The following is a 1073592-nucleotide window of genomic DNA, read 5'->3' as shown; positions in this document are numbered from 1 at the left end:
TAACAAATAATGCTTTTATATTTTGTAACTTTTAAAATTTGAAAAAACACTTTTTAAAAGCTGTAAATAGTTTTAAAACTCAAAACTAATCCTTTAAATTATTTTTAAAAATATTTTTGGAATCTATTTTTTAATATTTTAGATAATATAAAAAATAATTAATTATCTGATTTACAAGTAGTCAAATTGAAATTCATTTTTAATATTTTAAATTAATTTAATAACTATTTTGGTTATGATTGATAAATTCTGAAGATTTCTGATTATTATAATTATCAAAAAAATCTGATAAATTATTATTGAAAAAGTAAATTAATTTGTTACACAAACTACAATATCAAATAATATATCTTACTTTTATTTAAATGAGACTTGGAATTGAAATTTATTACTCTAAAAAAAGAGATACTTACTACTATTTTAAGCATAAAAATTATAGCATAAATATTTATTTGATAATAATTAAAAGATCATTTTAATCAGATAATTTTTAAAATAAATATCAACTTTCATCTTTTACTTTGTAAATTTATTGAGTAAAAAAGCCACAAATATTTAAAGTATCTTGAATTCAAGCTTTTATAATTTTTTTTGCTCTAAATATTTATTCACCTTTAATTAAAAAAGCAGGAATTGTAATTAGAAAATTATACTAAAAACTTTTTTTTGAAAATAGCTCTTTATGATTAGTTTATATTATTTTTTTATAGCAATAGAAGAAAAAGACAATTTCATCACACAAATGATTTCAAATAATTTTATTAACATATTTTTAGAGATTTTTGAATAGTAATCTACAATAAAGCAGTTTATTGATTACTTATTTAACTAAGATAATTTAAAATATTTTCAGTAGAATGTTAACTTGATGAATTATAGTTGCCCTAGGCTAGTTTCATCATAATCAAAATAGATATTAGAAGATAAATACTACCAGGTGTAACAACCATAAAACTTTAATAATAATGATGAGCAGCATAAAAGCCTAAAAATATTCCAAAATTAAAATGTTATCAAAAATATTTTAAAGAGTTTTTAAAAATATTTTTATGAATAAAATGATGCTGCTATTAAAAAAAAGTATCAATCTATCTATATATAATTAATGCATTCAATTTAAATTCTTACTCTGAAATTAAAAAATATTTTTCAAGAAAATTTAATTAGAAAACAACAAGAATTTTTTATTGGTGTTTTATTTATTTCAACTACTTAAACAAAATTATCCAATTATAGTTGTTGAAATTAATATTTAAGAGCTTGTTATAATAATTTTATTAGCCCTAACTTCTACTTAGGATGGGATTATTGATTCAAGACTTAAATGATTATTAGCTAGAATATAAATTGTTGTGTTAGAATAGTATCTAGTAGTAGTCTAGTAGAAATCAATAGAGACTTAAGTAATAGAGGCAGAAGAGCCTTCAGTATAAAGCATTATAAAACCAAGTTAATCGAATAAGCCAGTGTTTGGTTAAGCGAGATAGTATGTATTATTTAAATCTAATTATACTATTAAATCCTCTGTTATTAAATAGGTTTAACATTTTCCTCTGATTGAAAAATATAATTAATATTTTATACTTTTTTTTCATATTCTTTTATTATATAACAAATCATCCAAGTAAATATTTCTAATTAGTAATTATTCTAAGTGTTTATAAACTAAATATACCAAAATTTGTTAACCATTCTTATAATCAATTTTGATTAATCAGATATCAAAGAGTGTAAATTAATAAAATTTTATAAAAGTTTAAATTTTGTTGCAGCTGATTATTTTTTAATAGCATCAAATTATGCTTATTTGATGATAATAATTAGCTTCTTTTACAAATACTCTCTCATTCAATTTTCAATTATTAACTTGAAATTAGATCATTTATTCAAATACATAACTTAAATATTGCTCAAATAATGGCTTTAGATATAAAATACTTTTTAATTTGATATATATGATTCTAAAATAAATAGTTAATAGTTTATTTTTAATGATATATTTTTCTTTCCTGTATTTAATTTATTGTTTATTGAATTAAATCTTCATAATAAAATTTGCTAAGTAAAATAAATTTTATATTTAAACAAAGATAGCATGTAAAAATATATCAAAATTAATACAATAATTAGTAAATTTTAAAATATAAATAATAGTTAAAATACAATACAATACAACAAAATTTAAAAGATTACTTTTGTAAACTAATATTAAGAATAAATTAAAAAAATGTTTATTATTGTAAAAAAACTTATTAAAAATATTATTTTTAAATCATATTTTGTTGTAATTCACATTTAATTTTATATAATTTTGAATAGAAATTAATATTATTTCTAATATATAATAATTGATAGATATCTTCGTAATATGAATGATGTGTTATCTCAATCACTGGCTAAAATTTTTAAAATTCTTGCTATTAATAAAAATATATTTTTTGCCTTTTTTGAGTTGCTTCATAAAATAAAGAAAATTGATAAAGCATAATTTGTTAAGCTTTAAAAAAAATAAACTAAAGAATAATTAAACTTGCTAAAAATATTATACTCAAAAAAAGTATATGAATTTTCAACAAAATAACAGTGCTCTAAATAGCGTAATAAACATATTTCTTGATGTGGTAGCTTAATAAAATGAATTAAATACTGAATCTGCGACAAATTATGAATGCGATAACTGTTTTTAAAAGGAGTTAATTTTGAAAAATCAGCAGGATCCAAGCTTTGAACAATTGCAAATCTATTAAGAATCTACTAAATAATCTGAAGATTATGACTATTTTGGAGAAAGGATTGATCCTAAATCCAAATAAAATCAATAATAAAATATAATAAAAAACATTTTAAAGAGCTTCCTTAGCTATTTAGCCAAATTATAAGACTCAAACACTAAATAAAAATATTAGTAAATATATTTTAAACAAAGCAATAAGTCTTTTTCTGAAATAAAAAAAGCAGTGTCAAAGAAAGTTAATGTTAAAACAAATAGATGGAATTTTTAGCTGTAAAGTCTTCTTTAAAGTTAAAGTTTAAGGCTTATATTTTATGATTATCTACTAAATTATTCCTAATAATGGCTTTAAAAATCTAAAGTGTTTAATTTAGAAGAACATCAGAGGCTAATTAATGTTCTTTTAAATTGCATTGAAAATAATTAACAATTAGACATAAAAATATATAAGAAAAAGAAATGACAAATCTAAACCTTGCATGAATGAATATAACTTGTTAATTATTAATAATTACAATCAAAACAATATAAATATATAAAGCATCTTTAAGTGTTATTTATATGAGTTCGCTCTAATTATATACTTTTGTATTTTCTTATTACTTTTAATAAATCTAAATAAAACTTTTTCTGAATACATTAGCGATTTAAAAACGTTTATGATTATATTCAAATATATTAGTTTTTACTTTATATAAATCAAGATTCTGTTGGTTGTATTAATAATCTTTATTAATTAAATTGAATCTTTTAAAAAATATATTCCTTGCTTGCTTAACTTGTTAACCAAGATACATTTTGACTATTTAATATAATTCATAGAATTTTAAATCATAAAGATTTATTTTATTGAATATAGTTTTTGTGTTTATAAAAATACTTTAACCAATTTTTTTCTTTATAGCTTATTTAATTATTGAAACAAAATCAAATCCTTTTACTTGAAGAATATTTTCTTAAAAATATCATTCAAATTTATTTAAATAATTACACTGTAAAATAATATCAATCAAAAGTTATCTAGCCTGATAATTGAGTCAGCTTTTTTAAATATAATATGTTTTTATTCTATTGACATATGCAGTAAATTAACTGTTTACCTTAAATAATTTACATTTGATTCAAGCATACAAGAAAAGGTAAATTTAAATAAATATTAAATACAAATAATTGATCGTTTGTTTCCCCACACTTATTACACTTTTCTAAGTTTTTTTAAAATTTAAAAGAAATGGTTCTATTTATTATTTATTGATGACAATTTTCAACTAGAAAATAAAGTACATATAATTAAATTTAACACCACCATTTTAATATTTTAGCTTATAAAAATTTTGCTCGTTTTTTATTCTTATTAATTCTATTACAAATAATATTTAGCAATTTAAAATTCTAATGAAAATCTTTTAAAAATTTGATCATTATTTATTTCAGAAATTTTGATGAAAAATTAGGCTGAAGAACCACAAAAATATCTCTTTGTGTATTTTTCAAATAAGTGCTATGGTAGAGCTTATTTACCAGAAGATGAATTACTATTTTTTTACTTAAAATTTACTCAAATAGTTTCTAAAAATGTCAAATAAAAAAGACTTAGTAAATATTATCAACTGTATTCAAATGATTTCTGTTGATTGGATTTTTCAATCAAAGCAAATGACTAGTGAATTTTTAAAATCAAGAAAAAAGAATGCTTCTTCTAAAAATTTTTGATAAAGATAAATTGTGAACATTATTTGAGAGGTAATATATTAAATGTAATTCATCCTTTAAAATCAAGTTGTAAAATAAGAGAGAAAAATTAATTACTTCCTTTCTTGAAAACACATAATAATAAATTTAAATAATATTTGTAATAAAAGAGTCAATAAAAACACTTAGTTATTTGTAAATATGGTGGTTAAATATAAATTATGTTACTTTTAAATTTTAAATCTATCACATTTTTCTAAGTATATACTATTCTAACGATGATAATATTTGTTTCTGTTTACATATTTATGTATTTGCCATCCAAAAAAATTGTTTAGGTAGGATTATTATTTATGTTAAAGCGAGATATTATACATAATTAAAAATAATAACTATGCGTTGTAATAATTAATAGTTATTATTTTTTAAAAATATAATGAGACTAAAGAGAGTATTGTATAGTCATTTTATTTAGTTTCTAAACACTTGTAAGGTAAATATACCAAAATTTGATTAACCACTCTAATAATCAATTATCACTCATATAATATCAAAGAGTGTAAATAAATTAATAAATTACAAAGTATTAAAAAATTTTAATTTTATTGCAGCTAATTAATTTTTCATACATATCAAATTATCTTTATTTCATATTTTAGAAGAAAATAATTAACTTAACCATAAGAATTAATTTAATTATATTTTGCGTAATCTAAAACAAAAAAATAATAAACATTTAAAGTGGCTATTTGCTTTACAAATATCTTCAAAACAATTTTTTATTTATTTATTTATTTAATTAGTTATCATTAACGAAGTATAATTGTTTAGTTTAAATTCTTGATCAATTGTAGTTATTGGTATATTTTTAACAATTAGATGCTTTTAATATATACTTTATTTAGTTTCTAAACACTTGTAAGGTAAATATACCAAAATTTGATTAACCACTCTAATAATCAATTATCACTCCTATGATATCAAAAAGTGTAAATAAATTAATAAATTACAAAAGTATTAAAAAGTTTTAATTTTATTGCAGCTGGTTAATTTTTCATACATTTGAAATTATCTTTAAGGCATCTTCAAAACAATTTTTTATTTATTTATTTAATTAGTTATCATTAACGAAGTATAATTGTCTAATTTTAATATAATTATGAGTATTTTCAAAAGCAAATTATAATGTAGTCTTTAAGTTGAATTTTAAATTTTAGATAAATTTTTTAATTTTTCTTAAATTAAAAATAATTTTATCTAAATTCAGTAAAAAATTTTTAGTTTAAATTTTTGATCAATTGTAGTTATTGGTATATTTTTAACAATTAGATGATTTTGATATATACTTTTTATCCATAGTTAATGCTTTTATATTAAAAACTCAATATTGAAATATATTTTTTTATATTTTAAATAATATAAAAAATAATTTTCTGATTTACAATTAGTGTTCTTGAAATTTCTATTTGATATTTTTAATTTTTTTTTTGTTATGAGGCTTGATCTATTCTGAAGCTTTCTAATTATTATTATCAAAAAATCTGATAAATTATTATTGGAAATGAAAATTTATTAGTTTACGCGAACTTTAAAAAACTAATAATAAATACTATTAAATTGAAAGAATATAAAATAAAATTATTGAATGTGAATCAATTATTAAATTATCCTTTATATTTTTTACATTCTTATCAATACTCAAACACAAATATCAACCAAAGATTTTTTTATTTTTTTACTTTGATTCAAGCAATTAATATAATGTAAAAATATAAAGATTGAATTCCATATCCTAGTATTTAAATAAAATTAACTTGAGATAAAAAAGTTAATTATTAATACACAAATGTTTAAATAAGTCTTAATAAAAAATTTAAATTTAAAGTTGATAAAACAAAAAATCCTTGTTTTTCTTTTATTTTATTAGTAATTAAATAAAATTTTCTCTAATATAAAAGAAGCTTTTTCACTATTTGTTTGTTGATTTATAAATATCAAATTAGAATTAATTATAAATATTTATTATCTCAAATTCAAAAAGCATTTATAGAAATAAAAAAAACCATGAGAAAATTTTGATTTAATTATATAATTAAAGAAATCATGAATGAATTAAATTTAAATTTAAGAAAGATCTTTAGTTTAATAATCATCAAACAGCTAATCAATACAACAATAAATAATATTGAAAAATAACTACTTAAATTAGATTAAATAAAAATTCATTCAATAAAAAAAAGTAAATATTTTATTTATTATTAGAGATAATATTAAAAGTAAATAAATAAAGATTATTCAGAAAAATCATAAAATACTAAAAATGTTTAATGATCTCTATTATTTGATTTAGCTAATACACATTTATGATAAAAAGTTATTTTTAATAAAGTTAAATTTTAAATTTTGATTCTTAATCTCCTGTTGATTAATTATGTAAATAGTTAATTATTTCAATTAAAAAGGTGATTGTAATTGTAAATAATTAATCATTAAACATCCTTTTAAATCTAATTAATTGTTTATATTTTTTGTGAAACCAAGCAAATATAAATTTTTGATGAAATTTAATTGATTATACAAATCTAAATTAATAATCTTGGTGAGGAAAAAAGTAAATTAACTTTAAAAATTCTTTTGATTTTGGAATTTCATTATATTAAAAAATTGTAAAAATAATCATAACAACAATCTAATAAAAGCTAATTTCATTTGTATAACTAAATTCCCCACGATCCTTCTATATTAAAATTTTAGCTTGTAATACGAAAGCAGATTTACATGGTGTTAAATAAAATAATAAGGAAAATTAAATAAACTCTTCAAATTTTAGTGAAAGAAATATTTTATAATTTGGATTGAAATAAATACAATTAGTTATTCTTTTTAATTTCTTATGAAAAGATGATTAAAAAGAATTAGAATATTTTCATAGTTTTTATCTTCAAATTTGATCAATTATTCAAATTTATTCTTTAAATATATTCAAAGAAAAGTATTGGACAAAAAAATATTCTTAAATAAATAGTAAATAATTTATTTTAAATGTTATATTTGTCTTTCCTTAATTTGATTTATCACTTATTAAATTAAATATACACTTGAGAATTTGCAGAGATTGATTATTGTTTTTTTAAAATAATATAGCATGTATAAGTCCATTAGCATTTATAATTACTAGTAAATTCTCAAATAGAAATTATAGCTAATATAAAATACAATCCAACAAAATTTAAATGATTGCTTATTTTAACTAATATTAATAATATATTATACTGTAAACACTAGTTAATTAAGGCCATACCCCTCCTCCTAATTCTTTGCTCAGTTTTTTAGTCTTTTCAAAAGTTTTAAAATTATTAATTAATAGAGGTCTTTACCAATGAGAGGTTACAGTATAAATTAAAAAATGTTTTTTATCACTATAAATTAGCTTGTTAAAAATATTATTGAAAATCACATTGTGTGGTAAGACATATTCAATACTATAAAATTTTGAATAGAAATTTATTGTATTTCTAATAAATAATAATTGTTAGATATTATCATAATATATCTTCGGGAATGATGTGCTATCACAATCACTAATCAATCACTGGCTTTAATTTTAGCAATTCTTGTTTCCAATAAATAAATAAACATATATAATATATATTTTGCTTTTTTGAGTTGCTTCATAAAAAAAGAAAATTGATTGAGAGAGCATAATTTTTTATGCTTTAAAAAAAATCTTGGTTTGTAAAAAGTAAGAAATAATTAATATAATTAAAAATATAAAACTTAAAAAAAAGTATATGAATTCTTTACAAAGTAATAACGCTCTAGGTAGCGTAATAAACATATTTCTTGATGTAGTTGCTTAATAAATTCCATAAAACAAATTAAATACTTTATCTGTGTTGAACTATGAATGCGATAGCTGTTTTTTAAAGGAGCTAAATTTTAAAAAATAGGAGGATTCTAGCTTTGAATCATAGCAATGCTATAATGAACCTACTAAATAATTAGATGATTATGACTATTTTGAAGAAAGGATTGATTCTAAATTGAAATAAAATCAATAATAAAATATAATAAAAAATATTTTAAAGAGCTTCCTTAGCTATTTAGTAAATTTATCAGACTCAAACAAGAAATAAAAATATTAATAAATGTACTTCAAAAAAAACAATAAGCCTTTTTCTGAAATTAAAAAAGCAGTGTCTAAGAAAGTGAATGTCAAAACAAATAGATGGAATTTTTAGCTTAGAAGTCTTCTACAAAGTTAGAGTTTAAAGCTTATATTTTATGATTATCTATTTAACAACTCCTAATAATGGCTTTCAAAATCTAAAGTGTCTAATTTAGATGAACATCAGAGGCTAATTGATGTTCTTTTAAATTGCATAGAAAATAACTAACCATTAGACATAAAAATATATAAGAAAAAGAAATGATATTTCAAAACCATGTATGCATGAATACAATTTGCAAATAATTAATATTTACAATTAAATCAATATATAATTATCCTTTAAGTGTTATTTATATTTTATTTATACGATTGTATTAACTCTTATTATTGTTAACAAAAAAATATACTTAATCTAAATAAAACATTTCCTGAAAACACTAGCAATTTAAATAAAAAGATTGTTTTTTGCGTTTATTATTGTTTTTAAGCATATAAGTTTTTAGCTATAAATAAATCAAAATTTTGTTGGTTGTATTTATAATCATTGATTGATTTCTATTAATTGAATTGAATCTTTTAAAAAATAAATTCCTCCCTTCCTTAACTCCCAAACTAAAATATGTTTTGGCAATATCATTTATTAAATCATTGATTTTTATTAATTAAATTGAATCTTTAAAAAATAAAATCCTTCCTTCCTTAACTCCCAAATTAAAATATGTTTTGGAAATATGATATATTAAAATAATTGATTTCTATATATTAATTAAATTGAACCTTTTAAAAAATAAATTCCTTCATTCCTTAACTCCCAAATTAAAATATGTTTTGGCAATATTATATATTATAATGATTGATTTCTATTAATTAATTTGAGTCTTTTACAAATAAATTCCTTCCTTAACTCCCTAATTAAAATATATTTTGGCAATTATATATAAATCATATTATTTTAATTTATTGAATATAGTTTGTGGGTTCTTATAAATACTTTAACCTATATTTCTAGTTTATTTTAATTCAAGAAATAAAATACAATCCTTTTACTTTAGAAATATATTCTTAAAAATTCATTATTAATTATTTAAATAATTACACTATAGCATAAATGAATCAAAAGTTATCTAGCCAGGATTATTGAGTCAGCTTTTTTAAATATAAATTCTTTTTATTCCATTGAAGTATATACTAAATTAACTGTTTACCTTAAACAATTTACATTTTTTTCTAGCCTAAAAAGAAAATTAATTTTTACAATTTATTCTGTAAATTTAAATTAACATTAAATAGATGTACTTGATCATTTTCCCCACAAATTATTACACTTTTCTGAATTTTTTTAAAAATTGAATAGAAATGGTTCAATCTATAATTGATAATAATTTATTTTCAATGATACGCTAGAAAATAAAGTAAATAAATTTAAATATCTTTACAGGAAAATGTTAATATTTTATTTTATTTTTTTAAATTTGCTCATTTTTATTCTAATAATAGGTTCAATTAAAAATAAAATTTTTAAATTTACATGAAAGTCTTTTAAAAATTAGGTCACTATTTCTCTCAAAAATTGTGATAAAAACATAGACTATTGAAACATAAAATTATATCTTTATGAATATTATCAAATAAATACTTGGAAAGAGTTTATTTCAAGAAGATAAATAGCTATTTTATTACTTAAAATTTGCTGAAATAGTTTCTAAAAATGTAAAATGAAAAAGATTTAGTAAAATTAATATTAGCTATTTTTAAATAATTTCATTGATTCAATTTTTCAATCAAACCAAATGAATTTTTAAAATCAACAAAAAATAATGCATCCTATAAAAATTTTTAACAAGAATAAATTGTGGAAATTATTAGGTGATAAACGTAATTCAACCTTTAAAATCAAGTTGTAAAAAAAGAGAGAAAAACACATACTTATCAATTTAAATAATATTTGTAATTAAAGAGTCTAAAATAAACAGCTAAGTTTTTTATGAATGTGGTGGTTAAATATAGATTTTGTTAATTTTTCAATCTTAAATTAAAAAGAAAGAAACATCGACTGATTTATATTACCAATATTTCACATTTTTCTTATTATTTTCTTTTATAATTATATTGATCATTCACGTTTCTGTTTTTGTTATCTAAAAAAATTGTTTAAAAAAATATATTTTTCATGTTAAACTGAAATTTAATACATGATAAAAAGTAATAAAAATGGATTAGAATAATTAATAGTCATTATTCTTTAAATTGATAAAGAAACTAAAGAGGATATTATATAATCATTTTATAAAGTTTCTAAACGCTTTTAAGCTAGATATACCAAAATTTGATTAACCACTTAATAATGAATTATCACTCTCCTAATATCAAAGAGTGTAAGTTAAGAAATTAGAAAATAATAAATAATTTAAATTTTATTTCAGCTGATTATTTTTCATACACATTTAATTGTGTTTATTTCATATTTGAGATGAAAGTTATTAACTTAATTTATAAAAATTAAATTACTTTTTGCATAATCTAAAATAGTTTATAAGTTGAATTTTAAATTCTTCATAAATTTTTTTTTTCCTCTCATTTTTTTGAAAAATATTAAAAATAATTTTATCTAAATTCAGTAAAAACTATCTATTTAAAATACTTGACAATATGATGTAGAGTAATTAGCATATTTTTTTAGATGCTTTTAATAATTATTTTTTATATCTTTTAAAACTTGCAATAACATTTTCTAAAATTAATATTAGTTTTAATACTCGATGGAAATAAATTAAATTATTTTCAAACCTAATATTGAAAATGATTATCAGGTTTACAAGTAATATGATTGAAATTTATATGTAATATTTTAAATTAATTTAATAACTATTTTTTTCTATTTTTTGTTATGAGCCTTTATAAATTCTGAAGCTTTCTGATTATTATAATTATCAAAAAAATCTGATAAATTATTATTGAAGAAGTAAATTAATATTTTTTTACATAAACTATAATAGCAAACAATATATCTTACTCTCATTTAAAAGAGAGTTTTAATTGAAATTTATTACTGTAAAAAGAGATGTTTACTCTAATTTTATGCACTCAAAAATAATAGTATAAATTTTTATTTCATAATAATTAAAATATCATTTTAATAAGGTAATTTTTCAAACAAATATCCACTTTCACCATTTACATTATAAATTTAATGAGTAAAAAAGCCACAAATTTTTAAAATACCTTGAATTCAAGCTTTATTAATATTCTTTTTTGCTCTAACTCAAATATTTTTAATTAAAAAAGCAGGAATTATAATTAAAAAAAACATCATGCAAAAAACTTTTTTTAGAAATATTTAAATGATTAGTTTGTATTATTTTTTTGTAGTAAAAGAAAAAAAAGTCAATTTCATCACTTAAATTATTTCAAATAATTTCATTAACATATTTTTAGATTTATTGAATTATAGTCAACAAAAAAACAGAAATTACTTCATTAATCGTTTAATCAAGATAATTAAAACTATGCATATTCTCTATTAGAGTACTAGCTTGATGAGCATATTTGATCTAGGCTACTTTCATGATAATCAAAATGGAAATTAGAAGATATATACTACCAGATGTAACATTTAAAAGACTTTAATAATGATGAGTAACATAAAAACATAAAAATATTCCAAAGATAAAATGTTATAAAAATTATTTTAAAGAGTTTATAAAATATTTAAATGAGTGATACTATTATTAAATAAATAAAAGTATCAATTAATCTATGTATAATGTATTAAATTTATTTTTTTACTCTGAAATTAAAACATATTTATCAAGAAAAGTTAATTAGATAACTACAAAAGAATTTTAAGCTAAAGTTGTAGAAACAATAATTTTTAATCTGTATTTTATTGCTAGTTTAAAGGTTTTTAATTTAATGGATCACCGAAATCTTATAGATGATCTTACAAAATAAATTGAAAAAGAGAAGCCCTTAAAAATAAAAGTGTATAAAAAAAAACAAATGAACATAAATAATTAATTTAAATTTAGTTTTATTTTTCATCAAAATATTAAAATATCCCATCCATCCTTCCATCTATCTATATCTTTTAGTTAGCTTCTATAATTATAAAGTAAAATATAAAATTCTAAATGAATTATTACTTCTATATTTATATTATTTAAATTAATCAACAAAAAAGTAGTTAGTACTAAAAAAATATACTTTTTTTCTAATTAATTTTTAAAATAATTTTATTAAAGAATTTTAGTATGATCAAAAATCAGAGGAGGAATCTCAAGTAGTGATAATTATGAAGCAAAATTAAATATTTTGAAAGTAGATTTATACTTATATTTTTTACATTCCATCTAAATACTTAAACTCATATAGCAAGCAAATATTTTTAATTTTATTAATTTTGACAAAAGCAACTAGAAAAATATAAAATATAATGAAAGAATGCAATGCTCAAAAACAAATATAATTAATTAAATATAGATTAAAAAAACAAACGAAATATTTATAAATGTATTATTATATTAAGTCTTAAAAAATATCTAAATTTTAAGCTGAATGAATATATAAAATCTCTCATTAAAATACTTACAATTATTGCTTATGTTTTTTTTTAGTTATAATCAAGTTTTTTCTATCATATAAATATTTACTATTTTGTTATCTTATTAATAAATATATGAAATTCAATTAATAATAAATATTTATAATATGAAATTGAATTTATTATTTGTATTAATTAGCTAAAAATGCAATTTATCTTTTGAGAAAAATGGAAGAATTTTAAGAGAAAGTATTCATTTTAATAAAATACTTAATGATAAACATAATTGAATTTAAATAAATAAATATTATTTATTATTTAAAAATATTTAGTATAATAGCCATCAAACAGTTAATAAATTTAGATAATAAAAAAATCAAATTGAATAAAATATTATTTAAATTAGATTGAATGGAAGATATTCAGTTTTCCTTTTGTTTAATAAAAGCAAAGTAAAAAATTATTTATTATCAGAGGTAACTATAATTCTTAGAAAAAAATAATTTTTTACCAAATTTCTGAACATAATTTAGAGATAACCTTAACTAAAAAAAACCTTAATCTGTTAATACATATAGAATATTTATTTTACTTATTTTCTTTTTTTGATTAAATAACTTTTTATTATGAGTACAATATTCCCTCTAATCTTGGTAGAAGAAAATTTTAGAATTTTGTACTGAAATGGAGGGTATAATAATTGTTTTCATTTTTGAAATCTTAAATTAAATTTCACATTAACTTAGAGGGTTACTAGTATTATTCTTAAGATTAAAACAACCCTATTAAACGAGTTTATGATAAGAATTTAAAATATTAAAATAAAATAATAAACTTGGTTAAAAACAATTTCTTACTATTATATTCTTTTAATCTTAGGATTATTTTAGTTGAAATATATTCTAATTGAAATTTTACATGAATAAATAGTGATATTAATTCATATTTATTAAAATCATTTTTAAGATTTTGCTTTTAAGAAAATTTTAAATATTTTTTTCAATAAACATGATTTTACTTTGATTCATATTTCAAAAATGTACTTAAAATATTAATATTGTTTTGAATAGATCAATTTAAAAAAATTTAGAAATACAAATAAAATAATTTATAAAATAATAAATTCATTAATATTTAATGAATGAATAAATAAATTAAAGTTAAACATTCATATCGAATGTTATAGGATTTATTTAATAGAAATACTATTTAAACTAAACATTTAATAATTAGTATATTTTAATACTTAATAATCTAATTATTATATATTTTTATTTATAATTTAAAATCTAAATTCATTGAATAAAATTATGTTTTCAAAATAAAAAAAATAGCTATATTAATATTATTTTTGTTGCACTTTTATGAAATAATTAATGAAAAAAATAGAAAACAAGCTATCACTTTAATTTCATATATAATTTTTTATTGATATTTATATATTTCAACTATTTTAATAGAAATATCCTATAATAGTAGTTGAATTTAATTATTATAAGCCTGTTAGAATAATTTTATTAGCACTCACTCCTACTTAGCTAGCGACTGTTGATTCAAGACTTACATAATTATTAGCTAGATTCTAAATTGTTGTGTTAGAATAATATCTGGTAGTAGTCTAGTAGAAATCAATAGAGACTGAAGAAATAGAGGCTGAAGAGTCTTCAGTATAAAGCATTATAGAACCAAGTTAATCGAATAAGCCAGTGTTTGGTTAAGAGGGATAGTATGTGTTATTTAAACCTAATTGTATACTATTAAATCCTCTGTTAATATTATAGGTATAATATTTTCCTATTTGCAAGGCACCATATTTGGGTAAAGGGTCAGGAGTGTACAAAAACGTTTAGCCAACAGTCTAAGACATAGTACCTAATTCTAAACCACCATCTATATCTGTTTCAGCTGGTTTATAAATTATGTAATTAGAGTTTTTTTCAGGTTAAGTAGTCCATCTCCAGTTGAATCCAACCCAGAAGACCTCCCAAGCACAAGGAGCACTTCCCTATCTTGCTTAAGCAGGAGTAGAAGCAGTGATATTTAATTTAAAGTATCTGGCCCATATATTAGTACTCTCTACCAAAGTGGAATAGGTGTCATAGTCTTCTCCACAGCTACAGCACTAAGAGACGTGTTATCCAACCCATGACATCTTTTGACCTATTTATATTAAATTTATGACATTCTGCTTTTAATCCATAATAACTAAAAAATAATTATGTTACCATTTGCACTGGTAGCATATTAAAACTGATTTCCACCCCATACTAATTACCAATTTTTAGAATTGAGGGGAATGTTAATAGGAGCTGTTAAACATATGTTTAGCAAAGCTAATATGGAAATGATTTTTACTTTGATTATCATACGTTTTAGATTGTTCAATATTCTTTTAATCTTTTAATTGCGATTATTAATTTATTTGAATCTTTTTAGGTGATTTTATTTTTCAAAAATTTCTCAATACACTCTAATCAGATTTTCCTAAAACTAAATCTAAGAATTAATGGTTATAAAATTTATGTTAGATTTATTTCATACATTTTGGTGTGGTATGAATTTCATTATAATTGCAAAGTGATAAATGATTTTTCACTATTTTTTTGATCTTAATAGATATTTTCAGTCATTATGTAGATGACTCTTTTGTTTAGCTATTGTAGCATCAATTACATCTTAAATTTTTATCAAAAAAATTTTTAATTTATTCATAAAAACTTTACATAGAAAAGAACTTCTTCAAATAAAAGCTTAACAATTTAAGCATATATAATTATCGAAGTTTTATATGTTTTTATTCAATTTCTCATTAAGATTATAATCGAAATAACCCATTTTTTTTTTAATATATACCACAATTTTTTTCTTTCTTATGAAAAAAATTTTGTTTTTGAATCCAAAAATCTTAATTTTAAAATAATTGTATTTCCTTTTTGAAACCTTAAATTACATTTCACCTTAATTTAGAGGGATACTGGTATTATTTTTAAGATTGACACAACCTTAAAACTTATTTAAGATAAAAATTCTAAATTTCAAAATAAAATAGATTAATAAACTTAGTTAAAAACCTAATCTTATTTTAAAGTAGAATTATTTTAGTTTAAATAATTTCTTACAAAATTTATGCATCAATAAATTATAGTGGTATTAATTTATTTTTATGATTTTGCTTTTAAGAAAATTGATTTATTCAATAAATTTGTGGTTTACTTTCACATATTTGGCTTATCTTTCAACAATATAAATAATCATATTAATTTTTTTTAGAATAGATCAATTTAAACAAATTCAGAAATGGGAATAAAATAATCTATAAAAGAATAAATAATACAGTAATGTTTAATGAATAAATTAAATTTAAAAACTAATATTGGCTATTATATGGTTTTTTTTAATAAAAATACTATTTAAACTAAACATTTAATGATAAGTATATTAAAATACTTAATAATCTAATTATTTATTAATAATTTAAAATATAAAATCGTTAAATAAAATTATTTTTTCAAAAATAAACAAAATAGCTATAAAAATATTATTTATTTTTGTTGTACTCATATGAAATAATTAATGGAAAGAAAGAAGAAAAAAACAAGCTATCACTTTAATTTAATATATATTTTTTATTGGTATTTAATATATTTCAACTATTTTAATAGAAATATCCTATAATAGTAGTTGAATTTAATTATTATAAGCCTGTTAGAATAATTTTATTAGCACTCACTCCTACTTAGCTAGCGACTGTTGATTCAAGACTTACATAATTATTAGCTAGATTCTAAATTGTTGTGTTAGAATAATATCTGGTAGTAGTCTAGTAGAAATCAATAGAGACTGAAGAAATAGAGGCTGAAGAGTCTTCAGTATAAAGCATTATAGAACCAAGCTAATCAAATAAGCCAGTGTTTGGTTAAGCGGGATAGTATGTGTTATTTAAACCTAATTGTATACTATTAAATCCTCTGTTAATATTATAGGTATAATATTTTCCTATTTGCAAGGCACCATATTGAGGTAAAGTACCAGGAGTGTACAAAAACGTTTAGCCAACAGTCTAAGACATAGTACCTAATTCTAAACCACCATTTATACCTGTTTCAGCTGGTTTATAAATTACGTAATTAGAGTTTTTTTCAGGTTAAGTAGTCCATCTCCAGTTGAATCCAACCCAGAAGACCTCCCAAGCACAAGGAGCACTTCCCTATCTTGCTTAAGCAGGAGTAGAAGCAGTGATATTTAATTTAAAGTATCTGGCCCATATATTAGTACTCTCTACCAAAGTGGAATAGGTATCATAGTTTACTCCGCAGCTGCAGCACTAAGAGACTTGTTATCCAACCCATGACATCTTTTGACCTATTTATATGAAATATTTTTTACATTATGCTTTGTAATCTATAACCACTAAAATATAAAAACTAATATTGTGTTACCATTTGCAATGGTGGCATATTAAAACTGATTTCCACCCCATACTAATTACCAATTATTAGAATTGAGGGGAATGTTAATAGGAGCTGTCAAGCATATGTTTAGCAAAGCTAATATCAAAATGATTTTTCCTTTTATTATCATACTTTTTAGGTTATTCTGTATTATTATTCTTTAATACTGTAATTATTAATTTATTTGAATCTTTTTAAGCGATTTTATTTTTCAAAAGATTAATTGTTCAAAACACACTAATCATTTTTTGTTAAAATTAAATATAAGAACTTATGGTTATAAAATTTATGTTAGATTTCCTTAACAAATTTTGTAAATTTTGATGTGGTATAAATTTCATTACAATTGCAAAGTGGTATAAGATTTTTCACTATTTATTTGATCTTGATAGGTATTTTCAGCCATTAAATGAATTACTCTTCTGTTTTGCTATTGTAACATAAATTACACAATTAAATTTTAATTTATAAAAACTTTTCATAGAAAGAACTTCATCAAATAAGAGCTTAACCATCTATGCTTAAATAAATGCCAAGTTACTTTAATATATATATTGTAATATATACTTTAATTTTTAATTGTTGATTTAGATTATATCTGAAATTAATAATTTTTATTGTAAATTTATATATGTCTGATGAAATTCAAACTTTAGATTTAGTTATTAGGGATAAAGGTATATATTAATTTATTAAATTTTATTTGAAATTAAAAAGTTTGTTTATATTTAAAATAATTTTTATAAAAAATACTAAAAATAAAAAAGTTTAAAATAAAAATAATTTTCATTTTAAAACAGTTAATTCATTAAAAAAATAAAATTTAATTTTTGATATTATGTTCTATTTTAAAATTTATTATTTTAAAAAATTATGCATAAAGTTTAAGTATTTTTAGATATTTATATAAAAAACATGCTTTTTAAAAGCTATTTTTTTCAGTTTTATATGAGAATGCTAGAAAGTTTTGTAATGATATGTAGTTAATTAGTTGTTAAATTTGTTACAAAATATTTTTGTTAATATGCAATATTCTCGAAAAGTCTGATCAAAGATATCTAATCGTATAAATATTAATCAAAAAAATATTCACTTAATTAATTAAGATATAAAAGATTAGCATAGGTAGGTAAATATTAAAATGGAACTATTTAGAAAAAGTATTGTATAGCTTACAAGAAGACTCTCTTATCAAAAACAATCTCCTTAAAACTTATTTAGATAACAAAGTAGTAGTTATTAACTGTGTTTCAAAGCGGCAAAGTTGTTTAGTGTTAAAAATGATAAAGAATAAATTAAATTAGATCAAGAAATCAATACTTTATTGAATCAAACTGAGCTCTATATTTAAAATCAAGAAACAAGGCAAATAAATGAATTAATAAGAAAGAATGAATACTCAAAAGCAATTAGCAGATGCAGAGAAGTTCTACAATAAAACACTGTTCCTGATGAGAGTAGAGTAAGATATTTATTAGCTTATAGTTTAAAGAAAGAAGGATTACTACTTGATTCAATTAAGGAGTTTTAAAATTTGATTAAGCATTTAGAAAATGCTATCAATTTAGACAAATAAAATGAAAATGTATCATTTTTAATTGAAGCATCATGCTATGAATTAGCTTAGCTTTATTTATAGATCAAAGATATGATTTAATATTTAAACTATTCAGAAAAATCAATTTAATACAACGCTTTATTAGTAAATTAAGACTTAATTGACCATTATATAGCTGAAAATTAAATTGATAGGGGTATTGCTTTTTTAAAACAACAACACGAAAGAGTACCTCAAAACGATGCTATCTTATATTCATTAGGTGTTTTGTAGGAATGTAAAGGATAATTGGAAGAAGCTGTCTAGTTCTACTAAAAAGCTATTGATGTTTCACAGGATCAAAATCACCCTTAAGCTAATTTAAATTTAGGGATGATCTTAAAAAGAAAAGGAGACTATGAAACAAGTACTTGCTATTTATTGAGATCTGTCTAATCAGATCCTTAAAATTATAAAGCTAGATTTAATCTTGGTCAAAATTTAAGATTTTTAGGTGAAGGTATGCTTGGAGTTGAAAATCTTGAAGCTTGTTTATAACAATAGCCTGAAAATCCTCTTCCTTACTATGACTTAGCTCTCTGCTACGAGCAAATAGGAAATATGGAAAAGTGCATAGAATATTTAAAAAGAAATATCGAAGCTAAAGAAGTTGATATTGAAAGTTTCTTGAGATTAGCAAATATTTTTGCAGTTAATAAAGACACTCAAAAGGCTTTGGAGTATATTTAATAAGGAATTAATTCTGATGACTTTTTTAGAGAAAATATTGATTGTATTAATCTCCTTTAATGCCTTTAAGAAAAATTAAATGCCGAAAAAGTATCTGAAAATGGTGAAATCTTTTGTTAAAATACTATTCCATTTTCATAAAAGTTGGCTGAGAACTTGTATAAATAGATGGAATAATAATTTATGAACTAAAAATTGAATTTAGACAAATAGAAGTGCATAATGTTTAATTTCTTCACTCAACTCTTTTTATTGACCAATTAAATTGATTTAGCTATTTAATCAGAATAAAAATTGGTTGAGTTTTACTCAGATTCATTGCAGCATAGAGTAAATTTGGCATCTCTTTATCGTAACCAGAAGTAGTTAGATAAAGCTATTTATTAATATTAAGAATTGATCAAGCTATAACCTGAAGAAGCTAACTATCATTACTTTTGTGGATAGATTTAGCTCTAGTCAGGCAAAGTCAAAGACGCAATCATTTCTTATAACAAGGCTATTCAACTCAGTGGGGAAAACGATTACTGTCTTTTTGAACTTTATAATTGCTATAAGCTTAATAACTAAGAAAAGGAAGCTCAATAGTGCAAAAGCACTTTGTTGTAGTACTTCCCTGACTTTTTCAGTGAAGAATAACAACACATTTAATTTATCGAATCTTTATATAAAATAAACTAAAAGAATTGAAAGTGAAATGCGTATTTAATATTTAAAGTTGCTGTTTATATTTTATAAATTTGTTAATTTGATTAAAACCACAAATTAAATCTATTGAATCATATTAAAAATATTATTGTGTTTATTAAAAAAAAAAATCAAACTTTAATTAATTTTAATTAGTATTTTTTATTTCTTGCTTTATGAGAAAATTATTAATTTGAAGTTAATTTGCAATAATAATAATAATAACTTTATAGAAAAAGCTCTAACTTATGCAATCCGCGAATATTAGTAATAGTATAGCAGAGATTAATAAAATCTCATAATCCAATTATCTACAAAAGGAATCAACTCCGCAAGGCTTGATGCAGTCACCTCTTTTAGGGAGCAATAAGAAAAGATATTATGAATATCAAAATGAATATAAAAGCGATTTCAAGCCTAGCTAAGTTTAACATATAGTTTTGATTGCCAAAAAAATAGAGAAACAATCTAGAGAAAGCAAAGGAAGCCCAGTGCGTTTGCTGGGAGATAATAATTATAGAATACAAACAGCACAATATGGCAACAAGTACACAAGAAATTATAATTAGCAGTTCACTTCTAATCTAATAAAAGGATAGACATTCTATGATACAGGTTATTATTCTAATTAAACTAAATAAGATTTAGGAGCTAACAACAATACTCCTTCTTCAATTTTTAGCTATTCAGGTTTCTAGCAATAATAATTCGAATCATAGTATCAGTCAGCAAATAACATGGGCAGAACTTTATCTAGTGTAAAAAACTATCCGCTAACAGGTTTTCAAACAAATAAGCCAGACATTTTTAGCTAAATCCAAAACTTTTAATAAAATTAACCTAGCAAAAATGCTACATAAAATTAAAATACTTCTCCTAAATAGAAAAGTATTTAAAATGAAAAGTCGTAAGAGAATAATCAACTATTAAAAATACATTATTCTAGCACAAATTAGACTCATAAATCCCCTCTTCAAGGTAGATAGTTTTTTGTTAGTGAATTGAATAGATAAGTATCTGATTAAAATAACAATTTTACATCTGCTTACAGCTAGTAAGCATTTACTTATTAGTAAGGAGGAGGAAGAAGTAGCTCTTCATAAGTATAGCAGAGTTCAAACTATATGCAAAATATATAGTTTTCACCTAATTAATAAAATTTCTAGTAAATTGCTCAGAATAAAGAAGAATCCTATTACAAGTATATTGTTAACTATGGGAATAATTGCCTTATTGTTAAAAGAGTCATGGAAACAAGAGAGAACTGGAGAGCAATTGAAACTCACAATACAGCCTATAACTTTAGGTGGTGTCCTATTAGTTAAGCAGTAAAATTTGATAGAATTGGAATAGGGATGAAATAGCTAGTTAATCATTTAGAGTTTCACAAAGAATTAACATGCAAATACACTCTGATAAAAAACTTAAAGCCTTATTGTGAACAAAATAAGATAAATATGTTCACTTTAACACCTTTAACATTTTTGATTGACTTAGATGATGAAAATTGTGATTCTTCTCTGAAAAGATTTGCAAAGTTTTTTTATAAGCACATGCCGAAGAACAGCTCAGTTCTCAAAAAACCAGAAAATCCTAAAAAGGCTGTAAATGAATTTGTTAAACGCTTAAAACCTCTTATGCAATATCCGATGCAGGATAAAAAAGAAAAACCGAATCCCTTTTCAAAGCCTAAGATGCATGAATCTTTTGCAAATGGAGAAAACTACTTCTGGTTTTTAAAACCAACTGGCACAAATCGAGGAAGAGGAATTTACATATTCAATTAAATAGAATAATTAGAAAAATACATATAAGAGTACTACGTAGGGATGGAAGAGAAACCTTTAACAAAAAAAAAAGAAATAGTACCTAATAAGCAGGAGTAAGAATAATTATAATAATAATAATAATAATAATAGCTCCAACAACAAATCATAGAAGCTTAAAATTGTTAGCAGAAAAAAGAAAACTCTTAAGAAAAAGAATCTAATTAGATTTAAGATTAAGATTAACTTGACTTCAAAAGTAAATTTTAGTTCTAACAAAAAGTGATTCAGTAGCTCTAAAACCACTAGTAATAATTGCAAGTAAATTTGTTTTTTATGGCAAATAATACATTTTTAAATTAAAAATTAATTAATAGATTACGTCTGTTTCTCCAAACTTAAGGTCAAATGAAAACTATTCTCCAGAAAAAAATTAGTAAGACTAAAATGCAGATTAATCTAAGAAGAGAAAAAATACATAAAGTAGTGCAAATAAAGATCCTGTGAGTATCATCAAGTGCCATCAATTTGTAGTATAAAAGTATGTGGAACGTCCAATGTTAATAAACAATAGAAAATTTGATATCCGTGCTTGGGTCCTAGTAACACATACTATGGATGTATATTTTTTTAAAGAAAGCGTAATAAGAACTTCTGGTTAAAAGTTTAACTTAGACAACAATCAAATTAATAATCATTTCATTCATCTCACAAATAATGCTGTTTAGAGATATGCTGACAATTATGGAGAATTTGAGAATGGAAATTAAATGAGTCTGGCTAATTTCTTTAAATACTGCTAAGCTCATCACCCAAATGAGTGTGATACAAGCAAAATGCATTAAGATATGAAAAACATTGTCTACCACACTATGAATTGTGTTAAACGTAAAATTAATCCTGAAGACAGAAAATACACTTTTGAAATTTATGGCTATGATTTTTTAGTAGATGATAAATTTAATATTTGGCTTTTAGAAATTAATACAAATCCATGTTTAGATGAATCTTCACCTCACCTACAGCAGGCTTTACCTCGTATGCTTGACGATGCGTTTAAATTAACCCTGGATATAATATTTCCAAAAACAAAAATTCTTTAAAAGTAGTAGCCTTAAATAAACAAATCACCTTCTCAAATAGTAAGCCCTGCAAAAGCAATGATGAAAGCTAAGAGCCCTAAAACATTACAAAATATAACAAATAGTATAAGAACTGAATAAAATGAAACAAAATTAGTTTTATAAGAAGAATAAGTAATTGTAGAAAATGAGTAACTACCATAAAGTCTCAATATGATAGATGGAAAATCTATCGTCTTTGAGAATAAAAATGAAAATAGCGATTCAGCATCTCCCAAATGCAGTAGTACAACTCAGTAAGATAGTTAAATATCTAACTCTTAGCCAGGACATCCAAACAATAGCAACTATATATACGTTTCAAGCACAGTAAAATAATCACTTCCTCAAAGACTTACTAAAAAAGAAACAAATTGGCCAGTAGACGGTTTTCCAGATGAAGAAAACATGTGGGAATTTTTGTTAAATATTTATTGCCCTAAACCAAAATCAAATCATTCATAAAAAAAATCAACTTTTTGAAAATTCAATAAAGAGAGTAAATATATTCAAATCAATAAATAAGTATCCATAAAAAAATTAACAATACTTAATATATTAAAATTCTAATTTTTTTTACTAAATATAAGAGTCTTTAATTGGTTGTAATAAAAAAAATAAACTTTAGAAAACTTAATTTAATTAAAAGTAAGTTTTAGTAAGTAAGTAATTATATGTTTATAAAAACTAGCAATTCTTACTTTATTTATATTCCATTTATATTCTACTCATAAATATAAGAGTCTTTAGTTATAATCAATCTATCATATTTAATTTAGAAAACTTGATTAAATTAAAAAAAATATATTGATCTAAATAATTGTTTTTTGTTAATAAAAAGGTAGAAATATAAACTTTATTTGTATTTTATTTTTATTCTTTACATAAATATTAAAACCTTTATAAAGAAATAAATATGTTAGCTTAAATAAGTTTAAAAATATATTTTAGTAAGTAAGTAACTATCTGCTTTTAAAAAACTAGCAATACATGAATGCATACATACATACTTTATTTGTATTGTTATGTATTTCTATTATTTTCTTAAATAATAAATATTAAATTTAATGAAAATAAAATATCGGCTGTCTAAAACATTATAAAATTACAGTAATTACTTTAACATAATGTGTTTTTAAATTTAAGATAGTGTTCTATTTTAAGAAGGAAGTTTTTTTTATGTATGAAATTTTAGGCTGAATACTTTAATTAGGTACTCACAATAATTTTTTTCATATTAGAGTGCTCAAATAACTTTAAAAATGTCTCTTAAATTAGAAAAAAATCTAGAAATTATTTTATAAAAAGTTGATAAAAAAATCATTTAATTAATTTTTTTAATTATTATAAAAAATTCATTATATTAAATTATATAAATAGATTCTATTATATTTTTTAGTTTATTTTTTGTTTTTCATTCAAATTTAGGATTTTTTAGTAAAGTATTCTGTGGGTAACTTTTCTTGAATCCACTGCTTTATATATTTTTCTTCTTGTATTCTGGCTTAGATCACACTTTCTACATCTCCATTTTAAGGTAAGCGAAGATCACTACAATGAGCAGCTGCGTACATATTGATAATAGGCTTTGTTTTTATAAATTTTTATTAATTAAATAGTTTGGTAATTAAGCATAATAAATTAATTTACTAAATCGTCGCTAATATACTTTGTTGGGGATCCACTTTACCAAGGGTCAAGTAAACCGTTTGAGAAAATAATTCTAGTGAATTACTTCATTTCTTCATCGTTTTTACCACCATAAAAATTTAAGACATAGTCATAATTAGGAGTTAATCCAAAAGTTTCTTAACAATATTGCTAATATGAATCTTTATCCCCTGTTTAATAAAAGAAAATTAAATTATTGATTTTTGCTTAAAAGTAAATTACATGGTTAATCGTAAAACATATCTGTAACACCATTAGGGTGAATAGGCTAAACAATATCTGCACATGTAAGAATCTCATATGCACTTGTATTAATTTCTCCAGTAGAACCTGTGTTAAAATTAGTACATTCTTTTTATTCTTCAAAATCATAATAAACATCAACAGACTTTTTTACAGCCTAGAAGAGTTAACTAATAGTTGACTTATCATTAATAGCTTCAAACGGAGTACAAGAATAATTTGCAGGCCAAGCAGGCATCTTTGAAACAAAATGGCCTTCTTGTGGATAATTAAACATACTCATATAACTATATGCTTAATCTATGTAAGACCTTAGAACATCTAAATTGTCTTAATCTGTAATAGGTTTACAAGTTTTCATCCCTTCATTTATTTCATTTAAAATTTTTTTATTTTATATTTTAAATAAGAAAGATGGAACAGGAGAATTTATCAAGTCAGTTAAAATGTTCATAGCTCTGTGAATTTATGTATTACAACCATTTTATTCGTAGGTGTCAGTAACAATCTTATAGAAAAGAGTCTCATCTATACCCTCTCTATTTTCATACAAGAAGATAGGAGCTGAGCTGGCTAAGCTTACATCAATGATTTCTGGGAATTTCATTCTAATCCAGGCTGAAAGCATACCACCATAAGATGCTTTGTAATTGATAAAAATATTTGATAAGGCTTTTAAAAATAAAATTTTATTAATTTCATTTACCTCCAAAAGCAACAACTGGGCACTCATCATCTCCACAACCTAAACTTTTCTTAAACCAAACTAAAAATTTAGCATAATCATTTATTGCTTAAAAACTAGTTAGGTATTTATTATTTCCTTTCTTAAAAGATTCTTTTTCTGTTCCGAAGGGCTGAGACTCGCCAAAATATCTGTGTTCCATAAAAACAACTAAAGCATTGAGTTCTTAAGCAAGCGTAGTGTGCATAAAGCCTGCACCACCGAAAGAAAAATCTACAGGAGCTTCATTACCGCAGTAAAATAATATAGGACCTTTATCATATCTGTAATAATCATCTTTAATAAGATATTTTTGCTTGAAAGTTTTGTCTCCTGTTTCAAAGCCGATGTGATCAACCAGTTAATCAAAGTATTTTGTTTAGTACTGTTGAGAACAAGCTAAACCAAATATTAAAATTAAGACAATTAAATTTTTCATTTTAATTTCCAAATAAACTTTAATTTATAATAAATAATAATAAAAGTTTTTAGAAAATTTAAACAATTTATAAGGAAAATCCATTTATCAAAAAATAAGGATTCATTTACTATTTAATTCTTTTATATTATAAATTAAATTTATTCATTTCTAAAAAATCAATCTTTATAATAAGAGTACGAGTAATCTATTAATTGTCTTATTAATAAACAGTTTGTATCCTAAATAAGTAAACTCTTAAATAAAAAAACTTTTAGTGAGAAAAATGAGACTTTTAAAACTTTAACATAATAATAAATAACAAGGACAAAATAATTGTCAAATGTGAAATGTTTACTTAGATTTAAAATTTAAAATTTATCATATATTTTAATGTAGAAGTAATAAATTAGAAAATTAAGATAATTGTTTATTTGATATTCAATTTTAAATTCAAGAGATTAACATTTGTATTAAATATAATCAAACCTAAAAAATTTTGTTTTAACTTGTAATATAAAATGAAAGCAACAAATAAGTTAATATAACTAATAAGTAAAATGAGAATAATATTAAAAATGACTTTGAAACTAATTTAATATTTGCAAAAAATGAGTATACAATAGAATTAATAATTTTAAATTGCTTTAATATATTTTTATTTATTTTTCAGATATGAAATATTTATAATTTCAAATAAAAGAATTGATTTGTATAAGAATTTCCATAAGCATTTATATATTCAGATTATTAGTAAACTGATAAATTGTTCTAATACTGGCTTTTCTTATTAGCTTAAAATATGATCAAGTATTTAACTAAGTATAAATATTTAATAAATAAAATTTTTAATTTTAAAAATTATCTTTTAATAATTGAATAATCAAATGTTTTCTTTTAATATATATAATCGTAAAATGCAAATAAATTGTTTATTGTTTTCTTTTTTAAGAATAATTTTTAATAAATATTAAAATTTAAAAGTTAAAATTTATTTATTATTTTTTATTATTCTATTTAGAATAAAGCTATTTTTAAAAGCTTAAAAATATACTCTATTATAAACTTTTATATTCTATTGAAATAATAAAAAATTTGATTAAATGCTTTACAATATTACTAACAAAATAATTTTGAAATAATAATTGAGTGATTAACCTATCTTAAGGTGTTAGGAAAATAAAAGTTTTATAATTTCTTCATAAATAAAAAGAGAAAAAAATCTGAATTAATTACAGTACGGATAAAATGTTTTGGATAAAAAATAAAAAATTATATTAAATTAATAAAATATGATTATTAATTGTTATCATTTTTATTGCTAAAATATTATATATCTCTGTGCAAAATAATAAATTTTCATTGCAAAATAAACGAATGAATGAGTGAATAAATAAATATATTGAATTTATATTTTGTTATTTTTTTATTAAAAAAGTAACTCTTAATTATTTATTGGTTTAAAAAGAATTTATTAAAATGAATGAAAACCTGAGAGAGTAGAATAATCATAGTTAATAAAATATTTAGGAATAAAATGACTTGAGAAACTCAAAGAATAGCACTAAGAACTTAGATGCTAATGTTTAGTCTTCAAAAAGTTAAATAAAGGATCAAGATCCTACAAGAAAGGCATCAATTGAAGATTATTCTTAGGACATACAAATATCATAAATAATAACTAATAAAAATATTATAAATAAGCAAATTGATTAGATAAAAAATGATATGGGTATTGGAAGAAAGTTGTCTGCATTAAGTGAGGAGGGTTCTATGCAAGGTACTCCTTAGTCAAGGAATAAGAAAAAGCAGAGAGATTAGGAATTCGATTTAAAATTTAAAAGATTAGGGTTTGGATCTATTGAATACAAAGAATAAGATTTGCAAAAGTCAGTCAAATAGAAATAAAATGTTGACGGATATGTCATTGATTTACAGGATCACTTAGATAATTCAATGATGGATATGAGAGGCTTTCTTGATCGGCGCTATTATCTTTTGGTTAATTACTTATAAAAAGTCCGCGAAAAGTTATAAGTTTATTTTGAAGAGTTGAAAAATATGGAAGGTAAAATCAACAGAGACCAGCAAGTATAAGTTATGATGTAACAACTAGAAAATTATTAAACGTTTTCAGAGAATTTAAAGCGTGATATAGAAATTATGAAAGTGAATATCAAGAAAGAAGAGGAATAAGCTTTAGGTTTATATTAAATATACAAATATCGTAAAGATTAATTATCATCAAAAAACAGAGAAAACTTAAATTATTCTAAATAGATTATTGAGCTATAAAATATGTTAGAGGACTATTAAAAGCAAAGAGATATGGCATTAAAAACCCAGCCATTTAAAATAAACATCCTAAATGATTTTCAAAATAACACCCATCTAGATAATACTCATTTGGATATAACTTAAAAATTTAATGCCAGTGCTAGCTAACCTAGCTTAAATGAATCAATTTAAAGTATACCAAATAAGAATAATTAAAACACATACTTAAATATTCCAACTAATAATTAATCTCAAGCTAAAGCATAAACATCAAGAATTTCTCCTAATGTTCAAAGTAAAAGAAACTCTAGCTCTACTCAAAAGTATGCTATTTAGAATGATCCTCTAGCTAAAATAGAAGCTTATTGTGGAACATTAAAAATGGTTAAAAGAAATCACTCAATCAGTATGAAAACTTTGTAAAATTCATAACTGAATAACATATAAAATTTAAGTTAAATTTCTCATTAGTAAGTTTAAGAAAACTATAATGACTCTTCGATAATAAGCAAAAAATTGCAAAATAACAATAACTCTAAAAGCTATATAACACTCAATCCAAATGCATCTAAGAGAATACTTTCTCAATCAATACAATTACAACAAGGGTATAAATTATTTTTTTAATCTAATTTAGTTATTTATTTTTTAATTTTCTAGATAATAGAAGAATAATAACTACTCTTTTCTTAACCCTCAAGACTTTTAGAATACAGAAATTGCTGAACTTTAACAAATTAATAAGTAAATAGAAAAATACAGAGTTAAAAATTTGAACATTAAAAATAAACTAATTTAAAACTGCAATAATTTCTTTGAGTTATATTCCTTATTTGAAGATTGCCTTGATTTGGAAAGAAAAAACTTGGAGAAATCACAAAGAAAAGTGTTGAAAGATTAAGGGTTGTAAGGATCTCTGCTATTTGAAATGTAGAAAGCAGAATTGTTTTTAACAGAATTAGATCTTAAATAAAAAATACAAAAAATAAAATTTAAGCCTAAACTATAAGATAGAGAGATGAGATATGTGGTTCACGACACCTTGAAGTCTATGCTAGATAATAAGCTCCAAAAGTATAAAAAAGAATACTAAAAAGAAGACTTTTAACTAGACTGGTATTCGTTTAAAGATACTACTCCTGTTTAAGTTATAGGTTTAATGTCTTTAAAGCCACAAGTTTTCGAAGAATCTAAATCTGAATTTGAAAAGAAAGCACGTTTAATTAAGGATAAAATTTAAAAAAATAAAATACTATCAAGTATCCTAGATAATAAAAGCTCATAAACTTTTATTTGATTTCGATTAAAACATTATTTAAATAATACTCACATAATTAAATAATTGGTACTTAATAATTATTTAGTTTTACATTTCAGAAATTATCATAAATAAATAAACAAACAAACAAAATATTTTTCACCAAAATAAAATTTACTTGATAAATAATTAATTTTTTTTTGAAAGAAATAATAAATTAAACTTTGAATTAGTTAGATTTTTTAAATCAAATTACTGATATAATTTTTAGAAAAAAAAGAAGAGAAAATAAATTGTAAGCATACATACAAATATTTTAAATTATATTTAAATAATTTTATTTGGTTTAGAAAATTTATATTCTTCAATGAAACGTGAAACAAACAAGGACTCATACCATTTGAATGTTTTAGATTGAAATATATTAAATAATATTCTAGTAGAAATTTAAAATTTATTATGATTAAAAATGACTGACTCTATAATTTATCTCACATTTTAAATAAAAATTGTATTTTTCATTTATTGTTTGTGGAAATAATAAAGAAAAATAAATTGACCTTATTTTATGTGAATCAGGGTTATTTTGGTGGTCATTTAAAGAATTAATTAATATTAAAATAATATAAATCTTGAATAAAAAGAAAGAAATCAACAAAATTACAAAGAAAAATAGTAACAAGTTAGTTCATCTCAAACGCATAATATCTTTAAATAAATACTTTCATAGGTATTTTTTAATTTTATACATATCATACGATATCTTAAATATTTATATTTAAATATACATAAGATTCTGATGAAATAATTAAAAAGAGGAATAATAATAGTTGCTATTTTATAAGTTATTTTTGCTTAACAAACAATACAGAGTTCTAAATTATATTCATGCATTTAAAATATAAAAACTCCTTGTTCAGGAACAGATACTGTCTGCTAAGTTGATTATGGAACTTTCGGCTAATGCTATGTGGCTTGTGCTTCTTCAACAACATCACTACCATCTTATGAGGAATGCATATAAACTTGTATTAAATAATGTCCGAATCCATTAGTACAGTCTTTTGGAAGTTCAATTTTAAATTGCTATTCAACTAACTATTCAGCTATAACTTAAGGGTCGATCTTAATATTTATTTTATTAATTTTGGTATTTTGAAAAATGTTTGAAGTTTATTTTTTGTTTTTTATGGATTGCTCTAAATAATTTTAAAATAGGTTTTTAAAAAAATTATTCAGAAGATAAAATAAAATATTTATTTATCAAAGCATTTCATGAAAATGAATGCTAGAATGTTTATGAAATTAATAAATTATATTAGTAATCATTTCAAATGAGATTTTTCTAAAAAATATTTTAATGTTAAGTTAAAAGATTATTTCAAAGTAAAGTAGAAGTAAAAAGAATTGAATATTTATTGAAAAGTGAAGAATAAATCAATCAATTTTTTATTCACTTGAAAAAATAATATTTTAAAGAATTATCAATTATCTATCTATTTTTGAGGGATTTAATTTTAATACCTCTACAAAACTTACTATAAAATGTATTTATTTAAAACGAATATTTATTTCAAATGGTATAAAAGAGAGAAAAATAAAAAGAGATACATCGAATGAAAAGCAGGTTAGTTAGTAGTCCTATTTATTAAAATATACCTCATATTATAAATTAGCATCTTCCATGACCTGGAAATTATTGTGTCAAGTATGAATTAGTTTAACCTAAAGCTCCTAAGTTAAGATGAATATTATTATAAATTAATTTTACATTATATTTTTAATTTTTGATATTAAATATTTAATTTTTTATTTTGATTTCTATTTTATGAAATGGAGGCAAATAATAAATATCTAAAATATTCAATACAGCTTAAAAATAAAAATATTTCCTAAAAACTAAAGTTTTAGTTAAAATAATTATTTTCCTTTGAAGTTATTAGAAAAAAAACACTTTCTCATTAATAAAAATTAAAAAAAATTAGATTTTTTCTAAGTAATAAATAATTTTTTGCTAAAAGTAAAATAATTTAAATTTTTATAGATTTTTTATAAAAAACTCCATACAAATATTAAAATAATTTAACATAAAATAGCTTAATGTTAACTTTTATCTTATAATAATATAGTTTAACTAGAAAATATATTACATTTTACCCACAACTTAAATTGTAAGTCAATATTTTTTTATCATCTAAAAGATAATCTTTTTTACACACTTTTGTATGTTTCAAATAAATTATTCTGTTAGTTAGTTTAATTTATAAAATCAAATAAAAAGGAAAAAAAATTTTTAAAATGAAAAACTCCACCTCAAAAATATGGAAAAATGTAAAAATAAATTTAAATTTTAGTTAATTTAGGATTAAATTAATTTTAAATCTATGAAATAAGTATACTTAGTTACTCATCTAACTTTAAATTCATATGAAAGAAATGTTATATAAAGTCATAATTTAAATTTTATTTCATATAAATACTTCATAAATAGCCAATCGTCAACAAATTATGACAAAAAATGATGTTTACTGTCTTGTTTAGGTTGAAAAAAAATAATTATGTTGTTTTTACTTCAATTATATTAGCTTAATTTGAATATACTAAGGAGATTTTCATATTTAATATTAGCTCTAACAATATTTAAATTATAAAATAGATAACTACAAGGATATTATTTCTTTGTGATCTATAACTATCAAAGTAAAACCTATTGAATGCAAAATAAAAAATCATCTTGAATTATATTTGGAGTTTTATAAAATTATTCTATTTTTAATTTATCTTATTTATTATAATACAATTCTGCAAAAATAAAATATGTAAATCAAAATCAAACAAATTATACCAACTACCTTCAAAAAATCTGCAAATCTATTTTAGTTTTATTGAAGCACAATTAATTTAATTTCTCAAAATAATATGAATTTTTAATTTTACAAATGAAATATGCTCTATAATTGTATTAAATAATAAATGCTTGCTTGTTTGTTTGATTATTAATAGTAAATTGGTTTGAGGAGCATTAATAATAAATAATATTAAAAAATAAATTAAAACTAATTAATAAGGATAAAAACTGACAGTCATTATGAAAAATATTAGCTTCGTTTTCATAATTATTTTTATTTTAAGCACTGTCTATGCTGAGGACAAAACTAAATAACCTTGTGATACAGAACTGCAATAATTGTATTGCCCATCAAATTAAAAATAAACTGATTCTTATTACAGTGAATGCTAGGCATTAAAATTATGTATAAATCAGGCTGCCTCAGATACTTCTGCAGATTTCTAAACCTAACTTTAAAATAAATGTAATCCAAAAACATAAAATAGATAATTTATTTTATACTACAATTAGTATTTAAGTTGTACATGGACTAACTCATCAAATATATTAATATCATCAGCAATTTTATTAATATTATCTATCATATTTTGAGAATTATAATTTTGATATTTGTATTCTACTTCGTTTATGTTTGCATAATGTTTAGATTTAAAATATTATCATGTTAGTTAGTTTCTTGGTTTTTTTAAAACTTTTTTAGCTTATTTATTTTATCATTTATTAAGTTAATTTATTCTACTAATAAAATCTTTAAAAAGAAATGGTTTTAAAATTTATTTAAATTTTATTTGGTAAAAAAAGCAAGACTAAAAGCAAATGAATGTTCAAATTATTTAAATTATTTGTATTTTATTTATAAAATATTTAACAAAATTTACAAAAATGTGCAAAGTATATTATCAGAATGTTTAATAAATCATATTTATTTCATTTTTATAAAACATAATATCTATTTCTAAAATTTAAAATAATTCCACTTTGTATTATTTGAACCCTCACATTAGCTTAAATTTATTTCTTTGCTTATTATAGTAAATGGAATATATTATTTTTGTTTAATTCTACCTTTATTAAAAATGTAATTTATGTAAAAGTTAATTCCTCATTTTATTAATTCGGTCCTACCTATCTTTATCATTCTTTTTATAATTAAAATTTAGTATAAGATAACCTATAAAATTTTATTTAAATTTATTATTTTTTTACTAATAAAATAATTGTTTCTATAGTATAATTATTTTTTCTTACATAACATATTTTTATGAATAAAGAGCTGGAAAAATAAAGAAAACTATCTTGCAACAACAGATACCCCCTGACATCCATTCCATCGAACACTTTTAATTCCTAAAGTTCTAAGTCCTGGAAAAGATTAGATGATAAAATAAATTAAAAAAAAAATGAAATACTTTTTTCATTTATTTAAAGAAATAAGTAATTCATTCATTTTGGTTATGGTTAAGACAAAGTACAAAATAATTAAATCAATTAAATAAAGATACAATAAATTAAATTATTGTCTATCCTGATTAACAAAGGATTTTGAAAAATATTTTTTTCTCTTTTTATAATAAAGTAACACTATAGTAGGATTTTATTGATAATAAAAGGGACAACTATTATTAATAAGAATCTATTTTTTACAAATACAATCCATTTATCCTATATTTATTATGATAAATTAATTATTTTTATTTTAGTTACCATAAAATTTATTTTATATTGATTAGATTATAAGCAGTGTTAGAATTATGCTCTGTTGTAGAGCTATTTATATATTTGGTAAAATTAATTTTTTTATTAACATTTAAATATGATAATTACATTTAATATGTAAAAAATTAACAATCAATTTATTTTTTATTTTAAAACTAATTTAAAATTAGATTAATTCTAAATTGTATGTATGACTTTGAGAAATTATAATTTTATTCTTTCAACAAGTAGATTTGATAAATTTAATAGCTCTTTATTTAGTAATTTTATACCATAAAATGAATGATTCTTTGCTTCATATGATACATTTCAAAGCTTTTGAATATTATCAGAAGTAAAAGAATACTATAATCAATACTAAATAAAGACTTTTAAATTTTAATATCTGTAAGCTAAATAAATATATAGCTTTTTTCCATCTTAAATTCTTTTTCTATATTTATTGGTATTGGAAGATCATAAAAACAAGACATTATTTACTTACTTTGACTAGCAACTTGTAAATATTGAAGAATCAAATATATAAAAGTACCTCTATATTTAAGAATATTGAATATTAATTTCAAATAAATGCTATTTTTAACATTGTGTATTATAAAAATATTGCGTATGAAGTGACATAAAATTAATATTGATTATTGATTTAATTTAATCTAAAATTGATGCAATTAATATTGCAAATTAATTTGAGTGGGAATAAGTTGAGCTAAAAGAAAATATAGTCGAAAAGTTATTATAAATAGGTAACGTAATTATAAAATTATAATTTTATTATTTATTATAATAGTTGTTCTTGTTCTGATAAGATCAACTCTATAAATTAGCTTTTTATGTATTTAAAAGCAATTATATACATAATTAAACAAATTTTTTTAAATAATTTTCCAACATGTTTAAGAATATTTATGTGAATACAGCTCTAAGACGGATTTTCATATACTTAAAAACTAATTTAGCCTATCTCTAATATTTATTTAATCTAATTAATTTTACATAGTTGTCAGATTCACTAAAAATTTTACCACAAAATTTTGATAAGATTTGGAGTGATGTCTTAGTCGCAAATTAAAACAAAAAGACAGATAGCTATATTAATAATATAAATCTCTTTATATGTTTTAGCTTACTAAACTTTGTTGGAAATATATATCACAAATAAACAAAGGTAAATTATATGTAACATATATAATTATGTAAATATTTACATATTTTTCCACATCAAAATCAATAAAAAATATGTTTCTTGATTATCACGCAAAGCTTAAATTAAATCTATAAATCCATTTGTCGTTTATTTGTTTTAATTGATTTTATTTCATCAAGAAGCCATTTTTTGAAAATTAAAAAAAAAATGGTTTCAAAGATTTGATTTAAAAAATTATAATAAAGTATGAAAGCAATTATTTATTTGATCAGCTTTTACTATGAAACTAACCATTAATTTTTAGAAGAAACATATGGAAAGTCTTTCGTAAATGAAGATTTTGATTTGCAGAAAAATTAATATTAAATATTCAACTTTTGTTATAAAATTGTATGATTTTTAATAACTTTTCTCAAAAAAGTAATACGTAAGGAGTGACATGCGATTAATACTTAATTTTTTGTTTTGTTGTGTCTTAATTTGGAGTAATACATCACTAAGCACTTTTTATGAAATTATCTAGTTAAGAAGTTAATAATAATCCATTCATTCACCATAAAAAAGAATTACAAAATTATAAATTTTGTAATCTCTGGTTTAAATATTTGTAAAAGTAGTCTATAGAGATTAATTAATTAATTAATTATTAAAAAAAGCAATTCAATAAATTTACAATATTTAGTCAAAAATGAAGATCGCTGCCTTACTTTTCATCTCTTTTGTAGCTTTAGCTTCTGCAGATACTACTACTACAGTTGATACTACTGGATTAAACACTGCTTTGATGGGTTGTGTTCAAAATTTAACACTTCCTTATTCAGCTATTGATGCTGCTGGTGCATAACTTTACTAAGATTTTATGACTAATTTCTAAGCCTGCTAAGCTATGGACTGGAATACCTAATACACCTGTATTAAAACTGCAATAACTTAAATTCCTCTTAGTAAATATGCCACTCCCGCTAATACTAGTAATCCCCAAAATACAGCTAATCTTGCTACATATGGTACTTCAATTCTTAGTTGCATGTAAAACAATATCACCGCTTCCTCAGTTAATATTGTTTTTTCATTGTTGTTTTTGGCTATTTTCGCTTTAGCTTTCTGAAAAACCTTAAAATAAAAAATATTTTTACATTATAATGTATTTATTTGTTTTAATATATACTTATATACTCTTCTAAGGCAATTTTACTTTTAACAAAGCTCTTCTAAATAACTTTTATATCCATTTTAATTTGTTATAAATATGTGTAAAACTTATCAAAATACAGATTTTCTTTTAGTCTTTCCAATTTATCAATCTATCATTAAAATAAAAAAGAAGTATGAGAAGTTATCTGTTCGTATAGATAAAAATTCTACTTTTTAAAGATTAAATTGAAACAAAATAGAATACTAACTAACTCATTTAATTTAAAAAACTTATTTCTACTTTAAATATATTATTTTTTTATCTTAAATTTTGATATATGGCAAATAAATTTTAGGAATGAAAATTAGATATGAATTTGTTAGTATTTCTAAATGATAAAGCTAACCACAAAATTAAGATTGCGAATTATTTGGTTGTTTGCATCACTTTTATTTTAATTAAATTAATTGAAAAATATATGTCTTTCTATGCTCAATTTTTAATATTAATTAAAATTGTAAGCTAAAAATTTTGTAAATAAATATAAAATAAAAGTACTATTTTAAATAAAATATAAACCCCCAAAGAGAATCAATTGATATTTCAAGCAATTATACGTCATAATAAAAAATAAATAAATATAAGCAAATAAAAATGATAAATATTTAATCTTAGTAATTAATAATATATTTCTTCACTTTGATTTTCCATTCATATATAAATAAATTTATTATTATATCAATTTATTTTTAATTGCAAAATATCTAAATTTTTCAAAATCAAAAAAATTGTTTTACAAAATATTAACAAATATGAATATATCTTATTACATTTAATATATTCGTATTTTTAGATATTTTAAATATTGATATACTTCATCTGTATATTTTGATTAAGTTAATATTTAGTTAATTGCAAAGTCTGCAAAGTCATCAATAGATATTTATTTTATTATTTTGCTTTGAATTATTTCTACTAATATTGAAAATCAAACAACAAAAAAGTTTTTTTTATTTTAAACATTTAGAGATTATTACAAAATATTTACTTTTAAATAAAAAAAATTTATTTAAATGAAAGATATACCATAAATCCTCATTAATTCTCACAAACCTCCCCCCCAAACTCCAAGAGTACTATATGGTGATCAGTGATATTTAATTTATTTATAAATATTTAGAAAATATGGTGAAAATTTATGAGGATTTACGGTAAATGATTTAATTAAAATATATTAAAATTATTTTTAATTGCGTGCAGTTTATTCTAAAATAATATAATTTATACATAAAGTAAAGGTTATATATATAAAAAAGCTCTTATTCTCCAACTAAAATTACAAAAATTAATTTATTATTGAAAATTAATTAAAATTATAAGCCAATATGTTAAATAAATAATTCATCATTTGATTTACTATTTTGTTTATACATGGATTATGATGATTCTTCGTTTCTTTGTTAAAAAATATATTAATTATTCATCCGCTTTTAAAAGAAATTTTCAAAGACCATTATTTATATTATTTTTTACTTTAGTCATATTATATTTTTTAAATTAAAAAGATACAGTAATTAAAACATGTAGAAAAAAAAAAATTAAAGAAATTAAAATCAGTTTCAATCAAATTTTAGCTATTTTAGTTATTTAATTTGTTAGAATCTGAATAAAGTTAAGAAAATGTAAAAGTAATTTCTTAATATTTAGAAAAATACTTAAAGGAGTGTTTGATTTTAGAAATTTAACAATAAAATATAATATAATTTATTATCCTTACACCTTTTACTGTTTCGAAAGAAAGTATAAATATTTATTTAAATTATCCTTTAGCAATTTAAAAAAATTAGGTAAATAAAGACTTCTCTACATAAGTGTAATCATATAATATAAGCAATCTTTTTATTCTAAGATTTACGATTAGAATTCTAATATTTTAAATCATTAAAATTTTATTCTAATTTTTAAATATTGTAATAAATAAAGTGGTGCTATTATAGAAGTACGATCATATTGTTTTGTATGAAAGTTTATTACTAAAGTAATTTAAGCAATCTATAGATACAGTAATTTTTTATTTATTTAATTGATCTATCATCAAAAAGTATAAATCATACATTCATATATAATAATAAATTGTTTGCATAAATTAGTTCAATTTTGTATATTTGTTTTTTAAAATAGTGTACTATTTTGCATCAACATTAAAGCTCTCAAACAAAATCTTAAAGGGGTGCTAATAGCGAACATTTATGAATTAAAAGATTGAAATATAGCTAGCAAAAGGCAAGTCTATAGAGTTTAAAATAGATGATGCAGGCAATATTACAATTCTCTTTTTAAACTAAAAAACTTCAACAAAATCAGAAATTAATTTCACAAAAAAACATCATATAGCGAAGATTTTTAGATCAGGACAATTCAGTAAAAGCTTATTGAAAAAATATTTATTTGAAAATTACTATGCGTTTAGAATATAGCAGTTTCAATAAAATATTTTTCTCAGAGGAGGTGGTAGCGGAAATACAAAAATTAATACATAAAAGATCAATGAAAAGCTATAAACTCTTTCTAAAAATGAATTAGATTATGTAGAATAAAATGAAAACGATAACTTAATTGCTGACTATTAAGAGGTCTTATAGTTTTAGTAAATGGAGTTGCAGCAAGGGACATAGCAGCTTTAAGCAGAGATATATAGAATGAAGTAGCTTAAAAAAGAGTAGAAGTAAGGAGAGTTAATACAATAGGAATAAAAAGTTAAAAAATTGCAGCAAAGCAATGTCAGAAAGTATCAGTTAAAAATTGAAAAGATATTATTTTGTGACATCTACATCAAGTTGTTGACTGGAGATCGCTTAAATTTTGTTGGAAACAAGCTCTATTTTATAGATTTGTTTGAGAAGTACCTCGATTGTCTTCTAAGACTTTCCGATTATGAAATTTACTCAAATAAAAAAGATATCAATAAGTAGATAGAAAAACTGAGAAAATTTGAAAGAATTTGTCTTGATCTTTCAGCAAAATACCCAGTTTAAGATATCTTATTCTACATTTCTCTCATGATAAAGATTTAGGAGGTGAATTTGGAAATATATTATGAGAAATACGATGGTTTGACTGAAGCAATAACCTTAACTTCGAACCTTTTAAAGCTAGGATACTACGGATTTAAAATAAATATAGCTGATGCTGCTTTAGAGTTAGTGAATATTATCAACTTTGTCTATAAAAAGATGGATGCTTTCTCTTCTCAAGGGATATTTAATGCTCTACTCTACATAGAAATATTTAAAATTTAAAACTTCACTAAAACAAAGAATACTCAAGAGTGTGAGAACATTTATGGGTAACACTTATCAAAATGTTTTGGACAGTGCTATGAAGGTTTTGATTCCCACGAGATCTTATTCTACATTTCACTGATAGTTAACTAAGAATGGAATTTAAAATATATCAAAGATCACAATGAAATGTCTTTGATGTATGTTTTAAATAAGATAGATTACCTCTTAACACTCAATTTCTTATAAAACCACCAAAAATTTTTTTTGGTTTAGTTTTAGTAAAACTGTCAAAACGAATAATTCAATTTGTCGAATAAATTAGTAATAAAATTTATTGAGTACATTTGTGATTTGTTTGATACGGAATTCAATGAAATTAAAATGTTTATTATTGACAGCGAAGTCTACAAGCTTAGAATAGTTTACATAATAACAAGTATTATGGTAAAGTTCTTCAAGATATTTTCAGCTAAGAAGATAGATGACATGATGGAGATAGTTTACTTAGAAGATTATTCAAATATCCTTCTCCAGAATCTCTGGTAGCATATTTGTTATATCTTTATCACGACAAGAAGATTAGAGTTGCAGACCATATTTGAGTTTGCAGGTAATAATTTTTGCTGTTTTATGTCTGACTACTTGGAAAAGTAGAAAAACATTGAAAAACTTTAATAGAAATTCAATGTTTCTTTTATGGAATTCGAATAAAAATGTGTGGAAAAGTTAATTAATTTGTGGGATAAGTTTGTTTCAGAGAGAAAGGTCGAAGGATTAGAGCTCAAAGATGACCTTTTGCATGATGTCTAGGATATGTACATCAATCAGAGATTTAAATATTTAAAGGGTAATAACATATTTTCAAAGGAGTAAGGAGATGAGGAGTAATTAGAAATTTCGACACCTGGTAATGAGACGAAGATAACAACTGTGGACAAGATCAAAAATTTCTTTAAAACAAATAAAATATAAGATTAACAAAACACAACAACAATCAAATTGATTAGAGATAATTTTTTAAAACAATCTGATTGTGTTGTTTTGGTAATTCTTGCAGAAGGTGGTAGCGGAAAATCGATGCTGCTAAAAAAAATACAAATAGATTTAACTCATGATTCATCTCAACTTTATTTCCCTATTTTCATAAAATGCAATCAATTAAATTAAAAATATCCAACAATAGAGGCAGTTCTTTCTTCAGATGAGTATTCTATCAGTAATTTTGACATAATTGCTATAAAAAAATCTTCCAAAAGGCAGAAAGTTATTCTCTTAGACGGCTATGATGAGTACACTGGAGACAACTTCAATATCTACAAGGATTTGAATTTAAGTGAATGGAACAACACAAAAGTTATTCTAACTTCAAGGAAAGAAAAGTTAGATGAGCATAGCATAGTTTAATTTGTTCAAGTCAAAGAAAAAAATAATAACCCTGAAGCTTCTTTTTGTATATTAGATTTATTGCCTTTTAATGACGATGACATTCAAATATATTGCTAAAACTACATTGAAAAATACAGATAATCACTTATGCCCACTCCTGATAAAGACACTACAAAGCATTTTTTCAATAAAACGAAAAAGTCTTAAAAAGATTAAGTTAAAGAGTAAGGCACTAAAGAGTTAGAGGATCATCTTGCTAATGTCTAAGAAGCACTTTTCAATATATTAGATTAAGGAAACATCTATAACATAGTGAAACTACCAATAAATCTCTACCTACTTACAAGGATTATACATGAAATCGATTAAGATTAAATTAATCAAATAAAGTATTTTGATTAAGTTTCTCTATATTAGCTATTTTTTAAGTAGTACTTTAAGAGAGAGGCCTAAAATATGGTTGAAATATTGATGAACACAAACACTTATCAGAAAACTGAACTTATTTCTATATAAAATCTTATTTTGGAATAATATTTCGATTACTTCTAAAGTGTAGCGATGAAAATGTTCTTGTAAAAAGGCCAAGTTACTTAATTTTTAGTTGTTAATTAGAAAGACATACCTGTTATAATTTCTGAAGACCTTAAAAATAGTTTGAAAGAAGAAGAAGATCAATAAATATTAATCAAAAGAATACAAAATTATATAAATAATTAGATAATTAACATTCTGATTAATCAAAGTAGCAGAATCGGCTCATCTAACTCTTAGAAATATGTTAATTAACAGCTTGAGTTTAAACATAAGTCAATTTATGAATATTTTGTAGCTAGAGCGATGATTAATGATTTCATTAATTATGAAAAAAAAGGAATTAGATTAAGCTCTTTAAGCGAAGAAGATCTATAACAGTTTAATATCAATCAAAGACTTATCATGATTAATATTTAGAATTAATCTGAGCCCGAAATATTAATCAAACTAAGTCATATTTTAAACTCAATCATATCAGAAAATATTAACAAATACACATACAAACACCAGCGCCAAGCAATTGTATTCTATTTAGAATATATTTTTATGACTAGGTTTTACTCAAGCTTGAATATTGGTTCTTCTAATTTGCTTTCTGCTTTATTTTAAAATAATTTTGCTTTCGACAATTTAGATTTATCTGATTGTAAATTTCCTTATGCTTATTTATTTTAATCTAACAAAAGCACAATTAATTTTAGTAATTGCCACTTAAAATATGCCTTGATAATTGACAGCTTAATAGACACTAAAAATGCAAAGATAAGAAAAACTATCGGTAGTATTGTTGATTCACAGTACTACAAATTCAATCATATGGAAGTTGATGACTTTGAATTCTCTATTGATTGTAGCTATTTTGCATTTTATAATTAATAACAATTGCAAATATGGAAATATACAAAAAAATTCAGTCTAATTTAGTCATTTGAGGGTAATTATTACTAAAAAAAAGAAAAATATAAAATATAATCAGGGTTCACTCAGTGTAACAAGTATTACATTACAAAAAAAGGTGATATTTGGAGCATTAAAGAAAAAAAATTTATACTTTTGAATGCATAAGACGATGATTACAGCACTTAAGACATGTAAAAGAAAAGCAATTAAAATAAGATTTATATAGACAACATAAGTATTTTAAGTTTTGGAAATCCTTATTTGCTGACAATCAATTCAAAAGGATATAAAATTAATATTTGGGATATCAGGCAAAAATTCTAAATCTATAAAGTTTAGGAATGGCCTCAGTAGTTTGAATCTGCAGTTTTTAGCTCTCAGTGTAACTTTGTTGCAATTACATAAAAAGATAATAGCACTTACCTACTTGATGGACAAAATTTCATTCAAATAAAAGAATTCTTGCGCTCTAAGTTTGTTTAGTTTAGTTTTGATGAGAAATACTTTATACTCTACTAAAAGAATTATAAAAATGATGAGAGATATCTTTCACTCTTTGATATTAAATGTAATTTGATCAAAAGATTTGTAATAACATATTTATTTAGATGGTATCCAAAGTTCAGCTACGATAGTAAATTTTTGCAATTAAAAATATTTAATAGATGGGGATAAAAGCACTAAGACATTTTCCTTGATATTCATAATGATTTTAAATGCGTAGGATCATATGATTATATCAAATCAATAGAATTCTTCAAAGATAACAAAATAATAATTAAAAAAGGTGATTTATTTATTGTTGATAATTTAAAAAGCAACATCCCACTCTTAGTACAGAACAAAGCTTCTAATATTCTCAAAGCAATATTTAGTAATTAGTTAAAGTATTTCGTCACTCTTTCAAATAATAACTATTAAATTTATGAAATTACCTATGGATTTAAATACATCAAAGAGGTTGAAGTAAGAGAATAAATTTTAGAACAAGCTCTTTTTAGTTAGGACGATAAGTACTTTGCTACTTCACTACAAACTAAAGAGTAAACAAATATCTGTAAAGTGTGGGATGTTGGAAAATATTTCTAATGCAAGGCCACAATTCCTTGTAATCAAATTATAGACATAAAATTTAATAGCAACTTATAATAACTAATCATATGTGAACAGGCAGCAATTAATATTTATTCTATTCGCTCAAACTTTAAATTATATTATGCTATTGATTTGAATGCTTTGCAAATGGATATATGTCTCAAAAATAACTATTTAGTCACCCTGCATGAGTAAGAAATAAAGTGTTGGGATTTAAATGACAGATTTAAAAATGTTATCAAAAAGTAAATTTCAGCAAAAACCCGCTGCTTTAAAATTAGTCAGGACTTTAAATACTTATTCACAGTGGAATAGGAAAGCTTTCTTAGCTAAGATAAATACAAAATCAACGTTTTTGACTTTTCAAATAACTTGTCAATGGTTGAGTCTATTTAGGAGAATTCGATGTTCTTGTTTACATTTGATGTTCGTTTAAATAGATTAATGTATGAAAAAGATTATTATATGTGTGTTTGGGAAATGATAGATAATAAACTACAACATATAATCACTTATCCAGATTCAAATTACAGTAATTTAAATAACAAAGATTTAGAAGATGGACTAACAATTGTATAATAATATTATTATAGCTAAGACACCAAATATTTATGTGAAGTCAATATTAACAAAATCAAAATTCTAAATTTTAATTTGGACTTCCACATCACTAACTTACCAATAATAGCAGATCGCCTTACTTCTTTAGCATTTAGCAAAGACTGCAAATATTTGATAACTTGCACTTCAGAATATAAATATTCTATTTGGAATTTATAAAAGAATTTTAAGCTATTGATTGAAATAAAGTTAGATTCTAGAGAGACAGAAGTGCAATTTTCTCAGAATAATAGATACATTGCCCTTTATGGGAAATAAAAATGCATAATTTTAGATTTAAATAATAATTTTGAAAAAATAAAAGAAATTTAATTTGATGGTGATAGTATAATCACTGCCTTATTTAGTCATTAAGACCACTACTTAATTACAGGTACTTAAAATGGGCAGCTAAACATTTTTGATATAACTAAAGATTTCGAGTCTATTTATCAGCAGTAGTTTTATAAATAAGTGAAATCAATAGCTGTATAAAGCCAAAATAATTTATTTGCAGTAGCTACATCTAGTGGGCTTGTAGGTGTTTATTCTTTCGAAACAAAATTCTTAATGAGAGTGCTTATCTCAGAAGATAATTTAGGTTAAATAGCCATAAGTCCAAATGGATAGTATCTGATAGCAGTTTGTGCTAAAAGTATATATTTATGGGATCTATTTTAAAACTATGATAAGATTGAATTAGAATTTTAATTTAAATCAAAAATTGCTACTTTCACTGACAAATACTTAATCTTGGTAGATGCAGATAAAGGTCTAGTAATTTTAGATCCATATCAAAATTTTAAATAAGTATCAGAGTGCAAAGTGCATGAAAAAGAAATAACCTGTATGGACATAACTAAAGACTACAAATTTCTAGCATTAGGATTCAAAGCAAGCATGTGCAAAGTATGGGATTTTTAAAAATATATAGAAAGAGATAATATTTTATATTAGATCTGATATAGTAATAAAACTAATCAAAAATAAATGTAATAAATAAATAAAAAAATAATTATTTTCCTAATATACTAATAGTATTCAAAAAATTATATAAAATTAATTAAGGTAATTAACAAGCAATAAAAATATATTCAAAAAAAAAAATTACTATCCTAATTCACTCATTTTTTTTTCAAAGTAAATTAAATATAAAATTTAAGCAAAAAATTTTGTTAAGAGAGTAGTCATAGCAACCATTTATTTTCTTACAATTTTTAAAAAATCTAAAATTTACTATAATTTAATTTCCACTTAACCACTTTTTGTGCAAACAAACAATTTTACTACTTAAAATATTAGATAAAATCAATAGCCACAATAATTAAAATTAATTTATTTTTTTATTTTGGCTTATAAAAAAACTGAATTTTAAAAGTTTTAAATTTCAATAAAAATTTATAATCTTAGTTTTTTTGTTGCTTTATTAAACAATTTAACTATATTAGATAAAATCAATAACTACATAATAATGAAGTATAATTTTTTTTTTTTTTTTGGTTTATTATAAAACTGAATTTTAAAAGTTTTATATTTCAATAAAAATAAATAATTTAGGTTTTTTTGTTGCTTTATTAAGCAATTTTTCTACTCATAATATTAGATAAAATCAATAACCACAATAATGAAATATATTTATTTTTTTATTTTGGCTTATTATAAAACTTAATTTTAAAAGCTTAAAATTTCAATAAAAATAAAAAATCTATGTTTTTTTGTTGCTTTATTAAACAATTTTATGCTTTTAGATAAAATGTATAACTACATGATAATGAAATATAATTTATTTATTTTTTTTGGCTTATTATAAAACTGAATTTTAAAAGTTTAAAATTTTAATAATTTAATAAAAATAAATAATCTAGGTTTTTTTGTTTCTTTTTTGATAAAAAGTAAATTAATTTTTTTTGAGAAAATTTTGACTAATTTGAAATTGGATTCTGTAAATAATTATATTAAAAAGATTTAATTAGGTGATAAAATGAAATATTTAAGATACTCAACAAGGTGATATAAATAATAGAGATTTACATTGTTTAGTTTAATTATTTAACAATTTTATATAATGAATAAAAATGAAATTAATTTGTATGATTAGAGCAATTTTGTTGAGACTATCTTAAAATAAAGCAGGGTAAATTATTTTAAGGCTTTTATAAAATTATTTATTATTAAATGCTTTTCCTTTTATCAGTTTATTGCTAAAATGTGCTAGAGTTGAGTTACTTTTATTCTTTTATAGCTAAGAATAATCTTTTTATTTATAATTATTACTAAAATATTTTAAAATATAAATTCAGGTTTTTCACAAATCGTCGACATCGATAGTTTTTTCTTCTCCGCTGTTAGTTTTTAGTTTCTTTCTCTTTTTAAGAGCTAACACATTAAAGTTTTGATGGTTAGTATAGATTTTAGCAACTGTATTGCCCAATGCATCTGTGAATTTATTTTTATCCTAATTTGATTTAAAAAAAGTAATTTATTTATTTATTTGTTTAAGTTATTAAAAAATATATACTTGTTTCTTCTTGACTACTTTAGGTTGTTTGCAGGCAACTTTCATAGTTTCATCAGAAGCCCATTATTCTCTTCTAACTGTAAGGTCAGCAGAGGGCCCTATTTCAGTTAATTATATTGCAGATGCATTACTATTTGATTATAAATCTTCCTTATTAACTTCACTTTTATTGATATTTATAGCATAAGTTCTCATCAAAATATTTTTTTCATTAGCAGTAAAAACTATTGTATATCTCATACCAGTCATAATATCTATTTCAGCTACGTTGATGTTTTCGACAAAGAAATCTAAAAAATAAATTAAAAAATATTAATATTTTCATTTTGAAATTTTTTTGCTCCAAGTTCAATCTTTAAAAAATAATTCTTTTTTTTTATAAATTTTATGTATTCATTTTGCTTAATTACCATTTAAAAGGTTCTTAATTTTCATAAAGGTAGGTTCAGAATCGAAGAGAGGACCTTAGAAAACTAAAACAGGACGAGCTTAAGAAGGAATATCGATAATACTTGTGAAGCTAGATTGAGATTTCATGTTGCTGACTCCAAATTCTACCATATCAAGAAGATGTCCATCAAATAATCTACCAAGAATGAGATTATCAGGTCTCTTTTTATTGTGGGAGCTTGATTTAGTATAAAAAAATTGTAATCATTGCTTGCTAAAATGTAATAAAATAATAAATACCCAAAAACGAAGAGACTGCAATCTTGCTTGCTGCAATAATTTTCAATAGGTTAAACATTTTCAAAAGGTAAAACATCATGTCTATTAGAAAAATTGACAGAATTGATTTTTTTCAAAGTGTACTATTTTAATTTAAAAAAGAAAGTTCATATTTGCTATTCCAAGATCATAAATTTATTTTTTTAGTAGCAGAAGTTAATATTCAAAAAGAAAGCAATCAAAATATTTAATTAATTAATTACAATGTCCTTCATTATCTTTGAAACATCTTCTGAAGTTTTTTTTCCTTTAATGAAAATTGTCTTTTTGCTGCCTTCTTCGAGTTGAGGCTCTCTCTTCTTTAAGAGTCTACGACCTCTAGCAGTTTTAGGAGTACGAATTTCCTTATCAATTTTGGCTAAATTCTATTCTTTATCAACAATTTCCATTTTTATTTAGTAACTATTAATATCAAATTATATATATGTATTGCTTGTTTCTTTAATTTAGTTTTTTTATAAAATAAGCTTAATATATTTTATCAATCAGATAGATTCAATAGATCTATATCTTATTACTTCACTATTTTTATTAATTATATTCACTCCTCTTTGATTTGGTTTTTATTTTTTTGATATTTATTAAATTTGACCAGTCTCTCTCTATTAATCTTCCATTTGATAATTGCCCATCTTTTTGCTACTACTACTTAATAAAAGTAGGACAATCCTTCTTTTACCTAATTTTCAGTCTTTTTATTTTTCTGTTAAAAATCCTACTTTCTACTTATTAATAAATTCAAAATATATCTATATAATTATCTTGCAAAACAAACTAACCAAAACAATTTTTAAAAATAATTTACTTTCATTTTTTTAAAAAAATTAATTTATTTTCATTTAAAAAAATGTTTTTATTACAAAATAAGACATTTCTTTTAAATAAATTAAATCTTTAAACTCTATTAACATATTTTTTTTTAAAAAAAACAAAAATCATTCTTTTAAAAATATTTACTAAAATTAGAATTAAAAATATTTTTAAAATTTTTAAATTAATTAAAACCTTTAAGTAAATATTGAAATTAAATTAATTTAATATTGAATGACAATTAAAAATATTTTCAATGTTTTTTTGTATAAACCTAACCATTTAAGAAAAAACCAACTAACAACAAATAAAAATAAAGAGTAAATTATAATTGTATACAATATATTTAATAATTGACAATTAAAAATATTTTCAATGATTCTTTGAAGAACCTAACCATTGAAAAAACCTACTAAAAACAAATACAAATAAAGAGTAAATTATAATTGAATACAATCTATTTAATAATTTTAAAAATTATGAATCTATTTTTACTAGGGTTTTATAAAATTAATATAAAGTAAATACATCAATAATTAAAAGATGGATGAATAGATTGATATTAAACATTTTATTTACATTTATGCTATTATAAATAATTTAATTTTTATGATTTATTAAATCTTTAGTTATGATTAGAATTTCTTTCAGTGTTTTTGATTTTTGATTTCTTTTTGATCTCTTGAAATATTTAAAGCTTTTTTGAAAAATTCATAGCAGAAGAAGTAAATTGAGTTAGAAGGTAAATTCATAATTAGAGAAGGTTTAACGCCCTTATATAAACTTAATATACCTTCTTTTTAATACAATTTGTAGACTACATCTCTTACATTTTTATATTTAGGAGACTTTAAGTGTCCATCACTAGTATGAATATATTGATTCTACTATATTCTAGTTCTCAGGGTTTACAACGGATATGTAGCTAAAATAGCACATAATTTACTGAAAAATCCCGCGAAAGCGGGTCGAATATTATATGTGTCGTCTTAGGCAATAGGTCTATTAGTTATAATATAATTTATAAGACAAATTAAATTAATAATTAGAAAATTAATATCGTTTTTCAATTTTAAAAACTCTTATCTCCCTTTCTTTATTTTTTACGTTTTAAGAAAATAAATGCAATTAATGTATAAAATTTTACCGAGTGATTTGCATAACCTTCTCAAATACTGACATTTAAATTGTGCCATGGAAACACAAAGGAAGTGAAACACTTAAACCTCTCCAGAAACCTAGAATACCGTGTTCATTGTAAATTGATAATATAGCGCTGTTAAGATTCTAATACCCCTATTAATTATAAAAATTTATTCAATTAAATATTTGATGTAAAAATAAATAACTAGAAATATTCTGGAAAATCCACAAATTTTCGTAGTTTATTGTTAGTATTTATTAGAAAAAAAATAGATAGTATAGAACAAAAGTATATTCTTTCCAGAGACAAATAGATAAATATTTTGTGCTAAAAAATAAGGAATAAATTATTAAAATTTTGGCATAAATTTAGACAACTAAAAAACTCAGCTTATTAAATTTTTACCATGCAATACTATTTATTTTCAGTAGTATGAAATCCTTCAAAATTATTAAATAGATTTAAAGTCTTATTAAGATTAAAACTCCGAAAATTAATATCAAACAAATCATTTATTTTGCATGTGTGTGTAAGTAAGTAAGTGATAAAATTTATAATATCACTAAATAAAATAAATTTTATTTACAGATATATTTTATTTGGTGTTCAAAAGCATTCTTGTTTTCAATATCCACATAGGAGTTGTGATAAATGTTGCAATAACTCCACTCTGTGTAGAAGCCACAAAGATTTGAAATTCTTTGCTTTGATGCTATAAAATCTTCTCATAGAAATCTCTGCTCTTTTCATATCTTTTGAATAAAATATGCATTTAAAACATGACCTAGAATTATTAAGGAAGTATTTTTACAATGTGAAAAAGAGAACTCTTGAAACAGACTGAGCAAATAAAGTCCATCCAAATCCTTTATATAATCCTCTTACACCTTCTTGACTGTATATAGTCTAAAAGGCATTTCTTATATTTTTGTACTAAGGAACTATATTATTTCCACCTTTCATTCCATCATGGCCTATTTTTTATTTTTAAAAACAAATTAATTTGTTTCTCTAATTTTATTTTAATTAATATGATGATTCATAATTAATTCTATTTTAAAATGAGCTTAGTTCTATTGTTATTCTTTTTTTAATGGTATTCTTATAAAGCTAAAAATAATGAATTACTCTAAAATCTTGTCTTAATTAAGTCAAATGGGTGCAAAATCTAAACGCAAAAGGTAGAGCAAAATGCTGCAAAAGAATACTTAAAGCTTTCAATTTAGCTTTTGGGTTTTTACTAATTTTTGACTGTTGCTTACATATTATAGTTTATGCCAACTTGTTTGTGATTTACTTCTTTATTATATGAACTTAATTTACTTGAATATTTTTTTATGATTTAATTAATATATAAATATATGATAGAGAGAGTATTCTTAATCTTTCTCCTTTGTTAATAGAAATTTTTATTTGTTATATGTTGATATTTGTTTGTAATTTTGTGAATATATTACATTATTTTTGTTTAACTCACAGATTTTGCTCGAACTTTAATATTTTTAGTTAAAATTACTACCTTATAGTCTAAAATGCTGTCATATTTTCAGATAATTAGTCAGCTAGTACGCAATTTTTCTCCATCTCCTTTTTCTAAATTTTTTTCTGTCCATTAGTCTTTTAGAACCTTAACTAGTATAAGATCAGTTTTAATCCTAAAACAATAAAATTTACAATTGGAACTATTTAGAAAAAATCTATGGGCTTTTAAATAATAAAAATTTGCCTCACTTGTAATTATTCTTTGTAAACTAGACTGTAAAATTAGGTAAATAAGCTAAATCAAATCAAAAATTTAATTTCCTTGTAAATTTATCTTTTACTCAGCTTTAGTTATCCAATACTGTTCTAATTAGATTTACAATAATATTAATTAAATTTAAATATTTTATTTTCGAATGTATTTATTTAAAAAAAAATAATTAATTTTTTTCATTCTTCAATTAACCAAATAAATAAATAAATAATTTACAATTTTTTCATTTTTTATTATTTTTTTCTAAACAAAAAATTTATTAAAAACTTGGTTATTCATTTATTTACATTTCATTCAATTTTATTTATCTATAATTTATTAAAAGAAAGAAGCAATTTCAAATAAAAATGTAAAATTATTTTTTGGTTTTAAGTGATCAAAAAACAAAGTGTTATTTGGCTTTAAAGAAGCTATTCAGAATAATAGAGTATGCAAATATTTAGGTTTATTTAAGAATTTACCATCTTCTTTTAATAAAAATAATTTAAAAATATATTTAACAAAAATTAGGCAAGAGAAAATATTTTTTAGGCAATTTTAAAATTTTAAATTAATTATTATGTATAAATTAATCAATGAGTTATATTCACATACCAAATTTAAGAAAATATATAAAAAAAAAGACATAACATAGAATTAAATAAAATGGATATAAATAAAAAATGTAATTTGTTTTAATTATTTTTTTTCACATTTATGTTAAAATAAATAAAAAATATTTTAAAAAAGATTCTTTTAATATAAAAATTTTGGAGCTTTTTCCAAACTTAAAATGTATTATAGAAAAAAATTAAAATAATCTTGAGAAAAATATAAATAAATAAATCAATCAATCAAAGTATTAAGTATTTATTAATTTTTTTTTACAATTATCTAAAGAAAATATGAAACTTACTTTTAACATTTAATAATATCATTTATGTATCTATCTCAATATTCTGCTCATAAATATTTACTTAATATTGAAAGTTATATATAAAAGCAAGCACATTAAAGTTTTATTTTTATTATCCCTTAAAAAATTAATTGAGTTTTGTAGAATTGAGAATTCTAAAATCAGAAAGTTTTAAATAAGAAACGATAGTTAAGAGCTATTTATTTATGTTTTTATTATTATTTTAATTGGAATAACAATGATATAATATATATTTTAAATCTTTTAATTAATTAATGATATTAATAAAATTAATTTTATTATCTTATTTCATAAACTTACTAATTCAATGCCTTCATCAAATTTCTATATTATGTAATTGATATCTTAAATTCTTTATAGCTTAATTAAAATTTTGATAATCTTGAGATTGACATACTTGTTCTTATATTTTTGCCTATTTTAATTACAATTTTATTATTGAGTAAATAAATATATATTTCTAATTTTAAGAATTACTCTTTTAGTTAATGTTTGTATTGGAATTTGGTCTATATTCTTGTTTACATTTTTATTTTCTACATGGCAAAAAGGGTTTTCCTTTTAAGCTTCAAGCTCTTCCTTTGCACGACGAGCTAATATTTACCTTTTTAAAAATTTATCTACTCCCTTTAATCCTATACCATTCTGATTTGGGTATATAGACATATTTACTAAATGTGATTGCTTGCTATTTTTCTTGATTAAAATAATATTATTTTTATTAAAAAATTAATGAATTTAATTTTTTTTACAATTTAGGGCTAGAAAGTGCACTCTTCCAAATCTTTATCCTTATCAGCTTCTTTTATGGAGTCTATTTTTAACTTCTTTTATTCATTCCACAGATTAGTCCTTTCAAATATATTCAATGAAGATTATGTTTATGCACTGTAGATAGATTTTTTAGTGAAAGATTAAGGTCTAAAAGTGCATTGAGATTAATTTTCTTTAAGGATGTCGCTGTCTCTCTTTTTTTACATTAGCTCTTATCTTTTTTTCTCACCCAATTCATATAACTTTTAACACCTTTCATTTTATATTTATTGCTTAGATTATTGTTGACTGCTACCTAATTTTATATATGAACTGCTTCTCTCTGCTTGATTTTTTAGAAAATCAGGTAATTGTGATATAGAAGGACTTTTGCTTCTAGTTTGTTTATTGTAATTGTAGTTTTCTTGATTTTAATATGGCTGGAGAGGTGATTTTTTTATATTTTCATTCTTTTTTACAACAAATAAATCAAAGTTATTATGTCTAAATTAATCAGTTGACTCAAATCCATGATCTGATTCTTCATTATTATAGTTATCTAAAGCATAGGTCTATTTGAAAGACCCTACTTAGTTGAATTAATTGCTATTTTGCTACTCATATTAATTATCATAATAATTATTAGTTTCCATTTAATTATATTCTATGTCCTCCTCCTCTCCTTCTTAATCTATTTATGGATAAATTATCATAATAAATTTTTATGAATAAAAATAAACTCTTTTACTTGAATTAAATCTGTTTGAAAATGACATTTTGCTCATTAAAAGTATCGCCTTGTTTTATATTTTTAGTTTAGAAACTTAAGAAAAAATTATTTTCTTTATTTGTTTTTAAAAGCAATAAATAAGCTTTATAGAAATTGGTGTGTGTGTGTATATTTGCTTGTAAATATTAGTTAAATTTAAGAAAAAAATTTTTATTAGTTTTTAATAAAGATAATTGCACTTAACTTGTATGGACTATTAGCTTATTTATCAGAAAATATTAACAAATATCTAAGGGATATATTAAAGAATAAACACTCTTTATATTTTATAGTTAGAGTCGTTTATAACGAATTCTTAAAATTAAAAATAAATTTTATATGACACAAATATTATTCACATATTTATTTATTAGTAAGTAAGTACTTTATTTCATCAAATAATTTCTCATAATTATACATTCATAAAGTATTGCCTACTAATTTAATTAAATAGGATTTGCCTGCAATCATAAACTTAATAGATTATGAAATTATCAAAAAATAAAATATGAATTTAAAAAACATAAGCCTGCTTTATTTATACATAAAAATAAATGAAATATTTTATTTCTTAAAATTTGAAATAATAATTGTTTTATGATCAATAAAATTCCTTTTTTTATTACCAAATCAATGAATTTAAAAACATAAATATGATTACTGCTCATATAGAATTTTATGATAAATTTGTCTAAGCAGTATTTAAAATATATTTTTATGATAAACATTTTAAAATTAGTATTTAGAAAATAAAATTTCTATTAATTACTTATCTCAATTTATTTTTATTATGTAAAAAATAAATTATACTTATATCATTATATTATTTCATAATTAAGTAATAAGATTAAAATTAGTTTAGTTTACTGTAAATCCTAATTAATTAATGTACTAAAAAATAATATTTTTTTGATAAAGTAATTTTTTAAAAATTTTAAACAAAAATAAAATTATTTTTTGGTAATTCTTTTACCCCCTTAAATGAGTAATTTGGTTAATATTAAACAAATCTAATAAAAATAAACCTAAAATTATTTTTAAAATATTATTAAAGAAATTTTTTGATTCTTTCTTTCAATTTAACTTGAAAAATGAAAATTCAAAATAAATTAATAAATAAACTATCTTATAAATATAAATATAACATCACTCATTCATTCATTATCATGTAAATTAAAAAATTGTTCATAAAATATTCTTTTTATATTAATAAACAACTGATTTTTCAAGATCTCTTTTTGCCACAACTACTACAATATTTGAAGCTGTAAAAAAGTTAACTTCCACACTAAGTGCAAAAACAACTAATTTACTAATTTTAGAACACCGAAAGAGACTATTATTCTTAAATGGTAGTTGACTTATTCTTTCCTTTTTACTCATAGTTTGTTTTGAAAATGTCTCCATAAGAAGAGTTTTATTTGATCAAAGTTTACAACTAGCTTGATGAAGATCTAGTTGTTAATTTTTTATTTAGTTAGTTAGCTAAATAACATTTTTTTAAAAAATTAGTATTAAAGTTTACTTTTTTAAAGGACGGGCTGGTTTATTTAAGATAGTTTTACAAATTGGTATGTGACGTGGAGCTGCATTTTTTGAAAATATTCTTTCACAATGAGGGCAAGTAACTTGTGAATAGTTTTTACTTCTATTTATTACGTTCTCATAATTAAAACCTCCCTAATTTTCTCTTATTTCTTTTTAAGTAATTTATTTAATTTATAAGGAAATAAAAAGTATATTTATTTTACCTTAGAGTTAATTAAGTTTGTTAGAAATTCTTTTGTCTTAAATAAATGGAAGCTGAGTAGCAGAGGATGATTGGTTTAATACCTTAATTTGAGAGTCTGCTTATTCTAAGTGATCACAGCCAAATAAAGAAGCGTCATACAATTAATTTTAAACTGATTTATTTCTGTGGAGTTCTATATTTCCTACCTTATTCAATGTCTTTAAACTTTAATTTTAAACATTATTTTTTTCCAAATCAAAATAGTGTGAATCCCTAATAGATGAATTAAAAAAGGAAAGTTTTCTGTCAATGTGTTTGAACTTTTTTTTTGTAGCAATTGAAGTATTTTTTGAGCTCTTTTCAAGCAAATTTTTGCTTAAAGTTTGAGGATTTATTTAAAATATTTCAATTTCTTTAATTTGTGTAATAGATTTATCAAACGAGTCATTAATTTAAAAAAGTTTTTCTTTCAAATTAACTCTTTCACTATTTTCATAAGATGATATATTTTTGATTTCTTCTTCTTTTTCAGTTAGCTCTTTTCTAATTTTGAGCTTATTTGAGCTTCTTTCATTTTACATTTTACCTTCATTCTCTTTTTCTTACTATTTTTTAGGTGGTTTTGGGCGATTAAAGATATTCTTGCAATTAGGTATATGCTATTCAGCTACTTCTATATTTAATTATATAATCTTTAATTTATTATTATAATTTAGATATTAATTATTACATGGTTTGAATTTCCTCAAACAATATTGGCACTAAACATACTATTAATATATGAAATCTGAAGACTAAAAATTTATACAACAAAAAAATTAAATAAATTTATTTATTGATTAATCTTTTATTTAAGTAATTAAATTACATTCATTTAAGCAGGCTTGATACTTAATAGTAAGCTCTAATGCTCAATTTTCCACTTCGGAATTGTAGTTAAGTTTGTAGATACTTATTCATCTGGTTGCACAAATTTCAAATCATTCTAGTTATTAACGGATTTCTATTAATACAAAATTTTGTTAGAATTATTTATTGCATATAAACGAACGAATAATTGAAAATTGTATAAATTGTTTAGTTGTTTAAATAGTATAATAGTTTTATTCACCAAATTTCTTGTATAATTATTTGAATTTTTACAATAATATTTATTCTTATATTACATATCTACTTAAAAGTTCACAAAAAATAATTTTATAAATTATAGATTTAATTACTTCAACACTTCCAGCAGTTGTAGGTGTTGCACTTAGTCTAGAACTTAAAACTTCTCTATAACCTAATTTCTTTTTTTTACCTTACTTTTTAGATTTGAAAATTAAATTTTAGCAGTGACATTTAAAATGTTAAAAAGTGCATCAACAAAAATTTAACTACTTGATGGCACTTATGTCCACTTAAATCGAAATAATAAATATTTTTTATGTTATTTGCTTGCATAAAATAAATCAAATGTTATATATTAAAAGTTACTTTTGAACCTAAGCCACTTTATTCATTAGAGTTGGATAGAATATTATTTATTTTCAACATATTTAGAGGCTTTAATGGATTCTATGGTTTGCAAGATTTTTAATGAAGATTAAGGCGACCCTAGAAGAATTAGCGGTTACAATTATTACAAGTTTCATAAGTTTAGAAATTTTAGTTAGTCTCTAACAGGACCTTAGAAGGAAATGCTGAGTTTTATTAACTAGATGGTTACTAATTTGTGTTTTATGCAAGTTAAAGTTAATCATCAATCATACTATTATGTTATTATGCAAAAGTGAAAACACTGTTATTCAACTCCGCGTCTGCCTTCTCTTGATCATCTAGTAAGGAGTCTAACATAAAAATAAAATATGATTAGTAAGAACTCAGCTTAAAGAAAAAATGATTTGTTTTTAAGCAACTTGTTGTTGGTTATAAAAATAGCTTTTATTAAGCTTAGAAAAAGCAAGTAGGATTAATTATTAAGTCTTCTCTTGATAAAACACAAATGCAAAAAAAAAAAAACAAAACAACTCTAGCAACAATAAAATAAGAAAATTATTTGTATATAAAAATTTTATTTTAAAAATACCAAAATTTAAATCTAGTCTCTCTTTTTATTCAAGCTATTGAAAATCAGAGACAAAATTCAACTATCCTTCTCCATTCATTTACTTTTTAGTTGATATTTAATACAACTTTCTCAAATTTGGTTTAGCTTAATTCAATTTTTTTTGAGTAATTAGTAAATAAAAAGTAATTTATTTATTATTTCATCATAATTTGTTAACAAATAATAGATAAATAAATAAATAAATTAAAAAATAAATAAAAATCTTGTTTGCTAGTTTCCCCATTAAAAAATAACTCTTTGTTCTTTAATAAATCTGTAAACGCCAACATAATCAACAATTAAAACAATTAAGTTGCTATATTTTTAAAAACTACAATTTATTGATTGAGTGGAATTAAATATATAATTCTTTTATTTTCTGATTTACTTGTTAGCTAAACGTTAATACATAAAATGCAGTTTGGACTAACATAAATCAGACTTATATTTATAAAAGCAAATAAAAAGTATAACATTTTCAAATAAATAAATAATCATCAAACGCAATCTCATTTAAATAATAAAAAATTAAATTAAAATAATGATAAAATTTATTATATTAGCTCAATATAAAATTATTTGGCCATAATAAGTATTAAATAATTGTAAAATAAAATCTTTAAATAATTCAAGTGTTTATTTATTTGATTTAAAGTAGTTAAGTAACTTAGTCCTTCACCTCTAATTTTTAACAACATCAAAGTGCAATTCAAAATTATTTTAATAAAAATTACTTAAAATAATTAAAAAATATATTTGGATTTTTTTGGTATTAAAACTGGATCTTTTGAAATATCTTGAATCTTATTTAAGAAATAAAGTAAAAACGCTTGAGTTTATTTATTTGTCAATATTTGAAGGATAATGATAAAATTTGAATAATTAATATTGAATTGATTATTTTTTGAAATCTTAAATAAATTAAATTAATTCATAAAATTGTATTAAAAAATTAATTATTTAGAATTAATTCTTAGAAATTGATCTTTCATTTATTAGCTTTTTTATTATCTACTTTAAAACATCCTGATCAATTATTATTTTATCATATTCAAATTTTGTATTAAACTCAGGAAATTTAAATAAGTCATTCAATATTCCTTATCTTCCCTGTAATAAACATTTTTATGATTATAAAATATATTTGTAAAAAATAACTTTTTAATTTTTTTATGAACTATTTTTTATTTTCTTAATAATTTATTTATTATATAAATCTAAAATAATTTTATTTTTTAAAATTGGATTAATTTATTGATTAAATTTCTTAAAAATAAAATAAAATTTTTATTGATATGTACATAAAATTTTTACTCTTTAAATCTCTAAAAACAATAATATTCTAATTTGATTATTTGATTGAAATAGAATTTCTTGATTATTTGTAAAAAGTAAATTCATTAATTGTCTTATTGCTATATTTATAATGTATCAACGAATCTTAATGTTTTTTTGTTGCTGTTACTATGATTTTAACTAAACTAGGTTTACATATAAGAATCTTACTATTCTTTATTTACTATTTAAGAATTTTGATTTATATTTTGGTTAATATTTTCTTATTTTTGAATATCTTATTGCTAAGACTTAGAGTGGTTGTTATTATTTATGTTATTCTAATTGTAAAAAGGAACAATCTCATCCAGCACAGCTAATTTAGCTTTTATAGATTTAATATATATTTCTGATATAAAAACTCTATCTATTTCTTCATTAGAAGAAACCTTTAATAGTTTTTGTTATTTATTAGCAATTTGTTCCATTTTTTTAGTTTCGACTTTGACATCTTCTACTCTTTCATGAACACTCTTGCTTTTATTATTTAATTTTTAAGTTAAGTTCTAATCATGTAATTAAATTAAGTCTTAGTATATTTCTGAGGTACTTTTAGAATCATTCGTTTTTTCGCTTCTATTTTTAGAATAATTTCTGTGATTGTTAAAACTTTGGTTGCTACTTATAACACTATTTAGTCTTTCTTTAGCAGAATATATTTTTTTAGGATGATTTTTTTATTTTAGATCTGGATAGAATTCTCGACTAAAATTTTTTGAAACATTTGGAAAGTTTTAAACGGAGTATTAATTTAAGAAGTTATTTTTCTCAAATTAGCTTTCATTTTTTTAATCTTGCTTCATAAAATTAATATTTTTATTTTATTTATTTTAGTTTAAATTTTCATTTTTTTCCTTCCCCATATCATGAGAAATCAATAGTTAATCTGCAGTGTACTACCTTTAAATTAATTTATTTCCTCTGAACCTGTTACTAAGATGGTAAAGATTATGCTAAGAACTAGAGATTTTATTGAGTACTTAATTTTCCGTGTATTTCTAATTTTAATGTTCTTAATTAAATTCGATAGTATTTATGCTATTTTCATTAAAGCTGTTGACGCTTTATTGATGCTTATTTATGTATGAATGATTTTAGTATTTTTTATTTTTCTATTATGATTTATTTATTTTTTCATCTTTAATCTCTATTAAATTGCCTTCTGCTTCCATTTAGTGAGGGCTATTTCGTTGATAATATTTACTTTAACTTAAAAAATGGTCATCAATTGTATCGTTATCCATATTCTCATTTTAACTATCATTATTTTAATTTTATTTAATTTAGTTTTTATTTTAGCTATTATCTTCCCTAATTTATTAGCCAAATTTATGTCTTCTTTCTTCTCTTAACCTTCTCATAATTTATTTTTCTTATTCTTTTTTGTATGATTCATTCTTTTCTTACTCACAAATCTCCCAAAGTTTTGATTAATATTTAGGTTTTTCATAATGCCAGTCTAATTATTAACTTTTTTCTTTTATAATAAAAATGTTAATTATAATTTATTTTTAATTTTTTTATTCTATGATTAAAAAACATATTGACTTTAAATAACCAATTCAATAATTTAATAAAAACAAAGATATTAAATTAGAATTATTTATTTAATCTGTAAATCATATTAATTATTAAATAAATAAAATAAAAACTTTTAATTAATTAATTAATTATTTAATAGGTCGACAATAAATTTTTAATTAATAAATAAATAGATACTTTGTTGAGAATTTTATCTCTCATTTAATTGCTGACTCAATTCTTTTTGATGCTTAATTATGTCCTCTATCTTATAGTTTTACTTTTTGGCTTTTTATGCTTCCAGAATCTTCTTTCTTTCTTCGATTTCTTACTGTTAGTTTTGCTAAAATTTTTCTTGTAATTCTTTATATAACGGTTTCTATCTATGCTCGAATATTGGAGATTTTTCTCTGCTTGATGATTTGTTTGCTTCCAAACTTTCTCTATATTACTTACTCTTTTTCATTCTTTCTTAAATAATAATTGCTCTTTACTAGATTGCTTATTCTTTTTTTTTATTTTGCTCTTCAAGTTCCTCAATTTCCTGCTTTTTTAGATGTTCTTGCTATTCTAAGAATTATTTTTCTCTTTTCATTTAAAGCTATTTTCTTTCCTTTATTTTCTATATTATAAACTTTTTATGGCTCTCATCATCGTAGTAGCTCTTTGTAAATATCTATTTTTTTCCTGAATTTGATCTTTAATTATTTCTATTATTATAGTCTATACTTCTTTTTTAATTTTAGAGATCTTATTCTTCACCAATTTTTTTTCTCTCTATTATTTAGCCAGACAATCTACTACTTTATTTTCTAATGACAAATTAATTTTTTGAGTGCTTTTAATCATAAAAAAAGAATGAACATTTCTTAAACAAATATATTTTATTGATTGTTTTATAAATTTATAAAAAAATAAATTATAAATGATGTAATTCATTTACCTAAGACATATCTTCTGGACTATTACTTTGATAATAATTTCCATCCATCTTTTATTAAAAATACAATTATTTAACTATTTATATAAATAAATAAATATATATCAACCCTAAAGTGCTGATGATTAATTTTTTTGGAAGAGGTCTTATTTTCTTCCTAATTAGGAGATGATTAGTTGATTTCTGCAGCACTTAAACTTTAATTTTATCTTATTGCATTTATCTATTTGGTTACTTTTTCTTTTTATGAATACTTTTATTACAACTTGCATTTATTCTAGTCAGTTTTGACAGGTGTTAAGAACCTTGAACTGCACTATTTAATTTATTCAGTGTCATTATTCCTAAAATTATTTTCTTACATAGGAGTTAATATGTATTGGTTACTATTCTGATTGCTGATGACATCAAATTCATTTTATGTTTTAGATTAATTTGAATTACTTTTTTAATCATTTATAATAGGTGAAATTAATCTTTTTTCTTTAAAATCCTAATTATCTAGGCTTTATACTCCAATATACTATTCATATTATTTGATTTCGATTTAAGGATGATTTTTAGGCATATTAAAATCAAAAGATTTATTTTTATCTTAATTAATGTTATTATCATGATTATTCAATTAAATTTCTTAAATATACCTATTAGATTCATTTTTCTTTTGATAACTTAAAGGACTTGTTAAGATGATCTTTTATAAGCCATCACTCTATTGATTTTACTTTGTAAATTCATTCTAGCTATCCAAAAGACTTTTACTCTAAATATCTCCTGCTTATTCAATTTAATATTAATTCTAGCTTTTCTGACTGCTTAAATTAGTTGACTAGTTTGTATTTTAGTTTGTAGATTATATTACATTAGCTCTCAGTTATAGTGAATTGATATCTAATTAAGCATTTTTTAATGGATTATCATCAGTAGGAAATTACTTTTTTTATTCAACACTAGTTTCTAGGATTTATTAAGAATCATTATCCTACTATTTGTCTACAGCACCATGCTACTTTTTAGCTCTTTCTTATATTACTTTCAGTGAGTCTTCTAAAATAGACTTAGGTTTATTTTCTTGCTATAACATTAATATTTAAAAATGCATGATGTTAACAATAAAATAATTTTTATAAAAATACTTTCTACAAAGGCGATTAACTCATTCTTAATAAAGACTATGAAAGAATGCTAAATAATTACTCAATAGTAAAATATAATGTAGCTTTTGCTGCTTTTAGTAATGAAAAGTAAAAACCTAAAGAGTAATAAAGAATAATATTAATATTAAAAAATATATAATATTTGAGATATAATTAATATTGATTCTGGAAGTTAAGAATACTTAGCTTTTGTCATATAATTAATTAATAATTACCACTAAATATTAAAAAATTATTATTTTCTCTAAATAATTATTCAATAGAAATAACTATAATAACCATTCATACTTAACTTAATATTTATTTTCAACTGTGTTTAGTCAAAAAAAAGTCTAAAATTATAAAAGAAATCAAATATTCTAAAAATTCAGGCAAAAAAGTATAAACATAATCCTAAATTACACTAAACCTACCTTCTGTTACAATTTTTCTAAAGATATTAGCAAATAAAAAATATTTTCAATCAATTTTTTAAGTTTCCTCTTTATTAAAGCTGTAAGTAAATAAAAACAAATTAAAACCTTTAATTTTTTAAAAAAATTCTAATTTAAATAATCCTAAATCAAATAAATTTTTTTTCATTTAATAAAAAAGAAATTATTTAATCAATTAAACATTTTTTTTTTAGATTTAACAAATAAAATAATAAGGAAATGTATTAATTAATTAACAAAACAAACATTTTATAAAATAATACAATTAAATGAGTATTTATATAAAATTTATTTAAGTATGATAAAATAAAACAAAAACCACATTCTTACATTTTTATGAAATAAATAAATTTGAAAAATAATTGTAAATATTATTTTTTTTCAAATTATACATATATCTACTGAATGTATAAGCTACGAATTAAAAAACTATTAATATATTTAAATAAAACTTTAAAAATAATAAGTTAGAATAATAAAAAAAGGATATAATATTTATGTAGCAAATATAATTTAAATAAGTATTATAAATTTATTTAATCATTTTACATCTTTTAATTTTTTTATTGGTTTAATTTATAAAATAAATAGAGATAACTATAATAAATTAATTAATTGCCAATGATACATAAAAAATAAATCCATATTCTTACATTTTTATGAAATAAATAAGTTTTGAATAATAATTTTAAATTAATTTTATTCATTTTTAAATTATTTGATTGTAATTATATATGCTGATTGTATTAGCTACTAATTAAAAAATGATTACTTTATTTAAATATAACTTTAAAAATAATAAATTACATAAAAAAGCACATAATATTTATGTAGCAAATATAATTAAAATATATATTTATTTATCATTTTTACAGCTTTTTAAATTAGTAATTAGTTTCATTTTTATAACAAATAGAGATAACCATAATAATGAAATAAAAGTATCAAGTCTATGAATAAATAGAAACAATAATACTATTTAAATATGAGCTATATGAATAGTAAGAATAATTATCTATAATAAATTAGAAGATAGATAAAAAGGCAGATAAATATTGATTACATTATTCATAAAATAAATAGAGTTTTAATAAATATTTTAAATATTTAATCTATTTTCAGCTTTTTTGATTTTATATATTTACTGTAGCAGCTTAGTTAGAGTTTGTAGAGGAATTAGATGATGAAGATGACCCTGAAGATGAAGAGTTTTGGTTGTTGGATTATTTTAAAAATTTTTCAGTCACATATAATAAATCTAAAGGATGTAGTAAATCGCATTTTAAATTAAATTTTTAGAAATAATGTACATTATTCATAATGTAAGCGGCTATTTCCACTAAATTTTTAAGAGTTTCTTCACTTACTTTATTAATATCAAATTAATCTATATCCTATTTATTTTTAAATATTAGTTTAAAAGGATGGATCGATGGATGGAAAATATTATTAATAAATTCTAAATTACATTTATCTATTTCAGCATTTTTTAGTATTTTTCAAATTGTTCTTTCTAAAATTTGGCATCTGTGAACAGTTCATCAGATTTTATATCTAAAAGAAGAGATTTTACTCTTTTTGCAATCAAACAGTTGTCAGAAGGTTGCAAATGAATAAAATCATCATAGCTCTTAAAAATTTTCTAGAATGAATACTTTTCTATGTTTTTTTCTATTTCGTAAGGATCGTTATTGCTACTGCTATTTTGATTAGGAGAGGTAAAAGATGAAGAAAACTTGCTACCATTGTCTGTGGATTGATTTTATGTTAGTGCAGATTGCTCATTTTTTTATTTATTTTCAAAATATTTACATAAGCTAACTTTTTAAACAATATTTTCCTCTTCTTCTAAGAATTCTAACTACTTTTCCACATCACTTTTATCTATATGTCCAGGAAGTAGTAGGTCTTAATCAAGTAGTGCTTCATCTATCAGTTATGGATTAATAGAAACATGACTGCCTAATTCTCTGGCTTACTTCATCATATCTGGTTTTAGCATATCAATAGCCACTAAATTATTTTCTTTCATTAATTTTTCTAGTAAAGTAAACTAATCATTTCTAAATTCATCGTATGATTTCTCATCCAGCTTGAATTCTTTAGATAAAATAGGCGAATCTTCTTCTAATTTATTTCTGATAATATATTCCTTTTTACCTTTCTCTAATAGCTAATCGTAACTTACAAAACCTAATTGTTCAAAATAAATATTTTAAAATCATTATAGTAAATAAAAATGTCTTTTTCAAATAAACTTTTAAATAAATTCTTTCATTAATTTATTTTTAATAAAATATATAAATTATGTCTAGAATAAGTTAAAAAGTAGTAGTTATGTTTAAATGAAGCAAGCTTGTTGATTTTTAACTTTTCTTGTAAATTTGGCGCTAAAAATCGCATTATTTATCTCCATCAATTAAAATATAGACATAAGATATTTTTATTTATTTGTTTGACTTTAGAAGCATAAAGATGAATGCTCAAAGAAAATAATTACCTCTAATTTTGCTGTTTATCAATCTTTAAATAGTCGTTTCCTTTATATCTTTAATCTCATATGCCTCATTTCTTTTAAGCTATTCCTCCCATTTTAAATATTCTTCATGGGAGCAATTTGAATTTCTCAATTAAGTCCATGTTTTTTTGAAAACACTTTATTTATCTGCTAATTTCTTACTTCCTGCTGAAAGGATGGTTTTAATCATGGTCAATAAGTATTAGTCTTTTGATGTTTGCAGCAATATATCTTAAAAGCACTATTTATTAATTTTTATAATGATGTTTCCAAGATTTAAAACTTTTAAACAATTTGTTAAAAATCTCATTTAAACAATAATATAATTAGCTTTTCATTAATATCATGAAACAAACCAACCAGTTTAATTAAGACTTGCTAAATGAAATATTTACTTTATTTATATTTAGAGGTGCAACGGGAATAATAATAACATTAGATTGCTTGATTTCTTCGTTTTTAGTTTATACTTGTTGTACAGGTTTCTGCTCTACTTCAATTTTCTTCTTTTTTATGGGAATAAAATCATCATCAGAATCTGTTGAATAAAGAGGCTTATATTTCCCTGCATTTTATTTTTTATAATCGATTTTAGCTGCCTACTGCTAATTCTGAGATGATTATGATTGCAACTAAGGAACCTAACTATTTATCGAATTTAAAGATTAAGATTGCTAATTAAGTAGCTGCGAGGATGTTTAGCGGGGAGGTTATGTAGTTGATGTTGAGCTACTACTAATCAATCGTGAAATTCCTAATTATTGTTTATCTTTCTCATTTGACTCTTCCAAATCTTTCTATGGCAATAATAAATTTAATTCTTATACGTGGTAATTAGAGATCAGTTCCAAAGAAAAGTTATAAAGCAGAAGATAAAATAAAAAATAACTTTATAAATTAAGCAAGAAGAAGACTTCTTTTATATTAAAAATGCTTGCTTATCTCTCTTGAATACTAATCTCTCTGCCTTAAAAATTTTAATAATAAACTTACTAGTTTTCTCAGTCTTTGAAGATTGCTATGCTTGTTGCTAAGTAGATTTTGTTCTTGCTTTTACTTTTTTTTCTGTCGGATTCATACTCTAATTAATTTAATTTGTATTAATTTAAAGTAATTAATTATAAAATCTCTCAACCTATCTGTAAAAATAATAATCATTTATTATTAATTAATTAATGAATATCCCTTATTCTGAAATTATAATTTATCTAACAAATCCTCCTTATAACAAAAAAAAATTTAAATATTTTGATTACTTTCAATTAATTTTTAAATAAATTAATTTTCTTTAATTTAAATTATTTTACTAAAAAAATACTAAAACAAATAAATAAATTAAAGAATCTATTTAAAAATTTAAATGAAATTACTCACTTTTCACAAATTGATAAATAAAAATTGCATTTTTTATAAAAAAATTATTTAATATATTGCTGCAAAGATAAATGAAGTATTTAGCATCAAAGGTCAATTTATATATTTTTTAATAGCTTTATTGATTAGTCTATTGCTAGTTGCGATATTTGGGGTATAGTAAAAAATAAATATTATGAAATTTGTTTCAAATTTTAAGATTTCAGTTTATTAACAAGTAAATATTGAAATTTTTAAATTGTATTCTTTATTTATTTTTTTTTGATGATTAAAAATATATTTAAAAATATGTTTAATATAAATTTTGATTCAATTAAGTTTAGAAAAAAATAATTATTTTTTATTATTTTTAGAGAGAGATAGTTAAAATGTTCAATCAATAATAAATATGTAGTGTTTTTATGAATTGAAAATTTTAGTTCTTGCTTAATTTTTTGGTGAAAATGGAAAATTATAAAATTTAAATTAACTTAAAGATTTAATAAGACAAATCAAAATGATTTTCTAAGATAGAAAGCAACACTTATAAGTAATTTACTTTAAATTATAATTTAATATCAATTATATTATTTATTTATTGTTGCTAATTTAATTCACTAGGAACAGCTTTAATCATTTTTTTTGAACTTATTAATGATTTTTTTAACATGAACTGCTGGACAGAGCATTTTTCCTGTTTGTTTCTTTTTATAATTTTTATAATAATAAATTAAATTAACATTTTAGTTAACTAAATAATTGTATTAATTACTAATATTTTCCCTGTTTTATCTTTGAGCTCAGATTTAACTTCAATCCATTCCACTGTTTATTATGCAAGCAATTAAAAAATTGAAGCTTATGATTTTATAAATATTTATATTTTATACATTAAGCTTTGACATATTCTTCAGTATTTTTCTAAGGATTAGAAAATAGCAGCTTTGGTATTACTTTGAGCTTGCTGTTACTTTACTTTTCTTCATAGTCCTATTTGTTCAAAAATTTGACTAATTTATAGGTTGACTTATTAATAGCAAGAATACCTCTCTTAAGCAGTCATAAATTTCTTTTTTGAGTTCAAGAACGAGTTTAGTATCAGAATCGAGAGTTCCATTTTTCATTTAATTGTATAAAAAGAAATTATTTAAAGATTATTGCTTATTTATTTCTTGCATATTTTCAACTTCTTTTAAAAATTAAGGAGGAACACTCATATGGAAAACATGATCTTCACCTTAGTTTTAGCACTCCGATTTGCCTTGATAAAAAAAACGATTAAATCAAAATTTTTTTTATAAAAAATTTTATTTGAAAAAAAATAATACTAAAAATAACTTTTGATATTATTCAATTAATTTTAGCAAACAAACACATTACTTTTGGAAAGTTCTGGTTTTTTTCCATTTAATAATTTGAAAAAAGGTGATAGACGACTCGTAGTACCCTTTAATTACTAGATATAATTTTTTTTAATTTCAAGAATGAATTTTATATATTATTTGTTTACCATTTAATCAGTAGATAGAGGAAAAGGAAACCCGTTAATGCCTTAGCTTCTATTTGATTATTTATTTTTTTACTCATTCTAAGTTAGTTATACAATTTTTTTTTGATAAGTAATAAATAATGATTAAAAATATGTTATACTAATTTGTTATTAGCAGATTTAAGCTGGTATTTTAGAAGTCGAATTTCCAATTTGGGAATGTTCTCTGCAAGTTTTGATAAATATTTGTTAACCTATTCATTCATACATAAAAATAGAATTAAATTTTTGAATTTTATTTGCATTAAAGTAATTTATTTTAAATTACATAAATGTATAATAAATAACATAAAATTTGTTACGCGCATCAAGATTAAAATATCTTTTTCTTCAAGAAATCCACAAATATGTATTAAAATTTCATTATTTGTAAACACTTTCTCTGAAGTTTTAGGATAGAGAATAATATTTTAATGATTAAAGCGGTAAGGATTGATAATAGACTGTATATTGAATTGTTGATATAAGCTAATGTCCATTTGTTTATTAAAAGCTTTGTAATTTTTTCAATATATTATTATTAGCTATTTATATCTCTCCAATCTTTTAAAGCACGTTCAGTTTTAATTTAAGAATTATACCAAGTTTATTTGATATTTCTATCAGAAAAGGCTTTTTAAATATTTGTATTATTATCTCTTCTCAAAAAAATCATTGGCTCTACTCACATTATTTTAAGCAATTAAAAACACAAATTCGTTATCTAAGTAAATTTTTTAATCAAAAAGAAAGATAATTTGTTGTTGAATAATGTTAAAATTAAAATCACTCATTTTCATTTCAACTTTATTTATCTATTAAAAATAAACAACAAATATTCATAAACATATTTTAATAAGCATTCTTTAAAATTTCACCTTTCTTTTGATTTTTTATATATTAGATGCTATTTTTCTAGCATGTTAAGACTAAGTCTTTTAAAGTAAAGATAATATTCATTCTTTTAATATTTACGTAAATACTTTTGTAAATTTTATACTGAATAACAGTTAAATAAATATAAGAGTTAAATAATTAAAATGTAAAAAGATTATTTGCAATTGGTCAATATAAATTATGTAGTATTTATAACATTATTTTTATCAGATTTATTCAAAAAATTTATAGTTTTGTATTATTGTTGCTGATAGTTTCCTATTTGAAAGAGTGTGATTTTTATAATTTGTTTTGGTGTTTTGTTTGTTTTATGTTATTTATTAGTTTAATTAAGGAGAATAATAAACCAAAATGAATGAGAAATAAATGAAGGGAAAGTAATAAAAACTGAAAAGATGTAAGTAAACACAGATAAGGTATATGTGATATAGAAATACTTATAAATACAACTTAAAAGTAAATGAAGTATTTATATAATAAACATACTCACAATATAATGAGATTAATTAAATGTGTATTTAAAATAAAGCAGTTAGTGTGTTTGTTTGATTGATTGATTGATTTTTTGATGTGTTCAAATAACACAGCAATAATTTAAGAAAAACTGAGGCAAGAGATTTTTAAATATTTCAACTTTTTCAGAAAGTTAAGGTACCTTGTTCCTTTTCTCTCTTGAATTGTTCGAAGTAACCATAAACAATATTAACAGCTAATAAGATACCAGTACCTTTATTTAAATAAATAAATAATTAATTAAATTATTTTTTATTGATGTTCAAAAATACAAAAATTCTTTAAAATTTTTAAATAAAAATCAATGAAAATTTTAGTTCGATTTTAATAGTTAGTTGTAAGATGGGCGTATAATTCGCAATCTCATATAGAGAAAAGAATAAAAAACCATCTGAGATGCTTTATCCACTGGCTTTGATCAAAATTATTTGATAAGAAAATTTTGTAGTTGAGAGCCTAATGGATATATATAATCTTTAAGATTAGCCAGAATGGTAAAAGAAAATTTAAAATGATATATTTATTGATTGATTGAGTAAATAATTACCAGAACCGATGACACCAATGAAATCAGCGACAACAGAGAGGGCACCAATGCACAAACCACCGAAAGTGGCAGCAATAGGAATATATCTCTTTAAGTGGCTCTTAAGACCAGAGTCTCTAGATCCAACAAGACCCATACCTTGTTCCTTAAGTTGCTTAGCAACATCCTTGACTGAAGAACCAGAAACTTGGATCCAAGTCTTAGAGAAAAGAGCGCAAGTGGTGAGGATGAATACAACGTAGAGGATGGTGTGGAGGGGATCAGAAATAACTTCAATCATACCGTGGGGAGGAGATAAGTAGTAGACAAGACCACCAACAGGGACCATGTGAGAACCACCAGCTTCAGGAATACTCCATTTACCCAAAAGACCAACGATGAAGTTACCGTTGAAGTTTCTGTAAAGAATTTGAGAGAAGAAGTAAAGGTTAGAAATAAGGGCACTTTGGAGGATGATGGGCATGTTAGAGGTGTAGAAAAGCTTGATGGGATAAGATTAGATGGCACCTCTGACTCTGTCGTTCTTGAGGGCGATATCAACCTTGAAACCTTGGAAGTAGACGACAACAATAAAAATAAGAGCAGTTGAAATCAAACTAGCCAAGTTGGGGAGGTGAGATCTGTAGAAAGCGTTTTGTAAAGCAACAAACTTGTTGTCAATGGCAAACAAGCTGTGGAAAAGATTCAAGATAGCACCTTCGTATTATTCCTTTTCGAAACCAGGGATAGGGTAGGTGATGGGGGAGAAAGATTTCCAGATGATGGTTTCGCAAATGTTAATAGCGATGAAGACGGAGATGGCAGAGTTACCCAAACCGTGACCCTTGGAGAGTAAGTCATCTAAAAGGATAACGATAATACCAGCGAAAGTTAATTGGAGGACAATTAATAAAGCGTTACCGTAACCAACCTTTTCAATGTCACCGTACATACCAGACCAGACGTAAGCGACAGCTTCAAAGAAGGCGATAATTAAACCCAAAACTAATTTTTTTAAAATGAAAGATAAATAAATAAATAAAAATGAATGTGTGTTTTTAATTAATTTTATTGAAATTTTTGAATGATTGTTTATTGATTAAAATTCAATGAATGAATCATTTAATTAATGAACTATCTATGTTGGTAGATAGAAGTAATGATTGACACATTATTATTCAAAAAATGTTTGCGAATTATCAAAAAGTTGTTATTTATATTTTGTTGATCAAAAAGGATTATTGAGTGTGCGAGAATTAGAATTATTAGATATAATTGTGCTATTGTTCAAAAAAGTATCTTTCAATTAATTGATGGACCTTAATTAAAAACTCTCTTTAAAATTTAATATTAAGTGGTTTATTAATTTATTTATCTAGTTATTTATTCTTTATTGAAATTTTGGTGCGCGTGTCTTATCAAATAAGATACTTAATTATATCTTCTTTTTCATCAAGTAAACTATCTTAACAATTTTTAATTGTTGTCTCTTTCTCTCTCTTTGTCTCCTCAATTAATACACTGTCTCTTGCTTTCATCAAAAACAATTTTTTGTATTTATCCTAAATATTTTTGATGGCTGAAAGCTTATTCTTTTTCTTATCTGTCAAATACGCTTTCTGCTTGCTATGCTAATGCTAAAAATTATAAAATCTTGTATGTAATTCTTTAAATGTTTTCCTAAATCGCTGTTTGTTTGAAAAGTTTGTTTATTATTTTCTAGGATACTTGCTACAAAAAAAATCAAAATAAATTGTTTGTCTGTGTAGTGGATTTAAAGCATGTTTAATATTAACAAACTGAGATACTATAGGGAGAGAGTAGACATTTAAATTATATACTTGATTGAATGTTAAGTAGTGTAGTTAGGTAGATAGTAAGTAAGTATTTCTGGATAGATAGGCTCATTAATAAGAAATAAAATATATTAAATTATTTAAATTTATTACGCTTTTGGGAACCTTCGTAAAGGGATCTTTGGACGGGATCGTTTTGATCGATGTTAAGGATTTGAGCACCAACAAGTAATTACATAACCATACCAGCAGTAACTGTGGGAGAAATACCCAATTCCATGATGGTACCTCTGTTAGAAGCCAAGATAACTCTCAACCAGTAGAAAGGATCAGCACCAGCATTGCTGACAACACCAAACAAGGGGATTTGACTGGCAACTAAATAGATCAAAATGACAATAGCAGTCCACATAGCTCTACTTCTGAAGGGGAGGATCTAATGTTATTTATAAATAAGAATTAGTATATATATATTTTTTGTTTTGTTTTGTAATCTCGTTATTCTATTATGCTTTCTTCATATGCTGTAAGAGTTTGCAAATAATAGAATGTAGAGCTTTGATTAATCTTCTCTCATCTCTAATTTCCTATAAGATAAACCTAGCAATGACCTGCTTTTCTTTATGCTCTTCATGACAGAAAAAATTGCATCTCGATCAAAAGGAATTTAACTTTTTAAGATCTTGATCGTTTTCATGCATGAAAAGGATGTAAAATGCAAAAATGTTGTTTTTGTGTGAAGGTGAGGGGATATGAAAATAGGCAGGCATTTATAGGAGAGATGAGGAAGCATGCTTTTTAAAAGGAACTTGTGCATACCTTCTTGATAGGCTTTTCGACTTCAGGAATAAGATTGATAGCAGGAGCTAAAATTTCAAGAATTCTACTCATATTTTGTTTAATTGTTTTTCTTTTTTTTATGTATTGTAATATTTTTATTTTTTTCTTTATATTTATTAAAAAAGATTTGCTATTGTTTTAAAATATGCGCTCAAAACAATGTACTCGCAAAATGAATGCACGTTAACTTAAAAGAAAACACACGTGTTATGGGAGTGATTTTAATTGATTAGTCTAAATAAATGAAAAATGCATACGAATTCTTAATTACATATTCATTTTGAATGAAAAAAATAATGAGTTAATAATTAGATCAATTCATTCATTCTTTCATTCAAAAACAAATACTTCGTTTTTGTTAAAATTCATTCATTCATTTTTATTAAGATATTTCTAATTATTTTAACACCCACATCATCAAATTTCAAACACTGAACTCACTCTCCCACATCGATTAATTTTTTTATATAAACTATTAATTAGCTAATTCCCATAATTCTTTTAGTATCTTTCATAAAATATTAATTGCAATTCTTCATCCACGAATTATCAGTGATCAATCTAGGAGTATTAACTCAAAAAATCCAATCAAAAAAATATTTTGTTTTAATTCCATATAAAAATATTACTCGTAGCCACTATGTTCCATCTTCATTTTAGCAATTTTATTTTCTAAAAATGGTAAGAATTATTAATAAATGTATAGATATTTCAAAAATAAAGTAGTCATTAGGTTTTGTCTCAATCTAACAAGGTGAAAGCCTGATATAGCCCTTAAAAAACATTTTCTATCAAAGAGAAATTAATTAATACATTATTATAGAGTTTTAAGATATATAGTTACTAATATGTTGCAAAAATAAAATTTTACTTGCTAGGTATAATTATGATAATGTGTTTATTTTGAGAATTGTAAAGAAACAAGTACAAAAAAAGAGCTTCATACCATTTCAATATTTTTATTAAATTTTATTGTCGCAAGAAGTCATCAAAAACACGTTTTTCAATTGATCATTTTTATTTTTTAACATTTAGTTATTGAATAAAGTGTAATAGAAAAAGGCAACAATAATAAAGTATTAATATTCTGAATTAAAAATAAGTATTGTATATTATAGGTAATCAGTAACAAAAATTAAATAGGTTTTGCCATTTATTTGGAACAGTGTTTGTTTATTTTAAAAACTAGTAAGTAAATAATTAAGGATAAAATAGGAGTTAAGAATATTTCTCATAAAAAATCATCAAGCAAGAAGATAGAATTATTTTAAAATTCTAGTAAAATATTTTTCAAGAAGTAATAAGAAATACTTTCTATTTTTTTGGAAAATACATACTGAAGTTGAATACTTGCTCATTATTTCAATTAATAAATCATAGTGAATATTATTTAAATTAAGTTATGAACAATTCTATAAATAGACTCTTTAACTTCTACAACAATATCCCTTTTTATAATTAATATAAATGATTTTATTAATAATTATTTTTTAGACTTTAAAAATAGTAAACAATCTTAAAATAAAATAAAATCCAAACATTTAAACTTACCCATTAAAATAGTTCATAAGATATTTCAGTTAACATAAAGATACTTTTATTTCTATTTTTAAAATATTCATAACAATAATTCTTTTAATTAAAAATTAAATATTTATTTTAAAAATGATTTAAAATAAAAAAAATTTTGAAAAATTTATTTCAATTATTTAAATAATGTTTATGTTTTTATTTGGTTTATTTTGTTACATTTAAAATATTTAGCTTTACTTTAGCATCAAAAAATTTAAATAGAGGATTTATTAACAAATTAATAATTTGAAGAGCTTAATAACTAAATAGAATATAGTCTATTTAAATATCAATTTAACCAATAATATGAAATAGATTTTTATAAAATTGAAAATTCAACGAACTTAAAAAATTAATTTAAAATAAAAATGTAAAGTTAAAAGTTTAGTTTTATTTAATTAATAAATCAAATATTTAGACCAAATCACATAAAACAAAGTAAAAAAATTCTTAAAAATTAGACGAAATTTGAATGAAAATTTATTTTCCTATTTAGTCTCAATTATTATTTGAGAAATTACATTAAATTTAAATGAATGTAAACTTATTTGGTAAAATATTTAATTAGTTAAAATCTAAAGTAAGAAAATTTGAAACAAAAATATTTAAAGTTAATTTAAAACACTTAGTGACGAAAATATCATATTATGAATAATAATTTAATTATTTTTAATCTCTTTTATTTATTTACAAAAGTAGTTTTAAATTTATGATATCAAATAAACTAAATTTATATAAAAAATTTGAATGAAAATGAATATTTTGATTTAGAAATTTAGTGATAATAATAGCAAGTAATAAAATTTAATATAAATATAAGCCAGTGAGACAGATAGATAGATAGACAGACAGATAAACATATAAGTATCGTTTATTTAAAAATATAAAAAGACTCTCACAACTGTTTCATGTATTTCTAACTAATACTTTTTGCTCATTTAGTTGATTGATTGATTGTTGTTTGAAATAATACTTGAGATAAAATTGTTTATTTTGATTATTTTACTGTATTACATTAAAATCATAAGTATAATATTTTATTTATTTATTTAATTCTTTTTATTCATTATTTTTGGTATTTAATTTATATATTATATTATTATTTAAAATTCCCTTTTAGTTTCAGTAGATGATAGAAGGATAGATGGATGGATGGATAATGCTTGGCTTTATTATTAGGAAGATTTTTTCATTAAACTCTATTTATTTTAGTTGATTTCTTTTCAGCCATTTTTATTTACCTATCTAAATTTGGCTGGCAAGGCATAGTCTTAGTATTTGAGTGAATAATTCATTTTTTTTATTATAATTCCTTAAAAGTATTATTTTTTATATCAGCAGATAACTCTCTCTCAGTTTTTATTTGGTGAGCCACCTCTGTTGAAGAAATTATATCCGTAGTTATTCTATAAATTTTAAGGTATGACTTTAGGAGAAATATTTCTGTTTACATTTTAACTTGAATTCATTCCCATTTGCATATTATTATTTCCACTGTTTACCATTCCTGTAGGGATATCATTTTAAAAGCGAGGAGATACATTTGGATTTACTCTGAAGGAAGTTTGATTAGTAGAACCAGAACCATTCATATTATTAGAAGCATAGTTAGAGGTTTATAGTTTTTAAATTTATGAAGAAGTAAGCTATTGTTATATCTGTTATTATTGCAAATAGTTTTGCTACTACAACTATAAATTTGATGCATTCATGTATTACTATTGCTAAAAGCTGTTTATATTATTAGAGTTTGCAATATTATTATTCTGCTGCATCATTTTAGTCATTTGTTACTGTTACAGCTATTATTGTGAATTACTTGCATATTGTTAAGCGTTATTTGCGTTGTTGACTTTGTATAAGAAGTGTCCAGGGTTATTTAATCCAGAGCCACTAATATTATTTTAAGACCCTTAAGTGCTTCCTTGAGTTAATAGTTAGGAATTAGGTAATTAAGAGGCTTTCATGATAGCTCCATTTGGGCCGTTTTAGCTTGAGTTATTGCTATTGCTATTATTATAGAGCTCAGGTTGCTATAATTATGACTATTACAACTTATTTACTCCTAGCTGTCCATTATTATTTGGATGCTATTAATTTATTTATTGCTAGAGCTAAAGAGTTCTAGGACTAATTTATTAAGCATTAATGTTATTTGCAGGGATTTTTTGAGGGATTTGTGGAAGTTATCCTTAGTTTAGTTTTATTTAATTTTAATTTATAGATTGAATATTCCCATTGTTAGGAGGATATCCATTCTCTTAAGATGGAGGAGGTCTGATTGCTTTCTAAGAGCCGCTTTAAGAAGTTTAATTTTATACTAAATATCCTTATTAGCCTTGTAATTATTGCTAGGCTTACTGGTTAGGATTTGTTGGATTGACATTTTTTTATGCTAAAGAGTTTGTTCCTATTTTTAATGCAGCCCCTTAATATTATTTTAATTGATTAATTTAGGTTTTATCATCAAATTCATGAGCATCTCCAACATTTGATTCAGAAGGCTTGTTTACATGATTAGGACTCTTCTAAGACTAATAAAATTTCAATTAATATTTAATTTATATTAAAAACATTTTACTCTTTATGTCTATTGCTAGAGAGGGACATTTGATTATGCATTTTACTAAACCTATTACTGTTGGCCTTATCCGCCTTGTTGCTATTATTGCATGTTTTAAACAAAAATCTGATCAAATTCTGTCAAATATTTCTTGATTGGAGACCTTTCACTTTCCATGTTCTTTTTAAAAGTATAACCTATAAATGGGAAGTTTTATTGTCTATTTTTGCTTTTTCTATTATTTTCATGGCTTATCCAAGGTTCTTCTTCTTCGAACTTATCAAAATTTGAGACATCTATCTCATCTTTCACCTTTGTTTTATTAGGTTAGATTTAATAAGTTAACAAAAGTTAATAATATTTTTTTTTATGAATTAATTAATTACTTCTGGAACGTAAGGAGGAGTTTTTTCTCTTAATCTCTTCCAATCTACTCCTTAGAAAAATGGATGAGCTTTGATCTCATGAACACCGTTAACACCTAATCTGTTAATAGGATCATTTATTAATCTACGAATAAGATCTTCAGCATCTTTAGAAAGCTCAGCTTCTCTAGGGATGTTAAATGTATTGCGCCAATTAATAATTTTTTAGCAAGTAGTTGATGGCTCTTCAGAGAAGAAAGGAGGATATCCAACAAGCATTTCAAAAAGAATAACTCCTAAACTCCACCAATCAACAATTTCAGTATATCCTTACTACCCAAATACTTCTGGAGCAATATAATCAGGAGTACCTACTGTGGAATAAGCAAGCTAATTTTATTTTTAAAAATTAAAAAATTGTATTATCATTTATTTGAGTATTTCTTACATGTCTGTTTCTCTTGTAAACTTCTGGTCTCTTGGTCAAAAGAGCAGTAGGATTCTTAGAAAAATCTATTTTTTCTTCTTCTTTACCAAGTAATAATTTTGGTTTTATTTCCTAATGTAAAGAAATAAATTAATACTTGTCTAAAGATATGAATCAAAATAGAAAATTATGTTTGTATTCTTTAAAACACAAAATATTATCAAAAATAATCAAATTATTTCTATTTTATTTATTAGAAGCTATTTAAAAATAAATTTCTTATTTTCTAGTTTAAATTAATCTGAAAAGATAACATAAATTCATACAGCATGCTTGCAAAGACCAAAATCAGACAATTTAATATGGCCATCTCTTCCTAGTAGAATATTATCTGGCTTAAGATCTCTGTGAATATAATTCATTTTATGGACAGAATCAATAGCCATAACTAATTCACTAGCATAGAATTTAGATTCTTCCTCTGAAAGAATATCCTTTTTCATCAAAACGGTCATCAAATCTATTTAATGAATTAATTATTTAATATTTTATTCAGTAAATTAGAAATTATTATTAAAAAATTATGCTATTGTTTTATTTTTATGCTTTTCGTAACTCTCATTAAATACATAAAATGGGTTTGTTGGTTGATATTTTTTAAAAGTGATAAGAAAGAGTAGAAAATCAATCAGCTAATGAATGAAAAATTAATTTATTTATATGAATTAGAAAAGCAAAATGTATGATTATTCAATCTAACTATTCATCTATTCAAATTCACTTAATTCAAATTATCTTTTTTATTTTGTTTGAATAGCGATGTTAATTCCTCAGTTTCGATTGAAACTTTATAATACTCTGCTTGTTTGTTTCTTTGTTTTTTTGTTTGTTTTTCCTTTTTATTTCCATAATTTGTTTATTTATTTACCTCCTCCTTATAGATATTCCATAACAAGATAAAGATGTTTAGAGTCTTGGAATGAGCAATATAATTCAACAATCCAGGGATTATCGACAGTAGCTAGTACATCTCTTTCGGCACGGACATGGTTGATTTAGTTTTTTTATAACATTTCTTGCTTTTTCATTTTCTTTACTGCAACTATTCTACCATTTTATTTCTTTTCACGACAAACACGTACTTCACCAAATGCACCTCTACCTATGATAGAGAGAGGATCATAATCTGCAGGGCTTAATTTTTGACGTCTATGTTTATTTTAAAATTAAATATAATATTTACATATTTATTCACTCATTATTGATGGTTATGCTATATTAAATATGATTGGTCAGTAACATTAAAAAATAATGCAGGCTTCTTGTTTATTTAATTTGTATTTTAGAAATTCTATGAACATTTTTACTTGCATTTTTTAATAACACTCATCAAGGTTTAGCTTTCATGTTATACCTTGATGTTTGTTTTATTTATTTTTCTACCTAAGACTACTTGCAATATTTTTTCTAAAAAGTAAATATGCTTGCATGTTTAAACAAGAATAGGGATGGGAATTACCAAAGAAGACTGCATAATTTTGCACTAAAAAGTTCAATGATGAATTTGATTGAAAATTTAATCATTTACTTTTTACGACTGAATTCAAACTCTTATCTCATAACATCTTGCTCTATGATTTTCTTATCAACTGAATCCATATTGAGACAAGCCATCTTCTTTTATAAGAGTTCCCAATTCTCTCTAAATTCTCTATCGCTTTAAAGAGCCTTTGCATATTTTCCTATTTATTATAGAAACAGATAGTTAATTATTCGAATCAGTTCATCTTGCTATTAATTGTTCAATTTTGGAAGCAGCAAATTATTGTTTTGAATTTCATTTTTTTAAAAAGGATCTTTTGAGAAATTAGCTGACTTAAAGTTAAAGTTTTCCTTGTCTTAGCAAAGAATACAAAGCTATATTTTGATTTACTAAGTGCTTCAAAATAAAAATGTGCACAAAAACCAAATAAATACTTTCTATGTAGGACTTTGCTGCTTCGACTCTATCCTTTGTGGCTGCTGAAATCTAAAATTCCTTCTTTTTTCCGTTGGCTGCCTATGCTTAATTCATCGCATCTTAATCCTTCGGATTAAAATTTTGGTCTTAATTGTTATTTTTAGGATTATCCATCGTTTCCTATTTATTATTTTTTGTGTTTCTTTTTTTAATTTTCTTTTCACAAAAGATTATTGTTTATTAATTTATTTATTTTAAGTTTTTAATTTATTTTGCTTTGTCATCCATAAAAAACTTAAAAAAACAAAAAAAAACAAAGATAACTAAGTAAAACAAACAACCAAAAAGGCTTATATTTATTTTGAAAAAAATGAAATGTTAAGTCTTATTTCATTAATTTAAAAAACAAAAATAATTAATTATACTAAATGGCAAAAGAGAGAAGCCAAAGTAAGTTTAATACATCATAAATTTATGTGTATAACATTATAAAATAACATTTACTTTATATTTAACACATAATTTAGCTCAGTCAACAGGATTAAAAATAATATTCTTAATTTTAATTTTTCTTTTCAACAACAACAAGGATTGAAATAAAAATTTCTTTTTTAAATTGATTTAGTGAAAATTATTTTTCTTAAATATTTTTTTAATTTCATTAAAAATACAATTTTCCTTTTGTTGAATTTAATAGGAAAAATATTTATCCTATTTGTAGTGTATGATTACTCCGAATAGTAAGCTTTTTTTGATGAATCCATATAAAAAACCTAAATTTCTCAAAAATGTTTTAAAGACAAATTGGTTTAACTTTAACTACTTTAAAATAAAAAAAAACTAATTCAATCTTGCAAATATATTTTTGTGATAAAAAATATAGCTTTTCAATATGAGAAATCAATGAATATATTTATATATTTTTAGAAGATCTGAAAAAATTAATTTTATCATATCTATTATGATTTATTTTTAACTATTATAAAATTAAATGATTATAGTTAATATTTTTGATAAAAGTTATAAATATAAAATTAATAACTAATTTGTTAAACTTTAGTAAATGCTAGTTACAGATTGCAACATATTTATATTATTTTAAACAAAAAACTGTAAAATAAAAATATATAATTAATAAACAATATTATTTTTTAATATTAATTTTTATTTGATAAAAATAATATCAAATTAAATTAAATAACTTATTAAAGAAGAAGTGTAACATGACACTTTAAAATTTTATTTGCTAACTAAGGTAAGAATTTAATTTACTTATATTTATTGAATACTTCCCAGAATTAATTAAATATTTATAATATGATAATTTATTTCTCAAATTTCATTCTACATTATTTGGAGTTTATCTTAAAACCAATTAATAAATATGTAATTTGTAGATCTACTTATACTTCAACTTGAAATAAATATTAAAAGCTTAGTGGTGTGCTATTAAAATACAAACTAAATTGTTAATTTAATTAATTAATTCATAAAAGATCAAAAAATATTTTTAATAATTAATAATTAAAATGAATGGATGATGATTTTTTAAGTTGAATATTTATTAGAAATATTATTTAGCTTTTATAGTAAAGGTAGAGGATTGATTATTCTTTTATAGGAGTAATGAATTATTAATAAAATGTGTCATAGATTTCGTAATATCCATATGATTAAATTGTATTACTCCTAACTAGTATGGTGATGATATTGAAAAAGAAGAAGTAATTTGAAATAAAAAATAATAAATTTATGATTAAATGGCTTATTTGAATTAATAATTTCTTACTCTTAATTATATTAAATAGTTCTAATTAGTGTCAATTAGTTTATCTATTTTTCGTATCTTAATTATAGTCAATTTTTGCATATGTTGATAAGACAACTAAGCATTGGATTTCTTTCATTAGATAGGGATTATAGCTAAAATTTAATAAAAAAGAAGCAATTATTAGATTGATTGTTCATTAAAACACAATTTTTCAAACAAAATTAAAAGGCAAAGAATTTCTATTGATTAAAGAAAGTAATTGCTTTTTTTAAATAGACAATCTTAAATACTCATACTTAAGAAGAAACATTAGAATATTTTATAAATTTAGAATTAAACATATCAATAATACATAGGGACATACATTAATAACAGCAAATTCTTAATATTTAGAGACATTTGTATTTAGTATAAAAAGATGGAATAGTCGTTGCTTAATAAATAAGAAAAGTAGTAGTCTTAACCAAGAAAAAAAAAATAAGTATTTTGCTGTTGTTTTGGCGGAGGAGACGATGTAGAAACTGATGAAGAATAACATCATCAAGAAAAGTAGTAGTCTTAACCAAGAAAAAAAAAATAAGTATTTTGCTGTTGTTTTGGCGGAGGAGACGATGTAGAAACTGATGAAGAATAACATCATCAAGAAAAGTAGTAGTCTTAACCAAGAAAAAAAAAATAAGTATTTTGCTGTTGTTTTGGCGGAGGAGACGATGTAGAAACTGATGAAGAATAACATCATCATTAAGGTTAATAAGAACCTAATTATTTTTAGCAAAATAGTTAGGATGTAAATAATACAACAACAATTCCTTGTATGAGTAATATTTCATAGCCAAATAGCGAAATCTATACAAGTTAAGGTTACGCTTAATAAAGTAAAGCTAAAAACTCTCCACAAAAAGAAAGAAAGAGAGATATGCAATCTTCTTCTCATAACAGCCGCGTGATAAAAGAGTAAGGGGAAGAAAATAATAGCAGCAGTTCAAGTAATTCCACAAATAATTAATAATAAAATTACCAAAAGTCTTAAAATTAGAACATAAATGAGTATAATACCCCTAATCCATAGTAAAATGCTATGAGTAAAAATACGTTAAAAATATAATCTCATAAAAAATCCACAGAGTAATCATATACAAATGAGCATGATACTTATTTGAATTTCGATTAGAGCAGCCAAGCATTAAATGCAGATTTAAACCATTCTTTGTAAAGCAAAAATAATCTCAAAAACTCAGTTAAGAAAGCTAAGTACAATATAAAAGCGTTTTTGTAATAATACAAGCAGCAATAAACTGATCTTTTCCATCTGTATTGTAAAAAGAAAGAAAGCTATTTATTAGTCAAAACCTTGGAAAAGAATTTCTAGAGTAACTCATTCTTGAATTCTCAGGTAAATCAAAACCCCAGCAAGCAAAGTATCTGCTAAAAAGGAGTAGTTTCTACTGATCCAAATAGTTACTTTTACAACAGAAATTTCAAAAGTGATTTTGACAGCTAATTTAATGCAATTCCTGAGCCGATTTGCTAATATCTTTCATCTAGATTAAAAAATCAAATTGTTGTAGACGCCTTTTGTGGAGTAGGTTACAATACAGTCTAAGTAAGCTTTTATATTGACTTTTCAAAATTAATTTTATTATCTTATATAAGCTAGAAAGAAAAAAAAATTATTTTATGAGAAGATTAATATTTATTATTGGCTTATTTATTTTTTTATTTATTTGCAGCATTACAAAAAAATTGGAATAAAATTATAATTTTATAAAAAAAGTTTGCTAAAGAAGCTAGCTAAGTGATTGCTATTGATTGCAATTAGGTTAAAGTAAGCCATGCTAAATACAATATTGAATCATTCAAATAACAGCATAAAGTTGAAGTAATTTAATCTGATTTCCTTCAAATGAAAAAGTTGAAAGCGGATACAGTAGTTCTTCATCCTGACTACAAAAAATTTGATAACTCAATTTCTTCTTCCTAAGGTATTGATAATTCAATTAACCTACTTACAGAAGTATAGCCAAATCTCGTAGAAGCTCTTAAACTCTCATTTAAAATTTCAGACAGTGTTGTAATCATACTTTAAAAAAGTTGTGATATCCAACAGCTCCCTCAAGTATTAGAGCAAGCTAATTAGTAAAACAATTTATTCGCTTTGTAAAAAATATTTAGTTTTAAAATTTATTTAAAGTCCATATAAAAAATTCGCTGTTGAAATCGAACTAATGCATATTGACAGAAAATTCAACCTTGCTCTCGTTTTTCTTGGAGATATTGCCCAAGTAAATTTTAAAAATTAAGAATTTTATTAATTCAATTTATTTTTTTTATCTTGAATTAAAAAAATATTTATTTTTCTTAAAAATTTTAAATAATCCTGAAAAGTTATTAATAAATTTTAATGAAAACTTTAGGTAAGCAAGGAAGAAGTTGTAGAGTATTATACAAAATTATTATACGAAAGTTCAGATGTTTAAAATTAAATATTCATGAACAAGATCAAGAGTATTCTAGTGCATATAATGCATACAAGTAAAATCAAAGGAGTTTCTTAGTTAATCGAAAATTGTGAAAAATCTGTAGCCTCTCAGCAAAACAGAAAAACTTTATTCCAAGAGTTTTATGATTGCTTAAGTGAAAAAAAAGGAAGGATCAGAAGCAGTGGTAATTTACAGTTCGAAGCTGATAGTATAGTAACTACTGATAAATCACTAAAGCAACTTATAAGAGATATTGACGATATATTATCCGCTAATTAAAAAAGTAACTTTAAATCTTAAAGTCCTTCTAGTAATGAAGACTTAGGAAGTTACAATTACAAGTTTGATTTTGAAGGAAGTAATAAGTTTAATGGAAAGCCTAAAAAAAAGGCTTAATTTAACTAAAGTATGCAAGAAACAGCCCATGATAATTCTAGTAGCTAATCTCTTATTAAAAGTGCACTTACCAAGAAATAAGTAAAGGGGTTAAATAAGAACACTGTCCAACAATTGAAAAAAAGTGAGCAAAATAATAGTATAATGAGTAAAGGATTTAAAAATAGTGATTTAAGTAATAATAATTAAAATGCAGGAAACAATTAAAATAATTAAAGTGAAGATAATCTTAGCGAAAATCATAACGAATATGAATACCATACTAGTCAATATAATGATGAAGACTATGGAGACAGCATTCCTAAAATTATTTATTCTTGCTCCTACGAAACAAACTAATTAATTGATTCAGAGGGTAGTGAAAATAACAGTTTGCGTCCTCAATTCAGTAATGGAATCTACTTCAACTAATCTACTGATGTTTACGATGAATAGGAATTCAGAGCAAGCATAATGAATTTAAAAGGCGGTAGCAACTACTATGATCGCCCATTAGTAAAACACACTAACTCGGCTGGTGGAATATTAGGCTTTACAAGAGAGTAGTTCCTTAATGCAAGCATTTAAACTAATGGATCAGGAAAAGGTCAAACGATTTTAATAGGAACAAAAAGCCAAAAAAATAATGAAAGCAAAAATAATTTATCAGGATATGATGATAACATGAGTAACAATAGATCTGCATCAAAATTAAATTAATATTATTAGCAAGATTTTTAAGAAGACTGTGCTGAGTTTGACTGGTAATAAGAAGAAGGTACAGAAAATAGCTTTTAACAATAACCTAAATAGACATAGACAAAAATAAAAAATAATATCAATACTTTTTAGAATAACCCTGACCTAGATGAGTCATATAAGAATACCAAAATATAAACTGTCCCAAATAGTTTATCTTGATTGTAGCAAAATTAATTTCTAAGTCTTATAAAACTAACTATTTGAATTTAAAAAACATGAAATAATTTATATTATTATTAATGAGAAATAATTACTTAAAAGCAAATAAATATTTGGAAAATAAACTGTTTAAGTTTATTTATTAAGGGATAAGCTTAAAAGTTATTCCTTTTTTTAAATCATATTTGAAATTAATTATGCTCTATAATAAAAATGATAATAACTATATTTCTTAAGGAGTTTATTGTAAAACTACAAATTAAATAAATACAAAATAACTTATAACAAATTGTAGCAAGATTAAAAAAAGAATATTTATAATTCAAAATTATATAAAATAATAAATAAATAAATAAATTAATTAATTATTTTCTAACTATTTCATACAAATATTTGTACGCTATTTAATTATCAATTTTATAAAATTTACTTTTATTTATTTATTTATTCATTCATATATTATTTTTTTTATATAAATTTTCCTTTCATTATTTTTACATAATAATGACTTCAATCAATAAGAAGAGTATTATTAGAGATTAATTTATGCTTAAATTTGGAGAAATTCTTTTTCCTTTAAATTTATAACAATAAATGCCTTAAACATTTATCAATATATATGCGCCTAAAAATAAAACCTAATATTGTGTTATGTTGATTAAAATTATTTCAAAATTTTTGAAATAATCTAATTAATGAATGATAAGCTAAAGTATTTCTAATTATTTCATAAAAGATCATAAAGTTTGGATGCTAGCTAACGAAAAATTTCATAAACTAATTTTCTAATTATTTTCCTTGATGATATTTCACTAATATTTTTAACAAATGATGATTATTTAAATCTCTCTAATAGTAATATTATTTATTACCAAATATATATTTTAGTTTACTTTGATAATTTATGTGAATTTCTTTTTTTTGAAATTTGCAATAGATTTCAATTAATATTTGCTTCATAAAATTTATAATTATTTTAAATTATTTTTTTATTTATTTATCTCTTTTAATTTACTTTATAGATTTTGATAAAAAAAATTTATCTAAAAACAAATTAAATTTGTAATTTGCAAGCTTTGCCTATTTTCTTTTTTTTAATTTGTAATAATTAATATTAAATTATATCTATCTAATTTATAATTAATCCATTTAGATTTTGTAAGCTAATGAATAATCCTTTTTATTATTTTATCACTCTTTAATTCTTTATTTTTTTATTTTGTTTTAAATTTTTATAAATTATTGTGGTAATAACTGGTAGGTGCACTAACTAACTGCCTGTTGCGCTACCTAGTTACCTAGTGCAATAATTGTTATTGTTTGATTGTAAGAAATACTATGAAAAAAATATACTGCCTGCGTTTTAAAATAATTTCAAAATTTTTATTAGTTTTTAATTTGGAAGACGTAATTTCAAGGCTTCGTTCAGTAAATATAAAAATAAGAATTTATTTTGACTATCCATAAATTTTAAATCTAAGGTAAACTTAAAGCTTTTAAAAGAAGCAAAAAATGCCAAACAAACTACTTTGATAATAAATTTTGGATAATAATTCGTTATAATATAAACACGACTAATTTAATTAAACAGAATATAAATAAAATAAATAAAAATCTTAATTATAAATTAATTTGTTACAAATCAAGCCACTGCTGATTTTGCTTATCCATAAGTAGTTTCTGATTAGCTTTGTGCTATTTTAGACATTTATCCTTCGACTTCTTAGAAGTCCATGTCTTATCCATGATATTCTTTTTTAAGTTCTTCTACTTCTCTATTTAATATACGCAACTAAGTATTTGCCTTTTTGGTAAGTTCTACATATAATTGCTTGTTTTCGTGGCTTAATTTGTCTTCTTTTATAAAGCTTTGAATATTAACTATAGATTACATAACTGTTGCTAATTAATTTGGAAGCCATGTAATGATGGGAGTGCCGCCAGTAGCGCGAGGATGCTTGGAGTGCTTTAATATATAATTCTTTGTGAATCTCCAATGTCTTTCTCTGAATTCAGATACTTGATCAAGAAGGGCCTAGTAGAGAACAGTGGAGTTAGAATCCAAGGTGGCAAACGCATGGACACCAATCGATTTAGCTTTTTCCTCAACATAGCTCAAATAGGCATTGTGATTTACTGGGCGATAGGTACGAAAATCCCTTAACATATCAGTGAAACTGTTATCAGGTAGATTATTAGTAAGCTCTAAGAGATTATCGATAGTAGGGATTATAGAATCATTAGCAGCACTTACTCCACGATAAAATGTTGGTTCTTTGGAAACACCTTCGTAAACAACACCTTTAGGGAACATTGGTTAGCTCTTTATGCCCATCATATAGGAACGGAAATTATTAAATGCTTTTGGTGAAGAGTATTCCCACATAGTGTCCATCTTAACATTGATAATTTTGGTGGTTTCCAACATCTTTTTAAGGCAAATATCAAATTCTTCTCTGTCTTTTTTTTCAACTGAGTCAAGAATATCTTAAACATTTGATACAAGTTCGCCAGAATGTTAGACCATAGCAATATGAACAGCAGCAAACCCAGTTTCGTGCTATGAACCTTCTAAATGGCGAATAAGTCTGATATTTTAAGGATCTAAGTTACTTGTAGGATCAATCTTCTCCCAGTTAAAAGTGGCATAACAAGAGTATTCCATGAAAGGCTTTGCATCAAGCTATTTAGCTAAACTAACAAGGGGGACAGAGATATTTGCTGGGAGTCTACTACGACCAAGGCCATAGTCTTTGGATTTAGTTGCAAGATAGTGAAGATGACAAGGCTCAAGGAGATATTAACTGGTCAAAAAAGTATAATCACGATAAAGAGCAAATAAAAGAGCTGAGTCCTTAATGTTGGAAACATCAAGGAGAGGTAGATTTTCTCTCACATATTCTCCAAAGCTACCAGTAGCTAACAAGCCTGGAGTACCATCACGTTTGTAATAGGGAGCTTCGTCAAGAATTTGGTCTATAATTTTGAAGGGTTCAGGGAGGCGTGCCAGAGGAGTACCCCAAGGAAGGAAACCATTTTTGCGACCAACAGTGAATTGAGGAACAGTGTTATCAGTTGGAATATCATTAAGGATTTTGAAAGTTGAAGAATTCATCCTTGAGATGCAGTGAAGCATTTTAGATGAATTTGTATATCTAGAAAGGAACATATCTTTTTAAATTTTTGATTTTTATTTTCTATTAAAAAAAATACTTTGTACAATTGTTTCTGTTTTAAAAATAGAGGAGGGGTGTTTTTTCAATTAATTTTTTAAAAAATAAATAAGTAACGCAAGTATTAGGAAATTTATAAAAAATTATACAATTTTTAACCATTTAAAATACCCTCCTTATAATAATATAAAGAGAGTATAAGTTTTATTGTGTAAAAATTGAAAAATAAAAACACCTAATTTTGTATTTAATATCTTATTGTCAGTAAATAAAAAATAAAAATTTCAAATTTGCATAAATTGTATTTGATATAAAAAAAATTACCATTATAAAGTTGAAGGTACTATAAATATCAATCAGTCAGTGATTTGTGGAATCTATTATATTAATTGCTTAACTTTCTAAAAGTGGTAATTTAATTGAATAACATAAATTTTATTTCTAGGCGTTGGTATCAGAAAATTAAATTCTTTTATTATTTTTTTTAATTGAGATATCTAGTTATGTTTACCAACATACTTTGCTTTTAAATAAAATTTTTCTTAGCTTAGTTTTTCTTTATATTCCTATTATTTTAGTTAGCTTGATAAATTGTATTTAATGGTGCAGTATTATTGAATTTAACGCTGATAATTCTTTAGTATATAGATATACCTTATTTATATTTGGTTGAGCAAACTAAAGTGAAATATGAAAAATCTATATTAATAAATTTATTTGTAAAATAATAAATTTAGAGGCTTTTTCTTCCATTTTATATTCATCTATCACTATACTTTAATCTATTACAATCAATATACATTTTTACAAAAATTAAATAATTATAAATAAAATTAATTCAATTTTTTATTTTTAGTTGGTGAAATTTGACTGATAAGTAGAGTATCATGGATATTTTACTAAAAAGTTCTAAAAAATAAAATTTATTTGCCTCTGTAACTTTTTTTTTAATTGAAGAGACTTGAATTTATTTTCCAAAATTTCCCCTTAACAACTACGAATATCTAATTTTACTTTCTAATCAAACAAAAAATAACAAAATTATGAAATAAATTGAAGAAAAAACAAACATAAAATCAGCAATTTTCCTAAAAAAATTGAAAAGAAATTTCAGAATTAATTTTCAACTTGAATTTTTTTTACTTAAAGTAATTAAGTTTTTCCTCAAATAAGACATTGCTAACTCCGTCCATACAAAAAGAAAGTAAGTCACCCACTTTTATTTTTTCATGATTTTTTTGGTAAGTACCAGTTACCCATAAAATATCATTTAACAAAAAGCTCAACATGATGTAATCTAAGATATTTTAAGACTCTTATTAAAATAAAATGATATTTTATTGTATTTAAAAAAAAAATATTTAATAATTTATTTATTTTCTAAAAAAATATTTTCCTAATTTTATTTTTTTCGTTAGTTTAAATAAAATAGAAAAAATTATATGCTAAAATAAAATTAAATCAATCATTCTATACTTCACATTTATATTGAATATTTTTCGAAAAAAGAGGTTGTGGAGACGCAAATGCTTAAATTTAATTTATCGTTTTGAACAAAAATCTATTGGTTATTGCACACTATAAATGAAAGAAAAAAATTTTTTTTCTTACAAATCTATATCGAAAAAAAGAAATATCTTTATAAAGATTCAAAAAATTTAATTATTTATAATTAATGTATCATTTAGCATAGATAATTTACTAACATCATTCACTCAACTCTATAAATAATAATTTATTTAAAATTGTTCATAGATAAAGGAATAAGAAATGAATCTATAAAATTTCAATATTTTAGTCATATTTTTTTTTATAAATTAAGTTAATGTGCTCAAACTAAAATGAAGTGAGTATTTACAAATTTAGAATCTACATAAGCTAATAATGAGCAAATTCTAAATTAACGTCTCAGCTTATTAATAAAAAAAACTTTTACTAAGGATAATATTTTGGACAAAGAGAGATTTTGAAAAAGCTTATTTTTTCTATTTCTTTTTCAAAATATTAATAAAATTAAGAAATGAAAAATTTAAATTAATGATAACTATTAATATAAGAATTTTATAATCCTTTAGATTAATTGGAGTTTAAATAAATGATGATTTATAACATCGCAATATATAATTCAAAGTAGTACTCAGTATGTATTCAATTTTCCTTTTAATCTTATTAATTCATGGAAGTTGCTATATTGTAAATGTAAATACTAATAAAAATAAAGGTGTCAAAAATTTAAATGAGAGGTAAGAGAATTTAAAAAGTGGTGTCAGTTTCAGTTGATAGAAAGTAGGTATTTAAATCAATAAATATATATATATAATATTGATGCTTAAATAGATATTTTTGACCAAAATCTGTATGCTAATGAACTCTTTAATTAATTTTCTTTCTATTTTAACTGGTTAATTTTTTTTCAACTCTAAAGAATATAATTTAAAAAGATATTAATTTTACAATTTGAAGGCAAAAGTGAATTTTGTTTTTTTGAATTAACGTTAAATATCATAAATATATTTCTATAACCTTTAGCTTGATAATACGCGTGAATTTTTTTTTTTTACATTGTAATAACTAATAATATTTAAATTCATTTAAAAGCTTTAATTATTCCTTGGAGGATCATCAAAAAAAATTGTGTACTACTAACAAACAATTAATTGAGTTTTTTAATTTGTTAACTTTGTAACTCACGATTAATTTATATTATTTCTACTATAAAAAATATTATATTAAAATATTACTCAGCAATTTAATAGCTTTGATAAATTTTCTATTATTTAATTTACAACTAATATTAAATAATCATATTAATAATTATAGTCATTAAGATATTATTACAATCAGATTATTGATATGTATTTCTTTTTTGTTTTAAGTTGTAATTAATCATAATAATATATAAATTCATTTATAAACTTTTATTATTCATTAGAGGATCATAAAAAATTTGTGTGCTAACGAATTTTATTAATTTAATAATTTTGTAATTTTATTGATTAATTTACGTTATTTACTAAACAAATATATAGCTTTGGTGAATTTTCTATTTTTTTAATATTAAATAATCATATTAATAATTATATTCATTAGCATACTATTACAACCTGATAATTGAGGTGTATTTCCTTTTTTAAATTTTAATTAATCATAAATACATATAAATTAAAAAATTTTAAATACTCATTAAAGAAAAAATTATAAAAAATTTGTATTATTATAACTTCTTTAATTTATTAACTTTACAGTTAGATTATTTCATTTACCTTATTTCTACTATAAAGAATATTATTTAAAAATATTAACTCAACAATTAATTGGATAGTTTATTGAATTTTCTTTTTTAAATTAATAATTAATTTTAAATTTTATAATAATTCTTTTATTTAACTTATAAAAATCATATTAAATTTTTCCATAAATCAACTACTTTTTTTTAAATATTTAATTAATTCATAAATTCATTCTTTCATTTTAATTTTTAAAAATGATATTCTGATTTTAATAATATAATAATTTCTAATACAGGTTGTAAAATCTTGTGAATTTTCTTTTTTTAAATTAATAATAAATTTTAAGTCTTTTTAGAATAATTTTTATTTATTTAACCTTTTTAAAAAAATATTATCAAATTTTTCCAGGAATCAACTATTTTTTTTTAAATATTTAATTAATTAATTCATTCTTTCATTTAAATTTTTAAAAATGATTTTCTGGTTTTTAAAAATATATTAATTTTCTAATAAAGATTGTAAAATCTATAATTTTCTTTTTTTAAATTAATAATTAATTTTAAATAATTTTAGTATAATTTTATTTATTTAACCTATAAAAATCATATTAAATTTTTCCAGGAATCAACTATTTTTTTTAAAAATATTTAATTAATTAACTCATAAACTCATATTAATTTTAAAAAAAATATTCTGATTTTTAAAAATATAATTATTTTATAATACAGATTCTAAAATCTTTTTAATTTTATTTTTTAGGAAATGGAACCAAAAACTTAACCTTCTCTCTTTATGGAAATCAATTTTTTTTTGTTGAAATTATTGAATTTTTATGTAATTAAAAAAAATTGTTTAAAGAAAACAAAAAAATCAAATGGCAAATCTTTTGAATGTAAATTTTACTTAATTAATAATTAATTGATTGATTAAAAGCTGACTTTAGAATTTTAATAATACTAAATACTAATAAAATATACAAAATTTAATAAATATAGATGATATTGATAATCAAGCTACTGCTGGTTTTGCTTATCCAAAAGTAGCTGCTGATTAGGTTTCTACTTTTTTAGGTTTGTATCCTTCGACTTCTTAGAAGTCAATGTCTTATCCAGGATAATCCTTTTTAAGTTCTTCTACTTCTCTCCTTAAGATACGTAATTAAGTATCTGCTTTTTTGGTAAGTTCTACATATAATTGCTTATTTTCGTGGCTTAATTCGTCTTCTTTTATGAAATTTTAGATATTAACTATGGCTTGCATAACTGTTGCTAATTAGTTTGGTAGCCAGGTAATGATGGGAGAGCCACCAGTGGCACGAGGGTGTTTGGAGTACTTTAATATATAATTCTTTGTGAATCTCCAATGTCTTTCTCTGAATTCAGATACTTAATCAAGAAGTGCCTAGTAAAGAACAGTAGAGTTAGAATCCTAGGTGGCGAATGCACGGACACCAATTGATTTGGCTTTTTCTTCAACATAGCTCAAATAAGCATTGTGATTTACTGGACGGTATGTACGGAAATCCTTTAAGATAGCAGTGAAGGGATTATCAGGCATAGTATCAGTAAGTTCTAGGAGGTTATCAATAGTAGGAACTATAGAATCATTTGCACCACTTTCTCCACGATAAAAGGTTGGTTCTTCAGAAACACCTTCATAGACAACACCATTAGGGAACATAGGTTAACTTTTTGTGCCCATGATGTAGGTACGGAAGTTATTATAAGCTTTTGGTGAAGAATACTCCCACATAGTATCCATCTTAACATTAATAATTTTGGTGGTTGTCAACATCTTCTTAAGACAGATGTCAAATTCTTCTCTGTCTCTCTTTTCAACAGCGTCAAGAACGTCTTAAACATTTGATACAAGTTCGCCAGAGTGTTGGACCATGGCAATGTGTACTGCAACAAACCCAGTTTCGTGCTATGAACCTTCTAAATGACGAACAAGTTTGATATTTTGAGCATCGCAGTTACCTGTAGGATCAATCTTCTACCAGTTATAAGTAGCATAACAAGTGTATTCCATGAAGGGCTTGGCTCCAAGTTATTTAGCTAAACTAACAAGGGGAATAGCAATATTTGCTGGAAGTCTACTACGACCAAGTCCATAGTCTTTGGATTTAGTAGCGATATAATGAAGATGGCAAGGTTCAAGGATATATTAACTAGTCAAGAAAGTGTAGTCACGATAAAGAGCAAATAAAAGAGCTGAATCCTTAATGTTAGAAACATCGAGGAGAGGAAGCTTTTCTCTGACGTACTCTCCAAAGCTACCAGTAGCTAATTTACCTGGAGTTCCGTCACGTTTGTAGTAGGGAGCTTCGTCAAGGATTTCATCTATGATTTAGAATGGTTCAGGAAGACGAGCTAAAGGAGCACCCCAAGGAAGGAAACCATTTTTGCGACCAACAGTAAATTAAGGAACAGTATTATCTTTGGGAATGTCATTAAGAATTTTGAAAGTTGAGGAGTTCATTCTTGAGATGCAGTGAAGCATTTTAGATGAATTAGTAAATCTTGATAGGAACATAGTTGCTTTGACTTTTTTTAATTACTTTTGCTGTTAAAAAAAAATATATTTTAATAACTTAATAGGTACTAGTTTTTAAAATATTCGTTCAAATGATGTAATTTTTACCTATTTTAATGTGACTTTTTTTCTTAAAATTTGATTTTATGAATTGTTTTTTGATTAATTTGATTGATCTTTTTTTTTTTTGGTAAATATTACTTTTTTAAAGTAATCAGAAAATAATTCTTTGCTTTATTTCAATAAATTTCATATAATATATGATGATAAATTTTTATATTCTATCAGAATTCCTCATAAATTGGTTTGTGTTTTCATTGATTTCAGAATTAAACAGACCAACTATAAAATCAAAACTCTTTTCAATCTCTAGGTTTCACCGAATATTTATTTATTAATTTTTTACTTCTTATTTTTATTTCTATAATAAATCACTTATTATAACTCCTTTAATTCTATGTTACAAAATTCATGAAAAGTATAATTGCATTACGTTTCTATTCTAATAATTTATTTTATGCATAATACATCTTTATGTTTGAGTATATTGTTAATTCTTTTAAAATTCATCTTGTTATCAATCCAATTTTTTTCTTAAGGTTATAAAAAGAGAATCTAAATAGAATTGTTTGTTATCATATATATCTTTTTCATTTATTTTTTTTGATGCCAAAAACAAAAACGAAACTATAATTGCTTTTAAATAATATTCATATCAGCAACAAATCAAAAGTTTCCTTTTTCCTTTAAAAAAAGATGCATACTGTAAGCGAGTAATAAAAATTTTATATTCAAATTCGTGTAGATCTTTTTTTTTATAAACTATTTCCTCATTAATATTTACAAAAAATTCTATTTAGAAATAAAAAAAAAGATTATTACGTCAGCTTTACCTTCTTAGAAACAATTTCAAAATTTTAAGTATATAATCTATTTTAGATTTAATTGTTGTCATCAATTTTTATTATAAAGCAAAGCTGACGTGATTTAGATTTAATATTAATTATGACTAACTCTCTTAAATTCCATACATCATTTGTTTGGGGTAAAAAAATTTAATTTTTCTTTTTTCCTTTTAAACATTTAAAATAAATCTAATCATAATTTTGTAAGTATTTTTTTAGGAATGTAAGATGAAAAACATAAACATTAAATAAAACATTTTTATGATTTTTCCAGCAATTAAAAGACTTTTTAAATTCACCTAAAATGTATTTGTTAATTAAAAGATTTTACTACTTAAACTGAGTTAATTATAAGAATATAATCTTTAATTTATTGAATACATTACCTAAATAGCTTAATTTTTTAAAAGCTTTCTCAATTTACTGTCGTAACTTAAACTTCTTTTAAGGCTTTTATATTTTAAAAACTTAATTTGTTGATTTTTTGATTGCAGAAGTATATTACTCTTTACCAATCATTAAGATTTGCTTCTTTTACAGGCTTCTAAGCACTATTTTTTTTTTAAATTTACTATTACTTTACTTTGTAAATGAGTTAAAATTTTGTTAAGCTGTTAGGTTTGTGCTGATTCATCCTTAAATTATTGAAGACCTTACTAAAATTTGATCGAACAAACTATAAGCTGAACAAAAATTAGTTTTAAAAATTCTTTATTAAAAAATTTATTGAAAATAAAAGAAAATCCAGTGCTTATTCTTTCATTTTTAATCATCTATCTTTATATTTTAATCTATTGTAAATTATAATTTTTACAAAAATTAAAAAATATAAATAGATTTTTTCAATTTATTGTATTTAAATGATGGAATCTCCTTGATAATGTCATGAATATTACAAGAAAAATTCATATAAATAAAATTGATTTGCCTCTGTAACTTGTCTCCTCAATTATTAAATTTGCTTGAATGTGCTTAAAATTTATAATTTCAAAATAATTCCCCTTAGTTCTTACTATTATATTTTCAATCAAAACATATATTGATGAAGAGGAAAAATAAATTGCACATTATCAAATAAATTTAAATAAGCAAAATTTACAAATATATTAAAAAAAATTAAAAGAAAATTTAAAAATAAATAAGCAAATAGATTTATTTAATAATAAATTTTTGCCTCATCTCATTATAATAATTTAATTAACATAAAATAGTAAATATTTTTTTTGTTTTCAACCTTTTTAAGTTCAAATGACCAAAAGAAAAAGAAAAGATTCGAAATACTCTATTTTCTAAATTTGCGGATAATAATTAATTAAAAATGATTTAAGAATTGGTAAAATTTACATCATATTTTGCTTTCTAATGAGTTCGAATTATCAATAATACTTACAAATTCTTAAATTAAAAGATGTGGGAAAAATAGTGTAATTTATATTTTCTAATTAAGGTGCTTTCAACTCTAATGTTAATTATTCCTCAAATGTAATTTACATAATCTTTTAAAATCAAATAAAAATAGCAATCAAAAACTATTTCCCCATATTCAAATTTTAATAGAAAAAGAATAAAAAAATCTATATCCAATTACACCTTTTAACAAAAGATTCATGTAACATTCAGTTATCACCAATCAAATCTATTTGATATTTAAAAAAATTTTATTTGCTAAATTTGGTATATAAATTACACTTACTTGCTTAATATCTTTTAATATTTGTATTGCTAATTAAGTATCATACCATAAAACCTCAATATATTTAAATGATTCTCTAATTTATATATAACAAAATAAATGCTCCTCTAAGATATTTTAAAACTAAAAATTTAAAAATGAAATTTGTAATTTATTTTAATATTAAATAGGGTAATTTGATTTATTGATTGATTGAATTATCAATTAGAAACTCAAAATTTTTAATTGTTCTTTCCTAAAAATCACTACTTGTATTTATTCAAAAAATTCTTGTATAATACATGAATGTTTAAGTAATTTAATTTGTTTGTGGTGATAAATTAAAAATACAATAAAAAGATATTTATTTTTGAAACCTCACAAATAAGTGGTGATAAAAATAAAATGACTTTAACATGATATTTTTATAGCAAAAATGAGAAACTGATTTATTTTTTATTAAATGAAGTTTCTTCTTAAAATTATTTTAATTTGCATTTTAAATTTATTTTAGAATATCTGAATAAAATAAAAAGTGTTTGCAAGAAGAATTTGTTACAAAATCTTTTATTAAAAGAAGAAAAATAAAAAACAATTTTTCAACTACCTAAATAAATAAATGAGTATCTTTCTTAAAATCAATTAATAAAATTAAATTTTTTCTATTTGATATAATTTCACATTTACTTAGATTATTTGTATCTTTATCAAGAAATATTTATATTTAAATATCATTTTTACAATTAGCCTTTATTATAATAGAATTTAATAATATTAATGTAATATCAGTAAGATTAAAAGATGTTTAGGTACCTCTATTATACAAAATATTTTATAAACGAAGAGGTATATTAATTGCTTCATATATTCAGTAATTCCATAAAAGAATTATTTTGCCTGAAAATATAAATAGTATGTATTTATATTTAATTCACACATTCTACTTAATCTCGTTAATATAAAAAGATAATTTTAAGAGAATTTTGAATCAGCAGTGTACTTTATGATTTTAATTTTATAATGTTAACATAAGCAAACTAAAATAGTAAATATTTTTTTATTAAATAAAATAAAATATTAGTAAAATATTTTAATTACTATCAAATAATAGTAAGATGTGAATTCTATTTTTAAAAATTATGAATTAAAATATTATCTTTTATAAAAATATATAAAAAACATTTTCTTCAATTTATATTTGAAGAGTGCTTTATATTAAAAGTATATTGTATTCAATCAGGAAATATAATCTATAATACAAAATCAAATAGTTGTAATTTATAAAATATTTTGTTAATTTTGAGGGCTTACATGAAATCCGAATATTTTCTCAAAATTGAGAGTACACACAGTAATTATATATAAATACATATATTAATCCTTATAAAAGTGATATTAGTTAAATAATTGATATTTCAAATCAGTGTGAGAAAGTAAATTTTTATTTTTAATATTTAATTTTATTCATCTATTTATTATTGATTAATTGAATGAATAGCTTTTTGTGGTATTTTTATTAATTAAAGTTATGAAAATTAAAGTATTATTTGTTTGTCAAATATTTTATAATAAATTTCTCCTCATCAAAAAAAACTTGTGAAATTGGGAAGATCTTTTTTTTAATTCAATGCTCTTTATTTTGATTTACTTCTTCTTCGTCATTAATTGAATTTACATTTTATTTTTATTTAATTTAAGCTCTTAACTCATCTATTTTTCTTACTATATTCATAGGGCTAACCCATGTATCCATAAGAATCTATTAATATGATAAAAATTAATATTTAGAGTATTCTAAAATGTCAGAAAAACTTAATTACCTCTTCAGCTGTTGCTCTTTCATGATAATTAACGTTTAAAATTTTCTTTAAAATTTATCTTGCACCTACACTTACATGTGGTGGTAAATCATAATTACCGTTTCTAATCTTAAAATATAATGTCTTATCATCAGCTGCTTTAAAAGGAAAAGTACCAACAAGCATTACATACAACAATATACCGCACGCCCAAATATCTACTGGAGGACCATAATACTCCTTTTTACTAACTATTTCTGGTGCCATATAGCCTTTATTATTTATAATTTAAATTTTAATAAGTTATTAAGGTTTTATAAAATAAAATTATGAAACATAGTTTTATGCTTTGAAAAAATAAATTAATTTTACTTGGAGTACCACAGAATATGTTTAGTTTTTTATCTGGAGGTATCATTATTGAAAATCCAAAATCTATAATTTTTATATTTTTAGTATCATCCATTAATAAATTTTCAAGCTTCATGTCTCTATGAATTATATTGTTTGTATGGAGATAACTAACTCCTTTTATTATTTACTTAAAAATTCTTTTAGCTTCCTCTTCAGGTAACTTTCTTCCCTCAAAGCTCTTCAAATAGGTATAAAGAGAATCTTTACCAACATATTCCATCACAACACATATCTTTATATTAATTTTAATAGTTATTTAGTTATTAAATTTTAAAGTAATACATTTAAATTAAAAATAATTATTAAATGTAATCTAGATTAATTTTAAAAAAGATCCTTCTAAAGCAATAAATTATGAATAAACACTTTAATTACATTTTTGCTATTTTCAAATGTTTTTTGCATTCCAATGCAATGTGGGTGAGAAATTTTTTTAAGGATAGAGATTTCTCTTTGAACATTTTTCTTTTTTTGAGGGTCAAATAGCTTAAATTTCTCATAGAATTTAATAGCAACTTATTCATTTGTTGCCAAGTCTGTTGCAAGTCTTACTGTTGCATATGATCCTTTTCCTAATATATGATAATGTTCATTAGTAATTTAAATAAGACATCTAACTATAAAATACCTATTAAAGGACCTAATTTGTAGTTATCAAGTTCATTTTTACTTTTTGTAGATTAATTATTAGCTGTTACATCTTACAAACTGAAATTTTGAGTATCACTAAAATCCCTCTTTTCAGAAAGCTCTGGCTTTGTAGATTTTGCAGCAGTCTTTTATTAGATAAATACTTTTTACCATTAAGTTTAAAAATATTTTAAATAACTATAATAAGCTATTTTCAAAAAATATAGCTTTTTAGTTATATTTTACTATTCTAATTTTTTTATTTATTTTATCAATAAATTTAATGTAAAGTTTCTTTATTAAATTTCCTTTCTACATAATATAAATAAAATATTTTTTAAAGTCTATAGAAAGGTTTATATAGCTATTTTTATTATAAATTTTAACATTGTTTACAGAGAAACCAAAGTAATTATTTTATTTTTTTAAATAAAAAATATTTTATGATGAATAAAAATTAATTTTTTACTGTTGAAAACGGTACATTTTAATTAGATTCTTCGATTGTATTTATTCTTTTGCTGTTTGATAGAGGTGTTTCTTTTATCATTTTTGTTGTTTCTAATTTTCTGATTCTTAAATTGTTTTGGCCTGAACCAGAAAATTTTTTCGCTTCTTGCTGCTTTTTATTTTAGATTAGCTTTTCTTCATATTTAATGGCTTCTTGGATAACTTGAGGAGATATTTGTGCTTTTTTATCAAGCTTTTGTTTAATTGTGAATAATGAATTTATTTTTAAATAGTTTAAATCAACTTAATGGAAAATATTATTTAAAAAATGTTTAAATACAAGTTGTTGGATTTTACGTTGTTTATTCCAAGGCGAGCAGGTTTTTTCTTATTATAATAGTTGGCATTGAAATTCACAATTAAATGATCTTAATCTTGTAGATTTTCATCAATGTTATAAAGCCTATTGTAGGCTTCTATTTTTTCTTCATTTATTTTCTTTTCAGCTGAAGCTGTTATAGGTCTTGCTTTATAAGGGCTACTAGAAAGTTTCTTATTTTATTGCGTCTTGACCTGGCTTTTTTTCAGTTGTTATAAATTTTATTCTAGCATTCTAATATTTTCATCCAACTTTTAAATTTAGTTAGAAGAATAACCAAGTTTTCTTTATCCATAAGATGAGTTATTGTTTCTATTGAGAGAGTAAGCTCCACCTTTCACCTACTATGCAAAAGATGTGTATGATTTTTGAGCCTTTGAGCTCTTATCGTTTGTTCTTGTTAGTAATGATTCGTTTTCAAAATCTTGCTCTTGCTTTAAAAATGTCGCACTACTCTAGTTTCCTCTTTTCAAAAGAGAAACATCATCATTAGCTAAACTTATACTATCTCTATTTTTTTCTTGTTGGCAACTCTATACTACATATCCTTAAGAGATATTTAATTGTGAGTATAAATTATCATCTTATTTTTCTGAAAAGTTTGGGTTAGACGATTAAATATTTAGCTTTTCGCTTTGAGTGAGTAATCGACCATTGTAAGATGATCTTAATTTCTACTATTGTTCTATTAAAACATCTTAACCATACTTTCTCTCTTTTGGACGCTTCAGAATTTCAGGTAATCCAGTCTACTTCGCACCTTAACAGTATATAAACAAGATAATATTACTTAAAAAATATTAGTAAACTTTTGCTTGAAGAAAGTCAGTATCAATGAAATTACTCATTTGTGTTTAATAAATTTTTTTAAACAATATTTATTTGTATATTATTTAAAGTAAATTAAACGCAACCATGATAAAATATGCAACATGATATATAAATTCTTCAATTTTTTACTCTAATCAGACTCCCTCCTATCTGTATTTAAGCTATCTATGGATTTCTGTACTACATATTCCTTTTATTTTTCAGAACTGCTCATACCTTATTTGTATTTTTCTGATTATATTTGTTAACTACTTTGCTTATCCTATTATTGAAAAACAATTTAATTTTCAACGTATTTATATTTTATTTGGATGCAGAATAATATGATTATTAGCCAATTGTTTGCAAGATAAAGACTTGCCAGATAAATGTTAATGGATCCTTGCTAAGTTTTATATAAATCAATAGAAATCTATTACTTCGATATGATTTACAGCTGACCTATCTATAGATTTTAAATAACTTCCTACACTTAATTAAATTAATTAACAATAATATCAGAAATTTATAATTTTAAAAGAATTCAATTAAGTTTAACAATAATTAATTATTTTTTTTACAAACAAGTTAAAAAAATTACATTGATTGCTTATTGTCAACTATTATGCATGTTTTTATAAAATATCCAATCATCAATCATATACAGAGTGTTTACCATACAATTTATTAATAAATCAATTTATCTATCAATTTATCTTTATATCTACAAATAAGTTAACTATTTTGTTTAATTAATGCAATTTTTTTTAAATATAAATTTACTAAATTTTACATATTAATTTGCTATTTTTAATATTTTAATTTACAATTAAGCAATTCATTATTTTTTACAAAGAATACAATAGTGTTTAAATATATATATTGTTAATTAATTATTTTATTATGCAGAAAATAGCAATAGGTAGTTTTTTATATGATGAAGTAGTTTTAATTAGTTATTAATATTTAATGAGAATTATATAAAATAAATTAATATATCATATTACAAATTAATCAAAAAATGTTAATTTAATTAAAATTAGTTATTTAAGTAAGATTTCTCTTTTAGAATCATTGACCATTTGTTTTTAATGTTGGAGTTTGTGTATTATCAGTATGATAATTATTTTGTTTATTTTAAGAATTAGGTGTAGTCGGATCAGCATCTAGGATTTTTATTTGAGGTATTTAGAGTTGATTTTACTCTTTCTTTTCTATTTATTGCACTTAAGTATTTTAATGGTTTTATTGTTATTTTGTATTTCCATTAATTATATCAAAATCTCTTGTTTTAGATGACTCGGGCTAGATTTTTCTTTTTGCTCCAACAAATTCTATGCTTATCGGAGATTACTTTATTGGTTTGTGAAGTTCATTTGTAGATTAATTTTTATTGCTGTAAAAGCTATTATTTTTACTGTCTAAATTAGTATGAGATCCTTTTGATGATAGATCAGCTTTAATATTTACAATACTTGCTTTTGAGGGAGTCAAAGCACCATTATGAGATGCCCTTACTAACTTCATACAAGGCATGAGTCCTATAGCTGGAGAGTGAGAAGATTTTTTATCTCTATCTCTAGGAGTGCTCTGTTTTGGTGTAAATCCTACATGCTTCTATTTATTATTTGTGGTAGAGTTAGAGGAAAGTTAGTCATCATCAAAAACAAAGGACCTGTTTGAAGATTTATTTCTTGTTGAAGCTGCTAATTTATCATTTTTAATGTTTTTTTATTACTTTTTTAAAGTCTAATTTTATTTATTAGATTGCTAAGTAACTTCTTAAGAGTCACTATCCATTTCTATTTCAGGCACAGAAGAAGATATTTGATACATGTTTTAGCTTTTAAGAGGGCTTATTGCACTCCTTGGACTGATTACATGATTAATGGATTTATTTTATAATCTTTAAACACTTAACATATTTTCAGTTTATTTATTTTAATTTGTATGAGACACTTATCTAACTTTATTTTGTTAGTTTTATGATTACTCCTAATTTATCTAATTATAAGGAGAAGTGCTTCTGCTTTTATTCCTTGATTAACTTAAATTTTCATGATTAGTGTTGCTTTTTTATTATAAATTCTAATATGATTTTTAATTTATACTAACATGAGAATTCTAGCTTTAAATGCTATTTTGTTTTGAAATTAAAATATTTTAGCTATATTCTGAATCATCGTACTAGTAATTCTATTTATTAGGATTCTAATATCCTCTCTCATCTTAAAATTATGTTTATTTATTAATGATTTATTATTTTTACTATTATTTAGATTTATCATATTTCTGTTGAGTTCTATTATTGCTATTAGATCTCAAATTATTTTAATTTTAAATTTCTTCAAACTATTCGTTTTCATCTTAGATGCTATTTTCATTCCAGTCATTTTCATTGTTAAGTTTTCTCATGTAATGCTGTTATATCTTAATTCCTTCCTCCTGCAATTATTTCTTTGAGCTACTATTCGCATTATTAAAATATGGGCTTGACACTTTATTATATTTATATTAATTAAAAATTAAACTATCAAATTAATTTATTTTTTAATTAAATTAAATGCTTTTAAAATAAAAATGTTTTTAAATTATAAAATGATAAATAAACATTTTTTTAATTAAGAATATCTATTTAATTTTAGGTTTAATAAATTATTATTTATGAAATGAGATCTTTATCAATATTAGTTTTAAAAATTATATTTTTTAGTTTTATTTAAGATTAAATAAACTAAAATTATGAAGAATAAAATGTTTACCAAATTTCTAAATATCATTCTAGCTTTGATAGATATGCTTATTTTAGATTATGGTAGGAGAGGGATGGTTAAAAGATTCAAATTGTTATCTGTATGTATCACTTCCACTGTTTTAACCTGTAACAGATTAGGAATTCATATTATGATTTGATGTCTTTCTGTTGATGTTTGATAGATTTAAATCGTATACATGGTTTCCATTATTATTTATGTTAGCTTTTTATCTAAGCTACTGATTTTAGCCATGCATTTAGTAATAAATATTAGAGTTTTGTTAATTATTTATGCTATTTAATCCATGGTCAAGAGGGGAATAGTCTCTTTAAGAGGTGGTTGAAGCTGGAAAGTGCTAGTTTCCTTATTTTACAGATACAAAGCTATGTGAAGTTAATGGTGAATGCTATCCATTACTGTGTTAGCTGTATATTCTATCTGTCATATAAGGTCCTATGTATCCATTTTAAGGGCTTTAAAAGTTTCTAAATGTTTTTAAATATAAAATATAAAGAATATATTTGAAATAAGAATTAAAAAAATATTAAAAAAAAGCTTTACTAATTAATAAAAGGCTGTGATTATGGATCTAAATTTTTTAGATGCAGATGAGGAGGAATATTGAATCTACTTTAAGATAGTATTGGATTTCTTTACTAAACATTTGATTAGGTAGTAAATGTTGAAGTATTAGTCAATTGATTCATAGGAGAATAAGAAGATGGGCTATGAGTAGGAGGAGAGGAGGTTTTTTTGTTAAAACTTATGATTGTTAGTACATCCAAAAAGACCTTAAGGACTCCTAGGAAGGCATTAGTAAACTTCTTTTCCACAAGCATTCTCCTAAATTGCTCAGTAGATCCAATGGTATTCATAAATAGATCTCTTAGTTTCCTATTCAAATTGACTTCTTTTATTAGCAAAGACCCAAGTTTTAGAATTTCGTCTTCAGTTTTTTATTTTCTATGTTTTGATTTGCTTTTTTCTCTTTTAGAAGCAGATATATTCTTTGATCTATCTTATAAAATATCTTCTCTTTTTGAGTTATATTCTTTTGTCACTTTCACTTTGTTATTATTTTTCCTTAAATATTTACCATATTCTTAGTCACTATCAAAAGAGGAAGAGCTACTTTAACTTCTGCTACTTCCACTATAATTACTGCTATTGCTGCTGCTAGTTATACTTGAATTACTGCTGCTATGATTTCTCTTTTTTTTATGACTGCTATTTTTTTTATGACGATGATGATTCTTACTCTTTTACTTATTTTTCGTTTGAGTTTTCCTATATTTGTCTAAATTTTCCATTTATATAGATTCCTTTGGAGTATGGTCAAATTCTGACTTTGTAATTTAACTTCTACTAGAATCAATCCTAAATTAGCTTGAGTTTTGAGTATTTAGCTTTTTTAAGTCTAATTTTAGCTGTTTTTAGAAATAAAAATATTATTTTAATTTAATTTTGTAGAATAAAATAAATAATTTGAAAAGTAATCAAAACAAGTCTTTCTATCTTTATCTAAGTATCTTTTAATTGATAAACTCTTTTTGGTTAATATAATTATTAACAAACTATATTTTACTCACTTATTTTTTAGTAAAAGGAATTTTTTATGAATTTTATCAGTAAATTTTTAATTTTTTTTGAAACGAAAACGAATGAAAAAATAAATATCTGAATTTACCTATGAATTGCTTAAACTTTCAATTTAATTGCTAATTGTATTTAATTTTTCATATAGATGAGTTGTTTAGCCCTTCCCACCTCCATTCTAAACCTATTGATTGAAGTTCCTAATTTTTTTTTTCTATTCTTCGTTTTCAGTAGTTAAAAACTTTATTTTTTCTTGCATTTGTGAAAGCAGGTTTTCTTATTCTATATTCTTGATTTAATTTAGATGCATGTCATTTTATAACTTAGAGGAATAGTTCTAACCAGATTAATAATTTTACTAGTATGGATATTTGTTATCTACAGAATTATTTCCATACTGTGATACATCTACACTTCCATTTTAAGAAGTAGATTGAAGTGAAGATATAACATAATAATTATTTTATTCTTCTTTATTGCCTTGATTCATTTAATTTCCTATGATATAATTATTTAAGGGATTATTCATTTTATTGTTGCTATAATTGATTTCGTGCTGAAACGTATCATTAACTGCATTAGATATAACGTGGCGATCATTTCTAATATCTAAAGGATTATCATTTTCTATGCCCAAAAACTAATTCTGATTATTTGTCAGTTGTGCACTCCTAAAATTTTACTAATTCTAATTATAACTTCTACCATTGTTGCTATGATTATTTAAAATACTACTTTCCTTTAATTACTATTACTAAGAGCTAATAATATTTCCTCCACTAAAATTCTACTGATTATACGGAATTTATTTTGCTTTCTACTAAACATATTATGTTATCTCTGAAGGAGTGCTTTCTAATTACTAATTTAATTGCTATTCATTAATTATAATATTCCTCAGATATGGACTTAATGCATTGTTACTAACTATTTAAGAATTTCTCTAAGTTATGCATTTTGGAGTTCTTTAATCCTTTTAATAAATTAGTAAAATTTTTTGAGAATAATATCTATCACATTATTGATTAGCTAAATAGAAGTTAATATCTACAAATTCATTGTGAAAATTTTACTATTTATGGAGATTCCATTAAGCTTTCATATTGCGAATGGTGATTCTATGGTGTCTTTGCTTAGCTTGGATGGTTGCTATCATAATAATTGTGCTATAATCTTTACTACATGTTTAAAAGCAGGTAGTATATTTATTTATTGAAAGCTTTTTACTTATAAAATTTAATAAGATAGATAAATAATAAATATTTTTGTTTAAAACAAAAATCAATTGTACAAAATCAATATTAATATTGTTTATTTATTATTCACTGATCATATCAAATTTAGATTTAAATATTGAACAAAGTTAAATTTCAAAATATTTCTGATAATTTTCTGCTTAAACACACACAAAAAGGAACAAAAAGAAAGTACTAAAAATTATTTTTTAGTGCAAATAAATGTTTATTTAAATGATTAATTTAGGTCTAATAAATTATAAATACAAACAATAAACCAAATTATTTCTCAAAAAAATTTCTTTTATTTATAATTTGAATTTTATATATAATGTGTGAATTACTTTTTATTCAGATAGCATTAATTTTTGTAATTACATAATATTAAAGATAAAATAATAGATTATATTTGTCATTAAGTATAATTTAAGCACAATAAGTTGGTATTAAAGCTTATTTTAAATAATATATTTATTTATTTACTCAGCCCATTTAAATATTGATTCTTATTAAATTATTATAGATAAAGGAAGTTTCATGGATGGTTTTGTAGTGCATAAAATTAATGAAGTTTTTAAGTAAAATGTTTTAAATGAATAAATTGAAGTTTTAGTACAGGTAAGACAAACTGAATATAAATTTAGAAATAAATTAGATTTGTTTGCATTTAGCTGATTAATTAGCTAAAATGCCTAATTAAATTATTTGGATTTAATTATTTATTTATTATATATACAATTTTAAAATATAATTTAGGAGATAAGTAAAAACATAAAAGAAAGAAGATATATAATTAGATGTAGAACCCACATTAAAAATTCCACGGAAAAATGCAAAAGCCCAAATTAACTGAGCTAGAAAAATTTATAGAGAGTAATCAAGACCTTATTAGCGAAGCTGCTCATAAAGTTACTTCAAAAATTTAAGATGAAACATAAAAATGTGCTAATATTCATAAAGAAAACGAATTTGTGAATTGCATGAAAAATGTTGACTAAAAAGTAGGAGGCTTTTAAAATAAGTTCAAATTTAGAATAGCTTATTGGTAGTTATAAACATAATAATGCTTTTAGGAAAACCCTAAAGACCTTGATACTTGCAAAAAATAAGGTAGAGCTAATATCCGCTAATATTTGGATTCTTTTGTAAAATAATTATGATAGAAAGACTTAATATTAAATTAGTTTTTAATGACATTTGTCTGTAAAATTAACAAGATATTTGTTAGCATCTAGTACATATTATAAATTTTATCAATCAATTTCATAGATAACTCAATCATATAATGTTCCATTTTCATTATTTTCAAATCTAAATGTATTACTTCCTTTAAAATTTATATCTTATTTAGTATAAATCCAAACAAAATATTTTGTAAACAGTCTTTTAATATAAAATTTATTCATTTTATTAAATAAATAAATAAATTCAAGAGAATGTTTACTAAATCTTTTCGGAAAAAAGCTATTCAAAAAAGAAACTGGATAATTCTAATAATTCTGGAATTATCTTATTGTTCAATATTTTTTAACTAAATTATTTTGATTTTGTTTATAAAAATAGTGTGTAAGCAATATATATATTTGAAAAATTAATTCATTTTTTAAATAAAACAATTTATTAAAAATATTAAACTAAAAAAATTTCTTTGTGTTTGTAATTATTTGATTTTCTTGCTGATTAAATAATAATATATATTTATTTAATAGTATGTTTAAAAAGATGTTTTTTTTACAAATTATTTATCAAAATACAAGTAACTAACTACTCATCATAAATATTTTTTTAAGCCAAGTTAACAAAAAAATAAAAATGTAAATTATTGATTTCAATTTTCTAAAATATAAAATGTATTATTGTAAAAATGAAAGAATTTAAGTTTAAAATTTTTTGTAAATATTATTTAAATTATTTATTATAAATTTTCATATGTTGTTAATTAGAGATTTTTATTCTTTTGAATAGGCTATGAAATCATAAAATAAGCCTTAATTCACATTATAAATTTTATAAAAGTATCAACATTTACAGTTTTAAGGTATATTTTAATCTCTTGTTAATTGCAGATTAAATTTATTTATTTTTATTACTAAAAAATACAAAATTTGATATACACACATACAAAAAGTATATCTAATATTATAAATAAAATATCATAATAATTTATCATTTTTGTTAATAATTAGTCTAGTTTTGTTATGTAAATCCATACTACATCTGATTTTAATTTTATTATAAGTAATAGTTCAATTAAGGGTTGTAGACGTTGTTTTATTAGTTTTGATGTTATTATTGATTCATATGATTATTTTAAAAAACTTGGTTTTATTAATATTGTTAGAGGCTATTTCTATTATAATGTAATAAATTAGAAGCATAGGGTTAATTAGGCTTATCAGACTCAAGTGTAAGAAGGTTGGGAGTTTAGCTATAAAAATCTGTATTTTCTTGTGAGACTTATTTACTTCCAAAGTTGAATTATTGTCCATAACTTGCAGCAGAAACATCTTATAACAACTTTATTTCTCTTAGTTCATCTTATAGATTTGGGTTTGGGGGAGTATCAAAAAAGTTATCATCAAGCAAATCAACATGATTGTTTTTTTTCATATGTGCAAATTGGCTTTATTAATTATTAGTTTAACGAGTTTGTTCTGGTTAATTACTTTAATTAAAATTGTTGAAATCAAAATTCCAAACAGTGCCAGAATCATTGTAATTATTACTCAAAACAGTAGTGTTTTAATTATTTTTATTTTAATAAGATGTTGTTTTGCTAGTGTAAACTGTGCCTTGATGCACCTTATCACCTTGTATTTTATTATTGTTATTGATATTGTTGTTGTTATTGCTATTGAAAGTGCAAGCTGTAGTTTATGTAGTGAAATTTATTAAATCATTATTTTGGTGCTTTTTTATGTATTAAATATTTGCTAGCTCCTATTCACTAAAATTATAATTGTTGTTGTTATTGTTGTTGTTGTTGTTGCTAATTTTGTTATTGTTTTCATTTTTTGAAAGTATTGAATTGAGATCTAAATCACTTTCACTTTAAGGTTTGTTTGTGTTTCTTAATGCTTCAACATCTTTGTTTGTTTCCAGTTGTAGACTTAATATCTCTGCTATTATTTACTCTCTTATATCTTTGTTTATTTATTTAACTTGGAACTAAAGCACTGCACATACAGGTTTGTGATCTGAATTATCTATATTGCAGCTCTCATAAAGAAGAAACTAGTTTTCTATATTGATATTATCGTTTTCAATATCCCAAATAAATATTCTATCACAGTAAGATGGAACTCTCTGCTTCTTTGATGTATCATAAATATTAGTTCCAGAATCAAATTTATATGTGGGAAGGAAATGAATACGTTTTTCATAAAGGAATTTGAAAACGGCTGCTTTATCTAAGCTATTTTATCCATCACCAGCACTGAAAGTGTTACTTTTTGGGATTCCTTATTGCTGCATTTCTATCGATCCTTGCCCCTATTATTACCCTGATCCAGATAAACTCGAAACAGAAATGGGTCTGCCTTACAACTTTCTGAGACTATAAATTTAATCATAATTCAAAAGCTATTCATCTATCAAGCTTTGAGCCTCTTTTAGTTTAAAATCCTTTCTAAAATCTAGAACTTTGTTAATTACAGAAATACAATCTGCATATTTTTTATCTATTCTGAAATTTAAATCACCCATTAAAATTAATTTGTCTGACTTTGTAATAGGTTCCTATTTAATTTAAAATATTTTCTTAGCTAAATATTGTTTTTTCATTTCAAATTAGATATAATTTAATATTATTTTATTTATTTATTTATACCTTTTTGTAGGTAGCCATTCCTTCTTATTAAAACGAATATTAAATGCATTGTTAGAGAGAACTAATTCTATCGCTGACTTTAGACTAACCAGCAGGTAAGTGACAGTTTAAAACTGCTATAGAAGTATCATCCACATTGAATCTTATTGCTACTCCACCTTTGTTTCCTAACTGTCCAACAAAACCACATTTCACGCTATCAAATTAAATATTTGTAATTCTGCCATTCATTTCACTTTTTGCAAAAATATAAGTCTAAATTCCGACTAAATTCGCTGCAGTGACTAGAAAGTAACCTTTGCCTAAGTTATTTAATATAATTTATTCCCAATAATTCTGAGAATTATGCTTTTAGTGAGTGCTCATCATTAGATTTTAAGGCTTTAATTCTACTAATTCTTAAAATGCTATAATTACAATATCTTATTTCTAATTATGGAGAAAAATGGGGTTTAATTGATGAGTAGTCTTTTCTGGAAGATAAGCATTTAGATTCCAAGTGCAAGCAAATATTGTTATGTTGCTCTTTGTTATAAATTCTTCCTCCCTTTACTTTAATTCCTTTTGCATTTCTTCTTAAAATCCTAAATTTTCCTATGTCTCATAGTGCTCCCCTGTAAGTAAAAAGCATAAAATTAAAATTATATATTTAAAAAGTTAAATCTTATAAAATTAATTACCTAGTATGATACAGTAGCATTACTATTTAACTGCATCAGTTAGGTTTCCTTTAAAGAATCTCTTAGCAGATGAGAATTTTCCTTTCAAAAAACCTAAAACTCCTTATTTACCGGTTTTAGCAACATTAGAAGTAGTTGCATTAGTATCAGCATAGTGCATGCTAATATTATCTCCATTTTCTCCCCAACACTATTAAAAGTCTTTCTAAAATTTGTCTTATTCAGTTGAGCTATTAAATTTTAAATTTAATTGCTAAAAAATAATCTAAGTTAATGCAATAAAAGCAATTCTAAGTTAAAAGAAATTAGTCCTGTCTAAGCAATCTAAGCAATTAGTTCTAACAACACCCTTTTATTTTTTCATGACATCACCTTTAGTATTTCTAATAAAAAACCCATATCTTTATAAATTACTTAAAGTATTAATCTTAATGAATTAATCTATATTATCAAATTTTTCGTTTTTGACCTCATGATGAAAATCAAACTCTTGATATTCAATAGTATCCCTCCTATTAGGAGCTTCACAAATTTACTCTACGAATTCCCTAGTTAATTTCTATAATAATTAAAATTAACTTAATTAAAAAAATACATTAAAATATAAATGAAGTAATATTCTAAATGATAAATTATTCCATTAAGCAAAATATGTTTAAATAAAAAAATAGAATAGTTCAATCATGTGAAAAGTATTTGATTTTAATCATTAAATTTGCTATGAATTTTTCTATTTTAATCTATTTAATATAATTGAAAATTTACATCTAAATTATAGTTTATAGATTATTATTTTCTACCTTATCATATATTTGCTTAACTTAATTAATTTGATTTTTTATAGACTTGCTTTTATATTTTACATATGACTTAAAAAAAATGATGCGTTTTTGGTATTAGACTTAAAATATACCTAAAAAGGGCTTTTATATTTTGGCTTATTTGAATTGTAAGTTAAGCAAAAGTATTTATTAAAATTAATTTTTACGGATTCGTTAGTGCTAGAAGCTTACATTAAATTGACACAAGTAGCCTCACTGTACTATTTATTTATATAATCTAAGTGAAGTTTACAGGCCTAATTGCTTAGTTATTTTGAAAAATCTATCTTGACTTTTGCAGATAATCCTTTCTATGACCAAAAGGAAGGCACACTTCCTCTTATTTACACGTGTGAAACTATACATTCAGCCTATGGTAACATGAGTATTTATTCTGATTCTACAAAATTAGCTACATTTCCATCTGAATCTATTCCTCTATGAGAATATCTTGTGCCTCCTCTTTTCATACTACGTCTTGAAATCAAGGTGTAATAAGCTAAATTTGGCAAATATGAAACTATATTATATACATGACCTTAAATCAACTATGCCTGCCAATCTAAACTAACTTTTTGCTAGATTAAGGGTTTCATAAGATTATAATTCCACATAAAATCATAATCGACTAAGTGAAAAAGCTAATTTTATAGAGACTATGAGGTAATTTATTAGCTTGATTATGGCTTTTACTAATTTTAAAGCTCGGATATTTTCTACTAAGAAAGTGTTAATGGATATTTGTAGGAAAAATAATAACCTCCGCTTGATAAAATCTTTTCTATTTTTTCAAGAAAGCTTTGTACTTCTTTTGATGATTTAGATTGCTCTGGGTTTTCATTAATTTCTTTAAATTCTACAGACACAATCTCAAAAATTTTATCCTTTCCATCCAAAACGAAAAGCACATTCACTTCCTTAACTAGAACTAAAAAATTTACACCTAACACATTAATTATTCCAAGAAAACCGCTATACTCTTCTGGAGTGCCTTTTAAATTCTCATATCCTTCCTTAATTTTTCCACTTGCCTTAAATATGTAGAGGTTAGAATTAATGTTTGTAACAGATCTGTCAGCTTCTAAGCTATAAATTTCATAAAAATCATAAAGCTTTATTAACTTAGTATTTAGCTGAGGCTAGAATTTTTTATCATTTGTTGATTAAAATTGCATACTTTGAATACTATTAACTATTTGTTTTGCGAAATTCTTCATTTATAAAAAGTAATTAATTAATCTATCTTGTATTGATGAATTATTTGTTATTAAGTTAACTCTTTCAGTATATTTTTAATTCAAAATCAATAGAGCTATTCTCTAATTCTTAAAATATTTTATTTCAAGACTACTATTTAGGTTTGCTTTTGCTTGCTTGCTTGTTCTTTATACAATGTTTAAACCTTATTTATATGATTTTATTTATTCTATAAAGAAAGTATATTGATTGAAAAAAGTATTAAATTTTTATTTGCAAAAAGAAATTAATTAATTAGTTTGTAATACATATATAGATTTATATATGGTAAATAAATTATTTATTCTGGTCATTCTTGTTAAAAAGTTATGGGAAGAAAAGAACTTTAAATCATTAGTGTTTTGATGTAACATCAAATTGCTTGCTTAACAGTAAAAGAATTTTACATATGCAGTAAAATACTTCTTTTTTTAATATTTAACTTTTTAATTTCGAAACATCAATTTATTCCATTTCTTATGATACCTGCATAAATAGAGCAATATAGAGATTATGAAAATGAGAATCATTCACAATTTTTGATTTAATTTATCAGTATTCTATAAAAAATTTTTCACTAATTAATTGCACCAGTATAAATTTAACAAAATTCAATATTTTATCATCACATTTTATTCATTTTTAATAAAATTAAAATTACATATATTATTAAAATATATACCCATTAGCTCAAAATTTCAATTATTTAATTTTATAAAAATCTATATGCTTGTATTACTAAGATTTTTTGCTTAAATTTATACAACTTTTATTAATCAAAACAATTAATTTTAGTTCTTAATAAGCTGAATATATATGCAATATCTTGTTAAATAATTTAAATTTTCTGATAATTTAATATAAATAAATAATGATAATTTACTCATAATACTATATATAAACATCAGTATCCTTTGATTAAAAAATTAATTATTTAAAAAGAATTTCTTTCAATTCTTTTATTTTAATATTAATTGTTAGATTTCTTTGTTTATGATTTCTTTATTTTTCCAATACTGTAAAAAAATTAAAGTATTAAGAAAAAGAAAACTTAAATAATTCAATTCTAACACTTAAAAATTGAATTCTAAAGTTAATCATCAATTTATTTGTATCTTGAAAAAGTAAAAGTAAAATAAACAAGTTATTCTCAAAAGGAGAAAAAAAATAAAGTTGAATTTAATTTTTTTAACTTTATAAAATAATTTTAAATACTTTTTGTTGATTTAATGAAAAATTTGCAAAAAAAATAAATTAAATTTAAATAAAAAAGAGTTTATATAATAATATTTAATACAAGAAATTATTTCTATAAATCTGTTTTTTTTGTAAATATAATCAATCTTTTTAAGATTAAATCTATTTCATTATTAATATATAATTTAATAATTGCCATTTTTATATAAATTTTGATCCCAAAAATAATAAATAATAAAACTTTATGCTTATTTATAATTAAAATTAAACATTTTAGGAATTATTTTTCAATTGTTAACAATTAAGTTATTTATTTTAAATGAAATATTAGCAGTTTTTAAAGTCAAACAGATAAAATAAATATAAAATCTATATATGATTGATTATAGGCTTTCACCACATTAAAACCCTGATTATTTATAATTAAAAAAAAAAACATTTTAGGAATAGTTTTTAAATTTTTAACAATTAAGTTATTTATTTATTTATTTATTTATTTATTTTAAATGAAAAATTAGCAGTTTTTAAAGTCAAACACATAAAATAATTATAAAATATATATATAATTATTTGCTTTTGCCAGATTAAAACTTTGATTATTTATAATTTAGTTATGAAAATTGTAAGATTAGTTATTCATTTTTAAAAAATTAGAAATTTATTTTTTTAATGAATAATTTACTTATTTTAATGTTAAATTCATAAAATTGTTATTATTATGGCATTTTAAGCTTCAGATACTAACCTATTAAAAACTGATATTTCTATTGTATTTTGATTAGTTTATTTAAAAAAATAAATAATATAAAAACTAGTTCATTGAGGGATATTTTATTAAATGTATTAAGAATGAGTTGTTAAAACAATGAGATTATAGTTAATAAATACATCAAATTATTTAAAAGAATTGCACTTTTGAAGGATAATAATATTAATAATTGAATACTTCTACTTCAGTTGAATAATTTAAATCGAATTTTAGAAATTAATAATTTATCAACATAAAATTTGATAAATAATTAAATTTGAAAGGATGAATACTGACTTTACCTTGCCGACTGAGTACTAATAGCTCACGACTGAGGGACCTTTTATATCTTAAAAGAAAGATTTAAACGAAGTGAATTTTTCAAATGCGAAATAAAATTCACCTTCTAATGATATTAGTCACTTATTTAATTCTTCAGGATTTGATTAAAATCATTTAATCAGAAATTGTATATCAGAAAATAAAATTTTAGATGAATTAGATAAGGCTGATTCAGCTAATATTTAAAAGTAGAATGATTAATAAGAGATTTAAATGAATCTTGAGCATGATTATTTAAATAGGAGTGATATTTTTACTTAAAAAAATAATTAAATGAATGAAGAGATATTATAAATAAGGATAGATCATTCAGAAGATGTATTTGAGTATTTCGAGAAAGAGCCTTCTTATTAAGCGATTGAAATAATTGACTATGAAAGATTTCTTAGCTTAGTTGAGTTTGCCCAAATCGATTTAAAACTTAGAAAGCTATCTAAAAAGTTTAAAGCTTTGAGGATAACAAATGTAGACTTAACAACTCACCATTTAAAAATACTATAGTATGGTATACTTTAAAATAGAAGAGACCTAGAGATTTAGTTGAATAATAATAATATAGATGATTAGTCTTTTTTTTAGTTTCTATTGGAATCAAGATGCTTTAAACTGATATAATTTATAAACAATATAGGTAATTATTTTATTTTTATCATTTTCAAGTATTAAAAATTTCAAATTTGGTAATTTAACTGCAAAGTAAATAATAAATACTATCTATTATCATACCCTATAATTTCATTTCATGTATTTGAATATTTTTTTCAAAAAGCAGATATTATATAGGAAAAAAATTTTAGGTTTTGAAAAATCAATTTTAAAATATATTATAAGAAATTTAAATATTACAATAGATGAATTAATTTAAATTGTTTTAAATAAAATTTATTTATCTGAGTAATAAAAATGTTGTTACATTGTCAAATAAAAAAGGAATTTATTTTTAAATTTACTTAAAGACTTTTTATTTAAATAAAGGGATTCTAAAGTTTATTGATTATATTTATGAAAAATACTCTGGTAAAACTATAAAAAGAAGAAATATGCTCAGATTAACTGAATACAATATTGTGTTAGAAAAGAGCGATAATGATCTAATAATTACTTTGCACACAGGTTCAAATCAATTTAGATATCTTAAAGATTGGTCTGATTAGTATAAGAAATATTAGGTTGTCAATTACGATATAAAGTAATGTTCTAAAGAAGTAGTTAAAAAAATTCTACATTGTGAATTCACTAATAATCATTTACCAGTTATACTTTCCCTAAGTTTAAAAGTGGAGTCATGGAATGTAGAATAAATTAGTGATATACTTTAAAAATTAAATACAGTAAATACACTAGACTTGGGTGGATCAATCGATTTAGCAGAATACGATGTAGCAAAGATATTTTTCCATGAAAAATAGTTCAAAATAAAAGATTTGATAATTAGAGATATTCCTTTTAAAAATCCAGCTTTTAAATTATTTGTTTAACATTTCCTTTATAGTGATTTTACTATTACAAAGTCAATTGACATCAGTAATTGCGAAATCAATGATGATAAAGTTTTTTTGTTATGCGAAAACCTTAGAGTAAGGAAAGAAAGGATACCTCTTTAACAGATTTATTTACAAAAGAATCCTTATATTGGTACAGAGGGATGGAGAAGACTATTTTCTATGATGATTTTCGGAAGATGCACTGCAATTACAGATCTAGATTTGAGAGGATGTCTTATAACTAAGAGTCATTTGTAAGATGGAATTATAGCTGGATATAAATCTTCTTAAAGGATTTCTAAAAAATTTTGTATCCGTATGCCTTTAAGAACTCTTTTCGTTTCTAGTTCTGAGATGACTCCAGAATGTTGGAAGATATTTACTAAAGAATTTTTATTCCATCCCAAGATAAATCTTGAAAATTATAATTTTTTTTTTACTGGCTACTTTATGAGCAATAAAATTCTTACAAACAAGTGCATGAACGATAACATTATAGAAATCAGACATAATGAGAGCAAGGATACACACACTCTTCAATCTTCTCTTAAGCAGTCTTAAAAAGCTTACTAAGATAATGAATTGACTGCATACTCTAAAACCTAATTAAATTAAAGTGGACATTCGACTCCAAAATCTTTGAAAGTTTATAATTTGAATTAATTGCATTTGGAAATTAAAAAAAATGAATAAATATGCAAAAGTTATGAAGATTAAATCTTTAATTATCCAAAATCTTCAATCAGCAAAGATTAAAATTCATATAAAATAAACAAAAATACTCATGATGACAAATAGATCATATATTAAGTTAATGATCAAACATTCAATAATAAGAGTTAATTTGATGATATAACTGAAGAATCAGAAATCAATTTAAATAATAGTCATTTAAATTTAAAATAAGATAATAGTCAAAATCAGTAATAAACAAAGAGCCATTTTTAACTTAATTAGATTCATCCGAATTCAAGAACATAATCTCAAACATCGCTTAATTAAACAAAATCTATATTTTCCAAAGAAACCACTTAAAAATTATAAATTCATAAAATTAACTAATAAGATGATTAAAATGCTTTAAATATCTTAAATTAAAGTAACATAGATAATAGTTTTACTTCAATACCATTCTAATAAGACTAATTACACCTCTAGGTTTGTTAAAAAAACTATTTTTGTAAGTCTTAGAAATCAAAAAGTTTAAACGAACTGCATAGTCCATAATAATAGGATTAGCCATCAAAAGAAAAATAGTAAATTAATGAAGAAAATAAGATTGAATAAAACGAGAGTGGGATTTATTTGAATTAGTAAAATAAATTGAAGCATATAGAAAATTTTGATAATAATAGTAATTATAGTAATCATAATAATCATCATAATGAGAAGTTCAAAAATTAGCTTCATTCTTAAAAAATTGATAATTATATAAAAGAAAAGAGCAGAGATTCAGATAAACATAACGAAAAAGAAAATGATTCTTAGAAAACAAAATCAAAGTCAAATAAAGAATAAACTCTTAATTTAATTTACAACTCTGATTTGGATAATTTGAAAATAGAATAAATACCTGGAGTGGGTTCAACGTTTTCTCAATCTGTATAAATTTCTTACTTAGAATTGCTGCAAGTAAAGTAATAACAGCACACTTAAAATTTTTAGTCTTCACAAACTTAACCTTTAAATATGAAGAATGAAAGCAGTTAGTAAAAGCATTTATAAAATAATGGAAAACTTGTAAGGCTGCATTCTTACTCACATTAAAAAAAAAACATTCTTGATAAGAATAATTTTTCTTAGCAGGGAAAAAACAAAAAAATATTTAGATCAATTTCTTTTAACAGTCAGAATCATGCTTAGATTCGATTTGATGAATATTATAAATAAAATATACTTAACAAATAAGTTCAAGATAAAAATAATTCAAATGTTGTGCCTTATTATAAAAAGAGCAGTTTCGGACATAAACACGTGAAAAGTGCATAAGAAATAGTAGAAAATATTAACTAAGTAGTGTCATAAAATACTTTTACAGATATAATGTAAAATATAGAGGAGCATAATAACTCTAAAACTTCATATAATGATATTTTAAATGGTAAAAATGAGAAAACAAATACTCCAAAAGTATTTTAGGATGATAACAGTTAATCGTTTTAATTATAAGCAAAAAATTCTTAAAGTGATTAAGAATAAATATTAAAAAACTCTGTTTCTGATAATGAAAATTCTAAAAACAGTAAAAACGTTTCTTAATCTTTTTTGGATACCAACAATCTCTAAAAAAGTTTAAAAGAATAGCAATAAATTTATAACGGACTTTTATCTCCTCCTAAGTAGCTATCAAATAGCAAATTGTAAGATCCTTCCTTAAATATACCAATGTAATTTATTAAAACAGAAACATTTGATGCTAAGAATTAAGCTAAAACATAAAATACGAATGACTCACCTAATAAACAAAAGAAGTTTATACAGAGATAAAGTGCTAACATAATGGATAATTCAGTTAATTTAAATAAAAGAAAAGCAAGTAATCTCTAATAAAGTTATCAAACAGATCAAGAAAGAGCAGAAAGTGAAAAATTAAATTTTAAATAAATGAAAGTTGTAGACAAGTATAGAAAAAATAATATTTTCTACAAAAAATTCAGAGCTAAGAACGAAGCAGGTGTCATAAATAAGTAGGAAATTTTAGGATCTGTAGAAAATGCCATTTATAACTTATTAGAATGTTATACTTTATAAAAAAAACCTCATCTTAAATAAATTATACTGCATACAACAGACCAATTTCCTTATCTCTCAACTCATATATAACAGCAAAATACTACAGAGTTTTAAGGTAAAAAATTAACATATTTTCAATTTTACTAATTAAAAAATTTTAATTTAATTGAAAAATACTCTTCTTATAGTTGTTCTATTTTTACAAAAAATAAAAAAAAGCAACTTAAAGAAATTTTTGAGTTTATTAAATACTATTTTTAACATAAAATAATTAAAGATATAATTTTTAATAGGAAATTTTCTTTGATTCAGTTAAATTTTTTGAGCAAATTAAAATTTTTCTAGTTTTTTACTTTTTTTAAATTTATTGAGATGGTTCTTACTTACATAAAATATTTTTAATTTTTGGTAATAAAATTTAATAAATAACTTTTAAATTTGTTTGTTTTTTATTTTAAAAAATAACTATTTAACTGGAAAAAGATCAAGAAAAAAAATGTTTTAAAATATTAAAGTTCACTTATTTATTATTTAATTTTGATTTTTAATATGAAAGATATTGAATGTTTTTTTTATTTTGATTGTAAACATTAAAAGATTAAATACTTTTTTTTAGAAGTATAAAAAAACTTAGAACTGTTTTTAATATTTAGAATTTAAATAATGAGAACTTGCTAATTAAAATATATATTCACACAAATTTATTTTGATATTAATTTTAATAGGAAATATTTCACCTGCTGGTTGGAGTAGACTTTTCTTTTTAATGTAAAAATGTTAAATATTTGTTGTGCCTTTATCAAATAACAATCCATAATTACCTATTACTCCTTTATTTAATGAAAAATACGAATATATGCACCCTATTCCTGAAGAAATAATAAAAGAATCATCGACTACTGAGCTTTATCAAAATTTAATATTTTTTTATATAAATGCTGATAGACTATACCATAAAATATATAAAGGTAAGTTAACTCCAATATAATGGCTATATTTTAATCCAAATTCTAAAATAAAAATCATTAAATCTAATTGCTATTCTACTTTCATTAATCTTGAAAGAAATATTAAGTTGGATAAAAAAGAAAATAATTACACATTTAAAACTGAAATCATTGACTTTAATTGGGAAGGTAGTTAGTTATTCATAAAATCTATTAATTCATACATTTTTTATCTTAAATTTATAAATCATTTAGGTGAAGAAAAGGGATGGAAAATATTTGCTCTTAATGTGATGCTTTGCAAGCGATTTTAGCTAAAGTAGCTCTATTTGAAAAATGTGAACATAGATAAAATTATATAGGTATTAGAAGAATACAAATTAAAATACAATAAAACTGAAATTCCTTCTTAATTATGGAATCTCAGTATTTTGTGCTTTAGCTTCAGTTCTTGCACTTCTTCTTAATAACTTGCTAAATTTTTATTTTACTTTTTCAATTCAGATTAATTGAAAGTTATTTATAATGGTGTAAAACTTTTTAAGACATTTTTTTCAATAAAAAAAATATTATTATAAAAATATTAATTAGAAAGAAGACTCATTTTATATATTTGGCCAAGATTATTAACATGAACTACTGACATTTAACACTTCAGATATAAGTTCAAGGATGATTGACGATCCGTATTGCTTAAATAGACACATAAAATATCCCTATAGCTTGTAAGCTCCTTATATCTCTTAATTTTATGTCAATAAAAAAGGTTATTTTTCTCCTCATTTTTTTACAGGATCTATTTGTGTTTAATTAATTACAAAGTTTTAGTGCAACAAAATCATTCAAGCTTTTGATCGTCAAATTTCTGTTTACCTATCAAACATGAATAAAAAAATTTAAAATTATTTACAATCTCGTTCTCCAAGTATACCTGCTGTTAAACTAAAGCAGTTCATTTGTGAGTCAAACGAACAAAAATATAGAACTTAATACTCTAAATTAATAGAGCCTTGCTTGATTCTGCATCAAAGTAGAGAAGATTTTACTGATTAAATTGTTTAATTTAACTGTTCGCTCTTTGAAGGTGGCTCATTAATAATAGAACCTTAAAAGCTCAAAAGAATAGTAACTGCAGTAAACTTAATAAACTTGTATCAATTCTATTTTATAAATCAATAAAATCTCTAGCAAAAGCAAGATCAACAAAATGACTTTAGAACATACTCTATTCAAAAAAAAGTAAGATTTTTTCAAAGAATAATAAATTTATTTTATTTGTTTAACGATTTGTGATCAAACTTGTATAAAAAGAATATAATTTAAGTCAGTCATAATTTACTTTCTTTAAATTTAATTTGCTTATTTTGCTTAAAAGTATGATATCTTTAGAATGATAAAACTAAGATAATTTAAAGTTACATTTCAACACTGAATATTTATTTTCTTTTTTATGTTAATCATTCAAAATACTTTTTGATTAATTGAAAAATAAATTTATTAAAATGTAAAAAAAATTAGATAAATTAAGAAATTCATATATATTTATCTCTTGAAGATAAGCTAAGGATGTATGGCGAAATTAGTAGCCTAAAGAATTCCTCAGAGTAAATTAAATTATATGCAAATTACATATAATACCTGCAGCATAAGTAGTATCTGGAAAAAATGAATCAGATAGGAATGAATCCAACATATCACCACCCATATAATTATTATAACTGCTTATATGTTAATAATAAATCTGTTGTTTTGATGTTTGAGACAACGTGTAGCAATTCATGTGGATAAAGATGTGGGAAGACAGCTGATATTATCTACTATTACAAAGAAACTTATGCTGAATCTTAAAAAATTCCTGACTATCTGACATACATTAAACTCAACAAAAAAGTATCTCCTTACTTTTTTTCAACTTTTTTATTTAACAAGATTGTTGATTTATACTCTGAAGAACATATATTGAGTTTGCTATTCTGTACTGTTTACACTGAAGATTACAATTATCGTTTTTTTGATTATGTCAAACTTTTACATGTTTACTTCTTAATAATCTTCTAATTTTTAGTATGTATACTAGTGATTTCTTTTTCTTAAGATATGCACAAATATGAATATCTTGATTCTTCTTTTGCATACTTACCTTTGTGCTTAAGTGTATTGCTATTTCTTTGGCAGTTTTAAAAGGTAGTAATTCTTATTTCTAAATCAAAATAAGTTTTTGCAATTTAAAGCATAATTTCTAGAAAGAGAACTTTTGAAAAAAAATAAACAATCAGAAATAGATAACAAGTTAGATAACTCAAAAATAAAAACACGATTGAAGATTAAAAATGCTAAAGTTAAAAAAATTTAGAAGAAATAGACTGCTCTCCTTAATCTCATTGGCTTTTATACAAAACTCCGCTAGATGTTTATAAATCAAACAAACTGATTATATTCTTTGCTTCATTTAAGTCATTTGTAGCAAATATTGCCTTTTATTCCTAGATTTTCTTCTTTAGTGACTGCGTAAATATTTTTTTCATTTATCATAAATGAATTTTGTAATTTATTTTACTGATCAAAATTATTTAATATATATATAGAGATATTATACACTCATAGCTACTATTTTAACTTATTTCTTTTGCTTCTTGATTGTAAAAATCAAAACTAGATGTAAAATATATAGAGATAATATTTGGATAAAAGCTATTATAATGAATATTGCTCAATTAGACATTTTAGATTTCATGGCATCTTAAATTTCCTATAGCTATGTATTTTCTATGCCTAAAATAAAAGTATTATTTGGTAAATAAGCAGGTAAAGTAATATCAGGATCTCTTATAATATAATTGATTAGACTACTCTTTAGAGATGTCCCAATATTTATCATTTGGTATTTATATGAAAAAAATGGCAATTTACGTGACAGCTTATTAAATATTCTTTTTTTGTTTAATTTTAGCGTTTAATTTGTATACTTCTTTTTTCTCAAAGCTCAAAAAATAAGTAAACATTTCATTTATTTCTTAAATAAAGTAAATCTTTAATATTTATAAAAAATTAGATACTGAAAAAGCCTAAGAAATAGTAACAAACAGCATGATTCAATTAAAAAAAGAGAAAACTAAATTCATATCAGAGTATGATAAATAAATTTAGACATTTTTAAACATGTTTAGATGAATTAAATAGATCAAGCAAGCACTATCTTAAAAAATTTTTAATTAATAAATAGAAAATAAATAATCAAAATAATAATAAAAACCCAAAAATAAATTATAATTTATATAAAACTATTTGATCATAAAAAATATAATAAATATATAAAAAATATTTAGTTATTAATTAATTATTTAAATAAATTTATAATTTAGATAACAAACATTGCTTATTTATCTTTATTAAAATTTGTTTCCTTTATAAATTTATAAAATTTTTTGATGAATATTTTTTATATTTAGTTATTTATTTTATTATTTACTATTAATGTTATTAAGTAAATAATAAATAATCTAATAAAAATCAAATAAACTGACTGACTCCCATTTTGAATTTTTAGAAAAAATTCAATTAAATTAAATTATATATTTTATTTATGTAATGCCACAAGAAATAAACCAATTTAAAATTTCTACTATGACATCAACATATAATTATTAATTTTATTAATCGTTTTTTTAAACAAATAAAAGTAATTTCAATAAAATATTTAAAGATATTTTTATTGTAGTAAGAAAAGTTATTATCATTCAAATCAAAAATAAGCTAAAATAAGAGAGATATCTACTGTTATATGTAAATATGATTATTGATTGATTTTTTATCGTTGAATGTTTTCTTTAAACAAATTTTAAATAAATGGATTCAGGTTATTTTGAATTTTTGACAGGTTGTAGTAAAAGCAATATTTACGAATTTAAAAATTATATAACAAGACATAAAAACTCTATTCTCTTTTATAGATCCTTTTGTTTTTATTTGGGAATATATTTTCAAAATATAGAGGAATATATATAGTTTTGGGAATTAACAACAATAAATTATTAGTACAAAAAATAAAATAATTTTTTCCAAATCATAAACATAAATAATACATATTTAATTATTCATATTACTATCATTATTACTGTTGTTTTTATTATTATTCTTGAAGATATTACTAATTTTCATGGTTTTATTATACCTTTTTTTCTACTTGACGGAAATTTAAATTGATACGACTGTCTTAAAGATAATTGATTGCATGTCTATAATTATTTTCAAAGAATTTCAAATCTTTATTCTTATTAATTTCTTCATTATCATAAAGGTGAGGATAAAGTTCTCTTACATATTTTTCAAATTCTTCTTTCGGGAATGATCCAGGGAAAATTCTAGGAACTCCGTGGTAACAGTTTCTAGAATAACCACTCATTATCATTAAATCACCTGCATCTAAACGAAGGGGTAAAGGTGTAAAATCTTTAGTTCTATCACCCATTAAGAATATGCAAGAACAGCCAAAAGTAAAACTGAATATAGGAGATTTCTAATCCTTTTCACCATCATCTAAATGTCCACTCATATAATTCTTTTTATCATAGTAATTAACTATCACTGCTTCTGGTTCATAATCATAAACATCAGTAATTTCATCTGAGACAACATTTTTAGCAAATTCGGCTAGTTCATTAATAATATCGGGCATAGGTGTGGTGAAAGAAGGGTAAAGACGATTATCCCAGTCATATTAAGCTCCAACATTTGACCATCTAATTTTCTTATTGAAGTGGAATTTCTTATAATCATTAGTCAAAAATTTATCAAGACTGTATTCTTTTGAAGTTTTGCTTTTAGTACTGTACATGCTGTCAGTCTTGGAAGTATCTAAATCCTCTTTTTTTGATTCTTCTTACTCTATTTTTGCTTCTTCTGTTTTTTCTGGCTCCATCCCTTCGTCTTCTTTTTTGCCTTCCTTTGTTTTTGATGGGTCATAAGTTTGTTTCCAATCTGGATTATCTTCGTAAATGAATAAATTAGTTCTATATGGTCTTTTTACATAAGTATTCATGCATTAAATTACTACTTCTAACTATTTTTATATTGACAAAGCATTCTTAATTACATAGACTCCGCTAGGAAAACCTAATTTATATGCCCTAAATCCCTTCATTTCTATTTAAGTGATATTATGTTTGGCTAAATCAACTTTTGGATCATTGAAATCTATAACACCTGAAAAATCAGTTTTTACTCCTTAATAAAAACGATATTTCTTCTCTAAAAGTTTAAAATTGTTCATTTTATCCATCTGAACATTGTCAGGGAGATAAATTGATTTGTCTTCCATTTAGATTAATTATTTAAGTTTATTATTTTGATTTATTGCTAGCTAATTTATATTGAAGAACCTAAAACTCTTCTTTTGTGTGTGTTAAATTTATATATCTTATAATTAATTATTTATAAAAAATTAAATTGATCTGATCGAACGCCAATATTTTATATTATTATTGATGGATAATTTTGAAAATTAATTATACATATAAATCCATCTAAATAATTTAAATTTACTTTACTTGACTAAATTATCAATTTACTTTTATCTTGAATTTAATCTTTTTATAAATTTATTTCAAAAATATTTTACAAAGTCTACTGACAAAGTTATCAAAAAAAATTTTAAATAAAAAGATAATAAAAACTTTCTAACATTTTTCTGAGCAACTACCCATAAACTCTAGCAAAAAGCCTATATGTATTCTGTTTAAATCTAATTATAAATATAATAATTCTTATAATTTCATCAATACAAAAAAGCCTCTATTTAGCTCTTTAATACTAGCCACTTTTAACAATTATTTTTATAATATTTTAAAATACTGTAAAAATAAAAAACAAAATAAGCTAATTTGATAGATATAAATACCATATTTAATGATACATTTTTCAATCAATTTTCAAAGTTAAACTTTAAACTCCTTTTTTTTTTTAAATTTAAGATTAAAAATGTTTTTAACCGAAACTTAAAAAAATTTTAAATTAAAAAAAGATAATCAATTATTTTGAACTCAAAAATCAATATAAATTTTTTGATTGATTTATTAAATAATTTATATTATAATTACTTTTTTATGTATTTAAAAATAATAAAGTAAACAAATTAAACTAAACACATAATTCATTTTATAATTTTTATATTAAAAATAATTTTTTAAATATTCTTTCTTTTTTTTGTTGTTGTTGTAATATTTGTTTATTTTTGTTCATTATTCATTAATAATTAAGTTAATTTGTTAATATTTCAAAAAATTAGATTTATTTATCAATATTTGATATTTTTAATTAGAACTTAATTCATATTTTGCGAATGGAAATAGAATAAATATCAAATACTGATTCTGTCATTGTATTTTCATTAGAATTCAATGATGATAAGATAGAATTACTCCCAACTGCTAGATTGATTATAAATATTTTTGAAGAGAAGATAGAAAAGATAAAAGACGGTAAAACTCATCAATCATATGAAAAGCTTTTAAACATGATATTAAAAATGCCATTTAGAAAACAGCTTAAAATATCTTAACTCTAACAATCAAAGGCCTATAAATTCAATTTTATACTAGAAAACGGTTAAGATTTAATTTAAAAAAATATATATGCGTATACAAAGGCAAGCGAAAATCCTTTATTAGATTTAGATGAATAATTTTAGGATTTTGCTTACAATACAAAAAAAACTGGTAAAGCTAAAGGTTTGTGTGAAAGTGAGGATATTTTGTACAAAGCTGCTCTTGCTAATGATGTCAATAAATAGATATTTAAAAACGAAAAAGAATTATTGAAAAAAGTTATGGATGCTAGAAAATCATCCAACACATAATAATATATTAATGAGTCATATAAATTTGCAAAACCAAACTCTAATAAAATAGAGAGGTTGAAAAGAACTTTAATGGTTGCATAGGGAATAGAGTTATATGAAAATATTTATGGATACAGAGAAGGAAATGATCAAAGGAATGGTTTTTAATTTGGATAAAATGACTGGTTTATGGGACCTTTTTACAGTTATGACCATAACTCACACTCATTAAAACAAAAACAGATTTAAAAGCTCACTTAAGAGTTTGAATAATAAGAATCTTAAAAAAATCTTAGTTCTAAGAATAGCTTTTAACAAAGACCAAACAGCTAATATTAAAGATCTAATCCTCCTCAAAAAGAAATTTAAACTGTTGCAAGTAAAAGTAAAATGAAGCTTTGAAAATATTCTTAACTATGTTAATGAAAAAAATACTAAGTGTAACTAAACAAAGTTTTACAAATACAAAACCAAAAAAAAATATGATATTTCAAATAATCATTTTATTTTAATAAACACAATAAAAATTCAAGAATTTATAAATCAACAAAAAATTAAATTAATTATTTCTTTTAAATTAATATTAATGCTTTTTTTGTAATTACTCATTTGTTAATATTATGATACTAATAATAATAATAATAATAATATAATAAATCCATTTGTTAATATATATTAATTGATTGAGTAAAACACAATTTCCTTAAATTTTATAACTAATAAGGCTGAATTTAGTTATCATTTAAAGATTTTAAATTAAAATTTATAAAAAATTTATTCAAAAATTTGATAAATTATTTTATTTTATCATATAGGGTAGAGTGGTTTTTATGATCAAATAATTTAAAATATAAAGAAAAAATAAAAATTTAAAAGCAAAAACAACAAAAAATTAAATAAAGTATTTGTTTAAAAGCAATAATAATTATATTTGATTACGATTTATTTATAAGTATATAAGTATTTTGGTAATTAAAGATATTGAGACAAAACGTTTATAATAAATGAAATATTTACTTTTTAAATAAAGTTTCTTTTTTATTTTTCAGATTGATAGTTTTTTAAATTATTTATTTTTCATTATAAAGTACCTCTTTTAGCATGTAAAGTTAGAGATGCTATGATAACAAAACCAACGAAAAATCCAAATACTATTAATGCACAGTTCCATTTACCAATAGTATAGTCATTTATGGCTATCATATCTACAGGACTATCTAAATTTTCAAATTCGTTTGTTACAAGTGCTTCCAAACCATATTTAAATGGTGAAAGAAATTCAATCCAACCAATCCAAGCTGCAAAATCTTTTCTGTTTTTAAAGAAACCACTAAATAAAACAAAAGGAAGCATGAACAATGGTTAAACTGCAGTAATCGTACGTATGCTATTAAAAGCACTACCAGAAATAAGACCAAGAGAAGCACCACAGTAACCCATCAATATGCATATAAGCACAAAGAAGAAGAAGTGATCAGCTGAAGAATCGTTTAGACCAACCATAAAATACATTATTGAAGAATATATAATTGGGAAGATAAAGAGAAGCAGCCATTCAAAACACAATTTACCAATTAAATAACTAAAAGTAGAGTAATATTTTGTATTTTCTTCTCTTAAGAATACAGGTTTTTCTAAAGGGAAATTAAGGACTACACCCATTTGAGAAGCCATAAAGTTAGCCATACAAGCAGTGAATAAAACACCTTTACGATTATATGCTTCTTATACGCTACTGTTTTTATGTAAGGTTGGCTAATCTAAATAAACTAAACCTATAAATAGAGACATAAATATTGTTTAAACCAAACGAGAACGAACCATAAGGGGGTTTCTTCTCAACTGCTTTAAGTTACGCGAAGCTACCTTTTTAATTTAATACCAAAAGGAGGTTTAAAGTGATGAATATTCTATTTGATCGGTTCTCACTGTTTAGAGTGAAGCTAGAGTTTTATATGCTAACACATTTTTATAATTTTCGATAAGATTGGGATGCAATTTTTCATTTCTTTCTCCTGCGGTCATGTAAGACATAAAGAAATCAGGAGGACATTAGTGAACAGGGCAAACTAATCCCAAAGAACTAAAATAACTAATAGCCTCTGAGACAGGCCCTTGATATACGTAATTACCCTATATTAAAAGAAAGACTTGATCGAAGAGATTCCATATATCAGTATTAGGCTAATGGATACTCATAATAACTGTTTTGTTGTGTTATTTAGCAAAATCTTTCAAAATGCTGCACACAATATAGGCGGTAAATGAATCCAAACCACTGGTAGGCTCATCTAAGAAAAGGACTGAAGGATTAGTGATAAGCTCTTAACCAATATTAACTCTTTTCCTCTCTCCTCCCGAAATACCTCTCACAAAGTGTCCGCCAATTTGTGTATTCTAATTTAAATTAAATAAAGCTTTAATTTATTGATAATAAGTTTTTTTTATTATTCTGGTGGTTGTAATTCATAGATTTTATTTTATATAATGGAAAAATGCTTCTAATAGTTAAAATTTTATTGAATAAGAAAATAAATATAAATATATCAATTTTATAATTATCAGTTAATAAAAATTGATTAGATTTTGATTTCTTTATTTAATTATTCATTTTTTACTATACAATAATTAATTTGTAGATCATATCTAATTTAAATGGGTAGATTTTTTACCTAACACTTTTCAAGCTTGAGTTAATGGATCATCTCTTTGACTCTATGATTTTTTGAATGTTAATCGCCTTCTAATTTAAGGTCAGCAGCAAAATGAAGGCATTCTTTTACTGTTAAAGTTTCGAACAGAATATCATTTTGCATAACATAACCACTAAATTAGGCAAACTACTGATTACTAAATGTTTATCCATTTGCCATAACATCTCCAGATAGTTCTACCTACTTATTGGCTTTGATTTTTCTAGACAAAACATTTAACAATGATGTCTTACCACCTCCACTAGGTCCTAAGATAGCTGTCACTGTACCGCTTTTGCACACACCTGAAAGATTATTCAAAATCTTTCTTTTACCACTTTTTGTATTTATGCTATAGTTAATGTTGCTAAAAGATATATCGACACCATGCTTATTATGAAGATTATCTAAAAATTTATCTACAACTTGAATTTGCTACTCGTTTTCAGTTGTGAGTGCAACTCCATTAAATGCAGTAGACATTTGTAGTGATTTTTAAGAATGAAATATTTCTTTGTCAATATTTTAATTTGTTATTAATTAATTATTAAGCTTTAAAAATTGTCTTTCATCTTTTAAATAATTTTTTTTAATTAAGGTTACAATATAAAAATCAAATTTTGATGATGAAATTTTTCACTTTATTCTATCAGATAGAACTTAAGGATTAATTATTATTTCATTGCTGATTTATCACCAAAATTTTTTATTTAGATTGTTTGTAATAAAATATTAATTCAGGGAGAAAAAAGAGTGAAAATTTGTAATTAATTTTTGTAAAATATTGCATTTATTTTATATTACCAAAAAACATGAAAATGCCCTTTTTGTATCAAGCAAATTACACATTAAATGTGTAATTATTTGATGAAAGTAAAAATTAAATATATTTTTTGCTTACAAAATTAATAACCAACTGATAGATTTTGATATTTATTTGTTCTGAACAACTTACTTCTTTAAATATTATTATTAAATTATTTAGCTAGCTTACAAACTTAATAACCATTTAATAAATTTTGATAAATAATTAAAATGTTAATAATTGTTTAATTCACCCACTAATTACTGCTTTAAAAAATTTGAGGTTTTAAAATATTAACTTTGATACCAAAAAGTTCTTTATTATTTTCTATATTTTAATACATATTTGCATATTTTAAGCAATATTATGCCCATCAAAGTATGCTTTTCAATTAAAAATTAATGAAAGTAAAATTTTCTATTTTAAATTCTAAAAATTTTATATTAAATTAAATTTATTAGATAAACAGTTTAAAAATTTAGATATATTCATTGCACATACAAAGAATGGTTCCATTAAAAAAAATGCTATTTAATTTTGCTAACTGCTTTACAAATTTAAGTTTTATTTTTTACAAAAATATAATGAGACGAGCTACACTTAATGAAACGTAAAAATACCATTTTTTACTTATTAATTACAAATTTAAACATAGAAAATCTACATTTGTTATTTGATTTTCTAATAGTTTTATATATTCAAAAAATAGCCAGAAATCTTCAATATATTAAAGAATTTTTTAATTATTTCTAAGAAAAAATTTTGAAAAACTGAGTAATTAAGAGATATGCTTAAGTAAAATCTATTCAAATACGATATATTCAATTAATATAGATAATTTATTAATTCATTTGATAGAAACTTAATACTGAAAAAGTAAGTTCTTTAAATATTGCAAATCACTTAAATAAATCATAATAAAATTTTAAAAATATTTTATATTTGACAAAAAAATTAAAACTTATCTTTAAATTTATTTTAAAGCAAATTAATCATTAATAAATAAAAATTAAGGTTAAAAAAATTAAGTTATTTGTTAATGACTATTAATTTTAATGGTTGTTTTTATAATATTAAAAAATTTTATTATTATTATTAATTATTCTATTTTAAAACATTTATTTTTAGAAAAATTTAAAAGTAATATCATTAATAATTTTATTTAACATGATTCCTTAATTAGATTTTAAATATAAAATAGAATATCAAAATAAATTAAATAATATTAAATTAATATTTATTTTTCTAATAAAATGCTTTTAGATAGAATTAAAAACTATTATTGAGTAATTTCTTTTTTTAAATTATGACTCTATCCTTATTTACTCATACTACTCTATTTTTAACAAGAAACTCCAAAAAAGAGATTTGGAATTACTATGATAAGCTATTGCAGAGTTTAGAATTAGAAAAATTTAGAAATTATTATATGATATACAAATATTAGTAAAAATTCAAACTTAAAATAATATTGAGAGTGTGAAAGTAATTCATAAAAAATATAACAATTTGAAAATATTAATTCAGGTATTTCGATATGCTTAAATTGAAAAATTTTTATTCGTTAAAGACTACCAAAATTGATTGACCCATGATAAAACTAGGGTTGGATTAGATAAATTACTTTGTATAATAGGAAAATAAAAACATTTTATAAAATTAATAAAAATATATCACTAGCTAAATATTCTTATTTTTCAGTTTAAAAATTAGTTACAGTTGAAAATAAACATGTAAAAAATAATATTTTTGCAAATTTACTATTATTTTGTTTTTAAATTATTAATCATTCATTATATCGAACCTCTCTTGACGTAAAGCATTAAAATAGATAAAGACTAAAATATTCCGTATAAGATGATCATTAACCAAAAACATTTTCCTATTCCCATGCTATAATCCTAAGAAACTATGGGATTATAAGGATTATTAAAATCTCTATATTCATTTGTAATAACAGCTTCTATTGCATAAGATATTGGTGAGATATATTGAATCCAACCTATCCAAGAAGCTAAATCTGCTCTCCTCTTGAAAAATCCACAGAATAGAATGAGAGGAAGTATAAAAGCAGGAGTGACAGAGGAGGATGTTCTTAGATCACTGAACATTATGCCAATAGTGAAACCTATTGCTGATCCAGTGACAGTCATAATCATAAGAACGGCAATATAAATAAAATATTGATAAGCATGATCATGAGTGTAGCCTACCATAAAATAGATAATTGTTCCATAAATAATTGGATAAAAAATCTTAAGTAGAATATCAGTTGCTATCTTGCCAATAGCATATGAAATTGGAGTGTAATATTTTGAGTTTTCTTCTCTCATGTAAACTCCTCTTTCAGAAGGGAAAGAAATAAGAATTTACATGCATCCTGACTAAAACATTGTCATTATATCTAAAAATAAGATACCATTACGATTATTGACATCTCTTAAAGAAGTTTCACTACTCAGCTCGTCTAAATCTAAAAATACCAAACCAAATAGTACAGCCATAAATATCATTTAAATAACTTCACTTTTTAAAATGAGGGGATCTCTTCTTATTTTTGTTAAATTTCTGATCGCTATGTGTTTAACTTATTCCCAAAAAGGAGCTTAGTAAAAGTCATATTAATTCACAGTTTATTGATTAATTTTTTCTAAATCACTGCAGGATTTCTGCATTTCAGGCTCAATTTGGGTGTCGTACAATGCGAATAAGCTAGGTACAACATGAGGATTTTTTTCTATGTTTGTGGCTGATATTTAAGACATATAGAAATCAGCTTTACACATATTTTTAGGGCAAAAAAGACCTTTTTAATCGAAAAAATTATTTATACTGTTAGCCTTCCCTTGATACACAAATCTTCCTTGTGACATAAAAATCACATTATCAAACAAATCCCAAATATCTTTGTTTGGTGAATGAATGCTCATTATAACATTTTTATTTTATTGTTGAGCATAGTCTTTCAGCAGCCTAATTACAAGGTAAGAAGTAAATGAGTCTAATCCGCTGGTGGGCTCATCAAGGAAAAGAACTTGAGGATCACTTATCAACTCGCAAGCAATATTAACTCTCTTTCTTTCACCTCCAGAAATTCCTTTTACACTTACACCTCCAATTAAAGTATTCTAATTTTATTAATTATTTTATTATATTTTTGAAAATTTTAAATAAAAATTAATTTACCTAACATCTTTCAAGTTTCAATATTTTTATTATCTCGTTAACTCTTTATTTCTTTTTTTCTGCTGTTCCATTTACTTTTAAATCTGCTGCGAACTAGATAGCCTCTCTAACAGTGAAAAAATCTAATAAGATATCATTTTGCATAACATATCCACTAAATTTAGTGAAATCTTAATTTGAGAAAGTTTAGCCATTAGCCATGATTTATCCAGTTAATTAGACATTTTATCCATTTACAATCTTACCAGAGAGTATATTTAACAAAGATGTCTTTCCACCTCCACTTGGACCAAGAATTGCAGTAATTTCACCACTTTTCATAACTCCTGTAAGGTTATTGAGAATATTTTTAGATTTTCCTTTTTATATGACACTATATGATATATCTTTGAATGACATATCAATACTACTACTTTTTTGTTTATTTTCCAAACAAAGCGATTCAGATGGAGAAATTTGGTTGTTTTCAACTTTAGCCATTTTTATTCAATAAGTTTATTAATAAATTGATTTATTTATTTAATTAGATTTTATTTTATTTATTTATTTATTATGAAAAATTAACATTAAATTTTACCATTTTTATAATAAAGCTATTAATCAGAATACATAATCTATTATTTAATAGTTAAATGTTTTATTACATAAAATATGGCATTAGATCCATTTTATAAAAGTAGAAAAATTAAATGTTTATCTTTTTCATCTTTATTTATGAAATATTTACTGACTTAAATATGTTAAATTTAAATGTTGTGAATTTTCATGAAGAATTAATCAAGATATACTAATTAATTTTAATTATCAAAATTCATCATCCTTTATTATACAAAAAAAATTGTGTTTACATGCAGTGAAGATAAATCATCAAATTAAAGCCTAATAGAATATAATTCATTTTGTCTATTTTATCATTTCTTCCTTCTATTTTGTTTTCTTAAAGAAAGGAAGGAAAATAAGAATTTGCTTAAAATTCGCTTTAGTAATTAATATAAGCAAAGTTGATCATTATGTTTTGTAAAATATTTATTTTTCTAAAAAACGATGAAATTTTAAAATGAAGATTGCTAACTTCCATTCATTTATTAGTAATTCAAATAAATGCCAAAAAAAAAAATTTTTTTCTTGAACTAAAATTAAAGAGAAAATTTCTAGAATTTAATTAAAATTAATGAATTTAGATGTAAATTGGTGTAAAATTAATATGTAATTGAAACGATTCTAATTAACTAAACAATAAATTACTTATTCCCTAAAGTTACAAAAATTTGCAATATAATTGTTGTATAAAAAATGTTTTCATTTAATCTACATTATTAAATTAATTATGAAATCGAAAAAAGTTAACAAATAATTATTCTACTTCTCTACTTATACTAAATAAATAAATAACATCTCTTTTAATACTAAATAAAATCTCTTGATTATATAATGATTATAAATTAATTGATAATTCTAAAAAACTTTATACATATATATGATACAAATTGCTTGAACCTTTTAAATATTTTTAAATCATATCTACTTCCAGAATTAATGGAGATATTTTTATTAATAATAAAACTTTTTGTGAAAATTCTAAAAGTAAAACCATTAAGAAATCTGTATAAAAAGTAAAATAATAAAATTTTTTATTTATTTAATTATAATTAATAGAATTTACTATGTTATGTAAAATAATTTTTTTAAATACAAATATATAAACTAAATCATTAAATTGAACCTCTTTTAACATAAAGCATTATAACAGATAATGATTAAAATATGGCATATAGGATAAACATTATCCATATGCAATTTCCAAGCCCTATTTCGTAATCTAAAGTAATTATAGGATTTAAGGTACTGTTAAAATCTCTGTATTCGTTTCTGATGATAGCTTCTAGTGCATAAGACAAAGGCGAAATATATTAAATCCATCCTATCCAAGTAGCTAAGTCTGCTCTTCTTTTGAAAAAGCCACAAAATAAAACTATAGGCAAAAGAAATGCAGGTGTGATAGAAGTAGATGTCCTTATATCACTGAATGCTATACCAATAGTGAAACCTATAGCTGCTCCAGTAATAGTCATAAGCATTAGCACTGAAATATAAATAAAATACTAATAAGCATAGTCATGAGTGTAGCCTACCATAAAATAAACTATAGTTCCATAAATTATAGGATAAAAAATCTTCAGTAAAATATTTGTAGATATCTTACCTATTGCATATGCAATAGGTGTGTAATACTTTGAATTTTCTTCTCTCATATAAACACCTCTTTCAGAAGGGAAAGAAATAACGATTTGCATACAACCTGACATAAACATTGACATTATATCTAAGAATAAAATACCATTGCGGTTGTTGATTTCTCTTAAAGTTGTTTCATTTCCCAATTCATTTAAATTTAAAAATATCAAACCAAAAAGCAAAGCATTAAATACTGTTTAGATTAGCTCACTCTTTAGGATTAGAGGATCTCTTCTTATTTTTATTAAATTCCTGATTGCTACGTGTTTAACTTATTATAAAAATGGAGCTTAATAAAAGTCATATTAATTAACTGTGTATTTATTAGCAATTTCTATTTTGCTTACAGACTCCTACATTTCGCATTCTATTTAATTGTCATATTAGCTAAATAGCCCAGGTAAAATATGAGGATTTTTTTCAGCATTTGTTGCTGATATTTAAGACATGTAATAGTCAGGTTTACACATATTTTTAGGGCAAAAAAAACCTTATTAATCGAAAAAATGGTTTATATTCTTAGCCTTTCCTTGATATACAAATCTTCCTTGTGACATAAAGATAGCATTATCAAACAAATCCCAAATATCTTTATTTGGAGAATGGATACTCATAATTACGTTTTTATTCTATTATTGAGCATAGTCTTTCAGCAACTTGATTACAAGAAAAGAAGTGAATGAGTCTAATCCGCTTGTGGGTTCATCAAGAAATAGAACTTGAGGATCACTAATCAATTCGCAAGCTATGTTAACTCTTTTTCTTTCACCACCTGAAATTCCTTTGACGTGTTCACCTCCAATTAAAGTATTCTAATTTTTTTAAATTTGATAAAGTTTAAATAAATTTTAAAATCATAGATTAAATGTTAATAAATTTTAACAAACACAATTTTTTTTTTATTTTATTGAAATATTTTAATAAAAATTTACCTAACATCTTTCAAGTTTCAATATTTTTATTATTTCGTTAACTCTTTATTTCTTTTTTTCTGCTGTTCCATTTACTTTTAAATCTGCTGCAAATTGGATAGCCTCTCTTACAGTGAAAAAGTCTAACAAGATATCATTTTGCATGACATATCCACTAAATTTAGTAAAATCTTAATTTGAGAAGGTTTAACCATTAGCCATGATTTATCCAGTTAAGGAGATATTTTTTCCATTTACTATCTTACCAGAGAGTATATTTAATAAAGATGTCTTTCCACCTCCACTTGGACCAAGAATTGCAGTAATTTCTCCACTTTTCATCACTCCAGTAAGGTTTTTAAGAATGTTTTTATGTACTCCTTATTTTTATATAACGCTATAGGATACATTTTTGAAAGATATATCAATACTATGACTCTTTTTTTCAGCTTATAAGGAATTGCTTGGAGATACTTTTTAAGATTATTTTAAATGCATTTTTATAATATATTTTTAAGTTAATGATTTATTTATTTTATTTTGAGTTAATTTTATTATTAAAAATTGGCATTAAGATCTACCTTTTTTAAACGATTATTGGAATTAATAGTCTATTATTTATTTTAAAGTCAATTAATCACATAAATTGATCAAATAAAGTTATGATAGATAAATAAAAATTACTGGTTCGGATTTTTTAATTTTTAAGGTCACTTGAATTTTCATGTGAAATTATCAAAATTTATCATCTCTTATTCCAAAAAAAATAAATTATTCACACCCAATTGAATTAAAAAGCAAAATAATTTGTAATCAAATTAATTTTTTGTTTAATTCTTCCTCACTCCTTAATAATAACTTTGCAGAAAAACAAAATTTATCATAAACTAAAATAAATAAACAAATGGTTGTTAGTCTTTCATTTGAGAATTTTAATATTTATTTTAACTAAAAAAATGAAATACTTTATGAAAATATATAATTAAATTTACTTATCCATTAATTTATGGTTTAATTAATTTAAATTAGATTTAAAAATTTCTTTAATCACACAAACTACCATGCTTAATTTTACAATAAGAAAAATTTATTATCTTTTACTTTACAAAAAATTTGTTTACTCAAATTTTGAAATAAAAATCAAAACCAATACACAGTTAAGCGTAATTGATTTTATCTATTTTATTTCTTATGAAACAAATATATAAAATAATTAATTAAGAGTTACTTCTAAAATAGCGTTTAAACATATTTTTAAAATAGATAACTAAAAAATAGAGAGAAATGCATTTTACTGAACTTGTATTGAATAAAATATTTTATTTGATAGCTAAAAAATACTTTCAAATATTTTATATTGTCTAAATTTCAAATTGAATTTATTTGTTCACAAAATTATTTGTAGCTTTTCTTGTTGTTAATTAATTGTTATTTTAAGATAGACAAAATAAAAAATATTGATTTTATGCATACATAAAAATATTGATTTTATTAAATTTGTTAGTTCTTACTTAAAATTTATTAAAAAAAGTAGTAAGCTCTAATAAAATATATTAAAGTAGTTTTTCTTTTATTAATATTCACTCTCTTTCTGAATAATTTTTTCTTGAAATTATATGTTGAATATTATTAAAATAGGCATAAATTACTAAGAAACTACATACAGTATATTTATATTTAATCTTAAAAATGATCTTTTTCTGTTCTTTAATTAAAATATTTTATTTTCATAAAAATTAAATTTAAATAGAACACCAATCAAGATTTATTTTACAATATCTAAGTAAAAAAATAAACATTTTTCTTATTCATATTTGAATACTTTTTTATATTTTTTATTAAAATTCAAAAATTTAAATTTATTAAAACGCCATAACTTATTGTACATGCCTAAGCTGAGGAGCAGAAGACACCATTTGCTTTTCCAATTTTTTTAAAAAATATCCAAAAATGGTAAAATTATTTCAGCACTAGTTAGATAGGTATTACGTAAAAATTATAAAATTAGTTGTCAAATAATTTGTTTTTGATTAAAAATCATCCAAAAATTATGTGTCTTTTGAGGAGATATTATTGTATAATTGCTGGGTGTACTTTCTAAATTTTGTATTTATTGTTTAGCCTAGGTAACTAATTGTATTGTAGAATATAAACCATGAATTGATTAAAAAGTTGTTGAATAACCTGTTAAGGATTTTAAATAAATAAGAAGTAACACTTCCCTTAATATTTTTGAGATTTTATATTCCTCTATAGGTTATATATAATTCTTTTTATTTTATTAATATTATCTCAGAACCAAATTATGTTAAGCAGTCTGTCATAGATTTTGTTACTTTAAAAATAAGTAGATAATTTAATTTATTTTCTATTTTCATAATATGGAATGCTATTTAACTTTGTAAATAACTCTTTGATTTAGTGTTAACTAATTTTATCTTTTTGAATGAGTATTTTAAATTTATTTATGCTTTAAACCTTGATTTATTTATTTTACACTATATTGTAAATTAATTATTTTTAGCTTTAGTTTTTATTCTTAAATTCCCTAGTCCCTCGTTTCAGATGATTAAAATAGAAAAAAATTTTGAGCTGGGCGGGGTTGATTTTAATTTTAGAGGAAATACATTATATTATAATATATTCAAGATAATATAATACTTACTAAAAATTTTTAATTTACCATATGCTGCAATTTATGATAACAAATTAATCACTGGCCCAGACTAAACCTCATCCCCAACTTCTTCTCTTTATTTCTTCACTGAGTAAATAAATAAATAAATTCTTTACATTTATTGATTATTAAATTTTGTATGTTAGCAAATAAAAAAATATCCTAATTTGTCATAGTTTATAAGTTTCTAAAAAAAATATCTTAATTATTAATAATATAAAAATTTATAATGTATTTAATAAAAAATTATTAAATTAGGTAAAAATGCACTTATTTGGTGCACGCAATCTATATACTTAAATAACATATGCTTGAAAAAAATATTAATTGGATTTGAGGATAGTTAGGTGATATTGTAAATATTCCTCTCATCACAAGAATAAAATACAAAATTCTAATAGATAAAAATTATTTTATTAAAATTCAATTGCTGCAATTACTAGAATTTTTTTAAAATTTGAAAACCCATCTCTAATTCCAACTATACTTTTAACAGTAAGTATGAAATAGAAATGCTAAGATTATTTATGAAAATTACATTGATTTTTTTGTGATATTTCTTCCTTCCTAAAAGCAAATTTATAAATTAATATTTGTTAATATTGTAATTTTTTTTTTCTTATTATAAAAAATCAAAATTAATTTGAAATAAAAGCAAATTTGTTTTTTAAAATACTAAAATTAATTATATTTATTTCCATAAATTTTAATCATTATTTAAAAAAAAAAAATAAATGATATATTCAACAAAAAATTTCAAGAATTTAGGAGAAGTAATTATTTATTTTTTAATGGATATCTTTCAATTTATTTTAATTAATAAAAAAAGTTTATTAGCTCTTCGCTTTAATCTCATTAGATTCTCCATATTGCTTTGAGGTATATTTAATTTTCAAGTTGTATACAATATTTTTTTTCTAATTGAAATTCTCATCAGTCAATCAATATTTATTATTATATTTCTACAAATATTTTATTTATTATTAATTTAATTTCATATTTTCAATTTCGAAATATTCTGATTTTGATTATTGATTTTATGATTTTATATTTATTTTAATTTTTTCATTCTAATTAATTACTTATATAAAAAGTTCCAATTAAATTGGTGATGAAGGTACATCAAACTTAGGTTCTGCTTTAGCAAAGTGTATTAATCTCTCAAATTTGACACTATAACTAAGGTGAAAATAGTTTATTTATTTGGATTGGTATTTAATATAAAAATAAAATTAAAATAATAAAATTCTTTTAGTTTATTAATTAACTTTTTATTTGATTTATTTTTCTTTTTCTTATTCTGCTAGTGTTTTTTTCTTTTTCTTTGTTTGTTAATTTAACAAATTTTTTCATTTTTAAATTTTACTTTTTATTATTAATTAAATCATTTCTTTATATTTCATATTTTTTCTTTTAACTAATTAATTATTTTTTTCTTATATTTAAAAAGTTCAAATTTAATTGGCGACGAAGGTGGATCAGACTTAGGTTCTGGCTTAGGAAAATGCAGTAATCTCTCAAATTTGACACTTATACTTAGGTATAAACAGTTTCTATCATTACATTTTTTGATTTTAACTAACGAATTAATTACACTTTTTTTCTTTAATATTTAATAAGCTGCAATAAAATTGGTCATGAAGGTACATCAGGCTTAGTTTCTGCTTTATCAAAATGCACTAATCTCTCAAATTTGACACTTGATCTAAGGTAAAAATAGTTTATTTGTTTTGAATTGAGATATTTTTAAAATAAAAATTAATTTGAATTGATACCACTATTTTAATTTATTAATAGCTTTTTATTTGATTTAATATTATTTTTTTTTCTTCAGCTTTTTTTTCTTTATTTGTTTGTTAATTTAACTAAATTTTTTTTAGTCAACTTTTGCTTTTATTATTGATTTATTTATTTTATTTCATATTATTACTTCATTTTTTCCTTATAACTAACTAATTAATTTAATGCCTAAATATTTAAAAAGTTCAAATTAAATTAGTGATGAATGTGCATCAAGTTTAGGCTCTGCTTTATCTAAGTGCACTAATATCTCAAACTTAATACTTGGTCTTTTGTAAAAACAGCTTATTTATTTGTTTTTGATGACATGATACTTTTAATATAAAAATTAATTTAAAACAATATAACACTTTTAGTATATTTATTTGACTTTTTCTTTTTTATTCTGCTTGTTTTTTTTTTTTTAGTCAACTTAACTCATTTTTTAATTTAAAAAATTTTTTTTTAATAAAAAATAGATTTATTTCTTACTATTTCATATTTTTTCTTCAAATTTTCCTATTAACAAATGAATTATATTTTTTCTTCAATATTTTAAAAGTAAAAATTAAATAGGTGACAAGGGTGCATTAGACTTATTTTCTGCTTTAGAAAATTTAACTTATCTCACAAGTTTGGCACTTAATCTTAGGTAAAAGCAGTTTATTTGTTTTAGATTGTGATATTCTTAAATAAAAAATTGAATTTAAAGTAATATTATTAACTCTTTTAGTTTAGTTATTAGCTTTTTATTGATTTATTTAAATTTTTCTTTTTTATTCTCCTCGGGTTTAGTTTTTCTTTCTTTGATAATTTACCTCATTTTTTCATTTTTAAGTTTGCTGTTATTATCAATTAATTAATTTCTAATTATTCCATCTTTTTTCATTATTTTTTTCTAACTAATAAAATATATTATTTTTTCAATATTTATAAAGTTCCAATTAAATTGGTGATCAAGGTACATCAGGCTTAGGTTTTAATCTAATAAAATGCACTGACCTCTCAAACTTGACACTTATTCTTAGGTAAAATCAGTCAGTATATTTACTTTAGATTGTTATATTTCTTAATAAAAAAATGAATTTAAAACAATATTATTTTTCTTTTTCATTTTTTTTTTTTACAGGATTTCTTTCTTTCTTTGTTAATTTAACTCATTTATTTATTTTTTATTTTTGCTAATTTTCATCAATTAATTCATTTCTTATTGTTTCATATTTTTTTTTCTAACTAACTGATTATTTTTTTTTCTTCAATATTAAAAAAAGTTACAATAAAATTTGCCATGAAGGTGCTTTAGGTTTAGGTTCTGCTTTAGCAAAGTGTAGTAATCTCTCAAATTTGACACTTTATCTTAGGTAATAACAGTTTATTTGTTTTTGATTGTAAAATATATATTAAAATTAATATAAAACAATATTATGTTTTTTATTTATTAGCTTTTTAATAAATTTTTATTATTATTCTACTTAAGTTTTTTTTTTACTTTGCTAATCTACCTCATTTTTTTATTTTTAACTTTTAGTTTTATTATTAAGTAACTAAATAACTTCATATTATTTCATATTTTTCCTTCTAACTAACTAGTTAGTTAATAATATTTTTATCTTAAATATTTAAAAAGTAACAATAAAATTGGTGAATTAGGTGCTTCAGGCATATGCTCTGCTTTAGCAAAAAGCAATAATCTCTCAAATTTGGTACTTGATTTAAGGTAAAAACAGTTTATTTGTTTTTGATTGTGATATTTTTAAATATAAAAGTGAATTTAAAACAATTTAATGTAATTTTATTAGTTTTTTTATCAATAATTAATCTTTTTATTTTTTATTCTGCTTGTGCTTTTTCTCTTTCTTTGATAATTTAATTCATTTTTTCATTTTCAGCTTTTTTAATTATCATCAATTAATTAATTTCTTATTATTTCTTCATTTTTTCCTTATAAATAATTATTTAATATATTATTATCTTCAATATTTAAATAGTTACAATAAAATTTACCATGAAGCTGCTTCAGGTTTAGGTTCTGCTTTAGCAAAGTGTAGTAATCTCTCAAATTTGACACTTTATCTTGGGTAAAAATAGTTTATTTGTTTTTGACTGTAATATTTTTAATATAAAAATTAATTAAAAAAATACATATATATGCTTTATATTTAATTTATTTATTTATTCTGCTTACGTTTTAAATTTTTCTTTGTTAATTTAACTTATTTTTTTATTATTATCAATTAATTAATTTCTTTTTATTTCTTCATTTTTTACTTTTAACTAATTAATTATATTTTTTTCTTCAACACTTAAAAAGTTCCAATTAAATTGATGATGAATGTGCTTCAGGCTTAGGTTCTGCTTTAGCAAATTACACTTAACTCTCAAATTTGATACTTGATCTTAAGTAAAAACAATTTATTTGTTTAGAAAAATGATATTTTGAATATAAAAAATAAGTTTAAAGCAATACGAATTTTTTAATTTATTAAAAATCTCTTTCTTTTTACTTGATTAATTTCTTTTCTTTTTTAATTTAACTCATTTATTTTTAATTTTCAAATTTTACTTTAATAAAAATAAATTTATTCAATATTTTTATTTCATTTTTTTCTAAGAACTAACTAATTAATTATAATTTTTTTTTTCAATTTAATAAGTTACAATTAAATTGGTGATGAGGGTGTTTCAGGCTTAAGTTCTGCTTTAGAAAAGTGTACTAATCTCTAAAACTTAATACTTTATTTTAGGTAAAACAGTTTATTTGTTTTAAATTGTGATATTTCTTAATTTAAAAATAAATTTAAAACAAATTAATTTTTTAATTTATTTATTTGCTTGTAATTTGATTTATTTTTTATTTTCCTTTTTATTCTCCTTAAATTTTTCTTTCTATTAATTTAACTTATTTTTTCTCTTTTCAAATTTAATTATTAATCAATTTTTATTCCATATTTTTTTTTTTTTCCATTTAAAGAACAAATTAATTATATTTTTTTCTTGAATTTTTAAAAGCTCCAATCGAATTGGCAATGAAGGTGTATAAGGTTTAAGTTCTGCTTTAGCAAAGTGTACAAATCTCTCAAATTTGTCTCTTTATCTTTGGTAAAAACAGTTTATTGGATATTTATTTTTAAATAAAAATTAATTTAAAACAAAATAAATAATTCTTTTAACTTATTTATAAGATATTTATTTAAATTATTTTTTATTTCCTTTTTTATTCTATTTATATTTTTTTTTATACTTTATTAATTTAACTCGCTTTTTACTTTTTGATTTTTAACTTTTTCTTTTATCATCAATTAATTCATTTCTTATATCTAATTAATTAAAGATATTTTTAATTCAATATTTAAAAAGCTCCAATTAAATTTGTGATGAAGGCTCAACAGGTTTAGGTTTTGATTTAATAAAATGCAGTAATCTCTCAAATTTGACTCTTTCTCTTCAGTAAAAATAATTTATTTTAGATTGTGATATTTTTTAATATAAATATAAATTTAAAACAAAATAACTTTTTTATTTTTTTATTCATTATTTGTTTGATTTATTTTTCTTTTTTTTATAATTTTTATCTTTTTTTACATACATTCTTTGTTAATTTAACTTATTTTTTTATTTTCAGCTTAGAACTAATAAATTATATATATTTTTTTTAATATTTATAAAGATCCAATTAAATTGGTGATGAGGGTTCATCAGGCTTAGGTTCTGCTTTAGCAAAGTGCACTAATCTCTTATAATTGACACTTATTCTTAGGTAATAACGGTTTAGTTGTTTGAATTGTGATATTTTTTAATATAAAAATGAATTAAAAAAAATAACTCTTTTAATTTATTTACTCACTATTTATTAGATTTATTTTTTTTTATTGTGATTGAGTTTTTTATTCCTTTCTTTTATTATTAAATAATTCATTTCTTATTATTATTATATATTTTACTTTTAACTAATTAATTATATTTATTTTCTTCAATATCTAAAAAGTTATAATTAAATTGGTGATAAAGGTTCATCAGGATTAGTTTTTTCTTTAGCAAATTGCACTAAACTCTCAAATTTGACACTTAATCTTATGTAAAAACAGTTTATTTGTTTTGGATTGTGATATTCTTTAATTATGAGCTGTTTATTTTTGTTTGTTCTATTTATATTTTGCTTTCTCATTATTATTTTAAATGATTTTTAACTTTTGGTTTTATTATAAATTAATTAATTTCTTATTATTTAATTTTTTTTCTTCATTTTTTCCTTTTAACTAACTAATTAATTATATTTTTTTATTCAATATTTAAAAAGGTATAATTAAATTGGTGAGGAAGGTGCATTAGGTTTAAGTTCTGCTTTAGTAAAGTGCTCTAATCTCTCTTATTTAATGGTTGATCTTAGGTAAAAGCAGTTTATTTATTTTGGATTGCGATATTTTAATATAAAAATAAATTTAAAATAATATAATTCTTTAATTTATTTTCTATTTGATTTATTTTTCTTTTTCTAAATAATTTTAAAAGTGAAAATAGAATCAATCAATCGTAAGAGTCCAAAGTAGTAAGCTATTGTCTTAAATTAAAAAGATTAGTCATTGCTCATATATATTTCTATTGACAATGAAAAAGTGTTGAAAAAAGGATGAAAAAATATAAAAATATTTGAATAAATTAATATAATATGTTTTATTTATGATGTATGACTGTAGTTAATATAGCCTGTTACTTAATAAAATTCCTTGCCCATAAAACAAATTTTTGTCAATCCTATTATTCAACATCTTAGTATCATTAATAATACCTTTAAATCCTTTAAATTAAGAGAATAAATAATTTCAAAAAAAGAGTTGTTAATATGTAGTATCAGATCATATGAAATAAAATAATTTAAAAATAATTAGAAAATTATTTCTAAATTTATGTAAATCTCCTTATTTTAAGATAATTTATGAAAATCTTTTAGGAAGTGAATAGTATTCATTAATAAAATTATTATTAAGCATAATTAAATAGATCCTCTAAGCTCTCAATATTACTTTTTTATTGAAAAACAAATTATTTTAAAACAAATAAAATGTTTTTAATTAAATTAATGTCTGCCTATCCCTTTTGGAGAGAGGAACATGTATTAAATTTAATTCTAAAGTATATAAACTGTTTACATGGAAGTACTATATTTAAAATTAACAATATTAAATATGATTTATAAATTTATTTGTAAAAGTAAATCTATTTTTGATGCTAGCAATTATTCTTTAAATTTAGATATATGCAAATGTTATTTATAGGAAGGAGTTAATTAATATTTTTTTTATTAATATTGTTTATATTTTAAAAAAAATAAAATTATATTTAACCTTAAAACTAATTGGCTGTATTAATATATTATTTATTTTCTTAATTTTCTACCTGATTGCATTATTTTTTTAGAAGATATTAATCTTGAAAAGAAAACTATTATGACCAAAATTGAAAGAATTTCATATTATTGCAAGTGATAACTGCACAAATTACATTTTTAATTACCAATTGTAGTTTAAATATTAAATTAATTACTGCTTAAATTTAGTATATATATAACTTATTTAAATATAATATAAATTAATAAGTGTTTTATTAATGAAAATAATTATTTTCTTTATAAATTTTAGCTTATTTGGATATAAATTATTTAAATATAAAATAAATATTTTTGTTATATTTTTCACTATATTACACCTCTCTTTAAATAAAGCATTAGTATGGATATAAGTTAGAAGATTAAAGACATAAAAGCTAATATCAAAAAACATGTATCCATTCCTAGTGTATATTAAAAGGTCTAGATTGGATTATATGGGCTTTCTAAGAATTTATATTCATTTCTTATCAGACATTCAAATGCATAAGAAAATGGAGATATGTACTAAATCCATCCAATCCAGCTTGCATAATCAGTTCTTTGCTTAAACATACCACAAAACAAAATGAGAGGGAGAACAAAAGCTGGGGTAATAGCTGTGGAAGTTCTGACATCTTAAAACATAACTCCAATCGTTAAACCTACACCGCTTCCACAAAATGAGAGTAATACCAAAGTAGCTACATAAATCCAAAATTAAGATTCTTCTTAAGTAGAATAACCTACCATGTAATATATAATAGAACTATATAATAAAGGTAAAAGTAAATTCATCAAAAACTCTGTTATAAACTTCCCTAAAAAATAGGATATAGGAGTATACATTTTACAGTTTTCTTCTTTTAAAAATACTAGCCTCTCAGAAGGGAATGATATGATTATACCCATCATTGCATTCATGAAGTTATTCATCATATCCATAAACATTATACCATTCCTATCATTTATTCTTCTTATAGAGAGATCACTGCTTATTTTAGGTTAATTTAAATATATAAGCCCAAAAATAAGACTCATGGCTATTGTCTATAAAATACGACTTTTTATTAGCAGTGGATCCCTAAAAATTTTAATCAAATTCCTAGAAGCAATTTATTTAGTTTAGAAAAATAAACTATTTTTAACTTTTTACACATGCATTTCTCTAAAAACCTAAGTTTAATTTATTTATGATAAAACTTCATTTTATATTTTTTAATCATAAGAGTTAAATAAAGTTTTTATCGCAGTAACTTTATTTTCATCTTAAGGAGAATATTCATCACCATTTTAGGAGATAAGCGACAAATAGTAATCAGGTTAGCACATATGAATTGGGCAAAAATAACCTAAGCTTTCAAAATAGCCTTACATTTTGCTTTTTCTACCTTAATAAACAAACCTTCCTTAAGCCATTAAAATAATTTAATCAAATAAATCCCATAAATCTTAGTTTGGGGAATGAATGCTCATGATAACATTCATCGATTTAAGCTAAGCATAATCTTTTAGTAGTTTCAATACAATGTATGCTGTATAAGAATCCAAACCACTTGTTGGTTCATCCAAAAACAGAACTTAAGGATCATTAATAATCTCACATGCAATGTTCACTCTTTTCCTTTCTCCTCCAGATACACCTTTCACTATTTCATTGCCTATCAAAGTATTCTTTATATAAAAAATATTTTAATTATTATCTAGATATAAAATTGTTAAGTTTGATTTTTAAAAGACAAGTCATGTTCATATTTTATTTTTTGCAAAGAAACTAACTAAACTTCTACTTAATGAAATATAATTTGAGATTCTTTTTATATTAACAATTAGAAATAAGAAATTAATTACTTAGCAATTTTAAAGCTTAAGGGCAGAAATGACTTCCTATACTTTTAAATCTTTCTCTAAAAGAGTTCCATTCATTTTAAGATTAGCAGCAAATTGTATAGCTTCTTTAACTGTTAGGAAACCTAGCAGGATATCATTTTACATTACGTAAGAGCTAAAAGAATTAAAGTCTTAATTATCATATGAGAATCCATTAGCTCTAATATCTCCTTGAATTGAACATCTTCCTGCTTATGTTTTGATCTTTGCTGCTAAAATATTCAACAAAGATGTTTTCCCTCCACCACTAGGCCCTAAAATTGCAGTAATTTCCCCAGATTTCATTAAACCTGAAACATTATTAAGTATTAATTTATTTTGCTGCTCTTTCTTGTTGATAAGCAAGTTATAATTTAAATTCTTAAATGTGATATCAACATTGTGAATATCGATTTCTGTCATTTTAGAAGATTTTTCTTTTTAAAGCAAAGGTTGTTTAGTTTTTTAGCTCATTTAATTATAAAATATTAGAAATTTTCAACAAATATATAAAGATTTTTATCAGAAATGATTATAGCTTATATTATTAAAATTTTGATAATTACTCTTGTTGATTATAAGGTTCTGATATTTTTATTTGCAATTAATTATTATTTTTTTTTTTATTCATTTATTATACAATTCAAATAATATCTTGTTATTTACATTAAAAAAATTTATGGATGAAACAAGCCAATATTAAACAATATCTTCGTTACATTCTGATTATTTCTTTTTAAAAGCTTATACTTTGTTTGAATTTTCTTACACCACTTCAAAATAAGAATTTTTTTGTGTCAAATAAAGTGGTGTTTCATTAAAAATTATCTTACAATAGCTTCAAATAAATTTCTTTTTAGCAAAAATAAAGAAAAAAATCTATTTTATATAAAGCAAAATATAATTTTAAAAAATATTTTAAGAGTGATTCAAGATTGTGGAAAAATCCTATTAAAAAAGTTTCATTTATTTTATCAAAAATAAATTTATAATATCAAAGATAAAATTAAATTTAATACTTTGATTTGATAGTTTTTATGAATAAATGAAGTTGAGTTAACATAATAATTTTAGATTCAAAATAGTTTTTTGCAAATTACTTTATATTTTAGTTAAGAATTTTTTGTGACCAATAATACATCTATTAAAATTTATAATTTGCAAGCATGAATTCAGTTATTAATAATATGCGTTGTGAAGAAGAAAAATTAAAACTGTAATTGAAAAAGAATAAAAACTTAAAAAGCAAAAATTGAAAGTGATTTTTCTGCTTTCAATTTAGTTAAAATAAATATTTAATTTAAGTTCATTAATATAAGCGAATTTTTTAAATCAGGATTTATGTGAATTAGATGACATTCACAATTTTTACAGGCAACAGCTTGAAACTAACTTAGAATTAAATTCAAAGAAGTTCAAAATTAATAGCTTAAGATACATACATAATACTTAGGTCATCCAATATATTTTGTCATATTTTTATAATATTTGTTTACTAAGAGAGAATTATTAAATATGTCTCTACCATAGTGTATACTCTTAAGCATTAAATAAAAATAGTATACTTAATTTAGGTAGGCTATATCTTTAATTTGATAAAATTATATAAATATTAAAAGTATTGATTGGAAGAATTATTGAAGCAATAAGATATATCAACTATAAAAATATAATAGATAGACTACTATCTTACTTAAAATATAGGCAACAAAAAATTTAGTCTCCAAAATTATCAAAATGATAATATATTTTATAATTAGAATATGAATTATTTATATTTATACTACTAAGCAGTAAATCAACTCAGTAAATGTAATTTTGATTCATTTATCAAATTCTAAAACGAACCATTTTTAAAAGTACTTTAGGTCTGCACAAGTAAATAACTTAATCATCATCAAATCTTTATTTTAATAGAGATGTGATTAATAATTAATTAACATTTAATAAATATCTAAGAAAATAATTTGATAATAAAAAATATAAAAAAGTAGGAATTGAAAAGATATTTTTAGTTGAATTTCAATATTATTTATAAATACTAAAATATTGTAGTTTATTTTTGATACCAAACAATTTTTTCATTTAAATTATTCTAATTTCTCTTTGTTTAAGAAACTAAATGCTTAAGTGAAATATAATTGATTTATATTATTTTTAATGTAAACAGGTAAATTAGTGTATTCTACTTTAAGATTAATTATTTTAATTGAAGTAAAATAGTAAAGAAATAAAATGAATATAATAGTAATTGATTTCTGATATAAAAATAATAATAATTGTTTACAATATTTTTTTAATAAATATTTCTTAGTGTTTTTAATTAAAGTTATATTTGAAGTAATTTGACTATCAAGATTGAAATATTATTTTTATTAAGTAGTCACTACAATTTTTTACAGTGTCTCCTTAAGCATAGAAAAGCAACTAAGGCAAAAGCAAAGTAAAGTACAACAAGCATTAATATGCTGTTCCACTTCCCAAAGTCTAGATAATATAATTAGATAGGATTGTATTTGAAAGTAGTGTTTTAGAATTCATTCTCTGCCAAGGCATTAAAGGCGTAAAATGATGGATTAATATACTCAACCCATCCGATCCACTCTGGATATGTACTTCTATTTTTGAAGACTCCTCCAAATAGAAAAAGAGGAAGAACAAAAGTTGAAGCAAAAGGTACTGAAACGCTTGATTATTTGAAGATAGAACCTGCAAGTAGTCCAGTCACATTACCAACATTTGTAGTTAAAATAAATGTGAAAATAAAAAAGAAGAATTATTCAGCCGTTTTAGCAAATCCTATCATCCAATATACAATACAAGACATTAAAATGGCAAAAAGGCTACAAGAAAATAGCTCAGGAATGAGTTTTGAAACAAAGTAAGGAAACAAAGAGTACATTTTTGAGGAATATTCTTTTAAAAATACTTCTCTTTCAGTGGTAAATGATAAAACTTAGGGATTCATGCTTTAGTAAAAGATACCAAGAGCCAATAAATATAAGCATTTAGCTATTTAAAGAGAATCTTGCATACTGTCATCATCTCTTTGTAACTACCAATAAATTGCTCCAGTTATAAGTCCATTTATAAGGACTTGAACTAATCTAGTTTTAACCATCAATCTATGTCTTTTTATATTCAAGACTTATCTCTTCAGCAAAGTCCACATTTCTAAAACAAAAGATAATTTAATCATTTACTATGGCAAACTCTAACTTTGGTTCTCTAAATTTTAGTTTTCTTATTGAATTTCTAGCAGTATTTATGGTTATAAGAGAGTTTGATAATTTTATTAAAGGCCTTGAAGAATTTTAGGGTCTTAACAACTCATCAATTACATAAAATAATCAGCAGGATTACTATTCAAAGGGCATTAGTATCCAATATTTTTAAAATAGTCTACAGTTTTAAATTGAGGACCTTAATAGATGAGCTTACCTTCAGCTAACAAAAGAACTCTATCAAATAATTGCCAAATATCAGTGGAAGGCTGATGAATAGTGAATATTATAATTCTGTTTTAAGACATTGCCAACTATTTAAGAGTCCATATAATTTAATAAGCAGTGAATGAGTCTAATCCACTTGTTGGCTCATCTAAAAATAGAACTTGTGGTTCTGCAATAAGTTCAATTGCAATTGAACATCGCTTTTTTTCACCACCTAATTAATAAAAGATAAAATTTATTTAGTAAAAATAAAGAAAAAAGTATATTTACCTGATATTCCTTTTGATTATTAATCCCCAATCAAAGTATTTTAACAATGTTCAAGCTTAAGTTGCTTTAGAATATTTAAAACTCTCAGATTTTTTTCAGATTTAGAGTGAGACAGACGAATATCTGCAGCAAAAGTAATGTATTCTTTAACAGTTAAATTTGATAACAAAAGATCTTATTACATTACATACCCAGCAAATTTACTGAATTCATCAGCACCATAATCTTAATTGTTTATTTTTTAGTTTCCTGTCAATCTAACCTTGCTATCACAATTTCTTATAGAAAATATAATTAAATAAAGTTACTCAAAATTAATTTTAATTTTTACTAAATTCTCCCAGCTAAAATGTTCAAAAGTGAAGTCTTTCCTGCACCAGAGGATCCTAAAATAGAATTCAAGCCTGGTTTAAAGCAACCTGTTAAGGATTGAAGAATGCAGCGAGATTTTACCTCTTTACTTTTTGAGCATAGATTATTTTAATGAATAATCTCGTATGAAATATTTTGGAAGGAAATAAAATCTGATTTTTGTTTTTGCTAAATCATATTTCAACTTTTTTTTAGTTAATTTCAAATATTTTACAAAGTTTTATAGAATATGCATAATATACTTTTTTTCTTAGCAAATTAATAAATTAATGCATTAAAAATAGAAATTAAAATACTTTTATCTAAAAAATAAATTTTTTAACCAATTGAGCTATCTACTTCAATATTGTTTTAATTAATATATCAAATTTAAAGCTCAATTTTAATCTCGAAATTTAAAATGGTTAAAGTATTTTATTCATTTACATATAATTTTTATATTTATTATTTCTTATTGTAATTATTTATTGTAAGATTTTTAACATATTTTGTTTTTCCTATTAAATATTCTAATAAAACAAATATTGGAGCTTAATTTTATTAACGAAATTATTAAAATTGAAAAAATTAAATATATTTATCTAATCAAAAAAAAAAAATTCATAATCCATATGGTAATTTAATAATCTTACTTTGATATTCTAATTTAAAAGACTGTAATTTGTAAACCAAAAATTTCCAAATCTCCGAATCAAAGATGGAAAATATAAATTATTTATTTTCAGCAAAGTATTATTTTAAATAATTAATTCTGCTTTAAATCTATATGTGCATTTTTAATTTTAAAAACAAGTATGATAAAAAGACTTTTAATCTTTATTAGCAATAGACAAAAAAATATATTTTGTAAAAAATTTTTAAAAGCTCAACTTAAAAGAAAAATAGCTTAACATTCCTATATAAAAGCATGGAGTTAAAGATAAGACAGCAAAGCATTTATTGAGTTTGCTTCCTAAGCTTAGCTTCAGAACAAGAAAAATGTGAGTAGGTTTATATTTTTTGCTTTTTGAGAATAATTTTGAATTGTGATTAATACTTACAAAAATAATCTTTTAATTTTAGATGAAAATGAATATGGATTTTTATTATTAATTAGTGTTGAAAATTTGATAATAACCATAAAAAATAAAAATAAACTTATTAATTAATTAATATTCTATTTAAAAAATAAAGAAATTTTGTGAAAAATTTTAAAAACTGTCAAACATATCAAAATAAAATAATTAAAAATTTAATTCGAATTTTCTCAAAAATAAATAAAACAATTTTGGACAAATTTCTATTTTAATTAATTGAAAATAGAAAAAAGATTTGAAAACTATTTTAAAGAAATATAAAATATAGTAAATTACCAAATTTATTTTTAATGTGATCTAATAATATGAAAAGATAATGAATGTAATTAGCTTTTACTTATAACATTATTTATTTACAAATGAGATAAATAGATTTTATCTTATTATAATAAGAATTTGCATTTTTATTAACTTAATTAACAATAATCAAATCGTTATAATTAATATTAAAAGACTTATCAAAAGTTATAAAGAAAATTATATTAAATATGAGCTAGTTGAAGAAATTATATTTATATTTTTGCTTCCACATGAGCCTCCTATTACCCACTAGCAATTCGATTAGTTATTATTACAGTCTTATTAAGTCTTACCTGTGCATGTGATGGTATTTACACAAGTTCCTGCAGCTGTTTGTTGCCAATAGCAAATACCTTGTTGAGTCAAGCAGCCAGCTCTATCATTGGAAGCGCAATTATAATTTCTATCAGAGCAAACTTAACCATTTAATACACACATACTATTTTAGTTACATTAAGTTGGATTTAAAACTGAGCATCCTAAATTTTATATCTAAATGCAACTACCCTTTGCGTTATTTAAAGTACATACTCCAGTGCATTAAGATTAAGTCAGCAAAGAGCATTATAGATTCAAATTTTAACATGAACTTTAAGAGCTATTTAAATTCCATTAACAGTCTGCTTTATTGAGGCAAGTTTATTAAGTTGTCGCAGCTGAGCAGGATTATTAACCTGATGAGAGGTTACAAACCAAACCTAAAAATAGCAAAAATATCTTCAAACTAATTTAATTTTTCATTTTTAATCAACCTTTTTTTACACTTTACTTTTTGAAGATGCCTTTCTTTATTAATGAATAAGGTAATTATTTCTAAAAAATAATCAATCTTTTCTACTTAATAAAAACAAAAGCAAAAGTATAATCATATGGTTATTAAATAAAAAAGAGTAAAATTCAATAGCTATTTTTGTTTTTATAAGTAAAATCAATAGCTAGCTATCTTTGTTTTTAAAAAGTAAAATCAATCTTCCATTTTAAAGATACTGAATCGAAATATATTTTGTTATGTATTTAAGTTTTTAAATGAATTCAGTAATAATAAAAATCATACAATTTTTACATTATATATATTAATTTTTATTTCTATTATTTTTATTAAGTATTTGATTTAATACTTAAATATAACTAATATAAAATATCTAAAAAATAAATATATTTTATCAAAACTAATAAATATTTTTTGGTTGAATTTTTTAATTTCATTTTTAAACGCTCTTATTTCTTTTAATAAAATATTCTAATGCTAAAAAAAAAACAAAGGTTTCATTATAAAAATAACATATGAATATTGCTAATATTTATATACCAAATTATGAAGTATTTTTATGTAAAATGAATGATAAATTTTATCATCATTAATTTGATAATCAAAAGTTTTATTCATTATAAACATAAATCTAGCTAAATTTTAAAATTTTTATATGATCCATAAAATAAGAAATCATTTTTTATGTTTTAGTTAATTTTAAAAATTTACGATGTAATTATTTTATTTCACATTTGATAAAAATTTTTATTTCTAAATATGATTTTGAAAATTTTTAAATTACAACTGATAAAAAAATTCTGCTTTAAAAATATTTTTATAAACTTATCATTTACTAAATTTCTGATAATTAACTGAGGATATTTAAATATATTATGAATATTAAAGTTTAATTAATTTATATAAGATATGAATGAATTTTTAAAATATCACATTTAAAATGTAAAAATTAATTATTGTTTGAATACATCTAACATACATTAATTAAATAGGTAAGTCTAACTTTTTCATTTTTCACTTATGATTTCATTATAATTTTTTTACACTCATTTTTAATGTAAAGTAAGCTATTATTTAGAATCCTACTCCTAAACAAAATAGATATAAAACACTGTTCCATTTTCCAAGAGTAAAATTAAGTTACTCTGAGACATCAATAGTAAAAGGACTTCCTTCATAGTTGTTGTGTACTAGAGCTTCAAAAGAATATCTATAACTGGTTAAGTATTAAAACCAGGAATTCCATTCAGGGAAATCAGAAATATTTTTGAATAGACCACCAAACAGGTAAAAAGGAAGAACTACCAAAGGAGCAACAGTAATAGCTGTCTAAGCATTGCTAAAAAGTGCACCAATAAACATTCCTTACGCATTACCTGCAAAGCTTTATAGAAAACTGACAAGCTAATAAAAGCAAAATTTTCCAAAGTTAGGATTGAGGCCAATCATAAAATAGCTAATACTTCCCAAAATCAAAGGAGCTAAAAAAACCATAATAATTTCTACAATTAATTTTGATAAGAAATAGGGTAATACGTGATACAACTTTTGGTTTTACTCTTTTAAAAATATATTTCTCTCAAGAGGAATACAAAGTACAATGGGAAGAAGAGAATTCATGTGGCTATTTTAAATTAAAAAGAACATTGCTCCATTTAAATCATTAACAAGACGTTAGTCATCTCTATGGTCGTAAGAGCTGGGTAGAGGCAGATATATTATTCCTATGAATATTCCAATTAAAGCAGATTAGATTAATCTTGCTTAAAATAGCATGGGGTTTCTGCTTAAATTTTTATATTGACGCTCAATAAGAATACCCAACTATTTGAAAAAAGAAGCTTTTTAATTATCGAGTAAGCTTAATTACTATTTTTGTATTTGAATTTAATCTTAGATTATTGGTGCTAGATTTTATTAATACGTTTCAAAATATAAGGAATAATTATCCCTATTTTTTTATGACTCGGCATGCACGATGCTCATTAAATAATCAGCGGGATTACTTTAGAAAGGACATTAAAAGCCAATTTATGCAAAGTATTCAATTACTTTGCTGCAAGGTCCTTAATATATAAATTAGCCCTCCACTAATAATAACAAATTATCGAATTTCATGAAAATTTCTGAAGAAGGTTAATGGATAGTGCAAATAATATTTTTATTTTACTCTCTAGCATATTTTTGTAAGACATCTATCACATTATAAGCTGTAAAAGAATCTAAGCCGCTTGTTGGTTCATCTAAGAAAATGACATCAGGATTACTGACTAATTCGATTGCTATTGAAGTTCTTTTTTTCTCTCCTTTAGTAATACCTTTTATCATCAATCCTCCTATCAATGAATTTTAGCACTTTTCTAAACGCATCATTTTTAAAATTTAATCTACTAAATTCTTTTTTTCTTCTTAGCTGCCTCTTGTTTTAAGGTCTGCAGAGAATTAAATAATTTCTCTGACAGTCATTGCTTCCATTAAGCAGTCTTCCTACGTTACATAAGCTGCGAAATTAGAAAAATCATTAGAATTGTATTCTTTTCCATTAGCTCTTATTTCTCCTTTTATCGAAACCTTTGAAGTGTTTTCTGCACGGCAACACAGCAAATTCAGAAGAGTTGTTTTTCCAGCACCTGAACTCCCCATAATTACATTTATTTAACCTTTCTTACTAATACCAGATACTCCTCTAAGTACCTATCTTTTAGTGTTCTTAAGGTTCACTTCATAAGTAACATTATTCCAAACTATATCAACACCTTGGTTGGCACTTTTCTCAATTTAATTATTCTTAGTTGAGTTATTTATATTGATGTTTTATTTTACTGACATTTTTATAGAATTTTTCTTCTTTTATAGTTAAAGTGTTTTTAAATATCTTGTTATTTATCGATTTAGTAAATTTTATAAGTTTAAGTCAAGGTAGATAGTATTTATAGGAAGCGCTTGAATGATATTAATTTATCAGATTGTAATGAATAATAAAAACTAAAGATTAATTAAATAAAGAATTTATCAGAATTATTACTTATTACACACTATTAAAATTTAGTCATGTTAATTTTCTAAATTAAATTAAAATTAAAATAAATACTAATTAAATATAAGTAACAAAGCATTTTTATTAAATCTTTACAAATAGATTTATTTTATTTTGAAAATAGTAATTAATTAAAGTATTGAAGACTTTTCATATATTCTAGCAATTGAATAAAAGCAATTTAGCATTTTTATTGAAAATTTACAAATAGACTTATTATATTTTGTAAAAAATTACTTGTTAAAAGTGTTGAAGACTTTTCACATTCTTTAGAATCTTAAAAGAAAAATTTAATATGATAGCCACTATTATTATAAAACTCTAAATACAAAGAAATAGAAATTACCTTTATGTCTTCTATTCTAAATAACTTTGATGTCTCTCCTATTCTTAATAAAATATATTTACAAGTAAATAATAAGCACTCTCAATATAAAAAATTAATTTTTTTTATAATAAATAAAGATGTTTTTATTAGGCATGCTTTTTTTACTTTGAAATATGAAAAATTAATTCAATGAAAGGGCTTTAAAATAATCTTTTATAAAATATATTATTTGCCATATTTTTTCTCCACGATTGATTATTCATTTTATACACTGTATTCCTTTACTTTAAAAAAAAAATTGTTTCTCCTTATATTTAATTGATTTGAAACAAAAAAATGAAATTTTGAAGTTTTTTAGATTTTTTGAGCAAAGTATGATATGATTTTACACTTATGTAATATATATTTATAGAAATTTAGTAAGTAAAATAGAAAATAAAATTATTTAAGTTAAATTTTAAGAAGTTAGTATAATTTTATTTATTTATTTATATTTAGTATTTTTTATATCTTTCATTGCATGCGCTACTTTTTGAATTTAAGTAAGAGAAGAGCTAACATTTAGAAGACAATGAACAAGACAAATAAAAGTAAGGCGCATTTCCATTTACCAAAATTTAAACCAAGTTAAGCAACAGGATCTATTTGGAAAGGACTATCTTCATAGTTATTACGAGCATAAGCTTCAAAAACGTATCTGTAATTTGAAGTCCATTAAATCCATCTATTCCAAGCAGGCATATCATCTGAATTTTTGTAAAAACCACCAAAGAGCATGAATGGCATAATCATTATTGAAGTAAGTGTAATTGCAGTGTTTGCGTCTTTGAAAATGGAACCACACAACATGCCGTGAGCATTACCAACAAAGCTTTGTAATATACTGATAAAAATAAAAAAGCAGAAATTTCCAAAACCTGCATTCAATCCAATCATGTAATAGCATATACTACCGTATATTATAGGTAATAATATAATCATTATACTCTCAACTATCAACTTAGAAAAGAAATAAGCTGATACTGCATATAATTTAGCATTTTCTTCTTTCGTAAAAACAGGTCTTTCACTTGGGATAGTAAGAACTATAGGCAATAATGTGTTCATGTGCATAACCATACCTAAGAAGAAAAGTGCACCATTATAATCATTAACAGCACGTTAATCGTTTGCATGAGTAGCTGGATCAGGGAGTTGAGAATAAACTAAACCCGTGAATAAGCCAAGAATAATTGCTTATACAATTCTAGAACGAGCTAAAATAGGATTTCTTCTCATGTTTAAAAAAGAACGGATAGTTAAAAGTCTTAATTGTTAAAGGTAAGGAGATTGTCCTGATTTATGAACAATTAAATCTTTGCTATGCTATTAAATTTCTTATTCAATCAAAGGATTTAAGTCTTTGTCAAAATGCTCAAAATAGGTTTAGTAATTATTTCTATTTTCTTGAGATTCTGCGTGCATAATGCTCATAAAATAATCAGCTGGATTACTTAACTAAGGACATTAAAATCCAAATGAAGCAAAATGTTGGATTACTTTACTTCTTGGCCCTTGATAGATAAATTTACCATCAACCAAAAGAATTAAGCGATCGAATTTCATAAAAATTTCTGATGAAGGTTGATGGATGGTGCAAATAATTGTTTTGTTTTATTCTCTAGCATACTGTTATAAAACATCGACAACATTATAAGCAGTAAAAGAATCTAAACCACTTGTAGGTTCATCCAAAAATATCACATCGGGATCACTGACTAATTCAAAAGCAATAGATGTACGCTTTTTTTCACCTTTTGTGATACCTTTGAAAGTGATACCTCCAATCAAAGAGTTTTAACATTTTTCTAAGCGCATAATTTTAAGTACTTCATTTACTTTTTCATCCTTTTATTATTAATTTCCTGTCATTTTAAGATTTGCAGCGAATTGAAGGGCTTCTCTAACTGTCATAGTTTCCATGATGAGATCTTCTTGCATAACATAAGCAGCAAAGTTAGAAAAAGATCTAGCATCGAAAGATTGTCCATTTGCTGTAATTTCTCCAGATAATTTAACTTCATCTGAGTTATCAGCTCTGCAACAGAGAATATTGAGCAAAGTAGTTTTACCTGCACCAGAGCTTCCCATAATAGCAGTCATTTCACCAGATTTACAAATGCCAGATAAACCTTTTAAAATTTCACGATGATACTTTTTAGTGTGGGCAGTGTACTTGACATCTCTCCAAATAATATCGACTCCGCTTTTTGTTGAAGGATTGTAAGGGATAACTTTATTGATATCTTTTTAAACGCTGGAATTGCTCATTTTAGTAGAATGAAAAAATTTTTTTAATATATTTTTTATTGTTAAATTAATTTATAAAAAAATTCTTACAAAATATTTCTGAGTATTTAAAAGATTGCAATAGATCTACTATGTATAATAAATAGATAGCAAACAAATTAATATGAAGTTTCCTAACATTTGAATGAATATGCAAGCTTAACTAATCAATAAATTAAAAAATTACAAAACTAAATTACTTAAATTTAAAAAATTTAACTGGCTTGATTTGCTTTACAATTGAAAAGATAATCAAATTACAATCTTTAATTTATATTTTAAAATAGAAAACTTAATGAATAAAAATAGTTCATTCAAACTCTAATCAATTTTTTTAAATAAAATTAAAGTCTAAGTAAGCAAACATAATAATAAATTTTAATCTCAAAATTTAACAGAATGTATTTTATATAAAATCGTCATTGAATTCTGTGTCAAATCATTTTGTAAATAAGCATTATTTTTAAAAATGGAAGTGTATTTAACCTATTAACAATTAATGATTCTCACTAATAAAAATAAATAATGATCTTGAATAATTTTTTACACTCTAACAAAAATTTAATAGTAAAATACGAGGTCGCTATTACCAGCTATTCCTAAATTTAATTAACATTTAATATTAATAGGAAAATTCTGATTCTAGCATTAGCACTAAATGTTTAATCAAATCAATCAAAAAAATCTGGAAAATCAAATAATATTTTTTATTTAATCACAATTAAAGATGTTAATTATTTTATTTTAGTATTAAAATTTAAATAACTTAAATACGTTGGTATTTTAATTTGTGAAATATTCTATTTATAAGTTTATTATGATTTTACTTGGTTAATTTATCAAAAAAATAAAAATAATATGAAAATTCAGGCGTTCTTTGGAAAAATTAAAAAAAATTAATTTGAAGTAATAATCTTAAGTAACTTTATTTGTATTTAACTTTTTCTTAAAAATATTAATTTTTTTGATACTATTTTGATTGGTGATAGTTTTAATCAAACATATCAAAATTTAATCAGTGTTAACATTCATCAACTAACAAGTAAACCTCATATTTAAAGTAAAAATATCTTTTAAAGTTAGTTCTTAAATATCTAATGCTAATTCTAAAGCCTTTAATTTTATTATTTTTTGTAATATCTTGCTTAGAATAATTTTATTGACCAAATAGAGTGAAGTAATTTTTAAAGAAACATGTTTATTTGTAAATAAAAAATCTATAAAAATTTTATTGAAATTTTAAACCAGTGTAATCAGTTATGATTAACATTTCTTTTAATGGAATAAAAAAAACGTTATAGATTCATATTATTTTAAGATAAATTTTTAAAATACTTAAATTTGTACAAGAATTTTATTTGTTTTTCTTCTTAAAATGCAAATACCTTATTTAAAATACTTAAATTTTTAATAAGCTTTATATAAAATAAAAGATAAAATTTATATGAATTCAATAAAATTGCATTTATTTTTTATCTAGTCTTTTTGAACTATTAAAATACGTCAGACATAAAAATGAATCATCAGTATTAATAATTACATCTCGCTCTTACAAAAATTTAATTACTGCTCAAATAAAAAAGCAATTAAAAACATAACATCATTGACGACGAATGATTTTCCATACTATCAAAAATGAAAATATCTTTTAAAAAGCATAAAAAAACAAAAAAAATTTTAATTCAGAAAGCAATATGAGCAAAAATATTAAATAAATCTCAGATAATAAAAGTATTAATTTTTATTTAATAAAATATTCTAATTTATTTAGTATTTTGTAATTATTTATATGAAAAGATGGAAATCAAATCATCAAATAAAATTACACTTTCAATCACATTTAAAACTAATATAAAACTATAATTAAATATATAATGAAAATAAATTTTTTTACCATATAAAATTAAAAAAATTAATGTTTTGTTAAAAATCATCAAATAAAATTTTTTATATTAAAAATATTTTTAAATTCAAAGGCTCAAATTTCATTTTACAGACTGTAACTTAAATAAAATATATATTACTGTATTTATATATTATTAAGAAATAAATAAAAACTTAATTCTAACTGTGTTTTATGTTTGCATAGCTTTATGTTGTGTGTTTTAACAATATAATAATAATTATTATAATATATATTATTAAGATAACTTTTTTGGTATAAATAAATGAAATAATTAATTTTTGATAGTGCGAGCGAGATTTAAGAATTTTTTAAAAACTCTAATAAAAATCAAAATGATATTTTAAATTAAATCAACAATATTACTTACTTTTATCTGATTCGAAATCTATCTAAAGTATTTAATTATTAAAGGAATTATTTTTTTAAACAGTTTTTATTATTTAAAATAGTATTTAATTCATAACTACATATTTTTATAGAAGTAAACAAAACAATTTATTATTATTTTATTGAATAATCAATATTTATGTTTATTTTTCATTATAAACGTTATTTTTTAAACTTAAGTAGGAGAAGTGATAATATTGAAAATACCACAAACAAAACCACAAGCATTATTACAGAAGTCCATTTACCTAGATCTAAATTAGTTTAGCCAATTACATCAATAGTAAATGGAGAACCTGCGTAATTACTGCGGACTGTAGCTTCAAAAGCATATCTATAGCAAGAAATCCATTGAATCCATGCGTTCCAATCAGGCATATCAGCAACATTTTTGTAGAAACCACCAAATAGCATGAAAGGAAGAATCATCATAGGTGTTACATTTACAGCTGTTTAAGCATCTTTAAATAATGAACCGAAAAACATTCCTTAAGATTGACCTACAAAACTACTAAATATACCAACAAGCAAAAAAAAGCAGAAGCATCCAAAATTAGCATTTAGTCCAATCATATAATAACTTATTGCAATAAATATTATAGGACAAATTAAAGATAAAGCACTTTCTACTATCAATTTAGCTAAAAAGTAAGCTTCTACTGAATATAGTTTAGAATTTTCCTCCTTTAAGAATACTGCTTTCTCCATAGGTAAAGAAAGAACTATAGAAAATAGGGTATTCATATGGGCATTTTGTATTAAGAAAAAGATTGCACCGTTGTAGTCCATTACTGCACGTTAATCATCTTTGTGAGTTTCAGGATCTGGAAGATTAAGATAAACTAAACCTGTAAAGATACCTAGGATTAATGATTAAATTAATCTTGCACGAAGTTCCATAGGACTTCTTTTTACGTTATTAAAATTACGATTTATCAAAATTTTTAGCTCGCTTAGGAAGGGAGCTTATGAAGATTTATGAGTAATAACTCTTGTTTCGTGTTGTTCTATTTCTTAATCAATTGATGGCTTCAAATCTAAATCGAAATGCTCATAGTAAGTTTTAAAGTTTTAACGATTTTTTTCTGATTCTGCATGCATTATACTCATGAAATAATCAGCAGGATTGCTTAAATGAGGACACTAGAATCCAAAAGATGAAAAATGTTTAATTACTTAACTTCTAGGACCTTGATAAATAAATTTACCGTCAACCAAAAGGATCAGACGATCAAATTTCATAAAAATTTCAGAAGAAGGCTAATGGATAGTGCAAATGATTGTTTTATTTTACTCCCTAGCATATTGTTATAAAACATCAACAACGTTATATGCAGTGAAAGAATCTAAACCACTAGTAGGTTCATCTAAAAATATTACATCAGGATCGCTCACTAATTCAAAAGCAATTGAAGTACGTTTCTTTTCACCCTTTGTTACACCTTTAATTTTTTAGCCACCAATTAATGTATGCTAGCATTTTTCTAAGCGCATGATTTTAAGTACTTCTTTAACTTTAGCTTACTTTTCTTCTTCGGAACCTTTCATTTTTAAATGAGCTGCAAATTAAAGAGCTTCTAAAACAGTCATTGTTTCCATAATTAAATCTTCTTACATAACATAAGCAGCGAAATTAGAGAATGAACGAGCATTAAAAGGTTGTCCATTAGCAGTAATTTCTCCAGTGAGCTTAACTTCATTTGTATTTTCAGCTCTGCAACATAATATATTTAATAATGTAGTTTTACCTGCTCCCGAACTGCCCATAATTGCAGTCATTTCACCTTACTTACAAATACCTGATAATCCTTTGAGAATTTCACGATGATACTTTTTAGTATGAGCTGTGTATGTAACATTTTTCCATGTAATATCAACACCTCTTTTTTCTGTTTCTTTTTTAAAGCTAAGTTAATTATTAGATTATGAAGCAGATTAAACTTTATCACTCATTATTTCTTATATTTTATGATAGATTTATCTATTATAAGTATTCTATAATATGAAAGATGAGAAATATGTTTTTTAGATATAAAAATTTTTATTTGTTTTTAAATAACTATATTTTTTGAAGGACCTTTTCTCTGAGCTTTTATCATTTTTATGAAGTTGACTTTTTGAATGAAAAACCGAATAATCTTTGCTTATATCGTATTGATAAATTCTAACAAAATTATTTATACTTTCAGATTTTACCAAATTAAAAATTTTTACATTTAATTATTACTAAATCTTCAATGCAAATTTGAGAAAAAAATGAAAAGTTGGGTAAATTCATTCAGTGTGAAATTAAACAAAAAGCCAATAATTTGATTTATTATATTATCAAATTTTATTTTTTTTCTTCAAATGTTCTATTTAATGATAACAATTTAATTTATATATATACCATAGAAATAGAACAAATTGACTATGTAATTTCTTATTTTATTAATGATAGGCAAATTAAATTATTATTTTTATTTTAAAGTTTGTAATTATAAAATATATTCTATTTTAAAAAATAGTGATATAATGAACTATGTATGGAATAAATTAATAGAGCATTCATTTTAAATTTTATTTATTAAGATTTAAAGAGCTAAAAATCAACAAAGAAGCAAATCTAATACTGGTTTTCTTGATCTTTAAATGTGAAAATTAAATTCAAATATATTTGATTTTATAGTAGGTTTATAAAACTAGACATGATAATAAATGTTATTATCCTTTATAGCAGGAAAAATGTTTAGATTTTGTTAAAATGAATGAAACTATTGAATCTAATTCATTTTGAAAAGGTTATTTTAATTAAATAATTAAAATTACATTAATTTTAAGTAACCATTCAAAATAATGTTGTAATTCGCAGCTAGTAAAAAGAAAATTTATTAATTTTGATTCGTATTTTTACAATAAATAAATTAAGAAATACATTTTTTTTATTAAAATTAAATAAATAAAGAAGCTAAATAAATTCGCGAATAAATATAATAATTTATAAAATAAAATAGAATAATTAATATCTATTTTAAATTTCACTTATACAAAATGTTTAGACTGAAAATATTATTGAAATGAGAAACTATCAACATGAAAACATTTGGCTTATATTTTACCAACAAAAATAATATTGACCATAAATTCTTTGAACATAATCCTTAAAATGTAAAATTATTAATTTATTTCTGTTGATTTTTGGCCATTTTTTTTCAAAAAAACTTTGGGGGGTGAGTGGCCTTAATTAATGAGGAATTACAGTATATAGAAAATATTTTAATATTAATCAATTGAGCTTATATTATTTTTTGTTTAAGAATATTGCATACATACTATACGAACAAAAATGATAAAAAATACAATTTATTCTTAATTAATTATATAAGTATCATCTATCACATTTCTAAATGTAATATTAATTTTGAATGTGTCTATTTTATTTTAATTTAATATGAAAATTAAGATCTTTGAAATTATAAATTAGCTTCAAGTGCATAAAAATTTAAAGGCTGTATTAAATTTTACTTATTTATTTTTAATGTTTAATATAGCATTTAATATGATTTTAAATATTTGATTAAGTTATCAAATAAAATTTTTTATTTATATTTTTACTTTAACTGAAACTAATTTAAAAGACAATATTTTATTTTTAATTTGTTTAAAAAAGCAAAGATAATTTATAATAATTATAAATAAAATATAAAAATATTTTCAAAATATTCATTTAAATATATTTAATAAGTTTATAAGAATGGATCTATATTTAAGTGGTTATATTCAATTTATGCTCAAATAAGTGTAAAAAATAGTTTGAATTAATTAAATGCATGAATCTATGCTATGCGACATCTTACAGCATTCACATCAGATCTGAAGATAATTTAGGTACAATAAAAATATTATTTTTTTTATTTAACATGATTTTATTTGATTTGAAATTTCTTTTAATTTAGTATTGGCTAATAATCTTTAAAACAAAAAAATTAAATGAAAAAACAATTATCAATAAAGCTTTTTGTTTATTATCTTTTTTTGCAAATCAAAAATCATAAAAGTTATCAAATTTTCAGCTATAAATATGGATAAAACTTTGCAGAAACTTAATATTAAATTATTAACTAAATTAGGAGTAATTTTCATTTTCTAAAATTTTAAAATTCAGTTCTCTTAACAAATTAGTTACTTAATAGCTGATTCTTATAAAATCAAAATACAAAGATCAATTTATATTAATATTTGATAAAAATAGTTTTAGAATTTTTATATTAATTTAATTTCAAGGGTATAAAACAATTAACTCATTAATTATTTATGAATGTAAAAGTATCAGTCTTATTTAATTGCAGTTAATTTTATCCAAAAATTGCTTTTAGATAAAGCTTTTAACATGAATTTATTTTTTATTTAAAAAATTTTTTTGATAATTATTAAAATTAAATTATTGAGAAATTAGGATAATTTGTTAGTTTTATCAAATAAATTTAGAAACTGAAATTGATTTTATAGTTTTAATAATAAAATTTGGTTAAGTTAAATACATTTATATAAAATAAATAAAATTAAGCTCTTTTTAGTATTTTTAATTGATTAAAATTAAATTGATATTAATTTATTATAGGTTTTTGTATAGGATTGTTTTAAATAATTAAAGATATTTTAAATTTATTTTTCATTCATTATAAACTCTACTTTTTGAATTTAATAAGAAGGAGAGCGCAGATTTGTAAGATAATAAAAATTCCAAAAAGTATGTAAATGCAGTTCCATTTACCAACATCAAGTCCGAGTTATTCAACAGGATTGATTTTAAAAGCACTTCCTTCAAAATTGTTACGAGCATAGGCCTCAAAAGTATATCTGTAATTAGATAGCCATGTAATCCATCTATTCCAGGCAGGCATATCATTTTAGTTTTTAAAGAAACCACCAAAAAGCATAAATGGCATGATCATCAATGGGGTTATATCTATAGCGGTCATTGGATCTCTAAATAAGGAGCCGCAGAACATACCATGAGCATTTCCTACAAAACTTTGGAGTATACTAGCTAATACGAAAAAGCAGAAATTATCAAATCCCTTAGTTAAGTCAGTCATATAATAGCAGATGCTTGTAAAAATAATAGGCAATAAGATAACCATTGAGCTTTCTACAATAAGTTTAGAGAAGAAATAAGGCGAAACGGCATATAATTTTGAGTTTTCTTCTTTTAAAAAGACAGGTCTTTCATTTGGGATAGTTAATACAATAGGAAGTGTAGAGTTCATATGCATAACCATACACAAGAAGAAAAGCAAACCGCAAAAATCATTAACGGCACGTTAATCGGTTGCATGAGTTGCAGGGTCAGGTAATGTTGAATATACAATACCAGTGAATAGTCCTAGTACGATTGATTGAATTATTCTAGAACGTAAGAGTAAGGGATTTCTGTGTTAATTTAAGAATGAACGGGTAGTTAGAATTTTAAGTTGTGAAAAATAAGGAGCTTGAGCAGATTTATTAACAATTAAATCTGTTCTATGCTATTCAATTTCTTAATTAATGAGAGGCATCAATTCATTATCAAAATGCTCATAGTAAGTTTTATAGTTATTTTTATTTTTTTATGATTCACCATGCATGATGCTCATGAAATAATCAGCTGGATTACTAAGTTAAGGACATTGAAAACCAAAAGAGGCAAAGTATTGAATTACTCTTTCTTTAGGTCCTTAATAAATAAATTTACCCTCAACTAATAGAATTAAACGGTCGAATTTCATGAAAATTTCTGAAGAAGGTTGATGGATAGTACAAATAATTGTTTTATTTTTCAGCTTTGCGTAGTGCTATAAAACATCGACAACATTATAGGCTGTTAAAGAGTCGAGACCACTTGTAGGTTCATCAAGAAATATTACATCAGGATCACTAACCAATTCAAAAGCTATTGATGTACGCTTTTTTTCTCCCTTAGTGATACCCTTCAAAGTAGCTCCTCCTATAAAAGAATTTTAGCATTTTTCAAGACGCATGGTCTTAATTACTTCATTAACTCTCTCATCTTTTTATTATTGTGCCATTTTCAGTTTTAAGTTTGCAGCAAATTGAAGAGCTTCTCTTACGGTCATTGTTTCCATTATAAGATCTTCTTGCATAACATAGGCAGCAAAATTAGAGAATGTCATGGCATCAAAAGGTTATCCGTTAGCTTCAATTTAACCAGATAACTGAACTTCTTTAGTATTTGTAGCTCTGCAGCACAAAATATTAAGTAAAGTAGTCTTACCAGCACCAGAACTTCCCATAATTGCAGTCATTTCTCCTGCTTTACAAATACCTGACAAGTCCTTTAAAATTTCTCTGTGATACTTTTTAGTATGAGCAGTGTAGTTAACGTTCCTCCAAACAATATCAACACCTTTAGTATTAGGATTTCTCTAGCTAACTTGATTCTCAAAAGCAGTTTATGTGTTAGGCATTTCTATACCTGTTTCATGATTATTAGGAACACCAATAAATATTTCATGGTTATCTGGAATTTCAATTGCAACATCTTGGTTGCTTGGAATTTCAATTACAATTTCTTAGTTTTGTTTATTCATTTTTTTGAATGCTATCTTGAAGATTTGCTATTCAGAAATGATTTATTTATTTATATTTTTGGTTTTTAGTAGATATTAAATTTTTTAATTGATTTTATTATTTGATGAGACGAAAAGCATTTAAAATAAAATTTCAAATAGGAGTTCATTCATGCTATGATTAAATCTGGTGAAAGCTTTCTAGTTTTAGCATAATTTGAGTTACTTTAATTTGAATAATAATATTACTTAAATATTTACAATGCAGTAATATTAATTTTAATTACAATTAAAATCAACTTTCAATTACAACTTTTAAAACTTAGCCTAGAAAAAAATTAATAGCCAATTAATTTTAATTAGTTTCATCTGGAAGGTAATATTTAGAGTAAATGAATCAGATAATGTATTTCTAACTCCAATTTGATAAGTAGTTACTATTTAGAGACTATCTTATGCAATTACTTTATAAAAGGTTGAAATAGATATCAAATTTATAGTATACTAAATATAATAAATATTTTATTTTTTAATTTTACACTTTTATTTCCATTCAACAAACCATTTTTAGTTAGTTTGAGTGTAAAAAAAAAATTTATATTAATAAAATACTAGCTATCTTAGCAAAAATAAATAATTATCTATTTTAAACATTTATATTTGTTTATTGTAAATTTTTCACTGTATTTAAAATATGACTTAAAGAGTTTTTCTTTTTAAGTTTAGAAAAATGAAGAAACTGACAAATTTTATTCGAAAAATCAGCTTTAAGGCTTGAAATTGTACATAAAAGTTAGCTATGAAATAAAAAAATCTTCTACTATAAAATTAAAATGGAAAAAGCTATTCTTAGTATTAAAATGTTAAATTTTATATTGCTTGTAACTTTTCACAATTGAAGTCAGTAATTGATTTTATTAAATTCCTCAGAATTTAAGATAAAAGTATATATTCGCTTTACTTTAATTTATTTTTCTATCAGTTTTCTATTAATTATTTAATTTCAAGTAACTAGCAAAAGTAAATTTTGATAGGAATAATTAATTTCATAACAAACATTAAAAGCCTATTTGATTTTCTTAATTAGAACTAAAACATAATAAACCCTTTTATTAGAAAGCAAAATTTTAGTTTTGATGAATTTATTTGTCTATATCTCATTTTATACACGTCCAATGCGTATCACGCCATTTTAACTTTAGTTATATATATTTCTCATCGATAATATTCTAAATCACTCTTAAAATAAGTCCAAGTGTTTCCTTAATTTTATATAATATTCTAATTTAAGCTAAATTAGATATGTTAAGATTTATATTTTATAAATAAACTCTAATATATATTTTTTCATTCATATTTATTACCAAACAAAGAAATCAAAATGAACTATCAAAAATTTTTTATAAATTTATTCTTTTTTAAAACAAAAAAAGTTTTGTAATAAAAATTTTGCTAATATTTTTAAACAAGCAAATAAATACATTTAGTGATACACATTTTTAAGAAAATTATAAAATTAATTTTTATTCAATATGGAAATGATTATATAGCAAGTCTTATAATGAAAATAGTAGAACTCAAAGAATGTGTTTTGATTTTATAATATTAACAAATTAATTATCATTTAAATTTAATTTTAATTTTTAAATATTTTAAAAGTTATAATTAGATAGATATTTTATAAGTTTGTTAAGGTTGTTTTAGGTAATGTTTGTAACGTAGAGATAGTCTACAATAGCTTGTCCTCAAGAAGAAGGAAATATGAAGATCATTATTAATTTGACCCCTTTAGATGAAGTAGATCATGGTTTGTTTTTATATAATGACTTCATAAAAATTCCCACAAGAACTGAATACAATTTGAATTCTTAAGATTTAGCTGTTTAGCATTTGGTTTCCAATTAAGTTAGAAATATTTTAAGAAACCAAGCAAGGTTAAAATATTAACAAATAAAATAATATAGTAGAATGTAGCTTTTGAATTTTAGTAATTAGCTAAAAATTAATATAAAATTTAGATAAAATAAACTTAATTATTCTAAAAAGCAGATTTAACATAATAAGAATTGAATAATATTAAGGCAAACAAATATATTTAATATACTAGTGAAAGGCAGTAATAAATTACAAAAAATATTGGTTTATTGTATAATTGATTGATTAATAGTTAGTTATTTTATTTATTATTTTTTTTATAATTATTTTAGCTTTTATTTGTTATTTTTTCATTACATACTTTGTTTTTTGAATTTAAGAAGTAATAGAGCAAGTGTTTAAAATCCTATAAATAAGCAGAATAAGATTAATACACAATTCCATTTTCCTACATTTAAGCCAAGTTGTTCAACTGGGTCAATTGTAAATGGACTACCTTCATAATTATTACGAGCATAAGCTTCAAATGTATATCTGTAATTGGAAAGCCATTAAATCCATCTGTTCCAAGCTGGCATATCATCTGCATTTTTATAAAAACCACCAAATAACATAAATGGCATAATCATCATAGGAGTTATATTTATTGCTGTATTTGCATCTCTGAAGAGAGAACCACAAAACATGCCTTAAGCATTACCAACAAAGCTTTATATGATACTTACTAGAATAAAGAAACAAAAATGATCAAAACCCTTATTTAAGCCAATCATGTAGTAGCAAATACTGCCAAATATTAGTGGTAATAATACAACCATAATACTTTCAACTATTAATTTAGAAAAGAAATAAGCAGAAACTGCATACATTTTGGCGTTTTCTTCTTTTAAAAAGACAGGTCTTTCACTTGGAATTGTTAAAACGACAGGTAACATTGAGTTCATGTGCATAACCATGGCTAAGAAGAAAAGTGCACCATTGTAGTCATTAACTGCACGCTAATCGTCTGCGTGAGTTTCTGGGTCAGGAAGACTTGAGTAAACTATACCAGTGAATAGACCTAATACAATAGCCTAAATAAATCTGGAACGAGAAAGAAGAGGATTTCTCTTCAAATTTAAGAATGAACGTACAGTTAAATGTTTAAGCTATGAAAAATATTAAGCTTATGCTGATTTATGGACTATTAAATCTGTGTTGTGTAATTTTATCTCTTCATCAATCAATGGATATAAATCTTAATCAAAGTGTTCAAAATAAGTTTTATAGTTATCTCTGTTTTCTTGAGATTCTGCATGCATTATACTCATGAAATAATCTGCTGGGTTACTTAATTGAGGGCATTAAAAGCCAAAAGAGCCAAAATGCTGTATTACCTTGCTTCTAGGGCCTTGGTAAATGAATTTACCATCAACCAAAAGAATCAAACGATCGAATTTCATAAATATTTCAGATGAAGGCTAATGGATAGTGCAGATGATAGTTTTATTTTATTATTTTGCATATTATTCTAAAACATCAACAACATTGTATGCAGTGAAAGAATCCAAACCACTAGTAGGTTCATCTAAGAAGATAACATCAGGATCACTCACCAACTCGAAAGCGATTGAAGTACGCTTCTTTTCACCCTTAGTAATACCTTTAACTGTTAAACCACCAATTAATGAGTTTTAACACTTTTCTAAACGCATAATTTTAAGAACTTCATTTACTTTGGCATCTTTTTCTTATTAATTTCCAGTCATTTTAAGATCTGCTGCAAATTAAAGAGCTTCTCTTACTGTCATAGTTTCCATTATAAGATCTTCTTGCATTACATAAGCTGCAAAATTAGAAAAGGATCTTGCATCAAAAGGCTAACCATTAGCTGTTATATCTCCAGAAAGCTTAACTTCATTTGTATTTCCAGCTCTACAGCAAAGAATATTTAATAAAGTTGTCTTACCAGCACCAGAGCTACCCATAATAGCAGTCATTTCTCCTGCTTTACAAATACCTGATAAACCTTTTAAAATTTCACGATGATATTATTTAGTGTGAGCTGTGTATTTCACATTTCTCCATGTAATATCAACTCCTTTATTTTTTGTTTAATGATCAATAGCAACTTAACTTTGAGGATGACTCATTTCGTATTTTATAATTTAAAACAGCTATTTTAAATAATTTATTTATATTTTTTTTAGTTAAAATTAAATATGTAAATTTTCCTTTGATAACATATTTAATAAACTTTTTTACAAATTTTTATATAATCAATCTGTATATCATATGATAAAATCTAATTAAAATGACTCTTTTTTTTTTTTAATTTCAGAATTTATCAAATTTTTAATTTTTACAACTTTAAATTACAAAAAAATTGAAAAATTTCAAAATTATTTACTTTTTTAAATGAGCAACTGTCTTTATATTTATTTTAACCAGTGCTTATTTAAAAATTAAAATTTAGAAATTTACTTAGAATTTACTTAAAAAATAATTTTTTAATAAAAGAAAATATTTATAATTAATCAATACAAGATTTATAAAATATTACAATTAATTTAAACAACACAAATTAATTATTTTTTTTAATTTCATTAAACAAATTCAATAAAAACATTTTATTTGATGTATTTTTAATAAAACTTGTTTTTTTACTTTATTTTAGATTAGATTTTTAACATAGTAAATAAATAAAAATTATGCTGCCTTTTCTTTCTAAAAATGTTAAACTTCATCAAAATTGAGCAGAAATTAATCTAATTACTTGGATTAGTTACGAAAAATATGAGTCCAAATTCAATTCCTTAACCATTCAAACACAATTTAATTAACATTAATTTAAATGAACTTTTTTTGATTATTCTTAATTAAAAATTAAGTTTAAGATTTTTTTTTTACTTTAATTTCTAGAAAGAATTCTTAATTTTCTTTTATATTTTATCATAGAATTTCTTATTATAAATAGTTATTTTTACAATAAAATATTTAAAATGAGCGATTAAATTTCAGATAAAAATCATCATATTTATAAATTTAATATAATTTTATTAAATTTTTAACTCTAACTTTTCTTGATCATTCAAAAAGTAAATTTTAAATACAAAATAAAATGTATGCAATTTAATTTCTACGAAATAAATTTAATACGGATTAATTTTGGAATATTTTTAGAACATTAAAAGAAATTTTATTCTGTATTATTAAGCTTTTTAATATATTCAGACTTTCAATTTTTAAGGAATAAATGAAATTAAAATTGAAATTCATTTAATTATAAAAATTAGACTAATATCAATTTATTCAAAAAAATTCAAATGAAATTTCCATATAAGTTGAAGGTTTCCCCTGTTTTATCGCAAATGAAAATAATTGCTGCTTTATTTAATTTATAAATTTGTTTTTCTTAAATTTAATTCCATTATTGCTGCTTTTAAAATAGAAAGGTAAAAAATAAACCAGTATGTATGTATGAATGAATTATTTAATACTGTATGAAATTCAAAGCAAATTAATATTGATTTGATAATAGATGAATAGTTAATGTCTATTTTTTAATTAAATAGAATAATCAACTAGTGATAATGAATTTTAGTAAGCTTTAATTTTAACCTATTATTTAGTAAATTTTATAAAAGTTATAAAATCAAAATCAATACAAAAAGTATAAAAATTCATTAATTTTTAGCTAAATTGTTTTATAATATGCGTTTAAATTTAAATTTTATTTCTCTTCATTATAAGCGCTATCTTTTAAACTTTAGTAGTAACAGTGTTAATCCTGAAAATCCCAAAAATAAGACTACAAGCATTAGCATGCACAACCACTTCCCTAAATTAAAATTTGTTTACCCTACAACATCTATGTTGAAAGGAGAGTCAACATAATTACTGCGTACTGATGCTTCAAATGCATATCTGTAGCAAGAAAGCCATTAAATCCATGCATTCCAATCTGGCATATCATTCACATTTTTATAGAATCCACCAAATAACATAAATGGAAATACCATCATAGGAGTAACACTAGTAGCTGTATGAGCATCTTTGAACAAGGAACCAAAGAACATACCCTATGATTACCCAATAAAGCTACATAAAATATTGACTAGAATGAAAAAACAGAAACGTCCAAAATTGGCATTTAATCCTACCATATAGTAACTTATGACTATATAAATTATTGGGCATATTAAAGATAAAACGCTTTCAACAAGAGTTTTTGCAATAAAATATGCAGTCACAGAATATAATTTTGCATTTTCTTCCTTCAAAAAAACTGCTTTTTCCATGGGAAAGGTAAGAACTATAGGGAAAAGGGTACTCATATTAGAATTTACGATTAAAAAAAATATTGCCCCGTTGTAGTCGTTAACTGCACGTTAGTCATCTCTATTAGAGTAAGGGTCAGGGAGATTTAGATATACCAGCCCAATAAAAACTCCTAAAATTATAGCTTGAATTATTTTAGCACGAAGTTCCAAAGGACTTCTTTTCATATTCTTTATGTTTCTTCCAATTAGAATTTAAAGTTAGCTTAAAAATTTAGCTTGTGATTCTTTATGAGTAATTTTTTCAGTACCACGAAGACCTATTTCTTACTCTATAATAGGTTTTAAATTCATATCGAATTGCTCAAAATAAGTTTTGTAATTGTTTCTGTTTTCTTCTGACTCAGCATGCATTATGCTCATGAAATAATCAGCAGGGTTACTTAAATTTGGACATTGGAACCCAAATGATCCAAAATGTTTAATTACTTTGTCTCTAGGTCCCTGGTAAATGAACTTACCATCTACCAAAAGTATCAAACGATCGAATTTTATAAAAATTTCAGAAGAAGGCTAATGAATTGTACAGATAATTGTTTTGTTTTCCTCTCTTGCATACTGTTGCAAAACATCTACAACATTGTAAGCTGTGAAAGAATCTAAACCACTAGTTGGCTCATCTAAGAAGATGACATCTGGATCACTAACTAACTCAAAAGCTATAGAAGTACGCTTCTTTTCACCTTTAGTTATCCCCTTTATATTTGCGCCACCAATTAATGTATGTTAGCATTTTTCTAAACGCATTATTTTAAGAACTTCTTTAACTTTTGCTTACTTTACTTACTCTGAGCATGACATTTTTAAGTGAGCTGCAAAAAGAAGAGCCTCTAAAACTGTCATTGTTTCCATTATGAGATCTTCTTGCATTACATAAGCAGCGAAATTGGAGAATGAGCGAGCATCAAAAGGTTGCCCATTTGCAGTAATTTGTCCAGTTAATTTAACTTCGTCTGTATTTTCAGCTCTGCAACATAAAATGTTAAGTAATGTGGTTTTACCTGCTCCTGAACTACCCATAATAGCAGTCATTTCTCCTTATTTGCAAATACCAGACAGTCCCTTTAGAATCTCACGATGATATTTTTTTGTATGAGCAGTGTATGTGACATTTTACCAAGTAATATCAACACCTTTTTTAATTTTCTTTTCTTCAAGAGTGAATAAATTATCTGTTTAAGGGAGTGTTAGAACGTTATTAGTCATAAGTCTGTAATGATTTTCTAGTTAAATACACTTTTAGTGAAAATAGTAATAGTTTGTATTTATTGTTTTAAAATAAATATTATTTGTTTAAAGGGTAAAATGAAATGCCATTTAATTAAAATAGCTGATTTTGGCACTCTATACATTATTGAATAATCATTTTTTATATCATATAATTAAAACTGATAAAAAGTAGCTGTTTTAATAGAATTTATCAAAATTTAAATTCATCAAATATTTAATTACAAAATATAGATAATAAAAATTATGCTGGAAAAAATTAAATCAAGGTGAAATTTCGTTGGAAGTAAATGTATTAAAAAAGTTAAATTCTTTACTTATTTAATTAGATTTTAGAAAATTTTATTTCTTAAATTATTCATTTATTACATTTATTTGCTTTACAATTTATCCAAAAAATAAAAAATCAATTCAAATAATAATTTTTTGCTTTTCAAAAAGAGTAATTTGTTTTATTCAATTTATTTTTACATTAAATTTTTTAAATTAAAATTTATTTAAAATTTCAATCAACAAATAAAATAATGTAGAAATAAAATGAATTATTAAAAAGTTTTGATTAATGAATATTTTCTTTGTTTGTAAGTGAGCATTTTAGCTAAAATTAGTGAAAAATTTAGATTTATTAAATAATTAATTATTTATTTCTTAGTTAATTTATATTGAAATAATGAAATTTAATTCAAAGCCTGATTTTAATTTATATTTACTTAATATCATCAGAAATAGTTAATATATTGAAAATAACCAAATGATTGATTATCTAATTACTTTTTCAAGTAAGTACCTTAATTAACAATTAAATCTATAAAATATTTATTTTCAATAAGATATTGTATTCTTCTCATATGTATTTGAAAGGTTTTATTGTTTCTAAAGTTTTATTTCTGATTTATTAAAAATTAAAAAAAATATTTTTTGGCAAAATTTTATTGTTTGTATTCAATAATTTCAACCTATTTATTTATTTTTGGATTTTTTATGAAAATAAATGTGTCTGTCTAGTTAATTAAAAATTAAAGATGAATAAAAAAATGTAAATATGATATTTTATTTAGACAAGTAATGATTAGAAATATTAAAGTATTTTCTTAAATTTGGCATTAAATATAATTTTGAATAATCTTTTGCTATATCATACGGTGAATTCTAATCATAAATGGTTATTATTAGAAATTATTAATTGAAAATTTAATCATAAATAGTAAATAGAATTATTTACTGAAGACTCATAGAAATATCTAAAAATAATTATTTTCTCAAATTATATGCATATTTATTTACATTACTCATATCACTAAGCAATAAAATCATTTCAATAAGACATATAGAATTTGTTAAGGGTAATACTTAAAATGTAATTATAGATTTAAATATTTTCTAGAATAATAATAATTTTTATTTTAAGTAAATGAGATAAAATCTATTTTAATAATAACAAAATAATTTATCTGAAATACAAAACTTTTTATTGTAGGTCTGACAACAATCTAAAATAAGATAAATTAATTTATAATCATAGTCGTGAATTTTATTTTATATTACTTGTTTTTATCAGAAATTAATAAGATAATTAACAAAATATAAAAATTTAATTAAATCTAAAGATTACATTTCTCTGAATTAAATTAACTAAACATATCTTATTTTCAAATATAATTCTTAAAAATAATTTAAATTAATCAAAAAATATTTTTTTAAAAATATAAAACTCTGACTGATACTTTCATATGATAATCTTTTTTAACTAAATTGATTAATTTTCGTTAATAATAATGAAAAATGTTGGTAATAAAGTTTGGGAAAAAGTGCTTCAAAATTACAATCTGTGATTTAATAAATGAGAGAGTCTATAGGGATATTAAATAATAGATAAGTAATGCTATTATCTTATTCTAATAATAAAAAAGAATTTATAATAAAATTTATTAGAACAATATTTATTTGATTGTAGATCAAAGATGCATTAATTTGTAAGAAAAATAATGAAAATAAAGATAACACTCTTGAATTTTTTACAAAAAAAGAAAGCTGAATACCATATCCCCTCAATAAGATTCACTTTCTGACTTATAAGGTAAGCCAATATTATATTTTTTCATTTTTTTTTTGCAACCTCAAATTAAGCAAAAGCTATTTTGATTCATATAAAAATTAAGAGGTTAAAAATATTTAATATTTATTTTTATTATCATTAGATTATAATTTCATCAAATTCATATTATTTTAGTTATTCATTTAGAATGATAAAAAATTGTTAACTTTTTCAAATCACCAAATTTTTAATTAATTTTCAAATATTTCAATTTTAAAATTTTGCATCACTTAAATTGATAAAAGATAATAAATAGAAAAAATAATTGACAGCGTTTTAAATTCAAAATAACTAATTTATAAAATTTTGATTAAAATTTGGATAAAAAAAATAATTTATTGATAAATAAATATAAATTTTATTTTTTATTGATCAAGTTAAAATAAATCAAATAATTTCAATGCTTCATCTTTAATAAGATATATTTAAAAAACTCCAAAACATTAGTATTTTATCAAAAATTACTCCTTGAATTGAGAGTTTATAGCAATAATACTTTTTTAAACTTTTAAAATTTAATTACTGCAAGTTCTCAATTGCTTGCTCATCAGATTGTATTACAAATATGATTTCTGAATTTCTGAAAGCTTCTAATATTTTTTGTGGATAGCAAATTATAAGGTAAAATTCATTATATTATATTATTTAATCATGTATCAATGGATATGTAAAATATATCGAATAAATAATTTAAATTATTTTCTTTTATAACAAATAAAAAATAAACTCAACCAATAAAATCTAAAATAACTAAAGATGGAAAAATTATTTTGATTTTATTTGATAGATTAGCTTATCAGTAAAAACAAACTAAAAAGAAATACATATTTAATAAATACTAAAAATATCAAAATAAACATAGTAAATTAAAATTTTTATTTATACTTGTAGAATGTAAAAATAATTTAGAGTGAGCTTGAACCTTTATAATTATTAGTTTAAAAATTATAAAGTAATAGATAGTTGTATATACTTTTAATATATAGTAAAATATTTTCACTATTGCTAATATTATTTGATTCATATTAAATCTGATTCATTATAAACGTTATTTTTTGAATTTTAATAACAAGTAAGTTAATATTAAGTATGCTAAAAATAAAATCAAGAGTAATAGCATGCACATCCATTTTCCTAAATTTAAGTTCGTTTAACCTACAACATCAATTGTGAATGGTGTACCAACATAATTGCTACGTACTGATGCTTCGAAAGCATATCTGTAGGGAGATAACCATTGTATCCAAGCATTCCAATCAGGCATGTCATCTACATTTTTATAGAAACCTCCAAACAGCATAAATGGCAGAACCATCATAGGAGTAACACCAATTGCAGTATGGGCATCTTTAAATAAGGAACCAAAAAACATCCCTTAAGATTATCCTACAAAGCTACTTAGAATATTAACCAAAATGAAGAAGCAAAAGCGTCCAAAGTTTGCGTTTAACCCTATCATGTAGTAACTAATAGCGATAAATATTACTGGGCAAATAAAAGATAAAATACTTTCTACAATAGATTTTGCCAAAAGATAAGCCCCTATAGAATATAACTTTGCATTTTCCTCTTTCAAGAACACAGCTTTTTCAAGAGGGAAAGAAAGAACGATTGGGAATAAAGTGTTCATGTTTGTGTTAATTATCAAAAAAAATATGGCACCATTGTAATCCATAACAGCACGTTAATCATCTACATGATTAGCAGGATCAGGGAGATTAAGATATACTATTCCTACAAAAATACCTAAAATCAATGATTGCATTATCTTTGCCTTGAGTTCCATAGGATTTCTTTTCATATTTTTTAAATTACGATCAATGAGGATTTTAAGTTCAGTCATAAAAGGAGCTTATGATGATTTATGAGCAATAATTTCAGTACCATGCTAAGCGATTTCTTAGTCTATTTATGGTCTTAAATCTGTATCAAAATGTTCAAAATAAGTTTTATAATTATTTCTGTTTTCTTCTGATTCAGCATGCATAATACTCATGAAGTAATCAGCTGGGTTACTCAATTGTGGACATTGGAATCCAAATGATCCAAAGTGTTTAATAACTTTACTTCTAGGTCCTTAGTAAATGAATTTACCATCAACCAATAGTATCAAACGGTCAAATTTTTAAAAAATTTCAGAAGAAGGTTGATGAATTGTACAAATAATAGTTTTGTTTTACTCTTTAGCATATTATTGCAAAACATCCACGACATTATAAGCAGTGAAAGAATCTAGACCACTAGTTGGTTCATCTAGGAAGATAACATCTGGATCACTAACCAACTCAAAAGCTATTGAAGTACGTTTCTTTTCACCTTTAGTCACACCTTTTATTTTTTAACCACCAATTAATGTATGCTAGCATTTTTCTAAGCGCATGATTTTGAGTACTTCTTTTACTTTAGCTTACTTTTCTTCATTACTACCTTTCATTTTTAAATTTGCAGCAAACTAAAGTGCTTCTAAAACAGTCATTGTTTCCATAATTAAATCTTCTTGCATTACATAGGCAGCGAAATTAGAGAATGAGCGAGCATCAAATGATTGTCCATTTGCAGTAATTTCTCCTGACAATTTAACTTCATTTGTATTCTCAGCTCTGCAACATAAGATATTAAGCAAAGTAGTTTTTCCTGCTCCTGAACTGCCCATAATCGCAGTCATTTCCCCTTACTTACAAATACCTGACAACCCTTTGAGAATCTCACGATGATACTTTTTAGTATGAGCTGTGTATGTGACATTTTTCCAAGTAATGTCGACACCTCTTTTAATTTTCTTTTCTTCAAGAGTGACTTAATTATCTGTTTATGGAAGGCTGACAGTATTATTAGTCATAAATGTAAAGTATTTTGAAGCTAATTTTGTAGAATGAGTAAATTTATTTTGATTGTTTTAAGTAAAAATTTTGAATATCTTATTTTATTTTAAAGTTAATATTACTTAAAAAATGCTTAGAATAAAAAACTATTTAATTAGATCACTTGATTTTGGCACTTCATGTGATTTTGAATAATCATTTTTTATAGGATATGATTAAATCTAATAAAAATTAATTTTTTTTCAGATTTAATCAAAATTTAAATTGAAAAAATAATTAATTACTTAAAGTCAAATAGATTGCTCATTTAATAAATAAAATCTAATTAATGGGATTGTGAATAATGAAATAAAAATGTAATTTTACATAAATTATTACAAGAAAATTAAGTAAATTTCTGAAATATTAAAGGAAATATTTACTAAATTAAATGTAATATTTTTAAAATAGTAAATAAGAGATTGAGGATTGCATAAAATAATTATTTAACAACCAAAAAAATTCATTTATTTTCTTTAATTTATCAAGAAATTAAAAAATAGAATAATTCTGGAAAAAATAAATTAATAAATAGGAAAAAGTGAAATTTAATAACTGATGAATTACAATGTTAAATCTGTAATAAATAAAGAAATTTCAAGAATCTATATTAAAAATTTCTTTTGAATCTAAAATAAATTAAGAAATGTCTCTTTCTTTTACTACTTGATGAGTTAAAAAAAATTTAAAGATATATTTTCTGCCTGAAATTATTATTAATTCAACACCTAATTTACTAAATTCACTCTAGGAATCATAACTTTTATCATTTGTTTCTATAAAATAATCTTCGATATCCACGATTTCTACTATAAATCTACAATTTTTTTCAATCTTTATTCAAATATCACTGCAATTATAAATAAAAAAAATAAACATGCTTGTACTTCACTAAATTTTTGATATCAATTAGGGAATCATAAATGGTTTATAATAATAAAATAATAAAAAACTTTGAAGATCTAATATATATCTGGAGTATGTATATGCCAAGCTTTCGAAGGTTTAAAATAATTAATTATCGTAAAAAAAATTGATATTGAGTTAAAATGGTAATTAAATAAAAAACATAGTTATAAATATATTGTTAATATTTTTAAGATAAAAAAAATGGTAAAAATATCTTGGATTTCATATAAATCTTAAATCTGGTTAATTAGATAAAATATAACATTTTTTCAAATCTAAAAATTAGCTTTTGCATCAAATTATTCATTTTTGTTGTAGTTTAGTAGTTTTTATTATTCTTATTTTTTTTTTATTTTAAATTTGTTAATTCAATTAATAATAAAATAAATTCCTTCATTTTTAATATTTAAGGTTTAATCATTTTAAAAATTTATCACTTAATTTTGTTTTAAAATAAAAATAATGCTTATTTATTATATATATGTGTTTTAAAAATGAATGTTATCTTATTTAAATGTATGAAAGTCTGATATTCTGCCTCCATATTCATATTAATTTATCAACATATATTCAAATAAGTATTTAATCATTAAAGTACAATTTTTTATAGTAAAATATGATAAAGCAGTTTATGTTTTTAAAAATAATTTTGATTATGCTTTATACTAAATTAATTAATTGATTAAAACTTCTAAAAATGTTACCAGTAACATATTTCTGTAAACTTTTTTTTTTCAAATTTTAAATATGGAATTATAAATAATAAAGATTTTAATATCTATTTAATTTCTTTTTTCTTTGTAAAAATAAAAAAAATAATAATTTTATTCATGCTAATTTACTTTAAAACTACTTAGAAGGTGATTAAATGAAAGTAAAAACGTTTACTCTGCTGAAATAAATACTATAAATTTGATAGCCTCTTTATTTTACCACAAACTCAATACACTATTAATAAATATAGATTTTATTTATTAAAAAATTTATTTGTTTTCTTTGAACATTTAATAAATGCCCCCAAAACCTGCAACAAACACTAATAAACCTACTGCATCTTCTACTGCAGTAAAGCCAACTGGATCAACAGCTCAAAAAACAGCTGTTACAACTTAGGCAGTATAAAAGCCATCGTAGACAGTTACAAGTACTGCAAATAAAGCAGTTTCTTCTGTTAGCAATAAACCAGCAATAAATTAGGCTAGCAAACCTTCTCAGCAAGCAGTCTAAAAACCTACTGTTGCATCAAATACAACTAAGCCAGTTGTAAGTAATTCAGGAGTTAAAACTAATTCTACTTTAGCAAAAGCTCCATTAAATACAGTAACAAAACCAGGTTTAGCTAATAACAAAGGAGCACCCTAATCATAAAATCAAAAAGTAGATCCAGCTGCTGCAAAAAAAAAAGAAGAAGAAGAAAAGAAGTTATAGGAAGAAAAGCTTAAAGAATAGTAAAAAGCAGAAGAAGAGGCAAAAATAAAAAAAGAAGAAGAGGAAAGAAAGCAAAAAGAAGAAGAAGAAAAGAGGATTGAGGAAGAAAAGAAAAAGAAAGAAGAAGAAGAGAAGAAAAAAAAAGAAGAGGAAGAAAGAGCTGCATTAGAGCTAGCTGAAAAACAATATAAAGAGGCTAAGTTAGCAGAGGAAAAGAGAATAAAAGAAGAATAGGAAAAGTTGAAGAATGGAAAGATAAATGTTAAAACAAATACAGGCGGCTTAACTTCAACTGTACCTTTTACAATAAAAGATGGGTGTGTATCTTATGACTTAGTAGATGATGAATTAGCTCTATCATTTGCTTATGAAAAAGGCTACTAATTCTTTTTAACAGTAGAGAAAGATGGAAAACCTGATGAATCTGTCTCATTTTTTAGTTAAGGATCAGGAAAAAATAAAACATTTAACAATTTACAAGCAGGAACAACTTACTGGTGTGTTGTTTTGAAAAATGATGCAGCTGAAAGTAAAAGAAAGGCCTACAAAGTAGATGAAAGCTCTTTTGGAGGATCTAAAAGCAATGAAAAAAGAGGTGAGGGTTGTAGTTGTTTATATGGAAATCCTTGTGTGGATTAATATGTTTGTCTAGACTGGAATAACAGATTCACAATAGCAAAATAAAATTTAGGAAAAAAGTGATTTTTTAAAATCAAGAAATTCATTTTAATAAAAAAGAAAGGAACTTATAAGTAAATAATAAAAACTAATTATTATACATTAAAATATATATTTTACTTTATATTTTATAGCTTTGTAGAGATGTAAATAAATAAATGATTAACAATTTATTATGATTTATTAAATTAAAATTATTTTTCAGCAATTATCTTATTAAAATAAATAAATTTATTATGTCTTTTTTTATTTTCAAAAATATATTATTTATTAATTTCATTTAAAAAATAAATTTTTTTTTAATGATAATTTTGATGTTTTGATACTTTTCTTTAGTGATTCAAACATTACTTTTCAAATTTAATAATACAAATAAACCTTAATTAAGAGTTATAAATAATATATTCACTTTTTTTAGTTAAATTATTTTATTATCTTTACATTCGTTATGATTATTGTTCAAACAAAATTATAGATATCATAGAACAATATGACTACGTTTGTGTTATAATACTTATGAAAGATTACCAATTTTTCTAAATCGATTATTTAACATTTATTTTAAGTAACTATATTCTAATAAAAAAAGAATTTTTGCAAATATGAAAATCAGTAAAAAAAATGGTAAAAAAATAAATATTTTTTACCCACTAAAAAAAATTTTAGCTGATAACTTAGCCTATAAGCAAATAATTCTCATAACCTCTAACAAAAACCGCATTTTAATGAAAAAAATAAAATAAATAGGTTTTTAGAAACTGTTAATAATTATTAAATCCATTTAATGTAGAAAAAGTATATAATATATATTTATATAATATATTAGTTAGGTTTACATTTTATTAGAATTATGATAAAAACTTTCATTATAAACGTTATTTTTTTGTATTTAGTAGTATGAGTGTAATCAATGAAAAAGCTAAGAATAAAATTACTAACAATAAAACACTCATCCATTTACCTAGATCTAAATTAGTTTATCCTATTACATCAATTGTAAAAGGACTGTCTGTGTAATTATTACGAACTAAGGCTTCGAAAGCATATCTATAATTAGAAAGCCATTAAATCCATGCATTCCAATCTGGCATATCAGTAACATTTTTATAAAAACCAGAAAATAAGAAAAATGGAAGAATCATCATAGGAGTTATATTGATTGCTGTTTATGGATCTTTAAAGAGTGAACCGCAAAAGAGTCCTTAGGATAGACCGATGAAGCCGTTAATTATACAAACAAGTACGAAAAAGCAGAAACGACCAAAATTTGCATTTAAACCAATCATATAATAGCTTATTGCAACAAAAATAGTAGGACATACTAAGGCAACCATACTTTCAATTGCCATTTTAGCTAAAAAATATGCAGTTGCTGAATATAATTTGGCATTTTCTTCTTTAAGATAAACTCCTTTTTCTAAAGGAAGAGAAAGGACAATAGGAAAAAGAGTATTCATATGAGTGGTTTAAATTAAAAAGAATATAGCACCATTATAATCATTAACTACACGCTAGTCATCTCTATGAGATTCAGGATCTGGAAGATTAAGGTAAATTAATCCTGTAAATAGACCTAGGATAATTGCTTGTATAATTTTAGCTCTAAATTCCATAGGATTTCTTTATACATTTTTAAAATTACGCTTAATAAGAATGCTTACTTGAGTAAAAAATGAAGCTTGTGCAGATTTGTGAAGAATTAACTCAGTTCCATGTTAATCAATTTCTTTAGAAATTTCATCACTCAGTTTCTTTTCAAAATTTTCAAAGTAGACTTTATAATTATTTCTGTTTTCTTCTGATTCAGCATGCATAATACTCATAAAATAATCAGCTGGATTGCTTAGATGAGGACATTAAAAACCAAAAGATCCAAAATAATCTATAACTTTATCTCTAGGTCCCTGATAAATAAATTTACCATCTACTAAAAGTATCAAACGATCAAACTTCATGAAAATTTCAGAGGAAGGTTGATGGATTGTGCAAATTATTGTTTTGTTTTATTCCCTAGCATATTGTTACAAAACATCCACAACGTTATATGCAGTGAAAGAATCTAGACCACTAGTAGGCTCATCTAAAAAGATGACATCTGGGTCACTCACTAACTCGAAAGCAATTGATGTGCGCTTTTTCTCTCCCTTTGTGATACCTTTTACAGCATAACCACCTATAAGACTGTTTTGACATTTTTCCAAGCGCATAATTTTTAATACTTCTTGAACTTTAGCCTATTTTTATTACTCAGTACCTGTCATTTTTAAGTTAGCAGCGAATTGAAGAGCTTCTAATACTGTCATTGTTTCTAGAATTAGATCCTCTTACATAACATATGCAGCAAAATTAGAAAAAGAGCGAGCATCAAAGGTCTTTCCATTGGCAGTGATATCTCCTAAAAGTTTAACTTCATTTGTATTTTCAGCTCTGCAACATAAAATGTTAAGTAAGGTAGTTTTACCAGCTCCTGAACTACCCATAATAGCAGTCATTTCTCCTGCCTTGCAAATTCCTGACAATCCTTTGAGAATTTCACGATGATATTTTTTTGTATGAGCTGTATATTTGACATTTCTCCATGTAATATCAACACCCTTTTTAGCTTATTCTTAGTAAATCATTAATTGTTTTTTTCAAGTTTTTGTTCTGATTTATCAATCTAATTATTAAAATTTAAGTAGGAATAATTTTTTATGAGATCTTAATCAATAAGATTTAAAGAAAGGTTGTATTTTTAGAAGATTAGTAATCAAACGAAATTTAATTATTTTTGTTAATTATTAATTAATATAAATTTGGTTTTTCCTATCTTTAAGATTTGAATAGCTGCATAAGATATATTTATAAATTTTTCTTATAAATTATAATTGAGAATTAAAAATTGCATGAGAATTTATGTAAACATCAAATTATTAAATTTTATTTTGTTATTATGATTAAAGTAATCAGTTGCTATAAAATTTATCAAATCTGATTAATTTTGAAGTTTTACGAATTATCTAAGTAAAAGTAAATCTTCCTTTTTTCTAAATCAATAAAATGCAATCTAAAATCAATTAATTACTATTCCAGAAATACCGAATAAAAGCAACTTTATGAGCTTTAAAAGTTTTGTCATTCATAATTTTTGAATAGTTAAAAAATTTTTAGTTCGAGAGTTTCTAGAATTTTTCCACTAAATCTATTTTTATGATTTCTTTGAAAATCAATTAATTATTTATAAACTTACTTGCAGATTTGAGAGTAATTTAATTTCTGGAACAATTCATATGTCATATCTTAATTTATTATTAATCTAATCACAATTTAACATTACTTTTTTTTCTAATATTAAAATAGTTAATATTATTTATAATTATAAAATAAAATAATAATATTTTATAAAATTATTTTGATATTAAAAAGCTTAGAATTAAGTAAATCAAATTTCATTTTTAATAAAGATTAAATTTTGATTAAAAAAACTGAGTAATAAATCCTTCAAAAACAAATTTTAATTAAATAAAAAAAAAATTGCAAATAATTTAAAAGAGTAACTAAAATTTCGAGAAAGTTTAATACTGCAATATTATTAATTAATAATTATTTTTCTGGAATATTTCTTATTTTATAATTTTTAATACTATTTATCTAGCATTCATATAGAGCATTTTAATTTTTTTAACAACAGTACAAAAATAAGTAAAATAATTATTTTAACTTGGATTTAAAGTAAATTAAAATTGCTTTAAATTTAGCCTACTACCTTGGGCGCTCTTGAATAAGGATTATAGTAAAAATAATAGTTTTAAAATTTTTGATCCAAATTAAGGGTCTCAAGTAGACTTTAAAGATGGGGGGATGCACTTAATTAATGAGGATTTAGAGTATATTAACAAGATTTATATTTTATCAAAATTATTATATAAAATTTCACTATAATCTTTATTTTTTTGTATTTAGTACTATGAGTGTAAATGTTGAAAAAGCTAAGAATAAAATTACTAACATTAAAACACTCATCCATTTTCCTAGATCTAAATTAGTTTATCCTATTACATCAATAGTAAAAGGACTGTCTGTGTAATTATTACGAATTAAGGCTTCGAAAGCATATCTATAATTAGAAAGCCATTAAAACCAAGCATTCCAATCTGGCATATCAGCAACATTTCTATAAAAACCAGAAAATAAAAAAAATGGAAGAATCATCATAGGAGTTATACTCATTGCTGTTGATGGATCATTAAAGAAAGAACCGCAAAAGAGTCCTTATGATAGACCGATGAAACTATTAATTATACTAACTAATACGAAAAAGCAGAAGCGACCAAAATTTTCATTTAAACCAATCATATAATAGCTTATTGAAATAAAAACTATAGGCTATACTAAGGCAACAATGCTTTCAATTGCCATTTTAGCTAAAAAATATGCATTTGCTGAATATAATTTGGCATTTTTTTCTTTCAAATAGACTCCTTTCTCTAAAGGAATAGAAACGATCATTTGAAAAAGAGTACTCTAATGAGTGTTTTAAATTAAAAAGAATATAGCACCATTATAATCATTAACAACACGCTAGTCATCTCTATGTGATTCAGGATCTGGAAGATTAAGGTAAATTAATCCTGTAAATAGACCTAGAATAATTGATTGTATAATTTTAGCTCTAAATTCCATTGGATTTCTTTATACATTTTTAAAATTACGCTTTATTAAAATGCTAACTTGAGTTAGAAATGAAGCTTGTGCTGATTTTTGAAGAATTAACTTAGTTCCGTGTTAATCAATTTCTTTAGAAATATCATCACTCAATTTCTTTTCAAAATTTTCAAAGTAAACTTTATAACTTTTTCTATTTTTTTCTGACTCAGCATGCATAATACTTATAAAATAATCAGCTGGATTGCTTAGATGGGGACATTAAAAACCAAAAGATCCAAAGTAGTCTATAACTTTATCTCTAGGCCCTTGATAAATAAATTAACCATCTACTAAAAGTATCAAGCGATCAAACTTTATAAAAATTTCAGAGGAAGGTTGATGGATAGTGCAAATAATTGTTTTGTTTTATTCCCTAGCATATTGTTACAAAACATCCACAACGTTATATGCAGTGAAAGAATCTAGACCACTAGTAGGCTCATCTAAGAAGATGACATCTGGGTCACTCACTAGCTCGAAAGCAATTGATGTGCGCTTTTTCTCTCCTTTGGTGATACCTTTTATGGTATTACCACCTATAAGACTATTTTGACATTTTTCTAAGCGCATAATTTTTAATACTTCTTGGACTTTAGCCTGCTTTTATTGCTCAGTCCCTGTCATTTTTAAGTTAGCAGCAAAATGAAGAGCTTCTAATACTGTCATTGTTTCTAGAATTAGATCTTCTTACATAACATATGCAGCAAAATTAGAAAAAGAGCGAGCATCGTATGACTTTCCATTGGCAGTGATATCTCCTAAAAGTTTAACTTCGTTTGTATTTTCAGCTCTGCAGCATAAAATGTTTAGCAAGGTAGTTTTACCAGCTCCTGAACTACCCATAATAGCAGTCATTTCTCCAGCCTTGCAAATTCCTGACAATCCTTTGAGAATTTCACGATGAGAATTTTTTGTATGAGCTGTATATTTGACATTTCTCCATGTAATATCAATACCCTTTTTAGCTTATTCTTAATTAATCATTAATTATTTATTTATTTTATCTAAATTTTGTTAAAACTACTAGTTAGTAAATTTATTTAATATTTGATTACTATTAATTTATTTCTTCTCAACTTTACTATTTGAATAGATAGATGTATAAGATTTGTTAATTAATTTTCTTATGAAATATTATAAAAATTTCAAAATAGCATATTAATTTATGTAAACATTAAACTATTAAATTTAATTTAATTTTTGCATCATTATTATTTGAATAGGTATGTGTATAAGATTTGTTAATTAATTTATTTTTCTATTGAAATATAACCAAAAATTCAAAATAGCATATTAATTTATGTAAACATTAAACTATTAAATTTATTTTTTTATTACTTGTTAAGTAATAATTTGCTTTAAATCTGATAATTTCTGAACTTTTAAGAATTGTTTTAAATTAAAGCATATCTTCTTTTTATCTAAATCAATGCACTACACTATAATAAAAGTAAATATTACTCTGTAAGCGCATGATAAAAATAGTTTTTTGATAATTAAAATAGTTAGTATCCATAATTTTTTGTATTATTTACACAATTTTAATTTGAGAGTTACTATAATTTATGTATATTATTTATTTTATTTAGGCTTTCTTTGAAAATTTATTAATTTTATTTATACATACATAATTTCTGTAAAACTTTTTTTTCTTTATCAATTCATATTCTTGTCTTAATTTATTATAAATATAATCACATTTTAATATTTAAAACTTACTTTTGTTTTATCATAAAATATTTTAAATTATTTAAAAAAATTAGAATTACTTAATTTATATTTATAAAAGAACCAATATATGTGGAAAAGAAATAAATTACATTTTTAATGAAGATGAAATATTACAAAAATTTTATTGAAAAAATTATTTAGAAAAAATATAATTTTTATTGACTTCAAAAGAACATTTATTAATCTTTAAATCATAAATATATTTGATTATAAACATTATGTAAATATGTCTTTTATAATGTATCATTATCAAAATTAATTATAAGTTTTATAAAAATATACTCATACAAATTGAAATGATATTAGTTATAAATTAATAGGATAATTAATTTGCTAATCCATAATTTTAAATATTAAATTTTTAAAAAGGGTTTTATTTTATCTAAATTTACAAATATTTATTCGATTGCACCATTTTTTATTTATTTTAGCTTTATCTAATTTGAATTTATATTTTAAATTTTAGTCATTCATAGCTCAAAAAATATTTTTTTTATTCTGTCTTTTTAAACTTAATATATTTTTCTGCTATTTCTAAAGTGTTTTATTTAGATAATGGCAAAATTAAATTTTTATCCACAACCATTCAAAATAATTTATAATTTTTTGTATAATTTATCCATAAAAAAAGTTAAATATCTCAAAATATACACTTAAATTTTAAAAAACAGAATTAAGACATTAACAATTAAAATAATTTATAATAATTCTCAATAAAATAATATTTTTTCTATCAAACTTAATTAATAAAAAATAAATTTGATTATATTTTAATTAATTTCAAAGTAAGATAAGAATTGAAGAATAGACAAAAATCTTTTACTTCAAGTACTAAAATTATCTAGCAACTGCAGATAATAATTATTAAAATTTCTGTAATCTTTTAATGAATTGATATTTGAATTACAATAAAAGCATCAGTTTACAATTTACTAAAAGCAAAAATAAATCAATTAATACGTATGAAATGAAAACACTTTTTTTATCAAATCTTTTGCTTTAATTTAATAATCATTTTTAAAAATAAATAAACAAATCATACTGAACTAGATTCAAATCTTTTTAAAACTACCTAATTTTGTATATTTTTTTAAAATAATCTTTATATGTAACTGGAGATTTTTGAATTTATTTTACAAAATTTAAATTTTGTCCAATTTATGTAGAAAAATACACAATAAATCCTTGAAGATAGACATATAATTCAATTGGCTAATCTGCTTAATGTATTATCTATAATTAATAAATTATTTAAACTAATCAAAAATCAGAACACATCTTAGAAAAAAAAGTATTTAATACTTTTCTATAAACTTATTAGTACTTTTGTATTGAGCTCTTTATTTTCCATTTAAAATAAAAAATAATCGCATGAAAAATCAAAATTTTACAGTTGGAATACCGATTGATAATGGTTTGAATGAAGAACCCCATCTTATCAGTTATGAGAATTATTCACAGTAAATTATATAACCACTTTATGAAGTTGAATAAAAATCCATTGTTGAAAAGAATCTAAATCCAAATAATTGTAGCAATTAGCTCTAGAACCCTGAATAGCTGTATTGTACAATTTCTTTAAGATCAAATTAAAACAAATAAAATATTTTGTTTGATTGTTTGCAGCTTATTTATTCAGAATTGAATTTAGATATTTAAAATCTGAATTTGATTAAAAAATTAGACTTGCTTTCAGCTATAAAAATGGACAATTTAGTAATCTAGCCCATCATTAATAACAATTAACACATTTCAAGCAATCAAATCAGAAATGGAAAATTCTCATATTGCTGTAAAAATTTGTAGCAAACAATTAGCTCATACTTCCATTATCTGTTATTTTTACTTTTTTATACATCTATAACTTTAGTAATTGGGTATTCAATTTATTTTAGCAAAGGCTATGGCTCAAACTTAAATATTCTTTACGTTGCTCATGTCCATTTATTTTTGTTTTAAATCTTGTTTTTAGCAATAAGTTTATCCTACTCTATGCCTAAAATGATAACATTAAATTACTTATTTGCTATAGTTAATCTAATACTTACTTGTTTTGTGATAATTGTTACTTGCTATATAGACTTGAGTAATGGAAATTTTGATTTCATAGTTCGCATAATAGTCTAAGTTTCTTCTTTAGCAGTCATTTTTATTTCCTTTGCTTTATACAACCCTATTATAATAGCTTCAAGGAGATTCTTCGTACTTGTAAAGTAATTAGAATTGACTTAGTTTTTAGATGGGTATTATATCTGAATATAAATTATAAAATTGTTAATTATTTTTCAAAACTAAATTCAGTTTGGTTTAATAAAAAATGTATATCCTATATTTGTTTTCGTTATGGTCCTATTTTTTAAACAGTAATTTTCTTTTTTAATTTTTTTAAATAGTTTGAATCTAATTTTATTAAAATATGTAATTACTCCAAAACCTTAATGAATGTAGCTTGGGACATTTAAATTTCTTAAAATTAAGTATGGTATTTTTGATCAAGGTTTTGAGCAATAATTTTCTCAATAATAATTTTGATAATCTACAATAAATCCATTAGTTTTAATAAATAATAATAGATAGTTCATTTTTATATATTCTAATTTTTAAAATATTCAGTTTTCCTATAAAATATAAAACAATAAATTTTTTATGAAGTTAACCTTTTTATTGCAACAAAGATTTAAAAAGCTAAAGTTTTAATTTATTTTTAGCAAAAGAAAAGTATAAAATATTTATATTCAGAATACTTTTTTGTGTAAACTATTTCAATTTTGTAAAATGAATTTAGAAAATATTATTATTGCATACCCTTTTCTATATAACTAAAAACATATTGATATATTTATTACTTCTGTTAGGTAAAATAGAAATTAAAATAGTAAGCCGTACTACTTACTAAATTTGAGTTTTTAGAAAATTAGTTAGTTGTAAGGATCAGAATTAATTTACAAGTGTAAATAGAATTTATAAGAATAAATTTTTAATAATTTTAGAAAGCAAGCAAATATTAATCTGATAAAAAGACTAATCTGATCTAATATCGGTGAAAAATTTTCTAAAACAAAAACTTGTTCGTTTCAATTAATTGGATTTAAAAAACTAAAAAGAAAAATTTGATTTATAGATATTAAAAGTAGTCAAGAGAGTAAAATGTAAAATAAAGTATATGTAAATATATATTTTTAAATATATAAATAATAGTAAAATTATTATTTCTTGTTTATTTATTCTTTGCTTTTATACTTTTTATTAATGAATTGAGTTTAATTTGTCATTTTTATCAATTTTTTGTTCATGATTTTTATTTTTTTTTCAGTAGTTACAGCTTTTCTTCTTTTAAGATGCAATTTTTTTTAATGTTATTTATTTTTCAGTTTTATAATGAATGAGTTGATTTTAATAAGAATTTGCTTTATTCCACACCTAAAATCATCAAAATGTGAATTATAACACATCACATAAAGCTTATCTTATTATTTGGAACAATAAATAGTTTTTTCTTACTTGTGTTATTATATTTACACTGATTTCTGTAAAGGAAATAGGAAGTATACACTTATAGTAAATTTATTAAAGTGAAGAATTATTATTATCATTTTATTAAGGTTGAGTTTAAGTGATTGAAAATTCTAATCATTAAAAGGGTTTTTTTGCCATTCTATAAATGGTAAGGTCAATCCTAGTAAAAGGAAAAGTATTTAATGTTGCGATTATTGGTAGCAAATAAAAATAATTAGTTAATTAGTTAGTTAGTTAGTTTATTTAGCTTTTAATATATTGAATTACTAATTTTTAATTCTTTAGATTGCAGTTTTTATATTGTTCTATTAATAATTCTTATCTGAGTATGTTTTGTGTCTATTCGAATTTTTATGATTGCTACTAACTTATTTTATTGTATTTATTGTAAGTAAAATATTCTAACTCTTTATTATTTTTGATAGGACTTTATTACATAAAATATTTGGATCGGATTTTAGGAGTTTCTAAATAGAAAATAATTTAGGAATGAATAGTAGAAATAAGAGTCAATTAGGTTAAAAGGTTCATTAGAGAGTAGTATAAAAGGTTTTTAAATTTTTTATGAAGTAGTAATTAATTCATCAGTCAATCAGTCAAGTGATGGAATTTAAATTTATTTATTTATATATTCGTTTAAGCTTTTCACTCATATGATAATCAAAGAAAGCTCTGCAAATTTTCTATTTTCTCTGATATAAGTATTATTATTTTGCTATATTTGAGATAAATTTACTAAAAAGGAATTAAGTAAGTTAATTATAGTATTGTAAATGTAAATATCTATTGAAAGGTTATTAATTATTATGGCAGCTGAACTACTGATTGACTATTAATACGATATTTAATTATTTATTTTGTGTTTTTAAAGTTGAGAAATTAATTAAGTTTTGCATAAAGGTTGTTAGTTAGTTAAAGAATTTATTGATTTTTTTATATCAGACAAACTTGGGTAGGGCTGATTGATCATTAACTTTTGCAATGTCTTATTCATGATTTTAAATAATAGTATATTTTTTTTTTGTAGAATTTCTAAAATTGGGGGTAAGAAAATGGTTATTAATGGATTGTGTTAGCTTACAAGAGCAATAAACTACTAAGAAATTTCTTTTTTTAGCAAAAAGCTGTCTGCTCATATGTTTTCTGAGAAAGAAATGGTGGGAGCATTAACATTTTTTTTGGCACGACGCTCGAGTAATAAAGACCCTTAAGTAAGACCTTTGCTTTTTTTATTCTCTGCTATCTTTTCACTAATTTTTTTCTTTTTGACATGAAAATATTAGTGAATCAAATCAAGAGGATCAGCCATCTAAATATTGTGTTCCTCTAACCAATTGTTAATTTCTATCTCTTCTTGGCACATATGAGATGTCTACATTTCGGTTGTATGCTCATACACTGTCAATTCTAGTTTGAGATTAAACAAATAAATTAAAAATAAGTAAAAATTAATATTTTTCTGGTTTAAATGCCATTGTTATTAGAATGATAATAATAATTGAGAAAAGCACTATGTCAAATACTAGATTGATGATATAAAATTTAAAATTAATAAATTTTACCTGGCGCTTCACATATCTATCTTTCTTTATTAACCACTTTTTTCGGTAATGACATTTAGAAATTTAAGATGAAGAGAGCTTAATTTTAGTTTGAATATCGCTTTTTTTAAACAGAGCAAAATAAGTGGTTGGTTGAGCTTGTTTCCTCTTCTACTTTTTTATTTCCTTTTAATACTATACAATCCTTTACTTATCTTCTCTTATTTCTTCCTAAATTGTGTGTGTTTCTTTATATTTTCCTTTTTCTTATTTCTAATTACTTTTTTTTACTTTTTTATATATTTTTTGATATATATCTTCCTAGATATTACATAATTTTACTAAAAAAAGGAGCAAGTGCTTCTTCATGAGACATATGCAAATTGCTTGCAAAATAAATAAAAATTAAATAAATATTCCTTATAGCTAAAGCGAATCACAAAAAATATTTCAAATTGACTAAATAAATTGATCAATCAATCAATCAATAAAGAAATTCAAAAATTAAAAGAAATAAATGATAAATAATTACATTTAAATTAATCAAAAATCAATCAATATTTCTAATAGAATTTAAAAAGAATTTAATAAACTTTAGTTTTAGAATAATATGTATGTTATCTATTTTAAAATAAACCTATTTTTATCTCTTAAGGCGAATATTTTTGCTAGTTACAATGTTGTTTTTTAAAATGAGTTTCGTTCGTTCTTATGGAATAAAAAATCAAAAAAAAAAATAGCTTTTTGAAAATTATGATTTATAATCTTCCTAAATCTTTTTTGGTTATTTTATCATCAATGTAATTCAATTTATTTATTTAATTATTAATTAATTTATATATTTTTTCCAGAAAGTTTATAATAAACTCTCATTTCTTGATAATATCTTTATTATCCTTTTTTTTATGATAATTAATTTTATTTTCCTTATTTTATAGTAAATCTGTTAAAGGTATTTCAAAGTGGAAAATACTAATTATCAAATGAAATACTTATTTAATTGTGTTTCTTTTGTTAGTTATTTTTAAGATTTGGCTTAACATAAACTCTTTTATTACATTATCAAAATTAAATCAATTAAGGCAGAGAAGATATTCAAATAAATTTATTCTTTTATACCTTAAATCTTTATTTTTTCGAATTAAAGCATAAATTAATTTTAAAGATGCAAATCCTTTGATTTTCTGCAAAATTAGTAAAAGATAATTCTATAAATAGGTTAGGAAGTTATAAAGGTCAATAAAATTCAATTAGATTTTTTTAATATTTGAGTATTTATCTAAAAATTGCTTGTTTTTAAGATAAAATATCTTTTTTATCATAATCTCTATGAAAGAAATCTTAATTATCTTCCAAAAATTAAGAAAAAAACCTAATTTTTTCAAATTAATTTTAGATTTTTATGTTTGCCTAAGATTTAATTTTGATAAAAAAGAAGCTAACAACTTAAATGAAAAAAATTTATTTTTGTAAAAGGTTAACATGTTTTAAATGAGTTTTTATATGTAAAAAGTTAAATTTTTAAATTAAAAAATAAATGCAAATAAAAATAATGTTTTCAAAAATAATTTGAAAGAAACTATTCAATTTATAAATTAAATTTTTTTGTATCATTTTTTAATAAGAGGTATTTATTTACAAAATACAAATATTTATTTAAAACATTATTGTTATCATTTTTAGCTAAACCTTCTTTTATATTTAAAATATATTTATTATAATTTTTTTTAAAAAACTCATTAATTTTATTTAATTTATTTGGAGTTTGATCTTTAGTCTTTTTTTAATTTTTATTTGCATTCTTAATCTAAAAGAATGAGTTATTTATTTTTTTTTTCATTTATTGTTTAATTTTTGTGCAAGCATAATCTATCAGTCTTTTTTTAATGACTAGTTATTTATTTTTTCAATTCAGAAAATTAAAAGATTTAAATAGAGAAATAATATAATTCATTTATTTTTCAATTAAAAGTCTTGGCGTTATTGCTTGTATTAGATATGTCTTTTATTTTTGATTATTTTAGTTGTTTTAAAAATATTTGTCTGTAAGTTTCTTCTATTTTTCTTTGGTCTTCCTTGGATCTGCAAGTTAAACCTTATTTTTGTATTATTTTAGGAGGGGTTTTTTATCTATTTATATTTTCTTTTTATTTAATATTGCCTAGACTTTAGTTTAGTTAAGCAGGATGTGGTTGTTACACAGACTATTTATTCAATTTATTATTTTCAAATTAGCTATTACTTACTTTTTTTGAATTATTATGGCAATTAATAGTCTGATTGGTTGAAATATTTTAAAAAACTGCTCCTACCCCTTATAAATTTTATTATGATTATATGTATTTATTTTCTTTATGTTTTAAACTAATATTCAATAACGAGTTATTTGCCTGATTATAAATCTAAGATTTAGTAGGTGGTGAAATTCCTTCCCTTTAAGGTGATGAACTCTAAGAAAAATAAATAAATAAATAAATAACTCACTTTTGTATAAATAAAATTAAATTATTCTTACTCTTGTCTTTTGAACTCTTCCTAGTGAGCCTTCTTTAAAAGAGGTTTGTTTAGCACTGCAACTGGCATTAGGACTGTAGTGTGAGTACCTTGAATAGAGAGAATCGGTATCCTTTTTTATGATCATCATTTCATTTGCCTCTATATATTTGTATTTTATTTTTTAGTAAATAAAGTTACTCTACACTCTAATAAAATTTTGTCAAAATAAAAAATTTGATTTGCGAATATTTGCCACAATTTTATATTTAATGATTTATTTATTTGATTTTATTATTAATTGCTTTATTGTTTGTATGTTTAGTTGTTTATTTAAGTTTGGGAAGATGTTAATTAGTTAGTCTATTATGATAAATTTACCTTTCAAAATTTTCTAAAGTATATTGTGAATTTCAGAGTCTTTGTTTTCTTGAAGATTGATAATCACTTCTCTAATAAATAAATGATAAAATTTATATTTAATTTGATAATATCCTGATGAACAAACCATCAATATATAGATATCCATCCATCTGTTTCATCAAATTATTTAAAAAAATATTTACCTGAGTATCTAATTTATATTTGAGAACTGATTTTGCATGTTTGAAATTTACTCATTAAGAATTGAGTTTTTCTTAATTAACTAATTACATTTTTCATCCATCTTTTCATACTTTTCATTTGCAACAAGTATTAAGTATTTTAAATGCTACCTCTCTTTTTCAATTTTCTCTATTTATCCTACAAGCTTCTATTCTTTGCACATGAATTCTCTGTTTGACTCTAGTAATTCATTCTTATATAAAAAATTAATGTATTAAAATATGTTATGTATTTAAAGATAGATGTATGTTTGTACATGGTCTTCAGAGAGAAGTTGATAATTCTAAATTAATTATTTTATTTCTTCTTTTGTTGCTTACAAAGCTTGCATGATCATTTCGTTACTTTTATTTAAATTTTCATTTTTCTTTTCAAGCACATTAGTTTTCTCAACTTCAAGTTATATGTGGGAATGATAAGCTTACTAATTTATAAAAAGTGATTACAGTCTTTTAACAATTAATTTTTTAACAAACTGTAAATTAAACTTTATATCAAAAAATTCTATTAAATACCTGCACAGACTTTAGCTTCTGTTAAATTAGCTGATACATATCCACACTCAATTAACCTTTTAAATCTGATAAGCATAATTAAAAAGCTTCTTATAAATAGACTAAGCTTTCGTTAGCCTCAGCTTTTTTACAGTATTCCAAATTTATGCTTGTATTACAGGAGTCTACGCTTACTGCGCTTTTTAACCTTTCTTACAAATCATTTGGACTATTTCTTTAAATTTAAGAATTATTTTGAATTTGGTTAATCTGTAACTAAAGATTATCAGATTATCTAATTAGCTCTTCAGCTACTCCATTAAAATTTTTAACATCAAAACTAAAGTTTTTATTTTTTTCTTTGATATTATTGCAGATTTGTTGGCTCTGCTTTGACATGTTATTTTAAGATTCTTTCAATTGTTGAGAAGGATGATCATTTTTTTACAAGTTGTTTTAAAATTATGAATTATTTTAATCAAAAAAAGAGCATTGCTGCTTGCTGTTTAATTAATTTTTTTGAAGTTCTCGACTATCTTGAGTGTTCTAACTGTTTAAAATTTGATCTTCGATAATACTTTTCTATTCTAAAACGTCATCCTCAATAACTTCTTTGTTATTATCTCCAAGCATTTAGCTACTTTCTTAAGATTGAGAAGAGTTGGACTGTATTAAAGGAGAAGATTTTTCACTTTCACTAAATATTATTGAAAGATTATTAAAATTAGCTGAGTTGAATGATTTTTTAGCCTTTCTTAATGAATAAAGTTGCTGTTGTATTTAGTTAGATGTATCAGATTCGTAATCGCTATTTCCAGTCGGGCTTTATTGATCCTCGCAATAATTTTATACATAAATATATTATTGTTTTGAAGTTTAATCACCATGAATTATATTGCTAGCTTCGTCAATTTATTTCTTATTTTAAAAAATTTAATTCTAATCATAAGAATCACTCATTTATAGCTTAGATCTTATTAATAAGTCCTATTAGTAATCTTAAGTATTATTGTATTTATCTTCTTTGTTTTACTTTTTTTATTCGTTTGTTGTATTTACAAAAAATTCTGACATTTCTTTGTGGCCATCAAGATATTCTCCCAACTTTTAATTGTATTCTTCCTTCAACTTTTAATCTAAAGTTTTATTCATTTTTTTTTAGAAGAAGTTTTATTCTTGTTCCTATGTTTTTTTTGGAGATTGATTCTATTATTATTCTTAATGAATCTATTCATCTAGTGATTATTATTTTTACAAAATGAGTTATTAGTGCTTAGGACTAGCCAATATCTCATTGTTATAGCTTTACAACAAACCTAAAAATTAGTTTACTTCAGACCTTAGAATACTCAAGCTTTCTAATCCAATTTTATTTTTAAATTCTTCCTCTTAAACATTATTTTCTAGCTGCTTTATAATAAATAAATAAATAAATTAAATATATATAAAAATATTTTCATAGATATTTTTTATCGTTAATTTCTTTAATTGAGGCAAAAAGAAATTTGATTTTCAAATCAAAAATATTGCCAAAAGTCAAATATCAAATTTAAAGGAAGTAACTCAAAATATTTAATTATTATTACTATGATATTTCTTAAATTAATATTTACTTTAATGCTTTAATTGCTTGAACCTTTAGAATGATCTACAGAGCTAAGCTAGTTTGAGCTAAATGAGTTTATTGAGTCATTTGGATTGGTATATTTACTACTCTACACTACCTTGTTTTGTATAGCTTAGTTTGATATATTATTTTCTTAACTTTAATTATTTGTATATACAGAATTTGCATATTAAAAGACTGTCCCTACATTATTGTTGGTTAAAAGAGTAGTCTAGTTCAACTGTTACTGATTTCTAGTGTTAGAAGCTTAAGGAGATGCTTCTTTCTCTTGACAAATATATTCAGACATAATTTACCTTCCAAATTACTAGTCATTATTCCCTTTTGAAGGCGATCTTTACTTTTGCTCATTATTTCTACCAATCTTAGGACTTTCTTAAATATCATCAAAATCATTGCTATAAGTTTGTCTGATAAATTAATTTTAAGGCTTCTTTTAAACTGTAGCTGCACTTTCCTCATAATCATCCTTTTTTGATAATATCTAACCTATTATATTAAATTAACTCTCATTTCACTTAAAGTAAATTTTGATAAAATACTTACTTGTTGTACACTTAATATTTATTTCTTCATCTAAAAAGATGTAATTATTCTTAAAAAGTGTTGCTATATCTTTGAATTAATTTTTTCCATCAATTTAACTTGGATTTGGAGCAGGTGGTGCAATATTACTACTTTTTTTAAGAATAGAAGAATCACCAAGCTCAACTAACTCAAGTTCATCACCTTCTACTAACATCTAGCTAACAGCATTTTTTAGCTGAAGATCATTTGTTTACTTATTTTATTATTAATTCTACTTTTTTTAATATTTATTGTCCACATGAATATCATCAGCCCCATATTCCTTTGTAAAAAAGCTATTGTTTTTGAATGTTAGCTGTTCTTGATATGGATTAAGCTGTTAGTGATTAGTTTATGCCCTATTCATTCTTTCTGTTGAACTCTCGCAACTATTTTAAGATTATCTTGGAGATGATGATGAAGATAATACTTTATCTTGCAACAACTACTACTACATTATTTTATTATAATTTTTGCCTTAATTCTAACTAAATCAGTCTTTGCAGGTTTTATTTATATTCAAGTTTTACTATTTGTATTTATGATCGTTTGTGAATTTGCTCTTTTAATTAAAGTTAATACTATAGTTTTCTATATCTTGTTTAGATAATAAACAAACAACAATATTCTTAATTGCTAGCTATACATTTATTTATTTTCCTTTTTATTGTATTCATTTTTCTTAATTTTTAGCAAGCATTATAAACACATACTTATCATATTAATAAAGAAATTCATTATACTGAATTTGATTTTAACATAAACAAAATTTATCCGTTGATACTTAAAAAATCATTCGACAAAAATATTAAACAGAAAAATAATGAAAATTTTAATTTATTTTTGAATATCTATATTATATCTATATATTTTTAGATAAATTATTTTATTTTTTACATTTTAAATAAAGCTTGCTGAATTTAATTCCTCTCTCTTTTTAATTTCTTCTAGTATTTTTTTATTATTAAATTTTTGAGATTCAATATTCCAAACTATTTATACAAATATTTAAAGAACTATATGAGTAGTAAATTAAACATATCTTTTTAATTTTAGTTGAAAAATAATTTGTCTTTTTATCAAATAATAACTTTAATGAATCAGCTTTAGCTTTTTTGTTACTATCTTTTAGCAAGCAACTTTATTGATAAATATTTTTTTATGAATGAATGTTAATTAAATAGAATATTCGGTTTAAAATATATTAATTATAATTAAATAATGTTGAAACTCATTTATTTTTATTTTATAATTAATTTTAAAATTTAGAACAAAAAACAAGGGTAGTATTTTACATACTTATTAATACTAAAATATTTAATATTTCTATATCTGCTTAATTATTTTATGTTTGTCTGAATAGATTTATTTATTTACCCTAGCTAAATACTAAAATAAATACTATTTGAATATTAAAAATTAATTTTAACTGTTTTTAAATGAATATTGTGATTTATCTTATATTTATTTTTCATTTTTATGCTTTATAAAAATATTTTATAGTGTTATAACTATCTAAATGAATATTTAGTGATCTAATAGATATTTCTGATTTATTAAAATATTAAGTATTAATCTAATAATAGGCTAAGCTAAATTTTTTAACTTTGTAAATACAACAAGGATATATATTTGCTTAAATTTAATAAATAATTGATGTAAACTTTTTAAAATCATCCAAATAACACCTCTCCTACTAAGCATATAATATTGCATGGAATCAAGAAATCTATTTTATTAAAATATTTGCTTAATTATAAAATTTATATTGATGTTATAACTTACAAACTCCTATGTTTCTTGCTGCATAGAAAAGTATAATTAATTATTATTTTACAGATTACACTCCGCCATCAAATCTAGGTTAAGAGTTATCGATTTTATCCCAACCAACTATATTTATAATATTTTTATTAAGGTTATTTGCTAAATGAAATATTTGTTATTTATGCCAAGCCATATCTTAACAAATTTTAAAAATAATTGCACTTGCTATCATTTTTAAAAATTATAATTCACTAAAAATACAAAATAGAAATCTGCAATCAATTCAAATTATAATTATTACTTTTTCTTAAAAAACGCTTTTCATCCAAAATTGCAAAAGCATTCATAATTAAAACTATGAATTCGAATATTGAACCTAAAGTAAATGCCATTTATTTATTTATTTAATTTAAAAAATATTTATTTTGGTCCTTTATTTTATCTGCAGCTATACTATTAGTATGATCTATTTTTATTAATATAAATATCAATTCAAAAAATATCAATGAACAAAAATTTATTAATCAATCTAAATTATTATTAATTAAATACGTGCTAATCAAATAAACAAATTAAAATTTATTATTTTTGTCTAATATTTATTTATTTATTCATTTTTCAACAACAAAGTTTAATTTAAATTATACTTTTAATTGTAAATTTAAGATAAGATAAATTTAATTAAAAATTGAAATACTTTATAAAGCATCCTTTTACTTTAAATTTTACTATTTTATAGAGAAATAATTTTTATGGATTATAAAATAAATTATTAATTAATTTATCTTTTCATAATATAAAATTTCCATTTGTAAACTCTTAAAGTTATCAAAAATTAATATTATTTATAATGATACTTTTTTAATGTATAATTTTTTTAATTGGATTTAATTAATTATAATTAATTATCTTATTTAGTAAAATTTTTATTGAAAAATATTTTAAATTTTTTAAAAAAGTTTGTTTGAGGCTGAAAACTTTATTTTTTAAATTAGAATAAGCTTGAATGAATTTATTCAATAACTAAATCTAATAATTTAGTGGTTTGATTGGTTTAGTAAGTATATAGCTATTAATTTTTTTACAAGCTGGCTTGAGGTGATTAAGCAATCAGTATTAATTTTTATGTCAGCAACAACACAATAGATAATTATCAACTCAATAATTAAAAAATTTTAGTTTTATTATTGTGAATTCTCTTTATTATTCAATTTAAAACAGTTAAAAGTATTGATTTTTATATTAAAGAACTAATAGAATTTATTATAAATACAAATATTTAGTTTAAATATAACCAGATAAATTATTTTTAACAAAAAAAATATTGTAAGATATATTTATGCTTTTTCTAATGATTATTTGGTACAAAATTATTCCTTGATTATGTCAATTTGTTAAATGAATTTTTATATGGTAATTAAATGCATGAAATTTTAATATTATAATTCCTTCATGTTAGTTAGTCCCCATAAAAATTTGTAGGGTTTAGTTTACTGATTGAAATAAAAAAAGACCTACTTGAATTTTTTATTGGAGAAATGTGATAAAACGATAAAATTAAACGAAAATTTAGAGGTTGTTAAAAAGAAAGACTTTTTTAAATAGGCTTTAAAATGGATTTGAAAAGAATTAAAAATCCTTAAAAATATTAAAAAATTGCATGTAAAAATAGTATCTACCTAATTATAAAATATTTAAAAGTGTTATTTGATCATACTTTTTTAAGTTATCATTTATGTATTTAATTAGAAATTTCCATATTCAAGTAAATTTTTTCTTACAGATTATTCACTTATTAATAAGAGTTAATTTGACTAAATGATGTATGACTTGCTGCTGCTATTAATTAATTAATAATATAATTTATTTTTAATTTCAAAGTATTTTGATAATGTATTTTGAGTTGATATCCTTTTAAAAATTGTTTATCTGTAATTGTTTATTTTAGCTCCTCAAATTGGCATTAAATAAAAAAAATCAGGTTTTTTAGATAATTAAGTGAGTGCTGTTATATTAATTAAGATATATATGTATATCTGCTGTTCAACTTTATAAATGTAAGGCAGGCTTCTCTTGATCATAAAAAATTTTTGTTTCAATGTGAAATGAAATGAAGTTAAGTTAATGAATGAATGAATTATTATAATTTTTAAATTTTTAAGAGGAAGAAAGATCTTGAAAAATTTAGGATAATAAGCTTATTTTTTATTAACTAACTAAAAAAAAAAGAAAATAATAAAAGCGAATTAAATAAGTGGTAACTATTAATTTATCATAAATTAATCAGTAAATTTAGCTGATCCACAAATAATTTAAAAAAAATAAAACAACGCAATCATAAAATTATATTTTTTCTAGTTAGTTTTAGTTTTATTGGCCTGATTTTCTAAAAAAAATTTAATATCTATTACTTTTTTAGGTACTTTACTCAATTTTTAATGTAATACAAAAACCTTTGCTTGCTATTAATCTTTTTTTTTTTCCACTAAATGAAGCAACTTTTTCTGTAAAGAGAAGATTTAAAAAATCACAGAACAGAGACAATTTAACTTATTAAAAAAATACTTCAATGATTTAAGTGGATATTTATTAACTACAAAAACTGTATTTTGTTTTTTTGATATTTAAATTTCTGTCTTTAAAATCCCAACTTTATTTTAAAGTTTTAATTATTTTTATAGTATTTCAAGTCATGGGTAAATCAAAATAAAGGAAGTAAGTAAGTAAAACTGATTATATAAATTAAATTAAAGAGAAAAAACATGTAAATATGATTTATTTTTATTCCAGTAAACAATTAAGCGTGACAGTTATCACTTAGCCATCTAAAAATTATAAAAAAAATTCTAGCATTCCCATGCTTATTATGCTTATTGGAGACTGAATAGTCCAGTTGAAATTAATTGCAATTTGATTTGATAGTTCTCAAATAATTAACACGAAGAATTTATTGAAAGCTTTTTATGAATGATCTCACTTATAATTGAAAGCTAGCAAGTATACTTGCAAATAAATTAGGTAAAATCCATTCAGTATTTATTTGTTTATAACTTTTCGATAAAATTTTTGTTTTTAAATTTTATTATTCCTTTCTGTTGAATTAAAATCAAATACATTTAAGAATTTTACATTTTTTTTATTGCATTTGCTTTCATAAATCATTTTATCAACATGCTATAAATTCAGATATAAAAATTTGATTGCAAATAATTTAATCTAAGAGTAAAAAATTCCTAAATTAACTTAAATAATATAAAATTAACAAAAGCTAATTTTTTTTATAGCCAATTAAAAAATTTAATCTTTCGTTCAAATTATGCGTCTATTTATCTAAAAAACTGTAACAATAGATCATATGAAGGAAATCTGATATATTTCTAATTAACAATAAATGAAGCAATGAAGTTGATAATTTTTTTTTCTTCTCAAGGTATAGTATAGTTATGCTTAGTTAGTGTCTTTTTAAATTAATCTATATTTTAAGTCAAATTAATGCTAAGGTTAGATCCATCGAAGTAATTTATTGAATATCTGGTATAGAATATTTTGAGGTAAAAGGTGTTTACAAGGAGATCACTGTAATTTAAACAAAATTTAACTTAAATTAATTTTAGTAAAGTAGATAGATTACTATTATGTAAGTTATTTTACTTTATTAATTTTTATAGTTAATTAACACTTACTGTTTTGAAAAGGATTCAAATTAATATAACTTATAAATCAATTAAAAGTTATTTAATACAGAAATACACAAATAAATAAATAATAAGGCCTCGTTAAGTTAGATTATTCAAGTGGGTGACATTTTATAATTACTAAAAAAAAAAAATTAATGTGGGACTTTTTATTTTCATGTGAATATTCACTTTTTAAAAATTTATATGGAGAAAAAGGCAAAGTTTTTAATCAAATTTATCATCAAATTCAAATTTTTAGGTTCTAACTAAGGAAATAACTAACTATTCTATTTTCTTTCGAATAAATTAGTTTGGTCATAAAACTAAAATAATTTAAGTGAAGATTCTACTTCTAATTCCCTCACAGGAAGTTTCATGAATTATTGCATCATTTTTGTTTTAGAAAAGCAATAAAAATACAAATAAAAAATACTGATGTAATAAATCATAGTTTTTTAAGTATAATATTTTTTAAGGAAAATAATGTTAATTAATAGTAAAAAAGTTTGGTCGGTCTAAGATAGACAGACAGACACAAAAACTCTTAATATGAGTTAATACAAATAAAAATCAGATTTTTAGAAATATTTGTAATTTATTATATTCTTAAACAAGGTAATTCAATAAACGTTTGTTTTCTTACTAGATGTTATTTTGAATTTTTTTTATTTGATGATGTATTATGAATTTAAATTTGGAAGTTAAAGTCGGTCGGATGGTATAAAATACACAAAAAAATATATTATCAGTTTTCTATATATGATTAGGAAAAATAAGTAAAGTTGGTTTTATCTTAATTTTATAGCATGAAAGCATTATTTGTTAAATTAGGGAGCAATAAATTTTAACTTTTTTTAAGGTAAATTGATAATTAGAGTGAATATTTTAGAGTAATAAACAAATAAGTAAATAAAGATTTGAGTGATATATAATAAATGAAGAATAAGAAGAATTAAGATTAATATAATTTTAATTTAAAGAGGAGAAATTATTATGAAAATTGTTTGTTTTTATGAATGAGTGACTGAGTGAGTGAATTAAGGATCAAAGGGACTAGGATCTTTGAGACAATTGAAAGAGTTATGAAATAATTAAGTTAAAGAGGTGAGGATAATATAATATTGATTGATTTTTAATTTGTTAAATATTTTAAGATTAAAGAGAATTTTATTAAATTTATTAATGATTGATTGATTTATGATTTGATCGAATGACAGATACTTACTTATGCTCGCTTCTTTAGATCATTTAATTGTTTTTTAAATTAATATCTTGTTTTTACAAAAGTTATTTCTGGCTGATTTTATTACATTTACTTACTACTCGAATGATAAATCATTTTTAATTTATTATTAGAACGATGTATTAAATTTTTTTCAGTAGATAGATTGATATTTAGAAGCAATTATTCATTTGTTTACTTTTTTCCTTTATTTCTATAACGATCTAGGCAGGTACAAAATTTAAATGTTAATTTTCAGGAGTTAGTTCATTAGAGTTTTTTTGTTAGATTTTATATTCTTAATTTATTTAAACTCAAGAATTTAATTAATGTGCTGAGAAATAAAGAGAGTCAGAGAGAAGCAATTGTAAGGATCAAATTTAAGTTAATTTATGAAATAAAGAAATTTCTTGATAACTTATTTATCAACGAGAGGATATTTATTATTTGTTTTTTTAAATTTTAAGTTATTAACCGAAAATAGTTGGGAAAATTAAATTATTAATATCTTTGTTTTGATGTATATGGTATGCATGTATTTATTTATTTATATGTGTATTTGTTTTTGTTTGGTCTATTTATTAGTTTATAGACTAGATGTATTCAAAATTATTTACATTTTAATTAAAATTTTCAAAGCATTGATAAGTTGCGCAACTTTCTTCTTTAGATAAGTGTAGAATTACTGAAGGGGCTACTGATACTCACTTTAGAAGAGTTACTCATTTTAGTTGAGTTAGGCTCAACTTGTTAGACACCTTATTCGTCTAACCATTGATTTATTTTGTTTTCAAGTTATAAAAAATAGTCGTCTAATTCTTCATCCATGAGGAAATTAGTGCGAGTGAAAGCTGTCAAGAGACGAAGCTTTTTATTTGATTTAACAGCTGTCATGCAAGTGCTGCTACTCATCATCATATCTTAGGAAACATGAGAAGCTGTACTTGTGCTCATAAGCATAGAGTTGTTAGAATTAACCATTAAATTATCCATTTCATTGATGTTTCTCATCTTCAAATCACAGACAGAATCTTCTTCTTCCATGCAAGAAGTAGCTGAATAAACACTATGAGAGGGATTATATTCCTGCTCCTCTATGCAAGGGATTAAATCAGTAGATTCTTCAATGAAATCGTAAGCGTTATCGAAATTAATATTTAAGTCGCTTAAGGAATGTTAATTTTTGAGTTAGTTTAATAAAGCCATCTTAATTTTGTTTGAACCTGAAATACATGTTGAAGTAGATGAAAGAGAAAGTGAAGACAAAGAACAGATATTGCTCTTCTTTTTTTGAATTTTATTGAATCTACGGGCAGTTTATAGAGGTCTGCTATCAATAGTAGGGGAATCAATTATCATTTCAGACATTTTAGACAGTACTTATGTGTGTTATTGCTTAAGTTTGTATTAAGTCACAAAGGATCGAAGTTGATAGTTTTGATGATATTTTTGTTAATTTTTTTTTTTTTCGTTTATTGATTTAAGCAACAAACAAACAGTTTTAGTTAGGTATTTACGATATGTTATTTTGTAAATTAGAAATTTACTTCTTTTTTTTATTAGGAAAAGTGGGATGAGTTGAATTAATTTAATTATTTTTTTATTATATATTTTTTTATTGTTTGATTTAGGGGTTTTGATGAATCAAGATCTTTTTGGGTTAAGTGAAAGCAGTATCAGTAAAGTTGAGATAGAAAGAAAAAAGTATAAAGGCAAAAAGAAAGAAATTCACTAACCAAATAACAAATCCTTTACATTAAAATTAATTAAATCTTTGGTTTTATCTAACTAATTTTGCATTACATTTGTATAAATGATCTTTATCTTGCGCATTCAAGAATTGATAAGAAGTGATGCCAACCATCCTGAAAAAAGTCTATATTTAGGAATTTTGATTACAATTATTACTTAAAGAATTTAACGCTCATTTAAATAGTTCTAAGTGCATTTTGTTTTATGTTGTGCTAATGCAAATTGAATAAATGGCATTGTTAATATTATCATTAAAAATTAATAAAAATATAAATATATTTATATATATTACACAATGAACAAGATTAAATTAAAGGGTAGGAAGAAAAAATTTAATTACAGAAAAATTTCAACCTACCCTGTTTTTAATATTTGAACTATTAATTAAATTAATTACAATCAATTATTAACGCTGTTTTTTCTGAAAATAAAAAATCATAATTTTCTCTCTATTAGTTATCTCAAATCCAAGAAACACTTTTAATTAAAGTTTTTTTTCTTTTTGATTCTTTAATTAATTCGATGATTCATTCATTTTAGGTTTCTCTCTCACATTTTTATCACCACAAAATCATTTAGAAAAAAATACATTAACCTAATCACTTAATTATATTATACATACATACATAATAAAAAATAAGACGGAGAAGTTTTGAGAACTTTATTTACCTAAATATTCTTATTTTTTTATGTAAAAAGGAATATCCTAAATATTTTACCAGTTTATTTAAATTCTTCTACTCACCTTCAAAATAAAAGAATATAAATAAAAAGCAGATTCTCCATATTTCATATTTAAAAATTTATTATCATCAACAGTGATGAAAGGAGCAAAAATCAGTTTGCTGAGTAGTAGCATAGTAAATTATGCGTTATACATGTTATATTTAATTTTTTGATGTTTTTTTAAGAAAAGGATTTTTATTTATGAGGTGATCGATCACTTTTCACTAATTTAAAAAATTCACTAATAATTTAGCATCATAATGTTAAGATTTTTATTAAGTTAGCAAAATCTTCATGAAATAATCTAAGGATATTAATAAATTTTCGTTCTATTATGTAAAATAGCTATTTTAATGATCATAGATTCCATTTAAAATGCATATTTTTCAAAATAAAGGTCAATTTTCCAAAATAACTAACATAAAATGCTTTGAAAAATGTATTTATTTATTTATTAATTTATTTACTTACTTGTTTCAATTATAAAAAATCACTTAACTTTTAGTAGAAAAACATTTATTTATTATTAAATTATCTCTAAATATTCATTATTATTTAATAAATAATTTTTTCTATATCATTCAAAGTGTTTATCGTTATCTTTATAGAATGCTAAAACTCACACGTAAATATTATCATATAAAGCAAATTTAATGTTTAGCTTTTTATTTCTGTTAATATCTTAGTTTGAGGAAAAGTATTAGTCAATTAACTTTATTTAATTTATGTTGTGTAAACTATAAATATATGAACATATTAAGGATAATAAATTGTGGAATCATGATTTGTAGATATAGACATTAAGTACAATTACACAATGTAAGTATTTGATAGAGGATTATTTACAACAGAATATAAAGAGTTACACTGATTTTTATTTGTTATTATTATTGTTTATTTACCTTGAAAAAATTAACAAAAAACCAAAAGAAAAATTCCCTTTTGATTCTTTTCTTTCATTTCAAAAAGAGATTCGTGTCATCTTAAATTGAGTCTAAGCCAGTTCAAATCCAATCAATTGTTTAAATTACATTGTAATATTTTTGAATTGAGTCATTCAATCAGAAAGGTAGAATAATTATCTGCAGTCTCTTGTAGAATCATTTATTTTTGATTTTTTATATAAATAATTAATTTAAATCATTATAAATACTCTATGCAAATAATAATGCAAATAATGTAACTCCTTCTTAAAAATATTCAAAAAGCTTAAAATAAGATAAGCCCTTTAGGCCAAGAATCAGCTTTATTCTATTTAGACAAATAATTATCATTAGGTGATTTTACTCTAAAAATCATGCAGTATAATTTGATTTAAAAAATAATTGTGTTCGCTTACTTGGTGAAATTAAGGAGCTTAAATATAACATAAATACTTTCCAAAATTAAATCATCAACTGCTTACAAGTATTTACCTAGAAATTTTTGAGAAAACGAGAATAAATTTATAAACTAGTGTAATGTGATTTTTTTATCCTGATTTCAATAATATTTCTGCAAATTATAAAGTGAAAAAGGTGAAGCAAAATCTGCGTGAATTACTCTTTGAAAATATCAAAATAAGATATCTGAAATAACAAAAATAGCTAACCCCTTTGTTTGGTATTGTTGAATTATAAATCAATTCTATTTCAAACGAGATATTAAATATCTTCCTTCTTAAAAAGAAGGTAGACTTTTTAAATCAAAGCATTTGCAATAATGAAGGAAATATTTTCATTATATAATATTTCAAAAGCGTTTTATTTTTGCAAAATATTAATTTTTTGGATACAACATATAAATGAACTATTCTATTATAGTTGATTATAAAAAAAAAATTGATTTTGCTTATTTAAGCTATTGAAATTCTTGCAATTAATCAATCATCCTTAAACATAAATTATAAAAATAACGCAATTTCATAAAAAGTCACACTTACAAAAATAAAAAGATAATATAATAATCACACTAAAATAAAGTTATAACAAAGTATAAATAATCTAAATTCAAAAGGCTAAAAAGTATTTGTTATCATTTATTTAGAATCTTTTGGAGTTTTTTGCTTTTTGTGATAAATAAAGAAAAAAATTTTTCTAAAAAGTGCTAAAAGCCATTTTATTTTAAGCAAGTAGCATAGCATGAAGACTCTAACCAAAATGTCTTAAAATAGATCTATTCTTTCAGCTGTAAAAATGATCAAATTAAAAATTATTTTGAAATCAATTAAAAAAATTGATTGATAAAAGTATCTTATTGTAATAAAAAATTATCTTCATTCATAGACGTTGCTTGAATCGAACGAAAATAACAAAACTTAAATAATAAAGATCTTATCTTAATTTTTTAATAATTGATCAGATATTAAAAATAAATACCCTCTTTTTAAGAATGCAAACAAATAAAATACAAAAATACAAATTCCCGCTTATAAATCAAAACATACCCAGCTGCATTTTATTTACTGATTTATAGCATGATATTTAGATTTTCAAAACAATAAATATTACTCCAAATTTAAAAAATATCCAATTCGTTTGTAAGGTATTAAATTGATTATTGCTTTTCTTTTATTTTTATTTATAAAAAAATTTAGAATTTTGTTTCTAGCTTCTTAATTTTGAACACTTGCTTGAAGTAAAGCTGTAATAAATATCTTTGTACTTTTTTCCAAATCAAAATTAATTATTTATCCTTAGATTTGGTTTTTCTTAATCTATCAAAGAATAAACGAAATAATGATTCAATATAAGCAATGTGCAAGCATTTTATTGTATAAAGCAAATGTTTCCTATTTATAAAAAATTTACAATTTTATCCTAAAAATCTGTTATTAAATATATTCTTCTTTATCTCTGTTAATGCATCTTTAAAATGAAAAAGTTTTTTGAGTCGAGGAAACAAAATACTTAAGTTACAGATAAGAAAGTAAATGTTACATTTAATAGCAGATTTAGAGAAGGACTTATTCATATAATTAATATGAAAATAAATTATAAATATAAATTTTTATTTATCTATTCACTGGGTTTATAGAAGCTTATTTTTTGTAGAACAATAAATTTATAATATTGCTAATAGAAATAATAGCAAAGACTATTCTAAATAAACTATGCAATTAAACATTGTTTCAAATTAATCTAAATTTTATATAGAGTAATATATTTAATCTTGCTTGCTTAATTTCATCTATATTTTTAGCATCATATTTGGTAAGAATGGTATTAATTTCAAAATAAAGTAATTAATAGTATTTTTATATTTCGCCTAAATATTTTGAGTTTTATTTGATTTGGTTGGAGTTAGGATTAAGTGTAAAATGGAAGGAAGGAACATAGCTAATTTTAATTTAAATTTGTAGCAGCAATTCGTTTTACAATTGAATAAGTTTGTTGATTATAAGACCTTAAGGATCAAACTCTTAAAGGATATTGCTCAAATATTAGAGGTGTTAAAGTTATGTCTGCAAAAATCAATCTATAATTTTAATATAAAATAAAGCACCAAATATTCAATTCCAATGTTACTTATTTTGAAAAGATATAAAATAGAAATTTCCTTGCTTGAGATAAGTAAAATGTATGATAATTAGAATCTCGAATCGATCTCTAAAGCTGAATTAAATAAATTAAATAATGAAATTTAATGGGAAAGAAAGTCAGTTTATCAATAAAAATTATAGGTAGAATTATTTTTGCAAAATAAATTGCTTGAAATAGATTAATACATTTATTTCTTTAAATACTTCTATTTGTTTATTTCCATTCATTGTTAATTTGTTTCTTTATCAAGCAAACTCAAACGAATTCCTTCTAAATTGATTACTCAGTAATAAAAGTGAATTGATTAAAAAATTGCTATCTTTTTCATCATGTAACAATTATGATGTCTTTCTTCTTTTTAATTAATCTCACGAACAATACATAATTTACATGCATTCATATTAAATTAACTTCCACTCATCTCAATCATAAAATAGACTCTAACACAAATAGTTACAATGATTCTTTTCAATACTGATTTCTCTATTAATCTTCTTTATTTGTTAGGTGTTTTAGAAAATTCAAAATTTTTAAATTTTATATTATCCTCACTGTAACAAGTATTTTTTTTCAATTTAGACTCTAAATTATGGTATTACTTTTATATTTGATAAATTTTTGGATACTTAAAAATGATTATTTTGCTTCATTTTATGAATTTATTTATAATTGAATTAGCTATTCTTTGAAAAAAAATTGGATAGGTTCTATACTATCCTACCTACATCAGTTTATATTTAAGTAAGATTCTTCAAGCTTTTTCGGATGTAATATAACAAAATACAATTTAAAATATAAAGATTGATTAACAATTTCAATGTTGTAACCTAATAAATTCAAAAATTAATCCTTCTTAAATAATAGGGGATAAATAGACTAAAAAATAAAAATATAATTTTTTGATAGGAAATAGACAATATTTCTAATTAAAAAAAAATACAATAATAATGTGATAAAATAAAGTGTACTTTAAACTATTAAGCTGCGCTTAGTTGTAACGACTTTTGTTTAAATTGCCAATAAATGAAAAACTGATTAATCAAATTATTTTATCTTGTTTTTTTACTAAAAATTTACAAAAAGATGATAAGAAATCATATAATTTGTAGAACTGTAAATTAAATATTTTTCCTTACTTATTTTCAAATTTTTAGTGTTAATTTAATTACATCAGTTTAATAAATAAATAGACAAGCATAACAAATAATTTCAATATTTATAATGTAAAAAATTTAGCTTATGATTTTATCACTTCTATCATAGCAAATTAAATAACATAAACAAAAAAAAAACAAAGAAAGAAAGAAATAAAAAAACTAACTAATATATTCAGCTATTTCAAATAATTTTTCAAAGGTTATTTTCTATACAATGTGTAATCTTAAATTTTCTATTCTAATAATTTCCTTCAAAGTGTTTTAATTGAAAATAAAAAATTTAGGAAAATACTTCCATCACATTGTGATTATTTAAATTATTCACTTTATCGTTGGCATTAATTTAACTAAATTTTATCTCTTTAAATAGAATTAGCTTACTTTAAAAAATAATTTCTTTACTTAACATAGCTACTAATCGAAAAATATATCCTTTACTAGCTACAAGTTTTAGTAATATACATTTATTTATTTTTATTTATTTATTTTAGATCCGAAATAAATAGTTCATCAAATCTTAACTTAAAATATATTTTGTGATATAGTTTTATTGTTTGGTATTTCAAAATTATCATTATTTTAAATTACTAAATAGAACCAAAGCATAGTAAAGCTATTGCCAGTCAGTCAGTCAATCTAACTTTGTTATTTATTTTTAGAAACAAGTAAAAGAATTCTATTTAGGCGTTTAATTTTGCACTCATTCTCTCTATTAAAACCGATACTTTAATTAGAAAAAAATCACAGAAAAATTTAGTTTACATTTTCGAAAACAAATTCATATTTTTTGTAATTTATTACATTCAACCTTTTAAGCTAATTTTTGTATATTTTCTATCTCTATTTATAGATTAAATAAGTTCTAGCTAAAATTTCAAACCATTTAGCATTTTTTTATTATTTCAGATTTGAAATATTTAAATATTTCCAATCTTCTTAGGATGGTAATTACTGAGCAAATCAAATATCATTATCACTGATAGAAACATATTTTTAATTTCTGTTTTTTAAATAAGTTCACAGCTTAGACTCTTAGTATAAATGCAATATAACTAACTATACATTCAAGCATTTAATCATAGAAATTAAAATTAAAAAATCTGAAGTTCTCACCTAATCAAATTATAATTTCATAATATTTGAATTTGAAGAGTTTTAATTTGCTTCATGAAATCAATAAAAACAAAAATTGAATCTCATGATTTGGTCTGTCTACAAGAAACATATTATTAATTTCTGTTTTTTAAATAAGTTTAAATTAGTGATAAAACTATATATATATTCAAGCATTTAACCTTAGAAATCCAAATTAAAAAATCTTATGCTCTCACCTAAACAAAAAATAATTTCTTAATATTTGAATTTCAAGAATTTTAACTTGTTTTAAGAAGTCAATAAAAACAATTAACGATATTCTTTTTGATATTTATCTAAAAAGTTTATTTTTTTATATTGTATTTTTTCAAATAAAAGCAGGTATAAATAAATATTCATACTCGGTATTAATTTTATAAAAAAAATATAATTTCAATAAAATAAATTTTAATTTGATTGCTGCATTTTAAAATAAAGCTTTTAAATAATTTATTAATAACTTCTTTTTGCTATTTTTAGGAATTAACTTTTTTAAAAATACTCATAAATATAAAGAGTGTACACGCTTTATATGTCTTTCAAGATAATTTAACATACGAATATGAAAAATAAAAAATAAAAATATATATATAATTAAATTAGGGGTAGGCTGGTTGGTAGGCTGGTTCTATTAATTTTTATTTACAAAAAAGCTACATCATCCAAATACCTACTCATTACTTAAAAACATTAAGAGACTTTGGGGTAAAATCAATATTAAAATTAGTTGCTACTCCAGCTTTTGAACTAATATTAGTCGACTAAATAGTATTCGAAGCAAATCCAGATTCATTTATTACTGAAATTTTTTTCTAGTGATTTCCCACAGATTAAAAAAGCTATTCTTTCTGTGTTAAACGATTTTTTTCTGCTTTATTGTTTGCACCTTAGTAATAGTATTATTAAGCCAATTTATTTGCCGGTGAGTTTTACAGAGGACTGACATTAATCGAAGAAGTATTTCTTATATTAGAAACTAAAGACTGAGAGTTGCTTCTTTGGCTAATATCATCTTACTTACGTTTATTGTAGGCGGCAGTATGATCTTATAGCACATCAGATTACTATAACATAGATTAGCTATTTGATCCTTACTAGAATTAATTTTGCTACTCTCCACCTACGCTCCAAGTTACAGTTCTGTTTGGTAATATTTCTTTCTTCATTTGAGATTGCTACTCTTCATTATTAAAATTTCTCAAAATCAATCTTCGGCTTTTTGGTTTTTAATCCTAAATTCCCTGACTTAAAGGTGATATTTTGCTACTTTATTTTTCAAGACCATATCTTTTATTTTGGTTTAACTAATTTGAAGAACTTGCTGCCTGGACAGAAGATTGTGGAGGCTGCTATTTGTAGTGAAGATTATTAGAAGTGGCTATTGTTGTTGAAGGAGTTGTTGTGAATTTATTTAACAAATGATTGGTACTATTTGAATACTTTAATTTGCTTGCACTTAAATTCATAAGAGATAGATTGCTAGAATGCTTTTTTAAGCCAAAAATGGAATTATGTAATCCGGATGTGTTGTTTTTGAATTAATTTGTTTAGCTAAATGGATTAATAACATTGAAATTTGTTTTCTTTTCTCTCTCTCTGCTTCTCGTACTGCTGCTCTATGTCTATCTAAAGTGAACTTGTGTTTAATTTTGCCTTTAGTTCTTTAGCCTGTGCAGTACTGCTTACGAAGATATCTTTTCCCTAAAATTTTTTTGGTAAATATCTTATTTTTCTTTCATCAGCCTTATAACATCCATGTCAATCAGCTGATCTTTTTCTTAGTGATTATCTTCAGTGCTTTAATTTATATTACCATAATCTTATGAATTATATTTAGAGTCCTTTGGTTAACTTACATACTAGTTAAGCATGCTGATGTTATCAATATATCTGTAATAGCCGTCTTCATAGTTAGGTTTATAGATGTCAAATACGGCGTTTTACAAATCATCTTTCACCTTTTATTCTTTCCTTAAATTTATGAAAGTATTTTCTTATTTTGAGTAGAAATACTTTTATTAATTGAACTGACCTTCTAAACCAGCTTAATTCTCTGCACGAACTAAGTGCAAATTTTATTTCATTTATTCTTGTCTCTTCTTTTTTTAATTAGCATAGCTTCGATCAAATTTACCTTGAGGCCCATTTGGCATATCTTCTCCTTCTCCTTTCTCAAATTCTTCTAGTAGATTAGTAGCACACTCTAAATTCTTTAGCTAGTGAGCATATGAAATGTTAGTATTATTGTTTTGGCTTTGTCCATTTGAATAAAATTTTTGTTTTTATTAAGAAGTAGTAGCAGCTTTCTAAGTCTAATTATTGAACATGCCAACAAAAAATGGATTTTTCATAGGGCTGTTATCTTCATTTTGTTCATCATCATTAACTTTAATAATTTGCACTTATTATAGGTCTTCTTCGTTTTCGTAATTATTAAAAACATTCAGCTTTTCTATTAAAATATTTTTATCCTCCTCACTTAGCATTCTCTTTTTCATAATCGCTTCTGCAGCGTCATAGTAGCGGATATTATTCATAACAAAATATTATCTATTTTCTAGTTCGCTCTTCATTCCTTTTACAATCTTTTTTACCATATCTATCAGCTATTCTCCTTATTCATTACTAAAGTTATATTTTTGATTGACTTATTTTACATAATTCTTCATACGATGTATCATTTCCTTATACTCCTTCCTCATTTTTACCTCCTATTCATCAAAATTTTCTTCGAGTTTATTATTCTTTTTATTACATAGATTTATTTTTTTAAATTTGTAAAAATATTACAAAATTTTTAAAGCTAAAACTTTAAACAAAATATTTAAAATAAAAAAAAATTTTATTTTTAAAAGTATCAGCTTTTATTTATTCATTCATTCATTCTGTTTATTTTAATTCGCTAATTAAAATATTTTAATTAAAAAATATGTATTTAGTTTATTAGAATATATTTGTTTTTCTGAATACTTTATGACAATTTTCTAAAATTGATTTTCTGTAATAGCAAACTTTTATAAGCGTTTTTCTTATCTTAAGATTATCATTTCAAAATGTAAATTGAAAAAAAAATATTTTTCTCTTTTTTATAAGTATAAGCTTGATTTGAGTTAACTTTAGTATATTTCCAAGTATTTTACTGAAGAAATTATGTGGTATTAAATTTTAAAATAGTGAAATTAGATTACCATTTAATAATCTAAATATGTTTCTGAGTATCTGGATGGGAAACAGGACCCAAAGAAGTAGTCTTATTATCCATATAACCAGCCTTCTGAAACCATGTATGTTGGTACTTGCTATACTTAAAGAGTCCTGTAATTTCTAGGCCCATCTATTATTTTTGTGGTATCAACTCTACAATTATTTTTTGCTGCAAATAGAATCGCTTCTTTCCTAGGACATCCATTCCCTCTTAATTGCAAATAAGCTACTGCATCTTTAAAATCTCTAGTATGAATGTAATCTTTATTAAATCGTACACATAATTTTCTAACAGGATCATCATCCTTTGCACTAACTCTTGTCAAATCGTCTTTCTTAGACATTTTCTACTCAAATTAATCTCTTTTTTTTAATATAATTACAAATAACTTTATAAAAAGTTTTGAGCTACCCTATTTGAATTAACTTGCTCAATATATGCTATAAATATCCTATTTTTTTTTAGCTTGAATAAATATGAGTAACTATAAATAACTCCTTAATAACTATTTAAATATAACTTATTTTAGATTTATGTATTTTATTTTGTTATTTTCTTTTTACACTTTTGCCTACTTAAAAAATCAATTAAAATTTGCATAATAAATTGAGAAAATCAAACCATCAATCTAAAAATGTACTAATATGTTATTTTAGATGACTGAATAAATAAAAAATATAAGTCTTATTTAAAGTCATGAAAAATTTTTGCTTGTTGGATTAAAAAAATTAGTTAAATTAAAAGAAATAAACCCTAATCAAAAATATAATTTAGCATTACAATAATATTTGATAAGAATATACATACTTATTATTTATGGACTAAAATGATAATTTAAAATTATAAATAATAATTATTCAATTATAAGCCATTAAGTATTAACTAACTCAATTAGCAAGGAAAAATTTCAATATATTTAATACTTTTTCTAAATTAAAAAAAGATTATTTTAATTATAAGTCCCTTATACAAGGAATAACTTTCACTAAAATTTATTTCCAAGAAAAATATCTGCATTATGATGTTTCTAAAATTAATGTGTAAATAAAGTATTTATCATATTTTGTAAAATATTTGAGTTGCTTCTTTAAGCATTTTGATTTAACCTTTTAATCATCAAATAATCTAAGTGGTAATATCTAAATAATAGTTTATTTGTGGTTTAATTTTTAATATTTTGAAATGTAGCTATTCAAAAAATTTCATTAAAATTCATTATTAAATTTGGTAAACACTTAAAAATCTAAATATTCTTAGAATAAAATCAATAAATAGATAGATTACTAATAATGTTTAAATTATTATTTAATTTTAAAAATACTGAAGTAAAAATTTTAAAAAAGTAATTCTAGTTTGTTTAAAGATGATTTTTTAGCATATTTTGAAAATAGCTATTAAAAAAATTTCATTAAAATTCTTTATTAAATTTGGTAAACACTTAAAAATCTAAATATTCTTTGAATAACATCAATAAATAGATAGATTACTAATAATGTTTAAATTATTATTTAATTTTAAAAATACTGAAGTAAAAATTTTAAAAAAGTAATTCTAGTTTGTTTAAAGATGATTTTTTAGCTAACGTATTTAAACTAGTCAAATTAGTTTTAAAATATTCAATTGAAGTATAAATAAATCTTATTACAATTTTATTTACATTTTCCTTGAAATATATTGAACCGAATACAGCTAAAAATAGTAAAATTTTATTAATAAAAAATATTTTAAAAAAAATACTTTAATTTTAGTTTTGTCCTTATTATGATTATTAAAAATATAATTTCAATTTATTTATTTTTTTTGTTAATAATGATTTTTATTTTAATAAATAAGACAAATTAGACTTATTATTATAATTCTATTCGATAATATATATTTCTGGTTTATATAGGATTGTATCTGTGTGTATCTTTAAATATTAAGAGATTAAACAATTGAAACTAGTTATATTTATTCATTAAAGATTTTTAAATTATAAACACTTTTTGAAATTTACATAAACAAAAAGATAGTTAAGAATGCATGAATTTGAGTTGTAAAATTAATTGATGAACTCATTAATAAATAAATAAAGAAATATTTGATATTGAAAATTTGATTAAGAAAAATATTAGTATCATTAAATAAAATATAGTTTAAGCTTTTAAGAGAAATAAAGGCATCAATAATATAATTAACAGTAAGGATTTAATCGTAAAAGCTTTATGAGTGGACTTGATATGAGTTAATTGAAGCTGATACTTTAGCATATAGAATAGCAAGATGCTAATGGAAAGACCATCAAATATTCAGCAACAAAAGAGTTTAAAAAGCTAATATCATAAAATAATTAGTATATTACAATTTAAATTTAATTACACAATATCAAAAGGCTGCTAAAAACTATTCATTCTTATGCTAAAATCTTCTTTTATAATTAAAATTTAGGCAGATCAATACTCAGATGATTAGCATTTGCTACGAGATAATAGCTAACTCAAAAGAGAGATTGCATTCAAGATTATACTCTTTGAAAGTAAATAAATTTTACAATATGATTAAGAATAATAAAAAATAAGTTTTTCATTGAAAAGTTGCTCTTCGATTTTCTATTCTAAACTGAAAAGACTAAGTGGCTTTTAAGCATTTAATAATTTTAATTTTATTACTTAGTTTGTGACGTCTTGCTTATTAGAAGGAAATATTGTTTTTATAGAAACTTTTTAAGAACACGAATTAATGGATTACTTTGCAGAAGTAGCTTAAGAAAGTACATTTGGATTTGATAGCAATACATTTGGTACAATGTTCTTAAATAATAACAATCCTAGTAAATTTTATTATAGATCTTTATATATAAATTTTGGACATTTCAAATATAAGTTTTAGGGAAAGATAATAGATTATTTTAGATAGATACTAGTTGTATTAATTAGTTAGTACGCTTTTATATTATTTACTAATACAAGCGTTTAGTCCAGTTAAAATATTGAAAGAGCAATAATTTTTTTATTTGTTTAGTTAGTCTCTTACAGATACTTTTTTAATCTAAAAAATTTTTAAATTAGGAATTTATCAATAATTAGATTATTTCATTTGATTTGTTCAAAATAATTTAAAATATTTGTGTATGTATTTATTGATGATATTTTATTATTAAAAGCTCAAGTTGAATAGTAGAATAGCTAAAATTTTGTCAGGATGCTGCTAGAGTGCTGTGTAATTCTATCATAAGTATATCCTGTTAGATAAAATAAATAAAGATCAGTGTCTAAATTTAGGTAGTTAATTGAAACACTTAAGCAGGGAGAATGCTTTATTCCTACAGATAAAAAAATCTAAACTTAAGATATCACAGTCATTTAAAATGCTTTAATTGACTAGAATTATGTTGGCTCCTCTCAAAACGGATTAAGCCAAGAAGAATATTATTAAAACATAAATACAATGAATTAGACATCTACAACTTAGTAAGGATTAAAAGGAAGTAAGGCACAGATAAATTAGAGTTAGACAAATAAAGGTAGCACTCCTTAACCATCTTTAACTGAATCTATGGCTACAAAGATAAAAGGATTAAATGCAAATGATTATAATTAACTATACAAAGATAATTTAAAGCTGCTGGAATAAATTAGATAATCTTGCATTCAGCATCTAGATTACGATTAGCAAATAGACTAATTCTTAAAAAAGCTTACAGATGTTAAAAAGGTGTTCGATAATTGTAATATAAGGGATGATGAAATTGAAAACAAAGCAGCTATGATATCAATAGTTGATTAAGAAGTTATAGACTGTTTGTAGTAGTATAAAAAGACAAATAATGCAGATAATTTAGTCAATTATTTTTTGGTTTAGTATGAATAAACTTATACAGGATTTTTGGGAGAGGCTCTTCCCAGTTAGTAAGCACCTTCAACTGGATAGATTAAGGGTTAATCTTAGAAATAAATAGATGAACAAAAGATTAGAGAGTAATAATTGGAAAAATAGAGATTAGAGTAGGAATAGAGAGAACTAGAAGAATTGTAAAATGAAAGACATTAGCAAATGCTAGAAATGAAAGAAAAAGAAAGATAAAGATTAGAAGAAGAAGAGGCAAAATGGAAATAGCAAAAGCTTTTGTAGGAACAGTAAGAATAAGAAAAATAATAATAATAGTTGAAGAAATAAAAAGAATAGGAATAATTGCAGAAATAGTTAGAGTATGAAAAGCAGTAGCAATTGCTCAAATAATAACATGAGGAAGAAACACAAAGATAAATAGAAAAACAAAAAGAGTTAGAAAGATAAAAGGAGCTTGAAAGACAAAAAGAATAAGAAAGAAAGCAACAACAAATGCTCATGAAGCAGAAGGAAGAAGAACTTGAAAGATAGAGATAGCTTTAAAATTAACAAGAAAAAGAAAAATAAATGAAGTAGTAGTAACAGTAGTAAAGCAGTATGATTAGAAATCCATAGTAATAAAGCCAAATAAAAAGCAGCTATATGAATAATGAGAATGTTAATGATGACGAAGAGGACGATGGAATATACAGAGGTGTGCCTAATTAAGGACAGAGTAATCCTGGATTTAAAAATACTAACGATTATAATATTTATCAAAATCGTCACAATAAAATGCCTTCTGTAATAGAGGAAGAAGTGGAAGATATTGAAAAAAGCAATAAAAATTCATCATGGATTAAGTAAGATGCAAATCAAAATGTACCCAGCAAAAAATACCATAGTTAGTTGAATTCAAGTGGACTTAAGAGTTCATTTGAGATGAGAAATAGTAAATTCTAAGCAGCCCTAAATTAAATGGCTGATTAAGAACGTAGCAAGTTAAGAGAGAGTCGTTTATCTGTAAGATCAAATTATGATTTAGAAAAATCTAGTTCAATGTCACGTTTTGATCCAAACAAAAGTAAACCCATTATCTCAAAAGGAGTTTCTCGCGATGAAGTAAGATTCCTTCTTTATTTTTTCTAATATTATATGAATCATATTCAATAAAAATTTAGAATTTAAATACAATTTATCATTTGTTAAAATAAATATTAATAAGTGCTTCGATTATTTAAAAAATTATTCAATCAAAATAAAAATAATTTTTGTCAAACTTATTTTTTGATAGTTTTGTTTGTTGAAAATTAAGTCAAAAATTTATTAGATTTCGAAAACAAAAATTATAATATTTATATGAATTCATATTTTTCATAGAGGGTATATTAACCAGAGCACACCTAATTTTATTTTTCTCCAAATCATAGAGTAATATTAAATTGATATAATTTAATTTAATAAAGCACAAGGCAGCTATTAATAAAGAGAAAGAAGAGAAAACAAAGCTTGAAAAAGTCATATTTGGCAAAGAAGCAGAAATAAATAGCCAAAAAGATGCAATGAAGATAATGACAAAAGAAATGATAGAGTTAAAGACAGTAAATGATCATTTAGAAAAAGATATTTTAAAGTATTAGCAGAAAATTTAGCTTTATGAGTCAGGAAATGTAAGAGAAGGAGATAAGTATTTAGAGAAAATAAATATATTAGAAAATGAAATAAATAGTTTGAAGTCAGATTTAAGTTTATCAAATGATAAATATAGAATATTACATGAATAGAAATAGGAATTAGAGGGTTAAATTGCTGAACTTTAAAACGAATTAAAAGAAATAAAATAAAAAAATTCTTAACTTGAAAGAGAATTAGACTCAGAAAAGATGAAACAATCAAAATTAGAAGAACGTGTTACAGATAGGCTTTCTAAGACATAAAGTTAATTGGAAAAGGAGATATCTTTTATTACAGTAGAAAAGACTCAATTAGAAGGTAAAATGAGAAAATTGAATGATGATCACTTAAAACTAACACAGTAATATTCCAATCTCTCTGAAGAGCATCAGCATGTTAAGAACGACTTTGCTAACTATAGAGTAAAGCATTTTTATAATTTTTTTAAATCCAGCTAAATTTATTGTTATTATTTTTAAAGTAGTAAACTGATCTTATTTAATCAGGAATCGAAAAGCAAAATAGCAAAAGCTCAAAATAACTAGAAGAGCAAGAAGCAGTTATTAAAGATTTGAGAAAATAAACTCAGAAATTAAGTGATGAAAATAAAAAATTGTTTGATTAAAATAAGTTATTGTAGTAAGAAATGGATATAAAAGAGCAATAAATTGATACTCTTAATGATAAAATATTGAGTTTAGAAAATGATAAATTAAATACTCAAGAAATGAAATCTGAAATTAAAACAACAAACGATAATCATAAATATATTGAAATGAGAACTAAATGGTAAGATGAAAAAAATCTCCACCTAGAAAATTTAAATAAATTTAAAAAAGATATTAAATAAATATAAGATATAAACGATTAACTCTAGGCTTAACTCATAGAAGCATAGAGATAAGTAAACGAACTGTAGAATCAATTGGTTTAGCAAAAAAACAGCCACAGTGAAGAAATGGCGAAGTTATTATCTGAAAAATAATAATAGTCAACTCATAATTAGGTGGATTAAAATGAATAAGAAGAAATTATTAATTAAATGTAAAGAGAATTGCTTTAAAAAAATAAGTTGATTGAAGAGTTATAATTTGATAGTGAGAAATAAATTAGAGAAGAAAAAGCAAAAGTGGCAGCCATCACTGTTAAAGTTTAGTAACTAGAATAAGCTAATTAAGAAATAATAGTTCCTGATAATAAACAAAGTGAGTTCGAAATTTCTAAATTAAAACTCTAAGTAGATTAGCATTAAGAGGATTTAAAAAAGCAAATAAAGCTCAATTAAGAATAAAATGAATTGCTTTTTAATATCCACAAAGAGCTTTCCTAAGAAGTAAGATAATATTTAAAAGAGAATAGACATTCAATTTTTAATAAATTAATTAGAAAAAGAATTTAGATGAATTTAGGGAGAAGAATAACATCTTAAATGATTAAATTATTCAAGCAACCATTTAAATAACTAAATAAGAAAATGAATAACAAAGTTTAAATAAATAAATTCATTAGCTTCAGGAGCAAAAGAATAATTTAACACAATAAATCTAAGATTTATAAGATAATCTTGAGCAAGCAAAACAGCCAGATAAATAACTATTAGATTAGGTAAATTTTTCATAAAATATTTGAGTTACTTTGTAGATTTTATTTATTTTCAATAGATAATTTTTAACCAAAGTCTCATCTAATTTTATTTATTTCTAAAATTCAATATTTTTTAACAATAATATTGATTAAGATATTTGTTCAAAAGTTTACAAAAATTTGTTAAAATAAAGATAAAATTTTTTAAAAATAATTTGATAATAATGAAAATAATTAAAAAGATTGAATATTCTTTTTTCATTTGAGATAAAAAGAATAGCAAAAATTTATTGATTCTCTCAAACAATTGAATAATTTAATAAAATAGTTTTAGAAATAATCAAAATTATTAAAATTAATTTAAATTCTTTTTAATCAATTTCATGAAAAATTTTAGTGATTAGGATTTGAAATTAATTTGAATTTATTTATTTGATGGTATATTGTTTTACGATTTAAAATTTAGATTGAAGAGCTTCAGTAAATAAACACTCAATTACATGCAAGGATAGATTAATTAATGCTCGAAGCAAGTAAGATGTAATAGTACTAAGATTAGCAAATGCCTTTAGAAGAACAATAAGTAGTTGGTGGATAACAAATGACAAAGAGTATTTTAAATTTTATCAATATTAATTTTTAATGTTTGTTCCAATTTATTAGCTCAACCTAAAAAGTTTAATGCTTAAAAACCACAAGAAATAATTATTGAAAAAGATGTAGATAATATGGCTACAAATAGTATGTTATCCGATGCAAGACGTATAAGTAATTAGTTTAATTAGCTTTACAATTTACAATATTCTTAAATTTTTTAAATTTTTACTTAAAGATGATTGCTTAGATGATCAAAATGGAAAGGAAAATAGATAGCTAAGTGCCTTCAAATATGACAGTGAGCAAAGATAAAATATACATCAATAGTAAAATTAAGTTAAACTTTCAGAAATGGGAAAAAGAGGATAGCAATACATATCTCCATAATCAAGAGATGCTAAAAACAGGCCTTTTTCATATGATAAATTCAATAGTTATAATAACAATCAAGGAACTATTTAGAATAAAGTATCCCCAAGATACTTCGAAGCTTAGGACAGTAAATAATTAGTTCATTAATTATCTTTTGCATATTTATACAAAATATTTATAAGAGTTAATTAAATATTTATTAATATAGATTTTGAAACCATACCTGTAAACTTTGCATAAGATATGAGACAAATAGATCCTGAAAGTGCTGCATTGATATTCCCTTTCTAAAACCCTATTCAGTATTATGAAAATAAAGCTCCTAAGATTATAAAAGGAAAACTTGTTAGAAATGATTACAATCTGTTTAGCTACTTACCTAACAATCATCAAGTTATGTACAGATTCAAAAGAGGTTGCTTGAAGGAGAATTTCCCTTTATTTTAAAATGAAGAAATTCAAATTGGACTTATAAGTAGACTAATGGTAAATGATAGAGCTGATATCTTAGAAATAATTTTATACTTCACCAATAGAACAGAAGATGTTATTGCTGATTTATAAGTTTACTATAACCCAGGAAAGAGTATTTATTTTCAACTCCAAGTATATTCTAAGTTAATTAACTTTATTTTATAAATAAAAGCAAATACACTTGAATTAGAGCCTTAAGAGCTTGATACTGAAATCTTGCCAGGAGTTTAAAAATCTCAAAGACTGCTTATTGGAATCAATGAAATTCCTTTTGAAATTATATAATTAGATTTTTCCTATAGGTAAAGCTAAATAATTAATTGCTTTGCCGTTTTAAAAACTTGATTTGTCTTTAAAATCAACATGGCATTTCTAGTTTTTTTATTTCATTTTTATAATTTATTTAATTCCCTTTTAAAATTTATTTAATTTCCTCAATAATTTTATAATTTCAAAAAAACTATTTTTTACTTTGTAAAGTTAGTTAATTTAATTACATAACAAATAAATATACTTAAATAAAAATATTTTGATAAGCTGAAAAATATTTGTTTTATTTTTTATATTATTGATTAATTTTAATAATCGAATATTAATAGATTCAAACATTAGAATAGAAGATATACATTAGCAATACCAAATAGTATAAATAAGTTCTTTGAACCAAAAGTTATTGATATTTCTACTTTCAAGTATTTATGGGGAAATTCAAAAGATTAAATGTATAGGTCAGAGGAGATTTATTTAGAAGAAAAAGTTGCAAAGAGCTCATATGATTTCTTAAATTACTTTAAGAATTTTATGGAAATCAACGAAGCAAAGTAATAAGATTACCTACTAGGACTTAATGAAACAAAGGTAGGAGGTTGTTTCTCATTAAGAGCATCAAATACCCGTTTTTTGATGAAAGTTTCTATTGGTCCAAATGGCTAAGCAATCTTTTAAGTTAGTCTTATAGATTAACCTGTTGATGAATTGCAAAACTGTGTTTTGGAGTATATAATACAAACTTTTTCTCTAATTTTCCGCAGCGATTAATGATGTGAATATATATATGATGATATTTATTTTTAATTATTTTATAAATAGTGTTTTATATTAATATAGATGACTTATTATTTTTATAGATTTAAAATATTTATATTTATCTTTTTTCATGTAATATTTTCCTTTTATTTTAACAAATATTTATATATATATTTTACTAGTCTACAACCAATACTATAAAAACATTTCTAATTTATCTTGAAAAACTACTAAAAATATTCAATTCCAAATAATTTTAATTAGTTTTTAGATCTTTAAATAATCAAATATTTAATTTTTTGTTTACTCTACTTTTTATAGATCTACAAAAGATGAAATAAATTTATTTAAAATAAATATTTATCTTGAAAATATTAAATATATTTTATTTACTCTATAAATTGCCATTCTAAAAATACTAAACAACGTAAAAATATATATAAATCTGAAAGCAAATGTCCTAAATTGTAAATATTCTATCTATTTTTTTAATTAAATATTTAAGAGTAATTTTTTTAGCATAACTTTCTATTTTCCTTTAAAATTATTCCTAAATTTAATAAATGTTTATTTATTTATTTATATCTTTATTTTAAATTTGAATTTTCTACACTTGAATGAATTAGGAATATGATTTTTATTAAACGAATAAGATGGAGAGAAAGAGTTTTCAATTGATTTATATCACAATAAAAAATTAGACAAAAATAAAATGACAGAAAAAATATTTAGAAAATTCTTTGTTAACAAATGAAATGAAACAATAGTGCTAATTAATTTTAAATTAGATCTAGTAGAAGAAAGATAAAACTAATGAAATGCTTTTAATAAAAAATTTAGTCAGTTCTCTTTTTAAAATTATGAAAAAGTATTAAACATACTTTAATTCATCATATTATTAGAATATTTAACTTTCTATTGTTAATTAAGGTGGTTTTTGATAATACCTAATTAATCAAATTTACCTAATAATCTATATGATTTCACTAAATTAATATTTAATATCTTATTTGATGCTGTTAATTATATTTTTTCTATCTCTTAATCTTTTTTTTTGCATATTTAATTAATTAGTCTAAGAAACTAAAAAAATTTATTTAATCAGAAACTTAAATTTTTGATGATTGGTTTAATTTAAGAATGAAAAATATCTTTATTGATATAAACAATGCACATATTAAATTACTATCTATTTCTTATTTGTTTGATATGAATTAAATAAAAAATATTGCATATTATTAATGCAAATTATATTTAAATAGTATAGTATTAGAAAAGCCATCAATAATTCATACTACTATGTACATTTAGCTTTAAAATTTATAAAGCTATTATAAGATTATTAAACATAAATAATATTTAAAGTTAAATTAAGCAACTACTCCATATTTTGCTATAGAAGAGCAAGGAATTTCAATTCCTTTACAATTATTTTTGAACTTATTATTAAAACTAAATAATTTTCCCTTTAATGAGTTCAAAATATGTGTGTGATTGAATTTTATCACTTTAAAATTAAATTTAAAAACACATGTCTTAGAATCCTGAAAAATAAATTATAGAATGTAATCCAAATCCAAAATTAAACTTTTATTTATCTTTAATTATGCAATAAAAGATTTGTGAGTATTATTTTCACTATTAAATTAATTTAGTGTTAAATTTATAGTTAAGCTGAAATTTATTTGTTTGTTTGTTTGTTTGTTTGTCTATTTTGAAATATATAAAATTGTATAATTTAAGAAAATGCATAGAGGGAATCAATAAATAAATGCTGTTTAAACATATTTTTATTTTGAAAAATATTATTTTAATATTTTTGCATTTTAGAATTAATCATTTTATTTACAACAACTGAAGAATTTAAATATTTCCAAGAAGCATTTGAGTTAAATTGATTTAGTTAGAAACTGGAATTTTAACTCTGATTAAAAAATATTTAACCATTTATTTTTTTAATGCAAATGCTCATAGTAATTTTTTTCTAATTACTGATATTTCTGATTAAATCTCTAAAGAGTTATTAAATATAATTGTTAAGATGTAATTCGTATCTTTACTTATACTTTTTTTTGATATACACCACTACTTAAATTATGGATAATACAATCAATCTAGTTTGATAATTAATATCTTAAATAATTAAAACCATCAGAAATTTTTTCAAAAAAAAAGCTTTTTATAATATAAAAATAAAGTAAAAGATAAACAATATATAAAATGAGCTCAACAGGTTTACATCAAATCACAGAAGAAGTTCACCACACAACTCATAAATCAGGTAACTATGTTAAAGGAAACAGAAAGTACTTAGATTAGCGTTTAAAAAGAGAAGAAATCCTTAAATTACCTTCCTAACCAGCAATCTCTCCCTCTTTCCCTTTCGGGCCTTATCGCTTTATTGACAGGGAGTATCTTATTATTTCTTACGAAACAGATATAGAAGTTCTTCGTAAGGTAGTTCCTTATCCTCTAGTTCCTCAAAGCAATGTCGTCCTCTATGAGTGGATTAACATGCCTGACTCAAGCGGCTTTGGTTCATATTCTGAAACTGGAACAGTCATTCCTTGTTTGCTAAATGGAGAACCTGTTAATTTCACTCTGCAAATGTACTTGAATAATGAAGCACCTATTGCCTCAGGTAGAGAAATTTGGGGCTTTCCTAAAAAGTATGCCAAACCTTCTATGGGAATTAATAAAGATACCTTAGTAGGAAGATTAAATTACAGCGGAGAATAGATAGCATTTGGCACTATGACTTATAAATACAAAAAAATTCCTGAAGCAGAAGCTTTAAAATCACTTACTAAATTGCAGTGCGTTTTGAAGTATATTCCAGATGTCGACTGGAGCCCTAAGATAGCATAACTTATTGGTTTTAACCTCTGTGATATTTAATTGAAAGAAGCATGGGAAGGACCAGCTAAGCTAGAATTGATTCCTCATGTTAATGCTCCCACTACTCTCCTCCCTGTCCTCAAAGTATTGGGTGGTAAACATATTAAAGCAGATATAACTCTACCTTTTGGTAAAGTTTTGCATGACTACGTTGAAAGCGTTGGTGGATAAGAAAATGCAAAGGAAATAGCGAAGGGTCATAGAGGAGAATAAGGACAACTTGATTTTAGTATTCAAGAAGATGTTTTAAGGGCTGCTTCTATGCCTCTTATAGCTCCCTCTTTCTCTAAAGGTCCACTCATTATGGATGACAGAGAGTATCTAATCTTTTAATATGAATCAACTCCTGAAGCAATAGCAAGAGCTCTACCTGAACCCCTCATTCCTTACGATCATAATTACGTGTATTTATATTTTATCAATGCAAGTGGAAGCGGATTAGGTGAATTCCATAAATTAGATATGTATGTTCCTTGCTATTTAGGAAACGAATTAGTAATGTTTGGAGTTTAAAGTTATCTTAACTCAAGTGCTTCAAGAACTGCAGGAAGAGAAGTATTCGGCTAACCCTAAAAATTTGGTGATGCTGAAATAACTGTCTGCAGAGATACATTGAAGGCAACTTTAAAGTACAGTGATGAAACTATAGCTTTTGCTACTATGTCATATAAATTCAATAAATTAGATCCTCATAAAGCAAGAGAAATGCTTGAAATCCCAATGGTCAATCTTAAATTTATTCCAAGTGCAGTTGAAGGAAAAGTTGATATTGCATAATTGACAAAAATGGAATATTCAGATATCCACGTTACTGCCTCTTACCATAGTCCTTGTCAAGTAAGCTTAGTCCACCATGTTAATGCTCCTCTCAAAGACTTACCTGTTGTTAAAACCCTTGATGGATATCATATCAAAGCTGATACTATCATCAAAAAAGCTACAGTTGCTTATGACTATCTATTAGATAAATCTTTTATATAATGATTAAATTTCTATGGTTTTTATTTATTATTTTATATTTATTCAAACTGTTTTCTCATTAAATTTGCTTAAAATACATACATTTATATATAGAATAATATTAATCATTCAAATAAAACCTTACCAAGTGTAATAAATTACTTTCATAAAATAAAAATATTTAAAAATTAATTAACATTATGATAATTATATCAATTAATTTTAAGTTATATATATGATGAAAAAAAATAATTTTAATAAATTATAAAAATTTATTTTTACTTTTTAAAATTAAAACTTTTTGCATAAAATGAATGAATGAATTTATTTTTTAATTTTAACTTTTCTTTTTTTTCAAAAAAAAATTCTTAAAATCAATAACTAAATTAAGCTTATTTATTTTATTTTAAAAAAATTATTATCTAACTTTAACTTTTACTTCTTATTTTATTTAAAAAAAAAACCTTTTCACATAAATAAAATTATTATCTAACTTTAACTTTTGCTTTTTATCAAAAAAAAATATAACTCTTAATGATCAATAATTAAATGAGTTTATTTATTTAATTTAATTAAAAATTTTAATATCATAAATACAAAAATTATTATTTTAATTTAGTTTATCAAAAAATTAAAATATTATAAATATTTAATTAGGAATGAGCTTTTAGAGCATAGCTATTAATTATTTCATTTTTTCTAAATCAAGCTTTGTAAATTCAAATTCCATATTTATTTATTTTTATGACTTTTTTAAATTAAAAACAGTAGAATAAATTAAAAGTTTAGTTTTGTGATTAAATTAAAATTGTATCTGTAAATATATGTATGTATATAAATTTTGTAGATAATAAAAAATATAAAAACATTACTGTAGCTACTTTACAAGGAAAATTTAACTTTTTAATATAAATATGCTTTAATTTAATAGTAAAATAAATTTTAAATTTATTAATTTGTTTACACATTCATTCATTTATTTGTTTACACATTCATTCATTTATTTGTTTAAAGAATATTTTATAGATATTTATCATTTACTTAACTGTTAGATTTACGTTTGCGGGGACTTTGTTTGTTTTCGTATGATTAGCTTGTGGATAGCCTATTTTATGATATTTATTATAAAGGTTATTGCTATAACTGTTGTTTTAAAGCTTCAATCTCTTTTTCTTTATTCCTTAAGTCTTTTGATAAGATTATCAAGAGATTTTATAAGTCTTTTATGCTATTTTAATTATTTACATTACTCTATTATAAAATACTTTATTAATTTGGGTTATTTTCTTTACTTCCACTAAGATTTTGAGAGCTTATACTTGAGCTTATGTTAATTTATTTCCTTAGTTTATTAATTTCTTCATCTTTATAATTTAAATATTGAATTGCTTCTTTTTCAAACTTTTCCTTGTCCTATTTAAACTAGCTCTGTAAATTATTTATTTGCTGTTAGTTTGATAGCTTTACTTCTTCCATTTGCTTTTTATGATTTTATTCTAGCTAATTAACTGCTTTTTAGAAGTGTAATTCTTTTTAAGAAAGAGTTACATCTGCTTCCTTTTTTACTGCCTAATATTTTAATTCCAATTCTTTATATTACAGCTAAAGCTCTTTTAATTACTACTCCCTTTCAGTAATTTATTTTGTGATTTACTCAGCACTTTCGTACTTTTTCATTTGAGCTTAAAATAATTTATTTGATTTGGCTAATGTGTTCGCTTCTTGCTTTAATTTTTCATTTTCCACTGTAAGATCCTCTATTTCTTGTATATACCCTTGAACTCTTTCTTTTTCAGAATTTTAAATTTCTTCAATCTTTTCTTCCAATCTGAGAATTTCTTTTTCTTTTCTCTCAATAACCTATGATAACCTTGTTATCTCTCTTTACATTTTTTTTTACTTGCCTTCTGATAGCTCCTTATTATTCATTTTTTCTTAAATATCCTCCTCTAGCTTAAGATTTTCTTACTTTAAATTGCTTTGGCATGTTCTTAAATTTTTTAATTGCTTGTTTTTATCTTTTATTTCGTTTTCATATTCAATACACTTGTCTTCAAGCATCTTAATTTCTTTTACCAAAGTCTCAACATTTTACTATAACAATTTTATTAATTAAAGCAAATATAAATAAAATAAATTACTTTGATTTAAGCCTCATTAATGTTTTCACCTTTTTTCTCATTAACAATTTTCTATGATATTTATTAAAGCTCCTCAAAATCTTATTAAAGCCTATCAAATTTACATTCTAATTCCTATAGTTTATCCTTTTCTTCATTATAGAGAGCTTAAAAATCTTGCTAGTCTTACTACAATATATTCTTTATCTTTTTATTTTTTTATTATTCCTATAGTAGCCTTTCACTTTCATCTAATTTCATTTACTTCACTTCATACGCCATACTTTGTAATTCTATTTTATACTTATTAATCAATCTTCCTTATGTATCACTAATCAAACTTATTTATTTATAAATATCTTCAAACATTTCTTCATATGAATCTATTTAATTATGGTGTTCAGTTTCAAATCCTTCTTGCTGCTCCAAAATTGTTTAGAGAGAAGATTAGCTTTCATCATTTAGATCAGCGATTTCATTGTATAACTCATTTTATTCAATAGTTAATGCATTTAATTTATCTGATATGATTTTTAAGCCAGCATCTAGAAATCTTCTCCTATCATTCCATTGTTTTTTGTAATACATCTTTTCTAAAACATTCTAGACAAGGAGTATTTAAAGTCGGTTTATTTTTTCCTCATAAATTTATTGCATCTCAAAATACTTATCACAAAAATGTAATTTTTTTTTGCTATATTTCTTGTATGATTTATACAAAACAAAAGCAAATTAATATCAGTTAACAGTTAATATTTATTTTGAATTTAATAATTTGACTTATATCAAAGCATAAAATTAAACAATCCCCTATTAATCTTTTTAATAATAATCAAAGAGATTTCTTTGGTAAATATTATGCCTAATATTGCAACTATGAATTAATTTCTTTATATATTTATATATTCGTTAAACACAAAAATGTAAATTTATAATTGAAAAAAGAATGGTTAATTTTACATTTTTTATTTATTAAGTTTATTCAATAAAAAAAAACAATATTATCTAATTATTATACAGTGAAATTCAATCTCCGAACTTATTTTAGACAATTTATATAACAATAATATTAAAAACTTAATACATTTATTATAAATCAGTTTAGGTGTAGAATTTAAGATTTTTGGATGAAGTAAAGAAGATTATAGTTTTACTTACATTAAATAATATGCAATTTATTTATTTATATTTATATATATTTTTTAAGTATAATAGTAATGTAAATGTAGTATTTGTTTGTTTGTTTATTTTTAAATGAAGTATGAGTGTTTTGTATATCTTATTTTTATTTCTAGTAGCATTAGTATGAACAAAAACAATACAGTCACAGTAATCAAGCAAAATTTCAATTCATAGATAGCAAAATAGCAACTAAGACTGTATTTTAGTTAATTTGTTATGACAAGAATATAATCAATTGTTATATTATTTTTAAGAGCAGATTTAGTAACCAATTATTCTGGGCTTTAAATCAAAGACGTGGAACAACTTATTGCTATTAAATTCTGTTGTTATCAAGAAATTATTAGTCATCCTGAAAATTAAAGTAGTTTTCATTGAATTCTCCTGAATAGTACTCGCTAGCTATAGAAATATCATTTTTGTGATTTGATTCAACTTCTTAATATGAGCTGCTTATGCTAATTATATTTATTATATAGTTAGAATAAATATTTACTCATAGAACAAAAATATAAGAAAAAACAAATTATTATTAAGTAGAATTAATTTAATAATATCTTACAAAGAAGGTTTTCTGGAAAATATTGCAATGGAAGAATGAGTTGAGTCAAACTTTACTTCTGATTCATTTTATTCATCATAAAAGCTCAATGCAGAGTCTATTTCAGATTATAATTTTAACTGATGCTGTTATTATTTTGTAAAAAATTTTAAGTCAAATAGGTTCTAGTTAATTATTTATTTGTTTATATAATTAAAAATAAATAAATAGTAAATTTTTACGAAGAAATTCTAACTCTTGAGAGGATGGAAATCATTATCTTCGCAAACTAATTAGTTATTTGAGGGTAAGTTAATTAGAATTTTAATAGTATAAGAATTACATAATACTTGTAGGCCTTAGCATGTTTAGTTTAACAATTCTTAAAGTGTATCTGTAAAATTAACAAGCCTCTATTTATTTATATAATTATAATTTTGAGAGTTAATGATTTTTTTATATGTATTTAAAGTCAAATATAAGTCATAAAAATTAAAAACAAAATGCTGATCTATTGATAAAGTGATTTATTTATTTAGCATAAATCAGTAACTCAGTATATTTATTTTTAAAAGTCTAGATTTATATTTAAATGTTTTCTTTCTAAAGCCTTTATCACATTTTTGATAAGAAATAGCTCTAGCAAATTTAAAAATTTAAAGTAAAGTCTTAGAAATAATCAATATTTTTTTTCTTTGACTCTTAATATTATATTAAAAGTATATATGTTACTAATTACCTAGTTTAAATATTTTTTGGTCATTTCTTCATTTAGCTTGAAGATTTTTATCTCTTTTATAGGCTCTATTTTTGTTTATAAAAAGATAAATAAATAAATCCAACTCCAAATATTTTATAATTATGTATTTAGCTTTTATTTCGTTATTTTTTCAAAGTAGTTTGTTTACCTAAGTTAATATCAAACAATTCAAGATGAGCTGTTTATGATGGAATTTATGCAAAACAAAGAGTCTTTTTTGCGTTCACACTAAGATTATTTGGAATTAATGGCTAAAACTTTGGCTTTGGAAAATATTTTCCTATGAACTTTCTAGTCCAGCGAGCTATAAATTGCATTATTGTAATTTGGAGAGTAAATAAAAACTATGTATGAATGCTATTTCAAAAATGAAATTCTTCTCTTTTAGTAAATATTCGAGAATCTGATTTCTATTAAATAAATAGATTCTTTTGTTTTCTTTTATATTGTTTTAATAATTTGTATTTAACAATGATTTTTGTATTAAAATTAATTAATTAATTAATCGATTGATTTCAATTTGTTTACCTGTTTATTAATGTTTAATTGCTTAATTTTTTCTTTTCTTTATTTGTTTATTTATTCGCTATCCTATCCTATCCTATTCTCTCCGTACTCTATCTGTATTTAAGCTCATTTGCTTACTTAATTTTCTTTCTTTAACCAAATTATCTTTCTTTCTCAAGCAAATCTGATTGATCAGCTATATCTCTTTATTTAAATTCCCTTATTATTTTATTGTGCATTTTTTTATTGATTGATTATACATGTGAATAAAGTTAATTTTAGGTAAATTAGCTATATAAATAACATGAAAAAAGATAAAGTATTGCTTATATAAGCATTTAAGGTTATTAATATTAAAAGAATTGCAAAGCATCATCTTATTCCTAGCCATTTAAAATAAATATATTTTTGATTGAAGACTAACTTGATTGTCAATCATTTAAGTAATTAAACAGATGAATTAATTAATTTATAACACGCAGATTAATATAAATTACGTCTTTTTAAATATCCATCATGATTATTTTATTACTCTATAGCTCACATCTCCCATCAGAATTTAATGCTTGTTTATTATATTACTTTAGAAGTGATTTTAATGAAGAAAAGAATACAACAAAGCTCTTTAACCATATTGCCAATATAAGTCAATTAATTCCTTGTGATTTCTAATTTGAGTGTCTGAATTGCATCTAGAAAAACTTAAAAATTTGTTTACGCTATTTATTACACCATTCTTATTAATTTAAATTAATTTAATTACGTATTTCAACAATAACTATCTCTAATTATTCTTATTTTAAATTTGTTAAGCAAAATTAAATGTTTTTGGTTACTCTATCAGTATGTTCGATTAGAAGATATAAATTTCTTTTAATTACTGCTCTATTTTTTATTTTCTTTTGTTTCTATTGTTTCTTTAAAATATTTTCACTCAAATACAATTTTAAGTCTCATTTGTTATTTATTTTGATTTATATCGTTTATATATTTTTTTATAGTAAGTAGCATCTTAATAAACACGTTATCAAAATTCAAAAATATAGTGTTTGCTATATAAATTTAGATATTTTTGATTGATTAAAAGTTAAATTCTCATTTAAAAGCAAAAATAATAGTAGGAATATTTAGTTTTCTCTTGAATACATAAACAAAATATAATTTAAAGCATAAACATAAAATGGATATGATTGAATAAATTCTAAGCAATGAATCTTTCATTTCATTTGTTAGCAAACTTATTGATGATGTAAAATTTATATTAATAATCAATTAAGTCTTATCATAGAATAGTATTAGCATGAAGCTCCTACAAAAGACATAATCTTATCTTAAATTGATAAAAAAAGTAATTAAAAACTATGATAATTTATATAAAATAGAGAATAGAGGCGAAGAATTGCAAAAATTTTATAGTTAGTAATAAAAATAGTTTCATAGTACCTGAAAACGATGTAGTTTTTTTATCATTTTGATTCATTGATTTATTTACAATTTTATGCGTTTTTAAATATGCTTTTACAAAAAGATAGAAAGTAGTCCAATGAATGAAAATCTTTCAACTCAAGTTGATGAAAGGATATCTAAAATATAGAAAATGGAAAAATTTAAGCAAAAGTCTAAAAGTTAGTCACAAGGAAATGAAATTAAGAGTTATATGCAACCCTCTAACAAAAATGAAAACAAATAGCTCAATGAAGATGAAGGATAAAGTTAGTATGAAAACAGAATATTATAGAATATTTGTAAAAATAAATATTTTTAAGAGCTAAATATAGAAAAATATCAAAATTTTATGACACAATAAAGCAATTATTCATAAAATAACAAATTTATTGATTAGCTAGAGTTTAGCACAAATATAGATTAGAACTGCAAGGAAATCAGTTAGAGCTTTTAGAATAATTTTGATGTAATTGATAATTAAAGAGACCAAGCCAATCCTCATGAAACTTTGTAAACTGTATAAAATTAGGATTTTGAAAATAAATGTAGTGAACTTCCATTCAATTTCGATTAATAAAAAGTGGCTAAACACAACAACAGAACACTTTCCGAACCTTAATTATAGCTTAGAAAGTAAAAAATAATAAGCTAAATTAGTGATGTTCTAATTGGAATTTCATAGACAAAGCTTGAAGATAGCTTTTGTGCAGCAATAAATGAAATCTAAGGCCATATTAATTCTATATAAAAGAGAATTTCTATTTTAGAAATTACTTTTGTGAATGCCAGTTATAAGTAATTTATTAAAGAAATAAAGTTTCGTAATTTATTTACTTACCTTCTTACTTAGGGACTAAGTAAATGAATAAAACAAAGTGCTCATAGATAATTCGTCTGTAAATTTTGAAGAGAGCTCTAAATAATATGTAAATAAATAATAAAGATTATTCATTTTAAAAAATTAATTATTTTAACTCATTAAAATCAATAAATTATATATTTTTTTTTACGAATTATTTTTATAAAAATATTTTTATTTTAATATTATAAAATTAAATTTAGTAAAAATGTGAGCATGATAACTTTTTAAGTGAAAAAACATCATAAATTTTTTTGTAGCTAAATGAAATAAAAGAGAGTATGGAAGGTAAATAAATAAATAAATAAATTACTAATATGCTAAAATTTAAAATTTTTTGTATTTAAATCAGAAAAAATAATAAATGTGTGGAAAACTGTTGGTTTTATTAATTTAAAAATAGAAGATCTTGAGGTAAACCTTCATGACTTAGAAGATATTGTTAAGCCTAAAAATTAAAAATAAGGATTATTTAGTAGAAAATTATTTGGCTTTTGAGATTATTAATAAAATGACATAAAAAATGTAAATAAAATTTGAATAAGAAAATCTAAATTTTTAGATAATTATTCTTATTACTACAATTTTGTTTTAAAATTATTATAAAACTAATTTGAACTAAATAACATGTAATATTTTAGAGATATTCTTAATAAAGATTATTAATCAAGTCTTAAAAATTAAAATAATGAAATAGAAATCTAAAGCACAAATTAATAAAAAAGATATTTTGTTTGATTGAAAATGGCCATTTGTGAAATTAAAATAACAATAAAATAGCTTAAATATTTATAATACCTTATTTTTTGTGCTGAATATATAAAATAATAAATAATTTTTATAAAATATATATGACTATTAATTTTTAATTTTAGATAAAAGTTATTACAATAATAAATTGGATAACATTTAAAATACTTAGAATTAGAGTTTTTGATATAATTCATAAATACTTATTAAATATATTGAAAGGAATCTAATTAATAAAAAATATTAAATATTAAATTCATTTTTAGCTGTAATTAGTTCAAACACATTTTAGATAAAGCATTCCATGTTTAATAAATTAAAGCATTCTCAATTGAAATTAAGCAAATTACATTTTATTAAACTTTAAGTAAATTTTACTTGAAAAACACTCTCATACAAAGTTTTATATTTTTGAGATTTTTGATACACTTTTTTATTGAATTAAAGAAAATCACTTATTTAAAGAATAGAATAATAAAATTTACATACATTTTTACTGATTATGATGGATAGGTTTTTTATATGGTACTGGATTGTTAATTGATTAAAACTTAAAATTTTAGTATTATTTTAGTAGGTTTAAACGATATTAATTATTAAAAGTTAAAGTAGAAGTAAAATAATAAAATATTAAAAGCAATAAGTATTAGTTAAATTAAAAATATCATTTTTATCAGAAAATATTTTATAAGATGGCTGAATAACCTCCTTTAGATTAGTTAGACCTATAGTTAGCTGATTAAACAGAAGAAGATAATATAGATTTCGCTTAAATGAGAAAAAAAGACAATGCAAATTATAGAAATCTCTGCAGAGGCTATTCTAAAATGATAGATCCGCCTAATCTAGAGAAGGTAGCTTAAATGATTACAATAATCAATAAAAATAATTTTAGTTTATTAAAAATTCACATAAGCCAATAAGTTTTTAAAAGAATTAATAAATATTTGCAATTTATCTTAGATAATCACCATTTATTAAGAGCAAAATAAATAATGTATTTTTTTTAATTAATAGCTAGCTTTTTTTATAATAAAAAAACATGGAGATAGATATGAAGAAGAGGTCAGTATCCTACATAAATGGACTCAACGGTTTAAATTTTTTTAAGAACTGAATGCCAAGCAGAGTAATATAGATATGCGAATCCACGAAAAATGTTGCACAAAAATTAAGTACGAAAAGATTAACAAGGGTTAATAAGTATTTATGGCAGGTATAATATTAAAATAGATTAAATATATTAAAATTAATTTATTTCTAAAATTCAAGGTGATATTCCTGAAAAATTCTATATCATTCTTAGTGGATCAGTTAATGTTTTACTTTAAAAGTCCTAAGAAGTTTTACAAAGTGAGATCCAAAAATCATAAGAACAATTCAAAAAAAGTACCTAAAAAGAATAATCAAATAGCATTCAGGCAAGAGTTTCAAGACTTTTAAAAAAAAGGCAGGTCATAAAAAAAATCTAAGATAAGTAATAGCTCGAAATAGAAAGAAAGTTAAACGTAATATTACTTAAATTTTATAATTAAATTCTAACTTTTTTGTGAAAATCATAAAAAGCCTTAACCAAGTATCATGGATAATGAAAATTAATAAAATTCAGCTGATGATAGTACACCTTGTAAGTCAAACTAAAGTTAAATTTAAGAAATAAAAGATGGTAAATAATTTTAAATTAATAAGAAAAATAATTCTATTCAAACTATCATGAAATTATTTTCAAAATAATTTAAATTAGTGGGCTAAAATAAATTAGAAATTTTATTTATCGTTTTATAATAATTTAAAATTACTAACCTAATTTTAGAATTATTTTTATTGAAAATCTTTTCCAAAATTAGCTGATAAAAAGTTTTACTTTAAATGAGATGTTTCTAAAAAAAAACTTATTCAGATTATTAAATGCGACAATTGATTGATTTTTCTTTTTGTGTTTTTATTTTTGACAGGTGTATTTGATAGCGTGATCAGAATACTGAAAACCTTCTAATTATCAATTAAAGAATACTCTCATTTTGAAATTTTAAGATTTTAGAAATAGAAAATTAGGCAAAGAATTTATTCTTCTATTAATTTTTCAATTTTGGAAAAAATCTATCATCGATATTAAAAATCTACAAAAACATACATACATATTAATTTTAATAGAAATCTTTATGATTAAATTTGTAGATTAATGAAATTTATATTGATATTTTAAAGAAGCATCCTAAGAATGTATATTTAATATGACAAAAAATATATTTTTATATCAAGATTATAAATTTATCAACTATTAAATATTTCTCAAAATAAAATCAGAAATTGCATAAATAAAATAAAATTTGTTAAATTGATTTACAGAATAATTAAATTGAATAATGCATAAATACAAATTCATTTAATTTTATTATTAAATCTCATTATTTAACTTTTATTCTTAAATAAAATTTTTATTTAGAAAGTAGAAAGACCAAAAATTATTTTAAAATTAATGATTCACAAATGACAGAAACTCTTCCTGAAAAATTAAGCCCACTAAAAAAGCATAATCCAATTAGAATGTCTCATCTCTATTAGGAATCAATAATTTAAGGTTAGCCAGGAAATTTACTGATAGAATTACTTGCCAAAAATAGTTGTGATTCAAGTCCTTCTTCAAATTTGAGAATATAAAATAAATCTCCTATTTCTAAAAATTAAGATTTTAGCTAAAGTACAATAAAAGAAATCAGCAAAATATAACTAAACAGTATTAAAAATTCAGTTTTAAATAGATCTAACTCTAAACAATTAGATTTTTCAGAAAATGTAAGATAAGCTGGCTACTTAGATTAGTAAATCTAATCATCATTCAAAAATGATGAGACTTAAATTTCACTTGAAGCTGAAAATATAGATGAAGTTTAAGACTTAGAATTAGAGGAAAAGGATCTTGATAATGATCCAATATTCAAAGGATTGGGATAAATAAAGCTTTCAGATTTAGCAGAACCTTCCAAGTAATAAAATAAAATATTATTTTCCTTATATTTACTGGATTTTATAAACAGATTTATTTAGGATGGAGTACTAACTCATAACTATTTAGTGACTCTATAAACAGGCTAGATGTTTGGTGAATTAGGTCTGCTCATGAAAAAACCAAGAGCAGCAACTATAATTGCTAAGGAAGATACAGAATTTGCTGTTTTAGATGCTGAGGACTATATTCAAATATTAAAAGCAGGAGAAATGAAAAAATTTAATAGAAGAATAAATTTCTTCTCTTCCAGCTTACTTCAAAATTGTGGAAGAGAGGTTGTCCTTAAATTTTCTTATAATTTTGAAAAATTAAAATTCGAAAAGGGGTAGAGTATTTACACGCAGCAGGAATCACCAAAATTTGTATACCTAATAAAGAAGGGAACAATCTAAGTAATAAATTTCTTTAAGCTTGTTTATGAAAAAATAAACCTTTTTAAAGATATCTAAAAAAGTAGAAATAAACGAAGACATTGAAGATGTTTTTGATTACGGCTACAAGAACCCACAATAAGAATTAAGAAAAGAAATCAAACATCTAAAATAGAAAAAACTATACATTGATATTATAATCAATGAATATACTACAGGTTAATCATTCGGAGAAATGGAAGTTATGTTTGGATGTCCAAGAAATACGTCTGCTATTTGTACTTCACTTTCAGCCACAGTCTACGCTCTCAGTATTAAGGTAAACTTAAAACTATAAAATTCACAAATATAGATAGATAGATCTTAATCAAAATTTTTCGATTAAAAAAATATTAGAATTTTTTAGTGTTATTACATGAAAATAAGTTTTTGGTAAAGGATTTCTAAAAGGAAATCAGTATGAAAGAAGAATATTAAAAAAATAAAATTAAACTTTATTTAGACTCAATCAAACAATAAAACGAAACTAGCAAGCAGCTTATTAAAGAAAGGGAAAAAATTGTTATTAAAAATAGAAAATTTAATAAATTTAAACAAAATCCCACTTTATTTGATACAGTTTTTAAGCCATCCTTTATAGATTAAATACAAATCGATAATGCAGCATAGAAAAGAGAAAACTCTTAAGAATAAAATAATAATAACTAGTTAGAATTTCATTAACGAAACTCTCTTTCTCCAAAATAGAACCCTAATAATTATTACTCTCCTTCAGTAATTGAACAACATTGCTATAAAAATGAAAAAGGTAACAAATAGATAGATGTATCTGATGAACTATTTGAAAATTCTGCCTTTTCTTAATTTTTATAAGAGCTCATTAAAATTAAAAAGTAAAAACTTTAAGAATTTAAGTAAAATAAAAGCAAAGAAGAAGAAGATAATGTAGAAAATGCTGAAATATTTACAACCATGCTTTATGTAGAATAAATTAAAAAATAAATGCAAAACATTACTCATAGTGCTAATTAAATTAAACCTGGAAATGTTAAACTCAAAAAAGTAAAATTAAAATTTAATATAAAAATCCAATTTAATTCATTATTTGAATTAATAAAATTTTTCTTCAATTTAATTTTATAATTTAGCATTTGAATATAATTTAATACAAAAAATAATTCTCTCTGAGGAGAATTTATTGATTTTAATTTTTTTAATTAATACAAATCCTTAGTTTTTTCCTCAAAAATATAAATAATTACCTAAATATCTAAAAAAATAAATTTTTAAATTAATTTCTAAAAAACTTTTTAAAACTTAAATTAAAAAAATTTTTTACATTAATTAATTTTAATATGTATGATAAAAAAATTATCTAATTAAAAATCAATCAACCAATAAAAGAGTTTTAAATATGATAAGACAATAAATATTTATCATTGTATTTATTTTTATGAAAATTTAATAAACACAAAATAATTAAAGTAATAAAATAAATAATGTAAAAAACTCTTAAAGAGGATTTTTGATTTTAGTGTTCGCAAAAACTCTTATAAATTGCTAAGATAATAAAACTGAATTTTTAATAATGAAAAATATTTGATAGAATTAGAAAAAATTATTTTTTCTAATAAATTGTTGATAAAAAATAATTAATTGTAATTAATTTATAATAAAAATAAAAGATATAACATTAAGAAGGAATTGATTTAAAAGATACTTTGAATTTAGAGATGCTTATCATGAGTGATTAAAAATTAAAATAAGTTGTTTACTCCCCTATAAACTCATCAAGAAGCATCTAAAAAGACCTATAGAAAGATATTATAAACTAGACAGACGATTTTGTTGATGAAATACTTTCATAAAATTCATACTATATTAATTAAGACTATATTTAGAATAATTCAGCCTATCAAAACAGTGATGGTTTTACAAAGTAAGTCTAAAGCTCAAGAGATTAAAAATGTCTAATTGATAACCTGAATAGTACAGTCGGATAAAAGTCTTTGTAACCTTCACCAAATAACAAAAGCTAAAACTTAGATTGGCAAAAATTTATTGAAAAATATAAATAGAAATTAAAAAATGTAACATCAATTGATAAAAAACCTGTGTAGCTTAAAAAAGTATACTCGCATGCAGCAAGCAAAAAATTCTTTTAAGAAACTTTGTTATAAAAGAAACAATAGCAGAATGAAAGAAACTATTATTTAAAAGATTTGTAGAATTCTTTTGAAAATAGCTTTTTCACAGATAATGAAAAAAATCTTACTTCTTCTAAGATTTCCAGAGATTCCTACTTTTTTTCTACTTTAAACACTAAAGAAAATAAATAATTTTAAAGAAAGGATAACCCAGGTGCAGGTATAAATCTTGAAAACAGTATGCTTTGTTCCATAGAATACGGGAACATAACAGATTAAGCTACTCCTGTAAACAAAAATGACAGTTTAGAAGTTTAGAACTTGAAATAAAGCTATTTTGTAGAAAAGAATGAGTAGCAACAGTAATAATCTAATTAGACACCTAAAAAATTACCAAAGATAGAAAACATGTCATCTTAAAAGCTATCAAGCACTGATCTAGATTAGAATGTAATGTCTTAGAACTATAATAAAATAGTAACTGATTTTAATGACCAGACTTCACCAAAACAAAATTTAATTGAGACGGTAGGCAAATCACCTAAAGCTTTCAATAATAATTTCATATTGAAAAATACTTTAAAAAGAAATAGCATTGAAAATGATTTCCTAAAATCAAAGGTTAAAACTGTGAAGTAAAATATTTAAGAAAACAAATAAATTTAAGAATATTATGTAAATTCATAATACTAAAAATAAGATAATAACAATGAGTATATTTAAATGAATAAATTCAACAAATAAACAATTTTTTCTTAACTTACTGCTTTAAAAGCACAAAGAAAAATTCCTGGTAATTCCTACATATCTTAGATAGATTTGAGCTGCTAATTTTTGAATAATGAAGAAAGTAAGCCAATAATTGCTAATGCATCTGAAGATTCATAAAAATTTGCCAAACCTATCAACACATTTTAGATTTTAAAGATACTTACTAAAGGTTAAAGTAATTCATATAGATCACCTATCTTAAATATTGAAGATGATAATTCGAAATCTAAGCTTAAATATAATATGTCTTTCTAAGGAAACCTCTAAAAATCTAGAAACAATTCTTAAAGAAACTTAATTGAAAACAAAAACAAATCTTTAGATAAAAAGAATATAAATATGTCTGTAATAAATTAAAATATTCTAAACTTTCAAAATAACATGAGCAAATTGAATAAAGAAGAAATTAATTAGGATTCCAGTTTATTTGCAAGTATAAACCAGCCATCCGAATAAAGCAATAGTGACAAAATAATATTAAAGGAAATGAAAAAATCTTTAAGTTTTACATCTAAGCATAATTTATTTAGATCAAAACCATCTAAGTTATACTTGATAGATAGATATTCTCGAGATGCTAGGCATGAAACAGCCCAAAGTTATCATAAACCCTTAAACAGTCTAATAGAATTTCAAATTAAAAAATTAAAACTGTAAAATCAAAGTTCAAAAACTTAAGAGAGTCAACCACTTTGATAGGTATAATAATTTATTTAATAAATAACAAAGTTAATTAAAAAAACAAGTTAATTTTCTATATTTTATGTTGTATAATAATTTAAATGAATTTTATTTTTGTCTCAAAAAAATTAATAAATCTAAGCAACAAAATTCAATTAAAAAATTACTTCTCATTTACTTAAAGCTGATAAATAAGTAAATAAATAAACAGATATTTTGCTTCACTGACTTTATTTCAAAATTATTTTTCTAAAAATATAAATATTCTTTGATCCAAAAAAGATTAATAATAGTGATAATTTTCTTTTTTCCTATATATTATTTGAAATATCCAAGAATAATTTTTCCATTTTAAATAAACTTTTTATTTTAATTTTTTTTTTTTTAGTTTATTAATTTCCAAGATTTTCTCTTTGTTTTTAAATTATTTATCACAGAATAAAATAATATATTTTAAAATCATTAAATTCACTTTTTGTTCTTTTTTTGAACTCAAACTTAAGCTTCATAATTTTTTTGTATTCGTAAGGCCATCTTAATATTTGATGTTGATAATTAAAGGCAACTTTTAACTAATAATTTTAATTCAAATAAAAGAATTTATCAAGTAACTTAAGAAAATAAATTTTAAAAGTTTATTTATTTTTAAAATGTAAATTAATAAGATACAGTAAAACATTTGTTTGTGATTGCTTAAATAATATGACCACTCCCTTTTTATTTTGTTGGTAGATTTTTAAAAAAGAAATAAAAAAGAAACTTCACAATTTTAGCATCTTTGTATCTTGCCTACAAATTTTGATCTATACTGTGGTATAGCATTTGCTGTATTATGAATATAAATATCATAATCTAATACTCTACTATTTAAATTAATTAACAGTAAAAATTATTTTAAAGGAGTAATTTAAGATATTCAAAAACAAGTCTAAGATCAACCAAAATATAAAATATTAAAACAAATAATTTTATATTTTGTAATTCTAATAAATTAAAATTCAGGTAAATTATTTCATGAATTTGCGTAAATTTAAAATTTTTGAATTATATTTTACACTGAAGTATAAAAAAATAAACTTTACTTTTATAAAATTCATTTGCAATTTTTTCATTTTCTTGGTAAATATATGAGATAAAGTTTATTTAAAATAATACTAATATTATAATCTATTAATAATAGTATCTAATAACTTAAAATATTTGTATGATAATATATGAATTTTAAAGTAAATACAATCCTCAATAATACAAGTTTGGGTTTTTATTTATGTTACTGACAGCTTTCTGTATTTTAGGTAATTTACTAAATAATTGAATGAATCGTTGTTAATCACTTAATTTACATATTTTAAATTTTATTAATACAAAAAAAAAACAATAATCAAAGTAAAGTTAATGATTAAAGTCATGTTTGAAAATATTTAAAATTTATTGTTTAAATTTTATAAACTTTTAAGGAATTTATTAACATAGAAACCAGCTTTTTGAAATTGTTTTAATTTACAACTTTTAAATTTTATTTATAAAAGAATTAATGTTTATCTTTTAAATTTGTTTCATATATTAAAAAATACCATTTGTGGTGAAATTTATTAAATTGATTATTTATTAATATATTTATTTTTTATAACCAAGATTGATGGAAAGCAGAAACAGAGCGAGCGGGAAAAATTCTAATAATCTAATTACATAAAAATAAATACAAAGTAATGAAAATAGAAATTATTATTTTTTTGTAAATTTCAAAATAAATAAATAAGATAATTTAAAAGTTTTGTAATATGATTAGCAAATATAAGTATGTGAGTGTAAGCCAAATAATTAATCGTCTTAATAAATAGTGTTTGTTCTCAGCACAAATTAATTAGAAAGTGATTTATGTTATGCAAATATTCAATCATTTTAAAAATTTAATTGTAGCAATCTTCTTAAGAGATGATTTCTCTTTGATAATTTTTTGAACTACTTTTAGTCGAAATCGAAAAAGACTGCTTAAAAACTATAATTCTTTCCAATAAATATTTTGAACTTTTAAGGAGATTTTGAAACTTCACAGAGTCAGGAATGTATAAAGAAAAAATATCTCTCAAACGTGGTAAAAATTAATCAACTTAAGCCCAGTCAAATTAAAGAAGAGATTGCAAGATTTTTAATCCTAATTAAATAAAAATACACTATTCATAGAATATGACAGGCTGCGAATTTAGATTATAGACAGTTTCGTTGCTTAGAGTTATAGTAACATCATTTGTTTACGTGATAAAATTATTCTAGCTTGGGACCTAGAAAGAGTGAGTTACACTACCTATTTTGTAAACACCTGGGGATAAATTATTTGTTGGGTTTAAGACAACTGATAGAAGACTTATTTTTTCTTCATTAGATGTAAAGTATTTTTACTAGATTTTGTAAGACTGTTTTTAGCCTGAATTATTATTTAATATCCATTTAGAGCAATGGGAAATTTATTTTATAATATTATGGCTATCCTCGAATTAAAGCTCGATTTTATAGTTTTTTAAATAACTTTTTGTGTGTAAAATTAATATCTAATCTAATGAGTAGAGAAATAGCTATTTTTAAACGTCTTTAGCATAAAAATAATAACCAAGTGAGGAAGAAGTCAACTTTTAAAGTAATTAAAAGCTATTTTTTCTGAGAGAGATGGCATGTAATTTAAAATTGTAATTAGAATTCTGATTAGTTTTCAATTAATTTAATTTCTATTTATTATATTATTTTTATTTCGATGCGCTAATCATTGAGCTTACAAAGACCACAGAATTATTAAATTTTTAATCCATGCAATTTTTTACAACTAAGTTGTAGACTTGCTCAAGTTTCTATTCTGGATTATCTTCTACTTATTCTTTCTTATCAGCGGATTATAACCATTGTTTAAATTAATCATTTGTTAGTACATTTTGGTTAAAGATTTAATAAAAACAATCTTCATTCTATAAATTAGCAAATGGTTAGAACTAAATAAGTGGCATAAAATCATTTTGATTATCTTTGCATTATGGAGTAAATATTGAAAAGATGTCTTATACGTCCATCTCATTTGTTAGAAACATTCTTTTTGCGTTGTAACTCAACAAAAAGCACTTAAATTACTCTAAGTAGTAATATTGAAAAAAGAGAGGATCATCAACAATAAAAATAAAATGAATTGGGTCTCTTTTGTACATTTGAAGAAATTAAAGGTCCTAAGCTTGAGAAATGACAGCCATCATAGTTTCTATTTCACAAGATTCCCTTTGATATTAATCCTGTAAGAATTAGTTCTACCCAAGTAGCAAGTCTGAAAAGATTTATGTCTAAAAATTAGTTGACATATTTAATTTATTTTTTAGTATTTTTTATTACTCAAAATTATTTATCTAATATTTATTTATGTTTTTAGTAATGATTAATTTTTAGGATAACTTGCTCTAAGCTCTGATATTCACACATTTTACATTCTCCAAAAAAAAAAACACAATCATAATTAGCAAATAATTCTTATATATATAAATAACCAAGAAAGTATTTTATATCATTTATTTCGTATGAATTTTACTAATCCTGTTATTAAAAATATCTCCATTGTTCATATTTAAAAAAAATAAAATTAGATTTGATCTTATTAAAATAATTAAAATTCTAAAAATGGTAATAACAAAATATATATTACTTACTTATGATCGCTTGCTTTAAACTCTATTGTACATAGAAACTCAATTTTTTTAAATTTCAAAATAAATGATTAAATCTGTAATAGATTGCATTTTTCTTAAACATAATTGACTTTAAATTTTTAGAACTATAATTAGCAGCAAAAACATTAAGTCTACAATTCTTGTTAATAACATGTATTAATTTTATTAGATAAATTTTAAAAATTAATATTACCTTAAATTTTTTATTTTTTATTCAAAATGTACAAAGTTTTTTTTCTATTTAAAAATTGTTCTTGAGTATTGCGTGTTTAAAAATTTAAAAAAATTTTTAAACAAATTAATTAATGTTAAAAATAGTAAATATTACTGATTAATAATTTTGTCATAAAAACTTTACTAAAAGCCTTTTTTTATTTTTTTGATCTTTTAGTTGAGAATAAACGTTTATGAATAAATTTAAAAATAAAAGTAACTAGATAAATATTTAGATTTTTATAGAAATTTTTAACTATTTACAAAACTAATAATTAAATATTAAAAATAGAAAGCAAGCATTACTGATTAATAATTTTGTATTAAAAACTTTATTTATAACCTTTTTTAATTTTTTTGATCATTTAGTTGAGAATAAATGCTTGTGAGTTAATATAAAAATAAAAATAACTAGATAAATATTTAGATTTTTATAGAAATTTTTAACTATTTACAAAACCAACAATTAAACCTGTAATAGATTGCATTTTTCTTAAACAAAATTGACTTAAAATTTTTAGAACTATTATAAGCAACAAAAACATTAAATCAATAATTTTTGTTATTACTATGAATTAATTTTATTAGGAAAATCTTATAAATTAATATTACCTCAAAATTTTTTATTTTTTATTCAAAATGAAAAGAATTTTCAATTAAAAAATTGTTTTTGATTATTGAGTGTTTAAAAATTATAAAAAATTATTAAAATAAAGTGATCAATTATTTGTAAAAAATAGTAAGCATTAATGATTAATAATTTAGTTTTAAAAACTTTATTTATAACTTTCTTTTCTTTTTTTGATGATTTAGTTGAGAATAGATTTTTGTGAATTAATTTAATTAAAGTAACAATATAAATTTATATTAAGATTTATATACAAATTTTTAACTATTTATTAATTTTATATATTAGTAAATTTTTAATTTTTAAAAATTATTTATTCACTAAAATTTAAAATGGCAGAATTCATTTTTTTATTGATGAAAGCTACATTGATTTTAGTTGAGTAAATTAATTTTAAATTTAAAATTTATATATTAGCGCACTACTTATGATCAATCTCAGTTTACATTTCCCTTTAAAGTTTATTAAGTTAACATATTGGTTAATTCGTTATTGAAGAACAATTCTTATTTCTAAAGAACTTGATCAATTTTCTCAGATATTTTTTAAGATTTTTATGAATTGTATTTGTAGTAAAAGACAATTTCTTAGGTAAGGAGTTTCAACTATCTTTGATAGATTGTATTATTGTTTATATCTTTATGACTTAAACATTATAGAATAAAATCTATTATTTCTACATTTCTTTTAAATTCTTCGATCTTCAAATTATTTTGATAGCTAACAATTTGAGTTTTTAACTATTCCAGTTTAAATTTAGCGTTTTCACTATTTCCTGTGAATGCTTTTTAAATTGAATTTTCTAAAATATTGCTGAAAATTCTATTAGTGATTTCTTTCAAAACATCTATTTCATACTCGTGTTTCTTACTGACCTCGATAGAAACAGGAGTTTAAACACTCATGTAATTTTATTTATCATCTTTTTTACTGAATGATATTTTGATTGTACCAAGTATTAATTTCTCGATTGAGGTTAAGTCTATCATCTCTTTTTATTTAGGTTCTTCTTAAGATAAGGTAATTGAGCGGCTTGAAGAACTATTAAAGCTACTTAAGGTGTCAGATGAAGATGAAGAAGAACTAAAATTTTAATAATTTTATTATTCACTTTTATTTACTTTTATACTAAAAAATATTTTGTTTTCACTATTACTTTGAATGTGTTAAAAGTTAGCTTTATAGGAATTTTGTTTAGCTATTTATATAAAATTAGAAGGTAAATCTACAATTTCAGTATTTATAATTTAGTTAACTGAATCTCTTTAATTAGAATCTATTTAAATCTCTACATTTTCAAACAAAATATCACCTTATAAATTCTTGCATTCCTTTAGATAATCATATATACTCTCATTTTCTTTTATGTAGTAATATTATCCTCCAGTGAGCTAAGCTATACTAGAAAGGAGGTTTCCATCATGTTCAATACCAAATCCAAAGCAGTTAATTGAGTAATTCAAAGTTTCATTCTTTATGCATTCTCTTATTCTTTAGAGTGCATAGTTCTAATGTATATTATCCTCGCCATCAGAAAGAAGTACAAAGCAATAAGTTCTATCCACTATTTAATTTGAAGAATTTTTATTTTAATGTTTTTTTGACATGTTAAGCAATTCTAATTCATCAACATTAATGTTTCTGGATACTCTTGTTAAACTCGAATTTATTGATTATTGTAAAGATTTTTTAGTTGTTTTCTCGAATTCTTATTTTATAGTATTTTAATGAATTTATTCTTATTTTATGGTATTTATTGCTGTTTATATTACAGATACAATATCAGTTTTACCTTTACATACTATATTCTATATTATCTCAAAAGTTTCTTATTTATTTATCGAATTGCTATCAGTAAAAGGAATAGCAACTCCATTTGAGCCTCCGAAAGGAATTAAGCAAAATCTGTCATAAGGAGTTAAATTTTATATGAGTTCTATTACAGATTTTTTAGCATTCTATATTTTTTAGTTTACTTGCATAGACTCGCTTCTGTCTAAAAGTATCAAGTAAGAAATACCTTTATTTGAAGCTTCACTCTAGATTTTGCTTTATACAGAAGCTAATTTAGATTACCCTCTGATAGAGATCATCATATTTACTAAATATTCATTTTCTATATTTCTAGGTATGTACTTTTTCTTAGATTTTATGCTAACGTCTAATCCCATAGATTTGCATTCTTCCAAAGTTACATTTTTATAGTTTCTGAAAACTTTGCAACAGGTTTCTTATTATTCAGCAGACATTCTATTTATTAATTTTATATTTAATTAATCTTTTTATAATAATAAAAAGAATCTGATTGAATATAAAAAGAAAAAAATAAAAGTGTTTTATAATACAATAATTAAAACTCTAAACCTAATTAATTACCTGAGATAAGAAAACTCAAAATTACTTTCGTATCAATTTAATAATCAATTTTAAAACACTTTTATTTTTAATACTTTATTTATTTTCAAATAATTATTTAAGTTTTATTATTATATATTTCCATTTTTAGTTTGTTTTTATATTTTTTAAATAATAACATAATCAAATTCTATTAAACATACATAAAGGACTCTAAATATTATTAATTCTTTGATAAAAAATTCTAAATTTACTAATTTTAAGATTGAATATTTTGGATAAAAGAAATACAAATTTATTAATTTAATTAGCTATTAATTACTATCTTTATTGAGATTAAACACTTTTATCAAAAATATTTTTATTTTCTTTTATACTAGGTACTCTATTTTAATTAAATTAAAAAACTTTTAAAAGAAATAATACAAATAATACATATTTTTTTATCCACATACTCATTTGTCTATTTAAATTAGTGTTTTGAAGAATATAGATTTATTATTTTTTTTCAAATTTTAAGAAAAAAAAAAATCCGAACTCCCGGGTTCGAACCGGGGACCACCGGATGACTACAAACTTTACAGTCCGATGCTCTTCCAACTGAGCTAAGTTCGGTTCGTTGACTTGTTAAAAGTTATAATCTTCATTTATTAAATTAATTTTTAAAAAATAATGAGTTGGATAATATTTTAAAAGGCCATTTGAAATACATCATTTTTTAAGATTTCTAACTAAAAAATAATTCAAAAATATGAAATATAGCTAATATGATTAAGCTATATGGGATATCCTCTTCTATTTTATCTCGTAAAAGCAGTTTAAAACTCAATTTTTATGTTGGCTGTAGTAATATAGGGCTAATGGAGATGGGAATCTTAGATGATCGATGAAGCGTTGGTGATGGAATTGGTATGATTTGGAAGTTCTGATGAGAAGCTTTATGATATTAGAGATAATTTTATAATTTTTTTACTGTATTAGAGTTCCTATACCATTACACAATCAAATATATATAAATTCTAATTTTTTTTGACTTAGGCATAACTATTTTAAAGATCATTTAACAAACAAGAGCAATAAAATATGTAAAAGTATTTATTTTTTTATACCTTTTTGTATATAAAATTTATTTTAATATATTATTATATTTATGAAAACGAAAGGGTATTTTATATTTGATATTAACTCAATATAGATATGTATCAACAGAAAATGAAAATAAAAAGAAATTTTGAAACACAAAAAAATAAATAAATAAAATAAAGGAATTCGATAAATAGAAAGTATAAAAAAAACACTTTTAATTTGAGAGGAATAAAAGAATAAAACAATAAATTATACCACATAAACACAGAAAGTATAAAATTAACTATATTAAATTATATAGAACATTTAAATACCATAAAAATATTTACTTGATTATGTATGATTGATGTATAAATAAATTAATTATGAAGTAAAAATGTGGTAATTATTATTTTATTTTTAATTAAACATTTATGATAAAAGATAATTTTATTAAAACAAACACCAGAGTTTCATATACAAAAAAATGAACTATTTATTTGCTTTTATTTACTTCATCTTTATTTTTTTCAAAGAATTAGTTTCAAGCTTTTAATGACTAAATAAACAAACCTATTTTTGATTTATAAATATATGAAAATCACTACAATTATTCCTTTATTTTTAAGTAAATTTTTATTGGTTAGAGTTAATTTTATAAAACAAATAAAGCTTCATTAACAAAAGAATCAACCTTTTTCTTTTCTTTTTCTTCACATTCATTTTTTTCTATAAATTTGTTAATTATTTAAAGCACTTATTTACTGTATAAATGAACAAAGCTTTATTTTACATCTAATTGATTTATTTTTTCAAGGCATATTGATAACATTTCAATTACTTCTTCTTTATTTTCTTTGAACTTTTCAATATAGCTTTATAAGAAAGGGATTACATATTTTTCTTTTAAAAATGCAATTTAACACTTAGTATTTAGTTAATTTTAATCATTCGATAGTTCTTAAGTTTATTGAACTAAATCAATAGTTATAGCTCTTTCATAAAAGTATTTTTAATTGTTATATGTAAATGAGGATCTGTTAAATCCTATGGTTTCCTATATACTCTCCTTTGAAAGAGATCCTTTAAATTAAATTCTTAACTTAAAAAGATGATTTAGCTCTTAAAATTTGTAAAGGAAAGGATAGCTAAATTTATAGGTATATTCATTTAAATTAATCCAATTTTTTGGAAATTCAACAACCGAATAGTCAATTAAGTTGGAATCACTTTTAAATGTCAGTGTTGTCTCTATGTCTGTCATGAAAATACTTTAAACAGATAATATTGTGTCTTTAAATTTTTCAATAAAATCTTTATTGTCACAGAATTAGTAGATAGATTAAGGCATTATTTCACACATTTGTTATAGCAAAAAATTATCTTATTGTCCTATAGTCATGCAATTGAGTATAACCTTTCTATTATTTTCAGAAATTTAATCGCTCTTTCCAAGTTATTCTTTTATAATTTTTTTTAGTTCTTACTTAGATTACTTAGAATAGTCAAAATTATCTGGAGATATAAAAGTTAAAGATAAAATTGCATCATCCCTCTAAAATTATTGAGTTTTTAAAATAATATTTTTAATCTAACTAATAACATTTTAAGGATGCTTGAAGCTGGTAAATTCAATATCTTGCTAAAGCTATATATTTTTAATTTAATCCACAGGTTATTGTTGAAAGCAGTCTTGTATTTCTTAATCACTTGAAGTAAGAGAGAGGATTGCTAGTCTATTCTAAGAGTCAGTAAAATAGTTTTATACCAATAGTTTAACACATTCCACTAAATTAATTTATTGTGATAGTTAAGTGTCAAAAAAGTAAGGGTTCAGCACAATTACCTAGTCTAATTTTTATTTATTTAACTATTCTTTTTGCTAAGAAAAATTAGTTAAACAAAAGTAAGTATTAAACACATCTCCTTGCAAATGTTCATAATTTTTTTAGAAAGTCTGCTAAACAGCATAAACCAAGATGTCTTTTTAATTATCTTTCAAATAATCGATCATTTATTTTTTCTTTCTTATTTAATTGTTTTGATTTAATTATTTATTATAATTTCCTAGCATTACAGCTTTGTTTTTAATAAAAATATAAAACAATTTTATTTATCTGATTTTAAGAACAAAAATTCTTTTAAAACAGTTGTTGCTATTACATCAAAACAATTCAATTTTATATAATAAAACTGTTTACATAAAATTTATAACAATCAATTTTAATTTCATACAACATATTGAATTAAAAAATAAGCATATGGATAAACATAAACTACCAAAAATAAAATAATTTAAAAAGATATTTTTATTATGATTAAAATTTTAGAATTTTTGTAATAATTTGAAATACTTATTTAGAATATTTAGTCTTTAAAAATTCTAAATATAAATTTTATTAAGTTGTTCAATCAGTTCGCTTCGTTGAACTTTTATCCTTATAAGTTGAAATGCTTACAGTTTAACTAATTATGTAATCCTTTCTATGATTTTGCCATTCATCTTTGTTTCTGGATGATTCAAATTTATTCATCTAACTAATACTCTGCTTTACTTATTATGATAGTTCTTTATATAATGGGAATTAATCAAGAGGATTTTAATCAAGTAATTTTTATAGTTTCTTTAGCTCAAATAATGAATCATCTGTTAAGCCTTCTTCTAGTAATTATTAAGATTTTTTAATTCCATTCAAGAATTGTATCCTTTATTTTTAGATAGCGCAAATATCATTTTCAACATATTTTGTATTTAAGTCTGTAGTGAATTCAATGTTTAATGGGATAGAAAATTTGAAATGATTATTTAAATAACTAAATCTGATAATTATTGATCCAAAATTTAATTATTAATTATTACTATCTGAGGTTTCTTCTATTTTATTTTCTATTATGCTCAATTCTTTTTCAATATTTTGAGATTAATCAATTTTATTTTCTGATTTGTCCAAAATTTTATTATCGGGGTCTTATCTGTTTTATATTAGGGTTAAATCTTTTAGAATTTAATCATTTTCTAAGTTAATTTATTCTTGTTTGGTATTATTTGAATGTTATTTTTCACCATAATTCTTTATTTTTGTCTATTCCTAAACTGAAGATTCAAAAGATAAAGAAGAAAAGTCAGTCAGCAGTTCAGATAGAGAGATCTAGCTTTCGCCAGACTAAGATACTTTTTAATCATTTTAAATACTATCAAAATTAATTGTATCGTCTTTGGTTTACTTTTTTTCTATGAGGAGCATTTATTCAAATTAATTTAGCTTTTCAATGTTTATCTTTTGACTTTAACTTGTAATGGAAGTTTTATTATTAGAGATTAAAGTTATGTCTAACAAAGTATTATCCTAATTATAAACTTTCGATGTATCATTTATGGCACTTAAAGAGATATCTTCTTATTAACTTTTATTGTTTTTTGAATTCCTTAACTTATACTTATACTTTAGACTCAATAATATATTTTTTTCATCTCCTTATCTTAAATTTTTAAAATATATTCTATTTAATTTTGCATCTGAGACATTTTGGTCAGGCTGTATTTATAATAAAAATTTATATTGATTTTTGCAATCATCATAAATTGTTTATGTATTTTGCATTATTTAAATATCGACATTTTCAACTAATGTTTCTTATTGATTCTTGATGTAATCTTAAAAAACAGAGAAAACACTTTCTTCAGGTTTTATGTAGTAAAATTTTCCACCTGTATAACTAGTAATTGCGCCTAACAAAAGAGGATCATGATCTATTCCAAATCCTAAGCAATTTATGGAGTAATCCATATCCTTATTTTTAAAGTTTTCTCTAAATTTGAAAATGGCCTTCTCTTTCATATTGTCTTAACCATCAGTCAAAAGAAAAGCAGAGTATCGGACTATTCTTTTTTTTGTTTGTTCCTCCTTTTAGTTTTCCAATTACTAGTCTTGCTTAATTATATTGTGGGCAACCTCAAGAGCTTGAATTATATTTGTATCTCCAGTTGAAATAATGTTATTAATTTACCCCTTGATACTTTCAAGGTTTTCATGAGTAACTTAAGTAAAATTAAAGATGAGTTTTTGACTGGAACCAAAAGATATCAGAGCAAACTATGAGTTAGTATTTGCTTTCTCTATTAAATTACAAAGATATTATTTTACATTTTACAATTTATTTTCGGACATCATAGATTAGCTTCTATCAATTAAAATGCAATACTTGTTTAGGATTTGAATGTTTTCTTATTGATTAAGCGTCATATTTTGAGAAACATTTTCTAGCAACTTGCTAAATTCCAACTAAATAACAGCATTAGTTTTCCTTTCCACTTTATTACCTTACAAGTGATATTTTGGATATTATGTGAGAAATTTAGAGTTTATTTATAAATTATCCATAATCTTCATTTTTTATGAATACGGAATATCAGTAGCCTCTATAAGCTTGTAGTTGGTTTCTTTATTTTCACTTAAGAAAGACATTTTTAGGTATTTTATTTAGCTTTTATTTTCAATTTTTGTTTTTTCTTTTTAATAAATAATTATAATAAAATAGTAAAAAAAAAAAAAGATTATTTAAACGATGTTCTTTTAAACAAAGCGAAATATTTGTTATATTATAAAGTTTAAAAGCTAAAAAATAAAAGAGGATTTTATTTTAAAAGAACTATTATATACTTTTTAAAGCAAATAGTCCTGAATAGAATATAAAATAAATAGAAATAAAATAGTTTTTTAAATATATTTTTTTTAATTCTTTTATTTATGTAAAATGTACGTTGATATATTTCTATTTTTTTGAGTAGAACTAAAATAGCTACTTTTTCCAATTTAATTTTTTCTTAATTAAGTGGCAGTGGCTATTTTATATTAAATTAATTATTCCTAAAAGTCTTTTTAAAACTATTATTTTATACTGAAAAAAGAAAAGTATTTTTTTTACTTGAAGTTATTTATTTATTTATTTACCAAAATTAATACCTGTTATACAATTTGTATAAAATACAGATAAAATAAAAATTTATTTATTTATTTATTTTGTTATTATTTTTAGTTTATCACTAAAATCTAACAGATTTTTTTTATTTGTTTTATTATTTGTTTGGTTAGTTTTATTATTAAGGCTTTTCTTAGTTTTGCTTTTACTTTTGCTATTAGAATTTTTATTGTTATTATTATTGTTGTTAACCTTTTACCATAGCAGCCTTTTATTGCTTTTTTAGTTGTTTCTTTTTCTTTTTCTCAATTTTCTTTGCAATCTTTGAAGAATCAATAACATAGGTTTTGGCTTCATCTTCCTTTTCAATTGTAACTTTGATCTTCTTTTAGTTTTTCTTCTTCTTTTCTTATTATTTTTATTTCAAAAGCTTTTCTTCTTCAATTTTTTTAAGTTTTTCTTTCTCTTCATCATCACCTTAATCCTTCTAAGGTTTGTCCTTGGCAGCATCCATATAAACTGTCAAAGATGTTAATCTATTAAGAGTGTTAACTTTATAAATAGGTTTTATATCATTGAGTACTTAACTTTCTTATATTTCAAAAACATCACTGAAAATAATCAAGCAATCGAACATATGTATTTCACCATTAGTACTAATTGAAATAATGATATCAATATCGTCTATTCTTTAAACACACAACTTCTTAACTCTTTAGTCATGAGCCTTAAAAGAGATAGATTACTTAGTTTCAATGTCATAAATATATATGTATCCATTATTATCTATTAAAAAAGAATTTTATTTATTTCCATCCAAAAAAAAAATAGCAATATTATTTACCTCCTGTTATTACTAAAACTTCATTATACACACAGAAATCATTCAAAGTAACCTACTTATCCTATTGTAATTCACATATTTCTTGATTAGACTCTTAATCAATAATATGAATACTAAAATCAGACATTAAGACAATATTCTTTTGAGTAAGTTCTATCTTATATGCGTCTATTATATTATAATAATGATGTAAATAACTCAATCAATCAATCAAGTGTAATATTAAAATTTTCTTTTAAAAATAAATTGTAAATAAAAGTGTTTTTTTTTACAAGCTAAAATTAACTCGTTTTTTAATTATTCTATTTACAACAAAATTTAGTTAGTATCTTCTTATTTGTATAGACTAAATATTTTATTATTTGATAGAAGTATCTTATGAATTTTTTCTATTCTGTGAGTAGAATCAATAAAAATTGTGGCTGTTTTTAACTTCAAATGTTTGGCCTACAATCAAGCCAGGTATAATTTAAATTATTTCAAATAATTTCAATTATCTTAACAAATAAAAATATTTGAAATTATATAAAATGTTTATCATTAATTATCAGTAGTTTTCAATTTTATTTTATCTTATCTATTTTTGCATTAAAATAAGTTTATATATTGCTTGGTATTGTATTGTATTCTATTATTTTATATTTTAAATTTACTATTCTATTGTGTTAATTAAATAAATCCTTTTATAGTTTTTTAATCACTAATTAAAAAAAAATATTTTTTTTTCAAAGCTCATATTTATTTTCCTACTATTTGATATCTTTCTCACTTTTAATTACTAAATTTTGTTACTTTTAGCTAAATTTAAAATATATTTGTTTTGTGATTAAGCAAACACTTGATATCCATCCATACTTAATAATAGATCATTTTAAAAATTAGATAAATTTAAATTTAAATTATTACTGTATTTAAGATTAATTGAGAATACTTTCTTTGCATTTATGAGATTCCAAATTATAAGTCGTTTATCTTTGCCAATAGAAGCCATAATCTTACCAGAGGTGTGAATGGCAATATCATGAACAGCAGATTTATGCTCTTTCAACTTATGAAGTAAACCAAATTCTTTCATTTTCCATGCCATGATTAAACCATCTTCTGCACAACTGAAAGCAATTGATTAATGACTCTTTATGCTTGTAATTGTACCAAGATGGGCTTCTAAGGTTCCACACTCTCTTTATCTTTTAAGATCATAAACTCTAACATATTCATCGAAACCACCTACAACTAAATACTTTCCACAAACATCCATACACTTCAAAGAGTTCTATAATTTGATAAAAACAAAATAAGAATTATTTGATTAAAATTTGATCTTTTTATACTGTTGATGGCTTAAATGCGTATTTCAATTCTAACTTGCTCAGATCACCAACCATACCTAAAATAGCTCCTTCGTATGTTCCTACAAATACTGTAAACTTTTATTTGGTGCTAATGTCTTCAATGTTTTCAACAATATCTTATTGAAGTTCATTCTGATTAACTTATTCTTTAACTTAATTGCTCATTTAACTTTATGTTTTAATTCGACTTGTTATAGTAGAAATAAATAAATAAATATTTATTTGTTGGTATTTTGATATTTTTATATTTGATAGTAAATTAAAAGAATATTAATTATTTATTATTTTTAGTTTAAAATATTAACAAATTAATTTTGATTTATCTCTTTTGCTTAACCTTCTAATTAAAAGTCACTTAAAGCATATTCTTCTATATTAAAATCTATGCTATTTCTTCTAATTTCTACTTAATATTTGATTGAAAAACATTATATCTATTAGCACATTAATTTCATAAATGTAATAAATTTAGTTTTAAAATTATTTTTTGCCTAAAATATTGAATTTAAATGTAGAATAAAGTTTTTTACAATTCTTTAAATTGAAATTTACAAATAAAATTGTTAAATTTTTTATAAAACATAATAAAAATGCAAATAAATTTCATTTGGTAAATTAAAATTGTAAAACAGATATTTTGAAATAAAAATAATGGCTTTTCATCTGATAAGTTTTGAGAAACACAATAACAAAGATCAACATTAAAAAATTAATTTTTTGTTAGTAAAATTTTCATAAATAAGAAGAATTATTAATATTTTAATTTATTTATATAATTTAAATAATTTATTTTGGTGTAATTAATCATTTTTATTTTTAATATTTTATCAGTTCGTTCAATCAATATCTAAGTTATCAACAACGAGAGGATTGCCTTTCATAAAACCATCAAAATCTATTATTTTTAAGTTATTTAATGAAGCAAAGTTCTTCATGTTAGAAACATTTATATAATCGTTAACATTGCTTGATGAAGCAATTTAGTTTGTAGCATTTTCTAAGGAGAGTGCCTTATTACGAATACTCTTGTAATCGCATTCAACGAGCAACTTTTCCAGTATCATAGTATGATATTATTTAGTAGACTCATTTTTGGCTATTTTATCTTATTTTTTAGTTCCTTTTTCTGTATTTATAAGAGAAAGAGATATATCACTTTCAAAACTTAAATGTAGCTAGACATATATGCGAGCTAACTCTTTAGGTTCTATTCTTTTTTTAACTATATGTTTAGCAGGTATTTATTACTATATGAAATCATCAAAAATGACATAAGCGGAAGAGCCATCGTTCTTACGACGATTCTACTCAACTCCAACACCAAAAATGTTTTATACTTTAAACAAATCTACATTTATTTCTTTGGTGCGAATATTATCAAATTAAATTTTTATTTTTTCCTGTTACATAGCCTACAACCTCTTTGAAAGCTAACGTAAAAATTTTCTTTCAACAAATTCACCTAGCTATTCATAATCGAATTCTTCAATGCAGTGTAAAAATTATTTTAAAATACTAATTGCTGTTTTTTCGTTAATTATTTTGGTTATTTCAATAGCACTTTTAAGATTAGATTCTTTTTATTATTAATTTATGCCTTAGAAATCCCAAGGAAATTCGAGATTTTCAAAATCAAGGTATTTATCTTTATCTGTAACTAAAATTTTCAGTTAAGACTCATTAAAAATGGTTCCTTCACTATTAACTTCTTTAGTTTAATCTTTTTATTACTCTTTTAAAGGTATCTATGTTTAATTTTTATTGTTTTTAGCTTATAATTATTAAAGTGCAATATTTTCTTGCTTCATTTTGATGGTTAGTTCATCAAATGGAATGTTATTTATATTATTTTTATTCTTTTCTACAATGGCTTTTTATACTTTCTGGAACTCTTCCTTTTTCTTTTTCAGAAGTTGATCTTCTAGTGTCTCTACATGCCTATTTAGCTTAACAATTTTTTCCTTCTTTTTACTTGCGAAAAAGTACAAATTATTATTTTTAAAAAAACTCTAAGCATAAGAAAAGTTTTAAATTCCCTTTTAAAAGCTAATAATATTCTTAAACATTGGCTAATCTGTTTTCTCTACTCTTCTAAAATGAAATCTAAAGTACTTTAAAACCTTTTATTTTAAGTTATTTTATTTAGTCTTACTATGAAAATTGAGATTTAGTTTCAGTGACTAAAATAGTAAATTAATTAATTTTTGATTGAAGTAGATCTCTTTTAAGAATGCTCAATCATCAAATTTAATTTTCTAGAAAATAATTTAAATTTAACACAATTTGATTAGTTTCTACTTTTAGTAAGTTTATATATTTGATAAAAAATAAATGCAATATCTATCAAAATTGCTCCTAATTTCATTAGTTCATTCATTCATTTTGCAAATATTATTAACAAACAAAAAAAATATATATCTATTCTTTTTTAATTTTATAGTCAAATCTTAGCTTTTACTTTTCTATTGATGAATTCACTTTCAATGCTCAATAAATTATTCAATTATAAAACATAATAATCACGCATTATATTAAAATCCCTTTCAAAAATCTAAAATTTGCTCACTGATAACACTGATTAGTTTTTTACCTGATTAAATTTTATAAATATTTCATATAAAAATCATAGGATTGTTAATTAGATATATTATAATATCACCACTCCTCATAATAATATTTTTTTCCAGCATTTTATCTAGTTTTGTTTATTTTTTAAATGGTTTTTTAAATAAAGAAGGTGACTTTTAGATCAATATTCTTTCTGATAATTTGAAAAAATGAAATATGTTTTGTCAATTTATTGTAAAATAGAGAACAAAAAAAATAATTTAAAACCTAATTATAATTTATTTTTATAGAATATATTTAATTTGATCTTTATAATCTAGAAAAAAGTCAAGAAAATATTTTATAACTGTGTAAATAACTCCGCTAGCTAGAATTTTTAAAAGATATGCTTGCTTATAAATATTTGATTTAAAAAAAGTATTATTTACCATACAACCATCCAAAAGATATTTAAATAATAGGAATTTGAGTAAGAAATCGCATTCATTTACAAAAAATTTCTTTTATTTGATACAAACAAAGAATTGAATTGATTTATTTACATCAATTAATGATTTAAATCAGAAAGTTAATTGAAAAAGATATCTTAAATTTTATCAGACAGACAAGAGTATTGAAATTAATTTGATCAAAATTTGCAAAATTTATTTGTTAGACTCTTTTATTTTACTTATAATCTAATATAATTAATTCACAACATTCTTATATAATTTGATTGATTCATTTATTTATTTTTTTTTTATGTATTTATACGTTTTGTGTAAATTAGATTATTATTTAAATTTTTTATAATTTTGTTATAATACAATAAATAACTTTTAGCTTATTTCTATAATCTACTCTTATCCTATCTAAAATATTGAATTAGCATAGATGGGTTATGCTTTACAGATAGCTATAATAGTTGTACCAAATAGGAAATGAATGATTATCTTTCTTATAATTTTAAATATATTTATTTATTTGAATTGGAAAGATAGTATATGTACTCTTGACTATTACTAAGACTTTTATTTGATTGCTAATATTTGAAACAAAAATTATTTTTGAGTATATTTGAGTTAAATTTAGTAAAAATATATATTAGTAATATAAAATTAAATAGAGATTGACTGCTTCTTCTTTTAATAAATTGATCACTTTGATCAATCACATATCTTTATGAGTGAGTCAAATTCGATTTCACTTTTTACTTGTATTCAAAGTTAGTCAAGTGTAAAAAGTAGCTGTAGAATAATTATTTAAATTATAATCATTCTTCAAGAGTACCAGATTATTATTTGGAAAGTATTTTTTTGAGGGAGAATTATAAAATATTGAGGAGAGAAAGATATTTAGTAAAAGATATGTTTACAAATGAATAAAGATTTGCTTGCTTTGGAAATAGATATTACAATATAAATAAATTAGTTTTAGACTTTATAGAGAATATCTTTCAAAATACATTAATAAAGAGATATTATTCAATTGTGAATATTATTTATCTATTTTTTAGTTTATATCTTCTTGCAATGAAAAAAGTTAAGGAGGCTAAATTATATTACAAAATTCTTTTTAATTCTGATTTTTAAAATGAAAATAAAATTTAAGCTAGATTTTGTAAACATTTCTTACAAAATTCATGTTTGTATTGAGAAAAGTCAGTTGTTATATATTTCTTTCTTAATTGCCTCTTCGGCTAATTACAAAGAATCTACTAATTTATGATATTTTACATAAGTTTTACTAAGTACCGTTTGCTTTTTGATGTATATACTTGTAAAAGCAAGTTTTATTGTATTTAGTATCTGTGATTGCAATTTCAAAATGAAATTTAAATCGATTTAGCCCTGATTTTAATTTTAAAGCAATTGCGATTTCGGCTTTCTTTACAGAAGATGAGTGGTTGAAATTAAAAGGTGGAGTCAAAATGCGAAAAATGAGAAAGTAATACAAAATTAATTTTTTGTTGATTTATTTTACTCAGTAAGTTAGTAGTATTAAACTAGCCACAAATTCAAAGTGATGTCATGAGTATAAAATTGTATACAATTTTAAAAAATAGTAATAAAATACTTAAATTCTTGGTCATTTATAGATCGACTTTAAGAGAGAATGTGTAAGCTTCTTAAAAATTGGCACTGCCAACTATACTATTTAAAAATATTCTTCTTTTTTAGGCAAGTCGATTTTTTAAATTTTCATATTTATTTTAAAGGTGGCTTACAAAATCAAAAACAACTTTCAAACAATATAATAAAATCACGAAATACACGCACTATTGACTAATATATTATTATAATCATTATTTCTATCACTTTTCTTATTAGTATTATGATAGATTATTCCTCTAGTTGTTTGACTCTGGGTAAAATACAGTATTTTCTTAATTTACTTAGACCTGTTTTTATTTTTCAATTCAATAATAAAGCTGTTTTCTAAGCTTTTCTTTAATTTATTTTAGAGATAATAAAGGTTCATTTTACACTTAATTTTTTATTTTCTCTTTAAAACTGCCAAAAGCAGGTGTCAAGAACAATCAATTCTTCATTAATCATCCTTTTTTAATGTAAAATAAATCTAATTAGTACATTTTATATACATTTTTAAATATATAATGAATGAATAAATTAGCTAATTAACTAGCAGCTGTTTGTTGCAATCAATAATTAAAAAGTTTTTATGAAGGTTTTGTAAATATTAAATAAATGGGATAGATACTTGATAAATAGTTATGAAGAACAGTTTAATATAAGATAGTATACAATAGAATTAGAGTATAAATTTTTGTAAATAATTAGGAAGTTATTGGTTGTTTTTATTATTGTTATTATTGTAAATGATAATAAAGTAATGAGGTGGTAATTAATTGAATTATAAAGAAATAAATTCATCTATTCATTTATAGTCTGATTGTAATTTTTTCATCTTTTCAATGACTATAAAACAAAGAGAGCTCTACTATTTTGTTCGTCTATTCCTAAATAGTTGTTTAGAATTCAGACAGTTATTCTTATTTATGTATGTATGTGTGTGCTTTGTTCATCTATGAGGATTTGATATTGGAAGGAAATAAAGTGGTTTGTGATACAATTAATGTTATTAGTTTTATTATTATTGATTTGAAGTAATATTTTGATAAAATGTTAGAAATTTAGATTTAAAGATTGATTTTTTAGAAGATATAGAGAGAATCAGAGTGATAGAGTGAGTAATAAATGATTGGTTTTTTAAGTCTTTATGGATAAACAAGCATTTGAAAACTAAGCTTGTTATTTATACATATATTTTAAAAGCTTTTTGATGACGCCACTTAGTATCTTTTGTAATTTTCTACTTTTTAAAAACATCAGAAAAAAAGAAATCAAAAGCAATCTTATTAATCTTAAGCAGTCAATTGCCTAGAAGCTTTAAATAGAAATATTTTTTACGAACAGAGTACCATAAAAAGGCTTTTTCAAAAAGACAAGTTGTATTATATCTTTTATATTCAAAGCATTTTAGTAAAAGAAATTTTTATTTAAATATTTTTGAATTCAATCATTTAGATATTCTTTTGAGCAAATTATTCTATTTTATCAAGACTAGATTTTTGGATTTGATTCTTTTGTTTTTCTTTTATTTGATAACTTTATTTATTTTACATTAGCAATTAACTTAACTAGATCCAAATAGTATTTATAAGACAAAATTTTATCAGAAAGAATGAAGATAATTAAAAAATACACTTCTTAGTACTTAAATTTCTAGTGATACAAAAATTGTACATATAATTTTCTAGTCTAAGGTCTTGTTAGGACAATTTTTACTGCTTCTGAGTGAGTTCTTAAAGATTCCTAATTTAATTTGATCTTATGAATAAAAACAGAAGATGCTCTGAAATTCTTTTCATTTCTAAGAAATCAGAATTAAGCGTGTTTCATTCATTATTTTTAATTAATTTGATCAAATTTCGATTAGAAGTTTGGAAAAATTACTACACTATGTTTCCATGGTTAATTGATTGAATGATTCATTCACTTTATTATCCAATAAAGCAATAATAATCATTTCTAAAATTTTTAAAAATATTATAAAAAGTATTAATTAATTTTGTAAGTGCGTGAGTTAGTATTTATTTAGCTTATCAAAAAAGCTGCCATAGATCATTTAACGTCGATTTCTTTCACTTTTTCTTTCTATGAGACTGGGTTTGGAAATAGAGGATGGAAAAAGAATTTAAATATCATTCTAATTTATTGGTTTATTGTGATTGTTTTTTATTATAAAGAAAGATGATTATTTGATTGATTGGTCATCTTCTGATTAGTTATTTGAAATGGTGGTTTTTGTTCATAGATGATTTTGGCTCACTTTTTAGTGATGAATAAGGTTTTTTATAACAAGCAGCTTAAGTTACATTTTCATCTTAATTGAGACAACTCTTTATTGGGTAATAGAGCAGAGCTAATCAGTTAGTTTGTTTAGCAATAATTTTATTCTAATTTTAAAACTAGAATATATTTTTTTGTATATAATTTTGATTATTATAAATAAATTCATTGAATTTTGAGACTTTAGTATTCTCTAATAGATAAGTGGGTGGGTGGTTCGTTCATAGCTTCATTAAATAGAATGTCAATAAGCATATTAAAACAAACAAAAATTCTTCAACAGCAGAGGAAAGAGAAGAAGGATTTCTTTTTATTTTTCTTCATTAAAGCTATTTCTTCTTTATTTTATTTAGAGACGCGTTGATTTTTTTATTAAGTGAAGATATCAACATCATCTTCTTCATCTTTTGAGTAAAAAGCGCGACTAGAGTAGTTGGAAGAAATACCATTTTTGAAATTTTTATTGTCACTACATGTAGTTGAGTTATTGTAATCCTTATCAAATGAACTCAATTAGGTTTTCTTTGCTTACACTTTGCCATCTTATTAGATTTTAGGGATCTTCATGCCAATTTTTGAAGTTAAGTTGTTATTATCAGAGCTAAGAGAACCATATGAATTAGAATCAGCTGCACTTGTAGGAGAGTTAGTAGCTTCAGTACAGTGTTTTGTGTCTTTGCTGCAAATTGTGGAAGAGCTGGTGATTCTGATGCACTCAGATTCTTTGATAGGACATAGCACAAGATTGTCATAACATTCTACTGACTTCATCAAATTATTTTAATCGATAGCTATTATTATTAAGAAGATGTATTTTAATAAGTATAATTGATTTTAAGTAAAACCATCTTTTTTTGTGTGAGTGTTTTAATTTTAAATTATTGTTTGTTTTCATTAGGGAAATAAAGGGGTAAGCAAGCAATCAAGCAATTCAAATCAATAAATTAACAAAAAGGATTTAATAAAATATTTGAAATATTTAAAATTTGATTTTCTTATTGATATTCTTTCAATTTATCTATTTTCCTGATGAATGATTTGATTGCGTAACTTTCCCTTAAGATATTCTAAGAGATTTTGAAAATAAAAAAGCAATCTGATAAGTTTATTTTGGTTTAATATTCGATTTCTACTGATTGAAATTGTGCGAGCTGCTTGAATTTAGTTAGTTAGCAGTTTATTTCTTTTGTTCATTCTTTCGTTCAGTACTTGGTGAATAAAAAGTGATGGTTGGGGAAAGGAAACCAAGTTGAAAAAGAAAGTACGAATTATACATAATTCTACCGATGAAATAAAGAAATTTAAATAATTTAAAGTAGCAAGAGAACAAAAAAGACAAAAAAATTATAATAATAATAATTCTTTTGGGATTTGTTTGCTTCAAGTGGGAGAAGTTATGCAATAGAAAAAATATTAAATAACAAAGGTATTTTTATCAAATTTTAAATATTTAAATAATCATTCTGGTAAATCATTTAAATGAACTGATTGATTAATTAACTGTTGGCAAGATAGACGACGCTAAAAATGGTAGTTAAATCACTTAAATTAAAATTAAATAATATTTTAAGCTTTTAAAATAAATTGAAATTTTTAATTGCCGAAAAAAATGAATTAATAGAAAAGATATTTAGTTAGTTAGTTAGTTAGGTAGGTAGTCGTTTGTTAGTTTTTTGGGTTGGGTGCAAATAAATACTATTATTTTTAACAAGTATTTGATTTACACTTGATTTGATATCACATCAAAATTTTTGCGAATAGCTGAGATTAATGATGCTACTTAGAAATTCAAAAATTAATTATGTTTTTATCTGTGCTTGTCTGTCTGTATTAATTTTTGAGATGTTAAAAGTTAGCAGCACTCTCCTTTATCAGTATGTATGTATTTTAAATATAATAAAATTGTTCATATCAAACACTCAGATAATTAATTAAAAAAAAATTTTCAAGTTATTTAATTAACAAAATAGATAGAGCTTGGGGGAAAAATAAATGCTTTTCTAATTGAACTCGAACAATTACTTTTTTTTGATAATAAAATATCTAAAAATTAATTAAATAATTAAGAATTTATATGAGTGCTTTTATGTATGCGATTTATTTATTTATTTCTTTCGTAAATCAATCATTTAATTAATCACTTTTGATTATTTCTTTGTTTAATTTTCATCGGTTGAGAAGGTTTAATTGATAACCAAAAATTTTATATGTATTTTGTTTAGATATCCTTAATTTTTTATATGTCCATTCATTCATTCTTTAATTGCTTGTTAATTTCGCAATGACCTCACACAAAATTTTTTTGAAGAGATGATTTATCAGCGTAAAAAAAAAAAAAGGGGCAAATAGATACCTGGAATATAATCTTTAGGGAAGCCTGTTTTTTTGGCAATGCGCATTTACCAGAGATGAGAATCTTCGATGATCGAAAATGGTGCATTATTTTTATTGAGGAGTGTTTCAAATGCTGCGAAAATTTGATACATTGCTTCATTTATGGTAATCTGAAGTGGCAGTTTTATACTGACTTAGTGAAAGCTCTTTTGTGTTTGATTGTGTGTGAAGAGCAAAAAGATATTGTATATCTTGTTAGAGTAGAATTTTGCACTTTTCTAATAATATTAAAAGGAGGAGGGATTAGAAAGATTACAATAAGCATTTTAGAAGATGGACAAGGAGGGGAGAGTGAGCGTGGGGTGATTGAAGAACATCATGATGGTTCGTCATATCAAGCAAGTCAGCCTTTGGATTCCAGAGAGTGACTTTTTTGAGCGCAAAAAAAATTATCAATCCACTCATTATCTCCGAACCAAATGAATAAGATGATTTTGGTAAAGAAAGATATAAAAAACAAAGAAATTAAAGGGAACTTACTAGAGCTGAAATGTGCTTTTTAGGAACGAGATTAACACTTTCAAAGCTTATTTCATCTTAGAAACCTTTTGGATAAAGAAAAGTTGTTAAACACGAATAATCAAAGAAATGCGCAGAGTATTTATTTATTCATTAATAAAAAAATTACCTTCTTTATCCCATGAGTAGTTTGATATATTTTCGAGGGGTAATGAATCCATTAGAGTAGATTGGTTTGGTTAATTTTTTTTAGTGTTTTGAAAGTATTGAAAATATATTAATTATAGTTTGATTTTGATTTTGATTATTTAATAACACAATCAATATTGATCTTAAGGATAACTTAAATTTTCTCACCCCATGAGATAGAAGATCAATTCCTACTGCCTCATTATATGTAATCTTGCTTGATTATTTTTTTCTTTATAAAATATCAATCGGCTCTCATATTCTTTGAAAATTCAATTAAATCGTAAATTTTCATTCATCTTAGCATCTATTTCTAATAGTTTTTTACTTAATCATTTTATTTTTATTACTTTTATGATTACCACCTTAAAATATATTTTACTGGCATACCCGCTTGTCGTCCTACTTATTTATCTTGATTTCAAAAGAACCCTTCTCAATAAATAAATATAATCAAGTGTAGAGTTTATTTAGTAAGAGTACAAATAATCTTCATTCTAAGTCTCCCCATCAATAAGAATTTATTCATTTTTTGCTTCCAAAACAAAGCTATAGAACATATATAATAAATACTATTATTTTTATTCGCTTATGTGGCCTGTGGGAGTCAAGTAACAAATAACACATTATCTAATGTGAGAAACTGATTCTCCTATTTATTCTTTGTTATAATTCTTTCAATATATAAACTTAATCTATTAAATAGAATCTTTCTATTTCAAAGTAAATTTATTCTCTACCTCTAAATACTGTAAATATCTCTGTTATTTACTCAATAGACTTGTAAGAATAAGATAGATAATTTGTTCAACACCATTCAGTGCTTTATTCTAATTTATTCTTTAAAAGCATTTAATGTGTTTTGGTTGAGAATTAAAAATAAATTTCATTTAAAACTGGCAACCCAATTCAACCTATCCTATATCTATCTAGAATAAGCTTTTTTTTACATTAGACTGATGAATTCTTTCCATCGATTTTAAAATGAGAAGTGGGTTATATCATAAAATTATAATGATCTTTATACAGCAATATTCGTTTACTGTGATAAACTTCTTTGCATTTTTTTAGTAAAAGTTTTATATGCATTACTGTGAGTATTAGTTTAGGGCTTCCCTAATAAAATATAAAACATAAACAAAATGATAAATTTATTTGAAGTATGTTAAAAGTTTATTTGGAAATGCTTTAAAGAAAGATTAATTTATTTATTTTTATGCATAAAAAAATATTATGCAAGACCAAATTTAATAGAAAAAATACAAACGTGAATTAAAGCAATATTTCTAGTCCTGATAATTGAGTTACACAAAAATTTTTATGTTTATAACTTTTCAAATCAAATTGAGAATTTCCCACTCAAATATTTATCTAAATGTCGATAAGTTACATCTTATTTCTAGTCTTTCATCCAATAATACTAATTGATTTATTTTTAAATGGTCCTACCTACCTACCAATCGCATTATTATTTTTATTAAAATAAAACAAAAAAATAGGGGTTGATTTTACTAATTAATTATGAAATTGTTTCTAAAAAAATAATCACCGAATTTCTTTCACCCAATATATCAGTATTGCATTTTACAAACCCAGCTTTCCTTTATTGTTAATTTATCCAACCTACCAACGTTGATTTCTTTTACTATTTTTTTTATCAGAAAAAGATAATTTTATTTATATGTAAGCGAAGCTCATCAGGATGCTTGTATGAACAATCAATCAATCAATTAAACAAATAAATTTATTTATTTTTTATGGTCTGTCAAAAATTTTTTTTTACAGAAATTTAATATTTTCGAATTACTAAAAGGATCATTTAAATCAAGATATTAGAAATACAAATCAATTATTTTAAGCCATTTTATTTTCTATTTCTACCTAAACTAAAATAATAATTTTTTATTAAAAATAGCTTAAATTTAGCTGAGATGAATTAAAGAATTTCTCGATAAATTAGATTCTTGGAGATTAACATTACTTGCTTGCTTTTCTACCAAAATTAAATTTTTAATTGGCCTGTGAAACAAACACATTAATTGTTTCCTAATAAATCTTCAATCAATAAAATTTAAATAAATTTGCAATTAAAGTTAGAAATCCTCACAAAAATTCATAAATATTAACATGTTAAGCACTATTTATTAAAAAACAATTAATATTACAAATACTCTCAATAAATTTTATTTTACCCCCAAAAATATGCGATCAATCAACCAATCTTTTGATGATCTTTAATCCGATTTATCAAATAAATACCATTCTAAATTAAAATGTCTAAATATTCTTTAATTAATCAAAAACAAACAAGTTAATGTTAATAAATAAAATTTAACATATTTAAGCATTTCAATATTACTTTTATCAAGTATAACTTATCATTTACCTAAATTATTACTTCCTAAAATCTAGCCTATTTGAAATTTAATATGATAGAATATAAGGTTAATGAGGAAGTAAGAGAAATGTATATTCACAAATTGAAAGAAAAAAAATTTAATCCGTAAGATGTCTTTATCTATATTTACTCCTAAAATATGCAAAAGCAGGTAAATGTATTTTAAAATAGTTAATTTATGCAATATAAATTATGTAATGTAAGATAAAGCCAAAGCAATTTAATAGAAAAAAACAAGCATTTAAGTAGAAAAATTGATTGATGGATCTATACTAAATCCCTATGCATTAAATTTTGATTTGAAAATTATGATAACAATTTTTGTAAGATGGGGATTTGAATTTTATTTATTATTCACATTCTAATAAATATATAAAAAAATTAATTTTCAAAAACATGTACTTTGCTTATTAATTGTCAATCAATCAGTCAGACTGTAATATTTAATATTTATTTTCTAAGGTTTTTTTACAAATAAGCAAAGTAAATCTTAAATATATTTCTAAAAATAAATTTAATTAATTAATTAATTCAGCTTTACTTAATATCAAATATTTTATCAATGAATTAATTTTCGTAATACTTTAATCAGCCATTCGATTTTATAATGCATGAATTCATTCTAAAACCAGTAACTCTTCCTAGCGCTTGATCGCTGTACCAGTATTGATTGAAATTGGCCTCGAAAGAAATTGATCTGACTATTTTATACCTAAATATACAATATTATACTTGTATCACTTAAATTTAAGCTAGTAAAACTTATGCATTTATTTTTTTTTATTTTATATTAGGAGTAGTCAGTCCTCTTTCACTTATTAGTTAGTATATCTTTTGAAAGAGAAATACCTCAAATTAATTATGATTATTTATTGCATTTGTAAAAAAATTAAGATTGAGTAGAAATATAATGAAACATTCCTGTTACTATTAACAGATTACCTTGTTAATTATACTAAAAGAACCTTTTTTTATTTAAAATATATAATAAAGTAATTACTAATTTAAATAAATTGCTACAGTAAAAATTATAATTATAATCAGCCAATTATATATTTATTTGGTTATTAAGTAATATTATAACTAACTACGCTTATAAAAAAATTCGATACTTGCAAAAAAAAATTAATTATTGACTTTCATATATTAACTATAAATAATTTCATTACTGCAAAAGTAATTTATTTTTTGTAAATAAACAAATTTTTAAAACTATTTTTGTAGCATTAAAATTTCTTCTACTTAATCTTCTTTTCTTTTATAAAAGCTCATTTAATACTATTTTTATTACTCTAATAAATATACTCAAAAGAGATTATTATTAAATATAACTATTGCCTTTTACTAAAAACTATTTGTAAATAAAAAACTCTATTCATATATAATATATTTAACTTAAAATGTGTTAATGAAGGTATTTAAAATTACATCTAAATTATATGCGTTTACTTAATTATTCTCTATAATGAGTTTTATTTCAATATAAAAGAAGTGTAAAAACATTTTTAATAAAATGGATAATCAAAAATAAAAGCAATTCAGGCTATAAAAATGAATAAATACTTTTTTTAGAAATTGATATTTTAAGAAAACAAAATATTTTTAAGTAAATGGATAAGAAAATATGAGGTAATATTTGCTTCGTTAAAAAATGTTCTAAAAAACTATTTAATGGATTAAATATTCTCATAATTTGCTTAGTAATTTTTAATTGTTTATCTTTTTTTTGATTTTAACAGATAAAATTTTCTCCAATGTAATACTAATTTGGGAAGTTATATTCCATTGTGGTACACTCACTTCAAGTTCTTTTATTTTTTGAGATAAATTAGATTGCTTCTCTATTAGCATTCCACTAAATTTCAATTCATAAATAACCTAATAAATGAAACAATTTTTAAAAAAGATAAAGTACCTTAAAATTATGAACAACTTAGCATAAAGAAAAATAAGCTTTAAAATACTAGATATTATTTATTTCAAAATGTAAAAAACAAACAAACAAACAAACTAGATCTATGTTATTTACTATTTAAAATTATAAATTTATGAAAAATACTAGAAGAATAATACTAATTAATTAATTGCTAATGATTTTTATTCTTCTTAATAAATATTATATCTTAAAGTGTTCTAATCAAATTAGAACCTAATTCGCGTGAAACGTAATATTTATTCAAAATTTGCAAATACTTTGATAATTTATTTAAATGACATGCCCAACTTAATTTTTAATTTACTGCTTAACAGACTAATGCTGTTTAAAGAAATATATATACTTCGTAATATACCCACATTTTATCAAATTTTAATAGATTTCCTTTTATACATTTATCAGTTCTATAAAACTAACTGATGCCTATTTTTAGTTGTGTTATACCAATTATAACTTACTTTTTAAAAATAAACATCCATTTTATATTATTTAGCAATAACATATACTACATTTAAAAAATATTCTCACCATTTAATATTTATTTCCTAAATGTATATTTAGATATTTTAAAAATAAATTAATAAAGATAAAAAGAAATAAAATTTAAATAAAATAAAAGGTTTTATGATATATTTGATAAAGTTATTATTTTACTTTAGTTATTATTTTTGATAATTCATACATACACAAAATAACCAAAATTTAAATAAATTCTTCTCAATTTGATCAATGATATTGATAAATATGACTAAACCTATAGAAGATAAGTTATTTCCTGAACACACATAAATTATGTACTTTTTGTTTTAACCATAAATATTTAAGTTTAATTTACTAGTAATGTCAATAAATTCAATATAAATAACTTTTAATTAAATTAGAATCGTTTTGGAGCTTAGGTAATCTGTTGAACTTTTTTTTACTAGCTTTATTTGAAAATATGCTGTATTCCATATTGTTTGAATTAGGAAATAAACTTCTATTTATGTTGTACTGTCCTACTCCTGGATTGCTATTTGATTTAAATAAATCTCCTTTTTTTTGTTAACTTTGTGTGCCACCTACTTAGGATTTATTAATATTAATTTTATATTTTAGGGGTCCTGGAGATCTCTCGTCTGGGAGCTTTACGTTATAGACATCTAAAAATTCATATCTTCTGTTACCTTTAGCGAACTAGATTGGTTACTTCTTTACTACTTACAAAAGATTAGAGTAATAAGCAGGTGATGGTGTATTTAGCTTTTTGAGATTTCCTAAAGAGATATTTTCTATCTCTATATTTTTGGATAATTAGCTTCCGAAATTGGGAGATTACGCCAAAAGAATTTTTTTCTGCTAGAGCAATCTTTCTTTGTAATTTATTTAGGGAGTAGATTTGGATTAGCTCAGGTTGCTTTAATTTTTATTATTTTCTTCAGAGTCTTCTGTGAAATTATTCTATTTGTATAGCTTTTTCATTTGACTCAAAGTGATATTATAACTACCAACTCCTGGTACTCCATTTCCAACTCCTGGTCTTTGAGAATCTCCAATTATTGTTACATTTTTAGGTTTAAAAGGCAGAATTCTATATTGAGAGGGAGAAGGGTTTCTAAAATAAAAGAAATTGGTAAACAAAATAAATTTTAAGAAAACAATAAAATCTATGAGAAATAAATTTAATTAATAATTGACACACATAGTATTTATTTATTTTATTGATTTAGATTCGAAAATTTTAAAAATCAATCTCAGAATTTATTGGGAACTAATTTTGTAGTAAAGTGTCAGAAAATAGGAGTCGGTTCTAAAATAAAAGATATTTAGACTTAATCCAAAACAAACAAACAAAAAAATTAATTGTTTGTTTAATTTTATTTTCAATTAAAGTTAATCTTAGTAGCACTTTGTATTTTTTAATTTAGTACTATGAACTAGTTAGCTTTTTTTGTTTGTTTGTATTCTTAGTTATACATAAACTTTTCTCTTATTCAGTTCTAGAATACTGATTTAAATTAATATATTAATCATACTTGAAAGACATATTCATCATAAATTTGTCATTAGAAGTCTACATAAAAGATTTTATTTTTAACCTATAAATTTTCAGAGATTAAATAATAAATTTGTATTACTGTAATCAATTTTTTTTAATTTGGATATTTTCTTGTAACTAAAAACTTTTACGAATAGTTTGCCAGCTCTTTATTTATTTTAATTTTGTAAAAATGTAAAATGAGAATATCTTTGTAGAATTGTAAATATGATTGATCGCTCAATCAAATTATGTATTTGTTTACTATTTCTTACATAAATTTATGTAAGTAAGCAAGAATGATTTTGGTATTTTAAAAGAGCTAGCTTTTAATTATATCAAACAATTATTTGAACTGTAACCTTTTTAATTTTACTAATTTTATATGAAGATATTTTGATCGTAGTTCGTATCTTTTTAAATTTATTTATGCATTTAGTTTTGGATTTGAGTGTAAAACATAAAATAAAGTCTAGATTAAAATTTAATTAGATTATGATTAATTTATGATAAAAGAAATTAACCAAAATCATCATTCAAATATTATTATTAAAAAGAAACATTACTCAAAATATTCCTTAAAATATCAATTTATTTTTTTGTTAAAATTTATTTATTGTTATAAAAAGATATTTTTGTTATTTCTCTGTTAGCTTTAAAAAAATATTCTCAAATAATTTACTGATTTTTATGTGTTATCTCCTTTTTTTATTTCCCAAATGAATATGAGCTGTTTGTTGAAAACTTATAATTGCTTAAGCCTTTCTACACATAATAGCCAGGTCCCGGAGTGGTATCTTCTACAGAGTCAAACCTTATGAATCTCCTTTAGGTTGGTAATGTTGAGTTAGAAGCATTTTATGGTGTTTAAGAGAAAAAATTGTTCTGGATACTGTACTAGCAAGGGCCTGGGGATTCTGAAATTATACAGTCAAAAGTTTTTCTTTTTCTATTTTTTCAGCATAAATTAAACAAATTGTAATCATTTTAATATGAATAAAATTATTAAAGAGTCATTATAACATGAATAAAATTATTAAAACATCATTTTATTTTGAGAAAGATGTTTATTTTATAATTGTTTTTAAAAATCAAAAAAATGCTGCTGCTGTTCTAAATAATTTTATTTTTAAAAATGAAGATTTTTTTAATTTACTCCTTTGGAAATGTAAAGGAATCCTAGAATTTATTTGTTTGAATATTGTATGAGCCTACTGGAGGATATTATTATTTTTTACCATCAATCAGATCTAACTTTCTTTTTGAGTATTTGTCGAATTTAACTCCTTTCAATCTATATGAAAAACTTAGGTTTAAGCTCTCACTTGCATTTTTTGTTTTATCTAAAGAATTACTACCTTTTTCAATAGAATTTTATGTAGAGTTAAAAAATGTGTCATTCATTTAAGAAAAGTAGTAATATCCAGGACCAAGGTTATTTGATTTACTGCTGTTTTAAAAAAGGGACCTATTGCTTCTATTAGATTCACATACTGTACTTTTATTGCAATTTTATGGTTCCTTTTTTGTCGAAAGGAATGCTTATAAAGGATTGTAGCTACCTGGTCCAGGAGTTTGCATTTGTTAAGATTTAAACCTCTCTGACAATTTAAATTTTGTTTTGGACGAGCTTTTACTTTGAGCCTCAAAACCTTTAAGAATTTCATATTAGCTTTTTATTTAATTATAAATTTATTATTTAATAGACAGAATATTGACAATAAATGAACAAATAGCATTCATTTCGGAAAGCATAGACATTCTTATTTTAGATGGTATTGACTATCATCAATTATTGACTAATTTAAAATGTAATAACTTACCCGACTCCAGGGTTAAAAGTAATTGCGCTATCTATACAAGAAACCCCTTTTGTTCCTCTCATACCAAATGAAAACCCATCTTAGTGTTTGCGCTTGTTATCAGACATGTTTTAATTCATTTCTACTTACTATTTAAACTATATTTTACTATATTTTTGAGAGATAAGTATATTTTTGTTAAAGGTAAATAAGCACAATAAATAAGCTTTGAAATAGATAATAAATAAATTATACAATAACTTAATCTACTTTTAAAAAATAAATATTAGAGGACATTCAAATAAAATTTATAGTTTAAAAGTAAGTAACACTCTTTATTTTATTTAAAGGAAGTCTTCAACTTAAAACATATAATAAAATCAGTTAAACCTAATATTTTAAAAATCGTTTTTTACGTTTATTTTTCATTTAAATAAGAAGTTTTAATTATTACTTATTTAAGTGTTTTTCATTCATTTTTTTAATCTAAATTTATCTAATATTATAAAAAAATATTTTGTTTTTAAAATAAATTAGTTTTTAATTTTTAACAATTTATTTAGTTTATTTAATTAAATAAAATATTTTTTTTTATAATTTCTATTTTTTTAAAATAAATAATTTTATTTTTGAGCAAACAGCTTTAATGTTTTACAAAATTTCATATTTGAATCATTTAAAAAAAAATAATTTTACTCTATTAAAATATCAAATAAAATATTTTGATAAGAACTAAATAGAAATCATTTGTTTTATTTGAATCAGTTTGATCACTATTAATTTAAATTTTTTCAATCTTTTAGTATAAATAACTAAATTCATTTGATGTTGAGCTATTTAACTAAAAAATAAATATTTTATTTTTAAAGCGAATCACTAAAAAGTATAAAAAACTTTATTTATTAACTTAAAAAAATTATTTTTGAAATTATTTCTGTTATTTAAAATAAATAACTAAATTTTGAATATATAAAGAAAAGTGTTTGTGAGTGAGCATAGTGTGATCTTGTGATATCTTGATATTTTTAATATTTTTTTAAATTATTTAATACAGAAGCTAAAATTTTACTATCAATTATTGGATGATATCTACAAAATATATTAATTTTTAGTTTATAATAAATATCATATAGAAGATTAAGAATTTGAAGAAACTAAAAACCTATAATCTTAAAACTAAATATGGTATAGTCAAATGCATTTTAAATTTTGGATTATTGCTATTAAAAAAATATCATAATTGTAAACAAAATATGATATTTTGTTTATCAAAAAAAAAATTAAGTTAAGCTTTTATGTCTAAAGATATTTTTTTGTTATTAAACTTTATATTTTTTTAATGCAATGATCCAAAATTTAAAATGCATTTGACAATAAAATTTAAAAAAAATGATTTAAAATAGAACATAATAGTTATAAGAAAAAATAAAAATTATTGAAAATATAAAATCATTAGAAAAATTAAAATATAAAAACATAAAAAAAAAATAGTTAAATAATCAACTGGATTAATTGAATTATATTAAAAGAATACAGTTTAAATCTATTTATTAACTTACTAAAATATGATATTTATAAATATAAAAATATTAATAAATCTATCTTTATTTATATTTACAAAATATTAATATTTATTTGTCTTTTTTCCACAACTTTTTTTTTATATCATTTTAGTATTTTTATGACCACTAATCTTTTTAATTTAAGACACTTAATTTTGAATTATTATCTCAAATTAAAATCTTTGCTTTAATATAAATTAGTATAAATTACTAAAAAAATATAAATACAATAAAATTTTTTAATGAAATATAATGATTTAAATCTTTTTATAAAAATTAAAAAGAAAAATTAACGAAATAAAAAGTTAATAAATAAATTAAAAGAGATAGTGATATTATTTTCATTTCATTTTTATATTCAAAAATATCATAATCCTAAAAAAATAAACTGTTTTTACGAAAGAGTCATACTTGAGAGATTAGTGCACTTTCTTAAATCAGAACCAAAGCTTGATACACTTTAAGTCACCAATTTTATTGAAACTTTTTAAATATGAAGAAAAAATAAATAGCGAATTAGTTAGTTAGAAGGAAAAAATGAAGAAAAAATATAAAATAATAAGAAATGAATTAATAAAAGCTATAGCTGAAAATAAAAAATGAGTAAAATTAACAAAAGAGCAAATAAAAAAATTTTAAAAATTTTAGCAGTATAAAAAAAATAAATCAAATTAAAAAGCTAATTAATGAGCTAAAAGAGTTAATTATATTTTTTTCAATTCATTTTTATATTCAAAAATATCACAATCCTAAACAAATAAACTGTTTTTACCTCAGATCAAGTTTCAAATTTGAGAGATTAGTGCACTAACCTAAACCAGAACATAAGTATGATACACATTAGTCTCTAATACCACAGTTACTTTTTTAATATTGAAGAAAAAATAAATAGTGAATTAGTTAGTTAGAAGGAAAAAATGAAGAAAAAATATGAAATTTAAGAAATTAATTAATAAAATCAATATTTAAAAATTAAAAAATGAGTAAAATTAATTAATAAAAGAACAAAGAAAGAAATGAAAAAAAAATTGGCAGAATAAAAAATAAATAAATTAAATGAGTTTTTTTGTTTTCGATTCATTTTTATATTCAAAAATATCACAATCCTAAATAAATAAACTATTTTTACGAAAGTTGAAGTGTCAAACTTGAGACATTAGTACACTTTTCTAAATTAGAACCTAAGCTTGATGCACCTGAGTCACCAATTTTATTATCACTTATTAAATATTGAAGAAAAAATATTAAATAATAATAAATTAATTAATAATAAAAGCAATAGTTGAAAATAAAAAAATGAGTTAAATTAATAAAAGAACAAAGAAAGAAATAAAAAAAATATTGCTGAATAAAAAATAAAAAGATAAAAAATAAATTAATTAAAAGAGTTAGTTTTTTTGTTTTCGATTCACTTTTATATTCAAAAATATCACAATCCTAAACAAATAAACTATTTTTACGAAAGTCGAAGTGCCAAATTTTAGAGATTAGTGCACTTTTCTAATCCAGAACTTAAATCTGATGCACCTTAGTGATCAATTTTATTTCACCTTTTTAAATATTGAAGAAAAAATATAACGCTAATTAGTTAGTTAGAAGGAAAAAGTGAAGAAATAATAAGAAATTAATTAATAAAAGTAATAGCTGAAAATAAAAAACTGAGTTAAATTAACAAAAAAACAAATAAAGAAAAAAAAAAATGTTAGCAGTATAAATAATATAAAGAAAAATATCAAATAAAAATCTAATAAATAAATAAATTAAAAAAATTAAAAAAATTTTTTTTCAATTCATTTTTAAATTATAATTTCAATTTAATTTGACAAATAATATATATTGTAAATAAAATGAAAATTAAATATAATAAAAGATTAATAATAATAAAATAAATAAATCAAATATTTATTTTTTACAGATTAATATGGAGTTCTAAAAACTATTAAAGTGAAGAGCTTAAAAACTTATTTTATTAATAAAAATAAATTTAAATTATATTAATAAAAAAATAAATATTTACTTCTTTTTTATTATTTTTCAAAAAATATTGAATTGCAATTTATGGAAATTTAATTAATTATAAGCATATTAATAAATTAATTTAATTTTATATCAAATCAATTTGGATACAAATAACCAATAAATTATAATAATTATCAAATATAAATTTATAAATTTTTTTTTTAGGAAGCAATATCTCAAAAATTAAAGTTTAGTTTTGTTTAATTAGTAAATCCTATAAAAAACTTATAGTTATAAAATACAAGAATCAAAGAAAGGTAGTCATATGTTTTTTAAATTTTATTAATTAAAGTACTTAAATTTTGATAAAATAATTTTAATAAAAGATTTTTCTATTTTAGTCATGTAAATAAGGTGAATATTAATAAACATTAAAATATATTGAATAAATATTTAAGATATTTAAGGTATTATAATATTTTTAATAATTCTAATTATTCTCAAATCCAATTAGGTTTTTTTGCAAGAACATGTTATTTAGGTTTATGTATATATAGGCTGCTTGCACAAAATTTATTCCGATTTAAATATGTTTTAAAAAATGTGGTTTCATTTATAATTTTCTTTTTATATTTTTGAGCATATAATTATTTTAATACTTTTTGAAATCTATTTTTAGATTTTTTTTTTTTTTGAAAACTTTTAAATTTGTTAGAAATAATTTTAAACAAAAAAATAGTTATAATAAATGTTTGATTATTAGAAAGTGGAAATAAATTGCTACTTACTTTTGAATATTATAGAAGCGATGTTTGTCTGCTAGCCTGGCTTATTAATGATATTGAGAGATAATGGTAAAATCAAATTTAAAAATTAAATTATAACAAGGGAATAATCAATCTAAATTAAAAGATTAGATGTTTAAGAAAGCTTGAAAGTAATAAAATTATTAACTAACTTAAAAAGACTGAACGAAAGTTGTCACCAAATTTCAATTCAAAAAATATTTGGTAAATAATAAACAATAATAAGATACAGAAAATCAAAATACTTAATTATAACTCTTCCTTATTTTTAATAGTGGAATAATACTAACAAACAAATAAAATAAACTTAAGTGAGAACATTTTGACAAATAAATTATTTTATTAGCAGATAAAACTTATTAATTTACGTATTACAATTAAATTAGATATATTTACTAAATTTAGTCTTTATTGATCTGATATCTACCATAAAATCAAGATTATTTGTTGTTTTTATTAATTCATAATTTGATGAACGATAGGAGTCAAAGTGAAAAATAGACATAAGCGGAGGTTTCATTAAATAAACGTATTAATTTAATGAATCAAAAAGAAAATTTTGATTAAGCTAGCTAAGATTTTGGATTCCAAAAGTAATTTAAAGAAATTTATAGTGAGGAGATGAAAGAAGAAGGATAATATTTGAATTAAATACAATAGGAATTAGATTAATATAATGAGGAATTAGAAAGTACAAAGTCTTTTGAAATTCAAAAAGATGATATCAATGAATACTTAGATTATTAGTCTTAAAAAACAGCAGATATTTAGCGCATTAGAAGCGAAATCCAAAACCTTGAAAAAGAAAAAAATTATTTTTTATCTCTTGACAAACAGCCTAGTTTGTAAAGGCACAGTTTCCCTTTATATAGCGACTCAAATAGAAATCCTTTTAAAAATATCAATATAGTAGAAAATCATTAGAATGTTAATGTAAAAAGTGCATCAAATCAAATTTTATTATAAAATATTCAAAAAGAAAATATTTTAAATAAAGAATAATTTAATAGTAACATAGAAAACAAGCAAACTAGTTAAAGAAATAATAACAGCAACAACTATGAAAGCAAAGAAGTTTAATAGTAACAAGTTAAAAGCAATTTTGAAGGATTAAGTCTATAAAGAGGAGATTATTCTTCAAGAAACGAAGATAATCACTTAAGTTAATTATAAAATTAAGCGATAAACACTTAATAAAAGGCTCAATAATAACAGTATTAAATATAATAGTAGTAAATCACATAGTAAATGCAATAGAGTTAAAAATTGCAATAAGCTGATTAATAAGACATTTAGTAGAGGCTAGAAAGCAATAGAGCTTTGTAAGATGATAAAATTAAGTAGCTTGAAAAGATGATATAAGTTTAAAATCAGTTCATGCTTGGAATTCAGAATTAACAAGAAATATATTATGCTCGCCTTTATTCTGATATCAAAAAGCAATATGAAAATTTAGAAATTTAATCATAAAAAGAAAAAAAGGAAATGGAAGAAACTATTTCGTAGCTTAGAAAGCAACTTAAATCTAGCTAAGAAGAGAATCAGAAAAAGTAAAAATCCTTGATGAAAATTTTAAATTATTACAATACATTAAAAATAGATTACGAGAAGTTAGTTTCTAAATGGCAACATTAATAGTCCATTTTAATAAACACTTCTTCTTCTCAAAATCAATAACAATTATCTTCAATCTTTGCCTATCCCTACTCTTAAGGCGATATGGAAATATCAGAATATGGTGTTAGCTAAGCTAATTTAAATAATTTAAATATTAATTGTTCAATCACTTCTGAAAAAGTGTATTTAAGGTAATCTAAAGACTGCTAATAGCTAGAGAAATAAGCTTATTCAAATTAAATAAGTTCAAACAAAGAATTACAACTTACTCAAAATTCTTAAAGAGAAAATAACTTATCAAACGCTTATAGCAATCCAATTGAGTAAGAGGATGATCTAAAATAGAGCATAGATTCAGACGGAGTCAGTATTGTTAAAGGAAACCGTAGCAATAAGAGCTTAAATGCTAATTTTCCTTCAGGTAAACAAAAAAATCCATCAAATGGAAATAGCAACTTTGTGCAAGCAGTGAGCCAATTCAAAGAAGATTAGAATGTGAGAGATTCATATTAATAGAGATAATCCTTCATTAAAAGTAGCATCTCAGCAGGTAACACTTCAACAAGCAAAGGCACAAAGTTTCTATAAATGTATTAATAATAAGAATAATTTCAAGCTAAAGACTATGAATAGTTAGAAGAAGACATAAATTTATTTTGTGATGATGATGATATTGTTGTAAGATAGAGTTTAGAAAACAACACAAAATTATTTGATAATTTCTTCTCTCCCAGAGGAAACAAGACAGCTTAAACAGCTAAGTACACAATTACAGGATCAACTTCAACTAGCTCTTAGGATAAAATATTCAAAACTGATGAAAAAATTTTAGAAAAATAGTATTGGAGTTCTGACTTTAGAGAAAATGCTGAAACATAGCCTTTTTCATTATCAAAATTGTCATAAATTTAATCCTAAAATAACTTGAATTAAGGAAAAAAAGGAGTGGATGGAGGTAGTAATATTAGTACCAAGCACAAGTCTTCTTAATCAACTTAGTAATAGTATCAATATAATAACAGCTAGTTTGAAAACTAACCAACTTCATTGTCATCTTAAAACTCTTTAGGTGGCATTGTAAAAAATTAAGACAAAAGAAAGAGTATTTCTCCTAGCAGATAATAAGCTTCAACAAGAAGACTGACACAAGAAAACAAATAAGAAGACAGTTATTAAAAAAACTAACAAATAGAGGCATAAGACGAAAACTCTTCTTCCAGATATGAAATCTCTTAGAACGCACAGCAAAGCTAGCTATTCAAAAAAGCTTTGCAAATAAGCAATAAACCTTAGAACACATTATTCCTTTCGCACAATGACAATTAAGACTTAGAAATTACTAATTTTTCTAAAAATCAATAGAATCAATATCATCACCAAATACAAACAACTATATGCTCATCTTTAGAAGGTTTACCTAAGAATTCTCAACTAACTCCTCAATCTAACACTTAATTAATAGGTGGCAGTATTAAAATTCAAGATAGCTTTAACAAGTTGCTGAGTAAAAGCTATAGCAAAATTCCATAAAGCAATTTTGGAAACGGAGAAGTAAATTAAAGTAATAATAATATTAATTAAGAAAACAGTAGAAAAAATAATAATAATATTGATTCAAGTTCTTCATCAAATTCATCACAAGTTTAATAAACTTAACCTTCAACAAATAATTAAAAATCATAAAAACTTAGTAGCTAAAAATTAACAATTTCAACTTCAAACATCTAACCTAATGCAAGCAAAATTTCAAATAATTTTTCATAGGTTGAATTTAATCCAAGCCCTAAGCTGATCCAAAAAAAAAAACACTTCCCAAGCTAGATTAATTAATCAAATTCAACTTTAAATTAAAATTCATATGTTGTCACAAGTAGTAATGGAGGAGGAATTTTGGGAACCTCAAACTCTTGTGAAGCTAATATAGTAAACAACTTCATGAAAAAAGAAAAGATGGTAACAGAACCAAGTGAATCAACAGAAAAATCAATAGCCAAACAACTTTCTTAAAGACAAAATAGCTCAGGTTAATCTTAAAATAAAAACAGCTACACCAATAACTCAAGTGATTTCTCTCACAACTACAATTTAACAGATAGAAATACTCAATAAAATAAAAATACATCAGGCTCTAGTATGCAAAATTACAATTAAAATGCATACAACAATTTTTAAAAGCAAAGCTCAAATCCTAAACTAGTATAGCAATCATAAATAAATTCAGTTCAAAAGAAATAAGAAAATTAAAATTCAGGAATTACTTAAAATGGAATGAATCCTAGTATTTCTAAACAATAGCATGGAAATTCATACTAATTTAGTTAGTCTAAAATTCATAATATGTAAAATGCTATGTCTTCAATTTCTTAATACCAAATAAAGACTACTTTTGAAAATAACTATTTAAGTCCAACAAACAATAACTCTATCAAATCTAAAAATCTTATTACATAATCTTAATAATAAACTTTAAATGTCTCAAGCTAATTTGATTCTAACAATAATACAATTAATAACAGTAATGCAAATTTTCAAGCTAACTAATTTTAACAATACGGTTAATTAAATAGTCTAAATAAAAAACTTTTAAACGACAAAGTTAACAAACTAATCCAAGGTAAAAAGCAAACACAACTAAACAATTACAATTCAGCAGCAACAACTACAGTATCTATGAATAATTCTGAAAACGTTAATTTAATCAACACAAGTCTTTCGACTTCAAATCATGTAGGAATGATTCTAAGTCCCTCTTCAAGAAAGTAGTTAAACAATCAAAATAATTTATAAGCAAATATATAAAATTCTGCTAATTTGCAAAAAGAGTATGGCTACACATCGAAGTAGCGCTTTCATACCTTAGAATGCTGAACCTTGACAATAATTTTGAATTTATATAAATAATTTTTCCGTGTATTTATAAAACCTAAACCAATTAAAAATAAACTGATATTTAATGTAAAATAAAAGCTAAGATTAATAATGATAAAAAAATCAGATTAAAAATTATATAAAAAGTTAGATTTAACATAATATTAAAAAATTAGAATAAATTTTAAATAAAATGTTGATACTTATTATTTAAACTGTATTTTATTCTTTTGTGTTTTTTATTTTTCAAAATAGAAATGAAATTTCATATTAAAAAATTCCAATTTTTAATTTAATTAAGAAAAAATACAAACGTAGAAATAAATCATTTATTTTTTTTACATTTTAAAATAAATAAAAAAACAACTGAATAAATAAATAATTGATTTTTGATGGATGGATGGATGGATGGATATATTTTGAAATAAAAAATGATTGATTGGTAAATTAGGGAAATAAATAAATAAAATATGGATTAGATTGCTAATTAAAATATTAGCTACATAATTTTTATTAAAAATATTAAACAATATAAAAAATAAATTCATTAAATATTAATAATTTGAATAAATTTGAATAAATTATGAATAAATTTGAATATATTTGAGGAATACATATTAATTATTCTTAAATACTCATTACAATTTTAAATACTATTTATTATTTGCTGAACGTATGCATGTATACTTGCTTATTTACTTACTTACTAAGTTACTTTCTTATTTACTTGCTACTACAAACTAACTTATACAGATTCTAATTTATTAATTAATTAATTAGTTTATTTTAAATAAATAAGTTAATTGTATTAGCCAAAAAAAAGGAGACTTACTTTCTAAATTATGAGGATTGGTTTTTCATACTTTATTTCAGAATTTGTTAAGTATTTCTTAAAGTTGAGGAATAATTTCTTCGGTTGAAGTTATTTAAAGTTCTAGCAAGTTAAATATAATAGAGAAAATCATTTTTAAGGTGGGAGTAGGACTTTCTTGAGAAGTTCTCTTTATAAATTATCTGTGATTTTTAAGAAAATAATTTTCAGCAGATATTGATTGCCCTGTAAATATTTCATATAAAATAAGACCTAGCGCTTATAAATCAGCTAGTTGATTAAGAAATATATTCTAGTTTTATGTGAATGCTTATTTAAATTGTGCATCAGGCGTAAAGTTTTATACATTCTAATTTTAATTATTGACTCCGAAATTTGGATGTTGATTTTTATAACTCTCAATACTTGTTTAAATAATTTAATCTGTTGTTTTTAAAAACTAGTTTTTAAGTTTATTTTTAAGAATGATAAGTGAATTTTAGTAGTTATTCTCAAATTAGTAATAGTAACTTGCATTCTTTTTTGGGTCAATTCCCATATCGCTTAGATATACATTATAAGTCATATCAAGCATTATGTTATTAGGTTTTAAATTGCAGTGTGCTCCTCTTTTTTCTCTTTAATTGTGTAATTCGTGTAAGCATTTAACTATTTTCATAGAAATATCAATTTATTGATAAACCGAAAATAAAAAACCTTCTTCTATTAAGTATTTTAAGCAAAATTCTTTTCTATCCATTAAAATACCGAACTCTTTTTTATAATTCTATTGGGATTAATCAATATCTTGGGTCTGTTAAGGAGAATTTATTTATATAATCTTATGGTATTTAATACAACTGTTACTTGAAAACATTTTATTTTTTTAAGCTATCTCAATTACATATTCTAGTACTTATTCTTAGAATTTCTTTAAATAATAAGGATGATTTTAGAATTCAACTGAGTTTATTTTACTTTTATGAGGAATTAGTTATGAAGATTCAACCTATGTCAAAGCTATTTCATCTTATTATAACTAGGCTGGAGGATTACTGTTGTTACCATTACTGCTATTAATCTAATTTGAATTTATCTATAAAAAGAGTACAGCTGCTTTATAAATTTACATTTCTATATCTTGTTAAAAGGAATTATTTGCATTTTTATTATGATGATTATGGTTGTGATGGTAATTTTGGCTGTTAAACTAATTTTAGTGATTTTAATTATTACCATTATGCTAATTTATTTAATCGTTATTACTAGGTTCATTGATTTAAATTAAATCATTTCCATTTAAGCTGTATTTTCTACTTTCATAATGATCTAAGTGCTCACTATCAGACTCACTATGATGCCTATTATTGTGATTTTAGTTGCTGAAGTTGGTTGCACAAGCTTTTGCAAACATCATTTCAGTCCTATCGACAGTTTCTGCAAATAATTTATGAATATTTTTTATTCCTATGAGGAAGTATTAATTATATATGGTCCCATCATTTTCTATAACCACTAACTAATCTTCCTTAAATTTTTCTATATATTTTTTTAAATTGAATATAATATTTCTTTTTCGAGTACTCATTTAAGAAATCTAGGGCTTGGATTGGTAATTATCAATTAGAATAGTTGTGTCATTTAATAATTATCTAAGTGTGTGTACTTAAAAATACTCTCTCTCTTCTGGCTCCATTTCACTAAATAAATAATTTACAAATTCCTTTGGCTTATTTTATAATATATGATCTAAATATGACCCACATTTTAATTTTATCTTATCAATTAACTTTATTTACTCATTCGACAATGTTTCTTTTAAAATTTTTAACTGCAAAAATCCTACTTCTATTTATGAAGTAAAGCTGCTATTATTATTAATATAGTGATTTTAATTAGTTTCTTCTGCTTAAAAATGTTGGCTAATTAGTTATATGTTAAAATTTTTTTCATCATCCTATTTTTTAATTTTCTCGCTTTCCTCTAAAATCTGAAGTATCTCAGGAAAATAGTTAAGCCATTGCTCTATTTCTAAAACCACAATTTCATAAATAGTAGACTCTTTTATTTTATACTATAATTCTTTCTTATATTCTTCCTTTGCTAATCTAATATTTATTTTAAAAATTATTATAACACTATATTATTTTTTATATTTAAATAAACAATAATTTTTTTTTTCTAAATATTTTTTAACATTTTCATTTAGATGACTAGGATAATGAAAGGATTAATGATGTTAAATGATTCAATAATTATCAAAAATTAATGGAGCTAAATTTGTTTATATAAATTCTTTTAAAATTCTTTCATTATGATAAAATAAAATAATTAATTCATTCCATCTTTGAATAATAAATGTTAAACTAGCAATAATATTATTTTAACACTATTATTAAAGGTGATTTATGAATATTATCAATAATTATGGCTTACTGCTATCAATCAACATACTTTTTTAGTTTATGACTCTTATTTTATATTATGTTATATTTTGTTCTTATTGCTATTTCTTACTTACTTACTAACAAAGAAAGAAAGATATTTGCTTCAAAATTATTTTTCAAAAAACTGACTAATAATATTATAGCTAAACAATCAAATGGATATAAAATAAAATGAATTAATGAATGACATAATGACTTATTTAAACAACCAAAAAATACTTTTTTCTGAATATACTCAACAAAAAGATTGAAAATTTTAGATTGTAGTTTTTATTTTACTAACTAGCTTATCCTTAAATTATTTTAAAGAAAATTAAATTATTTTATTTACTCTTCATTTTCCTATTAGTCTATCTTCTTTACTTACTGAAATCCTATGGTATCTAATGGCTAAACTACATTATCTTTTTCCTGCTTTAATGCCTGAGTCCCTATTGATACTTTATATTATTAAATAAAATTTCAATTTAAAATCCAATTTGCTTGTTTGAGATATGTATAAAATTCGTCTATCAATTTTCTAATGACCTAACTATCTACGCTTTTATGCATAAAATATTTTTTTGTGCTTTGCTTGATTAATTGGTGCCCCACTACGCAAAGTAGAAATTTTAAAAATGCAATCACAAAATAACAAATTTAAAAATGGGAGAGAATTATTTTATAATTAAAACGGATTTATTTACTGTCATCAACATCATCCCATGTAGATGCTAGCTTTAAAGATGAAGTGATTTTCTTTTTCTTTTTTATTTTTCTTAATGGCTCTAGCATTGCCTCGATCCTTTCCTTTATTTCTTTAAATCTATGCTTTGTACACATCAAGAGTGCAAAATTCTTTTTTTCTGCTTATATTTCTTCATACATCTAGCGAGGCTCTTTGTAGCCTTTTTTCTCTAAAAACTCGCATGCTGCTAAGAATTTATCAAAAGATATTACATTTATAAATGCTCTCTCTTAACGGAGAAGTGACTGCAAGTCTGAGTCTATAAATTTTTTATAATCTTCTTTAGAAATGCTATCTGTCAAAATACCTATCGAAGTTTATTCTTTCCAGTGCTCTAATTTATTACTAGCTCTTTGCAATGAATCTTTATCAGTGGCTCTTAAAATCAAGCCATTTTGATCAAAGTCAAAGTAGACCTGATTATTCATCTCTTCTACAAGCTTATTTAAAGCTTTTACCACAAATAAGCATGCTGCACGAACTGCTGAAAGGTCTGAGTACTGCTTTTTCTGTGGATATTTTTTATCAATATTTTCTGTAATCATACAGTAGTTATTTGTATTTTAAACACCTTAAAGATGATTTTAATAATCTTATATTTGCCTGTCCTAATCTTTTTATATTACTTTCTATTTGAAAATCCTATTTTTTCTTAGTTTACTATACTATTCTCCTCTAAGAGATTGATAATTCTACCTTAGTCCTTTTTTTCAGTATCTATATTGCTTTTGTTTGATGATTTTTCTGATATTATATAATTTTATGGATATTTTGTTATTTTTGTATCAAATGAAATCTCCACTATACAGCTCCTGTCAATTCTTTAAGCTCTTTTATTTACTCTATGCTTTTCTTATTACTGACTATGTCCAATTTATCGTGCAAATCCTCTATAACTTCTTAAATAAGTAACCACTTACTAATTAACTATTTATTATACTGTAATTTAGTTGAATGCTATTCTCTTTGATTATTTGCTTGCAAGCTAAACAAATATTGATTTAATTAATTAATTAATTAAAAATTTCTTTGAAAGTTTGTGCTTAAAAATTCAATAATTCTCTTGAAGGTAATTAATAAATGAACTATTTATTATCAATAGACTAATTAATGTTCCTTTTAGATTTTCTTTTTCTTATTTATTTATGTGTTTTTTACTATTTAAACTAAAACACTTTATTATAATTTTAAATAATAAATTGAGTTGATTTTCCATAAATCTTTACTAAAAAATATTAAAAACATATCTGTCTGATTAACAAAATTGAAATATTTTCAAAATTAATTATTAACACTAAATAACTACTTTGAACAAGTTTTTATTATTTCAAATAGTTATATGCCTTATCTATCTTAAATAAAAACTTCAATAAAATTTAATTTACTGAATAGTTAGAAATTTCAATTTAAAACTAAAATATAACAATAAAGTTCTTTATTTTAAATAAAAATATCATTCAAAAAATCTCTTTAAAGAAATTAAATAAATTTATGTTATAAAATTTCACTTTCAAACATTAGATAGATAATTTAATATTTAAAATTCTTTTAAAAGTATTTTTTTATTAAAAATACACAATAAGATGCATTCAGTTTTATTTTTAGTTTTACATCAAGGTAAGATAATTAAAACTTTTTAATAATATTTACATGTCATATTATATTTTTAGAAATTTTATGGTATTTTTATATGAAATTCTCATTTATTTTATTGAAAAATGTTTAAAACAGTCTTTTAAAAGATAGAAATTTACTAAGTTTATTTATTAACAATAATTAAAAATGATAATTTTAATAAAAATTGCAATCCTAAATTATTCTTTGGTTCTAAATATTTAGCTAAACAATAAAACAAATTTTATTTAAAATGAGATTGAAACTTTTAGCAGTTAATTTCTTTTTCTTTTTAAAAAATTTCAAACTTATTTTAAAATTAATTCAATTCCTTCCTCATTTCAATTATGTTTAAAAGAATTAAAATTTAAACTAAAATTATATTAAAATATTTTTAAAAATCATAATGTTATTTAGATTAGGATAACTCAACTTACAACAAATTATTTTAATGAAGATTTTTTAATATATTATTTAAAATACAGTTTTTTCTAAAAGATTTATGTCAGACATTTTGGTTTTAATCAAATATTTGCATCATAAATGACTTCATAGGATTAATATTTGATATAATATTTCTGATTTTTGTAAAAATTAAAAAATTTGATAAAGTTGTATTAAAAAAAATTCTAAAAATGTATCAAAATATTGAAGTAAAAAAGATTGAAAATAATAAAATTGTTGTGATCAATATTAACAGACCTTAAAAAAGAAATTGTGTTAATTCTGAAACAGCTTAAGAATTATTGAAGGCCTTTTAAGATTTTGATAACGATCCTTAAGCACTTATAGCAATTTTTGCTTCAAAAGATGGTATATTTTGTGCTGGATTTGATTTGATGGAAGCATCTTAAATTATGCACCCCAGCAAAATATAGGAAATGTTTCCTTTGCATTTTTAGAGCAAAGCTCCTATGGGAATATCAAGATATCTTACAAAAAAACCTGTTATTGGTTCAATTGAAGGGTTTGCAGTTGCAGGAGGACTTGAATTAAGTTTATGGTGTGACATGGTAGTTTCCAATAGGTAATGCGTTTTTGGAGTATTCTGTAGGAGATTTGGAGTGCCATTAATAGATGGAGGCACTGTTAGACTATAAAGAGTAAATTTATTAGCTATTATAAAAGCTAATCTTATTTTTTATAGGTTATTGGTTTTAATAGAGCCAAGGATATGGTCCTAACAGGGAGGGAAGTTAAAGGGTAAGAAGCATATGAATGGGGTCTAGTAAATAGGCTTTGTAGCGATAATGAAAGTGTATTAGAGAAGTCAATAGAGCTCTGTAAAGAAATAATAAGAAACCCTTAATATTGCATGCAACTTGATAGATAAAGTCTTTATGAAAATACCTTTATTAATTTCGATTAACAAATCCAAACAGAATTTCATAGAGGTTCTTTAGCCATCTTAAAGGGTGAAACTTCTTAAGGAGCTTCTAACTTTGTAAATAACAAAGCAGGGAGAGGTGGTAAACCACTTCCAAAATTATGAAGAAAATATTAATTCAATAAAAATAATTTTTATTGAAGCAATCATAATAAATCAATCAATAATGATAAATGAAGTTATTTTAGATAAAATAATTAGCTTGTCCAATTTCTTTACAAACATTTTGATTTTAAATATAAATCTTATAAAATTTTTTATAATGTTGAAGAAAGTATTTTTAAATAATTTAATTTAGTTTTAATGAAATATTTTAAATATATTTTTTATTAAATTAAAATGAAGAACAAATTAATTAATTTAGTTTTAAAGGTTTGTAATAAATTTTTTAAATAAAAAAAAGGAAGAATTAATTTGAAAGAAAGAAAGAAAGTAAAATAAAATAATTGTAACTATTTAGGAAGCAGAATACTTTTTGTTATTTTCTGCTTTTTTAATGTTTTTTTAAATTATTACTTGTAGCAAACGAATGCAACAAAGAAACAAAACAAATATTTTTATTTTAATCATTATAAGAGAAGGAATGAGCAAATTAAATAAATAGCAAACCTATTTTGTATGCATGGATAAGAAAATTTTTATTTTGGTAAAAGAATTCTTTAAATTTTGGAATTTTAAAAGCATAGTTAATGGAATTGCTAGAATTATTAAATGATCATTTTCCTTACTCATGAGTAAGTATATAATTATTTTTTAGATACTAATTTTTATTTTAAGCTATGGATTAATATTTTATCCAATAAGCAAGAATATTTTTTAAAAATCAATATGTTTTTTGATTTTTTTTATGAATGTTTATGGATGGATGATGGATTAGTATAATTAGATGAATGAATTTATATAAATGTATTCAATATTTCAAATCACTTTTCTTTTTAGTTATTGAGTGATTTTTGTATATCTAACAACTCACTGAGAATTTCTTCGCAAGAAGGGCGCTACTGAGGTTCTTTAGAAAGGCATTTTTGGATTATGTTCTTCATTCCTACAAAGTTCTTTGAAAAGTGTTCATACTACAACTTTTTTATTTTTTTCTTATTGTCAATTTTCAGAGATGCTCCTTGAAGGATCTCATAAAGCAAAAGGCCTAAACTCCATATATCAGAATAAGTAGATGGTTTATTTAATTTTTGGTCACTTTTGAATAATTCAGGAGCACAGTAAAAGTTTTAGTTGACACCATTTTAATTAGTTGTATTGTTAACACTGCTAAAACTGTTGTTCATGCTACTAATTAGATTACTTGATGAGCTTTGAGGTAATCCCATCATTTTTTCATTAATATTCTGAGAGATATTTTAGATTGGGAATGTTAAAGATGTTGAAGAGGATTAGCTTTATTTAAAATTTTAAACGTTAGGACAACCGATAGGGTCTAAGTTAACATCAGACAAATAAAGAGAGAGATTTTCGTCAAACAACACATTTGTTGGTTTGAGATTACCATGGAATAACTTGAATTCATCTATGCTCTTTGAATGTAGATTGAAGAGAGCATTTACTAACTAAATGCAAACTTCAACTTGTTAACTTTCATTTTTAAAAACTTTGTCGTCAAGTGCATTCTTTAAGTTCATGTACATCAACTCTGATAATACATAGAGTTCTTTTTCCTTTTGATCTGAGCCTTTTGCTACTACAGATATAGCATATGTTTGAGTAAATTATGGGTTGTCAGCTACAGCCTATTCATGGTAGTTGGCAATAATTTTATTTAATTTTTTATCATTCAATTTAAGATACTGCTTTAAGCAATAAGTCTGATATTTGTATTCTGATATGAAGGCTGTTTCAGCGTCATTCAAAGAAGATACCTTTCTGACATCCTTTATGTCGAATTATCTATACTAGTAGTATGGCTTTGTCTAATCTACTATCTGCTTAGATAACTGTAACTTAACAATCTGGCAAAATATTGATTCTATTTTGCAGCTAATTTCTTTAATAATATCTTCGTTGGTTTACTTTGACTGATGCTGAGCGAAAGGAGTTAAAAACAAAATGCATCCTTTTTGTTTGTCTTTTGGATTGATTTATTTAAATTATTCGGTACACATCTTTATTATGGGTTTTACTTTAAATTTCTTAAAATACTCCTTGAACTACTCAAATGTAATAAGCTCTAAAATTTTTCCAGGCATAATTAAGCTTTTACTTTTGCTCTTAATTTTATTATGAATTTTTTTAGCTTCATCTTGCTCCTCTTCTTAGCTTGATTACTTAGATAAATTTTATACAGTATCGCTACCTTCCGAAGAATGAGGCATTTCAAATTTATTTTTTAATTCTATAAATCTTTCATTTTATTTAAGTTAATCTATTTGATTTGTTGCTATCCTTTATAAATTTTCGTATGATAAGCAGCATGCTTGCTTTAATAAATCTTGATCTATCCCTTCTACGGCAATGATCTTTTTATTCTCTTCAAAAACTTTAAATTTTATTTCTTTTTCTGGTTTTATTCTTCCAGAAATGAAAAGCCACAAATATACTAAAGGATCAAGCAAAATAATTTAGTTTCCTTTGCTAATTATTTCCTATATTTCTTGCATCTTAGCTATACTTCCATCAAAATCATTACAACTATTTGAATCTATAATTTACTATTTTGAGCTTTTGTTCATATTTTTATAAAATTTCATAGATTAATTTGCATCTAAGTGAGGCGAATTTTTAGAAACCAATATTACTATTTAATTTGTATTAGGAGAGGAAGATTACTATTATTATAATTATGGTTATTAAGGAGATTAGGTTGCTGGGGAAGAGGAAGATGAAGACGATGAAGATGAAGAGGAGCAGGCCGTGCTCTCACTATTAACTTTTTCGTACTAATTAATCTAATTTTAAATTTTAATTTCATCTTCTTCCTACAATATTTTGTTCTATTACTAAAAAAGATTATAAAAATTTTAAGTCTTCTCCTAAGGATTCATCAATTAGTACTTTTGTAAGTCTTGCTCCTCTTCAGGATACATATATTCCTTGATTGAATAATTAGAATCTTCAGATTCAACTGAGATGTGTGAATCATTCTAAGCTGAATTAGAAAGTGAAGGAGTCCTTGAAGAAACTCCTGATGAGTTTGATGAGATATTTTTTTTATGGTGATTTCCCCTGCTTTTCTAATAAACTTTATGAAAAATTTCATTCTAAAAATGGTACTCAACTTGATTTTCTTCTGCATTTGTATCTAATACATCAGTTGAATCATTTATTTTATTAAATTCATTCTAATCGTCATAGTTATTTTCATAATATTCATCCTAATCATCATAATCATAATAATTTTACTATTACTTCTTTACATTTCCATCTAATTCATGGTGACTTCCTGTTGTTGTAGTGTCAGTGCCTGTCTTGCTATAACTTTGCAGATCTCTTTTTATGAAATATGATTTTTAATTATTATAATTATGTTAATGATTGAGAGACTGCGACTAAACAGGATATCCTCGATTATTTCTTTCATTATTTTAATACATATTTCTAAATCTTTAATTATTTTTATTGTTCTATCTATTGCAGCTATTACTGCGTTCTTCATCTGATGTATAAATATCGTTATTTATTGAATCATTACTATCAAATTTATTTTTGTTATTATTCATTTTATAATTATTATTTTAACACAAGTCTGTTTGTGATTTGTTACTTTTTTCTTTTTTTACATACTCTACCTTAGTATATTAATCCTATTGGTTTTATTAGCTATTAAAATTAATCTTATTGATTTTTTATTACTTATTATCTTATTGCCTAGAATTAATCTATTATTACTAATGCGCATTCATATTCTTATTCTAATTCAACAGAGCACCTAATATTTAAAATAATATTATTACTATTTGATAAACAAACAAGAGGAAAGTGTTCAATTGTAGTCTATTTTGTAAATGAAATAAATGCATTTTGCTTTTGTTCTCAATAAATAATTTGTTTGATTTGATTTGCCAAAAAAATAAAAATCTCGATAAATTAAAAAAATATAAATTTTTTCTTTAAAATTAAATTATTAATCAGAGGCAAAAATTAGTAATAATAAGGTAAAAATTGACTAATGAATAAAAAACACAGCTAAATTCATCTTAATTTATTTAATCTATTTGAAAATACTGTTCTATCTATAGATAATTTTAAATCAAATACAAATGTTTTGCCAAATTTTAATCATTCAATTTGATAGCCAGACTATTTTTGATATTTCTACTAACTTTTTAATTTATTTATTTGCTGAAAAACTTTAAGAGTAAAGAATTAATGAATGAATGCATGAATTTAACAGCTAAGACATTTCCTAAAATTTAAGATAATTCATTTTGCAAATATAAAATGATTTGGAAAGAGCTAATGATTTTAAACAGTATTTTATGATTGGAATGTATTGATTTATTTAATTTAAGTTATATTTTAGATTTATTGAGAATGAAATTAATTATATTATATTAGATTAGATTACTTGTGAATCTAAATTAAGAATGTTAAAACTAAGAAAAGAGAGTTTATTTTATTTAATTTCTCTCTGTTTAATAACTAACATTTATTTATATATTTAATTACCTTTACTGCCAGCTAAATATGTATTATCGCTTTTTGACTTTTATATTGCACTGCTTTAGGCATTGCTTGCTATACTATTAAATCCGCATTATAAAATCTTTTATTAAATTTATGACTAATTAAAAGAATCTTTGTTTGACCCATAGTTTATCGCTTACTGAGAATTGCCCCCTAGACTTTAAGTAGATAAATGGCTTGATGATGAAAATTAATTTTATGTCATTGCTGCAGATTAAGAATGGCTTCTCCCCTTGAAAAGCTTGAGCAAATCTGCCTTTACACTTGTAAATTATTATTCATTACAAAGTAAAAATGAAAATTTTGGATGAGATTTCATATATTTTTCATATAACTTCATCGGTTCTTCATACCCAAAATTTTTTAATTATTATGCAATACTTTTGAATGCCTCATATGTGATTAACTACATGAAGCATTTACTATACTTATTAGAATTTTTAATATCTCTTTAGATAACTTATTTATATTCTTCTTCGTCTACATTATATGTCAATATCTCTATCTAATTTACTTTACTCAATTGCATGAACTACTTTTAGGCGATATTAAGCGAATTCCTATCTAAAGCTTTTAACAAAACTCCCTCAGAATCGAACTAAAAGAAGACTTTATTTTAAAATTAATGTTCCACTTTAGAAAAAGTCTTTGCATATCGCAGACATGTTGCTCTAAGAGGATCTAAATTTAATCGATTTTATAGATGATATTCAAATTTATTACTCATTACTTGCAAAAAATTTAGTTTTTCAGATTGAGTTCAATACTAAATTTATGTCGCTTTTTTAGATTGTAAATTTCACAAGTAAGCTTCTTTCTAAATTTACACTGCTTTAAATTTAAGTAATATCAAGAAGAAATAATATTTTTAAAAGAAAGATTCAATGTTGAATTATCTTTTTTACTTCACTTCTTGATTTGTCTTTGAATTTTAATTTTAAAAAAAACTATTTTTCTTATATTCTTGCTAGACTATATAAGCTTTTATTCCTTTATTAATACGATCTTAACAAGTCTACTTTTAATAAGCAAATAATAACTTTAATGACTTCTATGTTTTTCTCTTTGTATAACTTCTGCCTTATTATTATCAAATGAGTCGCTGCTGCTATTCCTCTTGCTCTATCAATTAAACTTTTATGCACCGATCTCTCTAAAGCTTCAAAAAATAACACAATATTCAATCAATATCTTTGCTGCCTTAGCACGGAAGATTTGCTTTTTCTTATTCTTTTATGATTATTTGCTGACTGATAAAGTGTTTCTTTTTTATTTTTTTGCTTTGTTTTTGACTACTTTTTTCAATAAATCAAAATTGTAGTTTTCTTTTCTGTTTAAATAAATGAATCATGCTCATACTCAAATTCAGTCAAAAAACCAATTCCTTTATTCATTTATTTACATTAGCAAAAAAATTCAATAAAATTACATAAGAAAAAAATCAATTCAAAAAACTTCATTCCATTTAATTAATATTCAAAAGGTATTCTATGCATTCTTTATAAATAGATAGGCATAGGTATCTTTCTAAATATATTCCAATATTCCCCTTTGAATCATAGATAATCATCATCATTCAACATATTTAAAATACTTAATTCCATTAGATATCTTCTTACAAAATTAATACGCAATTTAATTCAGCTAATTGAATTATATATCTATTTGAAAAAATGCTCTTTACTTAAATTAATTTACAAGCAATATCACTTGTTCACTCTCTCTCTCACTCATCAAAAATCTATATTGTTAAAATAGAAAATTTTAATTCTTGAACAGTTTAAATTTATTAAATATTATTATAATTAAGATTTGAAATTTAATTTTAATTTAAAAATACCTTTAAGAAGAATTATAAATATTAACAAATAAAAAAAAGCTAAATGCCTTTCTAAAATTTAGTGGTATGTCATCACTATTTTTTAGTAATGTCTTTATTTTTTAATATTGTTTTTCTTTTAGATGAAAATATTTATTATAGATTCTGATAAATAATTTAATTAATTTTAAATCAATTAAAAAATAGAATTTTTTATTACTTTTTTGAAATTTAAAGTATTTAAAATTTTTAATTCAACATAACTTCAATTAACAAATACAATATATATATAATTAAAATATATTTTATTAGTAAATACGAAATAATATTGCTTTTTTTTTAATAAAAATAAAATAGAGATATATAAATGATAGTAAGAATTGTAGATTATAATAATAAATAGAATTTATTTAAGAATATCTATTTATTTTTAAAATTACTATTTTAATTAAATATGAATTGATTAAATTTTTGTTATTCTATTTTGGATCTTCTTTAAAAATAAAATAAAATAAATGGTGAAAATAAAATTTAAGGATAATAAATTAATAGAATTTGTTTAGCAATGAAAATTTCTAATTGGCCATAAAATTACAAGCTAAAAGTTATTATGTAAGTATAATGAAAAATGTTAACGTTACCAGACAATATATAACATTTTAAAAAGAAATTAAGATTAAGAATAATTTAACAAATAAGTGAAATCAGCTCTTGCTGACAAAATTTAACAACAAATAAATTAAACGTTTAGAAAGTAAAGAGTAAAAAGACCTTAAAAAAAGCAAACGAAATAGCTTTTAACTTTAAGTTTATAGCCAATCGAAAAGGATTATTCAAAAGTAACAAGGTTCATAGAAGGTATAGCATTTATAAATGAATCTAACTCCTTAGCCAAGGAAAAGTAAATGGTATGAAAGGGCAAGGCCTTCAACAGTCTTTGGAAATTAATCAGTAAATTTTTTCATAGTAATTTAGCAAAAGCATTAAAAAGCATGATATTTAATAACTTATTAGGTAAGCCCAATAAGGACAAGTAAAGAAAATAATCATATTTATGAAAGCAATTCACACCTTATATAGAATTCAAATGCAAGCGAAATATTGTCAAGTAGCATACACAGTGTTTAGAATTTCAATTAAGACTTCATTATTCCTTAATCTATCAATTTAAGCTAGATTAATTAGATATCTAATAATAACAGCTAGAATAATTCTATGCTGCAATCGTAAAGCATCCTTTTTAAATCATAAAATCTGCAAAGCCAACTGGATAAATCTCGATTATAAAAAACTCCAGATTAATTAAAGACAGCCAAAAGAGGGCTAAGAAGTATATCTGATATTGATGATAAGCAATCCACAAAAAAAAAGCCAATTAGTATTTCTTAAATACGTAGAAATCGCTTACTTGATTTAGTTGTTACTAAAAACTATGAATTAGTTAGAATGGCTACTTTGAAGCAAGCATTTAGATAGATTAAAAAAAATTATAACAAATATCAGATCTATACTATAGCTTTCAACAAATTGCATAGAGTAATTAGAATACATCCATTCGAAATGATGTCTTTCGCCCTCAAGAAAATATAGTTTTACGAACCAGATACTCATTAAACCTTGCTGAAGTATTCAAAAAAGAAACCTATTAGTGAAAAAATATAAATAACTGTTACTTAGTATGATGAAGAAAAGGGAAGACTTGCAAATCGCTGCAATGAAGACCTTCAACAATACTTAAATTTATATGAAACACCTTAGCAAAAAATACCAAGCAAATAGTTTATCAAAGCCTTTGGATGCATGAAAATAGCTAGCATATAATAATTAATAGAAGATAAATAATTTAAATAAAAGGCCATATTTTTTATTAAGCTGGCATCGTAGTATTCTTCTTGTACAAGAATACCTCTAATAGAATAAAATGGATATTCAGCTAGAAAAACTCAATCTAAATCTCCAATAACTACCTCAAGGGCTGTAGAAAAAACAAACACTTAGATTAATAGCAGTAATAATTTAATTCCTAGCATAGTTAATCAGTAAAAGTGGAGACCTTCAACATAAGTTTTAGCTCGTATTAATAAAAGCTTGTTAGGTTCTAGCATTTTATTAGATAAAAAAGGATCAATATTTATAGATCCGTTGAAAAAGTAAAAAGAGTAGAATAATATTCAAATATCCGAACAATCATCTTAATCTGAATAAAATGATCAATCATCAACTCCACTAAGTAGCATGTCAAGTACTAGATTTGTTTTACAGTCCAATTAAGACAGTCAACAAGATTCTTATTAAAATTCAGAAAATAAAAAATTGAAATTTTAGCTCAAAAAAGCTTCACCTTAACAGATTTTATAAGAAACATTTAGGAAAAGCAGCAACAGAAATGATAAATAGTTCTCTAGAATACTAAGTGAATTTTATTACAAAAAGATGAGTTAATATTTTATAGCAATCAAAAATTACTAAAGAGTATGTACCTCACCAATAAAATCAAGCTATGTTCCTTCAAATAAATTTACAACAAACAATTCTAATTTAAGTCCAAATTCTAAATTATTAGAAAGAAGTTTTGAATAAAGGAAAAGTTTTCAATTCAACAGTCCCTCTTTTAAAAATTGTAATAGCAGTTATAACAATAGTCATTAAAATAATTTAGATACTGCAAATTTCCATAGAATTAGTCTAAATCCTGTTTAATTTTTGAGATAAGCAGAAGAAGCTGGCATCAGATAAACTGTTAGCTATCTAGAAAATAATAATACTAGAAACTAACTTTTTGAGTCTATAGACTTAAATAAGTAATTTAGCTAAAATACTGTAGTATGGAGACCATTTTAGCAAGTAATTTAAAATAAAAATTTAAGGATAATAATTTTATTATTTTTTTTATAATGAAAAGGAATAGGATAGCATTGTAGAGCAGTAATTGGTGTCAGTTTAGTCTCCAATAACAAATAATTTAAACCAAATGAGGAACTAATTCTTTTAGGTTTAAAAAGTTGAAGAGCAGGAAGAGTCTCATAAAGTCAAGTAAATTGAATAAAAAAAGGATAAAAAGCCTTTAATATACGAAGAAAAGAACTAAATAAGAAACGAAGTTTAAGAAGAGCTGAGAAATAGGAGAATATCAAAAGGAATGGATAGACTAATAGAAACTTTACTTAAAAAGAAGGAAATGAAAATGATTAAATATATTGACATCTATGTTAAATACGAGTTAGTCTGCTACATGGCAAGCCGTGTAGTAAATTCTGTTAGAATTCGTAATCTAGTTGGAGCATTCATGAAAATCAGTAGCTATGGAAATAGCAAATTTAATAAAAAGGAAAAGATTGACAGAATGTTTTACCATCTTGATTGCTAGTTGCATCAGAAAAAGAGGTCGGCATTCTTTTAAATTTAGAGAGCAGCTATAGATAATAAAGCACTTTAGACTTAAGTCAGATCTTTGTTAATTTTCATATAGAATAAAGAATATTAGAACAAAAAAACTGCCTTCAATAACTTAAGGTCTCTTTACACAGTTTCAAGAAATTTTGTGAAGGGTAAATTTAGCTAATATCACTTTTTAGCTATGAAGTTATAAGATGTATTTAGGAAAATTGCTGAGAGAAAGAAGAGGGAGTGTTTAAATTCTCTCTACAAACTAAATATGTAATTAGAAAATTGTAACAACAAAAAGAATTTTCTTTTAAAAAAAGTATTTTGCAATTTGATTAAAACTAGAATTTAACAAGCATTTTCCTAAATTCAAATATCATCTAAGCAGATTTATTTGGCTAATGCTAGGAAGAGGGCTGCTATTTTAACTATCAACTCATTGCTGAGAAATAAATAAAAGCACTACTTAAAGAGTGCTTTTTTATCTTTAAATTAAGAATAATAAATTTAAAAAAACAAAGAAATAATTAAGAAATTGAGTGAAAGTGGTGCTAAAAAGTATGAATAATCAAAATCACTTAATAACAAGGCAATAGCTTACCGTATTTAAGGGGTTTTGTAAAAGTTATTTTAGAACCGTAAGTAAGATGCATTCAGAAAGTTATTCTAAATTAAATAAAAGAGAAACGATTTGTAATAGAAAAGACTTGGAAAATTGAGTGAAATATTTGTTAAAATATTTAATAACCGCCAATAAAAACTTTAAAGTGATGCATTTAATTAGATCAAATGGGCTTGTAAAAACACTTTTGTTAAAAGGCGTTTAGCAGCTTCTTTATTCAGTAACTTTTTCCAAAAGAAATTAAAGGAAAATGTAAATTTTGCTATAACCTACTTAAAAAGCAATAGGCTAGTTGATGCTTACTAGAGCAAGCAAAGAAAAATTTAGTCAAAAAGTTTCTACTTAATGCTTAGTGTTAAGCTTAAAGCAGTCTTTGATAATCGTAAAAAATAAAATATTAGCTATGGATTTACTTATATTAAAAATGAAATAAAAAAATAAAAATTAATTCAGAATATGTCAGAATTAATAAATAAAATAATTTTAAGAGATGGTGTTGAAATTTTAAAATAAAATGATAAAAAAATACAAACAATATAAAAAGCTGTTAAAAATATGTAAAAAATGAAAGATTTTACAGAAAAGGAGAATTTTAATTTCTTTTGGAATAAACTTCTTAGAATAAAATAGATTGATAAATAAAATGCTAATAAGATGCTTGTAATTTTCATGGTATTGTAAAATATCTTCAATAAATAAAAAAGAAATGCTCTTTTTTCAATTTAGAAGCAAAGCAAGAATGCAGAAATAAGATAAAAAGCCTCTCGTAAATTAGGATTTAAATTATTTATGCTTGAAAGAAGGTTACTAGTTGATTCATTTATTAAAATAAAGCAATACAGTGAAGCTAAAACTAAAACGATTAGGAGATTAGTCTCCATTTTAAGGGTTCCTTATTATAATTTAATTAAGTAGTCTTTTGAAACAATTCGTGACTACGATTTAGATACTTATCAAGATATCAAATAATCAAATCAGTTTGTGGCATAACAAATACAAACCTTCATAGAGTAAGATAACAGATACGTATCTCCTTTGAGCAAGAGAGAGATAATGCAACAGTAGAATGAATTAAATTAAGTAGACCCAACTCTTTAATAAGCCAATAGATCTTCATTTAGCTAAATTTAAAACTACTAATAATAAGGAATGCAGTAAATCATACCTTCTCCTTCCACCGATCGTACGATAAAGCTTAATACTTCTACTCCTTTTAGATTGAGTACAATAAAAATCCAGCAACCTATTTTGATTTCTTAGGAAGAAATGGCTTAAAGACTAAGATAGAGGTATTCATATTTAGCAAATATATTAAATCGTAAGTCTAAACTAGGCTTAAAAAGATTAATTTAAAATGCTTTCGAATAAATTAACTTGGTCAGCTAGCAACGTAGCTCTCTTATGTAAATTGTTTCTAATATTTCCATCAGATAGTAATAGGAATATTTAAGCTATGCATTCAATCAAATGAAAGAATTGAGCTCTTAGAAGAGAAAAGCTTAATAATTTGTATCAAAATTAGCTAAAATATTGAAAAATGGAATACTACTTCCAAATTATCTCCATTTTATCAACATTTTGAAAGAAAATTAAATGAGCAAAATATATGTTGAGACATATCAAAATTTAGAAATCAGCTAAGCAAAAAAAAGAGCAATTTAAGCTTCTTAAAAGCAAGGAGAAATTTAGGTAATGAACGAAGTTTTACAATCTATGAATGATCTTAACAACAAATAAAAGTAATTATATACTCGTGTAGTTTATTTAGTTGAAAATGCTGCTCTCGAAGCTAAAAAGTAAGCCTTTAAATAGCTGAAATTAATTAATTATTCAACTAAGCTAGATAAATTTGCAAGTGTATTAAACAAATTCTAACAATAGAATCAAATATATAATTTATCTTGTGCTCTTAACTAAATAAGATAAGTGGGAAATATTTACTATAAATCGAAGGCTTTAACTATATTCTGTCTAAAACTGTAACTGATTTCTTCTAAAAAAATCCTGTAACAGAAATATGAAGGTCTTTTCTCTATTTCTGAATACAGCGCAAGCGTTTTGGAAAAAAGAAATTACAAAGAAATTAAAAGGAATGCTTTAGGAAAGATTCTAACTAAGCAAAGACAAAAACATCTTTTCTAATCATTCTTGTAAACATTTTTAATTATTTTTTTATTTAAATTAATCTTTTTTTATTCTTAAAAAAGTTTATGGAGAAAAATGACTAAGGAGTATAATATGAAGAAATCTCTTGAGTAAGAATCAGTAAATAATGATCTTTATTTTGAAGTTATGTCATTTTTAAACCAAAGAAAGAGCTTTGAAATTGCTATTGACAGTGAACTCAAAAAAATTTAAAACACAGCGTAATTTATTTCAACATTAATACAAATTTTAAAAAATTTTATTTCATTTTTAAATAGATTTAAAATGCCATTGCTTGAGAGTGATAAGAAAAACACTTTTAAAGGTTTGTCAAGTTCCAAGAAAGAAACAAATTTAGTAAATTCAAACTTTAAGTTAAACTCAGCCTATAAAGAAAATGATAGAAGCAGATCCATTAAAACTTAAAGCTCAAGTTTAAATGTTACTTCATTTTACCCTGAAAGCAGTGGGTAAAATTAGAACGAAAAAAAATATGATAGTGGAGATTATATTATGGATAGTTATCATATTTAATTATAAAGTTAAAAAAAGCAACTATACAATCAATTTATCAATCCTTCTAAAGTTTTCAGCCCTTAAGAAAACGAAATTGATAATAATAATAATTATTTAAATAACAATTTGTAATTTATTCCTTCCGGAATTCCTATAATTGAAGAAGACGATGATCATTAAACTAATCAACTAACTAATTAAAATGCAAACAATTTAAAAAGTTTTGATGAACAGCATATTGATAAAATAAATGCTGAAAAGGTGAATGATTTTTCATTTACTGAGCAAGAGCATTGTAAATATTGAATATAGTAAGAAAATTTTTAGAAGTAATAAATAAATAAATATTTTATATAAAAATTATTAATAAAAATGTAAAATAATTAAAAATGTAAATTTAAAAATAAATAATCTTTTATATTCATATATAGTATGGTTAAATACATAATATATATTAAATTGTATATTCTTTTTATTTTAAAAGTAATTTTGTTTATTTTAGTTTTTATAAAATTATTTGAAAAAAAAATATTTAATTTTTAAAAACCTTATAAACTATATAATTTAATATAATATTTACTATTTAAAGAAATAAAATAAATAATATCATTCACTTTTAACTTAATTTAATTTTTAAAAAATTTACAATATAATTTTCAAAATTGAAAGAGTTTTTATTGATTAAATCATCAACTAATTGGTTATCTCCTTTTGTTGGTATTTATTTAAATTAAAAAGAAACATTTTAACAACTTTCCAATGTATGTATATTTTCATATAATTGCTTTAAGGATAATACATCTTCATCATTTTTATTTGATTAGAATAAATCTTTGTTTAAAAAGTGCTTCCAAAATATATTCATAATTCTTAAATGAGGAATTATTGCTACATCTGCATATGTAGGAATGCTTCCTCCTTCATAAAAACAGTTTTATTTTAATTTTATTTTTTATGTGATTCCAGAATTCTATGAAAAGAATTTCATATTTTCAAATGTTTCTTATTATAGCTTATTTAATAAGTCTTATTTATTTTCTTAATATGCAGCTAGTGCAGGATGATATTTTGAAAATATGTTATTATCAAAGTACTAAACCCATATTCTTTGGAGACCTTTAGCATAGTTATCTTAAGGAAACAAACCTTTATATTCATCCTCTATGTACTATAAGAGCACTTAGCTGTCATATAAATTTTTGTTATTAATCGTAGTTAATGAAGGAACTCTACCTTAAGGATTAATTTATAGATAAGAATTATTTTTATTTTTTCCAGTAAGAATGTCAATTTCTTGATATTTATAGTCAATTTTAAGCATTTCTAAAGCAAATCTTACTTTGTTTGTATAAGGGCATACTATGCAACCATATAAAATAGGTTTTTTCATTCTTTTCTTAGTATATTATCCAAAAAATATAGAAAATGTGTATTTTGATTAATTTAATTTTTAGTTTAATTAAAAGAAAGATATAATATTATCTTTTTAATGAGTAATATTTATCTTAAAAAAATTAAACTGGATATTCAAATAAATAAATCCATAGAATATGTTCAATATTATTAAAATTATATATTACTATTCTTTATTTCCTAAATAACTAAATTGCTAAATAGAATTTATTTTTGAAGATAAGTTTTAATATGATGACTCATAAACATTTATTATTTTAAAAATAAAAAAGTCATTTATCAATAAATTCGCATAAAAATTTATTAATTAATGCATTAAAAATATAATAAGAGTAGATAATACTTAAATAAGTTTTTAAATAAAACCTAATTTGTAACAACGTAAAGATATTTATGATTACTCTAAATTTCCTATTTAAATTATGAACTACATAATTAAAATATATAATACAAAAAAAAACTAAAACTTATCTTTAATGTCAAATATTTGAGCTTTAGAAATTAATTTATTGTTTTATTAGTTCCAAATTTATATTCCATGCTATTATTTTTAAATTACTTTAATTATATAAAATTAAGTTTTGATTTATTTCTAAATAAACATATTAACTAAAAAACATTTAATTTATTTTTGTTGTAAAAATTTATAATAGAACTTTTAGAATATTAAATAAGAAGAGTTTATGTTTTGTAATTGGATTTCTAAAAATTAGATAAATGTAAACTTAAAATAAATTTTTAATTTATCATTTCGATCTTCTAACTAACCTTTAAATTGATTCACTATATTATTCTTATATTCACTTTAAAAAATGTTTTTTAATTTAATCTTATTTAATCTTTTGATTTCTTAAAATATTAATTCTGATAAATTATTACAAAATATATAAACGAAATTAATTAAATAATAACAAAAAATTTCATACAAATGTCTAGCTTAATAAAATAAAATAGACGAACTTAAAAACAATTAATAAAAATAGATAAGATATATCTCTCGACAATACAATTACAGAATTTAATTTTAAAAATGATAATTTAAATCCTGAAATTTAAGCATGGTTAATTTAATAATTATCAAGTAGTTTATCTGATACATCTTTTAAGTAGCTAAAATTTAGCTAATTCTTTACCATACAATATGTAATTATTTATTAGATAAATATCTTACCAGAATAATTGCTTTAATTATTGTTAGGTTACATATTTTATATTGTTAAAGTGATATTCATTTCAGGAAATAAATTAAAATGAGATAGCTGGGTATCACATTATTTTTAATTAAATGATAAATGAAATTCTAGCATTCAAAAAATTTTGATTAAATAGAATCAGTTGTGAAAATTTAATAATAAGTGCATCTGTAATGAATTTAAAAAATTAGCCAATTCACTTATGTAGATTATGTTTATATAAATTGATAGAAATATATAAAATATTATTTTAAAGCTCAATATCTTGTTTATTTTATTTATAATAAAATACCATTAATATATTAAAATATTTATCTTTTCTACAAAAGTTTGGAAATTAATATAAATTGAAGAAATTAGGCAGCTTCTCATTTTTTTAATAAATAAATTATTTCTTAATAGTTAAATTCTAATTTATTATTTTTATGAATATTTTTAAAAATTATTTATAATATGAAATAGTTTTGAGAAAAAATCTAAGATTTCTTTTTTAAACACTTTCAGAATATTTCAATTTTTTTTGTATTTTTTAAGAAATAGGCAATTTATTATTAATTTCTTATTAAAGAAATAATAATCAAAAAAGAATATATCAGAAAAATTTTGGCTTATATTTTTAATCAAAAATAATTATGAATTACATCTTTTAAAGCGAGCTATACTTAAATTGTTATCAAATCATCAGAATTTAGAAATAGTCAAATTTAATAGAAATTTGAAAGAAATTAAAAAACTAAGTAATTTATGCATGTTTTACAATTAATTTAAAAATGAATCCCTTTCTTTAAATATAATCAATTTCAAATTAAGTAAATTGTAAGATTTAAAAAAGTTCTCATCAAATTAAAATATAAAACAATTAATTTAAAATGTAATTATACTCAGAAAAAACTAACTCTATTGATATAACATTTAAAGATGTTTCTATCACAATTCAAACCAAAACTGGAGAAAAATAATTACTCAAGAATGTCTCAGGTATCTGCAAGCACTCAGAAATTACAGCTATATTAGGTAATTTGTTTTAAGTATTACCACTTAAATAATTGTAACATATAAACATCTAGGTTCATCTGGCGCTGGTAAAACCACTTTGTTAAATACTATTTGTGGCAGAATATAGAATAATAAGACTACTTAAGTTAGCGGAACTATTTAGGCTAATTCTAATGATGTCACTTTTGAAAATTTCTCAGAATTTGGTTCTTATGTAATGCAAGATGATGTGTTACTAGAGACTATGACTGTTAGAGAATGTCTTTAATTTGCAGCCAACTTAAAGGTCTAAGGAGGTTAATAAGAAAAAGATAAAGTTGTAGATGAAACTTTGAAAAATTTAAAATTAATGAGATGCTAAAATACATTTATTGGAGGATAATTTGTTAAAGGTATTTTATTACAACCAAATTTTTTGAAGTAGATTAAATATTTTAAAAAATAAAATAGGTATTTCAGGAGGAGAAAGAAAACGCACATCGATTGGATTTGAACTTGTTACAAACCCTTCAGTGCTTATTTTAGATGAACCAACTTCTGGGTTAGACAGGTTAAAAATAAATTATTTTTTATATTTTAAATTAATTAAAAATTTATTTTAAAAAATAGCTTTACAGCTTATCTATTAATCACTGAGCTCAAAAGATATGCTTAATAAAAAGGGAAGACAGTAATATTTACTATTCACAGTCCTTCATCTGATATATGGTCTATGTTTGACAGAATTATGCTTCTTGTTGATGGTAGATTTATATACTAAGGAGGAAGTAACGATCAAATTATCAAACATTTTAGTAAGATAGGCTTTGAATGCCCAAAACTTTAAAATCCGGCAGGTATTATTTTATAAAAATTAAAAACTTTATTTCTAAATTAAATATTTATTGAAATTAATTAGATTACTTTATGAGCATTATGCATTCTAAATGATTCAAACACTAAAAAGTATTCAATATACTTTGAAGGGTACACTTCTTAAATGAAGCAGATAGTTGAGTCAGAAATTGAATAAAAACTAGATTCATAAATTATTGTGAATAAATATTCAACATCTTAATTATATCAAATTTCTCAGATAGCTAAAAGAGCTTTTTATACAGTTAAAAGGAATCCAATTCTATTCAGAGTTCGTATTTTTTAAGCAGTAGCAATGGGATTAATTATAGGTTTAATTTATCTCTAGATGGAAGGTAATATATTTTTTAACAATTTATGTTTAGAATCATCAATTAATTTTTTAAAAATAAGATGGATCAAATAATCCCACAAGCATTAGAGATATGAATGATAGAAATGGACTTTTATTTTTTGTTTGCATTAATTAATTGATGATGTCTCTTAACCCATGTCTTGTATCTTTCCCATCTATGAGAGGAGTATTTTTGAGAGAAGATAATTCTAAACTTTACACAGTTTTTGCTTATTACTTTGGGAGATTGATTGTTGAAATAATCCCTTCTATTATAGCCCCTATAGTATATGGCATAATATGTAATAATTAATTATATTTTAATATTATTTTTATTTATATCTTTTATAACTCAAAAAGAATTTTACATGATTGGACTTAACGATCACACATCAGCAAATGTTATTTTCTATTTATTCAGCTTAGTACTTAACAGTTTACTGGGATTAGGTATGGGTTATATTGGAGGTGCTATATTTTCTCAAAGCAAAACTGCGATTATTATGGGACCATTAATTTTCCTTCCTAATGCACTTTTCGGAGGATACTTCAAGAACAGGTAATAATTTCAACTAATAAATATTTTTAATAAACTTATTGAAAAATAATATAGAAAAGACTTTGCAGATTGGATTTCGTGGATTGAATACCTCTTTCCTATTAAATATAGCTTCAACGCTATTGCTGCAAATGAATATGAATATACTAAATTTACTCCAAATCCAACTACATTACTTGATATGCAATTTTCTAAATGGGAATGTACTTACATATAATTAGGATTTTTGGGAGGATACTTATTAATCAGTTATATCTGCTTAGCGCTTAATAAAAAGAGATTATAGTGACTAAATATTTAATACAAGAAAAATATATTCATAAATTAAAAAAATATTTTAAATTATACTACTTTATATAACAATATAAATAAATTACTTTGTAATACATACATAAATTATATATTTATTTGTTACTTTTTCAAATTATCTTATAAATTAATACTGTATTTCCTAAAATTTACTTTGGTTCTACAATTTAAAATAATTTTATTATTTCAAGAATTAAATACCAACTTTCAATAAATTTGGAATATACTGCGATTGCACTGATATACTCTATCATAATACATATAGCTAATTTTAATAAAATTATAAAATAAATTAGCAGAAATAGAAATAAAAACAAAATTTTAGTATTTATAATCAAGGCCATGTTAAAAATAATTGATTTAATATTATCCTATCTATTAATAAATAAATATTTAATTTATATTTCATAAATACTATTTTATCAATCAATAATAATTATTAAAAAAAAGGTAATTCAAATAATAAAAGAAGATGATAAACAAGATAGTGAAGATCATGGACCTTCTTAAAATAAAATAAATGAATCAATTAAATATATTATATAAAACTAGATACATGTTTTGTTTTAATGCTTTTATTTCTCTGTAAAGTACATATTTACAATAAATTTTTAAGAATTTAAGATATAAGTTTTAATCGAATTTTCAAAAAAAAATTGTTATTTTTTATCATCATTATTGATATGTTGCTGATTAAAAGCCTTTAAATTTATTCAAATGAATTAGATTCTTATAAATTAAATAGAGCAAAGAACTGAATGAATATTTTAAAGTTATATTTCAAAAATAAATTTTTGGTAAAATTATTTATTTATCAGCCAACTTTTTAGCTTGTAATAAAAATCATTTAGATTTATTTTCAAAATAGAAAAATTAAAAACTGCTAATCAGTTAGAAAGTTTTTGGATATTAAAGATTGATTTTTTTCTTTTAGAAATAAGAAAAATAGAAAAAAAGAAGAAATTTAAATGTAATTAAAATTAATTAAATTTTGTTAATTCAAAAAGATTTTATCAGCAGTTAAAAAAATTTTGCATTTAGTTAAAGAAATTTAAAAATAATAAAATTTTAAAAAATCAAAAAATAGTTAAAACGAATTCTGAAGAATATATTAATAATAATCAAAACCGACTTGATTTTACATTCTAAAATCTTAAGTACTCTATAAAAACCAGGGAAGGAACAAAAGTGATAATTAGGGGTATTGATGGCATCTTTCCAAACTCATAAGTTACAGCAATTATAGGTATAATTAGATTATTCTTTTCTTGTGTTTATTAATTAAAATTTGCTTAAATAGGCTCTTCAGGAGCTGAAAAGACAACTCTTTTAAACATTATTACTAAAAGGATAACTAAATTAAGTAGTAATGAACTAGAGGGTTAAGTTTTGTAAATGGATAACCTCACACAATTGAGTCTTTCTTTCACTTCATTTGCTAACTATATTATTAAAGATAATTTTAAATTAATTTAAAATTTAAATAAAATAATATACGCTTAAAAATAAAATACAGAGAAATAGCTACAGTATAAATAAATATTAAAATTTTTAAAAGATAATTAAATTTAAAATCAAAATTTTATAAATAATATGATTATTAAATCAAAACATATGAAATTTATGTTAGATTATGTGATTTTTAATCTGATAAAGATTGTAATATTAATTTTTAATTTATAAAGCCTAAAAACAATATAATTTAATATAGTAAATACTATTTAAAGAAAAAAAATTAATTTTCACTTTTACTTAATTTAATTTTTAAGAAATTTACAATACAATCTTCAAAATTAAAGGAGTTTTATTGATTAAATCATCAACTAATTGATTATCTCCTTTTACTGATATTTTTAAGTTAACTGCTAGTGCAGGATGATATTTAGAAAATATGTTATTATCAAAGTATTAAGCCTATTTTATTTGGAGACCTTTAGTATAATTATCTTAAGGAAACAAACCCTTATATTTAAAAAAGGTATTATGATTAAATAGTTTTTAGTTTAATTAAAAGAAAGGTGTAATATTATCTTTTTAACTAATAGTATTTATCTTTAAAATTAAACTGGATATTTAAATAAATAAATCCTTAGAATATGTTATATTATTAAAATTTATTTTTACTACTTTTATTTTGTAGAATAATTTATTTTTTTGAGAAAAGTTTTAATAAGCCTTAATATTTATTGCTTTAAAAATAAAAAAGTGGTTAATCAATAAATTCACATTAAAACCTATTAATTAATTAATTCATTAAAAATATAACAAGAGTAGATAATACGTTAATAAGTTTTTAAATCAAATCTACTTTATAATAATGTTAAAGACATTTATATTTACACTAAATAATTTACTTAAATTACAAGCTACATAATTATGATATATAATACAAAAAACAAAAACTAAAATATGTTTTAAAATTAAATAAATACAAGCTTAAAAACTTGAAAAATTCAAACTCATTTATTTATTAAGTAAGAAATATCAGGTTTCAAGGTAATGAGGAAATAAGGTGATATATTTTTTGAATAAGATAATTTTAAAAATCTTTTTTTTAAATTGTAAACATTATGAATGAAATATTTTTAATTTCTAACTATAAAGTAATATTTAAATTTATCATTTCGATGTTCTAACTAACCTTTAGAATGATTAGCTTTTTTATTTTAATATTCACTTTAAAAAATGGTTTTTAATTTAATCATATTTATTTTTTCTTTAGATTTTCTTAAAATATAAATAATTCTGATAAATTATTAAAAAATATATAAACGAAATCAATTTAATAATAAAACAAAAAATTCATGCGAATGCCTAGCTTAACAAAATAAAATAGACGAATTCATAAATAATTAATTTTAAGCTAAAAACTAAATTTTCTTTCTTTTTAATTAAAATAGATAAGATAATATTTTTCAATCATACATTACAGAATTTAATGTAAAAAAAGATAATTTAAATCCTGAAATTTAAAAATGATTAAAGTAACAATTATTAAATAATTTACATGATACATCTTATAAATGGCTAAAATTTAGTTTATTTTCTATCATCTAATATAAAATCAATTATCAGACAACAAGCAATTACCTTACTAAAAGCAATTGCTTCAAATATTGTTAGGTTACATATTTTATATTGTTAAATTGATATTCATTTCAGGAAATAAATTAAAATGAAATAGCTGGGTATCAAATTATTTTTAATTAAATGAAAAATTTAATTGTAAGATTTAAAAAAATTTTGATAATAAAGTCAACTGGGTAAATTAAATAATAAGTGCCTCTGTAATTAATGTTAAAAAATTAGGCAAATCATATATGTAGATTAAGTTTCTATAAATTGATAGAAATAAATTAAACATTATTTTTAAAGCTCAATATCTTGTTTATTTTTAAATATTTTTAATAAATATACAATTTATATGTCAAATTTTTATCTTCTCTTTAAAAATTTGGATAGTTTTTTACATTGAAGAAACTATTGCCAACTTCTCATGTATTTAATAAATAATTTATTTCTTAATAGTTAAATTCTAATTCATTATTTTTATGAATATTTTTTTAATTATTTATGATATGAAAAAGTTTTGAGAAAAAATTTATGATTTCTTTTTTCAGAACACTTCCAGAAAAATTCAATTTGATCTTACACTTTTTAATAAATAATCCATTTTTTATTAATTTCTTATTAAATAAAAATTTCCAGAATAAATCGCTTTATAACCAAAAAGAAAATATCAGATTAATTAGAGCTTATATATTTAATCAAAAAGTATTATGATATACATCTTTTAAATTGAGTTATACTAAAATTGTTAGCAAATCATCAGAATTTAGAAATAGTCAAATTAAAAAGAAATTTGGAAGAAATAATTTACTACAAAAGTAATTTATGCATGTTTTATAATTAATTTAAAAATGAAATGCTTTCTTGAAATATAATGAATATCAAATTAACTAAATTCAAAGATTAAAAAAAAGTTCTAATCAAATTAAAATATAAAAAAATTATTTTAAAATGTAATTATACTCAGAAAAAACTAACTCTATTGATATAACATTTAAAAATGTTTCTATCACAGTTCAAACAAAAACTGGATAAAAATAATTACTCAAAAATGTCTCAGGTATCTGCAAACACTCAGAAGTTACAGCTATATTAGGTAAATTTCTTTTAAGTATTATCACTTAAATAATTGTAATATATCAAAATTTAGGTTCATCTGGTGCTGGTAAAACCACATTGTTAAATACTATTTGTGGCAGAATATAGAATAATAAGACTACTTAAGTTAGCGGAACTATTCAAGCCAATTCAAAAGATGTCACTTTTGAAAATTTCTCAGAATTTGGCTCTTACGTAATGTAAGATGATGTATTATTAGAAACTATGACTGTTAGAGAATGTCTTTAATTTGCTGCTAATTTAAAGGTCTAAGGAGGTTAGTAAGAAAAAGATAAAGTTGTAAATGAAACTTTGAAAAATTTAAAATTAGAAAGATGCTAAAATACATTAATCGGAGGATAATTTGTAAAAGGTATTTTATTAAAAACAAAATTTTTTTGAAGTAGATTAAATTTTTTTTAAAATAAAAAGGTATTTCTGGAGGAGAAAGAAAGCGTGCATCGATTGGATTTGAACTTGTTACAAACCCTTCAGTGCTTATTTTAGATGAACCAACTTCTGGGTTAGACAGGTTAAAAATAAATTGTTTTTTCTAATTTAAATTAATTAAAAAATTTATTTTAAAAAATAGTTTTACAGCTTATCTGTTAATCACTGAGCTCAAAAGATATGCTAAAGAAAAGGGGAAAACAATAGTATTTACTATTCACAGCCCTTCATCTGATATATGGTCTATGTTTGACAGAATTTTGCTTCTTGTTGATGGTAGATTTATATACTAAGGAGGAAGTAACGATCAAATTATCAAACATTTTAGTAAGATAGGCTTTGAATGCCCAAAACTTTAAAATCCAGCAGGTATTATTTTATAAAAATTTCATTTCTAAATTAAATTTTTTATTGAAATTAATTAGATTACTTTATGAGCATTATGCATTCTAACGACTCAAACACTAAAAATTATCCAATTTACTTTGAAGGATACGATTCTTAAATGAAGCAGATAGTTGAGTCAGAAATGGAATAAAAAAAAGATTCATAGATTCTTGTGAATAAATATTCAACATCTTAATTATATCAAATTACTCAGATAGCTAAAAGAGCTTTTAATACAATTAAAAGGAATCCCATTCTTTTCAAAGCTCGTATCTTTTAAGCAGTAGTTATGGGATTAATTATAGGTCTAATTTATCTCTAGATGGAAGGTAATATATTTTCTTACAATTTATATTTATAATCTTAAATTAATTTTCTAATTTTTAGATGGATCAAACAATCCCACTAGCATTAGAGATATGAATGATAGAAATGGACTTTTATTTTTTGTTTGCATTAATTAATTGATGATGTCTCTTAACCCATGTCTTGTATCTTTCCCATCTATGAGAGGAGTATTTTTGAGAGAAGATAATTCTAAACTTTACACTGTTTTTGCTTATTTCTTTGGAAGATTGGTTGTTGAAATAATTCCTTCTATTATAGCCCCTATAGTATATGGCATAATTTGTAATAATTCATTATACTTTAATATAATTTTTATTTATATCTTTTATAAATCAAAAAGAATTTTATATGATTGGACTTAACGATCATACAGCAGGAAATGTCATTTTCTATTTATTCAGTTTAGTACTTAACAGCTTACTTGGATTAGGTATGGGTTATATTGGAGGTGCTATATTTTCTCATAGTAAAACAGCAATTGTTATGGGTCCATTAATTTTCCTTCCTAATGCACTTTTCGGAGGATTCTTCAAGAACAGGTAATAATTTCATCTAATAAAATAATTTTTATTAATTTATTGCAATAATTAATATAGAAAAGACTTTGCAGATTGGATTTCGTGGATTGAATATATCTTCCCTATTAAATATAGTTTCAATGCTATCGCTGCCAATGAATATGAATATACTAAATTTACTCCAAATCCAACTACATTACTTGATATGCAATTTTCCAAATGGGAATGTGTATATATATAATTAGGATTTTTGGTAGGATACTTATTAATCAGTTATATCTGCTTAGTGCTTAATAAAAAGAGATTATAGTGAATAAACATTTAATACAAGAAAAATATATTCAAATATCAAAAAATATTTTAAATTATTACTTTATATAATAATATAATTAAATTACTTTGTAATACATATATAAATTATATATATATTTCTCACTTTTTCAAATTATCTTCTTAATAATACTGCAATTCCTAAAATTTATATTTTTTCTACAATTATTTTGTATATTTAACTTTTATATATAAATAAAAAAATCTTATTTTTATAAATAGAAAACTTACTTAATTATCTGAAATCTTCAAGTACATACTACTAATATATAGTTTTCAATAATTTACGGTATTTTTAATCTAATTGATATAAAAATTATTATTTTTTCATATAATTATCTATATTTGTTGGTTTAAGCTTGTTCATTAAAAGCCATTAAATTTATTCAAGTAAATTAGATTTTTAATAATTAAATAGAACAAAAACTTGGATGAATGCTTTGAAGTTATATTTCTATAGGTTATTTTTCGCAACAAAAATAATTTATTTATTTATTAGATAACTTTTTAGCTTGAAACAAAAATCCATATAAATTTTTAAATTTATTTTCAAAATAGAAAATTTAAAAACTGTGATCCTGAAAAACTTTTTGATAAATAATGATTGTTTTTTCTTTTAGAAATAAGAAAAATAGAAAAAAAGAAGAAATTTAAATGTAATTAAGATTAATTACTTTTTCAAATTTTGTAAATTCAAAAGATTTCATCAGGAGTTAATAAAATTTTACAATTAGTTAAAGAAATTAAAAAAAAATAAAATTTTAAATACATCCAAAAATAGTTGAGAGTTTTTAAATAAATGAAATTAAAAATAAATTTAAAATGAATAAAACTCACTCTGAAGAATATATTAATAATAATCAAAACCAGCTTGATTTTACATTCTAAAATCTTAAGTATTCTATAAAAACCAGGGAAGGAACAAAAGAGATTATTAAGGGTATTGATGGCATCTTTCCAAACTCATAAGTTACAGCTATTTTAGGTATAATTAGATCATTCTTTTATTGTGTTTATTAATTAAAATTCTTAAATAGGTTCTTCAGGAGCTGGTAAGACAACTCTTTTAAACATTATAACTAAGAGGATAACTAAATTAAGTAGTAATGAGCTAGAGGGTTAAGTATTGGTAAATGGATAACCTTACACAAGTGAATCCTTCTCTTCATTTGCTAACTATGTTATGCAAGATGATATACTAACTGAAACCATGACTGTAAGAGAATGTATTACTTTTGCTGCAAATATGAAAGTTAGAGGGGGTTAAAAGAAAAGAAATGATTTAGTGAATGACATGATTAAATAATTAAAACTAGAAAAATGCTAAAACACTTAGATAGGTGGATAGTTTGTTAAGGGTATTTCAGGCGGAGAAAGAAAAAGGACATCTATAGGTTTCGAGCTTGTCTGTGATCCATAATCCATATTTTTAGATGAACCAACTTCAGGTTTAGATAGGTAATTTATTTCAGTTAAAAATAATTTTTTAAAATAAAATAATTTAATTTATAAAATCAGTTTCAATGCATACATTTTGATAGACATGTTAAGAAAATTTGCTCATGAAAAAAAGAGAACAGTTGTCTTTACTATACATTAGCCGTCTTCTGAAATATGGAATATGTTTGACAGAATTATGCTATTGGTTAATGGGAAATTTATTTATTAAGGGTCTGGTGGAAACTAAATTTAGAAATATTTCTCAGGATAAGGTTTTGAGTGCCCAATTTTTTCAAATCCAGCTGGTAATTAATTTTTTTTTAATTAGTGATAATTTTTAATAACATTTAATAACAGACTATTATATGTCACTAATGAGTCAAGATAAACAGATAAATGTCATAAACACTCCATTATATTTCAAGAACTATGATGAAATAATTAAAGACAGTGTTCAATATCAAATTAACTTTTCAAATAAATAAGAAATTATCCCAAATTAAAAATTTATACCTATCTATATGTAGTTTTATTACATAGTTGTGAGAACTATTCAAATATAAATAAGAAGTCCTATCCTTTTTAAGGCTAAATTAGGATAAGTTACAATCTTGGCTGTTTTTCTAGGATTGATTTACTATTAATTACCAAGTAATTTATTTATTTAACCTTTTTATAAAATTACTGAGTTTTTGTTTAACAAATAAGATGGTGAGAATGACCCTTACAATATAGTAGATGCAAGGAATAAAAATGGATTTTTATTCTTTCTTGCCACAGGAGCATTTATGGAATCTATGAATGCAGCTACTTTATCTTTTCCTACAGAAAGATAGGTTTTTTTAAGAGAAGAAAATTCAAAATTATATAAAATATTCCCTTACTTTTTTGGTAAGCTTTTGGTTGATCTTGTATCAGATTTTATAATACCAATTATATTCTGCTGTATAGGTAAATCTCATTAATTAACTAACTATAATAAATTAAAACTATTTAAAATAATTAGTTTATTGGATGGTTGGCTTGAGGAACAATCTTGAAGCTTTCTTATTCTTCAACTTAATTATGATAATATTATAATTTACTGGCATTGCTGCTGGATATTTTGAAGGTTGTTTATTTAAAGATCCAAATTTAGCATATGGTGTAGCTTAATTGATAACTTTACCATTGTTCCCTTTCTCAGGATTTTATAAGAATAGGTAAATGATTTTTTAAACTAAAGTACCTTTATAATTTTATTAATTTAATTAATTAGTGGAGATTTGGCAAGCTGGATTTCATGGGTATAGTATATTTCCCCTTTTAATTACGCATATCAAGCATTTGTTAGAAATGAATATGAGCAAACTTATTTTATACCTAATCCTATTGAAGCAGAAAATATTTAATTTACAAAATGGGAAGCAGTTGGTTATTTATGCCTAATGTTTTTGGGTTATCTTATTCTAGCTTTTTTCTTTTTAAAAAGGTCATTAAAGACACTGCAATGAAAAAGGATTAATATTACTACAAGTGTATAAAAATAAATAAAATTAACGAATGTAAATAAGTGTAATTATTTTATGTTTATATCTTCAACTCATTGATTAATATTACTACCATTCTAAAAATTAAATATTCAAATTATTTTATCATTTTAAAGTTAAAAATTTTAGTTTATTTCTATTAAAATTAGTTAAAGAGAGAAATTTTTCTTTGAAAAAAGCTATGCTTTTTAAAAAACCAACCACTTAAAAAAAATAATTTTTAACCTTTTTTTTTTACTAAATTCCTCACCATCTCTCGTTCGTTCGTTCACGTGAAATTAGGGATGAGGGAATGAGGTTTTACGGTAATAATATTATAAATATTTTTATGCGATAAAATAATTATTATAACATAAAGGCATTTAGTTTTTTATTACTTTAATTTAATATTAGTTAATTTATATAATTTATCTTAATAACATATTGAAAAATATTTAGAAAAATGAGTTAAATTTCAATTAAATAAATATAGTAACGTAAAAATGTAGTATATTAATATTTAGCAATTTATTGAAATAAAGGATAAATTTAAAAATTATTAGATAATATTTCTCAACTAAGAAAATATAAGATTCAATCTAAAAGCCAAATATAATATTTCAATTTAAATATAATTTATTTAATAATTAGTTTTTATTTCACTAAAAAGATCTGATAAATAGATTAAATTTAGTTAATTCGCTGTTTTTTAATATAGAATTATCTATCAAATAGCTAAAAAATATCTTAATACTTCAATTATTGTGAGCTTACATATTATTTCTTGAAAAAAATTAAAATAGAAACGTTTGATAAGAAATTTTTTTAATCAAATGAAAAATTTAATTGTAACTTTAAAAAATTCTGATCAAAAAGTTATTTACAAATAATTAAATAATAATTATCTATGTAATAGAAGGTAAATATTAATACATATAGATATAATTTTTTTAAACTGAAAGAATTATAGAAAACATTATTTCTTTTATCAAAAATTTTGCTTTTTTATAAAGTTATCAATATTTTAAAATTAAAATATTTTATCTTATAAACAAAAATTTGAAATTTCTTTAAATTTTATGTAAGCTGGTATATATTTAAAAAATGGTTAATTTCTTATTCATTCATTATTTTTATGCTTATTTTAATTAGGTAATTATACTTTGTAATAGAAAGAAAAATTGAATTGTAACTTTAAAAATTCTGATCAAAAAGTAATTTAATGAATAAATAGATAATATGTGTATCTGCTATTTGCTATTGAGTGAAAATATCCAGTTAAATATAGATTTTATTTTTATAAGCTTATAGAATTATATAATAAATTATTTATTTTATTCAAAATATTGTTTTTTTCATAAATATTTATTATCAATATCAAACTTTTGTATTAAATATTTTATCATTTCTTTAATAATTTGGAAATTATAAACATTTTATGTAATTTCCTATGTATTTTATTGAGCATTTAGTTTTTCAATAAATTAAATACTTATTCATTCATTAAAATAATGCTTTTAAAAAAATAATTTTGTTTTGGGATATATTTGAATCTAAGATTTTGTTTTCCAGAAAATTTCTAAAAAAATAAAATTTGATCTCACACTTTTTATTAAAAAAAACTAATTATTATCAAGAATTAATTAATTACTATCACTTTACACATGTTTTAAAATCAATTTAAAAATGAAATCCTATGATGAAATATAATTAATTAATTTGAAATAAATAAATAATAAGATTTTAAAAAAGTTCTAATCAAATTAAAATATAAAATAATTATTATAAAATGTAATTATACTCTGAAAAAGCTAACTCTATTGATATCACTTTTAAAAATATTTCTGTAACTGTTCAAACAAAAACAGGGTAAAAATCATTACTCAAGAATGTCTCAGGTATCTGCAAACACTCAGAAATTACAGCTATATTAGGTAAATTTGCTTTTTCAGTATTTTCACTTTAATAATTGTAACAAATTAAAATTAAAATTTAGGTTCATCTGGTGCTGGTAAAACCACATTGTTAAATACTATTTGTGGCAGAATATAGAATAATAAAACAACTTAGGTCAGGGGAACTGTTTAAGCTAATTCAAATGAAATCACTTTTGAAAATTTCTCAGAATTTGGCTCTTACGTAATGTAAGATGATGTGTTATTAGAGACTATGACTGTTAGAGAATGTCTCTAATTTGCTGCCAATTTAAAGGTGTAAGGTGATTAATAATAAAAAGATATTGTTGTAGATGAAATATTGAAAAATTTAAAATTAGAAAGATGCTAAAATACATTAATCGGAGGATAATTTGTAAAAGGTATTTTATTACTATTAAATTTTTTGGGATAATTTAAATATTTTTTTTAAATACAAAAGGTATTTCTGGAGGAGAAAGAAAGCGAGCATCAATTGGATTCGAACTCGTTGCAAATCCTTCTGTACTTATTTTAGATGAACCTACTTCTGGATTAGACAGGTTAATTAAATTAATTTAGTTTATTTAATTTTAAATTAATTAAAAATTAATTTTTAAAATAGTTTTACAGCTTATCTACTAATTACTGAGCTCAAAAGATATGCTTAATAAAAGGGCAAGACAGTAATCTTTACTATTCACTGTCCTTCATCTGATATTTGGTCTATGTTTGACAGAATTTTGCTTCTTGCTGATGGTAGATTTATATACTAAGGAGGAAGTAACTATCAAATAATCAAACATTTTATTAATATAGGCTTTGAATGATTAAAATTTTAAAATCCAGCCGGTATTATTTTATTTATTTATTTAAAGTGTTATTTAGATTGAATTAATTATCTTTCCACTTAATTTTTATCAAAATTGAAAATTTTATTTAAATTAATTAGATTATTTTATGAGCATAGCGCATTCTAAAGATTCAAACACTTAAAATTATCCAATATACTTTGAAGGTTACGATTCTTAAATAAAGGATATAGTTGAGTCAGAAATTGAATAAAAATAAAATTCGTAGATTCTTGTGAATAAATATTCAACATCTTAATTATATCAAATTTCACAAATAGCTAAAAGAGCTTTTAATGCAGTTAAAAGGAATCCCATTCTTTTCAAAGCTCGTATTTTCTAAGCAATAATTATGGGATTAATTTTAGGTCTAACTTATCTCTAAATGGAAGGTAAAATATTTATTTTATGATAATTTAAATTTAAACTTATCAATTAATTTCTAAATATTAGATGGATCAAATAATCCCACTAGCATTAGAGATATGAATGATAGAAATGGACTCTTATTTTTTATTTGCATCAATCAATTGATGACATCTCTTAACCCGTGTCTTTTATCTTTCCCAACATTTAGAAATGTGTTTTTGAGAGAATAGAATTCTAAATTTTACACTATTTTTGCTTATTTCTTTGGAAGATTAGTTGTTGAAATAATTCCATGTATTGTTGTCCCTATAATATAAGGCATAATTTGTAATAATTACTTTTTAATAAAATTTTTTTTAATATCTTTTTAAATTCGAAAAGAGTTTTACATGATTGGACTAAACGATCACACAGCAGGAAATGTCGTTTTCTATTTATTCAACTTAGTACTTAACAGTTTAATAGGATTAGGTATGGGTTACATTGGAGGTTCTATATTTTCTCAAAGCAAGACTGCAATTATTATGAGTCCTTTTATTTTTCTTCCTAATGCCCTTTTTGGAGGTTACTTCAAGAACAGGTAATAATTAATTTCATCTAATAAAATATTTTTTAATTAACTTACTGCAAAAATAATTATAGAAAAGACTTTGCAGATTGGATTTCTTGGATTGAATATGTCTTCCCTATTAAATATAGCTTCAATGCTATCGCTGCTAATGAACATGAATATAGTAAGTTTACTCCAAATCCAACTACACTACTTAATTTAGAGTTTTCTAAATGGGAATGCGTCTATATATAATTAGGATTTATAGCAGGATACTTATTAATTAGTTATATCTGCTTAGCTCTTAATAAAAAGAGATTATAGTGATTAAATATATAATATAAAAATTATTATATTTAAAAAAATAATATAAGTATTAGCTAAAAAAGTAATGTAGTTAAATTTTTCTGTATACATACATAAACTATATATTTGTTACTTTTACAATTGATTTCATAAATTAATACTTTATTTCATAAAATCCACTTTAATCTTTGAATCTAGTTTTTAAAAATAATAAGTGATGAATTAAGTAATTTACTTTACAATAAGCAAATCGAAATTTAAAGAATAGAAATAGAACTATGAGGGTACTCTTCCTAACTATTTCATACTCTCAGCCAACCTTTCTGCCACTATATGGGGAATTTTAACATTAATTGCGAATGTATAAAAAAATTTAATTTAGGTGAGTTAGAGTTTGATAGATAATTTCTAGAAAATAAATTTTATTCTATAGAAAGATAATAGTAAATATAATAATGATACTGAAATTTTAATTACATAAAAATTGATTAGAAATTATTAGACAAAAATTAAAAAAGTAACAATTTATCAATAAGTAGAGTGAAGTAATTTATTTAGCTAGAGTTTATAAACAGAAATTAACAAAATTATATTCATTATTCTAAATTAAAATTATTTACTTTGACAGAACTTCTATAGAAAAAGTAAAATTCGCTTTTTAAAAATGTATTCATTCATCTATCTTTTAAAATAAAATTTAATTCATACAATTCAAGTCAATAAATATTTTAAAAAATGTTAGACTAAAACCAAAATATATAATTGATAGATATTACATTTTAGAACCTAACTGTTAATGTTTAAACAAAAAATGGTTAAAAACAATTGCTAAAAAATATATCTGGTATTTGCAAGAATTCTGAAATAACTGCAATTTTAGGTAAAACCTTTATAAAATTTTAAATATATTTAGCAATATTATTTAACTAAAGGTTCTTCTGGAGCAGGTAAAACTACTCTATTAAATGCACTATGTAAAAGAATACAAAATACATAAACAACTTAAGTATCAGGCAGTATATAAGCTAATTAAGAGCATATCACTTTTGAGGCTTTTTCCAACTATGGCTCTTACATAATGCAAGATGATATTCTACTCGAAACTATGACTGTTAAAGAGTGTTTAAATTTTGCTGCAAATTTAAAATTATAAGGAAGCCAATAAGAAAAGAGTTAAATTGTATAAGAAACTTTAAAATATTTAAAGCTAGAGAGGTGTTAAAATACTTTAATTGGTGGATAATTTGTTAAAGGTAAATATTTATTTTCAAACGGTTTGATTTTTAATTTAGTAATTATTCTATTCAAAAGGTATTTCTGGAGGTGAAAGGAAGAGAACTTCTATCGGTTTTGAACTAGTCACTAATCCTACAGTCCTTATATTAGATGAACCTACTTCTGGCTTAGATAGGTAATTAAATTTGTAATAAACAGCAATAAAATATTTTATTTAATTAGTTTTACTGCTTACTTGTTAATTTCACTACTGAAAAGATATGCTTAAAATAAAAGGAAAACCGTCATATTTACTATCCATACTCCTTCTTCAGATATATGGTCAATATTTGACAGAATAATGCTTCTTGTAGATGGAAGATTTATCTATCAAGGAGCAAGCAATGAAAAAATTATTAGTCATTTCAATAGTTTTGGTTTTGTTTGCCCAAAGCTTTAGAATCCAGCAGGTTAAAACAAATTAATTAATTCATTTTAAGTGCTTTTAAATCATATTGGTTTTAATAATTATTTTTTAAAAATTAAAAAAGATTATTTTTTGAGTATTATGAATGCTTCTGAAAATAATTTAAAGAACTTTCCAAAATACTTTGAAGGCTATGAAAAATTAAACGATATTGTTTAAAATGAAATAGAATAAAAATAGATTTAAATGATACTTTCAAGCAAATATTAAACTCCAATATATTATTAAATCATTCAAATAGCCAAAAGATCTTGGAAAAATGTAAAAAGGAATCCAATTTTATTTAAAATTCGTATCATCTAGGCAATATTTATGGCTATTTTTTTAGGTTTAGTTTATGTTAAGATAGAAGGTAAATAAATGATAAAGATGTTATCTATTAATTTTTAAACTTTTATTATATATATTAGATGGGAGCAATTAACCTTCAAGTATAAGAGATATGAATAATAGAAGTGGTCTTCTTTATTTTACTTGTGTAAATTAGTTAATGATGGCACTAAATCCATGCCTCCTAACCTTCCCTTCTATGAGCACCATATTTTTAAGAGAATAAAATTCTAAACTCTACTCAGTGTTATCTTATTTTATTGGAAGATTGCTAATAGAAATTATTCCATAAATTATTGCACCAATAATTTTTGGAATTATATGTAAAAATTAAATTTTTTAAATTTAGTTAAAATTCATTTAAAATAAAAATAAAAAGAATTTTATATGATTGGTTTGAACGATCACACATCAGAAAACGTAATTTTCTACTTATTTAGCTTGGTTTTATGTAGCTTGCTAGGATTTGGACTAGGATAAATAGGTGGTACCTTATTTAATTAAAGCAAAACTGCTATTGCTATTAATCCTCTAATTTTATACCCTAATATGCTTTTTGGAGGTTTCCTCAAATATTCGTATTTTTTTTTACTAATTCATTTATTCGAAGAAAAAATAGAATTTTAACACTAATTTAATTTATATTCAAAAATCTATACTTTATACTAATTTTATTAATTTTTATTGATATATAGAAATGATTTATCTCCATGGATATCGTGGATTTCATACTTATTTCCTACAAAATACACTTTTAACGCTATGGCTATGAATGAATATGAATTCACTTACTTTACTCCAAATCCAACTTAGTTTCTCGGTCTCGAATTTACTAAATGGTAATCAGTATATATATTGTTAGGTTTATTCATTGGATACCTAATCATAAGCTATATATTTTTAGCTATTAAAAAGTAAAGATTACAATGAAATTATTCAAAATACAAAAAAAATGTTATTAAAATTGTTTATTTGTTTTTTATATTAAGTATTACCATTCTTGCTATAATAATATTTAAATTGAATGAAATTTATTCTATAATTAAATAAAGCTTTTTAAAATTGTTTAAATGAAAATTAATGTTGTTAAAGTAATTAATAAATATTAAAGAATATCATATAATTAAAATAAAATATTTTTTAAAATATTGCTTTCTATGTTTTAAAAAAATAAAAATAAATGATATAAAAGAAATTTTATTACCTAACTAGCTAATCAATTAATCAATCAATTCTTTTTAAAAATATTTTAAATTAAATTTTTTATATCAATTAAGTTTATTTTATATGAAGGTTTAAATATTATTTATTGATATTATCATTATTTAAATAATAAATTAAGTTTTTTTCTTAGAAAAATTCTAGAATAAGTAAAGAATTTAATAAAATTGATGCAATATTTATAAAATTTATTAGTGTATCAAATTTTTATTAAATCAATCAAATTTTTGTAAGATTTAATTAGATTTTTTAAAATTACATAAAGGTGATAAAGTTATATGTATCTATATTTGAAATAGAATTAATCTAGAAATATTACAGATAGGTATAAATACCTTATTTTTAGGTGTGAAAATTTTATAAAAATTATTTAAAAAATTATAAACATATTTTAATATCTTTAAAAACTATTTCACGAAATGGAGATAAATAAAAATCTTATAGACTTAACTTTCTAAAATGTCACAGTAACTATTAAAACAAAGCAAGGAAAAAAAATAATTGCTTTCAGATGTTTCAGGTATTTGTAAGTCTTCATAAATCACTGCTATTTTAGGTAAATATTTTTAATTTATTATCTTTTCAAAGGTTCTACTGGAGCTGGAAAAACTACGCTGCTAAATGTGTTAACAGATAGGATAGAAAACTCTAAGGCAATTTCTGTTAGTGGGAAAATATAAGCTAATACACTGAAATTACATACAGAAAATTTTCAGATTTTGGTACTTATGTTATGTAAGACGATATTCTTTTAGAGACTTACTGTAAAAGAATGCTTATAATTTGCAGCTAATCTAAAGACATCAGGCGATTAACTTGAAAAAGACAGAGTAGTATAAGAAACCATAAAGATTTTAAAATTAGAAAGATGTTAAAATACATTAATAGGAGGTTAATTTGTTAAAAAAGGTAAAAATCTTTTATTGGAATATTGAAAAAATAATTCTTTCTCTTAATTTTGTTTTAGATTTATATAAAAATTTATTTTTTATGATTTCTCTTTAAAAATTAATGATATTATAATTTATAGGAATTTCTGGAGGAGAAAGGAAAAGGACATCTATTGGTTTTGAACTTGTGACAAATCCTTCTGTAATAATTTTGGATGAGCCAACATCAGGGTTAGATAGGTAAAATTATTTATTTTTAAAGTGAATTTTAATTTTATTGTTTATATTCTAAAGCTTCACAGCATATATTTATTGATAGCTGAACTAAAAAGATATACCATCAATAGACAAAAGACTATTGTATTTACTATTCACAGCCCTTCTTCAGATATATGGTAGATGTTTGATAGAATAATGCTTCTTGTAGAAGGATAATTCATTTATTAAGGAAAAAGTAATGAGGCCATTTTAAATTACTTCTCAAACTAAGGATTTAATTGTTCGAGAATGTAAAATCCAGCTGGTAATAAAAAATTTTATAAAAATTTAAATTAAAATAATTTTTTTATTTTTTCTAAAACATTTAATTATTTTTAAATTATGAATTAAGAATTTAATTTTTAAAAAAATCAGATTATTTCATGAGTTTTATGCATCTAAATTAAAAAAATGCTTAGAATTATCCTATTTATTTCTAAAAATATGAGTCTTTGTTAAAACCGCTAGTTGAAAAAGAAATAGAGCAGAGAGAAAAATCTGAAATTTTAGCTTGTAAGTTTTAAACTCCATTTCTATACTAACTTTAACAACTAGCTAAAAGATCATTAAAGAATGTTAAAAGAAATCCTATACTTTTTAGAGCTCGTATAATCCCTATTATCATGGGATTAATTGTAGGATTAATATATTTCTAATCAGAAGGTTGAAGTTTAATTTTTAAGTTTTAACATTTTAAACAGTTTATTTATTTATTCATCAATAGATGGAAGTAATCATCCGACCAGCATCAGACACATGAATGATAGGAACGGTCTTCTCTTTTTTGTTTGTATAAATTAATTAATGATGTCGCTTAAGCCTTGCTCAGTTTCTTTTCCTTCTATGAGGAAGGTATTCTTAAGAGAAGATAGTTCTAATCTTTATTCACCTTATGCATACTTTTTTGGAAGACTAGCTATAGAGATAATACCTTAAATAATTTCACCGATTTTATATGGACTAATTTGTAATTATAAACACATTTTTTCAAATAATAAAAAGCTATAATTTTATCTAAATAGAATTTTTTATGGTTGGATTGAATGATCGCACAGTAGGAAATGTATTTTTTTACTTTTTTTGCTTGATTTTAAATAGTCTACTTGGTCTTAGTCTTGGTTATATAGGTGGTTCTATCTTTTCTGATGTAAAAACAGCTGTTTTTATGAGCCCATTAATATTTGTTCCTAATGCTTTGTTTGGAGGATTTTTCAAAAATAGGTAGTTAATAAATAAATAAATAAATATTTTAAATTTAACTAAATTCATTTTATTTTATTAGAAAAAATTTAGCAAGCTGGATTTCTTGGATAGAATATTTATTTCCTATAAAGTATAGTTTTAATGCTATAGCCGCTAACGAGTATGAAAACACTCATTTTATTCCAAGCCCTACAGAATTATTGAATCTAGAATTCTCAAAATGGGAATGTGTTTATATTTTACTGGGATTTATAATAGGCCTTTTAATAATTAGTTGCTTTTGCCTAGTTAGTAATAGAAAGAGATTATAGTGATAATTTAATAAATATATTATTTAGAATTAAAGATATTAATTGAATTTGTTAGCAAATATATTTTTATAAATGTTGTTAAAAATATATTTTTATATTAAGTTAATTTTTTAAATTTAGAATAATTGTTACAAAATTAAAAAAAAAAATTATTTTACTAAAGAGCTTTTTACAAATTTACAATCTCAAAGCAATTTAGTTAACTCCTGTCTTTTCTAATAAAGAAAAAAAGCTTGAAAAAGCAAATAATCATAATTATAATTTTCTGTTTAAGTCTGATATTAGGGAATAAAAGCATGATGCTTTAAAGTTATGACGAAATTTATTGCTTTGAGAAACAGAAGAAGAAAATTTTATAAAAAAAAAGATTAAATTTTTTCAATATTTTTTTTACAAATTTTCTATTTCTTTCTCAGATAAGCATAAAAAATCTTATATTTATAATTATATATTATCAAATTTAAGATTAATATAAGCACAAATAGCTTTTTTACATTTTTGCAAAATCAAGATGAAAATAAATAGCCTATATAGAAAGCCTGTAAATTATTAAACATTTATTAGTGAAATAAAATACTTAGAAGGTAAAAATTAACTTAATGAAATTTTGATATCATATTCAAAACCTGTTTGTATCTTAATGCTTTAAAAGTTAAATTTAAAATATGCCTAAAGACTAATAGAAAAATTGAAAACCAATTTCAATTTAGTTAATTGATTTTACATTATTACATAAATTAAGAAATTTTTTCTTTCTTCTTTCTAAATAGTTAAAAATTAAATATTAAAAATTTATCAAAGAATTAATCAGTATAATGTATTTATTTTAATTTACAAAAATATATTTTTAATGCTTTAAATCTTTTTTAGTTAGAATAAAGTTTAGTTATTATAAATAATTATAAGTAAATTACTTCACTACTCAATTAAAAATGAATAAAACTCATTCAGAAGAATATAATAATAACTCTAATTTATTAGATTTTACTTTTAAAAACATCAAGTATTCGATTTAAACATCCATAGGAACTTAAGAAATTATCAAAGGTATAGATGGTATATTCCCTAACTCATAAGTTACTGCAATATTAGGTATCATCATATATTTTTTGCTATTTGCTTGATTTTAAATTATTTTTAACAGGTTCTTCTGGCACAGGCAAGGCTACACTTTTAAATATTATTTCTAAAAGGATAGCTAATTCAAAAAAATCACAATTATAAGGAGAAGTCTTTATGAATGGAAAACCTTACACCTCAGAGACATTCTAGACCTTTGCTAATTATGTTTTGTAAGATGATTTGCTTACAGAGACTATGACAGTAAGGGAATGTCTTTAATTTGCAGCAAACTTGAAGAATAAAGGAGCAAAAACTAATAAAAATGAAATAGTTAATGATGTAATAACTCAATTAAAGCTTGAGAAATGCTAGAACACTCAAATTGGAGGTTAACACGTAGAAGGTATTTCTAGAGGGGAAAGAAAAAGAACATCAATTGGATTAGAATTAATTTGTGATCCTTAATCTTTATTTCTAGAAGAGCCAACATCTGGTTTAGATAGGTAATAAATACTAAAAAATATTGTAAAAAATTGTACTAATTCAAAAAATTATTTTAATCTAATTAGTTTTACTGCTTATATCTTAATGGATATATTAAAGAATTTTGCTCACCAAAAGAATAGAACAGTTGTCCTTACTATTCATCAGCCCTCAGCAGATATATGGAATACGCTAGATAGGATAATATTGATGGTTGATGGTAAGTTTATATACTAAGGTGAAGGTGGAAACTCTATTTAAAATTATTTCTCAAAGTAAGGTTTTAAATGTCCTCTTTTAAGTAATCCTGCAGGTAATTAATTAAAAATATTTAAAAATGACAATTTAATATTTTTTATAAATATTTTTGCTATGATTTAGATTATTACATGTCCATTATGAATCAAGAAAAGAATATTAATAAGATAAATTGTCCAATTTATTATAAAAATTATGACAAACTAATAAAAGATAATATTTTAAGTGAAATCAAATTTTCAAGTTAAGTAGAGTTTAATCTTTCTACATCCTTAGTCCCAACTTACATGCAATTCTACTATATAGTCAAGAGAACTATTCTAATCTAAACAAGAAGTCCAATCTTATTTAAAGCAAAATTAGCTTAAGTAATCAGCTTGGCTATTTTTTTAGGAATAATTTATTATCAATTGCCAAGTAATTTTTAATTTATTGTCAAATAAATAAATATTTTATTTTTTTATTTAGATGGTTAAAATGATCCATATAATGTTGTGGATGTCAGAAACAAAAATGGATTTTTACTTTACCTTTCTACTAGTGCTTTTCTAGAATCTATGAATTCAGGTTGTATATCTATACCTATCGAGAGATAAGTTTTTTTAAGAGAAGAAAACTCAAATCTGTATAAAATATTTCCTTATTACTTTGCTAAGTTGTTTGTTGATCTGATAGCAGATTTTATTATACCAATTATTTTCAGTGTCATAGGTAAAATTATTTATAAATTATTGCTCTAAAATCATATTAATTTTTAGCCTATTGGATGATTGGATTGAGAAATGATATCAGTGCATTTTTATTTTTCACATTGGTTATGATAGTTTTACAATTTACAGGAACCGCAGCCGGATATTTTGAGGGATGTCTATTTGAAGATCCTAATTTAGCATTTAGTGCTGCTTAATTGATTACTATGCCTTTCTTCCCTTTTTCTGGTTATTATAAAAATAAGTAAAATATTGTTATTACATTTTAATTTTAATAAAACTCAATTAAATTTAATTAAAGTGGGGATTTAGCAAGTTGGATTTCTTGGATTCAGTACCTATCTCTTTTTAATTATGCATATTAAGCATTTATTAGAAATGAATACGAAGAAACTTATTTTATACCTAATCCTATTCAATCTGAAAATATTGAATTTACAAAGTGGGAAGCTGTTGGGTATTTGGCGCTTATGTTTTTAGGATATCTAATCCTTGGGTTCTACTTTTTGTATAGATCTAAGAAACATTTATAATGAACTTAAATCTAATGAATACTCAATATATATAAATTTATTAATTTTTAAATTATTTGAATGTATATTTATTATATATTTCGACTTACCTTTTCATATTAACAACTCAAAAATTAAATATTCTTTTTATCACAGCTAGAAATTTATTTTTTCCAGTTTATTATATTTTGCAAAATCATTTTTAATAAAATAATATTTAAATTTCAAACAGAAATATACTTACTTTCTAAAGAATTTTCTTTTGTAAAATAAATAAATTGGTTTTGATTTATAGATTTAATTTTCACTTTTACTCTTTCTATAATTTTATTTTTTATTTTTTTGTTATATTTAATAAGTATTTACTTCAAATAAGATTGAAAATAGTTTATTATTTAGATTTAAATTTATTCAATAAAAGTTAAATTTTTAAATTTATTTAAATTATTATAAACTTCATACAAAATACATAAATATATATTAAATACTATTATATAAATTTATTTAATATTATTTTAATTTTTATTAGAGAGATAAATAGTTATAGGTGTAACCTCTCACTATTTATCTCTCTATTACAAAAAAAAAATCTGCAATTAGCAATAAATGGTAATCAGTATATATATTGTTATGTTTATTAATTGGATACCTAATCATAAGCTATATATTTTTAGCTATTAAAAAGTAAAGATTACAATGAAATAATTAAATACAAAAAAAATGTTATTAAAATTGTTTATTTGTTTTTTATATTAAGTATTTACCATTCTTGCTAGAATAAAATTTATTCTATTATTAAATAAAACTTTTCAAAATTGTTTAAATGAAAGTTAATGTTGCTAAAGTAATTTATAAATATTAAAGATGATCATATAATTAAAATAAAATATTTTTTTAAATATTGATTTCTATGTTTTAAAAAAAATAAAAATAAATGATTTAAAAGAAATTTTATTAACTAACTAGCTAAACAATTAATCAATAAATTCATTTTAAAAATATTTTAAGTTAACTTTTTAAAATCAATAGATTAAATTTTATAATAAGGTTTTAATATTATTTGTTAATATCGTCATTATATAAATGATTAATTAAATTTTTTTCTTAGAAAAATTCTAGAAAAAATAAAGAATTTAATAAAATTGAAATAATACTTTTTAAATTTATTGCTATATCAAATTTTATTAAATCAATCAAGTTTTTGTAAGATTTAATTAGATTTTTTAAAATTACATTAAGGTGATAAAGTTATATGAATCTATCTTTATTTTATTGTAATAAATTTTATATTATTTTTTCTTATTTTAAATAGAATTTATCTAGAAATATTGCAGATAGGTATAAATACCTTATTTTTTCGGAGTGAAAATTGTATAAAAATTATTTAAAAAATTATAAACATATTTTAATATCTTTAAAAACTATTTCACTAAATGGAGATAAATAAAAATCCTATAGACTTAACTTTCTAAAATGTCACAGTAACTGTTAAAACAAAGCAAGGAAAAAAATAATTGCTTTCAGATGTTTCAGGTATTTGTAAGTCTTCATAAATCACTGCTATTTTAGGTAAATATTTTTACAAATATGACTATTTTTAATTTTATTATCTTTTCAAAGGTTCTTCTGGAGCTGGAAAAACTACACTGCTAAATGTGTTAACAGATAGGATAGAAAACTCTAAGGCAATTTCTGTTCGTGGGAAAATATAAGCTAACTAAACTGAAATTACATACAGAAAATTTTCAGATTTTGGTACTTATGTTATGTAAGACGATATTCTTTTAGAGACTATGACTGTAAAAGAATGCTTATAATTTGCAGCTAATCTTAAGACACCAGGCAATTAACTTGAAAAAGACAAAGTAGTATAAGAAACCATAAAGATTTTAAAATTAGAAAGATGTTAAAATACATTAATAGGAGGTTAATTTGTTAAAAAAGGTAAAAATCTTTTATTGGAATATTCAAAAATAATTCTTTAACTTAATTTTGTTTTAGATTTATATAAAAATTTATTTTTTATGATTTCTCTTTAAAAATTAATGATATTATAATTTATAGGAATTTCTGGAGGAGAAAGGAAAAGGACATCTATTGGTTTTGAGCTTGTGACAAATCCTTCTGTAATAATTTTGGATGAGCCAACATCAGGGTTAGATAGGTAAAATTATTTATTTTTAAAGTGAATTTTAATTTTATTGCTTATATTCTAAAGCTTCACAGCATATTTGTTGATAGCTGAACTAAAAAGATATGCCATTAATAGACAAAAGACTATTGTATTTACTATTCACAGCCCTTCTTCAGATATATGGTAGATGTTTGATAGAATAATGCTTCTTGTAGAAGGATAATTCATTTACTAAGGAAAAAGTAATGAGGCCATTTTAAATTACTTCTCAAACTAAGGATTTAATTGTCCGAGAATGTAAAATCCAGCTGGTAATAAAAAATTTAATTATTTTTAAATTATTTATTAAGAATTTAATTATTTAATTTGAAAAATTATTTTTTTAATAAAAAATCAGATTATTTCATGAGTCTTATGCATCTAAATTAAAAAAATGCTTAGAATTATCCTATTTATTTCTAAAAATATGGTTCTTTGTTAAAACTGCAAGTTGAAAAAGAAATAGAGCAAAGAGAAAAATCTGAAATTTTAGCTTATAAGTTTTAAACTCCATTTCTATACTAACTTTAGCAAATAGCTAAAAGATCATTAAAGAATGTTAAAAGAAATCCTATACTTTTTAGAGCTCGTATAATCCAGGCTATTATTATGGGATTAATTGTAGGATTAATATATTTCTAATCAGAAGGTTGAAGTTAAATTTTTAAATTTTAACATTTTAAACAGTTTATTTATTTATTCATCAATAGATGGAAGTAATCATCCGACCAGCATCAGACACATGAATGATAGGAACGGTCTTCTCTTTTTTGTTTGTATAAATTAATTAATGATGTCGCTTAAGCCTTGCTCAGTTTCTTTTCCTTCTATGAGGAAGGTATTCTTAAGAGAAGATAGTTCTAATCTTTATTCACCTTATGCATACTTTTTTGGAAGACTAGCTATAGAGATAATACCTTAAATAATTTCACCGATTTTATATGGACTAATTTGTAATTATAAACACATTTTTTCAAATAATAAAAAGCTATAATTTTATCTAAATAGAATTTTTTATGGTTGGATTGAATGATCGCACAGTAGGAAATGTATTTTTTTACTTTTTTTGCTTGATTTTAAACAGTCTACTTGGTCTTAGTCTTGGCTATATAGGTGGTTCTATCTTTTCTGATGTAAAAACAGCTGTTTTTATGAGCCCATTAATATTTGTTCCTAATGCTTTGTTTGGAGGATTTTTCAAAAATAGGTAGTTAATAAATAAATAAATAAATATTTTAAATTTAACTAAATTCATTTTATTTTATTAGAAAAAATTTAGCAAGCTGGATTTCTTGGATAGAATATTTATTTCCTATAAAGTATAGTTTTAATGCTATAGCCGCTAACGAGTATGAAAACACTCATTTTATTCCAAGCCCTACCGAATTATTGAATCTAGAATTCTCAAAATGGGAATGTGTTTATATTTTACTGGGATTTATAATAGGCCTTTTAATAATTAGTTGCTTTTGCCTAGTTTGTAATAGAAAGAGATTATAGTGATTATAGAATTAATATATTATTTAGAATTAAAAATATTAATTGAATTAATTTGCAAATATATTTTGATAAATGTTTGTTAAAAATAAATATTTATATTTAACTTTTTAAAATGAGAATAAATTATACAAAATTAAAAAAATAATTATTTTACAAAGAATTTTTACAAATTTACAACCCCTAAGCAATTTTGTTAACTCCTGTCTTTTTTATAAAGAAAAAAGGTTTGAAATAGAAAAATAATCATAATTATAAATTTTCTGTTTAAATCCGATATTAGGGAATAAAAGCTTGATGTTTTAAAGTAATGACTAAATTAATTGCTTTGAGAAAAGATAAGAAGAAAATTTTATTAAAAAAATTGACCAAATTTTTTCAATATTTTTAAACGAATTTTCTATTTGTTTTTATGATAAACATAAAAAACCATATTTTTATTAATAATATATTATCAAATTTAAGATTTATAGAAGCAAAAATAACTTTTTTATATTTTTGTAAAATCAAAAAGAAAATAACATATTTATAAAATCTGTTAGTTATTAAACATTCATAAGTGAAATAAAATACTTATAAGATAAAAATTATTTTAATGAATATATTCAAAACTTGTTTGTATCTTGAAGCTTTAATCAATTAAAGTTAAATTTAAAATTTGTCAAAAGACTAATAGAAAAATAGAAAACAGACTTCAATTTAGTTATTTGATTTTAAAATTCTTACATAAATTAAGAAATTTATTTCTTTCTTCTTTCTAAATAATTAAAGGTTAAACACTAAAAATTTATCAATACAAGAATTAATCAGTTTAATCTGTCTTTTTTAATTTATAAAAAGATATTTTTACTGCTTTAAATCTTGTTTAGTTAGAATAAAGTTTAGTTATTATTAATAATTAGAAATAAAATACTTTACTACTCAATTAAAAATGAATAAAACTCACTCAGAAGAATATATCAATAACTCTAATTTATTAGATTTTACTTTCAAAAACCTCAAATATTCGATTTAAACAAGCAAAGGAACTTAAGAAATTATCAAAGGTGTAGATGGTATATTCCCTAACTCATAAGTCACTGCTATATTAGGTATCATTATTTATTTTTGTTAGCTTGATTTTAAATTATTTTTAACAGGCTCATCTGGCGCAGGCAAGACTACACTTTTAAATATTCTTTCTAAAAGGATAGCTAATTCAAAAAAATCACAATTAGAAGGAGAAGTTTTAGTGAATGGAAAGCCTTACACAGCAGATACATTCTCAACATTTGCTAATTATGTTATGTAAGATGATTTGCTTACAGAGACCATGACCGTAAGGGAATGTCTTTAGTTCGCAGTAAACTTGAAGAATAAAGGAGCAAAAACTAATAAAAATGAAATAGTTAATGATGTAATAACATAATTAAAGCTTGAGAAATGCTAGAATACTCAAATTGGGGGTTAATTTGTAAAAGGTATTTCTGGAGGGGAAAGAAAAAGAACATCAATAGGATTTGAATTAATTTGTGATCCTTAATCTTTATTTCTAGATGAGCCAACATCTGGTTTAGATAGGTAATAAATACTAAAAAACATTGTAAAAAATTGTATTAATTGAAAAAATTATTTTAATCTAATTAGTTTTACTGCATATATCTTAATGGATAGATTAAGGAATTTTGCTCACAAAAAGAATAGAACAGTTGTCCTTACTATTCATCAACCCTCAGCAGATATATGGAGTATGCTAGATAGGATAATATTGATGGTTGATGGTAAGTTTATATACTAAGGTGAAGGTGGTAACTCTATTTAAAATTATTTCTCAAAGTAAGGTTTTAAATGTCCTGTTTTAACTAATCCTGCAGGTAATTAATTAATTAATTAAAAATATTTAAAAGTGACATTTAATATTTTCTATTAATATTTTTGTTATAATTTAGATTATTACATGTCGATTATGGATCAAGAAAAGAAAATCAATTAGATAAATTGCCCAATTTATTATAAAAATTATGACAAACTAATAAAAGAGAATGTTTTAAGTGAAATCAAATTTTCCAGTTAAGTAGAATTTAATCCTTCTACATCCTAAGTCCCTACTTACATGCAATTCTACTATATAGTCAAGAGAACTATTTTAATCTAAACAAGAAGTCCAATCTTATTTAAAGCAAAATTAGGTTAAGTAATCAGCTTAGCAATTTTTTTAGGATTAATTTATTATCAATTACCAAGTAATTTTTTATATATTGTAAAATAAATAAATAAATGTTTTATTTTTCTTATTTAGATGGTTAAGATGATCCATATAATGTTGTAGATGTCAGAAACAAAAATGGATTTTTATTTTTCCTTTCTACTGGTGCTTTTCTAGAATCTATGAATGCAGCTTGTTTGTCTATACCTATCGAGAGATAAGTTTTTTTAAGAGAAGAAAATTCAAAACTTTACAAAATATTCCCTTATTACTTTGCTAAATTGTTTGTTGACCTAATAGCAGATTTTATTATACCAATTATATTCTGTGCCATAGGTAAAATTATTTATAAATTATTGCTCTAAAATCATATTTATTTTTAGCATATTGGATGATTGGATTGAGAAATGATATCAGTGCATTTTTATTTTTCGTATTGGTTATGATAGTTTTACAATTTACAGGAATCGCAGCTGGATATTTTGAGGGATGTTTATTCAAAGATCCTAATTTAGCGTTTGGTGTTGCTTAATTGATTGCTATGCCTTTCTTTCCTTTTTCTGGTTATTATAAAAATAGGTAAAATATTATTTATAAATTTTATTTTTAATAAAAACTAAATTAAAATTTAATTAAAGTGGGGATTTAGCAAGTTGGATTTCTTGGGTTTAGTACCTATCTCCTTTTAATTACGCATATCAAGCTTTTGTAAGAAATGAATATGAAGAAACATATTTTATACCTAATCCAATTCAATCTGAAAATATTGAATTTACAAAGTGGGAAGCTGTCGGGTATTTGGCACTAATGTTCTTAGGATATTTAATCCTTGGCTTCTACTTTTTGTATAGATCTAAAAAGAATTTATAATGAACTTATTAAATCTAATTAATACTAAATAAATATAAATCAATTGATTAATATTTTAAGCTATTTGAATGTATATTTATAATATATTTCGACTTATCTTTCATATTAATAACTCAAATATTAAATATTCTTTTTATCTTAACTAGAAGTTTATTTTTACCTATTTATTATATTTTTCAAAGTCATTATTGATAAAATAATATTTAAAATTCAAACAGAAATATATTTTCTAAATGAATTTTCTTTTGTAAAATAAATAAATTGGTTTTGATTTATAGAATTTAATTTTCACTTTTTCTCTTTCTATAATCATATATTTTTATTTTTTTGTTATATTTAATAAGCATTTACTTCTAATCATATTGTAAATAGTTTATTATTTAGATTTAATATTATTTAATAAAATTAATTAAAAAAAATTTTAAGAATATTTAAAAAAAAAAATTTTGGGAGTGGATGGTCTTAATTAAGAGAGGATTTAGGGTATATCTAAAAAATAAAATATTAATTTTTATGATATTTTATGATTAATAAAAAATGAATTAAGTAATCAATTATATTTATTATTTTTTTCAACTTTATGTAAATTGCAATAAATTCTAATTAATATATAAAGAAATAAATGGTTTAATAGATTTAATTGGTTTTTACTAATTATTCAAAATTAATTGAATATTCTATATCCACTAATTTAATTCAACTTAGACAAAAAATATCTTGAAAATATGGTTAGTAGCTCAACTAATTTTATTCTTAAATGGGCTATTAAAAAATTCCTACTACTTTTTATCTTCATTATTTAAAAAACAATTAAAATAAATGATCTTGTTATATAATGTTTTTTATTGAGTAAGCATAGTTTTTAATATTTGAAAAGAATAAACCAATAGTATTTGGAATTAAAATTTGGATCGAGTAACAATAGAAATTTTAATAATAGAGTTTTTAAAATCTTACAATTAAATATATAATACTTAATCTTTAAAAATATTAAGTACCTAAAATAAACTTTTTCTTACTATCTTTAAATAATTAAAATCCAACAATTTATAAATAGATTTTTATATTAGATAAATATAGTTTATATTATTAAATCTGTTTTTATTTAAATTTACAAATATCTCATTTAATCAAAATATTATTTTTTAGAATAACACTCACATCTTAAGTTCTCTTTAAGAGTAACTTGCTTGTTTTAAAAATAATATCTATTTAGAAATTTCCAATATTACAAAGAAAAAAAAAAGAAAAAAAGAAATTATAATTTTAAAAACTGAGAAATTAATTAATTACTTTTATAATTAAAATAAGAAAAAGTACGCAATAATTAATTTCTTACACTGGATTTAAAAATTAAATATAACAAATTTTAAATGAATGTAAGTAAATATAATTTTCATAAAAATAAATACTAATATCATAATAAAATATTTGAGATCAAATTATCTTCAAGCAAGCATCACATTTTTCTGATTTTTATTTTTAATTTTCTATTTGTTAAAATTATTAGTCTAAAGTAATTAATATCTTAATTTATCAGAAATGATTAAGGAAATACAATTATTCAGAGGAGGATTACTAAAATTTAAAGTCAATCAATTATCTAACTATCTATCTAAATAAAGAAATCTAAGGATTTTGGTTTAATTAACCACAAAATAATAAATTTCTTTTTGTTTACAAATCTTAATTAATATTCAATCAGATAGAATATTAATTAACCAATCTAATATATTTTTAATATAAGAATTTATTAGATGTTAATTAAATTTGCATGATGCTTCAAAAATTTTAGAATCAAGTTCATCATTTAAAAATAGATTCTTTACTTGAATTGATTTATATAAAATTTAATTAACTAAAATAAATCAATATGAACAAGATAATTTCTTAACAAAGTATAAATAGCTCAAGCTTGCTTGATTTTACTTTTTCAAACTTAAAATATTCTGTAAAATCTAGCAAAGGAGTTAAAGAAATCATAAAAGGAGTAGATGGTATTTGCCCAAACTCTTAAGTTACTGCAATATTAGGTACTATCATATTTAGCTTAATTCAGATTTATAAATTTCTTCTAATATACTTATAGGATCTTCAGGAGCAGGAAAAACAAGCTTATTAAATATTCTTACTAAAAGAATATAAAATTCTGGGAAATAAATGTTAGAAGGGAGAGTCTAAGTTAATGGAAAAGAGTATACAGCAGATTAATTTTCTAATTTCGCAAACTATGTTATGTAAAATGATATTTTAATGGAAACTATGACTGTAAGAGAATGTCTTGAGTTTGCTGCTTGCTTAAAGGTGAAAGGAACCCAGTAAAAAAGAGATGATGTAGTAAATGAAGTAATAAAGCTTTTAATGCTTGAAAAATGCTAAAATACTTTGATTGGTGGCCATTTTGTTAAAGGAATTTCAGGAGGAGAGAGGAAGAGAACATCAATAGGATATGAATTAGTTTGCGATCCTCATGCAATATTCCTTGATGAGCCAACATCAGGACTTGATAGGTAAATGAATTATATCATAGTTCATCAATATAATAATCATTTTAATTAATATAAAAAGTTTTACTGCTTACATAGTTATAAATAGACTTAGAAAATTTGCTCATGAAAAAAATAGAACAGTTGTCCTAACTATTCATTAGCCTTCCTCTGATATTTGGTAGATGCTTGATAGAATTATGCTGATGGTAAATGGTCGATTCATTTACCAAGGTCCTGGCAACACTGAAATATCTAATTACTTTAATAATTTAGGATTTGTATGTCCAAATCTTTGTAATCCTGCTGGTAATTATATTATATTATTCTTTTAATAACTTTTCTTAGTAATTTAATTTAATAATATAAAGATTATTACATGTCTATCATGCATCAAGAAAACGAATAAAATATTAGAAATGCACCTATCTATTTTTAAAGCTATGATTCTATGATTTTGAAGAAAGTTGAATATGAAATAGAAAATTCTAACAAACATTAAGTATAACTTAATGTATCTTATACTTCAATATTTTTGCAGTTCTACTATATTGTGAAGAGAACTGTCTAAATTCAACTAAGAAGTCCTATTCTATTTAAAGCAAAGTTGGGTTAAGTGCTCAGTTTAAGTGTTTTTTTGGGTCTTATTTATCTATAATTGCCAGGTAAAAATATTTTTTTCAATTTTAGTTTATTAATTTATTTCCAATCAATCTAATAGATGGTAAGAATGATCCTCATAATATAAATGATGTTAGAAATAAAAATGGGTTTTTATTCTTTTTGGCTTCAGGCGCTTTTATGGAAGCGATGAATCCTTGCGCTTTAACTATCCCACTTGAAAGATAAGTATTTTTGAGAGAAGAAAATTCTAAGCTGTATAAAATAATTCCATACTTTTTTGGGAAGTTATTTGTTGACCTTGTTTCTGATTTCATTATTCCTATTATCTTCTCTTCAATAGGTATTTTTAAAATATTTAATTCAATATTAATTAATTCATACAAAATTAATAGTTTACTGGATGGTTGGGTTGAGAGAAAGTTTCGAAGCATTTTTATTCTTTACTTTGGTTTTAATTATGCTACAGTTTAATGGAATTGCTGCTGGATATTTTGAAGGTTGTCTCTTCAAAGACCCAGATACAGCCTTTGCTGTTGCCTAATTAGTCACAGTTCCTTTTTTGCCTTTCTCTGGATATTACAAAAATAGGTATATTTATTTTAATATTTTAGAATCATTAAGCTTTTTTTTTGCAATATTTGTTTATTAATATTTCTTATTTATTTAATCTTTATTAACTTTTTAATATTGAAAAAATTAAATAGCTCTGATTTAGCTTCATGGATTTCTTGGTTTTAATATCTTTCCCCATATACATATGCCTATCAAGCGTTTGTCAGAAACGAATATGAAGAAACCTACTTTATACCTAATCCTATAGACTCAGAAAATATAGAATTCCATAAATGGGAAGCAGTTGGATACTTAGCCCTTATGTTTTTAGGATTTATTACATTAGCTTTGTTCTTTTTATACAGATCAAAAAAAACTTTATAATGAATAATTTATTAAATTTATAAAATTCTAATTTACTAATTAATATACCTTTTAAACTTGTAAATACACTCAACCAATTTATATAGTAAGTTTTCTTTAAGTTGTCTATAATCTAAAATAACTGAATTGATAAATTCTTTCTTGCATTTATAATATAAATAATTAATAAAGTTTTTTGCTAACATACTTTTATATATATTCTATATGTGCTCTTAATTAAATTTTTTAAACTATAAATAGAAGTTTTTAATGAAAAAATAAATGGCTTATTTATTATGGGTATAGTTATATGGTATTATCTTCGTTTTAATTGATTATTATTTTCATAATTGTTTCATTGAAACGTTCAAAATTCTTTATTATTTTTTATCATCTGAAACTAATATAATAATTAATTAGGATTTATGAATTAGAAATTTTCATTCTGATTGTTATTAACTAATAGAGTGAAATACTTTTAAAATTAGAAATAGTAATATCTTAGTAATAATAATTTAGCTATTTGTATTATAAATATGAAAGATTATTTAAAAACTTTGTAGATAGTTGCATACAAAATACAAAAAACAAATAGTTGTCTATTTTAATTAACATCAATTAATTACATAATCTATAACCTATAAAAGCACTATTAGAATCTGATCATGATGTAAAAATGAGTAAAGACCTCTATTTTTATAAATTTATTTAAATAAAAATAAAAAATAATAAAATATTTTAAATATTTTATTGAGATGTTTTTTTAGTTCTTTCTAATTATTTTTATTATTTTCTTGAAAATTTAATTTTTAAAATATTTCATTGAATTTTATATAAAGAGTAAAAGAATTATCTAGAAATAATAGCTTGTAATAAATTAATAAAATTAATAACTTTTCATTTGATTAATTTATAATTATGTTTTTCAGTTGTCTATATTAATTTACATTCAATATAACCCTGTGAACAGCTAATAAAAGCTGATGATAAATTAAAGAGAATCTAACAATTCCAATCATCTATTTACATATTTAAAATTTTCAAATGTCAAAATCACTCATAAAATGTTTTAGCAAAGGAAATTAATTGATTTATTTTGATAAACTTGAATATTTTAAACTATATTTTAATATTTTTATTTTAATTAGCCTTCCATATTTTAGATAGATAATTTAAGAAAATTCTTTTTTTAAATTGTCTAAAAAGAAAAATTGTTTGTCTAATTTAATTCAAATTTTGTCATAAAATTTGCAATGTTATTTAATTTTAAACCATTAATTTATTTAATCAGACTAATATTGATTACAAAAGATGTAAACATTTATGATATTTTACTTATATAAAAGCTGAATTAAATTATAATAAATTATAATATGAATACAATTAAATTAATAAAATTAAAACTATATAAAATGTCAAATCTTAAATAAGTAAAAAACATCGATTTAGAAAACTAAATTAACCCATAAACAATAGATATTTCCTTTAAGAATTTGTAATACTATGCTAATACCAAAACTGGTAAAAAATGTATTCTTAATGGAGTTGATGGTGTCTTTAAAAGTGGATAAATAAGTGCTATTTTAGGTAAATTAAAATATTTATTTTATGAATTTATTTAAATTTTTAATATATAAAAGGTCCATCAGGTTCTGGAAAAACTTCTTTGCTAAATTTATTATGTCACAGAATAAAAAAGACTAATAAAGTTGATTTTTCTGGAGAAATTTGCGCTAATAATATCTCATATAATTCTAAATAATTCTCAAATTTTGCTTCTTACGTTATGTAAGATGACATATTAATGGAAACAATGACTGTTAAAGAGTGCTTTTAGTTCGCAGCTAAACTTAAAACTGCTGGAACTTAAGAATAAAAGGAAGCTTTGGTTCATGAAACCATAAGAAGCTTAAAGCTTGAGAAATGTCAAGATAATTTTATTGGTGGTCTTTTTGTTAAAGGTAATATCTAAATTAATTCAGTATATATATATCTTACCCCTCATATCTAAAATTAATAGGTATATCTGGAGGAGAAAGAAAAAGAACTTCTATAGGTTTTGAACTTATCAGTAATCCTGCTTGTATCTTCTTGGATGAACCAACTTCTGGTTTAGATAGCTTTACTGCTTACAGTTTAATACATTTGCTTAAGCAATTTGCCTAAAATAAAAATAAAACTGTTATTTTCACTATTCACTAGCCTTCCTTTGATATTTGGAATTTGTTTGACCATGTTATATTAATGCAATAAGGGTCATTCATATACTAAGGCCCTGGAAATAATAAAATTATAGAATACTTCTCTAGTTTAGGATATAAGTGCCCTATAAAATCTAACCCTGCAGGTAATTAAAATTAATTAACTCTTTATTCAAAAAAATATTTTTTATCTTATTCTCTAATTTTATTTATTATTTTTATTAAAATAGATTATTTGATGAAAATTATGAGCTAAACAATCGACAACAAAATTGATAACAGTTAGTTTTACCTTGAAAACTACAATAACAAGCTTAAACCAATAATTAGTGAGATGATTCAAAATTCTAATCATGGTATTTAAATACCTGATAGTCATTATCAGACAACCTTTTGGTTTTAAACAAAAGAAATAGCAAAAAGATAACTAAAAATATTTAAAAGAAACCCGCTTGTTTTCAAGGCAAGATTCTTTTAAAGTATCTTTATAGGTCTACTATTTGGTGCAATTTACTGGTAAATACCAGGGCCATACGATAACCCAACACAAAGAGACATCAATGATAGAAATGGCTTATTATTCTTCTGGACTACTGCTATGTTTATGATGAATTTAAAGCCCTCTATATTAACATTTCCAGCTTAAAGGGCTGTGTTTTTGAGAGAAGAAAACTCTAAATTCTATACAGTTGGCCCCTATTTTTTAGCAAAGACTTTAGTTGATATCATTCCAGCCATTATTTTCCCAATTATTTGCTCTTTGGTTATATATTGGATGGCTAATTTAAATCATTAAGATGCAGGAACTGTCTTCTTCTTCTTACTTACTTGCTGTGTTTAAGCCTTAACTGGATTAGCTTTAGGATTTTTTGGTGGTAGTGCTTTTAGTAACCCAAAAACTGCTTCAGCATTAACACCTCTGCTAATGATGCCTTTAAGTTTATTCTCAGGTTTCTATAAAAATTCATCTGACTTTGCTGCTTGGATAGGATGGATTTAATACTTGTCACCTTTTAAATATTGTTTTAGTGCTTTAGCTTAAAATGAATATTCATATGATGGAATTGAGTATCCATTCAATCCTATAAAATAACTTTCATTTAATTTAAGTAAATGGGAGTCTATAATAGTTTTGGCTAGTCTCTTCGTTTTATTCATAACTCTTGCTTTTATTTTGCTATCTACTCTTAAAAAAAGGTTACAATGAATCATTTGACAGCAATAAAACTAAAAAAATTAGCTGTTAATTATAAACTTTAAAATACTATCAAAAAATTAATTTGAATAAAAAAACTAAATTAAAATTATATTGTAAATTTTATACACTATTTATGTAAGCAATCTATAATTAATCTTTAAAAAGTTGAATTTTTTATTTATTTTCATTTATTATTTTTAAATTCCATAAATAGCAGATTTTATTTGTTCAATAATAAATATTTTAAGACGGTTTAAAAGGTATTTGTGTAAGTAAGAAAAAAAGTTAATTATGAATTCAAAAATTATTTTGTATTTTTTAGCTAAAAAATTAATATTTTTTTCTACATAATATTAGAAATATTTTTAAAAATATTTTGTTTTTCAATTATAAATTTTAATATTTTAATAAATTCTTTTTATTTGATTATTGGAGTAATTGATAATCCTCAATGTATGTATTTTATAAAATGAAAATTAAGATTATTTTAAAATAAAATTATACTGTGTAAATTAGAAAAATAGAAACATTACTTTATTATTTTTATTATTGAATTTCAATTAATTAATTTAAAATTAAATAAATAGAGTTTTCTGGAATAACTTTATAATAAAATAAAAGCATAGTGTGGTAAAATATAAATAATAAACTTATTTAGTATTTTATATAAAGCTAAAAAATAAATTATTTAGTATTTATATATTAAGATAAAAAAATTTGCTAACTTTTCTTATGAATCGTAAAAAATTATTTAGCTAATTTTTACTTAATAAATTTAAATTATATTTACTCATAAAAAATGTAAATGCACAATTTAACATGGTTTAAATCACGATTATTTATTTTATTACAATTAACTTTTTTTCCAAAGAAAATTAATTATTACTTTTTTTGTTAAATAGAAAGTTAAATTTGAATAACAAAAAAGAAAAATAGATGATTATTATGAGTTTTCTGATAACATATTACGAATTACTCTAAAACCTAAATAAATTATGGGTAAATAAATGCTTTCATTTAAAAAAATAAAAATTTTTTATTAAATTATTAATTAATCTCTGAAATTTATCAGAATTTAACAATATAATACAAGCTCAAACAAATTATTTACACACAATTCAAATGTAAAATGCAGAAAACCTTGAAAATATTTTAAAATTTCTTAAAAAAAATTTGATAAAATTAAAAAGAATTGGGTTTACTACTAGAATACATATATTTTAATGAATTAATTAGCATTTTAAAGGGATTTCTAATAATATATGGAAATCAATAAAAAGAGGTTCAAATAAAAAAATTGAGTAAATAATGTGATTCTGAAACTTCGTGAAATTTTTTTCTTCTTCTCATTTTAGATTAAGGAAAAAAAATGTTAAATTCAATTAAATTTCATCAGAAATTACATGATCATTCAAAAATTTTACAATGTTAGAATGAATTTCAATTCTATTAATTCTATTCTGTTCTTTTCAAAAGGAGAACTCAATTAAATACATATAATATAATTTGATTAAAAAAAAATAAATACTTACAAAGCTAAAAAATTGAAATGGCTGATTACGATAAAATTTAATACACTCAAACTACTGCTAAACAAAATTCTATTGATATTGTCTTCAAAAATATAGAATATTCAGTAAGAGAGAAGAAAGGGTAAAAATAAATCTTAAAAGGATTGAGTGGAATATGCAAAAGTGGATAAATAACTGCAATATTAGGTAAATTTATAAGAAATTTATATCAAATATTGATATAATTTAATTTTTAAATATTAGGTTCATCTGGAGCAGGTAAAACTTCATTACTAAATATTTTGTGCTAGAGAGTTAGAGCAAATTAAAATGTTTCTTTAAACGGTGAGATTCTAGCTAACAATAAACCTTACTCATCTGAAGAGTTCACTCAGTTTGCTTCATATGTTATGTAAGATGATATATTATTGGAGACTATGACCGTTAAGGAGTGCATGTAGTTTGCTGCAAACTTAAAAATAAAAAAGTCTAATATAGAAAAATCTTAAAAAGTAGAAGAAGTCTTAAAAAGTCTCAAATTAGAAAGATGTTAAAACACACTAATAGGAGGGCATTTTGTCAAAGGTAATTAGAAAATTTATTTATAAATTAATAAAACAAATTTTATAATAAAAGCAATTTATTTTAGTTATTATTTATTTAAATTGATGATAAATTTGTCTAAAAATTAAAATAGGTATTTCTGGAGGAGAAAAAAAGAGAACATCAATTGGATATGAGCTAATCAGCGATCCTTCTTGTATTTTCTTAGATGAACCTACTTCTGGTTTAGATAGCTTTACCGCTTATAGCATTATAGATTTGATGAGAAGATATGCTCAAAATAAAAACAAAACTGTAATTTTCACTATTCATCAACCTTCTTCAGATATTTGGAATATGTTTGATAGAATTATGCTCATGGTAGAGGGAAGATTTATTTATTAAGGCCCAGGTGGCAGTGATATAATAAATCACTTTGAAAGTATTGGATTTAAATGTCCTTAGTTTTCTAATCCAGCAGGTATTTATTTTTTAATTTTTTGATTTTAAATCTTAAAAATAAAAATGATTTTTTTTTTTAATAATGAAAAATAAAATATTAATTTTCATTTAAAATATTTTATGTAATTAATTTTAAAATATAAAAATATTTTATGGTTTTAAGTTTTTAAATTAATTTGAATAAATTATTAGTCTTTTATGTAAAATTATTATTTTAAAATAAAAAAGATTATTTGATGTCGATTATGCATTAAGAAAGTGAAACAAATAGATAAAACAATTAAGTTTATTTTTAAGGATACGATAATCAGCTAAAGGCAGGAGTTTAATGTGAAATAGATCAGTCCTATTCAGGAGAAATCCCATATAAACAAGTACACACAAGTGCATTTTATCAAATTGGATAAATTGCTCTTAGATAAATCAGAATATTGAAAAGAAGTCCAATTCTATTTAAGGCTCGTTTCATTCAAAGTATTATTCTTGCTGTGTTTTTGGGAATAATCTATTGGTAAATACCTGGTCCTCATGATAATCCTACCTAGAGAGATGTAAATGATAAAAATGGTATTTTGTTCTTTTGGGTAGTTTCAATGTTTATGATGAGTCTTAAGCCTTGCATCTTAGTTTTTCCAGCTGAAAGAGCAGTATTTTTGAGAGAAGAAAATGCTAAATTATATTCAGTCACTCCCTACTTCTTTGGTAAATTCATTGTAGATATGTTCCCCTCTGCTATCTTCCCTTTTATTTCTTGTTTAATTATTTATTGGATGGTTGGATTAAATGATGATAATGCTGGAAAAGTATTTTTCTTTATATTGATTTCATGTTTCTCTGGCTTAACTGGTCTCTCAATAGGCTATCTTGGAGGATCTGCTTTTAGCAGTGCCTAAACTGCTACAGCTATTACTCCTTTACTTTTAATGCCTTTTATGCTATTTGGTGGTTACTATAAAAATGCCTCTGATTACGCATCTTGGATTAGCTGGTTCTAATACATATGTCCTTTTAAATATTAGTTCATGGCTTTAGTTGATAATGAATATACTTATTCAGATGGAGGATACCCTTAAGATCCTATAAAATAGCTAGATCTTGATTTAAATAGATGGGAGTCTTTTGGATGTATAGTAGGCTTATTTGTATTCTATACTGCTTTTGCCTATATTTTTCTTTCAACCCTTAAAAAGAGAGTTTAATGAAATTAATATAATATTAAAAAAATATAATAGATATTTTCCATAATTAATTAATCAATAAAATATAACAAAAACTCGTAATCTTCGATAAACTTTATATTTACACTACTCCTTTTAAAATTTGAAATAATTTTTTTTATTATTCTAGCTCAAACAATTAACTGTAATTATTTTTTTTAGTAAATGCCAGAAAGAAAATAAATTATTACAAAATTTCTGAGATTAATTTAGAAATAATTTTAGCTGAAAATAAAAAAACAAAACTTAGAAAGTTATTTTTAAATATGATATTAGTATTTTTTTTAATTATAAATATTGTAATAATCCAATTTTGAGATCAAAAAATATATAATTCACATTTTTATTTTCATAACTCTTAAATTTATACTTAACAAATGTTATATACAATCAAAATCTATATATGTTTATGAGAAATTACGATAAATATATTTTTATAAAAAATCATTTTTAATAATATATGACTTTAGATTAAGAAGTCAAATTATATGAATTATGCACATTTACTCTTGAAAATTTAATAAAATAATGTATGTTATTGCAAAGTATTAAATAAGATATGATAAAAGGCTTTAGTACTATTAAATATATGTAGAATGAAAAATACTATTTTTTTACTGGTTAAATTCTTAATCATAGATAAGAGTTATAAAAAGTAATAATTTAAATAAAAAAATAAATAGTAATATTTTACTTTTTGTAAATTTCAATTATTTTAGATATATTTATTAAATAATAGTTTTTAGTTTACAAATTTGGAATCTCTTTTTTATTTAATTTATTACATTCAATTCATTTATCAAAAAAAATTAAAAGACTAAGTAGAAATAATGGTTAGAAATTTTAAAGCTTTAATAATCTTATCAGTTAAGATAAATTTACTCTTAAATTTTAGATTAGTAAATTCTTAATAGTGTAAAGAGAATTAGTATTATGATATCTCCTAAAATGAATGTAATATGTGCTCTGATATGTGTGGTAAGTGTTTTGGTAGTTCGCCTAGAGAATGCACTTAATGCCCTTAAGATTAAATTTATTTTACTGAAGCATTTACTTGCTAGAAAGATGATATCTAGTCAGAGGTGAGAATAAATAATATAAGTTTAGCATGTAATGTAATTCACTGTTAAAAATGCTATGATTTAGATATTTGTTTGTAATGCGATGAAGGGTACTTCTTAAATGAAAAAGGGAAAGTAATCATAGAAAACATAGGTTTCATAATTTAATTTGAATTTTATTTATCAAAATTAAGTGTGGAAGTCAATGTTTAGGGGATTTGGTAGAAACGCTAGAGGGTTGTGAATTTTCATGCTAGACTACTCAAGATTTTGAAGACATTAATACTGGAACTTGTGAATTTATATAAAATTGCCCTTCATTTTACTAAATATCAGAGTAATGTCTACAGAGTGTAATTCTTTACACTCTAGTTATTAGCAGTAATTTAAATAACACATTTTTCAATGAAAAATTAATTCTTACCATTTAAAAAAAGGTCACTTATTTGTTTTTGATAGTTAAGGACAAATACTAATTTATTATCTCCCTGATATAATTTTTTATACTTAAATTTCTTTAGACATTTAAAGTGAAGTAATTTATTACTTTTTTATTAGAAATTGTATGTTTAAATTCCTTTAAAGGTTTTAGCATATTATGAAGTCTTTGAAGATAATATTATTGTTATAATCACAGCTTAGACAGTTTACTATTTAGATTTGGTGAATTATGACATCCAGTTTTTTTAAGCTCTTCCATCACCAATTGTAAATCAAGATTTTCAACTGGTAGGAAGTGATTACATTGTTTGGAGAACTCCTATAAATGGGAATTTTAAATTATATTCTACACAATTAGTCTAATTCGACTCTATTGAACTTAGTATTTTATTTATTTGAATATATTTTATTTTAAAAATAATTAATCAAATAAAAGAGGAAGTAGATTAGGTTTTTACAGTATGGAGCGAATATTTTTAAGGTTTTTTTGATTTTCAAAATAATTCTACCTTAGTTTTTATTAAAGTTGATGAATTTGGTTTTCTACAAGTATACAATTCAACTTACGATAGCATCTCAAATGATTTAATTTATTAAGTTTTCTCAATCTAAAATTATTTGATAATAGTTTTTTAGTCATGCAATATATGTATTAACAAATTCAGCTACGATTAAATGACATAGGCTGCTAACTTAAAATAACTTAATTGTTTTGTTTCTGATATAATTTGCAATAATATTTCAAAACTTTACAACCAAAATTGGGTAAATTAGAAAACTATTATACAAATATGATTAACTTCTAAAAATAATTTTTTTAAAAATTATATAAATTAAAACAGGTTTATACATAGTTAAATTAATCAAATTATAACTCATACTAGTTTTATACAATCCAGAATTCTAATTTAACTAGTATCTTTACTGTTGAGGCTAACTACTTCTTAGAATGTTTCTAATACAAAAATTATTTGTTGTTTGTAAAAGATAATTCTATATATGTTTATGACCTATTAAGAGAAGTAAAAGATATTTTAATATCCGTAATTTAGACTAAGTATCTACCGACTTTTGGTTTAGTTTTTTATGGCTTATACTCAGACTTCTCTAATTCTTTTGATTATATAATTTATTAATCAAATTCAATGATTATATACGTGAATCAAAACTAAATATATCATTATAAATGCTTTTAACCTATTTAATAGATATAATGGGGCAATAATTTACAATAATTGTTAGGTATTGATGATAAAGCTATTTGTAAATATTCATTCCTCTCAGGATCCTTGATTTAATCTACTAGAAGTAGAAACTTTGGAAATATGAATTGCTTAGGTATTTTACAAATATTTGACTCTGATACTAATATCTTTATAAATTCTATAGATTTATCAATAAATGGATTAATAATTAAATAAGTGTATAATGCTTAATTTAAAAAGATAAAAGAAATATATTCAATTTTGATCACAAACTAAAATATTCTTTTTATAGTATTTGATGATACTGACTATTTCATTAAATAGTAACTACAAGTAAGCTCCTCAGTAGATTATGCTAATTTATCACATAACTTGATTGAAGCCTTAGATACTTATATTATTTTTATTAATTATAATGACTTATCATTTTGCCTTTACTCAATTCTTTTAACAAGTAATATTTATATCAAATAAAACTTCTAAAAAATATTTTTTCACTCACTAATTAATTAGCTTAAAAGAAAGTTAATAATAAATGCTAGCAAGGTACCATTTTCTTCTTATAGGATGTATATGAATAAGAACAATTCATAATAGTATCTGATCCTTTCTTAAAGATTTTTATTTACGATTTTAATTTAAATAATGTAAATTTATTTTTTATAATTATTATTTTCTTTATTACATTTTTTTAAAAATAATATGAATTAATATTATTTTAAATAAAAAAAGATTGCTACATTTAATAGTGATTATTAATAAAATGTAATATATTATTACATTAGTTCTAATAATAAATCAATTAAAATAATTGAACCAAATTGCTACAGTGAATATAGAATATAAAATCAAAAAATCATCAACTAAATTAATTTCCCTACTAATACGACGACAGCTTTCTCATATTATAATTCTGTATTTTTAATTATTTAAGTTTAAAATTAGCTTTAATTATATAATACAGATTTAGCCAGGCTTATTAATGTAATAAAAATGTATTAAAACAAATATTATATTTAATAATTTTTTTAAAGACAATAGATTTAAAAAATGGTTAAGATTTAACCTCATAAACATTTATAAATGAGAGTATAGCTCTTCTAATTTTCAATAGTAAAAAAATAATGGTGATTGATTGTAATAGTTTAAAAATTACTAATAGAGCTTTCAATTAGAAAATAGCACAGGTCAAAAACATTTTTGACTCCTATCTAGCAATAAGTTTTTTTGAGAAAGGCTTTGCTTTGTATGATTTTTCTTAAAATATAATTTTATTTTAGAATTAGATATTTAGTTAAGTAATTATTTTATTTTTAATTTTAAATATATTAAATATCTACAAAATGAAATAATATAGTATATTTCTGATTTTGGTGTTGAAGCATTCATAAGTGGTAATGTATTTTAAGATTAAAGGAATCTTATATTTTATGGAAGATCTGGTTAGCTTAGATAATTTACTAATCCTGCCAAATTTCTAGTTCAATCTTACCCTATATAGCTTGATGCTGATTTGGACAATAGCATATTTTCTTATTTTTATATAATTGAATTAAATATTTTAATAGCTTAAATTAATTTTAATTTAATCATAATCGACTTAGATTAAAATTTAATTTTATCTAATACTTAGCTGTATGACTTGCATAGCTAACTAAATTAAGCTATCTATGTTCAAAAAGCTGATAAGATTATCCTTTAAAATATTTATTCCATGTATATTGTTGATTCATTGAATAATTATAAAGTAATAAATACATCTCTTTGAAATATTTATTTATTTTATTCCTTTAAAAAAAGATAAATAGCTCAATTTCCAATAAGATAATAGTATCAAATCTTTATATAATTAAAAACTGGGTAGCTTTCTTAGAGTAATTAAAGGATGATACCTATAAGATTTAACTTTGCCTTTATGACGTTTAAGTAAATTACTTAATAAATAATACAATTTTTAAAATAATTTTAAAGTATAAATTAGTTATATGGTGTATAGAGTATTAATCAAATACAAAATATACAGTTGATTAAATTTTAATATAAAGTTAAGAAATAATAATAATAAAATATCAATTGTATATTTAAATTGTTAGCATAAATTCTAAGTCTATAATTTTTGAGCAATAATATGACTTTGCTATATCTCAGATATAATGTAATGATTTTTTAAATACCTGCGTTTACAATGATGACAAATAAATTGTTTACATCCTTAACTACTCTGACTAATAGAAAATAGTTGTATCTAATTTCTTATTATTTTAAATTGCATAGACAAATTTAAACAAAGTAAGTAATTTAAAATATAAAATAGTAATGAATATTCAATACAAATTAAATATGAAAATAGATTTGTTTTGACACAGTAAAAAAATATATTTATTTGGGTGGAAATCTTAATTTTATTGCAAGAGTAAAAATAGTTGGAAATGAATATAATTTTATTTTAGTAAAAGATTAAATTGCATTTGAAATGCTACTTAATGATTTGAATTAAAAAATAATTTATTTTAACTCTTTGCAATAATTATGTGTATATGATTTAGATGATTCATCAAAAACTTTAATCAGGGTAATATTTTTTATTTTTATTTTTATAAAAGCTTAAAAAAATATATTTTAATGAATAAGATGTTTATTTAAATTTATTATAATAAATTTAAAACCATACAATACTTAAAAATTATATTTTTAAAATAATTGTAGATTGATGTTTTTGAATCTCGAGAAATATAATTTAAATAGCTAATCCTTTATAAAGAGAAATAGATTTTATTTATTTTGGTATAACAAATTATTCATGTGGTATCAATAGGGTCTTAACCTGATGTGAAATTTAGGTTTCCTATAAAAAGTTAGTTCATATCATGGGAAATTGACAAAATTAGATAAATTTTAATAGTTGTAGAAGATGATACACTAGAAATTTTTAACATATAAGATATGTCTTTGTAGAGAGAGACTTCAGCTCTTCCAGATGCAATTAAAAATTATGGTTTTAATTAAAATAACTATAATATTCTACTAGATATTTAACAAAAAGTTTTATTCCTATACGATCAAAGTGATATTAAAGTAAAGAAAACTATAGAATTTTCATATTTATTTAACACTGAAAATTAATATTTATCAAATGCTATTTTTGCTGGTGTTTAATACTAAAGTGATGACTAAAGTTTATAATTTTATATGCTAATGAGTAGTCTCATTATTTAGGTTAGTTATACAAATTCTACATTATAGTTCTAAAAAGTGTATCAATAATATTCTTTTTATTCTGAAAAAGTTGTATACAGCTTGACAAGTAGTAGAGTAATTTTTTTTGATTTTAAATAATACGCCATATTTATGTTAGACACTCAAAAAAACCAACTTACTAAATTAATTTAAATAGACTAAAATAATTTTGTTAGATTTCTATAAGTGAATGAGTATTATACTTAAGTGTATTTTGCTGATATTAATAACTAAATTAGAATGTGGGATGTTACTCAACAAAAAGAAATTCCCTATAAATATAGAATAGACTGCTTAATAAATACAACAGACTATTCTAAATCAATATTTTTACAATAAGAATTAACTTAATATACTTAATTTATTATTAACTATCAGTTTCCTGACTAATTAATGATTTGGACTTGGGCTTAATAAAATACAACAATAAGCTGGCTATCTATAATAAGGATCAATGATACCAGTTCATCAGAATCTGTTCATATGGTATTTTAGAATAAGATAATCGAAAATTTGTATTGGTAAAGCTATGGGAACTTCTCAAACTATACATATGTTCTTTTTAAGAATGATTATAATATAGGAGTATTTGATTTATCTTAAGGATAATTATTTGAAAAATTAACTGAATAGGTTTAAATAGCGACTTTAATAAAACCATGTTTATGCAATTCTTAGATAGTATTCACAACATACTATATAGTTGTTTGGTGTAGTGTGAATATTAACTTTTATCTAAGGTAGAATCACTAGTATATCAGTTCGTATTCTTTTTTTATGGAATCTATGAGAATTAAATCAATTATTGATCAACTAGATCATTATTTTTTTATTACTTTAAATGGAGAAATTTAGCTCATAAATATAGATTACATGAATTAATTATAATAAGTTAGATTGCTTTGGTAACTTAACACTGACTATCATGATATAGTTTAGTTAGCTTTAGTTGGCATATATTAGACCTTGGAAATTTAAATTATATTGATGAAGTATGGTTAAGTTTAATAATTAGAGTTTTATATTAGCATTAATTATAATTATGTATAAAAACAAGTTGATTCCTATAATGGATTTTGCTCTTATTTATTCACCAAAGAAAGTGATTTCTTTTCAAATTTATAATAGTAGTATATGATGGAAATTGGAGCATAGATTTATATATAAAAAATATAAAGCCTTCTAATTACATATGATAGTGATTCTTTTTTGCACATTCCATTTGTTTCAGATAAAATTAGAACATAAGACTTCTAAACTAGAATAACTAAAAGATATAATAATAATAGTAAAGATATTGTTTTAACAATACCATTAACCTAATTAAATTTAAATTTTACATCTATTTTAGAGATAAAAGATGTTACAATTTCCATGGTATTTATTAGACATTACTAATTTTAACTTTCATCTTTCTTATTAACATTACTTAAGAAAGTAAATTTTTAAAATATAAAATTAGAGAAATATGATATTATTAATACATCTTTTAATATTTCGAATATCTAATCTTTTTCTTTACAATATTTTGAAATTTCAAGCATTTAAAATATAGCTTCTCCAAATGGTTTATTAATATTAGATAACATTTAAAATGTTTATATTGATACCTTAATCATTAGCAATATCTCTATGCTCTCCTTAACACCTATTATAAAGTTTAATCAGTGTTCATACATTTAAATTACAAATCTAATAATCAATCAAACTATTATTTCCTAAGAGGACTAAGATTATAAAAATATTTTATACAATCAACCAGATGGAGAAATTTATTAAGATAGTTTGTTATTTTAGCGAAATAACATATCTAATATTCAGCCAAATTCAACGAATAATCATCTATTTTCCTTTTATAACTGCTATATTGTAAACATATCAAGTGTAAATGTAGTTTAAAATATTTGGAAAAATGGAACTAATCTTTTCAACTTTTAATCAATTGATTTAATTATTTTGAATAACGTTAATATTACAAACAATATTTTTAATAATTATTTTCCAAATTTTGAAACAGCAGAGGAGTAGATTTTTATTCCTTAAACATTCAATGATAGCACTGACGTTGATGAAAAACAGAAGTAATTGTAATTGAATGATATGTATACTAAAGATTAATATAAAAATATAGATTTATCTCTTGAATACTTAAAAGGATTTATAAGTATTTCACTAACTAATTAAGCATTGATTAATAATTTAACAATTAGTTAAAATTCTTTAAAAACTAATGAGTTTTCTTTTATTCAAATAACCTAATGTGATTTTACTACTATTAATTAACTAGAAGTTATAAATGTCTAACAGATAACAACATTTTCTGCAATACTATTAAAAATATAAGGAATAAGACATTTCCAATTAGACACTTTTGATTTCTAAAATAATTAAAATTTAAAAGTAGCCCATTTACAATAAATAAATATTAATAATGCTTAATCTGCAATTAATCTTTTTGTTTAATTATAAAATATTCATTTATCAAACTCAAATTGTAACTAAAGTTTCTTGTAAATGATACTTTTCAATATTGAAATCACTTAAGGATCATTTACGAACCTGGAAAATACATAAACATAATAAGATATCAACAAACTTTATTCAGAAGCTGACACAATATTATACTAAAGAGTACCCACAGGAGTAATTAGTATTTTTAATTTTAATAATGCTGTGATAGATAATTTGGTTTTTATGTCTTGCAAGGCATATTTTAGTCCTACTTTATATTTTAATTAAGGATAGTATTTAAGTATATCTAATTCAAAATTTATAGCAAATCAGTCTTACGAAAGAGCTGGAGCTTTAATCATAAATAATCTCTTATCTTCTGATATTTTAGACTCAGAATTTATTTCTAATATTAGCCAAACTAGTTATGGAGGTGCTATGATTATATATAAATCTACAATTAATTAAATTGCAAATTGTACTTTTTAGAAAAATAAAGCTCTTTCTGATTCAGGAGGCGCAATCATAATCATTAGCAGTGAAGTTAAAGTACTTAAAGATAATTAGTTTTTTTAAAACTAAGCAGCAATTGGAGGAGCTATTAGACTAATTCAGTGTCTTCCATATTTTATAAATAAAAAAAGAGACTATAGTATATTAAATACCTTTACTGATAATATTGCTACTCTTTATGGAAAGGATTTAAGTTATAATCCTCAAGGATTAGCTATTATAGATCCTAAAAATCCAAATAATTTAATTTATCATAACTATACTCTTTACAGCTAATAGAGCGGATCTTTAATAAATCCAACTTTAAAAGTAGTCATAATTGATGAAGATCGTCAACCAATAAAATTTCCTGGCTATTTTAACCAAAAAGCCAATAGTACTACTGCTTAAAAATAAGTAATAGAAGATATAAATGTATTAAATTAATATTCTCTCTATTAACTTAGTATTATGTCAAATAATAATACAGCTTTATAACTTGATGGAACAAAAATATCAAATTTTGATTATGAAGAGAATGCATATATTTTCGATATTATTGCAATAGCTAAACCTTTAACCTAAAGTTAATTAACAATATAAACAACTATCCCATTTGATGTAATTGATTTCAATGTTAAAAAGATTTTATAAAAAACTTTATCTTTAACAATAACTGTTGATTTTAGAAGTTGTATTAGAGGAGAAATACCAACAATTCAAAATTAATAGTTTATAACTTGTGATAAATGTCCTAGCGGTAATTTACAATATTTAAATAAAATATATATAATTATTTGATAAAAAAAATATTTTTTAGGTAAATATAGTATTGAAGAGATTATATATAGCACAACAGGCTAAAGTGAATAATAATTTTCATAATATTCTTGTAAGATTTGTCCACAATAAGCCAAGTTTTGTGAAGGAGATATAATATAACTAAAGAATGGATATTGGAGATGGGGAAATTATACGGATAATATTTACTATTGCTCAAAATATCCATAAAATTGTGTACCAGAAGATCCTCATAATAAATTCGGTTGTTAAAAAGGAACAATAGGCGTTTAGTGTAGTGAGTGCGACTTAAGAGGAGTGATTTGGGGGGAAAAGTATGGTAGATTAAATACAGACGAGTGCTAAGATTGTAAATTGGCTAGCAGTTGGTCTAATATATTAATCTTAATTGTTGAAATATTTATTATACTACTTTATCAGGCTTACTAAATAAACAAGTAAAGAATATTCGCCCTAAAGTAATGTGCCTATAAATGCCTAAGGATAACCTACTTTTTGATTATGGGAAAAAGTGAGCTTATTGATTAAGGATCAATCTATTTGAAAATGTATGTGAACTATGCTTAAATCATGGTAGTGTTTAGAAGTTTTTAATTTAATATTTTACCTAATTTTTTATTCTCCATTTTTTCTATATTCGGAGGAGATTAGTTTTCATTATCTTTCTTGAACACTGATTGTTTCATTTCATCTTTAATATTAAGCTTACCTGTTTATATGAATAAATTTATATATACTTTGACATATCCTTTGATTTTTTTTGTAGCAAATGCAATTCTCAGAATACTTTTCAAAACTCCATAAGGTTTGATTATTAGTCTAAAATCTCCAAATTATCTTACAACTATCAAGTATAGACCATCAGTGTTAGAAAAATAAAAATAAAAGTAGATTTTATATAAAATGAAATAATTTGTAGTGAATAATCTAGCTGATTTAAAATCTAACTTTATATTTTTATATTTTTTTTATGCTCCAACTGTAATAAAAACCATATTATCATATATGATATGCCAGAATGTAGATGATAAATTTGTGCTAATAGGTGATTAATCATAATTCTGTAATATAAATAGTCAATAATTTTACTTAGTAACTTATATTGTACCAGTATTTATAGTTTGGATATTTTTGATACCTGCAGGACTTTTGCTCATTTTATTCTTAAATAGAAATTTTTTAAGTTGGATGTATATGAAGAGAGCATACGGATATATTTATCAAGAATATAGGCCTTCTATATATTATTGGGAATTTATTAAAATATATCTTAAAATATTAATTATTAGTTCTTAAATAGTTTTAAATAAAGATATTCGACTCTAGTAAATGTATATTCTCTCATCACTATTTCTTTATTTGCTTGTCACAAAAAAAGTTAAGCCTTATTCTTCCACTGACATGAACTAGTGTGATTAGAACTTAACTATAGTTCTAATTTTTAATATTTTAATATTTTGTGTATCAGAATAGATAAACAGCCAAATATTAATAAAATATATTATTCAGACCTTGCTTTTTATAGTTAATATAAGTATAATTATCTTCATAGCAAAACATATATTTCTTAAAAAATTCCCTTATAGTTATTTTAAAATGAATATTTTTTAAAAAATAATATTTAAACTTTGTAGCAGATTTCCTAAACTTTATCGTTACATAGTATTTTAACCATAAGACCCTTATAGAGTATTTAGGAATTGGAAAAAGCTTAGATAACTTCTTTTACAGTTTTATAATCTGAAAAAATAAAAAAATTTTTTGAATGAATAAATGTACAAGCTTTATAAGACTTAGGTCAATATCAGTTCACATAATTCATTAGAAATAACTCCTTATATAAAATAATCTTAACCAAAATAATTAAAACAAAATATTTAAATTAAACCTATGAACTCAACATTCTCAATAAATAAATATAATTAATAACAATTTATGAGAAATTGCAATTCAAAAAAAGCCTCTATTAAACTAATGGAAGATTCGATTGAAAGATTTGATATTTAATCATACTAGGAACCAAGTAGCGTAAACCAGAAAATATTTTCTTCATAAACTCTAACATAAGTCAAGCTATAGTCAATAAGTTCATAAATTTAAAATAACAACTCTGATTTGATTTTTTTCAAGCTAAAAACAAATAAAGAATATAAAGCTTAAAAAGAAAGAAGGAAATCACTTTTTTAAAATTAAAATTGATTTTGATCTAAAAATAGCCTTCTCGTTTTTAATAATCCATTTATGTTGTTTTAAAAATTTATTTTTTAAAAAGGATTAAATTAAAAATCTTATTTCTATTATTTTTGAAATTTCTAATAAATAATTCAATTTGATTTGAAGAAGAATTTTCATTAAAAAAAAAAAGTACTCTTAAAAGTAAAAATAGCTTCTGAAAAAAGATAAAAAAAATATATTAGAATTAAGCTTTCTGTGTATTTAAGAAGTATCAAAAGTTTATATATTTAACTTCATAAATTAGAAAATATATTATTGTTTACTAATTTTTAAAATAAAGACACATTTTATATCAATTGATTTAGCAATACAATCATAAAATTTAATTATAAGTTTAATAAAATACAGTAAATAATTATTTTTATTGCTCTTAGCTTAATTCAATTTTAAAGTAGTAATTTTCTTAATTAAATTAAATTTTTATTTATATTATATAATTTTATCATATAACTTTGAAGAAATAATTTACTTAATCAATAAAAGAAAACAAAATAGTAATATTTTTTTTTAATTTAAAATAACTCCTCATCTTAAAATAAATAATGAAATAATAAAAAAAAATATTTTTTTTCCTCTAATTTTCTTATTTTCTCTTTTTCTTTCTTTTACTAACTTATGAATTTTAAAAAATAAAATTTTTTAAAAGAAATAAAAAAACATTTTTAAATATTTTTAGCAACTTTTAATATTATGATTTTTAGTTTTAAATAATATATATTTTCAAGTAAAATTTATTTATTTATCTATTGAGAAAATTAAATAAAAATAAAGTAGTATTATTAAAAAATAAATTTTATTTATATAAAATAATTAAGTAAAATACATAGGCATCAATAATCAATAATTACCTTTTAAATCTTAATAAAGTATAATTAAAGTAAACATCAATTATTTTGATTATTTTTTTACTTTACTTTTTAATCTTAGTAAAAAATATCTAAAAAAACTAAATGCTAGCTATTTTATGCATATTTGCAATATATTTTCTAACAAAAAATTATGCAAATGGTCAGCAGAATTGCTAAAATAATTAATATTTTGATTTGAATTCACAGTCTTGCTAGTAATGTGACTCAAGTTGTTTTGAGTGCTATGGACCTACTAATTAAGATTGCTATTAATGTAAGGAAAATTAATATTATAACATTCACAATAAAAGTTGTAGTGATACATGTGATTACGCAGTGTAAGATAATGGTAATGGAGCTAAAATATGTTTTTAATGTTCTAAATCTTACTGTAAGAAATGTAGGGATATATGGAGCTGCGATGAATGCATAGAAGGGTTTAGTTTTAACAATTCTGGCGAAGTAAGTTTGCATAAAGATATTTAACATATTATGTAATTGATTTTTAAATAAAAAGTGTGTAAATACTTGCAGTTATGGATATTATTTTGATGACGGTAAATGTAATAGTAGTTGCTCATCTACAGTTTTTAAAAATTTTTAATAGAATACTTGCTAGCTAAAGTCATATTGCCCTAGTTACGATAGTCTAACTGATTTTTGCTCCAGTAAAAAAATCTAGTTTGCACTTCTAGTAGGTATTAATTAAACTGAATTTTTTTTTTGCTTTCAAAATAATAACAATCTTTTGATTTTAACTAAGAATAAAATTAACAAATATATTCCTTTTATGAAGACGGGTATATTGCAATTTACGAATTCCCTTCATTGCTGTTTAAATTTGAAGCTTAGATATAAGTTAATTCCAAAGTAATTCTATTTTAAATATTTTAGTATTTTTAGCTAAAAAATTTATTTAGGTTATCAAATGGTTTATCTTGGATAAATAAAAATTTGTAATTGGTTGTCTCACTTCTTCTTAAATTATATTCTATGCACTTGAAAACTTAGAAATTATCCTCAATTAGGTTTTAGAAAAGAATTAAGGAGTTAAAGTATAGAATATTTGGTAAAATCTTTATTTATACCAAATAATAAGAGATGGTTATATATAGATATATGATTTTGTTAGTAAAAAAATGACAATCTAGTCTTTGAGTATTTTATTGTTATTTTTTAATTATTTATGATAAAATTTTTATTTAGATTAGTAATACACATAAATAATTGATATGTGGCACTGCAAATATCCAGGGATATTTGTTTTATTGAATCAAAACTTACTATTATTTGTTAAGGTCGATTAAATTATTTAAGTTTCCTCAAATTAAAGCTTTACATTCAACAGCATTTAATTAACAGAGAACCTGCTTGTTGCTACTGATTAATAAGGAGTGGTTGTTATCTACTAATTGATTTTTGAATTAGATGAAGATAATATTATTTCTGGAATTTCTATAAACCTTTTACAAAACATAACTACTGATCTCTAGAAGTATAATAGATATGTTTCCATACAAATTTCAGATTGGGTAATTTTTTATAAAAAATTAATTTGTTGACTTAGTAAATTTATTTATACAACAGATTTATGTTAGAGATCAAAATAATCTTTATTTTTTTTTACTTGATTAATCAGGTTAAATTATATCAAGTTTTTAAATTGTATGTTATGACCTAAAAATAATTTATAATAGATATTTAATGGTAATAACAGACTTAAGAAAACTTGAAATATATGACATGAAATAAAACTATTATTAGATAATAATTAGCTAATAATTAGTAGATTATGATGAAATTAATGTGCAGAATATCTTAGTTGGTCCATTTTAATAGGATTCTGGTTAATTTTAATTCATTTTAATACCTTATCAACAATTTAAAATATCTGTTATTACTCCAAATAAAAACAGATTTTTCTAATAGTGCATTCTCAAGTTAAAACAAAAAAATTTTACTTAAGAAGATATTTAATAAATTGATTCTTAATTTCAATTACAAAAAAATGAAGAGTTAAGTTTAAATAAAGGAAATCAATTTATATAGAATGCTTTTATTTACAATTAAGACAGGAGTTTACTTACATAGTTTTGCTAACAAGGCTATTTCATAGTTTTTGAATTAGAGACTAACTACTTTTTAAATAGCATTTCGCTTTAATATAAACCATAAAATGTGAAATAATTCAAACATACTCTATTTGATTAAATCGGAGATATCTTTATTGTTCTTGTTGATTCAAAATCTATTTAACTTATTGCTATTGACTCTTAAACACTCTTACCCAAAAAAGAACAGTAAATAGCTAGTATTTAGGATAGTGATTTAATTGAAATATGCTTCGATACCATGGAATTAAGAATATTAATATTTTAAAGGTCTTTTTCTGCTATTCGCCTATAAAGCTATGTAATAAATGCAAATGGTATATTTTAAGTATAAATTATTAGATATTAATAATTCTTTTATTAGAAACAGATCAAATATAAATTTATTCAGAAACAGATTTGAATTAGCTAACTTAACAATACGATTACCTTAAAGTTTATATGAGTTCAGAAATTATATTTTTAAGATAGCAATAGAATTTAATACTTAAAACCTATTAATTATAATAAGTAAAATTTTTAAGAAAAAAGATAAATTTTTATAATTATAATAAATATAGGTTTGCAGCTATATTCACACTTCTAATGTTCCATACAGCAATAATTATTTCTTTAAAAATCAAAATAGTAAGATTATTTTTTTTGAAGATAGCTATTTGTATGAATTGAACACAGAAAACTGTGAAGCATAACTTAAAATTTAAACTTAATTCCTTATAAAGTAAATAAGTGCTGATATATTTCCTACCTGTATATTTGTATTGGGATAAAAAGAAGCTATAATATATGATATTGGTAAATATTAGAAGCTTTACGTAATTAAATTTTTAAATTTCAAATAGATGTTTGATAAAAATCAATAATTAATCATTTTAAATAACCAATATTTCCATTTATTTTTATTACTTGATATATTTTTATAAAAATAGAATATAAGTAAATAAAGGACATTAAATTTATCTAATTTTAGTTGGATAAACGGACGTATTTTAGGATATATTGAAGATTATATTAATATTAAAGTGTTTGATTGTCAAAACTTTAGTTAAAGCGAAATAACTGTTTCAAAAACTGTTTTAGACTTTTTTTTAGTTAATTAAGAACAAGCACTTTTGATATATGAAAATTAGGGAATCGATTTATTTTCTCTTTAAACATCAACATTAATAATTAATTGGGATATAATAACAAATGTAAAAAATTTATTTGATTCACTTAAATTTTAAATATTATTTAAGATGTTAGAAAACTATACCTCTGAAGAAATAGTCAGCTCTTTCTCTTAGCCTTCTTAGAGATATTTTGCATTTTAGAACTATTTAGGAGAAATTTCTTTTCTATTCAATCCAAACAGTAGCATTTAAATTTCATAAGCATACCCAGGAACATACGAACTGGATTACTATGTTTCAAATACTACTTTAATCTAATACATTAATGAACTAAATATATTTGTATATGTTAACTAAAATAAATTAGTAGTCATTGAGAATAAAAGTTCATAAATTCTTTAGCAAATAAATATTAGAAATTATGGTGAATTAAGTGAGATGTAAAAAATATTTTATAACAAAGAATGCAAAAAGATAATTGTAGCTGTATATGGATAAATTCTCATACTTGACCAAATTAATTAATACAAAGTTTTTATATTTATTCAATAAATATATTTTTTTTAAATAAAACATTTATAATATAGATTATTAAATAGCTGCTATATTCAAATAAATATGACATAAGATCTGATGGAGATTTCTAGAATGTTTTGATTTATGAAGATTTGAAATCATTAATATGTCTTTTTGATATAAAGGTAAACATTTTTTAGATATTTGTAATAATCAAATAAATATTATTTATTAGACACTTACAAATAAATGGTGTATTAAACCTACTTAATCTTATGATGCATTAAATAGTAAAGTTAATTTGCTTCTCATAATGAAGACCTTCAATAGCGTTATTAATATTTATTATAACTAAATTGATGTATATAGTATCTAATATTAAGGTAAAGTCTTATTTAAGAAAACATATGATTCAATTTTTGAGAGCATAAAGTGCTTTGAAAAAACTCTAACTTGTGTAATTCTAGATACTAATAGCTAGTTGATATTTATTAGGTATATTAATATAAATGATATAGAATTAACTAAAATTAAAAATACTTACATTAAGAAACAACTAGATGTATATTAATTAATTATTTAATCAATTTTTAATATGTATTAATTTTAATAAATAATTAGGCTGTTTTTGATGAAATACATGGATGTATTCATATTCCAGCTTTGAATTCTAATATGTTGTTTGTGTATTGCATATAATATGGGTAGTTTTAACTCAAAAGATAGTTTAAGCTAAAATAGACATTAATCAAAATGATTGATATTGATGATAAATAAGAAACTTTAATTTATGTTGATGATCAATACAACATATAAGGATTTAAAATGATAAAATACTCTTCAAGTGCAACGATATTAAAAGTATATCTTAATTTAATTCATTTTATTTGTTTTAGTTTATTTAATTAAATTAGACGATAGACTATACTATTTCTCTTTCGGTAAATGCAAATGATCAATATCCAAACTATATATTTATATTTGATAAAAAAAGAAGCATTTTAATTATTGGTTTGTCAAAATAAATATTTATAGTTGACACACTACGTAGTAAAAAGATATACACAATAGTCTTGCAAAATAGAATAACTAAAATTAAATATGAAAGAAGTACAAATTTGATTAAATGCTTTGAAGAATACTTTTATGAACAGATAAATTTAGATTTAGTATATCAATAAAATATAATACTTCCTTTTCCTGACTATGTTAAAAGCTATTCTTTATTGCTTGGATTCATATACTTTTAAATGGATATTCAGTAAAATTTATTGATAGCTTATGATGAAAGATAACTTCCTATTAGCAAGTCAATTATTGATTTTACTAAAATTTCAAACTATCCTTTCCTCCAAAACGTTGATTTTTCTCTAATAAATTCTTAATCAGATATTATTGATTTTTTATTAATTATGAATAACCTGATAGCAAGAGTTTAATATGATAAAAACATCTCATAAATATAGTTAGTTAATTTTTATAAAGATCCTGATAACGATCTATTTTAATCGGAATGGGTAATTAAAAATGATAAAAATCCAAAGTAATTAATTATATTTTGCCATAATAACTTCAAAATTAAGATTTTTGATGCTGATTAAAACACTTCTCGAGCTTTGTTAACAGCTAATAATTTTTTAATATAATTCTACTTATCATATCCTTCTCAGTCATATTTAATTGCTGTAGATAAAAATAACAAATGCATCATAGCTGACATCTCATAGTCAAAATATATTATATTTGAATTATAATAGCTAAGTGAAATTAATACACTTAGTAAAATCACTTAATATATTAATATTTAAGATGCTGAAATACTGGAAAAAAATAATAAAATAATTATCTAATGTTAAAATTATTTTTTTTTGCTAAGTATGGACCATATTTTTGATATTGATAGTTCTAAATTTTTTACATAATAAATCCAAAAGTTTCAAACTAATGATGATATTGAGGAGTTGTTCATAGATATTAAATAAAATTTAATATTGATATCAACAACTAATGATGTTATCATTTAATAATATTCAATTGATAGTAATTAAATGATTTATTCAAATTTGCATAAACCTTCTTATGGGAAAGCTAATGTATTAGACTGTTTTAATTATTTACTTATATATTCATATAGCTCAATTAATGTTTACCAAAAATTTTATAACTAAACGTATTTAAAAATTGTATCTAACTATAATGAATTTTTAAGAGACTCAACAATCAAGGATATAACTTTGATTCAATAGGACTATTTATATCAAGATAATTTTTTCATAATAACTTTAACAAATTCTATCAAAATACTTTCTCTAGATCCTAAGAATATAATAGCTCCCTTGATTACTGTACAGACATTATTGGTAAAAAATTTTGAAGTAACATCGATGGAAACATTTAATTTAGCTGATATATAATATTTCTATCTTGATATGATTAGGTATGGAGAGAGAATTTCTATTAATAACAGCTTTGATTTTTTTAGCTTAAGATCTATGATATAGCAAATTTCCGATGATGAATAAACTTGTGTTTTTGAGTTTAAGGAATCTTTAGAAATGTCTGATTCAGCGTATTGGAATAATTAAATTGAAAAAATTTATAAATAATCTTAAATAAGTGTAGAAGATCTAGTTATTAGAGTTAATCCTAATACTTTTCTTAATATTCCTGAGCTAGATACAAAATATATCAGTCCTAGTGGAATTTATGTTTCATTTACTTAAGGTACCAAATTTAAAGATAATGATCGTGTTTTCCTTTCTTAAGATATTGATTTTGGGCCAATATCTATATTTTAAATATATAATTTGAATGTTTCGTTTAGTGGAAATGGAAAATTAATATTGGATGGATTAAAAAGCAAATACTTGAAAACAGCCTTCTTAGAAAAAATAACTATTAGTGGCTAAGATGAATTAATTGATAATTCTTTTATCTTTGCTAATTTGAATTTTGTTTCAATTAAAGATTTAGTAATTAAAGATATTAAATTGATAAATAATTAAATGCAAGTTCCTATATTTTTATTTCAAAATATCAGTAAAGTTATTTTATCTAATATCACAGTAAGCAATATTTCATCAATAGATTATTCAACACTATTTAGCTTTCAAAACTCAACTGAAATAAAGATAATCAATTTTACTATGAACAATTGTTTTCTTTCTACACCTTTCAATGAATTATTCGAAGTATTAAATAACTAATCATAAAGCTAAAATGATTATTACTTTATAAGAAATTCTCAAAACTTAACTTCCTTAACACCAGATATCCCAGTTTACAAATTTATTTCTTTTTTCTCAATAAATTAGGATTTAATATTTAATCATGATTAATTCAATGTTATTGATTATTCGATTCAAAATAAAACATCTACTCCTCCCTAAAGAAAGATTTCTTAGCCAACAGTTTACCATCTCTAGATTGTGGATGAAGGAATAGCTAGTTATATATTTTCGTTTTATAATTCATAAACAATCACAATATAAAATATTAATATATAATAAAATAATTTTTTTAATATTGCAAGGATTTTATTAGTTTAAAACTGTTAAAATTTTTAAATTAGCTCAATTTAACTAAACTAAGCTGAATTTTATACTAGATTAGATGAATAACTAAGAAGAGAACCGTTTGATGATAATAATGTGTTCGAATAATTTACAAATCTAAGCTCCTTTGATGAAAGTGAAAATGTATATGAAGAATATTCTAGTGACAACTTTGAGTTATATAATTTACAACCTTTCATAGCTCGTTCATTAATTTGTTTCCATAAAATTAATAATATACTCATAGAAGACTTTTAAATATAGAATATGCAAATACAACAAAATTTTTTGATTTTTGTAAGTGTGCTTTAAACTAAGTAAGTTTTATTTAATAACACAAACTTCAATCAGATTTTCTAAGCTGAATAGAGATTAGCAGTTATAATAAAGGCTCAAAATATTGAAAATTTATGGATATTTGATTCATTATTTTAAAACAACAATAACATTATATTTCTAGATTCACAAGAGTTAAGAGTTAGTCGAACTATATCACTTTAAAATAATGTCGTAAACATAGATAAAATCAAATTAAAAAGTAGTTTTAACTAAAAATCTTACATAATTGTTCATTCTTTTATTATAAAAATAACCAATTCCATTTTTTATAATCTTATTAATTAATAAAATGGAAACCAATACATTGATTACTCATAAAATATATTATTTAATGATTTTGCAGCTCTTCCAGTAGGAATTATAAATGTGTTTAATTTTAATAATTTTTTTGGAGATAGTTTAACCTTTTTTTAGTGCAAATCAAGGAGTATTGCTGGTATTTGTCTTTAAAATGGAATACTTTCTATTATTTAAAATAGTAAATTTGAGGGTAATACTGCTACACATAATGCAGGAGGAGTATTATTTTATCAGGTTCAACTAATTTAAATTATAAATAGTGTTTTTCTTTCAAACAAATCCTTATAAGGATCTGGTGGAGCAATATACATTACTCAGTCAGTAATAGATGTTATTATTAATTGTGAGTTCACTAACAATAACGCAGCTGCCGAATCTGGTGGGGCTATTTTTATTTCACAATCTAATTTAATAAAAAGCATTAGAAATAATAATTTTACTAAAAATAAAGCTGCAGTTGGCGCATCTATAAGAATAGTAGATTAATATGATACTTTTAAAATTCCTTTAATGATTTAACAAAATAAATTTTTAAATAATACTTCTACTTTATACGGTTCTACTGTTACTTCTTTTCCATAAAAGATGGTATTCGTGGATAAAAATTTAAAAATAATATAAATACCTACAATATAGCACACTAGTGGATATAATCTCAAATAACCTATTTAAATAGCTTTGTTAGATGAAGCTGGTTAAATTGTAAAAAACCCATCTAATGTGAACGTGACTCAAAATAATTTTGCTTTCAGTGATTATATTTATCAAGAATTTAAAAGCTATTAATTATTCTTTAATATGTAAAAGAATAAAAACAAAGTAAAGATAGTTGGAAAAAGCACTTACAATTTTGAAATAGAAAAACCAATTTTTTTACTAAATATAACTTTAATTGGAGTAATTTAGAATGAGGAAATTTTAAGTATAGAGACATTAAATTTATATCCTTATGTGATGTAAAACAACTCACAGGTACCCTACAGTCCTTTATAAGTTTCTATAAAAATAAATTTTACAATCTGTTAGAGAGGAGAAGTTCCTATTTATCAAGAAGAATAAAACTTAACTCTGTGTAGTCCATGCCCAAGTGGTAATAATTTATTAGTTTTAATAAGAAAATTAATTTCATTTTAAATATATTCATATTTACTGCTAATATAAATTAATTTAAACAACATTACTTAATTTTTTATACTTTTTTAAATTTAAAAATAAAAATGTTAAAAAATTAATATAATTTTTCTAAATATAATTTAAATAATTTATCATATATAGGTAAATATAGCTTGGAAAATATAACTATTAAAGATATTTAAAAGAAAAAAAATTTTACTTGTAAGCTATGCCCAGAGTCTGCAGAGTTTTGTGAAAGAGATGTTATTAAATTAAAAAATGAGTATTGGAAAAATATAGGCTCAGATTAAATTTTTTATTGTAATTATAATTCAAAGAATTGTTAAGCATAGCTCTACTCAGATCCTGAAAAAATATGTGCAGAAGGTTATATCGGTGTTTTTTGTAAAGAATGTGATTATAAAGGGTCTGTTTGGGGATAAAAGTTTGGTAGATTTAACACATCTAATTGCAGAAGTTGTAGAGATTCATTTAATTCTTTTAATATAGTTATTTTGGTAATCTTAATTATAATATTGATTATCTACATATTATATTAGCTTTCTTTACAGAGAAAATATGCTAAAAAAAGTTGTATCGCATATTACTTAAGAAAAGCAAAAATTATTCCTATGGGTATAAGCGAATTTACAAATCTAAATGCAGTTTATACTAAACTGCTTATTAACCATTTACAGATTTTAGCTCTCTTCAGCTAATTGAATATTCCCATTCCAAGATTCTTTTCATAGTCAGCTGAGTTATTTGGTGGTGATCCCAACAGCATAGTATCAGCTAATATTGATTGTCTGTCTTCTGATTTTACAAACCTTCCTACTTATGTTAATATAAGCCTTCTTTCGATATTAAACCCTTTTATTCTCTTTGCTTTAATAACTTTAATTAGAACTATTTATATTCTCCTAAGATATACTAAGGGATTGATTTTTTATTTTATAAAGGAAAATGAGGAAATTAACATGATTTCTTAGAATATTAAACCTAAATCAAAAATCTAAAAAATGGTTAGAGCTTTCAAAATAAAAATGGTTACATGTCTTATTTTCCTATACTTTTTTTTTGCTCCTTCTATATTAAATAGAATCCTTTCTTATATGGCATGTGCCCAAATTGATGAGATTTAATATATAGTTGGAATGAGCAATTTAACTTGTTTTAATAGCGAACACAAGCTCTATCTGTTCACTTTTCTTTTTCCAGTTTGCTTACTATGGGCTTTATTTATACCAATTTACTTTTTCTTTAAACTAAAATCAAATAGAGAGTATTTAGATTAAATAAGAATGAAATTTCAATTTGGTTTTATATACCAAGAATATAAAAGAAGTTGTTATTATTGGGAATTTGTTAAAATCTTTTTAAAATTCACTATTATTTCCACCTTAATGATTTTCTATGAATAATAAACAATAAAAATTATTCTAGTTGCAACTCTTGTTTTAGCCTACAATTAACTCATCTATATCATCTAACCATTTGTTTCTAAAGTATTAAATCAAGCTGAAAAATACTCAACTATAACACTTATATTTACTGGTTTCCTTATCCTTCCTATTAATGACTATACTAACACTGAAGATTTTTATATTTTAATTATCAGCTTTTTTATATTAATTAGCAATTTAAGTTTCTTGCTATTTATGCTCAAACTAATCTTCCTTTAACCACTCCCTTATTCTTATAGCAAGATGAATTACTTCTAAAAATTCATCTATAAACTTAAATTTTACTTTCCTAATCTTTTTTCTTCTGTTAAATTCAAGCCTTCTGACCCATATAGAGTGTTTAGAAACTGGAAAAAATTAAAGATGTGCATATATAAATTTGTTAACTTTAAAGATCAAAAGAAACTTAAGGATAGCCACATCATTGAAGCAGCAACTTAAAATAATATTAAATCTCTAGCAAATATAGAACATAGCTAATCTACATCCAAAGATTATGACAAAAAAGAAATCTGCAATACAGTTTAAATCTTTAGCTGTAATTTAATTTATTTTACTTATTAATTTACTTCATATCATTTTTTTCAGTTAAAAATTTAGAAAGTCCAACACTATTAAGTAAATAGCAAACAAAATCTAAACTAGTCAATTAAAATTATTAGTCTAATATTATCACAAATACATCAAGCAGAAGTAAAAGATCAGATATATTTACTAATTCTAATTAAATTATTAAATTATCATAAAATTCAAAAACATCAGTTTAGTCTAAAGGAAGTAATGATACTAATTAACTAAATATCAATTCCACTTAAAAATAATCTCCTCGTAAAACTGGAATATTAATTAACAAAGCAAACCAAAATTAATTAATTAATCTTAAATAGGCAAGAAAAATTAGCTTTCCTACTAATCTTGTAATAGACCAAATTATTCCACAACACAAATTATCTTCCTTCTCTAAAATAAAAGAAGATAAATAAGAAAATAAATTAATAGAGTTAGAATAAACAAACGAAATATAAAATTGAATTTAACTCTTTCAATTTTTTTATGTTTAGTTATTATGAAGAAACACTTAATTTTTCATAATTTTTTTTTTTCTTATTGTTAACCATATTTCCTTTTTTTTTTGAATAAATAATGATGATTTAAATTTAATTTTTTGCAATTCCATTTATCTTTAAATATAATATTGAATTTACTTGAAAATATAAAAATCTCACAATTTTTTAAAAATCAAAAAATAAAAAATTATAATTAATAAAAAATTATTTTGAAAATTTTTAAGTAGAGTTATTTTTAGTTTTGAATATTGCTGATTTCTTATACCTAAACATGTTAATTTTTATTAATATTATAGATAAAAAATGTTTATAAGGCATCAATATATATTTATTGTTTTTTTAAATAAGAATTTATCAAATCTTTTTAAAATCAGATGAGTATTTAATGTTTTTATAATAAAAAATTTTTTTTTCATTTAAATTTATAAAATTAATTTATATAAAATGTTTATTTTTCATTTATATGAACAGAAAAACTTTCTAAATTTTTTGTAATGCTATAAATCCTTGTGAATAGCAAATTTTTGATAATAAATAGCATAAATAATTTAGCATTAAAACTAATAAAAATGGAATATAAGATTCATAGCTTATAATTAATTTGCTTTTAGAGGTTTTGAATTATATAATTTATCTTTATTATTATAAATGTTTTAATATTTGTTAATGAATAATTTAATTCTTATTCACAGCTTTTTTAAGATTACTTTTAATATCTTCAAAATAATATAACAAGTCCTTTTGCAAAGTAAATTTCTAACTAATTCTGATCGCAAAGATAATGAAATCATCAATCAATATAAACAATATATTTTGAAGAGTTTTTTATCTTAAAAAATGTTTTAAATAGTAATTAGAAATTTTAGATGATTGTAAGAAATTATAAAATATATTTATTTACTTTAATATTTAAAAATTTTTAGAAAAAAACCTTTTATTTTTATATTGAATTTCATTTTAAATCTAAAATAAGTAATAGATTGACAATTATAAAATTAAAATTTTTCTTTCATATTTTTCTTTTAATTAATTATAATTTCTGCTTTTAATTAGATTTTATCAGTATATTGCAATAATTTACAAGACATTACACAATAAAAAAATAAAATCAATTTATGAGCAGAAGTATTTAGCGTATTATAGAATAAAATAGCTGATCTGAATCCTAAAATTATGTACGTTTTAACTAATGGTATGAAATATTTTATTTAATCATAAGAGCCTATTTATTTTACTTTTTATTTTTAAAGATAGATAACATAATTTTTCATCTATTCTAGGGGAGGAATATAGTAATGTAAATTAAAGTCTCTTGTTTAAAAAGTGTGTATATTTTATTTATATGAATTATAAAAAATTAAATTTATAAAATTTTAATATAAAATACCAAAAAAGATGTCCTAAATCAATAAAAAATTAAGTCCTATCATAGCTCCTCAAAATTAGCTACCTATTGCTACCAAAGTTAATATCACTTTCAAAGATATTAAATACACAGTAAAAACATCAAAAGGTCCTAAATAGCTCCTTAAAGGAGTCTCGGGAATATGCAAGAGTGGAAAAATAAATGCAATATTAGGTAATTAGATAATAATAAATGAAAAAATATTTTAAATTATTAATTAAACTATTAGGTTCTTCTGGAGCTGGAAAAACCACTTTGCTAAATGTCTTATGCTAAAGAGCAGTTAATGCTAAAAATCAAACACTTGAAGGAGAAATATTGGCTAACTCTTAGCCCTATGATAGTGATAAATTTTCTACATTCGCAGCATATGTAATGTAAGATGATATACTCCTCGAAACCATGACAGTAAAAGAGTGCTTTCAATTTGCAGCTAATCTAAAGACAAAAGGTACTGCTGAAGAGAAAAACTAAAAAGTTGATGAAATGATTAGGGAGTTGAGACTGGAAAAATGTCAAAATACGTTTATTGGAGGTTTGTTTGTGAAAGGTATTTCCGGAGGAGAAAAAAAAAGAACTTCTATAGGTTATGAATTGATAAGCAATCCCTCATGTATCTTCTTAGATGAGCCCACTTCAGGATTAGACAGTTTTACTGCTTACAGCATAATTCATTTACTTTCTAATTATGCTCATAACAATGATAAAACTGTAACATTCACTATTCATTAACCCTCTACTGATATTTGGAATTTGTTTGACCATATAATACTCATGGTAGATGGATAATTTATTTATTAAGGTGATGGAAAATAAAATATTATAAACCATTTCTCCAGTATTGGTTTTAGTTGCCCTATTAAATCCAACCCTTCAGGTATATAATTTATTGTAAGCTGTTTAATTAATTGAAAATTAAATTAATTTTTTATTAAAAAGATTATTTGATGTCAATAATGCATGGTGGAAGTGAAGTTAATGTTAAAAACTATGAAAAGTATTTCTAAGGCTATAAGAATAAATTAGAGCAGTAAGCAATAAAAGAAATAAAAAATACTTCTGTTGAAATTCTACCACATAATAGTGTCTAAAATAGTATTCTTTATTAGATAAAGGTGTTAGCGGAAAGATAATTTAAGATTATAAAAAGAAATCCCATTCTATCGAGAGCAAGATTGGCATAAGCTATAATTACTGCTTTGTTTATTGGATTAGTTTTTTTAAGAATGCCAGGTCCTAACGATAATCTATCTCAAAGAGATGTTTAAGATAGAAATGGTGTTTTGTTTTTATGCATAATTTTAAGTTTTATGCTGTAGCTTAATCCAAGTATATTGACATTTCCTTCTTAAAGAAATGTATTTTTAAGAGAAGAAAATTAAAAGCTTTATACAGTTTTTACTTATTTTTTGGGTAGAATTATCGTAGATATCATTCCTGCAATAATATTTCCAATAATAAGTTCTTTGATTTTATATTGGATGGTTGGCTTCAATGACGAAGAAGCTCTCAGAGTATTGACATTTATTTTTGTAATGGTACTTATGAGTTTAGCAGGTCTTGCATTTGGTTATCTTGGTGGCTCAGCATTTAGTGATGCTAAAGTAGCAACTTCTTTAGCTCCTCTTGTTTTAATGCCTTTTATGCTATTTGCAGGATTATATAAAAATGCTTCAGATTATGCCTCATGGATAGGTTGGATTTAATATATTTCTCCTATAAAATATGGATTTATAGCAGTTGTTAGGAATGAGTATAATTATGAAGGCTAAGGCTACATTTAAGATCCAGTTAAACAGTTAAATTTTACCATGTCAACATAAGACGCTATCTATTGCTTAGTTGGAATAGTAGTTGTAGCTCTCATATTGTCTTTCATATTTTTATTAATTCTTAAAAAAAGGCTTTAATGAAGGTTAATACTGTCTGTATTCGTTTCTTTATAAAACATTAGCCAAAATATTTACCATATTTATACTTTTTCACTTTCACAAAAAATAATCAATAGTAAAAAATGATTACTATTATTAAAAAATCATGTTTTTGCTTTACAAATAAATCATATTCTCATTAACCTAAAAAAAATTCTGCCTTATGAATAATAAAAATATTAAATATTATATATTAATTATAAATATTTCTTGTTTACACTTTATAAATTTTTTTCTAATATTAATTTACTAAGTATGATTTTAACTAAATATAAATTTCCATCTAATTATTTCCTTCAAATGTTTTAAACAAATTAAATAAAATCTGACTAAATATTTTTTGAATGAAATAATTTTTATGGAATTTTAATTTATTTTTAGATTTTTGGTAATTTTTTTTTTTGATGAATTAATTATATTTTTTGAATGTCAATTTTTATCTTAAATTTCATAAAATATATTTTATTTAATTTAAAGTTTTACTAATTATGTAAATTATATTTTTTAAAATTTAATAATTTCTTTCAATTTTATTTTCAAAATAAGGAAAATAAATTGATATTAACTCAAAAAATTTAATATGAATGCAAAAAAAATGAAGAAATTTTAAAGGGAGAGATACCTGTAAAAGAGAAGTAGTTACTTTTTTTTTGGGTTTTTTTATTTAGTTTATATTGATCGAATTATTTATACCATAGAAGATTGTAAGGAGTTGGAAAAGCGTCTCTTTTGAAAATATTAGTCATACAATCTTAACATTGATATTTATGTATACCCTCTTGACAATACAAAGAGTTAAGTTGCTAATTTTTAATTACTTGAATATTAATAAATTCAATTAAAATGTGAATCATATTTAAAAATAATAATTATTGAGAAATTTTAAAAGACTTTTGTAATTAATTTAGATTTATTTTATTAGATATAATAATTGTAAATAAACATAATATTTATGAAAATAGAAGAATATTAATAAACAAACATTAGTTGCTTTTTAAATTTTGAAGTAGTAACAAATAATAAATTTCTGTAATTAAGTAGAAAATTTAACATATTTTATTTATTACATATAAATAAATAAGCAGTATTAATTTATTTCATTTTGTATTTCATTGTAATAAATACTTATATATTAGTTTTATCAAATTAAAACAACTGATTTAATGTTAGTAAGCTCAAAATAATTTTTACATAACGAGAATTAAAAAATGTTGCTCTTCAAATGAATCTGATATGTGAAATAAATATATCCCTATTGTTTTGGTATTTATTTTATAGAATGTAATTTGATCCTATACTTAAAGATTATTTGAAATAATTAAAAATTTAATTATAACTCAGAATTTATTGGGTATTTATAAAAACTAAAAGTTATTCTTACATCTTTACTTTATAAAAAATTTAAAGTAATGATAATAAAAAGTAAAAATATAAATTAAATTGGTCAGCTCTTCGCAAAATTGATGAATCTATAAAAATTAAAAATGTTTTATTATACAATTTTTATAAAACTTCTGTAGTGTATTTTAAAATTAGAATTCAAAGTACTTTCTTTATCCTTAATTTGAATATTGAAATAGAAGAAAAATTCAAGCATTACTTAATTTACTGAATTGATAGTAAATTTGAACAAAATATTTAATCCCTATATTTACAATAATAAGAGTGGTAATGTAAATACTTTCAAATAAATTTATGAATCTTTAGTAAAATAAATTTTAATTGTGCTTTATTTCATATTAATTTAAAATATTATTTAAGTATTTTATAAAATATCTAGTTAAGCAGACTGAATTATATACCTTTTCTCATAGCTCTCTTAAATAAATACTAATCTAAATAATATCAAAGTTATTATTTTTCAGTCTATTAAATTTTGAAAATCACTCATTCTTTTGTGAAAGTAGTAAATTAATATAAATATGAAAATAATATTCAGAATTTATTGGTGTGGTATAAATGATAAACAAAAAAATTACTCTAAGAGGTTCATAAAATGCTCAATAATTATATAAAAATGAGCTGATTTTGTTTATTATTTTATTTTTTGATATAAAAAAATATTAAAGTTGAAAATTGTAAAATATTTTATTATAAAAAACTAAAAAAATATTAGTTGAAATTGTAAGACCTGATAAATAACTTTACTAAGTATTAATTTTTAATTAGAAAAGAAAAAAGGAAACTAATAAAGAGTCCAAGCAGTTTAAAAGTATTTAAGACTTTTTAAACAAATAAAACATTTTCTTACATAAAATTATTTGTATATTGTTCTTTATTTACATATTTAAATTAAAAGCAGTAATTTTAAAATTATTTATGAAATATTTTAATAGCAAATACTAATAGTTATTTTTTTATAAATTAAAGTACATTATACTATTTATAATGGATAAAAAAAGACAACTTAGGAATGAATACATGGGCAATACAAGCTAAAATTTCTATTATATTGTTAAATTCAAAAAATATTTTTACATGCATTTATTACTCCATAAATTATATTTTCATAATAAAAATATGTTTATTTATTTTAGTTTTCAGAATTTATTGATTTGATACACTCTATCAAAAAGGTTTACAAAATATCTAACTATTTAGTTGCTAAGAACTTACATTTTTTTGATTTTAAGTTATAATTTTTTTAAGCTATTTACTGGTACAGAATTTAAAATATTTTAACAATCTGTAGTTATCAATTACTACATTCTACTTTGCGTAGGTAATAATTCATAATTGACTCCAGTTTATTATAAACTTTAACTTTATTATATTTTAAAGTTGTAGTATCAATGAAGAGCATTAATCTATGATTAAAAACATATTAATTTAATAAAATTCCCTTTAATTCTAATCAGAGCCCTTTAAATAGTGCATATTTTTTTGTAAAATGAAAAATAATTAAAATAATAAATATAAAATTCATATAAAAAATAAAATACTAAATAGTACTAATCTTAAAAAACACAATCAGATGATCTAAACTAAGAATATTGACATAATCTAAGAAAATCGTCATGTTGATATTACTTTTAAAAATATCACTTACACAGTAACACTTAAAGATGGATCTAAAAAAGATCTACTTAGAGGAGTCAGTGGTATTTGCAAAAGTGGAGAGGTTACAGCTATTTTAGGTAATTGTATCAATTGTTTAAATTTATATATTGAATTAAACTTATTAATATAGGATCTTCTGGTGCAGGAAAAACAACCCTTTTAAATGTTCTTAGTTAGAGAATATCTAACACAAGGAAAAATCATCTTAGTGGTGAGATTCATGCTAATAACAATCAATATGATGCAGATTAATTCAGTCAATTTGCCTCTTATGTTATGTAAGACGATGTCTTACTTGAAACAATGACAGTAAAGGAATGCTTGACATTTGCTGCTAACTTAAGGACTAGTGGAACTCCTTTGCAAAAAGAAGAGAAAGTATTAGAAATAATCAGAAGTCTTCATCTAGAAAAATGTTAAAATACATTTGTTGGAGGATAGTTTATTAAAGGTAAATCTAATTGGAAATTAGCAAAATATTTTAAGAGTTTTAATTTAAGGTATTTCTGGTGGTGAAAGAAAAAGGACTTCTATTGGTTATGAATTGATTAGTGATCCATCATGCATATTTTTGGATGAACCTACTTCGGGATTAGATAGTTTTACTGCATATAGGATTATCCATCTCTTATCAGATTTCTCACACAATAAAAAGAAAACAGTAGTTTTTACCATTCACTCACCTTCTTCTGATATTTGGAATTTGTTTGATAACATCATGTTATTGGTAGAAGGAAGATTTATTTACTAAGGAAAGGGAAAGCAAAATATTTTGCAATACTTCTCATCCATCGGATTTAATTGCCCTAAATACTCCAACCCAGCAGGTTTTTTTCTTTAAAGTAAGAAATAAATTTAATAAAATTTAATAATAAAATAGATTATATGATGCAAATAATGCATTCCAGTAAGTAAGAGAATGTTTAAAACTATCCTTTATATTTTGAAGGTTACGATAAGAAATTATAGCCTATTGTTAACTACAGAATTTCTGAAACAAATTAAGGTTTATTACCTCTAAAATCTGCAAAAACATCATTTTTTTACTAAGTAATGCTCATTGCTAAAAGGTAAATAAAAATTATCTAAAGGATCCGTATTCTATCCAAAGCGAGAATGGCTTAAAGTATTATACTTGGAGTCTTCTTAGGATTAGTTTTTTTGAGAATACCAGGTCCAACTGATAATCCAACAATTAGAGATGTTAATGATAAGAATGGAATTTTACTTTTTTTCTCAGTTGCTATTTATATGATGTAGTTACAATTTTGTATACTAACCTTCCCTATCTAGAGAGCAGTATTTTTGCGAGAAGAAAATGCTAAATTTTATACAGCAGGACCATACTTTGTTGGCTAATTTATTGTTGATATGATTCCTGCAATAGTTTTCCCAACAATTACTTCTCTAGTCTCTTATTGGATGATTGGATTGAATGATGATAATGCTGGAAAGGTTTTCTTTTTTATTTTTATAGCTATATTGACTAGTATATCAGGTTAAGCATATGGGTATTTAGCTGGTACTGCATTCAGTGATGTAAATGTAGCTGTTTCTTTAGCTCCAGTTTTGATTAAACCATTTATACTTTTTGCTGGGTTACTTAAGAACACAGGTGATTATGCAAGTTGGATTTCATGGTTCTAATATCTATCCCCTTTCAAGTATAGTTTTACTGCACTTTGCCTAAATGAATATAATTATGATGGTCCAGGCTACCCTTAAGATCCAGTTCATTAATTAGATTTTAATATGTCTAAATGGCAAGCAGTTGGAGGTTTAATCGGCTGCTTTTCAATTTGTACTTTTGTCTCTTTTCTATTTTTACTAATAATGAAAAAAAGAGTACAATGAATTCTATTAATTAAATTTACGCAAGAAGGTATGTTATTTGTTACATATTGATCAAGTAATTATCTATTCTAAGTATTATTTCTACTTCAAATAGCAAAATTTTTGTAATTAAATAATCAGTAATTTTATTCAAACTAAGCTAAAAAATAGTTTTCAAAAATTAATCATTTATTTTATTCTAAATGTAAAAATATTTTTATCCAAATTAAAAAAATTATTTTTTTATTTATTTTGAAAAATTTATAATCTCATAATTGACTTTTGTAAACTGAAGAAGCAAAATAAATTTATATATTTATTTTTTATATTAATCAGAGATTACTGACTCATTTTTATCAAAATAATAACATAATTATATCAAAAAATGTAAATTGCTTGATTAAAAAATAAATTTTTATAGGAAATTAAAAAAATATAAAACATTTCTAAATAAATTCAATGAAGGATGAAGGAGTATTTGTCCTATATTTAATATAATGATGATGAATATCTATATATATTCCTTCATTCTATTTTATAAATTAATTAGAAATGAATAAGTGGAAATTTAAGACTTCTCAGAAAATAAGTGGAATAAATTATTGATTTTTAAGCCAGAATTTATCAGCATTATACAGATTGTAAAATGATGATTTACATAAGTAATTAAATAATTAACAAATAAAATTGTTTTAATAAAAAAAAATTTTTGATAAAATCATTTATAAATACCAGTTTATTCAAGGTTATCATAATAATTTTATTGAAAAGCTTTATTTAAGCACTTTTTGAAAATTTAGCAAAGTAATTTACAAAACTTAAAAAAATAAAAATTTTTTTTATTTGGTCATGATTAAAGTTTAATTACAAAATTCAATAGAAATCTATTTTTATTAAATCAACTTTGCTTTGAAGAAAATAGGTTTAACTTGTATTTAAAAAATACATTATGCAGACATTGTTTAATATAAAAAATTTAAAATTATTAAAATTATTAATTTCTAAAAGATAAAATTAAATCTAAACTACAATAAAATGAAATAAATATAAAGTATTGATATTGTTAAAAACTACCATGTTGATATAACTTTTAAAGACCTCACTTATACTGTAGTGTCCAAAAAAGGAGAATAAAAATAATTATTAAAAGGTGTCAGTGGAATTTGTAAAAGCGGAGAAGTCGCTGCTATTTTAGGTAATATATTTTTTATACATTCTCAGTTTTATAATTTTATTATGTAATTTGAAAAGGGTCTTCTGGCGCAGGAAAAACTACTTTGTTGAATGTGCTAAGCTAAAGAGTTAGTAACACAAAAACTTCATAAATAACAGGTGAAATTAAAGCTAACAATCATGATTATGATTCAGATAAGTTTAGTTAGTTTGCTTCTTATGTTATGTAAGATGATATTTTACTAGAAACTATGACAGTCAAAGAATGCATCACTTTTGCTGCAAATCTTAGAATAGGAGGAACCCCAGAATAAAAAGAATTAAAAGTTAATGAAGTTATCAAGAATCTAAATTTAGAGAGATGCTAAAACACTATGATTGGAGGACAGTTTGTTAAAGGTTAGCTTTTCAATTTTTTAATATTTTTTTTTTTAATTTTTAAATTTTTAATGAAACAGGTATTTCTGGAGGAGAAAAGAAAAGAACTTCTATTGGGTATGAATTAATCAGTGATCCAGCTTGTATATTTTTAGATGAGCCCACTTCTGGATTAGATAGCTTCACTGCTTATAGAATCATACATCTTCTTAAATAATATGCTTAAAATAAAAATAAAACTGTAGTATTTACTATTCACTCTCCTTCTTCAGATATTTGGAGTATGTTTGATAATATTATGCTTTTGGTAGATGGAAGGTTTATTTATTAAGGCAAAGGAAATCTTGATATTATTTAGCATTTTTCTTCAATAGGATTCAATTGCCCAAAATTCTCTAATCCTGCAGGTATTGATAATTATTTTATAAATTTTAAATTAAGGATTTTATTTTTAAAAAATAGACTATTTTATTTCAATCATGCACTCTAGCAGATAATAAAACGTTGAAAACTATCAAGTGTATTTTGAAGGATACAATTAAAAGTTAAAACCAATTATTTATGAAAGAATAGACAATGCAAATTAAGGCTTATTACCATTAAAACAAACCAAAACCTCATTTTTTTATTAAGCTTTTTTGATAGCACAAAGATAAGCAAAGATTATAGCTAGAATCAGAATATTATCAAAAGCTCGTGTTATATAAAGTATTGTCCTAGGCCTATTCTTAGGCGCTGTATTTTGGCAAATTCCAGGACCTACTGAAAACCCTACCATTAGAGATATAAATGATAAAAATGGTATTCTACTCTTCTTCTCAATTACAATTTACATGATGCAATTATAATTTTGCATTTTGACATTCCCAATTTAGAGACCTGTATTTTTAAGAGAAGAAAATGCCAAATTGTATACTACTGCTCCTTATTTTATTGGTTAGTATTTAGTTGATATGGTTCCTGCAATCATCTTTCCTATAATTACTTCTCTAGTAGCATATTGGATGATTGGTTTGAACGACGATAATGCTGGTAAAGTGTTTTTCTTTATTTTAGTAGCAATATTGGCTAGTTTATCTGGATAGGCTTTTGGATATTTAACTGGTTCATTAATTAATAATCCAAATGTAGCTGTTTCATTGGCTCCAGTTTTAATAAAGCCTTTTATGCTATTTGCTGGACTGGTTAAAAATGGAAGTGATTATGCTAGTTGGATATCTTGGTTTTAATATCTCTCCCCTTTCAAATATAGTTTTGCAGCATTATGTTTAAATGAATATGATTATGATGGCCCATCTTATCCCTAAGACCCTATCCATTAACTAAATTTTGATATGTCAAAATGGTAATCAGTAGGAGGATTGATAGGCTGCTTTTCAATTTGCACCTTTGTTTCATTTTTATTCCTTCTACTTTAGAAAAAAAAATTGTAATGAAACAAAAATAAATAAACAAGCAAAATAACCAAATAACTATTATAAAAATTATTTTTATTATTAAATCAAATATTATTTTTACCAATTTATTAAATTATAAGTTTCATAATTTTAAAGTAAATAAAATTTTAAATTAGTTAAAACTAAATTTAAAAATCTAAGTTAACCAATTTATAAATGTTGAGATTTAACTTATGGCAAATAAAAATTTTCATAAATTATTTTTTCTTAAGGAATCAAATGATATTTTAAGTTAAATTAAAAAAAAGTTTGAAATAAAAGCAATAATAGCAAATTATATGGGTGAATTATGATCAAAATTTATTATTATTTTTGCAAGTGTACATTAGTGAGTGTTGTGGAGTTAATAATTTTTTTAGAAAAAGTAAAAAATGTATTCAACAAAAAAAGGAAATTTTTTAATTATAATTTTTAACATCAATCTTCAAAAAATAGAAATAAAATATTTAAATAATATAGCCGTTCCTTTGTTTGAATATCCATTTGCTGATTGGATATTTTTTCTAATCAGTGTGGAAATTGTAAATAATATTTTGTTTTTTTAATCTGAATTTATTAGAGAGATGTACCTCTGCTATAAAATTAAGCAGAAGCCTTTTTTAATTGTTTATAAATCTATTATAAATATATTTTTGATATTTCATTAATAATATCATAAAAAATATATCTTAAATATATATTTTCTTTTATTTTTTCTTATTAGTTCTAATTAAATATTTTCTTTAATTTTAATATTTTATTAAAATAGTTTCAATTTATTTTAATTTTAATTTTTTTGAATGTACGTACTTCTTTAAAAATTTTTTTTGAAAAAGAAATTTGAAAAATAAAATAATTTTTTTGTAACAAACTATAAATTTTTTTTTCCCCTATTACTATTATTAAGGACCATATCAAAAACCTTAGAAAATAGGAGACAAAGATAATTTTTAATTTATAAGATGTGAGATATCATATTTAAAATATGAGGTTTTCTGTTTTTTTCCTTTTTTATGAATTCAGCTGGTATTTTCGTATTTATCTTGAAATTTATAATAATACTAGGGCCTTTTTCTTACTTTAAAAAATTTTTAATCTTAAGCAAAGAAAAAAGTTAGCTTCCTCTTTTGAGTATTGATTTAATTAGAATTAAAATGATTTGGAAGATTAAGAAAACTGACTTCAAGAAGGATTTATTAAAATATAAGTTCAAGTATTAGAAGATATTATTTTAAAAATTTGGAATCTCCTCAAAGAATCTTAGATTTTATGAGTTTTTAATACAGTAGCGAAATAATATATGGAAATAATTTAGATAAAATAAAGCGAGTATATCTTTTAAATGTATTAATATGTAATGTTTTAGTTGTGTTATTAGTTAGTAATTTTTTAATATTTCACATTTATTTACTCAAAAATTAAATGCATTATAATATATAATGGGCTTATTTTGTTCTATTTTAATAGCTCTACCCTAATATAATATTAAATATTTAAGATACATATAGGAAGGCTATTTTTACATTTTTTACATCTAACAGTGCTAACCTTGAATATGTTTATCAATCTATTATTTTTTTAATGTTTTAAATACAAATAATTTATTTTATTTTATTAATCCTTTATAAATCAATCAAAATGTAATAGTTTGTTTTTATTGTTTGAAAGTATGAAGAATTATGAAATTAATAGTAAATAGATCAAATATAAAGTCATACATTTTTTATACAGAAATACATTAAGATTTTATAATTTCATATATTTTTAATTGAGTATTTTGTAATATTGAATTGAATGCTTGTTTTTTATCTAGTATAGTAGAGACAGAATAAATATTTTATGTGCAACAGTCTTTTTTTTAGTGCGAAGTTCATATAAAAGTAATATTTTTTGCAACATTTAAAGAAAACATCTTATTTTCTTTTATTTTTAAAATATTATTAAAGTGTCTGAAAAATATAATCATAATTAATAAGTTAATCAAACTAGAAAATAATCAGAATTTTTAAAAAATGTATCAAGCAATTAAATATTAATGAACGAGTTGTAATTTTTTTCTTCTATATGAAAAAAAGTGTAATTCATTTATGATTTAATTTAAATTAATATCTAAATAAATTAATTATTAATCTGAATTTATTATTAATTATTAGAAATTGTGTAATTAAGTAAATAGAAGAAAAAAAGAAAAAAAAAGAAAGATTTTAATAACTAAAAATTTATTTATAGACATTCATTTCTAATTATTTTTTTAACTTTTGTTGACACAGACCAGATTTTATAAATACTCTACAGCTCTAAAAATGTATACTTACTCATGCTTAGAAAGTCTTAGTTTGTTCCATAACTTTCCAGGTTTTTTTATTTTAAATACTTTAAGGGTTTAAAATGGCTTTGTTTAACGTTTAAAAAGCAGTTATTTTAGATTTTGCTTGATTTAAGTAATCACTTCTTTTACATTTAAGAATCAGTTTATAATTTAGTTGACTTTTTTATTTAATTACTTTAATTATCTCTTGGATTTTAGAGGAAGAATTTGTTGTTAATAGAAATAATTGTTTGTATTTATAAATACAATAAAAGACAATTTAATAATTAATAATTTTCAATTAAATCATAAATCCAATTAAAAAATTAGTTAATACTAATTAAAAAGTCATAAAAAAGTTCTTTAAAAAAATGTAAATGAAAGTTGACGTTGAAGAACGAACCTATACATAGAGTCCAATGACTTAAGCCAAAAGCTCTGTGGATATTGTCTTTCAAGACATAAAGTACACTATAAAAACAAAGTAAGGAAATAAAGAGCTTTTGAAAGGTGTCTCAGGTATTTGCAAAAGTGGTTAAGTTACTGCTATCTTAGGTATTCATTTTTCTTTTATATGGGCATTTATTTATTTGTTTTAATGTAAAATTTAGGATCTTCTGGCGCAGGAAAGACCACCTTGTTAAATATATTATCGAAAAGAATATCATCAAACAAAAACTCAATTTTAGAGGGATAGGTCTTGGCCAATCATAATCCCTATAACTTAAATGAATTCGCTTAGTTTGCCACTTATGTTATGTAAGATGATATATTATTAGAAAGTATGACTGTAAAAGAATGCTTTGAATTTGCAGTTAATCTTAAAAGTAAGGGTACTCAAGTAGAAAAGGAAGTAAAAGTAGCTCAAATGTTGAAAAAACTTAGACTTGAAAGATGCTAAAACACTTTCGTAGGAGGATTATTCATCAAAGGTAGACATTTTTAATCAACATAGACCATTTAAATAAATATATTTTGTTATCAAAAGGTATTTCTGGTGGTGAAAGAAAAAGAACTTCTATCGGCTATGAGCTGATAAGTAATCCTTCTTGTATATTTTTAGATGAGCCAACATCTGGTTTAGATAGCTTTACAGCTTATAGTATCATAAACTTGCTTAAGGCTTACGCAGTAGAGAATAATAATACAGTTGTATTTACCATTCATCAACCCTCTGGCGATATTTGGAATATGTTTGATAATGTTATGATGCTTGTTAATGGTAAATTTATCTATCAAGGATAAGGTGGTATGAATGTAGTAAAACATTTTTCAAGTTTTGGCTTTACTTGTCCTATTCACTCTAATCCAGCAGGTAACTAATTAATTTTATATATCAATCAATTAAATATACATGGTTATTTATTTTTAATACTATTTAATAACCAAAATTTAGCTTTAATTATCTGAAATCCTAACCTATTTAAATTATCTTTCAAGCTAAATATTGATATTAACAAACAACAATTTAATTTAAATAATTTAACTCAAATTATGTTTTTAATATAAAAGATTACTTAATGTCAATTATGCATGGAGAAAGTGAGGTTAACATTAACAATTATCCTAAATATTTTGAACAATATGATCTTCAATTACGATAAATAGTCTCTTCTGAAATCAATCATTCTTAAAAAGGAGATTTTCCTCATAGAATAATACACACTTCTTTGATTTATCAGATTTCATAAATAGCTCTGAGATAGCTCAGAATTCTAAAAAGAAATCCTATTCTCTTGAGAGCTCGTCTCGGTCAAAGTGTAATTATAGCTTTGTTCATAGGTCTTATTTATTTAGATATCCCTAAACCTACTGAGCACTACACAATAAGAGACATAACTGATAAAAATGGTGTTCTTTTCTTCTTTACTATTTCTATGTTTATGATGACACTCAATCCATGCATGCTTACTTTTCCATCTTAAAAGTAGGTTTTCTTAAGAGAAGAGAATTCTAAACTTTATTCTGTGTTTCCTTATTTCATCGGTAGATTAATAGTTGATTTGATTCCAACTGTTATCTTCCCATTTATAAGCTCATGTATAGCTTATTGGATGATTGGATTAAATAATGACAATGCTGGAAAATTCTTCTTCTTTGCATTTACTGTAATTATTTAAAGTCTTTGTGGGTTAGGAATAGGATATTTAGGTGGTTCTGCTTTTAGTGATGCTAAGTTAGCTATAGCTGTAACACCATTAATGATTATGCCTTTTATGTTATTCGCAGGTTTTTATAAGAATGCCAAAGATTATGCAAGCTGGATTGGTTGGATATAATATCTTTCTCCCTTTAAATATGCATTTAATGCACTTGCTCATAATGAGTATACATACGATGGTCCAACTTACAACCCTGATCCTATAGCATTGTTAGATTTAGATTTGAGTAAATGGGAAGCTATCGCCTGTCTAGCAGGAATATTTGGAATAGCAATTATATTTTCTTTCATGTTCTTATCTTTAGTAAAGAAAAAAGTATAATGATTAGTAATAAATTTTGTTTATACTGTATTAAAATATCATACATATCGTTTTTAAAATCTAAAAATTTCAAATTTATTTAACTAACTAACTTACTTACATTTTAACAGCTTTTATTTTTTTATAAAATAATTCCTTTTATAAAAATGAATTAATCTTCTTCTATTTTTCTTTAGAAAATTAGTCTGAAATTAAATGAATAACCTCTCTTATTTTCCTTTACTATTTTGAAATTTCCTTTTAAAATAAGTAAATTTCCCACTAAATTAATTAAAAAATATTTATAAAAAGGAAAAACCTAGAATCCATCATACACTAACTAATACGCACTTCTTTTAATATAATTATCAATATTAAAGTGGTCTTTTTTTATTTGAATTATTTTTTTCTTGTTTTTAAAAAGGAAAATAAGCTTTTTTTGCGCTTTCTTACTTCCATAAAATAGAAAGAAATATAAAATTAGATCATTAAGAGTCAAACAAAAATTTCTTAAAAAACATCTTCAAGTCAAAATAAAATTAAATAAAACAATAAAAAATAAAATAAATAAAATTCATTAAAATTTTAATAGGCTTTTTTATTTAATAATATATTTTTTTGTATTTAGATACTAACAGCTTTTGGATTCATGCACTTTTTCAAATTTATTTAAAATAATACAATAGACAATCCGTCACAAACTATTTCATTTTTAATTTGCGTTATAATTCAAAATTTAATAAAAAGAAAAATAGAAACTTGTTAGAAGAATTAAAGAATAAATAAAAAATGAATGAAAATAAGTAATTGATGTTGTTTTTTTCATTAAAATACTGTTTATTTCTGAATTTTTGTCAGAAATTAACAATACACTACAAAATTTTAGTGATTGTTTTACATCAAGCAAAACTTGTTTTGTAAAAAACCTATATAAAATGATTTCATAAATTGAATTTTTTTTGACATAACTAGAGTAAAATAAATTTACTATCGGAATAGGTATTTTTTTTTTAATTTTAATAGAATTATTTTATTTATTAAAAATCAGCTAAACTAATTATAGCCTTCTTCATATAGTCTATTTATCATAATTGCGTAATTATGATTGATTTGAAAGTTGAACTTTCGAGAAGAAAGCTTTTTATTTAATTAATCAAATTTTAACAGATTTTACAAAAAAATAAGATGAAATTTACTAACCTTATATGGAACGCAGTTTTTATGATTTTATTTAAATTGATTATCAATACAAAACTATAATTATTTTTCTTAAAATAAAAATAAAAAATTAAACTTAGTATAAAAACATACAATTTAAAAAATATAAAATAAATGTCTGATACAGGAAGCAATACTGGAAAAGTAACTCCATATAGAATGGATAAAACTCCTTCTGTTGATATTATATTCAAAGATATTAGATACTCAGTATCAACTAAATAGGGACCTAAAGAAATATTAAAAGGTGTTGAAGGAGTCTGCAAAAGTGGATAACTTAATGCTATTTTAGGTAATTAAATAAAATTTTGTTTTAACATGCTAAACAATTTTCAATTTGCTTATAAATAAATAGGTTCTTCAGGAGCTGGTAAAACAACTTTATTAAATATACTATGCTAGAGAATTCAAAGTACTAAAAAATCTTAATTAAGTGGAGAAGTACTTGCAAATAAAACTCCTTTCAACGCATAATAATTCAATAAATTTGCAACATACGTTATGCAAGATGATATTTTGCTTGAGACTATGACAGTTAAAGAATGCTTTTAATTTGCTGCAAATTTAAAAACTAATGGAACTGCCAAAGAAAAGAATGATAGAGTTTAAGAAATGGTTAAGTAATTAAAATTAGAAAGATGCTAAAACACATTTGTTGGTGGCTTATTTGTTAAAGGTAAATTTATTTAAAATTTCACTATTAACTTTATTAAAAATAATACCATCAAATTTTAAATAAGAAATTTACATTTAGTTCAATCAAAATTTATCTCTAACAAGACAAAATAAATTAAGTCTTCAATTTAACAAATTAGGTATTTCAGGAGGTGAAAGAAAAAGAACTTCTATTGGATATGAATTGATAAGTGATCCTGCTGCTATATTTTTGGATGAACCCACTTCCGGTTTAGATAGTTTCACCGCTTATAGCATCATTGAATTGCTAAGAAGATATGCTCACAATAAAAATAAAACAGTGACATTTACTATTCACTAACCTTCTTCTGATATATGGGATTTATTCGACCGCGTAATGCTTATGGTTGAAGGAAGATTTATTTATTAAGGTCCTGGAGGAATCAATGTTGTAAATCATTTTTCTAGCATTGGTTTCTAATGTCCATAATACTCTAATCCTGCAGGTAAAAAAATTTATTTATTTTGACATAAAATTGAATTAATAAGCATACAGCTCTTCAATCAATTGAATTATTTAAAATTTTCTTATCTAATTTTAATTCCATAAAAAAAGATTACTTTATGTCAATCATGCATGCAGAAAGCGATGCTAACGTAAAAAGCTATCCCATTTACTTCTAAGGGTATGATACCAAACTCAAATCTATTGTATCTAGTGATATCTAAAATGCACATGATGGAGAACTACCTAATAAATAAGTTTAAACTAGTATGCTTTATCAAACTGGCTAAATTGCAATGAGATAGGTCAGAATTTTATAAAGAAACCCTTTGATTTTTAAAGCTCGTCTTATCTAAAGTATCATCATTTCTCTCTTCATAGGAGCCATTTATTGGTAAATTCCAGGTCCGAACGATAACCCTTCTCAAAGAAATGTAAATGATAAAAATGGATTCTTATTCTTCTGGTGTATTGGTATGTTTATGATGACACTTAATCCTTGCATTTTAACATTCCCATCTGAAAGAGCTGTATTTTTAAGAGAAGAGAACGCATAGCTGTATACTGTTAGTCCATACTTTTTTGGCAAGTTTATTGTAGATGCATTCCCTGCAGCTATTTTCCCTTTAATTTCTTGTTTAATAGTTTATTGGATGGTTGGCCTAAATGATGAAAATGCTGGAAAAGTATTTTTCTTTATTCTAGTTTGTGCTATTTTAGGTTTAACAGGGTTAGGTCTTGGATATTTAGGAGGTTCAGCTTTCAGTGATGCATAAATGGCTATTGCTGTTACTCCTATGTTGTTGATGCCTTTCATGTTATTTGCAGGTTTTTATAAAAATGCTTCTGATTACGCAGCTTGGATTGGATGGATTTAATATATTTCACCATTTAAATATGCATTTTAGGCTGTCACCATAAATGAATACTCATATGATGGTCCTGGATACCCATAGGACCCAATAAAATAATTAAATTTTGACCAAGGTATGTGGTCTTCACTTGGATCCTTAGCTGGTTTATTCGCAGGTTTCACAATAATTTCCTTTATTTTCCTTGCTACTCTTAAAAAGAGAGTTTAATGAAATAAAATAAGTTATAATATATATAATATTACTACCATTAAATGTATTTTAAATTATACTATTTTTGTCTAAATATTAAGTATTTATTATAAAAATTATATTACTTTTAATAATAATTCTAAAATAAATGATTATCAAATTAAATTTATTGCATCCAATACATTTTTATAGAATTAGAAATCTATTGTATTGTAATCATCAATTAATTTAAATAAAAGTTAATCACATTTCAAAACTTAAGATAATATTGAATAATAAAAGTTTAAAGACATTATTGAGATTGTTTTTAATTTACCTAAATAATATTTTTTTAATGATACTTTTCAAAAGATAATCATTTCTTGAGATCCTTCGTTATTATTTTTATTTAAGCCTATCAAAAATAAAAATCCCACTTTTTAATGTTGGCTAAAAAATAAAATTAAAAAATTAAGTTTTTACAATTATTTTCTGTATTTCTTAAATAATTTAAAGCTAAAACCTAGCAAATTTTTTTAAAATTAAATATTTGTTAATAATAAAACTTGTAAACTGGTTGCAAAAAAAAAAAAACACAACAATTAGCAATAAAAATAAATAATTTACTATTATTTTTACAAAGCATTAAATTTAATTTATATTTAATAATTAAAATAAGTTTTAGAATTTTATAAGAAGTTTTTTTTTACTTGACATTGATGATGATATATGTAACTATATCGTATCTTCTTTATTATGATAATTTTCAAATCTCAAGCAAGTTTTTTTGATAAATATTTAAATCATATGTAATAATCTATTTATTTATATTGTTATTATTTTTAATAATATTTAAATGTATTCAAATCGTAATAATGTTAATTTTCATTTTTTTGTTAATATATAAAATATTTGTATTTATAACATTTTAATGATATTAAAAATATTTAAGTTCTTATTTGTATAATCTTACATTTTAACATATAGCAAATAAATGAATAAGATTAAATTACTTTTATCTAATATGTATTTAATAAACTATAAAATGATAAATAAATTATTGCTCTTGAAAAAGGAAAAAATAAAGAAAGAAAAGCAAATTTTCTGGAATTATTCAAATATCAAAATTTATCAGCACATAAAAAGCCATATATTTTAGAGTAACTTATTTTTATTAATATTTATATAAATTAGTTAAAAATCATATAAATTATTGAGAAATCGAACCAAAATTAATCAGAATTTACTTTTTTCTATTTCATAAATTACAAAAATAACAAAAACTCATTTCTTAATAAGACAAATCAAAAAAACAATATTTTTATAAATCAATATTATACAAAAATTAAGAATTAAATAAAATACTAAAATGTCTGATTAAGGTAGTCCTAATTCTATTAAAATTTCCCCTAAATAAACAGGAGAATGTGAAAAGATTGATATTGTTTTTAAGGATATTGATTATACTGTAATAAAGAAAAAAAACTAATAACATATTCTCAGAGGAGTTTCTGGTATATGCAAGAATAGCCAAGTGAATGCTATTCTAGGTAAATTAAATTAATAAAATTTATTACAATGAGAGAGTTTATTTTATTTTATTAAAAGGTTCTTCAGGAGCTGGTAAGACAACCTTGCTTAATATTCTCTGTTAAAGAGTTTAAAATTCATCGACTCAAGTTTTAAAAGGCGATATTCTTGCAAACAATATTGCATACAGTGCAGACTAATTTACTTAATTTGCTTCGTATGTTATGCAAGATGATATTTTACTTGAAGCATTAACAGTTAAAGAATGCTTTTAATTCGCAGCAAACCTCAAGACTACAGGTACTGCAGAATAAAAAAGCAAAAAAGTAGAAGAAATAACTAAAATGTTGAAACTAGAAAAATGCCAAAACACTTTTATTGGTGGTAACTTTGTTAAAGGTAAAATAATTTAAATAAAACAAAATCTTCATTACATTTTCCAATTTTAACAACCTTTTAATTACATCTTAACAAATATAAAAGGTATTTCAGGGGGTGAAAAGAAGCGTACATCAATTGGATATGAACTTATTAGTAATCCTTAGTGTATATTTCTGGATGAGCCCACATCTGGTTTAGATAGTTTTACTGCTTACTGTATAATTGACCTTTTGAGGAGATATGCTCATAATTAAAATAAAACAGTTGTGTTCACCATTCACTAACCCTCTTCAGATATTTGGAATATGCTTGACCATGTAATGCTTATGGTAGAAGGATAATTTATCTATTAAGGTCCTGGTGGAATGAATGTAGTAAATTATTTTTCTAGCATCGGATTCAAATGTCCTATTCATTCTAACCCTGCAGGTAAATAAAAAATAATTTTCTCACATTGTTAATTGTTATTTGAAAGGAATTTATCAATTTCATAAATTTTTTTTGCTTGAAGTTTTTAGAAAATTTATTTGAAAACATTTTTTTAATAGAAATGATTTTAATTTAATTAATTTTCTATTTATTTATTTTTAATTCAATTCAAAAGACTATTTAATGTCGATCATGAGCAATGGAAATGAGATAAATTAAAAGAATTATTCGCTCTATTATTAAGAGTACTCTAACAACTTAAAACCGGTAATCATGAGGGAAATATAACAATCATAATAAGGAAACCTTCCTGCAAAATAACTAGGAACTAGTTATTTTTACTAAATTGCATAAATTACACTAAGGTAGACTAAAATACTTAAAAGAAATCCTATTCTTTTTATAGCTCGTCTTATACAAAGCATTTTAATATCACTTTTAATGGGTGCAATCTATTGGTAAATTCCTGGGCCTTTAGATAATCCAACACAGCGAAATATTAATGATAAAAATGGTTTCATGTTTTTCTGGGTCTATGGTAATTTCATGATGGCTTTATTACCATGTGTTCTAACTTTTCCTCAAGAAAAGTAAACTTATTTAAGAGAAGAGAATTCCAAGCTTTATTCAGTAGGACCTTACTTCATAGGAAAATATATAGTAGACATATTACCTTCAGCTTTTTTCCCTGCCTTGTCAAGTATAATTGTTTATTGGATGATTGGATTAAATACTGACAATCCTGGTAAAGTATTGTTTTTAATATTTGTTTGTGCAATTTAAGGTATAACTGGTTTAGGCTTGGGTTACTTATGTGGATGCATCTTTTAAAATGCATAAGTTTCTATTGCAGTTACTCCAATGCTTTTAATTCCATTCATGCTCTTTGGTGGTTACTATAAAAATCAAGGTGATTATGCTTCTTGGATTGGTTGGATTTAATACTTATCTCCTTTTAAGTACTCTTTTAGTGCAGTAGCCTAAAATGAATATTCTTATGAAGGTTAAGGGTATCCTTAAAACCCAATACATCAATTGAACTTTGATTTAAGCATGTGGGAGTCTGTTGGATGTCTAATTGTATTATCTTTTGCCTATACGATAGTAGCATTTGTGTTGCTATCTTTACTTAAATAAAAGGTTTAATGATAACATTATATTTGGTATAAAATCAATTTAAAATGAAAGAAATTATATTTAAAATTTGTTAAATTTTATAATATGTATGTATGTACTTAATATTTTAATATAGACACATTTGAAATAATCTTTTTTTTTTTTTTAAATTATATTTAAAAAAAATTATTTTAAAATGATTTATATTTTAAATTCATAAAAAAACTAATCTTAAATATTAATTTTTGTTGATTAATCAATCAATATTAACAAACTTTCAATTTCAAAAAGTCTTTAGTTATAAAAATTTTAATATATTTTTTAAGAAAAAAATATTTTTAGGTGTTTAAAATAAGATGTTGAATTAGGTTTGTAAACTTGGAAAGATCTCAGATTTTTCTTTCAAAATTAAACATTTTTTAGGATCATTATTAAGAAAATTAGCTCAAAAATTAATAAATTAACTTTTATTATTTATAAATAATAGCAATTTTTTTAGTAAATTCACTATGAGCTAAGTTGTATAAGGGTGTTTAATACAAAAATTTGTTATATTTTGGAGAATAATAAGTTTGATTGCCCATAGTCAAGTTTTTTAAAAACGTAAAAATTACTATTTTTTTGATGTTGAATAAAAAAAATTTAATAAATAATGAAAATAATTTTAAATTTTGATTTAGGAATAAAACATATGTTAATAATTTTTTATATATAAGTAAAAAATTCCGATACATGTAAAATTAATAAATATTAATAAATAAATTATATTATAATAATAACAAGATTGATCACTCACTCTTCTCCAGCAAGAATGCTTTTAATTGCTTTCTATTAGGCTAAATCTTCTTGCTAGACTTCATTGTAAAGTTTTTCTAAATTGTCAATAATTATTTTGTGGTTTGGAGCTAAACCTTCTGCTTACTTCAAGAAGTACTCTGCTATTTCATATTCTTTTGAATTTTTCTTCAATTTATTTTCTTGAAGGGAAACAGTTTTGATAAACACAGCTATATTATTAAGAGCTTCAATATAGTCAGGCTTGACTTAAATGGCTTTTTGATAATTAACTAAGCACTTAGCTCTTAGTTTACTGACTTCTGCTTGGCTGTGAGTGGATTTAAGCTGGTCTTCAATTGCTATTGCAAGACTATAATATGCATAGTAATTATTTCTATCTAATATAATTGCTTTTTCATAATGTTGTATTGATTCTGATAATGGTTTATTTAAAGTTTAAACTTCATATTAAATTAAACCTATTTAATATGCAGCAAGAGAAAATGCAGGGTTGAATTGTAAAGCTTTATTGAAGTTATCAAGAGCGTTTTACCAATTAGGTTCAGATTTAATCATTTCCATCAAGCCTTTTACGTAATAAATGTAGGCATGCTTAGGGCTTATTTTTTCAGCATATGCTAAGTTTTTAATGATTTCATCTTAATGCATTTCAAAACCTGCATCTTTTTAAAGTTGAGCTTATGACAGATTAACTAATGCACATATATCTTTAGGATTAATTTCAAGGGCCTTTTTGAATAAAGCTTCAGGTTCAGTTTCTCTTTCTTGTTCGCTTCCTCTTAATTATGGATTTTCTACATACAAAAAACCTAAATTATTATATATTTAGCTGTCATTAGGATTTATTTTTAAAAGCTTTTCATATTATTGCTTAGCCTCAGCGAATTTCTTCTAGTCTTTATAGGCAACAGCTATATTAAAAAGAGAAGATTCTGCTCTTGAATTTTTCTCAACAGCCTTTTAATAGTATTTAACAGCTTCTTCGTTATTTTAATATATTTTTTAATTCATATAACCTAGATTGTGATATGCAAGAGAAGATGATGGATCTTTTTCAACGGCTATTTTAAAGGATTTTTCTGCTTCTTCAATCATTAAAGCTTTTTCATAGAGACAACCTTGGATATTATAGTAGTCAGAGTTGTTTGGTTCTAATTAGATAGCTTTGTTAATATGGTCGATACCTTTCTTTATGTTATCCTTGTCATATTAGAATATGCAAGAAGCTAACTTAGCATGGTCTTGAGCATTAGAGGGGTTGGCAGCAACTTATTATTCCAATTTCTAAATATCTTACCTATCATTTGATGTCTTTATTTGCTTACCTTTAATGTAATCAGGAAGATGGCGAGGTTAAATTGCATTTAAGTGATATTTAAGAGCCAAATAATCCATTCTACTTGAAATTTTGTGCATGAGACGCTCTTGTTCATCTATCTCTAAAATCTCAGATAATAATTCATTACAGTCCTCATTAAGCTTGCTAGATCCAGGGAATTAGTTTTTCAATTTAGAATCAGAAGGGTTGTAAGAGGACTTAACTTAGCTTTTGTTAGAAAAACTAGCTTAAAGAGCAGCTATAGCTTAAAATAGAGCTTCTTTTTAGAGTTTTGCTTTTGTCTACTCATCATCGCCAACAAATAATTTGTTATTTTCAGGAGCAGAGAATTGGTTAAACTACTTTTAGTCCATATCAGAAAGCTAAGCCAAGGAAGCACCCATAATCCAAATATCAGTTGGAGCATTTGTGTATAAGTTAGATGGGTTATTTTTGAGAATGTGCTAAATTTAGGGTGATTAAAGCTGAATATCTTTCTCCAATTTTGTTTTTGTGAGATTTTTAATTTATTAATTGTTATCCGCTAAATTGATATCACGGAAATCGCAATATTTGAATGTTTTGCCATCACTTGATACTAAAATTTTATCTGGATTAAGAGTACGATTGACCAATTTCTGATTATGTAAGTGCTACATTCCCCAAATTAAATCTTATGCAACAAGAAGGAATGAACGAGGGTTGAGCTTACCACGGTTTTGATTGATGAATTCTTAAAGAGTGCTATTAACACTATCTTCTTGTTCAACAAACAAGATTAAATCATTGCTTTTATTTTTAAGATTTGTGTTTTCAATAGATTTTCCATTTTCTATGAAGTGACTCTTGTACTTTAAGACTCTCTTTCCATATCCTTTAGTGTCCTTAACAGCAGAATCGTGAGCTCTTTAAATAACCTCAAGCTCTTTTTATAAGATTCTTTTTTACTCTTCTTCATTTCCGTTTGTAGGTAACAACTATTCATCATGGAAGAGTATCTTCATACAAACAACTCGCCCTTCTTTAGACTCAGCATTGATAACAACTCCAAAACTGATAACTGTAGTAATTTAGAGAATTTTGTATCCTTTAGAATCGAGTATGAGCATTGCTCTAAACACATTATATTTTTCTTTTTCATTAAGTTTGTGAGCTCCTGGAATTTGATCTACATCGCTTAAAGTATAGGTATCCTTAGGTATAGGTGGAGCGGCTTTTACAGCAACAGGCTCTTCTCTGCGCTTTTCTTAAACAATTTTAATTTCTTCTTGTTCTTCTATTACAATTACTTCTTCTTTTTTTGATTCGACAGGTTATTTTGGTGCCTACCTAACTTCTTCTTAAACTTCATATCTTTAAGGCTATTTCTACTCGACTGGAGGATCAACTTGCTTACGCTAAATTGGCTTTTTTCCACAACAACAACCCATATCTTTTATAAATAAATTTGTGTCTTTTTCGTCTGTCTTAAAATAAGTTTTCTTGTATATCTTCTAAAGAAAGATTTGTAATTTTTATAATCTCCTACTTTTTAAAAGTTATTGCAAAAATTTAATAATATATATCTTAACAAAAAATAAGTTTTTATTGAATTATAATTCTTTTGTAGATTTATAAAGTGTACATGAAATTATTATAAAAGGCATAATCACAAACAATTAAGCAAGCAAAAACAAATAAACTAATTAAAAAATAAATAATTGCTGAATCTATTTTTCAAGGAAATTAATTTTGAAATAATAAAGATAAAATTTTGAAAAGTTATCTATATTTATTATTTGTAGTATTTTTATATTCGAGTTAGATATATGTTCAGCTACAATTATTATTTTGCTTAGATACTGAGCTTTCATGCTCTGCAGAAAATAAAATTATGTAAATATAAAACTTTAGCAACCTTACAAGATGCTTAATTCTATATTGAGAGCTCTAAAATAATTTTAACACACCTTGAGCAGAAAAAATAGTTCAATAGTTTTTCAATCAATTAAAAACCAATATAAACTACTGAATAAAATCTTTATTGATGAAAAAATTTATAAAATTACTGGTCCATCAAATTTCAATAAAAAATTCTTCATTTAACTAATTAAATAAGAAATGTATGAATTAAATTATAATTTTGAGCTCATTATTTCATTCAGTAAAGTAAATAAATAAATAAAAGTATCAAAAATAAAGTAAAAATGAGTTATGAATTTGCAAATTAATTTCTGTGTTATTTATATTACTAAAAATTTATATAAAATAAATTTGTATTATATATTACTAAAATACTTGCTTTTTTTACAAATAAATAATTTCTATCCACAAATTAAATTTCGATTTCAGGAGGAAGATAATTATTGATTGTAAAAATAACTAGCTGATCACATACTGAAATAATATAATATAAAATTATGTAAAATTAAAGTAATTTTATAATTCAAAAAAAATGAATAAAATAATAAAATATATTTATTCTTTTTAATTTAAAAAAATTAAATTAAATAAAATGAATTTTAATAAAATAAATTAAAATTAAATTAATTAAAAAATATAATTTTAATTGATATTGTTAAATAATAAATAAAATTTTACAAAAAATATTTTAATTTCATGTAAATATTTAATATGAATTAATATTTATTTTAATATTAAATTATTTGAAGAAGATTCCTACTTAAATTAAAAAGTTTTGGTGCATCAAATGTTATTGTAAAGTTAATAGAAAATTAAAAAATCATTTCTATTAATAATATAAAGCTTAAAAATAAAGAATATTTTTAAGAAGGTTTAATATGAATAGTATTTGATTAAATAATTTGGTTTTTTTTATTGATATTATTATTGTTATGGTAGTAGTAGTATTTGAAATAATCAAATAAATAAATTATAATCACTAATTAATTTTTAGATTTTTAAGTAGAGAAATTAGGTGGTTAAAATAACAAGATACGCTCCTATTTAATTTTTAGACTACTTTGAATATAAAGCAAGCAGTTCATAAAAGCGATTACTAGAAATTTATTATTATTATATATAGTAATAATAGATATAATAGTGAGAAAATCATTTTAGATAGTAGCAGAAGTGTAAGGCTTGTTTTTTAAACTCAATTAGAACAATGAAGACTTCTAAAAAGGGTATGAAAGTTACGTACTTTCAGAATAATTTTAGTAAGTATTAGTTAAGACCATATAGTCTAAGATTTAGAAACTCAGAATTAGAAAAATAATATTAGGAAGATAGATTAATAGATGGCAAGGCAATAAATTTCTTAGCAGTTGTTATAATTATTATTACAAGTATAGCAGGGTGCATTTAGGTTGGATATGAGTAAAAAATAACTAGTCTTGTTGTTTTAGCTTTCAATGCTATTCTTCATTGCTTTGCATTATTTTAAATTAAGCAAAACCTCAAATATCTCAAGAATTTTTTATTTTTACTCAACTTATACAGCACAGTTTGCTATTCCATATTCCTAAGTTCAATAGTTAAAAAGCTGACTATAGGATAGCTTATATTTATTGAAGATATATATGTTTATTCTCTACTCTTATTTATGAGAACCAATACCTTCATATGGGACTTAATGTTTATTTTGTCAAGCAGAATCATTATACTAGTATTTTCAATAGTTTCAATAGATAATAGTCAATAGTAATGGTAGGAAGTTACTATTGCAGTCATTCTATGTATATTATCAGGTAAATTTAAGTTTAAAGTTTTATTTTTTCTTTTTGAAATTTATTTCTTAGTTTAAAAGATAAAATCATTAGTTAGGCTTATAAATTTTAGAAAATTTACTGTTAAAACTAGCAAATATTTAAGAAAAATCATTAAATAAAGGGAAAACTTTCTTATAACATAGATAAACCCAAAATTATAAATATCTAAAATAATTCTTTATTCGAATGCAATCATGTTATGAGTAATATTAATTTTTAACTTTTTATCTTGACCGCATAGTTTTAAAGACTGAAAAAAAGATCTTTTATATGAAGATTCATAACATAATTTAGCTTACTATTTTATAATTTGGCTTTGTAATAATTAAAAATGTATTGTAAGACAAGACATATTACTTAAAAAATCAAAAAAATAGATTGTAAATTTTGTAATAAAAAAAGTAATAATTCATTAATATCTAAATAGAATAATATAATCGAAGAAAAATAATTAATTAGACAGACTATTTATGAAAAGTATTTAATTAGTAATAAAAAGTGGTTGTGGTGATTTTAATCAATTTAATTAATTTTGGTTACTAGAAAATTCAAAGATAACTAATATTTTATTTTGACTTGAGCTCATCTTTACTATCTTAAAAGATATTTTTTTATTTTACAGGTGTCTTATCGATATTCAACTTGTTTAAGAATGAAAAACTTAGGAGAGAAACTTTTTTGAATTTAAAGTAGAAGGATTAATGGAATGTTATCGTTGACGAAGTTCTACCAATTAACATTATTATTTCTAAATATAATTCCATAACAGGCGAAATTAGTTTAAATGCTTCTAATTAAGAAGCCTAGTAGAATTTCAAGATTTAAAATGATGAGTCGTTTAATCAATTCATGTAAAAAATAAGGTTGGATATCCCAAACTCCAAAAAAACTCTCAGAGATTTTATATTAGAAAAACATCATGCAATAGCTAAAGAAATTAAAGTAAGATAAGACATGAATATTAAACCATTAATTTAATAAACTAAGAAAATAAATAACAATAATAATTTTAATAACGACTTAAAATCTTTGCAAGAGCACGAAAGTCCTTTTGATGATTTAGACTCTAATTCTCCTTCAAAGGTTGATAAAAATCCCTCTATTAAAAAAATGGTAACATCAAGAAGTATCGTGAAGAAGAGACCCTCTGTAAAATATGATTAAGGATAAAAGTATATATTTTCTTTTGTTATCATTTGTTTAGTTTTATTTATTTTATAAAAATTATTTAGATTTGTTGAAATACTTAAAGGATATTACTGCGAAGATTGGGAAAATAAACCCTTCACAAAATGTTAATATAAAATATAAGTTTTTCAATTTTCAGTAAATGAACCACTTTTGCTCATAAATGTTGAGAACAACCAAGAATAAGAAGTTATCAAGATGCTTAAAGTTACAAGAAAGTAATATCGTGAACTCTTTAAAGATACTTTGTACTTTTTTTAGGATAGAATAGTCAGACTTTCTACTGAGATAGGACAAGTAGCTATCCCTTTAAGTTAAAGCAACTTATATTATGACCTAAAATATTCCTTGATGAGTATATTTACAGGAATCCATAATATCCTTGATTTTGTTTTTGAAAAAGGCATTTCTAGTAAAGAAAAAGAGCAAGTTAAAGAAAATAATACCAATAAAAAAGAGCTAAATTCAGGCAAACCTAAAAAAAAAGATTCATTTTATCAGCAGTTGTCTCCTTAAAATAGTATTGAAAACGAACTCCAAATCATTGAGAATGGATAATATAGTTTTCATGGGAATCCAAGCAGTAGCTAAACAAACAATAACTAACCAAACAGTAACTTAAATAATAAAAATAATAGCAATCCTAAAATGGGTGTTGGTCAAAATACGCCACAAAATCTATTAAATAACTCCACAATGGGTAATACGAAAATTAGAAACTTTTCCTTAAGAAAATTGCTTAATGAAGTGAGCGATGTTATGTTTGAGAAATGTAAACAGAAAAAAGTGATGTTTTTTTTCTCAGATTTGCTTGGGGAAGATTATTAAATGATTCAAGATTAGCGTAGAATTAAGCAAGTCTTATTTAACTACCTTCAAAATGCTCTCGATTGTGTTTAGAAGGGATATATTTCTTTAACTGTAAAGCCTTACATGAACTTAGGTTTCAAGACATTCAGATTCGAAATTATGGATAGTGGGCCTGGAGTAAATGATAATATAATTGCTGACGAATAATATAACAATAATAATAATTTGAATAATTCAAGTCATAATGGTCACATCTAAGTTGTTTCTCTTAGGAAAAAGTCTTAAAACCATTAAAAATAGTTAAGAAAACTTAGCAGCTTTTCTAATTATTTTTAAAATATAACAACAGCCAACCCTTAAAGCAAGTAAAAAGGCTTAGGTATAGGAATGAAGGTTAACTAAAAAATTATAGCTAAATTAGGTCCATATTTTCCTAAAATTTATAGTGAGCAAGAGACGGGAACAAGAATAATTTATGAAATGTATACAGATATTTTGGCAATTCGTAATTTAAAATAAAGATTTCGTGCATCCATTCATAGAGATTTTAGAGAGGAAGATGTACCAGAAGAAGAAGAATTTATAGGTTTATCGTGCTATAAATATACAAGAAATGAAATTTATCACTTCTCTAAAAATTCTAAAAGCTCAAATTTGTTATTATCTCCTGATAGTGCTTTGTATTTGCAAAACTTAAACGAAAAGCAGTAAAATATGATAAACTAGAATCAAGGAAGTAACTAGCAAAACCAGATTTACCTAAATAGTAACTCAAATAATATACCTAGTGCTATTTAAAGTATGATCAACTTGAACACTCCAATAATAATACCATCTAATTTTAGTACAATACCAAATGATAATTTCAATTAATCAATGCCAATAAGAACACCGAGCAGTCTGATTCAAGTTGAGCCAAATTAATCTAGACATCGTCCAGAAAGTCTTGAAAATGCACTAAGCATGAAAGTTACTCGTAGCAACTAAATTGCAATTTCAAACACCCAAATGAATAACAGTTTTACTCTGGAAAGTTTTAGAAGCAGAGATCGTAGTCGATAAGACAGTTTCTTTGTTGATATGAATAACAGAAAAAGATTACTAAACTAGAATAACTAACTTTAGCTAAATCTTAATGGAAGTGATGACGGAAATAACGTTTTCTAAAATCCAGCATTATACAACGGTAGCTTAACCAATCCTAATAATCATAATTATAACCCAAATATATTCCATCCTTACAAAAAATATTCATTGCACGATCTATCGAATTACTCTTGAGAATAAAACTAATGTAATAAAGTCAATCTTTTAAACATTCAGATAAAATAAAAAAATGTAAATCATAAAATAAAAAAATCCTTAAATATAAATAATAATTAAATTAATCAAATTATACTAATTACTATAAAATATATTTAAAAAATAATAACTTCTTTCGATTATTTAATTACTAATCATTAAATTGGTTAGTTATTATTTATTAATTTTGAATTAAATCTTAAATAATTGCTTTATATGTTTAAAATATTTTATTATCATTCATAAAACTATTAAAAAAATATTTATTTTATTAAATTTTTTTTGTAATTTTATCTTTCTAATTAACTTCCATAAAAAGTAAATTAAAAAATATTATAAAAATCTAAAAATAAAAATTAAAAAATAAAAAAAATAAATAATTTTTTCAAAATTTTTATGAAAAATACTTAAAAGTAATATTTTGTTTACATTTTTTAATTTAATTTAATAAAGTTTTCATTTCTTATAAAATTAATAAGACCAAAAGTTTCAAATTTAAAATTTAACTTTCTATTTTATTGTTCGAAATTAGGTAAAATTAGAGAGTTTTTTGCATATTAAATATATTCGAAATTTATTAATAAAAATGTATCTGCTTTTGTATCGAAATTCAATATATTTTTATGATTTTTCAAATAATAAATAACAAGATTAACATTTGTATTTTTCAATTAAAAGTATTGATTGAGCTTATAAAATCAAGTTTTCTATTTATTTTTTGTATTTAGCTGAAATATCAAGATTTTTTTACTAAACTGTAACAACTTAATCAAATTAAGTTTGTAATTATTTATTGTATTTTTACTAAAATTGAATATTTAAAGATAAATGAAATTTAGAGTAATAACAAGATAAATAAAAGTTTAGTTAGTCATATAAAGTAATATAATATACAAATGTTATAATTTATTATATAGATTTTAACAAGCGTATTAAGTAGTAAGAGTAATTAAATATAAATAGTATTAATTATTTGTTAAAATTAAAGACCATAATTATTAATCCATCATTCGAAAGCAATTATCTTTATTTAATAATCAAAAGATATTAAATTAAATTATGTTTTTTTGCCTGAATTTTTTTTATATATTTAAATTATTATTGATTTATATGCTTATTCATGGTCATCCTTGAATGATTCCTGTTTTTTCTATTAAATTTAAATATTAATCAATGTCATGCAAATGACTATCTCTTTAAGAGTAATCCCATGGCATGATATCTTATTCTTTTTTGCTTTAAAGCATTTTAGAATATATTTGATTGTATTTATTTGCTTCCACTGGTTTGTAACATGGTTAGATAAGAGGAGTAAGTAGTTTAGTATTTTAATCTTTTTTAGAATTGTGGTTATTATTTACAAAAGATTTATTTTTATTAGGACTAGATGCATTTTTTTGAGGACTAATTGAATTAATTTTTATTGGGGACTCTGCTTTATATATACTTTGATTTCCTCTTACACTTTTTAGAGGAGAATCTTTTTACTTTTTCTAATTAAAGCGAGTATAGAATGTATTTATTTTATTCTACTTCTCTATAAAGCTCTACAGAAAATCTTCTGAGAACTGCTACACGGGCTCAAGCTCTAAAGAATTAACAGATGATAAGACACTTACTTTTTTTTAGTTTGAATCTAATTTCAAGTGATTTTATATCTAATTAAGTTAGTCATGATGATTAAGGTTCTAATGTAAAATATCTTAATTGAAAATTTATCTATTATCAAAATAATTGACAGATCTATTTAATTATTATTATTATTATTAATGATGATAGAAGGTATCTTAGATATATTTTTAGTTTTACTTCTGCAACAGGTTGATCTCTTAAATTTTTCTTGCATTTTCCTATTTTATTAAATGTAAATTTTAAAATGGTTCTATGAAAAATTTAAAATTATCAATAAATCAATTATAATCAATCATTTTAACAGAAAAAAGAGAGGAATAAATGATTAAAAAGAGAAAAATCAATTTTAACAAATAAATGAATAAATACCTTTGATTTATTTCTTCTTACTGAGCTTAACCTTCCATAAAATTTAATTGAATTAAACATTCCCTTATTTATTTGAATTTGCTTAGGCTTCAAAGTTACATTTAACAAATCTTAAACTATATCCTAGTCTGAAGAATCTTAATTGTTGAATTAATTATCTGAAATATCTTAGGTATCTTTTGGAAGTTAAATAGGGCTTTGATTTGCCATTTGAATCTACTTTCTTGTACAAGATTTCTGCTTCTAAGGACTTTCATGAGCAAAAATATTGTGGTCTTATTTAGATTTGGGATTTGTAGAGATTGATCTAATTTCAGATTTTTTGCAATTTTAGGATAACTTCTTTAGTAAATCAAAATAATTAATTTTATCTGAAAATATATGAGTGGGGAAATTCCTAGGATGTGGTGCTATTTCTTTACCACAATTTTTAATTACTTCTGGTAAAGAGGGCTTATCATCTTATTTTTGCACTGATGTAGGCTCTATGCTATCTAACAAGTTAAAAACTTTATGATTGCTCTACTACTAGATTAATTCTTTGCTGTATTCTTCTTCTTTAGAATTTCTCTTAGAAGGGCCTTCAGTTTTACATTTAATCTTTAATGGTATCAATTTATTTAATTGAATTTTATTTAAATTTTCATTTTAAATGCACTCTGTTTAACTAATTTATTCATTTATATCAGAAACAAGTCTTTTTTTCCAGTCAAATTTATTATTCAAGGATTTTCTTTTGGTATCAGAAGATGAATTACCTTACTATTACTACTCACCTGTTTCTTAGAACTTACTTTTTTGAACGTTTTTGTAATTATTTTACAAAAGGTACTATAAATCTTATCCATTTATTTGATTAGATGCAATTACATTTCCATTTTTAAGGCCAGAATTCTCTATTAAATGATTAATTGTTTTCTTGTCCTCTTATAAAATCCATTAAATATCTTATTTTTTAATGTCTATTTTTTATTGAATTTAGTTATCTTAATGCCTTTTAGATATTCTTCTATTTTTAATCTAATACATAAACTCTGGATGTTGGTTGTTGCTGATATAGTTAACGTTTTAATTGCTTGATAAATTTCCAGCATCATTAAATTAAAATTGAGAATTTTATTAACAATCCTCATATTATTTTGTACTTCTCAGTAAATTTGGTGTATAACATCTTCTATATGAAAGTTATTCAACAGATTTTGTGTTTTCTACCTACTTTTAAATCTCAATATTTTAAAACATGCTCTTCTCAGTTAAGTTCTATTGTTCCTCCGATGCAAAGAAGCTTAAATTACTAGTATTATTTGCTTGTAGCGCATGCTTTTATTGTAATTTTCTATCATCAGAAAGATGTTTATTTTGATTATTATCTAAGATGATATACGATTTGCTTTCAATAGTTGATTAAGAAGGTTAATAAGTAGATGAAGAATTTTAATTTCTACTAAAAGGTGAGCTGGATAGTCTTTATTCAACCAAGTTATGAGTCTCATCTTTCAAGCGGAGATTTTTTTGTAACTTGGCATTTTCAAAAGGATTACCACGCACAAAGTTATGAGAAATCATTATCTTGATTGATTGATTATTAAGTTTTTATTTTGTGTTATTAATTATAAATATTTTGGAAAAAATAAATCGAGATTTCTGATTTGGGAGTGAAGCGAGTTACAGATTAATTTTTTTGACAGAGAAATGTATTTAATATCCTTACTTTGTTAAATTCAATGTGATTATTTTTAAAAAAAACTTAATTAAAAGTTTTAAATTTGTATTATTGATCATGCTTTTATTTATTAAGTTTCTATCACTCAATTTTATGGCATATTGTCTTGTATTACTATTATTTTATGATTGTAAGATTGTTCTAATTAATTTTTTTAACATAATTATTACATATATTATAGCGCAACAAACTATCTCTGTTTTATTTTCACTATAATTTTGGGATCTTACATTAATATTGTGTGGTAATCATTAATTAATTGAGTTAAAATATTACTTACTATCTTTAATTTTAGCAAAAATCCCAAATAGCTGAAAAAAATAAGAAGTATAATTATATATTTTATTTAGCTCAGCGCATTCTGCTTTTATTTTTTAAGATTGAGTGAACAACATATTTTAGTGGTAATTCATCATAACTAAAATATATAAAAAATTTTACAGTACTTTTAAATTTCATTTGTCATCATCGAATTTAATGTATTTTGAAAAAATTAAAAGTCTATATATAATTGCTATACCAAATATAATTTTAATCAAAGAAGATTAAATAGAAAAAGAAAGAATAAATAAATAATTATTAGTAAATTAATTTATTTTTCCTAAATACTTATTTTCATGCTAAATTATATCTAATCTTAAAAATTAATTTATACTTTAAAAAAATTAATCATAAATTTAGCACTTAAATTTAAGAAATTCATAATCACACAAATTTCAAATTAATTATTTAGTTTCACTTATAAAAAATTAATAAATTAAAACTTTATTGATTATCCAGCTTAACTAGTAAAAATTTGTAAACCAAAACCCGCTTATTCTAATTTTTTTCTTAACTAATTTAATTATTTAGCTTACTTTGATAAATTATACTTATTCTAAATACTAAGATAGATACATAATTATGAAAGAATCATAACGAAATATTTTTATAAATATAATTTAATTATTTTTTTAAGTTTATTTCTTTTGGCTTGCAACTTCAAATAATCAATCATATTTTTGCTAATAAATAAATAATGAATCATTTAAGAAAGAAGATTAAATATATTTAATTATGAAACTAATGCAAAAGTACACAGTAAAAGAGGAATGGTAGAAATAATTCTAGAGAGTTTCAGGAAAGGCAAATAGTATAAAGCAAAAAATAATTAATTTATTAGTTTTTATTTGGATAAAAGTTTAATAATAGAAATGTCTTTCTTTATTTGCAATTGAATAAAAAAAATCAATACCATGATTAATCATATTGCTAATTGCAGTATTAATTTTTAATTTTTTATGAAATATTTAGGACATCTAAAATCTTATTAGAAGCAAAATTTATTGATAATTTAGAGTAATTTATTAGAAAAAACAGTATATAAAATATAATTAAATATTTTAAGTATAATTGAGATATTAAATATATTTTTTTGAGAAAATTCAATCTTTTATTGAGTCATTAAAATTGATTGAGAAGAAGTTACTTCTTAATTTTTAATTTGGTGATGAGTTCTAATCTTTACTACTATCTTTACTTAGCTCTTTATTGATCTCAAAATTTGATGTAGTGAAGCTTTCATAGTTTTTAGTAAATATATTTTACTAAAATTAGCTTGAAATTCTTGGATCAATCAATTATAATAATTTTCTATTTATTGGTAGATCTGATAGTTTGTTTTAATTTGTTATTCTATGATAAGCTTCTTCAGCGTCTTTAGCCTTTTAAGCGACATTTCTTTTATCTTCGTAAAGTATACCTGTATTTGAAATAGCAAAGCTTTAATGTTCTGTTATTCCAGTCATTGTATCTCTATCAAACTACTCTTCATGAATGATTGGTTTAGGTATAAATTCAAACAACTTAATTTAATCTCTATCTAGAAGTAATCTTTTAAGTTTCTCTAATTCAAGCAATTTAGTAATAATAGTGTTAATATCTAGATGATAATCGAGCTTTTGCATCCCATAACTGATCATTTGTGATTTTGCTCTCCTTTTACAAAAGTAGCTCATAAAAATATCTGTAAAACGTACTCTAAATTAATTGTATGTAGTATTGAAGAAGGAAGATATAATTTTTTGATTTATATAATCGCTCGACTTAAATAAAGTTTTTCTTTTAGAAAGAATATTTTTTTTAAAATCATTTATATTGATAATAGTAACTTTTTTTTAAGAGTTTCTTTTTTTTAATGTTGATTATTAAAAGCTCACTTAATCTATAGAGGGGATTTTAAGTTTTAAATGTTGTGCTTAAGTGCTAACATCTTCTTACATATTATTAGCATAGTGGTTCACAGTACTACCCGAGCAATGTTATGAAAATGTGTTTGCCTATTTTATGGAATTACCTTGAGAATCATTAAAAGTATTTTTTCTCGATATCTTAAAATCAATGCTGCTTGCATGTGGAGTATTTGCTAATATTTTTTGTGTTGGCGTGGGTTATTCAATTAATTATTAATTATTGAAAAGACCATTTATCTCTAGTTACTCTTTATTCTAAAAGGAAAAAATAGAATTTAAGAGTTTTTATCTGAATAACATATTAGAAAATGGGTAACATAAAAGGATACCAATTGAGTAAAGAAAGTTAAATAACCCACCTAATTTAGAAAAATGAGTTATCAATCTTGTGTAACTTCTAGAGTATAAAGATTCTTTATTTTTTTCTAGTGTTATATCAATTTAAAAGATATTTTCTGTATTGGAATTATAATTGTTATTATTTTAAATATAGTGTTATATTTAATAATTATCTTAGCTGTAGATAAGTTATTCCTCCATCATTTAATTAGGGATAAATATCCCATTATCAGTTTGTATAAGGGTTTTCCTAAATTATATATTAATGTCTTTTTAAGCTTAACTGGAAGTTTTATAAGCTAAATATTATGGATTTGGTTTAAAAGCTGATTTACTGTTATTTAAATCTAAATAGTAGTTCATAAAGTAAATTAATAAACGTCCTCCATTTAGTTATTTATTTATTTCTTCTATTTCTTAGCAATTTTAAGAAGTAGAACTATCACAAATTTTAACTTTAAATGTTAGCCACTTAAATATATTTGCTCCTTGTTAGCCTTCTAATTAAATTTACTCATTTAAAGGTAAACAAAACAACTTTTGCATTCCCTACAAACCAATATAGCTAGTCATATTGTAATGCTAAAAGTGTAAATTTGTACACTAAACTAAATCAATTTAATTGCTTTATTTCACATCTTCATAATAGCTTGTTGTGCTGTTTAATATTTACTATTAAGTATTATATTCAGCTGAAATTTAAAATAAGCCTTCATCAAAGATAAACTCATTTTAATTATTTTATATTCCTAAAGCTAAAACAAAATTCTAAGGGTCAATGACGTATGAGCCTGGTGCTTAAACTATATTTTCCTAAAAAGAGATATCGTACTAAAATAAAAAGGATAAATCTGAAAATAGTTGAAAAAATATTGCAATAAGTATTGAAAGTGTAGCTGCAAAGCCCATAAATGACTAGTGTTTCTCTTTGCCTTCTAACTTAACTGAAATAGGGATACCAAAAATGTCATAATCTTCTAATGATAAAAAGCATTTATAAATACTTTTATAAAATCTAGTAGCCATTTTTTCTTCTTTATTTTTGTTTAGTATTAGTTTATTAACACTTTATGTAATTTATTTGATCTGTTTTTTAACAAAAGTTATACTGTAAAAAAATTTTGATCAATAACGTAGATTTTACACTAAATTTTGTTTAGCATTTATCTAAAGACATTTAATTAACATATGAAATATATAAATAGTAAACATATTATAAATAAATTAAATCTTCCTTATTATATATTTTATAAGATTTATAATGCCTTCAGTTAAAAAAATTGATTTATACTTCTTGATTAAAACCTCTTCAAATTTATTATAATAATTATTACCTGAAAAAATTCTTTTATATAAAATGAATACTTATTTATTGCACAAGTAATATCTGCATTTTTAGTAATATTTTAATTTTAAATTTATCAATTTTATATTTTCTTCATATTATAAAAATTTGCAAAATGTTTTGTCTTTTTCTTTATAAAAACCTCATCATAATTATTATGATAAATTACTTTAAAATAATATTGTATTAAAATACCAATACTTATTTACTTATTTATTTATTTATTTATTATTTTATTTATTTATTGAATAAATGGGTACTCTCTGTATTTAATTGAACTTTTAATTCTTATTTAATATATATTATATATATTGCTATTTTTAATAATTAGTTATTTTTTAAAATATTTCATAGTGAAAAAAATATTTAAAAAATTTTGAATTATTTTAAATTATTTACATTTAAATGATTAATAATTCAAACATAATATGTGTTTTGCTTTTTGTTAAATTAAGGCTCTTTAATTTATGAGTTTATGCTCCATATTTAAATATTTTCCAAAATATCATGAATAAGTAGAAACTTTAATAATAGATACATCATTTTTTAAATATTTATTACAATTATTTAAACATCAAATAATTAATTTTATTTTTCATTATTTATAAATTTATTTTTAAAAGTGTATAAATAAATATTAATAAATAGAACAAAGTTCAATATGTGAAAAGGATTGGACAAGAATAGAAAATTTTTATATAGAAAAGACAATTTTTATATTTAAATTTTTATTATATTATTATATATAGTAGTAATTATAGTATTAATATTTCAATAATTTACAATTTAAATATATGCTAATTTTTTATTGATTGTTTGTTAGTTAGTTAGTTAATTTGATTGTTTATTAATAAAAAATTAAAAATTGTGAATGTTTATCAATAATGCAAATCCCAAAAATTTAACTTTAAATTCATATTTGTGTGTTTGTAAGAAATCAAGTTTGGTTTAATATATTTCTCATAGGCATTAAGTATGAGAATAGCTCTTTTGTTTTCTATTGTTTTCTTTTGCAGTTTATAGCACAGGCAGTCTTTAGAATGTCTTTGGTTATTATTGTTGTTAGCATTTTATTAAAAATTTCTATTTTAATGTTAAAAATAAATGATTATTTTACTGCTTAATTTAATATAATACTTACCTATGAGATATAATTGCTGACTGAAGTAAATTAAATCCATAGCAAATTTCTATTAGTTTTTTAAAGCTTGTTAATTCTATAGGATTAGACCTATTTAAAATATAAAATAAAACACTTTAATGATGAATAAATGTGAATATTAAGTGATTCGTTACATTAAATTAACGTTTAAACTTGTTAAGAATTCAAACTTTTATAAAGAGGCTGCTAAGCATAATACTGAATAATCAGATAAGTCATTTGATCTTAGATCGATGAATAAATTTTCTAATTAAAGACTATTTTTAGTCATTTAATGTATGAGATGAACTGGAATGTTTTAAAACTATTAATTACTAGAAGTAAAAATAAAAACAATTGTTTGTTTGTTTTGAAAAAAATCCCCCCACTTTTTTGATATCTCGAAAGAATCAAAAAGAAAAATAAATTATAATTGAAAGAAATTGTAAATTACACAAATGAAAACTCGAATGTCTACAGATTATGTAGCTAGAATTATCTAAGAGTGCGTAGCTTCTCTAAATGGATAAATCGATTGTACCTAGTTTAAAGTAGAATAATTTTTAAAAATTCAATTAAGATTTGATATTTAAATACCCTAGATTTAAGGAAAGCACTTTCAATTAGGATAGGTATTGAATTGATTAAATTATTTAGAAAGCTCCTTCATCAGTAATATCGTTCTATCTATTTTTTAATTAACAATTGTTTTTTATCAAAATTAATTAAAGGTAGCAATTACTCTACGTTTACTAGAAGACTTTCTAAATTCTCCTATTTTTACAATATTTATGATATCCTGTGAGCTGATTTCTTTGTTAATTCGTTCTATCTAAACATTTTTTATTAAAATTGTTAAAAACTAGACCTGCATTTGCTTAAAGAAATTTCAAGTCAATAAATTTATAAGAATAAATACCTCAAATTAAGATTCAAGTTAACTAGCAAAGGAAGACTAGCTATGTTTAGCAGTATTTGCTTTAATCCTTTGTCTCCAATTAAATTATTTCTTTAAATAAATAGATAAATATAAATTATTTTATTATTTATGCATTATTAATTTCTAAAAGAGAAAAAAAAATTTTTTTAACTATTCATTAATAAGCTTTTTATAAATTTTCTTTTATCATTTTAAATATTGATCAGATTTTTAGAATTTTTTGATGCGTATTAACAAAAGTTTTAAAAATTTAAAAAGTGAAGTAGTTAATGTGTTTGTTTTTCAATGTATTTAATATGAATAAATTTAATATTACTCTAAGTCTAGATGTATGTTTTAGAGACATTTTTTGCTCAAGAAAATACTGGCTATGCTCTCTCCTGATAAGCTAGTTAATTAGTTATACCTAATTTACATTAAGATAACAATTTAAATACTTATTTGATACCTTTCACTCATTTTTAAAACTAATAGGGTAACATCTTAATTACTCCTTAACTTAGTTGCAAAAATTCAATTTAAATAAGCTTAATTTTATTTACTTGAGATCCAAAGAAATTGATTAAAGATTATAGATGTCCTAGCAGAAATTAGCTATGTCTTTTGCTAACTCCTTCTTTATTATGCAATACCTTTTTGATAAAATTTTGCACCATTAGTCCTTGTACTTAACATATTTATTAAGATTAAATAAAGTTAATTGAAATTTGGTTGAGGAATAACTCATTTAGACCTTTTAGGTAACTTGTTTATTTTAAAAGATTAATTGTTAGACTATGCTAAAATTACCTGGAATCTATAATAAGGTGTTCTACTTGAGCAGTTAGTCTCTTTTCATATCTGAAGAAAAGGTGTTCTAATAATTCAGAAGAGTATTTAAATCCTGACTCTGGAAATGTTTGCTTAAAGGGCCAGTACAACAATTAAATAAAATTGATATTGACACTAAATTTGTTCAACTACAGAGAATCATTTAAATCGTATAGAAAGCTAAGTAGAGTATCAAGTTTTTTATCCATTTCTATTTCAAATAAGTAGGAATTGATTTTATATATTTGATTATTTGCTATTTGGCTTAACTAGGCGTTGAAAGTGACTATGATTTTTAATTAATTAAAGGGAAGTTTTGAAATTAATTAGTTGATTAATTGAATTGTTTAATAATAAATTATAATAAAATAAATGAATAACAATTTTGCATAAGTAGTTTATCAGTATTTTAATTCTACTGTAATGTATGTCATTCTTCAGTATTACATAAAACGTGATTACGCATAATTTAATTAATTAATTACGTAATCAATATTATTGTTATATATTTTATGCTTAATTTAATTGAAATGACCTTATATCTGAGATGATTTTTATTTAAATTCAAAACTTATTTCATATTTATTTTCATAAATTAACTTATTTTCAAAAATAGATATTTATTTTTTAAAGTTGGATATATAATTTACTATTTTTATTTAATTAAATTTACAAATAATAAATTATTCTATTTTTATATATTGCAAAAAAAGGTTAGTTAGAGAACATAAATAAGAGAATAAGATTTTTAAATATTAACAAAAGCATTAGTTCAATGATAACTCATTTTACTTAACATTTTAAATCGTTTGTTTAAAAGTTAAAGAAATAATCATCAAAATGTGATAACAATATTTAAAAGTTTCTATTCTAACAATAAAATCTACTATTACCATTTCTCAAAAATTTTAATTAACATAAAAAATAGATAGAAGTTACAATCATTTTATTTGCAAATAAAACTTCTTTTTGTACCTTTTTAGCTTATTATATTTAATACATTCAAAATTTAGTTAATTAGTTATAAGAGCACCTGCTTTTTATTAGCAGATTATCTTTAAAAAGTATTCATAAAAAATATAAAGCTTAATAGCGTTTGCGCCTCTATAACTTATAACTTGACTAAATTTAAATCAGACAGTGGTCACTTTGGATAATTTTTACTATTTATGTAAAACAAAATATATTTTTAAATAAGAAATTTAATAAATTAAAAAGAATTTGAATAAAATTTCTTTTTGATAATCTATAAATTCTATTTAGGCATTTATTTTAAAATAAAAATTAGATGAAGATCATTAATATAATTTAAACTATTTTAATTTATCTTTTTTGCTAAAATAATATTAAAAGTAACATAAAATAAATTTACAGTTAATATTTTAGAATGAAAGATGTAGATTAGATTTTATTTATGAATCAAAAAGAATTGAAGCAAGATTTATTTATGATATTTCTAATCAAATTTAAATTAAGTATTTTTTGAATAGGAATAAAATTGGGAGAGATTATATTTTAAACTTTTATCATGATTTTTTAGTTAAAACAATTAGAATTTAAAGTAAAAAAATTTTTTTTATTTGATTTGATGAAGATTTTTACGATTATTTACAATTAATTTTAACAAAATTATTTTAATATTTCTAAGTAAAACTAAATTACACTAAGATATTTTCAAATAAGAATTAAAGGAAGATCATTTTATATTTAATATAAAAATATTGATTGGTTAATAAATATAAATAAAAAGGAAAGCAGCTACTTATATTTTTTTAGTTAATATATTATATAAAGTAGATAGGATAGGGTAGGATTATAAATAAATTATTTTAAAGATTTTATTTTTATTATTTAATATATTTTGTTTTGAGTAAATTATTAATTATTTTTGAAAGTTTTTCAAATATATGAAAGAGTATAAATTTCAACTTCTAATGCATCAAAAGAACAAGCATTAAAATCTTCTGGATCTGCTTCGTTTAAAGGCAGAGAGTTGTATGTTTCACTTGAAAATGTTTTTCCTTTTAAATCTGTATTTAAATATATTGCTGGGCTATCACTGCCAATTTAAAAATATGAATGATCAACAAATAGATGGTTGTTATTTAGTCCTGAGCTGTAATATGGTTTAGGATTAGGTTCAACCTAAAATACAAAACTTTCATTAGATCCATAATACAATTTTTCTTCTTTGATATTGAGCATTTTATCGCAATAAGCTCCAAATATCTAGCATTTTAAAATTATTTTTATAATTATTAAATTAAAAATGAATTACGTTATTTGCAGTTTTTATAATAAGAAGCATTGTTAAATTTTTAAATTCTTTTGCCTTTAAGTACATTTATAGTAAAGAATATCCATCTATTTAAGTTGAGTATATTTATGTTGGATTTAAAAGCTTTAGATGATTTGGAAGCCATTTCCAAATTAATTCAAACTTTTATTTAATTAAATTGTAAATTAATTTAGATCAAAAAATTATAAAAAACGCATAAAAGTGATTATTACATGATTATATTGTAAGATATATGAATGCTCTCTTACTTTAGGTCTGTAATATATTTAAGATTTTATTTATAGATTTTATTTTTACGAAGGTCTAAGCTTTACTACTGCTGTTTTTTTTAGCTTATTTTTAAATCCTACCTTTTTATTATTGTAAATAAGTAATTTAAATTTTAAAAATTAAATAAATAAATATTTAAATTTTTAAAATAAATAATTTATTAATTACTTTGAAAAATTCTCTTAGTTTTGTAGTGCTTGTGATTAAATTTGTAGGCGTTGAAGCTAAAGTTTAATTGAGTTACTCTATTGTTTAGCATTACAATAGTGATTTCTTGCAAAATAATAAATTTATTTATTATATATTATTTTATGCTAATTTAATTTTACATAATGAGTTTCTAATAATGAAAATCCAACATTATGTAATACTCTTAAGCCATCCTTAATAAATGATAACATAATTTAAAAATGAGCCTATATTTTATTTAAAATTTATTCAAAGTGTTTGATAAAATAATAAAATTTACTATTAGAGGTATTGCAGGATAGAAACCCTTAAATATTAAATTGCTAAATACTTTTGATAAACTTGTGCCTAATACCTAACTAAAATGATCACTTATTTATTTCATTCTACTACAAGCTGTAATAACTCTAGTTTGAAAGAGTGCGCAAAAACTGTATTTTAATAATAATTAATTCAACTAATTTAATATTAATTTAAATAATAATTTTTATATCATTTTTTTAGTTTGTTTTTTAAAAGCTGCTTTTTATTTAAAAGTTTGTTTCTTAATTTCAAAATTATTTTGGTTTTAATTTTGCTTAAATTCATTTTATTTTTAAAATTTATCTTAAAATTTTTTTAGAAACTAAATTTTAAGAATTCATTTTAAAAATATTTAAACTGAAAACCTTATCTTTTATCATAATTTCTAATTTGATTGTGTTAAGTTTATTTTGAATTAAATTTAATGTAAATATTTTTACTTTTCAAATGAGGAATAATCTAGAGTGAAGTGAAATTTTAGCTTTTTAGCTATATCATCTTTTATGTAATCAGATTCTAATATTGATTATGAATCTTCTAGCATAGCTTATATCATAAAGTAGACTTCTGATTCAGAAAAATTGCATAATAAGAATTGGATAACATATTTTAATAAAGGATTGAATTTTATTAAATGATTGTTTTCTTTAATTGACCATAAAATTCTTTTTAATGATAGTATTCCTTAATCATTTAGATACACTATACTCATATTTTCTTCTAGCTTAGAATATTGATCTTCGTTAGAGAATAAGGGAGTTATCATAATTTGATTGGGATCAGTATTTTCAAAGATTACATCCTTAATTATATTGTATTTAAATTCTAAGTTCTCCCAATTAAAATCATAAACTTTTTTTAAAATATCTTTGTATGAGCGAAGTGGAGTAGATCTTTTTTTTAATAAAAATTATAAAGCTATTTATCAGTTTATTATATAGAAATTTTTAAGCTATTCATAGAGTCTTTATCTCCTTTTTTCTATAAATAACAAATTAATATTTGAATTACATTCTTAATTCATATTTGAATTCTTTAAAGAAAGGATGTTCTCTGATTATGCTTGATTAAAGTTTCTTCAATATTTTTTTATTTGTGGCTTGTTAATATTAATTTTAGCTTTTCGTGTTGAATTACGCCATTTTACTATTCAGCTTTTTATAAGCAGCCTATTTTTATTTAAATTTATGTTAATATAAAGCCTTTTGTATTTTTGAGGTGAAGTAGGAGGTAACATTGAAATAAAATGATTTAACTAAAATCTTACTAAATGCCTGCTAATATATCTTCCCAGTTATTCCCTAACGCATCTTTCGTTGAATAAAATTGGTTCTTTCATAGAAAAAAAATCAAAATCTTCTGAAACATCACTTAATTCTGTAAAGCTTGCCACTAATTAAGTATTGATATTGTCATTTAATGATGTCTTTGATATAATTTAAATAGGATTAAATAATGTGAGCAAATATTGAAATTTTCTAAAATTGGTAAATAAAAAGATTTTACTAATGAATATTTTCTTTTTTTCGATTTGTCATTTGGCAATTCTTATTCACTTTTAAAGCATATTGTTCCCATTCAGCATATATTTGCTTTGATAGTGCTACAAAAATTTTTAGTCTATTAAGCTAGATATCCAAAAGACTCTTCGATTTGACTTAGGTAGATAAAGAATATTTTATATAAAAGGGTATATATATCTAAATGCCACTAAACTACTAAGAATAATCTAAATAAGATAAATCAATTGAGCCTTGAATTTTACCTTAATACTTTTATCTGTTTTTAATAGGCTTTTATTAGTTTTGTTAAAGTATTTTGGTTAACTATTGATAAATAATTAGCAAGTATTTGTTTTGATATAAATATTATAATTATTCTGAAAGTTTCTATGAGTGAAATTGGATATTAACTATGCTAATTGTTAACTTACTTAGGGATAATTGAAGCAAAGTTAAGGAAGATTGATATTATATAAATTTTTGGATAATTTTTACGAATTAATTAATCTGTCTAAAGAAATTATATACATATAATTAATCTGAATTAATAAAAGAAATTATTTGTTGGTAAATATTAAGTATTCTCCTTGAATGATAGAATTATAAATAATATGTTGAACATAAAAAATAGATTGAGATTACAAATAAATATACATTTTATTATTTTAGAGTATGATAATTTATATTATCTTATATACTATTATAATTAAAATCATTATTCCTTTTTTAGTTTTCTTTCTTCTTCTCTTTCAGCCTCCTCTAGCTCTTTTTTTCTCTTATTTATGATAGCTTTTGAATACGACCCTGTTAGCATTTTTACAACCTCAGGCGATCTCATCAAGTCAATCAGCTCCCAATAAAGTAGATTTTCCCTATTATTAAAAATAAAATTTTCAATTTATAGAAATTAGAAATAAAATTTGTGGTTATCATTGAAATTAAAATGAAGAATGAATGAGATAGTTTCTAATTCCTATTTGTATTCAAAAATTCATATGATTTCTTTAAAAAATTAAATAAGATGTAAATTAGATTATTAAATACTTAATCAAATCTCTTTCTGTTCTAGAGTATGCTATAGCATCACAGATTTTAATTAATTTATCTGAGTGCGGCTGATCTGTGAACATCAACAGTTGGATATCTCCACTAAATACAGACTTTATTAATTTACCAATCACGAGAATAACAGAAGTATAGATAGTTATAATTGATAAACCTTGCAAAACCGATGAGTATTTATCGCATAAAACATAAAATATTAATCCATTTTATCCATTCTAATCGAGACTCAACACCCAGTATCTAATATTTTCATCATATGTTTAGTCTGGATTCAACTTACACTTTAAATTTAAGTAAGCACTTTTAAAGTAAGCTATTTATTAAGAGGGAGAAAGATTTGAAAAAGTTCTTGCTTCAAACGAATCCCCATTTGTATCTAGCCTAAGTAGCTATTTATAAATTTTTAAATAAAAAATCAACTTAATATTTTAAAAGAAATAAGTTGCTTTACTGAAATGTAAAAATTAGGTAATTCCATGGCTTGAGAATTACAGTCGTCCATTACAACTAGGAGTTGAGCTACTTATTCCTAAGTCAGTGAAGTCGATTTATCATATATGTTTTAAGTATTGATTGGATATAAGAAAGTATTATCCTAAGAAGATAAACTAGTAACCTTTTTATACAAAGAGGAAATTATAATAAATGTGAGAAGTTTGGAGGAAAAATAAAAAATGAGCAATTAAATGTAAAAGAAAATGATAATATTTCATGAAGCAATTTACATTTCTTTGTATATTATATCTAACTGAAAACTGAATTTAAATATTAGTTCTGCCTTATATTTGATTCTCTAGTGTTTATTATATTTCAGTAATAGAAGGTACTGATAACTACCAATTTACATCACTAGAACTATACAAACTAAATTACTGTTAAAATTTTATAGAAATTTAATAAAATTTAATTATTTTCCAAAATTTTACTTAGAATTGACTAGGTGACGCTTATGAAATAGCTGTTATATTTTAATAAATATCCATATTCGTACTACTACTTGCAACGCTTTTCAAATTTCCAATATTCCCATTTTAATAGAATTAGTAATAATTTCCTGATTAGCCATTAATCTGCAAACCCATCTCAAAGCTCGCGTTTGTAATGTTATTCAATTAGGTTGAAGGATTCAAACTAGAAAATAAAATCATTGGTCCAAATAAGAGCAATAGGATAGCAAGAAGGAAAACCCAACCCATAAAGAATTTCATAATCCAATTTTAAGGCATCCCAACAGGTTTCTTCTTATTGTCGTTTGCATCAACCTTAGCACAAAAAAGATAAAAGTGGATATCTTCAATCTTAAACCATTAGAACAAATCTAGTGTTGTTGCTGTGAATGTCCAATCCATAACTACTTTGAGTTCTTAAATGAAAGGAATAGCTCTAAAAGATTTTGCACATATTCCTGTCAATATATTCTAATATTTTAAATAAATTAGTAAACTCGTTAGAGCATTTAGCATAATAATAATTAATTTACTATGCTAAAAATAAATAATGTAGCTAAAGCTGTATGTAAATAACAAATTAACTAAAATCTTTTCAAATAAATGTAAAATAGTAGTAAATAAATCATACCTTTTTAGTCAAAATTGTATTCCTGATCTTAAATTAGTTGTATCCGATTTTAATCTAAAAGCATGACAAGACTAAATATATTCCAAAGAAGAAATAAAGTCCTCCTAAATATCCATTAGTTTGATAGTGTGTCCAATCAATTGAACCAGACTTTACAATATATTGAATTAAATTAAAAATTTATATTGAATAAAAATATACTATTGTCTTGAAAAATGGCTAAGGTATGAAGAAGAATATGAAATAAGTAAACAGGACCACTATCATAAAGAGCTAGATGTATTTCATTAAAATTTAAGAAAATTTGAACTATTTGCCCTTTTCTTTTTTCTTATCTTCTTCGGACTAGTCTTAATTGCCTTTTTAACCTTTTTTTAGATCTTATAATTATTTCTAATCTCTTATATTGCTACTTTAAAGATCTTTTTAGAACTATTCTTCTTCTTTTTTGAGTCTTTCTAATTCAGTTATTTCTTTTTGAAGTGCCTTTAGATTTTTTAAGTTCTTGCTATATGCAAGACCTTGACTCCTTGCTTTTACTATTAATTTGATTCTTTCTACCTCCTTGTCTTTGACTTCTTCAGAAGTGTAAAGAGTGATATACCTATTCAATTTAAAATTAAATATTTTTTGTCAAAAAAATTAATTTATATTTAATAATATAAACTTACCTTTCCCAAACCATGAATACAATTTAGATAATCATAAAGATAACCATTGAACCTGAAAACTAGTTGTACTTAAGAGAACTTGACAAATCTTATTGACCATTTTGCATTTCGTTGTAGAATAAGAAAATATAAATAAGAAGAATAACTTATATTAGTGCTATAGAAGGATACAAATCAACTCCAGATTTTTTAGTGTACTTAGAAAATAATCTGAAGAAAAAGTTAGTTTTAACTTCAGGGTCTATTAAATCAGGCTTTTCACTAATTTCCTCTTCTAATTGTTTGTAAAATCCTTCTTAAGTAAATTCTGATTCAATACTATTAATACTAAAATCTGATTCGCTTGTATTACTTTAATCCGTCCTAATCATAGATTCTTTTATATAATCCTTTTATTACGGAGTTTCTTTACTTTACTATGACTTAATGTTTTCTTCTTATATTTTTTTTAGATCTTCTTACTCAATCAATCTACTTTCATCCTTCTCTCCTTACTCAAAATTATCAACCCTTAATAAATATAAAAATAATTTAATTATTTTTAAATAATATCTAAAAATAATCATCATCAATTAGTCAGTTTATTTTATTATAAATTTAATTAAAAAAATAAAATAAATATTTTAATTAGTTACTAAACTTATAATAAAGATTCTGGTAAAGATTTCTATAGGAGTACAAAATTAGAGCTTTTTCTGCTTTCTGCCTCAGCATCCTGTAGGTCAGTGTCATACTCTAAATTGCTATCTTCCTCATTAATTTCAAAAAAATCATCATTTAAATCTTTACGCTAGATCTTAGGTTAAATTTCAGTTTTAATAAATTTATTAACTTTCAGTCTAACGTAGCTCATATGAGTATTTTCTTCTTAATTAATCATTTTTTTATCTAAGCCCATTCTTCTGATTAAATTTAGCTGGATGTATATTAAGAAGTAAAGAAATCCTTCAAAGAAAAGTGAATCGTTGCTATCGAAGAATACTGTTATATTATAGTCTGATGGAGAACTTTAATCGCTTTATTAAATGAGTCCAGAAAGACTGTTCACAAATTTAAAGATTATCAATATAGATATATAAAAGAAGGATATCTCCCAAATAAGCATTTCTCCAATTTTTTCCTCCACCATAAAGTAAAGAAAAACAAACAAAGGGAAAAACATGCTTGTAAGGCCATTATTTTTGAAATAGTAAAAAATGAAGAAAATGTAACATATGTAGCTCCATCCAGATATCAGAATTTACCCTAAATATTTAAGGATACAAGTAATGTAGGTATCTCTGCCTTTATTTTTTTCTTTAAACCATCTTTCTCTAAATAAATAAATAAATGAATGAAGTTATTTAAATAAAATTAAATCAAAGAATTTACTCATCCAAATTAAAAAATTTGAATCTTTAATTTGAATCAAACAGCAAAACTCTATCATAGTTAGAGTAGATTTCAGATTCTTTTCTGAACAGCTCTATCTCATTAGGTTTCATCGAATTATTTCGCTTTAAGAATTAGAAATCACTTAGAATATCTGGATTAGCTGATGCAGCCCTTTGAAGGTTTCTTTTGAGCTTATCAGGATTAAATTCATCTATGCTTTGAGTTCTAATTTTAAGGAAAATATTGGCATAGAGATTATCAAGGAAATCTAAAATAGCTTAAATTGCAACCAGATCTCCAGTCAAATACTCTATTAAATTAATTTTAATGCATTCAAGCAAGTAAGGATTATTCTTAATAACAAAATCTAACATTCCAAGCTCATCTTAAAAAATAAATTCATTTCTCATCCCTTTAAAGAGAGTGGCAAATTTTCTTAAATATCTTTTGAATTATGGAATAGATTTTTTTTCTTTTTCTCTTTCCAACTCTTCTGGTGTAAAAAATGTATCTAAATTTGATTGGCTTTCTTCTTTTTTCTTTGCAGCTTCAATTTATTTGGCTTTAACAACTTATTCATTTAGATTTAAAGAGCTTGTTGATCTCTTTTCGTCAGGTTCATACATAGTAGAGTTGATTTTCCCATTTGGCTTATTTGATTTCATATCAATAGTAGCATGCCAATTATCAAGTTGATTTTAAACTTCCTAGACATTTCTAATCAATTCTTTATTCTGTTATAAAAATTTTAAAAGTTCAAAAATAGAAATTTATTAAAAAAATCTAAATAAAATTTGTTTACCTCTTAAAGTCTCTTTTCTATTTTCTTAAGCTTTTCGTTATTAAATTAATAAGCTATGCACTTACGTCTTAGCCTTTGTTTAACTTAATTAGTTAGCTAGTAAGTTTTTAGGAATTCTTTGAAGTCTTTCGATAGCATAATGTCAAACACAAGCTAAATAAAGAATAAGATAAACACTTTTTCAGAAATATGGAAGGATATAACTTCTTGCTTAAGGAGCTATCTAAAATAACTCAAGTTAGTATCATCTGTATTTATAAAATTATCAATTTAAGGTACTTTTAACACAGTATACACTACTAATAAAAGGAACACAAAGATTCTTAGTATTTTGAAAAATAGAAGAATTGAAGGTATTTTTTCTGACATTATATCTTTGTTAGATTTGAACTCATAATAAAAGAAATAAGACAAGCAAACAGTAGTTATCAACAAATTGAAAATTTCGTAGCTGAAGCAAGATAATATAATACAAATTATTATTACAATCAAATGAAAATTGATAAGCAGTCCTAAATTTTAAAAAATAATAATTAAAAAATTTTTTAATTATAAAAATGAATATAACCTTCGTAAACTGTAGTGATAAAAGAAATGTAAGATGATTTCCATGCTCTAAAATTAATCCATACTTTTTAAGATATGAGAGAAGAAAGAGATCTTCTATCTCTTATCCTTTGCATGATAAATTTGCATATGAAAACGAAGTACATAAAATAGATCTCTATCAAGAATATGATTAATGCATTTAAGAGTAGTGCTACGTTATCTGAGTTATCAAAAGCAAGATAAGATTAAATTTATGTATCAGATAAAATATTATCAATCACAGACATATTTTTTAAATTCCAAAGATAGGAAGGAATTGGAATAAGAGATGTCTTTAGATTTATGTTTAAAAGTAAAAATATGTATTGCAGCAATAAGACAAAAATTGTCCATCTATTAAGTGCTCTAATCTTTAATATTTTATTTAAATGAAATAATTACTTTATTCAATCATAACAAAACAAATTAAAAGTTTAGAAAAATAAAAAAACAATTAAATTACAGTTGAAGATTTTGGAGTTCTGACCCAAAAGTAAGCAGCAAGAATAAGATAAATCCAGCTAAATGCATTTTACTTCGAGTTAGAGTCAAACAAAAGAATTAAAACATAAATTCTTTGGATGATAAAAAGAGTTGAGTAAAATATTCTCATTTCAATGAAGTTTTTCTTAGATTTAAAATAATAAGCTATATTGATATATTCTGCATATTCTATTATTGTTTCTTCCTGTTTTTATAATTTAATAAGTTTTTAAAAATAATTTTTTTTCTTTATTTAAAATGGAGGTTCAATTTTTTAAAAAATTAACTAATTCATGCAATTAAATTTCTTTTCATAAATTAAATTAAATAAAAAACTAAACTTTATTGAATTATAATTAAAAATTAAAAAGTCATTTTTAAATTCAATTTACTGAAAAAGATTTATTGTTGATGCTGTAAGTTTCTTTAAAAGGATCTTTCTATTCTTTATTTTGTTAAGTGATAGCATATTTAAATAAATTTTCAGACTCAGCTCCTTGAGTGTAAAAGTGTATTTTATTTATTTCAGCCATTCTTTCTTTAAATTCGCTTTCATTCAAATCAATTTCAAAATCTTATGCAAATATTTCTAAGCTCCTATAAACAATTCAAAGAATATTAGATTTTAAATAAATATAAATCAATTAATTAATTACATTCTAGCAACTTTATTACTTCTTACCAACTTTTTATCTATAAAATTTGCCTATTCTTCTTCGATTTCTTCTGAAATCTCTTCAAGCTCTTTCTTGTTACCCAAATATTATGAAACAACTTTCTTCAAACTGATATCATCTAGTTAAATTTATTAAATATTTAGCTTATGATAGATAAAAATATAAGAGTTACCTTTACTTGAAGGAGTGTATTCTGACTAATCTTTTACCTCTTCCTATTCCTGCTAATTATCTGCATTTTACTCTAAAAGTTTATCAGTTTCAACCTATACTGCATTTTATTAATTATCTTAGTCATTTGTTTCTCTTTAAATTTCATTTTCCTTTTCAAAAATTATGGACTGTAGGTAGCGTAAACATTTAAGATCAAGCACATTTAACCAGAAAAGAAGTACATAAAAATAAATATTTCTCCAAGTATTTTCTATATCATCAATCACTGTAATTTAAGTTCCAAAAATAAACATACCCCATTGGATCCAATAGCATATTTATGTACCAACGTTTGTTAAAGCAAAGGAAGTTAGAAGGAATTAAGAGAAATAGGTTATCATTAAAAATATCATGCTTCCATAAAATGAATAATTCCAAACTTTTTCTTTCTCTCTAATTTTTATTTCTAAGCTAATTAAACTGATACGATTTATCTTTTTGACAAATTCTTCATCAAGCTGGTCTTCTTCGCTTTATTTTTAGGTAAAACTTCTATTTTATTTTTAAATATATTCATTGCTTTCTTTCAAATCTTCTTTTTATTACTGAATTGGTGTTCCTTCTGCTTATTATTTGTCATTTAAAATGTTATCTGGAGCTTTGTTAATCCTCAAGTATTTTTCTTAAAACAAAAGCATCTTTTCAGATATTATCTCAAAAAATCTATTGGCTTCAATGTAATTCAAAATGTGAGAATGAGTTTTAAAGTAAAAGAATAAATATATTGCTAAAAAGTAGAGCATGCTAAGAGAAATCTTGAAGTATATGCAAAAGATGATAACCAAAAAGCACAAAACATCTGTAAATAGCAATGAAATCCATTTAGCTGGTATTGTCATCCACTTACTATTTTTTATTTTAATTCATTTTTAAATAAATTATTTTAAAAATTTATAAAACAAAAAATAAATTAATTTTATTCATTAAATTTAATAAAACAACCATTAATTGTAAATTTTTTAATTTGTGTCAATGTTAAAATTTTACTATTTTAAAAGAATATCAACTTGAACATAGTCTTAGTACATTTTAAGTGTTTCAAGAGCTTTTTGCTTTTCTATTCTACTCTCGATTATTTCTCCATCATCAAACATTGAACTTGCAATTGAAATATCACTGTTTTTTCTACTGCTGGCAGCTCCTCCATATGATGAAACGCTATTTTCTCTGATTCTATCTTAGGCACCTTAATTTGCTATTCTTTTTCGTTCTAATTCTCTACTAAATTTGTATCCTTCTGAAATTAACCTATAATGTATTATGTTGAGTGATTATGTACTTTCCAATTTAAATTAAATAATTACCTAAAATAATCAAGACAAAGTACTGCAAAAAATATATTAATTATTCCAGGTAAAAATTTCATTCTAAGGTTATCATCAGGATTGTCTGAGTAAAAACCATAAACACTTCTATTACGTTAAAATGTTTTAAACCAGCTATTGTTTTCATTAATTATTTCATCACTGACAAACTAGACAGAAGTTAATTAGAGGAAATATCTGGTAAATGAGACAATGATGAGATTCTTTAAATAATTATATTATCAAATATTAAGTGAATTATTTTTATATAAATAAAATCTTACCAAAGTGAAGAAATACCATGTTCTTTAGAAAACAACATAGTTTAGCTTTTTGTTAGCATTTTTCTTAACAAAATAGATGACTAGCAATAAAATGTAAACAAGTAGATAAGTGTTTATAAAAGAAAAATCAACAAGAATTAAAACTCCAGATATTACGATGAAAGACACCCAGATTAAAATAGAGTAAAAAACTATATAAAATCTATATATTTTTATTTTAAAAATATTGTCAAAACCGCTTAAAAATTTTTGTTTTTAAATAAAGAAAATAAATTTACGATGAAACGTATGAGATGAAATTAGGGAAAACCTTTTTAATTAAGGCCTTTTTAGCAAAAATTTCTGTAATTTTATGTGAGTATTTCATATAAATCTTTGATTTGTAAGAGTCATACTATAAGATAATGAAATAGAATAAAATCCAAACTATAGATTCATCTGCAGGGTCTTAGTGTGATAAACCAAGATGAATGGGGAAATTATATGGCTGGCTTATTCCGATGAAATTGAAGAGACTATAGCAAAAACTGTCTTCAGCAAATTAATCCTAGAATATCAAGAAATAGATATATCTCGCTATCAAATATATTTCTACATATATTACCATTAGAATCCAGTAGCGTCTTCCAAAAGTAACTTATTTAAATTTTTTGGATCTTGGAATAACAGTTTAACTTCCTCGACCAGCTTTTGTTAAATTAAAATCAGAAGCATCAACATTATCTGATTTAAGTTTATTTGTTCTATCTGAATCTAGTATGTTGAAAGGATTTTATAAGGTTTCAGCTTAATTGACATTTTGAGGAGTTACATCAAAAGTTCTTATTCCTCTGGGAGTTGGCATTACTTATTCACCACTTTGAGACCTTCTATCGGAAGTACCTTTTTTAGAATCGCTCTTCTTTTATCTAGGGATTTGAATGGTAGTATTCATATTTGAAAAGAATATTAAAAATAATCCAACCAAAATCACATGAGCTAAATTAATAGCCTAAAAGCTAATCCAGTATATCATAAATAAGGCAAGTAAATAAGAATACTTCAAAATAAATGCTTATAATATAACAAAATAGCTTATTTCTTTATTTTTTTGCTTTTTCTTTTTAATTTAAGACTTAGTACGTTTTATGTATTTAGTGCCAAATTTAACTCCTGTTTTTTTCTTTTCTTTTTCTTTCTTTTTTTGCTTGAAAGACTACAAAGCCTATTAGCAATAGAAGAAGTATAAGAACAAACCTGAATTCAATATAATAACTTCAAGCCATGGAGTGTAACAAGTTTAAAATCCTAATTATGAATTAGCCCAAGATGGAATAAATGGATTGTTAGATATATTAGAGAAAACTGTGAAGACATAGATAAGAACTAATGATGGAATAGCAAAAACAAAGCTAGTAACTATAGTAAATCTATGATTTATGGTAAAGCCAGTAAGGAGGACCCAAGTCATCAGCCCGAGAGAGTAATAAGTGAAATATCTTTAAACCAAAAATATACAAACAATTTAAAGTATTCTCAACATAAATGTATCACTTTTAAAATTACGTTTGAATTTCAATAGTTTTAGCATGATTTTATTTCCTAAAGTTTTCATTTTCTTAACTGCTTTTTCGGTTTTTGAAGAATTCTCCTTTAAAAAAAATTAATTTTAATATTTATATTTTATTTTTTATTTTACCTCTTTTAACTAAGAATCTTTTTGATGCTGTTCAATTGTAGGCTCTTATTGAATATTTTATTCTTGCTGCAACAGTTATTATTCAAGTTAATTTTCTGGTTATACTTGAATTTCCTATCCATCAAAAGCAACCTATTATTATTGACTATTAGAGAAATTTTTAATCCTAAAATTTAATTTATTTTATTTATTTATTTAGTTATATATATGATTTAAAAAAAAAAAAACTTATTTTACGGTTATAAGCTGATTCCTCTCTCTTATCTAATTTAGATAGATTCAACTCTTTTGCTTTAATTCCTAATATCTTATTATTATTACAGTTGTTATGCTGTATCATCTTCTTCATCACTGCTGCTATCGCTATCACTACTACTTGATTGAGCAGGATCTACATCATTTGATTTTAGCTAGTTGCTATTGACTTCGTTGTCTGATGAGAGTATAACGATTTCATTGCTTGAAGAATGCTCATATGATAACTCAGGGAGATTACCACCATACTTTTTCTAGTATTCTTCACTAATTTCCCTAACTTTTAATACTAGCCTTTCAAATTTAATCAAGTTGGCACAAAGCACAGTAATAATCAAAAGACACCACATGGAAATAAAGTAGAGAGGTGTATACTATTTTATAAAATTATAATTAATTTTAGTTTGCTATTTCACTTTTTTTTAGAATTAGGAGTAAGCTCTAATAAAAGAATATTAATTTATAAAATTGATTTCAAATGTAAATCAGCAAATAAATATAAACCAATTTACTGTAAGCTCATCCTTAAAATCGGAAATGTAATTTAAACCAAAGAGTTCAAATGACCATTCTTGACCTTAGATGCTATCTCTAAAGGATTTAGTGCTGCAAAGAAACTATAACATTAATACGCCTAAGCATATTAACTTTATTAAGTGCTTTATATACTCATCTAAAAAATTCTTAATTTTCGATGAGAAAAAGAGTGAAGATAAGCTCAAGAAAAATATGAAATAGAAGATATATGCTTGTAAAGTGACATTAAAAGATTGCACAGCTACTAAGCAAGTCCATACAAGAGTCTTACAGAAGTTAATTAAATTGTTTCTCTTTTTGTGAAGTTTAATATCTTAGAATTTTAAAGATTTTCTAGGAACACGAAAAATAAAAACAATTATGCAATTAATTAAGACTAACGAAGTAGGTAAAAACATTTTGAGAATGTTACTCCAGTTTTAGCCTCCTTTATCTACTATATAAATTTCTAAATCATACATTATATTATAAGAAGCTTTAAAAGGCATTTCATTATGCACATTGTAATATGTTATCATAAATAACTTGAAAATTAAAACAGAAGCTGTAGCGAATGTTCCAATTATCCAAAGATAGATTCTAAAATCCAATAGCTACACTTTTTCTTCATTCAATAAGGATATTTCGTTATCATTTTTATTATCAGTTTATGGCATTTGTGGACTAACATAAAAACTTTCAAGAGTAAAAATAATCAATAGTCCAGCGAAAAGAATGTAAAAAGCTGTGAAATATGACTTTAAGAAAATGGCATACAATCCAAACATGCAAAGCGGAATTAAGAAGCAAATAATTCCACGTAAAATAGACTACTTTAGCTCCTTTCTTTTTTATAATTGCTCTTCAGTAAGGAAGCTTTAATTTTATTGGTTTTCACCATCAATTATCTGATTCCTATTACTCTACTATCTAGCATAAGTACCTATCCTGCGACTCTACCTAATAATATTTTCCTAATTCAAATTTCCTTGATCATCTTCTCTCTGTTACTGATTGTTTCGATTATTGTTAGAATAATCGGGAATTATCATTTTATTTGTTAAATTTTAGCTTGCCTATCTTTACTTAAGTCTATATTAGTAATTGATTTAATGATAATTTTTAAAGATATATTGATATTTTTTTCTTTACTTTTTAATATATAAGATCAGCTTAATAAACAAATCATCAAAAACATATAAAAATTGTACATCGGGTTAATTAATATTGCTGATTTTAAACACTATAAAAGCTGAGCAAATGTTTGATTAAAGATAGTATTCAAAATCATAAATTATCTCTTTTCAACAAAGATAAATTTAAGGATTAAAATATTTAATCTAGCTTATCTTGAATTTTTTGAAAATAAAAATATATTCAAGAGTAAAAATCATATCTCAAATATAATTTTTACAATTAGCATTTTTAACCTGAAATAAACCAAAAAGTGGGTATTTTAAGATTTAATATAATTAATTATCTTTCAGTTAAATTTGAGTTAAAACCAAAATAAAAGTATATTTGTTTGTTTACCTTAATAAATTATTTTACATTTTAAAAGATACAAAATTAATTTTAAAAATCTTAGTGCTTTATTTTTAAATTTGTATTTATGAAAATAAATTTTATGAGAAACAAAATAAACTTCTCAGAAAACTAGAAAAATAAAAGAATTATTATTTTCTAATTTATCAAAAATCAATTTTATTTTTCTCAACTATTTCCTAATTTATTAAAAATGCTTTTCCTCTCATTTGCAAATAAATTTTAGATTAAGCTAATCTTACTTAAAATATTAAGCTTAAAATAAATAAATAAATAAATCCTAATCCAATTCTTTAAAAGTTTTGTAATAATTATTTCTACTAATTTAGAAATAAAATATCAAGCTAAAATACAAAATTTATACTTAACATATTTTATTGAAAATAAATCCAAATGCTTTTGTTATTTAATTTGTATGATTTCAAAAAATCCAAAATAAAAAAAAAAATTAACACAAGTATTGAGAGAAAATATTATATATTAATTAATTTATTTATCTTGCTTTAATTGAGTTTTTCGAAAGTAAAAATAGCTAAAAAAATAACACCAAAATAAATTCATAAGAAAAATATTTTTTGAGCTGGATTTAATAAAAAGGGTTTAAAGTGGCCAAACATTTTTGATATTTTAAAAATTGATAATAAAGTTTGAGCAAATTTAATGTTTATTTTTATGAAAAATATATTTACAAAAAGTAGTTTTACATTTAATAATTATATTCTTTTATATTAATTTTCAATTAATATTCCATGGTTTTAGTAAATCGATTTCTTCTTCATTAAGTTATTTTGACTATTTAAATAACTCACTAAATTTGGCATCTTCATTTTCATTATATTAATATCTTAAATCTTATGACTAATTCTTTTTTCTTAGTATCCTATTTTAGGGGATATTATCTAGTTTTTAACCTTTCTAATTGTTGAATTAGACAGGTATTGAATTCTTATTATTTAAATCTTACTCATACTTTTATTTGTAGTAATTTGAAAGTTCATTAAAGTTAGCTTGCTAGCTTTCTTAAGTTATTTACTTTATGCCTGCTTCCTCCTAGTTAATGTTATCATCTTCTTTAATTACCTCTTTCTATTTTATTTCGTTTAATTTTTGCTTTTGAAGCTATTGGCAGGAATATTGGTTAGTAAAACTACATACTAAAACTCTCTTAGGTGACACATCCTATTATAATTAATGCTAAAATTACTCGTTTTATTTATTAGATATAAATTTTTCAGATTAGGATTAATTTAATTTTGAAATAAGTCCTTTACTAAAATTATTAAATATTTAATTATTAGCTTCATTATTAATATTAGGTTGTGGTTAGTTTAATAATGAGTTTAGTTTCGGTAAACATTTGAAGTTATTCATTAAGAACTCATGCTATTTTTAACCCATAAATTTATTTTAATAAAATAAATATGATTTTAAACTCTTTTAAAAATTGAAATTTTATGAGGTTTACAAGCTCCTTTAAGAATTAGAAATATTGAATGGATTAAATTAGAATACTTCATGATTTTATTTATTTAAGCTGGGTGATAAAGGTACTGAAGTATTTTCCTTACAATTAACTTTATTTTAATTATATTTATTATCAATTTGCTTAATAAATTGATGAGAGGAATTCTGAAAATTTGTTATATTTTATATAAGATTATTTCCTTTTTTTAAAAAAGAGGCATTTCTTGTCATAACTTTTGGTATAAACAGAGTTTCCTGTTATTGAGCCTATGGTGGTGGTTAGATTATTCCTTTATTTAAGTTACTTAATAATAAATGGTTAGTTTCTGCTGTATTGATATAATTTTATAGATATTCTTAAGCCTAATTTTGACTTTAATTTGCTTTCAAGGCATTATTGCTACTGTTAACCATTTAAACACTAATGTTTCTCTTTTTACTAAATTTATTATTGTTCAGGTTTTGAGATCTATTATTTTTGGCTTATGTATCAGCATTAGATTAAGAAGAGGAAAGTAAAATTTGTTCAACATTTCTTAGAGTAGAGTTAGAAGAAATTTAATTAAATTAGTTTTTTTATAACGATGGATTTCTGACTAAACTTTTCTCTTACAAGAATTTTTGTTTAATCAATTAGAATGGAGTTCCATTTATTTGTTAACTTTGTAAGATCTTTACATTCTGGTTTTAAGTTGAATGTTTTTACTGCTCAGTACATTTAAGTGCTAAATTAATAATTTCAGGTTTTTATAACTCATTTTCTATTTCGCTTAGTATATTATTTTTATCGTTTTGGATAGAGTCTTCTTTTGATGAGTCAATTGGAGATATACTCTTCTCAGCATACTGCTATTTAAATACTTAGTTGATATGATTATTAGTATTATTTTTTTAGTACTTCTCTATTTTATTTATAAATTTTGAGAGGCTGTTATCAACAGTCACTGCTTAATACTTTTAGCTATTTGATTTATTATCTTAAATATTGACTATTTGCTTTGTAGTATCACATAATTATTTGAAACTTTATTAGTTTTATTGTTATTCTTCTTAATTAATAGATTTATTTTTTAAATTCTACTTAATACGCCACTTCTTCATATTTTTTATGAGAGCGGGTTGCTTTTTGGCTTTAAATCCCTTAGTGTTTATTATTTATTCTTCTGTTCTTTATGGATTTTTGCCTAAATCAAATTACAAATGGTTATATATACATTTATTTTCTTACTGAATCTCTTAAGTGGTATTCTATTTTTAATTTTCTTAGCTTTCAAAACAATCAACACATTCAGCTGATTCTCCATCATTTTATTAAGAATCTTAATTCAAATCTTGAATTTATTTTCCTTAACTATATCTAATATTAGTTAATATGTTGCATTTTCCAGCTTGATTTTGTTCCCTTTCATTTATTTTTTTATCTTTTAGAATATTTTAATCTTTTATGCATTAAATAATATTTTAAAAATCACTGCATTCGCTGTTTCCTTGGATACAATAATTCTCATTATGCGCCTTAGGTGTATATGTAAATTTTAAAGAATTTTCTCTTTGTGGTAATTTTTTATTTGATTGGTCAGCCATTAATTTATTAGCTTTATCAATTTATGGCTTCTAAAATTTAATTTTTTGATAATATAAAGTCTTTCACGTTTAAATAAATAATACTTCTTCTTAATATTGCAATGATAATTATTAAATTGTAGAAGGTAAATAATATTAATATAAATAAATATACTTATTTAAATTCAATAAATTAAAAGTTATAATTCACATTACTTCTACTTAATTTTCATAGTAATTAGAATTATTTTCTTATTAATTTAAAACAATAAATGATATTTTAACCTATAAAATTACAAAATTTTAAAATAATTTCAATTATTTAAATTTTTTTTTTAATAATATTTAAAAATCAAGTTAAACAAAATTTTAAACAATAATGATAACTTAATATTTTGTATTTGAATTAATTGTCCAATAATAGATGGATTATAGAACTAATTAAAAATTAATAATTGCTTATTTATTTTCTAAATATTGGATTAGATAATTAAAAAGAATAAGACATTAATTTTTTACATAAAATTTTCAATTTATTAAATTTTGTTAATAAAAATTATTAAATTATTGAATAATTATTTTGAAATAATGAATTGGGATGTTTGTTGAGTGTTCTAAGTTGTATAGCTCCTTAGTTTTTACTTAGTGATAATTTTGCCATACATTTATAACTTAGAAAAAGAGAGATAAAGTCTATTGTCCTTTAAAATATTTGAAAATTTGTTCTAAGATTTATTTGAAATGACCTTTTTAATATGAAAATATTAAAATCACAAGAGCCGAATTAATGCAACAAAGATTTTCTTAATTTAGATTGTCTTCATTTACGCTCTTTATCAATTCTACTAAAGTACGGAAGTTGTTGCTTTCGCATAAAATCCTAAATAGGTTTTCATTTTTATTCATTTGAATGATCCCTTTTTTGAAAATGCTTATCTTCTAGAATTCTGCATATTCATACGTTAGGTAAAGATTTCTCAAAAAAACATTTGTGTCTACAATATTTGAGAACATTTTTTATTCTATTTTAGTTATCCAGCCTTCCTGATTCAAGATAAGATTTAAATAAATCACATTTAAGTGATTGAATTTCACTAATTCTCCAAGAACATCCAAAGTTATTTGAATATTATTTGTTGTCGATAGTTAGTTTAAAATATACTACCTGATCAAAGTATACAAAAGACTTGTCTCAAATACAAAGACTTAATGATACCAATTTGATCCTTTTAGGAAAATTTCAAGGCAGCTTCCTAACCAGAATCTCAACTAACAATTTTAATTTACAGATTTGAAAGACTCGATAATTTTATGCATCAACCCTTTGTCTTCAATGTAAGAAAGCCTATCTTTTCTGCATTAGACAATTGTCTTCTCTGAAATCTAGCTAGGGTATTAAAGATCCTAAATTTTCTTTTTCATTTCTTCAGATTTTATTTGTTGAAGGTAGTCTTCATTTTCTAAGATATCTTTACCATTTGTTTCCAAGAAAAGATTGCGATACTTCAGGATACCATCTACCTCTTAGCTTTTATTTTTATTTTCCTGACCATTGATAGCTGATTGAGAATTATGATGAAGGTGAAGTAATAGAGGAATCTCTACATTTTACAAATAAAAGTGCTCTGTTGTAGAAATAAATTTACTAATTATGTTTGTGTTATCTTCATCTCTTTAAATAAATTGAATAATTATCCTTAATAGCTAAATACGAGCAGTGAAACATACATCTTCTGTATCCTCATCGTCTTCACATACGATCTGATCCAAGTTGAACTCTTGATGGAAAAAAATGTCATAAAACGGAGTTAGTATTTTTTCAATAAAATCCAACTCGTTAAGCTATTATTAAACTATAATTTTTTTACTGCCAGAAAGCAGATTTTATAAAATAAAAAGCAACTCCATCAAAGAAGAATTCTGTAAACAATATTGTATGATTGATTTCTTATTCAATAACACGTTTGATTGTTATTAACACTTTCTATTTAGTTTTTCTACTAATTTGCTAATACATATCCCACTTTATTCCAGATATTTAGATTTATTGAGCATCTAAACTGTTCTATGCAACTAAATTTCTGATTCACATTACATGAGACACTAAAGTACTTTAATCATACTCTCAGCTATCTCAAATACTTTACTTAAAAATATAGGTTATTTTACAAGTAAAGAATGATTCATCAGAAGGTAGTTATTAGTGTAATTCATACCACCACCTTTACTAATATTTTTATAACTTTGTTTATCATTAACTTCAAGAACAAGTAGAGCCAAAACTCTTAAAAACAAGCTCATTTCTTTTAGTTAAATCTTCTCAATAAATAAGTTAATGTTCTTCAAAATACTGGCATTGAATGCAAATCTTTTAGAAACAAGACATGACTCGATAACAATCACACTGTTTTTAAATATCTTTTTTTCTATTTTGCCTTTCCATCCATTCCATAACTAAATAATTTTATTAAAATAAATTATTTAATCTCTCAAAATCTTAAAAGTAAAACATAAAAAAAAGCTATTTAAAAATTAAAATGAATCCTTCTTTAAATTCAATCTTTAAAATAATTAAAATTTTATATAATTTTTAGTCTCAATTTTATTAAGTTCATCAACTTAAAAATTTTAATTTTAAATAAAAAAATAAGACTTATGTTTGAAAATTTTTTTATCAATCAATATTAGTTCAATTATTTACTATTTATTGTGTCATTATTGATTTTAAGGATATAATTAATGATGTAATATTTCAATAAATAAATATCTAATAAATTGTTACAATTGATTTAATTGGATTATATCAATTTCTTTTCTGGAAAGCTTTCAACTTTAAAATCAAAATATTGAAATTAACTTGATGATAAAATATCATTTAAAACATATTTTAATTTGCTTTTTTTTATTTTATCATTTGTTAATATTTTTTATTACATTTAATAACATTTTTGTAATAAATTTGTAATTTGAATGAGTCAATCAATATTCTTGTTTGAAGGGAAAGTAATTGTGAAAAGTAATTAAAATCTATAAATAGCTTTCTCTTCTTGTGTTAATCAAATTAATTGTGGATTTATATTAAAAAAATATCTAAAATTTTTTTATCAATAAATAGTAAAATTAAAGCTGATTTGTGGTACATGATAAATTCTAAAAATATTTACCAAATGTATTAATTTTCTTATCAAAACCGATTAAATAAAAATGTGGTTGAAATTGTTTTTAAAAGGTCTTTCTTGAATTAATTATTTCCTCAAATACTTAAATAAAGTTTGATAAATTATTTTGAACTAATGAAAAAGTTTTAATTTAAAATTAATTTTTCTTGCTTAAAATGAATGAAATTGTTTTATAAAATATTATAAATTAATTTACTAGCATAATTAGAAGCAGATTATCTATGAATTCTTCTTGTTAGTTCATGCTTAGAGAAATAATTTAATTATTTTTGATTATTATTTTTATAGCCTTTAAAACTTGATAAGTAAGTAATCCTGTGGCACATAAGGGTTAGAAAAATTAAGATTGTATAGATTTCTCTTCCAAAGATTGTTATTAATTTTAATTAGTAGAAACATCCAAATAATTTTGTTCTTTATTATTATTTTGTATTTTTTCCATTAAAACTTAAGTCAATGTTTTGCATTTGTATGTCTATTTTTTTTAAAAAAGTTATTAAATAGATTTTATTCATGTCTTAAATAATATGAATTAATAATAATAAATTAATTCAATCTATATCAAACAATTGAAGACGAGCAATCAATTAAATTTTAATTGTTCATGTTAACATTAATTTAAAATATTAAACTCAAATTAAATATTCATTTTTTAATTTAAAATTATTTATTATTATTTTAAATTGATTTTTAAAAATATTTTTAAATAAAATAATATAAGATTTTTGTTTAATTGTTCAAGTAAAAAAAGTGTTAGAATTAATTATTTAAATTAATAAAGTTCTACTATTGAGGTTAAGAGGTTCAGCGTATGAGTTAATTCAAAGTGTATTTCGGCATTTATTATTTTATTTGATAAGTGATAATTTATATCTCTATTGTTTTTTCTCTGTTTGTTAAATTGCTTAATATTCTTTTTCATCTCATTAATTTACTCGCTCATTTCTAAGCAATTAGATTCTTGCAATTAAATTTATTGCCACTCTTAAATCCTTTCATAGGATGTATTCAGCAATTTGTAGAACTCTTTTATGTAATGTACTGTTTCACTCTCTAATCTTTTTGTCATTAATTTTTACTGCTACTCATAGTCTTTAGCCATCATGGCTTCCCTCTTTGTAAGCTTACTTTTAAACAACATTTTTTTTGGCAGGCTCTTTGATAAATAATGTATTAAGCAAAACGCAAATGTTTTTTTGTTTTGAATTCAAATTTTAAGAAATTGTGCTTTTTTTATTCCTCAATTCTTGAATATTGGTTTATTCTTGTTTTAAAATGTTTTTTAACTTTGGATTTAGTTTCTGAATAAACAAAATGTTTATTTGAGTCTTGCCAATTAGAAATTTAGATTTTGTATTGATTGATTTATAGATTAACTTTTTTATTTTGATTTTTATTAGTTTTTTTTATATTTTCTTTATTATGGCAATATGTAATCAATAATGGATTTATAGCTTTTAATCTAAACCTTTTGATGAGCTTTATAAGACAAGATACTTCCTATTAACTGAATTAATTTGTAAAAATAAGTTAATATATTTTTTTGAATTCTTAATTCTTTTAGGTGATATTTCATTGGATTTTTAATTAAAAACCAAATATCGTCATTAATTTTTTTTTTAAGATTAATATGTATATCTCTAGTAATTTTTAAATTTTTATTACGATATTAGAAATTCATAACACTTTTGTATGAGCCAATATCATTTCTAAATTCTATTATGATGCAATAATTAATTTTACCAGATAAATTTTTTACGTGATTATTGTAAAATAACTGATACAAAATTGTATAATATCTAATTTAATTTATTATGTCTCTATTTTCTTGACATTTTACTAAATTTAGAGAGAGTCTCTTTATCAAGTTTTACTTAAAATAAAAATTAAGAAAAGTATTCCAAGATCAAATAATACTTTAATTAATTTAATAAACTAGAGTCAAAATTAACTTAAAATTTAGGTAATTGATTAGGAATGTTAAGCAAACTTAAGCTTTCCTATTATTTTCAATAATTAGATATCTATTTTTTGGAAAAAAATTAGTTAAAGTAAAATTTTAAATAAATATTTTATTTTATAAATAATTAATTCAATTTTCAATAAAAATTAGTTTTAATTTTTTAAAGCTTAAATTTTCATTTAATTATTGCTGTGTAACAAACAAATCATATAAAATATTTAATAAGTAAAAACATTATTTATTCTTCAAAATTTAAAAAACAAGTTCTTTATAAATTATCTATTATAGTTGCAAAATCTATTAGTGATGAAAAATAATATACTCATCTAATACATTACTAATACAAAAATCTGTGTAAATTTTCTGTATATAATATTTAAATCATTCAAAAAAGTTTAATTCAACAAATTTTATAATTTTTTATATTACCAAAATATCAAAAATTGTTTTTAGTTATATAATTAGTTGTTGATGTCAGCATTCAATTACGTAATTATAACGATTATAATAATTAAATAAATTGTATCTTTATGAATAATATCCTAATTTTAGAAATATTTGCTTGACAAAATATATATTATTCATCAATAATTCTTTTATAAGTAAAAACAAATACTTTCTACACTCATTTACTAAAATAAGAGTAAATTAGGATCTTCATTTATTTTATAGTCTTTTATAAGTAAAAACAAATACTTTCTACACTCATTTACTAAAATAAGAGTAAATTAGGATCTTCATTTATTTTATAGTAACTTAGAACTGCTATTTCAAATAATATTTCTCTTTTTTTTGAAGCTTGAAAATTTTAAAGAAATAAAATATTACTAAAAAAAAATTTATCAGTTAAAATAACAATTATTTGCTATTTAACTTTGTTTTTTTTCTTATTTTAATATTAAATTTATTAATTTAAATTATAAAAATCTTCAAATGAAATAATTAATTTTATTTTGAATGGAGTTTATTTTTTTTTAGACTAAATTTTTAGTGTTAAAAAAAAAATATTATTTTTGAGCTAGCTAAAATATTCTTCAGTAACAATTTCTATTAAAAATCAATTTTAATTTGATTAATAATAAAGATCTATTCATTATTTATTTCTTTGACAATAAATTTTAATTTAAGATAATAAAAATCCTTTCATGCTAATTTGTTTCAAATTAGCATTTTAAACAATTAAATAAAAATTTTAAAATGAATTTTTATCTAATAAAAAATGAATGAATGAATGAGCAAGCAATTTGATTTTTTTATTTTATAAACATTTTTACATAAAGAATTTTCTTAGGTTTTAAACAATCAATTGTGTAGAAATACTTTCTTTAATAATTTTAATTAATTGTTTGATTTATAATTTACATAGTAATTTCGTTTCTGATTATAATTAATCAGATCTGTTAACATTTATTTGTCTAAAAGGTATTTATCTTATCAAATTATTAATTCATATATTTTATTATTATTATATTTTGTAAACAATAAGAAAAACAACATATAAATATGATAAATTTATAGGCAGGATAGGCTTTTATAGATCCATTTACAGGCGAAGAAGCATTTGCAGTAGAACCTATTACTAATTGTCCACACGCTCTAAAGCTAGATTTGAAAAAAACAGAAGAGACTATTTATCAGAAAAGATAATAGTTATTTTGGAGTTAATGTAGCAATTGTGAAAATGTTGGTGAAAATTGGTTTTGCTTAATTTGTAATAACGTCTATTGCAGTAGGTATGTTAAAGGTCATATGGCTATGCATAATTAATAGAATTAAGATCATTAAGTTGCTGTTAGTTTTTCTGATTTAAGCTTTTGGTGTTACGAATGTGATTCTTATATAACAAATTAAGACCTTTCCAAGTTGAGAAAATTATTTTAAAAGGCTAAATTTAATGAAGTAAGTAAATTAAATGTTTTATTATTAAAATTAATTTTAGCTGTTTATTACATTAAATATTTTATTTACATTATTAAGTATTCATTTTTTAAATAACAATTTCTATAAAATCATATGTTTTTAAACATGAACATCAAAATTAAATCAAAAATAGGGAGATTTTTCTTAAAAGCAGAATTTAGTATCATAAAGTGATAAGAATCATGAAGAAATTAGTTAAAAAGCCATCAACGGTAATGGATTTTTTGTAGCAGGAGATATTAAAGAATAAAAGGTTTATTAAGTACTAATTTTAAGTTAGTTTTAGAAAGATATAATTGTGTAAAAAGGAGTGTTAAAGGGATATTAAATTTAAAATAGTAAAAGTAATTATGCTTAACAAATTATAAAAAATGAAAGTGAAGAAGTTTTGGGATCTGTTATAAGATTTGGAAAAAATTTGGAGCAAGTAACCAGAGAAAAGATAGCCTATTTAATGAATGAAATAGAAGGATTTCCCATTCACACTTCAATTAAATTTGAAAAAGTAATTTCTGGAGAAGAATAATTAGAGTTAGCTATTTATTGCTTAGATGATTGATTGATTGATTGTTTGATTTAGTTATTTATTTATTATTAAAATGTTTTAAATATTTTAATAATATTTCTAATTAATAATTTGTAATATGAAGTTTATATTATAGTTGTTATAAACTTATTAAATAATGTTCTTAATTTACTAACTTACTAAAATTCATTTTCAAAATAATCACTGTTTAGTTTTGGCAATTTATTAAGAGATTTTTAATTAATTAAATATTTTAATTAAGAAACAGGTTTAAAGAAAAGTAGTGGGTGATTTATAAATGGCATTTTCTTTAAATTAATATACTCATTTTATTTATTTATTTTATTTTTATTAAAAATATTTATTTTAATTATTAAACGCTTAATTAAAGTATGCAAATATTATATAATATCTTAGATTTTAAACGATTATAATCAACTGAAAAGAAAGAAAGAATAATTTAATCACTCCAAATAATTTTTCAAAGTAATGCAATATAAAATAATTAAAAGTGTTTTAATTAAATTTAATGAAAATAAAAGATATTTGAAATATAATTATTATTAAAATAAAATGAATGATGAAACAAACTTTAAATTCTAATGTAAATGTTGGCTGTTAAAATTTGAAAAAAATTTTAAGTCTAATACTTATTTTGTGTGGTACACACAAAATTTATCAGAAACTCTAAACCAATATCTAATATAATCCTGATAATTTTAAATAAGATTTTTTTTCTTCATTCGAAATATAACACAAAATTGATTGATATTATTAATAATCTTAATATTAGCTATTAGTATCGATATTGAGAATCTTAAGATAAAAATATATTTATTTTATTTAAAACTTAACAAAATTAATAAATACCTTAATAGCCTCCATCGAAATCAACATTTTTAGAATTAAATATATTTATATTTAAAATGGTTCACAGGTTTTTTATTGAGTTTTCTCTTTAAGATCTTAAAAAATTATTAGGAATTGATGAGGATTAAAATATCGCAAATGAAGAAAAATTTAGCTAAAATTATAATATAAGGACTTTAGAATATATGCCAATAGTTTTAAAAGATGATAGTAATTCTAACAGATTAAAAATTGAGGTAATTATTTTATCTTAATGATTTGGAGTTAAATAATGAAGAGTTATTCTAAGTTATATTGTTAAATAAATAAATAAAAGGTTTAGTAGTTTAGTTTAAAAAATGAAAAGCACAATAACTTACTTTTGAATAGTAGAATAGAAGATGTAGAAATGAAATTTAAATAAGTTGTAGCAAATAAACTAAATAGATGTGTTTTAGCTGTAGATGGTTATTATGAGTGGACTGAAGATAAAAAGAAAATATATGCAATCAAGCCAAAATAAGTTAATTAAAGAATGTTTTTAGGTGCTCTTAAAATGAATGAAGAAGGAAATTTTGTTGTTTTCACTTAAGAAGGAAAGTGTGAAATAGGCAAAATACATGCTAGAATGCCACTTTTTATTAAACAAGATGACATTTAAACATATTTGTCAGATGACAATTTCTCTGAAATGAAATAAAAGATTTCTTAATACAATGAAGAGTTTATAAAGAGTGAATTGGAAATCTTTAGAGTTGGAGAAAATGTCAATGATTAAAAAGACAGATCAAAAAATTGTCTTTTTAAATTTGAAGAATTTTAAAAGAAATAGGATTCGAAAGGAATCAAAAGGTTTTTTTCTGTGATCCCTAAAAAAGATACTACAAAAGAATAAAAGTAAGATAAAAATGATGATAACAATAATCTTTAACAATAAGATTAACTAAAAGAATCCACTTAGAAAAAAATTAAAAAAAATTGATTTTAATAAAATTTTACAAAATAAATTGGTTTGGATATTTGTTTTCATTCAAACAAGTGAGGTTTTAAATCAATACATTATTCTTTCTTTTAAAAAATAATAATGTTTTTAAATCTTATCGAAAGTATAAAATTTTATTTAAATAATATGGAACTTATGGATTGATTGATATTATTTCCTATATTAAAAAACTTAGTTAGTTTATAATTTATTTACCTATTAATTATGTCCACTAAAATTAAACAAAAAAAAAGTAAAATAAAAAAACAGTGTTTATTTTAAAATTATAGGAAAACTAAGAGAGTGTTAATTTTTAAATGTAATATGAATTATTTCTATTTTTATTAAACATTTTGATTTTGATGGTGCCACTTTAGAAAGTTTTTAATGTATATATTATGATGTATCCCTTAGATAAATTTAGTTATTTGAATATTTAGTTAATGTTGTATGACTAAATTAGATACATTTAATCTTATTTAGAATATAACTATTTAAGCTATAAATGAAATAAAATAAACATATATCTTTTATAAGATATTTACATTATATAAAATGAATATCATAAAAATTAAAAATTAATTTTAAATTTAGTTATTTAACAATTTAGTTATTGTATGATTTAATTAGATACATTTACTCTTATTTAGAATATAACTACTTAAACTATAAATGAAATAAAATAAACATTTATTTATAAAAAGGTATTTACATAATATAAAATGTACATCATAAAAATTAAAAATTAATTTATTTATTTAATTACAATTTTTATTCATTCATTATTGAAAAAGTTGCTTAAGATTATTTATTAATTTAATTTCTTTGTTTGCATAAGATTGAATTAGGTTGTATTCTTAACCATCGTTCATCAAATTTTAATGTATAATTTTGTCAACAAGAATATTTACACATAAATTGTCTATAATTCCTGCCATCTCATTTTCAGAAAGATCTTTCATAGCTGCTTTTTTTATTTTATTGTCTGAAGATTGATACTGTTAATTACTGCTACCACTTTAGCTTTAGCCTATAAAAGGGTCTGTAAATATAGAAGTAAATCCTTAATTTTGAGTTTTATAAGTACTATTATAATTCATATTTCTTTAGCCATCTCTATAAGAATTTTATCCATAATTTTCTCTGTTATCATTTTAGTATCTCCCTTGATAATTACTGTTATAGGGTCTATATTATCCTTGATTTTCTCTGTTTTAGGATTAGAATTATTAGTCTTAATTTTATTACCTGAATTAGCTTTGATAATTGTTATTATAAGGTCTATATTGACCACTTTGATTGTCTCTGTTTTAGGGTTAGGATTATTGACCTTAGGTGTCTTAATTTTATTGTCTGGCTTAATTTGAAAAATCTTTGTTATAAGGCCTAAATTATCCTTCATTATCTCTTTTTTAGGACTAGAATTATTAGTCTTAATTCTAATACCTTGCTTAATTGAATTAATTGTTGTTATAAGGCTTATATTGACCTTGATTATCTCTGTTTTAGGGCTATGATTATTATCCATTACTATCTTAATTCTATTATCTTGGTTAATTTTAGTAATCTTTATTATAAGGCCTGGATTGACCTGAATTGTCTCTGTTATAAGGCTAAGAATACCTACCTGAGGTATCTTGATTCTAATTCCTCGTTTAATTTTAAAAATCTTTGTTAAAAGGTCTAAATTACTAATTGCTTTGAAAAGGGCGATTAGGTTATTCATTATTCCTTTAGAACCTATTATTATTGTTATCAAATGCTTTCCCATCGCTACTTTAAGATCTTTTATCTTGTTGATATTTAAATCCATCTTTTTGCCTATCATTGCTGGGAAATGGTTTTTGAAAACTGTTATTTCTACTATTATTAAATCTATCTCCCATACTCCAATTTATTAATTTACTAGTTTATTTTTACAAAATTCTAAATGAAAAAAATAAATATTTTTTAACTATATTTAATAAAAAGAAAGAATCATCAAAATGTAGAAATCAATTTAAAGATAGACACAGATATTTATTTATAAGCAAATAAGCAAACTTTAATAAAATAATTTTGTTTCATTTAGTATCCTTAAATATTTTTAGAATGAAAAATTAAATTAAATAAAATTAACAAAATTCTAAATGAAAAAATAAATATTTTTGAATTATATTTTATAAAAAGAACCATCTAAATGTAGAAATCAATTTTAAGATAGACTCAGATATTTATAAACAAACAAACTTAAATAAAATAATTTTGTTTCTTCTAGCTTTTTTAAATATATTTAGAATGAAAAACTTAATTATAAATTATTATTTAGTAATAGTTATATTTTAACTCATAAAGTTAATAACCAGATCAAATATATAAAATCAATCATTTATTTAAATGCCAAGTAATCTATTTATTATTTGTAAATATTTAGAGAGTAATAAACACAATCAACACTTGTACAATATAAATAATACGTTATTTAGTTTATAAATTTAAATTTATCTATCATAATAAATACTATTGACTTATTTTGTGATATATAAATAGTATTAATTTATGTTTGATAATTAGTTAAAAATAAACAGACGTTGAAAGAAAAACAAACAATATCTTAAAATTTAAAAGTTTTTCATATATAATTAGGATTTAATTTAAGATTTGTGATTTAGCGAGGTAGAACAAAGAAAGTATTAATTGATATTTATTTATAATAAAATTGCCTTTACTTATTTAAAATCTAAACATTTAATTTTCAGAAGTTTTAATCAAATTTTAGACAAAAAATTATTTGAAAATTGTGGAGTATTTTTTTATCAATTAGATTAATAATATTTAAAAATTTATATATAACTCAAAAAAAATTAATTAAATAAGAAAAAAAAAAATTAAATCTTATATTTGAAGGTGATTTATGAGTTATAATAACTACGATAGGGTACCAGCAAATCCAAAAAGATAATAGGACATCACAGAGGAAGATGATAAGTTTAATAGAAATATATAAAGAGAAACACCTTGTAAAGAGTCAGAAGATGAGAAATACATTATTCTTGAAAGTCAAATCGCTGGTGATAGTGCTTAGAAAACTTATAAATGCTAGATGAATGAAAATAATGAAAGAATAGGATTTGTTAAAGTTTATAATAAAAATAAATTAGAGTTGTACTCAAATGGAAAATTAGTAATTTAGCGTGCACGCCATTCAATAGACATATTATAGAATTTTAGTAGACAGTCAGCGAATTGGATTCCTCAGTTGTTAAATCACTAAGAAGACGATGATAATATTGAAATCATAACAGAGTATGTTTAGGATAATATTAATGAAATGATAGAGCAAAAGTAAATCTACTCAGAAAATGATGCAATATATTTGATGAAATGCATTTTAATGAGTTTAAATGAAATGCATAATATAAAAAATGTTTTCAATGCTGAAGAATGCTATTTAAATATTGCTATTCATCCTAAGTTCTTGCTTTTTAAACAGTAAAATGGATTGCTCAGTGATGCTAAAAAAGATATTATCCTTTTTTCAAATGCTGGAGATCTATTTTAAGAAGAAGATTTAAAGAAAAAGAATACTAAAGAGATAGAATAACTTATAAAGATAAATGAATATATTGCTCCTGAAACTCTTAAGCACAAGAAGATAACTCAGCAATCTAATTTATGGAGTGTTGGATGTATATTTTATGAAATGCTTTTTAACGAAAAGTTCATGGAAATAAATGCAGAAAAAGCTAGTACAAAAGAAGGGTTGAGTGAATATTACTAATAAGTTAAATACTCTAGTGAGACATTAAGATCAACACTTATTTGTAAAAGTACAACTATTTCAAATTTTAGTATTACTTGTCTTCTAGGATTATTGGCCTTCCACGAAAAAGACCGCTACAACTGGGAGTAAGTCAAAAAGAATATATTTTCTTTAGATTTAACAAAATCAATAGACGAATATGATACAAAGGGCACCAATCATTCTTATGTGTCAAATAATAATACTTGGGCAAATCGCAAATTAGCTAATGAAAATTATTAAAAAAGATAGGCATTTAACACTAGTAATGTTTATATGAGCTTTACTGATAATTCAGTTATTTTAGATTAACATTACGAATAAATGAGTAATTCAATATACTAAAAAAGCTAAAACAAATCTTAATTGAAACAAAGTGCTATCAGCAACACCAACTCTTAATTTAATGCAAGCTAGAATATAAGGACAATTAAAAATGAAGAAGATTTTTTAAAGTAGTCTTTTATGAATGGTGTCATGAAAAAATCACTGATCAAAGCGAATCCCAGAAATGAAAATTCGTATATTGAGTATATGAAAAAGGATTAAAAGGATGAAACAGTCAAATCTTAAATAAATGATAATCAAGTGTTAAATATCATATCCTCATTTTCTCACAATGGAGTCTAGGCTAATTGTAATAACTTAGCTTAATTTAGTTAACTCAATCACAATAATTCTTTTACTGAAGATGTCTTTTATGAAGATGATGAAAACCTAAATGTAGCTGCAGACAAATCTATTACTAAATCTGTGATTAAATAAAGCAACTTTTTGGGCAAATCTGATTTAAATAAGAGTAATTTAAGTTATACAAATAGCAATAAAACAATTAGCTACAATTTTAGTTGTAATACAAATAACTAATAGATTAGCAAAGATGGTAACAGTAAAGTTAATAAAAATAACGAATCTTTACTTCAAAAAAGTAGTGCAAGCAATAAAAGTGGTATATATAAATATTAACTTTAGATGCCAAAATACAGCGAATTGTAATAAGAAGAAGTCTAAAAAAATAAAACATAAGATCAACAAGTGAACAAATCCTAACACTTAGAAAATAATAGCAATATCTCTGATAATAAATCTTTATTTAAGCATATTGAATAGCACAAGTTAAATTAGTAAAAAAAATTTTGTCCACTTTTAGACTAGTACGATTCCTCTCATAAGAGTGATTCGAATGCAGTTGAAAGCTCGGGAGATTTTACTGGTTTTGACTTTTTAGATAAATTAATGGCATAACGTGATGCCTTCAATCCTGACATCGATTTAAATTCTAATCGCTCTGATGTATCTTCTAATCCAAGCAATTTAAAATAAATTCCTTTAGCAAACCCAAGAAATGAAGTAAAAAATGCAAACGATTTAAACAGTAATATAGAAACATAAAAAATATAATAAAATAATTAACAAGCACTTTCAATACATGATCTCTCCCATTCTCCTTATAATAAAAATACTGTAAAAATGAGCCAAAATAATCTTCATAAGAGTGGTAGTCTTGATATCTCTTCAAAAACTCTTTAAATGAAAAATCCTAATGGTACAAAAAGTAAAGTAGTTTCAGAGTCTAAGAATGATTAATCGATTTGTAAGAGCGAAAATAACAAAAATCCTCAAATAGTTTACTCTGTAGTGCCTACACCATCTTAATCCTAAATAAATATACAGATCACTGCAGCTGGCACTAATAAGCAATTTTTATCAGTTTAGAATGAGGAGTAGTAATAATTTAAAAATGCATCTGCAAACAAACAACGTGAAGAAGGAGGAGGTATGTAGGAAGTGTATAGTAGATTTATTAATGCTAGCGATTTAAAAATTAAACTATAGCATATGCAACAAAATAATTGTGATGAAAACGGATAATTTTTATTTGATCAAGAACCAATAGAAGGATTTGACGATAGTCAATCAGAAAACGGACTCAAAACTCCTTAATAGAAAGAAAAAATTTTTGATGAATTAGTTAGTTAAGATGAAATAGCTTGCTCTTATATGCTTAATACAAAAATGAGAAATCGCATGGGATTAAATTTAAGTCATCTCTAAAGAGCTTTCTCAGATTAACCTTAATATCAAGCATATGGAGAGGCTTACCAAGAAATATCAGGCAATCAATCATTTACTTCTGCAGTTGGATATGAAAAATCCGTTTACTATGATCAGAAAAACCAAATGCTTGTTTAAAAAGAGAGAAAGAGTTCGCTTGTGCGCTCTTAAACAGTAAGCGTAGCAAATCCCCCTATTCAACTACTGAAAGATACTATCCTCAAAGATTAATATAAACCATTTAACTAAAATGAGGAACTCTTTGTGTTCTCCTCCTTCCTTGATCCTTTTGAATTCAAAATATAAAGCTATTTTTAAATAGTTTTATAAAAAACAGAAGAAATATTCAAACATTTTAACAACGAAGAATGCTTAAACTGCGTCCTTGTAGTTCTTAGCTTATTCAGAGTTCGTTTGTACAACCTTATCTTTAGGTAGTTAACTGAATAAGCAAAAAAGAACTGTGATGATTCAAATAAATAATAAACAGATTAAAAAAGCTAAGATTACTTTTAGTTAACCTAATCAATAAAATAAGAAATGAAGGAAAAAATAACTTCAGACAAAAATATTAAAAAGCTGGACCAATTAATTATGCAATTTTTGAAAAGAAGCACCTTAGAGAAGGGAAGAGATTTAATAGAACCTCATATCTATGGAATTTATAGAAAACACTTATTTGCATTCTATAATTTTTTAAATAAAAAGATTTATGATAGCTAATCTGAAGCTAAAAAAGAATTGAAGCTTCCTTACGATAAATTAATCCAAATGAGTAGATTAGGGTATCACATTCTTATTCTTTCTCATTATCAAAAGGTGTTTAAATTGTACTTTAAAGAGTTATTTACATAACAAGAAAATAGTTCAATAAGTAATCTCTACTAATTCATAGAAGAAAAAATTGCATACATGGATTTATTTTAACTTCAAAAGGAAAAAAACAACATAAAAAGCTTTTTAAACATCAAACAACATAATTAAATCTCATAAGCCTTACCTCAATCTTCTTCTCCATTAAATAAGCATAAAACATGTAGGCCACCTGCACAACCAATTAACAAAAATAAGATGGAATAAGTAAACAAACAATCTATTCTCATTTGAAAATAATAAATAAATTAAATATTCTTTAACAATTTATTTTAATCCTAACTAACTTTTGGACTACTTATTATTATATCAAACTTTATAATATATAAAAATAAATAAAAAAATAAATATATTTGTTTAATGTAAATAAAATATCTTAAAAATATATTCAAATTCATTCAAATTTTCAGTTTTAACTAAGTAAAAATTTAATCCATTTTTAATAAATTTAGTTAAATTTAATTCAAAAGCAATTTATATTTATTATTTAATTTTTTTCATATCAGCAATAATTTAAATTTAAAATAATCATTATAAAATATGCTTTTAAACATATAATTATTTCTTGAATTTCTTTTTTTATTTAATTTATATTCTAAAAATGGGTATATTTTTTAATGATAATAAGACTTACGTCCTATAAAATTTTGAGTGCTGAACAATATGTTCAAGATTGCTTTTAGTAAAACTGTACTTATTAACGCAAACAGTACTAAGACTATACTTTTATTTTAAAAAATATTTATTAAGTCTGATCAATTTAATTTTTTTAGCTTGTTAACTATAACAATTCTTAACTTAAGAGTTGAAAAAAACGAGGAATTAAGTAGAGACTTTAATTAAGTTTAATTTGGTAGGAATTTTAAATTTCTTTAACTAATAGTTTATTAAAAAAATTATGATATTGCATAATTTAATTCTAATTAAACCACTATCCACAACCTCAATACAAACAAAAACTTAACTGGTTTACCATTAAGTTGGGGCTGTTATAATTTTAATATTTTATCTTTTATAATTTCATTTTTAATTATTAAATAAATTAAATTATGTTTTAGATAAAATTTAGGATAAAAATTTTATTTTTACATACCTAAAAGTAAATTTTCACTAATTTTTAAGAAAATTATCATGAGTTGAGTAAAGCAAAATGATTTATCCTTTGAAAAATAAGGGTTAAATTTGTATAAATGTGCTCATAGAACCTGTATTTGTTAAATAAAACTTAAATTCACACAAGCCATTCAAATTAATAGAACTAAATGGCTTAATAAATAATAAAATTAGTTAAATCTTTCAAATTTTGATTAAAAAGGGAAAAATTAAAATAAAATTTTTAATACAAAGAGAGATTAAATGCATTGAAACAGATAATTTAATATAAATTATTATACAGAAATAAGAAATGTGAAATAAATATTATTTATTAATATCTAATTAATTTTATTCAAAATGTTAGTTAAATTTAATATTAGAAGTTTTTTTTGAGATAAAAGTTAACTTTTTTTTAAAGAATTTTTATTAATTTTATAATTTATTTATTTAGTTATTAAGTTAGTGAGTGATATTTATACTTTTTTGAGTTTAGCATGCAATTTTTTTTCAAATTAGCATATAAATAGATAGATAGATATTTTTGTTTAAATTTAATTAATTTTTGTAATGATTGGTCTCACATATTGATGACTTATAGTTGCTAATTAAATGATAGTTAAGACATTGTGTTCTGAAAAATAAATTGTTATGGATATTGCTAAATTTAATTCTAAAAATAGTATGAAGTCAAAATAGATTTTAGTTGATCAACTTGAATAGGTTTCTCTAAAATATCTATAAAACCTGCAATAATACACTATTACTTTTTTTCTTCATCTGCTTCACCTGTACAAGCAACTACTTTAGGCATTTAAAGTCTTACTTATGTGTGGTATTTTTATATCTCTATAAGAGTCTCAAAGCCATCTTTAGAAGGGAACATGTTTAGATCTAATAAAATGAGCTAGTAAGAAGGGCAACACTAGTTCTATTAATGCTTTTGTACTATATGTTTTAAACAAGAGTCACAGCTAGTTGCTTTATCACATTGCTATTTAGTAATTGAATGTATTAGCTGTGATAGAGAATTACATTAAAATGTTTCATCATCAACGATTAGTATATTCGAGCAATTGCATTTTTTCTTGTATTTATTCTTTAGATCAAAATTAGCTGGGATGTTTAACAATCCATCTTATTGTAAAGATGAAGAAGGTTGCGAATTATGCTATAGGGATTAAAATCCAAATCTTAACGATTGTACGCTGTTCATCGGTAGACTTGCTGTTCCTTGTTAATTATTATCTTCGAAATTAAAGTAAGAAGAAGCTACTTATTATAGTTACATATTTTATATATTTTATTGCTATTATTACGATTAACTAAGAGATTGAGGCTTATTTGGATCTCTAGATAAGCTATTTTATATGAAGCTGTAATTGTTGTTATTAAAGTTTACATTATTGTTGAGCGAATTATTTTATCCTGACATTTCTGCATTTTTAACGTAGTCTGATCCTACAGCTGAAGATGAGAGAAATCTTACTTGCATATTCATTTATTATTGAATATTTGGTTTTTCATTTTATTCACCTCTATTCTTTTTGAATTTTGGAGATATGTATTGGATATTAATATCAATGTCTTCTTCATCAATAGGTACAGAAGCAGAGTTTTTTCTCGAAGAGGGAGATGAAGAGGAGTTCGAAGATGGTGAGGAAGAGGACTAGTTATTAAAGTTTCTCTTATTACTATTTAAGTTATCTTATTCTTACAGGTAGAATTCTTAATCCAACACAGCATCACTGCTTCCTCCTTTGGTATATGGAAATAGTGAGTTAATGACTTATGTATCTGTTTTCATGATTTATCTATTTGTTGGACTCATTTGAGATTGAATAGGAATAGAATTGGTGTTAGTATGGACAAAGCTTATATTATTTAGCTTAGTCTACTAAGATCCATTTAATTTTGCAGTTCTTGTCAGTAAAATATTTTAGTCAGAAGGAACTATACTAGATTAATTATTCAAAATAGTGTTATTATTGTTGTTATTATTTTGTGTTGAAAAATCTAAAATATGAAAAAAGAACTCAGAGCCCTTCGATTTGCCAGATATTATTTCCAACCCTGCTGGCATATGCTTTGGAGCTAAACTCTTTGCTAAAATATTGCTTATCACCAATCCTAGTCCCACACCTTTTGGGTTTAGTATATCAGTCTGTGTAGTTTCAATTTTTGAAAACTCACTAAATAATTTTTTCTTTTAATCATCAGTAATTCCAATCCCTGTATCTCTAACACTGAATCTATAAATCTTGTTTTCTATCATGTTAACCTCGATTCTAATACTACCTTCATCAGTGAATTTAACTGCATTACCTTTTTTGTATGAAATGAAAAAAAAATTTATAAAATAAATTTTGAAAAATATTTTTTTTTCTATAAAAATTTCTATTAAATAACCAAAAAAATTTATTTTTGCTTTGCATAATTTGATTGGGTAAAATTTAAGATGATTAAATAAAATCTGTGCTTTTATTTTTTATTTTTACTTATTAGATTTATTAAGATTTATTTGATTCTTAGCTGATCTGATGAAATATCACTTGTTATTAAAGGATCTATGTAGGATTCCAAATTAATGTCTTGTGATTTCTATTTTACTATAACTCTCATTGTCTTTTTAACATCTTCAATAAGATTTTCAATTTTAAATGGTCTTATATTGAGACGATACTTACCTGCTTTCATTTATGCCATATCTAAGAGATCTTAAATTAAAACATTAAGCATTTGAGCACTCGAAAGCGCTGGATCAATAAATTAGTCATACAGTTCTTTAGTAAGAGACTCTATTGAGCTATGCAAGTAATTCATAATGCTTGAAAGTGGGGATCTAATTTCATGCACAACATAATTCAACATTTTTGATCTGTTTTCGTTCATTTCTTTGAGAACTTTAATTGAATTAAAATGAGAAACATCCTTTACAACTAAAACCAAGCACTTCTATTTATTTACATAACAAGGAATGAAGGTGATTTCTATTATTTTTTTATCATCATTTTTATTTTAATTTTATGTCTAAATCTGCTACATTTATTATTAGATAAATTAAACAGTGGATTATTATTAGAAGGGATTTAAAGCAGATAGATTCGAAAAACGAGAAGTTTTCCTATTTTTAAGCCCATCTATAAAGGCGCTGTTTTAATGCTAAAATGGATTCAAACTGCTTATTTGGTTATATGAAACGCTAGAGTGGTAATAGTTTGGCTGTTAATTCATATTTTATATTGGTGTATTCATATTTTATGGATTATTTGTTGTAGCTTAAGTTTCATAATGATTTTATTTATTTTGATTCAAATTTTTACAGTCTAGTTTACACAACATTTTTATGTGATGACCTAGCATTTCATAATTACTCTCATTTGTATAATCATGCATATCCTCTTCTATCTTTTCAAGTTAGTCCTTTACTGTAAATTCTTTAGCAACTGAATATATAATTTTTTAAAATGGCTGATTAGAATTTTATTTTGAGTTATGTGAGTGGGTTTGTGTGTGATGATATGTTTGTTGCTATTATAGTTAAGGTGAAGCTGTAGCTGTCATTCCAGATCCTGGTATTTCTTTTCTTTTAAGCTTAAAATCGTCTTCATCTCTTTCTATTTAATAATCATTTTAATAGTTTGATTAGTAGATCTATTAAAACTGCTGTTACAATTGTTATCTATCAAACATATTATTGCTTCCTATGTATTCTTGGTTCAAGCTTTCATCGATTTATAGTCCAGAGTCAGGCTGCTTTTATGCTTGATTTGTTTTATTGTTCAACTTCACTGTATTTTTTTAAGGAACTTCTACATCTCTGATTCCCATATTATTTTATAGAGTGCTGCCATTTAAAGGTCCATCTAATTAAAGTTGGAAGCCATTTATATTGCTTGAAAAAATTCCACTATTTACTTTTATTTTGGTTTACTATTACACAGGAGAATTCTCTACCTCGGCACTGCTATTCAGCTCATCTTCATCTTTCTTATATTAAAATCTTGTTGTTTTTCTTGACATGAGTGTATTAGTTTTGTGATAAGATGATGTAGAATGTCTCCTCTTAATTTAAGATAGAACATCATCATTCAAATTATTAGAATTTGTTATTTAATTTTGATAAGTGTAGTTTGAGTGTATATTTATTGATTTTTAAGACTTTTGAGTTGGCACTTTTTAATTGTTAGAAGTTGTTTACTCCTCATATGTTCTATTTTTTGACGCTGTGAATAAGCTATTATCATACATGTATGAATTAATGTTCATAAAACTCGAGTTAAAGTGATTTATTTCAGGGTTGTTTGAGTTCTATCCAACTCCGTCATCATTCAAATTCTAACTTTTAGGCCCCTCTGTGGAGTGATTTAAAGGCTAAAGAGATGCGTTTTTAAGAGAAAAGAGTATTTCTACACATTCTTTATCATTATGGCAATTTAGCAATCTCTTTAAAGTGTAATTGATATTAATATCACCATTTTCGAAGTTAAACAAAATGATGCCTTCCGAGAGTATCTAAAAGAACATCCCATAAAACTCCTTTAAATATCCACTCCCTCCATTATTATAGTTAAACATAGATTCTGTATCTTCTGATTCTATCTGCTTGGGTTAAAATTAATCTTGTAAATTTCGTTTGCTTGATTGAGCATTATTTTAGTTTTAACGTTCACCAATCAGGCCCTGACTTGCATAATTAAAATTTTTTTGTTCTTAATTGTTAACATTGTTCATTAAGTACGGATTATTATTTAGCTCGTTTAGCTGATGATATAGCAACCTGCTTGAAGAGTTTTGTAAATTTTTTGTTGAAAATTAATTTTTTAAATCTTCTTAGAGAATTCCAACATTATTTTTTGGAGAGAGTATACTTTATGAGTCTATTTCCTTCAATGACTACTAATTTTTCGATTTTAATTATATGGATTGGTTTGGATATATGATATTTCTTTTCCCATTTTAACTATTTATGTCATCTTAATCTAACTTTATTCTACTGTTTAAGTTTTAGCCTAGGTTAGAAAGTAGCTTTTTTGAAGGTATTTTCTTATTAAATTATTTAAACTTCTCACTAAATTTTAAACCTTTAATTTCACTCAGATTAAGCAGTGGTTTTTTCCCTATATTTTTATGAGATTTAGGTAGAGATTAACCACTGTAAATTGTATGAGTAACGGCACTAGGGATTTGTCCAGCACTGCTGACGAAAACCTATTTACTTTTAGATTAGTCTATACTGATTGTTCCATCATTTTTCAATCCTGGTGAAGTTGTTCTGTATCTCATAAATGCATTTTTATTCTTACAATTTTTATCATATATGGAAGAAAAACTATTTGACTGATCGCCTCTGTTAATAGCTACATGAGAATATTAGTGTGTGTTATCAAGAACTTCTACTTCTTTATCGAAGACCTTTTTGTTTGGTTTAGTCTTGCTTACCATATTTTCTAAACTGCTCTTCTTTTTAATTTATTTATTTTGATTTTATAAAGTTTAATTACTCTCTCTCTTATCTGCTTTTTATGAAAAATTCTTGCTTAACTGCATTAAAAAGGGATTTTTAGATGTTCTTTTAGAATTGATTCTCTCATTGTTATCATTGTTATCATCAATATTGCTTTTCCCAACATTAGAATTCTATTCAAAATGATCAATTCTCTTTTTGGAAGATGGGTTCCTTTGCTTATCATAGCTTAATATTTTGCTTGATCTATGGGCATTATATGTATTATTATCTTCTTCTTTACTATTAAATTTGTGCTAATTATGCTTCAAGCAGTACATTCCTTGCATTCTTATTGAGCAGTCATCATTACACTATAGATTAATATTACCATAATATTTAAAAGAAATATTAAAAGAAACAAAAGTCTCTATAATAGTCAATATTAATGACACTTAAACGTATACACTCCACGATCTAAATTGCATATTTAAAATACTTCCTAATAAGATGATAATAAACTATAAGATTCTTTCGTTCCTTAAGTTATATTAAAGCGTTAGAATATTCTTCACAAATAAAATAGTACAGCTCAACAGCAAAATCTTATCATCGCCATAATAAATTATTACAAACTGTAAAGAGTTTTCTATGATATTGTAAATGATCTTTTAGTGATATCTATTTAAAAATTGTATGATGCTCTATTTTACTTAGCACTGTTAAATGATTAAATTAAACAAATTAAATGCTCCATCAATAAGAAACAATAAGCACAGCACTGAGAATCCTTGTATATTGTCTGATTTAATGCAAGTCCCTGGAAATTAAGAACTATTTATTTTTTATTACCCAATAGAAGAAACGCAATTTTATGAATACTGATCAGAGTTTTTTTAAGAATTGGAATCATTATTGACAACTTCCTGTTTAGAATTATCTTGTATCATATTAAAGACTGAGCGGGCATAAAAATACTACATTATATTAACAACTATTAGCAATAAATATACAAAGCTAAGCCGCTTAGACTGCTTTTTGCAAAATTTGGAAACCTTTTCTAAACATTATGAAAGGCTACTTTTCAGATTGCTCTTTTATTTCATTTTGTTAATTGCCCTACCTACCTACCTTCCTTCCTTCCTTCTTCGAATTTACGCTAACTATCTAAGTTTGATATAATTTATAGCTTTTGTGAAACTTTAAGCTTGCCAAGTCTTATTTTGATACTTGAAGTATTTATAAATCTTCTATATTTAGCTTGGCTTGCTTGCTTGCTTTATTTATTTATTTATTTGTGTGTATGTAATTATATATTAATATGTGTATTAAAAAACTTTGTTTATTTAATCTTGGACTATCTATTATAAATTATTTAGCTTGATTATACTCTGAATTTCCAAAATCAATTAATTAATATTAACTATCATTCATTCATTCATTCAATAAGACTACTTGGTAAATATACATATATATAATCTCATTTATTTATTTAATTAATTAGTTTATTAATTAAGTATCTACACGCATTTATCTTCAATATACATGTATATATCTCATTAATTATTTATTTAATCCTTTTAAATTAAAATTAATAAATACATTTCATTCAAAATCATAATTAATCAATATTAGAAGTAAATAGAAAAACAACTCATACAAAATTTTTAAATCAAAGTCATGATTTATTAATTAACAATTAACTATCTAACAAATAAATATATATATAAAAAAAACAAACAAAAAAACATATTTTGTTCATAAAATTGATTATAGTAATATTTAATTTAATGTAATAGCGAATAGTAAATACATGTATGAAGATCTTTTATAATTCTTTCTAATCTAAAACAAAAAATTTACTTAACGATGAATATTAAAATAGGAAAGTAATCTAAAGCTTATAAGCCAACAGCCAATGTTTTTAACAATTAATTTACTCATAATCTATTACTTTCTTTTTCATTTTTTGATTCTAAGAAAGTTTATTTAAATAATTGCTAATTATCCTTTTTATAATTTATGTTTAATTTTTAGGCTTTTAAATTTTAAAAGTAGATAGATAGATACAGGAAATCTTCTAAATTGTTTTAAAAATGTATTTAAATATAATTAAAGATTAATTTTTTTTTGCGAAAAAAAAAGGTGAATGATTTTTAATATAGAGATAGTTTTAAACCCAATTAATTTTATTATTGTAATTATAAAAATATTTATATTTTATATGTATAAAAGTATTCAAATTATTTTGTCAATATTTATTTTTTTTTATGAATCTCACTAATAAAATTTTATGTGGTTTTTGTTAAGCTATTTTTTTTTATTAAAAATACAAAAATTTGATTACAAATAATTGTTTGATAAATATATTTGATTTTTAAATATTCATTTTTTCTATAAATTTCATAACGCATATGTAATTTTAGCTGCAACATTAATAACTCTAATGTTACTTAATTTTGTATTTTATGAGAGCAATTGATATTTTTTTGCTTATAAAAATAAGAATACAAATTACTCTTAAAATTCAATTTAAACAAAATCAATAGATTAATTAATATTTAATATTATATCTAATGTTGATTTTTTAGACTTTTTAAACATATGATAATCTTAAAAGACTAAATTATTTATATATATTCATAATTTCATAAATCAAAGCTTTAAAAAAAGTATATAAAAATATTTACATTATTTTACTAAAACTTAAAATTAGTTTCTTATACTAAACAAATTTTATAAAATAACAAAGAGTAATGAATTACAAAAATTAAAAAGAGCTCAATTACTTAAATTTTTGCATTGTTTATTTATTGATAGTTTAAAAATAAAAGTTAAATGTGAATAAAAAATAATTTAAAATATACAGATTTTACTTAAATAGATAAATTATAAATAAAATATAAACTATTTACTTCTAAATATAATTAATACCATATTTGAACATTTGTTTTCAAATAATTTAATTATATTTTTTAATATATAATTAAAGTAACATATACAAATTAAAAAATTTATTATTAAAATAAATATTTTTCAATTTCATAGAAATATTTAGAGGTCGAAATCCAAAGTTTTAGATACTTTTTAATAAATTTCCATTCATTTTGATGGTATTGATACTTTTGATTCCCATCTCTAGAATTATTTATGGCTTATAAAATTATTTATTTTAAGTAAAAGTAACACAATTTATCGAATTAGCTTAATTCATCAATAGAAAAAAATCAAAAATGGTTTTTTACTATTTATTTCAAAAATTAAATTATACTTCCTATTCTATGATCAAATTTTTTATTTTAAAAGGAATTTATTTAAATAAAACCAATTCTAGTTTTAAGTAAATTAATTTAAATTATCAATAAATCAATAAACAAAAATATTTTAAAGGTATTATTCATTTGTAATAATCAAAGGTTATTAAATTGGAGGAAAAAAAATAGTTTTATTTTTTTTATCTTAAAAATAAATTTTTGTGTTTGGACAATTAATTAATTAATTGCTCATTTGTTATTATTTAATCGAAGCTATGTAAAATGGATGGCAGCAAATATTTCTTTTATGTATATTTATTTTCATTATTTTTCAAATATTTGAGTTTTGATTGCACAATCCTAAATAATTGCTATTTTTTAGTTACTAATAGATGCTATTTTTAAGTCATTATAATTTGGAATAGATTTTAAAGAGAAAAGAGCTTATTATTTTATGTATTTGATGTCATGTTAAAAACAAAGTAAAATTGATAATAATTAATAAAATACCATTCATAAATAAATATAAGTTGCTTAAAAGTAAATTAAAGAGAGAGAGAGTAAGTATTTTTTATTTCAAGAAGAAAAAAAATTATAATTTGCAAAAAACAATCAATAAATATAATTCTTCAATTAAAATACTATAAATAATAAATATATTAATAAATTAGTTGGTTGGTTGATTGATTGATTGATTTATTTATATATTGGTTGAATGGATCAATAATTTTAAACAAAAGGTAATAGCTTAAAGATAAGCACTCTTTTCACCAAAATAAATTAGCATAGATTGAAAGGTTTATAGGATAATAACTTAGATATTCATAAGATGAATCAAAAAATAGATCGTTAAACTATCATTAGTTAGTAGCTAAACAAAACTGACCTTTTAAAGTTTAAATTAGAATCTTTTTCTGAAGATAAGATTAACTCTTCATTTGGCATATTAAAATAAATAAAAAACATTAACACTCAGGGTAGGTATCAATAAAATAAATAAGATAGCCAAAATAATATCTAATAAGAGGTAGATTAGCATAACAGCTTGAAAGCTAAGTAAGATAGCACCAAAAAACTTACTCTTTATGAACATTAAAAAATCGCAATAGGGCCAAAATAATAAAGCATACAAAATGATAAGTAAGAAAACTATGGAAACAGCAAATTCATTATTAAGCAAGAGAGCCAAAAAAAATTTAAGACTTAATAAGATTTACTATAAAAAAATGAAAATGTTTAAGGGGATTAATTGGTTTATAGTATCGATAGAGGATTCAGTTTGAAGGCATTCAAAAATAAATTTGAATTTTAAAAGAATAGAAAACCTCAAAATTAGAATGATCGAGGGTTATCTCTTTAAAATGAAAGGCCATAACTTAATAAAATATTGCAAGTAAAAATCTCTTAATCTCCTAGTGGCTAGTAAAATATAGAAAATCAATTTAAAAGTGTAGAATAAACAAAATTAGCTATTACTTAACCTAAATAATGTGCAAACAATAATAATATATTTAATAAACCCTAATCATTGCTAAGTACAATTTATTTTAACTAGAATCCTTACTAGCTTAACCATAAATCTTCTTTTCTTGATAGTAGCAAAGTAAGTACCAAAAACTCCACTTAGGTTCAAATAAATGTTAATGGTAATGATAAATAGATGTTGAATCAAAGAATATCAAGGAAAAATCTTACTGATTATCATAATCAAAATTATCGAGATTTAAGCTAATAATAAGAAAATTTAAGCCTTTACTTACTATATAGAGAGTAATAGGAAGAGTAAGATAAAAAATTAAGAGAATTAAGCAACTAAAAGTCCTTTAGAAACTCTTAAGTTGTATTAAATAAATATTCAAATAAAGATTTACAAGACGAGGAGTAAGAAATTTTAGAAAGCAACATTAGCAAAAGGCTTCACCAAGCAAGTCAAAGTTAGAAAATAAAAAATTAAATCGTAATCTATGAGCATGATAAGCCTATTTTCAAAAAGAAAAATTTATTAAATAACACTCTTTGTAATTCAAATACTGAAGAAGATTAGAATGGTTTAAGCTATTGTGACTTTCAAATTTAAAACAGTAGAAATAAATCAGTAGACTAACTAAAAAATCAAAGAAGTAGATCGCTCTAAACAATTAAGATCAATAAAAATAATAAAAGTATTTAGATTGGCGAGGAATAATTTTTATAGGATGACTTTGAAGATATAAAATAATAGGAAAAGTAGTCTTCTCTCTAAAGAATAAATAAATCAATTGACGAGAATGATGACGATGATGAAGAAGAAGAAATTTTGTATCCATCTTCATAAGCTAAAATTTAGCAAAAAAAAACAACTCAAAATGCAACCATGCAGACAACATTTACTGAGCAAATACCTGAAATAGTTGCAAGAGAGTTAGATTAAATTAATAAAAATAATTAAATCCAAAATACACAAAATGTTAATAATAACATTATACCAATAAGAAAAAAAGAGAGACTTATATCTTATCTTTCAGTAAATCATAAAAATTTCTTGTCTAGCACTTCATACTACATATAAAAGTATGAATATGATTAAAATAATAATTAGAAATTTATCAGAAACTTAAAGAATAGCAAAAGCCAAAAATAGTATGATGAACAGGATAAAAATTATAAATTAAAAAATTATTCCAGTACTAAATGTCTTACACAGGACTACAGAGAAGTTAATAATTGTGAATAGGATTTTATTTAGGGATAAGAATTAATTTAAATGCCTATTACACTTCATACTTCTAAAGAAGAGTTTCTAAGTTAGCTGAATAAGAAAATTCAAAAAGTTCAGTTTTATCTTAACATGATTGAGAAAAGAAAAATCTAAGATTTTAACAATCTTTAACAAAAATAAGCTGTGGGGGATTTTTAAAACTCTACAGATGAGCAGACTTAAACAATTTAGCCATAAAATTATTAAATTGGTAAGAGATTAGTGTTTTAAATAGAGAGCGAAGATGTACTTAAAAAAATTAAAGAGAGTAACAATCCACAGTTATATGAACTACTTAAATCTTATCAAGTAAATGGCTGTCTCTTTCCTATATATAACAACAGAGAACTCGAACAAATTTCACTATGCCCCCTTGCTGACTAGGTACAATCTTAAAAAACTTTCAATAAATTTAATAATAGTAAAATAAAAATAATCTGTAATATAATATTGAAAAAACAAAGAAATAAAACTTCTCATCATTATGACATCAACAATATTCTTCAATAATCTAGTAATGCATATAAATCTTAACTTCTTTCTTAATCTCTTTTAAATAAATGAAACTAGCTCAAAAATCTTAAAAATAAATGTAACTTAAATTAAATATAAACAAACTATTTTATATAATAATAAAAATTTATTTTTACACTTAAATTATAAATTTATTTTTAATTCAACTTCTATTTTGAAGTTTCTCAGCAAAGCTAAATTTTAGAAAAATTATTTATTTTACATTTGTAGTTTTTCAAATTTATTTTATTCATTTTAAGCTCTATATTTATAAAGAAAACGTTTATATTTATTTTTAATATTTATTTTAAAATTTTATTGATTTAGTTTATGCTGTTAAGTACAAATATTCATTTTTAACTATTTATTTTCAATATTGACAAGATAAATATATTTTTTTTACAATATTAAACTTTTTTATTAATTTTATGATGAATTAATAAATATATTTTTTAAACTATTTATATTTGATTTTAAAGCTAATAATGCTTGTTTGGCTTTAGAATTTAAAAAAATTATTTTTTTTTACATAAAAGTTAATTATTTTGCTTATTTTTTAATAATGAATTTACTACAAAATAAAAGACAAATTAAGGAAAAGTTTAAATTTCTTAGAGCTTATCTCACTTCTTTTTTGGGATTAAAATTATGTTAAAATTACTTCTAATGTCTATCTTACTTATTCTTAATTTAAAAAAAATAAATTATTTCTTTCACAATAATATTATTGCTTTATTTTTTTAATTAATAATAAATTTTTAATTAAAAGTTTTATTTAAACTGCTTTAGAGAAAAATCAAATTTTAATTTCATAAAACAAAAAAAATAAACATTTAACTTAATATGAAATGTTTTTATGGTTAATATCAAAATTTGATGATTTATAATTCATTGAAGTCGAATTTAGCATTTTTAATTTTAAATAATAAAATCAAATTTTAAAAGATAACATCGCTTTTTCGAATATTTAAAACTTATCTGTGAAATGCTCCTTAAGGTTAATTTATCAATACTTACAAAATTTTAAGATAAGATTACTAATATAAAATAATATTCAAATTAAGATTTTTTGTTAGATTATTTAAACTACTTTAGAGAAAAATTAAATTTTAATTTCATAAAACAAAATAATAAACTACTTTTAACTTATTTTGAAATAAATTTTATGGTTAATATCAAATTTTGATGATTTATAACTCAATGCAGTAGAATTTAAGATTTATTTTTAATTTTATACAAACAAATCAAATTTTAAGTGATAACATCGCTTTATGCTTTTTTGATTATATTTTCAAACTTTTCTGCAAAATGCTCCTTTGGGTTAATTTATCAATGCTTACAAAATTTTAAGATAAGATTACTAATATAAAATAATATAAAGATTAAGAAAAATTGTTAGATTTATCTTGAGTTAATCATCTCTTATTATTTGGTGTTAAAATTTTGCTAATATTATTTAGATGTTCTAGCTTATTTACTCTTAGCTTTTAAAGGAAAAACTTTTCTAATTTTTTCTTTCTATCTTAAAATTATTTAAATCCTAAACAAACTTGAGAAGCGTTATTATGGGGAAAGTATTTAGTAAATTCTTTAAGATCATCAAAGTCATAATTGAAGAGCTCATTTACTTAATTATTTATTTCATAATTAACATCCAAAGTAGTTTATTGTAAAATGTTAAGATTCTAAGCATTATACATTGAAGATTTCTAAAGGATTTGTGGTAGTTCCATACTCATATTGTTGTAATTCATCTTCATGTGAACTTTGTTACTTTCTTATTAAGGTTCATTTTCTTGATTTTAAGTATTAATGTGCTGATGAACAGTTTTTTCTTTATTATGTTCCTTCTAAACTAGCTTTTATACTAAACCTTATAGATACTACAATTATTTCTCATACACTCTCAATATTGAATCTTTTTTATTTTAGTTATTTTCTATTAATTGCTTCGAAAATTTTACTCCATCTGTATTTTATTTCTTTATTATTAAAAAAATTAATTAACTTTTAAACTCACTCCTAAACAAAGAGAAAAAAATTATATTACAGATAATGAATGTGACCTAAAAATTTTAGGATTGTAAGTAATTGGCAGAGAAGAAGGACTATCATTATGGAATGCAAAATCTTTTATCAAAAAATCTGGCTCCTCTATCTATAATTGCAAGTTACTCTCTATTTTCGAAAACTTCTTTTTTAGGTTAGTTGATTTCCTTTAAAAATCCGTCATTCTTTTGCTACTTTGTCTTGATATGTTTGGGCTTTCTATATAACCTTTGGATTCTTTCCGAGAATTTTATCTAGAGAAACTAGGCTAAACCTTTTTAATTAATTAATTAATTAAATTAATTGATTTAATAATATAAATTTAATAAATTTACTATTGTCTTTGAACTTATTTTCACTTTGCTCAATCTTTAAAATGTACCATTAGACTAATTAGATTCTTAATTATTTTTTTAAAAAACTGAATTTCGAAGAATTGATGTGGTTGCTGTGTTATTACGTATACTTTGTTTATTTTCTATATTTTTTTAAATAGATTCATCATTAATTTCAGTTATTTTTTATTCTTATTTTGTATCATTTGTTTCTGTTTCTTCTTGATTTTACTAGTCAAATTTATTTTAAAATGCATCTTCTTACAACATCATTGCACTAGATTTGATTAATCCAGTAGATATTTTCTTTTCACTACCGAGCTGAGAGAGGGATTATATAGATGGTTTTGATTTTCTCTTTGCTGAATCTTAAGAATCTGAAGAAATTGATTCAAATGAATTTACTTTTTTTGTTGAGGTTTTTCTTATATTTTTTAATTTTTCTTCAATTGAATCTTCTGAATCACTTTAATCTTCATTTTCTTCTGCTATTTACTCAGAAATAGCTTCAATCGAATCATTTTCAGATTCCGAGCTACTTAAACTGTCTTCACTTTAACTGGCAGAAAAATCGCTAACATCATCATAATTATCAAACAAAATCATTTCATCACTTTTAAATTTTATCTAATTTATAAAAAAATATATTAAAATCTAAATAATTTATATTAAATTAAACTTTACGTATGGGTACATTTTAGAGAATCTTTTATCGCTTAGCTCTGCTGTTATGACAAAATCTTAATTTAGCTACTAATTATCTGCTTTATTTAATTTTTTTATTTCATTAACAGTGTCTAATCTATATTACTGAGCTTACTAAGACACTTCCTACTTTAAAGAAAGAGTTTTATATTTGTGCTGCTTTCTTAATCTCTTCATTCTTTTTTAATTTACAGAGAAATTATGACGCAATAAAAGCAGCTCCTTATTTCTTATTAAATGAATTTATGGGCATCCACTTAAAGTATGTCCAAAATGTTTGCATCCAAAGCACTTTTCTCCAAGCGAATTTCTGTATAGTAAAAACTAGTCTCTTAATTTACAAAATTACTCATAATCTTCAGGATCTTCCTTAAGCACTTCAATTAAATCTTATCTTGTTATAATAAATACATGACTTATATTTGTAGATCTACAGCTAAATTCTCTTGGAATTCCAGAAAAAAACCCCTTGTATCCAAAAAACTTTTTATCCTAATTTTTAAATGAATAGAATTTAAAAAAATAAAATTATATAAAATGAATACAGTAGAAAACTGAACAGTTTTATATTCTGATTATTTGCTTCCTCCTTTATTATAGTAATAAAATTCACATTCTCCTTTCATCAGATAGTAAAGCCTATAATCTTATTCTTCCTATTCAAAAATGATCTCTCCAGGCCCATAGAGTTTTTCTTAAATTCTCAAAGACAACTTTTATATGCTCTCCTTACTAAAATTGAGTGAGAATGATTTATCTTGCATTAATATCTTGCCATAGTATTCATTATATATTTAGCTTTTTAGATTTTTAGATATTTAGTTAATAACAGCAAAGCCTTTATCAGGTGAATCATTTTCTAGGTCATGAATGTACTCTATATACTTCAAAACTCTTAGCTGCAATTCTTTTCCTATTGATCTGTTACTCATGAAATTGATGGCGTTATATCTCATAATACTTTTTAATTCAAAATATTGATAGTGATAAAATTAAATTGATAAATAAAGATGAATTACAATTGTTTCTGGTATTTATTAAAGTAATCTTAAAATACATTACCAACTGTATTTACTGTATATGAAAAACACATAGAAGCTACTATACTATACACGATTACTACTGATCTTTCAGGGGTATTTTATGGAGTGATATCGCCAAATCCAATAGTAGCAGTAGTAATGAAGGAAAAATAAAGCGAATAATTGTACCTAATTTACCAAGCAGTATTTTCCAATTAGTAATAATTTAACCAGGATATTTCGTATTTATCGTTTATTTAAGATAATCCAACATAATGGAATATACATGCAAAATAATGAACAATCATTACAATAAAGCAAAAAAGTCCTGATAAAACCCACAGCTGATGATATTTTTCAGCTAAATAATAATGGTTATTTAAATCATCCATATATTTTAAGACATGTTTTATCCTAATAATCATCAACAGGAAAAAGAAGTGTTAAGCTGAACCTAATATCACTCCTATCAAGGTGATTACATCATAGATTAATTCATTTTATATGTATCTAATTTGTTATTAAGTTGTATAATTGTTTCATTATAATTTAAGAAATTTAAAATTATTTTTAATTTTATTAACAAATTTTTCTAATTTAAAATTTAATAATGGTAAAAATAACATTTTCTAAGCATAAAAGAAAATAAAAATTGAAATTTAGGTTTACTTTTTTGCAATTAGAGTTGGGTTGGATATAATTTCTCCTTTTTCAGAGAGAGATGTTTTAAATTTGATGGCAACTTCTACTGAATAGGAAATACCAGTTAGGAAAAAAAATGCATAAGAAAAGTGAGAAACTTCTAAATCAAATCCTAACATCAAAGGAAGATAAACAAGATTTATCATAGTTATTAGAACAAGGTAAATTTTAAAAATTATGATAGGAAATGATCCTGGGTGAATGGAAAATTTGATTATTTTCTAATATATTTTGCTTTTTTCAGTAATTGTCTTTTAAGAAATCAATTTCCCATCAGAAAGATCACCTACCAAGCCTCTTTCGTATAAAGAAAGAGAACTGAATCTCTACTTTATTAAATTTTTTAATTTATGTTTTGCTTTTAGGAGTATACATAACTTATTCACTATATCCCATGTTTTTTATTCGTTTTATTTTTGATCTAGTTAAGTGCAACTAATCATAGATTCAGATCTTTATGCTTTAAAACCAAGCTTCCAGCTTTTCGATTGAAATCTTTCTAGTATTTGCATTTAAACTTGCTTCTCTTTGGATTCTTTTTTTATTTATTCTACTTTTAAAGAATCCTCTAGAGGATTTTCATTGTTAAATTGCGATCTTACTAAACCAAACTCGCTTTTTCTTGGAAAGAATTTCTTTGATTTGGTTTAACTTAAATTAACTGACTAAGCATTTGTTAGTTTTCTAGAGAAATTACTCTTATTATTATTTGAATTTTGCTCCTTTTCTTACTTCGAAACTGGATTGCTTTGGGTAATTTTCTCTTCTTGGCTTTCAGATTTTTTAGAATCGATTGAAACCTAATTTTTAGGTATCATTTTATCAAGTGATAGCCTTAAATTCTGTAACATCTGCTTTCTTGTTGGAGTTTCATTCTAGTTTTCTTCTTTGGTATATAATAAATCTTCCGACTCTTTTGTTTCTTTGTATCCTGTTTAAATGAAATGTTCTTAGTTGTTAAGAGTGCCTAATTGATTATAATCATCTTCAATTGTTTTATCATTAAAATACTGTACCTCTTAAGAAATACACATTTACTATGAATCTTAAATCTAATTTCCATTTTTATTATTAGTAGGAATAACAATCAAGTCTTACTTTTTTTAATTATTCTCATTAAAATGGTCACTCTCTATTGATTTTTTTTGACGATTTAGGACTATTATGATAGATTAACATATGTAAGTTGAATTTGATTAAATAATTACCATTTTATGTATTTTTTTTTATACTCAATGGCTGTGACTTTTATGAAAATAAATCTTCATCGCTTTTAAAAATCTTATGACAACAAGTTATATTTTAAAATATGGACAATAACTAACTTACATTTGATGTTGGTGAAAGAAGTTAAACATGACCATTGAAGCTGTGCTATTCTTCATTATAAATATCTTAAATTTATTCTAATTAGTTATGTTTCGCTATGTTTTTTTTATATTTATATTATATTTCTTATCTTTTATAATCATTATTGCTTTCTAGCTGGCCAGGTTAAAACATAAAGTTATCGTTTTGAACTCCACGGGCCGCTTATTATAAAAATACAGAGTCTTCTTTATAGTCAATTTTGCTAGATTAAAATAACTCCGCTTACTATTTTATTTAGGAATCTTAGTTCTCTTTCTAATAAACTGATTATTCGTTTTTTTACATATCTTACAATCTATCTTTAAATAATTGCATTCAATAAAAAATTACAAGTTAAACTTAGATCATTCAATACACTTGAATAAGCATTAAATTACTTCTAAACTAAAAATATTTAATCAACTTAATAATTATAAATGAATGAATGAACACATAATATTATTTAGATAATTTACTATTATCTCTATTAAAATATTTAATAAACAACTAATGCTGTTTGAAGCTATTAATAGTTAAAAAAATTAGATAATATTTATATTTATAAGCGTTTCGATTTTTAATATAATTAATTTTATGTATAGCATAATATTTATAAAATTGAGATATATTTATTCATACAAAAATGTTTATATTTATCAATTTATTTTTGGTAAAAGCCTTCATTAAATTTTTAGATATACCATATACCCTCATTAATTATTATTGTTATTTGTGGAATTTTATTTTTTTAAGTAGAAAATAGAGAGAAGTAAAGTTTATTTAGAGCTTGATATTAACAAATATTAATCTGAAGTTTTATATTATTTATAAGGAGATTATTTTTAACTAAAATTGTTCTATCTTAAATATATTCATTAAGTTTATATTAAAGAGATATTACTTACAACAGTTTTATTATAAGTATTTGTAAATCACAAAAAAATTAGGTTTATAGTTATTTGAAATGACCTTTATTTATGTAAGGAAAGAAAGAAACATATCTTTCTCTAGAAATAAAATAATGATCAATTAAATTTATATTTAAGAAAATAAAAATTTAAAAAATAAAGTTAAATTTTTTTCTTAGTTGATTATAAACTTAATAGCAATTTTCTAATATTTGGTGAAATAAAATGTAAAAAAATTATTTATTTTTAAAAAATAAAATCACATAAATTTTTATTTAATTATATGAGTTTAATTTTTTGCAGTTTTATTCAATTCTCATTTAATTTATTCTTAAGAAAATTAGTTTTTTTATTTTTCACCAATAAAGAGTGTAACCCACTTATACTTTTGAATTTTAATTTTTAAAGGATTTCTTCAGAGTGGTTTTAAATATACCTCTTAAGCAAATTTTTTTAAATTAAATTCTATTTAAATCTGAAACAAACTACTGATATGTTATTATGAGGGAAATATCTTGAAAATTCTTTTATAGAATCAAAATCATGAATTCCAAATTCTTATTCATTATTATTTGCTCCCACTTATTAATGCAAAATCTATTTAAACACTTATTAGTTGGAGGAGTTTTATATGTCTTTATGAATATCATTTAACATATCTTTGTTATCATTTTAATACTTTTCTATTTCTGAAGTTTTTTTTGCCTTTTATTATGTTTATTTTAATTCATTATTATAAACTTTGTTTTTTTCACTAGCTACAGAAATAACTTCCTCTTGTTTTTCTTTATTACTTTAATTAGGAATTTAATTCAATTAATCTATGCTCTTATTCAATTTTTTTGTTTATTTTTTTTATAATTTAACATATTATTTTTACTCTAAATCAAGCCAACTATTTAAATTAATTGCTTAACTTTTTTATTATTTTAATATTACAGGAGATTTTTATTATAATTTCTAATTTGATTTAATATTTTCTATTTCTAAAAGTTATGGTTTAGGATTTTAATCTATCATTTTAAGTGAGTTGTTGCTATGAATTGATTAAAATGAAAATTTAGAACAAGAATTTGAAATTGGTGAAAGATAAGACTTTGAAAAATTCTCAAATTACTATTAATTCTTATTTTATTTTGTTAGTTTATTTTTTTTTCTTTCTAGCAAATTATTTTTTTTACTTTGTAATTATTAATTGCTTTATGAAGTATTTTTCTAATTATCTTAATATTTTTTAGTATCTTAATATGCTATATTTGTGTTGATGGAAATATCTTCAGAAACATCTGATAGGAATTAGCTGCTACATTCTTCATTAATTTCATCACATTCAAGAAGAATAAGTTCTTTGTCTCTGAATTAAATCTATAATAATATATTTTTTAATTAAGAATAATTTATATAAATAAAATATAAAGAATGTGTTACGGAAGGATATTTATTTTTATATGTTGTTCCAGTTGACAAATCTTAAATAATTATTTATTCAATAATTTAATCTGAAATATACCGTTTTCTTAGTTTCATTATAGTTTTTAGTCTTATTTTTATTCCTTAAAAGACTGTCAATTATAAATTTAAGAAAGTTTAATACTTTTATTTCTTTCTTTCAAAGCTCGCTCTACATTAATTTTATGAATAATTACTCTTTTATATTAAAAGCTCTTTATTTCTCACTAAATGAGTTTTATGGCAACATGATAATGAGTGTCCATATTTCTTGCATGTAAAGCATTACTCACCCAAAGAATTCGTATAAAGAAGATACTAATCCCTAATCTTGCAAAATTATTCCTTTATAAATATAATTAAATTAAAATATAAATATTTTCTGTTTCAATAAAAATTTACATAATCTTAAGGATCTTCTTTTAATACACTAATTAAATCATCTCTTGAGCAATAAAAAACATGTGTAACATTAACAGACCTACATGTCATTTCTCTAGGTATTCCAGAAATAAATCCCTTGTATCCAAAAAACATACTTTTCTAAAAAAAAAATTTCATCAATAAAAAAACATCGTAATATTAAATTTGTAAATAAAACATGAGTAAATCAATAAATGAATGAATAAAAAATGAATATTTACATCAGTTTTTGTAACTGAAATATAATCAGACTGTTTATTTCCACATTTGTTATGAATATAGTATTCAATTTCACCTTTTATCAAGTAAAAAATTTTGTAATCTTATTCTTTTTATTCAAAAATAATTTCTCCAGGTCCATATATTTTTTCTTTCATCTTCAGAGATAATTTTTCAAGAGTTTAGCTGCTATAATTCAAACTAAAATGTTTATTTTATTTGAGGATTTTACCATAGAAATCTTTAAATAGTAGAGATTGCAAGTCTTTCGATATTTAATTAATAACAACTAGCCCTCTATCTGGAGAAATCTACTTCATATCATTAATATAGTCGATATATTTCAAAACTCTCAGCTACAAGTGCTTATGAATATGCCTTTCTCTCATGTAAATTATAGCATCGAATCTCATTTCCCTGTTCAAAAATAATTATTTATTTAACAAAAAGAAAAAAAAGTTATATACTTTTTTGCTTGAAGATTTTGAAATTATTATTAGAAAATAGTTCCTATAGTGTTTATTGAGTAAGAAAAAAACCCAGTTGAGATTAAGCTAATAATAATAACAACATTTCTTTCAATTACATTTTTTGGAGTAATATCTCCATATCCAATAGTAATGCAGGTAATAAATGAAAAGTAAACAGAATAATTGTATCTTAAATTCCAAGGAGAATCCTGCAATTACAGCCCTTATATCCATGTCACCACATTAGGATCATCATTTTGTATCATAGCTGCATAATGAAATATGCAAGCAAAATAATGCCCCATAATAGTAATAAATCCAAACAGCTTAATAAGTACCCAAGCAGTGTGGAATCTTTCATACAAAAAGAAATGATTATCTATATCCCACAAATATTGTGTTAAATTTTTGACTTTTACAAATGTAAGGATTATCACATATTTATACTAAAATCCTATTAGCAAAGATAAGCATGCCAACAAATCTAGTAAAAACTAATCTCTCATGTATCTTGTTTTATTAAAAGTATTTTAAATTTGTTTTATAAAAATAAAATTGTATTGATCTAACAATAAAATATTTTTATTAGTTTATAAATGCATTTAAGTTGATAATAATAAATTAATTATATTTATTTATTTACTTTTTTCTTATTTGGGAAGGATCTGTAACAAGCTCTCCCATTTCATAATAAGCTATTTTGAAACCTAAAATAATTTCAAGTATGCAAAATAGTACGCTCAAACTTGTGATCAAAGTTATCTGAAGTTACACATCTAAGTCAAACCCAAATACTATTGGAAAATAAATCAAATTGAACAATATTAAGACAGAAATTAATATCTTGGAGCCAATTACAAAATTAGAACCAGGATCTAAAATAAATGAATTTATTTAGTTTAAAAAATTATCTTTTTATTTGGTCTCATTCTAATTAAAAATATCAGAACGATCACCTATTAAGTAATGCTATTGTGGTGTAACACATTCTATCTTTTAAGTTATCATTGAAAGGAGCTTCTATTTTACTTTTAAAATTATATTTAAGTGACTTATCATTCTCCAATTTTGGTAAACTTAAACTTTTTTTTCTTCTTCATTATTTTATTCATTTATAGGCTACACTTAAGGATACTTTTTAATTGTTTATCCTGATTATTTAATAATTCTATCTCTAAAATAATTTATTTTTTTTGAATCTAAAATATTCCTATCAGATAATAGAGAATTTGGAGATTATTCATTATTTTTATTTTACAAAGAATTCTTATTTTCATTATTATTTTTTAAATTCTATTTGAGTTGCTGAATCCTTTGAATTTCAACTGTATGATGTTTATTTTGCTTGTTTTATCTTAAGTTTGCATTTCTCATTTTTGAATAATCTTCATAAGTTTTGAATTCATCACTAAAACCTATTTTTTTTAATGTTAATTTATCAGAAACTTAATCCACTTAGCCAGAATACATGCTCATAGGAGTGTTTGTAACACTTTCATATTTTTCACTATTATTTTATAGATTCAATTATTATTGCACTGAACTTTATTAATCATTTTTCTGTTTTTATTCTATTTAGTTGATCTAATAACTTTAGTGCTCAGTTAAAAATGATTACTCAGAATCTTTAACATTATCTTCATCTCTTAATACACGTCTTAAGTGTTTTATCTTCAAGCTAAATTTAGGTGAGTTTTTTCTATTAAAAGCTATTACAAATATTTTAATTTTGATTTTTTTAAATAATAAATATGAGTCAAAAGTAATTAATTATTTTATTTTGATAGATCATAAATACCTTGTTCAATGTTCTTGTAAGCAGAATTTGACAAACTATTCAAGCCAATCTGTTTTAATAACAATTTAATAATTAAATAATAATTAAAGAAGCTAATTTACAAGAAGCTATTGCGATTTCTATGAGATTCTATTTGGAGTCTGTTAAGAACTCACATTATCATATTCAGTGAGTTAAGTATTTTAAAAATTCTACTAATTGTCATTCTACTAGCTTTTATTATAAAATAAAACAAAATGACTTACATTCAAATTAAGCGATATTAAAAATACCTTTAAAAAATTTCACCACAACATTCATTTTAATTTTATTGCTTATTAATTTAATCCATTCTTATAATTAACAGAAGCCCTAGTAGAATTATTTGTCAATATTATTATTATTTATTTATTTATTTATTTATCAGTTTGCTTAGTTATTTATTTATTTATTAATTATAATATATATTAAATTATTATTTTTTGAAGAAAAAAATTTTTTTAATCAAATAACCCAAATAAATTAAAATTAATAATTGCTTTTGTAAAAATTACTCTAAAATTTATACATAATAAACCTAAGTGAGATAAACTGCTATACTAAAATTTATTAAATAATGTATTAACCTATTTTATTTAAATGAGTCTTCAAATTTAATCATTATTTTTATCATTTCAATAAAAATGTTATTTTTAATTTTTATGTTCTAACTGATAAAAAAAGTGACTGAAATCAGTTTATTTAATTTACAAAGAAAAATTAAACTCTAATTATAAAACTTTAACATACAAATTATATTTATGCTACAGCAAAAATAAATATTTGTTATTAATTTATTTATTTACTAATTCGTCAATCAATATTTATTTATATTAATTGATTAATTCATATGCAATTTTATTTATTTTAATTCAATTTTAAATGAAGATTTTATAGAATTTTAAGATGAGGTATACGATCAACTCTTTGATCTAAAGAAATGATATTTCTGAGCCATCTAAGATTCTATGTTGATGTTATAAATGATTGATTGATATGAAGTGAAAACATTCGAGTTTTAATTTAGGATTAATTAAGTTACAAATATAAAATGAATTTAATTTGAATTAATAATATTTAGACAAGTATATAATTAGAAAAGAAACATAAAGTTTAAAAATCAATATGAATCTTTTTTGAATTTACTAAAGTTTTATCTTTATGAGGCAATTGGTTGATTAACATTTATTTGTTTTATGTTTTTCCTTTAACTTTATTATAATTTTTTCATAATTCGTTTGTAATTTAAACAGACTGCTGTGTGATTATTTTGAGGGAAATAATATGTGAATTCTTTAAGAAAATCGAAATCATAATAAAAAAGTTCCTAATTATTTTCTACTTCTTCGTCTTGTAAGAAATTTTTGAATATATCCTACTTGTTTGCTTTTAACAAAAACTCATTCAAATCTAATACTGCCATTCTTTTTTATGGATAACTCAGAGAACTTTCTTATTTTTCTGTTTTATTAATTGAGTGCTATCTTGGTGGAGGTGGTGGAAGCTAATTTTGAAAATCATTGGCTAGATTATTTGTGCTGTTAACTTAGATTTTGTTGCTGCTTTTTTGTTAATTTTAGAAGTAATTTAAAAACTAACCTAACCTGTTTATTTATCCTTAGTAGAAATTAATTATATTTTCATTTGTTTCATATTTATTTGAGTTATTCATTTGCTTTTTAAAAATAAAATTAGTTAAATCTTAAATTAAAATAATAAATTTTACCTTTGAATTATATTGTTCATATTGTGGATATTAAGCACTCTTTTTATTAGCTAGAATTGATACATTTTTATCTTCATACGTATTGGTCATTGTTAACTCTTAAGCAACATTAGCAAATCTCTATGCTGTACTTGATAAATATTTATTTTCATCAGTTTAGCTTGGAGCTATATCAAATTTTTCTCTTAATTTCTATATATATTTGTTAGCTTTTTAAAAATTGTTGATACTCTTTCTATTTAGTTATATTTTAGATTAGCTATTCATTTTTGTTGGTTTATCTTAATCTTGGTTTTGACTATTGCTTTTTATTAATATTGATTTTTTATTGGCATTTTTATTCCATTAAATACTTTTTGCTTTGCTTTCGTTTGCATATCTGTTCAACATTTCTTAACTACCAAGTGATGGTGACCCAATTAACTATTTAGTTATTTCATATTCACGATCTTAAGGGTTATTACTCTGAGGAGTATTCAGTAGAATCTTATTTTTAACACCTGAGTCATAGATGTTAGTATTTTTCGAATATTCATTACCAATCAAATTTTATGCAATTTATTCAGATTAATTATTTTCAGTAATTTAATAATTAGAAGAGTCTTTCAAGAGACCTTAGTTGCTATTTTATTTTTCTAAAGTAAATTCTATTTTCTAAACCTTATTAGTTTATTCTTAAAACTCGTCTTTGTTTTCATTATCATCATATTAAATATCTTCTAGATTTTACTCCTAATTCAATTTAAATGATTTAGCAAAGCTTCTTTTATTTTCTGATTTTTAAATATTATTTAGAGTTTGATCTCGCTAAGTACTATCTAAATCATATAGACCTGAGCTAGATTATTCTGATAATGACTCATCTTCAGATATTTGTGATAAGTTACTATCTGAATCACTGGTGCTGTATTCAAATGGTTCATCCATTTTACCTAAAAGAATCTCATTACAATTTTCAGTAAGTTTAATCTTTTATCATTTAAATTAAAATTTTTAGTTTTATTTTTTTTTATAATTTAAAATTTAGTTTACGCTAGGATATTTTAAACAGAATCTTTTGTGATTAGATTGTTCTTAAATGATGATTTTATCTATAACCTCTTCTGATAGATGCTACCTTTGAAGTTGCATTACATTTTTTAACTTGCATTTAATAGCTTCGAAAGAAGTTATTGACATGTTTAGGAATGTCGCATATTTTTTATTACTCCTTTAAACAAATTGTCTAACTTAGTTTGCTGAGTAGTTTTTCTTTAAAATGAGAAGCTCTTTATTTTTAACATACCTTATTTTATAACAGTCCGAAATAGTATGCCCATACTCGTTGCAAGAAAAACATTTCTCTCCTAAACTTGAATATTGCAATAAATATTCATCTCTGAGCTTACAAAATTTTTCCTTTTTGTAATAAAAAATTAAGTAAAAAAATTCCATTTTTATTAATTTACATATTCAAGTGGATTTTCCTTTAAAATTGACACTAAATCTTCACGAGTGCAGTAGAAAACTTAAGTTATATTGATAGACCTACAAGTCATTTCACGAGGAATTCCAGAAATAAAGCCCTTATAACCAAAAAACTAATTTTACTTTAAAATTAAATATTAATTTTATTTTTGTTAATTTGGCCAAACACAAAAACTTAAACTTTTATTTCTAAAAAATAAATAATTTATAATTTTAAAAATAGATTTTTCCAAAAAAATTCATTTTTTGAATTATTTAAATTAGAACAATTTATTAGGGAAATTGTTAACTATTTCATTATTTATTATAGATAATTTTTTTTTTTAAATTAAAGCAAGCAATGAATAAATATTTTTATTAAATCAAAAAAATTTTTTTAAAAATAAAAATATATTCTATTTAATCTAAATAAATGAACCAAATTTTTTTGTAAATCTAAAATATAAATATTACTTGCGTTTAGAATATTGATAGGTATTCAGATTACTTATTACCTCTATTAGGATAATAATATTCTATTTCTCCTTTCATTAAAAAGAAAATTCTTGTATCTTGTTCTCCTTGATCAAAAATGATTTCTCCAGGTCCGTAGATCCTCTCTTTCATTTTTAAAGAAAGCTTGTCTATTGTTTCTTTACTATAATTTAATGAGAAATGCTTATCTTGTATGATAATTTTCCCATAATAATCTTAAAAAAGTTAGGCTTTTAAATGCCCAGATATTTAATTTATGGCAAAGAGTCCTTTATCAGGCGACTGAGCTTCCATTTGGTAAATATACTCAATATACTTCAAAACTCTTAATTGCAGATTCTTATGAATATTCCTTTCTCTCATGTAATTGATTGCATCATACCTCATCTCTCTATTACCAAAAAGTTAAATTAAAGAGAGTTTATTTAATCAACAAATTATGATTTTACTTTGATTTCTTAGATTTATTGAGAAAATCTTAAAAAACAGTAGCCATTGTATTTACTGAATATGAAAAACAACCAGTCGATATCAAACTAATTAATATTACAATATTTCTTTCGTTAGTATTTTTTGGGGTTATATCTCCGTAGCCAATAGTGATGCATGTTATAAATGAAAAGTATATTGAATAATTGTATCTCAATGACCAAGGTTATCCTATTAAGTTAAATTCTCTAGTCCAGGTGGTAACATCTGGGTATTTATGTTCCTAAACCATACCAGTATAATGAAATATACAAGCAAAGTAGTGACAAAGTATCGCAATAAACCCAAATAGTTTGATTAATATCCACAAAGCATTATATCTCTCAGCCAAGTAGTAATGATTATCAATATCCCATAGATAAGAAAGAATATTCCTAATTTTAACTAAAATAAAAAGGAGAGCAGGTTTTTTATCATAACCGATAACCAGAGCTATAATAGTGATCAAATCAGTAATGAACTTATTATTAAGATATCTAATTTATTTTAAAATAATTATCTATAAATAAACATTTTACAAAATTTTAGAATTAAATTTTTTGATAATGTTTTATTATTTATTTTTTGTGTAATAAAAAATATGTTTTACTTAGAATAAATCTAATTCCTATCAGTAACAAGCTCTCCTAAGTGATAGTATTAAATTCTAAAGCTAGCATATATCTCAAAAAGAAAGATAATAATAGTGCATGAGTGGATAGCAATAAAAGCAGTGCCTAAATCAAGATCAAATCCAAAAATTAAAGGTAAATAAATTACATTAAAGAGTGTGTATAATGTAATGAAAATTTTATAATAAATGATCAGTAATGACTCTGGGTTGTAAGTTTCTAAGAAAATTTTATAGTATAAGCTTTTAATATTTTCTTTTTTTTCTTCCATCTTCAAAATAGGTGCATCTGTGCAATCTCCTATCATACGATGATGAAAATCTTTTATATTTTATAGTCTTTGCTATATAATTTTGTTGAGTTTTTGCTTAAACCTCATCATAATGCTTAACTTCTTTACCATATTCCAGTTCTAATTTGCTTTCTGTGTAACTAACTTATTGTTAGTATTATCTCCTTCATTTATAATTACCGTTCCTTATAAAGTTTTTCTATTTTACACAAATAATTTTTTGTTAATTTCCTATTGGCTATCTTCCTAATTACTCGGAGTCGCATTTTTAAATAAGGCCAAACTATCTCTTTTATTTTAATTGATTTCTTTGTTTTACCTGTTCTTTAAATTTTAAATGTAACGAAGTTTATCTTAGAAAACAGATTGGTTTTAGAATCTTGAATTTTTCATTGAATCAGTCTTTTTATTATTTAATTCCTAAATATTTTTTTACTGTTCAGAATCTATTTTTAAATCTTTGTCTAAAGTTTCTTAAAGAGGTATTCTTATATTAATCGATTATGCATTTCTAATTATATTATCCTGGTTGTTTTAACCATTAGAATATTATTCAATTTGTTCACTCGCTTACTACTCCTTCATATTTTATAATTCATAGTAGTCCTAATTTAAGAAAGAACCAGATTTTTTTGTCTCATACTGTTAAGGCTTTGTATTTTATTAATCTGATTTAACTTTAGAGCTATCTTCTTGAATTTAACGATTAGATTTATCATTTTCTATTTATTTATTATTAATTTTGAATTGAATGTCTAAAATATTAATACTTACATATTTGACCATATAATATGTCAAAAACATCATTATCTTCTTCATTATCCTCAACATTATCTTCAACTTTGTTATTGTTATTCTATGTTCATAATTTTTAGAGGTAAAATATGAAAATATGAGATTGAATTTCGTACACCATTTTTAGGATAATGCATCAGTGCGTGCTATGATACCTCTGTGTCAATTATCACTTCTTATGTTTTTATAGCGTTTTCATAATCAGACTGCGTTGTCATATTCTACTTTCTACATTATTTAACGTTTGATATTTATTACTATGCAATTTCCAGGTTAAAAATTTACAATAACAAATTTGTATCAGTAATTTTTCTATCAGAGTCTTCAGTTCTGAGCTCTCTATTCAATCCCGCTAATGGCTCAAATTGTTGACTTTTAGAATACCTATTTTTTGTCTTTTATACCTTTTGGCTACTCATTTATTTTTATTGATCAAATGATAAATTAATTATCCAACAATTGGTTATAGATGAATAATTTTTGAAATTAATTATAAGAAAAGGTTAAAAAAAAAGAACTTAATTAATACTTTCAATACTAAAATAAACATATGAACAATATTTTAATTAAAATAATCAAGAGATTGAGATAAATCTTACACATCTATATTAATTTAATTAATTTCTGTTGTTTTCATCTGTGAAAATTTGAAAATTTTTGCTATAATTAATAATAAAATAGATTAATTTAAAAAAACTTACTAATCTATTTTATATTTTTTATTACTTAAACCTCTTAAAAAAATAAATTTGCATTCTAAAAATAAAAACTATCTAAAGACAATAATTACTTTTCTCAAAATTATAGATTTTTTATTTATTTAGAAAGGATAATTTCTCTTTTTACTCTGTTATCAGCTATTTTTATTTCTTTTTGATTATTGATAAAAACAATTAAACCACTTAACTTTTAGTAATTCAGGTGAAAAATTAATTTTCCTATAAAATTAAAAGAATTTCACACTGTAAACATCAATTGACTAATTTTATTAAATTGTAATTTATTTTTTATTGATAATTCCATCAAATTTTTATAATTAAAGATTTGATAAATAATATACTGATTTTTAGCTTTATAGACTTATCTTAATTAATTTCTATCTGATGTAATTTATAAAAGCAACAGAACAAACAAACAAGATTGAAGTAGATAACAAAAACAAATTTTTAATGGATGAAGAAAAAAAAATATATATTTATATTATTTTTAGTATTCGATTAAAATGTTTACATAATATATGAAATTCTAAAACAAAAAATAAAATTTGAAAAAAATAAATTTGTAAAATATAATCAACAAAAATTAATACTCAAGCAGTTGTGCTTAAATTATTGTATGGGCTTTATTAAACCATTTCATATTTATTTTCATGCTTTTAACTTTTAGACTTTTTATCAGTTAATAGAGATTTGTAAGTCAAAATAAAATAAATCATAACTATAGCATGGGAAGCAAATGAAGCTAATAACTCATCACAAAATACAGAGTGAGTCTAAAAATGTAAATTAAAATAAAATTTCTAAGCAATAAAGAGGAAGCTTGTAAAGAAGAAGACTATTTAGATCATTACAGCTATTGAGAAATATCCAAAAACTTAAACATATTTGTGGCTTTCGTGCTTATAGTTTCCGCTATTGTTTATTTTTGTTAGATAGCTAGATAGAGTATCTATTGGGGTTTTTTCTTTGTTAAGAAGGAGCTGTACATTTAATAAATATATTCCAAATAGTGTAAAGTAAATATTTTTGAAAATATTAAATGAGTCTTAGGTAGAATCTTTCATTATACCAGAGCTAAATGCATAAATTGTATTTAAGAATACCAAATAAATTTATACAGAAAATCTGCTTAGCATTTATTAAAGGCCAAATATGACTATGCTTATTATACTAGTAATAAGATAGTCTACTAGACCTAAATATTCTGTTTTCTCAGATGAATTAAAAATAGCTACGTAAAATTATACGAGAGCGAGTTGTTAATTTATTAAAATAAATAAATTGGTCTAGTTATTCTTTTGCTTAATTAAATAGCAAATTATCAGATTAGTGAAACCTACTCCAAAGAAAAATACTCTTTTATATGTAGGATCAAATAAAAAGAATTTGGTGTCTTAAATAAGTATTGCGACTATTGATAATACATTAATCCAAACCAATAAATTAGCATATTTCTTTGTTGAATATTGAACTTTAGCAAAGGCATTAGCTATACAGATAATAGTGCAAAAAATAATAGGGTAAGCAATTTCAGAAAAAGGTATTATAGGAAGAGATGATTAAAATACATATCTGTTAACAAATAAAAATTTTATCAAGGCAATCACTAGACCTGCAACTATTGGCATCCAAAGAGATTTAACACTAGGCTTATTGAAAAATCGATAAATAAAATACAAGAAAAGCTCAGCACTTATGATAATAATACATGTAGCTTAATTAGAAGTATAATTTTGTCTCACAAGTAAATAATTCCAGCTATTGTGAAAGTATAAAAAATTTTATCCCATAATAGTTACATTCAGAAAAATATCAATCGTAGATGAAGAGGAAGATTCAGTTTTTTATTCAGCTACTAACCCCTGACTTTCTAAGTCGACCGATTTTTCTTTTTTGGTTACTGCTGTTTATGAGTCATAGTCCTCACTACTCCTATCTGTGACTTCACTTTGTTGACTGTTTACCTACATTCTGCTTTAATTTAAATTATTTGAGTCTTCTTTTCTTGAACTAACAATTAAGCAAATAGTAAATAGGATGCTTACAAACAATATGAAGTAGCCAATATAAATCCAAGTCATGCTATATGGAATGAGATTTGAATAAATATGTTCTTTTAACTCCTCTTAAATAGTTACTACATTTCTTATTAATTAGATAATTTTTTCTTTATCGAAGCTGGTTTTTGGTAGAGTTAGCTCAATATCTTGTGCTTTTTATGCAAAATATCTCATTTTCAGAGGTTCAAATATACTATATTTTTTCTATAAGGTAGTAATAAATTACAATTGTTATCTAAAAGTAGTGTAAGAATCCCTTAAAACTCTCTTTAAATAATTTGTCTCGCTTAGCTATGAAGGGTACAAATCTAAAAGCGGTCTTCCACTGCTAGAGTAAGGAATTGGAAGACCCATTAAATTTGCAAGCGTACAAGCAATCTGACTTTCATGAACTGTAGGTTCTTTTTTATTTACATTTAAATAAATCTATTGTAGTATTTCTTATTAATCAATAAATCCTCTCTTGGTATATGAAAAAAAGAAAGGAGAGCATGGTTTATCTGAAAAGCAAGTATTGACGTTCTCATTTACACCACCAAAATTGTTCGAAGCCCTATCACTGATAGCTATAAATAATGTGTCATCACTAATGCTATTAATTATTTGTTCCATCTGCTCCTCTATTCTCTAAATTTTTTGAAAGTCAGAGCTACTTTTCTGATCTCCTGCTATGTCTGTAACCTAAACACTGTCATGAACTTATTTAATTAAGAAAATATGAATGATTTAATTTTTTTATTTACTACTTTGCTATGCTGAATTTTTTAGTTTTTTTTAAATTTGAAAGAAAATGAAATAATTTAATTGTGTTTTAACATAAAATTTATTTAAATTCAAAAATTCTTGTGCTTATTCATAAAAATAGATAGCATAAAAGTAGAATTAAAGTATGAATTACTAAAAAGGAAATCAAAAGTGCCTTCCTTAATTATCTCTTAAATTTTTAAATAGTCGAGCAAATTTTAATCAGTTTCTTCTTCAGCTTATTTTTCTTCTTGATGGAGATTATTATTTTCTTTTAGGAGATTAGGAAAAGAACTATACCAAATATTGTTCAAAAAGCCTATTGTAGTAAAGGAGTTTTGACTCAATTAGTAAAAGATACTATCTTCTTATTGTTTGAATGAATTTGAGCTCTATATCCCTACCTCAAATTAGGCTGTGTTTGTTCCAACCATGTAAGTAGCAATTTTAGCTAATGCTGATTAAGGAGAATTAATTTCAACCTTGCGAAATATTGCTTTTTTTGGATCATTTTTTACTAATTTGTCAAACAGGGTCCACTAGTAATTGTATTATACATTGTTAGTGTGGGCAAACATCTAAGCTTTGGGATGATTACTAAGCCACTCATAAGAGTAATTCTCTAGTAGGAAAAAGACAACTTTTTTATAAAGATTACTATTCCATTATTTCTACTCACTATAATCGTTATCGTATTTTATAAATGGGTTTGATGTCTAACTCTAATGTATGTTTATATATAAATAAAATTAGAAGTCTTAACTATTAGATCATTATTAATAATGAAAATAATTAAATAGAATATCAGCTTAGAAATTTGCCTATATTTTTTATTTGAATCCAGCTTTAAACTAAAAAATAATCTATTGATTTAATTTAAGATCATCATTACCTTTTCTGCTACATGATATGTAAATTTCAGCATGCCATACCTGACAAGAAAGAGACCAAGCAAAAATATAATGAGAGAAATCGATAGACACACTTTAACACTGGTTTGGCTCATATCAAGAATATTTCCCTCAAATTATTACACTAAAAATAACTTGTTTACTTTTTAAAGAGATTAGTTTATATAAAGGAGTTAAAGAATAATAAAGAATATTTATTTTTGTTTAATAACTACTAATTATTCGCACTGAATTTATCTTTTATTTAATAGTATTATTGTATCCAAAAGCGTCAATTAATATTATTTGTTTCTTATAATACTTCAAAAACATTTATTTTTGTGCACCAATTAAACTAATAGCAATGAAAATCAAATCACCTATTATTTTATTTAAATTACATCATTATTTTCTGCTTTTAGTAAACAAAAATTTCTGAATATACCTGCTAACTTACTTGTACATCCTTTCACTTTTTTTAAGTAAACAATCATCAAGAAAAGTGCAGATATATAACATTTAAATTTAATAAAAGTAACCAAATAATTTAAAGAGGAATCTTCTAAACCTAAAAGTGAAATTAGCATTTTATTTGAATTAGAAACAATAACAAATCCTACACTCTTTGAATTTAAATGATATTTTTTATATTCAAATGATTCTGCTTTTTATAAAAGCTATTAAAAATTTTAATTTAATATAATTTAGTTATCATTTTTAATTTAATTTAATTTTTTTTGTTAAATTTTAAGTTTAATTATTGACAAAATTTATGGCAATTAGATTATGAATTTTATTTTAATTTAGGAATAATTTTTCATTTATAAACTAATTAATTTTTATTTTTTTTTCGGCAATAATTCGATTTTAAATTTTAAAAATACCTAATAATTAAATAAAATTAATTTTTTAAAAAATATTTTTTATTATAATAAATTCTAAAAAATTTATTCTAATGATTCTGCTTTTTATAAAAGCAATTAAAAATTTTATTTTAATTTTGTTATTATTTTTAATTTATTTTTTTTGTTAAATTTTAAGTTTAATTGTTGACAAAATTTATAACAATAAGGTTAAGATTTTAATTTTAATTTAGGAATAATTTTTCATTATTAAACTTATTAATTTAACTTAATAACTGATCATTTTTTTAGACAATAATTAGATTTAAATATTTAAAAATACCTTCTTATTAAAAAATAAGGTCAAAAAATAATTTTTTAATTTAAGATTAATTTAAAATAAAAAAGAAAAAAAATTATTTTAATTTTAATTTAAACTAAAAATATAATGGCAGTACCAAGATTTTATATAAATAAAAATCTACACAATAATTAAAGTAGCAATGAAATATTATAATATGACGGTTATTAAATTTAACAAAATGTCAAAGTATATTTAATAAGAAAGAATAAAATCCATTTTTTATCTTAAAAATCCATATTAAAAATATTAGCTTTTGTAAAATAAAATAATTAAAATAAAATATAATTTCAATAAACTCAAAATAAAGTTGAATTGTTATTTAGCTGTTTCTTTTCAGATGCCATAATTATGTCGAATCCTTTTCTTGTAGCAGAATTATCAGCTAGCTCTTCTGTTTCATAAATTTCTGATTTAGAAGCATTGTCGAAATCATCAATTTCTTTGGTACGAGTGTATAAAAGAATCATTATTATACTCGAAACTAAAGTAGCACATGTATAGAGAGCTTATTTCTAAAAGTAATTTATGTAGCTATTGTTATATTCAGCTTTTAAATAGTCCTATAAGAAATTTACAGAAATAGAATCAAATGTTTGAGCATTTTGTAAAATAATAAAGAACATTATATGGAGTAATGCAATTATGCCAAACAAATTATATTTGAAAAGCTGAGCAATCAGTACTGCTTGATTAGACTTTACATCAGATGAAAACATCTTACTCAAAGTCAAATCATTAAAGTTCTTTTTGTGCATTTATTGTGCCTTACTCCAAAAAATGACATTAGATACTCCAAATAATGATAGTCCCACTATTAAGAAGTTACTTAAAGTGAACCCTGTATACTCAGATTCTCCTATTTTGATATTCATAAGAAGTTCATAATTTAATAAGTTCATTATGATGAAAAATGCTGGTAGGTAGAGTATTTTTAAATAGGCTGCAAAGCAGAACAGTAAGCAATAAAGTGCAATGTGACTTGAGTAAACAAAGAAGAAATTACTGCATTATTCAGAAGTAACTATAAAATTTATAAAAGGACTAAATGAAAGCATGAAGATAGCAATTTTTTCTTCGAAGTTAGTTTCAGCTCTGTTTAAATAAAGTAGAACTATCCCATTAAAGGCATTTACATATTAGAAAATAATAAAAGATGCTTCAAAAAAGTATCTTAAGAAAGGTAAGAGGAAAATAATAGTGCAATAGTAGAGATAGAAAAGACTTTCTCCCATAGTAGAGTAGAGTTCGTAGAGGAACCTCACAATAATAAGCAGTAATATAGCCAACTATTCCTTATCATCTGCTAAAGTTGCATTAAGGAAGACATTTCTTTGCAAGTATGCTTCTCCTATAAATAAATTATAGCATACAACAGCTAACAAAATTTTTTGATATTATTATTAAATAAATAAGGTTGTGCTATTTAGAAGAGCAATTATTCCCATAAAGAGCAAGATGCTGTAGAAAGTTTATTCTTATAACTCAAATTGCTATGTTCTTATTATCTATTAAGTACTCTCTGGGTAAACTAAAGAAAATTCAGGAATCAAAAGTCTACTAAATAAAAATTTAAAAGCTTCATAATAAATTGGGAGTTCCAACATGAGATTTATTAATCTTTTACTATAAATACTGTCTTAAACCTTCATATTTACCATTAAAATAGCTAAACAGATAAATATGCTGAAGAAAATCAATTAAGCGCCAGCAATAGTTAAGTTTAAATTAAATTAACTATACTCCTTTATTTTCAATTCGATTTCAGTTTGCATTGTTTATATTTATTTCAGGTCTTCTATTGAGGCATTTGCACGAACCTTATTTACATCGCTATCTGAGTAATTTTCATATATTTTTTTCATCTTTCCTAATATCCTGCTAAGTACTTCTTAATCCTCTGAAGTAGACGAGCTTGAAGTATTTAAATTTGTTAATTTGTTTAAAAATTTATGTTACTGCACTAAATTATTAAAACTGTCCTAAATTCTATAAAGGAGATCCGTCTAAGCATTCATGTATTATTGTTTGATATCAAAAAGACCAACATTTCTTGCAATTAAGCCTTATTTTATCTTCCAATTCATAGCATATGATAAACTTCCATAAAATTAATCAATTATTATCTATTCGTCGCTATTTTAATCTGTCAATGAGAATCCATTCCTGTTATAGGCAAATATTTTAGCTTATTCATGACACTAATTCCAACCTATTGCTAAGAATAAAACGTTTTTCGGGTTTTTGCTAATTTGATTAACTACAGTGATTAAGTTAGTTCTTTTTTACCCTAAAATGTCATTTATTTGATCTTCTTTTTTTTCATCTATCAATAAGTTCTCAGTTGATTTGCTAACTAAATTAATTTTTAAAAATATAGTCAAATATAACAAACTTAATAGATATTTTGGTAATATGAGAATTAATCTAAGGTATATTTGCTATACACCAAGACTCAACTATTAAAATCTATTTGAGGAAAATGTTAAGCAAAGTAGATTATAAAATTAATAATATTTGAAATTATATAAAAAATTTTTGTAAAATCAATAAAAATATTACATATTAAAACGTCATATTCATTTTTCTCTAAGTATTAATTTAAATTGTATTAAATACTTGTTTCATCCTAAACCTAGAAATTTTTATTTTATATCAAGTCAGATTTGTTATTACTGGTATCATTGCTAGATATGAACTCTGTTAATAATTTCTAATATTTCTTATTCAAAAATGCAAATGTTTTAACATTTTTCATTTGCTAAATGTCTTTGATTAAATTTCGAAATTTAATTTATGAGAATTGAGTAAAATTGAGAAGCTAATTCAGTTGTTTGACATCCATTCCTGTAAAAAGTGAAACAACACTCCTCTTAAAATTTAGAGTATGATCGCTATATACTCCTACTTCGAAACTTTGATCAGGGTATGCTTTCACTAAATCTTCTGTAGGGTTAAAATGTATTGTGTTATTTGTAACATTAAGCTATTCGTACTCGCTTTTTGGACAGTCATTAATAGTGAAATTGGAAACTTTAGTAGTGCCTTAAAACTTTTCATAATCATATAAATATAATACTAATTTATCATATTTATATAATCTCTGTTAGTTTTCATCTAATAAATTAAGAGAAAGTGAATCAACGCTGTCAGTCATGTCAGTTAAATCCTACATATTTTAAATAAATTGATTAATTAGATCGATGACATTTATTTTTGAATTATAATCAAATTTATTAAAAGTATGTATGAACTTAATAATTAATTACTAAATATGCTAACTTTGAACCAAAGACAAACAACCCTACACCTACAAATAAGCATAATGTGTAAGAACCTATCAAAATAGCATTTTTCCATGAAACCATTTTTGTATGCTTTCCACTTTATTTATATAGCTTATAATTATTTTAATTGATTTCAATTTTCTTAATTAATTTAATTTTTAAAACCTAAAATATATTTGAATATTTTTCAGATGCTCAAATCCTCATTTAGTAAATAACTAATTTTTATTTAAAATTTCCGCGATATTTGAATTTTAATAATAGCACCATATTCATTTGAAAGGATGGATTAGGCTGTTTTGTAAATTAATTTCACTAATTAATAAGCACTTAGAATGTAAAAATACATTTAATAAATAATATTAATTTTAATTGAAAATAATTTTTTTTAAAAATATCTATTTTTAAGAGGGAATGTAAATAATATTATTTTGTTAATTAAATCAATAAATGTTTTTAACCATAAATAAAGAATTTGTAGCTGAAAAATTATTATATTTTAACCCTGTTAAAAATTTAAAGATTTTACATATTATTCAAGTTTTTTATGATTTGTTTTGTAAACATTTATTTAATTTTTTTTACATTTATTTGGTTTTATCTCTTTTTTTGAGATTAGATAGTTATAATACATAAATAAATAACTAACTAACTAACTAAAAATAGATTATAAAAAAATTTGAAATAATTTATATTAATTATTCTTATATTATTTATAGTAATATAGAAGAGTTATTACGCTTTTAAAAATCTAACAAATTTTATTTGTAATGTGAATATGGGTGAGATTAAAACGATAATAATGATTCAATAATATATATAAAGGAGTATAAAAAGGCCCTTATTACATTAGCTAAATATCTTATATTTTTGTTAAAAAGCACCTTATAGTTACTATCTTTGAGCAAAGTTCATTAGTAGGTATATATGATATTATATTTATTTTAAATATGCTCTGGCATTAAATTATTATTTGCTGCAAATATTTTTCTTTTTTTTATAATAAAAGATTTAAAAATTAATCAGAAATAAATAAGTGTTAGATTTTGTAATAAATATCAATAAATCAATAAAAATATTGAGCTTGTTTTTTAAGTGATTCTTCTACATAAATTAATAATACTTTTAAATGCAATCTAGGCAACAAATAACCAAAAATTATGAATTTATAATTTGTTTTTAAAAGCACTTATTTTTAAGCAATAAGTATATTTAATATTTTTATCTAAGATTAAAAATAAAATAGACATATAAATTAATAATTCTGTAGAAAACCAAGTGTATTAATAAAATTAGATTAATAGATTCTTTAAATCTGATCAATTGGCTCTTTTTAAAATTATATAATTCTAAAGTGATTTAGAAATTTTAAAAATTTTAAATGCCAAAATCACATTTTATAACAAATATAAGATTTGTAATTTAATCTAAAATTGTTAAAATTGTAGAATATAGTAAGCTATATTTAGCTTGTTATAAATTAATGGGTAAAGATAGATCAAAATATTTCCTTATTATTATGATATTCATTATTAAATAAATAATTTTAAATAACCCAGAATGTGCTTATAATTTGATTTAGATAGAGGGGTAATCACCGAATTATTCATAATTTAATTAATTCTTATAGATTATATTCATAATTTGTTTATTTACTATATTTTTATGTAATTATTTATAATTTTTTCAAAACTACTTCAATATAATGTTAAATTTTTCTACTTTTTTAATAAAAGACTATATTCATTTAAATTAATTCATATAAATTGGATCAAAAAAACGAAAGCTTTTTTAAAAAAATGCTTAAAAATACTTTGCTTATTTCGAATAGAGCCTATTAAATTCTCATAGAGATCTAAATCAAATTTTATTGATAATCACTAACTTGTTTACAATATTGCTGCAAAGAAGAGTGAATTTTATAAAATCTATAAAAAAGTTATAAATAATATGGAAAACACATGAATTATTTCTTGAATTGAATGATAATTGAGAGTGTAAATCTAAATTTAATTAGGAATGGCAAATATCAGAATTTTGATAAAAAAAAGGGCGCTTTGACAATTAAGTTTCTCAAACTCTTTTTGGTCAAATAATATTGGTATCATAATTTTAAAGGTAAAAATCAATATGCAAGGCTATTTTATGCAATTAGAGTTCTTTAATCTGAAAGACTTATTTTAAAAATCAATAAGATTTGATCACACAGATCAACTGAATATTGTGGGACCTCAAAAGTAAACTATGCATTTTGATAAAATATTTTAATTTAAACAGATTTTATGATTGAATTTTATTTTTAATGAGTTTCAGGTTTCTTACTTGAATTGTTAGAAAGCATAATATATTGTAGTGACTGGTGTAAAATTTTTTCATGGTGACTCAACTTTTTTTGCAAGGGGATATATATTAAAATTAACAGATTGCAAAATAACTGTATCTAATTGAGTACAAATAGAGCCAAAATTGAAGGGCTTACTAAAAATAACTATTTTGAATCAAAAACTAATCATACATTACAAGGTATAACCTATATTTATTAGAAATGTGTAAAGTGCTTTCTGTAAATGTGAGTACTTCATTTCAAGAGTAGAAATTTAAAACTAAAATAAATCTTAGATAAAAACACAGACATTTACACATCATTAAGTGCATATTAAGATTTTATTTAAATATCCATTCTCATATTTAAAGCTATTTGTTTATAAAAGAGGCAGAAAAAAATACCATAGCTTTTATCAGCAATATCGGCTTTAAAAATTTCAACCAAAATGGTTTTCTAATTTAGCAAAAAAATAGGGGAATTAAAAATAAAAAAAGCCTCAGAACACCGAATTATAGCAGCTATGTGGGTATTTAGTGTAAAACAGATCGCTTCTGACATAAATCGGATGAAAAATTGTATCATTCTTATAAATTCCAAAATCTGAAATGACACAGATAAAGAAAATTGGCAGAAAAAGGAAAAATTAATAGCTTATATTGATGATTTTAGATCTTCTTGTAAATATAAAAAGAGCTTCACAAAAATGGAATAGGCATTAACATCTATTTGCCATTTATCAAAAGTTAGATTTATATAGGTAAATTAACAAAATGGGATACAATAATTCTAAAATAGTTTGAGAAAAATCAGGAGAGTATTCAGAATAAAGTAGTTAAAGTTATAATAGTTAATTTAAAGAAATGAATAGAAATAGTAAAAGGAAGATATTAAGATATAATAAAGTTAAAAAGAAGAAAATGAAGATCATACATACATACATATATATATTATGCAACAAAAAAAGAAATAAAGGAAGGGGTAGAGTATTAATTAATAAACTAAATCATTTGCATACACGAAATTAATAATTAAAATTAAATGAATTCTGTAAAAGGAATTTGGGGAAAGGGAAAATAGAAGAAAAAAAAAATTTTTATCAAGTTCATATAAAAGTGCTTTGATGATTAAATTTATAATTAATAATTTATCAATACTTTTTAAATATAATCCTAAATAAAAAAAAACACAGTTTCTAATAAACATTTCTTTAAGAAAATAATACCACATACAAACATACATACATAAATAAATACATTAAAAAATAATTAATAAATTAACACAAAAGCAAAAATTAACATTTCATACAATTAATCAAATCAAATCAAATTAAAACTATACTCACAATTACCGCATTGAAATTTCTCAATTAATTTCATCTTTGAAAACAATACAAAAATACGCTGCAAATAAAACAATTTACTGCGCTAATACTCAGAAATTGAAAAAAAACTGGAAAATCTCGCTTAATAATAAAGAAACTTGAATTTCTGAATAATTATCATCATATTATCTGATTCAAAACTATAGTATCTTAACTTTTTAGCTATCGCATAATTTAATCTATTTAGTATCATCAATCACATCATTCATTCATTCATCCAATCAATCAATCATGACTTCTCTTGTTGAAGAACTTCCTCAATTAAATTAATTGAGTAATAATCATTCAAGCACCAGTATTGGTAGCAATTCTAACATCTCTATAAATGCGCCCCAAACCTTACCTTTCTAAAAAAAAGAATAATGGAATAAACTATATAAAGAACATTTATCTGCTATTGCATAAAAAACCTACACAAACATAGAAGATTTTTTTGACTCCTTTGATAAATTCTTACAAGTTTTAAAAATAAAACAAAATCTTTAAGTCTTGAGAGTCTTTTATGAATAATTAGATGAAGCAGATCAAAAATATTTCATAGAAGAATTTTTACCTTCTCTTGCTATACGTGCACTTGAATTGGAAACACTATTCTTAAATTCTCCTGTCAAAATTCTCAAACAATATGACTCCACTCCTTCCATATTTACTAAGCGCTAAATAAGTTCTGTTTTGGCCAACATGTTCTTTGGTACTATTGATTATTCCAAATACCGTACTCTCATTTAATGGTATGATGGACCCTATAGAATCGAAACAAAGATTGAAAAAATCAAATGCTTGTATAATTATTTCAAGAGAATCCTCTCTGCATCTGAAGAACACTTAAATCTCTTCATTATTATTCAACGTTTGTAATACGTTAATTAAAATAATTATAAAGTCCCACCTACTCTTAATTCAAACATAAAAATCTTCACTGATAAGCGCATCGAAGATTTCTTATAATCTTAACACATTCACATTGACTTTGCAAACTAATGCATAGGAGGTGGTGTTTTAGATACTGGTCGTGTTCAAGAAGAAATAATGTTTGTAACAAATCCAGAACTACTTATCTGCTGTCAAATTTGTGAATGCATCGAAGATAAGGAAGGAATACTTATAACTGGTGCTGAACGCTACTCCTCCTACACAGGATATTCTTAGACTTTTGCATTTGAAGGTAACTTTAAAAAACAATTTATTTATTCAAAGCTTAAAAGAATAAAATCCTTTCTTTCTATCTTGATTAAATTTAAAATTAAAAAAACAAAATTTAATTTTAGAAAAAATGTATCCATTATTAGATATTTTAATTTCCTAAAAACTGATTAATTACTTACAAAACAAAAATTTAGAACATTAGAAGATGATAAAAGTAGTTTTTTTACTTTTCCAAAACAAAAAAAACAAAAGGAATTAAAACCAAAAATTTTGATATTTTTGTTATTAGAATAAAATATCTTTTGAAAAATCTTTTTTTGATTGTTAGATTAATGAATGAATTTTACAAGGGAAATAAATGAAATCTTAATTACTTTTTAGCGTCATAAAAACAACAAAAAATAATATATATACAAATAAAAATAAAATTCTGATTACATTAATTTCCATTTAAATTTTTTAAAAAATCACTCCAATAAATTTACAGAAATATTAAAATTAATTTTATAAAATATAGACAATTTTATTGATCCCCGAGGAGTTGATACTTAAAGAAATTGCAAACAAACTGCAGTTATTGCTATTGATGCCCTATTCTTCCATGAACATATCCTCGCTTTGTAATATTAACCTAAAATGATTTTCCGCGAGCTCATTAAAGCCCTTACTGGTTTTTAAATTACTGATTATACTCCTAAAGGTCATTAAATCGTTACTGGTAACTGGGGTTGTGGCTCCTTCCATGGAGATGTTTAATTGAAATTTATCATCCAATGGATAGCCTGCTCCATGCAAGAAAGAGACATGATTTACTGTACTTTTGGTAATGAGCATCTTGCTGATATATAAAAGATAGTTACCATATTGAAGGGATAAAGTACTGAAAAAGTAATTAAAGCTATTAAGAACTATAAAGAAAGTTCTGAAAAATTCACTGTCTTCTAATATATCTAAAAGTTTTTCAGCAACTCACATTGATTGATTTTTTCTCTATTCTTAATCTATTAACTTTCTTCAATTACAATTATATTTATATAGAATGCACTAATTAAAAGAAATCAAATAAATAACAAAAGATTGAATATAACTAACAAATTCTAATAATTTTCTTTTCATCTATCTAATAACCATTCTTGTTTTTATCTAAAATCTCTATCTATATATCATTTCTATTTACTTTATTATAAAAAAACTTAAACTTCTCTAAATAAATCTTAATATTCTCAAATAATAACAACTAGCTGGGATGGCATATTGTTTTCGTAGCTATCTAATTTAAAAGTCTCTCCTTTTCTTAGAACTACTATGAGCATTCCCCATTCATACTAAGCACCTTATTAATCCTTTATTCAATAATTAAGTATTTAAGCTGTTCTGATATTCTTTTGTTGTAGTAAAAAAAAAACTTTCTGGAAACTATTTAAAAAGTAAAAAAATAAGTAATCTTGTGATCAATAAAGATTTTTTTTAAAATTAATGAAAGTTGGTAATATATCCTGATGTGATTAAATAAAAATATTGACTTTAATCAAAATAATTACTTAAATTAAATACAACAAAAGCTTTAAATAAATAAATAATTGTGTGACTAAAAGCAAGAAGCTGGTTATATTTATCTGCTCTAGCTAGAAAATTGTTAAATAAGCAAGTTATCTTTATAATTTTAAAAAATAAACAACATGTTTTTGTGATAATTATTTAGAAAATACAATCAGAAATTAATTAAAATCTAAATTTAGCTCTATTTCAATATATTAACAAGATGGATTATTTATGTTTATATATTATATATTTAATGTCATATAGTATTTATAATAAATGAATTATAAACAGATTTTTATTTTATCTTCCTACATATAATACAACTTAGTATTTATTTTACAACTTAAAAGATATCTGTTTGTAAATAATATAACAATTACAGCTTTCAAATTACAAATATTACTAAAATTTGATTCAAGTATTTGTCCATATCGCTTCAAAAATACATCATTTCTACCAGAAATTCAAATCTAAATATTTAATTTTTTGTGTCAAGATGATTTTCTGAAATAATTTTGATCTAGATTTTTAAAAATTGTGAATTAATGCTTATTTTTTGTTGCATTAAAACTAATTTAAATATCTAAATTAATTAGATAAAATTCAAATTTCCTTTTTAATGTTTCAAACTTTTTTAATGTGTTATAATTACATTTTTACTAAACAGATTTAATAGTGACTAACTATTACATAAACACATGTAATCATCCTTATTAAACTAATAATTTACAAAATATTTAAATAAGCTGTAAATTAAATTCATTAAGCTACTTTTAATTTATTCATTAATAATAATTAAACAAATGTAAATTAATTTATAAATTCTTGATAAATAAGTAATAATGAATAAATATTTCAATGCAATGAGTTTATTTCTAATTTTACTTTTTGTAAATTTGCTCAATATTTTTCAAGATATTTAAAATATTTTAGTTATCATCCTAATATAAAAAATAATTTTATATTTTTAAAATAGATATTAATTTTTAAATTTAAAACAAAATATAAATAGATTTATCTATTGAAGTTAAAATAATTGATTAATAGTATTTAAATAGTTTAAATTACATTTAAATATAGAAAATTCAAAAGAAAAAATAGATAATACTTTTAATTTAGAATTTTCAAGAATAACTTTCAGTTTATTATTAATAATTAAATGAAAATGTTATCTTATCAAACTTTAATAATAAAATAGAAATATTTTAAAGCTTTATTAAACTATTTAAATTAAAAATTTATTTTTTTAAAACAGTTATTCAACTTTTTAATTTTTAAATTTTACAAGTTTATAAGAGGACTTTATTAAAAAAGCTTGAATTTTTGCATAAATTTTTGGGTTAAAGGTAATCATTTTGCATTAAAAAATATATATTGCTAATCTAACTTCAAATTGCTTAGCTGCTTTCATGTTAGTATAAGCACAAAAAAATACATGAAAATTCAGAAAAATTTTGTTAATATTCTACTGAGTTCTTGTTCCCATTATCCTTTATATCCAGTTTAAATATATTTTTTGATGATCAATAACTGTGATAATTGCTTATTAAACATATTATTTTGCGCTTAATCTGATTAGTTTATAATTATCAGATTTGAATAATATTGTAGTTATTTATAAATTTTGAATTTATGTTTACTTCTATTAATCAGACAGTCACTCATTGATTGTATGTACCCCTTTTAAATTAAAAAAGTGCGAAAATATAATTATTATAAATAGACATATTTACAAAGGGAAAAGCATTCATTCATACTTACATACTTTTTAAAATAGGGTTGACTTTAAAAAGGAAAGGTTTTTTTAAAAAGGTATTTTTTTATTTTATAGTTCCACGTTGATTGTAGTTTTACTTTTAGATGGAAGAGGATGTGTCTTTCACAAGCTTTCACACAACCAGTTTAGAAGAAAGCGATGATTATGATGAAGAAGAGCAAGACCTATAGTAGCATTTAGTTAGATTAAAAAATGGGACATTAGATTAATAGATAGAATCTATGAAATATTTAAGATCATAGATTAAAAAGATTTCACCTATGAAAGTGTTCAGATTGTTTCATTTTAAATATTTAGATATTTTAAATGAGATCATAAAAACGCCATTAAATAAGCTAGGAAAGGAAGCAATTTACAATCTATGTGGAATTTTAAAATTGGAAAGAAAACACTATCAATATCAATAAAAAAACTTAATCATAGATAAAATTATTTCTTTAAATTTATGCGATAGGTTGGCTACTATTATGGGGGATGAGATGTAAAATGATAAATTTGGAAAATTGGTAAATAAATTACTATGGATTAACATTGAGATAGTAAATTATTCTTAGTAAAATAATAAAAAAAACAAGTAAAGAGTTTCTCGTCCAAACGAATAGTCGTCTTAAAACAATAATAATCAGAATCAAAATCAAATAAATTAGTAATCAAATTAATAAATTTAGAACGAAGATGCTAACTGATATAAATAACTCTTCCTCATTTCAAGTTTTGTTGTTGTTGATTATTATTATCGATTTGATTTGAGTTTAAACAGAGAAAGAATTTATTAATTCAATCTCTATATAAAATTTTGCTGTTACTGATCAATTACTTCAAGCTTTAAATATATATAATTATATATAAATAAATAAATACTTTCTGTTAACTCTTTATGCTGATAATGTATACAATATAATAATATACATCTTAAAAAATATGCTAAATTTATTTTTTAATAACTTTTTCCATTAATAATTATTTCTTTTAAACTTATATTTCTTTTAATATATTTATGTAATTGCTTTTTGAAAAGTATTAACATTTCATTTGTCACAAACATGTAAAATTAAAGTTATTAATTAGTTCAAATAAGTAAAATAATTAAACTGTTTTTATAAAGTAAAGTTTTATTTATTAAAAATAATTAGTTTCTTTTCTACCAAATACAATTAAAAGCTATAATATAAATCTTTCAAAATATTTTTACTCAGATTGACATCAATATTTTAATGTTTAAATTCATTATATTTTTCATAAGTAATTAATTTATAAAATCATTGATTTTTTAAAACAATTGTTTAAATTAACTCTTTACCTGAATTTGGTTCTTAATATAAATATCTTTTTTTAATAATAAAACTTGCTTTTAATGTCCTAATGCAAAATAATTAAATATAATAATACTAAATAAAATATAATATTTTAGATAAGATCTTTTTAATTATACTTAGAAGCGCAAATATAGCTTATTGTAACAGAATGAATTACTTAGATTATTTTTTTTTCTGTTAAATATTATTTTAGCTTCAACTTTATAAATTCATACACTCACATATAATAAGTATATACTTAGTAATTTACCTAATAATACATATTTAAAATTTTTAATAATCTATTAATACTTGAAAAAAATAGCTATTAATAATAAGCTAAAATAAATAATAGATCATATTTTTCACATAAAAATATATATATATATTTATAAATTAAAGACAAATTATTTAGAAAAGTTAATATACCTTAATTCCACATTAATTAAGACCACCCACTCCACTCCAAAGTTTTTTGAAAGAAATTTTGAAAAATTTTCTAAAGTGACCTTAATAAAAGGTTACCTTTATTTATGAGGAATTATATATGGCATAATAAAATATGTAATTTTAATTTTTTAGAATTTTTGAAAATTATAATAAAAACTACTGGCTCTTTTAATATAAGTAAATTTATAATTTTCGTTATCTATCTTATTTATTTGCAAATATTCTAAATTATCTAATAATTTTCCATTTATTTTCTTTACTTAATTTTTAATTTAAATATTTTAAATTTAAGCTTTTTACTAAATTAAAACTAATTTATTTTATTAATAATTAATTTCATTAAAGTAAGTAAAAATCACTTATTATTATTTATCTTTCATTATTTATTGCTCAAAAAATTATAAGCTTGCATAATTTAAAAAATATTTAAATTTATATGTTAAATTTTAATTTTAACTTTTAATGAGCGAGCTTCCTAATGATTGTTAAAAACCCTAATTGTATTTTTGATTAAAAAATAACTATTAAGGAATTTAGTTGAATTATTATGAATTAATTCTACTTTATTATATTATATTTGACATCATTAACCTTTGCATAATTAAACAAAATTAATTAAAACTAAATTTAAAGTAAATGTAAATTTAATTCAGATTTATTGTAATGTTTAAGAATTTACTTTTTCAAAATTCAAATTATAAATTTTTATTAAGCAATTTTCAAGTAAATATTTTTAAATGCCAATTTTAGGGATGTAGATATTTAAAAAATGAGAAATTTTGCATAATTTTACAGAAAATTGTGGAGTAATGCGCCTTCAACAAAGATAAAACAGTAAAAAGTGATGCCATTTAAATATTAATGATTGAAAAATAGCTTAAGGATTATTCGGTAAAGTTTCTAGAAAATTGCTGAAATGAAACAAAAAATATAAAGTGTAAAAAGTCTGAAAGTACAAATTATAAGGTTGTGTGAATTCTGGTAATTGCAGTGCAAATTGGGTAAAAAAGAAAAACTAAGGAAAATAAAAAGAAAAGAAGAACTCGTAAGACGGTAATGATGAGAATAATTGAATAAGAAAATTAAGAGAAAGTAAAAGGCATCAAAAATAGAAATAGTTAAGTGAATGATTAAAAAATTAAATTGCATTAGCTTAAAGCTCTAGATATATATTACTATCTTGCAAACTATAAGTAATCGTTTCTAAATACTCTTTGTTAATAATTATTAACAAAAAATTAAATACAAATAATGCTTGCTTATTTTTGAGAATAACTAAACAAACAAAAATCAAAAAGTAATCAGACCAACTACTACTAACATTACTACTACCATTTCTATTTTATTTAATAACTACGCAGATATGGAAGAAGAAATCACTTAATCTTAAAATCAAATTCGTACACCAGCATATGTTCCAACATAAACTATGCTTGGTTTAATCAAATCAAACTCTAGAAATTATGATAATAATTCAATCAATTGTACATCACAAAACACTAACACTAACACTAACACTATGCACTAAAATTTATTTTAGTTGGAGAACAGAAAATTTAACGAAGATCTCCAATCATTCTAATAAAATAAACGTATTACATTTAGTTCAAATAGCGCTTCTTCAGGTTTCAATTAACAAACTGATATCTCCGAATAATTTATAAATCCAAGTACTTTTTAAAATTAGTTCTTACAATCTCCTTGTAATTGCTAAATCCAAAAATAATAATAATAATAATAAATTGAGTTTTCATACATGAATTAAAGAGAACCTTAAGAAGAAATGGAAAGGGAAACGAATAACTATCTTTCAAACTCTTGTTAAAATGCTCTATAAGTATATAATAATTAATTATAATTCGTATAAGGATCAATGCAGATTTAGCAAGGACAAGCAATATTATCTTAGAATAAAAATGAATCTAATTGCTTTTTATAAAGAAATAACTAGCAAATGAATGAAGAATCGATCAGTGCTTAACAGCCTTACATAACTAAATAAAAAAAATAAATCCAACCATGCTGTATCAATTCAAATAACAATAATTGTAAATACACACAATTTTTACTTTCTAATGATCATTAAGCCAAACTTGAGGCTCTTAAATATTTTGAAACAAGCCTGAGAGACTGTAGTACTACTGACTTACTTCGTTTATTCAATCATAAATTTATAGATATCCTTGTAGAAAACTGCAATAACTACTAGAAAGATTAAAAATTGGCTTCCATGTCCATGAAAATTATCTTTATGATATGCTTAAATAAATGTTAATAGCTAACATGTAATAACAAAAATATATTTTATGACAAACTGCTTTCTCTAGAATTTCTTCAATTTATAAATAAATTTAAGCAAGAAAAGTTGATTAATAGGTAAAGCTGCTTAAATTTCTAGCTTGACGAAGTTGTAATAAAGTTAAAAAAATACTCATTTGAGTTATAAGCTAACACCTGCTAATAAAACAAACAATCAGGATGCCAAATAAAGTCTAAAGCTTGCTTCTTGTCTTCTCTGTTTAAATGAACAAAATAAAAATAAAAAACATTTTCCTTTCTCATTTCTTCTTTTTCTTAGATGTGAAAATATTTGAAACATCTTAATTTTTATGATAAACTCAATCTCACAAAATAAAAACAAAAAATAATCTATTAAAAAATGTAAAAATATTCTAGATAAATTCTATCTTATTTAATAAATTTATATTTAAAACATGCACCTAAATTATTAAAACAAAGATTCTATTTAACTTAACTATTTAAAATAAAAAATCATAGCCATTACTTCTAGTATTTTAATATAATACCTACTTTTATACGTACATTCTATATGTGTATGTATACCTAAAAATAATATCTAAATAAGTTTAAAAAAACAAAATTTTCTTTAGCTTTTCTCTATTTGTTCTTATTTCCTTTTAAAAAATATTCTAGAATTTTACTCAAATATAAAAAAACATTAAATTTACATTAACAAAAACCTTACTTAATCAATAATAATTTAAAAAATATTATTATTACAAAAATATTTAATTTGGATTTTCTTATTATTATTTGTGATTAATTTTTGATGATAAAAAAAGATTTTACTAGTAAAGCCATTCCAACCAAATTTCAAAAACAAAGCAAGTATAGAATATTTTATTAATATTTGAGTAACAAGCAATTAATTTTATTTATAAATAAATAAATATTTTATTAAATTATTATAAAATTAATTATTTTTAAAAAATCTTAATTTTAAAATATTCATTTCTTTTATTGACATTTTTTATTTAAATAGAAGAATATTTATTTTTCAGTAAACTAAAAAAAATTAGAAGTATTTCAATTATTTTATGCCAACAATATTTTTTTAATTTAATAAATTTGAAAATTAAAATAAAACATTCTAAGACAATAAAAGCTAATAAATAAATAAATAGATAGATAGATAGATAGATAGATAGATAGATATATAGATAAATAAATAGATCGATAATCAATCAGTAGTTCGTTTTAAATAATTTCAAATAATTTCTTAGAAATATAAAAGAAAGGAGTACAAACAAACAAAAAGAAAGAAAGAAAATGGTTTAATTCATATATTTGCTTACAATTATAGTTAGCTTAACCCTAGCGTAAAATACAAACACGAATCCATTTATTTACGTTACTCCAGCTAGTAGTACACCTGCAAATTATACAAGTAGCTAAGATTTAGATTTAATTAATTATGATTCAGCAAATTGCGTTTGCGATATAACATATCTAAGAGATTATGATTGTTCTTGCGATACAGACACCTAAACTAATTAACAAAACTATTTTACAACTAAAAGAAAGACAACTATGGAACAAAGTTATATGCTTATCAACTATCCTCTTTGTGATACCTTGCGTAATGACATTAATGAATTAATTCCAAGTTATATTAATAATATAGCTTGTTTAGCTAGATAAAACAAAGCATACAGCGGTATGTTTTACAATTCTTAAGAAACTTCCACCACTTCCTCAACAAGTTCCACCAGTACCTAAGTAGATTATGATTTATTATCAATGACCTAAATAGATGCTAGTAAACCAACTCAATTTTTAAATTATAATATAAATGATTTCCTATTATTTTATGAAAACTATAACTATGCTTAATTGAGTTCTAATCCTAACAGATTATCATCAGCCCAATTACTTTATGCTCCCGATTTCTTTGGTTTTTGTAGACTGCTTCCAGTTCTTAAACGTGATATAATAAATTATAGCACTTTATGCTAAGGTTAAGTAGTAAATAGAAACTAAATAGAACTTATTAGTGATGAAAATGGAAATGAATCAGTTAAACAAGTAAGTAATGTAGCAGGCAACTCCAATAATTTTATTATATATATCAAACCAAATAATACTTAAAGTACTGTAACTGCCAAAGACCAAGGTTACTCTTATGGAAACTATTTAAATGTAGATTAACGTTCAATTTAGTATCAATAAAAAATAAAATTTGGTGGAATCTTTTATTTATCATCAGCCAATTTATATGTGTATAGCCTAAAATAAGTTTCTGGTTAAGATGCAATAAGTTGCACTGGAATATAACAAGGTGATACTACTTAATAGTACATAATATATTTCACTGATATTGGAACTAAAGACAACACATCTTTTTAAATTATATATTGCTAAGCTTCTCCAGTAATTACCTAAAGTAAAGTTAGTGGCAAAACTCTTGTTTCATTTTAATATCTAAGTTCTTCAGATATCATTTAAGAGCAATCCTATACAGATAGATTGAGCAAATATGTCTATAGATTATTCTATCCTTTGTACTCATTTCTTTCTGCATCAAAGTTAGTTTTCACACTTTCTACTCTACTTGGGTTACTTTCAATTTTATTTTTTTGAATTTGTATTTAAAATATAAATTTTGAAAATATAAATAATAGATTTTAAAATTAATTAATTAATTAAAATATCATTATTGCTTTATGTTCACATTATGATAGTAATTTATTTTAGTAAATACTTTAGATATGCTTATTAAGTTAGTTACAACATAATAAATATAAATCAATTATTTTATTATTTCATTATTTAAATTGCTTCTTTTAAAATAATAAATAAATAAAAAAATCAATTTTTATATGTTTTTGATTGATGAAGATTAAAAATTTATTTTAAAAAATTATTTTTAATTTTATTTTTAGCAAATAAAAATAACCAAATTATCATTTATTTAAGCCATTTCTTATTAATCAATGATTAACTTAATAATATTTAATTTAATTAACTAAATTTATTTTTATTTTTAAGTAAAATTTTAAGTATTTTATATAAATAAACGTGATATTTTTAGTAAATTTAATTAGTTCATATTTTTTTTAAGTCATGATTATTAGCGTGTGAGATTATTTTGCTAGGTTGAGTAAGCGCCAAAATTGAGTCTTAGTCAATTTCAGTTAGCCTATTGCTATAATGAGCTATGCTTATTGAAGGCGCTTTTATAGAATTGACTGATTAGAAAGTGGAGGGATAATCTATTTAAAAATATTTCTTAATAGATAATTAAAAATAATAAAGATAGTTAGTTACCTGCTTTTCCTATTCTTTAAATTAAATTATTTATTATCAAATTTGTTAAGTGGTTTTCTATTAATTTTGATATTTCTCTTTCATCTGATGAATAATCTCTTTTTTATAAATGCATTCTAACATCTATTTACTCCTATTAGCTTTTTATGTCAAGACAAGAGCATTAAATCTTTGCTATTGAATCATAAATTTCATATTATTCTAAATTTAATCCAATATTTTGTAAAATTTTATTTAACTCATAAACCCGATTACTTTCTTCAAAGAAATTTTAAACCTAATTTAGATGAAAAAGAGATCAAAATAAAATGATTTGAAATTAAATATATAATTTTACATTTTTAAGAGATGACCATGTCATACATAATTTTTAAAAAAGAAGACTTACAACAATAGAAGTAGCCTCTATTATAGACAATGAACATTTTTAAAGTTATTAAGAAACTTCAATTCCGATTTTAATAAGTTATTTTTTATTTCTCTGCTTTTCATTTAGTGACTCATATATATTATTAATTTATGATTAATCAAAAAAGATTAATTCTTTATATTTTTTTTAAATTCTTTCACTGCAGATATCTGAAATATCATAAAATAAACTACTGAACTCTTTTATGTTTAAATCACTCATCTATATAGAAGAATCTTATTAGTCTAACTTAAACCTATTAAGTAAATAACCATGCAAAAGCATAAGGAATTACTGTTAGTCTTTTTACATATCTCCACAAAATTTCATTTCAGATTTACTTAATAACAAAGGTAAACTTACTCTCCATTACCAATCATAGTCATCTGAATCTTCGAAAATCTTCTTTATAATTGTAATTAGCAAATTAAGTTGTATGTTGCTTTGTTTTTGTCTATAAATAACAATAAAATAAAATTTACTAAAAGGTATTATTATTGCTTGTAATATTACATTTTATTTTTTGAGGATTCTTCTTGCAAAATTTTATAAATTTTAATATAAGCATTTTAATATGTGGAGGAGTGTTGTCTTATGGACTGATTGAAGGAATAGTTTTATTCAATTAATAACAATTCTTAAATAAGATTATCATTATCGTCATGTTAGATATTGAAGATTCTATAAAAAATTTAGTGTAGACAGCTTACTTAACAATTACTTTTCTAAAATTGAATAAGTTTTTTCATAGATTCAAATGAATCACATCCCTTTTCTTGTTTGAAATATTTCTATTTTTTTAAAATGTTATTCAATAAATTTTTATTTTATTGATTACAATCAAATAAATTTCTATTAGACCAAAAAATATTGATTTTAAAAAAAATAAAATTTTTAGTTAAATTTACAAGTAAAGAATCAGCGAACTTAAATGAAGTATCTTCATCATTTAGATGAGTTTCAATAAAAGTAGATATCATGAAATCAATTTCCCTTTAAGTAAAGAATTTTTCTTATTTTAAGATTTAATTGTTATATTGATTTAGCTAGCTCCAAAATTTTATTTCAAAAGGCAAATACCAAAATTAATCCTAATCTGAAACGACAGAATTGAAATGATAAAATTATTGATTTAAATTTGGTAAGCAGCCAGTAAAATAGTTTTATTCTAAAGTTTTTTTCTCATCAACAATGGTAGTATTATTTATAGAATCAAAATATGACATATTCTAATAATTTGATTTTGTGTTATTTAAGTTGCTTTGCATTTCGATCTCTCTTTAGAGATTATCTATTTGAAGTCTAAGTTTCATATTTTCTTTGCTTAAATCTCTATTTTGCTTTTGAATTTCTTTATTTTCTTTTTTTTATTTTTCCAAAGTACTGTTAAATGCTTGCTCGAGCTAAACCTTCTACTTCTGATAAATTAAAAATTTTTTTTATATTATCAAATTATTTATTTTAAATTTTATTTACTTTATAAAGCTCATTTTCAATTTTTAATTATTCTAACTTTTCTAATAAATCCATTTACTTTCTATTATCTTGAGCCTTTCTATTTTATTGAAAATTTGCATTACAAAAAAATTTGATCAAAAAAGCAAATTTAAATCAAATAAAACTGCATAAAAAGCAATTTACTTCATTATGATAGCTTGTTCAGTATTTTCATCCAATTTAGATAGCTAGTTTTAATTTAAAATTTTCATTTATACTTTATTTTAAAAATCACAAATGTCCAACACAGAAGCATTATAAAAGGGAAATAGCTACCCCAAACCATTTTATGACATAGTCTAAATGCATCTTTTTATTTTTTAATAAGATTAGCTAAGTTACATTTGACAGACTGGCCCTTTACTAAATGATGATGTTAGAGAAGTAAAAACTTCATTTAACACATCTTTTATGTGTTCATTTATTTTTTATGATTTCTGAGAGTAATTTTCAAACATACTTAACAATAAAATTACATTATCATAAAATTTCTTTTAGCAATCATCTTCATATATAATTAAGCTCTTAGATCTTGCTTACATATATTCGTTAATTTCTTTAGTTACTGCTTAGAAGTTAACTGAAGTTAAAGGTAAATTATGATTATTGTTATTACTATTGTTATTTCCATTACACTACTTTTCAAATTAGTTTTATAGATCTACTTGTTTTTAATCATGTCCTTTTTTATATAGAGAATTCACATGATTTGACTCATCTTGAATAGATTTTATTTATTTGCTATATTTCCTCAGTATAGATTTGCTTAAAGAAGTATTATTATTATTTCCATTGCTGCTACTATGAGCTTAAGATGACGATGAAGGTAAATTTAATGAAGTTCTTGCTGAATTTAAAGGTTAATTAGTACTTTTAGTATCTGCTGCAATCATAGAATTTTCAAAGGTACTAAGACGGTGGCTATCTATTTAAACAAAAAAATTACATTAGATATCTGTATAAATAAATAATTTGCTTTTTATTTAAAATAAATTTAAAAATTGTGATATTTTATTTACTTTAAGCCATATTTTCTTTATTTGAAGAAGAGTTATTTGGATTTTAATTGTTTGGAATATTTGATGAGCACCTACTTCTTTTACTCATAAATGCATGGCACATGCTAGGCGTATGTGAAATATTAGAAGGTAAAGGTATTTATTTTAATTGTATTTGAGATGATGATCTTTGAGACCTAGATGAAGGCAATTAGTTCGAAGCCCTAAGCAGAGAAGATCTTCTAATCTCTAATATATTAGCTTAATTTTTTTAAGGTTTATTAACTATGTTTTCAAGTTGGTTGATGAGTTTTAGAGTACCATTAAATCCCTTACCTGTCGAATGATCTCTCTTTTTTTAATCAATTAAAACATGTAGTTTGCATATAATATTTTTCATAATAAAACTGAATCTAAATGACAATCAATACTTACTTATATTTTATTTAAATTTAAGGAAAGGCGTACATCTTTAACAATACAATTACTAGGATGTACAATTTCTCCTATTTCTAATGGACTTAAAATGTGTTTTTAATTTTCCATTTAATATTTAGCCGTTTAAATTAAATAATTTATTTGTATTTGATTATCTGAGTGTTAACTCTTTTGTATCGTTAGTATTCAATAAATAAATAAGTAAATAAATTAATAATCTTTTCAAATTTTGAATTCTATAAAATAACATTAACTATTTGAGTATATCTGTTTACCAATATTTATTTTTTAAAACATAATAAATATACTTTAATAATTAATTACTTAAATTTTCTATTATAAAAATAATTTTAATTTATTTTTTGTAAACATCTGAGTTTCTCCATATATTTATAAATTTCTTTATTTTGTAATTTTACTTATTGATACATTACTTATTTTTTATAGTTATTTATTTGCCAATAAAAATTATGTTGTTAGCACTTAGATGTTAAAATATAAATATAACATTAGTTTATAACAAAATTATTTTCAAGATAAAGAGACAAGCTAAATTTTATTGCTAAAAAAATTTTATTTTTTACCCTAATGTAATTAAAAAAATTCTAGATTTATATTTAACTATTTAAAAAATTTTTTAGAGGGGATATTTAAAATAAACAGATTGTAATTAATGAGAGAAGAACAAAAATTAAATTAATTAATTGTATTTTTATAAATTGAATGAAGACATGTTTCGTTTGTAAAATATTTATTTTAATAATTGGATAACTTTTCAGATAAACACTAAATTAAAATAAAGATAAAGAAATTTTGTTTTTTAGCAAATTATTATTGAAAAAAAACATATTGAAAAGAGTTTAATAGTTTTATAATTGTTAAAAACTAAGTAAAGGTGACTGCTATAACTAGTGCTCACTTATTCATTAAAAAATATTATTTCATTTAAAAAATCACATTTTTTCATTCAAGAGATATTATTTATTGATTTATTTATTTATTTGTTCACTATTCGTTTGCTTTGTAAAATTTAGGTAATTTGATAATTGTTTTTAATTCATTAAGATGAAATGAAGAAATTAAAACTATTACTATTTCCTTACAAGGGAATTTCAAATACTTAATGGCATGGATTCCTTAAAATAGGAACAATAGGGATATTACTAGGCTAAGTATTTTGTTGATATTTTTAAGTTTGCAAATGGTTTTACTAATTTATTTATTAAGTCTCTAAATATTATTAAATTGGCTAGTAGCTGTTTTCGTTTTGTAAATTGTGAGCATGAGAACCAAATAAATTAGAACCTAAGTTAGGATTCAATTATTATTATGATAATGGGGAGTTACTATTAAATGAATTATGCTTTTTTATTTATGAAACTACATTAGTGGTATCACTTAAGGGTAGAAATGGTGATGATTAAATATGTGCTAAAGTATTTTAGACATTAGATTATGTGCTGTTTTCTAATGAAAATTAATGGTATATATTAATTTATCTATTTATTTATTCATCTGTGTTATTTATGTTAGGTTAGTAAATTAGATCAGCGTTTTAGCTTTACACTTATTCAGTTTCAATATGAATTTTATCAAACTAGTTAGTCAAATCACTTAATTATCTTGTAGGTGAAAAGGCTTCATTTCGATATTTTCTACTCTATTTTGCAAAATTTGTTTAAATTCTTCTATTTTTCTTTCTTGCACTCTACTGGTCCTTAATTGAAGCACTTTTTATTTATTAATTATCTAATGAATCATCTTCGTATTCTTCTTCTTATGTTGTTGATTCTTCATCTTCATAAATTAGATTTGCTCCTGCACTTGAACTGTCATTTTCATACATATCTTTGTGAATACACTGCTTGTTTTCTCTTTTTCCTTTTTTAATCTACTCTTAATCTGTATTAGAAATGCGCAAATTTCTATTAAACTCTTATTCTAGAAGTTCCAACTCATAAGAAATCAAATCATCCTCCTTGTTACAGCCTTTCTTGAGTGAACTTTTACCTCCCTTATTATAGTCTTTATGTTGAAGGGAGTTTCCACTGTTACCAGCATCAGATTAGTTAGAAATTATACTTAAGTCTTCTTTATTCTTATTGTTATTATCTTTTGTCAAGTAGCGATCATCCTTCAATTACCAAATAGGTGTCTCAGGATATATTTTATACCATAAATCAACAATATTGAAAATATTTTTTTGCTTTTCGAGAGAAAACTAGTAAACCAGAAGCATTAGGGCTAACAATTTCATTTTAATTGAATTCCTCCAGTTTTTAGAGTGACGCAAATAGGAAAATTCTTATCCACTAGAATTAGTGTTATTAATTATCAAGACTAGGCTTTTCAAATATTCTTAAACAAGATTCTCTTGCTCAATAGCACTAATCAACTAATTTAGATGCTGACGACAGTTCATTAATGATTTTTTTGGCATTTTTTTCTTCAGCTCTTTGATTTTGTTAGAATCATATTTTTAAGAAAGCACTTTGTATATATATTAATCTATAAATACTGGTATAGAATCTTTCAATTCCTTTAAAATTGTCCAAACAGGTTTTTCATTTTTGTTGATTTCGTAGATCAGACTTAAAAAATCTTCTTTTAAATCGTGAACTTCATGTTGCACTTAAGCTATTAAATGTGGAGGAAATCTTGCTAAGATGGATGACATAGTTTTTAAATACTATTTATTATTTAAAGTGTTTTTTGTTTGTCTTTAATCCCTATTCTTCTTTCTGCTAATTATCAAATGTTTGATATATGTATTTAATCGTTTTGTTTTTATTATATTCTTATATATATTTTAGACAAAAAAAAAATAAAGACTAAGCAAGCATCTAAAAAACCCAATAAATTTTTCACCTTTCTTTTTATTTAATTATTCATGTAATAGAAAACCATTTATTTTGTTAATCTATTTAATCGATTGTTCATCAAATTGCTGACTGATCCTCCTTCCTATATCAACTTCTATCTTATAATAATTACCTCTTTTCGCTCCTAAAAAAAAATTTTTATAATTTTGTGATTTTAAAGGAATTATGTTCATTCATTTTTACATATAAGATTTAATCTTAAAATTTAGTTAGCCAATTATTAATTTATTCGTTAGAATTCATTTTTGTTTTACTTGAATTAATCTAAGCTTTTAATATCTATTTTACATAGGTTAATTACTCTTTAATTCAAAATTTTTTTATGAAGTATGAGTAGTTTTTATAAGTTGTATTAAATTATTTATTTATTAATTCTATTTTATTTTTTTATAAATTTTTATGGAGTTTTTGATAATTTAAGAAAAACATATATTAATATGCAATTAAATTTCTAAGATTAAAATTTATGAAAAAATTTGTTAAGTATTTTAATAATAAAATTTTATCAAATAATCCTTTTGAATAATAAAATGAAAATTAATTTTAAATGCTATTTTTTCTTTTAACTCTTAAAAAAATTTCTTAGATTAAAATAGAGATCTTGCTCAAACAAATATATAAATATTTCATGCGAATGGTCATAATAATTTATTAAGCGAATGTAATTTACTTTTATTTAGGGATTTATCAAAAATATTTGCTTTAGATATATCTATCTTTCCAGTAATTAATTAATTTATATTTTATTTGATAAAAAAAAATTTTTTTAATTGTTAATTTATATTAACTCTTTATTCTACAATTTTACAGAAGCAATTCTCTCTTAAAGAGATATATCTTTTTTTAAATAATTATATCTTAATAGAAATAATTTAGTGTTATTTAAGAAAGCAAACATCATAATTAGTAAAATTTAGTTTTTAAAAGAAATATCTCAATATATTCTAAGAAAATAAAAAATAAATATCTTTTGTAAATAAGTTTTATAATTTATTGTATTTAAAAATAAAAAATTATTTTATTTTAATTTAATTTAGGAAATAAATATATCTTTGTACATGTACTAACTACTCTGGGTATCGTAGCAATTGATTTATAGTTATATATTGTATTTTCTGAGTATTTAATATCCAACTTTATCAAGGTCTTTTATTGTTTGTTTCCTTTTTTTCTTATCAAGTCTCAAAATATCAAACAAATTTGAAATAAATAAAAATGAGGTAATATATTAAATCTTTCAATAATCTATAAGATAGGTGTATACGGATGCTTAATTGCATAATTACAAACTGAGTAATCTACTTTTTATATATTTAAAATCTGTTTATTAAAAAAGGATAAAAATAACTTTTAATTATTGTAAAATTTTATCAATTTTTAAGGGATATTTAAAAATTGAAATAAATTTTTTTGGCAATAAAACTTTAAAAAGTGTAACTATATAATTTTTATTTTAAAACTATTTTCTTATTCCTTGCTCCAAATAGATAGATAGATAGATAGATAGATAGATAGATAGGTATATAAATTGTGATCAAGGTTAAATATCAATTTTTATTTTTTCTGATCTAATAAATATCTGCAAAAAAGATTTAAATTATGATTTAACGTTTCTATTTAATTTAACTCAATATTAGATGATTAAAATCTCTTTTTTAAATTTCAAGAATTAATCAATTATTTGGTTGTTAGAATTTATGTAGATAAATATAGTTAATATCCACTTTTCAAATAAAACTATAGATAATATTAATTTAAAAAATAAACATAAATACCTGAATTTCATTTTCATACTTTTCTAATTCACCAAATTGATTAAAATTTGTATTTTTTAGCTAAATGAAATAACTTAAAATTAATACTTACAAAACAAAAAAAAAGAATTATTCAAGCATAAACAAAAAGAATTTTATTTTTATATAAGAAATGAGAATATATTGTTATAATTTTGGTTCAATAGGTTAAATAAATTATCAAGTTAAATATTAAGTGCTTAATAAAATAGAATTTTTTATTTTTAGTTAGAATATAGCATCACTAAGACCTATTATTTATTATAAAATTATATTAATATTTAAATATGGAAATATTTTTGACTTTATAACCTATCAAAAAATTATGAGCTTTTTTTCTTTATAAAAACAAATTTAATTTATCTTTTTTGAAAAAACTAAAAACAAAGCAAAATCAACAAACAAAACCAAGTCAGATATATTTATTTTGACAAAGTATCATTAGAAAAATTAAGTTTAAATGCTTAAATATTAATAAAATAATGCTCAATAATATTAAATTATATTAATTTTAATTCATAATATGAAATAAAAATAGAAAATATATATTTTGAAATTCTCAAATTTAAAATTGTTATTTTCAAACTTAAATTGAATCTATACTTATAAAAATTGTTTAAAATCTTTTTTAAAATTATTTTTAGGTAAAATCACATTAATTTATTGATTATGGAATCTTTCTTTTTTTATTCTATATAATTAATTTATTATATTTTATTTAAAAAACAGACTTTTTAAATATTCTAATAAATTCTTCTTGATATATAGGAAAAGAGCTTGAACTATTGGAGTAATTACTTTTTATTAATTATTTAACTGAAATAGGGACTTAAGATTTTTAAGTAATTGATTGATATTTTCCATTTGATGTTGAATAACGTTAATATTTTAAGAAGAAAACAAAAATTAAAAATTAAAGATAATCTTTTTAAAAGTATCTAGTTTTTATCATATATTTGTATTTTTTAAAATAAATAAAAAAGTGATCTCTAATTTCTATTTCTATTTTATGGGATTTTTTCAATAAAATGTAGATTGAAAATAGAATTTTCTGTTATGTTAATCATTTTTTTTATTTTACTTTATTGATATTAAAAAAGGATGATTTTAATTTTATTGATCATCGAAAATAGAGTTTCATTTTTGTAAAAATTAAATTAGATTTAAAAGAAATCTTCAATTTAGATTTAGGCTCTTAAGAAAATTCGTTTGATTTTTTCTTTTTGTTTTAATTGTAATTTTATGTAAACCAAATTTATCAAATAATAATACAAGTAAGATTTTTAGATGAAAGTATTATTAATAAATAGATGAGTAGTTTTAAAGTTTTGCTTCTTAAATTATGTAAATTATTACTTTTCTAATAATCAAATTAAATAAAATAATTAAGTTTTTGTTAATATATTTTTATAATAAATCAACATGCTTAAGTAGAGTTTGTGTTTTTATTTATAACAAAAGGCTCAAAAGTTAAGGCTATTAATTAAAATAACATTAAATTATTTAATTAATTAATGTATAGCACATGTCTTGAAGGAATTTCAGGATATTTCAAATATAAAAAGTAAATTAAAATCATATGTAAAAAACTATCAGTAAACAGATATTAGTTAATGTAACGATTCTATTGAAACATTTATGGTTAAAATTTGAAATTATTTTTTTACAAAAATAGAAAATAAGTTATTTAATAGCACAAAAGACTTAAATAACTTCAATAGCTATTTATAAAGCTATAATTTATTTAAATTGCTATTTTATTTTTTAAATAATTTTTTGAAGGAGATATTATTTTTAATCATTCATTTATTAGATTTATCGACTTAGAGTTCTATTTTTTTCCTCGTGAAACTAAATTAATAATGAAAAATAAAACAAACATTCCAATTACTTTTTTTTTACTAATTTAGAAAATTATTGTATTATCTTTTTATTTTTTTAACCAACCATTTGTTTTTTACTTTTTGACATTTTGGATTTGCCAAATTTAAATCCAGCCTTTAAAAAACTCTTTCGGAAAACAGTTTTTTTATTAGTTCAGAGAGAAAAATATGCATACATTTTCATTTTTTTACTGGTTGATAAAAAAAGATTTTGGACATCTTCTCGAAAATAATTAAACTTTTTACATTTTTTCAATCAGATTATGAAACAAAATAATACAAAATAAAGGCTGACTTCAACCCTTATTTAGTAAGCTCGCTAATCAGTTAATTTTATATGACTTTACTACTAATTATCCTGATTTCAAAAGTAAATAAGTATCTTTGATTAATATTTTTATTTAACAAATATCATACATTCTAATGTTGTTTTTGATTTGGGGAAACCATCCAATCTTAAAAATACCTTTTCTATTAATTATTAATTTTATGAGTTTTTCTTTTTAAAGATTAAATCATAGATATATCTGAGTCATTTTGAAAAAGAAAAAAATAATAATTAAAATACAAACTAAAAAATATAAAAAGAATATCTAAATGAACTAAGGACTTTAAACTGTAAAAAATACTCACCCTCAAGTCTATGACTAACTCTCATAACTAATGGCTTCAATGATCAAATTGACTATTGACTACGAGTAGAAACCCCTGAATAACATAAACAAATAATTTTAAGACTGTATCATGAACTACTTTTTTGAAGATTTCATTGGTGACTTGATAAAAAATAGATTTGAAAACCTCACCAAAAACCAAATAAAAAATAACTTTATGAGGACTATCTCTGATGAAATGAGTATGAAAAATACAAATTAAAAGGCTCCCTTTAAAAATAGTAGCTCTTTAAAAACCTTCTCAGAAAAGAAATACATGCTCTTACCTCAAAAATATATTGAAGAAATTATCAACTAAAAGAAAGAATCTGAATATATTTAATTACTTTGTTAGTACATCTTAGAAGATATACGCTTTTCTGAAGGAGAATTAAGATGGAGATCTCAGATTCGCAAAAAAGTATTCTCTGCTTTGTTATTGGTACATTTCTACAATGGCTATCCTATCTAATCTATCTTTGAGATGTGGGATAACACGTTTCCAACTTAGAGCATCAAAAATAAAAAGAAAGAATCTAAAAAATATCAAAAAAAAAGAATAGCTCATTCCCCAAAAATAGTAATTGAAGAAAAATTAAAAAACTAAGTCTCTAAAAATACTTCTGCTTAATACGAATCTGGAAAAAGAAAGTGCTCATCTATTTAGATAATTGAACCTCCAATTTCAAAAAAATCATAAATAGATCATTACTTTTCAAATTTTCCCTGCTAGCTTTAATAGAATTCTTCATAAATCTTACTGGGTTCCAACACATTAACTCCCTTACATCAGTTACCTTCATTTTAATAGTAATCTGTTTCTAATGAGCTTGAAACTGAGTAAAGCGAAGACTCCAGTGTAAAATTTCAGAGTTAAGACTAGTCAAACACTTTCTATGAAGAGAGTGTTTATAGCTGCAATCAACTAGGTTAATAAAATAACCTTTGTTATGATACAGCTAAATTTGAGAATCACTTATTTAATCAAGCCAATCATATATTTGATTTTCAAAATTAATAACAAGAATCATTAATTGAAAAATGCCAAAATTTTCTCTTCTATTCTAACTATGACTATGAGAATTAAGCCTATCAAGATGCTATGCCTAACTATGAAAACGGGTACTATCCATCTTATGTTGAAAGTAGCTTAAATTCATATCAAGGCGAATTTAAAAACTTTGACTTAAACATGCAATACTTTTCTTGATAAAAGAAAAAATCTCTGGTATTTAGATTGAGTCTTTGCTGTTTATGAATTCGTTTTATACTGCTCATCTAATCTTACCGGCTTTCTTTTACCTGATTAAAAATATTACAACGCTAAGCTAAATATTAAATAACTTATTGTTTAAATTGGTAACCGAGCTACAATTAATTAGATAAAAGGCCACCAAAAGTTTTTGATTTCCTTAATTAAAAATATCTTTCTTTCTTTGCCTTTTATCATATGCAAGAGCGAATCCACTCTCATAAACAATAACCAAAAATAATCAAGTAAAGAAAGAACAAATCACTTTCACAAAACCCTTCATTCAAACCAAAACTTCAACTTTCATTCATCCAACTTCAACCTTTCATTCATTCACCAAACTTCAACCTTTCATTCATTCATCCAACTTCAACCTTCAAACCAACTTCACTTCAACCTTTCATAACAACCAACAACTTTAATCTTTTATATAAAAAAAATTCAAATATGTATTTCACCTTCATCTATACTTTCTATTCGTTTGTAAAACAAATTTCATTTAAAAAAAAAAACCCAAAAAAAAAAAGCATTTGTCTTTCTCTAAATTACTCAAATATAAGTTTTCCAAAAACAAAAAAAATAGTTTGTTTAGACATCAGCATATTTAATTAATAAAATAAGAAATTAAGTACAAATAAATATTTTGAAAATCCTTACATATTAATAATGATCATATTTTAAATTTTATAAATCAATTCTGAGCAATATTTGAACAAAAACACTTAATTTTTACAAAATTCTAATTTCTTAAAATTTAAAATAAATTAAGTCATTAAAATTTTATCAAAAATACATATTATTTTTTTAATTTTAGATATAAAATTACAAATAAATTTTATATAGTTTTTCATTTTGATTTTGAATTAAATCAAAAAATGTAGAAACCCATCTTTTCTAAAGACTATTGATTACAATGTTAATCTTCATAAATTATTAAAATATATTTTTATAATATAAATTTGTATTTATAGTAAATATACAATTTACATAAAAAAAGTAAATTCATATTTTTTTTTGGATAAAATGTTATAATATCAGGATAAATAATTTTTAGTTATAATTATAATTGATTTATAAATTCAAAATTTTCAGATATTTGACTCCTATAAGAGATTTCACTCACTCGATTTAAATGCGTAAGCAGATAACTTCTTAACCTATAAGAATAAAATATTTTAATATAAAATATATAATTTTTATTATTATTACATGTTAGGGATTATTAGTATATATGAAGAAGACTTCCTGTTTTCCAAATAAAGAACTTCTAATAACTTATTTAAATTCTCCCTTTTCGTTAAGGCGTAAAGTACCAAATGCATCTGAAAGGCTGACAGAATTTTTACTATCAAGATGAACAATGCAGTAAATTCCATCATTATTAATTTCAAAGTATTTTTACTTTTTAGAAAAAAAATTAATGAATTAATTTAAATTAAGACTAAATTAATTAATGCATTTTTAATTATTTAATTGTAAATATAAATTTTATTACTATGTGCTAAGCTTCAAATTTAGGTGTAAAGTGGCTTGATATATATTAAATATCTGTCCATTCAAATTATCTCATAACTAAGAAGTGAATTATTTTGAATTTGAGGTCTGATTACAGTTTTCTAAATACTTCATATAATTAGATCTATTAATCAATTCTAATGACCATTACTAACTGATTGTCATACATTTTGTCGACATCTTATTGCTCTTAGTTGTTTTCGTGAGCCATTGAAAGAATCTATTGAGACATAAATTAAAGCTCTTTAAATTCTCTTTGTTAGCATTTGTAATTCAAACTACAATACATACCCTTATCGAGCATATATTCAGTGGAACTCTCTACATTAATAGTCTCCTTCTTAAAAACTGAGTATTTTTCAGCTAATTCGAATAATATTTTTTTGCTATTTTTTAAGAATTTATATAAAGTTAGTTTCTTCCTTTTACAATATAACTTAAATATTTTTAAAAAATGAATTTATTTACCCATTGAAAATACCATTTTCTTTAGAAAGAACTAAGAAGTACATGCTTTCTCCTTGTAATCTAGTCATTAAGTTATCAAGAGAAGCTTTTATTTTTTACAGCTTAGTTCCTTAATCGTGCATTTAAGATTCATAGCCTGAAAATGCTTAAAGTAAGTTTTCTTATATAACTTCAGAAAACTCCCTTGAGCATCTGTGTTTGAAAAAGCTTTTGATTTTGAATTAATTATTTTCAATTATCTTTACTAATCCTACGAGAAGTAAAGTTTTAACAACATCTTCACTTAAAATAATTAAAGTTTCTATTTCACCTGTATATCCACTAGAAGGAAGATCAAAAATAAAACTACCTTTGAAGCTCCAATCATCAAAGGCTCCTATACCAAGAAGTTTTGTAAAATTAGAAACCTTTATTTAGTTAATATGATGTCAATTTAAATATTTTGTATTTTTTATTTTACCTGTTAAGCAGATGAATCAAGGAAAAAGAGGGTTAAAAATTCTGTTGGAAGTGGTTTAGCTTAAGTGTGAGGAGTTTATTTAGCTCCATGAGTTACTACAGTAGATTCATTGATTGTTTTGTTTGAGTGAACAAATGGAACTTCTGTAAATAACTTGTCTAAATGTTTAGATTATCTATCTCCTTAGTACCTAAACACGGCTAAATAAAAGTCTTAAGACAAAATTTCTTCGCCTAAGCGACTACAGAATGTACTGAATTCTGGCTTTTTCTTAGTAATGCTATTAATTTAGATATTATTTTATATAAGTTAGTGCAATATAGATTTTAGATCAACGTGTTCAGTTTCTTCTTCAATAGAAGTATTTAGTTTCTGCTAAATTTAGGATTTAAAAATTTTTGATACTGAAAGTAGTTCTAATCCATAAGAGGACATAATCTTAAGATCATTTCCAAGTGGCACTGCCTGTGAGGCTGTTAAGCCTTCCTTTTCTTCATAGTCATTTAGGAAGGGCCAGAGAGCTATAAAAAGAGGGAATCTTTCAGATGGAGTAAAGTTAGACTTAATATGACGATTAAAGAATATATCCTTCAACAAGGTTAGTGATAAATCGTCTTTAGTATAATAGAATATTTCTCTTTTTGAAGGATGTAAGAAAGGATTATAATCAATAATTTTATTTAATAATGTATTTCTAAGAGATGAAATATTTGCTCCTTAAATATGAAGAACTAGATTAATTCTTTCGTAGTCATTTTCACCTGAATTCAATTCTTAGAGGTTTTCATTCTCAATAAAAGCAGAAAAATCTTCATCTTTTTTTAATATGGCAGAAAGATTTGAACTATCAATAACACGGATATTAAGTAATTCAAATCCTCTTGCCTAGATTTTACGAATTACTTCACAAAATTGCTGAGGTAAAAATTTTGAACTGAGCAAACATATATGTTCTCTGATTGGTTAGCTATTAAGCAAAAATACTGGGTTAAAGGGTTTAGGTTTTGTTAAGTAAAGTTATTTTTTATTTGTAAGTCCTTCAATTACTTGAATATCTTAAACTGTTTAAATCTTTTCCAATCTACCACAAAAGAAATAGCTAATTAAACGTCTGCTTAATGCTTTATTGTAAGGAATAATAATTGAATCATCTCTTCCTGTGCTGAATAGAGCATTTAAGCTATTTGGCTCTACTCTCTTAGCCAATTAGGCATCTTCAGATCCAACCATTTTTTTTAATTCTAAAATTTTCGAAAAATTAAAATAAATAAATTTGAATTTATGTTTTATATTAAAAGTAATTTTTATAAGAAATGATCAATATTTTTAATTATTTACTTGAGTGAAGATCGAATCCAGCAACAGAAATAACTACGATTGGTTAATTTGTGTTGGTATTAAAATTAATATTTTCAACATAGCTCTTGAATTCTTACACTGTTTTTTAATCGAAAAAGAATGACTTCATACCTAAAATTTATATTCCCTTTTCTTATAATTTGTTTAGAGTGTAGTGGATTACATCAGTCATTTATTGCTTTTATCTTTAAGAAATTTCAGTGTGCGAGGGAACTAAATTACTTAAGGATTCACTCAAATTAGAATATTATTCAGTTGTTACGTCCTATTGCATTAAATCAGAAGCATTTGAAAAATCAACTCCTCTATTTTATTATTGTCTTAAAGCAGAAGGATTTTGAATTTCAGAATAATTTCTAATTATGATGACAGACGTTTCCCATTTATTACCATGAGAGTGACTTATTATAGAAGGAGAATTAGATGGGGAAGTAGGTAATAATTATTTCTTTTTATTTTAGTGGATAGCTAATTAGTTTGTTTGATGATAAGAGGTTTTTGTAGGACAAATAGAATGGAAAGTATTAGATTCATTAAACAATTTCTTAGCAATCTCCATATTTTTATAGTAAGCAGTCTTAAAATCGCTTAATTTCATGTCTCTATTAATGACTTTTTCACCATATTTTCTGATTGCTTGATCAAGGCATCCATCACTTAGGAACTCTGTCAAAGCAAGATCTAATTGCTTAGAAAGTGTATCTTAACCTCTACCAATATAGGTATCAAAGAAAAGATAAATAGATTTTTAAAGTTTATCATCGTTTATTAATTTATCGAACTTAATTGCATCGTTTAAGTAATTACTCAAATACTATTCGTCTTATTCATCATTTATTTCACTTGTATGGCTGCCTATGTAGAAGCTGACTAGACAAAATGGGAATCCTTTAGAGCTTAATCTTTAGCATGGTATTTCATCTAAAGGGTTTTCACTTACTATTTCCCCCAATTCCTTTTCACTAGGAGGTTATCTAAAGAAACTATTTCTCAAGAAGAAGCCTATATTTTATATGGTAAATTATTAATTAAGCTATAAACTAATGAAAGAAATATTTACTTAAGAACTAAAATACAAATTCTTGGCATTTATCTAGATAAGGGAAGATCAAAATCTAATATCTCGATGTTATTCCATCTCTTGAAATATCGTATTTTTTCAAGTCAGCTATCTTAGTAGTTATTTTAGAGGGCAAAGAGGATATTTGTGATAAATAACTAACCTAATCATCAAAGAAGCACTTGAATGGGTCATTTGAGCTTTAATAAAAATATTGTTAAACATTTCTTTTCAATTAAAAAATCATTTTATTTACGGGAAATTTTTTATTTTTTATTCAAAGAAGTGAATTTTTTCTTTGATTAAATTTTCCTTTTACTCCTTTTCTTCCTACTCTGTTTGAATCCTTTATTTTTCTTCAAATTCCTTTTCTATTTCCTCCCTGCGTTTCTGTTGTGCTTCACTATTTATTTATTAATTAAAATTATTTCAAAAAAAATGATTCTTATAAATGAATTAATTAATACATGTATTCTTTCCATTTTTCTTAGTTAACCTTTTCTAAATTTAAGGGTTCTCTTAATTTGATTTTAGTTTCAATATCTAGCTTCTTGAGGTGATATTCTTCTTATATTTATCTAATTCTTTCTTAGTCGGCCTTTCTTCTTTACTCTTCTTCGAATTATTCCTTAATCATTCTTTGCATTTTTTCCTCCTCTAATTATCTTTTAAAAGCCATACCAGCACTAAATTCTAAATCCCTCCAGTTCTAACTTCCTTCCTAATTGGATTCGTCGTTTTCCCCTGCTTCATTTTCAGATTTCTTTTTCAACTTTTCTAAAAATTATTACTTTTGCTTTATTTATTTCTCTTATTTTGCCAGTAACTCGTCTGTATCTTCTGAAATTTACTTTTATTCTGAAAACTCTGAAAACTAAACTTTCTTCTTATTAAGCATATTCGCTTTTCTTTCTTCCTTTTTCTTTGTGATAAATAAATCTATTTCAGCATCAGATTTTAATCCGATTCTTTAGGCTTATAAGTATAGCTCATCATCTAACTCTTCTTCATCATTCCCAACTTCATCTTCACTTCCCGAATCCTCTTCTTCAGCCTAATAAAGTATATTTACAATTCATTAAATAAAACAATTTCAAACTAAATTAATTTACAAATTGTGAGAAAATTCCTTTTTTAGTTGGAACTTTTTTACTTTAATCATTTTTCTTTTCAAGAATAATTTCTTCTTCTTCTTCTACTGCCTTATTTGGTTGCTAAGTTTAATTTTTTACATTTTTGGATTTATTGTCACCTATGATTTCGTTAAGTTCTTTAATATCTTTTTTGATTTAATTTTCATGGAACTAAACAAGCTAATCTCCTTGTTCTTTTTATTTTAGTTATTCCAAACCTTGTTTGATTATTTCTTATCTGATTTAATCTTCATTATCAACTTTTTGCTGATTCTTTTCTTTTTACTCTTTTAGCTTTTTATCTTCTGTTTAAGCCTCTTCGAAATAGTTGTTGACCTTAACTTTAGAGCGCATTTTTTCTAAGGAGTTGAGAGCTTCATCAATACTTTTTAAACCCCTTTCAGCTAAGTACAAATCTACATTAATTTTCTTTTTCTCTTCCTCTTATTCTTGCTGTTTCTTCTTTTCTTCTTCTGTTAACTCCATCTATTTCTTCAACTCTTCTTAGTCTCTTTCCTATTCTTCCTTTGTCTCTTACTAATCTTGCATAATTTACTAATTAACTTAGACTTCTTTCTCTTAATCTTTCTTTTTCAATTCCTCCTCTTCTTCATCAGGTCTTGCAAACATACTTACATAGTTGTCCATCTTAATACCCATTTCTGGTTCAGGTGGGACTAATCCAGCACCTTTGATCTAAACTTTTTATGACATAATTCTTTATGCCTACTCTCTAGTAAGTTCTTCTCTTTCTACAATAAAATTAAAATTAGTAGGCTCAGTAAACTTAGCTCTAAATCTATTTTTTTACAAATGTTTGTTAATCAATTTCATAAAAATTTGCATATAATTAAATCCCTCTTAAAATTATAAAATAAAATCTCACATTAGAGGCTTAGTGAACATGTCTTCGTCTTATTCTCCTGCTAATTTTTCAAGGCTCTTAAAAAACTCTTCTTGCTACTTTTTAAAAACCCTTTCTCTTTCTGTCTTATCCTTTATACCCATAACGCTATCCTTCAAAACATTGAAAGCTAAAAATTAAAAAAAAAATTGCATTAAATCTCTACTATTAAACTAAATGTATATAAAGGCTAATGAAAAAGCTTGACATATTGTATTATTTATTTACTTGTAGGTTGAATTTTTTCTCCTTTATCATTTAGGTAAAATGCTTAAAGCTTTTCTTCATCTGATATTTTTAAAAAGTCTTTGTTTTGTCTTGCTTTAGGTAATTTTTCAACCAATTCTTAAACTTTAAGTGCATTATTTGGATCCTCCATTTTCATAACGCTCTTGGATACTCTATCAAGACGGTCTTTATCTTTATCTTCATAACGCCTCAAATGCAATTATTTCCATCTCTATCTGCATGTATCGAAATTAACCTTCTGTTGCTATTTATCGCCTATAACACCTGCTAGTCTTTGGGCTATTTTATCAAAATCAAACTGATACTCTACAACCAAATGCTCCAATTAGCGGTCTATGTAATCATCCCATATACTCTGCTATGTTGAAGAATTTTATTAAGCTTAAGCATTGTATATGCTGCTATTATTTTCCTTTTCTATATCCTATAAATACGACTAAAACATTTTAGCTATTGAATGTATCGTATTGTTAAAAAATATGTGAATTTAATTATATGAATTTGATTATTTTTAAATATTTATAATTATTGATTTACGTATAACTTTATTTTTAAAACTTCGATAAGTTTTTTCTATGACTAATATCTTCTGAGATTAGGTTAGTAATGGATATCTTCAAATCCAAACATATATATTTAAAAATTAAAAAAATATATAATTTTTTAAGTTGCTGAATATTTTAAATGTTGAATTTGCGCTTCTTTTTTATATTCAATAATTAATTAATAAATAATTATTTTTTATTTTTAAAAAAATGATTTTCAAAAAAAATAATTTCTAAGTTCAAAGACTATAATTAAAATTTTTAAAACAACCTATCTCAGTGTTAACTGTTAATAACCCTAAAAATGTAAAACTGATAAATTGTTTATTTCACTTTACTTAAAAATAAATAATTTTTATTAATAATTAATTCTAATAAGTTTTAAAAACATTCTATTTTTCAAAAATAAATAAAATAATATTTTAATTTTTATTAAATAAATAACAAGAAAATATATTTTAATCTTGAAAAAGATTTAATTTTTCTATTTTTGATACAAAATTTATCAATTTAGTCTATTGCATTTTGATAAATAATTAAATAGAATAAAAAGTGTAAAAAATGTTTCCATCAATTCACTCTAATGCTTATTAGCAACCTCAGTATGATTAATAACAATAACCGTATTAGTAGGATTAAAATTTTAACTAGTTTACTATGATTCCAAACTAGTTTAATTCATATTATTAACAACCTTTTGAAGCTCCTATAAATAAATATACAAATGATTTAGAATCCTACTACTAAAATAATAGAGATAAAGTTTTTGCTAAATTTAATTAGAGATATACTAACCCAAATCCACCATTAGGTGGAGCATCCAAAATGAGTTTACCACAAATTCCTCAGATCAGGCTACCAGCTATAGATTGGTAAAATTTCTATCAAGATGCCTAATAATCCCTTTAAAACTAAAATAAATTTATAAATAATATGGATACAAAAATTTTAATTCTAGACAATCTAATACATTAAAGTGATGATTGGGTTGTATAAAAGTATTATGAAAACAAATAAAGGTTTGAAAAAGTTAAAATGTAGGAAAGAAATTTTAAACTCAAAAAGGCACTAACTGACTATAGAAAATTTGCAAAAAAATATTATGGAGCATTTAAAAATCCTCCTAAATATTATCAAGAAGATTATTGATCATAATAATTGAAAGTCTATAATGATAGAATTTATAAATTAGCTGTACTTTTTGTTTAAAGAACATTTTAAATATAAAACTATAAAAAAACACCCTCATATATATCAATCAATTAGAAAACTTAATCAATATTAAATAATATCACTTAATTAGTATTTAAATAATCTTAAAATGTAAATTTGTATTAATTCTAATGAATAATAAAATAAAAATTCAGAATTTATCGTTGAATACTTATTGAAAACCCCTTATCATATATAAATAAAATGAAATGATAAATTATCTATTTCATAATATTATTTTGAATGTATATATAATAATATCAGTAATTATTTTATGTAACTATATTCTTATTTACAAATAGAACGATTAAATATCATTTAAATTTATATTTATTTTTTAACTACTTAGACTTTTACAGAAAAAAATAAAAGTTATGACTGCTATTTAATACTTTAGATATCAAATAATTTTATCGTTTTTACTTCTTCAAAGTATTTCTTCAAATCTTCTGCCAATAATATCAAGCATTTGAATTTTTACTGGAAGCAAGTTTTGTAATAAAATATTAGCTTCAAAATCTATAAGGATAGACCTAGACTCTTTTTCCATAAGTAAGTAACTTACCCACAGACCTATTTTCATAAAATAATAAAATAAAATAAATTATATTATAAATTAATTATTTACTATTTGGTCTCTATGGCGAAGGTTCTGCAATTAACTTAAAGAGAGTTTTGATAATTTGCTTAATTTCTGACATAAATTTACCTGCTTTTAAGAATCTGTTTTTAATTTATTTTTTGTATTCTGAAGCATTTTCTTTTAGTTGTTCAAAGTTAGTTGCTACTCCATGTTCTTTGAAATTTTAATTGAATGCTTAGCATTTTTCTTAGCTGAACAAATTCTTTTACACACAAAGATTAACAAACTTATTTAGAGATAGAGCCTTTTCTCCATTACTTGGATTTATATTGTCCGCTTCATCAAAGAAAATTTCTTCAACTTTATTAATATCATAAATATCTTTTTCAATGAACCTGAAAATTAAGTCAAATTCATAGAGTTCAATTTAATCATTTGCATCGAGCTTTTTTTAAATTATAAAAAATTAATGAATAAATAATACCAATAAAAATCAATTTATTACATCAGTAGCATAGAATATATCCTCTATATGTTTCTTGTATTTTTCTTTTCTTTCTGAATAATAAAATAGACATTTCTTTATCAACAATTCAAGTTCAATACCTTTTTCTACAAAATAATTACAAAGAATATTGGTTAAAATAAAAAAATAATTTGTTAATTACAAAGTGAGGTCATCTTTATATCTGTAATAAGCTTGTTGAATCCTTCTTTTTCTATTTTAACATAAACAGTTTTATTAAATAATAAGAAAAAATAAATTATGTTTACCTAACTTATCTTAAAAGTAAATATTAATAAAATCAATAGCTTTTTCAGTTACTATTTAGCCATGCTCGCTATTTAAATTTAAAATATTATGGTTTATGTTTTGGAAGTACTTTAAGCCCAACAAGAAATAGTAGTAATCTGTTTCATCGTATTTATGATTAAGACCAAGGAAAGTTGCTACCATTTCCATTTTAATATTTTTATCTTTATAAGCATAAACGCTCTTCATAATCTATTAGAAAATAAATTAATAAATCTTCAAATATACTTTGTTGATAAGATAAACTAAAATAAATAATTAAATTTTATACTCTAGCTAGCTTATCTTCTGCAACTCTTTTTAGGCCATGCTTTTGTATCAAAATATCATAGCAGGAAACATGTAAGGGTATTCTAAATGCTTATTCATTTTTGAGAATTTCTTAATATACTACAGTAAAGAATTTTTAGATGGAAGCTAGAGGAACAACAGCACTTTTAATAGAATTTCTCTTTTTAAGAATATTTTCTAGAATATTAGTTGCTTAATTAGTATTTTGAGAGTAAATTCTTTTTGTCTATTTTGCTATTATAAAAATAAAAATTACACTTATTTAATTTTCATTTATTATTTATTATGTATTACTTTGTGAAGCTAATTTTTTAGATTCTATGATAGAACCTTTATTTTTCTTTCCTCTGCTAAATTACATATCTGTTTCCCTTCTACCTCCTAATTTTATAAGCAACTTATTTAATTCTTCTCTAGACTTAGGCTCACCATTTTCCTAATCAATTAATTGATTAATTTAATTATTTACTGTAATTTATTTAAAATAAAATGAATTACTTCTAAAACTTCTTTGCTTAAATATTAGGATAAAATCCTTTACAGACCTTATTATTCAGGTAATTATAGATTTTTTAATTCCTGCTACTATTCTAAAATTAAAGATCCAATAAACTAAGAATCAGTCATATTTTTTTATTCATTTAATTCTTCTGTTGATAAGATATTTTCTTCTTAGTCCTAATTAACATGATGTTAGTCTAATACTTCCAACTTATCTTAATCTTATATTTGAGTAGGTTTTTTCAACAACTAACCAATAACAGCAGTAACCATTTATTTTTATTTAATATTTTTTAAAAGCTTTTATTCCATTTATTCAGTTGTGCTTTCTAAGGTCTGAATCTATTCTTCTTACTTTAATATAAAAAAAAAGTTGTTAATCAAAAATGTTTGTTTACTCATTTGATCAAATGAAATTTAAGTAAAATAAAATCCAAATGAAACATTTTTCAAATAAATAGGAAAGAAAAACTTTCCCAAATTTCTCTTTCAATCCAAAAAATTTTAAGTCTTACCGATTTAATTTTTTCAATATATGTTAAGGCTCTCTTCTTCCATCTTCTCTTTTTGTCTTAATAATTTTGTTCAACTTCTTTTAATTAAATACCAAGATCGAGAGTTTATTATTATAATTCAGTGTTTTTAGAGGCAAGCTGTCCATTAACATAAGCTAATTTTTCATAAGTAACAACTTGTAACTTGCAATGATCTAACGCATTTAAAATAGTTTCTTTTTAACTAAGATCTAATGCACTCTGTTTAACTATTTGATAAGAATTTGTATATATTTTGGTTAGTTCAGGAGAAGAATCAGCAAAAATGCTATTCTATGAGAGCTCTTTAATCAAAAAATTAATGTGTTCATTTTCTGAAATTTTAATTTCATCAGTCTGCACTCCTGTTTCAACGATGTCAAATAGTTCTAATTCTGGTATCTTTAAATCTGCCAATTTTTTTTCTTCCTCCATAAAAAATTCTAATTCATTCTGTCTGCTTTCTTTCTCCTCGTTTTTTCCAAATATGTCAGAATCATCACTCATTGCATCTTTTTCTTAAGCTGAGTATTTAAAAGAATTTAAGTAGTCTTTCTTTTTTTTCTCATCATCTTCATCTTCTACCATATTCCTCTTATCTAAAAAAAAATTTATTTCAGTTATTAAATTTATCAAATAAATATGATATTTACTAAAATTAATTAAATGGGAAACAACAGATACTTTGCTCTTCTTTTCAACGACTTTCAGATTAGTAACTGAGCTCTTTTTTGATAGTGCATTCTCAAAATTTATTTATTAAATGCTTTTTATTCCTTCTAAGTCTTAGTTTTATTATTAAAATTACTCTTCTCCTACAGTATTCGATAAGCTAACTTGATTTGAATTTTTTGATTAATTATGATTGCTGTGATGATAATTTTGGTGATTATCGTCATGCACTTTATTATCTCCTTGTAATAACTTTAGCTTTAAATTTTCACTTAAAGCAGCCTCGAGCTCAAATCTTAATTCTTCTTCCATTTACTGAGCTTTTTTTATTTCTATTTCATACATTTTAACTTTTTTTCTAAAGTAGTGAATCGCATCTGTTAACTGTTCTGACTATTTTGCTTATTAAGTAAAATAATTTATATTTTAGAAGAAATTTAACATTTTTGTTTGTTACACTGATCTTTGACTTCTTTCTTTTTTTTTTCTAGCTCAGTTTCGATTAATTTAATTGTTTGATCATACATTTTATGAATTCTAGTAACTTCATCTAGATATTCTTTTTCTTCACCTATTTTTGAGTTCTAAGTTTGGTCAATACCTCTCTATAGGATATCAAGATAAGAATCCCATACCTTTTAAAGGAGTCTACCTCTATCTTTGCACTGAATTGTGATTTATCTAATCAATTCTTTCATGCAAGCAACGTAAATAATTTAAATTTAGTCAAATACTTCTTTAATATTCATGTACTCATTTAGCTGTACTTTATCAATCATTTCAGTTAACCAGTTTTCTAATTCTACAACCTGTAGATTTTTAAATTAAATTCATAAATTTATATTAAAATTAAATATTTGATATATTAAACTAATCATTTTAAGATATATAATTAGTTAGTTAGTTAGTTACTTCGCTTCTATTAGTTGGCTTTGTTAGAAGAATGTCTTTATTAGATCTAAATTTTTACCCTCCAGAGACTGAAAATCCGCTTTATATTATTGAATTATTTTAACTCTAGGATTATTACTATTAATTAATATTGTTTTAATCAGCCGACATTCTTTTCTACAGAATTTATTTAGAATCTAAATTATTGACTGAAAAAGGTAATTGATTTTGAGTAAGATTTTGCATTGAAGTCTTATTTGAATCCATAATTTTAGCACCAGTATGGCTTAAAATATTGCTAATATTATGACTTTTAATATTTTACTAACTTACTGATTTTCTTTGCTCTTCCATAAGAATTTTATTTTAAATAGAAATCAAATCAGTATCAAATTTTTCTTTATTATGAGAGTGCTCATACACTATGTAAAATAAAAAATTATTAAAATAAATTTATGATAAAATCAATGAAATTTGTTGGATTTTTTAATTGAATAACTTGAATTCTTTAAAGTAGCTTTAAAAAACATATTTTCTATTTTTAAATTCTAATAGTAATTTAATCAATCATTAACCCATTAAATACAAATTATGATTACTTTGAATATAAACATTTCCTTTCTTTTGTTCTTAACTTGACTAATATTTTTTAAAATTATAATCATTTAATATGTATTTAAAAAGCATTTGTATTCAAATTTACATGAAAGAGAACAGCAGGATTTTTAAGGATGTAAGTATTTGTTGCAGTTTGTGGATCTATGTGGCCAGAGTACCTATAATCTTTTTGATCTTTGAAGTAAGAGATATCATGATTAGATTTTATACTTTTAAGCTGTAATTTTTTTTATTGTGACAATAATTATTAAGCGTTTTGAGCTTTCTACCTAAGCTATTCATCAGCAAGCCTATTTTCTCCTTGAGAATACAAACCACTTATTGGCTCTAGCCTAGTAGAAGAAACCTTCACACTCTTAAAAGCATTCAGAGTAACCTGTTATGAATTGTCTTTTATAGGATTAGTTAAAATATCTTCGAATATATTTTTAGGTATAAATGAAGTTGATAAATCATTGTTTGATGTCATTTAAGCATAAGCTTGTTAATTCTAAGCATTTGAAGGTTAAATAATTGATATTTCATGTCTCTTTGTAGGTGATAAGTTTCCTTAAGAATTATATCTAAACTATAATTTTTTTCCAGTATTATTTGTATCATTTTACATACTCAACGTTGGTTGTTGATTTTCAGATATTGCAGGGTTACTTCTTCCGCTATAAATTATTTATTAGCTATTTTATTTTTGCTACTAATCTCCTTCATTCAAAAACTTACTGTCAAATATCTATTTATATTTTTCCATATTTCTTTATATTATTTCTTTCTATTATTAAGCTGTTTCATATTTTATCTTATGTTTTCCTTATTATTAAGAGTCTTAATTGCTTTTTGAATGATTAACTTGCTAGTCTTTTGGCTTTCCAAGTCTATCCTTACTCATCTTATTAGTATTGCTACCAACAACTTCCTCAGTATTGCTCTGATCAACAATACTTTTTTTCATATTCACTAAGTTATTAAGTAATCTTTAAATTGTTTTTTTAGATAAATAGATAGATAAATTGTGTTAATTAGTTAATTGCAATTACTACTGTTAGCAAAATAAGATATGTTTAATTAATTCTAAGTTTTAAATTCAATCAAAAATCACATTCTTTTAAATTACACAATTTATAATCAATTAAAAGCGATTGATTGCCTCAATTGATTATAAAGTTATGCATTCATTATTTTAATAAATTTCAAGATTAAAATGAAAGAATAAAAATAATTAAATATTATAAATCATTCTATTAATTAAAGAATAGTGAGGATATCATTTTATTTTAAAATAAAATAGTTTTATCAAAATTTAAAAATAATTAAATTTTAGGAATAGAACCAATAAACTAAAATTTATAAATCAAATATCTAATAGAATTCAAGTTATTTAATTAATTTAAAACAAAAATAAAAGGATTTTTTTTAAACTATTGATTTATGTTAAAAGAAGTATGTAAAATTTTTATAATAATTTAAATTGATAGCTTGTTGAAGCTTAATAATAGTTTTATTCTTATACAACTTAGATAAATAAATTAACCTCTACTTCATTTAATAGTTAAGAAGAAAATTATTCTCTAAATTCTTAGTAGCTTTCTTATAAAGATATCAAGATTAAAATGAATGAATCAAATCAATTAAATATTAAAAATTATTTTTTAATTAAAACAATAATCAAGATATCAATTTATTTCTGAATAGAAAATAAAATGAAGTAGTTTTATCAAAATTAGTTAAACAAAAATAATTAAATTTAAACAATAAAACTTAAAAACTAAAATGTAAATAAAAAATATCAAATAGAATTCAATTTATTTGTTACAAATAAAACAAAAATAATAAATGTATTTTATTTAAAATTGTATTTACTAGTTTCTTTAAATGATTCTCTTTATTTTTATTTTATGAATTATTGGATTTCTATCTATTTTTAGTTAAAAACTAATTAATTTTATTTTATCTTCTTAGCAATTTATTTTATTTATTTTTTCATCTTTTTTTAATAGCTATTTTTTTAATTTTATTTCACATAAAAACTGTTTTTCCTAATCTATATAAAACAAAATTAAAATCAAGATTTAATTAATTTATTTTTTTATAAAAGTACAAAATATTTTTAAAAATATTTAATTGATAGCTATTTGAAGCTAAAAATTTTTTTGTTTTGAAATAACTTAGTTAAATAAATTTACTCTTTTAAATTTATAGATTAAGAAACTTGTAAATTTGAAAATAAACAAAAATTATGTTTTTGAAAAATAAAATATAAATTGTATTTAACAGATAATATAATTAAAAAAATTTGATTATTAGAGTTAAGATTTATATTAGATATCAGGTTTTTTATTCAATTAGATTTTATATTTTATTGATTCAATAAAATATTTAAGAATTTAACACTTATTCACTTATTTCAATTTATTTTATGAAGAGATCCTCTTTTTTTGAAATTCATTTATTGGTAACTTATATTTTATTGTTTATTTTCTTTTGGGTTTATTTATTTGTTTTTTTATACAAAATTTGAAGAATTGCTATTCTGCTTGCTTAACACTTAAGAGCTTCCATATTAAGACTTTGAAAATATTGATAGCTTATCTTTTGAGCTTGGGTTTTCATATCTTGCTATTGGACTTTTACTTTTATTTGAAAAATTAGAGTCATTACTTATTGTTAGCTGCTATTAGTCAAGATGAGAATTTGAAGAAAATTTAGAAGGACTGTGACTGTCATTCGAATACTTTTAACTAAGCAGATTAGGCTTAAATGTACATCCATCTAGCTCCTTTTTACTTTTTTATTCTTTCTTTTGGTTTAATTTTTTTTCTCTACTTTGCAGCCATTTCATATTTCTTGAAGAGATATCATCCACTACATTTTAGGTGGCAGATAAAAAACTTATTTTTTTTTCTTCCTCTTCTAAATTTTTTAGTAATTGCTCTTGAAGTTAAAATTATAGCAGCTAGAGTTTCTCACTTTTTAAGCTTGCTTCTCTTATTAATTTATACTAAGGAGATTGAATTTCTAAAATATCGTATTTTTAATTTTCAATATCAAATACTTCATTATCAAAGACTTGATTGCTTATCAAATCTTATTAATTACAAATTTTAAGAAATTGTTTGTTCTATTAACTTAAGGCTTCTTTAGGTTTTGATATTTTTTATTGCTGATTGCATGCTTCCTCTGTAGTTGGATATTTTATTTCTTAATTAATCTATTAAGCATTCTGTTGATTGCCCTCTAATATTTTATTTATCTACTTCTATAAGTTAGCATGTAATCTATTACTCGTATGAGGTTTTTAGTTTTATTGGTTTTATGGTGAATCTGATCTTTGCTGGATATAAAGAGGAATTGTTGCTTAAAATTAATCGTTACTACAAATATTGATTGATCTACTTGCATTTATTTGGCTTAAATCATATGGTTCTTCTTATTAAAGAGCTTAAATATCTTTTTATGACGATCTCTCAAATTACCAATTAATATTTTTATTGATAAAATCTTCTGGCTCATCAAATTCTTTTGTTTTTAACTCGTTATTATTAAAAGCGTTTTTTGTTTAAGTTGAATTAGTTTGTTAAATCATTTATTTAATATAACTATGAGAAGCAGAACATTACATAACATTATCTAATTACCCATCAGCTGCACCTTTCCAATTAAAATTATTCTCATTTTCTTACCACTTTGGGCTGCTTTGCACATTTTCAATATTCAAGTTAGTGAAAGATATTTTGGGGTCATTAACAAATAGAGATGTATGTTGATTGTTGTTTAAGTTGTTTAGATTAGAAATGCTCTAATTTATTTCAATTTAATTTGTATCGTGATTTAAATTATATTCTGCGTATCTATTGTTATCATTTTATGAAGGGCAGCCATAAATAGTATACGAACTATAGTTATTTTATATTGGCTAAATGTTTTTATTACTTTAAATAAATTAGCTAGTATTGAATTAGTTAGGTTAAGCTTGTTGCAGATTGGCAGAAATGTTTCCCTTGCTTTCAACTTGTGAATTCCATTAGTTTTCACTTACAATATAATTAAATTAAGATAAATTTTTATTTTCCTCTTCTTGTGCTGTAAGGTTAGATACTGTCATACAAGTTCTAAGTTCATTAATCTTTAAGTTCATATCATGTTGGTTAATTGGAAATACTTATTCTCTGTAATTCAAAGATGGATTTTAGAAAGTGCTATTTGTAGTAGTAGACTATTGCAACTTGCTATTACTATTTATATTTTCATTTTCTTAAATATCTCTATTTGATGATTATTTAGTGTCTTCAATAGTGATGGATTTTTACTTAGAAAAAGATGGAGAATTTTTATTATTGTTATTGCTATATATATTAGGGTAATTTTCATAATCATTTGTATTGGTAGTATTATTAACTTATATTTTTTGTCTATTAGAATTATTATGAATAGTATTACTGCTATTATTATTTGAAATATTATTACTGGTGTAGTTAATAAATTTACTGGAATTATTATTAATGAGTTTACTGCTATTTGATCTGCTGTAAGTAATATTGTCATTTTTTTAATTTTCTTACTATTTTACATTCAGTTTTCTCGTATTCAACTAGTCTTTTTTCTATTGAGAGCATTTTTTTAGAAAATCCTCTCTTGCCTGCATAAGCTAGATAGTTGATTTTTATTTTTTTTGATCTTAATATGAAGGTGATTGAGATTTTTATTTTTATATTTATTGCTTTTTATCATTCGTTTATAATTATTTCTCAGTTTACTTGCCTTGATCCTTAATTTTCTACATTAGAATATTAGGAAGACAAGGTTTATATTGCTGAGTTTCATTTAAATCAACCTAATTTTTAGCCTTCTTCACCAGATCAGAATATATCACTTTTTGCTTTTAGTTTTACATTTAATTTTTTGTGGTTTTTTCAGGGACTAGCTTATTTTTAATGTTACTTTTTGTTGGATTGCTATTGAAGGATTTAGCTGATTATGAATTTTTTAGATTTTTTACAGTTTAAGACATCTAATCTTCTTCAGTTAATTAAAATCGGATTTGTTTTTTATTTTCATCCATATCTTTAGGAGTATTGTAATTATTTTGACTTGCATCGCATGCCTCAATATTGCTTATATCATTTAAATTTTCATCTAAAATATTTAAGTTGATTTACAAGTCTTTCTATAGCGCTTTGATTTTTGTTATTTGTTTTTTATCTTTAGCTTCAATTTTATGCTTAAGCAGCTTTTTGTATTGCTCTAATATATTTTATTTCATTTCTAATTCTTTTTGCTCACATTCTATTTCTACCATTTTAACATAAATTTCAGATATTTCTTCAGAGTTCTACTTTTTTTATGGAGAAGTTGATCTTGTTTATTATTCAGTCTTACTACGAGAATGCGAGGATCTTTCCTTTTAAACAGATAAAATGCTGTTACTTCTTTTTTACATTGGAATTGCAAAATAGTTGTCATTTTATTTTTCTGATTATTTAAATTTACTAATATCTCCTAAATAACAGTTTAAATGCTATTGAAGCTATTTTATATGAAGGAACGAATCATTTGAATTTTTACTATTCACGTCATTAATCTACTTAGGAGATTTAGAATTTTCCAATTATACTCTTTACTATTTTTGATTCTAAAATTAATTACAGTTTCTAGGGGGAGAATTAAATGTTTAAATATATTGTTTGTTGATATTTTATGTATAATTTTCTTTAAAAACTTGCTGCTTATAATCTAAATCTTCTTTCCCAATTTTAGAATTTTAGCTATTTTACTTTTTCAGTTGATTTTATTAAGTGGGTTTAATATTACTATCATATTTCAAAGGACTCTACCGAGATAACCTATTTTATGATTTTAATTATGAATATTATGCAAAAATATATTATTGATTTATTTACCTATGAAAAACATTCTTTTAATCAGCATATTGAAGTTACTTAAATATTTTATTTTAGTTGAGGTTTTAATGCTATTCGTATTTGGATTCTTAATTTATTTTAGTGTTTTTAGCTTCATTCACATAATTTTAATATTATTTGGTATGATGTTTTAGGTTAGGGTTAGAAGTATTTAATTGGTTATTACTATGATTGTTGCTTTTTGAGTTTGCATAGCCTCTTTTAGAATCAATAGTCTTTTATGAATTTTATTTATTGCTATTCAAACTCCCTGAGCTTCTATTACTCTTTTTTTAAAAAAATGGATAAATTATTATAAAATTGTAAATATGTGTTTGTTGAATTTATTGATGCTACTTGGATTTATATTAAATTTAAAGTATCACATTTTTAATATATTTTTTACCATAAAGATATTCACTGAAATTAAACAAAAAAAATTCAATAAATAGCTATAATAGCTACTATTCATTCAAATCCTTCTTTTGCTTTATGTTAATTTAAACAAGTAGAAGAATTCATTGAAAATAAAATTATATAAAAAGCAATTTCTACCTTTTCATAAAATGATCTGAATGAGCTGTCAACATGCTTAGGACTAGCTTTATATTTATTTAAAATTGAGTCTAGTTCTTTAGCATTTGAAGATATCTTATTTGATTGGATTCTTTCATCTGTGTGCTTTTTTTGATAAAGTAATTTTTGAATAAATATATTGTGTAATTATTAAACTCAATATAGTAATTTGAATGAATTTCGCTATAAAAATCAAAATAAAAACACTCACCTTAACAAAAATGACTTTATTCTGATTTTTGTCAAACGATTTGTTCAAAGCTATATGGAATAATTGACAAAGTAAATATTTTTAAGACATTTTGATATTGTTGTTATAAAAATATATTTTACTTTGATCTTCGTGAATGTAGCTCTAATCATAAAATCTATTATTGAACTCTTCTCTTGAAGCCACTTCCTTCATTTTAATTAGAAGGTAAATAATTTTAAAAGATAAAAAAAACATTTTAATTAATTTACCATAATTAATTTTTTGTCTTTATAAAGAAATTTTAAACTTTGAAGTTTCTTCTAATTATTCAATACCTCTACCTACTTCTTGTTCTTCTATTTGTTATTTATTATTACCTTTGTTATTTGATTTCAGTTTTTATTATTAATTACATAATCTCTTTTCAAACTGAACAGAATTTATATTTTTATGAACTGACCACTTTTTAGTTAATTAATTAAGCAAAACTAAATAAATTATAAGAAAACTTAATATTATCGATGCTTGCTTATTAAATTTAACAAATTTTTGTAATACTCAATTAAAATTTATGATTGATATTCATTCTGGATAATAAGATTTTAAGATCTTAAAGTAAAAACTAATTTTTAAAAATACATTAAATTTTACCTCAAAAAAGCTCTTGAAAATAATCAAAGCAGATTGATAGATATATTGAATGATTGATTGATAGATAGATAGAAAGATTTATTATAATTTGCATTTAATTTTCTTTATTTTTTTTTAAATGGAAATTGATATTATAAAAAATATTGCTGTTAAGATAAAAACTTTTTACAAATACTAAAACATTCTCTGTAAATATTACTTACTTAAACTTTACTTAAAAGCAAATATTTATAAAATAAAATAAATATTAAAGCAAATCAGATTTAAGTACTTCATTATTTCCTTATTAAAATTTAAAACAAATAATTTTTAACTATTACGTAGGACTATTCTTCCAGTATTTTATTAATTTATTGTGATTGGAGCTATAATCTTCAGTAAATTTTTATTATAAAAATCCAAAAAAGCATTTTTAACTTTTTAAAATCTAGTCTTTAACAAAAAATATTGTTTAAAGGGTTTTATTTTCTTGTTAAATATGATTTTTACACTATTTTATAAAAATAAGCAAATAATAGAATCGTATTAAGAGAAAATATTAAAATTTTTAAGTATATAATAATGCTTTAAAATGCTCTTAACATTCAAAAATAAAAAGATTTTATTTCATTTAAAAAAATTTTTTCTCAAAATATTAATTTTGATATTTAAATAATAAAAATTGTAAGAATAATTTTAATATATTCCTATTTATTATTTTTATTTCAAATAATAACAAATCTAAATAATGTCTTAAAATCAATTATTTTTATTATTTAATATTTTATGTATTTTTCTAAAATTTTAAAACTAAATATTTATTTATATCAAAAATAACCTTTATTAAAAAAAATGTTTATTGAAAATTTTATCAGCTTTTATAATAAAAATTATAGACCTACTTAATTGGCAATAATAGATACCTCACAATTTAAATAAGAAAAACTAATTTGTTTAAAATAAAATCTTTCAATGTCTTTCACAAATAAATTTGACATTATATTTAACTCGTTTAATTTAATTTTATAAAATTCTGTTAAAATTTTTAGAATATTCTACATATTTTCTTTTTTAATCTAGAATTTATGCTTATTGATGTTTATTATTTTTTTTTATCTTAATTTTAATATGTTTCATCTTTATAAGTGAAATTAAAGTTAATAATAAAGTAAAGAAAAAACTAAATATAATAGATAAATATATAAAAATATAGCATTGTTAAAAAAATCTAATAAATTTGTATGTTATTAGCTGAGCTTAACATTAAATATTTTATGTTTTATATTTTTAGTGTTATAATACAAATTATTTTCTTTTATTACAATGAATTAATCTAATTTTATGGATTAATAAAATTTAATAAAATAAAAATTCTTTTTTGATGTAGAAGAGAAATTTAGGTTTTACGAAATTCGATAACACTAAAATAATTAATTAATAAGGAAATAGTCAGCTACCATCAATAATTTTTTTAACAAATTTTTCTGTTGGAAGAATAAATTAATTAATAAGAAATAGTGCTTTAATATAGTATTAATTAGTTTTTGATATTTCTAATCATTTTAACTAGCAATAAAGATTCAATATCTTAATAAAATTATTAAAAAATTAAATTTTAACAAAAAAGTCGATTAATTTTTTAGTTTTAAAAGTAGATTTATTAAACAGATCAAAAATAGCACAAGCATTCAAAAATTTATACAAGATTTATTAACCTTAGTTAGAGTTAGCAAAAGAGATGTTGAATTGCCAATTATCAAAAATAAAAAACTTAAAAGAACTGAAGTGTTTGATTCCTGGACATTATTAGCAAGTAAAGAACATAGTCTGTCTTGACAAAGATTGTGAAAATAAAGGATTAATTTGCATTTATTGTTTGTAGAATTTGCACTGTAATCATAAGTTTATGGGGATAGAATAGTACATCAATGAAATCATGAAATTCCGTCAATAAGAATATCAATATTCCCACCATATAGAATGTTTGAGAAAATAGTTAAATAAAAGGTATTAATCTCTCTAGCTCAAGATAACAGATTTAGCTTCCAATTTAGAAATTTTAACTCATTAAATAAAACAAAAATATGAAAAAGACTTAGATAACATTTATAATATGAGTGAAATTCTTAGGCAATAGCAAGAAGATTTTATTACTATGCAAGATAATGAAGATGCTCTCTCTTGTGAAACTCTTACAAAATTTATTGATATATCCTTTAAGTTTATAAATTATACATACGATGATAATGAACTAATTAAAATTAACAACTATTAAAAAGGATTAAGCGAATTAGATATATATGAAAATAGGTTGGACTCAATTGAATAAACTATTTCTGAAAGCTTAAAGGAAGTTTAAATGCATTAAAGTTATTTGTTATAAGAAGATTTAAAAAAAATAGAGAATTTAGATATCTCTCCTTCTACCTACCATAAGAAAATACAATAAGCTCATATACATATCATATCAAGCATGGTGCTCATAAATCATAATTATTTATATACAGCTTCGCATGATGGATATATAAAAATGTGGAACACTTAAAATTTATCATGTATGAAAGTGCTTAAGTCTTCTTATTCTAAAATATGGTTAGCTTTAGTATATTTATAAGGTTTAAATTGCCTTCTTGGGCTAACTAACGATAATACTTTGAATTTGATAAATCCAAGTAAATTTTAATTATTTTAATAGCAAAATTTTTATATGAAGCTATTCGAAAATAATAAAAATTTTAATATAAAAATAGCAACTCTGAAAGTAACAAAAAGAATTTAGATACCTTCTTCATATTCTAGTTGTCCTCTTATAGTTTAGGTACCAGGCTGCAACAATTAAGTTGCTGTAGCATCAGGAAGCAAAGTATTTATTATAGATTTAATTACTTCATCAGTAGTTCATGCAACAGATACAAATGGATATTATGTTTATTCTTTTGATATTTGGACGTAAAAATTTATTTGATGTAAATGTTAATAAAAAGTTAATTTAATTTTTGATAATAGAGATGGTAATTACAAATATATTATTTATGGAGATAAAGCTGGAAAACTATACTCAAATGAAATAAAAACTAAGACAGAAATGCCTCCAATAGATAAAGCCCATGAAGAAAAAGTTGTTGATGTAAAAGTCCTAAAAGATTCAAATTATGTTATAACAGCATCAACAGGTAAAAAAAATATTAAAATTTATCAGTTTTTAAAGCAAACAATAAATAAATTATTTAACAATTTAAAAGATAAAAGAATCAAAGTTTGGAAGATGCCAGTTATGTAGTATGTTGGCACTTGGGAAGTGAAAGGTTTTGTGGATGCAATAGTTTCAATATAAAATATGCTAGTAGTAAAATAAAGAGATGTTGATAAATTATTTTTAATTTATAAAGACTAAAAGGGTTCATGTAAACTTAGACCTTTTGTAAGTATAAATACAGATACTGTAGGAGTTTTTTAAATAAATGAATTAAATAGATCTGTAGTTAGCTCTATATTTGTTAATGGTTTAGAGAATTTGCCTTACAGCGATATAGTCATTGATTTCTATTGAAAAAAATAATAAAATTAAAAAAATCAATTAAAATTTCAATAATAAAGTCTAGATTCTTTAAATGATCGATCAACTTCTTTAAAAAAATTAATGCGATTGCTTGAGAATTTACAATAAGCTTTTAATTTATTTAAATTGTATTTTGAATTTCAAAAATAGCTTTTTGAAAGTAGAATGTCGAGATTATTAATACTTTTATAATATTATTCTCATATTTGCGATAATTTGAGCAAAATATTTGTTTATATTTAATATTTCATAGTTTCCTTTATATTCTAAAGTTGTTTTTCAATCAGATAAATAGCTTGTTAGGGTTTAAATTATTTCAAATAAAACTTAACAGCTATTTTTAAAAATTTATTTTTAAGTATTTTAAAGATTAAAAAATTATTAAAAATATGTCAAACCAATTTTTAAGTAAATTGTTGGGCATTTCTTATAGAAACTTATTTTACCATAAACTTAAAATAGAAATGAAAGATTTAAGAAATAGAAGTAATTCCTTTATAAGATTAGGCATTTAAAATGTGGTGAATATCAATAGTATTTAAGAATTATAAACGATATAAATAAGTATTTATCATGAATTTAATAATATTTCAGAAAAATTGATTATAAATATATATGTATTTGTACTCATAATTATCATTAAATACTTCGTATTTGGTTGGATTTTTATTTATTTTTTTTAAAGCCCTTTTTACTTTTTGTATTGTATTGCCACCAATCAAGTATATCAAAATTAAGACAAATAAAAGAATCAAATTTCTAATTTGATTATAAATAAAAGATAACAAAACATTAATTATAAATGAAGTAGCAGTTAATAGAATTAGAAGATTAGAAGTAATCTAGTTTATATGTAAAAAAATAAAAACAAGATAATGTAGTAATAGATATAGAAAAATTGTAAAAAAAGCAAAAACAAATTGAATTTTCATTAGATAGTTCTAAAAATGGCTTGAACCAACTAGACTCTGATAATTAACAGAATACTATGCTATAAACACAAAAAAATATTGATTCGAAAAAAAAAATGTCCTCAAATAGCAATGACAGCTAAATTAATTAGCCTGGAAAAAAAAGCTGGGATAGGCTTAAACTGAAAATAGTTTGCATTATTCTTTTCTTTCTTCTTTCTGGTATTGTTTTCACAGGTGTTATGAATTATTTTTTAGCTATTTTACTTTCTGATCACATAAGCGAAACAACTACAGAAGAAATTGGTAAGGTGCAGATTGATTTTACTAGAGCTATGGGCTTACATTATGGTAATGCATATATTAATCTCATATAATAAGAAACTGATAAAAGTCAAAAAGTATATAAGCAGCTTTTAAGTATTTTTAACTAAAAAAATACGAACCCAAATGCAGACTTTACAAAGATTGCTGTCCATCTAGCATTATTTAATCCTTCAGCAATGAAAGATCCATAGTCAAACGTATATAGTAGCCTATTAAAATACGATTTAGGATAGATAATATGGATTTATCCCTATTAACCTACTTTAACCACAATCTTGCCAGGGTTTGACTCTTATATTTATTAAATTACATTGGGACTGTTTGGTATGTTAAGAGCTGTAAAAACTGATGTTGACTTATATAATATTAACATAGTTCTTTTTGAGGGTCCAAACTAATTATTATTTTCATTTCCTGCATAAGCTGATAATCCAAGTTCACCATTAACACAAAATGCGCTTCTAGCTAATGGCGCTACTAAATAAATCTATTAATTGAATTAATCTAGATTTTTTTTTACTTATCAGGTATAAACATTTTTGACCAAAGAAGTTATTATCGTAACTGACTGTATTGCTCTGATATGTGGAGAACTTTAAATTAACTATCAAGAATATTGTATTACTAATCCTAGTGATCCTAGATGCTCTCAATATAATCCTAGTGATTTTTGTGGTTCAGTGTGTACTAATTACATAAAGTTTACATTAAGTTTCTTACAATCACTTTAAGGAAAAGGAATAGATCATGTATATGTCACATAAGTTAGCTAAATAAATACTCCTACAGAGCTTTACAAACCTTTAGTGTATTTGGATTTTTAAACTATGTCAGTGAAATAAAATTTTTGGAAAACAGAATTTAATGTTCCTTGGTATGACTAATCTGCAGATGCATAAAATTTCTATAATCAATTCAATAAGTTTTACTCAGATTATACCAACGACTATTTAGCTACAAGCAGTTACTAGAATGGGAATGACTAATATTAAATATCTATTTTTTCAATTAAACAAAAATTAAATTCAGCTATTTCAACAAATCAAGGTAAATAAATATTTTTTTTTATGAAAATAAATTGTTAAAAAATATTTTATTCTATTGCAAAGTTAAATTTCAAAAATATTCATCAAATTTTAAGGATTCCTTAAAGATTTTTAGAAAAATAAAAGGAAAAATAGAATTAAATTGTTTAAATTTAATTAAAAAAGTTTTAAAAATAGTTTTATTCATTTTTTATTATTTTAAAACACTTGTTTAATTAATTAAAGAAGTAAAAAAATTTATTAGATTTGATTAATATTAATTATTTTATTTTTAATTTTAGGGAATATAGCATTTACTGCAATAACTAAAATTCCTCAAAGCTCTTCAATATTTTAATCTACTATTACAGACATTAAATAAAGCATGTCTTAGTTGCTTATTATTGGAATAGTTGTGTTAATAATTCTCTGTGTTTTTATAATTTATTACATATATCAATACTCTGATCACGTTACTTAGCCTATTAATTTGTTGAAAGATAAAGTAAAGGAAATAGCTAATCGCTCGTTGTATGTGAACGTCCGAAACGATACTGATAGTAAATTGAAATTTTATTAAATTCTTTTTTGAATCTTAATGTTTAAAACAAACAGAGCACTGGTAAGAAATAGATTAACTATACAAGAACTTTGATTTTTTAAATTAAATAATTGTATATGGCGATGATAAATACTATGATGGACTTACTGCGGAAACTCTAATTAAATATTCAAATGCTTTCCTTATGTTTGAGAAGCTAGATAATAGAAAAGGTATGGGTATAGTACTTAATAATATGGGTAATATCAATATGAAACTAGGTAGAATAGAAGAAGCTATCAGCTCTTACAAGCAAGCATTTTAATTAGCAGAGAGAGATCTTATGGAATTATTATTAGTAGAGAATATATTTTCATTCTACAAGGTTAGACCCTTCAATGGTTATGAATCTCTAAAACCATACGACTATACTTATAACTACCATTTTTATAATTAATTTAAGAGTCGTAAGGAAAGCAAGGATCCTATTCTTGTTTGCACTGCGAATAAACACTTATATGAACAAGTTATTGCAAATAGATCTTATTAGCTGGCTAGTGCATATTTGCAAGGGTACTACATCAGCACAAACTAATAAACTAAACAAGAGTATCTTAGCAACTGCATAGATTAGTAAATTTTCCTAAATTTTACTTCGTTATATTAATTTTATTTAAAATAAATAGTTTGAGACTAACCGAGAGACTTGATGGCAAAGATAAAAGTCGTTATATATTTAATATTCTGAAAATCGTTCAAGCGCATATTGAGAAAGCTATTTATTACCTTTAGCAAAATGACAAAAACAATTAATTTATTATGCTTAAGGAAGCATTTAAGAAGCTATACCTTGCTGAAAATAGTCTTACGAATTATAGATAAAAGTATGAATTGTTTAATGAAAATTTCAAGAATGATATTCCACCAGAAATTGTTGAGTAACACTTAAAGCTGCAATCTGGGCTATTCTTCAAATAAATATTCTACTATAAAAAATCCCTTGAATCTTTTAATGAATGCCTGAGAATTGGAAGAACCTATGATCCAGCTGTAAGAGAATAGTGTCTAAAAAATATCAAAGAGATACTAGAATAAGAAAATTTAATAGATTAGGCTCCTGGATTGTTAAAACTAATTAAAAATAATTTTGAAAAAAAGTGGAAAGATATTGTAATTATCGCAGATTTTTCTTATAGTATGAGACACAAAGTAATAGGTAGTGAAGAAAACGAATTGGATGCTGATGACACTGATGAAGATGAAAGTGGCAAAACAGAAAATAAGGAAAAAATTGGATCAAATAAAAATTAGCGTTAAGCTAGGTCTTAAAAATATATTGCTGTCAAGAAATTTTTACAAATTTTTGATAACTATGTGTAAAACGATGATAGAGTAGCATTTATTAAGTTTAATGAAAATGTGGATGTGATATTTGAGTTAAATGAAAAAGAAAATAACACTATTTTCTTAAGAAATTCAATTAAAAGCTTTTTAAAAATTTGTCCAGAAGGAGAGTCTGCAGTAAGATAAGCTATTTACACAGCAATAAAACTGTTCTAAAAAGCTGTACCTAAGGACCACTCAAAATGGATTGTTATATTCACGGATGGTGGTGATAGCTGTTCTAAAATTTCAGAACCAGAATTAATGTAAATGCTGAGTTAATCTGATGTGAATATAATGATAATTGGTTGTGGTTTAGACAAATATGCGACCAAGATTTTCAGATAATATTGTGAAAAAACAAAGAACGGAATATTCATAAAAACTAATAACAAAAAAGAAGAAATTGATATTGCATTTTAAGCTATTACAAATAAAATTTATGGTAACTCTGATCTTAATTATAATGTAGAAGCTTTTAATGCACAGTCTTGAGATAAAAAGTGAGTTAATTGACTAAAATTAGAAGTATGTATTAAACCTTTTGTACAATATTATATATTTAATAAATTTTAAAAACTATTATAAAATAAAGTTTATATGTAAATTTACTGAATAATAATTATTTAGAGTTAGCAATTATTTTACAACTTTCATATTAAGAAATCTTAATAAAAAAATTATTAAACTTATTTATGTGATCTTAAAGTCTTAATTTTTCCAAAATAAATAAATTTTTTGAATTATTTATTTTTTTATTAAAATTCTAAATTAATTAGTTATTAAATTATAAATTAATAAAAAATATTTTTATAAGAATTATTGAAATTAAAATTAAAAATAATAAGAGAATTTAAAATTAACATTTAATTAAAATTTCAAAAGATTTTTAGTATAAATCAAATTATAAAGTTAAATTGAATATTTTCTAAGCTTTCTATAAATAGTAGAGAACTAAGTTGATATAAAATTTTGCCTTGGATTATTTTGTGGATATTTCAAAAATTGTTGGATAAATCAGCTAGCTAATCATGATGGATTGGAATTTTTTTAATTTTAAATTAAAAATTAAACTTTCAATTTTGAATGATATTCTAATTTAAAGCTTTTATTTATAAAAATAAATCAGAGATAATTTTTTGATAATTGATATTTTAAAACAGTAAGTAATACATAAAATAGTTGTATAGAAGGATTATAATTTATAAATGTATAGTTAGTTAATTGGAATTTTTTAAACATAATATTAGTTTTAATTAATTAATTTTTTTTTAATATAATCTCATTCTTTTAGCTTTCTTCATATTTACAGTCAATAAATATCACTTTGTTTCTTTAGAGTTTTCTTAAGAATTATTTTAATTTTCCTTTTCTTCCATTTTTTTCTTGCAAATATTAGCTATTTATTAGTCCATAAACTAAAAAATATTATTAAATTGATAACATTATTAGAACTAATTAATATTTTAAATTTACATCAAAAGCTGAGTTTACACTTTCAGATTTTGATAGCTAGTAGCTGTTTGATGGTATTTGTGAAAGCTACTCTAAACTTTTTTAGCTTTATAAATTACTATTAAGCCTTTTGAGTTAATTGAACTTAGCTTTAATTATTTTTCTTGCCTTTTTTTATCCCGTCTCATCATAGTATTTAAGTGTTTCATCAATGAGTTTTTTATTTTTCTTACACTCCCTATTATATTTTTACTTAATTATTCTTTGTTTTTTTAAGGATGACTTCTTAAAAATAATTAATTACTCTAACTTATTTCATAGTCTTAGTTTTCATATAATCACTTATCAATTAAAAATTTAAACCATAAGTCTTCAAGCCCTATTAATTATTTCTTATTCAATATTTAATTTTCATATAATAGTAATTACTTTATAAAACTTTTTAAGTTCGTCTTATTTCCACTATTTGCTATTAAGCTTTGATTTTTTAGGCGAATCCTAATCTTCTGACAGCTTTATTGTTTAATTTTTATTTTCTTTATGCTTTTTCTTTTTTTTCTAAATTTAAATAACAATTTTGAACAAAATATTTATCTGATAAGAATTATGTATTACCAATATATCATTAACAGTTCCTCTTAAAGTATTTTCTTCGTTTTGGATAGGCTCTTCTTTATTATTTAAAATCTGTCTAATTATAAATAGTTGAATTTTTTGATATCTTCTACTTTAAAAATATACTATGAAAGATCCCCATTGATAGCAAGTAAATTATCTTAATTATTTAATTAATCTACACCTAATTCTTTGAGCTTGTCAAAAAATCCCTTTTGCCATTCATCTTATATTTTTAAAATATTTTGCTTATCACTATTTTCCTACATTTCCAAATATCTATCTATCTATGTATGTATTTATTATTAAGAATATTGCAGATTAAAATTATGTATTATCAAAAATTAATGACCTCAAAAATAATAAATTAAATTTTTAATAATATTTACAAAATTTATCAAACAAAAAAACAAACAATATGCCTATCATAATTTTTTTTTTATGTTATCAGACATATAAAGCATTTATTATTAAATTCTAAATATAACTAAAATTATATTTTTTCGAAATTTCTTTTTGTTAAAATTTTTATTAATAGCTCATTAAAACATTTTAAATATTAGATTTACTTAATAACAAATTTTATCTTGATAGCAATTAAATGTGCAAATGTGCCAATAATGTGATAGCTTATGCAAAACTATGGATTATTAAATATATTGATTTTGTAAATTGATCACTTGCAAAACTAAAATAGCTTAAAGAATAATTAAAATAAAAATATTTAAATAAGCAAGTTTATTTTTATATAATTTAAAGAATTAATTAAATTAATTAATTTAATTGTGTATTTTGTTTAAACTGTTTTATAAAAATAAGAAAAAATAATTATTATGATAAATTTTATTAAAAATTGAATTTTTATGATTAATTTGTTATGCAATTAAAAATTAAAAACTAAATATTTTGAAAAAAGTTTTATTATTTATTTAAATAGCTTGATAAATAAATAAATAATTAAACAAGTGAGAAGGAGTTAATTTTAATTGATAGATTAAAAAAAATAATTTTAATAAATAAAATAATAGAATTTCATCTAAATGCTTAAAAAATCATTTAATTAATATTAATTAAATTTAGAATTAAAATTTTTGAAGTATAGATAGATCGTTTAGAGCATTGTTAAACAGCTAAAATAATTTAAAATGCATATAAATAATGAATACAAGTTTATTTAATATAAATAAAGATAGTAAATAATTGAGATTGAAGAAGATATTAAGAAAACGAAGATGAAAAAAACAAAATATTATCTGATCTTAAGATATTATGCATACATTCTTAACAAATAGTATGCAAAAAAATAATGAAAAAATGTAATAAATGAACTGAGATATGTATGTAAATATGTATTTATATTTTGAAAAGATATCCGAAATTTAAAAATAAAAGAATCAATCAAATAAAATAAGAAGAAAAGAAGGTATCTATCTGCCCTTGTTTTTAAATTGATAAATAAAACAAACTATTCTTATTGGAATGTGAAATAAAACAAACACATGATTGATTATATTAATAACATACATGCAAATCTCTTAATTAATTATTAAAAAATATCAAAAAATTAATAGTCAAAGCAATCACACCAATAAATAAATAAGTAGGTGAAGAAAGCAATCAAGCAAACATACATACATATAAAGAACTCAGTTAAGTAGATTCAAAAAAAAGTCAAGTAAGACTAATTCAAGAAATAAAAATTATTCTTAAGATAATCTACACTAAATTCAATAAATAAAAATATAGATTACCATATTTATTACATAAAAACAGCAAATATTTAGCAAGAAAAGAAAATATTCATTACTCAAAATCATTAATTAATTAATTATTTATTTATTTATAGATATTTTTAAGAAAGAAATGTTCAAAACAGTCCAATCAGATATTTAAATGCTCCCCGATCCTTTTGATTACAAGCATGCAGAATCAACAGGAACTTCTATTATGGCTTTAGTTTATGATGGTGGTGTTTTAGTCGGCGCTGACTCACGTACCACTTCAGGATCTTACATTGCCGATAGAGCTTAAGATAAAGTTGATTATTTACATGAACGTATTTACTGTTTAAGAAGTGGTAGCGCAGCTGATACCCAAACTCTTTGCTCATATGTTCGTTATTATTTAGATGTTCACTCAATGGAATTGCAAAGAAGACCCACTGTTAAGACTGCTGCCAAGCTCTTCTCAAACTTGATTTATTAATATTAAGATAATTTAAGTGCTGCAGTTATAGTTGCTGGTATTGATGATAATGAAGGTCCTTCTATCTATGCTTGTTAACCCAGTGGCAGTTGCATTAAGTAATAAGTAGCTATCGGTGGTAGTGGTAGTGGTTTTATTTTCAGTTATGTTGATGCTAACTTTAGACCAAATATGGATCTTGAATCAGCTAAAAAACTTGTAAAAACTGCCCTTGCTCATGCTATGAGTAGAGATGGTTCTTCAGGTGGTATTATTAGACTTGTAAATATCACTAAGGATAATGTTACTCGTGAATTCTTTGATCACAAGGATCTTCCTTACCACTTCACTAACATACATTGAGAATTAAAATTACTATGATTTACGAAGCTTATTGCATATCTTATATCGTTTTTCTATTTTTGTTTATACTTTAGTGAATACTTTAAAAATAGGTTCTTATGAAATAAAATTAATAATAGATAATTAAATAAATAAATAAAAATTAGTTATTAGAATTCTTGAAGAAGATTTAAATTTATTTTAAAACTTAGAATAAAATATTAAATAATAAACATTTAAGCAATCATAATTTTTTGAAGGGTTTATTTCGTAAAGGATTAATCAAATAAAATATCATAGAGTATAAGATTATAAGTTAATTTAACAAAACGATTTATTTGAGATAAATAAAATTTTGATTTAATTAAATCAACAAACACATTTTATTAAAAAATAAATATTTGAAAATATTTTAATTTAAAAAACAATTAAAAACCATTAATTAATTTTTGTTGTTATTATTGAATAATTTTTTTAAGATTCTTTTAATTTTTTAATTAATAAATTTTATAGGCTTATTTAAAAAGTATTTTCATGATGTTGAAGAAAGTTAAATTTAAAACATGATTTTTTAAGTTTAGCAAATTCATAAAATTTTAAATAAAACAATTAAATAAAAATTAAATTTTAAATAAATATTTGATTAGATTTATTTGATACAATTCAATTAAATTTTATGATAAGAAATATCAACTATAAATTAATTAGGTTTTCTTCTTATTAGCTTTGCTCTTAAACATAATTATTAACAAAAACTCACACAATATGTAAAATTTTTTGAAAACTAATTTTTTTTAAATGTGATTTTGTAATTAATAAAATGTCTTCTTATTTTTGATTTTTTACAAATTAATTAATTTGCTTTTTTTGATAAAGAATTTTTAATTTTATGAAAAATTAAAAAAAAAAACTAAGAAAGTGATTTTATTACAAGAATCTATTCAATTTTCTTCTTTTATCAATAATTAATTTATATTTATTATATGTTATGAAAGGTATATTTATGGTTATAAGATATGCTAACTATTTGATATCATTTTAGTTAGTCATTCTTAATTATTATGAAAATAAAACAAAGTTAAAAATAAAAATTGGCATTATAAATAATTATATGTATTTTTTCAAGGAATTTTATATAAAAGCGATTTTGTCATTAATAAATTGTGTTTTTAAAAAATTGATATTCTTTATAAACTAATTAATAATTTTTTTTTGATAAAGAGTTTTTAATTTCATGAAAAAATTGAAAAAATATGAAAGTCAAAAAATTACAATACTCTAAAAATTTATTTACTTCTTTGCTCAATAGTTTATTTATACATACTGCTATTAAAGTTATATTTATTAAAAAAAAAAATTATTTGAAATTTAATTCAGTCATTATTAGTTTTTATGCTTATAAAAAAGTAAATTGAAACCATTAATAATTTATAAGATTCCTAGTTTTTTTGTAAAAATAAATAATGATTATTGATATTAGGAATTAAATGCATTTATCTATTTTATCAAGAGATGGGATAAGAGAAACACTTTTATTATCCTCTTAAAATTAATCAGAGCTATTTTAGCGCTTAGTTTATCTAAGATTATATCAATATGCTAGTTAGAATTTATCAAAAATTAATTAGATTTTATACAATCTCATTAGTTATTTAATTAGAAATGAAAAGATATTAGATTTTTTGTATATTAAATAGGTAGGTAAGTAGATATCTGATTGATATTAAAAAAAATTAAAATAATCAAAAATTACATTCAACCAATAACAGAAAAAATGCCACCTAAAAAAAATTAAAATAAGAGAAGCGGTAAAGATCGTTCTTTATCTCCTTAAACTGCTTCCGATGCAAAATAAGACCCTGTGAAAAAAGTTAAAGATGAAGTTTAAGATTTATAAGCTCCAGTTATTGTTAAAAGTAATCGTTATTAAAATTGATGTAGGAATTAGCAAAACATATTTTATTTTTTTAGGTAAATGTCCTGTTGACATGTAAGTTCCGGGTGCATCATCATACTAAGTATTGTAAATTGGTGACACTGTTTACAGTTTTACACTAAATTAAACTAACTGTGGGGCTAATAATAACAAATTTTATCTTGGATAGATACTCTATAATCCTACTGATTGTAAATTATTAAATAAATGTATGATTTATAGCTAAAAATATTTAAAGAAAAATTTAGGACATTCTATAAATGGGGTAGAGTAGGAACTCCTGGCTAAAACTCTAATATACCATAAAATTCTTTAGAAAAGGCTATTTAAGATTATTAAAAGAAGAAAAATGATAAAATAAAAGGTGGATATACTGAAATCTTTATAAAATATGGTGATGATGATAAAAATGATGAAGAAGAAGAATAAAAGCAACAATAGAGTAAATATTTATAACTTTTTGTGATTGTTTTTGACACACAACAAATACAAGCTATTAACATTTAGCATTAATTCCATCTTACTAATTCATTATTTACTTACTTATTTCTTTACTAAATAGAACTTGAGGATAAGGAAAGAAAATAAAGTAAACTCTCTGAGGCTGTTTAAATTATGATCAATGAAATTTTTGATTCTAAAATGATTTAAAATAGTATTAAAGATATTGGTTTTGATTAAAAAAAGATGCCTTTAGGTAAATTAGCAGAGTAAACAATAAAATAAGCCTATCTTGTTTTGAACGAAGTATAAAAAGCTTAAAGATATTACTTTTTCATTTATTTTTTCATTTAAAAAGCTTATGGAAGCCATCAAAAATAATGAAACTAGTTAGTTTGAAAGACTTTCGAGCTCATTCTACTCATATATTCCTCATGATTTTGGCTTTTAAAAAATGAGCCATTTTATTTTAAGATCTGAGGAATAAGTTAAGTAGAAGTTGGAAATGCTTTAGAACTTAGAAGATCTTAAAATTGCTACTAACTTGTTAAAACTTACAGATACTGAGGAAGCTATTATAGATGAAAATTATAAAAAACTAAAGTCTAATATTGAAGTTGTTAAAGATGTAAACTTAATTAAATAAACTTTATGTATCATTTTAATTTTTTGATTTAATTAGCAAGATACTAGAAACATGATAATCAATTATATTAATGAGGGTTCAACTTATCGCTAACCTTAAGTGTTAGAAATATACGAAGTAAATAGAGAAGGAGAAGATGAAAGATATACAAAAGATATAGGAAACGATACACTTCTTTGGCATGGGTCTAGAATTTCTAACTTTGTCGGTATTCTTTCTTAGGGACTTCGTATAGCACCTCCAGAAGCTCCAGTTTCAGGTAAGAATAAGTTTATTTTAAAATTATATTTATATTGATAAATAAACAAATAAAAGGATATAACTATGGTAAGGGTATTTATTTAGCAGATATGTTTGATAAATCAAGATCATATTGCTAAGGAAACAGTCAAGGTGTAAATTACATTATGCTTATTTAGGCTGCTTTAGGTAACCCGAACAGAATAGAAAGAACAGATTACAATGCTAGTAATTTACCTTAAGGAACTAATTCCTGTTGGGGCTGGGGAACATTTGGTCCTGAATAATTTATCACTCATAACGGTGTTAAAGTCCCTCATGGAAAGCCCGTTACGACCTAATCTAAGGTAAAATTAATTATAAATATCTTAAAACCTTTTAAAATGTTTATTTTTTAAAAAAAACCAAGAATTATATGACTCACAATGAATTTATTATTTATAAAGTAGAATAAGCTAAAATTAAATATTTAATTAGATTTAAATGATAAATAACTTAATAAATTTATTATAACTTGCAATAAATCTAAATATTTTGTAGATATTTTATTTTTTTATACTTTGTATTACATTTATTTTTAATATAATTAAAAATATTTTGACAAATATAAAAAACTTTTTTAATTTTGGAATTAATTAATTAATTAATTGTGCTTTTTAATTTTTTTTAATCTTTAATAAAGAAATTAAAATAAATTTTGAAAAAAATCATATTAGATATTTTTTTTGCAATTTATTTATTTATTAGAAATAAAAATCTTAGAAATTAATTATTTTTACATAATATTAATTTATATTTTTTATTAATTTATTTATATTTAATAGATATTTAAAGACATTTATAATAAAAATTAATATAGAAAACTAATAATTAGCTAATTAATTAGACATTTATATTAATCTAAATTTTAATATTTTGCTTTTAATCTTTATATTTAAATAAATATAATTTAGGTAAGTGATGAATGACAGACATAATATTACTATTTTACATAAAAATTTTAGAATGTCTTGGAATATTTTGAATACTCTTTCATTTTTATTTTGAATAGTATATAATCTGAGAAGACTTTATAAAAATTTATTTACTAACTATTAATTTTAGTATTATTTTATACTTAAAATTTTTACATTTAATATTTAATTACAAAAGAAAATTATTCTTTAATTTTATTCAATGTAAATATTTTTATCATTTTTATTGGTTTTGAAGTTTGTTGGCTTATATGAATAAATAGCCTTGAGAGAATGATTTTTGTATTTATTTTTAATTTATGAAAAACTAATTTACAAAATGAAAATAATTAACTCATTATTAAGCAATTCTTTTATTTGAAAAGATGCTCATACAATTATTTTTTTAATAAAAGGAATTTGTAACAGTTTTGATTTCAATTAAAGTAAATATTAATAAATATCTATCAGAATGGATGAATTTTATTATAATACACATAACCAAATGATGAATTTCAATTTAATAGTATTTTTGAGAATGTATTAAAAAATAATTGAGTTAATTCTATTAAAATATGCAGTTGATAACTTCAGAAAATACTCTCTTAATATAATTTTGTTCTAAATTAAAATTTTATTAATAAACACGATGAAATATTTGTTTATTTATATTATTTAAATTTAATTGCAATTTATTTGAAAAAAATATACTCTAAAAAGCATTGATTTTATGGTTAGTATTTTGTGCAAAAGTTATTACATGTATATAAGAAAGGTATATTTTAATTAAAGTAGTAAAATTTTTTAATTTATTAATTTGTTTTGTTTTGGAAATTTATCAATCGCTCATAACTTTTTATTTTATTATAATAGGAAATATAAATAAATTAATTATAATTTATTCAATTATTCCATTTTTGGTAAACAAATATTCTCTGACATTAAGTAAAGTCTTTCAACTTTTTTTCAAAGATCCATATCAACTTGAGTACAAGAGGTGGATTAATTTTATTTATTCATGAATCTGAAGTATACTGAGTATGGACCCTATTTTTAAAATTAAAATATTGTTTTATGTTTTTCTTAATTAAAAGTATTAATTACGCCTGGAGCTATACCGGGAACTTAAAAGGCATACTTAAAAATAAACATATCACCAGGATCATATGTGCCAGTGCATGGAAGATTATTGTTAAAGACTTGAACGTTATTCAGCTTAACAATAACATTTACGGTAGAGTATTCTTCGTGCTACATCATTGATCCACTCTGTTAGTTAAAAATTTTTTTAAGATAACGACTTATGGTAAACAAGTAAATAAATTATGCATAATTTAAAATATTTACAATAACAGCATCATTAGGAGGAGCACCACGTTCTGGTTAACCTGCAAATACGACTGATGTTACTTGTAAAGGATCGAACTCAGAACCACAGTTTGAAAAAGGCCAAGGAATTCCACCAAGTTTAATTTTTTATCCATTTTCATCTAAAGGTATAGAAGGAGCCTGATTGTGTGTGAATACATAATAGGTTCCCAAAGTAAGAACTGCTACAGTGAAGAGTAGAGTAGCTAAAATATATTGTTTGGCCATTATAAATTTATGAGAAAAGCCCAAAGTTTTAGTTTGAAATTTGCTTTTTTTCTTGGACTACTTATAGATAAACAAGATATTTTTAAAAAATTTTTATAAGCAAATTAAAAGAAAGAGTACTTATTTATATGTATGTGATGAGGTCGATTAAGATTCTAAAAGAAAGAAGAATAGAACATATCAAGTTGATAATACTAATAATGTGAAAAATTGATCCGACTTTAATTAGATAGCAATTATACTTAAGTACTCAGAATAAAAAAGGGATTTACATTGAATTCTTTGATAAATAAATAATCTTTATTAATTAAAAGTATAAATTGATCAGAAAATTATTACCTTTTTCAGATTTACATTTTAATCAAATTTTTGATTACTTTCAGATTTGTGGACTTTCTTTTATTGATTGGCTGATATTCTACATTAAATATATAGTATCTGATTCTATCAGTATTCCTTTATTCAAGTAACTGATATACTAAAATATAAACAACTCTAAATAATTGTATAAAAATTAAATTATATCTGGAATTCTTGCTAGCTTTTTTCAGTTTTACTTTTTATTTACCATTTCAAGATGATGAAAAAATAGGATTTGATGATGTTATTTATTTTGATTTTTGCAGCAAATTGAAAGCGCTGCTCTCATCTTTCTTTATTACTTAATTTATATTTCTCAAATTAATTTATATTCACTAATAAATCAGTAATCAAGCAAGTTTCTAACTTTAATTACTGCATCTCAATTGATTAAAAGTGAATATTATAGATGATTTTATATTACAATACTAACTACTCACATATAAATAAATAGATAGAAATATCAACCAACAAATCAATATATTACTTGATAGTTCAAATACATTTCTCTTTTAATATATCTTCAGCATAACAGCCATTCCTAATTTATTAAAAATTTGAAAAAAACTTGTCTTTATCTTTTTTCTCAAAATACTTTATTTATTTTTCTAGGAATTTGATACTATTATTTTAATAGTGTAAGTGAAAATAATAATTGTAATTTAATAAATTGTTCAATATTACAATTCATTCTTTGTAGAAACAAGTAAAATTGGTTAAAGACTATTATTACATATTTCAATCAGATAATTAATTAATGTTTATTTAGCTTAAAATGACTTAATCTTTTATTAAATTAATTATGATACATTTATTTATCTTAAAAAAGTTGTTTAGGTTTTTCACTAAATTGCAAATTTATTATAAAAAAATAAATTTAAGCATTGAAATCTAAATTCTAATAATCAGTAATCTAATTTTATAATTAACATTCTTGATATTTATTTTAGTTTGACTTTGTATTTAGGTGTTTAACCCTATAATAAATGCTTCCTTTTTGTTATTTTTTTTATTAGCCAAATAAAGATTAATAAAAATTTAAAAATAACAATATGTTAAAAATAAGTTTATTATTATTAATACTGCAATTAAGAAGTAGTAGCATAAAAAGCTCTTAATACCTGCAAATATTATTTAAATATTTAAAAATAAAACTAGTAGAATAATTATTTATTATTATTGATTGAATAATTTCAAATTTATTATTAATATTTTGAGTTAATTAAATTTATTGTTTTCAAAGAAGATTTCTCGAATTCAATGCATTTTATCAATCTTATTTTAAGAATAATATTTATTTTCAAAAAAATTATAATTCATATACTTACTATATATATATTAAGTTTTGAAAATTTTAAATTAACACAAATTGTTCTTTGTTCTCCTAAATTATTTTATTCCAAAAATGATGGATAACTATCTATTAGGCTACTATAACTAAATTTTTGAGTCAAAAAATACTAAATAAGATACTAAAAGCTACTCATACAAACTATTTATGTAATATGAATTTAAAAAAGTGACTTTCATGTTTTTATTATTATTTTATATGAATTTTTATAGAAAGATATTTATTTATTGATTCATTCACGCAAGCAAGCTAGCATGTTTAAAAATTAAGAAATTTAGATAGAATTAATAAATCAAAAATTATATAAGACATACACTTATTACTTCTAGTTATTATTATTTTCTGAAGCAATATTTGCATTAATAATTAAATTATCACACTCTCAATTTTCTTTTCAAAATAATATTTTGTTTTTATTTGATTATTTTTTAGCAGACATTTTTATAGAATTTAAAATAAGTAAAACAAGAAATGGCTTTTAATACTTTTCAAATAAAACCAATAAGATGTTAAAAACAATTTTTAATCTTATTTTTTTCTGAAATCCAAATGGAAAAATAGTAAATTAAAATTTTGTTTATAATGCAAAAGATTTTGTTCTAATTGCATAAATATGGAACTAAACATGTATTTATTATGAAAAATAATTCGAAGAAAAATATTTTTTAAGAGTCAGCGAAAACTCAACAAAGGTTTTAATCATGAATTTAAATAATGTGTTTCAGAAACACGGGAAATTTGTCATCCTAAACTTAAAAGATATTTTCTTCGAATTTTATAGCTTCATTCTTCAAATTATTTTATGAATGAAGTAATATATTTGTTTGCTGCCAAGCTAGTAATATCTATAAAGAGATAAACTAGATTGGAGTATACACAAATAGTAGTTAGTAGGTAGGCTAGCTGAAGACTCACCTTTCCTACTGATTTTAACATGAATATATTTTTTTTATAGGATTTTTTTGTATAATAAATGATTTCAGAAATGTGTATTAATCACGTTTTCATAAACACGGACACAAATGCTCATCAACGATCATTTATTTTAATTATTCTTTTTTTTTTATTGTATTTTTCCTATTCAAGAGAAGAGTTAGACTTCTCCTTTAATGTGTATATGCTTTTGAAGGAAGAAAAGCTTAAAATCAAGCTGAAATCTACTCAGAGGTGAGTAGACAGATCACTTTTTAATTTTAATTTTTCTTCCTTAAAAAAAATATTAATTGTTTTTATTATTTATTATTTTTTACAACATTTTGAGCAAATTTAAAGCTAATAATAATGATAATTTGTCTCTGATAAAAGTAATCAATCGAAGCAAATTTCTTATACAATATATTTTGAAATTTTTTAATTAGAAAATAAATTTATTTGCAAAAAAATAAAATATATTTCATTCACCCAAGCAATCAATTTGATCTGAATATATTTTTAAGTAGAATTAAGTTGATTTTTTTTGTAAATTAATATCAAATTATTAAATTTAGAGCTAAATTATATTTGGCTACTTACTGGTAATTATATTTTTATCTTTTTCAAAAATTTAAATACTTTTCAAATTTTAAATTTAGATAAATTATTTAACTTTAACCATTTCAAATTGGGATTTATTTTCATAACACTGAAATGTTTTGCTTGATGTGCTTTATTTACTTTTATGCTGATCAATTATATATAAATCTAATTTTTATTTATCATTATACTTAAAAATATATCTATATATTTTACTAGTATTTTTAAATTCAATTAAAATTAGGGATAAAAAAGTCTAAAATATACAAATTACTTGTTAAAATTAGTTCGTTTTTAATAAATGTATCCAATTGGAATTTAATTTTGCTTTCATATAATTCTAAACTTCCTTAGTATAATTCAGTTTGCATTTTTATCTATAAAATCAAATATAAAAGATTTAAGTTTTTATTTTTTAAGTGTTTAAAACACTTAAATTGTATTTTTAAAAATAAAATATTAATAAAAGTTTTAAAATAAATTTTATTAAAAGTATTAATCGTTTAATCAAGTAGGAAATTAATACAACTTCTTTCAGTTTTTATGAAATCATATAAAAATAGATTAATGTTTAAATCTATAAATTAAATTCTGTTTGGATAATTAATTACTTTTTTCGACTTTCTTAATTTTTATTTTAAATTTAATTTAAATGCTTTTTATTTAGTTTTGGATTATATTGATGCAATTGATTTATTTCTTAGTAGAAAATCTTTTAATTTTATAAATAATAACTAGTTTCTTTAAATTATTTTCTATGATTAACAAATATAAATTGTTTTTAAATAATAACTTCTATTTTAAAATTCAATCTAGTACAAAAAAAAATGAAATATTAATAATTATTTGCTTTTATCATTTAATTCCTCTTAAAAATTTAAAAACTAAAATCAATGCCAAATAATATATTAAATTAATTATGCCATGCTATTTTAGTGTTTTTTTAACAATATAATAATAACTAATTAAACAAACTGATTTAAAAATAATGTAGGATTTATATATTCTTCTTTTTGATTGTAATTTTCTATTTATAAAATACTTAATTCAAAAAAATTCAATAATTAACTGATATAACTTACTTAAAAATCATTAAACGTATGTATAAAGCAAAAACAGATTAAAAAATATCTCAACTTCCTTAAAAAAAACAATAATCCATTTTGAAATTTAAAAGATGAGAATTAAAAGATTATTTTTGAATATGATTTTATTTTTTTTCTGTGTTTAAGTTTATATTTAAAAGTTGAAGGTGATTTTGTAGATTTATTCATATATGTGAAAAGAAATAATTTCTGCAAATAGAAGAAATTGATTTATATAGTCAAAAAAAGATGCTAGAGCTAGAAAGTGATAGGAAGTGTTTAAAAAAGATCATGGTGAATCAGCAATTAAGAATTCTGATGATATTTTTAATCAATTAGTATGAGTTTATGCTTATAAAATAACTAAAAATAGGTAAAAACCTAAAAATAAATCTGTATGAAAATGTTTGAGTAAAAATACGAATGAGTAAGAAAGTTTTTTGGAATTTGAATGTGCCATAGTGAATTTAGGGCTTTAAATAAGATAATTAAAAAAGATTTGGCTGATTGATAGTCAGGAAAAGAGAAAAATTCTTATAATTATGCAATTGCTTTGTTTAGTGAAAGCGATACGGTAAAGTCCCCCCTTTTTTTTTGATGCCTTTATTTGTAAAATTAATGAAGAAATAATAACGAATCATTATATTATTAAATATAATGATATGATGATGCAGTTTTAGCGAAAAGTTAAGCTTGGCTGCTCTAATTACTTTATTATTTAAATCGAATGCATGAAAAGTTATAATCATAATAATTGCTTGTGATGCTGAGTTGATTGATTGATTGTCTGCCTACATTGCATTCAAATATATTAAATCATTAATATCAATCATTCCTTAATTGAATGAACTACCATTAAATTATCTTAAGGTTTTTAAAAAAAGATCGAATGGATTTAAAAATAACATATATATATAGCATGTACAATTTTGTAATAACTTTTTAGTTTACAAATAGAATTTTTGTATTTTAATTTATATTTAAGTTGTATGGAAATTTATAAATAGTATATTTGACTATTGTTAAAATCGTATATTAAGTAATAATAGAAGATAGGAATTCAAAAATACTTAAAGATTAATCAACATAAGTGTAAATATAATTACGTATCATAAACATTATTCGTTTATAATTTGATTGCCTTGGACACAATTTAGGTAAAATAATGTTTAATTCTCTTTGAAATTTATGTTTATCAAAGGAGTTATAGGTTTTAAAGTTGTACTTTTTTCATTGATTGTTTGTTAATGTATTCCTTATTAGGCTATGCATTTATTTTTGAATATTTAGATATAATTAGAAGCCTGTTAGCTAGTGGAAGTGAGTGCAATTAATAAATTTGCTTTGTTTTTTTATTTTAGCGTATTGATATTAAAATTCAAATATAACCTGAAAATATAAATAAAGGAAGACTAATACCAAAATAAAAGAAGAAGCAGAAAATATTTATTGATTTTTATTTTTACTCCTAACAGTGAGTGCATGTAGGGAATATAATCTTTGTTTAGTTAATATTTCTGCAAGATAAGTTTATTACCTTGATAAGTACATTAATGATATAAAATTCTTTAGTTGAGTAATACTCAACATTAGTTCTCATTCATTATGTTTTATTTAGTTATTTTTTTGAAATTAAAAATTTTTTATCAGTTTTGTTTGTTTGCTTGATATTGGAGTCAATCAATAACTCCCTAAAAGCTAGCACTGCATCTAATTACTTTTTTAGTATCATTAAGCTTATAAAATATTTATTTACTTCTAAGGGTATTTTCAACTCATACAAATTAATTAAAATGCGAAGAGTGAGAGTATAAAATATGAATATATGTATTTTAGTCTTGCTTTTGGAATAGAATAAGCTGCTGCATAATACTTTTTGATAAAAAACTATTAGTCTACTCCAATTTTATTCTTAAAAAATATTAGCACTCAGAGTATTTGAAAATGCAAGTGTTCTGATAAAATTTAAAAGATCATTTAAATTATTTTTTATTGTTTTTTGTGTTTTCAAGTAACGCAGAAATGAAAAATTTTGAAAACATATCTCAAAGGAATATTCTGCCAGTTTAGTTCTAAAGAGATATAGCACGAACTCTAATAGTAACAGGCCGAATTTTTATAATGAAAAATGAAGAAGCAAAATAAAGAGTAATTTTTTATTTTTCTTGATAATAAGTTTGAGTAAATGGAGGTGATAGAAATTCAAAAGAATATCAACCAATTAAACTAGATTTTCATTCAGAGAGATGAGCGCGATTTTATCAAAAGATGCTCCAAGTAAATTTCTTATTTGGCTCTTCACTTCCTTTTTTAGGCTTAAATTCAGAAAGAAAGAGATAATTACCTTCAGAAGAGATTTTTAATTACACTTTTCTCTCCCCACCTTCCCTCAAATAATTGGATAACTCGCTTTGAATAGATAGAATTTAAGAAGTTAAATACTCTCATTTCTCTAAAAATATATCTTGAGCTATTTTATTTTGATTTCAATTTTTCTTTGGTAATTCTAACTTTTTTCTCCCCAAACTAAATAAATAAATAGATGAAGTAACAAAGAAGTTTGCTAACTAGTTAATTAATAAAAAATTAATTAAATATTGAGTTTTAATTTGATTTTGTTTTGTTTTAGTTTAATGTTTTTTTTCTTCTCTTAATCAAACATATTTCGTGTCTATATCTTGGTGCATACAAATTAAATAAATACCGTTGTGATTTGATGATTTTAAGGATGAAAATGCAAAAGAGCGATCTATAATAATAATTTAATTTTGAAAAAAAAAACAAAAACAAATTAAGAAAAGTAAAATTAAAAAAGGGAAAAAAGTAATAATTCAGTATCCCCACCCGTATTACAATAATTAAGTTATCGTTCGTTATAGCAAATATCTTGCGAATAAAAAGTAATTCTTTAGAATTCTTCTAAATCACACATATTTAAGAATATATCTATTGTCTTTATCTTATTTGCATTATATCATTATTGATACTCTTTGATTGTTAATTAGTTAGTTAGTTATTGAGTCTTTAATTGATAGTTATTAAATTCAAAAAGTAAATAAATTAATTAATAAGTGGTAATATTTGAAACTTTGAATCGCATTACAAGATAAAAAAAATAACCACTTTCTTGCGTTTCTGTTTGAAGTTCAATATAATAATTAAAATCAAACAAACAATTACTAAGCTAATCTTTTGAAAAAAATAAATTAGTGAAGGAAACAATTTTTAATTAGTTCTTATTCCTATTTCTTTTGCATAATATATTTTTGGGAAGGAAAAAACAAAATATAAACATTTTTATACAAAAAAAAAAAATTAAAAAAGTAAATCATCAGTTCATTCTTTTGAAAGATTATTGTTCATTTTGAAAGAAGAAAAGCAGTTAAAAGATTGAATAAATATTATTTCTATCTTCATTTATACTTTTTTATCTCATTAATTAATTTCCAACCCTTACAAAATTATTTCTTCATTGTGAAATATTTTAGTTAGTTAAATCGCCTTCAACTAATTTTACTTGCCTCAACAACAAAAAAACAAGTCTCTCTATCCAGTCTGTCGTTGATAATTAAAAAATAGAAAAACATTGTCATTTTAAAAAAAATTAATCACAGCTCGTTCTATTTGAAAAAACTTACTACCTTCTGAGCAAAACAGTTTCGTGAAAAATTAAAAAAATCTTTTAAAAAAAAAACAACCATTTCTGTAATATTAATCATCAGTTAATAAATAAATAAATTATCTCTTCACTCAATCTCAAATTATATCAAAAAAAGTATTCAAACAAACTTTCTCGTTAATATATTTAATTTCATTAATCGAATCGTCAAATAATATTGTGAATCAATCAATCAATCATGTCTGGTGCAACTTTAATTAATCCTAATTAGGAAAGAAATTATTTTTTGAATAAACCCATGTCTAACGTGAATTAGTCTTAAGGATCTTCATCACTTAACTTCTTGATTAACTCGTAATCTGAGTCAGCAGCAGTACCTCATGCTGCTAGTAACGCTTCTAGGAGAGAATACTTCCATAAAAATAATAATCACAGTGGCTTATAATAAAATAAAAATACTAGCTTCTATAACGATAGAGATTAAAAGTTCTATTCTAATAATAATTAACAGTAAAACTAGTAATAATTTAACTCTAACTCATAAAGATCTTACAACACATAAAGGGAAACAAGAAAGCAATCTCCTTATTGCAGAGAAAGATCAAGTGTTGATGAATAACATGAAGCTCCCAACAAAACTAAAATGATCTAAAAACAATATAAAACTTTAAAACTGAGTAAAAAATTTGACTTGCTAGACAATGTAAAAAGACAATAAATGCTTAGACTCAATGTTAATTGCTTCCAAAATAAATTCAGTAAAGTCAACAACAACATTATTCCTACTCTTCCTAAATTCCTCATGTAAAAATAACAACCATAAAATCTGAACTCAAAGAATATTATGTGAAGATGTGAAGCTTTTTCAATAGTTAATCTGTTATCTAAATAAATTAAAATCCGCTTAAACAAATATAAATTAGATAAATTCTTATTTAAAAATGAATAAACAAAAAATGTTATTTTAATCTCATAAATTACTTTTCAAGGTACTTTAAAAATAAATAGAGGTATTATAAACAAACACAATAGTTCACTCACTCACTGTACTTACTAAATGTTAAACAGTAAATAAATCAACAAACACTTAAACACATACTTATATAAAACAAACAAAAAAACCAAACTTATATAAATAAAACAAACATTCAAACTTTAAAAAAACAAAAAATTATCTTCCAATAGTTTTAATCTTCTCTACCTTTTTTATATTCAAAATTTTAGAAAGAAGATTATAATTGATAAATACATACCTCTTTTTATTACATTTCAATCTTAAATTCGCTCTCTTTCTATTCCTATGTGTATATATTTACAAAATCTTTATATAATTAATCTCTTTAAATCCATGTATAATTTAAAATGTATAAAATTTCTGTTTTAATTGCTTATATCCTCTACTTTTTTGTAAAAAATTTAGTTCTTACTTTAATTTAAAAATTAGCTTCAATCTTTATTGTGATTTAAAATAGCTAAAGAAAGATAGATCAATAAATACTATTTAAATATATTTGATATATTTAGTTAAGTGTCTTTATTTTATTTATATTTATATAAAATGATCTAAAATTCACTCTCAGATTATTCAAGATTTAAATCTAATAACTTTTGCTATTTCATTAATCAAAAACACTTGATTAAGTAGAAACAATCAATAAAAAACTCACACATCTTTAAGAATACTTTAAGGATAGTTATTTTTTTATTCTAAAATTTAGAATTATTTTATTTAGATTGAGTGAATTTCTTTTAATTTTAATGTTTTTTTAATAATTTATTCTTAATATTTTTTATTTATTAAAATTTTATATTAATTATGGTTTTATCCAAAAAAACAAAGAGATAAATCAAGATAAATTAGTACTCTTATCTTTAAAATAATTTATGAGTATTTTTGTTATTAGTGTTTTCATCAATTAGAACTAATAAAATAATAGACTTAATAAACTTAGTTCATAATTTAAAACATTTTATAAGAATAATTACATAAATTGTTACTCTCATATTTTAATTTCTTTTTATTTTATTTGTTTAAGTATTAAAAATTTTCATACAAACTTATAAAAAAATTTTATAAAATTAAAAAATTTAGTTAGTTCTTTATAAATTATTTAGCTGATATTTTAATTATACATACAAGTATTCTGAATTTTTTTAAATTTTCAAGTATTTACACTTTAAAATCAACAAACCAAAGATCTATAAGAAATTTTACTAAAGAAAAGGTTCTTAAATTTGTGAAAAGAATTTATTTTTAAATTTGATTGCATTTTAAAATGAATAAAAAAAATTTGTCAAATTTTATCAAAATAGAAAAGAAAACTCAAATTCATGTAAAAAAAAATATTGTCTATTTTAAAACTTTTGAAGATACAAACTTTAAAAATAATTTTATCAAATTAAAACACTTAATAAAATATCAAGCTGATATCTTAATTATAATATGTATTCAGAATTTATCAAAATTTTAAAGTGTCTCGCTTTAAAAATAGCAACTAAAAATTTATAAAAAATTCAAAGAATTTTGATTTCAATAAAGAAAAAGAGCATAAATTTTTTCAAACTCTCTCAATTTTAATTAAAAAATAAAAGACTTTTATTTTAAAATTTGATGATATGTAGAAACATATTTGTCATATTTTATAAAAAAAGAGAAGAAAACTAATTAATATTTGAAGTAAAAAATATATTGTGAATTTTAAAACTTTTTAATAAACAAGTTTCTAAAATAATTTTATAAAATTATTATACCAAATTAGTACTTAATAAATTGTCATGTTGATATCTCATTAACAGCAAATATTCTCTAAATCTTCAAATGTCTATACTTTAAAATTAGCAAGCAAGCCAAAGATCCATAATGTATTGTACTGATTTAGTTTTCACTAATAAAAAAAATTACTTAAATTTTTGTTTTCTATCAAATTTGATTAAAAAATACACTTTTATTTTAAAATTTGATGATATTTTTATATAAAAAAAATTTGTCATATTTTATCAAAATAAGTCATCTATTTAAATTATTTTTCAATTAAAACCCTTAATAAAATATCAAGATATCTCAATAAAAAGAAAGTATTCTGAATTTCTCAAAATATTAAAGTGTCTCACTTTAAAATAGCAAACTAAAGATCTATAAGAAATTTGACTAATTTTTATTTCATTTAAGAAAGAGTGCTTAAATTTATTAACTCTATCAATTTTAATTAAAAAATAAAAGACTTCTATTTTAAAATTTGATGATATGTAGAAACATATTTGTCATATTTTATCAAAAAATAGAAAAAAACTAATATTTTAAGTAAAAAATATATTGTCAATTTTATTAAATTAATATACCGAATTAGTACTTAATAAATTATCAAACTGATATCTCATTAACAGCAAATACTCTCAAAATCTTCAAATGTCTACACTTTAAAATTAGCAAGCTAAAGATCCATATGATATTGTACTAATTTTGTTTTCACTAATTAAAAAAAATACTTAAATTTTTAATTCATTCAGTTTTGATTAAAAAATAAAACACTTTTATTTTAAAATTTATTGATATATTAAAATAAAAAAAATTTGTCATATATTAACAAAAATGACTCATATTTAGGTAATAAAAATATAATGATTATTTTAAAGCTATACAATTATCTATTTAAATTAAAACTCAATTAATATCAATCTTTTTATAATAAAAATAATTTGTATAAATTTCATAAAATAAAAACTATCAAATAATAAAAATAATGAGTGATTTTATTTAGATTATTGCTATAATTGCAGGAATTTATTTAGCTGCAAAAGCTGTTTTTTTCTTAGCTGGGTTTAAATCAACTGGAATCGCTCGAGGAAGCTATGGTGCTACTATGATGTCAAGAGCAGCAGTAGCAAGTGGGGGTGCTGTTTCTTCTGGATCAATAGTTGCCATTTCATAGAGATTTGGAACAGGCTTTAGATTATCAGAATTTGCTACTTTTTTTGCAGTAGTAGCATTAGGCTATATTGCAGTGAAACTATATTTTTGACGATAAAATAAATAAATGAAACAATTAAAAAAATTCATATATCGATTAATTAATATTATACTTTTATGCTACTATATAAAAACTAATATTATTAATCTAATTATTTTATTTTTTGATATTATATTATTTATTCAATTTACTCAATAAAAAATTCAAAATTTTATGTTTGATGGATGAAATATATTTATAAAAGTTATAAATACAAACACTAATTAAAAATATATATATTTTTTGTTTAAATTTTGGAATATTTTGTTATTAGTGATTAAAAATATTTGGTAATTAATTAATATTAAAATAGGGAAAGAAGGCTTTAATTAGGATTTTGAGCTATTAAATTTATTTAAGTTTGATTGAAATTGTTAAATAAAATTAAAATTTATTTTAATGCATTAAAACAGAAAAATATTTTTCTCAAAAAAAATAAATATGAATAAGTTTAGTAATTAATAAATCATTAAAAGTTAAAGAATTTTTAGGGAACGATGGTATTAATTAGATATGAATAAATAATAATTTAATTACATTTTTAAGAAACTTTCTCTTTCTTTTTCTTGTGAATTAAAATTTAAAGTATTCTGCTTAAAATTGTAAGAAAATATTGTAATAATCTTTAAAGATTATTCACTTCTAAAACAAGATAATATAAATATAAGTAATACTAGATGTTAAATTTCCATTTTACATTATAATTTAATATTGATTTATTTAAATTGCTTAAAGAAATAGCAAGCTTAATAAATCAAATTAACTTTAAATTAATAAAAAAAAGTTATTTATAAGTAAAATATCCTAATTTAAAATGAAGAGAAAAGTAAGCATGCTTGAAATCCTTCAATGCCTTTTGCAAGTTGGATTGATTTATATGCAATTCTTATGTGATTCAAAGAAGAATTGCTCATCTGAATAAAAAAAATCTCAAGCATATTTGATTTTATTTATACTTTTGGTAACAATAGTAAAAACAAAAATAGAAGGAAATAGATGGATGTTTATAATATGGCTTCCCTCCTTTATTTTAAGCATTTTTCACAAAATATTCCATACATACACTTAAGTTGAGGTTGTTTACATTTCAGCTTTGCTATCTACACTTTATATTCTTTTGATGATTTGCTTTCCTATCTATGAAATACCATAAGTAATCGATTAGACTGAGTAATCTGAAAAATACCCTAAATACAATGTATCTTGTGCAAGCTTTCCAATTGACTAGCAAAAATCTTCCATGATTACAGCATATTATCCTACTAGTCCTGAAAAAAGTAATTCAGAAAGTTCTGAGGGAGATCTATGTATGCTTGAGTCAGATTTTTGGGACTATCATTATTCTTCTATTTTTAAGCAATATAAAGTACCAGGATTTATATTAGATATTGCCCTTTCTGGCTTAAAAAAATATAAAGTCAAAGTAGAAGCTAATCTTCCAGTTATTTAAAAAACTAATTTAAAGCCAATTATTTTTTCACATGGATTTATGGGATCTCGAACTATGTATTCTATTATTATGAAATAACTAGCTTCTTTAGGGTAAATATTTTATTTATTTATTTATTCTATTATTAAATACAGAATTTAAGTTTAATAAATCTTTATTGTTTGAACAATTATTTAAGGTATGTGGTTTTCTGTGTAGAACATTATGATGTGATTAAAGAAAAGGAAGTTGAAAAAATAAAAGATAAAGTTCTGAGGAAAAATCTATTTAAAGAAGTAAAAGAGCAAGAACTAGAAGCAAGAGCATCAAAAATTAAAAGCATGATAGATCTTATTTAAGATGAAAAAGAATTAAACAGGTTATTTAAATAGAATTTAAGTTTAGATAAAAATAACATAACTTTAATGGGGCATTCGTATGGAGGAGCCACAGTATAATGCTCCGCTTTTAAATATACAGAGCATGTAAAAGCTTTAGTCTGTTTAGATCCTTGGCTTTTCCCCATGAAAGACTCCTATTTAGAATAAAAACTTAATATACCAGTATTATATATAAATTCAGAATCATTTAAGTAAATCATCAATAAATAAAATTAATTTAAATTATTTTTTAAATATTGCTTTTAATTAATTAAACAGTAAGACTATGCTTTGGGCTGAGATAGATTAAAGAAATTAGAAAATATTTTAAAATTGTCAATAAAAAGAAAAAAGCTTGATCTGTTATGTTAAAGATATGGATCATATTCAATAAGGTGATATAGGTTTAGCTATTCCATATGAAGCAAAGATAGTTAATTTAATTAGATATCCACTTAGGACATTAGAATTCAATTTGTACAATGCAAAATTAATAGAACTATTTTTAAATAATATAGCTTTTTCAAATCAAAAGCCAGAAGCAGACCATTTAGCTAATATAACTAAAAACATATTTAATCCTCTAAAAAGAGATTCGTTTTAATTTTTCAGATAAGAATTTCAATAAAACTTTGATTCTAACAGATAAATGTATACTTTAGAATTTAAAGGAAAATCTATATTTTAATGAAAAACATTATGTATTAAATGTTTTTTCAACTCTAAAACATTTAAATTTAATTATTAAAGAAGTAATTTATTTTGTATTTATCTAAAAAATTGTCAGGTTATAAAATACTAGGTCTTTAACAAAGTAAAATTGCATGGCATTTTAATTCATTTTAATAATCTCATTAACTTTGAAAAATATTAATTGATTTACATTTTAAATAATTTTTTGTTAAATTTACTTTAATTTAAATAAGTTTAAATGAAAATACAAACAGAAGATTTTAAAATGTTTTAATAAAAATTTAAATAAATAATACAAGATAAATAAACATAAAATAAAACAAATAATTTTTGATTGAATTGAGATTAAGGGTTAAGTAAATAAAGAATAAATTCATTATAAATATGTAGAATTGTATTTAAATAAGTAAATTGATTAATAGCTAAGTGTAGGAGTTTCGATGAGATTTGAGTCCTCTTTAAACTCTAAAAAATCTTAAATTAATTCCTCTGAAATTGTATGAGTATTTTTACTTGCTTATTGTATAAAATATTTGGCAATATAAAATGAAAAAAATATTGATTCTTTCTTATGACTGATATAATTTGGCTTCCATTCAAAGGCTGCTTTTTCTGGGTGAAAAACATCAGCAAATATTGGATAATTAATGTGGTGTATTGAGGAAATAAATTGTACATCCTAATAATTAGACGACTAACTTGATATCTAAAACTGAGAATTTAATAAGCGATTCTATTAAAAGAACTAAGGTTCTAAATAGAGAGAATGATAAAATAACAATTGATTTTCTTTTTATAATCTATCAATAATTTATTTTTTCATTGATGAGAATGGCTAAATAAGTGGGTCTGTAAATTATATTTTCTCTCTCTCTGCTTTGTGGTGCTTATAAGTGAGTACATCGCAAATGTTTGTATCATTTGTGCTCATAGAACAAACAATTTAAGAAAATCCATTACAAATTCCATACACAGGAAAAGTGTTCCCATTTTCATTGATTTCTATGGCCTTTTTTAAAAGATATTTTACTTTTCTGCCATATTCAGACATCATTTTTGTTGTTTCATTTCTAACTAGCTAAGATCCTCCAGTCAAGATAAGTCCATTTATATTTTGCATAAAATAATCTAATCTGCTTTCGCTTGCTTTGTAAGGTATCCTCAAGACATGAGCTCCTGTATATTCTATAAACTTAACATATGAAGAGGGAATCATTGTATCTCTCTTATCAATAGTACTGCTTTTTAGAAACCTCGTGACAGGGCTATCAAGGATTCCTATCACAGGGTAGCCATCTTTCTCTGATAAATTGAATTAATTCAATTCATAGTTTTCAAATGTATTTTTTTTGAAAGCACAAGCTTTAAGCAAACAAAATGAAAAAAAGATATAAAAAGATAAAACTTTGTTCATTTTTTATCAAAAATATTAATATGACAAAGGATATATTAAATAAAATTTTAAAAAAATCAAAAATATGATATTTTAAAATAAGAAATGAATTTTATATGTTAAAATTTAAATAAAGTAATTTAACCCTTGTGATATCTATTAAAACTCAGTATTTTTCTAATTTAAATTTAGCTTAATTTTTAGAGAGATAAACTAACTGAAAATAATATTTTTGTTAAATTTCTATATTTTTGAAATAGCCAAATAATTTTTAACTGTTTTTAAAGATTTCCAGAAAAGTACTGGTAGAAATAGATGAATAAAAACCCTTTAATTTGATTAAAAGTATAGATAATATATTACCTTCTTCAGTGTTTTTGTATATAAATATAAAATTAGTAAAATCAAGAAAGAATAATATTAAAATTAAATCTAATATTTAGATTCTTCTATTTATTAAAAATTTATAAGATAAACATCTAAGCAAATAAGCAAACAAACTCATAGATAAATATAAAAAAAGTAAATCTAGAATGATGTCATCAGACCCTACCACTTAGTTAAAAAACTAAGCATATTTAAAGTTCGTTAACGAAGCCTCCATAGAAAAAAAAAAGATTAAAATTCGCTCCTTTTATTTATTCCATAAGTGTCAATATTTATGTCTTAAAGACTTGAATAATAAAGAATCTGAAACTTGCATGCAAAACTGTTAATTTGGTAATTTACCTTCAATTTTTGAACTAAAATTTAATCACACATCTTAAATTTCATAGCAATTTAATCTTAAAAGAGAGATAATTAATTTTATTAAATAATTTTATTCAAATAATATAGAGTTAGATAAGTTTCATGAATTCAGAAAATCCAAAAGACCTGAAAGCAAGATTTTCTATGCTCTTCCTTAAGATTTAAAATAGATTGAAGAAATGAACTTATCCCAAGATGAATATATGTTAAGGTAAAATCAATTCGGTTTATAGTCTACTGTTTAATTTGATTTTTTATCTGCCTAAGAGATTATGAATTTATTTGATTCACTCCATCAAAATATTATTAATTAGAAATTTATAGAATTTGCTACAAGAATATATCTAAAAATAATAAAAAAGAAAGCAATAATTTTTTATTTTAATCTTTAAATTACTTTTATCTTGAAATAAAATTCAATAATAAATTAATTAATAAATTCATTTTTTTTATTTTAAAAAGTAAAAAGAAAATTGCAGATTACAGAAAGAAGACATAAATTTATGTTGAAAATATGAAATTGTATCTTGATGATTGGGAGAAGCTCTACAAAAAATGAAATAAATAAATAAATTTTGAATTATTTATCAATTGATATTAATTTAAAAAACCAAATAATTTTTTAAAGACTCTAAAATTGTATATATATATTCAATTAATTAATTGATCTATCTTAGTAAAGCTTTATTTTATAATATTTCCTTATGAGATTTAAAATCTGTTTCTTAATTAACATTTATTTCCCTTTTTTAGAAATTTTTAATATTAAGAACAAGTTTCCCAAATATTTTTATTAAATTTTGAAGTAGAAATAAAAAATTTAGATATTTTATAATTATAAAAATTCTCAAAATTAATTGATAAAAGAATTATTTTTTGCTATTGGCTTAATAAAGATTAGTAGATGCTGATCTGATAGGTATTTAGCTAATTTTAATATGAATGTATGCTTTTAAAATAATTAAAAAACTCTTTTGCAATTTACTTAGTAATTTAGATAGATCAAATGATTAAAAATCTACATAATTAGCTTTTTATCAGATAAAAAAGAAAGAAATTTATGGAATAAGTCAAATTATTATAAAAAACCTAAATTAAAAAATACAAAAAAAAATAATAAATACATATTTAAAAGGAATTTCCAAAATGAAAATACAACACTTTTTATTATCAATAATTCTGATAAGCACTCTTTCTTCCATTACCGTGAAGGCAGATATAGGACTTTTTGATAGTGCAAGCAAAATATTTGTTGATAAAATTAAAGATTTATTTGAAAAATACATGTCTAGTGTAGATGAAAATGGAGTTAATTAAATGCAATTAAAGTTCATTTAGCAATTCTTAAAAAGTATAGCTTTAGGGGAAATAAGGCTTTATGATTGGGCATTACATCAAAAAGATTAAGTTAAAATAAAGGAAATGAAAGCTGAAGTAGATGGATTTATAGAGGCTATTTTCTAAGGCAAATACTCTACTCTCAGTTAACTTATCTAAGAAATCAGAAAAGAGAATCCATCAGAACTTAAAGGGCGCTTTTCTGAGGACACCTTTATGAAAGATATCTAAGATCAAGAAAACTAATAAATTCTTGTTAATGCCATAGTCAATAAGCTTTTTGAGTAATATGGAACAAAAGAAGCTCTCGTTTAATCTTTTAAAGATCTTGATTCTCTCAAGAAATTTTTAATAAAGTACAAAAATGTTAATGAAAGTGACATCGATCTTGCTATGAATTATTTAAAGGATGTTAAAAAAATCTAAAAAAGTTTAGAATTAGTTCTTTAAAAATTAACTGATGAATAAATGAGAAATAAGCTTGTAAACATCTTTATGAAGATGGCAAAATCTCAAGCTTCTGGATAAGGTAAAAATAATATAATTAAATTAAATAAATTAGTATGTAGATTAATTTTTAAAATATAAATAGATATATTAGAAATATTCTATACAGATAGCTAGTTAAGTGAACTCTTAATTGATACTGACTGGGAAACTCTTATCAAGCTTAAGGATTAAATTTATGCTTATGGAGGAAAAGCTTACTAAGAATATTAAAAGAAAAGAGATCAAGAAGAAAAAAGCAGATAGGAAAATAAACAAAATTAAGACTAAGATGAAGATGATGAAGAAGAAGAGGGAGAAGGAAGTTTGCAGAATGATAAATCTTCAGATTCATCAATGTCACTAGGAAAAATAATACTAATAATAGCAAGCATAGCCTTTGTAATTAGTTTGGTATTTGTTGGAATGAGAAAGTATAGATAAGCTAAGGCAGGAGATTCCGGATTTCATGATGAAAGATATTATGTGAACTCAAATCTTTGATCATTAAATCTTTTATAAAGAAATTCATTAATTTTTAGATGAAATTTATTAAATTTTTTTGTTACTGTAAAAAATTACTTTGTATATTCATTCTCTATTCTATTTCGTCAAAAGAGGATACTTTTAAATGGAAAGAATGTAATCTGATTCATTCACTTTAATATTGCTTCTATAAACTTTCCATAAAAAAATATATTGAAGTATTGTTTATATTTTTACTCTTTAACGCAAAAATTTCAAAATTTGAATGTTATCAAAGCAGATTTAATTATCCTAATTTAAATTTTAATTATTATAAACGGCATTTTTAAATTATTAAAAAATCAATTAATGATTAATTATTTAATAACTAACTGTGTTTACTTATATTTCTATCAATTAAATAGTTTTACTGTCTAGTTATTTCATATTTAAATATTTTAAGTTAGTTGGTCAATTTCTTATTAAAAACATGGTCCTATATGCTATTTTATTTAATTGTATTTGGTAAATCACTTTACTCAAAAATGATTGAGCAAGTGAGTTAATCTTCGACTGATAACAAAAAGGTAAGTTATTACTTAGGTCATTAAATAGATTTCAATTAATTTGCTTTTAAACAAGATGCCAGAAAACTATTACGTAAGATAAAAGTTAGAAAGTAATTAATCATAATAAATATATATTCAATAAAAAAAAAATAAATTAATCTGATTAAAAAAAGAGTAGATAAACTAACTAACTAATTAAAATTATGAAGCAACAAAAGCTGGTTTTAGCTTTTTTCATTTTAGCAACCTGCTTCTCAGTGATGAAAGCATAAAATGGAGATGAATAAGACATTTTTCTATAATTGATCAAAACTTAGATTAAAAGTGTTATTGAAAGTCCTGATTTCTAATATAATTTCATTTAAGGATTCACAAAATAGTTTATTTTTGGATAAATTAAACTATATGATTTAGCAGTAAATCACTCAAAATAAATAGGTTCAGATCAGGCAAAAAAAATCAAAGAGGAGATAGATGGGTTAGTTGGTATTCTTTTCCAAGGTCGCTTTTCTACTTTACAAGATTTAGTTGAAGACATCAAGAAAAATGATCCTACTTCTCTCAATAATATTTTTTCCAAAACAACATTTAACGAAGACCTTAAGCATTTCAATTACTAAGACTAATTGGCATAAGCAATCGCAAATAAGCTTATTGATAAAAATCAAAGCCCAAAGGAGAAGCTTACTTAATCTATTAAAAATCTTGACTTGATTAAGAAATTCTTAATCTAGTATAGAGGAGTTAAAGAAGAAGATGCTGAAAAAGCTTTTTCATATATCAAGGATTCTAATAAGCTTAAAAAAACTATGCTATTTGCATCCGAAAAGCTTTCTGATCCTAAAATTGCAGGATCATTAATGAAGCTTGCACTTAAGTTTAATGATGCTTAAAGAAATGGAAATGGTAAATAAAAATTAAATTTTTTAATTAATTAAAAACTCTTTAAAATTGATATATATTTTGTATAATAAATTAAATTTATAATATAGCAACTGATATCATCTCTTTGATTTAAGATGATAAAGCTTTATTAAGTCTTTTAGCTGATTAAGATTGGGGAGATCTCCTCAAGCTTAAAGATGAATTAACAAAGATTGGAGGAAAGGCTTATGAAGATTATTTAAAGAATGGAGGCGGATCTAGAGATAGAGATAATGATGACAACGATGATGATGATGAAGAAGAAGAAGATTTAGAAGGAGGTAAAAAAAAGCACTCATCAATGGGATTCGGAAAAATCTTTTTAATAATTCTTGGTGTTGTTTCAGTCATAGCTATTGCTTTTCTCATTTACAGAAAATATAATTAGAGTAAATATAACGACGGCTCTTACACAGAAAACAAGTAGCTCTACAGACCTACCGTTTGAATATGCAAAATATTTGTAAAAGATAACATATAAAATAAAAATTAATTTATTTTTCTATTTTATGACTGTTTCTCTACGTTTTTGAAAATATTATCTACTCTTTTTACTTACAGTATTGAATACCTATATTATTGACTTTAAATTAAATTTTAAATATATTCACAATAATTTAAATTTGTTGTAAATTATTTTTGTTATGAAATGTTTTTTTTTTGTTTTTTTAAATTAAAAATATTTATTTTTTCTCATTATATTTTATAAAATTATTCTTTTCATATATTTCTTAAATAATTTAATTCAATTTTTAATTAATTAATTAATAAATATTTTAAATAATATTTTTTGAAATAACTATTTTTACATCAATAAATATCAAATTTATTAAATTTTATTAAAAAATTAATTAAAAATGTTTTAATTATTAGTTTAGCTTTATAAATAATCAAATAATTTATGAATTTCATTTGTTTTATAAAATTAATTGCCAGTTTTTGTTAAATGCATGCATAGTATTTTTTAAAATTTATAAATCTAGTAAGGCCACATTATATATAAATTTTGAATGTGTATTTCTAAAAACTTTAAAAATGACTTTTTGATTGAATAACTTTTTTAAAAAAATAATTAAACTAAGAAAGTATCTATCTATCTATCTATCAATTTATCTAATTTAACTCAAATATTATAAATCAATTTGTAGAATGTATGTTCATTTATTTTCTATTTAAATTTAATATTTCAGTAGATATCCCTAAAAACCACAAAGATATAATAAATAGGGAAACACATAGTAGAAATTCCTATAATTAAGTTGCAGACCAAAAGAGAAAAGAGCAGGCAAAGTGAGATAAAACTCAATTAAAATATTTTTTATACAAGCATCAAGAGTAGAATAGTTAGGAGCACATTAATCCATAAAAACATTTAGATTTAATGTAAAATAGTGTCAATAGCAATCACTCTTAAAATGGTAGCAATTTGATGCATGAAATAGCTTTCAGCGATTAATTAATTAAATTCACTGTAACTGATAATGCATCAGCTCCATTAGTCAATTCTGTCTCTTCTATTGATAATTCAAATCACAGTGCTAATCCTGTGATAGAACTGCCTAATGAGTAAATAATATTATTCTGATTGGATTTTATTTATTCAAAATTATAACGATAACTTAAACAGGGTTGGAAAATTTAAAAAAGAAAATGAAAATTTTAATTTATAAATTTTTAAATTTAGAAGCAATATAAAATTTTAAATATGTAGGTAAATGAAGGTTGAAAAATCATAAAATCTGTTAATAAACATGCAGTTTGAGCTATCTGAACCATACTTAATTACAGTAAATCCTTTATTATTTTGTAAATGAATACTAGGATAGATAATATATACCTCTAGATGATAACATTAATAAATATTTAAAAGTGCTAAATCTAGTTTTATAAAAATTAGAACATTCACCTTGTTTCTACTTATATGGAGTTTTCCAAGGCTAATTTTGAGTTTTATCAAGCAAAGCAGAATTAGTTTTCGCATCAAAGAATAAATGGCATTGAAAAAAATGCTTAAAACCACTAATTTATAAACATGATTAAGCTTGAGCCAAGTCAATGCGGATTTTTAGAAAAATTAGGATTAGTTTCTGAGGAGTAATCTCAAAATAAAGAGTAAAAGCTTTATTCTTGATAATTTATTATTATAATAAGCATTTTGGAGAATACCATTAACATTATTTGTATTCATTTAGGTATTAGCTTAAAGTTTTAGGGATTGCATAAGCACTTAAGTTATAATTTTAAATTACAAGTCATACAGTTATGGATGTATTAGTTAAATTTTAAAATGACCATTAAAACTATTCGGATTCAGTATTTGATAATATAAAATAATTTTTGGGAAGTAAAATAAATATAAATTAAAATGACAACAAAATAATTAAATACTAATTTTTAATTTATAGGTGATTAAGATGATTTAACACACAATAAGTTATTAGATATTGATGATGTAAGAAAATAAAATATCATTTTTTTAATTAGAATTCGTTTTATTAATAAGATTTCTTTTGATATTTTTTTATTCATTAAAAATTATTACAAATGGTAATAGCAATATTCTTTTTGAATTATCAACTAGGCTTTAAGTCTTTTTAAAGTTTGCTTTGAAAGTATATAGATTTTTGGTTATAAATTAAGTTGTAGTCCTCCTGCTTCTCATGTATGATTGATTATTTAAAGTAGTTCACCATAACATTTTTAATAATTTTTCATTTCAATAGGGAGTCGGTTTGTTAAATTTGTCGAATATATTTTACAAACATAATAGAATAGAAGAAGCTATTGAAACAGAAATCTTGTCAGGATTATCGTTTATGAGTTCAAGAAAATTTGTTCAATCATCAGAAATCTTTATGAAAGCTGCTAAATATTTTAGAAATAAATATTTAAAAAGTATATCTAAAGATATGAATTAAGTGCTTCTGAGTAAATTAATTATCTAATTTCATTTTAATAATTGCTTATTTAATAATATAAGAGAAGAGTAAATAGAATAACAATTTAATTGAATCAATTCAAAACAGTTAAGTAGGAAAGCTATAGTTAGAAAAAAGCGGAGATTTAATGAATTATATTCTTCAAAGAAATAGTTTAAAATAACATTTTCAGCTCTTTCAAAGTGCCCAATCTATATAACCCTCTCATTAAATTAGAACATCCTACTCTGTTTAAGGAAATAATTACTTTGTTTAAGAAAATTAGTTAAAGCAAAATCTCTTAGATAACGCTAGTTTTAATTCATTAATTTAGCAAACTTCCAATAAGAATTTGATAAAATCAGCTAAAATGGAATTGCTTGCAGCTGATTGTATTGTTTAGCCCTGCATGCTAAATTTAAAAGTAGCTGCTTATTCTAGAGCTATTGACTCTTTTACTAATATGAATGACGACTTATAAGTCAATATAAATAATAATTTTGATCCTTACTCTGCATTATTAAAATTGAGTCCTCATTTAACAAAATTGTGTTTAAAATGTTTAACTGATAAATAAGAAAATATTCAAATAGCTGCAATAAAAACTCTTGAATTTATGGTAGAGCAGTTAGGCTGTACTTTAGGAAACCAGCTGCCTTGTATTTTAATATCAGTGTTTATGAATTACCCTATATTAAAAGAAGAAGAATAAACAATATTAAAATAATATGACATTTCTGATAGTGAAGATAATGAAGAATAATGGGCTTTAAGTTAAAATTCATCAAGAAGTGGCTTAAAAACTGACAAAGATGATTCTGATAAGAAAAGAAATTCGAGCAACATAGAAAATATTGAAAATGAAGAAGATTTAGAAAAAGAAATATTTCATGATGAAAATGCAGATAGAGTATTGAAAAATGAAGATACTACCAAAAAAGCTAGCAAAAGTGAAAATGAAGCAAAAAAAATAATCATTGTAGAAGAAGAGAGGTTTGAAGAGTTAGATTTCGAAAAAGAAAAATAAGTAAATCAATTAATCAATCAATCATTGTTATTAAAAAGTTTAAATAAATTATAAAAACTATAGCCAACTAAGAAAACTTAAAAAGAAACAGAGATAGATAAAAAATTTACCAAGAAAGGCTCAAATTCATTACAAACTCTAGCTCAAATAAGAAAAAAGATGGAAAAAAGGTAAAAAGGAAACTTTGTTTCTAAGGGTAGCTTTTAGCATATTGTAGATAGCTACCATCATTTTTTGGAGACTTTTATAAATGTGTTAGCTTCAGCAAGTTCTTAAATTCTCAGAATTATATTTTAGGAGATAATTAGTGTATATATTCTTTTAAGAGAGCTTTCTCCTGATCTTCGTATATATGTATTTAGAATAGCTGAAAAAATTCTAGCCATATGTTAAGGTGATGTTTAGGTACTTATAATTAATTTATTATTTAAATATTTTAGTTTATAGTTTAATATTTTTAATAAAAATTAAGTTGATTTCTTAATGAAATATTTAATAAGTGGCTATATAGTAAAAGTGTTATTTACTAAGAATAATGTTATATAAATTCACTTTTAAGCAGCTTATTGAAATCAATTCCAAAAATAATAAACTATTTATTTATTTACTTAAAAATAAAATTCAAGAAATATATTTTCAGTCAGTTTATTGAAATAAATTCATTCATTCATTCACACACTATAATAAATGTGAATATCAAAAAAAATTTAAATTCAATTGCTGAATAATATATTTGATTTATCCATTTAATAAATAATTAACAAAATCGTGTTATTTAAACTAAGTTGCATAAATAAATTAATATTTCCCAAATTCATATTTAATTATAGACTTTTTATTAATAAAATTTAAAGATTGATATGAGCTTTTTTCATTACATGCTTTATGCTATTGATGGATCTGGATATGAAAGTTTTTACACTGAAGCACAGATAACAAATATATAATATTATGCTTTAAAACTTTGGGAAACGATTAAATTAAAATTGGTTTACAATATGAACATTTCTTAGTTAAATGGAGTCATAAATTGGATTTCAGAAATGCTATTAGCTCTGCTAGAAGCAGAATAAGAAGGGGAGAAAAAAGATCTTTAAAATATTTTGAACAAAGTGTATCAGCTACTTGATTTAATTACAATCATTACTATTAGATATCATACTAATAGAAAGAATTTAAGCCCAACTACTTTTATAAAAAGCGATTCTTACTACTCTAAGTAAGAAGAGCTAAATTTAGAAAAGTAAATTAATGATGAGACTGATTCTGTTCTTGCTAACTTAGTTGATAATGGAGAAGATGAAAACTAAACAAATCAATCAAATGAAAATAAGAAAACAGAAAAAGTCAGTCAATTGGATGTAGAAGAAGAAACAAATATAATTCTTAAGTATTTTAAAAAAATAAAGCTAAATAATGATAATTAAAATAAAACTGATCAAAAGCTTATTCTCATTAATTAAAAGGCTCAAATATGTGTTGATAACTTAATTAAACCACTTATTTTGTGGGTTGAAAACTCTTTACAATATTAAAGTTAAATTGATATATTTAAGAATATCTGGTTAGTGATGGTTGAAATAATGCCTGAAGAAAGTAGTATAAACCTTTTTGATGTAGCCTATCCACTTTTAGAAAGGGTTGCAGAACATATCTAAATGTCATCTCCTCCACATCTTATGCTTGAATTCATTAAAATTATTATTTCTTCACTTCCTAAGCTTAAACTTAATGCTTAAAATGAAAATGTTTACTTTCTCCAATAATTTTTTATAATATTTTGTGACTGCATTCCTCACAGCGTGAATGATGAACCATTTTAAATTTTTGATATTTTACTTTATATAATACAACTCCACTTAAATCCTGAGATTGTCAAAGTAAACATTTATTCTCAAATTAAATATAAATTCTTATTTTTAAATTTAGAAATGCATAGATACTTTGGTTGATAAGTTCACGATGAGAGGAAAAGCATAAAAGAGGTCTTAAGAGTTTTTTTTAAGGGTTTTAGCGAGTAAAAAGAATGTAAATTCTTTTAAATATTTTATTGATGAATGTCTAGTGAGCAATTAAGAGCCTCAGTTTGTCAACCAAAACAAAAAGACAAAGCAGGTTAAAATGGCTTATAAAGATTAAGATTTGAAATAGTTTAACAACAAATACGAAATATTTCAAGAAAAAATTAACTTACTGCAAGAAGGCTTAATTTATCTAAAATATTATCATTTTGAAAATCTAAAATTACTTTTTGAAGAAAACATATTAAGCTAAGCGATAATTAGTAAAAAATTAATTGTTTTAAAATTTAATTGATTCAAATAATTTTCTTTTAATCATAGAAATTATAAATAGTGGCAACTCAAAAGTGCGAATAAAAGCTACAAATATTGCAAAAATATTTCTAGAATAGTATTTAAAAGGATTTTCTTCATAGATAGCAAAGAAAAATAAATAAGAATAAGGTAAATCAAAATTAATAAGAAAAAATTTATAGTAATTATTTTTTTAATACTTAAGGTAAAAAGAACAAGTTAGATACTTCAAAAAAGGGTGGCACTTTGAATACTTAAGAGAAAGAAATAGAAGATCCTGATTTTTATCAAAATATATTTAAAACAGACATCGCTGAGACAAAATACATTGATCAAATTCAAGTTTTAATGATTAAGTTTTAGCTGCAAATTACTAAGGTGACTTTTTGCTAAGAAAATAGAGATAATAAATTGTTGTTTAATTCTTTAATTATCCTAGATTTATTATTTCAAACTATTTTTAGTGGACCATCTGTATAAAATGAAATAGAAAAATATATAAAAGAAAAATAACCAGAGATATCAAATACATTTGTTGTTGAATCGAATTCTGATAAAAATTAAGCTAATGAAAATAACTTGACTTCAGCTGAATCTTAAAATTTTTAACTTGTGCCCGACTCCAATGATTTAGATCTTAATAACTTATTGATTTAACCTAATACTCTATTTATTAGAACTTCCAGTGAATTTTAGGAGTTGAGGTTAAATGAAATCATCGACTTGGTTCCTTTAGTCTCAAATCTTCTTCACTCACCTTGGAGCAATATAAGAAGTTTAACTTACGGGCTACTCTGCTATTGGGTGAAACCAAATATTGTAAATATTTAATTAATTTTCTGCTTTAAGTTTGAAATAAAATATTAATTTAATTTTTTTTAGGGAAATTATAAAACTGCACAGTAAAAATAATTTATGAATCTAATTTTAGATATCATAGAAAGCTTACTAATAAATTAAGAAAGTGAATGTAGAACAGGTGGCTTAAATATTGTAGGTTCTTTATGTGGCCTTGGATATAATTTTGATGCTTACACTGATAAAATGAAAGATATTTTAGGACTATTTCGTCAATGTGAGAATATTATACCTGCTAAAATATGGAAAGCAATTTATAAAATTTAATTTGATTGGGATTCTACAAACTAAGCAGCAGCTCTTGCTTTGATTTAACTTTGTGCTCCGAAGAAAAAAATTAAAAAATTTTATTTGCAAATGAATAAAACATCTTCGATAGTTCTTAATTTAGATCAAAAAAATAATAGCAATAGTAGATTGAGTGTTTTTTCTTAGTTGAACCAAGGAAAAGATGACTCTTTTATCAAATTTTCTAACATATTTAGTAAATAAAATGAAAAAAAGAATATAAAGAGGGCATAGTCAGTTTAAGTTTCATCTCTTTAGAAACAATCAAACGAAAAGGGGTAAGATAATTAAGAAAATAAATAAATATCTGAATTGGTGATTAGTAGAAATAATGATAATTTATTAGTATCCAATTAAGATGAGGTGATTCAGAAATATTAAGAAGAAAATGCTAAAATGGGTTCACAGAATGAGTATAAGAATTCAGTTAAAAGCGCTAACATAATAAATAATAATTCTAATCAAGACGAAGAAGAATCATAAAAAGTATTTAGTGATGATGAAATTGAAGGAATCTTTTGGGTTGAACAATTAAACTCAAAAGATATTAGAGACTACATTTCGATGTTTAGAAATGAATATAAAGTAAATTTTTATCATTTAATTTAAATGTATTTACATAATCATATCATTTAATAAAAAGCCTCCTTCAACATTATGGATAGAAAGAGTAAATTATAATAATGAAGAGGATTCTGGTTAATTATTTTAAGACTAGCAGGAAGCAATATAATTATCTGAAGAAACTGATATCTTAACTGTCTAGCAAAGAAGTAATGCTTAGTAGAAATAATAGGCTTAGCAAATCAATTTTAGGTAATAGAATAACTAAAACCACTAGCTTGGATAGTATATAGATTAGGAAGTTCAATTTTAATAGACTAATGGAATCAAAGTATTTAATGAATAGAATGAATAAGATTAAGGAGCTAAAGCGAGTAAAATGCATAGAGGAAATATTAATCATGACATTATTGATGATTAATTAGAGTTAGAATAATTAGGAATTATAGATGCTGGGGATGAAGATTGGAATGAGAGTGAAGAAAATAGAATTGTTAACTAACATAATTCAGATTTATAATTCTAAGCAAAAAAAGATAAAGATTAGCTTAGCGATAATCAAAATACTAAGTAAACTCAATACCTTACTGATGAAGAACCTTAATAGAAGCTATTTATTAATGAGAGAGTAAAATTAACTACAACTTATCAATACATCATAAATGTTATTAAATTTAAGAAAAAGTTTTAAAGCAATAAAAATTAGCAGAGTTCTCAAAATTCAAATGAATATTTAGGTTCTCCTCGAGATATGATTTAGAAAAAAGTAAACTAAATTAATCAATCAATTTCATGTATGGAAAATATAAAAATTAATATTTTTGCTAAAATTATAGGAGAGAACTAAAAATCAATAGACTTTTCCAACAGATGACGATGATGATTTAGATGAAGAAGCTTTGGAAGCTGAATTGAAAGATAAAATAGAATAAAATTTTAACATAAATTCTGAAACTAATGAACTAGAGCTTATGGATGATTAAAGCTATTCATATTAGCCACTCTAGCATTAAAAACTCTTTATTAATCCTTAAAGCAACTCAAATTTAAAAACTCCTGCAAATTAAAAAAGAGAAACTTATAATTTGCCTACATCTAACTCAGAAGAAGAAGTTATCAATAATTAAATAAACGTCAATCACGAGTCAAAGACTTACTTATAGAAATTGATGCAAACTAACTCTGATAAAAAGAATAAAATTATGAAAAACTTAGATATACTTTCTTAAACGTCATCAAAATAAGACGAAGTTATTAGATTAAGTGAAAGTTCTTCTATTTCTAAAGAAGAAAATGAATCTAGTAAAAATTAGCTTTAAGAAATAGTTCACAGTGGCGAATTAGAAAAAGATGACAAATTAAAAATAAAAGTAGAAAATGATTTTTAAGAATAATTGAATACTTAATAGAATGAAAATGTAGATAAAAATGAAAAGTAAAATATTTAAAGTTAAAAGTAAGACTAAAATAAAAGTGAAAAAGTATTCAATATAAACTCATTTTTAATGAATGATAAGGAATATAAACAATAAAAAATATACTAAGACTAAAAATAACTCCTTCTTAAGCAATCAAAAATGAGTAATCTTTTAACTAATTAGCAATAGTAATAGACTAACGATAATAAAAATAATTAACTGAGTCATATAAACATTTAGTAACAAATTATTTAATAATAATAACTTCTTGCTGATGCATAGTCAAAGAAAAAATAGCCTATTTTAATAGAAGGAGATGGAAATAGTAGTAATAAGTTAATGCAGTTAAGTGATAGCAATAGTATTTAAGATTTTTGTTTTGATATCAATCACGATACTTCATCATCATAAGAAAAGACAGAAAATGCGAATGATAAATTATTTTACATAAGCAAAACATAGGAAAGTGGTGATTTAAATGAAACAGATAATTATAATAAAAATAATTTTGAAATTTTAGATAGCAATGAAACACAACAGAGCAATGATTCTGAAAAATCAAATAAACTCTATAGCAAAACTTAACAAAGTTAGGAGTAAAATATCAAATGGGAAAATATTTCCTTAAAACTCTAGCAATAGTAGCAAAATAAAGGAAATAAATTTGAGCAGGCTTTGGCTTTTTCATTTTAAAATTCAAATCAAACATCTATGCCTCAGTCTAACCATGCCTCAGTACTTTTAATTCAAAATAAAAAAGGAGAAGAAGTATCATCATCTATAGCTTAATAATCTGAACAAACTTCTTCAAAAGTTTTTAATTCATTTTAAATGGTTTAACATTAAAAATCAAATGATGAAGATACTTCACCTAATAAATTATATGATGGTTCATAATTCTAATCTGCAGAATTCGAAAGATCTCCTGATACTGATAGAGAAAATATTTTAAATATAAATTTATATTAGAATGATAAAATTAATAATTTCGGAAGTAGTCCTCCAATTGCTAGAAAAATAATCCAAGATGAAAAAACAAAAGAGAATTTTGTGTAGAGTTGTCAAAATTATTAAAACTTTGACTATGAAAAGCAAAATTATGAAAAGTATTTGGAAAAAGACAAAAATGAATCATAGAAGAAAAACGATTTTAGAGAATGCAGTTAAGAAAGTTTAATGCAGCAGCTTGCTAATTACTAGAAATTTGACAAAAAAACAACTCTTTAATACACTTCTTCTTCAGAAGATTAAGTAGTCATACTCGATAGTAACCAAACTTTAGACAGACCCACATCTAAAGATAATAAATCAAAGATTTTAATTGACACTTCAGGAAATTATTCTAAAAATAGCGCAGGAGGGTTTTCCTCAGATGACAGGAGATAACAAAAAAATTTAAGTAATATTGATGAAGTTTTGGAAGAAAGCAAATTTGTCTAATAGAATACAAATGGATTAGTTACTACGATTAAAAAGAAAATCTAAAAAAAAGATTAAGATGGAGAATAATATTTCGTTCGAGAAGGCGAAAGTTCAAGATATAATAAAAAAGACGAAGGTATCATTGAAGAATTTCTAACAGAAGAAGAAAGCTCTACTGAAGAACAATCTCAGGTAAAATTGAAGTAAAGATATGCTTCTGAACCTGCTGCTCTGCAACCAATTTATCCTATTTCTTCAGCATAAAGCCCTTCTTAATCTCTTCTTTAAAAGTCTGAAGAATACTTTGGTAGATTTTAAGGCTAGGTATAATAAATTAATACTCCACTGCTTTCTGGCTAATCGCATTTAATCAGCTAGCAAAGCACTTAGTAATAAATTTTATCAACTGCTAATGCTACAGGTAACACAACTGCACACGAGATAAATCATATCAACTCTGCAAGCTCAAAAAATACAAAGAGATCAGTAAATAAAAGCAAGGAGAGATCGAACTCTCCAAAACACAAGAAAACATAAAAAAAGATGCAAACACAACTACAATAAACTAATAACCAAATTTAATAATAGCAGTTATAGATTTATCAGTAGCAAAATTAACAGCTATCATAATTACAATCTATATCTTCATATTAGTAAAGTCAGTTGCATTCTCCTCAATAGTAATAGCAGACTCAGTATTACAATTCAGAAAACTTAACTGCATTTTAAACTCCTCTCATTTAAAAATCCCTAACACCAAGCAATAGAGCTAAAGAAATAGCTTTCAGAAGAAACAGCAACAGCAGCTAAAAAGGTTTATCAGCACAGTCAAACGGAGAAATCTTTACAAGTAAAAAGAGACTAAATATGAATGACAACATTCACTCTCATCATTTACAAAATAACTAATACATGAATAATAGCAGCAATAGTAAACATAATAAGACGAGTGAGAGTGGAGGAAATGGGACTCATGGAAAGTATTATAAATCAATAGGATACAAATTATTGACAAAAAATCATTCCACGAATAATATCTTCAACACAAGCAGTTTGATTAATACAACTTAAGGTAGCACAAGCTTTAATAATGGAAGTGCTATTAATTTAGCTCTATCTTAGTTGCATAATAACACATCTAACAACTAACAAAAAAGCAATAACGTATGTAAAGATAAGCTTATTAAAAAACTAATGACAAGTAAAGGATTAGATGCTTCAGAGCTGAAGTCAGTTATAAAACTTCATCAATAAACTTAGATGTTCTTTAATCATCCATAAAATACATAATACATACCTATTGGATCAAGCAGTGGAGATACTAAAAATAGGGTAATGTTATCAAAGTCTCCTTAGTAGAAAAATATTAGAAAGTCATCTCATGATTCAGCTGAAAAGAGCAAGAAAAAAAGCAAGAGCACATCTCCCCTAAATGAAAGAATAGAAATGTCATCTGACGAGAATAAAGACTCCTATCCCAATTCACTTCATATATCATCAAATTATTAAAATTCTTTAAAAAATTCAAAGCTGGGAGTTTAATTTTCTAAGGACTAAATACACAACTCAAGTAAAAGCTAAAATATAAGCGAGCAACTCTAATCATTCTAATCATAGAAGTAGTTTAAAAAAGGAGAATAACAGCTTAAAAGCCAATAAAATATTAATTAATAACAGTATTTATAAAGCAGCATAACTGCTAATTAGTTTGATGATGATTAAATATAGTAAAGATACAAAAGGAATTTTTCAAATTTGTAAATAAATGAAGAAAAAAATGAAAATAGCGATGATACCTCTAAAGCCACTGTCAACGATGATCTATCCCATCATTTTTAAACTTTAAGCTAACAAGGAAGAAGTAACTCTTATGGAAAAATTCATAATAACTCTGGAAAAAAGAAAAGAAAATCTAAGTCTAAAGAATAGCTAACATTAAATGAAAATGGCTATGAAATAACAAATTCAAAAAAAGAGAAGTTTGGTTTAAATGAGAAAGAACTCACTGTATCTTTAGCTTCTTCTACAAAAAGTAGCAATGTTTAAATCAAGAATAAAAAATTTTAACCTTTAAATATTTCAGGATTAAATCCTCAACAAATTAAAACATAACCTTCTTCATCTAAACAACAACAACAACAGCAATAGCAATAACAATTTGAGAGATTTCTCAATTAAGGAGCCTCTTCAGGAAATAAGCAAAATATTTAAAATAAAAGGTCATCATCTTCAAAAAAATAAAAAGAACTTTCAAAATCAAAATCGAAAAAAGAAGTGGTTATCCTACAAAATATATCATAATAAATTTAATCATTTAATCAACAAGTAAATAATAATACTAGCAGTGGATAAATAAATTAAGAACAGTAAATAAATAAGTAAAAATTAAAGAATGAAATTCTCAATTTTGCTCCTATAAACTAAAACAAAAATAAAAAGTATGAATCAACAATATCCTCTTAATTAAAAATGCTTTAATAAAGCTCAAACACTTAGCCTTAGCAGCTAAGCAATGACAGTTATTTAGTTTTTGATGCTTAGCAGTAATTTTTTAAAATCCAAAACATTAACTAAAATCCTAATTCAAACTACAACGAATTTATGAAGAATGCCTAGCAAATGATAAATAACAAAAATAATTAGCAGAAAAATATTAACAAAGAAATAATGGATGAATTAAATTAAACCTTGTGATTACACGATAAAATGAGTTTAAATGCCTTTCTAGCCAAGAATTTTGTATTTTAAATATGAAATAGTATTTATATATTTTTCTATATATTTCTAACTACAATAAATTTATCTCTTGGAATTATTTATTTATTAATACATGCTTCAAGATTAATAAATCAATTAATTAATTAATCAATCGATTTTCTATTTTTTTTTGGCTTTCTAAATAATTATAAATAATAAAAAAATAGATGAGTTAAATAAATATTTTAAATATATATTATGAAATAGTTAATATTGATATATAATAATATATGATGATATCTACTATTTATCTAAATTACTTTTTAAGTTTAGTTTTTAGAGTTATTCTTGGATACATACTACGAGATTAAATCAATCAATTAATTTTCTATTTTTTATTTTTGTTTTCCAAAAACTAACGAGAAACTTCTATTTTTTATTTTATCTATTTTCAACTATCTATTATTATTTTATTTGGTATTAATGTGCTAGAGTGAATAACTTATGATCAAATCTGATGGTTTATAATTTTTTACTTTAATCTCTTTTATTTAAAGTGAAAATTAATGATTTGCAAATCTTTGTAATTTTACTTTTAAAATTTAGAAATTTATTTTTAACTTTGATAATATATATATTTCTTGATTTATTTTATTGAAGCTTTTTGTTGTTTTATTAATGGAATGTAAAAAAGAAATTTCATAAATTTGTATAACTTTTATTATCATTTTTGAGTTTTAAGATTAGAATGTTTTAGAAATATCTACAGTGACGTACATAAAGTAAAGTAGTGTTGCAAACGATGAATTTTGATTGATTTTATTTTTTTTGCGTAGTATATTGAAAATATATGATATTATTGTGGATTAAAAATAATCTTATTGTAATTTTTTCATTAAAATATTAACTTTTCTCAAAAATTGTATCAAGATTATTGGATATTATATCTGAGTAGTTAATAATTGGAGTTCAGTATATTCATTTAGAAGTGTTCTGGATTGTTTGTTTTGCAAATTTAATTAGAAATTCGAACAGCTTTATCCAGCTATAATTCTTAAATTTCATAAATTTAATAAATATAAATAGAATAAAAATAAGGCTTAAAATAAGCTAAAATAAAAGTCTAGCTAAAAAAAGTTAAAAGAGAAATGTTCAGACATTGGAAGAAAATGTTAGGGTTAGGAATGGCTGGCTATGCAGGATACGACTATACTACAAGAGAAAAAATAATGTGGCGTAATTTACGTACTCTCAAAGCTGGTGCAGTTATACTCATAAATTATAAATGGCGTTTTAGCCCAGAGAATGTAGAATAAATTCACGAAGAAACTGCAGAGGAGCTATATAATATGTGTAGGGAAAACGATGGTCTGTATGTGAAATTTGGTTAAGCAGTTGCTGCAAGCGAGCATATGCTTCCACCTTCATATTTTAAATGGTTTTCATTACTTTAAGATAAGGCTAAAGCAGTAGAATATGAGGCTGTGAGAAAGATTATAAAAGAAGATTTAGGTAGTAATCCAGAAGATATATTTGAAGAATTCGAATAGGAGCCTGTAGCAAGTGCAAGTATTGCCCAAGTTCATCGTGCAAAGCTCAAAACAGGCGAAACTGTAGCTGTGAAGATTCAAAAGCCAAACATTTAAAAATAATTTGGTTATGATATGTTTATGCATAAATTATTCTTGTAAGTACTTGAGTATGCGTTTGATCTACCCTTAACTCCATTCCATGAGTCAATAGAAGAAAACTTAGCTAAAGAAATAGATTTTAACATAGAGGCAGAAAACTCGAAGAAGTGCAAAATTTTATTTTAAAAATTAGGAAGAAAGGAGATTTATGTTCCAAATATATACGATCAATACACTTCAAAACGTACTTTAGTGATGGAATGGATAGATGGAATTAAAATAACAGAAGAATCTTAGTTAGTCTAGCAAGGCTATGATATCAAAGGGATCCTCAATTCAATCATAGAAGCTTTTGCTGAATAAATTTTCATTACAGGTAATTATGACTAAAAAATTTAAAAATAGCAGTAAAATCACTGAACAAAACTAAAATTAATAACTATTTATTTATTGGCTGGTTTAATATAATAATCTATTAAATTAATAGCACAGTCACACATCATATAGATTTTATTGAATTTCTTCTAAACTAAAAAAATAATTAAATTATAATAAATAAAAATAGGATTTACTCATGCTGATCCTCATCCAGGAAATCTGCTTGTGAGAAGAAATCCTCAAGACACATAAAAACAATAAATAGTTTTATTAGATTACGGCCTGTGCTTTTAAGTTTCTGAAAATTTTAGGTTATAGTATTGTAGTTTATGGAAAAGTCTATTCTTATAGGATAGTTAGGCTCTGAAAGATATAGTTAAGCAATGGGGTATTTAAGATGATGAATAATTTGCTAGCTTTTAACTAATGCGTCCCTATAACAAAAACAAACCATTAACTGGTAAATTTATTGAGATAAAAAATAATAAAAATTTAGCAATTATTTTGTATTGAAAATAGATAAAATTTCAAAAGAAGATGTTTATAATTTACAGATGAAATTTAAAGGAGATTTTAAAAAGATGCTTGGTGATACAAACAAATTTCCAAAAGACTTATTATTTATCAATAGGAACATGAACTTAGTTAGAAGTATTAACAAAAAATTAGGATCACAAGTTAACCGTATAAATTTGATGGCAAAATACTCAGTCAAAGGTCTTCACGAAGATACAAACACACTAAAAAAGAAATTTAACTTGATTTGGTTTGAAACTCGCTTGATGTTTTCTTCAATTTTCTATAAGCTGGTATAAGCTTGGTTTAAATTCTTTAAAGGAAAAGGATTTGAAGATATTCTTGATGAAGAAATGAAAAAAGCAATTCAATAAAAGTATGCAGAATATGGCATGGTTCCACCTGATGAGAAAACATTTAATGCATGAATAAAATCTAAATATAAAAAACAAACAAATAAATAAATAAAGTAAATTAATAAATAAATAAGCCATTAATTTTTATAATAAATTAAATAAGTAAATAAATTAATATATTCTAATTTAAATAAAATTTGTATTTATATATAACACATATTTATATTTATCAATTACTTCCTTTTAATGTTTCTGTTTCTTCATAAATACAATCATTTTTTTTATAAGCTATTTATTTAATATGCATACCACCTATAAGCATAAAAAAAGTAATATGATGTATGTTAATAATTTTTTTAATAAACTAAATTTATTTTTGATATTACTAGGTAATTAATTCAGGTTTTATAGTTTCTTTATTCATCATGAAATGTTTAATTTCTTAACTTGAAAAAGGCTAAATATAAATTTAGAAAATATGTAAGTGACAACAAATTAAATTTATCAAAGATATTTTTAATAAAAAAGAAAACCAATAATTTTTTAGTTAAGCTCAGAAATTTGGAAAAAATTGATTAAAAAAATTTATTGCTAAAATTAAAAATTTGTAGAACTAAAAGAATATTGACAAAATAATATCAAAAATAGTATCCATATATGTTTAATTGATAAATGATAAATAAATCAATCAACAATATTTTTAACTATAGTTTTATACAAAAACAAAATATTTATTATGTATATTTTATAATTTATGATATTAAAATAATGAATGAATCGATCTTATTATTATTATATAGTATTTTTATATGCCAAAAATTTATGAAATTTTAATTTAGTTGTTGTAGTTGTTGTTATTTATTTAAAGCCAAATTATATTTCTTATTTTTCATAGATAGATTGTAATTGATTTACTATCACTTCTTCCTTGCTCATGTTGAAATCAGAATATCTTTTTACCTTTCACTACACAGGATACCATTCCAATCAAAACAATTAGTAATATCATTTGAAGGAAATCCTTTTTAGTAAATAAAGATGATTCTTATTTTTCTACTTTACTTTCCTTCTTTTTTTCGTATAATTTACTAATTTCTTCTGTTTATGAATCAGATGCCTTTCTTTTTCTATTGAGTTGTACATTGCAATTATTTTAATTATCACTTTGTACTTTAGAGGTATTTGCTAAATCAAATTTAGATTATATTCTAGTTAAAGTGTTTTCTAGCTCTCTATTATTGAATAAAAATAATTTAATAATTAATTTTAAAACTATTTATTATATAAATTTTAAAATAAATTTAAATGAAAAATCAGAATTTGAGGCTATTTAAAATTGAATTTCCATTTAACTTGCATAAAAAAATTTTTTTATTATTTACATTTGGTTAATAGTAGAGCTTAAGTCAAGAAGGAAAACTGATTGAAGGGTATAGTCTTCTATTTAAATAAAGTTGAGCATTGCTTCTAAAGCTTAAGCTTATTGTTAGCATGTATCAAACTTCAATTCTAGGTCATTAGAATTTATAGCAGACTCATTTTTGTATCCTTTTAAGCCATTTAAAACAAGCTCTTTGTCTTCTTATTTGATGCCTAAGAACTTTATAGTATTTGCATTAACTCCAATTTCAATTTATTATTGCTTATCATGGTTGATAAATTAGACTCTATTCTTCAAAAGAACCTAAATAACTTGGGGGAGAGAATTAAATTCAACATCAAACATAATAGAAGTTAAATCTTGGTTAACTCTTTCTTCTTAACAATAATTAATCCAATTCTTTTTTTTATCTAAAATTTTGCTATCTAAAAATAGCTTTTCAAACAAGTTCTTGATTGTTGAAAAATTCTTTCTTTGGATGTTGATAATGCTAATAACTACCATTTTTACTTTCCTATTTTTTGATATTTTTGTATTGTTTATGAGTTAGTTTTTTGTTATTTAGTATTAGTTTTGTATTTGCTCTTTTTTCAAAGCTAAAACAATCTCTTTAAACTATTAATTTTGTGGCTTTTTTGTGTATTAATTTATTATAGATAACTAATAACATGCGCCAAGCTTTAATTAACAAATATTGAGTATAAAAATTTTACAAATTTTAGATATATTAATATATTCATCCAACCAACCAGTCATCTATCCATCCAACTAAGCATCTTATCTATAATAAAATTTATTTCATCTCAATTAATTTATATTTTCTTTATTTAGTCATTTTGTTTGTATTTATATAAAGAATAAGGAGTTTTTACATTTCTTTCAAATTCAAGTAAAATTAAAATATATGCTCTTCTCTATCACTTGCAAAAAAATATAAACACTGTTTTCTCTATTTAAAATATATTAAAATGATTTTACTTTTTAAAAACAATTTAAATTTTATAAATTTAACTTTATGCAAATAAAAATTAGCAACTATCATATGAAATGAGAAATAATTACTCTATTAAAAAACTTTATATTAATGACAGGATAGACTTTTTAGTAATTTTTTTAAGCCTTGTTCTTTTAATCAAAATATAGATAGACTCATTTTATCCTTCCTTTTTTTAATAATACGATTTATAATATGATTTTAAACTCTTTTGAAAAAAATTTCTTTTTATGACTATCACTTTGGTTAAGTGTCTTTAAGCCTTTTAAAAATGGATTTCGCTCCTATTGGTAAATTTTTGAATAAAAAAGATGCCAAATTTGAATTAATATAAAGATATTCCCCAATTAAGTCAAGATAGGATTGATAAAAATTGAATTATATATGAAAAATCCTAAATTTGAACAGATATTCGTTAAATGATCAAATTAACAGATAATATATTTGAAATCACGATATAAATATTTCTGGAGTCAACCTCTTTTTAATATTTAAAAAATATACATTTAAATATATTGAACTTTTTAATTTTTAAAAATGAAGAGGTAGTTTGTATTTACAGAAACCTAGGATTTATTCTTCAATAAGATTTGTTAGTTCCACAAAAGCCCTTTGGAATATGCATGTCTAGAAAGGAACTGCTACTCAAAAATTAGATAAATTTGCACTAAATGTGTTAGAAAAACCCATTCTAACCACAAAATAGCTGACATGACTTTGCTTATATCTTATGTAGATTAAATAAAATGTATGATTATATAATCGACTGCCCAATTTGAAAAAGGCTATTATTCTTTGCCTTTGAATATCTTTAAATCAGAAAATATTTTAAAATTAATTGAAGAGAATTATAGGTCTTATTAAAATAAGATGGAAAGTTTGATAGTAAAAATAATTGATTTATCAATAAACCTTAAAAAGTATGAGGAATTCGATTAATACAATGATATTATTAATAAATGTATCAGTTTAGTTGGCAAAAATGAACTGATTGATTTTTACTTTAAGTACATGCCAAATAAGTGGCTAAAATAGCTATAATCAAAAATAAAAAAATGCTATGAGAGTATTAAAGAAAATGATGTATTAATTAACTTCTTTGATCACTATAGATTTAATTAAGCCACCTAAAAAAAAATTCTACTTAACCTTCCATCTTATAGGGTAATTATTAATTTTTATTTTAAAATTAAATTTATAGAATTTAACTTATTCAAGAAAATAAATATATTTTATTCATAATATGATAAGGGTTTGAAATTAACAAACTTAGCAGGAGCTCAATTGGTTATAATTTAGTCTACAAAGCTTTATATCTTAGAACTAGAAGATAATAAATAAAGACTTTTAACACATGAAGTAGACTCAAAGATAAACTAAGTCTATCAATATAAATAACAATAAAATTTACTAATTACTTGTGGTTAAACTTTACCAATCTTAGTAAACAATAGAATATTTAATATTACAAATAATTATCTACTGAGAGTAGATTTCATATAAGGCTAAATTAACATTATAAAAAGAGTAGCCATAAAAAATCTTAAGAAAATACTCTAGTATGATAACAAATTAATTATATGCTAAGTAAACTCAAATAGCATTTATTTAATAAATATATTTACCATGAAAGTTGTTTCAACTTTTAAAATAAAATACATAATAGACGAAATTTTAATTTTTCCCTCTAAAAATCAAGTTTTACTTTTTTCTAACGAAAAGCTTATCATAGTAAATATATTGAGCAAAAAAATCAGCTGCATAAGCGGCTTTTATAATTAATTAAAAAAGAAAAAATTAGACTAATCACATTATGCGTTGTGGAATCAAAATATAGTAGAAATTTTCGATATCCTAAAAAGTCACTTGAAGCCTGTTGTTACTCTTCAGTTACCTATCATAGATATTGAAGTAGTATAAGGAAAAATCTTTTTGGTGGGAAAAGATAAAATTCTACATATTTTAAATTGATTTAAATATTTTTAAAAGTGTTAGATTATTATAATTTAATAATTCATAATTATTATAATTTATAGTGAGATATTTATTTAATGTTAATCATTCTATAAAATTTGTAATCCAATCATTTTCATTTAATGATTAAGAAAATACTAATACAATAATAAATAAATAATTAAGCTAATGTGAAATATTAAGTCTATAATGATTTTTTGATTAATTTTATGGCAAATATTTTAATAACTAACATATTGCATAAATTTTTGATTCGGATAAGCTATATAATTCATTATCTATTATTGCCAATTTTAATTTTTAAAAAGCAAAATAACAAAATTTTGTTTTTTAATAAAAAATAGTTAGATTAATTCAATATAGTTTATTCATTCATAAGTTTGGTTTGCAAAATTTTTTAGACATTTTCATTATTTTTCATCGAGTTTATATTTTGATTACAAAAAATGAAATTGAATTATTGTATTTTTTATTTATTTTAAATTTAAATCTATTATATTTACTGCATTGACTTTAAAATAAAAGTGAAAGTTAAAATTAGAACATCATATGATGTTCATAAAGTTGAAAATAAACTAATATTTTATTTTAGATTTTGAAATTAAAAAAATTCAAATACATGAAAATTGAAATACATAAATTCAATACATGCGCTTAAATTTAATTTAATTAGCTTCATTTTTTCTTTTTCTTCTTTTTTTTACCTTTTATTGGAACGTTGATTGCATGAATTTCTCTCATTTGCATCTTAAATTCTAGAAGGTCTGCTACATTGATTAATCTTGGAGGACCAATTATATTTAATAATTCTAAATGCTTATTTTATTAAGCATAATAGGAAGCATTGAATCCATGCTCATCTCTTAAATTAATATCTGCACCGCTTGTAAATAATAGCTAGCATATCTATTTAAATCCATACTTAGCTGAATAGTGAAGGGGTGTCATTCCTCTTTTATCTTATAAATTTGGGTTTGCTCCATACTCTAGAAGCTTATTGCAAACTTCATATGAATTTTTTTCAACTGCATAGTGCAAAGGAGTTTTTTGACCAACATCATGATGCTCATGACGATTTGGATCTGCTTTGTACTTTAACAATATTTCTACTATAACAGGATTATTTATATTAACTGCATAATGCAAAGCAGTAGCTCCATTAATATTACAAGCATTTGCATCTGCTTCGTTGTCATTAAGTAGTGCTAAAATGTCTTTCACATTTGAGTGAGCTACAGCATGCAAAAGCAATTAATTACCTTAATGCTTAGGCAGCGCTATTTAGTTCATTAAAAAATTAGTATCTCCTCTTAAAAAATATTTGTTCCTTTTTATTAACTTAATACCTCTAAAAACTGATTATAATTCAATTAATTTCCTTCTTAAATTTATAATTTTCTTAAAAGCAAGCAATAATAATTGAATGGAATTTATGCAAATATAAGGATAACAAATATTATTACATTCCATTCTAATATATTGCATAAGAAAATTTATCAGTTATCTTTATGCTTTTTTCACCATCCATTTTGATAATTTATTTTATCAAATTATATAATTATTTCGAAAATAAATTTACTTGTTTTTTCTTTTTATATTTTTATAGAGTGAAATTATTTTATTATTTTTTGAAAAATTAACTGCTTTCATTGGTTTAATGCTTAAAAGTTTTAAATGAAGATTAAAAAATATAAAGTTTATTAGATTAAGTTATACAACAAGCAATTAACTTTTAATACAAAAATTTTAGATTTGTTTTATTTAAATTTTAATTTTTTTATTAATTTTAATTCTATTCATTCGTTTTAGTTTTGCTGGCAAATATCATTTGAGGATATGTTTCTAAAGTGAAATGGAATATCATCGTCATTAATTTATAGAGCTGGAGATGCACCAATTACAGACATTTGGTAAGGATCATTATTTATATGTGAATGACAGCTCATACTAATATCTTCTATAGGAATAGCTGCGTTAGTTGTTTTATCTGTAATTTTGTTATGATTTTAAGTTTATTATTCTTGTTCTTCTTTTTGAATTTCATCCATAATTTCTTAATTTTTAGACTTTTATTCTACATAGTAAACACTCTTTTTTAGTATTTATGATTGATCCAAAGTGTAATCAGGAATAAAATTTTTATTTGTCTATTAAGGTGAACCTAATGATTCAGATTATTAATTATTTTGTTGTAATATATTATTATTGTATTTCCCAATCATAGAGCTGTCAAAAGAATTTGAGTCAAAGAGAGGTATGTGTTGTTCATCTAACAATAAAAGCAGCTTTTTATCTATCTTGGATAGCTTTTTTTAATTTTTATAAATGTAATTATATGCACGTTGTGCTTCACGAGCTTTATCTAATTAGCTCCTATTCATAATTGTCAAAATGTTAAGTTACTAATTTGCTGAATCCCTTCTTAATTTACTGTCTAATTAATCTAATTAGACTGTTTGCTTTGACTTTATAGCCTTATATAATAATCTCTCATTTTATTTTGCTTACCTGTAGCCATCAATAATAGATTTAGTTATTTTAGGCTTTGGTACATATTCAAATAATTTGAGTTACTGATCATTCAGAATTAGATGTTTTATCTTCTCTACTTCAATTAACTTATTAACAATATAACAAATATCTGTAAATTCATAAATCTTTTTAGTCCCAAAACTGAGTATCAATTAGATGTCACTTTTAAAACATTTAAAGCACTAAAGATAGTATTTAAAATATTCTACGCTACGAACTTTAAATTCTGTGTAAGCAGTACTGATTATATTACTCTTTTATACCTCTAAGCGACTCATTTAGTCCGAATTTTTAGATTTGTCTAAAACTGGTCTCTCAGTATTACTATTTCTTTATTGATTATCTTCTATAATATAGTCTTTATTTTAAAAAGTTTCATTTAAATTATTTTGCTAATTATTATTTGTAGTTCTATTGCTTTCTTAACCTTCTTATTCTTTTTGGGTACCATTTACTTTTTATTTATCTGTACCTTTTTACTGCTTTCCTTTATCCTTCTTATTTTTTGAGTCTTTCTTTTTTTATTTATTGTCTTGATTTAAGTATTATGAAGAAAATGAAAAGGTTGAGTTAACAATTTTTCTTTGTAATTCAAGATAAGAATATGGCTAAGCTATCAAGCATCCTATTAAAAACAAGACATTATAAATACCACCTACCTGAGAAATAGCTTATGTTAGTTTCATATAAGAACGCCTATATTGCATTTCTTTGTTTTTTTCCATGAAAATACTTAATTAATAAAAATAAGAGGTAGCACTAGAACTAAATGTAACTCTATTATTTGAATACAATAATTTAGACTGAGTTACATAGTTGTTAGATATAAGACCTAGATCGTCAGTAACATAAGTATTCATATAAGTTATATCAATAACTTATGCACTCTTTAAGCTAGTTTACCAAAATAAGCTTTATCCTAGTGGCTAAAATGGTTCGCTTAAATTCGAAAGCCTTACTGCATAGTTCGAATAATAAATCTATAGTTGACTCACAGATAACTTTCTTTGAATTTCAGTTTAGTTTTGGCAATTAACACCACTGCATTAGGATACAAAATATTAGATAACTGAAAAATCTGGCTGATCAAATTATCCCACTATGTACAGCTAATTTATATCTTTGATACAATACAGATTGTTATAGTCTTAGCTCATAAAGAATTAAGAAGTTCCTTAAACTTAGAAAGAAGATGGATTACAACTAACTAGATCTATATTTTTACTTTAAAACTGCTATATAATTGTCCCATTTGCTAATGTTTGGTTTTACTTATACAAAAAATTAGCAGTTATTGTATAATAGCTTTCATCAATAAATGGAGAGTAATTTTCATCCAATAAAGTGATAGCAAAATTAAAATTTTAATTATTTAAATCGTACCTAGAAGGATTTTCTACGATTAACTGTTCTTACAATACCTGAGGATTACTTTTATTAATAATCGAAATTAGTAAATTTATTAATAATGTTAAAAGCAGAGCAACAATTGCAAGGGACATAATGCCTCCAAACTTTGTAGTATGTTTATTTTCATAATTAAAGTTTATTTATATAGGTACTCCAAACATATCTACTTTTCTTAGTAGAGAGAACCCATTCCCATATTATTTATTTGAAAGTAAATTATTCATTTTTATAATTTTTAATCAATTTTTATTTGATTCAATTATCTTTATTTATTTGTTTATTTCTACTTTCTTGACTATTCTTATTTTATTACTTTTATTATTAATGAATTATAACATGATTTTATTCATTATTAAGTAAACCAAATGTAATGAATATGCTTGCCGACTATTATTATTTTTTCTATATATAATGACATTTTCTATTAAATAAACAATTATTCAAATAATATATTTGTATTGCCTAAATAGAAAAAGTACTTATAAAAACAAAATCCCATTTAATTTTTGTTTAAATAATTATTACCATATTGATTGTGATGTTTTTAATTTTTCCAAAATTTTAATATTTAATATTTCAAACAATTAAATCAATTAAAATAACTAAAATACTTTAATATCAGACCTATAATTATATGTATTTATTTTATTTTTCTTTTTAAGCTGCTCAAATATTATTGAAATATAATTTAAGATAACAGACTAACTTAGATTCAATTTAAATTTTCTAAAAATAATTATTGGCTGGCAAAAAAATTTATTATTTAATAATGAATAAATAAAAATAAGTAAATAATTATGAAGGATCACAAAATTTGTAATATTTTAGCTTTATAGTGATAGTTAATTCATCTAATTATTCATGAAAATTATATTTTTAAATTAGTTTTATTATAAAATAGATAATCCATATTAAGAAAAAAACAAAAATAATTGTAAAATTATTATTTTAAACTCATAAATGTTATAATATTTATTTTTTTTTTAAATTAGTAACTCTATAAAAAACCAATTTTTGAAAATATAAATTTTAATTTAATAAAATTCATTATTCTCTATCAGTTTCTTAATATTATTAAGGATTTGATGTCTTAAAATTAAAATCTTCAATAATATTAAATGCAGGTGATGCTGCTAACACTGATAATTACTGTGGTATATTATTTACATAAGAATAGCAACTCATACTAATATTTTCTAGGGCAATAGAGGAAGCTAAATTATCTTCTTGCTTTAATGGAGGAGCAGAATTTTAGATATTTTATTCTTCTTTCTATGTTTCTTCAATGACCTCTATGTTTTTATTTTTTTGTTCGAAAAAATAAAGACTTTTTCTAATTTATGATTAATCTAACGTGTTTTCGTAGTTTTTATTTTATTTAGCTTGAGATTCTATCGATTCTTAATTTTAACTATTTATATTGATTTACATTAAAGAGTTATATTTTCCTACAATTGAATTTTCTAACGAATTTGAGTTGAATAAAGGGAGGTGCTTTTCATCCAAAAGCAAAATTAATTTTTTATCAATTTTAGTAAGCTTTTTTTAGTGTTTGTAAATATAATTGAAAGCTTATTAAGCGTCACGAGCTTTGTCTAATTAGCTTTTATTCATTATTGTTAAAATATTTAACTATTGTGGATCTTGGACTTAGATAGGCTTATTCTCAAAAATATCTAATTAAACTATCTGTTTTTACTTAATCGCTTTCTTTAATTATTTTTCATTTTATTTGGCTTAATTGTAATCGCTAATAATCGATTTTGTAATTTTAGGTTTAGGGACATATTCAAATAACTTGAGCTACTAATCATTCAAAAGCAGATGCTTAAGCTTTTCTACCTCAATTAGTTTATTTACTATGAAGCATATGTCTGTAAATTCATATATTTTGTTTGTCCCAAAATTTAATATTGTTTATATATCACTCTTAAAACAACTAAAACACTTTAAGTAGTATTTAAAATATTCTATTGATCGAATTTTGAATTCATTGTATATTGAGCTAATTATATCGTATTTTAGATCTTCTTGGTCTTTTGTTTTATCTAGAACAGGTCTGCTTGTGTTATTTCCTTTTTAATCTTTGTCAGGCTATAAATAATCTTTATTCTTCAAAGCATCTTAAAAATTTTAGATATTTAATTAAGTATTCGTCGATTTATTGCTACTTTTTCCATCACATGCAATATTACTTTGCATTGCTTCTAAATTTTTTTTCTTATTTTTATTTGATTTTTTTCTTTTATTATTTTTATTACCATTATTTGTCAAATAATCTCCAGAAAAGCTAAAAGTTGAATTAACTATCTTTCTCTGTAGCTCAAGGTAAGAATAAGGTTGAGCAATTAAACATCCAATTAAAAAGAGGACGTTATAAATACCTCCTACTTATGAAATCGCTTAGGTAAATTTAAGGTAGGAGCGACGATATTATTGCTCACGATTTTTTTCCATATAGATACTTATCGAGTAAATATAGTCGCTGGCCGAAGAACTGAATATAACTCTGTTATCTGAATAAAGTAAGTTGGTTTTTGTTACATACGAATTAGATATAAGACCTAAATCATCTGTGACATATGTATTCATATAAGTTATGTCTATCACCTATCCTAACAATAGGTTAGTTTACCAAAATAGACTTTATCCTATTGGCTAAAATGGTTAAGTTAAATTTGAAACCTTTACTGCATAATTTGAATAGTAAATCTAAAGTTGGCTTATAGAAAGCTTTCGTTTGATTTCAGTTGAATTTTAACAGTTACTTCCACTACATTAAGAAATAAAATACTATATCACTGAGAAGTTAGGTTAATCAAATTACCCAACCAAATAAAATTTACTTATATCCTTGATGCAATATAAATTATTATATTATTGACTTAAAAAAAAATTTTATGTCCCATCTACTTTAAAGGACTCAGCAGTGCATCTAACCAACTCAATTTCTTAGCTTTAAAATTCTTAAGTAACAGTTCCATTTGGATATGTATAATTTTATTTAAATAAAAAATTTCCTCTTATTTTGTAGTAGCTTTCATCGAAAAACGGAGAAAAGTTTTCATCCAAAAGACCGATTGCGAAATTAAAATTTTAATCACTTAAATCAAATCTTGAAGGGCTATCTACGACTAACTATTCTTAAATTACTTAAGGATTATTTTTGTTAGAAATTTATAGCAATAAATTTATTAAAAAAACAAAAATAAGACTAAAAACAGCCAATGAAACTATCCCACCAAATTTGGTGGTGTGCTTATTTTCATAGTTAAAGTTAATTTATATCGGCACTCCAAAAATATCCAATTTTCTCAATATTGTAAATCCACCTCCAACTTATCTGTTTGAAAAAAGTTCATTCATTTTTTTTTTGATAGTTGAAGAATATTTTTTCTAAATATTTTTTAGTAAATTAATTAATTATTTCTATTTTTACTTCTTTTTTTGCTTGATTAATTTAAAAACTTAAAAGAATGATTTCTTAGATTCTTAAGTAGAGTAATAAATTAAATTAAACCTGAAATTTACCATCATTTTTTTGAATAAACATTAATTAATAACTTTAATTTTTAAGAAGAAAAAAATTACATAAATATTTATATAAAAAATTATATTAAAATTAGGGAAACTCTAAGCAATCAATTCAAAAACTAACCATATAAATCAGATTATTGCCCCCTCATAAAAACTTTTAATATTAATTGACTATATCTTTTTTATGACGTAAATAATATTACTCAATTAAATGAATAAAAGCTTAACTTTATTTATAAAAAAATAATGTTAAGTGTAAATATATAATCTTTTTGATTCAATAATTATTTGTTTGTCTAAAAAATAGAATATTATTTGACTATTTTTATTAGTGCTTACCTTTACCTTATGTTTTATATTTTGTGTTTAACCAAAAATACGCAAATTGTAAGTAATATTTCAAAAAATAATACAGAAAATTTTGATTAACATATTACCACACAAATAATTAAAATTTTTGTGGTGAATTGATAAATGATTGATTAAGTTATTTATTTTAAGGAAATACCAATATTTGAATTTAAATAGAAAGAAAATAAATCATAAAAGAAATAGTTTTTTAAATTTAGTTAATAAATGCAAATACAAAAATACAAAATTTAATATATAATAAAAGAGTTTAAATAATATTTAGGTAAAATCTAAAATTAATTTTAAAGCTTAAATTTAGTTATTTATTTATTCGTTCATTCATTTATATATTTGAATACTTATTTTTATGCTTTTTGATTCATTCTATATATCTATCAAAGCCTAAGAAAACTTTAATCTTGCTGTGGTCTGTAAACTTAGAGAATTCACCATTCATGTAGGCAGACTTAATTCTATCAAATGCAATAAGTAAATCGTAAAAGTCCTTACATTTAACATGGATGGTAGTTCCATCTTTCTCAACAAGGGCTTTGTATGGAATATATTTGAGAAGTGTGATAAGTCTTTTCTTTAGATCTGTCTTCGATTAGATATTTTTAATGATGATGTAGTCGCGACAGAATCCAAAGAATACCTTTTAGTGGAATCCAAACTAATTTGCAATTTCTTCTTTCTTTTCAAGTAGATACTTTGAAACCTTTTCAGTTTCTAGAACGTAAAGAGCTAAATACAATTTGAAATTCAACCAAATATGCTTAATTTGTTGCTCCTTTAACCAATCTGATAAGTAAAGAATGAAGGAATCGCGTTTTGAAGTGTCAATATGATCGATTATAAAGGTATATTCGTTTTTCACAACAATACTCTTTACGATATCTCCCATAAGTACTTTTTTGAAATTGTATTGGTGTCTTAATTCATAGACAAAGCGATCTTTTTCTAAATTAAAGAGTTCAATAGCTCTTTTGGTAGAATCAATGTTTTCAAATTACAAAACAACATGCTTCTTTTAATCTATTATAACATAATCTAATTCTTCTTCTTGCAGTTTTTCATCTAAGAAATTTCTTAATTTTTCATAAAAACCTTCTTAAATATCTGTGAAAATTATCTTATTGTCATAAAGCTTTTGCTAATCTAATTCCTATAAATTATCAATAGCATCCTATTCCATATTACAATTCTTAACTCCGTCAGTATCTGGTTTAGCATAAACTATCTTAATTTACTTTTCACGAGGGAACTTAGCTCTTTCATATGTGAAGTTAATTATTTCTTTTAGCTTTACTGTCTTGCACATTGCTTAGTATCTATAATAATACATTTTTAAAATTGAAAATTGCTGTTTTTAAAAAAAATGTATTTTCATTACCTTACATATGAGTGAACAGAAGAGTCTTCTATGTAATAAAAGCGATCTAATTAGCCTTAAGAAATAGAAATTCTACATATCCAAGTTTTAGAAGCCCATTTGCCCTAAAATTAAAAGTAAAATAATGATTTAATTTACAGATAAGTGAATTTAATTAGAATAGGCTTTAATTAATTTTATTTATCCTAAAATAAATAAATATCTTTCTTGTAAAGTAGAATAAAAGTGGATAGTTAGTTAATTAGATAGAAAATAAATTAAATAGTCAATAAAATTATCAAATGAAAAGTAAGTAAATAAATAAATACCCATTTAAATTTGACAGGAATGTAATCAACTTGAATTTCTTCATTGACAGCAGGTATAACGTTCTAAACCATTTGATTTATTTAGAGAATGATTTCATCTTTTTACTTTTAATCGATATTTATACCAACTACACTGAGATCTTAATCTCTAACACCTATCATAATAGTACCACCGTGCGTGTTAAGCATGCTTACAATTGTCTTGAGGATGATTGCCTTGCACTCTTTAGAAAAGGGGTAACGGTAGTGCTTAAACTCAATTTGTCTATCTTCTGCTTAAATTAGGCGCTCTTCTTTAACGAAGAATGAACGTTGGGTTATGGGTTCTTAACTTCCTACCTGAGTTTATACTTGATTTTTACCTTTATTTGATGGCTTAGTAGTATTATCACTGATATCTATTTCTCTCAAGCTCTAAACAGGAACTTCTTCCCCGCTGCTATAAGCATCATCAGAAGAGCTTTACTTCTTCATAGTGTCTATTTTCTCACTAATCTCTTGATAAAGTTTTTCTAGATACTTTTATTTATTTTTAACATTAGTGTCCTTACTGCTCTTAGAGTATTCAATGCTTTGTTCGATGCGATGTTATAGCATGCTTAAATCAACACGGAGATCTTCGACTTCTTATAAGTTATCGTAGTTGAGTTTTGGGATATAAGAGCTAAGTCTTTTGTATTCTTTAATAAGCTATTCTGTTTCACTGCCACTAACATTAGTTGAAATCTCAAATGTTTAGGTACTCTTTGGGTCATCTGGATCAACTTCAGGAGCATAAATCAATTCCTACTCATCTTTTTATATATTCTCTTCAAGAATATTATCAATGGACGAAGTCCTTTTCATGTCTTTTATTTTTCTTAGAAATTTGCTTTTTTTTTATAACCTTTTTCTATATTTTGATTTCTTAATATTTATTATTAACTATAATTCGTTTTAATCTCCTAGATAGTATATAAACAAAAAAATATCTCCTGCGACGTAATTTGATAAGAACAGCATGAATTAATTAAATGCTCTACTATTTAATAAATATAGGAAATTATTAACCTAAACATACAAATAAACTTAAAGCCTAATTAGATAAATAGAACCACAATATCAAAAATTTCCTTTTCAAACTAAATTCTTTAGAAATTAATTTGTAAAAGATAATACGTGAATCAAATTTTTTCCTCAAACAAAAGTGATGTATTTATTCTCTAGCATTACTGATTCCGTTTATATTTAATTTATGCTTTTTACATACTTAAAATATAAAAAAATAATTATGAAAAAACTGTTTTTTTAAGTTTTATCTAAAATTTGTGTCTTAATCCCAATTATTTTAAGGAAAAATCATAGTAAATACTACATATTTTGTTCAAAAATATCAAAAATAGACGAAAATAATTGGAAAAACACTCAATAAATAATTGAAATAAGTGAAAAAAAAGTTCTAATTAATTTTTAAATCTAGTATAAATTCCTAAATATCTAGCTCCTTTTATTTACACTATTATTATTTTATCCATGATAATATTAGACAATTTTTTTGGTATCATATCTCAAAACCTAATATCATCATTGATTTAAAAGTCTTTAACATATTACAAAATTTATATATATACTTCTCTTAAAAATAAAATATTGTTAAAACTTAAAACATTTAAAATGATAATACAATAGTTTCTAAAATAATTTAAATGATTAGCTTAGATTAACTAAATCTCACATCCCTATTAAAAATATTATGATATTTGATTTTTAATAGATAACAACTAGTGTAAAAAGATAAAGCTTTTTAACTATTTTATAGAAAGGTAAATAAAAAGCGATTTTTAACTAAATAAATTTCATAAAAAGCTAAAATTTATTAAATTCATAAAAAATAATCAATTATGTTTTGAGCCACTTATAAATTTAATTTTAATAATTTGATTTAGTTAACAAAAATAGTTTGTAAATATAATAGTTTATAAAGTTTTTAGATAAAATTTATAGTTTATTTATGAAATAAATTTATTAAGTGTACATTTTTTAATTTTAAAACTCAGTAATTTAAAATTTTTTGGCATATTTAAGAACTAGATAAAAATCAATTGAAATTTGTATGTAAATACATTATTTTTGATTAAAAATCTCAAAATTTTGTTATTCTTTTTCTTGGCTATTTGAAATAAATTATTGTATATAATTTATTATATTTAAATTGGAAATTTATTTTTTGGTTAGATTTATAAATAGGATTTTAGAAATAGTTCTTTAAAATAATTACTAAGAAAGGCAATAAATATATAAATGATTAAATATTTAACTAATTATAAATAATAATAATAATTTAATTTTATTAATCTAAATATTTTAATTTAATAACTATTCTTAAAAAATATTTATTAATAAATTAAAATTTCTTGAAGAAAGTTTATTTATTTATTTTTAATCAAAATTTTCAAAATTTTTTCTCATTAAAAGTAGAAAGATAGTAGAAGGAGTAGAAGAATTTCAAGCATTTATTCTGATATAAATATTCAAAAAGCTTATATTCAAAAGAAAAATTTTAAAGATGGTTAAAAAGACTTGCCCAAAACACGAAGGTGTGCAGGCAATATACTTGTGTGGAAATTAGGATTGCAAATTAGATGGATTTTTTTGTGATTTATGCACTAAAGAGGGAAAACATTTATATCATCGAAGCGATTGGATGGAAATTTAAAATTTGCATTAAAATCAAACTTAAGGTGAATAATATACTGACCAAGCAGATATATCTAGCCCAAACGATAATAACAATCGTACTTTTCATGATAATCTTTATTATTAGGGGAGTGTTTCAAATCGTAACACGATTATGTACACTACGATAGACTCATTAGAAAACGAACACATCATTTCTGAACCAGAAGATCTAAAAGAATTTCTAAGTTTGGTAGAAGAGAAAGTTCTTAACAAGTTTCGCTCACTTAAATCATCTCTATTATAAAAAATGATAGAATTTAAAAATTAATACCACCATGTTAATTAAAATATTTTAAAGAAGGAACTCTAAGAAAAGAAAATAGCTTAAAAAGAATACAACGAAAGATTAGCAGAATCAAATAATTATTTAGGTATCGAAACTAGCACCCTTCATAATTTACTTATGACTACTTTACAGCTAATTGATAACACAACTCTTCAAAAATTTAATGACTATGATAAGCAGAAAGTTAAGAATAGTGAGTTTAAAAACAATATTTAGAAAGAAATAAATTATAACAATAACAATAATAGCAATAGCCATAACCATAGCAAAGATAATGTTGATCCTAAGATAGCAAATGATAAAAAGGGTAACTACCCTTACTACTAATAATTATAGCAATAAATATAACAACAACAGTAGTATTATCAAGACGCTTCTATTTATCACCATCTTAATTTCAGTGTTGCTCCATTTTATAAACCAACTTCCTAAATTGAATTCTTTAACAATCAGAGCATTATAAAGTCTTATAATTCTGATGAAGCTATTATTTCTTCTAAACCTCTTAAATTTGATAAATCTTATTATTTGAATTTTTCTATATCACCTAATGGTGAATCACCCACTTTTGGTGTTATGTTAGTATAGGAAGATTGTATTTAAGGTGAAATATGTTTTATGCATGAAGGATAAATAAGTTTTGTTAGTGATCTAAATGAAAATACAGCAAGTCTTTCACTAATGAAGCAAAAAGGCTCTATAGTTAGACCTGCACATGATATTTTCTGGATAGATATTAATTTGTCTCAATACACTTTTAATATTTATGACGAACATAAGAATATGTTTTTTTAAATTGATAAAAGCAAGCCAATTTTAAATAAAAAGTAAAACTGGTACCTAGCCTTCCATTTATATGACATTACTTTGCAAATTTTATGATATATCTTTCTTGTTTTATTAAATTTAAGCAATAATAACAACTAATTGACTTAAAAACTAACCACAATTTACTCACAATAAGTTTCAAATTAATAAATAAAAAAAATTATTTTTCAAATTAATAATAATTTACCTATCAACAAATAATCTCAATATTATTTATCAGAATATTATTACTCATCATATTTGTTCAATCAACCATTCATTTATTATTTTAATTTTTAAACATAAATTACATATTTAAAAAGCTAATTTAAAAAATAAAATCTAACTTATTATGATTGATTTTCTTTTTAAGTTAAATTATTTAATTTTTATTATTTTAATTTAATAGACAATATTATTTTTAATTAATAATAATTTTTATTAGTATATATATATATATATATATACTAATCAATTAATTTAGTTTATTTATTTAAATAAAATTAATTTAAGTATTTTGGTGGAATTCATTAATTTTTAGTAGTATATAAGACTAAACCATCCCATCATTTATATTTATATATATGTCTTTAAAAAGTAAAATATGTACAGAAATTATGATTATAATCTTCTTTAAATAAATTATGGCAAAAATATTTATAAAAAGAAGAAAAATATATATTAATTATAAAAGTTATTTTCATTTCATAGATTAAAAATATGATAAAAAGCCTTCAGTCTTCATAAGTATCGATGAGATTTTCAGTTTCATCATCAAATTCACTAATTGTTTTATTTAGGAGAGTATTGAAGAACTCTTCACCATATAAGATTATTAGTTCATCAAAAAATATAAGAGCTCTTTTTTAATAAAATTTAATAAGTCAATGATAAAATAATTATATAATAACAATCTTACTTCTTAAAAGGTTCATCTTATTTTGGTTTTGTTTAGATTATTGATTAATTAATTTATTATAATTCTTCGATCTATTTTTCATCTAATTTTTAATACTTTTGTAGATCTTCATCTGTTTACAATCCCATCCTTTTTTAATTATTTATTATGATATAAAAAAGGTATTTAAGAATAAAAATTACTTTTTTAAGCTTTACTCATACTTTATTTGAGGATTAATTATTTCATTTATGTTTTATTCAAAATTTAAAAAGAAATTTTATCTGTAGTTGATTAAATCATATTTTCCGATAAAAGTATTTATCAACCACTCTACTGCCTACAGTACAGATTGAAATTCTCTGCATCTTTTTATTATGGATATAGACACTAACAGATAATCTTCTTTCCTTTCTTCTTTATTAAACTTTTCTTTCAAACCTGTCTTGAATGAGCTTTCTTCTTTTTTACTCTCGAATTATACTTTTTTTTTACCCACTGCTTTAGCTTCCTTTTTATTATCAGTCTCTTTTTTATTATCAATATCTTCACTTTATTAATTGTTAACTGAATATTTTGGGATATAATCTTGTTAAATTTCAGTTTTATTAGAGAAAAAGGTAAAATTTTCCTTTTATAGCATTTATTTTGTTTAATTTAAAGTTGAAACTTATTAGTATTCCTAATCTGTAGTCAAATAAACATTTGGCTTCTTTAAAATAGTTTCTTTCTTCACTAATTTTTACATGACTTACAATTACTAAGCTTACTCTAATTGCATTTTTATCAAATTTTATTTTTAAGTCTTTTCTTCATCTTAAAATTTGAAAGCCAGCAGAAATTTAAAAAAATAGTTCTTTTTCTAATAAGAGAGTTTGGAAAATAAAAGTTTGATGACTTGTTGAATCACATAAACGAACTTATCAATAACCTCCTCCGTCTCTTCATTTTAATATTTGCATTGAATCTCCCAAATCTTTTGGAGATAGTACATTTACTATTTTATAATTAAATATTCATTTATAATTTAAAATAAATTTTGTTTTTAATATTACTTTATCATTCATTCTTAATAGATCTGTAGCTTAGCATAATAGATGACAACACTCGACACAGCTTGAATAGTGAACAAGCTCATCATTAGAAAAATAAGAATAAGATCTTTGGCAATAATCTATTACTTTTTGATAGTGTCCTATTTATTTAGGTTTTAAATAAATTGCAAGCATAGATAGTTATTTAATAATTTACCTAGCTTGAAATACCTATGTCCTAACTTATAGCACATAGTTGCAACTTTGAGAGATTGACTTCCATAAACAGATTCATAAATTAATAAAGCTTTTTCATAGTAATTCAATGATTCTTGCTTCTTATCACTACTTTCATATATAAATTCTGATAAATCTTAGCATACTTCTGCAGTCTAAATATGATTATTTCCTAATATACTTTAGCAGCAAGTTAAAGCACTGAGTAATAAGGTTTTTTTTGTTTGATCTTTAGATTTTTAAATATCTTTGCATTAACAGTCTAAACTTGCAAACAAAAAATGATAGTCTCCTACATTAAATTTAAGTACTTAATAAGCTCTTTAAAAATAGTTAACAGACTCTGGTGTTAGATTTTTTATTTCACTGTTAATTCTATCTGTATCTTATTTATCTTTTTTTAATATTTCAGCCATCTCCCTCTTACTTTCAATAGCTGACCATTCATTTATAAGATCCTCTAAGGATATTTTATTATCCTTGTTTTTTTTTGTTATGCTTCTCATTTCTTTTTCTATTGCTTTTTTTTATTTTTCATAGTAGTTAATTCTAGTTTAACAAATTTTCATCATTAAAATGTATAATTTTGCATAACCTATAGTGCAGCAACTACCAACTTCTTTAGCATTATCTCCATATATCATAGCCTAAGATAAATAGTGCTATACACCTACAAAATAGTCTGATTTCTGTCTGGAGAGTGAATTTGCCTTTTTTATTTCATTAACTAACTTATTTTAAATTTTAAAAAAATTATTATTACTATTTTGTATGAATTCTCCATTAAATCTGTAAAGATCATGAATTCATTAGAAGTGATATGAGGTATGTTATTCCTATCTTTAAGAGCTTCTTCTATTTTTAAATTTAATTGGAGAGAAGTCTGAGTTAAGCTATTACTACCACCTTATTATCTATAAATCTTCCATTTTTAGGCTAGCTATTGTATAGGCAGAGATGGATACTCATAAACTTTTGAGTGACAATTAAGATTTAACTTTGCTTTTTAAAATGGTTCTGTTGACTTAAAGAGCTAGATTGTTGATAGGTCATACTAAAATCCTAACCTTAAGTGGTAAAGAACAGCATTTAGTAAGCTTCCCTATGCACTAGGAATATTTTATGGAAACTTTCCAATGTCATGATTAAAATCTGCTAAAACCTAAATATTTTAATTTTTTATGAAATAAAAATGTTAAAAATGAATGTTATTCAAAAAAAGAGTTAAAAATTATTGATTTTACAAATGTAAAATATAATTTTTATTTTTTAATTATCTTTATAATTTTTTTAGTTATTTTATAATATTAAAAGATAAGTAAGATATTACCTAAGGAGCAACCCATTAATTCCAAAATTGGATACATTCCTCGGTTTTGATGATTTCTTTTTCATCAGATTTTTATTTGAAATCTTTTTATTTTTCAAATGTAAAGTTTGGATTAAAGCCAAATATAAGATTCAAGAAATCAATGGTAGCTTTTATTACTTAAGGTTCAAACTTAAGCATAAAAGGCTATATGTTAATCAAATTTATTTCTTCAAGCATCTCTTCAGTATCTTCCTGTCTTGATTTACCATTATTATCAAATTCAAAAATACTTTCATTTTCATTGTAGAACATTTCTATAGCTTTTTACATTGAAAAGCGATATATTTTTTTGATAGATCTTGCAATCATTTCTATATGCAGAATGTCTTTTATATGCGAAAATGAAGTCATTTAGTACGCTTATCCCATGAATCTTAAATTTATTCCATGCTAATAAAAAAGTATTTTTAAATTAACATTTCATATAAAATTATTTTACACTATGAAAAGCCTCTGAAATAGATTTTGAATCATAAATAATTAATTAGAGATTTTCTAATTTTTGTAAAAGTTAAGGAATCATTAGCTCTACAATTGATTTAGAGTATTCAGCACAGAGTTTCTCATCTTCAGATATTTCATTTCTTGTTGTTGGGTTGATAAAAGCTCCATTCGAGATTGCTTACTCAGCATAGTCATATAAAAATTCAGGTCTAAATTGTTTCGAGAAATCAAAATTCTTTTGTTTGCCTTAAAACATAACTGGGAAAAGATTGCTATTCTTCATAATATAATACTTATTATTGTGCTTTATCATTTTCTTTTTATTGTCTAAAATAGCTTTTTAATGAATAGTAACAATGTCTTCAATTAGTTCTACCCATTTAATATCATCTTCAAATTCTATTTTTTATTCTGGTTTAATTTCACCATTTTCTTTTTTTAGCTAACTATCTAAAATTTTTTTAATATTTGAAAATGAGCAATTCTGTTCAAAACTGCTCAGCTATGCTCTTATTTCTTCCCTTAACTCACTCATATTTTCTATTTCTAAATTCTTCAGGAGAACTTGTAATCTTATTAGCGTTTCTAAGTGCTGCTAAGTATCACCTTTTTCGTATATCTCATTAAAAATAGAGAGATAAATTTAAATGTCCTTATAAGTGATATTTTATTCGTTCTTCTTTTTCTTATCATTTTAATTTTCTATTATTTGCTCTTTAGATTTAAAAGTAAATTGTTTCAGGTTTAAAACCTTTGATAAAATGATTAAGTCTTTTTCAATATTAGGTTCTTCTTTATATACAACATTTTTATCTAAATTTAGATATGATGGAATATTATTTTCTATTTGCTTTTATTTTTTTTATTAAGCTTTTGCTTCGTTATAAAAATTAGGACCATGAACTGGTTCTATGTTTTTAATAGATGGCATCGCTATACAAATAGCCCTAAACCCTAAATATTCTACTATACAAGTCAAGGGTACCTAAAATAAATTAGATAAATTAGTTTATTAGTTGGAAAAATATAAACAAAATTGCTTAATATGTATGTACCTATAATTTAATGTTGTAGTCACCTTTTAGATTAAATATTATGTCAGATAAAACTTTATTAGCTCTGAATTCATTATTCATACTTTTAACTACATAATCATTAAACACTATTCCATTTGAGCCATCACTGTCATCTTTGTAATAGTGAAATTTAGCTACTCTAAAAATTATATTGTTTATTATATACATGTCTTCTCCTTCTTCTTTTAGCCATAGCCAATTATTATATTACTTATTGTTTGGCTCTATTTTCTTATGCTTTTATAGATAAGAAGGATAAACCATATTTTATATTAAGCTCTTAAAAGTGCTGCTGCATTTTCTTCTGAAATGGCTAATTTTGATAGATGTATTTTTTAACTTGAAGAAAGATGAGAAAAATATTTGAATTACCCTATTAGTTCGATCAATTTCATATTTATTTGCATAACTACATCATCTATTGTAAAATTTGTTTTTAAGTTAGCAGGGTTCTGTTAAATAGCATTTTTTTCGCTTTATTCTTTTCTTTATTTCTATCTTAATTACTCAAATTATGCTTAAAGAAAGTATTACTCACCATCTCTTTTATCATATTTCGCTTCAGATACCTAAAACTATTCTTTTTAAAGTAAGTTATAGTAGTATTCAAATGAATACTCAAACTGTTTCCTCGCTTCTTAAAGCAGCTTTTCATCTCTCTTTCTTTATATTGTAAAAAATTATAAACAATAACAAATGAAATCACAGCTATTTGTTAAAGATTTACATAGTGGTGATATCAACTTTTTCTTTAGTTTTTTAGTTTTCTTCTTAAGCTAGCTAGGTCGTTTCTCTATCTTTTTTATTCACCTCTTCTTTCTAATTAGCCTCTTACTCTTATTTAATATTTTCCTAAGCAAGAAGTTCCTCCCTTTTTTTCTCTTCTTCTTACTATTCAGGAGTCTTATTTTTATTCTCTTCCTCCTTCTTTTTTTTCTCTTCTTCATCCTATTTCTTTCTTTCCCTTTTCTTTCTTTCCTCTTCAAGCCTTTTTTCTCTTTCAATCTATAAATAAAACAATTTAGATTTTCTTTTTACAATATGAAATTTACTCTTTCTTTGTGATCATCTCTCATAAAATTTCCAATCCTAAACATCCAAAAAGCTTCACCTTTTTCTTTTTTATTTGAAGTTATTTCTTATCCCTTCTCATAAAGCTTCATTTTATTTTTAGGAAAATATAAAATAAGATTTTGCTTAGGATCTTCTGCTTATTCATCACTAGGCCATTAAACACGAGTAATATCTGTTATTAATATTTTACCCTTCAAAATGATCATTTTTTTCTCTTTTAACGATTCAGGTAAGATTTCCATTTTTTCTTCATCATCATCAACATTTTGTTTTTATTGAGGCTGCATTTAACCATTTTATTATCTCAAACTATCTTCTTCTTGCTTTTTCAATTATTAAATATCTATTTCTTTGTATTTTTCATCTATTTTGTAGTATTCAAAATAATTTTTCCTTATTGAAATAATGCGCATGTTCCAGCCAAAAGCAGCTATTTTTATATATCAATATTGCTTAAAATGCATTTTGATTTGTCAAAAAAATATTTCATACTATAATTTCTTTTCTCTGCTTTAACATATTTATCACCGAATTTAGATGTTAGCAGCTTATTATTCTCTTTTTATTCATATGAAAGCTATGCACTAAAAGCTTATATATCTACTTCATCACTCTAGCTATTAGTAGGTCTCTTAAGGGGTTATATATTTTAAAATTATTAAGATCTTTAATTCATTTTTACTCTATTCTTTTTTGATATTTTAACAGAAAATTTGATAATTTAAGTCAAAAAATATTAAAAAAATTAAATTTTTGGATTAGTTATTGATTTTATCAGAATTTGTTTATAAATATTAGAATAAAGAATGTTTTTTGAAGTTGGAATTGGTAAATAATAGTTTGGCTAGGATATAATTTCCTTAAATTCTGAAAAATAATAATAATTTTAATAATAAATAGAAAAACATTTTTTTAATTTAAAAAATCATAAAATTGAATTTAAAAAAAATATTCTAATTGAAATTGAAAGAAGATATTTATACATATGTAACATAAATAAAATGATTTATGAATGTTATTTAACAAGAAATATATTTAATTTTGTTTTAATTCATGAATTGAAATGAAAAAATTACACTTTTATTTAAGCTAGTATAATAAAATATTTTTATTTTAATTATATGGTTGATTAATCTATTTTAAAGATAATAAAAGATTGGTAAAATTAGTTGATTATTTTATTTTATTATGATGATTACTTTTAAATTTCCTTTTAATTATTTTATATTAGTTTGAAATTAAACCTTTAGTGTTGATCCAATTTATTTGACTATCAATTTTTATGACCAGTTTAAGATAATTATAAAGGGATTTTCTAAGTTTATTATTCTTCTATTTTAACTTTTATATCTTTTTCTAAATTTATTTATTTTAAGTTAATCTCATAATTTAAATCTCTTGGCTCCTATTTTAAATTATTTTACTCTAATTGTTACTATTAATTATATATTTTCTAACATTATATATAAATACTATTTAAGTTGCTTTCTTGCTAATTTTTAGCTTCAAATATCTAAAATTAAACGATTTTTGATTCATCATTAGTTTATTACTATAATTCATCTTCTTCTATTTCTTTTTTATTGTTATTATATTATAAATGATCTTATTATTAGTTATTTTTAGATTATAAAAATGAGTTATTACTATTAAATTTTGTTATGGATTCAGATTTATTTTAATTAATATATGTTTGTTGAAAATTATTTTAATTTATTTTTTTATATTTAGCTTAATGTCTCCTTAATTAGTCATCATCTTACTCTTTCTTATTTTAGGAAATTACTTTTTTCAATTTTTGTTAGCCATAATATTTACTAATGAAAAATTTAGCAGATTCAAAGTAGTTTTTGTCATTTTAATTAATATCTAAGTCTATGTTTTATTTGTTAAGTTTTCTTTTTTCATTCAGTTGTATCAAATGGCTTTAATCTATAATAAATTAATGAAGTACTATCGTATCAGTAAATTATAAATTTGTATATGGTATCTAAGTAGTATTTATTGTGAAAACATGTCTTCTAAGATAGCCTTGAATTACATAATTATCAAAAGTCCTTAGATTAACTCTTCTGTCTTAGTAATTTAATAGGTGAACTAAAAAATGTTGTAAATGACTATAATAATCATGGTAAGGATGAAACAATCCAGAATGGATAGAATAGTGACTGAAGTCGTATTTGCCAAAGAGAATCTTTTCAAATTCATTACTTATCCCATAATAAGTTGTTCTTTCCTTGAGATTCATTCTAGCATTATCTTTTTACACATATATGAAGCACTAATCTTTAAATATTTAAGAGAGGATGATCTTTTTTTGATTTATCGATTCCTCTTTATGCAATCTTAAAGTTTAAATAAAAATTTGATATTAATTTTATTCAATAGTGTTTTTGCATCCTTTGAAACTCTTTTCTAAGTTCTATTCTATGTTTGTTTCACTATCTTCATCATCCATTTCAAACATAGGATTTTCTCTACTAAAACTTTTATTTTATTTTTATTTTAATTTATCTTCCAGCTTTTACAACTTTTATTTAAACTTTTAATTTGAAGAAAACAACACATTAAGTTCTTTGAGTTTTAATTATTCATCTTAATTCATCACCTTTAAATGTTCAGCTATTGCTTGTATATAAGAATAAGATAAGACAGATTAGATAGAACCTAAGCTTTAAAACAAAGAATCAAAATCTGTTAAAACTTTTTTATTTTAATCAAGTACTAGTTCTGTATAATTTAAAGTTTTATACTTTACAACACGAACAGGAGTGCGATAAAATGTAAAAGGAGATATTGTAGTAGGTCTAGGCTAGCTCAAATAAGGGTTAGAATATTCCATATTATCACCGCATTTCTTCAATACTTAAACATCAACTTATAATTCTCCTTAACACATATACACTTCATCCTTGGGATCATTAAGGCTTTGAAACAAAAATACTTTATTGTACTTATATTCTCCAAATCTTTTGTAAGGGGTTTTTAAATTCCAAATCTTTTTATCTTTATTGAGTTTTAATGTTTAATCCCCTTCATTTAAAGACTAATGGCTACTATTTTTGCATTCATCATTAAAAATTTTTTCTGTTTCACTACCTAATTTTATAATTTTTGAATTATGTAAACGAAGCAAAACAAGAAAGTAAATTAAATTCTATTTACAAGCAAAAATCTTTTATAAAAAAATTAAAAATAGAGTATAAATTTGTAATTTGATTAATTTTGTTTTGTTGAGAGTTATGAATGGCAAAAATTATTAATATTTTGGATAAAGCTTCCATGCTCTTATATTCATAAGTTTATGTTTTTGTGGATAAAATAATTTTTAGATGAAAAAAAATATCACTTTTTAATATAAATTATCGAATTTTACCTATCTACTTGTATGGAAGAAGAGCAAGTTCTGAAGTATTTTTTTCTAATTTAATGTTTGATAGTATATTTAAAACCTCTTATTTTATATTAGCGTTTTACTGCAAAGAATATATCTAATTTGTAATGTCCTGTTCATTGAATATATTCTTACACAATGAATTTGTTATTTAGCTTATTTAATTAGAAGCTATTTATTCTTCTTAGCTTATTTTAACATTTATCAATTGATTTTAGCTGCAGGGATTGGTTGTTAGGTCGCTTTCAACCTAAGCTATACTGCTTTGCGCTTGAATTTAATCTTTCTTGACTAACTACTCTTCGATAAACATAAACCTGAATCAATAAATAAGCTTAAATTTCCACTAGAGAGAGTTATCTTAAAAAGATATATCAAAAGTTGAAGAGTAAGAATGAAATGGTAAGTAGGGGGAACAATAAATACTCTGCTGTTTATTGAAAGATATATTTTTAATGCCTAAAATAATTTGTATTCTTTTTTACTTTAGTAAAAATATTAATTACTTTTTTTTGATATTTAATCTATTTATAAATTAATTAATTGATGATGTAAGTATTTATTTTTTATTATTTACTATCAAATATAATCAAATTCTTATTAGTTATTTGTTCACTAGTAATTTCTAACATTTCTTCTTATGTTTCACCCTATATAATTTAATTCATATCAGTTAATGATTCTAAAAATTGTGAAAACAGGAGTAACAATTTTATCAAATTACTTAGTAATTTAAATAAAAGAAAATTTTACATTTATATAAGACAGACAAATACATTTATATTTTTTGCATTTTCTCTGTAACATTTTAGTTAACTATTTTATATTTACCAAATATATAAAGTCGCTTTTCTTAAACTTATTTATTATTTTAGATAAATCCAAAAAAAAAAGATTAAAAATAAATAAATAAGTAAATACATAAATCAAAACATTACATTTAATTAAATTACTAAATAACTATTAATTAATTTAAAAGTTTATTAATAAAAAATTTATATTATCAACTTCTACTTCTATCCCTTTTATTTTTACTAGATTTATGCTTATTATCTCTATAGCTCTTCTCTTTATATTTGTTCTCCTAATCACTACTGCTACTATCTCTATGTTTTCTACTTTTATGTGACTATTCTTTTCTTTTATGATCCTTTTTACTACGTGACCTTGAACTACTTGATGAACGTCTACTGTTTTTCTTTTTCTCAACTTCCTTTTTCTCTTTTTTGTCTAAGAACTCATCTTCTTCGAATTTTTTTAAAGATTCCCTATGTCTTTTATCATTACTCTTATTATCTTTAATTTGATCTTTATTTTATTGTTCTTATTATAGTTGCTATTAATTATTAGGTTTTCTTTCGACAGATGAAGATTTATCAGTGAATAATCTATTCAGCTCCTTTAACTTTTTTTCATCTTACTCTAATTTTTTTCTAGCTTCTTCTAACTTCATTAATTACTCTTAACTCTTTTTAAATTACTCTTCTTTCTCTTTTAGCTCCAATTTCTTAGAATCAATAAGAGAAGTAGGCTTTATTATATAATAAAGATTATAATTAATATTTATGCTATCTAAAATAGATAAAAAATAATTTATAAATTAAAGTTAAAAAATTACAATTCCATGAGGCGAATTTTGTGCCTCTATAAGTAATTTCCATAAATCCGCCATAAATTTTTTTGTATCTCTTTCCAAAAAACCAGTTACTCTGATTTAAATTAATTTTCCATTTGGAGATTTATCATCTTTTTTATATGAATCAAGCTCATTTATAATCATTGCTGGAATAACTTCATCTTCCATGCCTAAAATTTTAGTTACTTATTAGTCAACCCATGGCTCTAAAATTTCTAAATCTACCTATTTTTTTTTTTGAAATATTAACAATCTAAAAATAATTTTCATTAAATAAAAATTACATTTTTTAAATCCACTCTTTTATCAAGGATTTCATCAAAACTCATAGTTTGCATTAGCTTCTTTTCTTTATCACTAAATCTAGCATCCTAATTATGAGTTGTACCCCTAAAAAATGTTCCTTGCATAATAATTTATTGTTAATTTTTATCTATTTTTTTACAATATTTTAGAAAATTTGCTTGAAAAAAAATTTTATATTATTTAGTATCTATTAATTATATAACTCAAGTAAATCACAAAATTATTAAACAATAATTACAAAAATCTTTTAATTTAAGCTCTTCATATGTAAACAAATAAACTTATTAAAAAATAATATTTTTTCTCATAAACAAATATTTTAATAAAATTTAATTTCTCTAAAATCTTTATTAATAAACTTCACTAAGTATTTAATTATCTAGATCAAGTGTTAATCTTAATATACAAACTAATTATTTAAATAAAAACTATATTTTCTTACAATTTAATACTTTTTAAAGCTAAAATTTTATTTAATTTTATATTATTTTTTGGAAAATAATAGGAATTTCCTTTAATAAAACTTACGATGAAAATGTTGGTTTAAAATTTTTATAGCCCATAGTAAATCTATAAAAAGGAGATATTTACAAATAAATATAAAATATCATTTTTCTTTTTAATGTTTAAATGCTGTATTATCTTTTAACTTAATGTTAATTCAAATATAAAACTAATCACATTATCACAGCTTATAATTATGAAAAAATAAATTTGGTATTTACACTACAAAACACTCTCAAATAAAATTTGACATGAAGAAATTACTTTTTATTAAGAAAATTAAGTTTGAACATCAACTAGATTTAAGATTTTTTATTATTACTAAACATGTATTAAAATATTAAAATGAGTTAAAGTAGAATATATTAATTTAAATCAATTATTTTATTCTTTGAATGATTGTAGTTTTTTATTATAAATAGACAAAATAAAGGGATCTATGTTATTTAGCTAAGACGTCAAGCTATCTATATTCTGGATATAGATATTTATTTCTTCAAATAAATTTTTATTTTTCTATTCATAGCTTTAGCTCTGATTTGATAAATTTTAAAATTATTCTTATAACAATAAGATTTCTTATATAAGAATATCCTTTTCTTCTTATTCTGTTAAGACTTCTTTATTTTCTTATGGCGCTATTTAAGAACCTGAAACTTAAGCATTTTCATTTTGCTCTGACTAATTTACTTTTTTTTTCACATCTTTATTATCTTTACTCTCTTCTATTTAATTATTATTTTATTATTAAATCTATTCTTTTTCTTTCTATTCATCTAATACTCCTCCTTAATTATTAGAATACTACTACTATTACTACTAACTATTCAATTCTACTTACTATTCATTACTTTTTTCTTATTTATTTTCATTTTTATTTTCCTTTAAACTGCTTTCTTAAGAAACATAATTTTATTTATCTTATAATTATAAGTTATCTGCTTATTAAATGACTTTTTCAATTAATTTTTTTTCGTTGCTATTATCTAAATTATCTTTAGGAATGCTTGATAACTATAGGTCTTTCACTTCTTTTTGTTCGTTTATTTCTTCAACATTACTAGGTTCTTTTAAACTTTATACTTCTTAAGAATCTGTTTTTATGGTATGTTCCTAATCATTAATTTAATTAACTTTCTATTAAGAAGATTAAATTTCTACCTTTTATTCCTAATTTATTTATTCATTTTCGTCCTTTTTATCAGACACACTTAATTACTCTTCTAAGTTAGATATTTATAACTAATTTCCTTTTTATTCTATAGGTTCTAATTAAACTTATTCCTATTGATTCTATGAATTTTCAGTACTATTAGACAACTGTTGTTATTTTTATTCTTCTTGTTCCATTTGTTATTTTATATTATATCTTGGTTTTTGATCTTTTAAACTTAAAAATTTGAAATTTTATAAACTTAAATGACAGATAGTTAATCAATTAATTAATCAATGAATAATATATCCTCTAAAAATAATAGATGAATAAAGGAAATGATTTGAAAATAGTAATTAAATAAATAAAAATATGTAAAAGATACTCAAAAATATTATCATTCTTTTATACAATAAATTAATTGATAACTAAATGCATACACTTTAATTAATATATACATTTTGTTAATCACATATGTGTGTGTTATAATAATTTATGAAACTTAACGTTATTTTTTTTACAAATTTTTTTGCTTTCTTATAGATATAAAATTTAAAAATGATTTTATTAAAAATAGATCAGCAATAAAAAAAGAATAAAAACATACTCAATAGAAGCTTTAGTGCGTACATACATTTTTACATCTTAATAAAATCACTAATTTTATTTATATAGTATTTTAAAAAATTAACATTTATTATTTTCCATTACATCAATAAATACTTTCAAATTTTGCCAAAAATCTCAATCGTTTTCATCACGCTTTTCACCTTTAGTTTATATTACGATTAAAGAGAATTCATCATCAGGAGCAACCATAATCTCATTAAGCTTAGTTTATATACGCAAGAAAACTAAATCATTTGTAGGGTCTAAGTCTCTTACAACAGAGCGAGCCTTTTTTGTGAGTAGAGGAATTGAATTTGCGATATTTTTGCTTTCTTCCTCATCCTTAAAGGCACCTCTAACAACACCACCTTCACTATTAACAATCAAGTAGCCTAAAACTGTTTTATGTGTCTTTATTCTATTTAAAGTATCCTCAACTTCAGACATTTCTTTTTAAAAATTTTTTTTGTTTGCTTAGTGCCTTACTTTTCTTTTGCTTGTTTTTCGCTTAAGAGATTTTTGATATATTTGATTATTAATAATTGAATTCTCTACTCTTTATTAAATTATTCTTTAGTCACTCTTTTAAATTTCTTTTGAAGTTTTATAGATCATTCATTCAATCATTTAATCAATAAATCAATAAAGAATTCTATATTTAAATTTTTAACCAATAAAATATTTTTCTTAAAAAAAATAAATAAAAATCTGTTTACTTTAACATAATTCAATGCAATAATAAAATTTTAATTTAAAAATTATACTTAATTTTTTGTATTTGAATACATTAATAAACAGAAATGAGATTTAAGAGGAAATATTTAAATAAATGTTTTTTTTTAATTGAAATGTTTTTTAATCATTTTCTTGCTTAGTAACTCAATAACGTTTTTTCTACAAATTAGCCATAGGTTGTTGATTGCTACCATCTTTCTGAAAGGTCTGGTACAACACTAGCAGAGAACTCATCAAGGACATCATCAACTTTAACACCTGCTGGTACAGAGAGCTTTTCTTCTAAATTAGGTTAGATTACTGTATTTAGATAGTCAACACTCAAGTCTTTTCCTGCAATAAAGCTTCCTCTTATGAGTCTATGGGGCTTAGGATAAATAACACCTCCACTTAATATTTATAATGCTTCTCCAGCCTTAAATAAAATACTATTATCATCTAATCTAATTTTAATGTAATTATTTGGGTCCTAAGAGAAAATGTGAAGACCTGAGTCATGGTCAACGTAGTCTTGAGTCTCACCAAGAGAATTAACATAGATCTATGATGATAATCCTTTTTTTATATAAATTAAGTTATCATTTTAAGAATTAAGGATCATTATATTATAAATATCTTTATAATAATTAATCTATTTTTATCACAAACTCAAATACCTTATAATAGACTATAGTCAGTTGACCAATATGCCCAATCCTATGTGAGTTATTCATAGCTGCAATTAGGATAGCTATAGAACTGACCACCGATATGTTGGTCAGATCTCTTTAATAACTGAGTTAATGCTGAAGTTCTAAAATGGGGTTATTCGTTTTCAATAAACTTTTCTAATTTCGTAAGTAAAATGATAGCAGTTTTATAAACTATTTGGTGGTAGTCGAGGAATTGTTTCTTGTAAATCTTATTAAGTGAGGGATTACTATCTGGCCAAACATTGTCACCAACTAAATGCTATATTCTTTTTGGGAGGTGTTCTAATTAGCTAACACTCCATTAATATTTGTCGTCTTTCAAAATGTGTGCTCTAAAAATACCTAAATTTTTATTTTCAACACCATAAACCTTTTAATTTTTTTAGCTCCACCCTCTGAGATAATGAGTTTCAGCTTTTACTAGCTTTTCAAGTTCTTCATTTGGCATATTTGCTAATTAATAAGTCAAAGGAAGGAGCTTGAAACGTGTCTCTGAAAGATGGGGTATATTTCTTACAAGAACAGAGCCAATACCATCTCTACCAAAACTCCTCTAAAATTTAGTAAATAATTCTCCACTTTCAGAAGTGGTTAGTTCATGGTAATCTATTATTTAAAATCCTTCTTTTCTTTTAGTAAAGAAGAATACATTTTTGTAGCTAAATTAAGAAGCTATACTATTTATGGTTTTTCTGATCATATTCAATAATTATTATCTAATGTATGTTAAATAATTTATTTTATGTAATTTATTTAAAACGAAATTTATTTAAATCAAATAAATCTTTTAATATTACTTCTATATCACATACTCAACAAAAACATTATAAATACCATATAATTTAATCGTTTTCTACTTTCCATATAGAATCAATCATAAATATTTAATACATTTGCTTAGGGTTAATTGCATTATTAATTTTTTTCTAGTAGTGTTAATAATTATAAAAAAAGTAGAAAAATTCATTTTAATTTAATTCTTAATATTAAAAAAAATTTGTTTGAAAATGATACTTCTCAAACTATTTAATTCAATGATAAATAAACAAAAATATTTCTTAATTAATACTAACTAATCCTACTTACTACATTACCATAAAAAGCCTAAAAGTAGTAAAAAAATTTTTAATTTATTTACAAATTTTTACCAATTAAATATGAAGTTTAAATTATTACCACTTATTTGGTTTACTATTAATAGGGTGTTCTAAGGTATATGTTACTTATTAAATTTATTTCTTGAAAAATATTTATTAGTTAATAAACTATTAATTTTGATAAAATAATTGTATTAACATTGTTTATTTAAATATTTAATTTTTGAAACAATTTTTATAAGAAAAGCTAAATTATTTTAAATAATTATGTATTTTTTTATTTTTAATAATTTGCTTTTGCCAAAATTTATTGATTTTCTCATTGATTTATTTTTGTGTTTATTAAATTTGAAATTAATAAAAGTAGAATAATCTTAAGCCTTTGAACAAAATATATATCTCACATAAAAAGAGTTGATATACAGTTTTTCAAAAGTGTTGATTTTAGAAATTTATATTTATATGCATTTATTTTTTCACTTGAGTAAGTGTTCAACGCAAGCTCTTTCTTCAAGAAGTTCCTTAGTAGTGATATCAATCTTCTTTTGAGAGTATTCACTAATCTTAAGACCTTGAACGATGGAGTACTTACCGTTCTTGGTGGTGACGGGGAAGGAGAAGACCAAACCCTTGGGAACGTTGTAAGAACCATCAGAGGGAACACCCATAGAAACCCAATCTTCACTACCCAAAGCCCAGTCTCTAACGTGGTTAATAGCAGCGTTGGCAGCAGAAGCAGCAGAAGAAGAACCTCTGGCATCAATAATTTCAGCACCTCTCTTACCAACCTTAGGATTGAAGAAAGTATCAATCCAAGCATGGTCCAAAGTGGGAGCAACAAGCTTATTGTGAACGGTGGTGTTGGTCAAATCGGGATACATGGTAGGAGAGTGGTTACCCCAGATGCAGAGCTTTTTAATGTCAGTGACTTAAGATCCAGTCTTGGAGGCGAGTTAGTATAAGGCACGGTCGTGATCTAATCTGGTCATGGCAGTGAAGTTTTCTTTAGGGATATCCTTAGCATAGTGAGCAGCGATTAAACAGTTAGTGTTAGCGGGGTTACCAACAACCAAAACCTTGCAGTCTCTGGAGGCATTGTCGTTAATAGCCTATTAAAAAACAAATAAAATTAATTCGCTTCTAGCTATTAGATTTTTAAAAATTAATTTAAGGTAATATTTGAATAACAAGTAGTAGGAGAACCAAGAAATAAATTAATAGAAAAAACGAGATTATTCTATTTGTGTTATTTGCTTTATTTATTGATATGTTTGAGTATATTTCTAGATATAAATTTTTTATTCCTATTAATTTATTATTTCTGCTAAACAAGCGAAAGCTTATTTTGATAAAGCTTTTATTAATGCTGAATGTTCTACTAACAACTCTTAAATTTTATATGAAATTTCTTTTCTACTCATTATTCATTTATTCCTTATCGTACTAATAAAATATCTTTAAAAGTTTTATCCTTACCTTACCAGTGTCGACGAAAATCTTACCATTATCCTTGATAAGATCAGCTCTTTCTTGACCTTTACCTCTGGGCTTAGAACCAACCAACAAAGCGTAGTCAGCATTCTTGAAACCAACAGATTGGCTGTCAGTGGTGACGATGTCACGTAACAAGGGGAAAGCACAATCGTTCAATTCCATAGCAACACCCTTTAAATTTAAAACAAAGTATTGTTAAACTAGTATATAGAATAAATATAATCAAATAAATCCAGCTTTTGTTCAGAATAAAATAAGCTTCATATACTCTAATAAATAGAGTAGAAAGCAACTACTTTATACATTTAAGCTGCTTATAAATAAAGTATCAAAGCTGAAAGAAGTTGTTTTGTTTACCTTAAGAGCATTTTAAGCATGGGGGAGTTCGATTAATTAAAGGATGACGGGTTGGTCCTTACCTAATAATTCACCAGAAGCAATTCTGAAGACGAGAGCATAACCGATGTTACCAGCAGCACCAGTGACAGCAACTCTGACGGGAGCCTTGTGGTGGTGCTAAAGTTTTATTTAAGAAATGAGTTAATTAGCATTTTACAAATTAAAATATGGTTGTTAAAGCTAAAATGGATATTTATGCTTTAATTGGATGAAAAAGTCTTTCAATTCAATGTGAGTGGGTTAATAGATAAGGGATAGTGTTAAATTACGTGACTGAAGGAAGCGCTGTTGACAGCAGTGAGGGACTTAGCAGTATTTTAGAAGAGCTTAGAGATCATTTTTTAAAGTTTTAGGGTATTTATTTATTTTTTTTTATTTTATTATTTATTTTTCTTATCTTGTAATAAATGCAATTTAATTTAAAGGAAAAAACGTCGTTTAAAGATATTTTTTATGACGTAAGAATGCCTCACTTTTCTTGTAATAATCCATACTAAGTGTGGCAATATAGATTTACGTAAGAAAAAAGATTTTTGTTGTATTATTTATAAGGATGCAAACAAGCAATTCTTAACATTGCTCAGTAACTTATCGTCGCTTTAAACACGAGTTTACAAATTTTTCATTCATTTATATAATTTCATTTGCTTTTAAGTTCATATAATGTTAAAAATATTCTCATTTAAAATTTTAAACACCTTTTATCAAGTTGGATTTACAATTATAAATTGTTTTAAATATTAGTTTTTGATCATGCATTTGTTTGAAATAAATATGAAAATAAGTTAAAAAGGTGGAAATTTATGTGATATGTGATGAAAATATTATGCTATATTGATATTTTGATGAGAAATTAAATTTTTATTTTATTACAAATTAAATGAATAAAGTAAGTATAGAATTGAAATTTATCAAATAAAGCATCGCTTAATACCAGTAGACGATAGATTCTACTTGGTTAAACATGTGAAATTATAGTTGAAGATTCTATTTAAAAAAATTTAATTTTACTAAAACTTCTTACACAAAAATTAAAAATATTCACAAAAATAAATCAATGCAATTTTACAAAAAATTAATTTTTCCAAATTATTTATTAAAAATTTTTAATTTTTTTTCAACCATTTTTTGATTTATTTTAAGAAAATATTTAGTTTGAATTTATTTTTAATTAGAAATTTTAATTAAAAACAAAAATAAATTTTTTTAAATTATTTAGAAGTATTTTTTATTCTAAATATTTTTGAAATTATTTTTTACTTGAATTAACTTTTTTATTATTTAAATATTTTTCAGAATGGGTTTTGTGATAATAAATCTCCAATTTTTTGTTTGAATTTTGGGGTAATATGAGGACTGTTTTAGAGAGATTTAAGTTAAGAAGGTGATTTACTTGTTGGATTACTTGTCATACTTAAAAAATGCTCAATCCTGTATTACCTAGTTTAATCTTTATCATGCAAAGCTTAATATTTTAATTCTTTTATTTCTTGTTTCTATTGCCTATAACTGCACTCGCTTAGTCTTCTTTTAGCTTTGATAGCGCCTTATTTGCCTTTTTTGATGTATTAGTTTAATAAAATTGTTTCAATTTAAATTTATTTACCTATAATTTCATTATTTCTCATTCTTTTATCTGCTATGTCTTAAATGTTAGCATAAATATCAGCTCTGATTTAATTATTTTACTTTACCCTACTAATTAAGCTAGCTATATCTATTTATGTTTCTCCTTTTAATTTAGTAAGGTCTTTATTTAAATCATATAGCTCTGCTTGATAAGGAATTATATCTATTTTAGAGAGTTCTTTTTTATCTTCATGCTCTGAAATTTCACTCTAAGACCTAAGATCATATGGAATCACAGCATTCTCTTATCTAAGCTGAGTCATTTCTTTTAAGTTTTTCAATATTAAAGACATTCTTTTATCTGTTTCTTTTTTTGCTTAAGCCAACCTTCTGTTCGACCTTTCTTTTTGTTTCATTATCTAAGAACTTGTCGGAGAGTTAGGTGTAGTTTGAGTTTTATGAGAAGGAGAGTAATTTTTTATATTTACATCTGTAAAATCCTATATTGTATTTGTACGACGAGAACTTTCTGGTTAGATTTGGAGCTTTAGTTTTTAATTTTCTTTAGGGATAAGAATAGAATTTTATTTTTCATTACTCCTTGTTGATATAAAATATCTTTAATTCTAAGATTTTGTTGGTGAGAAATTCGGAGAAGTATTTAAGCTAGGAAACTTATTTTTCATATTACCTTTTTAAGAATTATCACTCTGCTTGTTTCTAAAATGGTCATTTTGTTCTATTTCTTAATTCACATTGTTTACATTTTCAGATTTCAAAAACATATTTTCTTATTTAGAATATTGTACTGTTTTTGATGGAGTTTTATTGTTTGTTACTAATGAAGATTTGTTATAATTATTTTCAGATTCATTCATAGATGTATGACATCTTGTATTGTTAGTTTACTGGAGAGAGAAGTCTTCAGTTGAATCAATTTAATAAACACCTTAAGTATTAATTCTATATGTAACTTAGGGGTACTTTTTAGGAGAGTACTTGTTGTTGTGGTAATTATAAAATTCTTTAGCTAATTTACGCTATCTGTCAGAGTATTCTCTTTATCTCTCAATATATTCCTTCTTCTTACTTTCTAAGGTTGTAATATATTTTTTATTCTTTGTTTGAAAATACTAAAAAGTTCTTTAAGCTTCAGCATCTATTAAAGAAGGAGAATCCTGTCTTTATTTCATATATTTAGGTGTTTTATATTTTTAAAGCAATTCTAACTATTCATTATCACTTAAATGAAATGCTGGCAATTTAATGTCATTTTTTTCTATTTAGTAAATTCCTCTTCTCACATTTCTCATGTAATGAAAATGTAATGTCGTGTCATATTTTAAGCGATGTAAATTTTTAACCAGCCATATCATGTATTCGTCAATATCAAATCTTTGTTTCTATTATTTAACTTCTAATTTTTCTTTAGATAATTTCCTAAAACTGCACCCGCTTTTTGTAAATTTGTCTAAATCTTCACCATATTAAGATTAAAAACAACCATATTTATACCCTTCTAGCAGTAAAAATTCATTTGCTTCCAACCCCATTACTCTTAATATTTCGTACAATATTTTTAGCGAGATATCACACACTTCACCATCAAATTATGCATGTCTAACTCCTGATATAAATACTTTCTTCAAAAATGAATGCTTATCATTACTTTTTTTATATAAATTTATATCTAGTGGTACTTAACCCTCCTCTTTTTCTTCTTCTTCTATTTGATAATTTTCTTAATTTTCTATCTATACATTTAAGTTGATTGATACTGTTTTATTTGTTAGGTCTTTTGAATTTCTTGGATTATTGGATATATTTTTCATCAGCTATTAAATATTAAACTCAAAAAAAGTTAAGATTAAGTGATGAAAAAAAATTGAATGGTATCAAATATTTACACTAAATTAATAATAATTAACATTTCTTTAATCATATAATGAAATATTTAGACTTAAAATTATATTTTGGTTTTTTATAAATATTCATCTAAAGAATTAATAAATTGTAAGCATTTGATATAAAATAATTTAATAAATCTATTCAAATAAATCGAAAGAGTATTATAATTTGTTACAATAAAAATCAATATATTTTCTTATCTACTCAAATATAAAACACATTTAGTCATTTATTCTATCAGAGAAGGACATTTCCAATTTATAAAGAAAAGGATGGGACATAATATTTTTAATAAAACAAAAAAAATAAATAAATTAAAATAATCAATTTTTTTATTTCAATTTTATTTAGTTTTAAAAATATTTTTATCAATTTTTTTTACTCTTTGTTTTAACAAGTAATAATTCAAAAAAAATATTAAGTCAATAAAAAAAATGATGATAATAAATAAGTGAATAGATTTCTTTTCAATATTAAGAATATGAAAGAATTCATGATAAAAATTATCATCTTATTTACGAACCTCTTTCTCATATAATACTTTGCTCAATTTGATTCGAAATTCGTTTAAAAAATTTAAAAATTTATATTGACTATTTTGCAATTATCTAAGGTAGTTTGCAAACAATTTAGATTAAGAACATTTAACAAATTGAAAATTTTCTAGTCAAACATTTAATAGAAACTACGTTATTGATAAAAATTAGTTATCATAACGCATACCTTCCATATTTAACAATTTTCGAACAAGGAATTAGTTTAAATTTTAATTAACCTAAAATATAATATAGCCAATCTGTTTTAAAGATTAAGTTGTTAGAAAAAAAGCATGAGTTAGTTTGTATATATATACAAAATAGGCAAATAATAACTTTAAAAATTTTGCAAATATTAAATTCTAAAGAAATATATCAAATAGCTACAAAATTTTTTAAATATTCACAAATGAGAAAAGCATAATTAGGTTTAGCGCTTATCTTAGCAAGTTTTTTAACACAAATCAAATGCCAAATCGATTGTACTGTTATTAACCAAGATTCAACTTGTTCATCTGACCCAAGTTGTAAAAATTATATTGCTAATTCATCAAATACAGCTTGCGTTAATTGTTACCAATAAAATAATGGGTAATGCGGATCTTCCGTCGATGCAGTATGTGCTAATTATAAGGTAAGTGGCTCCGGTTGTATAGTTGACTGTACTATCGTATAAACTTAAGGTCCAAGTAAATCTTGCCCTACTGATGATAATACTTGTGCTAATTATGTTGTAAATAATGCTTAAACAGCATGTATTAATTGCTAAGTTCTAGTAACTGGAGCATGCAATACTGATCTTGCTTGCTCTGGGTATATTTTATCTTACGCCAAAACTTCTTGTGTTAATTGCTCAGTTTAATCTGGAGGTTCATGCAATATAGATAATGTTTGTGCTGATTATGCACCTAGCACTACACCAGGCTAAAATACTTGTGTAGATTGTAAAGTTAGTAATGGGCCAGATTTTACAAGAAATGGTAATAATTAATGTGTAAGTTGCGCCCTCGCTTCTGGTGGGGCTTGCACTTATTCTAATTTATGGCGTTGTTCAAGTTATAAAATAACAGGAGGTCAATGTTATGATTGTAGCGCTGTTAATGGAAGCAATTGTAAAAATAGCTCTAAATCTGGTTGCAGTAGTTTTGCATATTCAGCCAACAATTCTGCTTGCGTTGATTGCTCTAGTTCAAGTAATGTAGCTTGTCTTTATTCAACTGTTACTGGATGTGCAAATTACAGATTTAATGGAACTAATTAATGTCTCGACTGCTCTTTGCTTAATAATACTAACAATGGTTGCCTCAACAGTAGTATACCTTAATGCTCTAATTTTGCATTAGCAACATCTGGATTATAATGTATAGACTGTTCTTTAACAGATTCTAGTAATAATTGCATGAATTTGAGTGCTTCTACAGGGTGTAAAGACTTTGTTTACTCAAGTGTATACAAATAATGTGTAAATTGTGCAGCAGCAAAGAACTCATAGTGTATTTACTAATCTGTTATTGGATGTTACTTTTATAAATATGATTCATCCTCTTAATTATGTGTTGACTGTAGTAAAGCTTCTGCTGGGGCATGTGTCAACAGTTAAACAGTTTGCTCAGGATATTAATATAGCTCAACTTCATCCAAATGCATAAATTGTTCTAATGTTTAAAATGGTTCTTGTTTAAGTGGTTCAGATCCTCTATGTTCAAATTTCAAATTTGACGGCTATAACACTTGCGTTGATTGTTCTATACCTGATGGCAAAGGTGGGTGCTAAAACTCTTCACTCAAAGGTTGTGTGAATTATCGTTATGATTCTACTTCAAATTTATGCTATGACTGCTCAGCTGTTTCAGGAGGAGCTTGTAAATATTCAACTAAAAGTGGATGCAGTACATTTGGATATGATGGAACTGGTACATGTTATGATTGTTCTATTTCTTAGTCTAGTGGCTGTATAAACTAATCTATTTCTGGATGCTCAAATTATAGGTATGATGGTTCAAGTAAGTGTGTAGATTGCTCTTAAGTCTCATCAGGTGCATGTGCTAATTCTTCTGTAGCTGGATGCATAGCTTTTTAATATGATTCTAAATCATCGACTTGCTTCGATTGCTATTCAGGAACCAATACTTGGACTGATTCGAAATGTAATGCTTGCTTCATCCAGGCTAATATTATATATGCAGATTCAACAGGGACAGGATGTTAATCTCCTTATGAAACACAAACAACTTTAACAACTTAAAATTCTCTAAAGCTATCATTTTCTTGTATTATAATTTTTGTTTTGCTTTTAGGCTTTATTTGAGTCAAATATATATTTTATATTTGCTTCTTTTAAAGAAGTCTTTATTATTTGAATAAAAAAAATGTTGAAAAATATTTTTAAATCCTTTTCATAAATCAAAATTCATTTTTTTTAGATCAAAGAAATTTAATTCTTAGTTTATATTTAAATATGAGTTTAAAATAAAAGTAAAAATAAATAAATAAACAATAACTTCATATTTTAAGATTATTTCATTTCATACTAGAAAAATAACTTTTTTTTACTTAAAACGAAATAATTATAAAAATAGATATTATTTTAGTAAATTATTTTAAAGCAAGTAATATTTTATTTGCTATTATTTATTTATTGCTTGGTCATACGATATTAATTATTGGTAACGATTATTACTCTTGAAATTTTACAGTAGATGCCTCTAAAAAATTACTACTATTATTTTTATTTGCTTATGGAATTATTTTTATTTTAAAGAATTTATATTATCTCTTTATAAAGTAAGCTAAACCTGCACTAAAAACAAAACAAAAAGCTAAACCGCAGAAAATGAATAGCACAATTTATGCTGATTAGTCTGTAACTCTTTTAAAGCAAAATCCTTTAGCATTTAGCTCATACCCATCATGGCATGTTATGCAAGATGAAGAATTGCAAGTTTTACCTTTTAATAAAATTTATAGGTTTATTTGATGAATTTCATATAAATTAAAATATACAATCATTTGAAGGGCATGCTGCACATCTTCCAGAGCTTTCAATGAGGAACTATCCATCTGGGCATTCACATGATTAATCTTAATAAATGCCAGGTCCAAAATTTGGTAAAATGCACCCTTAAGAAAATAAATTTAATAATTAATTTTGTATGAAAGCACAAACATTAGATATATTACTATTTTGGACAGGGTTAACAATTGGAATGCATTATTTAAGTTCATTTTCAGAATACCCTTCTATACAAATGCAAGAATTATTTTATAGTATTCTTTTCTTTGAACTATCACATTTAATGCATCTATCTTATTTACTCTCACATTCTTAACAAGTAAAATTACAGTTTTTTATTGAATTAGATTCATAATCAACATAGGTACCCACTTCACCTTGACACATTCCATCTCTCATGATAAAACTTGGTAAACATAACAAGCATTAATTAGGGAACTTTCCAGTGCAAATTTAACATGTAGGGAAACAACCTTTATTTTACAATTTAAAAAATATGTATTTAATTTTTAAATTTAAAGGATAAATCTACGTGAACAATCATTTAAAACTAAATCATAATAGGTTTAATTAGGGCATGAACAATCTGGTGGATTTATTTTTTGTCCTGAACATGTTAGACAGTGGGTAGGTGATTCAGAGCAAGATCCACATTTTTTATCGCATCGAGCACAAATAAAATCTCCTGTTTCATAATACCCATCAGGACATTAACATACAGGGAAATTAACTCTATTTCCTTTACATGTAGTGCAATTATCACTTGTTCCTTAACAAGATCCACATTTTGGATGGCAATCTTTTATTATTTTTAAAAATTTAATTTTCCTTTTTAATTTGAAATATTTCATACCTCTACACATTTCGCTTACACCATCATCAAATTTTCCATAGGGACACTAGCAACTAGGTAGGTTAATTCTGTCACCTCTACATTATGTGCAAGAATTAGATCCAGAGCAAGTCAAACATTAGTTAGGGCATTCTATTAATTAATAGAATTTATATTTTTTTTAATTAAATTAAATTCTTACACTAACAAGCTATATTAACTCCATCATCATAAGTTCCTTCATTGCATCCACAATAAGGAGCCTATTTATTTATATTAGTTAACTATATTGATAACATATAAAAAATAATAAGTAATTACCCCACTTCTTCCTGCAATGCATTGAGTACAGTTTTATTTCTATTAATTACAAGAGCTGCATATAGGATCACAAGCTTAATAAAAAATTATTTGTAAAAATAAAATAAAAATAAAATATAAAATTTACTTTCACAACTTATTCCATTATCAAATGTACCTGGTAAACATGTACATTGAGGTGGATTGATTCTATTTGGAGCACAAGTTGTACAACTAGAAGGAGATTATGAGCATGTTGAACATATATTAGTATTGCATCCTATTTTTGTTAAATAAATATATATATTAAGCTTAGATAATTTAATTTTATTTGATTGGTTTACTTGAGCATGTAAGACCTCCATTATCAAATGTTCCATCTGGACATTAATTGCAAAAAGGGAAACCTGTACGGCCTCCTGCACATTTTATGCAATTATTTGGGTTTCCTTAGCATCCATCACAGAAAACATTACATTCTTTTAATAAAAAATTTTAAGCAAATAGTTAATCGAATTTGTATTTTTACATGCACAGAAATATCCAATTCCTAAATCATAAGTGTTTTTTGGGCAAACACATTTATTTGAAGAAGAATCATAGATTTTATTTCCAGAACAAGACGCACAATCATTAACTGATGGGCCTGAGCAAGATGAACATGCAGAGTTGCATCTAGGGCATGCTATATTTCCATCATCGTAAGTACCTATTGGGCATTTACAAGTTGGGAAATCTATTCTGTTTCCTGCACATGTTTGACATTAATTTGGTCCAGGCCCGATGCATCTATTACAATTAGGGTGGCAGGCTAATATCATAAAATGATCATTAATTTGTAAATAAAATAAATTTAACAATTTATAAATTACCTCTGCATTCTCTGTTTGAGTCTTCATAAAATCCATCGTTGCAACTGCACTATGGTGGGTTTGATCCTTGATAAAGGAAATAATAAGTTTATAAATATAAAATCAAAAAATGTACTATTTGTTGAGCAAATTGTACATTCAGTCTCAGATCTGCAATTAACACACTTTATGGGACATACTATTTGATAAAAAAATTTTTTTTAATTGAAGCATTTTTAGGATTTGTAAATAATTACCTCCACAATCTATAGTACCTTTATCAAAATACCCATCCTTACAATCACAAGTAGGAGCATTAATACGAGTAGTATGTGAGCATTATATGCAATTGTTATCAGATCTATCACAGCTACTACATTTGTAACTACATGCTGATTTGTTAATAAGCTTAAAAATTTTCCAATTAAATGTTATATTTACATGGACAATTAGCTCTGTCATTTTCATAGGTTCCAATAGGACAAGTACAAAAAGGTGGGTTTTGTCTTCTATTAGCTGCACAAGTTACGCAATCTTTAGAATCTGCAGAGCATGTATTACATTTTGGATCACAAACTAATTATTTTATTTTAATTTTTTGTTCAATACAATACATTTTTATAAAAATTTACCAACACAATTAGCATATCCAGCATCATTATAATTTGGGGGGCAAGGACATTAAGGAGTTTGAGGTAATCTATTTCCAGCACACGAGGTACAATTATTGGCACTTCCAACGCAAGTAGCACATTAGTAAGAACAAACTATTGTAAAAAAAATATGTTATTAATTCATAAGTTAATTGGTATAATTCTATATGTATTACCTTTGCAAATTAGAGAACCATCATCATACTTATATCTAGGGCAAGTGCAATTAGGCATCTCCCTATTTGAATTACAAGTAGCGCAATTATCTGGAGTTACTGAACAAGTTCTGCATTTTGGATTGCATGCTTTTAGAAAAATTTAAATATTTATATATCTAATAAACTTATTTCAAAATTTACGAATGCAATTTAAACTGACTCCATCATCGAATGTACCTTCTGGACATGTGCAGTTAGGAACTCTAATTCTATTTCCTTTACATGTTAAGCAATGATCTGCTTATCCAGAGCAAGTTGAACACTTACTATCACATGCTGTTATTTTTTTCGATTGAGAAATTAATAAATTATATTTTTTATTTTACTTCCACATACAGGATTTTAATTATCTTATTCAAAAGTTCCATCATCACAATTACAGGAGGGAGGTCTATTAGGTCTATTAGCAGAACAAGTAGTGCAATTTGAATCTACTTAAGTACATGTTAAGCATTTATATGAGCATTCTAATATAAAAACAAACAAATAAACTAATAAAGTATTTTCATAAATTCTGAAAAATTGTATTTTAAATTAATATTTAATAATAAAATTCTATTAACTTACATTTGCAAGTTGGATTTGGAAGGTTATCATACTCGTTTGATTAGCATGCGCAATCTGGAAGAACAGCATTGTGTCCTCTGGTAGGTTAGCAAGCTGTACAATTTCTAGGAGAGTTGCTACAAGTTAAACATACTGGACTACAAGCTAAATTTATGATAAATATGAATAAAAAATTTATTGATAAAATTAAAAGCAATAGTTATTATTAAAAATATGAATAAATTATACTTTCACATTTTCCATTTAAAATATTTCCAAATGTTCCTCCTGGGCATGTTGCTACACAAATATTTGTGGCATCTAAAAATGCCCCATTTACACAAGTTAAACAAATCCTATCAGTGCATGTTGCGCATAATTAGTTTGGACACAAATCAATTACAGCTATCAAATTAGAAATTCCGAATGATTCGTTAGTTAAACTTTCATCTAAATTAGTTTCAAATCCTAAAATGAATGACGTTCCACTATGATTTACAGTTATGTCATATTCAATTATCTAATCATTAGTATTTCTATTAGCTGTTCCACAAAAATTAGATGAAAAATCTCTTTGATCCTTTCTATCAGATAATACTGTTTGCCCATCAACTTTCAAGTAGAAATATTCACTATCCCATGTATCTATGTAAATTACTTTTACTTTAATCCTAAGTTTCCAATGATATGGAATTGTTCCAGATTAATAATAAATAAAATTGCCAGCTATTCAAAAAAAGATAAAAAAAAATAAAAAATATTTTATTTATTTTGATTAAAAAAATTTTACATCCAGTTAAATCAAAGCCTCCTAGCATCCTAACACCATTACTGCAAACATAAAAATTCTAATTTAAATTATGATATTTTGTGAAGCTAAAAGTAAATGGGGTTGTACTAGCTTAATCAATAATCCCATCTAAGCCCTAATAAATAGTTTGTCCTCCTATATAAATTAACAAAGATAAATTATTAACTATTTGAACTAGTTTAATACTCTGAAAGCTTCTTTCTAGTGGTTAGCACGCGCCAGCATTTGAATCATAAAAAAAGGGACAGCTATTTATGCAATCACCTTTGTAACTTACTTTTCCTCCACTGCATTAATCGCATGATCTTTAATCTTTACATATACTACAAAAATTTGACCCAACAACACATGCAGGAACACATTTATTTAAATTAGTGTCAGCCCAAGTCCTAAATATTAAAATTTTAATTTAGCTTTGGAAGAAAGAGTGGTTTTATCAATGTTCTATTACTCAAATAAATTAATATAATATTTAGAGTTATACAAATCTTTTAAAAAAATAATAAATAAATATGTATTAATTTTAGTGGAAAAATTTTATATGGATAAGTAGAAACAGTTTTTGAATATTTTCTGATAAATATAAAGTCATTAGCTTACTTTATTCTTATTAAATTTCTAGTTAAAAAATTAAAAATATTAAACTAATAATTAATTACCCAGCTGGACAGGTTACACATTAATAATTAGAACCATATTAGCCTGCAGGGCAAGTACATTTACCTGTATTCAAAGTTGCTCCAGCAGGGCAGCTTGTGCATTAATTAGGAGCTGGACCATTACAAGAAGCACATGTTTCATCACATGTGTCTATCCACAACCTAATATCATTAAAACAAATCCATTCTAAGACTACAATTTATCTCAAATTATGCTATATATTGATGAGTGCTGATGGTGCTGTATGTGTAGTATTAATATGAAATATCTTTACTCCACCATTATAATATCCCAAATTTTCTAAATCAATATCACTGATAACCATTTTAAAAACTGAACCAAGAACAATTCCATCTAAACTTACACTTGCAAATTCATCATTTTACCAAGTACCAAATTAATAAACAAATAGGTCAAAGCTAATACTCCAATGTGGAGGAAAGCTACCTCCAAAAGTCTTTTAAATAGATGTAGCGTCCTTATCGTAAGCACCTAAGCAACCATTTTCCGTTTCCTTCAAAGCTACAAGGGTTGTTCTAGTTTTATAGTTAGACCATCCAGTAGAAGAAAGACTATGAACAAGATCTTCCTATAATAATACAATATCTATTTTATTATTTAATAAAAACATAGTTCAATATTCAAATTTGAAAAAAAAAAGCAAAAAGTTTACCTCCTAAAACTATATTTAAAAGAACAGCAAGGCTTGATATTCTAAAAATAATATTTGACATTTAAAATTTAAATTAAAACAAATATGTATTTAGTCTTTTTCAGGTTTTGGATTATTATTTCAAAGTTATTGTTACTAATTATTTACAAACATTTAATTAACTTAGTCAAATTTAAACAAATTTTTAGATATAAGCAAGCGAATTATATTATACATAAATGACATAAATCATGACAAATAATTAAATTTTAATTTCCATACAAACTAATTATAATTTTTAGCGATCTAAATACATATCGATTACATATCTTCTAATTAATTTTCCAAAACTAAGTTTTAATTCGTTCGATTTGACTTTTAAATTCTATTTTTTTCATTTCCAACCAGTATGGTAATATATGAATCGAATGTAAAGTGAATAAATTATACATAATCTGGTTGGTTGGTATTTATTTTAACTTTATAAATCATAACGCTTATTTAATTATTAATTTTTGATAAATCATTCATTAGGAAAACTGTCAATCAATCACTCATTTTTAAATATTACATTTATTTTTTATTATTACCCGTTTTTTGTAAAAAGGCATGAAATATAATTTAAAAATCTTTGTTTAGAATTTAATATTTCTTTTAATAAATTTTAAAAGGAATTTATTTCATTCACTTATTTATAAATTAATCAAAAATATTATTTTTAAATCCAAAGAATATTTTATTACAATTTAATAATAGTAAACATGTTATTGTTTATTTTTTATTTATTGGTTAAATTTAAAACAAAATTAATTTCTGTTAGATTAATCAAATATATACAGGGGGTCAATATTGATTCTGTTACACTATAGATGAATATTAAAAATTTAAAGAATATTTGGGAATTGAGACTTGAATAAAATAATTGGCAAATCAACCGAGACCCCTTTTTGATGATTTTATTAATTAAAACACAAATATATTCAAACGCTATTTGCCTTTCAATATAAACGTTTTAGGTTTTTAATTTAAAAGACAATTTCTTTAATCTAAAATTGAGCGTGAATTATTTTAAACTGGTTCAATATAAAATGAAAGAAATTTTATATATTAAGAAAAATTCATTATTTAAGTAGCACTTAAAATTTAATACCAATTTATTTTAAAAGTTAAATATTTGAGTAAATTTTATTTTATGTTCTTTTTATTTGGGTCTCTTATCATATATTAAGAAAACGAAAGGAAAAAAATTTATTCATAAATTTATTTATTTTTATCACTCACAATAAATTTTCTTAATAACTCTTGTAAATAAAAATGAAATAGGATAAAAAATTTAATGTATTTAGATTTAAAATATTTATTAACAATCGTTTTTCACTTTGAGGAAAATACCGACGGTCAGTCACACATGACCTATTAACAATATTTCTTTTACAGAAAATATTTATTAAAGAAAAAGTTATTATAATACTCTGGATTTTAATAAATTTTGGCAATTTACATTTCAATTTGAGTAAATTAGATACTGATTTCATTAATAAAATTGTAAATATATTAAAAGAGTTAGATAGAGGGATAACTTGAATTTTATGATGTAAAACTATGCTATTTTACATTTTATCAAAATAAACAAGAAAGATAAACTTACTTTGATGAATGAAATATTCAAAGAAATGGCATTATTATTATTATTGAGTTATGTAAAAAAGTACACTTTTTAGCTTCTCCTTTTAAAAAATAACTTACATAAATATTTATACTAATGATTATCATAATGTAGAAATTTAAATAAAGAATCTGTAATGTGTAAATTTTTTTTTTATTCTTATTACACTTTTCAATGATTATAATTTTTTATTAAAACTGTTTATAGACTTCAATTTAATTTTATTATTAATTCTCACCCATAAGAGTCCACTTTGATATATATTTTTTAAAGTCTTTATGATGAAGTACTTGATCAAATAATTCACGGATATCCTTAATCATATCTATGCCTTATAGATCTATCAGCTGCTTGATTATCACATTTTATTAATTGTTTTCTTTACCATTCAGTATGATCCATCTTTAGTTCTAACTCTACATACTTTTTCTTGCAAATAAATTAAGGTTCTGAGATATACCACAGAGGCACTCCAACAAGTAGGACACACCATGCTAAAGAATCACTTAGGTCAATACCTTCTAGAAGTTTTATTAAAATTTAACAGTTGTTACTGAATTCAAATAATTTTTAACTTAAAAATGCTCCTAAATTGCCTTATGATTCAAACATATTTATACAATTTTTGTAGTTTCCATTCCTGATTGTAGCAAATTATTTAATTTCAAATGTTTTCTTTTGAAAGTTACTTTGAAATTGAAATCCTTAATTAAAATTTAAAATAGCTTAAATTAATATGCATTTTTAAAATAATAATTTCAGTATAAAAAACAATACTTTAAAAAAAAAATCTAATTATGTATTTATATTTGACATTACCTCTAAATTTAAGATTAAATCTAATATGATTTTATAAAAAATTTTTTTTAACTTTGAAATCATGTAAGCTATTAAAAAGGAAAAATTAAAGGTACTTCAATAAAATATTTTTTATTCCTAAATGATCCATTATTGTATTTATATAATGATATTAAAATTCTTTTAAAAATACAGTAAATCTTCATAAATTAAGGTCAAATTGTATTAACTCTCAAATTTGAAAATATTTTACTTTACTTAATTTAACACTACATTTAAAAATAAAATATGGGTGTTAATTTATAGATTTGAAGTACTTTAGAGTAAAAATAATTTAATTATTAAAATTCTTAATTTCATTTTTTTTAAATAGCATTCTTGAATAAACGTTAAAAAACTAAATCAGTCAAATTATATAAATATATGTAGGATACAAGAGAATATAACATTAGTCAAATCTTATCACTATAACATAAATCAACATATTTGCACTTTTAATACACTTATTTTTTTAAAATAATTTTTATCATCTAAAAATTTAGATTAAGAACATTTAATAAATTTTCTAGATAAACATTTAATAAAAACTACGTTATAGATAAAAATTAGTTATCATAATACATACCATACTTTCCATATTTTAACAAATTTTTTTTCAAAAATTAATTAGTTTAAATTTTAATTAACCTAAAATCTAATAGAGCCATTCAGTTTTAAACATAAAGTTGTTAGAAAAAAACTTGAATTCCAGTATGTGCTATTTTATTTATAAGGTAAATGACTCTGGTTGTATAGTTGACTGTACTGTGGTATAAACTTATGGTCCAAGTAAATTTTGTCCTAATGATGATAATATTTTGTGTTAATTATGTTGTAAATAACGCTTAAACAGCATGTTTTAATTGCTAAATTCTAGTAAATGGAGCATGCAATACTGATCATGCTGGTTCTTTGTATTTTATCTTACACCAAATCTTCCTGCGTTAATAATTGCTCAGTTTAATAATCTGGAGGTTCATGCAATAGAGCTAATTTTTGTGCAGATTATGTACCTAATACTACACTAGGATAAAATATTTGTATAGATTGTAAAGTTAGTAATTGACCATATTTTATTAGAAATGGTAATAGTTAATGATTAATCTATGCCCTCGCCACTGGTGGGCTTATACTTATTCTGATTTATGGCATTTTTCAAGTTATAAAATAACAGAAAATAAATGTTATGATTGTATAATAGTGCTGTTAATTGAAGTACTTGTAAAAATAGCTCTAAAAATTGTTGCAGTAGTTTTGCATATTCAGCTAATAATTCCACTTGTGTTAATTGATCTTGCTCAAGTAATTCAAGTAATTTAGCTTGTATTTATTCAGCTACTACTGAATATAAAAATTACAAATTTAATGGAACTAATTAATGCCAGACTACTCTTTGCTTAATGGAACTAACTATTGTTGCCTCGACAGTAGTGTACCTTAATACTTTAATTTTGCATTAGCAACATCTGGATTATAATGCTTAGACTGTTTTTTAACAGATGCAAGTAATAATTACTTAAATTTGAGAGTTTCTACAATGTGTGAAGACTTTGTTTACTCTAGTGTATACAAATATGTGAAGCAGCAAATAATTCATAGTATATTTACTTTTCTGTAATTGGATGTTACTTTTATAAATACGATCTCTCTTAATTATATTTTGATAAACTGTTCTAATTTTAAGTATTCTTAGTTAAGTAATACAGATACTATCTATTCTAATTTCAAATTTAATCTCTATAACACTTGTTTAATACTACAAATTTATGTTATGACTGCTCAGCTGTTTCAAGAAAAGATTATAAATATTCATCTAAAAGTGGATGCAATACCTTTGGGTAAGATAGAACTGGTACATGTTATGATTGTTTCATTTCTAGTCTAGTGGCTGTATAAACTAATTTATTTCATGATTTTAGAATGTTCATACAATAGGGTAATTTAAAAATATTTTTAAATCCATTACATAACTCAATATTCTTTTTTTTATCTAAGAAATTTAATTCTTAAATTATATTTAAGTATGAGTTTAAAATAAAAGTAAACCTAAATAAAGAAATAAAAAGAAATTAATATTGAAATTATTTCATTTCATACAAGAAAAATAACTTTTTTTTACTTAAAACGAAATTATTATAAATATAGATATTATTTTATTATATTATTATAAAGGTGTTAAAAAAATTTAATTTTTTATTTATAATGTTTTAATAATATTTTGTTTGCTATTATTTATTTATTGGTCATACGTTATTTATGATTGATAACGATTATTACTCTTGAAGTTTTACAGTACTTGCATCTAAAACACTACTAACATTATTTTTAGATGCTTATGGAATTATTTTAATTTTAAAGAATTTATATTATTCCCTTAAAAAGTAAACTAAACCTGTACTTAAAACAAAGCATAAAGCTAAACCGCAGAAAATGAATAGCACAATTTATGCTGATTAATCTGTAACTCTTTTAAAGCAAAATCCTTTAGTATTTAGCTCATACTCATCATGGCATGTTATGCAAGATGAAGCATTGCAAGTTTTACCTTTGAATAAAATTAATAGATTTATTTGATGAATATTAAAGAAATTAAAATATACAATCACTTGAAGGACAGGCTGCACATCTTCCAGAACTTTCAATGAGGAACTTTCCATCAGGGCATTCACATGATTAATCTTAATAAATACCAAATCCAACATTTGGTAAAATGCACCCTTTAAAATAATAAATTTAATAATTAATTTTGTATAAAAACACAAACATAAGATAAATTACTGTTTTCATCAGGGTTAACATTAGAAATGCATTATTTAAGTTCATTTTCAATATATCCTTCCATACAAATACAAGAATTGTTTTGTAGTATTCTTTTCTTTGAAATATCACATTTAATGCATCTATCTTATTTACTCTCACATTCATAACAAGTAAAATTACAATTTTTTATTGAATTAGATTCATAATCAACATAGGTACCCACTTCACCTTGACACATTCCATCTCTCATGATAAAGCCAGGTAAACATAACAAGCATTAGTTTGGGAATTTTCCAGTGCAGGTTTAACATGTAGGGAAACAACCTTTATTTTTATTTTAATAAAAAATTTTTTAATTATTAAATTTAAAGGATAAATATACGTGAACAATCTTTTAAAACTAAATCATAATAGGTTTAATTAGGACATGAACAAACTGGTGGATTTATTTTATTCCCTGAACATATTAGACAGTTGGTAGGTGATCCAGAGCAAGATCCACATTTTTTATCGCATGGAGCACAAATAAAATCTTCTATCTCATAAAACCCATCAGGGCAATCACATTTAGGAAAATTAACTCTATTTCCTTTACATGTAGTGCAATTATAAATTGTTCCTTAACAAGATCCACATTTTGGATTACAGTCTTTTATTATTTTTAAAAAGTTAATTTTTCTTTAAATTAGAAATATTTCATACCTCTGCACATTTCAGTTAAACCATCATCAAATTTTCCATAGGGGCACTAGCAACTAGGCAAGTTAATTCTGTCACCTCTACATTATGTGCAAGAATTAGATCCAGAGCAAGTCAAACATTAGTTAGGGCATTCTATTAATTAATAGAATTTATTTTTTTTTAATTAAATTAAATTCTTACTTTAACAAGCTACATTAACTCCATCGTCATAAGTCCCATCATTACATCCACAATAAGGAGCCTATTTATTTATATCAGTGAGCTAAATTGAAAAAATATAAAAAAAATAAATAAGTTGTTACCCCACTTCTTCCTGCAATACACTGAGTACAGTTTTACTTCGATTTATCACAAGAGCTGCATATTGGATCACAAACTTTTTAAAAATTATTTGTAAATATAAAACAAAATAAAAGTAAAATTTACTATCACAACTTATTCCATTATCAAATGTACCTTGTATACATGTGCATTGAGGTGCATTGATTCTACCCGGAGAGCAAGTTGTGCAATTAGAAGGAGATTATGAGCATGTTGAACATATATTAGTATTGCATTCTATTTTTGTTCAAAACATAAATATTAGGTTTATATTATTTAATTTTAATTGATTGGTTTACTTGAGCATGTAAGACCTCCATTATCAAATGTTCCATCTGGACATTAATTGCAAGAGGGGAAGCCTATACGACCTCCAGCACATTTTATGCAATTATTTGGGCTTCCTTAACATCCATCGCAGAAAATGTTACATTCTTTTAATAAAAAATTTTTTTTAAGCAAATAGTTAATAGAATTTGTATTTTTACATGCACAGAAATATCCAATTCCTAAATCATAAGTGTTTTTTGGGCAAACACATTTATTTGAAGAAGAATCATATATTTTATTTCCAGAACAAGATGTACAATCATTAACTGATGGGCCTGAGCAAGATGTGCATGCAGAGTTGCATTTAGGGCAAGTTGGATTTCCATCATCGTATGTGCCTAATGGGCATTTACAAGTTGGGAAATCTATTCTGTTACCTGCACATGTTTGACATTGATTTGGTCCAGGTCCGGTGCATCTAGTACAATTAGGGTGACAGGCTGATATAAAAAAATTATTATAAATTTGTTAATAAAATTAATTAAATAAGTTAGTATTACCTCTGCATTCTCCGTTTGAGTCTTCGTAAAATCCATCGTTGCAGCTGCACTAAGGTGGGTTTGATCCTTAATTAAGGATAAATTAATTTAATAAAAATAAAATAAAAAAATGTACTATTTATAGAGCATACTGTGCATTCAGTCTGAGATTAGCATTTAACACAATTTTTAGGGCAGACTATTTCATAAAAATTTTAAATTGAAGCATTTATAGGATTTGTAAATAAATACCTCTGCAATCTATTGTACCTTTATCAAAATACCCATCCTTACAATCACAAATAGGAGCATTAGTACGAGTGTCATGTGAGCATTATGTGCAATTATTATCAGCTTTATCACAGCTACTACATTTGTAATTACATGCTATTTTGTTAATAGGCCTTAAAAATTTTTCAATTTAATGTTATATTTACATGGACAATTAGCTTTGTCATTTTCATAGGTTCCAGTAGGACAAGTACAAAAAGGTGGATTTTATGTTCTATTAGCTGCACAAGTTACACAATTTTTAGAATCTGTAGAGCATGTATTACATTTTGGATCACAAACTAATTATTTTATTTATTTTATTTTTATTGTTCAACACAATACATTTTTATAAAAATTTACTAACACAATTAGCATATCCAGCATCATTATAATTGGAGGGACAAGGACATTAAGGAGTTTGAGGTAATCTATTTCCAGCACAAGAGGTACAATTATTGGCACTTCCAGCACAAGTAGCACATTAGTAAGAACAAACTATTTAAAAAGATAATAAATTTATAAAACATAAAATAATAGGTATAATTCTCTATGTAATACCTTTGCAAACTGGAGAACCATCATCATATTTATCTGCAGGACAGGTACAATTAGGCATGGCTCTATTTGAACTACAAGAAGAGCAATTATCTGGATTCCCTGAACAAGTCCTGCATTTTGGATTGCATGCTTTTAAAAACATTTAATAATATATTTAATAAACTTATTTAAAAATTTACTAATGCAATTTAAACTGAATCCATCATCGAATGTGCCTTCTGGACATATGCATTAAGGAGCTTTAATTCTATTTCCTTTACATGTTAAGCAATTATCTGCTTTTCCAAAACAAGTTGAACACTTTTTATCACATACTGTTATTTTTTTCAAATTGAGAAATTAATAAATTATATTTTTAATTTTACTTCCACATACAGGGTTTTAATTATCTTATTCAAAAGTTCCATCGCCACAATTACATGAGGGAGTTTTGGGTCTATTAGCAACACAAGTAGTGCAATTTGAATCAACTGAAGTACATGTTAAGCATTTATATGAGCATTCTAATATAAGGAACAAATAAAGTATTTTTATAAATTCAGAAAAAGTATAATATTTCATAATAAAATGCAAAAATTACATTTGCAAGTTGGATCTGGAGGGTTATCATACTCGTTTGACTAGCAAGCACAATCTGGAAGAACAGCTTTGGGCCCTCTGGCAGGTTAGCAAGCTGTACAACCTGTAGGAGAGTCTTTACAAGTTACACATACAGGACTACAAGCTAAATTTATGATAAATATGAATTAAATAAAATTTATTGATAACATTATAAGCAATAATTATAAAAATTATGAATAATTTTTTTACTTTCACATTTTCCAGTTTAAATATTTCCAAAAGTTCCGTCTGGGCATGTTGTTACGCAGATACTTGTACTATCTAAAAATGCACCATTTACACATGTTAAACAAATCTTATCAGTACACGTTGTGCATAATTAGTTTGGACACAAATCAATTACAGCTATCAAATTAGAAATTCCGAATGATTCGTTTGTTACACTTTCATCTAAATTAGTTTCAAATCCTAAAACGAATGAAGTTCCACTGTGATTTATAGTTATGTCATATTCAATTATCTAATCTTTATAACCTGGGTCAGATCCTCCACAAAAATTAACTGAAAAATCTGATGCTTGTTTTCTATCTGATAAAACTGTATTCCCATCAACTTTCAAGTAGAAATATTCACTATCCCATGAATCCATGTAAATTACTTTTACTTTAATCCTAAGTTTCCAATGATATGGAATTGTTCCAGAATTATAATAGATAAAATTACCCGCTATTCAAGCAAAGAAAAAATATTATAAAAATAATTTATTTATTTTAATTAAAAAATCTACATCCAGTTACATCAAAGCCTCCAAGCATCCTAACACCATTACTGCAAACATAGAAATTCTAATTAGGATTGTGGTGTTTTGTGAAGCTAAAAGTAAATGGGGCTGCACTAGTCTAATCAATAATTCCATCTAAACCTTAATAAATAGTTTGTCCTCCTATAAAAATAAACAAAAATAAATTATTCACTATTATAGTTTTAAACTAATTTAATACTCGGAAAGCTTTTCTCAAGTGGTTAACAAGTACCAGCACTTGAATCATAAAAAAAGGGACAGCTATTTATGCAATCACCTTTATAGCTTACTTTTCCTCCACTGCATTAATCGCATGATCTTTAATCTTTACATACACTACAAGAATTTTACCCAGCAATGCATGCAGGAACACATTTATTTAAATTAGTGTCAGCCCAAGTCCTAAATATGTGAAAATAATAATTTAGCTTTTTTGGAAGAAAATGTGATTTAATTAATGTTTATTACTCAAATAAATTAACATAATATTAAGCGTGATTTAAATCTATTAAAAAAATGATAAATATGTTTTAATTTTAGGGGAAAATTTTTAATGATAAGTAGAAACAATTTTTGAATATTTTCTTATAAAAAGTCATTAACTTACTTTGTACTTATTATATTTTTAGCTTAAAAATTAAAAATATTAAAGTAATAATTAATTACCCAGCTGGACAGGTTACACATTAATAATTAGAACCATATTAGCCTGCAGGGCAAGTACATTTACCTGCATTCAAAGTTGCGCCTGTAGGGCAACTTGTGCATTAATTAGGAGCTGGACCATTACAAGAAGCACATGTTTCATCACATGTGTCTATCCACATCCTAATATCATTAAAGCAAAGCCATTCATGATTATCAACCAAGTTATGTTATACTTAAATCACTGCTGATGTAGCTGTATGAGTAGTGTTAATATGAAATATCACTAATTAATTATTTACATAAGATCCATTTTGATAATCAATATCACAGGTACCTATTTTATTAGCTGTACCAACTACTACACCATCTAAGATTGCACTTACAAATTAGTTGGTAGTCCAATCACCCATTTAATAAGCAAATAGATCAAAGCTAATACTCCAATGTGGAGGAAAACTACCTCCATAAGTCTTTTAAGTAGATTTAGTGTGCTTATCGTAAGCGCCTAAGCAACCATTTTCTGATTCCTTCAAAGCTGTAAGGATTGTTAGAGATTTAAAGTTAGACCATCCAAGAGATGAAAGATTATAAACAATATCTTCATATAATAATACTATATCTATTTTTTTATTCAATAAAAATATAGTTAAATATTTAAATTTGTAAAAGTAGCAAAGAGTCTACCTCCTAAAGCAAAAGTTAAAAGAAAAGCAAGTCTTAATATTTTAAAAATAATATTTGTCATTAAAAATTTAAATTTAAAGTAGTATTTTTTTGTCTTTTTTAGGATTTGGCTTATTTTTTCCAAATAATTGTTACTAATTATTTACAAAAATTTGATTAGCTTAATGAACATTAAGCCTATTTTTTTAATGTAAACATAATTATCATTTACCTATATGACATAAATCATGACAAATAATTAAATATTGTAATTTCCATACACCAATTAAAAGTTATCGCGATCTAAATAAATATTGATTACATATCTTCTAATTAATTATCCAAAACTCAAGTTTTTCGTGATTCGATTTAAATATTAAATATTTTTCGTCAATCTGGTAATATATGAATCAAATGTAAAGTGAATAAATTATACACAATCTGGTTATTGTTTATTTTATTTGTATAACTGATAATGATTATTTGATTACTTTTTCATGATAAATAATTCATTCAAAAAACATTCAATCAATCCTTATTTTCGTAAATATTACATTCTTTATAATTACCCATTTTTTGTAGATAGTCAGGAGAGAAGTTTAAAAATTTATAAAATAGAATTTAATCTTTGTTTAAATAAATTTTTATAGATTTAGTTTATTTTATTCCGTTATTCATAAATTAAAAGAATAAATTACTTTTAAATACAAGAATATTTTATAGAAATTTTAATAACAGAAAACATATTATTGTTTTTATTTTTAATGTAAATTTTAAATCAGAATTTATTCTCCTAAATTAATCAAATATATATGATGACATTATTAATTAAAACTGCAATATTTTCAAATACTATTTACCATTAAGGCTTTAAAATTTTTTGGTTTTTTAATTAAATAGAAAATTTATTTATTTTAAATATTAGGGGGAATTATTTTAAACTAGTTTAATAAAAAATGTAAGAAATTTTATACATTTTAAAAAATTTATTATTTAAGTTGCATTTAGATTTTAAAAGTAATTTATATTAAAAGTTAAATATTTTAGTAGCATAAATTTTATTTTATATTATTATTATTTGCGATTATTATGTATTAAGAAAAGAAAAAAAAACAAATAAAAAGTATTCAATTTGTAATAAATTTGTTTATTTTATCACTGACTGACTATAAATTTTCTTAATTATTTAAACTTGTAAATAAAAAATGAAATCGGGGAAACAATTTAATTTGATTAGATTTTAGTGATTTAATGATAATAGTTTTTCACTTTGAGGGAAATACCGATAATCAATCGCACATGACATATTTACAATATTTCTTTTACAATTATATTTATTAAAGATAAAGTGATAATATTACTCTCAATTTAAAAAAATTTTACTTATTTACAATTTAATTAGAGTAAATTTGATATTGATTTCAGAAAAAATTACAAATATATAAGAAAAATTAGTAAATGATATCACTTAAAAATGTATAATTAAAAGTAATTAATTTTATATTTTATTAAAAATAAATATTAAAAACTACTTTGATTAAAAAAGAAATGATATTATTATTGAATTATCTAAAAAATACACTTTTTAGCTTCTCTTTTTAACAAATAGCTTTCATTAATATATTTCCTAATGATATTGACAATTTTGATAGATTATTTTATATTTATATGGGTATAAATGAGTTATATTTTATTAATTTATTAGAGTCATTGAGGGTGGTTGGTTAAAATTAATAATTTTTAATAAAAAGCTTACTAATTAATTAAAAAAAGTAGATTGAAAATTTAAGATTAAATTTGGAAAAAAAGAATCTGTTTTGTGCAAATTTTTCTTTAATTTAGACTTTTCGATAATTTTATTTTTTGGTAAAAACTGTTTATAGGCCTCTATGTAATTTTTTTATTTATTCTCACCCATACGAATCCACTTTGATATATATTTTTTAAAGCTTTTGAGGTGAAATACTTGATCAAATATTTAGTAGATAAAAAACGGGCTGTCCCAGTCATATGTATACCTTATAGATCTATCAGCTGCTTGGTTAATACATTTTATTACTTGGTTTATTGGCCAATCAATTCATTAGAATCCACCTTTAGCAATAACTCGACATAGTTTTTACTGCAAATAAAGTAAGGACCTGAGATATTCCAAAGAGACACTCCAACAAGTAGGACACACCTTGCTAAAGTGTCACTTAGGTCAATACCTACTGCCAATTTATCTCTAAATCCAGTAAAAAATAGAGAAGTCTTTTTAAAAGTTAACACTTGTTTCTAAATTAAAATAATATTTAAGTTTAAAATGCTCATAAAAATGAGGTATGCTTCAAACATATTTATATAATTTTTGTAATTTGGATTTCTGATTGGAGCAAATTATTTAATTTCAAATATTTTCTTTTAAAAATTATTTTGAAATTTAAATCATTAATAATTTGGTTAATTTAATAAATTAAAACAATTTAAGTTAAAATGTATTTCTAAAATTATAATTTTAGTATAAAAAAATACTTTAAAAAAAAATCTAATTGTATATTTATTTATATTTGACATTACTTTTAAATTTAAGATTCAATCTAATATGAGCCCATTTTAAATTTACATTTAATTTTAAATTCATATAAGCTATTAAAAAGAAAAAATTAAACATGCTTTAAAACAAGATCTTTTATTCCTAAATAATCTATGATTATACATGACTGCATTTTAAATAATAATATTAAAAATCTAGTAAATCATCATAATTAAATTCATTGCATTAACTCTCAAATTTGAAAAATATTTTAATATACTTATTTAATACTACATTTAAAAATAAAATATGGAACTTAATTTATTGATTTGAAGTACTTTAGAATAAAAATACTTTAATTATTAAAATTTTTGATTTCATTATTTTTTTATAATAGCATTCTTGAGTAAATGTTAAAAAACTAAATCAATCAAGTATAAAAATATATGATACAAGAGATTATAAGATCAGCCATATCTTGTCACAAGGACATAAATCAACATATTTGCACTTTTTATACACATACTTTTTAAAAATAATTTGTATCATCCATACCTTTAATTATCCATATTCATATTTTCATTTAATTGCTATATGTTGCATTTTTTTTGTAAATATTTTCAAAATTTAATCTAATTTTTTTTTTTTTGAGCTAAACATTTGTCTAAATTTCTTTTAATTAAATATTCATTAGTATAGCCTATTCAAAATTAAAAAGGTATTTAACTCTATATTAATTGCTAAGTTCTATTAAATGGAGCATACAATAATGATCTTGTTTGCTCTGAGTATATTTTATCTTACGCCAAAACTTCTTGTGTTAATTGCTCTGTTTAATAATCTGGAGGTTCATACAATTCATATAATATTTGTGCTGATTATGCACCTAGTATTACACCAGGCTAAAATACTTGCTTAGACTGAAAAGTTAGTAATATGCCAAATTTTACAAGACGTGGTAATAGTTAATGCGCAAGCTGTGCCCTCTCTTCTGGTGGGGCTTGTACTTATTCTAATGTATGGTGCTGTTAAAGTTATAAAATAACAAGAAATCAATGTAATGATTATAGTGCTGTTAATGCAAGTACTTGTAAAAATAACTCTAAGATTTAATGGAATTAATTAATGTCTATACTGTTCATAGCTCTAATAATGATTGCCTCAACAGTAGTGTTCCTAAATGCTCTAATTTTGCATTAGCAGCATCTGGATAATAATATATAGACTTTTCTTTATCAGATTCTAATAGTTATTGCATAAATTTGAGTGCTTCTACAGGTTTGAAAGACTTTATCTTCTCAAGTGTATACAAATAATTTGTAAATTGTGCAGCAGCAAAGAACTCATAGCATATTTACTAATATGTAATTGGATGTTACCTTTATAAATATGATTCATCCTCTTAATTATGTGTTGACTGTAGTAAGGCTTCTACTGGGGGATGTGTCAACAGTTCTACAGTTTGCTCAGGATATTAATAAAGCTCAAATTCATCCAAGTGCATTAATTGTTCTTATCTTTAAAATGGTTCAGATATACTATGTTCTAATTTCAAATTTGATAATTTGATGGTTATAGCACTTGCGTTGACTGTTCTTTAACTGTTGACAAAGGTGGGTGCTAAAACTCTTCACTAAAAGGTTGTTTGAATTATCACTATGATTATACTTCAAATTTATGTTATGACTGCTAAGCTGTTTCAGGAGAATCTTGCAATTATTAATCTAAAAGTGAATGCAGTACTTTTGGAATTATGCAACTGGTTCATGCTATGATTTTTCTATTTATTAATCTAGTGGCTGTATAAACTAATTTATTTCAGGATGCTCAAACTATAGGTATGATGGTTCAAGTAAATGTGTAGATTGCTGTTAAGTTTCATCATGTGTTTGAGCTAATTTTTCAGTAGCTGGATGCATAGCTTTTTAATATGATTCTAAATTATCAACTTGCTTTACAAACAACTTTAAAAACTTAAAATTCTATAAATTTACCATTTTCTTGTATTATAATTTTTGATTTGCCATCAGGTTTTATTTGAGTCAAATATATATTTTATATTTATTTCTTTAAAAGATATCTCTTTATTTTTATTGTTTAAATTCATAAAAATAGATTAAAAATATTTTTAAATTCACTTCATAACTCAAAATTCTTTTTTTGATCTAAAAAACTTAATTTTAGCTTCTTTTTAAATATGAATTTAAAATAATAGTAAACCTAAATAAAGAAATAAAACTAAATTAATATTGAAATTATTTTATTTCATACAAGAAAAATAACTTTTTTTACTTAAAACAATATAGTTATAAAAATAGATATTTTTTTAGTAAATTATTATAAAGGTTTTAATATAATTTAATTTTTTAGTAATAATGTTTTAGTAATATTTTGTTTGCTTTTATTAATTTTTTCTTTTATTGTTTGGTCATATGTTATTAATGATTGATAACGATTATTATTCTTGAAGTTTTAGAGTACTTGCCTCTAAAACAGTACTAGTATTATTTTTAGATGCTTATGGAATTACTTTAATTTTAAAGAATTTATATTATCCCCTTAAAAAGTAAACTAAGCCTGCACTACAAACAAAACTTAAAGCTAAACCGCAGAAAATTAATAGCACAATTTATGCTGATTAGTCTGTAACTCTTTTAAAGCAAAATCCCTTAGCATTTAACTCATAACCATCTTGGCATGTTATGCAAGATGAAGCATTGCAAGTTTTACCTTTGAATAAAATTTATAGATTTACTTGATGAATTTCATATAATTAAAATATACAATAATTTGAAGGGCAAGCTGCACATCTTCCAGAGCTTTCAATAAGGAACTTTCCATCTGGGCATTCACATGATTAATCTTAATAAATACCAAATCCAACATTTGGTAAAATGCACTCTTTAAGATAATAAATTTAATAATTAATTTTGTATTAAAAAACAAACATAAGATATATTACTGCTTTGAACAGGGTTAACGGTTGGAATGCATTATTTAAGTTCATTTTCAGTATATCCTTCTATACAAATACAAGAATTATTTAATAATATTCTTTTCTTTGAACTATCACATTTAATGCATCTATCTTATTTACTCTCACATTCTTAACATGTAAAATTACAGTTTTTTATTTAATTAGATTCATAATCAACATAGGTGCCCACTTCACCCTAACACATTCCATCTCTCATGATAAAACCAGGTAAACATAACAGACATTAATTCGGGAATTTGCCAGTGCAGGTATAACATGTAGGGAAACAGCCTTTATTTTAAAATTAAAAAATTTACATTTAATTATAAATTTTAAAGGATAAATCTACGTGAACAATCTTTTAAAACTAAATCATAATAGGTTTAATTAGGGCATTAACAAACTGGTGGATTTATTTTTTTCCCTGAACATATCAGACAGTTGGTAGATGATCCAGAGCAAGATCCACATTTTTTATCGCATGGAGCACAAATAAAATCTTCTGTCTCATAAAAACCATCAGGACATTCACATTTAGGAAAATTAACTCTATTTGCTTTGCATGCAGTGCAATTATCGCTTGTTCCTTAACAAGATCCACATTTTGGATTGCAGTCTTTTATTATTTTAAAAAATTAATTTTCCTTTAAATTAGAAATATTTCATACCTCTGCACATTTCACTTACACCATCATCAAATTTTCCATAAGGACACTAACAACTAGGCAAGTTAATTCTATCACCTCTACATTATGTGCAAGAGTTAGATCCAGAGCAAGTCTAACATTAGTTAGGGCATTCTATTATTTAATAGAATTTATTTTTTTTTAATTTAATTAAATTCTTACTTTAACAAGCTACATTAACTCCATCGTCATAAGTCCCCTCATTACATCCACAATAAGGAGCCTATTTATTTATATCAGTGAGCTAAATTGAAAAAATATAAAAAAAATAAATAAGTAGTTACCCCACTTCGTCCTGCAATACATAGAGTACAGTTTTACTTTGATTTATCACAAGAGTTGCATATTGGATCACAAGCTTTATAAAAATTATTTGTAAATATAAAATAAAAATAATAATAAAATTTACTTTCACAACTTATTCCATTATCAAATGTACCTGATTTACATGTGCATTGAGGAGGATTAATTCTACCTGGAGCACAAGATGTACAATTAGAAGCAGATTATGAGCATGTTGAACATACATTAGTATTGCATTCTATTTTTGTTCAAAACATAAATATTAGGTTTATATTATTTAATTTTAATTGATTGGTTTACTAGAGCATGTAAGACCTCCATTATCAAATGTTCCATCTGGACATTAATTGCAAGAAGGGAAGCCTATGCGGCCTCCAGCACATTTTATGCAATTATTTGGGCTTCCTTAACATCCATCGCAGAAAATGTTACATTCTTTTAATAAAAAATTTTAAGCAAACTGCTAATCGAATTTGTATTTTTACATGCACAGAAATATCCAATTCCTAAATCATAAGTGTTTTTTGGGCAAACACATTTATTTGAAGAAGAATCATATATTTTATTTCCAGAACAAGATGTACAATCATTAACTGATGGGCCTGAGCAAGATGAACATGCAGAATTGCATTTAGGGCAAGTAGGATTTCCATCATCGTATGTGCCTAATGGGCATTTACAAGTTGGGAAATCTATTCTGTTACCTGCACATGTTTGACATTAGTTTGGTCCAGGCCCAGTACATCTAGTACAATTAGGGTGACATGCTGATATTAAAAAATTATTATGAAATTGTAATAAAATAAATTTAATAAGTTATTATTACCTCTGCATTCTCTGTTTGAGTCTTCGTAAAATCCATCGTTGCAGCTGCACTAAGGTGGGTTTGATCCTTGATTAAGGAAATGTATTTTTAATTTAATGAACATAAAATAAAAATAATTTACTATTTGTTGAGCAAATTGTGCATTCAGTCTGAGATTTGCATTTAATACACTTTTTAGGGCAGACTATATAATAAAAATTTTAAATTGAAGCATTTTTAGGATTTGTAAATAAATACCTCCGCAATCTATTGTACCTTTATCAAAATACCCATCCTTACAATCACAAGTAGGAGCATTAGTACGAGTGTCATGTGAGCATTATGTGCAATTATTATCAGCTTTATCACAGCTACTACATTTGTAATTACATGCTATTTTGTTAATAGGCCTTAAAAATTTTTCAATTTAATGTTATATTTACATGGACAATTAGCTTTGTCATTTTCATAGGTTCCAGTAGGGCAAGTACAAAAAGGTGGATTTTATGTTCTATTAGCTGCACAAGTTACACAATTTTTAGAATCTGTAGAGCATGTATTACATTTTGGATCACAAACTAATTATTTTATTTATTTTATTTTTATTGTTCAACACAATACATTTTTATAAAAATTTACTAACACAATTAGCATATCCAGCATCATTATAATTGGAGGGACAAGGACATTAAGGAGTTTGAGGTAATCTATTTCCAGCACAAGAGGTACAATTATTGGCACTTCCAGCACAAGTAGCACATTAGTAAGAACAAACTATTTAAAAAGATAATAATAATTTATAAAACATAAAATAATAGGTATAATTCTCAATGTAATACCTTTGCAAACTGGAGAACCATCATCATATTTATCTGCAGGACAGGTACAATCAGGCATGGCTCTATTTGAACTACAAGAAGTGCAATTATCTGGATTCCCTGAACAAGTTCTGCACTTTGGATTACATGCTTTTAGAAACATTTAAATAAAAATTCAATAGACTTATTTCAAAATTTACGAATGCAATTTAAACTGACTCCATCATCGAATGTACCTTCTGGGCATATGCATTTAGGAGCTTTAATTCTATTTCCTTTACATGTTAAGCAATTATCTGCTTTTCCAAAACAAGTCGAACATTTTTTATCGCATACTATTATTTTTTTTTAATTGAGAAATTAATAAATTATATTTTTAATTTTACTTCCACATACAGGGTTTTAATTATCTTATTCAAAAGTTCCATCGCCACAATTGCAGGAGGGAGTTTTAGGTCTATTAGCAGCACAAGTAGTACAATTTGAAACAATTGAAGTACATGTTAAGCATTTATATGAGCATTCTAATAATAAAAAGAACAAATAAAGTATTTTTATAAATTTAGAAAATAAATAATTTTTCATAATAAGATGCAAAAAATTTACATTTGCAAGTTGGATCTGGAGGGTTTTCATACTCGTTTGACTAGCAAGCACAATCTGGAAGAACAGCTTTAGGCCCTCTGGCAGGTTAGCAAGCTGTACAATTTTTAGGAGAGTCTTTACAAGTTAAACATACAGGACTACATTCTAATTTTTTGGTAAATATGAATTAAATAAAGTTTGATAAAATTAAAAGCAATTGTTATTATTATTATTGAAATTATGAATAAATTTTTACTTTCACATTTTCCAGTTTAAATATTTCCAAAAGTTCCGTCTGGGCATGTTGTTACGCAGATACTTGTACTATCTAAAAATGCACCATTTACACATGTTAAACAAATCTTATCAGTACACGTTGTGCATAATTAGTTTGGACACAAATCAATTACAGCTATCAAATTGGAAATTCCGAAGGATTCGTTTGTTACACTTTCATCTAAATTAGTTTCAAATCCTAAAATGAATGAAGTTCCACTGTGATTTATAGTTGTATCATATTCAACTATCTAATCTTTCCAACCTTTGTTTGCTCCTCCACAAAAATTAACTGAAAAATCGGATGCATCTTTTCTATCAGATATAACTGCTTTCCCATCAACTTTCAAGTAGAAATATTCACTATCCCATGAATCTAGGTAAATTACTTTTACTTTAATTCTAAGTTTCCAATGATATGGAATTGTTCCAGATTTATAATAGATAAAATTACCAGCTATTCAAGCAAAGAAAAAAAATTATAAAAATATTTTATTTATTTTAATAAAAAAAATTTACATCCAGTTACATCAAAGCCTCCAAGCATCCTAACACCATTACTGCAAACATAGAAATTCTAATTAGGATTATGGTGTTTCGTAAAGCTAAAAGTAAACGGAGCTGCACTAGTTTAATCAATAATTCCATCTAAGCCCTAATAAATAGTTTGTCCTCCTTTATAAATTAACAAAAATAAATTATTCACTATTATAGTTTTAAACTAATTTAATACTCGGAAAGCTTTTTTCAAGCGGTTAACAAGTACCAGCACTTGAATCATAAAAAAAGGGACAGCTATTTATGCAATCACCTTTGTAACTTACTTTTCCTCCACTGCATTAATCGCATGATCTTTAATCTTTACATACACTACAAGAATTTTACCCAGCAATACATGCAGGAACGCATTTATTTAAATTAGAGTCAGCCCAAGTCCTAAATATGAAAATAATAATTTAGCTTTGGAAGAAAGAGTGGTTTGATTAATGTTTTATTACTCAAATAAATTAAAATAATTTTAAGTGTTATTCGAATCTATTAAAAAAAGTAAATATATGTTAATCTTAGAAGAAAATTTTTTAATGATAAGTAGAAACAATTTTTGAAAATTTTCTGATAAAAAGTGATTAACTTACTTTATACTTATTAAATTTCTAGCTAAAAATTAAAAATATTAAAGCAATAATTAATTACCCAGCTGGACAGGTTACACATTAATAATTAGAGCCATATTAACCTGCAGGGCAAGTACATTTACCTGCATTCAAAGTTGCGCCTGTAGGGCAGCTTGTGCATTAATTAGGAGCTGGACCATTACAAGAAGCACATGTTTCATCACATGTATCAATCCACATCCTAATATCATTAAAGCAAAGCCATTCAATAGCATCAGAGTATTTCAAATTATGTTATACTTTAATCACTGCTGATGTAGCTGTATGAGTAGTGTTAATATGAAATATAACTAATTAATCATTTACATAAAATCCATTTTGATAATCAATATCGCAACTACCTATTTTATTAGCTGTACCAACAACTACACCATCTAAGCTAACACTTACAAATTCACTGCTATCCCAATCACCCATTTAATAAGCAAATAGATCAAAGCTAATACTCCAATGTGGAAGAAAACTACCTCCAAAAGTCTTTTAAGCAGATTTAGTATACTTATCGTAAGGACCTAAGCAACCATTTTCTGATTCCTTCAAAGCTGTAAAGCTTGATAGAGTTTTGAAGTTAGTCCATCCAAGAGATGAAAGATTATAAACAATATCTTCATATAATAATACAATATCTTTTTTTTTATTTAATAAATATAAAGTTAAATATTCAAACTTGTAAAAAAAGCAAAGAGTATACCTCCTAAAACTATAGTTAAAAGAACAGCAAGGCTTGATATTTTAAAAATAATATTTGTCATTAAAAATTTAATTTAAAATATTTTTTTTGTCTTTTTTAGGCTTTGGATTATTTTTTCCAAATTATTGTTACTAATTATTTACAAAAATTTGATTTGATTAGTCAACATCAAACAAATTTTTGAATGTAAACAAGCGAATTATACTTTTCCTAAATGACATAAATCATGACAAATAATTACATTTTATAATTTCCATACAAACCAATTAAAAGTTGTAGCAATATAAATAAATATTGATTACATTTTTAATTAATTATTCAAAACTCAAGTTTTACTCCATTCAATTTAAATATTAAATTCTATTTGCTTCATAGACAATCTGGTAATATATGAATCGAATGTAAAGCGAATAAATTATACATAATCTGGTTATTGTTTATTTTATTTGTATAACTTATAATTATTATTTAATTATTTTTCGTGATAAATCATTCATTCACAAAACATTCAATAAATCCTTATTTCTTTAATACATTCTTTATAATCACCCATTTTTGTAGATAGACAGGATAGAAATTTAAAAATTTATAAAATAGAATTTAATTTTTGTTTAAATAAATTTTTACAGATTTAGTTAATTTTATTCCGTTATTTATAAATTAAAAGAATATATTATTTTTAAATACAATAATATCTTATTGCAATTAAATAACAGAAAACATATTATTGTTTTTATTTTTATTTTATTTTAATGGTAAATTTTAAATCAAAATTTATTATCCTAAATTAATCAAATATTATTGATGATATTATTAATTAAAACCCAAATCTGTTCAAATACTATTTACCTTTACAACTTCATAAATTTTAGGTTTTTTAATTTAAAAGACAATTTATTTATTCTAAATATAAGGGTGAATTATTTTAAAACTAATTTAATAAAAAATGAAAGAAATTTTATAGATTTTAAAAAATGTATTATTTATGATGCATTTAAATTCTATCTAGTAATTTATATTAAAAGTTAAATACTTAAGCAACATAAAAAAATTTTATTTTATGTTATTTTTATTTGCATTTATTCTGTATTAAGAAAAAATAAAGAATAAAACTTATTTAATTTGTAATAAATTTGTTTATTTTATCACTGACTATAAATTTTCTTAATAACTTAAACTTGTAAATAAAAATGAAATAGGATAAAAAAATTTAATTTGATTAGATTTTAGTGATTTAATGATCATCGTTTTTCACTTTGAGGAAAATACCGACGGACAGTCACACATGACTTATTAATAATATTTCTTTTACAATTATATTTATTAATAAGAAAAAGTGATAATATTACTCTCAATTTTAATAATTTTTCCCAATTTACATTTCAATTTGCTTAAAAAAATTGTAAAAATTTAAGAAAATTTATATAATGGTCTGACTTAAAAATTTATATTGAAATGGAATTGATTGATTTTATATTTTATTAAAATTAAATATGAAAGATAAACTTAATTTGATGAAAAAAGAAATGACATTATTATTATGATATTATTATTACTATTGAATTATGTAAAAAAAGTACACTTTTTAGCTTCTCTTTTTAACAAATATCTTTCATTAATATATTTCCTAATGATAATGACAATAAAGATAGATTATTTTATATTTATATGGTTATAAATGAGTTATACTTTATTAATTTATTAAAGTCATTGAGTGGGGTTAATTAACATGAATAATTATTAATATAAAGTTTACTAAATAATTAAAAAAAGTAAATTAAAATATTAAGATTTAATCTGGAAACAAAGAATCTTTTCTGTGTACATTTTTCATTAATTTTTCTTAGACTTTAATAATTAGAATTTTTTGCTAAAAACTGTTTATAGGCCTCTACGTAATTTTATTATTTATTTTCACCCATAAGAATCCACTTTGATATATATTTTTTAAAGTTTTTTGGATGAAGACTTGATCAAATAATTCATAGATAAAAAAGATGCTTCTTCAGTCATATCTATGTCTTATACTAGCTGCTAGGTTAACATATTTTATTACTTGCTTTATTGACCATTCAATTCATTAGGATCCAACTTTAGCACTAACTCAACATTCTTTTCCTTGCAAATAAATTAATAATCTGAGATATTCCACAGAGGCACTCCAACAAGTAGGACACACTATAGAGTCACTTAGATCAAAACCTTCTTCCAATTATCCTCTATATGCAGTAAAAATTAGAGAAGTCTTTTTAAAATTTAACATTTGTTTTTAAATTCAAATAATATTTAAGTTTGAAATGCTCCTAAAATTGAGGTATGCTTCAAACATATTTATATAATTTTTGTAATTTCCATTTCTGATTGGAGCAAATTGTTTAATTTAGCATTTTTTCTTTTAATAATTACTTTTAAATTGAAATATCCTTAATAATTAAGTAAATTTAAAAATTTATTTAAAATAGCTTAAATTAATTTGTATTTCTAAAATTATAATTTTATTATAAAAAACAATACTTTCAAAAAAATTTAATTATGTATAGCAAGATGCTATTCAAAAATTTCATCGTTTGGATGTCACTTATTATGAAATAGATTTTTTAGTTATTTATTAAAAAATCTGATTTTGATATTTTATAATAAAATTATAATTAATTAATAATTTAATTTATTATAATTTCAAAAATAAATAATTTTTTTACATCAAAATTTTTAAATATATGAGGAATAATTAGTAAAAAAATTATGAACTGATTAAAAAAGATAAATAAAAAATTAAAAATGAAATGAAATTATTAAAAAATATTTTATAAAGTAATCATTTTAAGCAATTTAGTAAATTAATGAGTAAAGATGTCAGCATAGATATTTTAACAGTTTTGATGATTAAAAAATAATTTTAGATATTATTTTTGATGAAACATAAATCTAAATTAATTTCAGATAATAGCAAAAAATAAAGTTCAAAAAAGCAATCTTGATATTTAATTAAAAATATAAAGTATTTTCAAATAATATTATAATCATTAAATTAAACAATTATAAGAATAATTTGGTAGAAGAATAAGAATCCGGAAAATATAGGTATAATGGTTCAAATAAGTGTGTTTTTTATTGTTAAGTCTCATCATGTGAGTGTGCTAATTCTTCTGTAGCTAGAGGCATAGCTTTTTAATATGATTCTAAATCATCAACTTGCTTCGATTGCTATTCAGGAACAAATACTTGAACTGATTCGGAATGTAATTTTTGCTTCATCCAGGCTAATATTATATATGTAGAATCAACAATGACATGATGCTAATCTCCTTATGAAACACAAACAAAATTACAACTTACAATTCTATAAAGTTATCATTTTCTTGTATTATAATTTTTTTTTTTTTGCTTTTAGATTTTATTTGAGACAAATATAAATTTAATATTTACTTCTTTTAAAGATAACTCTTAATTATTTGAATTAAAAATACTTAAAAAATATTTTAAATCTTTTTCATAATTCAAAATTCTTTTTTTTAGATCAAAGAAATTTAATTCATCATTTATATTAAATATGAGTTTAAAATAAGAGTAAACCTAAATAAATTAATAAAAAGATTATTTCATTTCATGCAATTAAAATAACTTATTTTTACTTAACATCAAATAGTTATAAAAAATAGATTTTATTTTAGTAAATTATTATAAAGGTGATATTATAATTTAATTTTTTATTTAAAATATTTAAAATATTTAGTAATATTTTTTTTGCTATTATTTATTTATTGTTTGATCATATGTTATTAATTATTGATAACGATTATTATTCTTGAAGTTTTACTGTAGATGCCTCTAAAACAGCACTAGTATTATTTTTAGATGTTTATGGAATTATTTTTATTTTAAAGAATTTATATTATCCCCTTAAAAAGTAAACTAAAGCTGCACTAAAAGCAAAACTTAAAGCTAAACCGCAGAAAATGAATAGCACAATTTATGCTGATTAATCTGTAACTCTTTTAAAGCAAAATCCCTTAGCATTTAGCTCATACCCATCTTGGCATGTTAAGCAAGATGAAGCATTGCAAGTTTTACCTTTGAATAAAATTTATTGATTTATTTGATTAATATAAAAGAAATTAAAATATACAATCACTTGAAGGACAGGCTGCACATCTTCCAGAACTTTCAATGAGGAACTATCCATCAGGGCATACACATGATTAATCTTAATAAATACCAAATCCAACATTTGGTAAAATACATCCTTTAAGATAATAAATTTAATAATTAATTCTGTATCAAAACACAAACATAAGATATATTACTGTTTTCAACAGGGTTAACGATAGGAGTACATTATTTTAGTTCATTTTCAGTATATCCTTCCATACAAATACAAGAATTATTTAATAATATTCTTTTCTTTGAACTATCACATTTAATGCATCTATCTTATTTACTCTCACATTCTTAACATGTAAAATTACAATTTTTTATTTAATTAGATTCATAATCAACATAGGTGCCCACTTCACCCTAACACATTCCATCTCTCATGATAAAACCAGGTAAACACAACAAGCATTAATTAGGGAACTTTCCAGTGCAAGTTTAGCATGTAGGGAAACAACCTTTATTTTACAATTTAAAAAATATGTATTTAATTATTAAATTTAAAGGATAAATCTACGTGAACAATCTTTTAAAACTAAATCATAATAGGTTTAATTAGGGCATGAACAGTCTGGTGGATTTATTTTTTTTCCAGAACATGTCAGACAGTTGGTAGGTGATCCAGAGCAAGATCCACATTTTTTATCGCATGGAGCACAAATAAAATCTCCTGTTTCATAAAACCCATCAGGACATTAACATGTAGGGAAATTAACTCTATTTCCTTAACATGTAGTGCAATTATCACTTGTTCCTTAACATGACCCACATCTTGGATTGCAATCTTTTATTATTTTTAAAATATTAAGTTTTCCTTAAAAATTAGATATATTTCATACCTCTGCACATTTCGCTTACACCATCATCAAATTTTCCATAGGGGCACTAGCAACTAGGCAAGTTTATTCTGTCACCTCTACATTATGTGCAAGAGTTAGATCCAGAACAAGTCTAACATTAGTTAGGGCATTCTATATATTAATTAATAGAATTTATATATTATTTAATTAAATTAAATATTTACTTTAACAAGCTATATTAACTCCATCATCATAAGTTCCTTCGTTACATCCACAATAAGGAGCCTATTTATTTTATTAGTTATTTATATTGATAACATATAAAAAAAATAAAATAATTACCCCACTTCGTCCTGCAATACATTGAGTACAGTTTTACTTTGATTTATCACAAGAGCTGCAGATTGGATCGCATGCTTTATAAAAAATTATTTGTAAATATAAAATAAAAATAAAAGTAAAATTTACTTTCACAACTTATTCCATTATCAAATGTACCTGGTAAACATGTACATTGAGGAGGATTAATTCTACCTGGAGCACAAGATGTACAATTAGAAGCAGATTATGAGCATGTTGAACATACATTAGTATTGCATTCTATTTTTTAAAAATAAATATATATTAAGTTTAGATCATTAATTTTAATTTATTGGTTTACTAGAGCATGTAAGACCTCCATTATCAAATGCTCCATCTGGACATTAATTGCAAGAAGGGAAGCCTATGCGGCCTCCAGCACATTTTATGCAATTATTTGGGCTTCCTTAACATCCATCGCAGAAAATGTTACATTCTTTTAATAAAAAATTTTAAGCAAACTGCTAATCGAATTTGTATTTTTACATGCACAGAAATATCCAATTCCTAAATCATAAGTGTTTTTTGGGCAAACACATTTATTTGAAGAAGAATCATATATTTTATTTCCAGAACAAGATGTACAATCATTAACTGAGGGGCCTGAGCAAGATGTGCATGCAGAGTTGCATTTAGGGCAAGTTGGATTTCCATCATCGTATGTGCCTAATGGGCATTTACAAGTTGGGAAATCTATTCTGTTTCCTGCACATGTTTGACATTGATTTGGTCCAGGCCCGGTGCATCTAGTACAATTAGGGTGGCAAGCTAATGGTATAAAAGTTATTATGAATTTGTAAATAAAATAAATTTAACAAGTTATAAATACCTCTGCATTCTCCATTTGAGTCTTCATAAAATCCATCATTGCAACTGCACTATGGTGGGTTTGATCCTTAATTAAGGGGAAATTAAGTTAATAAAAATAAAATTAAAAAATGTACTATTTGTTGAGCATACTGTGCATTCTGTCTGAGATTTGCAATTAACACACTTTTTAGGACAGACTATTTGATAAAAAAAATTTTAAATTGAAGCATTTTTAGGATTTGTAAATAAATACCTCCGCAATCTATTGTGCCTTTATCAAAATACCCATCCTTACAATCACAAGTAGGAGCATTAGTACGAGTGTCATGTGAGCATTATGTACAATTATTATCAGCTTTATCACAACTACTGCATTTGTAACTACATGCTGTTTTGTTAATAAGCCTTAAAAATTATTCAATTTAATGTTTTATTTACATGGGCAATTAGCCTTGTCATTTTCATATGTTCCAGTAGGACAAGTACAAAAAGGTGGATTTTATGTTCTATTAGCTGCACAAGTTACACAATTTTTAGAATCTGTAGAGCATGTATTACATTTTGGATCACAAACTAATTATTTTATTTTTTTTGTTTCAATACAATACATTTTTATAAAAATTTACCAACACAATTAGCATATCCAGCATCATTATAATTGGAGGGACAAGGACATTAAGGAGTTTGAGGTAATCTGTTTCCGGCACAAGAAGTACAATTATTGGCACTTCCAGCACAAGTAGCACACTAGTAAGAACAGACTAATGAAAAAAAAAATATGTTATTAATACATAAAAAAATAGGTATAATTCTATATGTAATACCTTTGCAAACAGGAGAACCATCATCATACTTATCTGAAGGACAGGTGCAATCAGGCATGGCCCTATTTGAACTACAAGAAGTGCAATTATCTGGATTTCCTGAACAAGTCCTGCATTTTGGATTACATGCTTTTAGAAAAATTTAAATAAAAATTCAATAGACTTATTTCAAAATTTACGAATGCAATTTAAACTGACTCCATCATCGAATGTACCTTCTGGACATATGCATTTAGGAGCTTTAATTCTATTTCCTTTACATGTTAAGCAATTATCTGCTTTTCCAGAGCAAGTTGAACACTTTTTATCACATACTATTATTTTTTTCGAATTGAGAAATTAATAAAATATATTTTTAAATTTACTTCCACATACAGGATTTTAATTATCTTATTCAAAAGTTCCATCATCACAATTACAGGAGGGAGTTTTAGGTCTATTAGCAGCACATGTAGTGCAATTTGAATCAATTGAAGTACATGTTAAGCATTTATATGAGCATTCTAATATAAAGAACAAATAAAGTATTTGTATTAATTCATAAAAATTATATTTTATGTATTAGTTTTTCATAATAAAATTCAAATAGCTTACATTTACAAGTTGGATCTGGAGGGTTTTCATACTCGTTTGACTAGCAAGCACAATCTGGAAGAACAGCTTTAGGTCCTCTGGCAGGCTAGCAAGCTGAACAATTATTAGCAGAGTCTTTACAAGTTACACATACTGGACTGCAAGCTTAATATTTGATAAAAAAAATGAATTAAATAAAAATTTATTGATAAAATTAAAAGCAATAATTATTATTAAAATTATGAATAAATTTTACTTTCACATTTTCCAGTTTAAATATTTCCAAAAGTTCCGTCTGGGCATGTTGTTACACAAATACTTGTGCTATCTAAAAATGCCCCATTTATACATGTTAAACAAATCTTATCAGTGCATGTTGTGCATAATTAGTTTGGACACAGATCAATTACAGTAATCAAATGAGAAATTCCGAATGATTCGTTAGTTACACTTTCATCTAAATTAGTTTCAAATCCTAAAATGAATGACGTTCCACTATGATTTACAGTTATGTCATATTCAATTATCTAATCATTCCAACTTTTATTAGCTGCTCCACAAAAATTAACTGAAAAATCTGATAAATCTTTTTTATCAGAAATAATTGCTTTCCCATCAACTTTCAAGTAGAAATATTCACTATCCCATGAATCCATGTAAATTACTTTTACTTTAATTCTTAGTTTCCAATGATATGGAATTGTACCAGATTTATAATAGATAAAATTACCAGCTATTCAAGCAAAGAGAAAAAATTAATATCAATTTTTTATATTTTATTTAAAAATTTTACATCCAGTTACATCAAAACCTCCTAACATCCTAACACCATTACTGCAAACATAGAAATTCTAATTAGGATTATGGTGTTTTGTGAAGCTAAAAGTAAACGGGGCTGCACTAGTTTAATCAATAATTCCATCTAAGCCTTAATAAATAGTTTGTCCTCCTATAAAAATAAACAAAAATAAATTATTAACTAGTTTTAAACTAGTTTAATACTCAGAAAGCTTTTTTCTAGTGGTTAACAAGCACCAGCATTTAAATCATAAAAAAAAGGACAGCTATTTATGCAATCACCTTTGAAACTGACTTTTCCTCCACTGCATTAATCGCATGATCTTTAATCTTTACAGACGTTACAAGAATTTTACCCAGCAACGCATGCAGGAACACATTTATTTAAATTAGTGTCAGCCCAAGTCCTAAATATATGAAAATAATAATTTAGCTTTGGAAGAAAGAAAAATTTAATTAATGTTCTATTACTCAAATAAATTAATATAATATTTAACGTTATAAATTTCTATTAAAAAAATAATAAATAAATATGTCATAATTTGAGTAGGAAAGTATTTTTTTGGATAAGTAATAACAATTTTTGAATATTTTATGATAAATATAAAGTCATTAGCTTACTTTATTCTTATTAAATTTCTAGCTAAGAAATTAAAAATAGTAAAGTAATAATTAATTACCCAGCTGGACAGGTTACACATTAATAATTAGAACCATATTAGCCTGCAGGGCAAGTACATTTACCTGCATTCAAAGTTGCGCCAGTAGGGCAGCTTGTGCATTAATTAGGAGCTGGACCACTACAAGAAGCACATGTTTCATCACATGTATCTATCCACATCCTAATATCATTAAAGCAAAGCCATTCAATAGCATCAGAGTATTTCAAATTATGCTATACATTAATGAGTGCTTATGGTGCTGTATGTGTTGTATTAATATGAAATATCACTAATTAATCATTTACATAGAACCCATTTTGATAATCAATATCACAGGTACCTATTTTATTAGCTGTACCAACAACAACTCCATCTAAGCTTACACTTACAAATTCATTGGTATCCCAATCACCCATTTAATAAACAAATAGATCAAAGCTAATACTCCAATGTGGAGGAAAACTACCTCCAAAAGTCTTTTAAATAGATTTAGTGTACTTATCGTAAGGACCTAAGCAACCATTTTCCGATTCCTTTAAAGCTTTAAAAGTTGTTAAAGTTTTGAAGTTAGTCCATCCAAGAGATGAAAGATTATAAACAATATCTTCATATAATAATACAATATCTATTTTTTTATTTAATAAATATAAAGATAAATATTCAAATTTGTAAAAGTAGCAAAGAGTCTACCTCCTAAAACTATAGTTAAAAGAACAGCAAGGCTTGATATTTTAAAAATGATATTTTTCATTAAAAATTTAAATTTAAAGTAGTATGTTTTTTGTATTTTTTAGGTTTTGGACTATTTTTTCCAAATTTTTGTTACTAATTATTTACAAAAATTTGATTAGATTAGTCAACATTAAACAAATTTTTGAATGTAAACAAGCGAATTATACTTTTCCTAAATGACATAATTCATGACAAAAAATTAAATTTTATAATTTCCATACAAACTAATTAAAAGTTGTAGCAATCTAAATAAATATCGATTACATACCTTCTAATTAATTATCCAAAACTCAAGTTTTAAGCCATTCGATTTCAATATTAAATACTATTTGTTTCATATCCAACCAGCTTTGGTAATATATGAATCAAATGTAAAGTGAATAATTATACATAATCTGAATAGTATTTATTTATTTATATAAATGATAAACGCTTATTTAATTATTATTTTTGATAAACCATTTATTAGGAAAACAGTCAATCAATCAATTAGCCACTCATTTTTCAATATTAAATTTTTTATAATCACCAATTTTTAAAAAAATATATAATAGAAGTTTTAAAAATTAAAAATTAGAATTTAATCTTTCTTTATATAAATTTATATTTTTTATATATTAAATTTATTTCATTCACTAATTAATAAATTAATCAAATATATTATTTTTAAATACAAAGAAATTTTATTGCAATTTAATAAATGTAAACATATTATTGTTTATTTTTTATTTATTTTAATGGTTAATTTTAAATCAAAATTTATTATCCTAAATTAATCAAATAAATATGACGATTTTATTAATTAAAACAAAAATCTGTTCAAAGAATATTTACCATTACAATTTTTTAAATTTTTTGTTTTTTGATTTAAAAGACAATTTCTTTAATCTAAAATATGAGGGTTAATTATTTTAAACTGGTTTAATATAAAATGAAAGAAATTTTTTTATCAAGAAAATTGTATTATTTAAGTTGTTCTTTAAATTTAATAGTAATTTATGTTTTAATTAAGTAAAATAAATTTTATTTTATGTTTTTTTTTTGTGAGCTTTTCTTATCATTATATAAAGAAAACAATAGGAAAAAATAATTCAATTTGTAATATGACTCTATATAAATTTTCTTAATAACTTAAACTTGTAAATAAAAATGAAATAGGATAAAAAATTTAATTTGATTAGATTTAAGCGAATTATTGATAATCGTTTGTTTTTCACTTTGAGGAAAATACCTAGAGTCAGTCACACATGACTTATTAACAATATTTCTTTTACAATTATATTTATTAAAAAGAAAAAGTGATATAATTACTCTCAATTTTAATAAATTTTCCCAATTTACATTTCAATTTGAGTAAATTAGATACTGATTTAATAAAAAATGTAAATATATATAGAAAAGTTAGATTAAAGTATGACTTGAAAATTTTTAATTAAAAGTATTTGATTTTATATTTTATCAATATAAATATGAAAGATTAACTTATTTTGATGAATAAAATATAAAGAAATGGCATTATGATTATAATTAAATTAACTAAAAAAAGAACACTTTTTGGCTTCTGTTTTTAACAAATAGCTTTGATAAATATATTTCCTAGTGATAATGAGAATATAGATAGATAGATTATTTTATATTTATATGGTTATAAATGAGTTATATTTTACTAATTTATTAGAGTCATTGAGTGGTTGGTTAACATGAATAATTTTTAATATAAAGTTTACTAATTAATTAAAAAAAGTAGATTGAAAGATTAAGATTAAATTTGTAATTGAAATAAAATATCTGTTCTGTGTAAAATTAATTTTCTTTTATTCTTCTTACACTTTTCAATAATTTGAATTTTTGGCTAAAAACTGTTTATAGGCCTCTATGTAATTTTATTATTTATTTTCACCCATAAGAATCCACTTTGATATATATTTTTTAAAGTTTTTGGGATGAAGTACTTGATCAAATAATTCGCAGATAAAAAACACGCTGCCCCAGTCATATCTATGCCTTATAGATCTACCAGCTGCTTGGTTAACACATTTTATTACTTGTTTTCTTGACCATTCATTAGGATCCATCTTTAGCACTAACTCGACATACTTTTTCTTGCAAATAAAGTAAGGATCAGAGATATTCCAAAGAGGCACTCCAACAAGTAGGACACACCTTGCTAAAGAGTCACTTAGGTCAATACCTTCTGCCAATTTTCCTCTGCATGCTGCAAAAAATAGGGAAGTCTTTTTAAAAGTTAACACTTGTTTCTTAAAGTGAGCAAAATCTGTTTAAAATTACACATTTGTTGGTTTTTCAAAGAAAATTGGAATATCTTTCAACTCTCTTTAAGCGTTTGAGCCTAGAAAAGCTTAATAAAAGCTATACATTAACTCATAACTTTTAAAGAACACTAAAACTCCTCCTTTAATACTTTGATCTTAAATAGTTTTGACTATATTTTAGATTATTTATAAGGTGCTTAATATATTTTATCTCTTTTGTTCTCTTATTTCTAAGTCATCCATGTAAATTTTCTCAAATGAAAAGTTCAAAGGCTTTCCATTGTTGCTGCACTCTTTAATAAATTAAGTGAATACTTATTATTAAGGATCAATTACATGCTTTCCTGAGTAAATTTCAAATTTAACATCGAGATTTTTGATAAGAATATCGAATGGCTCAAGGGTACCACTACTTAAAATAAGCGAATGAACATTCAACTTAGAAAATATTTCTCTGAAAGCATACTTTCCACTTAGACAACCTAATGTAAAGATAACATCTTCTTTTAATTCATTTTTTTGTGCTGAAAAGTAAAAGTCTTACAATTTTTGTAGATCAGGGCTTTCCAAATTAAAATCCTCATTAATGTATTAGTCATTTTATAGATTTTTGTATTATTTTTAAGAACTTCTTAGATAATGGAATGATTATTTTTTTTTATATTGCTATTAAATCATACTAAGTTGATGAAAATCTTTTAAATTAGACAAGAAAAGCACGATTTTTTTAATCTTAGTTAGATGGTTAAGTGGTTAAAGATTATTAGCAAAGTATCTTAATGTAACTTTTAATTAATGAAGGTTACCTTCATAATATACTGCAGATGCTAAAATATCCTCAATAGCCTTTTGCTAGCACTCTCTGGAATATTTTACTTTGATGTATCTTGTAATTTACTAAAATATATAACTAAATTCACTAAATTGACTTAGTACATCCATATTTTGCTAATAATCAGAGTTTATGTTAATTTTTTATCTGAGAACCTCATTTGCTTCCTAAAGGATAGTTTTTTATTCATTTTCTTCTTTTAAAATGTTTTCTTTATCTGAATCATTGTCATGTGATACTAACCCAAATAGCTGATAATACTATTTGATAAAATGGTATTCACTTAATAAATTACTCTCAGCTTTTTAAAGCTTTGACTACCTAGTTAGACAGTAATTTATTAATTTATTTAGGTAGCCTAATATTTTAGGTAGCTTTAACTCATAATTTTAAATAAATTCTTCCAAGATTTTCTTTTGGTTTTCATATTTGTCATCTGACTAGGAATCTCCTTCATTGGTACCTTCTTATTGTTTTTCATTAAAATCTATGGCTATCTCATTTAATTCTTCATCCTCTATTTTTATTATCTCTTTCTATTAGCTTTCTTTCTAAATTTTTTCTTTAAAATTTTGTTCATTTTCAATTTCTAGCTCATCCAAAATACTTTAGTTATCTAAAAATGAGCTTCCTTCTTTAAAATTATTGCTCTTATAATCTGCATTGCAAAAAGATTATTATTCTTCTTTGATTTCAACTTCATTCTCATTTTATTAATTTATCTAATATTTTATTTCTTATTTAATTTTATCATCATCTAGAATATTTTATTCAATTTCTTCATCATTAATTTAATAATTGTGCTTCCTAGTTCGTTTTGATTTTAATTCAATAGTTTAAATATTTATATTTTGTTGCATAATATTAAGATCTTTCTCTTTCAAAATACTAGTTGATTATTAAATTTGATTTTTTTCTGATTAAAGCTACTTGATCTCTTAATCTTTATTTTAAATATTTTGTTCTTCATTTTCATTTTAAACTTATCTTTATGTTAGAGACTATGGTTAAAATTCTTCTTCACTTTCTTCATCTTCTAAATACTCAGACTTTATCTATACATCAAAACCATTTTAGTTGCACTTATCCTGCTAGTCTTATCCTTTCTTTTCATTTTTTTTAGATTTGGAGGATTCCTTAACTTTATCTATTAACTCTAAACCTTTTTGTTTGAGCACATCTAATATTCTTAGCTATTTTGCCAATCTTAAGGTAATTAAAATATTAGTAATTAATTCATGAGATTTTTAAAGGTTTTTGAGCTTGAGTTTGGTTTAAAATTAAGACTCTGCTTGTTGCTCTATGTTATGGGCTTCATCGAAAATGATGATTTATTTCTTCTGTCTATCAATGATATTTGCACTCACATATTTTAGTATATCAGGATTAAGAAGATAATTATAATTCATAAAAACTATATTAGCCTATTTAGCTATGTATCTGTTGAAATAAAATGGACATTAAGCCTATTTTTCTTTAAATATTTTAACCATATCCTCTATGTCAGGTAATCTTTCTTCATAATCAGGATTGATGTCTTCATTCTTAATTGTTATATTATTTGTCTTGAATTATTAATATTTTTAACTATCTCTTTCAAATTCATAGTCTTCATCAAATTCTTCTTCTTGCTTTTCTATCAATTCAAGCAAATTTAAGTGATTTTTTAAATCAAAATCTTAATTTTATTTATTACTATTTTCATTAGAGTCAGTCTAATTCATAAATCTAACTTTGCTGTATCCTGTGAATTTATATTCCTACTCTTTTAGCATTTCATTTAACCCAAAGTGTAGGCATGCCAAATTCTTCTAAGTAATATATTTTTCATTGTTTTAGTTCTCTGTTAAATCAGTTTCAATAGCTGACATTACTTATACAACTCTACTCTAGTCTTATTATTACTATTGTTAATTATTTCTAGTTTCTTTTGTTTGGTCACCAATTACTATGCTTTCAGAAACCTTTAAGATGTTCTCATTATCTAAATCTTTTTTAGCGCTTGTTTTAATTAAGCATTTTTTACAGTCTGTGCAGAAGAGATCATACTTCTTGTGTAAATTCTTTCCATTTGGATCGATTTTATTATCAATCATATACTGCCTAAACTGATCTTTCTTAATGCATAAATTATTTCTACCAGCCAAAATAGAATATTTACTAATGAAATCATCAATATTTCTAATTTTGTTTAATTCTTTAACTAATCCATTTATCTATCCATTTGTTCTGGTTAAAAATAAAATTTAAAACTAAGAACTATGATATTCCGCAAATGCTGCTGCTGCACACATTACCATCAAAGACTTTCCTGTTCCAGTAGGTGACTAAAATAATAGATTTTATTTATTTGATAGAATATCGAGAATAATTTTCATTGATTCTATTTATTAATCATAAGGGTTGTCATAAGGGAAGATCTATAAAATTCTACTCATTTATCTATCTTATATCGATTTAGTATCTTCTTCATATTATATTATCTTTTTCCTATAATTCATTAAAATTAAAAACTTGCTTTGTTTTCTACTTTCTTATTTCTTTAATTAATAAAAATTCAGTATTTTCTTCTACTATCAAATTTTTTATCAGGATTAATTATTTGATTTCTAAATTATTTGGAGTGTTTTTAAAAGCTAAATAATTTTTTATGTATTAATTCATCAATAGTTTGTTTTTTTAATTGAATTTAAATTCAAATAATATTTAAGTTTAAAATGATCCTAAAATTGCGGTATGCTTCAAACGTATTTATATTTTTGTAATTTTTATTTCTGATTGGAGCAAATTATTTAATTTCAAATGTTTTCATTTAAAAGTTACTTTGAAATTGAAATCCTTAATAATTTACTTAATTTAATAAAATTTAAAATAGATTGAATTAATATGCATTTCTAAAATTATAATTTTAGTGTAAAAAGCAATAATTTAAAAAAAAATATAATTATGTATTTATATTTGACATTACATCTAAATTTAAGATTAAATTTAATTTGAGTTCATTTTAAATTTACATTCAACTTTGAATTCATATAAGCAATTAAAAAGGAAAAATTAAACATACTTTAAAAAAAGATTTTTTATACCTAAATGATCTATGATTATCCATTATTGTATTTTATGTAATGATAATAAAAATATAGTAAATACTCATAAATTAAGGTCATATTGTATTAACTCTTAAATATGAAAATATTTTATTTACTTAATTTAATACTATATTTAATAATAAGACAGTTAATTAGGGTAAAAAACGTGTTTTAAAGTGACTTTATTTAAGAGCAATTAAAGTATTTAGATAAATTAATTCTTAATTTCTTTTTAATTAATTTGAATTTATTTTTATATTGATTGAAGTTTACTCACTTAAAATTTGTAATAATTCAAAGATGAAATAAAGCATTCAAAAATAACCAATATTGTTAATAAAACAAAAATATTTGTTTATATCTACATAAAATAATTATATAAAAATTAAACTATGAGAAATTGATATAATATTAATAAATAAATTTTAATCTATATACAATAGTTGTTTTAAATTTTATACTTAGAATGAAGACTTATTAGTTAGTAGGAAGAGATTAAATTTATTTTATTTGAATTCAAATAAAAACTTTTTTGCATATGTAGAGCTCAAGGGTGCGGATAGAATTTAGATAGTAGATTCTGAAGGGAAATGATAAAAATAAAAGGGAGAAAATATAATAAGAAATTCTGTTGAAGAAGATTGGGGAAGACTTTCCAGAGCTTTTCACTATAAAATCATTATTTAAAAATGGTATGGTGTAGCTAAATTCAGCTTTTTCTATGTCATCAGACCTCTGTCTGGATATTTCAATTACTTCATTTTACATCTTTTCATAAGCTTCTTAAGTTTCTGTATTTCCACACCTCCAATATAATACAGGTTTTATTCTTATTAATGCATGAGATTAAAAGAATTCTTTTTGGGCTTGCAAAGGATGACTGAAGTCTTTATGCTAAGAAAAATCAAAAGATCTTTACTCTGAATAAACGAGTTCTCTTACTCTAATAAATTCTTATACTTTTGATTACTTATTATTGTTTTGTGAGCATTGCTTTTATGAGTTATTAGCTTATTGCTATCCTTATTACTATGTGTTATTATTGTTAGTAATATTTGTATTACAGGGGTTATTTTGCTTATTTTTACTTTTTACAACTATCATAAATGCTGATGCCTTAAATTGTATATGCGGTTCTTCATTGAGAGCATTTTTATATAAAAAATAAAATTCATTGTCAGAAATAGTTTTCTCAAATATATCTAAAAAGCTAGTACATAGACATTCTAAATAATATAAAGTAGCACCTAATATAATTAGCCAATACATATCTTCAATTATAAAGAGAATTATGCCTGCAATAGTAATCAAGGTAAAAAATAAACTAAATAATGTGTTATCCACAGAAAATTTGCTTTTTATTATTTTATTTGAAGGTGATAGCAAAGTCTCCTCTTCAATATCATTCACATTATTCATCAGCTCCATTTCTTATTTTTAACCTTTTAAATCTTCAACATGAATAACATTAAAAATAGGAACATCTTTTCTCTCTGAGAGTCTTCTATTGCTATCTTCTTATTTATAAACCTTTTATTTATTTTATCCTCCAATTTTTGTTTGACTACCTATTCGAGAACTGCTACTATTAAGTTTGTTTATATTTACTTAATTTTCATAATCTTAATTTTATTTATTCTATTCCTATGCTATATGTGGTAATTAATGTTCTCTGCGCTGATCTTTTTAGTTTTTCATCTTAATATGAATCGATTGAACTTCTTTATGGGGACTGCTTTGAGATATTTCAGACTCACCCTAATTATTCTAAACATAATTATTGTTGCTTGAATAGTTTGGTTTCTCTACTTGCATACCTACCTTCCTTTAAATATTGTAGTAAATTTAAATATGCTACTATTTTAAAATAAATTAGTAACTTAAATATATCTAAGAATTTAATTTTAGTTAGATTTGCATCAATCAATCAATAAATAAATAATTCATACATGAAAACAAAATAAATAAATTATTATTTTAAGTTAGTAATCAAATTAATATTTCAAATAATTACTAATTACATAATTATAACAAATTTCTTAAAATTCACAATAAATAATTTAAATCTATTTTTTATTTTTTATATTTTTTATATCACTTACTAACTATTCACTTTTAAATCAGTTAGTTTGTTAATATTCAAATCTTCTTTTTTGCGAGGAAGTAGTTGTTGTACTAAAGGTCATAAAATATTCGCCTCCATTCTTTGCTATTCCATAATTCTTGTACTTTTTCTTCTAGTGTAGTAATTTCATCAGAATCTTCTTCACTATATATTTCAATTATTTTTTTAATGTCAACTCTTTTCTATACATTTAATCTTTTTTTAGTTTTGTCTTTTTCAATATCAATTAACAAATCATTGAAATCATTTTAAGAACTAATTTCTTCATCGAATAAATTTTGTATTTCTTAATAAAGACTACTATTTTATTTGTTATCACTACTTTCTTATCTTTAATTTTGTTCTGCTTTTTCATTCAAATCTAGTTATTAATAATTCTTCTCATCAAAATTTTTAAATTGTTAATTCATATCATCTTACCTGAATTAAATCGAATCTCTTTTAATTGCCTCTGGTTGAAGTTTAGTTTATTCTTATTCACTTTTTAATTTTCCTTAACTCATTAATGATTCTTCGATATTTATTGGGTTTTCTTATTTTTAACTGTTTTTATTTGCCTTTTGCTTTAATCTATCGTTTGAAAATTAACTATTTTGCATTATTTATTCAAATCTTTCTTATCTTTTCTCTTCTCTTTTTGCAGATAAATGAGAAGAATATGAGATATCCATTTATAACCAATTCTCCTCCCATTAATCTACAAGATTTTTTATAACATAATTCATTGGCAAAGAGTTTTTAATATCAATTAACTCTTATTCATAAGGATCTGTATATTAAAATAGATTTGGATACTCTTTATAGAAGTTAAACAAATCGCTTAAGAGAAGTTTAGCAAAATAAATCAAAGTTGAATTTGCTTCCATGGCTTCTTAATTAATAATTTACCAATTTATTTACTCTTTTAGTTATAATAGGCTATGCAAATGTATTATCAAATCATAAAACGTATTTTTATTCTCCCATTTGATCAAATAGTATTCATTTTCGATAAATTCAGAATATTTTAAAACTTCAAATGAAAGAATATGTTAATACTCATCATAATGTTCTACGAAGCAAAGAATTTTCTATAAGATTTATTTGGGTAATTTATTCAAGTAACTATCTTTTTTTTATCTTTCTTTATCTAGTAATAACTCATTCTAATCATTTTGACTATTCTATTCAGCCTCTTCAACATTAGAATTCATAGTACTTTCTTCGTTTTAGTTATTAAAAATGTTTTCCATTTGTTAAAACTTTTATTTTATTTGTTAGTAATCCAAATTCTGTTTTGATAATATCTCATACTACCTAATTATCTCTTACTTTTTTATGGAGACATCTTAAAGCTTTCTATCAATATCACTGCTTACTTCAATTAGCAGCATTTTTAAATTAATTTATATTTTCTATTCAAATATTTCAAAACATACTAAATCTAGATCTTCAGAATCATCATCTTAAGAATTTTATATTTCTTAATCTATATTAATTGATTAATTATCAGATTCTTCTGATTTGATTTAACTCATTTGGATACTTTCTTCGTTTTCAGCTTCATTATCTTTGTTGGTTTATTAATTATATTTATTGTTCTCTAAAAATATATATGAAAATTAGGCATAAAGAATCGCTAATAAAACTGCTGTAAACGCTAATCCATATAGTATTATTTAATGCTTATTTAACTGTGAGTTTTATCTTTACTTTGTCATAAAAATGCTTGAATAATATACTGGAATTATATTTTTAAAAGTAATATTTATGAAATAAATACCCTTAATTATCTATAAAAATAATCTTAATGAATAATAAATAATATATTTGAAAAGATTTATGTAGAATATTTAATGATTGTGTTAAATAAAATGAAAAAATATTAAAATAAAACTTAAAATAGATTTTCTTATTGAAAACAATTAATTTAATGATTATTTCAAAAAAATAATTTAAAAGTCTTCATAAAATTATATTTAATATAAAGCTATTATTTTTATGTAAATAATTTAACCATTAAATAATTTTCTTTTTAGTTCATAATTAAATAAATTTATTTTTTATTTTTACTTAATAAATAATTATTTTAATCTATTGTAAATCCTCCTTAAATTCCATTATTGCTATTCTCTGATAATTATTTCTGTATAAGGAAATTTTTATATTTAAATATTACAAAAAAATTTATTTATTTTATTTTAAAATAAAAATAATTACAGTATTTAATGAAGGTTTCTTCCTAAGTATTTAAGTTTATTTAATATAATCAACACTGAAAATAATTTATATCTAAAAAAGAAATTTTATTATTTATAATTAAATAAATGGCGATTATTCAATTATAATTTAGTTAAAATCAAAAGCCTAATAGCCGAAATTCTAAAAATTATAACACAATTATTTGGTTAATATTAAAAGTAATAGATACACTATCACTAATTATTAATTTAATTAATAATAACTTTTAATAACGCTATCTTTTAGATTTGAAAGATAAACATTTAATACCCATTTCAGTATGAGTGGCTAGGTATTAGAAGATAAGAGTCTTGATATTTCTATTAATTATTCTGGGAGATCTGCAAATTCAGGTCCTTCAGCTGACAAAACAATAAAAAAAGAATTAAACACAGTTTAAGTATTATAAGCAGCTGAATCAAATAATGATCTTAACAAAAGTAGTATTTCTGAGCTTTCAAAGAAAGAAAGATTAGATTTAATTAAAAAGAACAAATAGAAGTATACCTTCACAGATAAAAAAATAAGATGTTAGAGTATAAGCAATACTATTGATATAACCAGTGGTTTAAATGAATTTGATTAGTGGAAGATGAGAATTAAATTTAACTAAGATATTGCTTAGTAAAACAGTATTATAGCTTAAAATGAATAATCTCCAGAGTTTAAAAAAATAAAAAGAATTGTTACTTTGAAGAAAATATGTTATCCTAAATCTCCTACTTTTATTGCTTCGCCTGAAAATAAATCTAGAATTAATCCAAATTAAAACCAAAAAGGCCTTTTTTATGAAGAAAAGTCGCCTTCAAAGGTTTAAAATGTAGAAAGCATAAAACATTATAGATCAAATCAGATAGAAAATTAAAAAAGCGAGGACTTATCTGATGGAGAAGATAAGAACAAGCTAAACAAGTCAGAAATATTAAATGTTTATAAGCAATCAAGAGATGAATAGTCTTTACGTAATATACTCTAAGATCCTAATTAGATGAAGACAAGCTAAAAATTTTTAATGAGATAAATTTATTAACAATAGATTAGGGCAATAAAATCAATGAATAAGGTTAAAAATTAACTAGAAAAAAGTAAAAGCTTAGCTTAAAATAACTCACAAATTTTGTAACAAGAAAGCATTTCCCCTAAAAATGAAAGCATGTAATTTGATTTACAGGTTCTTTAGCCTAGACTAATGTCATCTAAAAGAAAATTGAGTAATTAGTAAGAAACAAACAGCCCAAAGAAGCAAATAAATAATAACTTATCACCATTAAATTATAATAAATATTCAATTAATCTTTAAAAAAAAATAAATTAAAGATTAAGTAATAGAAATGATTAACGCTTCTCCTAAAACAATAAAAATTTATCATCTTCGAATATTCAAGATAAAACAAACAATTAAAATTAGTTATCAAATTACAAAAATCATTCTTAAATTATATCTCATAATCCTGATTATCAACAAAAATAGCTAATTACTGATAATTCTGTTTAGTAACTAAACTCTTAAACATGTAATGCTTAGCTATAATAAATTATAAATAATTAAGAATTAAAAAACACAGGTGCTTATAATAGCCAAAAAGTAATTCATTAAATGGGAGGTTTAGTAAATAAAACAGGCTTAAGCTAAATTAAAGATATCTCAAAAGCACTTAATAATGTAAGCTAGGAATATATAAATAATATATCTTTAATTTCTCAAACTGTTTTCAGCCCTAGTAAGCAAATAATGAATAAATAAAACCTAGAAAGGTATCATACTTAGTAATTTACAGCAGCAAACAATTTACAAGTTTAAATTGATTCTAACTATGATTAATCAATAAGCGATATTAGTCCGATAGCAAGAGCAAACAAAACACAATTAACACCCCTTTAAAAATTATTACAACCTGCTACTGATTAACATAGAGTTTTCGTCCCATATAATAAATAAACTAATTTAAAAAGTTATTTATTATAAGATGATTAAGACCAGTTATAAAATTTTAGTAAATAAATAGAGTAAAATTTCGATAATAACAATTAAAGCAACTAAAATGTAAACTAAAATAACAGTTCTTTGCTTTGTAATTAGAATAGATTTTAAAAGTATTAAAAATAATTGAGCTCAATTAGAAAAAAAATAATTTATGATTAAGAATTTTATGAGGCTGAAATCAAAGCAATAGATATGAGTTACAAAAATTAATTAGAAATAAAGGGAAAATCAGAATCAATAAAAACTATAGATAAAGCTCTTCCTTTTACAAACAATTTAATTAAAGAGAAAATTAAACATCTTTTACATAATGGATCATTCATTAATCCTCTACCAAACTTTAAAAAGGTAGCTCCTTCTAACCATCATCATCAGCCATTACCAAAATAAGAATAAACAAATTTGATATAAAGGATAGCAAAATAAAATAAATCCTCTGGTAAAAATAATTCAAAATGCGATTCATAAATTGTTAATAAAAGAAACGAAGTAGGAAGAGCTCAACATTAATCCTACATTAAAAATTAAAATTTCCCAGATTAACCTTCTTTTGAAAGCAGAAGTCCTTCATTTATAAATCATTACCATACTAAGTCAAAATAATCGCAGACAATATTTTATGACAATGAAATAGAAGAATATAATTTAAACAATTATTAGTAAATGGTTTAGATCAGTGATGACAGTAAATTATTGGATATGAAAGATTAACTTTAAAAATATATAAGTCAAAGAAATCGAACTCCTCTCCATTAAAATTTTAACAAAAACAAAAAAATACTCTACTAAAATATTTAATAATAACAAAGGCTAGATACTGTTTGAGCGTATGTATGTATATGCATGCGTTACAGAGAAAATATTATATAAAACTAAACTAAGTTACTTAATTAAAGAAGAAGTGATTAATAAATAATTTATTGATTTATTAAGGAACAAATAATAGCCACTAATTATTATTAGTGTTAAATAATCTGAAATAAAATATAAAGATGAATAATTGTAGACCATAAAATATCATTTATTTAAATATTTATTCATAATTTGTATGTACTTATTTTCAATAAGATATTTTTTAAAAGGATTTTTATAAAATAGAAAATGTTTTGAGTAAAAAAACTTTTCAATAGTTAATTTATCAACTTTTAAATAAAATAGAAATTGTGATTTTATTTGATAAGCTTTTTGTTAAGTGTTATTTAAATATCTATCTATCTATCTTTTAATTTATTGATGGATAATCAGTAAATTTTTAGTTAAAATTCATTTGACTTATATCCAAATTAAATGAATACTATTTAGAAGCATTATAAAAAAAAATTGATTAATATATTTAATTGATTAATCTTTTAATATTAATTATTAAATAACCTTAATTTTACTCAGCATATTGTTTTTAAAGCGAAAGACAAAAGATATTAAAGGCTAGAGTACTTCAAAATCCAATCAGCTAATAAATAAATAGAAAATCAAGACAGGATATCAAAGAAATGTTTAATTCTATTCTTGTTAACAAAATGCTTCCAATAATTGAGGCAGGGTAGTGCTTAGATAGTGAAGAAAACAAAGAATAGATGGTTGAAGCTCTTTTATAAATAAAGCATTTTTACACATTGATAAGATATGAATCTTAAAAAGAATACCTTTTCTAGTTCATGCAAAAAATGAAACTCATAAAATCGAAAAGAGGACAAATTATTTACGAGAAAGGAGCCCAAAATGAAGGCTTGTATTTGTTGATTAAAGGGAATTTATCTATATGGGAACCAAAAACATAAGGAGAGATTAATGATGAAATAGGATTGATAACTAAGCTAGAAAAATTTGCAAAGATAGGCAATCAAAGCGATGATATTAAAAAAAAAGTTCACTAAACTCAGTTTTTATTAGATTTCATCCGCAAAAAGCAAGATGATGAGCTTTTCAAAAATTAAAAAGAACAATATTTTTTAACTGAAAACATTTGCTCTTTAAAAAGGGTCAGATATATATATCCAGGAGGTAATAATTTGGTTTAATATTTATAACATAAAAGCATTAAAACAATATGTAGATAGATAAATATTTAATAAATAAAACTTAAATTAAATACAAAAATTAATTTATATCTTAAAAATATTTTACACATTTTCTAAATCTTAAAAAGAAAAAATATTAAACTAACTGGTGATAAAGTTTATTCATTCACATTTAAATATATTTTACATACAAATTTACCAAATTTAAAAGTCTGCCAGTAGATTTTGATTTTTGGTTGTTGCCAATATTTTTAATTAAACTTAATTTATTGTATTCATCAAAAAAATAAAATAAGAGAATATTGATCTATCCTATAATATAGCAGTAACTTCATCTTCTTTATTTTACATAAAAAATTAGTTTTTTAACGTTTTACTGGTAAAAAATCATAAAAATCAATAATTTTCTAGAGTACTTTTCAGTATTTATTTATTGATTCATCATTTATTTTATTAGATTCCTTGAATGAAGACTGTGTAGTTAGTGGAGCAAAAACATAATATACTGTAATGTCTTAAGAAGATAGTTGCATACTTTATATTAGCTAGCATGATTACTTGAAGATATTTGATTTAGAAATTAGCAAACTTAATTTTATTTTGGATGTATTGAAAAAGAACTTTCCTAACTCTAAAATAGATTCATTGAGGAGACTTTCTTATAAATTTAAAGAAGAAATATTCCCTTATGGAAGCATTATCTTTCATTAGGATGATCCTGCTAATCTTTTTATGATTATAAAAAGTGGATGCGTTGAAATTAGTAAAATTTTATATCCTGACGATGATAAAAGTGATGAAAAAATTGCTCAAAAGAAACACAAAGAAAAAAGTAAAATAAAAATAAAATACTTTACAATTTATTTTAATATTTATTTATATTTGCAGAAGCTAGGTAAAAAACAGAAGAAAGCAAAGAAGAAGATAATCAGCAAAAATCCACAAACAAGAAAAAGAAGACTCAATAATATACACAAGAAGAAGAGGACGCTTATTTGGAATATCAAAGATATTATGGAAGTTCCAACGACAATCCAAACTAGGAAAAAGAAGAAGAAGAATTAGAGCAAGAGATTATGTAAAAACATTAAGATGAAGAAAACCTCTAATAAAAAAAGAAAAAGAAAAAAAGTATGAAAATTAAGCAGTAATCAGTGCTATCTCCTGTCAAATATTTAAGAAATGTTTCTTATATGAAGCTTGGAATTATTGGTGCTGGAGAAATATTAGGATTAGAGGATTATATAAAGCATAAAACTAGAAGCTTTTAAGCCCAGAGCATTGCAGCAGATACTGCTATATATTACGTGAGCAAGAAGAAGATAGATGATGTTATAGATTTAAACGAAGACTTGAATCTTAAAAAAGCTATGAAGCAAAACGGCAATGTTAAAATTGAGTGGTATTCAGGCTTGTAATCTAAAATCTCTAATATCAATTCTATTTAAGAACTCAAAAGTGAAGAAATAATTACAGCTGAATAGGTTAAGAAGCGCTTTACTGGAGAGGAGGAGATTAATTTCAAATCTGTTGTTTCAAAACTTTTCAATGAGAGGCGCTAAAAGATTGTTGAAGACATGATAAGAAAAGAGATAAATAACTGCCCTATTAAAATTCAAAATTTTCCAACTTTGAATTCACCTTAAAAAGAATAAAATAATTAAGAAATTAGTAAACAATAATAAGTAAATGATCATAAATTCAAATCTATCACCTAATCAAATACTCCAAAAGAAGGAAAAAGTGGAGAAAGCACTAAATAAAATAAGCTCAGCTTTTTCTAAGAGCTACAAGATAGCTTATATAAATAGTAAGATGTAAATTAAAATGCATTAGATATACATTAACTGAATCCCAACTAAAATATTAAGTAATAATAGCCAAAATATACTTTATAAGTTAATAGTGAAAAAAAAATACCATCTGAAGCTCTTAATTCAATAAATGAGGAATCTAAATAAGATAAATAAAATTTATAAAAATTACTAACTTCAAATAATAATTTCTAAGATAACTATGAAAAGAGATTCAGAACTATTTTAGATCAATCTTGCTCACCACCAAAGTAATAGAATAAAAAAATAAATAGCGAGAGTTAGAGGAAATCAATGAACGACTTACACTCAAAAAAAAATAACACTTCTATTTTATTAGATGATCATAATTAACAAAGCAGTTAGAAAGAAATTCAGCTTGTAAGAAGCTATCAGCTTGAAACGGCCTCTCTCAGTTTACAATAAAAAATATAATACAAAATAAAAAGCAACTCTATCATTTCTTCTAAATATAAAAAGTATGACCCTTAAAATAGTAAAAGTTTTCTAGAAGCAAGAAAAATAGTTAAAATTTTAAGATAATCATAATAATCAAAGTCGATTTAATAGGGTAATATCCTTAAATAAATGAGAGAAGAAAGATAAAGTAGCCTCAGCTAGATAGTATAAAATATAGTCAATGATAGTTAAAATACTTCCAATCTTAATAGTAATTTAATAACAGATAAGGATTAGGCTGTTTCTTGTAAAAGAATTAATTTACTTGGGAGCTTATGTCAAATTAATGACATTTCTTAGTCAATAATTAGAATTCCACCAAATGATAGTCATTCTATTATTCAAGAAGAAGAAGCTAAAGAAAAAAATTAAAAGTCAATAACTTTACCTCCTATTATTCATTCTATTTCTCCTGACCATAGAGAGCTTTAACACTTACAAAAGAAAAGCAGAAAAGGAGATAAAAATAATATATTTTATAGCCAGCAATAGCTTTCAAATATAGAAGAGAGAATAGGTTCTCTATATCATTTTTAGAGTCCTAAAAATTAAAACTCAAGATAAGTTAATCCTTCCTCATCAGCTGTTACAAATGTGCCACAAAACGATGACTCTAACTCTTGTATTACTTCAAATCCTTTAAAAACTGAAACTGTTACGTAATCAGAAAAGAAAACTAAGTAATATAGTAAATTTTTGGATGGATTAAATGACGAGCATGAGCAATCTCATTTATAAAACAGTAGTTTAAGTAATATCTAAGAGAATAATTAAAATTTAAGAAAAAGTTTGCAATTACCTTAAATTAATCATAATAATAATTAATCATTTATCTAAAGTATGAAATTAAATATTTCACCACAAATTAGTTTTTCTGTGAAGATGTCTAGAAAGAATATAAATAGAAAATATAATGATATTTATTAATCAAACTAAAATATTCCGAAATCAAAAACTGAAAGATAAATCACAATAAGTGACTCATAAAGTTAATAATCATTGATCACTGTAAATAAGTTAGATATAGCAGAAGAGGTAAAGGAAAAGGTCTAGAATAGACTAAAAAGATAAAGTGATGTTCTTTAAGTAAAAAGTAATAACAAAAAAAACAGTATTTTAAGTTAAAGATTTCCATCATTAGGAAAACTTAGTAATAATAGCTACTAATTAAATATTCAAAATTAAATAATTCCTTAAACAACTAAAACAAATAAAATTAAATATCAATTTAGCTAAGAAAAATAGATAGCTTTTTGATTTTATTTAATTATTTTATTATATATTTATGTGTTTAATATAATTTTTTGATTTTTAAAATTAATATAAAATTCTATTAAGCCCATTACTAATATAATAAAGAGATCATATAACAAAATATAATTTTAATCTTTTTCTTCTTTTTTACAATTTACAGTTTATATTTTTAAATTAAATTTTACTTTTAATTTACAACATCAAAGTACAGAAGATAATATTCTTTAATCTATAACACTTAAGTTGCTATTTTTATGGCAATTTTAAAAAAACTGTTTAATATACTCAACTTATTTTTATTAAGATAATGAAATTGCTAATTATTCTTCAAAGTAGTTTTCTTAACAATCTTTTATTTTTAAAAGGTTTTAATAATCTATAAGGTTTAAATTTAGAGAAATTATTTTACTATTTTAAGCATTGTAATTAGTTGATTTTGAAAGCTAAAAGGACTCTGAACAACTGACTAATTTAAGAGTAGCAAACTGTTCTTTACTTAAAATCATCATGACTGCCTTTTACAAAAACAAGATATCTTCATACAGCATTAAGAAATCTATATTCTTATCTATCATCTCTTCAATGATTTTCTTTTTTTAAGGATTTAAACCTAATTGAGATTAGTATTCTACTCTTCGTCTAATCCTTATAAAATTAAAAAAAGAAATGAACTAATTTTACTAAAATATAAATATTATTTTAATAATTCAAATTATTAATTATTTGAAGATAATTTATTTAATCTTAGAAGTTTAAAAAATATTTTTTTTTTACTTAAATTTGAACAAAATATTCTCAATTTTCTTATTTAAAGATTTATTACTAAGGCTTGATAATAGTTAACTAATTTAACTTAAGTTTTTGAGGGTTTTTCTGTAAGATTAATCATTAATCACATATTTTTCATTGTATTATGTTTTAAATGAGCCATTATTTTAAGATTTTAACTAGTTTATATGTTAAGGTTGCTAAATTGAAGAATTTTATTGATCAGAATTTACTCTTAAAAGTCTTAACTTTTTTTTTAGAGATTTACTTTCATCAACTTTTATCTTTTCATTAATTTATTATGCCTACTCATTTTTTTTTTTATTAATGATCTTTTTTTAGTTATTATTTTTAAATTCATGCTAGGGATTTTCCTATAATTTATCCATAATTATATTATTTTCTAATTTTTAAGTTTCTGAATCTTTAACCTGATCTTCTTTTATTGTATAAAAATTATTATGCTTAAGAATATTTTCACCAGATTTAATTTCAAATGTTGGGATAAAGACAGAATCTAATATATCATCTTCTTCAATATCATGCTCAGCAACTTTTTAATTGATTTCATTGATATTTAATCTGTCAAATTTAAAAATATTATTTTATTTTAATATCTTTTTATATGTACCTTGAAAGTAATTTTTTAGAGTAAGTAAAAATAATTCTTATCTAATTGTTCCAAAAGCTAATCTTTTGCATATAAATCCTAAGCACATTAGTAAGGCTAGCGCACTATTGCATAGTACTACAACATCTGCAAAAGTAGGATACTAAATTTAAGTGTAAAAGACTGTTTCATCTACGTCCAAAAAGAATTGGGTAAAATACTTCATATTCATACTCTATTAAATATACTCAGTTTAATAAGATATTGTATTCATAATATAGGACATAGGCGATTCAAATGTATTTTCATATTGCATCAAAAAACCTTACTTCACTTTTGTAATTTATTATTGAGTTTTGAACTCGGTAAAAATAACTTGTTATGTAGACATTAAAATATTCTGGCTTTTATATTATTGCTCAAATTAATTCGATGTAATATTAAATTATTTTATTGATAATTTTACTCGTTAAACATTATTCAAATTATTAATAAATTAATCTATTTCAGTTGGACTTGCACAATTATTAGGAATAAAAGTTTTTCTACTATCAATATCTTAACATCTATAAGCTGAAATTCTTATCATACTTTTATAATAGACAGTATTATTATCACTCATTAATTGTAATGTTTAGTTAGAGGAAATTTTTGAAAAATCGATGCATTTATATCCAATTAGTTAAGGATTGTCACAGTCTATTATTTCTAAATTTTATTCTATACCTTAGTTAACAAATTATGCGAAAGGAACTATATATGTTTTATTATTCTATTTCTACAAAGTTTCTAAATTTAGATCACCTTAGAAGAATGAAAATGAGATTAAATCATTTTTCAATTAAATTTGAATTGAGTTGCTTACAAAACTTTGAGTTCTAAATTTTGGATCAATTTAATTGTTCAAATATAATTACAATAAAGTTATAAAGTAAAATAAAACGAAAGTAATTATTGAAACAGAGACACAGGCTCCAATAAATGTTCCTTTCATATGTCGCCTTTTTCCTAGATTGAATTCAAATTTCTATGAAAATAGATCAAAATATTAAATGAAATTTAAACCCATTTTATTACTTACTTCTACTTTTAAAAAAATAAATTAAATCAACTTTTGTTTTTTTCTTTAAAAGTCAAAATTAAATAATCTCTTTGTCTTAATTTGCATGAACATATTTTATTTAAAAGCATTTTTATAATAATAAATGTGAATTTATTTTTTTTTTTAAATTGATGAAATAGATAGTAATTTATTTTATTAAATTCCAAGTAATTTTTAAATATGATAAATAAATTCAATTATAATTAATTCATTTAAATTATTAATACAATATAATTAAGGCAATTCTTAGGCTCCTCATACAATGATATCTTGTATATTGCCAAATAAAATGATAGCTATACTCGAATAGAAAATAAATATTTAGTAGAATAATAAATATTATTTTATAAATTAAAAGAAAATTCAAAAATAGGTTTTGAATATGAATAAACAAAAAAATAAAAATGCTTAATTAAAGATTTAATTTTTTAATTAACAAATCTAAATTTTTATATCAAACATTTGATCTTAAGTTAAAAACATTTTTTATTCTTTTTATAAGTAAAAAAAAGTTAAATGTAATTCTTCACCAAAAAATGTAATTTGATTAAGCATTTTTTATTTTTTTCACCATTACTGATTACATGATAAATTAATTTAAAAGCTTACAAGCATACATAAAATAGATAATATATAAATCATACATCATAAATGAAAATATATATTAATATTTCTTTTTTATCACATTTATTTATATATTTTAATCAATTTTCTTCTTTTCTAGAATTGTTTAAAATTTTAATCTACAATATCAAATTAAAGAAGATAATATTCTTTAATCTACAACACTTAAGCAGCTATTTTCATGACAATTTTTAAAAAATTATTTAATATATTCAAATTATTTTTCTTAAGATAATGAAATAGCTAATTATTCCTCAAAGTAATTTACTTAATAGTCTTTTATTATTAAAATTTTTTAATGTTTGATTAATTTTAAATTTAATAAAATTTATTTACTACTTTAACAATTGAAAATAGAAGATTTTTAAAGTTAAAATGACTCTGAACAACTTACTAGTTTTATAGCAGCAAATTGTTCTTTACTTAAAATCATCATGACTGCCTTTTACAAAAACAAGATTTCTTCATAAAGCATTAAGAAATCTATATTCTTATCAATCTACTCTTCAATGATCTTTTTTGTTGAAGGATTTAATCCTAATTGAGATTAATATTCTGCTCTTCGTCTAATCCTTTATAAATTAAAAAAATATACTAAGTAATTTTATTTAAATTAAAAAATAATTATTTAAAATTTAAAATTATTAACATTTTCAAGAAAATTTTAATATTCTTAGTTTAAAAATATTATATTTTTACTTAAATTTGAACAAAATATTTTCAATTTTCTTATTTAAAGATTTATTACTAAGGCTTGACAACAGTTAATTAATTTAACTTAAGTTTTTGAGGGTTTTACTTAAAGATTAATCATTAATCACATTTTTCCCCTTATATTATGTTTTAAATTAGCTATTATTTTAAGATTTTAACTAGTTATTATGTTAAGGTTTCTAAGATGAAGAATTTTATTGATCAGAATTTACTCTTAAAAGTCTTAAATTTTTTTTTAGAGATTTACTTTCATCAACTTTTATCTTTTCATTAATTTATTATGTTTTCTCATTTTTTTTTTAATTAATCATTTTTTTTTAGTTATTATTTTTAAATTCATGCTAGGTATTTTCCTATAATTTATCCATAATTATATTATTTTCTAATTTTTAAGTTTCTGAATCTTTAACCTGATCTTCTTTGATTGTATAAAAATTATTATGCTTAAGAATATTTTCACCAGATTTAATATCAAATGTTGGGATAAAGACAGAATCTAATATGTCATCTTCTTCAATATCATGCTCGCTAACTTTTTAATTGATTTTACTGATATTTAATCTGTCAAATTTAAAAATATTATTTTATTTTAATATTTTTTTATATGTGCCTTAAAAGTAATTTTTTAGAGTAACTAAAAATAATTCTTATCTTATTGTTTCAAAAGCTAATCTTTTGCATATAAATCCTAAGCACATTAGTAAGGCTAGCGCACTATTGCATAATACTATAACATCTGCAAAAGTAGGATACTAAATTTAAGTGTAAAAGACTGTTTCATCTACATCCAAAAAGAATTAGGCAAAATACTTCATATTCATACTCTTTTAAATAGCTTCAGTCTAATAAGCTAATGTATTCAAAATATAGGATACAGGAGATTCAAATGTATTCTGCTATTAAATCAAAAAACCTTACTTCACTTTTGTAATTTATTATTGAATTTTGAATTCTGTAAAAATAACTTGTTATGTTGACATAAAAATATATTGGCTTTTATATTATTGTTCAAATTAATTCGATGTAATATTAAATTATTTTATTGATAATTTTACTCGTAGAAGATTATTCAAATTATTAATAAATTAATCAATTTCAGTTGGACTTGCACAATTATCAGGAATAAAAGTTTTTCTACTATCAGTATCTTAGCATCTATAAGCTGAAATTCTTATTGCATTTGAATAAGAGGTTGTATTATTTTCATTAGTTAATTATAATGTTAAGTTAGAAGAAATATTTGAAAAATTGATGCATTTATATCCAATTAGTTAAGGACTATCACAGTCTATTATTTCTAAATTATATTCTTTGCCTTAGTTAATAAAGTAAGCGAAAGGAACTATATATGTTTTATTATTCTATTTCTACAAAGTTTCTAAATTTAGATCACCTTAGAAGAATTAAAATGAGATTAAATCATTTTTCAATTAAATTTGAATTGAGTTGCTTACAAAACTTTGAGTTCTAAATTTTGGATCAATTTAATTGTTCAAATATAATTACAATAAAGTTATAAAGTAATATAAAACGAAAGTAATTATTGAAACAGAGACACAAGCTCCAATAAATGTTCCTTTCATATGTCGCCTTTTACCTAGATTGAATTCAAATTTCTATGAAAATAGATCAAAATATTAAATGAAATTTAAACCCATTTTATTACTTACTTCTACTTTGAAAAAAAAAAATAATTAAATTTGTTTTTTTTTCTTTAAAAGAATTTCAAAATTATGTAATCTCATTATCTTAATTTATATGATCATATTTTATTTAAAAGCATTTTTATAATAATAAATGTGAATTTATTTTTTGTTTTTTTTAAATTCATGAAATTGATAGTAATTTATTTTATTTATCCCAAGTAATTTTTTAATTATGATAAATAAATTCAATTATAATTAATTCAAATAAATTTTAAAAATAATATAGTAAGGGATAAACTTTCACTCCTCATACAATGATATCCTATATTTTTACCAAATGTAAAATCAAAGAATTTTAATTTTTTGCAAAATTTGAAAAGGGAACCTCCCTTTTCAAATTAACCATTTAATTTTTATTTTTGATCTATCAAAAAAAATCAAGGTTCCTTTTTTTTATTTTTGATTAATAGAATAATTCCAGAATATTTTTTAATCAATTATATATTTTTACTTTTTCATTTATATTTCTTTAAGTATTAAATGGATGGGTTTGTAAAAAAGGCGTGGGATTTAAGTATAATGAGCTGTCAGTCAGGTATTTTCAAAATAATAAATTACTATAACATATTTATATTAATTTTAAATAATTGAATTCAAAAGAACAATTATAAAATCTTTTCAATATTCTAAATAAATTTACAAAGGAGATTGATTATTGATTTATTAATAAACAAACAAGAATAAGTATGAAAATAATATTATATAATTGATATTTATTTTGATCATTTAATGTTTAGAGATTGAATATTTGTCTAATAAACTTATTATACTTAGGCTTACTATTAATCCAAATCTTTTTCAGAAAAAATAAAAAATTCTTTATCGTTTTCAAAATCAGACATTGTATCTGATTCATCTATTTTATTTAATCTCGGAGATTTTAATGTCTTAAAACTAGAAAATCTTTAATCAACTAAAGAAGGTTTACTTTATTGTGATAAAATTAAATTTTCTTATTTTTTATCTTCAAGTGCTTAATCATCTTAAAATTCTTAACTAGCTGGTTTATTTAATAAAACTTGCTAAATTTATAATTAATTATTAGAAGGAACTGAACTTAACTTTAAAATATTTTAATTTGGTGAGTTTTAGTTAAAGGCTATGCTGTGATGAGGCTGTATGTTAAAATTAAGTATTCTATTTAAAGATATTATTTATTTCCCCCTTTTAACAAATCTATTAGAGCTATTGAATATGTTTGATTAAGAAGCTCTTTATGCATTTTTTTACTTTAACTAATAATTAGGTGATTGTTGTTATTATTACTGTTGCTACTATTATTATTATTATTATTAATTAAACTTACTTTTGTATTTTAAGAAAAAAGATTATTGTTAAGGTTAACTTGAAAGAGATATCTAATTTTCTAATCTATAAGTTTAGTTTCCACTATTTTAGTTTGATTAGCTTATTTATGGTGAAAAAAAAGATATATTTTAATTTGAAATACTATTCTTTTAAGGCGATAAAGGATTTTCGTTTTAGGTGAAAGAACTAAAAAACTAAGATGAGTAAAAGAAATATTTTTCACAAAATTAAACAAAAATTTGCAGTTTTTTAGCTAAATTTGGAAATTTTAGAACGAAAGTAGTACCTTATGAAAGTAGCTTGCTTAATCCATTAATTATTATTTTAAGAATAATATAAGACATTGTTAATGAATTTATAAATATAATTGTACTCAAAGCAAAAACTTTTATGACTATATTAATATTTTCTTAAATAACTAAAACCACTAAGACTATTGTAACAATACAGGATATGGTGGCATAGAGTTCAATAAAATTCTCAATTTATTCTTTAAATGGCTTATTTTTTATAAGTAAGTATGTGTAAATGATTAAAATTACTATCATCAAAGAAGCTTTTGCATTATACTAAGAGTTAAAAATAGAAAGAACAATTATAATGATTAACTTTTCGTACATTTTCACAAACTCCCAGTAATAGTTTTAGATAGTGTATTCATGGTAAAATAAATCCCATTTCAACCTGAAATGTATTTTATCTAGGATTTTTTAGTTTTTACGAAATAGCCAAAATATTTTAAAAGGTATTAACAGTAACAAAATAAAAACAGAAGGTAGTAAAAGATAAGTAATATAAGCTATGTGCTAAGAAGTGTAGCAATACTCACTTAAATTTGATAGAATATATGATTAGTCTCCAATTTGTATACAGCTCATTAAGTTTATGCCTTATTATACCAATCCAGGCTACAGATAAATAAATAAGAATACAGCTCCAGAGATCAAATAATTTTTTTAGAACCTTTATCTTTTTAATTTTTGATATAAAAAAGCTATAGCGATAACTAAACAATAAAACCAAATAGGAACTGTTAGTGATAAAATATATTTATAAAAGTGGTATGGAATACTTCTAGAATAATTTTTCAACAAACAATCCATACTTTCTATAGATACTTTAATAGGATTGCCAAAAGAATTGAGTACTTAAGGAAAGAACGATGGAATACTAATATTGAAGTTACTCAACGACCCTAAAATTTACAAGTAAGAAGCAATTATTTTGAAATAAGAACTTTATGAGTTAGAATTTTGTGCATATCTCGTTAAAAACTCATTCTCAAACTAATCTTAATCTTCACCCTTTTTTAAGCTCTATCTCTTTCTGAATTTCCATAAAATACTCTAGGCTACCTATTATAAGTTAAGTAAAAATATTCAGATTAAATGTTAAGTTGATATTTATTAAATATATAGGGTAATTATTTTAAATGCAGAGGCTTACAAATTAGGTTTAAAAAAAAAGTATTCTTAAAAATTTTTACTGCTTTTAACTAATAAAAACGCTGAATTATACTCAGCATATTTTGTAGTCACTGGTTATATAAAATTCAAATCATTTTTTTATGCTATAAACATCATATAAATTAAAAAAATAATTTACTCTTTTGTATATGAAAATTGCATTAGAATGCATCGAAACTACAGCTAGTATTACTGTAAAGATAATTAACAGTACCAAGAATATATAGCTTAGAATCATTTAATTGCATTTTACACAACTATATTAGCCTTATTTAGCATAATTATCTGACCAATAATCTGAAAAAAGATCACATTCTTAGCATAGTGCTCCAATATAACCTTCCTTGCAGAGATTATTTCCTACAGAATCTCCACCTATACAGCTTTGAAAGTTATTATCACATGATAATATAGTATAAGTGTCAAATTACCTTCTCCAATAGCCTTCCTAAACAATAATATTTTGATCCTACTTACAAGTAGCTCCCATAGGACACTCTTAGCAAATTTATTAATTGTATGCAAAAGTTAAATTTGGGCATTTATTGCACTAAATAACACTTTAAGATAATCCGACTGATGGCATATTGTAAGGTTAAGAAATAGTTTCAAATGAGGTGCAGTTTCTATTATAAACCTAAGCTATATATTGATAAGACTATTGAATAATATTATTTTAATAATTTGGTATCTTAATCATACTGAAATTAAATATAAGATCAAAATCAGACTCTGGGATTGACCATAAATTTAAATCTATATATAAATAGTTTCCTGTCTAGTTATAAAAGATATTAGTGGATCCTAAAAGGATGTAAGTATTATTTAAATCAGTAGTTGAGTCTAATTATTGTGGGTACTGTTAAATATTTACTTGTGTTTATGAAAATAACTTATTTACATCTAAGAGGGAAAGTATAACTTCTTTTTCACTTTCAACTGATTCAGTAATTGAGTCATAATAATATAATTTAAACATTAATGTCGGTATTTCTTAACCACTTGCATGAAGTAACTAAAGTCTTGTATTGTTTGTTCTCAAATAATTTTTATATTGAGGTGAATTAGATAGAAGGGAATTTTATAAGTCTGGGTAAGGTATTAATTTAATTGCTCTTGGCTGAGAAAAAATAATGTTTCCCATTTAAGCTATGTTATCTATAAAATAGTTAGATTGATTTTATATTGATGGCATAAAATTATTATAAAAAATGCAGGCTGCAATTTTGGCTGAGTTATGTTAAAAAACAGAGTTAGTTATGTTCAATTTAATAGATTATATAGCATTGTTAGTTGGAGAATTTTCAAAAGCTATTGCTCCTCCAAAGTCTTGAGCTGAGTTGTTTTAAAAAGTAGCATTATTGATTACTAAATTCATATTATTGTTTATTTGAGTGTTAAAGTTTGAATAAACAAACAGAGCTCCTCCGGTTTAAGAGCTAATTAAATTTTAGAAAAGTACATTTTTAATTGTGTTTATTCCCTTCATATTGACCAGAGATAAACCAGTGCCATTTCCAATCTAGTAACCGTAGTTTTTAAAAATGCTATCTGAAATCGTTATTTGAGATTAAAAAGCTTGTAAAATCCTTCCTTAGCACATATTAGATAAAGTCTTATTAGTTTCTGCCTATAAAGTATCAGAGCAAAAAACAGCTCCTTTTGCTATTGTTATATTTTAAACATTTTAGAAGTTTAAAAGAGAATTCCAAATATTTTAAAAAGGTAAGCCAATGTTAACATTCAAAGAGCTATCATAAATTTAATTAGAGTTATTAGCAGTAAAGTTAGCTAGTTCGTATTATGGAGCATCTTGAATATACATAATGCCACCTTGAGCATTAATATTGAGATCTGTTAAAGTAATATTCTATCCAAAAAATGATGATTAAGATACTAAGCTTATGAGTACAGGGTGAATAATCGAAGCTTCTTGGAGAGTATGAGTTAAATCATTAACTCGAGGTTCTTCAATATTTATATTGTAAAGTGTGCAAATTGAATTAGAAAAAATATTAAAAATAGAAGAATATATTTAAACAATACTATAAATCTGCAAGGCTTTAAATAATACTATATAAGATGTAACATTTTAGATAAAGCGTTTAACTTTTATACCATTTGCTAAAATTATAGACTAACCTACAGAAAAGAAATAAGAAGGCACTTGGAGATCACTTACACCTGAGATATTTTCTAAAGTTAAATTTGAAAGTTGAATTTAGTTATTATATTGATTATTGTTTTAATTTGCATCTATTTATATAGCAGCTTTGATACTTCCTTTATAATTTTAAGAGTAAAAACTGTATAAATTTGAAAAATATGATGACTAAATGTTTAAGTTAAGTTAAGACTGTGACCCTTACAAATAAATAGCACTGCCAGAAGAGAAAGATACCAAATTAATGAAGTTTGTATTCATGAAAGTTATATTTAAATTCATATCAGAAGGAGTAATGTAGACTGCTCCATACTATGTAACACAATCTGTAAAGGTAGTGTTAGTTATATTCAAAAAACTTGTTTTTGTTTTCAAGAAACCTCCATTAACTTAGATGTCAGAAGATAAAGTTTATAAGTTTATATTACTATAAATATTGTTTGAAAAAATACTAGAAGAAATAGCTACAATTATACCATTAAGAATTAAGGCTCCGTTAATACTATTAGAGTATGTGTCATTAAACGTATTTCTAGACATTGTTATATTGCTTACTAAGCTTTATGAGGCTATGCAACTACTTGAGAGAGTTTAGCTGCTCGTACTAAAAGCTACGATGATTTGAGAGAATGTGTTATCATTAAGAATAATATTAGAATTTGATTAGCCATTAGAAATATAAATTGTATTCACTTAAATATAATATAGACTTGATGTTAAATTAATATTTTAGAATGTATTATTTGAGATGTTAATCGTCTAAGTATTAAATTCCACTAAATCCAAGTAAATAGCAATACAGTTCAAGAAGTTTGTATTAATTAAACTTACTTTAGAAATAGAAATCTAAGATGATTCTTAAATATATATCAAACTATTTGTTCTATTTAGGGCGGATATGCTCTTATTTGTGTTTATAAAGTTTAGGTTATTTAAGTTTATGTTATATATTTGTGTTAAGGAAACAAAACCGCAAAGCACCTCATTCAAGATACTTGATTAGGTCAATTAAAATTACTAGATGTAATTTACTTAAATGTAAGAACATTATATAGTTTACCTCTCTTGAACATATTATAACTGCTTACTGTTATTTTAAGATTAAATATTTCCACTCCAAGAAGGTGGAACAGAAATATTTTGCAGTTAATTGTTTTAAATTTGTATTGCTTAAAAGTTGGCTTAAACAATTAATTGATATTAATTTTACTAATTTAAAGTATATTCATATAAAATATTTTATAGAATTAATCCATTAATGAATTTGTTATTCATAAAGTACAACTGATTTATTTAAATCAGACTATTATTATTAATATTATTTATCAGTATCATCTAATCTTCTGATTATCCTGAGATAAAATTAGTATTATAACAAAAACTATTGCTAGAAATATTTAAATTTTGTATATTAAAATTATGAGTAAAAGTAAAACCTTAGTATGCATTATTGAGAGAACTTTATTGCTAGAGATAGTTTTAGTAGTGAGCATATGAGCAAAAAGTATTATTTAAAATTAAGTTATTAATAATTTGAGAATTCAGATTGAATACTGAATTGAATATTACCGAATTTTCTATAAAACTATTAGATATAGAAATATTAGAAATCAATGCATTTTAAGAATTAGAAATAGAAAATAAAGGAGAAGTGCTTGTTATATTTTATGAATCTATTTGATAATTTGTGATTGTTACTTATTGGCAACTTTAAGTTGTTATTAAGTTTTTACTAATTATATTTTGTCCTTGTGGTATTAAATGCAAAAATATTGAATTGATGTTGACCTAATTTGCACTTTCTATGTTTAAACTAACAAAATTTTGGATAGTTGAATATTAGTCAATTAAAAACTAAATATTATTTATTTGCAAAAATTTCCAGGATAAGATATTAATTGTTTCTTCATAAACAATTACAACAGAAGGTTTATTTGGTATTGTTTATAAAGGAGTAATAATCAAGCAAGCAGTTTATATATTCCAACTAAAAAACTATTTTATGAGAGGATTTTATTTAGAATTGTCTATATTTAGATTAATATTAGCCATGAAATTGCTCTTCCTTAAAGAAAGATCTATCATTTGAATAAAGTTTTATACAAAGTAGAGTCCTTCCAAAATTTAAGCTTAATTTGAATAAGGTGATATTTAGGAACCTATCCCATAAGCCAAAGGATAACCAATATTATTCTATAAAATTAATTGCTGTTTTTATTAGAATAAATTATTTTGAGGATTAAAAGAATAATATATATTAAAATCGCACGAAGATATATTATTAAAATAGAACTAGGGATCAATAGAACTTAATGCATATTAAGTTTCCTGATTAGCCATGTATAATGTCTAAGTAGAAACTTGATAATCCATACCTATTAAAGCAGAAGTTGAAGTAGAATCATAAAACTAACCTAAAATAGGAGAGTCTTTTGAGTTTAAAAGAATATGTGTAAAATTGTAAAATTGTATAACGGCTTAGGAGTTCTAGTTAATAAGTGCAAATAGTATTTATTATTAAACTAGAACATTTTATACATTCATGCTTTATAGGATGGAAAAAGAGTTTTATAAATTTGTAGAATCTACTATTACCAATTAGTTTTTGCAATTAATAATAACATAAGGTATATTATGGTTTAAATATAATATCAACTAGGAAGTTGCCTAACAAGAAGAAATTATAGTTTGTCTTTTGTATTAAAGTGTGTCTAAAGACCAAATATTTAATTAACTTTAACCATTTATACAAATTAGCTCTGTTGTTGATTAAGATACATCGCAAATTTACTTAAATTATTGCTAAATTGCAGTCTGATAATTAAACTATTACTATTGCTTTAACAAAAATAGATTTTAAAATTAAAATTATTAATTAATTGTATAACATTCGATATTGTGTTAAGTAAAGTATTGCTACAAATTTGTAATTAAATCTTGATTGAAATATCCTTTTTATATGTATTGTTAAGCTGGAATATTATAAGAAAGACAATAGTATAACAAATTATTGTAATTATAGCTTATTGTTAAACTCCAACTCAAATAAATTTTTTAACTTGGGTTGCTCATAGGTTATGATAAATCAACAGAAATCAAATTATTATGCACATAGTCGTATATATAAGCGCCTTAGTTAGTTAGCCAGCTACTCACAAATGCACTACCCATACCTGTAATATCAAACCTTTTTGGAAAAACAAACTATTCATCTTGATTAACTGCCTTAACGTTTGAGCTGGAATTTTAATTGGGGCTTATAGATCTAATTCTTTGAACACAATTTAAGCACCTTTCATAAAACCTGTCTGGAATTAAAGTTTATTTAGTTAGAAGATTAGCACTTTAGTAAATTCTGAAACCAATCTAATTATTATCAGCTACTAAGATATTTCCATCATTCAAAATATAATATGCCTGAGCTATTTCTGTGTTACTTTTATTTATAATAATAGGAATTCTGCAATAATTATCTATTGAACCATCTAAATCAAAATCACATTGATTGCTTAACTTATTTTCTAAGAAGGGAAATAATAAATGAGTATCAAAAGAAAATCCATATGCTCTCTAGCTAGATGAAATAAAAGTTGATGCTTGTAAGATGTAATTGTTATCGTTTAAAGAAATTTAACTTGGTTGCTAATTGTTATTGAAATTATTCTAATTTTAATATGTATAAAATGGATATGCTTCTATAATTTAAATAGTAGAAGTATTAGAAATAAATTAGAGTAAATATATATCTCTATAACTGTATTAAATATTTTATTTTATTTATGCCTAACCTGTAAAAAGTCCTATATATGTTTAACCGTCATATCCTATAAAATTGTTCATCTTTAACGGAATATATCTTATCAGATTTAATGAAAGAATCTCTTATAGAGTAATAGATTAATCTACATTTTATTATATCTGCCATAGGTAGAGTTGCGAAGTTCCATATGAAACTAATAAATAATTACTATTTGGTATTTCTACAATACATGCAATTTGTAAGCTATCTCCTTTAATCTTTGATGTAATTAGATTACCAGTAGCTAAATCATAAAGATCTATGCGTCCTATACCAACTTAACTTAGTAATTTATAGTCTTTAAGTTGATGGTCATGACTCATAAAAGAATTAACTGTAGAAGACGTAGAAGTTGAAAATTATTTTCCGATTATTTACCCTGTACTCAAGCTAAAATAATAAGAAATAAAATTGTAAGTTACTAAAATAGCTTGGGAGTCATCTAGAGAGGATTTTTGAATGGCTGCTATATTAGTAATGTCAAGAGTGTAAAAATTTTAGACATTAAAGGTTTACATATTTATAATGTTCAAAAATCCTTAATATGAAAACAATTAATTTAAGCTTTATGAGAAGATAACTTATTGTGTAGAAGTAAGTGTTGTAATAAGTTGAATACATGAATTTGTAGACATTTCGAATAAGCCAAACTATACCATAGATTATTGTTGTAAGCTTTAAGATTAAGCGAGAATCATATTTGTCCCATCAATAGGTATCACATCTTAGTAAATGGAGTTAGCAGTATTTGATAGATATTTATATACTCTAGGACATTCATAACATAAGCTCATTTAAGCAAAAAATACTAAGCTGACAAAACATTTTAATTTGTTTAAGGTAATCTAAATAAGTTGCATGATAATGTAAATAATTATTATTATTTATTTACAAAAGATAGCGCTACGAAGTACGTTTTAGTAACTAATAAACTTAAATTTATTTGGCTTTTTTTAAATGATTTACTTTTTAATCACTTTTTTTATTTTTTATTTTTTTAGAAAGATAACAAACTATTAGTTAATTTATTAATAAAAAAATCCTTAGAAATATAAAAAATTTATCTGTTTTCCTTTTGAAACCAAAATATGAAATTGCTTGATCTTTAAAAATTCAATGATTACGTATATATAATAACTACTGGAAAAAAAAATATTTTGAAAATTAGTTAGTATTACAATTATTTACAGCTAATTTTCCTAATTTTAAATTAAATAAATGTTTAATTATTTCTAAAAATACACAATTTTTTTTTAATAACGAATTATTAGACTAAAAAATACTATCTTTTACTTTTCCAGATTATTTCTTTATTTATATTTGATAAATTATACTTTAGAAAATAATATTTCACCAATGAATGATAAATATTTAAAATATAAAAAAGATTTATTTTGACCATCCCAGTTCTGTGTTTCAGAAATTTCTCTCAATATTTTAAAGTTGTTTTTAAAAAATAGATCCAATCAAAAAATAATTATTTTATTAAAATTAAAATTGAGGTGAATTAGAATTTATTGAGAGTTTTTAATTTACATTTTGTCTCATTTTATAATTTTTATGCTAAATAAATTATCAATTAAATAAAAAATAATTTTAGCAAATTTAAAAAATTTATTTTTCTTGTTTAATAATTTGGAATTAATGACCTTTTAAACTAAAGAATATATAATTTATGATTTTATTTTTAGTTGATATCCAACTGATCATCAGCTTATGAAACTATAAGTCAATATTCTCTAATTTTAACAAACTAACAAATACAAAAATAATAATAGTTTTAATATGAGATTAATTAATTATATATAATAAGTTCATAAAGTTGACAAATTCTGAATGAATTAAAATTAATTTATTCTTATTAATATTTTACATATCATTAATATTATCAAAAATTAAATAATTAATTACAAATTAAAATATTCGTAAACAATAAACATTCACAACTTTAGTTACTATTTTTTAATTATTTTAAAGAGGGTTATAGATTTATAAATTCAGTTAAAAAGACTCAAAATAATTTCTTATTAGAATTGACTAAAAATTTTAACTAATATAAAAAACAAATAGTTAAAGTTTTATAATATTATTAATTAATTAAGTGTGAAAGTATTTTAATATTAATTTAGCTTAATATAAACAATTCTGAAATATTTTATTTAAATTTAATTTCATTCTTACATTGAAGAAATATCTTAGTTGCTAGTAAAAACTGACAAATTGCTTGATATTTATGATGTTTGAAGATTGGAAGTGTTTTGAATGATATTATTTATAGTAGATACCTTTTTTATTTTGGCCATTTCTTGGTTAAAATTTACTCCACTTTTTTATTTTCGTTTGAAATATCTTTGCTTCATATTTTCTAAGGTACTTTATAAACTTTGTTAATATTATGAATTAAGTGATAAAGAAAAATTCTTTTTTTAATATGAAGAAATAATGTTGTTTTAGCTAGATTAAACATTTTAGTTTCTTGCCAAAAATTATGAAACAGGAACAGCTTTGTTTAATTTTTTTTCATTTACATCCACCATTTCTAAGTTGCAAGAATCTATAGAACTGGCTGAAACAATTTTATTTTCTTTTTTATTTTTGTAAGAGGACTTTCCAAAACTATTGAATTCTTCAATACATTCATCCCTATTGAAGAATCCTATCTTTGATTTATCTTAAGATAAGCTATTAAATTAATTATTAATATTTTCTGAAATATTATTTGAGTCTTATTAGGTTTTATTTTTATAGGGGTAATTATATTAATTGATTGAGCTATCTTAAACAACTAACACTTTTTTTTGTTTATTTTCTTAAAAGTTTTCTTTCTCAGGTTTATTTGCATTTAAGCTTAAATTTTTTTATGAATTATTAGCTGACTACTCACCTCTCCATCCGTTTTGCAATTTTTCACTTAGATAATTTAAAAATTTAGCAATTTAAGGACATTTTATAAGAATCATTGGTTTTTTTTGTTTGAATAGTTCATATTGCTCTACATAAATTTTAGTGCTAATAAAAAGGACAAACAGAGCATTGATAGCAATAATAAATGAAATCGTGATAAAATACTAGTAATTTTATATCTATTTTTGAATAGATATAGAAATTAAAATAATTGTAAGGAGTATTGTAAAAGATGATAAAAACTCCATACTGTTATCTTTTTTAAGCATAAATGGTTTCATCTTATACAGATAAAGCATATATAAAATTAAAATGATGATGAGAACTCCAAGTTAAATATTTTAAGCTTAATTAAATAAAGAGATGCTAATAATGATAAATAACTTTTCACTTATTTTTATAAATTCCCAATAAAAGCAATCATCTTTATATTCATGATATAGTATTCCCCATCTTAGTTGGTAACGTATTTTTCTCAATTACTATTTATTTCTTATTAAGTTTATCAATAAGCAGATAGGAAATAGTAGTGATAGTATGATAAATGAAGGATATACTAATCCAAATTCAAATCTATGATTGTCAGAATTGCATTAATAATTTACATTTGCAAGCAAGTATTTTTCACCTGCTATATTTCTACAGGCTATTAAATTTATTGCTTCGTAAACTAAATCTCCCTGCAAAAAAATGTACAAAAATAAAAAAGTTGTATAAAAATAATGAGTCTAAAATTTATATTTGTGTACACAATTCCAGATGAAAAGTAAAGTAATTATTGCTGTGAATACGATGAAGGGAAAGATAAGTTTTAGGATAAAAGAAAAGTATATATAAGGAAATTTGTTTGTGATTGGCATTTTTACTAATAGACAATCTATAGCATTCATTGATATAGCAATAGGACTCCCTACTACTCCAGAAACTTCAGGTATAATACGAGGTAAAGAAAATTTAAAGTTACTCATACAGCTCATCAATGAAAAGTATGATGCTAATATTTTTAAATTTGCACCTGATTAAATCTACTTTATGTCTTATTTATTATATTAATCTAAATTATTAGCACTTCTATTAGGTTTGTTTGATTTTCTCTGTTATTTATATATTGCTTTGATTGTCTAATTTTAAGAAAAAAATATATTATAAGATAATCAACCAACAATTTTCAGTAAAAATTGATTAAAAAATTTATTCTTTATTCAATCAATAAAGAAATAAAAAACTTAGGGCAGATTTTTTAAACAATTAAAATATTTTAAGGATCAAACATTCATTTGGAAGTATTTTTTAAAAATAAATTGGTTATTAGCTAAATTAATAAAGGATGAGAATAAGTAAGGAAAAATTCATAAAAATAATTTTCACTTTTTCAATTCAAATCAACTTTTTTTGTTATAAAACTTAAATGTTAATTTAGATAATTTAATTAAAATAAATTCAGTAAAAAATAATTTAATTTATTTGAGAACAATTTTTTACCTTAATTTTGATTGACTCAGAATTAGAAACAATCGATGAAATAGCGACTATTAAAGTAAGTATGTGAGATAATATTATCAAAAAATAGCTAAATCCTTACTTGTTGCATCTTACACATTTAAAATTTCCTTAACGTGTATAACTATGAGGCCAAACTTCGGCAAATAAATCACATTCTTCACATAACGCTCCTACATACCCTTCCTAGCATAGTTAATTTCCAAAACTATTTCCACCTCTACAGTTTCCTAATTCGTTAAAACACTGAATTATTTCATATGAAGATAATGATTTTCTCCAATATCCTGGTGAGATTTATATTTCATGTTCCTATTTACAAACAGCTCCTTGAGGGCACTCAGAACATACACTTCCGTCTCTAGCAAATGTATTGTCCAAGCATTTATAGCATTACATAATTTAGTTAGACATTTCTGAAGGCAAAAAGTCTGTTTTAGTTGTTATTTCATATTTATTGCATTGTCTAAAGAATACGTTTATTTTAAATTTAATATTTTTTTCTATTTAGTTGAGACGCTTATTTTCATGCATAATTAATGGTGAGGAAACTTACAAAGTTATACTTTAGTTGAAAACTCCAAGTAATTGTAAATTAGAAAACTCTATATAATTACCTTCTTTTTCATACTTAATTTCATCCTTGTTTCTTAAAAAAAACATAAAAGGAGACAAAGGGTTTGCTAAATTGCTGTTTTGTTGGCTAGGATCATAGCTTAATTCAATATTAATATATTCTTAAATAGGTATATCTGTCTAAATTAAATCTAAGTGAACCAAATTTATTTCTTATGAAAAATCATGTATAAAATAAAACTAAAATTTTAATGCAGGTAGTTTCTAACCACTAGCTATTATAATGTCAGCAATATACTCTGAATTCTTATCATTCCAGTGTAGTGAAGAATTAAAATTTAAAATTTATTTAATTTCATCTGTTTAAACTAATTTAATCAAATGAGGAGTAGAAAATATTGTTGATTTTGAAATATCATCTGAATTATATTTGAATTTGTTATTGGTTTCTATATAAGGGACAATGTTTTAATAATATAAAGAAGATCCTAATCTAGAAGTATTATTATAAAATTTATTTTAGCTTATTTAAAATTTGATTCTGTCAGTGATATCTAATAAATTCTCAAAAAAAATGCAACCTCCTTTTTCAGCTTAGTTAAATTAAAATGTGTTACCTTCAAGATTAATGTTAAGTATTTGTTTACTGTCTTAAATGTAATTATAAAAATAGTCCTTGAAATCAAAACCTTAATTAGTCATTTGTATATATATTGCTCCACCATAGCCACTAGTTTTTAAATAATAAAATCTATTGTTTTTAATTGTGCATGAATTATTTGGATTTAGTATAGAAATTGCTGTGCCATTATGAATAGGAGAAACGTAATTGTGTATAATACTATTTTTGATGTCAAATTAAGATTCTTGTATAAAAATTACTTAGCCTAAACAGTGTAATTATTATTATTCATTATTAATTTAATTTTACTATGATTATTAACTTAGTTAATTTTAGTCACAATAGATTTCAAGATTTTCAATGCTTATGTTTTGAATTTTTTTGAGGTTTATGATTGCAGATTGGCCGATTTTTTCTAAATTAGATGTTAATAAATCTTTTATTAATAGTTATTCTACTCTTTCAAAAAATAATTATTTTAATTCTACTTTTTCACTGTCTTTAACATCTATAAATTTTGTAACTAATAGGTTTATTGCACTAAGATTGCTAATTCTAACTGTAGATTAGGTTGCAACAATAAGAGTTTTTTTGTACTTAAATAGATTTTCATGGATATTATTTTGAGAAAACTTATTGGTTATGTTAGTTACTTCTTCTCTATTTCCATAATAGGTAATATTTTGCAAACTAATTTCGCCTTCTTCAAGATAAAATATAGGTGAATGCATAATTTATTCTTTTAATTTATCTTTATCATTAAATTAAAGTTTTTAATGTTAGAATTGTTCAATATATTATAAAAATTCAATTAATTCTTTATATTTTCTATCAGATTTGATGTTAAATTACTAAGCTTGCACATTAATAATTGACCCAATAAAGAAGAACGAATTGAATGAAGATTAAAATGAATTAAAAAAATAATTCTATTTTTGTTCTATAAATTAGGTGATCACATTTGTGATATCAACTTAATCAAATTATACAAAATTTAAATCATTTTAAAATGAATAGTCTTTTTCAATATATATCACAGCTTTTAGCTTTTAGTAAGTATATTAGTTAGTTATTTAAACTATATTCTCGAAAGTACTCTCTTGTATAACCATTTGCAAGATTGATTATGAAGAATCAACATTAAGAACGCTCCCAGAAGATGAAAATGCAAATATTTCTTTGAAGGTACACTTTAATATACTAACTTCAAGTTTATTTTGATTGGATTTAATCTAAATTGCTCCTTAACTTGAAAATGTTTTCTTAAAATGAGTATCTGTTAGAGAAATTGTATCTACTTTTGCTGCTATAAAACCACCGATATTTAAGCTAAATATTTCGTTATTTGATAATTCCATGCCATAATAAATATTGTTGTCAAAAGTGCAGTTCGTAAAAGTCAAAGAGCTAACATCTAAGGATAGAGCACCGATTACACTATTTGAAGAAGTATTAGCAAATGTATTGTTATTAAAAACAGCTTTACTTTTTAAGCTTTAAATTGTCAAACCTGAAGAAGACTTGAGATCACTATTTTAATTGAAAAAAATAATTAGGTTGCTAAATAAATTATTGTCAACCTATATATTAGCATTAGAATTTTGAGCTAAAATCTAAATCAAGTTAACCTGAATATAATGGTATGTAGAAGTAAGTTGAATCTGGTTAAATTTGCATTCTTAAAACTAAATAAATCTTAATTCTTTTTCTCTATTAAAGATGTTAATAACAACCGTGTTTATAAAGTGTAAGTAACTAACTGTAATGTTTTTAAAGTTAACCTCAATAGTTTCCTACATTTTAAATAAATTGTTAAAAAATACTCTAACTGGACCAAAGTAAACATAATTTTTATCTCCTTCTCCTTCTTATTTTTCTTTTTCTTCTTCTTTATATTTTTCTTATTCATTTTATTCTTCTTTCTCTGTAACTTTTTCATTTCGTACTTCTTTATTTTTATCATTATCTTATGGAGGTTAATCTTTATTTTCAACTTCAATGTTTTATTAAAAAATTCTATTTTTCATTCTATTTAATTATTTGAAACTATTTTCATTAACTTTTTGAAAATCAATTTATTAAAAATTTTAATCTTTTTTTTCTTAAAAAATATATTCATTTTTTTGATTAGCTTCTGCTTCTTTGCTTTTAATTAATTTTAGATATCTTTTTCTAACTTAATCTTAGAATTCAAATATATCATTATAGCAGAAATTCTAAATATTTACAAAATTAACCATCTTTGTCTCAATGAGACCTGCAACATTTTCATATTTCATATACACATTTGATAAATTGAGAACTCTAATCATAGAAAGCTATATATAAAAGGAATCGTAGCTTTTAAGATCATAAGAGCCTTCATAATAGGTCTAATAATTCTCTAAAATGGTAATATTATCCATTATTACATCATGCTAAGCAACCAAAAAGACTTCTAATAATATTTGTATAAATATAACTTTTGGTAAATTGATTAAATCATAAGCGTTTTGAGAAAAGGTTATGTTCTTAAAAATAAAAGTAGTTTTAATAGAAAACTGCTAATTTTCTATGAATCCTTAAAAAAATAAATGATCTCTAAATGTATTATTCTTTATCAATAAATGAGTAGCATTAAAATTTTAGAATGTTATTAAAATAATTGTTCTATTTTAACTATTTTAATGAGCTTGTTTTAATTATAAGAGTCTTCTATTGCTTGTTTCTTAGGCAGTTTGATCAGGATCAATTAGTTACACAGTAGGGTTGAATGTTTGAGGTCTACTAGTGGTTATGGACCTAGGATTTATGAAGTTGTTGTTGCTAAATTAACAGTAGACTAATTTTAGGTAAGTCTGTTAACTAGTTATTATTTCACTGGAAACAATGTTATTATTGAAATTTAAATTTCTTAGCTGCACTTTCTGGCAGCTTTAAAAATTCATTATAGCTTATTGAATATTCAAATTCTCAATTTTGAGAGAATAAATTGTTGTATTATCTATCTTTTTGAGGAAAAATGTTGGATAAATATATTTAACTTTGTTTCCATTTTAACTTTATTCCTCTCCAGTTAAAACAGTATTATTTTTTTAGCCTTTAACTGGTTTTTAATCTGATGATAACTTGTTAATTTCGTTAATTATATCTTCAACATTATTTTCATCGTCTCCGTCGTATGTAAGGAATTATACATTATTTAGATACAAATCAACCATATATGAAATTGAAATATTTAGGTTATCAATACATTATGTGCATATGACATTTATATGATGAAAATATAAAGAATTCCAATATTTTATTTTTATATCTTACTTTTATCTAATTGTTATGTAAGCAGGACTGTAATTATTTAGGTCTTCATCATATTTATCATTCGATTTTAAGTTTTATGTCTCTCTTTACTCTTTTAAATACTCCTAAGGTTTGAAGCTAAGCACTTCAATTATAGATTTTTCTTAGGTCCATTCAAAAAAATATTTATTTAGTGGATTGACTTTTGTTGAGTCTATAAAGATCCTAAGCTTTACTTGGTTAAATCCAGCCAAAATATTTTTAAACACTTCTACCCTTAAATAAAATTCAATAATTTATAAGTCAGATGCAAAAGGATTTTCTAAATTTCCATTACCTATCGAAAGAAAGGTTGGATTAAAAATATTTTTGCTTATTTTTTATTCTAGATTATTTTATCTTATAGGGCTATTTCTGTAGTAAGTAAAATTTTAGCTAGGGATGTAAGATATAAATGCATCCATAGTGCATTGCATACAAGAACCAAAATCAAAAATGTACTCTTGATTATCATCCTATATAATGCATTATTTTAAATCTACAATCATCAGTAAATTACTTCCTATCACTGCAACCTTATGTGTTGCATCATCGTATTCGATGTAAACATTTTAACAGCAAACATTTTTATCTTCTATTTGAAAAAGAGGTGGGCTGTTTGCAGGTTTAGTAACATCAAATATCATAAAACCTGGTGAAAGTGGGGCTGAAGCGATTAAAAACTATCCATTTTTTATTAATTAAAGGTAGCTACTTGATTTATTAGCAATTATCTTTGTATTATTTGTATTTATGTCAAACTATATGACAGTGCCGAAATGAACACAATTCATGTATATAAAATTTTAATAAGCTACTAATTGAGTTGTTTCTATACATTGTAAAACTTCTCTGATTTAAATAAAAGAAAAATCCAACAAAGACCAAAAGAGTAATTGGCTATTATTATTCTTACAAATGAAATGATTTGATTGCTAATTAATAGTGCAGTCCATAATATTTTACTTATCACTTAAAATTTAAATTTTCTCGCTATATAAATTATATTTTTTGACAGTATTCTTAGCATCATCAATTTCATAGCATTCCAAATTATGGAATTAAAAGTAAGTTCTTACCTTTTACAATTTTTATGTGTTAAGATTTTTTATTCCAATAATATTGCCAAAATCAGGATAATAAAAAGCAATACAACCAACAAAGATATTATCATAGGAATACATAGCAACAATATTTTTATTTAAATACTTTTTATACTCGATATCAAAATACTGTTTAATAGAAAACTCTCTAATTTCTTTTGTATCATATATCATAAACATTTAGTTTTCGTACTAATTTTCCTAGTACCACATAAATGTATCATTTTTTTAATTCTCATACAATATCCTGTTGCTTTTATTAGGCTTTGATTATTCATCCTAAAAATTCCATTTTAGATTTTTATCGCCATTAATTTAAGACTATTCATTAAGTAAACCCTTTAAAATTCTATCTTATTTAAAATTTTTTAAATAACTAATCCTCCTTACCTCTACTTTTTAATACTAAAAGTATGGAGCCTTAATAGTTTCAATTTCTAACAAATTAGAATTTCTTATTTCTAGCAAACCATAGAAGCTATTTGGAATTAAAATTCTATTGTCTTTCAAATAAAATATACCTATACTCTAATCCCATTTCCTAAATCTCAATATCTTTGGAACTCTGCAATAAAAATCTAATTAGCCATCACCATCATAATCGCACTCAAATCCATCCCCATCTAATAATTCGTAGCTTAAATGTTAATCATTCATAATGCCATATACTCTCATACTTTAAGGAAGATAATTTAAAACAGAAAAGTCCTCTTTAACTAATTATTAGATAGTCCATATCTCTATTACTTTTAATTATATCTTAATGCTTTAATCTTTACTATAATCAATAATAATTTAGTAAACAAAAACCTCAAATTAAATTTATTCAGTAGAACTTTGCTGATAGAAGACTACTAAATTATGATTCATTTGTTTATTCATGTAAAATATCCTAGTTGGAAAGAAATTAAAAATACTTTTTTTAAATTTTTCCATCGCTTTAATTTTATTCTCTTATTTGTCTAAATATATTTCCATTATCAATATTTCCTATAGAGAACTTTAGATAGCTATTAAATTAGTGCCATCTATACCAACTATATCTGATTAGTCAAACAAGCTATTTTTTTTAACATACTCTCTTTAAAAAAGCTAAATGATAGGGATATCTTCATTAAAGCTTGTTGCATAAATTTCAATAGCATGTTTGCCTCCTCTAGCAAATATTTAATAATCTTTTAAAGTAATAATTTTTACGAACCCATTCTAAATAGCATATTTTTGGCCTTCTAAACTCAAAGGATATTTTTTACTTACTTCTTCTGTATTTAGATTAAATCGAAAAGCTCTTTGATCTCTAGATAAAATGAGAATTTCATTCTAGCTATCTTCAATATCCTCTATAGAAACAATATTCGGAATTTAGTATTATTTAATAACATCAAAATATTGAATATGCCTCTCTACAAGCTTGTCTTAAGAGATAGTGTATAGTTTATTCTTTTTTTTAAAGTAGATCGTTTATCTTAGACTTGAATCTATGCTAAAAGAGTGTAAGACTTAGCTTGTTTGCTAATCTACAATTTGAATGAAATTTCCATCTCCTGAATTTGAAGAAGCTCTCAATATAATAGTATTTGATCCTGTTAATTCTATAACATCTCTAAAAGTATAATTCTATTTTTTATTATAGTATCTCTAAATATCTAAGCATTATTTAGGATCTTCAGAGGCTTCAATGAAGCTATTGAGCAATATTAAATATATAAATTCAAATACTAGGACTAATTTATACAAGTATAGCACCATAGTATCTTAAAACTGAAAATATTTCTATTATTGATAAGATTATTCTTTCTTTTTAGTATAATTATAATGTATTTTATCTTAAAAATTACAAAATAAAGAAGTGAGTGATAATAATACAAGGTAATATTTTGTAATAAATTATGTTCAGTATCAGCTGCTAATTAATTATTAAATTAAATTGTTATTTATTTTTCTATGTTATTTTTAAGTACTGTGTTATATATTTATTAAAAAGCTATACTTGAGATGTAATTATTGTTTTCTTACAAAAATATCACTTTAAATTAATATCACTTATATTAAGCAAATAAATTTAATAAATTTTATTTTCGATGATTTATTGAAATAAAATAATTTATTTTATCATAAAGTATTTTTTCTAAAATAATTAATTTATATTAAATTATTTTTTTTTTCTGATCAAAAAGCCATTTAAATTTTAACTTAGATCTATTTATTTTAAAATCTTTGAATAAATTCAAATAATTACTTTTTAACTGAAATTCTACTTTAAATTGATAAATTATTAGAATATTAATTCAAAAATAATTTTGAGATTGTAAATTTTAAAAAGAAATAAAAATTTCTGAATTCTATTTCTAAATTTAAACTAGAAAAAGTAATTTAAATAATAATATTACTCTGCTTATTTTTTATTTTTCATGACGAAGGAAAAGGGTGACATAAAAGTATTAAAAATTATGCAATTGACTTAATATTTTAACTTGCTAAAAATTTTCTTTTTGAATAAAATTTTTTTGTTCTATCAATTTTTTAGTAATATGATTAATATAAAATATGTAATAGGTGTTTAAATCAGTTCTAGTAAAGCAAGAATTTACTTTTTTTATACTGCCTTAATTTTGTTGCTGAATTTTATACTTTTTTTTAAATAAGATTAAAAAGAGATGTTTATAAGAAGTATTTATTAATTTATAATGGCTAAATATAAATTTAATTAATTAATATTTAAATACTTTAATTCATTATCTCTTTTCTATTAATTATAATTGATTCAATAAAAATTTTATTATCAGGTATCTTTTGATGATGACAATATTGATTGATAAATAAAAACATAATTTATTTTAATAAGATATCAGAAAAAATAATTTTATTTGTTTAAATTTAACTTTGATGTTTAATAAAGAAAAATTTACACGAAATTTAGTAATTAACTCATAACTATTTTTGATTTTATTTATATTTTTTTTATTTGAATTAAAAAAGATATGAATGATATTTTAAGACAACTTTTTAAATTTTCTGTTTTTAAAAAACACCTACTTGCAATTTAATGGCTAATTTTGGCTATAAATTTAGTTCAATTATATAATTCATTAAATTATATTTTATACTTGAAGGTTTGAATAAATAGGACTTTAAATATTTAAAAGCATTCAAACTTAATAAAATTAATGGGAAATTATTATAAAAATATTTACTTACTCAATTCATGATTTGCTGTTAAAAATATATTGGTATAATGGTAATATCTTTTTTTTAATAAATTATTAATACATACATTACATCTACTATAACTATGTAAGCTTTCTTTTTGTTACATAGATAGCAATCTTCTAACAAAATTATCAATAAAATAATTTGTTCATTTATAATCTCTAATAAATTAAAAGTAAAATGTCTAATTTAATATCCAGCATTTATATTTCTTTGCTAGTTATTTTTGAAATTTAAATTGTTTTTTTTTGTTTTTGAAATTGCTATGAAAGTGTTTTTATTTTAAATAATAATTAAATTTATGTAAATAAAGGAAATAAGTGTAATAAATAATTTAGTTACACATATTAATAATACTAAGTTTATAAAGAATGCTCATTGAAATATTTCATTTTTACTCAAAAACTTATTTAATTGAGTTTTAAATTAGAATATTTTTAGTATTATTTGATTTAAATATTTTTAATTGTAATTTATTCTTAGCTATCTTTATTTTATTTTCCTTTTTGCCATATTCAAAATATTAGTTCCAGCAATTTTTTCTCTATATTAAAAATCAACATAAATACAGGCTAGAAATGGTTTGTCAATAACATATAAAATAGAAAATAAAGAAACATTATGATAGCATTAATTTGTTATTTTTTAAACTCCAATCTCTTATCTATTAGAAAATATAAATACCCTATGCCTGTTTATATTAGAATTATAATTTAAATGTTTAATTTTGAATACTTAAAATTCATTTTTTTTTACAAAAAATGTTCCAGTATATTTTTATTGTTAACCAAAGAAATTTGTAAGTTTATAGCAAATGTAATTAAGTATTTACCTATTGTTAAGCTATAATTTTAAAGTAAGTATCCTTTTGATATATTCATTTAAAAAAAGTCATAGGGTGGGGTACTCAAAATGTTAAGTTTACATAATCAAAATATAAATTAAATACCTGTTATTCTTGATTTGTAATGAATTTCCTATTAATTATTGATTAAAGCTATTGGTTTATTATAATCTTTTATATCAAAAAGAATCTCGATAGAAGATTTAAAGAAAGAAAGTTCCGTGAAAAATTTAGAAAACCATTATATCTTTAGAATATTCATTTATAAATAAACATTTTTATAATTTAAATTACAATTTTTATAAATAAACTTTACTTTTTAAAAATAATTAAGCCTAGCTTTCTAACTTAACTTTGAAGCCTTAATAGACAAGAAGGTAAAACTTCAATAAAAAATGCGATGAGTGAATTTAGATAATTTAGAAATGGCTTCTTTTAGAATGTTAATCAGACAATGCTTTAAAAAATGATAGATACTGATTAAGTAAAGTGTGTTTTTTTTTTGTATCTATTAATATTAATTTTGTACCAAAATTAGTATAAATTTTTTAAATTACAGGATCCACCAATAAATTTGGTATTGCTTAACTTAAATGTATATCTTATATTAATGAATTTTTATTACAAATCTTTGTTTTCATATTAAGTTATTCATTACTATCAGAGATGATTCATCAATTCACTCATTCTTTTATAATTTATTAATTCTTTAACTAAAATTTTCCTCTTAAATACGCAAGCATACGTGATTTAAATATATAATTACTTTACAAATAGATTGTACATAGAGTTATAGCGCTTTTTAAAATTAAAAACTATTCTACTTTAGTCGAGTTAACTATTAATTTCTGAGTTCTCTAAATCTCCGATTATATATATCTATCTATCTATCTGTTTGTAACATAGTGCTTTAACAAATTTTAGCATCAGCTTAACAATATGTTTAAGACTCTTTTTAAAAATTTAGAAACAAAAAAGTCTCCTAGTACCATTCATAAAATATCTGAATGTTCTCTATAATATACTATGTAATTTTTTTTTCAAGTCTATAAGAATATTAATTTTTTGATTTTACTTTATTGTACATTTATCAATATTTTAAAAGAACATTGATTGCCCTTCGGTAAATCACTGCCATAAAAATGAAAAAAAATTAGGGTTACTAAAATACTTGCTTTTTTAATAAGCTTTTCGAATCTAAATTGTTGCACGTATCTTATCTTTGTAAGTGGAAGCATGAATATGAACCATTTAAAATAAATTAGGAAGTTAAGCCCACCTTCAGTACAAAATTTATTAAAGATTAAAATACGAAATAATTGTTATTATAACCTATGTTTTACTAAATATTATGAGGGAACTTTAAAATTGGATTTATTCTACAATTCGAACAAGTAAACATTACAAATAAATTTTACTTCTTTTAAGTGAAATATTTGTAAAGCAGCCATGTAAAGATTTACAAAAAAATATTTTATTAGATTGAAAACTATTATTTTTAATAGAAGATGAACCAAATAAAATACATTAATATGAATAAATCACATATAAATATACGCATATTACAAATATTAATGATATTGATACTTGACTTTCTATTTATGTTTACAAATGCCAATAGTTGCCTTTCCTTTATATTTTAATGTAAATGTAGTATTATAACTTAAAAAAATAGAAGAAAGTTACGCAAAGTTAAGCAAATAGCAAATTAATAGATAAAATAAATCAAAAATAATTAATTTAATATATCTCACATAGTCGAATGCTAAGATAGAGAAATGAGATGATTTATGCTTTTTCTTTTATAAGAATGATTCTAATTTCCTTTTTTAATTATTCACCCACTTTAAGCTATCCAAGCGAGTAATCTATTTATTTGTATTACAAATTCTGCTATTAAATTAAAAGAAGATAAAATAAATTAAGACAAATATTTTCATAGAGTAAAATTATTGATATAAAGTTTTAAAAATAAAATTATGTAAATGAAATTCAGTTGAAAAAAAATTACACTTCAAAAGTAGAATTTTTTTTTTGTTTTATTTAAAAAAAACTCAAATAACGTCTTTTAGATTTATCAAAAATTTATTATTCAAACTGAATTTAAAAAATAAAAATTGAGAGGATTTTGAAGATTTATTGAAATTTTATTATTTTATATTTACAACACTATATACAACATTTAAATAATTGAATAAATTATATTTTTGTTATTTTTGTTAAATTAGAATTTTTTTAAATTTTGTTATACCGTTTAAGTGTGGGATTGAGATTTGTTATTAAATTAGAAATTATTTGTTATTTATTTTTAAATTTAGTGTAAGATCTTGTTTTTGAGTTATTAATTTATACATTTGAATTTGTTAATATGAATGAAATGGTGAGCTTTTCTATTCTATTATAATTAATTATTTTAAAAGAATAGTAAATTTGTTAAGCTATCATTTGAGCATATTTAAATAGCTTTTCAAAGTTAATCTTCGTAGATTTTGCTTAACAATTAATTAGATAGAGAAGATTTATTTAGAGAGGCAGATTTATCATTTTGAATTTATTTTACTTGTTCAGTAATGCTTTGTTATTGTTATTGTTGTTATTATTATTATTGTTCACTAAATGAGCAAACACTAACAAGAATCATTTAGTTTTTGGAATCAATTTAATATTCAATATATTTGTCTTCTGATTTAGCAGTTACTTTCCATTTATCAGATTTAATTGAGTCAGGAAGACAAGTGCTAAGTTACCAGTATAGGATTACAATAATAAAAGGGGCAACAACTAAGAAGATGCAGAGTACGTTACTATCTGAGTAGAATACATTTAACAAAATAAGAATATAGGTAACAAGAATACCAACTGAAAATAGTAAAGCAAAAATAAAGAGGAAATTAAAAAGAATTTTTTTCTTTCTGGATTAAAATCCTTCAGCTGTTTCTTCTAATTAGAACACTTATTAGCATTATTCACATTTATAAATATCCTTTCCATCAACATTTTTGCATCTCATGATCAAGAGCTTGAAAAAACACATGCTGTGGATGTTTTGAATGGAGCCTTTGCAATTGCAAGGGCTAATAAACTTATCTTCGGAGTTATTATTTTCAGACTTAGTTGGTTGGTCTTCGAATTCCTTTTCTAAACAAATTTTACAAATTTAATCTTCTTATGCATCATGTTTATTTTAGATTTATTCTTATTTGGCAGGAGTACCGTTAGAAGGGATTGAATCAGCACTTTTATCGTTATCAGATTCAGCAGTAGATGTGGGAGAAGCAGGGGAGTTAGGGGAAGAATCTTAAGCTATGGAGTTAATGTCAATCTTAACAACCTGATTTTCAATGTCAGCGAATGTGACATAGTTAGCAGAACATTCCTAAGGGCATTCAAGAGGAGAACTCATAAGATGAATTGTTTGTTATTTATAGATTCGTAGTAAACAATTTTATATTGTACTTTAGAGTCTTTTTTACTTTTTTGATTTGAATTGGTTTATTTGCGAATATATAAATTATACAGATTTTTTTTAAAAGATTTTTAATAATGACTAGATTTCGTTGAAAAAAAAAAATGTAAGCAATAAGAATTCTAAGCTATAATGAAAATAAGATTGCACAAAGATCTCTTTTTTTTAGTAATTATTAATTTTTTTTGCTTTTTATTTGCCTCCCCCCACTAAATACAAATAATTAATAGGGAAAGCTATTATCTATTTTAGAGCTGATTAATTTACTTTACTTTTAGTATTAGCGTATTCGCTCAAGATATACAATAATCAAATCTATTTATTAAACTTTTTGTTTTGATAGATTTACCTACCCCGATAACTAAAATTTTCTATCCTTCATTTTAATTAAGGTTTCATTTAAAATCTGAATTAGGTTGCACTACATTCCTTTGAATTGGAGAAAGACAGTTAAAATAAAAGTAAAAGATAAAATTAAAATTAGAAGATTTTTTAAATTTTAAATGTATTTAATTTGCATATTACAAATTATGAATTTTATCTGCGTCATTTGTAAGATAGACAATAGCTTGCTGTAATTTAATTTACCAAGCAAAATTAGAAAGGCCTTTTACTCATTCCGTCTCATATATTTGATTTCTCTTGAATCCTTTTTAAAACTTCTAGTAATAAATCTTTAGCTATTGATCAACATCAGATCCAAAATTATTCTAACTTTGCATTTAGGTTTGCTTGATTGATTTCTTAATTGTATGATGTATATTTCAATTTTTGTTAAGCCAAATTTTCTAAATTTAAACTCTAATAAATAATATTGTTTGGGTGTCAAAAACCAATTATTTGATTGATTGATTGATTGATAATTAGGAGTATTCACTCTTGAACTAAAAATAAATTAGATGTATCTTTTCTACATTACCTTCGTCATTTTTAAAAAAATTTACGCTTTCTTAAATTCGACACCGATGTCATAAAACTCCTCTATGTTTACACATCAAAAAATATTTAATTAAACATAAAATCTTACCTAGAATATAAAAATTAAGAATTTTCTTTATTGTCTTTTTAAATTAAGTTGGATAATTTACTTATTAATTTAAAAGGGAGGAAAGAGAATCTTTTAATTCCTAAATTTTTGATAATCTTTTTTCAAATAAGGACTTTCCCATATCATTTAAGATAGAAATTTAAATGTATTCTATAGTATCTTGATAATAAATGATTTCATTTAAAGTATTTTTTCATTTAGATCTCTTTAATAAAATGTGTTTATAGTTAAAAGTAATACAGAAAAAGTATAAATTTTCTATTAAAATAAGGATTTATTTCCCATTAGCTAACTAGAGATACTATACAAATCAAAATTATTATTTATCTGATAACGTGAAATATTATATTTTAAATTTTAGCGTTAGGGGGTAGTTGATATAGATTAAGAATGAATTACTTTATAATTTCATCTGTTCTAAAAAGGATTTGTTTGTTTGTTTGTTTTTTAAAGTAGAATGAATAAAAGTAATTATGTGAAGCTTGAAAGCTCATTTAAAATCTATTTCTCATTTTCATATATGTACTGCTATTGCTTTAATAATTATTAAATTCCTTTAATATGCTAATTACGCTTCTTAAATAAAATAAAAAGTTAAGCATGTTATTGACAATTATCTTATTTTTGAAATAGCGTACATTCAATTCTTATGTAAAAGACTTTAAAAAATATAAGATCGCCATATGTTAATAAACTATACTTTTATCTCTTAAATAGTTAAATCTGAATTAAATTATAGAGCCCCCTCCATAAAAATCTTTTAAGTGATAGTCTTTTTAGTTTAGTTAAATAAAAAAAGATTTATTTGCCTAGCTTAGTAGTGCAGGTAGGCACATTTTGATTTTTCTGTGTAAATTTTGTAAAAATATTTCAATTTAAATTATTAAGAATAAAGGATATTAACGCATTGTAATATTCCTATAAGACATCATAATGTGTTTCATTGTATCTAAATATTATTTATTATTTTATCAAATGGAAAATATATGATCTCTAAAGAGAAAGAAAAAATTTAGCTTTCAAATTAAGCCTTCAGACTTTAATAAATTAGTTTGAAGAATTTTCAGAAAACAAAAAAAATATTACTTCTAATTTGCTAATTGAAAATTTTTTTGTGTTGTCTAATGATGATGAAGAAAAATTGAATAATTTTACAATTTTGATTCGAAATAAAGATAATATTTTTTTCATAGAAACATTAAGGCGAAATTACATTTACAAACTTTTTAGTTGAATTTACTTTACTTTATTACACATTATATCAATGTATCCTGAAAGAGAGTTAGTTAATTTTGTTACTATTCACTTTTCTTATATATAATACTGACTCAATAAATTATCAAAAGAATAAAGTAAATTACTTTAGAATTACTGAAATAGACATTGTAGGCTAAATTTTATTCATTTAAAATAAGCTCTATTTGTTGTTGATCCGTTTTACTGAATCCAAAATTTTTTTTGATCACCTTAGTATTTAGAGGGGGAAAATATCGTAATTTACTGTTATTAAAACCCCGCATGTAAATATAATATCTTATTTCTTATTTAAAAAAAACCTATATCTCTATTAAATCCCTTTTTGAATCTGTAAAAAGAAAAAATTCATGGTAAAAATGATATTTATTATTTTAGATTTTTAATAATTTATATATATATTTCAACTAATTTCAAAGGTAAAAAAGCTTTTCGATAATCTTTTATTACTCAAAAAATACATTATTTTTACAAATACACAAATTAAATATTAAATTGTATCATGAATGACCCACACCTTTAATACTGCATGCCTATCTATTATAAATAACCATTTTTCTTCTTTTCTTGAAAATGAATAATTAAGTTAAGCGCTCACTTTTGAAATTGTTAATTTTTCAAGATGATTAATTGGACAGTATTTAATGGTGATGATATTCATTAAAAGCAGATGAATGTAAAAGAAAATTTTGCTAAATCTGACTAACATCAATCACAAATCTAAATGTAATTAGGTGCATATGATATCAATAAATAAATAATAATATTAAAAAATGAATGAATGTTTACTATTTTAAATGAAAGGAAAACTCATTTAAAATATTATTCATTAATATTTTTGTATACTTCTCAAATATCTCCTATAGAAAATAACTTAAAAAAAGCATACTTAGCGTTTTTGGTTTGAAAATAAATTTTATAGAGTAGGACATTAATATTAGGTTAAGAAGAATTGTATTACTGTAAGAATGTCATTTTACACATTTTTTCAGGCTTAAAATAATTAATTGATTGTAATCTCATAAGATAATAAATAATTTTTCAATTAGTTTTAATTAATATTGAATTTAAGTTTTACGCATAAATAAGCTAAAATAGGATAAAAGTCAAATAAAATTTAGTTTACTAAAATATTAATTAAAAAGAAGATTTATATCTTGAACAAAAATTAATAGTATTCAAAATATAATTTTGGTGGGCACTTTTGCCTTATATTTTAATATTAAATAACACTAGATACTGGATGAAAGCTATTATTAAAAAATTTTGTAGATAGATTTTGAACAGAAATTCTTATCATAAAAATAATAAAGCTTCCAAAGATTCATGAAGATATATATGGTTAAGAATTATCTTTTATTGAAATATCATGATTTTCCTTAATATTTATAGGTACCAAAATTAACAATTGATTAAAGATTATTAAAATTTAACTTACAAAATTCAATTTTTTCTAATCCCAATCCAAATATTCATTTACACTTTTAAAGAATGAGCAGTTACACACGTAAAGCTATTAAAATATTTATTTTGTCATTAATTTTTGTGATTTGCCAAAAAAATTTGGAAAACAAAATAGTAATTCAATAAAAAAAAACTCAGCTAAACAAATAATTAATAATTATTCATCTATATTTATTTTTTTTATAAATTATTTTAATTTAGTAAATACTGCTAAAATTTCTTAAAATAAGTAAAAAATTTATTTTATCTAATAACGCTTACCCCTTTTATGCTATAAAAACTCTTAATTTTATTTTATTAATAGAAAAAATCTAGACTTAATTGTTTTTGATAACTCGAAATTTCCATAAACTATCTTACTCTATTTCAAATCTCAAAAGTCTTCAAATATTCAGAAAACTGCAAAAAAAAGATCGAATTTATGTTTTCAATCATTTTTTAATTTTCCAAAACTTTCTCTTTTATATAATAAATTTCAAATCTTAAAAAATAATTTATCCTTTTGAATCAATCTTTAGATAAACAGTTAACTGGAATATAGAAATTTGAGTTGTCATTTACAATAATAAAAGTTGAAATGTTTTTAATAAAATTAATTGATAATAAACAAATAAGATTTTTTATATTAAATAAAAACTTAAATATTTGTTTAATAAAGTTTCATTAAAAAATGTTTAGTTTTATATTGAATTCAAATAAATTTTTTCAATTTATATATGCATCTATTTATTGTATTTTCAAATAGTATTATAAAAGAATTCTTTAAAAGAAATTTGAAGATAATATACGATTAAATTTTACTATTTATATTATAATGCCTCTATATTAATATTCTTTTATATATTTAGATCTATTTCTTATTTAAAACAAATAAATTATTCTTTTATTAAAATAACTGCTCTCCATATTTGTATGTACTATGAGTAAAAGATATTTTTTTTAAAATATTTAATAACATTTCTATTTATTTTGCACAATTTTTTATTTCACATTTGTAAAAAATATTACTAAGAATTATTTATTATTTCCTTTAAGAATGTCTTTCATCTTACCTTTAAAATTTCCAATAATATATAACAATTACACAAAAATTTAAAATAAAATACTGTTATTCTTCATATATTTTCACTAACATCCCTCTTGTTTAAATATATTTTTGTTAGCACTATTTAAATTTTTAGAGAAAAAAAAATATGTTTGGAATTTATTATAGGAAAAAAAAATTAGATTTTTTATTTTATTTATTATTTTTAAATTTTTTCTTAATATCAAAGTGTAAAAACTAAAATAGAATTAAGGTTTATATATTTATATCTTATTTTAAATGAACTTTTAAAGTTAGGCTTAATCATAGCTGATATGTTGATATCATTTAGTTCAAACTTACTAAATTTCTCCTCTCTATTTCTAATAAATTTTTTGAAAGACCATATCGCTGTATCATTAAAAGCTATTTTTTTAATTTTTAACATAGAATTTTAATATTTGGTAGCACTTGAAAGGTTGAAGTTTTCTCAGATTCAAAAGTATCTATCATATATTTTTAAAAATAAATTAACAGAATTCATTCAATTGCATAAAATCTTATCATGATTAATATTCTAAGATAATAGTTAAGTTTTTATCTAATATAAATTTGTATTGCTACAAAAAATTAGAAGAGTATAAAGGATTTAAGTTTAGCAGTATGTATTTCCTTTATAATTTTTCAGCTAAATCCAATAAGCTTTTTTGAATAATAAATTATTTTTTTTTTTCAAGCTTAAGAGATATTTGAAGTGATAACATATGCTATTAAAAATTTAAATAATTAATTAATTTAGTTCTTTTTTTTACTTCAGTTAAATTTGAAATAGTAAATTAATAAATACCAATAATTTTGTTAATATTAATAAATTTAAATTTTTGATATCAACTAATCTAATTTAAAAATGAAAGTAATATTTTTTTAAATTATCTTTAATTCCTTCTAATAAACTCTTTTTAAGTTTAAATTTAAACAAAATAACTCTGTAAATATAATTATGAAACGCAATAAAATTTTCATAAAAATTTTATAAATTATTCATTTTTATTTGAAAATTAGCTAATTATGAAGAATATTAAATTGTGAGTGTTTAAAAAGATGAATGAAAAGAATGTTAAAAATATAGTTAATAAATTTTTTTAATTTTCTAATTAAATTGAAAATATTAAACAAGAAGAGAGAATAAAAATACTTAATTTAACTGATAATTTATGGAAAAACTTATATTTAAATGAATTTTTATATTAATAAATTGATTGAAACTATAATTATTTGAAAATTTTATCTTTTTGAAATAAACATTTAACGATATAAATAAATTTTTTTATCAATGATTTTATAATATGGAAAGCCAAGTAATAAAATAATACACTATTTAAATATAATAATTCCAATTAAAATTATTTATACGTTTTAATTTTATTGCTAGCATATTTTCTTCATTAATTTAAAAATTTGCATCTTCTTTCAAAATTTTCCAAATTTAGTAGAAAATTAGTTGATTGATTGAGTGATAATTTACCTAATCATATTTTGCATTAAAAAAATGTTAAAAAGCTAACATGATTTTAACTTAATTATTTTATATTAATGAAAATAGCTTTTTTGTAAAATTAACTTCTTATTTGGTAAAATCAAGTATTTAATTTTAGTTTAATCATAGATGTTTGTTTATATTAAAAAAATAAATTAGCTATATGAATTCTCTTATTACAAAATGAATAGTGTAGATATAAATATAAGATGCTATTTTGAAAAGTATTAAATATCAAGCTTAGAATAATCTGGAAATAAATAAAACCTTAATCCTTATCATAAATATTATTAATGATATTCAAAAAGAATAATTAAAGGAATAATTTTATTTAGCCTTTTAAATATATAATGATATTGTTTGAAGCAGGTTTTTTAATTAGATTTTTTAGGCTGCAAAAATATTTATTTTTGAAAAAACTATTCAAAGTTAACTTTTAAGATATATAATACTTGAAATTCTCCTTCTAAAAAATGGATGAATGAATAACTAGAAATTTTAATATTTTCAAAAAAACTAATAAAAATTATGTCAAATTTTCTTATTTTTGTTAATAATACCGAATATACACTAATAGTGTTAAGTTTTTATAAATTAAAAGTAATCGAAATATCTTAATCACTACATTCGTACATTCATAAAATCAATCAGAAAGGAATGTATTATAATTTTTTTTAAATAGATAAAATATATTTTACTTATATTTTTACTATCTACAAGACAAGGAATATCATTTACAAAACTAAATATCTGGTTGATTGTATTTGATAAGCAATAAATAAAGTAAATGAATATATAACATAATATTACAAAAAGCTTATTTCTTATTTAATTTTTACCTATTTTTCTTTGTCGAAATAGAAATCAGATTTTTATTCTTAAGCATTAATATTCTTTTTTCGAATATATATATTATCCTTAAAATGAAAAAATTAATTATAAATTTGTATTTTTTTAAATATTAATATTAGCTTTCTACCATTTTTTAAAGAGGATTATGCTTTACTGTGTAAAAATAAAATAATTTTGATTACTAAATACTTTATGATAAAAAATTAAGTTAATGAAGCATTAAAATAATAGAATACAACATATGTAAAACAAACAATCTTAGCTAAAAGTTTTATCAAGCGTGAAATAATTTGGTGTTGTGTTTTCTAATTAATAATTGCCTGAATTTTTTTCTTTTATTTTTAATTTGCTTTTTTTAACCTGAATTTTTTAATAAAAGTTCTGGTAAATTTTACTTTTTAAAATTGAAGCTATCGTATTATATTCTAATGTAGTAACATGCATATCTCAAGTTAGGTTAATATTAAAAAAATTCATATGAATTGTAATTAATTAAGTATTTCATTTAAAAGGTAATTTGTATTTATCTGAATTCGATTTTAAAAATTATATCCATTTCTTGTTTTTCTTTTCAGTTGTAGACAATCTACAATTATCTTCTAATTTTAATTTGATAAGTGATTTTTTTTTTATTCATAAAATCATTTAGTATACTATAAATTAGTATAGATGTGTTTCAATAAGCATCATTTAAAAGTGGAAATAGTTCTGAAAATTAACATTATTTTTAAAAATAAAATATCTAAATATTTCTCTCTTTCAAAATATTCTTTCTAAAGTCTTGATTGCTTTTTATAATTGTATGAATAAAAATGGATTGTTTACAGCTTACAAATCTGAAGTAGAAAGTAGTATATTTATTACCGGATCATTTTGAAATTAAAACTCATTTTAAACCTCAATTTTAATTAAAATCAGGGTAATTTTTAAATCTTGAAATTTAATAAGAAAATCATTTAAGAATACAATATTTCATATTTAATTAAACAGTGTTTCTTATAAATTATATCATTATTTGAAAAATAACCAATTGATTAAAGTAGTGCATGAATTATCAATTAATATAAATATATTGCGAAAATGAGTGAATATATATATTATCTATTTTTATGATTAAATCTTTGAAATTTAATTTTCTAAGTTATTAAAATAGATTGAAAAAGAAGAAACTAATAGTAACTGATTGTTTTAAATACTTGCTATCAGTCATAAAAAGATTAATAATTAAATCAAAATAAAAAACAATTCATAAAAAAAACTATCAAAAATCATAATGAAAATTTCAGTCATCATTTTACTTAGTCTTTGCTTAACTGCTGTCCTTGCTGCAGGTAAATGCCAAAGCCATTAAGCATACTTAAAAGCTAAAGCCTTCCTTTAAGATATAGCTAATGGTAATAGCTAAGCAGCTACAGATGCAGTAAACAAATTTGCTTCCTATTATGAAAATAAAAATCCTTCATCAAGCGCCTCAAGTGATGATTTAGGTGTTTGCAGCTAAAGTGGTTAATACTAGGGTCATTAATCCTGCTGTGATGCTAAAATAACTAAATTTATAGAAAAAGTAGTCCTATTTAAAGTAAAGCCTCTTTAAACTTAGAATAACATAGTTATGAAGTTTTTGAATGCCTTAGTTAAGATAATAAATAAGCCAGCTTGTTCAGTCAAATCAGGAGCAACTAAACCAAGTAGCACTAGCGACTTGATAAACAATTCTGCTTTGACTAATTTATAAGCCCTAATCAAGGGTCATAAGACTTGTAAGGTTTAATTTGCAACTACTATAGTCTAATTTACTAGAGGTGCTGTTTGCACAGTTTGTGCAGGAGTTGATTAACTTTCTAGTTTATTTGATAGCAGTGGAAATTTGATCATAAGCTAATCAAGTGCAGACTAATTCTAAACTGCAATCACTGCAAGCCTTCAATGTTTTAAAGATGCTGTCTCATGGACTAGCGTTGGAAGCAATCCTGGGCTTTAAGCTGTTGTGAATGAGGTATTTGCAGCATATCTTGATAACAGTTGCTCAAGTATTAGTAATTATGTCACCAAAATTCAAACTATATTTGCAAGTAATGGTGGTGTAAAAACTTCAGGTGTTTGTTCGTCTACTACAGTATTTTAAAAATAACCAAATTGTGAAGGAGCCTAGCAAGGAGACTCTACCATTGATAGTCAAGTATCTTCAGCAAGATTTTTGGAATAAATGGGATTTGAAAATATTAGAGTATTATAAAGTGCTGATTCAACAACTTCTTCTAGTGGCGGTGTTAATATTCTTGTTACTTCAACAACAGATTCTTCGATTGACCCAGATGGTAATGTTGACACAACAACTGATTCACTTGGTAGCTCACTTTTAAGCTCATTTTTATTGAGTTCTTTAGCTGTTTTATTTTTGATTTTATATTGAAATATAAATAGAAATAACACATAAAATCAAATAACTTAGAATTTATTTGTGAAAATTAATTATATTTTTATGAGATAAATTTCTTTATGTTAGTTGGTTTTTAATATTATAAAAATAAAAATAATAATTCTTTACAAATATCATTTTTTAACATTTTTTACAGAAAACTCATAAATAAATTAATTTTATTTGATTTAAGAACTTTTTAAATATTATTTATAATCTGTCAACTTTGAATTTTATTTTCTCTTTTATTTTTTTTAAAATTAATTATTTACCAATTATTTTTAAATTTTAAAAGTATTGTCTGAAAAATTATTTGCAGAACTATTTATTTCAATTATTAACTCTTTTATAAAAATAAATTGATATGTCCATATATTGGTTAAATTTTTGAAATTTTTTCATTCACTTTAAATAATAAAATTTATCATTAAACAAATAATTTATTTAATTGAATTAGTAATTGAAAAACATCAAAATAACAAAACAAATAACAAATTAATAACTCTTTTTTTCGCTATTTATTTATTGATAATTTCTGATATTCTCTTAATCAGAGAAGTGGTAGTATTTTATAAGCTTTTATTTATAAGTGGTTTATTTTAAAATATTTTCTTTGAGAATGAAAGATTCAAAAGTATTAATCATAACGACCCATGCAGTAAAAAAAAAATTAACAGAATTTATTCAATTTACATAAAACCTCATCATAATTAATATTCCGATTTAATAGTTAAATTTTGTTAGTATTACTTCAATTAGAAGGTTGTTAAGAAATTAGGTTTAATAATATTTATTTCCTTTAATATTTTTCAGCTAAAAGTGAGTTTTAAGTCTTTAAATAAAATAAATCATTATCTTCATTAAAATAAAATAATACATAATTTGATAATTGTAATACTAATTAAAATGGATATGTACATTTTTTTATTTATTTTAGTTTAGTTTAGTTCGGCATATTTTCTTCAATTAATTTTAAAATTGGCATCTTCTTTCATAAAAAATTTATATATTTCTATTTTTCAAATTTAGTAGCAAATTATTACATTGAATGATAATTTATTTACCTATTCTTATTTACATTAAATAAAATGTCAAAAAGCTAACATGGCTTTAACCTACTTTATTTGTATTTATGAAAGTAGTTATTATGTAAAAAACTAGCTTCTAGAATGATAAAATTAAGTTTTTAGTTTAATTATAAAAATGTTATTTTTTCCATTAAAAAAATAAAATATCTATTTTAATCCTCTTAATGCAAAGTGAATATAGAAGATTTAAATATGAGATGATATTTTGAAAAGTATTTAATGTCAAGCTTAGTATAATTTGAAAATAAATGAAACCTTAATCCTTATCATACATATTATTAAAGGCATATAAAAAGAATTCAGATTTATTTTGAATTAAGGCTTATTCCATACTCAAATTTTAATAAAAAATATTTTAAATTATTTTATTTATTTAAATATTTCAATCAGTAAAATAAATAAATAATTTTAATTTTTAAACTTTTGAATACTTTTGAATAAATATTTTTTTAAATTAGATTTAGTTATATTATTTGTTTTTAGAGACTTAGAAAATAAAAATTTAAATTATTATAAAGCTAACATGACTACTTTGGAAAAAAACAAACAAACAAATATAGAAATTACATTAATATTTTTTTAACAAACAATTCATAAAAATAAGGTGCTTTCTAAAAGTGAAGTAAAAATATACCAATTAATGTAAAATTTTTTACCTCAATTTATTTTAACTACACCCTTAAATATTATAATAAAATGAATTAAGAAAATATACCATATAAATAGACACATAGAGGTAAAAAAGTAAGTATAATAATTAAATTGTTTTCATTCAATTATGCTAATTTTCTTCATTCATTTTATAATTATTTTGAGAGTGTGATAAAAATAAAATGAGGTAGTTTTTTACCTCATTCAGTTTTCAGAAGACACTAAATAATATAATTTAAAATTTTAAAAATATATAATCAAATATATACATAATTTATAATGATGATAATAATGATAATTCAAATTTTACAAATAAGGAAGAGCTAAAATATCAAAAAAGAATTTAGAAAAAGTAAGCTTGCTTTTTTTTGTTTTTTAGTTTAAAATGCATAATTTAAAATGAAGTTAACAATAATTCAAATTTTGCTTGTTTTTTTTTTTTTAGCTTAAATAATTACAAAGAATTTGCTTTGAGTAATTTATTGATAATCTAAATTCTTATTTTATTATCATCTTCTATTAAAATAAGCTGAAAAAAAATCTAAAATTAGTTTATCTCATTTTAATAAAATATTTCTATGATTATTAAAATAAAATTCTGAATATTTTGTTCTTTTATTATTGAATTAGTTTTTGTTAAAAAACAAAAAATAAAAAAGGATTTTAGTAAAAATTATTGAGAGTCTTTTTATTTATTCAGAAATAAACTTCTTTTAAAATTGTAATAAATTAAAAACAATATTAACTTCATCAATACTTTGCTTTTTTAAAAGTTGCTTAATAAATTATAGAGTTGGAATTCTTTAGTTGCTTAAGCTATTTTAGTCTAATTCTGTTTCTTATAATTTTTTTATTTAACTTCAAAAAAGAAGCAAATTAATATCTCAATTTATTATTGAAGACTCTATTCATATATTTAAAAAATATGCTAAAACTTTGTTTTTTTTACAATTAAGTTAATTAATTTCTCTGCAAATAAAAATGATTTTATTTGTAGAATTAGATTCAAAAATTCAAAATAATATTTTTTATTTTGATGATAAATAAAAGCGCATTTTGTTCTACATTTTTATGAATTTGATTGGATGGACATAAATAACTAAATAATATCTACACAATATTCTATTTTACAAAGTAAGAATAAGAGTTTCATCAATCAATTGTAGTTTAAAGTATAATAAATGGTATAGTTACCATAATATGGAAAGTAAATAAAACATAAAGCCTTTTTGCCAATAATATTAAGGACATTTTAATAGTTTAAAGCGTACTTCAGAAGGAATATTTTTAGGTAATAAGATCAACTAGATATTTTATTTTATTTTTAGTTTATCTTTAACAAATTACAATCATATAAAATATATTTAAAATTAAATCTATATTTAATCAACTTTTAAGAATAATAAAATATTTCTTTTCCCAAAAAATGGTACAATTTCTTGATATTTTATTTGTATTTTCAAAAATATCTATATGTAATACTATATCACCTATTAATTACTAATAATATGGCACATGAACTAGTAAAAATAAACAACCAAGTATGAAAAATAGTGGAAAAAACTGAATTTATATGATTCATTCTCTCCGAACCATGTTTAAATTTCCTATTTTTAACATAGAAAAACTGTTATTTTTGTTGATAGTTTTTTTTATTATTAAGAAGTAAGTCATTTATGCAAAAGTAGATAGTTAGCTTTTAATTTGAATTTGAGAAGAGCTAGATAAAAAAGAAACTAACTAATTTATAACATTTAACATAAAGTAAAAATTTTATTTCAAAAAATTAAATTATTGAAATAGATAGAAAAGAGACAGTCTTTATTTTTGGGCAGTATAACTTTAAAGAAATATAAATGAAGCATCCAAAAATGGGATAAATTCTTTTTATGAATAAATTAAAATGTTTTTTCGATTACTTTATTTTATTAAACAAAGTAATGTTTTCATGTAAAAATGAAGCATTTTTGAAACAAATCAACATGGATTTTTGGTAGTTAATATTTAAAAAAAAAATTGTTTTTTCATTGTCAAATAATAACTCTTTCAGTATAACATGTTTAATTGCCTGAAATTTTATATAATTTATTTTCATTAATGTTTCAATACTCAATTTTAAAATCTGGCTATTATTTATCTTAAACTTTTTAAGAGTTGAAATTAAATTAAGTGATTAACTCGAAAGTCTCTTAATTTTGGTTTAAACGGAAACAAATTATAATGTGGAATAAGAAATATTATTTTTGATATCAGAGGGAATTTGCTCCTATTATTGCTTTTTTATGGTTTTTAAGCCAAACATTTTTATTCATTTGTATTTTTTTTCTTTTCTTATTTATTTATAATATTTGAAAGTCTTCATATTTAATAGCTTTACTTTAATGAATAACTATTTATTACATATACTACTAACTATAAGTCTTGAATTTATAAGTTAGAACTTATATATTTCATAAATCCATCTATAAAAGTAAAAGTAATTATATTAAATTAATTTTATTAACGGTTCGTAAAAAAAAAGGCCTTACTAAAAAAAATATTTTTTATTATAGCTTATTATAAAAAGTAAGATAGCTAATCATTTTCCTCTCCAATAATATTTTTTATATTTATACAAGCTTGATTGATTCTTATAAGAGCGTGAAATAAAATAATTGGTAAATTTTATTTTAGTAATCCAACTCTGGTATTATTAAGATTACATGCTAGGATTTAAATATCGAAATTCACCTTAAACCTCAATTTATTTTAAAATCAGGATAATTTTTAACTCTTGAAATTCGTTAAGATTTTAATTAAAAAAGGGTAGTGACTGGCTATATTTTCTTAAATTTAGAAAAGAAAGCCAAAGTCTCTAAACGTTAAATTAAATAGGCAATTATGAAAAATAACTCAGTAATTACATAAACACATAATTTTTAAATAATAACCTGAATTGAGCTAATTTAATTTTTTTCTAATTAACTTTTTTCTAATTGAAATACAAGAGATGTATAGAAGATAGATTGATAGATAGAAAAGAAACTAGTTTTTAAAAATAAGAAACTGATATATGACTGAATTACATACTAACTTATAATTAATTAATTTAAAAACTGAAAGATCTTGGATAAAAAATATAATAAATAAAATCAAAATAAAATACAATTCTTAAAATAACTATTAAAAAAACAAACATAATGAAAATTTAAATCATTATTTTACTTAGTCTTTGTTTGACTTCAGTATTTGCAGCTGGTAAATGTGCAAATCACTAAGCATATTTATTAGTAAAAGCTTACTTTTAAGATTTAGCTACTGGTAATGGATAAAAAGCATTAGATGATGTGAACAAGTTTGCTTCTTATTACGAAAATAAAAATCCTTCAACAAGCGCATCAAGTGATGATTTAGGTGTTTGTAGCTAAAGTGGTTAATACCAAGGTCATCCATCTTGTTGCGATGCTAAAATAACTAAATTCTTGGAAAAAGCAGCTCTCTTCAAAGTTAAGCCTCTTTAAAACTAGAATAACATAGTTATGAAGTTTATGAATGCTTTAGTTAAGATGATAAATAAATCAACATGTAATGCCAAAGCAGGTCAAACTAAACCAACTAAGGCTGATGACTTGAAAAGCAATACCGCTTTGACAAGTTTGTAGACTTTGATCAAAAACAGTAATGCTTGCAAAATTTAATTTGCTACAGCTATGGTCTAATTTACTAGAGGTGCAGTTTGCACAGTTTGTGCAGGCACTGATTAACTTTCTAGTTTCTTTGGCAGTGATGGAAAATTAATCATAAGCTAATCTAGCTCAGATGCATTCTAAAAAGCCACTAATGATGCACTTGCATGCTTTGCAGATGTCGCCTCATGGACTGCAACTTCAACTAATCCTGGACTTTCAGTTGTTGTCAACGATGTATTTGGAGCATATTTAGATTCCAGTTGTTCAACTACCGCTCTTGTGACTAAACTCTAAAATGCTTTTACAAGTAATGGTGGAATATAAAAATCAGGTGCTTGCTCATCTACTACAGTATTTAAAAAATAAACAAACTGTGAGTAAGCCTAATAAGGAGATTCTACAATAGATAATTAAGTAAATACAGGTAGATTTTTAGAATAAATGGAATTTGAAAATATCAGAGTATTATAGGCCCCTAGCGCTGACTCAACTATTTCCTCAACTGGTGGTGTTAATATTCTTGTTCAAAGTCCAGGAGATTCTAACATAGATGCAGATGGTAACGTTGATACAACAACCGATGCACCAGGTAGTTCAGTTATTAACTCATTTTTATTGAGCTCATTAGCTGTTTTATTATTGGCTATCTATTGAAATCTAAATAAAAACTATAAAGTTTAATATTAAAATATATTTGTGAAAATTAATTGTCCTTTATGTGATATATTTGATAGATTTTAATTGATTTTTAAAGTTAATAAAATAAAAAAATTCTTTAATATCTGTATTATTATTTTTAAATTATTTTTCAGAAGAAGTTAATAATAATGTATTTTTTATTTATTTAAAAGTCATTTTAGTTTGTTAAAAAAATATTCAATTAAAATTGAATTTTTATTTGCCTTCTTTTCAAAAAAAATTGTTTGAAGTTGAAATTTGATGTGAATGAAAAGTATATTTTATCTAAAAATTTAAAAATCACTCCATAGTAAAATTTTATGAAGATTTTAAAATGACAAATTATTTATTAATCTTCAATTAAAAAAATAGAATGAATTCAAATAATAAATCTTTAAGAGTTTTATTTATTACAAAAAAAAAAAAAATTAATTAACTTAATTTCATTAATTTATATATTATTAATTTATATATTGATATTTCACAACAAATGTTTGTTTTAAAAATAATTGAGTAATAACAATTAGAACTTGCAAAATTAAGTTTTAGATTTAAAATAAAAATTATGAAAGCATTTTTTTATTTTAAAATTCACAATTTTTATTAAAATTTTAAATAAAAATTTTTTTGTTGCTTTTTAAGCATTTTATTATACTTAATTATTATTTTATTTGTTTTCAGAAAAAGTATCGCAATTGATATTATAATTTACAAATATTTGATTTAGTAATATAAAATTAATGTTATTTTTATAGTTTGTAAGTAATTATATATTAAAGTAATAAAATGACCTAAAATAAATTCAAAAAAATTTAAATTAGAACAAAGGAAATGTTTTGTTTTGTTAGTCAAATAGTTTATTATCAGTAAAAAATAAAAATTGTAATATTTTATATAAGAAATGTTTATAATACATCTTTATTTGTATTATTTTTTAAATTTATAAAAAGTTACCAAATTTTTTGTGAGTTAAGCATTCTTTTTTGAAAAAGGGATTTTCACTGGTAGCCTACAAGAAGATATTAAATATTTAATAATTAAATAATAATAATAATAATAAAAAAAATATAATCAACGCTTATTCATTAAATCGAAAATTGAGAAAACAAACAAATTACAGCAAAACAAGCAAACTTATAAGGTTAGTTTAAAATATTTTAAAACTATTTTTAGTTTATTTTTTAATATAAAGAAATAATAGAGACTCATTAAAGTATAATTACACTGTAAGATGACTGATTATCATAATTTAATTTAAGAATACTAAAATGGAAATTCAACAATGGAGTCAAAGCAAAGGGCTTTTATGAAAGCAATTTATTAGACCCCTCATTTTTATAATATGATAAAAAGATAAGAAGATAAAATAAATCGCTTGGTTTCAGCATTTAAAATAAGAGAGTTCAATCGTAAGGATATAGTCTATCGCCATAAATAGCCTGTAAAAGAAATTTATTGGATTTTAGAAGGTTAAATGAGCTGCTGGGATAAGAAAACAGACTAGGATATCAACACTGAAATGAAGCTAACTGGAATGTATGAGTAGTTTATTGCAAGCAATAACATGGATTCGCTAGCAAGAGATTAGCAAGAAAAGTTTTAAAACATTTAAATTAGACTAAAATATCTTAGAGATCCAGAATTAGATTAAATGATTCGCGAAATAGATACTCAGAGGGAGTATTTCCTCCTAAGTAATATTTGTAGCATCAAAAGAGTGCGTTTTTTAGAGGCAGGAGAAATAGCTGGAGAAAATTGTGCTAATTCTGGATTAAAGTATGATGGCTTATGTGTTGTTAGCAGTGAGAAATGCATTGCCTTATCGCTTTCTACAGAAGAGTATAACCATATATTTACAACTAATAAAGATTGCTTTTATTTTATTAAGGAAGCACTCTAGTAAATATTTGGATTCTCAAATTAAAGGTTAATTAATCGTCTGGCATATCAATTCGAAGTAATCAATTACTAGTATAATTAGGTAATATATAATGAAGGAGATATCGCTGATTGCGTTTATGTGATTAAAAGCGGTGAAGTAGAAATTGTCAAAACTCTTAGTTTGGCATAACTTTAATAATAAGATATTTTATCAGGTTCTAATCAAATAAATTAAGATTTAATTTAAAATAAGGATAAAAATGTAGAAATTAGCACTTCTTATTAGGTTTAGGGATCTACTAACCAAGCCGTATTAAAGCATGTCCAAAATTGCGAAATTAGCAAATACAAAAGAAAACTAAAACCAAAGGTGATGGAAACTCAGATAGTGCTCAAGAATTAAGGTCTTCTAGGCCTAGAAGATTATGTTTAAGAAGCCTGTGAAATGTAACCTGAAAAAGATATAGAAGAGTCTATTAAACCAAAAAAAAAGAATGGAGATTTGCAAGAAAAGAAAAAGAAATTAAGGTACGTTAAGGCTATTAGCAAATCAAATGACACTGTTCTGTTGAAGATTAGAGACAAATATATAAATAACTTGCTCAATGAATAAGGTATCAATCGTCACAAAGTGTCTGAGAAGATGAAAATATTAAAATTGCAATATCACAGTGAAAGACTACAAAAGATTCATGAAATTAAGAGTTAAAACAATCAGTAAAATAATACTGGACAGGGTGGTGTAATTACAGATCTGATTGCGTATAACAATTACTATGAAAACAGCAATATAAATATTAGTAATAATAATAATAATACCACTAATAATATTCCTCTTAATAAATTTATTTCGAATTAGTCTAACAACTTTAATTACTCTTAGGAATCTGATGAAAAACATAAAAACACCTAACTACTCAAAAAACAAGATACTTCTTAATCTTAACTTTTAATTTCTTCTCTTGTTAGCAAATCAAATATTCACTTTGGAAAAATACCTGATAGAAGAAGTTCTGATGAAGAAAACTACAATTCTAACAAGACTGCACCTGCTAATGATAAAGAGGATGCTTCATCTGCTAGTAAAGACAAGATTTATTCTTTCACTCCATAATCTAATAGGATAGCTTAGTAGAGAGAAGCCCTTAAAAATCTTCAATAATTAGACATCAAAGGTAGCGTTTAAAATAAATATTTTGCAGAATGCAACTCAGCTGAACCTATTTTAGCTTCTTATTCAAGAAAAAATATGAAGAAATTTACAGACTATTCCTCCGTTTCTACAACTACAACTGCTAGTTTAAATTCTATGCAAAAACTATCACCCACTCTTTCTATACCGATTAATTCTTACTAAAAATTTCAATCTGGTAAATAAATGAACTTAAATGGTACTCCAAGTAATGTTTTAGTCAACTCGCCTACTTGTGTTCCAGAATTATAACAAAGAATGAATGTGCAAAGATAGCGCCCTTCTAAAACGTTTACAGATATTAACAGTAACAGCATGCAATCATAGAGAGAAGGAAGCACCTCTCCAATGCCTTGCCTTCATCCATTAATAGCATCTGAAAAATTTAATAGTTAAAAACTATAAGAAACAAATAAAAAAATAAGCAGTAGCAGCGAATTTATAAAAGACACCAATTTATTCTATTCTACAAATTTTATTTCTAAAAATTAAAGTATGTAATAACTTTAACAGACTGATTTAATTAGTTCTTCATATAAAATCAATAATAATAATAACCAAAATAATACAAATAAGGAAGAGCTTAATTTACTATTCTTACTTCCTGAAAAAACAAAATTAATCAATCAAAAACGCCAAAATAGATAAAAGACTGATTTTTAGCAAAATGGTTCTCAAGTGTAACTGAAATTTAACTCTAACAAAGCAAATGCAAATGAATAATGCAAAAAGAGTTTTGATAGTAAATTAAAATGTAATAATTAGATTACTAGTAATATTGCCTCTTTAGCTGATTTAGATAATCTTTAATTACAATAGAGTATCTAAGAATATCTTCCAGATACAGTCAGTAGTAATCCAATACAAGAAGATCAAAAGCAATTTTTTAATAGACTAAAAGGAATACACCCAGTTCTTAAAAAATGCAAAACTCTTATATTTACAAATGATAAAATTTCTTAAGTTAAAGATTGCTAAACTGAATAACAAAATGATGATAAATCTAAAAAGGTTTAGCAATAGTAAGACACGACCACCACTGATTCATCTACATAATGCATATCTTCAGATAGAACTAATATGAATAAGACTGAACAAAAAACATAAAAGCACAGAAGAATTTAAATAAGTGATAAATAAGATATAAACATGATAAGTGAAATAAATTGTGTTCCACTACTTAAAAATTAAAAAGAGCAAATAAAAACAAAGTAAACTCTCTATAAAGACAATTTTAACTCATTTAGTGCTAAGAATCTGAATACTCATAATTGTGATCCTCAATAAAATTAGAAAAATACATAATAAGAAAAAGGTGATTATTAGACTCCAATAAATATAATATCCTATAAGTAATAAAATGAATTATATGTAGATTCTGGATATTGCTAAAACAAAAAGAAAAATGTGGCATAAGACCAAAAAAATGCAAACGCTTTAGAGATGCTAAGAAGAAGTAACACGACCAAATAATCTAAAAATAATATATTCTCAACGTCATGTTAAGATCCTTAATTAAAAAGCAAACTAATTCTATCGAACTCCTTAAGCAACTTAATAAATTCAAAACCAATGAATCATAGTCTTTAGGTGAAAGATAGAATAGTGACTTAAGAGTGATAAAATTGTATTTTTATTAACTCTAATTTATATTAAAAATCAGTAATATTAAATAAATCTTATATTATTTATTCCATTAAATTAAATTAAAGTATTGTCTTTCAATATCTTTGTTTACTTTATAATTCTTAATTATTTTTCAAAATTTTTTATTCGTTCCTGATAATTATTCTTATTACCTGTATTAAAATTTAAATAAATATCATGTTTTCAAAATAAGTAAATATTAAATATGTATTTTAAATTACTCCTGTTTTAATTCAATCAAACTTTCTTATATTTAAGATACACATCAAAAAATTAATCTTATTAAAATTTCTAAAATTAATTTTTTATGTCATCAATATTTTTAGATATGATTAATTATCATTTATTTATAAAAATATTATGATTATTTTTAGTTAAAATTAATTTCAAATAAAAATAAATATAGGATTGATAAAAAAAATAAATTTAGGATCGATAAAAATAAATTTAAAAATAAGCCCATAAAGTATTTTGTAATAAATAGAGAAGTATTTATTTATTTTAAGTAGAAACTAGCTAATGATTTTCTACTTTTTGGATAATTAAAACACTAACATTAACTTATATAATCTATGAACAATTTTTAATTTATTTCATAATAATTAATTAAATTAATGTCAAGTAATACTACAAATTGGGGATTATTTTTACTTTTTTCTTAATAATTTATGATTAAAATAATAATTTTGAGCAACAAGAGATAAACTTCTATTTGAAATAATGATATTAAAATTTACATTATTTTTCTAAAATTCGATGTTCATTCAATGATTAATAAAATAGTAAACAATCTTCCTTGTTACTTTGAAATTTTTGTATTCCTAAAATAATAGAAATAATAAATAATTTTTTAAGATATTAAACCAAAAGAAATACTCACTAAAAGTATATAATCTTTAGCTAATTAATTGTGTTTCTCATATTAACAGATCTAGTGCTTAATTTAATAACAAACATATCGTCATTATTAATTAAAATATTCTTTGAATAATAAGGCAATTATCATTTTAAATAGAAAGAAAAGAATGCAGTAAATAAATTATTCTGAATTAAAAGTCAACTTTCGCAATTTTTTAAAAGCTCATAAAATATCTAAAAATGTAAATAATAAAATAAATATGTTACTATTATTGAAATATTTCATCAAAATTATATCTAGAATTCTATTATTCATTTTTCTTAACAAAAAAGAATCTTACGCATAAATAATAAAAAATTCACAAAATTTAAAAAATAAGAAAGAATTAGATTTTTTTCTAATTAAATTAAAAATACTGAATACTAATTTTTTCTTGTTTTTGTAGAACTCAATTTCACACGAATTTTACTATTTATTATAAAAGGCTCTTTTTTAAAAATCATTATAAAAAAATCTCCTTATTTTTTTTACATTTGAAAGTGTATATAGACAAAGTAAAATAGAACTTTTCACTTAAAAAACAAAAAGCAAACAAAGTCAAAGCTAAGCACTATTACAATTAGATATTTTAAAATTTTTTTGTGGTAAAAATAGCATCTGAAGATATAGTAAAGCATTCAAAATTAATTAAATAGCTAAAAATGTATTGAATGCTATTGTTTTAGTATTTTTATTTAAATAATGAATAATAATTTATTTTGTTATAAACTAAAAAGTTATTAAATTAGATTTATAAATTATTTTATTATTTTGAATACTTTAAAAATATTTTTGATTGACTAAAAAATTTAGCAAGTTGCCACTTTGGCTTCTATAATTAAAATTAGATAAGTCTTGAAATTGCTGAAATCAGTTAGGATTGAAATAAATGCAAACAAATAAAATTGTAAGATTATTCTGACTGACATAATTTTCGGAGAGTGGTAATAGAAGTAACAATTTTAGGAATGTACAGTAATTAAATATTTTTAGGTATCTTTTGGGAATAAAATTAATAGCTTCTCTAGTATCTTTAGGTTTATTACTAACTAAAAGTTGTATGTATATAAGCAAGAATATCAATTAAAGGAATTTTATAAGAACTGAAGAAAAAAATTAATCATTGGTCGCTAATTTATGCATAATTTAGGCTCTACATCACTAATAAAAACAAACCGAGAAGATTATTATTTTATTAAGATTTTCATAGTAATTAATTTCAATAAAAGCAAAAGATTACTCTAAATAATTAATACAGATTTTTAAAATAAAGGTTTTGGTAAAAAGATTGCATCAGATTTCTAATTTATAAACAAATAACCATCTTTATTTCATAAAAAACAGACAAGCAAAAATTCTAATTAACTCTATTTTGTGAAACAAGCATTTTAAAGGCATTAAAGATTAAATTTTATTCTTAAAAAATAGCGCATCTGAACTTTCAACTTAAGAATAATCTTATAGAAACTTGGAAAGCTTCATTAATTTCGAAAAGAATAAATAAATGAGCGAATATTTTCTCAAAATTAATGAGCAATAAGAAGTTTTATCTTCAGCTGTTTCACCTTTAAAAAGTACTAGCTCCAGAAGACATCTTCAAGTTCCTTCGATGGACTCTTAAAGATTGATTTCAACATTAAATAATCTATCAGAGATAAATGATAGCACATGCTAGTAGTAATAATTAGATTAAAGATATCTGTAGTTCAAAGAGCTAATTGAAAGGCGAGAAGATAATCCAGATCATTAGAAGTTGTCTATTGATGAATAAGAACTCATAGCCAGTGTTTTATATGATTTTCATCATTTTAAGATATTGATACGCTCTTAAAGACGTATAGAATACTCTATTAAACTGTTTAAGCATATTAAAATTGGCTGGCTTGAAAGAGGTGAGTTCTTTTTTCACAAAGGCGATACTAATAAAACAGATTTAATATGTATTTTAAATGGAAAAGCATCTCTCTTTTAGAAAAAATCAGAGGCTTTTATTAATCAAGAAATGGATCTTCTTGGCAAAATTGTTAATCTAAATTAGTAAATAACTAAAATTGAAAAAAGTGCTGCTACCATCAGCAATGATATGTCTGATTCTATTCATCAACTCAAGCAAAGGATAGAGCATAACGAAGATAAATTAAATTTGCTGAGAAATAAAGATGAAGATGATTTACTTAAAGCATATAACTTTTAAAAATATTTTTTAACTGAAAATGTTTGCTCTTTTAGGAGGATTAAATATTTGGAACGTGGATCTACTCTAGGAGAGGCTCAAGTTGTTAATGGATGTTCCTGTGATAGTACTGCAGTTTGTGTTAGCAAATGCTTTTACTTTTACATAAGCAGCTAAGCGTATAGAGAAATATTTGGCTTAGAAATATCTAAAAATAGTTTCATTTGCAACATATTAAAATAAAATTTTCCTGGTGCAAAGGACGACTCCTTAAGAAGAGTTTCATATGATTTCAAAGAAGAAATTTACGAATACAACAAAGTAATTTTCGAAGAAAATGATCCAGCAAATTTATTCATGATAGTAAGACAGGGAGAAGTTGAAGCTATAAGAAGAATTGATGCTTCTTCGAATACTAACTAGCTATGTTTGGAAACTACTTCACCCTTAACTCCCGAAGCTAGAGAAGCTAATGGAAAGCATAGTACTAGTAAAAGCTAAGCTGTTTCTCCTCTTCAATCACCTACTTAATCTAAAACTTTTTATAATTTTCCAAATAATTAAAAGCAACAATAATAACCACAAATATAGTAAAATTTGTTAAAAAAGTTCAAAGGTAAAAACTAGTACAAGGAAATAAGCATTGGGATTTTGGGAGAAGGACAAATTTTAGGAATTGAAGATGCTTATAATAATAGAAAAACAAGATCATTTAAAGCAGTATCAAAATCAAATGAGACAATAATATATTACATTAATAAAAAGATGCTAGATGATGTCATTCTTCTTAATGATGATTACAAATTAAAGAAAGGAATTAAAAGCTAAAGCAAAAATAAAAGTGAATACTACAACTCTCGTACTGATAATCTAATCATCTTTGAGCAGGCAAACCTTAAGCAAAAGGAAAATTTTATTTTATAGGAAAATATGAAAAAATAATATTTCCCAGAATCTAAAAATTTTAAATATTTAATCCAAGGCTGGATAAAATAAAAGGAATAGGAAGAGTCAAAGGTTGAGAACTCCTCTAAGCTTAAAATAGGTGTCCCTACTTTAAATCAAATTTAATCATACAATCTGCTTGATGACGATACAACTTAGCCTACTGAGTAAAATTTGCTAGAAACACAATAATCACCTATCAAGATATAGAGAAGATCTCTTTTAAAAAGTTTAACATGCATTCAAACAGGATTTAACAATATTTAAGACTCAAACGCCTAAGAAACCCAAAATTTAAAATAGCAAACTCCTCTTGAATCTCCTCATAGGAAGAAAAGACACTATTAAAAAGACAGTGAAAGCGTTTCTCCAAGAAAAATTGCATTGGTCTAAACAATAAGCATGCCAAAACTAGACGATTTTCATTTTAAAAGTGACATTGATATAATCAATGAATAAATCGAAATTAAAGAATAGTGCATTTAGTTTTATCAATAATAAAAAGATAAATACTAAGCAAACTATAATAATAATGCAAATAATCATAATCTTTTATCATCACAATCTAATTTATTTTAATAAATGAATAAAAATTAATACCCATCCCATGAATAATTGTAATTTGAAGAAACAAAAAAAAAGATTCTTTTCCAAAAAAATTTTTAGAATGAAAACAAAAAAAATTATAGACTTAAGTCAGAGAATTCTCTCATCAATAGTATACTAAAGAAAACAACTTCACTAAAGCTAGATATTCCATAACTAAAGTTTAAGAAAAACTCTTAGAAGGCCTCAATTCATGAAGCGAATGATGATAGGTCTTAAAATTCAGATACAGCATCACCTACTATCCATTAAGTTTTCTCTAAAAAAAACAGCATTAAAAGTTTATATAAAAGAGGAAGTGATATAATATCATCACCATAACTTGATAGTAATAAATTTGATAGAAAATCAGAGATTGTTAATTTTACACAAAACAACTTCCATATTTAAAAATAAATACCGCACTTAAATAACAATTAATAACAGTCTAATAACTTCAAACATTGTAAAAGTTAATCAAGCTTTTCTTAATTCTCATTAGATCAAAATCATAATAATTAAAATGACATTAATACCTTAGACGGTGAAAGTCAGCAGCAGCAGCAGACTTAAATATTAAATTAGCTTGCAAAATCTTAAATTGCAAATGTGTTGCTAAATTAATAAAACTCTTAAATATAATCTAAGTTGCAATAAATTAACGAATAATAAAAACCTTAATTTGAATATTTCAAAAATAGTCCTAGATAAACAAGCTTAGATATAAAAACACATATTTCTACAGGATAAGGAGGTTATTTACACAGCCCTTAAAATTCAATCTTTTTTGCAAACTCACACAGGATACTCTAAAATCAACCTCATTCTTAAAATCAATCATAGAACAAATCAATTTAATAAGTTAATTCTGAGAGATAAATAAATATTCCAAATTAATAAGAATTAAATACTAATTATTTTATTGAAAATGACATAAATACTCCTTCAACATTTACTAATACACCTTCTCAATTGCCTATGGTAGCTCATAGGCAACTAAGTTAAAGAGAACCACTTTTAAATAACAATTAAAATGAAAATATTGCTAAATAATCAAACATAAATAATTATAATAACACAATATCACCCAATCAGTCTGAATTACCTATTATTAAAAATTAAAATAACCCTAAATTTACAAATTAACATAAAAATAATTTGCCAAATACATAATAGTAGTAGGTAGTTATCTAGAAATAAGGGCTGTAAAGTGAAGGATTTGCAGATATAGTAAAAAGAATAGGACTTAACCCATAAATCATAGAGTAATCGAAATTTTAAATCCTTAAAAATGTATTTAAAATTTAAAAAAAGTAAACAGTACCAAATATTAGTACACCTTAAGGTGCTTAAAAAAGAACTTTAAGTAACCATCCTCTATTTCAAAGATAATCAAGAAAAAATGTTAGTCTCGCAAGCTCTCCTAGAAAAAATAATTTAGGATCTAATCCTCAATCAAATTAATCTCCTGTAAAACCTTCTCAATAATAGTAGTTTTTAGCAAACTTTAGAAATGAATCTCCTTTGAAAATAGGCAAAATAAATTACTCAGTAAAATGAAATTTCAAAAATTAAATTGTTTTGAATAATAACAAATCAATATATATAATAACTAACTAACTAAATATATAAATAAATAAATATTATAATATTAATGTTTAATAAATTCAACCATAAATAAATATTATTTATATTTCTACCTTTATATTTTTATTAATAATAAATACTTTAAGTTTACTAAAATTTATCTTAATACTTGTAAAATAATTAACTCATTCAAATATTTTTTAAATGAATTAAGATTTATAAATTTTTTATTTTATAAATATTAAAATATGAGACAACACATTAAATATTAATAATTTGTACTGTTGATTAGAAAATATCTTAATCTATGATTCTTATTCTAAAAATTGTTTAATTTGATAAAATTTATCTGTTAAAAAAAGTATTTAAAATTAAAAGATCTAAAAAGGAGTAAATAACAATATTTATTTTAAGGCATTTTAAACTCATATTGAATATCAAAATAAAGGAGATGTTATGTTGTGCTGTTTATTCTAAAAAATAAAATGAGATATTACATTTTTAGGCTTGTCATTCTCTTGAAGAAAAAGAATAAGAAAGAAATTTAAACGATATCTTATTATATGTTAATGATTTTAAATTTTTAAAGCCTAAGTAAGTTTAAAAGATTTATACTTGGAATGGAATATGGTATTTAGAACTTGATGAAAAGTTTTGCTGCCATTTAGTTTATTGCTAAAAAAATTATCCTGCTTAATCATCACTCAGATTTTTAAGTTAGATGAAAAAGTTAGTGTGCTAATTAAATCAATATGATTCTCCAGATAATATCACCAAATTTTTGTCAAACAGAATATTTAATTTAATCAAAGGTTATGATGCGGATATAAGTTATGATGATGCAGATTTTAATTATGCTGATGGAAAGAAAGAATAACTCTCAGAAAAAAGTACTCATTCAATTATTGTCGACTTACCTGAGAATTATTAAGGAGCAGGTGATTAAAGATTGAGAAAAGGTTAAACTCTTAGGGACTCTAAATCTTCTATTTAAAATAATAATTTTTATCCAAGACCTACAACATCAATTTAATTCAATGAATATTTATGCTACGGAGCTATGATACTTGTAGCTTTGCTTATGTTAATATTAATAATTATAAAAATATGAGTAACAATAACAACTCTTTTAAATTTATGCCAATTCTTATATTAAATAATAATGTATAAAACTTTTGTATAATTAAAAAAAACATGCATTTTATAATAAAAATAATAACATATTTTGAATTATTTTAATATTACTTATTTGGTATAGAGAAATTGATTTATAAAATAAACTTAAGAGATGAATAAAATATATTTTAATTGTATTTAAAGACATAAAATTTACAATTATATTCTATTATAATGGTATTATATTTTATATTCTATAATTATTACAGAATGAAAATAAAATTAACCAAAAAAATTTGAACAAACATTCTATTATTTTTTTATATCAAAATAAATAAAAACTTATAAAAAATTTAGTTTCTTATATTGTTAATAGAGTTATTAAATCATTAGATCATTTTCTCTTCTACTATCTGCTGCATTTAATGCGTTTGTTAATATTATTGATGATTAATTTAATTGTTTGATATTCTTTATCCATTATTAGAGATTTAGCCATTAAAAAATTAGAATTATTTCACATTTTGATTTGGAGATTAAACTATCATTCCTCCATTATTTTTTGACTTGTTTGAGGTACTAAATGGAGGTGATTAAGATGTATTTTTAGATGATACTTGATAGTTTATGTTATTTTAACTATTTTACCCTAAATTGAGACTATCAATAACTATATGCTACTGTAAAGAATTATTACCGTTATGCTACTGCATTACTTGATTTTGGTTTAATTAATTTGTATTATTTGAATTAGAGTAGTATTCTTTTTTAAGTTGTTCACTTGCTAACATTTAATTTGGATTCTAATTTTAATTTTATGTGTTTATGTTCGTTTAAGATTATAAGTTACCATACAATGCGTTTGAATTAAAGAATTATCCTCCACTTTACATCTAATTTTCAGAATTTTTTTGTAAAAAAAACTATTAAGATTGAGAGAGTAATTTAGGCTGATTATTAAAAGAATGTAATGGCATAGCTTACTATGGCAGCTAAAGCTACTAAAATGAATTTGATTTTGCATGGTATACTTAATTAGGTGTTTATCCATGCTATTAGACATTATTTTATACTCCTGAAGGCATTAATATTTATTATTAAGAATTATTTTTAGATTACAAGTTGCTGATTTTAACTATGAGCTATTAATTTAATTTATCAGAAGATTCTTTATTTTTTTTGTAATTAGTTAATGCCTTCATTATTCTTTCTTTAAGCTTATTTAATTGATATTAAAGATTATTACCCAAATCTTATTCATTTTATACAATATTTTGATTGACATAATGAGGATTAACTATTAATTGTTATCCTGCTTGATTAAAATGATGAGTAGATTAAGATAAAATAGACGACAGCTAGTTATTTGATGTTGGCATGCGCTAGGATTGTAAAGTTTAAGAAAATGTAGAATCCAAAGTCAGTCTTTTTATGTGAGTTTTATTTTGTTAAGCTTTTGTAGACATGAAGAATTATTAAGTTCCATTTGTTTAATTTTAAGTTGTATCCCTAGAAGTTGCAGTTTTAGGAAAAAGTTTTTATGAGCTAACCAATTTAGCTTCATTTGATATTGCTTGAGCTTATATGTTAACAGAATTATGCTAGTTCTTTAAGGTACTTCCATTTAACTCTCCTTACTGGCTCTCATCCTTAACAGATACTGCTGCTATACCATTTTATTTATCTAAATTAAATATTTATACTAAATTATTAATATGTTATGTGGAACCTTATGTAGTAGAATTAGAATTATGATTTGAATCTTTTGTATTTCTAACGCTCTATGGTGCAGATATAACAACTATTTCATCCAAAGATAGCTTCTTTGAGAGAAGTTTATTTTTTTCATCTTTTTTTATTTTATTTTAGTAAAAATATAATTTAATTTTTATATTTGAGAAATGTTAACAAATATATTATTAACTGTTTTTAAAAGTATAAAATTAAATATTTTAAACCCCTATTTATTTATTGATTTAAGATATGTCAAATTTTTAAATAAAATATATTTGAAGAGGGATATTATATTAAAAATAATCTTTGAATTAAAGATATTTTTATTTATTTATTTACTTTTTATCTTAAAATCTTCGATAAGAAAGTAAATAGGACAGTTTATGATTAAGTTAATTAACTAGTTTTAATTTGAAGGTATAATAATTAAATAACTTTTAATTTTTTTGATTTTTGTGAAAATTATTCTTGAAATTAATTAATTACCTTATGACATTTAAGGAGCATCTATGTTAATTGTAAGGTTTTTATATTAAGGGTTAGTTGAAAAGCTTTTAATACTATCTATGTAATTATTTACATTTTCTAATTGAGATTCTAATTATTTTTTGTACTCTGCCAACTTATTAATATCTATATTTTTGCTCTAGCTATAATCAATTGGTCCATTATTAATACTATTACTCATACTCTATTTTTGTGCATTACTGTAATTTCCAGCATTTATGCTTGATGATTAATTTCCTTGTGCTAAATTTTAATTGTTATTCATTTTATTTTAGGGAATTATTATTTAATTGCTAGAGCCACTTGTAGTACTGCTAAAAAATGCAACATTCTAATTATTATTAGACTAATTTTGAAGTGTATTTTCTTCTGGTAGAGGTTATTTGCTTGCATCTCTGTTTATTTTAAAATAGGGCTAGCTAGCTGAAAGCAAAGCCTATTACTAAAGATTCAAAATCTGCTATTGTTAGTTTAAAATTCCTTCTTAGAACTATTTTGTTTTCTTTTTTTTATCTTCAATTATGTATCCATGACTTAAAATTTGCTAGCGCTTAGGAGAAATAATGCTTTTTGGGTTATTAGATACTCCATTTGCATTCTAATTTTGATTAGTTTAAGGATTAGTCATTTTACTAACTTAAAGCTAGGCAGTTAATCTGCTTGACTTATTGAAATTAGCGCTACTATTAGTTATGCTATTAAAATTGCTATTTTCTAAAAACTACTTGGCATTAGCTTCACTCAATCTCTTTGAACCGAATAGGTCTTTGAATTTAGCAAAGGTATTGCTTTATTTTTACATTTGTAATTATTATTACAATTATAATTGAAGATTTTACTGTTTTTTATCGCTGCTTTAATGAGCTGATTATGAGAAATTACCTCCAGAAGGCATAGCATTGTTGCTTAAAGCTGTTTGATTCTATTATTGATTCTGCTATATTTGTATTATCTGCTACTATTACTATTATTATTGCATTTGATGCAACTGCTAACTAAGCTATAACTAATTTTGATTGAATTACTGAAAATTATTTTAAGAAGTCTAATTATGACCATTATTGCTATTATACATATTTTATTATTAGGATTAAGATAGCAAAATTTGAGTATTAGGGTAAGCTACTCCCTATAGTGGCTATTAATTTTGGCTTTACTAAAGCTGCGCAATATTTGTATTTTATCCATTAAAAGATTAAATTCCATTATTGAATTGGTTCTTGCTCTACCCTTTTAAAGAAGTAACTGACTTGCCATCTATCAAATCTATTTCATTAATTATTTGTTAATCTTAGAAAAAAATAAATTTTATATTTTCCTCAAAAGTATTTATTGCTTTTAAGCTAACTTTCTGATAATTTTATCAAATTCAAACATGAAAACTGTTCATGTAAAATAAACATTTAAAGATTTATTTACAAACAACAAAATTAAATGAATAATAAAAATTCCAAAGCTAGAGAAAAGTATACATCCACTTTTAGATGGAGACATTGAATAATTAAATTATCCGTTATTAGCTCCTATGACAGTCCCAACATGAGAGTTGCTAGTTGATTTAATGGATTTCTTTTTGTCCTTTGACTAAATAAATGCAGAAGGTAATATTACTTACATTATTCAATTTTTTTTCTTTTGATAACTAATCAATCAATATAAATAAGAATAAGAAAAAAATAATTAAATATTAAGTTTTTTTTAATCAAATCTCTTCTTCTTAATTATATTTGTTAAGAAAACTCACTTTATTATTTGATTAACTAACATCTATTTAAGTTTTGTAATAGCACAGAAAACCTTTCTCATTCGATTTTATTCAAAACAAATTCTTGATAGCTTTTTGAAGCTATCAATAATTCATCATTTAAAAGATAAAAAACTAAAATCAATAAATTTGAATAATAAAAGTATCTATCTATCTATTCAACTATTTATTTATATTATTTTGTAAAATGTTAATTGAATTCTTACTTAAATCTTTTCTATCTACTATCAGTAATAAAAATTATATTTATTAGATTGATAGATATTGTTACATCGTTAAGTTAATAATACAAACAACAAATAAAATTTTCAATTTAAAACCTTTCTTTAAATAAATTTTAGATTAAATTGTTAATTGGATGATTTCTTACTTTGGTTGAAGTAGCCTATTAAATATTGTGTGCTCATAAATTTCCTATTTAGTGCAATTTTAATTTACAGATATTTTTAGAAAATAGATTTTTATTTAAATCTAAATATAGTGGACATTATTTACTTAATTAGAAACTCAAAAAAGTATTAACTTTTCATATATTAATAAAAGGCATTTACATATTTTCTTACAATGAAATCAAGTTTTTGTGAATCCTTCATATGACTTGATCATAAAAATATTTTATAAAGTAAGTTCAAAGCAAAATAAATTAAAATCAGGAATTTTTTATTATGAAATATTTTTGAAATTAAAGTATTTTTACAAAAAAAATATTTCTCTTTTTAAGAAAAAAATGAAAAATAGTGCAAATATGTGTGATAATTAGTTAATTAGATAGATAAAAAAATAATGTTATAAATTTTAATAAATAAATTTTCATTTTTACTTTAATTAATTCATTTTTGTTTTTCAATATTTAGAAATATTAACGGTAACATTTTTTAAATGAAGAAAATATAAATTAATTTTTTATAAAATATTTTAGTTAAAAATTATTAATTATTTATACAAAAAAGTGTCTTTGTTGAAATTTTATCATTTTTATTTCATATATTGATTTTTAAATTAGATATTACAATTTTGAGAAGATTCTGATAGAAAAAATAGTGTTCAATTGATTTTAATTGAATTAAAGTATGTTTTGTTTTTATTAATATAAATTAATCTCAAAGTAAACTGTATAAAAAATACATTTAGTATCTTGTTTTTGAATAAATTATATTAGATTTCTCAATTTATAAACTCAACTCTTATACAAAATGGGATTTTTTAGTAAGACTAACGCGAAAGAAGAAAATTAAAGTAGTGAAAAATTAGCAGATTAAGCCATTAAAGATTTAAATTGCGAATAGTATATGATTAAATATCGCTAATGTATGTTTGAAAATGTAAATTCTTCAAAAAGAGCCTAATGTATAAAGTTACTAGATGAGTTTAGATTTTGTTTAGTATATAAAGAGTAAAAAGATGAGAAAAAAGAGAAGAAAGTTATATCAAATGAGTTATTGTAAAAGCCTTAATGAGTAAATAAAAAAAAGATGAAAATATAGCTTAATTTTACCATTTAATTACCACAAGTAGACATTTATCTAATTGATCTAAAGAATCAAATATAAATATTGATATTTAGTTTATATAATAATTTTTGTATAAATATTTTATGTTAAATTAATTACTCTAAATTATATCTATAAAAAATCTTATAAATTAAATGCTCAGATATAATTTATATTAAGCAATCCAAATATTATAAAGCTTCTTTAATAGTACCTCTTATTTTAGATATGATAAAAATAATTGCTGTTGAATTTAAATCTATAAATTAATAATCTATTTAAGATTTATTTAAAGTAGTAATAATTTCCAAAATTTAAAAATTTAAGTTAAATTAATTATTTAAAATTATTTAGATATCAGTGTAAATAATAAATAGAAAAGAGAAAAAATATTTTTTAGCATTAAATATATGAAATGTTTTTAAAAAAATTACTTGTTCTTGTTTTTCTTCAAAAATTAGAAATTATCTGACTAATTTCTTTGAAGATTTAAATATTTGTTAAAGTTTAAACCCTATTTTTAGTTAAAAAATTAAATTCATGTATTTTAAGTAAATATTATTTTATTACGTTTGAAATAATTTTTAGCTTATCAACCAGTAATCTTTTTCTTATGTTGTAATTTTTATGATCAAAATAATAATAATATTTAAGCTACTCTAAGTGAATAAGTTATTAATTAATTTTATTTTGATATTATAAAATGAGTTACATACATTAACATAAATACTATTTTTAAAATATAATAAAATTTAAAAATAAAAACATTTTTTCATAAGCACTCTTGTATAACTACAAACCTTTGATAATACTCTAAAGGTAGTTAAATTATAAAGCAAAGCTGGGTAATTACTTTAAAGTTAACATGGTCTACAATTACTTCATCATATTCTTGAAACAAGTTTTCACAATGAATTAATTTAATGTTATACAACCCATCTCTTTTAAATTCAAAATATTAATTTTACTCATATAATTTCTCAGCTATCTTATTAACTTCATCTTATTATTCTTTTTTTGAAGCCTCAACCCAACCACAAAAAAAACGTTGATAGTTACTCATTTACATTTGCTTCATCTTTTTAAAAAATGATTTATAAGAAATTAATTTATTGATTATTGATTTTAAATATTTTTATTGTTATGAATGAATAAAATATTTACAATATTTATTTCTCTTTTTATTTCCTATGAAATATTTTTTTTTACAAAATAGTCAATTTAAGATACGTCCCCACAAGTTGGCTTCAGAAATAACTTTGGTATTACTTTTAAATCAGATCTTTCATGATAAGAGTTGAGGGAAACTCTAATTTAAGATTGTAAACCAGAATCAGCCATTTATAATATTCCTTCATAAATCTTTTTTTAAGAAATATTTACTTTATTAAAGCTTAATAAATTTATAAGAAATAATAATAACAAAAAAAGAAATAATGCTATTGAAATCAAAAAATACATTGTAAGCTAATTGATTTGGTATTTAAGGCTTTATTCCATTAATTAAATATTTAGAGTATATTGATTTTATATTTGGGATAGCTATTTTCTACTTATCTTCGCTCCAATTTATTTATTTCTCATTCTTTTTTTTGAACGTAAATATTGGTTTCTCAAAATTCTGACTTCCTTTTTTTATGCAAGACTTTAAAGAAGATTCATCTTTGCCTTGTAAAAATAATTTAGATTCTTTCTCAAATTAATTAATAAAAAATGAACATATTTACTTGTTAGCATTGTAGTGCTTTTTTTAACTATACAATTATCTCCTAGTATTATAAAATCAAATTTCATATATTGGGTAGATAAATATGAAAGTAAACTTTACGATCTAAGAATTGTTTTTTTTCAGTTTTTAACTCTAAAAAGTCTTGATCAGATGCCTCATTTAGCTTATTAAATTTTTGTTATTTATTGCAGTCTTCCATTTTCACAATTAAAATAAATACCTATTATTTTGCTTTAATTTTGTGCTAAATCACTCACTATTTATAAAGAAATTGATTATTTTTTAATTAACTATTTCTGATCAATTTTCAGATATTTGAAAACCTTTTAAATTTTTTCTCATAAACGAATATATTGTATTGCATTTTTGATATATCTATAATTGAAATGCCTATATAATTATCTCATCAAATTTTATTATAATATATTAAGCTAGATAAAAATATTCAATCAAGCTAATAATTAGACAGTTTATATATGTGAAAATTTATATTCCATTTCCATTTAAAATTTCATTAAAATTAAAAATATCAAATTACAATTTTATTATAAAATTTTGAGAAAAATCTTATTTAACATATAGCTTTAGTAAAGATTGATTACATATATGTATATTGATTAATATTTTAGAATATAACTGTCTATTATCAAAACATTAACATATCTTATAAAATATACAATAAAAAATAAAATTAATAATATAAAGAGTCTAAGTAAGTATATTTTTTTTTATAAAACCTCAAAGCAAAATTTCAAAGGGAAGTGTACGGTCAACGTTTATTCCAATCCTTAGAAGGAATGTGAATAATTCTAATCTAAATGAATTTATATTGTCTAATCTATAACTACCGCTGTGTACATTATTGCCTTAGCCGCTAATAGTTAAGTTTTTAGCAAAATATATTGCATTATCTTAAGGCAATTGATTTTAAGGAGAGGCAACAGTCCTTCCTGCATAATTATTGGCTATTTCTAGACATTCAGTATCTGAAAGTTCTGTCTTATTACGAATTTCTTCTTATATAAATTTACGTATCACAGAACATATTCTCTCATGATAACCTGCAAAGAATCTCATATCTGAATCATAGACTAACAATTCCTTTTCAGGGTGGTTTTTAATTTCAACTAGAATCCAATTGTTAGTTGTTATCTATACTCCTATTAAAATACGAGCGAATCTGTCAAAAATTGTATTTCTAAAGCCTCTATATTCTTATGTAAACATTTTTGCTCCATCGTAATTTACTGATTCTGGCATCAGTGAGCAGCCAGGAGGTACTAGTGCTTCGAAAAATGCTGATTTCATTACATAAATACCAGACCCAATAGGCATTCCTCCTATATTTCCAAATGATTAATTAACAGTATTAGATGTAATTTGCTATGGTTATTAGTTCAAACCAGGCTAATGAGTTTTGTAATAAATATTTCTTTCATGGAAGTAGTCTAGCATGAAATACAATATTTTTTCATTTAAAGTTCTTCCTTCCTGCAGAGAGGCAAGTTCTTCATTACGAATTTATACACCATATCTCTTCACTCTAAGACGTTCTGGATCAGAGTTGTTGATGTTCAAGAACTCAGTGCGCATAGAGCGATCTCCTTCAGTTGAATAAGCAGAAATTAAATTATGCAAATTAGTTGCCTAAGAGCGAAATTCTAAATAAGTATTGTAAAGTGAACGAGCGAATTCACTAGCTCTATTCAAAACATCAGCAATTATTTATGGGATAATCATGTCGAATTGCATCAATTTCAAAATATTTTGTTCAATTTGTATTAATTTTTCTTTAGGTACTTCCCAATCATACGATTAGTAATTAATTTACAGTTCTTCAATCATCTCATCAATTTCTCTAGATAGCTAATCTCTTTCTGTTACAATATCTTCGCCCATTCTAGCTTTATACATTTTCCTAGCTAAAGCCTCTAAATTTTCTCTCATAGCCTCAAATTCTTCTTTTTTAAAATCCTTAAACCATGAAGGCTATCCTTTTTGCTAACTTCCACTTTTACCTATCTAATCCTTAGAAGTGGTTGCATCAACTGGAACGTCAAATAAATCTTCAAACTCAAGTCCTTAAATATTTTTAATGAGAGTGCCATTATCTATTGCTCTTTAAAAGTGCTCAAAATTCTAGCGCAAATGCTAATTTTTTGATTAATACTCTGAAATATACTGCTTAATTCCATAAACTAACTTTTCATTTTTCTTTCTATGTAAATCTAATATTTCTTTTCCTGAATCACAATTCTTTTTCACATCATCTAATAGATCTCTAGCCTCCTATATTAAATTTTTTTCTCTAGGATTTTAAACTTCTTTAAACAAATCGTCCATATTTTTATTAAAAATGACAGCTTTCTTGTACTTGCTATTTTCAAATTTTAAGTTTTTAATTAGTCAATTTAAAATATTTTTATTTCTCTGTTAAGCTTGCTTTGTTGTCTTCGCTTTTTTTGATGGCGCTAATATTTATATAAGAAAGAATGAATGTATTTATGTATGTATATATTTATTCCTTTGAAAAATAATAATTTGTTTATAATAGCGATGTATTTTTAAATTATTAAAACTTCTGGTTGATTGATTGATTGAATGAATGAAAATGATGAAAATTTTTTAATTAAATTCAAAAATATACAAACAATATCTTTACTAAAAGTAACAACTCATAATTTAAATTTTATTTTTAAAATAATAAATTAATAAATAAATGAATGAATAAATTGTGTATTTATTTTTTATGTTTGTAGATTTGTTAATATAATTAAATTTTTGGAGTAATTAATCATATTTATTATTAAAAAAGTATTTAATAAATTTGATAAATAATATTTATTTTATTAAAGTTTAATGTAATTTAAAATTAATAATAGTAAAAATAAATTTTATATTTAAACAAATTAATCAACATATTAAACATCCTTTAAAGTTATTAGAATATTCTTGAAAGAAAATAAAGGCTCCATATTAGAGTAGTTTACTCATTTCACTATCACTGTTATTGTAATTAAAGTTAACTTAGTTGTAAAATTTAGAGTTAAGTGTAAGACAGTTAAAGATAGCCTAACAAAAAGATCTGCTATAGGTGGAAGTTTTACCTTTTTCATCTACAAAATTTCTAGATAAAGCAAAGCAAGGGAGACAGCATTCTAAGCAAGAACTAACGCAGCTTGTTTCTGTTTTCAAAATAGACTTTTCTTAAGTGACAGCATTAGTAATATGTACTATGGGCGTTTCACCACATAGGCACTAACAAAGAAGACTTGGATTCTCAAGCTAGTAATACCCAAGAACATCTTCACCTATAGTGAGATAGCCACAGCTTGGTCCTGCTATAACCAAACGGGGTTAGTTAGAAGCTTCAAATTAATTTTCAACAGCATTAGGAATTCTATAGGAGCAAAAGCAAATTTTAAGAGGAAAGACAAAAAGAAGATTCAAACAATTTAATTGGTAACGATTTAGTGAATGCTCACCTAAATGAGATTTATAAGTTACTGTTCTAAAATCCCAGAACAATTACATACACTATTCCTCTCTTTCAATAGTCATTGATTAGTTTCCTTTGTTTATTTAATGTGCCTTTTGCTCAGGTGTAGATTATTAGTAATTGTTTAAGTGTTACTGACTATTGTACTGCATCATCTATTACATTGTTGGATTCATTTACATAGATATTGGAGTAATAGGAACAATTAAAGGTGCAGGCTACATAATAACTTAGTGAGGAGTTATTAATTATTATTGCATTGAATACATTTCTGTTTTTGAAGTTAATAAAGTTTGAATTCGTATCTCCTTTTTTAAGTAAATTAATTGTGATATTTTTCTTGAAATTAATTCTAATTAATCTTAGTTGAATCCCTAAAAATAAAACTAATGAATGGTATTCTTATTAACTTAATAATATAAATACTATGAATATTTGGCTTAGTAAATAGCCAATGAAAAATAAAATTCCAAATTTAATTTTTATAAACAATTTAAAGTAAAGAAAACGATTCAAGCATCAAAATACTTTTCAATTGATTCCAACATAGTCTATAAATAATTTGGCATTCGAAATTCAATTAAATAATATACTACTTTTGACGGCTAAAAAAAATAAATTGTCATACTATTAAACTCGATAATTAATTCGAGAATATCTATTCTTTTTTCTTAAAATTAGAAATGTTTATTAATTAAAAAACCTACTTACATATGTTTATTATATACTTAAAATATGTAAGGATAATATCAATTTCAATAAATTCATTTAAAATCCTTATTAATTTAATAATTATTTTTTTCCAATACAAATTAATATTTCTAAAAAGTTAATCCTATTAAGAGTATTAATTACCACACAAATAATTTAATTGGATAAGAAATAAAAGTAATTCTTTCATTTAATTAATTAATTAAAAATATAAATTACTATTTAAGCTATTTAAAAAACGTTATTGTTTAATATTTAAGAAAATTTTTAAATAATTAACTTAAAATTTGTAGATGAAGGATAATTAATTATATTGATTTTTGCATATCTTAGATTAAAATTAATAAGAGAAAATAATAATTTCTTTCTTTTAAGAAATGGCTAGATTGACTTTAAAATAAAAAGTAAATTGATTGATTAAATTTAAATTATTTAAAACCATAAATTGAAGCGCACCAAATAATTAAAATTATTGAATAATATTTATCAAGGTAATTAGATTTTTAGATATTCAAATATCTTAAAAATTAATTCAAGATTATAAATTTAGTTTTTTGAAATAATTTAAAGATTTATTTATTTGCTTCTACTATCAGTATTAATAAAATTTTATTCTAATTAGAATTTAATTAAATAAATGAGGAAAAATATGATATTTACATCAACAAACTTTAAATTAAAAAATTATTAAAGACTTAAAAATATTGTTAATGCAGATTATTTGAATTATGGCTATTTGATAAAATAAATAATAAATTATTCTTTTTTAATAAATAACGGAATTTAAAATGAATATGTTAAAATTAGTAGAATTTTTATTATTAGTAGTCAAGTATAATAAGTATATTACTTATTTATTTATAATTTTATAATTTATTGCTATTTTATAGTATTAAAATTATATAAATTCTTTAAATTATTAATCACAATAATTAAAATTCCATTTAGTTTCAGCAGATCTTTTAAGTAAAATGAAATACTTATTATTTTTTTTTATAAATTATTTAAGATTTTATCTTAGTTAAATAATAAAAAATGTAATCAAACATTTTAAAAATTTAATACTTTTCGCAAGGATTTAATTCACAATAAATGAAAAAAATCCTATTTTTTTAAGTTAAATAAATAAATTTCATAAAATATTTTAAAATAAATATTTAAAATATAAACCTGAACTATAAATAGTAAGTATGTATTTTTGATGTATTTGAATAGATTTTTAAGATTAGATTAATAGTAGATTCAATCAAATTATTATTTATGTAAGAATAAATAATATAAACTGTGTTAAATTAATTATAAAAGCATAATTATAATAATAATTATCTGACGTATTCAATTCATAGTGCATACTAAAAATACAATTTTTCTATTAATATAATATTTTGTTACCTTCTATTATCTAATCTTACAATATCTCACACTACCACTGATTTTGTTTAAGATATAGACAGTTTATATTTTTTTCATTTTATTCCAATCAACTGCAATTATCTTGCTTATTCAACAATTGGAATTAATCAAGTCTAATTCTAAACTTTTTTTTCTTTCCATTTAATTAAAACAATAAATAAATAAATTTCATTAAACAGACTTAACTTTTTATTGAATTAATTTTTTGTTTTTTAATCAATCAGTTTGCAACAGAGCAAATATAAATTTTGTAAAGAAAGCAAGAAGCAAAGCAGATCTAAGTCAACCAAATCTTACTTTTATTGCTTAAGATTCACAAATAAAACAAGCACATTTACAGTTTATGTTATGTAAAATATACATTTTGAAATTTAAAAGTATAATATTTAATTTTACTATTAAATTAAAAAAAATTATTTGAAAGAGCTATTTGCAGGAGGTATTATCCTGCAATAGTAGTGAAAGAATATGGCCGAGTCACTCTTTATTTAAAAAATCAATGAAAAATATTTATTTAAATTCATAGTATTCTATTAGTATCTTAATGCTCAAATTTTTTGATAAGAATTAGATCTATAAAATTAATTAAATGATAGTCTGATTCAGGTATTTAAAATATAAATAACTAAGAAACAAAGCTGTTTGCACCATCTATAAACCCTGTGATTTAAAATTCTTTGTATTTTAGTATTTATTTGATTAAAAGTCATTTTTCAATGACTGAAATCTTCTTGTCACGTAATATTTATTTTTGACTTGCAAGCATTTACCATATATAAAAAAATACATTCAAAAAAAAATTTAAAGAGGTTCTACAAAATTGGTATAGGAAGAAAGTAATAGCTAACAGATATACTAAATAACTATTAAATCCCTTTAAAAAGAGTGATTGATTTATTGATGAAAATTACAATCAAATTGTATAAATAACTAATGTCTTTTTCATTGCTTAAAAAAAATGACATCATTATTTATTATTTGTATAAAAATTTCATACTATTTAATTTATAAATAAACAGCTAATTAATTCTCTTTCTTTATAATTATTATAAACATTTAATTTATAATTTTATAATAGCTGGCTTCTAATTATAAATTAATTCATTTTAAATTGGTTTTTTTGACTGGGAATTAATTCAGAAACTTTTATTTGATTTCTTTAATGAGCATTTTTTGTTATAGGATAATAGTATTTAATTAATGATACACTATTTAATATAATCTACTGTAATAATACTAAATTAATTTACAAAGTTTTAAATAGAATTTATAAAATTCTACTTTTTTCTGATATATATTTACTTCCTCTATAAGAATATTTTAAAAGAGAATGAAAATAGATTTGTTTTATTTTATTGTTTTTTTTTCTATTTTTAAACTTTGTATTTATTAAATACATTTTTTTGGCTGAAGAGTTAATATTTAAAGTTAATCTAATTAATTTATATATATTTTTTTATTTCTTAAATATTGATTGACGGCTTTTCCATTAAATACCTATACTCCTATTTAATTAGACACTTTTAACCAAGTTAAAAATGAGTTAAATTAGTCTTAAAATCACAATTATTTTGGCCAAATATTTAATTAAGTTAAATTTAAATAAATAAAATTACTTTGGGTATAAAAATCTGTAAGATACTTACCTTAAATTAAACTGTTATTTATCACCTTAACTAAATAAAATGCTTGAAAGATAATTTAATTCGATAACAATTAAAGGTAGTAAAAGCATACAGTACTAATTTCACCAAACGCTTAAGTTAAAAACATAAATACACAAATATATAATTATTCAACTTGAACTTAGTCACCTAATTAAAGTTATTCATGCATTCATACAATAGTAAAGTATTTAATAAAAAAAATCATACATAAAAATATAAATATAATATCAATTCAACTTATTATTTACATTGCTTTTATTTTTTTATATTTCTGAAGAAAAATTTTAATTTTTAAGAGTTAGAATTTCTAAATAAATCATCTTATATAGATTTATTTGTTGTTGACTAATCAAAAAAATTTACCCAAAATAAAAATAGAAAGGAATATTTTCTAAAAAAGCTTTTACTCTTCTTGCAATTATTATAAAATCAACTTTCAAAAAAGAGATTTTTTAAATGTGACATTTTAACATTCATACTTTATTTTTTAATAATTCCTTTGAGCAGGAATACATTTATTTTTAAGTTAAGGGGAAGAGTAGCTCTTCAATAATTAAAATAAATGAAGAATCAAGGACTAAAAATAAAAACCAGCTTGATTGAGATAAATTGAATAATTGGTTAAAGTTAATGGAATTTATTAAGAGTTGAGAATAAATAAATATATATAACAAAAACTGTTTACTAATCAAAATTTGAAAGTAATAAAATTTACAAATACAATTGATTAATTAATTAATTGACTTAATGTGTTTCAACTATTAATTATATAGCATTTAATACGCAATACTGACAATATTGTAAAGTTTTTATCTCATCATTATAAAATATTGTTTTTTCTATTTAAATAAATTATGTCTATAGTAATGATGGAATGTTTTATTTATCATATTTTATGCACATAAGTCTATTCAATAAATTTGGTTCACTTCTTAAATGCTGCTCTGTACTATTATGTAACAATTTGGCTTGCAACTTTTAGAGAGAGGCAAATATTCCGGATAATAAAATGAATGCAAAAAATTTAAAATTAAAGAAAAAAATTTAATATTTTATCAATAGCTCTTCCTATTGCTATATATTTTTGATTGATTTGCATACAATACTTTTTTAATTTTTGTGATTTCGTAATGGATAATAAGAAATCACTTATGATGTAATTAAAAGTACTACAAAGCAGAATCACATATTTATTTAATTGGATGAACTTATTTTTATCAAGTAGAGGGTAAGGGAATTTTTATTAGCAATCTCATATAATCTATAAAGGAGTCAAATCTCACTAAACAAAAAATTAAATAATAATTAATAAAAATAATAATAACAAACAAATAACTATAAAAAAGATAAAGATCAAATATATCTCGCATACATACGGCAACCAAGATCAATACTTGTTTATTTATTGCTGCATCGTACTCTTTGTCAAGGAAATATCAAATCTAAACATTGCCTATACTCTTGAAATATTAAAAAACTATAAATTCATACAAAATGTCAACAGTTAGAGGTCGTAGAGGTTCTAGAGTTATCGTCACTGCTAATCCTAGTAAAATAGTTCGTGATAGATCAAGCTCTGATGAAGTCGAAATTGTGAGTTCAAATCCTATTGAGAGATACAATCACTTTATCAGACAATACAACAAAGACTGCAATAAGGTAAAAAAATCATTCTTTTGTCATCAATTAAATATTTAGAGAAAAGACACTTGTTTATTTTTTCTTATTCCTATCATTGATTTTATTTTCAAAATGTGGTCTTTTTGCTTAATTTTTTACTGTTTAAAGAATTAATTCATCAAATGATGATTTTAAATCCTATTAATATCAAAAAACCATATCATGCAAATATAATCTAATATTCTGCAAAAATAAGTGACATATTAAACCTATACTACTTTACTTTGCCAAAACAAACTTAATATTTTCTTTAAAATATTAAATGAAATTTTAAATTTAACTATGCGCGTATTTATTGCATCACCCAAATCAACTTATTCCAAATATTTTTTAAACTGATTGCAAAATTATAATTAATTTGAGAAATTTTCTGAGAAAAGCTGATATTTGCGCCATCCTTTATGCGTGATGTCACTGAGTGATGAATTATTCATAATTAAAAAAGTACAATTGGATTTATAAAAATCATATTTTTCTATCTAAATTAAATGAATATTGATGTAATAACAAACCATACGTTATCAGACCATTTAAATTCTGCATTTTGTTTATCCATTCATTCCACATAGAAATCCTATTATTTTTCATTACAAACCAACAAAAATAAACGCTTATATTATCTCTAAATTAATTTAAAATCTTAAACAAGGTCATTAGATATTAATAATTTCTTAATATCTTTTATTTTTCTTTTTGAAAGAGTTTCTTTACAAAATGGGTTAAAAGTTAAGTCAAATGCAATTAGATTTTTATACAATTTATTTCAAGTAGAATAAGAAAAAATAAAATAAAAATCCCACCAAAAATTTTTAAAGAATCTATTTTTAAACATCAATACAATTTACATCTAAATTTAACCTATTTTAAGAAAAAATGAGTCTTTCTCTGATAAAATATTTTACTTTTTTATTTTGAACAAAATTTAATCAATTTATTTTAACATAATATAGGTTAATTGCTATACACTTAAGGAATTGCCTCTTATAGATTTAGAAGGAGAAGCAACCCAACGTGAAATTGATAATTTTATTAGAGTATTCTAAAGCAATCATAGTCAAGTATAATACAATAGATGCTATGAGCGTATGGTTAAAACTATTGAGTGCTAAAATAAAGACTAATATTTCTAATACATTATGATTGAAGATTTTGCTTTTGATGGAGAAAGTGGTAATTGTTTGAAAATGAAAAAAGTTATGCAATACACCCAACGTTGGTTAGAAAAGAATAACAAAGCTTTTGACACAATCACCCATTTCGTCAAACAACAAAAGGAAAGACAAATACACAGTTGAAAAAACAAACTAAAATAACAAATTATTAACAAATTTTGAAAAAAAATATAACAACTAATTAATTAATAAACTTCAAAAATATATTAAAAAACATTCAAAATCGATTTCAATACTTAATAATATGAGAAGACCTTCTTTAAATTAAATTAATTCTTTAAAATGAGCGACTGACTATTCGATTAATAATTACCATATATTTTACATGATTGAAAATCAATAATTTTATGATTTGCTAATATGAAAGGTCTACAAGAATTATATATATAATTAGAAGAAAATGGCTAACTCACTAACTAACTACTTTATATTTAAATATAAATTATATTAAAAATATACTTATATAAATAAATAATTTATTTATAACTCATTTATTAATTTTATAATTAATATATATCAGTACCCACCACCTACTTTATAATAAAATTAATATTTTATTCAACTTCATTTAATCAATTTTATTCCATTTTCACCTTATTTTTGTTCACTATTACTTCAAAATTATTTGACATCACAAGTTTATCGTTTTATTTAGATATATTTAATAAAAATGATATCGACTTTAAAGTGGGGTAAGATAATATATACAGTCTTTATTTATTTGGCTAAAAACTGTGTAATCTCTACATTTTATTATATAAAAATAGTGTTTACTGAGGTGGGCAAAAAATAAATAATTTATTTTTCTATGATTTGTTACAAACATCGTGTTATTTGATTCTTATAATTTCAAAAAATTTACTGCCTTACAATATTGTATTATATCTTACAAAACTGGAAAAAATTATAAAGATCAGTAATGACCTGTTTTTTTAAGCCGCTATGATTATATTTTTCGTATTATTAAAGTTAAGTCATTTTCATCCCCTATACAAGTCAATCAACATCATCCGTTTGATTATACCTTTTTCGATCATAACTATCTAATTTTCATCAATCTAAACGTCATTTTTGTTCTTTGTTCTGAGTTAAAAACTAAAAACCAACATTCCACCATAATATCATTTTAAAAAATTTATTAATTTTAACAATTTTATAAATACAAATTCACATTTTAAATACTAAAATCTCTTACAAATTTATTATTTTTTAATATTTTAAAATAAATTTCATCTGCAATTTATGGTTATCGTTTACAAAATGACTTTTAAAAATTCTGTATAATAGATAATATTATTATAATAATCCTATTAAAACCTTTTAAAATAGATAAAGTCATCATATAATATTCTATTTAAAATTAAATTGCTACCACTTTATAAAATACTATCTTGTTGTTTTTTGAATATCAGTTAAATTTTCGGAGATTTAGAAAGTGTAAAATGATAAATAAAAAACTAATTCAAGTACTCTTAATTTATTTATCTATTTATAGTTGTAAGAAAATCTTTAAAAAAACAGTCAGCGTACTTGATCTATATTATTTATGTTCACCTAATTTTTGTCTTAATATTTCAATTTAATATGTGCTTGAATTTCAATTAATCAAATTACTTACTTTTCTATATCACAAAGTAATAGATAGATAAATACCCTTTTTATTTAGCTAAAAAAAACTCAACACAAAAATTTATTTTCAAATTTCAAACAAATAAGTTAAATCATTGTAAAAATTTAATCAACTTTTAATCAATTAAAAAGTAAACTAATCAAACGTATTCATTTTTTCAGTTAATAAAAACTCTATTTCAAGATTTTGCAAAATGGATTTTTTAAATGGCTAAGTTGTATAAAAGATATTAAATTTAGCTTTATTTAATTTTTTTAGTTTATAAGCAAATAAATATAAATATAAAAACATGGAAGAGTTTAAATAAGCATAATTTTTTACTAAAAATTTTATTTATTAATCTTTAGATGAAATTAAGTATTTTAATATAAAATATTATTTTGATTTTTTTAATTATATAAATTTAAAAAGTATTTTTAAAAATTGAAATATTTTTTATATAAATTAATGATGAATTTGTCAGAAAATACGGTTCAATGCCTATTTAAATAACTCTATTTATAGTTTATTATAATATAAGATTTAATAGTTAAGTCAATATCACCTTTAAAGCTAAAATTCAAAAAACAATTAGATAAATATTATTTATTCTTTAATTATTTAAAATTTTAACAATTTTTCAAATAAATGCTAAATAAACAAAATTTAATATTTTAAGCATTTTTATAGAAATAAAAACTAATTTTTAATATTATAATTTAATAAATTAACAGAAATTAATTAATAGATTATTAAATTTGTTTTTATAATCGATAAATAATAAAATCAATAAGATTCAAAATACTTTAAAAATTTTATCATATTTATCTAATTCATAAAATTTCTAAAAATTTTTAAGATCCTTAAAATTAACATGTATTAAGAACTTCAATTTGGATAAAATGAAAATTATTTAAATAAAATCAATCTTTAATCAAAAATAAATTGTTTTATTGATTTAAATCTATTATTATATTCACATGTTTAATATAATTGCTTGAGAGTTTTGAGGAATTTAATTAATAATTAAAAAATAAATTTCTAATATTTTTGTATAAAATAGCTAATAATAATTTTTATAAAAATTAACTACTTTTTGTAATTAATACAATAAAATTGTTTTAAAAAAGCCAATAATTAATTTAAAGTTATTACTGTTTTTAACAATGTTTACATATTTAATATTTTAAGTATAAAATATTAAGTACTCTATTTAATTTTTTTTGACAAATAAAATACAAATAAATATTTTTAAATACTCAAAGTTTAATCAACCATTTTTATTTTAAACACTTTTACCTATTTTCATAATTTTTTTGTTTATATGATAACTTAAATAATATGTATTTGTGATTTTTTAAGAAGCACTTTTCTAATTGTGAATTTTACTTAAATCTTTCATTTGAATAACAAATAATATTTAAATTAAGTTCTAATTTTGTTTTATTTCCTAAATAAAGAAGTATAAATATTTATTTGTTTGTTTGTTTTTATTTAAACAAATTCATTATTTCTTTTTATTTTAAGTTTAATTCTGAGGATTTAAATTATAACATTTTTACTTCTTGAAAAGTAATATATTTTAATTTTTAGAAAAGAAATAACAAATTTTTTGGAAAGATATTTGATTTGAGAATTTGTTTTCTTGCCAGATTATTTATTGCAGCTAAATAAATTAATTTAAATTAAGATATATTTTCAATGCTTTATATCAGAAATTAAAAATATGTTTGTAAGCTAAAAAAATCAAAGTTTTATAGTAACATAAAATTAAAAATTATATGAGGTTTTTTATATTTTATCTGATATTTATCAATAAATCTTTGAGTAAATTGAAAATTTGATATATTATTTATAAATATAATAAATAATTCATTAAAATTAGATTTTATTTTATATACCTTACATTAATGATTTTGATGTTTTATAATAACTCAATTTAATAAAAGAATATAAATAATAATAAATATTAAAATTTTTATTTTCCTATATCTTCTACCATTGACTTCAGTGTTTTGTTTAATGATTTATATAAATGTAACAAAGTAAATATACTTACAATATTTTTTTTTGAGATAGTATCTAAAATGATAAAATTCTGATAAAATTTAGATATTCTATTTCCATTTTTATCCTTATCAGAAATATTGAAAAAAAAATAATACATGTATTTAAAAAATAAATAAATTTAATGATAGTATTAAGAAAAAGGATTTTTAATCTATTTTTAGATTATTTTTAAGCTGCTAATTGGTATTTTTAGTGTAATATATATATTTTTTTTAAGAAAAAGTATTCATATTATTTCATAATAAATTAGCTGTTAATATAAATGAGATAGTATCTAAAATGATAAAATTCTGATAAACTTTAGATATTGTATTTCCATTTTTATCCTTAACAGAAATATTGAAAAAAAATTATACATGTATTTATAAAATAAACAAATTCAATGATAATAATATTAAGAAAAAGGATATTTATTCTATTTTTAGATTATTTTTAAGCTGCTAATTGGTATTTTTAGTGTAATCTACATAGATTTTAAAGAAAAAGTTGTAATATTATATCATAATAAATTAGCTGTTTAAATAAACAAAATTTTGTATTTTTATAGAAAATATCGAAAAAAATATAAATTTTGGATGATGATTTTAAGGACTTTTAATAAAAATTAAGAAATCAAAAATAGATTTGATATTTATGTAAGACAAAAAACAGTTATTGGTTAGTTTTCTTTCAAATTTTCTTTTGCTTAATGAATATATATTAGGTAGTAAACTCAAAAAAGATAGTTCAATTCAAAAAAAATAAACCTATATCAAAGAAAAAGAAGAAAGAAAAAAAGTCTGATGATTGTGAATGATAAGTGAAGCGAAATAGTTATTGATTTACAAAACATTATGTGAGATTTATAAAATATATAATCTAAAAAATTATATGGATTAATGATTAATTGCATAATAAAATGATATGCAGAATTATTGAATTATGAATTTTGCATATGTATTTTTGTGCTTTTTGCAATTTGTTAAAAACAAACTCAAAACAAAAATCAATGAATTATATTAATTAAATAAGCAAAAAAAGAATAAAGATATAAGAAACTAATATATTCACAATTAAAGCATTATAAGAGCCACAAAGAAAAACTAAAGATTAAAAGTGGTTGATAAAGCGATTCGCTTGCGAGATAATTTAATAAGCAGAAAACATTTTAGAAATAAAATTTTTAAATAGGTAGAAAATATAGAATAGATTAAGATTGATCATTAGCAATTCGATTCAAGAAGAGGATCAATCTTTTAAGATAAAACCTGGATTATTAAATACAATAAATCATCATTATAATACATAATAGAAACGCTGACATATTTCAGCAAAAATTTCATTCCAATAAGAAAGTAATTGAAGCGATATAAAAAATATGCCAATAACCGAAAAGGGTACTTTTAGCTCTCTCCATAAATCCGAAGAGGGACTGTATTAGTCTACTAGAGAAATTAATAAGTATTTATTGAGGTTTAATGATTAGCTAATGGAGGAAGAATATTTTTAGTTTAGTATTTAGAAGTATAGGTAATTAGGCTATGTAATTTGTCTGATATAAATTATAATCTATATAGCAGATTTTATCAATTTATTCTAAGAGAATAAACTAACATAAAAATATGTAGTTTTTTTTGTCTTGATGCTTTTAATCGCAATTTTCTTGTTGCTGATTCTTTATTTTAAGGGAAACTGGTTTAATACAATATATTCATTCTACTACACTTTCTATATCACACTTTTAGGATGGTCCATGTATGATTTTGACTCAAATTAATCAGCAGTTAACATGAGTAGCATAACCTAAATTGATATGTTTATATACGGATTTACGATTTCTTCAATCCTCATTTTAGGTAATTTAGATAGTTAACAATTATCAAGAAAAAGTTTGCAAATTTCATATTAAAAAGCTAAATTTTAGACTTTATAACTTACATATTAATCAATCGTAGAAGAGAGACAAATTTCGATTTAGAAATAAATTATGTATAAATAATTTATGATTAATTTCGTTCTAAAGCCTAAGCTAGCTATGCTTATTTTAATTAATAAATTACAACATATTTTATCAGTAATTTAATTAAAAGCAAATTTGTCTATAAAATGCTTACTAAAATACTTTAATTATATCCTTTCAAACAATTTTTAAGTGTAAGCTCTATTCTTATAAAAAAGTATCTCAACTTCTAAAAAAATTTGAAAGTTGTAAGTTACTTAGCTAGTTTGTTTGTTAATTAATTAATTAACTAACAAAATAAACAAATTTATTTCAATTACTTTTTGATTATTTCAAAAAAAACAAAATATATCTTCAAAAAAAAGAGCTATTTACTCAACAAGATATTTTCAACTAATAATTAAAAAAAATTTTATCAAAATACTCCAATCAATTCATTTTTTTTACAAGAACAATTTTCTAACATAGAAAATACATAAGGCTAAGCTATTTAAATTGTTTCATATCTTCGATTGCTGATTCGTAATCTTATATTTGCTTTGAAAGTATTATAAATTTCTAAATATTTAGTAAACATAATCACCACAAAAAAACTTTTTTAATTTTTAATAAATTTAAAAACTGAGAAAATCTGAAAGTTTACACTTGAATTATCATCAATTTCCAAAAAACAATTAAAGGTTACGAATTAAAAAATCATCATCAAAAAATCACTCTTACCTACAGTATTACCAATTAATTTAGATATGCTTTAAATGTGTAGTTGTTTGATTAATATTTTGTAAAGTTAAACTTAGATAAATAGTTTATGTGTGTGTTTTTTTTTAATTAAATTTTTTTTTATAAAAAAGGTATTACAGGGTCTAATTATTTGATTAAAAATATATTATTTACTTATGGTACTATATTAATATATGTATCAAGAGCCATTCAAGAAAATGTATAGTATTACGCGATTATTCGTGTAATTTTAGTAATCTTATTATATTATTATGTTTCTTACCACAGAGAAAAAGCTCATCGCATATCGTTTCTTAAACAAAAATAAATTGACTCTTACAACAATATTATGAATAATTAAATTCCTCATTGCCTATTTGCTGCTAAATTTAATTTTAAAGAATAAAGGATTGAGCTCTTTAAATGCAACAGTAGGGCATAAAAGGAATTTAATGTTAATGACAATGAGGACTTTGATAAGTTTATTAGCAATTCTTATTTAATACATCAACATGAAAAAACAGAAAAAAGTGTTGCAAGTGCACACGCAATCTCTAATTCAGCAAGATAATAAGAATAATCCTGGGAAAACTCGCTGAAAGGAAAGATAAGATAATTAATTTAATAAAAAGAAAAATAAGAGTTATAGCAATTATAAAAAATCAAAGACGGCAGTGCTTCCAAAATAAATAATTATCAATCAGAGATAAATCTAAATTAATCTCCTATAATTAAATTAAAGCTTAGATAATAAGGTCTTGGATCTGATAATAAAATCAGTGTTAGACTCAGTATATTTAAACTCCATGAGTATTACGTAATTATCACAGTTGACAGAAACCACAAAAAGAAAAATAAATTTAAAAAGGAATTTAACTCTAAAACAGGTCCTAATAATGAAACAGGAATTAAGATTATAAAACAGCGCACACAAGAGAATATTCGATATGTTACATACCAAGATGATATCGCTTAAAATCATGAAACCCCTATTTTGAACATTGGAGACTAAATTTCTCCTATTATTTAAAAAACTCAAATAAATGGCTAAATAATGAGTTTTAATCCTGATTAATATTAAATAAAAAATACTCAGCATTTGTAGCCAGCAACCTCACCAAATTTCTAATAAATTTCATAGCAATAATTCAGTAATTCAATTATTCCAAATTCTTAGAAGTAAAGCCCAACTCTACAAGCATAATTATAAAAAGAGGAAGATTAAGTATTAGTAAATAAAAACTCTCCTCCAAATAATTATGCTACTTACTCTTTATCGGTATAGCACACAATGAGATAAGGTTATAATCCTAATAACCATTCATTTAATTTTGGAAGCAACACACCTACTACAGGTTAAACTAATGGCAATTTTAATTACCAAATTGATACAGCAAATATTGTTAGCATAAATGGAGTAGATAAAAATGGTGCTACAAACATCACAAATGGCCAAAGAAAGAGCTTTTTCAATGCTAAAACTATATCAAACAATAACTATTTGAATTATATGACTCAAAAAAAGCTTACCCTGACGAATCCTACTAATATGGTAAATATGGCAATTAGGAAACCTATGAATAGTATAAATTCAGTTACTTCTACTAATCTACCTTTGAGTAGCTCTCATATTAACTAAGTTAGAAATACTTCTATCGATTAATATTAACCAAATCCTAGAATTTCATTAGGAAGTCGCAGTAATACAAACAATAACTTTAACTCTCAGTCTGGAGGTGGTTAACCAAGTAATACTAATCATCAATAAAACTCTCTCGAAAAAAAAGTAAAAGAAAAAATTTTTGATACTTGCTTCGAAATAATTGCTCAAACTCTTTCTCTCATTTAACGCTATAAGTCTATTGCGCCTAATTTCAAATAAAGTAAAATGAGTACTCAGTTTCTTTATTAGTATAGAAACTAGTCAACCTCATAGCTACACATGATGGCAAGTAACAACATGCAAAGTTAAAATTTGCATCTTAATCAAAACTGTGGAGGAAAAGAGATGAATTAATCAAACTTTTCAGATTAGAGTTACTATGAGGCTTTCGAGAAATACACATCTTGTATGATGCAGTAAATCCTAATAAACAACTCTAATTTTTTAAAATTTACAAGACTAGTCTTCAACTAAGTTAATGTAAAAACAGCTTAATTAAATTCCTTAGACTTAATTGAGTTTTTAAAAGTTTAGCTCAATCCAATTTTAGCTGAAAAAAGCATTTAACTTTATCTCTAGGATGATTTTGATGCTACATTCTACACAGATGCGAACATCTTAAAATTAATACTAATGAATTTAGTTCTTTACACAGGAAATATTTTAACAGAACTATAGTATATTGGTTTAAAATTTAATTTAAATGATGATAATACTACTCTAAAAGTTCAGCTCTCAATGCCATACAGAGAAAACCACGTATTTGACCATATTGATACCCTTCACATTATTGCTTTAGACTAAATTGAAAAAGATTATTAAGTCTTACATAAATTTTATGTAGATTTAAGAGTTGCTTTTTGTATGATCAAAAAGCTTAACTATGACAATCCTTAGGTAGAAGATTATATAAAATTTACCCACACTCATCCAAATAACAATCACATGTATTTGACTTTTACAATTCCTGCTTAGCCATTTACTCCGAAGTCGAATTTAGAGAGCAACCACATACCAATCAATGAGAATCTACATAGTCTTAGCAATCATAACAATCCGGTTCACAGATTGGAGGAAAATATCAACTTAAATGAAAAAGATTTTATAAATTAACGATCCCAAAATGAAATTAATCAATCAGCTTACCATAACATGTAGTCAAAAGATATAAGAAATACAGAAGAGTGTTTTCTAGATGACTCAATAAGCTCTATTGAAAGATGGGTAACAATTAAGCAATACACAACTCGTATAACTGATAAATAAATAAAACTAATCGTTTGATTAAATAAATAACATTCTCTTTAAACTCACTAAAATACTATATCTTTTCTATTGAACTCTATCTAACATTTTATATCCAATTCAAAAGTGCTCACTTACTTAATTAATTTCGATTTATTTAAAAAACAATTTTAAAATCAGTAAGTAAATTAAAAATGAAATAATTAGTTCATTAACAAATTTAATACTGAATCTCTTAAATTGTATATTTTTTAATTTTCCTTAAAATTATATTTACAAACAAGTAATATAATCTGGAAACCTATAAACTAAAATAAGAGATATAAGAAGTATAAGAACAAATATTCTTAAATTATCTAATAATAAAAAACTTACTAATAACTTGCTTGATAAAAAAATTAATTTATTATGCTGATTATTTTTGTTTATATAAAAAATCTTATAAAATAATTTAATCAAATTTAATTTAAAATAATACTCCCTCCACCCTATCTATATTCATATTATTATATTATGTTTATTTTCAAATTATTTTAAATATATAAAGATACATATATAGTTTTAATTCAAAAAGCTAAATAATCTTTGCAACATACATAATATATTTCTATGTTATTAATAATATTATTTTTGTTTTTGATAAGTGTATTTTTAAATAAATTAGTTTAAATATCCACAAATTTCTTAAATAAACTAAACTATAATTCATTTTAATTCTTAAATGTAATTTAATTCATTCAAACAAAATAAATAAAATCTCTTATTTGTCCAATAAAATTTCTAATAAATATTTGATAAAGTTTTTTTTCATTTAAATAAATATATTGTGAATAATTATTAATCTTGAATTATTTTATTTGTATGAATTAGATAATTATTATAATTATATCATTAAAATATTTTCGTAGATTTTCTTTGAGAGTAATAGATTCTTTGTATTGATATAATTAATTCGAAAATTAAATTTTTAGTTATCAAACAAAATATCTAAAAATATTAGGATGAATATAAAAATTCCATTTTATATGTTCTTTAACTATTTAGAAATTATTACAAAATTTATAAGAAAAAAATGAATTTCAAAGATAATAAATATATTCACAATTTTATATGTGATACTTATCATTTCAAGATTTTAAAAAGTTGAAACATCAAGAATCTATAATTTGTGGTAACTTTTTTTTCCCTGTAGTTGGGTTTGAGGATATATAAGTTATTTACAAAAATTTAATTTATGGATAATTTTTTATTGCTTACTAAAGAATAGAAACAAATTTCAATAACCTGTTAGAAATAAAATTGAAACAAATAATCAATATATTCAAAAATGCTAATGAATTTTCAATTATATTATTTAGTAACTTAATATTTTAGAAATCAAGCAATGTTATTTGGTTTTTGTAGAGTTTGGAAAATTCAATAAATTTGTTTGATAGATTATTCATCCTCAAAAAGTGATTTTTATCAGTGAAAAATTTATTAAATAAAAGTCTAATGCGAAACAATAAATATAATCGATTCATTCATGCAATAAAAACTAATATTTTTTAGTGAATATCCAATAAGATGCTAATTTCAATGATTGAGTGAATGAGAAGGTATATGATAAAAAGATGATTATAAACGACTTAAATTCTTTCTCAAGGGAAAACTTAGACAGAAAAACAAGCAAACAAAAAAATTAATAATTGAATTAATAAATAATTTAGAATAGCAAAGTAAATATTAAGGATATTAAAGAACTGTAATATCCTTGTTTTTTTTTGTAATTTATTTGATTTTTAAATAATTAAAAGGCAATCATAGATAGATCTAGTAAATGTATGAAAAAATAAAACGAATCAAAGAAATTTTTAACAAAGAAGGAGGTTAATAAGAAATAGAAGTTACTGGAAAGGGCATTTTCTATAAACCGGAAAAGGAAGTTAATAAATACACATTACATTTTAGGAATGTCAAAATAGAAAAAGAGTATTTTTAGCTTAATAGGATACATTACATTTACTAAGCAAATATAACATTAGCTATGCATATGATTATTGTATCGTCTGATTTAATTACATTTATTACATCTTATTCTTTTCAAAGCGAGCAAAAAAGCATAATCGTAATGGTCATTCTCATCTTAATGGATCTTTTCTTTATAATACTAATAAACTTGAAAAAGCGGTATATTAATTGGATTTACTTTACTTTTCAGATATTTTATATTACGATTACTGCCTATGAAATATATGATCAAACGTTAGATAATTTAGAAAAGGAGACAAATAACCCCTTTCTCAGAGGATTTACAGTTTCCAATTTTATCATACTAGGTAAGTATTTACTTCTTCATTGTTTTTTTAAACTTTTTGTAGTCTTTATCTCCTTTGATAAATTCCTCTCTTTAAAAGTTTTATTCTACCTGAAAATAAGTCTTTAAAATAAATTCGGGTGGATTAATGAATGGTATTAATAATTCTTAAAATTGTTATCGTAATTTCAATTATCCTCATTAAAAAATAGTTTCTATAATCTTAAAAGAGCAAAAGACTTAAATTATTTTAAGTTAAATAAATATCATTTTAGTTAGAGATCAAATTACTTGTTACAGTTTAAATTTTTAAGTTTTTAATATTTAATAGAACTAACTACATCTAATATAACTAAATTATTATAATCATTTATATAATCGTTTTATTCAAATTTATTTTGTATTTTTTTAAATCTAGCTCATTTTCTTATTTTATTATATTTTAAAATAGGTATTCAAGGATCAAATTTAATTTTAAAGTCTATTAGTTTCTCATACTCCATAATTATTTTCTTTCTCTCAGTCTACTTGAAATAATAAATTTAATACAGTATTTTAATCAGATTTCTTTTGGCTATTATTCTGTATATTTATACAGTTTATTCTAATGATAAGTTTTACAGATTCTCATTTCTCACTTAAAAATAAATTGATCAGTATAATAAAATGATGAATAACTAAGCTCCATACTGCTTAATGTCAGCTAGGTTCAACTAAAAGCTTGATAAAATAGAATTGATAGAGTGCAATACAAGGGCAACCGAAGAGTTTTAAATTAAAGCTGAAAGCGATTTTGAAAATTTCATCAGCTAGATTTTTATCAGGAAAAAAAATAAGCCGAATTTCATGGTTTCTAATAATCAAATTGAGGAACAGAGTAATTATCAAAATTCTTTGAAGGGACAAATAAAATCAATGATTTAAAAAGAAATTTATAAATAAAAGTAGGACAAAGCAGAAATGAAAAAATTTTAAAAGTAAATGAGCACTAAGAGTAAAAAATAAAAAAGCAGATAACAACAAAAATAAAAAAATGATAAAGATATTAATGAAATAGCTGATGAAATGAAGCTTGACTCAAACACCTACGGAATAGAAAAAAATTATGATTCCAGTGTTAAAAAACTAAAGTTGTTTCACTTCGATAAAGAATTAAATTAAGAAAATATCCTTAAGGCCAAGCTAAGTTTGTTTAAATGGCATTAATATTATGTTATAATTACGATTGAAAAGAAAAAGCATCATAACTAACCAGAATAAAAAAGTAAAGCGCACACTATACATTCAGTAACTATGAAGGAAAAAAGTAATTCTCTTTCTGGAAATTACAATAATCAGAATATATTATAAAAGTAATATTAATTCCATAATACTAAAATAAATAACCAACCTGTTTCAGCTCTACTTCCTCCCACTACATAAATGGGAAGCTTTAATAATATTTCTACTAGCAATAATCTATATACTATTACTAACGGGTTAATAAATTAGCAGTCCTTTAATTAAAACACAAATATGAGTGTAAATGTGCCAAATATACCTATAATTAAGCTACTTTAGCACTCAGAAAATACAAATAACTATAATTCATCACTTTAAACGTCTACTGCGACTCCTGTTATTTTAAATTAATTAAGCTGTTTTAATAGTAATAATATTTCAAATCTAAACAACGATCCTTTGAGAAAAGACTGGCTAATTGAAGTATTTCAAGAAACCATCAAGGTTATTCTTCAAAAGCTGGAATAATTTAAACAAAAATTTGATACAAAGAAATTCGCTTAGCTCAATATTGATCCATCATCATATTTTCGGAGCTTTGCTTCAGAAATATAGCTATAAAATGCCAATCTCTTGAAGCTAATGAAAATCAGAAGCCAAAAATAACAAATGGTGATTAAAAAAATCCAACTTTCTGAATTAAGCGCTGCAATAAAATAGCATTTCGAGCCTTTGTTTAGAGAAAGTTAGATTAAATTATTCATAGATTAAGAAAAAGAAGATTACATATCCACAGATTAGAATTTTCTTTAGTAAATTCTAGTAAATATCATCACGTACTGCTATAAACTATTATAGTAATAATCTTATAACTCTTTACAAAGTAAATAGTAATCATAGTATGTAGCTATAAAATACAATAAAATCCATCAAAATTAAACTATAAAAATTCAAATACAAATGCCTTTTGTATAAAATCATAAATTAGATTTAATTTAATTTTAAGACATATCTCTGGAAGGAATGAAATAAGATAAAATAAACCATAAACAACTGTTCTTAGATCTCAAACTATCTAACTAATTATTGGCTATCCTAAATAAATAAAAAATCTAACAATTAAACAATGAATAAATTAAACGACACTAGATCGAAAGTAATTTTATGACATAAAACTTATCTCCAAAAGAACATCAAGATATTACTCCAAAAATGTTTCAAATCGACATCAACGAAAGGCATAACAGCATAAAAGGTTCTGAATATACTTTTTAGTAATTAAACAACACTTAATAATCATTCTAAAACCCTATAATGTCTCCAGTAAATAGTTTTTAAAAAGGTGGAAACACAATACTTAGCCCAATATTAAGTAGTCATCACTCATTTTACAACACTCCATCAGCCTCAATGATCGGAAATACTAGCTATAATACTTCGCCTAAAAAATATAACTTACAAGAAAAGAAAATATTTAATGAAGGCGGACTTGACGTAGATTTAAATTTAAGTAACTATCCTCTCAATAACTATTCCAATCAGAATCAAAGTTCAATAAATGAAATCAGGAAAAACTCGATAGAAAGCAGAAATTAATTCAACTAGGGATCTAACATTACTCCTTCTAATTCCTAGCCTTTTTAGCATTTTAGGAGTAAAAGTAAAAACTTTTATGCAAAATTCAAGTCAAACCCAAATGAGCAAAACAATTTATAACACTTAAAAAAGAATAATCCAGAAAATGAAGAATAATAAATAACAAACGATAGAAATATTGATGGCTTAAAGTTTTAAAAAAATAATCAACAGTTTGAGAAAAAGCATGAGAATAATTAAACTTTAGACGAAAAATAGTAAAATAGCAATCCTAATATGCAAAGCTTTATATAAATTCCTAATAAATAATAAAAAACTAGTTTGACAGATATTCAAAATCCCAATTTCAAAGATCAAGAAACTGAATATTTAAAAATTCCTTTTTAATTTTCTGAAAAAACTATAAACTCTGCCCAGTTTAAACCTAAGTAAATCTAAGGTTTAACCATTAAAAGCTCTGATAGTAAAATAAATTATGATACCTAAAAATATCAAAATTTAGAAAAAGATAAAGCCATAATTAATAAAGGCAGTAGCTCTATAGAAAATACTCAAATTGAGGATTTAGAAATGATCAAATTCAAAGTTAATCAAAGGCATATTTTCATATCATTCTAGGTTGTGGACTATTCTAAAAATAATCCATCATAAACTCACAGAAGTCCTTAAAAAATATATTAATAGAGTGAAAATATAGATATCATCAAAGATTATTTTGTTTCAAAATAAAAGGATTATATTCTTTCAAATAAGAATGAATAAAAGTAAGAACTCAACTCTCCAGATAGTTCTGTGGATGATCTCTTCAACTAATTAAATGATTCCAACGATTCAATTAAAAGGTGGGTAGACTAATAGCAAATTCTATCAAAAAATAATCACTTATATGAAGAAATCTGAAAATTTCTTTACAAATATTATGCCAAGCTTAATTTAAAAAATAATATTGCAATAAAAATCTCAATGTCTATAATTAACAACAATAATGTAAAGTAAATTTTTCTAATCCTAATAACTACTTAAATTATATCTATTACTTCTCAAAACATATCTCTATAAATAAATCTTTAATTTTATTCATCAAATCTTCTAATTACCTAAAAAAAAATTAAAATAGTTAACATTATTTAATGTTGAAACTTATTTATATAATTATAATATATATTATTTCATTTTTAATACTGTAAATTCTGTTTAAATAGCATTACTTTTTGTTAAAATAAATTTAGTAAGATTTTAAATAAATTTAATATTTTTTATTGATTTTTAAATTTATTTTAAATTCTTGAAATAAATAAATTTACAATTATTAAATAATTATTTAATAAACAAATTCATAATTATTATTAGGATTGAGAGTATTAATTTTTTTTAGTTTATGAATAGATGCCAATTTATAAGATAGATAGTCAAATAAATTTAAATTTCTAAATAAATCTTCCAAGAAACACTTACATATAGAAGCAAAATATAATTCTTTAAAAAATATTTTTTATAAATATAAAAAAAGAAAATTAATTATTGATTATTAATGAATTTTATTGTTTGAAGTAATTTATAATTTTTAATTTAAATAAATAAATAAAATTTATAAAAGGAAGAGTATAAAAAAAACGAAATAGATTTAAATTAGATATCTTAAGGACTGAATTGAAAAATTTATGACAGAAATAATAAAAAGTTACTAAAAATCAGAGTTTTAATAACAAATTAATTACCTGTCTTAAATAAGACTATCTTTGTAAACAAGGTAAATTTATAGAAATAATTTATATGAAATTAAATATTTATTATTAAAAGTCTAATATTCTTAAACAAATTTGATTTAGAATGTCTTTAACAATTTCTGACTATCAATTAGCAGATTACTTGCCTGAATTTGTAAATTTATTTCTAATTTTGGAAGATTTATCTCTCATCTGTTTTAAAACTAGGAAATTCTAATATTAATTTGAGATCTGTAAAATAAATAAATATTTAGCTCCATTTAAATTACTTCCTGATGTAGATAATCTTAAATTATATTTAGAGTAAGTAAAAATAAAAAATTGTTTGTCATAAATTTTTTATATCTTAGATTAGCTTCAATAAATCCAGAATCTATTCTATTTGCATTAGATAACCTCACTTAAAAAGATAAAATAAAAATTATTAATTTTAAGTTTCAGTAAATTTTAATACATAAAAATCATCCATTAAAAAAAATATATTTTTAAATTAATTAGGCTAATTTAAATCAATAAATTTACTCAATATGATTTTTTTTATAATCATTTTAGCTAATTTTAAAAGCTCTCTTGTGTTTCAATATATCTAAAGTAAATTTATATTATCTAATATATTTTAAATTTTAATTATTCTTTTAAAATATAGATTAATTGATCTCAATAATGATTTCTTAAGTAATTTTTTATGTATGTTGTAAGAATGCCCAGAATTACAAGATCTGTCAATAAAGATGAAGTAAATTACTAAAATTAATTCCAAACTTAACTTGATTATCTATCTAATTTATAAGATAAAATGGAGTGAAAACTGGAGCAGATAATTTTTTTTAGATTGCTCGGAAAAGAAATGAGAAACTTAAAAATTTAAAGATAATTTTAAAGTAAATATAATATTTTAAAATAATTTTAATTCAAATATTAAATAAAATAAGGTCGCTGGATCTACCATAAAACTTTTTTAAAGTTTTGTCTGAAAATTTTTAATATTTTCCAAATCTAGTTTAATTTAAGTTGAATCTTGAGTAAAATATATTTATTTATTTTTAATAATAAATATGTAAATTTTAAATTAAATATAAGTCTTAGCTATAGTGTAACATAAATTATGAATGAAAATGACATAAATTTTTTTTCTGATTCTTTAAGCCTTTGCTAAGAATTATAGAATTTAAATATAAAAACTAAGTAAAAAAAAATAGAATAAATTAATTCGTAATTTATTTTTTTAAAGTTACATAGATCTAAATGATTAAGGCCTAACAAATCTTTCAAAATGCTTTTAGAGCTTAAAAAAACTAGAAATAATTAAAATCAATATTAAGTAATTCAACTAATTTAAATTAATTTAACATTTTTTAAATTATAAAATATTCTTAAAAAAGCTCTAATAAAATTAATGGTTAGGGATTGGCTGATTTAGGATTTTAGATTGCAAGAATAAATTAACTTAAATAAATCAAATTTAAAATAAATTTAAATCAAAATTCAGATAAATTTAATATAGATAAAGCATTACAATTATTTTATCAAAATTTAAAGCAGTAAACACAAATTTAAGAGTTATAGCTAGAGTAAATTTTAATATTCTTCTTTCTCATTCAAATTTATTTTTTAGCTTACAAAATATAAGCAGTTAGCCAAATCACATAATTGAATTTGCTAAATCTCTAAGAAATTTTGAGAGTAAATTGATTATTTTAAATATCCGTTTTCAGTAAATAATTTAATTAAACTAAAAATTAATTTTGATTTATTTTTTTTTAGAAACAATAGCATATTAGATAGTTCAATAGAAATAGTAGCATAAGGACTGTAAAATTTAATCAATCTAGAAAAACTATCAATTTATTTAAAGTAAAATTAGCATTTTAATTTATTATGTTTCATTCTAATTCAAAAAAAATAGCTTGAATAATATTTCAGAAAAAGGAGCTATAAAACTAAATAATAGTTTGTCTTGCTGCAGTAAATTAAAATTTCTATCACAGGATTTAAAGTAAAAGTTTAAATTCTAAATTTAAATTTAAATATTTTTAACATGATTTTAGATGGGGATAATAAAATTTTAATTCTAATTTCATTTGTGTGTAAAGTTCATTTTAGCTTTAAGAAATAGATCTAGATATGAGGTATTCTAAATAAAATTATAAATATATTAATTTTTTATAGAAAATTTAGTATAGATACAGATCAGGTTTTTTCTTTCATTAAAAAACTATAAAACTAATAAGAACTAATGAATATTAGTATTAATTTAATGTAAAATTTTAGATTTTAGATGAGTTTAATAATTCTTATTTTACAAAAAAGGAATACTGAAATTAAGCTCAATGATTTCAAACAAATCTTACTTCACTTTTCAAAGTATAATAAATTAAGAAGATTGCATCTTGAATTAAATAAGTTAAAAAAAAATATAATTTACTTATAAAATACTAATCATTAAAAATTATTTTAATATAGGGGATCAAAATTATAAAAAGAAATAAAGAGTTATACAAAAAGAAAATTAATATATTTAGTAACTTTTAAATGAATTAGATATGAAATACAAATAATTTTTATTTCATATTTCTTATTGGTTTAAATAAAATATATATTAATAATACATTCAATAATATTAATATTAAAATTTGATATTTTATAATAATATAAAATAGATTATTTATATTTTATTTTTTAAATTATAATTTTAATATAATTATGGTTAAATATATATTAAAAAAATAAAAAAGGATTTTTTAATAAAGATTAAAAATTATTAAAAATAAAAATTAAATTTTTTATAATAAATGTAATTAATTTCAAAAAAATATATCAAACACTAAAATTCATATCAAAAACATAAAAAATAAAAATATTATTAAAATAGATATTTATTTATTTATCTCACACTGCATCATCATTATTATTGTCGTCATCATCATCATCATCATCATCTGATCCATCATTATTATTTTATGGTACATGTTCATTTATATTATTTAGTTTACCATTAAGCTGCTTTTTTTCCATTTCAAAACCAAATATTTTCATTTGTTAATTATTAATATTTTTAGATATTTCTTATTTTTAAGATTAAAGTTATTTTTATTTTAAATCTAATTATTATTTAAAATCCTTAGAAAGTCTTTCATATAAATTAAAAATATATTTATGTTTAATTTCTAAATCTTCAAATTTAACTTCATCTTCTCCAGGTAGTAATAGAGGATCTAAATATTATTAATCAGGAAAGTAATTAATATATTCAAAAATATTTTATTCTGTGGTATTAGGTTATTATTTCTATGCTATTAAATTTCTTATAATATATCTGCCTAATATTAATTATAAATCTTTATTAGATTTAATTTCGTTTTCATCATTACTATTTTTATTTAATACATCTAAAACTCTTTATTTAAATTTTTTTATAAAATTCTCAAACATATTTTCTGAAAGCTGGTCTTTGTATGTTTTATCTAAATTCTAAACAAGATCATCCATTAATTCAGTTTCTAGTATAACAAGCAAATCAAATAATTCACAAACCTCGAAATATCTTAGGCATTCCTTAAAATATGATTCATCTTCAATAAATCCATTTTTCTCTAGCTCAATATATAAGTTATTTTTTAAAAATGGTTCAATTTTTTGTTAGGGCATTTTTTTCATAAGATCATGAAGTAAGAAAAGCTATTCCCTAATTTCAAATTTCTATTCTTGCTATAGGCATTGCTTTAAGAATTTTTCTTTCGTTTTAGGATTTAGTCTTTTAATTTTTTATACATCAATACCTTATAAAATATTATTACTATATATGATTCCTAAATTTTTTGTATCTTTTTTTATTTCAAAGTAGTTTGAATCTTAGAATTCCTTAATTAAACTCTTATTTAAAAGCTAATCAAAAATATAATAATTTTTTAATAATTTTGTATTCATATTTTTATTTTGTTAGCCTATTTCCAACTGTAAATTCTCAAAATAAATTAAATTTTATGTGTTAAAGTTTTGTGAAATTGTAATCATATCATCGTCATATAACTCAAAAATTTCTTTAGGTTATGTTTTCAAGTTTTTAATCTCATTTAAAACATTATTTTAAAGTGATGTTATTTCTGTAATAAAAAAATGAAGTTAATCGCCTCCACTTGCTTATGTTTCATTTTCCTTTTTAATTATTAAAAAATTTCCTAAAGGTACTTAATCTGCCGTTTCGAGCTTTTGTGTTGGTTAAACTTTACATCCAATTTACATTTAAGGATAAAATTCACATAGCTTTTTTAAAATTAAAAATGTTAAGTAAAAATAAAAATAATAAAATTGTATGTAAAACCTTATTCCAGCACTCCTTAACATTTTCATCATAGTACTTCAGTAAATATGGTTTATTTTCAACAATTTTCTATAAAGTGTATGATTCTGAGATTTTCTCAGTCAATTTTTTAGAATAAAATTAATGTATTTTTTTGTAAAAGTATATCAATGGATAAATATATTTAATTTTAGAAATATTATCTTTATTCTAGATAATAAATCTATATTTGTAATCTCTTTTAAGATACTGGCCTTCTAACTCATTAAATTAAGGTATTTAATAATACTATAGAGTATTATAAAATAAAACTGTTTTGACTTTATCTCTTATTAAAGATTAAAACAATTGATATTTTTATTCTTATTCGAAATGAGCTTTTGAATGTTTATCAAATTCTTCTAATATCTATTTGATTTAAGATGGGAAATTTTTACAAAATAAACTAAATTCCTATTCAAATTAGTTTCTATTATTCAAAATAGTAAAATCATTTTATTTTATATTCAATAACTATTAAAGAAGCTAAACAGCTATGACCAGTAATTATTCATCAGTTAATTTTAAAAATTCTTTTATTATTTTCCACTAGTTGGTCATTTTTTCAATGTAATTCTTTTCATCCTACTAGTTTTTATTTGAGGATATAAACATTAAGCAATAAATAACCAAATTTCCAAATCTAAAAGCCAAAGGATCTATTTATCTTGGAGCAAAATATTTATCTTCAATAAACTCGTGAATAAATCCTATCTATTCTTAAATATTTTATTATTAATATTCTTAATTAATATTAATATGATTAGCACCTCCAATATTTTTATTGCAGCTATTACACTTTACTGTAACCATATTCTTGCCACAATTACCTACTGCATAAACAAAACCACAGGTGCATTAATAGACCTTTGTTTTATCTTTAACAGAATCTAACACATTTTTTATTTCAATAGCTTAAATTTATTGTTTAGTCAAGCTATTGAAAGGAATGTAAATTTTTTATATAAATTAACTTGATTATGGACCAATGAATTATCTAAATTAATTTATTTAGTCGTTTTGATCCATCACAGTTGAAGCTAAATAAATAATAAATTTAACTAGACTAGATTAATTTTTTAGATTTTGAGTTTTATTGTAAATCTAAATTTATTATTCATTAAAGAGACTATCTCTGATTTCCTATTTCATCATTTTTAATGTTGCAAGTACTAAAAAGTTTTATTTATTTTACTCCCTATTTTTTAATAATAAAAAATTTTTTATTAACAAATAGTTTTATTTATTTTTTTAATTTTACAATTCATCTAGCTTTTTTATATAATTTTCTTTGCACCATGGAAATTCATAAGGATCAAAACTATTTGACTAAAGCACTTTTTTAAAGCCGTCAATAAATAGGAACTGAGGTCTCTTTTATACCTCATTGCTCTATATTTTCTTTAAGAAACTTGAATCTTCATTGAATATAAGCTTCAGTAAATATAATTGTAAATATTATTTATCTATTTAATTAATATTATTGTTATCACCTAACGATACCAAAAATAAACTAATTTCATTTTAATTGAAGTTTTTATTTTCAAATGTATCATTTTCATAGCCTTCTTTTAAAATTTTTGAAATTTCCTATTTAAATAGTAAATTAAAAAAACGAAAATAATATTTAAAAATATTTACCGGCGCAATTAACCTAAAATAAATAGAACTAAATGTAAATTATACAGTTGTATAAGGTAATTTTTCTTGATTCTTAAAATTAGTTATTATATGATTCGGATTTAATTAATAAATTTGATCATTCTTTTAGAAGACAATTTCACCTATTCTAATTAGTAATTAACTAAACTTATCTTCAGAATTCACTGCTTTTTATTTTAGTATTTCATCTAGAATTCGCAAGTAGTTATTCTTAAATAGCAATTTACTAAAGCCTTCCGCTAATAAAGTATTAAATATTTTAAGAAAATTTTAATCTATTTCTTCTTTTATCTATTTTAAGAAGTATGAGATTATCAAATTAATGTCAACCAATCTTTATTCATCGAACTACTTCATATCAAAATATTCTATAATTTGAATTATTAGATGTTTAAAACATAAATCTATTTCAACTTTGTTCTTATTAAGAATGCCATAAGTTGCAATAAATATATAACTATAAAAAGACTCTTTTTAGTAGAAATATTATAATTAAGTAGCTATTTATTCACTTTTCATCTCCTTAAAAATAATTAGTAAATCCTTTTTTTAAATATATTTTTATTTATTTAATATTATATATTTATAGATAATTAATTAAATATTTTATATGATTTTGTGTGTATATATGTATGTTTGCATGTATGTATGAATATACTTAATTAGCAAAAATTAAAACTGCAAAAGTTAATAGAGTTTATAATTTATTTTTTTTACCTGCTATCATGAATTTTAACAATTTAATAAAATAAATTATTTACCTTTATATTTATCAGATTTCCGTAAGACTTATAACATTAGCTTATGATTTAAAATCTCTAAGCAGATTTCTGTAAAGGAAATATTCTAATGAAATGCTCAATTTATTAGATTTGTACATTTTGCATTTTTTATAGTACAAGATAATAATACTCTGAAACATTCTCTAATATGTCTTTTTTGTTTACAAAAACCTCTTTATCTACTAAAAATTATGCCAAGTCAGTAGTTTTTTGGGGACAATTAAAAATATAAATTAGATCTAATATTTCGGTGAGAATCTTTTCATTATTCCAAAAAAGTTCATGAATATTGTAGTATTCTTTAAAGAATTTCTTTTAATTCAACTATTTTAGTAATTTATCACAAAATATCGCATAATATTAAATTTTATTATTATTAATATCTAGTTTAATATCTCTGTAAAATAAATAATCTTCTATATAGTCATTTAAATTATCAAAATTCAAGATATCTTTAAAAATCTTAACTTCTTCAGAAAAATGATTTTAATATACCTAATTTGTATCGTTAGATTCATAAATTTTTTTTGTTTATTCTATTTTATTGTAAATAATATTTGAGAATATAAATTTAAGTTCGATGTATGGAATACGTTTAATTTCTGAGCCATCTGATATTTAAATAGTTTAATTTATGTATTTTTAAAATATACCCATGTATAGATTTTGCTTTTGATGAGGTAATTTCTAAATTTTGTGGAAGTTTGTCAGTAAGTTTTAATCTTCATATTTAGAAAATATTATTAATAAAACACTCTCAACTTTATTTTTCAAGTAGTTAATCATTTACTTTTCATAATTTAAACCTTTAATCAAGTCGAATTTATATGACCATACATCATCTTAATCGCTGTTCTGTTTCAAATATTAAACAAAATAGTCATAAAAATGGTTATAAACAAAAGAATTCTATCCCTAAAAATGTTTCTCTAATATCTCTCTTATACTCTCGTAATATTAATAAAATTATTCTTTATCTGGCTCAAACCTAAAAGTCATTCTTTAAATTAATTTGGAACAAAAACCATGCATTTAAGTAAAATAGCTAAATATTTTCTTATTTTCTAAGATTTATCTTTCGTTTTTGCCATGAATATTTCTATAATTTAAAATCTAATTAATTTCTTAAATTTCAGAGGACTTTTATAAAGATGACTGCGTATAAGCATAAGGCAACAAGTTATCGATTTGATATTACTCCCATTCTAAGCAAAAAGGTAATCTATAATGCTAACTGTTTGAATATTAAATTATGATGATTATGCTTTTTTGCTTGATATTCTAATACTTTTATCTGCATTCATTTATAAAAGATCTAACATAATAAATATTTTAAGGATTTTCTTCTAAACAAGATATTTTAATTATCATTAAATTATAATTTCCTTAGTAGTAATCTTCTGTTTGTTATTAAAATACAAATTTTTGTTTTATTAAACTTAAGTCAATAAGTAAAGTTTCAAAGCCAATTTCTTTTAGTAATACTTTATAATTGCTATAAAGATAAGAATTTGTATAAATTATTGAATGAAAGTCTTTCTTTTATTTATTTTTTTCAAATTTGATGAACTCAATCAAGTTATCTAAATATATTTTTTAATTCCAAGCATTAAAGTAGTCTATGGTATCTTTGTTTCTCAGTCTAATAATATCATATTTTTTTGATAAATTACCAATCAAATCTTTACATTTCTCTAATAAATAATCTTTTTGATAAAATTCCTCTACTAAATTATATTGTGATTCCTCAAGTTTTTTGCACTCAGCTTAGATCATACCAAAAATATAAGATTTTTTTATAAAACTCAAAAAGTTTTTATCCTTCTAAAATGGCTATTTGATAATTTTGAACCTATTTTTTTAAATGATAAAAAAGTTAAAATAATAAGAAATTATTTATTTATTGATTAATATAAAATTTACTCATTCATTATATTATCAATAATGGCTTTTTATTATTTTTAGAATATCAGTTTTTCAGAGAAAACATGCTTCTCAAATCTATTTAAAAGTGCAAGATCCATTTTCATATATTAATCTTTTGTGACAATCATTATAAAGAGATAATTCTATGGGACTTCAATTCTAGTCTAAATTTATTTATAATTTAATCTAAATTTTTATTTATCCCCAATTCTAGAAAAATTCATAGTAAAGAAATCATAGTAAACAGCATAGATGTAATCTTAATTAACAGAAATGATACTGTAATTTTATTCTATGCTTGCATTGATAGAGCTTATTTCTCTTGTTTTATCTTCATAATAATCTTTTTTGAAATGACTACCAGCTTTAACCTTTTATAACATCAATAATATTTTAATAAGTTGGTATAATAATGCAAAAATATTATATCACCTGTGACTAAAGTTTATTTTTCTCTAACTACAACTTTGCAAATTAAATTCCTTAATCTGTGTTATCAGTTATTAGCATTGGGAATCTTGAGTGATAAACAAAATCTTCACATATTGGTTTAAAGCACTCCTCAATTATTTCTAGAGTATTTACTTATTAAATATCATCTTTATATTTCTAAAAAATTTTTTTAAATTCTTCTATTATTAGGTTTGTGTTTTAATCGTAACCGCTAAAATTTTTAATCATAGCCCTGTAAAGTAAGTTGACTAGATCTTTTTCTTCTTAGAAAATTGATGGATTTTTATTAAACATAGAAACACAATATTTGATTGTAAAATAGAAATCTCTTGAATTGTGAATGTAATTCTTTAACTTGCCATGAAAATTGAAATAAATTTGGCAAAACTTTTTATAAAAAAAATAATATTTTTTAAGTTCATTTTCTTTTAAAAAATAAAGATACTTCTTTTAAAACAGTTTTCAAGCTAGTGTTTGAACAAACTAACTAATTTACAAATTCTTTCAGATCTTCAAGGTTATTCTTGTTTCTTTATAAATGTAAACATCTATTTTATTTAGCATAATCTAAGCTATAATTTGAACTTGCTATGAAACTCACATCCCCTTCATCAAGAAGCTCATGCAAAACCTAAATCATTTAACAATTTAATAAAATTTTATTTTTCAATATTTACTTTATTTGGGTTATTTTCGCTCAATTCAGCTTAACCAGCTTCATCAAAGAATACAACTGGTAAGATTCCTTCTGTCTTGACTTGCTTAGCTTACTAAAATGCTTATCTAATTTCCTCAGATTATGTTTAAAGATTTCCCTTATAAAAAATTTAATTAAACAAAAAGTAAATTTATTTATTTATTTTACTTAAATGTAGAACTCTTTGATAGATGGAAATCCTTATAAAAATTATGAAGAGGAGGAAATTCCTTTAAAAGAATTTATAACCAATGTAAAACTTAATGTTTTTGATGTTCCAGGTTCTCCTGTAATAAAAAGAGGAGTTTTAGTTAATATGCATAAAGCTATACAAAAACAATTTTCTTTTAAAGCCCTATTTTTTGAAATTAGTTTTGAATCAATTTTTAATTGATTAATAAAGAAATCCAATTCTTCGTTTATAGTTTTATCAAAAAATAGAGGATTGTTGATTTTGTTAAAAAATTCATATTTGCTTTGAATATACTAAATCACTTTTTGGTATTCTTCTCTCTATTTTTGTGAATTTAGCCTTATCTAATAGCAGAGGTAGAGAGCAAGTATACAAGATTTTTATTTTTGTGTTTGAGTATTAGTATCTCCCCTTTTCAAAAAGTAAACTTTCATAAAATACTCAATGAATTTTATTGTTCTGCTTATATCTCTTAAGCTAGCACTTCTAGAAGTACCCTATTGACAGCGAATATATTGCTAAGATGCCATTATTAATTATTATATACAACTAAGTTCTTCTTCAGAGAAAATGTTTACTGTATTATCAAAGTTTTTCTTCATATTAACATCTAATTAATTTGATTAGCTGGTGTACTTACTTCTAAAGTTGATTTTTTTGAGCATTTAATAAATATTTTTCTCTTCCACTTTTTCTTCTAATTAACCATAATTTACCACAAAAGGTAGCATACTTTCTGGCAAAGGGTAAACATGATATGTAAGATTAGCTTTTTTAGTTTTTTCCAATTAAATCCTTGTTAAATACCCTGCTTCAAAACCATTTTGATTCTTTTTTAATACGTACTCATAAGGATTGCAAGCAGCAATACAAACAAGATTTTGGTTATTTTTAAATATTTTTTTACCATTAACAGATTTATCAAAAAAAATCTCCTTGAGTAGTCCATAAATATTTTGGTTAGTGTTTATTTCATCAAAAAATATGACTACTTTTGAATTATCGTGATACTTCTTTTTAATGTCTTTCATAAATTTAATTATTTAATCTACAGTAGTTCCAGCAGATAATCTCAGTACTTCGAAACTAAACCCCATAATTTCAGTTAAAATTTAAATATTTACAGTTTTTCCTATTCCAGTCTCTCCCATAATTACTAAAGGCACGCCTGAGTATATTTTGAATGCTATTTATATTAATTTGCAAGTATTATCTTTTGTAAAAGCTCTTTCTTATAAAATTCTGCTTAATTCAGGTTTTTGTTGTTAAGATTTCTCATCTATAAATTTACTAGGATTTCTAGAACATATATAAACAAGTGTTCTGAGAAGAGTATATTCATCTTCCGTTTATCCGATATGTGGAATTCTTAGTTAAAGCTCTTCATCAATATTTATCTTAATATTAGATATTCTGTTAACCTATGATATAAAAGTTCTCATCAATTATTCTAATTTAAGTATTATTTAATCTTCTCTGTCATCTTTAAATATCGCAGCTATTATACTACCATTAATGAAGAATATTAAGTTCTTTATAGCTTGATCATACTAGAGTATGGTATTCTTTTTATTAAATTATTCAATAAATAATATAAAATAGAAACAATAAATAAATATACCATCTATTGTATTCTCTCTTCATCGTCTGAAAGCTTCAGATTTTCAATTTCAATTTAAGAAGCAACTTTATTATTATCTTTATGATCACTGGTTTATGCTTTAATCAAATATTTCATCTCACTTTATTGTAAACTAGGTGAAGTAAAATACTTTTAAGAAGAGGTATTTTTGAAGCAACTAAATAGTCTATTCAAGCAAGTTAACAAAGAAGTTGATGAATCACGATTCTACTAATTTTATTTTTAAATATTCTAATGTGTACTGATTGTATTTGTACCTTCAGTCTGGTATTACTTATAATTCCAATTATATTTTGAAGTTTTTGGTTAAATATTTATTTCATTGCTAATTTTTTCGTATAATTCTTTCATGTAAGTTTCATAGTAATTTTTTGAATTTTAACTTTAATTTTAATTTGATGAATTAAGAAATGTATTTTTAAGGGATTATTCTAAGAAAATATTAATGATGTTATACCTTAATTATTTTATATTTTCTATTTATTCTGGAGAGGCATTATTCATTAATTCTTTTATTTAATAGCTCGTATAATTTGGATCTTACTCCATTTCTTTTATTTGAGTAACAAATTATTATTTGAACATTACTATATGCTAATAAGTTAAATTCTATTTTATTTTATATTCTTCCATGTATTTATTAAAGAAAAGCTATATTAATTAAATCGCTTCGGTATCTGTAAATATTTTTTTATTTTCAACTTTTTAATTTGGGAAAGCCTCAAATCTTACAAAGTCTTTATCCATCAAATATTACGCCCCTTATTTTAAACCATTTAAATATCTGAGCATTGTTTAATCATCTGATGTGAATTAGTTTGAAACAGACAATTATGATAAATTGAAATAAATTGTATTAGATTAAATTGATTATATGTGAGTTAGTATATTAGCATATTTTATTCCATAATAATTCGATTATTCAACATAAAAATGAGACTAAGATGAAAAGTTGAAAAATTTATTCTAGTTGAATGAGATGCACTTCAACACCAAAATTTGAAATAATAGTAAACTTATTTTATCCTATTAATCATATATTATTTCAATATGTATTCCATGAATTTACTGTTAATTTTATATTTATTTTCTCTTACTTCTCAAAATCTTAAGGAGATTATCGATATTTTAGAATTAATGAGCTGGAATATTTATAAGGAGTTAATTTGTTAATTCGATTTATTTTTATATCTGAAATGTTTTACCAACACCTATTATATAGTTAATATTTTTAATTTTATTAAGTAATTAAATTTTAAATGATAATAAAAAAGTTAAATTTTTATCTATTTACCTGCTTAATGTGATTTAAACAAATGGATATTTTAATTTTAATATTATGGAGTCTTTCGTTTATATTCTTCAGTAAGAGGTATCCTGATGCAATCCTCTGTAGTTTCATCATCTTAATCATTAGAGTATTCATTATTTTGATTAAATAAATACAAAATAATTAATTTATTTTTAGTTTAAAACTATTTATCTTCTGTATTCATATATTTATCTATTTGTTCTGTTGCAAATTTTTAAACTTGATATTTTAACTTCTTAAAATCAATAATAAAAAAGTGTCTCGATTCATTTTCCATCTCAAAGTATATGACTCTGTTTAGAAATGCTTCTATATCCATCTCAGTTGTCTGCTAGTTTGCGAAGAAAAATTATAATTTATCGGGTTATTTGTTTTTATCTCCAAAGAAGAGAAGTAGTTATTTACACAAATCGCCATAACTTTCACACTAAATCTTGCTAGCCTCTAGCTTATCGTATTAATTCTTTCGAAAAGTTTTATCTGAAATTTTTAATACTTTTTTTTCTTATTAAAATTATTTATTTAAATACTAACCTAATAAGGAAATTTTTTCATTAATGGTATTTAATCTAATTTAATCTTTATTTTTAAGAAGTTCTTTAGCTAAGCTTTCTGTATTCATGTGATAAAAGGTAATCATTTCTTCAACATTAAATTATAACATAGAATTAGACTACCCAAATTATTGGTGTTTTATTTTTATACTGTTTTTAATTGTATCTGAACTATTTTAGTTGGCATTAACATTTAATAGTTTCTAAAAATATCTTAATATATCAGGATAACACTATGGAATTATTAATTTCAAGAATGGATATTATTTTTAAGCTTCTTCAATTACTAATTTCCATTCTTATATTTAATTCTCTTTCTCTTCAACTATATTTTCTATATTTTTAATGACTGATTCTATATTACTTTACTTATCGTCTATTAATATATCTATTTCTTTTATAAATCCATCAAGATATCCATACTAAATATATTTCTCTAAAATCTAAATCAAGTTTTTTTAGATTAGAGTATAAATTTCTTCCAATCTTTTTCTGTTTTCTTTAAACTGTTCTTTTTCTGTCTCTGATTTATATGCTTCATCTAATTACTATCCACTAATAATATTTAATCTTTATATTATTTAAAATATTTGCTCTTCATTATACTCTTCAGTTTTCTCTTTATTGTTAACTTTTTTTTGTGTTTTGTATGTAACTTTGTAATTTCTTTCATCTCCTTACTATTAATAGCTATAAGCTTAAGATCTATCTTGTTTATTAACTTTTTAGGATTAATTTTTCTCAAGATAAGCATCATTTACATTTATATGAATTAATGCAAATTACATAAACATCTAAAGTACTTTTACAGAATTCTATGCTTGAGATTTTCCTAATTCCATAAATTTTTACTATATATAGTCTTTAAATTTGCTTATATCTTCTATTTTCTATCTGATTTCTTTACATTTTTCATCTTTGTAAAAGAATAGTATAATCTATTGGATGTAAACAAATATGTTACTGTTTAAAGATTTATTAAATTCTTCAAGATATTTTTTAATCTAAATATAATGTTATATTCTATTAGCTAGATCATTGTCATCATCGAATAATAGCTCCTATAAATCAACCTCATTCTTAAAGTTAGAGTGTAAATCCATTACATTGAAAATAGGTGAGATAAATGGAATAATTTAATCTTTTAAAAATTTTCTATCTACTTAACGATTTTCACAATTTTACACTGTCTCATTTATATAAGTATCTAAATATACTTATATTTATTGAGTACCTTCAAAAAATTACTTTTTTGAGAGATCCTAAGAAGAAATAAGTATTTATAAACTTTCTAATTATTTTTAATAATTAGGAGGAAAAACCATTTTTAAATTTTTAGCAGTTTTTTATATTTGAGTTAGCAGCTCATAATCAATAATTTTATGATATCCCTACTAAATAAATTAAATAAAAAAAGTAGAAGAAATTTTTTTTTAAAACTTTTATTCACAAATCATACTTAAGTTTTCATATTCTTAGAATAAAATTTCTTTATTTAGACTAAAATGATCTTTAAAATGTGTATTTAGGAATTAATAACAGTTTCTTGTTTAAACATCTTTATCATTTTTAAATTATTCAATTTCTTCATTTTAAAAATCTTATACTAGATCTGGAAATTCTTGCTCTAGTAAATATCGATATATGCTCTCTAAAAATGGAAGAGCAAAGCTATTTATTTAATTCATAGTCTCATCAATAGTTTAATTTTTTATTGAATAAGTGTTAGAAATTTAGTCAAATAATTTGAGGTCTACTAAATATTAGGAAGTACCAATTAATGAATTATTTTCATCTATAATTTTATTGAATTTTTCTTAAATAGCTTTTACTTCTTAATTTTCGTCTTTGTCTACGCTATCTAATAATTATTTTTAATCATCTATATCAGTAACATTTAGATTTTTCATAAGTTATATAAAACATTTTAATTTACTATACTGATTATAGAAAGTCTCAAATACCTCAAAGCCATTTGTTTTTTTTATACCACAAAATTCGATAAACTTTTTAAATATATCTTTTTTTTCATTTATTTTCTTATAATCTTTCCATGTTGTACCCTATAAATTTTCATTTTTAGAAATTATTTATTTTATTATTGAGAATATCTCCGATTTGTTGAAATCTTTTTTATTTATTAATACTGAAAAAAGTAGCTCAAATACTTTTTATTCTAAAATATATTAAATGTTCCATTCTTCCATCTACTTAATTTATCCCTTTTAAATTAGTTAGTGTGCTTTATCTTACAAAGATTTTATTACTAGATTACTATTCTTTTCAAATACTTTTTGCTTGATACTATCATCACCCATGTTTTTTAAAAATTTACAAAACTCCTAATTATCTTCAATTTTGTATATTTTTTCTAATAAAATTTCATACATTTTCTCTATTAATTTACTTTTTACATCTTATGGTAACTCTAATTCTTTCTATATTGAGCTATCAATTTCTAAAATGTTTTAAATTATGTCTTAGTTTTATATGAAAAAAGTGAATAAACTTTTTTCTTCTTCTACTAGCTACTGTTTGTATTGGCGCTAAAAGTCATATCTACAAACTTCAAATTTGATAGATTACTTAATTTTTTGAGAGTTTTCTAAATTATTCCAATTATTAATAAATATTTTGTACAAGATTTGCTTGAGTTACCCCATTTTTTATTGTTAATCTTAACCCTAATTTATTTACTACATTTAATGCACTATCTTTTTGTTTAAAGTTTCAAAAATTTTATTCATTGTTGATTTTTCATCCAAGTTTAATACTTTAATCCTTGACAAAATTTGTAAAAGCACATCTAAATTATTATTTTAACTATTTAATATAGAGTCAAAGATTTAAATGTCTTCTTATTTTATATCCTCTAAATTTATTTCTAATAATTTTTCATTAAATTTTAATTATTTTAAAAAATAATCAGATTCAATATGCAATTTTTCAAATATCTATTTTTTGCTCCTCAATAATTTTTAAGTTTCAATCAAATCTTTGTTATTAAAATACTTTATAACTACTGAATAAACTGTCTTTTTTACATTTTCGTATGCCTTTATATCAAATTTTTATGTTTTTTCAAATAAGAAATTAATTAAGGAAATGTTTTATTCTAAATATTAGAGAGCGTTTTCATTTTTTATTTAAAAAGTTTATCCAATGAACAACTCGCGATAATCTTCAGTAGTCATTCCACTATCATCCATGTATTCTTAATTAAATATTTCATTCAAATTGGGTTCGAATTCTGTTTTAATCTTTGACATAAAAATAGCTTTAGCGCATATATTTAAATTAAATGTGTTTTTTATCTTATAATAGTCTTTAGACTGTTCAAAAGTGGCATCATTTAAAAAAACTTCTTCAATAAGTTTCTTGATAGCATGCCAGTCTTTACAGTTATTTAATTAATCAGAAGCTTAAGATATTCTTTTCCTATCACTTTCATCTTTATATAGATTTATGAAGATATCATAAATTTTAATTCTTGGAGTAATTATAGATAGTTCTTTATTAACAGACTACGCAAACAGGAAGATCAAAAATGTTTTTAGGTCAAACTCTTGATTGGCATCTTTAAATCCAAATGAAATAAGCTAGTTTACAAATTTTCCTCTGTTAAACTTTGTGTCAAATTAATTACAGAATTTTATAAATTTGACAAAACTATCTTTTAAAAGTAACTAAAGAGCAAATTCAGTTAAACACTCACTGTTAATTTACTTATTATAGGCTTTATCATCTTGATTGAGCTTATCTTCCAAAGTACTTGAATCAATAAAGAACACATCAGAATCTTATGGTAAAGTGAATTATAGTTTTTTAGAACCTTAATCATTCTCAAAAATAAGTAAAAACTCATTTTAATTCAACTGTTATATTTCTGAAAGCTACTTTTAAGAATACAGATACAATTTTTGTTCTACATTTTCCTTTTTCCAATTTCGAAGCAGAGGATGATTCGCATCTTCTTAGTAGTGATTTGCTAACTTTAACTCTGTTTTTTTAGTTGAATTTATTAATTGAACTTTAGTACTTTTTAAATTTAAATAAGATTCGTTATTAGGAGTTTGCAAGTATATAGTCATCTTATTTTGATTTTACTAAATATTGCTTTGTAGGTTAATGTTTAAATTGCTATTTAAATTTTTTGATATTTCACTTTCTTTGGATAATCTATTATCTATTTAAGGTTGTTAGATTTAAATAGATTTATTTTAATTGGTTGTTTCAATTCTTGAGTGCTAGTCATTTAAGAGATTTGGATATATCTTAATATCTTTATAATTATTTTCAAGTACTTTCTAATCTTCCACTTATCCAACATCAAGTCCACTTTTTTGAATATTCGATAGTCGTTAATTATTAATGCTAAACATCTGTGTAATATTTTTAATACAACAATATATAAATCTTTATATTATCTGAAGCTTATTTGATTTATAACTAATGCGTTTTTTTTTCTTTCAATATTTCTTTTTTAAAAGCTGCTCTTGCAAATTTATCAATATTATAATAATTAAAAATACCTCCTTTAAGTTGAAAGTATTTATATCATAATTCTATGATAATTCAAAAAAGAGACTTTCCACTTTTATAAAAAAAAAATAGACAAATTTAATATAATAAATTATTATTTTTTTAAAAAAAGAGAAATAGTGAAGACGAATCAAATTTTAAAATATTCATTAAATCACAATAAGTTGAACAAAATTGCTAGTATTGTTAAGTCTTACCATTAATTTATCTAATGTCCTTATCTTATTTTATTTGCTTTTTTGAGAAATTTATTAGCAGAATGGATTAATTATTTTTATTTTAGGCATATTTTTAAAACTTCATTATTTTAAGTTGTTATTAATATTGATGCTCAAAGGTAGATGAAGATTTTCCAGATATTTATTTAAATTTTTGATTTCTAATATTATTGAATGTATTTATCAATTTTTGATGGGTAAAACTCTAATATGCAATTAATGATTTGTATCATCAATCAAGTAAAAAGTAATATTTCAATCAAATAAAAAGGATTATTTAATAATCAAAAAATATCTATTGAATTCTGACCTATATCAATCATTATATCTTAATTAAAAACTCATAATGCGTAGGAAAAGCTTTTTTATGCAAAAAAAGATATTCTTACATTCATATGTTCAAGATATATTTTATTTCTTTCTTCTTATATTCCCTTTATTAATGATAGGTATTCTTCTTAGGGAATAACTTCTTTTTGTGATTAATTATAAAAGAGATGAGCAGGCTGAAATATCTTATAATCTTAGAGTTAATAGTTTTTTTTTATCTTAAGAGACTTTTCTAAGGGGGATAGATACTTAATCCTTTATTTAATACCTGAATTAATATAGTTCTTTCTTTTATTTTCCCAATTAGAACATAATAACATATCCTTCAATCAAATCGATCATTTACTTTGAGACATATTTAATATGGTGAGCTCTATAATTAATGTTTCCCATAAACTATTGATTAAATGATTGAATTCTTAATCTTTTTCTGGAGTTTTTAATTTGATGTTATATCTATTTATCTTTAAGGTAACTAATACGATATATTGCTCAATTATTTTTCTTCGCTAAAAGTTCAGTAATAACCCTAAGTATTTAAAGGGAATATTTTTTTGTGCAAACAAAGATATTTATTTCACCAGTTCATATTGAAAATTTAAAAAGAAATGGTATAATTAGATTTCATTACCAATTAATTTAGGATAAAAATTTACATGGTTATGTAATACAACATGGGAAAAAATTAACCTAAAAATATGTATTTTAATTAAATAAATAAAGATATTTCTATCATAATCTAAATCCAATAGTAAATTTAAATAATAAAAGTATTAATTAAATAATCATTTATTTAAATAAAATAATTATTAGGATTTTATTTTTTTAAAAAATTAATTCTTTTTTCAATATTTATATGATATTTCAATTACCGTCAACCCTTAAATTAAGGGTGAAACTTAATTTTAGTTGCAAAAAGTTTTAAAAAAGTTATTGTAAACTTTAATGACTTTGATATTGCAGATTCTCCTGTAATAAAAATAGGAGCTACAGTGAATATGAATAAAGCAATACATAAACAATTTTCTTTTAAAGTACAGCTTTTTCAAATTAGTTTTGAATCAATTTTTAGTTGATAAATAAAGAAATCCACTTCTTCATTTATAATTTTATCAAATAATAATGGTTGGTTGATTTTGTTTAAAAATTCATATTCCCTTTGAATATACTAAATTACTTTGATTTTTTTGAGAATTTAATTATTATTTTTTCTTCAACTTTTTCTTCTAATTAATCATAATTTACTTCAAAAAGATAGCATACCTTCTGATAGAGGGTAAACATGGTATCTAAGGATAACTTTTTCAGCTATTTCTATTTAAATCATTGTTTAATACCCTGCTTAAAAACTATAAATACTTTCTTTAAGGTGAGAGTATTTATATAATAATTTGATGATAATTTAAAAAAGAAATTCTCCTCTTTTATAACAATAATAAATTATTATTTTTAAAAAAGAGAAATATAATTTAAAAATGATAAGTTAATTTATATGAACCAAATTTTAAAATATCCATTAAATCAAAATGAACAAAATAAAATTGCTTGTTTTAATAAGTTTTATCATTAATTTATTCAATTTCCTTATCTTATTTTATTTGTTTTCATGAAAAATTTAATAGCAAAATGGATTAATAATTTTTATTTTAGACATATTTTTAAGACATCATTATTTTAAGTTACTATTAATAAATATATTCAAAAATTGCTAGATATTTATTTAAATTTTTGATTTCTAATATATTTATTTTCCAACTTATGATGGGTAAATTATAATATGCAATTAATGATTTATATTATCAATCAAGTAAAAAGGGATATTTTGAAATGAAATAAAATGGATTATTTCAAAATCTAAAAATATCTATGAATTATGACCTATATATCTTAATTAAAAACTTATAGTGGATAGGAAAAGCTTTTTTATGAAAAAAAAGATATTTATTTCACCAAATGATAATCGTAATTTAAAAAGAATAGGTATAATTGGATTTCCCCATCAATTAATGATACAAATTATCAAGATTATGTAATATAAAATGGGAAAAATTGACCTGAGATATCTATTTTAAATAAATAAGGATATTTCAATCATAATTTAAATCCAAAAGCAAATTTAAGAAATAAAAGTATTTAATTATAAATCATTTATTTAAAGGACATTATTAAAATAATTGTTACGATTTTATTCTCTGAAAAAATGAATTTTTTTTCTCAATATTTATTTTGTATATAAATTAATTATAATAACTACCTTTTTAATTTCAGCTTTTATTCCATACAGTCTACTCTTTACTCTTTACTATTTATTTTTTTTAATTTTCTATTCGCATTTCACTCTCTTTTCCTTTCTTTTAACTATTTAAACTTTTACTTTAATAATGTTAATAATTAAAAATTATTTTAAAAAAATAATTTTGTTTCATAATTTTTTTATTAATTATATTAAAATAAAAAAATTATTTATAATGTAGTATTTTTTTCAACTAGAATAATTGATAGTGAGTTAAACCATATTGTTTTAATAATTTAGAAATAATTTTATTTTTGATAATCTTAAACCTGAAAAACATGCTTCCTTGTTTTAATTAATGTTAATAAAAATTAAAAAGAGAAAATTCTTTTAATTCCAGAACAAAAAATAAAATAAAAAAGTTGAATTTTTGATTGAATGTAAAATTAAATGTTTTAATATGAATGAAGAAGTAAAAAATAATATTAAAATTCCAATTTCTAAAATCAAAATAAATATTTAATTTATAATTTTACAAACAGTAATAAAAAAATAATATTTTAAATAAATTTCACACAACATCTAAAAATGATTAATCTTCGTTATACTAGCTATTATCTTATACATCTTAATCTATATTTTACTGCATGTCTTAACATTTTTCATCTATCAATAGTTTTATTGCGTTTTGATTATTTTTATTTTTATTTTATTCTAATTTTAAATTTTATAATTCTTATTATTATTATTTTTTATCTAATTCAATTAAGATTAATAATCTTTGATAAATTATATAAGAGTCTTCATTTGTAAATAAAAATTTCTTAAACTCCTATTATAATTTAATACTGCATAATGGTGACTCAATTGATGAAAAAAACTCCTTTTAATACTTTGAGTCAAATATGTTTTAAAATAGATTGTTTTGCAATGAACCAACCCTAAAGTTTTTGTTCAACCTTATAATAAATCTTCCGATCAAATTTTTGAAACTATTTATCTATATTTAATTTTATTAGATTAGTTAAATAAGTTTATTTAAGTCTGATTCTTATTAAATTTATTCACCAATATACTTCCTCGTAATCAATAAGCTTATAAGATAGTCCATTATTTTATTTTCAAAATACTAAATTAAAGAACAGAGATAGTTGCAAGTGAAATTGTCAAGAAGTTAAATTATTTTATTATCTAATTCTTCTTTTATATTATTTGTTTGAAGTAGCTTTGTTATTAATACTTCAGAATCGCCAACTTTATTACCTTTAACCTTCAGCATTTAATTAAGTTTAATCAGAATATTTCTTATTTCAATACATGACTCTGTGTCAATATTTAAATTTTCTAAATTATAAATTTTATCCAAAGTTAGTTCTTTTTGAGGAATTTATAAATTATGGTATATCAAGTCTAATGAGTAAAATTATTGTTTGACTTTATAGTCAACTTTATCTAATCCTAATATCTTTGGTTTAAATTCTAAAAATTCATTTTAGTAATAATCTTATAGTTCTTCATAGTTTACTTTTCCTTCGCCATCTGAAAAAAAATAAATATGTTTTTTATCAAATAAGTCAGATTTTATTTCAATAAAATCAGATTAGGTTGTATCAAAAATAAATTTTTCTTGTGAACTTGAAATTTGATTTATCGCTTCATTCTAAATATTTATTAAATTCTTAATCTCTTAAAAGATTCTACTTTTATTCTAGTCTTTTTGAGGGCATATCAATTCAAAAAGTTTTAATTGGTTTACATCATCATCATCATCATTTTAATCTAATAACTTTAAAAAATAAAAACTATTAACAATAATAAAAAAATATTTTTTTTATAATTTACCTTTTCTATTGCAATCTTAGAATTTAGAAGTTAATTTTCGTTTATTTCTAAGCTATTTTAAAATATATAGGATAAATCTATTTCTTTTAAATCATTTTCATTAAATTCATAAGCATATTTCTCGTAAATGATTTTTATTAGACTTATTATTGGATAAATAAATTAAATTCTTTTTAAATTATTGTTGTTTAAGTTTAAGATATTCAATAATTTTGGTTTTTCTTAAGGTTTATATTCATTATTGTTTATCTTAAATATAGTAGTGTAGCTTTCTTTATCACGAAGTAATTTTTATAGTTTAGCATAGTAATCTTCATATTTGGATATAAATTTATAAATGAAACCTAACTAATTTTAATTCTACTTATTATCATCTAGTTTTTTTGAATATTCTACTATGGAAATAGGTAAAGAATCTATTATTTATAATATTATATGATTATGAAAAATATTGTTTTATGGATCCTAAGCATCAAACGAATCTGACATTAAAGTCAAAATATCTAAAAATGATTTATTTTAAATTTAGAATTCTAAAGTGCCATTCTACATAGTCTATTTTATTGGATCTATTAAATACTAAAGTATAAAATTTAATATAAATTTTATTTCAATAAATTTACTGAAGAAAGGATTTTTAGACAAGAAATAGCAATTAACTAACTAAGATTAGCATGATCTTTTCTAGAATCTTTGAAGGCTTGATAAATACTAACAAAATTCAATGTTTATAATATAGGGTTTTTGTATAAAGCTATAAGTTCATTATATAGTGTTTCCACAAAAATAATTGAGAGAGGAGAGGAGATAGGCATTTTAATTTAATCAAAAAATTATCTTAAGATGCTAGAAATATTAGATGCATTTTATTAATTTGGTTATAACTCTTACATTAACTTAATTAAAAGCACATCTTTATTTTCTTAGATAAACTAAACAACAATAATACTAACTCCTTATTTTATTATACTTGTAATTTAAGAATCAATAGCATAGTTTTGAGAGTTTTGTTAAACTTGTTGTAAATATGTAAAAGTTTAGTTTAAGAAATTCTATATAAAAATTTATTTTTCTTCACCATTGATGAAATTAGCATTTAAATGAATTTTGTTAAACTTAATTGAAAATTTTAATTATTCTATTTAAGAAAGCTCCTCTATCTAAACATTTTTTTATAATTCTATAAATCCAAGGGATTTATATTGAAGAATTTCTCCTGAAATTTCCTACAATAAAAAAAATAAAAATATTTTTTAAAAAAATATAAATATATTTTACCTAATATATATGCTGAAATTAAATTGGTATAATCTCTCTTAATTTTTGGAGATAAATTAATATTTAGGAATCAATATTGTCATAAGAGAAAAACTTTATGAAAATATTAACTTATTAAGTAAATTTTTTAACATCTTTCATTAATGGTTAATTAGCTACGAATTAGAATGAAGTATCTTGATAGAATGTGTTCAATTATTATTTGTTTATATTATTGCTTATTATAAATTAAGTGAGCTTTTATATAAAACCATCAATTTTTAAACATTTGAAAAGTTCAGCTTTTTCAGTTAAAATATCTTCATAATCCCAACAGAATTAATGAATACTTTAATATGATTATAATTTATTCTATTTAACTAGCATGATTAGAATTTCTTTTATCTAATCGGGTAAGAATCTTTTAATTCTTGAAAAATCTTCAATATATAAAAGCAAGTATGCCATGTCTTTTTTAATATTATTTAATTCTAAATACTACATGCGAAACTTGTTTTCTTCTAATTAATTATACATTTATCTTGATTATATTAATTTGAAAGGTTCAGGTATTTTTTATAATATTTTTATAACTGGTTGATTGTACTCGAAATTAAAATATTGTTTTATCATTTCTATCTAATTTTTTCTTTACTCTACATTTATTTCATTTTCTATAATTAAATCCTCTACAATAAAATTATTTTTTTCCATAATAACTACTATTTCAGATAGCTAATCAACGAAATAACTTATTAGATGATTAATAAGAATTTTTTCAAAGTTTATGATTGGAATTTATTGAGTCTTATTTATTTTTTTATTGTTTCCTTCTTTTTTGTAGACAACATTTGGAAATTAAATATTTTTTGACCAATGAACGTCGTAATTTTAATCTATCCTTATCTTTTTATCAAACTGTTCATAAAATAATTTAAGTAATTAGATTTAATATTCACTTTGAATGCCATTATAAAATGAAATAAGTTTTTTAAAATAGTTAATTCTACTATTTAAGTATGTATATTTGGTTTCATTACTCTCATTTGTATTTTGGCTATCATTAATTTAAATGCTTGTCATTAAGCTTGTAAAAAAACCTGGTGTAGAGATAAAATATAAGAAAATATCCCTATCATATTTATCTGTTAGGATTGTTATAATGTTGTTGTTAACTAGATAACGATAATTTAACTTTTAGTTAGCTTTTTCTAGTATTTTATGAGATAAATTCACAGGAACTGTATAGACATATGGTAGAAGATTTTCAATTTAAACTTGGTTCCAATTTTCACAAAACGCCAATCCATTGACATTTAAAGAAGATAGCTGAATAGTTAAAATTAAGTTTTTAAGTTTCTTTTTGTTTTGTTGTTGGTATAAAGAGTGATAATATTATAGCTCATACTGCAAGTAGCATAAGTTCTTATACGATTCATATATTTGATCAACACCTATTATAAGTAAATCTTCATCTCCTTTATTGTAAAATTCTTCTAGTTGTTAGATAAATAAATCTTTAGTAGGATAAATTTTAATGCTTATTATTTTAGAATTGAATCCCTTTAGATCGATCTGTTATTTGTATTTATCATGCATAAAGGAGGTTGTATAAATAATGCTTTTAAAAGATTCTTATTTTTAATTAATTTGCTACTTCTAATATTCTAAATAGCTTAATAAATTATCTAGATATGATCTATTTAACCAATCTTTGTATTGAACATTGTTCTCATTGTTTTTATTATGGAAAATGTAAGTTCTATATGTCAAATCTCCTAGCTTGTTCAAACACTTTTATTTTAAACATTCATAATTTTCTTCATTGTGCTTTTACTGTATAACTAAGCTGTATAGCTCACTCTCAGAAGAAAAAGTAAATAATTTCATATTTGATTAGATATTCTCTAGTTATCTTATTCTAAATAATTAATAAAATACTCAATTTGAATTGAAATTTTAAAATAAAAAACATACTCTTTTTTAAGCTCAACCAGTAGCTTTCTGTCAGCTTCACTTAACAAGTCTTTTAAATTTATTATATATTTTTCAAATCTATTAAGCAAAGCAGGATCCATATGCTCATATTCGTCTTGATGTGCTATTATAACAAAGATGAATTCAGGTTTCACTTAAACTCTCTTTGAGAATTGCTTATAGCTGATTCTAAAAGTATTATTTTCACCCATTCTAATGAAATTCATTGTGAAGAAATCATAGTATATAGTATATAAGTAATACTACTGAACAGATATTACATTGATACCTGACTCTATTCTAGAATTTAACTTACTTATATCTTTACTTAAATCTACTGTATGATCATCTCTAAAATGTGATCCCATAAACACCTGATATAAATAAATAAATTTTTTTTATTTACTAAAGAAATAATTACTTACTTCACTCTTTTTATTTTCCTATTTAAATAAAGATTGAACATAATTAGTGCAACAAATAGGATCCTTTGTTACAAGCATTAAAAATCTTGAATGATAAAAATCACCATTGTTTATTGAATTTATGCTTTCTCTTATTAAATCAGCTTAACTGATTTACAATATTTCATTGTCTAACTAGTAAGTTTCTTTAACCAAATTCATAATGATCTACTAGTTTGAAATATCACCTCCAAAATTTTTGTAGAAAGCTTTTGCTATGAATTTCTATGCTTCTTATTTAGTAATTTAGGTGTTTGATTCTATTAAAATATTTAGTTTGTGACAAGTATATTTAACTGTATAATAAAAATCTCGAGTTCCATGTTTTTAGGTTTTTTATCCTTATTAAAATTTATGATAGATTTGGGCGATCTAAATTTAAAAAAATAAAAAATTTATAAAATTTGGATTTGGTGTTTTGATTTACTTATAATATTAATTCTTCAATCTCTTTTGGGAAATTATTGAATCCTTTCATGATCTCGACAATAAAATCTTTTAAGTCCTATTCTGTGAATTTCTACCTATATAAATGTAGACATCTATTCATATTAGACACATCTAAATCAACATTAGATATAGCCAAAAAAGCTACATCACAGTTTTCCAACTGATAATGAAGTATCTTTTTAATTTTAAACAAACATACAATTATGACTTTAATTATTAAATTAATAAATTTACTTTATTAGGATTATTTTTGTTTGCTTCTCCTTATCCAATTTCATCAATAACCACTAGTGGTATCACTTTAAAGTTAGATTTCATGGAAGCCTGATATTTCCTTGCTTAGTTAAATACGTCTTCAATGTGTTTTGAAGTAGTTTGAGGATTACCCTTTTAGAAAAGATATTTAGAAAATAAATATTTAATGAAATTTTACTTAATAATAAAATTCTTTAATGGTAGGTTGAGAAGTAAAAAATTTGCTTTAAGAATTTCCTTTTAAGCAGTTAAGAGCAATAGAAAAGCTTAGAGTTTTAGAAGTACCAGGCTCGCCTGTTATTATTAGAGGTATTTTATTTAGTAAGCATATGATGATACAGAAAATATTTTCTTACAAAGCATTATTTTTTGCTATGTATTGCGATTAAATACCGCATTAATCAGTTAACCACTTTAATTCTTCATCAACAGTTTATTTAAATTTAATATTTGGCCATTAGTTTTAGTTAACAAGATATTCATAAAACTTTAAGTATAACTCTCTTTTAACTTAGATTTACAATCTCAAATAGTAAACCATGTATAGGGCTAATATGACAGATTTTTGTTTTACTTCACTCATAACTGCATTTTGATCATAATTACTATTTTCGTTATCTAATTTAATTCTGAAATATTTCTATTAGAAATAAAAATATAAAATTAAAAATCTGTTCACGTCTCTTAAACTCACACTTCTTTCACACGATTCTTTACGGATAAATAACTATGATTAGAATAGTAATATTTTTAATTATTCTACTTCTTTTTCGCTAATATTGCATTTTTCATTTTTATGTTAATACATTTTTATCAAATTTTCAATATACAATAGCTCCTATTCCTCTTCTAAACTTTTAAAATTGATGATACAATATGAAAAGCTTTCCCTAAGAGGTTTCACTTTATATTCTAACTCATAAGATTTTTTATTTTGCGATTACTATAAAAGTAGATTATTTGCTTAGAGGTCATCTTATTCTACTTTGAATTTTTTGTATTAGTAAGGATTACAGGCTGCTACAAATACTATATTATCCTTAATTTTCACGCCATTAATGTATCTATCAATGATTATTTCTTTGATGATTCCATTAACACAGTAAGTAGTATTTACTTCATCTAAAAATATTAAAACCTTCTAATTATCCCATTACTAATCATTTTAATACATTAGTATTGCATTTACTATCTTATCTACATGTAAGCCAGAATCTATTTCTATAATTCGAAATTCGTATTTCAAAAGCTCAGAGAGTATTTTGATGCATTAAGTTTTTCCTATTCCAGTTTCACCCATTATAATAACAGGAAGCCTAGCTTAAATTCTAAAAGCTATCAGTACCATTTTAAAAGCATTATCAGGAGAAAAAACAAAATTGGAAAGTATTTTTTATAAATTTTCATTATTTTTTTTCGTTACAAGATTGAAAAACTCTCCTGGCTACTCACAAACAATATTAACTACTATCTAAGCAAGGCTATCTTATTAATTCTATGAAAAATCTGGGATTTACAACTCATATTTACTCTAATCTTATTTTTGCTTAAATGTATTGTAAATCTAAATATATTACTGCAAAAATTATATGATTTGTTACATTTAATATGTTGTCTGATTTTAAACTTATGTAACAATAATAAAATCATCAACTTTCAATGCTAAAATGTCTTTGTCTAAATTGTTGTACTTTTTCATTTTATTCTATTATGTTAACAAAAAAAAATTGAAAAAAACAATTTATGAATTAATTAATAAAATTACTTTTTCTCTGATTTCATTATCCTGAGGGTCCAAATCTATTTTAAAATTGAGTTTTTAGTATTTTTTACAGATTAAATTTTGTAATTCCTTCAATTGCAAGTCTTTGAAATTTGTTTTTTCATCTATTTACTTTTTAATTGAAACAATTTGTTATTAGTATAATTTAGTATTAAAGCACCTTTAAAAGTAACTTGCACAAGTTTTATTTTTAAAATTTAGTCCTTTTTGGCTTATTTATGAATTATAGCTTTGCTAAATTAACTCTTTATTTGTTTTCTCAAACTATTCAATTTAAAAAAGTGTAACTTACTTCTTATTTTTTTTTTAATTTATTTCTATATTTTTTTATTCAATTAACAATGTACTATTAAGTGATTATTAAATAATAGTCTTAATTAAATTATTTCTTACATTTTCAAATATAGTTTAATCCTATACTTATGCGGCTTATTATATTTAATATATGTAATTTAATTTAAACAGCTCCAGATTTTCAAATAATTACAATTTACACCAAAGTTGCTAAATAAACATTTATATATGAGAAAAAGTTATTTCATTCTCATTAATTCCCTAATTAGCAAATAAATTTTTTAATAAATCTTATGCTTCTTTACTATTTATTGCTTTATGTTGGTTAAAATCTTCTATTTGACTTTAGTAGTTGCTAAAAATATAGAATGAATTTTCTGATTGCATAGAAATTTTTAAATACTAAAAGGCAAATTAATGTTGACTAAATAAATCATTATCTATGATAAAATTGCTTAATGAAAAAACTACATCTATCTTATATATATTTTCTTGATTATCTTTTGCTTGATTGTTTACTAAGTCAAGGAATTGAATATATTGTCTATCAAAAAAATTAGATTTTTCTACAAAATATACTGAGTTTGATGGTAGTAAGTACACAGTTTTAAAATTTTTACAAACGCAATTTAGCATAAGTATTTGGTAAAGAAGCAAGCTTACCTCATCAGTTTCGTCATAGCATACATCTAAATGATAGTATTTTTAAAGTTCATTATTAGGTGAATTTTTTATGATATTAGATATGAACTAATCAAGATTTTCAAATTAGTGCAAAGGGATTCTTATATATTAGTTTTTATTTGTTTTACTTAGAATCTATTGCTAAATCTGGTAAGTCTTTCCCTCACCTGATATTTTAATTTAAGGAATATTTTATATTTAAAAATTATTTAAAAAATTTAATAATAAAATATTTTATACCTGCTCTTTTTGAAGTATATATATATATATTTTCTTTATTCACTGAGACCTTATCTTAGTATACATCATCATCGTGATTTATTTAAAGAAAATCTTACCATGAATCATTAATAATTTAGTAATTGACTATACTTTAAAGTTATTACTTATCTCTTTGATCTCTATAAATGATAAATATTTTGTTTTTAGATTTTATAGAATCAGAATTAATTTAACTTATCAACTTAATAGTCTTTTACTGTGAAATGTAATTAAGTTGATCAAAGTTACATAAAAAGTATTTTTCATAGTGAATTTATTACTTTTAAATAATTTGAAATTTAGTCGCTCTTAAGAAGAAACAAGAAATATCTTAAAAGTTTGTATCTGAGTTACAAATAAGTACTTAATAAGCTGAAATTGAAGGAAATCTCAACAAAAATTTAATACAGTCTTAATAGTCTTTGACCTATTTTCTACAAATCTATAAGGGTTCATTATTATTTTTGTTCAATTAAATGTGATTATTATTCTTGAAAGCATCTTAAAGAATCTTAGCAATTAGTTCTATTCTTATTTATGCTTCAGAATTTGGATCACTAAATATAGTTAACTCGTTTTCATATGCTTTATAGTTAATTGTACTAGGATTGATAAATATCATTTGCAAATAATTTTGACAGTTGCTTTCTACCATTAAATTTTTTAAGTCAAATTAAATCTTTTATATTCTTATTGATTCCTTAATTTATAAAGGAGGCTATCTATTATTTACTTCAGTTGATTCATTTTGATACACAAATTCCATATATTTTTTAAATATATAGTAGCTAAATTTTCTTAATAAGTGCTAAGGTATAAGTTAAAGAACAGGATACTTACTATTCATATTTAAAAGAGTTTAATGCCATTATTATATCTTACCTTCATAAATATTAATCACTTCTTATAAATCTTGAATTATTTTCTAAGGTAGATTATTTTAAATTTGAACAGTAATTTATTATATTTATTCTTCTAAACTACCTTCTTCATCTAGATAGATAATAGTTTATGCTATGTGTTAGCTATATTTAACAAGGATATCAAAGTATTATTTTCTTTCTATGATACTCAAATTTTTAGCATCATCTTAGTTATTTTAAACTTACAAATTTAACCTTGATTAAATTGAGTATATTTCATCCATATCAAACCTTTTTATAATAGTTTTCTTTTAATATGAGCTATTTTAGTTCTATCCTTATTATTAATTAGCAATTTGCATTTACTGGGGTTATTATTACTCTTACAAAGGCTCCTCTATCTTTAATAAATAAAATAATTATTTTTTCATAAATTTTTTATACTAATTAAAATTACTTAAAAGACAATCTCTTCCTACATCCTGCCTTAAATGTCCTAAAAAGTTATGATAATTGTCCCTAGTTCTAAAAATTTATTCATCACACTAATAGAGCTCTAACCACCTTGCTGCTCATCTAAATAATCTTTGATTCTTTGAAAAGAGATACTAACTCCTTCTATTTATTTAGTTAGTGCTTGATCTTATTAAATACATTTAACAATGTTAGATACTTAATTTAATAAGTTGGTTAAACTTTTTTCTTTATCAAGTAATTAAACATATTCATATGCTCTATAATCAATGAGTTTTTTTTTAATGCCAATTAGCCAATTAATTTACTCAGCTATATCCTATTCATCACTCTGCTTTAAATCATTTAATATCTAATCATTCCATTTATTTAAAATATTGGAATAGTTTTTCAAAACGGGAATTAATCTTAATTAAATATCTTCCACATTCTCATAAATGTATGAAAATTTTGTTAAATTCTAATTGTAAAAATCCATCATATTCTAATAAGTGTTTTCGTGATCTGATTATAATTTACTAAGTTTCTTAAACACTTCCACTAACTAATCTGGTAAGTCTACTTGTACGCTATTAGAAATATGCATAATTTGTTATGTTATTTATACCTATCTATAAATATCTCTAGAATTTTTCATGAATTATGTTACTAAACTTTAATCAATATATTAATTAAATTTTGTATCTGAAAAGATGAATTCTAAAATTTCATTCAAGTGCATCATTTCTTACTCTTCTTCTTAATTAATTTCGATAATATATTTCTCTAAAATGTAAAGGTAGTTCTACACAATAGGTTGTTCTTAAATGATTTTTTAAGATATATATTAATTATTTAAAATGCTTTAGTTAGAGATTTTTGAAGAGAAATCCAATCCTGTTCCAGTACTAACTTGTTTAGCCGTATAAAATATCAGAGGCATGATTTGCTATTTAATAGTTTAATAAACTTCATCTATTTAATTCTTTTAAGAAAATTGACGTGCTATACTTTTAAAAATTGTTGAATTATATAATTAATGTGAAATCTGAATAATATCTTGATAGTTGTCTAGTTCTTCTAAATCTTTATTTTGAGAAATCTTAGACCAACTTGTTTTATTATAAGTTTTGTTAAGATTATAGCATTTTTAAATGATATGATTGTTTGTTTGCACTTAAAATATTTTTGTCAATATATTTAAAAATTGTTCTACTTTATATACTTTTTCAGATGCTTTTTGTAAGATTTGTTTTTGCTTTTTGCTAAATCTTATTGCTTCTACACTAAATACCTATAAAAATCTTGTATAAAGTGCTTCGTTCTTCACATAGTACTAAATTATTCCCCATTCTATATCTTCAATTTTTAAAAATTTATTAGCTAAATTCTAACAAAAAAGGTAGAATTCATGCTTTTTAAATAGAGAGTCCTTTGATAGCAAAAAGACAAACATCGAATAAAAATCATCTGAGAAAACAGTTTCTGGATCAGGTTTTTTAATTTGTATTAGCTATTCAACAATTTAATCAAATATCCAACTAGATTAAAATTGTTACATTAAACTACTTTTTTCAGTTAAATTATACAACAGATTTTAAAAAGATTATTATGTTTAACACTATTTAATAATTTTTTCGCTTAAAAATTTAACTAGTTAATTCTTATAATCAGCAAATAATTATTATAATTCATAATTAGATTGCTAAATATTTGTCAAAATTTGAATCAAAGATTAAAAATCAGAAATAAAATTTTTTTTTTCTAAGCATTAAAACGCAAAATTAAAAAGTTTTCTTATATTATCAAAAATGATTTAAAAATCAATATTTTAAAATTATCTTGCTACAAATTCAACAAATCTTGATGCCTTCTTAAATTTATCTATATTTGAAATTAGATTTTAGATCTCCTAACTATAAATGTTTCTGACTATTTCTAAAAAGTTATTTTGCTAAAATTTGTTACCTTTTTAATTTTTTTGATAAAATAATTCTAATATTTATTAAATTATTTTTTTGTGTTAACTTTCTTCAAAATTTTTAAGTTAGCGTAGTATATTTTCTAATGTTTATACCTAAATATGCTATGAAAATAAATTTATGATATTTTCTATTTCATTCTCATCTCTTTCACTTAATTTATTGTAATCAAATTACTAAAGATATTGATTTAAGAATTAAAGTTGATCCTCAATAAATCGCGTTTATATTATGCCATCTATGTTCTAAATTATTTTTAAAACACATATTGATTTATTTTCTCTTTAAATCAAATCATATATTCTATTTCTAATTAAAGTAATTAGGCTTTATCTATTATCAATCATAAACATTTTATTTTAATCTTAAATCAATTTAAGTATAAGCAATTAATTTTTCTCTATCTACTGTTGAAATAATGCTAAGTTGTTAATTTAAGAAAGCTATTCCTTAATTAATTCAAACCATGTTTTTTTATCTATATATATTTAATTTTACTATTAAAGCTAATATAAGCTTATTAAACTATACTTTTATTTTTACAAAAGTATATTTACTGCTTTTTAACTTATTGAAAAGTCTAAAACATTCTAGAATTATATAAAATCTTCTATTAAATCAAAATGAATAATTCTTTAAAACCAATCACTGATTTTCCTCTTCATTTTTTTAATTTGATTAGAGAATACTAATTTTTAATTGAGTTTATAGTAATTATTATTTTTTTCATTTTTTAGATAGTCTGCTAATTTTTGAAAATGCAAAAAAAGTTAAAAATCATCAAATTTTATTTCTATCTACATATTGCTAACAATTAATAAGTAGTTCATTATTAAAGAATCATTATTACTAAGATATTTTTTTAAGGTTGATCCTAATTTTGGTTCTTAAAATAAAGCATCCAAATACTTTTAATCTTAAAAATAGCTTATAAATTCATATAAACCAAAGCAACAATACATTGTTTTAATAAAACTGAATATTTATCCATCATTTATTTTCTCAACTTCCAGTTGCTTGTTATTAAAATATTTTTCAATTTCAAAATTTTAGTATTTTGAATTAAATAAGATGTTCAATTTCATTTAATATTGTGTATTCTATTTTTCTAACGAAAAACTTAAATTATCTTTACTACTATAACCTTTAATACACAATTTAAAGTAATATTATGAAGATACTGTATCTTTAAGCGGCCATATATTTTCAATTTATTAAATTTAATCATTACATACTGCTTGAAGTTTCAAATTTTCTATATTTTCTTATGTATCTAACATTAAAAAGATGGTTAAATTATCATTTAATATGCATTTCCATATCAATCCTAAATCAGAATCAATATTTATAATATCTGATAAAACCTAAGATTCTTACTCAGTTGAATTAGTATTTTCTACAATTATTAATATTTAACTTTCACTATTTTACATCTAACTCTCATTACTTTTGATAAATTAATAAATTGGGACTTCATTTGGTTATTATTTTGTCTAATTTTGTATATTTTTTGGATTTTAATTGGATATTTTTTCTATTTTATGACTATTTTTTTCTTAAAATTAAATAAAATTTTTATTACCCTTTTCCACTTCTATTATTGAGCTTTAACTAATTTTACAAACAAGGTCATTTTATTATTTATTAGTTGAAGATAAAAGCTTTTTCCCTTCTTATTCTTATTTTTATTAAGGCTTGCTTTCTTCAAGTTATTTAAAATTATCTTTAAATTTCATGTTGTCGCCATTTTCTAATTGTTTGTTTGGGCTATTAACATTTTTCACTTTTACTATTTCAGCTATCATTTTTTTAAAATCTAATATCAAAAAATTTTTTTTTTTACTTTTAAATTAGAAATAAGAATTCAAAATATAAAGATTTAAAGTAAAAATTGAATAAATATTTAAAAAAAGAGAAATATTTCAAAATTTTTTTCTATTTCATTAATTAATTAATTCATAAAAAGAAAGTTAACAAATAAAAATAATATTTTGTTTAAATCTATTTGTCTCCTTTTTTTTCCCTTAATTTAATGTATCTTTTATTATATTTTTTCTATGATGTATCAAGCTATATAGAAGTTGAGTTTGAAGCGCTGTTTATTGTTTGTTTATTTAAAAATTATTATAATTATTAGAATATTTTCATATTAATTTGTCAATGGAGTCTAAGATTTATGTGAAAGAAATATATAATGAATACATATTTATTACTATTTATATAAAATCATATTATTTGTTGCATTCAAAATGTCTCAGACCTTTATTGTAATGAAAATCCAACATCTTTGTAGTGCTATTCTTTGATTTTTAAGTATAATTTTTAAAATTACTTATTTTTTAAATATCTGTAAGAATAAACACATACAAGAATAGCTAGAGATAAAAAAGATATATTGAGGCTCATTACCCATTAAAATTGAGGATCTAACATATTTATGATCTTGTAAATAATATAATTAAAATCACAAAATGTAGTTATAACTCCTATTCCTAAACATTTTAGAGAACTACGGAAAGGTTGAAGGCATATACTTAACTGGTGGTTGATAACAAAAACCAAATAGAAAATAGCTCCGTTTATGAAGTATATTATCCCATATAAAACTATTAGAATAGTTCTTGTAATTTAATTAGAAAGCTGAAGGATTATTATTTCTACTAATTTATTAATAGCTATTATTACCATAGTCTTTTGGATAGACAGATATCCTGATTCCACCAAATTTTTTTATTCATTTATATGTAAGAAAATATAATAGCCCATAATTCCGCCTATGCAACTGATTAAAAAAAAGAGACTTATTTCAAATTCGTCAAATTTCCCACAGGATTATAAATTAAAGAAGATATTGTTTGGACTTATCGAAGCGCAGCCAACACAACTCAAAATGCAGAGATAAATGAAATCTTTATTCCTAAAATATTTATAAATCAACTTCAAATTAATTCCAATTCCTTAATAGATAGTGAATAATTTATATTTTTAAGAAGTCTCTCTTAATCTCTGAATACTTCCATAACTTTTTTATAAGATAATAGCAGAAATAATTATCAATAATAAACCTGCAGAAGAAAATATTAAAAGCCAGTCTAGGTAAAGCTTATATAAGTCCCCTTTTTCTTCTTATTATTATGAACTATAGTATGATAGCCCAACTAATTTTACTATGTTTGTCACAATCATGCTTATATTTAGAACAAGCAATGAAAAAATACCCGCATTATTAAATCTCTTTTTAAGAGAATATGCTGAATCGTAAATAATATATGTAAAGGAAACATAATAAAGTTTAAGGCAGATAAAAGAAAAGAACAAAGCTAAAAAGAAAAGTCTGTCATCAAAAATAGCAGTGTATCCAAAAAGTGCAAGAGAAATAATAGATAAGCCTATAGTAAAATAAGCAACGGGCAATATTGAAAAGAAATCTGCACACAATGAAGCAAAGATTTGTGTAAAAAATGAAGTGCTTAATTCAGCAGTGAGATTAAGAATATTATAAGACTTATACATGTAATATTTAATGCAAAAAAAAGCCATTTACTAGGCTAGGCAAAGACAAAACATAGCCATTGAGCATGAAATGAGGATATGCAGTCTTTTTTTATGCTTTATTTAATTTATTTCTTCTATTATCCATTTTTCTAACAAAGGGTAGAATAAAAACAATTTTTCTCTACTACTAAACTTTTACTATTTAATGTCAACTTGGATGCTTTTTATATTTGAATTTTGAGCTTAATGGATTTAAGAATTTTCATGAAAGTTGGAGTCTATCATTTTCTAAATACAAATATTATCTTTTTTTAGTTCTAATAGATTAACATAAAGTCATATATTTCATTTCAATATCATTATCAAATTAATTTAATACTTAACTATATTTAGTTAAGCATATTAAATTTTGAAATCATCTGATAAGTTTCCAGTAAGCATCAACAGTATCAAAAAATCTTAATCAAATAAAAAATTATTTTTTATAAACCATATGTTTGAGAAAATAGATTTAAAAACTTTTTCTTCTAAATTAAAATATTTATTTCTTATTATTTTTTTAAAAAATTTTGAATTCAGTAGTTTAATTGATAACAGATCGTCCTATTTAATATAAAAAACTTAAAATTTTAATCTTAATATAATTAAAATTTTTCTTTACTTAGTTTGTTTTTTAACTTAAATAGTATTTAAAGATGTATTTTATATTTTATTAATCAATATTTTTAAAATAGATATAAAATTATTAAAATTGTTTAATAATTTTTCTAAGAAGGAAAAATAAAATATTTATTTAAGTAAAAAAATATAATTTTCTTACACATTGATTAGAAAAAATATATTTAAAAACTATTTCTTCTAAATTCAAATAATTATTTATTTTTTTATTATTTTTTGAAATTCTTTAACTCGAAGTTTAATTCATAATAAATCATTCTATCTTATTATTAAATTTAAAAATTTTTTAATAATAAAAAAATTAAAATATTTTGTTACCTTAGTTATTTATTTATAATATAAATTCTATTTAAAGTATTTTATATTTCTTAATCATAATTATTATAATAAATGTAAGATTAACTTGATAAAAAATAATCAATTAACATGCTTTAAAAACTTCGAGAAAATAAGATTGATGTATTTACTAAATAGCGCCTAACTAATTCATAATAATTAATCAGATTATTTTTTGTGATTTTATTGAGAATAAATAAACCTTTTAAAAAGATTATGATAAAATTATGAATTAAAGTTTCATTAATATTACAAAAATTGAAACAAAAATTGATAAAATTCGAAATATTAAGCCAAGTAAAGTAAGATGAAGAATATCTATTAAATATTTTAAGATATGCTAAAAATAGATGATTTTATAGTTTTGGAAAGAAAAAATGAAAATTATTTTCTATATCCTTCTAAAGATTCATCTTTTATTATTAACCAAGATTAGTATTTCATACCAGATTCCAAAATAAATATTACACCTTTATATTCAGATTTCATAAAATTTATAACTACACTTACTAATTCACTTAATAAATTATTGTTTTTATAGAAAACAATAGAAGTTATGCTTCTTGATCTTGAAGAAAAACCTATAATTGATGAAATGATATAAAGTGAATTAGTTGAAGAAATACCTATAATTAATGAAGCTATAGAAATAGAATCAGTTGATTCTGAAACAAAATCACAATAAAATGAAATAACAAATGAATAATTTCTGAATAAAAATAGCTAGTTTAGAATTTCAAATAAACTAGAGAATATAATTAATAATTATCATACCTTGACTTTTTAATTATGCTTTGAAAATGGTGATTTTTTCTTTAAATTTGAAAATCCTTCTCAAATAACTTACACTTAACTTAAAAATTTTGAATTTGATATGCTTCCTTTACAAATATAATCTTAATTTAATTTACATGAAAACTATGTAGATAGTTTTGAACTATCGCAATTTGATAAAGTATAATAACTTCTTTAAAAATAAAAAATAATTTTATCTGCAAAACATGTAGAAGTGAATTTAGATTTGTAGTAATCTGTAAATACATCTATATATGTGAGAGGAGATGAATTTGAAGAAGCAGAAGGATACTATGAAATGCCAAATCTCCTTACTAATTATTTTTACTTGAATATTACATGTTCTAAGAGCTACGGAGGTATAATTAATCTCAAAATACATCTAACACCAAATTTTATAATTGATAATTACAGAGGAAAGATTATTATAATGAATAAAACTGAAGAATATGTAATTGATGATTAGCCAATGTTGTATGGTTATAGTGGGTATCGAGAAGGTGAAATTTATGATATTTTTGAGATTCCTAGTATTATTGAAAAAGCTTAGTGCTTTGTCTATGGAAAATAGCTTTAAAATTAGTCTGAATTGGATGAGCTATTTCTTGAAGATCAAATTTTATTAACAATTTTAGTACTATAAAAAAATAGTAACTCTTATTAATTGTAAAATAGTATCAGCCAGATAGTTACTGATTTATTTTATTGAGATAATTATTTTAACCAAAGCGCCTACAGCTTCAGATTAAATATCAATATCAGCTTGCATAAAAAATTATTAATTATCTATAAATAAAATTATAAAAAGAAATATATAATTCATTATGTCAACTATATTACAGCAAATATTTATTTTTTTTATAATTTTTTTTAAATTTACACTATTTTAAACAGTAATAATAATTTTAAATCTTTCTCAAGGCCATTTGTAATTAAATTAGTTTTAATAATATTTATTAATCTTGTAATTAAAATATCACCTACTGTTTTTTACGTTTTGGTCTAAATGGCAATATGTTTTTTAAAATAAAAATATATCATATAATTTTATATATTTTAATTCTTTTTATCATTTTTTTCATCAAATGTTAACAAAATTTTTTTTAATTATTTTTGATATTCCCTGGGATTCCCTAACCCAATCTTATCTAGAAATTACAGTATTTGATAGAAATAAAATATAAAAAATAATTTTTAGTGTTTATATTTAGGAATTTAATAAAAATTTATTGTAAATATGTATGATACTTAGAAAAACTAAATATTTTATTGCAAAGACTGTTTGATTTTTTTGCTTTTTTGTAAATATATTTATTCCATAATAAATAATTAACTAAATGAATATCCAAAAAAAAAAGTCATTTTTTTTTCTTCTTTTATTTACTTAGCTCTTATTGAAGAGCTGCAATTTCTTATTGTAATCTATCGTTATTTATTTTATTTTTGCTGGATTCTGATTTATTAATTTCAAGTTATTCTTAAATATACTTAATATCTTCATTATTTTATTTAATTTTATTCTCAATAACTCCTAATTCTAGCTCTATACTGTCTTTTAGCTATGTGTTCTTCAATAGAATCTAATTTTATTCTATTAATTCATTCTTTAAACTCTCAACTTCTTTGATTTACTCTAAAACTTTTCTTTACTCCTATAAATCTGATTATATTTAATTGATTTCTTTTTGCTATTCTCTTTTTGCCTGATTCAGTTTATTTATTAGTGACTCATATTCATATATTTCTTTATTTTTTAAATCTAAATCTTCCCTCATTAAATTCTTTTTTTCTTCAATTTCTGCTGATGTATTATCAGTTTTCTCAATTATTTATTTTATTTGCTCCTTTACTTAATTTATTTCTTTAATTAGTTCTTAATTTTCTTATTATAATTTCTTAATTTCTCTATCTTTTTTAGCTTAGATTTCTAGCTCTTACCGGATCAAGTTTCTTTATTCTTCTTCCAATTCCTTTCTAATTTAAATTTCATTAACTTGCTTTGCCTTCAATGCTTCAAATTCCTTTTGGAGGACTTACTCATTTTACTAAAATTTCTGTTATTTATAAATAAATATATTTCAAAAACTATAAAAGTAGAAAGAATTAACTAATTTATACTTCGTAATCTTTGTATTGCTCAACTACTTTCTTCTATTATTGAATAACTAAATTTAATTACTCATCAGAATCATGGCACTCTTTTTAAATCCTTAATTCTTCTTCCTTGCTTTATTTTATAAGTATTTCTATTTCTGCTTCTAAGTCAGATATATTAAGCTCTTGATTTTTTTACTCATCTTTTATTGTTTCTGCAAATTCCTCATACTCTTTTTCTTAGCTTTTTATCTCTATTTTGACTTATCTTTATCTATAATTTAATATTTTAAAGTAAATTACTAAAAATATTAATTTTTAAAATATATTACAGTCTATCATATTCTTCATTTAATTGTGCAAGATTTTTAGAAAGTTAATCTCTTTTTTAGCTAAGCTGAGAGATTAATTCTTAGTTTTACTCTATTTTTGATCTTTTTTCCTTGTAAGAATTTCTCAACCTCTCTTCTACATCTAAGTTAAAGTTAGCCTCTTCTAGTTTTTTTCTAAGCTTATCATTTCTTTCTTCTTCAGATTTAATCTTTTATTACATTAATTAAACTTCTTTATTATTTCTTTCTTCAAGGATCTTAATATTTTCTTTAAGATGTGCTATTTCTAACTTAAATTGGTTTTCTAATTTTTAACTCTCACTTCTCTCCTTCTAAAGAACGTCATGTGCCTTATTAACATTAAATAAAAATTTCAATTAATCTTATTTCAAAATGATATCTTATCATAAATACAAAATATTTAAATTAGCTACCTATCTTGTACGTTTCAACTACTCTTCAAGAATTTTGTTGTCTTTAGCAATTGTTTCAACAATTGTTTTAAATTTTTCCTTTTCTCCTAAATAATTTTCACGAAGGTTTTTAATATCCTTTTCTTCCTTTATGCATTTTGTTTTTATGTTATTAATTTCATTCTATTTTTTTAATTTTTTTTCTTCTAACTCAATAATCATTTGTTTTAAAAGCTTTTTTTCTTCATTTAATCTTTCTGGATCAGCCATTGTGCGTTATCTCTACCTTTACATTTCCCTTTATTTTTCTAGAGCCTCTTAAAGCTCTTTTTTTACAATTTAATTTTGTATTGATTACTTTGATGGAGATTAAGATTTTTACAAACCTCTTTATGTCAATGATTACTTAGAATACTGCCTCTAAGGACTAATACTACTATTAATATTTTGACTCTTTGGGCTTAGAATTTAACTGCTCTTAAAATTACTCCTTGATATATTGACTTCACTGTTTGGAGATAAAATTTACTGTTGGCTGTACAATTTAGATGAACTTAAATTAATTTATTTCTTATTATTGGGAGTCATTAAATTATCAGAAATGCTATAATCCTTTTCATCATATTTATTCAAGATCTTCTCATTATAATTTGTTTTATATTACTTTTATGATTAGTTTATTTTTTATAAAACAGCTTTCGTTTCTCCTTCTGGGTTTAAAGAGAAATTCTTATTTACGAAAGTCTTTTGAACCTGACCATTATTTTATTTTTGTTGTTTTATCGCAGAAGATATTGTATGAAGTTTTCCGTTTGGAGTACTAAACCCTTTTTAATGTAAACTCATATTATAAAAATTAATGATAACTCCTATTCTAATATGTGAAAGAATTGCTTGCTAAAACTATTTAAAATTTAATATTTAATGATTTAGCTTAAATTCTATTTATTCAGCTGACTAATTGATAGGCTTATTATGTTGTCAAAAATTCAGAACAAATTAAAGCAATAAATAATAACAATAATATTTCTGGTAAAAGTAAAGAATAACCAAACAATTATTTCATCTCATAATTATTTATTATTAATTTTTATATCAAAAATATCAATAAAGCTAACATAAACTAATTAATATAACAAAGTTTTGTTAGTCAAAATAGTAAATCAAACAGCTAAAATTTTCTTTCTAACCATATTTAGAAATATTCAAAAAAAAATATTTTAAAATTAAATATTTTTCTAATTTAGTTTTTAAAAATAAATTGTAATTGATTTTTTTGCACGTTCCTTCATTAAGAGGAGGAACATGTGTAGACTCTCAATATTCAATGTCTGCATAAATTTGTTAACAATACACTATATATGTGATATCGTTGACCGTAAATGCAATTCTTTTTTTTTTTTTGATTTATTTCTCATAAAAATGACCTAGCTTATTCTAATAATAATTGTTTATTAAGTTTATCAATTATTAAGTTTGTTTATTAAAAAATATTAAGGGTCTCTGGAGTATTCTTTACAAAAATCTTTAATTAAATATAAATCACTTTGAGTTAAATTTTGTTCTAATATTGTTTCGATGATAAAATATAAATTTTTTTTAGAAGCTCTATAAAATTATCCATAAATTAATTGGATATTGAGTCTTAAATAGCAAATTTTAAATTGATAAATTATTTTCGTTCTCTCCTTATAAAAAGCTATTCAAATAAACACTCTTTTTATATTAACTTGATAAAATAGTTCCATTTATAAATTTTATTTTGAAATTTTAGTGATTGACTATATTTTAATTTCGTATCTTTTATAAAAAATAAATATTTCTCTTCTTTTGATACATACATTACAATTAAAATTGCTAGACATTACCATTTGTTTTTTCCTGCTAATATAGTCTAAAAAAGTAAAAATCTAATTTTGCATTTATATAATTAATTTTAACATATCAGAAAATAAATTTTATTAACAATTTTTATTTAAAAATTTACTGGAATTTTTGTATTAAAGGATAAAGTTGTCATAATAAATTCGATTTGTTTAAAATAGAACTTAAATTATAAACAAAAGATGTAATAACCACTATTAAATCTTAAAAAACGATAAGTAAAGAACATAGTTGATATCCTATAAGTCCATTTGGTTTTCTATTTTCATTAAATTTGTCTTAAAATGAATTTAGTATTGTTTTATTTACGTTTTAAAAGTTTTGAAAGTATGCATTTATATATCTATCTCTAAAAACAAAGAAAGAAGAAAGTAAAAAAAGAATTAGCATAGTAAAATTTAAATTTTTTATTAACACTCTATCTATATTGAGAGGTGTTGAAAAATAATTTATTTAAGTTATTCAGAAGCAACTATTTTTATAAATAAAAAATTATAATTTCTAAATAAGAGAATCTTTAAATAAAATAGCAAGTAAAACAAGAAAAATATTAAATTCAAGATTTATTAATTAAAAGTTTAAAGGTTATAAACAAAAATATATATAATAATGAGCTACGAACTAGCAGGCCCTTAAGCTGTTTAAGACATGATAGAAGATTAAGTGTATCATATACATGTAGCAGGATCAGAAATGTAGCAATAGCAAGACCCTAATCTTCTACTCCATCATGATGACCTACATTAATAGCATCACCATCGCATGAATGCCCATGACTTTTAGCAAGAGTAAGAGTAGCAAATAGCTAATTAACTTATTTAATAGCAACATCTATTAGCCTAGCATGAAGAATAAATTTCAGCCAATCAGCCTATGAATTTTACTGAAAATTATGAAAACATTAACTACGAACTTGCATTAAAGCTCTTCAAATAGATGCCTTAGACTCAACTCGATGCTAATAGCTTAACTATTCTAAAACAATAAGAAGAAGGTCTGAAAATATTTTCATAACTTGATGCTTTGGAGAAAGAAATAGCAAAAAAGAAAAATGAGCAAGAGTATTAACTAAAGAGAATAGAATAAAATTAATTGAAAGCCTCTTAGTAAGGAGCTTTAGTTACTTCTATGAGTAATAACAACAATACCATGACTAACCAAGCTAATTTATTAGAAAATCGTAGTTTGGTGAATAGCTACGTCCTTCAAAATTCTTCATAGATAGAAAATTATGGAATCCTTTAAGGGAAAAATATTTAAAAATCTAACAATAAAGACTTATTTTATGGGTCTTCTTAATCTTAAAATTAGTTTTCCGAAGGTAAGTATGGAATAGCCGCTTCATTAAGAAATCAATCTTTAGGCTCACCAAACAATGCATACACTACAAAGAAAGATGTTTTAAGCTTCAACACCAAAGAAGAATTAAAATGTACATTCCACCCAACAATCAATAAAAAATCTGAAAAAATTGTCAAACGTGGATAAGGAGATAAAGATTACTCAGTGAAATATCTTTACCAAGACTTTTTATAACGTTAAGAAAAAGAAAAATTGAAGAAAGAGCAGGAAATTTAAACATTAAAGGCATAAATGACTAAGTCGAAGATAGATCCAAAAAGTTAGAAGATAATTTTGAAGAAGATAGATAAAGTGCTCTCATTTATTATCAATTAAGTTTAGGAAGGAGATTACATTTCTTACGAAAATTTAGGATACATTTACCAAGAAATCGGTTTATTTAGAGCACTTTAATTCCAAAAAGACTAGAATCAAACTTCTCTTTATCTTAATGATCGCAAGAACATAGATATGAATAGGATGCAGTAAGAAATGAAATTCCACGAATAATCATACAGAATCCTTAACCTTAATAACGCAGAATCTGGAGTTCCTAAAAAACTTGCTTTTGACGTGCTAATGGTTTTGATTGAGAAAAAAATCTTAAATCCACAAGCAGAAACTTACATCAAAGAAATTCTTATAAATGGTTTATAAATAAACTAAGCTTCAACAAATTAGGAAGAAAGATTGCTAATTCTTTAACAGCTTCTCTAGGAATCAAATGTACCTTAAGACAGTAAGTTATTTCTATATTATAATTTTTCTTTTGCTAAAAAGAGTTTTTTATTAATTTAATTAAATATCAAAATTAATATTCTACTTATCGAAATATAGGTTTATCACATGGAGAATGTTGGGATATTCCTTAGCTGGTGGCTAATTTTAGAAAACTTCATGATGATAAAACAAATTTAATGGAATGGTACAGCTCAAAAAATAATAATATTTTGAATGATATTAAATTTATGAGTGATTAAAGCAATTTCGTAGAGGCTGCTAATGAGCCTACATAAAATAATTTAGATAGCAATGGAGGTAAATCAAAAAAACTTAGAAATTCCATGACAAATGCAGAATTGAAATTCCATCCTGTTATCAATAAAAAGTCAAAGATATTAGATAGCTGCTTAATGATGAGCTAAAGTGGTACTTACTTTACTAAAGCATAAACAGCCAAAAATGCAGCTAGCTTGAATCCAATAGATAATTTCACCTCTGAACTAAGCTTGAGCTAGAAAAGTGGTAAGAAGTAAGATAGCTAAAAAAAGCGTTACGAAATATTATATGAGCATTCTAAATATTTAGAATAAAAGAAAAAGGAATAAAAGGAAATTATAGAAAAAGAACAAAACAATAAATGTACTTTCAAGCCTATTGTAAATTAGAAAAGTTTTGTTCTGCAATAGAGTAAGGTATTAATTGAAGGACAAAATTAGTAGCAAGGAGATATTAAAAAGCCAGTGTATGAAAAATTATATGAAAAGCATTAGACAAAAGAAGAAGAGCTTAATAATGTCCGCTCAAAAGTAAAAGAACAAAGAGAGCTCAAAGAAGAATAAGAATGCACATTTAGACCTAATATAAATTATAATATACCAATTGTAAAAACTCCTGAAGAATAAGAAAAATTATTGAATATTAAAGGAACTTAGTAAATTTTAGAGCGTCTTTAGAAAGCAAGGAACTAACAAGTTGAAAAAGAATCCTTTTTCGAACGTCAAAGACAAGCACTCAGCCAAAATGTGTCTAGATTCACAGAAACAAGACCATTTTCATTTGACCAGTAAAACTCCTTGAAATGCATAGGTAATTAATCAATGCGTAAAGAGAGAGAAATTATTGGAAATGTTGATGTAAACTTCTCTAAAGGAAAAAAAGGCAGAATAATTATTTACAAAGGAGATAATCCTGAAGATTTAGCATTAAATTTTGCAAAAATATACTCTTTAAATGATGATATGCGTTTCACATTGAAAGAGATGATTGCTGAATATATTTAAAAAATGGAAAACGAAGCTACTTCTTCTGAAGATGAAAATAGATAAAATAGGTAAGATTTAAATTAAGCAAAGCAAAACCAGCCAAACAATGATGAAGATTAAGAAGATCAAGGAATTTCTAACAAAAGTGTCAGGGGAGATGATTATGAAGAAGGTAATGGTACCAGTGCAATCGATTCTGTGGACAATAATAATTAAATTTAAAGCAAAGAAAATACTTCTGATCAAGGCGAGGTAGCTAACGCTGAATAAATTAAGGAAATAGTATAAAATTTAGTAGGAGAAAACTAGAACAATCAAGAAGGCAAAGAATGAAATTAAATCATCAATTAAAATTTAAAATTAAAATGGAAACTATTTGAATAAAATGTTTACATAAATTATTGCAATTATCTTTTTATATTCTGTATGACAAATAATAGTTTATAAAATTTTCTTAGAATATTTAGTTTAAATTTTAAATTTTTCTCCAAAAATTAACTTAAAAAACTAATTTACTCTTTCAAATTTAAATTTAATATTTTTACTTATTGCTAAAATCAATTTTATTAAATGATAAAATCTAAATTTTACTATTAAATTTTTATATTAAAAATATATAATAAAATATTATCACTCTAAGCTATTTTACAAACTTACTTCTATTTAATGTAAATGATTATTAAACGATGAAAAATATTTATTTAAAAGTATTGCCTTAAATCATATGAAATATTATTAAAATGGAGCTATAAAATTTATTTATTGATGTATAATTGTTGTTTAATTAATTAAACTAATATTAATATCTTTACTTGACATAAAAATTGATTATTTGAAATTAATTAATAGTTAAGATAAAATAAATAAAGTGTTTTATAGAAGTTTTTGCTTAATTAAAATATAAATTATTACTGATTTTAAATACAAAAAAACAACTTTAGAAGAAAAAAAATATTTCATTATCAAAGATGAAATTTTAATTAAGAATTTAAAACAATGTATCTAATTATAGTTAGGTTATAAAATTGATATTACTTTTTTATTTTACACAAAGGTTGATTATTAGAAATTAATTAATAGTCAAGAGAAAATAACTTAAGTATTATATACAATCTTGCTTAAGCAAAATATAAATTATTATTGATTTTAAATACAAAATTTACCACGATTTAAGGTTCAAAATTATAGAAATGAAGCAAAAGTTTCCAATCATAATTTCAATTTTTGATTCACAAACTTGCTCACTTATTCATTCATTCATTCTTTTGTTTGTTTATTTTCTTCTTGAATATTTTTTAAGCTCTCAATTTGTTTATTTTTTTCAAGGTAAGTTTTTAACTCTTCTTCATTTTCAATAGATTTAGATTCAACTTTTTAAATATTTATATCTAAAGGCTTATCTGATTCTGAAGATTCTTAATTATGAGGAACTAGTGTATGTTCTATGTAAAAGGTAGAATGGCCATGAATAAAATTTTGAAATGAAGATGCTATCGTTGGAATACTTTATCTCTAATAAAAGAGAGTTCCGTTTCTGGCTTTGTTGCTTTAATCATCATTTGCTTGATAAGTATTGCTTTCTTCTATGTTTTTAGGTAGTTGAATGGGATTAAGTTCAATATCTTTTTTAGTCTCATTCTAATCATTATTGTTACTGCTATCACTGTCAGAAGATTCAGAGTCGCTATCGGAAGAAGAAGAATAGGAGGAATATTGTTACAAGTTTTGAGATGATAATAGTTTTGATTTTGATTATTAATGATTTAATAAAAACTTTTCTTAGTACTGTTAGGATCCTGACTTTAATAAATGATTAAGATTTGTGCCATCAACTATTTATTTTTTAGATTTTCTCTTTTTTTTACTACCTTTTTTATGAGATTACACACCAATCATTTCCTGCATATTAGCTGATAAGTATACAGCTTTTTAGTTGTACAAAAATTTGATATATTCAATGCTTGCTTTTGAAGCAGTGACTGGATTGCATCTATCATACTCAGTGGGGAAAAGAGTTCTCACTTCGTTATATGGGCGGTTTTCTTTTTATGCGCCTTTTGCTTTAGTTTTACGTTTATAATGGAAAATAATACATATTAAGCTCAAAAATAAGCCAACTATAGCGCCTCCTTCAGTTATAAAGTTAAATATGATAGCAAATACATTAGTTGATTCAATATTTTTTAAGTTGTATTCAATACAACCACAAAGATAAATAAATGGTATTAAGTCAAGAGCAAAAATGACTTTACTGTAAACTTCTTCTGTGATAAGTTCTGGAGTTGGGTGAATCCTTAAAAGGCAATATTTATCTATATAATGATTGCAAATTAATCCAAGCATTGAAAATATTATTCCAAATGGAGCTACTTAAGCATACCAAGCACTTAAAAAAAGATTTCTGGCTATATATGCATCTTTTATAAAAAATAAAAATATAAATTTTTCAAAGTAGCTGATTAATTTGTTGAAAATATTAATATAAACGAAATGAAATGTTATTTTTCTTAATTTAAATTTCAAAATTAATAATTACAGCTATCAGCTATTTCTATAGGATGGCCTTCAAACCACATGTTAGCCTCTTTTTGAGTATAAGGGCAATCTTCTGGAGGATAGGATTTTATACGCCAGCGCTTGTAGAGTTTATAGAACATCACAGGGTCAAACACTTTAGATAAAGGTGTAGAAATAGAAGTTGCAATAATAATAAAGTGAATATCCCAAACTAATAATTCAATATTAATATTTCCTTAATCTAACTAAGCATGAACTACATAAGGCATAAATGCACTATTAAAAAAGTATAAAAAGATATACTTGTTAATATAGGCATTCAGTAATTTTGTGTGATGATCGAATCTTTAAAATTTGGTGAAATGATACATTGTATTTCTCAAAGCAAGATTTACAATAACTACACATATACTAAGAAGACCTAGTTATTTATTTATTTAATAATAATTAATAAAAATGATTTATCCAGTAGAGATTACAAATTTATTTATTTATTTATTTTTAATTTGTTAATTTGATTCAGTAATAAAAGTGAAGTAATTCAAATGTATTTTTTAGTTTAGTTTTGTTTGAAATCATTACTTTGTTTGTAGAACAAATTATGATCAATACATAATTCAATAAAATTCTAAATTTTATTTCTGATTTAATTTAAATAAAATAAACAACATCAATCAAGCTGATTAAATAAATTTCTTGTAATCTATTAAAATTTGTAAATTTTGTAACAAACTTACTTCCTCTAATCATAAGTATGAAGGAGTGCTCTTCGTAACTTTGCTTTTTAAGAGGGTAAATGTAGTACATAACCAAAAATTGAATTTTAAAGCAAATATAAAGAATGATAAAACTGAAGCAAAGCATAAATGTATTATTTGCAATATTTTTAGGCAACGAAAATCTCAAATTTTCCCAGATAATATCAGCAGGAGCTGGTGCTTTTCTAATAATCAAGAGTTTTTCTTTGTACTCAATAAATGGTGGAGTTACCCATCTAAAGAAAATAAACTTTAAAATGTTAATCCAAGTGTATCCCCACTCATCTACAATCGAATTAACTGGCACAGTATCGTTAAAAGTAATGAAGGCTGTTCCTAAAAACTTAGAAGGGTCTCTATCATTATCACAGTCTTTTTCAAATCTATCAATAAATTCATCATTGATTTTCATTTCTGATAATAGAAATTCATTTTTTCCTTATATTTAATTAATTTTATTCATTATTTTTTCTTTTTTTGATTCAGTTAATCCCTGCTGTGATTCTAACTAGGTTTAGAGTTATTTAATTTGATATTTATTTGTATTGTATGTAAGGATATCTTCTGATTTAGAGTCAATAGCCTCATTGTATTTTTCAATATCGTATGCCATATTAACAGTTATTATTTGACGATTCATTAACTTTTAAAAATGACGCTTTAATTCTTCCTTTCGAGCATCAAGAGGCAGATTTTAAACCATTATTGTATATTCACAGGGTGAAACATATCCTTCATTAAATTTAGTTATTCTTTTTTATATTCTTTTCTTTGCATATAATATAGATGCTATGATAAACATTGCCATTAGAATTTAAAGAAAAGGATGCATCTGCTCTATATCATCCTCTTTATTTGCCATTATACCAATACCTAATATGGAAAGACACTTGTCATAGCAATTAATTTAATTTTTAACAAAAAGCAGAAGAGAGCCACCAAGAACAAATATAACTACTATTAGAAATCCAAAGAATTTGTTAAGGAGAAATATTTATGCATATCCAACTCCTAAAAACGCCAATTCTTTTTCATCACATGAAATGTTAAACTGGTTTTTTTCAATAATTGAATAACAGCAAGGACAATAATTTTCTTAGTTTAATTTTTATTCTTCTGTTGCCCAACCAACTAACCTAGCTTTTTTATGATTTTCTGCTAAGCTTAAATCTGGGGGTGACTTGAAAGGATCAAATTCTTTCCTAACAATGTAATATTAATTTGTCAATCTTCTAGTATGTAAACTACTCTTGCGTGATTACTCATGTCCTATTTCTTTTGAACTTCTGATATTGCTTTGATGGAAATTGCTTTCTCTTCCCGCATTTATACTAATATTTGCTTAACTATTTGCTTTTGCCTCACTTCCTATTTTTTATTACTCTAGATTTTGCTAATTTTAAGGAGAGTTAGAGTGATGATCGTGGGTAATGTTCAAGGATCCTTATTTAATTATTTTTGATGACTTCTCATTTATTGATACTTTGGATTACTTTTCATTCTTATTTGTATTTACACTATCCAAATTATAGCTTCCTTGCTTTTATAATATAAAAGTACCTTTTTTACTCCTAATACCACCACCTCCCATCAAAGGTGTAGTAAGGGTATTTTTAGTTTCATTTCCATTCATCTTTAATTTAGTTTATATATTTCCTTCTACTTCTTAATACTGCAAATATAAATATATCTTGCCTAATTAGTATATTTCAAAAACTCAAGCAATTTTTATTTAAGTTTTGCAGTTACCTTGTGTGATCTCTTAAATTTATAACCACTTACTACTTTCGAATTCTGCTTTTAGAAAATCTAAAAAATGAATTTTAATTCTTATTATTATCAGCAAATTTTACTAGAAATAATTGAATTAGTTTAATTTCTTATTTCTTTCTAATAACAATAATTAACGAGATAATTATGAAATTAATAGATATACAGAAATAAGTCAATATCATTTAATAGTCTGTAAGAGATAATCTAGTCATTATCTATATCAATTCAAAAAATAGGATATAATTTATACAATCAATATAGCTATTTACATTTTATTTAAGCAATTAATATTATAGTTTCTTAAAAAAGTCTTTACTTAATCAAAATAAATATTGATTATTTCTTGCAATTAGTGAATTAATTCCAGTTTAATAAATGTGTAATAAATAAATAAATGATACTAAATCTTAAAGATGCAATTATTCATTCTTCACTTTCTTTATGTAGACTATTTTTAAAAGTACAGCAAAAGAAAGTAAAAAACTTTTCCATTTTTAATAAAATGTTCGAATGTTATCTATCAGGTATATTATATAGACTAGTATAGTTTGATTTATGTTTTTATAAAATTAAAATAAAAAATTTAAATGAAACTCTCTTATATTTTTATTATTGAAGATACTTTTCTTAAATGATAAATTATTAAAAATAATTATTTAAAAAAAAATACTTTAAAGTTAAACTTATTATGTTTAAAGGTTTTATAAATTAAAATATATTTTAATTTTGTTCCTAATTAATTTTAGCATTGTTATCTAAAGATATAAAAATGATTTGATATTTATTGTTTATTTTATTTAAAACAATAATTTTAGATCTTTCAGTAGGGGTGTATAATGAATTTAGGCAATATAAAGCTTTTCTAAAATAAGCAAAACAAAATAAAATTTTTATTATTCTCAAAATCTTGGAATGGCATACCCTCAGCTGCATCTGTTAAACTATTCTTTTTATTTAGTCATTTGTTAAAAAAAATTTTCATTTCTTTTTAATCAGATTATCTAAATTTTTTAAAATAAATAGATAACTTTTATTTTAAATACAATTCTTGACCTAAAACTTTGATACATAAAAGCAAAATTTAAAAGTATTTAGATTATTATATTCAAAAATCAATTAAATTTTAATGCCTCTTTATTTCTTAAATACTGTCAATACAAATTATAACCATTAAATTAAGATAAAATTAATTAAAAAAGTAAAATAAAATAACTAAGATTATAAAACTAAGCATCTGCTAACACATATGATAAGAATTAGTATTTTATTTATTTATATGTCTGTGGATAGTTTTTTGATTATAGTTAAGGCATTCAATATTTATAAAAACAATTTTTATTATAAAAATAAATAAAAACTGCTTCTACTTTATTTATATTTAATTATTAACATATCAATGATTATTACTATTTTTTCTCCTTAAAAAATGATCATTTTTTTTTTATATAGAGCATAAATATTATTTATCTTTTCTTAAATGCTATCTTTTTTTGTGTTTAATACTTTCAATTCCATATTTCATAATAGAAATCTTCTCTTCATAATTTTATTAAAAATTAAGAAAGTATTTTTTTGAATGACCTTTTAAATGATTTCAATTTCTAAATTAAATAATTTAATTTATTCATTTTACTTAAAAAAATTATTTTAATCATGTTTTTTCTGTTTTAAATAATAAATGTTCCAAGCTCAAATTTAAATAATTTTAAATGAATATATTTATCAATAAAAAAATATATTTTTTTTTTGTCAAATAATATTTTTTAATTTTGAGAAAATATTTGTAAAAAGAAAAAATAAATAAATAAAAAAACAAATAAAACTATTATAATCCCAATTTATAAGCAAAAATAAAATTTATGGCTTCTTAGAAAAATAAATGTCAAAAGAAGAAAATTACTTGTATTTATAAAGGATAAAATCAATAAAATAGAAGGAAATTGTGTAGATTCTTTATATTGACAAATTCTTTGTTTCAAAAAGAAGAAGATTTTATTATCAAATAAATGAAATGGTTATGAAATAGGAAATTAAATATATTCTTAATATCAATTAATTCTTAGTTTCAAAAGGAAGAAGATTTTATTATGAAATAAATGAATTAGCTATGAAATAGGATGGGGTTTTATGAAGACTATCAAATTGCTTTGTTTGCATTTAATTTGATAAAGCTATATAAAAAGGCCAAAGAAAAGGTTTGATAGAATCAAAAGAAAGGACTATTTTAATTTGGGGAAGTGATAAATTAAAAAGATATAAATATTTAGAAGAAAGAAACAATATTCATTAAAACCTACAAAAAATAATTCACAACAACTCGAAATGCCTCCTAAAGTCGACCCCAACGAAGTTAGATTCAGTATGGCTTTTCTTCAATAATTTTTTTTCTTAATGTTATTTATCAAAGCGCATCCTAATTTTTGTTAGTGATAGCAACTTCTAAGCAAATGCCGCCATATACAGACAGAGATTGGTTGATTTATCAATCAATTATTAATGAATTTACTTCATAACATTATTTTTTCCCATCTCAAAAATAAACGATAATTTAGTTAATAATATTTCTAATCCATCGTTTTCATATAAAATGGTTCTGACAAATAAACTTCTTAACAACTATCAAGATTAATTTAGATTCAAAGCTAATAAAGATGAACCCAAAATGATTAATTAACCTCTTAATTTTGCTCTTCCTTCTAAAATATCTAAATAATGATATAAACAAACAAAGGTACAAGCATAATGATGAAAAGCATTACTAACTAGCAAAAGAAATATTTAAATATAATTAAATTTAACTAAATTTTCATTAATAATAATCGCATACTCATAGATAGAATCAATATTAAAAAGCAAGTATAAAAAATTAGCTAATAAGAAAACTCAGCATGATTCAAAATGAGATCTATTTATCATTCGATATACTTTGCCATTTAATACATAAACAACACTCTCTCAAATGATTGCAATTATTGAAAAAAAGTTAATCAAGCATAGAAAATAAATTTAAAATAAAAGCTTTTGCTAGTAAATTATAATGGCAGTTGTTAGTAGCAGTAGTTTTAGTAAATAAAAAGCCAAAAATAAATTAGCATAGCTAACTATTCAATTGTTTTAACTTTAATTATTTTCTTAGTGTAAAAAAATAAAGAAGCAGAAAAGTAGATAGATTGATCGATCGATTTTTAAATGCAAAGTATAAAATCGATTTTATCAAAAAAAAAGAAGTTGAAAATAATTAATATCAAAATTATGTATGGATGAATGGATTAGAAATATTTTATTTAAATTATCATGACTACCTTTGATTAAATGTGGCTCAAATAAAATTTTATATTCTACTAAATTAATATCAAAAGAGTCTAAACTTTTTTGATAAATAACAAAATAACTTTTTATTTGAATGCAGTTATTAATATCATATTCTAATAAATAGTTAACATTAAGGTTTTCGGTGGTGAACCCGGTCCCGCTTCTACCTTGGCCCCCAAGCTCGGTCCTCTCGGTTTGAACGCTAAGAAGGTCGGTGAAGATATCATTGCTGCTTGCAACCAACACAAGGGTATCAGAGTTATGATCCAACTCAAGTGCCAAAACAGAGCTGCTCAAGTTACCGTCGTTAACACCTCTTCCGCTCTTATCATCAAGGAACTCGGTAAGCACGTCAGAGATAGAAAGAAAACTAAGGGTATCAAGCACTCTGGTGACCTCAGTTTGGAACAAATCAAGAAGATCGCCAAGATTATGTAAGACGAAAACAAGAGTTTCGCCAAGACCTTCGCTGGTACTGTTAAGTCCGTCCTCGGTACTGCGTAAGAAATTTAAACATTTTAACATTAGAATTATATATAGTTGCAATCCTTTTTTAAAGAAATAAAATAATAAAAAACAAAAATTAAAATAATTTTTAAATTAATTAAATAGCCAATCTATCGGTATCACCGTTAACAAGTTACACCCCAAGAAGGTCATTGAATAAATCAACAAGGAAGAAATTAAGATTTGATTTCGTAATATAATATAAATAAAATTTAAACATATATAAATAAAATAATAATCTTTATTTGTGTAAAATGTGTTACGAAACTCATAATTGTTATTTAAACATATTAAAAATACTTTCAAGTTATCTAAAGCTCCTCCTTCTCTATTTGTTAGTAAAATCTTTTATGTTTAATTATAAAGTAATCCAAAAATTTATTTCAAGTAAAATGTAGTGATAATTAAGTTTATTATTTTATTAAATCAATATAAATTGCCTAAACAAAAAAATCAAATAAATAAATAAATTGATATAATTGTAAAAAATAAATTAATATGAACAAACATTAAAAAGAGACTTGAGGTCGTATATAAATAAGATTATTTTTAATCTCGCTTTTGATCAAATTAGTTTTGCCTCTTTTATTTTAATCTTAATGAATAGGAAACAAGCAAAATTTAAAAATAAAACAAATGAAATTAGTTCATTTATCAAAGCTATTTTAAATTTAATGATTCCACAATTTTTATTCTTCATAAAAAAATTTTACATGTTCTGCTTGTTATGTGTTAAAAATTAAAATTTCTAATTTTATTTTGATTAATATATTTAATTATTTGCATATTTATGTTAATTCTATTATTAATTATGCTTATTATTTAAAATATAAGAGAGAGAATTCACATATTTGAATATTTGATACAGTAATAAAATAATTTTTTTTTTAACTAATATATTTTTATATTTTTATTATATAGTTGATCCAAGTGTTATTGTAGTACATAAAATGTTTTAAACAATAAATATTAAGATTTTATTAAAAAGTATTAATAAAGATTGTAAAAAAGTTTAATTAACTTAAAAAATGAAGTAGGACTTTTAGTATAAAAAATAAGAAATTCAAAAATTTTAATTATTAAATTTATTAATAAAACTTAACATAATTTTTTATTTAAAAATATAATTTCAAATAATTCTTTCTTAAAAATTATTTTTTTAGTTTGTAAAATAAAAAAAATATTGACTGATCTTTGGAGAAGTTTAATAATTTTTTTAAATATGTTTAATGGTGTTTTAAATGTTTTATATTTAAGGTAAATTAGTAATCGTTGTAAATTTTATTCCATCACATGTTAATTTTAATTAGCTTTGTTACAGAGAACTTAAATGCAAAATTGGTAAAAAAAACTCAAAGAATTATTATCGTTATATTGCTTTTGAGACTTTTGAGATAAATTATTAAACTAACAAATCAATAATAACTACACAAATTCATCACAAAACATAAATAGTTTCTACTAACTACCAATAAATTAAAAATGAGCTTCATTTGCATCAAAATACATGTAATTTATAAATGAGATGGAAATTTTTGTAGATTCTAAATAAATTAAAAAAGAAGAGCATTGGTTTTGCTTATACAAATAAAATGCAAAAATTAATTAATTAATTGAATAAATAAATAAAAAAATAATAATTATCAAGAATCAATAACTATTCTTTAAATTTAATTTATCAATAAATACAAATAAATTAAGCATTTAAGATAGAGCAAGTATCATTTTGTAGCTGTAAAAATTGCATTTTAAGGTTTAGAAAATGAATTCGAGGCATTTGGAGGTACTTTTAGAAGAACTTAAATAATTTTAAAATGATACAAAAAAGAAATATTCAGAAATCAAGGATGTAAATAACTTTATCAATTAATCATAAATATGCATTTTAATTTAGTGAGACAAACAAACATTATTATAATTTAATTTTAATCAGGAAGCATCGAAGTTGTATTCATAGCTAGAAAAGCTTAAGAAAACATTTAGGGATAGTGGCGAAAAAAGTGAAGTGAGATTCCCCTTTGAACTTTTTGAGCCGCTGATAAAAGTTGTTAGCAATACAAAGAAATCAAGGGTGAACATTAATTTGATGACAATCCTATCACGTCTTTTTAATCTTAAGCTTCTACATAAGGTAAATAATATAAACGCATATCAAAAACAGAGTTTTACTATTTTTTGTGAATCAACCTCAATAAAAATGATTTAGAGTGCTCATTTTAATTAATTTTATTTAAAATAAATATAAAAGTATGAAGAATTCTACTATATTTTAGATTACTTGCACAAAGTTGTGGAAATTAAGAAGTAGAATCTAATAATAAAATTGCAGCAAACCCTTTTCAATTTAATCACTCCTTAAATTATTTCAATCCTGAAGCTAGATTACATTTAGTTAGTAAATTCTTTTATTTTTGTTTTCTCACTATTGTGCATTTTCCTCAATTTAGCAAATATCTTTTCATTTAGGCGCTTGAAGTCTACATGATGATTGCGCAAACATTAAAAAAAATAAATAAAATATTTTCCTAAAATTACTAAAAAAATTGCTAATATAAAACTTTTAGGCTCTAACAATCATGTTGAAAATTCGTGAGCAGTTCGATATTGCTATGATAAAAAGTCTAAATTTCACAATTTAGTCCTAGATCATTTCTGTTATTTCTCAATAGGCAGTAAAGTACGAGTAAGCTTAAGTATAGAATAATTATATGAAAATATTTAAGGATTTTATAAGTATCATTGATAAAAATATCCCTTAATGGTTTGGAAATACAAAGCCCACCCCTGAAATAGGTATTTAAAATAATATTTTTTTAGCATCTTTCATGTTTCTATTAGCATATAAAAAATAGATTTTTTTTAGGTGAAGTAAAATAATAAATTTCTGTTTCTTAACTAATAAATAGGTATTGAGTGTCTAAGTATTATGATTGACGAAGGAGAAAAAGTGTTTAAAGGAAATTGTGAATTAGAAAATATACTTCAAAATGATTTAATTAATAAATTAGATTAGATACTTCAATCAGCGTAGGGGCAAAAAGACGAAAATTTATGTAATTAATTTAAATACAGCAAATACTAACTAACTAACAAATTAATTACTTAATATTTTCTATAAAAACAATTAGATATCAAAGTTTTGAAATTGCAAACTAAAATAGTTGGTTTGATTCACAGCAAATATGCAATTTTTCAAAAATATAACTTGAATGATTAAAAAAAGTTTTCAAAACTTAGATTTTCAGCTTTAGAGTCATACAACAACATTTTTACCAAGTTGGAGTCCTTTTAAAAGTTTATAGAGTCAACTTACAGACCAAACACCACAAATTGCGTAAATAATTATCTTCCTTACATTAGTTGTTTATTATTAAAAATGCAAAAAAAATGAATATTTAGTTATGTTTTAAGCTAACTGGTTGATTATTAAATATAAGCTTACCATTAAAAAAAAGATTTTTAAAATAGAAAACCAAGTTTTTTCTTCGAGTGAAATTAATTTTAAATTATTCAAGCTTTAAATCATGTTTTTTTTTGTTTTAATTTACTTGACTAATTTTTTAATCAACATTTGGGTAGTGATTTTTTAATCATCAAATTTCAAGTGTAACTTGGCTTTTTATCTAAATAAAAATTTTCCTAATTAAAAAAGCAATTCATAGATTTTTTAAAAGATCTTACTGAAGTTGTAAAAGATTTATTTGGAAATTTGACTGTCAATAAAAAGAGAAGGTAAAAAAGCTATGCTGATTCTGTAGGAGCAGATATAGATGGTGTTGTAGAGCTGAATGGAAATGATTTTCTTCTTTTATGCATATAAATTATAAATAATATTGCTTAAAACATAACTCAAATGTGTTCAAATCTCTCAAACATAAACTTGATGTCTCTAAAAAAATACGATAAAAGTTATAAATTCTCCTATGATGAAGAAAATTTTAGATAGTTTTTCGAAGACGTTTACAGACATCTATACAATATTTTAAAGCTCATATTTAGCGCTCTAAATCATCAAAATATCCCACTAGATCAACAAAATGCTTAACTGTTTATTACATCAAGAAATTGTATTTTCCTTTCTCTCTTTCTGAATAAACAAAAGGCTTTCGCACAATTCATTAAGTTAGTATGCCAAACTATTTTAACAAAAGATTCTCATATTGATAAGAAATTTTTATACAATACATAAATTTTCTTCTACATCTATGAAAACTTCCCTGGTAAAACAATAATATAAGTAAAAAATAAATAACTTTTATAACTCTTTTTAATTATTGAATGAATATAGAATGTCTAAATGTTACTTGTTGGGAGTACCTCATATATTATTTGCATTTGTGCAATTATTTAATTGTAAAAGAAGAAGAAAGGAAAGATTGTAAATCTTTGACATAATTTACAGCGAGGACATAAGGTAATAATACTGCTTAAACTCATCAAACTTATTAAACATAGTACACAGAAACTCAGACAAAATAAAACTAAACTGAAATCGATGAATAAGAAAACTAAATTACTTAATTTGTTGAAAAAATAAAATAATTTTTCAAAAATACTTAGCATTTAACATCTAAATAGCTGAATTCTCTAATTGTAGCTTTAGAAAATTCTACTTATGATATGTTAGAAGACACAGAATTTGTCCAGTAATCTGGACTACTTCCTCGTCATTAAAAATCTGAATCAATTTCTACTCCTCTTTTGTTTTCTCCTACTTCCTAATAAGTAGTAAATATCTCTTTAGTGAGACGTCAATTTGATGAGACATTTACTTTGAGTATTTATTTTCAATTATTTTTATTTATTATTAAGCAAATTTATGTTTGTTTCGGTTTAAGTAATTCTTTTTAAATTTTAATATCTGAAATTATAAAAATTGATAAAATAATTCTCTCAAAAGAAAATAAAATCTAATTTTTTATCTTTTAAAAACTTAATTTTAGCAAAAATATATGAAGTGGTTTTATCTAACAAGCATAGAGTTCATTTAATATGGAAAAATGTAAGCTCTACACTGATTACTATTAGTACTTGCAGAGATATGGAGTTTAGGATAAAAGCTGTTACTATCCTAGGATCTATTTTGCTAGAAATAGGATAATATTTTGCAACTGGAAACCAAATCAATCAAACCAAAGAGAACACTAGCTAGGATAGCATTAAAATCTGTGATTCACCACTCATGAAATCCTCATAGGATCTTGAAGCTTAGTTTTCACCATCAGAAGTGTAAGGGATAATATTTAGTGCTTGGGAATCTCTATCAATGTGCTAATTCTAGGAAGTTAAATCAATAATTTCAGATTAAATGGAATAAGTTATTAATACATTAGGAAGTACGCTTAACATTAAAGGAAGATAAGCTCTCCTTAAAGTATTGATGAGCTTTTCTGAAGTCTAAAAAAATGATAAGTATATTGAAAGTAATTAAAATTATATTTATCATATAAATTCATTCAATCAATCAATTAATTAATTATTAGATTTCCAATGTATAATCTTGCTTATTCAGGCAACAAGTGTAACAGATACAAACATAAATGAAATAGAGCAATATATGAAAACGCTCTAAGGATTTATTAACAATTCAGGTAAACATCTTTTCTAGAGTTGTTCTCTTTTTTTATTTCTTATATACCAATCGATATCTATATTTTAAAAGTTGAATATTGAGGTCCGATATATCAAAAATAAATTTCGATATTATTTATTCATTATATATGATGAGAAAAAATAAAAATAAATATCCATGGATTTTGATATTTTAATAATCTAATATGAATGTTTTATATAAAGACACAACTCTGGTTTTATCTTTTAAATTTAAAAAAAATTTTTTTAATTTAGGAGACGAACAAGTTATTTACCATTCTTGCCAATAATTTTTAAAGTTAATTTAATATTTAAATGAACTTGCAAAAAATTAAAAGAGCACTTATATTATGAATACAATTTTGAACTATGTTAGGGATATTCTTTTTTGCCTTGTTTAAATATCAACTCATTCAAATGTAGAAATAAGAGAGTAGTCTCTCGATTGCTTTGCTACAGCTATAGTGGAATACTCAGAAAACTTTGAGTAAGTTATTATTTATAAAAACATATTTTTCATGCTTTTAATTATTAAATAGCATGACATTCTGGACATAGATTATATTTAAAGACATTTTATTCAAGATTTCTAGCGATACCATAAAATATCTATACTAGTATCTTTAGGAATAACTAAAATTAAAATAAGAAAATTAAGAATTTTAAGAATGGTAAAGCTCTTCGATGCAACTGATTGACAGTATTACAGAAATTACTTAAAAATTTATAGAATTTGTTTAAAAGAAAAAGTAAACTGAAAATTTATAACCTATTCAAGAGTCTTTACATGAAACATTATCGGAATCTTAAATATGCGGTGATGATGGAGATAATTCTATAATCTAAAGAAAAAATATAACTAAAAATACCATAAATAATAATTAAGAAAGTAATTAAAGCTCTGAAGAAGATGGTGATGCATCTTCAGAGAAGACATCGAAGACATTATTAGAATTTGCTCCTAAAACAAATCGTACAGATGGACATCAGCCATAAGCTCTATCATCTAAGCTAATAACACTAATGAATCAAAATTTAATAAATAATACCATTTCAGATAAAAAAGTTTTGAATTTCGAAAAAAAAGTAAAGAGTGCCACTAACCTAGAAAATTCAAAAGAAAAAGAAGATGAAGATCATGATCATAATTATCCTATACAATACACTGAAAATTTCGAAACAGAAGGAGATCAAGTAATAAAATTGGTTTCATTCGAAGATGATATTGAAGAGAATGCTAACTAAGATGACAAAAATAACTAAGAAAATAAAGAAGTATTCAAACAATTTTTAAATTTAAAATATTTAATTGCTTTATTTTATAGGGAGAAGATGAGAAAATAAACTCACAAGAACTAAGTGGTCAAAAGTAGAAAAAGCATCAACTAAAAATCAAAGATAGTTTGGCTTAATAAAATATTTTGAACAAGAAAAAACTAGTTTTTCCTAAATCCAAAAAATTTTACAGTAAAACTAAGACTCGCTAAATTTCTAGCTTAAGGTCTTTAGACTCTAAAGAATAGCAAATTAACGTGGGCAAAGAAACAGTTTAAAATGGCTATGAATTACAATAAATAGATGAAATGAAAGAATCAATTGAAAAATAATAATAACGTACAAGAACTGTAACAAAAGATTTAATCTAGATGAATAAAATAAAAGAAGTTGAATCATCTAGGTCAATAGAAAATAGCTAAGAAGCAAAATAATAAGTCAAATAGGAATAGGAAAATGCTGTGGAAGATCACATCAGTGATGTCATTAGGTAGAAATAAGAAACCTAGGAATGGTCTGTCAATATTAATGAATAGTAAGTATAAAAGTAGTTATCAAATTCATCGTCTTATAAGAATATTGTTGACAATAACAGTTAGAGTGCTGCCTCTACCAAAATTGAAAGCGATACTATCAGTGAGCCTCGTAAAAATAGCGATGCAGAGGTATTCAGATAATAACCTCCTTTAATTAATTTCATCAAAGCAGACGAATACAATAATGATGACAAACTAAAGGAGCTTTAGTCTGAAGAGTCTGAGTAAGAGGCTACTCCTATGATGCCCAGAGAATAAAAGGCTGTAGAAATAAATAGTTTAGAGCTTTATTTCATCATTTTAGGAGATTTTATCAGTTTCAAAGTTACTGATATAACATTTTTATGTGTGAAAGATATTGCCTAGTTTATAAAAAACTATCCTTAGTACACTGTTTACCTTTAGTAAGAAATTATTACAGTTATTGACAGACTTGATGATTTCTTCTCTTAAATTCCAATAGATATTGTTGAGTCAAAGGTAATTAATTAATTCGATAAAATAATTAATGTTTTATTTTTATAATTATTTATATAAATTGACAATTAATTAAAAAAAATAAATATTATACAAATTAATTACAATTTTTAAAAATAAATTTATAAAGAAAATAATTGAAAATGGTATTCCTGAAACAGTTGGATTACTAAGATAGATTTTAAGCATAGATAGGATACCTAGAAAGAAAGATCACGAGTAAATGATAGCAACTAGCATGGCACTTTTATATAAAATTATGATCTTCCCAAATATGGTCGAGTAGACATTTAACAATGTACTCTACCAAGTGTAATATTCAGATGACTAAGTTTATGATTTGCTAAATGATATTGTAATGAACTTTAAAAATAAAAGAACTCTTTACAAGAGCATTTTTATATGTTTCATTAAAGAATTCTTTTAAGAAGATATGTCAGACCCATTCTTTGATAAAACGTTGAAAAAGATTCTTTAAATCATAAAGAGTTTAATATCAAACGAAACAAAAATAAATAAAAAATATATTTATGATGTTTTACTTCACATTTATCGTATTATCAACCTTAAATATGATAATGCTTATCATCACTTTTGGTATACTTCCCTAAATTAATAAAGCAATCCTATATGGTATGAGGCCACTCAAATTTTTACATTTATAGCAAATATTCTAGTTTCTAATAAAATTTAAACCGATCCAATTTTATAACTAACCTTAGATTTCTTTAAGCAAGAAATCAAAGAATAAGGTAATTAGAATTTTTTACAAAATCGAGTAACATTTAACTTTATCATTTATTAATAGATAAAGTTTAATTCAAAAGTGAAGAAGATTTAATGCTTTACCTAGATCATGACAAAACACTCCTTCTCTTTTTGTTAAAATCTTTCGCTCTTGGTGAAGTTAACTTGACTTTAGATTAGGCTCTGGATATAGGATAGTTAATTCACACCTTTTCTTAAAGGAAACCTAATATATAGCTCGAAAAGATTCACCTATTAGAAAAGTTTTAGACTCAAAGCTTCTCTCAATTCTGCTTAGAAGCTCTCTTCCAAATTAGTAATTACATGGATGGATGTAGTAGCTAAAGATTATTTAACTCATAAATATTCCTACCATTTTTCTTGTCAAGAGCTTAAGCTATTTTTGATAAATTTATTTCAACCTTAGAGCAACAAAATTAAAAAGCGACAAATTAAGTCAAAGAGTAAGTTTGTTTTTTAAATCAATCAATTATTTAATTAAAACTAATTTTAAAATTAAAATATTAGAGTATAAAGTAGATAATTTTTGCATTTCTTAGAAAATCTCTAAAACTTGAATATTGCTCCAAATACTTTTAAAGAGTTTAAGAGTAACAAAATATACTCTTCATTACCTTACAGACTTAAGAAAATAGAAAACCCTTTATTAAACAACTCTAAAGGACATATAGGCTATTTGATGCCATAATTAACTGAATGTATTCATAGCAACAATTCAGAAGTGAGAGATTTAGTGAAAATAATTATACAAACATATCATTAAAAAATAGGAGTTTATGAGCTTTAATGAATAAAATATACTTTGATAAAATCCTTACTTTTCCAATACAATCTCCATTTGTTTTATCTAAATATTAATTTTAGTTAAAATTTTAACCAAATTACTTGAAAAAAATCATAATATTTCTATGAAAATATAATTTACATATTAATTTTTATTGAACTATTTTTAACTAATATATATATATATATATTCTATATACAATTCCTATAAATAAAGATACTAAATTTATAAAAAATTCATTTTGTGTTAAAATTTTTAGAAAATTTTAGATTTTTCAGATTTTTAAAAACCTGTTATCAGTAAATCAAATACATATTATTTATATTATTAAATAGATAATATAAATACTGAGGATTTTAATTTAAGAATTGTTTTAATTGTTATTAGAGCTATTTTAAAATGAAAAATACAATATACAAAAATTTTAATTAATTTTCTTAATAGTTTTTATTAAAAATAAATATTGAATAATATAAACTGACTGACTGAAAAGCTTTTTCAAGTTTTAATATTGTAAAATTATATTGAAACCAATTTCAGTTTTACTTTGGAGGGATTATTGAGTGTCTTTGCTTATTTAGAAGCCTCTTTTTAAGTATATTTACAAAGTTTACAGCAGAGTTTTACTAACCAATAACTGGGACAATGCTAGATTAATTCTTATTAGATAATAACCTTGATGCTAAAAATTTTTTAACCGAATATTTAGTGTAGCTTTCTAATACTATATTGATGTTATTTTTTGGAAAATATATTTTAAAAATTTTCATTTTATCAAAAGTTTAAAAGAAATCTAATTAGTTTTTGTCCTCAAGATTATGATTGTTTTATATTTCATGATTTGTATTTACTTTTATGTTTTTATCTTTTTAATTTTAGTTTTATTCTTATGTTGAGTTTGTATTTTCTTCTTCTTTCAACTTTATTGTAGAATTATTCATATTTGTGGATTTTAGCATGGGGTTATTAACTTTGGATGTATCTTTCACTTACAATTAATTTTATAATACTAATCCATTATTACTATGTCTTTTTGGATTGTTTTGAATCTTTTTTTTCGACAAGTGAATGGTTTTTGACCTTGTTTTATTAAATTTCTAATTATCATCACTATCATTCTGTTCTTTTTTCAATGGATTCAAATTAAGTTTATTATATTATTTCTAATTTTCATTAGAAACTAAATTTTATCTGTCATCTTATTTAATGCTCAACATATTACTATCAAATTTAACTATTCCTATTTAATTAAGAGATTAACTTGATTGCTTCGTGTCATTCTTAAGCACATTTGGTTATATTTTTTAGGCATTGCTTATTTTTTCTTCTCTATTAATTGCTAAGTCCTCATGGATATCATCCAAAAGATGTTTTTTAATTATATCTATCTTTTATTTAGAACTATTTATTTTAATAGAAGTGATAAATTTATTACTTCCAGGTTTAATTTGTTATTAATTTTTATAAATTTAAAGCAAGTTTTTTGGACTTCCAATTCCTTCTTAAGTATTCAAAGTATCAAATTAATTATCAAAACTTGCGTTAGAGGTTTTTTAAAAGGCATTTGCTATCTCATCATTTATTTTATCTTTCAATGGCATATTAGAAGATAACTTTTGTTCTAAATTATCATGTTAAGTAATCTTTAATTATTATTAAATTATAGCTTCATTATCCTTACTATTATTATCTTGTATAAATGATTTAGAAGAAATCTAACTTGAAGTTTGTTTATCTATTTTAGCATTAATTTTAGAACTTTAAGAAGAATCTAGCGATTCTTCAGATACAATTTAACTTTTACTCAATTTATGTTCATTAGAAAACCTTTTATCACTTTTTTAACCTTTTTGCTACTTTGGTTTATCATTTTCATAAGCTTCTAATGTTTATTAACTAAAATTTTTATCATTGATGCAATTTATTGATACTTAATAATTTGTTTTGGAATTTTTGCTTCCTATAACAGTTTTAGAATTTTTATTAGATCTTATTTAATTCGAAGTAAAATTTTAAGATTTTTAATTTTTTTCATTAGAATTAAGTTCTTCTTAGCTGTCATCACTATAAATAATATCTAAATTAAAATATTAATATTAATATGATTAATAATATGTTTTATCTTATTTTACTTGTATCTGTCCTTAGCTTAACACTTGATGGCCGTTTTTTATTATGTGTAAAATTTTATAATTTGTTTGTAATAGTTTCTTAATTTTCGATGATACTTTTTCTTTAAGGAGCAGAATCAGGTCTATGGAGCTTCGTTCTATGTCTTAAATTTTTTTAATCAATACTCATTTATATATTGTCTTAATTATATTTTATAATTTAAGCAATCTTTTGGTTTAGTTTTGATACTCCTTTCATCGTTTTCATTTTTTTTAATTTCTTTTAACTTCCAATTTTTTAATTAGAAAACTCATCGATCTTAGTTTCTGAAAAACCAACATCAAATTCATTAATTGTTTAATTGTAATTGATGCTATTCATGAATATTGTACCTTCAGACTACTCAGACTCACTTTTACTTTCTTCACTTAAATCCTCAGAAGAATTTGAAGATGAAATAAAACATAACTTATCATTTAAACTAATCTTTGAGTATCTCTAATAAAATTATTTATCATAATAAGAAGACATATAAGGAAAGTTTTAATGTTGTTTTTTCAAAAGATTCTTCTCTTCTTCAAGTTGCATTTCATACTTATAATCGCTTAAGTCAGAAGAATCAACACTTGAATTTTCGCTATTTGATTAATTTTAATTATTTTAATTAGGGCTTTATGTAATAAACTTTGAGGAAAATATTTCTTTGACACCTCCAGTAGTAGTAGTCTATTGAGTCTTTCTTTGCTTTTTCTCTCTTTACTATTCTATTGATTTTACTAATTTTATTCTTAATTTCTTTAAATCCTTTCTTGTTTATAGAATAGAGCTGAACGTGTTATTCTTTTTTAATTTTCTTGTGAAATCTAGGTTTCTTTTTTGATCTTCTGAATAATTGAACTTTTGAATAACCAATTCCTTTGATATTAAAATTGAAAGAATTAATTTAATCAAATCATGTTATATTTTCCTCTTAAAATTAAAATATGTCAGACAATAAAAATTTTTTTTTTTGAATAAATCAAAGTTTATAAAAAAATATTTAATTTTGATAGGTTAAATATCCATCAGATATATCTTATATATACCTTATGATTCATATTATGGATAAAGGGACAGTCTATTATAGAATGACCAAACTTGTGGCAAGCAACACATTTAATATTTTTGTCATTTTAGTATAGTAATATCTAATCTTTTATAAAGCAATACTTTTCCTAAAAAGATAATAATTAATTTTAATTCTATATAAAAATATTTGGTTACATAATCATTTGGATATTCTTTAGCAATAGCTAAAAAATTATCTTGAGTGCATGAAACTATGTGAGAAGTCACATGACATTCACAATCTGTCTCACGTTGGGAAGAAGTAAAAAATGAATGATGCCCAAATAGTTCCCCGGACTTTTTTTAATTAAAATCTCAGTAAATATAAAAAAAAAAATATGGAAAAATAAATAAAGTTTGTTAAAAGAGACAAACAAACTAAATTTTATTAATATTTATATTTAATTGCTTACTTTTTTACTTTATATGGTAAACTTTTTTTTAGAATTTTTTTGATACAAAGAATGCAAAGTTAAATCTACTTAGCCTTTTAAAAGTATGTATAGAGAATTCGATTGAGATTGCTCATTTATTTGATAAACAAATTCACCTGGTATATAGGTTTTCTCAGTCATAACTGAAGTAAGTGATTTTAGGAAATTTTAGCTGAAGTAGTGATTCAAAAAAGGTTGATTTTTGAGAATTTTCCAATAAAATTCAAATTTAACTTAGTTTTTTAGATTTTCTGATACTTGGTCTAATATATAAAGTCCTTGCTCAGGGGCATCAATTTATTACGTTTAAATGTAATCCAAATTTTTGAGAACTAAAGTTTGCAAAGATGTGTCTTTTTTTAAAATCCTCAAATAAATATTTTTAATAGTTGGAAATAAAAATTACTTATCATTCTTTGTCTCATATATGTTGATATTTAATATTTTTATGCCCTAATTTAAATTTAGCAAATTAAGAATATTTTATATATCTTTTTAATGAATTAAAATTACTTTATTATAGCTTCTTTTTGTGCTTTTTCTTAAAATAAAGACCCTATTATATTTACTGTGTATCCAAATTAGAAGCACGATAATAATGCAATCCCTAAAACATAAATTGTTTCAGCGTTATTTTTTGGTGTTATGTCTCCGAATCCTACAGTAATCATAGTGATAATTATGAAATATACACTTTTTAAGTATAGTGTCTCCCATGGTTTATTGATCAGATTGCAACTAACTACCCAGTTGTAATTTGGATCGTAAAAACTCATGTAATAAAATCCACACCCAAAAATATGGGCTAAAATAATTATAGTAGCTATAAGTTTTATAAGAGTAAAAGCAGTATTGAATCTTTAGGAAAACTAAAATCTTTCATCTAGATAATTAACGATTTCTAGAAATTAAAATAATCTTAAAAAGAAGCAGAGATCTAAATATTGGAAATAAGGAAGTCCTAAAGAAATAGTTGTGACAAGATCTAACCAAAAAGAAAACCTAAGATAATTAGTTATAATTCCTACTCTATCCTAAATGACAACTCCCTCTGCTGAAAAAAACGCCAAATTAAAATTAATTAATATATCACAGATACAGGCAGCCAAAGGTAAGTAATTAAGGAGAATTTAAGAAATATATTTCAATTCTGGGTGAAAATTAAAGAAAGCAATCTTTATTGGAAGATACAATATTTATGATAGTATAATTATCAGCATTAAAGTTTTCCATATTACTACAAACATTTTTTCAGGTTAAAGGACAGACAACTTGCCAGCAAGCTTAATTATTTTTAGGTCTGTGAGAAATTCTTTGAAATTTGTTAATTAGTTTTTATAAATATTTCTTTTTTCTGTGACGATATGAGTAATATCATTAATATAAAAATAATGTGTAGAATTTAGTTTACTAAGTCTGTAAGTCTAGCTAGAAATTTTAAGTTTGTTAATTAAATTCTGAATAAGGACAAGAATATTTATAAATCTCCAGCTTAAAGATAGCTTTTTATTAATATTAAAATAGGAAGAAATCCCATTACTGTTCTAAACCTGTTAATTTTCTTGATTAACGGATTCGTTTTCTGATGAAGCTTAGTTTTGAGCGGATTAAACATTGAGAAAAGTTATTCTGCCTAATAATTACTTGTTGTTTTAGTTAGGAGCTACACCATTACGTCTTAGTATTTTAGAACTTTATGAGAATCCTAATTTTTATGAAGATGGTATAAATTCACTATACCTTTTTCTAGGTTCATCTTTATTGTAATTGAGAGCAAATAGAGTTGGGTTCTTTTTATTTTACATTTCAGTAATTTCTGTAGTTTTCTTATCTGATTCCTTTATCAAAACAATCAAAATATTTTAAAATTATTTAATTTTTTCATTCAACAACTTATAAAAAGCAATTTACCTTCTCATTAGTCTAAAGTTAGTTTTCTCCCTAACTAATTTGTAAATTTTAGTTCGTATTAAACTAAGATCTCTTTGTAAATTACTCCTCCAAATTATCTTCAATGTTTTATCCTGATTTCTATTAATTGCTTTCTGATTAAGATAGAGGACTTTAAAATTTTGAAACGTCAACGGAATAATGTCTATTATATACATCCTTGATAGAAGATTGAAAGATAAATCTGTTGTATGAGTTTTATGGACTAAAAATGTCTTGTTTATTTTAAGATTCGTTGTTGAAATGTATGATTGGAGTATCTTTTTCTAAAATAGAATTCTCCTCTACTATCAAATTATTATCTAAAGGGTATACTCTTTGCTTAGTATTATTACTCATCAATTAAAATTTAGATTTCTATGAGACAGAAAATGAGCTTAGCTTTCCATAGCCATTTTTCTAATCGTTTGGTTTCCATTCTTCGTTACTCATTATTAATGAATCAAGTATTAATCCTTTAATTTAATCTTAGCTAAACGTAATACTATTCAAGAATATAAGTTCTTATAGATTATAGAAATCTTACTTGGTAATATAATCTCTATCTATCTTTAATTAAAAACAAGTAAAGTTTTGAAATAACTAACTTTTTGAATGATGCAATCAAATTAAAGAAAAATAGATAAATAAATGTTAAATTATCGAATATAAATAAATAAACATTCTTATTTCAAAGATATATTACTAAGCAAACAATTAGAGTCTAAAAAAGTGTTAATTCTTAATGATTTCCCTTTTTGATTTCTTGTTTGCATTTATTATAGCCTTTTAATATAAGCATAATTATTATTTAGTCTACGAAGATTATTAAAATATTGTAATTTAATTAAAAATTATTATTTTTGAAACTGTATTTTTGTTAATTTAAAATATTTTTATTAAATTAAAACTCTTATCTCTTATCATTAATTTACTCTTTTATTCACTTTACTCCGTTGTAATTTTGACTCCAGAAAATAAGAGAAATATTTAATTTTAGTTTTATCTAAGTCTTTTTATTTTAATAATATTTAATCAAATATATTTAGAAACAAAATATTCTAAAATTTCTATTATATATTGAATAATTTAAAAGATTTCAAAAGTGAGATATTTTAAAGTTCAGTCATTTTACTTTTGATAATCATTAAAAATAGAAAAACTTAATAATAAAATAAGTGGCATAATTTATTTAAAATTTATTTATTTTTAAAAAATATGATCTAGTATTATTCTGATTAAGATATAATTAATAAGTGATTTTTAGATATAAAGTGTTCAAAATTAATATTGTTAATCTATCTAAATATTATTTTTATCAAATAGAAAACAGTTAAAAAAATAATTAAATATCTTTAAAAATTGTTTAAATTTCTTTTAGTCTTTAAAGCTTAATTTTCATTTACATGTATTTTAAGCTTTTTAAGACATCTTTTTATCAATTAAAGTGATATTTATATATTCTTCATTTATTTTAAAAAAATAAAATTGATTTAAAAATATGTCAATGACAATGACAAAAACAAAAACACTACTAAGAAATTATTTATAATATACTAAGTATTTAAACTGCATCAAGACATCAAGACAAGTAATTGGACTTCTATTTACTAAAATCTTTCTAACAATACAATAATATATAAATCTTAAATACACTATATGTTTAATTTTAAGTAAAATTACTTTTTAAAATGTTTATAAAAATTATTTTACAAATAAATTGTAGGATAGAGAGAGGTGTTTTACAGTAAAATTATTTACTAGTTTTCCAACAAAAATATTTGCTATAGTTTATACAATTTATTTAAAACAGCTTTGTAATTGATATTAAAATAAAGTTTATTAAGAAGAAACTTAATAATTATGTTAATGTTATTAATGAATTAATATTTGCAAAAAGTTAAGAATATTTTTTCATAATTATAATATGTTTGTGTGAGTGGATGAAAAATGTATGATATAAAGCTATTAATAAATAATATTTTTTATAATATTTCAATATTTAGTAGAATTAAAATTATTGAGTAAGAGTTACCTAAACAAAGTGTTTAAATATTCAACTCCAATAATTTTTAGAATATGTCTGTATGCTAAAAATTTTTTATCTGAAAATTTTAATGGAAATTGATATCTTTTTGTGCTTTTTAATTAATTTATCCTTTAAATTTTAATATGATGATGGCTAAATAAAATTTTTCATGGCTTTTTAATGTTATGACGACAGATTTAACAAGTATAGTTCTAGCGAAGTGTAAATAGGTATTTATATTTTCTTTATCTATTGCTACAAAGTAAAATTAAAATACAAATATGTGTAGGTGGTATTAATATAAGTTAGTGAAAATAAAATTGTGATAAGAGAATGTGAAGTTGTAAATGAATTCTATTTTTACACTTTAATAAATTTATATTTTAAAAGTGTAAATGTCATCGATAGATATCTTTTGTCTTAAAATTAAATTTGGTGTTTGTTTTTCCTGCTCGCTATATCAATTTTAATTCGCTCTAAAAACATTCAGCTAGTTTACTCTTCGTTTATACATTAATACATGAAATTTAATTTACAAAATTAAAATAATAAAATAAATAAATTTCTAAATAAAGTTCTAAAAAATAAAAAATGATGTATAAAACTCTTATTGCCATAATACTTGCTTTAACTACTGTGTCTGCTTTAAATTACCCTACATGTCTAGATCCTAGAGGGAAATCCGTAGACTGGTTCATAGTCCTTAAGCATCCAGTTGGTTCTGAATATTCATATTGCGATTCTAATTCTTGCACTTAGCTAAAATCATAAGGCTTTGAATTAAATGACATTGATAACTCTCCATTAATGCGTACACTTGCATAGACTGAAAGAATAGGAAAATAATCACCCTACGGTTCAGTGTTTTGGAATGATCAACCTCCTTAATCTGATGCATCTTTGAGTTACGCTCATGCTAAGGGTTTTATGGTATTCAACCAGTAATTTATATTTTTTTCAAGAAAACTAAAGAAATTAAAATAATCTATTTTTTAATAGAGAAAAGGGCTATTTGATGGTACATTCAACTCCTAGATTTCCCGTAATTGAAGAAGATATTGTTAATTTGGAGATTCCTTCAAGTTAAACAAAGTTCGGCTAGCATTACTTCTGTATTTCGACAACTACTGAGGACTTAAATAAGATTGCTGAAGGGTACAACATAGACTATCCAAAAGTGTATTCAAGTTATATTCCAACTGAATTTGAAGGAATAGACAATATAATTAATATGGTTAATCAAAAGAGAAATAAAGATGACTAATAATTAGCTGTTAATTTTAAATCTCTTAAAGGTACAAAGTTCATTAAATTCTCAAAGTCTGGTAAGTATTTAGTCCCATTTTATGATACCATACTCGCAGAGTCAATTAAAGCTGGTGTCATAGTTCAAAGTTGGGGATCTCCTTAAGAAGAGCCAATCTGTGAATCTTAATACAATGTAAGTTCAAACATGTTAATTACTCTTGATGGTATCACTTACAAATAAACATAAGATCACTCTAAGTATTGCATATCCACAGACGATAGTAAGCCATACGTATGTTTAGGAGATATTAACAGACAAACTTCTTAATGGAAGAGAGGAGGAGGTACAGTCTGTTTATAAAATAAATAAGTCCACACTGCTTTTAAAAAGATTATGGCATAATAATAACCTTGCAGTGTCTGATAGATGAAATTATATATTTTTCAAGATTATTTGAATAGCATATTTATGAATAAAAATATATTTCATAAATTAGTAATTCTCATATTTAATAAAATGTGTTTTAACCAATTTTAATTTAATCTTTTAGAAATATAAACTAAGAACAATATTAAATTATTTAAAAGTATAGAAAAATATAATTTTAAAAAGATATTTTTATAATATCATAAATTTTTCTTCTTTTAAGTTTGAAATAACTTCCAAAAAACTTAATTTGCTTAGTTTAAAATTGTATTTAGAGCATATTAATTGCAACTTTTAATTTTTAAGATAAAAAATTAATAAACAAAATATAATTTTAATATTGATGAATTAATATTTTTATCATTAAATTTTGTTATAATATATTAAATATATTTAAATTAATAAAAACTTTTTTTTTTACTAATTTGAGATTCTTAAAAATAAATTAGAAATTCTAACAACATAAATTTTAATAATTTTTTCTTTTACTGAATCTTACTTTATAAATTTTATAATAAATTTTTTATCATTTCTAATTTATTCATCTTATATGAAAAATTATTAAGAAAAAATAAAATATATATTTTGAAAAACATTTTAAAAGTAAATTAACAATTGAAATTAAAATTATAAAATATATTTTTTATCATTTAAAATTAAGATTATCTATTTAAAAGAAAATGTGCTTGGACAATTAATTAATTATTTATTTATATAAAAGAATAAAAAGTGTATTGTGAAAACTTATTTTCTTTATTTATTAAAAATAACATTTGAAAATTTAATCCTTTTTTAGAGAAACAGAGAGTTAGTTAATTATCTAAAGATATATGAAGAGTTTTTTATTATTAATTCAATAATCAATTATAAATAAAGCCTTTGTCAAACAAAATACTTTCACATTATTTTTAAATTATTTTGCGATAAGCAAAAGATTCAATCAAAAACTAAATAATCAAAGATATATTTTGTTAACAAAAGTTTATAAAAGAATACTGCAAGTTCTTAAAAATGAGTCAAGCATAAAAACTTATACTAGTTTTTTTATTTGTTGGAGTTGCTCTAGGTAATATCTCAAACGAAGCACCTTATTCCACTAAAATTGGTAATCAAACTATTGAGTAAACTACTTATTACTTTACTTAGAAGGTTGATCATTTTGATCCTTCCAGCACTGATACTTACAATTAAAGATTCACTGTTTATAGTGAAGCATTTAATCCTGCTAACGGAACTGTTTTTATCTTTATTGGTGGTGAAGGACCTTAATAAGGTTTAACTACTGGCTCTGGATGGTATATGCTTGTTGCATAATAATTTAGTGCTATGGTAATTTGTGTTGAACATCGTTTTTATGGTGTTTCATAGCCTTTTGGATAAGGATAAGATGCTTGGACTGTTGATCATTTAAAATTCTTGACAGTAGACTAAAGTCTTGCTGATCTTGCTTACTTCATCAGCTATATCAAGGCTAATAACTTTTTAAGAATTAATGACAGAAATCCCTTCATAACTGTTGGTGGTTCTTATCCTGGTGCTATGAGTGCTTGGTTTAGATATAAATATCCTCATTTAACAATTGGTGCCCATGCTTCAAGTGCTGTTGTTAACGCTATCATGGATTTCTAGCAATATGATTATTAGATCTATACCAGTACTTCTCTCAGTGGTCCTGAATGTCCCATAAAAATTTAAAAGTTTAACGAAATCGTTGAAGAAATTCTTACCCAAAATGGTGAAGCTGCTTAAAATTTGAAAACCCTCTTCAAAGCTCAAAATCTATAAAATGATGACTTTTTATCATACTTTGGTGATCTCTGGGCAGGTATGGTCCAATATGGTAAGCGTACAGTTCTTTGCGATCTTTTTGCTCCTGATACTTTTGGTGAATAACTTAAATTAGTTGTTGACTACGCTATTACTTAAGGAAACTAACCTGTAGATGGATACGATACCTAATCTCTAACAAACACTACTTATGTTGCAAATGAGTCTGGTCGTTAATGGACTTGGTAAGTTTGCACTTACTTTGGATGGTTCTAATCTGCTAACTAAGTATAACCCATGAGAAGTAGAACAGTCAACCTTCAATTTTACTAAAATCAATGTAATGTAGCCTTCTAAAATTTCTAAAATTTCCCTAAGTCTGATTTGGTCAATACATTTTACGGTGGAGCTAATCTTTAGGCCTTTAACATAGTTTTCACTAATGGTGTTGAAGATGAATGGTAATGGGCTAGTATCCGTTATCCATAAGGTAATATGGATGCCATTATTAGCAATTGCACTGATTGTGGTCATTGTGTTGAATTCAGATATCCCAAACCTGAAGATAGCCCATAATTACAATAGACCAGAGCTTCCTTAATTTAACACTACACTAAGTGGATTACCGAATTCCGTAATAATCAAAATGATAACGATAATTCTAACTTTATTGAAAAAATGCTCAAGGTTATTAGAAAATGAAAATCTCCTACTTTTGAATAAAATAAAAACATATATTTGAAAATATGAAACAATCAATTTATCATAAATAAAAAAAGTTTTTATTTTGTTTTATTAAAAATAGCATTATATTTTTTTTAATATTTATGAATTTAAGAAATATAGGGAATTTATTTTAAAATAATTTACATATTTATTAAACAATTAATTTGATTAATATTTATTATAGCTATCAAAATTTTATAAAAAATTTATTAATTTTATTTTTTGACAATTTAACATTTTAGGATAAAAATAATAACAATTTTTCTAAATAATATATTTTAAAGGTAAAACTTATTAAAAAATTTAATTTATCTTGATTAATCTTTTTTATTTAATTCTAAGTCCATTTTTTAAAAAACATTAATTTTGCTTTATAATAAAATTAAATTATTGTTTAAAATATTGATTATTTATTTGACTTCTAAATTAAGTAAATATTTAGTTAAAATGATAGAATAAAAATATGAATACAAAGGAAATTTAATTAAAACAAATTATTTTAATTAAAAAAAAATATTTAAATTATTAAATTAACGATGTAAGATTATTTTGTTGCTATTTACTAAAATTAGCAGGAATAATAGAAAATTTTAATTTCTTAAATTATTAAAAATAAATTTTTTATTAATTAATATTTATTTTTTTAAGCAGAAATGTTTTAGCTATACTGATACTATTAACTCTAAGTTATCAGCTCTGCTTATAATAGCTGTAAAATAAAACAGAATGGTATCGCTATTTATTAAAATGAATAAAATTAATTGCATAAACTATAAATTTTTAATGAAATAATATAAATTATTTTTTTAATAAATATTTCTAAAACAAATTTCCAATATAAATATTTTTTTTATCATTTTACAGTTTTTCAATCTTTCTTTTAAATATCAAAAAGTATTTGATTTTTTTTAATTTAGTGAATTAAATAATTTAAATTATGTTGTTTTATCATGATTTCATTACAATTGTATGGATGGTTTTTAAAAAATAAGGAGTTAATTTATAAATAGATTTTTTAAATATTTGATTTATGTTATAAATAATTACAGTATTTAATAATTATTAATTAGATAATTACTAGAAATTTACTTACTTTTGATTTTGACTTGAGTATTGTTAGGTAGTTGTTTTTTGAGAGCTAAAAGTTTAATTTTTAAAAATAAAGTGAATGTGAAAAACAAAATGTTAAATTTATATGATTTTTTTTTTAAAAATCAGAATACCTTATCTTATCGAAAAATGGATATTATTACAATCATAATAAAAAATGAATTTTGCATCCATCTTTGAAATAGAATTGTATTTATATTATTTGTTATTTTACTAAAAGAGACATGATAATTAATAGATATAATACTTCTTTTTGTTAAATTCTTTTATATCTATCTATCTATCTATCTATCAGAAATCTTTTTATAAATACATTTACTAGTATTTTTCTACTTGTTTTAGATTTTATATCTCAGATAGTATCCTAAATTAATTTAGTTTCATTTTAAGTCATTCGTGTTTATTTAATTACTGAATTTTTCATATTAATTAAATTTAAAATTAGCATAAATAATTAATTTATGATATTTAATAGAGCAATGACTATGAATTGCTTTTTAATTAAATATGTTTATGTGAAAGAAATTTTTTCCTAATTTAATCAAATTTGTGGTTTTTCACTTTCAAATTACAAAAATTAACACACATACATTTTTATATTCGTTCATCTTAATTATAAATAATTTCAATAAAATATTTTAATTAATTATACATTTCATGTTGAATAAAGGTTAATAATTTATCGTTTAAATAAGTAAATTTTTGATATATTTGATATTTATACTCCGTTTACATCTGGTATCTTAAAAAATCAAATTTTCCTATTATTTGAGCTGAATTAAATCAGAAATTATCAATTTCTTAATTTGGTGATTATGTTTATCATTCAAATTAAGTATGAATTGTTTAGATTAAAACTATACTTTTTCTAGTTGAGTTTGGTGTTTTTCCTAGAGGAAGAAAGATATTGATGACTTCATTATTGAATGCTTATTTTATTCTTCAAAGTGCTTAAATACTTGCCTCTAAAAATAAAATATAATGTTTATGTATAATTTAAAAACTAAAAAAGTAATTCAAAAATATGAAAACAGCTTTATTTTTAAGTTTAAGTTTAATCTTACTTTCTCAAAGTGTCAACTGCTAGCAACCAGTTGAAGTCTTTAAAACTTTCATTGATGGAAAAAATATAACTCAAAGCATTTATTATTACACTTAAGTTTTAGATCACTTCAATCCTAATGATCAAAGAACTTGGTAATAACGTTATGCAATTTACAGTGATGAATATAATCCTGTTAATGGTACTGTTTTTGTCTATATTGGAGGTGAAGGAAAATAAAAAGGATTATCTCCTGGTTTAGGATGGATGGTCGAACTTGCTAAGAAATTCTCAGCTCTTTTCTTGATAGTTGAACATCGTTTCTATGGTGCATCTTAGCCTTTTGGAAAAGACGAAAATTCCTATTCAAATTAAAATTTAGCATACTTATCTGTTGAATAAGCTCTTGAAGATCTTGCCTAAATAATTGCTAACTTCAAAACTTTGAGGTTACATGGATTATCTGAGAATGTTCCTTTCATAACTATAGGTGGATCTTATCCTGGTGCAGTTAGTGCATGGTTCCGCTCTAAATATCCTCATTTGGTTGTTGGTGCCTTAGCTTCTAGTGCAGTTATTCTACCTGTTGAAGATTTCTAATAATACGACTACTAGATTTACTTGAGTACTCTTCGTAGTGGATAATGGTGTCCTTAAAATATCTAAGCATTTAACAAATAACTAGAATCAATTTTAGTTAATGGCGGAGAACAAGCAGAAAAAATTATCTAATAATTCAATGCAACTAATCTCAGACAAGACGAATTCTTATCCTTCTTTGGTGATTTATACTCCGGATTAGTTTAGTATGGTAGAAGATCACTTTTGTGCAACTTCTTTGCTCAAAATACTACTTTCTATGACTAATTAAATAGCATTTACTAATATGCTATTGTCTAAGGCAATTAGCCAATCGAAGCATACGATACTTACACTTTAACAAATACTACTTATGATGAAGATGCTGCAGGACGCTAATGGGTATGGTAAACATGTACAGAATTTGGCTGGTTCTAAACAGCTAATCAAGTTCAACCTATGAGAAGCAAATAAGTAGATTTAAATTTTTACAGATACATCTGTAATGTTGCTTTTGATGGAGAACATGATGATCCTGATATCACAGCAAATGTAAATCGTTTTGGTGGACTTAAAATTGGAGCTACAAATATAGTTTTCACAAATGGTATTGAAGATGAATGGTAGTGGGCTAGTTTACGTTAATCAACTCCTTAACTAACATCTATTTTTAACAATTGTGATAATTGTGCTCATTGTCAAGAATTCCGTACCCCCAAGCCAACTGATCCTCCTGGTCTTTAATCCACCCGTAAGCAAGTAGAAGCTATTTTTGCATAATGGATCCACTAATTCTATTTAGAAAGATAATCATTTGGCAAAAGAATGTTAAGAGGAGTTAATTGATTTTGAAATTCTAAATATAAAATAATTCAGTGTGTTATTTATTATGTTTTAATTTGCATAATTATATCTTAAATATTATATTTTATGTAAATTATCAATAATCAATTAAGATATGCATAATATATTTTATTTTTATTAACATTTTATTTTCAAAACTAAAACCGATTATTATATATTTTGGCATATCTATTTTATTTTTTATCTAAACAGTTATCTTTTTCTGCTAGCTGAGTTAATCAATATAAATATATTATAATCATGATTTTTAAAAGATATATAATAATAATAAATTCAGTGTGTTTTTATTATATTTTAATTTGCATTATTAAATCTTAAATATTCAATTTAATGTAAAGTATCAATGATCAATTAAGATATGCATAATAAATTTTATTTTTATTAACATTTTATTTCAAAACTAAAAGTCAACTATTAATATCTTTATGCATATCTATTTTATTTTTTATCTAAAAAGTTATCTTTTACTACTAGCTAAATTAATCAATATACATATATTATAATAATGATTTTTAAAAGGTATATAGTAATAATTACACAGTGGGTATTATAATAGATAGTTAGAGCATCAATATAATCCAATTAAAATTTAAATTCATTTCATTTTTCAAAGTATTTAAATAATATTAATAATTATATCTTAAAAGCTAATTAATTAATTTTCCAAATTTTTTTAGAATTAATCAAAAGTTTTAAATTTAAAATAAAAAAAATAATTATTAAATATTTTATCTTTTTAAAAATTACTAATCACTAAACAATTCTAAAGATTTATAAAAATATTTCATAAAGATTTGTTCAAGAAGCTATTGGCAGAAAGTAGAAGAAATAAAGTCATGCATTTTATCAATTATTAAGGATAATTAATTATTGTGAAATAATAAAAATATATTTATTTAAAAAAATGTAAAATTATTCTTTATTTTACTCCCATTTTTAGTGTTTCAATTATATACCCTAACATAAATTGTCATTACAGATTAAATTGATTTGAATTAAAATTATGTGCAAATTTTTTGTTTAATTTCCAGTTTTATTTATTACCACTTGTTTATAACTTAACTTTTTTAAACAATATTCAATATACTTTTCCAATACTATTTCTTGATTTCACAATATATTTATTTTTGAATACATTTGAATATATGGTAATAAATTAATTTACAATTTTCTATTATCTTGATTCACTCAATTTTTTCATTTTTAGTTGAAAAAATTTAATCAAATAACTCTTATTATATATAAAGTTGCTCTTTTTTTTAAAAATGAACTAAAACCAATAGATTTTTATTTGATTGTATATTAATATCCATTAGTATTAAGATTTCAAATATATTTTTTATTTGCAAAAGGAACTTATACTTTTTACAAAATGAATTAGAGTTTTAACATATAAATTGTAATTTTCAAAGAATCTAGAAACTCAAGTCGAAATAGATCATTAAATTTTCTAAATGATGTCATAAATACAAATATTTTTAAGGCAAAATATAAAAGATTAATATCAAAAATATATTAGAAAAGAAATAATTATGTAATTACTAGATAAAAGTTAGGATTATTCACTTGGAATGTTACTTTTAAAGAATTAAAATTAGCTAATTAAATATATCAGGCATTTTATTCTTAGTAGGCTATATTTTTATCTACAGCCTACGATAAATATAATTGATAGCTAAATCTATGTCGATAATGAAAAAAGTTTTTAAAATAGCCTATATAAGTATATGATAAAAGTATTTATCCTGACGAAATACTTTAATTTTAACGTTAGCAAATAACCTTCAAAAAAATGTAATATTTGTAATTATATTTTTTGCCCACCATTTTAAGCTGCTTTAGATGATTTTTTAAGAATCTTTATTATTGATTACCATAAATTTTACATGAATACATTAAATTTAATTAATAAGAAAATAGATATGTAAAAATTAATTTTTTGTTAACATTATTTTTTCAAATAAAAATCAATTAAAAACTAATAAATTTTAATTCTCTTCCTGAAAAAGGTTTATATTATTACACTTTAATGACTCAAAATCCATTTATTTAAAAAATAAATAAATAAATAAAAATATATTTAAATTTTAAATTATATTTACACTTTTTAAAGGCGCCAAAATCCTTCAACAATCAACAAAGAGCAAATATTTTTTTTAAATCTTACAGTTTCAATAAATTTATGAATAATTTTTTCTACTCTTAAAATGAATTCCAAAAAATGGCTGAAATTATGTATCATTCATTCATACATATAATTAAGCGTAAATAAAATTAAAAGAGATAGCAGAAAATTTATCAGTAAATGAAATTTCAAACCTAATTTACAAGAAATGAATTGAAACTTTTTTATGATTCAAGCTAAGCCAAGATCCCCCTCCATCTCCTATTAGCATAAGCTTTTAATATCTGTATTTTTTATTTTGATTAATTTAATTATGGTATAAGAAAAGGTTTTTGGAGAAAACTCATATGAAAATCTATTCAAAAAATCCGAAATAGTTTTGAAAGGAGGAAGAATGAATGATTTATATTCGCTTTTTACTATTAGTAAATTAAAAAATTGTTATTCCTTTTTAATATAATTAATTTTAAAAATTTTAATAATAAAATAAACTGCGAAATCAAATGAAATTGTTATTGTAAATATTGATAACTCTTTAACTCTTGGTCTTCATAGTTTATGCTGACCCTTAATGTCTGAACCAATAAGGTAAAAAGGTTGATTGGTTTATAGCCCTTAAGCTCCCTTCTGGTGCTGAGTATGCTTACTGTGATTCAGAAAACTGTTAGACCCTTAAAATTTAAAGCTAACCATTGGATGATGTAGACTCCTCTCCCCTCTTAAAGACTTTAAAGTAGATCGAATAAGTAAAATCTGAGGAATATTCTACACTTTTCTGGAACGACTAACCTCCTACATAATCTGCTTCCTCAACTTACGCTCACGCAAAAGGTGTGATGGGAATTGGAAGGTACCAACCTTATTTAAATTTTATTGTTAATATTTAATTCATTGATTTTACAGAAAGTATATTTTTAGTACATAATTTATAATTTACAATTTCCTTGAATTTTTAATTAAATACTAGAATTCTAAGTATTCTATAAATTCTAATTTTGTTTGTTAATTCTTTCTGTGAAATAGTTTTTAATTCTTCTAGGGTTAAAAATAATGAAAGAGCAAATAAGAAAACTTTAAATAACAATTTTTAATTTTAATTTTATTTTAATAGTGAATAAGGTTTTTTAATTGTGCATAGTACTCCTAAATTCCCAGAAATTTAAAATGGAAAAATAGTTCTTGGAATCAAGTCTAATCAATAAATTTATGGCTAACACTACTTCTGTATTTCAACCACCAACCCTTAACTTGATAAGATAGCTTCTGCTTATAATGTTGACTATCCCTTTGTTTATGATGGATTCGTTTCAAAAATGCATTCCTAATTCCCATACTTTACTCGTATGCTTAAAAACATCAGAGATGTAGAAAAGGATTAAGATACTGTTAACTTTAAAACCTTAAAAGGTGTTTCTATGATCAAATTTTCTAAATCAGGTAAGTGGGCTGTACCTTTTTATGACAAGGTAGCTGCTACCAATCTGAAAACAAATCTTTTTGTTGAAAGTTGGGGATCTCCTCAAGAAGAACCAGAGTGCAGCTAAGGTAGCTTTTCTGTCTATTCTAATCTTTATATTGATTTCTAACAAAGTGGAATACAATATAAATGGACCAAGGATCACTCTAAGTATGCAATCTCTTCTGATTCAAGTAAACCATATGTTTGCCTTGGTGATATCAATAGATAAACTTCTCAATGGAAGAGAGGTGGTGGAACTGTTTGTTTCTAAAACTAATAGGTTTACAATAACTTTAAAAAAATAATGGTTTAACAGTAAGACTGTTCAAGCTGATATATTTTGAAATACTTATTTAAAAAGTTAAATTAAAAAATCTATCAATTTTGTTATATATATTTTATTTATTTATTATTTTAGGCTCTTAATAAAATAATTTATTTTGTGTAATTAATTAACACAAAAATTAAATTCTTATTTTTTTTATTGAAAGAGAGTATATAATTAATTAACTAATTATCAAGGAAACTTGACACTTATTTATTATTGTGAAATTGTCGATTTTAGGTAAATTTTATCAATATTATTTATTTATTTCACTCATATTTCAAAATTCGTATCTTACTGATTAAATGAGTGATATTCTTTTATTTGTTTAAAAATATCTTGAAGAAAGATTTTTTTATTTTAGGATTTAAATAAATATTTTTGGCGCAGATTAGTATAAACAATAATCCACTAATCTAATTAGATCATGATAAAACTTCTACTTCTCAGTTTTTTTGAATAATCTATCTAAAATAGCAAACAATTTTTTTATTATTTGATTATTATTTTTTTCTAATTACAAATATTTTAGTTTTGTACTGAATTCAATAATTTTTAAAATAAAACGAATTAATTAAATAATTATAGGAGAGTTAATATGAGATTGGAGACTTTATATTATAAAAATCATTATGCAGTAAGAATAAAAAAATCAATAGACTCTTCATATTTCATAACTAAATTAATCAACACAGTTAAAGATTTAAAATATAATAAGCATTTTTAGTAAATAAATTTCTAACTATTGAAATAAATGTAATCATATAAATGACTTTTCTTGAAAAGTACAAATGAAAATGGGCAATTAAAAAACTAGATAAGGCTGTTTCTCGTTTGCAAATTAGTGATATTGTAATATTTTAAATGGATTTAGATTATTTACTTATTCAAATTAATATGATGTAAGAATGTAAGATAAGAAAGTATTGATTGTTTAGGAAATCTAAATATTAAGATAGAAACAGATATTTATTTTGATATTATTTAAGTAATTCAGAAAAAGATAATTCCTACTCATAAAATGAATTATAAAAATATAATTCTATTATTAGGTTTATGTATCTGCTTAAATTTAAGTACTGCTGATCCTCAGTGCTTAGATTAAAATAATCAACCTGTTGATTGGTTTATAGCTCTTAAATTTCCAAACGGAACTAATTATGCTTACTGCGATTCTAATGACTGCTCTAAATTAGCAGTTCAAACTAAAAAATTAGATGATTTATCTGCTTCTCCTTTGTTCAACACTTTGAAATAAGTATAAGATATTACTTCTGACGAATACGCCACTGTATTCTGGAATGACGAACCACCCACTTTTGATGTATCAACAACTTATGCTCATGCAAAAGGATTCATTGGAACTGGAAAGTAAATTAGATCTTAAGTTTTTGTTGATCTCATTTTTACTTAAAATAGTTAAAAAAAGTTAGCCAAAAAAAAAAATCAATAATTTCCAATAGACAGTTTTTAACGAAATTAAAGATATTTTTCATGGATAAGTTTTTTAACTTTCGTCCAAACAAAATAATGAAACAAGTAGTACAAATTTTAAAAGTTTACTTATTAATATTTTTTTATGAGTTATGGTTATGACAAAAGTTGAAAGAATAAATGATAATATATAAAAAATAATATCAACCATTTAATGTTTTTATTCATTACAAAAAATTTAGATATTAAAAAACCTAAGATTTTATTAAGGTGGGGGTTTAGGATAAAATATTGGCTTATTCAAGTATATATTTATTTTTTTTTAATTATTTTTTAAAGAGAAAATGGATTCCTTGTTGTTCACAGCACACCTAAATTCCCACTTATTAAAAATGGCAAAATACAGTTATCAATAAAATCTAATTAGACTATTTATGGTTAACATTACTTCTGTATCTCTACTCAGTCTTACAGCCTCGACTAAATTGCTGCTGCATATAATGTTGATTGGCCTTATGTTTATGATGGTCATGTTCCACCCAGCTTTTCAGATTTTCCATTCTTATAAAGAATGCTAAATAACTATAGAGACTTTACTACCTTTAATGCTGTAAGTTTTATAACTCTCGAAGGTGTCTCAATGACTAAATTTGCTAAATCTGGAAAATGGTTAGTCCCTTTTTATGATAACTTGCCAGCTGCTTTATTAGAAGTAGGCTTAGTTGTTGAAAGTTGGAGATTTGATGAAGGATCAGACTGCGACTAAGAATTTGTAGTAACTAACAATTTAATGGTATCGATTCCAGGTGCAGTGACTTTCAAAGAAACAGTAGATCACTCAAAGTATGCAATTTCTTTGGATGATGATAAACCATATGTCTGCTTAGGTGATATTAATAGAGCTAAAACTTAATGGAAAAGAGGAGGAGGAACTGTTTGCTTCTCTAACTATGATGTTCATAGAAATTTTAAGTAGATAATGAGCTCTCAATAAACTTGCCCTATTAAGTTTCATGATTATTCATAAAATTGAATTAAATATAAAATTTATATAAGCATATTAAATAAATTTTTACAGTAAAATAAATATTTATTTATAGATTTTATATATGAAAAATGTTTTATTTTAAGAATAAATAATGAGTAAATTCAACTTAAAAGTAAATTTTGTTAATTTATTCTTAAATATCAAAGAAAATAGTTTTTAATAATTAAAAAAAAAACAAATTTAAAAAATCAAATTTTAATAAATAACATGAATGAATTTGTTTTTACTGGTTTTAATTTAACTTGGTTTTTTAAAAAAAATAATTTTTATTGATTAAAATAATATTTTTCATAAAGAATTTAGTTTTATAAAAATAAGATTTTACTTAATTTACTCAAATTAATTGCTTGTATTTAAAATTCTTTCTTTCTCAACTTATTAAAAATAAAAGATATCTTTGATATTTTTCAATAAGACTTTTTAATAAGCTAATTTTTAGCTCAATTATATTAATCAAATGATAAATTCATTGTAAGATAATAAAGTTCAATTAAAATAACAAACTAAATTTGTAATTATTTATGATAACCATAAAAATGAATCTTAAATGACAAAGTTATATATTTGTTAAATCATTAAAATATTTACTATTATAAATAAATATTTACTAAATAGTTATAGATTATTTTTATTGAAATACATAATTTTAAGAATATTTGTTTTAATAGAGCAATTAATAAAGCTTGATTAATGATTATTTTTGGTAATAATTAGCCTATTAAAATTTCTATTAGATGTTTTATTACTTTTACTTTTAATCGTAAAAAATACCATTTTAATATTGAATTTCTAACTAATATTTTTTCAATATTAACAATCTTACTATGAGGTATTTAATATTTAGCAATCTTAAGTCTAGCAAAGAGTTTAATTATCAACTTAAGGAGTAAAGTACGCTGATTCTTGAGGTCCCATACATCCAGATTTATAGTCATATAAACTTTATGTTTAAGGATCTTGAATAGATATCATAAAAAACTTTTTACTGTCACAAATATTCTTAACATATATTCCTAGTTTTTAGAATTATTAGATTCTAACGCAGCCGAAGTCTTGCTAGTGATTTTGTGTAAGTGTATTGTATTAATTTGAGACTTAGAGAGCAAATATTCCTACTCCTAATAACATAAAAGTTAATAGTAAATAGTTTGGCATTTGAGTACTTTTTCAGAGATGTTAACTTAATTTAATTTCTTGATATTAATATTTATAATTTGAAAGTAATTATATTCTTTAATCATTAGAAATTTAATTAAGGAAAAACAATTTATTTCTCATGTTTACATTTAATATGCCAATTAATTAAAAAATACTAAATTTGCTTTGATTTATGTGATTAAATTTATATTATAAGAGAAAATAATTAAAATAAACATAATATTTTATTATTTTTACAGCTTAATAATAATTTTTTTTAAATAAATCAAAAGGATTAACAAAATTATTTCTATTTTTAAGCCCTATTTTGTAAATATAATAAGCAACTTGTATAAAAAGATAAATTTATTTCGGTTCGATTTCTGATAAGTGAATCGAATCCCTGATGTCTAATTATGTAAAAGGGATTCCAAATTCTTATGGATAAGAAATCTTAATTAGATATGAAAATAAAATTTAAATGACTATTTTTTATTGGGTTATGAATAAATAAATATTTATTTATAAAGATAATTGGCTATTTGAAAACATAAACTGGTTTTTTTATGTATAAATAATAATAGAGAATAAAAAGATTATAGAAAAATAAATTTATGATATATATTTTTTTTATTTTATAAATATTTTATTAGATTGTCATAATTATTTATTTATTTGTTTGTTTGTATTAATTATATCCAAAAAGATAAAATATCAATTTATCTATTCATATATTATAGTTATTTGTAAAAGAATTTTTTTATTTTATTTAAATTGATTAGATTTTCTCTCTCAAATATTATTTTATTTAAGCTTAAAAGATTACCTAAAAGAGTTTTCTTTTTAATCTTACTACTATCACTATAGCTTTTTTCAGAATATATAGTTAGATTTGATTTTTATGTAAGATACTTTAATATTCAAAGAGTAAAAATGTTTCATAGTTATAGGTTAAATTAAATTTAAAAAATACTTTTTTGTTAATAAGTTAAAATTAAAGGTAAATGATTTAGTTAAAAATCATTGACCATCATAGCTAGATTGTATTTAGCATATTTAATCTCTTAAATTTTCAATTTCTAAATTTTTAGTATTAATTATGTCTTTTAAGCCTGATATCTTATTTTGCAGATTCTTCAAAGTTACTGTGTAGTCAGTGATTGTATCTACTCCAACTAGACTATAGTGATTGGAAAAACTCTTGGCTCTCTAATGACTTGCATTTAATGGTTTTTTTACAGAACTAGCTTTTTAATTATAAAATATCGAATTTATTTCTTTTAAATGATTTATCATTTTTAGTTTAAAGATCTTAAGTTGTAATATTTCAGAATTGTTTCTTCTAGAAAGGGTATTTAAAGTGTCTAAAATTTCTGGTTCTTCCTCATTCATAATTTTAACATCTGATCTAATCTTGGTAGTGCTCTTTTATAGTTCTTATTCTTCAGCAGCTAGATTCTAATACTCCTAAATATACTAGTGAAGAATCTTTTTGCTCTCTTCAAGTCTTATAATCTACTTTTCAAAATCATCCTTTTACTATTCTAGTCCGCTTTGCCTTTGCCTTAATTAAGATTCTTACAGCTTAATATCTTTTATTAAAATTAATTAGGTTTATTATTCTATTGTAGAAATTAAAAATTTAACAAATAGATATTACTTTATTGCTACTATTCTAGTTTTAATTATTCTTTACTTATATTTTAAGAGTCTGCTTATGCTTGTTAATATTTTTCTTGTAAAATTCTATCCCTCTTTAGTAAAAATTCATGTTCTTACTGTAACTAGCTAATTAAATCTGACATGTCGTATTATCTACATTAATAACCTAAATTATTACTGCTAATATTATTATTTATCATTTAGCTATTCCCTGAAAATCCTAAATTAACTTTAGATATTGGCTCTAAAATACTATCCTATCCATTCTAATTAACTAATGCCACTCTACTTGTGGTTTATGGAATTATTTAAAAGTCTATTTTTCATTTAATTGCAAAAATATTCAATAAAAAATTTATTTTAATTTAATTTATAAAATGCTTATTTAAGGGGGGGGGGTACGAAAAAATTTTTTTTTTTTAATTTTAAAAATTTTAGCATAGTAAAATTTTGGTATTTTTAATGATTTATGCATATCATTAATAATAATTTATTTTACCCTCTTGAATTTTTAAATAAAAAAGAAAATAGTTTACCTTAAAAACTGTTATTTTCTGAGTGAGAACTAGGGTTACGTTTATTAATGTTCAAATTAGGTGTGTGATTTACTGAATTCGAAGCTGTGTTTATAAGATGAGCCTATGGCTATTTTGAATTTTGTAGGTCTAATTAAAATTAAAACATAAATTAATTTAAATTTAAATATATTATTGTAAAAAATAAAATAATTTTGAATGTTTTGCATAGCTTTAAATTATCAATTTTGAAGGAAGGATATATTTTTTAGCTTTAAATTTAATTATAAATGAATTAATCACCTTCTAAACTCTTCTAATAGTTGTATTAAGGAAAAGCAACTTGTTATTACTATTATTTTTAGTTAGTCTTCTAATTCAAGTATATTTAATGAGAGGTTTTGTTAATTTACAGCTAGTAATTTGCATACTCAAACTAAAATTATATTTGCACTGATCCAAATATTGAACCATTATTTTCAATTATAAACCACTTTGATGTTTGTTATTGCTATTCTTCTACATTTATACTAGTTCTTCCTAACTATGTTAAAATATTTAAATACTTATTAAAATAATAATTGATAATTTATTTTTTTTAATAGAGTTTGATATTGCTATTTGAATATAAAATCTTATAATAATTTCAAGTTTTATTATTTAATCCTTTCTTTTAAATTACAAAGCTAAAAAGGCTTATAGATATAGCCTTTAATTTATTATGATCAAAAAGAGCCAAATAGGAATGTTAAAAAGTAAATGATTATAATATTAATAAATAATTAAATTGGTTTACTTCTATCTCTTCATTTTCGGATTTATGCAGGACAACAATTTCTATGTTGAAATCAACCTATCCTGAAGAATTTACTTAGTATTAACCATTTAGCAATTACTGCTACTAGAAGATCTATATTTACTAGTTTTAAGAAGTTTAAGGTGAAATTGAGCTGCAAGATGATTAAGTGGTTACAGAGGAGTTGCAAACTCCTCCAGGATTAGTTAGATCGAAACCTTTATTACTCAAAATATCAAATTTCTTTTCTTCATTCCATTTAGGGTAAGATCCTTTGTTAATTTAAGTTCTCCAAATCCTTTTACCAAACTATACCTAAACAAAAGGCTTTAAATCAGCAGAATTTGCAAGTTTAAGCTTTCCTTCTATAATTTTTATAATAAACGATTAAATTTAGAGTCCCTTTACTTATTATTATGTATAGGACTATTACATAATTGTAGGTTATTATTATTGCTAACATAAATTAGCTTAATTGCTATTTTGTTGTGCCTAAATATCGTTCACGCCTGATAAAAAACTGGCAAACGATTTATTAATATTATTATTATTACTATTTGGTTAATTTTTTTTTAAAGAGTTTGATAGAGCCTATTGCTGTTGCTATGGATAAGACAAATACATTTAAGGATTTTGCTATGGATTATTAATTATTGTTTATGCACTAAGAATTGAATTACCGCTGTAAAGAGGATTGCTATTAGAAATTATTTATTACTAAGAAAGTTATTATTGCTTTATTTATTCTTACTTTTAGCTATTCATATTGAATTAAATCAAAAACTATGTAAAAACAAAGATTTATTTTTATTTTTATTATAGTTAACTTTTTTTTCTTATATGATATATGTGTAATTCTGTTTTAAATAATCACGCTCTTAAAAAAATATCAAGTAATATGTAGTCAAAGCAACAAAAAAATAGTAAATTAGCCTCATATTATTCTATTTTCAAAAGAAAAATTTCATCTGTGATGATTTGAAATTCTAGCTTGAAAATTTTACACTAAAAACTGAATACATAAATTAATACATACATAACTTTTTTACACTTTAGGGGTTGGTGAAAAGGCTATTTTATGTAACAAAATAAGCTAACCAAATAAAATATTGTGTTTTAAAATAACGTTTATAAGGAAAATTATAAATAAATAAAAATAGAATCAATATATTTAAAAATTTAAAAATCAAATACATTTATTTATTTATCCATTAAGCAAGATCTAGCAATTTATTACCACTCATATAATTAAAATATTGCCAGTATAAATATTCCTATCTATAAGTATTCATGTAAATTTGATAATTATTTCATTAATTTTGTTAATTTATTTATCTAATTACCCAATAAAAGGAACAAAAGAAAATAAAAAAATAAATAAATATCTCGAAACCAAATATCTCTAGCCTGTACCTGAATTTTTATTTAAATTTAAACTTAAAATATTATACTCAATAATTAAATTAATTTCAATAAAATTTATATTGATAAAAATTAATTTTGGATTTAATCCAAAGATTTTAAAAATACTACCTTAAATAAATGCTTATTATTAGTAGTAACTAACCAATTAAAAATTATTTAATCTTAGAGAAATGAGTCGTTTTGTAAATAAAATACTCAAATACAAACTTTATAATTCTTGAAATACTTTGCTCTTTTTTTATAGAAAAGTTAAAAATTATATTTTTTTATACCAATAAGGATTATAAATGGTAATACATATCGTTTGATGCTTTGTTTATAAAAGCTTATAAATATTTCTAGCTCATTCATTTAGAGGCTAATTAAAATGAATGAAGAAAATATAGTGTTTGGATTAGTTTAGAATATAAAAGATTTCTTTGTTAATTTAATTTTTATAGTCAAAAGTAGGAGAAGCCAATAATTTATGTTTAGAAAAATTCTATTTAGCAGTTTCTAGAAAATAGAAGTTAGAAGCCAATTCACAAAACTACAAACCTTAGCAAAAATATAAGAATTAAAAAATCCAATTTATTTATTTAAAAGGTAAAATGGCACTCAATATAAATAGATCCTTTAATAATTGAGTAGAAAGAGTGCTTTTAGCTTTTGCTAATAAAAGTTTAATACTGATGATTATATAGATATAGGCGGAGAAGATAATTAAGATTCATCTTAAGCAAAAGTATAAGGAATGTTTAAAGAAAAACCTTTTGGTACATTAACTATATGCCCAACTCCTATTGGTAATTTAGGTGATATATCAATAAGATAGTATTAAGCTTTACTAAATGCAGATGTAATAGCATGTGAAGATACTCGTATTACTGGTATGCTGTTTAAATTAATAAAGTAAAAAAAGATCAAAGAATCTCTTCATGAAAGCTTCGGTGTTGAGGATCTAGGAGAACTTAAAGAATAAGCCAGCAATAGTAATTAGAAAGAAGATGAGTTCGATGATACTTATCTATTGGAAAGCGATTAGATTGATAACTTAGATGTTAATTAAAGATTAACTCGTGAAGAACGTATTAAGTTGAAAATTTTGGAACTTAGACAAAAAGCTAAACAAGTTTTAAAGTAAGAGGATACCTTAAACATCTTCGATGAAAGCTATGAAAACGATGACCCATTCAGCAGATAAGGAGACAATTCAACTTATGGGCTAGAAGATGAGTTTATTAAATATCTCAAAGCTAAGATTATGCAATCTAAAAAGTATAAAGGTAGAGGTATATTAATTTCATATCATAAGTATAATGAAGAAAATAGAATTGCTAAGCTTCTTAAAATTATGAGATATGGATTAAATATTACTTTGGTTTCTGATGCTGGTACTCCAACTATTTCCGATCCAGGATACAGAGTAAGTTATTACATTTCAGTTATTCTACTAGAGTAGATATTTATACATTCAAGCAAATTATTATTGTTTATCAAAATATCAAAATTACTTCAATAGAAATTATTTAAATATTTAGATTGTAAATAAATGTATTGAAAATCATATACATGTTGAAGCTTTACCTGGTCCTAATAGTGCAATTACAGCTTTGTCAAAGAGCGGTTACCCAGCTGATAGATTCCATTTCGAAGGGTATCTTCCTAAAGTATAATCAGAAAGAGAAGAAAAACTTAATAAAATGAAGTAAAGTGAACTCACGAGTGTTTGCTTTGAGAATGTAACGAGATTATCTAAAACTCTTCTGTCTATAGAAAAAGTAATCAAATAAATTATTTTTGTTTCTAAAAATTAAAAAAATTTTAAAATAGATATTTGGAGAGAAGCAACAAATATTTTTATCATTTGAAATGACAAAACTGTACGAAAAATATTATCGTGGAGAAGTTAGAGAGTTATATGAATTATTGAATGATCCAGAAAAGATAAAGTAATCACATTTAAAGGGTGAGCTAACGATGGTTATTCCACCTTACCTCCCTTAGTATAACAAAGAATTAATAGAAGATTAGTTTAAGAAAGATAAAAGAAAATATTATCATATGGAGTGGGAAGATGAAAATAATTAGAAATTTATTTAAGTAGAACCTAAAGTAATTGCATAAATATTAAATGAAACTCTTGAAACTACAGATTAAGACTTAGCAAATTTATTAAGCTAAATCCTGAGAATATCTCGTTCAAGAGCTATGTCCTTAGTTGGAGTAATCAAACATTAGTAAAAAAGAACCCGTAGTTGGGATGAATTCATAGGAAACTATACTGAAGAAGTTAAGAGAAAAGAAAAGAAAATGAAGAAATAGTCATAACAAAGTGAGGAATAAAATATAAAATGAGTTAAATAAACAAAATATGAACTACTGACTGAATGAATGTCTTTCTAACTAAATTAGCAATCTAATTATAATCAGGAGCAAAAATAAATTAAATTTTTTGAAAAATAGCTTCTTTATATTTTGCTAAAACAATTTTTGAAATATTAAAAAAATTTAATAAATAAAATAAAATAATTATTTGTATTTTTATGGTTAAAGTTGTATATAATTTAATATAAGATTAATCCTAACTTAAACTTTAACAATAAATCATAAAATTAATTTTCAATAAATAAATAGATATATTTTATTGAACTTTATTAGTTATATTTGAGTGAGTAAAATTAACATAGTGTTAATTTGACAGTGGATAAACTTATGAATATATTTTAATTTGACTCTTTTGTTAAGAAGTTTAATATATTTTTAAAGATATTTAAATAAATTTTTAGAATATTATTGTACTAATTGAAATATTTATGAATGAGTTTGTCTGAAATAATTCTAAAATCAGTAGTATATATTAAAAATTTTACACTATTTTTTTATTATTTCTAGATTCATTTTTAAGAAGGATTATTGGATATTTAATTTATTTAATTTCGAAAAAAGTATGTAAAATTATAAAGTGCGTTTATTTTAATATTTAACTTTTATTTATTATTTTTGAAACAATTTTTTAGTGCTTTTATTTGTTTAAAAGCAAACAAAATAATAAATTATCATTAAATAAATAAATTTATTTTAATGATTTTAATAAAACAATAATAAATTACTTGGCAATCAAAGTATATTTCAATACATTAAAATAAAATATAATTTAATAAGTTATTATAAAATAAATATTTATCAAGTCTTATTTTGATTTTTAGCTTTATATTTATAAGTTTACTATTACAAATATATCAAAGTTTTTTTATTTTTTCACTTGGAATATCTATTTATTCTGTTTATTTAATTGGTCTGGAAGATAATGAATCTAACTAGCCTTAGCTACTTTAAGATGACTTTTAGAGATTGAAATTAGAATTATAGTAGTTATTTGTAATATTATAATAATTAATTATATTTATATTTGAATCCTTCACATTTTAAACATTTGCGAAATTTTTGTAAGAAGATTCTATATTTTTTTATTTTAGACTTATGCTCTCAAATTTATTTGAGTAAATTTTGTTAAAATCATGTTATTAAATGCTTTCGAATAAACCACTCATTAAATTAGGAGTTTCTTAAATTTACTTTTCAGAGAAGTGAGATGATCCTTCAGATTCATTTTGCTTATCACTATCTTGTTAACTACTTTCTCCTTCACTCGATTTTTCACCTGTTTATCTTGCTGTGGCAATGTTACTAAAATTACTGAATATCTATTTTTTTCCATGAGGTTTTATGATAGATTAAGCATCTTCCTCCTAGTCTTTTTAGCTTATTTTTATAATACTATTAATATTCAAACTCCTATAAGACTAGTGGTATTCATTAAGTTTTTCAGCATATTGAGCAGGATTTTCTTTCCTATTTTTAGAATAAAAAAAAGATTTAAATAATTTATAAACAGAAAATATATGAAAGTTAGTTGTTAGTTACTTTATTTTATAAAGATGCTTTCCTCTTTCCATCCAATTTTTTATTCTTCTTTAAATTATAACAATTACAGCAATATCACCACTCTTTAAGTGACTTTTATGGGCAACAAATTTATTTTTTTGATCTAACTCTTAATAGAATTATTCGATTCTTTTAGGGTCTTCCTATGGTCCACCTCTATTGAAAAAATGAATAAATAAATGTTGATGAAAAATAAGAAATAAAAATAAATTTTTTACGGTAAAATTCCAAATCTTAAAAAGAGAGAAACTTATGTCATTTAAATAACAACATCGTGGAATCTAAATCCAAAATAACTTTTTCCTTCTTTATTTGTATGCGTATACAGAGGAAGCTACAAAAATTTAAGGAAGTTTTTCTTTTAAACAGGATTGGAAATATCAGCTTCATCAACTCCATAAAGCATTGCGATTCTAAAGCTAAACTCCCAAAAATCTTCATAATTAATGAATCCATAACCTTATTTATCATATTCAGACCATAATTCTTTAATTTTACTTAATTGATACTTGCTCATAGCTGTATTTTAACCAATAATTAATTCCAATAGCACTGCAATAAATAAGTTCAAGATGATCACACTTACAAATAGATGGAAACTAAAAAAATAGATATAACCCCAATATGTTCCGCATCCATTTAATCCTTTTTATAAAATCAGGAAGAAATAAATAAGTTTTAAATCTGAAAAAATATACTTAAGTACTAGTAAAATTAATTGAAATTCCTAAAAAATTTAATATCAAATAATTGAATCAACAATAAATTTACCATTATTTATATAGTCATCATAATTAGATATGGTCTAGCAAACAAAATTAGGCTATTGCTATCTAACAGCATCATTAACAACATAAAACCACTATTCTCCTGATGCTACTCTGATCAAAGTAAAAACTGCGGTGTTGAATGTCTTGAAATGCTAATCATAACCATTTAAGGTATTCTAAACTTTAATGAATGGGAATATTTGCATACCAATTAAAGCATACATATATATTAAATAGAGAAGTAATCCAGCTACAGGTGCTATTTCTGGGAGGATGTAGAATAAAATATTCAGAGTCTTTTTTACAATTGTGATGGTTTTTGCTAATCTTAAAACTCTGAATACAGATATGAATTCCATACAAAGGACTATTTCTCTGTGATGAATTTTAAAATCTTTCATATCTAAAGTTCCTTACATAATCAAGTAAACTAAAGACAAACTTACCATAATTAATTCAAATATTTAAAATCTGCTAGCAAAAAATAAGAATTTTTCAGTGTAAATCTTGAGACCAATTTCAATGATATAAATGATCAGAAACAGCTAATTTAAATTAACTATTTTATATTAAAAAACAATAAGTTAATTATATATCTTAATTCATAACATTACGTAAAATTTATTCATATAAATCAGGTGCCCTCCAGTAGTTAAGTGCAAAGCAAATAGTGCTTAGTATAATACATGTATCCATACACATTTTATAATGTTTGTGATTTATTAAAATATAGAGATAATGACGAAGGTAGTCTTGTTCTTTAGTGGGTTTAGAGTACTTTTTTATTAATAAAGTAAAAGATTACTATGTAGAAAAAATCATATGTAATTTTATTACCACTTTTGGAGCTCGAGTGTCGTAAATGCTTTTTTTGATTTCCATCCATTCAACAACTTCATCTCCTGCATCAATATGCTAATGTAAATCAAATCTAATTTTTGTAGATTGTCTTTCAAGTTTAGTTGCATCTTTTACATGAACAATTTCTTACTAAAGAGCTATTTTTGATTTTGGTAAAATTTAAAAATTAACATTTATTTTAATCGTTTCAATCAAAATTTACCAAACTTCTTTTTTATTTCAATATATTTCTCAATCATAACTCCTGTGAATGCATTGAAGAGCATAATATTACCGAGAATGAAATAAATGATAAAATAGACTGACCACTCTTTTTCCTGATTTTATTGAGGATTTAAATCAACTCCTCTTGCATCATTAGCTTGGCCCATAAGTATACTCCACCCCTCACATGATGCCATAATAAAGAGATTAAATAAACTAAAAAGAACATTATCCCAATTTTATAAATTATTGAGCCAATCTCCTCCTTCATCTAGACAATCTTGCTTAGAGTGAATGCTTTCAAGTTTTTCTCTTTCTAATGATGCACAGTAATACATTTTACCTTTGAGCTACTTCATAGGTATTATAGCTTGTTTAAATTTAAAATTTAAGAAATAATTAAGAGAATAAAGAATGCATACCAAAAACGATTAATATACAGAAAGTAAATAATAAAAGTCTCAGGATTGTAGGAACAGATTATGACAAAGAAACTAGCATAACTCTCACACCGACAAAATATTTTGAAAGATGGAACAAATTGAGAGTTCTCAATGTTCTAAAAATTACATAGTCTGGGTAAACAAGCAAGCTTATAATTTAAGTTATAAGCAAAAAGAGATCATAAATATTCTTAAATTATCTCATATAGCTATTAGGTCCATTTAACAAGAATCCTCTAGCTATTATTTTAATCAAAGCTTCAAAGAAATAAATAACCATAGTAATCATCTCCAAAGCTCTAAGAGTCTTAATTTTTGTTGAATTTGGATCATCTAAGCGACTTTGTGCAGCTAACAAAGCAGTATTTGCAACTGTTAAAAATATCAAAAAGTTAATAAAGTATGGAGAATTTTCAATTCTGGAACAATACTACATCAGCAAAACATAACGCTTATTCTAAAATATATTAAGCTTGTAATTAGAAAGCCTTAAAATGAATTTATTCTGTATTCCAGGATGATCATTTTAAGGTAATGGAGTTTAAACTTCACCAAACTTGTGAAATTTTTTAATTGCATTTTATAATTTATCAACAGATTCATGGATACCTATATTAGAATTGTAAAGGTATTTTAAGTAAGTTTTAATAAAAAGAGCTCTCAGTAGATTCATGACTAACATAGTTCCTGTGAAAACTACAATAACCCAAAAAATTGCTACATACTAACCTAATGACCTCATATAATAGTACATTTAATCAGCCCATTCATCATTTAAAATAATGAGCATTATAGCTTCAAAGCTATCTAAAAAGGAATCATAATTAATTCTTGGGGATTTTCCTTCTGATTTGTCATGAGCTATCTCTTCATTTGCATCAAAGTATGCATAAAATGCAAACAAATAATTACCAATCAAAGCAAAAAGCACACAGTATGCAATAATAATTAAAAAGTAATAGCTTAGCTTTATAATTGATTATACAAAAATCTCTATCAGATATTAAACAGTTTTTAGATATGGATTATAGTTTATAAGCTATTTTTTTATTTATTAAATGGAAAAAATGTTAAAATAAAATTCAAAAAAATTCTAATTTAAATCTATTTTATTTAACAAAGAGCATAAGAAATAAATTAATAATTTATTTTAATTTAAAGTAAAATATTTGCAATAAATTTTTACCTAAAAAATTCTCAAAATTTCAATACTTTTAGCCGTTTGTAATCCTCTTAGGCTTTCAGACTCTAAAGGATTTTCAAGACCTTCACATAATCTAACTAAATAGTAAATGTTGATTGAAGTAATAACCATGACTATTATGGAATCTAAAACATTTAACCAGCTTTTGAAATAATCCCTTTATAGTAATAATACCTATTTAATTTAAAAATAAAAAATATAGAGCAGATTAAAATTATTCTATGATTTACTTTAAAAGTAATTTCCATGATAAAAAGTAAATTTAGACAAAGCTAAATTATAAGATAAACATCACTCTCTGCTTGAGAAATTGGATACCTATCTAGAGTAATCACAATTATTGAAATTAAAATATAAAATTATGATATAAACTGGTAGGCGAAAGACATGTAAATTTTCACTAATAATGGAGGATCTTCAAACTCTTCACTTGAAATTTAATTTTATTATTCTCCTGCATTATTAAGCTCATTATTAACTGATATTTATAAGTTTGAATTTGGCTGCTAAGCATCTGAAATCTCGTTTTTTTAACTTGATCCAATTTTCTTAAATTTACTTGCTATTGATGCAATAAGTAAAACCTTTTTTTTAACCTAGCTTGCATTATTTTTTTCTTATTATTTTTATTCTAAAATTTTCTTCTTTTCATTTTCTTTTTCTAGCATAATTTTAGACATTTCATTTTCAAGATTTCTTAATTTAACTCTATTTTTTTATTCTTGCTTTTATGCGATAATCAGCTCTATTTGAATTAAAGTTATAAAATACTTATTATTATATTAAAAAGAAATATAAATTTTATTACTGTATTCTCTAAAATTTTTGATGCCTTTCTATAACTAGAAACTATCATAAAATATAGCTAGAATCATATTAATTAAAATATGAAACAGGAATATACATGCGGAAGTAAAGTAAGCGCTAACAAACAAAGTATTTACATATCTCCAATACTTTTTTAAATTTATAAATACATAAAATTGTAAAGCTATTTGTTGATCTTTTCTATAAAATATTTTACAGTGAATGTAATTCTACTCCAATTCATAATAAAAGTTATATGAATTATTGTGAGAAGCGCCTTGAAAAAATTGTCAAAACTTATAAATCCATATGCCATCTCTGGGATGTCAATTTCTTCTTTGTTATAACTTAAATCATAATCATACGGGGAGCGACAGTATGTATCACTTTTTTAGAATATAAATTATTTATTAAGATATTTAAAATATAAAAACTGTTATACCCTGGACATGCCCAGTAACCACACAGAAATGGGACATCTTCTGCGACTTACCAAACTTAATTTATATTTTAGCTATTTAAAGTATAATTTTAAAAATAATCTTACTTTCAGAATTTTCAGGAGGGTTAGGTGTTTCTCTACACCTGTATTCAAGTGATCCTTTGAATATATTTAGACCTAAAATTGTAAAAAAAACCATAAAGATAAAGAGTCTAATTATGCTTTCTCCAAGTAAAGACACAGATCTAATAAATCTCTCTAATTATTTTTTGTATGGTTTTATATGATATATAAGCTTAAGAGGCCTAAGCATTCCTAAAACTCTTAAAATAATAGAAAAAGCATTTAGAGATCCAGTAAAACCTACTATAACGCTTAATTGAAAAAAATGTTTACACTACAAATATTTTCTAAAATATTTAGAATATTTTACCTAGATAAAACACTAAAAAAATTAAAAAGATGCCATGGATTTTTAAAAAAAGCATTTTTTTATTTCCAAAATCCTCTGTATATTATCTGAAGGATTATATCACTCACAAATATAAAAGAGCACGAAAATTAAATAGTTTCAGCAAAAGTACTTCTCAAGTTACTGTTCTCAGTGGCTCCTGTTGGTCTTCTACTGCTATAATCATCAACCATAAACGCTAGCAAATTTAGTAATGATAGAGCTATAAAAAAGGTGTTATACCTCCTAATAAATTTAAATAAACATAAATAATTTAATAAAGAAATAATCTAAATTTTAATTATTTTCTATATAATTTAGAGAATTTTATTGAAAATAAAATAAAAGAAGAATCAATAATTATTTGAATTGATGTAAAATTTTAATTAATTATATTTAATTCACAATAAAAAAATATATATTTGTAAAATTATTAAGTTTTTTAAAAAAAAGAGGTATGAATGGGTAAAAATAAATAAATTAAATGAACTTAAATGATTTATATACTTAGATTTAAGAAAAATTTTGAGATTATCCTTCCAATGCAGTTATTCTGGTGGCTTTTATGACTCCTCTGGCTGTTCTTTGACTTATTAGGAATCTTCATCTAACTTAAAATATTTATGAGAATAAAATTTAGGAAATTAAAAGGTCTACGTTTTCTTGTATAATTTCTTTGGTTCTATTTTTTGTTTATCGAAAGGAAGTCTTATCTACAAATAAGGGATTGATTATACTCTATTTATAGAAGGTTTTTAAAAATTAATCTAAAGAATAATTGAAATCTAATAAGCTTTATGTAAATCTATCTCTTTTATTTCGCTCTTTCAGCAAGCAAGAAGTAATATATAAAAAAAGGTAAATTTCACAATGTTATAAAATAATAAATAAACTAATAAATAATCAGTAAAACACTATATTGTATTCAAATTACTGGCTTCATTATCTAGAATGCTTCGTGCTCAAGGATACCCTAGTAGAATTTTAATATAAAAATAGTTAGAATCATTTAATATTTTCAATAAATAATGATTGATATATTCAAAAATAACAATTAAACACACATTTTCTAATTTGATTAAATCTTTCAAGTTAGTAGCAAACAAGAAATTATCATCATTCTTAGGAGACTCTTCTTTATCTTTTATTTCGTTTATTGTATTTTATTCTTTTTGATCTTTCAATACAACACCTCTCTATGTCAGCTTTCGTATTGTTGATCTAAGAACAACTTAGTTGTGATCTTCTATATCTATATCAGAGCTATTAGGTACAAATAAGGATCTTCTCTATTGCTTATTATTTTTAATTTTTTCTTTATTATCATTTTATTCATTTAATTTCGTGTTTGCTGGAAGAGTATTTTATTTCGATACTTTTTTGGTAGATTCAAATTCCTATTCTTCGCATATTGATGGTTATTGTTTTTATCTAGTTTTTGAAAAAAATCCTTGCGTTTGAGGGATATTTATATCACTTTTTAACTCACTTATTTAACTTTAGAAATTAATTCTTCCATTTGATGATAGAAATGATAAATAATCGTCATCTAAATCTTCGTTATTTCTTTTTGTAAAATTTGCATTATTTTTTAATGCTTCTATTATTCCACCCTACTGATTAAAATGGGGACTCATTTAATTTAGTGAGTCGAATTAAACATGTGGACTTTTAACATTTCCTGTAAGAGAGGCATCCATAGGTTAGATAAAATGTATATTTATAGATGCGTTTTATTTAATTAATTATCAAATTAATTATTTATACACTTTTTAGATATATAATGTGTTTGGGTAAATGCACTCTTACTTTAAATAGTATGAATAAATACAATAATAAAAGCTTGGAGAGTAAAGTATATATTACGATGTTAATTGAATGTATTCATCTACAAATAGTACATATTAAAATATAAATTATAGTCACATAAATAATTTATTTGAATGGTTAAATTAATATAAATAATTTGTTATTTTAGTTTTAACAGTTCTCACATACATACATGCACATTATAATTTGTTCATAATTTTATTTTTTTACCTTAAAGCTTTGATTGTCGATATATCATAATACGCAATCTTTAAAAAAATTTAATTTGTTATTGAATATTTAATTTTTTGAAAAATTTTTTACATAGTAACTCAAGTCGATTGATCGTTTAATTATTTATAAAATTTATTACATTATATTTTGAATTGTCATTTATTTATTTTATTAGAATTTTAAAATAATTTATTCTGCATATTATTTTAAGATTCATAAAATTAAAGACTATCTTTAAAGCGCAATCATTACTACTAATTATTTTTGAATTTTCTATTTCAAGAGTAATATATTTTTTCACTAAGGCTTGAGTTTAGTATTATTTTAAGTAAAGTACACTGTTTTTAAAACCCTTGCAGTTGTCTATTAATTATAGTTAATATTTTCATCCACTTATTTTCGGTTAAAATTTTCTGATATGTCTGAAAGCTGTGAAGAATCGTCCAAATTTTTTGGATATTTTTAGTCAATTTCTTCATGAAAGTTATAAAAGTTATTCTGCTTTGTATTATCTTATGCTGTATGGAGACTTTCTTATTTATTATCATTAGAATTTTTATCTTCTTATCTTAACTTAGACAATTCTTATGAATTATTTTTACTTTATACTTAAAGATCTATAGCTTTGAGAAATTTATTAGCTATCTATTCTCGATTGCTCAACTATTAGTTTTCATAAACAGTATTATGGTGTCTTTTAATTGTCTCTTCATAAGCTTCAGGTTTTTCTTTTCTAATTGATAATTTTATTTACATTTATTTCAATCATTTTTCTTTAAATATGAAATTACTTTATTTGATATAGTTCTTTTGCTGTTCTCATCCATTGCTTTATTTTTCTTTGGATGAGAATAATAACAGCAATATCTCCGCTTTTTAATGTTGAAATTTCTCCTACAAACTTAGTTTATTAGTCTAATTCCTTGTAAAACTAAGTAAGAATTGTCTGACTCTCCTCTTTTCCTCCTCTTTTATTAGAATTTAAATTAATTTGTTTGAATATTTTCTTGAATTTATTGATCTTACGGAAGTATTCCATATTTTAAAAATAGTGATATCTAAGTCATTTTCACTACAACATCATGGAATCTAAATCCAAATATACTACCTTCTTTTCTTTACTGTACATATATAGGCAAGGATAAAAACTTTAAAAAATTTTTCTTTTGATTAGGATCTAACAAATCATCCTTTTTAACACCATAGATCATCGCAATACGAGAAGTAAATTACCAAAAATTGATATAATCAATGAATCCATATCCTTGATGATCGTATGTTCTCCACAATTCTTTAATTTAAGATAGTTGGTATTTACTAATAGCTGTATTTTGAGTTTTTATTAGCCCAAGTAAAACTGCAATAAATAAATTGAAAATAATAACACTCACAATTAAGTGAAATGTAAAAAAGTAGATGAATGCCCATGTCGTCCCACAGCCAACCAATCCTTTATCATAATCAAAATTAATAAAATATTTTAATAAAATAAAAATTTTCAACCATGTTCTTGGTAAGATTCAAAGTCAGAAACATCAAAGCAAACAAAGTTAGGTTGCTGCTGTCTCGCAACATCAGGTACAATATAAAACCATTACTCTCCTGAGGATATTCTTATCAAGGTGAAAACAGAAGAAGTGAAATTTTTGAAGTGTAAATCATACCCATTTAAGGTTTGTTGAGGCTTTATAAATCCAAATAGATTCATACCAAAAAGCGCATAAATATATATAGTGAAGAAGTATACGGCTGCAATAGGAGCTACCTAAGGTAAGATAAAACCCATCATACTAAAAACAGATCTTATAATCGGAATTGTGTTAATTAGCCTTAAAATTCTAAATACTTCCAATAATTTAAAGTATATGCTTTCATTACCAGATTCATTAGTGATTCTGTAAATAGATGGTATGCTTGATGTCACAATAATAAAAAGCAAAAACCAGTTTTCAATATATAGGAAAAAGTGCTTTCTCTATACAAATAGTTTTAACACAAATTCAAAGCAGAAAATCAAAACAATAATATCATTTATATTATCTAATTTATATTAAATTATTATTTATTTATTTAATGTCAAACAAAATAATTTATTTTTTTAATTTTAAGCAAAAATTTAATATGATGAATTATTACTTAAATGATCAGTGTATGACTAATCTATTCTGTGTACATACATACTAAATATTACAGCACTCAATATGGTACAAAAATCTATAAATAGCTCAAATAATTTGTTATTTATAAGTTTGTATATGTAAAACTAGAGCTTCTGTGTTCTATAATCTGGTTCTCCAAACTTTATTGAATAAGAATAAATTGATTAATAATAAATTAATTTCTTTATTTTTGTTTGAAAATGAATAAATACTGTTTTTATTGGTTTTGCTCCATAGATTTATCTCTTAATTTAAATCCACTCTTGTTCCTCATGAGTGATTTTTTCAGTGAATTTAAATTAGCTATATTCTTAAACAAATTTAGAATCCTTTATTGGAATAATTGATTTATTCGCAACTATTTTAAAATAATAATTTTCATTTTTATTTGTAAATGAAAGTTAAATTACCAAATTTTCCATTTATTTCATTAAACTTTTATGTCATAACTCCTGTAAAAGCATTAATTACCATCATATTTCCAATAAAAAAATAAACTATAAAAAATATAGACCAATACCTATTATACCCTTCGATTGGTTACAGGTTAAGTCCAACAGTATCTTATGCTTTATTTGAGAAATAGCTCCATCCTTCACATGAAGCAATTATAAACAAATTAAATAGACTGTACAGCATATTATCATAATGAAAATCATCCTTCACCCAGTCTCCTCCGAGATCTAAGCAATCAATTTAACTATTAACAAGCATCAATTAAGCTTGATCTATTGTTACACAGTTATACATTTTACCTTTAAGCAATCTCAGTGGTATTATTGCTTAAAAATTAAAAATAAAAATTAAATTAAATGAATCTTTAATCAATATATCTAATTATTTATTTTACCAAATACAAGAAGAAAGCATGTAGAAAAAAATAATAATTTAAATAGGTAAGGTAAAGACTGATATAATGATACTAGTATAATCCTCAAACTCTCAAAATGTTTAGATAGAACAACAATATGGAAAGCTCTTAGAGCATTAAGGATAGCCAATTTAGATGAAAATATGAATCCAGCAATATTAAGACAAAAAAGTGAAAAATCAAAGTAATTTTTAGGTTCTCTTAAGTAACCACCTTTTTAAAATAGTCCGCAAGCAATAATTTTAATCAATATTTCTGAACCATAAATACTAGTAAAAAATATTTCAAGGTTATGAATTGCGATTTTAGTTGGGTCATGATGGTCAAGTAAAGGACTATCAATAGCCATGACAATAATGTTAATGATAATAATGAACATAATAAAATTTTCAAATCTGTGATCATCTTCAATTTTTTTACAAATCTTAATTAAAAAACACTCTTTGTGATTATTTTTATGCTCGGAGTGCTGAGTCTTTGCATTCTATACTTGAGTACGCACAATTTGGTTAATTTAAGCTTCTTCTTTAGCATCATTGTGATCTTTTTGGCGATTATTAAAATGTTTCAAAAATGTATTAATAAATAAAGCCATCAATAGTTTAATTATAAATATTTCTCCAGTTGATATTACAATAATCCAATAAGTACATACATAATCTCCAATGCTTCTCATATAATTGTACATTGATACATTCCATTATTCATTTAGAATATTTAGTATAGTAGCCTCAAAGCTAGAAAAAAAATTATCATAATTTATCCTTGGTGATTAACCCATACTTTTATCCTCAGGTATTTAATCTCCATTAATAAACTGAGCTTTAAAAGCAAATAAATTCTCACCAATCAAAGCAAACAGGACACAATAAAATACAATAATAACTATAAAGTAAAAAAGTTCACAGATAGTATCATAGAAATAGATAATAAGATGATTTACAGTTCTGAAAAAAGAAGTATTTTTCACAACCTATTATTTGATAGTCAGAATTATTTCATCATTATAAATAAATGAAAAAAACTTACCTAGAATATTCTGAATACATTTATTGATTTTATAGCATGTATCCACTCCTCTTCAGAAGTAACAAATTTTCCCTAAAAGAGAGGATAATTTGTAGTAATCAGCCTAACTATCAATATAACCAAATCAATATCATTCAAGATATCTTTAAAGTAATCTAGCCTCAATTAAATGAACTTTTTATAAATAAAAAATTATTTTTTAAGTAAAATAAATACATAATTTGCTATTACTTTTGTTATTACTTCTATTAGAAAAACCCAGAGAGTAGCCCAGTCAATCAGAATATATATATTTGCTTCATCTTAGCCTATATTTGATCTATCAGCTGAAAGTACTACTATATCAAGTAATATAATCAACCTAAAGAATATTGATAATAAACCCTAAAAGCCACCTATCTGAACCCATAAAGGAGTTTTTTTCTCAAGTTTTCCTTCTGAAACATAAAAATCTGCTACGTGAATATGATCTAAGCGATGAGGAATATTTTAATTTCCCGATTTTGGGGATTTACTAGAGTTTTTCATTGAGTTATTCATATTTTACTAATCAACTGAAACTTATTCTTTGAAACTTCTGTTGTTTTCATGGTCATTTTCAATTTCAATAAAATTTTAATTAACGTTTTTATTCAATTATTCTTTTTTTATATTTTCTTTATCTTAAAGTGAATTAGTTTGATTGCTTAGTGTCGCTTTCGATGCATTCACTTGGTGATTATCATTATGTATAATTTATTCAGTGACTAGTTCAGCATTTTAAAATACATGTTCATTTTACTAATTTTTAGCATTTTGCCCTAGATTTTTCAGATGATTAAAATTAACATCATCACCTTTTTCCTCATTTGAAGGTTAAATAGCTTTTTCTTGCTTCTCTTAGTCGTTTCCTTCTAAATCGTTACCTTCATCATCTTCTTCTAAAATAAATTCTATGTCTTTAGAAATATTTTTTCTAAAAAGCTCTGCGTCTTTTGGAATGTCTTGTTTTATTTGCTTTTAATACTCTAGCTCTATATCTTTAATATTTACCTTTGTATTTTTGTTCTTTTCTTACTACTTTTAAATTCCTAAAAAATGTAAATAAGTTAGATTCTTGTAAGGTAAATTTTGATATTTATTTACTATATTCAGTATATGATTTTATTGATCTTTGTTCTTCAAAACTTTCATATAATTCTGCAAGGATAATGTTACACAAAACATAAGAAATTATTAATAAAAGTGAAAGAAAGTATGTTGCAACTATAACTGTACTAGTATGCCTCCAATACTTTATTTTTTATTATAATATTATTTCAAAACCAAAATAATTTTATATGAAATTTACCATAAAAGTTATAGTACCCCAGGAAATTATACGCGTAATATGAAATACAGTAAAATATGAACTTCCAAAATTATCAAAATCTGTATATCCATAATTCAAATTTTATATATCAGATTATTTTGAGAAGTAAGGTCTATCGTAATCATAAGGAGATCTACAAAATGACCTTTTTCAATATTTAAAAATAGTTCATTAATATTATTATTTAACAATTAAAATATAATGTAATACTCTTCAGGGCACTCCCATCTTCCGCAAAGATATGGAATTTCTTCATAAATTTACCATTCATCTATTTTTAATTTATTGAATATAAGCATATAAAATGTATTAGATAGATTTTTACCATTTTCATTAGGTGGTGGATCTGAAGTTACTCTGCACCTATATTCTACATCTCCCATAAAAATATGTAGTCCAACAATTGCATAAAAAGCCATAAAAATTAGAATTCTCCAAATACTAAGGTTAATTTTTGGTATAGAGCGAAATAACCTATCAAATTGAAGTTTAAGAGGAGTAATCATTTATAATATTCTCATAGGCCTAAGCATTGCAAATATCCTGCAAATTAAATAGAGTTTATCTGGTATCCCAGGAATTTAAGTTATACCACTAATTATTAAATATTTAAAAATCATTTTAGACTAGAATCAAATATTAAAAGTTTGATATAAAGTGATATTTACATATATTAATGAATAATTAATTAATAAAATACCTGCAAGTAATACTAATAAGGTTTGAAACTAGCCAAGGGTTTTTAAAGAAACCTCTTTTGCCCTAATAAATCCCTCTGGCAATTAATTCAAAAAATATCTCAATTATAAAGAGGAAAACTGTAACCAATTCTATTGTAGAAGCAGTACTATTTACATTTTAGTCTTCTTTACCTTGAATCTGCCTATCTTTATAATCGTGCATGGCATATGCAGCTATATTAAGTACACATACGCTAATCATAATGATTCTATAATAACTTTAATTATAAAAAATAAATAATCAAGTCTTCAAAATAGTAATAAATATAAGGTCTACATAGTTTCTATAAAGAATAATATTTCTCTTCTTAATTTCTTATATGACGAAACAATCTATTTTATTTTAACAAAGTTAATTATTCAGATTACTTAAAATTAATATACTTACTTTTGTATCATTTTTGTTTTCCTCCAGGCCTTAGTTGTAATTATTCTCTTCCTCTTCAATCAATTTTATTAAATTATAGTTTACAATATCCTATTCAAATAAATATATTTGTCAAACGGAAGAAGGAAATCATTTTTTTCAGATAAATATTATCTAGATTTCTAATATTTTTTAAATTTACTGGCTTGACTGTAGAGGGACTTTGTATACTCTTAAGGTCCTATTTTTAATTTATAATAAAAAATGATTAATTAGATAGATAATTATAGATTTCATGTGATAAAGCTTCTTCAAATTTATAAAATTACTAGATTATTTTAAGATAAATTTTTTTTACCTGTTCTATTAAAATAAGATCACTAATTGACTTTGCATATAGCACATTATTTTTCCGACCAAGATTATTAGAAGAAGGAATATTTTGCTTAGATTAAACTGTATAAGTGGGCATTTTCATATTTTTTCTAATCACATTTTAATTGTGTTACATAATCTTTTAATCTTCTACTGTTAATTACTTTTTAAAATCTTTTAAAGTGTTTGTCTTTTTTAATCCCAGTTTTTATTGAAATTTATCTTTTTCATGATTATTGTTTTGCTTTAAAAGCGTTTATTTGTATAAAGCATTCACATGTCCTTCAATTCCTTCTTTTTTAATTCAAAAAAAAACTATTAATTTTTATTTTTTCTAGTTCTAGAGAAGTTTTGATTTTTAATAATATTTTACAGTTTTCTCTAACACAGTCATATATAGGAAAATTTTATTCTTTTTTGTTTAGAAAGCTTTCTTAAGGACTCTATATTTATGATGAGTTATATGACAAAAACTCTCCACTATTAAAATCTAGCTCTTTACTTTATTTCAAAATAATTTTAATATATTCGCAATCTTAAATTAATTTAAATTGTTATAATCAATGCTATTTCAATCTTAAAAATCAAAAAACTCTTTTTTATTTTCATTTTTTTGCTAGTTTAGTCATTTTTTTTTCAAAATTTGTTGCATATAAGAATTTTATTTTGAATTTACTTCAGGAAATGGAAATTTGATTTGTCTTTAAACCTCTTTTAAATTTATTTTGGATTTTAATTCCCCTATTAAGCTTGCTCATCTATATTTTCTGCATATGAATTGTTAGAATCTTAATTTTATATTTTTAAAGGAGATTATGTTAATGCAGCTTTATTTTGATTTTATTATTCCACTCTTGCTTAACTACTACCATATGAGTTAGGAATTTCTTGAGGTTGAGGGTTATATTTATTTTAAGAAGTATCCTCACTCTTAGGACTATTTACTTTCATATATTGCTTAAAATATAAGACTAAATATTTGAAATTCTATATTAATGCTAAAGTAGGTAATAGTCTATATTCTTTTTTTTGCTTGATTTTTTTAAATAAATTGAAATGCAAAGGCGTTTAATTTATAAATAATACTTTTAAATTTTTTAATTTAATTAATCATCATCAAAAAATGGTCATACTATAAATTTACATGAATATTTATTCACTCTTGCTAATTCAATACCTTAGAAGCCAGATTCACTAAATGACCAATAGCAGCTTATTCGCTACTTAAATAATTTTACATTCATATCAAAAAAATGACATAAAAAGATAATTTGTTCATATTCTGTACTTCATTTTATTCATTTTAAACCTCATTTCATGATATTCATTCTCTATAATATTTCAAAGATCATTTTATTTTATAAATTCAAATAATTGAATTAATACAAATAACTCTCTCCCTAAGGTTACAATTCATTTACATATATACCACTAACGCTAATATAAAGTTGAGGAGAAATTAGTGAAAAACTCTATTTCAGATAAAAAAATTTTTGAATATTTTAAAAATAATTTTTTCTCCAATTTCTAAATGATAATAAGGAATTATATTTTATATGTTTTAATTAATAAAAAGCAAGAACTATTTTAATTTAATAACCAAAATATAGAAATTATACTTCTTTATAATGAATTATTAGTTTTTAAACAATCAAAGATTGTAAAATATTTTTATCCCATTAATTTAATTACAAAATATTTAAGATATTTATAACAATTTTTTTTGTATTTTTATTAAAATAATTTTGATATTTTAAAAATTAAAATTATAAAATTAATAACATTTGATTAGGTTAAATTGATATTTTATATGAGTTAAATAATGTTAAATTGCATTTTTGATTATTATTATTATTTACAAGCAAAATTACATGTGTTTATCTAAATTAAATATTTAGTTTAATATTTCATATTTTGGCATATTTATTCTACTAGATACTTTAATCAGATTCCAAATATTATAAAATTAGACTAATAAATAAATATATTTTTTAGTAGATAGTAAGTAGATCATATCAATTAATCAATATAATATTCAAAAGCAAAAATTAATTTAATACTGCTAATTAAAAATAAAATTATAAGGATTTATAAACATAAAATGCAAGAACAAAAGACAGAAATTTAAGAAGCTAAATAGCATTTTGAAGGAGAGAGAAAGGAAAAAAAGAAGTTTGATTTCAATTTTGACAAATCTCCATTTTTAGAATACTATAAGTTTATTGGATTAGTTAGCGATTAAGATAAGGATCAATTTATAAGCGTATAATAAAAATAATAGTTTAAAATTTAATATTTAACTTGAGATTCTCTTATCATATCATCATATTTTCTTATAATAGTCTGTAGACAGTACTTTGCCAATAACCTTTAGATTAAATAAAAATATGTAATCTTCCTTATTATTTTTAACTTTTTTCAACATTACATTTAAATTTTTATATTAGTCCAAATAAAGAACTTATTGATAAACTAATTTCAGAACAGTATCCTCTTTTCAAGGTTAAAAAGTGAATTTCAATGATTCATTTTAATAATTTTTGGTATTAATTAGAGAATATAATGGCTTACAACTGAATATGCTTATTAATTGAATGCTGACAAATTAGAAATTAGAAAGAATCCTGAACTGAAAGTAAATAAAATAATTCTTAACCAAAATTTAAGATTTTTAAATTTAATTCATATTAGAAATATTAAACTTTCCTGTAAGACTAAGACTGCTTAGGTAAGATTTCAAGATAAGAGCTTGTTTCTATGATTCCTGCTGCTTTGATAGATGCACAACCTAATGAAAAAATTCTTGATATGTGTGCAGTAAGTTTTTAAATTTTAAGGAGATAAACATTTACTATAAAATAATTATAAAAAATCTAATAAATACTAAAAATAAAAATAATAAGGCTCCTGGGTCTAAAACAAAGTAAATGTTGGAAAGCATGATGAAAGGAAATGAATCCTTATTATTTGCAAACGATATCAGTAAGAAAAGAGCATTTATGCTTGCTTTCCACGTTTTAAAGCTAAATGCTACATGTGCTGTGCTCACCTCAAATGATTGTACAAAATACCCTAAAGTAGAATAATTTGATAAAGTTTTATGTGATGTCCCTTGTTCAGGCGATGGGACCATAAGAAAATAAAAATGTAAAAATAATAATTTTTCTATTAGATGAATAATTAAATAAATAATTTTTTAGTAATATTGAAGAGATGGAGTAGCAAATTAGGAAAAAATTTACACTGCCTATAATTGAGTCTTTTGCTCAGAGCTCTTTATCTTGTGAAGAAAGGTGGGAGTGTAGTTTATTCAACATGTTCTTTGAATCCCATGGAAAATGAATCAGTCGTTTCTGCAGCTCTTCGTATTTTAAAACCATATGTTAAGATAATTGATGTTAAAGATAAATTCCCTGGGTTTAAATTTTCTCCAACACTTTCTAAATGTAACTAAAATTATAAATATTTATAAGGCTAGTAATACTTATATGTTAGATTAATATTTAAATCCGAATTATAAATGATAGTTAAATCAATTATATTATAAATAAGGGCCAGTTGTTTAGAAAAAAATTACTAATGCTTATTGGAGTTATGAAAGTATTGATGATGTGTATGGATTAAAAGGTAAGAAAATATTTGATACAATGTTCCCTTAAGAGGATGTATAAGGATGCTTAAGAATAACTCCTCACATGAATGATACAGGTGGTTTCTTTGTAGCCTATCTATAAAAAACAGAGGTATTAAAGATATTAGTATATATACTTTTAATTTACGATTATTATAATAGGATTTTGATGAGAGCCTTATTTTGAATGAAATAGATAGGCTGTAGTAGTATTATAACACAGAAGAAGGTACACAAGCATTAAAAGAGCTCTAAGATGCAGAATCTGAGAATAAAGAAGAAGAAACAAAGTAAGATAAAAATGAAAAAGAAAACAAAAAAGAAGATATTTATGAATTTAAATTGGAAAAGCTTATTCCTCTAAAAAGCTAAAATGAGATTTTTGAGTAGTTAGTCGATTTTTATGGATTTTAAAAAGATGATGAAATATTTAATTAATTGTATTTTGTTCCAATTGATAGCTAAGGTCTTAGTAAAAATATACTCTTAATTTCTTCAGCTATTAGAAAATTAATTTCTGAAAAACCTGATCTTTTACCTCAACTCTCTGTAAGTTCATTTTTTTAATATCAATAATAATAAAATCTTTCTACTAAAAGATAGTTAATTGCGGTTTAAAGGTTTTCACCAAAGTCAAGGACGTTACCCATCCAATAAAAGTAAAAAATTGAACTAAAAATTTAAATATAAAAGCAATTTTTTATCTTATAAACAGTATAGAATAATTCAAGAAGGTTTGAACATCTTCTTTGATAAGATAACTCACTAAAAAATAGAGCTAGAAACATATGAAGAATATCAATGGATGATAAACAATCTTCCTAAAAGATTTGATGAACTTGATTAAAAACTAAAAGAAAAAATAGATTAACTTAAAGTTGGAATTATTGTAGTTACATACAAAGGTATAAAAGATAGTGCCTTCACTGTTTGGAAAGGAATAAATATCCTCTCTATCTTATTAGATAAAGAAGAGAAAAAATTAGCTAACTTTAGTGTAGATAACAAATTATTTTGAAATAAATTTAGAATTTTCTTACTTGTATTTGTAAAATTTAGATTTTAAGTATGTATTTTATTTCCTAACATTAAATTTGGTATAAAAAAAAAATAATTTGTAGTTTATAGAAATAATAAAAAAAGAAATTTAAAGTGTAAATATTACTAAGTAAGTTTTTATTTTACAAATTTTATTTAAAAATAAATAATTAAAACAAAAAAACAAAAAGATAATGGCCTAAAAAACAAAAGGTATTTTGATTTCAATTATATTTTTACTTTTTAGTTCAAAAATTTAATTAAGCTGAAAATCAAAGTTTTGTTTATCAAATTAATATTAGAAATGTTTTGACTAAAAAATTAAAATGTACTAAAACAATTATTTTTTAATTAATAGAAAACTGCAAAAATCTTTATTTTAAATAATGAGAAAATCTAAGAATATATTTTATATATTTTTATATCTGATTTTAAAAAAGAAGTCATAAGGTCACATATCCAAAGTACACTTTTCTCATTATATTAAATGATAAAATATTTTAAGTCTTTCAATAATTAATTAAAATTATTATCAATCAAACTAAAATAATATTATCTTATTGAATATCATTCATAAATTATATTAAAGAAAGTTTAAATATTTTAAAATTATTTAACTTTTTAATATTTATTTATGATTTAAATTCATAAAAATATTTTCTTAAGAATTTTAAAAACTGTAATATAATAATCATTATGGTGGCTGAATATTTAGATTTTATCGAATAATTAATTTAAGGACAAATAATAATATTTAAATTTTTAGATAAAGTCTTTATTTTAAAAAGCTTGTAACAATAAAATATTATTTTTAATTTTAATATAAAGGAAGAAGTGTATTCAATTATTAGCATAATAAGAAGGAGAGTTTATGTTTTCATGATTGTTTGGCTAATAGATGCTTTGAGCGTTATAGCTTGGAGTCTTACCATACTCTAATTCTGTTTAGCCTTTATCAGTAGCTATAAGATCGCACTTAGGAATGAAGACAGTAATAAACTTTGAGTTAATCTCAACCTTAATTTAGTCATTTCTAATATCAGTAACAGTGCATTAAAATCCCTTATATTTACCTCCTATAATTCTCATCTGTCTACCAACATACTACTTCATATCATCTGGTTTTAAGTTGTCTTACTTACCATATTTCATATCGTAGGCAATTTTAGCTTCTTATCTCTAAATAACTGGATTAGTTGTTTGTAGAGAGACGTTGTTTATGTTTTCTACAGTGTATGCTAATTTTATGTTGTTTATTGATTTTAATTTTATTGAATTTTTTGAAATTTAATTTTACTGTCTCTGAATTTTGGATTAAATAAGAAAACTAATGACTTGTAGACATGAATGACTTAACATTGATATCCCTATTTGTATTAAAATAAATTTGTGACATAAATTTAAGATTTAATAGTTCGTTTACTGAGTATTATCCTTGCTTGATAATAATATTGGAGTTATTAGTGATGTTATTTCCCTCTGCGTTTTTACCAATATATTTTCTTGTGTCTATTTTTGTGTTTATGGAAAAAGAGCTGACGTTTTTGATTTTGCCATTTTGATCTAGAATCTTAATATAATCTTTAGAGATGTCAAGGATAAGTCCTACATTATTGAAACCAGTAAGTTTCACTAAATCTTTTTTCTTAAGGCCAAGATTTCTATCACTACTTTCATTAACTACAATTTTTTCTGCATCTTAACTTGCTTCACCTGTTATAGCTAGATCTTTTGTTCTAACTTCAATAGTATTATTATTATCTGTAAAAACTTCACACACATCACCTTTTGTGCTTAAAACCGTACCAGTCTTTATGATTTTATTAATAAAAATTAGTATTAATCATTAGTTTTTAAAGTTAATTTTTATACTATTCCTTCGCTTGTACCTGAGATTACTTTGACTCTTGATCCATCTTCAAAATACTTAACGAGCTATTTCAATGGATACTCTTCTTCTATGGATAGCTTTTTCTTTTTAATTAAAACTTTAGCTGTTTCTTTTCCAAGGGAAATGATTTTTCCCTTAAGAGTGTTGTCAATTAAAACAGGGTCTCCAACAACGAAAGTAGTTTGATTGTTGGCCATTTTTAAAAATCTGCCGTTCTGATTCATAATTTCGTCTAGTTCTAAGTGAGGATAAAACTTTTTGAGTTCTTCAAGACTCTTGAGCTATTCATTGAAGATAAGGTCTTTGCAATTGAATGTTTTATAAACATAACCACAATGTTAGAAAAGATTTGTTGACTCATTTTCTAAATTAAAAAAAATAATTTTTAGAAAAAATTTCATAGATTTTTTAAATTTTTGTTTCTGTTTGCTAATTTTTTTACCTGGTCTATATTCTTCACTAACAGCTTTATAGCATTCTGACCAATCTTTTTCATATTCATCTAAAGAAAAGAATTGCTATTCTGGTCTGGTCTTTAGAATTTCATCAACTGTTCTTGTTGGAACTACAGGCTGATTTCCAAATTTGTTGTAAGGGAATTTACCCTTCTTGTTTGCCTAATCGTCCTCAGCATCACCTTCAACTTAAACAAAGCTATCTTGATTTCTCTTTTTACTATTTTTATTCATTTGTTCATATTTCTTTCTCATATCCTCAATTCTAACTCTAGGAATCAATTTGACGACAACCCTATTATTCTTTTTGATAAAGTGGATCTAACCTATATCGTTGATGTAGTCAGAGTTTCTTGCTTTACGACTAATTCTAACAAACTAGCCAACTTCTGCGTTATATGATTCTTGCTCTTTGCCCTAGTCTTCGAATATGGCTTAAAACTCCTCAATGTTGACTAATTCAATTTTGTTGCAGTTACAGTCAGGATATTTCTAGATAAATTAATAGATGATATTGCATAAACCAATTGTAAAATTAATTAATTATTTGTTCGAATAAATATATTACATCCAAGAAATTTATGACTGCTCTTTTGTTAACACCTTCAATATAAATTAGAGATTCAACTGAAGGAACATATGAAATAGAATAAATTCCATAATTTTGCTCAGGATTTAGTTGAGCATATTTATTTAGTAGACAAATAACAACTTCTTTTTCTTTGGTTTTTCTGACTGGAACACTGAAAATATTTTAATCTTTTCTCTATTAGATACCATATTTTCTGATATTTTCAGGCATGTGCTCCATATCTATATCATCAAAGTCCAAATCATCCATTTGGGGTGGAGTTTAATCACCTCTCTGCTCGAGGTCATGAATGACTTCACTCATATCTCTTGCTTTACGCTACCTATACAAATTAGCATCTCCTTCTTTTCATATTAAAGAAAACAAATAATGAAAATTATGCTCAAACAAAATTCTAAAAAAGAAAATGAATAAATAAATTATTCTAATTTTCTCTTTATAAATTCTTTTTAATTTATTTTGTCTTGATTATATATATTAAATAATCTATGACAATATTTTTGAAGCTGCTTATTCAAAATTTTTGATTATCTTTATAATTCATAAAACCCACATAACTTAGACTTATTATATAAAGCTAGCTAGCTAGATTATTTTATTATTATTTTTCCCTAAAAACTAATATAAATTAAAAGAATTAAATAATTTTGAGTACAATTTCTTAATCTCTTTTCCTGGTTGACTTCTTCTTCCTCTTCTCCGTTACTTTCTTCGGCATCTTCTTCGAAGAATTAATTTTTTTTCTATTTTTTTTTCTTATTCTATTTCAGAGTTTTGCCCTTTCTTTTAGCATTAGAAACTTCTTCCTATTTTTTAAAAAATCAACTTCAATAATCAGAACCATTTGACAAAGTAGATGAACTAAATTTTTCTTTCTTGAATTAAAATTTGAATTTTGCTAACTATGATCATTAATAAATATCATTTGCAGATTAGTTAGAACTAAATACAATTAAATGAATGAAAAATAATAACCCCATATGAACCATCTTCTTCATCATCATAATTATATGAGTTGTTATCTTCTTCTAAAAAATCATCCTCACTCATTTTTATTTAAAATGCTATTTAATTTCAGAAAATACTCCTTAAATTTTTGTGTCTCCTTAGTTTTTTGATTTTATTATATAAAATTCAATCTTTCTAAAAATTAATTAATTATATAGCTATTTTAGGCGGATTGTAGCTTAAAAATAAAAAATCATCAAAACACAAAAATTATATATTATATACACACAGAATGCATTATTTTAGAATTCTATTTAGTATAGCAATAAATAATTATAATAGTAAATTTTTTCATAATTTTTGGCTGAATATAAGTTTATTTTATAATCTTATAAAGTAAAAACTCACTTGCTGTCTTATTCATTTGTCATAATATTAATATATTTTTCTAATTATTTTATCATTAATATTCAATAAAATGCAATATTATTTGCAGAAATTACTATTTTTATAAATTATTCAATAACTTTAAAATTAGAAAAAATATAATAGAAATTTGAAAATTCTTTTTTTGATTATTTTTTCTATTTTATTCTCCTGTTTCTATTAATTTTTAATAATTTAATCCATGCAAAAAAAAATTTTTTAAGTAAGAAATAATCAAAAGATTATTTTATTTAAAAAAAATATTTTTAATTTAAAATAAATAGACATTATTAACTTTATTTAATTATTATTATTTTAATAGAGCTATTTATTTTTAATCAGTTAATTAGAAAAATAATTTATATTTTATCTATTTTCAAAATTTAATTAAATTTATAAAAAAAGTTATGATTAATTTTAATTTGAGATATTTTTAGTAAATTAAATAATTTATATACCTTAAGCATTAATTATATCTAATTTTGAGAGTCAAAGAAAATCTGCTTAATAATTTTTAAAGATTAAAATGACATATTTTTTATACTGATTTATTTATCATTGTTTTTAAATTAAATATTATTCAATTTTATTACTAGATTATCAAATGTTAATGTAAAATAAAATTTATTTTTTTATTTAAGTTATTTGCTGGAATTTTTTAAATAACATTTTATTAAATAGATTCTATAAAAGGTAAAACATAATAAATTTAGTTTAAATATTAATCATATGTATTATTTTTGGTTATTTAATTTAAATTTAAAAGTATTTTCGTGAAATAAAAATAATCCAAAATATGATGCTAATCAAATTTATTCAGCTAAAATAAATTAAGAAGATTTTAAAAACAATCATCAGATAATTAATATTAAATAGCACATACATACATAGCTTTTAGTTTTTATTATTTAAATAGGAAAATCAACTTTCTCTGATGCATAATAGAATAGGTGAAACAATAAAGAAATAAATAACTAAATTAAAAATTGATAAGAAGTTTAATCATTATGTATGCATTTATTCATGTATGCTTATATGACTGAGGTGATTGATTTAAAGAATCTTTTTTCTTTTTCTTTATCAAAAGTGTTAATTGTTTGTTTTTTTGTTTGTTATTTGATGTAAAAACAATTAGAGAGCGCGTAAATAAATAAATAAGTATAATACAAAGAACAAATACATATATAATTATATATTTTTATTCACTTTTTAGAAATATAATTGCAAGGAGGATAAATTGTTATAGCTAACGTTAGTAGGATACAAAAAGCAAAAACATTTTTAAAAGCGAGCACTATTAAGCAATAAGCATTTATAATTTATACAGTAGAATATTAGCAAACATGAAAACAAGTTATAGTGAAAAGGTTATTGCTGATATATCAAAATGCTCTGATTTCACATATGATAGCAAAAATCAAGAATTAATATTTATAGATTCTTGTCTTTCATTAAAATCTATAAGAGTTATTGAGAATAGTGAGTCATAAATAATAAATTGGAAAGATGTAAATATTTAAATTTTGCATAATGGTTAATAAGATTTATCTCCTCAGCTTTAAAGTTCTTAAAACGTTAATTTTTTATCATCTTAGAAAGCAACTTAATTTGATAATAATGAAAAATAATAACAATCTATAACAAGCTAACCTGCACTAATTGAAAACCAAGGCATAGAATTAGACATTTAAGAATAAGCTAATTAATTAAATTATTCATCTGCACGCATGATACCATATATTAGCTAATAGACAGCAAACCTTCCTGCTAACTAATAAAATAAATTACTTTTTTCTAATTCAGGTCTTACAGTAACATGCATGGATACATCACCTTAAATAGCAATTTCAACAATAGGATTTTGTGAAGGAGAACATTTTTGGGAGTTTTATTGTCCTATTTACTGTTAAAAAATAGAAATGGGTATAATTGCTCCTTCCATATAATAGTTTCATTTAATCGAGTTCCATACAACAACTCCAAGACAAGTTACTTTTAGATTGAATTTCAATACATGCAAGCTTTCTACTTACTTAAATGGCAATTTAAACAATCAAAAATCTTAAATTCTCTCCTTCTTAAAACCCTTAAGCGACTAAAATGCAGTATCATCTGAATCAAGTATTTTTTTAGCAAAATATTACCATTAAATTTAAATATCATTCATTGAAATTTGTTTTTGCACTTAGTGCTTCGAATGAATTTGCTTGCTTTAATGTAAAACTAAAGCATATTACATAAATAAGTCAAGTCTAACTGAAAATAAACAAGATAGTTATTTTTTACAAAAAATAATTTTATTAAAAAATAATCAAAATGAATTTTTATTATTTATTTGATGTATGAAAAATAAAGTATTAATCATATTAATTTAAATTTTAATAGATTCCTAATAGATTATGTGGTTTCCTGCTATTAAGATGAAAGAGGTAGGAGTGAGTGTTATATTTAATCCCTTCGCATATGATCCAGAAAATCCTATGTCTGCATATGTAATAAATACAATAATCTGCTACTTTAATTTATTTAAAATCATAAAAAGTAAATTTTAAATTTATTTAATCTTAATAGAATTTCAGGCAACAGTAGAACTAACAATTATAGGAAAATAAAGTTAATTTAGATGAAAGCATGATAACAGAGGTTTTGTAGAGAATATAATAGCTTAATCTTACAATTAGAGAAAAGCGTGATACATAAAATAGCGAATAGACTAAAGATTTCAATGCAGATAGCGAAAACCAAGCATCTGATAAAAGTAAAGAAAAATAGATACCATATAACCAAATTAGCGCTAACATGAAAAATAATAATCTAGTTATTATTTAAAATGACAAAATCAAACTCATTAAAAAGGATGAGTCTGGATAATACCCTGTTACTAAATCTATATTTTATAATAAACCAAAAACTCCTGCAGATTACATTTATTTAACCTTAAATATTAACGACACTATCTTCTTGCTAGAAAGAGTAGATTGGGCTAGTTTAATAGAAGATAATTATTTAGGCTTGAAAGAAGTTCATTCATTAATTGAGCTGATTAAAATATCTGTTTCATAAGCTAATTTTTAAAATAAGTACATTTAAATACACTTGTAATTTTCATTAGCCAAGAAATGTGTAGATGCTTTAGGATTATTCTCTCTTCAATAATATAAAATTATTCATGAACTGCTCCATACTGAAAAGTTAGATCAAATTCTATTTAATTTCCCACTATAATCATCTTTGTATGGATCCTCTTAATTTAATTCTGATAACTAGGTAAGTTTTACAACTAAAAGAGAAGAATATATGTTATTTAAATTTTTTTTTATAGAGTAAATCTTGTGTATTTAAGGTGTCACAAACTTATGATAGCGTTATTGAATAAATTAGAATAATGCTGAGTCTTGATGAATAATTGTTTGCTATGACTCTTCATCAGGAGGCTAACTCCAAGCTTGCTCATATGTTTGCTAATAGCGTAAAATAACAAACTTTCAGTTTTAATAATATTTAAATTTACAATATAAAAAAAGCTTTCAAGAATATATAGCAGTTTTTGTAGACTTGGCTCTTTAATGAATTACACAAAATCTTAATATTCACCACTTGAATTGTCAGAAGCAGGATTGTATAACACATATGATACTTTATCAAGTTTAAGACACTTTGAATTTCCTTTTATTAAAATTGATTAGTTAGAAACATATAAAAAGAAAGTACCTCTCTGGCAAAATATTTCATTATAAATTCCTCATAGCAGGTACAATTTAAAATTTATATTAAATATTATGTAGAAAATTTTAATTAATCTAAAATTAGAATGATGAAAGGACAAACATGCTTAAATGTTCCACTCTATATCACAATTAATAATATTCCTTTTCAATAGCATATAAGAGCTAGATAATTGAATAAAGATAATAAGGATTAATGTGATTTTAATTAAATCAGAATACTAAGACCTAATAGATAATATACATCAAATTATATTTCCACTGTAAGTTCTGATGGATGTGTCAATGTTTGGAATACTGAAATATCTTTACTAAGGGTATTTGTTAGTGATTTTAAGAGAGATTTTGTTCCACCCAAATCTCTAAAAGGACTGCTTAGCACCAACGATCTCAAGGCAAATCTAAAAAATGTGGAAAGCGGACTTTTTTATGATTTAAAATTCCCTACTAAACCTCAAAATAAGCCAAGAGAGTCTAAATAGATCGATTAGAAAAAAGATTTTAAGAATTAAATAAAGGATATATTTTGTAAGCAAGTAGGTAAAAACCTTTTAGCATAAGTAAATATTTTATTTATTTAATATTGATAATTATGTTTATTTTATTTATTAGTAGGGATACGACTAAGAAATAGCTTCTAAAGTTATCAAAAATATTAAAAACAATGTGCTTGAAGATGCTGTTAAAGAAACAGAGAAAATAAAAACATAAAATAATTAATAAGAAGAAGAATTTTTAGAGTCTGTTCAAAACTCATAAAATGCTCCAGAAGAAGAAGATGATTAAGCATCTTAAGAAAATGAATTGGAATGGATTTGTTTGCAATGCACTTTTAGAAATACTCTCCCTGAGTTCTAAAATGAATGCGAAAATTGTTAGAAACCCAGAAGAACACAAACAAATTTAGAATTGCTAAAAGAAATAAATATTAAAAAGTAAAAATCGAAAGAGCTTTCTGCAATTGAAGCCATGAATAAGCTAGACTAGTTGATAAATTATAATGCGAAAGTTGCTAATGAAAAGCAAAAATTAGAGGAAAGTTAAATGATAAATCCTATGCAGCAGATGACTGTATCAATTACTTCAATAACATAAGAAAATAAATAGCCTTTAAATGAGGAGAAATCATATATCAGACCAGAGTGGGTTTGTCCTCAGTGTGATTAAATCGTGCAAAGATCGTAAGAAATATGTGACAAATGTGGCACACATGTACCAGAAGAATTTAAATGCACCTATCAAGAATATAAATCCCTCAAATAAGGAATTGAAAAAAAAATGAAGGTATCTTATAAAATCTTAATTAATTAATTCACTTTCCAGATAGAAATCAAACAAAAATTTTTTATTAATTTAATTGATTTTTTACATAAATATCTTTATGATTATTTAATTAAAGGGAAAATACAATAAATAAATAGTTTTACTTTTAAATTAAAGTTTTATGAAAATAAATAAAATATATTTTATTAATGTAAGATTTATAAAAGAAGAAATATCTTATTGAAATTTTATTATCAGAATAAATATTTATTTATTTATTTAAAAAAAAATAATAGGAAGAAATGGAAAAGAAGTAGGCTAAGAGAGAAGAAGATTTAAAAAACTTTTGTTTAGATGAAAATAGCAAAGTTTAAACAGGAATTATGATAAACTGTGAGCTAAGTAAAGTTTGCCCATTAATAGTAGGTGTGGGTATGAATAGCACTAAAAAAGATAGTGAGGTGCAGTCGATGTTGAGGATCAGAAGATTTGGATTCGATCCAAATTATTTAAATAACTTTTACAAGCTAAGTAATCTTACAGGCTAACCTAACACAAATTAGAATGGAAGTAATATATAATCTTCTAAAACAGTTATAAATTAACTAGATGGATCTGTTATTACAGAAAAAACAATGGGTAGTATAGAAGATTCACTATTTAGAAGTGAAAATAATAGGTAGGTAGTAGAGTCGATAGAACCACTTTTCATGAGCAATAACAGATTTTCAAATGACTCATCCACTCACCAGTAATCAATAGAGCAATAACAGAAAATAGTAAACCAAAAGAATGCTCTTTTCCATTAAGATTGGCTGGAATTAGCATAGCATGATATAGTTCTGAATGAAGAAAGAATCATAGATTGTGTTTCCTGGTGCATAGATTCAGATATTTAAATGGCTCATGATAGCATAATTAAGAATAAGGAAATGACCACCTCAAATTATAATTATTAAATGAATCACACTGGAGAACAACATCAAGAAACTCCAGAAAATCCTGATAAATTACCTTACATTTCTTCATCATATTCACAAACATCGTCACCTCAAATGATGGCTAGCTTAGAAGGCAGATAAAGCTTTGATAGATCATAATAAAATTTCTTATTAGATTAAGAAAGCACTAATATCAACAGCCTTAGAAAAGAATGGTTTAGAATAGTGCTTCTGACAGAAACTATGAACTAATCTATTAAAGTACATATTTATCGACTTGAAGTAGATAATATTAACCCTTACAGCAGCGATTCGATATAAATATCCATTCTAAAAGAATTCAAGGTAAGTGGTCCAGGATACTCAACTGAAAAGTCTCGCCTATTTATACCAGAATGTAGTTAAGTTGCTTTCCTCATAACTGGTAATTAGATAGTTAACATACCACTCAATCAAGAGGCCATCTAAGGAGCATCAATAGAAGCAAAATCGTTAAAAGGATCTCCTCTTTGCACCAGATTTGTAGGGAAAAATATACTTGCTACAGTAGATTCTCAAAATAATTTAATCTTAATGAGTTAATAACCACAAAAGAATTAAAATAGTTTTAGAAATTCTTCTACTTCCATCCATAGTATTCCATCAACTCCAATTTAATAGTCATTAAATGAAAAACCTTAATTTTTAACTCTTTCATTATAAATATAAGAAGATTTATGCTTGCATTAATAATACTCATCCAAACTAGATTAGTTTAAAGGAAATCCTTTGTTTCCATAATCTCCTCTAAAATAATAAAGTATCACTTAAAATTTATCTCATCCTGAATTAAATATTTAAGACCCAAAGTAAATAAATGAGCTTAAATCTTTACTGAATACATATCCTATTGGTTCGAATGTAGTACGAACAGACTAAGGAATATTAAAGAGCAGTATTTTCGATTCTTAGACTAAATTAAACGTTAAACATACGTTTTATTAGAAAGGATTTATTTATTTCACAGAGCCAACATATCTCAGCCATCTAACTATTTCTTTTAATTTTTAATTACAATAATTAATTTAAACAAGCACAACTTCAAACAGCTAGAATACTAAAATTAACTCTAATACAGACCTAAATATCGCATAAAATATTCTTAGTACTTCTATCAATCCTTCATTATTATTTTAATCTAATCTTAATCTCCTACCGAATTTTTAATTTATAGATAACACAAACCAACCAAACACAGCAATTCAAAAAAATAATCAAAAATTACTTAATATCCCAAGTTTACAAATTTTTTCAAATAATAACAATTAATAAAATTTCACAAGTAGTTTTAATAATATTTAATCTGATTATCTAAATTTGCCTTACAACACTGAAATTTTAGATGATCCTTCTCATTATATTAATAATTTAAATAATAAATTTCCTAGAAGTTCATTTATTGATGAAGGTGCTAATAATTAAGATTAATAATTTCTTCATCTTCCTTTAACTTTAGTCTACCAAGTAGGAGCATCCTAATCCATTTAATAACAAGTAATTTAAAATTTCTTTTTATATTTTTTATTAATCTTTTATTTTAAAGGAATCACTTATCACCTGCCCTAATAATGAAAGTTTTGTGACTAATTATGCCAAACCCTCTTTTACTTTTAGACATTTACATGAAAAGAGAATGATAATCGATTTTGTAGTAGTTCACTCTATAATTTCTTCTAGCAAAGGAGCCTATCCTATTGGCAGTGGATTAATTTTCGTTGCAGACAATATAAGTTTTTTTGATATGATAGATTCATTTCATGGAATGAACATGGCAGGTTATAATTAATGGAAATTATAAAGAAAACAAATAGATACTCCTCTACAGTAATGGGAACCTATTGGATGCTTTGAATTTGTTAACAATGTATATAACATATCAGTTTTGTTTTTATGATATTATAAGATTTAATTATTATAAAAATAGAAAGAAGTAATCAAAGTGGAAATGGATGTGAAAAGAGCTGCAAAATTTGTGCATTTATTACCAACTAATTTTAGAAGTTAACCTGAAGATTTCACAGGCTATTTTAAGTCAGGAATATTAGATATATAATATTTTGGTGTTTAGGGTTAAGTATTAGAGGAAGACACCTCATAAGACGATAATTATGTATTTTATGAAGAACTTAGTAATCAAAATTATATATGCGAAGCATGTAGGAACGAAAAGGATAGATTTCCAAAAAGCTAAGAATTCACTTAAGAACCTCAGTTTTTGCAATTCTAGCAACAATAAAAAGCAGAATTTATTTTTAATTAGCAAATTTCGACTGATGAATTGATTGATTCAGGAGTTATCAAGATTGAAGTACAAATTGAAAAAGATAACTCTTGGCATGAGCTAAACTCAAATAACATTCTTATCCTAAAAAGGTTAAACATTAATAATCCCTTAGATAATTATCCTATTTCAAAGCTTCCTAATTCTTTACCTTTGTTAAATCAAATATTAGAGTCTAAATATAATTTATTTCCCAGCAAAAGTCTAGATCTTAGAATTTCTCCAAAGATATTTTTTGAAAACAAAATTATAGCATTAAGAATTTAGTTAAATTAAAATGCATCAAATTTGATTTATTCAAATTTCTTTTAAAATAAGAATGTTGTTGATAGCTTTGTGCAATATGCTTTAAAAGATTTTTCTGTTGAGTGTTTTTAGAGCAAAGATGACTGCTTAATTAATTTAAAGAAAGAATAAATTCAAGAATATCGTCACACTCTCTTAGATCCTGAAAAATATGAATACTTGAATAAAAATATTATCAAATATGTTCTACTCTAAGCTCATAAAGCTAATAGCGCTGAAAGTGAAAATCATAAAGAAAGAAAGCTACAAACTTTAAAGCTACTCACTAAATTAATGAAAGTCGAAAATAGACTTGTGTAACTATTTTATAAAGATTTAGACTTAAAAACATTTATTGAGCTTATGATTTTTGAATTTAATGATGGTTGCTATGAAAGTTCTAGCTTCAGTAACTAATATACAGAAAACTTGAAGGAAGTATTTGAGTTTTTATATTAATTTAGAAGTGTTTTTACTTTTGCTTCAGATTTAGAGTAAGTTTTGATAGATTAAATATCTTCTAATATTTTTGATAGCAAAAAATACTAGGAAAACCTATCAAATAGTAAAAATTATGATTAAAAAGATCAGAAATAAGTTAATTAGAGAGGATTAAAGCGTTTCTTTTGTTTACTAAAGTGGTGTTCTAATATTTTAGGTTAATAAATATTCGATAAGTTGCTAGAGCTTTTACATAAAGTAACAATTTAATTTAAAACTCAGAAGAATATCAATTATTATTTACTTCGCTATGAGCATAATATTGCAGATTTTCTTTTTGAAAAACAATTATTTACAAATAAGTTTGTCTCGTAATACTCATAATAACTTTAATAGTCTTAGAATAAAAATTTCAATAATCTAAATAGCAATTAATAAATTTAAGGAGGATCATTGATGACCAATTCTATATAACAAGGCTTAAAAAACGAATAAGGGAATAAAAATTTTTCAAATTTGTTAAATAGTGATTTGGTAATTAAAGAACATTCTTTGGAAACTTCCTCTATTTAATATCCATAAATATCAGTCTAAAATGCCCTCAATTTCAATGAAGCAGCTTCAGCATCTACTTCTCTAAAATTAAATAAGGCACTTGTCAAAGATAAAGAAAAGAAATCGAATGGATAAAAAATCAACGAATTTTTGACTGATTAAATATTTGTTGGAGATAAACAAGATAATCAAGAAATATTTTTAACTTCAAAATAAAAATAACGTTTATTGAAAAGTCGTATTCACGCTGATGTGGATGGCAGCACTAATAAAATATATACTATTGATTTAATGAAGTATCATGACATAAAAAACATTCTTTTGACATTTGACAAAGTTTCGAGATCTTGTGCTGTAAGGATGAAAGTTTAAATTTACAGAGTTCATTAAAATTATTATTATGAAAATGGATTTGAAAAAGTTCTCATTTATTCTAATGATTATTAAACTTGTGTCACTAATTAATTAGCCGTGTTAAGTCATCAGCATGAATATCAAAATCAATATTTTAACCCTAATTCTTAAAATTTGAACTCTTTAGGGTTTAGCTATTTCGAAGGAGTTACTACAAGATATTTAATAGTTTAGCTTACTTTTGCATTCGTCCCATATGCATCCCAATATACTGATATAGAATAATCGGCAAGGATTGAAGTAATACCTGAAGTTTTTGGTGTTATTTCGTAAGATTAGAATATCAATACTCCTTTAAAATATTTCTAATAGCTTTTTGAAGGTAATAGGATAGAAGAATTAAAAATAATTAAAACAATATAATTAAACCCAGGTTTAAATCAATTTAAAAAAGTTTAAATATCATTCACAAGCTTTTATTTAGATAGCTTGAATTATTATGAGCAGTAAATTGAACAAGTTTTACAATAGAACAGCAAGAAAATACAAAATCTATTAGTATCAACTACTTAAGGGAATGTACTTGGTACTAATTTAACAAGTAGTGTTTATTTCAACTAATCATAAAATGCAGGTCACTTATTTAGTCCTAAATCAAACAAAAATAGTCTTAATTTAAGTGTCGCCAAAAATAACTTAAGCGTTTCATAATAAACATAAAACATTCCTAACATTTAACAAAACTCATAAAATCTTACTACTTCTAAAGCTAGTTAAAAATCTTTAAAAAAAACAAATGAAAGCTAAGAACTTGAGGAAAAGCTTAAATATGTTAGTTACAATTTTTTTTTCACATCTTCATCTGTATCCAAAAAGAAAAAAGAAAATAAATTGAATAGTGCTTAATCAAATGTGGAACAAAACAAACCTAATTCGGATTAAATTAAAACAAATTAAGAATAAACAAAACTTAATATTGAATAGAATAAGACAAACACTAATGAGTTAACTAAATCGATTAATATTTCATAGACAAATTTCTAACAGCATTAAAATGTGTCCTAACCACCAATGTTACTTTCATCTGCTTCTTAAATGCTATATCCAAACAGTGGATAAATGAACTTACAAGATGATGATTTGGACAATGATGATGACTTATTTAACATGATAACATAAAGTAAAAAGGAGGACATAGAAAGATTAGAAAAAGATGAAGTAAAAGAAGAAATAGGAGAGGATGATGAGGAATAATATGGAATACTTTCATCATAACTGAATAATGATATGCAATATGACATGAGATAAGATTTAATTAATTAAGTCCAAGAATTGTAAGATGAATTATCAATAAGGCTTATTAAATACCATGAAAAAGAGAAGCATCATAAATAAACTGTTGAAATGAGTAGCTCTAAAGTATAGAATGATCATAGTTAGAGTTTTCCCTCTTTTAAAAACTTTTCATTTTAACATTCATAATATAATGAAGAAAGGATTACGAAATTAAAATAAGAATAATTATAAATATAGCAGCTATGTAATTAAATTAGATAAATATAACTTTAATTGCTTAATTTAGAAGAATAAAATTAAGGTAAAAGTACTTCAGTATAAAAAAATAAGCAAAAACAATAGACAGATGAATCTAATTAATCTCTAGATTTTCTTGCATGTCTTACATATGAGCTTTGTTCTTTCCTTAAATATGATGAAAAGCTTATATTCAGGCTTATTCAAAAAGACTAAAAACTAATCACTGAAAATCAAATTTCAAATACAGGATTAAACTCAGTAAAAGAAGAAGATATTTAATATTAGAATGGCTCTCCAAAAAGCAGCAGTGATGAAAGAAAATTCTAAGATATAAATTGGGAAGATGATGCACAAGAGGAAGAAGAAAAAAAGCAGAACGATTAAAAAGGCTTGTAAGAGGGAGGGTCATTCCTTGTTAAGCTAAGCTTAGAATTATTTGATACCTTCATTGTGAATGAAAGTGGTTTGCTTCATAATGAAGTTAAAGCTTTCTTTTAAGATATATTATTAAAATCAATTAACAGGCTAGATATTAATAAAATCCTCAACTAAATAATAGAAAAATATTTAATTGAGCCATTCTTACAGAAGAATTTAAATAGTTATTAGTAGCACTAATCCATAGAGGCAACCATAAATTAATTAAAAGAAAGCGTCTTAAAAAATAATGGTCAGTTTTATTCTGCTTCAAAAATAATTAATATAGTTAACATTTTCAACATTGTAGATGTGAATACATTTTTCTTAAAGCTGAAGGAAAAGCAAGAACAAACTGAATTATTTTTGAATACCTAAGACAATTAACAGTAAAATGGCTAAGTTTCAAACCCTAGCTCACAGAATTCCTAGAAACTTCAAGAGCTGCTGTTATATGTATGGAGCTTAACTTCAATGCTTAAAAATGAATACCTGAAGATTTAATTAAGATAGATATTTACCTAGCAAAGAAATTAGTAGTTTATTTAATAGTAATAATAATTATTTGAAAAGTAGTTGAACGAAGACGACCTCAACAATTAAGAGAACTGTCAAGGATTGTACATTTGCTAAAATCTCATTAGATTTTTGTTATAAAATTCTAGCACTATAGCTGAAAAAGACATATCTTCTTTGCTTACTCATTTGTTTGATTTAATGCTTATGATTATCAATTGTGTCCCACTTTCACACATTTCTAAAATAACATAGCTATTTTTTTCATCTAATATCACAGGATTAACAAGCGCAACTAAAAAATAAGAAGAAAAGTAGTAAGGAATACCTCTTCTTTATAGTATTTTCTTCAAAGCAATGTCTTTAAACCATTAACCTTTGCTGCAGGTTTTAGAAGTATTTATAACAAATCTAGTTTTTCCTAAGTAATTGGAGAACTACTCAGAACTAACAATATGTTCAACTCAGGTAATTATTTATTTATTATCAATAAAATTGAATTAATCTTATAAATTACTTAAATTCATATTAGCCTTTAGCGAAAATATAACTAACAGAGGAACTTGATAAATATTTAGAGACTTAGTTGTAAATACTTTATCACTTATAGTAAATGATAGGATATTTGCTAGATTATCCTAAAAACTGTAATAGCTCCAGTCCATACACATAAGTAATATTATCATCAAACGCAAAAACACGACTACCTCTTAGCAATTGGATTGGTCATCTGAAATTCCTACTTTAAATACTTTAAAACTCATCAAAGAGTGTAAAATTGTTTGTTTAATCTACTTATATATTTAATTTTACAAATATTTTTTTAAATAAATATAGATTGTTTTAATACATAAAAAAACTTAAAATTCTACATCTAAAAAAATGTAAGAAATATAAAGAAGAAAAACATCAATTTCTTCTAGGAAAAGCTCTTTAGCTTCAAGAAAAAATAGTTGTGGGTTGGATTAATTAGATCATGCACCTACTAATTTAACAAGATCAAAAACTACTCCCCCTAATAATGATTTGCAAGTTTTTAACTTATAATCCAATAGCAATTAAATAACACTAGAAGAATATATCGATCATTGCATATTAGACAAGTAGTTGTTAATTTAGACAAATATTGCATTAAAATTAGTTGATCTTTTGAATCCAAAAGAAGAATAGCCAGAATAAAAAAGTAATTTTGCATTTATAAAATGGCAATTAAATGCTAAATCAAATTATGTTTAAATAAAAATAGAAATTGATGAGGTTGAAGAAGAAGAGTTTGAGGATGACATAAACGACGCAAGCCAAGAAGCAATTGATGATAAAGAAATAAAAAATTTTTATAAGTTCTAAAATAACATATAAATTTGGGGGCTTATCATGAGCACAGCAAGCTTATTAAAAGGATAAATATTATAAGAAAGCAACATTTATACTAATTTATTAAATTAATATTTAAAATCATCAGATGAAGTAAAGTCAATCTATCTTAAAAGTTTTCTTAATTTAACAAAGACTATTCTCTAATCAGGCTATCAGATAAAAGAGTTTTGTAATGACCTCTTTGTAATAATTTTTAAGATAATCTTCAAAAAAAATTCTTCTCATTCCAAACTACTTGGCTACAAAAAAGATTCTGCTAACTCTTCATAATTTTCAGAATCACCAGAATAACAAAGAAACTAAATTTTAAACAGTAAAAGCTTTATAGAGGATTAGAATCTCTATTATCTTGTTAATGGATTACTCGAAATTCTTCTGACTAAAGAAACTCCAGCACCTGAAGAATTCTATTAAGCTCAACACTAACAAAAAGAGTGGAAAAACTCTTTTTGCAAATTAAATGCAAGGGGAGCGGCTAGACTATTTATTGGAATAAGCAAATTCCTCGTTAGATAATTAAATTTTGGTGGAGTGGAAGGTGTTCATATGGCAGATGAGATGATCATATCTAAATTACAAGTTGCAGATTATATATTAAAAATCTTACTCTCAGCTGAATCTTCATTCTAGCATCTAGCAATAGTTGAAGCTTTAAGCAATTGGAATTTAGTAGAATTTTTAAAATCTTCATATTCAAGATGCATCATTTGGTATTTTTTCAATAAGCCAGATGAAGTGATGAAAGGAGTATCTCCAGCTACTATTTTAATAAAATCTATAGGAAATCAAGTATTAAAGCTCTTTACTATTGCTGGTGAAAAGTAAAATATAACAGAGATCTGCATTGAACTTCTTTTTAAACACTCAATGATATTTTCTAAAGCATTATTTTCTAATATCCCTAAATTAAATGAATAGTAAAGTGAGTTTGGAACAAGCTAAAATATTTCATCTGCTTCTCACATGCATTCTCACTTTTCAAACCTCCTTCCTTTTTCTAATCAGCTTCAAAATTAGGATATTAGTGTATTCAATCTGACTAATATGTCTATTACAAATTATAATGCTCTAATACTTGCTACTAGACAAAGTAAAATATTTTAAGAACTGCTCAACCTTTGGATTACAAATGATTCACTCGCTTAATTTCTAACCTTCAAAATAAACGGATTCTCTCATCTTTTAGACATAATAGGTCTTAATTCTTTTAATTAGGTTCAAAGCTTAAACGATTAAAGTAAAACTTATTAGTATAGCTCTCTGAATGAAATAAATACAACAAATATGCCTATGTTTGGAAATGAAGATTCTTTATTTGTAAATTAAAATGTGTTGAATTATATTTCAATAATTTAATCTGGTTCTGATAAATAATTGCCTACATAGTCTAGTTTGAACAATTAAACGATTTATAATCCATGGAATCAATACACAATGTAAAATATTTCATCTGCTCATAAAATCCCTCCTCCTTCACTTTAATTTGGAAGCTCTTCATTTGCATTAATCAAGTAAAAAATTAATTATCATCTTTTATTACTTAACTTATTATATTTTTCATAATTAATTAAAAACAAGGAATCCTTAGCTCGCTCCTTTTAATAACGGAGATAAAAAAAATCTTTTTTTCCATGATAGCGCATAGAATTTGAATAGTCAAAATAATTCTCATATTTAAATTCAATAAAATGTAGCATTAGCACCTTTTATGACTTAAGGATCTGGTGCAAGTTCTTTTGAACCAGCTGGATTGCTATTTGGTAATAGCGAGATACATGAAAACTAAAAGAGTAGCTTTATTAAATATTAAATACAACATCCATCTTATGTTAATAACTTTAATGCAACAAACAATAATTCTTTGAACTCCCATAACATGAGCAATAGCAACAACTCAAATTAATCATTCCCATAAATGATGAATAATCCTCTTTTTAGTAAACTTCCTTCTAACTTGAATTTTTAAAGTACAATAAATAATGGAATTAAGAGCAATCACTCTATAGTATCTCCTGGGGTTATTTCAAATACTATCCCTTAGCTACCACCCATTCCTCCTATGTAATACAATAACTATAGTAATAATACTATAACTCCATAAAATATAATTTAAAATAACTAAAATCCCTTCATCAATTAGTAAATTTACACTAGCTCTAGTAGCAGTGGAAATAACACTATTAACTTAAATCCTTTTACATAAAACTTTTACCAATAGTATCCTACTATTCCTCTTAGCGATCTTAACGATTCCGATATAATAAGCTTAGCTAATAATTTATAGCAAGATTATTTGTAATAAAAATCTAAAATATACGAAATGAACAACCCTTTGAGAACAAATGTTACAAATCAAACTGTAGACCCTCTTTAATAACTAGTAGAAATAGAATGCTGTAATTAAATACAACTTATCCCTTTGATAGGATAGAATTTTCAAATAGCTTAAGGCATTCAAGATTGGTCCTATAGCAAGAAAGGTTGCAAGAATAAAATTGCAATCCATCTCCTCTCTGGAAGCTAACATTAAGAACTTTAAGTTCTTTTAAAATTAAATAAAACAGTTGAAATTAAAAAATTTAAGATTGGATTCAATTGCTAGTCTGTTGAACAATCAGATTCAGTAAATAAAAAAATTAATTTTTATTTTCTCAACTAAAATTATTTCTTTTAATTTTTAATATATTTTAATCCATTGTCTTCTTTTTTTAAATACTTTATAATTAAATAGCAAAAAATTATTGGAATACCAAGCGGAGTTATTGTAGAAGGAGGCTTATCTGAAAGCAAATTAGTCCCTTTAGGTTTCCTTCATTAAATTAATGATGATAAATACTTGAATTTCGGCGTTAAAGTATTTGCTAAAAATTTTGCTAGAGTTAACGATGAGACTGGAAATATTGATAAATGTATTAAATCTTTGTCATCACCTAAGGTTAGCTATATTAAATTAAGAATTATTAGACCTATTATCACTCTTATTGAAGACTCTTCTTCTTTTGTAAATAAACAATTTGGTAGTATAGCAATATCAATTAATTTCCTATCAATCATTGGCTATTAAGTAGATCACATAGCCTCAAATTTGTCCTAATTTATTTACAAGATATAAACAGACAGCGCTATATAAATCTTAGGAAAATTATGTGGTAAATTATGATTAAATTTTTTTATCAAATAAAATTGTGATTAAATATTTATTTTTTATTTTTATAGCTGAAGGTATGGGATTTGACAAGACCATATAGTCTATTTCGAATGATAAGCAAATAATTTAAAAAATAAAAGACGGATTTGAGTGTGTAGAATCTTTAATTTCTCAATATGAATAGCCTATATCACAGCTTTTGATTTGTATAGCTTTGAACAATGATGAATTTGCAGATTGGATATTTGATTATCTTCTTGATTCAAGTAGAAATAAAACTCCATTGGCAAAGCTCCTAACTGAAATAATAATATCTTAAAAGTAACAGTACAATGACAAAGTGTTATCTAACAAAGCTTTGCCTCGGGTCGAAAAGCTTTATGAATACATAGTTAAGCAGATTAAATAATATTTGGAGAGTAACCCTACTGATAAAGATATAGAGGTAGATGCAGATGGTATTTTGTCTCTTTCAAGTATTTTCCCTTTTGTTGATGCATTAATAGCTGCTTTAAGAATTTCGTATCCTCATCCAAAGATGAATCAAAATGAGAAAGAAAAATATCAGTAAGTTAACTTATAATTTTTATGATTTATTTTTAATTAATAAATTTAAATTAAACAATAGAGTAAAAGAAATTATGAAATTAAGAGTAAATATAGAAATCATATAAAGTCTAATTTCCATCTATTTAAAGTGTGTTAAGTAGAAAGCTGAAGGTTTTTCAAAATTAAGTATAAAATTACTGGTAAGCTTGTTATATTTACCCCTGCCATTTTACTGTGATAATTAGGAAAATTTGATTAAGGAATCTCTAAACTTAATTTGGGATTCACTAATTTAGAAAAAGTAATATTAACTTACAGAATTAATGGTTGTCTTAGCCTACGGAGGAGATTAATGCCAAAGATGGTTTTTAGAAGACAATCAAAATCATTTTAAATAATTAATTCATAATATTAATCAAGAAATGTCCTTAGCTTCTTCAAATGAAAAAAATACATAAAATAATATTTTACAATCATAAAATCTAAATAATCAAACTATAACAAATTCTAAGAAAGCAAAAAGTCTTTTCAGTATATTGTGCGCTATATCTAATTCTCAAGAAATTTAAAATTTGCTTATATAAACCTCACCTGGAAACAATAGCTCAAACAATACTAACTAAATTCCAGAGTACATAAAAATATATTCATTGATGAAGCTCAAAAAATCAGAAAATATATTTTTTTCCTCTACTTCTTCAATAGGATCCTCAAGTTATAGATTACTCTAAAATTGGGTTGACTAGGAGTTTTTGCAGTTATTTGTGGAGTTTTTGAAGAAAATATCCTACAGTAAATAAGAGGTGATTGATTCAATTGTGCATGGTCTGATTGAAGATATTAAAGAACTAGAACACAAGAAAGATCATCTATTTGTTAATGATTTACTTCTTCCTATTTTACAATCTATCTAAACAGTCCCTATGTGCTTTCATGCATTTGATTCCCTTCAAAGAAAGTGGCTAATTAATCCTATAAAAGTATTAAATCATCCTTATTATCTAGCCAAATTTTAGTAGTCATCAAAAAGTAAAGCCTAAAAAAATATAGATAAATTCAATACTAAGTTATTTAGTCAAGAATAAAAGTAAGTCTTTATGAAAACATTGAAAAAGTTCACACTCGATACAGGCCTATACAAAAAAATTAAAAAGTATGAATGGATTAAAGAGGCAACTTAAGAAGTAGATAGCTAATCATCATTGATCAATAAAGTAATTTAAATTTCCTATTCTAAAACTAACAATTTATTAAAAAAATAAATATTCAAATAGTTGGAAAATAAAATCTTAAATAATCCTCCCTACATAATTGTAATTGAAGGTGTCAATAGCGGATAAAAGTGTTTGTGTGGTGTTTTTAGCAGCTAAGCCATTTAAAAATCTTCACTGGAAAGCACTTTTAATATATCAAACGGAGATGATTGCTTTATCTTTTACTATAGTGAAAATTATCAAATTCATTTCAGAGTTGAAGGCAACGATTTTGGGTAATTAGATGTTTCTCCAGAAACAAGTTTTTTAACCTTCAAATATAGAGAGCTTGATCGCATATATTTGTCATTCTCAGAAGGAAGCTCCAGTTATGTTGATATAAATATGTTTGATATGAAAGTAATAAATTTTTCAAAAATAAAATTGTTTATATTTATTTTTATATTTCTGAAATTTAAAAAGCCTATCGAAAACAGTCAAAATATTCCTCACGATATTCCAAACGATTTTTCTTTCATAAAAGCAGAGTATTGGGTTTTAAGACCATAAACAATCGAATTAAGTGAAGATAGGAAACATCCTTTTAAAATGGAAAATATGTATGACATTTAAAATACATAACACCATCTGTTTAACAGTGAATATTACAAACCTGACAATGCTTACAATTTTTACAGATCTCCTGCTGTTTACCATTTCCCAGAAGATCTTACTTTGCAACAGGTTATAACATAATTAAATGTCCCAGGTTTACAGGTATCCAAAGAAGTTCTTTAGCAATTCTCCTTCAATTTAAGATAAAGTGCTAAATTTTTTTCATGCAAAGATAACATCAATCTTAGAAGCCTTTACCAAGAAATAGATAAGAATTCAAATGGAATTATAGACTTAGAATATAATGTTGATTAATTCTTCCAATAAGCTCCTAAAATTCAATAGCTATCATAGCCTCAATAAATAGAATAATAAAATTTAGGTATATTTTTATTTTGAATAAAATATGATTTAAAAAAAATTGAAATTGAAAAAAATTAACCAATTTTATATTATTTTTTATTTAGATAATCAAAAATAGAATAAGATAATTGATGCTTTTATAGATTAGAAAGGATTTAAAACTATTATATCTGTTATTAAAGAATAGCTAAATAGCTGGAATAGTAAAACAAGAGCTAAAAAATGGTTAGTTTATGTTCAAGAATTAAATACATTCTCTGTTCTTCCCAACTTCATTTATGAGTTTATGAAGAAAAAGGAAGGAGTGAATATACTTTTCCAACTCTTATCTGGATCTCTAGATTCTTCAAACGAATTAAAATCAGAAAAATAAGAAGATAATAAGATGCATTAAATGAAATAACCTTTACTAGATGGGCTCTCTGAAGATTACCCAATCACAAAAGCATTTAAAAAGAGTTATTACAGTTAAGAAAAGAATAAAGAAGACTTTGAGAAAAACAAATAATTTGAGGAATAAGAAAGAAATGCAGTTTAAAATATTTATGAAATTCTTTCATAATTATTCTAATAAGATAAAGATAATCATAAAATAAAAAGTATTGCCATAGAAAATAATATATTGTAGATAATATTTGATAGAATTTCTTCAGTTTCCAAGGAGAAACCTCGTAAATTCATTGAAAATACTCCTGCCTAAGATAAAAAGTTGAGCGATGATGATAATAAATTAAAATTAGACTCTCCTATCCTTATTATGGGAGTATAAAGAACAGGATAGGGAGAAAAAGATGAAAAATCTCGCTCTAATTAGAATGTGGACAAAAAGAAAAAGGGTAAATTTTAGTATAATTTATTTTTCAATATTTATTATGATATTTAATTAAAAGGTACTGGATATGCTTCAGATAATACTGGATAAAACCAAAAGTGGAATACAAGCGAATATGTAGAGATAAATAAATCTAGAAATCAGCTTCTTCTAAGTTTGATGAAAATATTATAAAGCTTCTTTAACTTTGAAAGCTGGAGTATTCCAAATAAAGTAATTCATTCTATCTGTGAAAGTAGTCTTCTTCCATTATTAGAGAGCGCTTTTAGGAGTGGCTCTTTACTTGAAATATGTAAAGAAAGTTAATTGATGATATAATACTTGCAGCTCATAGAAGTGATGTCCTAAAATAAAAGTTTGATTAAATGTCTCATGAAACTTGACCAAAGATACCAGCCTACATAGACTGAAAGTATAAGTGAACTTCTAAGTAAGCTTCGTACTACTGCAGAGATATTCTTAAATTGCATCAAACCAGTACAAATATAAGTACCTGAAAGTACAGTTAAATCTTCAATATCTATATAAAAAGACATGCTAGCTCAATCAAATGCTAATTTATTAAAATAATGGGGAGCTGATAAAGACATATGTAAATATTTTGGATTAATTTAGATCATTAAAAATTAAATTTTTAATTAAATATTTAAATTATTATCAAACTTAGTGAATGAAGAAAAGAAATTTTAAAAAATCCTGAATGATTAAGAAGAAGGCAATCTTTAATCTTAATAAGTTGCTACTAGTATAATTTAGGTGCACGAGAAATTAGATTAAGCTATTCAAGAATTTAATGAACATATTCAAGAATCAACCTCACAAAATTTTTCTAATTTAGATCAAGAGTAAGATGAAGGATAAGAATAAATCTAAAAAGTATAGCGTGTTTTAGAATTACCTTTGAATGTAAAGTATAAAATACTGTTAGAAAAGCTGAGATTCGGATATTTTTCTATGAACAACAATAACTTAAACACAGTAAAATACCTTTTAAAATAATTAATTTTTGAATTAATTTTAAAATTAACATAAAAATAGTATAATCATCACTACTAATAGTAAATCATGCAGAACTAAAATCCATCATAGGTTAAAATGGTTAGATTAGCATAAGAAATTGCAGATATGGCTAATTCTTTACCAATTGATCATACAAGCAGTATATTTGTTAGATGCGATTCCAAAAGAGTAGATGTCATGAAATGTATAATCATGGGTTCCTCAGGAACTCCATATGCTCATGGTGCTTTTTTATATGATATTTTCTTTGAAGACTCTTATCCTAATACATCACCAAGAGTTAATCTTTAAACAACTGGCAACAATAAAGTGAGATTCAACCCAAATTTATACAATTGTGGAAAAGGTAAATAAAAACAATGTTAAATCTCATTTCATTTGAAAATTATTTAAAAAAAATAGTTTGCCTTTCTTTATTAGGTACTTGGAAAGGATAAGCCAGCGAAAATTGGGATCCAAAAATAAGCACTTTGCTTTAAGTTTTAGTCAGCCTTTCAGCTATTATCATGAATGAAGACATTTACTTCAATGAACCTGGGTATGAAGGACATAGTGGAACTGAAGATGGAGATAGAAAAAATGAAGCTTATTCTAATATTGTGCGTTTTAGTAATATTAAATATGCTATGATATAAACCATAAGAAACCCACCTGAAGGTTTCGAAGATGTAAAATTTTATATAATAGAGCTATGAAAAAATTATCTAATGCTTTTATAATTTTTATATTTAAAGGTAATTAAAAGACATTTCTATCTTAAGAAAGATGAGATCTTAAAAGAATGTGAGGGATGGATAGAAAGAAGTACAAAAAAATAAGCAAGTTATGTTGGATTGGTCAGTGATCACAACCCTTAAATTTGTTAAGAATTCAAATAGCCAAATAAATATACTGAATAACTCAAGCTAGCAGTTTAAGATTTGAGGCAAGAATTAGAAAAACTAACTCCTCCATCTTCAATAGAAACTTAAGAGGAATTAGCTAAGAAAAAAGCCAGAAGCCAAAAACAACATGAAAAGAAATAAAATTTAAATAAATAAAATAATTAGAAATAAAATATACCAACAGCAGTTTTACACAATGCTTTAGACGATTTATAGTAACAAGAAATACCTATAAAGAATAATAAAATTAATAAATAAGAAGAGATTGATGTAGAAAGTGAAGAAGTAAAAGATAGATGGTCAAGATATATTTGCGCTATGGGTATAGATGCTGTAGCTAAATAGAGTAAATGCAACATTTTCCTGAGTGGTTTAGGACCATTAGGAGTTGAGATTGCAAAAAATATTGTTTTAAGTGGTGTGAAAAAAATGACTTTGCATGATAACCATATCGTAAATTATAGAGACTTAAGTGGACAGTTTTTCTTAAAGAAAGAATGTGTTGGCAAAAACAGGGCGGAAGCTTGCCTATAAGATATATAACTCCTCAATCACTATGTTCGTGTGGATACGAATGTTAATTAGGTTAATGCAGATACTTCAACATTATTAGAAAAGTTGTATTTATAAGATTATCATGTAGTAATTATAACTGAGTGTTATTCTTTAGATATCCTTACAGCAATCAATACTTTTTGTAGATCTAGATCTATTAAATTTATATACACTTAGGTTTAGGGACCTTTTGGTTTACTCTTCAATGATTTTGGAGATAATTTCGAAGTAATTGATAAAAATGGTGAAGATCCTGTTGAATTAGTTATTTAAAATATATAATAAGTTTAGGCTGGTGAAAAAAGCAATAAACTTAAAGTAACTTTATTACCTGGCTTTAAGCACCCTTACGAAGATAAAGATAAGGTGATTATAAAAGAAGTACAGGGTATGCAAGAAGTAAATAACTAGAGTAAATCAATAAATGACTCTATTTTCGAAATTGAAACAATAAACTCAAATAGCTTTTATATACTCACAAATAATTTATACTCACCATACTAAGGAAGTGGAGTTGTTAAAAATATTAAAACTCCAATTTATCTTTCGTTTTAGTCTTTAAAGCAATGTATTTAGGCAAATAATATGGAATATTTTGATGCAAATATGGCTTCTCATGATTTTGAGAAAATGGACACCATACCATATCTCCACATTGCATTTTAAGCACTTTAAGAATTTATCCAAATAAATTTCAGGTATCCTCACCCATGGAATTAAAAAGATGCTTAAACTATGTTAGAAATTTCTAAAAGTCTTTATGGTGCATTTGACATTCCATAGAAAGAAGATGAAAAAAATAAATTAAAATTTGAAGAATACATAAACAAATTCTCATTTACTGTATCAGGAACTTTTCATCCTTTGGTAAGTTTATTTATTTATCTTTATAATTCTTTTGTATTTAAAATATATTAAATTTATTAATAGTGTGCGTTTATGGGTGGATATGTTTCTCAGGAGGTAATTAAAGCTATAACAAATAAATTTGTGCCTACAAAATAACTCTTCTTGACAGACTGTATCGAAGTTTTACCAGATATAAACTGGAGCGATAAAAAATCTTCTGAAGAATAAATTAGTAGATTGTAAAGTTAATTTGAAAATGAAAAGGAATTTGAGGTATAAAATGAACTGTAATTAAAAATTGTAATTGGTAGCGAAACTTCTGAGAAACTTTCTCATTGCAAACTCTTCATGATAGGCAGTGGAGCGATCGGCTGCGAGCTCTTAAAAAACTTTGCTATGATCAACCTTTGTACTGGAGAAGAAATTCCAGAAAGAAATTTGAGGAAAGGATAACTAACATTAACAGATCCAGACCATATTGAAACTTCTAATTTAAATAGATAATTTTTATTCCGTGAAGAGCATTTAAGAAAACCAAAATCTTCTACAGCAGCACAAGCAGCAATTAAAATGAATAATAAGCTTAAAAACCATATTGTAGCTTGTTTGGATAAAGTCTGCGAAGCTACGAAAAACATCTTCTCTGAGGAATTTTTTGAAGATTAAGACATAGTGGCAAACGCTCTAGATAATGTTGAAGCCAGAAGATATGTAGATAAAAGATGTGTTTCTTCTAAAACTCCTTTACTTGAATCTGGAACTCTAGGACCAAAAGGACACGTTTAAGTAATTATATTAGACTGTTTTATTTGATTAATATATATTATTTCATTTAGGTTATCATTCCTTATAAGACAGAGTCATATGGAAGTCAGTAAGATCCATAAGAAGAAGGTGGAGATATTCCTCATTGCACTCTAAAAATGTTCCCTGAAGAAACTTTACATTGTATTGAGTGGGCTAGAGATAAATTCGGAAAAATAATTACTTTAAAGCCAAAAATTGTATAAAAAACTCTAGATGAGATAGAGAATATCAAAGAAGGAAAAATTAGCTGTGAAATAATTAATTTGAGAAAGACTCTAAAGGCACTAAAAAATAGACCTCTTTCATTTGAAGATTGCATAGAATACGCAGTTTAGAAATTTTATAAGTTATATAGAAACAATATAAGATAACTTTTATATACTTACCCTCTTAATCATAAGAACAAAGATGGCAGCGATTTTTGGAAATTACCAAAAAGAGCACCTTTCGAAATTTCATAACTGGATGAATAAAATCCTCTTCACAGAGACTTCATAGTTGCATTATCTGTAATGAGAGCAAAATCATTTAATATTCCTTATCCTTAGAGCTTTAGGTAGCAATCAGAAAAAATATAAATTATGCAAATAGCTATGAATTGTAAAATTGCCGATTTCTAACCATCAGATGAAAAATCTACTGAAATTAAACAAGAAGTCAATTAGGAGAACGATAAAACATAAGAATAAGCTAGCATTAATTAATAAGAAATTAGCCAGATACAAACAGAAACTAACTAAAATAATATAAATGAATTAAAATAAAACTAAATTATTTCAAATGATGAAAATCCTAATTACCTTATAGAGTAAATCCTACTTTAAAAGTTAAATCTATAATAGTAAACTTTTATGCATTCTGAAGAATTCGAAAAAGATAATGACTCTAATGGGCATATTGATGCCATCTATGCCATGGCAAATCTTAGGTCCATAAACTACTCTTTAACTCCTATGGATTGGATTAATGTTAAATTGAAGGCAGGAAAAATTGTGCCAGCGCTTGCAACCACAACTGCAGCAATTGCTGGATTGCAAACTATAGAATTAGTAAAAACATTAAAGAAGGTAGATATATGCAAAATGAAAAATGCTTTCCTGAACTTGGCTGTACCTTCTTTATAACTTACTGAACCAGCAGGTCCTCCCTCCTTTTAGATTACTAAAAATTTAAAAGCAAGTATTTGGGATAGATGGGATGTTTGGTTAAATAAGTAAGATAGCCTAAAAAAATTATTTAATTACTTTGAAGAGAAGATGTAATTAAGTCCATTTAGCATTTTAATTGGAACAGACCTCATATATTCTTTTACAATGAATACTGAAGATAAGTAATTTATACAAGATAGTACATTTTCTGAGGTGCTTAATAACAACAATTAATTAATTTTAAGCGAAGCTAAATATATAGATCTAAATATTTTATTCACAGAATTAAATGGTAATCAAATTCTTCTGAACACTCCTTCTGTAAGACTATTTTTCGGTGTTAAGGAAGAAAAACAATAATGAATAAGCTTAGTTAAATAATATAACAAAAATCAATAAAATTACTTTAAATTAATTTGTATTGTACTTAATAAATTATTCAAACAAAAGAAATTTATTAAATCCTCTTTTTTAAATGATTAATATTTTATTTTTTCCTCTTCATAAATTGTTTAAACTCTTAATTTTATTAATTTCATATAAAAGTATGACTCGTATGAATCACTAGTTTTAATACTTTGTATTATAGGTAGTGGTAGGAAATATTTTGAAAAATTCAATGTATTTTCTGATAATTTTCCGTTCTTCAATTTTAAATTTTTGAAAACATTTCTCAAAATTTAATTAAGAAAATAATGAAGTTTTTTTAAGATTTTATTTGTTTGAAATTAAATTTTATAAAGTAATGAAAATAAGTAAGTAGATAAAATCTAAATAAAATCTATTTTTATTAAAATACTCAAAAACAATTAAAAAAAATAATTTAATAAAATGTATATTATACTTTTAAAAAATAATTTCCATATTTAGTTTGTTTGATACTAAGCTTACTTTTTATTTTTTATATTTTTATTAGATTAATTCATAATTTCTAAATAATTATTTATTTATTTATTTCGCTTTCATATTTTAATCATATTATTTTAGGAGTTCTCATGAAAAAGAATGCTAAAGTACCGCATACTAAGTAGAAAATTATTAAGAAAAGGGAAAAATAACGAGAGCATTTATTATTTTCATTTTATTATTTTATCTTTGCTATATAGCTGTCATTAGAAGCGTACCTATTATCATCTGCTTCTTCGAAAACTCCAAATATAAATAAAACACCAATTAAAAGTGATCCAACCATAGCTAGAGTGTCTACCAAAGTAAATATATAACCTAAAGTGAAAATAGCAGTTAATCCAAACATCAAAATCATAAGCATTTAGGTTCTCCCTGATCCAGGGTAATCCCATTTATCCCATTTAATCAAAAGAAAGCCAAATAACACACCTAAGAAAGATGCAACGGGATTTGTTCCATCAACCCCAGGACTATCGCTCATGAGGCAACTAACTAAAGTTCCACTATATCCTCCAATTATATAAATAAGAAACATTTTTTTAAAACCTATCAGGGCTTCTACATAGCTACCAAAAACAAGGAGACAAACCAATGATACTAATATATGCTTAAAATTAGCAAAAAGGAACATACTTCCTATAAAACGCTCAAATTACTTTTGATATATAATAAAATATGGATATTTTTATCCAAAATCAAAGAGAGCCTTCTAATTAGGAGTAAAAAGTTCTCCATTATTATCTATTCCAGCATAATAAAAGCATCCTATGTAGATTGCAATATCAATTAAAAAAATCATGAAAGTTATGGATTTAACAGTTAATCTTGGACAGCATGATATTATAATCATCTCAGTGAAGCTTTCCAATCTTGGGTGTTTAGTGCTGTTATTAAAGTTAACAAAAAAAGGCTAATCTCCTATTCTAAGCTTTTAACGTTTCTAAAAGTAGTTCTCAGACATCATCAATAAACTGTTTTTATTTCTAATTTGTATAAATGAATTAATGTTTTTAAATAGTAAAGTTATTATTAAAAAATAAATCTTTTGGTTTCTAAGGCTTTTTCAAAAATTAAATAAATACTATTCGCTTATGTCAATAAATAAATTAATATTATTCAAACATAAAAAATCTTGATTTTTATTTTCAGTGAAATAAAATTTATCTTAGCATAGGATAGCAAAAAATTAATAATAAAATAATATTAAATCATAAACAATTTAGTAATTTTTAGTATTTTTGAATGAATAGAGATTAAATAGTCTATTCATTAATGCTTAATTAAATATTTTTTATTTAAAAATTTATTTAATATATTTTATGATTATCCTTAAAATTTAATAATTAGATGAAAAATAGCTCAAAATATAAGTTACTGTTTTTGGTTGAATAAAGATTAGAAGTGCTACTCATTTAAGTTTAACTAAAAAAATTATTTTAAAATGTATTTTTTATATTTAATCATAATAATTTAAAGTAAAATAGTTCTAGTCTTCAATTTAAATTGAGGAAATTAAAATTTTTATAATTTATCCCTATTATAAATAAATATATAAAAGTGATGTTTCATTTTTTTACTTTTAATTTAATAGAAATTTTAATTGTAGCAAATTAATAATTCGAAAATATAATCTTACATAAAATATTCTTATTTAGCTTTTTATTTCTTGCTTGAATTAAATATTTTTAATGAATGAAGACAAATAGACATTATTTTTAATTTAAAAGAACTTTTTCATTTATCAATTTATTTCCCTTAATGATAAAATTATATCATAAAATTTATTTGGGTTAAAGTAGCTTTTTTAGTAATTAAATCAAATTGAAAAATGAAAAGTTTTATCTATCTTGATTTTTAAGAAAAAGTTAAAGTGATACAAAATAGAAATATATAAAGGATAAAAATTGATAAGAATTATTGTTATAACTTATTTGAGTTAATTTTAAAATTCAATTTATTTTTAAGGTTTTAATTTGAATATATTTTATAAAGTTAGTGTGGTAAGTTAGTTTATTCTTTTAATAAAATTAAATTATTATCGACCAGACAGTATTCTATATTATTAATTGTTAATTATATATTATTTCTGATCAAGAGCATGATACTTTCTACTCAAGAACCGCAAGCTAAGCAGTCTCCTTCTTCATATTCCCATTTACCTTTAGAATTTTTTCTTCTCTTTCTCATTGGACATGCTTGATTTTGGTCAGCTTAATTTTATTATTATTATTATTGTTCGCCTGATTACTCATCAGATTTAAATTTCTTGGTTGGTTCTTCTTTGATACCTTCAGGGTTTTCTAATTCTTAAAGATCATCTTATTTTCTCTTACCATTAATATTTTAAACATTAATAGAGCCAGCTTCTCTAAGTAAACTTTCAACATCTAAGGTGAATTTGATAGGATCAGCAGCAGGTCTACTTCTCAAGTAGTACATACCTAAATTATTGTATTTAAAAATTTTAATTTTATTTAGATAAATTAATAAATAAATTAATATTTACCAGTCTTAAGTCCTTTTTCCCAAGCATAGAAATGCATGGAAGTAATCTTAGAATAAGAAGGATCAGAAATATGAATATTTAAAGATTATGATTGATCGATGAAAGGACTACGGCCGACAGCAAGATTGATGATAGCTTTTTGAGATACTTCCCAAACAGTTTTATATAGCTACTTGATATCATCAGGAATATCAGGAACTTGAGAAACAGAACCGTTAAATGCAAGGAGTTAGTTTTTAATAGAAGGATTCCAGAGATTTCTTTCAATTAAATCTTAAACAAGATGAGGATTAATGCAAACAAATTCACCAGCAAGAACTCTACGTGTATAAAGATTTGAAGTGTAAGGTTCGAAGGATTCGCAATTACCCAAAATTTGAGAGGTAGAAGCAGTAGGCATGGGAGAAATCAAAAGGGAATTACGCATACCGTGTTCTACGATTTTCTGCTTTAATCCATCCCAATCATAACCACATAAATGAGGCTTGTAATTCCAAAGATCAAATTAGAGTTGACCCTTAGAAGCAGGAGATCCTTTGAAAGTTTCATAGGGTCCTTCCTTAATTGCAATTTCCATAGAAGCTTCACATGCACCAAAATAAATAGTTTCAAAAATCTTTTCATTGACAATTTGAGCTTCATCACTTTCGAATGAAATTCTCATTTTGATAAAAGCATCTGCTAAACCTTGAACACCAATACCAATAGGTCTGTGTCTCATGTTAGAATTTTTAGCTTCAATAACGGGATAGTAATTTTCATCAATAACCTATATAACATATTAAAATATTTTAACATTTAATTTGCTTTAGTAATTTATTTTTTACCTTGTTAAGATTAAAAGTAACAACCTTGGAGATTTCATATAGCTTTTGATAATCGTATTCTCCGTTTTCTTTAACAAATTTAACTAATGAAATAGAAGCTAAATTGCAAACTGCTACTTCATCAGGGCTTGTATATTCAATAATTTCTGTGCAGAGATTGGAACTCTTAATAGTACCTAAGTTTTATTAGTTAGACTTTCTATTGCAAGCATCCTTATAAAGCATATAAGGAGTACCTGTTTCGATTTAACTATCAACTATATCTTACCATAATTCTCTGGCGTTTATGGTTTTTCTACCTTTGCCTTTTAGATAATAAAAAATTAGTTTAAAATAAATATATAACTAAAATAGATTGTATTTTACCTTCATTTTCGTATTTTGTGTAGAGAGCTTCGAATTCATCTCCCCAAACATCAGGAAGTCCAGGACATTCGTTAGGACACATAAGAGTCCATGTTCCATCAGAAATAACTCTCTTCATAAAGAGATCGGGAATCCAGAGGGCATAGAATAAATCTCTAGCTCTTTATTCTTCTTTACCGTGGTTCTTCTTTAATTGAAGGAACTCAAAAATATCAGAGTGCCATGGTTCCAAGTAGATGGCAAAGGATCCCTTTCTCTTACCACCACCTTAGTCAACATATCTAGCAGTATCGTTAAATACTCTAAGCATAGGAACAAGACCATTAGAGATACCATTAGTTCCTCTAATATAGCTATCCCTTGCTCTAATATTATGAACTGAAATACCAATACCACCAGCACTCTTAGAAATCAAAGCACTTTATTTAAGGGTATCATAAATACCTTCAATAGAGTCACCCTTCATTTATAGCAAGAAGCAGCTACTCATTTATGGCTTAGGAGTACCTGAATTAAAAAGTGTAGGAGTAGCATGTGTGAACCATTTTTCACTCATTAAATTATAAGTACGAAAAGCACTTTCTAAATCTCTCTTGTGGATACCAATAGAGACTCTCATTAACATATGTTGTGGTCTTTCAGCAATCTTTCCATGAATCTTCAAAAGATAACTACGTTCAAGAGTCTTGAAACCAAAGAAATCATAAGTATAATCTCTATCATAATTGATAACCTTTTCAATTGCTTCTGCATTTTCTTTAACAATTTCATAAACATCTTTTGCAATTAAACCTGCTTATCTACCTATTTATTAGTTTAAGATAAAATTTTATTCAGTAAATGAAAAAAATTCTAAAATTTATAAATATTATTTTCTTAAATCTTTATTATTTATTTATCAATCTATTAAAATATATTTAAACTAATTTAAAATAGTATAAATCTATCTTAAGACAAATTAGTATATTATTTTGCTAAAGTAGAACTATTTATGAGCTATAAAAAAACACCTTTTAATATTTATTTTTTATTTATTTATTTTAAAGTATCTTTCATTTCTTTGACTTGTTTATTGCTTGGGTAATAATAAAATAGGTTTTATATTAATAATACTATAAAACTATTTAATAATCTTAAATGTTTATAATTTAAGAATATACTAAAATTTTATATATAAACTTGTTTATTGCTTAGAAAAGTTTATATTATAATATTTTTTTTCTAGTTAGTAATAGTTGTTATTATTATAAACTAAAATATCGTCTATTGATCAATTTTGATCAAAATATTTGTACCAAACCAATATGTTTTAGTTGGTTTATAATAACTGGTAAAATCTAATGAGCAAATTCCATTAAAATATATAAATTTTTAAAAAGTATATTTAATGCTTACCACTCTTATCAACATAATTGTAAAGGGCAGAAATGGTTTCAAAGAAAGAAGAGCTTGTTTCTTTGTGTAAGTTTGAAACTGCAATACGAGCAGCAAAGAGAGAATAATGAGGATGAATAATTGTCATATATGCAGCAGTTTCAGCAGCAAGCTCATCCAATTCAGTGGTGTGTATGCCATCGTACATACCATTGACAACCTTTTAGATGATTAAGTCCATGTTGACGAAGTTTCTATCAAGATTGAAGGTGAGGGCTTCTAATCTTTCCTTAATTCTGATTAAGTCTAAGTTCATCTTTTCATTTTTACGATTGATGATATGGTGAATTCCTTTACTTTTAGCTAGTTCAGTTAGCTCTTCTATGTTTAAGATGTGATGATCGGACACTATTATAAATTAATGAAAAATTAAAATGAAATCAAAATCAAAAATAAACTCATTAAGACTTAGATGCTTTCAAAAATTATCTAGCATCCATATTCAAGAGCTTATAAATGCAAAACATCTTACTTTTTATTGGTTTTAGATCTAATTATAGAAGTTTTATTTAAGATTTTTGCTTCCACTCTAATCTATAAATCCTTTTTGAATTTTTTTTTTTTAATTTTTCAAAATGTTAAAATATCATTAATTAATTTCTTAATTGATCAGCAGTATTTATAGCGAGAACAATCTATTGATTTAGTTACAATCAAGTGACTTTTAAAAAAGAAAAAAAAGCAATTTTTGGCGCTTTTCCAATATTTTTATATATATTCAATAATTTGGAGGGGAAAGGTACTGTTTTCCATAATTGTTGCTAAGCAGAAAAAGCAGTATTTATCTGCGTATTATATCTTAATTTGTACTATAAATGAATATTTTATAAAATTATTTACTCTTTATTCTGGTAGGAAGCATTTTAAAACTCTACTTTCGCTTAAAAAATGAGAAATCCTAGTGGGAATAATGAGTATTTAAATTTAAAAAGAGGTAATAATTTATCATAATTATTTCCGCTCAAAATTTCAATCTTATGCCTCTAAAAATAATTTGAAATTAATATAATATAAATATAAGCTAACTATAAATCGACTCCAAATGTCAAGATGTATAAATGATATATATTTATTAAGTAAATAGGTTAAATTCTATATTTAATGAAATATTAATATTGTATTAATTTAAAATTAATCTTATAAATTTATTTTTGTTAAATATTTTTTTCTAAAATATAAATTTTTTTACTTTTTATTTAATCTTAATTTTAAAAATTTATTAAAATTTTGAGAAAATGATCTTTTTCCTTCTGGATTTATCTATAAATAGTAATTATGGAGAAAAAAGCTATTATTTTTATTTTATAACCTGAATTTCTATAAAATATTTTGTTGATTTTAAAGTTATATTAAACAATTATTCAAAATTTTATTTTAAACTAAATTTCTATTTTAAATTTTATGAAGTATTTTTTTTTATTTAATTATTTATTATTGAAATAACTGACTGATATTAAACATGAAATATATTTTTTTTAATACTTTTTAAAGTTTAAATTAAATTTTAAGTTTATTTTATAAAATATTATTTAACTAATCAAGAAGTTTCTTAAACATATTTAAAAAAAACACTATCTTTTGATATAAATATATTTTTTGAAAGTATTTAAAAATCAAAAAAACTATCTGTTAATATTATATTTGGGATTTTAATAACAATAAAAATATTCTTGTTAATGAAAAAGGAAAAATAAATGATTTTAAAAGATTAATTGAAACTTTTACAAAAAAATTGTTAAAGTTTTACTAAAAATATAAATAAACGAAATTAAAACTGATAAATCTATTTATAAAAGTGTAAATTTTTAAATACTTAATATAGAATTAATTTATAGGATATTAAAAAGTAAAGATAAATAAGTAACAAAGTTTATTATAAAAAAGTTGCTCTAAAAAATAAATATTTTTACATATTTGATAAATTAAGGAAAATTATTGATTGATAAAAAAAGTAAATTATAAATAAATAGCGGATAATTTAATTTTTAAATCTCCCCCCTTTTCTTAAATTTTTAAATTTTCTGAAATAAATTATACTAATTTAAATCAAGAGCTAGTATCAAACTATTAAATAATTTTTTTATTTAAAAATAAAAATAATTAACATTCATAAAAATAATAAATCATAAATATTGAAAAATAAATAAAATTATATATTTAAAAAATATAGATTGTTATATAAATAAATATAATGTAAATATTAATTTTATCAGGAATTTAATCTCAAATTTAATTAGTGTTTTGAAGTTTTACATGCAAACTTTTTTTCTTTTTCTTTTGCAATGGAGAAGAAGAAGAATTTTTTGATTTAATTTTTGGTAGCATTTACTCTTGCTTAAATTTAGATTGCGTTATTGGTGAATATTTTATTGAACTTATAGGGCTGAGTGATCGTGGAGCTGTGGTAGCTGCTGAAGAAGGGTAAATATTGGGTGAATTTGGAGATAGTATTATGTTTTCTTTCGCGGTAGGTGATTTAGATTTTGAATATTTATGGTTTTATTTGTGTTTAATAACTTTAACTACTGGCTGATTAAATTAGTCTGTTTGAGCATTAGATTTTCTCTTAGAGTTAGGAGAACTCTGAGCATGAATATTTAACAAGGCGTTTTAATCATTTTATATTAGGCTGAATGGAATGTCTTAGTTTATAGAATTTTTACTTCCTGTGTTTTAAAATTTTTTTTAAGCTTAAAGCTTGTTTATGATATTCCAAATGCTAGTGTATTAAAAAGAATCCCTCCTATTCCCTGCTTTTTATTAAAAATACCTAATTTATGGTAATTGCTATTAATTATTTTCTTTGTTATTTAAATTCAAAAAATTGTAATAGGTATCATCCATTGACAAATTATTTATATCTTAATTTCTTTATTAGTAATAGTTATCACTATGCTTATAAAGTTTAAGTACTTCATCCTCTAGTTATTTTTCTTTTTCATATTGCTTTCTTTTAAAATAAGCAACAAATTACTTTTTAACCTTTATTTTTTCTAGGTGGTTTGAAGGTGAAGGTGGAGAGTTATTTTATTAATTTTGCTAATTTTATTGAGATTATTATGTGTTAGAATTTTTATTATTATTTTGTGTATCTTATTAATTTGTTTATTGAAATTACTATTGCTTATCCTAACCTTACTGAGAATTTAATTTTTGAGATTTAATTTGTTCTAACTTTTATTGATGAATCTCTTTATTAAATTTTTCAATGCCATTTTATTTAGCCTTTTTAAAATCCTTTTAATAATGAACTATTTTTTTTAAGGCATTTATAAGTTCTTATTATTCTTTGTCTATCTATTTTTAAACTCTCTTGGGTGATTATTTATCTTCAAGATTTGTATATTTTAAAGGCTGTTCTTATTTTTTATTTTCTTAGTTTTATAATTTTAGATTAGTATTCTAATTTTTAATATTATTTTCAGGCTCTTTCACATATTTATCTATCAAATCAGATTAATCTAAACTAATACATTATAAATCTCTGCTTTAATATTTATTTCTTTTGTAATTATTTATTATTATTTCATCTTATTTAAATGTCTTCTTTTTATTTGGAATTTTTTAGAAAAAATTTATGATTCTGATTGGAGAAAGACTTTTTTACCATAATTTTGATATTTATCTTTTTCTATTCGTTTCTGTAATAGAATCTTCGCTTCTTACTCTCTCTTTATTTAATTTATTAAAAAAATATAATTAAAATATAAATTTTATTTTAATTTTAAAAATTAACTAAATTTTTTAGTAAAGTATTAAATTTTAATTAAAAATTTTACTGAGAGATTGAAGTACAAAATTTTGAGTCTTTTAGAGAGATTACTCCTACTGCTTTATCTCTTCTTATTTTTTTAGGTTCTCTTCTTAAAATATCTTCTTTTATTCTTCAAGCTCAATCTTAATTTTTTTTCTAAGAGATGTAAAATTTTAGTATTCTTCTCCTAAGTTAATCGTTTAAGGATTATTTATGTAGTGCAAATTATATATTTATTCTTTTATTAAATCTTTGATGTTAATTTAGTTAGGATTCTTTTTTATTATGTGATTTTTGTCATCAATTGTTAGCAACGACTCCTTTTCTTCAAATTTATTAACACCCATATAAGAATTCATTCTCCTAATTTAGTTTTTATAGTAAGCTTGCAGCTATAGATTATTGAGTCTTTACTACCAATCTTGCCCATAATTAAAATCATATTGATCTAGCTTTTAGAAATCATTTGCATCTAAATGTGAATTTTTTTTAGACATTCCACTGATTTGCTTTTTTTGCTAATTTTTTTTCTTGCTTTCTTTTTTCTAGAATTAATTTCTAAATTCTCTAATTTACTTTTAAGAATCGCATGAAGATTAGCTAAAACTACTATTGAATTATTTCTATTTTTCTTTAATTTCATTGATCAATTTTTACAGAGTACTTATTATTTGAATGAGCTACACTGTTCTCTCAATACCTATTTATGAGTAATTGAATGCAGCCCTTTCTAATAAATTAGGAAATTAATTATAGAATTCCATAAGGATAGTATCATCGATTACTTTTTTTTCCTCTTTTGTGAAGTCATCTAAAGGTTTTATTAATTGAAGTTTTTTAAAAGTACATTTTTATTATTGCTCATTACTAAATAAATTTGTTTTTATCCCTAATTAAGTTATCACTTTTTCTAATTTAAGCTTGGCAATACTACTTGAATTATTTGATGTTATAGGCTTTAGTTCTTGTTCATTATTCTGCTAAAAAAAATTTTATTTCATAACATTGTTCTATACGAGAGAAATGTAGTAAAGTATATCAACTTTTTTACAGAATCTAAGCAGATAATAACCTTGCTTAAATTGGTAAATAAACTGCTAAATAGAGTTAGAGCAGTAAGGAAAAAAATAAGTTACTACTGAAGTTATACAGTCGAATATATGCCCTTACTGAGAAAAAAGCTAAATTAACATACCCTTCATGGGCAGATCTAAGCTAATAACTTGTTAAAATTCTTATTAAGAAAACTCTGTTTTAACATAATTAGCACTTCTCTGAAGTAACGAGTTAGCTCTTTCATTCAATTTTAATATTTAATTATTAGCTCTTAACAAAAGTTATTAAAGAGCCTCATTGCGCTATCTATCCACTAAATTACTCAACACCCTTGATACACGAAAGTGCACGATCTTTAAATCTTATTAAAATAGACTTAAAATTCTCTATGCTTTGTTAAGCTTGAGTAAAGTATGTGAATATTCAATATTGTAAACCTCTGCTTAAAGTAAATGCTCTCTTTCAATCATTTTTTTCTTGTAGTGCATAATTTCAAGTATTTGTGACTGATCTTATGCTTCGTTGATTTAAAACTCAGATCTAGATTTGATTTCCATATTATTGTTACTTTCTAGATTATTTAAAGTTTTAAATGTGTTTCCTTTAAATTTAAAAAAGCTTTTGCTATCTTAGTTTTTATCAAAATTTATAGATTAAGAACTATATGTAGATTGATGTTCTTCTTCAGGTTTTTCAAGTGGAACAGCTTCAAGTTCTTCCAAATATTTTTAAACAACTCTTTTTGTCTAACTTAGCTTATTTTGTTAAATTTATAAATTCTCTAAATTTTCTTTATTTCTTTTAAATCTCTCTGTTAGCTCAACGAAGCATATTTCGATATCTCCTTCAATAGACTCCATGAACTACTTTACCCTTTCCTTTAGAGGAATTTATTCATCCCTCAAAGCCTTTTATTTGAGTATTTTTTCCTTTTCTTTTTCAATTTATTTTTGAGAGTATTGACCAATTTAAATCAAAGTTGAAGATTTCTTTTTGCTTTTAATAAACCTAGAAGAATTCTACTTAAGAGACCTACATGAACCTATTATTTAAGATCCTTTAGTTGATACCCTGTCTAATCTAAAGCGATTTTATTTATTTTTTAACTTTTTTAGCATCCTTATTTTATTTTTCTTTGGCTTATTTTACTTTTGCTTAACATTATTTTATTTGTTTTATTTCTTTACTTTTAATTTTTAATTCTTTTCGATACTTTCATTATTAAGAATATCCTCAACAAATCTGGCATTTTTTATTTTTTTCTCTTGTAAAGATTTTATAAAATTGGTATCACCATCAGCAACTCCATTGTTATTCTATTTGCTTATTTCACTATTGTGATTGTAAAGTGGTTAAAGTTTATTTTATCCTCCTTCTTCTTATTCATCTTCAACTAAACTGCTATCGAGACTACTGCTACTAAAACTATCAACTTATTTGTTAGATTTTTCTTTGCTCTAAACTATTTCTTATGAGTTTAAAGTAAAATCTGATATTGTATAATTTGAATTTTCTCCAGATTTGATAGTTAATTAATTAAAGCGATCACTTGAAGAAATCTTATTGTTTTCTGCAGAAGAAATAGATGATTCTTTCCAATTTTCAAGGTCATCTTATTTCTTAACTTTTTAAGTAACAAATATAGAGGTATCATGAATTTTTTCATCTAAATCTTCAAAAAATGAAGAACACTCTTTGTTAACTTCTTCTGAATGTTAATTATGAGCTTCCATACTACTACTAGAAGAATCACTACTACTTGAGTTTTTCTTTAAATTTGTATCTTCTGAAACTGATAAATTTTAATCATTTTCTAAGTTATTTTAACTTAATTTTTAATTAGACTTTTATTGATCTTCATCATCGTTCATAGATAATTAACTACCATCTTAGTATAAATTTAATATATTATTGAGAATATTTAGTTTTTTTTAATTATTTTCGCTTTTTATTTATTCATTTAATTTGATTCTTTCCAATTCTTTGACCCCTATGTCTTTCATTTAATTCTTTTCATCAATGTTTTACTCTTCTTGTATAACCTAATCATTTAATATTTTATTTTACTTATTTTATTTTTAATCTTAGCTTTTTTCCTTCTCTAAAGATTAGTTTTAATCTTCTTAAATAACATTAATAGTATAAGCTTGGCTGATCTTTTCTTAAGCTTATGCTCTAGGTTCATTTCCGATATTTTTTTCTAAATTTTAAGATTATACATCTTCTTCTACTAGAGAATCTTATATACTTCTTTAAATGCTTTTTGAAATATTTTTTTTAATAAAATTAAATAAATATTTTTATCCTCGCTATGAATTTATTTCAATAAAAATAACAGTAAATTAAAAAAAATTATTAATTTTATTTTTAAAAATTACTCTGAAAGTCTTTTCTCCATTTTATCTGAGTATTGCTTCAAAGTAATCAAAAAATCAATTTATTCCAAAGTAGCTTGTTGCTTTTGCTGTGTATTTCTTATGCTAGTTTTATACTAAATTTCCTTTTCAAGATGTTTAATTTCTTCCTGTTACTTATTTAATTGTTGCATAACCTCTTTTTCTTTCTTACTAAACTCCTCATACTCTTTAATTAAAACAACTAGCTCAGACTCTACTTCTATCTGCTTTATATTTTACTGATTTAAGGTTTCAGCATATTTTTAATCTCTTTCATTTAGCTCTTCGTTAATTTAATTTTTCTTGAATCTGATAAGCTTTTTTTAAAGCCTAACTGCATTCAATTCACTTTCTAAAGACTCATTAGTCTTATTTATTGAAGAGCTTGCCTATTATAAATCATGAAGTTTCTTCCTCATGTCCAAGCTAGCTTGCAAAGTTCTATTTTCCATCATTTTTAAAGTCTACTCATAATATATCTCTGCTTCTTACTTATCCCTGACTTAATCAATTTATACCTTAACCTTCTCGATATAAGATTGTAACTCTTCCTGAATATCTTATTAGGTCATCTATTATTATTTTTAATTTCTCCTTGAAAAATTTAGTAATTTGTTTATAGAATGCTAAATCTCAAAATCTGTTTTAATTGGTTTTATAGTTTCTGAATTCTATTATATTCCATTTTTCTTTCTGTATAAGTTAGTTTTTTATTAACTTTTTGGGATAAACATGAACCTATTCTCTAGTATAGGGTCTTCCTTAAAAAGGTAGTTCTACTTATTAAAATCTACTTCATTTATTTACTAGCTAAACTTGCTGCTTAAGTTGTTTTTAAACTTTTAGAATTGAAATTTAGTCAAATCAGGGTTAAAGAAAATAGATTCGTTAAAATTTTCACTTTAAGCATTTGCTATGTGCACTAAAAGTTGGTTATTCTTTTCTAATTATTTCTACTTCAAAATATTTAGTTATATGATGTCGTCAATTATTTCCTTAAAGCTATCATTACACTCTACTTAATTTTTCCGTTTTCTTTCAAGCTAATCAAAGTTAGTTTATTTTATAAAGTCTTTTATTTTTTCTATATTTGTAATCTAAGGTTCCTCTAATAATATCTCCTTTTGACTTACTTCTTCTTATTAAGCTTCTTCATTTATAGCATTATCATGAGCGACGATAGTTACTTTTCTCTTTTACTAACTCTTTTTAATGTTAAAATCTTATTCTTACTCTCCATCTTCAGTAAATGTAATTGGTTTTTTCAAAAAGCTAAATTTTTTGCTAGCTCTTCTTTTATTCTAAAGAGGTATTTCCTTATCACTATTAAATAAGTTTTTTTTTTAATTTGTTTTTTTTCCAAACTATCCCACAAACTAGATAGCAGATTACCTCCTCCTAAAGTCAACTGGTGTAGACAAATCCTAAACTAGAGTTTATAGACGAGACTACAAATTAAACTCATCTCCTTCTTCCATTACTCAAAATAATAAAAATAATGAAGTAAAATTTAAAGAGAGCTTTATTTTATTTCTTGAAAATATGCTTATCTCTACTTAAATTCTTTCTATTTAAAAGCAATTTAATCTTATTATAATTAAATTTTTTAGTGCAGTTAATATGATTTAACATATCTAATTCCACATATACAAGCAAAGACTATTTATATTTGGAAATATTAACCAAAAATCATTTGAAATCTATCTATCTAACGTTTTCAAATTAAATATTGCTATTTATTTTCAATATTATTTATAAACATAGAATTATTAAAACATATTTTAGTTTAGAAAGAAACAAAATTTTAACCATCTTAATAAGCAATATAATGAATTTAAAATATCTGCATTATATTTTTTATTATTGCAAAAATAATTTTAGAAAATTCTGTATTTTATATTAAATATTGTATCTAAAAATAAATAAATAAAAAATAAATTTTTTAGATTAATTATATTATAAAAATATTGGAACTATTTTAATATAAAAATAAAATCTTTAAAAAGAAAGAAAAAATGACTTATAAATAAATTCAAATTATCTTCTTAAAATATTATATCAATTATTTATCCATAAATATAATGAATTAATCATAAAATTTACAACATTAAAAATATTTCAATTTTATATAATAAAATGATTAAAAAAATAGATTTAAAAATAAATCCAGATTTTTTTAATATAAAAAATATAAGTTGAGATGTATGAAAAAATAATTTATTTAATTATAAAAAATAAAATAATCAAAGACTAACACTAATAAGGGCCTCTAATAAGAAAAACTAAATATAAAATTTATTAATATCTAATTAATGATAAATATTATTATAATTTTTGTTATAAAAACAATTAAGCATTATTCATAAATTTATATAGGTAGAAAAGTCTTTTATTAATTATAAAAAATAAGTTGAATTATTTAAAAATATATAATATTTCATTCATAAATAATATTTACTGTAAATTTAATATGCTAATTATTTATAAATATTATTAATTTATGAATAATAATTAGATTAATTGAAATAAAATTAATTCTTTCTTAAAATAATTTTATTGCAATTTTTAGAAAAAGAATCTAGAAATTTTTAAATTATTTTTATCATTTTCTTCATCAGAAAATACTTAGGTAGAACCATTATTAGGATTTCTTATCACATTTTTATTATTACAATTAATCTGTGTAACATTTCTTGAGAATTATTCTAGCAAATTTCTATTATTCCAAAACGAATAATAAATTTTTATATAAATTGAAGAGATTACTGAAAAGATATTGAATAATAAATAATAAAGATCAGATTAAATTAAATAAGTAAACAAAATATTTATATATCAAAACTAAGGATGAAGCACATTTATCAAGATTAACCTGGAGATGTTAATGTCTTAAAAATAAAAGAATCCCCTTTACCAGTAAAATATTTTTTGAAGAAGAACTTTTTACCAAACATAATTTATTCTACCTAAGTAATTAAAATAAGACGAAGTACTTATGAAGATATCATATACAGCTATTAACAGAGCAGAAGTATTGCAAGTAAATTTTAATTAAAAGTAATTTTTAATACTAAAAATGCATTAAATTACAGAGATAAGGAAAGGTTTATCCTTCTCCAGGACATAGTCCAATTATTGGATTAGAAGCTTCAGGATATGTTGTAGATCACTTAGGGTGATTTATTAAATTTAATGAAAATGACAATTTTTAATTTCTTTGTTTAATATATAAAATAGCAAAGAACTCTACCCTGCAATTGGTTTATTCTCTGGCGGAACCTATGCTTAGTAAACTTTAATCTTTCTTATTAATATTTTTAAACTTTTTTGTTTGTTTATTAGGTATGCAGCAATTCACAAAAATCACGTTTTTGAATTACCAAAAGGATTAACACTTGAATAAGTAATTAACTTTTATTGCAAATAAATAAATAAATTAAAATTTTTATAGGGTGCCGCTATCCCTGAAGCTTGGATTACTGCTTACTAATTGATTAAATATATTGGATAAGTTTAAAAAAATGATTATGTTATGATATATGCAGGTAAAATTTATTTATCTTAAATCTTTATTAATTAAATTATAATTAAAACTAATTAATCAAGCTGCTAGTGGAGTTGGTACTGCAGCCATTCAATTAGCAAAATATTTTGGAGCTCATGCTATTGCAAGCAGCTCTTCAGAAGATAAACTTAAAATATGCAAAGAGTAACTTTATTTGTTAGTGATTTTGAATTAAGAATAAATAAAATTTTATTTTAATAGATTAGGAGCTGAATTGTGTATTAATTACAAAACATGTGAAAATTAAGATGAAGAAATACTTAAATTCACAAATGGGAAGGGTGTTAATTTAGTATTAGATTGTGTTGGAGCTTAAAACTTTAAATTGGTAAAATATCAAATCAATTAACTCTTGTTATAAATATTATTAATATTAAATTTAAGACTGATAAAATTATTGGAGTTGATGGTAAATGGATATTATATGGAAGTTTAGGTGGAACAAATATTGAAAAGTTTGATTTAGGTAGCTTGATGAGAAGAAGAGCATCCCTCATAACAACCTTATTAAAGTAACTAAAATCAGATATATTGTATTTTAATATTTATGTAAATTCTTATAGGACAAGGTCAGACGAATACAAGTCAGATTTAATTTCTAATTTCAAAAAAGATACTATAGAAGGTTTTTGCTCTGGTTAGCTTAAGCCAATCATTGATAGGGTTATCAATATTACTTGGGATGAAGAAGGATTAAAAGGAGTAATTTAAATACAAGAAAAAAAAATATAATTTAATTTTAATTTTATACATAAATATAAAGTGGAGAGATGCTCATACTACTATGGAATCTAATGAAAATATTGGCAAAATTGTTGTTGCATATCCTAAAATATGAGATATAATTTCATATAATTAAATAAATACTGTACTTAATTGTTTTTATTTTATATCAGTATTTCATTAATTCTTTATCTTAAAAATCTTAAAATTTTTCCAACTTCGTAAAGTAATTTGAAGAAAAAACAAATATTTATTTTGCTTAAAAAATAGATCAATTGTAATTAATTATTTTAATTACAGGTATTTGATAATTAATGATTTTTAAATTAAATGAAATTTTGTGTTTAATTTAAGAGTATTTTTTATATTGATTGAAATCATGTTAAATTTAAAAATTAGAAACTCATTCATATAATTTCAAATTAAACAGATAATGCATGCAGCTTGTATTTTAAATTTTATGAGGATTTATTTGTTAATCGATTGATTAAGAAAGCTGTTTTGAAAGTTAATAAAAATATACATAATTACATACAATATTTGAAAAATATTAAAATTAAAAACTATCAAAGATTTTAACACTTCAATCAATATTAATAATAATTGTGTATAATTAATTAATTAATAACACTTAAATATCTCTTTTTAAATTCCGCTTATATTTTATTATAAAGACTATATTAAGTAAGATACGTTGATTAAGATTGCTCAGCAGCTAACAACAAGCATTATTTATGATAGCTAACTACGAAGAAGAAAGCATTGAATAGCTAAAAAATCAAATACATGATTTAGAATCAGAAGTCTCTGCTTTAAGAGTTTAGGTACTTCAATTTTTAAAATTATATTTAACTCATAAAGTGATAACATTAAATCTAAACTTGATTTCATATTCAAAATAGCTAAAAAGTAAGGAAAATGGATGGAATAAAGAAAAAGCTATTCTTTAACAGTAGATAGAGCTATAGGATATGTAAATTAAAGAATCTAAGGCAAGAGAAGAAAATTTTAGGAAAATGAATGAGACTTTTATGGAGACTTTATAAGGTTTAACAAATGACAGTAGTAAATTTACAGTAATCAACAATAAATTAAAAATGGAATATTTGATTAAATTGAACACAACTTTAAATATAACAGAATAAGTCACTCAAAGATTTAAAAGGTATGTTTGAAGGAATCAGTCAGGATAATGAATAGAGTAAGATAAAAAAATAAGATCTTATCACTAAACTAGAAGCAGAAGTAATAAATATATTAATTGCTATATGAAAAAGGATTATTTATTTCGTGTGAAAAAATATGAAAATTACTTCAGAGATTTACTTAATATATTCTCTTTGATATGTAATCAATTAATTTTAATTTATAGAACAGAGAATTGAAAGATTAAATCCATGAAAAGTAATTGGAGCTGTAAAAAGAGATTCATGAGAGTGAGAAGAATATGTTAAAGATGACAAGTGAAATTAAAGACCTTAACATTTAAAATTAAAATCTACAAGGCATAATAAAAAAGCTTGAAGAAGAAAAAAGGTAATTTCGATTTCAAAAAAGTAGAAAAAAAATAAACTTTTACTTATTTAGGACAATTAAGGATATTGCTGAATAGGAAGCTTAACAGAAAATAAACGATTTGTAAAATGAATTCAATCGCATTAAGTAAGAAAATGAGAAAGAGATGCTTAATAATAATGCATTGAATGAGGAGAGAATTCAGTAAATTAAAGAACTTTATGAAAAAGTAGTTAAATTTTAAATTGAATAATTAATTATTTATAAATTTTTTTCAAATTTCAGGAAAAATAAGTGTATGAAAGCAAGATCATTAAAAACAAAGAAAACCTTAGTTCAGAGCAGATGCTCACGTAAACTTATTTTGAGGAATTGTAGATTGCTCATTAAACAGAAATACAACAGCTTTAATTACAAATATAAACATTGAGAAATCAACATCTTTTCGAAGTAAATAATAAAAAATACTACTTATTTTTGAACTAACTTTTTTTAATAATTAATTAATTAATTAATAATATAAAAAGTAATAATAAGCATAAAAAGAAAAGTAAGAAAATGAGTTAAAAATGTAGGAATTACAAGAGAAATTTAAGAGCTTCAAAACTAAAAGTAAAACAAATGATTAAAATATAAAGCTCATGAAAGAAAAACTTGAAAAATCAAAGTAAGACACAGAATAAATAAACTAACTTAATGAATAGAATAAAAAACTCAAATAAAAAAATAAGCAATTAACGTAAAATTTATATTATATTTCGCGCTGTTTAATAATCTAATATTCTAAATAGAGAGTAAATCAAAAAATTAGAGTAGGTTGAGATAAAACTCAAAGATTAGCTTATTGAAAAAAATCACATCATAGAAGAAGAAAAACTAGGTAATGTTAGAAAAGAGAATATTATAAAAAATATGCAAGAGAATACAACTTCTGTGGCTCATCATGAATAATCTAACGTATTTTTTTTAAATCAAGTAAAATAACTTAATATTATAATTTAATAAAAGTTTGTAACAGATCATGATTTAAGCATATCTTAATTCTAGCTCAGATAGTAAAATAATAATTTATTTTCTGCAAGCGTTCTAAATAATAATACAAATCCTATTCATTCTTCTGTTTAGAATATGGATGGATTAGGATTGGGTAACCCTAACCATTAAATTTCCTAAGGAGGGTTAAGCTCACATTAATAGTCTTATAATTAACATCTGAAATCCGTATCTGAATGCGATTTCCAATAGATTATTTAAAGTAATTAGTAAATTGCTTAAAATAACTCAGAAATATTTATTCAACAAGATAGCAATCCTAAAATTAATACAGATGAAATTCCTAAAAGGGCAGCTCCAAATAGAGCCTAACAAAGACTCCAAGGAGGTAACAATCCTCTTGCAGGTTAGATTATTCAAAGAGGATAAAGTAAGAATATGAATTCACCTGAAGCTAAATAACAGCACCTTCTATAAATGCAATAGCTGTAACAATAGTAATTCTAACCACTCATATATAAATAAAATTCGAATAACAATTTATTCTAACAAAATATTCCAGTAAATCAAAATAATAATCTAAACAATGGAATTTATAAATCAATTTCAAGCAGTAACAGTAATTTAGGTTTAGTTAATAACTAAACAAATAGGACTAACTTAAGTGGTGGTGGATTAATGCTAACAACTAATTAAGATGTTATGATGTACACCTAAAACACATAAAATAACTATACAGATGAAGATATTGTAAATATACAGAATTAGGCTAATGAAAAACCTTAGCAAGGAATAATTGCAAATTCAGCTCTAGTTCATTCTTCATCAGCTAATTCAATGAATAATCAAAATATTTATTCAAATAATATTTTTTATAATCCAAATAATCCAACTAATAGCTAAATATCTATGCCTTAGTCTGTATAATCCAGAAATCTCTGTGAAGGTTGCCGTGTTGGAGTTAAGCATTTATTCTCTCAATAGCGTTAGAATCTATCTGTACCTTCACGCCATGTTAACAGTAGTAATGCTTAACTTTAGCAAGTTTCTTAGCATCATCAGAGCCTTGAAGATGATCATAATCAATTTGAAATATAAGATTTATAGCTTTAAGTTGAAGATTTAAGCAGATAGCTAGGTGAGAAAAATTATGAAAATGAGTAATTAAAGTAATAAATTAATACTTTAGAGTAAGAAATTTTAAGAATTTCAGATAGTCACAGCTAGGCGATAGAATAAAATCAAAATTAATGTAAAGAAATAGATAGGCTAAATGAACTTTTATCTCAGACATCAGCAGAAAAGAAAAAAAAAGAAGAGAACGAAGTAGCATTAAAGTAAGAAATAAAATATTTAGTAGATAAACTATTGAAGGCCAAAGAAAAAATAGATTTATAGCAACAACCATAATAAGATACTAAAAATAGTGATTAATTATCTTAAAATTTATATACAGAATTTTCTAATAACAATTAATTTTAAATTTAAAATAACAACAAAAACATGTATAACTAAAGCAATAATAATCTTAATAATTCAAACTTAGCTAATAGTCCTAAAATAAAAGTAAATATTTCGAATAATTTTGATAAGAATTCTCAAATATTTAATGAAACAAATTCAAATGCTAGATCAAACACATTAACAAATAAGCTTGGCACAGATTTAAACCTTCAAAATAAATTCAATTCAATTTATTCAAGTAACTACAATAGTGTATTAAATAACTAATAAAATAGTAATGATGCTACTACTTGCAACCATAATTAGAATAAAGTACAAAATCCCAATTTAATTAAAAATTCTTAACTTACTACCTCAGTTAATATTTCTTAAATGCTCAATTAGTCAAGTAATAATTTCTATTTATATTCAATTTTTTTAAATTATTTTATTTTAAATTTAAAAGGTTGTGTAAACTAAAGCTTATGTTTGAATTGCTCAACTAAATCTCCAGGATTCTTGAATTTTATTCACTAAAATAAAGAAAACTCCTCTTTCTAGACAAGAAAAAATGGCTACGGTGAGGAAAAAATATTATTTGGTGCTCTGGAAAAGAGTCCAACAAGCAATTACAACTTAGGTAAAAGCACTGATTTATTATAGCAAGATTTCCAAAAGTACAAAGGTATAATTAATACAAGCCAAAACCTCAATAACTAAAATACTTCATAAGCTAGTAACAATTTAACTTCAAATAATAATTTAGAATAATATGATAGCAATATCAAAGCATACTCAAATCTAGGTACTGGCTTATATTAAAACATAACAAATAGCTATAGATAAACTTCCTAATGCAGCTAATACAGTTCTAATAACCTAAGTTAAAATCAAGGAAATTCAAATATTTGTAGAAGCGATAGAAAAGGATAAAATAACCTAAAGAGTATGATTCAAAAAGAGGAAGAAAGAGGATTCTATTTTAGATCTAAAACTCCATTCACTTCAAGATTTAATTAATCTCTTGAAAAATCTAATCACATACCAATGCAAGACACATCAACTAACTTTGAGTAAACAAAAAAATAACTGTTTTCTCAAGAAAATAATATAAATTAGATAAAAAACCCATTAAAAGCCTTATAATAACAACAATTGAGAAGAAATGAAATTCCAAAATCTAAACCCAGCTATTTATTTGATTGAAAAAAAGCAAATAAACTTCTTCGATTTTAATAATCAAAACATTAATTAATACTAAAATCTCATTTTGAGAAAAACAAACAAACAAAAAGCCACAAACAATTAAATAAACTACAATACTATATCAATCAATCAATAGATTAAAAAATAAATAGGTTGTATAATTTCCACTTTTACATATTTTAAATGATTTGTTTATATTCTACTTATTTTCTATTCACACTATATTAATATTTATAAATTAATTAATCTTAATCTTTATTTGAAATTCACTTCTTTTGGCAAAAGATAAAAATTCTTTCCATATTTTAAAATGATTTTTTGACCAAAAATTGTTTAAAAATATTTAAATTCAATATTGTTTCATTTGTGAATTTTTGTAAAAAAATAAAAATCCCTCAACATAGCATGTTTTTTTGTTCATTTATTCCAATCCAAAAATATTTTTATTATTTTAAAAATTGATTTTATAAAATTTTAGATTAAAAATAAATACAGTATCATCTAATATACTTAGAAAATCTTTAAAATAAATAAAATTTATTTTTATTTTATTTAAATCAATTAAATAAATAATGCTTTTTTAAAAATAAACTGGAAAAATTTATTGATTTAAATTTAAAAAGAATCACTCAAATCCTAAGCTTTTATAGATAAATACAAAAAAGATAAAGTCTGTAATAGTCTATTTTATTAGGCTTTGTAGTATTTTCTATAAATAAATTATTCTCAATTTACTAAAATAACGCTATCATAAGTATCTAAAAAATTCTATTACGTTTTATAATTCCATTTTTATTTTAAAGAGTGCCTATATTTATTTTTGCAGATTTAAAGATATTTAAAGATCGAGATTGATAGATATTTGATATGACTAATTAATACTTTGCTTAGGAATCAATAGATAGATATAGAGATTGATTACCTGTTTATTTTATTTGGCAATCAATAGAAAGGAGACTAAGATATGAATAATAAACAAATAAAATTTGAAGAAAATAAAATATGCATATAAATGACAAAAAATTGCACATAATGCTAGCTAAAGTGAGTAATTAATACATATTTGACAGATTCTGCTAATTACACAAATGAGAACAGAAGAAGAAAATATGCATTTAAGTTAATTTTTGGCGTTTGTCTAATTAGATTTTGTGATGACCAATAATTAATCAAATTCAATCATAACCAAAACCCTTAACGCTTTATGCTCTTAATTTCTAAACTAGATTAGTAATTAAGGATGCCATAATTAATTTATTTATGCTGATCATTCTTCGTCTTCACCACCAGCAGCAGCTCCACCAGAAGAAGCAGCATCTTGTTCAACCTTAACAACAATAGGAGCAATCTTAGCGAATACTTGAATTAATCTTTGGTGGCAGTCGATTTGCTTTTAGAAATCAATGGTAGATCCATTTTTTTAAACTAAACTGTTATAGCATATTTTATATAATGAATCAAATGCAGTACGATTGAATTATCTTTAAACGTCGGCAGCGTAGTTATCTTCCATTTTTTCTTTCCTAATATTAATTCTTTCCTTTAGAAATTAATTTTTTTTCTTTCTTAATCTTTCTTTTAATTGAAAATATTAATATTCCAATTTATCTTAAGTATATTTTTCCCTTAAGCATCATTATTTATAAAGGCAGTCTTTGGTTTGCTCTTTCAACTACATATATGATATTCATTTATATTTTATTAAATATCCTTAAACACTCTATCTATGCATCAAGCATCAGCAATTTATTTAGTTATTATTAACAATATACATACAAATATACAAGAACGCTTACCCATCTATTGAATAAAAGTGAGTACTGCATATAAATAGCTTAAAAGTGACTAGTTTCTTTATATTTTGAATGAGTAGCTCTATATTTTAATAATTCTGTATTTTATTAGGTATTTAATTCAAAAAATTGATGTTTATTTTGAATTTATTTATTGTATTTATAAAGAGATAAAAAATTCAATATAGCTATTCATTAACATAACCTATAAATTTTCTTTTAGTCTTATTATTAAAATCAATAATTTAATTAAAAAATAATATCAAAATATTAATAAATGTTAGGAACAATTAGCTAATAACATTAAATGAAACTACTTAAAAAGCTAAGATAAATATGTTAAAAGTTATAAAATACTTTTTAGAAATTATATAAAATTTTTTTTTGGATTAATCTATTGTATTTTATCTTTTCATTAAATTAAAAATATAAAAATATTGATAAAAAATGCTAATAAATATAAGTTAGATTGATAATTTTTAATATAAACAGAAATTAATAGCTATTATTTAATTTTTGATTTGTAAAAAAATTAAAAGAAATTTGTAATTAATAATAAATTGATAGATATATAGATACATATATTCATAGATATATAGAATCTAAATCATAAAATAAATAAATTACTCAACCAAGCAATCAATCATAAATAAGAAAGCTTAATTGTTATTTTAACAAAGTAGGAAGAATCTATTAGTTATGAAGATATTATCAATTACAATTCAAAACAAAAAAGGATAAATATTGTTTATGGTTACTTCTAATAACTTTTCTCATGAATAAGGAGTTAGATACTCTAATTCTATTTATGAGTATATTTTAAGTGTTTCCAGTATTATTTTTTTTGCAATGAAAATTAAATATTTATTATAGCTTAATTTACCATTCTCAAAAATATTTTTATGTATAGAATAGGAGAAAAAAGTTGATAAGACAATAATTATAGATAGCTCAATTATCTGCATATGCTACATCATTCAAGAGGTAGATTATACTTCTTTTCTGCTAAAATAAAAAAATAATATTTTTTTGAAATTGTTTTTTTAAGATTTATAACTTTATTAAAATAGTTAATAATTCTAGTTCTAGTTCCAACATCGTAAACACAAATAGGCTTTGAAGGAGCTAAAAAGCTGAGCAGCTATTTTAAATCTAATTCGAAAATGGAAGACTTAAATAAAAAATATATTTTGGTAATATTTAAAATCTACTTTTAACAAATAAACAAACACACTAAAACTATACAAACCTTTAAAGATAGGTTCCAATTTATAAATAAATAAATAAGAAATTGCCAGCAACAAAGCAATAATAATAAAATAATGGCTTTAAAAAATAAAATGTTATTATCAATTTATTAATTAGGAAAAGCTTGTTATAATTTCATTAATTTTAAAAAAAATAATTTTATAGATCAATTAAATGTTAGAAGATTTTTTGTATACGAGGGAACTTAATTTGAGTAAAGTGTTCTAATTTAAGTTATAATAAGGAGAAAAGATGCATTAGATTTATTCTAAATAATAGGCAGATTTTGAAGTTTTTAATTCCTTTTTAGATATGGATAACTCTAAAGAGAATAAAGAAATGAAATCAATAGCAAATATTCCATTGAGATATTGGACTTAAGTTTAGTAAAATATTTAAAAAGTCAACTTAATAGTTCAGTAGTCCAAAGAGATATCAATTAATGTTACTGCTGCTACTGATAATGCTAATTAAACTTCTGTATAATCTAAATATAAAAAAATAATAGAACAATAAAGAAATTTATTTTATAGATATGCATTTAAGCTCACTACAAAAGTAGCAACTCAGCCAAAAAGACCTTTAACTAATTATTAACAAGTTTCAATGATACCAAAGCATTAAATAAAATTAGATTCTATTTCTTCTCATGATATTCAAGGAGGTTACCATCGTAAAAACAATTCAGTTACTACTCAATACATGCATTATTAAAAAGAAACTATATAAAATGGTAATATAAGTTAAACTCCAACAAGTGTAGCAACTGTTGACCTTTTGGATATGGATTTTTTTTCAACATCTTCAAAATCATAACAGCAATAAATATATAACCCATAACCATAAATATAGTAAAACATTACACATAGACCTGTGTAAATTCCAATATAAAAATAAGAATCTAATGTACTTGACTTATTAGATAGTGAAGATGAAGATGAAACTCCTACTACATCTTAGGCTGCACCCAAAATTAATACAAATAACTAAATTTATTAAAATAATAATAATAACAATAATTTAATTAATAAACCAATAAATTAAAATGGTATCAATAACGGCTAAATCAACACCACTCCTTTACCTAATTTATAAGCATAACCAAATAGATATAGTAGTATTTTTGGAAACAAAGTAACATAGTAAAATCCTCTTCCCTAGAACACTTTGAATTAAAATGTAGCTCAAAACTAACAAAGAATGTCATTACCTGCAAATAATAATAATGCAGCTCAGCCAAACATAACTCCTAAACCTCCATTACAACCGAATTAATAATAAAGCAATTTGCAAAAGAATGATGTCAGCTTAAAAATCCAAGTAATTTAAAATAAAAATAAATGTTTTTTCTTTGTTAAAAAAGTTAAAAAATAAATAAATATTCTTTTTAAAATAGGAAAAGCTTCAAATAATATAAAAAGATAATAACTTTCCATAAGGATTTTAGCTTAATGGATAAATAACTGTTTAGGGAGATTTCAAAGACGATGTTGTTTTGATAGAATTAAAAGGTAAAAATTGGGATCCTTAAATAACAAAGCACAGAGGTACTCCAAACACCTTTCCATACAGGACGAATAAAGAAAATACTGCATATTAGTAATTTAATAATTAAGTAATTTAAATAAGAGAATTAAATCATGTTTTTTAAAGAATAAAAGTTGACAAATCTTCCTTGAGCTAACCAAAACCAGTGATCGATCTTCTTATGAATAGCTAGTTAATTTTAAAAGCATAACAAATACCTTTATTTTTTTTATATTAATATGAAACTAAATAAGCATAATCAATAAACTTTAGATTTTAATACATGGTAACATATATTAATTTACTTTTACAATACCAAATATATATTTTATATAATCAAAAAGGTAAATTAAAAGTGGAATAGTTCTTTATTTGATGTGCAGTTTTACATTGTTTTAGATGATAGATTGATATTCAGTGATATGTAGCATAACCCTTTTGCCTCTTCATATTAAAATAAAACTCTCTTGTGGAAGGTAAATAATAATTTAAATATATTTTATATTAATACAATGTCTGTAGACTTAAAAGTTGAACGCAAATTCAAAAGGAAATTTATCATTAACACTCCATGGAATAAATTTATAGCCATAAGAAATTCTTAAATATATAAGACTCTGCATGAAATCAGATGTAAAAATTTTAATTAAAAAATAAACTAGAATATAAAATGAAAATAAAAATAGAGTATACTAGCGGATTTAGATGCTTAAATGACTACTTTAACTCCTGGAAGAACTATTCATTAAGCATAAAAATAAATGTTAATAGAATATAAAATTTTGCCAAATTCAAATTGAAACAAAAAGGTAAAGTAGTTAAAATATTTGAAATTCTAAATCCTCCTCCCAACCTCTCAATCAATCAATATCCACCCATCTATCAGTATATGTCTCTCTCACTGCTTACTAGCTGCATAAAAACTTCCATTTAAAATCTTTTAGTCAATTATAAACAAGATGCTCTTTTAATTTAAAATTGTATATATTATTTTCAATAATTAGAAAAATAATTTATTTTGATCTATAAATTCTTAAAAGTTGTACATAAATAAATAAATGATTAAAAAATAATTAATATATTATAAACCATTTTAAAATTCTACTCATTATTTATATTAATTACAAAAAGTGTATTTTTTTTAAATAATAATTGCTTTAAAAATAAATACTATTTAAATTATTTGCTATCTTCATAAGTTTACTAACAAATATTCATATATATTTTATAGATGTAATCTTTACTTTTTTATAATTAAAATTTCACTTGCCTATCTAATAATTTTATAAATATTTGGAATCTTCTATCACTTAACCACATGATTCTAGATTTTCATTAAAAGCATCAAGAAGAAGTTTATTTACAATCAAATCTAATTCATTATTCTTTTTGAATATATTCTATGAAGAATTTTTAGGAAGATTATTTAAAATTTGATCGAAATTTTTATCTATTTTTGTAATGAGATAATATATATTTTCTAAAAGTTGCACAGAAGATGATTAACATTGTTCTAAAGTAGGTGCTTGTTAGTCAAGTTATTCATATTAATCTTATTTTAAATTTCTTAAAATAGTTTCTTCTTGCTTTTAGCACATATCTTCTTGAATTTTTAATAGACTTTCCATTTTATCAAGTGTTTTGTAAATTTGTTGTTTGTTGTTATCAATCAAGGTAAGAACAGAAACCTTTTCATCTTCCATTTAAATATTCATATTTATGTCCATTTCTCTTGCTAAATTATATCCTTCAAAATTTGATTATAAGTAGGTTTTAGCTTGTAATTTATTAATTGTTTATTCTTTCGCAAATTATTAGTAAAAAAAGTATTAAGACTGTTTGTCTATTTACTAAATATCAAAATATTCAATAAAACAAATAAGTTTGCTTATTAATATTGAGTTGGATATTAATTAAGTAATAGTTATTATAGATTGAAATATCAATATTTAATTAATAATCTTGTTAGTAATAAGAAATATAAAATAAAAAATATATTTTTAATTTTAGATATTATTAAATTTCTGGCTGGTTTCCAATTTTTTTTGAATTTAAGATACCGTATCTTGTCTTTGGTATCTTCTAATTATTGATATATTTTGGAGTGTTGCTTAAAGATTTATTATAAAATTATAATTAGATACCATACAATTTAAAAAAGAGTAATCAACTCTTAATCAAAATATAAATAATTTATAATAAAAATAATTCTAATTAAGCAAACAAAAAACTAGATAAGTAACACATCCAAATCAAATATTCAATACTTTTATTGCTTTATTTACCATACTTATCATAAGCAAAACTTCTCAAAGCTTGATTAACAAATGGAGATCAATAATAACGTAATTGAAGGTGTCTATGAAAAATGCTATGAAATCTTGTTTTAAAACTTAAAAAATGAATCTGACTAGAGATAAATGCTGGAATTTATGCAACTCACTAAGACTAAATGCTTAGAAATTTACTAAAAGCGTTATACTGAATATGAATAACAAATTACAGCTAAATATAATGCTTAATATATGTAGTAAATTGGCTCTTTAACAAACGAGCTTGAAAAGCAGCTCATATATGAAAGAAAAGTTAATTAAGTATATAATGAAATTAACTAAGAACTTAACTAAAAATTATAAGCCTCTCTAATATTTGGATCAATATTTTATAGTTTAGGAGACTTCCGTCTAAAATAAGAAAAAATTAAATAGTAGAACTTATAAAGCTAAAATGAGGCCTAAAAATAAAAAATCGATAAGCTCAAAAAAGAAACTGTTTGCTTGATAAACATGAACAAAACTAAAGACGATTTTATTCTCTAGCTAAAAGATAAAGTAAATGCCTTGTAGAAATAGTCCAACACTCAAAGTTCTAATCAAGAATACAGTCCACCATAATTCAAGATAAATACTGATTGCTTAGGAAATACACCAGAAGTTAAGAATGAAAGTAGTAGCTTAGCTGGTAGTAGTGGAAGTAATAAAAGTCTGGGAACTTATATTAAAGAACTTAATGAAGAGTCAAATTAATCTAGCTAAGACGAAAATCACAATAAAATCTAAGAAGAAAAAACAGAACCTACTTTGCTGTCAATCACTAGTGATTTTGATATGTACAATTATTCATTTGGTAAACTTTTCAAAAATAAATCCTTGCATATGCTAGAGGAAGTTAATTAGTAAAATCTTAATATAGAGTTACCATAGTAAAATGTTGTTAAAGATTCTATAAAAGAAGAAGTCTTTCCAAAAACAACACCTAATGCTTAAACATAAAAAAAATAATAAGATTTCACATAGTAGCTTAATACTAAATAAGCAACAATTTCACTTTTCAATTCTAATTCTGATTAAACTCTTGGAAAAAAGATACCTTCTCCTATTTATAATGCAAAAAAGTCAAAAGAAAAATATTAAATAGTAAATATAACTCCGTCAATGTACAGATTAAAAAAAGTAAATAGCTAATCTCTATCGTGTAATTTTAGCTAAGGCTAGCTTTTTAAGGCAGAAGCAGAATAATTGAATGAAATGGTAATAGAACCAACTTTATCAAAGCAACTAAAATATCAAAATTAGTCTAGCATAATAAATAATTAAAATAGCAACTAAAATTTTTTAAATAGAATGAATAATAATGATGCCCGTTCATTTATTTTTACCCACAAATCTCACCTAAAAACTTAAGTGATTCACAACAATTAATAGACTAAGAAAAAAATATGAAAATAAATATATAAAAAAAAACTTCAAATTAATCATCTTTTTCAATTTGTAATCACAATAAATTTATTATTTTTAAAAATAATTGTAAAGCACTTTCAAAATCATTCGTATATTTTATAATATCAATTATTTCAATCTTAAATTTTTTAAATTAAAGCAAATTTCATTATAACTCTTTATTATATTTAATTTAATAAGTTTATAATTTAAAATAAAAAATTTTTAAATATTATAAAATCTATTGTTAACAATGATTTAGTATAAATTTTTATAAAACTATTGCTATTAAAAAATCAGTTTTAAATTAAATTTACATGCATATATTCATTAATATTATTAAATTTAGAATTTTAACATCTATATTATATATATAATAATTGGATAATATCTCCATTTTAACTAAAATAATTTAAGTGCATAGTTAAAAAAATTACAATATAAAATTAATAACTTTGCTAAATAATAAATTCGAAATATAATTTGCACTTTCACTACCTTCACTGTTGTCATCTTATTGATTAGAAATACTTATTAAATAGCATCTCCTGGATTTAATTAACTTTTACAAACCTGATCAGGCTATTTTAATCTTCGTAGAATAGAAGGAGAGCATGATACTGATTTTTTTCAAAAGATAGATTTTATTTAACATTATTGATAATGATTAATAATTTAAAAAGGGATTTTTATTAAATTTGTTAATTGACTTATTTTTTATGGGGATAATTATATAGATGAGAAAATAATTAATTGAGAAATAAATTGAGATTAGAAAATATTTAAATATTATTGAGAGATTAAAGAAGTATAGATATTTTATTTGCATTAATACAAATTTTAATTATTGTTAAGGAGCTTTATATTGAAAAATACAAACAAAATTAGTTATTTCTATAAAAAAAGAGTTTAAAATAAATACAAATACAAATTAAAATATTTAATTTAAAATTTTTTTCAAAGCTCATCTTTTTTATATTTGCTTTTGCTCTTTTGAAGTCTTTCTTATTCTAATCTTTGTTTTTCACTTGCATTAAAGGCATCACAATCTCTTTCATCCAAATCTATTGAACCTGGTAAGGCTACTAATCCTTTAGGTTTCTTGCCTTATAAGTCATCCATAAAGCTGATAAGATTTTCAAGTTCAAAAGCTTCCTTAAGTAATCTATACCTATAATTAATATAAAATTTTAAATTAATTTAAATTTTTACTAGATTAAAATAAATAAAAATTACTTAGTTTTCTTTTAGTCTAAGTAAACTAAGCTGTTAAGATTTGTATCATGAATTTTAAAGTATTATAAAAGCTCTCTGTGGCATTTAGCATCAATATAGAAATAACCAATATCTCTATCTGCATAAAGCTTCTTAATCTTGTTAATCTTCTCTAAGTCTAACTTAAATTTACCTTCCTTTGACATATCGAAAAGAGCAATTAAGCAAGGCTTCTCAGTATTTAGAAGACATTTCTCCTCAAGTTCTTCTTATTTTTTAATTTCTTCAACCTTTATTTGGTCAACTACTTCATCTTGCTTTTAAATGGCAATTTAGTTTAAATAATCAACTACAGATTTAAACTAGAAGTCCTTTTATTCATAAGGAGATCTTCTAAAAGTGTTTTAAAAGTCATTTAGTTCTAAAACAGCTACGATTCCAGGAACACCATTTAAGCTCCAATTTTTAATTTCACTTTAAGTTGGATTAACATAACGAACGAAATTCAAGTATTTACGGAAACGCTATTGCTATGTTACTATAAAGAAGATCAATTTTTGATAGTGGTCATATTTATCATGAGCTAAAATTACAGAATACTTTTTACCATCAAGCCCTTCTCTTATTTTCTTTCTTGCATCTTAATCATTTTCCACTTCACTTTCAACTAAATTGCTGTATAAAACGGAGTTTAGAATTTCTGAAGATAAATCATTTTTGTCATCATATTTGTTAACTTTAACAAATTATTGTTAATTTCTAGTTCCACTTAATGGGTAAATTATCACAGCTGGATAGGTTGATAAGCTACTACCAAAAATTTCATTGCATTCAGCATTACATTGAACTTAGTAATACTTAAACATGTTGCTATTTTTATATTAATATAAATTTATTATTTTTAAAATAAAATAAACATTTTTATTTTGATTATTTATTCTTATTAAATCTTTAGATCTTAAAATGTAAAATTAAAATTTTATTCAATATGAAAGTATGAGCCTTATTTTAAAAATAGATTTCTTTAAATAAGATAACTCTAAACAAAGTTTAAATAATTCCATCTCTTAAATTAAAAAATAAAAAAATTTATTGCCTTTTCTGATATTTTTTTAAAATAACTTTTTAAAAAAATTTAAATAATTACCCGAAATCTTATTTAAGCTAGTCAAAAATCTAAGCAGTTTCAGAAGATTTTCCTTTCTAAAGATGGAAGGCTACGAAATTTTCTTTATATTTCTTCAATGCTGCAAGAATTTAGCCTGGTTTTAACTCTTGGACATCTACATTTTCGGGAATATCAAAGTATGTTCCTTAATTTTATTTGGTGTTTTGTTTGTCAACTTGCATAGATTTAAGTTATTCTTAAATGAAAGAAGCAACAGCTGGGACAGTAAATTCACCACTGAAATCGGCCCTTTCATAATCAGTGCCTGATAATTTTAATGCTATAAGAAGTGGGAAATTTGAAACATTATATCTTTTTTTAAGCTTTCTATTGTCAACATCAGCTAAACCAAACTATTTATTTTAAAGTATTAATTAGATTTATTCGTTTTTAAAATTAAAAATATTTAAATAAAATATGGCTTGTTCTGATCTAAAAAAAAAATAGTCAATTATGAAATTTTAATTAAGTTTAAATAGAATTTTAATCTTACATCAACTTAGCCACGATATTGTCCACTTAAGGCACGTAAAAATAGAGGTGGTTATTCCTCATCTGTGAAAAGAACTAACTTTAATGGGATTTCTTTAAAGTTTAAATAGTTGTCAATGTCCTTGGGATTAGAAATAGTCTTAATAAAAGAAGGAAGCAATTCTTTTGACTTTTGCATTAAAGCATCCGGACTAACCATACCTTAATAGGGCACATCTTTAGGTAGTTTTTTATTTTTCTTATTATAGATGTCTAATTCATCAGATTCTGGTTAGAAGAAAGTAATATGAGGTAATTAATCTTTCTTTTCAGGGTCACATGCAGGAATTCTTGGTTGGTCTTCAAAGTTTTCCCAGACTTTTTCACAATCTACTAAATAAGTAAGAACAACTCCATCAACTAAAGCAGCATATTCTTTGAAAACTTTAACACCGACATTGCATCTTTCACATTAATTTAAACGAGTTACCATAATCGCAGATAAAGAATTAGGATTGCTTCTTACTTTATCAGCTATATCACTAAACTATGTTATGGTTACAAGTTCAGCATTCACTTACCTAGAGCTACTCATTAAAACGAAAATAGCTAAGGAAACTAAAATAAACAACTTAAAAGATCTCATTTTTATTTAGTCCTACCTATTTATCTTGCAAATTATTGCTATTCTAATTTTAAGTATAGATAATATCTATGATTTCAAAATTTAATAATTTTTATTTATTAGAAATAATTAACTAAACCTTTTTTTATATCAAGCAAACTCAATTCAGATATTAAAAAAAAAATTTAAATTTTGATTGTTATTTAAATGTAATAACTTAAAACAATATAAACGAATATAATTTACGTGTGAATAAATTATCTAATTTCTAATTTAAATAATTTGTAAGTTAATAATCAATATTTTTACAGAATATTCTCTTGATTTAAATAAATAAATAATAGATTCTATTTAAACTTAATTAAATTCGATTTAAAAGAAATCAATATAAAAAAACTGAAATTAATGTATTTCTTGAATAATTCAAAACACATTTGCCAATTGTATTATTATTATGAAAGTATAATTAGTATGCTGATACTAAAAATAAATAAAATGGTTTTATTTTATTCTGCAGATCAGTACTTAATTATTAGATTTTGTAGAAATTTTAGTTGTTTCTTTTTTCAAAAATAATTAAAATACTGAATAAAAAATATTTACTAAATATTCTCTAAACATCTTTTTTATTTAATTTAATGGTTTATTGATAATATTTGTAAAATTTTTTAAAGAGCTTTATCTTTTTTCGATATAAATCTACTTCTTTAAATAGTGGTTAATCATTTTTAAAAATTAAAATGACAAAAAAAATAACTTCTAATTAAGCTGATGTTATTTCCAGATTTACAAAGATATTTTATTGCATGCCTATAAAGATAACTCTATTAGTGAATTGAATAAAGAGTAAAAAACAAAATTTTTAGATAATAAAAATCATGGAAAAGTGATAAATTTTTGATGTAAAATATAAATTTTGATATCAAAGGAATAAATTGAAATTTTTTCAATCTTTACATTCAGATAAAAAATTTACATTTATTTTTAAATATTTGATGGTTTATTTGTTAGTAAAAAAAATTTAAATTATTCATTTTTTAAAAGAAAATGTATCTTATTTAATCGATCATCTAATGCTATTGATTTATAAGGCTGAATATTTAAACTGATTTATTTAAATCATAAAATTTATCTTTAATGAAAAAATATGATAGATTTATAAATTTTTATTTTTTAACATAAAAAAAATATGTTTGATTAATACTTAAATTAAAATATATCAAAGCTGTTTTGAATTTAAAATCTGTTCTATCTCTTTTACCACATTTTTAATACTTTTTTCGTTCAAATTTTATGTTTTATCATCTTATGATGCAGCTGTACCCGATGCTGCAGCCATTGGGATGATAGAATTTATAATAGCCCCAAATGTTCCACCTAAAGTGAATGCTTATATTCCTAAAAATATGAACACAAATAATAAAATTAGTATTAGTATTAATGTGCCTAGAGATAATGCCAACAAAGCAGCAGATATTCCTAACTTCTCAAGTGACATACTAATTTTTTTAAGATTAACATATTCAAAAGCTCTTTCGAATTCATCTTCGCTTAATAAAAATTATTCTTTTTAGCTTGATAGTATGTTTTTCTTTTTGATAATTGCAAAAATTTCATTTGCTCTATGCTAACTAAGTGTAATACCTTGTATTTTATTTTAAAGAAGTATGCTAAAAAAGTTAAAGAGGATTTATAATTTACCTATTCTATTCAAGAAGGTACAAAATGTATCAATATTAATCATTCCATTTTAACCTTCTTAGTTTACTAAAGATCTAAAAATATCCTAAATACTTATCTAAATTATTTATTTAAATTATTTTAATACTAAGTAAAAAATTGTAATTACTTTTCCTTCATTCAGCCTTTTTAGAATATCTTTTGTTTAGTCATCTACAACTTATTAAGGAGTTGCTTTAATTTGTTCTAGAGAGCTACGGTTCGAAAAAACAGCTAATTTTTAAGTTGTAGAAACAAATTCTTATATTGTTTTCATATCATTCTAATTTAATAGATTAAATTAGCTAATTAAATTAAATATATTTGAAATATCTCCTTAAAGAAGCCCAACCAAACTTTATACCTACTCTTAACTAATAAATTCCTCTCCAGAAACTTGAATTAGTAAGCTAAGATTTTAAACTACTGTTTAATCTTACAAACTGATAATAGGACGATTAAATATAGTAGAAAGCATTTTAAATATTAAATAAAATTGCTGACTAATTTATTTATCTTCATTTTTTATTTCTAAATAGTCTTTCAAGTTAGTCTCTTCCACTAAAAAAATAATCAAATCCTATATTAAATTAAATTAAGTGAAATATTTTCTTTAAATCAGCTTAAAATATTACCTTCACTATAACATCTACTTACTTTTATTCTAAATCTCTTAAAGCACCAATGGAATCAATTATAAATTAAGGCATTTCTTTTCCAGTAACTATACTGAAACAGTTTTAACAAAAAAAATAAAATTCATCAAGTAGCTGCTTATTTTTCTCCTCTTAACTAATCTATAATTAATAAATTAGCATAATTTTTGTAAAATGATAGAAAAACTCAGCAAAATTTTTTGAAGTTTCAGTGAATTTTCCATTTTATTACAATAATTAGAAAATAAAGCTTTTTTCATCTGCGTTTTGAAAGTATTTATCTAATTATATCTCAGATGATTTTATTCCTGAAATGAAAAATCCGAGGATGCTTAACATAAACTCTGGGACAGCGTGCGTGCTTCCAATTACATCATAGATACTCGTTGAGAAAAATTTTGAAATATAACAAGAAATATTGGTCGCAGTTAAGTATTTTGCTAAAATGCCAAAACTTTCAGAAATGTTTGCTACTGAAGTTTTATCAGAAGATTTAACAACTTCTAAATCATCTAAAAAAGATATATCTTAAGGTCCACACTCTAAAAATCTTTTTAATTTAACATTAATATAAAATCAATATTTGAAAAAAAAAATAATTTAATTTTTATTATTTAAATTTGATTTATGAAAATAAAATAATAAAAATTATTTTTAAACTTACGAATTGAATTGTTAAATTAGATTTTTATAATTTATATCTCCGTTATCTAAAGAAACTGAAATAGTATTATTATTTAATACATTAGATTTTGACTCTAGTAAATCTATGACATGTGCAGTTAAAAATGTTATGGTATTTGCTAGTGGTTATAAATCTTATTAAGGATCAAGCTACTTGTGATTAAAGTTTGTTGCCGATATTTTTTTCCATAGATACAAAGATCTTAGAATCAAACTAGTTTGTATATTTTAAAATTTCTTTTTCAATTATCCTGAATTACTACCTTCCTGATTAAGTTGTTAATCCACAGAATTGTTTTTTCCAAATAATTTTCCAGCATCCTTTTTTTATAATAAATGCAAATTAGTATCTATAATGTTAATAAAATTAATTAAAGTTACTTAAAGTTATATTAGAGCATCTATAGCTAAAAATCCTCTGTCACTAGTTATTCCAAGTATTAAATCAAAATATTCTTTTCTTATATTTTTTTCAATAAGTCCAAATTACTAAAGAATCTCAAATCCATTTTTGATCTTCCAAAAATAATTTATTATTAAAATTGAGAATTAAATCAAAAATATTTACAGGTGGATCCTTAATAACTTGATTGATTTCTTTCTACTGCAATTAATGTAAATTAGGTTTAAATATGCATAAAATCTTTAAAAGTTTAACTTAGCTTTCAGATACATTGAAAGTATAATTCATGAATTAACTGTAAAATAATTTTAATAAGTAAATAAATAAAGTAAAATACAATCAATATTTTACTTTATCAACTCTTCTTTTTAGTTAAATAAGAACTTCCAAGAATTATCAATAATGCAATTTATTGCTTCTATCACAAATTCGTTTTTTTCTTTATTTTTTCCTTCTTCAAGAAGGTGAGAATATTTATTTACAAATGATTGATCATTATTATCTTTTGCTCTTTTTACTTATTCTTTCATAACCTCTTTACACAATTTGAAAACAATTTTTTATAGCATAAATTTATTTTCCTCTCTATCTGGTGAAAGAAAAACTTATTCTGCTATATTAATCTTACAAGGATCAGTTTTTTAGCTTAGAATACTCCACTTTTTTTTTATTTTAAATAATAATTATTTATGATAATAAAAATTAAATTTATTTATTTATTTACACTATCAAATGAGTAAAGCATCTAATAAAAAATTTAATAGCATTGTGAATATTAAAATAGAGGAGAAAATTTTGTGATATCCAACATTGTATCAAGCCCTCCACTATATATATGTATTATATTCCTAATTACCCTAAATTAAACAAGTAAAAAGATAAATATTATGAACTATAATTTATAAAATATTAATTAATACTTTTTATTCGTTTCAGAATACTTAGTCAGAGACAGAAGGTTTTCAAAATCCTTGATTTCAGTATAGTATTTATCCAAAAAAACTTTAGAAAAAATTTTTAACAGCTTTGGACTTATGTTCATGCTTTCACAGATAGTAGATAAATCATTATCAATTCCGTCAAAGAATAAGGAAGCAATTTATAATAAAGACTTTTTATTGCTGTTCATAAATTAAGTAGCTTAAGAAATTTATCTAGTAAATTTTTCATTATCAGTATTTTTAGCAAACGAAGACCAAAGTGATCCTGATAACTAAAGTATGTTTACAAATAATTTTAGATCCTATTTTAAAAAATAATCTTTAGATTAAAATATTGCTACAAAATTTAAATTACTTCTTGATAGTATTGTATCATTACGCTATTGTTAAATAAGCACTCGTAATCCTATTTAAAGAATCCCAAAAGAGTTTGAGCATTAGGGGATTCTACAAACTCTAAATATGATTTTTCTTCTTATGATACTTCATCTCTTAATTACTCTTGCTACTCTGATTTATGAGAATTTAAATAAAAAAAATTCTCTGTAGAATCAGTTGTATATTGTGATCTATTTATAAATTTAATTATTAATTTTATTTAAAAATTTAAAATTATTTTGATTACTCAATAAAAGAATCAAACTCTTCTATTAGCCTATTCATGAATTATCTTGATTTCTCAGTTTTTACAGAATAGTTTAAGCTTGAGAAAAAGTTTAAGCTAAATCTCTTTATTTTTTATTCTTTAGGTTCTTTATTGGGTTCATTATTAGGTTCCTTAAGAATTAGTGATGGATCTTCTTTTGCTATTTATTAAATTATCTAACCAAAGTCTTAAAATATACTTTCGATCTATTCAATTTTTAAATTTTCTTTTTCATCATGATTTTTAAGTTCAATAAACTTTTTCCTAAAATCTGAATTAGCTATTGGCTTTACAGGAGAATGAGATAATATCTCATGGCCATCAATATTAAATCCACAGCATAAGCCCTTTATTATTTAAATAAAAATAAATTTAAATTTCTCTCTCATTATTCTCATAATTACATATTTAGATTAAAAAACTTATTTATAATTACTAAAAACTAATATGAACTTTTGATGGGGGTTTTTTCATTTTAAAATTTATTTTTCATATTATTTTTTTATTATTTTAAGTTATCATTTAGAAAATTCAGAGCAATTTTTATAATTTTTACTCAAACTTTTAAATACTTTGATGATAAAATCACTATTTTTTGTTTAATATGTTAAATTATATCAGAAAGAAAATAAATTTTGTTTATATACATAATCATTTATTTAATTATGTTTATTTCTAAATATTATTTAATTCATTGCTAACAAATAGCAATAATTATTTTTTAATAATTCAAAGTACTATATAAATATAATTGAAAAGTAAATAAGTAAGTAAGTAAATAAATAAATAATAATATTTACTATAATTGGATGCATGTAGAACTTTTAAAAGTTAGGATTATCCAACTTCATAAAATAAAAGATATCAAAAGTTGTTAATAGAAAATCAATTTCATAGCTGACTTAATTATAATGATCACATCCTTTATCATTAAATGAAAATAAAAACTTTCTGCTATCCTATAATTGTGTCAATGTGCTTATAAGAAGGAGTTAGACTATTCCATCTTATTATAGACTTTAAGAGAAGTGAGTAGCTTAATTTGCTTTTTTAGTACTTTTAGGTTATTTAAAGCACAATTTATCAACATTAGAATATAAATCATAAATAAAGTCATAATAATTCTACTTCCTATTTTTAGTATTCAAAATATTTAAATGAATTTTAAAAAGTTAAAATACTTACTCTATTTAATCCTTATAAATTCGAGCTGCTCTTTCAAATAATTTATTAATATCATCCTTTTAGTACTACTCTTTCTCTTTTTCATCTGTAATTGTATTAAATTCTTCTTCTGCTAAACAATTTAGTATAACCTAAGGAAATTAACAAGCCTATGCAAGCTCAGTTATTCTTATTTTTTATTAAAATATTTTAAGTTATAAATTAGTTTAAATTGTAAAATTACTTGTGGGCGTCTTTGGTAATTAAATGGTATAAATATTCTCCTAAAAATTAAACAATTTTTTTCCCAACCTCAATAAATTGTTATGTTTCACCTTGCTCAGAATACGTCTTATACATTTGTATGTAATACTCAAGGTAGGAGATAAATTCTTTTACAATAGTTGCTGTTTATCTTAGTTGAAGAATTAAGATGAGAGATATTGCTGGATTATTTTAATAATTTGTATCAAATTTGTAAGTGTAGTAATATCTTAAAATGTATTCATCCCAAGCACAAACATCTCCAGACATTAGCAAAATCCAAACTGGACTTAACTGAAGTTCTTTATATAGTAAATACATTGCATATTCAAATTTATTTGATTTTTCTATTTAGATAGCAGATGCACTTTTATTTTCTGATTACTATTAATCATTTGATCCTTCTTCTTCGTCTTCATCATCAAAATATTCATCATAATCTTAATTTTCTGATTTTTCTTTTTTCTTAACTAAAATTTCTTACTGATAAAGCAAATAAATACTCTAATATATTTTTTCGATTGGCAATTCACAACTTCTCTTCTAAATGACCCTTTATTTAAAATATAATAAATTTGTAAAAGCTTGATAAAGAAATAAATATTATACCCTATAAAACCTTAGAAAATAGATATTAATTATGGGTCTTTATCAGTCGCTTGCTGGAGTAAAGTGTTTTTATTAGCAAAAGCTTCAAGTAAAACAAAATTTTTAGTTAAACAGAAAATAAAAGAAGACCAATATGGTTTTATTTCAAATTTTTAATTTATTGTATTTTAGTTTAAAGAATTATATAATAACTTTCTATTGTCTTCTATATTTGCAAAATCATCAAAATCTTAATCGAGAAGTAAAAGATTCTGTAATGCTTCTACATTCACAGTAGAAGGCAAATTAAATGCTTCTTAAAGTTATTAAACTTCTTATATTTCAATCATTTTATAAAATAACTTTATGCAATTTTTAAGATCTTTTAACTCTAAGTTTATGTTTTTCAAGACTGAAATTACTGATGAGCTGTTTTTCATTTCTTCAAATGTTTTATTTATAGATTAATAGTCTTCAGCACTTTTTATTTAATAAATATACTAAAAGAATTCCACAATGTCAAGAGGGATATTGAGCTCTCTACTAAAAAAGGAAGTATTAATAGATTAACCTCTTTTTAAGTTGAGGTATTGCTCAACTTCTTTATCAGAAACAGTGACGTTATTTACAAAATTTTCTTATTATGTTTATGCTTCTTTAAAGGATAATTCTGTTTTATTTTTTACAATTTCCATATAAATCTATGTTTTTGTATTAGATTTTCCATCTGGAGCAACTTAATTTGATTTAATTCCTTATTAACTGAATTCTTTTATTAATCTCTGCTCTTGGTAATCGATCTATCTAAAAAGTTTGATAAGAGCAGAGGAAAATTGTTGTATATTGCTACAAAAAATTGCTTGGAATGCCTCAAAAAATTCTATTTTAATCTCTAATTATCTTGATAAGTATTGTTCAATTGAGAGCTTTAATGTGTTTTTTTTATTGCTTTAGTTGTCATTTATTTTTATAAATATTCCTTCTGCTCTACCCTCTAAATAACAAAACATACAAGCTATTAATAAAATATACTAATTGTCAGAGTCAGCTAAATATTGAAGAAGAATTTAAAGCTTGACAGAGCTTTTAGTGTTTGTAAACATGTTTACTAATCCTGAAACACCTAAGTAATTTTTTTCAGTAACACTATTTTAACTTTAAAGTATTAATTAAATAAATTCTTCTTTTTCTGAATTCATTTAAGAGTTAAATACAAACTTGATAAAGCTATTAATGCTTTTAGGGATTTCTTAGTTGGTGAGCTGCAACAAGAATTAAATAGTTTCCATATTTTATGGAATCTACATGTCTACAACTATGCTCTTAAGTAAAGGTATAGGAATTTTATTTTAGAAAAGTGTTTAATTTATTTTGGTAAGTTAATTTTAGTAATCATCTATTTCTTTCACGTTAAATACAGTATGGTTTATAAACTAACTATAATTAAGACCACTTATTTGCATCTAAAAGCAATCATTAAATTACCTATATTTAAAATGTTAATATAGTATACCACCAGTAAAAAAATAAATTTAATTTACTCGAATAGTTTATCATCAGGGCAAAATACTAATTATAAAAAAGACTATACTATTTTCTCGTCTAAATTAATAATCGTGGCAAGGTTTTAAACTTATTCTTTGAAAACAGAGGATGATGAAGTTAAATTTAAACTATTTAAATTTGTCAAAGATATTAGTTTTCCAAATAAATTTGCTGTTTTGCTATCAACACCTTATTCTTCTCCAATTTACAAATGTTTAATCAGCTGTGCAATTTATTAGTATGTGATTTATCCAATTTGTATATTATTCAACATGTAAGAAAATGCTTAATTTTTAAATTTAATATTTTTGATAAAATTGATGATATTAGCACTTTTGTTTTTTCCAACAGTATTGTTAGACATATATCCTTGGAAATCAGGGAAGTTTTTATCTAATATTTAGGTAATTTGTGACTCAAATAGATCAAAGTCATATTTTCCTCTTAAAAATTATAGAATTGTCTTAAAATCTTCAAAATTTATCTTTTTTAATGTTTCTTTTTTATTTTTTTCAAGAAACAAAAATTCTATTTTATCTTCAATATCTAATTCAATGAAAACTTCGTGAAGATCATAATCATCTGTAGACAAAACAAACACGATAAGTTGATTTAATCTTTTTTAAGCTTTCTTTTAAATCTACATTAATTTTTAAAATTATTCAATAAATTTAGAAATAGTAAATCAAACAATCAATTTTAACAAACAATAATTTTTTGCTAAAAAAAATTTTAAAAATTAATTAATATTATTAATTAAATAATTACCTTATATTAATTAAGAATCATTCTTATAAAACTTTAGTATTATGGCAATGTATTTTAGTTGAGCGTGAATTATATTAAACCAATTAAATCTTATGGGGACATCCTCATTTTTTTAGAAATGATTTAAAAATGATTTAATTGTGTAAGACTTTCCCAATCTGATTAATTTGTAAAATTTCCATGTTTACAAAATATAATTTTTAAAAAGAATTTCTAAAATTCCTTTGATACACCATAAATTCTTTGCGAACCTACCTGCATATTCTCTATTTAACCTATCTTATTGTTAAATAATTTCTCAAGTAAACACAGTAAATTTTATATAAGTATTAGCTTTTTTTATTATGCATTTCCTTTACTATTTCCTTTATTATCTAAAACAAGCTATATAAATTCAATCAATCTAAATAAGCCATTATCATCTTTGCATTTTTCTCTAACCCATTCTAATATATCTTTAATCACGTCAACTGGTATATTTTGTAAGTTACTTCTAAATCCTAAAATGAAGAAAACAACAATTGAAGACAGCTTTTTGACATCAGTTTTATCAGCGTTTTGACTTTCTTTAAAAATAGAAATAAATATTTCTCTCATTTGATTTACATCAGGAGTCTTCTACTCTTAATTAAATGAGCTAATAATCAAAAGAAGGAAGTCACAAAAATCAATTACACTAAATTTACAAACATCAAATTTATCCTCTATTTAAGAGTCTTAAATAAACTTTTTAAGCATTCTTAAAATTTCACTTCTTGACAATGATTTAAAATTTATAAAGACCTCTACTACTAAGCTCAATAGACTAGTAAATTTAGACATTTCTTTTAATTTAGGATAAACTGGCATAGATTGAAATTCTTATAAAATTTTCAAGAATTCTTTTAAAACTCCCTAAAATTATTTAATAATTTAAAAAAATAAATAAACTTAAAGAATGAAAATTATTTTTTTACTTCTAAATTTTATTTTTAGCCTTCATTAAATATATTATATACTCCATTAAACATAGTTTGTAATGCTTTTTATACTGTTTGCTAATTTATTTAAACTTCGCTCTTATTAAATTTTTTCAGCTTTTCTTGATATAGTTGTTTATAGTCATAACCTTCTCCACTCTTTTTTTGAGTATTAACTTCATTTTTCAAATTTTTATCTTCTGATTAAATTTAAATATAATTTTCTTTTGAGAAAGGGAATTTCTACAAAACCATAGTTGATATTAAGTAACTTACTTATTATAAAATAGCATTCTTTTTTTCTTACCTAGATTAAGTGTCTTATGACTAAAATTCAAATATTAATTTTAAGATAGGTCCTGATAAAATTTCTAGTTTTTATGTTAAATCCTTATCAGCTTTTTCTTTAAATTTGTTTTAGATTTCTAAATTTAAGTCTGATAGAACAGTTACTAATTCTGTTTTCAATCTTGTATTTTAACGGCTTAAAATAGTAAAAATTAGCTAAGTTAGACTCTGAGCCATGATAGGTAGGTATTATTTAAGCTAAATAGAAATTTTTTATTAAATTAAAAATATAAGAATAAATATTTAACTTATTATTCAAGCTATTGCTTGGCCTTTTCTTCTAATTTTCCCATAATACTTATTGCATATTATTTAGGATCTTATGCAATCTGTAGCATTTCATTACCAAGATGAGAAACAGCCTCAGGATCTCTAACCATAATCTCTAAATTATCTTATATATTTTCAGATTGCTTTGGATCTATTAGGCCATAATTTGCTGCCTCTTAGCATAGTGATTTTACTTGATCAGTCGGGACAAATTAATCAACTTTACCTCCAATATCTAATTTTTTTAACATATCTTTGAACTATTTCTCTGCTAACCCTTTCAAGTAATCTGTTAAAAGTTTTACTCCTTAATCTAATATCTGCTTTAGAATTCTTTTTTTATTTTCAAAAAATTTTTTGAGAATTTTTTTTTTTGAAAATATTAAATAAAATTTACTAATATTTTCTAGTAACTAAAGTAAGAAAAGTAGCAGCTGAAGTTGCATATGGTAAGAATGCATTTGGATTAATAATAGCACCTAAGATGAGCCATGTTCCTACTAAACTTAAATACACACCAACACCATATAAAACAAACAGAACAATTACCCACATTATCTTTGAAGTTAATTTTCTGATATAACTTGATTAATTATAATTTTAAAATTGCCTCTCTTAAGGGATTGTCATGAAGATATAATAATGAATTAAATCAAATGATGAAAGACCTAAGAAAATAAGAGATATAACAGTAATTGCAATAACTATACCAGTATCAGACATTAATTTGTAAGGGATAGACGAGGGCTCTTCTATAATATCATAGCTTTTTATAAAAAACAAATTATTATTGATTACAAAATTAAACATTTAAAAAATGATATTTTATTATTATTGAAATAATATTCATTTAGTTTAGTTAAATCTTTTTCTAATTTTATTGATTAATTTATGACTACCTAAATATAGCTTATTATTTTCAACAATTTTAGATAAAATTTCAAATCTTATATTTGTTATAAAATGTGATTTTGCCATTTAAAATGTTTAAAATTACTAAATCACTTGAGAATTATATAATTTTAAAAAAGTGCCAATCAATCTTTCAAATAAAAAATATTTGATTTTAAATTCATAACAAGACAAGAATAATAGTTTACCTGAAAATTAATCTCTGAATAGGAACTGAAGAATAATTGGATTGAAGTATTCTAATAAAAATAATCAGGATAATAAAAGGACATCCCAAAATAATAATTGATCCTAAGTGAGCTAAAACTGTCAAAGTATCATAAAACCACCAAAAATCTGGAGAAAATAACTCTTTCTTAACTTCTTCCATTTCCTCTGTTTTAAATTATTTTCCTTTCAGATTCTTTGAGAGTAGAAGCTTAAAGGTATTATTAACTCTATTTTTATCTACAATATACATAGTCTTATTTTTTTTAAGATCGTAGTTTGGATCTCTCTCTATCACTTATAATGGATCATATTTTGTTTCAACACCAAAGTCTCTTTATAATTAACCTTCGCTAATTGTTTATTTAGCAATATGATTCATCTCACAAAAATCCTAAATAAAGATAATATGTTAATATTGTTCATTTGATAAAAAAAGTACATTGTAATATTAGTCAAACGATATTGAATCAATTGTATCATTCGGAAATTTAGTAAGAGTGCATGAAGATTCTATAAAGAGTTACAAAGAATTTTTATTTTAAGTATCAGAGATGGATGCTATTTTTCCATTATATTTAATATAAGAATAAGACTGAATTAAAGCATCATATTTATTCATTATCTTAAAACCTCTTTTTTATAGGTAAATAACACTGTCTTCATCATCTAATTTTCTTTCAAGCACCTAATTTAGATAACAGTATTTTTCATACAGTCCTTTCAACTCAGATCCTACTATTGAATCTTTCTCTAAATTATGGATAATATCATCAGAAGCTTTTTCATTAATTTAAACCTTTTTAAAGAGCAATTTATAAAATTCACTGATAGAATTCTATCTAGCTTTTTAGAAAAGTATAACAACCTAATCAATATATGCACTCAAAGGAGGAGATAATAAGATTAAATTAAAAAACAACTTAAGAATTCCTTTTATGGAGTACTCTATTTTTATAGCTTCATTTTACTTAATTTATTCAGGTATTTACTATTTATTTTGTGTTATGATAAATAAAAATATATGGCTTGAATTTTAAAAATTATATAAATACTGCAGAATCTTCTTCTTTTTGTTCTTCAAGATCTTCATTACTATCTATTCCTCTTTCATTTTGATTTTATTGATTATTTAAAATCTAGGAATAGGTATCTATATTAGATATGTGATTGAGTAAATAGATGTAGTTAACATTTATTATGTAAACTATTGCAACTATTAGGACTAATCCTACTATGCATGCTAATATAAAGCTAACTATAATTGCTGCTTCTAATACTCCTATAATAATAAATTATAGTTATTTATTTATTAGTAAAAATGATAAAATATTACCGCTTTAGGATACATTCAATTAAGTTGTTGTAATATTGCCATCACTATTTTTATTAAAATCAATCCAATCGTCCACATAATTATCACTAAGAGATATTTCTCTTAAACTACTATATGTATCAGTTTACGTAAATTAGATTGGTGGCAAGCTGATTGAAGATTACCAAGCTAGAGAATAAATGAAATATGCAGAATTTTATTATGATTTAAACTATGATTTTAGCAATTCTTTTACTGAGTTAAGCCTCTTTTAGCTCAACGAATTTACAAAAGGACAAAATCCTGGTGCGAGAAAATATTAATCTTAATATCTTTAAGAATTAAGAAGATTTACCGTCAATGCCCCTAACCAATAAGGTTTAAAGTATGAATAAGCTGGATTATATGTTATCTTTAAATAAATATGATAAACTTTTAAAAATTTTATTCAATAAAAAAATTATTACTTGCCATTATTAGTAAGTATTTGACTCTATTTATGAAGATCCAAACCTCATAACAAAGATTGGATCATATACATTTGGATTACTTGCTGTTTCCATCTAGCTATTCAATCTGCTCTATGAATTATTTGAAAATGATATTGAATCTCCATTCTTTCCATAAATAGTTTGATCATAAACATACTATGCATTGAGGATCTAATCTGCTGCTTACCCTACTTTTTAAAGTACATTTATGAAAAGGTTACCAAATGTATTCTTAGCAATAAGATTTTGATTCCCTCCTATATTTGAAGGAATAGTAATAGAACCTGAAATACATCTCTCAGCTACCATGTTTTTAGGATCAAAATCAGTTGTTCCATAGGGAAATACTATTATTTAAAATATTTTAAGAATTTATAAATTCATAAATATGTTACCAAGAGTGCAGCTTGCTGGATTACTAGTAATCGTATTCAGTATAGGAGTTGAGGAATATGTTGAGACACAATAATACTTATTGGTTAGCTATACAGTTGCAGTAATACTCTATAAAGATTGTATAATTATATCACCCTCCGAAGTTTCTACAGAAGCTTTTGAAAATTAGAAGTTGTTAACTTCAAAATTTCCTTAGAAAGTCAAAAATGAAAAGTCCTAAATACATTTTTAAAATAAAAAACTATAAAATAAAATTCAAAATGTATTAAAGATAAACTTACTTATACTATTATGCTTGGTGAATTAAGATAGACTTAAGGTCCTTATATGCTTAATGAAGTAAAGGATATATTAGATGAATCTATTAAAATATCACATTGTTTATCTAAGCAATTGATTGTTAAACTACTCAATTAAGTCTTTTGGTATACATAGAATGCAATTTAACATGATTTATAATTTGCATTATTATCAAAAGAAAACGTCTTTTATGAGTTTGATTACTTATTTTATTTAAAAAAGATTAAATTAATCAATAAAAATATTTAGAGAGTTTACAGAAAATGAGTAATTTTTTTAGTAAGGCTATGGATTTGGAAACGAGTAGACCATCAGTATGTTTCCGTCAATCTAATCAGGTAGATATGTTCTTGAAAGGTAGTTTAAATCAATATTATCTTTTTTATTATAATCAATAATTTTGATAACACACCTATTTAATTGAATATTTATTTGATCGCTTTCATAAATTTAAATCTAACCTCTACTATAACCTAAACCATTAAAGAAAGCTATAAATAGAGCTATAGCAACCACTTCAATTGCTAGCAATAAAATTATTCTGAATAATTTTCTTTTAAACAGGATATTAAAGATGCTTTTTTAGAGTTTGGCTGTTTTTTTAAATATTTTTTTGTTGAACTATTTAAACTTTTTGATTGAATTCATTTATTTTTTGTCTTCTTTTTCTTAAATTATTAGTTCATTAGAAGAGACATCGGCCTCTTCATCTTACTAGTTTTCAAATTTATCTTAGGCCTAAGTATTCTAACCTGTTGGCTAATCAAGTGATTTAGTTTTTTAGACTGGAAAGATTTATTTACTGCTCTCTTCATTTTTTTAGCCTAAGTAGACTTCGTTTATATTCATCTCATGACTCAGCAATTTTTTCTTCTCAATTACCTAGTCAAAAGGAGAAGAATCTTTATCCAATTTGTTGCTTTTATATTCATTATTTGAATTACTACTGCTTTAAAAAACAAGCTCTTATTCAAATGTTTATGCTTTCTCTTTTTCCTTTTAATTCATCTTGAATATTATTAAACCTTCTTTTTCTAATCTTTTAGTTAATTGATTTTTAAATATTCTTCTCTTATTTAAGATTTCTTTATAAAAAAGTAAATTCAACAAACCATATAATAACTGATCAAGCAAAAGTTTCTATAAACAGATTATCATTCTTTTATCACATAGTTAAGAACATATATATAAAACATAATTTTTTATTTTAAAGCTTAAATTGATAATAAATTTTATTTAAATTTGTAGAAGTCTCTATTCTATAATTTACCTTCACTCACCAGTTTTTTAAATTATTTTTACATTAATTTTGTAAAATTTAAAAGAATTGCTTTATTAAAATGTTCTGAATAATTAGAAAGATAGAAAAATAAATTCTTTTGAATAAGTATCTTCAGTTTTGGAAATAAAGCTTTATATTGCTATTTGCAGCAAATTTTTTCTGTAGCTGAGAAGCTACATGTTAAAATAAATAAAAAAATAAATAAATTAATTAAATTTTTAATTTTATATAATTATATATTTATATATATATTTGTTTGCTTTTAAATTTAAAATAAATAATTTTAATTTTATTTTATAAAAATTAAATAATAAAATATAAATTTAATGTTAATTAATTTTATTTTTCTTATTTTATTTAATTAAATATTAATTAATTTATATATTAATAGATTGTGAAATCTATCATTATATTAATATTTTATTTTTAATTTGATTGTTTATTTATAAAAATATTTAATCATAAATTTGTTTTTGATGTGAAATATAAATTTTGATATCAAGCATTTAAGTATAAATTGAAATTTTTTCAATCTTTACATTAATTTAATTTAAAATAAAAAATTTACTTTAAAATAATCTGATTAAAAAATTAACTCAAACACAATAAATTAGTAATGGTAAGGAATTTTAAAAGACATCATATAATAATTAAGTTTTCTAAATAATAAGTTAAAATTAAAGTTAAAGTTTTTATTTTTAAATATTTGATGGTTTATTGCCAAAAAGTAATATGAATTATTCATTTTTTAAAAGAAAATGTTTTTTATTTTATCGATCATCTTATGTTAATCATTAATATTACTAAATATTTAGATGATTTATTTAAATGATAAAATTATATCTTTAATGAAAAAATATTTTTGATTTATAAATTTTTACTTTTTAATTAAAAAAAATCTTTTAGATTAATACATAAATTAAATATATCAAAGCTATTTTGAATTTAAAATCTGTTCTATCTCTTTTACCACATTTTTAATACTTTTTTCGTTCAAATTTTATGTTTTATCATCTTATGATGCAGCTGTAGCCGATGCTGCAGCCATTGGGATGATAGAATTTATGATAGCACCAAAAGTACCACCTAAAGTGAATGCTTATATTCCTAAAAATATGAACACAAATAATAAAACTAGTATTAGTACTAATGTGCCTAGAGATAATGCCAACAAAGCAGCAGATATTCCTAACTTCTCAAGTGACATACTAATTTTTTTAAGATTAACATATTCAAAGGCTCTTTCGAATTCATCTTCGCTTAATAAAAATTATTCTTTTTAGCTTGATAGTATGTTTTTCTTTTTGATTATTGCAAAAATTTCATTTGCTCTATGCTAACTAAGTGTAATACCTTGTATTTTATTTTAAAGAAGTATGCTAAAAAAAGTTAAAGAGGATTTATAATTTACCTATTCTATTCAAGAAAGTACAAAATGTATCAATATTAATCATTCCATTTTAACCTTCTTAGTTTACTAAAGATCTAAAAATATCCTAAATACTTATCTAAATTAATTATTTAAATTATTTTAATACAAATCAAGAAATTTTAATTACTTTTCCTTCATTCAGCCTTTTTAGAATATCTTTTGTTTAGTCATCTATAACTTATTAAGGAGTTGCTTTAATTTGTTCTAGAGAGCTACGATTTGAAAAGACTGCTAATTTTTAAGTCATAGTAACAAATTCTTATATTGTTTTCATATCATTCTAATTTAATAGATTAAACTAGCTAATTAAATTAAATATTTTTGAAATATCTCCTTAAAGAAGCCCAACCAAACTTTATACCTACTCTTAACTAATAAATTCCTCTCCAGAAACTTGAATTAGTAAGCTAAGATTTTAAACTACAGTTTAATCTTACAAACTTATAACAGGACGATTAAATATAGTAGAAAGCATTTTAAATATTAAATAAAATTGCTAACTAATTTATTTATCTTCATTTTTTATTTCTAAATAGTCTTTCAAGTTAGTCTCTTCCACTAAAAAAATAATCAAATCCTATATTAAATTAAATTAAGTGAAATAATTTCTTTAAATCAGCTTAAAATATTACCTTCACAATAACATCAACTTATTTTTATTTTTTTTTTCTTAAAGCACTAATAGAACTAATTATAAATTATGGCATTTCTTTTCCAGTGACTATGCTGAAACAATTTTAGCAAAATTATTTAAATTCTTCAAGTAGTTATTTATTTTTTTCCTCTTAGCTAATCTATAATTAATAAATTAGTATAATTTTAGTAAAATGATAGAAAAACTATGCAAAATTTTTTGAAGTTTCAGTGAATTTTCCATTTTATTATAATAATTAGAAAATAAATCTATTTTCTTTTTCTTTTTCTATAGCATCAGCGTTTTGAAAGTAGTCCTCTAATTTCTTTTCAGATTTTATTCCTGAAATGAAAAATCCGAGGATGCTTAACATAAACTATGGGACAGCGTGCGTGCTTCCAATTATTTCATAGATATCCGTTGAGAAAAATCTTGAAATAAAACAAGAAATATCGGATTCTGGTAAATTTTTTAAAATGCTAAAACTTAAACAAATATTTGCTACTGAAGTTTTATCAGAAGCTTTAATAACTTCTAAATCATCTAAAAAAGACATATTTTAAGATTTATACTTTAAAAACCTTTTTAATTTAAAATTAATTTTAAATTTGATTTATAAAAATAAATAAATAAATAAATAAATAAATAAACAAAAATAATTTTTAAACTTACGAATTGAATTGTTCAATTAGATTTTTATAATTTATATCTTCGTTATCTAAAGAAACTGAAATAGTATTATTATTCAATACATTAGATTTTGACTCTAATAAATCTATGACATGTGCAGTTAAAAATGTTATGGTATATGCTAGTGGTTTTAAAACTTCAGGAGATTTAAGTTTCTCATGATTAAAGTTTGTTGCTGACATTTTTTTCCATAGATATAAAGATCTTAGAATCAAACTAGTTTGTATGTTTTAAAATTTCTTTTTCAATTATTCTGAATTACTACCTTCCTGATTATTTTTTCCAAAAAATTGTGCAGCATCCTTTTTTAAATATAAACCCAAATTAGTGTCTATAATGTTAATATAGTTAATATAATTACTTAAAGTTGTATTAGAGCATCTATAGCTAAAAATCCTCTATCACTAGTTATTCCAAGTATTAAATCAAAATATTCTTTTCTTATATTTTTTTCAATAAGTCCAAATTACTAAAGAATCTCAAATCCATTTTCGATCTTCCAAAAATAATTTATTATAAAAATTGAGAATTAAATCAAAAATATTTACAGGTGGATCCTTAATAACTTTGTTGATTTCTTTCTGCTGCAATTAATGTAAATTAGGTTTAAATATGCACAAAATCTTTAAAAGCTTAACTTAGCTTTCAGATATATTGAACGTATAATTCATGAATTAGCTGTAAAATAATTTTAATAAGTAAATAAATAAATAAAGTAAAATACAATCAATATTTTACTTTATCAACTCTTCTTTTTAGTTAAATAAGAACTTCCAAGAATTATCAATAATGCAATTTATTGCTTCTATCACAAATTCGTTTTTTTCTTTATTTTTTCCTTCTTCAAGAAGGTGAGAATATTTTTTTACAAATGATTGATCATTATTATCTTTGGCTCTTTTTACTTATTCTTTCATAACCTCTTTACACAATTTGAAAACAATTTTTTATAGCATAAATTTATTTTCCTCTCTATCTGGTGAAAGAAAAACTTATTCTGTTATATTAATCTTACAAGGATCAGTTTTTTAGCTTAGAATACTCCACTTTTGATTTTAAAAAATTATTATTTAAGATTATAAAAATGTAAATTAATTTATTTATTTACTATATCAAAAGAGTAAAGCATCTAATAAAAAATTTAATAACATTGTGAATATTGAAATAGAGGAGAGAATTTTGTGATATCCAACATTGTGTCAAGCTAACCACTATATATATGTATTATATTCCTAATTACCCTAAATTGAAATAGTAAAATGATTAATATTATAAATTATAATTTGTAAAATATTAATTAATACTTTTTATTCGTTTCAGAATACTTAGTTAGAGACAGAAGGTTTTCAAAATCCTAGATTTCAGTATAGTATTTATCCAAAAAAACTTTAGAAAAAATTTTTAACAGCTTTGGACTTATGTTCATGCTTTCACAGATAGTAGATAAATCATTATCAATTCCGTCAAATAACAAGGAAGCAATTTATAATAAAGATTTTTTATTGCTATTCATAAATTAGGTGGCTTAAGAAATTTATATAGTAAATTTTTCTTTATCAGTATGTTTAGCAAACGAAGACCAAAGTGATCCTGATAGCTAAAGTATGTTTACAAATAGTTTTAGATCCTATTTTAAATAATAATCTTTAGATTAATATGTTGCTCCAACATTTAAATTACTTCTTGATAGTATTGTATCATTATGCTATTGTTAAATAAGCACTCGTAATCTTATTTAAAAAATCCCAAAAGAGTTTGAGCGTTAGGGGATTCTACAAACTCTAAATATGATTTTTCTTCTTTTGATACTTTATCTCCTAATTACCCATAAAATTCCTTTTACTAATCTGATTTATGAGAATTTAAATAAAAAAAATTCTCTGTACGATCAGTCGTATATTATGATCTATTTATAAATTTAAGTTTTAAGTTTATTTAAAAATTTAAAATTATTTTGATTACTCAATAAAAGAATCAAACTCTTCTATTAGCCTATTCATACATTATCTCCATTTATCAGGTTATTCAGAATAGTTTAAGATTGAGAAAAAGTTTGAGCTAAATTTCTTTATCTTTTATTCTTTAGGTTCATTATTAGGTTTTTTAAGAATTAGTGATGGAGCTTCTTTTGCTATTTTTTAAATTATCTAACCAAAATCCTAAAATATACTTTCAATTTATTAAATTTTTAATTTTTCTTTATCATCATGATTTTCAAGTTCTTTAATAAAATCTGAATTAGCTATTGGCTTTACAGGAGAATGAGATAATATCTCATAGCCATCTAAATTAAATCCACAGCATAAGCCCTTTATTATTTAAATAAAAACGAATTTAAATTTCTCTCTCATTGTTCCCATAATTACGTATTTAGATTTTTAAAAATTTATTTATTATTAAAAACTAATTTGAATTATAGGTTTTTTAATTTTAAAATTCATTTTTCAAATAAAATTTTATAAACTCACTATTTTTCGTTTAATATGTCAAAATATATCAGAAAGAAAATAAATTTTGTTTATATACATAATCTTTAATTTAATTATGTCTATTTCTAAATATTATTTAAATCATTACTTATAAATAGCAAAAATTATTTTTTAATAATTCAAAGTGTTATAAGATTTAATTGAGAAGTAAATAAGTAAATAAATAAATAAATAAATAATAATATTTACTATAATTGGATGCATGTAGAATTTTTAAAAGTTAGGATTATCCAACTTCATAAAATAAAAGATATCAAAAGTTGTTAATAGAAAATCAATTTCATAGCTGACTTAATTATAATGATCACATCCTTTATCATTAAATGAAAATAAAAACTTTCTACTATCCTGTAACTATGTCAATGTGCTTATAAGAAGGAGTTAGATAATTCCATCTTATTATAGACTTTATGAGAAGTGAGTAGTTTAATTTGCATTTTTAGTACTTTAAGGTTATTTAAAGCACAATTTATCAACATTAAAATATAAATCATAAATAAAGTCATAATAATTCTACTTCCTATTTTTAGTATTGAAAATATTTAAATGAATTTTAAAAAGTTAAAATACTTAATTTAATCCTTATAAATTCGAGCTGCTCTTTCAAATAATTTATTAATATCATCCTTTTAGTACTACTCTTTCTCTTTTTCATCTGTAATTGTATTAAATTCTTCTTCTGCTAAACGATGTAATATAACCTAAGGAAATTAACAAGCCTATGCAAGCTCAGTTACTCTTATTTTTTATTAAAATATTTTAAGTTATAAATTAGTTTAAATTGTTAAATTACTTGTGGGCATCTATGGTAATTAAATTGTATAAATATTATCCTAAGTATTAAATAATTTTTTTTCCAACCTCAATGAATTTTTAGGTTTCACCTTTCTCAGAATACGTCTTATATATTTGTATGTAATACTCAAGGTAGGAGATAAATTCTTTTACAATAGTTGCTGTTTATCTTAGTTGAAGAATTAAGATGAGAGATATTGCTGGATTATTTTAATAATTTGTATCAAATTTGTAAGTGTAGTAATATCTTAAAATGTATTCGTCCCAAGCACAAACATCTCCAGACATTAGTAAAATCCAAACTGGACTTAACTGAAGCTCTTTATATAGTAAATACATTGCATATTCAAATTTATTTGATTTTTCTATTTGGATAGCAGATGCACTTTTATTTTCTGATTCAAAATATTCTTCATAATCTTAATTTTTTGATTTTTCTTTATTCTTAACTAAAATTTCTTACTGATAGAGCAAGTAAATACTCTAATATATTTTATCGATTGGTAATTCACAACTTCTCTTCTAAATGACCCTTTATTTAAAAAAATATCAAATTTGTAAAAGCTTGATAAAGAAATAAATGTTATACCCTATAAAACCTTAGAAAATAGATATTAACTATGGGTTTTTACCAGTTGCTAGCTGGAGTAAAGTGTTTTTATTAGCAAAAGCTTCAAGTAAAACAAAATTTTTAGTTAAGCATAAAACAAAAGAAGACCAATATGGTTTTATTTCAAACTTTTAATTTATTGTATTTTAGTTTAAAGAATTATATAATAACTTTCTATTGTCTTCAATATTTGCAAAATCATCAAAATCTTAATCGAGAAGTAAAAGATTCTGTAATGCTTCTACATTCACAGTAGAAGGCAAATTAAATGCTTCTTAAAGCTATTGAACTTCTTATATTTCAATCATTTTATAAAATAATTTTATGCAATTTTTAAGATCTTTTAACTCTAAGTTTATGTTTTTCAAGACTGAAATTACTGATGAGCTGTTTTTCATTTCTTCAAATGTTTTATTTATAGATTAATAATCTTCAGCACTTTTTATTTAATAAATATACTAGAACAATTCCACAATGTCAAGAGGGATATTGAGCTCTCTACTAAAAAAGGAAGTATTTATAGATTAACCTCTTTTTAAGTTGAGGTATTGCTCAACTTCTTTATCAGAAACAGTGACGTTATTTACAAAATTTTCTTATTATTTTTACACTTCTAAAAAGGATAATTCTGTTTTATTTTTTACAATTTCCATAAATATCTATGTTTTTGTATTAGATTTTCCATCTGGAGCAACTTAATTTGCTTTAATTCCTTATTAACTGAATTCCTTTATAAATCTCTGTTCTTGGTAATCAATTTATCTAAAAAGTTTTATAAGAGCTGAGGAAAATTATTTTATATTGCTACAAAAAATTGCTTGGAATGCCTCAAAAAATTCTATTTTAATCTCTAATTATCTTGATAAGTATTGCTCAATTGAAAGATATAATTTGGTTTTATTATTGCTTTAGTTGTCATTTATTTTAATAAATATTCCTTCTGCTCTACCCTCTAAATAGCAAAACATACAAGCTATTAATAAAATATACTAATTGTCAGAGTCAGCTAAATATTGAAGAAGAATTTAAAGCTTGACAGAGCTTTTAGTGTTTGTAAACATATTTACTAATCCTGAAACACCTAAGTAATTTTTTTCAGTAACATTATTTTAACTTTAAAGTATTAATGAAATAAATTCTTCTTTTTCTGAATTCATTTAAGAGTTAAATACAAACTTGATAAAGCTGTTAATGCTTTTAGGGATTTCTTAGTTGGTGAGCTGCAACAAGAATTAAACAGTTTCCATATTTTATGGAATCTACATGTCTACAACTATACTCTTAAGTAAAGGTACAGGAATTTTATTTTAGAAAAGTGTTTAGTTTATTTTGGTAAGTTAATTTTAGTAATCATCTATTTCTTTCACGTTAAATACAATATGGTTTATAAACTAACTATAATTAAGGCCGCTTATTTGCATCTAAAAACAATCATTAAATTACCTATATTTAAAATGTTAATATATTATTCTACCAATAAAAAAATCAATATAATTTACTCGAATAGTTTATCATCTGGGCAAAATACTAATTATAAAAAAGACTATACTACTTTCTCGTCTAGGTTAATAACGTTGGCAAGGTTTTAAACTTATTCTTTGAAAACAGAGGATGATGAAGTTAAATTTAAACTATTTAAATTTGTCAAAGATATTAGTTTTCCAAATAAGTTTGCTGTTTTGCTATCAACTCCTTATTCTTCTCCAATTTACAAATGTTTAATCAGCTGTGCAATTTATTAGTATGTGATTTATCCAATTTATATATTATTCAACATGTAAGAAAATGCTTAATTTTTAAATTTAATATTTTTGATAAAATTTATGATATTAGCACTTTTATTTTTTTCAAAAGTATTTTCAGGGAAGTATTTTTTTAATATTTCGGTAATTTGTAACTCAAATAGATCAAAGTCATATTTTCCTCTTAAAAATTATAGAATCGTTTTAAAATCTTCAAAATTTATCTTTCCTAATTTTTCTTTTTTATTTTTTTCTAGAAAAAAAAATTCTATTTTATCTTCAATATCTAATTCAATGAAAACTTCGTGAAGATCATAATCATCTGTAGACAAAACAAAGACAATAAGTTGATTTAATATTTTTTAAGCTTTCCTTTAAATCTACATTAATTATTAAAATTAATCAATAAATTTAGAAATAGTAAATCAAACAATCAATTTTAACAAACAATAATTTTTTTCTAAAGAAATTAAAAAAATTAATTAATATTATTAATTAATTACCTTGTATTAATTAAGAATCATTCTTACAAAACTTTAGTATTATGGCAATGTATTTTAGTTGAGCATAAATTATATTAAACCAATTAAATCTTCTGGGGACATCCTCATTTTTTTAGAAATAATTTAAAAATGATTTAATTGTGTAAGACTTTCCCAATCTGATTAATTTGTAAAATTTCCATGTTTACAAAATATAATTTTTAAAAAGAAATTCTAAAATTCTTTTGATACACCATAAATTCTTTGTGAACCCACCTGCATATTCTCTATTTAACCTATCTTATTGTTAAATAATTTCTCAAGTAAACACAGTAAATTTTATATTAGTACTAGCTTTTTTTATTATGTATTTCCTTTACTATTTTCTTTATTATCTAAAACAAGCTATATAAATTTAATCAATGTAATTAACTTAAGATCATCTTTACATGTTTCTCTAACCCATTCTAATATATCTTTAATCACGTCAACTGGTATATTTTGTAAGTTACTTCTAAATCCTAAAATGAAGAAGACAACAATTGATGACAGCTTTTTGACATCAATTTTATCTGCATTTTGACTTTCTTTAAAAATAGAAATAAATATTTCTCTCATTTGATTTACATCAGGAGTCTTCTACTCTTAATTAAATGAGCTAATAATTAAAAGAAGGAAGTCACAAAAGTCAATAACACTAAATTTACAAACATCAAATTTATCTTCTATCTAAGAGTCATAAATAAACTTTTTAAGCATTCTTAAAATGTCACTTCTTGACAATTATTTATAATTAATAGAGACCTCTACTACTAAGCTTAATAGGCTAGTAAATTTAGATATTTCTTTTAATTTAGGATAAACTGGCATAGATTAAAATTCCTACAAAATTTTCAAGAATTCTTTTAAAACTCCCTAAAATTAATTAATAAAATAAAAAAAAAAAATAAAATTAAAGAATGTAAATTATTTTTTTACTTCTAAATTTTATTTTTAGCCTTCATTAAAAATATTATATATTCCATTAAACATAGTTTGTAAAGCTTTTTAGACTGTTTGCTAATTTATTTAAACTTCAGGCTTATTTAATTTTTTAAGTTTTTCTTGATATAGTTGTTTATAGTCATAAACTTCTCCACTCTTTTTTTCAGTATTCGTTTGGTTTTTCAAATTTTTATCTTCTGATTAAATTTAAATATAATTTTCTTTTGAGAAAGGGAATTTTTACAAAACCATAGTTGATATTAAGTAACTTACTTATTATAAAATGGCATCCATCTTTTCTTACCTAGATTAGTTGTCTTATGATTAAAATTCAAATAATAATTTTAAGATAGGTCCTGAAAAAATTTCTAGTTTCTATGTCAAATCCTTATCAACTTTTTCTTTAAATTTGTTTTAGATTTCTAAATTTAAGTCTGATAGAACAGTTACTAATTATGTCTTCATTCTTGTATTTTAACGGCTTAAAATAGTGAAAATTAGCTAAGTTAGACTCTGAGCCATGATAGGTAGGTATTATTTAAGCTAAATAGAAATGTTTTATGAAATTAAATATATAATATTAAATATTTTACTTATTATTCAAGCTATTACTTTGCCTTTTCTTCTAATTTTCCCATAATACTTATTGCATATTATTTAGGATCTTATGCAATCTGCAGCATCTCATTACCAAGATGAGAAACAGCCTCAGGATCTCTAACCATAATCTCTAAATTATCTTATATATTTTCAGAGAGCTTTGGATCTATTAGACCATAATTAGCTGCCTCTTAGCATAGTGATTTTACTTGATCTGTTGGGATAAATTAATATATTTTACCTCCAATATCTAATTTTTTTAACATATCTTTAAACTATTTCTCTGCTAATCCTTTTAAGTAATCTGTTAAAAGTTTTACTCCTTAATCTAATATCTGCTTTAGAATTCTTTTTTTAATTTCAAAAAATTTTTTGAGAATTTTTTTTTTTTGAAAATATGAAATAAAATTTACTAATATTTTCTAGCAACTAAAGTAAGAAAAGTAGCAGCTGAAGTTGCATATGGTAAGAATGCATTTGGATTAATAATAGCACCTAAGATGAGCCATGTGCCGATTAAACTTAAATACACACCAACACCATATAAAACAAACAGAATAATTACCCACATTATCTTTGAAGCATATTTTCTGATATTGCTTGATTAGTTATAATTTTAAAATTGCCTCTCTTAAGGGATTGTCATGAAGATATAATAATGAATTAAATCAAGTGATGAAAGACCTAAGAAAATAAGAGAGATAATAGTAAATGCAATAACTATACCAGTATCAGACATTAGTTTGTAAGGGATAGATGTGGGCTCTTCTATAATATCATAGCTTTTTATAAAAAACAAATTATTTATTATTGACTAACAAATTAAGCATTAAAAAAATGATATCTTATTTTTATTAAAATTATATTCATTTAGTTTAGTTAAATCTTTTTCTAATATAATTTATTAGCTTTCAAATAAAAAATATTTAATTTTAAATTCATAACAAGACAAGAATAATAGTTTACCTGAAAATTAATCTCTAAATAGGAACTGAAGAATAATTGGATTGAAGCATTCTTATAAAAATTAACAGGATCAAAAAAGGACATCCCAAAATAATAATTGATCCTAAGTGAACTAAAACTGTCAAAGTATCATAAAACCACCAAAAATCTGGAGAAAATAACTCTTTCTTAACTTCTTCCATTTCCTCTGTTTTAAATTATTTTCCTTTCAGATTCTTTGAAAGTAGAAGCTTAAAGGTATTATTAACTCTATTTTTATCTACAATATACATCGTCTTATTTTTTTTAAGATCGTAGTTTGGATCTCTCTCTATCACTTATAATGGATCATATTTTGTTTCAACACCAAAGTCTCTTTACAATTAACCTTCGCTAATTGTTTATTTAGCAATATGATTCATCTCACAAAAATCCTAAATAAAGATAATATGTTAATATTGTTTATTTGGTAAAAAAATTACGTTGTAATATTAGTCAAACGATATTGAATCAATTGTATCATTCGGAAATTTAGTAAGAGTGCATGAAGATTCTATAAAGAGCTATAAAGAATTTTTATTTTAAGTATCAGAGATAGATGCTATTTTTCCATTATATTTAATATAAGAATAAGACTGAATTAAAGCATCATATTTATTCATTATCTTAAAACCTCTTTTTTATAGGTAAATAACACTGTCTTCATCATCTAATTTTCTTTCAAGCACCTAATTTAGATAACAGTATTTTTCATACAGTCCTTTCAACTCAGATCCTACTATTGAATCTTTCTCTAAATTATGGATAATATCATCAGAAGCTTTTTCATTAATTTGGACCTTTTTAAAGAGCAATTTATAAAATTCACTGACAGAATTCTATCTAGCTTTTTAAAAAACTAAAACAACCTAATCAATATATGCGCTCAAAGGAGGAGATAATAAGATTAAATTAAAAAACAACTTAAAAATTCCTTTAATGGAGTACTCAAATTTTATAGCTTCATTTTACTTAATTTATTCAGGTATTTACTATTTATTTTATTTTATGATAAATAAAAATTTATGGTTTGAATTTTAAAAATAATATAAATTAAATAAATACTGAAGATTCTTCTTCTTTTTGTTCTTCAAGATCTTCACTACTATCTATTCCTTTTTCATTTTGATTTTATTGATTATTTAAAATCTAGGAATAGGTATCTATGTTAGATATGTGATTGAGTAAATAGATGTAGTTAACATTTATTATGTAAACTATTGCGATCATTAGGATTAATCCTACTATGGATGATAATATAAAGCTAACTATTATTGCTGCTTCTAATGCTCCTATATGTATAAATAATAGTTATTTATTTATTTGCAAAAAAGATAAAACATTACCGCTTTATGATACATTCAAATAAGTTGTAGAAATATTGCCATCACTATTTTTATTAAAATCAATCCAATCGTCCACATAATTATCACTAAGAGATATATCTCTTAAACTACTATATGTATCAGTTTACGTAAATTCGATTGGTGGCAAGCTGATTGAAGATTACCAAGCTAGAGAATAAATGAAATATGCAGAATTTTACTATGATTTAAACTATGATTTTAGCAATTCTTTAACTGCATTAAGTCTCTTTTAGCTCAATGAATTTACATATGGACAAAATCCTGGTGCGAGAAAATATTAATCTTAATATTTTTAAGAATTAAGAAGATTTACTGACAATGCCCCTAACCAATAAGGTTTAAAGTATGAATAAGCTGGATTGTATGTTATCTTTAAATAAAAATGATAAACTTTTTAAAATTTTATTCAATAAATAAAATTATTACTTGCCATTATTAGTAAGTATTAGACTCTATTTATGAGGAACCAAACCTCATAACAAAGATTGGATCATATACATTTGGATTACTTGCTGATTCCATCTAGCTATTCAATCTGCTCTATGAATTATTGGAAAATGATATTGAATCTCCATTCTTTCCATAAATAGTTTGATCATAAACATACTATGCATTGAGGATCTAGTCTGCTGCTTACCCTACTTTTTAAAGTACATTTATGAAAAGGTTACCAAATGTATTCTTTGCTATGAGGTTTTGATTTCCTCCTATATTAGAAGGAATAGTAATTGAACCTGAAATACATCTCTCAGCTATCATGTTTTTAGGATCAAAATCAGTTGTTCCGTAGGGAAATACTATTATTTAAAATATTTTAAGAATTTATAAATTCATAAATATTTTACCAGGAGTACAGCTTGCTGGATTACTAGTAATAGTATTCTATATAGGAGTTGAAGAATATGTTGAGACACAATAATATTTATTGGTTAGCTATACAGTTGCAGTAATACTCTATAAAGATTGTATAATTATATCACCCTCCGAAGTTTCTACAGAAGCTTTTGAAAATTAGAAGTTGTTAACTTCAAAATTTCCTTAGAAAGTCAAAAATGAAAAGTCCTAAATAAGTTTTTTAAATAAAAAACTATAAAATAAAATTCAAAATTTATTAAAGATCAACTTACTTATACTATTATGCTTGGTGAATTAAGGTAGACTTAAGGTCCTTATATGCTTAATGATGTAAAGGATATATTAGATGAATTGATTAAAATATCACATTGTTTATCTAAACAATTGATTTTTTAAACTACTCAATTAAGTCTTTTAGTATACATAAAATGCAATTTCACATGATTTATAATTTGCATTATTATTAAGTGTAAACCTCTTTTATGAGTTTGATTACTTATTTTATTTAAAAAAGATTAAATCAATCAATAAAAATATTTTGAGAGAGTTTACAGAAAATGAGTAATTTTTTTAGTAAGGCTATGGAGTAGGAAACGAATAGACCATCAGTATGTTTCCGTCAATCTAAGCAGGTAGATATGTTCTTGAAAGGTAGTCATTCTTATCTTTTTTATTATGGTCAATAATTTTGATAACACACCTATTTAATTGAATTTCTATTTGATCACTTTCTTAAATTTAAATCTAACCTCTACTATAACCTAAACCATTAAAGAAAACTATAAATAGTCCTATAGCAACAACTTCAATTGCTAACAATAAAATTATTCTGAATAATTTTCTTTTAAACAGGATATCATAAATGCTTTTTTAGAGCTTGGCTGTTTTTTTAAATGTTTTTTTGTTGAACTATTTAAACTTTTTGATTGAATTCATTTATTTTTTGTCTTATTTTTGTTCATCCATTAGTCCATTAGAAGTGACATCTGCCTCTTCATCTTACTAGTTTTCAAATTTATCTTAGGTCTATATATTCTAACCTGTTTGCTATATATACAAACCTGTTGGCTATGTATTCTAACCTGTTGGCTAATCAAGCGATTTAGTTTAAATTCGATTGATTTATTTACTGCTATCTTCATTTTTTTAGCCTACATAGGGTTCATTTTTATTCAAAAGATGATCTAGTAATTTTATATCCTCACTTATCTAGTCATAATTACAAGAATCTTTATCCATTTTTTTGCTTTTATATTCATTATTTGAATTGCTACTCCTTTATAAAACAAGTTCTTATTCAAATGTTTATGCTTTCTCTTATTCCTACAAATTCATCTTGAATTTTATTAAACCTTCTTTTTCTATCTTTTTAATTAATTGATTTTTTAATATTCTTCTCTTAATTAAGATTTATATGTAAAAAAAGTAGATTCCACAAACTATATTAATAACTGATCGATCAAGCAAAAGTTTCTCTAAACTTCTTTTTTATCACATAATTAAAAACATATAAACATAAAAGTTTATTTTAAAGCTTAAATTGATAATAAATTTTATTTAAATTTGTAAAAGTATCTTTCCTAAATTTACCTTCTCTTACCAGTATTTTAAAATACTTTTATTTTTACTTTGCAAAATTTAAAAGAATTGCTTATTAAAATTTTCTGAATAATTAGAAAGATAAAAAAATAAATGTTTTTGAATAAGTTCTTGGAAATAAAGCTTTATAAATATAAATTATATTTCTATTAATAATTTTCCCACCTATTCAGCAATATCTTTTTAAGATTTGAATCAAAATTTAAATTTATTCAATTATTTTTCTAATTACCGTACATTCTCATTAATTAAGGCAAGTTAATAAAAAAAATATTTTTATCAAACATAGCCTTATTTTTAAAAATATTTAATTTAATCCTTATTTTAAATAAAAGTTTTTATTGAATAAATACATTTTATTTTTTTGTATTCTATTTAAAATTTCAAAAAAAACTACATTTTTAACATGAAAAAATAAAATAATATTTTTATTAATAAATAAATTTAAGAATATCAAAGTTATTTTGAATTCAAAATTTATTCTGTCTCTTTTATAACATTTTAAATATTTTTTTCGTTCAAATTTGAGGATTTATCTTCTTAAGATGAAGCTGCTCCTGTTGCAGCAGCCATAGGAATTATAGAGTTTATAATAGCGCCAAATGTTCCACCTAAGGTAAAGGCTTGAATCCCTAAAAATATGAACACAAATAATAAAACAAGTATTAATATTAATGTGCCTAGAGATAATGCTAACAAAGCAGCAGATATTCCTAATTTTTCTAAGGACATGCTAATTTTTTTAGTATTGACATACTCAAAAGCCCTTTCAAATTCTTCCTCACTTAGTAAGAATTATTACTTTTAGCTTGAAAGGGTACCTGTCTTTTTGATAATAGCAAAAATTTCATTCGCTCTATGTTAACTGAGATAAATACCTTTTTTTTATATATAAAAAATAGTTAAAGGTTAAATTAAATGAAATTATATTTACCTATTCTATTTATGAAAGTACAAAATGTATCAATATTAATCATACCATTCTACCCTTCTTAACTTACTAAAGCTCTGAAAATATCCTAAACATTTATCTAAATAATTTATTTGATTAATTATTATCTTGAAATAGAATGCAAATTAATTACTTTTCCTTCATTTAATCTTTTAAGAATATCTTTCGTTTAGTCATCTAAAACTTTTTAAGGAGTAATTTTAATTTATTCTAGAGAGCTACGGCTTTGAAAAACTGCTAATTTTTAAGTCATAGAAACAAATTCTTAAACTGTTTTTAAATCATTCTAATTTAATAGATTAAATTAGCCAATTAAAGTAAATATATTTGAAATGTCTCCCTAAATAAGCCCAATCATACTTTTTACTAACTCTTAACTAACAAATTATTCTCCAGCAATAAGAATTAACTAAGTAAGACTTTGAACTATAGTCTAATCTTATAAGGTTATTGTTGGACTATTAAATATTGTCAAAAGCAATTTGAAAATTAAATAAAATTTCTGACTTATTTAATTGTCATCTTTATTAATATTTAAATATTCTTTTAATTATGATTTCTTCACTAAAAAGTAGATTAAATCCTATTTTTATTTAATATTTAAAACTATAATTTACATAATAATTTAGAATTTTTTATTACTTTTAGAATCTTTTCTGAATTTTTTGTTTCTCCAGATTATAAAATGTTAAATGCATCTTTTAAAAACTATGGTACACCTGTATTAGTAACTATATTGAAACATGTTTCCAAAAAGTTTAAGAAATCTTAGTTTAATTATTTATTTTTTTCTTCTTTACTGATTTGCAATTAATAAGTCAAAATAATTTTAGTAAAATAATAAAAAAACTTAGAAAAGTTTTTAGAAGTTTCATCAAATTGTCCATCTTTTTAAAATAACTAGTAAAAAAAGCTATTTTAGTCTGTGCTTAAAAAGTAGTTTTCAAATCCGTGAGCATTCTATCCTTGAATAAAGAATTCGAGAATTTACATCATAAATTCAGGGATAGGGTGTTTTTTTCCAATAACAGTGTATATATCAGCTATAAAAAATGTAGTAAGATAACTAGAAATATCGGTAGAAGATAATTAGTCAGCAAAATAACAATAACTCTAAACGACATTCGCGATTGAAGTTTTATCGGAGGTTTTAACTACTTCTAGATCATCAATAAATGAAATATCATAAGATGCATTTTCTAAATATCTGTTTTATATAAAATAATAATTTTGAAATAAAAAAATCTTATCTTATTAAGTAAATTTTTATTTTAGATATCAACTTATAATGGTAATAATTAAGTTTACGAGTTAAATTGCTTAATTAGGTTTTTGTAATTATAATCTCCTTTATCCATAGAAACTGAAATAGTATTATTGTTTTATACATTAGCTTTAGACTCCAATATATCAACAATATGAGCTGTTAAAAATGTTAAAGTGTTAGCTATTTATTATAGAATCTCCTCATCTTTAAGTTTCTAATGAGTACAATTAGTTGCTGATATTTTTTTCCACAAATAGAGAGATTTTAAAATTAAACTAGAATGTATATTTTAATATTTATTTTTTATTTAATCTTATTCTCCCTCCTCATTAAAAATTTTTGAAGAGTTTTATCCAAAAACTTTGTCAGCATCCTAGATTTAAAAAAAAAAATGAATTTTTATAAAATGAGTTTTTTTAGTTACTTATAGCGAAATTAAAGAATTTAAAGCTAAGAGTCCTCTCTAACTTGTTATACCAAGTATCAAATCAAAATATTATTTTCTAATATCTTTTTGAATTAGTCCGAATTACTAAAGAGTCTCAAATCCTTTTTTAATCTTCAACAAAAATTAATAATTTAAAACTTAAAAAAATACTTACTGAGGGATCTTAAATAATTGAATTTATTTCTTTCTGCTGTAATTTATGCAAATTAGGTTTAAATATTGTCAATACTTTAAAAAGCTTAACTTAGTTTTCGGATAAATTAAAAGCATAACTCATAAATTAGCTATAAAAAATTGCAAATAAATTAAATAAATTTGAACAAATAAATTTTACTTTATGAGCTCTTCTTTTTTTTCGAATAAGAACTTCCACGAATTATCAATGATATTATTCATAGCCTGGATCATAAATTCGTTTTTCTCTTTGTTTTTTTCTTCTTCTAGAAGATGAGAATATTTTTATACAAATAATTAATCATTTTTACTTTTTGCTTTTTTAACTTATTCTTTAATAACCTCTTTACATAGTCTAAAAACTATTTTTTACAACATTAATCTATTTTCTTGACTATCTGGCGAGAGTAAAATTAAGTTTGCTATATTTATTTTATTAGGTTCAGTCTTTTAGCTTTATATACTCAACTTTTTATTTTAAGATATTATTGAATATATATATAAATAAAAAAATTAATGTTTTTACATGATCAAATGAGTAAAGCAACTAGTAGAAAATTTAATAGCCTTATGAATACTAAAAGAGAGGAGAAAATTTTGTAAGCTCCATCATTGTATCAAGCCAGCCATTATTAATACTGATTATATTCCTAATGACACTAATCAAAATAAAAAGATAAGTGTTACAAATCATTTTTTCAAATAAATTACGTTTTATTAGTTTCAGAGTAATTAGTTTGAGAGAGAAGCTATTCAAAATCTTTTACATCAAAATTATATTTATCCAAGAAAACTTTAGCAAAATTCTTCAGTAACTTAGGACTTATGTTCATACTTTCACTAATTGTAGATAAATCATATTCAGTTGTGTCAAAAAATAATGAAGTAATTTGGAGAATAGATTTTTTATTGCTATTCATAAATTAAGTAACTTATGCGATTTATCTACTAAATGTTTCTTAATCAATCTTTTTATTGAATGAAGACCATAACGAGCCTGAAAGCTAAAGTATGTTGACAAATAATTTTAGATCCTTTTTTAACAATAATCAAATCAATAAATATTTTAGATTATTTTTTTACCTCTTGATAATTTTGTATCATAAAATTATTTGTATATAGGCACTCATAGTCCTATTTAAAAAATCCCAAAAGAGTTGAGGCATTTGGTGATTATACAAATTCTAAATAGGAGTTTTCTTCTTTTGCTAATGCATCGCTTGATATACTTATAGATTCATTTTACTCTTCTATTTTAAGAGAATTTAATTTAAAAAATTTCTTATTAGGACTGATCATGTATTGCGATCTATTTTAAATAAAACAATTTACTTTGATCAAATAATTTAAAAAATATTAATTACTCTATAAACGAGTCAAACTCATCTATTAATCTATCCATATATTATTTGGATTTATCCGTTCTTACAGTAAAATTTAAGACTGAGAAAAAATTTGAACTAAACCTTTTTATCTTTTATTATGAAGGCTTTTAAAGAATAAGTAAAGGATCTTCTTTTGCTATTTCTTAAACAATCTAACCAAAATCCTAAAAAATACTTTCAATGTAATTCATTTTATAATTGTTCAAATCTTCAAGATTTCTCTAAAAAATAAGCATGCTTCTAAATTCTGGATTAGCTATTGGTGGTATAGGAGAATGAGATAAAATTTCGTTCCCGTCTAAATTAAATCCGCAGCATAAACCCTATTTTTTTAAGAATTAAAAGTTAATTAATATCAATAATCAAAATAAAATTTCTAAATGCGATGAAAAAATATAAAAAATAATTTATATTTTAGAAGCAAATAAATTGGAATATTTACAATGATTGGATGCATATAGAATTTCTAAAAGTTAGGATTTTACAACTTCATAAAAAAAAAGATATCAAAAGTTGTTAATAGAAAATCTATTTCATAGCTGACTTATATCAGATGATCTTATCCTTTATCGTTATATGAAAATATAAACTTTGAGCTATCTTATAGTTATGTTAATGTGCTTATCAAAAGGAGATGAACAACTCCGTTTGATTCAAGACTCTAAGATAAATTAAGATTTTTTTTTTTTTTTAATACATTTTTTGGTTATCTAAAGCAAATTTTATCAACACCAAAATACAAACCATGAATAAAATCATAGTAACTTTGCTTATTTTTCCTTTTTAAACATTTAAAGTATTAGATTGAAATAAATAAATAATAAAATACTCAATTTCTTCGATGTATTTTTGAGCTGCTCTCTCAAATAATTTATTGATATCATTTTTTGAATAATTTTTTTTCTCTTTTTCATCTGTAATTGTATTAAATTCTTCTTCTGCAATAGAATTTAATATTATTTAAGGGAATTGACAAGCTTAAGCTAACTCAGTTGCTCTTTTTTAAGTTGAAAATAAAAATATGTAAACATTTTATTTTATTTTAATTGTAAAAATACTTGCTTGCATTTTTTATAATTAAATTATAAAGATATTCTCCTTAAAATTCAAGAATTTTATTGCCTATTTATTAGTATTCTTAGCTTTCGCCTTTTTCAGAGTATTTTTTATTTATTTGTATGTAGTATTCAAGATAAGAGATGAATTCTTTGACAATAGTTGCAGTCTGTCTGAGCTAGAGGATTAATATAAGAGATATTACTGGGTTGATCTAATAAGCTTTATAGTATTTATATGTGTAATAATATCTTAATATATAGTAATCCCAAGCAAAAACATCTCCTGACATTAGCAAAATCCAAACTGGACTTAACTAAAGTTCTTTATATAGTAAATACAATGCATATTCAAATTTATTTGATTTTTCAATTTCTATTACAGATTTATTTTTTTCTTCTGATTACTAGTATTTATTGTCATTCAATTCTTCATCATCATCATCGTCTTCCCCAAAATAATCTAAATAGTCTTAATTATTTTCTTCTTTTTATTTTTTTTTAATCTCTCGTTAGTAAAGTTAGTAAATATCTTGATAAATTTTATCAATAGGTAGCTCACATTGTCTCTTTTAAATAACCCTTTTTTAAAATAATAATTTTGTAAGAATAGAAAAAGAATTATAAAATATACCCTATAAACCCTTAGAATATTGACAACAATTATGGATTACCACTCAAAGCTAATTTAAGTAAATTATTTTTATTAACAAAAGCTTCAAGCAAAACAAAGTTTTTAGTTAAGCAGAAAATTAGAGATGACCAATAAGTTTTAATTTCAAAACTTTTATGTATTGCATTTTAGTTTAATGAATTAGTTAACATCTTTTTATTTGTTTCTAAATTAGTAGAATCATCAAAATCCTAATCAAGAAGCAATAGATTTTGCAAAGCTTCTATGTTAACAGTTGAAGGTAAATTAAGTGATTCTTAAAGCTACTAAGCTTCTTGAACTTCTATCATTTAATACAATAACTTAATGCAATTTTTAAGATCTTTTAAATCTAAGTTTATGCTTCTTAAAACCTAAATCACTGAAGAGCTATTTTTCATTTCTTCAAATACTTTATTAATAGATTGATAATCAGAAGCACTTTTAATTGAGTAAATATATTAAAAAAATTCCACAACATCTAAAGGAATATTGAGTTCTCTACTAAAGAACGATGTATTTATTGGTAAACCTCTAGATAAATTTATGTACTATTCAACTTCTTTATCAGAAACAGTTACATTATTAATGAAATTTTCCTATTAATTCTAATTTTGTTGAAAGGTAGTTTTTGTTTTACTTTTTATAATCTCCAAGTAAATCTTTGTTTTTGTATCTGATTATTCATTTGGACCTATTTAATTTGCTTTAATTCTTTTTTATGTGACTTCCTTTATTAATCTCTGCTCTTGATAATCGACTTATCTAAAAAACTTGATAAAAGCAGATGAAAATTATTATGTATTGCTGCAAAAGATTGCTTAGAATGCTTAAAAAAATTCTATCTTAATATCTAATTTTCTTGACAAGTATTGCTCAATAGTAAGTTTTAATATTTAATTTTGATTATTCTGTCCATCAAATATTCTTAGAAGTATTCCATCTGATTTACCCTCTAAATAGCAAAACATACAAGCTATTAGCAAAAAATAGTCGTTTTCTGAATCAGCAAAATACTGAAGCAAAACTTAAAGCTTGACTGAGTTTTTGGTGCTTGTAAAAATATCCACTAATCCTTATACACCTAAAAAGTTATTTTCATTTTATTATATTAATTTTATAAATTCCTATTTTTCTGATTACTGTTGGGAATTAAATACAAATTTAACAAAACTATTAATGCTTTTTGGAATTTTTTGATTTGTAAGCTATAAAAAGAATTAAACTGTTTCTATTGTTTAAGGAATCTGCATATCTACTACAATGCTTTTAAGTAGGTCTAAAGGTATTTTATTTTTGAATATTATTTCATTAATTTTAGCAAGCTGGTTTTAATAATCATTTATTTCTTTCAAATTATGTACACAATGATTTATAAATTAGTTATAGTTGATACCACTAATTTACATCTAAAAGCAATCATTTAATGATCTATATTTATATGGGAAAGTATAAATTTTAAATAAAAATATAATTAATTTACTCGTATAATTTATCATCTGGGCAAAATATCAGCTATAAAAATGTTTAAACTATTCTTTCATCTAAATTAATAATACTGGCAACATTTTATACTTATTCTTTGAAAATAGTTGATGATGAGGTTATGTTTGCAATATTTAAATTTTTCAAAGATACAAGTCTTCCAAATAAGTTTGCAACTTTACTATCTACGCCTTAATCTTCTCCTATTTTCAATAATTTAATTAGCTGCACAATTTGCTAGTGTGTAATTTAACCAAGTTATATATTATTCATCATATAAGAAAGAGCCTAATTTGTAAACTTAATCTATTTAATAAAATTTAGAATACAAGTACTTTTGTTTTTTCCAACAGCGTTATTAGTGATATATTCTTTAAAATCAGTAAAGTTAAATTCTAATACTTATGTAATTTAAGACTCAAATTAGTCAAACTCATATTTACCTCTATGAAATTAAAGAATTAACTTAAAATCCTCAAAGTGCATTTTTTTTAATGTTTCCTTATTACTTTATGAAATTTTAAACTCTATATTTTTTTCCATATCTAATTCACTGAATACTTCATATATATCATAATCGTCTGTAGACAACACAAAATTTATTATCTGATTTAGTTTTTTAATTGCTTTCTTATCAATCTATTTTTATTTTTAAAATTATTTTTAAGTGTTTAAATGCTATTTTAATCATATAAAAATAAAAATGTTTGATAAATGTGGTTAAATTAAAAATTACCTTATACTAATTTTGAATCATTCTAATAAAGCTTGAATACTATGGCATAGTTTTTTGGTTAAGTATAAATTGTATTAAGCCACTTAAATCTTCTGGGGACATCCTCATTTTTTAACATATAATTGAAAAATGCTTTTATTAGATAATTTTATCCCAATCAGATTAATTTATGGAGTTTTTATTCTTGAAAAATAGAATGCTTAAAAAGAATTTTGAAAATTCTTTTGATACACCGTAGATTCTTTGAGAATTCACTTGCATGTTTTCAATTTAACCTATCTTGTTGTTGTATATTTTTTCGAACAGACTTAAAAGATTCTATATAAGAATCAAATTTTTTTAAGATGTATTTCCTTTATTATTTCCTGTATTATCTAAAATAAGTTTAATAAATTCATTCAACTTATATTCGCTCTCGTTATCTTTTAATTTTTCTCTAAGCCATTCAAATAAATCTTTAATAACATCAACAGGTATATTTTATAAGTTACTTCTAAATCCTAAAATGAAGAAAGCTACTATTGAAGACATTCTTTTAATATCAGTTTAATTAGCAAATTTAGTATCTTTAAAAATAGAAGTAAATATTTCTCTGATTTAGTTTACATGAGGAGTCTTTTGCTCTTAATTAAATGAACCAATAATTAAAAGAAGGAAATCACAAAAGTCTATAATACTAAATTAGCAGATATTAAATTTATCTTCAATCTTAGAGTCTTAAATAAATTTTTTAAGAACACTTAAAATTTCACTTCTTGATAATGATTTGAAATTAGTAAATGCTTCTATTACTAAATTTAATAAATTAGCAAACTTTGATAGTTCTTCGATATTACCATAAACTGGCATAGATTAAAATTTTTACAAAATCTTGATAAATTCTTTTAACATTCCCTTTAGTTATTTTATGAATTAAAGTTTAAATTTAAAAAAATGAATTAAATTACTTCAACATTATTCTTTAATCCTTCATTAAAAATGTTATACATTCCTTCGAAGATAGTTTTTATAGCTTTTTAGACCATTTATTCATTAATAGTGACTACATTATTATCCAATTCTTTGAGTTTTGATTAAAGCAATTGCTTAAAATCATATCCACCTTTCTTTTTTTAAATATTCACATCAATATCAAGTGCTCTCTCAGCTTATTTAAAAGCGTTATATTATTCTTCAGAGTAAGGATATTTTTACAAAACTAGAGAAGATATATAGTAACTCACTTACTATAAGATGGCATTTACCTTTTATTTCCTATTTTGATTGTCTGATGATAAACACTCAAATAATAATTTTAAGATAGGACCTTGCAACAATTCTAGTTGATTCATAATTTTTTTATCAACATTTTTTTAAAATTTGTTTTGGATCTCTAAATTTAAGTCTGATAAAACAGTTCCTAATTCTGTCTTTAATCTTGCTTTTTAATTGCTTAAAATTGAAAATAGCAATTATGTCAGACTTTGAGCCATTATTGGTAGATATTATTTTAGCTAAGAAAAAATTATTTTAAATAAAATAGGTAATATTAAAATTTATTACTTGCTGCTCTAGTTATAGTTTAGCTTTTTCTTCTAACTTTTCCATAATACTTAAGGCATACTGTTTAGGATCTTGCGCAATTTTTAGTACCTCATTACCTAGATGAGCAACAGCTTCAGGGTCTCTAACCATCATCTCAATATTATCCTATATATTTTCAGCTAACTTTTGATCAATTAAGCCATAAGAAGATGCCTCCTAGCATAGCCTTTTTATTTAATCTGTTGGAACAAGCTAATCAACCTTGCCTCCAATATCTAATTTTTTGAGCATATCTTTAAATTGTTTCTCTGCTAACCCTTTCAAATAATCTGTTAAAAGTTTAACTCCTTGGTCCAATATTCTTTTCAACATTCTGTATGATATATATAAATTTGTGAAATAAGTGTCAAAAATTTTTTTTAACTTTAAAAATAAAGTAAATTAGATGAAAATTTTACTGGTATTTTCTTGCGACTAAAGTAAGAAAAGTAGCAGCTGAAGTGGCGTATGGTAAGAATGCATTTGGATTAATAATAGCACTCAAAATGAGCCATGTTCCTATCAAGCTTAAATAAACACCAATTCCATACAAAACTAATAAAGCAAGCACCCACATTATCTTAGAAGCTAATTTTCTGACTTAGCTGGATTTATTATAATCTTAAAATTATCTTTCTTAAGGGATTGTCATAAAGATGTAGTAATGAACTAAATCAAATGATGAAAGAACTAAAAATATAATAGAGATGATAACAATTATAGCAATACCATTGCTGTCAGACATTAATTTATACGGTATAGATGAGGGTTCTTCTAATATATCATAGCTTTTTTGATAAAATAAAATTTTTAAAAATATTTTTTTTATTTTTTCTCAAATAATTTGTAAACATTTAATTAATATTTAATTATGATAATTAATTTTTGATTAAATTAATTGATATTATTTAATTTTTAATTAATGCTTGGTAATTTAAATGATAAATAAATATTTAAATTTTAAAAAATTCTGAAAATTATTGTGAAAAACTTTTATTATTTTTTAATCATTCTAGAAAAATTTAACTTCTTTATTTAAATAAATGTAAATTTTAATAACTCAAAATGGTTTTTCTTTAAATATAAAAAAATGAATTTAAAAGAAAACCAAAGCATTAAAAAAATATTTAAGTTATAAATTAACAAAAATTTAAAAGCCTTTCCATAAATTTAATTACCTGTATATTAATCTCTGAATAGGAACAGAAGAATAATTAGATTGAAGCATCCTAATAAAGATTATTAGAACAATAAAAGGACATCCCAATATGACTACTGATCCCAAATGGGCTAAAACTGTAACAGCATCATAAAACCACCAAAAATCTGGAGAAAATAACTCTTTCTTAACTTCTTCCATTTCATCTGTTTGGTATTGTTTTCCTTAGAGATTTTTAGACAGTAGCAATTTAAAAGTATTATTTACTCTTTTTTTATCTATAATAAACATTTTCTTTTTATTCAGTAGATTATAGCTAGGATCTCTTTCTATGACTTAAAGGGGATCATATTTGGTTTCAACACCATAATCTCTTTGCAATTAACCCTCACTAATAGATTGTTTAGGAATATGATTCATAATACAAAAATCCTAAAGTAAATTTATAAATTATTCATATTTATTTTTTATTTAAAAAATAAAATTACACTGTAAAATTATTCGAATGAAATTGAGTCGATTGTATCATTTGGAAATTTTGTAAGAGTGCATGAAGACTCTATAAAAAGTTATAAAGAATCTTTATTTTAAGTATCAGAAATAGTAACTATTTTTCCATTATATTTGATATATGAATAAGATTAAATAAGAGCATCATATTTATTCATAATTTTAAAGCCTCTTTTTCTCAATTGAATAATACTTTCTTCCTCATCTAACTTTCTTTCAAGCACTTAATTTAGATAGCAATATTTTTCATAAAGTCCTTTCAATTCAGATCCTACAATAGAATCTTTTTCTAAATTATGGATTATATCATCAGAAGCTTTTTCATTAATTTATACTTCTTTAAATAATAATTTATAAAACTCGCTAATTGAATTTTATCTAGCTTTATAAAACAGTATAACAACTTAATCAATATATGCACTTAAAGGAGGAGACAATAAGATTAAATTAAAAAATAGCTTAAGAATTCCTTTGATAGTATACTCTATCTTAAGAACATCTTTTTATTTAACTTGCTCAAGTACTTACTGATGCTTTTTATTAATTCAAGATTTTTAAGTTTTAAAATCTAAATATTAGAATAAATACCGCTAATTCTTCCTCTTTTTAATCTTCTAATTCTTCATCACTGTTGATTCCTTTTTCATTTTGATTTTACTAAGAATCTATGATTTTAGAATAGATATCTATATTAGAAATGTGGTCCAGTAAATAGATATAGTTCACATTTATTACATAAACTATTCCAACAATTAAGACTAATCCTACTATAGATGCTAAAATAAAGCTAACTATTATTGCTGCTTCTAAAACACCTTTAATTATAATTATTCCATTCATATAAATGTATACATAAACAAAATTTTTACCGCTTTAAGATATACTCAAATAGTTGATTGAAACTGTACCATCATTGTTTTTATTGAATTAAATCCAATCGTCAACATAATTATCACTAAGAGATGTATCTCTCAAACTACTGTAGGTATCAGATTAAGTAAATTTAATTGGTGGCAAGCTTATTGAAGGCTACCAAGCTAGAGAAAAAATAAAATAGGCAGAATTTTGCTATGATTTAAATTATTATTGTAACAATTGTTTAACTGTGTTAAGCCTATTTTAGCTCAATGAATTAACATATGGACAAAATCCTGGGGCAAGTACAAATTAATTTTCATACCTTTAAGAGTTTAACAGACTTAGAGTCAATGTGCCTAACCAAAAAGGCCTGAAGTATGAATATGCTGGGTTGTAAGTTAGCTTTAATTTAAATAGTCAAATATTTTAAAATCATATAGATGAAAATAATTAAATAATTATTACTTGCCACTATGAGTAAGTATTTGACTCTATTTATGAAGATCCAAACCTCATTATAAAGATTGGATCATAAACATTTGGATTACTTGCTGACACCATTTAATCATTTAACCTGCTCTACGAATTAGTTGAAAATTATATTTAATCTCCATTTTTACCATAAACAGATGAATCATAGACATACTACCCATTAGGAATCTAATCAGCTGCCTAACCTATTTTTTCAAGCACATTTATAAAGAGGTTACCAAATGTATTTTTGGCAATAAGATTCTAGTTTCCTCCTATATTTGATGGAATAGTAATAGAACCTTAAATGCATCTCTCAGCTATCACATTTTTTGGGTCATAATCAGTTGTACCATAAGGAAATACTTTTATTTTTTGATAAATTAAAAATGTCAAATATAACAAAAATATTACCATTAGTACAGCTTGCTGGATTGCTAGTAATAGTATTTTAAATTGGTGTTAAAGAATATGTTGATACGCAGTAATATTTATTTGTTAATTGTACAGTTGCAGTTATCCCCTATAATGATTGTACAATTATATCTCCCTCTGAAGTTTCAACTGATGCGTTTGAAAATTAGAAGTTGTTAACTTCAAAATTTCCCTAAAAGGTCAGAAATTAAAGACTCTATAAGCGTTTTAAAAACAAAAAAAATATTTAATTAAGCAATAGAAAAATATTAAAAATATACTTGTGCGATTAGTTTTGGTGAATTAAGATATACTTAAGGTCCTTATATACTTAATGAAGTGAATGATATATTTGATGAATCAATTAAAATATCACATTATTATTCTTAACAATTGATGCTTAGATTGGTCAATTAAATATTTTGATATACATAGAAGGCGATTTCACAAGATTTGTAATTTGCATTATTACTGAATGAAAAAGTCTTTTTTGAGTTTTATTACTAATATTATTAAAATTAAATGAACAAAAATAGCTATCAATAACTAATTAATAATAAATAAACGAACTTACTGAAAATGAGTAATCTTTTTTATAAGGTTAAATATCTGGAAATGAATATACCATAAGTATATCCCCATCAATCGTAGATGGTAGAGATGCTCTTGAAAGATAATTTAAATCAATTTTATCTTTATTATCATAATCAATAATTTTGATAACACATTTATTTACTTAAATTTCTACTTAATCAGATGCATAAATTTAAATCTGACCTCTATTATAGCCTAAAATATTGAAAAATGCTATTATTAATGCTAAAACAACAGCCTCTATAGCCAATAACAAAATTATTCTAAATAATTTTCTTTTAAACAATACGCTATATAAACTTTTTTAAAGCTTTCTTGATTTTTTAATCATTTTTTTTTTGTAATATGCTAATCTATCAAAAGTTTCAATTTTTCGTTAAACCACTTTTCTCTAATTTATCAGCTAATTACGAGAAGCCTTAATTTCTTCATCTTAAACATATATATGTTAAATTACTGATTTATCCAGCTATTTCTCATGTTATGAAAGATTAATTAGATTGTTAGTATTATCACCTCTTAGGCTTATAGAATCTTTATTTTGTTCGCTCTAATGACTTAATAATTTATTCTACTCAGTGATCTAGTTAGTACCTTAAGAAGCTTTATCTAATTTACCATCTTAAAAATCTTTGTTATACTAGCTATTACTTTTTTAGATAGCTAGCTCTTGTGTAAATTATTCCTTACCCTATTAATTTTATTTCATTTCAAATACTAAAAATCTATAGATTTTTTAATATTTTAGTAAATTAAATTTTTTATATATCTGTTTGGACTTATATTACTATTTTTTAAATTAAAAATGGAAAATAAAACTTACAACAAATTATCAAAGTATTATCTTTTATCCAGAAATATCTAAATAAACATATTTTTAAAATTTAATTATTTAAACTTTCAATTCTTGCTTGAGAAGTTACTTGTGATTATTGGTTAAAATATTTATGGTAACATTCAATTACAAAATTCACAATTACATTATTTATATTTTTAATAATCACAATTCTTAATATTAATAATTATAAAGGAATCTTTTTGTATATTTTGTAAATTCATATGTAGTTTTAGTAAATTAAACAGATCTTTTTTAAATTAATGATTATATTTAGGGATTATTATTTTGATTAAATTCTATTAACAACACTTAGAAAATAAATTTATTACATTCAATTATTATGCTATTATTTTTTAAATTTGTAATAATTTTAATTTTTTTCAATTAAATAATCAAAATATTTTTCATAATAATTATTTAAAATTTCAAAAACAATCTCTTTAAACATAAAATAAAAAAATATTTTTATTAATAAATAAATTTAAGAATATCAAAGTTATTTTGAATTCAAAATTTATTCAATTTCTTTTATAGTATTTTAAATATTTTTTTCGTTCAAATTTGAGGATTTATCTTCTTAAGATAAAGCTGCACCTGTTGCAGCTGTTATAGGAATTATGGAGTTTATAACTGCACCAAATGTTCCACCTAAAGTAAAGGCTTGAATCCCTAAAAATATGAACACAAATAATAAAACAAGTATTAATATTAATGTGCCTAGTGATAATGCTAACAAAGCAGGAGATATACCCAATTTTTATAGGGACATACTAATTTTTTTAATATTGACATACTCAAAAGCCCTTTCAAATTCTTCCTCACTTAATAAGAATTATAACTTCTAGCTTGAGAGGATACCTGTCTTTTTGATAATAACAAAGAATGCCTTCCATTTCATATAAAAAAAACAGTTAAAATTAAATTATATATAAATTTATATATATTTACCTATTCTATTTATGAATGTACAAAATGTATCAATATTAATCATGCCATTCTACCCTTCTTTACTTACTAAAACTCTGAAAATATCCTAAAGATTTATCTAAATAATTATTTGATTATAATTTGTTATCTTAAAGTAATATAAAAATTAATTACTTTTCCTTCATTTATTCTTTTAAGAATATCCTTCGTTTAGTCATCTAAAACCTACTAAGGAGTAACGTTAATTTATTCTAGAGAACTGCGGTTTTAAAAAACTACTGATTTTTATGTTGTAGTAATAAATTCTTAAATTGTTTTTAAATCACTCTGATTTAATAGATCAAATTAGCCAATTAACGTAAATATATTTGAAATATTGCCCTAAATTATGCCAATCAAACTTTTTACTAGCTCCTAACTAACAGATTATTCTCCTGCAATAAGAATTAACTAAGTAATACTTTAAACTACAGTCTAATCTTACAAGGTTTTAGTTGGACTATTAAATATTGTAGAAAGCAATTTGAATATTAAATAAAACTTTTGACTTATCTAGTTGTCATCATTATTAATATTTAAATATTCTTTTAATTATGTTTTCTTCACTAAAAAGTTGATTAAATCCTATTATTTTTTAATATTTAATATTATAATTTACATTCTAATTTAGAATTATTTATTACTTTTTGAATCTTTTCTGAATTTTTTGTTTCTCCAGATTATAAAATGTTAAATGCCTCTCTTAAAAATTATGGCATATCTTTATCAGTAACTATCTTGAAACAGGTTTCCAAAAAGTATAAGAAATCGTTGTTTAGTTATTTATTTTTTTCTTTTTTACATGTTTGCAATTAATAAGTCAAAATAATTTTAGTAAAATAATAAAAAAACTTAGAAAAATTTTTAGAAGTTTCATTAAACTATCCATCTTTTTAAAGTAACTAGTAAAAAAAGTTATTTTAGTCTGTGCTTAAAAGTTGTTTTCAAATCCTTGAGAATGCTATCCTTAAACAAAGAATTCGAGAATTTACATCATAAATTCAGGAATAGAGTGTTTTTTTCCAATAATAGTGTATATATCAGCTGTAAAAAATGTAGTAAGATAACTAGAAATATCGGTAGATGATAATTAGTCAGCAAAATAGCAGAAATTCTAAACTACATTTGCAATAGAAGTTTTATCAGAGGTTTTAACTATTTCTAGATCGTCAATGAATGAAATATTTTCAGATGCATTTTCTAAATACTTGTTTTATTTAAAATAATAATTATTGAAACAAAAAATAAATTCAAATATATAAAATATTTTTATTTAAGATATCAACTTAAAGTAATAATTATGTTTACGAGTTAAATTGCTTAATTAGGTTTTTGTAATTTTAATCTCCACTATCCATAGAAATTGAAATAGTATTATTGTTTTATAAATAAGTTTTAGACTCCAATATATCAACAATATGAGCTGTTAAAAATGTTAAAGTGCTAGCTATTTATTATAGAATCTCCTCATTTTTAAGTTTCTTATGATTACATTTAGTTGCTGATATTTTTTTCCATAAATAGAGAGACTTTAAAATTAAACTAGAATGTATATTTTAATATTTATTTTTTAGATAATCTTATTCTCCCTCCTCATTAAAATTTTTTGAAATATTTTATACAAAAGTTTTATCAGCATCCTATATTGCATAATAAAAAAAATAATTTTTTTAAAAAGGAGTTTTTTTTGTTACTTATAGAGAAATTAGAGAATCTAAAGTTAAGATTCCCCTCTAACTTGTTATACCAAGTATCAAATCAAAATATTCTTTTCTAATATCTTTTTCAATTAGCCCAAATTACTAAAGAGTCTCAAATCCATTTTTAATCTTCAATACAAATTAATAATTTAAATCTCAATAATTAAAAAAATACTTACAGAGGGATCTTATATAATTGAATTTATTTCTTTCTGATGTAATTTATGCAAGTTAGGTTTAAATATTGTCAATACTTTAAATAGCTTGACTTAGCTTTCTGATAAATTAAAAGCATAACTCATAAATTTGCTATAAAAAAATGCAAATAAGTTAAATAAATTTGAACAAAAAATTTTTACTTTATGAGCTCTTCTTTTTTTCCAAATAAGAACTTCCATGAATTATCAATAATATATTCATAGCCTCTATCATAAATTAATTTTTCTCTTTGTTTTTTTTTTCTTCTATAAGATGAGAATATTTTCGTATAAATAATTAACCATTCTTAATTTTTGCTTTTTTAAGTTATTCTTTAATAACCTCTTTACATAATCTAAAAAGTATCTTTTATACCATTAATTTATTTTCTTCTCTATCTGGTGAGAGTAAAATTAAGCTTAGTATATTTACTTTATTAGGTTCAGTCTTTTAGCTTTGAATACTCATCTTTTTTATTATAAGTAATGTTTTGTAATTTAAATCAATAAATAAATATATTTCTTTACTTAATCAAAAGAGTAAAGCAACTAGTAGAAAATTTAATAACCTTAGGAATACTAAAAAAGAGGTGAAAACTTTACAAGATCCATTATACTATCAAACCATCCATTATTAATACTGATTATATTCCTAATTACTCTAATAGATATCAAATGATAAGTGTTAAAAATCATTTTCTCAAATAAATTACCTTTTATTAGTTTCTGAGTATTAAGTTTGCTAGAGAAGAAGTTATTCAAAATCCTTTATATCAAAATTATATTTATTCAAGAAAACTTTAGCAAAATCCTTCAATAGCTTTGGACTTATGTTCATACTTTCGCTAATTGTAGATATATCATATTCAGTTGTATCAAAAAATAAAGAAGTAATTTAGAGAATAGCTTTTTTATTGCTATTCATAAATTAAGTGACTTATGTAATTTATCTACTAAATGTCTCATAATCAATCTTTTTATTGAATGAAGACCATAACGAACCTGAAAGCTAAAGTATGTTTACAAAAAGTTTTAGATCCTATTTTTAACAATTGTGAAATAAATAAATAAATATTTTCGATTATTTTTTACCACTAGAATTGTTTATGTATTAAGATCTATTTTAAATAAAAAAATTTTATTTTATTAAATAATTTTAATAAAAATATCAATTAATTACTCTATAAACAAGTCAAACTGATCTATTAATCTATCCATGTATTATTTGGATTTATCAGTTCTTACAGTAAAATTTAAGACTGAGAAAAAACTTGAGCTAAACCTTTTTATCTTTTATACTGTAGGCTTTTAAAGAATAAGTAAAGGATCTTCTTTTGCTATTTCTTAAACAATCTAATCAAAATCCTAAAAAATATTTTCGATATGATTAATTTTATAATTATTTAAATCTTCAAGATTTTTCAATAAAATAATCATGCTTCTAAATTATGGATTAGCTATTGGTGGTATAGGAGAATGAGATAAAATTTCGCTTCCGTCTAAATTAAATCCACAACGTAAACCCTATATTTTTAAGAATTAAAAGTTAATAGTAGTGATTCACCGAATAAGACTTTTTTTGATTCTTCCGTATACCGAATAATTTAATAATTTTAAAAAGTATATTCGGCCTCAAAAACCAAATATAAATGGAATATATTTAATTTAATAAGTATTTTGTAAAATTTAAGAGTAGCAAGTATATAAACTATGTATGTATATACATACTAATTATTTGCATAAATTTTAAATTAGCTATAATTTTACAATCTTGAAAATGATTGGATACGAATTTTTCTTTTGAATATTGAATCTATTATTTAATTGAATATTAAAGTAAAAAAATATTAAAAATAAACCAAATATACATTAGTTATAAAAAAAATATATTTGATTAAAACTAATTTTTTAAATAAATATTTAGATTGTTGTCAAAACTAACGTAGTCCTATAACAACAACTTCTATAGCTAATAACAAAATTATTCTGAATAACTTTCTTTTAAACAAGAAGCTTTTAACATTTTTTTAAAGCTTTCTTGATTTTTTAATAATTTTTTTTTTGATATATGTTAATCTGTTAAAATGTTAGCTTTGTTGCTTGACCTCTTTTTGTTCATTTAAAAGCAAATGAAAATAACCCTTAATTTCTTCATCTAAAGAATATGTCTATTAAATTGCTGGTTTATCCAGCTATTTTTTATTTTGTGTAAGATTAATTTTATCATTACTATACTATTATTGTCTCTTAAAGAATCTTTATTTTGTTCGCTTAAATGGCTTAATAATTTGTTTTTCTCATTGATCTAGTTAGTACCTTAGGAAGCTTAATCTAATTTTCCATCTTAAAATTCTTTATTAGACTAGCTATTGCTTTTTTAGATCGTTAGCTCTTGTGCAAATTATTCCTTATCCTATTACTGTTATTTCATTTCTAATTCCAAAACATTTAAATCTTTTAATCTTTTAGTAAATTTTTTATATTTCTTTTTTAACTTAAATTACTATTATAAATTAAAAATAGGTAATTGTATGTACAACAAATGATCAATTTTTTTTATCTTTTATCCAAAAAAATCTAAATAAACATATTTTTAAATTTAGTTATTTAAATTTTCGATTTTTTACTTGATTAGTTTCTATTAATTTAACAGTTATTTATTATTATATTCAACTGCATAAATCACAATTAGACTATTTAAATTAATAATAATCACAATTCTTTATATTATTAATTATAAAGGAGTCTTTTTATATATTTTATTGATTGGAGAGTAAAATTTTAATAAATTAAAAAGATATTTTTTAAATTAAATTATTTTATTTTAGGATTATTATTTTGATTAAATTCTATTTTTTATATTTAGAAAATTAATTTATAACATTTAATGATAATACTATTATTAAAAATTTACATTTTTTATGAATAATCAAAATATTTTGTAATATTTTTGATAAAAATTGATAAATAAAATTTATTTTATAAAAATACAATAATTCTATTCTAATTATAGAAATAAATTTAAGAAAATACTTTTTTGGTTTGATTTAAATAAATTTCTGCAAATATTAAATTAAATTTTTATAATTATAAGCTTTTCTATTCATAATAGACTTTTGATACAAACTAAATGCTTTATAAAAATAAAAACTGATTTTAAAAATTTAATAATTAAAATTTTATTAAATCCATCATTATATTAAAACAAAATGTTATTGAAAAATATTTTTATATTATATTTGAATCTCAATTAATAAAAGCCAACTTACCTATAAAATTCAATTTTGCATATTTTTTCTAAAGAAAATTAAAAATGAATAGAAATAAAACAATTAATTTTAAAGAATTTATGTCTTATCATAAATACTTTGATATCAAATATAAAAATAATTTAAATAACAAATATTTATATTGGGAGTTATGATATAAAATAAAAAATTATGAAAAATTAAAAAACCTTGTAAAAATTTAAAAAAAACATTGTGAATTAAAATTTTAAAATAGTTTTTTGAATAAAACTTAATTTTAAGTAAATATTTTTTTCTGAAAACTCCTAATAGGAATTTCCATATTAATTAAATATATGTATCTTACAAAAATTTTATTTAATTTATTTAGGAAATTATAAATTAAATTTGCATACTTATTATGTAATACAAATGTAATTTAATTAAGTAAGCAAAGCGATACAAGAAAAATAAATTAAAATCAGCAAATAATATTAATCATCTAAATATTTGCTTTTTATAATCATTTTTATTAATATCCTAGTTAAAATAAAATTAACAAGGATTATTTTACACAATTAAACTATTATATTTATAGCTTTTAAGTATTTATTCTTTATGAATTTGTTTTATTTAAATTTTTATCTCACTTATGAAATATATAAATGTAGTACTCTTGAGAAAAATCTTTTATTTATTTAATCGTAATGATTTTTTGAAAATCTTAGAAATTCCGATGATATAATAAGGAAATTACAATTTTTAACTAAAATTAAAATATTAAGATAAAATATTAATTCAATTTTTTAGTGAAAACGACTTATTTTTATCTTCTTTTTTTATGTTAAAATTTATTTATTTAATCGTAATGATTTTTTGAAAATCTTAGAAATTCCGATGATATAATAAGGAAATTACAATTTTTAACTAAAATTAAAATATTAAGATAAAAATTAATACAATTTTTTTGTGAAAACTACTTATTTTTATCTTCTTTTTTTATATTAAAAGTAAATTTATTTCTACAATAAAAAAATGCTTAAATAAACACTAATGCACTTGTAAAACAACTGTTATTTATTTATAATAAGTAATTAAATGGAAAAGACTATTACTTATCATAGTTATGGTTAGTATATTCAACATAAATATTTTAAAATTATTATTAATTTAAAATCTACCTACCAAATTTATAGCATTTTGCTTTAAATAGCTGCTTAAGTTCAGTAAAAATTTATTAATTTTATTTAAGAAATTAATTCAACAAAAAAAAATAAAAATAAAAATACTAAAAATGAAAAGATTACTATTAATTGCTGCTCTAATCTGCCTCTGTGCTTGTTAATCTATTTAGTAATGCCCTACTGACGGTAGAATGATGAAATGCTCTCTTTAAGAATATCCTGTTTGTGGTGTTAGCATTACTTACAATGGATAGGTTAAAGTAAATTTCACAAACCATTGCATTGCTTGTTCGATAGGAAAAGTTGCTTTTACTGTAGATGGTAAATGCGAAGAATATCCTGGAGAAGCTAAGTTTTGTCATCCTGCTTTAGCAAAGTCACAATGCTCTAATGAATATGCTCCAAGTTGTGGATACTTCAATAAGAGTGTTAATTGTTTGGTTCCTCCTTGCAACGTAGAGTCTGCTAATGCATGCTAAGCCTGCACAACTAATAATGTGATTTATACTATCAAAGGAAAATGTGCAAAAAATTGATAAAAAATTCAGTATAGAATATAATTTGATTTCTTATTTAGGATTACATATACCTCCAAATCAAATTGCATATTAAGTATTTTTAAACTTATTAAATTTATTTGAATCTCAAAAAAAAACTCAATTATATTTTTTTCTGATCTTATTTTAATTTATAAATTTGTTTTTAAAAATTGAATTCCATAATTAAAATATTATTTCTTTTGTTAACCTAAATAAATTTCCTTTTTTATTTTCCATTATTTTATTTTTTCTTAATTAATAATGAAAGCTTTTTTATTTAAATTAAATAAATTTTTTAATTATAATATATAAATAATTAAATTTTAATGAAATTATTTTCTTTGAATTTAATAGGTATAAAATTAACATGTGAGTTATAAAATCTATTTATTTTTTATGGATATGAGTTGGTTTGAATAAAGAATTTTTGATCATTTTATTTATTCAACTAAAAAAAATTTAATTCAATATATATATAATTATTTATTTATTTACTTTTTAATATTTTAAATGAAATTTAATTTAAATAGATTATAGCATATTCTATAAATAATAAAAACTAAAAAAAAATCTTTATTACCAAACAATATTTTTTGAGGTAAATGTATCAAATTATTACATTATATTCTATTGATAAAAGTAAATTTATTTGATAAACATTAAATAAATAATTTAATAATTGAAGAAATATAATAAATAAATAAAATTAATTTTACACATGCTTTAATTTAAGAAGTATTTTCTTTCTTAGTAAAATTAACTAATATTTTTCGTTTTAGAAATTGTTAGAATAATTTAACATCTTATCAATAGACTAAAAAAAATTATTTACTATTTGCTTTTTGATTTATTGATACTTGTTTAATTTTCTTTTATTGTTTGAGATTTTTTTAAATAACTAAACATTGGATTTTTATGTTCTAATAGAACAAAAGAAAAAAGTTTATTTATTAATGAGAAAAATATTAATTATGTCATTAAATGAATTTCAATTTGTGCAATAAAAAAATATTTTTAATTTTAGCTTAAAATCTAAAAAATAACAAATAAACATAAATATAATATTAAATGATTTTATAAGATGCTTATTTATCAAACTAAGAAGCTACCTGATGGCTTTTTCAATAATTTAGAATTGAAGATCATTGATTTTTTTACTTATTATTTGTGTGTTTCATATTCAGTTTCAACGTTCATTTATTCTTGGATAGGTTATACTACCTATTATAAGAAATTGCTTTTGCAGTTCTTGATTTCTTCTTGATTTCTTTCGAACATGCATTTAGTCAATTTACTAAGTTATCTTTCAAACAAACCATATTAAATAACATCTCTAACTTCTGATTAGCAATTAGATTAGGCCTATTTCCAGTAGTAATCTATCCCTTAAGTGCTTTCAGAATCCTTGTTTGCAGCTAAAACTGTTACAACCTATTGCTAAAAAACTAAATGGAAGCTTTTGCCAGATAATCTACAAAATACTTAGGGAGAGCTAATCAAAATTAATGCTAATAGCAAAAAAAAGGTCTTTACTTTCATTTGATATATTTTTAATATTTTTGTTTGAATTTAATATTCGTTTTTTTCAAAGGTTTTTCTTTTTATATAGCAAAAAATAATAAATTAAAAACGTATCAACCAAAAATGACTGACATCAATTTTGATTATAATACAAACTTGAAGTTTTCATTTAGTTTTTATCAATAAAGGTTTTATCATTTTTACTCTTGTTAATATTGAAAATTAATAAATGCATATATATCAAGTTACTATTGATAAATAAGCAATTTTTAAATTTCCGATTCGTAAATTTATTAAATAATTTTTATAAAATACTAATAATAATTATAATAATAGCTATTATAAATTATCATGAATTTACTGTAATTCCTCTATACGATTGTACGAATCGCATACGAGGAATAAATATTTTTAGGCGTTTTTTTAATAATTAATTCCTCACTAGATTATGTACGATTTAATACGAATCGAGGAATTACGGTAAATTAGAAAGTATTTTATAAAATTTTTATTTCTTAATTATTGAAATTTAATTCAAAATGAAATATTTTATACTAAATTGAACTAATATTTTAAATAATAAATTATTAATTTTTAATAATCTTTTAATTTAGTTTTTTTCATTAAAAAAATTTCTTAGATTTTAGTTTTGATATTATATCTAATATTATAAATCGGTTCTTTTTTTTAATATTTGTTTCATAAAAACTATTCAATAAAAAATATTTCACTTTCCTAAAAGATATATTTTTGCATTCAAATATTTATAAATTTATTATTTATTTTATTCTTTATATTATTATTTAATTTCTAAAATAAATTCTAAAATTGAATAGAAAATTATTTGAAATAATATAAAAGTAATTTAAAAAAAAATAAATGTTAAAATTTATTTTATATAAATTATAAAACAATTACTAATTAGTTATTATTATAATAAGAATAATATCAATTATTAATATCATATGAAGTATAAGGAGGGAAAGCATAGATATCAAATCCTCCACAAATAAGATAATTGGGAGCATAGAAAGTTTTGAAGAAGCACTAGTTGGTGTTAGCAAATTTTCTGATGTGATCATTAATATAGCATTTAAAGAAATAATTATTTTCATTAATATAAGCATCAGGATTGCCTTATCTAATAATATCCTTGACTTTATTACAATCATCTGAAGCTGTTTCACTCATTGTTGTTTCAACGAAGGCTTGAAGATATTCTTAGTATACTTAAGATTAAGTGCAAGAATCGGTGGGAATATTATTGTTTAAGCATTTTTCATATTATGATAAGGTAACTGGTACAAGATTCTTAAGATCTGTCTTTTATAATTAAGTGAAGTAAACTCCAGCTCCAATCAATGTTAATAAAATAGGAAAAAAAAAGATTTTTAGGCTCATAGTTATTTTTTTTTGTAATTTATTTATTTTTAATGATTAATTATTATATAATTTAAATATTAATTTATATTTTCACCTTTTAAAAAATGAGTTGATTATACAAAATTAATAATTTAGCTAAATGTTTGATACTATTTACTTTTATCTTGAATAAAAGATTTAATAGTTTTTTTAGAACACTAAAAACTTTACAAATAGTTTATCAAGAGAAAATTTCTAATTGCTTTGATTACTTATCAAAATCTTATATAAAAAATAGGCTTAAATAAGCAAAATAAATTGATAAAATTCAAATAAAATCAAAAAAATTACAGTCAGTGTTTTGATGTTTTTCTTGACATATAAATGCAGGTATAATAAAAAGGATTTATCCTTATGTTGAGCTAAAAGTAAAATATATATTTTTATTCAATTCATTATGAAATTTTATTAAAAAGTAAAAATTTATGTCATTATCTCAATAAAAAAACTATTTTTTAATGACTAAAAAAAAGAAAAAATTTGTTGGTATTACTCTAAAAACTAAAATAGACTCTTGATTAGTATAAAAGATAAAAAAAATTGATAAATTGTTTAAAAAAAACCACTCTAAAATAAAGTTAATTTAATTTTTGCTTTTTTAAAAAGAGAACTATCTAAGTAACGAATTTTTTAACAACTTTTAGGATAAGTAAATTCTAATTCTTTAAGCAATACTTTATTTTTTTTGATAATAAATAAACTCTAAAATTCAATAGTATTGTAAATATTTGCTTACCAATATTATATATTATTAGAAAATTTCTTATACGTCTAAATACATAAGTCATTTTATAAATCTCCAAACTATTGATCAGAAATTTTTCAGCATTAAAGAAAAATTAATTTTGTATTCTGATAATATCTTAAATTAAATTAATATTAGCTTCCATATAATGCTTCTAAAAGACTTATTTTAATTTTTAAATTAAAAATGCAAAAAATTTAAGGATCTTTATTACTATTTATATGATAAAAACGTTTTAAAATATACAATAACTTCGAGTTTATTAAAAAGAAAAAATTTTGAATATGATCGCAAGCAAAACAAACTAATAATAAAAAATTTAATGTGTAAAATAATTTTCATCTTTTAATTAGAATAAAAAAATCATTAAAATTAAGATTAGATTAAAATATAATTATTATTAACTTAATTAATTACAATGTGACAATAAGTAAGTATTAATGATGACATCATTTTTTTCATTCAATATACCAAATATTGATAATAAAAATGTTTTAAGATATTAAACTTTATTTGAAAAATCAAAGATAAATCTATACATTTGAGGCACAACTCTAGTTTCTAGTTTCTGATTTAAGTGATATTTATAAATATATTTTCTTAATGTAAACAACTTAATCTGATATTTTCTAAAAATTACTAACCATTTTTTTTGTTTCTAAAATAAAAACAATAAACTATTAAATTCTTAATAAATAAATATATAAATAGATATCCTTATAAATAAATTAATTTAATAATTCTCATTTTAAATCTAAAATAAAAATAATAAAAGATAAAAAAAACTTTTATATTTCCTCAAAATATAAAAAAAAGGAAAATATTTTTATTAAATAATTTAAAATAACTACTTTTTTAATCTGATAAAAAAAAGAAACCATAACTGTTTAAATCAAAAACAGTATAAGGAGGATATTTGTACTAGCTAAAACCATCGTAAATAAGAAAATATAAATAAGAGCATATACATCCTTCAAGAAAAACTTTCAAAGCATAGTTAGTAATAAACTTAGTTATTGATTTATTCTTAAGCTTAATTAGCAAATCCTACAAAATCAAAACAAGATTATTTACCACTTTAAGATATATTAAAACTTGATTTCTCTTAGAAAGATTTATAAATTTGTTGATATTCTTCATTATCAACATAAGGAGAGTTTAAATGCTCGAAATAGGCTTTATTTGCACAACTAATGTAATCATTAAAACTCAATTAGGATTGATCAAGCAAGTTTTTTAAAAGCTCAATAAAATTTTATCTCCTGCAATTAAAGCTAAATAAAGTATTTAAATAAAAAATCTATTAATTTATTATTCTATAAGCACAAAATGTCTGGGCCTATAAAAAATGTGAAGGATTTAGTATATTTATCTATTTTTAATATAAATAATCACACATTCGAAAAAAGGTTTATAATTAAATGTAATATTAATTTACCTATTTTTTTATTAAGAAGTAAAGGTTAAAATTATGAAAATATTAATTTAAAATTAATTTGAGCAATCCAATAATATTACTAATAAAATTCATCATATAAATAATTTTAGAATTATAGTCTTGATTTCTTTAACAAAAAACTATTTTTAAAAATATATTTGAGGATATTAATTACTTCTATTTATATTTAATGAAAATAAACTAAAAAATTTAATCATTTAAAAAATAGGCTGTTTAACCGTTAATTAGGTTTGTATATTTAAAAAATATAAATTTAGTTAACAGATTATGTATCTTTATATTCATACTTTAACAAGCAATAAATAGTCTTATTTTAATAGTTCTAATAGAATAAGCTTAATTATTAAGTTCTAAAAATTATTTTTCTTATCTCAGCCATTCAAACTATCATTTTTAAACCTATAATTTATCAAACAGTTTTATATACTTAAAATAGAAAGAAAATATATTGCTTTAAGATATATATTTATTATCAAATTAATTACGATACCAAACACTCTCATTAATTAAGCACTTTTCAAAAAAAAAAATTACTGCTTTAATTAACAACTCAATATTCGAATGTGGGGAATCTGTTAAGATGGCTGGGGTTAGTAAAAATTTATTCTTAAAATTAATATTAAAATATATTGTAAAATGGATTAAATTACCTTAAAATAATAAAAATGAAATGCAATATCTCCCTCCACACCTACATAGTTGGCGATATTTTAATTTCACTATTATCTCTTTATAAATCTCTCATTATAACTGTAATTTAAATGTAGAACAAAATTTAAGATGACTAATTTAAATCAAGCTTGATATTTTTTTTTCATTTAAATTAACAAAATAAATGAAAACTATCTATTAAATTATAAAAATGCTTGTTATTGTGATGCAATAATTTATGTTTTATTTTGTAAAAGTTCTCCTTTTAAATAAAAACTGTTAAATTAAAATCCTCCAAAACACTAACAAAACTTAAAGAGAACAGTTATTTAGTTTAATTAGTCATACAAACAAACAAACTAACATTTAAAACAAGAAAACAAAATAGTAAATGGACTTCATTTTTAATTAATTAGCAAAAAAGTTGTAAATAATAATAGCAAAATATTTATTTGTATTTACACCATTTATTTTTTGCTATGATTAGCGCCTTTATGATTTAAATATTCCAATCTTTGAACCCTTTCCTACAGCAATTATCGATGGTAATTAACTATGTAGTAATGGTTCTACATTCAATATAGCTCTCTTTAATTCTAATTCGAAAAATATGGTTGCTCTCAATCTACAGCTATGTGGATTTGCAATTTATGATGTAACTCTATTAGGAGAAAATATATAACTTTTGAAACACTTTGAATACTAACCTCTTAAAGATTAGGTCATATCACTAAGTATTACCAATTCAGATACATTTCTTTGGGTTGGATACTCTACAGGCATCATTGACATATATGATATTTCTAATCTAATGTTCCCTCTTGTTTATTCTACTTAAATTACTTATTAGGGTAATCCAGATGTTCTGTAAAAGGTTATTTAGTTTCCAGATCTCAATTTAACATTTTTAACATGCCTTAATAATTTCAAGTTTATTAGCTGGTAGAATAATAATCTTTAAATTATTAAAACCTATGACTTTCCTGATTGGTATATTGTAAAGCTTAGATTAGCTTTGAATCAATCTGTTTTGATAGCTTAGGGCTTTCTTTCTCTGAGTTTTTATTAACAATCTATTGAAGATTTAAAATAGGGTAACCTTAATTTGATATGTATTTATACTCCATCTGCTGCATATGATTTGAATGCATTTGAAGTTATTTAAGAAAGTATCATTGTAATTCAGATTGATTTATACTAATATATTATGATAGATATTAAAAAATATATATAATCGTATGATGGTAACTCATGCAATCCTGATCAAATCGTTTTACTTGATAGCTACCCATCAAATCCTTTAGGAGGTAACTTCGTGCTATCTCAAGATTAAAAATATTTATACACTTAACAAAGTTCAATAGGAGTATTAATTTTTGATGTCAGTTAAAAAAAGCTAGATATTTTTCAGATTATTTCAACTGGAGGAACTAGCATGGATTTTTAGCTCAGTAAAGATGAGAAACAACTATTTTATTCTAATTGGTTCAACACTTAGATATTTAAAGTTACAACCCCTAATTTAAATTTAGATATTCCAAACTTGCTTTTAAACTAGTATTAATTGACCAGTTATAGCTTCTTCAAAGGAGAAGGAGGTAGTTTTGACAATTAAATTGTATACTAAGAACCTTAAGATATTCTATATATGGCGCGCAAGGATTAGGGTAGTGCAATTTTTTAGTACGAAGGAGAAGGTCTGATTAGTTTGATATCTGTATTAGACTATGGCTTACCTGACGTGTCCGTTGCATACGAAGCTAATATTCCGGGGACAACTTTATTTTATTAAAGCAGAGAAACGCTAGGTTTACAAATAGTAGACTTCAAAAACATAAGTAATCCTATTGTTTTAAGGACAAATATTACTCTTGGATTACAAAATGTGAAATTTGAATAAATAATTTTTAACAAAGAAGGTACATTAGGTTTTATAGCTAATATTATTTAATTAATTATTATTAGTATTGAAGATTTTCTTAACCCGTAAGTGATATCAACTTTTGAGACATCGATTTTCCTAGGAGGAGATTAAAGCTTATACAAATTTTCGATTTCAAATGACGAAAAAACTCTTTTGCTGTTCCCTGAATTATATGGAATACTATTTGCGGACATATAAGATCCAAAAAATCCTAAATTTCTCTTTAAAATGTATTTAGGATAAATTTACTTCTTACAGTAAATAAAATATTTTATCAATTTATTAATTTTTACTAAATTAATTATCTTTCTATAACTTAGGATTAGTTTATTAAATAATAAAATTTTTTTTATTTTTAAATAATTAGCTTTTAATTCAAAAAATCTATATTTCATCTTATTTTTATCAAAAACAAACATTTTTATCCATTATATCAAGCTTAAAAATTAAAAAAAATTAATTTTGCTTTCTAATTTTAGTAGCTAAGATGAAAAAGAAATAAAAACTAAGTTTATTTTGACATTAATTTGAAAATTGATAGAAATAATAATTTTAACTAACTAATTAATATTTGTTTTAAAGAATTGAAAATTAATTAAAAAGTTTGTAAAGTGAATTAATAAAATTATAATTTATAAAAGAGATAGTTAAACTGAATTTTAAGCAAAAAGAAATATATTTTATATTTTAATCATTAATAAGGGTATCTAAAATTTAGTTCAAAAAAATATTTAATTAATTTTTTAGAAAAAATTTTAATATTGCCTATTCCAAAAAAAATTAAAAAATCTGAATTCTCCTCAGAAAATAAAATTAATATATAAAAAAATAAATTAAGCTTTTATTTTGCAAATATTATTAATTTTTTAATTATTTGTTTTTTAAAGATAAACTATAGATAATTAATATCTTATATGTGGAGTCTCTTTTTAAGGTGTTTTTGTGTATAAATTTAACCCTGACCGTTCATTGACTTTTGTTTCTTCTGTTCTACTCAAGGGAGTGATTTACTTTTAATGGCTCATATATAATGACAACTATTTAATAGTAACAACAGCAGAAATAGGTTCAGTTCTATTAGTAAATCTTGTTGATAAAACCAACCCTATTGTTACATAGATTATCAATTTTGCATAAAATGACCCTGTGTACTGGATAACCCCATCATAAGACTAATCTTTTGTTTTTGCCTCTGCTTAATAAGCGCTTTACTAATTTTTTATCCAAAGCCCTATTATCTTTCATTCTCAAATCTACAAATTAATACCAATAGCTAATTCAAACTAGGTTTCTAGATAATTACTATAAACAAATTAGACTTTTTAAGTAGGCGAATAAATTGAAATATATCTTGTAAACATTTACCAATCAAGAAATTTATATATTAGCAAAGCTCTATATTACATAAATTATGTTATTAATGAATTACCCAGTTGGATGTCTTTTTCTCCTTCTAGTTAAGTTTTGACAATCTAAGTTGCTAAAGAGTCTTTGATAGCAGATAAAAATGGGATGTATACTAAAAAATCCTTATAACAGGTTATATTGCTTAGCTATTAATAATTAGATGATAATGCTTTTTAAAATTAAATATTGGGAATAACTGCATAAGACTCTATCAAAATAAAGTAAATATGCATGAACGTGGGATACCTTGATAAGTCTGGGTTTGTTTCTCCTTCATATTCTCCTTAAAATGTGTTTAGCTTAGGTGTAGATTATTAATCTTTTTAATTTCTATAAAAGTGGAACAATACAGATTATCAACTTAATTAAGTTTTAAATTTTATCTAATTTAAGTTGAATCAAAATATTATTAATTATGTCATCTAATTTTATACTAAGCCATCTTTAGAAGTTAATTTTAATAGCACAACAAATCCGATTACATCAAATTAAGATTAATTAACAGTCACAATATCAATCTCTAACGGATTATTTGTTTCTAAATTATATCCTGGTATACTTATTTTGATAAATTCAGAGTAAAACATTATATAGCTCTAGGGTACAGTAAAAAGCGTAAACTCTGTTCTACACTAAAAAATAAGTTTATCTTTCAACTAAACTGTTGTGCTTAATTCTACGATTATTTAAGTAACTGTTGAAGATAATAGTAATTATAAATATATTACTAGTTTAAACCTTTAAGATGCAAAATTCATTTCATTTTAATCACCTGTTAAAGTAAAGACAAGTTTATAAACCGATTTCAATGAGCAATATGAAAATGGAGAAATTGCTGTTTAAACACCTTTTAATTATAAAATGAGTGACTAAGTTTTTGAATGTTTCGACTCTCCTATCTTGATATTTGTAGCAAAAGTCAAAAAAGCAAATGGTGAGTATTAAGACATATCAAGTGGATATTGGCTCAGCTTTTCATCAAATGAGAAAACATTTTTAGGAACCCCTTCCCTCAATTAATTTAATTCTGAATATACAATTTAAGTTTAAGCAACAGATGGTTATACTACTGTTTAAGATGAATTTAAAATCAAAGTTAACATATTACCATTTTATGTGATATTTTAAGTGTTAGTACAAGTTGCTGGTCCCCTTTTAGGAATTTTTGGAATATGGAAGTATAGAACTGTATTTTACAACATAATATTTAAGTATCAAATGATATATACTAAAGAAATAGCATATGTTTCAGAGCGTTTTGAAAAAAATATCATTATCACAGATAATTAACTAGAAATAGCTAAAATAATTTGGAGATATGTTAGAAATTCACTGAAGTAGAAGTATGTTTAATAGTAAATAGAATACTTAATTACAAAATAAAATAATAAAACATAAATATATTAAAAAAGTCCTATTGTATCTTAAAGAGATTTCAGTTTGTCATTTAGTGAAAATTAAAAATCAATTTATTCATAATAATAGAATTAATAAATAAAACATTTAAGTGATATTGAAATAGAATAATAAAATGACTAAAGAGCTAAAGCTAAATAAAATATCATGAACCAAAAAAGTTTATTTTCTCATAGAGTATCTTTTTCTAATATTGATTAGTAAATGCCTTTAGAAAATATTAAGATGCTAAGCCATTTTAAATAAAATATAGAATTGGATTCTAGATTCAATAGCAATAGTGAGATTATTGTAAGGAATATTTAAAAAAAACTAACTAAAAATGTATCAAAAGTATACAAATTAAGTAGTAAAATATAAAGTTATGAAGAATCAAAAAATAATTTATTAGATGATCATGGAAAAATAATTGAATAAACTATTTTTGATTTGGTAATGAAGAATTTAGAAAAAATTTATAAAGAAAATAAATAGATCTCAGATAAAATTATTTAATAACTAAAAAATAATTAATCTAGGATTTATATTATGATAAAGAGCCTAGCTGTAGAATATTTTGTTGAATGCTCACCTATTTGTAAGAATATAATACTCATGTTGAAGTAAAAAGCCATTCAAAAGTATAAGAAAATAGATTGGTATAAAGCCTTTGTGATTTGCGAAGCTTAGGCTATTTCAGAAAATACATTTCCTATTTATAAGATAAATTAAGAAACTTTTTAATAAGCCTTTGAAGACATTGTGCTTCAAATATCTGATTAACTGTAAATTAAGAAAGAAATAAATGATAAATCAGACATTTAGAATTTGAATTAAAAAAATATCAACTCTGATTTTACAAATTTATTTTTAATTAAACCATTAATCCAAGATTATTTATATTCCCTTTCTTTAGGTATTTCTTTTAAAGATAATAAAAGGTTTTAAGTTTCTTAAGGAGAATGCATGCACTGTAGCCCATTACAAATTCGCTCAATCAAGTGTTTTGAAACAAATAAAGTGTTCGATTGCTGTGTTAAAGCTCAGAATTTTTTTGAAATAAATCAAGTCGAAAAAGGTTTATCTGAAAATTAAATATTACCTGAATGGATGCAGATTGATTTCTAAAAATCTCATATTACAATTAAAGGTACTCCAGACTAATAAAGTGTTGGTTTATCTAGAATTAAAATATTTGATTCAAAAGGATATCTTCAGAGGTAATTTGATATTTAAATTATAGATAAGAGAAATTTAAATGAAATATTGAGTCTAGTTTAGCATCAAAAATCATATAATTAGTTAAAAAATAGCTTAAATGCTTCATAAAATGAGAGAAAATAGCAAGATAATGAATATTCAGCTAATATATTCCTTAAATAAAAATAAAATAGCGACGAAATTTTAGATGATTAAATTGAAGAAATTTGCTTTTAGAAAGTCAAATCTTAAAAGTTTTAAATTTTTACCAAAGATAATCATAAAGATACAAACTTATAGCAAAACTAAAACCTAAATATAACATTATGAAAATTAAAATTATTTTATTTACATATATGTTGTAATTTATTATTTTTATCATTTTATTAAATATCTGGAACAATTTATTAAATAATTTATTTACAGTAAAGTCTCTATTATTATATACTTGATTCCACTATTATTAACAATAAAAATCAATGTTTTTTTAAGTGATACATACAATTCTAAAAATATATAAATCTAAAATAAAAATGTTATTATCCTTATTAGATTTATTCGTTTAATTTATAAAAAGTATTTTTATTTAAATATTTTACTAATTATGAAATAAAGTATTTTGATAAAAACACATTTTGAAAATTAATTTATGTTGATATTATATATAAAATATAATAGTAATTCATAACATTTTAATAATATAAAACTAAAAATAATTTATTTTTTTTCGTTAAATTAAATTAAAGCCCAAGTTTTAATTGGTAACAAACAACAATATTAATCATTTTTAAAACAACTAATACAAATTTGTGTAAATAAGACAATTATTATTCCTAAATTAAATTAAAAATAGAAAAATTATCATTTTTTGTGTTAAGTTCTACAAACTCTTAATAAATAAGCTTAAAAAAAGAAGCATTTTTACTAAATACTAAAAAATCTAAAATTAAATAAATCGTTTTTCATTTCATGAATTAATTAATGAAGATAGCTTGCTTTAGTTTTTTATTTTCATTCATATTTTGCTATGATAAGAGGCTTTATGACTCCAATCTTCCTATTTTTGAGCCTTTTCCAACTGCGGTAATTGATCGTGATGAATTATGTAGCAATGGATCAACATATAATATTGCCCTTTTTACTTCTAATTCTAGAAATATGATTGCACTGAATTTATAATAATGCGGATTTGCAATATATGATATTACTGATCCTCAAAACAACTTACAGCTTTTAAAACATTTTCAGTTTGATTCTATTAAAGATTAGGTAATTTCTTTAAGCATTACAAACTCAGATAAATTACTTTGGGTTAGCTATGCTACAGGTATCCTTGAAGTATACGATATTTCTTAACCAATTTTACCTCTTATGATCTCAACTAATATCACATACAATGGTAACTTAGATAACGTAAATCAAGTTATATAATTAAAAGATCTCAATTTTATATTTTTAGTATGTTTTAACAACTTCAAACTTATTACTTGGTAGAATAATGATATTCAAATTACTAAAACAATTGACCTTGCTGATTGGTATATAGATAACCTTAAATTAGCTTTAAATTAAAATCTATTAATTGCTTAAGGGTCTCTTTCTCTACATTTCTATTAACAGTCTTTTGATGATTTGTAAAAAGGTAATCTTTATTTTATATGCACTTACACTCCCTCAGCTGCTTATTCCCTAAGTGCATTTGAAGTAATTTAAGAAAGCATTCTAGTCATTCAAATTGATTTATATTAATATATAATGATTGATATAAGAAATTATATTTCTTCTTTTGATGGAAGCTCCTGCGATACCAATAAAATAACCTACCTTGATAGCTATCCTTCGAATCCTTTAGGTGGAAGTTTTGCACTTTCTATGGACCAAAAATATTTATACACTTAGTAGAGTTCACTTGGAGTGCTCATCTTTGATGTTAGTTAAAAAAAGCTTGAAATTTTTCAGACTATATCGACTGGAGGAACTAGTATGGATATTTAGTTAAGTAGCGATGGTCATTATTTGTATTATTCGAATTGGTTTAAAACTCAAATATTTCAACTCACAAATCCAAATTTAAATTTAGATGTACCGAATTTACTTTTAAACTAATATTAGTTAACTAGCTATAACTTTTTTAAAGGACCAGGAGGTAGCTTTGATAATTAAATTATTTATTAAGAACCTCAAAATGTTTTGTATATGGCTCGTAAGGATCAAGGAAGTGCAATATTTTAGTATGAAGGTGATAGTATATTAAATTTAGTCTCTTAATTAGATAATGGATTGTCTGAAACTTCAGTTTCATATCAAGTAAATATCCCAGGCACAACAATATTTTATTAAAGCAGAGAAATATTAGGTTTACAAATAGTAGACTTTAAAAACATAAGTAATCCTGTTGTATTAAAAACAAATATTACACTTGGATTACAAAATATAAAATTTGAATAGATTATTTTTAAAAATGATGGTAAAATAGGTTTTATAGCTAATGTTGTTTAATTGATAGTAATAAGCATCGAAGATGTGCTTAATCCTAAAGTAATAAAAACTTTAGAAACATCAATATATCTAGGAGGAGATTCAAGTTTGTACAAATTCTCTATTTCAAACGACCAAAAAACTCTCTTGCTTTTCCCTGAGTTTTATGGGATAGTTTTTGCAGACATTGAAGATCCTAAAAATCCAAAATTCCTCTTTAAAATATATCTTGGATAAATCTACTTCTTACAGTAATCAAAATTCTTTTAAAATTATTATCAAATCTAAATAAAATATTATCTTCTAAACCAAAAAATATCTTAAAAAATAAACTAAAAAAATAAACAAACTAAGTAAAAATCTAATTTATCTGTTTTAATTTTTATATATTAATAAAACCCTTTCAAACAATTTAATATTTATTTTAAAGTTTTTTCATCCATACTTAAAATTAATTAGCAACAATTAATTTTATAGCCTCAATTATTTATTTTGAGCAAACTGTTTCAAAATTTTTAAGATATTTTAAAATTCAAGATAAAATAATTATTTTTCAAAGATAAACTATAGATAGCAAATACTTAATTTGTGGAGTTTCTTTTTAAGGAGTTTTTATCTACTTAATTAATTCAGATCGTTCTTTGACTTTAGTTTCTACTGTGCTTATTTAAGGAGTTGTTTACTTTTAATGGTTGATTTATAATGATAATTATTTGATTGTAACTACAGCTGAAATAGATTCAATTCTATTAGTAAATATTATTGATAAAACTAATCCTATTATTACTTAAATTATCTATTTTCCAGAAAATGATCCTATTTATTGGCTGCTTACCTCTTAGGATTAGTCCTTCATTTTTGCTTCAGCGTAATATGCTCTTTACTAATTGTTTATTTAAAGCCCAATAATTTTTCATTCTCAAATTTATAAGTTAATACCTATTGCTAATTCTAATTAGTATTCTAGAAAACGCATTTAATCAAATTAGGTCTTTCAAGTTGGTGATTAAATAGAAATTTACCTTGTAGATATTTATTAATCAACAAATTTATATATTAACAAAGCGCTGTATTACATTAATTTTGTTGTAAATGATTTACCTAGTTGGATTTAGTACTCTCCTTCCAGCTAAGTGCTAAGAATTTAAGTTGCTAAAGAGTCTTTGATTGCTGATTCTAATGGGAAATATACTCAAAAATCCTTACAATAAGTTATACTGCTGAGCTACTAAAAGCTTAGCGATGATATTTTTGAAAATAAAATATTAGGAATTAACTAAGACGATTCTATCAAACTAAAGTAAGTATGCATGAATGTAGGATACATTGACAAATCTGGATTTGTTGCTCCTTCATATTCACCTAATAATGTTTTCAACTTAGGTTTAGATTCTTAATCTTACTAATATCTGTAAAAATGGAATTAAACAGAAAGCTAACTCTAATCTATTCTAGAATTTATTTAATTCAAACTGAATCAAAATATCATAAACTATGTTATCCAATTTTACACTGAACCATCTCTTAAAGTTAACTTTACTAATTCCAAAAATCCTATTTAGTCAAATTAGGATTATTTATCAGTAACTCTTCAAATATTTAATGGGAAATTTGTTTCCAAACTTTATCCAGGAATACTTGTGTTAATAAATTCTGAGCAAGATACGATTTAGCTTCAAGGTACTGTGAAAAATATAAATCTAGCATTATATTAAAAGATAAGTTTATTTTTCAATTAAACTTCATTACTTAATTCTACAAAAATTTAAATAACTATTGATGACTTCATTAATTATAAGTATATTGATAGCTTAAAGCTTCTAAATGCAAGTTTTATCTCATTTCAATCTCCAGTAGTAATAAATACAAATCTATAAAGTGACTTTAATCAATAATATGAAAAGGGAGAAATTGCTGTTCAAACTCCTTTTAGTTACAAAGTAAGTGATAAAATATTTAAGTGCTTGGACTCTCCATAATTATTTTATTCTGCAAAAATGAAAATGGAAGATAATTCATTTAAAGATATTTCAAGTGGATATTGGCTCAGTTTTTCTTCAACTGATAGAACATTTTTCGGCACTGCTCAGCTCAGCTAATTTAATTCAGAATATACTATAGTTATTTCTGCCACTGATGGCTATACATCTGCCTAAGATGAATTTAAAATAAAAGTTAATATAATTCCATTCTTTGTAGTGTTTTAAATCATAGTTTAAATTGTTGGCCCTCTTTTAGGAGTTTTCGGAATTTGGAAATATAGGACTGTATTTTATAATATTATATTTAAGTTTTAGATTATTTATACAAACGAGATTGCATATGTTTCAGAATATTATGAAAAGAATATAATAATTACTGATAACTAGTTAAAAATAGCAAGAATACTTTGGAAATATGCTAAAAATTCACTAAAAAAAAAGTGGATCTAATAGTAAATTGACAGTTTAATTATGAAGTAGAATATTATCAATTAAGAATATACAAAACTTAATGTTATATCTCAAAGAGAGTTCAATTATACAGGAAACGAGTAATTGAAATCTGCTAATCTTTCAGCAATACCATCTTAATTATAACATTATAATGAAAATGAAAATTATTCATTCTAGGAAAATAAATCCTAAGCTTAACATAAAAGATTCAGCTAACGAGGTTTATATACCAAAAGATTGTCTATTTCTCATGAACAAACCAATAAGCCATAAGAGAATATCTATAAATAAAGCAACTTTAAATAAAATAGAGACTTAGATTCTGATTATAAAAATAATAGTATGATTGTTTTAGAAAATATTAAAAAAAGAGTAGTTGCAAGTGTGTCAAAAATAGTTGAATAATCAAGTAAATCACAAATCTATTCTGAAATAAAAAATTAATTGTTTGAGAGCAATGGAAAAATAGCTGAAAATATTATTTTTGATCTAATTTTTAAAAACGAATAAAAAATTTGTAAAGAAAATTAAATCATTTCAAAAGATGTTTTTGATTAACTCCTTAACAATAAATCTAGACTTTTCATAATGATAAAGAGCCTTGCAGTAGAGCATTTTATTGAATGTTCACCTATCTGTAAAAATATAGCTCTTATGCTCAAATAAAAAGCACTTGAAACATATAAAGAAATTGATTGGTACAAATAATATGTAATATCAGAGCCCCAATAAATATTGGATGATTAATTTCCTATTTAACGAATAAACTATACAACTTATTAATAAGCATTTGAAGATATTGTAAATGAGATGTCTAATAATAAAAAGGAAAATATTGAAAGAAAAAATGATAATCTTTAACCAAAAATGTAAAATGATCTAGAAAAATATCATCATAATTACTTTAAGAATTTATTATTATACTAACCAATTATTGAAGAATATCTGTACTCAGTTTCTTTAGGTATTTCAGATAAAAGCAAAATTTTATTTTAAGTGTCATAAGGAGATTGCTTACATTGTAGCCCTTAACATGTCCGTTCAATAAAATGTTTTGAAACTAACAAGGTATTAGATTGTTGTGTAAAAGCTCAAAATTTTTTAGAAATTAACTAGGTTGAAAAGGGTCTATCTGATAACTAAAGATTGCCTGAATGGATGCAAGTTAATTTCTAAAAATCCCATATTACAATCAAAGGCACTCCAGATCAAAAAAGTGTTGGCTTATCTAGAATAAAAATATTTGATTCTAAAGGGTATCTGTTAAGGCAATTTGATATTGAAATACTAGATTAAAGAAATCAAAATGAAATAATTTTTCTTTAAAAATCTTAAGATTAGAATAATTAATTAAAAAATAGCTTTAGTACATGCTAAAGAGAGATAAATTAGAGTGAAAATGAAAGCCCTGGTTTATTTAAATAACAAAAGAATAACATGAATGATATTTTCGATGAGTAACTTGATAAGTGCTTTTAAAAAATCAAGTCTTAAAAGTTTTAAACTCTTTAAAAAAATTCAAACTTGATCTTATAAAAATGCAGTGATAATTTTGAAACAATTTGATGTATCAAAACCAATCAAATTTATTTAATTTTTAAATAATTTTGATTTAAATAATTATATTTATTGAGTAAATAAACGAAAAAAATTAATAAAATTTATTTAATTTTTTGGTTAAATTTATTTTTTTAAACGGAATACAGAACAAGTTATATTTTTTAAATTTATGTTTTATCAAATTTATTTTACAGAAATAATAAAATTTTTTATTCATAAAATAACTTTTAAATAAAATTTGAAATTTTAATTTTATCTAATTGGGATGTATTTTTAAAAGAGAAATAAAATTTATAATAAGTTATTTCATATTTATTATTCAAATACATTTTTATTATGTAATTTATATTTATTTATTTATTTTTGTTTTATGATGTGGAATATTTATGATTTTTCAATTTTTAATATCAAATTTAGTATAAGGGGGATAGGCATAAATATCTAAACCACTGCATATGAGGTATATTGGGGCATAAAAGTTTTTGAAGAAACATTCATTATTATTAGCTATTCTTCTTGCTGTTTCATTAGCATAGCAAGAGAAGAATAAGTTATCTTAATTGATGTAGAATTGTGTTGTAGATTATTTTTACAAGTTATCTAAATCAATACAAGCTTAAGGAGGTTTTGAGTTCAAAGGCGTTATGTAATCAGTAAATTCATTTGACGTTAACATGAATCCTTCTGAAGTAGCACATTAAATTTCAGTAATTTATGGAACCTTGCTAAAACAAAGAACAAATTATTCAAAGGTTATTGGAGAAATGTTTAATAAATCTTTCGCAGACTTCTTTTGGAAAATTAAAAAAGTTGTTAAGCTTATTAGAGTAAATATAGAAACTAACAATAATCCTTTATTCATATCTTTTGATATTTTTATCAAATCAAATTTAATTGTAAAATAATTGTTTATAATCAAAGTAGGATTTTTTTACTTTCTTTTTATAAGTAATTAAATAAATTATTTTTACAAATCTTTTTATATTTTCATTCTTAAATAATATATTGAGAAGATCTAAATAATTTATTTTATCCATGATATTCTAATCAGAATACTAGAAATATTTTGATATATTCTTTTATTATTATTTTGAAAGTAGCTTAATAATTTTCAAAAGGAAATGTATTTTTTATTTATCAAAAACCAAATAAGGTTTTTTTGTTATCCATAAATTTCCAAATAATTATTTTGAAAAAAATCAAAAATAAGCTTTTCTTATTTTTAAATTAACAAAAAATAATAAATTTATTTTAATAAAAAAAATATTTTAGGTGAAAATATTCAATTTGATTAAAAAATTAATAAATTTATATATTCTTATTTAAAATGAGGATAATTAATTTTGTTCTATTATTGATATGATTTAACTATTACAAAAGGTAATGATTATATATATCATATTTTATGCATTAAATATAATGATTTCTTATATAATTAATGGTTTATATATTCCTAATTGCTCAATAAAGGTTGTATTATTTTATTTCAACAAATAATGCACTTTTCAGGTGTTAAATCTATCAATTTTTAATATCGTATTTTGTGTATGGAGGATAGGCATAGATATTAAAACCACCACATAATAGATATGTAGGGGCATAAAAATGCTTGAAAAAGCACTCTTCGCTATTGGCTATCTCTCTTACATTCTCAGTTATAAAACAGTTTAAGAAATAATTATTTTGGTTAATAAAATCTTCAATAGATATTTCTTATTAAGTGTAATTGTAATAATCTGAACATGCTTAGGGAACATTAGGATAGTCTGGAGTGGTAGCATTGAAGAATTTTTCTGTGGCATTTCTGAAGCTTTCAGTAGCTGCGCAAGGTAATTCAGAGATATCTGGAATTTCATCAGTGCATTCTTAGAACTAGTCAAAAGTTACAGGTACTAAATTCTAGAGATTATTCTTCTGATTAAGAATGAAGAAAAGTTGAATTCCTATCAAAGATAAAATAGGAAGAATTAAGATTAGTTTGTTCATATCTTTATTTATTATTACAAATTTCTAATTTATTTGTTATATTTAATTTATGGTTCTAAATTATTTATGATTTTAGTAAATAAATGAAAAATATTGATTGGAATAAAATTGATTGATACAAACAAATCAGGTGGTATTTTACAATATATTGAAAACACTAATTAAATTTAAAATTTATAAAGTGAACAAAGTTAATTTATTTCAAATATTTTTATATCAAACAAAATTAAACATTCGAAAAAATAATTTTTTATTTTAATTTTTATATTTTTTTTTAATTAAAAGATTTTTATTTAAAAAAAAAATAATTAATTCTATTACTTTCAAAAAAAAAAATTTTTTATTAACTATTTTAAAAGTTTTCTAAATTTTTTCAACATTTTACATACATATTATAAAATATGCATTAAAAAAATAAATACATACTCAAATTAAATCTGTTTCGTATAAATCGTAGTAAATAAATTTGGGGTTGGTACTAAAATAGGTTGAAACCATATTTTAAAACATCATCAATTTTAATATTTCAGATTCAAAGTTTAGTAGTAACTCTATAAATTGATAATTATTTAAGAATATAAGTATTTATCTCAAATTTATATTTACTCCAAATTTGAATAATCTTTCTACTAATGCTTATTTGACTTATAAAATTTAATTGTCTGATAAGTTTTTAATTTCAATTACTTTTATCTGAGCTTCATTTTGAATATATTTTAATATTTCATCAATAAAGTATTTTGCATTAATTAAGTAATTTTGAGAATATTTACCTAACAACCCATTACCTATTTCAATCACTTATTTATCATAATAATGAATATTGATAAATGATTCAAAGATATCTTCCCTTTATTTTTAATTATAAATTATATTTTATAACTACTCGACATTAGTAATACTTAGGTACCTAGGTTTTTAACTATTTTTTAATATATTTTATAATCTGTCTAATGAAACAACATTCTAATAAAAGTATGTATGAGAGTCCTTTTTGATAGAAAGGTATCTGTTTACTATATGACAAGACTATAAACATATATTTAGTATTAAGCAGTATATAATTAAAGTATAATATTGTTATATGTGTTCATTATTCTAAGGGATCAAATTAAATATTTTCACTGTAAACATCATAACTAAACAATCTATCAATTGCCCTGCCCTTACAATAGTTATTGAAGATTAAGTTGAGATTTAATTGAATTTAAAATCTACATATTGGAATTATAAGCTATTACTATCATAAAATGGAGAATAGTCAGCTGGTAGGGAAATTAAGTTAATTGTTGTACAAATACCTAAAGTTTATAAGCGCCACTCTGGAAAACAACCAAAGAACTGCAATCCTTTAACGTATATAATTTGAGCTTCAATAATTGAAAGAAGAGTTTTCCATACTAAGATAATCATACATACTCTTAAATCTTACAATAATATTAATAGTAAACCTTATAAACTGCAAACTCCAAGAAATATAGAGATTAACTGCAATAAATTGGTAAAATTTAGCGTGCTATTGTGTATTTCTACTAAAATAAACAATATTATTAAAGATTTAACAATAAATCCCAAAAGTATTTAGAATAAGAAGAAATATCCTACATATTTAGGCATTTCATATAAATACCCATAAAGAAATAAGTAAATTATAACAAAAGCGTCATATGCTATAGTAATTATGTATGATGCCAAGAAACGCATCTCAAATCTCGGATTCTAAAAATCATTCAAGTTAAATAGAATTACAGAAAGCATTTTGAAATCAAATCTCTATTTGTGTCTTTGATAAAAATAAAAAACTATTGATTTTTCAATAATCACAAATGTTAGTGTTATTTAAAAGTATGTGATATAAGATTGGTAATAGCTGAAAACTAATACTACATAATTAAAACAAGCATATACTAATCTAGTAATATCTAACGCTTTAATCAAGAGCATGTCTTTCTTGTTTGTTTTTAATTAACTTTAATGGACAAACTAACTACTTATTTGCTTTTATAAAAAAATATTTATATTTTTCTTTATCAACTTCTTATCTTTTTTCTTTTTAATCAAATATGAAATCCCTAAAATTTACTTTTAATAAAAGAAATTTTTACTTTTATCAAATCCCTATCTCAGAATTAAAAAGAAAAGAAAATATTTAAGTCACAGCTGTAATTTACCAAAATATTTGATTATATTTCATGAAACATAATTATTTGTTTTCTTATTTTTATTTTATAGATAGTTTACTCAAATTAAAATTGAATATAAGGAAAATAATAATAAGTTTAAAAACAATTATTAACCCATTAGTTAGGGGAGGTATTTGAAAATAATGAAACATCTATGATAATTTTTTATATTTTTAAAAATATACCATGATAAATAATTAATAAATTAATAATTTGAGGTATAGTATATGAGTTTTGATAAGAATACATACAAATTATAAAAAAATAAATACATAATCAAATCAAATCTGTTTCATATAAATCGTAGTAAATAAATTTGGGGTTGGTACTAAAATAGTTTGAAATAATATTTGAAAACATCATATATTTCAATATTTCAGATTCAAAGCTTAGTAGTAACTCTATAGATTGATTATTATTTAAGAGTTAAAGTATTTATTTCAAATTTTTATTTACTCCAAATTTGAATAATCTTTCTACTAATGCATATTTGAACTATAAAATTTGATTGTCTGTTAAGTTTTTAATTTCAATTACTCTTAACTGAACTTCATTTTGAATATATTTTAGTATTTCATCAATAAAGTATGTTGCATTAACTAAGTAATTTTGAGAATATTTCCCTAGCAACCCATTACCTATTTCTATCAACTATTTATCATAATCATGAGTATTCATAAATGATTAAAATATATCTTCCCTTTATTTTTAATTATAAATTATATTTTATAACTATTCGACATTAGTTATGCTTAGGTACCTAGGTTTTTTACTGTTTTTTAATATATTTTAAAGTTTGTCTAATGAAACAACATTCTAACAAAAGTATGTATGAGAGTCATTTTTGTAAGAAAGGTATCTTTTTACTATATGATAAGACTATAAACATGTATTTAGTATTAAGCAGTATATAACTAAGGTATAATATTGCTATATGAGTTCATTATTCTAAGGGATCAAATTAAATATTTTCACTGTAAACATCATAACTAAACAATCTATCAATTGCCCTGCCCTTACAATAGTTATCGAAAATTAAGTTGATATTTAATTATATTTAAAATCTACAAATTGCTATTTTAAGCAATTGTTATCATAAAATGGAGAATAGTCAGCTGGTAGGGAAACTAAGTTAATTGCAGTACAAAGACCTAAAGTTGATAAGCGCCACTATGGAAGACAACCAAAGAAATATAATCCTTTAATATATATAATTTGAGTTTCAATAATTGAAAGAAGAATTTTCCATACTAAGATAATCATACATACTCTTAAATCTTATAATAATATTAATCCTAAGCCTTATAAGCTGCCTACTCCAAGAAATATAGAGATTAGCTGCAATAAATTAGTAAAATTTAATGTGCTATTGTGTATTTCTACAAAAATAAACAATAGTATCAAAGATTTATTAAAGAATCCAAAAAGTATTTAGAATAAGAAGAAATATGATCCTGAATTGTTAGGCATTTCATATAAATGCCCATAAAGAAATAAGTATATAGTAACAAAAACATCATATGCTAAAACAAATAAGTATTATACCACGAAATGCATCTCAAATTTCGGATTCTAAAAATCATTCAAGTTAAATAGGATTACAGAAAGCATTTTGAAATCAAATATCTAGTTGTTTCTTTGATAAAAATAAAAAACTATTGATTTTTAAATAATTACAAATGTCAGAGTTATTTAAAAGAATGTAGTATAAGATTGGTAATAGCTAAAAACTAATACTACATAATTAAAATATGAGTATATTAATCTAATTATTTCTAACACTTAAATCAAGAGCATGTCTTTCTTGCTATTAATTAACTTTAACTGCCCTAACTAACTATTTATTTGTTTTTATTATATAATATTTATGCTTTTCTTTATGGACTATTTACTTATTTTTTTCGTTTTAATCAAATTTGAAATCCATAAAATCTACGCTTAATAGAAAAAATTTTACTTTTATCAAATCCCAATAAATCAGAATTAAAAAGAAAATAAATTCTTCAACTCATAGAAATAATTTACCAAAATATTTGACTTTCTTTCACTAAACATGTTTTTTTTCTTCTTTTTATAGGTAGTGTTTTCAATTTCAAATTGAATATGAAGTATATTAATTAAGTTAGAGATTAATAATTAAATATAAGTGCGTTAAAGTCCTAACAATTACTCTTAATATTAAAAAAATTATTAAAAACTTTTAATTTCCACTCATTTATGTAAATTAAAGTAGCAAATAAAGTACCATTAAAGCGTTACTTAGTATCGTATTTTTATTAATATGAGCTATATTTTAAAACTAATATACTGTATTGATGCATGGATAACTAGATTTTTAGCTATTTTTTAATATCTTTTATAGTTTTTCTAAAGGCTTAAAATTATACCAAAAGAATGCATTTCATTTTTGAAAGAAAGGTATCTGCTTACTATATGATAAGATATTAAATATCTACTTAATATTAAACAATTTATAAATAAATTTTTTATAATTATATATGTTGATTATTCTCAAGGAAAAATTTATAATTTCTCACTCTTAAAATCATTACTAAAAAATTTATCAATTATCATGCCTATATAGTAATAAGAGAAGGTGAAATTGAGAAATATTAGAATGTGTTATATTGCCATATCTATTTTATAAACTATTTATATGATAAAATCAAGAATAATCTACTGTTAGGTTAACTAACTTAACAAAAGTACAAAAAAGTTATATGCTTAGAGCTCTCCTAAGGTAAAATCAAAAAATTTTAATTCTTTAATGCGTATAATGTAAGCTTCAGTTATAGAAAGTAGAAATTTTTATAATAAGATTATCATATATACTCTTAAATCCTACAGTAATATTTATTCAATGCTTTTTTAGCTGATAACTGCTAGAAAAATAGAGAAAGAATAGCTTTAGTAATTTTTTAAAACTTATTTAATTATCATATATTTCTTCATAAAGAAATAATAACATATTGGATAAAGTACTTTTAAATAAAACTTTGAGATAGTTTCTTTATAATTTTAATAAACAATAGCTTTTTATGATCAAAAAAACCAAAGTTATTGAGAAGTATGTGGTATAAGATTAATGATAGCTGAATATTAACAGAAAATAATAAAAATTAGAGCACAATAATCTAATAATATCTAATCCTTAAATTAAGTACATGATTTTCTTTTAATCTATTTCAACTATTTGAATTGAGCTAACAAACAATTAATTTTTACTATACAATACTTTCTTTATGCTCATAACTTTTTTTTAAATAAAATTTACAATCCATAGAATTTGCTCTAATTAGATATTAATTTTACTTTCATAAAATTTCATTCAATAAGGAATAAAAGAAAGTAGAATCTTTACCTCATTGCTAACATCAATCTAAATATTTTTAGCATTCATTAATTATAAATTTTTTAATGTATTTTTTAAGTTTAGAATGTTAAAATCTAATAATTTCAGTTACCAATAATTAATTATAAGTGTTTTAAATTTCATATAACCACTCATACTTTGGACTAAACATTAAAAACTTTTCATTTATGCACATTTTTCACATCAAAACAGTAAAAAATTTAATATTTTTTGAAAATTGAAGTACAAAAAAGAGATTATATCAGACAGCTGATATTTTATTTACAAGTAACTAATTTATTAAATTTAGAAGAAAGAGAAGAATGATAAATTTTATTTTATTCTTATAAGTTTGAATTATCAATAGATAGAATATTTTATGTAACTGATAGTTTTCTTAAAAAACATAAATAATTTATTTCAAAACAAATAAATTATAAATTAGAATTTTAAATTTTGATTGATAGACAGATTAGATTATTTTATTTTGCTTATTAAAACAAATAAAAACTAATAAAATAATATTTAAATTATAAAAAGTGAAAATAATATTTTTTATTATTGAATAATTTAAGTTTAAAATCAATAATAACTAAATAAAAATAGATCTGAAATAGATAAATTTGTGAATAATAAATAACACTACTTTTTTTTATTCCAAAATAATTAATATTTAATTGAAAAAAGTTATAAATTTATTATTATAACGCATATGCAAATAATAGAAAAAAATAGGAAATTTTGTATTGAAAGGGCGTTTCAACTTAATTTAATAAATAGAAAATAGATGTTCAAGCTTAACGAAAATACTTATTAAGTTCTAATTAGAACTTTCAATAAATTTACAATATTATGTAACTTCATAAACCAAATATAATTTGCTTAGGTATTTTAAAGAGGATTTACACATAATTTAATACCTTTAAGATATTTTATGGAAAAAATGTGAATGAATAATATTTGTGTAAGAAAAAATAAATTCTTGTGATTACTGAGTTTTTATAAAATAAATAAATAAAATCAAGAAAAGTGGAAATAAAAATTGAACGTCTTATTTAAAATTTCTATTAATTTAAATACTCGTAGAAATACTTGCTTAAATTTATTAAATATTTTTTATAAAAACAATCACTTTATTAAATTAAAAATAAATATGAAAGAATTAATTGGCCCTGTAATTGGAAAGGTTACTGATACAACTGCTCGAGTCCTTCTGGAATACGATTCTGACGGAGAAGTTACTGTTACATTAAGTGCTTAAGGCTAGACAGATAAAATTCTAACTTAAAGAGTTTAAGCTAGGAAGCCTGCTATATTTAGATTTTTAAATCTATAATCAAATACGAAATACTCTGTTTTGATTTCACCTTACACTAAAACTTTAAAAAGTTAATTTAAAACTTTAAACTATGAAGTGAAGGATTTAAAGATATGTTGGGTCAGTTGTAATGATGCATCTAAGTATGAAAAGTTAGGAAAAAGAAATTTATGGTTGAATTTAGCTAAGGAAGTTGCTGAAGAATAATATGATCTTATAGTGCATATGGGTGATTAAGTCTATTTAGATTCAGATTAATGGTATGGAAACAAGAATAATGTCTACAATAGAGTTTAAGAATAAGTCTTTAATAAGTATCCCAAAGAAGAGTGGAAATTGCATAATGAAGAGGTTTTAGAGCTTATTCGAGATGAATACAGAAGAGCATGGAATTTTCCCTAAACTGCTTACATTCTAGCAAATACATCAAATATTATGATATTTGATGATCATGATATAAGAAATGATTGGGGATAATATAAGAGGAAAAGTGTGGTCTGGGGCAATTTTTTGTAAAACCCGGTGTGGTCTGGGGCAATATTTTTAAAAAATATTGCCCCAGACCACACCGGGTTTTACAAAAAATTGCCCCAGACCACACTTTTCCTCTTATATGGGATATCTTAAGGATGATTGGGATCCCAATTCAAATAAATTTGATTATCACTATGGTTAATTATGTCGCTAGGTGTATTACGAATACTAACGATAACTTAGAGACGATTCACTTGACCTAAATGATTTATCAAAAGTTAAGGAAGAATACTTTACAGTTAAATTAGGGAAAATAGGATTATTCTTTTGTGAATTACGAGGTGATAGAACTTGGCATAGGTAAGCAGATTTTGATGAAAGTAAGATCATGACATAAAAGTAATGGGATTTTCTTGATTAATCCCTCAACTAAGAGTTTTAAGATGTAGAAAATTACGTTTTTGTATCATAGAGCACAGTCGTATTCTTAAATCATAAGTTGAATGAAATATTTGGAAAATCATCTAGAGATTATCTTGAGTAATGGGTTCGACATGAAGATTGCCAAATAAAATTGCTCAAAAAACTTTATGACTGGAAATTTGATCCGAAGTTTCAAGGGAGAGAAGTTACAATAGTTTGTGGTGATTTACACTTAGGAGGCCATACAGATATTTATTTCAAAAAAAAGTAAGCCTTCAAACAATTTACTTCAAGTGCAATTACAAACGGTCTTAAATAAGGAAGAGATAGAATTTTAAATCACTTAGGATATACCATTTCAGAAATTATGCCATAAGGAGAATTTTAATATGACCATCACGGCTGGACAGGTTAGAATAACTATGGTGCTAGCCATTTTAGAAATATAGTAAATAAAAAAAATTAAAAAGTTAATAGTGTTGAATGTTGGAGTGTTATAGCTAAAGACAAAGAAGAATCTTAGCCATTTATGATTCAACCAAAGATAGATAACTACACATTCACAAAAGATATTGATTTCGCTGTTTGTTGTACTATTTTTTGAAATATTTTTAATTTATCAAGATATAATAATAAAAATGATTTTTATTGTTTTATATGAAGTAGATGTTTTGAATTAAAAATATTTATCTTACTAAATTACCATTACGCTTTTATTAATTTTTATTGGCCAAATTCATTTTTATTTATTTTATATTTTTATTAAAAACAACAAAAAAATAAACAAAAATAAAAATAAAATTTAAAAAAATGTTATCATAAGATTTTATAAATTAATTTTTCATTTAAATTAATTAAATTTAAATTTTAGTTGATTAAATTTATTAATTAAACTACTATTTTTTGATGATCTAATTTCTTTTTCTCCTTTATAGAAATGAAAGTTTAAAGTATTTTTTTTGAATTTATGACAACAACCTTCAAGAATATATTGAATAAGAGTTTGAAAAAAAATAAAATAAAGAAATTATTATTTAATATTTTAATATTCAATAAATTAATTACCAAGTAATAAAAATAAAATTTATAATTTTTAATATTATTTAATTGGAAAAATAAATTGTTAATATTTATGTCAAATGGAATTATTATTCTGTATTTTAAAATATTTTTTTAAACAAAATGATTATATTTATTCTTTTATTTTTATATGTTGGGATAAATTAAATTAAATTAGATTTTCTACTGAAACTTTTAATAATTTCAGATATAAACAATTACATTTTAAAGTAATTTAATTTAAATTTATTTATTTGATATAATCTTTTTATTTATTTTATCAATATTTTTTTTAATAAATCTTTTATTTCTTTAAAATTTTAAAAAATTAAAGATTCAGTTTAGAAAATTTATTAATAAAATTAATATTTTTAGCTTTATTTAAGAATAATAAATCTTTAAATTAAATTTTATTTTGGTATTTGATTGTATATAAAATTTTTGCATGAAACATACAACTAAAACAAAATAAAAAATGAAATGAAATGCATCAACCAAAATACAAAAAAATTTATATACAATTTTTTTCTTTTGATGATGAAAATTCAAAATTAGTTTGAAATGAATGACGTAAATTTTAATATGATTTGTTAGAGTAATCTAAAAGATATTTGTTTTGTTTAGTAAACATGAAATAGAAAGAGTAAATATTTGAATAAAAATACTTTAGAATGGTTAGGATAGTAACAAAAAAAAATAAACACAATAATAATATTATTATTAATATTATTACGCAAATAAATGTATAAAACTATCATAAAAAAATTTAATATTGGGATTTTATTTTATTTAAAAGCATATTTAATTCATGCTTTTGCTTATACTAAATCTCTCATTGAGAAAGAATAAGAGCAATAATGAGACCGTAAAGACCCAAGGCTTCAGCAAAAATGAGAATCAAAATCATACCAACGAAAATTCTGTCTTATTGGGCATCTATTTTTATTAAGTTAATATTTAATCTTAGTTAGCTTCATAAATATATTTAAACATAAATCGTTTTATCAATTTGCTTCTTTAAGTTTTATTTTTGAAGTTATTTGAGCAAACGATTTTATTAATGTATTCATTGTTTAAATAATAAAAAATAAATAAATTACTAGCTCTGACACCAGCATCACCAACAATACCAATAGCAAGACCGGCAGCCTTTATTATTAGAAGGTTAAATAAATTATAAAAGAATTATAATAATAACTCAATGAATAAAATTATTCAATCAATCAAGGATGAAGCTCAATAAATTTGTTAATTGAAAAATAAAATGATCGATCTGGTTTTTTATATTTGCTAATAAGCGATTTTTATTGTAATTAGTTTATAAAACAATCTTTTTATTTGATTAATCTATCAATTTTACTTGATTGATTTTTTATTGATAATTTTTAAATCTATTTTATGCTTATCTTATTCTTATCTCTTTTTTGTTCACCTTTTTAAATGCTTATTTTTTATTCAAATCTTAATTATTATCTTACATTATTTATTACGAACAGCAGCTAAAATAATATTTAGTCTTATATTATTATAGGAGTTTATTCTTAAAAAATGTTGATTTTTCTAATTAGATGAAATATATGTAATGATGGATGAACTTATTTGAAGAAAATTAAGTTGCTTAAGTGCATGCTTAATTTGAATCTTAGTATTTAAAATTTGATACATTTGCAATTTAAATTATTGATTGATTGATTGAAAAGGGGGTGAATAAAAATGAAGTAAATATTACGAGGGAGGAGAGACCGCAACAAAGACCAGCAGCAAGGTGAGAGTAAGCAGAGTAAGAGTTGTAAGTGGTCTTATCGACTATTTGAATTAAAAATAAAGTTAAGCAAATAATTTACAAAAATGAAAGTTTATTGAGTAGCTAAAAAATAGCAGATTTGGAATAAAATTTTGAATTTAATGAAAAGCAAGATTGGTTAGACCCAACGAAGTAATAGATAAAACCATACTATCCTGCTGATAAAATTAAAGGAATAAATAAAAATAATTACTCTTTTAAGCAAGGATAACTGCAACAATCATACCATAGATACCCAAGATACCAGCCATGACTACTGGAATGATGGACTTCATGATTAAGTCAGGCTTTAAAACACCCATAGATGAAATACCAACACCTGACTTGGCAGTACCGTAAGCAGCACCTAAGTCTATTGTTTTATTAAAAATATTTATTTAGATACATTAAACTTTTCTCTGATTATTGATAGTTGCTTGTTTGTTTGATTGATTTATTGATTGAATAGTCCTCAAAGTATCCTCTCCAACCAGTCCAACTTATCTTTGTTTGAATTAATTAACTTTTCCTTGATTTGCCTTTTTTTTGATGCAAAAGAAGAATATCTTTTGGAATTTTGTTATGTAATTCTGCTATTAATTATTTGTTTCTGCAAAATGCTGTTTTCATAGGCTAAACATTGAATGCTTGCTGATAACTCCTTTTATCTCTGTTTTTGACCAGAGTTAACTAAATGAGATGATCATCTGTAAATCTAAACTAATAAGAATAATTCTAAAGATAATTGTATCTGCTTAGAGGGAGGTTTGAGTAAATATTCAATCAAACTAAGAAAAATAGAATAAGTTTTATGCCATACTAGCGAAGACTAAAGCACTTGCTACACCAATGAAACCGAAGAAATAGTTAACACCACCGTTGTCTGACATTTTACTTTTGTTTGTTGGATATATTTATTTTTCTTTTTAGTTTTTTTTGCTTTTTAAATTTATTTTTTTCTTTTATTTTATATTTTTATTTATTAGGAATGCCTTGTTTTTTCTTCTTATTAATCTTCTTCTTTGTTATCTTCTCTCTTTCTTTTTCTCAAATCATATTATCTTTTTTAATTGTTTGTACTTTCTCTTCTTCCACCCAACCTAACCCAGTCTGTCTTACCTTTTTGCTTCTTTCTTTCTTTCTTTCACTTTATTTATTTTTATTTTATAATTTATTTCTTATTCTTAATTGAAAGGAAAGTTATGTGCAAATCCCCATTTATTAATCAATCAATCAATTAATAATTTCAATGAGCAATAAAAAAATAAATAGATCTTCATCAAAGGAAAAAAGCTTGATTACAACCAACATTTTATCCATATATCACATTTGTTTAGTTATTTACTTGATTTCATTTTCTCCAATATTTATTATTATCTATCTTAAAATAAATTATTTATATTGCACACTAATTTCTATCTATCTATCTATATACCAATCTATTTTTTATTAGTTATTGCCAATATCAGGCTTATTTATCTATTTTTGGATAAATACATGCATACATATAATATTAATTACCTTTAGGATTGTCAAAAAATAATTTATTTCCTTTCTAACAGGCGCCTTTTGATCAAAAGTAATCTATTCTTTTACACAATAATAGCAAGCTATATTTAAATAATTATATAGGAAAATTTCATAAATGCAATATTTATATAAGACTTTCTAAGCGTTTATATTCATTAAAATATTTCAAATTTAAGCAAAAAATTTGATTCAAAATCAATTAATTGATTACTAATTTTTTTACAATTAATAAGGCAAGATAAAATTAAATTACAAATTAATCTGATTTATTGTTTTATTTAGCTAAATAAAAGAAAAATATAAATTTTTTAAAATTAATTTATTATTCTTTTAACTTTTACTTTTAATTTTAATATAATTTTTTAAATTCAAAATCTAGTTCGTTTTTTTGAGAATAAAATATTGATATTTTGTGCATATTATTATTAAATATTGTTTATACTTCATCAAAATTTTATTAAACTTTAAATTTTAGAACTATTGTTTATTTAAATTTAAAAAAATATTTAATATTGACTATATATTATACTTAAAAAAATGATAATATTATAAACAAAAAATGTTAATTAAAACTTTAATTTTTTTTAAATTAAATTTATTTAATTAAAATGAAATCTTTAATTATTATTGAGATCAAGCAAGCAAATATCAATCAAGTATAATAAATTGGGTTGTTTGTTTATTTATAGATATATGCCATATCTTTTGTTTCACTTTCAGTGGCTTGGGTTGTTATCCATATACAATTTACCTCATTAGATTTCTTATTAATCGTTTGAGGAAGGAGCTTCTAAAAATATTCAAATAACCAATTCAATAAATTTAATTATATAAATATTTAATTATTTTTGTTATGGATCCTTGTAATGGTTGCTTAGAGGTATTTAAAGATATTGAAATAAAAACTGTAAAAAATGTTAACTAGCTTTACTTTATAAAAGCAAACAAATTTGATTGATTTTAGAAAAATAAATTTTGTTAAAACAAAATTAAATTTTAATTAACACTCTTTCTTTTGCTTTATTAGATTGAATACTTAAATATTAATGAACTTATGCACACAAATTCCAATATAATATGAAGGAATACATGAACAGAATGAATATATTTAAAGAAAAATAGTGTATGCAATTCTTAACAAATAAATATAGTTGTTATAAACTGAAAGTCATGTAAGAAAAAATGTTAGTAATAAGATTAAGAAAAATTAAAGATAAAAAATTAACAACTATTTTTACTTAAAATTTGTGTGCTCTAAATAGAATCACAAAACAAAATAAAAAAACAAAGAAAAGCTATTAATACTCAGCGAATAACACTGCTGACTTACACAACATCTGATAAAGAAAAGCGTTTCTAAACATTTTAAAAATCTTAAACTCCATTAACGTAATCTAAATTACAAAAACTTTCATTTACTTACAACCAACTTTAAATATTCTTAAAGGATATACTGAAAAAATAGAATGTATAAGTAGCATTAATAGCAATACTATAATCAGTTTAACTACAATAACGTTAGTGGTAGTAATGTAACCCATCAAACACTTTCGAACAATTAAGCCCCTGCAAGTAATTAAATGGCTAGTAACTTTCTTACTAACAGTGGGTAATTCAACAATAATAGCTAGACTACAAGTAGCAGCTCAGTCCCTATGACATATTCGAGCAATTATTTGAAAAAAAAAAATTAGATTGATACATCGCCCCATACACCCAAATATTCTCCTCGAAAATGCATGAACAACATAAACACTAATTGTAATAATAACAGCAGTTTTGTGGCTTAAGGCTAAAATACTTCAAATCAAACTCATTTTTAGATTCCTTAAAATTAAAAGTAAGAGATTATAGTTGATTGTTTATAATTCGTAAACGACATTTAATTTATAAAAAATAAAAAAACAGCATTAATTACACTTCTACAACACCGCGCTCATCTGAAAAGTATAATGCAAATGGAGTTAATTCCAATTTCAGTGGATATGTTAGCAATTACAATGCTAATTGTTATAAAAATGGCAATTTATCTCCTTATAATACTAGCAGTAAGTAGTACACTCAGTTAATTAACGAATAAGATTCTTAAACTCCTTAGAACAATAGTAGCAATATTTCTATAGCCAATAGCTCTAATTAGCTGTATAATTCTAGAAATGCTACTTCTGTCCATGGAAACAGAGCCAGTGGAAGTTAAAAGAAGAGTATGAATCAGTTTGAGTTTATAGATGTCGAGAATATTCCTTAGACTCAAACTATGGATTTGATAGATAAATTCCTGAAAAATTCATGTAAGATAAACAAATATTTATCATTAATTTATTTGTAGATAATTTGATAATAAATAAATCAACAAAATTATTTCAACAACTTTAGGATAATAATTTTATTTTTTTAAATATAGCTGCATTATAAAGCAATAACATTGCTGCTGAAAATAGTACTCCTAGTGAAAGAAAAAAATATAAAAACGATCTTTCTCCCTTCAAATACTCAACAAATAAGGTTTTGAACACAAATCAATCTAATACTAGTGCTCAATAAGGAGGAAATTTATCTATTATATAGTAATAACTAGAGATTTTTAAGTAAACCTCATTTACACCTTCTCGTAAAAGCTAATAAAATCCTTCATAAACTAAGAGTAGCAACTCTAATAACTAATCTCTTAGCAAGAACTCATAAAATATAGGATCTTAATCATAAGCACAGTCATATGGATAATCTTAACACCATAATTCCTAAGGAAAATACCAACCATCAATAACTTCATCTACTTCTTCTAATTCAAAAGTTTTCCACCAAACTAATACTCCTTAGCAGTTTAGAGAACCTCTAAAAAATGTAAACAACATCAACCTCTAATAAGTAATTTTTCCTTTTAAAATAAAATTTTACAATTTACTATTATATCAATCAGTATGGATAGTTGTAACTAAGAGAAGATAAAGTTCCATTACAAAATCTTAGCAGCAATAACTTGAGCTATACAAATTAACGCAATTATACTCCCACTAATTCTTCCTCAGCTGCAAAAAAATTATAAACATAGACTCCTTAGTAGTAATATTTGCATTACTAATACTCTAACACTCCATAAAATAATAAAAACAATTAAAGCATGGTAAAGAGTGTTAAAAATTCTTCTAACTTAAATCAAAACATAATTAGTAATAACACCCCAATGACTGCAAGTAAAAATCTCCTTTTTGGCAGTACAAACAATAGTGGAAATTACTAAATTTAATCATCGGCTTAAGAAAATGCTTTTGCAAATGTAATTAGCAGCACAAAAAATGATTTATCATAGTAAGGACCCGTTGAATAGCAATTTCCTCTTAATATCCAAAGCTAATCCAGCAACAAATTTAAGCAAACACAAAAAGTAGGGTGCGAAAACATTTAATTGAATACAAATGCTAGCAATTATTCAGGTGAATTTGGATTTACACCAATTAATAATCAAAAATCCACCAGTAAAGTCAGTACTTTTAATTTAGATGTTTCAAGAGACCTTTCAATGATGATAAACAACAATTTCAATGGTAATTTACTAATTTTATTAATTTAATATAAAATTTTTTTAATTTTGAAAATATAGGACACAATGCCAGCAATAACTAAATCCACAACACAAGCAATAACCTCTTCAATCTAAACTTTTTAGATAAAGATTCTTCTAATATATTTAATTTCCATAATGATAAGGATTAGAGCTAATTCTCTTATAACTATATTGAAAAAGACTACTCTACCATCAACAATAACGTTTCTAAGGAGCTATCCACATTTTAAACACCTCTAAAAGGAGGAAAATAACAATTAAGCTACATGCTTGAAACTTGCACTAATTTAGATAATATCACAACAAATAACTTAACCATTTGCAGCACCACAAATAATAATGCAAACAACAATAACAATACTACATATACTAGTAATTACAATAATTATAACACTTAAAAGACAAACACAAAGCTGAATAATAATTCTTACATCCTTGAAAAATCACCTAACACAACTGATTAGAAAAATCCAGCATTAAATTAATAATAATAATACAAAAAGAATAGTTTGATTTTATATGACTCTCCTAGATTTAACAATGAAGAAAATAGAGATAAGAGCAAAGATATTTACGAAAATGATAAAGCTATTAAAGAAGAGTAATTTTAGCAACCTGCCAATGTATCTACTTAAAATAATAATAATAACTCTTCTAATAAAAACAATTTCTAGTAAATGATAAGCGATTTAAAGAATTAATACAACTAAAAACAAAGCCAACTTTAACAAATTAAATAAAATCTTGATTTCTCAGCCAATAAAAAATCATCTAATGAAGAAGGGTACTAATTTTAAACTTAATAAAAAGTTATTTAAGAAGAGGATTTAGTCTCTAAAATTTGTGCTTAAAAGAATAATAGCATAAATAATATTCCCTCAAACAACTAAGCATCTCCTTTAACACCTGCTTCTAACTATAATAATATTTATAATGACACATCTAACAAGAAAAACTAATCTAGTTCTTCCTACACTTCTATTAAGAAAAAGAATTTCTACGAAGAAGCTCTCCAGTAAGCTGATTAAAGTGTGAAGAACGTTTTCAAAAAGTTCGATAATCTTTTAAAAAATAAATTTGAAACAATGTAAAACAGTAGAAAAAACATTACTAATTCAAATGATGATAAGGGTATTTAAATGCTTTCTAATAATTAACAATAAAATTAAGGAGTAAAATAAGCAGATCAGACAATTTCAACTGCAGCAGTCTCTGGAGCAAATCCTTCTTTAAGAAATAATTCTAATACAGGCACTTCCAGATCATCAAACAATGTAATAAATTAAGTTGATTAAAGTAACATTAGCAACAATATAGCTAATAGCTATTCTTACAACACAAAAAATTACTCTATTCCTAATCCCTCAAGCTAAAGCAACAATAATAACTTAACTTAAAATAATACAACTAACTATATACCTTCTTCTGCTTATTCTAATGCTACAACTGCTTAGAAAGACAAAGAAAGAGAGCGCACTCCTCCACACAATCCTGTCTAAAATGCTGAAAAAGTACAAATTAAACCTGTTTAGCCCTCTTAATAAAAAGCTATTCCTTCATAGGCTCCAGCTTCATCTTCATCTAATGATAAAAAAGACCCCTATCCTATCCAATATCATAAATCACTTGAAAAATTCATTTTTGGAAAAGTTTTAGGTATAAAAATTTTAACATTCATAACATTTTATCATATATTTTCATATTTAATCAAAGGTCTTGGATCTTATGCAGTAGTTAGAGTTGTTCAAGATTAAAACACAAAAGAAAAATATGCCCTTAAAACCTATGAGAAAAAGAAACTTTAAGACCCTTAGAAAAGAAAGAATGTTGCACGTGAAGTTAAGATTTTATCCAAAATAAAACATCTTAATATAATTAGACTTTATGATGTTATTGAAACTAACTCATAACTTCATTTGTTAATGGAATACCCTTGTTCTACTCCCTTAAATGCCCATATAAAATCAAAGCCTCACCGTAAATTATGTGAAGAGGAAGCAAAAGTAATATTTAGTCAACTCGTAGAAGCTGTGAAATATTGTCATCGCAAATCAATTGTTCATAGAGATATCAAATTAGAAAATGTTCTTTATGATTCTAACACATAGACTGTTAAATTGATTGATTTTGGATTCTCAATAGCTCTAGCTCCTGGAACTAAACTTAACATTTTCTGTGGAACTCCTAGCTATATGGCACCTGAAATCGTTAACAAAAAAGACTACACCTTCCCAGTCGATACATGGGCTCTTGGCATACTCTTATTCAAGGCTCTTAATGGTAATTTTCCATTTAGAGGTAATTTTAAAATTAATTTTTTATAAAAAAGAAACCTAAAAAAAATAAATTAAAATAAAAAATCTTACAAAACATAATTTAAAGTTTTAGAATTTTAAGTGATAAATAAATATACAAAAAACTTAGGATAAGATGACAAAGAGTTGTATAGAAGAATAAATTCTTGCAAGCTAGACTTCTAACCTCATGTATCTTCTCAAGCTAGAAGCTTAATTAGTAAAATATTAAGACATAATTCAAATGAAAGATACACCCCTGAATAAGTAATATTATTAATTAATTAATTAAAACTTAAATAATAATTTATATTCTAATTTAGATTCTTCAAGATGAATGGTTCAAAGTAAAAACTCCTACTAACTTCGCTATAACATCTTCATAATATGCCTAAAATTGATAGATTGATAAATAAATGAGCAAAAATAGATTTATTTATTTATTTGACAAGAAAAAAATGGAGAATTAATTAAAGAATTAATTAACTTAAAAAAATTAGAAGGAAAATAATTCAATTAATTTGTATAATAAATTTATTATAATAATTTAAATAAATAAACAAATAAATAAAATAATTAAAATAATTTATGTAAATAGTTAAAAGAGTTTTTAAATTGAATAATGTATATAATATCTATCTTCTTAAAATACTTGCATATACATATACATTTGTAATAGATCTTATTAAATCTTTTATCATTTTTAAAATCATTCATAATAATTTATTAATTGTTTACTCCACCTTACTTTCTATAAATAAATATTTAACATTTTAATAAAAATTGCTTGTAGTTAAATCAATCTTTTTAGCTTGATATTTCTTCATTTTATTGGCTACCTGAATTTAACTTTTAGTTTACATTTTATGCAATAGAATTAAATCTTTCCTTTGATCTTTTAAACTTTTCACCTTCCCAATAAACTTGCTTACAAGAAGCACATTGGAAAAACTAAAAATCAGAATAATTCGGATTGTAAAAGTCTACATATTTATGAGCTTATTCAGAAGATATAATTTCTAATTTGTCTCCATTACATTTAATGCATCTAGAAAGAATCATACCGTCATCTACTTATATCTTGAAGAAATTAAGTATTTCCTTAAATTGATTCTCTTAATTAAAATAATAATAAGTAAATAAAAATATTTAATTTTATTTTTTAAGTTAAATAATTAATTAAATACCTGTATTTGTGGTTTCTTAAATTAAAAAAACTGGAGCTTAACATAAAATTTATTTGAAAAATTTTGAGTTTCTTGTTAAGATAATTCTTTCTTCTTTGTTGCTTAAATCACATATTAATTTATAATTTTTATCTTAAAGAAAAGTGGAATCTATTCCACTATTTCGAAGATATTTTACTAGCTTATACAACATATTATCAACAATAAATTTTGGTTATTTATTCTTAAAGAAATTTTCAGTTCTATTGCTGTATTTAAAAAAATTTCCTACTTATAAAGGTTATTCATTATATTTAGTTTTACTAGAATATTATCTATTTATTTATATATATAATAAATTAACTAAAAATTTATCAGATTAAATTATTTACAAGTTATTTTTATCTAAGGACTATGATTATAGCAGCTTTAGACTATCATTTTCAATCATTAAATTTATTTGCTCATACAGCATTAGAGGCAGTAAAGCGTCTAAAGCTGCATAATGAATTTAGCATTTTCTTAATGGTCTTTTGCTCCAATCTGATATCTGCTCATATTTAGATATCTTTTATTTTAAAATTTAATAGCACATTTATTTAAGTGAGGATACATTTTCTAAATTTAGAGCTTCTTTGTAAATTATGCCTACATCTTAAAAGCTTTTTATTTTCATTTCCTTTTTGGCTTTAAATGTTTTATCCATCTCGTTAATATCTTACCAAATACTATGACCAATCTTTTAAATTAAAATTTAATATACCTTAAATTATTTACTTCTATTTATTTAAAAAAATTAAAAAAAGAGATTCTTTAAATGTTCATAGAAAAATCGAACCCTTAATGAGAATTAATTACACTCATTTGGATATATTGTGAATATTTACAATAATTAAAATTATTAATTTAAATAAATTTTACTTTGAGTATATTTTCATTTTCAAATAAATATGTCACAAAATCAAGAAATTGTTCATTTTCTAGTAGCTTAATTGTGTCAAATATAAATATTTTATTATTTGTGGCAAGCTGTAGAGTTGCTATACCTCCTTTTTCAAATTTATTCCATCTTGGAATGAATTCACTGTCAAAACCTATCAATTTTGATTTAGTTAAAATCTCAACAGCTATCTTAAAGTCTTAATTAATTTGGTCGATAAAGTAAACGTCTGTTTAATTTATTCCACATTCTTCTAAAGTAAGATATTTTTCCTATTCTAAGAAACAAAGGACTTCTGTAGGCCCAAACCCATCTCTCTCTAATATTCTATTTAGCATAGTGTTTTAGCTTTTATCTTACAAAAGCTAATTTAACTCAAAATGTGATGCTAATGAATCAATTTGAGTTTAGAATATTTTATTAAGTTAGTGTCTGCTTATTATTGAGGCTGCTTCTTGGTATTTCTTTTTTTGCACTAACAAGTCAACAAGGTAAAATAAAAGTTAACTTTATGAATTAATTCTTTCTTCTGCCTTTTCCCAATTTTGATTGCAATCTTATAATATTTTAGCTACCTTTTTTTTCTCCATTCTATCAACAAGTTAAGGAAATTCTTTATAGTTTAAGTTGTACTTTTCAATAATTTCAATACATTTGTCTTCATAATTTTTAAAAATTAATTAATTCACAAAGTGCTATTTATTATATTGAAGTAGAAATATATTAATACAGAAACAACCTAAACAAAACTATTATTTTTAGAAAATTTTATGAATAATCAAAGGATATGTACTTTTTGTAATTCTATGTCTTCATCATTAACTATAGTAAGTGCTTCATTAATTTTATCTTAATTGACCATTCTTTCTATCATTTCCTTCATATCTAATTTATTTCTTACATTAAAAACGCCAATAACTTTAAGTGCTTCATTGACTTTCTTAATCATAATCAAGTAATTAACAATCTATTTTATACTTAAAGTGACTTATAATTTAAAAAAAACCCTAAAATGATGTATTTTACTCTTCAAGAGGTATTGCTTCTTTTATTTAAAAGAAGTCTAAGTATCTTTCTAAGACGTCGCCAGGAATAAGCTTCCAATTATCTTTTGCTAAATTAGCTAAAAATTAAATATCACCTTTGTTAACCTATTTGGTTTTATAAAAATAGAAGATTTAATTAAAATTTATATAAAGAAGAACAATTAATATTGATCAGACAAGTTAATTTAATTTAATTTACTAGATATTTGATAAAGCCTTCCATAAAGATATTATAACTAATATGATTAGCTTGATTTCGCTTAAAGACATCATAAATATTCAAAAATAGTTAGAATGCGTCTTCTTATTTTCCATTAAATCTCTGTACAAAATTTTCATTTACTTGCGCAATAAGTTGCTAAATTATTTAATAAATTAATGGCTTATATTTTCATTAATATTTACTTCAGCATCCAAGTCTTTAGCTTTTTGTTTACAAACTTTTTATGCAAATGTTTTGCCATAATTGTTGAACTAATCTAAGTCTTTAACGCAATCAACTATTTATATTTTAGTGATATTAAAACAATTACTAAATAGGTTATTAATAATTAAATAGCTAGATACAAATATTTGCCACAATATTATTGTTAGGCTTCATTCTTGCTCTGTAAATATTTATTTTAAATTATTTATGTAATTTTTTAAATAATTAAGTATCCACTTTTATATGTGTTTAAAGTTATTATTAGATTTTAACTATATCTAATTTCCCAATTGTGTGCTTATTTATGTTTCTACGTATTCATCGGGATAATTATGACTAATCCTTAAAAAATGAATAAACTAAAGATTTAAATATTAATGTAATTTTTCATTAGCTATTTAACTTTTAATGGTAAAAGATGCTTTATATGAGAAATAAAATAATTAAAAATAAAATTATAAATTAAAAAATATTTAATTTCTAAATAAAGAGACTTAGATTAATAATAAAAATTTATAAAAATATCTATCATAAAATAACTTGAGTTTTGCTTGAAAAGAATAAGTAAATGGTTCAAATATTATTTTTTTGTAAAATTCTAATATTTATTTTTAAATAAAATTATACTATTTTGAACTTAAGAGTTTGGCTGTTAAGAATAATTTTTTTTTAATTGAAAGATTTATTAATTTTAAAATATATTTCATTATAATTATTTGTAATTGTATTTATTATTTAAATAAAAATTTATAAATTCATGTCATAAAAGATTGAGTTTAGCTTTTATGGAAAAAGTTATTCAAATTTCATTTTTATTAAAATACAAATATATATTTAATAATTTTAAAATACGTTTTGTTTAATTCAAAAAATTTTTTGTTCATTTTTTCTTTTGACACTTTTGATTCAAATCCTCAAACCTTTTTTAGGATTTTTTATATGTATCACCTTCCCAATAAACCTATTTACATTGTGTGCATTACCAATATTCAAATTTATTGAAATCTTAAGGGTGAGTAAATTTCAAGTGTTGCATGGCTACCTCTGCAGAAATTATAACCAAATTATCGTTGTTACACTTTACACATCTTGATAATAAGTTCAACTTGTTTTAGTTTATCTTAAAGAATTTAATGATTTCCTAGAATTATTTTTCTATTAATAACAAAATTTTTATAACAATAATTTTTTATTAAAAAAAAAAATTATTACCTGTGTCTAAATTTTCTTAAAGAATATAAACAGGAATGCTTTTTTTCATGTTAAAGAGTTTATTATCCCTTGTGACTACAACCCTTTCTTCTCTTAAACTTAAATCTTACAAAAGTTGATAGTCTTTTTCTGTGATATATGCAGCATCAATTCCACTATTTCTTAAATATTTTACCAGCTTAAAAAGCATATTATCAATCAAGAACTTTATTTATGTAGTGTTCGTCTTTTTAAAAAAGTGCTCATTTTCTTTAGTATATGTAAATTTATCATCAATAACAAGAGTTAAATTTTGTTTTATTTTCTAGTCTTGATTATTTAAGTTATCTTTTCTTTATATTTAAAATATTTTTAAAAATAATTTATAAAAATTTTAAAGGATTTTTAACTAAGATAATAATATTTTAATTACTGCTCTTCTTGGTAAACATTTACATAGTTGAGGGCTCCTCCAGCTTATTAAATTTAAACTAGTTTTTCATACAGCTTAATTACAATAAATGCATCAACAGCTGCGTAATGAATTTATGACTTTCTCAAAGGCCTTCTGTCCCAATTTGATATCTGTTCAAACTTTGACATTTAAAGGTTGAGTAATTTTTAAACCATAAATTTTAATGAGGCTGTGTTTGCCAAAGAAAAAATATCTCTGTTAAGTAAAGCAATATCAACAAAATTATTAAGATCAAACTTCTTTTCACTCTTAAATGTTTTTTCCATTTCATTTAGATCTGTAGATATGCTATGACCTGCTTTAATAATTTATTTCGATTCAAACAAAGTTTTGCAAAAGTTGAAAAACTCTTAGCTAAATTTATTTACAAGCAAATTAAGTGCATCAAAAATATAAATTTTATTTTAAACTGCTAACTAAATGATAGAAACACCACCCTTTTCAAATTTGTTCCATTAAGAGGCAAATTCAGAATCGAATCCTACGATTTTGCTATTTAATATGGTCTTTTCAACTTCTTAAAAAATTTATTTCTACTCCTTTGTGTCATAGATAAAGACTACATCCTCTTCCTATATATCAAATTAGCTTAAATGGATGTAAGTTCCACTACCTTAACCAAAAATAATTTCTTCTGATGGACCAAATCCGTCTTTTTCCAGAATTCTGTTAGGGACATACTTGCCTGAATTATTTATTTATTATATGTGCTCTTTGTAGTAATCAAGCTAATCTAGCTAATGTCTATGAATTTTTATTAAATAAATTCAGTTAATTTTTTAATTTATTTGTTCATAAACATACCTTTTTACAATTGAAACTGCTTCATCATTCTTACCTTGTTCTTTAAGAGTTTCAACGAGGTAACATAAAACCTCCTTATTTGTATGAACTCTCTCTTCTGCTTTTTCCCAATCATCTGGGGAAGGTAAAACTTTTTCAATATGCTTTTTTTCCATCTTAGAAATAAGTAAAGGAAACTCTTTATAATTCAATCCGTATTGTTAAATTAAATCAACACATTTATCTATGTAACTCTTCTCTGTCAAAATCAAAATTAAATGCTTTTTTAATTTATTTTAAATGTATAAATTTTTTTTGCTAAAGAATTTTACTTTCTGCAATTCCACTTCTGTCTTTTCTACTAATAAAATTGCATCCGAAACTTTATCTTAACTGATTACTCTTTCTAATAAGTCAAACATATTCATATATTTTCTCATGTTAAAAATGTTAAAAATTTTTATAGCTTCAGGTACTTTCTTCATAAGCATCAAGTAGTTAATATAACTTTCAACACTATAAATAAAAAAATCAATTTAAAAATATATTTAATAATAAATTAAATTAATTACTCTTTTGGATTAATTTTATTTTGTATTTAGAAAACACTTAAATATTTTTCTAAGCATATTGCTGGAACATTTTGCCAATTTTATTAAGCCTATTCGCTCAGAGTAGCTATTTTTTTATCCTTTTATTATATATTTTATATTTATTTGATTTGTTAAATAAAATATTAACAAATATGAACATATTTTATAAATTATTTACAGCATATGATTCAAAAGCAGTAAAATACAAATCATAAAATATGAAATTTGCTTGTAGTTTCTTTAAAATTTCAAAGATTTTCAACACTCTGTTAAAAGCTTATTCAATTTATATTTCATAGGTCTACTTTAAAAGTTCAACTAATTTCTCGCTTAATTCCTAATAAAAAAATAATTTTTATCAAAAATATTCTTTTAAAGATAAGATTTTTTACCTAAATTATTTTATTTAGAATTTTACTATTTTTTTATTATCTTCTTAAAGACTATTCAACATCATTCTCATCTGTAGAACAAACTAAATAATTTAGATATTTATTATTTCAGATATTTAAAATATTTAATCTAATACTTGAAATCTTAATGTCTTGTAAGAAATCATAAGGATCTTCTTTTTCCTTATTCTTCTTTAAAGTATTTTGAGTATCCATAAGGTATATGTCAATCAGGTAGTTATAAATATTTTGATTTGAATTTTTATTTAATAATTAAATTATCTACTTTTTTTTCTACTAATTTTTTTGCTCAGAAAAAGATAAAGTGGATACAAAATATTAAAGATTTTTTAATAAATAATCTTCTTAAGTTTTAATTTTCTCTAAAATTATCTATTTTAGTTATTTTAGTGATTGTATTAAGAATTTTTATATAATAATTAACCAGAAATTTAAACATTTTAATCATATTTAATATGTAAAAATATTTATTAAAAGTTATTAAAATATTTGAATATTTTTAAGAATACTTTAAATTTAAACTATTTTCTAAATAAATTCAGGTAAGAATTATTATATTTTATCATAAAATAGAAGATTTTCTTGTAAAAATAAAATAATAAAATACATTTTTTTGAATAAAAATAATACTCAAAGACTAATTAATACAAAGTTTATAGTAAGGAAATCGCTCAAATTATTCTCAACTATTAATTCAAGTTTTATTTTAAATAATTTTATGTGAGAAAAATTAAAGCATTAAAGTCTTAGTGAACTTAAAAGATTTTAGCCAATTTTATTTGATACATTACTAGATACCAAATTCCCATTTACTCATACTAAATTTATTTGCAACACTTAGGTAAAACTTCTAAATCTCTATAGAAATATTTATACATCTAAACATAAACATAAAATTTTTAAGTAAAATAGAAAATCTAATTAATTATTAGATATGCAAATAACAATAAATAGTTTATTAAATCAATAATTTTTATTAAGAATTAAAAATTAACTTAAAATTTAGATCATATTTCAAAAATACTTTGTAAAAATCACAATAAAATTGATTGTTTAAAAATAATTATTTGTAAAAAATTCTGGTATAAAATAAAAATACATTCTAAATTTAAC

General features: G+C 22.8%; 255 protein-coding genes across 255 annotated transcripts; 108 read left to right on the top strand and 147 right to left on the bottom strand. All coding sequences in view use genetic code 6, as the record gives it.

Moving 5' to 3' along the window:
- Positions 1-1324: 1324 nt before the first annotated feature.
- On the top strand, positions 1325-1561 carry TTHERM_000035703 (hypothetical protein; the record flags this gene model as incomplete). Its single annotated transcript, XM_012797142.1, has 2 exons — positions 1325-1490; positions 1539-1561. 2 exons carry the CDS (start codon positions 1325-1327, stop codon positions 1559-1561), a joined length of 189 nt encoding a protein of 62 aa, XP_012652596.1.
- A 12889-nt stretch (positions 1562-14450) lies between these two features.
- TTHERM_00035700 (transmembrane protein, putative) lies at positions 14451-17755 on the bottom strand. Its single transcript, XM_971977.2, has 2 exons — positions 17574-17755; positions 14451-15294 (listed from the first exon to the last, which is right to left on the bottom strand). Exons 1-2 carry the CDS (start codon positions 17713-17715, stop codon positions 14579-14581), a joined length of 858 nt encoding a protein of 285 aa, XP_977070.2. The 5' UTR covers positions 17716-17755; the 3' UTR covers positions 14451-14578.
- A 1470-nt stretch (positions 17756-19225) lies between these two features.
- On the bottom strand, positions 19226-20011 carry TTHERM_000035699 (transmembrane protein, putative; the record flags this gene model as incomplete). Its single annotated transcript, XM_012797141.1, has 1 exon — positions 19226-20011. One exon carries the CDS (start codon positions 20009-20011, stop codon positions 19226-19228), a length of 786 nt encoding a protein of 261 aa, XP_012652595.1.
- Positions 20012-20807: 796 nt separating this feature from the next.
- Positions 20808-23929, top strand: TTHERM_00035680 (tubulin-tyrosine ligase family protein; the record flags this gene model as incomplete). Its single annotated transcript, XM_971975.2, has 2 exons — positions 20808-22646; positions 22703-23929. 2 exons carry the CDS (start codon positions 20808-20810, stop codon positions 23927-23929), a joined length of 3066 nt encoding a protein of 1021 aa, XP_977068.2.
- A 935-nt stretch (positions 23930-24864) lies between these two features.
- TTHERM_00035670 (serine carboxypeptidase S28 family protein) lies at positions 24865-26523 on the bottom strand (the record flags this gene model as incomplete). Its single annotated transcript, XM_971974.2, has 4 exons — positions 24865-25032; positions 25097-25287; positions 25340-26002; positions 26067-26523. The coding sequence occupies 4 exons, from the start codon at positions 26521-26523 to the stop codon at positions 24865-24867; spliced, it is 1479 nt and encodes a 492-aa protein (XP_977067.2).
- Positions 26524-27981: 1458 nt separating this feature from the next.
- On the top strand, positions 27982-30076 carry TTHERM_00035660 (hypothetical protein; the record flags this gene model as incomplete). The annotated part of the gene is made up of 2 exons (XM_971973.2): positions 27982-29387; positions 29440-30076. 2 exons carry the CDS (start codon positions 27982-27984, stop codon positions 30074-30076), a joined length of 2043 nt encoding a protein of 680 aa, XP_977066.2.
- Positions 30077-30836: 760 nt separating this feature from the next.
- On the top strand, positions 30837-31196 carry TTHERM_000035659 (transmembrane protein, putative; the record flags this gene model as incomplete). The annotated part of the gene is made up of 1 exon (XM_012797140.1): positions 30837-31196. The coding sequence occupies one exon, from the start codon at positions 30837-30839 to the stop codon at positions 31194-31196; it is 360 nt and encodes a 119-aa protein (XP_012652594.1).
- Positions 31197-33125: 1929 nt separating this feature from the next.
- On the top strand, positions 33126-33479 carry TTHERM_000035658 (hypothetical protein; the record flags this gene model as incomplete). Its single annotated transcript, XM_012797139.1, has 1 exon — positions 33126-33479. The coding sequence occupies one exon, from the start codon at positions 33126-33128 to the stop codon at positions 33477-33479; it is 354 nt and encodes a 117-aa protein (XP_012652593.1).
- Positions 33480-36543: 3064 nt separating this feature from the next.
- Positions 36544-37505, bottom strand: TTHERM_000035657 (transmembrane protein, putative; the record flags this gene model as incomplete). The annotated part of the gene is made up of 3 exons (XM_012797138.1): positions 36544-36861; positions 36917-37052; positions 37114-37505. 3 exons carry the CDS (start codon positions 37503-37505, stop codon positions 36544-36546), a joined length of 846 nt encoding a protein of 281 aa, XP_012652592.1.
- A 1627-nt stretch (positions 37506-39132) lies between these two features.
- TTHERM_00035640 (NACHT domain protein) lies at positions 39133-45648 on the top strand (the record flags this gene model as incomplete). The annotated part of the gene is made up of 1 exon (XM_971971.3): positions 39133-45648. One exon carries the CDS (start codon positions 39133-39135, stop codon positions 45646-45648), a length of 6516 nt encoding a protein of 2171 aa, XP_977064.1.
- Positions 45649-46990: 1342 nt separating this feature from the next.
- TTHERM_00035630 (brix domain protein) lies at positions 46991-48321 on the bottom strand (the record flags this gene model as incomplete). Its single annotated transcript, XM_971970.3, has 5 exons — positions 46991-47140; positions 47204-47493; positions 47614-47831; positions 47894-48015; positions 48136-48321. The coding sequence occupies 5 exons, from the start codon at positions 48319-48321 to the stop codon at positions 46991-46993; spliced, it is 966 nt and encodes a 321-aa protein (XP_977063.1).
- A 1068-nt stretch (positions 48322-49389) lies between these two features.
- On the bottom strand, positions 49390-51150 carry TTHERM_00035620 (folate carrier protein, putative; the record flags this gene model as incomplete). Its single annotated transcript, XM_971969.3, has 5 exons — positions 49390-49744; positions 49890-50038; positions 50473-50638; positions 50698-50860; positions 51015-51150. 5 exons carry the CDS (start codon positions 51148-51150, stop codon positions 49390-49392), a joined length of 969 nt encoding a protein of 322 aa, XP_977062.3.
- A 1347-nt stretch (positions 51151-52497) lies between these two features.
- Positions 52498-54249, bottom strand: TTHERM_00035610 (hypothetical protein). The gene is made up of 4 exons (XM_971968.2): positions 54060-54249; positions 53311-54002; positions 53036-53254; positions 52498-52973 (listed from the first exon to the last, which is right to left on the bottom strand). Exons 1-4 carry the CDS (start codon positions 54094-54096, stop codon positions 52875-52877), a joined length of 1047 nt encoding a protein of 348 aa, XP_977061.2. The 5' UTR covers positions 54097-54249; the 3' UTR covers positions 52498-52874.
- A 1056-nt stretch (positions 54250-55305) lies between these two features.
- On the bottom strand, positions 55306-58061 carry TTHERM_00035600 (A C2HC-type zinc-finger protein; the record flags this gene model as incomplete). Its single annotated transcript, XM_971967.2, has 8 exons — positions 57881-58061; positions 57289-57641; positions 57033-57116; positions 56681-56815; positions 56543-56606; positions 55832-56485; positions 55606-55777; positions 55306-55534 (listed from the first exon to the last, which is right to left on the bottom strand). The coding sequence occupies exons 1-8, from the start codon at positions 57957-57959 to the stop codon at positions 55306-55308; spliced, it is 1770 nt and encodes a 589-aa protein (XP_977060.2). The 5' UTR covers positions 57960-58061.
- A 1237-nt stretch (positions 58062-59298) lies between these two features.
- Positions 59299-62965, bottom strand: TTHERM_00035590 (hypothetical protein; the record flags this gene model as incomplete). Its single annotated transcript, XM_971966.3, has 5 exons — positions 62834-62965; positions 61807-62772; positions 61701-61748; positions 60956-61595; positions 59299-60713 (listed from the first exon to the last, which is right to left on the bottom strand). The coding sequence occupies exons 1-5, from the start codon at positions 62855-62857 to the stop codon at positions 59299-59301; spliced, it is 3093 nt and encodes a 1030-aa protein (XP_977059.3). The 5' UTR covers positions 62858-62965.
- A 1441-nt stretch (positions 62966-64406) lies between these two features.
- Positions 64407-66884, bottom strand: TTHERM_000035589 (hypothetical protein; the record flags this gene model as incomplete). The annotated part of the gene is made up of 5 exons (XM_012797137.1): positions 64407-64682; positions 64757-65481; positions 65789-66047; positions 66202-66599; positions 66800-66884. The coding sequence occupies 5 exons, from the start codon at positions 66882-66884 to the stop codon at positions 64407-64409; spliced, it is 1743 nt and encodes a 580-aa protein (XP_012652591.1).
- Positions 66885-67773: 889 nt separating this feature from the next.
- TTHERM_000035588 (hypothetical protein) lies at positions 67774-69187 on the bottom strand (the record flags this gene model as incomplete). The annotated part of the gene is made up of 8 exons (XM_012797136.1): positions 67774-67863; positions 67932-67984; positions 68050-68149; positions 68206-68420; positions 68540-68615; positions 68670-68747; positions 68810-68902; positions 69011-69187. 8 exons carry the CDS (start codon positions 69185-69187, stop codon positions 67774-67776), a joined length of 882 nt encoding a protein of 293 aa, XP_012652590.1.
- A 1035-nt stretch (positions 69188-70222) lies between these two features.
- Positions 70223-73310, bottom strand: TTHERM_00035580 (protein transporter Sec61 alpha subunit; the record flags this gene model as incomplete). The annotated part of the gene is made up of 4 exons (XM_971965.3): positions 70223-70311; positions 70645-71628; positions 72573-72855; positions 73239-73310. 4 exons carry the CDS (start codon positions 73308-73310, stop codon positions 70223-70225), a joined length of 1428 nt encoding a protein of 475 aa, XP_977058.3.
- Positions 73311-76183: 2873 nt separating this feature from the next.
- TTHERM_00035550 (Serine/Threonine kinase domain protein) lies at positions 76184-80422 on the bottom strand (the record flags this gene model as incomplete). Its single annotated transcript, XM_971962.3, has 8 exons — positions 80164-80422; positions 79775-79928; positions 79115-79395; positions 78513-78706; positions 78208-78318; positions 77781-78149; positions 77413-77706; positions 76184-77365 (listed from the first exon to the last, which is right to left on the bottom strand). Exons 1-8 carry the CDS (start codon positions 80318-80320, stop codon positions 76184-76186), a joined length of 2742 nt encoding a protein of 913 aa, XP_977055.3. The 5' UTR covers positions 80321-80422.
- Positions 80423-82335: 1913 nt separating this feature from the next.
- On the top strand, positions 82336-85693 carry TTHERM_00035540 (RNA cap guanine-N2 methyltransferase; the record flags this gene model as incomplete). The annotated part of the gene is made up of 4 exons (XM_971961.3): positions 82336-83520; positions 83692-84053; positions 84109-84199; positions 84332-85693. 4 exons carry the CDS (start codon positions 82336-82338, stop codon positions 85691-85693), a joined length of 3000 nt encoding a protein of 999 aa, XP_977054.2.
- A 1642-nt stretch (positions 85694-87335) lies between these two features.
- Positions 87336-88862, bottom strand: TTHERM_00035530 (indoleamine 2,3-dioxygenase family protein; the record flags this gene model as incomplete). Its single annotated transcript, XM_971960.3, has 1 exon — positions 87336-88862. One exon carries the CDS (start codon positions 88860-88862, stop codon positions 87336-87338), a length of 1527 nt encoding a protein of 508 aa, XP_977053.2.
- A 360-nt stretch (positions 88863-89222) lies between these two features.
- Positions 89223-89630, bottom strand: TTHERM_000035529 (hypothetical protein; the record flags this gene model as incomplete). The annotated part of the gene is made up of 1 exon (XM_012797135.1): positions 89223-89630. One exon carries the CDS (start codon positions 89628-89630, stop codon positions 89223-89225), a length of 408 nt encoding a protein of 135 aa, XP_012652589.1.
- Positions 89631-90750: 1120 nt separating this feature from the next.
- On the top strand, positions 90751-91146 carry TTHERM_000035528 (transmembrane protein, putative; the record flags this gene model as incomplete). The annotated part of the gene is made up of 1 exon (XM_012797134.1): positions 90751-91146. The coding sequence occupies one exon, from the start codon at positions 90751-90753 to the stop codon at positions 91144-91146; it is 396 nt and encodes a 131-aa protein (XP_012652588.1).
- A 45-nt stretch (positions 91147-91191) lies between these two features.
- Positions 91192-91527, top strand: TTHERM_000035527 (transmembrane protein, putative; the record flags this gene model as incomplete). The annotated part of the gene is made up of 1 exon (XM_012797133.1): positions 91192-91527. One exon carries the CDS (start codon positions 91192-91194, stop codon positions 91525-91527), a length of 336 nt encoding a protein of 111 aa, XP_012652587.1.
- Positions 91528-93104: 1577 nt separating this feature from the next.
- On the bottom strand, positions 93105-94631 carry TTHERM_00035520 (indoleamine 2,3-dioxygenase family protein; the record flags this gene model as incomplete). Its single annotated transcript, XM_971959.3, has 1 exon — positions 93105-94631. The coding sequence occupies one exon, from the start codon at positions 94629-94631 to the stop codon at positions 93105-93107; it is 1527 nt and encodes a 508-aa protein (XP_977052.2).
- Positions 94632-95951: 1320 nt separating this feature from the next.
- Positions 95952-96299, bottom strand: TTHERM_000035519 (hypothetical protein; the record flags this gene model as incomplete). Its single annotated transcript, XM_012797132.1, has 1 exon — positions 95952-96299. The coding sequence occupies one exon, from the start codon at positions 96297-96299 to the stop codon at positions 95952-95954; it is 348 nt and encodes a 115-aa protein (XP_012652586.1).
- Positions 96300-98832: 2533 nt separating this feature from the next.
- On the bottom strand, positions 98833-101925 carry TTHERM_00035510 (Serine/Threonine kinase domain protein; the record flags this gene model as incomplete). The annotated part of the gene is made up of 8 exons (XM_971958.2): positions 98833-98967; positions 99029-99279; positions 99380-99653; positions 99797-99993; positions 100050-100197; positions 100521-100754; positions 100859-101640; positions 101841-101925. The coding sequence occupies 8 exons, from the start codon at positions 101923-101925 to the stop codon at positions 98833-98835; spliced, it is 2106 nt and encodes a 701-aa protein (XP_977051.2).
- An 836-nt stretch (positions 101926-102761) lies between these two features.
- Positions 102762-107280, bottom strand: TTHERM_00035500 (hypothetical protein; the record flags this gene model as incomplete). The annotated part of the gene is made up of 5 exons (XM_971957.2): positions 107116-107280; positions 106134-107015; positions 105008-105873; positions 104453-104931; positions 102762-104188 (listed from the first exon to the last, which is right to left on the bottom strand). The coding sequence occupies exons 1-5, from the start codon at positions 107224-107226 to the stop codon at positions 102762-102764; spliced, it is 3765 nt and encodes a 1254-aa protein (XP_977050.2). The 5' UTR covers positions 107227-107280.
- Positions 107281-108014: 734 nt separating this feature from the next.
- Positions 108015-108437, top strand: TTHERM_00035490 (hypothetical protein; the record flags this gene model as incomplete). Its single annotated transcript, XM_971956.2, has 1 exon — positions 108015-108437. Exon 1 carries the CDS (start codon positions 108075-108077, stop codon positions 108435-108437), a length of 363 nt encoding a protein of 120 aa, XP_977049.2. The 5' UTR covers positions 108015-108074.
- A 1006-nt stretch (positions 108438-109443) lies between these two features.
- Positions 109444-114078, bottom strand: TTHERM_00035480 (endonuclease/exonuclease/phosphatase family protein; the record flags this gene model as incomplete). The annotated part of the gene is made up of 4 exons (XM_971955.2): positions 112775-114078; positions 111787-112345; positions 111107-111720; positions 109444-111015 (listed from the first exon to the last, which is right to left on the bottom strand). Exons 1-4 carry the CDS (start codon positions 113822-113824, stop codon positions 109444-109446), a joined length of 3795 nt encoding a protein of 1264 aa, XP_977048.2. The 5' UTR covers positions 113825-114078.
- Positions 114079-116073: 1995 nt separating this feature from the next.
- Positions 116074-123832, top strand: TTHERM_00035470 (transmembrane protein, putative; the record flags this gene model as incomplete). The annotated part of the gene is made up of 6 exons (XM_971954.2): positions 116074-116761; positions 117106-120462; positions 121073-121483; positions 121550-121824; positions 121886-122533; positions 122813-123832. The coding sequence occupies 6 exons, from the start codon at positions 116074-116076 to the stop codon at positions 123830-123832; spliced, it is 6399 nt and encodes a 2132-aa protein (XP_977047.2).
- A 1567-nt stretch (positions 123833-125399) lies between these two features.
- On the bottom strand, positions 125400-126611 carry TTHERM_00035460 (2OG-Fe(II) oxygenase family protein; the record flags this gene model as incomplete). Its single annotated transcript, XM_971953.1, has 1 exon — positions 125400-126611. The coding sequence occupies one exon, from the start codon at positions 126609-126611 to the stop codon at positions 125400-125402; it is 1212 nt and encodes a 403-aa protein (XP_977046.1).
- Positions 126612-127631: 1020 nt separating this feature from the next.
- TTHERM_00035450 (hypothetical protein) lies at positions 127632-128531 on the top strand (the record flags this gene model as incomplete). The annotated part of the gene is made up of 1 exon (XM_971952.1): positions 127632-128531. The coding sequence occupies one exon, from the start codon at positions 127632-127634 to the stop codon at positions 128529-128531; it is 900 nt and encodes a 299-aa protein (XP_977045.1).
- Positions 128532-129206: 675 nt separating this feature from the next.
- TTHERM_00035440 (ABC transporter family protein) lies at positions 129207-131305 on the bottom strand (the record flags this gene model as incomplete). The annotated part of the gene is made up of 2 exons (XM_971951.1): positions 129207-130526; positions 130802-131305. 2 exons carry the CDS (start codon positions 131303-131305, stop codon positions 129207-129209), a joined length of 1824 nt encoding a protein of 607 aa, XP_977044.1.
- A 2112-nt stretch (positions 131306-133417) lies between these two features.
- TTHERM_00035430 (ABC transporter family protein) lies at positions 133418-135293 on the bottom strand (the record flags this gene model as incomplete). Its single annotated transcript, XM_971950.2, has 2 exons — positions 133418-134755; positions 134814-135293. The coding sequence occupies 2 exons, from the start codon at positions 135291-135293 to the stop codon at positions 133418-133420; spliced, it is 1818 nt and encodes a 605-aa protein (XP_977043.2).
- A 1229-nt stretch (positions 135294-136522) lies between these two features.
- On the bottom strand, positions 136523-138457 carry TTHERM_00035420 (ABC-2 family transporter protein; the record flags this gene model as incomplete). Its single annotated transcript, XM_971949.2, has 2 exons — positions 136523-137860; positions 137981-138457. The coding sequence occupies 2 exons, from the start codon at positions 138455-138457 to the stop codon at positions 136523-136525; spliced, it is 1815 nt and encodes a 604-aa protein (XP_977042.2).
- Positions 138458-141370: 2913 nt separating this feature from the next.
- TTHERM_000035419 (kinase domain protein, putative) lies at positions 141371-147018 on the top strand (the record flags this gene model as incomplete). The annotated part of the gene is made up of 19 exons (XM_012797131.1): positions 141371-141409; positions 141466-141515; positions 141731-141820; positions 142087-142176; positions 142257-142346; positions 142621-142710; positions 142978-143067; positions 143354-143443; positions 143687-143776; positions 144043-144132; positions 144404-144493; positions 144727-144816; positions 145070-145159; positions 145425-145514; positions 145773-145862; positions 146083-146172; positions 146401-146490; positions 146713-146802; positions 146925-147018. The coding sequence occupies 19 exons, from the start codon at positions 141371-141373 to the stop codon at positions 147016-147018; spliced, it is 1623 nt and encodes a 540-aa protein (XP_012652585.1).
- A 1086-nt stretch (positions 147019-148104) lies between these two features.
- TTHERM_00035400 (lipid transporter family ABC domain protein) lies at positions 148105-150120 on the bottom strand (the record flags this gene model as incomplete). Its single annotated transcript, XM_971947.2, has 2 exons — positions 148105-149451; positions 149629-150120. The coding sequence occupies 2 exons, from the start codon at positions 150118-150120 to the stop codon at positions 148105-148107; spliced, it is 1839 nt and encodes a 612-aa protein (XP_977040.2).
- Positions 150121-152029: 1909 nt separating this feature from the next.
- Positions 152030-153917, bottom strand: TTHERM_000035399 (ABC transporter family protein; the record flags this gene model as incomplete). Its single annotated transcript, XM_012797130.1, has 3 exons — positions 152030-153312; positions 153369-153646; positions 153700-153917. The coding sequence occupies 3 exons, from the start codon at positions 153915-153917 to the stop codon at positions 152030-152032; spliced, it is 1779 nt and encodes a 592-aa protein (XP_012652584.1).
- Positions 153918-155242: 1325 nt separating this feature from the next.
- On the bottom strand, positions 155243-155857 carry TTHERM_000035398 (hypothetical protein; the record flags this gene model as incomplete). The annotated part of the gene is made up of 1 exon (XM_012797129.1): positions 155243-155857. The coding sequence occupies one exon, from the start codon at positions 155855-155857 to the stop codon at positions 155243-155245; it is 615 nt and encodes a 204-aa protein (XP_012652583.1).
- A 1054-nt stretch (positions 155858-156911) lies between these two features.
- Positions 156912-158714, bottom strand: TTHERM_00035390 (lipid transporter family ABC domain protein; the record flags this gene model as incomplete). The annotated part of the gene is made up of 1 exon (XM_971946.2): positions 156912-158714. The coding sequence occupies one exon, from the start codon at positions 158712-158714 to the stop codon at positions 156912-156914; it is 1803 nt and encodes a 600-aa protein (XP_977039.2).
- A 1049-nt stretch (positions 158715-159763) lies between these two features.
- On the bottom strand, positions 159764-161560 carry TTHERM_00035380 (ABC transporter family protein; the record flags this gene model as incomplete). Its single annotated transcript, XM_971945.1, has 1 exon — positions 159764-161560. One exon carries the CDS (start codon positions 161558-161560, stop codon positions 159764-159766), a length of 1797 nt encoding a protein of 598 aa, XP_977038.1.
- A 2461-nt stretch (positions 161561-164021) lies between these two features.
- On the bottom strand, positions 164022-165824 carry TTHERM_00035360 (ABC-2 family transporter protein; the record flags this gene model as incomplete). The annotated part of the gene is made up of 1 exon (XM_971943.1): positions 164022-165824. The coding sequence occupies one exon, from the start codon at positions 165822-165824 to the stop codon at positions 164022-164024; it is 1803 nt and encodes a 600-aa protein (XP_977036.1).
- A 2702-nt stretch (positions 165825-168526) lies between these two features.
- On the bottom strand, positions 168527-170440 carry TTHERM_00035350 (ABC-2 family transporter protein; the record flags this gene model as incomplete). Its single annotated transcript, XM_971942.1, has 1 exon — positions 168527-170440. One exon carries the CDS (start codon positions 170438-170440, stop codon positions 168527-168529), a length of 1914 nt encoding a protein of 637 aa, XP_977035.1.
- Positions 170441-172126: 1686 nt separating this feature from the next.
- Positions 172127-172489, top strand: TTHERM_00035340 (hypothetical protein; the record flags this gene model as incomplete). Its single annotated transcript, XM_971941.1, has 2 exons — positions 172127-172353; positions 172438-172489. The coding sequence occupies 2 exons, from the start codon at positions 172127-172129 to the stop codon at positions 172487-172489; spliced, it is 279 nt and encodes a 92-aa protein (XP_977034.1).
- Positions 172490-172644: 155 nt separating this feature from the next.
- TTHERM_00035330 (ABC-type transport system protein) lies at positions 172645-174426 on the bottom strand (the record flags this gene model as incomplete). The annotated part of the gene is made up of 1 exon (XM_971940.1): positions 172645-174426. The coding sequence occupies one exon, from the start codon at positions 174424-174426 to the stop codon at positions 172645-172647; it is 1782 nt and encodes a 593-aa protein (XP_977033.1).
- Positions 174427-176016: 1590 nt separating this feature from the next.
- TTHERM_00035320 (ABC-2 family transporter protein) lies at positions 176017-177819 on the bottom strand (the record flags this gene model as incomplete). Its single annotated transcript, XM_971939.2, has 1 exon — positions 176017-177819. One exon carries the CDS (start codon positions 177817-177819, stop codon positions 176017-176019), a length of 1803 nt encoding a protein of 600 aa, XP_977032.2.
- A 3152-nt stretch (positions 177820-180971) lies between these two features.
- TTHERM_00035300 (ABC-2 family transporter protein) lies at positions 180972-182774 on the bottom strand (the record flags this gene model as incomplete). Its single annotated transcript, XM_971937.1, has 1 exon — positions 180972-182774. The coding sequence occupies one exon, from the start codon at positions 182772-182774 to the stop codon at positions 180972-180974; it is 1803 nt and encodes a 600-aa protein (XP_977030.1).
- A 1942-nt stretch (positions 182775-184716) lies between these two features.
- Positions 184717-185835, top strand: TTHERM_00035290 (hypothetical protein; the record flags this gene model as incomplete). The annotated part of the gene is made up of 1 exon (XM_971936.1): positions 184717-185835. The coding sequence occupies one exon, from the start codon at positions 184717-184719 to the stop codon at positions 185833-185835; it is 1119 nt and encodes a 372-aa protein (XP_977029.1).
- Positions 185836-186674: 839 nt separating this feature from the next.
- Positions 186675-188432, bottom strand: TTHERM_00035280 (ABC-2 family transporter protein; the record flags this gene model as incomplete). The annotated part of the gene is made up of 1 exon (XM_971935.1): positions 186675-188432. The coding sequence occupies one exon, from the start codon at positions 188430-188432 to the stop codon at positions 186675-186677; it is 1758 nt and encodes a 585-aa protein (XP_977028.1).
- Positions 188433-189723: 1291 nt separating this feature from the next.
- On the bottom strand, positions 189724-191481 carry TTHERM_00035270 (ABC-2 family transporter protein; the record flags this gene model as incomplete). Its single annotated transcript, XM_971934.2, has 1 exon — positions 189724-191481. The coding sequence occupies one exon, from the start codon at positions 191479-191481 to the stop codon at positions 189724-189726; it is 1758 nt and encodes a 585-aa protein (XP_977027.2).
- Positions 191482-193607: 2126 nt separating this feature from the next.
- TTHERM_000035269 (hypothetical protein) lies at positions 193608-193979 on the bottom strand (the record flags this gene model as incomplete). The annotated part of the gene is made up of 1 exon (XM_012797128.1): positions 193608-193979. One exon carries the CDS (start codon positions 193977-193979, stop codon positions 193608-193610), a length of 372 nt encoding a protein of 123 aa, XP_012652582.1.
- Positions 193980-194162: 183 nt separating this feature from the next.
- Positions 194163-194375, bottom strand: TTHERM_00035260 (hypothetical protein; the record flags this gene model as incomplete). The annotated part of the gene is made up of 1 exon (XM_971933.2): positions 194163-194375. The coding sequence occupies one exon, from the start codon at positions 194373-194375 to the stop codon at positions 194163-194165; it is 213 nt and encodes a 70-aa protein (XP_977026.2).
- A 2501-nt stretch (positions 194376-196876) lies between these two features.
- TTHERM_00035250 (hypothetical protein) lies at positions 196877-197661 on the bottom strand (the record flags this gene model as incomplete). Its single annotated transcript, XM_971932.2, has 2 exons — positions 196877-197151; positions 197307-197661. 2 exons carry the CDS (start codon positions 197659-197661, stop codon positions 196877-196879), a joined length of 630 nt encoding a protein of 209 aa, XP_977025.2.
- Positions 197662-199246: 1585 nt separating this feature from the next.
- On the bottom strand, positions 199247-203529 carry TTHERM_00035240 (hypothetical protein; the record flags this gene model as incomplete). Its single annotated transcript, XM_971931.2, has 8 exons — positions 199247-199735; positions 199801-199940; positions 200160-200230; positions 200345-200577; positions 200641-200808; positions 200900-202285; positions 202492-202994; positions 203052-203529. 8 exons carry the CDS (start codon positions 203527-203529, stop codon positions 199247-199249), a joined length of 3468 nt encoding a protein of 1155 aa, XP_977024.2.
- A 1216-nt stretch (positions 203530-204745) lies between these two features.
- On the bottom strand, positions 204746-205231 carry TTHERM_000035239 (immediate early response 3-interacting protein, putative; the record flags this gene model as incomplete). Its single annotated transcript, XM_012797127.1, has 3 exons — positions 204746-204801; positions 204858-204965; positions 205141-205231. 3 exons carry the CDS (start codon positions 205229-205231, stop codon positions 204746-204748), a joined length of 255 nt encoding a protein of 84 aa, XP_012652581.1.
- Positions 205232-208238: 3007 nt separating this feature from the next.
- TTHERM_000035238 (hypothetical protein) lies at positions 208239-208697 on the top strand (the record flags this gene model as incomplete). Its single annotated transcript, XM_012797126.1, has 1 exon — positions 208239-208697. The coding sequence occupies one exon, from the start codon at positions 208239-208241 to the stop codon at positions 208695-208697; it is 459 nt and encodes a 152-aa protein (XP_012652580.1).
- A 1029-nt stretch (positions 208698-209726) lies between these two features.
- On the top strand, positions 209727-210134 carry TTHERM_000035237 (transmembrane protein, putative; the record flags this gene model as incomplete). Its single annotated transcript, XM_012797125.1, has 1 exon — positions 209727-210134. The coding sequence occupies one exon, from the start codon at positions 209727-209729 to the stop codon at positions 210132-210134; it is 408 nt and encodes a 135-aa protein (XP_012652579.1).
- Positions 210135-210371: 237 nt separating this feature from the next.
- TTHERM_00035220 (hypothetical protein) lies at positions 210372-211106 on the bottom strand (the record flags this gene model as incomplete). Its single annotated transcript, XM_971929.1, has 1 exon — positions 210372-211106. The coding sequence occupies one exon, from the start codon at positions 211104-211106 to the stop codon at positions 210372-210374; it is 735 nt and encodes a 244-aa protein (XP_977022.1).
- Positions 211107-217108: 6002 nt separating this feature from the next.
- On the top strand, positions 217109-217849 carry TTHERM_000035219 (transmembrane protein, putative; the record flags this gene model as incomplete). Its single annotated transcript, XM_012797124.1, has 1 exon — positions 217109-217849. The coding sequence occupies one exon, from the start codon at positions 217109-217111 to the stop codon at positions 217847-217849; it is 741 nt and encodes a 246-aa protein (XP_012652578.1).
- An 853-nt stretch (positions 217850-218702) lies between these two features.
- On the bottom strand, positions 218703-221576 carry TTHERM_00035200 (hypothetical protein; the record flags this gene model as incomplete). Its single annotated transcript, XM_971927.1, has 2 exons — positions 218703-220772; positions 221217-221576. The coding sequence occupies 2 exons, from the start codon at positions 221574-221576 to the stop codon at positions 218703-218705; spliced, it is 2430 nt and encodes an 809-aa protein (XP_977020.1).
- Positions 221577-223437: 1861 nt separating this feature from the next.
- Positions 223438-230782, top strand: TTHERM_00035190 (hypothetical protein; the record flags this gene model as incomplete). The annotated part of the gene is made up of 13 exons (XM_971926.2): positions 223438-223565; positions 223661-223748; positions 223886-224042; positions 224376-226162; positions 226507-227136; positions 227196-228047; positions 228101-228319; positions 228765-228909; positions 228962-229066; positions 229131-229394; positions 229476-229853; positions 229914-230043; positions 230341-230782. The coding sequence occupies 13 exons, from the start codon at positions 223438-223440 to the stop codon at positions 230780-230782; spliced, it is 5325 nt and encodes a 1774-aa protein (XP_977019.2).
- Positions 230783-232987: 2205 nt separating this feature from the next.
- TTHERM_00035180 (acetoacetate decarboxylase, putative) lies at positions 232988-234649 on the top strand (the record flags this gene model as incomplete). Its single annotated transcript, XM_971925.1, has 1 exon — positions 232988-234649. One exon carries the CDS (start codon positions 232988-232990, stop codon positions 234647-234649), a length of 1662 nt encoding a protein of 553 aa, XP_977018.1.
- A 972-nt stretch (positions 234650-235621) lies between these two features.
- On the bottom strand, positions 235622-237459 carry TTHERM_00035170 (hypothetical protein; the record flags this gene model as incomplete). The annotated part of the gene is made up of 2 exons (XM_971924.2): positions 236767-237459; positions 235622-236719 (listed from the first exon to the last, which is right to left on the bottom strand). Exons 1-2 carry the CDS (start codon positions 237400-237402, stop codon positions 235622-235624), a joined length of 1734 nt encoding a protein of 577 aa, XP_977017.2. The 5' UTR covers positions 237403-237459.
- A 757-nt stretch (positions 237460-238216) lies between these two features.
- TTHERM_00035160 (hypothetical protein) lies at positions 238217-239545 on the bottom strand (the record flags this gene model as incomplete). The annotated part of the gene is made up of 6 exons (XM_971923.2): positions 238217-238385; positions 238490-238614; positions 238711-238757; positions 238812-238881; positions 239208-239272; positions 239377-239545. The coding sequence occupies 6 exons, from the start codon at positions 239543-239545 to the stop codon at positions 238217-238219; spliced, it is 645 nt and encodes a 214-aa protein (XP_977016.2).
- A 1226-nt stretch (positions 239546-240771) lies between these two features.
- TTHERM_00035150 (hypothetical protein) lies at positions 240772-242538 on the top strand (the record flags this gene model as incomplete). The annotated part of the gene is made up of 6 exons (XM_971922.2): positions 240772-240984; positions 241118-241189; positions 241264-241976; positions 242032-242107; positions 242244-242328; positions 242393-242538. Exons 1-6 carry the CDS (start codon positions 240916-240918, stop codon positions 242536-242538), a joined length of 1161 nt encoding a protein of 386 aa, XP_977015.2. The 5' UTR covers positions 240772-240915.
- A 944-nt stretch (positions 242539-243482) lies between these two features.
- TTHERM_00035140 (cyclic nucleotide-binding domain protein) lies at positions 243483-249785 on the top strand (the record flags this gene model as incomplete). The annotated part of the gene is made up of 9 exons (XM_971921.2): positions 243483-243644; positions 243808-244006; positions 244063-244298; positions 244357-244456; positions 245237-245777; positions 245829-246192; positions 246242-246490; positions 246568-247233; positions 247857-249785. The coding sequence occupies 9 exons, from the start codon at positions 243483-243485 to the stop codon at positions 249783-249785; spliced, it is 4446 nt and encodes a 1481-aa protein (XP_977014.2).
- A 2106-nt stretch (positions 249786-251891) lies between these two features.
- TTHERM_00035120 (hypothetical protein) lies at positions 251892-253003 on the bottom strand (the record flags this gene model as incomplete). The annotated part of the gene is made up of 2 exons (XM_971919.2): positions 251892-251925; positions 252027-253003. 2 exons carry the CDS (start codon positions 253001-253003, stop codon positions 251892-251894), a joined length of 1011 nt encoding a protein of 336 aa, XP_977012.2.
- A 1746-nt stretch (positions 253004-254749) lies between these two features.
- Positions 254750-256561, bottom strand: TTHERM_00035110 (von willebrand factor type A domain protein; the record flags this gene model as incomplete). Its single annotated transcript, XM_971918.1, has 1 exon — positions 254750-256561. One exon carries the CDS (start codon positions 256559-256561, stop codon positions 254750-254752), a length of 1812 nt encoding a protein of 603 aa, XP_977011.1.
- Positions 256562-258333: 1772 nt separating this feature from the next.
- Positions 258334-259746, bottom strand: TTHERM_00035090 (hypothetical protein; the record flags this gene model as incomplete). The annotated part of the gene is made up of 1 exon (XM_971917.1): positions 258334-259746. One exon carries the CDS (start codon positions 259744-259746, stop codon positions 258334-258336), a length of 1413 nt encoding a protein of 470 aa, XP_977010.1.
- Positions 259747-260140: 394 nt separating this feature from the next.
- On the bottom strand, positions 260141-262198 carry TTHERM_00035080 (Von willebrand factor type A (vWA) domain was originally protein; the record flags this gene model as incomplete). Its single annotated transcript, XM_971916.1, has 1 exon — positions 260141-262198. One exon carries the CDS (start codon positions 262196-262198, stop codon positions 260141-260143), a length of 2058 nt encoding a protein of 685 aa, XP_977009.1.
- A 575-nt stretch (positions 262199-262773) lies between these two features.
- Positions 262774-265142, bottom strand: TTHERM_00035070 (PAK1 interacting protein; the record flags this gene model as incomplete). Its single annotated transcript, XM_971915.2, has 4 exons — positions 264828-265142; positions 264403-264769; positions 263497-263664; positions 262774-263438 (listed from the first exon to the last, which is right to left on the bottom strand). The coding sequence occupies exons 1-4, from the start codon at positions 265011-265013 to the stop codon at positions 262774-262776; spliced, it is 1386 nt and encodes a 461-aa protein (XP_977008.1). The 5' UTR covers positions 265014-265142.
- Positions 265143-265684: 542 nt separating this feature from the next.
- On the bottom strand, positions 265685-266914 carry TTHERM_00035060 (hypothetical protein; the record flags this gene model as incomplete). Its single annotated transcript, XM_971914.2, has 1 exon — positions 265685-266914. One exon carries the CDS (start codon positions 266912-266914, stop codon positions 265685-265687), a length of 1230 nt encoding a protein of 409 aa, XP_977007.2.
- A 5130-nt stretch (positions 266915-272044) lies between these two features.
- Positions 272045-274842, bottom strand: TTHERM_00035050 (hypothetical protein; the record flags this gene model as incomplete). The annotated part of the gene is made up of 4 exons (XM_971913.3): positions 272045-272559; positions 274122-274380; positions 274643-274707; positions 274791-274842. The coding sequence occupies 4 exons, from the start codon at positions 274840-274842 to the stop codon at positions 272045-272047; spliced, it is 891 nt and encodes a 296-aa protein (XP_977006.2).
- A 5018-nt stretch (positions 274843-279860) lies between these two features.
- On the bottom strand, positions 279861-283198 carry TTHERM_00035030 (sperm-tail PG-rich repeat protein). The gene is made up of 4 exons (XM_971911.2): positions 282985-283198; positions 282318-282833; positions 281844-282110; positions 279861-280738 (listed from the first exon to the last, which is right to left on the bottom strand). Exons 1-4 carry the CDS (start codon positions 283101-283103, stop codon positions 279997-279999), a joined length of 1644 nt encoding a protein of 547 aa, XP_977004.2. The 5' UTR covers positions 283104-283198; the 3' UTR covers positions 279861-279996.
- A 1430-nt stretch (positions 283199-284628) lies between these two features.
- Positions 284629-286609, bottom strand: TTHERM_000035029 (transmembrane protein, putative; the record flags this gene model as incomplete). The annotated part of the gene is made up of 6 exons (XM_012797123.1): positions 284629-284710; positions 284924-285008; positions 285281-285387; positions 285655-286269; positions 286350-286485; positions 286543-286609. 6 exons carry the CDS (start codon positions 286607-286609, stop codon positions 284629-284631), a joined length of 1092 nt encoding a protein of 363 aa, XP_012652577.1.
- A 1221-nt stretch (positions 286610-287830) lies between these two features.
- On the top strand, positions 287831-291775 carry TTHERM_00035000 (hypothetical protein; the record flags this gene model as incomplete). Its single annotated transcript, XM_971908.1, has 1 exon — positions 287831-291775. One exon carries the CDS (start codon positions 287831-287833, stop codon positions 291773-291775), a length of 3945 nt encoding a protein of 1314 aa, XP_977001.1.
- An 869-nt stretch (positions 291776-292644) lies between these two features.
- TTHERM_00034990 (hypothetical protein) lies at positions 292645-296305 on the bottom strand (the record flags this gene model as incomplete). Its single annotated transcript, XM_971907.2, has 3 exons — positions 292645-294694; positions 295365-295473; positions 295720-296305. 3 exons carry the CDS (start codon positions 296303-296305, stop codon positions 292645-292647), a joined length of 2745 nt encoding a protein of 914 aa, XP_977000.2.
- A 1704-nt stretch (positions 296306-298009) lies between these two features.
- Positions 298010-298866, top strand: TTHERM_00034980 (enoyl-CoA hydratase/isomerase; the record flags this gene model as incomplete). The annotated part of the gene is made up of 2 exons (XM_971906.2): positions 298010-298477; positions 298522-298866. The coding sequence occupies 2 exons, from the start codon at positions 298010-298012 to the stop codon at positions 298864-298866; spliced, it is 813 nt and encodes a 270-aa protein (XP_976999.2).
- Positions 298867-299684: 818 nt separating this feature from the next.
- TTHERM_00034970 (kinase domain protein) lies at positions 299685-304126 on the bottom strand (the record flags this gene model as incomplete). Its single annotated transcript, XM_971905.3, has 2 exons — positions 299685-302641; positions 303382-304126. The coding sequence occupies 2 exons, from the start codon at positions 304124-304126 to the stop codon at positions 299685-299687; spliced, it is 3702 nt and encodes a 1233-aa protein (XP_976998.2).
- Positions 304127-306091: 1965 nt separating this feature from the next.
- Positions 306092-312191, top strand: TTHERM_00034960 (hypothetical protein; the record flags this gene model as incomplete). The annotated part of the gene is made up of 5 exons (XM_971904.2): positions 306092-306169; positions 306233-308062; positions 308121-311374; positions 311432-311590; positions 311648-312191. The coding sequence occupies 5 exons, from the start codon at positions 306092-306094 to the stop codon at positions 312189-312191; spliced, it is 5865 nt and encodes a 1954-aa protein (XP_976997.2).
- A 304-nt stretch (positions 312192-312495) lies between these two features.
- TTHERM_00034950 (glutathione S-transferase, amine-terminal domain protein) lies at positions 312496-313275 on the bottom strand (the record flags this gene model as incomplete). The annotated part of the gene is made up of 1 exon (XM_971903.1): positions 312496-313275. The coding sequence occupies one exon, from the start codon at positions 313273-313275 to the stop codon at positions 312496-312498; it is 780 nt and encodes a 259-aa protein (XP_976996.1).
- Positions 313276-315360: 2085 nt separating this feature from the next.
- On the top strand, positions 315361-317524 carry TTHERM_00034940 (ABC transporter family protein; the record flags this gene model as incomplete). Its single annotated transcript, XM_971902.1, has 8 exons — positions 315361-315505; positions 315559-315879; positions 315938-316037; positions 316097-316323; positions 316453-316677; positions 316736-316978; positions 317037-317235; positions 317290-317524. The coding sequence occupies 8 exons, from the start codon at positions 315361-315363 to the stop codon at positions 317522-317524; spliced, it is 1695 nt and encodes a 564-aa protein (XP_976995.1).
- A 4040-nt stretch (positions 317525-321564) lies between these two features.
- On the top strand, positions 321565-323727 carry TTHERM_00034920 (ABC transporter family protein; the record flags this gene model as incomplete). The annotated part of the gene is made up of 8 exons (XM_971900.2): positions 321565-321709; positions 321764-322084; positions 322144-322243; positions 322304-322530; positions 322587-322877; positions 322936-323178; positions 323237-323435; positions 323493-323727. 8 exons carry the CDS (start codon positions 321565-321567, stop codon positions 323725-323727), a joined length of 1761 nt encoding a protein of 586 aa, XP_976993.2.
- Positions 323728-324566: 839 nt separating this feature from the next.
- Positions 324567-326677, top strand: TTHERM_00034910 (ABC transporter family protein; the record flags this gene model as incomplete). The annotated part of the gene is made up of 7 exons (XM_971899.2): positions 324567-324729; positions 324782-325202; positions 325263-325489; positions 325542-325835; positions 325893-326135; positions 326191-326386; positions 326443-326677. 7 exons carry the CDS (start codon positions 324567-324569, stop codon positions 326675-326677), a joined length of 1779 nt encoding a protein of 592 aa, XP_976992.2.
- A 1804-nt stretch (positions 326678-328481) lies between these two features.
- Positions 328482-330702, top strand: TTHERM_000033909 (ABC transporter family protein; the record flags this gene model as incomplete). Its single annotated transcript, XM_012797122.1, has 8 exons — positions 328482-328626; positions 328689-329009; positions 329069-329168; positions 329231-329388; positions 329558-329848; positions 329910-330152; positions 330207-330405; positions 330468-330702. 8 exons carry the CDS (start codon positions 328482-328484, stop codon positions 330700-330702), a joined length of 1692 nt encoding a protein of 563 aa, XP_012652576.1.
- A 714-nt stretch (positions 330703-331416) lies between these two features.
- On the top strand, positions 331417-333787 carry TTHERM_000033904 (transporter family ABC domain protein; the record flags this gene model as incomplete). Its single annotated transcript, XM_012797121.1, has 9 exons — positions 331417-331561; positions 331614-331934; positions 331993-332092; positions 332140-332366; positions 332448-332735; positions 332794-333036; positions 333093-333291; positions 333409-333552; positions 333766-333787. 9 exons carry the CDS (start codon positions 331417-331419, stop codon positions 333785-333787), a joined length of 1689 nt encoding a protein of 562 aa, XP_012652575.1.
- A 3741-nt stretch (positions 333788-337528) lies between these two features.
- Positions 337529-339645, top strand: TTHERM_00033900 (ABC transporter family protein; the record flags this gene model as incomplete). The annotated part of the gene is made up of 7 exons (XM_971897.2): positions 337529-337688; positions 337741-338161; positions 338228-338454; positions 338523-338816; positions 338868-339110; positions 339158-339353; positions 339411-339645. 7 exons carry the CDS (start codon positions 337529-337531, stop codon positions 339643-339645), a joined length of 1776 nt encoding a protein of 591 aa, XP_976990.2.
- A 1409-nt stretch (positions 339646-341054) lies between these two features.
- On the top strand, positions 341055-343297 carry TTHERM_000032894 (ABC transporter family protein; the record flags this gene model as incomplete). Its single annotated transcript, XM_012797120.1, has 8 exons — positions 341055-341190; positions 341242-341565; positions 341686-341785; positions 341840-342066; positions 342153-342443; positions 342505-342747; positions 342803-343001; positions 343063-343297. The coding sequence occupies 8 exons, from the start codon at positions 341055-341057 to the stop codon at positions 343295-343297; spliced, it is 1755 nt and encodes a 584-aa protein (XP_012652574.1).
- A 925-nt stretch (positions 343298-344222) lies between these two features.
- Positions 344223-346349, top strand: TTHERM_00032890 (ABC-2 family transporter protein; the record flags this gene model as incomplete). Its single annotated transcript, XM_971895.2, has 7 exons — positions 344223-344382; positions 344431-344851; positions 344918-345144; positions 345220-345513; positions 345570-345812; positions 345860-346055; positions 346115-346349. The coding sequence occupies 7 exons, from the start codon at positions 344223-344225 to the stop codon at positions 346347-346349; spliced, it is 1776 nt and encodes a 591-aa protein (XP_976988.2).
- A 1870-nt stretch (positions 346350-348219) lies between these two features.
- TTHERM_00032880 (ABC transporter family protein) lies at positions 348220-350519 on the top strand (the record flags this gene model as incomplete). The annotated part of the gene is made up of 6 exons (XM_971894.2): positions 348220-348379; positions 348436-348856; positions 348915-349141; positions 349204-349497; positions 349554-350044; positions 350161-350519. 5 exons carry the CDS (start codon positions 348220-348222, stop codon positions 349949-349951), a joined length of 1500 nt encoding a protein of 499 aa, XP_976987.2. The 3' UTR covers positions 349952-350044; positions 350161-350519.
- A 1264-nt stretch (positions 350520-351783) lies between these two features.
- On the top strand, positions 351784-353779 carry TTHERM_00032870 (ABC transporter family protein; the record flags this gene model as incomplete). Its single annotated transcript, XM_971893.2, has 4 exons — positions 351784-351958; positions 352012-352332; positions 352392-352718; positions 352803-353779. 4 exons carry the CDS (start codon positions 351784-351786, stop codon positions 353777-353779), a joined length of 1800 nt encoding a protein of 599 aa, XP_976986.2.
- Positions 353780-355319: 1540 nt separating this feature from the next.
- Positions 355320-357488, top strand: TTHERM_000032869 (ABC transporter family protein; the record flags this gene model as incomplete). The annotated part of the gene is made up of 4 exons (XM_012797119.1): positions 355320-355488; positions 355546-355866; positions 355979-356305; positions 356515-357488. 4 exons carry the CDS (start codon positions 355320-355322, stop codon positions 357486-357488), a joined length of 1791 nt encoding a protein of 596 aa, XP_012652573.1.
- A 974-nt stretch (positions 357489-358462) lies between these two features.
- On the top strand, positions 358463-359404 carry TTHERM_00032860 (hypothetical protein; the record flags this gene model as incomplete). Its single annotated transcript, XM_971892.2, has 4 exons — positions 358463-358699; positions 358759-358945; positions 359002-359099; positions 359150-359404. 4 exons carry the CDS (start codon positions 358463-358465, stop codon positions 359402-359404), a joined length of 777 nt encoding a protein of 258 aa, XP_976985.2.
- Positions 359405-362747: 3343 nt separating this feature from the next.
- On the top strand, positions 362748-363043 carry TTHERM_000032859 (hypothetical protein; the record flags this gene model as incomplete). The annotated part of the gene is made up of 2 exons (XM_012797118.1): positions 362748-362782; positions 362917-363043. The coding sequence occupies 2 exons, from the start codon at positions 362748-362750 to the stop codon at positions 363041-363043; spliced, it is 162 nt and encodes a 53-aa protein (XP_012652572.1).
- A 644-nt stretch (positions 363044-363687) lies between these two features.
- Positions 363688-364435, top strand: TTHERM_000032858 (hypothetical protein; the record flags this gene model as incomplete). Its single annotated transcript, XM_012797117.1, has 3 exons — positions 363688-364128; positions 364188-364199; positions 364340-364435. The coding sequence occupies 3 exons, from the start codon at positions 363688-363690 to the stop codon at positions 364433-364435; spliced, it is 549 nt and encodes a 182-aa protein (XP_012652571.1).
- A 1526-nt stretch (positions 364436-365961) lies between these two features.
- On the top strand, positions 365962-369390 carry TTHERM_00032850 (transmembrane protein, putative; the record flags this gene model as incomplete). Its single annotated transcript, XM_971891.2, has 2 exons — positions 365962-367150; positions 367211-369390. The coding sequence occupies 2 exons, from the start codon at positions 365962-365964 to the stop codon at positions 369388-369390; spliced, it is 3369 nt and encodes a 1122-aa protein (XP_976984.2).
- Positions 369391-370263: 873 nt separating this feature from the next.
- Positions 370264-371003, bottom strand: TTHERM_000031844 (transmembrane protein, putative). The gene is made up of 3 exons (XM_012797116.1): positions 370803-371003; positions 370598-370728; positions 370264-370540 (listed from the first exon to the last, which is right to left on the bottom strand). The coding sequence occupies exons 1-3, from the start codon at positions 370901-370903 to the stop codon at positions 370500-370502; spliced, it is 273 nt and encodes a 90-aa protein (XP_012652570.1). The 5' UTR covers positions 370904-371003; the 3' UTR covers positions 370264-370499.
- A 376-nt stretch (positions 371004-371379) lies between these two features.
- Positions 371380-381909, top strand: TTHERM_00031840 (transmembrane protein, putative). The gene is made up of 13 exons (XM_971889.3): positions 371380-371432; positions 371481-371806; positions 371862-372702; positions 372750-372895; positions 372946-373200; positions 373315-373578; positions 373624-374028; positions 374085-374198; positions 374249-374575; positions 374635-374874; positions 374928-379296; positions 379482-381323; positions 381374-381909. The coding sequence occupies exons 1-13, from the start codon at positions 371414-371416 to the stop codon at positions 381814-381816; spliced, it is 9591 nt and encodes a 3196-aa protein (XP_976982.3). The 5' UTR covers positions 371380-371413; the 3' UTR covers positions 381817-381909.
- Positions 381910-383247: 1338 nt separating this feature from the next.
- TTHERM_00031830 (ABC-2 family transporter protein) lies at positions 383248-385170 on the top strand (the record flags this gene model as incomplete). The annotated part of the gene is made up of 3 exons (XM_971888.1): positions 383248-383431; positions 383487-384134; positions 384197-385170. The coding sequence occupies 3 exons, from the start codon at positions 383248-383250 to the stop codon at positions 385168-385170; spliced, it is 1806 nt and encodes a 601-aa protein (XP_976981.1).
- Positions 385171-388162: 2992 nt separating this feature from the next.
- Positions 388163-390102, top strand: TTHERM_00031820 (lipid transporter family ABC domain protein; the record flags this gene model as incomplete). The annotated part of the gene is made up of 4 exons (XM_971887.2): positions 388163-388325; positions 388379-388699; positions 388749-389075; positions 389129-390102. 4 exons carry the CDS (start codon positions 388163-388165, stop codon positions 390100-390102), a joined length of 1785 nt encoding a protein of 594 aa, XP_976980.2.
- A 1014-nt stretch (positions 390103-391116) lies between these two features.
- On the top strand, positions 391117-393068 carry TTHERM_00031810 (ABC transporter family protein; the record flags this gene model as incomplete). The annotated part of the gene is made up of 4 exons (XM_971886.1): positions 391117-391276; positions 391333-391653; positions 391713-392039; positions 392095-393068. 4 exons carry the CDS (start codon positions 391117-391119, stop codon positions 393066-393068), a joined length of 1782 nt encoding a protein of 593 aa, XP_976979.1.
- A 2679-nt stretch (positions 393069-395747) lies between these two features.
- Positions 395748-397862, top strand: TTHERM_00031800 (ABC transporter family protein; the record flags this gene model as incomplete). Its single annotated transcript, XM_971885.1, has 4 exons — positions 395748-395931; positions 395988-396308; positions 396365-396691; positions 396889-397862. 4 exons carry the CDS (start codon positions 395748-395750, stop codon positions 397860-397862), a joined length of 1806 nt encoding a protein of 601 aa, XP_976978.1.
- Positions 397863-399170: 1308 nt separating this feature from the next.
- On the top strand, positions 399171-401282 carry TTHERM_00031790 (ABC-2 family transporter protein; the record flags this gene model as incomplete). Its single annotated transcript, XM_971884.1, has 4 exons — positions 399171-399348; positions 399412-399732; positions 399872-400198; positions 400309-401282. The coding sequence occupies 4 exons, from the start codon at positions 399171-399173 to the stop codon at positions 401280-401282; spliced, it is 1800 nt and encodes a 599-aa protein (XP_976977.1).
- A 1327-nt stretch (positions 401283-402609) lies between these two features.
- Positions 402610-404729, top strand: TTHERM_00031770 (ABC-2 family transporter protein; the record flags this gene model as incomplete). Its single annotated transcript, XM_971882.2, has 4 exons — positions 402610-402790; positions 402849-403169; positions 403254-403580; positions 403756-404729. The coding sequence occupies 4 exons, from the start codon at positions 402610-402612 to the stop codon at positions 404727-404729; spliced, it is 1803 nt and encodes a 600-aa protein (XP_976975.2).
- A 759-nt stretch (positions 404730-405488) lies between these two features.
- Positions 405489-408398, bottom strand: TTHERM_00031760 (tetratricopeptide repeat protein; the record flags this gene model as incomplete). The annotated part of the gene is made up of 1 exon (XM_971881.2): positions 405489-408398. The coding sequence occupies exon 1, from the start codon at positions 408240-408242 to the stop codon at positions 405489-405491; it is 2754 nt and encodes a 917-aa protein (XP_976974.1). The 5' UTR covers positions 408243-408398.
- A 1520-nt stretch (positions 408399-409918) lies between these two features.
- TTHERM_00031750 (ATPase, histidine kinase-, DNA gyrase B) lies at positions 409919-413801 on the top strand (the record flags this gene model as incomplete). Its single annotated transcript, XM_971880.2, has 3 exons — positions 409919-410501; positions 411145-411694; positions 411755-413801. 3 exons carry the CDS (start codon positions 409919-409921, stop codon positions 413799-413801), a joined length of 3180 nt encoding a protein of 1059 aa, XP_976973.2.
- Positions 413802-414946: 1145 nt separating this feature from the next.
- Positions 414947-417422, bottom strand: TTHERM_00031740 (hypothetical protein; the record flags this gene model as incomplete). The annotated part of the gene is made up of 2 exons (XM_971879.2): positions 415824-417422; positions 414947-415672 (listed from the first exon to the last, which is right to left on the bottom strand). Exons 1-2 carry the CDS (start codon positions 417387-417389, stop codon positions 414947-414949), a joined length of 2292 nt encoding a protein of 763 aa, XP_976972.1. The 5' UTR covers positions 417390-417422.
- Positions 417423-418970: 1548 nt separating this feature from the next.
- Positions 418971-421142, bottom strand: TTHERM_00031730 (transmembrane protein, putative; the record flags this gene model as incomplete). Its single annotated transcript, XM_971878.1, has 1 exon — positions 418971-421142. One exon carries the CDS (start codon positions 421140-421142, stop codon positions 418971-418973), a length of 2172 nt encoding a protein of 723 aa, XP_976971.1.
- A 1197-nt stretch (positions 421143-422339) lies between these two features.
- On the bottom strand, positions 422340-424561 carry TTHERM_00031710 (hypothetical protein; the record flags this gene model as incomplete). Its single annotated transcript, XM_971876.2, has 10 exons — positions 422340-422544; positions 422603-422692; positions 422758-422937; positions 423057-423143; positions 423200-423289; positions 423345-423434; positions 423522-423611; positions 423859-423948; positions 424085-424174; positions 424332-424561. The coding sequence occupies 10 exons, from the start codon at positions 424559-424561 to the stop codon at positions 422340-422342; spliced, it is 1242 nt and encodes a 413-aa protein (XP_976969.2).
- Positions 424562-426251: 1690 nt separating this feature from the next.
- Positions 426252-428991, bottom strand: TTHERM_00031700 (TLD protein; the record flags this gene model as incomplete). The annotated part of the gene is made up of 10 exons (XM_971875.2): positions 426252-426581; positions 426631-426792; positions 426864-427001; positions 427090-427194; positions 427251-427337; positions 427391-427541; positions 427854-428306; positions 428425-428582; positions 428681-428839; positions 428920-428991. The coding sequence occupies 10 exons, from the start codon at positions 428989-428991 to the stop codon at positions 426252-426254; spliced, it is 1815 nt and encodes a 604-aa protein (XP_976968.2).
- A 636-nt stretch (positions 428992-429627) lies between these two features.
- TTHERM_00031690 (transmembrane protein, putative) lies at positions 429628-441455 on the bottom strand (the record flags this gene model as incomplete). The annotated part of the gene is made up of 23 exons (XM_971874.2): positions 429628-429787; positions 429960-430369; positions 430432-430596; positions 430706-430852; positions 430907-431398; positions 431559-431708; positions 431760-432162; positions 432230-432739; positions 432865-433542; positions 433601-434337; positions 434406-434917; positions 434974-435364; positions 435457-435681; positions 435869-436073; positions 436133-436271; positions 436326-437212; positions 437354-437614; positions 437671-437894; positions 437955-438156; positions 438233-439584; positions 439633-439798; positions 439870-440261; positions 440400-441455. 23 exons carry the CDS (start codon positions 441453-441455, stop codon positions 429628-429630), a joined length of 9864 nt encoding a protein of 3287 aa, XP_976967.2.
- A 1228-nt stretch (positions 441456-442683) lies between these two features.
- Positions 442684-444996, bottom strand: TTHERM_000031689 (hypothetical protein; the record flags this gene model as incomplete). Its single annotated transcript, XM_012797115.1, has 1 exon — positions 442684-444996. One exon carries the CDS (start codon positions 444994-444996, stop codon positions 442684-442686), a length of 2313 nt encoding a protein of 770 aa, XP_012652569.1.
- Positions 444997-445503: 507 nt separating this feature from the next.
- On the bottom strand, positions 445504-449295 carry TTHERM_000031688 (hypothetical protein; the record flags this gene model as incomplete). Its single annotated transcript, XM_012797114.1, has 3 exons — positions 445504-447429; positions 448351-448629; positions 448942-449295. The coding sequence occupies 3 exons, from the start codon at positions 449293-449295 to the stop codon at positions 445504-445506; spliced, it is 2559 nt and encodes an 852-aa protein (XP_012652568.1).
- Positions 449296-451620: 2325 nt separating this feature from the next.
- On the top strand, positions 451621-452596 carry TTHERM_00031680 (Zn-finger in ubiquitin-hydrolase; the record flags this gene model as incomplete). The annotated part of the gene is made up of 2 exons (XM_971873.2): positions 451621-452016; positions 452171-452596. The coding sequence occupies 2 exons, from the start codon at positions 451621-451623 to the stop codon at positions 452594-452596; spliced, it is 822 nt and encodes a 273-aa protein (XP_976966.2).
- Positions 452597-453489: 893 nt separating this feature from the next.
- TTHERM_00031670 (hypothetical protein) lies at positions 453490-454394 on the top strand (the record flags this gene model as incomplete). The annotated part of the gene is made up of 2 exons (XM_971872.1): positions 453490-453669; positions 453750-454394. The coding sequence occupies 2 exons, from the start codon at positions 453490-453492 to the stop codon at positions 454392-454394; spliced, it is 825 nt and encodes a 274-aa protein (XP_976965.1).
- Positions 454395-455173: 779 nt separating this feature from the next.
- TTHERM_00031660 (hypothetical protein) lies at positions 455174-456355 on the bottom strand (the record flags this gene model as incomplete). The annotated part of the gene is made up of 1 exon (XM_971871.2): positions 455174-456355. The coding sequence occupies exon 1, from the start codon at positions 456278-456280 to the stop codon at positions 455174-455176; it is 1107 nt and encodes a 368-aa protein (XP_976964.1). The 5' UTR covers positions 456281-456355.
- A 932-nt stretch (positions 456356-457287) lies between these two features.
- On the top strand, positions 457288-461337 carry TTHERM_00031650 (kinase domain protein; the record flags this gene model as incomplete). The annotated part of the gene is made up of 1 exon (XM_971870.1): positions 457288-461337. One exon carries the CDS (start codon positions 457288-457290, stop codon positions 461335-461337), a length of 4050 nt encoding a protein of 1349 aa, XP_976963.1.
- Positions 461338-462775: 1438 nt separating this feature from the next.
- TTHERM_00031640 (ATPase, histidine kinase-, DNA gyrase B) lies at positions 462776-469071 on the bottom strand (the record flags this gene model as incomplete). Its single annotated transcript, XM_971869.2, has 2 exons — positions 462776-464520; positions 464694-469071. The coding sequence occupies 2 exons, from the start codon at positions 469069-469071 to the stop codon at positions 462776-462778; spliced, it is 6123 nt and encodes a 2040-aa protein (XP_976962.2).
- Positions 469072-471610: 2539 nt separating this feature from the next.
- Positions 471611-474196, top strand: TTHERM_00031630 (hypothetical protein; the record flags this gene model as incomplete). Its single annotated transcript, XM_971868.1, has 1 exon — positions 471611-474196. The coding sequence occupies one exon, from the start codon at positions 471611-471613 to the stop codon at positions 474194-474196; it is 2586 nt and encodes an 861-aa protein (XP_976961.1).
- Positions 474197-475560: 1364 nt separating this feature from the next.
- TTHERM_00031620 (cyclic nucleotide-binding domain protein) lies at positions 475561-480644 on the bottom strand (the record flags this gene model as incomplete). The annotated part of the gene is made up of 9 exons (XM_971867.2): positions 475561-476127; positions 476196-476468; positions 476530-477156; positions 477214-477726; positions 477780-478194; positions 478254-478766; positions 478926-480117; positions 480167-480239; positions 480288-480644. The coding sequence occupies 9 exons, from the start codon at positions 480642-480644 to the stop codon at positions 475561-475563; spliced, it is 4530 nt and encodes a 1509-aa protein (XP_976960.2).
- Positions 480645-481572: 928 nt separating this feature from the next.
- Positions 481573-481947, bottom strand: TTHERM_000031619 (hypothetical protein; the record flags this gene model as incomplete). Its single annotated transcript, XM_012797113.1, has 1 exon — positions 481573-481947. The coding sequence occupies one exon, from the start codon at positions 481945-481947 to the stop codon at positions 481573-481575; it is 375 nt and encodes a 124-aa protein (XP_012652567.1).
- Positions 481948-482232: 285 nt separating this feature from the next.
- TTHERM_00031610 (cyclic nucleotide-binding domain protein) lies at positions 482233-485906 on the bottom strand (the record flags this gene model as incomplete). Its single annotated transcript, XM_971866.2, has 10 exons — positions 482233-482252; positions 482398-482581; positions 482645-483010; positions 483068-483208; positions 483310-483724; positions 483775-484287; positions 484421-485486; positions 485576-485624; positions 485677-485788; positions 485848-485906. The coding sequence occupies 10 exons, from the start codon at positions 485904-485906 to the stop codon at positions 482233-482235; spliced, it is 2925 nt and encodes a 974-aa protein (XP_976959.2).
- An 807-nt stretch (positions 485907-486713) lies between these two features.
- On the bottom strand, positions 486714-491866 carry TTHERM_00031600 (cation channel family protein; the record flags this gene model as incomplete). The annotated part of the gene is made up of 10 exons (XM_971865.2): positions 486714-487268; positions 487320-488288; positions 488352-488717; positions 488768-488908; positions 489240-489651; positions 489710-490225; positions 490339-491374; positions 491427-491508; positions 491564-491675; positions 491733-491866. 10 exons carry the CDS (start codon positions 491864-491866, stop codon positions 486714-486716), a joined length of 4323 nt encoding a protein of 1440 aa, XP_976958.2.
- Positions 491867-492756: 890 nt separating this feature from the next.
- Positions 492757-495976, bottom strand: TTHERM_000030601 (transmembrane protein, putative; the record flags this gene model as incomplete). The annotated part of the gene is made up of 3 exons (XM_012797112.1): positions 492757-494924; positions 495125-495692; positions 495863-495976. 3 exons carry the CDS (start codon positions 495974-495976, stop codon positions 492757-492759), a joined length of 2850 nt encoding a protein of 949 aa, XP_012652566.1.
- Positions 495977-497362: 1386 nt separating this feature from the next.
- Positions 497363-500431, bottom strand: TTHERM_000030595 (transmembrane protein, putative; the record flags this gene model as incomplete). Its single annotated transcript, XM_012797111.1, has 3 exons — positions 497363-499419; positions 499626-500232; positions 500333-500431. 3 exons carry the CDS (start codon positions 500429-500431, stop codon positions 497363-497365), a joined length of 2763 nt encoding a protein of 920 aa, XP_012652565.1.
- Positions 500432-504288: 3857 nt separating this feature from the next.
- On the top strand, positions 504289-506181 carry TTHERM_00030590 (poly(ADP-ribose) glycohydrolase; the record flags this gene model as incomplete). The annotated part of the gene is made up of 2 exons (XM_971863.3): positions 504289-505222; positions 505721-506181. The coding sequence occupies 2 exons, from the start codon at positions 504289-504291 to the stop codon at positions 506179-506181; spliced, it is 1395 nt and encodes a 464-aa protein (XP_976956.1).
- Positions 506182-508605: 2424 nt separating this feature from the next.
- TTHERM_00030580 (hypothetical protein) lies at positions 508606-509208 on the top strand (the record flags this gene model as incomplete). The annotated part of the gene is made up of 1 exon (XM_971862.3): positions 508606-509208. The coding sequence occupies one exon, from the start codon at positions 508606-508608 to the stop codon at positions 509206-509208; it is 603 nt and encodes a 200-aa protein (XP_976955.1).
- A 2422-nt stretch (positions 509209-511630) lies between these two features.
- On the top strand, positions 511631-512670 carry TTHERM_00030570 (hypothetical protein; the record flags this gene model as incomplete). The annotated part of the gene is made up of 2 exons (XM_971861.3): positions 511631-512552; positions 512624-512670. The coding sequence occupies 2 exons, from the start codon at positions 511631-511633 to the stop codon at positions 512668-512670; spliced, it is 969 nt and encodes a 322-aa protein (XP_976954.2).
- Positions 512671-513837: 1167 nt separating this feature from the next.
- TTHERM_00030560 (transmembrane protein, putative) lies at positions 513838-515148 on the top strand (the record flags this gene model as incomplete). The annotated part of the gene is made up of 1 exon (XM_971860.3): positions 513838-515148. The coding sequence occupies one exon, from the start codon at positions 513838-513840 to the stop codon at positions 515146-515148; it is 1311 nt and encodes a 436-aa protein (XP_976953.1).
- Positions 515149-515613: 465 nt separating this feature from the next.
- On the bottom strand, positions 515614-519285 carry TTHERM_00030550 (hypothetical protein; the record flags this gene model as incomplete). The annotated part of the gene is made up of 9 exons (XM_971859.2): positions 515614-515780; positions 515836-516112; positions 516173-516698; positions 516758-517035; positions 517153-517662; positions 517721-517799; positions 517886-518666; positions 518761-519091; positions 519175-519285. The coding sequence occupies 9 exons, from the start codon at positions 519283-519285 to the stop codon at positions 515614-515616; spliced, it is 3060 nt and encodes a 1019-aa protein (XP_976952.2).
- A 949-nt stretch (positions 519286-520234) lies between these two features.
- Positions 520235-521983, bottom strand: TTHERM_00030540 (hypothetical protein; the record flags this gene model as incomplete). The annotated part of the gene is made up of 1 exon (XM_971858.2): positions 520235-521983. Exon 1 carries the CDS (start codon positions 521852-521854, stop codon positions 520235-520237), a length of 1620 nt encoding a protein of 539 aa, XP_976951.1. The 5' UTR covers positions 521855-521983.
- A 4292-nt stretch (positions 521984-526275) lies between these two features.
- Positions 526276-527598, top strand: TTHERM_00030530 (hypothetical protein; the record flags this gene model as incomplete). Its single annotated transcript, XM_971857.2, has 1 exon — positions 526276-527598. The coding sequence occupies exon 1, from the start codon at positions 526333-526335 to the stop codon at positions 527596-527598; it is 1266 nt and encodes a 421-aa protein (XP_976950.1). The 5' UTR covers positions 526276-526332.
- A 1157-nt stretch (positions 527599-528755) lies between these two features.
- Positions 528756-535233, bottom strand: TTHERM_00030520 (hypothetical protein; the record flags this gene model as incomplete). The annotated part of the gene is made up of 12 exons (XM_971856.2): positions 528756-528797; positions 528850-529041; positions 529136-529541; positions 529624-530030; positions 530084-531324; positions 531422-532444; positions 532503-532702; positions 532759-532905; positions 532970-533556; positions 533615-534434; positions 534522-534669; positions 534768-535233. The coding sequence occupies 12 exons, from the start codon at positions 535231-535233 to the stop codon at positions 528756-528758; spliced, it is 5679 nt and encodes a 1892-aa protein (XP_976949.2).
- A 605-nt stretch (positions 535234-535838) lies between these two features.
- On the bottom strand, positions 535839-536153 carry TTHERM_000030519 (hypothetical protein; the record flags this gene model as incomplete). The annotated part of the gene is made up of 1 exon (XM_012797110.1): positions 535839-536153. One exon carries the CDS (start codon positions 536151-536153, stop codon positions 535839-535841), a length of 315 nt encoding a protein of 104 aa, XP_012652564.1.
- An 819-nt stretch (positions 536154-536972) lies between these two features.
- TTHERM_00030500 (hypothetical protein) lies at positions 536973-542394 on the bottom strand (the record flags this gene model as incomplete). The annotated part of the gene is made up of 14 exons (XM_971854.1): positions 536973-537118; positions 537174-537573; positions 537634-537740; positions 537797-537847; positions 537903-538134; positions 538214-538467; positions 538528-538669; positions 538732-539088; positions 539250-539866; positions 539921-540340; positions 540397-540748; positions 540852-541252; positions 541430-541469; positions 541534-542394. 14 exons carry the CDS (start codon positions 542392-542394, stop codon positions 536973-536975), a joined length of 4380 nt encoding a protein of 1459 aa, XP_976947.1.
- Positions 542395-543846: 1452 nt separating this feature from the next.
- TTHERM_00030490 (hypothetical protein) lies at positions 543847-548380 on the bottom strand (the record flags this gene model as incomplete). The annotated part of the gene is made up of 6 exons (XM_971853.2): positions 543847-547282; positions 547340-547626; positions 547895-548020; positions 548127-548176; positions 548249-548315; positions 548378-548380. 6 exons carry the CDS (start codon positions 548378-548380, stop codon positions 543847-543849), a joined length of 3969 nt encoding a protein of 1322 aa, XP_976946.2.
- A 2096-nt stretch (positions 548381-550476) lies between these two features.
- On the top strand, positions 550477-552288 carry TTHERM_00030480 (WD domain, G-beta repeat protein; the record flags this gene model as incomplete). The annotated part of the gene is made up of 4 exons (XM_971852.1): positions 550477-551410; positions 551489-551687; positions 551745-551911; positions 551981-552288. The coding sequence occupies 4 exons, from the start codon at positions 550477-550479 to the stop codon at positions 552286-552288; spliced, it is 1608 nt and encodes a 535-aa protein (XP_976945.1).
- An 811-nt stretch (positions 552289-553099) lies between these two features.
- On the top strand, positions 553100-556979 carry TTHERM_00030470 (tetratricopeptide repeat protein; the record flags this gene model as incomplete). The annotated part of the gene is made up of 4 exons (XM_971851.1): positions 553100-554582; positions 554863-555120; positions 555176-555734; positions 555788-556979. The coding sequence occupies 4 exons, from the start codon at positions 553100-553102 to the stop codon at positions 556977-556979; spliced, it is 3492 nt and encodes a 1163-aa protein (XP_976944.1).
- An 827-nt stretch (positions 556980-557806) lies between these two features.
- On the bottom strand, positions 557807-558907 carry TTHERM_00030460 (Myb-like DNA-binding domain protein; the record flags this gene model as incomplete). Its single annotated transcript, XM_971850.2, has 6 exons — positions 558681-558907; positions 558555-558630; positions 558369-558497; positions 558244-558318; positions 557961-558191; positions 557807-557902 (listed from the first exon to the last, which is right to left on the bottom strand). The coding sequence occupies exons 1-6, from the start codon at positions 558821-558823 to the stop codon at positions 557807-557809; spliced, it is 750 nt and encodes a 249-aa protein (XP_976943.2). The 5' UTR covers positions 558824-558907.
- A 1510-nt stretch (positions 558908-560417) lies between these two features.
- Positions 560418-561101, top strand: TTHERM_00030440 (proteasome subunit beta type protein; the record flags this gene model as incomplete). Its single annotated transcript, XM_971848.3, has 1 exon — positions 560418-561101. The coding sequence occupies one exon, from the start codon at positions 560418-560420 to the stop codon at positions 561099-561101; it is 684 nt and encodes a 227-aa protein (XP_976941.1).
- A 1705-nt stretch (positions 561102-562806) lies between these two features.
- On the top strand, positions 562807-564830 carry TTHERM_00030430 (poly(ADP-ribose) polymerase family WGR domain protein; the record flags this gene model as incomplete). Its single annotated transcript, XM_971847.2, has 8 exons — positions 562807-562996; positions 563052-563207; positions 563255-563458; positions 563579-563763; positions 563816-564085; positions 564140-564362; positions 564419-564690; positions 564753-564830. Exons 1-8 carry the CDS (start codon positions 562855-562857, stop codon positions 564828-564830), a joined length of 1530 nt encoding a protein of 509 aa, XP_976940.2. The 5' UTR covers positions 562807-562854.
- Positions 564831-566262: 1432 nt separating this feature from the next.
- Positions 566263-566892, bottom strand: TTHERM_00030420 (ML domain protein; the record flags this gene model as incomplete). The annotated part of the gene is made up of 3 exons (XM_971846.2): positions 566263-566343; positions 566401-566565; positions 566644-566892. The coding sequence occupies 3 exons, from the start codon at positions 566890-566892 to the stop codon at positions 566263-566265; spliced, it is 495 nt and encodes a 164-aa protein (XP_976939.2).
- Positions 566893-568735: 1843 nt separating this feature from the next.
- On the bottom strand, positions 568736-569230 carry TTHERM_000030419 (hypothetical protein; the record flags this gene model as incomplete). The annotated part of the gene is made up of 1 exon (XM_012797109.1): positions 568736-569230. One exon carries the CDS (start codon positions 569228-569230, stop codon positions 568736-568738), a length of 495 nt encoding a protein of 164 aa, XP_012652563.1.
- A 4316-nt stretch (positions 569231-573546) lies between these two features.
- TTHERM_000030418 (transmembrane protein, putative) lies at positions 573547-574170 on the bottom strand (the record flags this gene model as incomplete). Its single annotated transcript, XM_012797108.1, has 1 exon — positions 573547-574170. The coding sequence occupies one exon, from the start codon at positions 574168-574170 to the stop codon at positions 573547-573549; it is 624 nt and encodes a 207-aa protein (XP_012652562.1).
- An 887-nt stretch (positions 574171-575057) lies between these two features.
- On the top strand, positions 575058-575669 carry TTHERM_00030390 (hypothetical protein; the record flags this gene model as incomplete). Its single annotated transcript, XM_971843.3, has 1 exon — positions 575058-575669. The coding sequence occupies one exon, from the start codon at positions 575058-575060 to the stop codon at positions 575667-575669; it is 612 nt and encodes a 203-aa protein (XP_976936.1).
- A 2890-nt stretch (positions 575670-578559) lies between these two features.
- TTHERM_000030389 (interferon-induced 6-16 family protein) lies at positions 578560-578838 on the top strand (the record flags this gene model as incomplete). Its single annotated transcript, XM_012797107.1, has 1 exon — positions 578560-578838. One exon carries the CDS (start codon positions 578560-578562, stop codon positions 578836-578838), a length of 279 nt encoding a protein of 92 aa, XP_012652561.1.
- An 802-nt stretch (positions 578839-579640) lies between these two features.
- On the top strand, positions 579641-581326 carry TTHERM_00030370 (platelet-activating factor acetylhydrolase; the record flags this gene model as incomplete). Its single annotated transcript, XM_971841.3, has 3 exons — positions 579641-580368; positions 580455-580847; positions 580915-581326. 3 exons carry the CDS (start codon positions 579641-579643, stop codon positions 581324-581326), a joined length of 1533 nt encoding a protein of 510 aa, XP_976934.2.
- A 375-nt stretch (positions 581327-581701) lies between these two features.
- TTHERM_00030360 (class I glutamine amidotransferase) lies at positions 581702-582742 on the bottom strand (the record flags this gene model as incomplete). The annotated part of the gene is made up of 1 exon (XM_971840.3): positions 581702-582742. One exon carries the CDS (start codon positions 582740-582742, stop codon positions 581702-581704), a length of 1041 nt encoding a protein of 346 aa, XP_976933.1.
- Positions 582743-583142: 400 nt separating this feature from the next.
- TTHERM_000030359 (hypothetical protein) lies at positions 583143-584191 on the top strand. Its single transcript, XM_012797106.1, has 3 exons — positions 583143-583441; positions 583559-583682; positions 583934-584191. The coding sequence occupies exons 1-3, from the start codon at positions 583255-583257 to the stop codon at positions 584028-584030; spliced, it is 408 nt and encodes a 135-aa protein (XP_012652560.1). The 5' UTR covers positions 583143-583254; the 3' UTR covers positions 584031-584191.
- Positions 584192-584543: 352 nt separating this feature from the next.
- TTHERM_00030350 (transmembrane protein, putative) lies at positions 584544-585952 on the top strand. The gene is made up of 2 exons (XM_971839.3): positions 584544-585338; positions 585402-585952. The coding sequence occupies exons 1-2, from the start codon at positions 584618-584620 to the stop codon at positions 585797-585799; spliced, it is 1119 nt and encodes a 372-aa protein (XP_976932.2). The 5' UTR covers positions 584544-584617; the 3' UTR covers positions 585800-585952.
- Positions 585953-586532: 580 nt separating this feature from the next.
- Positions 586533-587701, top strand: TTHERM_00030340 (transmembrane protein, putative; the record flags this gene model as incomplete). The annotated part of the gene is made up of 2 exons (XM_971838.3): positions 586533-587235; positions 587322-587701. The coding sequence occupies 2 exons, from the start codon at positions 586533-586535 to the stop codon at positions 587699-587701; spliced, it is 1083 nt and encodes a 360-aa protein (XP_976931.2).
- A 933-nt stretch (positions 587702-588634) lies between these two features.
- On the top strand, positions 588635-600757 carry TTHERM_00030330 (hypothetical protein; the record flags this gene model as incomplete). The annotated part of the gene is made up of 17 exons (XM_971837.2): positions 588635-588819; positions 588965-589040; positions 589151-589365; positions 589446-589597; positions 589659-589705; positions 589835-589915; positions 589977-590181; positions 590234-591198; positions 591262-591603; positions 592053-593078; positions 593128-593482; positions 593541-593663; positions 593719-594332; positions 594396-595244; positions 595303-595851; positions 595903-595989; positions 596060-600757. 17 exons carry the CDS (start codon positions 588635-588637, stop codon positions 600755-600757), a joined length of 10569 nt encoding a protein of 3522 aa, XP_976930.2.
- Positions 600758-601908: 1151 nt separating this feature from the next.
- Positions 601909-603713, top strand: TTHERM_00030320 (ABC1 family protein (chaperonin), putative; the record flags this gene model as incomplete). Its single annotated transcript, XM_971836.1, has 3 exons — positions 601909-602767; positions 602957-603229; positions 603289-603713. The coding sequence occupies 3 exons, from the start codon at positions 601909-601911 to the stop codon at positions 603711-603713; spliced, it is 1557 nt and encodes a 518-aa protein (XP_976929.1).
- An 871-nt stretch (positions 603714-604584) lies between these two features.
- TTHERM_00030310 (transmembrane protein, putative) lies at positions 604585-605526 on the bottom strand (the record flags this gene model as incomplete). Its single annotated transcript, XM_971835.1, has 2 exons — positions 604585-604873; positions 605024-605526. 2 exons carry the CDS (start codon positions 605524-605526, stop codon positions 604585-604587), a joined length of 792 nt encoding a protein of 263 aa, XP_976928.1.
- Positions 605527-608665: 3139 nt separating this feature from the next.
- Positions 608666-609280, bottom strand: TTHERM_00030290 (ankyrin domain protein; the record flags this gene model as incomplete). Its single annotated transcript, XM_971833.3, has 1 exon — positions 608666-609280. The coding sequence occupies one exon, from the start codon at positions 609278-609280 to the stop codon at positions 608666-608668; it is 615 nt and encodes a 204-aa protein (XP_976926.1).
- A 506-nt stretch (positions 609281-609786) lies between these two features.
- TTHERM_00030280 (transmembrane protein, putative) lies at positions 609787-612156 on the bottom strand (the record flags this gene model as incomplete). Its single annotated transcript, XM_971832.1, has 1 exon — positions 609787-612156. The coding sequence occupies one exon, from the start codon at positions 612154-612156 to the stop codon at positions 609787-609789; it is 2370 nt and encodes a 789-aa protein (XP_976925.1).
- An 820-nt stretch (positions 612157-612976) lies between these two features.
- Positions 612977-615298, bottom strand: TTHERM_00030270 (ubiquitin-conjugating enzyme family protein; the record flags this gene model as incomplete). The annotated part of the gene is made up of 1 exon (XM_971831.1): positions 612977-615298. The coding sequence occupies one exon, from the start codon at positions 615296-615298 to the stop codon at positions 612977-612979; it is 2322 nt and encodes a 773-aa protein (XP_976924.1).
- Positions 615299-616199: 901 nt separating this feature from the next.
- TTHERM_00030260 (divergent AAA domain protein) lies at positions 616200-618367 on the bottom strand (the record flags this gene model as incomplete). Its single annotated transcript, XM_971830.1, has 3 exons — positions 616200-617151; positions 617214-617317; positions 617522-618367. 3 exons carry the CDS (start codon positions 618365-618367, stop codon positions 616200-616202), a joined length of 1902 nt encoding a protein of 633 aa, XP_976923.1.
- A 1699-nt stretch (positions 618368-620066) lies between these two features.
- On the top strand, positions 620067-621407 carry TTHERM_00030250 (hypothetical protein; the record flags this gene model as incomplete). Its single annotated transcript, XM_971829.1, has 1 exon — positions 620067-621407. One exon carries the CDS (start codon positions 620067-620069, stop codon positions 621405-621407), a length of 1341 nt encoding a protein of 446 aa, XP_976922.1.
- Positions 621408-622066: 659 nt separating this feature from the next.
- On the bottom strand, positions 622067-628143 carry TTHERM_00030240 (translation initiation factor eIF3 subunit; the record flags this gene model as incomplete). Its single annotated transcript, XM_971828.3, has 13 exons — positions 622067-622193; positions 622252-622380; positions 622434-623227; positions 623286-623425; positions 623482-624211; positions 624265-624663; positions 624832-625263; positions 625313-626302; positions 626373-626706; positions 626766-627056; positions 627121-627398; positions 627446-627897; positions 627960-628143. The coding sequence occupies 13 exons, from the start codon at positions 628141-628143 to the stop codon at positions 622067-622069; spliced, it is 5280 nt and encodes a 1759-aa protein (XP_976921.3).
- A 597-nt stretch (positions 628144-628740) lies between these two features.
- On the bottom strand, positions 628741-631174 carry TTHERM_00030230 (PWI domain protein; the record flags this gene model as incomplete). Its single annotated transcript, XM_971827.3, has 2 exons — positions 628741-630566; positions 630844-631174. 2 exons carry the CDS (start codon positions 631172-631174, stop codon positions 628741-628743), a joined length of 2157 nt encoding a protein of 718 aa, XP_976920.2.
- Positions 631175-631864: 690 nt separating this feature from the next.
- On the bottom strand, positions 631865-632907 carry TTHERM_000030229 (PWI domain protein; the record flags this gene model as incomplete). Its single annotated transcript, XM_012797105.1, has 3 exons — positions 631865-632392; positions 632480-632722; positions 632782-632907. The coding sequence occupies 3 exons, from the start codon at positions 632905-632907 to the stop codon at positions 631865-631867; spliced, it is 897 nt and encodes a 298-aa protein (XP_012652559.1).
- A 775-nt stretch (positions 632908-633682) lies between these two features.
- Positions 633683-634657, bottom strand: TTHERM_00030220 (hypothetical protein; the record flags this gene model as incomplete). Its single annotated transcript, XM_971826.1, has 1 exon — positions 633683-634657. One exon carries the CDS (start codon positions 634655-634657, stop codon positions 633683-633685), a length of 975 nt encoding a protein of 324 aa, XP_976919.1.
- A 547-nt stretch (positions 634658-635204) lies between these two features.
- TTHERM_00030210 (dynein light chain roadblock-type 2 protein) lies at positions 635205-635684 on the bottom strand (the record flags this gene model as incomplete). Its single annotated transcript, XM_971825.3, has 1 exon — positions 635205-635684. One exon carries the CDS (start codon positions 635682-635684, stop codon positions 635205-635207), a length of 480 nt encoding a protein of 159 aa, XP_976918.2.
- A 244-nt stretch (positions 635685-635928) lies between these two features.
- TTHERM_00030200 (dioxygenase domain protein) lies at positions 635929-637196 on the bottom strand (the record flags this gene model as incomplete). Its single annotated transcript, XM_971824.3, has 2 exons — positions 635929-636359; positions 636461-637196. The coding sequence occupies 2 exons, from the start codon at positions 637194-637196 to the stop codon at positions 635929-635931; spliced, it is 1167 nt and encodes a 388-aa protein (XP_976917.1).
- An 873-nt stretch (positions 637197-638069) lies between these two features.
- Positions 638070-639824, bottom strand: TTHERM_00030190 (cytoplasmic and cytosolic malate dehydrogenase family protein; the record flags this gene model as incomplete). The annotated part of the gene is made up of 4 exons (XM_971823.2): positions 638070-638702; positions 639070-639258; positions 639445-639603; positions 639756-639824. The coding sequence occupies 4 exons, from the start codon at positions 639822-639824 to the stop codon at positions 638070-638072; spliced, it is 1050 nt and encodes a 349-aa protein (XP_976916.1).
- A 954-nt stretch (positions 639825-640778) lies between these two features.
- Positions 640779-642887, bottom strand: TTHERM_00030180 (hypothetical protein; the record flags this gene model as incomplete). The annotated part of the gene is made up of 2 exons (XM_971822.2): positions 640779-641041; positions 641093-642887. 2 exons carry the CDS (start codon positions 642885-642887, stop codon positions 640779-640781), a joined length of 2058 nt encoding a protein of 685 aa, XP_976915.2.
- Positions 642888-643908: 1021 nt separating this feature from the next.
- On the top strand, positions 643909-645807 carry TTHERM_00030170 (zinc finger, LSD1 subclass family protein, putative; the record flags this gene model as incomplete). The annotated part of the gene is made up of 1 exon (XM_971821.1): positions 643909-645807. One exon carries the CDS (start codon positions 643909-643911, stop codon positions 645805-645807), a length of 1899 nt encoding a protein of 632 aa, XP_976914.1.
- Positions 645808-646145: 338 nt separating this feature from the next.
- On the bottom strand, positions 646146-652117 carry TTHERM_00030160 (bowman-birk serine protease inhibitor family protein; the record flags this gene model as incomplete). The annotated part of the gene is made up of 24 exons (XM_971820.2): positions 646146-646447; positions 646503-646619; positions 646680-646985; positions 647045-647311; positions 647366-647497; positions 647547-647607; positions 647666-647739; positions 647793-647924; positions 647989-648123; positions 648174-648455; positions 648517-648582; positions 648632-648694; positions 648753-648887; positions 648937-649071; positions 649128-649262; positions 649325-649453; positions 649508-649642; positions 649693-649833; positions 649934-650077; positions 650162-650638; positions 650703-650858; positions 650910-651112; positions 651383-651989; positions 652057-652117. 24 exons carry the CDS (start codon positions 652115-652117, stop codon positions 646146-646148), a joined length of 4395 nt encoding a protein of 1464 aa, XP_976913.2.
- Positions 652118-654004: 1887 nt separating this feature from the next.
- TTHERM_00030150 (helicase carboxy-terminal domain protein) lies at positions 654005-654313 on the bottom strand (the record flags this gene model as incomplete). Its single annotated transcript, XM_971819.1, has 1 exon — positions 654005-654313. The coding sequence occupies one exon, from the start codon at positions 654311-654313 to the stop codon at positions 654005-654007; it is 309 nt and encodes a 102-aa protein (XP_976912.1).
- A 2468-nt stretch (positions 654314-656781) lies between these two features.
- Positions 656782-662717, bottom strand: TTHERM_00030140 (bowman-birk serine protease inhibitor family protein; the record flags this gene model as incomplete). The annotated part of the gene is made up of 24 exons (XM_971818.2): positions 656782-657083; positions 657139-657255; positions 657317-657622; positions 657681-657947; positions 658001-658132; positions 658181-658241; positions 658303-658376; positions 658427-658558; positions 658621-658755; positions 658810-659091; positions 659152-659217; positions 659267-659329; positions 659383-659517; positions 659568-659702; positions 659764-659898; positions 659962-660090; positions 660141-660275; positions 660327-660464; positions 660542-660685; positions 660772-661248; positions 661310-661465; positions 661524-661726; positions 661991-662591; positions 662657-662717. The coding sequence occupies 24 exons, from the start codon at positions 662715-662717 to the stop codon at positions 656782-656784; spliced, it is 4386 nt and encodes a 1461-aa protein (XP_976911.2).
- A 3962-nt stretch (positions 662718-666679) lies between these two features.
- TTHERM_000030139 (hypothetical protein) lies at positions 666680-667177 on the bottom strand (the record flags this gene model as incomplete). The annotated part of the gene is made up of 1 exon (XM_012797104.1): positions 666680-667177. The coding sequence occupies one exon, from the start codon at positions 667175-667177 to the stop codon at positions 666680-666682; it is 498 nt and encodes a 165-aa protein (XP_012652558.1).
- Positions 667178-667578: 401 nt separating this feature from the next.
- Positions 667579-673527, bottom strand: TTHERM_00030110 (bowman-birk serine protease inhibitor family protein; the record flags this gene model as incomplete). Its single annotated transcript, XM_971815.2, has 24 exons — positions 667579-667880; positions 667935-668051; positions 668113-668418; positions 668477-668743; positions 668796-668927; positions 668976-669036; positions 669098-669171; positions 669223-669354; positions 669417-669551; positions 669602-669883; positions 669943-670008; positions 670064-670126; positions 670180-670314; positions 670365-670499; positions 670561-670695; positions 670761-670889; positions 670940-671074; positions 671126-671263; positions 671346-671489; positions 671581-672057; positions 672120-672275; positions 672334-672536; positions 672795-673401; positions 673467-673527. 24 exons carry the CDS (start codon positions 673525-673527, stop codon positions 667579-667581), a joined length of 4392 nt encoding a protein of 1463 aa, XP_976908.2.
- Positions 673528-677235: 3708 nt separating this feature from the next.
- On the bottom strand, positions 677236-681641 carry TTHERM_00030100 (bowman-birk serine protease inhibitor family protein; the record flags this gene model as incomplete). The annotated part of the gene is made up of 20 exons (XM_971814.2): positions 677236-677537; positions 677593-677709; positions 677771-678076; positions 678136-678402; positions 678458-678589; positions 678643-678703; positions 678761-678834; positions 678887-679018; positions 679080-679214; positions 679265-679546; positions 679608-679673; positions 679723-679785; positions 679842-679976; positions 680027-680161; positions 680215-680349; positions 680413-680541; positions 680592-680726; positions 680778-680915; positions 681007-681150; positions 681242-681641. The coding sequence occupies 20 exons, from the start codon at positions 681639-681641 to the stop codon at positions 677236-677238; spliced, it is 3288 nt and encodes a 1095-aa protein (XP_976907.2).
- Positions 681642-681746: 105 nt separating this feature from the next.
- Positions 681747-683196, bottom strand: TTHERM_000030099 (bowman-birk serine protease inhibitor family protein; the record flags this gene model as incomplete). The annotated part of the gene is made up of 4 exons (XM_012797103.1): positions 681747-681934; positions 681988-682190; positions 682464-683070; positions 683136-683196. The coding sequence occupies 4 exons, from the start codon at positions 683194-683196 to the stop codon at positions 681747-681749; spliced, it is 1059 nt and encodes a 352-aa protein (XP_012652557.1).
- Positions 683197-685009: 1813 nt separating this feature from the next.
- On the bottom strand, positions 685010-688783 carry TTHERM_00030090 (helicase carboxy-terminal domain protein; the record flags this gene model as incomplete). The annotated part of the gene is made up of 1 exon (XM_971813.2): positions 685010-688783. The coding sequence occupies one exon, from the start codon at positions 688781-688783 to the stop codon at positions 685010-685012; it is 3774 nt and encodes a 1257-aa protein (XP_976906.2).
- A 1104-nt stretch (positions 688784-689887) lies between these two features.
- TTHERM_00030080 (transmembrane protein, putative) lies at positions 689888-691186 on the bottom strand (the record flags this gene model as incomplete). The annotated part of the gene is made up of 1 exon (XM_971812.1): positions 689888-691186. The coding sequence occupies one exon, from the start codon at positions 691184-691186 to the stop codon at positions 689888-689890; it is 1299 nt and encodes a 432-aa protein (XP_976905.1).
- Positions 691187-691510: 324 nt separating this feature from the next.
- Positions 691511-693196, bottom strand: TTHERM_00030070 (hypothetical protein; the record flags this gene model as incomplete). The annotated part of the gene is made up of 1 exon (XM_971811.2): positions 691511-693196. One exon carries the CDS (start codon positions 693194-693196, stop codon positions 691511-691513), a length of 1686 nt encoding a protein of 561 aa, XP_976904.2.
- Positions 693197-694225: 1029 nt separating this feature from the next.
- On the bottom strand, positions 694226-695230 carry TTHERM_000030069 (transmembrane protein, putative; the record flags this gene model as incomplete). Its single annotated transcript, XM_012797102.1, has 1 exon — positions 694226-695230. One exon carries the CDS (start codon positions 695228-695230, stop codon positions 694226-694228), a length of 1005 nt encoding a protein of 334 aa, XP_012652556.1.
- Positions 695231-697046: 1816 nt separating this feature from the next.
- Positions 697047-701248, top strand: TTHERM_00030050 (cyclic nucleotide-binding domain protein; the record flags this gene model as incomplete). The annotated part of the gene is made up of 3 exons (XM_971809.2): positions 697047-697701; positions 698176-698550; positions 698607-701248. Exons 1-3 carry the CDS (start codon positions 697191-697193, stop codon positions 701246-701248), a joined length of 3528 nt encoding a protein of 1175 aa, XP_976902.2. The 5' UTR covers positions 697047-697190.
- Positions 701249-701445: 197 nt separating this feature from the next.
- TTHERM_000030049 (transmembrane protein, putative) lies at positions 701446-703748 on the bottom strand (the record flags this gene model as incomplete). Its single annotated transcript, XM_012797101.1, has 3 exons — positions 702020-703748; positions 701655-701890; positions 701446-701594 (listed from the first exon to the last, which is right to left on the bottom strand). Exons 1-3 carry the CDS (start codon positions 703690-703692, stop codon positions 701446-701448), a joined length of 2058 nt encoding a protein of 685 aa, XP_012652555.1. The 5' UTR covers positions 703693-703748.
- A 692-nt stretch (positions 703749-704440) lies between these two features.
- TTHERM_00030040 (transmembrane protein, putative) lies at positions 704441-706646 on the bottom strand (the record flags this gene model as incomplete). Its single annotated transcript, XM_971808.2, has 3 exons — positions 704441-704625; positions 704689-704921; positions 705049-706646. The coding sequence occupies 3 exons, from the start codon at positions 706644-706646 to the stop codon at positions 704477-704479; spliced, it is 1980 nt and encodes a 659-aa protein (XP_976901.2). The 3' UTR covers positions 704441-704476.
- A 2256-nt stretch (positions 706647-708902) lies between these two features.
- On the bottom strand, positions 708903-716300 carry TTHERM_00030020 (transmembrane protein, putative; the record flags this gene model as incomplete). Its single annotated transcript, XM_971806.2, has 3 exons — positions 708903-708985; positions 709150-709432; positions 709683-716300. 3 exons carry the CDS (start codon positions 716298-716300, stop codon positions 708903-708905), a joined length of 6984 nt encoding a protein of 2327 aa, XP_976899.2.
- Positions 716301-717677: 1377 nt separating this feature from the next.
- Positions 717678-722702, bottom strand: TTHERM_00030000 (transmembrane protein, putative; the record flags this gene model as incomplete). The annotated part of the gene is made up of 3 exons (XM_971804.2): positions 717678-719531; positions 719893-722638; positions 722689-722702. The coding sequence occupies 3 exons, from the start codon at positions 722700-722702 to the stop codon at positions 717678-717680; spliced, it is 4614 nt and encodes a 1537-aa protein (XP_976897.2).
- Positions 722703-722750: 48 nt separating this feature from the next.
- On the top strand, positions 722751-723152 carry TTHERM_000029999 (transmembrane protein, putative; the record flags this gene model as incomplete). The annotated part of the gene is made up of 1 exon (XM_012797100.1): positions 722751-723152. One exon carries the CDS (start codon positions 722751-722753, stop codon positions 723150-723152), a length of 402 nt encoding a protein of 133 aa, XP_012652554.1.
- Positions 723153-732153: 9001 nt separating this feature from the next.
- On the top strand, positions 732154-732633 carry TTHERM_000029998 (hypothetical protein; the record flags this gene model as incomplete). Its single annotated transcript, XM_012797099.1, has 1 exon — positions 732154-732633. One exon carries the CDS (start codon positions 732154-732156, stop codon positions 732631-732633), a length of 480 nt encoding a protein of 159 aa, XP_012652553.1.
- An 8868-nt stretch (positions 732634-741501) lies between these two features.
- On the top strand, positions 741502-742641 carry TTHERM_00029980 (hypothetical protein; the record flags this gene model as incomplete). The annotated part of the gene is made up of 1 exon (XM_971802.3): positions 741502-742641. One exon carries the CDS (start codon positions 741502-741504, stop codon positions 742639-742641), a length of 1140 nt encoding a protein of 379 aa, XP_976895.1.
- Positions 742642-747565: 4924 nt separating this feature from the next.
- Positions 747566-748708, top strand: TTHERM_00029960 (hypothetical protein; the record flags this gene model as incomplete). Its single annotated transcript, XM_971800.3, has 1 exon — positions 747566-748708. The coding sequence occupies one exon, from the start codon at positions 747566-747568 to the stop codon at positions 748706-748708; it is 1143 nt and encodes a 380-aa protein (XP_976893.1).
- A 925-nt stretch (positions 748709-749633) lies between these two features.
- TTHERM_00029950 (cyclic nucleotide-binding domain protein) lies at positions 749634-753425 on the top strand (the record flags this gene model as incomplete). Its single annotated transcript, XM_971799.2, has 2 exons — positions 749634-749873; positions 749925-753425. 2 exons carry the CDS (start codon positions 749634-749636, stop codon positions 753423-753425), a joined length of 3741 nt encoding a protein of 1246 aa, XP_976892.2.
- A 2429-nt stretch (positions 753426-755854) lies between these two features.
- TTHERM_00029940 (cyclic nucleotide-binding domain protein) lies at positions 755855-759613 on the top strand (the record flags this gene model as incomplete). The annotated part of the gene is made up of 1 exon (XM_971798.1): positions 755855-759613. The coding sequence occupies one exon, from the start codon at positions 755855-755857 to the stop codon at positions 759611-759613; it is 3759 nt and encodes a 1252-aa protein (XP_976891.1).
- A 478-nt stretch (positions 759614-760091) lies between these two features.
- TTHERM_00029930 (transmembrane protein, putative) lies at positions 760092-760751 on the top strand (the record flags this gene model as incomplete). Its single annotated transcript, XM_971797.1, has 1 exon — positions 760092-760751. One exon carries the CDS (start codon positions 760092-760094, stop codon positions 760749-760751), a length of 660 nt encoding a protein of 219 aa, XP_976890.1.
- A 391-nt stretch (positions 760752-761142) lies between these two features.
- TTHERM_00029920 (hypothetical protein) lies at positions 761143-764614 on the bottom strand (the record flags this gene model as incomplete). Its single annotated transcript, XM_971796.2, has 3 exons — positions 761143-762605; positions 762977-764263; positions 764470-764614. The coding sequence occupies 3 exons, from the start codon at positions 764612-764614 to the stop codon at positions 761143-761145; spliced, it is 2895 nt and encodes a 964-aa protein (XP_976889.2).
- Positions 764615-767024: 2410 nt separating this feature from the next.
- Positions 767025-768180, bottom strand: TTHERM_000028917 (hypothetical protein; the record flags this gene model as incomplete). Its single annotated transcript, XM_012797098.1, has 5 exons — positions 767025-767330; positions 767417-767614; positions 767712-767920; positions 767980-768021; positions 768081-768180. 5 exons carry the CDS (start codon positions 768178-768180, stop codon positions 767025-767027), a joined length of 855 nt encoding a protein of 284 aa, XP_012652552.1.
- Positions 768181-768719: 539 nt separating this feature from the next.
- TTHERM_000028908 (hypothetical protein) lies at positions 768720-770324 on the bottom strand (the record flags this gene model as incomplete). Its single annotated transcript, XM_012797097.1, has 1 exon — positions 768720-770324. One exon carries the CDS (start codon positions 770322-770324, stop codon positions 768720-768722), a length of 1605 nt encoding a protein of 534 aa, XP_012652551.1.
- Positions 770325-770894: 570 nt separating this feature from the next.
- On the bottom strand, positions 770895-771842 carry TTHERM_00028900 (hypothetical protein; the record flags this gene model as incomplete). The annotated part of the gene is made up of 1 exon (XM_971793.2): positions 770895-771842. The coding sequence occupies exon 1, from the start codon at positions 771747-771749 to the stop codon at positions 770895-770897; it is 855 nt and encodes a 284-aa protein (XP_976886.1). The 5' UTR covers positions 771750-771842.
- A 1609-nt stretch (positions 771843-773451) lies between these two features.
- TTHERM_000028899 (transmembrane protein, putative) lies at positions 773452-774107 on the top strand (the record flags this gene model as incomplete). The annotated part of the gene is made up of 2 exons (XM_012797096.1): positions 773452-773954; positions 774029-774107. 2 exons carry the CDS (start codon positions 773452-773454, stop codon positions 774105-774107), a joined length of 582 nt encoding a protein of 193 aa, XP_012652550.1.
- Positions 774108-776765: 2658 nt separating this feature from the next.
- On the top strand, positions 776766-778246 carry TTHERM_00028890 (hypothetical protein; the record flags this gene model as incomplete). Its single annotated transcript, XM_971792.3, has 2 exons — positions 776766-776930; positions 777902-778246. The coding sequence occupies 2 exons, from the start codon at positions 776766-776768 to the stop codon at positions 778244-778246; spliced, it is 510 nt and encodes a 169-aa protein (XP_976885.1).
- Positions 778247-783159: 4913 nt separating this feature from the next.
- On the top strand, positions 783160-787408 carry TTHERM_00028860 (transmembrane protein, putative; the record flags this gene model as incomplete). The annotated part of the gene is made up of 2 exons (XM_971789.3): positions 783160-783637; positions 784593-787408. 2 exons carry the CDS (start codon positions 783160-783162, stop codon positions 787406-787408), a joined length of 3294 nt encoding a protein of 1097 aa, XP_976882.2.
- A 1780-nt stretch (positions 787409-789188) lies between these two features.
- On the top strand, positions 789189-793382 carry TTHERM_00028850 (transmembrane protein, putative; the record flags this gene model as incomplete). Its single annotated transcript, XM_971788.2, has 2 exons — positions 789189-789687; positions 790117-793382. 2 exons carry the CDS (start codon positions 789189-789191, stop codon positions 793380-793382), a joined length of 3765 nt encoding a protein of 1254 aa, XP_976881.2.
- Positions 793383-794143: 761 nt separating this feature from the next.
- On the top strand, positions 794144-796745 carry TTHERM_000028849 (hypothetical protein; the record flags this gene model as incomplete). The annotated part of the gene is made up of 18 exons (XM_012797095.1): positions 794144-794232; positions 794283-794363; positions 794417-794512; positions 794560-794649; positions 794708-794800; positions 794856-794945; positions 795001-795090; positions 795142-795231; positions 795290-795394; positions 795441-795530; positions 795592-795780; positions 795825-795923; positions 795974-796063; positions 796116-796205; positions 796258-796338; positions 796379-796468; positions 796520-796612; positions 796673-796745. 18 exons carry the CDS (start codon positions 794144-794146, stop codon positions 796743-796745), a joined length of 1719 nt encoding a protein of 572 aa, XP_012652549.1.
- Positions 796746-797098: 353 nt separating this feature from the next.
- Positions 797099-812151, bottom strand: TTHERM_00028820 (AAA domain, dynein subfamily protein; the record flags this gene model as incomplete). The annotated part of the gene is made up of 11 exons (XM_971785.2): positions 797099-798472; positions 798531-799746; positions 799810-800138; positions 800972-802844; positions 802916-803289; positions 803351-803758; positions 803817-804002; positions 804049-804186; positions 804237-805826; positions 805883-807114; positions 807198-812151. The coding sequence occupies 11 exons, from the start codon at positions 812149-812151 to the stop codon at positions 797099-797101; spliced, it is 13674 nt and encodes a 4557-aa protein (XP_976878.2).
- Positions 812152-815663: 3512 nt separating this feature from the next.
- On the bottom strand, positions 815664-827236 carry TTHERM_00028810 (AAA domain, dynein subfamily protein; the record flags this gene model as incomplete). Its single annotated transcript, XM_971784.2, has 15 exons — positions 815664-816878; positions 816935-817513; positions 817558-818160; positions 818213-820112; positions 820169-820542; positions 820594-821004; positions 821060-821257; positions 821317-821469; positions 821516-823042; positions 823103-823231; positions 823514-823548; positions 824035-824265; positions 824339-824499; positions 824578-825623; positions 825680-827236. The coding sequence occupies 15 exons, from the start codon at positions 827234-827236 to the stop codon at positions 815664-815666; spliced, it is 10119 nt and encodes a 3372-aa protein (XP_976877.2).
- Positions 827237-828978: 1742 nt separating this feature from the next.
- TTHERM_000028809 (hypothetical protein) lies at positions 828979-829290 on the bottom strand (the record flags this gene model as incomplete). The annotated part of the gene is made up of 1 exon (XM_012797094.1): positions 828979-829290. One exon carries the CDS (start codon positions 829288-829290, stop codon positions 828979-828981), a length of 312 nt encoding a protein of 103 aa, XP_012652548.1.
- Positions 829291-830399: 1109 nt separating this feature from the next.
- On the top strand, positions 830400-831393 carry TTHERM_000028808 (transmembrane protein, putative; the record flags this gene model as incomplete). Its single annotated transcript, XM_012797093.1, has 2 exons — positions 830400-830753; positions 830803-831393. The coding sequence occupies 2 exons, from the start codon at positions 830400-830402 to the stop codon at positions 831391-831393; spliced, it is 945 nt and encodes a 314-aa protein (XP_012652547.1).
- Positions 831394-832473: 1080 nt separating this feature from the next.
- On the top strand, positions 832474-833670 carry TTHERM_00028800 (hypothetical protein; the record flags this gene model as incomplete). The annotated part of the gene is made up of 1 exon (XM_971783.2): positions 832474-833670. One exon carries the CDS (start codon positions 832474-832476, stop codon positions 833668-833670), a length of 1197 nt encoding a protein of 398 aa, XP_976876.2.
- Positions 833671-834319: 649 nt separating this feature from the next.
- Positions 834320-836646, bottom strand: TTHERM_00028790 (hypothetical protein; the record flags this gene model as incomplete). Its single annotated transcript, XM_971782.1, has 4 exons — positions 834320-835015; positions 835080-835329; positions 835388-835737; positions 835822-836646. 4 exons carry the CDS (start codon positions 836644-836646, stop codon positions 834320-834322), a joined length of 2121 nt encoding a protein of 706 aa, XP_976875.1.
- Positions 836647-838293: 1647 nt separating this feature from the next.
- On the top strand, positions 838294-841343 carry TTHERM_00028780 (hypothetical protein; the record flags this gene model as incomplete). Its single annotated transcript, XM_971781.1, has 2 exons — positions 838294-839764; positions 839863-841343. 2 exons carry the CDS (start codon positions 838294-838296, stop codon positions 841341-841343), a joined length of 2952 nt encoding a protein of 983 aa, XP_976874.1.
- Positions 841344-842267: 924 nt separating this feature from the next.
- Positions 842268-845918, bottom strand: TTHERM_00028770 (transmembrane protein, putative; the record flags this gene model as incomplete). The annotated part of the gene is made up of 3 exons (XM_971780.3): positions 842268-843427; positions 843547-843948; positions 844265-845918. 3 exons carry the CDS (start codon positions 845916-845918, stop codon positions 842268-842270), a joined length of 3216 nt encoding a protein of 1071 aa, XP_976873.2.
- Positions 845919-848380: 2462 nt separating this feature from the next.
- Positions 848381-850064, top strand: TTHERM_00028740 (ribosomal protein L11, amine-terminal domain protein; the record flags this gene model as incomplete). The annotated part of the gene is made up of 3 exons (XM_971777.2): positions 848381-848417; positions 849495-849870; positions 849983-850064. The coding sequence occupies 3 exons, from the start codon at positions 848381-848383 to the stop codon at positions 850062-850064; spliced, it is 495 nt and encodes a 164-aa protein (XP_976870.2).
- Positions 850065-851639: 1575 nt separating this feature from the next.
- On the top strand, positions 851640-859315 carry TTHERM_00028730 (MON2-like protein; the record flags this gene model as incomplete). Its single annotated transcript, XM_971776.2, has 16 exons — positions 851640-851726; positions 851811-852008; positions 852126-852272; positions 852442-852670; positions 852784-852930; positions 853006-853211; positions 853530-854097; positions 854166-854654; positions 854821-855300; positions 855361-855468; positions 855725-855956; positions 856009-856744; positions 856795-857760; positions 857888-858509; positions 858566-858968; positions 859033-859315. 16 exons carry the CDS (start codon positions 851640-851642, stop codon positions 859313-859315), a joined length of 5901 nt encoding a protein of 1966 aa, XP_976869.2.
- Positions 859316-859845: 530 nt separating this feature from the next.
- On the bottom strand, positions 859846-865344 carry TTHERM_00028720 (cation channel family protein; the record flags this gene model as incomplete). Its single annotated transcript, XM_971775.2, has 8 exons — positions 859846-861386; positions 861442-862336; positions 862507-862635; positions 862685-862825; positions 862942-863315; positions 863369-863415; positions 863476-864800; positions 864874-865344. 8 exons carry the CDS (start codon positions 865342-865344, stop codon positions 859846-859848), a joined length of 4923 nt encoding a protein of 1640 aa, XP_976868.2.
- A 2167-nt stretch (positions 865345-867511) lies between these two features.
- On the top strand, positions 867512-868592 carry TTHERM_00028710 (deoxyribonuclease II; the record flags this gene model as incomplete). Its single annotated transcript, XM_971774.1, has 2 exons — positions 867512-867861; positions 867920-868592. The coding sequence occupies 2 exons, from the start codon at positions 867512-867514 to the stop codon at positions 868590-868592; spliced, it is 1023 nt and encodes a 340-aa protein (XP_976867.1).
- Positions 868593-869483: 891 nt separating this feature from the next.
- Positions 869484-871064, top strand: TTHERM_00028700 (serine carboxypeptidase S28 family protein; the record flags this gene model as incomplete). Its single annotated transcript, XM_971773.3, has 1 exon — positions 869484-871064. Exon 1 carries the CDS (start codon positions 869607-869609, stop codon positions 871062-871064), a length of 1458 nt encoding a protein of 485 aa, XP_976866.1. The 5' UTR covers positions 869484-869606.
- Positions 871065-873207: 2143 nt separating this feature from the next.
- TTHERM_00028690 (serine carboxypeptidase S28 family protein) lies at positions 873208-874665 on the top strand (the record flags this gene model as incomplete). The annotated part of the gene is made up of 1 exon (XM_971772.2): positions 873208-874665. The coding sequence occupies exon 1, from the start codon at positions 873223-873225 to the stop codon at positions 874663-874665; it is 1443 nt and encodes a 480-aa protein (XP_976865.1). The 5' UTR covers positions 873208-873222.
- Positions 874666-877296: 2631 nt separating this feature from the next.
- On the top strand, positions 877297-878601 carry TTHERM_00028680 (deoxyribonuclease II; the record flags this gene model as incomplete). Its single annotated transcript, XM_971771.2, has 2 exons — positions 877297-877658; positions 877920-878601. The coding sequence occupies exons 1-2, from the start codon at positions 877312-877314 to the stop codon at positions 878599-878601; spliced, it is 1029 nt and encodes a 342-aa protein (XP_976864.2). The 5' UTR covers positions 877297-877311.
- Positions 878602-879554: 953 nt separating this feature from the next.
- On the top strand, positions 879555-881182 carry TTHERM_00028670 (deoxyribonuclease II). The gene is made up of 2 exons (XM_971770.3): positions 879555-879963; positions 880366-881182. Exons 1-2 carry the CDS (start codon positions 879614-879616, stop codon positions 881057-881059), a joined length of 1044 nt encoding a protein of 347 aa, XP_976863.2. The 5' UTR covers positions 879555-879613; the 3' UTR covers positions 881060-881182.
- A 464-nt stretch (positions 881183-881646) lies between these two features.
- On the bottom strand, positions 881647-882009 carry TTHERM_000028669 (hypothetical protein; the record flags this gene model as incomplete). The annotated part of the gene is made up of 1 exon (XM_012797092.1): positions 881647-882009. The coding sequence occupies one exon, from the start codon at positions 882007-882009 to the stop codon at positions 881647-881649; it is 363 nt and encodes a 120-aa protein (XP_012652546.1).
- A 1222-nt stretch (positions 882010-883231) lies between these two features.
- Positions 883232-885985, bottom strand: TTHERM_00028650 (hypothetical protein; the record flags this gene model as incomplete). The annotated part of the gene is made up of 5 exons (XM_971768.2): positions 885185-885985; positions 884692-884932; positions 884410-884538; positions 883872-884189; positions 883232-883803 (listed from the first exon to the last, which is right to left on the bottom strand). The coding sequence occupies exons 1-5, from the start codon at positions 885947-885949 to the stop codon at positions 883232-883234; spliced, it is 2025 nt and encodes a 674-aa protein (XP_976861.2). The 5' UTR covers positions 885950-885985.
- Positions 885986-887036: 1051 nt separating this feature from the next.
- TTHERM_00028640 (YraL family S-adenosylmethionine-dependent methyltransferase, putative) lies at positions 887037-889295 on the top strand. The gene is made up of 3 exons (XM_971767.2): positions 887037-888014; positions 888130-888369; positions 888422-889295. Exons 1-3 carry the CDS (start codon positions 887076-887078, stop codon positions 888944-888946), a joined length of 1704 nt encoding a protein of 567 aa, XP_976860.2. The 5' UTR covers positions 887037-887075; the 3' UTR covers positions 888947-889295.
- A 535-nt stretch (positions 889296-889830) lies between these two features.
- Positions 889831-897418, bottom strand: TTHERM_00028630 (cation channel family protein; the record flags this gene model as incomplete). The annotated part of the gene is made up of 19 exons (XM_971766.2): positions 889831-890443; positions 890516-890692; positions 890755-891181; positions 891308-891865; positions 891921-892083; positions 892144-892304; positions 892370-892741; positions 892794-893853; positions 894001-894192; positions 894249-894763; positions 894827-894974; positions 895043-895211; positions 895268-895322; positions 895373-895641; positions 895701-895964; positions 896226-896329; positions 896376-896456; positions 896653-896691; positions 896783-897418. The coding sequence occupies 19 exons, from the start codon at positions 897416-897418 to the stop codon at positions 889831-889833; spliced, it is 6003 nt and encodes a 2000-aa protein (XP_976859.2).
- A 640-nt stretch (positions 897419-898058) lies between these two features.
- Positions 898059-905604, bottom strand: TTHERM_00028610 (cation channel family protein; the record flags this gene model as incomplete). The annotated part of the gene is made up of 21 exons (XM_971764.2): positions 898059-898494; positions 898553-898729; positions 898788-899211; positions 899265-899801; positions 899898-900060; positions 900133-900278; positions 900331-900702; positions 900771-901764; positions 901821-901994; positions 902052-902890; positions 902946-903093; positions 903151-903316; positions 903382-903442; positions 903497-903765; positions 903872-904129; positions 904189-904244; positions 904300-904389; positions 904481-904519; positions 904637-904947; positions 905027-905154; positions 905330-905604. The coding sequence occupies 21 exons, from the start codon at positions 905602-905604 to the stop codon at positions 898059-898061; spliced, it is 6063 nt and encodes a 2020-aa protein (XP_976857.2).
- A 920-nt stretch (positions 905605-906524) lies between these two features.
- TTHERM_00028590 (NOL1/NOP2/sun family protein) lies at positions 906525-909302 on the top strand (the record flags this gene model as incomplete). The annotated part of the gene is made up of 10 exons (XM_971762.2): positions 906525-907042; positions 907101-907155; positions 907208-907288; positions 907345-907470; positions 907557-907800; positions 907854-908099; positions 908206-908396; positions 908447-908833; positions 908884-908943; positions 909000-909302. 10 exons carry the CDS (start codon positions 906525-906527, stop codon positions 909300-909302), a joined length of 2211 nt encoding a protein of 736 aa, XP_976855.2.
- Positions 909303-910162: 860 nt separating this feature from the next.
- Positions 910163-913310, bottom strand: TTHERM_00028580 (transcription elongation factor spt5; the record flags this gene model as incomplete). The annotated part of the gene is made up of 8 exons (XM_971761.2): positions 910163-910560; positions 910620-910689; positions 910746-911132; positions 911195-911577; positions 911656-912160; positions 912237-912604; positions 912916-913066; positions 913236-913310. The coding sequence occupies 8 exons, from the start codon at positions 913308-913310 to the stop codon at positions 910163-910165; spliced, it is 2337 nt and encodes a 778-aa protein (XP_976854.1).
- Positions 913311-914977: 1667 nt separating this feature from the next.
- On the top strand, positions 914978-939690 carry TTHERM_00028560 (ubiquitin-activating enzyme E1; the record flags this gene model as incomplete). Its single annotated transcript, XM_971759.2, has 27 exons — positions 914978-915755; positions 916020-916126; positions 916206-916901; positions 916957-917103; positions 917159-917385; positions 917445-917919; positions 917972-918643; positions 918919-921096; positions 921146-921466; positions 921527-926455; positions 926520-926759; positions 926825-927170; positions 927234-928875; positions 928943-929987; positions 930096-930513; positions 930581-931079; positions 931141-932275; positions 932336-932674; positions 932738-933251; positions 933337-934068; positions 934123-934656; positions 934732-935042; positions 935103-935430; positions 935487-935752; positions 935819-937390; positions 937454-938158; positions 938209-939690. 27 exons carry the CDS (start codon positions 914978-914980, stop codon positions 939688-939690), a joined length of 22638 nt encoding a protein of 7545 aa, XP_976852.2.
- A 610-nt stretch (positions 939691-940300) lies between these two features.
- Positions 940301-941200, bottom strand: TTHERM_00028550 (S54 family peptidase; the record flags this gene model as incomplete). The annotated part of the gene is made up of 1 exon (XM_971758.2): positions 940301-941200. One exon carries the CDS (start codon positions 941198-941200, stop codon positions 940301-940303), a length of 900 nt encoding a protein of 299 aa, XP_976851.2.
- A 1148-nt stretch (positions 941201-942348) lies between these two features.
- TTHERM_000028549 (ribonucleoside-diphosphate reductase, alpha subunit) lies at positions 942349-945959 on the bottom strand (the record flags this gene model as incomplete). Its single annotated transcript, XM_012797091.1, has 6 exons — positions 942349-942677; positions 942743-943511; positions 943570-943874; positions 943936-944739; positions 945331-945717; positions 945842-945959. The coding sequence occupies 6 exons, from the start codon at positions 945957-945959 to the stop codon at positions 942349-942351; spliced, it is 2712 nt and encodes a 903-aa protein (XP_012652545.1).
- A 1633-nt stretch (positions 945960-947592) lies between these two features.
- TTHERM_00028540 (ribonucleoside-diphosphate reductase) lies at positions 947593-954053 on the bottom strand (the record flags this gene model as incomplete). The annotated part of the gene is made up of 3 exons (XM_971757.2): positions 947593-949040; positions 949149-952438; positions 952558-954053. 3 exons carry the CDS (start codon positions 954051-954053, stop codon positions 947593-947595), a joined length of 6234 nt encoding a protein of 2077 aa, XP_976850.2.
- A 1369-nt stretch (positions 954054-955422) lies between these two features.
- Positions 955423-956978, top strand: TTHERM_00028530 (zinc-binding dehydrogenase family oxidoreductase; the record flags this gene model as incomplete). Its single annotated transcript, XM_971756.3, has 11 exons — positions 955423-955491; positions 955547-955615; positions 955668-955750; positions 955813-955863; positions 955918-955978; positions 956027-956120; positions 956182-956284; positions 956342-956468; positions 956525-956652; positions 956704-956842; positions 956904-956978. 11 exons carry the CDS (start codon positions 955423-955425, stop codon positions 956976-956978), a joined length of 999 nt encoding a protein of 332 aa, XP_976849.2.
- A 619-nt stretch (positions 956979-957597) lies between these two features.
- On the top strand, positions 957598-962020 carry TTHERM_00028520 (hypothetical protein; the record flags this gene model as incomplete). The annotated part of the gene is made up of 10 exons (XM_971755.2): positions 957598-957687; positions 957766-957939; positions 958004-958108; positions 958236-958399; positions 958451-958607; positions 958664-958828; positions 958906-959117; positions 959170-959335; positions 959387-961223; positions 961281-962020. 10 exons carry the CDS (start codon positions 957598-957600, stop codon positions 962018-962020), a joined length of 3810 nt encoding a protein of 1269 aa, XP_976848.2.
- Positions 962021-963287: 1267 nt separating this feature from the next.
- Positions 963288-963533, bottom strand: TTHERM_00028510 (hypothetical protein; the record flags this gene model as incomplete). The annotated part of the gene is made up of 1 exon (XM_971754.1): positions 963288-963533. One exon carries the CDS (start codon positions 963531-963533, stop codon positions 963288-963290), a length of 246 nt encoding a protein of 81 aa, XP_976847.1.
- An 877-nt stretch (positions 963534-964410) lies between these two features.
- TTHERM_00028500 (transmembrane protein, putative) lies at positions 964411-967388 on the top strand (the record flags this gene model as incomplete). Its single annotated transcript, XM_971753.2, has 9 exons — positions 964411-964645; positions 964724-964797; positions 964884-965006; positions 965227-966381; positions 966458-966660; positions 966715-966874; positions 966933-967064; positions 967111-967221; positions 967275-967388. The coding sequence occupies exons 1-9, from the start codon at positions 964513-964515 to the stop codon at positions 967386-967388; spliced, it is 2205 nt and encodes a 734-aa protein (XP_976846.2). The 5' UTR covers positions 964411-964512.
- A 462-nt stretch (positions 967389-967850) lies between these two features.
- TTHERM_00028490 (hypothetical protein) lies at positions 967851-968315 on the bottom strand (the record flags this gene model as incomplete). Its single annotated transcript, XM_971752.3, has 1 exon — positions 967851-968315. The coding sequence occupies one exon, from the start codon at positions 968313-968315 to the stop codon at positions 967851-967853; it is 465 nt and encodes a 154-aa protein (XP_976845.1).
- Positions 968316-968771: 456 nt separating this feature from the next.
- Positions 968772-970310, top strand: TTHERM_00028480 (hypothetical protein; the record flags this gene model as incomplete). Its single annotated transcript, XM_971751.2, has 1 exon — positions 968772-970310. Exon 1 carries the CDS (start codon positions 968916-968918, stop codon positions 970308-970310), a length of 1395 nt encoding a protein of 464 aa, XP_976844.2. The 5' UTR covers positions 968772-968915.
- Positions 970311-971264: 954 nt separating this feature from the next.
- On the bottom strand, positions 971265-973807 carry TTHERM_00028470 (thioredoxin domain protein, putative; the record flags this gene model as incomplete). The annotated part of the gene is made up of 4 exons (XM_971750.3): positions 971265-971478; positions 971544-972392; positions 972670-973043; positions 973184-973807. 4 exons carry the CDS (start codon positions 973805-973807, stop codon positions 971265-971267), a joined length of 2061 nt encoding a protein of 686 aa, XP_976843.1.
- A 1198-nt stretch (positions 973808-975005) lies between these two features.
- TTHERM_000028469 (phage head-tail adaptor family protein, putative) lies at positions 975006-989370 on the bottom strand (the record flags this gene model as incomplete). Its single annotated transcript, XM_012797090.1, has 29 exons — positions 975006-975430; positions 975488-975584; positions 975636-976085; positions 976141-976711; positions 976826-977166; positions 977227-977361; positions 977414-977543; positions 977600-977907; positions 977973-978105; positions 978169-978491; positions 978545-978758; positions 978815-979182; positions 979636-979966; positions 980021-980188; positions 980244-980816; positions 980873-982336; positions 982393-983036; positions 983165-984058; positions 984121-984669; positions 984720-985074; positions 985139-985507; positions 985842-986254; positions 986303-986851; positions 986916-987142; positions 987197-987587; positions 987643-988013; positions 988062-988278; positions 988344-988565; positions 988621-989370. 29 exons carry the CDS (start codon positions 989368-989370, stop codon positions 975006-975008), a joined length of 11982 nt encoding a protein of 3993 aa, XP_012652544.1.
- A 1202-nt stretch (positions 989371-990572) lies between these two features.
- Positions 990573-1004643, bottom strand: TTHERM_000028468 (phage head-tail adaptor family protein, putative; the record flags this gene model as incomplete). The annotated part of the gene is made up of 29 exons (XM_012797089.1): positions 990573-990997; positions 991056-991152; positions 991204-991653; positions 991709-992291; positions 992383-992702; positions 992762-992896; positions 992949-993078; positions 993139-993446; positions 993509-993641; positions 993705-994027; positions 994081-994306; positions 994363-994709; positions 995079-995409; positions 995460-995627; positions 995683-996216; positions 996274-997737; positions 997794-998416; positions 998540-999433; positions 999497-1000045; positions 1000096-1000450; positions 1000516-1000884; positions 1001069-1001481; positions 1001530-1001886; positions 1002152-1002378; positions 1002433-1002823; positions 1002880-1003250; positions 1003299-1003515; positions 1003732-1003803; positions 1003861-1004643. 29 exons carry the CDS (start codon positions 1004641-1004643, stop codon positions 990573-990575), a joined length of 11595 nt encoding a protein of 3864 aa, XP_012652543.1.
- Positions 1004644-1005360: 717 nt separating this feature from the next.
- Positions 1005361-1019339, bottom strand: TTHERM_000028467 (phage head-tail adaptor family protein, putative; the record flags this gene model as incomplete). Its single annotated transcript, XM_012797088.1, has 28 exons — positions 1005361-1005785; positions 1005842-1005938; positions 1005993-1006442; positions 1006502-1007066; positions 1007168-1007499; positions 1007551-1007685; positions 1007729-1007858; positions 1007909-1008216; positions 1008275-1008407; positions 1008460-1008782; positions 1008832-1009057; positions 1009113-1009456; positions 1009576-1009912; positions 1009963-1010130; positions 1010192-1010770; positions 1010823-1012271; positions 1012324-1012964; positions 1013062-1013955; positions 1014009-1014554; positions 1014604-1014958; positions 1015044-1015412; positions 1015803-1016215; positions 1016272-1016826; positions 1016882-1017553; positions 1017617-1017987; positions 1018037-1018253; positions 1018318-1018539; positions 1018611-1019339. 28 exons carry the CDS (start codon positions 1019337-1019339, stop codon positions 1005361-1005363), a joined length of 11985 nt encoding a protein of 3994 aa, XP_012652542.1.
- A 619-nt stretch (positions 1019340-1019958) lies between these two features.
- On the bottom strand, positions 1019959-1021055 carry TTHERM_000028466 (phage head-tail adaptor family protein, putative; the record flags this gene model as incomplete). The annotated part of the gene is made up of 3 exons (XM_012797087.1): positions 1019959-1020326; positions 1020417-1020513; positions 1020570-1021055. The coding sequence occupies 3 exons, from the start codon at positions 1021053-1021055 to the stop codon at positions 1019959-1019961; spliced, it is 951 nt and encodes a 316-aa protein (XP_012652541.1).
- A 1235-nt stretch (positions 1021056-1022290) lies between these two features.
- On the bottom strand, positions 1022291-1024762 carry TTHERM_000028465 (hypothetical protein; the record flags this gene model as incomplete). Its single annotated transcript, XM_012797086.1, has 5 exons — positions 1022291-1022800; positions 1022860-1022992; positions 1023045-1023449; positions 1023512-1023855; positions 1024562-1024762. The coding sequence occupies 5 exons, from the start codon at positions 1024760-1024762 to the stop codon at positions 1022291-1022293; spliced, it is 1593 nt and encodes a 530-aa protein (XP_012652540.1).
- Positions 1024763-1026852: 2090 nt separating this feature from the next.
- On the top strand, positions 1026853-1027278 carry TTHERM_00652530 (kazal-type proteinase inhibitor 1; the record flags this gene model as incomplete). The annotated part of the gene is made up of 1 exon (XM_001013904.1): positions 1026853-1027278. The coding sequence occupies one exon, from the start codon at positions 1026853-1026855 to the stop codon at positions 1027276-1027278; it is 426 nt and encodes a 141-aa protein (XP_001013904.1).
- Positions 1027279-1028373: 1095 nt separating this feature from the next.
- TTHERM_00652540 (hypothetical protein) lies at positions 1028374-1028886 on the bottom strand (the record flags this gene model as incomplete). Its single annotated transcript, XM_001013905.3, has 1 exon — positions 1028374-1028886. Exon 1 carries the CDS (start codon positions 1028818-1028820, stop codon positions 1028374-1028376), a length of 447 nt encoding a protein of 148 aa, XP_001013905.1. The 5' UTR covers positions 1028821-1028886.
- An 864-nt stretch (positions 1028887-1029750) lies between these two features.
- On the bottom strand, positions 1029751-1030224 carry TTHERM_00652550 (transmembrane protein, putative; the record flags this gene model as incomplete). Its single annotated transcript, XM_001013906.2, has 1 exon — positions 1029751-1030224. Exon 1 carries the CDS (start codon positions 1030201-1030203, stop codon positions 1029751-1029753), a length of 453 nt encoding a protein of 150 aa, XP_001013906.1. The 5' UTR covers positions 1030204-1030224.
- Positions 1030225-1033421: 3197 nt separating this feature from the next.
- TTHERM_000652549 (hypothetical protein) lies at positions 1033422-1033871 on the bottom strand (the record flags this gene model as incomplete). Its single annotated transcript, XM_012797203.1, has 1 exon — positions 1033422-1033871. The coding sequence occupies one exon, from the start codon at positions 1033869-1033871 to the stop codon at positions 1033422-1033424; it is 450 nt and encodes a 149-aa protein (XP_012652657.1).
- Positions 1033872-1036033: 2162 nt separating this feature from the next.
- Positions 1036034-1036471, top strand: TTHERM_000652548 (transmembrane protein, putative; the record flags this gene model as incomplete). Its single annotated transcript, XM_012797202.1, has 1 exon — positions 1036034-1036471. The coding sequence occupies one exon, from the start codon at positions 1036034-1036036 to the stop codon at positions 1036469-1036471; it is 438 nt and encodes a 145-aa protein (XP_012652656.1).
- A 3515-nt stretch (positions 1036472-1039986) lies between these two features.
- On the top strand, positions 1039987-1045484 carry TTHERM_00652570 (transmembrane protein, putative; the record flags this gene model as incomplete). The annotated part of the gene is made up of 2 exons (XM_001013908.2): positions 1039987-1041734; positions 1042043-1045484. The coding sequence occupies 2 exons, from the start codon at positions 1039987-1039989 to the stop codon at positions 1045482-1045484; spliced, it is 5190 nt and encodes a 1729-aa protein (XP_001013908.2).
- Positions 1045485-1045872: 388 nt separating this feature from the next.
- Positions 1045873-1046340, bottom strand: TTHERM_00652580 (transmembrane protein, putative; the record flags this gene model as incomplete). Its single annotated transcript, XM_001013909.1, has 1 exon — positions 1045873-1046340. The coding sequence occupies one exon, from the start codon at positions 1046338-1046340 to the stop codon at positions 1045873-1045875; it is 468 nt and encodes a 155-aa protein (XP_001013909.1).
- Positions 1046341-1046999: 659 nt separating this feature from the next.
- TTHERM_00652590 (transmembrane protein, putative) lies at positions 1047000-1047464 on the bottom strand (the record flags this gene model as incomplete). Its single annotated transcript, XM_001013910.3, has 1 exon — positions 1047000-1047464. The coding sequence occupies one exon, from the start codon at positions 1047462-1047464 to the stop codon at positions 1047000-1047002; it is 465 nt and encodes a 154-aa protein (XP_001013910.1).
- Positions 1047465-1048548: 1084 nt separating this feature from the next.
- Positions 1048549-1049253, top strand: TTHERM_00652600 (hypothetical protein; the record flags this gene model as incomplete). The annotated part of the gene is made up of 2 exons (XM_001013911.2): positions 1048549-1048820; positions 1048911-1049253. The coding sequence occupies 2 exons, from the start codon at positions 1048549-1048551 to the stop codon at positions 1049251-1049253; spliced, it is 615 nt and encodes a 204-aa protein (XP_001013911.2).
- A 1328-nt stretch (positions 1049254-1050581) lies between these two features.
- Positions 1050582-1050866, top strand: TTHERM_00652610 (hypothetical protein; the record flags this gene model as incomplete). The annotated part of the gene is made up of 1 exon (XM_001013912.1): positions 1050582-1050866. One exon carries the CDS (start codon positions 1050582-1050584, stop codon positions 1050864-1050866), a length of 285 nt encoding a protein of 94 aa, XP_001013912.1.
- Positions 1050867-1054152: 3286 nt separating this feature from the next.
- On the top strand, positions 1054153-1055818 carry TTHERM_000652609 (PhoD-like phosphatase; the record flags this gene model as incomplete). The annotated part of the gene is made up of 2 exons (XM_012797201.1): positions 1054153-1054812; positions 1055006-1055818. The coding sequence occupies 2 exons, from the start codon at positions 1054153-1054155 to the stop codon at positions 1055816-1055818; spliced, it is 1473 nt and encodes a 490-aa protein (XP_012652655.1).
- A 1287-nt stretch (positions 1055819-1057105) lies between these two features.
- TTHERM_00653620 (vacuolar type H+-ATPase proteolipid subunit) lies at positions 1057106-1058946 on the bottom strand (the record flags this gene model as incomplete). Its single annotated transcript, XM_001013914.3, has 5 exons — positions 1057106-1057209; positions 1057374-1057422; positions 1058003-1058079; positions 1058271-1058429; positions 1058877-1058946. The coding sequence occupies 5 exons, from the start codon at positions 1058944-1058946 to the stop codon at positions 1057106-1057108; spliced, it is 459 nt and encodes a 152-aa protein (XP_001013914.1).
- A 2106-nt stretch (positions 1058947-1061052) lies between these two features.
- Positions 1061053-1065846, top strand: TTHERM_00653640 (Serine/Threonine kinase domain protein; the record flags this gene model as incomplete). The annotated part of the gene is made up of 8 exons (XM_001013916.2): positions 1061053-1061426; positions 1061495-1061877; positions 1061991-1062454; positions 1062507-1063131; positions 1063188-1064807; positions 1064865-1065449; positions 1065576-1065712; positions 1065769-1065846. 8 exons carry the CDS (start codon positions 1061053-1061055, stop codon positions 1065844-1065846), a joined length of 4266 nt encoding a protein of 1421 aa, XP_001013916.2.
- A 397-nt stretch (positions 1065847-1066243) lies between these two features.
- Positions 1066244-1069198, bottom strand: TTHERM_00653650 (3'-5' exonuclease; the record flags this gene model as incomplete). Its single annotated transcript, XM_001013917.2, has 9 exons — positions 1066244-1066560; positions 1066633-1066946; positions 1067004-1067350; positions 1067533-1068246; positions 1068345-1068528; positions 1068578-1068702; positions 1068797-1068955; positions 1069003-1069097; positions 1069165-1069198. 9 exons carry the CDS (start codon positions 1069196-1069198, stop codon positions 1066244-1066246), a joined length of 2289 nt encoding a protein of 762 aa, XP_001013917.2.
- A 706-nt stretch (positions 1069199-1069904) lies between these two features.
- TTHERM_000653649 (3'-5' exonuclease) lies at positions 1069905-1072674 on the bottom strand (the record flags this gene model as incomplete). Its single annotated transcript, XM_012797200.1, has 9 exons — positions 1069905-1070179; positions 1070237-1070568; positions 1070649-1071434; positions 1071495-1071754; positions 1071806-1071989; positions 1072046-1072164; positions 1072245-1072403; positions 1072459-1072541; positions 1072596-1072674. The coding sequence occupies 9 exons, from the start codon at positions 1072672-1072674 to the stop codon at positions 1069905-1069907; spliced, it is 2277 nt and encodes a 758-aa protein (XP_012652654.1).
- Between the last annotated feature and the right edge of the window lie 918 nt (positions 1072675-1073592).

This window comes from Tetrahymena thermophila, assembly GCF_000189635.1.
Source record: "Tetrahymena thermophila SB210 genomic scaffold scf_8254667, whole genome shotgun sequence".
Classification (NCBI taxonomy): domain Eukaryota; phylum Ciliophora; class Oligohymenophorea; order Hymenostomatida; family Tetrahymenidae; genus Tetrahymena; species Tetrahymena thermophila.
This window is presented reverse-complemented; position numbering and strand designations above follow the sequence as displayed.